The sequence below is a fragment of the Chiloscyllium punctatum genome, chromosome 32 (genome assembly GCF_047496795.1).
Source record: "Chiloscyllium punctatum isolate Juve2018m chromosome 32, sChiPun1.3, whole genome shotgun sequence".
Taxonomy (NCBI): domain Eukaryota; kingdom Metazoa; phylum Chordata; class Chondrichthyes; order Orectolobiformes; family Hemiscylliidae; genus Chiloscyllium; species Chiloscyllium punctatum.
Window position 1 is genome coordinate 23,468,031 of NC_092770.1, and position 1,153,433 is coordinate 24,621,463.

At 41.6% G+C, this 1,153,433-nt stretch overlaps 4 protein-coding genes across 20 annotated transcripts; 2 read left to right on the plus strand and 2 right to left on the minus strand.

The window, feature by feature from the left end:
- The first annotated feature begins 2,433 nt into the window (after positions 1-2,433).
- ppm1h (protein phosphatase, Mg2+/Mn2+ dependent, 1H) lies at positions 2,434-159,843 on the plus strand. The gene is made up of 10 exons (XM_072551910.1): positions 2,434-2,821; positions 103,577-103,742; positions 115,758-116,099; positions 128,174-128,286; positions 130,900-130,984; positions 139,992-140,110; positions 142,922-142,985; positions 147,170-147,277; positions 151,233-151,384; positions 158,409-159,843. Exons 1-10 carry the CDS (start codon positions 2,589-2,591, stop codon positions 158,554-158,556), a joined length of 1,530 nt encoding a protein of 509 aa, XP_072408011.1. The 5' UTR covers positions 2,434-2,588; the 3' UTR covers positions 158,557-159,843.
- A 182,004-nt stretch (positions 159,844-341,847) lies between these two features.
- On the minus strand, positions 341,848-461,941 carry mon2 (MON2 homolog, regulator of endosome-to-Golgi trafficking). Of its 2 annotated transcripts, XM_072551911.1 has the most exons (35): positions 461,735-461,941; positions 442,482-442,545; positions 440,862-440,989; positions 430,134-430,265; positions 424,576-424,705; positions 420,476-420,573; positions 419,701-419,826; positions 414,984-415,178; positions 410,818-410,942; positions 408,737-408,876; positions 404,285-404,435; positions 402,928-403,151; positions 401,221-401,302; positions 390,699-390,877; positions 388,673-388,785; positions 388,470-388,574; positions 386,184-386,264; positions 385,770-385,843; positions 385,587-385,677; positions 382,013-382,114; positions 374,040-374,150; positions 372,675-372,850; positions 370,707-370,869; positions 369,081-369,374; positions 367,511-367,709; positions 366,781-367,397; positions 363,426-363,569; positions 359,779-359,796; positions 356,133-356,261; positions 353,478-353,668; positions 352,604-352,664; positions 352,294-352,417; positions 346,527-346,734; positions 344,763-344,845; positions 341,848-343,137 (listed from the first exon to the last, which is right to left on the minus strand). In XM_072551911.1, exons 1-35 carry the CDS (start codon positions 461,849-461,851, stop codon positions 342,974-342,976), a joined length of 5,139 nt encoding a protein of 1,712 aa, XP_072408012.1. In that variant the 5' UTR covers positions 461,852-461,941; the 3' UTR covers positions 341,848-342,973. The 2 variants fall into 2 exon arrangements, with proteins under 2 accessions (XP_072408012.1, XP_072408013.1); XM_072551912.1 differs by lacking the exon at positions 359,779-359,796.
- An 11,588-nt stretch (positions 461,942-473,529) lies between these two features.
- On the minus strand, positions 473,530-589,234 carry LOC140457994 (ubiquitin carboxyl-terminal hydrolase 15-like). Of its 12 annotated transcripts, XM_072551913.1 has the most exons (22): positions 589,088-589,234; positions 566,867-566,994; positions 562,028-562,158; positions 555,043-555,169; positions 545,795-545,940; positions 537,128-537,189; positions 520,093-520,179; positions 506,469-506,613; positions 504,262-504,435; positions 502,841-502,999; positions 501,639-501,863; positions 500,062-500,145; positions 499,874-499,968; positions 494,519-494,710; positions 491,912-492,027; positions 487,530-487,808; positions 484,913-484,983; positions 483,900-484,015; positions 483,061-483,210; positions 481,461-481,564; positions 479,600-479,688; positions 473,530-475,616 (listed from the first exon to the last, which is right to left on the minus strand). In XM_072551913.1, exons 1-22 carry the CDS (start codon positions 589,174-589,176, stop codon positions 475,437-475,439), a joined length of 2,949 nt encoding a protein of 982 aa, XP_072408014.1. In that variant the 5' UTR covers positions 589,177-589,234; the 3' UTR covers positions 473,530-475,436. The 12 variants fall into 12 exon arrangements, 8 of the variants coding, with proteins under 8 accessions (XP_072408014.1, XP_072408015.1, XP_072408018.1 ...); XM_072551914.1 differs by lacking the exon at positions 520,093-520,179; XM_072551917.1 differs by lacking the exons at positions 555,043-555,169; positions 566,867-566,994; positions 589,088-589,234 and having other exon boundaries at positions 562,028-562,157.
- Positions 589,235-589,355: 121 nt separating this feature from the next.
- Positions 589,356-949,567, plus strand: LOC140457995 (chemokine-like protein TAFA-2). 5 transcript variants are annotated; one of them, XR_011953426.1, is made up of 8 exons: positions 589,356-589,692; positions 596,255-596,334; positions 706,433-706,524; positions 795,506-795,588; positions 906,793-906,945; positions 914,304-914,428; positions 914,571-914,715; positions 948,368-949,567. XR_011953426.1 is itself a non-coding variant. In XM_072551923.1 (6 exons), exons 3-6 carry the CDS (start codon positions 795,507-795,509, stop codon positions 948,377-948,379), a joined length of 372 nt encoding a protein of 123 aa, XP_072408024.1. In that variant the 5' UTR covers positions 660,983-661,901; positions 706,433-706,524; position 795,506; the 3' UTR covers positions 948,380-949,567. The 5 variants fall into 5 exon arrangements, 1 of the variants encoding a protein (XP_072408024.1); XR_011953425.1 differs by lacking the exons at positions 589,356-589,692; positions 596,255-596,334 and adding an exon at positions 660,985-661,901; XR_011953427.1 differs by lacking the exons at positions 589,356-589,692; positions 596,255-596,334 and adding an exon at positions 662,031-662,174.
- Positions 949,568-1,153,433: the final 203,866 nt, after the last annotated feature.

Below are 1,153,433 nucleotides of genomic sequence, written 5' to 3' on the forward strand. Positions count from 1 at the left end.
CCATCTCCCTTCCCCATCTCCCTTCCCCCCCTTCCCCATATCCCTTCCCCCCTTCCCCATCTCCCTTCCCCCCTTCCCCATCTCCCTTCCCCCCTTCCCCATCTCCCTACCCCCCCTTCCCCATCTCCCTACCCCCCCTTCCCCATCTCCCTACCCCCCCTTCCCCATCTCCCTACCCCCCCTTCCCCATCTCCCTACCCCCCCTTCCCCATCTGCCTACCCCCCCTTCCCCATCTGCCTACCCCCCCTTCCCCATCTGCCTACCCCCCCTTCCCCATCTGCCTACCCCCCCTTCCCCATCTCCCTACCCCCCCCTTCCCCATCTCCCTACCCCCCCCTTCCCCATCTCCCTATCCCCATCTCCCTATCCCCCTTCCCCATCTCCCTATCCCCCTTCCCCATCTCCCTATCCCCCTTCCCCATCTCCCTACCCCCCTTCCCCATCTCCCTATCCCTACCCCCCCTTCCCCATCTCCCTATCCCTACCCCCCTTCCCCATCTCCCTATCCCTACCCCCTACCCCCTTCCCCATCTCCCTATCCCCCTTCCCCATCTCCCTATCCCTCTTCCCCATCTCCCTACCCCCTTCCTCCACCCCCTTCCCCATCTCCCTACCCCCTTCCCCATCTCCCTACCCCCTTCCCCATCTCCCTACCCCCTTCCCCATTTCCTTATCCCTACCCCCTTCCCCATCTCCCTATCCCTACCCCCCTTCCCCATCTCCCTATCCCTACCCCCCTTCCCCATCTCCCTATCCCTACCCCCTACCCCCTTCCCCATCTCCCTATCCCCCTTCCCCATCTCCCTATCCCTCTTCCCCATCTCCCTACCCCCTTCCTCCACCCCCTTCCCCATCTCCCTACCCCCTTCCCCATCTCCCTACCCCCTTCCCCATTTCCTTATCCCTACCCCCTTCCCCATCTCCCTATCCCTACCCCCCTTCCCCATCTCCCTACCCCCCCTTCCCCATCTGCCTACCCCCCCTTCCCCATCTGCCTACCCCCCCTTCCCCATCTCCCTACCCCCCTTCCCCATCTCCCTACCCCCCCTTCCCCATCTCCCTACCCCCCCCTTCCCCATCTCCCTACCCCCCCTTCCCCATCTCCCTACCCCCATCTCCCTACCCCCCCTTCCCCATCTCCCTATCCCCATCTCCCTATCCCCCTTCCCCATCTCCCTATCCCTACCCCCCATCCCCATCTCCCTATCCCTACCCCCCTTCCCCATCTCCCTATCCCTACCCCCCTTCCCCATCTCCCTATCCCTACCCCCCTTCCCCATCTCCCTATCCCTACCCCATCTCCCTATCCCTACCCCCTTCCCCCTTCCCCATCTCCCTACCCCCTTCCCCATCTCCCTACCCCCTTCCCCATCTCCCTATCCCTACCCCCCTTCCCCATCTCGCTACCCCCTTCCCCCTCTCCCTACCCCCCCTTCCCCCACCCCCTTCCCCCCTTCCCCCTACCCCCTTCCCCCACCCCCTTCCCCCTTCCCCTCTTCCCCCCACCCCCTTCCCCCTTCCCCCTACCCCCTTCCCCCCACCCCCTTCCCCCTTCCCCTCTTCCCCCCACCCCCTTCCCCCTTCCCCTCTTCCCCCCACCCCCTTCCCCCCTTCCCCCCACCCCCTTCCCCTCTTCCCCCCACCCCCTTCCCCCCTTCCCCCCACCCCCTTCCCCCCTTCCCCCCACCCCCTTCCCCTCTTCCCCCCTTCCCCCCTTCCCCCCACCCCCTTCCCCCTTCCCCCCACCCCCTTCCCCCTTCCCCCCACCCCCTTCCCCCTTCCCCTCTTCCCCCCACCCCCTTCCCCTCTTCCCCCCACCCCCTTCCCCCCACCCCCTTCCCCTCTTCCCCCCACCCCCTTCCCCTCTTCCCCCCACCCCCTTCCCCCCCACCCCCTTCCCCTCTTCCCCCCACCCCCTTCCCCTCTTCCCCCCACCCCCTTCCCCCTTCCCCTCTTCCCCCCACCCCCTTCCCCTCTTCCCCCCACCCCCTTCCCCTCTTCCCCCCACCCCCTTCCCCTCTTCCCCCCACCCCCTTCCCCCTTCCCCTCTTCCCCTCTTCCCCATCTCCGTTCCCCATCTCCCTTCCCCCCTTCCCCATCTCCCTTCCCCCCTTCCCCATCTCCCTTTACCCCCCCTTCCCCATATCCCTTCCCCATCTCCCTTTACCCCCTTCCCCATCTCCCTTTCCCCCTTCCCCATCTCCCTTTACCCCCCTTCCCCATCTCCCTTTACCCCCCCTTCCCCATCTCCCTTTACCCCAACGTCCTGTCCCCCTCCCCATTACCCATCTCCCTTCCTCCTGTCCCTCACTCGCCATCTCCCTTTACCCCCCTCTCCATCTCCCTTTACCCCCCTCTCCATCTCCCTTTACCCCACTCTCTTCCCCACCCCCCGGGCCGGAGGCTCTATCACATGACGATCCGTGCACCATGGCTGTATTTCCGCGTTCAGCCGGGCTGCCTGTTTGACCCAGTGTCTCTTGGTGCGCTCCGGCTCCTTCGCAATTTGCAGAGAGAGAGAGAGAGAGGGAGGAGAGAGAGGAGGGGTTGGTTTTGCCTGGAGTGCTGCAGAGGGTAGGGAAGCAGCATGTTGACCAGGGTGAAATCTGCGGTCGCCAATTTCATGGGAGGCATCATGGCTGGGAATGCCGGTGCGGAGCATGTCAATGGGAACGAGCTGCCGCTGAAATTCCCCTATAGCAGGCCGGAATTCCTGGGACTGACTCAGGATGAGATCGAGTGCTCTGCGGACCACATCGCCAGACCTATCCTTACCCTGAGAGAGAGCAAGCGGTTACCCTGGAGAACGGGCTATGCAGAGTAAGTGGGGACATCGCTTGCAATATTTTTGTAACACACTTAATCCCGCCCCCCCCCCGTTCAGCAAAGCGTCTCCTGCTTTAAAATAATCCATTTTAACAGCCTTTAATTTTCTCCGTCTGTCTCTGAACGCAGCTGGTGACATTTCAGTGCGGGCTTTCCATATGTAAACATTCCTGTTGGTCTCAAATAGGATAAGAAAGATCAGTTTGCATCAGATCCCCTCCTCCCTGTGCTTACATAAAATTCCTTCATATCTTTATTTCCGCGGTCGCACTCTGCCCAGAACCGGCAGCGAGCAGATAGGGTTGAAGTGAATGTTTATGTCTCCCCCAAATCCTTCTATCTCTTTAATGCAGTTAATCTGGAGGATTGGGGAGGGGGGAGGAGGGAAAGGAGAATGAAAGTACCCCCACCCCTCTCGATGAATTCCGTTCCATGACCTGGTAACCACTCTGAGAGGCACAGTGTCAGATTGCAAGCCTGCATCCTGGTGCAGAAGCTGCCTGCTTAAAGGTGGTGTTCAGAGATGGGCGGAGACTCACTGAAACTGCTTCACTTTGCGGCGCGGGGCAGTGCCCTGCCCCCATATCGGAAGGTGCTTCGCACTTTGTAACCCTGCCCCTTATAAGGGCTCCCCTTCGATGAAATTTGCGTACGTGTGCTTGTTCAGGTGGGCGTAGCTATAACTTCCATTAGAGACTTGGAACACCTTTTGGAGGGGAGCTTACTATTTCCTTTTTCAATATCCTGCACAACCAGCCTGAGTATTCTTAAACCACATTTTGAACGTGCATTATGAACTGCATCAGCTATATTTCCTGCAGCCAGTCCTTGCAATAGTGCTATTCATACATAATTCAAAGGCTTGTAGAGTCTGTTTACTTTGAGGGTCAACTGGTGCAGTGCTGTATTAATGTGCGATATCATGTGCTGCAGTGCATGGATATTAACCTTTTTTAAAAAATAGTAGGATTTTTCAAATTAAAGTTGTTCCTTTAACTCTTTGGGATGTGGGTGTTGCTGGCAAGGCCAACATTTGTTCTCCTTTCTGAACTGCCATGATTTGGAGATGCCAGTGTTGGACTGAGGTGTACAAAGTTAAGAATCACAAAACATCAGGTTATAGTTGTCCACAACCACCTGATGAAAGAACAGCAATGAACATTGAGCGAGATAATCAGTTGAGCTCTGGAATGGTCAGGTAGGCATAATGGGCTGACCAACACCTTCCACTCTGCCAGTTTGTTGGATATGTGAAACAGTCCATCTTCTGTAGATATACTGGCACCACCCCCCACCTGTTCCTCTGCTTCATCAATGACTGTGTAGGCTCACCTTGTGCTTCCACCCAGACCTCAAATTTACCTGGACTATCTCGAAACCTTCCTCCCTTTCCTGGACCTCTCATCACCGTCTCTGGCGACCAACTAACCACAGACCAAGGGGCTTCGAAATCGAAGTTTCGGGCAAAAGCCTTTTCCAGCATCTGCAGTCATTTGTTTTTACCTAACTAACCACAGACCTCTACTACAAACCCACCGACTCCCACAGCTACCTAGACTACACCTCCTCTCACCCTGCCTCCTGTAAAAAAGCCATTCCTTATTCCCAATTCCTCCGCCACATCCCCTGTTCCCAGGATGACCAATTCCACCTCAAAGCCCCAGATGGCCTCCTTCCACGATTGCAACTTCCCTTTCCTCGTGGTTGATGACGCCCTCCAGTGCATTTCCTCTACTTCACACCCCTTGAATCCCACCCCTCCCAATGCAACAAGGTCAGAACCCCCTGGTCCTTACCTTCCACCTCACTAACTTCTGCATGCAATGCATCATCCTCTGCCACTGCCTACAAACGGACCCCAACACCAGAGATATATTTCCCTCCCCACCCCTATCGGCATTCCAAAAAGACCATTCCCTCCGCGATTCCCTTGTCAAGTCCACAGCCACCACCAGCCCACACCCCACTCCTGGCACCTTTCCCTGCTACCGCAGGAAGTGCAAACCTGCATCTACACCATTGCCCCCAATTCCTTCACATCTGTCAGAAGTTTACCTGTACCTCTACCAATGTCAGCTACTGCATCCATGCACCCGATGTGGTTTCTTTTCCATCGGGGAGACAGGATGCCTACTTGCAGATCATTTCAGAGAACATCTCTGGCACGCCTGCAACCACCAACCTCACCGTCCCATGACTGAACACTTCATCTCCCCTTCCCACTCCGTCAAGGATATTCTGGTCCTGGGCCACCTCCACTGCCAAACCGTTACCACCAGGCGCCTGGAGGAGGAAAACCTCGTATTCTGTCTTGGGACCCTGCAACCACACGGGATAAATGTGGATTTCAACAGCTTTCTCATTTTCCCCTGCCCCAACATTATCCCTCCAACTTGGCACTGGCCTCCAGACCTGTCCATCACTTCCCCCCCCTTCATCTCTCCCCTTCATCCACCTATCATTTTCTCAGCCGCCTTCTGCCAAACCCCACAACCTCCCATTTATCTCTTAGCCCCGACTCAAGCCCCATTCCTGATGAAGGGCTTATGGCCAAAATGTTGGTTCTCCTTGGATGCTGCCTGACTTGTGCTTTTCCAGCACCACACATTTGATAATGGGCTGAATGGCCCACTGTGAGCATTGGCATTGAGGGAGATGATTGGTTATGCCCTAGAATACCAAAACAGGTACAATGGGCTGAATGGCCCATACCTGTTCCTATTTGGGTTTGTTTTCCAATGACACATTACAGGGATTACATTTTAAATCCAGCTTTATTTTTAATTGAATTTAATTCCATAAGCTGCTGTGATAGTCCATTCAGGCCCTCAACTCTGCTTCACCACTCTGTAACATGGCTGATCATTTATTCAAATCCCATTTTGCTGTGTTCCCTGCATCATCCCTGATGTCATCAGTAGCTAGAAACTATTGTAGGAGCAAGTTACTGCAGATGCTGGAATCTATACTGACAACAAAAATGTTGGGATCACAACGGATCAGGCAGCATTCATGGAGAGAAACCAAGCTAACATTTCAAGTCCAAATGAGTCATCTAGACTCAACATTAGCTTGCTTTCTCTCCAAGGATGCTGCCTTACCTGTGATTTTAGAAATCTGTTAATCTGTGTCTTCAACCTCTGAGCTTCTTCAGGCCTTGCGATAGCGAAATTGATTTAACATTTTTCTTCTTTAGAATCTATGCCCTGTAAGCTTTAACCTAGCTCTGGATTCATATTCTAGCGACATTACCCATTAGCCCTTTCAGAAGCAGTTCAAGAAAATGTTTAATCTGATTCAAGATGACCATGTATTGGCTCTTGCGGTGGTAGTGTCCGTATCTCTGGGCTTAAGTCACTCCTGCAGTGAGGCTGTGTTACTTGTCTAGTAATAAAGTAGCTCGGATGAATATTTAACTTTGAGCATCCATGGATATTAAGGAAGAAAAAGGAAAGTGCCAGGAATAACCAGTAAGCTGGTCATCTGTGAAGAGAATATTTTGGTAGAGTTAGAGTCAGTGAGCTTTCATCTGAATGTTTCTTGTTCATAGGAAGTTTCAAAATTTTGGTAAATGTTAGAGGTAATGAGTTATAAGCAAATAATTGAATCAGAAAAAGTTAGAAGGAGGGGGTTGGTGAAGAGCAAAATGGAAGATCTTTGAAAGGGTGCAAGGCGGGAGGGATTAAATGACAAAAGAAGTGATATGCCTGGCAGAAGGTGAGATTTAAAATTACTAACTTATTTGGTGTCTGCATAGTCACAGAGCTAAGCAATAGTCTTGTCAGCAGCTGGAGAGAGTTCTTTAAGAGTCGAAAAGTGTGGTGCTGGAAAAGGTAGCATCTAAGGCCAGTCAGGCAGCATCTAAGGAGCATGAGAGTCAACATTTTGAGTATGAGATCTTCATCACTTGAGTTCCTCACTTTCTCCTAGAGTTTCTTATGCCCACCTTCAACTTCTGTCAACGGACAATTCTTGACATTTGAGTCCACTATTTGCACTATCTGGTCCTTGTGACCTGACAAATGTTTGTGGCATTGGCTAGTGAGAAGCTGTTTGATTGAGTCCCTTGTTATGGTGGAAGAATGGAATCTAGTTGGAGAGAAAGATCGACAATGACAGTAGTTGCTTTCTGCTGCCAAATTGCAAGTTCTCAACTATTACCGTTTGAATTGGTCGGTATAACTATTTGAGGTGGGGTGAAGAGAGGAAAGCTGCTGATGGCTTGAGGAATGTTATTGAATAGGGACAGTGGCTTGCTTAATGTAACTATCCTTCTGATGTGATGGACGAGGCACAGTTTTCAGGATTAGAAGCATGGGGAAGTGAGTCCTGGAGTCTCACAGGTCAGTTGGTCAAGTTGATTGAAAATTGTCCGCATTTTGTTGAATTGAGTACATGAATAATTTGTGGACAGATTGTTGCTATCCAGGGTTGCAGTATTCTGAAATTTAGTACGTAATGGTAAGAATAGAGCTCTTTAGGCTGCTGGCTTGTGATACCTCACACCTTACCCAGGTACTTAGCTGTTTGTTGAAGAAGTTATTGTAGATTTTGTTTTTTCCCTGCTGCCCTGGTGAGGTGTTGCCTCTGTATGAGGGTCCTGCCAAAAGGTGATGCTTATAAAACAATGAGGGCAGTCTGTACCTACCCAGGGTGATATTTAGTTCCCCGTTAGCACTGGTATTGTGATGGTGGAATATGCTGGAGATGGTTTTGCTGGTGCTCAGTTTTAGGCACTTGTTTTGCTGTAATCAGCCAGCCTTGCAATATCTTTGTATCTTCTAGCTGTGGCAAATTGAGAGCCTCTGTGCCATAACAGGTGCCATCAACGTGGACCATGTTAAGGTAAAGATTATGGCATGTAGGTTGGGACTAAGACCCTCTTGGTTAGCCTATACTCTTTCCTCCTGATGCTTGTCTTGTCACTCTGAACCATTTGTCCCAGCAATACTAACTTAATGGCAATCAATAACCCAGGGAGAGAGAATGCTTGATGTTTTGACAAGTGGGCCACCATGCCAGACTTTATCATGCACTGCAGCAAGATGTAAACGGCAACAGCAGAACCAGTGCCAGCATCTGCTGTCCAAAAAAAATGGTTAAGAGCTGAAACAAAACTAAAAAATGTTGCAAATACTCACCAGATCAGGCAGCATCTGTGTGCAGAATCAAGTTTAATCTTGCAGCTCAAGATGACCTTTTTATTAGAAGATCAAAATAGAAATAGCTGGAGATCTGTCAAATTAAATGGAAGAATGAAATATAATGCACGACATGTAAGAGGTTTTGTGAGTTCATTTTTGTTTATCCTTGATAAATCAGACTGTGAATGTTGCTGCTTAGTTCATACTGTATGTGTCATTGATTGAATTATGTGTGATGTGATTCAGGAGCATCATTTCAATGTCACAGTGGAACTTTTTTTTTAATATCTGCAGTTCTTTTTAGCTGAATGCCAGAGTGGTTACTTATGTCTTTCAATCAATCAGGAGCATAGATCAGAGATGTATTATTACAAATCAATGTGTTACAAAAGCTGCATTGTTATTGAGCCTTTGAGCAGGAGAAGCAGTGGCATAGTGGTTTTGTCACAGTACTGGTTTTCAAGAGGTCTAGATGATTGCTCTGGTGACAGAGGTTCACATGCCACCATGGGTGTTGCAATTTAAGTTCACTTGGTCAATCTGGAATTGAAAACTGGTCATTGGTAATAGTGACATCAATTTTCATAAAAACCCAATACTGTCCTTATGTGGCTCATTCACAATTATACTTAAACTGGAAGCAAGATGAAATAATTACCAGAGTATCACGTTGGTAATGTCAGGGACAAAGGAATTGGAAGGTGTACAATATTCAGAATGGGAGGAACCAAAGTACTCAGAGAATGCATTGTCATGTTGAATGTTTTCTGGCAGCCTTGTACCTCACATTCCAGACCACCACACCTCAGAACAGGCAATTGTACAGGAACTGGAACAAAGCCTTTGATAACTTCTGCACACTGCAATCCTTTCAGAATTACATAAAGTACTATTTATAAAACAAAACGTAACTAGGACAGTGCAGAAGAGAGAGAGAACCTGCACAGTTACTGCATTTGCTGTTTGAATTCATGTATCGCTGGACATCGGAGTGCATCTGGGAAAATTAACAAACAGTGAAATTCACAGCTAATCTTGGAGGAATTGTTGGGCGAAGTTCACAGCACAGAATCAGATAAGTTAGTTGTTATTTTAAGTCTGTCCAAGAGAAAGGCTGCAGTAGTGAGTATAGTGGATTCTTTCTTGATTATATGTTTTTGGAGATAAGTCTCTTGATTAAACTTAAAATATAAGCCATAACTATTAATTTAACCTAGGGCAGTGATTGTGGAGGAATAAGACGGTGTTATTTTCTGGGTCTGTAGATTGTGAAGGAGCAAAAATGGCCTTTGCAGTGATATGTACTTCTTGTCAGATGTAGGAGTTTAAAGAGCGTTTAAGGGTTACTGCAGATTATATCTGCCATAAATGCTGTTGGATGCAAATCTTATCAGATCGAGTGGATTGGTTAGAGAGACAGATAGAAGCGATGAGGAATTTGCAACAGCAACAGTATGTGCTGGATGGCAGTTATAGGAAGGGGGAAAGTCTCAGATACAGTCACATAGATGGGTTAACTCCATGAAGGGTGAGAGATCGGCACCTAGGGCAGGATTCTTTTGTGGATATACCCATTTCAAATAGGTATGCTGTTTTGGAAAATGTAGGGGGCGATGGATTCTCAGGGGAACGTAGCACGAACAGCCAAGTTTCTGGTATTCGGAGTGGCTCTAATGCAACAAGGGGTACATCGGCTTCCAAGAGATCAATTATGTTAAGGGATTCTGTAGTCGGAGGTACAGACAGATTTTCTGTGGCCAGCAGAGAAAAAGCAGAATGGTGTGTTGTTTCCCTGGTGCCAGGATCAAGGATGTCTCAGAGAGGGTGCAGAATGTTCTCACGGGGGAGAGGGGTCAGCAGGAGGTCATTGTCCACATTGGAACCAACGACATTGGAAGGGAAAAGGTTGAGACTTTGAAGGGAGATTACAGAGAGTTAGGCAGAAATTTAAAGAGGAGGTCCTCAAGGGTAATAATATCTGGATTGCTCCCAGTGCTACGAGCTAGTGAGGGCAGGAATAGGAGGATAGAGCAGATGAATGCACAGCTGAGGAGCTGGTGTATGGGAGAAGGATTCACATTTTTGGATCATTGGGTAGTAGTGACCTGTACAAGAAGGACAGATGGTATCTAAATTGGAAGGGGACTAATATACTGGCAGGGAAACCTGCAAGAACTGCTTGGGAGGATTTAAACTCGTAAGGTGGGGGGGGGGGGGGGGGGGTGAGTGGGACCCAGGGAGATAGTGAGGAAAGAGATCGATCTGAGACAGGTACAGCTGAGAACAGAAGTGAGTCAAACAGTCAGGGCAGGCAGGGATAAGGTAGGACTAATAAATTAAATTGCATTTATTTTAATGCAAGGGGCCGAACAGGGAAGGCAGATGAACTCAGGGCATGGTTAGGAACATGGGACTAGGATATCATAGCAATTACAGAAACATGGCTCAGGGATGGACAGGACTGGCAGCTTAATGTTCCAGGATACAAATGCTACAGGAAGGATAGAAAGGGAAGCAAGAGAGGAGGGGGAATAGCATTTTTGATAAGGGAGAGCATTACAGCTGTGCTGAGGGAGGATATTTCCTGAAATACATCCAGGGAAGTTATTTGGGTGGAACTGAGAAATAAGAAAGGGATGATCACCTTATTGGGATTGTATTATAGACCCCCCCAATAGTTAGAGAGAAATTGAGAAACAAACTTCTAAGGAGATCTCAACTATCTGTAAGAATAATAGGGTAGTTATGGTAGGGGATTTTAACTTTCCAAACATCAATTGGGACTGCCATAGTGTTAAAGGTTTAGATGGAGGAGAATTTGTTAAGTGTGTACAAGACAATTTTCTGATTCAGTATGTGGATGTATCTACTAGAGAAGGTGCAAAACTTGACCTACACTTGGGAAATAAGGCAGGGCAGGTGACTGAGGTGTCAGTGGGGGAGCACTTTGGGGCCAGCGACTATAATTCTATTTGTTTTAAAATAGTGATGGAAAAGGATAGACCAGATCTAAAAGTTGAAGCTCTAAATTGGAGAAAGGCCAATTTTGACGGTATTAGGCAAGAACTTTCAAAAGCTGATTGGAGGCAGATGTTTGCAGGTAAAGGGACGGTTGGAAAATGGGAAGCCTTCAGAAATGAGATAACAAGAATCCAGAGAAAGTATATTCCTGTCAGGGTGAAAGGGAATGCTGGATGACTAAAGAAATTGAGGGTTTGGTTAAGAAAAAGAAGGAAGCATATGTCAGGTATAGACAGGATAGGTCGAGTGAATCCTTAGAATATAAAGAAAGTAGGAATATACTTAAGAGGGAAATCAGGAGGGCAAAAAGGGGACATGAGATAGCTTTGGCAAATAGAAATAAGGAGAATCCAAAGGGGTTATACAAAATATTAAGGACAAAAGAGTGACTAGGGAGAGAATAGGGCCCCTCAAAGATCAGCAAGGTGGCCTTTGTGTGGAGCCACAGAAAATGGGGGAGGTACTAAATGAATATTTTGCATCAGTATTTACTGTGGAAAAGGATATGGAAGATATAGACTGTAGGGAAATAGATGGTAACATCTTGCAAAATGTCCAGATTACAGAGGAGGAAGTGCTAGATGTCTTAAAACGGTTAAAGGTGGATAAATCCCCAGGACCTGATCAAGTCTACCCGAGAACTCTGTGGAAAACTAGAGAAGTGATTGCTGGGCCTCTTGCTGAGATATTTGTATCATCGATAGTCACAGATGAGGTGCCGGAAGACTGGAGGTTAGCAAACTTGTGCCACTGTTTAAGAAGGGTGATAAAGACAAGCCAGGGAACTATAGACCGGTGAGCCTGACCTCAGTGGTATGCAATTGTTGGAGGGAATCCTGAGGGACAGGATGTACGTGTATGTGGAAAGGCAAGGACTGATTCGGGATAGTCAACATGGCTTTGTGCTTGGGAAATCATGTCTCACAAACTTGATTGAGTTTTTTGAAGAAGTAACAAAGAAGATTGATGAGGGCAGAGCAGTAGATGTGATCTATATGGACGTAAGGTGTTCGACAAGGTTCCCCATGGGAGGCTGATCAGCGAGGTTAGATCTCACAGAATACAGGGAGAACCAGCCATTTGGATACAGAAGTGGCTCAAAGGTCGAAGACAGAGGGTGGTGGTGGAGGGTTGTTTTTCAGACTGGAGACCTGTGACCAGTGGAGTGCCACAAGGATTGGTGCTGAGCCCTCTAAGTTTTGTCATTTACATAAATGATTTGGATGCAAACATAAGAGGTACAGTTAGTAAGTTTGTAGATGACACCAAAATTGAAGGTGTAGTGGACAGCGAAGATTACAACACGATCTGGACCAGATGGGACAATGGGCTGAGAAGTGGCAGATGGAGTTTAATTCAGATAAATGCGAGGTGCTGCATTTTGGGAAAGCAAATCTTAGCAGGACTTATACACTTAATGGTAAGGTCCTAGGGAGTGTTGCTGAACAAGGAGACCTTGGAGTACAGGTTCATAGCTCTTTGAAAGTGGAGTTACAGATATATAGGATTGTGAAGAAGGCGTTTGGTATGCTTTCCTTTATTGGCCAGAGTATTGAGTACAGGAGTTGGGAGGTCATGTTGCGGCTGTACAGGAGATTGGTTAAGTGACAGTTGGAATATTGCGTGCAATTCTGGTTTCCTTCCTATCGGAAAGATGTTGTGAAACTTGAAAGGGTTCAGAAAAGATTTACAAGGATGTTACCAGGGCTGGAGGATCTGAGGTACAGGGAGAGGCTGAACAGGCTGGGGCTGTTTTCCCTGGAACGTCAGAGGCTGAGGGGTGACCTTGTAGAATTTTACAAAATTGAGGGGCATGGATTGGATAAATAGTCAAAGTCTTTTCCCTGGGATTGGGGAGTCCAGAACTAGAGGGCACAGGTTTAGGGTGAGAGAGGAAAGATATAAAAGAGACCTAAGGGGCAACCTTTTCACGCAGAGGGTGGTATGTATATGGAATGAGCTGCCAGAGGATATGGTGGAGGCTGGTACAATTGCAACATTTAAGAGGCATTTGGATGGGTATATGAATAGGAAGGGTTTGGAGGGATATGGGCTGGGTGTTGGCAGGTGGGACTAGATTGGGCTGGGATATCTGGTCGGCATGGACATGTTGGATCGAAGGGTCTGTTTTCAATGCTGTACATCTCTATGACTCTATAACTAAGCAGATTGCCTACTTCAGGCCTGCAAGGTAGTACTTCACCTATTGATTATTCAAGTGACTTCAGGTGACCTTAGAATACATATCTGGAAGCACTCAGTTTGGTCATTGCAGTTTGTTATCAAAAGGCTTGTCTAAAACTAATGGATGCTGATTTAATTGATCTTTGGGACCTTTTCCCAAAGGATTTCACTCAGAATGTCTTAAGTATTTGTAACAAAAGGTTTAACTTCAAGTCGTCATATTATTTATTCCTTTCCAACTTGCTAAGTTTAATCAAAACAAAAGGACTTTATGATGAAATGCTCCATTGAGGTAGATTTGGAATGACCATGCCATAGGTAATCCTTTAAAGATGTTTTTAAAATATTTCACTCTACATTGCATAAATTAGGACAATAACTATATTCTTTAGGCTTTGCAGACTGATTGTAATCCCTGGTTTGACCCTTCCATTGTGTTAACAAAACCTGATGAGACAGATAATAGGTCAGTTATTTACCGTAGTCCACCGGGATTGTGGACCTTTCTTTGTGTAAGAGCGACATTTGCTTATATAGGTTGAGGAGCAGCACCACGCAGCAAGTATGGGTCCGATGAGGAGGCAGGTCCAAGTTGATCTCAGCTAGATCGGGAATCTAACCTGTGCTGTTGGTGATATTCTGAATTGCATGCTAACCATCTTGCTAATGGGCCTGTTAAAGTTTAGATGCATTTAATCAAAGGCTGCATGAGCATATAAGGGGGAATTGAATTTAAGTGTATGTTGATGAGGTTTGGTGAATAGGGATGAAAGAAGGTTTGTATTGAGATCATGTAGATTGATTAGATCAAATGGCTGCGACTGTGTAACTAGATTAAATATCGTCCAATACTAATCTACATGTAAAAAACAAAAGAAGCAAATGTTGTAAATCAGAAGGAAAAATAGAAATTGCTGGAAAAGTTCAGATCTGGCAGCATCTGTAGAGAAAAATCAGAGTTAACGTTTCGGCTCAAGTTCTGAGGAAGGGTCTCTCAATCCGAAACGTTAACTCTGATTTCTCGCCACAGACGTTGCCAGAACTGCTGAGCTTTTCCAGCAACATCTGCTTTTGTTACTGATCTGCATTTGACTAGTTGCCAAAGCTGTACATATGAGGAGTAGGACATATCAAACATCAGTGAAAGAGCTGCATTTTAAAATATTGCTGTTATCTCAGTTTATTTAGTCATTTTGTCTAAGGAGAATATCTTTACGACAATTTGACTATCTTAACCAAGTTTTTGGAGATGTGGAGCTGAGTTCCATATGAATAAAATTAGTTGCCCACCTCTTGGGTAGTACTGGTTGTTCTGGTATAATGCACATTTCATCAATGCAAATTAGATATAACACGATTGATGAATTACACACTCTGTTTGGATAACGCAAGCTTTCTACTGAACGGGCACAGCAACTTTCTGGATCACAAGATTGCAGAGGAATGTAACTGTTGCATTACCTGTAGTCATTCATGTTTTTGAATAGTCAAGCAGCACAGCTGAAGGAGGCCATTGACAAATTGTGGCTCTTCTCATTCTTTGAACGAGCCATCTAGTTTCTCACAATCCTTTCCTCTTTTCCATTAACGTTGCAACATTTTCCTTTGCAGATATGAAACAAGTCCCTTTAGAAAGTTAGTTATGACTGAAATTGCTTCTGCCAATCTTTCAAGCAGTGCATTCCTGATTTATTGTAACTCACTGTGTAAAGAAAATTCCTCTCTGTGTCCCTTTTGGTTCTTTTACCAATTTGCTTAAATTGTGTCCACTGAATGCCAACCGTTTTGTTCTCCCATTGCACTCATGGAGTCGTACTGCACAGAAATAGACCCTTCTGTCCAACTTGTCCAGGCCAACCAGATATCCTAAGTTGATCTAGTCCCATTTGTCAGTATTTGGCACATATCCCTCTAAACCCATCCTATTCATGTACCCATCAGATACCTTTTTAAATGTTGTCATTGTACCCACGTCCACTATCTCCTCTGGCAATGTGTTCCAGACACGTGCCACTATCTGTGTGAAAAAGTTGTCCCTCGGGTTCCTTTCAAATCTTTTAAACTTGGTCTAAAATGTTGGGAATTTTAAACCCCGTGATTGAATCTCCTTTAAGTTTTCTCAGCTCCAAGGGTGGCAAGCACAGCATCTCTGATCTCTCTACGTAGCTGAAGTCCTGCATTCCTGAGAACACTTAACAATGACTGCATTTGATGGCACCCAAGACAATTTTGTTTTTGAAAAAAGTGATTGAAAAGCTCTTAAACAATTAAAATTAAACTAATCAAATGATTTGATTTATTATTGTCACATGTACCAAGATACAGTGAAAAGTATTGTTTTGTGTGCTAACCAGACAAATCATACCATACATTAGGACATCAGGGCAATATTACAAAATGCAGAATATTGTGTTACAGCTACATAAAAGGAGCAGAGAAAGATCATCTCTAATATGAGAGGTCCGTTCATAAGTCTGATAACAGCGGGGAAGAAGCTTTTCTTGAATCTGTTGGTACGTGGTCCTCAAACTGATGGAAGAGAGTATAATCGGGGTGAGAGGGTCTTTGATTAGGTTGGCTGCTTTCCTGAGGCAGCAGGAAATGTAGACAGTCAATGGAAGGAAGGCTGGTTTATATGATGGCCTAAGCTGTGTTCACAACTTTTCTGTAATTTCTTGTGGTCTTGGGCAGTGCAATTGCTGTACCAAGCTATGATGAAACCATGGTTTCAGGTGAACATATGTGTTGGTAATTTTTTTTTTAACTGTCAAAGTAGATATGTTTGTGCTTTTTTAAAAAAGTTTTTTTTAAAATTTCATGTGCAGGATGAGAAAAATCCGAAGTGAGCATATGCATATTAAGCACTTTGTATGCGACTTAAATTTGGCAATGTTTAACTTCTGTATGATAATGTATGCAAAATATTTCTACATGGCTGTGTCAGCATGTGCCTAGAAGGTGAAACCAATTATGGAGAATAATCATAGTTTTTATCCAGGTGAGGGGGAAAGGTAAACAAGTGCACACTTTCTTTCCTTCCTTGAATTTGCATCAGCACTGTCAACGGAAGTTGTGTTCATTTTCTTTTTAATATCAAGGGAGATCTAAACTGAATCAATGTATACATTCTTTTATTTTTACGTACACTATGGAATGGTCCAGGAGACTATTACTCTCCTTTTTATTTAAGGAAAAGTGCTTTTTTTTTACACTTTTTCTCCCTTTTCCAGTTAGACTTTGCAGACTGCACAGGAAACTGTGGCTTAACTCTGTGGTTTAAGAACAGCATGGAGGTTAGAAACAAAATTTCTCATAAGAACACAACCTTAAACTGTGAGTAATGTTGACGACTCTTGGTGTATGCTTGGAGGTTTCAACACAAGGCTTCCCACCACAAACCACCCAACTTGTCCATCCTTTTGATGCAGTATTTTGCCTGGGGCCAATTACAAATAGAACAGACTTCTCACTGATCAGCTGATGAATCAGTCACTTGATAGTACAGAACTTGAATACTGCTGGCAAGAGAGATGCATGTCATTGAAGTTTTTTCATAGCCATTACACTCATCAGAATAAATGCTAGAATGCCAAATCTCAAATAATCACAACCATTTATACCACAGGTGAAAAGTTACAGATTGGTTGGGAAGTAGTTGCCATAGGTAGAAAGTGAGGAAGTCGTTGCCATAGATCTAGAAATTTCAGCAAAATATTTTTCATAAAATGAGATTAATTTTGATGTTTTCCCATCTTCATCTCCGTTTATTTTGTAAACATAACTAAGACCTAAAGCAGAATCAAACACTTTGTCAATGCTTCCATGATTTTTACACCCCTGTTGCTTAGTGCAATGTTTTTGAGATGTTTCCTTAATTCCTGGAAAATGCAAAACAATCTTAACAGGTTGATAATCCTAACTGCAAGTTATAGATACTTGCCCCAAGACTGTTGAGGTTTCTAAACGTCATACGTCTTTGCTTTCAAACAGCAATCAAAAATAAGTGTTTTTTTGTCATATTTGAATACCAGGGAACGGTAGATAACTTAGAATAATTTTGAATCAAAATATAAAACTGAATAGTGAGTAAAATTAGTTACAGAAGCATTAAAGGAGACTCTTTAAATTATGGTTAATTGATATGGATCATCATGGATTCTTGTGCACAACAGAAATCCCTGAGGTTACATAGAAAGATAAATTAATATTGTGAATTTTTGTTCAGTGGCTGAATGCTTTTCTGTTGGGACATCAATCTGTAGTGACTCATTTTCCATTAAATTAGATCAATTGAAGAAAACATCATAAGTCTGCAAACTGTCTGTTTGTTCTAAGTTGGCTGGTGTAGAATTAATATCCAACTCCTTATTCGCTTTGCTCAGCGGTGTTGTGATTATTATTTTTTAAAATTTGCTATCCTGGCATGTTTTACAATATTCAGTCCACTGTTATTGGACATGATACATGAATCTGTTGAGAGAAGAAAGTAGGATATGGAAGGGGTCATTAAGAGTCAGGAGAAGCATGTAGGTAGGTGGGTTAATTAGTGGGGAAGAAATTGGCAGGTTGAGAATAATGTGGCAGGATGTGAGGTTATCCACTTTGACAGGAAGAATAGAAAAGCAGCATATTATTCAAGTCTGGAGAGATTGAAGAACACTGAGTACTGGAATTTAAGAGGGAAGTTTTGCCATAGTTGTACAGACCATTGGTGTGGCAATATCTGGAGTTCAGTGTACAATTTTTGTGGTCTTATTTATGAAAGGATATAATTGCATTAGAAGTAGTGCAGAGAGGTTTTACTTGACTCTTCCCAGGAAAGTTTGATTCTGAGTTCATTGCAAGTCAGATGAATGAGTAGTGACTTTATTTTTTTGAAATGTGTAAGAGCCTGAGGGGACATAATGGGGTGGATATTAAAAGGATGTTTCCCCTTGTTGGAGGGACTAGAACAAGAGCCACAGTTTCATAAATAAAGAGGTTTCCCATTTAAGTGGGGAATTAGGAAGTTTTGTTTTATTCTGAGGGTCATATGTCTGTGGATTGCTTCTCATCAGAAAGTGTTGAAGTGCAGGTCATTGAATATTTTGAAGGTGAAGGTAGATAGATTCTGAACTAACAAGGGACTTGAAAGATTGCTGATGGGCAGGGAAGTGAAGTTGAGGCCGCAATTAGTTTAGCCATGCTTTTATTGAATGACATGGCAGGCTTGAGGGTCCAAACAGCCTACTCCTGCACCCAACTCATTTTTTTTTTGTTGTTTTCGAGAAAGGCAGAAGAAAAACAAAAGAAGAATAAAGTAGGAGGACAACAGACCACAAGATGCAGTGACAGAGAAATGATGGGTTGGTGATTGCCAAGATCCTGTCCTTTTAACAAGTTGTTTGATGGATAGGATAACAGGTTTTGCAACCACACATTGCACACAGTCAGAATATTAATTGTCTGTTCAAGGTTAGATTTTGATTTGTGCAATGTTATCAGAACTCTTAAAAGTTTTGCAGCCATGCAATATTTGATACATAGGGATTACAGTGGCTTTCAATCAGTCAATCAAACCTGATTCTATGCTGTATTACAGTTGTGAGGTTTTAGTTTTAGTTTGAATATTCTGTTTTAGGAGTGCTTCCAATTTAAGGTAAATGAGATGCGTTATGTGACATGCTGTAATGTCTGCCTGACAGCATACCTGGGTGTTTTATTTGCTTCTTGATTATAAGAGGCTCAGATTGTTTCATTCGAAGAAGGTTTAAAAGTGTTTATACTTTGAGGCAAGTATAGCAGCCTATATGCTAACATCGATGGACTGAGTCGTCACAGTGACAGAAATGTGTTGAGAATGTCAGGTTTTTAACTGTCCTGCTTTAAAGTGTCCACATACTTGCAAGATGCAATAGAATTGGAATCTCAAGGATAACTAGTCAACACTTCTACCTGGATACAAAGTCCATGTGATTCACAAGGGACTGGGATGTGAGAGGGGAAGGATTTAAGATACCACTGGAAACACTCAGCCAAAGTTGCTCTGCAAGAATCCAGAAGGTGGGGGAAGGAGTGAAAGGTAGTAAGACACCGTGCTTCGCTATTCAGGAATGTGGGTAGGAGGCCTGCACTTGTACTGAAAATACTTAAACAAGCTGGAACAAAAATCTGAGGGGGGGGGGGGGAAGATTTATTGTGAAAGAAAACTTTGAGTTTAAAGTTCACAGGTTGAGAAAGGAAATGAACAAAAGGAAAGGCCTGGAAGCTAGAAAATAGTTTGGATTGGTTGTGGAGGATTTGAATGCCTAATGGTTAGCACTGCTGCCTCACAGTGCCAGAGACCCGGGTTCAATTCCCGCCTCAGGCGACTGACTGTGTGGAGTTTGTACATTCTCCCCGTGTCTGGGTGGGTTTCCTCCCACAGTCCAAAAATGTGAAGGTTAGGTGAATTGCCCATGCTAAATTGCCCGTAGTGTTAGGCGAAGGGGTAAATGTAGGGGAATGGGGGTCTCGGTGGGTTGCGCTTCGGCGGGTCGGGGTGGACTTGTTGGGCCGAAGGGCCTGTTTCCACACTGTAAGTAATCTAATCTGAAAGCATAGTGTAATGAATACATTTGGAGTACACTTTCAGTTGTGTTAAAAGACAAAATGGAATAAAGTTTAAAGGAAGTGTTTCATCATTAGTACTTCTTCTTACATTAAAGTCTCAATGCATGAAGTCTTAGCATTTCATTGTTTCATCTAATTTTTTAAAATCATAAATGCTGGAAATGTCAAACTTTTGTGCAGGGCAATGCAAGGGAGATCCTGCACATACCCACAAACACTTTGAGATCCCTGTTTTATATGGGCCATCATTATCAAAGTACGTGTGTTCTAACAACATACAGCAACAGAAATAATAGCCAGAAATCCAATAAACACTGAAGAGACCTGATTAAGTATAGGCACCTCCAGTGCGATCTGTTTGCAGATCCACTTTGGTGCACAAACTGGTTACATGGAAACATAGAAGGTGGGAGTAGGCCATTCAACTCCTTGAACCTCCTCTGTCATTCAAAATGATCATGGCTGATAATCGAGTTCAAAGCCCAATCCCATACACCCTTTGCCCCACCCCAACCCCTATACTCCTTGATCCCTTCAGCCATGAGAGCTGTATCTACCTCCTCCTTGAAAATGCTCAGCCAATCTCTGTGGTAGTGACTTCCGCACGCTCACTATTCTCTGAGTGAAGAATTTCTCCTCAGCTCAGTCTTTAAAAGATTTGCCTCTTAACCTTAATCTGTGACCCCTGGTTCCAAAAGAATGAAATGGAAGATTTTCCTTCATTCAGGACCTTTTTACAATCTTGGCATTGTAAGTCACTTTGCAGCCAATGTCGCTATTATCATGTAGGAAAAGATAATATTACATCTTGGAACTCATTTCTTCTCCACTCGTGCATGTTTAAATGGGTTTTAACAATCATACTAGTCCCAGTTTTGTCCAGTTGCCATTTCCACCAGAAAGGGGTCCAAAGAGTTAAACGAAAATTGAGATGATACTGTTTCCTGTAGTCGAGCATATTTTGAGAGAGTCAGCAATAGTGTGCACTGTGGTGAAGAAAATGTAACCAATAGGTTATTGAAGGTGCTTGTTGTCCTTGAGTCAAGCGCTGATTAAAGAAAACGTGCCAGAAATAACTGAAACTTATAATGTGCACTTTCCTGTTTGTGACTGTATTATCTTCAGTTGTTTAATTTCACAGCTGCTGAAATAAAATGTCATCCTAAAAGGGTTGGAAATCCTGGAAAATCAAATGTTTCATTTTAAGTTGATTGTAATCTGATTAGAACTGTGGATTCAAAATATAGGAAAGCCATCAAATAACCAAAACCAAATAATCTGGACCCCATCCGTCTAACATTCACAAATCCCAAGGTAATTCAGCAACATTGTAGATTCTTTTTTTGAACATTGACCTGCTGCTCGATAGAGAGAATTTCCTCTTCTCTCTATTTCCAGTAATTCTTAATGATCACCAGACTCAAAATGTTAACTCTTTTTCTTGCCACAGATGCTGCCAGACTTGCTGAATTTCTCTACCAATTTCAGTTTTGTTTCAGATCCCTGAAGTACATAGTTCTTTGTTTTATTTCTGTAGTTTTGTCTCATTTGCAATACTCATCTAAATACATTGTGACTGTGTTAGTCAATGTTGACAGATGTGCTTTAATTCTTGTAAAATCTCCAGTTTCAGTTGTAACTGTTTCTTCGCATGGCTGTTCACTGTCAAAGTCAAATAGCACTGCTTTATATCTGCATCATGAATACAGCTGCATTTGGATCATATATATGCCCTCTTGAATTTTTACAGAAATAAAATAAAATCTGATGTACAAATCTCTTCCACCTTTGTAACTTTCTTTCCAAAATTGATGCTTATTATTGCACTTCTAAACCTTCTCCAGTGAATCGACATGCTAGTGAAGTTCAAGACAAGTGGTACACACAAAGGTTTTGTGAAATACTTGCATACATATGTCTTTTTATGTCCCACTGAAGAAATTTTTTTGAAGTGTACTGTTGTTATTGTAAGAAATGTGGCTGCTGACACATACACAGATGTCCTACAAACAATAATGTGATAAAGACCACTAAAAGCAGAAGAGGAGGTGGTGTTAGTTAAGGGCAAAGCTACTTAAGGGTTAGTTAATGGCTGGGAGAGTTCCTATGCCGTTCGTCAGAATAATGTCTTGGATCTTTTTACACCACCTGATGAGCCTTCAAGTTAGGCAAAGGCTAAAGGTCTGTGGCTCATTATCTATAGTTCTTATTGACATAGAAACTCTGAGCAGGTGCAGACCATTCAACCCCTTGAACCCGCTCTGTAATTCAGTACGTTTAAGGGTGATCCTCTATCTTATTCCATATTCCTGCTTTCTCATTATATTCCTGAATGCCTTTAAAATCTGATAAAAAATATCTATATATCTGTCTTGAATATAAACATTCAGTGCCTTTGTCATATACCAAAAGTATATTGCAAGTTGAGGTTTATTCAGTATGACAATAAAAGAAAGCAATATGACAATACAAAATCTCAGGAAACTTTAATAACATTTCGCTAATCATGATATCAAAGGTGCCTTGCAATTCTTGCAAATGTCAGTAACATGCTCGTATAATCTTCAAATTGTTAAATGAGGATGAAAAGAAAGTGTGAACCAAAAAAGATGAGAAACAAATCCAGCATAAAATGTTAAACTGGAAAAGCTTCCAAATGTTTATAATCTTTTGCCACAAGCACCTGACACTTCCTTTGATTCACTCGCTGTTGGTGAGTTTTCATTTTTTTGCAAAGAACAGTCCCAGTCCATATGATATTTCAGGCATCCTTTTCAATATGTTATTTAAAATATGCAACATTGTATGCAGTTCCTCTAAAAGTTATGTTGAATACTTTTTCATTTGCAGTCATTCAATTTCATAATTTAGTTCTAGCAAAAAGCTCATGACAAGTGTCTTCCTCACTTCATACACTATAACAAATTAATGAAACAATAGAATGTTGGAGTACAAAGAGAGCTTAAGCAGCCGATCCAACTTATGCCCACTTTACTTCATTAGATAACGCTTCCACAACCTACAGTTCTGCATTAAGACCATAAAAGGCTATTATCATTTCAAAGGCGCAGCCAAAGTCTTACAAAGTCGGATGAGTACGATTTTTACTTTCTTGAGGAAGGAAACCAGCCATAAAGAGTCTGTCTTTGCAGTGTCAGACTGGAGATATGAGAGCATTTCATTGCAAGACTGTTGTAGACTCAAGTATTACCAGTTTAATTAATTATGGAGGCTACACTGTAACTTAAGTCAGTGATAAAACTGTTGGTATTCTGCATGTTTTGCAATACTGTGGGAAATAATTCTCACAACTGCAAATGGGGACATCTCTATTCCTAGTCAGTATGGAAATAATTATTTAGTTGGTACCCCTGTTAATTGTACCCAGAGATCACACTGTGAGTAACTGGGGTTGATTTTATATAAACTACAGGGTGACTCCTGTATCTGCAGAATCGTTTTCTGTGGTTTCATTTAGCCGCGGTTTACCATGGCCCATATATATTATAGGAGAAAGTGAGGACTGCAGATGCTGGATATATTATATTATAGGGAACTATAATATATTACAGGCAACCTTCCAGAACCAGGGACTGGGGGCTGCTGGGAAGGTACATTTCCCATTGAAATGAATGGGTTCACTCCTATCTATGGGCTTCCGCGGTAAGTCTTGGAACGTATCCCACACAGATATGGGGGACTACAGATGTAATTGTCTTGCATCTTTCCCTCATACACGCCTGTCTTCAAAAAAGGTTTTATTTTCATGGGCAAAATCCTGACAAAGGGAATGAAATGTGGGAAAATATGAGGTTGTGCACTTTGACAGAAAGAACAGAGGAACTAAATATTATTTAAATGGAGAGAGACTGCAGAACAAAGAGGTTTGGGGGTCCTTGTGCATGAATTACAATAAGCTAGCATCAAAATTCGACAGGTAATAGGGAAGGTAAATGGACTATTTATTTTTATTGTAAAGGAAATGGAGTATAAGGTGAGAGGGGAAAGATTTAAAAGGGACCTAAGGGGCAACCTTTTTACGCAGAGGGTGGTGTGTGTATGGAATCAGCTGCCAGAGGAAGTGGTGGATGCTGATGCAATTGCAACATTTAAAAGGCATTTGGATGGGTATATGAACAGGAAAGGTTTAGAGGGATATGGGCCAAATGCTGGAAAATGGGCCTGGAATTTTTTAGGATATCTGGTCAGCATTGATGAGTTATACTGAAGGGTCTGTTTCCATGCTATGTATCTCTATAACTCTAATAAGAATAAAGGAGGTCTTGCTAAAACTAAACGAGGCACTAATTAGACCATATTCAGAATTCTGTGAACCATTTGGGTTTCTCTTACCTAAGGGGATAGGATAAATAGACAAAGTATTTCCCTGGAGTGGGGGAAGTCCAGAACTAGAGGGCTTAGGTTTAGGGTGAGAGGGGAAAGATATAAAAGCCACCTAACGGGCAACTTTTTCACGCAGAGGGTGGTACGTGTATGGAATGAGCTGCCAAAGAAAGTGGTGGAGGCTGGTATAATTGCAACATTTAAAAAGCATCTGGATGGGTATATGAATAGGAAGGGTTTGGAGTGATATGGACCAGATGCTGTCAGGTAGGACTAGATTGGGTTGGGATATCTGGTCGGCATGGACAGGTTGGACCGCAGGGTCTGTTTCCATGCTGTACACCTCTCTGACTCTATGAAAGATATACTGTCATTAGAGACAGTGCAGAGAAGATTCACTAGATTGATCCCAGGTGAGAAGTGAGTATCTTGTGAGGAGAGGTTGAATAGGTTGGGCTTGTACTCATTGGCATTTTGAAGAAGGAGAGGTGACCTTTTAACATATAAATTATTAGGAGGTATATTGGGATAGCTTTGGAAAGGTTGTTCCCTTGTGGGAGAATCTAGAACCAGAGGGCATAATTTCAATGTAAGGGTCACACATTTCAATAAGGAAGAATTTCTTCTCTCACTGGATAGTGAATCTGGAATTCCTTACCACAGAGTTGTTGAGGCTGGGTCATTAAAAATCTGTCTGTCTTTGAGTATACTTAATCAGTGAGGGAACCAAAGATTATAGGGAAAAGGGAGGAAAGTGGAATTGAGGATCAATTAATGATCTCACTGGTAAATAGACTTCTTATGCCAATTAGCCTGCTTCTCCTCCAATGTCTTATGATCTTATTGCCGCTAGTCATTTTGCAATGCAAATAACATTGCTTTTTAACAGGAGACTTTTCTGTAGTTTTGGTCATGAGTTCTGTTTGCTTAGTGTCTATAGACTTTGACTGCTCAGTTAATGGACCTGTATTGGCTGAGAGTCTTGATATGAGTACAGTTCTGTCTTCAACTCATTATCTGACAGTGATGTCAGTACTCACTTTGAGTATTCCAAAGAGCAGCCAGAATGTCATACACATCAATGTGAAACCAGCCTTCCTCTTTTTTTTTCTCTCTGAAGGATGTTGCCATTTAAACTGTGAGACTCTTAACAGGAGGTCACATTGAAAAAAGCAATTCAGATACTTGGCTATGATCAGTGTGCCACTGTACCCTGAATGATTTTGTGGAGTACACTTGTGGCTTCTTCTCTATGTTCAGTGGTTTATTGGTTTATTTGTAATACAAATTGTGTAACTAGCTTCAAAGATGCCTTACTTGCCAATGAACTGTTGTTAGTTTCACTAAATTGATTACTTATGAGTTGAATATATATTTAAATTATCGCAGCTCAATGTTTTTGATCTGTCTTTATTTTGAACTGCAAAACATAAGTCTGGGGTCATAGTTTGAAGATTTAGAAGTGAGCCTGGGTGTGGTGATGTTGTGTGCGAATCATCGTGGGGGGACAAACATTGACTTGCTTATTCCCTTGACTTTCTCTCTGTCTCTCACTGTGGATCTCATACTCTCCCACAGTGTGCCACTTCTGTGCCCTTTCCTTTGTATCGAAATTCCCAGTTCCTCATCATGTAAACAGTAGCAATGAATAGGACTGCCAGGTTCCACTCATGAAAATGCAATACTCCTAAATAGTCTTCTGCTCTTGTGTTTATTATACTTTTTCACAGGGTTGAATAAGTGAGTTATTTTAAACCTGTAATTATATGAGAAGTGCTGTAGAGCTTTTGTGTTTGTTAAAGGTGTACATCTCGTTTATGTCCATTGTACTTTGGTGAATTTCATCATACTTCAAAATGTCATGTGTAAATTCTGTCACACATGTACCTAAATGACTAAAATATTTGCTTTGATTGCTTCTTTATTCAAGAAAGCAAATCACTGTTGAGTGAACAATGCAGCTTGTACATTATGTCAGAATACTTGAGGCCCTCTCAGCACCAGGGTCCCAGGTTCGATTCCATCCTCGGGTGACTGTCTGTGTGGAGTTTGCACGTTCTCCCTGTGTCTATGTGGGTTTCCTCCCACAATCCAAAAAATGTGCAGGACAGGTGAATTGGCCATGCCAAATTGTCCACAGTGTTAGGTGCATTAGTCAGAGGGAAATGGGTCTGGTGGGTTACTCTTTGGAGGGTCGATGTGGACAGGTAGGGCCGAAGGCCTGTTTCCACATTGTAGGGAATCTAATCTAAAAAGTTGCATTGGAGAGTAGGTCAGAAGGCTGTCTTTGCAAGGGACTTATAAGATTATGGACAATATAGACACTGCTAGAGATTATAGCACAGAGAAAGGCCCTTCAGCCCATCACATTCACACGAGTCAAAAACAATCAGCTAACTATCTTAATCCCAAGATAAGGATGTGGGTCTAGGTGTGCTCATCTAAAAGAATTAACGCAGGCTAACAGGCTGAATATAATAAAATTTAAGTTTTTAATGTAATTTTTCTGATGCTATGACCAGCAAAGAAAAATAATAAAAGGATGCAGAAAGTTACTTTTTTCTTGCAATACTTTCTGCTGTCTTTTTGTTTTCCTTTTTAATATTGTGATGATAGTTCAAGTAATATTGCTATTATTATTATTTGAAAACTTGGGTTCTAACATGAACAGAATCATGTATAACATTGAGTTTGATTTTCATTTCTGTATTGTGTAGTTAAGAAAAGAGGGATTTAGTTTCAGTTTTGATGTCTATAAATGATAAATAGGTTGTCTGAAAATTTGTTAATGTATTTTAAAAATCAAAGTCCTTGAGGTGAATAGTTCAGTGCTTTTGAAAACCAGGATAAAAGAGAGGTAATAAAATGGACTTTTATCCAGCAATTTTGTGGGCTATGATATGGAAACATAGAAAAGTTTCCTTTTTAGAGAAAACCATCCAGGAATTCAGTGAATACATAGGTTTCTATAGGAAAGAGGTAGGTTGTTCAGGGAAAAATGACCTCTAACATGAGCAGACAAAAAAAAAGTCCTGAGTGGCTTAGAAGCTACTAAGAGAGAGAGAAGATCCACAAACAGAAGACTTTTAAGATGTCAAGAAGACTTCTTAGAGTCTTCCTGACAGAAGACCAGCAATTTCCCATTGAAAGTAGTGTAAAGAGTGGGTGCTGGATTGTCTGTGACAGTGAGATTTACTGCATTATCCCAGTAGGTAGACCCACAATACCTTTAGAGAGGGAGCTCCAGGATCTTGACCCAGCAACAGTGAAGGAATGGTGATCTATTTACAAGTCAGGATGGCGAGTGGCTGAGAGGGGAACCTGCATGTGGTGGTGTTCCCATGTATCTGCTGCCCCTGTTATTCTAGATGAAAGTAGAAATGGTTTTGGAAGGTGTTGTCGAAGGATCTTGTTGAATTTCTGCAGTGCAGATCCTCATACAGCATTTTCAAAACCGATGACCACCGTTTTTTTTTTCAGAACAAGTTAAGTCACAAAGTGCTCTGGCGACATTGAGAATCAGTACACTGGCTGAATCTAATAATTACTAGATGCGACTATCTGCACAGTATTATCAACGCACACACTATCATAGAGTCATAGAGATGTACAGCATGGAAACAGACACTTCGGTCCAACTTGTCCATGCCGAACAGAGATCCCAACCCAATCTAGTCCCACCTGCCAGCACCCGGACTATATCCCTCCAAACCTTTTCTATTCATATACCCATCTATGTTTTATAAATTAGTGTTTTTTTAACATACAGATTTGATTACCTCGAGATTTTCTTTCCCTATAAATAGTGAGAGGTTAGATTGTACACTGTTTGACCCTTCCTAGTTCCATGACTTTTTTTGCCAGTATTTTACATTGACAGGGTAACATTGTTGTGTTACCTGTGGCTTTCTGGAACATGTTTCTGAAATATCTTTTCCCAACTCTGTCATCCATCTTACATTTAAAACAAAATCATCAGGTAAATGTGAACAGCACACAGGAGATTTTTTTTCTGTGAAGATTTATATGTTTTTATTGACTTTTGACTTCCAGACAAGTATTTTTGAGACTAAAGTGAGGGGAAACTACTTCATTCACACAGTTGAGAATCGTTGCTATTCTCTGCCTTCAGTGACCTATTGGTGCTCCTTCATTGAATTTATTCAAGACTGAAATTTAGATTTTTATAATATTAAGATAATCAAGGACTATAAGAAATGAAGTGTTGAGACGGTAGTTCAACTGTTATCACATTGAACAGCAGAGCAAGCTCAAAGGGCTGAATGGCCTGCTATTTACTGTGTTCTTATTTATTGTCTATTCTTGGTTTCCTCAACCACAGTAAAATCAAAATTGCTTGTGAAAGGCATTTGTGAACCTCTGGGTGTTTATAATAATCCAACAGATGCCATCCCCTCATGTTCTTAGCCCATAGTATTATGAGATTTGTACAATTAGTTTTACTATTTCTCATAGTGTAGTAAGAGCCTTACCTGTAAGTTATTAGGCAACTGCGTGTACATGGAACGCTCTCCACAACAGCATTGTTGTGGTACTTCCACCACAAGACTTGCAGTAGTTCAAGGAGGCAACTCACCTTCATGGGCTTGAACAATTGGGAATGGCAATAAATGCTGGCCCAGCCAGCATCCACGGAGAGTCATTTTTTAAAAAATAAAAATTCATGATGAATCACATGATAGAAGAACAAATACAGATTTTTAAAATTGACTATTTATGTTGTAAAGGTCATATTTGTTGGCAGAATCTATTCTTTGCTTGAATGTCTTGTTTGCAGTAATCCTTTCACCCCTTCAAGATATTGATGGTCTTTCTACAATAGCATATCCAGATCAGTCATTCCCTGTAGCCTGGCATTTGTAGTTGCATTTTCAATGTGTGGTGCTCTAATATAGGTGATCTTTGTTTATGTTTTGCATCCCACTCTTTAAAAGCACATGATAAAGTGGAATGTAGTTTTGTGAATCCTCCTTGTGGTTAAGTAGGAGCGTGTTAATCCTTGGAGAAGAGTGAGGTCTGCAGATGCTGGAGATCCGAGTCAAAAGTGTGATGCTGGAAAAGCACAGCAAGTCAGGCTGCATCTTTCCATGATCGAAGTAGATTAGATTAGATTACTTACAGTGTGGAAACAGGCCCTTCAGCCCAACAAGTCCACACCGCCCCGCCGAAGCGCAACCCACCCATACCCCTACATCTACATCTACCCCTTACCTAACACTACGGGCAATTTAGCATGGCCAATTCACATGACCTGCACATCTTTGGACTGTGGGAGGAAACCGGAGCACCCGGAGGAAACCCATGCAGACACGGGGAGAATGTGCAAACTCCACACAGAGAGTCGCCTGAGGCGGGAATTGAACCCGGGTCTCTGGCGCTGTGAGGCAGCAGTGCTAACCACTGTGCCACCGTGCCGCCCTGAGAAGCAGGAAAATTGACGTTTCGGTCCAGAGCCCTTCATCCAAGTGTTAATCCAACTATACCTGTATCAGTCCTTTTTGTAAGAGGTTTCTGAGTAATTCCGTTCCTGTAATTGTGCCCCATAGTCCAGCAAAGTGTTTTTTTTTGTTTTTCCAAGTATATATCTCGCTTTTGTTTTTGTAGTCCCAATTGAAAATAGTATTTGGGGACTAGTGAAACTGGTGTTCATCAATGGGTTTGCAGTGGTCTTGTCAGGTTTACAGTGGTTTTGCCATTTTCAATTTCTGCACTCGGATTTATGTCCCTGTCACCAAGTTGGCATAGATACAGTCATTGTGCAGTTTTCAAACTTGTTCTGACCACATTTTTATTCAGCACCTTTTGAATTCATTACTTGTTTGTCTCCATTGTTCCTGCTTCCTTCCCTCAATAAAGCATCTAAATTAGTACATGCATTGAAAGCTGGCAAAGCATTTAATGATACCTGAAAAGTATTTTCTTTTTTTTTTGGCAGGCTGATCAGTAAGACAGTTTAATAAACTGAAAACCGTTTCTTTCTGGATCATAACGTCATACAGCATGGAAACTTGCCCTTCAGTCCAACTCTTCGTGATGACCAGACATCTCAATGTGTCCTGGTCCCATTTGTCGCAATGTGGCTTGGTTATAAGTTCCAATGGGAAATAATTAACTGTTTACATTTCCTGAACTCCCTTCAAAGCAGCTTCCTCTCTCAATATGATGATTAGTATTTAACTAGCGTTAGTTTGCAGGATGATATAGATGGGCTAATCAGTGATAAATGGAATTTAATCTGGATAAATGTGAGGTAATGCACTTGGGCAGGACAAACAAGGCAAGAAAATAATTGATGAACATTAGGACCCTGGGAGGCACCAAAGATCAGAAGGATTTCCGTGTGCATGTCCACCAGTCCCTTAGGTATCAGGACAATGGTATACTTTTTTTTAGAAGCTTACAGTTTAAGAGCAGGGAGGTGGAACTGCCCAGTATGTTGGTTAGGCCATAGCCAGAGTATTGTCTGCAGTCCTGGAATCCACGTTGTAGGAGGGATATGATTGTAGTAGAGATGGTACAAAGATTCACCAGGATGTTGCTTGGGCTAGAGAGTTTTAGTAATGAAGAGAGATTGGACAAACCCAGGTTGTTTTCCTTCGAGTAGGGGAGATTGAGGGGAATGTAATTGAGGGGCATAGATGGTTTTTTCCTGTCTAACTTTTGCCCTTGATGGAAGGATCAATAAGCAGGGGACATAGATTTAAGTTAAGGGCAGAATGTTTTAGAGGAGCTGTGAGGAAAAACCTTTTCACCCAGAGAATAGTGGGAATCTGGAACTCGCTGCCTGTGAAAGTGATAAAAGGAAAGGCAGAATTCATCATAACATTTAAGAAGTATTTAGATTTGTATTTGTGATGTCATGGCATACAAGGCTGTGGGTCACATGATGGAAAATGGCATTAGAAGAGTGAGGTGGTTGTTTTTGACCAGCACTTCATCCGCACTTCTCACAATCTCGTATGCTGTATTCACCACTCACAATCGGTCTCCTCAACATTGGGGAAACAAAGTGTAGACTGGGTAACCACTTGGCAGAACGTCTACATTCTGCTTGCAAAAAAGCTGAGCTTCCAGGTGCCTGCCACTTTAACACACCCATCCTGTTTCTTGGCCAATATCTCTATCTCTGGCTTGCTGCAGTGCTCCAGTGAAGCTCAGTACAAGCTGGAAGAACAGCATGTCATTTTCCGCTTGGGGACCCTGCAACCCTCTGGACTGAATATAGAGTTCAATACTTTTAGGGCCTGAACTTCCCCATGTCCTAGCCTCCTACCACACACACCAGGCCTTGTTACCACATAGTCTGCCATTGCATACTACCTATTGTTAGCCACTAACAGTCTCCATTAACAGCTATTCACCTTCCCAGCCAGATCGTTATCGACTCCTTTTGTCTGTCCAACTATTCTCTCTCTTTGGGCTCTATCCCCAGCTATCGTTTACTCCTTACCCTCTTCCCCCCACTCTATCTTCTGCATATAAACTGATATTTTCCTAGCTACCATCAGTTCTGAGGAAGGGTCACCAGACCTAAAATATTAACTTTGATTTCTCTTCAAATGCTGCCCAGACCTTCTGAGCTTTTCCAGCAATGTCTGTTTTTGTTTCTGATTTACAACATTTGCAGTTCTTTCGGTTTTAATTCTCACTGTATTGGCTGATAGCAATTTTACTGCATGGTAAATATTAATACTGTACACACCATTGACTGTGCTGTAGGACAACAACCCACAGCTCCAGAGCCACTTACAGCTCTTTAATGTCTAGTTGGGATCAAGAATGACTAGAATGCAGTTCAATGGGCTCTAATATTTTGGGTTGTACTTGTTAATGTGACTGCTGAACACTTCTGATGAAATCTCTGTGTTCAGTGTGCTCCCTGACAAGCCCATGAACATTTTGGCTGGTCAGAAGTCTGTTCTGCCATGAGTCGGCGGGTAAGTTTCACCTCTGAGGGTATTTTTAAAGCATTTCCCATTCTTTTTGGAGTGTCCTGCTACAAGTGAGATCCAAGTGTAGCGATCACTTTGCAATGCTGCTGTTGAGCATATGCGTGGCAAGATTCATTCAGTGTAAATAAACACACGAATGCTAGGGAAGTTTGGGGAGAAACTGATCCAGCCAATTCTGGAGAAACACAGTAGATCTGGCAGCATCTTTGAAGAAAGAGAAACCGAGTTAGTGTTTTGAGTCCAATCACTTCTTCAGAACTTCAAACACTGGGAGAGAACACCAGTTATTGAACCACCTCTTTTGCCACCACGTGGTTCTGATCCTTGTTCCGCTAACTCTCAATCGCCTCCATTGTTCCCAACATTTTTTTTCCGTAGTTGGGTCAGATCTACAAGGGGGATGCAAAGTCTGAAAATAATAAAATAAAGTAACAGCCACACTTATATTGTGGGAATATAAGGCTGTTCATTATGCTGTACAAAATTCAGGAAATTACTGATAAAGTGATCTAAGCCTGTGCAAATAGTTTAGCTACACCAGGATTATATTAATATGAGCATCCAAATTAAGAGTAGACCAGTCGACCCCTTAAGCCTGCTCTGCCATTCAATGAAATCATGGCTAACCTGATTAGTCCATATTCCCATCAATCCCCAACAACCTTTCACCCCTGTTGTTTGTCATATATCTATCTATGCTTTACAAATATTCAAAATTTCTACTTTCACCTTTTAAACTTTACTAGTTTTGGGTTCTCCTACACAAGAAAGCATCCTTTCCGTAGTCACCTTGTCAAGATACCTCGGTGTTTTATGTCTCATTTAAGTTCCAACATCATCTCAACTCCTGTGGATATAAGTTTAGCTTGCCCAACCTTTCCTCCTAAAATAATCTTCAAGGAGAAAGTGAGGATTGCAGATGCTGGAGATCAGAGCTGAAAATGTGTTGCTGGAAAAGCACAGCAGGTCAGGCAGCATCCAAGGAACAGGAGAATCAATGTTTCAGGCATAAGCCCTTCCTCAGGAATGAGGAAAGTGTGTCCAGCAGGCTAAGATAAAATGTAGGGAGGAGGGACTTGGGGGAGGGGCATTGGAAATGCGATAGGTGGAAGGAGGTCAAGGTGAGGGTGATAGGCCGGAGTGGGGTGGGGGCAGAGAGGTCAGGAATAAGATTGCAGGTTAGGAAAGCAGTGCTGAGTTCGAGGGATTTGACTGAGACAAGGTGAGAGGAGGGGAAATGAGGAAACTGGAGAAATCTGAGTTCATCCCTTGTGGTTGGAGGATTCCTAGGCGGAAAATGAGGTGCTCTTCCTCCAACCGTCGTGTTGCTATGGTCTGGCGATGGAGGAGTCGAAGGACCTGCATGTCCTTGGTGGAGTGGGAGGGGGAGTTGAAGTGTTGATCCACGGGGTGGTTGGGTTGGTTGGTCCGGGTGTCCCAGAGGTGTTCTCTGAAACGTTCCGCAAGTAGGCGGCCTGTCTCCCCAATATAGAGGAGGCCACATCGGGTGCAGCGGATGCAATAAATGATGTGTGTGGAGGTGCAGGTGAATTTGTGGCGGATATGGAAGTATCCCTTGGGGCCTTGGAGGGAAGTAAGGGGGGAGGTGTGGGCGCAAGTTTTGCATTTCTTGCAGTTGCAGGGGAAGGTGCCGGGAGTGGAGGTTGGGTTGGTGGACCTCAAATTAACCTGGACTGTCTCAGACTCCTCCCTCCCCTTCCTAGATCTTTCCATTTCTATCTCGGGCGACCGAATCAAACTGACATTTACTATAAACCGACCGACTCCCACAGCTACCTAGACTACACCTCCTCCCACCCTGCCCCCTGTAAAAACGCCATCCTATATTCCCAATTCCTTCGTCTCCGCCACATCTGCTCCCAGGAGGACCAGTTCCAATACCGCACAACCCAGATGGCCTCCTTCTTCAAAGACCGCAATATCCCCCCACACGTGGTCGACGATGCCCTCCACCGCATCTCCTCCACTTCCCGCTCCTCCGCCCTTGAGCCCCGCCCCTCCAACCACCACCTCACCAACCTCCATATACAGCGTATCATCCGTCGTCATTTCCGCCACCTCCAAACAGACCCCACCACCAGGGATATATTTCCCTCCCCTCCCCTATCAGCATTCCGAAAAGACCACTCCCTCGTCAGGTCCACACCCTCCACCAACCCAACCTCCACTCCCGGCACCTTCCCCTGCAACCGCAAGAAATGCAAAACATGCGCCCACACCTCCCCTCTTACTTCCCTCCAAGGCCCCAAGGGATACTTCCATATCTGCCACAAATTCACCTGCACCTCCACACACATCATTTATTGCATCCGCTGCACCCAATGTGGCCTCCTCTATATTGTGGAGACAGGCCGCCTACTTGCGGAATGTTTCAGAGAACACCTCTGGGACACCCGGATCAACCAACCCAACCACCCCGTGGATCAACACTTCAACTCCCCCTCCCACTCCATCAAGGACATGCAGGTCCTTCAACTCCTCCATCGCCAGACCATAGCAACACGACGGTTGGAGGAAGAGCGCCTCATTTTCCGCCTAGGAATCCTCCAACCACAAGGGATGAACTCCGATTTCTCCAGTTTCCTCATTTCCCCTCCCCCCCCACCTTGTCTCAGTCAAATCCCTCGAACTCAGCACCGCCTTCCTAACCTGCAATCTTCTTCCTGACCTCTCCGCCCCCACCCCACTCCGGCCTATCACCCTCACCTTGACCTCCTTCCACCTATCGCATTTCCAATGCCCCTCCCCCAAGTCCCTCCTCCCTACCTTTTATCTTAGCCTGCTGGACACACTTTCCTCATTCCTGAAGAAGGGCTTATGCCCGAAATGTTTATTCTTCTGTTCCTTGGATGCTGCCTGACCTGCTGCGCTTTTCCTAAAATAACCTGCCCATTCCAAATATTAGTTGAATAAACCTTCTCTGAACATCTTCTAATGCATTTGCATCTACCGAGACAGTGGCTTTTTATTTTTCTGGTGTTTTAATTCTGGACTGAAATGTGATTGTTTTAAAAATTTAAGGATTATTTGTTTCTAAAAGCAAGTAAACTGGCGCTCATCATAAGCACCACTTATGTAGCTGATTCTTCCAGCTGTAGTTGAAGCATAGTTAGCAGATTAACTAGAATATAGAAATGGAAATTCATCCGGCAACAAGTAGCTGATTGGTCTGTGGACTAGTGACCAATTATTGATGAAAAAAGCTATCTAAATGTCAACAACCATGTGATTTGGTTCTTGGGTAGCTGAACAGCTTAGAGCTGTGAACACAATAACCATCAGATCTCTATCAGCTCATGAGCTTTTTCTGTTTTCTACAATTAAAGCCACTTTAAGTCTGAAGAAAACCAATGAAACAAAAACATTAAATTGCTGGAAAAGCTCAGCAGGTCTGGCATCATCTGTGGAGACAAATCAAAGTTAACATTTTGGGTCCAGTTGCCCTTCCTCAAAATCAATGAATCTTCCCTTCAGGATTTGCTGTAAGCTGTGACTCATAGTTGCTAAGTTAGAGACCTTTTATAATTGTGAACCAGCCATCCTGTGCTATTTGCAAATGAATGAAAGCACCTGGAAGAGGATCAAGGAGCAATGTTCTGATAATCAGATCCTCTGACCAGGGATCTCTGACTGATTTCCCAGCTTTCCCTCTGTCCATAACATCCATGTTTTTCCCTGTCTATGTCCTTCTATATGTGCGTGTACTCGTAAGGGGGAATTCACAAAGGGATTAGAGTTTTAACTGCTGGAGTTATATGCCGTCGGTTTGCAATTATTTCCCTGTAACTAGAGTTTTTTTTTAGACTTGTAATAAATGTTGATTGTTGTTCCATACAGAAATTTGGACCATGCTTTCTATCATACTGGATCTAAAAGAAAAGCAAAATATGTACTTTTGCATGGTTCTATAAAGTCCTTGACATTATGATGACTCTGAGAATAGTGAGGATTGATTTCCAGTGTATTATTCTAGTAAAGTATAATGCAAGGCTCAGTGGTTAGCACTGCTGCCTCACAGTACCAGGTTTGATTCCAGCATCTGGCGACTGTCTGTGTTGAGTTTGCACATGCTACCCGTGTCTGTGTGGGTTTCCTGCAGGTGCTCTGGTTTCTTCCCACAGTCCAAAGATGTGCAGGTTAGGTGAATCGACCATGCTAAATTGCCCATAGTGTTCAGGGATGTGTAGGTTATGTGCATTAGTCAGGGGAAATGTAGACTAATAGGGTAGGGTAATGGATCTGGTTGGGATACTCGTCAGAGGTCGGTGTGGACTTGTTGGGCCGAAGGGCCTGTTTTCATATTGGAGGAATTCTAATTTTAATTCTATTTCTAAAACCAGGAGACCAATACAGAACACAGTTCTCCAAATGCTGCCTCTCAAGTGTTATGTATTACTGAGGCATAACCTTCCTAACTTGTTATTCAATTTCCATTGCAATAAACAAAAATCTATTATCTTTCCTAATTACTTGCTGTATCTGCAGATTGAGCTTCTGCAATTAGTGCATTAAAATACTCAGTCTGCATTTCAGACTCTGTAAACTTTTCCTATTGAGATAATGTCTTTATTCTTCTCACCAAAGTGGACAATTTCACATTTCCCCACATGATACAACAGGACTTTGCCCATTTGTTTAACCATCTATATCCCTTTGTATACTAATGTCTTCAGGAAATGGTAAGGGTGGCCAGATAATGGCTAACAAGGAAAGTTAGGAATAGTATTAGGTCCGAGGATAATAAGAACAAATTGGCCAAAAATAGCAGCGGACCTGAGGATTGGGAGCAGTTTACGTTTCAGCAAAGGAGGATGAAGGGATTGATTAATAGGTTATGAAAATATGCTTATGGGGAACGTATAAGAGCTTTTGCAATAATTTATAGGTATGTGAAGAGAAAAAGATTAGTGAAACAAGTGGAGGTCCCTTTAGGATCTGAATTCAGGGAAGTTGTAATGGAGAACTGAAACGTGGCAGACCAATTAAATACGTACATTGGTTTCGTCTTCACAAAGGGCACACAAATAACATCCCAAAAATACTGGGGAAAGCAGGACCTAGAGAGAGGTAAGAAACGGTGTAGGGGAAATTCATGGGATTAAAGGCTGATAAATTCCCAGAACCTGATAATCTATATCCCAGAGAATTTGACAAAGTGGCCCGAGAAATGGTGAGTGCATTGATGGTCTTTTAAAATTCTCTAGCTCTGGAATAGTACTTGTAGATTGGCAAATAGCTAATGTAACCCCACTATTGTTTAAAAAAACATCCCTTGTCCACATCCCAGTCTGACCTAATCCCATTTGGCCTTGTAATCCATCTAAACCATCCCTATTCATATACCCATCCAGGTGCCTTTTGAAATGTTGTAATTGTACCAGCCTCCACCACTTTCTCTGACAGTTTGTTCCATGCACACACCACCCTCTGCTTGTAAAGGTTACTTCTCAATTGTCTTTATAATCTTTCCCCTCTCATCTTAAACCCATGCTCTCTAGCTTTGGACTCCCCTCATGCTAAGGAAAATATCTTGGCTATTCAACCTATCCATGCCCCTCATGATTTTATAAACCCTCCATAAGGTCACCCATTAGCCTCTGGTGCTCTAGGGAAGAAAATCCCAATCTATTCAGCCTTTCCTTTTAATTCAAACCTCCTTGCAGATCTTTTCTGCACCCTCTCAAGTTGAACAGTGTCTTTCCTATATCTCTATAGAAAAGTGATCACAATTGTACACTGTATTCTGAAAGTGGCCTTGCCAATGTCCTGTACAGCCACCGCATGACATCCAAACTTTTAATATTGAATGTTCTGAGCAATGAGGGCAAGTATGCCAAATGCTGCCTTCACCACCCTGTCTATCTGCGATTCCACTTTCAAGGAACTACGCACCTGCACCCCTAGGTCTCATTGTTTGGCAACATGTCCAAGGTCCACTAACTCGATAAATCCTACCCTACCCTGCTTTGCTTTACCAAATTGCAACACCTCACATTTAACTAAATTAAACTCCATCTGCCACTCATCAGCCTATTGGCCCATCTGATCAAGGTCCCATTGTACTCTGAGATAACCTTCTTCACTGGACAATAAACCACCTATTTTGGTGTCCTCTGCAAACTTACTAATCATATCTCCTGTATTCACATACATATCATTCATATAAATGACGAAAAGCACTGGACTCAGCACTGATCCTTGTAGTTACATTCCTACAGTCTGAAAAATTACCCTCTACCACCACCCTCTGGTCTCCTATCTTCAAATCAATTTTGTATCCAATTGGCTAGCTTCCCTGGATCCCATGTGATTTCACCTTTCTAACCAGCCTACCTTGTCAAACGCATTGCTGAAATCTATATAGACGACATCTAATGCTCTGCTTTCATCTAGCTTCTTTGTCATCTCTTCAAAAAACTCAAGTTAGTGAGACATGATTTCCCATGCACAAAGCCATGTTGACTATCCCTATCAGTCCTTGCCTTTCCAAATGCATGTACATTTTGTCCCTCCGAACCCCTTCCTACTGACGTAAGGCTCACCGGTTTATAGTTCCTTGACTTTCCTTACAGACTTTCTTAAATAATGGCACTAAGTTAGCCACCCTCCAGACTTCCAGTGCCTCCCTCATTAATGTTGATGATACAAATACTTTAACAATCTCTTTCCTAGCTTCCCACAAAGTTCTATGAAATACCTGGTCAGGTCCTGTTGATTGATCTACCCTTATACATTTTAAGACCTTCAGCACTGACTCTTCTGTAATATGAAAGACGTGCCTATTCGATTCCCCAAGTACTTTTTCATGTCCTCCGTATATACTGATGCAAAGTATTTGTTTAGTATTGTATCTGTATCTAAAGGCCCTATTCTCTCCCTAGTTACTCCTTCACCCTTAATGTACCTATAGAGTTAAGGAGAATCCATAGATTCTATTTGCCAAAGCCATCTTATGTCTTCTGGTTTCCTTCTAATTATACTGCCGTTATGCTCCTGTAGGGATTTAGTTAATCCCAGCTGTCTATACCTGATATGCCTCTTTTTCCTCATGACAGCCTCAGCTTCTCTAGTCATCCAGCCTTGCCATTCACACTAGCAGGAACATACTGCCTCTGAACTCTCATTATCCCAATTGTTAAAGGCCTCCCACATGCTAACCATGTCTTTACCTGTGAATAGTCTCCCCCCAATCAACTTTTTGAAAGTTCCTGTCCAATATCATCAAAATTGACCGTACTCGAATTTAAACTTTAACTTTTTGATCAGTTCTATCCTTTTCCATAACAATTTGAAAGCTAATAGAATTATGATCACTTGTCTCAAACTGCTCCCCCACTGACATCTCAGTCTCTTGCCCTGTCTTGTTTCCCAACAAAAAGTCAAGTTTTGCTTAGATTTATGAGAAGGAAATTGTGCATGATAAATCTACAGGAATCTTTGGAGAATATAACTGGTAGAACTGATAATTGGTAACCAGTGGATATGGTTTTCTAAAACTTTGAAAGCCTATGAAGAGATTCAACTTGTAAAATTAAAGTGCAAGACATTGAGGAGAGTCTTTTGACATGGATAGAGAATTGGTTGGTAAACAGGAACAAAGAATAGGAATAAATAGGATGTTCATTTTCTGAGTGGCAGGAAGTGACTGGGATATTGTAGGGATCAGTGGACCCCAGCTATCACAAAACATATTAATAATACAGATGGAGGAACAAAATGTAATATCTCCAAGTTTACAGGATACACAAAACTGGATGGGAGAGTGAGCTGTGAATTGGATGCAGATGCTGAAGTGTGATTTCGGCAAGTTGACTGAGTGGGCACATGAAGTATAACATAGATAAATGTGAGGTTACACACTTTGTTGGCAAATTCAGGACGGCAGATTAATATCTGAATGGCAATAGATTTGGCAAGAGAGGCGGGGGGTGGTTGCAATGAGACCTGCGTGTCCTTCTTCACCATCCACTGAAAGTAAGTATGCAGGTGTAGCAAGTAGTGAAGAGGGCAAATAGTATATTGACCTTCATAGCAAAAGTATTCAAGTACAAGAGGAGGGATGTGTGGTTGCAACTATACAGGACTTTGCTAAGACTCCACTGGGTTTTTGTATTCAGTTTTGCCTCCTTATCTGAAGAAGGACTTTTCACTATGAGGGAAAGACAAAGAGGTTTTACCAGTCTGATTCCTGGGATGGCAGGACTGATGTATGAAGAGAAGTTAGATTGGTTAGGATTCTATTCACTGAAGTTTACAAAAATGAGATGGCAACCTCATAGAAACCTGTAGAACTCTTAGCTGGACTAAACAGGCTAAACTTAGAAAGGATGTTCCTGATGATTGGGAAGTCCAGAACCAAGGGCATGATCTAAGGATATGGGGTAGGCCAGTTATGACTGAGATGAGAAATTTCTTTTACCAGAGAGTGGTAAGCCTGTGGAATTCTCTGCCACAGAATGCAATTGAGGTAAAAACATCAAATGTTTTTGAGAAGGAGTTAGATATAGATCTAAGGGCGAAAAGGATCAAAGTAGGAAAAGGGTACTGAGTTGAATGAGCTTCCATGATCATACTGAATGGCAAAGTAGGCTTGAAGAGCTAAATGGCCTACTTCTATTCCTAATTTCTGTTTTCATCATGTTTCTGTTTAAGTGGCTAATTTCCTTTTCACTTGTTGCTGTTCTATAAATGAAAGTTGCAATTAAAACCATGCTATGGGACTCTGGGTTCCCTGTCCTGATGTTTTATGAAAGACTAAAGGCATATTTATTTTACAGATAGCATTTGAGACGTAGTTCTGCTCGTTTAACTTGGAGGATGTACCATTCTATATTGGAGAAAGTGATGCACTTGTGAAACGCCATGGAAAATTCTGCTGCTGACTTATGACTTTAATCATTTATGGAAAGCAATCCTCACTGGCAGAGCCAGCACTTATGCCTATGAGGAAGCAGTGGTCAGCCACCTTCCTAAAGTGCTGTCATCCTTTGGGAGTAGGTACTCCCATAGCGCAGTTAGGAAAGGAGTTGCAATGTCAGTGAGGAAATGGCAATATAATTCCAAATCTGATTGCAGTGTGGCTTGGATGGGAACTTCAGAGTGGTTACGTGCCCGTGTGACAGCTGTCCTTATTTTTTCCAGGTGTTAGGGTTTGTGGGCAAGAAAGTTACTGTGGAAGGTGTGGCACGTTGCTGCAGGTCATACTGTAGATGGTACAAAGCTCACCACCTTGGTCTTGCGGCTGTCGCTACATGTGTGATTGATCCATTGAAGTTTCTGGTCAGTAGTGATACCTCAAATTTTATGTGGGGTTTGGAGATGATTATCGTTATTGAAATTCAAGGAGAGATATTTAACCTGTTTCTTGTTGGAGTTAGTTATTGCCTGGCGTTTGTGTGACAAGCATACATGATACACAATATCCCAGTTCTGAAATATGCAGATCTTGCTGCATGGACCGCTTCATTATCTGAGGAGTTAAGGAACTGAGCACTGTTGTGTCTTCTTAAGACTATGAAGTTTTTAATTACTATTAAATAAACATTAGATGGGTTCATAACGAAAATCAATTAAGAAGCAATGCAGACATTCTGGCTCCCTGTTTTTTTTCAAAGCCTTCTGCTGTTTTTTTAAAGTGTGTGACTGACACAAAATATTCTGTTTTATTGTGTTATAGTGGTAAGAGGAATTCTTGTGTCACTGCAGATAGTGCCCATGTCTCTGAGTCAGAACCTCTGGGTTCATGTCTCGCTCTAGGACCCGATTGCCAAGTAACACACAGATAAACAGATGGAGGATCCATTTGTAAATCCTTCCAATATATACAAGTAGCTAGCAGTAAGATGGAATGAGAGTTCTGATTAGTGATGTGATGGAAGGAAATTGGAGCTTCTACTATCACTATCCACAAGCTCTTGTTGTATAATGATGTAAGGTTCTGAAAAGTTAATGCTGAGGAGTACATTAAGCACCACTCAATATGGTGGTGTCACATGAACCTGGAGGTGGGCAAGGAGGAAGAGAAATACTTTTTTGACCTTCAAAGGAGTAAGATATAACTGCAGGGTCTCCCTAATCTCAGTAACTTTTATCATTTGAGTATAACTGTCAAGCAATAAGCTGCATCCTTATCATGTCCAGAACCTATTGTTATTAGACTACTCGGTGGTTTGCCTCTGACACTAACCAAGTGTGCCCTGTAGATCCATCTCTTATAAGTTTCATCATCGTTTTATCACGAGTAGCAGCTGTCACAAGGTAGTGATTTGACTGACTGACTGTCATATGGTAGGCAATGGTCTACCCATAAAACAGCTGTAGGCTACAACAGGCATGTAAATGAATGTTGCCACAGTAGTCCAGGCTCCTTGGGGAACTGGATGGTCGGTGTGAATTAGAACAGTGTGGATCAAAACATGGGATTTGGTCCTGTTCCACTGAAGTGGATGTCATTGTGTTGTAGTCAGACCTGCCTTCAGAAAGGCAACATGAGAAGAAGTAACGAATGTAAATTCACCAGCTTGACAGTCAAGTTCTCATATATTAACTTACACAATGGTGTTTCGTTCCTTGGGTGCAACAGGAGGCTGAAATTTAAAATATGCTCAAATATCATAGCCTGCTACCACACTGTAAGGATTCTATTTGGTCCATTAGTCCACATCAACTCTCCGAAGAGCATCCCATCCAGCCCTGTCCCTGTCACCCTTCATTTTCAATGGCTAACCCATCTCCAGGGCAATTTAGTATGACCAATCTGCCTAACTTGCACATCTCTAGACTGTGTGGAATGAGACCGGAGCATCTGGAGGAAACCCATGCAGACACTGGGAGAATGTGCAAACTCCACATACGCAGTTACCCAAGGCTGGGATCAAACATGGATCCCTGGTACTGTGAGGCAGCAGTGCTAACCATTGAGTCACCCTGTTGCCCCAACCATCACCATCCTCACCATCCCATTGGAATAGGCTGGAGAATGAAAGGGTGTGAATCAACATGAGCAAGAACAGACCAAGGAGAGCACCAAATCTACTGCACCATATCTCGCTTTAAAAATCAAAATTTAACTTTCATCTCTGAAAATCAGGCCAAAATGCTGGGTAATATTTTGCACTTTTTTAATGTGACTTGTAATGCTGCCAAAGAAATCAGCTCAAAAGAAAAGGGGAATGCAATGTCTTTCTTGGCGAGGACATTTCTTAATTATTTACTCAGAAAATTGCAAATAAGCACCCAATGAATGATTTTTCTCCCTGTTTCACCTGAAAATCTGTTCCAGCCACTTTAATCAGAAGGTAGTTACATATGAAACACAAGAAAGAGGGAGTGAGACTAGGTCTGTGGGCAGTAATTGGTTTTTGATGGACAAAGATGAAAGATTGAGTGTATTTAGGCATGTTGTAGTTGTGCCTGTAACTGAATTACACCCACACTTCCTTGATCTGTTAAACAACTTTTAGTTTGAGGCCAGGCTATGCTTTCCACTGGACACCAAAGCAGAAAAACTTCAGGCCGTTAATGTTTTTGACATATAATTATTAAGGACTACGTGATCCCATTTTTACTCTGCTGAGCTCCATGTGCAGTACTAGTCTTTCCTTCTCCTCTGCCTCTGTTTGACTTTATAGACTGTATCTTAAATCAATAAAGTGCTCCATAAATATTTTAACATTTTTATTTTCCTTCTTTGCTGGAAAGATATCCACATAGCATTCTAATTCCACTTGCTACTTTGGCATTGAAGGATAATAAACATTGTACAATTAGTACACTTTTCTCTTTGAAAATGATTCTGTTAATTAAATACTGGGATAAATGGTTTTATACAGTCTTGTTTCTTAATGTTCTTATCCTCCAGCATAATAAATGTTTACTTTAGCGATTGAAAAAGGATAGGTATATACTGCAGGGCAAGGGTTATTGCTGGGGTGAAGGGAATTATGATGCGAGTAGGCAAGATTTAAGATGCATAGGATGGATAAGGAAACTGCAAGGGATGGGCACAATTGAAATGTGGAGCTTATTCAAGGAACAGCTACTGCATGTCCTTGATAAGTATGTACCTGTCAGGCAGCGAGGAAGTGATTGAGCGAGGAAGCCGTGGTTTACTAAAGACGTTGAAGCTCTTGTTAAGAGGAAGAAGAAGGCTTATATTAGGATAAGACATGAAGGCTCAGTTAGGGCATTTGAGAGTTACAGGTTAGCCAGGAAAGACCAAAAGAGAGCTAAGAAGAGCCAAGAGGGGATATGAGAAGTCAATGGCAGATAGGAGCAAGGAAAACCCTAAAGCTTTCTACAGCTATATTAGGAATAAAAAGAATGACTAGAGTAAGATTAGGGCCAATGAAGGATAGTAGTGGGAAGTTGTGCTTGGACTCAGGGGAAGAGCTAAATGAATGTTTTTCATCAGTATTGGAAAAAGTCAATGTTGTTGAGGAGAATACAGAGGATACAGTCTACTCGACTAGATGGGATTAAGGTTTACAAGGAGGTGGTGTTGGCAATTCTGGAAAGTGTGAAAATTAGTAAATTCCCTGGGCCGGATGGATTTATGCTAGGATTCTCTGGGAAGCCAGGGAGGAGATTGCAGAGCTTTTGGCTTTGATCTTTGTCGTCATTATCTACAGGAATAGTGCCAGAAGATTGGAGGATAGCAAATGTTAACCCCTTGTTCAAGGAGTGGAGTAGAGACAACCCTGGTAATTATGGGCCAGTGAGCCTTACCTCTTGGATAAAGTGTTGAAAAAGGATTAGAAAAGATAGGATTTATAACTGTCTAGAGATGAATAATTTGATGAGGGATAGTCAACACTGTTTTGTGAAGGGTAGATTGTGCCTTATAAACCTTATTAAGTTCTTTGAGATGGTGACCAAACAGATGGATAAGGGTAAAGCGGTTGATGGGGTTTTAATGGATTTCAGTAAGGTGTTTGATAAAGTTCCCTGTGACAGGCTATTGCACAAAATGTAGAGGCATGTGATTGAGAGTAATTTAGCTGTTTGGGTCAGAAACTTTCTAGCTGAAAGAAGGCAGAGGGTGGTGCTTAATGGGAAATGTTCATCCTGGGGTTCATTTACTAGTGGTGTACCTCAGGGATCTGTTTTGGGGCCACTGCCAATTGTCATTTTTATAAATGACTGAGATGAAGGCATAGAAGGATGGGTTTGTAACTTTGCAGATGACACTAAGGTTGGTAGAGTTGTGGATAGTGCTGAAGGATGTTGCAGGTTACAGAGGGACATAGATAAACTGCAGAATTGTGCTGAGAGTTGGCTTATGGAGTTTAATGCAGAAAAGTGTGAGGTGATTCACTTTGGAAGGAGCAACAGGAGCAAAGAGTACTGGGCAAATCGTAAGATTCTTGATAGTGGAGATGAGCAGAGAGATCTCTTGTCCATGTACATAGATCCCTGAAAGTTGCCACTCAGGTTGATCAGGTTGTTTAGGGGCAGCTCAGTAGTTAGCACCACTGCCTTACAGCACCAGGGACCCCAGTTCAATTCCTGCCTCGGGCGACTTTGTGTGGAGTTTGCATATTCTTCTGGTGTTGGCGTGGGTTTCCCCTGGGAACTCCAGGTTCCTCCCACAATCCAAGATGTGCAGGTCAGGTGAATTGGCCATGCTAAATTGCCCATAGTGTTAGGTGCATTAGTCAGGGGTAAATTTAGAATATGGGAATGGATCTGGATGGGTTACTTTTCGGAGGGTCGGTGTGGACTTGTTGGGCCGAAGTGCCTGTTTCCCTACTCCTAGGAAATCTAATCTACAAAACTCTCTAGCCGCACTTCGAGTATTGCGTACAGTTCTGGTCACTGCATTGTTGGAAGGATGTGGAAGCTTTGGAAAGGAGGCAGAGATTTACTGCGATGTTGCCTGGTATGGAGGGAACGTCTTACGAAGAAAGGTTGAGGGATTTAAGGATGTTTTCGTTAGTGAGAAGAAGGTTGAGAGGTGACTTAATTGAGACATATAATCAGAGGGTTGGATAGAGTGGATAGTGAGAGTCTTTTCTCTCAGATGGTAATGAGAAGTGATTAGATATAGGACAGATGTCAGAGGTAGTTTCTTTACTCAGTAGTAGGAGTGTGGAATGCACTGCCTGCAACAGTAGTAGACTTGCCAAATTCAAGGGCATTGAAATGGTCACTGGATAAACATATGGATAATAATGGAGTAGTGTAGGTTAGATGGGCTTCAGATTGGTTCCACAGTCGGCACAACATTGGGGGCCGAAGGGCCTGTACTGTGCTGTAATGTTCTAAGTTCTAAGAAGAAAGTATGATCGTAGACTGTTGTAGGGTGTGATCTGTTTTGTACCAATTGGCAATATACAATATCCTGGTTTCTCCAAAGCCCAAGATGTTGCAGATGCCCTTTGCAGCCCTACTGTGGCATTGATCGTTGAAGGCTAAAGGATGCAGTGTTGTATAAGAGCTATTATGAAGTATTATTCCATTATTAAAATGCAGTTGCTCATTTTAAAATCCCTGAAATAGAGTTGCTGTTGAATTAAAAACCAAATAGTAACAGGTCAGTTCAAAGCAAGTTGCTCTCTTAATTTATGCTTTGATCAAAAAGCCCTTTTTAATTGTGACTCTTACAGGCTGTTTCAGCTCACTTGTTAGTGTCCCTTTGGCTGCATTGATATTACTCCCTTTTAAATTAATCTCAAGTCAAAATTCTCACTTGGAAGTCAACTAAAAAGTATTTTCAGATTATGGAAAGGCTTCTCCATACATTGGCAATGACCCGTGGTCTTTTGCTCCTGAATATTACTTTTGAGTACAGCTAATTTGAAAAGCCTCAAGAAAATACTTGCTCGCAGTCGAGGCAAATTGATTATACCCCAGAAGTTCTCTATCCCCACTCTGCCACTGTTACTTTGCTAGTGCATTTTGTCTGTAAATACAGAAAATACATTCTGTGATCTTGAGCAATACCACATTGTACAATATGCCAATGTCTGAAATGCACATGCAGCACATGAAATACCACTCTCTCTGCAAATTCCCCTCCGATTCCCACATCATCCTGTCTTGGCTGCTCTTTGTGTTGCTCGCTCAAAATCCTGGTACTCTGTCTCTAACAGGAACATGAGTGCACCTGCACAACACAAACTGCAGAGGTTGAAGCCAGCTCTCCATTGTCTAACCCAAAATAATTAAAGATATGCTATTAATAAATGCTGGCCTAGCCAGCAAAACCCACATCCCATGAGGGTATTTTAAAAAAAAACAAATCTGAAGTCTTTTCGTGAAAGTATGCACTGCACTTTTTAAAAAATTATGCAAGTGATGGGCACAATCCAGAATACATCTTACGTGTCACCTCTACCTTTGTTCTGCTACCTTTGTGACCCTTCTGAATGTTTTACGTAGTGACCCGAATTGAATGCAGTGGAGCGCAGGATTGCAATTTTTAATCAGTGCCTATGTTTCACCTGAACAGTGGACAACAGGCAGTTTAAACATTTGGATCACCTCAAAATGCCCATGACTTTTGAGGTTCCCCAATTGCAAATTTTAAGTGGGATTGTAAAGAGGTAGGCATTACACGCAACTGCTTCTGGCATAAAGTTGCCTTCTTATTATAAAGAATAATAAAGAATAAGAATAGTCCTCCTAGATGTAGGACTCCACACATGTACAATTGGGTGACATGTCATGCATGGTGGCATAAATGACTGCTGGTTAGAGAGTCTGCATTGCTTGATGATGGGCTAGACAGGCTATCTTCTGGAGTTCAAAAAGAGTCTGAGGTGACTGAAATGAAACATAAGGTCCTGAGGTGGCTTGACTGTGTGGATGTGGAAACGATGTTTTCTGATGTGGAGAATCTAGAGCCATGGGTCATAATTTTTAAAAATAAGGGGTCATCCATTTAAGACAGTTGAGGAAGCATTTTATCTTTTGGAGTGACTGCTGGACAAGCACATGGATGGCAGTAAATTGAGGGGTGTGTCGGTTACATTGATCTTAGATTAAGGTAAATGTTCAGCACAACATGTGGGCCAAAGGGCAGGGCTGTGCTGTACTGTTCTCTGTTCTGTATGGCGAGTGTCTTTGGAATTCCCTTCTTCAACAGGTAGTGGATGCAGAATCTTTAAATATTTTAGGGCAGAGGTGGATAGGTTCTTCATTACCAAGAAGATGAAAGATTATTGGGAGATATTACAGGAGTGTAGAGTTGAGGTTAAATTCAGATCAGCCATGATCTTATTGAATGGCAGAGCAGGCTTGAAGGGCTGAGCGGCCTATTGTTGTTCCTTGTTCATATGACACTACTGTTGGTAACCCAGTGACTGATGGGGTAAGGTTGGTCTCTTCCTTATCCTCCATCCCAGATGTGGTCAGAATCTTAGATTTTATCCATTTGTACTTGAAAATCATGAGCAAGATCCTGCATCTGGCAAAGGACATACTTCTTTACTTCGAGGGACACCATCTGGACTTGCCAACTTTTAAGGTATGATTATATTCCCTTGGAGTCTGCAACTCTGTTTGGGTCCCCTCCAAGAAAGGCCCCAAGTTTTTGAGCATAATGTTTCATTTCAAATGCAGCTCTAGGATTTGGCCTACATCCGACCTGGAGGCTGAATGTTGGGGACTTTGCTGCATCTGCGTGCCACTCTAGCCCTAGTGCAACCAGGAAAGCACAATAGGATGGACATTTTAGTTGCCATAACCCAACTGCAGAATTAATATCAAGGACAAGCTCAGGTAGTTTGAGCATCTTGTAATACTGGCATTAGGGTGAGTGCCAAGAGAAATGATTAACATGTTGCTGTTCAAGATCCACAAGCCTGACCACCCTGGCCAACCCATTGTCTCAGCATGCTCCTGCCCCGCTGAACTTCTCTCTACCTACCTCGACACTGTCCTATTCCCCCCTAGACCAGGAACTCCCCACATACGTTCGAGACACCACCCACGCCCTCCACCTCCTCCAAGACTTCCGTTTCCCTGGCCCCCAACACCTCATCTTCACCATGGATATCCAATCCCTCTACACCTCCATCTGCCAGGACCAGGGATTCCAAGCCCTCCGTTTTTTCCTCTCCAGACGTCCCCAACAGTACCCTTCCACCGACACTCTCATTCGTTTGGCCGAACTGGTCCTCACCCTTAACAATTTCTCCTTTGAATCCTCCCACTTCCTCCAGACCAAAGGGGTAGCCATGGGCACACGTATGGGCACCAGCTATGCCTGTCTCTTTGTTGGCTACGTAGAGCAGTTGATCTTCCGTAATTACACAGGCACCACTCCCTACCTCTTCCTCCGCTACATTGATGACTGCATTGGCGCCACCTCGTGCTCCCGCGAGGAGGTTGAGCAATTCATCAACTTCACCAACACATTCCACCCTGACCTTAAATTTACCTGGACTATCTCTGACACCTCGCTCCCCTTCCTGGACCTCTCCATCTCCATTAATGACGACCGACTTGACACTGACATTTTTTACAAACCCACTGACTCCCACAGCTACCTGGATTACACCTCTTCCCACCCTACCTCTTGCAAAAATACCATCCCGTATTCCCAATTCCTCCGCCTCTGCCGGATCTGCTCCCAGGAGGACCAGTTCCACCACAGAACACACCAGATGGCCTCCTTCTTTAGAGACCGCAATTTCCCTTCCCACGTGGTTAAAGATGCCCTCCAACGCATCTCATCTACATCCCGCACCTCCGCCCTCAGACCCCACCCCTCCAACCATAACAAGGACAGAACGCCCCTGGTGCTCACCTTCCACCCTACCAACTTTCACATAAACCAAATCATCCGCCACCTCCAAAAAGACCCTACTACCAGGGATATATTTCCCTCCCCTCCCCTTTCTGCCTTCCGCAAAGACCGTTCCCTCCGCGACTACCTGGTCAGGTCCATGCCCCCAAACAATCCACCCTCCAATCCTGGCACTTTCTCCTGCCACCGAAGGAACTGTAAAACCTGCGCCCACACCTCCTCCCTCACCTCTATCCAAGGCCCTAAAGGAGCCTTCCACATCCATCAAAGTTTTACTTGCACATCCACTAATATCATTTATTGTATCCGTTGCTCCCAATGCGGTCTCCTCTACATTGGGGAGACTGGGCGCCTCCTAGCAGAGCGCTTTAGGGAACATCTCCGGGACACCCACACCAATCAACCACAACGCCCCGTGGCCCAACATTTCAACTCCCCCTCCCACTCTGCCGAGTACATGGAGGCCCTGGGCCTCTTTCACCGCCACTCCGTCACCACCAGACGCCTGGAGGAAGAACGCCTCATCTTCCGCCTCAGAACACTTCAACCCTAGGGCATCAATGTGGACTTCAACAGTTTCCTCATTTCCCCTTCCCCCACCTCACCCTAGTTCTAAACTTCCAGCTCAGCACTGTCCCCATAACTTGTCCGGACTTGTCCTACCTGCCTATCTTCTTTTCCACCTATCCACTCCACCCTCTCCTCCTTGACCTATCACCTTCATCCCCTCCCCCACTCACCCATTGTACTCTATGCTACTTTCTCCCCACCCCCACCCTCCTCTAGCTTATCTCTGCACGCTTCAGGCTCACTGCCTTTATTCCTGATGAAGGGCTTTTGCCCGAAACGTCGATTTCGAAGCTACTTGGATGTTGCCTGAACTGCTGTGCTCTTCCAGCACCACTAATCCAGATGCTGCTGTTACCAGGTATTGACATTAATGTTTCTGATTTCACTATAGACCAACAAGAAGGCCAGTTCAGTAAGTGAGTAGACATACTGTGTCTTTCAGTGTAGTGATTCTGCCAACTTTCCACCATTTGAAGGCAGGAGTATCTTCCTGTCCCAATGCTTTTCGTACTTAACTTTTTTCTTTTCCTCGAAAATGCAGAAGCATTGCACTCAGAATATTCAGTGCCAAACCTCAATCAGGTGTGCACTACCATTTCGTGCCTTGTGTAGTCAGTGAGTAAAACCCTCGATTACAAGCAAGACTTTGGAAAAATACTCCTGTTGTGTACTGTGGAGTTCCACCACAATCTTTGGAATCTCTGTCTATTCATCTGTTACTCATCATCTTATTTGTAATTATGTTCACATTTTAAATAAAAATCATGCCTGCTGTAATCTGAGCCAAAAGGAATGATTTACCTGCCATTTCTAGGTATTGGCATTTGTGTTTCTGCTTTCACTTTAGAGCAACAGGAGAGCCATTAGGCAAATATTCTAGCTTGGAAGATGAGAAGTGCTGTGGATCTGTATGTTAAAGAAAAACTGTCCTATCATGGTGATAATTATACTCAGGCTTCTTAATATATCCACTGTTGGGATATCTAGCTTTAAACTTTATGAATGTAATAATTTCAAAGGCAAAAGGAAATTAAATTGTACAGAAAGCCATCAATTTTGTGCAAGTTATTCAATTCCTTCTTGATTCCACTATCCTATGCATCTAAAATTTGCTGTGTTCCTAACTCTGTAAATGTTGGATCTCTAACAGCTTATAATAAAACAAAACAAATCCATTAGATTCACAAGATCACAGCATCATACAACACAGAATGAGGCTATTCAGCCCATTGTGCCTGCTTCAGATCTTTGAAAGCACCATTCAATCAATCAATCACATTATCCTGTTCTTTAGGTCCATATTTAGGGTTATAGAGTCATAGCATGGAAACAGACCCTTCAGTCCACCTCAACCATGTCATCCAAGCATCCTCAATAAATTGAATCTCATTTGCCAGCATTAGGCCCATATCCCTCTAAACCTTTCTTATTCATATACCCATTCAGATGCCTTTTAAATGTTGTAATCATACCAGCCTTAACCAGTTCCTCTGGCAGTTCATTCTATACATGCACCATCCTCTTTGGGAAAAGATTGCTCCTTAAGACCCTTTTAAAAACTTTCCCCTCTCACCTTAAAATGATGCCCTCTAATTTTGGATTCCTCCACCCAGGGAACATTCCTTACCGATTTACCATATCCACACCCCTCATAATTTTATAAACCTCTGTAACGTCACCCCTCTGCCCATGATGCTCCAGGGAAAACATCCTCAGCCTATTCAACCTCTTCCTATAGCTCAAACCCTCCAACCCTGGCAACATTCTCGTAATTCTTTTCTGAACCCTTTCAAGTTTCACGATATCCTCCATATATCAGGGAAACCAGAATTGCACGCACTACTCCAGAAGTGACTGAACCAATATCCTGTACAACTGCAACATGACTTCCAACTCCTATACTCAATGCGCTGAATAATAAAGGCAAGCATATCAAATGCTGCCATCATTATCCTATTCAGCTCTGACTCCACTTTCAAAGAACCTGCACTCCAAGGTCTCTTTGTTCAGCAACACTCCCCAGGACTTTGACTTTTTTAAAGTCAAAAATAGGTCAAAATGCTTCTTCAATGATCTAACAACTTTAAAGTCAAGGCTTCCTGCAACTTTTATGTATAGTAATGACATGATTCTTCATAAGCAAGTTCTTATCTTATCCATTTACTTTCTGCTATTCTTTCCTATCACACTTGCCTGAGTTAATCTATTTGCTGGAGGTCATTAGTGATTTTGAATGAGGATGAACTGAAGTTTACATTTTAGAATTGCTGGTCAGGTCCAGCCTGAGCAGGGGAGAAAAAACTGTAAAGTTTTCCTTTTACAAACATGTAACAAAATTCAATTGTCAGCAAATGGAATCTTATTCATCTCTGAATATTAGTGTACTTAATATATGAGAGAGATATGTTAAATAAATATCTTCCCCTTCGATCTATAAGAGAAATAGGGTGACACAGTGGCGCAGTGTTCACACTGCTGCCTCACAGCGCCAGGGACCTGGGTTTGATTCTGGCCTCGGGTGACTGTTTGTGTGGAGTCCGCACATTCCCCTCATGTCTGCGTGGGTTTCCTCCAGGTGGTTTGGTTTCCTCCCACATTACAAAAGATGTGCAGGTCAGGTGAATTGGTTATGCTAATTGCCCATAGCATCAGGTGCATTCGTCAGGGGTAAATGTCGGGAAATGGGTGGGTTACTCTTTGGAGGGTTGGTTTGGACTTGTTAAACTAAAGGGCCTGTTTTCAGGCTGTAGGGAATCTAATCTAATCTTAACACAAAAAAACAGAGTGTCCAGAGGTTAGCTAACTGAAGAAAGCAAAGGGGCTCTGCTAACAACCTCCCCTTCAAACCACACACCATCCTGACTTGGAACTACATCATCATTTCTTTATTGTTGCTGGGTCAGAATTCCCTCCCTAACAGCACTGTGAGTGTATTGACACCCAAAGCCCTACAGCAGTTAAAAAAGGCAGCTCACCCATACCTTCTTAAGGCAATTAAGAATGAGCAATAAATAGTGGCCTAACTAGAAAAGCCCACATCCCATAATCAAATGAAAAGGACAGCTCTAAAGCATTGTGTGGGTTGGGTGTCATTACTAAAAGCTGGATATTCCGCAATATAACACTTGAGAAAAAAATAGACACAAGTGCAGTGTTGTCACTATAAATTTATAAACCTTTGCACCTGTGAATTAAGAATCATGACTCATTCAAACACCCATTGTCTAGGCTATTACATGGATGAATAGTCACAAGATACTAAAGGATGAGAAGTGCCTATGAGATTTCACGCCTTTCCCGCAAGCACGAGTCAGCACTGACAATCTCAAAATTTTACAGCATTGATGATTTTGCCCACTGCTAAAAGAAGTAACAAGCTGGTGTCATTCAAGAGCTTAGGTACAAGAGTAGACTGTTCAGGTACAAGAGCAGACTGTTCAACGCTTCTTAGCCATTCAATCATGGCTGATCTGTCTTGTCTTTCCATCTGCCCAACTTGGTTCTAAAAACTTAACTGCATCGTCTATTCAATCAATCCTAGTTCTGAAATGTTCAGTTGAACCTCTGCTTCAACAATGTTTTGAGCATAAAAGGGGCCCAGCTTTCTGCAACCATTTTAGGAAAGAGCACTTCCTTATAGCATCCTTGAATGGTCTAACTCCAATGCTAATGTTATGCCTCCTGTTTCTGAATTTTTACAACAGGGAAGTAGTTGATGTACCATTTTGGTAATCAAGCCATCAATGTCTTTATGTTGCAATGTCTGGACCAAAATTCAAGCTTGGGCTGATAGTTGGGAAGTAACATGTGTGCTGCTACCATCCCTCACTCTACCACTACTATCCAGCCATAGAACTAAACCTGGTCCTATGAGGAATGTAGGCAGGCATGCTGGGAGCTGTACCTGGTGTACCTAAAGACAAGGTGTCAACCTGGTGAAGCTACAACACAAAGCTACATTCATGACAAATCCTAAACTCATTCAGCTTCAGCTTTTTGATCAGTCGCTTTCCCTGTCATAAGATTAGTTAATTTGGGATGTTCACTGACTCCACAGCATTCAGTACCATTTGTGACTCCTAAAATACTGCAGCTATCTGTGTCCGTATGCATTGAGACCAGGACAGCATCCATGCTTATGTTGATAGGTGGCAATTAACATCCATGGCATGCAAGTACCAAGCAATGAGTTAGAGACTCAGTTATACAGTATGGAAGCAGACCCATCTGTTCAACCAGTCTATGCCAGCCATAAGCTCAAACTAAACTGGTCCTACCTGCCTGCTCTTGGCCCAAGTCCCTCCTATTCATGTACATATCCAAATATCTCTTAAACATTGTAATTGTAGCACACCTACCGCTTCCTCTGGAAGTTCATTCTAACATGCACCACTGAGTTTAAAAAGAATTATCCCTCATGTCTTTTTAAAATCTTTCTTCTGTCACGTTAAAGATATGCCACCAGTCTTGAAATCCCCAACCGAGGGAAAAGACACCTGCCATTCACCTTGTTTATATCCCATATTATTTTATAAACTTCTATAAGGTCACCCCTCCTACGCTCCAGTGAAAAATGTCCCAGCCTATCCAGCCTCTCCTTTATAACTCAAGCCCTCCATTCTTGGCAACATCCTGATAAATCTCTTCTGGACTCTCTCAGCTTAATAATATTCTTCCTACAACAAGATGACCAGAACGGGACACACTACTCCAGAAGAGACATCACCAACGTCCTGTACAATCTCAACGTAACGTCCCAACTCTTATATTTAAAGGTCTGAGCCATGAAGTTGTCATGACTTAACTCAAAATAAGATAATTATTCCTCAAGACATTACAAAATATGTAAAATCTCAGTGAGACCACCAAAGTGACTATTTGCCTGTCTGAATGTGAATCAGGACAAAACAATTTGCATCAAGTTTTTTTTTCATGACTGGAAAAGGTTTTGAAACTGTTCAGCAAAGTGGGAAGCAGGAAATGAGGACACATGAGAAGAGAGTGAGAATGCAGGATTGGGGATGGCAGTGAGAGTGAGGACATGGGACCAGTGAGAGGATGGCGTCCCATCACCTCCCCCTCTAAATCCACCCTCCCCTGATGCCCACAAACACTTCCTTCCCATATCCCCATTTCTCTCTATCCCCCATTCTCCTGAGTATGCTAATTTAAGCAGCACATGCAAATGCAGCATTTAATATTAGTGCTAACCATTGTCTGTAAAGAGATGGTCATTCATCACTTTGATACTTGATCTGATGGATGTAGGTCTTCTCTTCTATAAGAATTCCTTCTATTCACCTTTTTAAGAAATCTTTTCACTTACATCAAGGGAAGGGAGAGAGAGGGACAGTTTGTGAGCTGATACATGACAAGTAACGCTCATGCCAGGCAATGGCCATCTCTGACAAGACCAAACAAGCACAGAAAATACTGAAACCCAGCAGTTGTGAGAAGAGTTGTATTGGACTCAGTGTTCACTTTGTTTCTGTCTCTCCACAGATGCTGTTGGACTTGCTAAGTTTCTCCAGCATTCTGCGTTTGTTTCTGATTTCCAGAATCCACTGTATTTTGTTTTTATAAGATAGAAACAACCCTTCCTGGAACCAATTGCACAAAACTGAGCACAGTACTAGAACAATTTACCTGCTTTTTCCTCTGTAACCTATTTATTAATTAATGGGATGTGGATGTCATCGTCTAGGCTCACCCACATATATTGTCCACCCCTAATTAACATGTAGATTTCCTTAGTTTTTTTTAATTCATTTGTGGGATGTGGGCATCGCTGGCAGGCTAGTGTTTAGTGTCCATCCCTAGTTGCCCTTGAGGCTTTGTTGTGATTAGAACAACTGAGTGACTTGCTGGACCATTTAACAAGGCAGTTGAATGTCCTCTACATTGTGTGAGCCTAGAATCACATATAGGCCAGACAAGCTGAAGATGGCAGATTTCCTTTTCTGAAGGACATTAGTGAACCAGATGTTTTTTTTCTTTCCAACAATTCATGGCCAGATATTTTTTATTGAGATCAAATTCTGCCAACTGCTTTGGCAAATTTGAACTTGGTCCTCAGAACAATAGCTGAGTTTCTGGATCAATAGTCTCGTGATAATACCACGCAGCCATCATCACCCAGATTGGCTTTACCTACAAGCAACAATATTTCATGGTCATCATTAGTGTCTCTTGTCATGGCAGGATTTGAATCTGGGTCCCCAGCACATTACCTGGGTCTCTGGATTAACAGTCTAGTGAGAACAGACTGTGATCTTCCCAATAGAATATGGAGTTGAAAAGAGAAGTTAGCATTCATTCTTAAAGAGCCAGTAATGTGTCACAGTCAAAATCTAACTTTGATTAATATGTTCTGCAATGCACTAATTGCACTACGGTATGTACATGTCAGATTTGCTTTATGGTAAAAATTTCATTAAAAGGTGCATCCATTCACCTATTTTGTTCTGTTTATATATCTGCCAAGCTATAAATAAATGCTCTAGATTGAAGAGGTTTAAATTTGTTTATAACTGTGTTTGCTGAATCCAGTTCAGCCAAAAGCCTTTGAAATACATTCTCAGTATTGTATCTGATTATCGGTTGTGGAAAAGAACTGTGAATTTATTCTGGTTTACCTTTTATTTACAACTTTTAAAGGTTTACATTTGCATTCCTTTCCTATTCTAACTGCAGTGAAGGAGATAACAGTACTTACAAAATAGCAGGGACAGCCTTTCATGAGAAGGTCAACTAGTTAAATAGTAAATTCATTGCATTTATGAATTCAGATGGCCAGATGAATTAGAATGTTTCATATATACAATCTGTAAAATTTTATATGTGAATATGCTACCACACAAAATTAAAATTTATCTCTGTACTCTCTCTGTAACAATCTCTACCTGACCCACAAACCCTCTCTCCTTGCCAGCCTGGGATATCGACACTCATCTAATTCTGGCCTCTTGAGTAATCCTGATTTTAATTGCAGCACCACTGGTTGCCTAGGCCCCAAACTCTGGGGTTCCCTCATTAAATCTCTTGTCACTCCTTTCTAAGACGCTGTAACTAAATCCACTCTCCTGGACCAAGCTTTTGGCTAACTGTCCTAATATAACCTCATGTCAGGTTTTGCTTTATAATATTCCACATACAAGTGGTAAGAAATTGTATTATGATTAGTTGCAAGATGGTATAGCTTTTTAACCAGTATGTCATGGAGTTATAATAGCATACATTCTATTCAGCCCATTGTGTCCATGCTAGCCCAAGGTATTACTCCTGTCTGGATTGCTCAGAACATTATATGAAAACGGTTATACTGAAGTACAGAGCCTTGATCAAGGATGTATAATGATAGGAGGATAATTGTAAAGAAGCTGTATTCTGCAGCTGTAATTTAGACTTAATATTACATTGTGGTTAATATTGGCTTATTAAATAAGATATTTTGCTTTCTCCTTTCAATTATGTCTGTCCAGTCCAGGTGGACTTTGTATGACATACTGTCTGCTAAATTCCTATGATTCGAGTAGAGAAATAACCTGCAGAACAGTGTTTGCAGTGATTTAATTACACTAATCAATGTCCCATTGTGCCATGAAACAGTGAATATGTTCGTTCCCAATAAATGTCATCACCATAGGAACAGTGGAACAGGAGCTAGACCCATTTGGTGTCTGGAATCTGCTCTGCTGATTTGACTCATCATGGCTGAACTGCCCTATTTTAGAGAAGAAAATTCACTTCCTTCCATGTAAAGAATGTTTCCTTACAGTGTGTCACTCTCAACGTCTTCACCGTGAATTTAAGATTGTGCTGTCTTGGTCTCTCCTACCAGAGGTTTGATACTGAAAAATGATCAAATCTTTAGATAATTTTGAACAAATGTTTGCAGATTCTCCTTCCAATATCTAAACTCAAGTGAACACAAACCAAGTTCACGCAACATTTCAAATTTATCTCTTTGATATCCTTATGATAAGTCTGCACCTTTGTTGATGATAGGACTCTATTTCTGGCTGGGTGAACAACCAAGGACTTCATGATAACATGCTTATTTGCAGAATGTGGCAATCAGTGACCAAGACATTTACTGCCCATCCCTAATTCACCTTGAAAAGATTGTTGTTACAACTGAATGGTTTACCATGCCATTTCAGAGAGCAGTTAAGGGTCTGGCATGTACCTGTGGTGTCCAAGACATTATTGAACTAGTTGGATTTTTCAAACTAAACTATAATCTTATAGCCACCATTACTGATGTGAGATTTTTATTCCAAGTTTATTTAACTAACCGCATCCCCAACTGCTTTGGTGTGATTTCCTTCCAACTCCACATGATTGATCTGTGATTAGTCCCTTGGATAAACTAGTATATTAAAAATATTTACTAAGCCCCAGTTTCTGCTATGCTACTATGCTCTATGTTGGATCAAAACTGACTAAAATATCTGTGGAAGTTAACTGATTTATTACTGTGTAATTTGTGGGTTCCTTATTTTTGTTTCTGCACAATCTTTTTTTTTGTAATAAATCTAATCTGTAAAAAATCTAATTTGCATGGATTGGCAGTGTGGACATAGAGTCCATGCTTGGTTGACTATTATTTTCCCTGCTTATCCTAACAGTAGAAGTCAGCATTATTCACTCTATGGCAATGCTAACCCAAATATATTGAGCATTTGGCAAAGTTTAGTTCCTAGGATACACATGATTTTTGTTGAAAAGCAGACTTTTGCATTGAGCATGCATTATGAAAGGAGCATTGAGAATGGAGCTTGCATTGCAATTTCTATGAAGTTTAAATGTACTGACAGCTTCTCCCTTTTCACCATCAGCAGAATACTCACGAAGAAAGTAAGCTTTTTTCATAAGATCCAGGATGGCCAGGACCCTGCCAGATTGGCTGTCAATCATCCATAGGCTTTTTAAAGCAACTTGAGAGATTTCAAAAGGCAAAGAATTCTCCTGATTCTTTGAGAATCTGAGGTGGGTAAACATGATGAAGATTCAAGCATCCGCAAGTGAGTGAGCTCACCAACATGGTCAGACAGTGGCTCAGCTGAAAAATTAGAATCTCAGTTCTGAGTCACCGTTGTGCTGCAGACTCAATTGATGCACTTGACATCAGGGTCTGAAAATGATATTGGGCCAGCAAAGAAATTGAACTGTTCAAACACCTCTGCCAGCTTCCCATGATGTCAACTCCTCTGGTGCCAATGTGTCCAGCCTGAGATAGTGACCTTGGTTGGTAAAGTTTGGACACATTTAAGAAATGTTCAGTTTCAGAATGTTTTGGAAATTTGGGCCACTCAACTTGAATCATTACAATTTACTCTAGCATTGGTACGCTGGGCAGAATAGTCTCTTGGCTTACATGCATGCTAACTGAGGGAGCACAATACTTCACAAAGTCCTTAACAATCTGAAATAGCTTTCACTGCAAATCAAATGAGGGTGAAGGTTCCAGGTTCTAAGTGGCCTATGCCAATTAAAGAATGAGAGGGTGTATGGAACTTGGCCAAACACAAAATCTCCTTTTAGTTTCAAGGACACGATTTGGAAAGTATTCCATTATTGCTACAGCTCCTTCTGGAATTCAACTATTCAGTTCAGTCCAAGTTCAATCCAGGTTGATCTGAAAAATGTTTGGCTTTTACCCTTGTGCTCTCTGACAACGGCTTCAGGTTTTCTGATTTGAAAATTATTGTCTTTATTTTCAAACCTTTTCATGGCCATGTCCCTTTTATAAGATTAGACAGTTTAGGAGCAGAAGTAGACCATTTAGTCCATCAGGTCTACTCCACTGTTCAATGAGATTATGGCCGATCTGATAATCCACAACTTCACTTTCCTGCCCTAATCCCACAACCCTTGATTCTCTTACTGATTAAAAATCTGTCTGTCTCAGCTTAAATATACTTAATGACCCAGCCTCAACAGCCCTTTACAGTAAAATGAAATTCCACAGATTCACTACCCTCTGAAAAAGAAATTTCTGCTCATCTCTGCCCTATCTGGGTGACCCTTATTCTGAGATTATTCCCTCTGGTTCCAGATTGTCCCATAAAATGAAACCACCTTTTCTCATCTACCTTGTCAAGCCCCAAAAGAATCTTATGTGTCAGTATGGTCTCTGTTCATTCTTATAGGAGGGGTGGGGTTCAAGGGCGGAGATGCGGGGAGTGAAGGAGATGATCTGGAGGGCATTGTTGACCACATGGGAGGGGAAATTGCGGTCCTTGAAGAAGGAGGCCATCTGGGATGTTCTATGGTGGAATTGGTCATCCTGGTAGCAGTTGCGGTGGAGGCAGAGGAATTGAGAGTAAGGGATAGCGTTTTTATAGGAGGCAGGGTAGAAGGAGGTGTAGTCTAGGTAGCTGTGGGAGTCAGTGGGTTTGAAGTGGATGTCCGTGTTGAATTGGTCGCCAGATATGGCAATGGAGAGGTCCAGAAAGGGGAGGGAGGTGTCTGAGATGGTCCTGGTGAGCCCCCACCCCTCCAATTGCAACAAGGACAGAACCCCCCCCTCCTCCCCAGTTCTTACTTTCCACCCACTAACCTTTGGATACAAATCATCATTCTCCACTATTTCCGCCACCTACAAACAGGTGATCTATTTCCAGAGATTTATTTCCTTCCCCAAACCTATCTGCGTTCCCTAGAGACCATTCCCTCCGCGACTCCCTTGTTAGATCCATGCCCCCCCCCCACCCACATACCAACCCATCCTCCATTCCTGGCACCTTCCCCTGCCATCGCACGAAGCGCAAAACCTACGCCCACACCACCCTACTCACCTCCATCCAAGGCCCAAAGGATCCTTCCACATCTGACAGAGGTTTACCTGCACTTCCACACACGTCATCTACTGTGCCCATTGCTTTCGATGTGGTCTCCTCTACATTGGGGAGACAGGATGCCAACTTGTGGAACATTTCAGAGAACATCTCTGAGCCACACTCATTCAACAACCCCACCAACTTGTGGCCAAACACTTCAATTCCCCCCCCTCCCACTTAGCCAAAGGCATGCAAGTCCTGGGGTGCCTCCACTGCCAAACTCTAGCCACTTGATGCCTGGAGGAAGAACACCTCATCTTCCACATTGGGACCCTCCAATAACATGGGATCGATATCGATTTCACCTGTTTCCTCATTTCCCCTCCCCCCCCATTTTATCCCATATCTTATCTTCCAACTCTGCATCGCCCTTTAGAATTGCCCTACCTGTCCATCTTCCTTCCCACCTATCTGCTTCACCCCCATCCAACCTAATACCATTACCCCCCACCTTCATCTACCTATTGCATTCCCAGCTATCTTCCCCCAGCCCTACCCTCACTTATCGGTCAGCTCCCTTGGGCCACACCCTTATTCTGATGAAAAACTCATGCTCAAAACATCAACTCTCCTGCTCTTCGGATGCTTTCTGACTGACTGTGCTTTTCCAGCACCACACTTTTCGACTCTGATCTCCAGCATCTGCAGTCCTCGCTTTCTTCTGCAGAATCCTTGTGTCATCTGTAAAGTTAGTAATGGTACATTCACTTTCCTCACCTAAGTCTTTAATATATATTGTGGCCCCAGGACAGATTCCTGTGGTACACCATTAATTACAGGTTGTCATTTTTTTAAAAAAAAGTCTCCTTTTATACCTATTCCCTGTCTTCAATTAGTTAGCCAATCCATGCTAATATACTGCCCCTAATACTTATCTGCTCTTATCTTAGTAAGTAGGCTTATGTGTGGAATCTAATTGAACTCCTTTAGGAAATACAAATATTTTATGTGCACTGATCTCTGTTTTTATCTATCCTGCTTGTTAACTTCTCCTCTCATAACTTTGTCAGGTACGATTCCTTCTTCACAAAGTCATGTTGAATATGCCTGATTATATTATATATTCCAGAATGCTCCACTATTGTGTCCTTTAATAATTTTTCCAATGACAGATGTTAAGCTAACTGGCCTAAAGTTAATTTCTTTGTCTCTACCCCTTTTGAATAAAAGTTCTGCATTGGCAATTTTCCAGCCCTTTCAACTTTTCCAGAATCTTTAGTTTCTTGGAAGATTATGACCACAGCCCCTCCACTGTCACTGGAGCTATTCCCATCAAAAATCCTAGGTTGCAGCCCATTAATCATGAACTGCTATTTAACCCCATTAGTTCCCCAGTGCTTGTTTAATAGCAACAATTATTGTCTGTTTCCTGTCTCTTATCCCATCTGACAAGCCTCTTTTGAGTAATTTTTTTTTGGAATTCTATTAGCGTCCTTTACTGTGAAGGCAGAGCAATACATTTATTCACCTTCTCTGCCATTTCCTGATTCCCAATTATTACTTCCGCAACCTCATTTGCCAAGGAGCCTATGTTCACTTTGAACTTTCCATTATTTCTAGTTCTGGAGGATGTAAATATTGTGAAAGCAATTCAGAAAATGCTTATCTGACTAATATTAGAATGAATGGATTGTCTTACGAGGAAAGGTTGGAAAGGCCAGGATTGTTTCCTCTGGAAGAGTAAGAGATGACTTGAATGAAACACACAAGCTCTGGAAAGGTCTTGACAGTGTATACATGGAAAGGTGTTTCCTCTTGTGGGAGAGTCCAGAACTAGGAGTCACTGTTTAAATATAATAAGTCATCCATAAAAGATAGACCTGAGAATTTTGTTTTACTATGAGAGTTGAAAGTCTTTGGAACTCTCCTTCCACACTCTCTTCAGAAAGTGAGTATTTGAATACTTTTAAGGCAGTTGTACATAACGCAAACATTAAACAAGGCAGGAATGTGAAGTAATCCAAACAGCCATGATCTTATTGAATGGCAGAGCAACCTTGAGAGGACTACTTTATATTTTTTGTGTCCAACATTTAGGTGTGATTCAGCAGTTGAACAACATTTGCTGGATAATCCTGAGTGTAAATAGAATTAGTGACAAACGATTTAGGGTTGTCAGTTGGGATTGTCATGTGGCAGGCTTTTTTGTACTGAAAGCTAAATACATTAAAGCACAGGCCCCTGTTCTTTGCAGACATAAGATTTGCAATAGATTTCTTTAACAAAATGAAAGAAGGTTATAACCCAGCATATCCCTCACTCTACCATTACCACCAAGGCAGCAAAGAATTTAGATGGGCATGTCTTCTAGGAATAGTCTTCTAGGAGAAAGTGAGGACTGCCGCTGCTGGAGATCAGAGCTGAAAATGTGTTGCTGGAAAAGCGCAGCAGGTCAGGCAGCATCCAAGGAGCAGGAGAATCGACGTTTCGGGCATGAGCCCTTCTTCAGGAAGGGCTCATGCCTGAAAAATCGATTCTCCTCCTTGGATGCTGCCTGACCTGCTGCACTTTTCCAGCAACACATTTTCAGCTCATGCCAGGAATAGTGCCAGGTCAAAGTCATAGAGATGTACAGCATGGAAGCAGATCACATATCCTAAATCTGGTCCCATTTGCCAGCACGTGGCCAATATTGCTCTAAACCTTTCCTATTCATGCACCCATCCAGATGTCTTTTAAATGTTGTAATTGTACCAGTCTCCATACAATCTGTGTGTGAAAAAGTTATCCCTTAGGGCCCTTTTAAATCATTCCCCTTAAATCTATGTCCTCTTGTTCTGGACTTAAACAGGAGGTGGCAATCTGATGAAGCAAAAACATAGTGTCTGTATGCGAAAAAGATAAGCACTGGTACAACCAGTGGATTAGTTCTAAGCTGATACAATTCGATGATGGTGGACCATCACTGGAGAAGTTGGCTCTACAAATCTCCACATCCCCAATGATCAGAGTCTAGCATGCAAGTGACAACAGCAAAGCTAAAGCATTTGCAAGCATCGTTAACCAGAATTGCCTTATCAACAATACTGTGCCACTCCTGAAATGCCCAGCATCATTGATGCCAGACTGCAGACAATTTGATTCACTCTGTGTACAATTAATGAGAAATAGGTAAAGGCATTGAATATAGTACTGAAGACATTTGATCCGGAATTAGCCATACCCTCAGCCAACTTGTTCCAGTACAGTCACAACACAGGCATCTACTTAACAAAGTGGAAAATCATATGGGTACGCCTTGTCCACAAAATGATGAACAAATCCAGTCTAACCATTGACGATTCCATCAGTCTACTCTCAATCACCAGTAATAGTAATACAAAGCCAGTTATATCAAGTGGCATTTGCATAATCATAACCCATTCACCGAAGCTCAGTTTGGATGGCATCAGGATTTGACCTCATTCCAACCTTGGCCTAAACATAGACAAAAGAGCTGACCTTGAGAGGGGAGTTGAGGGTGACTGTCCTTTGGCATCAACGCAGCACTTGATGGAGTGTGACTTCAAGCAAGACTTAGGAAAACTAGACTCAATGAAAATTAGGGAAACTAGTTTGGCAGTCTTTTGAGCAGACAGGAAGATAATTCTGGTTGTTAGATGCCAATTATCTCAGTCACAGGGTAACCTGCTTCATAAAATTACTAGTAGGGATGTTCACTGACTATTATAGAATGTTCAGCATCTGTTACAACTCCTGATACTGAAGCAGTCAATGTCCAAATACAGCAAGACCTAGTAACATTCAGGTTTCAGCTGATACATGGCACACATGTGTGAATGTTATTTGCCAGGTAATGACCATCCCCAACAATTGAGAATCCAACAATCACACCTTGATATTGAATGACATGAGTATCATCCAATCTACTGCTAACCACATTCTGGTGGTTATTACTGGCCAGTAACTGAACTGGACTAGACATATGAAAATCCTGTACCTAAAAGACCAAGTTCGAGATTAGGAATTCTGCATCTATTAACTCACCTCTGACTAATTATTTAAGAAGTATTTAGATGTACACTTGCAGTGTTGAGGCATACATGGCTATGGGCTAAGTGCTGGAAAATGAGATTAGGATAGTTAGGTGCTTGTTTTTAACCAGTGCAGATTGGATGGAGCGATAAACCTTTCTCAGTGCAGTAGGCCTCTAAGACTGTAAGGCAAATTAAGTTGAGAAACTGTTGGGAAAAATCTGAGTATGCAAGGGAGTGTAATGGTCCTTTTTAAATTAATTTTGAAGTTCACCCTTTCTTGCTCCTTCGTTATCCCCATCCCACATTCTTCATTCAAGACATTTGCTACATTGCCAGTTGGTGCCTATCAAGATATCCATATTGGCTGCATAGTAAAAGCAGAGTTGCCACCACCGTTCCCTCTGTTTCAACAAGACTTCCACCTCTAGTGACCCAATGCATCAAGCAATCTCTTTTTCCTCCCATCCATCCCCAATATTTATGTAACAAACTAATATAGAAACGTGGAAAGATAAAATGAAAAATGTTTATTTTTAATGGCCCTATGATTTTCCTCCAGGATTGCTCACAGAGGCTTAATCTCCAATTCTTGGGGACTCCTGGGCGATCCTAGATATTTTACCAAATCTGTATTGGAGTCTTCATCCTGTTATTACATACCTAGCCTTAAAAAGAAACCTGGGGCCAATACATGCCACATCCTCTTCTGTTTTCACTTTTGATAATAGTAGTTCATTGACTGTTTATCCCTTGAGCCTAAAACTTGTGCTATGCCCCATCTATTCTACACTATATTTAAAGTAGGTAGCCCATCATCTCATTCCCCAATTTTAATACTGCTAACCTAATACGTCAGCTGATTACCACAAGTTGAACTTTGTGTATTTGTGTGTTCGATGTGTTTATGTGGAATTTATTTTGCTGACACGTGGAACATTTTCCCCTCAAGTGATTTACATTTCAGTCAACTAGAGACTGAACAGAGAGAATTGTGAAAAAAAAACTTTTAAACTGCAGGGTATGGTCAAGGACAAACATGCAGTAATTGCAGAGGGGGAAGCATCCTTTTAGATAATCACATGAAAAGAGAGTCAAAGATGTTGCTGTTAATAATAACCATTCATTGGCAAATATCCTGACCTAAACAATTACGAATAATCAATGGAATATCTTTAACATTGTTTTAAATGTGGATTCAACTGCATTTCGCTAACCAGGCTTGCTTGGGTTGCAAATATTTTCAACTGAGAATTACTCTCTGAAACACAACTCCCTTTTATTTTTGGTTAGGCCAGGAGGCATTTTTCAATATATTTTCATCTGGTTTTGATTCCAAATCTTATGATTTTGTTGTGAAAACAAGGATTATGGATAGGAGCTTTCCATTTGAATACCTTTTTTATCAGAAGAGTGACCAAAATAACCTTGAGTGGCACTATCTTTCACCTGGAGCCTCAATTTGCTTGGGCCCTATGGAACGGAGGATTGATGCTTAGTCCTAAGGACATTGTTGCCAACTACAAGGTACAAAATCATTCTCTTTCCATTTCTTGTTTCGATGTGGCAGGCAGTGGAAGAACGTAGGTTGACCAATACTCGATAATGAATCCAAATGGTTAATCCAGTCTGTTCTTCTGTTTGGTTTGTGAAGGCAGTGACCTAGAGGGGGCAACAAAAGTGGCAATATGGGAGGAGCAACATGAGGTCAGTCAGCTGGATATCACAGAATATGAGCACCCTGATTGGGTCTGTCTGTCTGGTTGAATCAGGGAGCTTCAGTTGACAGATAAAGTGTCAGCCACTCGGTGCTGGCTCTGAGACTGTGCCACAGGCAAGGGTTTCTACATGTAAACAAAGGGTGACTAGGTGATGGGATATCAGCCTCTGGAGTTAATTCAGTGGTAACAAGAGTGAAGTACATTCTTAAACAAAGCTGGGGTAAGCATTTCTTGCATCATGCCATTGTTTGGAGAAGCTTGACACATTCAGTCATACCTTCGAAGATGGGGACCTGTATGTGGGAATTTCTGCAGTGCATCTTGTAGATAGTGTACACACGCATGCTATTTGAAATTAGGGGAAAAATCTACTCTAGTGCAAAAAGAAATTTATAATTCTTCAAGTACGTATTAGGTTATGATCAAACAAGACACCACATTAGATGCATACCTTGTTATTACAGTTTGTTTAAAAAATGAGTTGTCCTTGGATGAATAGATCACCTGCTATGCTGAAACTAATTTAGCTTTTGAAAAGATATCCAGCCTGATATGTACAATGGTTGCTACTGTCATAACAAAAATAGCTAGCTATATTACCCAAAACTGACAGAACAAAATGGTGATTTCAAAGCAAAGTGCTTGCCAATCAGTAATAAGGACCAAGAGATTTATCTATCAATTTTCAACAACAGGATTTTTAACTGCCAGAGCTATCAATCAATTTAAACAGCACAAAATCTAACCACATAAGTAATAGGCCATTTTCTTTTTTTTTCATTTTTAAAGAATTGTGGCATTTTCTGCAGAGGTAATGAATGACAACATTTACACAAAGTTGATCAATGTAAGGATCAATTTACCTTTGCAGCACAAATCCCAATAATGGAGCCCTGCCTTAAAAATACATCTACATTATAGTATGCGAAAGCGCCAAAACATTTTACACTTTTTGGAGTGTTCCTGACTCGTCAGCAGATATCCAGTGATCACTCGCTGTCCATAGAGGTCCTTTTTTCAGTTCTTCCAAAACCAGACATTAACAGATGAAATTGAGTGTGGAAGGAAATATTGATTTCCTGAGGCCCTCACAATGGTGACTCCAACTTCTGCAAATATGCATATGTATTTTTCATCAGAGGCCCCTCTGATCTGTGAAAAGTTCACATGAAAATGCCCTGGGATCAAGAAGTTGGAGGAAAACTATTTGTCCAGCAAAATATCCAAAGTTCAGCAATTTGTGACACAATTTGTAGCTTCATCATGAAAAGAAAATCCAGCTTCATGTTTGCATTTGCTATCCCTTCCTAAAGTTTTCTTCGTATGAGTTATGTGGTAATATTGTGAAAGTATGTCCATCCCTGATTATGCAGTATGGGTTTATTCCTTCTACTGATATTCACTGTGTTATCAGAATCCTTAATTCTGCACATTAGGCAATTTATAACTACAGGAAATGTTATATCGTTAACCACACTGTATAAAACATGTACAAATACTTTAGCTTCAACAGCACAGTGTGCTGGAAAGCTATCTGCATTTATACAAGTGCCATTATGTTACCCTTTCATGTATGCCAAAAGTTGACTCACAAAAGCTTGGCCTTTGCTGACATTGGCATCTCACCATGTGCCTTGTTCATTAAGACTTAACCTTTGCCTTTGCTTGAAATAAGTTTTGTGCCTGAATGTGCAAGCTGTTACCTGGACAGTGAAGGCCACAAGACATAAAACCAGAAGAGCTGGTACAATTGCAACATTTAAAAGGCATTTGGATGGGTATATGAATAGGAAGAGTTTGGAGGAATATGGGCTAGGTCTGGCAGGTGGGACTAGATTGGGTTGGGATATCTGGTCGGCATGGGCAAGTTGGACCGAAGGGTCTGTTTCCACACTGTACATCTCTGACTCTATAACAAGGTCTGTCTGTAAGTTAGCTCATTGAGCTTAAAGGTTTGTTGTCAGATGTTTTGATATCGTACTAGGTAACCTCATCAGTGAAAGTCTCTGATGAAGTGCTGGTGTATGTCCTGCCTCTCTATTTATAGGTCTTGGTTTCTTAAGGTGGGTGATGTCGTTTCCGTTTTTTTTTCGCCTAGAGATGGTAGATAGGATCTAAGTTAATGTGTTTTTAATGATGGAGTTCTGGCTAGAATGCCATGCTTCTAAGAATTTTTGTGCATGTCTTTGTTTCCCCTGTCCTAGGATGTGTGTGTTGTCCCAGTCAAAGTGGTATCTTTCTTTGTCTGTATGCATAGAAACTAGTGATAGTGGGTCACGTCTTTTGGTGGCCAGTTGGTGTTGATATATCCTGGTGGCAATTTTCCTGCTAATTTGTCTGATACAGTGATTTTTACAGTTTTTGCATGTATCTTGTAAATTACTTTAGTTTTGCTGGTGGTAACCAATGGATCCTTTAGGTTCATTACTGGCTGTTTAAGTGCGTTGGTAGGTTTGTGGATTCCCATGATGCCAAGGGGTCTGAGTAGTCTGGAAGTCATTTCTGATATGTCTTTGATGTAAGGTAATGTGGCATAGTTTTTGGTTGCGTTGTGTCTACTCCGTTGGGTTTGTTTCTGAGGAATCAACGGATATTGTTTATTGGGTACCTGTTTTTCTTGAAAACATTGTATAGATATTTTTCTCCTGCTTTTTGTAGTTCTTGAGTGCTGCAGTGTGATGTGATTCATTGAAATAATGTCTTAATGCAGCTCTGTTTGTGGGTATTGGGTGATTGCTTCTGAAGTATGTGATCCATGTGTGTTTTTCTGTAGATGCTGGTTTGAAGCTCTCCGTTAACTGTATGTCCAACTGTCATGTCTAGGAATGGGAGTCTGTTGTCGTTCTCCTCCTCCTTTGTGAATTTTATGCCTGTCAGGATATTGTTGATGGTGTTGTATGTTTCCTCTAATTTGTTCTGTTTTGTGATGACGAAGGTGTCATTAATGTAGCAAACCCAAAGTTTGGATTGAATAGATGGGAGGGCAGCTTGTTCAAGTCTCTGCATTACTGCTTCCTAGGTGAGCCCATAGGTGTTCCGTTGACTTGTTTGTAGGTTTTGTTATTGAAGGTGAAGTGGATGTGAGGCACTGGTCCACTTGAGGATGTTGTCTTTGCTGAATGAAGTTGGTGCTGTCTGGTGTTTGTGGTCCTGGTTTTCCTAGCAGTGATGCCAGTGTTTCTTTGCCAAATCGGTGTTATTTGATGTGAAAAGGGCTGAAATGTCAAAGGAGACCATTATTTCGTCCTCTTCTATCTTGCTGTCTTTGGTGTTCTTTGGAATTAATGGAGTGTTGTGATTTTTCAATTAGGTGTTTGTTTTTGGTGGAGGTCTTTGGCTAGTGTGTATGTTGGTGTACCAGGTAAGGAGACTGTGGGTCTGAGAATTCTTAGGGGCATGGCATTTTAACCAGAACTCCATCAATAAACACATTGACTTAGATCCCATCTCCTTCCTTCGAGGGAAAAAAAGCAGAAATGACATCACCTACCTTAAGAAACCAGTGCTTCACCAGAGACCCTCGCTGATGTTACCTAGTATGGTGATGAAACATCTGAACACAAACCTTCAAGCTCAGCGAACTAACTTACAGACTTATCAATCTGAGCTACAAATCTTCTCAAAAATCAATAACAAGATCTATTAAGACCATAAGACATGGGAGCAGAAGTAGGCTATTCAGCCTATCCAGTCTACTCATCATTGAGATCATGGATCATCTGATAATTCTCCTCTCCATTTTCCTGTTTTTTTCCCCATTATCCTTTTGTTGCTTACTGAGTAAAAATCCTCTTAGGTCAGCCTTGAATATACTTAATGACCCAGCTTCAGCAACTTTCTGTGGTAAATCATTCCACAGATTCTCTACCATCTGAAAGAAGAAATTCCTCCTTCCCTCTGTTTTAAATGTGCAACCACTTTCTCGGAGATTATATCCTCTGGGCCTAGACACTCCCACACATTTACTATGTTGACCCCTAAGAATCTTTTATGTTTCAATAGGGTCACTTTTCATTCTTAGAAACAAATGAGTACTCAACCTACTCAACCTGTCCTCATAAGACAGTCCCTCAATACCCAGGATCAACCTAGTGCATCTTCTCTGGATTGTCTCCAATGCCGGCATATACTTCCTGAGATAAAGGGACCAAAACCATTCGTATTATTCCACATGTGGTACTGGTGCCTTGTACAGTTTTAGTAATACCTCCCAATTTTTATATGTCACTACTTTTGACAGAAAGGCCAACTCCATTTACCTTCTCCTAGTTTTTTTTTCTTTTTTTCTCTTTGGTCAGCCAGGGCTTCATAATCAGCCCAGGTTAACAACCTCAAACGAGGTCCACCTGGTACCAATCATGACACTGTTTTCTACCAGACAGCCAATCTTCTACCCATGTATTACTTTTTTTGTGCAGGTGTGAGTCACTGAAAGACAACAGGTATACGAATCTTTATTCAATTTCCACCATCAAGAAGAAAGGAAAAAAGCCAAGTGGCCAGTGACAAGCAGTGCTCTTCTCAGAGGGCATTGCTGCATGATCAAACAGTGAAGGGGTGGGTAGGGATTAAATCAAAACAGAGTTGGAGGGAGAAATAATACACTCTACTTTCTCCTAGTTATTTTTTTAGTGACAAGCACTGCCCTTCACATCAAAGGGCAGTGCTGATCCCCTGCTTATTTTTTTTATTTAACCCCCACATTACTGCCGAACTGCGGTAGTGCTTATTTTTTCCCCAGCACCCATGGTGTGTGTGTGTGTGCAGGTGTGAGACACAGTGAAAGACACAAGGTGCACGAATCTTTATTCAGTTTCTACCACCAGGAAGATAGGAAAACATCCGAGTGGCCAGTGACAAGCAGTGCCCTTCACATCAAAGGGCAATGCTGTGTGATCAAAACAGTGAAGGGGAGGGTAGGGACTAAATCAAAATAGAGTTGGAGGGGGAAATAATGCACTCTACTTTCTCCTAGTTATATTAGTCAGCCAGTGTTTTCCTGATTTGGCACAGGTTAACAATCCAATCAAGAACCTCATAGTTAGAGGTCCACCTGGTCCCAATCACTACATCTTCCATATTACCCACTGAATTAGTATGCTAGTTTTTTTTTGTAATTTTATGCATGAGGACTCCCAAATCCCTCTGTCTAGTAACTTTCTGCAATCTTTCCCATTTAATAAAAATCTATTCTTCCTTCCAAAGTGCGCAATTTCACAATTTCCCACATTTTACCATGGGAAATCATGTCTCACAAACTTGATTGAGTTTTTTGAAGAAGTAACAAAGAGGATTGATGAGGGCAGAGCAGTAGATGTGATCTATATGGACGTAAGGTGTTCCCCATGGGAGACTGATTAGCAAGGTTAGATCTCTCAGAATATAGGGGGAACTAGCCATTTGGATACAGAACTGGCTCAAAGGTAGAAGACTGAGGGTGGTGATGGAGGGTTGTTTTTCAGACTGGAGGCCTGTGATCAGTGGAGTGCCACAAGGATCAGTTCTAGGTCCTCTACTTTTTGTCATTTACATAAATGATTTGGATGCGAGTATAAGAGGTACAGTTAGTAAGTTTGCAGATGACACCAAAATTGGAGGTGTAGTGGATAGCAAAGCGGGTTTACTCAGATTACAACAGGATTTTGACCAGATGGGCCAATGGGCTGAGAAGTGGCAGATGGAGTTTAATTCAGATAAATGCATGGTGCTGCATTTTGGGAAAGCAAATCTCAGCAGGACTTCTACCCTTGAGGTAAGGTCCTAGGGATTGTTGCTGAACAAAGAGACTTTGGAATGCAGGTTCATAGCACCTTGAAAGTGGAGTTGCGGGTAGATAGGATAGTTAAGGTGTTTGGTATATTTTCCTTTATTGGTCAGAGTACTGAGTACTGGAGCTGGGAGGTCATGTTGCGGCTGTACAGGGCATTGGTTAGGCCACTGTTGGAATATTGTGTGCAATTCTGGTGTCCTTCCTATCTGAAAGATGTTGTGAAACCTGAAAGGGTTCAGAAAAGATTTACAAGGATGTTGCCAGGGTTGGAGGTTGGAGGTTTGAGTTATAGGGAGAGGCTGAACAAGCTAGGTTTGTTTTCCCTGGAGCGTTGGAGGCTGAGGGTTGACCGTATAGAGGTTTACAAAATTATGAGGGGCGTGGATAGGGTAAATAGGCAAAGTCTTTTCCCTGGGGTCGGGGAGTCTAGAACTAGAGGGCATAGGTTTAGGGTGAGAGGGGAAAGATATAAAAGAGACCTACGGAGCAACTTATTTATGCAGAGAGTGGTGTGTGTATGGAATGAGCTGCTAGAGGATGTGGTGGAGGCTGGTACAATTGCAACATTTAAGAGACATTTGGATGGGTCTATGAATAGGAAGGGTTTGGAGGGATATGGGCTGGGTGCTGGCAAGTTGGACTAGAATGGGTTGGGATATCTGGTTGGCATGGACGGGTGAGACCGAAGGGTCTGTTTCTGTGCTGTACATCTCTATGGCTCTCTGTGTATGCTCGAGTAATAGTTGATCTCATGTAAAAGTTGACCCCCTATATTTGGCCAAATAACCTGAAATTTTCCGTTATATCTAGTGTAAAAGTCAACCCTAGTTCTTCACAGGTAACAGATCCTGTGTTGATCCATAATTCGATTTTTTTTTTCTCTCTTTGTTTAGAGATCAATTGGACTTCTGCTAATGAATTTTGACAGGCATGAACTTTAGCCCCTTAAAAGCAATATCCATGTAATAGTCAACCCCATAAATTTAACCTTAAAAGGTAGTCAAAAAAATTCAACTACTACTCGAGTAGATATGGTATTCCCAGTATTTTTGCCCACTCACTTAACCTGTCTATATTCCTCTGCAGGCTCTTTGTGTCCTCCTCAAACTTTGTATTGAATGTTAACTTTCCTCATCCAATTCATTAGTATGCATTGCAAATATTGATAGCCCTAGAAACTGTTCATTGTGGATCTCCACGAGTTACATCTTGCAATTACCACTCTCTCGGGCATCACAGTTGCTGCGTATGTAACAATTTTAACGTAATGCAGTGGCACATGGCAGTTCATAAGAGCATTATAAACTAAACTACAATATTGAGCAACATGATTTTGTGAGGCAACTATTAGGTCAGATAACCCAAAGGGTTCAATTCCTGCCTCAGGCGACTGACTGTGTGGAGTTTGCACGTTCTCCCCGTGTCTGCGTGGGTTTCCTCCGGGTGCTCCGGTTTCCTCCCACAGTCACAAAGATGTGCAGGTCAGGTGAATTGGCCATGCTAAATTGCCCATAGTGTTAGGTAAGGGGTAGATGTAGATGTAGATGTAGGGGTATGGGTGGGTTACGCTTCGGCGGGGCGGTGTGGACTTGTTGGGCCGAAGGGCCTGTTTCCACACTGTAAGTAATCTAATCTAAAAAAGTATGTTTTTTTTGGAGTCTGAGGAAAGGGAGCTAGACAGATGGAAATGTGTATGGAGGTATAGCATTTTCTTAATTTTAAAGAATGTATATGTGGACATGCTTAGCATATCCATCTTCCTGTCATACTGCCTTTTCCCCCCCAACTGAAAAGTTATCTGCCTGTCAGACAGTTTTCCCATCCCCTTTAACATTAATTTAGAATCCTAAATCTTTGCACAGAATAAAAATTGCACTTTTTCGTTTTTAAAGTGTTTTCCCCATTTTGTTTTATTTCACTGCATTTCTTGGGGATTAATCTTTAATTCTTGGACAACCTAGAGTAATTTGGAGGGGTGACAGACTTAAAAAACAATGATAATACAGCTGTGATTCAAGAAGAAGCCATCAATGTTTATCATACAGAGACTTTCACTATTTTAGAGATTCATGAATATTTTGAAGTATTATTGACTTTTTCTTTGAAAGCAAGTACACTCAGCATTTCATGCTTAACATGTTATAGCTTTTTGGTTTCCATTCCAGCCTTGTGATGAACTGTAAATAACAGTTCAATTTATTCAGTTTAAAACATTTGAAAGCAATGTAAACCAACTAAGTCCAGAGTACTGAGCATTAAAGTGATGGCAATTTGATTTTTAGACTGTTGCCTTTTTGTGATTTTTATTTTGTAGAAACACTGCAGCATTTAATTATCTTCCCGAATCTGTATCTTTTAGATACATGTAATAAAATCAACATACAAGCAAATGTTTAACAAACTTTTCTCCTTGCTTCCAAATCCAAAGATTTTTGTTCTATTGCGGAAATTTCTGGTGTAATTGCAAACAAAAAAGACATTTTAATCAGTTAAAGGTTTTTGTCAGCAATAATAAAGTGGACATTGAGTTTTGTAGCTGTCGCATTAGTAACTTCCATCATCATTCTATGGATGAACAAGGTGACGGCATGCAATTACTTTACAGGATGTAAACAATGAATAGTCACTGGGAAGCAGGAAATTGAAAAGAGTGATTGGACCATGAGGGTATGGACATAGCACAGGATCTAAAACTAAGGATAGAACCTTAGGAGGTGAAAGAAGAGATTCCAAAAGGCAAGGGTAATTTGAATAACAGACTGATCTTTGATAGTAGAGCAGATAAGAGTGATACAGAGACAAATGATAGGGAAATGGGGATGTATGACTGGTTAGGAGGCAAATTAAATAAAGCCTGCATTGAGTTTGGAACTGAGAATGAAAGTTGCAACATTGCTTTGCCATGATGCAGGTTTGGGGATAGAGGCCCACTGTGTGGATTAAAAATATGCACGTTGCAATTCTGGATAGCTGCAGTTTATTGAAGAATGAAGGATCAAGGTAGGCACTGATGTCTGACCTCAACATGGTAAGTGAATAGACTAAAGTATGAGCACTCGAGTGTGGTCCTAAAGGAAGAGTATGAAATTGGGGGAAGGCCAACTATGCCAAAATTCAGCAGGAGCTGGTAAATGTAGATTGGGAGTAGCTGTTTGAAGGGAAATCCACATTGAATATGTGGGAGGTTTTGAAAGAGAGGCTAATTAGAGTTCAGAAGAGATATGTTCCTGTGAAAATGAGGGATAGAAATTGCAAGATTAGGGAACCATGGAAGACAGGTGAAACTGTGAGACTAGCTAAGAGGAAAAAGGAAGCGTACATAAGGTCTTGGCAACTGAAGACATATGAAGCCTTGGAAGAATATCAGGAATGGGGGCCAATCTGAAATGAGGAATTAAGAGGGTTAAAAGGGGCCACAAGATATCCTTAGCGAGCAGCATTAAGGAAAATGCCAAAGCCTTTTATTCATATATAAGGAGCAAGAGGATAACTAAAGAAAGGGTTGGCCCACTTAAGGATAAAGGAGGAAAGATATGCATGAAGTCAGAGAAAATGGGTGAGATTCTTAATGAGTACTTTGTATCGGTATTCACCAAGGAGAGGGACATGGCGGATGTTGAGGTTAGGGATAGATCTTTAATTACTCTAGGTAAATTCAGCAGGAGGAGGGAGGAAGTGCTGTGTATTCTAAAAGGCATTAAGGTGGACAAGTCCCCAGATCTGTATGGGATTTATCCCAGGTTACTGAGGGAAGCAAGTGAGGAAATAGCTGGGGGTTTAACAGATATTTTTGCTAGCAGGTTTTGAGAATTTGTAGCTCAGGTTGAGGTTCTGGATTTAGGTTTGCTCGCTGAGCTGAAAGATTCATTTTCAGATGTTTCAACACCATACTAGGTAACATCTTTAGTGAGCCTCTGGATGAAGCACTGCTGATGATTCCTATGGTGATGTCATTTTCTGTTCTTTTTCTCAGGGATAGAGTGAGATAGACTCTATCAACAAACACATTGACTTGGACCCCATTTACCACCCCCTCAGAAAAAGAACAGGAAATGACATCACCGACCCAAAGAAACCCAAATATATAAATAGAAAGCAGAAATCCTCAATAGTGCTTCATCCCCGGAGTCTCACTGGAGATGTTACCTAGTATGGTGGCAAAACGTCTGAAAATGAGTCTTCCAGCTCAGCGAGCAAACCTACATTCAGGTATCTTTGCAGCATCCTTATACATGGAGGACCTCCCAGAGGACTGGAGAATTGCTAATGTTGTTCCCTTGTTTAAAAAGGGTAGCAGGGATAATCCAGGTAATTACAGACCTGCGAGTGGTTCGGAAGCTACTGGAGAAGATACTAAGGATATACACCCATTTGGGAGAAAATGGACTTATCAGTGATAGGCAGCATGATTTTGTGCAGGGAATGTCATGCCTTATAAACCTAATAGAATTCTTTGAAGAGGTGACAAAGTTGACTGATGAGTGAAGGGATGTAGATGACATAGACATGGACTTGAGTAAGGCGTTTGATAAAGTTCCCCATGGTAAGCTGATGAAGACCCCATGGGGTCCAGGATGTTCTCGCTAGATGGATAGAGAATTGGTTGGGCAACTGAAGACAGAGTAGTAGTGGAAGGGAGCTTCTCAAAATGGAGACCTGTGACCAGTGGTACCCCACAGGGATCTGTGCTGAGACAGCTGTTGTTAATGATAAACATAAATGATTTGGAGGAAGGTGTAGGTTGCCTCATTAGCAAGTTTGCTGATGACATTAAGATCGTTGGAGTAGCCGATAGTGAAGGGGACTGTCAGAGAATACAGTAGAATATTAATTGGAGAGTTGGGCAGAGAAATGGCAGATGGAGTTCAATCCAGACAAATGCGAGGTGATGCATTTTGGAAGATGCAGTTCAAGAGTGAACTACAGAGGAACCTCAATTATCCAAACGAGATGAGCGGGCACTATTTTGTTCAGATAATTGATTATTCGGATAACTGATTCAATGCCTCTCCTCTGGGACTCCATGTTTTCTGAATTTTCCTTTTTCCTCACTCTGCCTGCCTTGCGCCCTCTCTCTGTCTCAGGGTTTGTTTCTGAGCAGAGGCAAACATGTGTAAGGGACCTGCAGCATTGCTGAAGCCTCTCCCCACCGCTGCTCCATTTTAATGGGATTGACAGCGTAAGTAATTGCTATGTCTGCTCCCCATTCAGGAGATTAGGCAGCAGCACTGTGCACACTGATTCTATTTTGCTCAAAAAATGCACAAGCTGCAGGCAGTCATTCCACTTAATATTTTGTAAATTCTACTTTGGAAATAGACCCAGTCTGACTCAAGATTGGGAAACAGACAGACTCTAATCTCACACCTTTACTGCATTGTCTGAGCTGAGATGTCACCTTTTGTTATAAAACCTTAAATTTATCTCGCGAATGTGACTCAAAAGAAGTTCTGGGATTTACATATTAATGAACCGAAACTTGCAACCCATTCTAAAAGATGAAAGACTTAACAACAATTCAGGATTGTTCAATTTATCATTTCAGTTGCATGACACTGTAATATTTTGCGATAAATTCTGTGTCTTATGATCTTATGCTCTACAACTACCTGATAAAGCAGCAGCGTTCTCAAAGGTAGTACTTCCAAATAAACCTGTTGGACTATAATCTGATGTTATGTGATTTCTAATTTTGTTTTAGGAGAGGTTTAGTACATGTTGAAATATACAAAAATGAATAGTGACCTTATTGAAACATACAAGATTCTTGGGAACCTGCCAGTTTAGACGCAGAAAGTTTGACTCTTCTTGTGTATCAGTCCATGACTAGAACGCATAATCTCAGAGTAGGGATTATGATAAAAGAATTTTTAAACAGTATGGGATAAAGGAGGAAAAATAGAGTTGAGGATTTTCAGATCAATCGTGATCTCATTGAATGACGGAGCAGACTCGAGCCTGCTTCTGCTTATAGGTCTTATAATTTTACCATTATGAAATAAAACCTAGTGTGAATATTTGATTCCGCTTTTTCTTTATTTTTTTAACCTTTTTCATCAGGATGTTTCTAGAATTATGCACAAGCAGCACTGGGTGCCAACTGACGCTGGTTTATTACCTGGCCCTTTGAGCTCGATTTAAGAACTATGCAATGGAACCAGTTAAACTGATCAGTGTTTTCTTTGTACTTTGCCTGTCTTTCAAAATAGCACAATTTAATTCGGAATAAATAGATGAAGTGTCCATGTCTCCAACAAATCAAATCTTTGGCTTGTTCTACTTTATATATTTTCAAAGGAAGTCAAAGTTTTATGTACATTATACATTATAACACTTAATATGCTAAATTAGAAAAGGCAGGTACATTCATCTTCCTACATATCAAAACATCTTAAGGTGCTTTATTGCTGGGAAGAATTCATTTTCTGAGGAAGATAACCTGCCTTTTCCAAAGTTGAGTACTGTTGTATTTATAGTGAAGACTGGAATACTGCATACTGGAAATAAGTGAGAATATCAAAGCTGAATGTGCTATTCAGAAATAATTGTTGCATCGTTACTTGACACGCCATATTAACAGATTAATAGACTTTGAAGCTTATGTCATCAGAAGAGTGTGTTTTGTTATCAACTTGACTGTTTTCCAGTTTTGCCTGGAAGATGTGTTGGTATCTGTGACCACCTCTCACAGGCATGCTAACCTCCAGCCTCCTTCATGCCACGAGAGGACAAAAGCTTGACTCAAGAATGAGGAACTCCCCCAGTGCGATGGAAGATATGGACCTCTTTCATTGCACCAACTACTCCAAAGAGATGGAAGAAGTTGCAGTTGTGAAACTAATATTAATTAGACACCCTCTTTTTACATAACATTTTCCATGTAATAGGGATCTCCTAAAGTACTCAAGTACACATTGGAATGTAGTCACTGTTGAAATGAGTTGGGAAATGGATTTTTAGTGCTAAATGTCTAATTTAAGTCATTCTTTGATAGTTAATGTAACAACCTATTCAGATATACTATGACACACTTCTGGAGCAGATGAAACTTAATACTACCACTGCACTATAAGAGCTCTACAAATAGTTTTTCGCAGGGCTGTTCAGTTAAGCTTCTGGTCAGTGAGATTCCACTGGATTTATGGCAAGTGATTTATGAATGAATGCCATTTGACAGTTAAGTGAGGTATTTGGAACTCTTGTTGGAGATGTTTGTTGCCTTGCATTTATATGATGCAAACTTTGCCTGTCACGTGCGGATCACAAGTGAAATATTTATCCATGTCTTGTAGGAATTGTCAATAGAAATGAATATCATAGTAATGACTTGCCAATAAACACACTTAACCCTATGATAAAAGAACAGGGATATCATTGTTGAACCACAATGAAGATGGTGAAGCTAAGGACACTGCCTTGAGGAAATTCAGCTTTAATGTTCTAATGCTCCAATAAATGTTTTTTCAACTATGGTTGTATCCATTGGAGAGTTTTCCTTTGAATTTGTTGACTTTAGGTTTTGGAAAACTCCTTGATATTATTTTGGTTGAATGCTCTCTTGATGTTAAGGGAAGCTGTTCCCAACTCTCTCTCACTGTTAGCTCATGTGTCTAGCTTTAAATAATGCTGCAATTCAATCTTGACCTTAGAGGTTCTGGCGGGAATTGTCAGTGAGCAATGTAATTGTTGCATTTTTACCAATAATGGGGAAGGGAAGAGATTGGGTTACAATTCCGTGTCAGACCAACCCTTTTTGCACAAATTTCGGATGGACGTTAGTGTCCTAGATGCTCTGAGATACTTGTCTGTCTTTTGGTTGGTGGGGTAGGGTGTTGGAGGTATCCATTAATTTGGTTCATAGGATTTGACATCTGATTGTTGTCAGAATCTATAGCATTTGTGCTAGCAGGAAGCATTGCAGAAATATTGGAGCATATTTAGTTAATGGGATGCACGTAATTATGGTCTTTAGCATATTACTGCAAGTAGTACAAAGTAGATATAATGTAATTTCACAACATACAGCAGCCTAATAACTCAGTTCCTGTTAAACAAGTTTATGGTTAACAAAATAACCTATTCACTTCCTTTTTCAGTCGGAGTTCAGCAGATTCAGATTTTATGGAGTTTATTCAACAGGGTTGGAAACACACACTTGACAAGCAAAAAGATTGCCATGAATAAAATTATAAATGAGGATGGGAATGGCTCAACTTTGTAATGATATTACATCATAGTTACTTGCTGTCATTCCCAGTCTTTTCACCTTTTGTATCCCCTGCTCTGAGCTTGAGTCTTGCTAAATTATCAATTTCTACAGGGATTTTGTTAGAATAACATCTGAATTTTCAGTGACTGACTAGAAAGGCGACAGGGCAAGAATTTGAATTTTAAGATTTTTATTGCAACAAATATAAATCAATAATGACTAAACACATTGTCTCTTTCAATATGCACATTAAACTGCAGTAAAGATTCCCTCATTTTAATTTTTAAAATTACTTAAAATTCCCCACATCGCTATTTTACTCTGTCTCTCATAAATGGATACTTAATTCCCCAAGAACCAGTTCAAAGCTATTCTCTACTTCCGTTTTCATTTACCAGTAGGGTATCCTCTAATCCCCAAACTGACTTTGATGATCAGAGTTACCCTGGACATTTCTCTGGCTAGCCAGTGTTAGGCGAATCCTCTGGTGTTGTTTAAATGTTGATCTTCATGAATTTGGTCTTTTCAATCTGAGCATGAGCTTCCATCTACAAATATGTGTTTTATCTTGTTATTTCAGATTCTTCCATCCTGACCTGTCTGTGAGGTTCAGAGATACACTTGAGGATACCTCATAAGAAAATTACTTTCAATGGTCTGTTCCCCTCTCAAAACCCAAAGTCACGACAGGGTGAATCACATGTGCCTTGTAATCAGGTAGAAATGTTGATTCTACACCCAAATCCTGTCTATATTGAAATTAAATTAGCATTTAAAATATAAGCCGAAGTCTGATATTCTTACCGCCATCCTGGGACTTGGAGACTAAAAGCCTTTCCCCCTCAGCACAACCATTCTCATCATTATTTACAAATGTGAACGCCTACTTTCCAGTACGTTAGACTGCTACCATTGTCTTCACTGCAACTAACTCACCCAGGCTTTATGTCAAGCAGGATTTGGAGACAGTCAATAAAAAACAAAAAAATTATCAATCTTGTATTTTTAACAGTCTTTCTGATGCTTAATACTTTTTCTCAGTGGGTCTTGTTATCCCCTAACAATAATCAAAGTATATTAGAAGAAATATTGAGCACTTCTGATAAAAGGATGGAAATAATCTTGGGTGATTTTAATATATAGATAAATTAGACAGATTGGCAGCAGTAGCCTGGATGAAGATTTGATGGAATGCTTTTGAGATGGTTCTGAGAGCAGCACATTCTGCGACTGACCGGAGGACAAGTTATATTAGACTGGTATTATGTTCGATGACAGGATTAATTCATAACCTCAGAGTAAAAGCACCTCTAGGTAATCATAACCACAATATGGTTGAATTAGTATTTTAACATTAAATAAGGGCAACACTAGTTAAAGTGAACTAGGCTCGAGAAGTGATCAGTAGAGACATTTCAGAAGATATTTCAGAATAAATATATTTTCACTGTAAAGAAAAATTCCAAGAAGGGGACCCAGGATCCGTGCTTGACTAAAACATTTAGGGGAAGCAGATCAGAACGTTTTCATTTATAGGATGGGCACATCACTGGCTAGGCCGCATTTATTTGTATTTGATTTATTATTGTCACATGTACCAAGATGCAGTGAAAAGTATTGTATTATATGCTAACCAGACAAACATACCGTTAATCAGGGTAATAGAACAGAATGTAGTGTTACAGCCACAGAGAAGGTGCAGAGAATGATCAACTCTAAAAATGAGAGCTTCGTTTCATAAGTCTGATAACAGCAGGGAAGAAGCTGTTCTTAACTCTTTTGGTACATGTTTTCAAACTTTTGTATCTTCTGCCTGATGGAAGGGGTGGAAGAGTATATAACCGGGTGGGCACGATCTTTGATTATGTTGGTTGCTTTCCTGAGGCAGTGCGGGAAATGTAAATGGACTTAATAGAAGAAAGGCTGGTTTTTGTGATGGACTGTGCTGCATTCACAACTCTGTAATTTCTTCTGGTCTTGGGTAGAGCAGTTGCCATACCAAACTGTGATGCATCTGTATAAGATGCTTTCTGTGGTGCATCTATAAAAATTGGTTCTAATCATTGTGAACAGGGTGAATTTCCTTAGCCTTCTGAGGAAGTAGAGGCATTGATGTGCATTCTTAACTGCAGCATTGACATGGAAAGACCACGTGAGATTGTTAGTGGATATTTACTCCAAGGAACTTGAAGTACTTGACCATCTCCACCTCAGCACCATTGAAACAGAAAGGGGTATATCCTCCACTCCACCTCCTGAAGTCGATGACCAGCTTTTTTTTTCATTTTGCCAACATTGAGGGAGAGATTTGCTGTCTTTACACCATACCACTAAGCTGTCTATCTCCTTCCTGTAATCTGTCTCGTTTGAGATCCGACACACTTGAGTGGTGTCATCAGCAAATTTTTAAATGGAATTAGAGCTGAACCTGGCCCCACAGTTGAGAGTATTAGGAGTAGAGTAAGGGGCTGAATATGCAGCCTTGCGGTGCACTAGTTTAGATTAGATTACTTAGTGTGGAAACAGGCCCTTTGGCCCAACAAGTCCACACTGACCCTCTGAAGAGCAACCCACCCAGACCCAATCCCCTACATTTACCCCTTCACCTAATACTACGGGCGATTTAGCGTGGCCAATTCACCTAACCTGCACATTTTTGGACTGTGGGAGGAAACCGGAGCATCCAGAGAAAACCCACGCAGACAAGAGAAGAATGTGAAAACTCAACACAGACAGTTGCCTGAGGCGGGAATAGAACCCGGGTCTCTGGTGCTGTGAGGCAGCAGTGCTAACCATTGTGCCACTGTGCCACCCCTGTTGAGGATTATTTTGAAGGACGCCTAACCCTACTGATTGCAGTTTGTGGGTCAGGAAATTGAAGATCCAGTTGCAGAGCGAAGAGCAGAGTCCTAGGTGTCAGAGTTTGGAGATGAGTTTGGTGGGAATTATGCTGTTGAAGATGGAGCTAATGTCAATTAATTGGAGTCAGACATAGATGTCCTTGGTATCCAGATGTTCCAGGGATGAGTGTAGGGCCAGGGAGATGGTGTTTGCCATGGACCTGTTGTCAGCGTAGGTGAATTTCAGTGGATCAAGGCAGTCTGAGAGGCTGGGGTTGATGTGGGCCATTGTTAACCTCTTGAAGCCATCATTATAATGGATGTCAGACCCACGTGGTAGTCATTAAGGCACGCTGCTTGATTTTTCTTTCGCAGTGGGATGATCGTTGTCTTCTTGAAGCAGATGGAAACTTCACATAGTAGTAATAGGAGGTTAGAGATGTCTGCAAATACTCCCGCCAGCTGGTCCACGCAGGATTTGAGTGCTCAGCTGGGGACTCCGTCTGGGTCAGTTACTTCTCCTGGGTTCACCCTCAAGAAGCTGATCTGATGTCTGTGGCAATGACTGTGGGTACAAGTGCACCCAATAGGGCAGGAGACTTCATTTCATTGACCTTCTATTCAAAGTGAGCATAGAATGCATTGAGCTGTTTGGGGAGGGATGTGTTGTTGTCGGTGATTCTACTCAACTTCGCTTTGAAGCCCATTCATTGCCCATCTCCAATAGTTAAGTACCCTAATTGGTGTGGGTCTGGAGTCACATGTAGGCCAAGCCAAATAAAGATGCAGTTTGCCTCCCTAAAGGGCATTAGTGAGTCAGATGGGTTTTTCCAACAATCGACAATGGTTTCACAGTCATCACAATTCCAGATTTTTATTGGTTTTTAATCCACCATTTGCCACGGTAGGATTCGAGCCCAGGTCCCCAGAACGTTACCTAGGTGTCTAAATTCACAGTCCAGCGACAACTTCCTGAGGCCATCATCTCCCCTAAATGATTGACCAGAGTAGCAGAGAATGACTGAGAGATTAATCGAGTGAGAAAAATTAGACTATGAGAGGAAACTAACTACAGATGGAAAAATGGATAGCAAGGGTTTCTGCAGGTGTTTAAAAAGGAAAAGAATAAGTGAAGTGAGTGTTGGTCTTCCAATGAATGAGAATGCAGATTTAATAGATAAAGAGGAAAAGGCCAATGGAATTAACAAATATTTTCTTCTGTCTTCACTTTAGAAGATAAAATGAACAATAAATTAGGAGACAGAATGTAAAGAAGAATTTGGTGAGGGAAGTGATTCCAAGGAAACTGATGGAACTATGGGTTGTTAATTCTCTGGGTCCAGACAGACATCAATTAATGTTAATTTTTCAAAATTCACTCATTCAGAAGAGTTTTCATCAGGCTGAAAAGTAATAAACATAGCCTGTTTATTCAAGAAGGGAGGAAAGCAGAAAACTGGTAACTGTGTAGGAGTCGCAGAAATATAGTATGAACATATTGCATGTACTCAAAAAAAATTAAAGGAATACTATCCTTTAGTATGAGAGGAATTGTACATTAAGTTGTGCTTCAATTATGTAGCGCATTGGTAACACCACATATGAAGTACTATATGCGATTTTGGTTTCCTTTTCTAAGGAAGGATGCAAATGCATTGGAGATGTTTCAGAGGAGGTTTATTAGATTCAACCTGGACTGGATTATGTCAAGTTCCTTGAGTGTTGTTGAAGCTGCACCCATCCAGGCAAGTGGGGAGTATTCTATCTCTGTCCTAACTTGTGCCTTGTAGATGGTGCCCAAGCTTTAGGGAGTCAGGAAATGAGTATTCCTAGCTTCTGACCTGCTCTAGTAGACAGTGTTTATGTGGTAAGTCCAGTTAAATTCCTCTTCCACCCCCCCGCCCCCTGAAGATGTTGATAGTGGGATGTTCAGTGATCGTAACACCATTGAATGTCAATGGGTGGTGGTTAGATTGTCTGTTATTGGACATGGTCATTGTCTGGCATTTGTGTGACACAAATGTTTCCTGTCACTTGTCAGCCCAGGCTGGATCTTGTCCAGATCTTGTTGCTTCAGTGGTTAAGGAGTCTTGAATGGTGCTGAACATTGTGCAAAAATCAGCAAACATCCCCACTTCTGACCTTATTAAGGGAGGAAGGTCATTGATGAAGCAGCTGAAGATGGTTGGACTGAGGACACTATCCTGAGGAACACATGCAGAGATGCCCTGGAGCTGAGATGATGACCTCTGACAACCACAATCATCTTCCTATATGCCAGGCTTGGCTCTGACCAGTGGAGAGATTGACCTCTGATATCCATTGGTTCCAGTTTTGCTAGGATTTCTTCATGCCACACTATGTCGAATGTGGTCTTGATGTCACTCTCACCTCACTAATGTGCAAATTGTGAAGCACAGATCAGGAGAGATGATGGCCTGGTGGTATGATCATTGGACTATTAATCCAGAAACTCAGCTAATGTTATGAGGCCCTGGGTTTGAATCCCCCTACAGCAGATGGAGGAAAAGAAAACTGGTATTAAGAATTTACTGATGTCTACAAACCCATTGCCAATTGTTGTGGAAAAACCCATTTGGCTCAGTAATGTTTGTCAGGGAAGGAAATCTGCCATTCTAGATGAGACTCCAGACACACAGCAATGTGGTTAACTCTCAACTGCCCCCTGAAAAGGCCCAGCAAGCCACTCAGTTCAAAGGCAGCTAGGGACGGGTAATAAGTGCTGGTTAGCCAGTGAGCCCATGTCCCACATGTAAATTAATTTTTTTAAAAAGCCATTATTTATTGAAAGGTGAAGCACGCTTGAGGGGCCGAACGGTCTACTTCTGGTCCTATTTCATTGGTATACACTTAAACCTAGATCCACAAACCAGTGAGGACTATGGGAGTAACAATGTCAAGGGCATTCTTAAAAACATTTCTTTCAGATTAGATTGCTCAAGTGGGCAGTGCATCCAGATCTTGCAGGACTGCTGCAGATAAGTAGGAGGTATTTCCTCTTGGTATCCTAGCCAGTGTATCAACCTAAAATAGTGCCCAGACAATTCGTTTTAGAGATGCTGTTACGCTGCAGTTTGTAGATCCTTATGTACAAATTGATAGCTGTTTTTCATACATTAAAGCACTGGCTACACTTTAAAAATACACGATTTTCGTGTTGAGTGCTTTTGTAGTCTTAAGGTTATAAAAAGGGCTATAAGTACAAATTCCTTTCTTCAGATATAGCTTTGGTTACCACCCAGTTAGACTTTTATTTGCCAATCTGTGCTCCTTTGTCTTTAATGTTTTAACTACAGTGGCCCTTTTTTCAATATCCTGGGCTGAAGACTTTGATACACTGTATGTCAAGGAAAGAATTACATTTTTTGAGAAATTCTGAACACTAACCTTGAACAGTCTCCATTCATGACATATCATTAGCACAAAAATTCCTATTTAATCTTTGAGGCATTGGTGTTGTTAGTCCCAAGAATCCCAGGAACATATTTGGGGAGCTATACGGACATTAGTCACTCATCTTCTGGGGCTGTCTAGCTCAAAGGGGTATGCTACAGTCAGTTCTGGGGGTCCATCCACTAAATGTTCAGGTGGGGTATTTTGACGGTATAATTAGCTGACACTGCTTTGGGAGGGAGACTGGGGAACTTTATTCTGGCTTCAATCTCCACAATTGAGAGGGGATTACAATAGTGAAGCAGGAGAACTAATTATATAAAAGGTAGGGTGGGGTTGAGAAAATAAAGCATTGAAGGGAAAGTAGTATTGTTGGAGAGGGATGTCAATCAACTGTAAGCAGCACAATGGTCTCAGTGGATGGGAGACTAGACTCCTCAATCTAGCATGTCTACTTGAGGTGCCTGGGCCTAGGGCTCAGTAAAGTGGACGGATTAAGTTGGAGATAGATAGGTTGCGTAGTGACTTAGGGAAGTTCAAATCTAATGGGATTGATGGGGAGGCCTACCAAGAAGGTAATGTGTATATTTGAATTTTCCTAGTAGTAAGAGACTAATCCTGAGAAGCAACAGCTATTGCCTTCCATTGTGGACAAGATAATTATTTCCTTCTGCGAGGTATGTGCTTTTAGTTTCAAGCGAAGGGAAGCCCTTCAAAGGTCAACAGCAATACACTGTCACCCGTACAGTAGTCGAAAGACACTTACAAGGATGACCTGCTATGTCAACCTTTGGCATTAACCTACTGTGTGCAGTTAAAATCCTTGCCCCAGGCTCTCTTGACTATATCATAAAACATTATAAATTAATCTCACTAATCCCTCTCTCTTCCCCAGAGAGAAGTGGAAGCAGGGTTGTAGTAGATAGATTCTTGACTAACAAAGGAGTTGGTGTTGATTGGAGTTAGGCAAAAATGTGGAGGGTGCCCACAACAAGATCAGCTATGATCTTATTAAATTTCAGTTTTGGCTTAAAGGGCCAAGTGGCTTACTCTTGCTTCTAATTAATACGTTCTGAGGAAGGGTCATTCAACCTGAAATGTTAACTCTGATTTCTCTCCACAGATGCTACCAGATCTGCTTAGCGTTTTCCAGCAATTTCTGTTTTAGTTTCTGATTTCCAGCATCTGCTGCCCTTTCGGTTTTTATTTAGTTCTTTGGGGAGGTGGGTTGAAATCCCATGAAGGCTTGGTAGAATTTAAGTTTAATAAGCTAAATTAGCAATGGTGTCCATGATAACTGTCATCATTTGTAGCAAAACAAAAACTCAGTTCACTTGTGTACTCTAGAGAAAGAAATCTTCTCCTACCTGATGTGGTCTACTTGTGACTCCAGACTCTCTACAATGTGGATGATTCTTAATTGCCTTGTGAAATGGCCTAGGATGCCACTCGGTTCAAGAAAAATTAGAGATGGGCAACAAAAACTGACCTTGTCAGCAATGCTAATGTTCTGTTAAAGAATAAAAAGAACTGCAATCAACTTTGTACTAAAAGTTGTTTTTTATGACAGATACAACAGGAAACCTGTCCTTTAGAAAGCAATGACTACTTTGAAAGACTGTTCTGAAAGTAGACAGTTCTGCATATGATTCTTGTTGCCTTGCAACAGGAATGATGTTATTAAACTGGAAAGGGTGCAAAAAAGATGTTACCGAGCCTAGAGGGTTTGAGTTCTAAGGAGGGGCTGGATATGCTGGGGCTTTTTCCCTGTAGCATTGGAGGCTGAGGGGTGACTTTATCGAGGTATATAAAATCATGACACACATAGATAAGATGAATAGCCAAGGTCATTTCTTCAAGGTAGGGAAGTTCAAAAGTTGAGGGTATAGGTTTAAAGTGAAGGGGAGAGATTTTAAAGGGACCTAAGATGACCTGTTTTTCACACAGAGGGTGGTGCATATGTGGATCGAGCTGTTGGAGCAAATGTTAGGAGCAGGTACAATTACAACATTGAAAAGACATTTGCATAGGTACATGGATAAAAAAGGCAGAGAGTGATATGGGCCAAAAGCAGGCAAATAGGACTAGTTCAGTTTAAGAAACTGGATCACCACGTATGAGTTGGGCCGAACAGTCTATCTCCAAGCTGCTTGGCTCTATGACTTTATAATAAATTCAACTGCCATATACCATTATGTCACAATCACAGAAAGATTGTTAGTATAACTTCATTTTTGAGAGAAAATTATTTCAACTTAGTGAGTGTAGACTAATTGGGGGAGAAATATAATTTATTTCTTCAAGAACCATCTTTCTTGCTACCAAGAAATAAAAAGCATACTGCTAATCAGTTTAGACTGTCATTTCTTCACAGATGTAATTACTCAGCAATATTGTTGGCATTTATATTTAATAAGGTTAATGGAATAGAACTATGAATCACTAGCAGTCATGGGCCTGTATGTATAATATAGAATGGTTTGTGGGGATCATAATTCCCAACCGTGAGCATTGTTGCTGAGACACTTAATATACATATTCCATTGCTCCTCTTTCAGCAGTTACTAAAGTGTGGAAAGAATGATTAGGAAAAAGTGGCAATTTAATAACATAAAGCAGATATCTGGGTGAAATGAGATGCTAAGCACTTACACACAATTGCTGTGTAAATTCGATAGCTTGTTCAGAAATTTAACTTGTCAGTTTTCAACAGTTGCATTTCTATAGTGCCTTTAAAGTATTTAAAATGTCCCAAAATAAGGTGGAAGTCTGTTTAATGGTAGTTCAACAAATTACAAATTCATTTGTAGTGCTGGGGTCCCATGGCTCCCAAAAGAGGTAAATCTTTGTTTAAATGTTTACTTTGCTAGTTAACAATAGGAAATGGTTTTCTTATTAGTGTGGTACAAAAGCAATATCCATCTTATAATTGACTTTCATCGAATCAACACTTGGTCAAAAAGGTTTAAGAGTCTTGAAGAAAAGAGTGGTAGCAAGTCTTAAGGAGGCACCTCCATAACCTAGGGCATGGCTACCAATGGTGAAATGAAGGCAGATGGGAATGTGCAAGAAATCAGAATTAGACCATTGCAGAGATTTTTAAGGATTGTAAGATTAAAGATTGGGATTGGGGAGGAGGCGGGGAAAGTGCTGTCATATTTTAAGATAGCAGAGTAGTTGTTTGAATGTTGGGTGTGGATCTAAGTATGTGATTTCTGTTGTCTTCATTTGCTTCTCTGAAGGAAGGAACTTAAAGCAAGCCCTTTCAGCCAAGTGATAGAGAGGAAATGGATATGTGGGGATTATAACATTGCTCTCTTTCCAATAGCAACTGAAAAAATATATGGGCAGAAGCTGAAAATTCAGTTGTGTAGTGGCCCAAATTTAATTATGTCAAAAATGTTGGAAGAGAGAGCAATAATAAACACCAAAGGATGAGCATCAAAACTTGACTTTAATTACATTGAAAAAGCTTTAATTTAATTAAGGTCGTGCTCATGAAAAATGTCTTTAAGGACATATAAAATATCTTTAAGAGCTTAGGATAAAGGATAAATGCATAGCAAAAGGCTAATAAATTATATAAATATCACCATGCATAGACTAATAAGATATTATAATGCAATATAAGTAATAACACATGACAAGATCATAGCCAAGGGAAATCAAGTGACCTTAAAACAAAATCGTAAAACCATAAGATGTCGAAGCAGTCACATAAGCCATTCAGCCTATCGAGTCTGCTGCACCATTCAAGGGGATTGTGACGTATCTGGTAATCCTCAACTCCAGTCTTCTACCTTTCTTCATAACCCTTGATTCCCTTATTAGTTTATGGAATGATTACAGCACAAAAAAACATTGTTCAGCTCATCGTGCCTGTGTCAGTTCTCTGGGAGAGCAGCTTGGCATGTATTTGTCTCTGTCCTTTTCCCCAGATCTCTGGTTTTTCACAACTGAATAATCTTCTGCCAATATCTGTTTAGGTAAATACTAACCATTTACTAAGTTGATAATTCAAGAGTTTTTCCTTGCATTATCTCTGATTCATTTGCCATAAACCTTAAATTCGTGTTCTCTGCTTTTTGATACCTCTGCCAAAGAGAACAATATCTCTCTGTCTATCTGTTAAGACCCCTCATGATTTTGAACGCCACTATCAAATCCACTCTCAACCTTCTCTTCCCCAAGGAAAAGTCTGTCCACAAAACAGAAATATTTAATTCCTGAAACCATTCTTGTAAATCTTTCTTGCATCCACTCCAGTGCCTCTATATTCTTCCTAAAATACTGTGCCCAGAATTAGCCATATTATTTCAGTTGTGGTTGAACCAGTGTTTTCTAACCTCCTTGCTTTTGCACTGTTTGCCTCATTTTAAAGCCTAGTATCCTATTACTCAGCAATACTGTTAGCATCTTTATTAACCACTTTCTCAACGGTCCTGACTCCTTCAATGATTTGGACACATGTAACAGCACCTCCCCACACCCAATTCTGCAACCCCCCCCCAACTACCGGCTCCTCTATTCCTGCGCCTCTTATAGAGTTGCCCCTTTATTTTTTATTGCCCTCACTCATTCTTTTTAATGTATCACATGACACTTCTCTGCCTAAATTTGTATCTGACACTTATCCACCAATTCCGTCAGCCTACTCCTATTACAAGGTCTAGCAATATCCTCTTTGCAGTTCACAATACTTGCCAAGTTTTGTAATCCACACATTTCTGAACTGTGCCCTACATGCCCAAATCCAATGCAGCAATATAGATCGATATAGGAAAGCAAGGCCTGATATTAACTCTTCTAGGGGACCAATTTTTTGTTACTAAGTAGCAGTCAGAACAATAAACAGACTAGCCAAAATGGGCATAAAGTAAATCAATGATTTTTTTTTTAAATCTAGTATTATAACAGTGAGAAATTTATTAAAGGAAAAAATAATTTGGCACAAATTTGCCAACTGGGAATAAACTCAAGATAGATTTGAATTAGTTGATTACGATCTTACACTGTGAAATAGAATCATAGAGTCATAGAGATGTACAGCATAGAAACAGACCCTTCGGTCCAACCCGTCCATGCCGACCAGATATCCCAACCCAATCTCGTCCCACCTGCCTGCACCCGGCCCATATCCCTCCAAACCCTTCCTATTCATATACCCATCCAAATGCCTCTTAAATGTTGCAATTGTACCAGCTTCCACCACATCCTCTGGCAGCCCATTCCATACACACACCACCCTCTGTGTGAAAAAGTTGCCCCTTAGGTCTCTTTTATATCTTTCCCCTCTCACCCTAAACCTAAGCCCTCTAGTTCTGGACTCCCTGACCCCAGGGAAAAGACTTTGCCTATTTACCCTATCCATGCCCCTCATAATTTTATAAACCTCTATAAGGTCACCCCTCAGCCTCCAACGTTCCAGGGAAAATAGCGGTAGCCTGTTCAGCCTCTCCCTATAGCTCAAATCCTCCAACCCTGGCAACATCCTCGTAAATCTTTTCTGAACCCTTTCAAGTTTCACAACATCTTTCCGATAGGAAGGAGACTAGAATTGCACGTAATATCTTGTTTAAAAAGCTGCAATTTTTAATTATTTTTATTCTTACTTTTACAGCTTGCTTTACATTTTATGATTATACTTATGGCAACAAAAAAAACCAAGAAGGCTAAGGGATGCTATTCTTTCTTACAAGAGGAATTGAACATGAAAGTGCTGTGCTTCAGTTATGCAGGGCATTGTTGAGACTGTATCTCGAATACTGTGTTTAGTTTTGGACGTAAATGCATTGAAGCCTGTTCAGAAGAGATTAACTGAATTTATACCTGGTGGGTGTCTTGCATTTTGCAGATTTGTAGGATGGTTTGCATATATAGACTGATTTTCCTTTGAACGAAAAGCCTGTGTTTTTTAATGAGTTGTTGGTAGGACAGCCGAAGTTCAGCTATTAATTATTGCCTGCTATGTTTAGCACTGTCTTTTCTCTTTCAGAGAGTGAGATTTTGAATGCCAATGCAGGCACCCAAGCTGGTATTTGAAGCTGATGCTTCAATGCAGTATGAAGGAAGTGCTGCACTGTCTGAGGTACTACTGTTTACTTGGGATGATGAGCTGAAGCCCCAAAATGGTTTAATGGCACTGGTTAGCATTAGAGCATAAGACATAAGAGCCAGGAGTAAGCTTTTTGGGCCCTCAACCCTGCCCTGCCATTTTGTAAGGTCATGGCTGATCTGCCCCAGGCCTCAATTTGTCTTTCGTTCCAGCTTCTCATAGCCTTCAACTCCTTGATATTCCAAAAATCTATCTACATCCTCTTCAAATACTTTCAGTTATCTAGTCTTTACAGTGTTCTGTGATAGAGAAGTCCAGACATTCACTGTCCACTGGGTGAAGAACTTCTTTTACATCCCATATTTAAATGCATGTCCTCTTATTCTGTAGCTAAATTACCTAGTTTGAGATTTTTCCCCATAGAGGAGACATCTTAACATCTGCCCAGTTAATTTCCCTCAGGATCCTGTACATTTGAATAATGTCACCCTTTATTCTATTCAATGCTAATAAACATAGCCTGACCTGTTTAGCCATTCCTGATGAGTCAACTCTTCATCCTAAGAATCAGCCTAGTGAATCTATTTTGAACTGCTTCCAATGCTAGTATTTCCTTTCATAAATATGAGGATGAAAACTGTGCACAGTACTCCAGGAGCAGTGTCACCAACACCCTGTACAAGACTTCATTATTTTTAAGAAAAGGTGAGTTAACCCCACTATGAAAACAAATCATAGGTCCATTTTCACAGTGCTGTTTGTGAGGTACTGCTGTTCATAAATTGGCTACTTAATTTCCTGAATTACATTGCAGTTGCATTTGCTGTAATGCTTTGGGTATGCTTAAATCATGAAAGGCACAATATAAATACAAGTCTTTCTTTTGTGTATTTCATTGGCTATCGTATGGTTTGCCTGCCACCACTTTGTTTATTATGAGATAGTAATTGTTGATATATTCGAAAATATATGAACTTCTACTTTGAAGCTAAAACTAAAAGCCAAGTTTATTTACTAAACAATACAATTGCATCTAAACTGAAGATCACAGCAGGGGGCTAATTTATGCACTGCCTCCAGTTGCATGTATTGTTTCCAAACACAATGATGTAGGTGGAGAGAAAATGTAAAACAAGTAACACTTAGCTCCCTCTTGTGGTTAAACTTAATCACACAACACCAGTTTACAGTCCAACAGGTTTATTTGGAAGCACTCGCTTTCGGAATGCTGCTGTTTCATCAGGTAGCTGTGGAGCAGGACCATAAGACACAGAATTTTTACCAAAAGATTACAGTTTCATGTAACTGAAATGATATATTGAACAAACCTAGATTGCTGTTAAGTCTTTCATCTTTTAAAATGGGTTTCGGTTCATTAATATGTAAATCCCAGAACTTCTTTCAAGTCACATTCTCGAGATAAACTTAAAGTTTTATTTAAAAAAGTGACATCTCAGCTCAGACAATGCACTAAAGGTGTGAGGTTAGAGTCTGTCTGTATCCCAATCTTGAGTCGGACTGGATTCTGGATTAGTAGTGCTGGAAGCGCACAGCAGTACAGGCAGCATCCGAGGAGCAGTAAAATCGACGTTTCGGGCAAAAGCCTTTCATCAGGAATAAAGGCAGAGAGCCTGAAGCTTGGAGAGATAAGCTAGAGGAGGGTGGGGGCGGGGAGAAAATAGACATGGAGGTCCTGGGCCTCCTTCACTGCCGCTACCTCACCACCAGACGCCTGGAGGAAGAACACCTCATCTTCCACCTCGGAATACTTCAACCCCATGGCATCAATGTGGACTTCAACAGTTTCCTCATTTCCCCTTTCCCCCCCCCCCCCACCCTAGTTCCAAACTTCCAGCTCAGCACTGTCCCCATGACTTGTCCTACCTGCCTATCTTCTTTTCCACCTATCCACTCCACCCTCCCCCCACCCCGACCTATCGCCTTCATCCCCTCCCCCACTCAGCTATTGTACTCTATGCTATTTTCTCCCCACCCCACTCTCCTCTAGTTTATCTCTTCATGCTTCAGGCTCTCTCTCTGCCTTTATTCCTGATGAAGGGCTTTTGCCCGAAACGTTAATTTTACTGCTCCTTGGATGCTGCCAGCACCACTAATCCAGAATCTGGTTTCCAGCATCTGCAGTCATTGTTTTTACCTAGTTGAGTCGGACTGCGTCTACTTCCAAAGTGGAATTTATAAAATATTACATGGAATGACTGCCTGCAGATTTTGCTCAAAAAGCGCACAATAGAATATGTCTGCAAATATAATTCTGCAAATGTACATTCACCCCATAGACACATATATGCGTGTGCATGAGAGAGCGAGAGTGTGAGTGTCTGCATGTGAGTGTGCATGAGAGAATGTGTGTTTGTATGTGTGCATGTTTGGTAAAGTGTATGTGATGGAATATAAGCCTGTGAGAGGGTGTGAGTGTGGGAGGTGTATGAGACAGAGCGTGTGTATGAGGGAGGGTCTGCGTGAATGTGTGTGTATGTGTGCTTGTGTGTGTGAGAGATTGTATAGTGTAGTGGAGTCACTTGTAGTGTGACGTGAACTTAAGGTCCTGGTTGAGGCCATCTCCATGGATACCGAACTTGGCTATCAGCCTCTGCTCAGCAACTCTGCATTGTTGCGTATCAAGAAGTCCACCTTGGAAGATGGTTGTCTGATGATCTGATGCTGAATGTCCCTGACTGCCGAAGTGTTCCCTGACTGGGAGGGATAACCCCTGTCTGGTGATTGTTGCACCTGTTCATCTGTTGCACCTCGCCAAGACCTTCCCTATACCTCCACTTCTCGCCTCTGAACAACCGGGAAACCATTGTTGCAGCAAACTGCCCAGCCTTCAGGTCAACATCGACCATAACACCATACAATCCTGTCATGGCAACCACTGCAAGACATGTCAGAGTGTTGATTTGGATACCACCATTACTTATGGGGACACCGCCCACCATGTACTTAGCAGGTAATTATGCGACTCAACCAACGTTGTCTATCTCACGCTGCAGGCAAGGACGTCCTGAAGCATGGTATATTGGTGAGACCAGGGAGAAGCTACGGCAGCAGATGAATGGACACTGCGCAACAATTGCCAGACAAGGGTGTTCCCTCCCAGTCAGGGACCACTTCAGCAGTCAGGGGCATTTGACCTTGGATCTTTGGGTGACCATCCTTGAAAGCAGACTTCAGGATACGCAACATTGCAGAGTGGCTCAGTAGAGGCTGATAGCCAGGTTCGGTGCCCATGAGGATGGCCTCAACCAGGACCTTGAGTTCCTGTAAGACTACAGGTGACCACACTACACGATACGCATACACACACTTACATATTCACACACTCACGCAGACCCTCTGTCATACTCATGCTCTTTCTCATACACACACATACATTCCCACACTCACATCCATGCGCACACCCTCTCACAGGCTTATACCCCATCACACACGCACACACACTTTAACAAGATCGCACACATGCAAACACACACGCACATGTAGACACACTCTCTCTTGCACGCGCACACACACACATATGTAAGTCTATGGTGTGAATTTGCATTTGCAGTATTACATTTGCAGATACTTTCTATTTTGTTCAAAACGCACACAATCTGCAAGCAGTCACTCCATGTAATATTTTATCAATTCCACTTTGGAAATAGAACCAGTCTGACTCAAGATTGGGATACAGACAGAATCTAACCTCACAGCTTTAATGCATTGTCTGAGCTGAGATGCCACTTTTTTTTATAAAACCTTAAGTTATCTTGAGAATGTGACTTAAAAGAAGTTCTGGGATCTCTATATTAATGAACCGAAACCTGCAACCCATTCTAAAAGATGAAAGACTTAACAGCAATCCAGGTTTGTTCAATATATCATTTCAGTTGCATGATACTGTAATCTTTTGCTATAAATTCTGTCTCTTATGGTACTGCTCCACAGCTACCTGATGAAGAAGCAGTGGTCCAAAAGTGAGTGCTTCCAAATAAACCTCTTGGACTGTAACCTGGTGTTGTGTGACTTTTAACTTTGTCCATCCCAGTCCATCACCGGCTTTTCCACATCTTGTGGTTAAGACACTGCAAATAGAATAAAAGGGGAATGAGTATAATAGCAGATCCAATGCTCTGTGAGATTGCAGTGTCAACATTTTGTCTGAAATGCAAGATATAGAATTACTATACATAATACCCCTTGTCCTTTAAAGGAATGCTAATTTTATTGTCTTAGAATCCCAATAGCTTTTGATCTTGACTGAGGCCTTCCTGCTGCAGTCACCTTACAGTAGATGCAGTGAACATATACAACAACATCCAATGTTTATATAGCAATTTTTAATGTAACTAAACATCCCGTGGCACTTCACAAGAGCAGTATAAAACAAAATTTGAACCCTTAAGGAAATATTCTATAAAACAGTACCCCCAGATGAATATTTGGGGGTTGATAAGTCAGTTTGTGAATGTTACATATATTGGCCAGGTGATTGACAGTGAGGAAGTTACAGGAGGATATAACAGGATTGATCAGATGGGCAGTTCGGCAGCAATAGGATTTAACCCTGAAAGGATGCACTTTGGAAGAAGTAACAAGACAAAGGAGCACTCAATGAATGACTAGATGCTCAGAACAGACACCTGTCTAGGATGCTTGTCCACAGATCCTTGATGATGGCAGGACAGTTTAGTAAGGTAGTTAAGACTACATACCTTTTTCCGTCATGTTACAGATTGTAGGAGCAAGAAGGTTATGTGGAGCTGCACAAAACTTTGGTGAATCTGGAGTTGGAGTATTGTGTACAGTTCTGGTTAACACACTGTAGGAAGAATGTGATTCTAGTGGAGGGGGTGTAGAGGAGATTCATCAGGATATTGTCTGGGATGGAGAGTTTTAGCTATAAACAAAGATCTCGATAAGTTCAGTTTTCTTTGAAGCAGTGTGCTGAGGTACATAAGATAATGACAGGCATGGACAGAGTGGATAGAAAGCAGCTGTTCTCTTTAGTTGAAGGGTTAATTGCAAGAGGGCATAATTTTAAGGTGAAAAGTGGGTGGTTTAGAGGGGATTTGAAGAAAAGAAGTTTCACCCAGAGGCAGGTGGGAGTTGGAAATGCAATGCCTGAGGGTTGAGGTGTGAAACCTCACCACCTTCAAAAGGTATTTTGATGAGAACTTGAAACATCATAACATTCAAGGCTACAGTGGGAAAATGGGACTAGTATAGACTGAGCAATTATGTTTGTGCAGAGTTGATGGGTAGAAGGACCTTCACCTATGGTATGATTCTATGATTAGAACAGATGGCCAATGGTGTGGTTAAAGAGAGAGGTTTTAAAGCTGGTATTAAAATAGGAAAGTGAATGACAATCTGTAGTATTAATCCACCTAAGTTCATCTCAAAACGTGACTTAGAATTATTTCCTTTTTGACATTAAATGAAAATCGTTTTTCCATTATGCTTAACATTATTTCTCAACAAAGGAACGAAACCACCCAGCCTTGACCTAGGCACCGAAGAAGACAATGGCAGAAACAGCCCCGAGGACCCTACAAGTCCTCATTGATAATATCTCAGAGCTCGTGTCAAAATTGGGAGATCTTTCTCATACAGTAGTCAAGCAACAGTCTGACCTTGTCTGTCAAGTATTATTCTGTGAGTTAGGGCGGCATGGTGGCACAGTGGTTAGCACTGCTACCTCATAGCGCCAGAGACCTGGGTTCAATTCCCGCCTCAGGTGACTGACTGCGTGGAGTTTGTGCGTTCTCCCCGTGTCTGCGTGGGTTTCCTCCGAGTGCTCCAGTTTCCTCCCACAGTCCAAAGATGTGCAGGTTAGGTGAATTGGCCATGTTAAATTGCCCGTAGTGTTAGGTAAGGGGTAAATGTAGGGTATGGGTGGGTTGCGCTTCGGCGGGGCGGTGTGGACTTGTTGGGCCGAAGGGCCTGTTTCCACACTGTAAGCAATCTAATCTAATCTAATCTATGTTCCAGACACCATCAGCATCATCCATGGATATGTCCTGTCCCATTGGCACTGTATAGTGTTATACAGTTGGGTGGGATTTGCCATTTAGAGTCTTCACCATTGACTGTGGACCCTGTCAAGCCTCCTAGCTTCAGGTTAAACATGGGCAAGGAGATCTCCCACTGATTACCACATATCATCCTTCTTGGCTGATGCATCAGTGCTCCTCCTTTGAGGAAGCACTGAGGGTGGCAAGAGTGCAAATGTTTTCTGGGTGAGGGATTTCAATGCCCACCACCAAGAGTGGCTCAGAAGCAATACTAATGTTGAGTTGGTTGGGTCCAAAAGGACATGGCTGCTAGACTGAATTTTCAGCAGGTGGTCAGGGAACCAACAAGAGGGAAAAACATACTTGACCTCGTCCTTACCAATCTGCCACCTGCAGATGCATCTGTCATGACAGTATTGGTGAGAGTGACCACTGCACAGTCCTTGCGGAGTCAAAGTCTCACCTTCATATTGAGAATAACCTCCGTCGTGTTGTGTGGCACTATCACCATGCTAAATGGACAGACTTCAAACAGATCTAGCAACTCAAAGCTGGGCATTCATGAGGCTCAGTGGGCCATCAACAGCAGCAGAATTGTACTCCAGCACAATCTACCAACATATCTCCCACTCCACTATTTCCATTAACCTTGGGTTTAACCTTGGTTGAATGGAGAGTGCGGGAGGGCATGTGAGGAGCAGCACCAGACATACCTAGAACTGAGATGTTAACCTGGTGAAGCTACTAAACCAGATTATTTATATGCTGAACAGCATAAGCAGCTGAATGACAGACAGAGTTAAGCAATCCCACAAACAATGGATCAGATCTAAGCTCTGTAGTCATATCAAATCCAGTCATGAATGATGATGGACAGTTATATAATTCACTGGAGGAGATGGCTTCACAAATGTGCCCATCCTCAATGATGGAAGAGTCCATTATGTAAGGCCATATCTCATCTCATAAGTGCAAAAAATAAGGCCGAAGCATTCACAGCAATCTTTAGCCAGAAGTGCCATCCAATTCTACCTCCTCCGGTGGTCCTCACCATTACAGTTACCAGTCTTTAGCCAATTCAGTTCATTCCATGTGTTATCAAGAAATGGTTTGGAGTTGCTGGCTAGTGCAAAGGCTATGGAGCCTGACAACATTGTGGACATAGTACTAAAGACTTGTGCTCCAGAATTTGCCAGTCCCCTAGCCATGCTGTTGCAGTACAGTTACAACACTGACACCTGCCCAACAATGTGAAAAATTGCCCATGTATCCGTGTACTCAAAAAGCAAGACAAATTCAACCTGGCTAATTACTGCTCCATCAGTCTCCTCTTGATCATCAGTGGAAGGTGCCATCAACATTGCTATCCAGAAGCACCAAATTGCAATAACCGGCCCACCAATGCTCAGTTTCAGTTCTGCCAGGGCCACTCAGTGCCTGACCTCATTATAGCCTTGATTCAAAACAAAAGAGCTGAATTCCTGAGGTCAGGTGAGGGTGACAGCCTTTGACATCAAGTTCGCATTCAACAGATTGTGGCATCAAGGAGCCCTCGCAAAACTGGAATCAGTTGGTATCAGGGAAAAACTTTCCATTGGTTGGAGTCATACCTGGCACATAAGCAGATTTGGGTGGCACAGTAGCTTAGTGGTTAGCACTGTTGCCTCAAGGCACTAGGGACCCTGGATGATTTTAGCCTTGGGCAACTGTCTGTGTGAAGTTTGCACATTCTCCACATGTCTGCATGGGTTTCCTCCGGGTGCTCTGCTTTCCTCCCAATTTCCAAAGATGTGCATGTTAGATGGATTGGCCACACTGAATTACCCATAGAGTGCAGGGGTAGGGTAGGGAGATGGGTCTGGGTGAGATGCTCTTTGGAGGGTCAGTGAAGACAATGGGTTGAATGGCCTGCTTCCACACTGTAGTGATTCTATGGGTTGTGGTTATTAGAGATTAGATTAGTGGTGCTGGAAGAGCACAGCAGTTCAGGATGAAGGGCTTTTGCCCGAAACGTCGATTTCGCTGCTCGTTGGATGCTGCCTGAACTGCTGTGCTCTTCCAGCACCACTAATCCAATATTTGGTTTTCAGCATCTGCAGTCATTGTTTTTATGTTGTTAGACATTGGTCATCTCAGCTCCAGGACATCTCTGCAGGACTTCCTTAGTGTAGTGTCCTAAACCCAACCATCAATGACCTTCCCTCAATCATAAGGTCAGAAGTGGGGAAGTTTGTCAATGATTGTACAATGTGACTTGTGACTCCTCAGATACTAAAGCAGTCCATATTCAAATGCAACAAGATCTGGACAAATATCAAGGTTTGGGCTGCCAAGTGGCAAATAATATTTGCGCCTCACAAATGCCAGGCAATGACCATCTCCAATAAGAGACAATCCACTCCTTATTCAGTGGTATTACCCATACGGAATCCCACCGCTATCAACATCTTTGAGGTTGCAATTGATCTGAAAATTGATTGAACTCACCATATAAACATAGTGGCTACAACAGCAGATCAGAGGTTAGAAATACTGTGGCGAGTAACTCCCCTCCTGACTTCTCAAAGCCTGTCCACCTTCTACAAGACACAAGTCAGGAGTGTTATGGAATATGCTCCACTTGCTTGGATGTGTGCAGCTCCAACAACACTCAAGACGCCATCCAGGACAAAGCAGCCCACTTGATTGGCACCACATACACAGGCATCCACTCCCTTCACCACTGATGCTCCGTAGCAGCAGTGTGTACTTCCACTTACAAACCCATGACTTCTTCCATCTAGAAGGACAAGAGCAGCAAATCGATGGAAACATTGCTACCTGCGTGTTCCCCTCCAAGCCATTCACCACCCAGACTTGGAAATATATCACTGATACTACACTGTCGCTGGATCAAAATCCTGAAATTCCCTCCCTAAGGCCATTGTAAGTCAACCTACAGCACATGGATTGTCGTGATTCAAGAAAGCAGCTCACCACCACCTTCTCAAGGGTAATTAGGGATGGGCAAAAATGCTGGCCAGTCAGCGACACCCATGTCCTAAGAGTGAACTTAAAAAAAAATGTTGATATTTGGAAGTTTTAAGATTCTCTTCCTTGCATAGAGTGGATTATTTCTGCTTACATTATCAACATTTTCTTTGGATCTTTCTGATTTCCCATATTAGAGGTCTTTTTTATTTTAATCTCTTGGTTTTTTTTTAACTGCATAGTCTCCTTAAGTCCCTCCTTTCTTGTAGTAAAGCATTGCAATTCAGGATAGAATCCTCTGGACCCTCAGGCAGAAAGGGAACTTATGTGGACAGAATGGTGTCAGACCAGAACACAGCCATGTCCCTCAAACAACACTGACTTTCTTCATGGGCGACCTCCATCCTTGGAATATGGGGGAGGGTGTGTGTGAGAAAGTTATACTGACAGTAGCTACTCCATTTGTGATGCCAGCCTCTAATTGGCTGGTGATACTTGACAGCCGATGATTTGCTTGTCCCAGGTCATAATACCAGCCTCATTGCGGTGAACCAACTGCCTGATAGCGAGAGAGTCCAGGAGCTTTCTTTTCCTGACAGCTGTCTGTTTCCCTCCTCCCATCTCTACTATCAAATGGAAAGATATTATGTGTTTCTACTGTCAGAAGCTCATTAATAGCATATTTGCAACATGAGAAAATATTATATTCAAGCTTGATTCTCAATACGTGGGCATGTTCTTTAAGGTGATCACAGTGAGGATATATTCGATTTTTGAAGATCCCTTCTTTCAGATGAGCCACTAAGTGAAGATTCTATCTGCCTGCTCAGTTGGCTGTTCATGATTCCCTCCTATTATTTGAAAAAGAGCAAGACAGTCTCCTAGTGTCTTGGATAGATATAGGAACATAGAGATGTATTACATCTATGGAGCAAGTGGGACTTGAACCCGGCCCAAATGTAGGGGCACTGTTCTTTAGTGTGTGCAGATTGCCTGCAGTGTTTGCCAACTGAACATCAGAAATTCATTGCCTGGGACATCCTGAGATTGCAAAAGGTGCAATATAATTGCAAGTTCTTTATAATTTCTCTCCATTTTACCACAAGCCATTTCATTATTGCAAATTAAATTTCATTATTACTTTAACAATAGATTCTGCTTGCACCTAATGAATAAAATTATTGTATGTTTGACATCTTTTGTGGAGAAATGGTGCAATACAGTAGGTTGGTGGGTTAAAGGTTAATGATTATGCCATGTAAGAGGTCTTGATAGATGCCTGCATTCCCTCATGCACGGTTATTTTCCTGAAATATTTTTGGTGGCTTGCAGGGTGATCAATGCAGGAAAAAGCACACACAATGAAGACCAGGGTTCCTGTGAAGTGGTGACTGTGAAGAAAAAATCAAGCGCACCTATCACACCAAGTAAGAATTCCACACTCAAAAGGAGATCATCATTACCAAACGGGGAGGGGTTACAGCTTAAAGACAATTCAGTAAGTGAATCTTCATTCTACATTCAATGGATGCTGGGTCAGTGAAATACAATGCATGCAGCTTTCATGGAATGATCAATTGTGCCCAGTGATATAAATTAAATTACAGTATGCCTTACTGTGTTACATGTAGAGGCATAGAGCCTGCACTGCAGAAAGAGGCCATTTGGTCCACAGGTCTATGCCAGCATTTTATGCTCGACACAGATCCCCTTGTGAACATCTTTGTCTAGCCCACACACTCTATATACTTTGTTTCATGTGCCTGCCTAAAATCCCTTAAAATCAATTTGTGCTATTTACCTCACTTGTGCCTTATAACAGTGAGTCCCACATTTATGCCACTATCAGGGGAAAAAAAGGTTTGTTCTGTGTTTCTGTGCATTGATAACTGTGTCTTTTATATCTATGGCCCTAATTTTGATCTTCTGCACAAATAGAAACATCTCTGATTCTGTGCTTTTGAACCCTTAGGAATTTAAACAAACTCTTAATGTTCCATGGAGAACTCTGCACATTGCTAACAGCCTCTCTCCAGCCCCCGTCATTGGCAGCCAAGATTTCAGGCATGTAGTCCTTACTCTCTGGAATTCCCTCCATTTTAAGACTCTGCTTAAACCCATGTTCTTACAGTCATAGAGTCACAGAGATGTATAGCACAAAAACAGACCCTTCGGTCCAACTTGTCGATGCCGACCAGATATCCCAACACCATCTAGTCCCACCTTTCAGCACCTGACCCATATTCCTCCAAACCCTTCCTATTTGTATACCCATCCAGATGCCTTTTAAATGTTACAATTGTACTAGTTTCCTCGACTTCCTCTGGCAGCTCATTACACATACGTATCACCCTTTGCATGAAAAATTGCCCTTCAGGTCTCCTTTATATCTTTCCCCTCTCACCCTAAACTTATGCCCTCTAGTTCTGGACACCTCCACCCCAGGGAAAAGGTTTGGGTAATTCTAAAGGTCTATTTATCCTATCCTTGCTGCTCATGATTTTATAAACCTCTATAAGGTTCTGCCTCTGACGCTGCAGGGAAAATAGCCCTAACGTATTCAACCTCTCCCTATAGCTCAAATACTCCAACCCTGGCAACATCCTTATAAATCTTTTCTGAACCCTTTCAAGTTTCACAACCTCTTTTCAATCGGAAGGAGACCAGAATTGCAAGTAATATTCCAACAGTGGCCGAAACAATGTCCTGTACAGGTGCAACATGACCTTCCAACTCCTGTACTCCGTACTCTGACCAATAAAGGAAAGCATACCAAACGCCTTCCTTACTATCTTATCTACCTGAGACTCTACTTTCCAGGAGCTATGAACCTGCACTCCAAGGTCTCTTTATTCAGCAACACTCCCTAGGACCTTATCATTAAGTGTATTAGTGTATTAGTCCTAGTAAGATTTGCTTTCCCAAAATGCAGCACCTCACATTTATCTAAACTAAACTCCATCTGACACTTCTCAGCCCATTGGCCCATCTGATTTGTAATTTGAGATAACATCCACTACACCTCCAATTTTGGTGTCACTTGCAAACTTTATAACTGTTTCTCTTATGATCACATCCAAGTCATTTATATAAATGATGAAAGAAATGGACCCAGCACCAATCCTTGTGGCACTCCACTGGTCACAGGCCTCCAGTCTGAAATACAACCCTCCACCACCACCCTCTGTCTTCTACTTTGGGCTAGTCTGTATCCAAATGGCGTGTTCTCCCTGTATTCCATGAGATCTAACCTTGCTAACCAGTCTCCCATGGGGAACCTTGTCAAACGCCTTACTAAAGCCAATATAGATCACGTCGACCACTCTGCCCTCATCAGTCCTTTGTGACTTCTTCAAAAAACTCAATCAAGTTTGTGAGACATGATTTCCCACGCACAAAGCCATGTTGACTATCCCTAATCAGTCCTTGCCTTTCCAAATCCTTTAGTACTTTGTCATTTTATGCATCAGGCTTTTATTTCCGTTTCCAGCATCCACAATATTTTGAGGGGAGGCAGTGGCATAGTGGTAATGTCACTGGACTAGTAATCCAGAAATCCATGCTAAAGTTCTGGGGACATGGGTTCAAATCCTGTCTACCATGGTAGATGGTGTTATTTGAATTCAATAAAATCTAATGCCAACCTCATAGCCAGTGTCCGTTGTTGTAAAAGCCCACTTGGTTCACCAATGTCGTTTAGGGAAGGAAAGCCGGGCATCTTTAGCTGGTCTGGCCTACATGTGGCTCCAAGCCAACATCAGTGTGGTTGGATCTTAATTGCCTTCAGTGCTTAGAGAAATGCACTCATCCTTTAATGAATATATATTTTTAAGAATTGCTTTTGAATTGATTTTTTTTTTCTTGTGCTTCCCTCAAATGCTAGGATGCATTTTTCAGTAGATTTAAAGACACTTGATTTATGCACATTCTTGATGAAACACTTGCTGTTTCAGTCACTATTTGTTAAATTCCTGGAACTGTTCTAATGTGCATATAATTCTGAAAATGAAGAGAACACATTTAATTTGCTTTTCTTCTGCGGCCCTGTTAAGTGTTTTCATAACCCAACCTCGCTAAACCTAAGTCACAAGATAATTACAGAAGTAAAGGTTGTCAGGACCACCATGGTTCATTTTTTAAGGACTTCAGATTCCACTCATTGTTTCATTCCTCAAATGATCCCTGTTGTTTTTTTCCACAAATCAATTTTGTTCAGTCCATTCTACATGTGATTGCTCATTTTAAATCAAGAAGATCTTCTATTAATAGAAATGCCTGTATCAGCATGACCAATATTCCAATTACATTGCTGAGTGAGTGTTAGAGATCTGAGAGGACACTGAATAACAACTATAATTCTCTACATCTTAGTTCTTTTCATCACTAATTTATTTTGTTTTCTTTTTCCTTCACTGTCTTTGTACGATTTGAAAGTTGATCTTGTTGCTTCTTCACTTTATCATACAATGGTTGACTTTTTTCTGACTGTGAATCCTTGGCTCTTTGCCAACACACAGCAGAAACTTATACACATGATATGCAGGGTTAATAGTCAAAAGAATATCGATTGCACCCTGAATTTCTATTACATACACTATGAGCTGGGATGTAAAATCAGAAAAATGAACGTGCAAGTGTTGGCTTTCATTCTTGTGGTTATCTTTGGTCCCCTGTGTATTTTACTATCAGCTGGACTTGGTTTCAGTCAGCATTGGTGTATGTTCTCGATTTTAATTTCATACTTCTTGTTAATTCTGGTTTCTATTTATGTTGACTGGGACTTTCCTTTAACCCCTGAGAAGGAAAAGTGAGAACTGTATTTGTTAAGCAGCCTTCACCAGCACAACATATCCCAGAGCAGTCACAAGCCAATTAAATGCTTCAAAGTGTACTCACTGTTGCAGAAAAGTTGGCAGCTCCTTTGTTCCTTGCAAGCTCCCAAAAACTGCAATGTGCTAATGACCAAACAATCCATTACTGTGGAGAAAGTGAGGACTGCAGATGCTGGAGATCCGAGCTGAAAATGTGTTGCTGGAAAAGCGCAGCAGGTCAGGCAGCATCCAAGGAACAGGAGAATCGACGTTTCGGGCATAAGCCCTTCTTCAGGAATTCTTCCTGAAGAAGGGCTTATGCCCGAAACATCAATCCATTACTGTGACCTTGACGAAGCGATAAACATTTGCCAGGGAACTAGGGGTAAATAATTGCTGGTTCTTAAGAGTCATAGAGTCATACAGCATAGAAACAGACTCTTTAGTCCAACTCGTCCTCGCTGACCAGACATCCTAATCTGATCAAGTCCCATTTGCCAATATTCGTGCATTTCCCTCTGTTCATATACCTATCCAGATACTTTTAAAATATTGGTAATTGTACCCATCTCCGTCACTTCCTCTGGCAGCTCATTCTATACAATGACACCAGCTGCTTGAAAAGTTGCCCCTCAGGTCCCTTTTAAATCTTTTTACTCTCACCTTAAACCTGTGCCTTCTAGTTTTGGACTCTCCAACACTCAGAAAAAGATTTTGGCTCTTCACCCTGTCATGTGGAACCTTGTCGAACGCTGTGTTGAAGTCCATATAGACAACATCTACCACTCTATCTTCATCAGTCTTCCTCATCACCTCTTCAAACAACTCAGTCAAATTAGTGAGACACAATTTCCTACTCACAATAATTTCCCAATGCACAAAACCATGTTGACTATCCCTAATCAGTCACAGAGTCATACAGCATGGAAATGGACTCTTTGGTCCAATTAGTCAATGCCACCCATGCTCCCAAAATAAACAATACCCATTTGCCTGCGTTTGGCCCATATCTCTCCAAACCTTTCCTGTTCATGCACTTATCTAAATGTCTTTTTAATGGAACTGTACCTGCATCACCACTTCATCTGCAGTTCATTCCACACATGAACCACACTCTGTGTAAAGGAAGTTGCCTCTCATGCACTTTTTAGTCCTTGCCTTTCCAAATGCATGTAAATTCAATCCCTCAGAATCCCATCTAACAACTTACCCACCGCTGACATAAGGCTCACCGATCTATGGTTATTCCTTTCAGTCTTTCTTAAATAATGGCACCACATCAGCCAACCTCCAGTCTTCTGGCACATCACCCATGATTGTCGATAATATAAATATTTCAGCAAGTGGCCCAGCAATCACTTTTGTAGCTTCCCACAAAGTTTTGGGAAATAGCTGATTTATCTTCCTTTCAGCATTTGAAAACTTCCAACACCACCTCTTCTGTATTATGAACTCTTTTCAAGACATCATTTTTAATTTCACCAAATCCTCAAGCTTCCATGACCTCTTCCACAGTAAATACTGATGCAAAATATTTGTTTAGTGTCTCACCCATCTGTTGTGGTTCCATACACGGATGGCCATGATGATCTTTAAGGGACTCTATTCTTTCCCTAGTTATTCTTTTGCCTTTAATGTACTGAGAGACATACCAACTAGAAAAGGAGCAATACTTGACCTTCTGTTGGAAAATAAGGCAGGGCAAGTGACTGAGGTGTCAGGGGAGCACTTTGGGGAAAATGATCATAATTCTATTAGTTTTAGTATAGCTGTGGAAAAGGATAGATCAAAAAGTTAATGGATTCTCCTTAACTCTGTTTGCCAAAGCTATTTTATATCCCCATTTGCCCTTCTAATTTTCTCTTAAGTATACTCCTCCTATCCATATACTCTTCTAGGGATTCACTCAATTCCAGCTGTCTATACCTGACATATGACTCCTTCATTTTCTTGACCAGACCCTCAATTGCTCTGGTCTTCCAGCATTCCCTAAACCTACCAGCCTTGCCTTTTATACTAACAGGAACATATTGTCTCTGAACTCTCGTTATCTCATTTTAAAAGGACTCCCACTTTGCAACCTTGCCTTTACCTGCGAATAGCCTGCCCCAATCAACTTTTGAAAGTTCCTGTCTAATACCTCCAAAATTGGCCTTACTCTAATTTAAAATATTAACTTTTTGATCTATCCTTTTCCATAACTATATTAAAACTTGCCTCAAAATGCTTCCCTGATACCTCAGACACATATCCTACCTTATTTTCCAACAGAAGGTCAAATATTGCTCCTTTTCTAGTTGAATCCATTTCTTGAATTAAAAACTTTTTCTTGTACACACTTAACAAATTCCGCCCCATCCAAGCCCTTTACACTCTGACCATCCTTCTTCAAATTACTGCCTTGGCATCCTCCCAAGAGAGTAACCAGTCGAGGTTGAGAGTCTTTATTGATGGCTTGTGAAATGAGAACACCTTGTAACGATTACTTAATAACTAGCATAAAACATGAGATTGTGGATAGTGAATAAAAGGCACACGTGAAGTTGCATAGCTTGAGATTAGAGCATGCTTGAGTTAAATGAGAGAGTAGAGAAAACTTGTGGTTTTCTTGCCACAAGTGACCCAAGGGAGTATTGGGTGTAAATCTGTTCTTTCCCATTGACTTGTGGTTAATCAAATACATTACAATAAATCATGTGCATCAAGTTCGGAGTAAGCAGAAGGCTGTGCAAATGACCTGAAAACCAGCGATCCAGAACTTGAGCAAAAATAATAGTGCCGTGTGTATTGTGTTAACTAATGGAGAAGGGCATTGCTCGCAACCTAGAAATCAGTGATCCCTGAATTCATATGGTTCTTTAATTCTGAGATCATAAGACACTGGACGCCACCAAAGATGGATATTAGCAGAGACCTGGCAGTGAACCTCCAGCCACATCCTCTTATGAAGCCTGAGAGACCAGGATGTTTGCAGTGTCAAAATAGAAGGGCTGAAATTATTCTGCCCTTCTGATGCACCTTGGTGATACTGTGAAGAAACAAGGTCTTCTTCCTGGGGATGAAAAATGCTGTAGGGATGGAATGTGGAAGCGAAGTTTTTAGAAACCAGTCCCGCACCAGTGCTGCCCCAGGCATCGGGAAGCTGTTGTGATTGTTACAATGTTAGCCCGCTGGACTGCATAAAATATGAGTTCTCTGATTGGGGCTGTTAATCTGGTCCAATCAGGGAGCCTTGGCTGACAGATAAGAACAGGAGTGTCAGACATCCTGTTCATTCTGAGAGTTGGCTCCGAGGTAGTTGGTTCAGGGTCAAGGACTCATCTAAATAAAGAATGAATTGGTGAGGGAAAACAGGCCTCTCTGGAGTTATTTCAGAATCTATGTCTATGTAAACCCTCCTTGCAGCTAGAGAGCATGGTCAATGGGCTGATTTGACTAGCTGTAAAGACTTCTGAGTGGGGAGGAATTCATGTGCTCAGGAACAGTGTCAGGGTTCTACAAAGAGTGCTCCTTGTACTGTGTGCAGGACCACGTGGAGGCTTGATGGCCCTGGTCGAATGTACAAAGAATAATACTGCATAGGAAAAGGTTTTTCAGCCCTCCAAGCCTGTGCCACTACATTTTGTCCTTCCATACTAAAACTGTCTTCACTCACAGGATCTATAGCCCTCTATTACCTTCCGATACATGTATTTGTACAGATGCTTCTAGAATGTTGCTTTTGTGTCTGTTTCCACCCCACTTCTGTCAGTGCATTCCAGGCACTCACCACCCTTGGTAATATCTCTTTAAAACTCTTTGCCCCCACTCCCAGTGCTATAATACACCCCCATTACCCCCGGCACTTGTGTCCCATAGTAATTGATCCCTCCAGGCTGGGAAAAAGCCTCATGCTTTCCACTCTATCCATGCCATTCACAATCTTATTAACTTCTATCAGGCTGCCACTCAACCTCCTGTGTTCCAGTGAAAACAAACCCAGTCTATCCAACCTACCTGCATAGCTAATATCTCCCATACCAGGCAACATGCTGATAAAGCTTTTCTGTACCCTCTCCAAAGCACCCATTTCTTTCTGGTAGTGTGTTGATCAGACTATTTAATATTCCAAATGTGGCCTAACTGAAGTTCTATAAAGCTGCAGCATAACTTGCCTATCCTTATACACAACACCCCTTCCAATGAAGGCAAGCATGCCATAGGACTTGCTTTTACTACCTTATCTCCCTATAATGTAGATCTGGTTACTGAGTCAGGGAGGGTTTGGAAAGCTTCAGGAAGTCGGGGGAGCAGAGCAGTGACTGAGGTTTTTGGAACAGGTAATTGGAAAAGAAGGGGCCGCACTATCTTCAGTCAGTTGAGTTTTCAACAACCTGCCAATTTTGGACTCCCCTCTGTATTAGGGGGTGAACTTGGGGACAGGTGGGAAAGAGATTGGCTAGCCAACCCCCCTGTATTAAATGTGTTTCCCCTGCCCCCAAATCCAAAACACATTCATGGGGCACATAATTTCCAGCCCTGATCACTTAGGTTTTGTGTAGCTGAGAAGGTACGCTTAGCTACAGCACTTAGCAAGATTGAAATTAATTGAAGCTAACAGTTAAAAAGGATTTTGCACTATTGAATGGGTGGTATTCATTAATGAGGTAGGATGAGAGTTTGGAATCGATAAAGTGTGGCATTGGAAAAAGCACCAGGTCAGGCCTCCCCCCACCTTCATCTAAGGCCCCAGAGATCATTCCACATCCGGCAGAGATTCACTTGCACATCTTCCAATCTCATTTACTGCATCAATTGCTCTCTATGTGGCCTCCTGTATATCGGAGACACTCTGCACAAACTCACAGAATAGTTCAGGTAACATCTCTGGTCCGTACACACCAACCAACCCCATCTTCCTGTAGCCATCCATTTCAACTCCCCCTCCCACTCCCCCATGGCATGTATATTCCATGCCTCCTTCACCACCTAAACAACGCCACCCGCCCACTAGAGGAGAATCATCTCATCTTCTGCCTCAGGAACCTACAACCACATGGCCTCAACATTGAATACACCAGTTCTAAATCTCCCTTCCCCCACCCCATTCTCAGATCCAACCATCTGTCTTGGCTCCTCCCCCTTGATCTGACCTACCTGTCCATCTTCCTTCCCACCTATCCGATCCACACTTTCCAATGACTTATCACTATCACCGCCTACCTTTGCCCACCTATCACCATCCCACCTGCCTTTCCCCAAGCCCCACCACCCCATTTATTTCTCAGCCCCATTCCCCAGTCCTGTTGAAGGGTCCAGCCTGAAATGTCGACTCTCTTGCTCCTCAGAAGTTGCTTGACCTGCTGTGCTTTTTCCAGCGCCCTCTGACTCTTCCAGCATCTGTAGTCCTCACTATCTCCTAGTGACAGAACATGACCAAGTATGTTCCAGCAAAATTGATTTCAATGGGAATTGGGTGAAAAATACTCCTCTGGTTGGATTCCTGCCTACCACTGATGGGTTGAATGGCCTGATTTGATGTTGAATTTAGTCATTTCAAATTGGTTGCTGCCTTACCTGCACGTTGACCATAGTGTCAGACCCTTGAATCCTGCAGCTGTAATACTTGGTTTAAAAAAACATACATTCTTGAGGGCTTACTGCATCACATAACCCTGTTAAAGTGGACCTGCTTCTCAAAAAAATCTGGTAAGAAAGATAAAGTGACTGACATTTTCATATCATTGCAAAGCTCCAACCTGTCCATGAGTGTCCTTCAGGGGTACACCCGAAGCGTCGACTTCTGCACCACCTGATGCTGCCTGGCTTGCTGTGTTCTTCCAGCCTCCTGCCTGTCTAGTTTGGATTCCAGCATCTGCAGTTTTTTTGTCTCTTTAGGGGAGGAAGCCTGTTCCATTTCCAAGTCTATAAGTAACCTGTGTATCTCCACCAACATGCTTGTAACCTAACTCTTATCAAAAGTTGACGAGAAAGCCTTGCAGCTGTAGCCAGAGGCCACCAGAGTTTCAAGAAGAGAAAACACTTTTTACGAGGGTATGGCAACAAATGCTGGCCTTGTCCAGTACATGTCCAAAGAAAGAATATTTCTTTAAAGATTTATGTCAAGACATTAAAACATGCTTTGTCCACAAAGCATCGTGTACAAGCAGCTTATTAGAACTGCAGTAATACAATATCCAACTACTATAGGATGGAACAAGAGTCAGAGAAGGTTTATGTGATGTAAACACTTAGTGTGACATGGCTGTTTCTGAGTGGTGAATGCAAAACAAATTATAATTCACTTTGCATTATTTGACATTTGCCACATTGATAAATTTATCACCTTCTAACAATAAATTCTTCTAGTTATTTCAAGTGTCTAAACAAACTATAACTTTTAACCATGATTTTCAGGTTTACTTGCTCTGTCATAGTAATCAATTAGTTTTGTTATACCCAATCTCCATTGTTCTTTCTTATCCTGATTAATTTAATCTCTTCACAAAAACGTTTGTGTCCATCTTCCTATTTCCTTGAAGAAGAGCTGGTTCAGTCAAGTCCACCACAGTGAGAGATTTAGCAAAATGTTGCCTTCACATGAATCAGGTAGAAAAGATTTATCAGCTCATTGTGAAACTTGTAAATCTTTTCGAAACCTTTTCAAGGGTGTTGCCAGGGTTGGAGGATTTGAGCTATAAGGAGAGGCTGAATTGGTTGGGGCTGTTTTCCCTGGAGCGTCAGAGGCTGAGGAGTGACCTTATAGATATTTATAAAAATCATGAGGGGCATGGATAGGATAAACAGACAAGATCTTTTCCCTGGGGTGAGGGAGACCAGAACTAGAGGACATAGTTTTATGGTGAGAGGGGAGAGATATAAAAGGGACCTGAGAGGCAACATTTTCATGCAGAGGGTGGTGCATGTATGGAATGAGCTGTCAGAGGATATGGTGGAGGCTGATATAATTACAGCTTTTAAAAGGCATTTGGATGGGTTTATTAATAGGAAGGTTTTAGAGGGATATGGTTCAAGTGCTGACAAATGGGTCTATGTTAGGTTAGGATATCTGGTCAGTGTGGATGAGTTGGACCAAAGGGTCTGTCTCCATGCTGTACATCTCTATGTTGGTTTAGACAGTAGATTTGGATCGGCTCAGGCTTGGAGGGCCAAAGGGCCTGTTCCTAGGCTGTAGCTTTTCTTTGTTCATTGTCAGATATTCATTCCATTGATATGAAAATCGGATGGATTCCTTACAAAACATAGAAGAGGCCTGTAACCATGCTCCCCCAATCCAGTCTGACCTGCTGTTTAGTTTGATCATGATCGATCTGTATCTTAACCCCTGCATGTAAATTTGCTTGCTGAGCTGGAAAGTTCATTTTCAGATGTTTCGTCACCATACTAGGTAACATTATTAGTGAGCCTCCGGTGAAGCACTGGTGATAGTGACCTCCTCTCTATGTATTTGTTTAGGTTTCCTTGGGTTGGTGATGTCATTGCCTGTGGTGATGTCATGTCCTATTCTTTTTCTCAGAGGGTCGTAAATGGGGTCCACGTCAATGTGTTTGTTGATGGAGTTCCGGTTGGAATGCCGTCCTTCTAGGAATTCTCGTGCGTGTCTCTGTTTGACTTGTCCTAGGATGGATGTGTTGTCCCAGTCAAAGTGGTGTCCTCTTTCATCTGTATGTAAGGATACGAGTGAGAGTGGGTCATGTCTTTTTATGACTAGTTGATGTTCATGTATCCTGATGGCTAGTTTTCTGCCTGTTTGTCCAGTATAGTGTTTGTTAGAGTTCTTGCAAGGTATTTTGTAAATGACATTAGTTTTGCTTGTTATATGTATAAGGTCTTTTAAGTTCATTTGTTGCTGTTTTAGTGCGTTGGCAGAAAACAATCTTCAGAGGGTGGAATTGAATTCTGGTCACTGGCACTATGTAGCAGCAGTGCTGTCCACTGTGCCAATGTGCTGCCCAAAACTTTACTGGGTGACAGAATGTATTAGGTATAGCTTTAGGGTATGCTGTAGCAATTAACAGGAATGGGATGGCCCAGTGGTTTTGTGCACTGGCATATCTCTTAGCCTCTTTCAGCAAGATCATTACAAGATCTGTGCTTTCCTTCAATTCCAATCTGTTATGCGTCTCCAACTTCATTTGGCTGAATGAATGGCTACAAATTGTGGGACAATTAGTCTCGAAGTTATGAAATTCCCTCTCTATATCCCTCTCTCACCTTTTAAGATGATCCTTTAAACCTACCTCTTAGATCAAGCCTTTGATCAGCTGTCTTAAGTGGGTCAATGTCAGAATTTTTTTTATATTCATGCCGTGTCTTCTGTTAAAGCTATTATACTACATGTTGTTGTGAATATGAAGGGAACTTATGCTATTGAAGTAATCTATAATTTGCATAGGACCAAATTCTTCATCAATCACTCACACATTCCATTCACATTATTGTGTAGCTCCAGAAGTGAATAAGTACACAAAGGGAAAAAGATGACAGGGGCTATGAGGAAAAATCAGGGGAATGGGTTCAAAAAAGAAACCAAAGCAATAGCATGGTCATGATGGGTCAAATGGACTTATTTTTTGTTAGTTTTACCTTAAATTGAGAATTTTTACCATGTGACCATTCCAGAAATTGAAATGCTTGCCAAGCAGCACAGACTGTTATTTGAAGCACTGAAGTTGAGTATCTCGACTTTTTTTTAAATATAGGAATCAGAGGAGATTACATTTAACTACTGGGCACTGTTTGATGGACATGCGGGAGCTGGTGCTGCAGTGGTATCCTCCAAGCTCCTCCACCACAAGATAGCAGAGCATCTTCAAGAGGTGGCTGGAATCCTGAGAAACTCAGCAGTGCTTCCCCCAACCTGCCTCAATGATGAGCCCGAAGTGGTGAGCACTACAAGGACATTAACCAGAGCTGCCTCGCTGCGAGGCTCAATGGGGACTCCAGGGTCACCAAGCAGCCCTCCGACACGGTTCTTCATTGAGAAGAAAATTCCACATGAGAGTTTGGTTATTGGAGCAATAGAGAATGCTTTTAAAGAAATGGTAAGTGTTTTTGAGGCAACCATTTGAAATAGGCTTCAATGACTTGACAAAAGAGAAACTCATTGTTGGTGCCTGTTGGCTGTTACAAAACTTATGGTGAATTTTAACATTCTTTGTGTCTTTCTTTTGGATTTAATTTATTTTCCTCCTTAATCAAAAATATATCCTGTCACCTGCACCTGAAAATAAAAGGATTTGCAACTTGTTTGTCACACCTTCAGGATGTCTCACATAGCTAATGAAAGTACCTTTTTGAATGTGGTTGCTGTCATAATGCATGCAATCAATTTGTGTACATCTAAGTCCCAGAAAAGAGCTATATAATAAATGGCCAGAGAACTATTAATTATATTAGGAACCAGAAAAAGGACTTCATTACTGGCTATTTACTGTAAACCCCAAATAGTAAGAAGGGAATAGAGGAAATATTTTGCAGTAATTGGCAAAGACATATAAAGACAATAAAACAGTCAGTGATTTTAGTTAATGAACAGTGAGGATGAGTTTCTTAAGTTGTCTGAAGGATATTTTTTTAATTAGTTTGTTTCAAACCCAATGAGGAAGGCATATGTAGTTCAGAGATAAAAATAAAAAAGTTGGAGTTTGTTTCAGTGGGAAACATGTTGGTAATGGTGATCTCAAAATAATAAGGTTTAAAGTGGAACATAGAACAGTACAGCACAGAACAGGCCCTTCAGCCCACGATGTTGTGCTGACCACTGATCCTCATGTATGCACCCTCAAATTTCTGTGACCATATACATGTCCAGGAGTCTCTTAAATGTCCCCAATGATCCTGCCTCCACAACTGCTGCTGGCAACGCATTCTATGCTCTCACAACTGTAAAGTAGTTCTAGAAAGAGACAAAAATGAATAAATTCAAACGATGAGTTCTAATTAAGAAAGTCAGACAAAACTGTTTCCACTGCCCTGTGAACTGATAATCAAAGGTCAATATTTTAAATAATACACTGAAGAAATAAGTAAGGAATGAAGAACTTTTTGCACAAACATCTAGATTTTTCTGAAGGGCTGGTGGAAGCAGATTCCAAAGAAAATTTTAAAAAGACAATTAGACATGAAGTTGAAAATGACAAATATGCAGGCTGACCAGGACCAAGCTGGGGTGTAAAAATAAATTGGGCATCAGAGATGAGTCCAGCATAGCAACAGGCTGTTTGGCCCACCAAGCCTATGCAGACATGTGACGCCTATCTAAACTAAGTACCTTTTGCCTCTGTGCAGTCTGTATCCCTCTATTTCTTGACTATTCATATATGTGTCAAGAAGATTCTTGAATGTTGCTGTTGTATCTGCTTTCCTCCTTTTACCTTAAATTTATGTCCCCTAGTAGTTGACACTTCTATCCTGGGAACTCTCCTACTATGCATTCTATTCATACCTTTCATAATTTTGTAAAATATTTCCTCTATTCCCTTCTTACTATTTGGGGTTGCAGTAAATACCCAGCAATAAAGCAGTCCCTTTTCTTGTTCCTAATCCAATCAATAGTTATCTGGCCATTTATCATATAGCTGTTTTGTGGGACTTAGATGTATAAATTGATTGCCTATGTTATGACCGCAGTCACATTCAAAAAGATACTTCCATTAACTATATGGGACATCCTGAAAATATGACCAGTTGCAAATCCTTTTACTTTCAAGTGGAGGTCACATAAATTCTTTTGACTAAGGAGGAAAATAAACTAAACTCAAAAGAAAGACACAAAGAATGTTAAAATTCACCACAAATTTTGTAAACAGGTCTAACTTTCAAGATAAAACAAACAGAGTTTGTCCAATCTCTCCTCACAGTTAATACCCTCTAAACCAGGCAATATCCTGATAAGGCATGTTTGTATCCTCTCCAAAGCTTCTGCATCCTCTGGTAATGTGGCAACCAGAACTGTACACAGTATTCCAAATGTGGCCGAACCTTAAATGTCTATACAACTTTCAAAGAGCTAACACTGACGCAAGTGGTCCCCTACACTGATACAAGATCCTATTACTGACAATCAACTTTTTATGATTTTGGTTGAGACATTAATATTGGTCTCCATTCATATTTGAAAAAGGAGGGTGGAGTATTTTATGCCCATGTGAAATGCATTTTTAACATCTCATCCAAAATACAGCAACTCTAACACTACAACACTTCCTCAGTACTCCATTGAGCTGTTAGCCTGGCTAAAGGAAGGGAAGAACATTTAAAAGAAAATCAATCAATATTAAGTAGCATTAAAGAGAATTATTAGGAATTTGTGCTCCAAATGCTTAACTCTCCTGATTTTACTCTCTATGTGTAGTCACTCTTGCTACAGTAACTGTAGCTATGTTTAGTTATTTGTTGTAAACATTAAACTACACTTACAAAACTATAGCAGTGGAACTGGGCACTAATTTTCAGTGGTATTGTATCATAAAAGGTAATGGTATCAAAGGGGTTATTGTTCATGTTACACTATCTCCACCCATTCTAATGATGTCACTCATAATCTGTTGGTGGAGACTAAAAGTTCTATATTAACTCCCAGAGGAAGTGGGTGTATTTGTTCAAGCTCCTAGTAATTATGTGTGACCAAATGTAGTTGTACTTTCTTGCCTTAATGCAATAGACTTTGTTATCTTAGAGCAGTGCCCCTTTGTACAAAACAAACCAGAAAGTGTTAGAGAAACTCAGCAGGTCAGGCAGCATCTGTGGAGAGAGAAAGAGTTAAATTTCAAGTCCGATATAACTCCTCTTCAGAAATGAAAGCAGCTAGAAAAAGATGATTTTTGTATGTTGGCAAAGGGGGAAACAGGGTGGGAAGGGGTGTGCACAGTACGATAGATGATGAAGCTGCCCATAACAAAAAGGCAAAGGAAGTTCTGATGGTAGTGAAGGAGAGGTATAGATATAGAATGGGTATTAATAGTAGGTGTTAATAGAAGAATAATAGGTCAGCTCTTCTGAGAGCAAAGCTATGTAAACAAGATACTGGGATGGGGGAGAGGCATGTAATGAGAATAGAGGTCAGAGGTCTTGCTCTGAAGTTGTTAAACTCGATATTGTGTCCTGAAGGCTGTAAAGTGTCTAAGCAAAATATCTCCAGTTTACTTCAAGTTTTGCTGGAGAAATCTGGTTAGCATCAACACTGGTATCTCCTCTATCAATAATGACTAGATCAGCCCAAGACAAAGAAGGATTGGTGACAGCAAACAACCTCAAAATACCTTTATCCAGTGCCACTTATTTGTAGAAGTGGCCAGTACCACAAAATGCTAGGCGTGGTCATCTGGAAATATACTACAGAATTGCCTCCAGTTTCCCATTCATTTGGAACTGCAATATTTTTCTAAGTTTTCACTTTCCCCACCTTCTGGCCTTTGCTGATATGTACCACCTCTGAAGGCCACCCAGAAAATTGATGGATCATTCAAAAGAATACAAAATGTAAAAAGAAAAATGTTAGAATATTTAGCACTTTTTCCTGACCTGTTTACAGAGGATCCTTGATTATCCGAAGATTGGATTATCTGAAGGAGATCTCGAGGTCCCGATAGAAACATTACATCAAAGAAGTGTTTCCAACACTGATCGCGTCTTTTGCTTACAATGATTAAAAGTGAACTCAGCTACTGAAATGCTGCCGAGATCAGTCCTGGACGTTGATGGGAGCCCAGGCACCGTCTCCAAATGACTGACCTCCCACCCTGTCTCTCTCTGTCTCCACACACTTTCCCTCAAGTGTACCCTAACCCCTCCCCCCCACTTCCCCAGAGAATCTCTCTGACATTGTCCTGTACGGGGCAAGGATGGTACGTGACAAAAAGTTGCAGTAAAAAGTTGTGTGAGCGTGCGCGCGTGCGCTCACTATTGGAGACTCACCCCCCAAGGCAGCAGTAGCCTTACTGCTGGTGTCCAGTCTGGCTGCCCCAGAGAGGGGTGGGGTGGATGGGTTTGGGGTGGACGGGGATGGAGTTGGGGGGTGGACAAGGGAGGCGGTGCGGATGGTGCATGGAGGTGAGGGTGGTCGGGGCAGGTTGAACGGGATTGGGGGCAGACGGGGAGTGGGGGTGCATGGGGGACGGGGTTTGCTGCTGTCTAGTCTCCTGAATGGGGAGTGGACACAGCAAATGCTCCCTGTGTCAATCCCATTGAACGGATTGGGTGGGGGCGATGGGGGTGGGGGGTGGTGCGGGAGGCTTTGGCAATGTTGCAGGTCCCTTACACACAAGCGTGTCTCTGCTCAGAAACAAACCCTGAGACAGAGAGAGTGAGCAAGGCAGGTAAAGTGAGGAAAAAGGAAACTTCCGAAAACTCTGAGCTGCAGAGGAGAGGCATTGAATCGATTAACCAAATAATTAATTATCTGAACGAAATGGTGCCCGCCCATCTCGTTCGGATAATCAAGGTTCCTCTGTATGTCATTGCAACATGTTTGGATTCCAGAGACTGCAGTGCTTTTCTTTTCATTAAAAATATAACCTGGGTTTAAAGCCAGATCATCAGAAAGTTGAATACAATTTAAGTTTGTTCCAACTTGAGTTGACATTTCTCAAAGGATCTATTTTCAGCAGACCCTTTCTAAGCCCATCCTGTTGCTCCAAGCATTGCTTCACAGTGACCTCAAAGCTTGCTGGCATCCCTTGTGACTTTGCAGGTAATAAATTACTCATTATCAATAGGAGCTCAAAAAGATGCATCTGGCATTCTACTCCAATGCTATTATGTGGCGAGATGCGGAGAATTGGTTTCTACCTGAGGCAGTCCTTTATATTCATAGAATTAGCATAGCATAAAATCTTTCCCATCTTAAGAATTCAAATTATACGCATTTTAAATTGCCCAGTTGATTTGTGCATTGACCTGCATAGCCTCCAGTGTCCTTGGATGTGCTGAATTTATTTCTCAATGTACTCAAAGTGAGTGTCTTCCTGTGCCTTTTGCATCTCCAAAATTGAGAACCTTATGATCCAACAACACAAGGAGTATGCCATTCAACTGCTCCAGCCACCTCTATTATTCAATAAAATTATGAGTAGTCTGAGTATGGCATCAACTCCTCTTTTTGTGTCTGCCTGCCAATAACCCCTGACTCCCTCATCAATCAAAAATCTGCCTTAACTCAGTCTTGAATATTGTTGCTGATTCAGCCTACACTGCTCTTTGGAAATAAGAATTCCACAAACTAACTTCTCTGAGAGAAGAAATTCCTACTCATTTTAATCATCATCTCCTGCCACTGAAAGTGTGACAGAGCAGGTATCCTGCTCACACAACCAATATTCAATGAGCGCATCCTAAATTTCAGTTGTCAAGTTTAAATATTGTCACAACACAGAAGCAGATGACCTTTCAACAATTGCCCAATCACAATGGGAACTCCAGCATAATCGTGGGCTAAAATGAGGAGAGGAAATAGTTCTGCTGTAATTAAAGGTGGGCTTCTAAATGTCCTTGCCCATCTCGTACCAGATTCTTCAGTCATGAAGGGACTCCGAGGATGATGAGTTCATTTGCACCTTGAGCATACTTAATTAACAGTAGTAATAATATGCAGTAATGTCAAAGCTGAGAAGAAAAGGAAATTGAGAATAGGAAGGTCTGAGAGAGATCAAGTTATTGTTGTGACTGAATTTAAGTATCGGTGTGTTTGTGGAGTTGTATAATGAAAACTGGGAAATGTGTCAATATAGCAATTAGCAACCTATGGACATAAGTATGCAATGCTTTGGAATCCTCTCCAAAGCAACACAGGGCTTAATGACCTTATTATGGGTCATTGTATTCTCATTTTGCTCCTGACTGAAGCTTGGTTTGTGAGTGGTGATACCTCACCCCTCCTTATCTGGCCATACCTTCCTCCACCTACTAAAATAGTGCTGTCTGCTGTAATTCTTACCAAATCTTACTGTACTTTTCTGAATGGGAACTGAATATGCAAGTTTTTCCCATCCAGTACATAGTCTCTTCATTTGCAAGTCTTCAACTATGCATCTTGCAACAGCACAAGGAAAATGGATTCTCACAGTCCCAGATTAAACCTTTAGAGAAACTTGTGAAGTTTTTAAATTCATTCACAGGATATGAGTATCACTGACTACAGCAGCATTTAGTGTCCACTCCTAATCACCCAGAGACAGTTAAGAGTCAACCACTTTGCTTTAGGTCTGGAGTCACTTGTGGGCTAGTTCAGATAAAGAAAGCACTTTCCTTCCCTAAGGAACATTAATGAACCAAAGAAGTTTTTCCAACAATTGCCAACAGTTTAATGGTCACCGTTAGAATCTTAGTTTTTATTGAATTCACACTCCACATTTGCCTTGGTAGACTCTGAACCTTCTTGGATTTCGAATTGACAGTTTAGCAATAATACAACTAGGCCATTGCATCCCACAACAAGTTTGGTCCTATACATGCAGAGTGCTGACCCACTTGCATGTGGACAAAGGCTGGCCTTCATGGAATAAACTCCAGGCTATAGACGTATCATTCCATTGCTGTTAGGATACCTCAGGAACATTGAAGGTAAAGGGTAAACCTTGACAAAGAATCTGGAGTAGAGTCCAAAGGATGTAGACTAATTGGTCATCTTGTCTTATCATTTGTCTCAATAAGTAATCTTTGCAGCAAGTTTAGTAACAAAACCAGTGCCAAATGTCTTGCTTTAATTCCTTTGCAGTCATCCAGGGAGATTGAGACGGACATTCTGATGTTTGGACAGTTCATATCCCCATAAATTTAGCCTGGGCTTGCACCCTGGGGAGTTCAGAGATGTGCAGGTTAGGTGGATTGGCCAAGCTATATTACCCCATAGAGTCCACGATTGTGTAGGCTCAGTGGATAGTAAATGAGAGGTGACAGGAATAGGGTGGGTATGGGTGGTATGCCCTTTGCAGGATGGGTACAGACTCAATAGGCCAAATGGCCTCTATTTGCACTGAAGAGATTCTGTGACATTCCAGTTTCACTACAGAGCACAGCACAGCATGGAGACAGCAGTTCTGAGAGAGGTTCAACTCCATTGCCATGGTGAATAGGTTGCCATGCTGCTTCTGGTTGGTGGGGAGGCATGGTGTCCAACCAGTCAGTTGTTGTGCACTTCAAGTTAAGCAGCTTCCAGCTAGGGACTGCTGGAAAACAGCAGAATCAAAAAGCTTATCTTGGCCAATGAGGGAGAACAAAGGCCAATAGATTATCCGTTTTCTTAGCACATTGTCTTTCCTGCAACATATCAAAAACCTCCATGTCCATTTGGATACTAGAGTCTACCATGTTAGAGCTGAGCCACTCCAGGCAATGGTTAACAGAGCCAACTGAAGCTACATCAACCATCATTTTACGAGTCAGAAGACTACCAATCTGGGGGAAAAGAAAATTAGTCCTTGATCACTCACATCAAGTCTTGGATGAGATTAAGCATTTTAGTGGTGAGATGGTGGTATAGTGGTAATATCACTGGGCTAGTATTCCAGATGTCCAAGCACAGCTCTGAGAGCATAGATTCAAATCCTAGCATGGCAACTAATTTTCTTTGTAAATTTGAATATGAAATTTGTGTCACTCATAATGATAATCATCAATCAATTATTTCCTTTAGGAAAGGGAATCTACCATCCTTCCCTGGTCCAGTCCAAGTGACTCAAATCTCTCAGAAATGTGGTTGACTCTTAACTGCCATCTGAAATCACCCAGCAAGCCACTCAACTCCGAGCAATTAGGGACAGGAAACAAATACAGTCATAGAATCTCTAGTGTGGAAGCAGGCCATTCGGCCCACCAAGTCCACACTGACCTTTCGAAGAGTATCACATCCAGATCCAACCCGTTATCCTATCCCTGTAGCCCTGTATTTCCCATGGCTAATCTACCTAGCTTGCACATCCCTGGACACCATGTGCAATTTAGCATGGCCAATCCATGTAACTTGCACACTTTTGGACTGTGGGAGGAAGCCCACATAGACATAAGGAGAATGTGCAAACTCTACACAGACAGTTGCCTGAGGCTGGAATCAAACCTGGATCCCTGGTGTTATGTAGCAACAGTGCTAATAACTGAGCCACCGTGCCACCCAAGCCACGTGTCCTTCTCAGTGAAGCCCACATCCTAAACAAGAACAAACACAGTTTCGTCACTAACAGTGATCTCTCCATATTGATAGTACTACAATATCATAGCCAGAAAGGAACTGAAAATTCTCTCAATACCTTGCTTGCCTCTTTACCTTCATGCAACTTTAAGAATAATTTTGCTGGATTAGATTAAGATGTGCTGTCTGTTCTATATCTCTTATTTCAAGCTTGTTTTGTTTCCCTACTCTCTCTTTCCCAGTTTCCTCTCTGTTTTGAAGTTGTTCCTGATGTCTGAGTGGAATAGTATCCAAATTATACCCTATAATAATATGGAGAACTTCATGTAACTCAAAAGGAGATACTGGTGAATATTTTCTACTTTGACAGGAATTCCAGCTTATGTGGGCAGTGCTGACTGGGCCAGTATTTATTCCTAGTTGGCCTCAAGAAGGTGGCAGTAGTGAGCTGCCTTCTGGAACAGCTGCAATCCATGTGCTGTAGGTAGACCAACAATACTGTTAGGGAGAGAATTGTAGGATTTTGATCCAGCAACCTTGAAGGGGGTTGATATATTTCCAACTCAGGATGTTGAGTGGCTTAGTGGGAACTTGCTGGTGGTGGTGTTCCCATGTATGTGCTGCTGCTGCCCTTCTAGATGGAAGTGTTCATACATTTGGAAGGTGCTATCTAAGGGGCCTCAGTGAATTTCTGCAGTGCGTCTTGTAGATGGTACACACTGCTGCTACTAAGCGTTAATGGTAGAGGGAATGGATGTTTCTGGATGGGGTGCCAATCCACCAGGCTGTTTTATCCTGATAGCTATTCTGGGAGAGATTCAATGGACCTATGGAGATTAAGACAGACACTAGGTTTTAAAATTTTCAATTCCCCCTATACTCTCATTCTTCCGGTTGTCTGTAACCTCCTCTAACTCTGCAACTAATGCTTCCTCTAATCCACATGGTTTGAAAAACCGCACGCAGGCTGTGTTAACATGGGCACTTACACAGTAGGCGTGACAACACAGAAAATGGGGAGGCAATGGCCTAGTGACATTGTTGCCAGACTAATTATCTAGTGAGGACTGCAGATGCTGGAGATCAGAGCTGAAAAAGGGCAACATTCCTGAAGAAGGGCTCATGCCCGAAACGTCGATTCTCCTGATCCTTGGATGCTGCCTGACCTGCTGCGCTTTTCCAGCAACACATTTTCAGCTAATTATCTAGTGACCCCAGTTAGAGGGTATTTCTGATCCCACTCCATTATTGACAGCTTTTCAGCTGCCTTAAGATCTATGCACTGGAATTCCCTCACTTGATCTTATCTATTTATCCAGCTTTCTCTCATCTTTTTGTAAAATGCTTTTTTAAGCTCACCGTTTTGACCCACATCTTTGATTTTGTCTCCATAAGTGGCTCAGTATTATATTCTGTCTGATAGTGCTGCTGTCAAGTTGCTTTGGAACATTTCATTGACTAAAGTCACAACATTATTTGTACACAATAATTAAATATTAATAATGTAAAGAAAACAGGAAAACACAATGATTATGAAGATTAGAAGGGTAGCATGAAAGAAGCTTGGGAACGAACAGTAAGTTGTGATTTTTTTAAAAAACGAAATGAAATGAACTAAAACCAGAAAATGCTGGAGATATTCAGCAGGCCTATCACTATCAGTGAAAAGAGAAGTAGTGTTAACATTTCGAATCTAGTGTGGTGGTTCTTCAAAAACAACGCCTTCTCTAATTAGTAAAGTTCTTAGCTGAAGGAACAGAGATCCAGAACAGCTGCTGAAATGTGAATCTTTAAAGGTGGGAATGTAGATAGAGAAGCACATTTTAAGTAAAAAGTCAAACATTGGTCTTGGATTTTATAGAAAATGAATTTACATTGAATGAGGACAAAATATTGTTTGGACCATGCAAGGAGAATTGTATGCATGTATGTAGCACAACATACAAAACGTACAGCTACAATTCATATCACAATAGACAGTTATGATTGTGCAGATTGGCTTGGCATAAAAGGATATTGTTCTGGTAAAACAAAGTAGCAGACCAAGGAGGACTTGAGTGATGTTTTTCATGATCATAAAAGCTTCTGGAAGAATGCCAAGTGCAAGAATAGTTTGATTAGTTGATTTGGGGCCTGGTGTCACATCCTCCAGAATAAACTTGAGGAACTTGTACCATTCACTGGAAATTGGGAGAACATTTAGGAAGTGGAATACTGGGCTGCAATTGTCTGTTGAGGCAGAAAGATTAATAAAAGATTAATAGTTCAAAGGAAATTGGATAATTATTTTCAAAAGAATATGAAATGAGGCAGTGGAAGAGAGGAGGAGAACTGAGATTAATAAAGTTCATGTTGAAGAACTAGCATTGAAATGGGCCTGATGGACAAATGGTCTCCTCCTACAGTATTATTTCATGTGAAATTGCATTTGCAAGACGTTTTGTTTGTTGTAGACACAGAATGATCATGCCCTCCAAAAAAATGATTGCTCTGAAAACCAATTTCTTGTCTGTGAAGTACTTTTGAGAGGTTTCAGAGAGATGTGTGATATGGTGTCAACTAAAGTCTTTCTCTTTTTGCACGGCCAAGTGGCAGAGGCATTAATCAGATAAAATGTTCCCATTCTTCAAAGGCATTGAGTGTTAGAAAGTGGCATTGGTACATGACATTGTCACCTGAACATTGAGATTCTGCTAATGCAGTTCATTGAGTTCTAGCGGTTCTTGACAGAAAAAAATTTTTGAAACACAGAACCGTTGAAGGAGATCACAAATAATTTGCAATGAAGTTAATGAACTGTCTAAAAGTTATATGCACTGCTAAGGACTGCTGCAATCAAATCAATGACCTTTCATGTTTTGTGTGATTGCAGTTAGTAAACTGCAATTTGACACTTTTGCCCTCAACACCAAGAGCAGATTCAGGTCTGTAATTTGAACCGATTTCCTTAACTTTCTATTGTATAATTTAACATTTGTGTATTAGTTCCATAATTTGGCAGTACTGAATCTACGGCTGTGGAGTTTCAGTTCATTCAGTGAGAGATGGTAAACACTGCACATCCTGTTTGATGTCAAATTTTCGTAGCCCCTTTATCAATGGATAAGGAGGACTGAAAGTAGGTAAATTGAGCTATTGTACAGGTCAGCCATGATCTAATTAAACATGAGAAATAGGAGTAGACCATTTGGCCCACAAGTCTGCTGTGCTATGCAAATTGACTATGGCCTGGATTGCCTTCTGGCCCACTCTCCATATCCCTGATTTTTTTCTAAAAGATCAAAAGTGTTATTGATCTCAGTCTTTAAGATACTCAGTGATTGAACACCCACTTCACTCTATGTGGAGAAAAATCTCCTCATCCTAGACCAAAGTAGTTGACCTTTTACTTGGAGACTGTATTCATGTTCTAGATTTCCCAGAAAGGGGGACCAGCTTCAGTCTCTACCCTGTAAAGCACCTCCTTAACTTTCTTTGTTTCAGAAATATCACCTCTCCATCTTTTAAAATTTTTGCAAGTATAGATCCAATTTACTTGGCATGGAGCATTGCATTTTAAAAAGAGTGCAGAGGGTGATTAACTGGAACCTGCATAGGAAGAGGAGTAAGCCACTCAAGCCATGAATTAAACCACCACACATCTGAGTTTTAATTCCATCTTTCTATCTTGGTTCCATAGAGTTACCTTTGGTAAAGAAAACTATAGGTCTTAATTTTGAAATTTTTCATTCATCATTTTCCAAAACATTAATCTGTCTTTTCCCTTGGTAGACTCGGAGGCATGTACATTGTTATTATTTTCTGTATTTGATGTATTTACAACATTATGATTTCAATTTTATCAGAGATTTGAGGCTGTATCTTGAAAGGAAAAATTGTGAATCATGACCATATCTCTTTACCATTCAAAGTTTGTGATAAGTTCAAGCACAGGCAAGTGGTTCCTGAATAACAATGTGGTCTCCTTTGTCTCCTTGATGCTGCCATCTGCAGGACATGCAAATTGAACGCGAGAGAACCACGTACAATATCTCAGGTGGCTGCACTTCCTTGGTTGTGATGTTTCTGATGGGCAAGTTCTATGTAGCAAATGCTGGGGATAGCAGGTAAGACTGACTTTACAAGCATTATCTCCTCATCCTTTAAGAGTAGCTGTGATATAGTGGTCTCATAGTGAAGTCCATGTTAATCACTAAATGCTCCCTTTACAATCAAGAAGTGCTTTCTTGTCTAAGCTCATGTTATGGCTGTAGTTTTAACCTGACCACTTGTCAGGAAGCTGGCAGGACTTCATGCTGTGCTGGCAAAAATGAGGAATATATTGGCCAGATTATATAAAAGAAAGGTGTTCAACCATGGTCTTTCCATCTGATGGGAAAGGTTAAAATTACCCCCTTAAAATTGGACTGGCATTCTGTAACATTGTTTTCTGCTTGCAACATGCAAAGAAAAGGAAAACAATGATACTAGTGAAACCAATAAAAGGTTGAGATTATTTTTTGGCTGAACTCAAAATTTTCAAGTAAACACCTAGATGATATTTTACACAGAACATTTAGTGATGTTTTAATTATCCACATTCAAATTAGTTGATACATTGCTGTTGCAAACTGTGTAATTGAGGATTATAATTATGAATTATTCTGAAGTGTATATCACTTCTTTTTTATTTCCTTCAGCTTTTATTTATCAGACTGGATTTATATAAGTGTGCAGATCCTGAGTATAATTGAGAAATTGTCCAATAGTGTTAAGTGAATGACAGCAATTTGGCAGCCCACTTCATGTCTTTCCTGAAATTTTTGTTTTTGTTTCCATTTAAGTCAAGGGGAGAGATGAGGTAAAACAGGGCTTTTGACTTGCTAGTATCCAGTTGATGCTTTCCCACAAAGTCAACATTATCCCCACTGAGTGCAGAAGCTCAATAAATCTCATTAATTTGTTGCCTAGATGAATTCTATTGAAATGTCAACTTCTTGACTTCAATATATGTTTCAGTAATGAATTGTAACTGTTTAGGAGGGGGTTGTAAGAAGCTCCTTTGCGCTCCATAATGAGGTCTTTATATTTGCGTGCACTGCGAGTACCTAAATGTATACTATATTGTGCTTCCCTCCACTCCTCTTCCCTCCATATTTAATGCTAAATTAATATTATGCATTCATAAATTATTTGCTTAAGGAATAGTTCATACTGGAGAGTTTTTGAGCAGGTTGCATTCCAGAGACAGCAGATTATAAAAAACCAATTCAGTGACTGTCAAGGGAGGTCTTGCCATGCGAACCCATGGAATGCAGTGTGGATGTTAAATCATTCAAATACTGACTAGTCATACTAATAGTGTGGCCATATTTAATTGCTTCATTTACGGTCCACTTGGAGGTCTGACAAAGTGACTGTAAAGTCTTGTAATGATTAGAGTCTATTTTAAACTCTCCTATCCTGTTGGAATTTCTGAAGTAATTCAGAAATAGAAATCTGGAGTTTGAATGTGATACCATTAAAATGTGCAAGTGTTAAGTAGACAATTTAGTGATTTGCAGTTTATCTGTAAACTGCTGAGAACCATTCATTCTAGATATTCAGACGCAACAATTTACAATAGGAGATTTTAATGGATGAGAAACAAACCAGAGTTCAGTTGCCTGGATGGCATGGATTGGATTGCTGAGTACTAATTGTAATCTAAGCATACCAGTAATCATGAAGGTTTGTAATATCATCTGAACCCAATGATTAGAATATTGCCTGTTAATTCTCCTTGATACTGTACCTATATTTCTACATATGTGTGTGTAAAATTCAAAATTTACTAGTTGTGATTTGTCCAGAGACATTTTCAGAAAAGTCCCAGAGTTTTGGTGCAGAGCCAAATGGTATTCAGCTGAGATTATTTAACCTCTTTATTATGTCATTCTGTGGGGTTATTGCAGAACACATGACATGTTTTACTGAAGATTTGCAACAGAATATTAATTTTTGGTGAAATTGTGCATAGGTGAGAGTAAACATTAACACTGAAATTTGAAGTTTCTCTGGCATTAGATTTTTAAGTAATGAGAGTAAAGCTGCCATATCTGAAATACTGATGCTAGCTGAAGCCAGATATTGAATGTTTATCAAAACCTGCATTCTGAAATTTAAATGATGTCTCTTTCTTAAAAAAAAGAATGGTGCCTGTCAAGTCTCTTGCAGGTTTAGTTCCTTCCGTATTGGCAAAAATATTGGCACATTAATCACACACAGTTTTAATTGATAATGGGGTAAGTTTTACAATTTGTGTCCCCTGGAGCTACTGAATTAGTTGCATGCAACAAAGACCCACAAAATGACCAAGGAGAAACTTTGGCCCCTAAGTGGAACCACACAATTTTCTGTTTCTCTCCTTTAGTAGGTGAGAAAATTGGGCACACTCCCTTCCAGGTATGCTATTCTCTATCCAACTTTTCCATATTTACCATGTCTAGGCACAGGGTGGCATGGTGGTTCAATGGTTAGCATTACTGCATCACATGCCAAGGACCCATTTCAATTCCATCCGAGTTATTGTGCAAATTCCACACAGACATTCTCCCTGTATCTGTGTGAATTTCCGCCAGGTAATCCAGTTTACCCCCACTATCTAAACATGAGTAGGTTAAAACTGCGTAAGCTACCAAATAGAATTGATTTTTATATTATTATTCTTTGTGTGAACGTTTTACCTCTTTCTGTTTTAGGGCTATTATTGTTCGAAATGGTGAAGTTATTCCAATGTCTTCAGAGTTCACACCAGAAACTGAACGTCAGAGGCTCCAATACTTGGTAAGTGAGACTTGAGATAATGTACTTACTAAAACATTGTCAGCAATAGGCAATGCAAGTTTGAGGGAATTCTAATTAATCTGGTCTTGAAGCTGTGATACTGAGTGACTTTGAAATTAATAGCCTCTTGATTTGATCTGCCATGCATTCTGTTACTTTTTGTTCAAGTTTCACGTTTTTCTTTGTAATAAAAAGCAGTCAGGCTACTACTTAGATTGCAGTGGGGAAAAAAATTGGTTTGCTGGAAGTTTTGGATGACATATTAAACCAAGGCCCTGATTCAGTGCTATTTAAAGAAGAGGAGAATTCTTCAGCATCCTGACTGAGCTTGCTGTCATCTAACACAACCAAAGACAGATTAATTAATTGATTTTGTTAACTCTTATGAAATTTTTCTGTTTTGCAAATTGCTCACTGTAAAAGCCTAGGTAACTATGTATAAGAGAATAATATGAAAATCTGCTGCACTTTGGATATAAGATACCGTACTATGACAATAGAACAATGTAAGATCAACTGATGTTCCCTTTAAGCTGTGCAACTGCTATGGGATTGCGCACATGCTGATCAGCAAGCCAACATGTTGACCTTTGGGTAGGGAAGCCACTGCTGCACAAATCATAAGAGCGCGTATTGGTGTCAACATTGGCTCAACTAGTAATACTCTTGCTTCTGAGTCATTTTTGGATAAGTTGTCGAGCTAAGGTCCTGACTGTATTCCTTGCTGGACATTAGAGATCTCACTTCATTATTTTTAAAAAATGCACTGGTGTTCTCCCTGGTGTGCTGACCAATATTTATCCCTCAAAAATCACAAAAATAGGTTACCCCATTAAAGATCACGTTGCTGGTCATGGGAGCTTGCTCTGCACAAAGTGGCTGTTGGAATTGTTAAATTTCAACACTGACTACCCTTCAAAAGTACTAAATTGGATGTTAAGTGTTTTGGGATGCTTGTGATCATTAAAGATGCTATACCAATGTAACTGTACAAAGATAAAATACTACTTTTTATTGTCAGTAGTTTTTGGTGTACAAGTAAAATCACTAGACCTCACTAATGCTCTACTATTAATCATACTTAGCATCTTGTTAATTTTAGAGTGGGAAGGGACACTTGTTACAAATGACTTCTTTGCTTTTTATGAATATGACTATCACCCAACAATGCTTGCTGATTTGAATGGGAACGGTGGTGTTGATTTCAATTTAGGTTTTATTGTCATGTGTACTCAAGTACAGGAGTACAGTGAAAAATGCACAATGTCACCATTTCTGGCACCATCTTGGGTACAAAAATACCAAGGTATAAAATCCTGTGTACAAAAATAGAAAAAATAAAGAAATAAATTAAAAGTTAAACATTACAATCCATTCTTAAGCCAACAGCCTGCAGACACTCCACGCTGAGCTTTCCCCACGAGGGGTCACTCTCCACCCATGCAGGGGGGTGCTTTCACCTGAGCTGGGCTAAGTCCCACCAGGGCTCACCAGGCTTTGCTGCCGACCACTACTTCACCACTGACTGCCATCTGGGCTCATCAGGCTTCACTGCTGCTTCAATGTTGACCGCTGAAGTTGGTGTTGTTTTGAAATGCTCTGATATCAAAAGGGAATTTGTAGTAGTTCATTTGAACTGCGTTCCCGTCACTGAAATAGTGTTTAATAGTCAGTTCATGAAAAATGTTTCAGCTGGGTAAAGAGAGAAAAAAATGATGAAAGTGGACCAAGAGCACAGAAAGAATGTTGCTGTTCTGCTGAGACCATAATACTTTGAATGGAGCATTGAAGTATTCCACTGAAAAATATTCATTCATAGAATGTGGACTTTCCTGGCAATATTTATTGCTCATCCTCATAGTCTTTGGAAAGATGACATAGGACCACTTTCTCAAATCAGTGTAGTCTGCCTAGTAGAGATACACCCAAAGTATCAGCATATTTCATGACTTTGACCCCATGACCATGAAGGAGCAGCAATGATATATTTCAAGTCAGGGAGTTAGGGAATTTGGAGGTACTGGTGTCCCTTTGTACCTGCTGTGTGTTGCTTTTGTTCTTCTGGGTGATGCATTTTGGGTTTGAGAGATATGTCAAAAAGCATTGACAATTTATTGTAGTGTATATGTTGTAGCATCCTAATCCAGCAATTGTGTCGGGCCTTGCTGAATCATGGCAGGAACTCTATTTGCTCCACTTTAAACTACTTTTACATCAACTAAATGCAGAATCTTCAGATAACTGGGAGCAGTGTGGGTTCTTTGGAAAACTGGTGGTATTGCAGGAGTCACGCCACAGAGGTTGCCAAACCATAGTGTGCTGAATTAGAGAGGTACAGCCTGAATTAACACTACCAGCAATGACAGATTGAAGATTTAATGCAGAAAAGTGTGAGGTAGTTCAGTTTGGAAGAAATAACACGAATGCAGAGTACTGGGCTAATGGTAAAATTTTTGGCAGTGTAGATGAACAGAGGGACCTCAGTGTCCAGGTGCATAAATCCCTGAAAGTTGTCACCAAGGTTGATAGGGTTGTTAAGAAGGCATATGGTGTGTTGGCGTTTATTGGTAGGGGGATTGAGTTTCAGAGCCACAAGGTCATGCTTCAGCTGTACAAGACACTGTTAAGGCCGCAGCTGGAGTAATGCGTATAGTTCTGGTCATTGCATTATAGGAAGGAAGTGGAAGTTTTCGAAAGGGTTCAGAGGAGATTTAGTAGGATGTTGCCTGGTATGGAAGGAAGGCCTTATGAGGAAAGGAGAAAGTGAGGACTGCAGACGCTGGAGATCAGAGCTTAAAAATGTGCTGCTGGAAAAGCGCCTCAGGTCAGGCAGCATCAAAGGAACAGGAGAATCGACGTTTCGGGCATAAGCCCTTCTTCAGGAATGAGGAGGGTGTGCCAAGCAGGCTAAGATAAAAGATAGGGAGGAGGGACTTGGTGGAGGAGTGCTGGGAATACAATAGGTGGAAGGAGGTTAAGGTGAGGGGTGGGGGCGGAGAGGTCGGGAAGAAGATTGCAGGTCAAGAAGGCGGTGCGAGTCTGAGGGTTGGGACCGAGAAAAGGTGGGGGGAGGGGAAATGAGAAAGCTGGAGAAATCTGCATTCATCTCTTGTGGTTGGAGGGTTCCTAGGCGGAAGATGAGACGCTCTTCCTCCAGGCGTCGTGTTGCCATGGTCTGGCGATGGAGGAGGCCAAGGACCTACATGTCCTTGGCGGAGTGGGAGGGGGTGTTAAAGTGTTCAACCACGGGGCGGTTGGGTTGGTTGATGCGGGTGTCCCAGAGGTGTTCTCTGAAACGTTCCGCAAGTAGGCGGCCTGTCTCCCCAATGTGTAGGAGGCCACATCGGGTGCAGCGGATGCAGCAAATGATGTGTGTGGAGGTGCAGGTGAATTTCTGATGGATATGGAAGGATCCCTTGGGGCCTTGGAGGGAAGTGAGGGGGGAGGTGTGGGCGCAAGTTTTGCATTTCTTGCGGTTGCAGGGGAAGGTGCCGGGAGTGGAGGTTGGGTTGGTGGGGGGTATGGATCTGACCACTCCCTCCGCGACTCCCTCGTCAGATCCACACTCCCCACCAACCCAACCTGTTCCTTTGCTACCTGATCTGCAGCGCTTTTCCAGCAACACAATTTTAAGCTTATGAGGAAAGGCTAAGGGAACTGAGGCTGTTTTTGTTGGAGAGAAGAAGGTTGAGAGGTGACTTAATTGAGATGTATAAAATAATCAGAGGATTAGATAGGGTGGACTGTGAGCCTTTTTCCTTGGATGGTGAAGGCTAACATGAGGGAACATAGCTTTAAATTGAGGGGTAATAGATTTAGGGCAGACATCGGAGTAGTTTCTTTACTCAGAGTAGTAGGGGCATGAAACAGCCTGCCTACAACAATGGTAGACTCGAAAAAATTAATGAATGGGCGTTGGACATACATATGGATAATAATGGAATGGTGTAAGTCAGATTAATTTCACAGTTTGGCGCAACATCGAGGGCCAAAGGACCTCTACTGCGCTGTAACGTTCTATGTTCTATGTTGTATTTGTGTCTCAGGCCAGTTTGAGATGGAACTTTGTGCCATAGTAAGGACATCCATTTTCTGATTGGAGAACATCATTTATTGAAGAGGAGGAGATCACGGTCTTACCTGAAGAAATCATGTGGTGATAAACATAAGTGGGAATGAAGATGATAGCAGAATGTTGAAATAAATATTACAAACTGCTGAACATAGATGCATTCCAGTTAGTGACTTCATTTGCTTTCACATTGACGAGATAAGGTTTGGTTGAACATTGTCCAATTGAGTGCTCCAAGTCTGAATATAATGATGCCATAAAATAACAAAGTTGTGATCAGATAAAATTGCATTATACAGCCAACTCAACATTCACAGCAATAACCTAAACACAAAGTCAATGATGAAGGTATACCTCTTGACACTCGAACGATGTTTGTGCTTCATTCAAGCACAACTCCACATTTGGAAGGATACAAGTGACTATAAGATGGAAGAGTAGAAATAGGCCATTCAGCCCATCCAATTTGCTGGGTTCAATGACACCATGGCTAATCAAATAACCCACAACTCCACCTTCTTGTGTTTTCTCCATAACCCTTTATTTCCTTACGGATTAAAAACGTGTTTATCACCGCCTTGAACATATGTAATGACCCAGCCTCTATGATAAAGAATTCCACAAATTCACAATTCTCTGAGAGACAAATTCCCTCCTCATCTGTGTCTTAAACGGGTGACCCCTTATTCTGAGATTATGCCCTTTAATCCTAGACTCTCCCACAAACGAAAGTGACGTTTCTGCATCTACACTGTCAAGTTCCCTAAGAATCTTCTATGTTTCAATAAGGTTGCCTGTCATTCTTCCAAATTCCAATGAGGGTCAATTTACTCAGCTGCTGTTCATAAGAGCTGTATTTATTCTTCTATGTCAGGATGAAGAATACATTTTGAGTTCATTTTGCTCTTAATTTAACCAAAATGACAATCCATTCATTTAACAATTTTCACAGTCAGAGAAAGAAATGTCATGTGAGCAAGCTAGCAGGCCCATGCAATATTATTGCAATGCACAATTTCATCCTCATTGATATTTTTAACTAATTTGTTCTAATTTTAATGAAGAAAAGGCTAAAGCTAGGTGGCAGCACTTTCACTAAACTGATTGTTCTAACTGCTCAAAATGACAGAAAATAGCTGTCTGACAAAATCTCAATTCAATGTTGGATTTCCTCCTTCACTGTAAGATGAGAAACGTTTTTGCAATGCTTTGATTTTTATGCACTTTATGTAGGCTACCGTAGTGTGGTAATTATAGTTTTAAAATAGCAACTAGGCAATTTTAACAATCTCATACTTGTTTACAAACCCTTTCATGGGCTCACATGTCCCCACTTTTAATTCTGTCGAACAGTACATCTTTATGATATCTCTGTTACATTTCTGATTTTCTTCACTATTCTATTAATGGCCTTGCTTTCAGCTGCTAAGGCCCGAACTTTGGGTATTTCTTCCCTAAACCTCTCCACTTCTCTTATCACTTCTTCCTCACTTTAAGGTATCCTGAAAGCTCATTTTGGTTTCACCACGTCTTTGGCAAATTGTTCTAATGCCTCCTTTTGCGAGCCAGGTATTAAGTTTTATTTCATGAAGTTGTAGAATGTTTTATTATGGTGAAGGAATTATACAAATGCAAGTTGTTATTGATGTCATAATCCTACTTGTTCTTCAAAAGGGGGCCACCATGGCAAATTGTTAAACTGAATGGATAAATCTATAATATATGGGCCAATGCCAAATGATACGCAGTTCGATAGTGCCACTATTAGAAAATAATTGCAACAAAGTTTTTTTTAAAAAATGAATAGTAATTGGATCTAGACAAAGACTTAGGTAATGTGTTAGATAAAGACCTCAACAACTGAAGTTCACTAGGTACTGACTAGCATCTGGTGTTATTGTTGGGAGAACTGCTTCAAGCTCGCTATGCAACAGCATGAGTCATATTCAGAAAGCCATATCCATCAATTCTGTCATTACCATCCCTGTCTACCAATCCTCTGGCCCATTCCAGAAGCAGAGACTGACCAGAAAATGAAGAGCTATAGTCTCCACTTTTAATTCTGGAATCCATGAATCACCTAAGGTACAATAAATTTATTGTTACTTTGTTGTTAGCGGCCCCGTATTCTGGAATTACCTATGTAACGTCAGTTTGGAAGCATCATCACCATGAAGACTGTAATTCAGGGAGAAATCAAATCAGGACCTTCAAACAATTCAATGCAGACAATAATTGCTATTTTGATGCCTGCCTCTGTATTTCAAGAATCAATCATTTAAAGAAGCTGGAAAAGTTTAAATTGTTATTCGTAATATTAGAGTAATTAGATTGGCGTTGAGATGGCATTTTATAACTTCTTGACTTTTATGCTATTGTGTCATCTTTGGATTAACCTTTAGATTACGTTATTGACTCCTGGACACCACCTAGTACCAATTATATTGCATATCATGACCCTAACTCACTGTTAAATATCATAATATATTTTGGATGGGTTAGATTTTTAGGATTTGAATAATAAAGAGGAATACAGTTAAAGTCTATACATATAATATATGTATACTTTTGTTGAGAAAACCCTTGATATATCAAAATATCTAGGGTAAATTCAGAAGCTCTGTGCATTTTATAAGGCACGGTTGTCCTGATTTATTAGCAAAATGCCTTTTTGAGATTGAAATTGATTTTTGATTATCATTCACACTGTTCTTTTACATGTGCATGTATAGTGAATCAGGATGAACAATAACATTTGAAACAGTTTATTAAACCCCTTAACTCATCTCTTGGAGAAAGGTGATAAGTGTATACACCTATCTTGATAGGTTTTTTTGAGAGTTATTGGTTGAGTGAATATCCATCTCCTGTGTATGTGCTAATTTTAATATTTAATTTTCTTTCATTTTATGACTAACTATGTTCTTCAGGCTGGGTAAAACAGTGATTGGACACATGCAGATTTTGACCTCTTTCTGTAGCATTAATCAAATGACTATTTAATCTCTACTGTGTGTATTTGCTATGCAATGGAATATATATGCTCAATGGGAATCATCCCATTCTTCATAAATGCTTTTAGTTTCAACCAAATTTCCTATTGGTAAATTGGCAGGATTGGGTGTCAGCCTTTCTGATTTTGCGCACTATTCAAGTCAAAACATAGAAAATAGGGGCAGGGGTAGGCCATTCAGCCTTTTGGGCCTACTACACCATTCAATATGATCATAGCTGATCATTCAACACCATACCTTTTTCCTACTTTCTCCCAAAATCCCTGTTTTTTTAATTCATTCTCCAGTTGAGTACAACATTTATTGCCCACCCCCTAACTGCCCATAGGGCAATTAAGAGTCAACCACAATGTTGTAGATCTGAAGTCACATGGAACAGGTAAGGATGGCAGTATCCTTCCCTAAAAGATATTAGTGAACCAGATGGGTTTTTCCGACAATCAACAATGGATTCATGATCATCATTAGACTCTTAATACTAGATTTTTAAAATTAAATTCAAATTGTATCCTCTGCTGTGGTGGGATTCGAATCCAGATCCCCAGAGCATTACCTGCGTCTTTGGATTAATAGTCTGGTGATATTGCCTCCCCTATGATTTCTTCAGCTCTAAGAACCATGTCCTTCATGAAAACATTCAATGTTTTGGCCTCAAGTACAGGCTCACTATCCTCTGGGTAAAGAAATTCCATCTCAGCTCATTCCTACCCTATAACCTTGGACTGAGACACCTGGTTCTGGACTCCATGGTCATCAGGAACATCATTCCTGAGTTCATGCAGTCTGATCCTGTTAGAATTTTAAAGGTTTCTATGAGGACACTCCCTTATAAACTCCAGTGAATATAGTCTGAACCAATCAAGTCTGTCTTCACATATCAGTCTGCCAACCCAGGAATCAGTCTGGTAAACCTTTGATGCACTCACTCCCTAATATCCCAGGTACAGTCGCAGCAAGGTCCTGTACAAATGCAGCAAAATACCCCTGCTCCTTCTCACTATGAAGGCCAACAATCTGTTTGCCTTCTTCACCACCTGCTGTGGCTACATGCTTGCTTTCAGCAACGTATACAAGGACAGCCAGGTCTCATTGTACCTCATTTTTCCCAACCTATTTCTATTCTGATATTAACCTGCCTTTTTTTGGAACCAAAGTGGACAACTTCACATTTATCCACATTACACTTCTAAGTCATGCATTTGTCCACCTACTCAATTTGTCCAAATTGCAATGAAGGATCTCTGCTTCCTCTTCACAACTCACCCTACCATCCAGCTTTGTGTCATCTGCAAACCAGGAGATATTACATTTATTTCATTCATCTAAATCCTGAATACACATTGTAAATACCTGAGGTCTAAGCATTGGTCTCTGCAATAGTCACTGGCTGCCACTCAGAAAATGACCCATTTATTCCTATTATTTGTTTCCTTTCTGCCAACCAGTTCTCTATCCATGTCAAAACACTGCCCCAAATCCCACATAATTTTACAAGCTAATCTCTTACATGGAACCTTATCGAAAGCCTTATGAAAGTCCAAGTCTTATGAAAATCCACATCCACTGGCTCCCCCTTATCAATTCTAGCAGTTAGATCTTTAAAAAATTTCATTAGATTTATCAAGCATGATTTCTCTTTCATAAATCCAAGACAACTCTGTCTGATCCTGTCACCGTTTGCAACAGAGAGGATTATTGGGAAGCCTGTATAACCAGTACTCCTCTTGCTCCTGGGCTTTCTGCCTAGCAAATTTGGTTATAATGACCCGCTTTATCCTTGACTTGTGACATGCTGGAGCTTTTTGCCCTGAACCATAGGAGCTGCAAATATTTCAAGATCAGAGTAGGCACAGTCTAGTGGTGAAAATTACAATGTAAATGCATGTTTCCTCTCCCATGTTACTTATGGTTTTTCCCACAGGCCTGTTTGCAGCCACATTTGTTAGGAAATGAATTCACTCACTTAGAATTTTCTAGAAGAGTACAACGCAAAGAACTTGGGAAGAAAATGCTCTTTCGCGATTTTAACATGACTGGCTGGTAAGAATTTGACCATAAAGAGATTTAAATGCCTTTTGTGAAGCCTTGCTATCTTGAACCTTTTGATTATATAATTGTTATGTATTTAATATAATTCAAAAGCATTCAAATGTAGGATTATTTTTTGATAAATGTCTCTGGGTCAGAAACATAGCAGACAGCAAATCAGTTTATGTATGAGAGCAGTTATAATGCATAAATCAAATTAAGAATTCACATTATAGTAAAACATCAAGTGAGAGGAAGCCATTGAACAGAACAGCCAAAGGTAACCAGAGTTCATATATGGTTGTTTTATATAGTTACCATCTGGCCCCCCCCACCCCACCCTGCCCACCTCCACTGTGAGCAACACCACAGGATAAATATTTATCTTCCAGTGGTGCTGTCATAGAGCTTTTTATAATTTAAATATGTATATACTGTAGTATTAAATATCCATCTTCTACAATTTGCAGTCTATTCATTTCAAAGGGAACACAATTGTGGGAATTCTTGAATTCTTGATATATGTGCTCTCAGGAGATAATGCTTTGTACTAGCAACACAAATTTGTAAAATTACTCCTTCCCCCCCTTTTCTGCTGTAAATGTTATGAGACAGTGATAGCCATTACTTGCACCCAATGATTAAATATCCTTATTCCTTAGCCATGATTCTATTTATCCTTTAAGAATACTATCAGACTGTCTTTACGTAAAAAGCTACAAGAGCTGACGACATTGATGAGGTGTTTTAATGCAAATTATGATATGACCCCGTGTACAACCATCTACGCTGCCAGCAGATTTAAATCTATCTTTCCATTTAAAACGTCCACTCACTCATACTTATTCTGTGAATTCCACTCAGCCTATTACACCCACGGGTACATCTACCGAGAGGAAGAGTTACAACAAATGGGACTTCACTGGGAAATATAACCTGAATTGTGAATCAGATTGTTACATTCTGACTTTCTAATGGATTTAATTTTCTTCCCACTTCTAAGCAAATTGCACCATATTATAGGTGTTTTTGAACCAATTCATGTGTTATACCGCAAAATCCCTAATCATGCAATTTGACATCATTCTCAGTTCGAAAATTATTTTCCACAAGTTGTGCCGCAATTCAAACAAGAAGGTACAAATTTTCTTTATTAATTTGATGGGCAAATGTGTTGTTTTATGCCACAAAGATGTGCAGACCAGAAAAATTTTGATATTGATCAATCCAAGTTAGCTAACAGGGTCAGAGTACTACTATTCACGCTAGTGTCCTTCAGCTAAGTAAAGAGTTGACTGCTGTTCAGTGATGTTGCTGGAATGATATATGCCAAAAGGGGACATGAGTTGGTGTGTAGGTTCCTTTCAACTTGATGGGCACAGCTTCAAGCAGCCTGTCAACAGTTGTTACCTGGACTCTGTGAGGAAGATTGGCATAAGATATTGGAGGGCAGTTGGTTTATATGGAGCCACATCTTGGCAAGAAAACTGTGCACAGTTCAGATCATCCAGTAAGCAGAAAAGTCCATACTTCCACTATAGTTTAGCACTTTGCATATACCAGCTTATTTCCTCACACTTTCCACATCCTGACACTGGTCGGCATGGACGAGATGGACCAAAGGGTCTGTTTCCATGCTATACGTTTCTATGACTATCTATCTATGACACCTAATACCAGATCATATAATTTTAATTTTATTGAGAGTGAGCTACATCAGTGGATATGATTACAGGTGTTGCATTACAATGCAGGAAGAGGTATAATTATCTCATACTCCAAATATCAAAAGGACTGCTGCACATGGTTTGTATTATTGCAGCATATCACAAAGAGCTTTCACATCTGCGATCAGTACTGCTCCATGTGTACGAAGCCATTTTTATGTAGAGACTTTTTTTAAAAGCCTTTCTATTTGCTTGTGGAACTGTGAAAAATTATGAGGCACATATGAGGTGTACAAATGAAAGTTCAACGCATGTAACGAGAGTCTTTACATGTTAGAAGAGGTAGCAAATGATTACTAAAGCTGGAGCTGAACGTGGATCATTAGCAGTAATGATAGATTATACTCTGCTGAATGCAAATGCTGAGTGTCTCGATGTATTGTACCGACTGTGAGGAACAGCAGGGGATCTGACCCAAGCTGTGTAGCATGTCTGACAGTGATAAATGACTGGGCTGCTGCTGAAGTGACTGTTGTGTGAGTGTGTAGGGAGTGAGTTGGGGGGAATAAACAGAGTGATCGTTCCAATAATAAAACATTTCCTAATCTTCTTTTACTCTTGTATTGAACTAAATTTTTATCCCGGTTCTGCAGCAGCAAAACAAAACAGATCTCTTTATGGACATTTTATGGACACTCCAATTGATTGCTTTGTAGTCTGTTACCAATGAGATCTAATTTTCTTTTGGTAGGGGGAACAGAAAGTCTTTATCAAAGTGTGTTCTTATCATCTGTGACAGGTGTTCCCAGGCCTTTGTGGGCACTGAAAGAAGAGCCTTACTTTAAGTTTACTATCTCACTCCATGCCCTTAAATCACAAACAAAAACCTAAACTGCAGTTTCCCGCTTTCACTTGAAGAAATAATTGCTCTGTCTCTCATACAATTAAGACAGGACTCATGACAAAATTAGATTGACTCATATTGAACTTGCACAGAACCACCCCCACCCCACCTAATACACCCAGGGGAGATGACATGGCTATAAATCAGGCCCTGTCATCTTATGCTGATGTGAAAAGATTGTTGTGGGGGTGGGGATTGTGGTGGTGGCCAGTCAATTTACTATGCTAATGGAAACTCTTCTCTTGATTGCAGGGCATACAAAGTTATAGAAGAAGATGACCTAAAATTTCCCTTGGTATATGGGGAAGGAAAGAAGGTAGGTTATGATGTTGCAGAAAATTAAGTGTTTGTGTTTCCTTTGACCAAAAGGGTGCTCATTCAAATTGTTTCTTGCACTTTTAACAGTAAAATATATGCATCCTCATCCCCTCCACTTCAACCATCCTGAAAACATACTGCTCCTTTCTCATAAAATTACATGCCAACCTATGGAAGGCAATTATTTACAGAAGTTGAACATCAGTGATGTACACAAGCATTGTCACAAACCAGAACTTGCTTTCAATTAAAGGATGTATTCAATGAATTAATTCTGCCAAAACAAAAAAAAACAAAGAACTGCAGATACTGGAAATCAAAAACAAAATCAGAAGTTGGTGGAAAAATCTCAGGAGGCCTGGCAGCATATGTGGAGAGAAAGCAGAGTTCATGTTTTGGATCCAGTGACCCTTCTTCAGAATTCAAGAGAACATCATTAATTACATTATGTGATTAATCCTGCCACATTTTCAAATCAATATATTGTTTAACATTGAGCAACCAAGAACATTCATGACTGATTGGCTGATTTCCATTTTTCTCCTGTGTTTTTATAATTTCCCACTTTTGTTAATTTTACTTCCTCCTTTTCTGCTCCAGGGTAATTTTATTAACTCCTATTTTTGTCCTTCTTTCTCTCATTTTTTTTTGGAGAAGTAAGTAGGGAAAGCTGTTTACTGGAGCAGAAGGACCACTAGACAGTTGACTGAGGCAATGGCCTAGTGGTATTGTCACTTGATAATTAAGCCAGAAACTCCGCTAATGTTCTGGAGAACAACGCAGGGGACCTGGATTCAAATCCCTCCACAGCAGATGATGAAATTTGAATTCAGCAAAGGATCGAGAATTAAGGGTCTAACGATGGCCATGGAACCTTTGCTGATTGTTGGGAAAAACCTATCTCATTCAGTAACTTCCTTTAAGGAAGGAAATCGGTCATTATCTAGTCTGATGCACATGTGACTCCAGACCCACAAAAATGGTTGACTCTTAACTGTACTCTGGGCAATTAGGAATGGGCAATAAATGCTGGCAACCAAATATGCCCACGTCCTGTGAAAAAGGGCAGATTTAAGGTGATTGACAAAGAAACCCTGAGGCAACACAATGGAATGTTTTATGCAGTAAGTTGTTGTGACATAAAATGCATCATCTGAAAAGGCAGTATCAACACATTTATTTAATAGTTACTTTCAAAAGAGGAATTGATAAATAACCAAAGGGGAAAAGAAAGTACATGCCCATTTAAAAAAGAAAAACAATTGGGGAGTGAGACTAATGACTAATTTGATTAAAGAAGCAACACAGGCATAATGAGCTAAACTGGGGAAAATGCTGTGATTCTCCCACCCACCACCATGATCAAAAACTAGTCCAAGAGTTCATTTCTTCTAATTATTAACAGTGCTCTGACTCAGTTGCACCTTCTGAATTTTTTTGTTTTTCTTGCTGGTGACACAAGAGGGGTTATCTGCTAGACCTAGAAGTGGCAGGTCTGGAAGCAGTGGGAGTTGGTGGTGTAGTGGTAATGTCACTGGACTAATAATCTAGTTCTGGGACATGGATTTGATCATAACAGATGATGAAATTTAAAGTCAATAAATTCACACAATATTGACCACTGTTGATTGCCATAAAAACTCATATGGTTCACTAATGCCCTTTAGGGTAGGAAAGCTGCTATCCTTACCTTGCCTGACCTACATGTGACTGCAGAGCCAAAGCAATGTGGATGACTCTTAAAATCTGGGAGGCTTCAAAAGAGCATGAAATGGAAGTCTAGCCAGTAACACCCACATCATATCAAATTAACTTTTGTAAGAAAGGAAGCTTACTTAGGTGGGAAAGGGGTCATCTGAACCATGCAATCTTCCTGCCTTCAGTATAGAAGAGCTTTGGGTGGGAAGGCCCAAATTCAAGCTTCCTACCCAGCTGTCAATTGAAGCCCATATGGAATCAATTAAGGACAGTATGTGAGCCAATTTCTGCCTGTGCTCTGGTCTAGACAGAGAGTTATTGGTCCACCAAACTGGTAAACCAGTGTGGGCAATATGTCAATTTGAGAAGGAGGTGGCTCATTTTGATCTGTACTGTTTTGCACATGACCCAAAGAACTGTTTGTAGGCGTGGACCCTTCTCCACATGTCACCATCCCCACTGACCATCTACTCCATAATACTAATAAGCACTAGAGAGCTGCACCTTCTTATTGGCCAGCCACTCTTGATGGCAAGAGACTTCCTCAATTAGGGTCTAAATACCAGTAGAAAACAGACCAGTGACTAATTAAGTGCCTAATTACCTAAAGACAAGCAGAAAGCTGTTCTTCCAGCTTCCTGCCTGTCTACTGTGGATTTCAGCATCTGCAAGATTTTTGTCTCCAAGTACCTGAAGATCCAGTGCGTTTTTGCATCCAAACAGACAATAGGTTCCCTTTGCTAATCTTTCCCACTTTTTGATTTAATCCAATATTGGGAAGGAACCATACCAGGACTGCTTTTCCTGTCCAGATCAGTTTCTTTTTATTATCCTCCTTGTGGTGTATCAAAAAGCACATTCAAAACAACGAATAAATGCTGCCAGTGATTAGTAAGTTGAGACTAGCTATTTAACTTCACTTCTGAAAATCAATGCTTTAACCAGCATTGAATGCATTTGCAATTAATCTAGTTTTTTTCAGAATAAGTTATTTCTTGGCTTTCAAAGGACTTGCCTACATTTTATGGGTGGCACGGTGGCACAGTGGTTAGCACTGCTGCCTCACAGCGCCAGAGTCCCGGGTTCAATTCCCGCCTCAGGCGACTGACTGTGTGGAGTTTGCACATTCTCCCCGTGTCTGCGTGGGTTTCCTCCGGGTCCTCCGGTTTCCTCCCACAGTCCAAAGATGTGCAGGTCAGGTGAATTGGCTATGCTAAATTGTCCGTAGTGTTAGGTAAGGGGTAGATATAGGGGTATGGGTGGGTTGCGCTTCGGCGGGGCGGTGTGGACTTGTTGGGCCGAAGGGCCTGTTTCCACACTGTAAGTAATCTAATCTAATATTGTAATTCCCAACTGACTTGTTCTATGTACATAACAAGCTATTGTATCATATAATAAGCTTGAAGGTGAGAACAATATGCTTTGGAAATGCATATACTGCACAGATAATTATGAGCATGTAGACACTGTGTATGTACAAGAATTCTCAGAAGGATATTTCTACAAAGTGAGCATCCCAATGTTGAGTATTATTGTACGGGATTTATAGATCTGAAAATAAGAAAAGTCAGTTATGAAAATTTTCAATTGATGTAGAAATGAGAGAGAACCTCCATGCCTGAACCTCCAATCCATGTTCCTGTTGAGTGAAGAGTCGAGAGTTTTCCATCCTTAACAGTGCAACTATATATTGTACAGATGTTCATAGTTCAAAATTCTCTGTGAGAAATTGCCAATTTCTTGTCACTCATGAAGTAAGTTTGTAAAGTTATTTTTTTAAAGGAGACTCATTACGATGCATTTCCTCAGCATTCCTTGCCTTTCTGAAGGATGTTGATTAAGGAAGCGATTTCTTGTCAAGCTCTTATTAGTTCCTATGATGTTGTTGACCAGGAGGCCTTGAAGAATGGCTTGGATTGAACTCAACATTTTTAAAAAGGTCATTCATGGGGTGTAGACATTGCTAGCAAGAACAGCATTCATTGCTTGAATTACTTTGGGAAGTGTTAATTACGTATTTCTTGAACCACTTGCAATAGATGTGGTGAAAGTAACATCATGTTGTCAGGTAGAAGGCTTCAGGGTTTTGACCCAGTGACAATGAAAAAACTGTATCATATTTCTAACTCCAGATTATGTGTAGTGGTTCTCCATGTGCCTGATGAATTTGGATTTCCTCAATCACTCTATCTTCCCCATCTCTCTCCTTTATACTTGTGCAATAAATTAATAGAATTTGAGTAAATTCTGACATGAGGTGCAACGTTCACCATTTGAAAACCTAAGCTCCAAATTCTGTACTCCTGGTCTATCAGTGACATCTCTTTCACTTTTACAGGAGTGTGTGGGTTAAGTATGATACTGGTATATTAATATATCAATACTATGAATATTTTTTAGTCTTTGTTGAAAAAGAAGCAGTGTCATTCTTTGTTAATGTGGATGATGTATGCACTGAAGTACAAGATGTAATTTGCTTAATAGGCACGTGTGATGGCGACCATAGGTGTCACCCGAGGACTTGGAGATCATGATCTGAAGGTTCACGATTCTAATATCCATATAAAGCCCTTTCTGTCATGCACTCCTGAGGTAAAGTATCAATTTTTAGCTGACGAAAGCTTGTGTATGTAGTTCCCATCTGGCTTTTTGTTCTAATCAATCCCTGGTAACTACTGTTAACTATAAGGCTGTTGTCATTCATCTTCTGACAGAAGTCCTGGATGAGCTCAGTTTTCCTGCCATTCAATGTTGCCACAAAAAAAAACAACCTGTTTGTCACAATAAAACATGATAGAATGATCTCTTTAAAAATGAAGATGATTTGAAACACATTGAGTGGAATGGTGGAAGAGGGATTTACCAATCATACACAAGTTTGATGTGAAGTTGACGTAATGAATGAGTCTCACGATTAATAATTTGTGGAATCTGACCTTTACCAAAACTCACTAAGGAACAGCTGGTAATCTGAACAATTTCTATCCTGCCCTAGCATACTAGACATGCCCAGGTCTGGGGTGATGGGGAAAGTGCTGAAAAGGCTGGGAGGAAATGAAGAGAGGAATTCATGGACTGACAGTGGGGTGCAGTATTTCTTTTGAAACAGGTGGTGTGCATGTGTTCTGAATGTCCCTGTACAAATAAATGGAAAGTAGTTAGGGCCTTTTTTGTGGACCTACCAACAGTGACTAGCCTCCTTGAGGGTCACTAACTGTCTGGCATACATTTGAGCATGCACAATCCATGCCAATCCCATTTGCCTCAGAAAGGTAGCCAATATCATCAAAAAGATACCTTCCACCCCAGTTATAATCTCTTCCAAACTCTTCTATCAAGCAGAAGATATAAAAGCTTAAACACATGTACCAATAGGTTGAAGAACAGCTTCTTTCTTACTGTTATTAGACTTCTGAACTGACCTCTCAAATTTCAAGTCTAATGTTGATCTTTTTGTGCACCTTCTTTGCAGCCGTAACCTGTCTTCGTCACTCTGTTCCTATCATCCTTTGACCTTTGTATGGTTTGAACTGCCTGTGCTACACACAAAACAAAACATTTCACTGTACCTAGTTACACATGACAATAATAAAGCAAATCATTGGCCTTTCACAATCGAAACTAGAATCGTACGCAAGATACAAATGTGCATAAAATATCTGTCACCCGAAACAGACAAACATGCAGTTCAGGTCCATAAAACCGCATTAGATGCCCCATGGACTTCTAAGATTCAGACTCCCTTCTTTAGCCACTCCCATTCCCCACTCTCCATTTTCTCCCCTCAATTTCCCCGTCTTCCTTTGCAGTCCGTGTATTTTTTTCATGTGTTTATTTTGAATGAAGCTGTATACAATATTTAACCAACTATTGTTCTGAATTTTGACCCTAAATTCTGAGTTTTTTCTGTCTGAGATACTTGATTTTTTTCAGAAGTCATTCAGCTCAATAAATTTTTGTTTTCTGAAAATGACATTTCAAAAAAAGTCCTAATTTGAAACCAGTTATTAATGATTCTGTGAAAAGAATTTCAATGCAAATAATTGTAGTGTTTCTCAGCTTTAGAGCCATACAGGCCATCTGGTCCAACTGATCCATGACAGTACTTATGCATCATATAACCTCCTCCCACCATCCTTCATCTCATCCAATCCATCTTTTATATCCTTCTATTTCTGTCTCTCATGAGTTTAGCAAGTTCCTCTTTAAATAAGTCAATGCTGTTTGCCTCAACCATCTCATGCAGTAGCAGGTTCCACAGTCTAGCTATTCTCTGAATGAAATATTCCCTATCTGGTTCATTGTAATTGTCTTATTCCTTGGTGTCTCTCAGATCAAGTTTATTATCAATGCAAAATTTTCTGGAATCATTACAACATAAATCAATAACATGAAATTAGCAATTCAAATACAGGCATTTCTTTTTTGCTTCACTCTATCTCACCAGATACCAGTTGGCAGTGCAATTTAAAAAAAAATCATTTAACAACTGTGGCAGTTTAAAATATATTTCACTGGTGATGTGTATCTGTTAACAATATATGGCAGTTTATCAATGTGGTTATGTGTTTACCTAGCAACTTAATAGTTTACAATCCAGTCCTTCAGTTGGTTAATAGGGGAGGCAGTAGCATAGTCACTGAATTAGCAATCCAGAATCCCAGCCTAATGTTCTGGGGACATGGACGTGAATCCCACCATAGCAGATGGTGAAATTTTAATTCAGTAAATGTATGGAATAGAAAGCTGACTTATATAACTATTGTCAATTGTTGTAAAAACCCATCTAGTTCACTGATGTCCTTTAGGGAAAGAAAGCACTGCCATCCTTTTCTTGTCTGGCCTACATGTAACTCCACACCACAGCAATGTGGTTGACTTCTTAACTGCACTCTGGGCATTTAGGGATAGACAATAAACGCTGGTCTAGACAGTAATGCCCAAATCCCATGAATGAATAAAAAGAAAATACATTCTCACCAAAACTGTTTTGAATTGAAAATTTGATTTACTGCATAGCATGCAAACTTATACTGTACACATATATGTAAATAAGCAGAAAATATTATATACTTTGCAAACTTATACATAGATATGTAAATGAGCAGCAAATATTCAATGAATTTATGTTCAGGGTAATGAATGTTATAATTCAGTTCTGGCTAGTCTCACCTACAACACCCAGAGTTGTAAAGTCACGATGACTGAAAATCTAAAATTATTGAATGATTGATATAAATGGCCCCACTATTTAATAATATATCATTTAGTTTTACCTTTCTGGCTTGGAATAACCGTCTTGAAATTAGTATCTGCATTGAAAGTACAATGGACTAGAAGCTTACCTTCTTGAGATGGAACATTGCACTGTTTTATTTCTGTCTGCACAATGCACTTACTAAAATCCACAAAAACAGTTGTTTGTGGTGTTGAAACCTACATTTCACTAAAACAACAGTGCAAAATAAGGCATTTCATATTTTTTAAAAGAGTCTTTTGAAGCAATAATGTTTCAAGCTTCTCAGTTTTTAAACAAACTTTCATGCCTTACAGTCCTCTTAGTAATCTTTTAAAATGCACATAATATCCTGCACAACCCATACTCCTTGGCCAATGTCATCTATTAATTGAGGGAGATAAATGGACTGGGAGTGTTGAAAGAATCTTATACAGTTAACAAAGATTTTATCATAAATGATTTTGTCTAATCAATAAATATACCTACTGTGCTGCTTGATTACAAACACTGTTAAATTTGGCTATAAATTTGCCATTCTACTGCACAAAAGTGGTAGGATCTGAGCTTCAGCAATAAGCATTTAAGAACTGTTTTTTAAAAAACCGCCAGTGTGTCACAGTGCAACTTTTACAGCTACTCTGACTTATCTAGCACATTAATGCACAAGGATTTTTACAGTAGCTGGGTCAACTGTGGGCTCCATTTTATAGAATTTCCTATCTTGTCTGCTCAGACTAATTCAAATCAAGAGTGTAAATCTGCAAAGAGATGGGCATGCACTGCATGGTTTATGACCTGTGCAGATGAGGCAAATAGAATGTCCTGTTGTTGCCATGGGAATGTTAACTGCCTAATTTCCATACTGAATATAGCAAAATGCAGTTGACCTCAAAGAATGTTAGTGGTTTCTGTCAATTCGAGGGAACCTAAATCAAAGCACTTCAATTTTACTCCCTCAAGTCTATTGCCTAACCCCTGGTCAGGGTTACTTGACAACATTTTTTGCGAGACAGAAATGAGAGGAATGTGTTTCCCCCAAAAAAGCATTTATATTTGCAATTTCAAAGGAAAGATGAAGTGTCTGTATACTACCACTGAAAGTGTACTTGCAATGTTTTTGTTGATTAACTTGTTTTTGTTTTGTCATTTTCATTTTATGTTCATGGAAATCTAAAATAACTTGTGAATAATTTATTGGGTTGTAAAGGAAAACTTTGTGTACTTCACAATTGTAAAACAAAATATTCAGTTGCTTTTTAAAATACTTTTTGTTCACTTGAAAAGTTAATTTGATTGATCTGTGTATAGGTGCGGGTTTATGATATCTCAGAGCATGATCATGACGTAAATGATGTACTGGTTCTAGCTACTGATGGACTATGGGATGTCCTATCAAATAAAGAAGTGGCTGAGGCCATAACAAGCTTTCTGTCCAACTGTGATCCCGATGACCCACGCAGGTAAGTCAGGAGTTTTACTTAATTTCTAATGCCATGAATTCCACTTGTTGATAATCCATGACATGGACACAGACTGAAGTATTGAATTTTAATGGAGAGTTCTACTGTCACTCAACATGATAACATTTGAACAGCACAGAAAGGGAGACTATTTGACCCAGTGCTGGCAATGTACTAGCTCAATCCAAATTAAATCCCACGACTTGCTCTCGTATGAGATATATAAAGGAACCTCAATTATCTGGCATTCAATTAACTGATTTTTGGATTATCTGAACAAGATCGCAAGGTCCTGATGCATGGCTAACTATGTTATCTGCCATTGATTATCCAGTATTCGATTAACCAAACAAAATATTCCCTACCCGTGTCCTTCGGATAATCGAGGTACCTCTGTGTACAAGTTAGGAGCATAATCAGGCCATTTAGCTCCTTTGATCTACCCCACGATTTGTCAGGATCATGGCTGATCTGATTGTAGCCTGAATTACACTTTGTTGGTGAAACCTGCATTGATGCATTTGTTATTTCTGGACTCAACTATTAAAATATGTGCATGCTGGCCTTGATTCTTCTATCTTGCACAAAGTTGAATTTATCTAGAACTCAGCTGGTAACACCCTAAACTTATTGAGTCTCATGTGTCCATCACCTCTGTGCTTGCCGAGTTCCATTAGTTTCTGACTTGACAGCACCTTGATTTTAACACACTCATCCTTGTTTTCAAACCATTCCTTTTTCTTGTGAAATTCTCCAGCCCTGGAAAACAGTACTCCTCCAATTTTGCCCTCCTGTGCATTTCTGATTTTAATTGTTGCACCATCAACAGCTGTGCCTTCAGCTACCTAGATCAAAAGTCTGGAATACACTAAATCTCTCTAACTCTTTACCTCACTTTCCTTTTTTAATATGCTCCTTAAAGCTTGGCTCTTTGACCAAGCTTTTGATTATCAGTTATATGATTTCTTTATGTGGATTAATGTTGGGTTTTGTTCAATAACAATGAAGTGAAGAATCTTAGGATGTTTTGGAACATCAAAGGTCCTGTGTAAATACTAGCTGTTGTTTATTGGAAGAGAATCCCATCCTCATTTGCATCAAGTCAGTGAGTTGCAGAATGACAATTTCTGATGACTCTAGTTTCAATCCAAATGATGCTGGACACATTGGACATTGTTCAACATTTCTTAATCTGGTATCAAGACAAACTGGTACCTGGACACCATCCAATATTGTTGCCTGAGATAGAGATTGAATATGAGTAGTAAAATAATCACAATCCAACCTTTGTGTTTTCATCTTTCTAAATCTGAAACATAACAAACAATGTTTTATTTATGACAGTCAGACAGTCTATGTGTTACATTATGGTCAGAATTCTGACAGAAATAGTGAAATCTGACTGTATCCTCGAGGAGTACTACTTGGTCGTGGGGGGGATCTGGGAGCTTGGTTGGAGCAGACATCACTGATTTGATGTTGAGTTGAGAGAACTTTACGTTGTACCCAGGTGCAAAGGAAAGACACAGTAAGAATATCAAATTTCTCAGCTTGGACACAGGTACAGATATTTCTTCTGTAGTGCGATAATCGCATTCCTGTGCAACCCCATATTATACAAGAATCATGCAATACAAATAACACTTTAAAGTGTTGGCGATTCAATCGCGCTATAGCCAACACACGTTTTAAAAGTTTGTGCTTTAAAAATACCATCCCCTATTCATCAATAGTGTTACAGTGAATTCACATTGACGAAACTTATGTTATAGCAGAACAACCTGTAGTCTATCTTGTTGCCTTTCACACCCTAGCAATACACTTACATAGAAAGACAGAGATCAAACAGCACAGAAACATGCCATTCAGTCCAACCATCCCATGCCAGTGTTTCTGCTCCATATTGCTGATCTAAATTTTTGCCATTTTTCTTCATATTTATCCAACTTCCCCATCAATGCATCTATGCACTCACTTCAACAAGTTCCACATTATAGCCACACTCTCTGTAGAAATGTTTCTCTTCAATTCCTAATTGATTTAGTTAGTGACTATCTTGTATTTATGGCATCTAATTCTGATATCCCCACAAGTGGAAACATCATACTCTTGTTTATAAACCCACTTAAAACCTTGAAGCCCTCGTTTTGGACTCTACTGTCTTAGCTTTTCTAAATTTAAACAAAAAGCCTGTTCAATATTTTTTAGTCGTTATAACCCCCCCCCCCCGAACAAGTTCTGTTATCATCTTTATTTATATTTTCTTAAGACCATCTACACCCATTTTCTATCATTTTTGTAAAATACATTAATATTTTATAAAGTATTCAAAACAACATCCCCTACACACTTGTCAACTTCAAGCTTGTGTAATTCAGCAAGGAAACCACGTAGAGACCAATGTTGCTTGGTCTCTATCCTACATACGTTGTTATGGGAATTCACATCAATTCTTTGAGAGTGGTCAGCATATCAATGCCTACAAAAGCCTCGAGCTGTAAACATTTGAAAATAAATGTGGGGGTGGTAATGACATGTCTTTTGGCACTTCATAACACGTTCTTTTCTGGGAATGAGAGATAATAAGCCATGTGGAGGAACCTCTGAAGAATCATTTCAAGCATGCAGGATGGCTTTCTGCTGACTTAAGGGTTCAGGCCTATGTTTTGGATTGTCTTTGCCAAAGACATATTGAGTGTATACTAACCAGAAGTGTTTTCTAATTTCTCTCCTAACAGTCTGGCTCTAATTATTTTGAATGAACTCTCCAGTCCTAGGCTTCACAACCATCAGAAATATTTGCCCCTTTCTATCCTATCTATTCTCTCAATATTTTGAAAAATTTGATTAAATCAATACTGCACCTTCTAAATTCCAGGAAATATTTTAATTATGCAATCCCCATTTGTTGTTTAACCCTTGAAGTTCAGATATGGCTGGTAAATCTATCCAGCACTTCGTTTTTTCTGCACTGGTGTTCTCTGAATAAGCTTCACAATGGATCGTGTGCTATAAGACCTTATGATTTGTGACTAGCAAATCTTCCATTTTAAAAAAAAGCACAAAATACAATAATAATTAAATAAAAATGTAAGTGGGCCCAATGTACTGGCACTTACTTTTTGAAGGCTTTCTGCCTTTTGTTTACAGTTCTTTTCAATTCATGAATGCTTTTATGGTTTAATGGTGCTGTAACAAATTATTAGAGTTGTACCAATATTTTCCATTCCATTAAAAGTGAAGAGTACATAGTTTTAAAGAATAACAATGTGATAGGGCACAGATTTAAGATGATGACGACACTGGGTAGACTTATTTTCTTTCAAGTCCCAAAGACTTTGTACTTTCAAAAGGATGCAAGATTGTCAACTCTATTATGCATGAAAGCAGATCCATGTCCAGGATAATATTATGTTTTGAAGGAAATATATGATCTATTTCTCCCGTTCACATGAGAATGTCTCATCATTTTTAATTTCATCCCATGATCACCATTCACCTGTAGTTTTTAATTACATTTATGATCACTATCTGTTTGCCTGTGAATAAAATTAATCTTAACAAACTTAATTTTGATCTATATAAATATATATAATAAAGTAGCAGATGGTTAGTGATCAACTATTGAAGTGCACATTTGAGAGTTGCTTAAAGTGTCAACCATTCTTTGTGCCAAGTATTGTTTTTAAACATGTACTAATTTTTATATCTGTGCAATTAGTCCTGAGCAGATTTTCTCATTGAAGAATGCAGCAATAATTTAACTGGGGGAGGAAAAATATCTCCATGTGAAACAACTTAAATAAATTGAACAGAGAATTAAACAAAAAATGTCTGCTTCCCTTACCCTGAACCTTAATGGTGAACAGGTGAGAATATAACTTCATCCATGAGATGTTAAGAGGTGCCTTGATGTCACAACTTAAAATAAAGTGCTTGAGTTTACATTAAGGTCGTTCACATATTTTAGCTAGTTTGTCTAAAATTGGACAAAAAAGTGCAAAGGGTAAAGGAATTTTAAACTCAAATCATCTCCAGTACAAATTGAGTTTGCACTGGTTATAAAGCATCTTGAGAGAAGCAGGCCCTGACTTTGGAACATACCACAGCCCTAAATCAATTTAATCTGAATGACATATTTCTGCTAATTATACTCATTTGCGGGCCTCCAAGGAAGCTCTTAATTTTTTTTAGGCAATAGATATATAAACATTTTGTAATAGGCATCTTTTGAAAGCTTTTATGTATAGAAGGATTGAATTTTATGGAGTCAGGAAGACTCTTTGGACTTGTTAAAATAGTGAATGAGACCTGGTTCTGTTCCTTCTGTCAATTTTCTCCAGTGCAGAAGGTAGTAGGGATCGTGAGCCTGTAATACTCTGTACTCACAATCTGGCCAGCTCAGTGTGGAGATGGATACTTCCTAGAATCCTGCAATTTTCATGCATTCAGGTACTAATCAAGACTCCTGAGAGTTGTCGCAAGTTGTGTTTGGATTCCTTCAAACGGTATTGCCACTGCTCCCTATGCCCCTCAACTCACCGCTTATGTCCCCTTGTATCCTGCATGTCAACTCATAGCACTTTTCCATGCTCATTCACTCAGTATAAACTTTGAACAGAACCAACAGACCCTGTAATAATAATGAGGGGTATGGAAAAGCTCTTCATAAAAAAAGCCATAACTTTTTTTTTAAATCCTGCTATAACAACACTATAAATCATTATGAGCAGAATGTAAAACTACAAACTCTTCTTCAGAACACAGAAGAAGAAGTCAAATTGGATTGCAATCCTTAATTCTGTCTGTCTTTCCACTGATGTCAGATCAGTTGAATTTTTAAAATTTAATATTAGAATTATGCACTGTACATTAAGTTCTGCAAATTAACATGGCAATCCTTGTTTCTTGTCCCATTGTTTGGTTGGACTCCCATATTGCAATGGTCAGTGCCATCTTCGCACTAAAGCTACAGTTTACGCCTAAACTATAAAATGACAGTATGCCTGTCAGGGAAAATGTATTGAGTCTCAGATTTAAGATTGAAATAACATCTATTGATTTTTGAGGGAGAGAGCTTTTAGCATCTTCTGTGGTGATTTCTTTGTTCCCCTGAGTGCTATGTTCTAGTCCTGATTTTAAGCATGTTTCTATGTACTTTCAAAATTGTTCAAAAAACTCAATCAAATTATATTTTATCCTTGCATAGTCTTAGGAATTCATTGGATATGGTTCAGAGAAGGTTCACAAGGTTAATTGTAGGACGATTGGGATTTGTGTTAGGGCCAATAAAGTATTTCTGAAGTAATGTAGGAAACATGACAGATCTTGCATAGCAAGATCTCACAATAGCAATGGAATAATGACCACACAGTCCGTTTTTATGATGTTGGTTTGAAGAATAAAATTTCACCAAGACAACAGAAATAACTCCTGTTGTGTTTCAAGTTTAGAAGAAAGAGAGGTGACTTTATTGAAATGCATAAGCCTCTGAGGAGGCTTGATAGTTAGTTGATGAAAGGATGTATACCTCTTAGGGGAATGTAGATCAAGGGGTTATCCTTTCAGAATAATGGATTGTATTATGCACTAGGCCAGACCCCTCAAAACATTTTTAAGCTGGTAGCCCAGACCATAACTTTGCTTTTTGTTTTAGTTAAGTAGGTGGTGGATATTCCTGGGGTAAATCAGCTAGTTCGGCTGCTAAGTTTTAAACAAACAAAATTTGCTTACAAAATGGTGGAATGAAACACAAAGATTAGAAAACTGAATACTGGATAACTTATCCTATCCAAACCTGACTTAATAATGCTGTTCCAAAAATACTTGCATCCAGTAACAAATCCCTTAGCACAAACAGTAAAAATGAAACAAACTAGAGCTTGCAGGCTTAAAGTTAGAGAGAGAGATCAGCAGCCTGTTTCATACATCCTCTGCTGCAACTAAACAGACTCAACTTCTGAACTGAATTTTTAAAAAAAACTAGTCCAAACTAAGGCTAGCTCCACAGTTAGCTGGCTACTGCCATTTGATTATTCTAGTATTTTTAAAGACGTGAAAGCTTTTGGCCTGAAGCATATTATTTATTAGAGATAAACATAGGGCCCCAATAAAACTTTCAAACCCAGCCAAGTTGAAGCCTGGCCACTTAAGCCCTCTCTGAAAAAAACTCAAGGGCATAGTAACCTTGTAAAAAGAACCAGTATTGTGACAATTGCATGTATCAGATGCAGATAAGGAAGCATTTATCTGAAGGTTTTGAATCTTCAATTCATGACCCTCTTGTTCCCAAGAAAGCTGTGGAGACAGAGTCATTTCACATGTTCTAAACTGAGATTGACTGATTTTTAAACAAATGGGGAGTTGAGGATTTTGAGGAACAAATTGGAATGTAAAGTTGTGCAGTCAAGATCAAACCCACAATGATCTTATAGAATAACAGAAACTCACAGCACCATATTGCCTATCCCTGTTCCAAGTTGTTATGGACTTGTTGTTTCAGTTGGCCTTTGGAACGATTGAAGAAACACAGAAGGACACATGCAAACAATACAATATTTTGATTCAATTGCAACTACTAACAAACTATTGTTATATCCCTGAATTATACTATTGTACACTTAGATATTGAACAGAACACAAATTGAGAATCATTGTGTTCAAGAGAATATCAAAAATTTGGAACAGCTGTCAATTAAAGATAGTGAGAGTAAGTATGATTTTCTGTGATAATATAAAACACGTGACAGCAAATCAGCCTGTTTAATATATCTCCAGTTTTTATTTCCACTTAAGTCAACAGGACAGATAGGATGGGTTACCACTACTATCCATTTTATATTATGAGTTGAAGTCTACTCCAAAGGATGAATGAAGTTGTAGAAAATTAGATCGGCCTTTATAATGGTCAATGCACATATGCAACAACTTTTGGTTAAATTTACTGGGTAAATAATGTAGTGCTTAAGTAAATATTAGTTGTTTGTATAGTTATATACTTCATGATTATATTATTTCTTCACAGATACACACTGGCAGCCCAGGATTTGGTGATGAGAGCTAGAGGTGTCTTGAAGGACCGAGGATGGAGGATATCAAATGATAGACTTGGTTCAGGTGATGACATCTCCATGTACATCATTCCTCTCCTGCATGGAAACAAGTTGACATGATAATGACTGCATCATGCCAAGTGACTTACTGGTTATTTGTTGCTGGCCCTGTAATGATACTGAAGGGAGGACGATTTCCTTTGTTTTGTTACTTGTAGCAAAGATCATCAGTTTCACTACAAATAAAAAACATGAGGAAATCCTATCCCAGTGGTGACCAGACAATAAGAAGCAGAAGTCCCAGAACTGATTCAAATATTCTTATGAAAAGAAGGGGGTTTAATAAAATCGTATATTGGTAGATTTTGCTTTCAGTTCAAAATTCACAAACTTTATCTTCTACTTTCATTGTTATAGTTGATGTAATTGTTTTTCCTGCAATCGAATAAATATATCCTGTATAAATCAAAAAGGAAGGATATTTATCAAAAATTGTAGAGTCTTTAAATATTAAAAATGTGTTATAACTTATAAATTTTGGAATTTTGATGTATATTTTGCAAGTGCTGTAATGCTAGTGAAGGAGAGAGAAACTCTTCATGCTGTGTTTTAGAGTTCTTCATATAATCAATATGGCAATCATCTAACAGAATTATGCTGTCATAATGTAGTGAGTATTGTTTTGGTTTTTTTATGGCACTGTTTGAAGATTAAAACTGGTTACCACAGTTTGTTTAAAAAATGATACAAGCCTCCAACTGTTATACATACTGGCAACTGCAAGGCAAGATATGTGAATCTGCTGATTATTTTTGTAAAGTGATTTTCTTTGGCTATTGATTAGACATTGCCTAAGATTATCTACAGGCTTTTCTTAGTCTTTCTCTTTGTCATGTTTGTCATATACTGCATTCAACATGAATAGATTTGTTGCACCTATCTGTTTTTTGGTTTTACCACTGATAGTATATGCTTGGCAAGTGTCAAAATGCTGCCAAAATCACCACACCATCCCCAGGCCAATCTCTCTCAGAAGCAGCAGTAACAGGCAAAAGTATTTATTCTACATCAGTGCTATTCATCTCATTGGAGTATTTATAGTTTGAGATGAGCTTCACTGAAATATTTTGTAGATGCCAAGGAAAAAAACTATTAAAAGATTTTTTAAATGTTTCATTCATTGCTGAAAGACTGAACTGTGGAACATATTTTTATTGAAAAGCAATGTTACGTTCAGGCACGTCTGAAATTTTCTTTGTGTTTGGAGTCTTAAAAGTAGTACATAAGAAGGCTGGATTGAAGATGCAAATAACTAGTGTGATGTTGTATTTGACTGTTCATGAAGGTGATTTGTAAGAGGACAGTAATATTGCACTGTACAGTAATTAAATTTGCTTAATGTTTAAAGACTTTATTCAGTTATCTCTCTAATCACATTGTACTTGCAACAGACATTTTTATTGTAAATCTTTCTGAATGTTTCTACTTTGTAAATTGCCTCTTTTATTTCCATCCTGCATTTCATATGCCAAATTTGATGACTAGGAACATGACAGAAACGGTTTTGAAATGATTGGTAATAAACAGGTTAACATGTGCATTAGGCAAACATTTCTTTAGTACAGGTATTTTTGAAATTTCGCATGGCAATAGTAAATACACAAGGTGTATTTAGTAAATGCACTTTCCCCAACACGTAGATCAATGTGGCTCATCACCCCATTAACACACTCATGCAAATTTTAATTTGCTACATTTTTCACTCAAGGGTCTCTGCAAGATTGATTGGAATTTTCCAACTGTTTAAGAGTCTATGATATACTGTATTCATAATTTGGCATCCAAAGGTTAAGTGACAATTTTCTAATAGATTTCGCCATGCATTTCTATATTATCTTATATTAATTGTTCTGGTTGTGTAAAGCTAGTCTTTGAACAAGTGACATTTTATACCTTCAAGTTTAGTCTTTGCTCTCAACCTTTTGAAGGTCATATAGAAAAGTCAAAACTGTCAGCAAAATTTGGCTCATTACCATGTCAAAGGGCTAAATTAACTTTGTTTTGAATATAATCCAACTATTAATATTCATGCAGGCATGGTTTGGGAAATTATCAACAGTATTTTTTCACTGTTTGGAATAAGGTTATTATTGAGTGTATACTAAGTACATCTCTCTGACCTTCCAAGCTCCATTATTCATCTGACTGGTCACTTCCCTTGACATGTCATATCAATGGTTCTAGCCGCACCTAAATGAATATCTTCCAAAATATGTCTCACCTACATTTGTATTTGGCCTTCTAACTTTCAATCCCATTCCCTCTATGCTAAACATAATAAAATTATAACTTTACTCTTCAAAGAAAGACTTAAGGTGACGTACAATGCAAAAAGACAATTATCTTCCACCACCCACCTCACACTTCTTTATCGTCTTTTATAAGATGATTTATTAACATATTGTTAATTTTCATGAATATCTGTTCCACAAATCCACCACTCTGAGGAAATAATTTGTTATAATCTCCCAATGCCTTGACCTTTACAATCTAGAAAGATAATGGCTACATAACAATCCATCACCTCCAAGTCAGGTAGCATCCTGACTTGGAAACATTCTTACCATTCATTTAATGTTGCTAGATATGTCTTTGATTTCCTATCCAACAAAGACCAGTAAGCTTGACATCAGTGGTGGGCAAATTGTTGGAGGGAATCCTGTGGGATAGGATTTAATGTGTATTTGGAAAGAATCAAGAAGTGTCGTACTGGAAAAGCAGAGTAGGTCAGGCAGCACCCGAGGAGCAGGAGAGTCGACGTTTCAGGCATAAACTCTTCATAAGGAATGTGGATGGGGAAGGGGGCTGAGAGATAAAAATGGGTGGGGTTGGGGGGGGAAGGTTGGTAGATGTAGGGAAGTAATTGTGATAGGTTGGTAGAGAGGGTGGAGCAGAAAGGTGGGAAGGAAGATGGACAGGTAAGACGGGTCAAGAGGGCAGTGCCAAGTTGAGGGTTGGATCTGGAATGAGGTAGGGGGAAGAGGGATTTCGAAACTGGTGAAGTCAATGTTGATACTGTATGGTTATACGGTCCTGAGGCAAAAGATGAGGTATTCATCTTCCAGTTGGCAGGTGACTTTGATTTGGCAGTGGAAGACACCTAGGATTTGCATGTCCTTCGGGGAATGTGAGGGGGAGTTGAACTGGTTGGCCACAGGGTGGTGGAGTTGTTTGGTGTGTGTGGATGTTCCCTCAACTGCTCCACGGGTTAGTGTCCTTTCCCGCCAATGTAGAGGAGACCACATCAAGAGGAACAGATGCAGATGAGGTGGATAGATGTGCAGGAAAATCTCCACTTTGGGGCCTTGGACAGAGGTGAGGTGGGGGAGATGTATGTGCAGGTTTTGCACCACGTGTGATGGCAGGGGAAGGTGCTAGGTATAAAGGGTGGGGTGCATGGACCTAATGAGGGAGTCGTGGAAAGAATGGCCTCTGCAGAATACAGATAGGGATGAAGAGGGGAATATATTTTTGGTAGTGGGATCTGAGTGTAGGTGGCAGAAATGGCAGAGGATATTGCACTGTATCCAGAGATTCCATGGGTGGAAGGTGAGGACCAGGGGGTTCTATCATTGTTGTGGTTAGAGGGGTGTGGTTAGAGGGCGGAGGTGCAGGAAATGGAGTGTTTGGAAAGGCAAGAATTGATCAGGGATAGTCAATATGACTTTATGTGTGGGAAACCATGTCTCACTAACTTGATTCAGTTTTTTGAAGAAGTGACGAAGAGGTTTGATGAGACGAGTGGTGGATGTGATCTATATGGACTTCAGTAAGGCATTCAACAAGGTTCCTCAAAGTAAATTGGTTAGCTTGTCAAGAGGATGAAGAAGGCTTATGTTAGAATGAGATGTGATGGCTCAGTTAGCCAGAAAAGACCTAGAGAGCCAAGAAGAACCAGGAGGGGACATGAGAAGTCAGTGGAGAATAAGATCAAGGAAAACCCTCAGGCTTTCTATAGCTATATCTGGAATAAAAGAATGACTAGAGTAAGACTGGGGACCAGTCACGCACAGTAATGGGAAGTTGTGCGTGAAGATAGGGGAACTGTTAAATGAATACTTTTCGTCAGTATTCGCACTTAAAAAAAAATGTGGTCGAGGAGAATACTGAGATACAGGCTACTTTACAAGATGGTATTAAGGTGCATAAGGAGGAGGTGTTAGCAATTCTGGAAAGTGTAAAGACAGATAAATCCCCATGGCTGGATGAGATTTATCCTAGGATCCGCTGGGAAGCCAGGGAGGAGATTGCCGAGCCTTTGACTTTGATCTTTATGTTGTCATTGTCTACAGGAATAGTGCCAGAAGACTGCAGGATAGCAAAAATTGTTCCCTTGGTCAAGAAGGGGAATAGAGAAAACCCTGGAAATTATAGACCTGTGAGCGTTACATCAGTTGTGGGTAAAGTGTTGGACAGGGTTATAAGAGATAGGATTTATAATCATCTAGAGATGAATAAGTTGATTAGGGATAGTCAACACAATTTTGGGAAGAGTAGGTTGTGCCTCACAAACCTTATTGAGTTCTTTGAGAAGGTGACCAAATGGGGTGGATAAGGGAAAAGCAGTTGATGTGGTGTATCTGGATTTCAGTATGGCGTTTCATAAGGTTCCCCACAGTAGGCTGTTGCACAAAATACGGAGGCATGGGATTGAGGGTGATTTATCAGTTTGATTAAGAAATTGGCTTGCTGAAAGAAGTCAGAGGATGGTGGTTGATGGGAAATATTCATCATGGGGTTCAGTTACTAGTGGAGTACTGCAAGGATCTGTTTTGGGTCCATTGTTGTTTGTCATTTATATAAATGACCTGGATGAGGGCTTAGAAGGATGGGTTAGTAAATGCACAGGTGACACTAAGGTCAGTAGAGTTGTGGATAGTGACAAAGGATGGTATGGAGACATTGATAAGCTGCAGAACTGGGCTGAGAAGTGGCAAATGGAATTTAATGCAGAAAAGTGTGAAGTGATTCACTTTGTAAGGAGTAACAGGAATGCAGATTACTGTACTAATGGTAAGATTCTTGGTAATGTAGATGAGCAGAGAGGTCTCGGTGTCCAAGTACATAGATCCTTGAACCTTGCCATCCGGGTGGATAGGGTTGTTAAGAAGGCATACGGTGTGTTAGTGTTTATCGGTAAAGGCATTGAGTTTCGGAACCATGAGATAATGCTGCAGCTGTACAAAACATTGGTGCGGCCACATTTGGAGTATTACATACAGTTTGGTCACTGCATTATCGGTCACGGTCTCCACCTGAACCGATCAGGTACCAATGTTCTAGCGAAGAGGATAAATAGGGTGGTCAGTAGGACTTTTAACTTCTGAGTTGGGGGGAAGGGAAAGTGAAAGCGACAGGGAGTATGGAGGTAAATGGAAAGATAAGCAGCAGGATAGCATGTTTCCAGGCGGATTTAAAATTGAGGCAGACTGAGAATGCAGAAAAAAGCAAGGATAACTTAGGACATATGACTTCCAACATCTCTAATGATAAGGAAGTTAGCATTAAGGCACTTTACCTGAATGCTCGTAGCATTCATAACAAAGCCGATGAACTAATGGCACAGATAATAGTGAATGATTATGATATAGTAGTCATCACAGAGACTTGGTTACAGGGGGGTCAGGACTGGCAGTTAAACCTCCATGGTTTTTCAACTTATCGAAAAGACAGCGAGGTGGGCAGAGGGAGTGGGGTTGCCTTGTTAGTTAAGAACAAAATTAAATCTATGGTATTGAATGACATCGCGTCGGATGATGTGGAGTCTGTGTGGGTGGAATTGAGGAACCACAAAGGCAAAAAAACCATAATTGGAGTTGTGTACAGACCTCCTAACAGTGGTCAGGACCAGGGACGCAACATGTACCGGGAAATAGAGAAGGCATGTCAGAAAGGCAAGATTACATTGATCATGGGAGACTTTAATATGCAGGTAGACTGGGTAAATAATGTTGCTAGTGGATCTAAAGAAAGGGAATTCATGGAATGCTTACAGGATGGCTTTTTGGAACAGCTTGTCATGGAGCCCACAAGAGAGCAGGCTATTCTGGACCTAGTGCTTTGCAATGAACCAGACTCTATAAAAGATCTTAAAGTAAGGGAACCCTTAGGAAGTAGCGACCATAATATGGTAGAGTTCAGTCTGGAGTTTGAAAGGGAGAAGGCAAAATCAGATGTAATGGTGTTACAGTTGAATAAAGGTAATTATGAGGGCATGAGAGAGGAACTGACTAAAATAGACTGGAAGCAGAGGCTAACCGGGAAGACAGTAGAGCAAAAATGGCAGGAGTTTGTAGGTATAATTGAGGACACTGTACAGAGGTTCATTCCCAAGAAAAGAAAGATTAACCGGGGAGGGATTAGACAACCTTGGCTGACAAAGGAAGTCAGGAAATGTATTAAAGAAAAAGAGAGATCCTATAAAGTGGCTCAGAACAGTGGGAAATCAGAAGATTGGGAAGGATACAAAAGCAAACAGAGGATAACAAAGAGTGTAATAAGAAATGAGAGGATCAAATATGAAGGTAGGCTAGCCAGTAATATTAGAAATAATAGTAAAAGTTTCTTTCAGTACATAAGAAACAAACGACAGGCAAAAGTAGACATTGGGCCACTTCAAACTGATGCAGGAAGCCTAGTGATGGGAGATAAGGAAATAGCAGGAGAACTTAACAAGTACTTTGCGTCAGTTTTCACAGTGGAAGACATGAGTAATATCCCAAAAATTAAAGGGTGTCACGGGGCTGAGTTGAGTATGGTTGCCATTACGAAAGAGAGAGTGCTAGAAAAGTTAAAAAGTCTTAAAATTGATAAATCTCCTGGCCCCGATGGGATACACCCTAGAGTTCTGAGAGAGGTGGCTGAGGAAATAGCAGAGGCATTGGTTGAGATCTTTCAAGAGTCACTGGAGTCAGGAAAGGTCTGATTGGAAGATGGCTGTTGTAACCTCCTTGTTCAAGAAAGGATCAAGGCAAAAGATGGAAAATTATAGGCCAATCAGCTTAACCTCGGTTGTTGGTAAAATTCTAGAATCCATCATTAAGGATGAGGTTTCTAAATTCTTGGAAGAGCAGAGTCTGATTAGAATAAGTCAACATGGATTTAGTAAAGGGAGGTCATGCCTGACAAACCTGTTGGAATTTTTTGAAGAGGTAACAAGTAGGTTAGACCAGGGAAACCCAGTGGATGTGGTCTATCTAGACTTTCAAAAGGCCTTTGATAAGGTGCCACACGGGAGGCTGCTGAGCAAGGTGAGGGCCCATGGTGTTCGAGGTGAGCTGCTGGGATGGATTGAGGATTGGCTGTCTGACAGAAGACAGAGAGTTGGGATAAAAGGTTCTTTTTCAGAATGGCAGCCGGTGACGAGCGGTGTCCCGCAGGCTTCGGTGCTGGGGCCACAGCTGTTCGCATTATATATTAATGATTTGGATGAGGGAACCGGGAGCATTCTAGCGAAGTTTGCCGATGATACGAAGTTAGGTGGACAGGCAGGTAGTACTGAGGAAGTGGGGAGGCTACAGAAGAATCTAGACAGGTTGGGAGAGTGGTCCAGGAAATGGCTGATGGAATTTAACGTGAGCAAGTGCGAGGTCTTGCACTTTGGCAAAAAGAATAAAAGCATGGACTACTTTCTAAATGGTGAGAAAATTAATAAAGCCAAAGCACAAAGGGATCTGGGAGTGCTAGTCGAGGATTCTCTAAAGGTAAACATGCAGGTTGAGTCTGTGATTAAGAAAGCGAATGCAATGTTGTCTCTTATCTCAAGAGGGTTGGAATATAAAAGCAGAGATGTACTACTAAGACTTTATAAAGCTCTGGTTAGGCCCCATTTGGAGTACTGTGTCCAGTTTTGGTCCCCACACCTTAGGAAGGACATACTGGCACTGGAACGTGTCCAGCGGAGATTTACATGGATGATCCCTGGAATGACAGGTCTAGCATATGAGGAACGGCTGAGGATACTGAGATTGTATTCGTTGGAGTTTAGAAGATTAAGGGGAGACTTAATAGAGACGTACAAAATAATACATGGCTTGGAAAAGGTGGATGCTAGGAAATTGTTTCCGTTATACGAGGAGACTAGGACCCGTGGACACAGCCTTAGAATTAGAGGGGGTCATTTCAGAACAGAAATGCGGAGACATTTCTTCAGCCAGAGAGTGGTGGGCCTGTGGAATTCATTGCCACGGAGTGCAGTGGAAGCCGGGACGCTAAATGTCTTCAAGGCCGAGATTGATAGATTCTTGTTGTCTAGAGGAATTAAGGGCTACGGGGAGAACGCTGGTAAGTGGAGCTGAAATGCACATCAGCCATGATTGAATGGCGGAGTGGACTCGATGGGCCGAATGGCCTTACTTCCACTCCTATGTCTTATGGTCTTATAGGAAGGATGTGGAAGCTTTGGAGAGGGTTCAGAGGAGAATTACTAGAATGTTGTCTGGTATGGAGGGAAGGTCTTATGAGGAAAGGCTGAGGGACTTGAGGCTGTTTTCGTTAGAGAGAAGATTGAGAGGCGACTTAATTGACAATCAGGGTTAGATAGGTTGGACAGTGAGAATTTTTTTCCTTGGATGGCAATGGCTAGCACAAGGGGATATAGCTTTAAATTGAGAGGTGATATAGGACAAATGTCAGAGGTAGTTTCTTTATGCAATTCTGGTCGCCATCCTATCGGAAGGATGTTGTGAGACTTGAAAGGGTTCAGAAAAGATTTACAAGGATGTTGGCAGGGTTGGAGGTTTGAGCTATAGGAAGAGACTGAATAGGCTGGGGCTGTTTTCCCTGGAGCATTGGAGGCTATGGGGTAACCTTATAAGAGGCTTATAAAGTCATGAGAGGCATGGATAGGGTAGCTAGACAAGGTCTTTTCCCTGGAGTAGGAGAGTCCAGAACTAGAGAGCATAGATTTAGGGCGAGAGGGGAAAGATTTAAAAGGGACCTAAGGGGCAACATTTTCACACAGAAGATGGTGCGTGAATGGAATGAGCTGCCAGAGGAAGTGCTGGAGGTGGGTACAATTACAATATTTAAAAGGCATCTGGATGGATATATGAATAGGAAGGGTTTAGAGGGCTCTGGGCCAAATGCTGGCAAATGGGACTAGATTGAATTCGGATATCTGGTTGGCATGGATGAGTTGGACCGAAGGATCTGTTTCTGACTCTATAAATAGTTTGTGAGACTGTTTTTACCACCCAGTTGTAGCAGGTGATTAATCTCACAAGCATTCTGGGGTCACTCATTCAAATCCCACAATGGTAGCTGGTGGAATTTAATTTTCACTTAATAAATCTGTAATGTAGACTTTAAGTCTTAGTAATGAAGCTGTTGGTGATATTGTTGCCTAGTCTGACTTGCACGTGACTCCAGACCCACAACAACATGGTTGATTCTTAACTGCCGTCTAGCCTAGCAAACCTCTGTAGGAAAATTAGAGATGAGAACAAATGTGGCCTTTCCAGCGTTGCTCACAAATGTAAGAATAAAATAATCATTGATAGATAATAAGGACCATATCCACACATTTAAACAAAAATAAGTCTCTGCACTTCATAGCTACCTAAGCTTGGTGGAATAGAATATGTCACTTCAATCTCTGCGTAAGTGTGGACGTTGCTGGCATGGTTTTATTGACCTTAACTGACTCTTGGTCCATGTAATTTTCCCATTTGGGTTCAGGATTGAGAGAATTCTGAATACCTGTTGTGTTGATGGGATCTGGCATCATGCATTCTTCTGGAACAAAATGTACCTGTTGGATTAAAATGGTTGGTGTTCTGTGTCTAATTTTGCTTCTAAGCAAAACTTGTTTCCCGGTTCAGAAGAGCATAGTATTACAATATAATTTAGGAAGATCATATGAACATATAAACTAGGAGCAAGTGAAAGCCATTCAGCATCCTTGAGCTTACTGTCCCATTCAATAAGATCATGGCTGGAACCCATATCTCTCACCTAATAACAATTCAACTACTTGCTGCACATGACTCTATCTACCTTTGCCTTTAAAATATCCATGGACGTTGAATCCACCACTCTGAAACATTTCTGCCTCATGTCTGTTTTTAAATAGATGACCTCTAGTTCTAGAATCTCCCACAAGAGGAAACATCCTCTTCACACTTATTGTGTCAAGACCCCTCAAGATTTTATGTTGCAATCAAATTAATTCCTACTATTCTAAATTCTGACTGATACAAGTCTAGCCTTTCCTCATAAAACAATCCACCCTTTCCAGGTATTTGCTAAGCTTTCTCTGAACTGTTTCCATTGCATTTACATCCTTCGTTAAATAAGGTGACCTACAATGTGGATAGTATTGTTGATCATAGTTTTTGTGCTTTTGAATCCACTTTCCTATCCATCCCCATAACCCTTGACCTGTACAGGTAATTCTGCTATAATGCACATTTTGTCAATGCGAATTACTGTAAGGTGACTGATGAATAGGGGATGCTGTTTCTAAAGTGTGAACTTTTTAAACGGTTTGGCTATGATTACATTGCCATCACTTGAAGTGTTTTTGTATTGCGCGATCCTTATATACTGTACCACGGGTCACACAGGAATGTGACTATCACTTTAACAGATGAAATTACTGTACATCAAGTATATGTAACTCAACCATGAATCTATTCAATGACCTAGCTTTCACTGCTCCTTGGGGAAGATAATTCCAAACATTAGTGGTCCTCAGAGAAAAATGTTTCCTCATTTCAATGTTAACTGAAAGTCCCCTTATTTTTAAGCTGTTTCGACCCTTAGTTTCGATTCTCTCATGAAGAGAAACATTGAACATCTGCTGTGTTAAACCCACTCAAAATATTACATGTTTCAATAAGGCCACCTCTCATTCTTCTAAACTCTATAGGTTCAATCTCTCTGACTTTTCTTCATAAGATAACTCCATTTGTCCTTGGAATCAGCATAGTGATCCTACTCTGAACTTCCAGTGCAAGTATATCCCTCAAGAGTAAGCAAAATGGTACACGGTATACTAAGTGTGGTTTCACTAATTCCCTGTGCAATTGTATTAAGATGTCTTTAAGTTTATACTGGCTCCATTTCACAATAAAGATCATTATTCAATTTGCCTTTTTGAAAAGCCTTTGGTAAATCATACGTGAACCCCTGAGTTACAGAATATCCAACTTCTGACCTGTTCTACAAATACCAGGTATTTGTCCATTTGGTCCAATTTGATTAACATAGAATAGAACAGTACAGCATAGTATAGGCCCTTTAGCCCTTGATGTTGTGCAGACCTCTTATCCTACTCGAAGATCAATCTAACCTACATGCCCCACATTTTATTAGCATCCACATGCCTATCCAAGAGTCACGTAAATGTCCCTAATGTATCTGACTCTACTACCACTGTTGGCAGTGCATTCTATGTACCCACCACTCTCTGTGTAAAGAACCTACCACTGACATCTCCTAAACCTTCCTCTAACCACTTTAAAATTTTGCCCTCCTGTGATTGTCATTTCCACCCTGGGAAAAAGTCTCTGGCTAGCCAATCTATCTATATCTCTTTTCATCTTGTATACATCTATTAAGTCACCACTCATCCTTCTTCGTTCCACTGAGAAAAGTCCTAGCTCCCTCAACCTTTCCTTATAAAACATGCCCTCCGGTGCAGACAGCATCCTGGTAAATCTCCTCTGCACCCTTTCTAAAGTTTCCACATTCTTCCTATAATGAGGCGATCCCAACTGATCACAATAATCCAAGCGTTGTCTAACTAGGGCTTTAGAGACCTGCAGCATAACCTTGTGGCTCTTAAACTTAATCCCCCTGCTCATGAAAGCCAACACACCATATGCCTTCATAACAACCCTATCAACTTGGGTGGCAACTTTGAGGGATCCATAGATGTGGACCCCAGAATCCCATTGTTCCTTCACACTGTCAAGGGTCATATGTGTAGCCCTGTATTCTGCATTTAAATTTGACCTTTCAAAATGAATCACTTCACACTTTTCCAGGTTGAACTCCATCTGCCACATCACAGCCCAGCTCTGCATCCTGTCACTGTCCCGTTACAATCTACAACAGCCCTCCACAACTCCACCAAACTTCGTGTCATCGGCAAACTTACTAAACTGCCCTTTCACTTCCTCATCCAAGTCATTTATAAAAATCACAAAAGAGCAGAGGTCCCAACACAGATCCCTGTGGAACATCATTGGTCACCAAGCTCCAGGGTTTTAGAAGGATACAAGGTAGACAGGAAGGAGGGAACTTCTATGGGCTAGCCAATTCTGTATTCAGTGTTTTGGACTAGGCCAGACCACTCAAAACATTCTTAAGCAGGCAGCAGGCAGCCCTACATCTAACACTGCAATTTGTTTAAGTAAGTGTACAGTGAAGAGTAAGATAGTTAGGTTGACTACTAGATTTTAAAGCAGGCAAAAAATGTATTCACAAAATTACAAAATGAAACACAAGAACAAAATAAAGAACCTCTACAGAATTCAGCCTATCTAATTAGATATAATTATACTGTTCCAAATATACACAAACTCCCTTTAAAAAAGAGTATAAATGAAACACATGCTTACAGTTTGAAGTTGAAGGGCATAAAGAGAGAGAGTTTCCACACAGCCCCTTGTTGAACTTCCCAGTTCAGACTGAACTAAAAACTGCTTTGTTCAGCTAAAGAGCTAACCACTCGCCTCTCTTTATACAGATCACTTCTAAAGCATGACCACTTTGGCCTGATTCCTGATGAAGGGCCTTTTGCCCGAAATGTCAATCTTGCTGATCCTTGGATGTTGCCTGACCTGCTGTGCTTTTCCAGCATCACTCTAACCTTGACTCACTTTGACTTGAAGTCTCATCTGTTTGCATATAAACAAAAGGCCTCTCAAAATCCTTTTTATCTCTGTCCCAAACCAAACTGATCGGAATCTGGCCCGGATTATTGCCCCTCTGAAAAAAATCAAGGACAGAGTCTCCTTGAACCAAGGAACAGCCTTTAGAAAAAAAGGGGCTAGCTTTGTAACACCAGACAGGCAAATTTTCCTGTATCGCACACCTCCTTATTTTCTGAATGAGCTGACCAAATGCCTTGCTAAAATCTATATATAATACATTCACTGCTCTACCTTCATCAACGTGTTTTTTCACATCCTAAAAGAATTCAATAAGGTTTGTGAGGCATAATCTGCCCCTCATGAAGCCATGTTGACTATTTCTAATCAAGCTATGTTTTTACATAATGAAAAATCCTGTCTCTCAGAGTCCTCTCCAATAATTTGCCCATCAGCAACATACAACCGACTGGTCTGTAATTCCCAGGGTTATCCCTATTCCCTTTCTTGAAAAAGGGAATAACATTTGCCACCCTCCAATCATCTGGTACTACTCCAGTGGACCGTGAGAATGTAAGGATCATCACTAAAGGTGCAGCAATCTCTTTCCTTGCTTCCCAAAGTAACCTTGGGTATATCCTGTCTGGTCCAAGTGACTTATCTATCATCATGTTTTTCAAAATTTCCAGCACATCCTCCTTCTTAATATCAACCTGTTCGAGTGTATCAGCCTGTTTCATGCCATCTTACAAATGACAAGGTCCCTCTCACTAGTGAGCACAAAAGCAAAGTATTTATTAAGGACCTCCTCCAATGCCAAGCAAGTTCACTCCACTATCCCTGATCAGCCCAACCCTCATGCTGGCCATGCTCTTGTTCTTCACATAAGTGTAGCATGCCTTGGGTTTTCCTTAATCCTACCCACCAAGGCTCTTTCATGCTCCCCTTCTAGCTCTCCTAAGTCCATTCTTCAGTTCCTTCCTGCCTACCTTGTATACCTCTAAAACCCTGTCTGATCCTTGCTTCCTCAACTTTAAGTAAACTTGCTTCTTTCTCTTGGCTAGATGTTTCACATCTCTTGTTATCCAAGGTTTTTTCACCCTACCATCCCTTCCTTGCCTCAGTAGGGCAAACCTAACAAGCACTCGCAGCAAGTGCTCCCCAAACAACTTCCACATTTCCATCATGCATTTCCCTGAGAATATCTTCTCCCAATTTATGCTGCACAGTTCCTGTCTAATATCATTGTAATTCCCCCTCCCACAATTAAATACTTTCCTATACCATCTGCTCCTATCCCTCTCCATGACTATAGTAAAGATCAGGGAGTTGTGATCACTGTCACCAAAATGCTTTCCCACTGAGAGATCTGACACCTGACCTGGTTCATTGCCAAACGCCAAATCCAATATGGCCTTCTCTCTAGATGGTCTACCTACCAGGAATCCTTCCTGGACATACCTGACAAAATCTGCTCCATACAAATTATTTGCACTAAGGAGGTTCTAATCAATATTAGGAAAGTTGAAGTCACCCATGACAACAAGACTTACTTCTGCAACTTTCCAAAGTCTGTCTCCCAATCTGCTCTCTGTTGTTATTAGTGGGGGGCTATAGAAAACTCCCAACAAAAGTTCTTTCTGTTTCTGACTTTCACCCATAATGAACAGTAGACAAACCCTTCTCATCGACCTCCCTTTCTGCAGCTGTTATACTATCCCTGTTTAGCAATTCCACTCCCTCCCTATTCCTTTTCAAACATCTAAACCCTGGAACATCCAACAACCATTCCTGCCCCTGTGATACCCAAGTCTCCTTAATGGCCACAACATTGTAGTTCCAAGTACTGATCCATGCTCTAAGTTCATCAACATTATTCCTGACACGTTTTGTGTTAAAATAAACACACTCCAACCCATTACACTGATTGCAACTTTGCCCTATCAACTGTCTATCCTTCTTCAGACTCTGTGCAACTGTATCTGCCTGTTCACCAGCTACCCCATCCTCTGATCTGTAATTCCAGTTTCCATCCCCCTGAAGAGCTCAAGTAAATCTCCCATCCAGGATACTGGTACCCCTCCAGTTCAGGAGCAACCTGTCCTCCTTGTACAGCTCCCACCTTCCCCAGAAGGTATCCTAATGATCCACATAACTGAAGCTTTCCCTCCGACACCAGCTCTGCAGCTGCATGTTCAGTTGCATTCGCTCTCTGTTCCCAGCCTTACTAGCCTGTGGCACTGTAGCAGTCCTGAGATTACCACACAGCTCATCATGCCTTTTAGCTTCCAATCTAACTCCCTGTATTCACTTTTCAGGTTCTCATCCCTGTTCCTAGCAATGTCATTGGTATCAATGTGTGCGACTTCTGGCTGCTCACCCTCCCCTTTAAGAATCCTGTAGACTTGATCCAAGACATCCCTGACCCTGGCACCTGGGAGGCAACATACCATCTGGAAGTCTCATTCATGACCGCAGAATTTCTTGTCTGTTCCTCCATTTTTCTATCCCTCTCCTATTCTCCCCCTTACCTTCTGAGCCACAGAGCCAAGCTCAGTGCCAGAGATCTGGCCACTTTGGCTTTCCCCTGGTAGTTCTTCACCACCACCATCACACATACCTCCCACCACCCCCACCCCCCCACCTCAACAGTATACTTATTATTGAGGGGAATGGACACAAAGGATCCTGCACTGACTGCCTATTCCTTTCTCTTTTCCTTCCAGTCACCCAGCTACCTTTATCCTGTAATTTAGGTATGACTATCTCACTATAACTCCTCTCTATCATCCCCTCAGCTTCCCGAATGATCTGAAGTTCATCCAACTCCAGCTCCAGTTTTCTAATGCGGTCTGTGAGGAGCTGGAGTTGGGTGTACTTCCGGCAGGTGAAGTCAGCAGGGACACTAATGGTAACCCTTACCCCAACTTACCTCTAAATAGTTACCACACTTCCACTCTACCATCCTTCCAGAATCTTTTGTGATAACATGAACTTGTATTTCTTTTAAAAATGAGTCTATAAGATTATGTAAAAGAACATTGTGGTTAGTGGAGATGGATGATGAACAACAGATGATTCTCCAGTGACTTGGAGGACAGATTCAGTCTGTGACTAGGTTTCACACTAATATGAGAAAACTTATTAAATAAACCAGAAGGACCAACATCAGTGTATGGAACAGTGGTGGGAATGATAAGATAGTTGAGAATTCGAGGGGCATATACTTGAAGGAACATAGTCCTAACAGACAAAGGAACAAGGCCCCATAGTGATGAATTTAAAAAATGGTACAGCAATTATCATAGGGCATTTTAATCAACATATTTATTAATCAAGACAACATTGAGAATGCACGTTCGACAGTTTCATCGAACAGTATGTTGTGGAACCTATAAGGGAGCAACTTATTCTAGATCTGGTCCTGTATAAACAGACAAGAATAACTCATGATCTTACATTTAGGGATTTTAAAAACAGATGGAAGATGAGAAGGTAAAATCCAAAACCAGTGTTTGTGCTTAAACAAAGGATACTACAATGGGATGAGGGAAGAGTTGGCTAAGGTAGACTGTGAGCAAAGTCCATATGGTGGGACAATTGCAGAACAGTGGAGGAATTTCAAAGTGATTTCTTTTATAGTGCTCAGCAAAAGTATATCCCGGTGAAAAGGAAGGACTGTTAAAAAAGGGATAATCAGCCATGGATACTAAGGAATAAAGGAGGCTATCAAATTGAAAGCTATATAGAACATAGAACATTAGTGAATAACCTCACACTTTTCTGCAATAAACTCCATTTATTACTTCTCAGCCCAACTCTGCAGCTTTTCTACGTCCCGCTGTAACCTGCAACATCCTTCTGCACTGTCCTCAACTCCACCGACTTTAGTGTCATCTGCAAATTTACTAATCCATCCTTCTACATCCTCATCCAGGTCATTTACAAAAATGACAAACAGCAGTGGCCCCAAAACAGATCCTTGCAGTACACCACTAGTAACTGAACTCCAGGATGAACATTTCCCATCAACCACCACCCTCTGTCTTCTTACAGCTAGCCAATTTCTGATCCAAACTGCTAAATCACCCTCAATGCCTCCGTATTTTCTGCAGGAGCCTACTGTGGGGAACCATGGGGCAACACAGTGGCTCAGTGGTTAGTACTGCTGCCTCACAGCACCAGGGTCCCGGGTTCAATCCCAGCCTTGGGCGACTGTCTGTGTGGAGTTTTCACATTCTCCCAGTGTCTGTGTGGGTTTCCTCTGGGTGCTTCGATTTCCTCCCACAGTCCAAAGATGTGCAGGTCAGGTGAATTGGCCAAGGTAAATTGTCCATAGTGTTAGGTGCTTTAGCGAGAGGGAAATGGGTCTGGGTGGGTTACTCATCGGAGTAACTGGTTGGGCCGAAGGGCTTGTTTCCACATAGTAGGGAATCTAATCTAATCTAATTGCTTTACTGAAATCCATATACTCCACATGAATGTTTAAGATTAGTGAGAAACTAGAGAACTGGGAAATATTTAAAGGTCAACAGAAAGCCACGAGAAAGCTATAAAAATATATTATGAGAGTAAATTAGCTCAGAATATAAAAACAGATAGCAAACATTTCTACAAATATACAAAATGAAGACTGGCTAAGGTAAATATTGGTCCTTTAGAGGACAAGAAGGAAGATTTAATAGTGTGAAATGAGGAAATGACCAAGGCATTGAACAGGTATTTTGTGTCAGTCTTCACAGTGGAAGACTCAAATAACATGCCAATAATTGTTGATAAGGAGGCTATGGCAGGTGAGGAACTAGAAATGATCATTATTACTAAAGAGGTAATGTTGGGCAAGCTAATGGGGCTAAAGGCAGTCAAGCCTCTTGGCCCTGATGGAATGCATCCCAGAGTACTAAAAGAGATAGCGGGGGTAATAGCAAATGCACTCGTGGTGATTTACTAAAGTTTGCTAGACTCTCTGGAGGTTCCAGATTGGAAAACAGCAAATGTGATGCCGCGGTCTAAAAAAAGGAGGCAGGCAAAAGCCAGGTATCTATAGGCCTGTTAACTTTTCTTCTGTAGTGGGGAAAATGTTTGACTCTATAGCAAGATACCTATATAGAAATTTTTCCAACAGGCTTACGCAGCAGATCATATTTAACTAATTTACTGGAATTCTTTGAGGATAATATGAAAGGTGGACAATGGCGAATTGGTAGATGTGGTATATCTGGATTTCCAGAAAGCATTTGAAATGGTGTCGCACAGACTATTGCATAAGATAAAGGTGTATGGAATTATTGTACTGCATCAGCAAAGATGGAGAATTTGTTCACTGACAGAAAACAAAGAGTGGGGATAAATATGTGTTTTTCTCATTGGCGATCAGTGGCTAGGTGTGTGCCTCAAGAACCAGCGTTGGGACCGTAATTGTTTACAATTTACATGGATGATTTGGAGTTGGGGACCAAGTTTAGTGTGTCAAAATTCGCAGATGACACTAAGATGAGTGGTAGTGCAAAGTGTGCAGAGGACGCTGAAAGTCTGCAGAAGGGTGTAGATAGATTAAGTGAATGGGCAAGGGCCTGACAAATGGAGTGCAATGTTGGTAAATGTGAGACAATCCAATGTGAAGGAATAACAGCAAAATGGATAATTATTTAAATGGTGAGAAATTGCAGCATGCCACCATGCAGAGGGACCTGGGTGTCCTTGTGCATGAATCACAAAAAGTTGATTTGCAAGTGCAGCAGGTAATTAAGAAAGCAAATGGAATATTGTCTTTAATTGCTAGAGGGATGGATTTTGAAAGCAGGGAGAATATGCTGCAGCTGTATAAGGTGCTGTTGATGCCACACTTGGAGTACAATGTACAGTTTTGGTCTCCTTACTTGAGAAAGGATGTACTCGGACTGGGAGGGATGCAGAGGAGGTTCTTTAGGTTGATTCTGGAGTTGAGAGGATTGACCTATGAGAAGAGATTGAGTAGACTAGGAGTATACTCATTTGCATTTAGAAGAATGAGAGGGAATTTTATAGAAACATATAAAATTATGAAGGGAATAGATAAGATAGAAGCAAGGAGATTGTTTCCACTGGCGGGTGAAAGTAAACCTAGAGGACAGAGCCTAAAAATACGGGAGAACTGATTTAGGACTGAGTTGAGGAGAAACGAATTCACCCAAGGGGTTGTGAATCTCTGGAATTCCCTGCCCAGTGAAGCAGTTGAGGCTATCTCATTGAATGTTTTTCAGGTAAAGATAGATTTTTGAATAGTAAAGGAATTAAGGGTTACGGTGAGAGGGCAGATTGGTGGAGCTGAGTCCACAAAAAGACTAGCCATAAACTTATATGGCCTACTCCTGCTCAAATCTTTTATGTTCTTACATTCTCAACCCTGGGTAAACATGGTTAAATATAAACAACTATCCACTGGGATGAGTAGTTGGGGCTATACGTTATATAATAATGCAGGATCTGCAAACTATAAATTCATTTTTTTTATTTCACATGACAAATGAAATTGACTAAGTGACTTCAATTTTGAAAAATGAAACCAATAGAAAACATTCCTTAGTTTGTGCAAAACCAAAATTATTCTGGATAATAATTTACAGTTTTGATAGAGATTGGATGGAAGAGAATTTATTCCAAAATTACTACTGTCTGATTCAGTCCAGGTTAACCTTTTTTTGTATATTTGAAATGGGACCAATGAACATTTTTTTTCATTCATTCATAGGATGATGGCATCACTGGCCAGCATTTATTGTCCATCCCCTGTTGCCCAGTCAGATTGTTGCAGGTCTGGAGTAACATGTTGGCCAGACCAGGTAAGGATGGCAGTTTCCTTTCTTAGCGAACCAGATGGGTTATTCCCTAATAATTGACAATGGATTCATCATCTAATCATTAGTCTTTTAATTCCAGATTTTTACTGAACTCAAATTCCATGACCTGCCAATGGCAGGATTCAAATCTGAGTCACCAGAACATTACCTGGGTCTCTTGATTAACAGCCCAGTGATAATATCTCTGTGATGCTATAGGTATTTTTAAATACTTTTAAATGACATACCTTTGGAGCAGATGGGATTTAAACATGGATCTTCTGGCCCAGAGGTAGAGACAATACCACTGCACCACTAAAGCCCAAGTCTACTTCATCTGATATTCCCAGGTGGTCTCCGATCTAAGTGCTAATCATATCATACAAAGTACATAAGAGTAACAGAACAGAGTGAGGAATACAATGTACAATTGTAATAAGAGCAAGATCAATGTTAAAATTTGAAAGGTCCATTCAGAAGTCTAATTACAGCAGAGAAGAAGCTGTTCTTGAATCTGTTGATATGTGTGTTTAAGCTTTTGTATCTTCTGCCCAACAGAAGAGTTTGGAAGAGATTATAACCGAGTTGGGAGATATTTTTGATTATGTTATCTGCCTTCCTGAGGCAGCGAGAAGTATAGATGGAGTCAATGGTTGAAAGGTTGGCTTGCGTGATGGACTGGGCTGTGTTTACAACTCTCTGTAGTTAATTATGATCCTGGGCAGAGCAGTTCCCATACCAAGCAATGATGGATCCAGATAGCTTACTTTCTATGATACACTTATTAAAATTGGTAAGATTTTTTCTGGACTTGCTGAATTTCCTTAGCCTTCTGAGGAAGTAGAGGCGCTGTTGTACTTTCTTAACCTGTAGGTGGACCAGGACAGATTGTTGGTGAGTATCACTCCCAGGTACTTGATGTTATCGACCATCTCTATCTCAGCACAATTGATGAAGACAGGGATGTGCCCTCTGCCTTATTTCCTGAAGTCAGTGACCAGCTGTTTTGTTTTGCTGACTTTGAGGGAGAAGTTGTTATCTTTACACCACGCCTCCAAGCATGCTACCTCTTTTGTGTATTCTGTCTCATCATTGTCTGAGATTTGGCCTACAACAGTGCATCGTCAGTGAAGCTGTAGATGGAGTTAGGATGAAATTTGGCCACACAGTCATGAGTTTATGGGAAGTATAGAAACAGGCTGAGTATGCAACCTTGTGGGGAGCTGGTATTGAGGATTACTGTGGAGGAGGTGTTGTCACCTATTCTCACTGATTGCAGGTCTGTGGGTCAGGAAGTCAAGGTTCCAATTGCAGAGGGCAGAGCAGAAACCTAGGTCTCAGACTTTGGAGATTAATTTGGTTGGATTAGTTTTGTTGGTAAGTTGCATAGCCATGGTTACTTGTCAATGGTAAGAGAAGTTTCTTAGTTTCATCTGAATAACTGAAAACCAGTTGCATACTTTTCTCATATCCACAGAAACAGCACATTCATGCTCAATTGCAACACATTGCACAGGAAGCATTACCTTCAATGAGTATAACTGATAAATTCCTGGCAAACAGTATCAATTAAGTACTGCTTGTTCAAGCATTAGCTGATGCCTTTGAATGGAATGTTAGAACTGTCATCTTTCGTGTTCAATGGTACTACAGCACTGTAATTCCAAAATCACAATAAGGCACTAGCGACATTATTTTTCAACCTAAAGTCCTCCTTAGGCATTAGTAAGTGATTTTGTTTTGTCTAAAGCAATTTGATAGGTAAAAGAAAACACTGGTGTATGTTTAACTGGGGCCAATTAGCTCAGATAGCTTGTGTATGGTTCAGAATAACACCGGGAGAATGGGTTGAATTCCTGTTCTGGCTTAGTTAGATTTGGAATCTATTCCATGCATGACATTCCTCAAGCTATACAACCAGTTGTATCTTTCTAATTGTGGACTGTGGCTAATTAACCACTTAACACAGTGGTATGCTTTCAGTTTTAAATATTGCTATCTTGACTATATTTTAAAATAATCTTAGCTGTGGAAGGGCTTGGCATATAACAAAAAATGCAGAATAGAATAATGAAAAACATTTTATATCTTGGAGTTGTCTGCTTGGTTAGTATAGGTTTGCTCGGTAAATTTACTTTCCTCAAGTTCGCTAAAGTATATTGTATTTTTTCTATTGTGGTTTCCCTGTCCTTCAGATACTGTGTAGTGTTATAGAGTCATAGAGTCATACAGTATGCAAGCTTGTGGGGAGCTGGTATTGAGGATTACTGTGGAGGAGGTGTTGTCACCTAATCTCACTGATTGTGGATCTGTGGGTCAGGAAGTCAAGGTTCCAATTGCAGAGGGCAGAGCAGAAACCTAGGTCTCAGACTTTGGAGATTAGTTTGGTTGGAGTAGTTTTGTTGGTAAGTCGCATAGCCATGGTTACTTGTATGGCTACAGTATGGAAACAGACCCTTCGGTCCAACCAGTCCATCTCAAACATAAGCCCAAACTAAACTAGTCTCATCTGCTTGCTCCTGGCCCATATCCCTCCATCTTTTCTTATTATTGTATCTATTCAAATATTTTTTGAGCATTGTAATTGTGTCTCCTGTTTGTCCTATGTAGTGCAGTCCTTGCATGGGATTTTGTACACTACGTTGGTTTTGCTCATGCTGGGTATGGGGTCCTTTGTTCTGGTGAGTTGTTGTCTGAGAATGGCTGTTGGTTTGTGCACTGTTATGAGTCCTAGTGGTCATAGTAGTCTGGCTGTCAGTTCAGATATGCTCTTGATGTATGGTAACGTGGCTAGTCCTTTGGGTTGTGGCATGTCCTCATTCCGTTGTCTTTCCCTTAGGTATCTGTTGATGAAATTGTGGGGGTATCCGTTTTTGACAAATACATTTTTTGCAGTTCTGGTGTGCTGCAGTGTGTTGTGGCTCTTTTGAACAGTGTCTTGATGCAACTTCTTTTGTGTGTGTTGGGGTGGTTGCTTTCATAGTTCAGGACTTGGTCTGTGTGTGTAGCTTTCCTGTATACCTTTGGTGAATTCTCTGTTCGGTGTTCTCTGTACCATCACGCCTAGGAATGGGAGTTGATTGTCCTTTTCTTCCTCTCCAGTGAATCTGATTCCTGTGAGTGTGGCATTGATGATCCGGTGTGTGTTTTGTATTTCTGTGTTTTTAATGATTACAAAGGTGTCATCTACATATCTGACCCAGAGTTTGGGCTGAATTTGCAGTAAGACTGTTTGTTCTAATCTTTGCATTACAGCTTCTGCTATGAGTCCAGAGATGGGTGAGCCCATGGGTGTGCCATTGATTTGTTCATATATTTGGTTGTTGAATGTGAAGTGTGTTGTGAGGCACAGGTCCAGTAGTTTGAGTGTGCAGTCTTTGCTGACAGGTTCCCCGTTTTGTTGTCTGTTCTGTATGTCCAGCAGGTTGGCTATTGTTTCTCTGGCTAGGGTTTTGTCGATAGAGGTGAACAGTGCCATTACATCGAATGAGACCATAGTTTCTTCCTTGTCTCCATGTATATTTCTGATGATGTCCAAGAATTCATGTGTTGACTGTATAGAGTGTCTGGATCCGCTGATCAGGTGTTTCAATTTCTGTTGTAGTTCTTTAGCCAGTTTGTGTGATGGTGTCCCTGATAGCGATACGATGTGTCTGAGTGGGATGTCTGGTTTGTGTACTTTAGGTAGTCCATAGAATCTGGGGGTGGTGTTGCTTTCAGGTTTCATTCTCTGTAGGTCAAACCTGGTTATGTCTGTTTTTTTGTAGGTTCCTCAGTGTGTTGTTTATCCTATTGGTGAGCTGTGGGGTGGGGTCAAACTCCCTCTTTTGGTAGGTGTTGGTATCTGCACCCTCACCCTCACCACTGCAAACCACAGGTAGTCAGCTATTTAGAAGTAATGTTTAGCCCTCATAAAGGTGGTAAAGTTTGCCTCTCTAGGCCAATCAACTTCAAGGGGCCTCTTTAAATAGAAGGCCCTCTTAAATCCCTTAAGGCCTCTTTAAGGGTTCAGAAAAGATCTACAAGGATGCTGCCAGGGTTGGAGGGTTTGAGCTTTAGGGAGAGGCTAAATAGACAGGGGCTATTTTCCTGGAGTGTCGGAGGCTGAGGGGTAGCCTTACAGAAGTTTATAAAATCATGAAGGGCATGGATACAGTAAATAGCCAAGGTCTTTTCCCTGGGCTAGGGGAGTCCAAAGGTGAGAGGGGAAAGATTTAAAAGGGATCTCAGGGGCAACTTTTTCATGCAGAGGGTGGTACTTATATCGAATGAGCTGCCAGAGAAAGTGGTGAAGCTAGTATAATTACCACATTGAAAAGGCATCTGGCTGAGTATATGAATAGGAAGGGTTTAGAGGGATATGAGCCAAATGCTGGAAAAAGGGATTATGTTCATTTAGGATATCTGGTTAGCATGGATGAATTGGATCGAAGGGTTGTTTCCCTGCTGTATAAGTCTATGACTATAACTCTATAAACGTGTGCAATATCTATCCCAACCTCTCCATTAGAATGCTCCCTGCACTTGGGTCAGAATGAATGTTTGATCATCTAAATGATCTTGTGAACTTGTTGGGGTAGAATACAATCAGCAAACATGCATAAAGTATAGCACTGAGACCACAGAATTAGACCCGCAACACCAGGTACAAGAAAGAAAGGGTGTGTAATTTTCAACTGTATTTCCATTATTTTTGTCTGTGTTTCCAAAGACAGAAATCTGTTTAACTGTGCTTCATAACCACATACATTAAAGAACTTATTTAAAGTTGGAGGCACTTTTCACATCAGGCAACATCAGAGTTTGGGGAATATCCCTGGCTAGATCAGTACCATGGTCTGAGAAGAGGGACAGACATTCCTGGAGATAGGGAAGGGTTAAAAAACAAAATAAAATCCTGTGAATATGATAAACAGTATACATTGATATCCTACATGCCAATGATATTTTAATTTGATTTTATAATTGAGAATTAGCATCAGTTAGTGATTGAAGTAGGGTCAACTAGTTTTGGAATGAGTGACTATGCTGGTCCAATGCCTGATTAAATGAACAAGCATTGTTAATCCACAAATAAAAGTAAGTTTTCAGAAACTCATGAAGAGAATTAATTCATTTTAAAGCAGTCAAAGTTGTATGACAACAGAGATAATCTGTTTTTAATTGAACCAATAACTGGCAACTAAACTCGTTTTCCTTGTAAGGAGCATCAGAGAGGTTATCAGTTGGAATATTATGTCTTATTCATGGCAGAATTGAGATCAATTTTTAGTCAACCATTAAATTTGATTAATCATTTGAAAATAATTTTAATATCACCAGACAAGTTTAAAAGTGTAACAGAAATATATGGAAACATATAAGTATCTATTTCCGAAACAGGATTATCATGGTGCAAATGATAAGGAAGCAGTTAATTAGCAGTAAAACCAAGTGAATATTTTAAGAAAAATATATCTGCTTAGTTGTGGCAAATGCAAAAAATGGTCTTAGCTTTATTCCTTTCAACAGGTATATCGGTATTTGAAGAAGAAACAAATGTTGGCAATTGTTTGACCTTGGCAAGAATTAATATTCTAATTGTACCTAACTATAAGTGACAGTCAAACCTATGGCTATTCAGCTTTGTAAACAATACTTGAATGAAATACGTTCACAATCACAACAAATTACTATCACTTCTGTTGTGTTGCAAGGTGGCCTTAAATGACAGCAGCCTGCAACTGTTATACCACTAGTTCAGTCAAAATTAATCTGATTAGGCAATGGCCCAAGTGTGGTACATAATTCACAGCTGAATTAAAACATGAAATGTGACATATCAAACAGAAGCATGATTCTTGCTGCAAAAATTTTATCAATTTCAAAACTAATTACAATCAAAATTTAGAACATTTAACCATAAAATGGAGATATAAAATAACACGATTAGAGCTACTGTTTTATTTCGAAATGTGAAGTTAATGTGAACTCATCCGATGTCTGATTGTTTTAAGCACATTTAAATTTTGAACTCAAACTATGGATGCAGAGTTCAGTGCCAATAGCTAATGGACTGAAGCAACTTCAATTATTCCTGCAACATATTTCAGATGTTGAGGAGGCGCTGTCATTGAGAATGGCAGGAAGAATATAAGGTGTCTTATTTCTGCTGAGTTTTTGGTTTTTTTTTCAGTACAGCTCACCCGAAATCTAAAGAAATTGCGTAATTTCAAATTCAAATTATATTCAGAGCAACAAAGGCAGAATGCATTAACCGGCAATTGGATTATGGCTAACTGTTGACTTGTTGGCTTTGGAGGAGTTGCAAAAATATTTGATGTTTTGGGTACAAAGATACTAATAAGCTTTACTAATTAGCTCATTATTAAATAATTAGCTTCATAAGCTTTTGAGTTTTGTTTTATAATTTAGTGACCAAGTGACTATTGTAGTTTAATATAAAGAGGAAATGATTCTATATATTGTGCTGACTCATTAAGTTGTGGGGCTTGATTTCCAGTATACTCTTCCCATAAGACTTGGGACAGTGGTTATAAACCTTTTGCCTTAAATGTTACATAATTCTTTAATCACATGCTAAAATTGAAGACAAAACAGGTTAATGACTCTCTCCTCCACAATTGACACTTTTTGTGTTGCAAAACCTTGCAGCTCCATGACATGAATGAGGACATATACTCTCACTAAGTTATTGTTGTGGTTCTGTTCACCAAGCTGGGAATTTGTGTTGCAGATGTTTCGTCCCCTGTCTAGGTGACATCCTCAGTGCTTGGGAGCCTCTTGTGAAGCGCTTCTGTGATGTTTCCTCTGGCATTTATAGTGGTTTGTCTCTGCCACTTCCGGTTGTCAGTTCCAGCTGTCCGTTGCAATGGTCAGTATATGGGTCCAGGTCGATGTGCTTATTGATTGAATCTGTGGATGAGTGCCATACCTCCAAGAAATCCCTGGCTGTTCTCTGTTTGGCTTGTCCTATACTAGTAGTGTTGTCCCAGTCGAACTCATGTTGCTTGTCATGTGCATGTGTGGTTACTAAGGATAGCTGGTCGTGTCGTTTCGTGGCTAGTTGGTGTTCATGGATGCGGATCGTTAGCTGTCTTCCTGTTTGTCCTATGTAGTGTTTTGTGCAGTCCTTGCATGGGATTTTCTTCTCACAAATCTTCTCACAAACTCTCACTAAGTTAATTAAAAATGGGAAATCTTGGAGATATATAATGGATCTGGCAATACATGTATAGAACGAGCAGCTATCATCTGAAAGCCAAGAAAGAGAGCAAAGGCAAAATAATCAAAGACAAAAGAAAACAAATGAGGGTAGAAGTTATGTACTAAATTCGAGGTATGAACTCATGTTACGTTCAGATGGCAGTAAAGTGTCAAATCTCTGTTCTTGGATCTTGTGTTGAGCTTCACTGCTACACTACAGGAAACTAAGGATAGAGAACTCAGTGTGTCAGCAAGATCAAAAATAACTGGAAGTTTAGGATTATACCTACAGACTGAATAGAGGTGATCTACAAAGTCACCACACAATCTGTGTTTGGTCTCCTCACTGAAGTCTGTATCCCAAGCAGCAAATACAAGCGAAATCTAGAATGCACTTGCTTAACATTTAAGACTATGAACTAAGTGTTGGAAGGTGTGACTAATTTAGATTGAGTTGCTTCTTTGTCGGTGCAGACTCAATACTGTCTGAGCATTCACCTATCAACTAAATCAGAAAATCAGGCGCATATTTTCATTTATTTACCTTGGCATTTTTGTTTTGGCCATGAGAAGGAGGTTTCAACTTTGGAGACAGGAGATATGCATGCATGCATCTGTCAGTATATCATATTTCAAGTGACTCAGTTGAGGTGGAGTCTGAGACCCTAAATACCCTCAGATTACATGAATAGTTAGACAACTGGGCAATGTCATTCGCACTTGCCTTCTGAACTTAAGTCATGCTGGGGTCGGTAGCCCCTTCTCCATTGATGCTGCATAAACCGCAGCAATGCTACGTTAAAATCTTTTGTTGCTTGACATTTGATCATTGATTTGACAGTACATATCGCACATTCTGCTAGACCATTTACGAAAGAATAGTGGAGTGATAATATGAATCACTCCCCACTTAGCAGGCATGTCTTGAAACAGTCCTTTGTTACTATCCATTCTGAGCCACAAACTAAATCAACCTTTGCAGACAGGTAAGATTGGTTAGTTTATAAAACTACTTTTCAGTGTTTTAAAAACTACTTATTATGGAAAGGCTTTGCATCTATTCTCAAGAATTTTGACTGCTATTTTAAAATGTTTAAATCAGAAAGCAAACTGTAAGTACAGGGCTTCAAGCTTGATAGAACTTATGTTTTTAATAGAAACAATGTAGCTCTGCCTTCAGGCTGTTAACTTTACATGTCTCTACTCTCAGACATTCGTCCTCCTCATTTCCTCAATGCTTTGAAGTTCAGAGCTGTCAGCTAACGGTTCACCGAGGTGTATCATGAGGGAGACTTGGGAATTTCTCAACTGTGACCCTCACAGCAGACAGTTTCACCTACTTGAACGAAGAGACAGGGTGGAAATCTTCACTCTTGTGTATTCTTGAGTGGGGAAAATTCAAATATGTCTGAAGTTTGTGACATAATTCACAGGAAATGCCATTTTGCCAAAAGCAGTCAACCCCTTTTTACTATATCCACAAGGAATTCATAGTTCAGTTTTGTTTGATTTGCCTCTCTCCCTTTGAAGCTTTGTTGCTTGAAGTGCCCTAGGTATGACATTCTAGTGTTCCCTTCTATCAGTAAGTGAATTTACACCTGCATTCATCTTTTGGTTGTATGTCATTTAATAAGTACTTTTGGGTTCTGATCTGTTGTCATGAAATTATGAGACATACCACAATAGTCAGGACATCATGTAACTGTTTTAAAGGTACAGGGCTAGTAGACAAGTAGGAGGCTGGAAGAACACAGCAAGCCAGGCAGCAACAGGAGGTGGAGAAGTCGATGTTTTGGGTTCATCGGCTGATGAAGGGCCTTGACCCGAAACATTGACTTCTCCACCTCCTGATGCTGCCTGGCTTGCTTTGTGCTCCTAGTTTCCTCGAGGAGAAAGTGAGGACTGCAGATGCTGGAGATCAGAGCTGAAAATGTGTTGCTGGAAAAGCGCAGCAGGTCAGGCAGCATCCAAGGAACAGGAGAATCGTTATGCCCGAAACGTCGATTCTCCTGTTCCTTGGATGCTGCCTGACCTGCTGCACTTTTCCAGCAACACATTTTCAGCTCCTAGTTTCCTGTTTGTCTATTTTGGGTTTCAGCATCTGTCTCTAAAGGCTGATTGGTCTGAAAACTGTGCAGTAATACAGCATTCCCCATTTTCCTTCCAAAGAATGGGAATCCTTTTCTGATAAAATGTAATAGGATGCACGTAAACATTTTGCCTCTATTCATTCAGATAATGCTTTAGTGCAATTACAATATGACCGGATCAGGATGTTGTACTGTTAGCAGAAATTGGCAATGTAGCTTCACTCTGTGTTGTGCTATTTGACTTTGCAGATGGATATGCATCATTTGTCATAGGTATGTGGTTGCTGTCTGGCACAATATCTTCAGTGTCTGAGTCATCAGGCGGTATGATGCAGGACTTGACCTTGCTCATTGCAATGTCATATGTCCATCCAGGCCGAACACAATAGGATAGTATCTTCCTACAAATCCATGTGTACATATGAAAATCTCAATTTCTGTATGCTTTGTTCTGATTCATGATAGGACAACTGTTTACATGCTCATTGATCATGCCCTTGAACAATTCTGTCCCTTCCTTCCAACAATCCAACCATTTGTGCATGGTGTATCGTCAAATTGTGAAAGGGAACAACTGTGTGGATCTGTCTCCAAAACATGAGAGCTACTGCTAAGAGTAAACCATTGTCTCGAGGAATAGCATGCAGATGTAACAGAGTTATCTGAAAACCTTGGCAAGTCACGTTAACTTAATGATCATGGATTTTCTCGCACAAACAGTATATTCTGCAAAGACAGTGAGAAGAGGTAATACGGTAAATATCCCATAAGAGTATTTTTTTGCATATATCTTGGATGGGTGCACTGGTGTACTGTTTAGCATTGTCATATACAACTTGTGAGGTCACCAAAGAAACTGAATATGTGGTCAATATATCAATAGCCATTGCACTCATGATTTATCTTACAAAAGGGAAGTTGATTTTGTGAAATGTCCTTGGACATGGGAAAATATTAGTATGGCTCAGAGAAATCGTACATAGAAGGAGAGTCATACAATTGTACAGCACAGAAATAGACTCTTCATTCATGCTGAGCAGGTATCCTAAATTCATCTTAGTCGCGTTTGCCTGCATTTGGCCCATATCCTTGGAAACCTTTCCTATTCATGGACATGCTAGATGCCTTTTAAATATTGTTTTGTACTAGCCTTCAACACCTCCTCTGGCAGCTCATTCCATTCACACCCTCTGTATGAAAAAGTTGCCCTTCAGGTCCCTTTTGAATCTTTCCCCTCTCATCTTCAGCCTAAGCCTTCTAATTTTGGACTCCCACACCCCAGGGAAAAAACCTTGGCTATTTACCACATGATGCCCCTCATGATTTTATAAACCTCTATAAGGTCATCCCTCATCCTCTGACACTCCAGAGGAAATAATCCCAACCTGTTCAGCCTCACTCTATAACTCAAACCCTCCAACCCCAGAAACATCCTTGTAAATCTTTTCTGACTCTTTCAAGTTTAACACAACCTTCCTATAGAATGGTGACCAGAACCGAATGCAGTATTCCAAAAGTGGCCTAACCAATGGTGTATACAACTGCAACATGACATCACAACTCCTATACTCAATGCCAAATAAAGGCAAGTGTACCAAATGTGTTCTTCACTACCCTATCCACTTGAGACTCCACTTTCAAGAAACTGTGAACTTGCACCCAAGGTTCCTTTGTTCAGAGAGAGATGGGCGAGATGGGGATCTATGTTTGGGGAAGTGGAGGGATGTCTGGGGGAGGGAGATTTGGATTTTGGTGCAGAGGAGAATTGGTTAGATGTCCATGCCAACTGTTTTTTTGGGGGTAGGGGTGATGAGAAAGGAGGTGGAGAGAGGTAGCTGTCCATAGGCAGACATCCTTGGCCATATTTTTGGCCAAGTGTCAATTTCAGGGAGTTTCATGGCCTTTGCAATATTTGTTCAAATAGAAATTCCCAAGACCTACATTGTTTGTACTGCAGACATCATATGCATTATTTCAGACATTGTTGCCTGGTCTGTACTAGCCATCTGGTCTGTACAGTGCCCATGGTCTGGAGGAACATGTAACTATGCCACAAGAAAGTAATGATCTTCTGCAATCTGCAATTGTGGGTAGAACCATATTCTGCCTGCTACTTCACACTCACTCTTACTCTGCCATTGCAGTCACATCCAGCAAAGCTCAATGCCTATCACTTGCAATATTGTATGGAGCATCTTTCCTCAGTGGCTCTCACCCACCTTATTCCTTCAAACTACAAATCCTCTCTTGCCTCTATATTTCCTATGCACTCACTGGGGACACTTCAATTCCTTTCCTGACTGAGGTTGGACCAGCCACCTGTGATATTAAGACAATAAGAAATAAGAACAGGAGTAGGCTGTTTGGTCTCTCAAACTTGCTCCACTATTCATTGGATCATGTCCATTTTCCTGCCCTTTCCCCGTAACTCACGATTGCCCTATTGATCAAGAATCTATCTATCTATCTCAGCCATAAACATACACAAGGTCTCTACCTCCACAGATCTCTAGGGCATTCTAAAGACTCAGCAACCATTGAAAGAAGAAATTCCTTCTCGTCTTAATATTAAATTGGTGTCCATTGATATGGCATAGTTCTGCACAGTAAAATGCCCACACTACTTTCCACCCCTACCCCCAACTTTCTGACTTTGCTAAAAATCCATGTTCTAAACAAAGTGGCAACCTGTGAAAAGACAAGGAAGAGTTACTGTCAACATCCTAGTAAGTTAAAAATGAGTGAGCACTTAGAAAATGAGTTAACAGCCTTAATGTCCACCCAACTCTCTTGCTGAAGATGGATGTCTAGATTAGAATGGTGCTGGGAAAGCACATTCCTGATGAAGGGCTTTTGCCCAAAACATTGATTTTCCTGCTCCTCAAATGCTGCCTGATCTGCTGTACTTTTCCAGCACCACTCTCATCCAGATTCTGATTTCCAGCACCTGCAGTCCTCACTTTTGCTCAAGATGAATGTCTATCCCTGTGTTTAGAGTGCATGGTCTTAACATGCAAGGTGCCAGTGAGTTCTGTGCAAAACGTGAAGTACTGAAGTATAGCATAAGTTAGTCTATGATGTGGAATGATGATTTGGTGAAGACTTTCCATTGCTGAAGCCAACCATGATGGATGGAAAGTGCAAGTACTTGCTACCCTTGAACGTACCCTAAGATGCTGAGGAATGCTGGCCAAGGTAGATGCATGGAGAAGACGCCAGGCAGCTGCTGCTGTCAGGTAATATTCTGGCTTTTAAAGGTGGGAATTGGCAACATCTAATACCTGGGGAAATTGCAACTTGCATATAAATGAGACAAGATTAGGAAATAATGAAATGTTAATACATGCCAGTTGGCCCCTCACTTCACAAACAAAATTCTCATCTCGCAGGTAAAATATTGCAGAAAATCTGACTTTTTTTCTTGATGTTGGGAATCTCTGTTTCATTTCTCACCATATTTCCCTTTCTTGCTGTTGCCCACATTGTTCACGGCTGAAAATTTCTGCCCTTGGCTCTGCTCCTTTAACAAGGTTATGGTGTCTTTGTGTTTTTTTTCAGAGAGGCCACAAAAGACATAGGCTCCAAAAAGTCGAAGTTTGAAGGGCTTTAGGGCCAATTTAATTACAGATATCAGATACTGCCTCAGGCAAAAGGCTTTTAAATTAAAAAAAACACTTGTACAATGAAAGGGGAGTGACCAGTTCTCCCAGCTCAGTTTTATTCTGGTTTGATTTGGTTTTTGGCAGTCTGACTGTTCACTGAAAGCAGGGAGGCAGTCAGGAAGCTGCTGGACCCAGGAGAAGCAGGTCCACGCTGATCCTCTCTCTGACTTCTCTCCTGTAAGAACCTGTATTTGATTTTACCCTTTTGTGCCAAGGGGTGTTTATGGGGATTGTTGCAAGTATTTGGAACAGCATCATTAAATTGGTATAATCTGTTGGATTTTCAGATAGTTTAAGTTATTCTGAATTCTGGTCTCTTCTTTGCATTTCATGCAGAATCTTGTAAATAGATTCTGTTTTGTTTAAAATGAGGTGGATTGACCAGCTGTATCCTTCCTGGAATATCTGCGCTACACCTGCTTAAAACAACTACCAAAGTTAGGTTCTGGGCTACTTTCTTGAAATGTTTGAGGGGGTCTGGCCTGGTCCATAACAAGCTGACAATGAGATTACCTGTTGTCACGATATACACCATCACTGAAGTTTAGACGAATAAGGGGGATTTCATAAAAACCTATAAAATTCTAAAAAGATGAGACAGCTTAGGTGGAGGTAGCAGGTTCACAATGGTGGGAAAGTCCAGAACCAGGGATCATGGTTTAAGGATAAGGGATAGGACTTTCAGGATTGAGATGAGGAGAAATTTCTTCACCCAGACAATGGTGAAGCCAGTTGAATTTATTGGCACAAAAGTTGTTGAGGCCAAAACGTTGTGTTTTCAAGAAGGAAGTAGATATACTCTTGCAGCTAAAGATCAAGGGATATTGGGGGTGCGGGGGTGGGGAGGGTGGGGGGCAGCATTAGAGTATTGAGCTCGCTGATCAGCCATGATCATATTGAATGATGGAGCAAACTCAAGAGATTGAATATCCTACTTCTGCTCCTACCTTTTTTGTTTCTATGTTTCTATCACTAGTATGACATATAGTAACAATTCACTGTCATTCTCTTCTGTTATAGAATCATAAAGCACAGAAACAGGCCCTTTGGCCTAACTCTTCCATGCTGACCAGGATTCCTAAACTGAACTAGTCCCATTTACTTACACTTGACTCATATCCCTCTAAACCCTTCCCATCAACGCACTTGTCCAAATGTCTTTTAAATGTTGCAATCGTATCCACTTCTACCACTTCCTCTGGAGGTTCGTTCCATCTATGAACCACCCTCTGTGTGGAAAACCTTGCCCCTCAGGTCCCTTTTAAATCTTTGCCCTCTCACCTTACAACCTATTTCCTCTAGTTATGAATTCCCCACCTTAGCTATTCATCTTATCTAACGCCTTTCATAATATGTATAAAATCGTGAGATCACCTCTCATTCTCCTACTCTCCAGAGAAACAAAGTCCCAGCCTATCCAGCCTCTCCTCATAAGTCAAACCGTCAAGTCTCGGTAACATGCTTGCAAATCTTTTTTGCACCCTTTCCAGTTTCATAGCATCCTCCCTATAGCAGGAACAGAAGTCTACACAGTACTCCAAATGTCGTCTTACTAATGTCTTGTATAGCTATAACATGGCATCCCAACTCCTATACTCACTGCTCTGACTGATGAAGTTAAAAATCACACAACACCAGGTTATAGTCCAATAGGTTTATTTGGAAGTACAAGCTTTCAGAGCACTGCTCCTTCATCCACATTTACTATAGCCTTGGAGAGGGAAAGGAGCAGTTACCAAGGGAAGATATTAAATTTGGGAAAAGGAAATTATGACACTATCAGACTGGAGTTGGGAAGTACAGACTGGGAGCAATTGTTCCACAGAAAGGGCACAGCAAACTTGTGGAGACTGTTTAAGTAACAATTGTTGCGAGCGATGCATGAATTTGTTCCTCTTGAGACAGTTAAGAAGGGATAAGATTAAGGAATCTTGGATGACGAGAACAGAGGAGCTTCTCATCAAAAGGAAGAAGGCAGCTTACATAAGGTGGAGGAAGCATGGATCTAGCACAGCTTTAGAGAATTACAGGCTTGCTAGAAAGGAGCTCAGAAATGGACTGAGGAGAGCCAGGAGGGGGCATGAAAAAGGCTTGGCAAGAAGGAATAGGGAGAAACTAAAGGCATTTTACTCACTCATGAGGAATAAGAGAATGATCAGGGAGAAGGTAGGGCCAATCAGGGATAGCGTAGGGAACTTGTGCGTGGAGTCTGAGCAGATAGGGGAAGCCCTAAATGAGTTTTTTGCTTCAGTTTTCACTAAGGAAAGGGACCTTGTCATGAATGCAAATAGTCCTCAATACTATCAAAGGCACCTCCAACATTTTGCAGCGCGACATAGACAGGATGCAGAGCTGGGCTGAGAAATGACAAATGGAGTTCACCCTGGATAAATGCGAAGTGATGCATTTTGGAAGGTTGAACTCAAATGCTGAATATAGGATTAAAGACAGGATTCTTGGCAGTGTGGAGGAACAGAGGGATCTTGGTGTTCAAGTACGTAGATCCCTCAAAGTTGCCACCCAAGTGAATAAGGGCTGAAAATGTGTTGCTGGAAAGTCTTTCCTCATTCCTGAAGAAGGGCTCATGCCCGAAACGTCGATTCTCCTGCTCCTTGGATGCTGCCTGACCTGCTGCGCTTTTCCAGCAACACATTTTCAGCTCTGATCTCCAGCATCTGCAGTCCTCACTTTCACCCAAGTGAATAAGGTTGTTAAGAAAGCATATGGTGTTTTGACTTTCATTAACAGGGGGATCGAGTTTAAGAGCCGTGAGGTTTTGCTACAGCTCTACAAGTCCCTGGTGAGACCATACTTGGAATATTGTGTCCAGTATTAGTCGCCCTACTATCGGAAAGATGCAGAGGCTTTGGAGAGGGTGCAACGAAGGTTTACCAGGATGCTGCCTAGACTGGAGGACTTGCCTTATGAAGAGAGGTTGACTAAGCTCGGACTTTTCTCTCAGGAGAGAAGGAGGAAGAGAGGTGACCTGATCGAGGTATACAAGATAATGAGAGGCATGGATAGCGTCAATAGCCAGAGACTTTTCCCTAGGGCAGGACTGACTGGCACGATGGGTCATAGTTTTAAGATATTAGGAGAAAGATATAGAGGGGACGGCAGAGGAAGGTTCTTTGTGCAGAGAGTTGTGAATGCATGAAATGCATTGCCAGCGGTGGTGATAGAAGCAGAGTCATTAGGGACATTTAAGCAACTGCTGGACATGCACATGGATATCAGTGAGTTGAGGGGTGTGTAGGTTAAGTTATTTTATTTTACATTAGGATTAATCCTTGGCACAACATCATGGGCCAAAGGGCCTGTTCTATGCTGTACTTTTCTATGTTCTATGTTCTAAACCTGTTGGATTATAACCTGGTGTTGTGTGATTTTTAACTTTGTCCACCCCAGTGCAACACCAGCACCTTCACATCCTGACTGATAAAGGCAAATACATTCTTCATCACTCTGTCTACCTATGAGACCACTTTCAAGGAACTATGTACCTGCACCCCTAGGTCTCTGTTTGACAACTCTCCCCAGGCCTGTACCATTAACTGTGGAAGTCCTGCCCTGGTTTGTCTGAACTAAATGCAACACCTCACATTTATTTGCATTAAGCTCCATCTGCCATTCCTCAGTCCACTGGCCAAACTGACCAAGATCCTGTTATACTCTTCAAGAACCATCATCCCTGTCTGCTATATCATCAATTTTGGTGTCATCTACAAACTTACTAACCATGTCTCATATATTCTCATCCAAATCATTTATATAAATGATAAACAACAATGGAAACTGCATTGATCCTTGTGGCATACCACAGGTCACAGTGCCTCCAGTCTGAATAACAATTTTCTACCACTACCCTCTGTCTTCTACCTTCAAGCCAATTTTGTAACCAAATCCCATGTGATTTAACATTACTATCAGTCTACCATGTTACAAAAACAGAAGTTGCTGGAAAAGCTCTACAGGTCTGGCAGCATCTGTAAAGAGAAATCAAAGTTAATGTTTCAGGTCTGCCTTTATCAATCTTCTTTATCATCTCTTTAAAAATTCAAATTGGTGAGACATGATTTTCCACGCACAAAGCCATGCTGACTATCCCTAGTCAGTCCTTGCCTTTTCAAATGCATTTATATCCTGTCTCTCAGAATCCTCTCCAACAACTTACCCACTATTGGATGTTAGGCTGACTAGTCTGTAGTTCCTTGGCTTTTCCTTGCAGCCTTTCTTAGATAATGGCATAACATTAGGCACCGTCCAATCTTCCAGCTCCTCACCTATGGTTGTTGATAATTCTGTGAGGGGCTTTGCAATTTCTTCCCTGGCTTTCCACAATATCCTGGGATACACTTGATCAGGTCCCAGGGATTTATCTACCTTTATGCATTTTAAGACCTCTAGCACCTCCTCTTAAGTAACGTGAATTCTTTTCAAGACTTCACTATTTATTTCCCCAAGTCACTGGTCCATAAAAACATAAGACATAGGAGTGGAAGTAAGGCCATTCGGCCCATCGAGTCCACTCCACCATTCAATTATGGCTGATGGGCATTTCAACACCATTTTCCCGCACTCTCCCAGTATCCCTTAATTCCTTGCGAGATTAAGAATTTATCAGTCTCTGCCTTGAAGACATTTAATGTCCCGGCCTCCACTGCACTCCTTGGCAATGAATTCCACAGGCCCACCACTCTCTGGCTGAAGAAATGTCTCCACATTTCTGTTTTAAATTGACCCCCTCCAATTCTAAGGCTGTGCCCACGGGACCTAGTATCCCCGCCTGATGGAAACAAATTTCCAGCGTCCATCCTTCCAAAGCCATCTTGTAAGTTTCTATTAGATCTCCCCTCACCTTGCTAAACTCTAATGAATACAATCCCAGGATCCTCAGCCATTCATCATATGTTAGGCCTGCTCTTCTAGGGATCATCCGTGTGAATCTCCGCTGAACACGCTCCAGTGCTAATCTGTCCTTCCTGAGGTGTGGGGCCCAAAACTGGACAGTATTCTAAATGGGGCCTAACTAGTGCTTTATAAAGTCTCAGTAGCACATTGCTGCTTTTACATTCCAACCCTCTTGAGATAAAGGACAACATTACATTGCTTTCTTAACCACGGACTCAACCTGCAAGTCAACCTTTAGAGAATCCTGGACAACTCTCCCAGATCCCTTTGTACTTTGGCTTTATGAATTTTCTCAGAGTTTAGAAAATAGTCCATGCTTATATTCTTTTTTCCAAAGTGCAAGACCTTGCATTTGCTCACATTGAATTTCATCAGCCATTTCTTAGATCACTCTCTTAAACTGTCTCAATCTTTCTGATTTCACCTCCTCAGAACTACCTGCCTGTCCGACTAACTTTGTATCATCGGCGAACTTCACCAGAATGACCCCAGTCCCTTCATCCAGATCATTAACATATAAAGTGAACAGGTGCGGTCCCAAAACTGAACCCTGCGAGACACCACTTGTCACTAGCTGCCATTCCAAAAAAGCTTTTATCCCAACTCGCTGCCTTTTGTCAGACAGCCAATCCTCAATCCATGCCAGTATCTCACCTTGAACACCATGGACCTTCACCTTACTTAGCAGCCTCCCGTGAGCTCCAAAAGTGCTCTCCTACTAACACCTTAGTCACTTGCCCTGCCTTATTTCCAAAGAGGAGGTTGAGTTTTGCTCCTTCTCTAGTAGAGTTACCCATATTGGTTGAGAAAGTTTTCCTGAACACATTTAAATTCCTCCCCATCAAAGTCCTTAACATTATAGCAATCCCTATCTTTATTTGGAAAGTTAAAATCTCCTATGATTACAACTCTACTATTCTTATAACTATCTATGATCTCCCTACATATTTGCTCTTCAGTTCCTGCTGACTATTGCAGGGGTGGTGGCCTATAGTACAATTCCATCAAAGTGATCATCTCCTTCTTATTTCTCAGTTCCCCCCATACAGCTTCACTGGATGACCTCTGATGAATATCCTAAGTACTGCTTTGATGTTTTCCCGATCAAAAATGCCAAACACCTCCCCCCCCGCAACCCACCACCTCCCCACCTTCTATCCTACTATGATATCTGTACCCCGAAACATTGAGCTGCAGTCTTTACCCTCCCTCAACCATGTTTCTATAATGATATCCCAGCCCCATATTCCCATTTTAAGCTAGTAGTTAGCCAAATCAGGTGACCACGTGCTAAGAGGTAACAGGAAGTTTCATTCTGGATATGGATAAAATGTAGCAAGCATCCATAGTATTTTGTTTTTGTTTTGAATCTTTGCCTGACTTGATAGTATGTCATAAATAAAAACAGAAAATGCTACAATTACTCAGCAGTAAAAGATCCTATGGCATTATTTTGAAGAAAAATCTGTTGCTTCCAATGAACTGGCCAATATTTATGCCTCGGTCAACATCATAAAATCACTACAGTATCTGGTCATTATCACACTAATTAGCTGTGTGCAAATTGGTTGCTGTGCTTCCTGCATTTTTACAGTGACAATACTTCACAATTATCTAACTGGCTGTAAAGTACTTTGAGATATTGAATGATTGTGAAAAATGCTGAAGAAAAGTAAAGCCAGAATTTTCCCAGATCTGGAATGACATACAGGTAGTTCTCCTATAATGCAATCGTTGCATTCTTGTGCAATCTCGTATTTTAGAAAAATCATACTTTAGAAACAGCATTTAAAGCGTTGGCCAACATGTTTTAAAAGTTCTCACTTTAGAAGCAGTGTCCCCAATTCATCAGTCTCGTTACAGCGAATTCACGTTAACGAAATGTGTTATAGCAGAATGATCTGTATCCAGTGGCAAGTAAGTTGGTAAATTATAGAGGCAGATCAATAAAATAAGAGTCTCCAAGTCAAGAAAAAAAAGTACAATTTTTCACTCAAGGTTTAATAGCAAGATAAATATCTCGCGAGTAAATATTCAGGAGTGATTGCGCATGCATTAACATGTATTATTATCTTTTCTCACCTCATTAGTATGCAATTTACTGTTCTCCCATGTGGCAGAAAGAAATGAGATGGCAACAGTTGTTGAAAGAGAAAAACTGAATGGATACCTGGCAGCTCCTATGAGCTTATATCTTGGCCAACTATCCCTAGCCTGCATACTTTGTCCATGAAAATTGGCATTCTCTAATTCTGGTCTCCAACTTTCTAATCTTTCTTCCATTAAGATGCTGCTTGGCTAAGTTTATTTGTCATCTATTGCAATATCTCCTTATATAACTCTGCCAAGTTTTGGTTTATATTGGTCCTTATATTTATTACTTCAAGTTGATATAAATACAAATTGCCATTGTTCACTATATGCTTGTTTACTGTGCTTTTAAAAAGTTGGATTAAGTGTATGTCAAGTTCAGATCTTAAGGTCTTAAGAAGGGTCTGCTTGATGTATAATGGTAGTGTCTCTACCCTGGACCAGGGTTTCAAGTACCACCTGCTTCTGAGGTGTGTACTAACATCTCTGAGCATGTTGATTAGATATATAGGTTAATACAATAAAAACTTAAGATCTTAAGACATTACATGCCTGGTTTATCCTATTGCATAAGTCAATACTGAGCAGTAGGAAATATCACCTATAAAAATGTTTAGTCCTCCACAGGAGCCAACGATCCACATTTTTAAACACTTCACCCCCACCTAAAGAGTACAATAACAGGAAAATCTTTGTAAATTAAATGAAAAACAAACATAATTTTTATTTTGATGATTTAAAATGTTTAAGTATCAACAAATAGGAAGGTATATGTGACTCCCACATACCAATTTTGAACAATTATTGATCAATTTTAATTAAATTAATCCTATATTCAAAGTCATTGTGACAGTAAATGTATCACAATGTTGTTTTTCATGGTTTTTCAATATGTTGATTTTCAAAAGAAATTTAGATGCTAATTTAAAAGAGAAAATCCAGTGGAAGTAAGCTATAACGATGGTTCAATTTATTGACTCAAACAAACTGCATGTGTGGTTTTCATTATGAGCTCTCTATAAATCATTTCTTAGTTTGGCCAAAATTCAATGACAGGGTTTACAAACAGATGAAAAATACTAAAACAAATAGTCTTTCCAACACACAAAAAACAGAATTAGTGCTTTTGTACTAGATGTTTGATTATTTGGTCTCCATGTGGTACTTATAATATGGAACAATAATAAAATTGGTCTCACTGGCTAATCAGAAACAGAAGAATAATTTTAATGTCTCTAAAGAAATACCTTTAGTGCAGCTTCCTTCAAATGAAAACAAGTGGTAGTCTAGCGGGTAAATATTGTCTCTAAAATTACAACGCAGCATTATATGACCAGCATTGGAAAAGAATTGTGCAGAAAATTAACTTACATACTGATATCAACCATTTTGTATTTGCACTGGTATGGTTATGTAACAAGTCAGGAAACCATGTGACGAAAGTAAGCTCTGGGTAGCCAGACTCATGACTGAAAATTGCATGTCCATTTTAGGTCTTACTTAATATATGAAAGATAAATATATACACCTTTAAAAAGTCATCTAATTATGGAGACTAGCATTCTGATTATTATGCCAGAATTTAAATCCTATCCACATCTCTTGTGATTTATCATTTGGTAGTGCTTATGCTTCTGAATTTGATGGAATTCTGATCTAAACTTGTAGAGGCAATTTTGTCTATGACAATAACTGGATTTGTTAAAAAAAATCAAATATGTTTAAAACTGTACATGATGTTTGATCAATTTCAGTGGCATCGTTGATCATTTCCTTTCCCACTCTTACCCTACGCACCCCTAACACTGCCTCTCCAACAGCCCTTTAGGAATTGTCACATTTTCTTTCTCATACATATAGGTGAAAGGTTACAATGAAAACATCCATCTGTCACCAACACTAATTTTTGTTGTCTGGCAGAGATCCAGGACCTCATTGCAATCCCCAACATGAGTGAAGGGATATTTAATATCAGGTGAATAAAAGCCAGGCGAGAAATTAGTTTTCCATCCCAGCAATCACTGGCCTATCCATTTTCTGTAAATAGTCTCTCAGACTAGTGCAGATGGAGAAGCTGTACCTGGGGACCAAAGCAATCAATGCAGCAGAATTTAAGCAGCTGTGTGCAATTTATACAAGAATGGGCGTGATGGTGTGGAGCTATAGTATGTATTATGCTTGATGTAAAACTACATTGACAGGGTTGTTTTTAAAACAAGGATTAAATATATTTTCTTCACAACTAGCTTAATCGGTCAAGCTGAACTTTTATGCAGCTGCGATAAAAATGGTAGCCAGTGAATTTTTCACAAGGGGCTATAAAAGCAACACTCTGATTTATTACCATGGATTTAATAGCATGAGACTGATTTATTTTGCCTCAGTTGAAACATTGGTGCCATCTGAAGAGCAAGCAGTCTGTAAGACCCAGATGTAAGCATAATCAGTCAATAGTTACTCTGATGACTTTCTGTTTGAATTATATTTGCATTTGTGAAATATTTTCAGCTTAATGCTTCAGCATGGAACAACTTTCCGCAATTGCAATTGAAATAATGAGACACTAGATTACAAAATAAACCATGAACTAATTTTTTTTTAAATTATCAATTTTGGCATCAGTTAATGAAGTACTGTACAATCCTTAATTTGAAAATGTACATAGAACAATATTGTATCAGAGCAGGCCCTTTGGCCCATGATGTTGTGCCGAACATGACACCAAATTAAACTAATCTCTGCTGCTTGCCCTTGGTCCATATCCCTCCATTCCTTGCATATTCATGTGCTTATCTAAAAGTCTCTTAAACGCCCCTATCGTATCTGCCTCCATCACAACCACCAGTAGTGCACTCCACACTCCTATCACTCTCTACGTAAAAATCTTGGGCCTCACATCTCCTTTGAACTTTCCCGCTCTCACCTTAAATGTATGCCCCCTAGTTTTATACATTTCAGCACTGGGAAAAACATTCTGACTGTCAACCCTATCTATGCATCTCATAATTTTATAGACTTCTATCAAGTCTCCCCTCTGCCTCCACTGCTCCAGGGAAAACAACCCGAATTGTTCTAGTCTCTCCTTATAGTTCATACCCTCTAATCTAGGCAGCATCCTGGTAAACCATTTCTGCACTCTCTCCAAAGCCTTCACATCCTTCCCGTAATCCCGTAATGTGGCAGCCAGAATTGAATGCAATATGCTAAGTGTGGCCTGACCAAAGCTGCAATATGACATCCTGACTTTTGTACTCAATTCCTCAAACAATAACGGAAAGCATGCCATTGCCTTCTTTATCTATTTGTGTGGCCACTTTCAGGGAGCTGTGGACTTAAACCCCAAGATCCCTTTGTACGTTAATTATGTTCAGGATCCTGCTGTTAACTGTATAGTTTTCCTCAACATTGATCTTCCCAAGTGCAGCACCTCACACTTACCTGGATTAAACTCCATTTCTCCATCCATACCTGCAACCGATCTATATCTCGTTATATCCTTTGACAACCTTCTACACTATCCACAACTCCACTGATCTTTGTATCATCTGCAAACTTCCTAACCCATCCATCTATATTTTCATAGAAATCAATTATATATGTCACAAACAGCAGAGGTCCCAGTCTGGATCCCTGCAGTACACTACCAGTCATGGACCTCCAGCATGAAATACAACCTTCCACCACTACCCTCTACCTTCTAAGGGCAAGCCAATTCTGAATCCACACAGCCAAGTCACTGTGGATTCCATGTATCTTAATCCTTTGGATGAGCCTACCATGAGAGATTTTGTTGAAAGCATTACTCAAATCCATTATCCGAACATTCGATTATCAAACACCTCAGGCGGGGAGTATTTTGTTCAGATAATCGAATGCTTGGATAATCAAATGCCAGATAACACAGTTTAGCCAAGCATCAGGACCTTAAGATTTTGTATGGATAATCCAAAATTCAGATAATCGAATGCCGGAAAATCGAGGTTCCTCCGTGGACAACATCCACTGTTCTACCCTCATCGATCACCATTTTGTTACTTCCTTGAAAAATTCAATCAAATTAGTAAGACATAACCTGCCCCGCACAAAGCCATGCTGACTGTCCCTAACTAGGCCACACTTTTCCAAATGCACATAAATCCTACCTCTAAAGATTTTCTCCGATAACCTCCCAACCACTGATGTGAGACTCATCAGTCTACAGTTTCCTGGATTATCCCCATTTCCCTTCTTGAGAACAGGAACGATATTAGCTCCTCGCCAGTCCTCTGGGACCTCTGTGGTGGCTAATGAAGATACAACGATCTTGGTCAAGGCTTCAGTGATCTCCTCTCTTGCCTTTCTCAATAACCTGGGGTAGATACCATCAGGCCCTGGGGACTTACCCACCTTAATGTTCTTCAAGAGACCCAACACCAATTCTTTCTTGATCTCAAAATGCCGTAGTATATTAGCATGCTCCACACAAATCTCACTATCCTCCCATATCCTTCTCCTGGACAAATACTGACACAAAGTACTCAGATAGGATTTCACCCACACTCTCTGCCTCCAAGCACAAGTTCCCTCCTTTATTCTTGAGTGGTCGTATCTTCTCCCTGGTTATCCTCCTGTTCATAATGTATTTATAGAATGCATAGCTTAGGATTTTCTTTCACCCTACTTGCCAAGGTCTTTTAGTAGTCCTCTATAAGAGGTTAGTTATACCACATACATTACATCAATACAAAGTCATCGATACAAAGACATTTTGATTTCAAGATATACTGCATAACTATTTCGCAAAGTTATTGAATCAGAGTCATTTCAAGCAACATGAGGTATCTCAAAGAGATAGGAGAAAGTGAGGACTGCAGATGCTGGAGATCAGAGTCGAGATTGATGAAGGGCTCTTGCCCAAAACGTCGATCCTCCTGCTCCTCGGATGCTGCCTGACCTGCTGTGCCTTTCCAGCACCACACTCTCGATCTCAAAGAGATAGCCTCAGATTATATTCACTGCAACTGGCTGTACTAAAACTGCAGCCAATACGAAACAACATTCAAAGATCTCAAGTAATTTCTAGATTCTCTGGGAGGTTTAAAACCTCCTAATTATTCAGGAAGAGTTTAGTATTCCGTCCTTTTTTAAAATTACAAAAATACAACTCCTCCAGGCAAAGTAGTAACATAGTCATGGGGGCGACACGGTGGCACAGTGGTTAGCACTGTTGCCTCACAGCGCCAGAGACCTGGGTTCAATTCCCGACTCAGGCGACTGACTGTGTAGAGTTTGCACATTCTCCCTGTGTCTGCGTGGGTTTCCTCTGGGTGCTCCGGTTTCCTCCCACAATCCGAGGATGTGCAGGTCAGGTGAATTGGCCATGCTAAATTGCCTGTAGTGTTAGGTGAAGGGGTAAATGTAGGGGAATGGGTGGGTTACGCTTCGGCGGGTCGGTGTGGACGTGTTGGGCCGAAGGTGTTTCCACACTGTAAGTAATCTAATCTTCATATTGTCCCTGAACCACTCGAAAAATTGGCAGGTGGAGCTTTGAAACTGATCAGAAGTCCCAGTATTAAATTAAGATAGTGGTAAATGTGGACTATCCAGTTTTAACTACTATCATTTGATTGTAATACCCAAGTACTTTCATGGTCTAAAATGGTTTAAAAATGACACATATTGAACTAAATTGGCTCTTATCACCTGACCACAAATTGAGATATGTCCATGATACTCATGTGGAATTAACATCTTGACTGAAATTACCATTTTATGTAAAGTAATTTATATAAAGACCTTCGTCTCGGCTCCGTCCTCTACAACTGGATCCTCAGCTTTCTGATCCATAGACTGCAATCTGTGAAGATAGGTAACTGCAGCTCCTCCACAATAACACTCAAAACTGGAGCCACCCAAGGGTGCATCTCCAGCCTCCCACTGTACTCCCTATGCAGCCACGACTATGTTGCCAAATTCCAGATGAATGCCATCTATATATCCAACAACGAGTCAAAATACAGAATCCAACAACAGGTCAAATTACAGAAGGGAGATAGAGAGTTTGGTGTCACGTTGCAATGAGAACAACCTCTCTCTCAACATCAGGAAAACAAAAGAACTTATTATTGACTTTACTAAGAAAGGAGGAGAACACGTCCTCATCTATATCAACTAAGTGGAGGTTGAGAGGTTTGACAGCATCAAGTTCTTTGGAGTGACAATAATTGACAACCTGTCCTGGTCTTCCCATGTATTTGTGACAGTCAAGAAGGCACAACAGAATAGAGTAGAATCCTTACAGTGCGGAAACAGGCCCTTCAGCCCAACAAGTCCACACCGACCCTCCAAAGAGTATCCTGCCCAGACCCATTCCCCTATATTTAACTCCTGACTAATGCATACAACGTACACATCCCTGTACACTATGGACAATTTAGCACTGCCAATTCACTTAACCTATACATCTTTGGATTGTGGGAGGAAACCGAAGCACCTGGAGGAAACCCACGCAGACCCGGGGAGAATGTGCAAACTCCACATGGACAATCGCCCAAGGCTGGAATCAAACCAGGGTTCCTGGCATTGTGAGGCAGCAAGGCTAACCACTGAGCCACTGTGCTGCCCACAACACCTCCTCAGATAGCTCAGGAAATTCAACATGTCCATAAAAACCCTCACCAACTTCTGCAGATCACAATTGAAAGCATACTATCTGGATGCATAACATCTTGGTATAGCAACTGCTCTGCGCAGGATACTACAGAGGGTGGAGTGCACAGCCCAGGCCATCACAGGAGCAACCATGGACTCCGTGGAAAGGCTGCCCAACACCATCAAAGACCCTTCTCACCCAATAATGATCTCCTACAATCTCTTTCATCGGGCAGAAGGTACAGAAGCCTGAACATACGTACCAATAGGGTCAGGGACAGCTTCTTCCCAGCTGTTGCTAGACTATTGAATGGATTGTCTCGCCTCAAATAATGCTGCTCTTGTATGCCCTGTACAATGTTACCTGTATGCCTCAGTTTAAATCTTTTGTTTTGTATGTCCTTACTTACTATGATCTGCCTGTACTAACATAAACAAAGCTTTTCACTGTACAAGTAGTTCCTTTATAATGCATTAGTTGTGTTCTTGTGCAACCCCAGATTATAGAAAAATTGTGTTTTAGAAACAGCACTGAAGTGTTGGTGATGTAAGCGCGTTAAAGCCAGCACTCGTTTTAAAAGTTTGCACTTTAGAAAGTATCCTCAATTCATCAATCACGTTATAGTGAATTTTTATTAACGAAATGTGTGTTATCGCAGAACAACCTATAGTTCGGTACAAGTGACAATAAATAAATCAAGCAAAACCAGGAAACAAGCATCAAGAAATTTGCATCTCTCCTGTTTTAATTCATACATGTATGATAATTTCATACATTGTGAAATTAAAGGCTCATCAGCAGGTTATCCAGTTTTAGAACATAGAACTGTGTAGCACAGGTATGGGCCTCTTGGCCCATGATGTTATGCTGAACGATAACAATAACAGTATTAAAAAACAATGAAGGCAGGCTCAGAGATAGATGCAAAATTATATTTCAAGAGCTTCTGAGTAGAGCAGCAAAAATATGGAAAATGGATTTGTAAGCAAGAACTGAAAGGCATTGTCTCTTTTACTCTGCCCCATTTCCTCATCATTTCGGGAGATAGTAGCCAGGGGGAGAAAGCAAAAGTGGGTGACAAACATTCCCTGAGAGCACAAAGATATCTAGAACACTTTGCTGCTGCCAAGGATACAAGTGAACAAGTAAACAACTGTAGTGTATTGTTAAAGATTTAACACCTCAATGTCTATGAACCTTTCTTCTTCATATTTGTATCAAAAATCTATATCTTTTTAAAACTAATAACCTGTGTTTCTGCATGCGAGGGTTAGCAGTGAATAAAATTATTTTCACTCCAGAAACCCTTGTAATTGGTTCCTTCATTTTGATCTTGTTAAGTACGTTTTTAATTGATGTGTGGTAGCTGTGAGCTAAAAACAAATTAAAATATTTGTTGCAACCAATGGCAATGGGATTAAAAAGCAGAGAGCCAAATTACCCTACCTCATCAAGTGATAACAAGCAGTATGTTTCTTCCAAAGTAACAAACAACTGAAAGTTTATTTTTAAATCTGCGCATTTATCTCTGCAATATATTGAAACAATGTCCAAATTTGTGTTATTCAGAGTTCCCTAGAATGTAGAACAGTACAGCATATACAGGCCCTTTGGCCCACGATGTTGTGCCGAGCATTTATCTTAATCTAAGATCAATCTAACCTATACACTCCTCAATGTACTGCTGTCCATGTGCTTGTCCAGCAATCACTTAAATGTCCCTAATATCTCGGGCTCTATTACCACCACTCTCTGCGTAAAGAACCTACCTCTGACATCTGCCCTATACCTTCCTCCAATCACTTTACAGTTATGACCCCTCATGACAGCCAACTCTGTCCTGGGAAAGGTCTCTGGCTATCTACTCTATCTGTGCCTCTCATTACCTTGTACACCTCTATCAAGTCACCTCTCTTCCAACTTCTCTCCAGTGTGAAAAGCTCTAGCTCACTCAAACTCTCTTCCTAAGAGAAGCCCTCTAATCCAGGCAACATTCTGGTAAAACTCCTCTGCACCCTCTCTAAAGCATCTACATCCTTCTTATAATGAGGCAACCAGAACTGGACATAATACTCCAAGTGTGGTCTAACCAGGGTTTTATGGAACTGCAGCAAAATCTCGCGGCTCTTAAACTCAATCCCCCATTAATGAAAGCCAAAGCACCATACACCTTCTTAACAACCCTATCAACTTGGGTGGAAACTCTGAGGGATCTATGTACATGGACCCCAAGATCCTGCTGTTCCCCCACACTGCCAAGAATCCTAAATTTAACCCTGTATTCAGCATTCAAATCGACCTTCCAAAAATAATCACTTCGCATTTACCCAGGTTGAACTCCATCTGCCACTTCTGCATTCTGTCAATGTTATGTTGTAGCCTGCAAAAGCCCTCGACACTATCTACATCACCACTGACCTTTGTGTCGTCAGAAAACATACTAACCCACCCTTCATCCAAGTCATTATGAAAACTATAAAGAGCAGAGGCCCAACATCAGATTCCTGCAGGACACCATTGGTCACCAACCTCCAGTAGGAATACTTTCCATCTACTACCACTCGCTGTCTTTATACAGCCAAATTTCCCTATATCCCATACCTCCTAAATATCTGAATGAGCTTAGCACGGGGAACCTTAACAAAAGCCTTACTAAAATCCATATACATCACATCCACTGCTTGACCTTCATCAACTTGTCACATCCTCAAAGAACTCAATCAGGCTTGTAAGGCATGACTAGCCCTCACAAAGCGATGCTGACTATCTTTAATCAAACCGTGTTTTTCCAAATAGTCATAAATCCTATCTCTCAGAATAATTTCCACTACCTTGCTTACCACAGATGTAAGACTGATTGGTCTGTAATTCCCAGGGATTTCCCTATTCTCTTTCTTGAACAGAGGAACAACATTCACCTCCCTCCAATCAGCCAGTACTACTCCCGTGAAGAGTAAGGATGCAGAGATCATCACCAGAGATGCAGCAATCTCATTCCTCACTTCCTGTAGTAACCAAGGATATATGTGATACTGCTCTGGGGACTTATCTACCTTAACGCTTCCCAAAATTTCCAGCACGTCTACGACCTTAATACGTTTGAGCAGATTTATATTAATCTGGTCCAAGGTGTTCTCATTATCAACAAGGTCCCTCTCTCTAGTGAATATCGAAGCAAAAACTCTTTTTGGGCCTCCGCTACATTTTCAGACTCCAGGCACAAGTTCCCTCTACTATCCCTGATCATCTCTATCCTCTCTCTGATCATTCTCTTATTCCTTACATATGTATAGAACACCTTTGTGTTTTCCTTAATCTTTCTGCCAAGGTTTTTTCATACTCCCTCCATGCTCTCCTCAGTCCATTTTTGAGTTTTTTTCTCACTACCCTGTAATCTTCTAAAGTTGTGCCACATGCTTGCTTCCTCAACCTTAAATAAGCTTCCTCTTCTTTTTGATGAAAATCTGCTCTGCTCTTGTCATTCAAGGCTTCTTCACATTACCATTTCTTGCCTGTCTCAGTGGACAAAGTTATCCAACACTCGCAACAAATGCTCCTTAAACAGACTCCACATTTCTGTTATGCCTTTCCTGTAGAACAATTGCTCTCAATTTATACTCCACAGCTCCTGTCTAATAGCAGTGTAATTTCCCCTCTACCAATTAAATACCTTCCCATACTGTCTGCTCCTATCCCTCTCCATGGTTATGGTATAGGTGAGGCAGTGGGGATCACTGTCACTGTAATGTTCTCCCACTGAGAGATCTAACAGCTGGTCTGGCTCATTGCCTTGCACCAAATCCAGTATAGCGCCCCCCCCCCCCCCCCCCCCCCCAGTCATTCTACCTACATATTGTGTCAGGAATCTCTCCTGGACACATCTGTCAAAATCAGCTCCAACTAGACCCTCTGCAATAAGGAGGTTCCAATCAATATTGGGAGCATTGGGCCCATTGACTCCATACCGACCATAAGAGCATCCCACTCAGATCTAGCCCTCGACCCTAACCCCATAATTCTGTATTTATCGTGGCTCATCCATCTAAACTGCATATCCCTGGACACTAAAGACCATGCTACTATTTAGCATGAGCATCTTTGGACTATGGGATGAAATCTGAGCACCTAGAGGAAACCCGAGCACCCAGAGGAAACCTATGCAGACACGGGGAAAAGGTACAAACTCCATACAGACAGTTGCCCAAGGCTGGAATCAAACCCAGGTTCCTGGCGCTGGAAAGCAGCTATGCTAATGACTGAGCCACCGAACTGCCCATATAGCTCCTCGAATGTGATAATTAGTGCTTAGTTGCTTCAGAGAGGGTTCCAATTTGTTATGAATTCTAAAGTGAGATCATATATTTACGGTACTTCATGAAGAGAGATGAACTGACTCTCCTTTGTAACTCAGCCTCTCCCTCTGTTGGTTGCAAGGTTAATAAGGGGATAACTTCCCCCATTGACACCTTATGCCAGCTCAAATGCATTTTCAAAGGAACAAATTCAGCAAAGATTTTTTGATTTAAAGAGAGAGAGAGTTTACTAGCTACTAAAACACATGTAAAGATAATAAGACGCAACACATACAAACAGTTTAAAAATTGGATGCAAGTCAAATAAGTAAAAGAAAATAGAAACAAATTTGCCTTTGGCTTATCAGTGATGAACAGATTGGGAAGTATGGCACCATTAAGGTGAATGCTTTTGGTTGCACTGACTTTGGCAGTTGAGTAATTATTTGGAAATTCTCAGTTCTGCAGTAGCTGGAAGGAATTTGTCCAGTTTCCTTGACCAGTGGCTTTTCTGACTTAGCTTGTTTTTAGCAGAAACAGTGTATTTCTTTCTACCTGTACAGGCAGAAGTGTCTATTGGAGGTTTTCAGCTTCACAGCACACTTTAGTGTAGTGGAACTTGTACCCCCCTCCATTGTAGCACAGTAGCATTCCAGCAGTATAGCAGAGATAAGGCAGTTGGCTTTAACCACCTTTTGAGAGTCACTGAAAAATGCTAAAACACAAAAATTACTTTTGTCCAGCACTGCCCTTCTTTCCATTCACCACATCCATAATCTGCAACACAATCCCCAGGAGATCATATTTCATCTTTTTGAATGGTTACTCTCTCTTTGAAGTTCCTATGACACTCTTCAGTAAATGACATTCAATGGTTCCTCTCAGGACTGTGTAATCCATACAGGGATTCTCCCAGAAAGTTAGAGGATTGAAATTCTCAGCCATCTTTTAGTTTTATGAACTCTTACATAAAAAAAGAAACATGCAGTGTACTTCAACTTTCAATGTCCGTAAGTAATTCAGAGTTACAATCCATTGTTATGACAACTTACAGGGTTATTTTCTTCTTTGGATTGCAGTCCTGCAGGCTGAAATCTACTGACAATGTTTTTGACACTTGATCATATGATGATGATCATCTTGCCATAGATGTGCTGTATCTTTTTTTTTAAAGAGTTATTTAATGATGTTTTGTCAGGAAAGCTGGAGTTCAAGCTGTGGACACAGACACTGGGAGGGCAAGTGTTACCTGCTCATTGCTTCACGAGACAATCACATTGCTAAAATTAATTATATTGAATTGGGTGCATGGTTGGGGATGGGACTACCAATGAAGCAGTCTGGGACGCAGAATTTAGCTTTGGAGAAATCTTACCCAGCTCTCTTATCCATTGGTATGAGGTTCTTGCTCCCAATTTGAACAGGAGTACAGATTACTGGAAGGAGGAGCAAATTGGCTAAAGTGCGATTGTACAGAATACCATTGAAATGGGGGCAAGAAAAGAGAAATGTAGTAGTATTAGGCAATAGCGTAGTTAGGGGAGTAAAGCTGTTCCAACGGCTGTGCTACCTGCCTGGTGCCATAGTTAAAGACATGTCTTCTCTGCTCAAGAAGAACTTGGAGTGAAAGAGGAGGATTTTGTTGTTGCAGTCCATGTAAGTACCAATGACATAGGTAGAACAAGGGAAAAAGTTCTGTTGGGGGATTGAAAGGATTGTTGGGGGATTGTGAGCAGCCTGGTTCTAAATGGAAAAAGGCGAAGTGAGTACTGTGGATGCAAGAGATTAGAGTCAAGAGTGTGGTGCTGAAAAAGCACAGCAGGTCAGGATACATACGAGGAGCAGGTAAATCGACGTTTCGGGCAAAAACCCTTCATCAGGAATGAGGTTGGGACACTTGGGTGGAGAGATAAATGGAAGGGGTAGGGATGGGGGAAGGTAGCTGAGAGTGCAATAAGTGGATGGAGGTGGGGGTAATGGTGATAGGTCGGAGGGGAGGGTGGAGCGGATAGGTGGAAAGAAAGATTGACAGATGGGACAGGCCATGAGGATGGTGCTGAGCTGCAAGGTTGGAACTGGGGTAAGGTGGAGGGGAGGGGGAAATGAGGAAACAGGTGAAATCCACATTGATGCCATTGGGTTGAAGGGTCCTGAGGCGGTTCTTCCTCCAGGCGTCAGGTGGTAAGGGAGTGGCAATGGAGGAGGCCCAGGACCTGCATGTCCTCAGCAGAGTGAGAGGGACAGTTGAAGTGTTCAGCCCAAGGACAGTGGGGTTGATTGATGCAGGTGTCCCAGAGATATTCTCTGAAGCACACTGACATCTACACAGCTGAAGCCAGGCACCATCTTGAAGACACCTCGTCCTAATGCCCCCTCAACCATGACCTCACCCCCATCACCAAACCATCATCTCCCAGATCGTACACAACCTCATCACAAACTCTCACCCATAGTTTCCAACCTCATAGTTCGGGAACCCCACACTACTTAATTCTATCTCCTACCCAAGATCCACAAGCCTGACTACCCTGGCCAACTATTGTCTCAGCCTGCTGCTGCCCCACCGAATTCATCTCCACATACCTTGATACCATCCAATCCCCCGGTCGAGAATCTCCCCACATACGTTCAGGACACCACTCACACCCTCCACCTCCTCCAAGACTTCTTGTTTCCCTGGCCCCCAACGCCTCATCTTTACCATGGACATCCACTCCCTATACACCTCCATCCACCATGACCAGGGGCTCCAACCCCCTCCGTTTCTTCCTCCCCCCACGTCCCCACCAGTACCCTTCCACTGACACTCTTATTCATTAGGCTGAACTGGTCCTCACCCTCAAAAATTTCTCCTTCGAACCCTCCCACTTCCTCCAGATGAAAGGGATAGCCATGGGCACCCGCATGATCCCTAGCTACACCTGTCTCTTTGTCGGCTGCATGGAACGGTCTATCTTCCGCAGTTACACCAGCACCACTCCCCATCTTTTCCTCCGCTAGACTGATGACTGCATCGGCGCCACGTCGTGCTCCCATGAGGAGGTTGAACAGTTCATCAACTTCACCAACACATTCCACCCTGACCTTAAATTCACACGGACCATCTCTGATACCTCTCCCCCCTTCCTGGACCTCTCCATCTCCATCAACGGTGACCGACTCAACACTGACATTTTCTACAAACCCACCGACTCCCCCAGCTACCTGGATTACACCTCCTCCCACCCTGCCTCCTGCAAAAATGCTATCCCTTATTCCCAATTCCTCCGCATCCACCACATCTGCTCCCAGGAGGACCAGTTCCACCATAGAACACACCAGATGGCCTCCTTCTTTATAGACTGCAATTTCTCCTCCCACGTGATTGATGATGCCCTCCAGTGCATCTCATCCATGTCCCGCACCTCTACCCTTGAACCCCATCCTTTCAACCACAACAAAGACAGAACCCCCGGTCCTCACCTTGCACTCACCAACCTCCGCATACACATCATCCTCCGCAATTTCCGCCACCTACAAACAGATCCCACCACCAAAGATATATTTTCCTCCCCACCCCAACACTTTCCGTAAAGACCATTCCCTCCGTGACTACCTCGTCAGGACCACACCCCTAACAATCCACGGCACCTTCCCCTGCCACTGCAGGAACTGCAAAACCTGCCTTCCCCCTCATCTCCATACAAGGTCCCAAAGGAGCCTTCCACACATGTCATTTACTGTATCCAATGCTCCCAATGCGATCTCCTCTACTTTGGGGAGACAGGACGCCTACTCGCAGAGTGCTTCAGTGAATATCTCTGAGACCCACACCAATCAACCCCACTATGCCATGGCCGAACACTTCAACTCCCCCTCCCACTCTGTCAAGGACATGCAGGTCCTGGGTCTCCTTCATCGCCACTCTCTTACCACCCAACACCTGGAGGAAGAATGCCTTATCTTCCATCTTAGGATCCTTCAACGCTATGGCATTAATGTGGATTTCACCAGTTTCCTCATTTCCCCTCCCCCTACCTTACCCCAGTTCCAACCTTCCAGCTCAGTACCATCCTCATGGCCTGTCCCATCTGTAAATCTTCCTTCCCACCTATCTGCTCCATCCTCCCCTCCAACCTATGGCCTTTACACCTACCTCCATCCACCTATTGCACGCTCAGCAACCTTCCCCCCACCCCCCCCCAACCCGCCCCACCACATCCCCCGCCCCAATTTATCACTTCACCCCTGAGGCTCTCAGCCTCATTCCAGGTGAAGGGCTTTTGCCCAAAACGTCGATTTTCCTGCTCCTTGGATGCTGCCTGGCCTGCTTTGCTTTTCCAGCACCACACTCTTGACCCGAAATGGAAAAAGCAGAATCACAAAGGTAATACTCTCCGATTACTACCCAAGTCATGTGTAAATTTGTGTGAAGTAAATAAGGATAGACGGGTAACTGTGTGGCTATAGAATGGATTCTGATAAATAGGACACTGGCAACTGTATTGGTGAAGGGGAGAGCTGCTGCATTAGGATGGACCTCAAGTGAACCAATCCGATACCAGTGTGCTGACAAATGACATAACTTGGGTTGTAAATAGAGCTTTAAAGTAATTGGGTGGTGGGGCGATGGGGAGGAGGATTGGGGGGACGGTGTCTTAAATTGGACGGATGGTTAAAAAATGAAAAAGCAGATATATAGTGTAGTGAAGACGCGAACAATAATTAAAACGTGGCAGCAAGTGGCAGAAAATAAGTAGCTGAGTGCTGGCAAATAAACCACACACACCCTCCTCTCACTTATCTCTCCACCCTTCAGGCTCTCTGCCTGTATTCCTGATGAAGGGCTTTTGCTCGAAACGTCAATTTTACTGCTCCTCAGATGCTGCCTGAACTGCTGTGCTTTTCCAGCACCACTCTAATCTAGACTCTGGTTTCCAGCATCTGCAGTCACTGTTTTTACATAATGGCAAATAAGTCCAAGTTTAAGGCTCATTACCTGAATGAATGAATGCAGTGTAAAGGGAATAGAGTATAAAAATAGGAACGTGTTGTTAAAAGTATGCAAGACACTAATTAGACTATTGGCTGTGATATTACGAACAGTTTTGGGCCCCTGATCCAAGGAAGAGTATTCTGGCATTGGAGGCAGTCCAGAGAAAGTTCTCTCAGCTGATACCAGGTATGGAGTGAGGTATGAGGAGAAGCTGAGTAGGTTGGGCCTGTATTCAATAGAATTTAGAAGAAAGAGGCTAGTTTATTGAAACATTCAAGATTCTTAGGAGACTTGACAAGATGGATATTGAAAGGTTGTTTACCTTTGTGGGACAGTCTAGGACTAGACAGCATCACCTCAAATAGGGGATTGCACATTTAAGACAGATCAGGAAGAATATTTTCTCTCAGAGGAAAATGTAATGTAACAAGATTTGCTGATGATGCAAAATTGGTGAGAAGGCATATTGTGATGAGGATCATGGACTCTGCAAGGGGATATTGGTAGAGTGAGCAAGTAGGTAAAATCTTGGCACTTGGTGTTTCATGTAGGAAAGTGTGAGATTATGTAATTTAGTAGGAAGAATCAAAAAGCAGACTCCAAAAAAAGTGCAGCACAGAGGGACCTTGACTTTGTTGTACATGCAACACAAATAAATTAGCATGCTGGCACTGAAAGTAATTAAGATGTGTGACAATGCTGCTCCTTTAACAATGATTTGGAGATGTCGGTGTTGGACTGGGGTGTACAAAGTTAAAAATCACACAACACCAGGTTATAGTCCAACAGGTTTAATTGGAAGCACACTAGATTTCGGAGCGATGCTCCTTCATCAAGTGATAGTGGAGGGCTCAATCCTAACATAGAATTTATAGCAAAAATTTACAGTGTGATGTAACTGAAATTATACATTGAAAAATTGATTGTTTTGCCTTTCATCTGTTAGAATACAGTGATAGTTTCACTTCTTTCATGTGTAAATCACAAAACCTTTTTTTTAAAAAGTTCCTCCTTCAACAAGGTTACGTTGTCCTTGGATTTTTTTTTAAGAGGGATCGTAATGTCAGAGGTTTCGATATGTCTGAGTTTATGTACTTGAGAATGCTCTTAAGTCTTTCTCCTGGTTCAGGATTTGGGTCGGTTTGGTTTTCGCAAGCTGTCAGTTTTGTTTGAGGATTCTGGTCAAAGGAACAGCTCCATGCTGATCCTCTCTCTCTCTCTGACATCTCTCCTGTAAGAACCTGTGTTTGATTTTACCTTTTTTTTGCCAATAGGGTGTTTATGTGGATGTTGCAAGTATTTGGATAGAGTTGCGATAGAGTCGATTGAGTTTTCAGATGTTATGTTATTGTATATTCTGTTGTCTTTTGTTTATGTCCAAATTAATTCTGTTTTGTTTAAAACTGAATGGTTGGACCAGCTGCATCATTCCTGGTACATACACCTTTCACCTGCTTAAAATAAATAGGAAAGTTAGGCTCTGGGCTACCCTCCTGGAATGTTTGGGGGGGGGGGGTCTTGCCTGGTCCACAACAGATGACAAATGGAATTTTGGCCTTAGTGCTGGGGGCTGGGAATTTAAAAATAAGGAAGTCATGCTACAATTGTACAGCGTGTTGTTTGCTGCCACCCTTGGAGTACTGTGTACACAGTTTTGATCCTCAGATTTAATAAAGGATAGATTGGCATAGAAGGCAGTTCAAAAGAGATTCCCTGGACAGATTCCCAAATGAAAGGGTTGACTTGTTGGGAACTGCTAAACAACCTAGGTCTTTATTCATAAGCATTTAGAAGAGTGAGGGGCGATCTTATTGAAATATACAAGATTTTGAGTGTGGCTAGAAGGGTAGATGTTGAGAAAATGTTTTCAGTGGTGGGGGATGTCTAAACCTAAGGGACATAATTACAGAATAAGGAGACACTCATTTAAAACTTACATTTGAACAAATTCCTTCTTAGAAAGTATTTAAAGAAGAGCTAGATGGATTGTTTTTAAAATAAACTGATGTTATGCCTATGAGGAGATGACACGAAAGGTGAATTCAGGCTGGAGAAAATCAGTAATGACCATATAGAATTGTGGAGGAGCTGAATGGCTTACTCCTACTCCTATTTCTTATGTAGGCAAATCTGCTGATTTTAAGAAGGCAGAAGAAGGGAAATTCCCTTCTGTGTCTGCATGTCAAGATAATCAATATTACGTGCTCTTAGGAAATTAGCTGCAAGAGATCCTCCAACTGAATTTGCGACATAACTGATTGAGGTTAACAGTACAACAGTCACAGAATCTGTCACCCTGCATTTCCTATGGCTAAAGCACCTAACCTATACATCTTTGGACAGTGGGAGAAAACTAGACACAAAGACCCACACAGACACAGGAAGAAAGTGCAAACTCCACACAGATAGACCTGAGGGTCCCTGACACTGTGAGGCAGCAATACTAATCACTGAGCCCCAACCATATCCTGTTGGATTTACAATGTAGGCCAAATATCAATTGTGTGTACACTTCATTCCTGTAAGTTATACTTTTCTATTAAGATATATAAAGATTTAATGCCAGTGGAAAAAAAAATCCTCTTTTATAAATCTTTGAGCAATGAGAGAATTTAAATTTACTGTGCCTCACTTCACTGGGGTTGCACACTGGAATAAAGCCTCCTAGAGTCACCAAAAAACTAATTTTTTTGATAGGATCCCTACAGTGTGGAAGCAGGCCATTCAGCCCAACAAGTCCACATTGAACCTCTGAAGAGCATCCCACCCATTACCCTAGTGCTGCAACCCTGTATTTCCCATGGCTAACACATCTAACCTGCAGGTTCCTGGGCAACTTAGCATGGCAAATCCATCTAACTTGCACATCTTTGGACTGTGGGAGAAAACTAGAGCATCTGGCGAAAATCCATGTAGACACAGGGAGAATTGCAAACTTTACACAGATAGTTGCCTGAGGCTGGAATTGAACCTGGGTCCCTGACACTGTGTGACAACAGTGCCAACCACTGAGCCACTATACCACACCATTGTGTGCGCAAAATGCCTCAATTCAACAGTCTTTTAGACCCTAGTTACCAAAGCATGGAGTAGCAATTTCTGTGCTGAAAAGAGTTAATTATTTATTACAAATAAATAGTTTCGAGCTTGTTTACAGAAGGCAATGAGTTCATAAGTTATAAAGTCCCTGTCATATTCCTTAATAGCAAAAGCCTACTGCAATTTTAAGGAAAATAAACTGGCTTTCTTCAGACTTTAGATATTGCTTTACTGAGAGCAACTGAAACCACCTATTGTTGTGGAGGTCTGAAGGCTTCTGGCTATCTCATTCACAAGCTGTTCAGCTACCTGGGAGCCAAACACAGTTGTTGGCAGACAGAAGGCATCATCAGCTTTCATCACTCCACAATCAGGTAATTGTTGCCAAACAAATCTCATTTTGTACATAATCCCTGGTGCCAATTCACCTGAAACTAAATTTTCCTCACTGATTGCTCAAACAACAATGTAAATGGCAGTTACAATAAGTACTGGGAGCTTGTTCTTTTTATATAAAAAGTGCAGCAATCCCTTCCATAATCCCAGCTTTTAAAAAAAATCCTTTCCCCATTTCATTTCAGTCATAACCTGGCTATGGTTAGATAAATAAGAATGTAACAATTGGCAGCAGTTCCACCAGCTGTATATCAGTGAAAAAGTGTTAGAGAATGGTATGGTCAATTTTGTCAATGACTGCAGATAAGTTAAGGAGGATGAAGAAAGGAAGTTTTCTTTCACGGTGACTTGATAAAAATTGTTTTGGTACTATGGAAATGATGGAAATGTAGGAAGATTAACACATAGAGTTCTATGGCAGCTCAGAAGAAATTTCAAATGTAACAACAAGCTCAAGGACTTTGAAGAAAAAAGGGAAATCAGCAATCGGATGCTTGTTTACAGGGATGATGAGATCAAAAGCTGTTTACTTTTTGAGGGATATTTCAGCAGATTGAAAGAAGAGCAACAACCACAAAGTATAAAAATATCACCTAACATGGGGACTGGGGAAGTGAAGTTAAGTTGTCAATGATTTAATAGGAATAGGATTGAAAATTCAAAAGATCACAAACAAATTAAACTCAAAGAGGGCATGAAGGCAGATAGGACAGAGAGCAGAGAAAGGTGACTGTTCAGGTCAGGTGGGAACATGAGAAATTTTACTAAATGGGCTAGTGGAAGAGCAGAGTCAGCTGATCAAATGGTCTCAATCAGTGACAAAGATGTTCATTACCGTCTTGCACTTACTTTGGAGTTTCTTTTGGTGGTGATGTTTATCAGCATCCTGGGATCTGAAGCTTTTAATTTTAAGTAATATTTAGGCCTGTTTGTAATAGATAATGCCAGCTGACTAGTTACTTATCTAACCATTATGATCAAACAAAAAGCTGCTGAAATTGTCTCTACATTTCAGATTGAAAGACAATTACTACTATTCTTCCTGCTAAAATGTTTTGCAGCTTTAAACAAGACTTTAAAATGTGGTGCCTGAAACGTGAGATGCAAAGTAGAATTAAGACTATTTTGATAAATTATGGGTAAGTTAAAAAGTCATGAAAGTTGTTCATGAAAGATATTTGTAATTTAAAAACTGATTCCATCACATCAGCTAATGATTACTAAATCGCAATTGCCATTTATCTTAATAAAGTGTACACCCATATTTTATTAAGAAAGCAAACTATGTTTTATTCAGGTGCAGTGCAAATTAACCATGTAAATGGACAAATTATCATTTTAGTGAAACACAATTAATGCCAGACTCTGCATGCAGAGAAATGTGTGTTGAGAGTGGGGAGACAACTGCAAATTACTTTTGCACAGCCTTCAATTAAAAAGCTGGAAATATTACTACAAATTTGAGATAAGTGGGTTTTGTCATATGTAGTGATACATTTGAAGTTGAAGGCATAAAAAAGGACGGATCAGAATAATTATTAAAGAATCATTTACAGCTATGAGGTGCGATGGTCTGCTTGGAGGATCGTCAAGTGAGGCTAAATAGGTTGAACTGAAGAATAGAAAGAAGGGCAATCACATCAAAAGGGATACACTAGGTGTCCCAAAATAGTCAAAGGGAAATAGGAGAATAAATATTTTGCAAAGTATAGAGAAGTGCAAAAATATAGGCAAATATTAGTAAAGGATTATAGCTGCCTTAATATTAAGTAGGATAAACCAGTGTAGATGCTGTAAAGTTTTTAAATTACAAAAAGAAAATTTTAGCTAATATGGAGCTTTCCAGAGGAGGGCTGTTCTGGAAAAAAAGTCCGAACATTTGACAGGGGGATTATATATCAGTTAAGGCTATAGTGGCAGTGAGCACAATGGAGTTTTTAGTGCATTGTTAAGAACATCCCTTTTTTTTATTTTTCTCATTTTTGGTTCGGAACTGTGAGTTGCAGTGGAGAATCAAACTTTGAACTGCTAATGTTGGAATGAAGGAGAGAGAAAATAACTGACGTGATTTACAGGAACTGGTCTGGAAAGATAATTGCAGGCTAATTATTGTTCTAAGAACACTGCAGACAATTTGGAGTTGTACTTGTATATTATGCTCCAGACTGGCAATGGATTGGATGTTGCATTGGTCAATAAAGTGGAGACAAATGCTGGCCATCCAACCAGAGAGAATGTGGGAAGAAAGAAAAGCATAGATTGAACTAGTTTTGACTGATTTTTTTGTGCAGATTATAATATTAATAATCAATTGGGCAATTGAGGGAACTTCACTGTGTTGCAAATCCAATGTTAGTGAGTCTGATTTGGTCTGGCTTGCTATCCCTATGTGGTCAAAGTATTTATGGAAAAGGATTGCGGTTGATAAGGAATAAAAAGTTCCTTAATTGTGGAAAGATCGATTTTACTAAGCAGAGATGTAACTCTCAAAAGTGGACTGGAAACAGATACTCAAATGTAAGCCACTGTTGGAACAGTGGGATGTGTTCAAGGAAGGGTTAATGAGGATTTCAAACAAGTACAGACCCGTAGAGAAAACATGTGGAACTCAAATGTAGAGTCTTTTGGATGTCAAAGACAATATTGGGTAGAACTTTTTTTAAAATTTACATTCCATACATAGAGCTAGATACTACGAACAAAACTTGATGATAGGGTAAGGCTTAAACTTAAAGTTAAGGTGGCAGAGAAAGAGTCTGAAAAATTATTGCCAAGTAAAACTAAGGATAATGCAAAGACTTTTTATAAATTCATAAAGAGAAAGAGGACAAGTGAGAAAGGTGAAGGACCTATTAGAGACAAAAGGTTAACATTTGTGTCAAGATGGAAAATGTGGGCATATTTCTTCACAAATTCTTCAGGTCCTTCTTGACAGAATAAGGTGATGATGCAGACATTGAAGCTAGGGATTTAAAATAAATTTGCTGGAAAAAACTCAACAGATCAGGCATCATCTGTTGGGGAAATAAAAAGTTATATTTCAGATTGTTGGCCTATCATCATCAACATCACTTTCAAGGGCAGAAAATAAATGCTGGCCTCACCAACAATGGACAAAAAGGAAGAAATATTTTTATCTCAAATTTCTGGAATCCCCAATCTTGTGTTTCTATATTTATGTTAAGAAGGAGAATTGTGAACATTGAAGACAAAAGCACAAGAATAGGTGCAGGTGTTGAAAATGTAATAGTTCATTAGAGTCTGGTCCACCACTCAAAGTGGTCATGGCTGATCTTAGGCTTCAACTCCACTTTCCTCTAGCGCTTCCCATAAATTGATTCTGAGAGACCAGAAATCTGACTCCCACTGCCTTAAAATTTTCCAAATATTGGAATAAAGAATTCCAATGATTCACAAGGCTGCAAGTGAATAGATTTCTCCTCTTCAGCCCTAAATTATCATTCCCTTATTCTGGGACTGTGTCCATGTTCTGTTTTTCTATTCAAACAAAATAAATAACCTCATGGTCCTCCACATTATATCCCATTTGTTATCTTATTACCAACTCATTTAGTCTGTTTTAGAGATCAGTACTGAGTCATCTTTTGTTTCTCATTAAAATAAATTATTTGGATGAGACCATAGGAGGCATGGTTACTAAGTTTGTGGATGACACCAAAATTATAGTGGTATACTGGACAGCAAAGAAAGTTATCTAAGATTACAAAGAGATCAATGGACTGAGTGACAGTTGGAGATTAATTTGATAAATGCGGGGTATTGTCTGTTTTACCAAAATACAAGAGCAGGGCATATACAATTAATGGTAGGGCCCTGAGTAGTTTTGTACAACAGAGTGACCTAGGGGTTCAGGTACATAATTATTTCAAACTTGCATCACAGGGTGGTTAAGAAGGTATTTAGCATGCTTGCCTTCATTACCCAGACCTTTGAGTATATGAATTGGGACATCATGTTTAGGTTGTACAGGATGTTGGTGAGGCCTCTCCCAGAGTACTGCGTGCAGTTCTGGTCGCCCTGCTATAGGAAGGATATGATTAAATTGGAGAGGATTCAGAAAAGATTTACCAGAATGTTGCCAGGAATGGAGGTTTTGAATTATAAGGAGAGGCTGGGACTTTTTTCATTGAAGCGTAAGAGTTTGTGGGGTGACCTTATAGAGACTTATAAAATCATGACAGGCATAAATAAGGTGAATAAGCCGGGGTCTCAGAGGGTTGTCCATATGTGGCATGAACTGCCAAATTAAATAATATCTCATTACTTTATTCTATCTCACTTGTCACACCTCCCCTGAGGCTCCCATCCCTGGCAGCACGATCTACAGTACCCATATTCTCTTCCCCAAATCTCCTTCTCACAGGGCCCCACAGGCACCCATACTGATTCCGATAGTTACACCACAGCCCTGATTAATATTGCCGATAAGTCAGCGTCAATATGATTTAAAAAGGCTGCCACATCTTGTCAAACTGTTCCGTTTTGTGGTGCACCATATTTGTAATGTAGTCTTGGTGGAGATGCTCCATCACCAGTCTACGCCACTCCATAAGACCTGGTGGTTTTTCTGATGTCCAGTTCACCAAAATGTTCTTCCTCGCACAGTAGATGAGAATATTACATAATCTCTTCCCATGTTCCCCCAGAGAGGGCAAATTTGGTAGCCCCAAAAGAAGAAATACCGGATCCACGTTAATTTCAATCCCTAGGATAACCTTTAGCTCCCTTACTATAGCATTCCAGTATCTCTGGATCTTACAACAGGACTAGTTACAGTGTGTATGAGTGCCTATACTAATTTTACATTTGGGACACCTGATGATACTCCTTTCTTGAACTTAGCTAGCCTCTCTGGCGCCATATGAGCCTTGTGTAAGATCTTCAATTGCATGGCCTGCGCTCTGTTACATACTAAGATTTTCCTTACATTCCCCCAGATGTCTTCCCATACCTCCGATGGGATATCCTCTCCTAACTCTTGATTCCACGTCCTACAGAGTCCTTCCATGTCCCCAAGGCACGACCTTTCTGTAAATGATATAAAGCACTGAGTGAAAGAGGACCCATACACTGGAGTATTCTTTTCTCCACGTCTGATTTGTAATACTGAGCGTGGTCTTCCTCTGCATATAGTCCTTTATCTTAAAATATCAGAAAAGGTCGCTAGTAGACAATCCAAATCTCTGACTTACCTGACTAAATGAAATCAGGACCTCCCCTTCAAATACGTCATCCAGACAGAAGATTCCCTTATTCTCCCATGCCTTAAAGCCTGAGTCCATTGTCCCAGATTTAAATCCTTGGGCTCCCACCAACGGGGTAAATGGCGAAGTCTGAGACTAATTGCCCTCGTCTTGCCTCATTATCCTATTTAAAATAATTGGACTTTTACACTGCTGGGTCATGGATTTCATCTTGTCCATGAATAATGAATTAATTAAAGGACATCTCGACTGCGACGCTTCAATATCAAGCCAAATCGATTCTGAATTCCCCCGTACCCAGTCACCAACATTTTTTTTGTAAATATATTTATTAGCAAATTTTTTAAACTTTATACACATATAAAATTATTGAAAAGTACAATCAATAACAAATATCAGTATAATAAGGAAAAAAACACAAATTACAATACAACTACTGTCTACTAACTACTAACCAACCCTATAATACAAAACAAACCCTAACACTGCACAAAGCAACACCAATAAATAAGTAAATAACTAATAGATCAAAAAATAAAGAAAGAAAATCAAAAATCCAAAAAAAACCCACAAAATACAAAACAGCTATGCCCAGTGCAAAGCTCCCAAACAAAGGAACGGGAGCATTGTATATATATCTGTATTAATTCAGGAGACCCCCTCCAGGGCCCAGGGTTTGACAAACCTAACCATCCTGGTTAACCAAATGCTCTACTTAAGATAACTGACAAATCTATATCCAAATAACTCAAATAAGTCTGCCATGTCTTATAAAAATGGTCTGTTGCGTGCTGCACCATGTTTGTAAAAATAAGTCCAAGGGAATGGGCTCCATAATTAATTTCTGCCATCCCAGCAAGCCCGGTGGGTTCTCAGACAGCCAGTTCATCAGAATATTCGTCTGTGCACAGTATGCAAGAATATTAAACAGTTTCTTCCCATGCCTGTCTAAAGATGGTAAATTTGGTAGACCTAAGAGGAGAGATATCGGGTCTACTTTGACTTCAGTTCTCAATACCCTCCCTATCTCTCCCGCCACAGTGTTCCAATAAAAACAGAGCCTGTGGCATGTCCAGAAGCAATGGGTAAGAGTACCTACACTTATTTTACATTTGGGGCACACTGAAGATACCCCTTTTTTAAACTTTGCCAGACAGTCTGGTGCCAGATGAGCCCTGTGCAGAACTTTTAACTGTGTAGCGCATGTCCTATTACAGATTGAAATCTTTCGAGCATTCTCCCATATGTTCTTCCATGTTTCAGAAGAGATCTCCACTCCACCTCTTGCTCCTAGACCTCACATAACTGGTTAATATCCTGCCAGGCCCTGCCACCTAGCAGACAATAGAGGGCACTACTGAAAGGGTGCTTGTGGAATGTAGCACAACCTCTCTGTATCAGGGTTATAGGGCTGAGTGAGAAGCGTGGTCTTCTTCTGGATGAAATCCCTAACCTGAAAAAAAACTGAAAGGATCTCTGCTGGACAACCCGTATTTGGAGATAAGTTACTCAAAAGACATCATAACCTCCCCCTCAAACAAGTCTCCCAAACAAGAACTCCTCTCGCTGCCCATAGTTTGAACCCTGAGTCCATCATCCCTGGTCGGAACCCTGGTATGCCAACTATAGTCGTAAGTGGCAAAGTCTTGGATAAGAAACCCTCACTCTGACGCATCGCCCTCCATGTCTTGACTGTACTAATGACAATGGGGTTCCAGCAGTGGTCCATAACTGTCCTCATGTTATCCATGAACAACAGGTTAATAAGAGGGCACTTTGCCTGGGAGGCCTCAATATCCAGCCATATTGAGTTTGGATCATTACCTACCCAATCGCAGACAAAGGACAGCAGGGAACTCAATTAATACCTCCTGATGTCTGGGAAATCAACTCCTCCCCCTCCTTGAGGCAACTGCAATTTAGTAAGTTTGAGAGGGGCCATCCATGATACCAGACAAAGGAACCAAACCATCCCATAAGTTTCCACAGCGTTGACCTGAGAAACATTATAGGGAGCATACACATGGCATAAAGAAACGAGGAAGAACATTCATCTTGATGAGAGATATTCAGCCCAGCCATGAAATTGGAAGAGCCTCCCATTTCTGGAGATCTCGCCTAATATTGTCGAGCAAGTGAGCAAAGTTAGTCCGAAATAACAGATCAAACTGAGGGCAATAAAAATGCCTAGGTATTGGAACCTTACCCGCGACCACTTAAAAGGGAACTTAGGGCCACTTTCAGCTTCTGGCATATCCTTAAGGTTCCCCAAAGGCATAGTCTCCGATTTTGCAAAGTTAATCAGATATCCTGAAATAGCCCCAAATGAATTGATACATTGTATCAAAGGGGTACGGAGGTCATCGGGTTCGATAAAAACAGAAGGACATCATCAGCATACAGTGTAATCTTGTGTGCCCTCGATCCCACTTCCGGAGCGGTTATGTGGACTTTCTGACAAATGGCCTCTGCCAGTGGCTCTATCACCAAAGTAAACAACAATGGTAAGAGGGGCCAACCTTGTCGACTACCCCTACCAATCCTAAAATTCCCACACTTCACCCTATTGGTGATGACCGTGGCCAGAGGGTGGCGATATAAATCCTCCACCCACCTAGCAAAGACCCCACCCAACCCTGTTCTAAGACATAAAGAAATATGTCTGTTCCACCCGGTCAAATGCTTTCTCTGCATCTAAGGAAATCACCAACCCCTGAATAAATCGTTGCTGACAAACTTGGACTATATTCAACAACCTTCTAATATTATAAAGCCTGTTTGGTCCTCTTTAACAATATGGGGCAACACCTTTTCCAATCTCAGCACCAGGATTTTGGAAAAAATCTTGAAATCTGAATTTAATAGGGAGATGGGCCTCTATGAGGCACAATCCTCAGGAACCTTCCCCTTCTTAAGAAATATTAGCTTCCCTTAAAGATGGTGGTAGGCATTCATGCATATAGGAGTGATTGTACATCTCCAACATCAGGCCTGACTGAATCCCTATAAATTCCTTATAAAACCCACCCAGGAGACCATCAGGGGTCAGGCACTTTCCCATTCTGAAGTTGCCTAGTTGCCTCCTGTATTTCCTGAACTGTCAAGGGGGCATTAAGGAGAGAGGCATTTTCTAAGGTTACCCCGGGAGGTCCAAGTTCTTAAAAAAGGTCTCCATTTTAGCCCTCCTGTCCTCGCAACCTTCAGACTGATACAATTCAGAGTAAAAGCTCCAAAAAGCCTCATTAATCTTTTTAGCATCGTATGTAAGGACTGTGGCGCTGTCTCTGATTGCAGTAATGGACTGGGGAGCACGCTTTTTCCTAGTCAGGTACGCTAAATACTTCCCTTGCCTATCCCCATATTTGAATAGCCTTTGTCTAGCAAAAGCAAGTTCTTTCTTTGCGTATTGTGTCAGTATTGAATTCAAGGCAGCCCGGAGGCCGTGATCCACTGTATAGCTTAGTCACTGAAGGCCGCACAAAATGTGCCACTTCGGCAGCTTTCAACCGCGCCTCAAGTAGACGCTGCTGTTCCTCCTTCTGTTGTTTCTGGCTAGCTGAATAGGAAATAGCTAATCCCCTAGCAAAGGCCTTAGCACTCTCCCATAGCATAGACAGACTACTAGCCGTGCCTGAGTTGATAGTCAAGAATTCCTGAAACTCCTTCAAAAGGTATTCCACAAATTTGGAATCCTTAAGGAGAGAGGGGTCCAAACTCCAATGCCGCAAACCTAGCCCTTCACTCTTGGCCTTAACCTCCAAATATACCGCTGCATCATCAGAGATAGCTATATTCCCAATTTTACAACCTATAATCGAATCCAGAAGGGCCAAGGGAGCCAGAAAGAGGTCAATCCTCATGTGACATTTATGTGGGTTTGAAAAAATGGTGAAGTCCCTGCCGGTAGGGTGAAGACATCTCCAAATATCCACCAGCCCCAACTCCTTGCATTAGTCAACCACCTGCTTGGTCTGCGAAGAAATAGTTGGAAGCCCACAAGGCATCCTGTCCAATATCGGATCCAAAAGACAATTAAAATCCCGCCCTATAAATAATGTGCCATGTTCCAAAAGCACTCAACTTAGAGAAAGCACTAATCAAAAATTTGAGGGGATGTGCCGGAGGACAGTAGACATTTAAAATGCCATATCCCTCCCCATTTATCAGGGCTTTAGGTATCACAAACCATCCCTGCTCACCTTTCACCTGCTCTAATAATGTGAATGGAAGATTTTTCTGAATAAGTACTGCTGCTCCCCTACTTTTAGTAGTAAAAGATGAATAGAATACTCAGTCATAACCCCCCAGTTGTAATTTCAGGTGTTCCCCGTCATCAAGGTTAGTTTCCTGCAACAAAGCAATATCAACCCTTTCCTTCTTAAGGCTAGAAAGCACTTTTTTTCCTTTTAACAGGCGAATGACTTCCCTTAATGTTCCAGGTGCCCCATTTAATAAGACACTTAACCATATCCCATTTCAGACATCCTTGAACACCTCGGAGGGAGAACCCTGCTTACAAAGCGCTGAGCACAAGTAAATAAACACTCATAGAGTTGAAGAACTATATGTACAAAAATTACTCTATCATAACTATAAACAACAATTACTACCAAAAAATACAAAGAAAACCATCTATAAAACCCTGAATGGAAGACTCTTTCCCCAGCCCATAGGGGCACTCACCCTACCCATTCCCTCCTTCACAGCTCCTTCAAACCCGGACTATGTCCCAGCCTTAGGCCAGAAATAAAAGCAAGGAGATGATCCTTAAATAAACAGAAAAAAGACAAAGTCAGGATGAGCACTCCACCCATCCCTGGCTTCATGTCACCCCTACTTGTGACTAAAAGAGAAATAGAACAAACAAAAAAGAAAGGAGAGACAACAAAGAACATCCACAAAATTTCCCATCAGAAAATCCATTATTAAAAAAAAGAAACAACTTATTCCAAGGCTTTTTCACCCCTTTCCAAAAAAGAAATTATTAGGGAGAAAGAAATAAATTTTAAAAAAGAAGGGAAATCATGGGGAAAGAAGGAAAAGAGAACAAACATTAACCATAGTCTTCAGGCCAATCCATCTAATTTAAAGTATCTACAAAGTTTTTAGCTTTATCTGCTGAATCAAATGTATAAACTGAGTCCTCTTGGCTGAAACGGAGCACTGCAGGGTATCTCATGGAGTACTGAATGCCCAGGTTTCTCAGCCTCTTTTTAACTTCATTGAAGGACTTCCTCGTCTGAATCAAAGCTGCAGAGAAATCCTGGAAAAACATGATTTTTGACCCATTGTACAGCAGTGCCTGTAGATCATTTCCCAGTAGTCTAGAAGCTTCTATCACTTTTTGTTTGTCCTTATATGAGTGGAAGTGCACTAGAACCCAGCGGGGACAGTGCACTAGCCCTGACCTGTGCACTGTAACACGATAAATCCTTTCAGTCTGCAGCCTGCTGGACTGATGTGAAGGCCCAAAAGCTTTGGCAGCCAGCTTTCAAAGAAGCTGACTGGCTGCTCACCTTCCTCACCTTCAGGGTGCCCAACAATTCAAAGATTTATCCTCCAACCTTGATTTTCGGAGGATCTCCTGCTCATGCTTCTGCAGCATGGATGTAATCGGTTGGACCTGGGCACGAATCTCTCCACGGATCTCCTCAATCACAGCCCCAACTTTCAAGGTATATCTCTCCATCACTGCAGCCAATTCCTGTGAGTCTGTCAGGTCCCCAGGGGGATCAGTAGAAGCTGCTGTTGCTGCTGTATGCCTGGTGCTGCAGGGGAATGTCCTCCATGCTGCTGTTTACTCACTCCTTTTTCCCTCTGGCATCCTTCCCACTCCCAAATATTAACAAATATGTGTTCTGTAAGGTTTTAAACTAATAATTCCACCACATATGTTGGCCAGGAATGGCAAAAAGCAACAGTTCTACAGAATCGCTGCCATCTTGCTGAGGCTTCACCAACATATGTTAACAGAGCACTTATTTGGCATTTCTTCAAATCCAAAAGATCCACCCCTTCCTCAGCCTGTGAATTCCCAAATACAAAAAACCTTTTGGCGACCATCTAAATAGGAATTGCGTTCCGTCCTTCAGGTTAGGCACCTCCACTAATCCTCCTACCGGCATGGCTTCCAATTTTGTAAAATTGATCCTGTAACCCGAGAAACCACCATATGAATTAATTGTTTGGAACAGTACATGTACAGACCTCTCCAGATTGGCCAAAAATAAAAGGATGTTGTCAGCATATAGGGTGATCTTATGCTACCCCATTCCCATCTTTGGCGCTATTGATCCCTCCTGATCGTTTCAGCTAACAGTTCAATTGCCAAGGTATACAATGGGGTGATAAAGGACACCCCTATCGACTACCTCTTCCAATATTAAAGTTATTTGACTTAATACTGTTTGTAATGACTGCCGCCTTAGGATCATTATACAGTACTGCTACCCATCTGGCAAAGGATCCCCCAAACCAAAACATTCTAGAACCTCAAATAGATGCAGTCATGCTATCCGATCAATTGCCTTTTCTGCGTCGAACGAGACAACCAAACCCGAAATCAATCTTTGCTGGCATGCATGTATTATGTTCAGTACTCTCCTAATATTGTTGGAGGTGCTACAGCCCTTAACAAAACTATCTGGTCTCCTTTTATAATATGGGCAGGACCTTCTCCAACCTCAGAACCAGCATCTTGGATAAAAGTTTGAAATCTACATTCAACTGCGAATTGATCTATATGAAGTACATTCTTCGGTATCGTTTCCTTTCTTTAAAATAAGAGCGATATTAGCCTCCCTAAGAGTAGATGGCAGACAATCCTGTGTATTAGAATATTTGTATATCCCCAGAAGTGGCTTCACTAACATGTTTATGAATTCCTTATAGAATTCAATTAGGAATCCATCTGGCCCTGATACTTTGCCACCCTGGAGATGTCTTATTGCTTCCTGCACTTCCTGTACCATTAAAGGCGCATTCAAAAGGGAAGCCTGCTCCTTACTTATATTGGGGAGATCCAGATTTTCAAAAATGGATTGCATTCCCATTGTACTGTGTCCAGCCCCATCCGACCAATATAGCTCTTCAAAGTATTCCCTAAACCTAAAAATCATTTTCAATTTGCGAATCATACCAAGCCTTCTCCCTTACAGAAGTAATAGATTGGGAAGATTTTTTCCTCCTAGTCAAATATAAAGATATTTACCAGGCTTATCTCCAAATTCAAACAGTCTTTGTTTGGCAAAGGAGACCCCTTTTTCAGCCATTTGTGTGTGCGTTGAGTCAAGAGCAACCCGGAGAGTTGTGACCTGCTGAAGCTTAACCAATGACAGTCTATTTTAATATGTTTAACACTGCCAAGAATATTACCATTAGCCCAGTATTCTGCATTCCTGTTATTTCTTCCAAAGTGAACTACCTCACATTTTTCCGCATTAAACTCCATTTGCCACTTCTCAGCCCAGTTCTGCAGCTTATCTACATCCCTCGGTAACCTATAACATCCTTTGGCACTATTCACAACTCTGCCTACCTTAATGTCATCCGCAAATTTACTAACCCATCCTTCTACGCCCACATCTAGATCATTTTTAAAAATGACAAACAGCAATGGCCCCAAAACAGATCCTTGCAGCATACCACCGGAAACTGAGCTCCAGGATGAACATTTGCCATCAACCACCATCCTCTGTCTTCTTTCAGCTAGCCAATTTCTGATCCAAACCACTAAATCGCCTTCAATGCGAAACTCCGCATTTTATGCAATAGCCTACTGTGTGGAACCTTATCAAATGCCTTACTGAAGTCCATATACACACCACATTAGCCACTTTACCTTCATCCACCTGTTTTGTTTCCTTCTCAAAGAACTCAATAAGGTTATTGTGGCACGACCTACCCTTCACAAAACCATGTTGACTACCCTAATCAAATTATTCCTTTCCAGATGATTATAAATCCTATCTCTTGTAACCTTTTCCAACACCTTACCCACAACTGAAGTAAGACTCACTGGCCTATAATTACCAAGGTTGTCCTGATTCCTCTTCTTAAACAAGGGAATCATATTTGCTATCCTCCAGTCTTCTGGCACTACTCCTACCGACAAATGATAACATAGCGATCGAAGCCAAAGGCTCTGCAATCTCCTCCCTGGCTTCCCAGAGAATCAGAGGATAAATCCCATCTGGCCCAGGGGTCTTATCTAATTTCAAATCTTCCAAAATTGCTAAAACTTCCTCTTTGTCAACCTCAATCACATCTAATCTTATAGCCTGTATCCCCATATTTAAACTAACATTGCCCTTTTCCAATATGAATACTGAAGAAAAGTAGTCATTAAGTGCTTCCCCTATGTCCTCAGATTTCACACACAACTTTCCACGACTATCTTACTCTCGTCATTCTTTTATTCCTGATATACCTAAAGAAGACCTTAGGATTTACCTTGATCCTAGTCTAACCATCATTTCCCAATTCTCTCTGGCTACATGTACAGTTTCAGAGGACTGAAAGACTGATGTTATACATTGTTTTTTTTAAAAAAGAGAAATATTTAATAATTCCAAATCAGTCAGCCCCATGTCAGTGGTGAAAATTTTGGTATTTCTGAAAATATGTGAAAGTTCATTACAAATGATCACTTAGAAATGCACAGCTTAAATGAAGGACAGTCAGCACCAATTTGTTAACAAAACGTCATGACTGGCTAATTTAATAGGATCAACTGAGAAACTAGCTGAGTTGATAACAATTACACAATTGATAAAGGTGACACAGATTTTAATAATTCTTTTTAGAAATGTTCTGCATAGCAGTAGGTTAGAAAGGTTTAAGCCCATGAGATCCATTGGCAAGTTGAAGCAAAATCCAGAATTAGACAATTATTACATTTAGTGGCTGTAGCTTTAAATCTGTGTTAACCAGAAAAGAGTCATGTAATCTGTTCTGGAGTCCGCCTGAAACTAAATTTGGGTGGTTTGATTGTTAGAGACAAAAGAAAAATTCAGATTTTCCATTATTGGAAGTGCAAGGAAGTGCAAGCACTGAGAATGTCACTTAAACAGGGGACGAAACATCTGCAACACAAATTCCCAGCTCAGCAAACAGAACCACAACAACGAGCACCCGAGCTACAAATCTTCTCAGAAACTTTGAACGCCTACGGGCGAGAGATGCTAAGACAAGCCAGGAAATGGGAATCCTGTGCCAACCACCTAAGCGCCACATAAGAACATCTCCAGTTCCTGCAAGAATGCCGAAAGAATCGAATCTTTCCACCATGTGTCAGATACAGACCACCAGTCAACAACCCAACAAGCCAGAGACACAGCCAGACAGAACGGATTCAGGATGATCCAGGTAATGATTACAGACACACACAACAGACTACACAAATACAGACAAGAAATTCCGCGCCAAAAATCATTAATTTCAAAAACCATCAATCAAGAATGGACCCGGACCATAGAACAGGCCATCACCATAGGACAGAACAGGACCACACACCGCAAAAAAAGGGCACTAAAAGAAAAAATGGCCAAACTAACACACAACAGAGAGGACACCACAACACATACCTAGGTTAGAAACCTCTCCCACAGACAACTCACAGACACGGAAGGAACATTACTGGCCAAGGGACTCAACTACAACCACAGGGACGCCAAGACAGCAGACTTCCTAGCAGCACGAGAATGCATACTCAGAAACAATGGACTGACAGAAGAGAAACAACAAACAGTGAGACAAAATATTGTACCCTGATAACAAGGAAAAGACAAACACACAACCTCAACACCAAGAAGAGGGAAGCACTAAAAACACTGAGAAAGGATAAGAACATAATCATACTACCAGCAGACAAAGGCAGAATGACAGTCATCCTGGACAAAGCAGAGTACATCCAGAAAGCGCAGCAACTATTTGCAGATACCATTACCTACCAAAAGAGAGAGTTTGACCCCCATCCCACAGCTCACCAATAGGATAAACAACACACTGAGGAACCTGCAAAAAAATGGACAGATAACCAGGTTTGACCTACAGAGAATGAAACCTGAAAGCAACACCACCCCCAGATTCTATGGACTACCTAAAGTGCACAAACCAGACATCCCACTCAGACCCATAGTATCACTACCAGGGACACCATCACACAAACTGGCTAAAGAACTACAACAGAAACTGGAACACCTGATCAGCAGATCCAGACACCCTATACAGTCAACATAGGAATTCTTGGACATCATCAGAAATATACATAGAGACAAGGAAGAAACTATGGTCTCATTCGATGTAATGGCACTGTTCACCTCTATCGACAAAACCCTAGCCAGAGAAACAATAGCCAACCTGCTGGACATACAGAACAGACAACAAAACGGGGAACCTATCAACAAAGACTGCACACTCACACTACTAGACCTGTGCCTCACAACACACTTCACATTCAACAACCAAATATATGAACAAATCAATGGCACACCCATGGGCTCACCTATCTCTGAATTCATGGCAGAAGCTGTAATGCAAAAATTAGAACAAACAGTCTTACCGCAAATACACCCCAAACTCTGGGTCAGATATGTAGATGACACCTTTGTAATCATTAAAAACACAGAAATAGAAAACACACACCGGATCATCAATGCCACACTCACAGGGAATCAGATTCACTAGAGAGGAAGAAAAGGACAACCAACTCCCATTCCTAGGCGTGATGGTACTGAGAACACCGAACGGTGAATTCACCACAAAGGTATACAGGAAAACCACACACACAGACCAAGTCCTGAACTACAAAAGCAACCACTCCAACACACACAAAAGAAGTTGCGTCAAGACACTGTTCAAAAGGGCCCCAACACACTGCAGCACACCAGAACTGCAAAAAGAGGAAGAAGAACACCTCTACAATGTATTCGCCAAAAACGGATACCCCCGCAATTTCATCAACAGATGCCTAAGGGAAAGACAACGGAATGAGGACATGCCACAACCCAAAGGATTAGCCACATTACCATACATCAAGAACACTTCTGAACTGACAGCCAGACTACTACAACCACTAGGACTCATAACAGCACACAAACCAACAGCCATTCTCAGACAAGAACTCACCAGGACAAAGGACCCAATACCCAGCATGAGCAAAACCAACGTAGTGTACAAATTCCCATGCAAGGACTGCACAAAACACTACATAGGACATACAGGAAAACAGCTAACAATCCGTATCTATGAACACCAACTAGCCACGAAACGACACGACCAGCTATCCTTAGTAGCCACACATGCAGATGACAAACAACATGAGTTCGACTGGGACAACACTACTATTATAGGACAAGCCAAACTGAGAACAGCCAGGGAATTCCTAGAGGCATGGCACTCATCCACAGATTCTATCAACAAACACATCGATCTGGACCCAATATATTGGCCACTGCATCAGACAGCTGGAACTGACAACCGGAAGCGGCAGAGACAAACCACCACAAATGCCGGAGGAAACATCACAGAAGCGTTTCATAGGAGACTTCCAAGCACTGAGCATGTCACCTAGACAGGGGACGAAATGTCTGCAACACAAATTCCCAGCTCGGAAAACAGAACCACAACAAGTGTAAGGTATTCATGCAAGGAGACAATGAATGCAGTCTGAGTATACCATGAAACTCTCAGAAAAAAGTGTATTGGCATCAATGTTCCAAGAAATACTATTGTAAACTATCTATTTAACTTTAAAGATAAAAGAGTTCAGATCAAAAGATAATTAGCATTTCTATTTAAAAATAGGAAATTAATGTTTCCTGTTCCATAAGAAGTGGTAGAGGAAGTCATTGTTGAGGTCAGGTTATAGGCTTCCCTATCAATCCATGAATATCAGACAGAATATCATGTTATGCTGCCATCCAAAAGGTATGCTGCGAAAGTTACCAGGGCTGTAGCTGAATTAGACTTCATTGTTCAGAAAACAGGAGGGAGCTCTTGCTCAAATTGAAGTTTGATCTCATGAGGATTTAGAGGAGGCTGGGAGATTTATCTAACTTGGAACTCCTGAGTTCTCAAGAGTGAGATCAAAGGTTAGACAAAAGGATGGATGTAACTGATAATAGGGACAACTGGTAGGTGACAATCAGTTGGTTATGTTGAAAGCACCCCATGTCATGATAGACCAGAAGAATAGGGGTGGGTATAGGAGAGGTAAGGTGGTGTTCAGGCCCTAAAATTATTGAACTCAACATTACATCCTGAGGCTACAAAGACCCCAAGTGAAAAATGAGTTATTGTTCTTCCAGTTTGCACTGAGCCTCGCAGCAGGCCATAAGACCATGAAAAATAGGAACAGGAGTAGGCCATTTGGCCCCTCAAGCCTGTTCACCAATTCCTCAGGATCATGGCTGGTCTGATACTCCTTATGTACACTTTGCTGCCATTTCCCCATAAGCCTTGATACCCTTTCTGATCAAGAATCTATCTCAGCCTTAAATATACAAAAGGACTCTACCCCCACTTCTCTGTGACAGAAGTCCCAAAGACACTCAATCTTCAGAGAAGAAATTCCTCCTGTGTTTTAAATTGGCACTCCTTTCTTCAGAGATTATGCCCTCTGATCCTAGATACTCCCAGGAGGAAGAATATCCTTTCAGCATTTACTCTGTCAAGCCCCTTAGGAATTTTACATGTCTCAATGAGATTACTTCTCATTCTTCTGAACTCCAGTGAATAGAGTTCCAACCAGTTTAGTCTTTGTTGATAGGACAATCCCTCCATACTGGGGATCATCCTAGTGCATGTCCTCTGAATGGCCTGCAATGAAACAAATTTTTCTTTAAATAACAGGATCCAAATTGCTCACAGTACTCTGGTGTGTCTCATCAACACCTTATACAGTTGTAGGAAGACTTCTCTACTCTTATACTCCAAACCCTTTGAAATAAGGGCCAATATTCCATTTGCCTTCCTGATTACCTGCTGCACCTGTGTGCTAGCTTTCTCAAGTACCCCACTCCCTTTGTGTGCAGCTTTCTGCAGATTTTTTTTCCATTTAAATAATATCCCATTCTTTTGTTTTCCCTTTCAAAATGAACAACTTCATATTTTCTCACATTACACTTCATTTGACAACTTTTTGTCCACTTACTTAATCCATCAATCCCTACAGTTTGTATCCCTCTCACAACCTGCCTTCCCATTCATTTTTGCATAGTCTGCAAAGTTGGCTATAATACATTCACTTTGTTCCTTCAGGTCATTAATATATATTAACATAATCTTCTGGCAAGATCATGGTGCAGTAGTACTTGTGAGTTTGGCACTCATCCACTTTGTTTGTGGTTTTTCCCTTTTCTCCCCACTTATTTTTACTACCTCTTGTTGCCGGTTGCAACAGCATTGGTGGTGGTGAGTATGCAAGCATTGCGCAGACTCAAGTGGGCCCTGATTTGAAGTCAGTCCAGCAGTGTGGAATTGTGGCGGCAGCAAGTTTGCATTCCCGGCAGCTTCTGCATTGACAATGTAGTCCTAGCGCTGACTCATGACTGCTGCGGCAGAGGAGAGTTTGGGTTACTGATAGTGTCTGTATTTGCATCCAGCGCAGATTAATGGAAGTGGTGGCAGAAGTACGTTTGGGCCCAAAATGAGACTGCATTGGTGAGGTGGGCATGAAGTGGACTCATGGCAGTGGTAGAGTCAAGTTCAGGCTGCCAGTGGCATCTGCATTGGCAAATTCCATTGAGGACTTACAGCGAGGAGGGTGTCAGTGGTGGTGAGATGGAAAAATGGCAACTTTTGTTCTAGCAGCGACAATGCAGCGAAGGGGACTCATATCTTGCCATCAGGCCTATGTTGGAGCACTTAACAAGAACTGTAAAGCTGAACATTTTTCTTCATTTTTCTGCCTTTATATTCTATGTTTAGGCTTTTTTAAATTAGATTCTCTACAGTATGGACACAGGTCCTTTGGTGCAACAACTCCACGCTGACCCTCCACCCAGACTCATTACCCTACCCTATATTTACCCCTAACTAGTGCACCTAACAGTATGGGCAATTTAGCATGGCCAATTCACCTGACCCGCACATCTTTGGATTGTGGGAGGAAACTGGAGCACCCGGAGGGAACCCTTGTAGACACAGGGAGAACATGCAAACTCACACGGACAGTTCGCCCAAGGTGGGAATCGAACCCAGGTTCCTGGCACTGTTAGGCAGCAGTGCTAACCACTGAGACACTGTGCCACCCCAAAAGTTTTGTTTTAAGATGCCAAAAAGTGACGACATTGTACAACACTTTTCACTGTATTTTGTAACAAAATATGTATGACAATAAATAAAATCAAATATATTGTAAATAGTTATGGTCCAAGCACGGATTTCTGTGGAACCATATCGTGCAACCTGAAAAAGGACCGCTTATCCCATTCATTGATTCTTATCAATCAGATCTCTATCCATGCCAATAAACTACCTTCAACACCACGGGCTCTTATCTTATTACTCAATGTTTTGTGAGGTATCTTGTCAAATGCCTTCTGGAAGTCCAACTACAATATGTCTATTTATTGTCTCTATTGACTCTAGTTGAGACTTCCTAGAAAATCTCTAATAATTAGTCAGACATGATTTCCTTTTCATAAGACAAGCTGACTATTTGATTAAATTATGATTTTCCAAATATTCTATTACTTTCTGAATAGTCTATTGCAATACTTTACCAAAAATAGACGTTAGGCTAGTCAGCCTATAGTTACCCACTTTTTGCTTCCATTCCGTTTTGAATAGGGGAGCTCACATTAGTAGTATTTCAATCTTCTCCGGAATGGAGCGATTTTTGAAAGTTTCAACCAAAGCACTCCCTACCTCTGTAGCTCCCTCTTTTAGAATCCTAAGAAGAATGGCAGTGCAGGGAAAGGAATGTTTCTCCTGTATCACGTCTGAAGTGAGGGACGCCATTAATGTCCCATCCAAGTACATATGCAGGAAGTGCACGCAACTTTCGCTCCTCCAAGACTGCGTTAAGGAACTCGAGTGGGAGCTGGATGAACGATTTACCGGGGCAAGCAGTGGTGTCCAGGTCTCTGGCACAGAGTCTGTCCCTGTTGCACAGAATGGAAGGAGGGAAAGGAGGAGAGTATTAGTCATTTGGGACTCAGTAGTTAGAGGGTCAGATAGGTTTGTTGGGAACAAATGAGACTCACGGTTGGTGTGTTGCTTCCCAGGTGCCAGGGTCCATGATGTCTTGAATCGTGACTTTGGGGTCCCGAAGGGACAGGGTGACCAGCCCCAAGTTGTGGTCCATGTAGATACCAACAGCATAGGTAGAAAGAGGGATAGGGATGTAAGGCAGGATTTCAGGGAGCTAGGGTGGAAGCTGAGAGCTAGAAAAAACAGAGTTGTTATCTCTGGTTTGTTATCTGTGCCACGTGATAGTGAGGCAAGGAATAGGGAGAGATATCAGCTGACCACATGGCTGCAGGGATGGTGCAGGAGGGTGGCTTCAGGTACATGAATAATTGGTGCTCATTCTGGGGAAGGTGGGACCTCTACAAACAGGTCGGTCTTCACTTGAACTAGAGAGGTACTAATATCCTGGGTGGGAAATTTGCGGTGCTATTCGGGTGGGTTTAAACTAGCTCAGCAGAGGGACGGGAACTGAGGTGTAGTTCCAGTGCACAGGAAGATTAGAATAGGGAGGGGATGGACAGCATTTTACAGTCATAGGAATGTGCTGGCAGACAGCAAGCTGGTTTGAAGTGTGTCTACTTCAACGCCAGAAGTATTCAAAATAAAGTAGGTGAGCTTGTAGCATGGATAGGTACATGTGATTTTGATGTTGTGGCCATTTCAGAGACATGGATAGATCAGTGTCAGGAATGCATGTTGCAAGTTCCAGGGTTTCGATCTTTCATTAATAACAGGAAAGGCGGTAAAAGAGGGGGAGGTGTGGTTAGTCAAGGACAGTATAACAGTGGCTGAAATAACTTTTGATGAAGACTCATCTACTGAGGTAATATGGGCTGAAGTTAGAAACAGGAGAGGAGGTCACACTGCTGGGGGTTTTTGATAGGCCTCTGCAGAGTTCCAGGGGTGTGGAGGAGAGGATCGGCAAAACGATTCTGCACAGGAGCAAAAAGGAACAGGGTGAACACTATGGGGGACTTTACCTTCCCCAACATTGACTGGAAATGCTATCAGGCAAAAGTGAGGACTGCAGATGCTGGAGATCAGAGTCTAGATGAGAGTGGTGCTGGAAAAGCTATAAGTCTAGTATGTCAGATAGATCATGACTGGAAATGCTATAACTTTAGTATGTCAAATGGATCAGTTTTTGTCCAATGTGTGCAGGAGGGTTTCCTGACACAGTATGTTGAAGTGCTGACAAGAAGGAAGGCCACACTGGATCTGGTGCTTGGTAATGAACCAAGCCAGTATTTGATTTAGTTGTAGGTGAGCTCTTTGGAGAGAGTAGCAATAATTTGGTTACGTTTAGTTTAGCAATGGAAAGAGACAGATATATGCCACAGGGCAAGAAGTATAGATGGGGGAAGGGCAATTTTAATGCAATTAGGCAAGACTTAGGATGCATAGAATGGGGTAGCAAAATGCAGGGAAGGGGATAATCGAAATGTGGAGCTGATTTAAGGAACAGCTGTTGCATGTCTTTGATAGGTATGTCCCTATCAAGCAGGGAGGATGTGATAAGGTAAAGGAGCCTTGGTTTACTACAGAAATTGCATCTCTTGTTAAGTGGAAGGAGGCTTATGTGACATTGGGACAAGATGGTTCAGATGAGGCAGTGGAGAGTTACAGATTAGCTAAAGAGACAGTTAAGAAGAGCAAAGAGAGGACATGAGCAGTGTTTAGTAGGTAGAATAAAGGAGAACCGTAAAGGTTTCTAAAGGTATGTGAGGAATAAAAGAATGACTAGAGTAAGAATTGGGCCAGTCAAAGACAGAAGTGGGAAGTTGTGTATGGACCCCGCGGAGATCAGAGAGGTGCTAAATGAATATTTCTAATTGGTTTTCACTCAGGAAAAGGAGAATATTGTAGAGGAGAAGAATCAGATTTGAGATATTAGACTAGAAAGGATCGAGGCTAGTAAGGAACAGGTGTTATCAATTCTAGAAGGAGTGAAGGTAGACAAGTCCCCTGGGCTGGATGGGATTTATCAGAGGATTCTCTGGGAAGCTAGAGAGGAGGTGTTGGAGCCTTTGTCTTTCATCTTTGAGTCATCATTGTCCACAGGTTTACTGCCACAGGACTGGAGGATTGCAAATGTTGTGCCCTTGTTCAAGTAGGGCAATAGAGATGACCCAGGCAATTATAGACCAGTGAGCCTTATGTCTGTTGTAGGAAAAGTTTTGGAAGGAATTATAACAGATAGGATTTATAATCATATTGCAAGCAACAATTTGATTGCAGATAGTCAACTTGGTTTCATCAAGGACAGGTCATGTCTCACAAACCTCATTGAGTTATCTGAGAAGGTGATCAAGCATGTGGATGAGGGTAGGGTAGTTGACGTGGTGTACATGGACTTCAGTGAAGCCTTTGATAAGGTTCCACATGGTAGGCTGTTGGAGAAAATGCAGAGGCATGGGATTGAGGGTGAAATAGCAGTTTGGATTATAAACTGGCTTTCTGTAAGACGGCAGCGAGTGGTGGTTGATGGAAAATATTCAGCCTGGGGTCCGGTTACTCGTAGTGCACTACAATGATTTGTTTTGGGACCATGCTGTATGTCATTTTTATAAATGACTTAGTCACAGGCATAGGTGGATGGGTTAGTAAGTTTGCAGATGACACTAAGGTTGGTGGAGTAGTGGACAATATGGAAGAATGTTGCAGGGTGCAGGGGGACTTGGATAAACTGCAGAATTGGGCTGAGAGGTGGCAAATGGAGTTCATTACAAATGCGAGGTGATTCACTTTGGGAAGAATAACAGGAAGACAGAACACTGGGTCAGTGGAAAGATTCTTGGTAGTGTGAATGTGCAGAGGGATCTTGGAATCCATGTTCATAGATCCCTGAAAGTTGCCACCCAGGTTGATACTGCTGTTAAGAAGGCATACGGTGTGTTCGGTTTTATTAGTAGAAGGATTGAGTTCCGGAGCAATAATGTCATGCTGCAACTATACAAAATGCTAGTGCAGCTGAACTTGGAATATTGTGTCCAGTTCTGGTCGTTCCATTACAGGAAGGATGTGGAAGCATTGGAAAAGGTGCAGAGGAGATTCACTGGGATGTTGCCTGGTCTGAAGTGAAGGTCTTATGAGGAAAGGCTGAGGAATTTGGATCTGTTCTCATTGGAGTGAAGAAGGCTAAGAGGGGATTTAATAGAGACATACAAGATGATCAGAGGATTAGATAGAATGGACAGTGAGATCCTTTTTCCTAGGATGATGACGTCAGCTTGTACGAGAGTGCATAGCTACAAATTGAGGGGTGATAGATTTAAGACAGATGTCAGGGCGTGGAATGCCTTGCCTGCCAATGTAGTTAACTCAGCCACATTATGGAGATTTAATCAATCCTTGGATAAGCACATGGATGATGATGGGATAGTGTAGGGGGATGGGCTTCCATTAGTTCACAGATTGGTGCAACATCGAGGGCCAAAGGGCCTATTCTGTATTGTTCTATGTTCTAAGGAAGCCATCAAGACCAGGGGACTTATTTGCCTTTAGCCCCATTAGTTTGTGCAATATATCTTCTTTGGTGATGCTACTTAATCCCTCCTCCATATTCGTTAGTATTAATGGAATGTTCAAAGTATCTTCAACCATAAAACTTGATGCAAAAGCTATTTAACTCCTTTGCCATTTCCTTATTCCCCAAAACTGTCTCCTCAGATTCATTTTCTAGGGATCTATTTTCACTTTGACCTCCCTCTCTTTAAATATGTAAAGAGCTCTTATTGTCAGTTTTTATATCCCTCACTGGTTTGCCTGGCAGTGCATTTTCTGGATTAGTGGTGCTGGAAGAGCATAGCAGTTCAGGCAGCATCCAAGTAGCTTCGAAATCGACGTTTCAGGCACGTCGATTTCGAAGCTACTTGGATGCTGCCTGAACTGCTGTGCTCTTCCAGCACCACTAATCCAGAATCTGGTTTCCAGCATCTGCAGTCATTGTTTTTACCTGGTAGTACATTTTATGTCTTTATTATCTTTTTAGTTCTACTTTTCTGGATTCTGAATTTAACCCAGTCTTCAGGGCTATCACAGACTTTAGTCTCCTTATATACATGCTTTCTTTCAACTTAACTCTCCTTAACTTCCTTGATTAGCTGTGGTTGGTTTATCACTCAGAATCTTTCCTCCTTACTGGATGTATTTTTGCAGACTGTCATGAATTACCCCTGAAATATCACTGCTTGCTTACTGTCATTCCTGCTCATCTAGCTATTCAGTCCACTTTAGCTAACTCTATCCTCATTTTATTATAATTCCTTTTAAATACAGTTGTTTCTAACCCAAGATTTTCACTCTTAAACTAAACATTAAATTCTCTCATGTTATGATTACTACTTCCCAGGGGATCTTTTACTGTAAAGTAATTTATTAAACCTGCCTCATTACCTATTACCAGAACCAAGACAGCATGCTCCCTGGTTGGCTCCAGACATATTGCTCAAGGAAACTAGCCCTAATGTACTCTATGAATTGACTGTCATTGATAACCTTTTTAATTTGATTAACTCAATAAATATGAAGATTAAAGTCACACATGATTATTGCTCTATTCTTTTTCAATACTCTTATTATTTGTTAATTTATCGCCTTTCCCCATAGAGTGACAAGCATTTGTAGGAAGTCTGTATTTTTACTAATGTCTTCTTTCCTTTGCTTTTTTTAACCTCTGCCATGACTTTATACCATCCCTCACAAGCATGCTCATTTCTTTTAGGAATAGTACAACACTACCATATCCATCCATCCTCTCTCTCCAAAAGGTTATGTTTCCCTGCATGCCAAGTTCTCAGTTTTGATTTCCTTGTAATCATGTTTCTGTAATGGCTATGAGATCATATTAATTTACCTCTGGCCTGAGCAAGAAATGTTGGCCAGGGAACACAGTGGTGTGTTGAACTGAGAGGCAACCAGAAACTTTCATTGTTGTAGACAAAATGTATGTGTTCCACAAAGTGATCTCACAGTCTGCATTTTGTCTCCCCAGTGTAGGGACCAATTGTAAATAGTGTAGACTAGGTTGAGTGAAATGCGAAGGTGTGTCTGCATCCTTGGATAGCAAGGAGGGAGGACATAAACAGGCCCAGTGTGACATGGAGGTGTGGGGTGGTCTTGGGTGTGAGAAAGTATTGGCCTGGTGGCATTATTATTACACTATTCATTGAAAGCCATTGAAGGATCCAGGTTCAAATCTCACCATGCAAATGGTGACATTTGAATTTTTTAAAAAATGAATCCAATGATAACCACAAATTCATTATTGCTTGTCAGGAAAATCCCATTTGGTTCACTAATGACCTTAGGGGAAGGAAACTGTCATGTTTATCTTGTCTGGTCAACATGTGACTCCAGATGCACAGTTGTGATTATGGTTAATTAGGAATGGGTGATGAATGCTGGCCTAGTCAATGATGCCCACATCTCATGAAAAGTTTTTTTTTAAGAAGTGGATCAGGTTTGCTGGAGAGAACCATCCCTGCAGAATGCTGACAAAGGAAGGAAAGTGAACATGTACTGGTGGTGGCATTCTGCTGGAGGTGGTGAAAAAAGCAGCTTATGATCCTTTTGATGTGGATATTGGTAGGGTAGAAAGTGAGGACAGGGGGATCCATTGGTGTTGTGGGAAGGAAGAGAAGGGCTGAGGACAGAAGTTCAGGAAATGGTAAGGACCTATCAATCATGGCGGCAGGGAATCATTGGGTGAAGAAAAAGGTGAACATTTGAGGCCCCCCTACCCCCAATGAAGATAGCATCATCTGAGCCGATGCGACAGAGACTGAGAAACTACGAGAATGGAACATAGTTTTTACAGAAAGCAGGATGTGAGGATGTATTGCCCAGGCAATTAAAGGAGTCGGTTAGCTTGAAGTAGAGATGGCCAGTCTATTCCCAGAGATGGAAAGAGATGTTGAGGAAGGGAGAGTCAGCAATGGCTCAAATACAATTTAGAATTAAGTCTTTGTTACAACAAATTTTATAATATGAAAACTCAACATGGCATTCCTGTAAATTTGAAACGGTCTCTCGGGGAATTGTAGCATTTGATTCCATTATAATCTGTTCTTAGCCCCTAACTGCATCACATTTCCTGACACTTGAAGCTACACCACAGTTTGCAAACACCTGGTCAATTATCTGTAAAATCACTGAACTAAAATTATTTATTTCCATCTCCGTGACATCGCCCAAAACTACACCTTCCTCAGCTCTTTATGCTCAAATAATTATTGTTTTATTTCTACAACTTGTTATTCCATTGTTTCCAGTTATTAATACATATTCTACTTTGCATAAACTAAGTGCAGTCAAATGCTGCATATACTTAGTTAGACTTAGTTGCAGCAAGTCTTGTTCTCGTCACCTTCTGTTCATTGTCTTACCACTGGTACTCAATTAAACAACATCTTGTTTTAAAAAAATCATTTTCAAATACCTCTCCATTTTAATCTCAACCAACCCAAATATTTGCATGTATTTTCAACATCCCCATGTTCTCTAATAGTAGTGACCAGGTCTTCTGCTACCCAGTTCTTAAACTCTGTAATTCTCTCCCTGAGCCCCGCCTTAAAAAGAGTAACAATCCTTAAAACATATCACTTTGACCAAGCTTTTAGCCATCTGTCCTAATATTGTCCCAATGTGGTTGAACTTCATGTGTTTGATTCATAAAACTGAGAACATCTCTGGATACTTCAGTTATGTAAAGGAGGCTACGTAGCATCAGTTAAAAAGTTAGAGAGTAGCATCTGACCCAGAAGGTCCAGATTCAAATCTCATTCCAGGACTTGATGGCTAAGGAGGGCCCACTTGTAATGAAGTCAAAACAGATGGAGCATCAATTTGTAAATTATTTGAACATATACACATAACAGGTAGTAAAAGTGGGAGAAATTCTTCATCAGCCGCGAGATGGAAATAAAATAGCACCTACAACCATTTCCAGAGCTTTATGCTATTAATGAAGTGTAGCAAAGCTTATCCTGCCACAGCGACTTGGACTTCTTGAGGAATTCGGCTGGTTAAATTGGTGGTATGGATCAGATTGTGGGGTTAAATCCCTGCTCTGGATGCAGTTGATTCAGAATCTGCTTTGTTACAGACCATGGAGCCATGTGTCAGATCAGATAGAATTCATGAAGAACATGCAACAGGTATCGTAAGTAATTACTGTCATTTAAAAATAACCATTTGCAATATACAAAAAAAATGTTGTGTCTCTTAAATAGAGCTTTTAATGATGCTACTCTCATTGCTATCTGCACTGAAATTAACCTTTTTGATAAGCAGTGAGACTTTGCAGTTTAAGGGATATGCCACCTTCATTAAAACTAGTAATTCCTATAAAAAGGAACAGCAAGGCTAATGGACTTGCCCCAACTTATACAAAACACATAGTAGATTCAGTGAAACACAGAACTTTCAAGATACATCACTTTACTATTAGTTTCCTGAAAAGAGCACATTGCTCTTTGCTTCACTACTCAATTACATTAAAAATTGTAAAATTATTGTGTAAAAGGATAAAGAAGACTAAACAGGCTAAAATTCTTTGTAAGGGAAAAAACGTGATTTGATAGAAGATTTTAAAATAAGTTTAAAAAAAGATTCACCAAGGTAGACAAAGGTGTTCTCACTTGTCGGAAATCCAAAGCTAGGAGACATTAATAAAATGCTAAGCAAATCAGCAGCTACTTCACTGTAGAGAAGGTCTTTAGGTATCCAATTGTCATTCATCCAATGAAAGAACCAAGTCAACACATAGTAGTGAGTTGGTGTAGTTAAAGGTCCAGCACCTCAGTCAATAACTTATCCTGCCAAGAAATATAATCAATACCTATCATAATAAAAGCTGTACAAGCTTTTCTCCTGCTCAGCATATTGTCCAGGTTTCTCCACTGTTGATGAATATACTGAAAACCACTGAATATACTGAAGTGCAGCCACACCAGAGATTTGTACAGTTGCAACATGACTCTGAAACTCAATCCCTCTACCAATAAAAGCTAAAACACCGTGTACCTTCTTAACAACCCTATCAATCTGGATGGCAACTTTCAGGGATTTAAGTCCATGGACACTGAGATCTCTCTGCTCATCCACACTGCCAAAAATCTTACCAGTACTCTGTATTCCTGTTACTCCTTCAAAAGTGAATCACCTCACACGTTTCCACATTAAACTCCATTTGCCTCTGCAGCTTATCCATGCCTCTTTGTAACCTGCAACATACTTCCACAGTGTCCACAATTCCACCAATCTTATTGTCATCTGCAAATTTACTAACCCATTCTTCCACGCCTCATCCAGGTCATTTATAAAAATGACAAGCAGCAGTTGCCTCAAAACAGATCCCTGTGGTACACCGCTAGTAACTGAACTCCAGGGTGAACATCTCCCATCAACCACCACGTTGCCTTCTTTCAGCTAGCCAATTCCTAATCCAAACCGCTAAATCACCCTCAATCCCATACCTCCATATTTTCTGCAATAGCCTACTGTGAGATACCTTATCAAATGCTTTACTGAAATCCAGAAACACACATCAACTGCTGTACCCTCATCCAGCTGTTTGGTCACCTTCTCTAAGAACTCAATAACGTTTGTGAGGCATGATCTACCCTTCACAAAACCATGTTGACTATCCCTAATCAAGTTATTCCTTTCTAGATGATTATAAATCCCATCCCTTACAATCTTTTGCAACACTTCACCCATGATCACAGTAAGGCTCACTGGTCTATAATTACCAGGGTTGTCCCTACTCCCCTTCTTGTATAAGGGGACATTTGCTATCCTCCAGTCTTCTGGTATTATTCCTGTCGGCAAGGATGACAAAAAGGTCAAAGCGAAAGGTTCTGCAATCTCCTCCCTAGCTTCCCAAAGAATCCTAGGATAAATCCCATTCAGCCCAGAGGACTTCTCTATTTTCACATTCTCCAAATTTGCTAACACATCCTCATGAACCTCAATCCTATCTAGTCTAATAGCCTGTATCTCACTATTCTCAATAACATTTGTCTTTTTCTAGTGTGAATACTGACGAAAAATATTCATTTTGCACCTCACCTATTTCCTAAGATGCCACGCACAACTCCCCTCCACTGTTCTGACTGGCTCTAATGTTACTCTAGTCATTCTTTTATTCCTTACATACCTATACAAAGCTTTAGACTCCTAGATCCTACTTGCCAAAGAGTTCACATGTCCTCTCCTGGCTCTTCTCAGTTCTCTCTTTAGGTCTGTCCTGACTAACTTGTAGCTCTCAAGCACCCTGATTCTTCATGTCTCATCCTCACATAAGCCTTCTTCTTTCTCTTGAGAAGAGATTCAACTTATTTAGTAATCCACGGCTCCTGCGCTCCATCACTTCCTCCCTGTCTAACAGGTACATACTTGTCAAGGACACATAGTAACTGTTCCTTGAACAAGTTCTACATTTCAATTGTGCTCATCCCTTGGAGCTTCCTTCCCCATCCTAAATCTTGCCTAAATCTTGCCTAATTAGTTTTCCCCCCAGCTATAACTCTTGCCCTGCAGGACATACCAATCCCTTCCCATCGCTAAAGTAAACTTAACCAAATTTTGATCACTATCATCAAAGTGCTCATCTACTTCCAAATTTAACACCTGGCCTGGTTCATTACCCAGTACCAAATCCAATGTGGCCTCGCTTCTTATTGGCCTATTGACATACTGTGTCAGGAAACCATCCTGCACACATTGGACAAAAACTGACCCATCTGAAGTACTCAGACTACAGGGTTTCCAGTCAATATTTGGAGATTTACAGCCCCCATAACAACTACCCAGTTACTTCCTCTCTTATTCAGAATCATCTTTGCAATCACTGAAATTTTTTGAAGGCCGATAGAAAACTACCAACAGGGTGACCTCTCCTTTCCTGTTTCTAACCTCAGCCCACACTGCATCAGTAGACGAGTCCTCAGCAAATGTCCTTTCTGCCAACATAATAGTCCTTGACTAACAATGCCACACCTCCCCCTCTTTTACCACCTTCCCTGTTCTTACTGAAACAGCTGAACCCCTCAACCTGCAACAATCATTCCTGTCCCTGTTTTATCTATGTGTCTGAAATGGCCACAACTCCAAAAAAAGTGCTCAATTTAACATTGAAGTTGCCCTTCTAACTTGTAACTGTTAGGTTCAGTGTGTGCTTTTATAAATAACTATTCAACATTAATTAAGGAGATACTCTGCTGATTACCTGTTCATAAGGATACCCTACAGAATATAACAAACCGTTAATTTTCCTCAACATTAGACTCATAATATGTACCAAATTTTAGAAAACAAGATTGCTGTAGATATGTCAATACAGACCTGATGGACTGAAAGACCTCTTATGTTGTGTGAAGTTAATTATGGTTCTCAAGACTTCACAAACCAGTTCTGACATTTTAACACCATGAGACAATGTAGCAGAAACAGGTCATTTCAAATAACATTTTTTAAAAAAAACACTAATAGCATACATCCAGGATCAATCTAGTTTGATTCATTTATTATTCTTTCTTGCTCCTAATCATCTCTTCCAATGTCCCATCCACATTAGTTACTTTTCTTTATATTGAGAAGACTAATATTGAGTTTGTTACTTAGTCAACACTCCTATTCCTAATTGCATGTTTGGCATAAAACTACTTTTCTTATTCCTTGATTTGTTTTTTTTTCTTTTCCTAAATTAGAAAGAGTTCACCATTGTTCTGTAAAGAAATGCATTATAATATTATCTTTACATATGGAAATTCAAAAGTTTCCCTCCCAGCCACATTACCCCAATGGAAATCTTTTACTGATTATGTATATGAAAACTGGTGTGGTGCTAAGTAGTGTTGAGGATAGCCTGAAATTACAGGAAGGTCAGTAGCAAAGTCCATTCAATCTAGATTAATTGAGATGATTGGAATTGTCCCGTCAGGCAGACACAGCATGGGTTCATTAAAGGCAGGTCATGTTTAATTATTTTACTGGAACTCTTTGAGGAAGTTATGAGTATGGTTGACAATGGGGAATTGGTGGATGTGGTGTATCTGGATTTCCAGAAGATATAAAAGGCTGCTGCACAAGATAAAGGTACACTGCCTTACAGATAATATATTAGCATAGACAGAAGATTGGTTAACTAACAAAAAAAAAGTAGGGATAAATGGGTGTTTTTCTGGTTGGTGATTAGTAGCTTGTCTTAAGACTACAATTGCTTATAATTTACAGATGATTTAGAGTTGGGGACCAAGTGTAGTATATCAAAGTTCACAGGTGACACTAAGCTGAATGGTAGAACAATGTGAGCTGATGACAGAAAGTCTGCAGAGGGATATAGATTGGTTAAGTAAGAAGGTAAGGGCCTGGAAGATGGTCATACAATGTTGGTAAATGTGAGGTTATTCATTTTGGTAGAAGTTACAGCAAAATGGACTATTGTTTAACATAAAATATAGGAGCAGGGGTTGGCCATCTGAGCCTTCAAACCCACTCTGCCATTCAATAAGATTATGGCTGATCTGGTCATTGCCTCAGCTCCATTCATAACCCTTACTCCTTCACTGTCAAAAAAAATGATCTTTGCTTTAAAAATTGTGAAAATTTTCAGCATGCTTCTGTGTAAAGGTTCCTGTGTCCTTGTTTATGAATCATAAAAAAATGGTTTACAGGCGCAGGTAATTAAGGCAAATAGAATATTGTCCTTGATTGCTAGAGGGATGGGTGTTTAAAAATAGAAATCACACAACACCAGGTTATAGTCCAACAGGTTTATTGGGAAGCACTGACTTTCAGAGCACTGCTCCTTCATCAGGTGGTTGTCAAGGAAACTTACTGCTTCCAAGTAAACCTGTTGGTCTATAAACTGGTGCTGATTGCTAACTTTCTCCACCCCAGTCGAACATCAGCTCTTCTGCATTATGTTTAAAAATAGAGACTATGCTACAGCTGTACAAGATGCTGATGAGGCTACACTTGGGAGTAATGTGCACAGTTTTGGTCTCCTTATTTGAGAAAGGATGTTCCGGTAATGGAGGGAGTATAGAGGCTCACAAAGTTGATGCCAGAATTGAGAGGGCTGCCTTGTGAGAAGAGATTAAGAAGACTGGGACTACATTCATTTGTATTCTGATCTGCCTGCGTTGCTCGCAAGGCAAAGCTTTCCACTGTGCCTCAGTACACATGACAATAAATTCAATTATACAAAGATAAAATTATCAGGGGAATAGAAAGAAGCAGGGAGGTTATTTCCACTGGCAGGTGAAGCTTGAATTAGAAGCATAGCCTCAAAATAAGGGGAAGCACATTTAGGACTGAGTTGAGGAGGACCTTCTCACAAATGATTGTGAATTTCTGAATTCCCTGCCCAGTGAAGCAATTAAGATAGATAGATTTTAACAGTAAAAGAATGAAGGGTTATGGTGAGCAGGTGGATAGTTATGCTGAGCTTTTCCTGAATTCAGCTCAAAATTTTAATGAAGGGCCAAATGGCCTACTTATGCTTCTAGTCTTAAGTTATGATGCTTTGTTTGTCCTACGCAAGTGTAAAGAAATGAATGATAAGCAAAAAGATCTTGGGAAGAACTGAGGATCAGCAGGACGTTGGTGTTCATGACTACTGGTCCCTCAAGAATGCAGGACAAATAGGAATACTTGTCTTTATTAGCAGAGGCAGAGTTCAAGACCAATAAGTAATGCTGGAACTGTGTAAAATATTGGTTAGACCACAGCTAGAGTATTGTATACGGTTAGAATCATAAGGATGCCTACAGCGTGGAAACAGGCCCTTTGGCCCAGCAAGTCCACACCAACCTTCCAAACAGTATTGCACCCAGACCCATTCCCCTATTATTCCACATTTATCCCTGACTAATGCACCTAACCTACACATCCCTGAACACTATGGGTAATTTAGTATGGCCAATTCATTTAGCCTACACATCTCTAGATTATGAGAGGAAACCAGAGCAGCGGAGAAAACCCACACAGACACAGGGAGGAAGTACAAACTTCACACAGTTGCCCAAGGCTGGAATCGAACCTGGGTCCCCAAGGCAGCAGTGCTAACTGCTGAGCCACCCTTGTTGTTAGGGTTTTTGAAGTTGGCTACGGAAGTTGCCCATACGTTTCTCCCTGCAACAGCAAAAAGCTTCAGTTCTCTTCTAGAACCCAAGTTATAGAAGGAATTTTGTTGGAGATTTGCTAGGACACTACCTGGTCTCGAGAGTTTTACTCAAAATTGGATGTTTTTATTTGAGATTTGGAGATGATCTGAGTGGGGTGTGTGTGTAAATACATGAGTAGGATGTATAAAATTATGGGCATAGACAAGGTAGGTAGGAAGAAACCCTTTAGAGAAGTGACCCAAGGGCACAGATTTAAGCTAAGAGCAAGAGATTTGGAGGATATGCAAGGAAGCATTTAAAAACAAATCAGCAATGCTAAGGCATACAAGGACATGTATGAAGGAGGGCTCTTGCCCAAAACATCGATTCTCCTGCTCCTTGGATGCTGCCTGACCTGCTGTGCTTTTGCAACACCACAGTGACTCTGATTGCCAGCATCTGCAGTCCTCACATTTTCCTACATAAGGATATGAACCAAGAGCTGCAAAGTGGAATCAGAATTCTTAAGTAGCTGATTGACCAGTGGGACTCAGGGGCTGGAGAACCTTTTTTTCCTGCGCTGTTAAGACCTGACTTGAGAGTTCAAGCAGATTGTCTCATGGTGACCTATTGAAATATATAAGGTTATTAGAGGGACTGGGAAGGGTAGATACAGAAAAATGGTTTTCCCTTAAAGAAAAAATGAGAACAGAGAACATAACCTCAAAAGATCACAAATTTTGTGGAAGATAGCAAATCTTAAATTCTTTACTGCAGAGAGCTGTTGAGGCTGGGTTATTAACTGCTATAGAAGGCTGAGTTTTTTTCCGCCTTCAGTAAGGAAATCAAGGCATGTGATGGGAGAGAAGGCAGATACCTGAAGTTAGGGATTATAGGATCAACATTATCTTTTTAAATGCAAGCAAACTTGATGGGTTTAATAGCCTACATCAGCTCTGATGTCTTACATAGCTGGTCTTAATGGCATTTCTTAAGAACAAACTTTTGCCTGCTTTAGCCAACAGCTCATTGAATGGTAATGTACTTTGTTTACACCACTCCTACCAATAATATTGATGATAAAATATATATTTTTTTCCAATCAATGTTTGGAAATTTTATCACTTCGAGAACAGACTTTAATGCAGGTCTTCTGTAGAACACAAAAGAGCTCTTGTGGTGCAGTCGTAGGGACTTATGCAGATCCTGTGACATTTCACTTAAATGACTCAGCATATTGAGAAAGTCATCACTATCCTGTTGTTTCCTATGAGCTAACCAATCCTCTTACTGTTACCCCATACGTCCCTTACCTTGATACTGCACCTCACCAAAACCCTCTTCAATCCAAAACATTTTCTATCCAGAGCATGTTGCAGAGTCTTAATTTCAAACAGGGTGGTAATTTAAACTAAAACCACCAGTTATTTTGCATTCAAAAGATTGTTTATAATCAAATCTTCGAGCAGCTATCATACTTCCAAATAACCAAAGATTGAAAGGTCAAACAGGAGTATTTCCCACATTTATTTATATTTTACCACTAGTATTTTGGTTTTAGTTAAATCAACACTTTTCAAAAGCAAGCTGTTACAATATCCTCCATTCATCACCTCACATATAAAACAGCACACTTTATACATATTGCGGATGAATTAACTTCATTTTCATGAAACCTTCCCAAAAAGCACTGATCCTATCATAAAAGGGATAATTTGGATGCTTGCAACTATTTCACAATAGTGTTGCAAGCTACAGCCAGTTATTAAATCCAACATGGTCAGATATATTCTTTGAATCAGAATCCCTACAGTAAGGAAGCAGGCCATTCAGTATTGAGTCAGAGTCCACACCAACCCTGCAAAGAGCATCCCACTCATATCCAGCCCCCACACTTCCCACGGCTAATTTACTAGCTTACACTAAAGACACTATGGGCAATTTAGTATGGCCAATCCACCTAACATGCACATCTTTGGACTGGGAAACTCAGACATCAGGACAACGTGCAAACTGCAGAGTCATATACTGGAATTGAACCAGGGACCCTGGCACAGTGAGGCAGCAGTGCTCACTGAGCCACTAGGCTCCAAGGGTCGGCAGGTGAACTGCAGTTATTTGTAATTTGACTTATATGAAAGGACATCAGCCTCATACAATACAGTGAACTTCAGCTACCTACAAAATACTAAGCACTGACCCTAAAAGTCCAATTTAATTCTGGATTTTCATGGCTTTATTTCAGCCGAGAAGTTGCTTTAATACACTTGGCAGATAAAAACAAAGTCTTCCAACATTCACTAAAGCAAATTTGAAAAAAATACTTGTGGCACAGTGACAGTATCCCTACCTATTTCAGATGTGTAAAACCTCTGATTGATCAGAAGATATCAAAAAGACTTGAAGCCAGTTAGCACATCCCTTGCAGTGTTAAAAGTCCCTCATCTATTTTGGTTTATACTATGAAAATCATTGTCAGAGTTGAAACATTGTATCTGCACTTCAAGATTAGACAATGAAATCATAAATGGAATTTATAAACAAGCTACGTCAAAGCAGCTCTTTGGCAGAACCAGGGTGAGAGATTTTAGACTGAAGAAACAAGTTTGCTTGGATAGAGAAGCACGCACTTACAGCCAAGTGCAAACATAAAAGTCAAAATAAGAACTAAAACAATGTATACTTCTAACTGTTGATCACACCCAAGCAGTCAAAAATCCAACTGTGTTTCAAGGTTAGACCTTATGCTTCAGGACCTTTAGAAGTCTTCTTACTGTACACTAAGCCCTTTTAACTATGCACGTGGGCCCTCTGATGTATTTATAAATGCAAAGGGCATAACACTGACATTACTTTCAGGTTAGGTAAACAAGCTTACTCTAAGTGTGACTAGATCCTCACTATAATAAAAAATATATTCAGATTGGAGAAAGGCAAAGCTGGATGCTGTTTGTTGTGACCAACTGGAAAGGTTTAAGAGTTGTCAGTCTACCTGTGCCATTCAAGTGTGTGCACCTGCCAAAGCAGGTCTGTACCATAAGGCAACAAACAGAAGAGTCAATGTTATTGAAGTGCTGTTTCAGTGCAACTATTTTCAGCAATCATTCTCCACACAAAAAAAACACTGCAACATTTAAGCCACTTTAATTAGAAAGCGAAATTTGTAACAGTTGATAGATACAAGCTTTTCTTGTGAAAACAAACAGTATACGATCAGGATGAGCATACAATACAGAAAGAGATCATTTGATCCAACTCATCTGCACCAGACGGCCCAATCTGATCTCCATACAGAGAACGCTAAACAGACCAATGCATAAAAAGGCAGCATGTTATACTGTAACTGACTTTATAGTTTGGTTCCTTCCTTGCTCTTAAGTGCAGTTGATTTTGTCACTGCATGGAGACTAAAACAAATCAAAATCAGTGACAAATATTTAGTGGAGGGACGAGGAAACAACCCAACTACGAAAAACACTAACATAATTGAACTTGCTCCTCTCTTCCAAAAATCTACCTGTACGAAACTAATTCTTGATAGTGTTCGCTCGTTTCGCAAAAGATAAAGGCAACTGCATAAGTGTAATAGATTAGAAAAAGTTGTGTCAAAAGAGACTTTCAGGCATTAAAGAGCTTAAACGTCAGTGGCGTTCTGTCCGTATGTTCCAGGATTGAGTCTAGGCGTGCTCAAACTGAACCACAAATACTAATTTCACATTCGTTAAAACATGCATAAACTTTATTTTTTTAATTCTAAACACCAACTAGATCGGGTACAGTCCCAGAACAGTTGAAATACTGCAGTCTCGATTTTCATTCGAAATACTATGGCAGATTTTTCTTTAAAAACTGCAAAGAACTCACATTGGAGATGGTGTCCGCCGAGTTATCACCAGCACTAGCAAGGCAGTAGCTTGCGCAGTTATCTCCATACTGGGCAGTGTCACAGACCCTTCCAACAACACAAACTACTACCTCAGCCAGTGAACTGATCAGAAAAAAAAAATCCAGAGGCGGCGTGGAAAAATCCTGAACGCAACAAATACACATTAAAAAGACACCAGGGCAGGTCCATCTCTTAACAGCGGACAATGGACTCCCCCCCCCCCCCTCCAACTGCAAACCCCCGCCCAGTTTTCACTGATCCGTCTGCGACCTGGGGAGAAGGTGCATTCGATTCAAAGACGACTCGACTGGATCAATCATTCACGTAACAAAAAAAAAGCTCGATAGCCAACAAATGCAATTACCGCAGCGAGCACAGGCCCAGCTTCTGACTCCTCGAAAGAAAGCCTCTACATTATAAATCAACTATTATCAACTTTCATTCATCACTAACGATAAGGATTGGGGGGGGGGGGGTGAAGAGAGAGGGAGAAAGGGCGAGAGAAATTATTTTTAAAAAGCATTATTTGGGGCGGTTCAGCTCCGGGCACCGTTAAGTTTTAAAGCCGTTTTAAAGAAAGATCGATTAATTCTGAGCCCGTACATACCTCATAAGGGAGGGAAAGCGACGCCGGAGAATAAGCGACTAATCTTCCGCTGGGAATCTGTCAGAAATCATGGATAATAAGGATTTCGAAAGGGATCGGTGGCGTTGTTATCTTGGATGGAGGGAGTTTCCCCCTCCCTCCTCTCAACAGCCAACGGTCGCCCTAACGGCTGCCGCTCGAGCGCCGGGGAGTGGGAAGAGAAAGGAGGCGCGAGCTCAGCCCCTGCGAAACACGTGCCCCGTGCCGGGCCGCGAGCTCAGTCCCCTCACCCAACACACCGCCCAGGGAGGGAGGGGGGAGGTACAGGGATGGTGGCTAGCGCGGGGAGACAGCCGCCGCGTGGAAAAAAAAATACAGCGGCCATCGCGGCAAGGAACAAGGCGGGACCGAAACCGTGAGGTAAGAAGAAATCAGAAATCACACGCCAAAGAAAAATCCCCTTCCCGCTCCACCGGTACCAGTATCGTGGGGGGGGGGGGGGGGGGGGGTGAGAGAAAAATAAGAAAGCGAGTTTTCCCATCTCTCCTCTACTATCTTTTTTTAAAAAAATTCAACTCACCCTCACTACAATAAATGGAAAAAAACCCACTTTTTTCTGTTACCCTCCAATTCGATTTCCGCCAATGTTTATTTTTAAATTAATCTGGGTATCAGGCGGGGAAGAAAGAAAGGCGGCTTAACCCCCCACCAACACTCGCTTCCTCGATACGCTGCCGGCTCTTCTCCGCTGTCCTTACGTCTGGCCGAGCCAGCCTAGGCCTCTCCTCTCCACCCTATTCCCGCAACCGCCCCTCGGACGTGAGCCAATCGGAACGCCGTCATGGTGCGGCCCCACCCACTTCATCTGCATGCGGCTTCCCTGCCCCGCCCCCACTGAAACCGCGCGGCACGTGACTAGCCTCAGAATGCGCGCCATTCTTGCAGTAGTAAATTGTGTCCCGGACGTAAGGTAGTAGCAGTAAATGCAAAAGCTTTCACCGTAATAACATTGAATGCTAATATTTGAAAGAATTGAGAGTTGTGAAGCCATACAAAGCTTTAGTCCTGAGAGCAGCATTGATTAACGGTATAAAATATAGAACATATATTATGGTATATCTTTTAAATTCCACATTTTTCCTCTTGAGAATTGACTATTGTCAGGACGCATTCTACTTTGTGCTATCCTACTGGTTAGTATTGAGCTATGGCCTGCCTGTTTATTTATACCATTAAGTAGTGTTGTACCGTTCGTGTAATTTTGATGCAAATCAGTAGATCCCAAACAGAAGTCCACCATCCCACATGGGCTGCTGCTAATTGTAATCCCATTCTGGCTGTGACTATTCAACCTTGCTTAGAAAGAAATCATTTTGGTGCCTTATGGTGTTTATGACCCCCTTGTAAAACTACTATTTACAAGCGGAGGTAAGAGGATATTGTAAGCGTTATATAACAGTTTGATCTTTTAAATAATCCAAAAAAAACAAAGCTGTTTCACTTCGCACGGTAGATGTGTACAATATGCTAAATGCTTCAGACAATGGTCTTTCACATTGCAGTATTGGGAAGCTGCTTTACTTTTTAATTTTCTCGTAGTAATCCATGCATTTGAAGTTATAAGAAACCCCACAGGCTTACGCTTCTAAATCCACGTTACCAAAAAGAATATTTAGCACTTCTCAAGATCACTGGATGTCTCAAATTACTTTCCAGAAAATTAAATGCTTCTTAAATGCGGTTACTGCTGTGATATTGTAAAAGTGGCAACTGATTTGCGCTCACAAACACCAATATATTCCAGATAACTTGCACGTACTCCAATTTTTTTTATTTGTTCGTGGGATGTGTGACCATCCGATTGTCCTGGAGAAAGTGATTGTGATTTGCTATTGAACTGCTGTACGCCTCAGATATCGGGACACCTATTGTGTTATTCGGTAGAAAATTCCAGGAAATTGACCCAATGACAATGAAGCAGCAGTGATATAGTTTCAAGACCATATCTGTGTGTCCTGGAGGGTAACCCGCAGGTATTTGTGTACTCATGCATCTGCTGTCAGTGCTATTGGAGGAACCAGTGCATCTTGTAGATAGGACGCACAGTGATGGGGAAGGAAGTGAAGAAAGGGTGCCAATCAAGGAGGCTGCTTTGTGTTGGCTTGTGTCAAGCTTGTTGAATGCACCCATCCAGGCAAGTGAAGAATATTCTTTTACATTTCTGACTTGTGCCTTGTAGATGGTAAGGATTGGGGAGGTGAAGTGTGTTAATTGCCAAAGAATTTTTTACCTTCTGATCTGCTGTTCTAACAGTATTTATATGAGTTGCCCAATTCATTTCTTGGTCAATGGTATTACGGTGTTCATATTGGGAGATTCAGTGGTAATTCTATTGAACATAAAAGGATGATGATTAGATTTTCTTTTGTTGGAGATGGTCATTTCCTGGCACTTGTGAGGTGCCAATGTTACTTGGCACAAAACAGCCCATGCCAGGTCTTGCAGCAAATTGATATGGATTGCTTCAGTATCTGAGCTATCACAAATATTGCTGCATATTGTAAAATCATACAGGAACAGCCATACATCTGACCATAATATGGGGCGAAATAACTGATGGAGGATGATAGACTCTAGGACACAGCTGTGCAGTGATGTCCTGAGACTGATATAATTGGCTCCAACAATCAGAACCATCTTCTCTTGTGACTTCAACTAGTAGAGCATCCCCCCACCTCCAGTGATTCCCAGTGACTCAAAATTTACTCGGAAAGTGGAGTCTCAAGTAGATAGAATAGTGAAGAAGGTGTTTAGTATGTTTTCCTTTATTGGTCAGAGCACTGAGTATAGGAGTTGGCAGGTCATGTTGCGGCTTTACAGGACATTGGTTAGACCACTTTTGAAATACTGCATTCATTCTGGTCTCCCTGCAATAGAAAAGATTTTATGAAACTTGAAAGGCTTCAGAAAAAAATTACAAAGATGTTGCCAAGGTTGGAGGGTTTGAGCGATAGGGAGAGACTGAATAGGCTGGGGCTGTTTTCCCTTGAGTGTTGGAGACTGAGGGCTGACCTTACAGAGGTTTTACAAAATCATCAGGAGCATGGATTGGGTAAATAGACAAGGTCTTTTCCCTGGCTTGGGGGAGTCTTGAATTAGAGGGCATAGGTTCAGGGTGAGAGGAGAAAGATTTAAAAGGGACTTCGGACAACTTATTCACGTGAACTGTGGTGCATTTATGGAATGAGCTGCCAAAGGAAATTGTGGAGGCTGGTACAATTGCAACATTTAACAGGCATCTGGACGGGTATATAAATAGGAAGGGTTTAGAGGGATATGGACCAAATGTTGGCAAATGGAACTAGATTAATTTAGGAAATCTGGTCAGCATGGACAAGTTGGACTGACCAGTCTGTTTCCGTGCTGTACATCTCTATGACTCGGACTGTTCACTACATGTTGCCTTGATGTCAAGGACAGTCATTGAGGTATACAGCACAGAAACAGACCCTTTGGTCCAATTCGTCCATGCTGTCCAGATATCCTAAATTAATCTAGTCCCATTTGGCCCATATCCCTCTCAACTCTTCATATTCATATACCCATCCAGACGTCTGTTAAATGTTGTAATTGTACCAGCCTCCACCACTTCCTCTGGCAGCTTATTCCATACATGCACCACCCTCGATGTGAAAAAGTTGCTCCGTAGGTCCCTTTTAAATCCCTGACCAATTCTGGTTCGTTGCACAACACCAGATCCAGAATTGCCTTCTCCCTGGTCGGCTCCAGCACCAGCTGTTCTAAGAAACCATCTCTGAGGCACTCCACAAAGTCTCCTTCTTGAGGTCTAATACCATCCTGACTCTCCCAGTCTACCTGCATGTTGAAATCCCCCATAACAACTGTAGTAACATCTTTGCGACAGGCCAATTTCAGCTCCTGATTCAATTTACATCCGACATCCAGACTACTGTTTGGTTGCCTGTAGATGACTCCCAAGAAGTCTTTTTACCCTTAGTATTTCTCAGCTCTATCCACACTGACTCTACATCCCCTGATTCTAGGTCCCCCCGCGCCAGGGACTGAATATCATCCCTTACCAACATCGCAACCCTATCCCCTCTGCCCATCAGTCTTTCCTTACAGTAGCACATGTAGCCTTGAATATCCATTTCCCAGGCCCTATCCACTTGAAGCCACGTCTCAGCTATCCCCACAATATCGTATCTGCCAATTTCCAAAAGAGCTTCAAGCTCATCCATCTTATTTCTGATGCTTCGTGCATTCATGTAGAGTATTTTTAATTTGTTACTGCCCTCAGCCTTCCCATCAACTCCTATTTCACTCAACCTTACAGCATGATCCCTTTCTGAGTTTTCTGCCTCATTGATACAGTTGTCTTTCTTGACTTCTCTTGTTCTAACTTTCCCTTCAATTTCCTTCTGAAACAGCCAGTTTGTCCCCTCCCCCCCTGCTACTTCCAGAGAGATCTGGGTGTTCTTGTCCACCAGTCAATGAAGGCAAGCATGCAGGTACAGCAGGTCGTGAAGAAGGCTAATAGCATGCTGGCCTTCATAACAAGAGGGATTGAGTATAGAAGCAAAGAGGTGCTTCTGCAGCTGTACAGGGCCCTGGTGAGACCACACCTGGAGTACTGTGTACAGTTCTGGTCTCCAAATTTGAGGAAAGACATTCTGGCTATTGAGGGAGTGCAGCGTAGGTTCACGAGGTCAATTCCTGGAATGGCAGGATTGCCTTACACGGAAAGACTGAAGCGACTGGGCTTGTATACCCTTGAGTTTAGAAGACTGAGAGGGGATCTGATTGAAACGTATAGGCTTATGAAAGGACTGGACACTCTGGCAGGAGGGAACATATTTCCGTTGATGGGGGAGTGCCGAACCAGAGGACACAACTTAAAAATACGGGGTAGACCATTTAGGACAGAGATGAGGAGAAACTACTTCACCCAGAGAGTGGTGGCTGTGTGGAATGCTCTGCCCCAGAGGGCAGTGGAGGCCCAGTCTCTGGATTCTTTTAAGAAAGAATTGGATAGAGCTCTTAAAGATAGTGGAGTCAAGGGGTATGGAGATAAGGCTGGAACAGGATACTAATTAGGAATGATCAGCCATGATCATATTGAATGGCGGTGCAGGCTCGAAGGGCAGAATGGCCTACTCCTGCATCTATTGTCTATTGTCTATTGTCTACTTAGTTTAAACGTAGCTGTGTTGCAGTAGCAAACCTGCCTGCCAGAATGCTGGTCCCTAACCTATTAAGGTGCAAACCGTTTCTCTTGTAGAATTTATGCTTACCACAAAACATACCCCAGTGATCCAAGAATTTAAATCCTTGCTTCCTGCACCAGTTCCCCAGCCACACATTCAAGTCCATTATCTCCCTGTTTCTGGCCTCACCAGCCCAAGGAACTGGAAGCAAACCGGAGATAACCACCTTGGATGTCTTGCTTTTCAGCCTTCTTCCTAGTTCTCCGAAGTCCTGCTGTAGTATGTTCCTCCTCCTCTTCCCGACATAATTTGTGCCGACATATACCACCACCTCTGGCTCTTTACCTTCGTCCTTGAGGATCTCCTGCACTCTGTCTGTGAGGTCTTTAACCCTGGCACCAGGAAGGCAACACACCATCCTTAAGTCCCGTCTGCTGCCACAAAAATCCCGGTCAGTTCCTCTCACTATGGAATCCCCTATTACCACGGCTCTGTGCGATGTCCGACTCTTCCGCTCTGCCTCTGCGCCAACGTTTGATTGACAAACCTGGCCGCCTCACGGACTGCCAGTATCATCTGTCTCTACTGTTTCCAAAAGATTCAACTTGTTCCTGACAGGTACTTCCCCCGGGGTCTCTTGCACCTGTCTCCTCTCTGCCTTCCTCATTGTCTGCTCTCTTCTGGTATGATTGATGTAATAACCTTGCTGAAGGTCTTGTCCAGAAAGATCTCGTTCTCTCGGATGAGCCTAAGGTCCTCGAGTTCTTTCATCAGTTCTGCAATAGGCTCTGTCAGTAGCTGAATGTGCACACACTTTCCACACTTATACGAGCCAGATACACCAGAGTCGTTGACCTCCCACATTAAGCACGTAGCACACTGAACCAGCTTGGCAGTCATGTCTTCACCCTCTTCAGCTGTGGCGTAATCATTTCACTCAACCTCCTTGGTCAATTCCTGGAATGGCAGGATTACCTTACACTGAAAGACTGGAGCGACTGGGCTTGCATACCCTTGAGCTTAGAAGACTGAGAAGGGATCTGATTGAGACATATAAGATTATTAAAGGTTTGGACACTCTGGTGGCAGGTAACATGTTTCCACTGATGGGTGAGTGCCGAACCAGAGGACACAGCTTAAAAATACGGGGTAGACCATTTAGGACAGAGATGAGGAGAAACTTCTTCACCCAGAGAGCGGTGGCTGTGTGGAATGCTCTTCCCCAGAGGGCAGTGGAGGCCCAGTCTCTGGATTCATTTAAGAAAGAGTTGGATAGAGCTCTCAAGGATAGTGGAATCAAGGGTTATGGCGATAAGGCAGGAACAGGATACTGATTAAGGATGATCCATATTGAATGGTGGTGCAGGCTCGAAGGGCAGAATGGCCTACTCCTGCACCTATTGTCTATTGTCTTTTTAAGTGATTCGGTCCTGTCCTGATTTGCCTTTCTATGCTGACGGTACAGAACATATATCTAGATAATGTATATGTTCCTGATGAAGGACATATGCCCAAAATGTCGATTCTCCTGCTCCTCAGATGCTGCCTGACCTGATGTGCTTTTCCAGTGCCACACTTTTCAACATATATCCAGATATGGCTATGGTGCTTTGTGGGACATTGCTGTAACACACAATTATAACAGGTTGTTGCCTAACTAGTCTATGGGTCAACATTCCCTGTCTAATTTTGGTACATATCCCCAGTCGTTGATAAGGAGAACTTTGCAAGATTGATAGGGTTGTGTTTATTGTTGTCCTTTCCAGTGCACAGGTTGATTGCAAGTGATCTGTTAGATTTCCGTCCTTTCTTTAGATTTCGTAGCAGTTTGATACAACTGAGTGACTTGCCAGTGCATTTCAGATGGCAGTTAAGAATCAATGACGTTGCTGTGGGTCTGGAGTCACATGCAGGGTGGACCAGGTCAGGACATCAGATTTCCTTTCTCTGAAGGACAATAGTGAACAGATGGTTTTTTACGTCATTTAATATTAGACTAACTAATGGTCGCCATTAAGGGAAGTGTTTTAAATTCAGATTTTTTACTGTATATCTGCCACAGTGGAACTTGAACCCATGTCCCTAGAACACTAGTCTGGGGTTCTGGATTATTAGTCTTGTGACATTGCCTACTACTATTCATAATTCCTGAGGGAGGTGATGATGCAGTGGCAATGTGGCTCCTTTAATCTGTTATAGAACATAAAACATAGAAGAATACAGCGCAGTACAGGCCCTTTGGCCCTCGATGTTGCGCCGATCCAAGCCCACCTAACCTACACTAGCCCACTATCCTCCATATGCCTATCCAATGCCCACTTAAATGCCCATAAAGAGGGAGAGTCCACCACTGCTACTGGCAGGGCATTCCATGAACTCACGACTCGCTGAGTAAAGAACCTACCCCTAACAACTGTCCTATACCTACCACCCCTTAATTTAAAGCTATGCCCCCTCGTAATAGCTGACTCCATACGTGGAAAAAGGTTCTCACGGTCAACCCTATCTAAACCCCTAATCATCTTGTACACCTCTATCAAGTCACCCCTAAACCTTCTTTTCTCCAATGAAAACAACCCCAAGTGCCTCAGCCTTTCCTCATATGATCTTCCTACCAGGCCAGGCAACATCCTGGTAAACCTCCTCTGCACCCGTTCCAGTGCCTCCGTTCCAGTGTTCTGCCATTTGATAGGATTGTGGCTGATGTGATTGTGGCCTCAACTCCATTTTCCTCTCTTAAGTTTAGTACTCTCTGATTTCTTTATCACTCAATGCAGCCTTAAAAATATTTAATGACCATTGATTTCTGGAGATCTGATTTCTACAGATCAATGACCTTTTGAAAGATAAAGAAATCCCCTCATCTCCATCTTAAGTGGGAGATCTTTAATTTTTAACCTTTGTCTCCTAATTCTTCCCTTTCCCACAAGGGGAAATCATTTTCTTAGCAGTTCCACTCAGAATCTCTTATGTTTAATTAGGATCAGCTCATTCTCCAAAACTGGAATAGATGGATATCCATACTGGCCAGCATCTTGACCCTCTTCATATTCCTTTAGGAATATGATGCTCTGAATCAAGGCATGGGGTTTAAATGGGCTAGTAGCGATGAGGGAAGGTTGTGCCAGGACAAGGCTATGAATGGCACCACAAAAGTACTGAAGATTTACAAAGTATTGCAATGCATCTGGTCTTGCTGTGAAGCTGAGCACTGAACAATTCAGTATGCGATTGTGTGCAATGTAGTGAGGCAAGAGGTGAGGGCAGTGGAGGAGTGGTAAGGCAAGCTATGTATGAGAAAATAAAACAATACTCAATGTTTATTTCAATCTGTGAAAATAAATGTGATTGTCTGGTGGGCTCAATTCATTACCCAATGAATGTATTAATATACACTTACCAAGATTTGTGAGTATGGCAGTTTAAAAGTTGAACTAATCAGGAAATTAATTGGACTCTTGAGATGAAGCGTTGTCAAACTACTTGAATTTGATGACTTAACATCAACCAGGCAATTCTGTTGGTGACTCAGCACGAATTCTGTATCCAAAACCAACAACTGAGTCAGGAATATGTAAAGTTTCAAAGCAGGGGTGTGGCTGTGCAAAGTCAGGAGAGGCAGGGACAGTGTGCATCAACCATCCTAACTAGCCTATTGTGTTGCAGGAAAAAGAAAGGCCAAAAATTATCCTGATAAAGAATCCAAATGCCATTTCTATGAGAAGTCACTTTCAAGCAGTGTTGCAGCAAGAAGGCTGTACAAAATAAACAAAATGGTGGGCGGCACAGTGGTTAGCACTGCTGCCAGAGATCTGGGTTCAATTCCCCCCTCAGGCGACTGACTGTGTGGAGTTTGCACGTTCTCCCCATGTCTGCGTGGGTTTCCTCTGGGTGCTCCGGTTTCCTCCCACAGTCCAAAAATGTGCAGGTCAGGTGAATTGGCCATGCTAAATTGCCCATAGTGTTAGGTAAGAGGTATATGTGGTGGGTTGGTTGCGCTTCGGCGGGTCGGTGTGGACTTGTTGGGCCGAAGGGCCTGTTTCCACACTGTAATGTAATCTAATCAACTAAAAACCTCCAAAAGATAACAACATCCACAAAATAAAAGATACGATGATGTTGACAATGCCTTTCCTGAGAGAAATCATAGAATCTACAGTGTGGAAGCAGGCCATTCAGCCCATCAAGTCTACATTGACCCTCGGAACAGCATCCCACCAGGCCCACCGAGCTACTCTATAAACCTGCATTTCCCATGGCTGGTTCACCCACCCTGCACACTATGGGCAATTTAACATGGCAAATCTACCTAACCTGCACATCTTTGGAATGAGAAGAATCCAGGGCCTGCCTTCTTAGACGCAGACAGAAAATGCAAACTCCACACAGCCAGTTGCCCAAGGGTGGAATCAAACCCAGGTCCTTGGTGCTGTGAGGCAGCAATGCTAACCACTGAGCCCGTGTGCCAAATCTAGACCAATGGAAGCTACTAAAACACTGCCCTGTCGGAGAAAAATGTTTTAAATTAGATACAGGTGTTGTAGATTTATTTCATTCAGATACTGAAATGTTGTGGGGGGAATCCCTATTGTGGCACTCATGGTAGTGTCCCTACCCCTTTGCTGAAAAGCCTGGGTTCAAGTCCAACCTGCTCCAGAGTTTTGTAGTAATAGCTGAAGAGGTTGATTAGGAAAGATAAGTTAAATTACAAGTAACTATAGTGAAGGTTCTTGTGCAATGGTAGTGTCCCTGCTTTTGAGCAGGAGGCCTGAGTTCAAGTTGCACCTATGTCAGAGGTGTATAATAACACCTATGAATATTTTGATTAGAAAATATCTACTGAAGTTGGAGAAAAGATATCTTCGACCGTCACACACAATACTACATGGACCAGGAAATAAGAAACTGATGGTCATGAGACAAGTGAATGCAAACCCTTTTAATATAAAGAGAGAAAATCATTGAAACCTCATATGTGATCTTAAAAGAAAATTGTTCATTTTTAAGGAGAGCCTGTACTGACTGATTTGCATCTATCATCTGATTTGCAGAATAAAGGAACATCAGTTCAAAAATTAGAGAGCTGAATTTCCACAGTTGTTCACAGGACCAGGAAAACTGAAGATAGTATACCATCTCAGTCTAGTTCCCAAAACAAGACTAGTGTGTTTGTTAACATCCAGAAAATTCCTCATCCATTCTTGCCAAATCTAAAAATGGAAATTGACAGCTGAACAAAGCAATTGAAAGGGCTTCCCACATTTTCTGTAGATAAGAGCTTAGAAAAATTGGGGAAAAGTTCAAAGTTCATGAAGGTATCTGCAAATTATATTTTTTGGCAACTACCCTTTGATGAAGAACCTTAAGTTGCTCACAATATTCATTACAATGTTTGGCAGATTTTGTTTCAACAGATTACCCTTTGAATCACATCAACATCAAATTCATCCAAGGACAATATAAAACATCCAGAAGGACTGATGGAATTATATGTCACACAGCTGATGTCCTGATTCATGGATCCTCTCAGGCAGAGCATAACATGAGGCTCTGTGCAGCAATACCTACAAGAAGCAGGACTTGCAGTCAATGACAAATATTAATTCTTGTATCTGACCATCAGATTCCTAGGGTGTATTGTAGATGAACTTAGTGCCAGAGTTAATCTATAGAAGACAAGAATAATTGAGCAGTTTGCAACTCCTCAAAATGTGACTGACTTCTAAAGAACATTCATACAGCAGTTTACTAACAGATGATAGAACAAGAAACATTAGCTGCTACGTAGGCTAGTGAAAAGTTTGCAGGTAGAGACAAACCAAAACCCCTAATAACCTTTCTAAATTCTGAGTTAGCAAGTTTGCCTCCATGAGTACAGTGTTTCATACTGTGGATGTTGAGGTCTGAATCAAAAACAGTATGTGTTAGGAAAGTAGAGCCTACAACACAGAGTTTGAGCTATATGCCTGTGACAAGGCTTGAGCAAGAGTGTAGCTTTTGTTGATGGATCGAAACTTTTATATCAATAACAACATCTCTACCTGCAACCACGTCTTGGTGCTTGTTGGAAAGTTCTGGCGATGAGGCATTCTGCCAAATGGCTTTGACAGTCTGCTCAGGGAACCGCTCAACAGGATCCGCCCTCTCCTTTTCCCGAAGGGTCTCAAGGACGCTATGTGCTGACCACTTCCTGATGGACTTGTGGTCAAAGGTGTTTTTCCTCATAAATTTCTCCACGAAGGACAGGTGATACGGAACGGTCCAACTACTCGGAGCGTTCCGCGGCAGCGAGGCCAGGCCCATCCTTCGCAACACCGGGGACAGGTAGAACCTCAGTACGTAGTGACACTTGGTGTTTGCGTACCGGAGATCCACGCACAGCTTGATGCAGCCACACACAAAGGTGGCCATCAGGGTGAGGGTGGCATTGGGCGTGTTTTTTCCCCCATTGCACCGGTCTTTGTACATAGAGTCTCTTCGGACCCGGTCCATCTTTGATCTCCAAATGAATTGGAAGATGGCCCGGGTGACTGCGGTGGCACAGGTCCTGGGGATAGGCCAGACCTGTTACAGAAATCTTAACAAGATTGTGCTCAGGTCAGAGAATATTGTTTCAAAGTATGACCAGTATACATGGTCCACAACCACACTCTTAGTACTGTGAACAAAGAGAACATTTTAGTTATTTACTCATTTTTTATTTAATTAAGGGATATGGGTGTTGTGTTCAAACCGACATGTTCTTGAGAATGTGGTGGTGATCTGCCTTCCTGAACTGCTGCAGTCCATTTGTAGTAGATACACCCACAATGCTGATAGGGAGGGACTTTTAAAATTTTGATCCAGTGATAAGAGGTTGGTCATTCTGGGAATTCCGAGACTCTATGTGCTACAACAGTTGTATCAAGGGCATCTGGATATTACAAATATCAAGTTACAGCAAGATATTCTGTTTGGTCAGGTGTCTCAAAATCATTGGAAGCAAGCTGTACTACTGTGCTATTTCTAGGGATAACAGAACAATTGATGTAATCTTCCTTTACATCAAAACCATGTGAATATCTTATGATGGATCTCATCGAACAAAGGTAAAATGTTCTGGATAGTAATAAACTAGTACTCCATTTGGATAGCAGTCAAGTACTTGCAGGGTCAAACATCTAAGATGGTGATTTTATCACTGAATCAAAATGGTTTAGCTTCATACGAACAAGAATGAGAATTCTCCCTATTCTACCAGCTATACTCTTGATGTGTGTACAACATGAACTTGAAAAAACTGAGGAAAAAGTAGTGAGTACTGTTCCAGTCAGATGTGAAACTATGTCAAATCTTACTAGACCTCCAACCAGCACAGCTAGTTTGCATTCAAAATGAAACTCATTCTGGACAACTGGTAGAACAGACACCACATTCAAGGTCCTTCCTTATTCAAACTGAAAAGGTATGGTGATAACAGATGTACACAGAAGGAATTTTCTACAGAATCAAAGCAGCCATCGCTAACGTCAAACAGACCTGAGATTCCGGATTCATAGAGAGATCCACATGAAACTCTGATTGCTTAATTACAGTCATCTGTCAATTCTTCTTCTGCATAGTAGAGTTGTAGAGACTGCATTGGAGGACTCAACTTTACAATTTCTTCCAAAGTATCTGAGAACGTTTGGATAAACGATTGAAGGTTGTCCCTGCAAAATTAACAAGTGGGAGAGATGTACTTTAATGGGGAGAATTGGGGAGAGGTAGTATAAGGGTTTAATTCTTACTTAGAAAGATGGTGAAATGTCACGTGATATTGCTATCTCTTGCACCCTTGTGGCAAGATGAAGTAACAGCAAAACGTTTCTTAAATAATGTTAATGATTTCCTTATTCTACTGATCCTGTAACTACCTTTTAATTTGACGATAGCTACTCTTTACTGATTCACTGGATAAATAAATTGCCTGGTTTGTCATTGAACCATGCAATCTATAAAGTTTCAGATTTCATTCCCAACCTGTGCTGAGTTTATTGATCCAATTTGAACTGGGATTAGAGATGGTGCTATGATTTGCTCCAAATTCTCTGAGTTAAAGAAATTAAAATGAATAAGGGATTGAATCTGAGTAAGGTGAGGGCCCATGGTGTTCAAGGTGAGCCACTGGCATGGATTGAAGATTGGCTGTCTGACAGAAGGCAGAGAGATGGTTCTTTTTCAGAACGGCAGTCGGAGAAGTGCAAAGGGATCTGGGAGTGTAAGTCTAGGATTCTCTAAAGATTAACTTGCAGGTTGAGTCCGTGATTAAAAAAGCAAATGTAATGTCATTTATCTCAAGAGGGTTGGAATATAAAAACAGCGATGTACCTCTGAGACTTTATAAAGCTCTAGTTAGGCCCCATTTGGAATACTGTGTCCAATTTTGGGCCCCACGCCTCAGGAAGGACATACTGCCACTAGAGCGTGTCCAGCAGAGATTCACATGGATGATCCCTGGAATGGTAGGCCTAACATATGATGAATGGCTGAGGATCCTGGGAGTGTATTCAGTAAAGTTTAGAAGGTTGAGGGGAGATCTAATATAAACTTACAAGATAATGCATGGCTTAGAGAGGGTGGACGCTGGGAGATTAGGACCATACAATTAGAGGGGGTCAACTTAGAATGGAAATGAGGAGACATGTCTTCAAGGCAGAGATTGATAAATTCTTGATCTCGCAAGGAATTGAGGGCTATGGAGAGTGTACGGGTAAGTGGAGTTGAAATGCCCATCAACCAGGATTAAATGGTAGAGTGGACTTGATGGGCCAAATGGCCTTACTTCCACTCCTGTGTCTTATGGAATCATTATTTACTGGTCATATCTGAAAATTTCATGTATATAGCATCAACTGAAGAAAGAATCAGGTGTGAACATAATTAAGTAAACACAAATGTTCATTGTGTAACTCCACACGAGAAATGTTTCTTGTGTGAGTTCTGTAGATTTCTTCTTGTTGCATTTTCAACACTAAGGGTAAAATGTCTGAAAATTCGTAGAAAAATTGTTTTACAACCCCTTTCGCATGCTTTTTTTTTCCTCCTATTTCCATTCCTGACTTACACTTGTGGAAAATACTGCATGAGAAATCTAGATCCACTTGGTAACAGAAATATAGTCAACGTGCCAATTTAAAAGCATCTTTTTTGCCAAATTAAACGGATTGTCTTTTCTTTTATACTTGATTTGTACATGTATGTCCATGTTTAAGATCTTTAAATGAACATAACTCATCTCAATCTTCTATTGTAATCACTAGCAAATCAAAGATTGTTTGAATAAGCATAGCCTAAACAAGTTATAGTAATGAGACAATGGGAAAAGTAAAATATGGGTTCTGGACCAACCTTGCAAGTATGTAGTTCTATTGGGTAGCAAATTAACAGATCACCACTGTCAACAACCTGAGGGTTATCATTACCATAAACTCACCTGGATTTACCACAATCATAGTTGCTGCAACAGCAGGTCAGAAGTTGGGAATAATGTGGTGAGTAACTCACTTTCTGACTCGCCAAAACTTATCTGCCATCTACAAGTCACAAGACAGGAGTGTAATGGAATACTCTACACTTGCCTGGATGGGTGCAGCCCCAGTAACACTCAAGAAGCTTGACATCATCTAAGACAATGCAGCTCACTTGATTGGCACTACCTCTACTAGTAGCAACTCCCTCTAATACCGATGATCAGTAACAGCAGTGTGTACTATCTACAAGATGCACTGTAGAAATTCACCAAAGATCCTCAATAGCCCCTTCCAAACCCATGATCACTTCCTTCTAGGACAAGAACATCATCACCTTTAAGTTCCCCTTTAAGCCATTCACCGCCCTTACTTGGAAATGGATATCGGGGTTCCTTCACTGTCAAAATGCTGGAATTCCCTCCCTAATTGCATCATGTGTCAATCCATGGCAGGTGGTCTGCAGTGGTTCAAGAAGGCAGCTTACCACACCTCAAGGGCAACTTTGGACAGTCAATAAATGCTGGCCAGTCAGTGATGCCCATGTCCCACAAATTAGTATTAAAAACAGGATATTGAGAACTGCACGTAGTTTATACAACAGAGCTGAAAATCATGAGATCTATTTCACAATTTGTCCATTCTACACATTCAAAGTGAGGTACGTAATATCAGATTTCCTGAAGTCAGGAAAGTGCCATGGTTCAGAATCCTGAAAATAATTTCCAGCAGCATATTTAATTGCAAGGCTCCCTGGTTTTGCTTTCATCCAAAATCTACAGATCTCCAAATGTTCATTTCTGGTTAGATATTAATAGTGGAAATGTCAAATTGATTTCTTCTTCCTGAAACAGGAATATGCCACTCAGGTACAAGATCAGGTAACACTGCACAAATTAGGAATCAAACTGGAATTTTTTTTTGCAATACAAGTTTAACAAAGCCTGCTCCTACATTAGTTAACATTTAGGTTTGTTATTTGAAGGCCACAATGAATTGAAGATTGAGAGCTAGCAAAAGTAGAGGTTTTTAAAATACTGAAAGAATATATGTGCTAGGGCTCGCAGGTTATATGACTTACATTACAAATGCTTCATAAGATAATGGTCTTGAAAGGGTCAGTACTAGAGATTGTATTAAATTTTAACCATACCGATGATGTCATGCAAGCCTGGATAGGGAACTTGGGATTTTGAAGAAGGCAGATGTGTCAACAGCGTCTTCCTAGTTTTAGTAGCAATGGCTAACTAGCAAATGTAACTTGTATATATTTGCTATCATGCAATTAACTACATAATGTTAAAACAAAAACCTCTTCTTGTTAATACTCAGTGGTGCTGTCCCTCTATCACTGTACAATACTGGGCCCTGAGAATCAGTCAAGAAAATATCACATGGTGTTCAGCAGTGGGCTTGTTGCTTATTATCACAAGATACAATAGTGAAAAAAATCCGTTGAACACATAGAACAGTACCGCACAGTACAGGCCCTTCGGCCCTCGATGATGGGCTGAACATTTATCTTAATCTTCTTAATCTAAGATCAACCTAACCAACACATCCCTCAATTTACTGCTATCCATTTGCTTGTCAAGCAGTCGTTTAAATGTCCCTCATGTCTCTGACTCTACCACCACCACTGGCAGTGCATTCCATGCACCCATAAAGAACGTACCTCTGACATCTCCCCTATACCTTCCTCCAATCACCTTAAAATTATTACCCCTCGTGACAGCCGTTTCTGTGCTGGGGAAAAGTCTCTGGCTATCTGCTCTATCTGTGCCTCTCAATACCTTGTACACCTCTATCAAGTCATCTCTCTTCCATCTTCTCTCCAGTGTCAAATGCCCAAGCTCACTCAACCTCTCTTCATAAGACAAGTCCTCCAATCCAGGCAGCATTCTGGTAAATCTCCTCTGCACTCTCTCAAAAGCATCAACATTCCTATAATGAGGCAACCTGAACTGGACACATTATTCCAAGTGTGGTCTAACCAGGGTTTTATAGAGCTGCAGCAAAACCTCACGGCTCTTAAACTCAATCCCCCTGTTAATGAAAGCCAAAACACCAAACGCCTTCTTATCAACCCTGTTAACTTGGGTGGCAATTTTGAGGGATCTATGTATGTGGACCCCAAGATCCTGCTGTTTCTCCACACTGCCAAGCATCCTGTCTTTAACCCTGTATTCAGCATTCAAATTCGACCTTCCATGATTAACCACTTCACATGTATCCAGGTTGAACTCTATCTGCCACTTCTCAGCCTAGCTCTGCAGCCTGTCAATGTCATGTTGAGGTTTACAACAGCCCTCGACACTTATCTACAATACCACCGACCTTTGTGTCATTGGCAAATGTACTAACCCATCCTTCCACTTCTTCATCCAAGTCATTTATAAAAACTACAAACAGTAGAGGACGAAGAACAGATCCCTGCAGGACACCACTGGTCACCGACCCTCCAGGTGGAAAACTTTCCATCCACTAACACTTGTCTTCTTTCAGCCAGCCAATTCTGTATCCAGACAGTCAAATTTCCCTGTATCCTTTACCTCCTAACTTTCTGAATGAGCCGACTGTGGAGAACCGTATCAAATGCCTTACTGAAATCCATATACATCAGATCCACTGCTCGACCTTCGTCAACTTGTCAGGTCCTCAAAGAACTCAATAAGGCCTGTGAGGTATGACTAGCCCCTCACAAAGCCATGCTAACTATCTTTAATTAAACCATGCTTTTCCAAATAGTCATAAATCCTATCTCTCAGAATCCTTTCCAGTACCTTGCTTACCACAGATGTAAGACTGACTGGTCTGTAATTCTCAGGGATTTCCCTATTCCCTTTCTTGAACAGAGGAACAACATTCACCTCCCTTCAATCAGCCGGTACTACTCCAGTGGAGAGTGAGGATGCAAACTTCATTGCCAGAGGTGCAGCAATCTCATTCCTCGCTTCTTGTAGTAATCCTGGATATATCTGGTCCAGCCCTGGGAACTTATCTATCGTGATGCTTCCCAGAATTTCCAGCACATCTTTTTCCTTAATAGGCTTGAGCAGATTGATATTAACCTAGTCCAAGGTGTTCTCACTATCAATAAGGTCCCTCTCTCTAGTGAATACGGAAGCAAAAAACTCTTAGGGCCTCCCCTATCTCTTTAAAGTCCAGGCACAAGTTCTCTCCACTATCCCTGATTGGCCCTACCCCCTTAAGATCATTCTCTTATTCCTCACGTACGTGCAGAATGGCTTTGGGTTTTCCTAATCCTTCTCACCAAGGCTTTTTCATGCCCCCTCCTAGCTCTCGTCAGTCCATTTTGAGTTCTTTCCTAGCTACCCTGTAATCCTCTTAAGCTATGCCAGCTGTAATCCTTGCTTCCTCAACCTTAAATAAGATTCCTCCTTCCTTTTGATGAGAAGCTGCTTGGCTCTCATCATCCACGGCTCCTTCACCCTACCATTCTTTGCCAGTCTCATTGGACAAAGTTATCCAACACTCGCAACAAATGCTCCTTAAACAGCCTCCACATTTCTGTTGTGTGTTTTGTTCTCCACAGCAATTTATACTCTAATAGTAGTATAATTTCCCCTCCCCCAATTAAGTGCCTTCCCATACTGTCTGCTGCTATCCCTCTCTATGGCTATGGTAAAGGTGAGACAGTTGTAGTCACTGTCAATGATAGGTTCTCCCACTGAGAGATCTGACACCTGGCCTGGCTCATTGCCTAACACCAAATCCAATATGGCCTCCCCCTAGTCAGCCTATCTACAGATTGAGTCAGAATCCCTCCTGGACACACCTGACAAAGTCAACTCCATCCAGACCATCTGCAATAAGGAGGTTCCAATCAGTATTGGGATCATGTGGCCCATTGAGTCTACACCGACCTTAAGAAGAGCATCCCACCAAATCTAGCCCTTGACCCTAACCCCATAACCCTGTATTTATCATGGCTAATCCATCTATCCTGCATATCCATGGACACTACAGACCAATTTAACATGGCCATCTTTGGACTGTGGGAGGAAACCTGAGCACCCAGAGGAAATCCATGCAGACATAGAGAGAACCCATGGAGAGAAGGTACAAACTCCACCCAGACAGTTGCCCAAAGTTGGAATCAAACCCAGGTCCCTGGCACTGGAAAACAGCTGTGATGATAACAGAGCCACCGAGCTGCACATATAGCTCCTTCAATGTGATAATTAAAGCTAAGTTGCTTCAGAGAAGTATTGGAAATGACAATGCCCACAAATGATCAGAGTTTTAAAGAGTATCGTAAAGGAGGTAAGTGAGATCGAGAGGCAGAGAGGTAGAGAAAAGGTGTTCCTTAAGGCCTAGATGATTGAGAATGGTAAGTGCTGTGATCGAGATCACAGATGTTCAAAAGGGCAGAATTACAGAAGATTGTGAGGGCTACAGAAGACTACAGAGCTGGGAGGGATGAGCATTTGTATAGATGTTTGGATCCAAATTCAATTATTTAGTCAACTAACATGATGCATGCTCCTAGTTCTACTGAGCAGCGATAACTGAGGGTTCCAATTTGTTATGATTTCAGAAGGGATACCGTCATACATTTATGGTCCTTTAAAGAAGAGAGATGAACTGACTCTCCTTTGGAACTCAGCCTCTCCCTCTGTTGGTTGCAAGGTTAATAGGGGATTCCTTCCCTCATTGGCACCTTATGCCAGCTCAAATGTATTTTCGAAGGAACCAATTTAGCAAGGATTTTTTGATTTAAAGAGAGAGAGTGAATTCAGTAGCAACTAAAACACAAGTTAAGATAACAAGACGCAGCACTTATATACAGTTTAAAAATGGGAAGTAAGTCTAATAAGTAAAAGAAAATAAAAACAAATCAGCCTTTGGCTTATCGGTGACGAACAGATTGTGAAGTATGGCACCATTAAGGTGGATGCATTTGGTTGCACTGACTTTGGCAGTTGAGTAATTGTTTGGAAATTCTTAGTTCTGCCGTAGCTGAAAGGAATTTGTCCAGTTTCCTTCACCATTGGCTTTTCTGACTTGATTTGTTTTCAGCAGAAAACAATCTGGGAAGTGGACAAGAAGGGGAGTAGAGATAACCCTGGTAACTATAGACCAGTGAGCCTTACTTCGGTTTTGGGTAAAGTGTTGGAAAAGGTGAGAAGAGGTAGAATTTATAATAATCTAGAAAGGAATAAGTTGATTATGAATAGACAGCACAGTTTTGTGAAGGGTAGGTTGTGCCTCACAAAACTTATTGAGTTCTTTGAGAAGGTGACCAAATGGGTGGATGAGTGTAAAGCGGTTGATGTGGTGTATATAGATTTCAGTAAGGCATTTGATAAGGTTTCCCATGGTAGACTATTGCACAAAATACGGAGGCATGGCATTGCGATTGATTTAGCGGTTTGGATTAGAAATTGGCTAGCTCAAAGAAGATAGAGGGTGGTGGTTAATGGGAAATGTTTATGCTAGAGTTCCATTCCTAGTGGTGTACTGCAATGATCTGTTTTGGGTCCACTGCTGTTTGTCATTTTTATAAATGACCTGGAAGAGGACATTGAATTTGCAGGTGACACAAAGGTTAGTGGAGTTGTGGACAGTGCCAAAGGATGTTGCAGGTTACAGAGGAAATAGATAAATGCAGAGTTGGGCTGAGAGGTGGCAAATGGAGTTTGAGGTGGAAAGGTGTGAGGTGATTACTTTGGAAGGAGCAACAGGAATAGAGTACTGGGTTGATGGTAAGATGAGCAGAGAGATCTCCGTGTCCATGTATATAGATCCCTGAAAGTGCTACCAAGGTTGATAGGCTTGTTAAGAAGGCATATGATGTGTTAGCTTTGATTGGTAGAGGGATCGAGTTTCAAAGCAATGAAATCATGTTGCAGCTGTACAAAATTCTGGTGCGGCCGCACTGGAGTATTGTGTACAGTTCTGGTCGCCGCATTATAGGAAGGATGTGGAAGCTTTGGAAAGGGTTCAGAGGTGATTTACTAGGATGTTACTTGGTATGGAGGGAAGGCCTAATGAGGAAAGGCTGAGGGAATTGAGGCTGTTTTCATTAGAGAGAAGGTTGAGAGGTGACTTAGTTGAGACATATCAGATCATCAGAGAGTTAGATAGGGTGGACAGTGAGAGCCTTTTTCCTCGGATGATAATGGCTAGCATGAGAGGACATAGCTTTAAATTGAGGGGTGATAGATATAGGACAGATGTCAGAGGTAGTTTCTTTACTCAGAGTAGTAGGAATGTGGAATGCCCTGCCTGCAACAATAGTAGATTCACCAACTTTAAGGGCATTTAAATGGTCATTGGATAAACATACGGATGAATATGGAAGAGTGTAGGCTAGATAGCCTCCAGATTGTTGCGCCGACCTGTGGAACCATCGAGTCCAGAAGGGCCTATGCTGTGTTGTAATGTTCAATGTTCTATGTATTGTATTTCTTTCTACCTGCACAGGCAGGATTATCTAGTGGAGGATTTCAGCTTCACAGCACACTTTAGTACAGTGAAATGTGTACCGTCCATCATAGAATGCTTGCATGCCAGCACTACAGCAGAGAGACAAAACAATTGGTTTTAACCACCTTTGAGAGTCACTGAAAAACATAAAACAAAAAATGACTTTGTCCAGAACTGCCCTTCTTTCCATTCACCATATCTATAATCTGTGAAACAACCTGCAGGAGATCATATTTCATCTTTTTAAATGGTTACCTCTCTTTAAAGTTCCTATGATACTCTTCAGTTAATGACACTCAATGGTTCCTCTTGGGACTGTGTAATCCATACAGGGATTCTCCCAGAAAGCTACAGGACTTACATTCTCAGCCATCTTTTAGTTTTATGTACTTTTGTGTAAAATAAAATGCAGTGTACTTCAACTTTCAATGTCTGTAAGAAATTCGGAGTTACGATCCATTGTTATGACAACTTACAGGGTTATTTTCTTCCTTGAATTGCAGTCCTGCAGGCTGAAATCTACTGACAATGTTTTTGACACTTGATCATATGGTGATGGTCGTCTTGCTATAGTTGTGCTGTATCTTTTTTTTTGAAGAGCTTATTTAATGATTTTGTCAGAAAGCTGGAGTACAAGCTGTGGACATAGAAACTGGGAGGGCAAGTGTTACCTGCTCATTGTTTCAGGAGACAGTCACATCGCTGAAATTAATTATATTGAATTGGGTGCATGGTTGGGGATGGGAGGATGTGACTACGAATGAAGCAGTCTGGGACCCAGAATTTAGCTTTGGAGAAACCTTACCCAGCTCTCTTATCCATTGGTATGACGTTTTTGCTCCCAATTAGAACAAGAGCACAAATTACAGGAAGGAGGAGCGAACTGACTAAAATCCAATTGTACAGAACACCATTCAAGTGGGGGCAAGAAAAGAGTAGTATTAGGGAATAGCATGGTTAGGGGAATAGATGCTGTTCTTTGCAGCAAGGACAGAGTCCCAACGGCTGTGCTGCCTACCTGGTGCCATGGTTAAAGACATCTCTCCTCTGCTCGAGAGGAATTTGGAGTGAAAGAGTAGGATTTCGTTGTTGCAATGACATAGGTAGAACTAAGGAAGACATTCTGTTGAGGGATTGTGAACAGCTTGGTTCTAAATGGAAAAAGCAGAATCACAAAGGTAATAATGTCTGATTACTACCTGAGTCATATGCAAACTGTTGTGAAGTAAGTAAGGATAGAGGGGTAATTGTGTGGCTCATTAAATGGTGAGAGAGAAATAGATTCTGATTCATGGGCACTGGTGACAGCATTGGTGAAAGGGAGAGCTGTTCCATTGGGATGGATCCCATGTGAACCAATCTGATATCAGTGTCCTGGCAAATCACGTAACCTGGGTTGTAGATAGAGATTTAAAATAGTTGGACGATGAGGTAATGGGGAGGAGGATTGGGAGGCAGTGGCTTAAATTGTAAGGAAGGTTAAAAAGATGAAAGAGCAGAGATAAAGAGTAGTGAGGAGACAAACAATAATTAAAATGTGACAGCAAGTGGCAGAAAATGAGCAGATGAGTGCAACAGAAATTAGAACCACATTAAGCAACAATGGCAAAAAGTCCAATCACTACCTGAATGAATGAATGCAGTTCAAAGGGAATAGAGTATCAAAATAGGAATGCTTTGCTAAAACTATGCAAGGCACTAATCAGACTACGGCTGGGATACTATGGACAGTTTTGGCCCACTGATCCAAGGGAGGATATGCTGGAATTGGAGGCTGCCCAGAGAAGGTTCTCCAGGCTGATACCAGATATGGAGTGAGGTATGAGGAGAAACTGAGTAGGTTGGATCTGTATTCAGTATAATCTAGAAGAAAGAGGCTAGTTTATAGAAACATTCAAGATTGTGAGGAAACTTGACAAGATGGATGTTGATAGGTCGTTTACCTTTGTGGGACAGCTTAGGACAAGACCACATAACCTCAGAAAAGGGGTTGCACATTTAAGACAGATTAGGAGGAATATTTTCTTTCAGAGGAAAAAGTAATGTATCAAAATTTGCTGATGCAAAATTGGTGGGAGGGCATAGTGTGATGAGAACCATGGAATCTGCATGGTGATATTGGTAGAGTGAGCAAGTGAATAAAATCTTGGCACTTAGTGTTTAATGTAGGAAAGTGTGAGATTATAGAATTTGATAGGAAGAATCAAAAAGCAGTCTCCTACATAAATGGAGAAACATTCCCAAAAAAGTGGGACCTGGATTTTCTTATGCATGCAACACAAAAAGTTAGCATGCTGGCGCTAAAAGTAATTAAGATGTGTGATGATGCTGCTCCTTTAACAAGGTTATGTTGTCCTTGAATTTTTTTTTAAAGAGTGGTCGCAATGTCAGAGGTTCCAATATATCTGGGTTTATCCACTTGAGAATGCTATTAAGTCTTTCTTTTAAAACACTTGTACAATGAAAGGGGAGTGGCCAATTTACCCAGTTCAGGATTTGGTTTGGTTTTAGCAAGTATTTTTTAGGCTACTGGTCAAAGAAACAGCTCCATGTTGATCCTCTCTCTCTCTCTCTCTCTCTCTCTCTGGCATCTCTCCTGTAAGAACCTGTGTTTGGTTTTACACTTATTTTGCCAATGGGGTTTTTATGGTGATGTTGGAAGTATTTAGAACAGCATCATTACATTTTGATAGAGTCAATTGGGTTTTCAGGTAAGTTATGATATTCTATATTCTGTTCTTTTTTGTTAGTGTACAAATTAATTCTCTTTTGTTTAAAACTGAGTGGTTGCATACTTCTGGTATACTTTTCAGCTGCTTAAAACAACTATAAAAGTTAGGCTCTGGGCTACCCTCCTGGAACATTTGAGGGAGTCTGGCCTGGTCCATAACAGACGGCAAATGGAATTTTTGTCTTCATTGCTAGGGGGTGGGAGTTTGAAAATAAGGAAGTCTTGTTACAATGGTACAGCGTGTTGATGCTGCCACCCTTGTGGTTTTGGTCCTCATATTTAATAAAGAGTATATTGGCATTGGAGGCAGATCAAAAGAGATTCCTTAGACAGATTCCTGAATGAAAGGGTTGACTGCTAAACAACCTGGGTCTTTAAGAATTTTGAAGACTGAAGGGTGATCTTATTGAAATATACCAGATTTTGAGTGTGGCTCGATACGTGAATTTTGAGAAAATGTTTTCACTAGTAGGGGATGTCAAAATCTAAGGAACATAGTTACAGAATAAGAGGACACTCATTTAAAACTTACATTTGAAGGAATTCCTCCTCAGAAAGTATTTAAAGAAGAGCTAAATGAATTATTTTAAAAATAGAACAGATGTGAGGCCTATGAGGAGATGACAGGAAAGGGGAATTCAGTAATGACTGTATAGAATTGTGGAGGAGTCTTGAGGAGCTGAATGGTTTACTCCTACTCCTATTTCTTATGTTGGCAAATCTGCTGATTTTAAGAAGGCAGATGGAGGGAAAGACCCTTCTGTGTTTGCATGTCAATGTAATCAATGTTACATACTCTTAAGAAATTAATTAGTCCTCCAACTGAATTTGTTACACAAAAGGTTAGAGATCAGAGTTAACAGTACAACAATCATAGAATCCCTAGTGTGGAAGAAGTCCATTCAGCCAATCGAGTCCACTCCAAAGAGCATACCACACAGACCCTCCCCCCATCCTATCCCTGTAACCCTACATTTCCTGTGGCAAAACCCCCAACCTGCATATCTTTGGACTGTGGGAGGAAACTAGACACAGAGACAAAACCCACACAGACGCAGGGAGAAAGTGCAAACTCCACACAGACAGTTGCCTGAGGGTCCCTGACACTGAGGCAGCAATACTAATCACTGAGCCCCAACCATATCCTGTTGGATCTACAATGTAGGTCAAATATCAGTTGTGTGTACATTTCATTCCTCTAAGTTATGTTTTTCTATTAAGGCCTATAAAGATTTACTGCCAATGGAAAAAATAAATTCCTCTTTTATAAATCTTTGAGCAATAAGAGAGGTTAAATTGACTGTGCCCTTGCTTCATTGGGGATGCACACAGGAATAAAGCCTCCTGGAATCATCAAAAACCTAATTTTTCCAGAATGTTTTTGAAAAAATCCCTAGTGTGGAAGCAGGCCATTTGGCTCAATAAGTCCACACTGACCCTCAGAAGAGCATCCCACACAGACCCATCTGAAATCCTAGTGCTGCAACCCTGAATTTCCCATGGCTAACACACCTAACCTGCAGGTCCCTAAGCAACTGTTTGGACTGTGGGGGGAAATTAGAGCACCTGGAAGAAACCCACATGGACACAGGAAGAATGTACAAACTTTACACAGACAGACAGTCACTTGAGGCTGGAATTGAACCTGGGTCCCTGGCACTGTGAGACAACAGTGCTGATCACTGAGCCACTATACTGCACCATTATGAATGCAAAATGCCCTAATTCGACAATCTTTTAGACCTAAGTTACCAAAGCATGGAGCTACAGTTTTGGTGCTGAATAAAAGTTAACTATTTATTAAAATAAATAGTTTCAAGCTTGTTTGAGGAGGCAATGAGTTCATATATTATAAAGTCTCTGTCTTATTACTTAATAGCAAAAGCCTACTGCAATTTTAAGGAAAATAAACTGGCTTTCTTCAGACCTTAGGTACGTTTTTTTACTGAGACAAATGGAAACCACCTATTATTGTTTCCATTTCACTCCACAGTAAAGAATACATAAGTTAATGAATTTTGGGAAGATTTGAAGCTCAAGTTGGGGTTCTGGAGGTAAGTTTGCAAGCTGAACTGGAGGGTTTGTTTTCAGACATTTCGTCACAAAACTAGGCAACGTCATCAGTGAGCCACCGCATCTCCTCAACTTCCCGCTCCTCTGCCCTTGAGCCCCGCCTGTCCAATCGCCACCAGGACAGAACCCCACTGGTCCTCACCTACCACCCTACCAACCTCCATATACATCGTATCATCCGTCATCATTTCCGCCACCTCCAAATGGACCCCACCACCAGGGATATATTTCCCTCCCCTCCCCTATCAGCATTCCGAAAAGACCACTTCCTCTGTGACTCCCTCGACAGGTCCACACCCTCCACCAACTCAACCTCCACTCCCGGCACCTTCCCCTGCAACCGCAAGAAATGCAAAACTTGCGCCCACACCTCCCCCCTTACTTCCCTCCAAGGCCCCAAGGGATCCTTCCATATCCGCCACAACTTCACCTGCACTTCCACACACATCATTTACTGCATCCACTGCACCCGATGTGGCCGCCTCTGTATTGGTGAGACAGGCCGCCTACTTGCGGAACATTTCAGAGAACACCTCTGGGACACCCAGACCAACCAACCCAACCATCCCGTGGCTCAACACTTCAACTCCCCCTCCCACTCCACCAAGGACATGCAGGTCCTTGGACTCCTCCATCACCAGACCATAGCAACACGACGGCTGGAGGAAGAGCGCCTCATCTTCCGCCTAGGAACCCTCCAACCACAAGGGATGAACTCAGATTTCTCCAGTTTCCTCATTTCCCCTCCCCCTACCTTTTCTCAGTCCCAACCCTCAAACTCAGTACCACCTTCCTAACCTGCAATCTTCTTCCTGACCACTCCGCCCCCACCCTCACTCCAGCCTATCACCCTCACCTTAACCTCCTTCCACTATCGCATTTCCAACACCCCTCCCCCAAGTCCCTCCTCCCTACCTTTTAGGTTAGCCTGCTTGGCACACTTTCCTCATTCCTGAAGAAGGGCTCATGCCCGAAACATCGATTCTCCTGCTCCTTGGATGCTGCCTGACCTGCTGTGCTTTTCCAGCAACACATTTTCAGCTCTGATCTCCAGCATCTGCAGTCCTCACTTTCTCCTAAGGCTGTAGGTATAAAGCTTTAGTTGGGGAAGTCAATAAAATGGATTTATCCTTTCTTTTGAAGCATGCAAGGTCAGAAATCATCAATTTTGCTCATGAGAAAGCATCCATTTTGTCTGTAGAAGGCAGGAAATCTCCAGTTGGTGCACAAAAGTTATGGAGAAACCCCCAGTAAATAATGTAATTTAACACAATTAAAAGCTTTAAATCAAGGGAAACATTACAACTTTGCTCCTTACAAAAATAAAATTCTTGAAAGGAAAGAGATTACAACAGCATTGATGTATTGCAGAATTTAAAAGTTCAAGTAAGAAGAATAAACAATTACACCAGGAAAATGTGGCAGAAGTAATACCTGCAAGATTTAGTATAAGACAAGGGACAAATAATACACTGGGTTGTATATCTTGGATAAATCAGTTAAGATACAGAACTGCTTCAAACTTGAATATTAAATCCCAAGCTGTGCAAGGAACTACACTGTTGTATTTAATAGGACTAACAATTGAGGTAATAAATTGCCAAAACATAAAAGTCATATTGTTGAAAAAGTTCTTAAAGTATTTGACAATTACTTCAAACTGAAAACCAATAAAAAATTTGATATTTTTAGGGAGTGCAGCAGGACAGAGTGGAATTACTACTAGTTCGATGAGTAAAGGAGTTTGTTGAAGAAGGGAGGAAACTGCTTTATTATTTTATTTTATTTTATTTTCATTTATTTATCTTTGTCAGTCTCCAGGAGACCAGCAATTCAAAGCTGAATGAGAAGGCTGAATTTGAAATAAAAATGTTTAATTTTCAGTTTCTAGTTAGTAGTAGAAAAGTCAGCTTAAGTGGTGGCAGGGCAGTCATGTAGAATGTCTATTCTGTGGCATGTACAGAATGTAGACTGTTCACATGACACAGATGAACACAAGTGCACAAGGGTCAGTGTCTGTGGAAATCTGAACTCTGGATTTTGCTTGATTGATTTGTGGAAAGCTTGTTTAGAATTTTGGAAATTTTGTAGTGGCTGGAGGCAGGTGGTGCATTTTTGAGGTTGACAATTACGTGGTTAGCATCAGAGAGGTTGTCACACAGTACATTAAGGACATGCAGCAAATGCTGATCAATGGACAGTCCAGAAGAACCAGGCTGGTGGTGTGGCAAGCACCCCGAAAGGCCCTCTCAAGAATTGCCTTTCCATGGTTAGGATGACGGTTCCTCAGAGGAGCGCAGCAAGTTCCCAGACCATGGCACCGTAAGTGGGCCAGCTGTACAAGAGGAAGAAATGAAAATGGAGATTAGTAATGATAAGGGATTTGTTACTTGGGGAACAGACATACATGAGGCACTATGGGCCATCAACAGCAGCGGAATTGTAATCCAGCATAATCTGCCAACATGGCCCAACATATCCCACATTCAACCATGACCATCAAGTCAAGAGATCAACCCTGGTTTAATGGCGAGTGCAGTAGGAAATACCAGGAGCAGCACTAGGCATATCAAAAAAATGAGGTGTCGACCTGGTGAAGCTACCAGACAGGACTGCTTGTGTGCCAAACAACATAAGCAACAAGTGATAGACAGATCTAAGCTCTGCAGCCCTGACACATCTGGTCATGAATGTTTCTGGACAATTGAACAACTCACTGGAGGAAGAGGCTCCATAAATATTCCCATTCTAAATGAAGAGCCCAATGCATCAGTCAAATGATAAGGCTGAAGCATTTTCCACAAATTTCAACCATAAGTGCTAAATGGATGATCCATCTAGGCCTCCTCCAACAGTCTCCAGTATCACAGATACCAGTCTTCAGCTAATTCATGTGATAGCAGGAAACACTTGGAGGCACTGAATACTGCAAAGGCTACGGGACCTGACAACATCCTGATAAAAGTACTGCAGACATGTCCTCCAGAACTTGCCACACCAGTACAAGCTCTTCCAGTACACTTACAACATTAGCATCTACTCAAATATATGGAAAATTGCCCAATTATGTCCTATACAAAAAAATGCAGGACAAATGCACCCGGCCAATTACCACCCCATCAGTAAATTGATGGATGAGGTCATCAACAGTGCTATCAAGCAGAACCTCAGTATGCATGACTGTTACTGTCTACAAGATGCATCAAAGATCCTTAGACAGCACCTTCCAAACCCATGACCACTTCCATCTAGAAAGACAGGGCAGCAGATACATGGGAACACCACCACTTGCAAGTCCCCTCCCAGCCACTCACCATCCTGACTTGGAAATATATCACCATTCCTTCATTGTTGCTGGATCAAAATCCTGGAGTTCTTTTCCTAAGGCCTTTGTGTATCAACTTAAAGCACATGGACTGTAGCAGTTCAAGAAGGAAGCTCAATATCACCTTCCCAAGGGCAACTAGGAAATAAATACTGGCCAACCAGTGATGCCCACATCCCACAAGTGAATAAAAAGAAATATCTAGGTTGGAGTAAAAGAGTGAAATTTTCTAAATCAGGATTACACTGCATGTATCTACATATATGAAGTATAATAAGAGTGGTGGGTCAGATTGTCATTTGGATTAATGATGCTGCGGCGACGAGAGATCTGGCTGAAGGAAAAACAGATTTGGGCATTAAATATTCCTCTTTAAAGGATGTTTAGGAAAGATAGGAAAGGAAGAAAGGGAAGCAGAGTGGTGGATTTGGTTTAATAGTACATAATAGTACTGGATAATGAGGATGTCTCAGAGTGTTACAGGAAAAAAATTGATTTGGCTGGAACTAAGGACCAAGAACGGTGCAATTACCTCGTTCAGCATAATCTACAGACCACCAAATAGTGGGAATGAACAAACCTACAAGGAAATTACAAAGAAGTGTAAGCATTATGTAACATTTACAATGGGTCACCAATTACCTAAATCTTGTATATTTAGCAACACAAATTCAGTTAGTGTATACCAATATAAACTTTCTTGTTTAAAATTGGGAGAGGGGTATGAGTCTGTGCTCACACTTATAGGGCACTTTCCACTCAAAGGTTTGAAAACCCAAAGAAACAGTTGTTACTGTGTAAATTAAGAAATTGAAAAAAGAGATGTACAGCTGACAGTAAGAAAAATGAAGAAGACAGTGAATGCAGAATTAGAAATTCCAGTCAGTATGCGTTGATCACTGAAGTCTGGACTATCATAGATTCAGTTTCCTTTGTGTTTTTAGAGAGCTATTTGGTTAACTATGATAGTTTGATCAGTTGATTTTCTTTTTATTGCCGAGTATTAAGTTTTCTTTCTGGTCATAATCATGCTTCTTGCTACTGTAGCAGTTGTATCAGATCAAAACTGGGACAAACGTAGCAAATTAATAGGTAATAGATTAATGAGGATTTTATACTGTCTAATAGCTTAATATTTTTAAATCTTAAATCTTAAAATTCTTTAAAGGATGTCCAGAACTAGACAGCATAGGTTTAGGGTGAGGGGGAAAGATATAAAAGAGACCTAAGGGGCAAATCTTTCACGCAGAGGGTGGTACGTGTATGGAATGAGCTGCCAGAGGAAGTGGTGGAGGCTAGTGCAATTGCTACATTTAAAAAGGCATCTGAATGAGTATATGAATAGGAAGGGTTTGGAGGGATATGGGCTGGGTGCTGGCAGGTGGGACTAGATTGGGTTGGAATATCTAGTTGTTATGAACGAGTTGGACCGAAGGATCTGTTTCCATCTCTATGACTCTACGACTCTATATGCCAGCTGATTGAAGGTTAAATCAAAGTGAATGAATAACATTGCTGAAGTTCCATCCTTAAGAAAATTATTCATTAAAAATTGTCAAACATAACTAACTTAAATTTCAAGGTGCAGTCAAAGATTGGATATTTATTTAAGATTTAACTTTTAAAATATTCTGCTTTTACCAGGTAACATGGATATCTAACCAGCTGAGCGTTAAAAACAGGATGATTGTGCCATACAGAGGCAAGATTTTCCAAAGGTCTTTTCCAAGATAGCAAGTCACTGAAGTGTTATGAAGAGAGTGCTCAAAATGTATAGTAGATATTTTAATCTATGAGAATGGCAGCACTATGTAATTACTAAAGTTCTTGGGCAACAAAATTCAATGTATTTTGGATGATGTGATAAATAAACATGCATTTCTATTGTATTTTAGCTTTGCATCTTACTTGCATAAATCAGTATTTGGCACAGTCTAATGCTTTGCCCATAAATTAAAGGAAGGGGTGTGTCAAAAACCCATCTGGCATGATTCCTAGGGGATGTCAGCTGCTGCTTTAACTCCTGAGTGCTGCACCTGATGCCTGTCCTGATGCCAAGACCACAGTGTCAAGTTGGCTCTGACTAAAAGCTGTAAACAATCTCAGTATACCTCTGAAGACTCATATTAAACTTGAAACATTCACATTGATGCTGCTAGACCTGCTGAATTTCTCTAAGTCAGTTTTTAGTCAGTATTGTCTGATGTGTTACGTGCTTTCCTTGAGGAACTTTTCTACCTTCTAAATGTGAATCATTATGAAGAGTAGCACTGAGAAAGTGAAGGTTACCAATGGAATCTCCCAGTCAAGACCACTACAGAATTATCTGATGCTTCCTTCATTTCTCATATTCAAAAATGCTTATGGGAGGAAGATAGATCACTTGAAAGCCACATATTTATGTGCCCTCAAGTTGTGATGCTGCTCCTTGTCAGTCAGGCATATCGCAAAAGAAGCTGCTGATTAAGCTGCCTCAGAAAATATTCTCAACATCGAGGGCCAAAGGGCCTGTACTGCACTGTAATGTTCTATGTTCTATGTAACACTGTGGTTGAGGAGAAAGTACTGATGAGGTCTGCCATGTCTGAAAATGTTTTCTTCCTTTGATACAAAGTTACTGTTGTCAGTTTGGTAGCTATAGCTTAAAACAACATTCAAGAAAACTCAATTCTTTAAAATAAAATTCCTAGCTAACAAGAAGTAATCATATGTTCTGAGAAAAAACACTTTCACATAAAGTACCAGGTTGCAATAGAAAGTGGCTGGTCTGCAGGAAAGCAGAATCACGTGGCTTCTACAAAAAAATACATCTTGAAAGGTTTTCTCAGTAAGCTTCACTCCTGAATGTATGGACCATAATAAATTAGTGCTTTAGCATTTTAATAAAGATTACTGGAGAGATCATTGAAATCTTTAACTGTGCATCTAATTAGAACTGAATATGATTTGGAGCAAAAGCTCAACCAAGTGGTACTAAGGCTTATTTCAGTTGGACCTAAACCTAAGTCTCATACAGGACAGAAGGAGGCCATTCAGCTCTTCAAATCATTGGTTGTACTTTCAAAGTGTATTTTAATTCATCACAATTTCCCTAGAGCCCTAAGATATTTTGTTTTGCAAGTATTACATTTTATAACATTGATCTTTAATTGTAGTGAATATAAAACCACATAATTGTCGCTTTATTTGTAAACAATCCTATTCCAGTCTTTTAGCCTTTATGTTTTCTAACTGCAGATTTAATTATGTGGCTTTTCCTTCCTACTGAGTGTGGAACAATACTTTGCAAGCTTTTTTGTGTATACAGACTGTAAACACTGACAAAATTCATAGAAACACCAGTTGACAACTATACAATCACTGAAATGATTGTGTTCGAGAAGTGTTTTTCATATTCAGCAACAAAAATTACGTTTTATTAAGCCACTACATACAGGAATCATCTTGTAAACACATCGGGATCAAATCTACATTCTAGAAGACTGAACCCATATTACACCGGAATGAAATGGAAGCCAAATATTTTAAATTAATAATTTGAACCAGACTTAAAAGTTTAATGTTAAGCTAAATCTATAAGGACTTATTGCAACTTAAAATTTCATAGAATCCCAACAGTGCAGGTACAGGCCATTCAGCCCATCAAGTCTGCATCAACTCTGAAGAGCATTCCATCTGTACCCCCACATTTACCATAGTTAACCCACTTCACCTGCACATTACAGGGCAATTGAACATGACCATTCCAACTAACTTGCACATTTTTTGACTGGGAGAAGAAACCAGAGCATCTGGAGGAAACTCATGCAGACATGGAGAGAACATGCAAACTCCAACAGTCACCAGAGGTTGGAATTGAACCCAATTCCCTGGCACTGTGAGGCAATAGTACTAACCACTGTTCCACCCACTGCTATAAATCCTTGCTTTATGTCAAATATCACTTTGCTTAATGGGCTGAACCCACAAAATACATTTTTTAAAGACCCAAATGACCATAACAATAGTTTCAAAATAACGACAAAATAAATGAAGTTCTATCATTTCACCTTACAAATTATATTATTAGACAAGAATTGGGCTGTCAAGAAGTGGCCTGCTGTAAGATCAATTTAAATAAGCTTGAATGATGCATCTCTTTAACCATTCGTGAAACACCCAGACATAATAACCTGTATAATAAAACAAAGAACTGCAGATACTAGAAATCTGAAACAAACAAAGTGCTGAAGAACCTCAGCAGACATGGCAGCATCTATAAAGAGGGAAAAACAGAGTTAATGTTTTGAGACAAGTGACCCTTCATCAGAAATGAAATAACTGTTTTTCAGGTTTGTACGGACTAAGCCATTAGACTCAAACACTGGACAATGGACCCCAATTGTGAAGGGACTCCAGGTCTGTGTAATCCAATAACTTTAAATACTGGGTCTGAAATAAGAGGGTTTATCATTATGCTATGACCATATTTACTTTATGAATAGAGGTCATTGAATAAGTAAGTGAACCCTTTGTATTTTAATAAACTGCTTTTCCAAGCCAGCCAGTGTGTAGTAACCCTATGAACTGGTAAAAAAGTTTGTGGTCTCTTTATGTCTGTCTCCAACCATTCTACATGCATGCTCTGCCGGTATTCCAAACATTTAAAAACCACAGGAGCATATTTAAGACAAACCAAGCAGCTGCTGACTCCAAAAGAGACAAGAATCATCTGTCAACATATTACATAAATTGTCTTGATGGAGAATCTCTAAAGATCATCAAACCTAGCCTCAAACCGTTGATGTCAGAACCTAGAATTGCCTTGTAGCTGGTAGACTCTTTTTTTAGAACTAGCTTTTTTCAGACATAGGTTCTTTTTGAATGGTGAAGCAGCTTGAGAGCTAAGTCCCCTACTCCTGACCCTAATTTATTTGTTCATATATATTATACTTCAAAAGTTTAAATGTGAGAGTAACAGTGTTTATTTAAAATTATTTTCACGTCATTGTTAAGATAAATGCTAATTTCATTTTTAAAACTTACACCAAAATCTGTGTGTGTCTTTTACAGTCAAGGGACTTAAACTATTAAATACTCACTGGATTTGTAAGCAAGTTCTCTTTTAAAAACACCCATTGTGGTCAACGGAGAGATGACCTTCTCTCCTGGCTATATCACCAACAATAACAATTTTGTCAAAATTATGGGGAGCAAGATGTTTTTTTCCCCATCCTAATCGCTGGTTTATCACACATAGTTTTAGGGATTCACAACTTAGTGTTGCAAAGTTCTCATAATTTGCAGAAATAACTATTTAGACTAATTATGATAGGTATTTATACTTTATTTAAATATCTTATTCAAATATTAAAATCTAAACTGTTCAGCTAACGATGTACAATATTTCCATCTAAATTACTGTTACCAGGATTATATTCTTTTCTCTGAAGAATAAACTATAGCACACAACTTCATTAAGATCCTGACCGGAGTTTTCCACACCCACTACATTAGAGTCATACAATCACAGAAACGGACTCTTCAGCCCACCATGTCTACACTGACCCACCAAACACCAAACTACACTAGTCCTATCTACCTGCAATTGAGGATTTATGCAACTTTCTGCCAGCTAAAACATGTACTACCTCAGCCTTTTTTAACCTTAACACATTGTAGAACGTCACTAACCCAACGGAAATCCCCAGCTATAATGTCTCCTTTGTGAATACAGATGAGAAATGTTCATTTAGATCTCACCCATGTGCTCTAACTCCATGCATAAGTTGCTCCTTTGGTCACTAATAGGCCCCACTCTTTTCTTTGTGGCCCCTCTTTACCTTCCCAATTTCTTTTTTTGGAAGCAAACCCCATACTCTCTCTTTACTTTTGAAAGGCCACCTCTGTTTTTAATGGACCGTACCTGATATATGCCTTCTTTTTCTTTAGTTTGGACCCACACCTCAGGAAGGACTGGCCTGGACAGAATGGATGTTGCGAGGATGTTTGCATTAGCAGGAGGCACTCGGACCTGAGGGCACAGCTTTAGAGAAAAGGGAAGACCCTTTAGAACAGAAATGAGGAGAAACCTCTTCAGTCAGAGGGTGGTGAATCTATGGAATTTAGTGCCACCAAAGGTTGTGGAGGCCAGATCATTGAGTATACTTAAGACAGAGATAGATAGGTTCTTGATTGTTAGGGGGATCAAAGGTTACAGGAGAATGGGGTTGAGAAACTTATCAGATTGAATGGCAGAGCAGACTCAATGGGCCGAATGGCCTCTTTTCTGCTGCTATGTCTTATGGCGTTATCAAACGCTCAATATTTCTGTGGACTTCCTGCCCATGCCCTTCCCTCTTAGAGGAACACGCTAGCCCTGAATTCTCACGATATTACATTCCAAATGCAGACTTAACTGCAAGTAGCTACTCCAGTCTATCTTTGCCAGATCCTTCTAATGATATTAAAATTAGCCTTTCCCCAGTTTAAATTCATAATTTCTGCACTATTCTACTTTTCCTTCCATATTAACTTTGAAAATTAGGAAGTTATGGTCACTCTCTTAAAAATACTTGCCCATTGAAACTTAACCATTAACTGGCTTTAGTCCTTAGAATTAAATCAAGCACTGCCCTACCTCTAGTAGAACTATCTGCATTCTGGTTCAAAAAGCTCTCCTGGATGTATTTTAAAAATTCTACCCCTACCAATCCTTTTACACCAAGGCAATCCCGGTTAATGTTAGCAAAGTTAAAATCACTTATAACTATAAATCTTTTTCTCTCACATCTTTTTGTGATTTGCCAACATATCAGCTCACCTATCTCCCTCTGACCTTGGGAGGTTTATTGTATAATCCCATAAAAATAATCACTCCTTTTTTACTTCTATGGTCTACTCAGATGGCCACATTTGAAAACCTCTCTAGAACATCCTCCCTCAACACTGTAGTGATGGTTTCCTTTTCGATAATGCAAGGCCCCACACCTTTTCCTTCACCCCATCATTGTATCTGAAACATATATTTTGAATGTTGAGATGCCAGATATAGAGTCATACGGTATGGAAACAAGCCCTTCGGCCCAACCAGTCCATGCTGACCATAATCCCAAACTAAATTAGTTCCACCTGTCTGTGTTTAGCCCATAATCCCTCCAAACACTTATTTATGTCTTTTAAACATTGTAACTTTGCTCACATCCAACACATCTGCTGAAGTTCACGAATCATGGTGTAAAAAAAGTTGCCCCTCATGTCTTCTTTAAATCTTTCTCCTTTCACCTTAAAAATATGCCCTGCAGTCTTGAAATCCCCAACATAGGGAAAGGCCACCTGCCATTCACCTTATCTATATCTTTCATGATTTTAAAAACCTCTATAATGTCACTCCTCAACCTCCTACACTCCAATTAAAAAGTCCAGCTTATCCAGCCTTTACTTTCTAACTCAAACCGTCCAGTCCTGGAACAGCCTGGTAAAGCTGGTCGGTCTGGACAAGTTGGACCAAAGGATCTGTTTCCGTGCTGTACATCTGTCTGACTCTAGGACTCTAAATCTCTTCTGAACCCTTTCTTAATAATATCCTTCCTATAGCAGGGCCACCATAACTGGGCACAGTGTTCCAGAAGGGGCTTCACCAACATCTTGTACAAACTCAACATGATGCCCCAACTCTGGTACGCAAAGATCTGAACATTGAAGGCAAACATGCTAAATACCTTCTTAATCACCCTGTCTACATGTAACACAAACTTCAAAGAAGTATGTACCTGAACCCTTGGGTCTCTCTGTTCTAGAAAAATACCCAAGGGTCTACTTTTAATTGTATAAGTCCTACCCTTGTTTGTTTTATTAAAATGCAATACCTCACATTTATCCAAATTAAACTCCATCTGCCACTCTTCAGCCCATTGACCGAATTAATCCAGATCTCTTTGTAGTGTTAGAGAACTTTCTTTACCATCCACTATATTATCAATTTTGGTGTCATCTGCAAACTTACTAACCATGAGAAAGTGAGGTATGCTGATGCTGGAAAGTCAGAGTTGAAAAGCTTAACAGGTCAGGCAGCATCTGAGGAGCAGGAGAGTCGATATTTCAGGCATAAGTGTCCTGCCTGTCCATCTTCCTCCCCACTGACCTATTACTATAACACTCCTCCCCCTCCCCAACTGCATGCACCTATTGCCTTCCCAGCTACCTTCACCTCAGCACCACCCCAAACCCCTATTTATCTCTCAGTCCCCTTCCTCCTCCACATTCCTGATGAAGGGCATATGCCCGAAATGTTGACTCTCCAGCTCATTGGATGCTGCTTGATCTGCTGTGCTTTTCCAGCACCACACTTTCTGACTCAAACTTACTAACCATGCCTTCTATATTCTCATCTAAATTGTTTATACAAATGACAAGCAACAAAGGACCCAGCACCAATACCTGTGGAACACCACTGGTCAGAGGCCTCCAGTCTGAAAAATAGCCCTCCACCATCACTCTCTGTCTCTTTTCCTTAAGCCAACTTTGTATTCAATTGGCAAGCTCACCCTGTATCTCATGTGATCTAATTTTACTGATTAAGCCACTTTGCAGAACCTTGTTGAAGGCTTTACTAAATTCCAAATAAATAACATCTGCTGCTCTGTCCTCATCAATCTTCTTTTGCTTCCTCAAAAAACTCAATTAAGTTTGTGAGACATGATTTCCCTTGCACAAAATCATGTTGACTATCCCTATTCATTCCGTGCCACTCCAAAACTTTCAGAATTACTGCCAACAACTTACCACCACCGAAGTCAGACTCATAGGTGTCTAGTTCACAGGCTTTTCCTTAAACCCTTTTTAAACAAAGGCACAATATTAGCCATTCCTCAGTCATCCGGCACCTCACCTGTAGTTATGGATGCTACAAATGTTTCTACAAGAGCCCCTGCAATTTCTTCATTAACTTCGCACAATGTCCTGGGACACATGAGATCAGGTCTTGGAGATTAATCTATCGTTTTAAAATATTTTCTAATACTCCAGCACTTCTTCTTCTGTAATATGAACATATTTCAAAACATTAATATTCATTTCTCTGAGTTCTCTCACTTCTATTTCTTTCTCCACAATAAAAGTTGACATGAAAAATTCATTGAATATCTCTTCCATCTCCTGAGGTTCAACACAAAGTTTGGCCTTCCTTCAACCATGATTTCAACAACATCATATTCTCACATGCTAATCAATGCTCTAACTTCATCTGCCTTACCAGTCAAGCTTCTTGCATTAGCATAGATACAGTTTAGCTTTCTGGAGCTGCTATGTCACTTATCCTGTCCATGTCTTCTGCTCTAACAGAACATAGAACATTACAGGGCAGTACAGGTGCTTCAGCCCTTGATGTTGGGCAGACTTGTGGAACCAATCTGAAGCTCATCTAACTATTCCATTTTCATACATATGTCTATCCAATGACCATTTAAATGCCCTTAAAGTTGGCAAGTTCAGGCAGTGTGTACCACATCCCTTCTACTCTCTGAGCAAAGAAACTACCTCTGACATCTGTCCTATATCTATCACCCCTCAAACTAAGGCTATGTTCTCTCGTCCTAACCATCACCATCTGAGGCAAAAGGCTCTGACTGTCTTCCACCATATCTAATTATCACCCTCTGATTATCTTATATGTCTCAATTCAGTCACCTCTCAACCTTCTTCTCTCTAATGCAAACAGCCTCAAGTCTCTCAGCTTTTCCTCATAAGACCTTCCCTCCATACCAGACAACGTCCTAGTAAATCTCCTCTGAACCCTCTCCAAAGCTTTCACATCCTTCCTATAGTGTGGTAACCAGATTTGTACGCAATATTCCAAGAGCGGCTGTACTAGAGTTTTGTAGAGCTACGGCATGACCTCGTGGCTCTGAAACTCAATTCCTCAACTCAAAACCAATAAAAGCTAACACGCCATATGCCTTCTTAACAATCTGGGTGGCAATTTTCAGGGATATGTACTTGGACACTAAGATCTTTCTGCTCATCTACACTGCCAAGAATCTTCCCATTAACCCAGTACTTTGTGTTCCTGTTACTCCTTCCAAAGTGAATCACTTCACATGTTTCCACATTAAATGCCATTTGCCACCTATCAGCCCAGCTCTGCTTCTCATCCATGTCCCTCTGTAACCTACGACTTCCTTCAACACTATCCACAACTCCACCGACCTTTGTGTCATCCGCAAATTTACGAACCTATCCTTCTATGCCCTCACCTAGGTAATTTCTAAAAATGACCAACAATGGTGGCCCCAAAACAGATCCTTGTGGTACACCACGAGTAACTGAACTCCAGGATGAACATTTTGAATCAACCACCACCCTCTGTCTTCTTTCAGCTAGCCAACTTCTGATCCAAAGCACTAAATCACCCTCAATCTCATGCTTCCATACTCTGCGCAAAAGCCTACCAAGGGGATCTTTATCAAATGCCTTATTGAAATCCATGTACACCACATAAACCGCTTGACCCTCATCCACCTGTTTGGTCATCATCTCAAAGAATTCAATAAAATTTGTGAGGCATGACCTACCCTTCACAAAACCATGTTGACTATCCTTAATCAACTTATTCCTCTCTAGATGATTATAAATCCTATCTCTTACTACCTTTTCCAACACTTTACCCACAACCAAAGTAAGACTCACCTGGGTTTCTCTACTCCCCTTCTTAAACAAGGGAACAACATTTGCTATCCTGCAGTATTCTGGCACTATTCCTGTAGACAATGACGACATGAAGATCAAAGCCAAAGACTCTTAAATCTCCTCCCTGGTTTCCCAGAGAATCCGAGGATAAATCCCATCTGGCCCAGAGAACTTATTTATTTTCACACTTCCCAGAATTAGATCGACTAATAGACTGCCCCAGTATTCCTTCTATATTTGACTGGACTTTGTTCCTGACTTTACATCTACTCTGTGCCCCATCCCCTTGCCAAAAAAGTTTAACTCTCCCCAACAGCGTGGGCAAACCTCCCACTAAGGATATTGAAGCCATTCTGGTTCAGGTACAACCCTACCTGCTTGTACAGGTCCCACTTACTCAAGAAGCTGTTCCAATGATCTAAACATTTAAAGACCTGCCCTCGAAACCATCCCTTTAACCATGCGTTCATTTGACCACCATCCTATTCCTACAGTCAGTAGCACGTGGCACTGGAAGTAATCTAATCTACTACCTAACTCTCTAAATTCCGGTTGTAGGACCTCTTTTTTTTTTTTACCCATGTTATTGGTACTGACAACTCCTGGATATTCCCCCTTCCCCTTCAGAATGCCCTGGACCTGCTTTGAGACATTCCTGACCTGGCACCAGGGAGGCAACATACCATTTGAGAGTCTTGTCTGCTGCTGCAGAATCACCTTCAGTTCCCCTTACAATTAAATCCTCTGTTACTAAAACAATCCCAGTTTTTTTTTCCTCCGCTGCTATGAAGCAGAGTCAACCATGGTCCACAAACATGGTCCCCCAAGAGGCCATTCACCTCAAAGTACCCAATGCAGTATATATGTTTGAGAAGGGAATGGCCACAGGGGATTCCTGCACTACCATCCCACACTTACTAGTCTTCCTGGTGGTTATCTCTGATTCCATCATCTTGTTCAAACACAACATCAATTTCAGTTTTTCCAGAGTACTTTTTCAAGCTGTTTGGCTTTCATATGATCTCCAGGATATTCAAATTTTAAAATAACTTTACACTTTTAGAAGCATATATTTATGACATTTAAAATGGTTTCCAAATCATGAAGTTTACAAACCAATTTGATACAAAATATTACTGCTTTAATTTGTTTATTTGTATTAAAATTGCACCAATGGCAATTTAATAGATTTACTCTCTGGATTGCTAACATACAATGCATAGTTTCCAGAGTCAAAGATTAAAAGAAAGCCCATTTGTAACTATTAAACTCACATGAAAACATTTTCTACTCTCACTCCTGGTCATTTTGGAACTGTTTTGCTAATCTGCAAAGCACACATCCATTACCTTCTGACCTAATGGGAAGGAGTGAGAAACTGCAGTACAGAAAGGCAAGGGACAGAATGTACATTGCCATGGAAATGCCAACAAACGGATGCTAAACTTAAACTTCTCAAATGTTGTGAGTCCGTAATAAATCTTACATCAGCTTGTAAAGTTTAAGAGAAATGTGGCCTTTTTCATCAGTTAACCTTTTCCTATTTGAACTGAAATAAAGGCTAACAGTGATATAACCAATAATGAAAATAATTATGCAAATTAGACTTATTTTATTAAATCTATATACTGTAGCAGATTACTTTGCACCAACAGAAATCTTTGTCACTTTTCAGACCAAGAATTAGCTCCTCAGAGTACAGGAGTGAAAAATGAAAATTGCTTTGCCAGGTTAAAATAAGGCAGAGGGATCTGATTTTGAACCCCTGTTTGTGAATGAGATTTGAGTAAATACATGCAGCATCATAAATAAGGTTGGTAAGCTCAAGGGACAAATCATAACAAGGGTCTATAAAATTATAGCAATAACAAGACACCTGATTCAAACAAGGGGAGGATTAGGAACCTCTGGGTTAAAAGGTATTCAGAAAAGGCAGGGAAGGGGATAAAAGGATGAGAGGTGATGGCGACATTCACCAAAAGAAGCTATCCCATCATTAGAGAGGGATCAAGTTGAAAGGTTAGGTACAGAATCAATTTGATTAGATTACCTACAGTATGGAAGCAGGCCCTTCGGTCCAACAGGTCCACACCAACCCTCCAAAGAGTAACACACCCAGACCCATTTCCGTACCATATATTTACCCCTGACTAATGCACCTAACACTAAGGACAATTCCCCTGACCTGCACATCTTTTGGATTGTGGGAGGAAACCCATGCAGACACCAGGGAGAATGTGCAAACTCCACACAGTCACCCGAGGCAGGGATTGAACCAGGTCCTGGCACTGTGAGCAGCAGTGCTAACTACTGAGCCACCATCTCACCCAAAGCCACACTGACACAGGGAGAATGTGCAAACTCCACACAGACAGTTGCCTGAGGCTGGAATTGAACCCAGGTCCCTGGCGCTGTGAGGCAGCAGTGCTAACCACTGAGGCACCGTAATACCTCTACATTTATTTTGTATGAAGGAACTCTACACAAGCTATAGTGTTATTTGGTGCATAAGGGCTTATGCCCAAAACGTTGATTCTCCTGCTCCTCGGATGCTGCCTGGCCTACTGTGTTTTTCCAGCACCACATTTTTCAATTCTGCATACTACAGGCCAAAGGTTCTCAGCAATAGGCTTTCAGCACCAAAGGTGACCATTAAAAATAAATAGCTAGAGGATATTTAGTAAATGGATACAACCTGTACTGTAAGTTATTACCTGTTTTGCATACATGTCTGAATGAGGCTGCCTACCTAAAAAGGCTCACTTCAATCTGAAGATAGAGCATTGTACAAAACATTTTAAAATGTCTCAGTGATGCAAAATAGTATTTAATCCCAAAAAAAATCCATTAATGTCTCAGTCTGAATTCAAATGATGACAACTATCATGTGACCAATCTGGAACAGGTGAACGTGCTTGGCTATGAGGGCTTCAATTATTTAATGTGGTTTCCTAAAAGCTGCCTCTGCCTCACGTAACATGAAACATTTTCAATCTTTGTATTTGAGCAATTTAAAACTTTAAAAAATGTACTTCAATGGGGTATGGAGGGGGGTGGTTTTGAGACATTGGATATTAGGTTTGTATGGTAACAATATTGAGAATAATTTTTGTTCAGCACAAGCCACAGGTTTCAAATTAAGTAAGCAATAATAATAATTGTTAAATTCTATAGCTAGATTTTATTTTAAAAATTTACTTGTGTTCGAAGTGATCTGTGGAATCTTTGTAACATGTGTGGTGGCAGGGAGACCTTGGAGTGCAGGTTCATTATTCTTTGAAAGTGAAGTCGCAGGTAAATAGGATAGTGAAGAAGGCGTTTTGTATCCTTTATTGGTCAGGGCACTGAGTATGGAAGGATGTTGTTAAACTTGGAAAGAAAGCAATGTTGGATTTAGTTCTGAGGAACAAAGCATGCAAATGGAGCATGTTTCAGTGAGTGAATATTTTGGGATCAGTGAATGTATCATTGGGTTTAGAATAGTTATAGAAAATAGCATAGTTCAATTAAACATGAAAATTCTTAACTGAAGGAGAGATGACTTCAGTTAATTGAACTCATGTGGTACAGAGTGGTCCAGAATCAAAAATTGGCTGGCAAAATGTTGAAGGCCTTTGCTTTCATTGCTCAATCAAAGAGAAGGTGGTTCAGGTACTCAATAGACACATTCCCAGGTGGAAGAATGTAGAACATCCAAAGCTCAAAGACATAGATGAAAAAAGCTGTAGAGCTTGAATTATTATGGAAAAAAGCTGGCTTATGATAAATGTCAAGTTCATAATTCAGTTGAGAATTAAGCTGAAAAAAGAAAATACAGAGAAAATCTGAAAAAGGGAACAAAAGTGGCAAAGAGTGGGTTTGAGAATAGATGAGCAGCTAATGTAAAGGGGAAACCAAAACTCTTTTCTAAATATATAATACTGAAAATGTAGCAAAAAGAAATGAGAACTGATTATGATCAAAATGCAGTTCTTCTTGAAGAGGTGGAAATACATTAAAAGGCATTTTGACAAAGGGCTACTAGACTCAAAATGTTAACTGTTTTTCGCTGCACAGATGCTGCTGGACATACTGAATTACTACAACACTTTCTGGTTTTGTTACACTAAATGAGTATTGCACATTGTGGTATTTGAGGTATTGCCATTATTTTTCTTTCCTTAAGAGCTTTTTTAGGTTTCAGTGGTAGAGGAACAGCCATTAGTGTGTCTTTACAAGAAGAGGCTCTCGACTTGGCAGGATAGTCATGATAGCAATTAGGTACAAGGTATAAAGTAAGCAAAGTCACCAGACGACTGCTCTCTCATTACAGCAAGACAATTGGTGGTGGCTTAACTTGAGGGATTCCACACCTCAGGTGAGGGGATGCATTAAGAAGGAAATTCCTTCATGGTAACATCAGCGGGTGCAGGAATTGAATCCTCATTGTTGACATCACAGCACTGCAGATCAACCATCCAGCCAACTGAGCTGATTGACCCTCCTGTTAGCTAGTTAGGCATACTTACTAGGACTAGTGGGAGACCTAGATTCCACATCTGACCCTTTTGAGATCCATGAAACTTAGTATGGTCTTCAACATTAATTATTTCAGAACTATTATTTTATACAATACACATCTCTTAATTTGGGCAAATCACATGGCAGTACAGGAGGATGTCCACACCTCAGAGCCATATAGGAGGGTGGGAACCACTGCAGCTTGTAAACCTTGGTGTTGGATCTGATGTTGTTGTTCTCAAACAGCCTTTTCATCAGGTGGCTAAAGGCTATACTAGCACATTGGAGGCGATACTGAATCTCTGCTTTGGGTATAGGACATTTCCAAGGTATTGGAAGTGGTCAACATTCTCTAAGGCCTCCCTGTTAACCTTGATGATCAGGAGTTTGTTCCACAATGCCAGGCCAGGTTGGTGAAGGATGTACAGCAGACACCTCAAGGCACTAGAGCAGTACCACTAAAGCTGCCTGCGAATTCACTGGCAAGAAAGATGCATCAAAACCAGCATTCTTGACTCGGCCAACATTCACAGCATCAAGGTACTGACCACTCTTGATCGGCTACGATGGGCTGGGCTTATGATCTACATGACCTACATGAGGCTCCCCAAGCAAGTGCTCTACTCCCAGTTTTGCAATGACAGGCAAGCCTCAGGTGGACAGAGGAAGCACTTCAGTGATACCATCAAAGCCTCACTGGCAAAGTGTCACATTCCCACAGACACCTGGGAATCATTGGCCTAAGACGGAGGAGAAAGTGGAGGAGAAGCATCCAGGCAGGCATCAAGCACCTTGCAACTTGCCATTGAGAAAAATGGAAACATAGCGGAAATAGCAAAGGGAGCACACTACACCACCTACCCCTCCCTTTGACCACCACCTGCCCCAAGTATAACAATATGGCAGCCTTATTGGTCTGTACAGACTACAGACTCACCCTGACAGTGGAAGAAAGTTATCTTTGCCTGCGAGGGACTGGTTTTATTAGATGGGATAAAAATAATGCTGTACTTAAAAAGTTGAGAGTCCTCAAAAGTAAAAATGTCATCTGGTCCAGATGGGAGTCTCTTATGTTATAAAATGAAATGAGAGTAGAAATTGCAGGGGCAGTTGTCTAATCCTCCTTAGGGCTGGGAGACAGAATGATCGCCAATGTTTAAGAAGAGGGGACAGACTGAAACTCAAAACTGCCAGCCTAATATCCATGATAGCTGAAATGTGTTGTTGGAAAAGCGCAGCAGGTCAGGCAGCATCCAAGGAGCAGGAGAATCGATGTTTTGGGCATGAGCCCTTCTTCAGGAATTCCTGAAGAAGGGCTCATGCCCCAAACGTCGATTCTCCTGCTCCTTGGATGCTGCCTGACCTGCTGCACTTTTCCAGCAACACATTTTCAGCTCTGATCTCCAGCATCTGCAGTCCTCACTTTCTCCTTAATATCCATGATAGGAAAACTTAATAGCAGTAATCTATAATTAGTGCTTAATCATGTTTGGGCTAAGAAATGAAAAAAAATAAAGTGGGACTTTTGTGTGGACTTCTAAAAGACTTTATGACAAAGTAACATATTGTAAATTAATTAGGAAAGTTAAAGCCCAAAGATTAAATTTTTAGTGGCAGTGTGGATATTAACTGGCTATTGAATGGAAAGCTGAGAGTAGTGACAATTTCTTCCAGTTTGGAACAAAGTACAAGTGGCATTTACTAACAGTCAGTACTCAAAACCTTGGTCTTTTTAATGTGACCTAGACTTGGCTTTTTGTGTAGTTGACACAGGAGGGCATACTTCAGAACAGCATAGAACTAGTGAAACAGGCAGCCAAATACAACATGAAATTTAATGCCAAGAATTGTAAGTTTTACGAGGAAATATAAGGAGAAACAAAACAAGCTAAAACATACAATTTTAAAGGGGCTACAGGAACAGAGGTAACTGAGATATTGATTTGATTTGATTTGATTTGAGGGATACAAATCTTAGGGTGGCAGACCAAGTTAAGAAAACTCTTATAAAGACATGTGATTTTAATGATATTGATATGGATTACAAAAACATGGAAGGCTTGCTAAATTTTTCCAAAATACTGGTCAGTTTTCAACTGGAAAATTGTATTCGGTTTGGGCTATCAACGTAGAGATTGTATTTAAAGTTATTGAAATAAAAAATGAGAGAAATACTCACCAGGACTGGGGCAGCATCGCTGGATAAAAAAATCATTGTTATGTTTCGGGTCTGTGACTCAACAAATGGCACAAAGAATGGCATGAAACATTGATTTTGTCGGGGATTGAATGCTCTGTGCACTAAGTATGAGGTCTAATGACTTTAACACCGAGACACTCACGATCACTACCCATCCACCCACAAAATGAATATGTTTGCCAGCTTGGACATTAGTGCTGTTCCAGAGACCTTCTCTCGAATCAGGAAGCCTGCAATGAAGTCCCACCCAATTGGAAGCTGAGCGGGTAATCAAAGGCTATCATTTTCAGTAAGCTGTATCATTATGAAGAGCTGGACAGGTAGGTATTAAAGTTCTAATTGAGTGTTTGCAGTATGGGATTTATGGAGAAAGAATGTTTGAAGGGTTGGAATCAAGGGCGGGGCGGTGGCTTTCAGTATGACTCAGCCCTTGATTTCTCTCAAACTGAGTGTAAACAGAGGGCCCCTCCCAACTCAGCAGCACGTTGCCCATGCTTTGGGAAAGCAGTCACTTTACTCAATTGCTGGGGAGGTAGTTGGACCACTGGCAAGTTGAGGCCCTTTCATGGTTGTTAAATGACTACTACAGGATTGGAACTGGTGGCAGGTTGTGAAGCTTACCCGAGGACCTTCTCGTCCAGAGCTTAAAGGTGAAGGTGAAGTGCCAATGGCTCTCTGAGGTTACTTTGAGCGATTATTTCTTCTTGTCACCTTAAAGGAGAGGATGAAAGATCCCACCCTTTGTTTCTCTCTCCACAGAAAATGCCAAGCCCATTGGCAGTTATCCAGCATCTTTTGCTTTGATTTCAGATTTCCACTCCAATATCTGTTGTGTTTTGATTTTAGTCATTATTGCACTGAAATAAGGCGATTGACAAAAAAATAGGGTAGCATGACCGGCACAGACTTATTTGGTCACAATGGTCTCCTTCTATGATGTATTATTCCGTGATTCCATGAGCTAGGATACAGCATTTCTCATTATATATTGTCATAGAGTCATACAGCATGGAAACAAACCCTTTGGTCCAACTCGTCTGCGCCGATCAGACATCCCAATCTGATGTAGTCCCATTTGCCAGCATTTGGCCCATATCCCTCAAAATCCATCCTATTCATATACCCATGCAGAAGTCTTTTAACTGTTGTAATTGCAGCCGCCATTATCATTCCATACGCACAACACCCTCTGTGTGAAAAAGCTGCCCCTCACGTCCTTTTTAAATCTTTCCCCACTCATCTTATAGAACACAGAACATAGAACAATACAGTGCAGAACGAGCCCTTTGGCCCTCAATGTTGCACTGACCTGTGAACCCATCACCCTACAGTATCCCATCATCATCCATATGCTTATCCAAGGACTGTTTAAGTATTCCTAAGTTAACTATATTGGCAGGAAGGGAATTCCATGCCCTTACCATTCTCTGAATGAAGAACCTGCCTCTAATACCTGTCTTAAATCTATCACCCCTCAATTTGATGCTATGCCCCCTTGTACAAGTAGATGTCATCATCCCAGGAAAAAAGACTCACTGTCCACCCTATCTAATCCTCTGCTTATCTTGTATGTCTCTATTAAATCACCTCTGAGCCTTCTTCTCTCCAGTGAGAACAGATCCAAGTCCCTCAGCCTTCCCTCCAGACCAGACAACATCCTGATAAATCTCCTCTGCACCTTTTCCAATGCTTCCTCATCCTTCCTGTAATGGGGCAACCAGAACTGCTCCAAGTGAGGCCACACTAGTGTTTTGTACAGTTGCAGCATGACATCACAGCTCCGGAACTCAATCGCTCTACCAATAAAACCTAACACACTATCAACCTGGTTGGCAACTTTCAGGGATCTATGTACATGGACACCAGGATCCTTCTGCACATCCATACTACCAAGAGTCTTTCCATTGGCCCAGTATTCTGCCTTCCTGTTATTCTTCCCAAAGTGAATCACCTCACATTTATCTGCATTGAACTCCATTTGCCACCTTTCAAACCAGTTCTGCAGTTTATCCAAGACTCCCTGCAACCTGCAACATTCTTCCACACTGTCCACTACTCCACCGACTTTAGTGCCATCTACAAACTTACTAACCCAGCCACTTATGCCTGTGTCCAAGTCATTTATAAAAATGACAAACAGCAATGGTCCCAAAACAGATTGTTGTAGTACACCACTAGTAACCGGACTCTAGGCTGAATATTTTCCATCAACCACTACTCATTGCGTTCTTGCAGAAAGCCAGTTTCTAATCCAAACTGCAAAATCACCTTTAATCACATGCCTCTGCATTTTCTCCAGTAGCCTACCATGGGGAATCTTATCAAAGGCTTTGCTGAAGTCCATGTAGACCACGTCAACTGCCCTACCCTCATCCACATGCTTGGCCACCTTCTCAAAAAACTCAATAAAGTTTGTGAGACATGACCTGCCCTTGACTGTTTCCAATTATAAATACTATCTCTTATAATCCTTTCCAAAACTTTTCCTTCAACAGAGGTAAGGCTCACTGGTCCATAATTACCTGGGTTATCTCTACTGCCCCTCTTGAACAAGGGCACAACATTTACAACACTCCAGTCCTCTGATACGAAACCTGTAGACAACGATGACTCAAGATCAAGGACAAAGGCTCAGCCATCTCCTTCCTAGTTTCCCAGAGAATTTTCGTAAAAATCTCATCTAGCCTCGGGGACTTAGCTACTTTCACACCTTCTAAAATTGATAATACCTCCTCCTTACTAACGTTAATCCTTTCAAGTCTAATAGCCCATATCTCAGTCTTCTCCTCTACAATATTCTCCTTTTCTTGAGTGAAAACAGATGAGAAATATTCAGTTAACATCTCCGATCTCCACAGGGTCCACACACAACTTCTCACTTCTGTCTTTGACAGGCCCTATTTCTACCCTCGTCATCCTTTTATTCCTCACATACCTATAGAAAGCTTTAGGGTTCTCCTTTATTCTATCTGCTAATGACTGCTCATGTCTTCTCCTTGCTCATCCTAACTCTCTCTTTAAATCATTTCTAGCTACTCTGTAACTCTCCATCGCCTCATCTGAACTATCTTGCCTCAACGTCATATAAGCCTCCCTCTTCCGTTTAACAAGAGATACAATTTCTTTAGTAAACCATGGTTCCCTTATCTTACCATTTCCTCCTTGCCTGACAGGGGCATACCTATCAAAGACACGCAATATCTGTTTCTTAAAACAGCTTCACATTTTGATTGTCCCCATCCCTTGCATTTTGCTGCCCCATTCTATGCCTCTTAATTCTTGCCAAATTGCATTATAATTGCCCTTTCCCCATCTATAACTTTTGCTGTGGCATGTATCTATCCCTTTCTATTGCTAAACTAAACGTAACTGAATTATGATCACTCTCTCCAAAGTGCTCACCTATCATTAAATCAAACACCTGACCTGGTTCATTACCAAGTACCAGATCCAGTGTGGCCTCCCCTCTTGTCGGCCCTTCGATATACTGTGTCAGAAAACCCTCCTGCACACATTGGACAAAAAATGATCCAACCTACATACTAGAGTTATAGCATTTCCAGTCAATGTTGGGGAAGTTAAAGTCCCCCATAATGATCACACTGTTTCTTTCACTCCTGCCCAGAATCGATTTGCCAATCCTCTTCTCCATATCCCTGGAACTTTGTGGAGGCCTATAAAAAACTCCCAGCAGTGTGACCTCTCCTCTCCTGTTTCTAACCTCAGCCCATACACCTCAGCAGACAAGTCCTCGTCAAATGTTCTTTCAGCCACCATTATACCGTCTTTGACTAACAAAGCCCCACCTCCCCCTGTTTTACCACCTCCCTGGTCTTAATGAAAGATCTAAACCCTGGAACCTGCAACATCCATTCCTGATTTTGCTCTATCCATGTCTCAGAAATGGCCACAACATCAGTAAGCTGAGGTGAAAAGAAAAGCTTAAACTTATGTCCTCTAGTTTTGGGCTCCCACACCGAGTCTATTTACCCTACCCAATCCTTCAGTGATTTTATAAACCTCCTAGAAGATCATCCCTCAGCCTTTGATGCTTCAGGGAGAAAAACCCCAGCTTACTCAGCCTCTTCATTTAACTCAAATTCTCCAGTTATGGCAACATCCTTGGAAATCTTTTCTGCGTGCTCTTAATTTTACATTCATCCTTCCTATAGAAGGCAACCAGAACTGTACACAGAATTCTAAAAGTGGCCTTACCAACGTCCTGTACAGCCGCAACATTACACCCAAGCTCCTATATTCAATGCGTTGATCAATTTAGGCAAGCCAAACACCTTTTTCGTTACCTGTGACTCCACTTTCAAGGAACTACGCATCTGCACCCCTACGTCTCTTTGTTCAGCAACACTCCCCAGGACGCTACCATGAATTATGTAAGTCCTGTCCTAATTTGTCTTACCAAAATGCAACACCTCACATTTACCTAAATTAAACTCCATCTGTAACTCCTCAGCACATCTGATAAAGGTTCCTTTGTACTCTGAGATAATTTCCTTCATTGTCCATTACCCCACCAGTCTGAAAAGCAACCCTCTAACACCATCCTCTATCTCCTACCTTCAAGCCAATTCAAGCTAGCTCCCCCTGGATTCCACATGATCTAATCTTACTAACCATTTTACCGTGGGAACCTTGTCGAATTTGTTGCTAAAGTTCACATAGACAATGTTTACCGTTCTGCCTTTATCAATCTTCTTTTTCACCTCTTCAAAAAAACTCAACTCAAAAATCAAACAATATTATAAGGTTATAGTCCAACAGGTTTATTTGGAAGCACTAGATTTCGGAGCACTGCTCCTTCATTAGGTGGACCTGATGACTGAACATACTTTTCAAATAGCAAATTAATTTTATTTACAACAATGGAGCATCGCAAAAAAAATACTTCTTGGAGCTGAGCACCGTAGAAGTTCTTCAGTATGTCCAATTCATGATGCATTACAAGACACTCTTGATCCATTTTTAATTTAGGCCAACTTGACAAAGCTGATGTATTTGGTGTACTTGACATGGCACCAATCAATGACAAGGATAAATGCATGTACTTTTAGCTATTCTACTTCAGTAAATGTACAGATGTATTGAAAAGATTTGAGAGAAGATCAAGCCAGTTCTGGACCTTGGGATGAAGAAAGAATAAGGGCTGAAAATGTGTTGCTGGAAAAGCACAGCAGGTCAGGCAGCATCCAAGGAGCAAGAGAATCGACGTTTCGGGCATCAGCCCTTCTTCAGGAATCATTCCTGAAGAAGGGCTGATGCCCGAAACGTCGATTCTCTTGTTCCTTGGATGCTGCCTGACCTGCTGCGCTTTTCCAGCAACACATTTTCAGCTCTGATCTCCAGCATCTGCAGTCCTCACTTTCTCCATGTAGAAAGAATAAAGCAACTAAATTTCATGTCTCCAAGACAAAAGGTTTACAGAATAAATTGCAGAGATTAAGGTTTGAACAAGCAAGCCATTTCACTTGGATGGTGAACAAGCCTCAAGTATTTTTGAGGAATTATAGAAAAGAACTTTCACACAAGATAATGAGTGTGTACACCACATTCCCAGCAAATGTGGTTACAGGGGCTTCTTTAAATTGAGTTGAATTAATAACTTTTGAAAAGGTGATTGTAGGTTTATGGATATAGTAATAATGCTTTGTTCTTACAAGGGTAGACAGAAAGAAACTTGAGTTCATTAGATGAAAATATGGTGGATATAATGTCTTATAATGAGTTGATGGGTTGTATGAACTTTGATAATTATAGATTTTGTTCAGTTCTCCGATTTAAGCAGAAAAGCCTTTTGATCCTTTGTGTTTATAGTGCTATTAACCCCAAATTGAAATTGTTTAATTCCAGTTTTCCTGGTCTTCCCACACATCCTTTCGTAATTTTCCTCAAGTGCTGATCCAATTCCTTCTGAAGTAAAGTCCCCACCACTTTGATGAAGTGACACATTGTGGATGAGGGTAATGCTATGGATGTTATATTTAATTGACTTCCAGAAAGCAAGCTTAGATTAGATTAGATTAGATTACTTACAGTGTGGAAACAGGCCCTTCGGCCCAACAAGTCCACACCGCCCCGCCGAAGCGCAACCCACCCATACCCCTAACCTAACACTATGGGCAATTTAGATTGGCCAATTCACCTGGCCTGCACATCTTTGGACTGTGGGAGGAAACCGGAGCACCCGGAGGAAACCCACGCAGACACGGGGAGAATGTGCAAACTCCACACAGACAGTCGCCTGAGGTGGGAATTGAACCCAGGTCTCTGGCGCTGTGAGGCAGCAGTGCTAACCACTGTGCCACCAAGCTGGTCCTCAACTTAAAAATACTTAGGACTAATGGTCCTTGGCAGCATGGATTAGAAGTTGGCTAAAAGATAGTAAACAGAGGTAGGTAGATGGGCATCTCTCAGATTGAAGTTGACTTGAAAGTGGTGTTCCCCTGAGATTGGAGACTCTTGCTCTTTCTGATTCAGATAAATGGTTTGGAAATAGATGTTAAAAGCAAAATCTGGAAATTTGCAGATGATATGAATTGTGAGGATACTCTAAGCAACTTCAGACAGACATTGACAAGTTGGCCAATAGGTATACACCAGTCAGATGATTTCAATGCAGGGAAGTATGAGATAATACATTTTGGTAGAAGAAACACTGACAATACAGGCTGAATGATACAACTCTGAGGAGATTACAGGAGCAGAAGGATTTCAAGGTTCACATGCATAATTCTCTGAAGGTGGCCAGGCAAGTTGAAATAATTCTTAAGAAGATTTATAGGATCTTTGGGTTTATAAACAAAGGCATGGAATATTAAAGCAAAGAAGTGATGCGACACTGCTAGAAATCATTGGTCAGAAGATGCTTAGAGTATTGTGTTCAGTTCTGGGTACCTTAGTTAAGGAAGGATGATAAAGTCATGGAGAGAGTGGATAGAATGATACCAGGAGTGAGGGATTTTAGATACAAAAAATTGGCTTATTTTAGTTGGAGCAGCGAAGCTTAAGAGGTGATCTTACTGTAAATTCAGAATTATTAACATTTTGACAGGGTAAAGAATGTTATTTTGTTTCCAATAATTGGTGTATCAGTAACTAGGAGTCACAATTTCAAGATTATCAACAAGAGAGCTAGGAGTGAGATGAGGAGAAACAACTTTACTCAGAGAGTTTTTAGGATTTGGAGCAAATTGCCTGGGAGAGGGTGAGGTAGATTCCACACAAGGTTTCAAAAGAGAGCTGGATATATATTTGAAGGTGATGAATTTAGAGGGCTACAGAGATAGGTTGGAGAATGGGACCAACTGGGCTACTCTTTTGAGAGTCAGTTCAGATATGATGGGTTGAATAACCTACCCCTGAATTGTGAAAATTCTATTATGCTACTTATACCATCATTGCTTATGGTAACCTATTGATCAGGTGAACTGTACTAAATATTTTGCCAGTACCATTCGAATCAATTGCAAAGTAAATTCTTAAAGTGTGTTTTAATGTACTAGCAGTTTCAGAGAGTAGAATAAGGTCTTCACATCTTATTTGATCATTCTGCATTTATATAATCTTTCATTGTCCCTAATTCTGATTTAAAATCTCACCCATGTTCATTTGTCAGTAGCTGCCATAGTTTTAAGAGATATCCCTTCTCCATACGAAAACATTAGAAACTCCTTGGTTTAAATCCAGGATAATCAATCTGTTAATGCTTTTCCACATTAAATTTTATTAATAGCCAGTGGAGTCAGTTCCTTCACTGTTCCAATTCTCTGTGTGTTGAAAAGATGATACACTTGCAGTGGCTAATCATGTGACCGCATGATTGACTGAGTTTGATAACCTCTTGTGGGTAATGTATTCCACATTATTACACCTTGTGAGAAACATACTCACAACCAACTAATTTTGAATTCATACTCACTAGTTACTAATTCATTAGCCAGAGAAAATAATATTTCACTTTGTGAGGTAGTGTTATGGCAGGAAATGTTTTGGTAAGTGTAGAAGGGTCTGGACGAACATAGGTTTAAGTGTTCAAATACATACATTCCTAAAAGATTCTAAAATATAGATGTTTTATAAAAAGGCCAAGAATATTTTGAAATAAAAACAGAAATTTCTTGAAACACTCCGCAGGACTTTCATCAGAACTAACATAAGATAGAAATGTGATGGTTTTGAGGAAGTATAAAGTGAGGAAGGTGGGAAGAACAGCCAAAGATGTGAGAGAATGGAGTACAGAAGAGATTAAATTTTTAAAAATCATACAAAAGTCAAAGCCAGTTGTAACGGATATAAAGAAACAAAGTGTCCCAATGAGGTTTGAAAGGCTTTATAGTAATCATCCAAATGCAAAGCCAAGAAATAGAGACAATGAGAAGAAAACTCTAACCAGCAAACAGGAACAAGGTGAAGGTGAAGTTAATGGTCTGAAGTAGTTGAACCGAATCCTGAGGTTGTAGAGTCAAAAATCACACGATACCAGGTTATATAGTTCAACAGGTTTATTTGAAACCACAAGCTTTCAGAGCCCCCCTCCATCCTCAGGCAGCTAGCATCTCAGGCCATGATCCATAAGGACCAGCCTTATGCACCCTTATGGACATTTGCATCTGATATTTGCCCACTCTCTGATCCATTTACAGGCTGCTCAGGAAGCACAGACTTGCATTGCAACATGCACTGGCAATGTATTGAAATGCTGCAGCACAGTGATTTTGCATGCACCTGACTCACAGATTGGACAAGGCTGTATTGCAGGGCTGCATGCTCTTTCTCTCTTTGTGCTTACTCACTTAGCACGTACCTGCATGCGCACCACCCATGCCTTGCCTTGCTGCTCAGCAGTCCTCAGTCAAGGCAGTTGGACATATTTCTGTATGGTAGCAATCACTTCAACTCTCACCTGCACATGTGCTAGCAGTTCACACAACAAACACACTGAATGTGCAGCAAGCAAGCAGACAAATATCAAAGTCTTAGGGGAGCACTTCTCATCATGGAAACACTTATCAGTCAGGAGGTCCTGACACAGTAAGTCAAGACCAACTTCCAATACCAGTTCAGGGATTGGCCATAGTCAGGTGTCCAGTCGAGGTGACTTGTTTGGGGGTTGGGTGGGGGTGGGAGTCTGTGCCTCTGCAGTCCAGAGAGTGGGTCACCGTCAATCCTGTGTCTCAATAGTGGCCAGTCCAGGGGTTAAAGCTAATCCAGTTAGGGAGGCATGGCACATGTGGTGTAGGTCAAGGGTCAGTGGTGTCAGCAGGACCCAGCTTTGTGCTTCCATATTTGCTTTTCAATTTATATTTCTTGTGTATCGTGTGGTTGATTAAAAGTTTAATTGGTTAATTGAATAAGACCGTAGCAGAGAAGTACTAGAAATTATTTAATACATAAATTGCAAAAGTTAACTGAATAAGTAGTTATGACTGGTCAGGTGATGTGCTGTAGCTGTATGATGTGGGAGCTGGCTGATCCCGTTGTGAACGGCAGTGACCACACCTGCGGCAAATGTTGGTTGCTGGAAGAACTCCAGATCAGAATTGATGATCTGGAATCTGAGCTTCAAACTCTGCAGCACATCCGGGAGGGGGGGGGGAGTTACCTGGACGCTTTGTTTTTAGGAGACAGTCACACTTGGTAGATTAAGTAATTCAAATTCCGTAAGTGTTCAGGGACAACAGGGTGTGACTGTAAGTGAGGCAGGCAGAGGGATTCTGAGTTCAGGACCGCAGGAACTTCAACCTTTGACCTTGTCCAACAGGTATGCGATTTTTGCTCCCTGTAGGGATGAGGGAAAGGACTGTGGACAGGATGAGCCAGCTGACCATGGCACCATGCTGCAGAAGGCCATTCAAGAGGGGAGCAAAAAGACAAGTAGTTGTTATCGGGGATTCTATAATTAGGGGGACAGATAATATCCTATGTAAGCTGGATCGGGAGTCCCACATTGTGTGTTGCCTGCCTGCTACCAGGTTGCAGGACATCTCTGACCAGCTTGAAAAGATATTGGAGCATCCAGTTGATGTGGTCCATGTTGGGACTAACAACATAGGCAAGGCTAGGGTAGAGGACCTGTTTAGGGATTGCCAAGCACTAAGAAGGATATTGACATATAGGTCCTCAAGGGTCATAATCTCTGGATTACTGCCCAAGCCACATGCCAGTTGGCATAGGGATAAGAAAGTTAGGGAAATAAACAAGTGGCTGAGGGATTGGTGTAGGAAAAGAGGGATTCCATTTCATTGGCATTGGCATCAGTTTTGGAATGGGGGGGTTGTTCTGTACCATTGGGATGGCCTCCACCTGAACCGGCCTCCAGCTGGAACCAATATTCTAGTGAAAAGGATAAATAGGGTGGTCAGTAGGACTTTAAACTTTTGAGTCGGGGGAAGGGAAAGCGAAAGTGATAGGGAGTATGGAGTTAAATGAAAAGATAACCAGCAGGATAGCATGTGTGCTGGGTTTAAGCTTGAGGCAGACTAGGTATGCAGCAAAAAGGAAGGATAGCTTAGGATCTCTTTTGATTTCCAATATCTCTAATTATGATAAGAAAGTTAGCATTAATGCACTTTACCTGAATGCTTGTAGTATTTGTAACAAAGTAGATGAATTAATGGCACAAATCATCGTGAATGATTATGAGGTGGTAGGCATCACAGAGATGTGGTTGCAGGGAGTTTTGGACTGGCAGTTAAACATCCAAGGATTTACAACTTATCGAAAAGACAGGAAAGTGGGCAGAGGGGGCGGGGTTATCTTGTTAGTTAAGAATGAAATGAAATCTATGGTACTGAATGACATAGGGTCAGAGGACCTGGAGTCTGTGTGGGTGGAGTTGAGGAACCACAAAGGCAAAAAAAACCATAATGGGAGTTATGTACAGACTTCCTAGCAGTGGTCAGGATCAGGAGTGCAAGATATACCAGGAAATAAATAGGGCATGTTAGAAAAGCCAGGTCACGGTGATCATGGGGTACTTCTATTTGCAGGTGGACTGGGTGAATAATGTTGCCGGTGGATCCAAAGAAAGGGAATTCATGGAATACTTACAGGATGACGTTTTGGAACAGCTTGTGATGGAGCCCACAAGGGAGCAGGCTATTCTGGACTTAGTGCTGCGTAATGAGCCAGACTTTATAAAAGATCTTAAAGTAAAGGTACACTTAGGAAGCAGCAATCATAAAATGGTAGAGTTCAATGTGCAGTTTGAAAGAGAGAAGGCAAAAATCAGATGTAATGGTGTTACAGTTAAATAAAGGTAATTACAGGGGCATGAGAGAGGAACTGACGAAAATCAGCTGGATGCAGAGCCTAGTGGGGAAGACAATAGAGCAACAATGGCAGGAGTTTCTGGGTGTAACTGAGGACACAGTACAGAGGTTTATCCCAAAAAAAAGAAAGATTATCCGGTGAGGGGTTAGACAGTCATGGCTGACAAAGGAAGTCAGGAAATGTATCAAAGAAAAAGAAAGAGCCTACAAAGTGGCCAAGTGCTCTGGGAAATCAGAAGATTAGGAAGCAGTGGATAACAAGGACAGAAATAAGGAAGGAGAGGATAAAATATGAAGGTAGGCTAGCCAGTAATATTAGAAGTGATAGTAAAAGTTTCTTTCAATACAAAAGAAACAAATGAAAATCAAAAGTAGACATTGGGCCACTCTAAATTGATGCTGGAAGGCTAGTTATTGGGAGACAAAGAAATAGCTGAAGAACTTAATAAGTACTTTGTGTCAGTCTTCACATGAGTAATATCCCAACAATTATGGAGAGTCAGGGGGCAGAGTTGAGTATGGTAGGCATTACAAAAGAGAAAGTGCAAGAAAAGCTAAAAGGTCTAAAAATTGATAAATCTCCTGGCCCTGATGGGCTACATCCTAGAGTTCTGAGGGAGGTGGCTGAGGAAGTAGTGGAGGCATTGGTTGCGATCTTTCAAAAGTCAGGGAAAGTCCCAGATGATCGGAAAATCACTGTTGTAAGAAAGGATCAAGACAAAATATGGAAAATTATAGGCTGATTAGCCTAACCTTGGTTGTTGGTGAAATTCTATGAATTCATCTTTAAGGATGAGATTTCCAAATTCTTGGAAGTGCCGGGTTGAATTAGAACAAGTCATCATGGATTTAGCAAGGGAAGGTCATGCCTAACAGACTTGTTAGAATTTTTTGAAGGTGTAACAAGTAGGTTAGACCAGGGAAACACAATGGATGTTATCTGTCTAGATTTCAAAAAGGCCTTTGATAAGGTGCCTCACGGGAGGCTGTTAAGTAAGGTGAAGGCCCATGGTGTTCAAGGTGAGTTTCTGGTATGGATTGAGAATTGACTGTCTGACAGAAGGCAGAGATTTGGGATAAAAGGTTCTTTTTCAGAATGACAGCTGGTGACAAATGGTGTCCTGCAGGGTTCAGTGTTGGGGCCGCAGCTGTTCACTTTATATATTAATGATTGGGATGAAGGGACTGGGGGAATTCTGGCGAAGTTTGCCAATGGTACGAAGTTAGGCGAACAGGCAGGTAGTTCTGAGGAGGTGGGGAGACTGCAGAAAGATTTAGACAGTTTAGGAGAGTGGTCGAGGAAGTGGCTGATGAAATTCAACATGAGCAAATGCAAGGTCTTACACTTTGGAAAAAAGAATACAGGTATGGACTATTTTCTAAATGGTGAGAAAATTCATAAAGCCAAAGTACAAAGGGATCTGGGAGTGCTAGTCCAGGATTCTCTAAAGGTTAACTTGCTGGTTGAGTTCATGATTAAGAAAGCGAATGTAATGTTGTCATTTATCTCAAGAGTTTTGGAATATAAAAGCAGCGATGTCTTCTGAGACTTTATAAAGCGCCATTTAGAATACTGTGTCCAATTCTGAGCCCCACACTTCAAGAAGGACATACTGGCACTGGAGCATATCCACCCGAGATTCACACGGTTGATCCCTGGAATGGCAGGCCTAACATACAATGAACGGCTGAGGATCCTGGGATTGTATTCATTAGAGTTTAGAAGGATGAGAGGAGATCTAATAGAAACTTACAAGATAATACATAGTTTCAAGGGGGTGGATGCTGGGAAGTTAATTGCATTAGGCAGGGAGACTAGAACCAGTGGGCACGGCCTTAAAATTAGAGAGGGTCAATTTAGAACGGAAATGAGGAGACATTTCTTCAGCTAGACAGGGTCCAATTTCTCTTTTTATTCTTTTTGCATAACACTTATGCCTTTTAATTTGGCATCAATATCAGATTTTGATATTATTTCATCCAAGCATACGTATATAAACTTGTAGAGCTAGTTTATAACTTCCTACTTGGTGTTTTGTTGTAATGGGGATGCAACTTAACTCCAGAGACTGGTTCATTGTCCCATGACAAGAAATGAAATATGTCCACCAACGAATGTGCGCTGTAACACTGAATCACAATATTGTACATTACACTAAATCCACATTTTACCAGGATTTTAGCAAGAATTTAAACTGAATATTTTTCATTAAACAATCAAGAAAATTCATGAGCTTGTGTAATTCTAATTCTGCATGCTCCCCCACGCTCGCCCTCCTCTCTCTTCCTCTCCTGAAAATAATGACTTATGGCAAGTGGGGGTCATCCAAGTGCATTGACCAAGTAGCCATCTTTTCTGTATGAGTCTAGAGAGCAAATATCAACAGGTGATTCAATAACAAAGAGCATCCTAGGCACAGCACAAATCAAATCTAAAACAAATATCTTATTTTTCAGCAAAGTTAATGGTCAGTTGTTAGCCAATTGCTGATTTTGTTTCCTTGGTCTCGGAATGTTGAAGCCAGTGGGAGTATCTCTTCACTGACCTGTCTAAATTTCAGTTATTAGCAGTGAGAAAATAGGATTAAATCTGGATACTATCTGAAATGTACTCTGTGAAAACTTTGATTATTATTAGTTTATCTTTGTTTACCAGTTAAAATGTGTTTGTCACGCAGACAAGTCTGTCATTGGCAACTTAAGCATTTTTCTGAAAACATTCCAAATTTACACAGGAAAGAATGGAAAAATGTTATAGTGCCTTCAGTAATGTAACCTTTTAAAATGTGTTAGCATTTTTGCATTCAGATATAAGTGCAGAATAAAAAAAGAAATTGGATGCTTTCTGAAAATAAAATGATTATAATCCTAAAGGCCTATTTTGGCAGATAAGACTTGATGGGGAATTATCAGTATGTTATTAAATACCTTGTTCTAACTGATCCCAACTATAGTGGACAGATATTATAATTCTGTGCTACATTATGTAATGACAATATACTGCTTGCTCACAATTACTACTTAAGGTGGTAATATTTGATAATATCTCATCTGGTATTATCATGCAATGAGATATTTGCACCTGTTTTTACTTGTCCCAAGCAAATAACATATACCAGAAATATTAAATACTAGCCAGCAGTTCTTAACTGTTTTTCTTCTTTGCACAGATCCTGGAGACAGGCAGTGGCATCCACATCCCAAATTATAATTTGAGGGACACCTCAACTTTTCACAATATGTTGGACAGAGAATAAAAGTTAATTAAATTTCCTTAGGAAGGGAGAGTGATTTCAAATCAGGTCAATTTGTAATCACAGGATGCAGTTCAAAACAAATTTGGAAAACCATTTTCTTTTTACTGGTCGTCCTCCTGGAAGTAGCTCCCAGTAAATTATTCTAATTTGATTATTTTGGTAATTATGCTATTGCACTTTCTTATAGCTCAGTTAATATATTGCTTTACATCCAATACTTAGACTGCAACTCTCCAGCCTGCTGCCAATGATAAACTCTTTGTATTCTCCAACAGGGTTGTTTGGAAGTACAAGCTTTCAGAGCGCTGCTCCTTCATCAGGTAGCCAGTGGGGCAGGATCATAGGACACAGAATTTATATGATCCTTCCCCACTAGCTATCTGATGAAGGAGCAGTGCTCCGAAAGCTTGTACTTCCAAATAAACCTGTTGGATTATAACCTGGTGTTGTGTGAGTTCTAACTATGTCCACCCCAGGCCAACACTGGCACTGCCCCATCTTTGTATTCTAAAATTATTCTGTTCCTTAACCTGCTTACTCTCTCCCTCTATCTCAAGCTGACTACAATTTATATTGCCATTGGAGAATACATAAATCCAATCTTCACCTCTGTTTCTTCTGAGGCTCCTCCAAATGGGATATCACAGAATTACTACAATGTAATTGTAGAAGGAGACCATTTGGTCCATCATACTTACAATAGTGCCATTATCCAGTACCAATCTTCTGCCATTTCCCCATATTGCACATCATTACTATCCAGAAACCACCCATTTTTCTCTTGAATGCCTCAACTGAACCTGCCTCCATCACTTTTCCAGGCAGTGCATTCCATGATTATCGGTCATCTGGTTGTTCCCAATGTATTGTGTTCATTTTTCTTCAGGCTCCATATATGTGCAACTTGTAACACTTAGAACTTTGTTAACATCTTACACTTGTGCTGATGGCTCCTCTGGCTATAATTTTAATGTCCTGATTTGTTGGAAAGACCATCTCAGTGCTGCTGTCCTATTTATGTATTTGGAAATTAATTAATTGAAGTTTTTACCCTTAAAATCAAATATTAAAAACAAAGCTACAGTAGACAAACAAAATTCAAATAGAAAATGTATTGGTGACTATTCAGAATGGAGTGATTATGCATAACACCATAATAGCTCCCGGACATGGCTAATGATGCCAACTGGCTACACAATGCTGCAGAAAGAGTATGTGTATGTGCCATTGATGTCATCAGGCTATGATGAGGAGACTGGCACTACTGGGGATGATGTGGAGGCAGAGGCCAGGACTGATAATATGGAGCATCCTGTCTCTGGTGACATCTGAAAAGTAGATCTCCTTGGTGGCTGTTCCTTTGCTGTGCTTACCTCACTGTCACCTTGCTACCCAGCCCTCTCCCTCTGTCACGTGGTGCCCAGGGAAGGGGCCTTCTGGAGCTAGGAGAACTTGTCCAAAGACATGGCTTGTTTCTGCACCTGTTCACCCCTTCCCCTACTCCCTGCTGTTTCTCATTGTCCGACCCACCCTGTTCCTCCCCTTCACCTGTTTCCAATCGCTCTCCATCATACAGATTCATTCTCCTTGCCCTCACACTAAACATGGCTGCCATGTGTAGATGGGGCCAGTGATGTTATGTCTTTGTGCTTGCTGCTCCATCTTGTGGTGAAGTTCGTAATAAACATGGCCAAATCAGAATTTGAGGCCATAGCTTCGACACCCATGTCTAATCATTGACTATGAACTGAGGACAGGACTGATCGTCCAACCTGCAGTGTGGTGATTATAATGAGGTCAGCTAGGTGGACTTCATAGAATACGAGTTCCCTGACTGGAGCTGTTAATCTGGTCCATTCAGAGAGCCCTGACTGACAGATATAAACCTCTGACAGGAGTGTCAGAGGTTCTGTTCAGTCTGAGAGCTGGCTCTGAGTGAGCTGGGTCAGTGTCAAGGACATTCCATGTTTAAATAAGGGGGGACTTGGTGATGGAATACTGGCCTTTGTAGAATTATTTCAGTGGCAAAAATAAAAAAAGCATGCTTCTGAAGAAGTTTGCTAGCAACAGTCATCCTGGAGTTGGAGTAAGCATTTCTGGCATCATCCTACAATTTGGGAAGCTTGACTCATTCGATCTTGCCATTAAAGACTGGACCCATTATGTGCAGTATTTTTTTCCAGGCAAATGACATTGGGGCAGATGAAAAGCAATGAGTAATTCTCCTAACAGCTTGTGGACCCACAGCTTTTTTGGATATTAGGATGCAAAATTTCCCTGAGGCACCAGATACTAAAACCTTTCAAGAGTTGACAGATTTATTTAAGAAATATTACAACCCCAAGCCTCCTCTAATTCTGAGATGTTTTGATTTTACTCAACAATTCAAGAACTGGGAAGATCCATCTTGGAATTTTAGACTAAGTTAAGATGACTGCTTGTGGCATGTGACTTTCCTTAACCTTTCATGAGATGCTGATAGATTATTTGGTATGTGGGCTTAATGATGTAACCATGCAAAAGCGCCTACTGGCTGAAGCCCAACTATTTCAAACAGGCATTACAACTGATTTCATCATTCGAAAATGTGGCCAGTGGAGCATATGAGTTGCAGACTCTTCCGATTGAAGTGTACACCCTTGTCAGTTTGATTGAGCCTGGGGAACTCCATGAAGGTTATTTCAGAATACAACAGATCTTGATCAGATGGGCCAATGGGCTGAGAAGTGGCAGATGGAGTTTAATTTAGATAAATGCGAGGTGTTGCTTTCTGGGAAAGCAAATCTTAGCAGCAATTATAGACTTAATGGTAAGGTCCTTTGCTGAACAAAGAGACCTTGGAGTACAGGTACATAGCTCCTTGAAAGTGGAGTTGCAGGTAGATAGGATAGTGAAGAAGGCGTTTGGTATGCTTTCCTTTATTGGTCAGAGTATTGAGTACAGGAGTTGGGAGGTCATGTTGCGGCTGTACAGGACATTGGTTAGGCCGCTGTTGGAATATTGCATGCAATTCTGGCCTCCTTCCTATTGGAAAGATGTTGTGAAACTTGAAAGGGTTCAGAAAAGATTTATAAGGATGTTGCCAGGGTTGGAGGACTTGAGCTATAGGGAGAGGTTGGGCTGTTTTCCCTGGAGCATCGGATGCTTGAGGGGTGACCTTATAGAGGTTTACAAATCATGAGGAGCATAAATAGGATAAATAAACAAAGTCTTTTCCCTGGGGTAAGGAGTCCAGAACTCGAGACCACAGGTTTAAGGTGAGAGGGGGAAAATTTAAAACGGACCTAAGCGTCAATATTTTCACACAGAGGATGGTGTGTGTATGGAATGAGCTGCCAGAGGAAGTGGTGGAGGCTGGTACAATTGCAACATTTAAAAGGCATCTGGATGGGTATATGAATAGGAAGGGTTTGGAGGGATATGGGCCAAGTGCTGGCAGGTGAGACTAGTTTGGGTTGGGATATCTGGTCGGCATGGATGGGTTGCTGTACACTTTTCCGTACTGTATACCTTTCCGTGCTGTACACCTCTATGACTCTATGACTCCACTTGAGTGCAGGTAATTGCATAGCCTCACTCAGGATATGTTCTGAACAGAGGGACTCTAGGTCAGCCCCCAGCAAAACCCCAAAACAAAGCCAAGCCTCAGCCAAATGGTTAATATTTGCTTCAGGATCCAAGCCACCAAGCCATTGTAGTTGCTGCTGGTATGTGGATTCAAGACATCAACAGAGTCCCACCAAACCTAACTTAAGTAAGAGAACTCATTGGCCAGTATCCAGGAGATTGCACATCCTGGAAAGTCCACCTGCATGTGGTTGGGTACATTTAAATTGCTTGGTTACACCCAAATCAGAACCAATAGAAACGTTTGGTTAAATGGTCACCCAGTTCTAATGAAAGTCGATACTGGCGCAGCCATTTCAGTGATCACACAACCAGCCTTTAATGAAATTCACTCTGAACTCCAACCCTTAAATTTGTGAAAGGCCTCGGGTATACCGGGGAACCGTTAAGGATTAATTATACAATTTTGGTTCCGATCTCTCACGGGAAGCAGCTGGTTGAGTTCCACTGATTATAGTAAAAGGCTTGGGCCCAAGGGGCAAAATTGGTTGAGAAAGATCCACCTAGATTGGCTCAACATGTTTTGATTAGAAATGTTTACCTGGAGGATTTTCAGGAAGGTCTAGGGACTATCAAAGGAGACAAGGCCACCTTGCATGTTGATTAGGAAGCAATTCCATGATTCTGGAAGGCCTGCCTGGTGCCATTTGCCTTAGGAGCAAAAATAAAGGCAGAGTTCAGAAGGCTGGCAAGTGAAGGAATCATCAAACCAATTCACTTTGTGGAATGGGCAGCATTGGTCATAATGATTATGAAGCCCAAGGGTTGGTTCGCCTTTTTGGAGATAGTAAACAAATAGAAAACCACTTTTCGCAGCTGGATAAATATGCAATTCCTCACATGGAGGATTTATATTCAGAGGCTGGGACATGAGCCATGCATACTTGCAATTGCGATTATATGAGGAATCCCAGAAGAATGCAACAATTAATACCCAAAAGAGGTATATGAGACTGCCATTTGGAACGATTGTCAGCCTGTGTAATTTTTTGGCAGATGATGGAGAACATCCCAAGGTCTATTCCAGGGTGTCATTTGACTAGAGGACATGTTAATAATATTGAAGACCAATAAGGAGTACTTAGAGAATTTGGACATAGTCCTTAGACATTTCTCCCAAGTGGGCGTATGCCTTTGAAGGGAAAAGTGTGTGTTCTGGGCACCCCAAGTGACCTACTTGGGCTATAGAGTTTACAAGACCAGTTATATCCATTGAAGGATAAAGTGAGGGTGATCAAAAGTATCCTGGACCCCACGTCAGTCCTGAAGCTTAGGTTTTTCATTGGCTGGTGAATTATTATGTAAAGTTCATACATAACCTGGCCTCCATCCTGACACCTTTGCGTCAACTCTTAAGATAAGGTTAACCCTGGGAATGGCCAAAACCTTCAAGGAAGTTAAGAAACTGCTATCATTCTCTAAGGTTTTGGCACTCTATGATCCCAAGCAAGATCCGTTATTGATATTTGATGCCTTCCCCATATGACACCAGGGTAGTATTAACTCATAGATGGCCCAGTAGAGAGGAACACCCAATAGCATACACATCCAAGATTTTAGCTAATGTAGAGCATAAATATGTCCAGTTAGAGAAGGAAGGTTTGGTATATTTAGAGTCAGGAAGCTCTCCCAATACCTTTACAGAAGTAATAATGGAGCACAAACCCCTGCTAGATCTACTAAAAGAGGACAAGGCAGAATGCCCATAGCTTCAGGCCAAATTCAGTGGTGGGTTCTAATACTAAGTGCAAATTGAAAAATCCACTTCCTGCTGGCAGATACACCACTGGTGATACTGGCACCGGAAGAGTCTTGTAATGGTTTTTAATTTTCTGGACAGACTTCCAGTCATAGCTGACAATGTCAAACTTTGGACACAAAAAGATCTGGTCCTGGCAAAATTGAAACAGCTGGTGGTGATAGGGGGAACTATAGAGCTGTCACAACTAGAACTGAAACCATATGTAAGCTGTAAAGTTGCAAACAGTGCTGGAGCTAAACGTGCCGGGTTCCTTGACTGCCTTACTGACTGTTCCAGAACCTGTAAGTTCTCCCGCTCTGTCAAGTGTTGAAGATACCTCGGAATCTGGGATGGACAGGGCAGATGTCACTGCCTCGCCACGTTTGCCACCTGAAGAGAAGAATGAATTTTCTCTGAGATATTCCAGGTGCAAGAGGTGAGCTAATGTGTGTTACACACTACCCGTATCAGAGGCAGAGGTGGGGAAAATTGACCCAGTGCTGAAATGCCCCAGGAGGAGCTACAAAAAAAAACTGACCAATCTCCTCAGATTCGGGGGGGGGGGGTGCAAATGTACTGATTGTAATGAGATCAACCTGGTGGACCTCATAGAAAATGAGTTCTCTGACTGGGACTGTTAAAATGATCCAATCAGCGAACTCTGGCTTAGAGATAAACACAGGAGTGGCAGGGTTCTGCTTACTGTGAGAGAGCTGGATTGGGCTCAAGAATATTCCAAATGTGTCGGTCGGTGTTACAGTTCCTTGCTCCTTTTTTCTGGGGTGGAAACTGGATTCCTGAATTATTTAGCCAGTTTGTTAGGTGGCATTCCTTTAGTGAGGACAGTGTGTTTTAGGTGTAACTCAGTTCTAATTAGGGGATTGTTGTTTCACTGGCTTGTTACAGCCTGTGTGTTACTCTGCCCTTTTCTCAAAAGTGAAAAAGGGAAATGTTAATTCTGTGGTAGGGCTTAGCCCTTGGACTCTAGTGTTTTTTTTTTAAATGTGTATTCACTTTTTTTGGTGTTTGAACTGAGCCCTTATGAAAAATACATCTTACCAGATGAGCTGCTCCTGTGAGGAGGCCTAGCCCTGGGACTAGACCTCTGAAGATTGCACACCTCTGTGTGTGCTGGGAGGCAAGCACTTGCTGTATCCAGGAGTTTGGGAGTGGATCAAACCCCTGTGAGTTAACTGCACCTTTACAATGTACTGTGTTCCAATGAGTGGGCCAGGACTCAATGGAAACTGCACACCTGTGGGGTGTGCATTTGCTGCCTCTGGGAATGGACTCTGCCTTCGGTTGTGGACCTTTTTTAGCAATGGACTCTGCAGTTTGGAGTGGACTCCATTTCTGACAATGCACCTTGTATACTGGAGTGGACTCTGTTACTGGGAATGGAATCTACATTTTGAAGAGAACTGTTTATGCTAATGGACTCAATGTACCTGAAAGGACTGTGTGTTGAGAATTAACTCTTTGTTTGTTGGGGTTATCACCTGCACTGTCTTGTGTCCCTGTGTCTGGCAGGCCTTACTGTGAGCTGGGAGGCTCATGGTCGTCTGGAAAGCTGTCACCTTGAGAGCTGGAGGGTGGTTAGGCCATCCTGTGAACCTGAAGGTTGGTAGGCTGTCCTGAAAGCTGGAGGGTGGGTAGGCCACCCTGATGCCAGTCACCCTGAGAGCCAGAAGGTGGGTAGGCTGTTCTGAGCACTGTCATCCTGAAAAGGGATGATCGGGATTGACTGTCCGAGAGGTGGTCGGAAGGTGTTAGAGCAGCTGAGCACCAGAAGGTGCATAGGGGCAGGCTGTGTTAGAGTGGCTGGAAGGGGGGAGGTGGGGGGGAGGGCTTGCTGTTTTCTGGGGGACTGCATTGTTCTTCATGTAGCTGGACTGTCTTATATGTATTTATCATTGTTACTGTTTTGTGATTGAAACTGGGATTTGAGGTTTGTCCTCACTTTTCCTGAAAACCTGTTGAATGTCTGGGTTTGGGGCTTAGCTTTGCCATTTCCCTCCCTTGTAGAATTGTTGTTTCTGTTTACAGCTGTAAATGTTAATTGTTTTGTGAATTGTTTATTAAAATAAAACAAAAGCAGGAGTGTCAGAGGTCCTGCTCACTCAGCTAGATTTTTAGTCTCAAGAACACTGTCAGGTGACTGTGCTGGCTGGGTCACGGTCAGTTACTGTTGGTTTCTGCTCCTTTGGGAGAAACCTAATTCTTGAAATGGCTGAATTATTTATCCAGTTTGTTAACTGGTATTCCTTTTGGTGAGGACTCATTCCTAAACTCTTGATGCACAGTGTTTCAGGTGTAACTCAGTTTTCATTAGGGGATTGCTGTTTCACTGGCTAGTTGCAGCCTGTGTTAATCTTTGTCCTTTTTTCTCAAAAGTAAAGTTGATTTTTGTGGTAGGGCTTAGCCTTTGCACTCTGGTTTTTTTGTATGTGTCTTCACTGTTTTGGTGTTTGGACTGAGCCCTTGAGAAAACATCTGACTGGATGAGCTGTTCCAGTGGGTAGACCTGACCTTCTAGGCCTCTGTTAAGACTGAACACCTGTGTGTGTGCGCTGGGAGGTGAGCACTTGCTGTATCTTAGAGTTTGGGAGAAGACTTTCCCTTCAGGAGTGGACCAAACCCCTGAGTTAACTACACCTTTACAATCTACTGTGTTCCTGAGTGGGCCTGGTTCTAAGCACAGGCCAGGACTCCATGGAGATTCAATACCTGTGGGTGTGCATTTGCTGTCTTCAGGAGTGGACTCTGCCCTTGGGTGTGGGCCCTGTTTTTAGCAATGGACTCTGCAGTTTGGAGTGGACCCCATTTCTGACGATGCACTCTGTATACTGGAGTGGACTCTTCCTGGGAATGGACTCTATATTTTGAAGAGAACTGTTTTTGCTGGTGGACTTGGTGTATCAGAAAGGAGTCTGATGATTAACTGTCATGTTGGTTGTCGGGTTATCACCTGCACTCTTGTGTCCCTGGATGTGGCGGGCCTTGCTGTGAGCAGGGAGGCTCTCAGGGTGACGGCTTTCAGGACAACCTGAGCCAGAGGATGGGTAGGCCATCCTGTGAACCTGAAGGTTGGTAGGCTGTCTAGAAAGCTGGCAAGCTGAGATACAGAAGGCTTGTGGACTGCCCTGCACGCTGTTGTCCCAGGGAAGGGGATGGGCTGTCTTAGAGATGGCTGAAAGGGTGTCAGGGCAGTCCACTGGCTGGATGGTGTGTGAAGCAGACAGAGCCAGAAGGTGGGTAGGCTGTCCTCAGCGCTGTTGTCCTAGGGTGGTTGGGGAAGCAGGAAGGGCTAGACTAGAGGTGGCTGGAAGGGGATGGGGTGGACCAAGAGGCAGAAGGAGCATAAGGGTGGGCTGCTTTAGTGTGGCTGGAAGGTGGGAGGGGCTTGCTGAGTTGTTTGGGGTGAGTCTGTGTTTTATGCACTGTTTTATGTAATTGGACTGTCTTTTGTATGTGTCATTACTGTTGTGGTTGAAAGTGGGATTTGAGGTTTGACCTCATTTCCCTGAAAACTGTTGAATGTTGGGGCCTGGCTTTTCTGCTCTTCTCCCTGTAAAATTGCTGTTTCATTGTATACAGCTGTTAACTAGATTAGATTCTCGTCAGTGTGGAAACAGGCCCTTCGGCCTGAACAGTCCACACCAACCCTCCGAATAACCCATCTAGACTCACTTCTCTGACTAATGCAACTTGCACTACAGGCACTTTACCATTGCCAATTCACCTGACCTGCACATCTTTGGATTGTGGGAGGAAACCAGAGCACCTGGAGGAAACTCTCTCAGACAGAGAATGTGCAAACTACTCAGACACCCAAGGCTGGAAATGACCCTGGGACCCTGGTGCTGTGAGGCAGCAGTGCTAACCACTGAGCCATGTTAACTTTTTTCTAAACTCTGCATTAGAGTTAGAGATGTACAACATGGAAACAGCCTTCAGTCCAACCCGTCCATGCTGACCAGATATCCCAACCCAATCTAGTCCCACCTGCCAGCACCTGGCCCATATCCCTCCAAACCCTTCCTATTCATATACCCATCCAAATGCCTCTTAAATGTTGCAATTGTACCAGCCTCCACCACATCCTCTAGCAGCTCATTCCATACACTTACCACCATCTGTGAAAAGGTTGCCCCTTGGGTCTTTTCTCTCTAACCCATGCCCTCTAGTTCTGGACCCCCCTCCCCCCAATCCCAGGGAAAAGACAATAGACAATAGATGCAGCAGTAGGCCATTCTGCCCTTCGAGCCTGCACCGCCATTCAATATGATCATGGCTGATCATTCCTAATCAGTATCCTGTTCCAGCCTTATCTCCATACCCCTTGACTCCACTATCTTTAAGAGCTCTATCCAATTCTTTCTTAAATGAATCCAGAGACTGGGCCTCCACTGCCCTCTGGGGCAGAGCATTCCACACAGCCACCACTCTCTGGGTGAAGTAGTTTCTCCTCATCTCTGTCCTAAATGGTCTACCCCGTATTTTTAAGTTGTGTCCTCTGGTTCGGCACTCCCCCATCAATGGAAATATGTTCCCTCCTGCCAGAGTGTCCAGTCCTTTCATAATCCTATACGTTTCAATCAGATCCCCTCTCAGTCTTCTAAACTCAAGGGTATACAAGCCCAGTCGCTTCAGTCTTTCCGTGTAAGGCAATCCTGCCATTCCAGGAATTGACCTCGTGAACCTACGCTGCACTCCCTCAATAGCCAGAATGTCTTTCCTCAAATTTGGAGACCAAAACTGTACACAGTACTCCAGGTGTGGTCTCACCAGGGCCCTGTACAGCTCCAGAAGCACCTCTTTGCTTCTATATTCAATCCCTCTTGTTATGAAGGCCAGCATGCTATTAGCCTTCTTCACGACCTGCTGTACCTGCATGCTTGCCTTCATTGACTGGTGGACAAGAACACCCAGATCTCTCTGAACATCCCCTTTACCTAATTTGATACCATTGAGGTAGTAATCTGCCTTCCTGTTCTTGCCACCAAAGTGGATAACCAGACATTTATCCACATTAAACTGCATCTGCCCACTCACCTAACTTGTCCAGGTCACCCTGTAAGCCCCTAACATCCTCATCACATTTCACCCTACCACCTAGCTTTGTGTTATCAGCAAATTTGCTAATGTTATTGCTGATACCATCTTCTATATCATTTACATATATTGTAAAAAGCTGCGGTCCCAGCACGGATCCCGCGGTACCCCACTGGTCACTGCCTGCCATTCCGAAATGGAGCCGTTAATCACTACCCTTTGTTTCCTATTAGCCAACCAATTCTCTATCCAATCTAGTACTTTGCCCCCAATCCCGTGCGCCCTAATTTTACTCACTAACCTCTTGTGTGGGACTTTATCAAAAGCTTTCTGAAAGTCCAGGTACACTACATCCACTGGATCTCCCTCGTCCATCTTCCGAGTTACATCCTCAAAAAATTCAAGAAGATTAGTCAAGCATGATTTCCCCTTCATAAATCCATGCTGACTCTGTCCTATCCTGTTACTACTATCCAGATGTGTCATAATTTCATCCTTTATAATAGACTCCAGCATCTTTCCCACCACTGAGGTCAGACTAACTGGTCTATAATTTCCTGCTTTCTCCCGCCCACCCTTCTTAAAAAGTGGCACAACATTAGCCGTCCTCCAATCCTCAGGAACCGACCCCGATTCTACTGAACTCTGGAAAATAATCACCAGCGCATCCACGATTTCCCGAGCCACCTCCTTCAGTACCCTGGGATGCAGGCCATCAGGTCCCGGAGACTAATCAACCTTCAGACCTAACAGTCTCTCCAACACCAAATCCTGGCAAATAGAAATTCCCTTAAGTTCAGGTCCTTCAGCCACTGTTACCTCAGGGAGATTGCTTGTGTCTTCCCCAGTGAACACAGATCTGAAGTACCCATTTAATTCCTCTGCCATTTCTTCGTTCCCAGTAATATATTCCCCTGCTTCTGTCTTCAAGGGCCCAATTTTTGTCCTAACCATTTTTTTGCCTTGGACATACCTAAAAAAGCTTTTACTATCCTCCTTTATATTCTTGGCCAGTTTACCTTCGTACCTCCTTTTTTCTCTGCGTATTTCCTTCTTACTAATCCTCTGTTGTTCTTTAAAAGCTTCCCAGTCCTCCGTTTTCCTGCTTATCTTCGCTAAGTTATACTTTTTTCTCTTTTAACCTTATATGTTTCTTTACTTCCCTTGTTAGCCACGGCCGCCCACGTCTCTTCCTGGGATCTTTCTTCCTTTTAGGAATGAACTGATCCTGCATCTTCTGCATTATACACAGAAATATCCGCCATTGTTCCTCCACGGTCTTCCCTGTTAAGGTATTGAACCATTGAACTTTGGCCAGTTGCTCCCTCATAGCTCCATATTTCCCTTTATTCAACTGAAATATTGTCACTTCAGATTGTACCCCCTCCCTCTCAAATTGCAGATTGAAGCTTATTGTATTATGGTCACTACTTCCCAATGGCTCCTTCACTTCGAGGTCACTGACCAATTCTGGTTCGTTACACAATACCAGATCCAGAATCTCCTTCTCCCTGGTCGGCTCCAGCACCAGCTGCTCTAAAAATCCATCTCTGAGGCACTCCACAAAGTCTCTTTCTTGAGGCCCGATACCATCCTGATTCTCCCAGTCTACCTGCATGTTAAAATCCCCCATAACAACTGTAGTAACATCTTTGCGACAAGCCAATTTCAGCTCCTGATTCAACTTACCTCCAACATCCAGACTACTGTTTGGGGGCCTGTAGATGACTCCCATGAGGGTCTTTTTACCCTTAGTGTTTTGAAGCTCTATCCACACTGACTCTACATCCCCTGGCTCTAGGTCCGCCCGCGCAAGGGACTGAATATCCTCCCTTACCAACAAGGCCACCCCACCCCCTCTGCCCGTCAGTCTATCCTTACAATAGCACGTGTAGCCTTGAATATTCATTTCCCAGGCCCTGTCCCCATGAAGCCACGTCTCAGTTATCCCCACAATATCGTATCTGCCAATTTCCAAAAGAGCCTCAAGCTCATCCACCTTGTGTCTAATGCTTCGTGCATTCATATATAGAATTTTTAATTTGTTACTGCTCTCGCCCTTCCCCTCAACCCTTATTTCACTCAACTTTACAGCATGATGCCTTTCCAGTTTTCTGCCTCCTTGATACAGTTGTCTTTCTTGACTTCTCTTGTTCTAACTACCCCTTCAATTTCCTTTTTAAACATCCAGCTTGTCCCCTCCCCCCCACTACTTAGTTTAAATGTAGCGGTGTTGCAGCAGAAAACCTGCCTGCCAGAATGCCGATCCCTGTTCTATTAAGGTGCAAGCCGTCTCTCTTGTAGAATTTATGGTTACCATAAAATATACCCCAGTGATCCAAGAACTTGAAACCTTGCTTCCTGCACCAGTTCCCCAACCACACGTTCAAGTCCATTATCTCCCGGTTTCTGGCCACACTAGCCCGAGGAACTGGAAGCAAACTGGAGATAACCACCTTGGACGTCCTGCTTTTTAGCCTTCTTCCTAGTTCTGCAAAGTCTCGCTGTAGTATGTTCCTCCTCTTCTTCCCGACATCATTTGTGCCGATGTGTACCACCACCTCTGGCTCTTCACCCTCGTCCTTGAGGATGTCCTGCACTCTGTCCGCGATGTCTTTCACTCTAGCACCAGAAAAGCAACACACCATCCTTAAATCCCGTCTGCTGCCACAAAAACCCCGGTCAGTTCCTCTCACGATGGAGTCCCCTATTACCACGGCTCTATGCGATGTCCGACTCTTCCGCTCTGCTTCTGCGGCAACTTTTGATTGACAAACATGGCCGCCTTGCGAACTGGTAGTGTCATCAGACTCTACTGTTTCCAAAAGCTTCAACTTGTTCCTGACAGGTACTTCTCCCGGTGTCTCTTGCACCTGTCTCCTCTCTGCCTTCCTCATCGTCTGCACTCTTCTGCTCTCTTCTGGCATGATTGGTGTAATAACATCACTGAAGACTTTATCTATTTATCCTATTCATGTCCCTCATAATTTTGTAAACCTCTAAGGTCTCCCCTCCACCTCTGACACTCCAGGGAAAACAGCCCCAGCCTGTTCAGCCTCTCCTTGTGGCTCAGATCCTCCAACCCTGGCAACATCCTTGAATCTTTTCTGAACCCTTTCAAGCTTCACAACATCTTTCCGATAGGAAGGAGACCAGAATTGCACTCATATTCCAACAGTGGCCTGACCAATGTCCTATACAGCTGCAACAGACCTCCCAACTCCTGTACTCATACTCTGACCAATAAAGGAAAGCATACCAAATGCCACCTTCACTATCCTATCTACCTGTGACTCCACTTTCAAGGAGCTATGAACCTGCACTCCAAGGCCTCTTTGTTCAGCAATACTCCCTAGGACCTTAGCATGAATTATACACGTAATGCTAAGATTTGCTTTCCCAAAATGCAGCACCTCTCATTTATCTGAATTAAACTCCATCTGCCACTTCTCAGCTCATTGGCCCATCTGGTCAAGATCCTGTTGTAATCTGAGGTAACACTCTTCACTGTCTACTACACCTCCAATTTTAGTATCATCTGCACACTTACTGTACCTCTTATGCTCATCCAAATCATTTGTAAATGACAAAGTAGAGGGCCCAGCACCAATCCTTGTGGCACTCCACTGGTCACAGGTCTCCAGTCTGAAAAACAACCCTCTACCACCACCCTCTGTCTTCTACCTTTGAGCCAGTTTTGTATCCAAATGGCTAGTTCTCCCTGTATTCCATGAGATCTAACCTCGCTAATCAGTCTCCCATGGGGAACCTTGTCGAATACCTTACTGAAGTCTATATAGATCACATCTACTGCTCTGCCCTCATCAATCTTTTGTTACTACTTCAAAAAACTTTATCAAGTTTGTGAGACATGATTTTCCACACAAAGCCATGTTGACTATCCTGAATCAGTCCTTGCATTCCAAATAAATGCATATCCTGTCCCTCAGGATTCCCTCCAACAACTTGCCCACCACTGAAGTCAGGCTCACCAGTCTATAGTTCCCTGGCTTGTCTTTACTGCCCTGAAACAGTGGCACCACATTTGCCAACCTCCAGTCTTCCAGCACCTCACCTGTGACTATTGATGAGATAAATGTCTCAGCAAGAAGCCCAGCAATCAGTTCTCGGGGACACCTGATCAGGTCCTGGGGATTTATCCACCTTTAACCATTTCAGGACATCCAGCACTTCCTCCTCTGTAATCTGGACATTTTGCAAGATGTCACCATCTATTTCCCTACATTCTATATCTTCCATATCCTTTTCCACAGTAAATACTGATGCAAAATATACATTTAGTATCTCCTTCTTCCTTTCCCCCCCCCACCCCCTTTTTTGGCTCCACACAGGCTGCCTTGCTGATCTTTGAGGGCCCTGTTCTCTCCCTAGTTATCCTTTGTCCTTAATGTATTTGTAAAAACCCTTTTGGATTCTCCTTAATTCTATTTGCCAAAGCTATCTCTGTCCCTATTTTGCCCTCCTGATTTCCCTCTCATATACTCCTACTTTATTTATACTGTTTAAGTGTCAGAGGTTCTGCTCAGTGAGCTGGATCAGTGTCAAGAGCACTCCATTTGTGTCATGGGACAGACTCTGAGCTGGCTGCCCACACAGCCAGTGTGTTTTGCTGTTGATGTTTCTTTGTTTTGGGGAAACCTGATTCCTGAACTGGCTGAACTAAACAGCCAGTTTGTTAACTGGTATTCCCCTTTTCTCTTTACATGTGCAGAGTCCTTGGCTCTGATCCAGTGCCTTCAGAACCAGCTCAAGTGAATAGAGCCTTTTGATACTCCTGTTTTTTTATTGAGGAATAATTTCTAAAACTGGCTGATCTAAACCATCAATGTGTTTCAGGTGTAATTCAGTTCTCATTAGGGAGCTGTTATCTCACTGGCTGGTTTCATTTCTGAGAAAAGGAAAATGCTGATTTTTTTTTTGCATGGCAGGGCTTAGCCCTTGCACTCTGGTTATCTTTTTTGCATGTGATTTCACTACTTTGGTGTTTAGACTGAGGCTCTGAGATAATGCACCTTTCCAGCTGAACTGTTCCTCTGAAGCCTAGCCTACCCACACCTGTGTGCACTTGGGGGGGGGGGGGGGGGGGGGGGTGAGCATTCAATGCCTATGGGAGTGGACGTTTTTCTTTTTGGTAATTGACTCTGCCTTTTTGCATATTGGGCTTATCACCTGCACTGAACTGTCCCTGGGTTTGGCAGGCCCTACTGTAAGCTGGGAGACTCATAGGCCATCTTGAAAGCGGTCATCCTGAGAACCAGAAGGTGGGTATGCTGTTCTGAGCAGTCTCCCTGAGAAGGGGTGAATGGAGCACTGAGAGCCAGAAGGCCTGTGGGTTGCCCTGTGTGCTATCATCCCAGGGAAGGTGCCAAACTGTTCTAGATATGGCCTGGACATTGGCCAGGACAGGCCACAGGCGAAATGATGCATTGGGTGAGCAAGAGCTAGATGGTATGCAGTGGCAGACCAAGAGCCAGAAGTTGGGTAGGCCATCCTCAGTGCTGTCACTCTAGGAAGGTACTGGGCCAGGCTGTCCTGGAGGTGGCCAGGTGTGCAGTTAGGGAAGCTGGAAGGCACATAGGCTGTCCTGACCACTGTTGGATGGGCTGTCCTAAAGGCAACTGGAAAGTCAGGGTGGACAAGAGCCAGAAGGGGCATGGGGGCAGGTTGCCTTTGGTCAGAAGGTGGGAGGGATGATTGCTAGGTTGCTGGGGGTGTCTGTTACAATGCACTTTTATTGTTTGGTTTATCAAACTGTATGTGATTGTCTGTTATCGTCTTGATAGTGTTAAGATGGGATTAGAGATCTGTCCTTAGTTCCCTGTGAACTGGTTGTACAGTGGGGTTGGGGTCTGGCTTTGCCACCTCTCCTGTAAGTTTCTTGTAAACTGCTGTTAATGTTAAATTTTTTGAACTTTTGTTGATACTTTTACTGTTTTTTAGGGCGGCATGGTGGCTCAGTGGTTAGTGCTGCTGCCTCACAGCGCCAGGGCCCCAGGTTCGATTCCAGCCTTGGGCGACTGTCTGTGTGGAGTTTGCACATTCTCCCCGTGTCTGCGTGGGTTTCCTCCGGGTGCTCTGGTTTCCTCCCACAGTCCAAAGATGTGCAGGTCAGGTGAATTGGCCATACTAAATTGCCCGTAGTGTTAGGTAAGGGGTAAATGTAGGGGTATGGGTGGGTTGCACTTTGGCGGGACGGTGTGGACTTGTTGGGCCGAAGGGCCTGTTTCCACACTGTAAGTAATCTAATCTAAAAGTGTTGGAAGTTCTGCTCACAAGGAGCTGGGTCAGTGTCAAGGACTGTAAATAAAAAGTGACCTGGTCTCTGGAGTTATTTCACAATGGTTAAAGTTTGGATTCATATAGCATCATTCACATTGCCACATCATCAAAGTAACTTTCAGTCAGATTCCTAAAGATGTATAGCATGGAAACAGACCCTCCAGTTCAACCTGTCCATGCTGACCAGATATCCCAACCTGGCCCATATCTCTCCAAACCCTTCCTATTCACCAACCCATCCAGCTGCCTTTTAAATGTTGCAATTGTACCAGCCTCCACCACTTCCTCTGGCAGCTCATTCCCTACATGTACCACTCTCTGCATGAAAAGGTTGCCCCTTAGGTCCTTTTTTTTTAAAAAAAAAAGGATCTTTCCCTCCCCTCTCTTCAAACTATGCCCTCTAGTTCTGGACACTCCACCCCAGGGAAGGGACTTTGTCTATTTATCCTATCCATGCCCCTCAGATTTTATAGAAATTTATAAGGTCATCCAAAGCCTCTGATGCTCTGGGGAAAACAGCCCTAGTCTTCCCTACAGCTCAAATCCTCCAACCCTGGCAATATCCTTGTAAATCGTTTTTGAACCCTTTCAAGTTTCACAACCACTTCCCAACAGTGGCCTAACCAATGCCCTGTACAGCTGCAACATGACCTCCCAACTACTGTAATCAATACTCTGACTAATAAAGGAAAGCATATCCACACCTTCTTCACTATCCTATCTACCTGCAACTCCACTTTTTGGAGCTATGAACCTTTGTTTAGCAATACTCCCCAGGACCTTTATCATTAAGTGTCTAAGTCCTGCTAAGATTTGATTTCCCAAAATGCAGCACCTCACATTTTATCTGAATTAAACTCCATCTGCCACTTAGCCCACTGGTCCATCTGATCAAGGTCCCATTGTAATTGGAATTAACCTCCTTCACTGTCCACTATACCTCCGATTTTGGTGTCATCTGCAAACTTATTAACTATATCTCTCATGCTCACATCAAAATTTTATATAAATGACAAAAAGTGGTCCCAGCACCAATCTTTGGCACTCCACTGGTCACAGGCCTCCAGTCTGAAAAACAACCCTCTGTCTTCTACCTTTGAACCAGTTCTGTAGCCAAATGGCTAGTTCTCCTTGTATTCCTTGAGATCCACCCTTGCTAACCAGTCTCCCATGGGAACCTTTTCAAGCACCTTACTGAAGTCCATATAGATCACGTCTCCCACTCTGCCCTTACCAATCCTCTTTTTTTACTTTCAAAAAAAACTCAATCAAGTTTGAGAGACATGATTTCCCATACACAAAGCCATGTTGATTTTGAAGTATAAGTATTGCTTTATAGCAAACAAGGCTGTCAATTTACATTTTAAAATCCTACAAATAAGGAGACGAGTGAACAATTTGTTTTTGTGGCCTTATTTAAGGGACATATATTGCCTACTTTCTTATCCAAATAAGATTAAATCTTCTGCATTTACCTCAACAGACCGATTGGGCCTTTGTTTAATATCTCAGACTGTTAATGCAGGCAGTCGCTCAGCAGCAGAAATTAAATGTCAGTCTAGATTGCATCCAATCCCCTAATGGGGCCTAAACTCCAATCTTTGGAGTCAAGAGGTAATAGTGCCACCAACTGAGCAAACCTGACACTAACAAATTTTTAATGTAATAATTAAGTGTAATTATATGCAGGACCAACTGCATACTGAACAAAAACATGTAAAAATCTGATATGGTTACCAGTTTGTGCTGACACTTTCAGCTACACTAAAATAAACTGTAATCCTCAAGCTATGTAAATTCAAAAGACTGATACACAGTAGCAGTTTTATACAGAGAGGAAATTAAGTTGAGATATTTGTATTCAGTAAGGGCTTGATGAGACATGGAAACAAAATGGCTAGTAGGAGATAAGTTGTAGATTAGCATTGATTTTAATCAAGGCCAAAACTTCAGGGACTGAATGCCATCCTCCTGTTTCTAATTTGACATAAATTACAATTGGGATTGGAGGGAGAGGGCTCAAGTGGTATTATTGCTACCTCTGGCTCAAGTCAGGCTCAGAGTGAAGTCTCACTTGCTCCAATGATGTGTCATTACACCAGATTGATCAATAATATCTACAATCGGGGGAATGGGAAAATATCAGAAAGGTACTGAAAGTATAAATTAAAATCCTTTACACATGAAAAATAAATCCACAAACTTTATCCCTGTTGAATTGCTCCTATCACCTGTCTTCCCATTCTGCTAAACCATGCCTTATTGAAGTGTTTTAAAATCCTTCAGTCCGTTTTGTTAGAAACACCTGTCAAATTGTGCTCTCTGTACCTGAACTGAAATCTTTTACACGGCATTGCAAAAGTGAACCAAGTACTGACTCCACTCTACCCCATTCTGTAAACTTTTCTCTGATACAAATAATATTCTTTACACCCCAACAGCTGCTTGCTGTCTAGCAACTTATTTTTCAACTTGTGTTGCTATCATTGCAAATGCCTGGCATTTTCAACATTTGAGAAATATCTAATAGAATCTCTTCCAAAAATAACTTTATCATATCTATTGCAATCCTTTCTAGTTATGTAACTACTGATTCATCCAACAACACATTGAAATCCAGCTTGCCTTTAAGAATTGGTATCCTTAAGCAAAGTTGCCATACCAAGCTATCATGCATCAAGATTGGATGCGTTCTATGGTGTATCTATAAAAGTTGGTATGAGTTATTGTGGTCCTGCTGGATTTCCTTTGCCTTCTAAGGAAGTATGGGCAGTGGTGTGCTTTTGTAACTGCCGTGGATGGACCAGGACAAATTTGTGGTGATCTTTACTCCTAGGAACTTGAAGCTGTTGACCATCTCCACCTCTGCACCATTGATACAGACATGGGCATGTCCTCTACTCGCTCCCTGAAGTCAGTGATCAGCTCCTTTGTTTCGCTGACATTGAGGGAGAGATTGTTGTCTTTACACCATGCCACTTTGCTATCTATCTCCTTCCTGTACTCTTTAATGTTTAAGATCTGACTCACTACGGTGCTGTCATCAGCAAACTTGTAAATGTTTATAGAGCACAATTTGGCCACACAGTCCTGGTTATATAAAGAGTAGAGTAAGGGGTAGAGTCCACAACTTGCACAGCATTGGTGTGATTATCATGGAGGTGGTGTTATCACCTATTGTACTGATTATGGTCTATGGATCAGGAAGTCAATGGGGGTGAAGGTGGAGCTATAGACTTCTATTTATTGACTATGTCCTTTTCTATCCCTGTGTTCTAACCACTACTTTTGTATAAATGTTATATTTGCATGGTTCACCCTAACTTTATCTGATCCTTCCTTTACTTTACTTTACTTTCCTTTGGTTTTATTTATTTAAGAAACTTTGTTTATTGATGGAATGTATATTTCTTTTTTTTAACCAAAGGGATATATTTGCCAATTATTTAAATCCTATTTGAAGATTTTCTTCTGCTTTTTTTTTTTTGGCCTGTTCACTAACTTTTTTTTTGTTCAGTTAATTTGAGACAATCTATATGAATGACTTGGATGAGGAAAGTGAATGAATTCTCTCCAAGTTTGTGGTTGATATATAGGTGGGAAAGCAAGTGGTGAGGATAAGAGTCTGCAGAAGGACATAGACAAGTAAGTGGGGACAAACTGACAATATAATGAATAAATGTGAAGGTTATAACTTTTTGGCAGGAAGAAGAGGAGCTGGATTTGAATGAAATGGAGAAAGATTGCCAAAAGCTTTGGAACAGAGGGATTTGGGGAGGCTTCAACCATAAATCACAAAGTTGGCATCCAAAGTTAATAGGTAAGAAAGCAAATGGAATGAGATATAAAGTTAGGCAGATGATGCTAAAACTATACAAAGCACTTATCAGACCACAGCTGGAATACTGTGAACATTTTTGGTTTCCTTTATCTAAAGAAAGACATATTTGTCTGGACTGCCTCTATTATCAGTATCGCCAGGCTGATACCAGATATGGAGGGACTGCCTTATGAGGAGAGGCTAAATAGATTAGGCCTGTACTGGTTGGAATAAGGAAAAATGAGATGACCTTTATTGAGTCTTAAAGACGTGACAGGGTAGATGTGGAAAGGTTGTTTCCCCTTGTGGTACAGGACAAGAGGATTCATTTTTAAAACAGATGAAGAAATTTTGCCAAGGGTAGTGAATCTGTTTATCTCAGAACTCTGAAGCTGGGTCATTAAGCATATTCAAGACTTAACATCAGTAAGGAACTGAAGGTTATGGGGGGGAAAAAAAGCAAGAAAATGGAGTTGAGCAATATCAGATCAGCCACAATCTCAATGAATGGTGGCACACTCTGTGGGCTGAATGGCCTATATCTGCTCCTGTTTTTTGGAGTCCTCCTGTCTGTTTGTTTTTGAAACCAATTTTGCTTTTAGCATGGAGCCCAAATGTGTTGTGATCCCAAGCTTCCAAGTGTTTGACTTTCATCTGAATTTTGCACCGCCTGTTCTTGGAACAAAATTAAGCAACAATTCTTTCCTTTATTTGACTAAAAGTAGTTCTGGATGCTACAAAATTTTCACAACTTTATCACATAGTTTGCTTTTACTCAGTTTGATTGTTAAAATCAGTCAATGCTTTTTAGTGAGTTGTGAGAAGATTTGTAACTCAGGTTGAGGCTCTGGATGTAGGTTTGCTTGCTGAGGTGGAAGGTTCATCTTCAAACATATCGTCACATACTAGGTAACATCTTCAGTGAGTCTCTGGATGAAGCACTAGTGGTGTAGCCCACTTTCTATTTATATGTTTGGCTTTCCTTAGTGATAGCATTTCCTATGGTAATGTCACTTCTTGTTCTTTTTCGTGGGGGTGGTGGGGGGTGGGAAATGGTTTCCAAATCAATGTGTTTGATATAGTTTGGATAAACAGGCAGAAAACTAGCCACAAAAAGACATGACCCACTCTCTAGTATCCTTACATATAGATGGGGAAGGAGACCACTTTGACTAGGACAACACATCCATCCTCAGATAAGCACAATAGAGACATGTGTGAGAATTCCTAGAAACATGGCATTCCAACTAGAACTCTATCAACAAACACATTAATTTGGATCCCATTTGCCACCCTGAGATAAGGAACAGAAAATGCCATAACCACAGGGTATGGCATCACCAACCCAAGGAAACCCAAACATATAAATAGAATGTGTGCTACACCACCAGTGCTTCATCCAGACCTCACTGAAGATGTTACCTAGTATGGTGATGAAATGCCTGAAAATAAACCTTTCAGCTCAGCAAGCAAACCTACATCCAGTCAATATTTTATTTGCACAAATTGTTAAGAGCATGTAGGTATCTTTCCCAACTGTCTTTTAAATTTTTTTTCACAAGATATATGCACTGCTGACTGGGCAATTAATGGTGGTCCAATCAAAATTGCTCTAAAAGGTGGTAGTGAGTTGCCTTCTTAAGTTCATAAGATGTAGAGACACCTACAATGCTAATTTAGAAGGAAGTTCAACGATCCTGACCCAATGACAACGAAGGAACCATGTTACCATTCCAAGTCAGGATGGCATTTGGGTTGGAGGAGAACTTGCAAGTGGTGATACTCCCACCCGTCACCCTTGCTCTTTGAACCAAGAGGTCATGTGTTGTTGAAGGAAGCTTGGTAAATTGGTGCAATGCAGCCTGAAGATGGTGTAAATACGTTCAACTGAGTTAATTGGAGGAGTAAATCAAGCAGGCTCATTTGTCAGTGAGTTAGTTTTAGTGTTACTTTGAGTTGCACTCAATCAAGCAAGTGGACAGTATTCCATTATACTTTTTTTTTCTGCCTTGTGGATAGTTGATGGGTGTTAGCGAGGGAAGATCAATATTCCCTTATGTAGCCACTGTATTTGTATGGCTAATCTAACTGAATTTCTGATCAACAGTAACCCCTGTGATGTTGTAAATGAGGATTCATTAACTGTAAAGGGGAGATATTCATGGCCTGACACTTGTATAACACAAATTTTACTTACCATTTATATGCCCGGCCTGAATGCTGTCCATGTCTTACTGTGTAAAGACACTTCTGTTTCAGTATGAGAAGTCATCAATTGTGTTGAACATTGTGCAATCACTATGTGACATTCCCACACTGATTTTTATGATGGAGGGGAGGCATTGTTGAAGCAGCTGACGATAGTTAGGCCGAGAACACCAACCCAAGGAACTCTCGTGGAGATGTCCAAGGCTGACATGATTGATCAACACCAACCACACCCAGAACCATAAATTTTTTTGGTGGCTTGTTACTCATATCAAAAAAGTACCATTTTACTTCCTCTTTTAACATAATCAAATGAATTTGATTCATTTAGGGGTGGCTCAGTGGCCAGCACTGCTGCCAGGGACCCAGGTTCAATTCCAGTCTGTGTGGAGTTTGACATTCTCCCTGTGGGTTTCCTTCGGTGCTCCAGTTTCCTCCCACAGTCCAAACATGTGTCGGTTAGGTGCATTAGTCAGGGGTAAATGCAGAATGATACAAGAATGGGTGTGGGTGGGATGTTCTTTGGAGGGTCAGTATGGACACATTAGGCCAAAAGGCCTGTTTCCACACTGTAGGGATTCTATAAACAATTCTGAATAATGGAACACCCTAAACCGTGCTTAATATATCTGGTGCTATGATTTAAAATTAATTGAAGTGATATGAACATCAATAGCAAGGGCAACATTGATGACCTTTTGAGAAAATGGTTGAACTTTTTATTCAAGATATGTTATTTAACTAAATTCAAATACTACTATTGTCTTGCAATTTGAATTTTCACAGGTTCAGCCACCAGATTACTTGCCTAGTAACATAACTATGCTAATGTTCCCCACATATTTTACAGTTACCTAGGGAAGTGGAGAGAATTCTATCATAGTCCTGAGTTATATCATGTTAATGGTGGATAGTTGATGAGTTACTTGCTACAGAAATCCTACACTGAACCACTCTCAGAGCTGATGATCCTTCTAAGCTCCCATACGTGCAGCTACTTGGAGGTTCTGTGCACACTGATTGGTGTGCAATACAGAATTCTGATTGAGAATTGCTGCTGAGCATACCTGCAAGATCCACATAACAACAGCAGAACAAAAAAAGAAAAGTACACACAGTATTTATGGTTGTTTTAGTTCAGTGTTAACCTCAAGGATGTTAAGTGAGAGATGCAACAATGGAATGCCATTGAACATCAAGGGATGATGGTTATTGCTTGACACTTTGTAGCATAAATGTCAGTTGTCTTTTAACAGCCCTAGACTAGATGTTGTTCAGATCTTTCTGCAGACATGGATTGCTTCAGTATTTGATCTGCATAACGTTCAGCCAGTATCGCATTTCTAGCAATTCCTCCCTCTAATGTAAAGTCAATCATGACCATTAGTCCACTCTGATGTTGAGGGCTGTCACACTTTTAATACTGAGCTCCCTCAGAAGCTCAATGCTCAGACCACTGATGCTCACTTTGTGTTGAATTAGCCCATCACTAACAGTGCAAGTCATTTCAGTGGCACTGGATTAAAGGAACTTAATCAGGCAGGAATTTTGATGATGAAGGCCACAGTACAAAGCAAGTGTACAGGAGATGAGGACAGTATTGGGTTCAGATGCAACAGCCTGAAAAACAACCATTGAGGTTTGTACATTAATCATGGTCAACTGTTTTGGGATAAAATATAAATTCTTTCCACTGTCCCTTGTATTATAAAAAAAAGAACCTCACACAAAAGACAACTCCTTATAAGAGGTTAGAGGAAAACCTTGGGGCTGATTCCTACTGCATCATAAGGACAATGGGTGGGAAGAATATAAAAGGAGCACTACTTAGAATGTAAGCTTATTGTGTTCTCTCTACCCCAGATGCTTAAAAATCTACTGTGCATTTTTAAGAATGTGTTCTTTATTTCATACTGCACTGCTCGTCTAGTTCTCATTTGCAGTATATATACTGGGAACTAGAACAGTGAATGGACACACCAATCTGTTAGATCCAATGATCCAGGTGACTGCAGCTGATCTCCAGGTATTTGTGTGACGAGTAATACAGAATGAGTTGACATTTTGACACAATGATAGGAACAAGTTTCCAAAAGAAGTCATAAAGACTTTGCAAAAATAAATTAAATTCTCAGTTACAGAAGAAAATGCCACACATGTGCATTGATCACATTTTCAGACATGGTTTCTGCTGATGGAGATAAAGAACTCTAAATAATATGGTGACATAATGTAGTACGAGATGGAAAATTATACTTGGTCTTAGAGATGAAGTACATTTGTAAGTGCATAAGTATGAAATAGTTTGTCTGGGAATTGGTAACACTAGTGTGATTTTTAAATAATGACATTAATATTGTGAATGATTAGCATGATTCAGACAGTTATTGGATTTAAAGGGCAATACAGATTGCACATTTTTCCCTTGGGCACAGAGCTTGGATTCACTTTACCAACAGTAATCAAGTCCAACAGTAATTTTAATTAAAAACACGTTTCTTATATATTATTTCACAAAAATATTTTGAACTATAGTACTATACTAAAAAAAGTTTTTGAAAATTGGTAGTAAAGTTTATGTAGAAACTGCACAATCTACTGCAGTTAAATGTCTGAAATAAATGCTGACAGCTTGACAATACTGAATCAGAAGTCTAAATCAGTTCTTATTTACAGCATCTCAACTTAAGGTTGTATGTAAGATTAGTATTAGAAAGCTTGAATTGTAAATCACTCCCTTCAGATGTTACATTTAATTCAGAGTACCAACATAGCTATAATGGGAAAGGGCAATAGCTTAGTTGACTCATCATAATGAGAGCATAGAGTCAACTGTCAAATATCTTGGAATAAACACTTATTTTGGTTAAAAAAAAAATCACAATTTCCATAATATAAACACTAACATCAAGGAAAGGCAGAGAAACACAAAGGCAACCCATCTGAAGAAATTTCTAATTGAATAGGTTTACTCTGCATGCATGTGAAGCACCAGAAACCCTTCAAGCTGTCACAGGAAAAGGTCACACTCTGTAACAGAAGTGGACAATTTATTTTACACACAAGTACATAATTTCCCTTTACTTGGAAAGGCTGGCCACAGACGACATGGAATGTTATGGTACTCACTTGCATATAATTCTGTGCACAACTTTTGTACCTTTTTAAAAAGGGTACAAAATGCCAACATATTTCTCAAATATATGATGTTGAATATATATCTTTTTTTAATTACATCAGCAACAATTTGAACACAACCTGTACATGTACCCTTCCTCAAACTCCTTATATCACTGCACCAGATTTAGGTTGATTAGTTAAAAACATACCCACTGGTCAGCTTTACTAAAAAGCAAACGCCAGGGCAGTTATTACAGTTTGAGTGTCTTAATTTATGCATGTTTAAACAACTCTAATTGTCAGTAAAATGCTTCCAAACAAGGCCCCTGATTGTTACTTAATCCAGTCTGCACGTGTAGGTCTTTACATTGCGATGCTCCAGACCTTTATCGAATTGTGCTCTGGCAAGTAAACTGCCCAAATCAACATGTTGGTAGTACTGCAGATGATATGGCAGTCTCACATTTGTCAGGACTCTCCATTTTGTACTTTGGCTATTGGTGGCTGAAGAAAATCTTTAAATGGAACTAACGCCTCTTTCAAAGCTGAGCAAACTTCAGAAGATGTGCAGGTAATACATTCTACTAGAGTTGGATACAAAGCGATTACCTGTGACCAGGTGTTGGTATCTACTGTAAAGAGGAGAAAAAAAACAGAAAATAAAGCAAACATTTGTATAAAAAGCAACAAGCCAAATATGTTTTCTGAAATATATAGGCATGATGAAGATTTATAAGATATTGTTATTTGGGAACTTATCATCTAAAGTAGAGGTAAATAGGTTTTAATTTTCATTTCTATGAAGGTGACGTTTTTTAAATAGTTAGAAAATTTTTTAAGCAGTGCGTCAAATCATATTTCCCCAAAATCAAGAGATTTAAACTAAATGTCTAGACAAGCTCCCTAGTGAGATAATTGAAACATTTACTAAATTGAGATTTTCAACCGAGTGAAAAGACAAAAAAAGGGCCCCCTTCTTGTGAATAGATTCAGTGACTGGCCACGAAAGTAACCAATGTTCAAACATAAAACACAGTCTTTAAAGTTAGGTTTCATTTTGGAATGTGATTAGTACAGTATTACCATCAGCTGGAATCAGAACAAAAGCCAGTGAAATATTTCTGCCACTATTCCATGGCATCACATTGAAGCAATAAGCTGTAAAATCAGGTGCAAACATCACACCTTCAGATATTGTCTTTAATAACAAGCAGTATTGGCGTTGTGGAATGTGTCTAACACTTGAGAACAAGCACTGCTTGCTAGCAGTTGCTGGCATAATTCATCAGTGGCTTCCAGCAGTCTGGCTCCTGAAGCCTGGTTGAAAGTTTTAGGAAGGTGCAGTCACTCCAGTACAAAACAACAAAGCCCCAAAGTGACAATATATTGAAACAGCCAATTTAAAACAATGCATATCTGCACACTTTTTCCTTTTCTTCCACCTTTTAAAGATTATGGTTCATGATGTTAATCCAGTCAAATAGCACACTTCTGCATTAGAAATTTTGTTACTCTCCAGTTGGCTCAGGTGGACGTTAAACCAGGTTGAATCTCAGCATGCTGAATTTTCATGATTATGGCTGCAAGTGGTTTGTCTAAGTTCAGCAGTAAGCTCAAATCCATCATGAAAGGAAAATTGAAACAAATACAATCTTCTCAGACTTTGATGGTCATCATAGCAACTGCTGTGTTGTGTTGTAGTGGCACGATTGGAAAATTGCAGGGAAATGGGGCTAACCATTCAGTTCTTACAAAGAGGCGCAGCAGGCCCAAAACAACTTCCTAGACTTGCATGTTGTACACACCCACAAATGTATTAATTTGCATAGAATTGTGGAGAAACTAGAAGTTTCAGCATTTTATGTGGCCTAAACAAAATCACACATACATTTCGTGTTAATTGCGCAATGACACTAAATCAAAATGGTCTGAAGAATGAAAGTAATAAGATGGCAACTTAGAAAAGAAAATTGATAACAGAAGTTTATATGAATTGTGTTTGAGCAATTGCACAACCCATGAACTTAGAACAATTTAAAAACAGATTCATGAGGCAAAATGCATTGTATTTATTGCTCTTCAGCCTCAATTTCACAATCAAATTTTATTGTGTATATTTAATGCAAAGAAAGCAAGACAGGTTGCTTTTTAAAGCTCTTCTGCTCAGCATCATGGGAAAGATATCTTAGGAGTGATAAATATTAGCAACCCAAAATAACAAGTTCAGTTCACAAATTGGTAAGTTTTTAAAAATTACCATTTTCAGGCTTTGTTTTCTTAAGTGAATCCATGAGAGTGCTGATTGCTTTCAGAACGAAAACTATTTCTGTAACTCGCTGTCTGCATTTAGAAGAGACAAAAATTAGAGGAAGTGTGTGTGCTCAGTTTTTAAAGTAGTAAGCATACACACTAAAGATACCAACATATTGTAAAGTTATACTCATTTCTGCTTGTACAACATAGGACACATGATGGCAATATTGTCTCATTTTCTTTTGAAAACTCAAATGATGCTCTGCAATGCATATTTACATAATTTATTTTCAAATAACCTCCAACCTGTAATCAGCTTATGTGATGCTGCCTGTGTTTAAAAAATAGTCTGAACACTTTACCCTTTCCAGTATGATAAGTTAACATAAGCAGGACACTGTCAGCACAGTAGCTTCAGTTCAGCATGAACTCATAGTAAAAGGGGCAACAGCAGCTAGTAATCAAGTCCAAATAAATGCTGTGTTCTTCTGAACTTGTTGGGAGAGAATTAAAGATTTATTCTGCACCTAGTTACATAATGAGACACAAAAGTGGAAAGCATTCTAACTCTAATACTAGTATCCTTGACCTTGACAAACAAAATTCACACTAACACACTCAAACTGGTGTCAGATACTAACGTGTAGGAAATAAATGGTTGATGAATAGTTGCTAAGAATACAATGAAACAGATGATTGTATGCATAAGTGTCAACATAAACGCATCAGCAAGACAGCAACCAATACTTGTTTTCCTAGATTATCAAGCAGTTGCAGTTTTGTCAGATTTGGAAATTGAATCTTACCTCAATTTCAATATTTGAGGTTAGCAGAATTAAATCAGAAAAAATGTGAAAACACTAACTTTAGGTAGACAGCACAATGTAAAACAGGCTACTGATTCTAAGTCTATTTCACACTACTGGCAAAGATTAATTTCATCTCTATTAATTTCAGAACAATGAGTAATACTAAAATTAAAATTAAACCAGCTTTAATCTCTTAACTGACTTCTGAGGATCAGTGCTGAAATATGTTCTGAGTAACACAACTCAAGTCAATGTGATCGTTTATCTGATTTAGCACAATCACATCTACAGCAATGTTCTTCATTAAGAAACCTCCATTAGGTACTGTCAGAGTGGGACAATTGATAAACAGTTCATCAGCCACAATGGTACAAATGCAATCATGCACCTTTCAACTGTCCTCTTCAAATTTAACACACAACATTGCTGGAGTTCAGTGACATTGCACTGCATCACACAACAATACTTTAGGTTTGCACTTTTTCTCTACTTGCCCTGTATTGCAAGAACACTGGTTTGTTAGAGTTGAACATTATGGCAAATCTATCAAAGTGTGCAAATGTATCTTGGTTACAACAGTCCTTTGTTAATGATGTATTAGATAAATGTAGACCAGCATAAACTACACAGTATAGACCACACATTAATAATACATAAAGAGGGGCATAAAGTAGGCACATTTGGCATAGTGAACATACCATTTAATAGCTAAAGGAGATATTCAAAGTTGCATTATTTAAGTTTAACGTTTTTTTAAAATTAAGTATTTGTTTGAAATGAGTCCTGACTACAACTCTTCCAAACCCAAAATAAAGTGAACATTATCTGTGATTCAGCAATGGTCCCAGGAATATTTACATTTCTTAATTGCACAAATTCCCTTTTAAATTCAAGGTATTTTGATTCAAACATTTAGAAATGCAAGTAAATTTGGCAATTCAAAAGTGGTTTATTCTAACCTTGGGAGAGGACATCTGCCACTCAGTTTCTCATCTTCAATGTACCGATGCAGCACATCTTGTGACCTCTTTAGCAGTACAGACAATGCCATTCGGGATATATAGCCTTCCTGGGGAGTTGTCACTTTATTACTGAAGGAAAACTGAAGCAGTGTTTCAAAGCAGACTTTAGAAAACTCCTCTCTCATTCGAATGTCAATTTCTGCCTCTGTAGAAGTGAAGCAGAATAGAAACGATATATTTTATCGAAGGTAAAGCATTCTCTAAGTTGCTAAACAAAAACAAACAACTGCAGATGCTGGAAATCAGAAACAAAATCAGAAATTGCTGGAAAAGCTCAGCAGGTCTGGCAGTATCTGTGGAGAAAAAGCAAAGAGTGACCCTTCTTCAGAAGCATTTAGGTTTTGTTTCTCTAAGCTGCTATTAACTTGCTTTATTGTTGCAGAGTTTATTTATATTCCAATATTTTTGTGGCTCAGCCAACATTTTCCAGCTAAGGAGAAAAGGGGATACTGGCTCAGAGTTTGTTTTTGCCAACTTACTGCAAGGCAATTGAAGCAGTAGTTTGGAGTGCTTGGTGGGGTGCCAGAGACTAAGAAAGCCTACAGTTATTTTTATTGGTTCAGTTTCAAGCATTCCAACTGCTAAATATGCTTCCTAATCCAAGTTGGAGACCCAGTTTTCAATGTTGCACTTCGAAATTTACAGTTCTACCACATTGAACCACCTATTTCTTTTTTAATTACTGCAAATGGAGCCAGTGTTGCAGAGTACAACCTTCTGACTGAACTAGTCTAAAGGAACACCAAAGAAACAGCTCCTTCTAAGATCCTGGCTCCATTTCCTTTTCTCGTGTGGATAAATGGCACGCCTGCACTCATATCGCAGAAATCCACTGATGTTGATGTCAGTGACTTTGTTAGAGAAACTTGTGATTTTACCCAAGAAAGCAATACTAAAGGACATGAACTTGTGTCCACGTACTGTCTAAAATGCCATCAACTGAGCACCACGAAGATGGATATTTTTATTTACTCAATGCTAGTGCCCATTATGAATATGAACTGGGAGCAGGAGTAGGCCACTCGACTGCTGGAGTTTGCACTGCCATTCAGTAAGACCCAAAAAGCAGAGAACAGCTGATCTCATCACTTCACATTCTCACATACCCGAAAACCTTTCATGCCTTGCTTTGCAGGAATCTATCTCTGTCTTAAAAATAATTAAAGACTCTGCTCTAACCACTTTTTGAGAAAGAGATTGCCAAAGTTTTTTTTTCTTTATTCATTCTTGGGATAAGGGTGTCGCTGGGTAAGCTGCATTTATTGCCATCAATAAATAAGTTAAGAGTTAACCCCATTGCTGTGGGTCAGGAGTCACATGTAGGCCAGACCAGGTAAGGATGGTAATTTCCCTCCCTAAAAGACATTAGTGAACCAGACGGGTTTTTTTCTGATAATCGACAATAGATCCGTGGTCATCATTAGATTCTTAATTCCAGATGTTTATTGAATTCAAATTCTATCATCTGCCATGGTGGGATTCGAACCCAGGTCTCCAGAATGTTATCTGGGTCTCTAGATTAATAGTCCAGCGATAATACGACGAGGCCATCGCCTCCCTGTAAACTCTGACAAATGCAAGCCTAGCAAGTCCAGCCTTGTCTTGTAAGAGAACTTGCCCTCACCAGATGTCAGAGAGAAAATGAAGACCACAGACGCTAGAGAGTCAGACTCAAAAAATGTGGTGCTGGAAAAGCACAGCAGGTCAGGCAGCATCCAAAGAACAGAGAGTTGATGTTTCGGGCATAAGCTGACATTCCTGATGAAGGGCTTATGCCTGAAAAGTCAACTCTCCTGCTCACCAGATGCGGCCTGACCTGCTGTACTTTTCTAGTGCCACAGTTTTTGACTTACACCAGATGTCAGTCTAATAAACATTCATTAAATTGCTTCCAATGCATTTATATCCTCCCTTAAATAAAAAGCTAAATACTGTACACAATGCTCCAGATGTGGTCTCACCAGCGTTCTGTGTAACTGATGCATAACCTTTTTACTTTTGCATTCAATACCTCTTGCAAGACTCAATAACATTCTATTAGCTTTTCTAATTACTTCCTGTATATACATAATAGCCTGTTACAATTCATGCCCTCGGACACCCAGATTTCCCTTAGAGGAATCTTCTTAGAGCTCTGTAATGTCTCATTTAGTAAATATGCTTCTTTACTGTTCCTACTAAAATGGATAATTTCACATTTTCCTACATGATATTCCATTCACCAGATATTTGCCTATTCACAAACTAAACATATTGCATTGTAGCCTTCTTGTATCCTCTTCATGACTAACATTAACAAATTTAGCAATTATACCTTTGGTGTCTTCATACAAATCAGAAGTAAACTGTAAATAGTGGAGTCACCAACGCTGATCCCTGTGACTCACCACTCGTTGCACCTTGCCAACCAAAATGGAAGACTCATGCCTCACCATCATACAAAATAATCAATTTTTTAAAATATGATTCTACTCTTAGTAATCATCCTTAATTGTGAAGGAAGTCAAAAGCTTGTGACATCAAGCTTCTTGGGTGTTTTTGCAGTTTCACTCATCCAGGCAAGTGGAAAGTATTCCAGCATACTCCCAATTTGTACCTGTAGGTAGTGGATAGGCTTTGGGGCATCAGTTACTAGTTGCAGAAGCCCTAGCCTCTGATCTGTCCTTGTGGCTACAGTAATTATATAGCTAGTGTGGTTGAGTTTTTGGTCAACAGTAACCCCTAAGATGTAGATATTGGGGAATTCAGTGATAGAAATACCACTGAGTGTCAAAGGGCAATGGTTCCCTCTTGTTTGAATTGGGAATTGCCTGGCATTTGTGTGGCATGAGCCTTAGTACAAAGAGGAGAAAGTGAGGATTGCAGAAGCTGGAGATTAGAGTTGAGTGTGTAGTGCTGGAAAAGCGCAGCAGGTCAGACAGCATCGGAGGAACAGGAGAATCGATGTTCTGGGCATAAGCCCTTCATCAGGAATTGTTATTGTCCTTAGCTTGCTGCATTTGGACATACAGGCATCTGAGACACTCACAGGGCAGAGGATAAATACTTAGTAGGATAAATGTGCAGATTTATGGGGCAACGGTAGGAGATTGTCAACATGTTAAATTCTCAGATAGCCGGTTAGACATGATGAGATAAATATTGTCCTCTATAACAATTCCATTATTCTGTGATTTGTGTTAAATAAAAACTATATGCTGCCAGAATTAGGCAGCTCATAGCAGTTTCAATGTAAACACAAGGGACTGACTCGCAGATGCTGGTCTCCTGAAATCTGCATTAAAACATTTTGGCTGAATTTAGAATCTTTCTGAATGGATTAACTGGAGATAAACCTATCTCTATCTTGTAAAAATAATGTCAATCTATACATAAACACACTAAATATATACAAGCACACACAGATGGGTGAATCTGGAATGCGATATATTGAATTTTAGGTCCTTCGTAAGAGGTTAGTTGGCATAGTTAAAGCATATGGGATAGCATGTAATGTATTGGCATGGATCAAGAATTAATTGACAGATCGTAAACACAGACTGGGAATAAATGGGACTTCTTCGGAGTGGCAAGCAGTGACTAATGGCGTTCTACAAGGTTCACAGTTTGGGCCCCAGCTATTCACAATATATAAACAAATTACTTAGCTGAGGGGACCAAATGCAACATTTACAAGTTTGCTGATATACAAAAGAGCAGAACTGAGTTAGGAGGACGCAAAAAGATTTCAATTAATTTAGACAAATTGAGTGATTGGGCAACACATGTACAGTGTGGCTAAATGTGGTATTATACACTCAAGTGTGAATAACAGAAAGGAACAGTATTATTTAAATGGTGATATATTGGGAAGTGTGAATGTTCAAAGGGATGCTTGTACACCAGTCAATGAAAGACAGGCAGGTGCTGCTGGCAATGAGGAAGGCAAATGGTACATTGGCTTTCATTGAAAGAAGATTTGAGTCCAGAAGTAGGAATGCCTCATTGTATTAATACTAGGCTTTCATGAGTCCACATCTAAATATTTTCAGTGTAGTGTAGTTTCAGTCTCCCCACCTAAGAAAGGAGATACTAACCACAGAAGGAGTGCAGCAGAGGTTCGCTCGGCTGATACTAGGGATGGCACGACTGTTATATGTGGAGAGTTTGCTTGAACTGGGCCTGTATTCACTAGAGTTTAGAAGGAAGACTGAGATATTAACCATGTAAAATTCTTTCACAGCTGATCAGACTGGATGCAGAGAGGATGTTTTCCTTGGGTGGACAGTTTAAGACCAGAGAAAACATTCTCAGGATATGGGTGGACTATTTATGAATGAGGGGAGAAAAATATCTTCAACTTAAAGGGTAGCAAACCTGTGGACTCTCTACCACAGAAGGCTGTGGAGGCCAACTCACTGAATATGTTAAAGACAGACATAGTTATTGTTTAAGATTTTAAATGCACCAAGTAGTATTGAGAGAAAGTGAGAATATGGCATTGATATATGGCATGATCATACTGAATGGCAGAAATGTACATGTGAAAGGCAGAACATGGTAAACCTGTATTTGCACAGTCATACTTACAGAGATCAAATAGCCTTAAGATGCTGCACTAAGATAAAAAGGCTCATAAAGTTGAATAATGATATTAAGAGATAGTGAAAACTTAGTCAAAGAAGTGAGCTTTGAGGATCTTGAAGAGGGAAAGGTTGAGAGAGGTAATTCCAAAATGTCTAAGCAGAGGACATGATGCCAACAACGGGGCAAAGAAAGAGAAGAATCCATAATTTTTGGAGGGTCGCATGGCTGGAGGAAGTTACAGAGATAGGAAAGGACAGGTCACAAAGATATTTAAAAATAACAATGTGTATTTTAAATGAGGGCATTGGGGAACTAGGAACAAATCTAAATTGTTCTGGACATGGGTGATGAGTGAAAGGAATTTGGTGATGGAAACGTAGCCAGAGAGGATTGGAGGTCTAAATAGGCATGGATGAATGACAGGCAGAGGGAGCAACTGAGCCAATTGTCAGCCTTTGTAATGGCATTTGCCCAGAGTTAATTCAGGGTCAAATTGCATCAGACTTTAAGTTGAAAGCTTATAAATTTGTTGCCATATGTATTGGTGTACCTTTTTAAAAAAAGTAGTTTCACCTGCACATATTCAATTATAATCTCTATCCATATACCAGCGAATACAATTTATAAGTCTTTATCTCTTCTCCACACATCCTTGAAAACATCTCCTGGTAAAATGAGCCCTTTCAATAATCACGCTATGGTTCTAAAGCTCCAATCTATTTTCATACACATCTGTTGAGAGTTTGTTGTCACCCTAATATGATGGAGCTTTTCCAATATGCTAAAGGACAAAACGCAATTATCTTAACACAGCAGACTCAACATAAGACAGTAATGTTACACTTAGTAAAACAGCATTATTTAAAAGGATAAGCAGTTGCCTTTGGGATGGTTTCACTAAGACCAGCAATGAAAATTTTTCTTTTAAACAAAGACAAGAACTAATAGTTGAATCTGAATGTTAAAATTAGGGTATTTTAACATCATCATTCTCATTTTCTTAAGACTACAGCCTCTGGTTTAAAGTTATAACTTTTCACAGACTATTAACATTTACTGATGCAGCATGCTTGCTCAGAGGTGCTTCTCCAACTTCTAGCTGATTTCTTCCAACTCTATTCATTAAAATGTGATGTACCTGTAAATGATGTTGACTGAGAATGGATCGAACCTTTGTTTAGCATCGTCATTATCTGGCCAACAAATTCTTTTGGAATGAAGTTTGCAAATGGTAATATGTCTGTGCTAATAAGCTGCACAACCTAAAATGAATTGAAAACAATGGTAATTAAAAAAAGTGCTAAAATAATCACTTGTAAAATAGTGATTTTACATAAATATGATGTTTAATGCATGTATGTTTCCATGCTTCTACAAAAATCATTTGTTAAACAAAATCAATGTTTACTTCACGGGTGGGACTTGAAAAAATCTGAATTTAAACTCACCTCAACATCTATGTTCTCATTTTTCTCGAACTCCTGAATGGAGAGATTATCTGGGGGGATGCTATAAAACCAAATCACAAGTGTGACAATGCAATGTTAATTAATTAGGCAGCTTGTTATTAAATGAGCTCCTCATCATTCCAAATTCAGTACTAAAACAAGGGGATGTCCTTTTGCCAAACAACTTTGGAACTTGTGTGAATAAATAATTCAGGTATCAACTAGCTACATGTTAATTCTGCATTTATTCAGCATGAAAACCATGCAAGCATGACTAAATTATGGGCCTATACAGAACAAAACTAAACTTAGATAACTCCATATCTCAACAAATCTTATAATGAACAAATTATTTCTTGTACTGTAGTTACTGTTGCTGGGCAAGCAAATGCAACAACATGTGCAGACAGCAGGGCTGCATAAAAAGCAAATGAAGGAGGGTATCAGACAATCTATTTTCATGATACTGGTTGTTTGGTTAGTTAGTTAGCTAGCAACAGTAGCAGCAGAATTTCCCCACTGTATCTTAGCCAACAAGCAGAATGTTAGGTCAACATTGACTCCAAAATAAGCTACTTTCAACAAAGCAATTTTCACTTGACAACTGTAGCAACACGTCAGCTTGAGTCACATGGCTACACGACCTTTCTGACTTAGGCAAGTGCCTTACCAAAGAACATGAGATGACATGGCATAATTCTGAGATACAACTGAATCACTGATAAATGGTGCTCAGATCAAGTGCTTCTCATTCTAGTTTATTCAGATGATTAATCACTGCGTAAATCTTCATGTTACATATAAAATAACTCAAATAATACTCAAACCATCAGATCGGTGAAAGACAACACAATGAGATAAGCTTTTCATGTACCTTTTTGTAAACAAGAAGTCTTCAAATGTGTTGGCTAGTTCTGGCCACATAGTATCAAATTTTTTTGAGGAAGCGTGTTGCCTTGCAACAGGAAGTCCAATAGAGAGTATTTTAAGGAGAGAGGAAACAGCCATTTTCCACGTTGTTTCAGAAGGGCAGGCATACTTCAAACTGAGTGGTATCCTCAATGTCTAAAGAAAAAAAGTGATAGCAAATGATTTCTGTTGCCAAATATAATCCACACCAGATTATTGCAGGAATTTCATGCTGCAAATCCAATGCGTTCTTGCCTTATTTTAAAATAAGGAGAAATTGAGGAAGCCTCCAACTTGGCACCGCCCTCCGGACACGGGATCAATGTGGATTTCAACAGCTTCCTCATTTCCCCTCTCCCAACATTAGTCCCAAGTCACTGCGATCCGGATCTGTCCATCACTGCCCCCTCTGACCTATCACCTTCTCCCGCACCTTCATCCACCTATCTCTTTCCCAGCTACCTCCCCCCAACCGCACCCCCTCCCATTTATCTAAACCCTGACCCACAAGCCTCATTCCTGATGAAGGGCTTGTGCCCGAAACGTCGATTCTCCTGCTCCTCGGATGCTGCCTGACCTGCAACTCTCAACATTTTAAAATAGTCCAAAAATACAACATTTAAAAAAAAAAGCATGCCTCTGCTGGGGATCTACTTTTTGACACTGACTACCATGAAACCTAATTCTGTAATGTACACATCAGTCTTGTACAGGTCTCTATTCAGACCCAATAAAAGTGGTTTTGTCCCAAGTTCAGTACACTGATACTTGCATGTGATTCTTCCCATGTCTCACACCATGTGTCAGATTCATTGATGTCTGGGATTGCTACCACAGGAGAAAGATTTCTTTGCTGCATTTTGAGAGAGAAACTCAGAAAACTAATTTTTTGCAGACAGATTTATGATTTTTCTACACACAACTCACATTTGTAATCTTCTGTTCCTGAGAGTTTGCAAGAAACTGTGGTCAATTTTGAACTGATGCTAGTAAGATAAATGCCATAATAATTAATTTTAAACATGTGCTTTCATGCTACAGGAATAAGGCATTAATCCCATCAGTTCTTACGAGACTCAAGGATAGGGGACGAGTTCGCTTAAATGGCTCGATAGTTGGTGTGCAATGCAGTGTAATGCTAACAGTGTGGGCTCAATTCTTATATTAGCTGGGCTTACCACAGACCCTCCTTCTCGACCTGCCCACGATCTGGTAGGACTATAATGCTTTTTTAAAAAAGAGACTCAGGTCCTGAAGGAGAAAGGCCAGTGTAAAAGTAGGGGGTGGCAGTGGCATAGTGAAAATGTTAGTGGACTAGCAACCCAGAACGCCTGGGGATATAGGTTTGGAATGCAATACAGATATGGAGTTAAAAGCTAACCTAATGGTGATCATTGTTGGATTTTTTTTACCTGTGTATGGGATGTGTATGTCACTAGCTAGGACAACCTTTTCTGCCTATTCCGAATTGGTAGAGGGCAGTTAAGAGTCAATCACATAGTGTGGGTCACATGGAGTCACATGTAGGCCAGACCAGGTAATGCTGGCAGATTTCCTTCTATAGAGAGCTTCGGTGAACCAGTTGGGCTTTTATTACAATTGACAGTCATCAAATGATCAATATTAGACTAGCTTTTAATTCCAGACTTGAACTGAATTTAAATGATCACATTGGTATAGTGATTGCAATAAGGTCAGCCAGGTGAACCTCACTGAGTATGAGTTCCCTGATTGGATCACAGTAACTGCCCCAATCAGACAGCCCTTGCTGATAAATATAAACAGGAGTTACAGGCAGCCTGATCACTCAGAGCTGGCTCTGACGGAGCTGAATCAGTGTCAAGGATTCTCCATGTGTAAATGAAGGGTGACTTGGTGACAGGATATTTACCTCTGTAGAGTTATTTCAACTGGAATTCAAATCTATGCCCACTCCCCACGGTACATTAATCTATTGCCCTGATTGCTACTCCATGATCATCACCATTATAACATTGCCTCCACTTAACTATTGTTGTAAAATCTCAACTTATTCAATAAGAAAATCTACCATCTTTACCTGGCCTACATGCACCTCCAAATCCACAATAGTGTGGGTGACCCTCACCTGTTCTGTAGGCAATTAGGGATGGGCAACAAATATTGGCCTAGCTAGCATCACCCATAATCCCATGAAAAATCAACAAAAACGTGTTGCCGAGTACCTGACACAATTTTAATAGTGAGAAAATATGAAAAACAGACAATACCTGCAAACTGATTTCACAGCATGCAGCAGTCCTACCATCCCAGTGGGGAGAGGAAGTTGTTTCAGAATTCACTTCCAGATTCAAAAATTAGCCCAGCATAACAACTAACAATGTCAGAGTTTGAAATTACAGCAACTCAATTAGTTCACAAAATTTTAGGATCATTAATATGAATCACTGAAAATTTAAAACCTTATTAAGCTGTGCAATATTTTATCAAGTTGAAAACTATCCTGAAAGGCAACTATTTATCTACAGATTAGTTAAGGTAATCCTTAATGTGGATCAGGTCTCAACTTTCATTATAGGGCATGTAAAGTCAATCCTCAATATAACCATAAATCATGTCACAGTACTGCAGCATAGTTTACCTTAATAATTTTCTGAAGGACTTTCTCATTTACCACTGCTTTGTGACATGCTGTCTTCTGATACAAATCCACAACTACTTCAAGGGATTTTTCAGCAAATGGCACATAGTTCAAAGCCACCCACTCCGCCTGCAAGAAAATACAGTTTATGGCATTTAATTGTAAAAAATTAATGAAAATACTACTAATCTTACAATTTGAAAGTTGCTTTACAGAGATGTGGGTCATCAATTTAATTTTCCTGGTTTGCATGCACAGATCACTGAAAAGAAATAAAAGGCAAAAAAATTGATACAATTGAAACAGGGAAACTTTAAGAATTTAAAGTTGCAGTATCGCTGCTTTCCACATTTTTATAACTTGCACTTAAGGAATGTAGACATTGGGGATTTAAGTTTGAATCTAGTGATGTAAAGACAACTGCACTGTCAAATATTAAATATAGTATACTATAAATGATATCTATAATATCTCATATGGGTCACCTATACTATTGGTGACCCAGCTAGAAGCATGATAGCTCATGCAGCTTCATCAAGTGAAATAAAAAGACTCAAGTGATTACTGTCAAAAGTTGTCTGAGATTAAGGGTTTGTGATAATCATAAAAGGTCTGCCCCATGACCAGTGGTTTGGTGAATGACAGATAAAGGGTATTAACTACATATTTGTTTCAGTTATAGAGATCCGTGACTTTGTTACTAGCCAATTCCAATCTCAATTCCACTCAATCCTAATATCAAAGAGCACAAATTCAGCATCAGTATAAAGCTACTTCAGTATCACAAAGTTATAGACTATAAACTGGAAGGAAAGCCTTGAAGATTTTCACCTAGACACACACACACCACCTTGAGGTTATGTCAGGAAACAACTCTGGGATTATTACTATATTGGCACAGTTGAAATGTTGGTGCAAAGCATCACATTGACCTACCAGTTGCAATGTTAACTGAGTAAACAATGAGATTTTTATTACAACCAAAACAGTCTAAAGATGATTTGCCAGTGCTTAAGCTAATACTTTCTACAGTAACCCACCCTTTGTAAGTTTTAGCTAACAGTAGGCATTTGCAGGAACATGCATTTAGTGATGGATAACCTGTCTTGCTTTACGTCATTGAAGTCTATAGCACAGAAAAAGGCTTGTAAACAAACAAACTATTCTAATCCCATTTTCCAGAACTTGGCCGACAGCCTTGTGTACCCTGACATCACAAGAGCACATCTAAATACTTCTGAAATGTTTGTGCCTCCATGCCATAATAAACAATGAGCTCCAAAATCCTGCCACCCTCCAAGTGAAAAGATTTTGTTTCACATCCTCTCTAAACCTCCCGCCTGTCTTATCTTGTTTACCACTTCCCAAAGTTGCTTGTGCTCCCAACAAACAAGCTTTGTTCAAGATTTAACTTTACAGCTGTTCTGCCATCTAATCATAAACAAAATTGACCTCTATTGTTGTCTATTTGTGTCAGAACCCCGTAATAAGCTCTCTCAAGAATGGGTAGTTGAACTTAGTTCATCAATGGCTTGTTTTATTAAATTTCAAGATCTAATGTTCTTGAAAATAGTACATTGCAAATGGATCAACAACTGGTGAAGTCTTGGCTCAATCTTTTCTTTGCCACATTACAATTTCCTAGAACCCGAATTTTCTTTTGCCTATTGCTTACACATCAGCCTCAACAACGAAATGGGACCCAGTCTTATTTTGGAATAGGTGAAAGTCACAGATTCAGAGCAGTGGACTGGTTTCTGAACTGGAAAACTTAAAGGCCATTTTCGAGGGGGGTCATAATATTCAGTTATTAAACTCCCAAATGAATTTAAGCTGAAATTTCATTCAAGTCGCTTATATAAGGAAGGAATGTGTGAAGATGGAGCCACAACTGAACAGAGTCCAAAAAGCAGGATTCTTTATTTTGAGGGGCGAAGGGCAATCAACAAAGGGTTTCTTCATTATTTCAATCAGGCAACAGCCACATGTGCAGAAGGAAAAAACAATGAAAAACTGCAAATGCTGACGTTCAAATGAATATTAAAATCAGTAAGCATAATGAAATAGCAAAAATAATAAAAAAGAACTTTAAACTCTGTGTCCTTCATTGGATAAGCAGCTACTTTTAGTAACTTGAAAATAAGTAAATGGATGGATAGATGGGGGAAGACTGAGCAGATTTATATTCACTGGTGATCAGTTCTGTAACCTACAAATTGCTTATTAGAAAATTGTCAGATGATATAAATGGCCTTTTGTTGGATAATGGAAAAATTGAAATAATATGCAAATCACACACCCCCACAAGTGGACAAAATTTGAAGAGAGAAAACTCTGATGAACACACCAGTCTGAAATGTAAAACAGAATCCTAGCACAACAAATTTTGTTCTGTTTCAAAAACAAAATCCAACATCACATGCATAAATCCACAAATAACTGGCATGCCAACTATCCTAACAAAAACTTTATATTCCTAATGGTCAACTGACCTTCCTTTTCCGAGATCTATCATATTTTACTAGTAGCTCCTGCACAGAAGATTAAATTAAAGCTCTCATGCTCTGAACTCATTGTTCAAACCATACAGCTGTAGAATGACCAACAGAAAGAGGAGGTGCTGACAGTGGGTAATTTTTAAGTTTACCACTTGGGCAGTAATCTGTTGTCCTTTTAAAAAAACAGATGGGTTCTACAATGGTGGATAATCTGTACTGCCCAGCTGACCAATGGGAAATTAGAAATTTACCCCCACTATTTCCGAACCTTGCCTTGAGCTTGGTTGGAATAGCGCAGCGGGTCAGAAATGGAGAGGTCAGAGCTGGAATGGAAAGCAGGCATTTAAATTAACAGTGTGGGCTTTTGAGGTAAAACAGACAGGTGGTGCAAAGTGGTCTCATAAACTGCATTTGACATTCTCAGTGTGACAGAGGTCACACAGCAAATGCAGTCATTCTACATTTCACAGCCAGGTTTCAACCCTGTTCATGCTCGGAAATCGAAGCTGGCCTGTGATCTCTCAAACCTATGAAGTGAGCAAAAAAAGAAACTTCTCACAGGACAACACTAAAAGCATAACACTGTATGGTGGCTATGTATGAGAGAATCGCGGTGCAGATGCAACAGATGAAAAACTGTAAGCAAAATTAGAATCAGACTTTCATACATCCATACTTCAAGACAGGTGACTGCAATGATCCTCAGTGTGAAGCCGAGTCACTCTGGACTGAAGTCCAACTGTCACCCCTGCCTTTAAAGAAATCTATCATCTCCACCCTTTTGCCTTTGTGATGAGCTGACTGCAGTTACCTGCTAATCTTTCTCCTGAAAATATGTAACTTTAACATATATATTTCTACTTAGATGTATAACCTTTTTCCTTTTTAAAATTCATTACTCCTGTATTTAAACTTTGAATTGAAATAATTGAAAAATCAATTACTGAAGTGAATAAATTATTTGATTTCAAATTTGTGAAATCAAATCAAAGTGGATTATCAGAAAAAAGACACTGCAGCTTTAAAAGTCAGATCAAATTAGGAAGCAAATAATTTGGGTTAATGGTATACCAAAGTGTACTTTGCCATGCGATTTAGGGCAATCTAATGCAAGTCTCAAAATGACCTACTGGAGGTTTAAAACTTACCGGAGCAAAAAGTTGAATCTATTATATATCCATCACGTACAGAAGCAGCATAAACAGAACAAAAGAAGATATAATCATTATCAAACTATTTGGAAATTTAAACAAGATGCCATTTTGTTCTATAATTGTTGAAAACTTTAGGTAATGCAATTGTATTTTAATAAAGATTTTGGTAGTTTAATTCAAATGAAGTGGAGGGATTTAAATTTTCTTTAAAACATTCCCCACAATTTAAGTTGCTGAGCTTTATAACATTCGTGGCCCATTCAACTTTCAAGCTATTACCTTTGAGAAAAAGTACTTAAATAAGTATTTGTGACTTGGAATAAAAGTGAGAGAAAGACCAAGCAATTTTTCCTGAAATGACTGAACTTACATGTTTTCCAATGTGTTGCCATATGATATTGCTTGTTTTGATATAATTATGAGCATGGTGGCTCAGTGGTTAGCACTGCTGCCTCACAGCACCAGGGTCCCAAGTTTGATTCCAGCCTTAGGCAACCGTCTGTGTGGAGTTTGCACATTCTCCCCGTGTTTGCGTGGGTTTCATCCGGGTGCTCCGGTTTCCTCCCACAGTCCAAAGATGTGCAGGTCAGGTGAATAGGCCATGCTAAATTGTCCATAGTGCTAGGTGCATTAGTCAGAGGGGGGAGGGTTACTCTTCAGAGGGTCAGTGTGGATTTGTTGGGCCGAAGGGCCTGTTTCCACACTGTAGGGAATCTAATCATGTAGGGAATCTAATCTATTAAGTTCCCCTTTGAGGATTTTATTGCTAGGAGGGAAAGTTGATAGTTTGTCAATTGGAGAAAAGAGGGATTTGTTTAATTAAACATCTTTTAATGATGTATTAAGTATAACTCCAACAAAAATATTATCAAAGTTATCAATTTATCCTTTGCTAAAATATGTAGACTTCATTCTTTAGAAGGGCACAGACAATGACAAGAATCTCAAATATGATGCTTTTCTCGTTTAATTAATGGTTAGGCCATATGCTGCAACCAATAAGAATGGCACCATGATAAAAATGATGAGTAATGAAATTAGTTTGTTTTAAATGGAATTAGTTCAGAGAACCTAAAGGCACCTGAATGGAAATGACTATAGCATTAGTTTTGGGGAGAATTCAAATAAGAGTTTGCACAGCATAACAATTAACTCAGTCAGACAGAAACAGATTAATGAGCACAAAAAAGACGAATAAAAGGAGAATCATACAGTTGTATCTGAAAAAAAATGCTCAAACGCTACACTGTTCGAGTTCTACTACATTTTAGGATGAAAGATTTCTGAAGATTCCAGGTACATTTATTGTGACATCTATGACTCGGTTGGTAGAACTCTCACCTTTGTACCAGAAGGTTGTTGATGTAAGTCCTACTCCAGGCACAAAGCTCTGGACTGATATTCCAGTGCAATACTGAGGGAGTTCTACACCATATGAGGTGCCATCCTTCATTTCGGACATTAAACTGAGGTGCAAGTTATCCCTGCAAACTGATGTAAAAGCATTGCATGGCATTGTTGTGGTAAAGAACAGGGTGATAGCCTCCAGTGTCCTGGCCAAGATTTATCTCTCAATCAACATCAAAAGAAAATCTGATTATCATATTGCTGTTTGGAGAAGCTTGCTGTGCATAAATTGGCTGCTGCATTTTGTATATTACAACAGTCACCACATTTATATTATGAAGGGCAATGTACAAATGGAAGTCTCTTTTAGCTTTACTATTTAAGTCATGTGGTCCAGAAAGCATAAAGACAATATTAGCATCAACCTGGCATCATTAATTTTAGTTGTTGTGTTTTGGAAATCCTATTCATCACCACTCTTGGGTTAACAGCGATGTTTATTTAAAACATATTGTAGTAGTGACCTTCAGAGTCTATACATTTGGGAAACTTTTCCTCAAGTCAAATGTTTAAGACAAATTACAGAGTCAAAGGTGTCAGAAAATGAACAACAGGAGAAGAAAGCTGAAAGGGAAAGAGGCAAAATATATCTGTAGTTGAGAGATGGGACACAGGTTTAATTATAAACGTGAACTCTGCATGCCTGGTTGCACTGGCATTGGGACACACAACAGTCTGTATGGCACTGTGCAAGACTTGTTCTGTAATAAATGTGTGTACACATTCACACAATTTCTAGACAGATAGATGTCAACAGGTTCACAAACTAAAGGAAACATTGCTATTGATGCAAAAAGGCTCAATACACCAGTGAGCATAGGTTTTCTGATGTGGGTTTGATGCTTTTTTGATTACCAAGAATAATTCAAAAAACTTAAAAATCTCCCTGTTGGATAATAGTGATTATTTCTCTCAGCACAACAAATTATATCTAATTGCTGCCCCAGAGTTCGACTTGAAAATGTTAACAATTTCTGTAAAAACATTATTGTTCTCCCTTACATGACAATAGCGTGCTAATTCAATTTATAGTTAACACAAGAACAAAACAAAACAATGCCTTAAGCTTTCTAGCTGTATGTGTTCACAACTCTAATACTGCGACACATTATTCACTGATATAGTATTGATAATTTGGCAGAATCTTCAGTTTATATTTTAAGGAAAGAACTGGTAGCAGTTACATTTCATAATGTCGCATTTTGCACTTCAAATGCCCATCAGAGTTTGATATTAATTTTTGGCAACTGGCATAGATTTAGAAAGCTGAAACTATTCCATTTAGCTAAAGCAAAAGCACTATCAGCTGAGGTGGTCAATATTGGTTCATGTCCAATTACTTAGCACTGTATAAAATCTCACTAGCCTGCAAAGGAGTAAATGGGCTTTTCATCCAAATTTGAGAGTTACCTCATACATCACTCATTTCCTCCTCCAACCAGTTTAAACACTTTTACAACTCTCTTAGATACTGCACAGCAACTTCTGAAAATTTATGTATGTTTCAGCATACTGGCCACATGTCTGCAATCATATTGGTTCACTGTTGATTTTCTCTTCATGTAATATTTTGTGCTTTGCTATTTCACAGGTGTAGGTAGCCTCTCAAGTAACACAGCCAGATGAACGTGTTGTAGTCTATTGTGCCAAAGGCATGACAGGCACTTCAAATGGCATCTAATGCCCACATATTTGAACATTCCAATTAAGGTGGGAAAAGGGCTCACCTGACAGTGCTCCCAAATGTAATAATTGACCAATTTTCACTTGCCTACCCCAAACTAATTCTGCTCTTCAATCAACTCAGTTGAGGCTAACCATCTCAGCGAACACTGGTGATGTCTAAGTATACTGGGCACGTGCTTACAAAAGAATGGTGATCACAATTGCAAGTCTTGGCCTGCAATGTTTTTTGGACTGCATGCTACATGCACCTACTCACTCAATGCAAGCTATAAAAAAAAACCTTGTTATCAGCTATCATTCTCTTTTCATTTTGTTTGCTCTGAATAAATAACAGAGGTGTAAAGAATGCCATTATCGGGTTCAAGTCTGCCAGATTCAAAACTAAACAGACAAAGCAAATGTGGATGAGACCAAGTTTTTTCTATGAAACAGTAAAACTAAACAGCAGAGGATTTTATTGTAATGCATTCACTGTGATTGTACATTCTGAGCGACCACAATTACAAAAGATAAGTGTATTTTCTGAAGACAAGCATTTGCCTGATTACCTGGTTAAACTTTGCATTTGCTATATTTTTTGTTTCTAGTTTTCCATATGTTGGCGCCTTGCAGGAAAACTCGACAAATGAGAGCAACTGGTCAAAAATCGCTGGGTACATGATCTGCATGTCTTCTGGCCCTACGCAAAGTGCCTAAATCAGGAGAGAAACAAGTTAGGAGGATGTCAACGGAAAATCAAATACATCATTTCACCTATGTTGTTTACTCTATTTCATTCATGGACGCAGACATAACTGGCAAAGAGACTGGCAATTAATGTCCATCCTAACTGCCATGAAGTAGCTTGTGGGTTCCTTTCTTGATCAGAAACGTTTTGTAGGGTCTGCTTTTTAGGGTATGACAGAATGGAATGGCTTACTAAGCAATTTCAAAAAGTTATGTGAACTATACTGGTGTGAGTCACAAATTAGCTCATTAACAAAAGCTTTACTTCAATCAAAGACATAAGCGAACTAGGTAGCTGTTTATAATGACTTTATAATGGCTTCATGTTCACTTTTACTAACGGCAGATTGTTATGTTTCTAGCTTTAAATAAAAACTTCAAATTTTCAAACTGCCATGAGGAGATATGGTTCATGGCTATTGAATATTAGCTCAACCCTCTGGATTATAATTCAAATTAACAGTAGTTAAGTGTCAAACAGAATTAACAGAGACAATACTTAACAAAGAGGTTGCAACCAGAAAGAAAATAAATTATACTTTCCATATAAGTCTCTGTTTGTACAGTGACAACTGAACTTTATGAACCCATTACTAAATTAGAATGGCTCTGGATCTTTTGTTTGCTCTCATGGGCAGTAATATGTACTTCATGAATACTCTTGGCACAAATTCAGTAATTTTCCTTCTTTATCCATCCCCAATGAGTTAGTCACAGAGTTATTGAGATGTACAGCACAGAAACAGACCATTTGGTTGAACTTGCCCATGCCGACCAGATATCTTAACCTAATCTAGTTCCATTTGCCAGCACTTGGCCCATATCTCTCTAAATCCTTCCTATTCATAAACCAATCCAGATACTTTTTAAATACTGTAATTGTACCAGCCTCCATCACTTCCTCTGGAAGCTCATTCCGTACATGCACCACTCTCTGTGAAAAAGTTGCCCCTTAGGTTTCTTTTATTTCTTTCCCCTTTCACGCTAAACCTATGCCCTCTAGTTCTGTACTCCCCCACTCCAGGGAAAAGACATCATCTATTTATCCTATCCATGCCCCCCATGATTTCATAAACCTCTATAAGGTCAGCCCTCAGCCTTCGATGCTCCAGGGAAAACAGCCCCAACTTATTCAGCCTCTCCCTATAGCTCAAATCCTTCAACCCTTGCAACATCCTTGTAAATCTTTTCTGAACCCTTTCAAGTTTCAAAACATTCTTTTGAGAGGAAGGAGACCAGAATTGCACAAGTGGCCTAACCAACGTCCTGTGCAGCCACAGCATGACCTCCCAACTCCTATACTCCATGCTCTGACCGATTAAGGAAAGCATACCAAATGCCTTCATTATCCTTTCTACCTGCAACTCCACTTTTAAGGAACTATGAATGCACATTCCAAGGTCTCTTTGTTGAACAACACTGCCCAGGACCATACCATTAGGCATTTAAGACTTGCTCTGATTTGCTTTTCCAAAATGCAGCACCTCTCATTTACCTAAATTAAACTCCATCTGCCACTCCTCAGCCCATTGGCCCATCTGATCAAGACCCTGTTGTACTCCGAGGTAACCTTCTTCACTGTCCATTACATCACCAATTTTGGTGTCATCTGCAAACTTACTAGCTACACCTCCTATGTTCACATCCAAATCATTTATATAAATGATGAAAAGGAGTGAACCCAGCACCGATCTTTGTGGCACTCCACTGGTCACAGGGCTCCAGTCTGAAAAGCAACCCTCCACCACCACTCCTTTTTCTACCTTTGAGCCAGTTCTGTATCCAAATGGCTAGCTCTTCCTGTATTTCATGAGATCTAACCTTGCTAACCAGTTTCCAATGGGGAACCTTAGCAAACGCCTTACTAAAGTCCATACAGATCATGTCTACCACTCTGCCCTCATTAATCCTCTTTGTTACTTCTTCAAAAAACTCAATCAAGTTTGTGAGACATGACTTTCCATGCACAAAGCCAAGCTGACTATCCTTTATCAGTTCTTACCTTACCAAATACACATAAATCTTGTCCTTCAAGATTCCCTCCAACAACTTGCCCACCACCGATGTCAGGCTCCCTGGTATATAGCTCCCTGGCTTTTCCTTACCACCTTGTTGTTCTGTTTTAAAAGGGTTCACTACAGTACTTTCTAACAAAAGATGTTAGAACTTTGTCTTTATCCAAAAGCATTTGAGCCCATCACAGCAACAAAGGTGATCATGCCCACCAATAATATTTACACAGGTGAGAAAACTTGGTTAAAAACCCGTATTACTAACTGGTACATGTAAACTTGATCAGTAAAACCAATTTTTTTTGAAGTTCAAATGATATATAGCACTTACAGGGTCAACATACAAGGTAACCCCTTCTGCACTCTCCACTTTGATAATAAATATTTCTGTTTTGTATGTCTGATGTCCACCATTTCAAATCTCCACCCACATTTCCACAGGAAATAATGATAAATTTACAATAGAAACACTCCACTTACGCCAATTTATCTTCTTTTAGCACATGGAGAATACAAAAATATCATTTCACAGACTGCATACCATAAATAATTTCAACTAGTAACCAGAGCACTGCAGACCAACATGCCAAACATATGGCCCCTTGAGATACTTAACACAGGAATCTTTGTAGGTCCTAACATTACAACAATATACAAAATCTATGTAAATAATTCTTCCATTTATTACCAATTTATAAAATATTAAAGTTGCACTTATTGCAAATGTCTTGAATACTTGGTCAGTGACTGATTAAAATTTCCATAGTCCTACAGTACCTGATGGTGGTTTAATTGAGGGTCACCACACCTCAGGCGAGGGGAAAGGTTGCGAAGGACAGACCTTTATGGTTACCTCAGCTGATGCAGGAATTAACCCAAACGCTGTTACAACTACATCTTTATGCTAAGTATTTCTAACTGTTAAACCATTTAATGGATCAACTACAATCCCAGTCAAAACTGTTCTTACAACCTGTTTGTTTTACTTATTGGTGGACCAAAAAAAAACTTTGCCTTGGTATAACCTCTCTCATTAAGTGACATACTAGACTGATACTTGTACGTTCATGGAATGTATTTACACATCAGGTTTACAATGGGTGTTTTTGTTACAGACTCCATTAGCATTTCTACACCTTTATACAGTGCATTAAATTGTTAATACCTTCTGTAGGACATCTAGACTTATCAGCACTGCTTCCTGTAGACTAGTCAACACTGCTTCAGTGTAGGATGGTAGAATGAATGGAGAGGCATCCGAGCTGATTGGAACTGACACAGAACCATGGAGTATCACACCCAATTTCTTCAGGTCCTCCATGCTGAAGCCAGACTTGATGTGCTGGTACAGAGCCGGGAAGATCTGCACAAGTGCTGTGAGGAATGGCTGACTTGGAATAAAGAACACCTTATCACAGGTAGTTGGTGGTTTTGTGCTTTCCAAACCTATCTTGTACCAGGTATTCCATGCAGCCCACCATAGGGCAGAATCCTCAATCTCATCTACTGCTGCATTCAGTTCAGCTCCATTAAATCTTCCCAGCTTTTCTCCCAGCGAATCTGTCCTGGATAAGGTTCTAGGTGGGGGTATCAGCGGTCCCACAAAAACTGGCATATTAACACCAGACAGACCTTCTGACTTGTCAGAATCTTTTACAGGAGTCACAATTTGTAAAATTTCCTGACAGCTCTTCAGAGCTGCCAGTGAAACTTCGTTGTTCTTGCTCAGTGCAGCTGACTGGATGTGATCCAACAATACATCCCAGGCTTTTGAAAAGTCCCCTGCCAAAAAAAAAATCAAAAGGGACATTATTAATAGGTTCCAAGGTTTTCAGCTACACAACACTAAAAAAATACAGACACACACTTTGAGAGATCTGGGTACATAACAATACCTAAAGACTGCAGTAAGTTTCTCCTGGTGTTAAATATTCTAGCCACTCCAGCCAATGTTAAAACCCATGTCTCTGCCCATTGTTTCTCAGCAGTGTCTCTCGAATGATGAATAAGAATATTTCCACCACCAGACTCTATCTTCTCTTTGTCAGCCGTTGTGGACGATTCTCTAACCCGATCCAAAAGGGGAAATAAAACCTAATATGGACAGAGAACAAACATGATTAAGTACAGATATCAGTCAGAATGAAATCCAGCTCAGAAAATCTAGAGCAAACTATACCTATATACAAGCAACGTCACAAATTGAAATTGGTGGAAAAGCTCATCAGGTTGGGCAGCATTGTGGGCAGAAATCAGAGTTAATGCTTTGGATCCAGTGACCCTTCCGAAGCATATTGGAAAACTTCATTACTCATCTTGGAAGCTCATACTTTCTGTTGAATCTGACAACTTATTTTAAATGCACTCAATTTTTCTGGAAAGTAAGGCAGATTTTCGTCGAAAGGAAATTCTAACTTCATAGCAGTTTCTTTAGAGTTTCTCTTATTGGATAGTTTCAGGGTGAAACATACATTTCCACAGCTTGCAAAAAATCACTTTTCTCACAAACACAGCAAGAAACTGTGGAAGCTGAAGATCTCAAATAAAAATAGAAAGAAATGTTGACTAGAAACATTAACTCTCTTTCTCTCTATGGCTGCCAAGTCTACTTAGTTTCTCCAGCACTTTCTACTTTAATTACTAAACATTCTAGTCTTAAGTTGCTATTGTACACTAACATTTGCAACACTACTTGATTAATAGAGCTGCCTAAGTACACTTGGATATCAAGGTGTTCAGGAAAGAAAGGAGATAGAAGTATTAAGGAGAACACTATGCCAGACAGAAAGAACGTCAAGGGCCAAGGAATGAAACATTGGAGGTTTCATTACATTTCTGGCTATATTCTATCCCCACACAAAGATTCAGAAGTTCATTCATTGCCTTTTGAATTTTGTGTTTCCAGACTGAAATATTATAGAGTTTAAAAAAATGAAAAGCTTATGACTCAGCTTAGAACATTCAGTTGGTTTATTTTAAGAGAAAGTTTGTGAGATAATTCAGACTGCATGCCACTTACAATTTAATAAGGTCTGATTTAACCTCAATGGAGTTGGGAGTCTTACTCGTCTGAAATTTGGAAACAGTAGGGATATTGAACAGGGAGACAGAGGACCAGAACGAAAAGCAGGGGGCACCACTGCGACTCAGTGTGGATCTGAGCTGAGGGGCAGCGATGTCTGAGAAGGAGGTTTCAAGCCCAAGAAGCTGCTCCAAGTCGGAAGTATCAGTGACGAGAGCACAAGTCAAGATAAAGGCAGGAAAAGAAACAGAGGGACACAGCATGGCAAGAGGAGCAAAAAAAAACCAAAGAGGGAACAATTTATGAAAGTGAACAAAGGAAAAATGTGAAGCTGAGATGTGAAACTGTTACTCAGCTAGAATCCTTGAGATGAAGGTGCCATGTGGCCCACCAGACCTGGAACATAAACCAGTAAAAATAATTATTTTCTGGCTGTTCAGTACCTTCCACAACACCGTATGCCAGGTGGCATGCTGTAATAAAGTACCATGTGCACCAACTGTGGAGAACAAGGTCTGTCCTCCACTCTTCCGGACAGCTGGCCTTGGATCCACACACAGTTCTCCCAGCTTTGAGTAAAGGCACAACCAGAGACAGTCAAATGGTGGAGCAGGATGGAATGGTCGGTTTAAAGGGACTCCCTTCTCCTCTGCCTGTTTCCGCAGCAGAGCTTCTTCCTTGTCTAGTTCCTTCTCGATGGTCTCTCCTCGTTGGAAAAAATAGTCTGAGATGTTCCACTGAGGAAAAACACACAAAGGATGTTCAAAAGACTAAAAAATGTTGTAAAAATAACTGATTATCCTGCAAACCAGAGACTTACAGAATTCTAAAAATCTGATGAATACATTCTTGGTTTGCTTGCCAGGCTGGTGTGTTGTCATGCATGAGCGAGCAAACAACCACCACATGCAAACTCGAGCTACAAATCTTTGCAAAAACCTTAAAATATTCTGATGGAATCTCAAACTGTGGTGAAAATCAAAATATGTTATAACACTGATTTTTGTTTAACAAAGTGCCTTTCTTGTGAGATACAATATAAATAATTTTAAATGTATAATTCTAACATGGAAACAATTATTGCAGTTCAGTGTCAAAGAATCTAGTTCATTTACAGTTGATTTTGTAATAGAATAAAGCTCAAAGTTGTTAACAAACTGCAAGCATTAAATAAGTAACAATCTTTAAAATGAAAAAAGCCAAAATTAAATCTTTATAGTCAATTGAATTTTGAGACAGAATCGTGTGATCAGGATATGAAAATGGATCCAATAAGATAGTGAGTGGAGACTATTCTCAGCTGTATTTGATCAAATATGAAACTTGACAAGATTAACAGCTCCTAGTACAGAAAGCAACAGGAACTTAACTGGCAGTTACTGATTAAATGATAAATTGCAAACATTAAACCAGATATTTACTAGGTTGCAATGTTTGGAAGAAAAGATGATCACCACTGCTTAAAAGTAATGGCTTAGTATCATTAAGTTATCATTTAATTATTGTTTTAAAAATGAATAGTTTTAGTAATTTGTGATGTGATAAATTGCAATATAGTAATTGCAATATGAAAGCTAATTTTTTAAAATCTTATTCAACGAACACAAGCTCATCTTAACTGAATTTAAAATATACTGTGAAGCACAGTGGACAACCTCAAACTCGCATCTCTCTCATTCTGTCAGCCTTTATATAGAGTGAATGAATTGTCAATTTAGAGACAATCATTTGCTGTGAACTGCATCAAACCATAGTCACTTCATTGAAGAGTTGGCATTAACTTTGACTGTTTTAGCTACACTGAAATGGAGGCTACAAACTTTGGAGTGCTGCATGGGAAAAAGCATTCACAGCACAGAAACAGATCATTTTGGTGTGATGTTTCTACTCCATACAAGCTTCTATCAGCCCACCACCATGGGCCCCATCAACAGATACTTCTGTCAGCCCACTATCATGATCCCCATCAATAGATCCTTCTAACTCTTCACTTTTACATCAAGTGCTCTATGCTGTGCAATTTTGAGTCACGTTGAGAGACGAAGTTCTTACTTTTGATAACAACTTACCAAAAGACCTATTGATGTCAAACTAATGTTCAGCTCTTGATTCTGAAGCCCAAAGCTGCCAGCTACATCCACAACAATCTGAAGACAGGTGCTGGGCATGGTGGGTAGAAAATCAGTCACCACTAATTGCAAGCATTGGAATGCTGTACGGATTAGAGATTCACTGCAAAAAGGAGGAATAATATCTATTAATCCAGTGAAACCATTCCAGCAGTGGAGGGAGAACACTTCGGAAAATATTTAATCACAATAAAAACTGTGACTGATAAACCTGCCCTAATTAAATTTATACATTAATTACATCTGCACCCTCTAGAAGTATTCTTATGGATTAAAAAGTATTAAATCAGTCTCATGCTTCATTAAGTCAAGTTCAGAAATAAAGTAGGTGCATTTTCAATTTCTGAAGCCTTTTCAACAGCAAATAGCATTTTAAAAGTTCCTTTTAATATACTAATTATCCAAGGTGCCTTGCAGGAATGGAACCAAATTATAGGACAAGTGACTAAATTCCTGATCAAGTGTTTGGCTCTTTTCAATAAAATGCACCAGAATATATTAGAACTGCACATAGCAGACAATGTTTCCAACATTAAGAATGCAAGCAAAATTAACATTAGATACTTTGTTCTTAACAGTAGTCACTTTCTCTAGACCAGTTTCAGATTTCTGCAGTTTCATAAATATTACACTATCTGTTTTCAGAAGTATTTCACTTGGATAACTTGATTTTTTTTAAAAAATCACAAAAAAATGCATTCTAACAGCTATTGCAAAGGAATTAAGGATAGAAACTGATTTGGAAGTTCATACATGTAACCAAACAATGATAGCTGACATGCTTCTGAGCAAAGTATAAACTTAGAGAGTTATTTACAGCAGGAGGCCAATCAAGACCAGACCAACCCCTGCAGAGAAATCCAGTCAGTACCACAACTCTGCTTGATCTTGAAGTACTGCGGTTTATTTTCTCAAGTGCTCATCTAATTTATTTCTGAGATCGTTGATTGTTTCCACACGCACCATCTCTAAGCAATTACCAGGTCATTCACATGGACTACGTAAAACAAGTTCCTCCTCACTTTACCTCTTGCATCTCTTGCCAAAGTCTTAAATCTGTTTCTCTTGCAGCTTGTATGATCAGCTCAGAGGAACAAATTTTTCTTATAAAACCTCAATCTTGTATATTTTGAACAAAACTCCTTTAAGCTTATCTGCTCCAAGAACAACCCTTGCTTTTCCATAAGACCATAAGACATAGGAGCGGAAGTAAGGCCATTCGGCCCATCGGGTCCACTCCACCATTCAATCATGGCTGATGGGCACTTCAACTCCACTTACCCGCATTCTCCCCGTAGTCCTTAATTCCTTGTGACATCAAGAATTTATCAATTTCTGCCTTGAAGACATTTAGCGTCCCGGCCTCCACTGTACTCTGCGGCAATGAATTCCACAGGCCCACCACTCTCTGGCTGAAGAAATGTCTCTGCATTTCTGTTCTGAATTTACCCCCTCTAATTCTAAGGCTGTGTACACGGGTCCTAGTCTCTCGCCTAACGGAAACAATTTCCTAGTGTCCACCTAATCTAACCTCAAAGCTAAAATCCCTATCCCGGGATCTATCGTTGGACGAATCTGTTCTGTGTCCTCTCAAAAACTCTTGCATCCTTTCTAGAGTGTAATGACCAGAACTGGATGCAAGAATCTTGTTGGCTCTAATTAGAGCTTTATTCAAGGTACAGCTTTCATACTCAATTGATCTATTTATGATTGCCAAGATTCCACAGCTTTGCTCATAACTCTCTTACTAAGTCCTACTACCTCTGTTTCTGCATATTCATTAGAACTCAGCCAATAAGATCATATTCATTCTTCATAGTCGTATGCTGGTATGAAGAGGAAATTCAAACACACATTTATAATGTTTGGAAACCAAGATATAACAAAGCAAAAACAGCTGTTACTGACCCTTGGTCATTTCGAATTGCTTCTATGACTCCCAGCACCAATGGCCAGCCAGGCCCCAGGCTGTCTCCTTCATTCTGCAAGATCTGAAGCACGCACTCCAATTGTTTCTGTCGGATGTCAGAGTGCACAATATTGGACAGTTCCTTCAGTGGATTCAGCAGCAACAACTGCAGCCTCTGTGAAGAAATTCAAAACCAAGTTCGGGGCAAACAAAGTCAAAATACCAAGAAGGAATACGATCTTTCAAAGAACCAAACTTCTCGAGTAAATTATTTGTGCAAAGAAGTACAGAGAATCTTTTACATGAATATCAAAAATTCAACAGCTTAAGAGCTAAGTTTCAGTGACAAAATTGAAAAAGAAACTCTGGCCAAGAACAAAAGGGTAAACTGTTCATTTTAATTAGGAAGTAAATGAAAAGTGAGCAAGATTTGTAAGTTATCACCTGAAGGTGATACGTTGACAGAGGTCCACAAAATTTGGCTACTGTCTGGTTTAGTGTCACATAATAGTTCAGACAATTATTATTGCACGGCTATTTATCTGAACGAGGAACTACAGCTTAGATTGTTCCTGACTTCATTTAGGACCTGGTGTTCAGTGGTACCCACTGCATCAACCAAAAGATTTTACAAGAACAATTACGGCAAAAGCTAAAGAAATCTGAGTTGCGCATGCGTTAAAATTCCATCGCTGAATTTTGACAAAATTTGCAGTACACCGATGACTTGCTACATATTTGCAACAGATCAGCAGTAAACAGGTTGGTCATTGCTGAAGAATATTCCTGCTCTCTTGTCACTGGGCCTAAACTGGTTATAAATCAACTAAATTTAAATAAAGCAAATTTTATGGGTCACAGAAACCACTTATATTTTCTGCCTTAAATGCTTTTGCTCAGCAAATTGAAAACATGCTTTCACCATCAGTCACAGACATTTGTTCAGAAATGACTCCTTAAGGCAAAGGATGTTCAAAAATCATCACAAAACCATAAAAGATTTGAGGGAGGCAGTTTTGAAGCTAATGATTGCATTGCAAGTTAAAGGGCTAATCACAGCAGGACCTCTTTGCAATCTGCCCCAGGTCTTATAACCAATCAGAGATGGTTTTCCTCCTGCAACCTGTGTGCTACTTCATTTCACTTGGTTGAAATGACAAATTTCCAGTGGGAATGGATTTGCTCTGCGATCAGTTAAGGAGTTCTTCCATAAATAAGAAATGAAGCAAGAGCACCATAAGCACCACAATGGATTGCCATTAGGCCTCAGGCAAAATACATCTCTTCTATCCTCTAGTCAATGGCAATGTTTGAGTGAACGGGTTGTAAAATCAATTCCTGTTTCTTTCCCTTGATGAACTAACCTGATTTTGAGATAGTGGTGGATCATGTTTAAATGACAACCCAGCTTTTATCAGAGAAGTCACAGCTTCTGCTCCCCACTCCCGCATCCTGGCATTTGGGTGCTGGCACACCTGTGAACCAAACGGGGAAAAAAAACATTTAGGTATAAAGTAGGAGACAAATGTTTTAGGGAATGGAAACGAAAAATTATGGAATGCACTTTGACCTCACAAATAAGTTATTTGAAAAGGAAAATAAAATCCAACAGATTCTGAAGTAAGACCTGTTCTTGAACAGTTTGATACCTTACATGCAAATCAACAAGCTATCAAATTTACAAAACTAAACCTGAGGCCTAGCACATTGGATCACAAACTCTAACACCCACACTCCCCAAAACAATCTCCACAGACTACTGCAACCAGGTGCCTCTCTCCACCAGTTTAACGTCAGAAAATATATAAGCAAAATTATTTTGAGCATATGTGCCATCACAATTCTCAAGCGTATTTAACGATGAAAGTAGCTGCTTTTCATTAAACTAATGATTTCCAATAACATATCAGCAAGAACAAATATTAAACAGTACATTGTTCACCTATTGTAACTTGCAGTCCCATCTAAGATTTTGCATCTGCAAAAGTACCATACAGTAATTAATACTATCTGGCTTGTACATCCACTATACATTGACTTCACCACTGAAGTTCCCAGAAGGAAGTTGCAAACTCGATATGAAATTTAAAGAACCTCCATAACTTAATTAAATTCAGGAGTGACCAGGCAACACCACTTTCATTGATTGCATTCCATCAATGGCGTAAATGTAGCCGGAATATAGAATCACATCTTATACTGACATGACATCAAAATGAAGGCAGGGGCTCCAGGGAAAAAGTGAATTTTGCTCCAACACAGGGACGAACTGTGCCTCAACTCCAGATAAGATTAGCAACAATGCAAGTGGAAACCATTCTTCGCCAAAACTAATCTTGAAAAAGTTAACACTCAAAACAAACAAGTGCTACCATCAATAGCAGCAGAGATGTGGAGAAACAGATTGGGAAACAGATTTTTGAAAGGTGCAGAAGCCACAGGGTAATAGTCATGGGTGATTTCAACTTCCCAAATATTGATTGGAAGGTCTTTAGATCAAGTAAATTGGACGTGGCGGTGTTTGTGCAGTGTGTCCAGGAAGCTTTTCTAACTCAGTATGTAGATTATCCGACCAGAGGAAAGGCCATATTGGATTTGATACTTGGTAACGAACTGGGACAAGTGATGGGCTTGTTAGTGGGTGAGCATTTTGGTGATGGTGACCACAATTCTGTGACTTTCACCTTGATTATGGAGAGAGATAGGTGCCTGCAACAGGGCAGGTTTTACAATTGAGGGAAGGGTAAATATGATGCTGCAAGACAGGATCTGAGGAGTATAAATTGGGAGCATAGGCTGTCATGGTAGGACATCGTTGAAATGTGGAACTTTTTCAAGGAACAGATAGGACGTGTCCTTGATATGTATGTACCTGTCAGGCAGGAAAGAGATGGTCGTGTGAGGGAACCTTGGTTGACGAGGGAGGCTGAATGTCTTGGAAGGAGGAAGGAGGCGGCTTACATAAGGTTGAGGAAACAAGGTTCAGACAGGGCATTGGAGGGATACAGGATAGCCAGGAGAGAGCTGAAGAAAGGGATTAGGAGAGCTAAGAGAGGGCATGAAAAATCTTTGGCGGGTAGGATCAAGGATAACCCCAAGGCCTTTTATGCGTAGGTGAGAAACATGAGAATGACGAGAACGAGGGTAGGTCCAATCAAGGACAGTAGTGGGAGACTGTGTGTTGAGTCGGAAGAGATAGGAGAGGTCTTGAATGAGTACTTTTCTTCAGTATTTACAAATGAGAGGGACCGTATTGTCGAAGAGGAGAGTATGAAACGGACTGGTAAGCTAGAGGAGATACTTGTTAGGAAGGAAGATGTGTTGGGCATTTTGAAAAACTTGAGGATAGACAAGTCCCCCGGGCCTGACGGGATATATCCTAGGATTATGTGGGAAGCAAGAGAGGAAACTGCAGAACCATTGGCAATGATCTTTTCATCTTCACTGTCAATGGGGGTGGTGCCAGGGGACTGGAGAGTGGCACATGTTGTGCCCCTGTTCAAAAAAGGGAATAGGGATAACCCTGGGAATTACAGGCCAGTTAGTCTTACTTCGGTGGTAGGCAAAGTAATGGCAAGGGTACTGAGGGATAGGATTTATGAGTATCTGGAAAGACACTGCTTGATTTGGGACAGCCAGCACGGATTTGTGAGGGGTAGGTCTTGCCTTACAAGTCTTATTGAATTCTTTGAGGAGGTTTCCAAGCATGTGGATGAGGGTAGAGCAGTGGATGTAGTGTACATGGATTTTAGTAAGGCATTTGATAAGGTTCCCCATGGTAGACTTATGCGGAAAGTCAGGAGGCATGGGATAATGGGAAGATTGGCCAGTTGGATAGAGAACTGGCTAACCGGTCAAAGTCAGAAAGTGGTGGTAGATGGTAAATATTCAGCCTGGAGCCCAGTTACAAGTGGAGCTCCACAGGGATCAGTTCTGGGTCCTCTGCTGTTTGTAAGTTTTATTAATGACTTGGAAGAGGGAGTCGAAGGGTAGGTCAGTAAATTTGCAGACAATACGAAGATTGGTGGAGTTGTGGATAGTGAGGAGGGCTGTTTTTGGCTGCAAAGGGACTTAGATATGATGCAGAGCTGGGCTGAGGAGTGGCAGATGGAGTTCAATCCTGTCAAGTGTGAGGTTGTCCATTTTGGAAGGACAAATAAGAATGCGGAATACAGGTATGTTCATAGATCTTTGAAAGTTGCCACTCAGGTGGATAGAGCTTGTAAGAAGGCCTATGGTGTATTAGTGTTCATTAGCAGAGGGATTGAATTCATTAGGGCGGCACGGTGGCACAGTGGTTAGCACTGCTGCCTCACAGCGCCAGAGACCTGGGTTCAATTCCCGCCTCAGGTGACTGACTGTGTGGAGTTTGCACATTCTCCCCGTGTCTGCGTGGGCTTCCTCCCACAGTCCAAAGATGTGCAGGTTAGGTGAATTGGTTATGCTAAATTGCCCGTAGTGTTAGGTAAGGGGTAGCTGTCGGGGTATAGGTGGGTTGCGCTTCGGTGGGGCGGTGTGGACTTGTTGGGCCGAAGGGCCTATTTCCACACTGTAAGCAATCTAATCTAAAGAGTTGTGAGGTGATGTTGTAGCTGTATAGGACCTTGGTAAGGCCACATTTGGAGTACTGTGTGCAGTTCTGGTCGCCTCATTTTAGGAAAGATGTGGAAGCTTTGGAGAGAGTGCAGAGGAGATTAACCAGGATGTTGCCTGGAATGGAGAATCGGTCGTACGAGGATAGGTTGAGTGTGCTAGGCCTTTTCTCATTGGAACGGAGAAGGATGAGGGGTGACTTGATCGAGGTTTATAAGATGATCAGGGGAATAGATAGAGTAGACAGTCAGAGACTTTTTCCCCGGGTACAACAGTGTGTTACAAGGGGACATAAATTTAAAGTGAAGGGTGGAAGGTATAGGGGGGATGTCAGGGGTAGGTTCTTTACCCAAAGAGTGGTGGGGGCATGGAATGCGCTGCCTGTGGGAGTGGCAGAGTCAGAATCATTAGTAACCTTTAAGCGGCAATTGGATAGGTACATGGATAGGTGCTTAAGCTAGGACAAATGTTCGGCACAACATCGTGGGCCGAAGGGCCTGTTCTGTGCTGTATTGTTCTATGTTCTATCAAAATAGCTTATTTGCTGATTCTACTCTAGATGACACTTGCAGATCACATACCTCACATGGCCAAGTAACTCTCCACACAATGCTGCAGAATGAGAGCACCTATTACAACGCAGATCCTGAAGAAGCACTGTTCCACAAATCACATTTTACTGAAAAATTCAAATTGATACCGAACTTAAACGATAATAATTTACTTCCCTCATGCTTGTGACATTTATAAGCCCATATAATACATATTTATTCTAATAGCAGGCAATAATTCCGTAGATTGCTAGTATAATTCTTCAAACAAATCAAAAAACTTATAGAACACAAGAGTAATTGCATTTACTCAATTTATTAAGATTCACATTCTTTTCCTTAAAGAAGCATTGTGGTACAGGAATAATATTTCAGAAGTGCTTCTGCAGGATCCATTCCAGCTTTGATCAGGACTGGCACATAAATCATTCATAAGACCTGCCCTGTTAAGTTATCTTCTGAATGATCGGACACGTTATAAAGTTTACTTGTTTTATTCAGTGAAATGCCCCCAAATTTTACACCTGCATTCAGACTGGAAACATATACAGTCAAAACATTCTGTTGATTAATTTTGTTAAGCGCAAAAATCAATGTAAACAACACAGAATATAATATCTTTAAAAAAATTTGAAATAATTCCAATTATTCAATTTCAAATTAAAAACAGTCATAGTACTTACAATGCAATATTGATCTTGATTGATATTTGAGTCACTTAAGGGTTGGCTTTGAGCTTCCCTGATTGCAGTAAGTTTATTCAACCGTCAGCTCAGCTACATAAGATTCACAGACTTTGTAGAGTTGGTGTGGTAGCATGGGGCTGCTCTCAGCACCTCTGGATAGGCAGGGCAAGTTCATTGTGGATCCCTTCTCTGAAATGCCATGTAGAAATGGTTCAGAGAAGATTTACAAGGACGTTGCCAGGGCTGGAGCATTCCAGATATAAGGATAGGTTGGACAAGCTGGGACTTTTTACGCTGGGGTGCAGGAGGTTGAGGAGTAACCTTACAGAGGCTTATAAAATTATGAGATTCTTGTAGCTAAATAGCCAAGGTCTTTTCCCCATGGTAGGTGAGTCCAAAACTAGAGTGCATAGGTTTAAAGTAGGAGGGGAAAGATTTAAAAGGGACCTGAGGGGGAACTTCTTCATACATAGAATGGTTCCTATGTGGAACAAACTGCCAGAGGAAGTGGGAGGGGCAAGTACAATTGCAGCATTTAAAAGACACTTGGACAAGTACATGTTTAGGAAAGGTTTAGAGGGATATGGGCCAAATGCAGGAAAATGGGACCAATTCATTTTTGGAAAGCTTGTTGGCATGGATAGGTTGGACCAAAGGGTTGATATTTCTGTGCTGTTTGACTCAATAACTCTACTATAGAAATGCTAATATGTGGAAAGGAGGAAAGAGTGGCAGAATAAGTGGGAACTTTTTCTTCCATTCAAACAGAACTAAATTAGATTAGATTACCTACAGTGTGGAAACAGGCCCTTTGGCCCAACAAATCCACACCGACCCTCTGAAGAGAAAGACCCCCCCCCGCCACCCCACCTATATTTATTCCTGACTAATCTACCTAAAACTATGGGCAATTTAGCATGGCCAATTCACCTAACCTGCACATCACTGGACTGTGGGAGGAAACCGCAGCACCCGGAAGGAAACCCACGCAGACACAGGGAGAATGTGCAAACTCCACACAGACCCGAGGTGGGGAACTGAACCTGGGTCTCTGGCACTGCGAGGCAGCAGTGCTAACCACTGAGCCACCGTGCCACCCCGGGGTCAAATTTCAAAAGAATCATGCAGAGTGGCAACTTTGAAATGTTGTTTTACTCACCTGTGCAAATTTTAGATCTTCTACACTTAGCAATTAAATTTTCATGGATGATCAAAATATTCCTCAACTTCGAATTCTTTCATTTACTGTCAATTTAGTTCAATCTTATTATTCCTACTTCTATTTCAGAAGATTGGGGAGGCAGTGGTGTAGTGATAGGACACTGCTTTGAATCCTACCATGGCAAATGGTGAAATATGAAGTAAACAAGACAAAATTCTAGCATAAAAAGCTGGTCAACTGAAGTAACTGGTATCCATTGTTTCAATAACCCATCTGTTTCACTAATACCCCTTAGTGAAGGAAATCGACCATGCTTATGGGGTTTTGCCTACATGTGACTATAGACCCACAGATGTAGTTGACTCCTAACTGCCCAGTGGACATTTATGGGTAGACAAAAGCCAGCCTTGACAATATTCCAGTGATGAATAGAATAAAATCCATTCCAGGGGTGCAGGGAATCGAGCAACTTTAAAGATAGTGTTTAAGAGAGGCTAAACTCTGCTTGCCTCTTCAGGAAGACATGAAAGGTTCCACAATACTATTTCAAAAAGTGAAGAGTTCTCCAGGTGTCTTGATCAACACTGATTCTTCACCCAACAGCCCAGATATATCCTCCAGTAATGCACTAATCTGTTAGTTATAAACTTCACTTTGCACATTGGCAGTGACAGCTTCCTACATAACAGTGACCGTAGTTCAACTCTTCATTCGATGTTCATTACTTGGAATGTTTTGTGGAGGTCAAAGGCACTGTATTATTGCAAACTCCATCTTACCCACAGGCTTATTTTAACAAAAATATCATGAGATATTTTACTATTCCGCAATCCTTGGGATTGGTCCATCTCTGTGGTTTCATGGTGGCCTGGGAAAGATATTGAACTTTATAAACAACAACCACAATGAAGTCTTCCCTCATAATATAGGATCTCAACATCCCAACTCTGTGTCCAAAGAGCTCCGCTGATCCTTTCCAAATGTAAAAGTTAATTAACCACAATACCTTTCCAATTTTATATCCTCCACTGAAAATACATTACACAGGTGTACTGCTTGAATGAGGTGTACGTTTAAAACTTTAAGTTATGAAAGTTTGCAAATAGGACAAAAGGGAAAATATATTAATGATAATAATGCAAGTATAACACTTTGGGGGTGAAAAGCTATGTCGAGGACGCTTAGATAACAGGGAAGTACTTACCTTCTGCAAAAGACGAGAGGAAGCGATAGGAGGAAAACAGAAAGGGACAGCATGAAAGAGACAGTTTACAGAGAACATGGTAAAATTCGAAGCACTTCACTTGGCAATGGCGCAACGAAAATTATGTGGATTACTCCTAGTTCAATACTTCAATTTGAACTTGCCAGAATCACTATTATAGACTCATCACCACTTCCTGAAGAAGGGCTTATGCCCAAAACGTCGATTCTCCTGCTCCTTGGATGCTGCCTGACCTGCGCCGCTTTTCCAGCAACACATTTTTCAGCTCATCACCACTTTCTCAAACTTTAGAGGCACAAAAGAGCCACTATTTCAGAATAATTATGAAAAACAAAATGATAGAAAAGATTTCTGCTCTATTGTGTCCCAAGATTTTAACAAACTGTCATGAACCCAAACATTGTATTTCACTAATTAATAATGCTGTGTTTGGTTTTACTAAACTTTAAATTGTACGTCACAAAGATAGAGGGGATCCAAAAATGAATACTTTCCCCTCAACTACCATAGATAACAACAGGTACTTCTACCTCAGATGCAGAAGTTACATATGCAGCTTAATTAGCTTTCTCAATAACCCAAACTAAAGTTGAACAGGTGCCTTATAAGAGCAATCACTGTGCGAGAATAGTCTGGTTAAGTTGACACGATCATTTCCAGGACAAGTAACCTTGGAATCATATCCCCACAAAACTAAAGTATGACTTTTCAAATTTTGAGGGATATTCATTTGATTAGTCCAGTAGGAAATTATGGTATCTGAAGCTACTTAAACCCCACCAATTTTGATATACATTCGTAAGTTATTCTTTCTTCAGATTACCTTCTAAGCAACATGGTTTATTTTTGAGAAATATTTGGTAAATTGCAGCTGTGTTTTTAAAAAAATAAACAATGCCCCCAGTATTTGACATTTATGTAATTTTAATGTCATTCTTCTTTCCCTCTTTTTCAAATAATCAGGAATTCTAAGCAACTTGCTGCTATATATTAAATGAATACTAAAAACATAGGTGGGAAGCATGTATTTGCTGAATTAAAATGCTTCACTTTCTCAGTAACTCTGATGCAAGTTACACACACAGTTAACAATGAAAACACTAAAAATTAAATGCTTTACCTCCAGAAGGTGTCCTGTTAAAGGCCTCCAGAGGATCTCAATTCGGTGCATATTCACTAATCCTGTTTCGAGCAATTTAGCAACAGCAAATAGAGAAGGCTCCTAATTAAAGAATAAACAAATCATTAGCATCAGAAATAATACAGATTCACAAGAATTATACCAGGGTTGAAATAGTTAAATTATGTAGACAGTTCGCCAGACTAGGGTGCATTTCTTTGAATAAAAAAGACTTACGGCATTCTAATCTAAATGATTAAGAAGGGAGATAACATAGACACACAAAAAAGATTTTCTCTGGTGGGCGTTTGAAGAAACATATTTGTAAGGGCTTTGAACACCTGCGACTTGCCATTGTCACGATTTCACACTTTGATTTGAGAAGCCATTAAAAACACACTGTACATGAAATATGCTGCCAAAAGTGTGTAGCTGAAATTGTGTGGATTATCAGACCTCTAAGAGAGTCAATGCCAGTAAGAAAGAAAAGGAAGAATTGGAACTTCAATCTGCAACTTTGATTTACAGGCGAGTTAGGCTGTGAATTTGAGTCCCTGATGCTGTGGAAACGAAAGGTGATATTAAACAGAATGGGAATTTCTTCCTATCTCAGTATCAAAATTATGAAGCACCTACAGAATTAAACAAAAAAAACACTGAAAAAAAAAGTATCAACTTCATTACCCGTGGGTGGGCAAAGACACAAACCATAGTGTGCCCTAGACCTCACTGAGGAGTTTAAATGTCAAACTGAAGAAATTTTTAAGGCCTTGTAAAACATTTTGAATGGATAGTATTCAACAAAATTCACAGGGAGACAGAAAATAATGATTAACATGTGATGACACTAACCTATCTCGCTGAAGTCTTAGCATTTGGACCAATGAAAGGTGATCTCATGAAACACAGGACTGTATTAGGCACAAAAAACCCTTGCTGGAGAGGATGTTTTCTGAAACAGGAGAAACTTACTCTCAAGGAAGATACTGACAAGTGCAGAAGTGCTGAAGTTGTTAAATATCGGGTAAAGACTATTCATGTGAGAACAGGTTACACACTGTATTGTGCTGAGAGATAGTCCAGGCCAAAGCAGACCAATATCATAGGAAAACAGAAATACATAGAGAAGGATTGGGAAAAAAAATCAAGACCAGAGTATATAATTTATGTATTGTGGAGGACATTACACAAAACAAAAGGAAATATGATCTGGCAACGAAAAAGCTGTGCTGAGTCACTTAGCACACAAATATTTAATTGGAAAGAATCAAAGCAAGTCTACAAAGATTGCTTAAGAGATACCAGGCATTGGCTCCAATAAATCACTCTCCACTGAACAGGTGGCATCATCAGGTCTAAAATGATGAGTGTTGGAATGAAGATTGGAGAAGGAATGCATCAAGTGAATGTGAAATGTCAGGTAGACCACCAGTACTTTGTGTAACATCATGAGTTTCACGAATCTGTGCAAAGTGGCTCAAAATGATAACTTTAAAATGAAAACCTCTGAAGTAAGTTTGAGGTTGTACACTTGAACAATACTCAACCCAAAAAGACAAATGAGCTGAAAGGCAAAGCAATGGGAAAAATGAAGACCCATTGATCTGGGCAGTAGATGAAGAACAGGCTGGATAGGAAGCTAGTACTCAAAAATGACAACTTCTACAGGATTAGCAGCATTATAGCAGTGAAAACAGGAAAGCTGGAAATATGCATAAATCTAAGGATCTCACTAAGCTTTGAAGAGAGCTCACCACCTTTTATCAAGCATGGAAGAAATTCTCCCACAACTTGTCAAGTTAAAGGTCTTTATGACCCTTGAATTGAATGACTGTTACTAACAAGTGAAGCTAATGAAAGCAGCAGTATTTAAAATACAATTTAGATGCCAATTGGGAGATACAAATGGCTATGCATGTGATTTGGTATTTCCGCTATTCTGGAAGAGCATCAACACAAATGTCATGACATGGACAGTGGTCCTCCAGATGGGAAACTATTGACAATGATTTACTTGTCTATAAATGTGGTAATACAATGGAAGAAAACATCACAGACCATGATCAGAATCTATTTCAACTGCGAGAGAGTTCGCCAGATGAACCTGAATCTGAACAACGGAAGGATGCGATTGAAAATAATCTATGTAGTTAAGTACATAGATTATGTACAGATAATTTAAAAATTATTTCAGGATCCTCACAAAATGAGAGCTGTCGCAGAGATGCAGTGAACAATAAAAGTGAAAGGAGTGATTAACTTGGAAAATTTCCTGCCTGATTTGTCATCCGAGTGTAGACAACTGCACAAACTCAGGAGTTGCAGTGGTATTGGGGAAAAGAACAAGCAGTAACTTTCTCGAAAGTTAAACAATTCTGTGGAGTTCATTCTGTGAAAGTCACCAATCTAGCAGAGATAGAGTCTGAAAGACAACTATCTTGTTTTGATAAAGCATTTATCACAAGAATGACACTCACCTGAAACAAACATGAGCTCATGAATGAGCAGATATCAGTCAAACTGTGAACACCAATATGCATGGATGCCATTAAAAGACCTGAATGTTTTAAAGATTATGGAAGAAATGCACATACAGGGATAGGCTAAAGTGGAAGTGACAATTACAAGCACAGGTTATGTTCAGAAATGGTCATTTTCTTGGTTGACCATATATTATGGGCAAATTGTAACTGAATGATAGAGTGTGCATTTTTTTTTGTAACCAAGGGGATATTTGGAGAAACGCTTGTGTACGACACAATACGCTTGTGATTTGCCATAGCAATATGACCTCTGCTCTAGATTGCTTTCACATTGGTTTGAGAAGCCATTAACCATAAACCAGTGGGGAGTTCTGAACTCCCCTCTATGGTATAATTTTAAAGTTAAAAGTGTTTAGGGGTGATGTCAGGAAACATTTATTTATCTAGATAAAAGATGGTGGAGATTTGGAGGAAAGCACAGAATGTGATTGAGAAAACAGCACCTCAGAACAAGTTTGAAATGAACTCCAGAACCCACAAATATTATGAAGTGTTTCATTTCTGTAACTGTTTCATTTCTATTATTTAACTTCATTTTTGAGGTCTCAATTCCAGATTTTCTGCAAATCACAGACTCCCCACAATGTGTAAGTTGGCCCATCGAATAAACACTGACCCTCCAAAGCGCATCCTACCCAAATCTTCCCCCCATTACTCTATCCGTGCAACTATGCATTTCCCATGGTTAATCCACCTAGCCTGAACATTCCTGGATATTAAGGGCAATTTAGCACAGCCAATCCACCTAACCTGCACATCTTCAGATTTTAGGAGGAAACAGGAGCACCTAGTGGATGTGCAACCTCTGCACACTTGCCCAAGATAGGAATCAAAACCAGGTCCCTGGTGCTGAGAGGCAGTAGTGCTAACTACTGAGCCACTATGCCGCCCCAAATGATCTCTCCTTGTAAGAGATGTAGAAAAGAGCACTGCAAACTAAAACAAGATAGAAACTTCAGTGGTGGAAACATTGACTATTCATACAGTAGCTACTATGATAGCTATACATTCAACCAGTCCTCTATTTGTACCTTGTTGTTCCAAAATGCCATATCCATGGCTTCAGTCGATAAGGAGCACAGAGCATTTATCATATGATGGAGTGAGACATCATCAAGATACCTTCAAATTAGATTTAAAACACAAGTTAACCAACAGTTTACAATATTCCACACTAAATTTATGAATTTTATTTATTGAGAGATCATACTCACTGGGAACTCTCAAATAATCTTGAAAGGATATTTGAAATCACTGGCAAATCACTCATGACAGCAGTGGTCAGAACCTAAACCACAAATTCATTATTTATACATGGATATGCAACATGACCTCAAGGGCGAACAAGTCCATAAAATGAAGTAAAGGGCTGACAGCTGTGTGTAGATCAAGTGTTATTGCTACAATTCAGGGGGTTTAAAAAATCTCTCTGTACTATTAAATTCATATCAATTTGTAATACAAACAAAGAAACCCTTTTTAAAATTATTACCTTATAAACTGAAATTTTCAAAAAGAAAAATCAAACTCCAGTCTTTAATTACACCTGTCTACGCATAACAGGCTCATTTTGACTCTTCTGCAATGAGAGGGGGCAAGGTCAAATTAAATGGAACATAGTTACTTACTGTGCTTGGCCCTTCAACAGCTCTCCCTGGTTTCAGAGCACCTCCACTTGCAGGCTTCAAGCCCAGAATCCACACAAGATGCTAATAAAGAAAAAGTCTAATTCAGTTCCATGAAAACTCACAATTTTAGTTATTCCTTAGTATTCTACAAAAGCAAAATAAAAATGTAAACCAGCAACAGTGATCACAGTGAAAGCAGTTATAGTTAAGCTATAAAACTGCACAATTGCTTGCATAATTTTTCAAACTGCAAATCCAGAAATTATTGTTGAAAAGACGACATATTTTATGAAACTTTTACATCTAGCTCATCAGAATAATTCATAAGTACCTGCTACACAACTGAGTAATATGAATTTCATTATGATGTGATATTAGGTATGTCGGTTATATTGTCCCAAAAACTGGTGTATCATGTCAAAAAGCATAGCCTTTTTGCTGCATGGAGCAAGGAAGGTATTGATTTACGCAACAAACTTGCATTTGCAAAACTAACAGTGCCCCTGGCATTAGACATGATTCCATGACTGACGGACCATTTGCACAATAATTCTGAGTGAGTAAGTATATCCACTGACAATCAATTTGGATTGATTGGGATCACAGTGTAGTGCAATTGCATATACTGGAAGCTACATACATTAACACACAGGGCCCTGTTCTTTTCAGACAAAGAACATATAATGAACTATGCCTGCTTCAACTCAACAAAATAGATGACAATCATCCCCTGGATCATTCCTTGGGCAACGCATTGACCAGTTAGAGTAAATTAAAGCCATAGTTTATAATTCAACAAAGCTTGGCAGATAACTGGCAATCATAATTAACAAGTGCATTCTGCATGCAAACACCTCTTGCCAACCAATCAGCAGTCACTGCTCACACAGCATTGCTGTTTTCCCTTTTCTTTGGTACTCCTTTTGAATTGCCTGATGAGCTCAGATGACAAGTTTCAACACTGTGTCTTTTCTTCAGAAATTCTTGAGTGCCATGCAGCCAAATAACTTGCAAACCAGAATGACATTTTATGTGTGTTCTATTAAATTAATTTAAAATTTTGTGTTTTGTAACTGGATAAAAGGCTCAGTGGTTAGCACTGCTGCCTCACAGTATTAGGGATCCAGATTTGATTCCATCCTTGGGTGACTGTTTGTGTGGACATTCTCCTCGTGTCTGTGTGGGATTCCTCCAGTTACCTCCCAAATCCCCAAGATGTGCAGGTTAGGTGGATTGGCCATGGGAAATGCAGACTTGCAGGGATAGGGTAAGAGGGGGTGGGTGTGGGTGGAATGCTCTTCAGAGAATTAGTATGGACTCAATGGGCTGAATAGCCTGCTTCCACTCTGTAGGGATTCTATAATTCTAAAAACAAAACGACACCACATTGCACAGACCTGCAGGTATGAATGGTTCAAAAGTGAAGCATTTGGCCAGCTGCTATCTGTAACAAACTGCACTGAATAAAAGCTCTACAACTTTACAGGCGACAATATCTTGGAGATTCGATAAATTTAAGTATAGAAAACTATTGTGGAATCCAGAAATACTTTACTTGCACGAGGGAAGGGCCTGCATTAAGGTAGGACCTATCACAACTTCAGAATGGCTGCAAACTGCTTCGGGACAATGAATTTTAGTCGTGCAATACGACAGTCAAAGCGCACACAACTAAATCTTAAAATGGCAAAGTGGGTAATGACTATATAATCGGTTTTTTAAGATTTTTTTCTCAGAAGCTTTTAAAAGGCTTTAGATTAAATCAGTACTCCCAACAGTGAATCACACCAAATGGGAATAAGAGTCAACAAACTTCATAATATTAATATTGTACAAATCTCCTTTCTGGAGTGGCTTCCCACTCGGTAGAAGGGATTGCTTAATTTTTTGTATAAATTGGAACACAGCAACTGTATTCGTGAGAGCAAATATGCCAGCCTCAGCAAGATTCTACAAGAGAGAGCCAGTTAATCCGTTTATGGTGGTGTTGATTGAGGCAGGATTGTTAACTGGGATACAAGGTAACTTCTTGTTCTGCTAATGAGCCTTTGACATCCTCTAACCAAATCATTGGAAACACTGATTTCATGTCTCATCCAAAGAAAACCATTTTGTTTTTGAAGAGGGACCTCACATCCAGAGGCAATTCACACACTTACATGTGCCATGCTGAAAATTAGATTTCTGTAACTGAAATAAATAAACTTATAACAATGCCAACGTAAAATGAAATCCAAATTCTAGATTTTGTAAACGATGATGAAATGAGCAGGAGATTGATCATACCTGTAGAGTGGCCAGAACGAGCTGCCATGATGTTCCAAGCACCGAACCATGACAATGAGCTAAACTCAACAATGTCCGCATGCACTGAATATTCTTCGCAGTCAACTTGAGGAGGGAAAGAAAAGTTTTATTTATGTTAAATGAATGACTGAAATGCACTATGCCAAAGAATTATTTTAAAAATGCAGGACAAGATATCTTACCATAACAGTCCCCTGGTGTTGAGAAGTGAGAGGCTGACCCACTGCAACCACCTGCTGATGTGAATCACTTGATGGGCTGATCATCTGCACACTTTGACCCTGAATGGAATACGCTAGAAAGGAAAACATATCAAGAACAAGAGAAGTAGGTGATAGGGACCTTGAGCCTGTTCCATCATTCCTTAAGATGTTGGCTGATCTTCTGTACCAATTCCAATTACTCCACACCAATCAAGTCCATTAGTGTCTGAAAAATCTTATACTTCTCTCTAAATTTACTCATTAATTGAACGTCTATTGCTCTCTGGGGCAGAAAATTCCAAAGATTAACCATATGAGTGAAGAAATCTGTCATCAGAGTCCTCAGTGATTGACCCCTTTTCTGATATTGTGACTTGGAGTTCTAGATATTCCAGCCAAGGGAACTAGCTTCCTAGTAGCTCTCCAGTCAAGCCCTCCAAGAACAATTATATCAAAAGGAAATGAGATCCTGATATCTTTAAGGTGTAAAGATAAAATTGCTTCGAATATCAATTGTTAACAGAAACATTTCACAACAATATAAAAGTCAGATGATCTGATTTACTAAGTCTATTACTGAGGATTAGCTTGATACATCAACAAATGTTATCTTTATATTTTGCTTCACCAACTGGTTCCCCATCTCTCACAAAGGTACGGATGTCTGTGTCATGATTCCACAAGCTGTTACTGCTATTCACAAGTTTAACCAAATGATCAAATATAATCATGATCCTTCAAAATGTACGTTTCGGAAAATTATTAAACAGGAAGAAGCTTTACAAAAACGTTTTGAGTCCATCTATATCCCTGCCCAATTCACCTTGTGAGCATTTCAGAAGGTCTTGTAGATGGCAGTGGAAAGAACTCCAGGAGTTGGAGTGAGATATAACCAGAATCCCCTCCCATCCTTAAATGCTAACTCTAGGCATCCCCAGCCCATCACCCTCAACGGTGGTAGTCAATTAGCAGTGAAATCAAGACGGTCGTGGAGATCTGGGACACCCTCTCCCAAAAGGCTGTGGATGTTGGCTTGACTAAATTAACAAAGACTGAAGATGATTGACTTTGTTGTATCAGATTATTAAACAGATGAACTTGAGGTAAAGATCAATCACAATCTAATGAATAGTAGAATATGATAGGATTTTATTTTAGCGGATGTGACAATGCTTATTTTACCCTTTGTAACATATGAAACTAGGACATAATTAGTAATATTGAATAATCCAACAGATGTTCATTACAGCTAGCTATTATATATAAATATTACTTCCACAGGCACAGAGTTTAGGTTAATATTAAGCCATTAAGTTATACAAAGCAGCATGCTTACCTGTAGCTTGCAATGCTTCAAACAATCAGAGTTAAAAGGCGCCCGAGATATTTATATCCTTAGGTCACATGCTACATACTGTGGCGATACTGTGAGTATGTCTCTTAAATGTGTAATGTACTGACTGTGACATACACAACAGAAAAGGACCTTCTCCTCTTCCATTAGCCTGGTATTGATACTTGCGTAATTCCCAGCAATACTACCAGGAGCAGAAACTATTCCAGTTTGATCACTTTCTGCTTCGGAATACTGAAGTCAAATGTACCAGCCCCACTATCAGTCCGGCAGACATCAGCTGTTTCACCACTGTGCACAGTCCATTCTTGACCATATGGTTAGCACCAAAGCAAATAGCACATTTACTAACAAATTCCAATGTCAAAGTAGCACGCAAATCAATATCTCCACGAAGCAGCAGCAAATCAGTGTAAGAAGTGCTATTTAATTTACTGCAATTTCTCAAGAGGAAAACGAGCGTGTTCAGTGGAAGAACTCTCCTATCCAGAACCTAAGTGAGAAAAGCCTTCATTCCAGCCAGAGTTGCATTTCCAACAAAACCAGAGATAAATTTTAACAATGCAATTTGTCCATAACCACTTTTCAAAATCACAAACTAAAATCAATTACATAAAAATCTAACATCTACAATGTATAAAAGCTACTCACTTTTATGTAAACCACCAGAAGAACTATTCAGAACAGTTAGTGCATAATGTGGGGGCAGAGACGCCTTGCAAATAGCAGTGATGAATGCATCTCTTGGTGTAACAAGACTCAGTTTGCCACAGAGAGAAGCCATAGTCAATTCTGCTTTCAAGATGTTTTCTGAGGCAGTTTCATCAGTGCTGTAAAAACAAATAAGCGTCTTCAAAAAAATTGTCCAAATATTGTACTCAACACATTTCATTTTGCAAGGAACAATTTCAATGATATACAAAGACCAAATAAGCTCAGATGAGCTAAAAATACTATTCCAAAGCTTCAGGAATTTTATTTTTTAACAATGTTCTTCAAGCAACAGTTTGGAAATGAATGCAGCTCAATATAGAATCATTGAATGGCTACATAACCTGACATTATCATGTTAGCTCTCCACAAGAGCAACTCGGCTAATCCCACTTCCTTGCCCTTTCTTGTAGCTCTCCAAATTTCTCTGCTCACCTCCTTAACCAATTCCTTTTTGAAAGGCGCAATTGAATCTACCTCCACCATATCGTTAGGTGTCGTTTCTCAGATTAGAACAAGAATGCTTGTTCCCTGATGTTCCCTTTTTTAAATACCATTCACTTCATATTGATGTCCTCATTTTTGACTTGCATAACATAACAGCATAGGTAGTAGGAATTTTGCCACTCAATGAGCTCCTAGCTAATATGTCTATGACCTCAACTGTACTTTCATGCCTGCCCCAAATAACTCTAAACTCCTTTGTAGATCACAAATCTGAATACATTCAAGATTCGGAGATGCCGGTGTTGGACTGGGGTGTATAAAGTTAAAAATCACACAACACCAGGTTATAGTCCAACAGGTTTAATTAGAAGCACACTAGCTTTCGGAGTGACGCTCCTTCATCAGGAAAGCTAGTGGTTCTTCCAATTAAACCTGTTGGACTATAACCTGGTGTTGTGAATACATTCAAGACTGAGTTAGATAATGACCCAGCTTCCACTGCTGCCAATGGAAGAGAATTTCAAACGCTAATGACTCTCCAGGAGAAATTCTTCACCTCCACTTTAAATGGAAGACACTAATTTTGAAACTGTGGATTCTGCCAAGAGGGAGCTTACCTTTTGAGTACCTGTTTTGTCAAACCCCATGAAATCTTACATGTTTCAATAAGAACATATCTCATTTGTCTAAACTCCAGAAGGTTTAGGTCCAAAATGCTCAACTTATTCTCAAAAGACAAGTCCTCAGCCCATGAATCAGCCAAGTGAACCTTCCCTGAACTGTTTCCAATTTAAGTATTCTGTCCTTAAAAAAGGAGACCAAAACTCTACATTGTATTCTAGATGTGATTTCACCTATGCCCTTCATAGCTGTATCAAAGCTACTTTGTTTACACTCAAGTCATTTGTGATTAAGGCCACATTGCATTTGCTTTCCTAATTACTACTTTAACGTAGATGCTGCTTTTTGTGATAGAGGGTTTTGAGAAGATTTGTAGCTCAGGTTGAGGTTCTGGATGTAGGCTTGCTCGCTGAGCTGGAAGGTTCATTTTCAGACGTTTCATCACCATACTAGGTAACATCTTCAGTGAGCATCTGGATGAAGCACTGATGGTGTAGTCTGCTTTCTATTTATATGTTTGGGTTTCCTTGGGTTGGTGATGTCATTTCCTATGGTGATATCATTTGCAGTTCTTTTTTTGCAGGGGGCGGTAAATGGGATCTAAGTCAATGTGTTTGTTGAGTGTGTTCTGGTTAGAATGCCATGCTTCAAGGAATTCTTGTGCATGTCTCTGTTTGTCCTGTCCTCAGATGGATGTATTGTCCCAGTCGAAGTGGTGTCCTCCCTCATTTGTACGTAAGGATACTAGTGAGAGTGGGTCATGTCTTTTTGTGCTGGTTGATGCTCATGTACCCTGGTGGCTAGTTTTCTACCTGTGTCCAATGCAGTGTTTGTTACAGTTCTTGCAAGGTATTTTGTAAATGACATTAGTTTTACTTGTTGTCTGTGTAGGGTCTTTCAAATTCATTAACTGCTGTTTTCGTGGGTTGGTGGGCTACCATGATGCTAAGGGGTCTGAGTAGTCCGGCAGTCATTTGCAAGATGTCATTGATGTAGGGGAGAGTGGCTAATATTTATAGACGTATTTTGTCTGCTTGTTTGGGTTTGTTGCTGAGAAATCAGCAGACTGAGTTCATTCGTTCTTTTTGAATACACTGTATGGGTGATTTTCCTCTGTGCTACATAGTTCCTCTGTGCTGCAATGTGTGGTGGCTCATTGAAATAATGTTCTAATGTAGCTTTGATTGTGGATATTAGGATGTTGCTTCTGTAGATCAATATTTGGGCCGTGTGTTTTTTTTGCTGTAGACGCTGGTTTGAAATTCCTCATTGGATGTTCGCTCTACTGTGACATCTAGGAATGGCAGTTTGCTGTTGTCTTCCTCCTCTTTAGTGAATTTTATGCCAGTAAGTCAAACACAATAACTTGGATCCCATTTCCCACCCCCTGAGAAAAAGAACAGGAAATTACATCACAGAGGAAATGATGTCACCAACCCAAGTAAACCAAAACATATTAATGGAAAGTGGACTTCATCCAGAGGCTCACTGAAGATGTTACCTGGTATGGTGACGAAACGTCTGAAAACAAACATTCAAGCTTCGCGAGCAAACCTGCATCCAGGACCTAGTCATGATTTCAAGCATTCTATCAAATGTCCTCTGAGTCTTTTCTAAGGAGAACAGTCCCAGCTTCCTGATCCATCCACATAACTGAAGTTCATCATTCTTGGAATAACTGTTGTAAAACACTATAGAGTAAAAACATTTCTCCTCATATATCCACCCATTAGGGGCATAGGAACAGGAGTAGGCCATTCAGCCCAACAAGCCTACTCCATCATTTAATACAAACAGGCTGACCAAACACTTTAATGTGGTTTACCAAAATATCCCCATAACACTTCACGACACTGATAATCAAAAATTCAACAACTTCGACATTAAATATACTCAACTACTGAGCATCCCCAAAGATTCATTACTCTTGAGTAAAAGGAAATTATCATCTCAGCTCTAAATGGCATCACCATTATTTTTAACTTGTGTTGCCTGGTTCTAAACTCCTCAATCATATAAAGTATCTGATTTGCATCAATCCAGTCTATCCCTTTAAGTACTTTGCAGATTTCAATAAGATCATCTCAATGTTCTTTGAATCTCAAGAGGATACATGTCTGGTGTGCCCAATTTCTCCTCATACAGCAATCTTACCTGGGAACAAATCTGGTGAATATTGGCTGCACACCTATTGTAAGGCATCCAAAACTGTACACACTACATTAGGTACAGTTGAATCACTTTCTTATACAATTGAAGCAAGACTTCGCTCTTCCTGTACTCAAATCTACTTGTGATAAAGGCTAACATTGCACTAGCCTTTCTAATGGATTGAACTACTTGCATGTTAGCCTTCAGTGACATATTGATAAGGATACCCAAGCTCCTTTGCACATCCAAACTTTCCGAACTCTCATCATTTAAGAAATACATGGCACACCTGTTCTTCCGACTACAGTGGATCAACTCACATTTTTACACGTTATTCCACCTGCCATGTTTTTGCCCAATCACTAATATCATCCTTGCCAGATCATCCTTAAAATTTTACATCTTCCTTACAACACATACTCCTGCTTATCTATGGATCATCTACAAACTTGTGAATGCGTCCAAATTATTGATGTAGGTCATGAACAAGTACTGATCCTTCATGTATGTCACTAGTTACAGTCTGCCACATGAGAATGACCCATTTATTCCATTTACTGTCAGTTAGCCAATCCTTATTACATTACCAGTACATCAACTCCCTTCCTATGTGTTTTAATTCTGCTAAAAAAACCTCACTTGGGGAACTTTAACAAAGCCTTCGGAAAATTCAAATAAACTACAACAACTTTCTTTTATAAATTTATCAGTAACATCTGCAAAAAAAAAAATTTCCAAGTTTGTCAAACATGATTTTCCATTTGCAAATTTATGCTGTTTATGCCCAATCAAATATGCCCCTTCGATGGAGGGGAGCAAATGTTGAAGATTCTGGTGCAGACAGACAGCGAGGGAGGTATTTGTTTAGATGCAGATGATTCAGTGCTGTTAAATGCAATATACAACGGTCATACCATTTGTTATGGTGAATACAGAATTCCAAATGTTGTCATAACTCTTATATATGTCAGTACCTTGCTTATTTATGACTAGGATGTCTAGTCAAATGTATTTGGTATCATTATCAAAAGAACACTAGATTCCTTGTTTTTTGCCACATTTGCATACCTGTTCCAAGCAAGACAGTTATGATCATTTCTGCAGTTTTGATGAATGGTGACAACACAGGAAACGCAATCCCACAGAGAGAAGAAAAACATGATGCTTAATGCGCTAATAACTATCCAACCTAATCTGCATGCAAGGGAAGGTTGGAAACCCTACCCCAAACATCAAAAACAAAACAAAAAATTGCTTGGGATACTAGCTGTAAGAATGGCACAGCTTTGTGCAGCATTGCAGACAGAGGACAAGAGCAAATTATCAGCAATGTCACAACATTTTCATTTACTTGTTGAAGACATGGTCATCTTAGAATGCATGTTAAGCTATAGTGGTAAAGTTTCGAGAGGATACAGATAGTAGTAAATTTACATGATTGAAATTATCTTGTGTACTTCCACCTATTTTCTTATTAGATCATTCCATGCCACTTGTATGAAAAACCGATCTTGTATCTTTTGAGTATCAACATAAATGTTGGTCTCACACAAGATATTAGAGGTCAGCATGAAAGTAACATCACTGGCAGCTAACTTTGAGTACAGCTTGATCCATCATATACAATAGAATAGACTTCACTCTGTCTGATAGCAGTTTAAAACTGCTCTCAAGTCAAAGGAATCTCCAGACATAAAACAACATAAACATCAGAAAGCAGGGGCCAGCAGCCAATCATGTTGAAATATTCTAATGAACAGCAAACCAATAAGTCATAAATCAAATTATCCTTCACTTTTAAGTTTAGACAATGAAATAAATGATGATTTAATTAAAACAAAAACTTTCATTTGAATTATGCACAATTTATCATAATGGAGAAATGCGATATTCCACAAATCCAAAAGTAGTTTCTCAGGGGCAGCATGAATGGCTTTTTAGCATTGTGGCATTAGCAAGCTGTTAAAATGCAATTAGTTGCAATTCATAAAAATGTATCGTTTTCAAAGGTTCTCAAAGAGCCAAAGAGCACAACAATGTAAAGTTATTTATAGGTTTTTCCATTAATTCAAGTGAACAGCAAATCCTCTTAAAGAGCATCCAATTATTACCAGCAACTTCCAGGTATACACATTATACTGCACATGTGCGACTCTGGATGTCTCATTCATTTTCACTGGAGTAATGACAGTAAACATTCAGTTTGACTGGGAATACCCTACAGGGTGTGTGCGTGCATGTGCGTGTTTTTGATGGGGGGGGGAAGGAAATTGGGTGAATGTTCTATTCCAGAATCAGGGCACAGTCCAAGGATATAGGGTAGTCCATTTCAGACAGAGCAGAGGAGAAATTTCTTCGTCCAGATAGTAGTGAATCTATTGGAGTCTCTGTTACAGAAAGTGTTTGAGGCCAAAACACTGAACGTGTTGAGGAGGAGTTAGATTATAGGTCTTATGGTGAAGGGGATCAAACATTATGGGGACAAAGTGGGAATGGTATACTCAGCTGGATAATCAGCCAGGAGTATAATAAATGGCAGAGCAGGCCTGAAGGGCTGACTAATCTTGCTCCTTTGTCATATAAACTGTTCAGAGTCAGTGGTTTTATTATGTCTCAGGAAATGTTTGCAAAGGTTCATGCGCACTGAGCCACACAGAGCAGAAATGTCCAGTCTGACTATTGATCTATTAGTTAGCATATCTATCAGATTAACAATTGAGGAGAACATGACTTCAGTGCTTCCACCTTGGGGAAAGGAAACATCAAATGATAACTCTTAGGAAAAGTGAGAAGTTTTTGAAGGCACCTTTGTGTGATCATTCAATACTTAACTTCAAGGTTTATACATGAAGAATGGTCATTTAAGACTACCTTGGAATCATTCTAGAGGAGAAATCAGGAAAAGAGAAAGAAAGGCAATAAAATGTTTAAACTAGCCAAACTAGACTGGAAATTAGGCACTATGTCACTGTGAATTGATCCATCAATAATAAGACCAAGTTAGGTGTGTTCAAGGGAAACAATGGGTTTAAAGCTATCTATCAAACTCAGACACCCCACAGGATATTTGGCATTGCAACAAAAAATATCACACACTGATGGCAGCGGATTTGTGCAACTAATGCTTAATTTGGGAGTGTTTAGTGCTAACAATGGACACTAAAAGTGCACTTGAAGGCCAGCAAGATCACAAAAGTAGTTTAATGTCACATTCTGCTATCATTTTTCACCACATTTTCCTCTCCACTCCTTCCTGACCTACAATTTGCAGAAATCCACCAATACTTTGTCTAAAGTGCCAATTGTCATGACTGAGCACAGGTTATTAAATTGCACGGTCATCATGACCGCAAGTAATCTTGGCCACGCTCACTGGTGACATCATGTTCACCTTTTTTCCTAAAACCAGAGATCACTGCAGAACATTTTTTGCTGAGTATCACGGTGTTCAGTTCATCACAAAACTGCCAATGATCTGTTGGATTTAAAATCCATGTCCTAGTGTTGAAGATAGTGCAGAGAGCAAGCAATCAACTGATCTTCTAAAGGGATAATTCTGTTGCTAAATGACAATTTGAACATCTTAAAATTTATAGCTTCTCTTTAAAAAAACCTAGACTTGCAGACAATTGGGCAAACTTGTTTTATGTGCAAACTGGTAGAAACTTAAGATTCTAAAACCTTTGCAGTTATCAAACAAATTGGAGTTCTCACCACAATGTTGATGTGATACTTTGTTGCTGCCACTAGAGGCTGCAATTGAGCTATATGAATACTGAAACAGATCGTTGCGCAACATAGAACATTACAGCACAGTACAGGCCCTTCGGCCCTCGATGTTGCGCCGACCTGTCATACCAATCTGAAGCCCATCTAACCTACACTATTCCATGTTCGCCCATATGCTTTGTCCAATGACGACTTAAATGTACTTAAAGTTGGCGAATCTACTACCGTTGCAGGCAAAGCATTCCATACCCTTACTACCCTGAGTAAAGAAACTACCTCTGACATCTGTCCTATATCTATCACCCCGCAATTTAAAGCTATGCCCCCTCGTGCTCGCTGTCACCATACTTGGAAAAAGGCTCTCCCAGTCCACCCTATCTAACCCTCTGATTATCTTTTCTGTCTCTATTAAGTCACCTCTCAACCTTCTCTCTAATGAAAACAGCCTCAAGTCCCTCAGCCTTTCCTTGTAAGACCTTCCCTCCATACCAGGCAACATCCTAGTAAATCTCCTCTGCATCCGTTCCAAAGCTTCCACATCCTTCTTATAATGCGGTGACCAGAACTGTACACAATACTCCAAGTGCGGCCGTACCAGAGTTTTGTACAGCTGTAGCATAACCTCATGGTTCCAGAACTCGACCCCTCTATTAATAAAAGCTAAAACACTGTATGCCTTCTTAACAACCCTGTCAACCTGGGTGGCAACTTTCAAGGATCTGTGCACCTGGACACCGAGATCTCTCTGCTCAACTACATTACAAAGAATCTTACCATTAGCCCGGACTTTGCAGTCCAGTTACTCCGACCAAAGTGAATCACCTCACACTTGTCCGCATTAAACTCCATTAGCCACCTCTCAGCCCAGCTCTGCAGCTTATCTATGTCTCTCTGTAACCTCCAACATCCTTCGTCACTACCCACAACTCCACCGACCTTAGTGTCATCTGCAAATTTACTTACCCACCCTTCTACGCCCTCATTCAGGTTGTTTATAAAAATGACGAACAGCAGTGGACCCAACACCGATTCTTGCGGTACACCACTGGTAACTGGACTCCAGGATGAACATTTCCCATCAACCATCATCCTCTGTTTTCTTTCAGCAAGCCAATTACTGATCCAAACTGCTATATCTTCCATAATCCACAAGTTCCTTCATCTATCCAAAGCACATTTAGTCCATCGATGTCAAAGCTTTACATGAAGCCCAGCGACTTCAGAATAGTATTTCAGTGGTCTATTGCAAGCCCATTATTAAACTGCAGTTGGCACATAAGGAAAAGGAACATATAGAGGATGGAGAATAAAATATATGAGTAGAAATATTAAAGAACAAAATAAAACTCTTGACCATGTAGTTCAGCTGACAGAATACACAGACACTTTCTTTATCTCCAAAATCAATGAGAAAAAGACACATAAGACACAAGTACTGTAGATGCTGGAGATCTGGAGTAAAAATGGTGGATAAACTCAGCAGGTTTGGTAAAATGTGTGGAGACAGAAACAGAATTAATGTTTCAAGTCCTTGGTTCTTAAGTTACCTTATTGGACTTAAAATGAGGCTATGTCTTTCTCCATAGATGCTGCCAGACCGGAGTTTCACTGGCACTTTGCTTTATATTTGAGAAAAAGTCAAAACTTGTAGTTATGCACACCATTTTATAACCTCAAAAGTAATTTTCCTATATGGTCATTAGCCATAGCCCATGAGGAACAGGCATCGCTGCTAGAGAGATATATAAGTAGTGAAAAAGCTTGAGAAGCATCAATCTGCATAAAGCAAAAGGAAGGAGGTAGGCCTGCAAGAAGTACCAGTAGGGGGAGACAATCATGCTATTGTCACTATTTTCATTCCAACTAGTCAAATGAGCTAACCAACCCCCCACAGTGACCAGTTGTTGAAGTAATGTTGTACTGTAGGAAAGGAGACAGGCAATTTGTGCACTGCAAGGTCCTAAAAGTAGCAATCGTATAACGGCCAGAAGCATTCCCTATAATTTTCTTGCTGGCTGCATGGGCCTCTGAGGTCCAAAGGAGACAGTGACTTCAGAGATTGGAGCCAATGCCATGATCAACGTGCCCACGTTGAAATGGCTAGACAATCTGATTAGGTGATGTTGGATGGGCATATATATTGATCATGGCCCAGTCTAACTGCTCTTTGAAATATTGGCAGAGGATTACAATGGGACCTTTTAACATTTCATTAAAAAAAACCAAGCACTTTCAGTAGTGCAGGACCCTATCAATGCTGCACTAAAATTTCAGTCTAGATTTTGTGCTCGACTCTCTGGAGACGGTTGAGAGATCACAAGCTTCTGACTTTGAGCCTTACTTAGTCATGGATTAGTGGTGCTGGAAGAGCACAGCAGTTCAGGCAGCATCCAAGGAGCAGCGAAATCAACGTTTCGGGCAAAAGCCCTTCATCAGGAATAAAGGCAGTGAGCCTGAAGTGTGGAGAGATAAGCTAGAGGAGGGTGGGGGTGGGGAGAAAGTAGCATAGAGTACAATGCGTGAGTGGGGGAGGGGATGAAGGTGATAGGTCCGGGAGGAGAGGGTGGAGTGGATAGGTGGAAAAGGAGATAGGCAGGTAGGACAAGTCCGGACAAGTCATGGAGACAGTTACTGAGCTGGAAGTTTAGAACTGGGGTGAGGTGGGGGAAGGAGAAATGAGGAAACTGTTGAGATGACATTCCGTTTTGTTGATATATGATAATGTGGTAACTGAAGGATAATCTGTTGCAATTTAAAATGGAAATTATTCCAAATTTCTTTCTCTTTTTATGACTAGTTGAATTAAAGTTACACTGTCCTTCAAACTTGTACTGTCCCCAGATCACACATTTGCAACAGTTAAAAGAAAAAATGAAAGACAAATGCACCAAGTGTATGGTCAATAGTGTACACAAAGGAAATACAAACTGAAAATGTTGCAGAAACAGAATAGGTGTGGCAGCACCTGTAGAGAGAAACAGAAATAATGTTTCCAATCTGATATGAATCATATGAATCTTGAAATGTTAACTGTTCCTCTATCCACAGACGCTGCCAGACCTGCTTCATTTCTGAATCATTTACAGTTTTTATTTCAGATTTCCAGCATTTACTGTATGTAAATGGAAAGGAGTCCTGATGGAAAAATCCTTACAATAATAGATTCCAAGTAAATTCCTCCTATTAACCACATGGATATAATCAGAGAAAGTGAAAAATTAACCTATCTTGGCATGGTTGGCTACATACTTAATCCCAACACAATTCCTACAACTTTCACAGAGAATTCTGACATCCTATACCATTGAATAGAATCTCTTATCCAAATGTGACACATGAACAAAATTTTTTTGCACTTGCCAGAATTAATTTGATTCCTCTTTGGCTTCAAAAACTGGATTTGCAAACAAGGTTTTTTGAAGCATTGGCATGAATCCTTAAAATTAGTTTCAGCTCAGTATATCAGCTGGGAAAACATAGCTAAGTCAGAATATAAAGAGCCATCTGTATTTACCTGGCATCCAGCAACAGCGACAGAGCTGCAAGAAGGCCACACCAGCACGCACCGACCATCTCCTCCCATACAACTCTAGAATCTGATAAGAAATATAGAGAAACATGTATCTGTGCTAAGTTATGCTTTTAGGAGTTGAATTTTCCACAATTGCCAAATTCCTTAAAAATAAGCAAATCTAAAAACTACAAATGAAATGTGCAGCACAAAATGAGATCGCTAAAAACTTGTGCCACTGTTACAATAATGTTAAGGTAAAGAATGCTGAATGTGGCTGGTTTTAGGACAGATGTAGTTGAGACTGCTTTTGGCCAATGATTCAAGCAGCAGAACAATCTGGGGATGGTAATACTGAAGAAAAGAATACTGCGTATTTATTAAATACATCAAATATCACAAATATTGTTTTACTTGTCTCAATGTTTCTTTTTTCCAAATGGACTGGATTGCTTGTCTGCTTATACTTCTCCCAATATTGTTTTGTGGTAATCATCGAAACAGTCATTCTTCATTATGAATCTCAGCCATGTGCGCTGAATGTTTGATAAGCAAGTAGGCAGCAGAACTGGATCCTGACTTGACTAACATCTAGAGTTCAGTTATGAAAATTGACTCACAAAGTTGGGGCTGGATCTCCTTAAAGTCACAGTTGAGAGAAGATTTGATATGGTTATTCAATACCCTGCAAGGTGTCTGGACAGAATAGATAGGAAACTATTCTCATTAATGGACACCAAATGAACCACAGGCAACATGAGTGGAGTCTTCTTAATTACCCAGTAAATAGCTCAGATTTAGAATGCACTGCCTAAGTGTGCAGATACAATCATGACATTCTGAAGGGTGTCAGATATGCACTCTAAGAGAAAAAAAACACAAACGCTATGGGGAGAAAAGTGCAGAATTGGGACTAGCTGAGTTGCTTTTGCGGAGAGTTGACTTGAACATGACAGGCTGAACAGCCTTCTTCTGCAGCATAACCATTCTATGATCTAAACACATCATGTTATTTTACTTGATAGTAATCAGTAGCTAAACAATTGGTGGCTTTTTATTCCACTATCAATCTACCTAATTGTAAAAAAAGTCAACTGGTTTACATTAATTTCTTCACTTTCAAAATAAATTGGGCTGGTGAATCAACAAGAACAAGCAGTTATGCTAGACGAAGATAGCTCAAAGCATCTGATAGCAGCCTTATCTGTCAACAGACAGAAAAGACGCTGAAGGAAGGAAGAAATGAGAAACATTTGATGACAAACTCCTGCTGCCAATTTGATTACAATTTTTGCTAGTTTTTTTTTATGAATGCCATGAACATTATGGTAATAATATCTGTACTGTAACTGTGCAAAAAAAAAGTTGTCTCATGTCACTGGTGGTACATTTACCAATTTGAGATCTCTAGATACTGACTCTTTTGTCACTAAGAACAGATTTTCTTGTTTACTCTGTGAAAAATATTCATGATTTAAATACCTTTAGTAATGACCTAGAACGATAATATGGGTTGGTAATGAAAATCTTGATGTATCTGTTATACAGACCAATAAATACTGCCATGGAATCTGCATATTAATAAACAGCCAAAGAAAATCTTGCTTACTTTTCATTGCACAATATGGTTATGTGATAATCTGTCAAAACAAAGTTACAACTGATACTATTAAGATTAGAGATCTAACATGCAAAGCCAAGTGAATTTACCATCCCTCTCTTCAGTTGCAGATAGCTTCTCCTGTTGCTCTGAAGACTGCGCCTCCCCTGCTTGCTTTGTAACACCAGACTGGGAAGTAATTGCTTCACTGTCAAACTCTGCTTCGATCATGGCAGTAATGCCACGAACCAGATCCAGAAGGCACCCAAATGCGACAGACATGGCGTAGCCATCAGGGATAGTAGGAGGCTCCACTTTGTCCAGCAATTCTAGGCTGAAGAGAAATTCACATTAACAGCTAGGTATTTTACAAGCCATATACAGAGCAACACGATTATCCAAAGGACACGGGTGGGGAGTATTTCATTCAGTTAACTGAATTCCTGATGCCAGGTTAGCAAAGCATCGGGACCTTGCCGGATAATCTGACATTCGAATAATCAAATGCCGGATAATCTAGGTTCCTCTGTACATTTTCATCATCAGATGAGAATTACATCATATGTAAATTAGCAATTTATAGTACCAATCCATTCTGAAGTGATTTAAAACTAATTATGATATCTTCAATGCGAGCAACTTTCCTAGAATTGGAAACAGACATTTAAAGTAAAGCCAACAATCCCACTAACTGGGATAATTTCATTACAGATATTTAGTTGAAAATGAAGAAAATAACAGTCAAGGCAACCAATTAAATTTCTGAAGTCAGAAACTCAAAACATTTCCAAAGTTGATGCAAACTGACAAAATGTATAGATTTAGGGTTTTTTGGGTCAATTTTCATCTCTATTCTTAAGCAGATCCTTGGTAGGTTATAATTCAATAAACACAAACAGCCCTCCCGTAGTTCACCCAAATGACCATATTTCATGCCAGCCTAGACAGTGAATATTTGCAGCTGAGCTTAATCTGGTCTTTATTTGATGTACACTGAAAATGTTTTAAATGAGAAAGACAACATGTATCAGAAAATTTAATATTCAGTTCCCACATAGTTTGACTATTCTGGCATTACAACGTACCATCTATGATGTCTATAATGTGCAATCAAAAGCTGACAAAATGTCAATGGGCAGATAACCAATTAGGTTCCCTACAGTATCAAACACACAATTGATAATAAATAGCTTCTTAAAGATGTAGCTGCTTCAGACTTGATTTTTAGCCCAGATTACCTAAATAATTTCTCCATATTAAGTAATTCCAGAATAATTTCTCTTTATTCTGTGGCCTTTTTTTAATGGAACGCAGCATTCCACAACTAGGTGAAACAACAAACAAGGTTCTCCGAGACCTTTGACAACATCCTTCTGGAATCAGTATTCCAATATGTTATCACATCTTGCAAATGAAATGCTTGCACATCAATATCTTTGGATGCCACTGAACTGAATTTACACTCACTAGGCTGCTTTAGAAGTGCCTTGTACAGAGGTATTTAGAATTGGAATCCATGTGCCTCTATATTCAAAAGCTGGTTGTGGGGTCAGTCCCACAGTAGCATTCATCCCTGATCCATTCTGTGCTGTGGCAGGACCACCGCTTCCACTTGTGCCTGCAAGAACAACAGGAGTTAAGAGCTCTAATACATTAAACAAGAACAAGAACAAGAACTAACCAACTCAGAGCGGACTGCCAGATCTTTTATTTTATATATATATATATATATATATATATCCTGAGCTTATTACATCAGTTATATGTTTGCACCATTAGTGAATCCAAGCCTTTAAGAATATTACTGACTGTAACCATTGGGTAGATTTACTTCCATTAAGATTCAAGAACTAGTTTTATTCATAGAAATTGCTCTTTTCATTTGTAGATGGAACTATTTCATTTAAAGCATTAAAAACATGTACAAGTTATGAAGACCTACTTGTTGAACACAGGAACCTTGATTTTAATCTACGATGTGGGGACTTGAGTCAGACATTCATTTTAGATTCCATCCAATTTGACTCCCAATTCAATATAAAGTGTAAAATTAGGCAGACAGGCATGTATCAAACTGAAAACCTAACCAAATAAAATCTGAAAGAACTGCAGATGCTGTAACACAGAAACAAAAATAGAAATTGCTGGAAAAGCTCAGCAAGTCTGGCAGCATCAGTGGAGAAAGTCAGTCAAGTGACTCAAGTCGGGTTGAGTGACCGTTCCTCAGAACTGGAAATGTTAACACTTATTTCCCACCATTGACGGTGCCAGACCTGCTGAGCTTTTCCAGCAATTTCTGTTTTTGTTTCTGAAAACCTAATCAATCCAGCTGGAACACTAAGATTGGGGTGAATGAGTTTTAACCGTGGTGCCAATAGATGCACATCAATTAGAAAATAAAATGGATGATGGCCACACCCCATAGCAGTTGTGTTCGTTCACCAGTATTGGAGAATTTGGGGAAATGGATGCAGAGGACCGATTTCAGCTTCTTTTGTCTGTTTCAAAAGTAATTGATTATAGCTTGTGGAAAAGATTTTGCTGTTTTTAAACAGTTTTTCTGAACAAGAAATGCAAAGAATAAAGAAGATAGTGTACAATTTACAAGTGTTGAAGAGCAACAAAATCTGGAAAAAAAAACTAGATAATAATTCATACGGAGGAGTCTCCTTTAAACTATGACTGACCACACTTAAACCACACTGCTGTTCAGACCATGCCATAATTATCTGTATCAACTGGATTACCGAATCAACTCCTAACTTTACTCAGGGTTTAGTGATGCACACGTTGACTGTTTCTGCTTACCAGAAAACGCACATTAAAAATGTCATACTTCAAATGCATTTTGAACAAATCAGATTAATAGGCACCAGTACATAATGTATTACTATACAATACAATGGCTTTGAGTATGTGATAGTGTTGTCAAAATGAGTAGTGTTTTCATCTAAATTCCCATTCCATTCTGAAGGAAGTTACTTGTGCACTTAGTAGTGTTGTTAACCTCTCCATTGACACAAATCTGGAGCGGTATTTTGCTTACAGTGTCCCCAGTGACAAAATATCAAAAAGCTCACTGTCGTTCTAATTATGGTCATCCAATTACATTTAGTGTACTGAATATCCTGAAGCATTGTTACATGCAACTCAAACCATTAATTTGTTTTTCTTTCTCCACAGATCTATTGAGTATTTACCACATTTTATTTTTATTTCACATGTAGGTACTCACTGCAAATGAATTATAAGTTATTACCAGTCAGAACTTTGCTGTGTACACAGATCTGCAAAATATTAGCCAATGTTTGAACTTTTCTGGAAGTTTCGGAAATTGTGACGTTTTGCACAAATGCTTGTTTGACACACATTTGTGAGGACTATTCATTAACAGCCTTCAAAATGGAAATATTTAGGATGCTCCCTGTAGACAGTTTTGAAACTTCAAAACTTTACTGCAGTATAGTTAATGGGACTGAGAGAATAGGACCATTCATTTAAAACAAGGATTTTCTCATTTCTTTCCCAATCATTCCACGATGTTTCGATGACGGAATGACTGGATAAGGAGCACATTGTGGTAGTGCTGGATGGATTCCCACAAACAAATTTCTAGAGTTGTAGCAACTAACTGAGTACTCTGATTCATTATCCCAGCACGACGTGGTACAACACTGGAGTTAAATTTGTGATTAATGTCTCAAGCCAAAAAACAACAAATCAAGTCTTCATTTGTTACATTTATTTCAGGCACCATGTGCTTAATTAAAAGTATTGGCACAATAGATATCTTTAAAAAGACAACATAGTTAAATTGAAATGGAATTCAGTACTCATCCCTGTAATCGATGAATAACTGTCCAAATGTAAGTCTTAATCATATTAAATCTGTATCAAAATTGGACATGGCAACAATTCTAAATATCAACTGGGCTTTTAATGGTCGATCACAGTGTAAAAGTTCCCATAAATATCCTGACAAAGCCTCCAGCCTCAAAAACCTCATTACATTCCTGTGTCAAAATGTTTTATCCAAGATCTCCAGACTCTCTAAAATTAAGTACCACACAATGAATCTTGTATTAAATATCACTACTCCCAAGATGGTGGTCACAGAAATGTTTGGTGTACATTACAGTCTTCATAAATTATGTCTATCTAATGAAATATTATGGATTGGAAAATTCAAGATCAAGTTCAATACAGATCTCTACAATAAGCGGTCAGAACTCATTTCAATTAGTCAAAAGTATAAGAATATGTTAGAACCTTAAAGATTCTGTTAACATGGATACATGATTGATAGAGAAAAAACAAGATTTTGAAGATGGTATATACTCAGAGGATGTTTGCCCTTGGGGATCAGATTGAACCAGGGGCACAGTTTCAGAAGAAAGGGGCTCTTCCTTTAAGGTGAGAAGGATTTCCACCTGTGAGGGTCATTAGCGTTTGGAATTCTCTCACCTGCTAAGGGACGAACACTGGATCATTCAACATATTTAAAATATAGTTCAATTTTTGAATGAGAACAGTCGGAAATCATGGAGAAATTGCAGAAGTAAATTAAACTATAATTAGAGCAGCTGTGACCTAATGAACTAGCTGGAAGGGTAAAATAGTCTATCCCTGCTCTTTATTTCTTATGTCTTGAATTATTCAGTCAGAAGACAATAATGGCAAAGACCTTATTGACAGAAAGTAGAGCCAGGTCAATCAAACATTACACACCCAGCAGGTGCCTGTTCTCTGCAGAAAAAATACAACTCAGTTTAACTTTGAAGAAAACCATTTACCGTTACTGCAGTAGTTGTTTTGAGCTTTGACTTTAGAGTCAATAAATCAGAGACATTTTCCAAGTCAATCAATTTGTACTACTTACAGACCAATAGAACATCCAGAAAAAGACAACTGAACACTAAGAGCCTGACTAGCCGAAGGAGGATTATTTAACTTTGGAACCAGGAAGCTAAGGCCACTTCCCAGATTTTTTCTACATCCTCCAATCATCTATTTTTCCTTTTTGTTTGCCTGTGTAACATTTTTAGAGGGGGACATTTACAAATGAGATTAGTGCTTTAATTAATAGTATGACATATCAATGGTTTATATATGTAGCTGTAGTCTGGATTACTTATAATAAATAATTTGCTTAGAGCGAAAGTCTGGTCCGTGCTTTCTATCTTTCTTAGTCTGAAAGGAATGTAAATTGGGGTCTGTGGAGACTTTAATATTTGATACAGCTCTGGGATGAATTTATGACGTTACTCATAACGTCATATTACCACACAGTGTAGTTCAAGTGAATAGCACCAATGCATTTAAGGGAAACCATAAAAATGTACAAGGGAGAAAAGGAAAGATGAAAACAGAACCTACTAGAGCATAATACATACTGGCAGGGACTGAATGCTCTGCGTCCAAGCTCTATATGAGAACATACAAAGGACTTAGTTCACCAATTAGCCCTTTGAACCTGCTCCATCAACAAGATAATGGCTAATCACCCCACATCCTATTTCATGACCTTGAGATAGTTTTAAATGAAGCAGCCTTCTGTGGTGGTAGTATCCCTCCCTCTGAGCCAGGGATAGGGGTTCAAGCACTATCTGCTCTAGAGGTATGCTTTATAATATCTCTGAACTGGTTGATTGCAAAATATCTAGGATCTGATGAAGAAGGGTGGGAGAAAACCCTTTTGCATCACAAACACCAGAGACCTATTCTGATGAGTCATATTGGACTTGAAAAGTTAACACTACTGCTCTTTTCCCAGATGCGGTCAGACCTGAGTTACTCTCAAAACTTTGCTGCTATTTCATCAGAGACCTGTTGGTCTGCATGATCTGTTTCTGTGCTGTAATTACTTTTAACAACTGCTTTAAACAAACCACTTAATCAAATACAAGAAATATATCCTACCAGTCTGCATATTTGAAATTGGATTGCTTCCAGTGCTGGGAGTAATAAAAAGAGATTGTATAAAAGACCCCAGTGCGTTCACAATGTCTCTGAATACCTTTGTTGAGTGAGGCTTCATATCATATGACTGACAGAAAGACCTGTAGGTGGAAGCAAACAATTCTCAAATTTGGTAGGATGTAAAAAAACTCTCGGTTTTGGACTGTTGTTGCAGTTTATAGTTATAATACTACTGTATATATGTAGCAATAATTCAACAATCTAATCCTAGACAATTAGAAATCTCAATCAAGTACAAAAAGCATGAACATACAGTATGTTACAACATCCAACCAACGTTGGTGCCACAACTTTATTCCTTGTTCTTTAATTTACCCCTTTTTTTGTTTCCATGTTGCCTCGTGACACCATAAATTTCTCTAATGCGATAGCCAATCTATTTCAAGATCAGATGCACCACTGCCTGACCAAGAGAATTATTCCACTTCAGACTCATTTTAAAAGAGTAAGAAAACTAACCCAAATCAGCCGTATGAAGACAGTTTAATACTCTACATCGTTAATTTATTACAATTGGAACAAGCTTCTAAAATTGCTCATTTGCTCCTTTTATATATTGAGAAAAACAAAAACTGATTTTAACAGAGATGTCTGACAGTTTACATACCGCAAAAAACCTACAAGTCTTTTGGGCAACATGGTGGTATAGTGTTAAGGTCAATGGACTCTCAATTCAGAACCCAGGCCAATGTTCTGAGAACATGGGTACAAATCCCATTGCAACAGATAGTGAAATTTGAATTCAATAACAAAGAAAATTGAACAAAGCGTTAGCCTAATGGTGACCAAATCATCCGCTGACATTTCTGCCACGTCCAAAAAGACCCCATCACCAGGGATATATTTCCCTCCCCACCCCTTTCCACCTTCCGCAAAGACCGTTCCCTCCGTGACTACCTGGTCAGGTCCACACCCCCCTACGACCCACCTTCCAATCCTGGCACTTTCCCCTGCCACCGCAGGAACTGTAAAGCCTGTGCCCACACTTCCTCCCTCACCTCTATCCAAGGCCCTAAAGGAGCCTTCCACATCCATCAAAGTTTTAACTGCACATCCACTAATATCATTTATTGTGTCCATTGCTCCCGATGCGGCCTCCTCTACATTGGGGAGACTGGGCGCCTCCTAGCAGAGCGCTTTAGGGAACATCTCCGAAACACCCGCAGCAATCAACCACACCGTCCCGTGGCCTAACATTTCAACTGCCCCTCCCACTCTGCCAAGGACATGGAGGTCCTGGGCCTCCTTCACTGCCGCTCCCTCACCACCAGACGCCTGGAGGAAGAACGCCTCATCTTCCGCCTCGGAACACTTCAATCCCAGGGCATCAATGTGGACTTCAACAGTTTCCTCATTTCCCCTTCCCCCACCTCACCCTAGTTTCAAACTTCCAGCTCAGCACTGTCCCCTTGACTTGTCCGACCTGCCTCTCTCCTTTTCCACCTATCCACTCCACCCTCTCCTCCTTGACCTATCACCTTCATCTCCTCCCCCACTCACCCATTGTACTCTATGCTACTCTCTCCCCACCCCCACCCTCCTCTAGCTTATCTCTCCACACTTCAGGCTCACTGCCTTTATTCCTGATGAAGGGTTTTTGCCCGAAACGTCGATTTCGCTGCTCCTTGGATGCTGCCTGAACTGCTGTGCTCTTCCAGCACCACTAATCCAGTACCATGTGACCACTGTCAATTGTTCTAAAAGCCCATCTGGTTCACTAATGTCCTAAATATGGGAATGTGCTCACCATACCTAATCTAACATACACTTGACTCCACACCCACAAAAATTTGATTGACTCTTAACTGCCCTCTGGACAATTAGGAATCAGCAATAAATGCTAACCTAGTCAGTGATGCCTGTATTTCCTGAATGAAAAGAAAACGTTAAAAGGACCATAAACCTCAGCTAAGCACGATCAAAAACAATGAAAGTTTTAGCCACTTGTAGTGGCATTTCTTCAAAGCACACTCAGCATGAAATGACAAATTAGCACTTAGAAAGTGTTAAGAGATTATTACCGTAGCAGCTGAGGTTGCACACACAGCCTGTGAATGCATTCCACAGCAACTGCTCGAAGCCACTGTGGTTTGTCACCATCCAAAAACTTCACCAGTAAAGACAAAAATATCTCACACTCAGTTACCTGGCAAACATTAAAGTGTGGCATTAGAAACACAGAACTCAGCAGCCAAGAAAATAAAATAATGTCAAGCAAGCAGTTTTGATAAACCATACATTTTTGATTACATGTAAAAAAAAGCTCTTCTTTAAATAATCACATATTTGAGTGGGTAAGAAAAGCAAAAACTATAGATTTGTCAGAGATGAATCAGAATGCAGTTCAGAGAGATTTGGGAATATTACAATGATGAGAGTACAGACAGCTCAAGTTGCTAGCTGTCGTTTACGAATTTTCCCTTCTGCATATGTGTTCGCTATTTAGGCTCAAATTGAAGGATAAACATTTTTGCAAGTGTGCATCTGTTAGTGTAAACTATGGTCTTCATTGGTTAACAAAAGTCCTTATATAGAAATATGAGTTACAAAGAAGCATTGCAATACTGAAGACTACATAGTCTGGACTGAGACATTGTTACTGCACAACCAGTCACACTATAGGTCAAAAACTTTTCAGATAAGCTTCTGGTGTTCAGTGATATTCATGCCAGTGGAAACTCCTTTAGCTGGATGGACCCTCTACCATGTTTTTGTTGATTCATATCTATAAATAGAAACTATTTTCAGCTGTTTGGCGAGTCAACAACTTGAAAGCATCAAATTAATATCAACAGAAAAGATAAAAGGAGAGGTAGGTAGAATTTTTCATTAAAGTCCAGTTCCGTCCCAAAAATCTAAAGAACTTCTTGATTAAAAGAGACACCAGTCTTGATTGGAAGGGGAGATGAGCATAGAAAAGCAAAAGAAAAAGCATACAATGTGGTCAAAATTAGTGGAAAGCCAGAAGACTGGGAAATCTTTTAAAAACAGCAAAGGACATTGAATAATGCAATAAGGAGGAGAAGATGAAATATTAGGATAAGCCAGCTAGTAATATAAAAGACGACGGCAAGATATAAAACTTGACCTCCTCTTAGGAAATAAGGCAGGGCAAATGACTGAGGTGTTAGTGGGGGAGCACTTGGGACCAATTCCCATAGCTCTTGGAGTTTAAAATAGTTAGGCAAAAAGGACAAGCCTGGTCACAAGTTCAAAATGGGGGTGGGTGGGAAGGCCAATTTTGACTGTATTAGACAGAAACTTACAAAAGTTGACTGGGGGAGGTAGGTAAAGGGCCAACTGGCAAATGGGTGGTTTTCAAAAGCAAGATAACAAGAGCTCAGAGAAAGCATAACTCAAGTGTTAGTGTTAAGGGCATGGCTGGCAGGAGGCGGGGGGAAACACTGGATGACTAGAGAAATTGAGCGTCTGGTGGAGAAAAAGTGGCATATGTAAGAATAGACAGCCAGGATCAAGTGAACGCCTTGAAGAGTATCAAGCTGTAAGAAAACACATAAGAGGGAACTCAGGACAACAAAAAGGGGGCATGAGATAGCTTCGGCAGATAAGATGAAGGAAATTCTACAAGTATATTAAGGGCAAGAGTTACTAGGAAGAGAATAAGGCCCTTTAAAGATCAAGGAGGTTATCTATGCTTGGAACCATATGAGATGGGTGAGATCTTAAAACAACCATTTCATATCAGCATTTACTATGGAGAAAGGCATGGAAGTTAGGGAACTCGGAGAAATAAACTGCTATGTTTGAAACAAGTCCACATTACAGAAGAGGTGGTGCTGGAGGTCTTAAAATGCATAAAGGTAGATAAATCCCCAGGACCTGATCAAGTGCATCCCGGGGCATTGTGGTAAGCTAGGGAAGAAATTGCGGGATTCCTAGCAGAGATATTTGTAATATCGACAGATGTATGTGAAGTGACAGAAATTGGAGGGTGGCTAATGTTGTACCATTATTTAAGAAAGGCTGCAAGGAAAAGCTAGGAAACTAATGATCGGTGGCTCTGACATTGGTGGTAGGTAAGTTATTGGAGGGGATTTTGAGAGACAGGATCTGCATGCATTTGAAAAGGAAAGGGCTGATTAGAGATAGTCAGCATGGCTTTGTGTGAGTGAAATGGTGTCTCACAAACTTGATTGAGCATTTGAAGAGTTGACCAAAAAGGTTGATAAAGGCAGAGCAGTAGATGTTGTCTACTGAGACTTTAGCAAGGCCTTTGACAAGGTTCCACATGGTAGACCGTAAGTAAGGTTAGATCACATGGGATACAGGGAGTGATAGCCAATTGGATACAAAGTTGACTTGACAGTGAGAGATGGGAGGATGATGGTAGAGGGTTGCTGTTCAGATTGGAGGCCACAAAGATCAGTGCTGGGTCTACTGTTATTCAGTATTTATAGAAATGATTTGGATGAGGTTATAGAAAACATGGTTAGTAAGTTTGCAGATGACACCAAAACTGATGATCAAATGGACCAGTGAACTGAAGAATGACAGATGGAGCTTAACGCAGATAAATGTGAGGTGTTGCATTTTGGTAAGACAAACCAGGGCAGAACTCACACAGTTAATGGCAGGACCCTGGGGAGTGCTGTTGAACAGAGATATAGGGGTGCAGGTATAAAACGTCACTTTCAAGAAACTATGGGTTGACAGGAGAGTGAAGGAAGTATTTGACAGTCTTGCCTTTATCGATCAGAGCACTGAGTACAGGAGTTGGGACATCATATTATGGTTGTACAAGACATTGGTTTGGCCATATTTGGAGTGCTGCATATAATTCTAGTTGCCCTGCTATAGGAAGGATGTTATTAAACTGGAAAAGGTGGAAAAAAGCTTTAGAAGAGTGTTACTGAGATTGGAAGGCTTGAGTTATAGAGAGAGGCTACATAGGCTGGGACATTTTTTCCTCTGGAGTGTAGGAAACTGGGGGCTGACCTTATTGAGATTTATAAAATGATGAGGGGTAATGGACTGGGTGAATATCCAAGGTATTTTTCCCCTTGAATGAACGGAAAGACTGCAATCTGCTTGTTTACCTTGCAAAACAGGCTACATAGTGAAAGCTTCATATTATTTAAATTTTGATGTTGGTATACACAATTGAAGCATTTAATATGACAAAATTATTTTAAGTATTTTGTTTTCTGTACACATTAAACCTTAATTACCTTCATAAAGAAATCCCCTGGCAGCATGCTTCTCACATAAGCAACTTCACCCTTTCCACATGGCTGGCTCCTGTAACTGCATTGCCTAGTTTGCTGGAAGCTGTTTTGTGTAGGCTTATTGAACTCCTCTGAACCCAAGGTTCATATAACAATCTACTAACGTTTTATTTATAGGATCATAGAGATGTACAGCATGGAAACATAGCATGGGCGGGTTTGACCAAAGTGTGAGTAGATATTCTATATTAATTTAATGTAGGATATCTGGTCAGCACTTGGTCCATATCCCTCTAAACCCTTCATATTTATATAACCACCTCAGATGCCTTTTAAATGTTATAAATGTACCAGACTCCACTACTTCCTTTGGCAGCTCATTCCATATATGCACCAGTCTCTGCATTAAAATGGTGCCCCAGGTCTCTCTTAAATCTTGCCCCTCTCACCTTAAAGTTACGCCCTCTAGCTTTGAACTCCACTACTCTGGAGAAAATACCTTGGCTATTCACCTTATCTATGCCCCTCATGATTTTATAACCTTGCATAAGGCCATCTCTCAGGTGTTTATGTCTCTGCTGTATTTCTTGAATTAAGCAGTCAGGAAGTCTTTTCAGAGATATATTGGAATGTAATATTTAAACTGCTAAAAACATTGCATTTTGAGGAGAAATCAAGTGAACGCCAATATAGGGTAACAGTTGCAACCTTCAATAATTGATATATATCAAATAATCATTGAACAAAGAAGTCAGCTGGTCACACATTCATTAACACGAACAGGTCTATTTACAGTTTCATTCTTGCGTTACTGCAGCGGAATGTATCAAGTGTATCTAAAAGACAATCTTAACTACATGATAACCAGAGTAAATATAGATGCAGTATTCTAAAAAAACTGAGAAAATTTTACAGAATGAGTATATATTGGCACAACTTCCTTGAACAAATACCTTTAATTCAATAGTTAAATGAGATTTAAAAAAAACTAGATCCTTTACCAAAAGGCTATAGAAGTGCTTAATTAAAACGGAAACCACTCTCAGAAGGCGCATACAGATGGGAAAGTATGGCTTCTCCACAGGAGTTGGGGAAGATGGGGTATTAGTACCCTGTCGAAATTTGATATTGGGAGAAAACAGCTTGATCACCAAGGGACACACTCTTTCTTTCAGAAGGAAACTGAACTCTTGGTGCTGTAAGGAAAAGTAGGGAACAAAAACACAAAATAAAAGTTAATCAAGACAAGCTGGCATTTTCAGTACTAAATCCCATTACCATTAAGACTTCGTTAAAGCATAGTTATCACTGGCCACGTAAGTCCTATTATCAGTTTGTCTACAAAATAACTGACATTGCCCTTCAAAATTAACACACTGTTCAAAGTACTTTTGGTGACAAGCTTTAGTTTAGGTTGTGCCTATTATACTGAAACAAAAGATAATAAGAATAATTAATAACCTGTGGGAATATCTTTTCTATCAGACTAAGATTTGAATTTATTTAAAATGCTCTGTGCAGAATAGCCAATACACTGACAATAGAAATCCTGTTCAAGACACAAGCAATCACTAGATCCCAGCAAAAAAGACAAGACTATTATGGAAATGGCCAATGAGACCCTTAAAGTAGTATATAAACTACACTGCAAATTCTCTTTCTTACATTGTGTAAAATTGGCAATTTTATGCGCGTGACTGAGAAAGGGAGCAACACGGTTATTCGCAAGATGTTAGTATCCAGCAGACTTTACCATCAAACACGACCGCATGCATAGATTAGCTCAGAAATCCCAAATCTCAGTTTTTAATTCAGGACTTTGAAATAGGCGGCACTGTGGATGCTGCCACCAGTTTATCCCCCATTGGCAATCATTGAAATTAGCAAGAACTGTAGATTTCCCATTCTTAAGTTGCTGTTAGTAACCCCACAAACTTGCCCTGAAAATATTAACTTCACTCGCAAAGTAAAAATTCTTTGTTTAAAGTTATAAAAATACTTCAACTTTTAACCTCACTTTACTGAGTATGCCCCCCAATTATTTTTGTTTGATATTTTTAAAAGTGATTTTGTATTACTGCTGTTTCCTCTTTAGGTGACTGTGCAAATCCTTTGCTGTGATTGGCTGCTTGAGCAACCTGACGACATAATTCCAGTTTGAGTAAATAACAGAATGTTACTGCATGGCAACTATCCTTGGTTTGCCACTGCCCACAAACTCCAGGCCATTAAGCATTTCAGAGCAACACAAAAAGTGTGTATTCATAATGAGACCACTTGTGATGTTAAACTGAGGTCCCGTTTGGTCTTCAAGTAGATGGGTTAAAAAAAAATCATGGGACTGCATATTAATTCTATTTTAAGTGCTTTTAGTTGTTTGACTGTGGTGGGAATTAGCATGGCATTCATGTGCACCCTTTATAAGGGTTCCCCAATGTTCATGTAGTAGTCAAATTCCATCTGCACATAACATCTCTTAACAAGGTGATTAGAAAATATTTTGTACCCTCTATAAAGTTATGACTAAGACTGTAATTGGAGAGTTGGAGGGAATATGTAACTCAGTAAGTAGATGAAAATAGGTAAAAGATTGGCTCCAGTTGTACACTTCATTAACTGGTTTTCTGGATAAGAATAATATGTAAAGAGTGGGGATCGCTCCCTAGGGTTTTATCAGGGCTCTTCCCCTTAACACAACCACAACAAATTAGTTATCTCATTCTGCAGGCAGCACCTTACTAACTTCCATAATTGTCTTTGTGACACAAATGACCACACATGACAAGTAATTGATTAGCTACCTCGTATTCTCGCTTCCTGGAATGTGTTAAAAAGCACTTTATAAAAAAGTACTTAGCTCTATGGTTTGAAACTTCTAAGGGGATGCACATTAGTACCATCTACTGCAACTTCAGGACCATAAGCCCCTTGAGGAAAATCAACAAAAATATACTTGAGTATTGCTTGCATCACTTTTTATCAAAGGACTGAGGAAATAACAAAATTGACTCAGACATGAGGAAAGGTGATCAAAAACAGCAATAAGCATAAATAAAGAGATACAGAAACAGAAAACAAAACGTATAAATCACAAGACAGAAAACAGCTAAAAACAATGAGACACTGATCTGAAAGTTCAGAAATGATGCAAAATTAGTTACTTACAAACAAAAGTACAAAGAAAATAATATAAATAATTTGTAAATTTACATCTCCTTTATGCATGAAAACAGATTAAAAATAATGGGAAACACCAGAACGTACAAGGTCGATCATGGGCATTTTGATGAAATTTTTGAACTAGTTCTGAAACCATATACTATAGGTCTAATTTAAATATGTGCCCGAACACAATATTAACAACAAAACATGTCACTCAAATTGTCCCACACCAGACAATTAAGATACAGCCAAATTTAAAGAGCACATAAACTGATATTCCACGCAGAACTCCAGAGAAGTACAAACTTTAAACATGAGCTAGGCTAGTCTGCAGAGAAAACAGGATACTTTTATCTAGGGTAGTGAGGGGAGATATTGGCATAATAGTGATACAGTCATAGAGATGTACAGCAGGGAAACAGACCCTTCCGTCTAACTCATCTATGATGACCAGATATCTTAAACTGATCTAATCCCATTTGCCAGTACTTGACCCATATCCCTCTAAACTTTTCCTTTTCATGTACTCATTCAAATATCTTTTAAATGTTGTAATTGTACTAGCCTCCATCACTTCTGGTAGCTCATTCCATAGACGCACTACCCTGTGTGAAAGCTGCGTCTTAGGTCTCTTAAATCTTTCCCCTCTCACCCTAAGCCTTTTAGATCTGGACTCCCCCAGCTCAGGGAAAAGACCTTGTCTATTTACCCTACCCATGGCCATCATGATTTAATAAACCTCTATAAGGTCACCCTTCAATTATGTCACTATACTAGCAATCCAGAGGTCAAGGCTAAAGATATGGGATAAGATCACATTATTGCAGCTGGTGGAATTTAAATGCAATTAATAAATTTAAAAAATTCTGTAAAATAAAAGTATTCTCACTAATGGTGCCATGAAACTATCACTGATTGTTAGAAAGATCCATTTGGTTTACTAATGTCCTTTATAGGAAGAAGTCTGCAATCCCTACCTGGTCTGGCCTACATATGATCCAGACCCACAGAATTGTGTGCATATATTTAACTGCTCTCTGAAATGCCCTTTCAAGCCATTCAGTTCAAGGACAATTGGTGATATGCACCAAATGCTGGCCTTTGTAATGCCATTTACAAAATACCTTACAAGAATTGTAACAAACACTGCATTGAACAAACAGGCAGAAAACTAACCACTAGGATAATGAACATCAACTAGCCACAAAAAGACATGACCCACTTTCACTACCACTTTGACTGGGACAACACATCCATCCGAGGACAAGCCAAACAGAGATACTTATGAGAATTCCTAGAAGCACAGCACTCCAACCGGAACTCTATCAACAAGCACAATGACTTGGATTCCATTTATCACCCCCTGAGAAAAAGAGCAGGAAATGATGTCACCAACCCAAAGAAATCTAAACACAAATAAAAAGCAGGCCATACCACCAGTGCTTCACTGATGATGTTACCTAGTATGGTGACGAAACGTCTGAAAACAAACCTTCCATCGAGTAAACATACATCCAGAACTTCAACCAGAGCTACAAATCTTCAAAGCTCACTAATGGTATGTTATGTTTGAAGGCTGAATGGCTTGTTTGTGTTCTTTTTCTTAAAATAAATAAAGGTAATTGTAGCTGATTTTTTGAAGAATATTACTGTCTCAAATGTTATAAGTTCTTTATTAAATGTAATTAATAAATCCTTAAATTACATTACTCATGCTATTAGACCTGGGTTCCCCCTACGGTGCCCCACAACACAAGGTCAGCTTAAGTCTGCTACAGGCATATGCCCTCACTAACAAAATGTTGTACATTTAGGTGCAAATCTGTTTTCCTTGAGTACTCAAGACTAATGAGGCTCTGAACAAATAATTTCTAGCCACCTTTAAACTGAACAGTTGAAGAACTCCTCAAAAAGCAAGAATTACAGATTAAAATAAGATCATTGAGTGCTAATAAAATCAGTGATCACAATTTATTAATGGAAAAGAAAATAAGTTCAAGATAAACAAAATCATGAACACTACTTGAAATTAAATTGTTTTTCGTAGCTTGATGGTATTCAGGAAGGTCTATAAAACTACTCAAGCTAATATTAATAGGAATTAATCTGCCTCCATTAGGCACATATCTTTTCTGAAGCCAGCTCCCAACAGGAACTATTTCCTAGTTACCATCCTGGCAACGATGAAATGAAAACAAACTTCACTGTGGGTTCTCTGCCCTTCTATTGGCAGATAAAGGATGCTAGATTAAAAAGGTCACAGAATAGTGAAGTTTGCTACATAACGGAGTGTAAACCGTTAGCTTAAATCACCAAATCTTAAACGTTAAGAGCAAATTTTAGCTTTCGACAAATGAAATTCACAAGGTTAGTGGTTAGATACTTTGTAAGTTGTGTTATTTGACCTCATTTCAAATTCTGGGTTGATTAGGTAGCTGATCGCGGCTCAGACACAGATTATTAGACCAAAAATCAATGTCCAGAAAAATCTCGTTCATTGAATAAAGTTACTGCAAACCCAAACATGTTCCAGATGTCATATTTGAAACAATTTACTTGTAAAAACACTCGTGGAAAATCATTCAGAACAGATTCTAGAAGTTCCAAACCAAATGTTCGGGTCATTTCTGTCATTCCGACCAACCAGTAAGGAGCATCTGCATTTACCAACTGGCATAAGTCCTGGAAAATTAAATGAGATAGATGTCAAAGGAGAGATTTTGTAATAATTATCATACAGAATAAAATCATATTAGCAATGCTTGCAATACAGAGATGCATCATTAAGGAATTAACAATATCTTCTCTCTGTGTCATTTGGGTAATGTGAATACCACGATTCAAAGAATGCCAGTGACCTAATCAAGAAAACAGACTTAAAAGAGATACTATGCTGAATTAGTGAATACGACTGAAAATGAAGTATTGTTGAAGCACAACAACCTTACATCAACAGATGTTGATTCAGTTCCTTCAGTGTCAGGTTAAATATCAAATTCAACTCAGTTTCTTCAATGAAGCCAGTGGCATAATTGATTTACATGCTAACTTTAAAAATAGCTAAAATTCAAAAATGAAACATCTAAAGTACCAAAATGATGCAAACGAATAAATAAAAGGAAAATAAAATTAAAAATGAATAAACAGCAAAATTCAAAAACTTGAAAACTAATACGCAAAAATCAAAAATTTAAAGCTGAAAAGAAACAAGGCTGAATAAAAAAGACAAAAGTCGCATGGAATGGTAGGCAACTGACCTTTTGAGGTCAATTCTGACTAAACTTAGTGACTGATTTAACAATGAAAAATTCACTGCAATGAATGACTCTACCTGGAAGAGCATATATGCATCTTTTGCACATGGTCTTAGTGTGCTGATTGTTCTTCTGTTGCTATTGCCTTGGACAACAGGAGGATGATCATCATCATCTGGAATAAACACAGTTGGAGCTGAAGATATAAGTACACATTCCACTACAGCAGTTGGTGAAATTAAATTCAGTTAGTAACCTTCAAATATAAAGCTAGCCTCAATCACAGTGACCATGACAACTATCACTGATTGTCATAAAAACCCAACTGCTTGTTTAACTACTTATGAAACAATTGTTAGGGCACCAAGAAAGTGCATTGTGCACTAGCAATGGTTCAGTGAGAAAAAGCTTCTTGTACTATGGAACTGAACCATACATATCAGAAAAGTCCAAACCTCAATCCTGATATGTGGGAAGTCCAGGGATGTTAGCTGAAGTGATCGTGAAGACAGTAACTCTGGTCGTGGTCTCAAGCCTGGAAGGCTCAGCCAAAAATCCTCATTTCTGATTTTTATCCAGTAACACATGTAGATATTAGGTAAGAAAATTCTCAAGCTAGACTGTCATTGCTCCATCATAAAACTGTTAGCTGAAACTAGGCTTCTGTCCCCTTGGTAAGATTTTGGCAGATCGAGGCAATACTGGGGAGCACATGTTCTGTTGATATCCCATATTTGAGAACCAGGATTTCATTTCTTGAACCAGACTATTCAGGTGAATTGGAGGATACAAACAACATGCAAATATAGGAAAATACTGCATATCTATCAGGGTTCTTCCCATACAATGGCAAGGTCCCACCTGTGACACAAAGATACATTATAATATGTTTGCACAAGTTAAAATAATTCCAAGGTTGTGGCACAGTGGTAGCATCCATACCTCTGCGCCAGAAGGTTTAAGTTCTACCTGTCACAGGATTTCAAAACATATTTGAACAGGTTGATTGAAAATACTTTTATCGTCACCTGTCTGGTCAAAAGCTTGAAAGCTGTCAAGAAAGGGAAATCATTAGCAGCAAGAGTATTCAATCTCTCAAGAAGCACTGTCTTGCAAAGTACCACAAGGAAGTTTGGATTCCATAACTAAACAGCATCCTGTTTTTCTGGAAGCTCTGCTTACCTCAGTGTATGGCAGTACTACATTCCAAGTCCCCATAAATTACTAGATCATAGTTTAGCTCTCTTTTATTTGGATTCATGCCTTATAAACATGGAGCATGGAGTCTAGAATATCATTAATGTTAACATGAATTTCCACAGCTGGTAGAAATGTTGCAGCCCAATCAGTAGAGAAGATTGGAATGCAGAAAGTCTTGTTCTCATTGTCACAGTGAAAATAAAACACAATACTGAAAAATGGAGACAAGGCAAGGAACTGGAGTGCTGCTGGCACCCACAGAACATACAAACATGAGCTATCACCCTCAGGGTGAGCAGGGAGGAAAGCAAAACAAAAGCAAAATAACAAATCAGAAGACTGTCCCTAGAAAAATATTCAGTCAATAGGAAGTGGCCTATTAAAAAATCCTCATGGAGGCAGATGTCAAATTGTGATGTCAATATAATTTAAACAAGTAATCATAACTCCCATCTATTATGGACAATAATTAGACTAAAACTATGAAATAAGTAAGGGATTCCATAATTATATTTCTGTATACAAATAATCACAACACATTGCAAATGCAGGTCTCCTTTGCTTAAGAGAATTGGAAAACATGCTCTGTATTTGATATTAAAGTCTATGGATCCTAGGTTGCTAAGTTTAATCCATTAGACTCTCAACCAGTTACGAATAGTTAGGAGTCATTCTTATCAGGATCTTTTGGAAATTATACGTATCGGATTTTAGCGATAAAATCAACTTTGGAATATAGCAACGTTTGTGTTGTAGTTTTTGTCTTTTGATCAGCTTCCAAAACAAAATGGAATAACAATTTCACGGAATGCAGAATCATTTATGTTGAGAACACAGTTCTTAATTTCTGCAACCTGCACAATTTTTAACCAGACAATCATAACCTACTGAATAGAAAGGGTCCACTAGACTCAACATTTTGTATCGAAGTTCATAATTGTTTTAATTGTACTGGCAGCACGATTTGATGTCTGTCTCCATGATGACTTTTTTTTAACAAACCAATTCCTATTTACCAAATATTTTCCCCAGGGAAAATTCTACTTGCACAAATTAATTTGCTGCACTTCCCCACTGTTCACCCTGAAGGTATTATCGATGCTGGCATATACTACGGGGAGCCAGCAGCTCTCTAACATCCTACCTCGTTTTGTTTTAAATATGCTGAGCTAAGCCAATGAGATCAAAATTTTCTATATTCTATTTAACCTTGCTTAAATTTACAAGTTAGAGATCCATCTCATCAATTGTGTTTGTTCCCTACTCCCCATCCACCCCACACACTGGTTGCAAAATATCTTACCAGGTAATTCAGACAATTGTACTAAATAATCTACTGGATATTGACTAACACATACTAGATATACTGCAAATGTCTAAGTCAAAACAAAATTCAACTGAATATGGATAAGCAAGCAAGAAAGAGTTCAGCCTCTCCATCTTTTCCTGTGATTTAGATCAATGATCGTTACCTCAGAGTTGAGGGTAAAAGTTGTGAACAAAATAATTAATTGAATTTTAACCTTCAGTAACAATGACAATTCACATAAAATTCCATTACTGAAGCATGAAATGTCCACTCAAACTTTCTGGAAGGGCAAGTCCTAATCACTAGTGTATAAGAAAAATATCTAGAAATGGAAAGTAACTTCAACTCTTCAATGCGTTGAAATTTACATCTTCTAACCAACCCAAGTAACAAAGTTTACAGTGAGAGGCTCTGCAATGTGATTAATTCAATGCAGAAAAACAAAAGGCTAAGAGAACCAATGTCAGACATATGGCCAATTAAAATAGCTGAAGATAGTAGTTAAAATGTGCAGCATTTTATAACCTCACTTATTTTGCCCTGCTAGGTTTGAAAAATGGCCTTCCGCTTACAAATAATCAACAAAGGAATCCTAGGAATAGACCGCTGTATAGAGTAAGTGGATGACCAATAGATTTTGTTGACATTAACCCAGCATATGGTTCTCCACAATTAATGTGCATAGATCGACATAAGTTGGAGGCAGGTCATTTTAAAACACTCCCTATGGAGTTTGCTGTGCTTTAGGGTTTATCTACTTTTTTAGCCAGATGCATTTAAAGAGGAAATAAGATTTCTTTCTTTTTGACAATTCTCCTAAGAGGTGACTAGACTTGATATGAAGAATACTTTTATGACATTAATCTCAAATAACTGCATAAGTAGTTCCATTTGGAAGTAATTTAGACCAATTTTCTCCTATCTTACACAAGGTAATAATAATAATTTGTCTTCATTACCACAAAAGCAGTCTCAGTAACGCATCACTTGGCTTGGCTTTATATGCTGATAGTTTCATTCTGCAGATAGATATCTAAATAATGAAGAATAAAGAACTAAAGGATGACCAATAAGCAGAGGAATTGGATAGTGCTTGAATAACTTGTGTTCAGACAATAGGAAAGTCTTCCTCAAAAATTACCCTGGAATGTGCGTTTCCTGGAAGTCAAAACTTCCTGATTGGAGAAGTATGGTACATTCATATTACTTGTGTTCAATACTGATGGTTTGACATGCAGGATTCAATGGCTAAAACTCTAGTCATTATTTATACTTTATGGGAAAGCTAACGTCCCATAGGTTACTTTGTTGTATGAAGTTGGGTGATTGAAAGCACAAAACTTAAGCAAGTTTTACGTGAAAGGTTTAGATTAGATTTTTGGCCTTCGGAAATTCTAGATGTTAAGAGAAGACACAAGGTTTGAAAATTACGTCTTCTGGAATATCTAAATGAAGAAAGGCTAAAGTTCATCAAGGTTAACGTGAGCAACATGAAATAAATGTCAAGCAAGAAACTTTTACTGCATAAGATTATACTTGCTGCACATTTTTTCCTAAAGTGAATGAATTATTAATTGTGGTTAAAACATCTCTGAAGCTTTCATCATTTTTCAGTAAGTGAATTGAATCACGGATTGTGCACTAGAAGACAGAAATACTTCAACCCACCTTTATGCTGCTCATCTTCAGCATCCATTCTTTCAAAGACAACTGTAACCACTTGCCGTACCGTAGCTGCTGCTGTGTTATTGGTGATATTATCTTTGGTAAAGTGTAGCCGAAAGCAAAGTACAATTGCCTAAAAGAATGCAGAAATAGGCTTTTGTGAGCAAACAGTTCAGTTGGAAAGATTCTAAAAATTACAATAATTATCTCCCAGGAAATAGCCTTTGAGAGATATTACTTCCAAATTTCTACGTATGTGGTCTTTAAGAATGATCAAAGTTTCAGCAATTGAAACAATATTTTGTCAGAAAATTCAGGGATTTATGTAGAACCTTCATTTGGAAGTTGAAAAGTTTGTGTTACTTCCTCAAAAACTAGCCAATGTTAAGGCGAGTAGGCTTACTCACAAATATAAAGGACGAATGGGAGTATTATGTTAAGGAAAAACATTAAAAAGCAACACCAAAATACTTGGAAACTACAACTGACAGCAAATAAAGACCACAAATTTTGGAGATCTGAAAAATAAATAAAGTATTAGAAAAGTGTGTCAGTATCTAAAAGAAAAAGGCAGTTATGACTCATCAGAACACCCAATGCCAGGGCATTTTAAAAAAAATATGACGACTGATTTCTTGAGCTTACAAGCTCATTTTTCATTTCTACATTTAAACAAGGCACTAGGAACATCAATTGAGAATAAAGCTATTCATAACTAACATGATTGGAAAACAGACAAGGGAAAAAACAGAAGATCAAAATCAATTCTCAACAAACCTAATTGTCCTAATAGCACAAATGAATAACGAATACCTGAACATCTCACAATGCGACTAGAAAGGCCTATAGAAATCATTCAAAACCTAGTTACAATTCTGCATAAGAACACATTACATATAAGCATTGGAATAAAATTTAAATAGTCAAGACAGTTTAAGTTTAACAAATTAGAAGGGGTGGCACGGTGGTACAGTGGTTAGCACTGCTGCCTCACAGCACCGGAGACCTGGGTTCAATTCCCGCCTCAGGCAGCTGTCTGTGTGGAGTTTGACACATTCTCCCCGTGTCTGCATGGGTTTCCTCCAGGTGCTCCGGTTTCCTCTCATAGTCCAAAGATGTGCAGGTTAGGCGAATTGGCCATGCTAAATTGCCCGTAGTGTCAGGTGAAGGGGTAAATATAGGGGAATGGGTCTGCGTGGATTGCTCTTCGGAGGGTTGGTGTGGACTTGTTGGGCCGAAGGGCCTGTTTCCACACTAAGTAATCTAATCAAGCTTAAATCCATGCATACAGAAACAATGTGTTCACATTCAAATAAAATATATAACCTTGGCTATCATTACTGTTGCAATAATATGAGGGCAAAGCTGACTTCAGATTATTCAATTCAAAAGAAATCAGGAAGACGACTTTAGATATTCTCATTTTAACTTTCATATCTTAGCTTAAATCTTGCTCCAAGATTATGGGCATGAAAGTCATCTTGTTGCAAGGGACATTTGCAAAATAAACTTGACGAGAATCAGTTGAGCTGCTAATGGGCATCACTGACTAAACAAAAACCTGCCCATAAACTGCTATATTGAGACCAATAATCATTGCAGGAAATGGAGAAGATAACATACATCTTAGATGTATCTTATTCCTTTTGACCTAGCTGTAGCTGCATTCCTCAACGCTTTGTCCAAACAAAGGCCCAAACCATCTTTAGCAGGTAGTCACTGACATTCCCTGCGTCATAAGGTCAAAAGTGTGAAGTTTACTGAACGCGGTGCGATTATTAATGCCATTGAAAACTCCTCAAATACTGAAGGAGTCCATATCCATATGTAATAAAAAGTGGAAACGTCCAGACTTAGACAGATCAGTGGTAAGTGACATTCAGACTTCAAGTGTCAGCCATAAGGAAAAATCAAATTATCTCCCTTTGACATTCAGTGGTATTACTATAACCGGTTTGCTGGCTGTGGGCTTCACTGGCTAGATCAACATTTATTGCCAGTCTCTAATCACCCTTGAAAAGGTGGTAATGACCTGCCTTCTTGAACTGCAGCAGTTCATTTGGTGTTAGTGTATCCACAATGTTGTTAGGGAGGGAGGTCCAGGATTTCCATCCAGTGACGGTGAAGTAACAATGCTGATTTTGCAAGTCAGAATGGTGACTGGCTTGTAGGCGGTGATGTTGGTGTTTCCAGGCATCTGCTGCACTTATCCTTCTAGATTATAAAGATAATGGCTTTGGAAAATGTTGTCTAAGGAGCCTTGGTTATCCTTCCACAATCAACATCTTGGGATTACCACCGACCACAAACTTAACTGGATCAGCAACATATATATTCTGGCTTCAACAGCAGGTCAGATTTTGGGAATTCTAACTCACCTCCAAACTCCCCAAAACCTGCCTGGAATACACAAATCAGGAGTGTGATGGAATACTCTTCACTTGCCTGGACGACTGCAGCTCCAACAACACACAAGATGGTTGCTTGATTTGCACTTCAACTGGTCATCCAAACACTCAGCCCTTCCAATGCCAACCTGTCAGTGGATACCATGTACAATATGCATGCAGCATATCACTAAGGCTTCTTTGTTAATGCCGAAGCTTATAACTCTACTATTAAAAGGACATATGGTAGATCGTGATAAAGTGAATCTTCCAACTTGGCATTGCCCTCTTGAATGGTCCTACCTGTCCATCTGCGCCACCCTTCTCTCTGACCTATCAATTTCACCCTCACCTTTATCTACCTATCACATTCCCAGTTACCCCTCCCCCAGCCCACCCCCACTCCCATTTATCTCACAGTCCCCTTGGCCCACAAACCTCAATCCTGATGAAGGGCTTATGGCCAAAACATCGATTCTTCTGCTCCTTGGATGCCGCCTGACCAGCTGTGCTTTTTCAGCACCACACTCTTCAACACGGGGTAGACGATGTATGGCAACACCACCACCTTCAGGTCCTCTGTAAAACCCAAACTATCCGGACTTGGAACTATTTTTCTGGAACTATCTGGATCAACGTTTGAGAAATCTCTTCCTTACAGTACTGTTGGTATACCTACACTCCACAACTGCAGTGGTTCAATGTAGCTCACCACCACCTAAAGGCAATGAGGGACGGGCAATATATGCTACTTTGCCAGCGAAGCTACACATGAGCAGGAATTTGAAGAAAAGAGGGGATTGTTAGTACAAAATGGAAGAAACTCTATGTTGCATTATATCAGAGTGCATCATGCTGACACATCGGGCTAGAAATGGGAAGCTAGTGAAGCTAGTAATGGAGATGTACAGTAATGTAACAACATCGGAGACGACCGATTGTAGAAATACACCATAGCTCCTTAAACATCGCCTTTCAAAACCACAAACATTACCGTTTGGAGGGACAAGGGCAGCAGATATATGGGAACACCATCACCTGCAAATTCCTCTCCATGTCATTCACCACCCTGACTTGGAATTATATCACACATTCCTTCACTTGTGTCAACACCCTCCCTAACACCACTGTGTGTATCCACACCAAATCAATTATAGTGATCAACAAGGCATCAGTAGTAGTATTAGGAAATAGGAAAAGTGAAGTACTTCCAAGGACTCTCCCATATCTGAGAAAATAATTTGAATTAATTTTTCCTCAGACAGGTTCTGTTGATTTTGTCACTTCACCATTATGGGTACTCTTCCCTTAAGAACCGCTCTGATGACCACACAAAGTAGCCCAACTGGGGGGAGAAAACTCTCCTCCTATTGAGGGACAGGACAGATTTGATTGTTCCTTGGTAGTTCTTTGCTTATTTCATCCAAGTGTGGGATGAGTCTTCCACATTTATTCTGTATACAATGCTCGTGACTAGATTGATTATTGAATTAGCTTTGAAATATCAACTTCACACATAAAAGTATATCTGCTATACAATATTGAACCAAGATGTTTTAAAAAAAGTTCTGATTCTACAGCAGCAATGATCTATCTATATCTCTACTGTCTGAAATGATATACAATTCTAAAGATACACATGCAAGCCACCACAGCAGGGAATTAACTGATTGATGCCAATGGCAACCAAAGGTTACAGCAAGAAACATAAACCTTTAGCTACTGCTCAGAACATTCTCATTACCAGCAAGTGACATTCTTGGGCCTTGAAAATATTTGCCTGGTTAATCAAGGTGAGGATACTTACTTTATTCAGTGCACACCATCACTGATGGATGACCTGCCAGTTCAGAAGAGCATCTAAAGCCAAAAGTGAGCATTATTGGCCCCTGCAAACATCCCTGGGGCGACACAGTGGCTCAGTGGTTAGCATTGCTGCCTCACAGCAACAGGGTCCAGGGTTCGATTCCAGCCTTGGGTGACTGTCTGTGTAGAGTTTGCACATGCTCCCTGTGTCTGCGTGGGTTTCTTCCGGGTGCTCCAGTTTCCTCCCATAATTCAAAGACGTGCAGGTCAGGTGAACTGGCCATTCTAAATTGTCCACAATACTAGGAGCATTAGTCAGAGAGAAATGGGTCTGGGTGGGTTACTCAGGGTTGGTGCGGACTGGTTGGGCTGAAGGGCCCATTTCCACACTGTAGGGAATCTAATCTAATCATCCATTCTACTTCACCACGCTGAGTCAATAACATTCCAAGTGAAGATCATGTGCATAGTTATTTTCAGTTGTGAACTGATGGGCACTGTCCTATATTTGACGTGCTTCATTCTACACTTGACACTATCATGAGACCTTGATTTCCAATCACTAGCTTCATGACACTCAAACTTAAAAGGGGTAACTGTTAAATCATTGTTGCACAGCAGCTTTGACAAGTGTTCTATCTTAAAACACAACAAGATGCCAAAAAACAGCAATATGATGTTTGAGAAACAGTGAGAAAAAAACAAGCAATACATACTTTTTAAAACCTTCAATTTCATTTCTGGAACCCAGGTGATTATTAGTAAGTGAGAAAACAATATAGTAGGATATAAGACACTGACTGACAAAAATGCACAACGTTTCCTTTTGCAAATCTCATTTCCTGGGTTGATAACTTCCTAAGTGAAGGTCACATATTGAATTATTTTCATTCGTTAACTGGGTGCAATTTAGAAGTTCCAGCTGCCACTGGCTCTGGCCAAGATAAATCATTATTGTTCATCTTCAACACTTCCCACCCTCCCCAGTTTCAATACATTGCAGATATGCATTATAGATACTGAAAATCACGGTGCCAAAATCACATATCATCTCAAAATAATATTGGATATCTTTGCAATTACATTGTCAAACTGCTCATTTCAACATAATGTTTACCTTTCTTTGCTCACCCCTCAAGGAGAAAAATAAACTCAAACAAATTAAATTACAAAGATTACAAGCTCCCAGGCTGAAGTATACTCATATGACTAATAACACACAACTGCAGTTTGATAACCAATAACCTTGAGAATTTAGCTACTGCACAATTGGGCTTCAGTACTTAATAATATTAAATATTGTTGAATAGCCAGTTTCACTTGGGAGTGTTGCTCAAGTGTGTATTGCAGTTTCCTTACATGTCTTACCTTAGCAAGGGCATCATCATGAACTACTGTGTTGGTCGTCAAAAGGACCAGAACAGTTTGAAGAAGCTTGAGTTCCTCCAGCCCATTTTCCATCAACTGCCACAGCATGTTAATTATATTTCCAGCTGCACCCTATTAAAACATATTCAAATACAATGAGTAACTTGACAAAAATAAAACTCACGAGGCCAGTAAGATACCTCAAACAGCTGTCTCGAAGAGTTTCACTTGCCAGCTCTTTTCTCACATCTCTATAAAATCTTAAGCATATTCTGTTCTGTACTTTTTGCATGCTTTCCATTAAAAATGAAACATTTAACTTAAAACAAGTCTTGACAATTGGCAAATAAAACACAATGGCCACAATTTACAACACATATGTACAAATATCTGAATTAGGAGCAGGAAGAGACCACTTGGTTCCTTCAGCTTGCTCTGCTGTTTGATGAGACCATTGCTGATCTAATTAAGGCCCTTACTTTCCTGCCTCCTCCCAGTTCTCTCTGACTGCTTGCCTATTGAGAATATAATTCAGCCTTCAAAATATTCAATTACTCTGCCTTCTACCACTAAGAATTCCACAGACTAACCACCTGCAGAGAAAACCAATTCTTCACAATGCTATCATACATTGGAGAACACATTGTTACAGAGCCTCTAGTTCCAGTTACTTTCAGAAGAGGAACTATCTCAGTACTTACTCAGGCTGAGTCCCCTCAGGATATTGTATGATTTGATAACATTACTTGTAATTCTTCTAAAATCCAGTGCATACAAACCCAACCTTCCTCATAAGTGAACCCCTTCATCCCAGGAATCAATTCAGTGAATCTTCTCTGAACTGCATCTAATACAAATACACCCCGTCCTAAATAAGGAAACCAAAACTGCACAGTGAAACTACACCAGGAGCACAAAGGCCATGTAACAACTCTCTTTTAAAAATGAATTGCTGTACTACCAGAAATCTGTAATACTAGATACAATAGACAGACTGGTCAGTCAAATAATATTGTTTGTTGATAGGTACTGAAACCATTATATTTAGCAAAAGCTACAAAACCTTGATGACATTCCTCAGTAGCACTACCAAAGATTTGTGCTCCAAAACTTCAACTGTTCCAGCACAGTGACAACACTGACACCTAATTAATAATGTGGCAAATTGCCTAGATCTGCCCTGCCAACTAAGAACATAAGTTCAATCCAGCGATTATCACTCAGTCTACTTTAAACCAAATAAAAAGTGACAAAATGGGTTGTTGACAGTGGTCAAGCTGCACTTACACAGCAATAAGCTGCAAACAGATTTTCAGCTGGATTTCCATCAGCACCAACTAGCTCCTAATATCACTTAAGCTTTGGTCAAAACACATACAAGAGGTGAAGTAAGAGTGAACTGTCCATGATATTAAGGTAGCGAGAGATCAAATGTGGCATCGAGAAGCCCCAACAAAACTGGAATCAATAAGAATCACTGGGAAAATATTCCACTAGTTGCAATTTTACTCAAAAAGAAGATGGTTCTGGTAGTTAGAGGTCAGTCATCTCAGCTCCAGGATATCTCTGCAGGAATCCCTCAAGATATTGTCTGAGGCCCAACTATCTTCAGCTGCTTCACCAATGACCTCCACTTAATCATAACATCTGAAGTGGGAATGTTCGCTGATGATTGCACAACATTTAGCATGATTCGCAACTCCTCAAATACTGAACCAGCCCAAGTTTAAATTCAATAATATCTGGACAATATCCAGACTTGGGCTGACAAGTGGCAATTAACTTTGGTGCCACACAAATATCAGGCAATGACCATTTTCAATAAGAGATAATCTATCCACTGCCCCTTGACGTTCAACAGTGTAACCATCACTGAATCTCCCACTATCAACATCGTGGGGTCACCATCGCACAAACCAAATCATCCGCCGACATTTCTGCCACCTCCAAACAGATCCCGCCACCAGGGATATATTTCCCTCCCCACCCCTTTCCACCTTCCGCAAAGACCGTTCCCTCCATGACTACCTGGTCAGGTCCACGCCCCCCCCTACAACCCACCCTCCCACTTTCCCCAGCCACCGCAGGAACTGTAAAACCTGCGCCCACACCTCCTCCCTCACCTCTATCCAAGCCCCTAAAGGAGACTTCCACATCCATCAAAGTTTTACCTGCACATCCACTAATATCATTTATTGTATCCGTTGCTCCCGATGCGGTCTCCTCTACATCGGGGAGACTAGGCGCCTCCTAGCAGAGCACTTTAGGGAACATCTCCGGGACACCTGCACCAATCAACCACACCATCCCATGGCTCAACATTTCAACTCCCCCTCCCACTCTGCTGAGGACATGGAGGTCCTGGGCCTCCTCCACTGCCGCTCCCTCACCACCAGATGACTGGAGGAAGAGGGAGCCTCATCTTCCGCCTCGGAACACTTCAACCCCAGGGCATCAATGTGGACTTCAACAGTTTCCTCATTTCTCCTTCCCCCACCTCACCCTAGTTCCAAACTTCCAGCTCAGCACTGTCCCCATGACTTGTCCGGACTTGTCCTACCTGCCTATCTCCTTTTCCACCTATCCACTCCACCCTCTCTTCCCTGACCTATCACCTTCATCCCCACCCCCACTCACCTATTGTACCCTATGATACTTTCTCCCCACCCCCACCCTCCTCTAGCTTATCTCTCCACGCTTCAGACTCACTGCCTTTATTCCTGATGAAGGGCTTTTGCCCGAAACGTTGATTTCGCTGCTCCTTGGATGCTGCCTGAACTGCTGTGCTCTTCCAACACCACTAATCCAGAATCACGGGGTCACCAGTGACTCCACTGGACTTCCCCTTTGAACACAGTGGTTACTAGAGCAAGTCAAAGGATAGGAATACTAACACGAGTACTCTCTGCTTGACTCCCAAAGCTCCATCACCTACAAGTCACAATTCAGTATTGGGATGGAACACTCCTCTCTTATCTGGATAGGTGCTGCTCCAACTACACTCAAGTAGCTTGACACCATTCAGGACAAAGCAGCCCTCTTGATTGGCATCACATTCACAAGCATCCACTTCCTTCACCACTGACACTCAGTAGCAGCAGTGTATACTATCGACAAGATGCACTGCAGAAATTCACTAAAGATCCTCAGAAAGCACTTTTCAAACCCACAACTACTTCTATCAAGAACAACAAAGGCAGCAGAAACATGGACACACTACACTTGCAAGATCTCCTCTAAGCCACTCACTGTTCTGACTTGGAAATATAAATTGTCATTCCTTCACCATCACTAGGAAAACATTCTGGCATTTTCTCCCTAATGGTATTGTGGGTCAACCAGAGCAGGTGAACTGCAGCAGTTCAAGAAAGAAGCTTACTGTTGGCTTCTCAAGGAGGCAACTAGGGATAGGCACTACATGTTTGCCAGCCAGCGAGGCCCACATAAGAAAAAAGAATTGCAGTGTTCAGAACCATCCTAGACATCTCAAGACACTAAAGCGGTCAGTGCTAGTGTGCAATAAGAACTGGATAACATTTGGATCTGATATTGGATTAGATTAGATTCCCTACAGTGTGGAAACAGGCCCTTCGGCCCAACAAGTCCACACCGACCCTCTGAAGAGTAACTCACCCAGACCCATTTCCCTATGACTAATGCAACTAACACTATGGGTAATTTAGTATGGCCAATTCACTTAACTTGCACATCGTTGGACTGGGGAAGAAACCAGAGCACCTGGAGTAAACCCACTCAGGGACGGGGAGAATGCGCAAACTCCACACAGACAGTTGCCCAAGGCTGGAATCGAACCCAGGTCCCTGACGCTGTGAGGCAGCAATGCTAACCACTGAGCCACCATGCCGCCCCAGAGACCTGAGTCCACAACAACACTCCAAAGAACGTCCCACCCAAACCCAGCTTCCTGCACCCCGCCCCATCATCCCTTCCTCTTCCCCCTCCCCCATGGCTAACCCACCTAGCCCGCACACTCCTGGACACTATGGGGCAATTTGCCACAGCCAATCTGCCTAACCGGCACATCTTTGGGCTGTGGGAGAAAACATGCAAACTGCACAGTGACAGCTGAAGCTGGAATCGAACCTGGGTCCCTGGCGCTGTGACGCAGCAGTGCTAACCATTGAGCTACAGCACCGTTTATTATGACAGCAGGAATTAACATTTACATTCCAGAAGTGCTAGGCAATGACAATCCCCAACAAGGCAGATAGGCGAAAGTGAGTACTGCAGATGCTGGAGATCAAAGTCAAGATTACTGTGGAGCTGGAAAAGCACAGCAGGTCAGGCAGGAAAATCAATCCAAGATTGGGGTGCGGGGTTCCCGGACTATGAGCTAGACTTGTCTAGCTATCACCATTGTTAACAGTTAACCCGAGATTGCAACTTTTTAAAAAAAAGGGCTTTGTGATTTACACATGAAAGAAGTGAAACTATCACTGTATTCTAACAGATGAAAGGCTTAACAGACAATCAATTTTTCAATGTATAATTTCAGGTACATCACACTGCAAATTTTTGCTATAAATTCTGTGTTACGATCGAGCCCTCCACAATCACCTGATGAAGCAGTGTCGCTCCGAAAGCTAGTGTGCTTCCAATTAAACCTGTTGGACTATAACCTGGTGTTGTGTGATTTTTAGCTCTAAACATTGGTAGTGACCGTTTAATGACAACCGCAACTGCTAATGATTTAATTAATAGTTTTGATCACCTGCTAACCACTGCACTGGTACCTATGGACTAACAAATCTCTGCATATCATTTGATGCACAGAATTGTAAATGTACCTTGAGATGAATATCTAATTTTTAGATCTGAAATCAAATAGTCACCTGATTGTGTCAGGATACTGACGTTCCTATTACTTCATTGCAAAGCAACTAAACCAAAGAATCAGCCCTCAGAGTGATGAGCGATGTCCTTGCAGTCGGTGTCATTGTGAAGGAGCCTGGGAATTCTGGCCTCACAGCTGGTGTCATGGTGAAGCAGTCCGGGAAGAGTATCCTCGCAGTCGATGTCATGGTGAAGCAGTCTGGGAAGAGTATCCGCGCAGTCGATGTCATAGTGAAGCAGTCTGGGAAGAGTATCCTCGCAGTCGATGTCATGGTGAAGCAGTCTGGGAAGAGTATCCTCACAGTCGATGTCATGGTGATGCAGTTTGGGAAAGTGCAGATGATGTGTCCAGGATCACCAGAATCAGGAGGAATAGTGCCAGCAACAAAAGTGATGTCACACAGAAGCTGTCATCTGATTGGCTGGTAAGGGACCTCCATCAGGGACTAGCCTTATATCATACTACATTCTGAAAGGAGTGTCGTATTTTAGGGATCCTCCGAGAATAACATTTTTGAACAATAAATAAAATCTTATTAATGATATTAGAAATGGCCATGTAGGCAATGTATTGTTCTTGCATGATGTGGGAGCTGGTGGATCCCACTACAAGACATAGTGAGCACATCTGCAGTTTGAAGAACATCAGCTCAAAGCTCATGAGCTGCAACCTAACCTTCAGACAAGATGGCACATCTAGGAGGGGGAAGAGTTACCTTAACACTGTTCTAGGCAGTAATATAATGAGGTTTAAGTATTCCAAATGTGGTCACTGGTCAGGGACAGGAGGATGTGACAACAAAGGATCCTGAATGTAGCATTGAAGGAGACTAAGCTCTTGACCTTATCCAACAGGAATGAAGTATTTGCTTCTTACATGGATGTGGCAAGAGTCTGCAGAAAGGATGGTCAAACTGATCCCTGCACAGTGGAAACCATTCAAGCTGGGACAGCACAAAGAAAAGTGATAGTGCTAGGGCATTCTACAATTACAGGGAGAGATAGCAGCATCCTTTGTTAGCAAGACTGAGTGTACCGCAAGAGTGATGCCTAACTGCTGCCAAGGTGAGGAATATCTTGAGTCAGCTTGAAAGGATATTGGAGAGGAAGGAAGATCCAGCTCCAACAACACAGGCAAGAGTAAGCAAGAGGTTCTGTTTGGGGAATATCAGGAATTAGCGACAAATATAAAAAAAAGGACCTTGAAGGCTGTAATGTCTGGATTACCTGAGCCACGAACAGATTAGCAAAGATATAACAAATTTAAGGAAGTAAACATGTAGCCAAAAGAGTGGTAGGGGAAAGAGAGATTCCGTTTCATGTGACACTGGCATTAGTATTCGAAAAGGAGTGAACTGTACAATTGTGGCAGCCCCACATGAACTGAACTGGAATTAGGATCCTAGCAGAAAGGACTTCAAACTAGTGATCACAAGGACTTCAAACTAGTGAAAATAGGGAGGGCTTAATGGAGGTAATTGAAGCTTCTCAAACAAGAACTAGGACAGAGAATATGGAAAGGGCCAAGAATCTAACCAGACACAGCAGACAGGGGAACAACGGTGTCACGGAGGGTGGCCAATGCAGGACTGAGGTTGTTGTGCCTAAATGTGCACAGTATATGAAAGAAGATAAATGAGCTTGTAGCGCAGATTGAAATTGGTGGATATGATGTTGTGGACATCACAGTGATGTGGTTGCAAGGGGATCAGGACTGAGAACTAAAAAAACCCAACAATGGGCAGATGGGGAGAGGGGATCGAATGGCATTGCTGGTAAGAAATTAAATCAATAGCAAGAAATGATATCGGGTTGGAAGATATAAAGTTTATGTGGGTAGAGCTGAATAACAGCAAGGAACAATGAGACAATGATGGGAGTTATGCACAGTGACCCGAGCAGTAGTCAGAACAAGGGGCAGAGTGTAAATGAGGGGATATAAAAGGCGTGAAAGAAAGGCACAATTTTAATAAGCATAGGGGACTGCAATATGCAGTTGGACTGGAAAAGGCGGCTGGGATCCCAAGGAAATCAATTCATGGAATGTCTATCAGATGATTTTTTGGAGCAGTTTGTAGCAGAACCCATGAAGGTACAAGCAATTCTGGATTTGGTGATGTGTAATAACACAGAGGATTTTAAGGTGAAGGTTCCCCTAGGGGGTAGTGTCTATAACATGATAGGATTCAGCCTGCAGTTCAAGGGAGAGAAGCTGGAATTAGATGTAATGCTATTATACTTGAGTAAAGATGAAGCAAAGATATGAGGGAGGAGCTCAGTGGGGTTGCCTGGAAGGAGAACCTATCAGGGAAGATGGTGGAGCAGCAATGGCAGGAGTTTCTTTGGGTAATGTGAGGGCTACAGAAGAAATTCATCCCAAGGAAGAAGCATATGAAGGGGAAAATAAGGCAATCATATCTGATGAGGGAGGTCAGGAGAAGCAAAAGAAAAAGTTTGGTAAAGATTAGTGGAAAGCTAGAGGATTGGGAAATCTTTAAAAGCAAGCACAGACGACAACTAAAAATGAAATAATGAAGGAGATGAAGAAATATCAGAAGCTAGCTGGCAATATGAAAGAAGATTGGAAGAGAGTTTTTAAATATCTAAAAGGCAAGAGTGGAGATTGGGTTGCCAAGAAATGAGGACAGAGTAGTAATGGGAAACAAAGAAATAGCAGAGGAATGGAACGGGTATTTTGCATTAGTCTTCATGCCTGATACATATAAGAACTTCAGGACAGTCAGGAGGCAGAGGTGAGTGTAGTGGCCACTACTAAGGAGAAGGTGCTGGGGAAGCTGAAAGGTCTGAGGATGTATAAATCATCCAGGCCAGATAGACTACACCCCAGGGTTCTGAAGGAGACAGCTGAAGAGATTGTGGAGCCATTGGTGGTGATCTTTCAGGAATCACTGGATTCAGGGAGGTCCTGGAGGATTGAAAAATGGCTAACATTCCACCCTTGTTCAATGGGAGGGAGGGAGGGAGGGAGGCAGAAGATAGGAAATTATAGGCCAGTTAACCTGATCTGTTGTTGTTAAGATTTTAGAATCCATATTTTGTATGAGATTGTGAAGCAGTTGGAAATGCATGAAAAAATAGGACTCAATCAGCACGGCTTCATCAAGGGGAGGCCATGCTTGACAAATCTGTTGGCATTCTTCAAGAAAGTAATAAGCAAGCATGACAAACGACAGCCTGTGAATGTGATCTATTTGGATTTCAAAAGGCCTTTGACAAGGTGCTGCACAAGAGCCTGCTAAATAAGAGGTAAAAACAATGACTGCAGATGCTGGAAACCAGATTTTGGATTAGTGGTGCTGGAAGAGCACGGCAGTTCAGGCAGCATCCAAGTAGCTTCGAAATCGACGTTTCGGGCAAAAGCCCTTCATCAGGAGTCCATAGTGTTGGAGCAAGGTACTGGCATGAATAGAGGATCAACTGATTGACCGAGGCAGAAGGTGGGGTTAAAAGGGATCTTTTTTAGCAGAGACCTGCAGGGGTCAGTGTTGGGAACACAACCATTTACATTATACATTAATTTTCTTGTTGAAGGAACTGAGAACATTATCGCTAAGTTTGCAGATGACAAAGATAAGTGGAGGGACAGGTAGTATTAAGGAACTGGGGAGGCTGCAGAAGAACTTGGACTAGCTAGGACAGTGGGCAAGGATGCAGCAGATAGAATATAATGGGGTAAAGCGTGAATAATGCACTTTGGTTGGAGAAGAGAGATGTGACTATTTTCTAAATAGGGAAAGGCTTTGGAAATCTGTTGCACAAAGGGTTTGAGTTCGAGTTCATGATTATCTTAAGGTTAACATGAAGTTCAATTGGCAGAGGAGGAAGTTTTCAGCTGAAGTGTGGTGAATCTATGAAACTCATTGATGCATAAGGCTGTTGAGGCCAAGTCACTGGTGTTTTTATGACAGAGATAAATAAGTTCTTGATTAGTAAGGTAATAAAGGGTTACAGGAAAAAGGCAAGAGAATGGGGTTGAGAAACATATCAGCCATCATCAAACAGTAGACAAGACCTAGTAGGCCAAATGACCTAATTCGGCTCCTCTATCTTATGATCCTATTGAAAGCAAATTCCACCTTCTTCACCCAACAGCCATATATACTGGAACAGAACATTGCTCAGAACAATGGAATGCAATCATTTCTGTGATTCTTTTAATTGACTTTTTCCTCACATAAACCCGTTCAGGCCCAAACATCAATAATTAAAAGATTAAAAATTAAAATTCAGTCAATTGAATTATTGTAAATTTCTCATCACTAAAGTTTTAAGGTCCTGTCTGCAGGTCAGCATGACACACCCTCAGTAATGCACTGAAGAACCTGCGTTGATTTTTGTGCTCAAGTTCTGGAGCAGGAATTGAATCTGGATCCTTGTGACTCAGAGGAACGTGCTACCAATTAAACCACAGCTGGCCGAGCATCCACTTAGGTAGATTAGGAAATGTAAAGATCTGGTAACAAGCTAACTTGAAGTAGGATGGGGAGCAAGTTCACATGGAGCATAAACACTAGCAAGTTTTGAGAAGATATGTAGCTCGGGTTAAGGTCCTGGATGTAGGTTTGCTCGCTGAGCTGGAAGGATCATTTTCAGGTGTTTCGTCACCAAACTAGGTAACATCTTCAGTGAGCCTCCAAATGAAGTACTGGTGGTGTAGCCCGCTTTCTATTTATATGTTTGCGTTTCCTAGGGTTACAGAAAGCGGGCAACACCACCAATGCTTCATTCAGTGGCTCACTGAAGATGTTACCTAGTCTGGTGACGAATCTTCCAGCTCAGCGAGCAAAGCTACATCCATAAACACTAGAATTGGCCTTTTGGACTAAATGGTGTATTTCTAGCTTAGGTATTTTATAGCAAGCACTGTTGCTCAACCTTTTTGCTCAGAAGGAACTTCTAGGACCTGCTGCTTATGATCATGCACATACTTTTAGTAATGTAATTACTTTCTGGTGATTACCTCCCTTGGGAAGTGAGCTGGGAAGGAATAAAGAAATGTACAGAAAGATCTTTTCGGGTTGAATTTATATAATTGCCGATAGAATATCAGAACCGGTAACTCTGTTAAGCCAGAAGCTAGACCAATAGCACCTGTGACCTGCATGGGTGGCAGCTTCAGCTAACTTAAACCCAACTTTTAAATCGCAGACACTTTGTTGAATGAACACAGTGTGGCGTTCATATCGGGTGACTTGAAACAACTGACATGAAAAATTAAACAGCTGTTATCTCTACAAGTCAGAAACCAAGAGATGACCTGACAGAGATCTTAATTATGAAAAGAGGTGATGGGATAGACATGAAAAAACATGTTTTCACTAATCTAGTGCTCAAAATTATTTCAAATTAATTACTAATAAATCTAATGAAAACTTCAACAGAAACCTCTTTATTCAGAGTGTTAAGAATGTGGAATTTTAATACCAGATGGAGTGTTTGAGGCATAGTACAGATGCATTTGAAAGGAAAGCTGATAAATATATAAGAGAAAAAGGAATGGAAAGCAATGCTGATATGGTGAGATGAAAAAAGGTGGGAGGAGGATAATCGGGAGCATAAAACAGACCTTTTGGGCTGACTTCCCCATACCTATGCTGTATACTCTATGTAATTTGTCAATTTGGATTCCAATCCAAGTTGAGACATTACACACAATGTACAACATAGGTATGGCCAGTTCAGCCCAAAAGGTCAATGCTTTAGATTTCTGATCAGCTAACCAAAGGGAAGGTCAGTACCTCTCACTGCATGCTACATAAAGAGGTGCCTGAAAAATTACAAAACTGCCTCTAGCCACTAAATGCACCAATGAACCAATAATATCCATTGTCAGATCAAATGATTTCTGCATACCTCAGAAACCACTTCATGCGACATGAGCCTCTGAATTGCTGACAAGCATAATTGAGCAATCTTGGGTTCCTTGGTTCCACATCCCATTAGCAACGGCTGGACAACTTCAGAGCTGTTTTCTTTCAAGGCTAGTAAAAGAATCAAAGGAAGAGTGTCATTTAAGAGATTGTAGTTATGAAGCATTTAAAAAGATCTAATTTAGACAGCCTATGCAGATTAGACTCTGCATCAAATGTGTGACAATGTAAACTTCACAACTTCCATGGATTGAAAGAATTTTTTTCTGGAATAAATTGTTTCCTGAGATGAAAGGGACAAGGAGAAAATGTTACAAAGGAATTAAATGTAACATGCTAATTAACCATCTCTGGGAAAGAGGAGTCAAAGTAATATAAACAAGCTGTTTCCTGGAAGACAGAAGGTAACACTGCTTGATAATCTGCTGCCTCATGACAACTGGACAATTAAGACTGCCTGCAGAAGGAATGTCCTGAATTTAAGGAGTTAATTGTAGGACAGGCCGTTTAAAATAGACAGCTAACACCAATTGTAACAAGGAACAGGGAAGTTATTGTTGATAAGAATGCAAGGTTTTGTTTCCGAACCCAACACTAGAACAAATCAAAAGTAGAACTTTGAAGAATAACAGTACACAAGGATTGAACACTTCCAGGGTTAGATAATGTTGGTTGGAATAGTAACCAAATCCCACCATTAATCAGGTAATAGCCAGGTTGGATTCAGAGACTTAACTTGCTTATTTGAGGGATTTTATTTTGGCTGCTACATGCAATAAAGTTTAAATTATTGCTTCAGTTGTCTTTGTCTGTGAGATTTCTTTTAATGTGAATCCGAATTAAAGGTAATTTGTGGTGATTTACCCATGACAAATGTTTACATGTACTTAGATATACTTCAATGGAAACCCTTAAAATAAGCAGGAACATATTTTCTTTATGGCTTCCCAGAAATTTAATTAAGCATATACTGTACTGATATATTTATATGTTGAATGCTCAGGAGCTAAGGTTTGTGCATTTCTGCTTCAATATGTCCATATATAGTCCTCTCTGATATCCCATTTCTATTAATAAGAATCAAGTTCATACAATTTATTTGTTGAAAATACAGTGCAGATCAGGTAATGAGTGAACAAATGTGCAGGTTCATGACTTGTTCATAAGCAGTTACGTGTATTTTAAAGCTCACAAACATGTGCAAGACTGGCAAATATTCAGTTGCTAAAATCACACAACTTTATTCGGATTATCCTTCATTAGGCTGATGGAAAGACAGGACATTATTCCAGGCAAGCAATGGAAAGAGACCTTGGTTAACTTTGTGCAGGCCTTTTGATTATATTTGTTACTTTACAACATGCTCCCAAGTGTGCTGTTGGAACCAACCCTGCAAAGTCAAAGAGATATTTGACTGTCCCAGGTTGGATAAATTAGCCATTCCCTGTGGTGGGGAAGTGGGCAAATTAGGATATTCTAATGACCTCTGTGCCCTGAGCTGCAAAAAGGAAAAATTAGCCACAGATATTATAGGCAGCCACGGCTATATTATTTTAGTAATAATGCTTTGCTAAAGGCTAGATTTATGAAAATTCACACTTACCAGCTAAAATATCTGTGTTTCGAGCAGCAATCGTTTTAACTTTCACAATTCCTGATTCAGCAGCCTAGTAAAATCAAACAAATATTAGAATAGGAAGCTATTAGTGAAATAATTTCAGATGACATGTGTGTACAATACTGTAATATATACTGTAACAGTTTTGAACATTATCTTGACTATCAAGGGCTTTAGTGGTACTTAACAGCCCTGACATTTCAGGGGTTTGGAAGATCAATGTTGGTGTGGAGAGGGGAGGAGATCCTGGCTCCTTCAAGGTTCCAACCAACTGAAAAAAATCAAAGTACTTTAAAGAGAAGAACTATTTACATACCACCAAAAATGGGCATGCTGATGTAAAGCAAATTAGTGGGTTTTTTGACAAATGCCCTTAATGTTTTATATCATGGATATCTGTCAATCCTTAATACCAAGGATTGCACAGTACCACACAATTAGAGAAGAGGTCTTCATCTTTTCTTTACCGTGGCCTATCAGTAAATAAAATTGCTGTCTTTTTCAGGCGAGACATTTAAAAACATCCTATTGCACTATTTCAAAGAATAGGAGGGAGGTTCACTCTGGTTTTCTTGCCAATATTTATCCCCTTAACCAATATAATTTAAAACAAAGTAGCTAGTCATTATCACATTACTATCAGTAGGATTTGGCTGCATGCAAATTGGCTGACATGTTTCTTACAATGTTTACTAAATGCAAAACATTTTTCACAGGCTGTGAAGCACTTCTGGACATCCTGTGATTGTGGAAAAAGGATAATCATACATAGCATGTTTCTAATTTCAAACAAATGTTGTTAAGTACAGATTTGTGATCATTTAAAGATTATAGCACCGTTCAATAATAGGTTTTCTATTGTTTATTTCTTCATGGCAGTGGGTGTTGCTGGCAAGGTCAGCTTTTATTGCCTATCTCTAACTGCCCCTGAGCTAAGTGGCTTGCTCATTCATCATTAGACAGGGCTGATCCCCATTTGCTGGTCCTGGTAGAATAGGACATACACTGGCCCATGAAGTTATGGATTATGTTGAATGCAATTCTGCTGTTGCTGATAGATCATAGTGTTTCGCAGGTGCATAGTGTTAGTTATTGGATCAGTTAAAAATCTCTCTGATTCAGCACAGCAGGATGGAGGGTATCCTCAGTAAGACAGATCTTCATCTCCACCATGGTGATGGTATAGTGTGAAGTGGTCACTCATGGACCAAGACTGTCATGGACAGATGCACTTATGGTAGGCAGAATAAATACATTTTTCCTCTTGTCAGTTCCCTCACTGCTAGAGGCCCAGTCTAACAAGATTTTCCTTTTGGACTCAATCAGCTTGATCAGTAGTGCTACTGAGCATTGGTGATGGGCATTAAGGCGTATTCTGTGCCCTTGACATCATCAGTGCTTCCTCTGAATGGTATTCAATAATTGATTCATCAGCAGAGGGGAAGGCACTGTGTGTTAATCAGTGGGAGATTTCCTTGCGCTATGTTGGATCTGATGTCAGGAGACTTTGAGAGGACTGGAGTCAATGTTGAGGACTCCCTTCAAACTGTATACCACTGTGCTACGTCATCAGATGATGATGCAGTTAGTAAAGGGGACTTTTCAGGATATGTGCTGTTATTTCTGATATCTTGGCCAATATCAGGTGGTACATCCTGTTTTATTCTTTACCTAACTTTATAGTAGCTGGATACAAATGAGGCGCTCAGTAGATTTCAAAGTGCCTTTTAAGTGTCAGATATAGGCTTGATTAGATGAACATGGTAGACTTTTCTTTAACGAAGGACATCAGTGAACTAGATAGATTTTACATCAACAGAGTGTTTTCATGATAGTCTTCAATTACAGTTTTACGAATTAAATTCAGACTCCACAAATGCTGTGGTGGAATTTGAATCCACAACGCCAAAGTATTAGCTTGAGTTATGAGTCCAGTACAAAGTACCACAATGCTGCCACTTCCTTAAATCTGTTTTATTTGTTAAAGGAATCTAGTGGCTTTAGATCACAATTATTTTCTATTCCGGTATCTTTTGTTAGCGAGTTTTGAGAAGATTTGTAGCTCAGGTTGAGATTTTGGATGTAGGTTTGCTCGTTTAGCTGCAAGGTTCATTTCCAGACGTTTTGTTACCCTACTAGGTAACATCTTCAGTGGGTCTCAGGCGAAGCAATGCTGAAAATTCCTGCTTTCTATTTACATGTTTGGGTTTCTTTGGGTTGGTGATATCATCAGAGGAAATGACGTTATTCCCTGTGAAGTCACTTCCTGTTCCTTTTCTCAGGGGGTGGTAGATGGGGTCTAACTCGGTGTGTTTGTTGAAATGCCATGCTTCTAGGAAATCTCGTGCGTGTCTTCTTTGGTTTGTCCTAGGATGGATGTGTTGTCCCAGTTGAAGTGGTGTTCTTCCTCATCTGTATGTGAGGATAGTGAGAGAGGGTCATGTCTTTTTGTGGCTAGCTGGTGTTCATGTATTCTGGTGGCTAGTTTTCTGCCTGTTTGTCACAGTCCTTGCACGGTATTTTGTTAACGACATTAGTTTTGCTCGTTGTCTGCATAGGGTCTTTCAAGTTCATTAGCTGCTGTTTTAGTGTGTTGGTGAGTTTGTGTGCTACCATGATGCCAAGAGGTCTGAGTAGTCTGGCAGTCATTTCCGAAATGTCTTTGATGTAGGGGAGAGTGGCTAGGGTTTCTGGACATGTTGTGTCTGCTTGTTTGGGTTTATTGCTGAGAATTCAGCAGACTGTGTTCATTGGGTACCCATTCTTTTTGAATGCACGGTATAGATGATTGTTCTCTGCTCTGCGCAGTTCCTCTGTGCTGCAGTGTGTGTTGGCTCGTTGAAATAATCTTCTAATGCAGTTTCGTTTGTGGGTGTTGGGATGATTGCTTCTGTAGTTCAATATTTGGTCCGTATGTGTTGTTTTCCTGTAGACGCTGGTTTGAAGTTCCCCATTGGCTGTTTGCTCTACTGTGACATCTAGGAATGGGTGTTATTGAGACTGTAGGGGGTGTTCATCCCACTGTCCTAGTCAATACTTATCCCACACGCAAGATCACAAAAACATATGGTCAATTGTCTCACTGCTCTTTGAGAGAGAGAGAGAGAGAGAGAGAGAGAAGAGAGAGCGAGAGAAAAAAAATTCAGAATGGATAAAGTTTCCTTTAAATAAACTTCTGAATCATAGAATGTAACCACTGATCAACTTATTCTTTGTACCATCATCAACAATCAAGTTAAGTAGTCATGATCTAGAATGTTAAAAATCAAACTATAACCTGGTGTGATGTGATTAATAACTTTGTCCACCCAGTCCAACATTGGCTCCTCGACATCATGATTTAGAATGGCAGAGCAGACTGGGGTGCCTGCTCCTGCTCCCTGTTCCTAGGCAAAGGGAAAGTCCAAACTGATTGCATTTTATTCTGTGACAAATTCCTGAGTTCCACAAGTTCTTTAAAATGAGTCAATTGGAGAAAGATACTAGGCACTCCCCTCCACCCATCATTGCAATTTTTAGCATCAGAACCAGCAGCTGATGGGAATCTCATTTTCTAATTTCTAAAACAAACATGCAAATGAAGAACAAAGACGCTGTGAATGTGAGCATAGTTAACAGACTGTAGTAGATTTAAAATAAAACACATTTTTGTGAAGGGGTAGGATTACAACAGCCGGTTTGTATACTATACACACTAACATTCTGCTCTAACAAACCTTGCACTTTTAAAGTAACCCATTGGAAATTGTATGTGATAAAGGCGCATATAAATTCAGAACTTCCATTATAATAGGTCAGCAGGTCAAACACGAGCAATTTTTACTCTCTTGAAGTGACTGAGGCATTCAAAAACAATTTTGACTTGTGCTCAACACACGCTTGTGAGCCAAATGAGATTTTGTTTCAGTTCAAGCCCTATGACCTTCCAATATGCAATAACAGTAGCTCTCCAATGACCGCACTGGAAGAATAATACACCCTGAATTCTGCATGCACAAATTGCCAAATACAGTGTTTTTCATGACAGATTAACTGTACTTTATCCAAAATAGACCATACAGCACATTCCAACCTTAAAGACTGCTTACTCTGCACAAACTTGCACCACTTCACTTCCACTTTCCAATCTGGTGCCGAAACTCTTCATTCACATCGAAATCAAAATAACAGATTTCGAGCACAGATCAGCCACTCAGTCCACTGAATCTACACCACCAATCAACAAGATCATGGCTGAACTGATAACTTTCAACTCCAGTTTCCAGCCTTTATTCCAAACTCTTGATTCTCTTTCAGATCAAAAATCTCTCAGTTTTGAGCATAAGAACATTAGGACTTGAAGCAAGAGTAGCCAATTCAGCCCCTTGAGCCTGCTGTACCATTTGATCTGATCATGTCTAATCTCATCTCAGCTTCAACTCCACTTTCCTGCTCACTCTTCATAACAATTCAACCCATAACTAATAAAAAATTGTCTATCGTCCCCTTAAATTTCTCAATGCTCCAGCATCCATTGCAATCGGGTAGTGAATTCCATAGATTTACAATCCAGGTGAAGTAATTTCTCATTTCTGTTTTAAATCTGCTACTCCTTATCCAAAAACTATGACCTCTTCTTCTCGATTGTTTCACAAGGGAGAATCTGCTCTACGTTTACTTTGTCAATCCCCTTTAACATGGCATAAACTGCGTAGGCAAAAGTGAGGACTGCATATACTGGAAATCAGAGCCTAGATTGGAGTGGTGCTGGAAAAGCACAGCTGGTCAGGCAGCATCCAAGGATCAGGAAAATCGACGTTTCGGGCAAAAGCTTTTGCCTGAAATGTCAATTTTCCTTCTTCTCGATGCTGCCTGACCTACTGTGCTTTGCCAGCACCATTCTAATATACTGCAAATAGATCGCTTCAAATTTTCTGAACTCCAGACAGTATATGCCTTAATTGCTCAATCTCCCTTCATCAGAGAAACTCCTTTGAACTTTTTATAGAATCATACAGCATAGAAACACCCTTCAGTCCAACCAGTCCACACTAACCATGATCCCAAACTAAACTAGTCTCATCTGCTCGCACTTAGTTAATATCTCTCCAAACCGTTCCTGTTCATGAATTTATCCAAACGTCTTTTAAATGTTGTAACTGTACCTGCATCCTTCACTTTCTCTGACAGACACTAATCACTCTGTGTTAAAATGTTGCCCCTCATGTCCTTTCTAAATTGTTCTCCTCTCACCTTAAAAATATACCCTGTGCTTCTGAACTCCCCCACCCTGGGGTAAAGACCCTTGTGATTCACCATACCTACATCCCTCATGATTTGATAAATCTCAGTAAGGTCACCCCACAAACTCCTATGCTCCAGGGAAAAATATCCGAGCCTTTCCAGTCTATTTTGATACCTCAACCCTGCCGTTCCCAGCAAATCCTAGTAAATCTTTTCTGAACCCTCACCAGATTAATAATATTCTTGCTATAACACGGTGATCAGAACTGCACACATTACTCCAGAAGATGCCTCACCAACATCTCGTCCAACCTCAACATAACGTCCCAACCCCAATAGTCAAAAGTCTGAGCAATGAAGGCAAGTGTGCTGAACACCTTATTAACCACCCTGATCTACCTGTGATGCAAATGTCAAAGAATTATGTCTTGAGCCTCTAGGTCTCTGTTCTACAGCACGAGTCAGAGACCCATCATTAATTAGCAAAGTCCTGTCCTTGTTTGTAATATTAAAATGCAATACATTGCATTTATCCAAATTAAACTCCATCTGCCACTCTTCAGCCCATTGATCCAATTGATCAAGATCTCTTTGCATTCTTGGATCTTCTTCACTATCCACGATACCACCAATTTTGGTGTCACCCATAAAATTACTAACCATGTCTCCTAAATTCTCATCCAAATCACCGTTACAGATGACAAGCAAAAGTGGACACATTACCAATTCTTGTGGAACATCACTGGTCAGAGGCCTCCAATCTGAAAAACAACCCTCCACCGTCTCCTACCATAAAGCCAATTTTGTATCCAATTGACACCTTGAATCCCATGTCATCTAACTTTACGAATTAGTCTACCATGTGGAACTTTGGCTTTACTAAAGTCCAAATAATCAACATCTACTAATCTGCCCTCATCAATCTTTTTGGTTACTTCATTAAAAAAACTCAACCAAGTTAGTGAGACACAACTTTCCATGTACAAAAACATACTGAATCACCTCCAACAACTTACCTCCACCAATGGCAGACGCACAGGTCTATAGTTTCCAGGCTTTTCCTTACATACTTTTTTAAACAATGGCACAGCATTAACCACGTTCCAGTTCTTCAGTATTTCACCTGTGTTTATATATGATGCAAATATTTCTGCTAGGGCCCCCACAATTTTCTCACTAACTTCTCACAAAGTCCTGGAATATACTTGATCAGGTCCTGGAGGTTTATCTACGTTTTTGTTTACTAAAACCTCCAGCACTTTCTCTTCTGTCATGTGAACTGTTTTCAAAACACTAATACTTATTTCCTGAGTTTTGTTGACTCCATTTCTCTCTCAACAGTAAAAACTGAAAATATTCATTTAGTATCTTTCCCATCTCCTGAGGTTCAACACAAAAACCACCTTGCTGATTTTTAAAGGGGTCCTAGTGTCCTTTTAGTCGCTCTCTTGCTCTTAATGTATTTGTAGGACCTTTCTCGAATATTTGTAACCTTCTCTGCCAAGGTTATTTCGTCACCCTCTTTGCCTTCCTGATTTCCTTCTTAAGAATGCCCCTGCACTCTTTATACTCTTCAAGAAATTCAGTTAATCCCAGTTGTATATATCTTATTCTTGACTTGAAGCTCAATATCTTTATTCATCCACTGTTACCTAATCTTGCCAGCCTTGCGTTTTAATCTAACAGGAACATCTGTTATCACACTTTTGAAGGTCTTCCATGTGTCAGTTGCCCCTTTACCTGCGAACATTCCAACTTCTGAACTGTTTCTTACCCTTAAAATTTGCCTTACTCCAATTAAGAACTTTAACTTTTATGAAAGACTTATCCTCGTCCATAGGCTATTTTTAAAATAGTTATCTAATGAGCTTCAAGATCCCACTGTACAACATTATGAACAGCATTCACTCCTGTCCTGTCTTTTCTCCACAAACGCTAATTAAAAACAGACTGCTCAACCATGTTATGTTTGTTAGACAGACTTCGCTGGCACAGGAAGGCTGCTATGTTTGCCTCACAACATGGCACTTTAGAAAGTAATTTGCTGAAAGAACTTTTAGATAACATATAACAACAATATTGTATTGCAACTGTGTTTCTCAGTAACTGGGTAATGAGACTAGAATCGCTCAAACTCAGCATTACTGACAAAATAAGATTTAATTCATTGAAGCTTAATAGCTCTTCGATCTCACATTGTCACACATAACTACTTGAGAAGTTTAAGCTTCTGCATATTACAAACTGAATAACTAAATCGCTAATCAAGATCAGCTATGTAATGTCCCACCAGCAGCTGCAAAAATCCAGAGCTGCTGCTATATCAATTGGACGTTATGCACAATGCAACATATGGACAATATCAGGTAATGCAAAAGGTCAGTCATTGTTACACATTTCGGAATCAGCCAACAGAATTTGCTATGTGTTAGTTCCTCAGAGATTCATGTGAGAAAAACAAAGTTCAGAAAACACTCAATCTGTGCTGCTCACAGTTTAAAACCACAAGCTCAGGGAAATTACGTTTGGGTGTGTCATTAGATTTAATAAAAACCAGTATACTGCATAGATGCATGTTCTGGAAATAGAACACTGGACAATCAATCAAATATCAGCAAATTACAACAAAACAAATAGTTTACCATCGTCCCTTCCATATCAGTCACATCTTGGGAGATTATTAGATAGTTGCCTCTAACAGTGCATGTAATTTTTTTTTGTTTTTTTTTCAAAGCATCACTAATTTATACCACACATCATGTCAAAATTCTTCATATTTAGGAGATTAGCATGGCAACTAGGATTACAGACAACCAAATTACTTCCCTCCTTTGCAAGTGTGTCATTAATCCCTTCTCTGTCCAAGGGCTATGTTGAGGGATAAAGAGTTTCATTAATGGAATCAAAGCCAATATACTCTGTTCAGGCCCAAGGACAACTGACTATGCAAAATAATAGCATAGTGAAATGCAAGTCAATGCTTTTCGCAGCCTCTGGATGAACTTCCCTTGTATGTAAGATCAGAAACTTAATTGACTGTGCAAAAAAGTTTGTTAATGTCATATTCGAAAACAGGTTCTTGAACTTGTAGAAATCACACAAATACACTGGAAATCTAGAAACTGTTGCCATTACTTCTAAGATCTGGTTTCCAATTGTTGAAGATGGTACTTGGCTAGGACCAGAACTGATTATTGCCAGCACCTTCTTGGGGCTAAAGGGATAAAGTAAGGCTCGGGTATTGAGTTGGACGATCAACCATGATTGTATTAAATGGTGGAGTAGGTTGATCGGCCAAATGGGCTACTCCTGCCATGTTTCTAACCAGGGGAGAAAAGGGGAGCTTCTGATTCATTTCAGCTTTCCAATGATAATGGCTGTTTGGGTACCACCATCCCCCATGGCAAGTTGCTCATGGTATTTACAGCTGGAGTCTCAGCCATGCTCCCAGCAACTGCATCAACATTCAATGACAATTCAAATATATTTACACACAGGAGTTAAACCTCTTTCATAAATTGAATTAAGTGCAAGACATGAAACATGACCACCAAGCTCAAAACAATTAACAGATACAGTTTAGTATGTCGTTGGGCAATAAACTAGATACAAAGATGTGCAGGTCAGGTGAATTGGCCATGCTAAATTGCCCGTAGTATTAGGTAACGGGTTGCGCTTCGGCGGGGCGGTGTGGACTTGTTGGGCCGAAGGGCCTGTTTCCACACTGTAAGTAATCTAATCTAATCTAAAAAAAAAGAGTCCAAACAAATATTGGAATATCTACTGACATCACTGTCAGCAAGTGAGCTGAGGTGGAATGGGAATCACAAAATGTATTTTGCAAAGCAATAAAAATCTATTTAGTCAGCAAACAATGCCTGTTTAGAAAGAACTTAAGAAATAGAAGCTGGCCAATGCTGCCTCAAACATACTTAACTAGTCAATTAGATCACACCTAATCTACTTCAATTCCACTTTCTCATATTATTCTTCGAAGTTCTTCACACTGCAAAGAAAAATCACCAATCTCAGCCTTAACTGAGCATCCACACCCTTCTGGATTAGAGAATTCTGGGGATCCTTTTGAAGGTTGAACAGAATTCACTAAAGAAACTGAAGCAGCACCTTGTGTTAAAGATAGGGTGACTATTCCAGCAAAATACAATCAGTGCCAGGACAAACTGCATAACATGAAGATCTCTGTAAGGATCATAAGATACAGGAGCAGAATTAGGCAATTCAGCCCATTGAGTATGCTGTCATTCGATCATGACTGATATTCTCAACCTATTCTCCTGCCTTCTCCTTACAACCCTGAATCCCCTTACCAATCAAGAACCTATTGCTGTTTTGGATACACTCAATCACTTGGCTTCTACAGCCATCTGTGACAATGAGCTCCACAGATTAACGATCCCCTCTGGCTAAAGAAATGCCTCCGCATCTCAGTTCTAAAGGGTCACCCCTTCACTCAAACTGTGCTTTTGGGTCCTAATCTCTCCTACAAGTGGAAATATTTTCTCCATGCCCACTCTATCCAGACCTCTCAGTATTCTGTAAATTTTAATGAGATTCTCCTTCATTCTTCTGAACTCTATCGAGCGCAGTCCCAGAGTCCTCAACTACCCCTCATATGACAAGCCCTTCATCCTATGATCATTCTTGTAAACCTCCTCTGCATCCCTCCAATGCCAGCATAGCCCTCAGATGAGGCCTCAAATTGCATACAATTTTCCAAATGCTGTCTGGCCAGAGCTTTATACAACCTCAGCAGTATTCTAGCCCACTCAAAAAGAACACTAACATTGCATTTGACGTCCTAACCTCAAATTGAACCTGCATGGGTTAGCCTGAAGAGAATCTTAGAATCATCGAGGTATACAGCACAGAAACAGACCCTTCGGCCCAACTCGTCCATGCCCATCAGGTTTCCTAAACTGAACTAGCCCCATCTGCCTGCATTTGACCCATATCCCTCTATACTGTTTCTATCTATGTATCTATCCAAATGTCTTTTAAATGTTGCAATTGTCCACAAGTTCCACATTTGCACCACCTTGCCTGTGAAAGAACTGGCCCTTCGGTTCCTTTTAAATCTTTCTACTCGCACCTTAAACCTATGTCCTCTAGTTTTGGACTTCTTTGCCATGGAAAAATGACCTTGGTTATTCACCTTATCTGTGCCCCTTCATGATTTTATAAAGGTCACCCCTTAGCCTCCTTCACTCTAGGAAAATAAGTCCCAGCCTATCCAGCCCCTCTTTATAACTCAAACTTTCCGGTCTTCTTCGCTGTTCCATGGAAATTCAATATAATCTTCAGGAACAGCACCACATCTTCCATTAGTCAATTCATAGCCTTCTGGAATGCAATAATTTCAGACCATAAACTCTACCCCATCCTTTGAGTGTTTCAGCTTTTCTTTTCCATTTGTAGTCAGCAGCACACCTTTTATAGATGGATCTTTTGTTTCTTTGCTTATTCCATCACCATTTTCTTTGACTCTGGAAGAGTAAATTTCTCACTTTCAGTCTTCTCCAGTCCTCTACCCTATCGTAGACATTCCTTTGTCCTTGTTCCTCACAACCCTTGATGAAATACTATGACATTTCTAACCTTTCTCCTTCAGACTTGAAGCATTACTCTATCCACTGATAACCTACTGTGGTTTGTATTTCAGATTTCCAGCATTTACAATGTTCTCTTTTTAAATAGGATTATTTTAACAAAATAAAATCTCATGTTACTTTGTTGCTACATTTTATAGATTATAATCTTGTTAAACATAGACAGTTGCAGTTCTTATACTGTGACACAATCAAAAAAGAGCAGAAGACCATTTGGCCAACTGAGCCCACCCAACAGTCATAATCATATCAGAGCTTCTTTCTCAAAGTCATATTCTGACTCTCCTCCCCATACCTTTGACACTTCTAACTTCTCAAAATCTATATTCTTTCTTAAATAGATTCAGTGACTTTGGTTCTACAACCATCAGTGGGAGAGACATCCACAGGCTCACCAATCTCAAGAGTGAATAAATTTTTCATCTCAGTCTAGATTTAGATTAGATTACTTACAGTGTGGAAACAGGCCCTTCGGCCCAACAAGTCCACACCGCCCCGCCGAAGCGCAACCCACCCATACCCCTACATCTACCCCTTACCTAACACTGCGGGCAATTTAGCATGGCCAATTCACCTAACCTGCACATCTTTGGTCTAAAGCGGCAAACTCCACACCCCTGATACCATGACACCTTGCTCTGGAACACCTAGCCAAAGAAAGGAGTATCCTTGCATCCAATCTATCCAGCCCTGTTAGAATTTTATATGTTTCAATGAGATCTCCTCTCATTCTTCTAAACTTTGGTGAGTACAGGTTCAGTAGACCGAACCTCTCCATTTATGACAGCCCTACCATCCCAGGAATTAGTCTGCTGAACCTTTGTTGCATTCCCACTATGGCACCAACCGTGAGGATTGCAGATGCTGGAGAATCAGAGTTAAAAAGTATGGCGCTGGAAAAGCACCGCAGCATCCAAGGAGCAGCAGAATCGACATTTTGGGCATAAGCACTGATGAAGGATGCTGCCTGACCTGCTGCGTTTTTCCAGTACCATACTTTTTGACTCTTTCACCAACCATCAAAATGACAGAAGTTGACATTTTTACAGATCAATGGCATATCAGAAATATTATCCCTTCAAAGTAGCACTCAATGTGCCCTGAATTATTTGGACTTCACAGCAAACTAAGAGTCGCTATAATTAATGAAACACCCTATTATTACCCTCACTGAATCTACAAACTGCTCGATTTGAAATGTAGCACTTTGTCAAAGCATGGTGATGCACCCAAATTATCGGATGTAGGTCCATCTTCTCTAAACTGGAGATCTTACTCAGGGCATAGTTGTCCAGAGGAACTGTTCAAATAGTCATACCTTTTCATGACAGCACAGGCAAAAAAGATTGCAAATTTTTATTGGTTGCTTAGCTCTGTGATGGCTTCAATTCCCTTCTGCTTACTTTTTTTTCCTTCTTAATAATGCCGTTGGGTCTTGTGAACTCTCATCTAGCACACATGATATTGGTGTACTCAGTTGCATCGGCGCTATGACCATAATGTGGTGTAAAGTGGCTTTGTTTTACACTGTCACTATCTATAGGGTCTTGTGCAATGTGATTTACTGGATTTTACTAATGAATAAATACCAAAGAAAATCTAATCTTGCAGAACATGTAAGAGTGCAAAAACCCAGTCATTGTAGTGACATATTGGAACCAATGTCCTTCAGTTTTCTCATTAGGACATAGAATATAATTATTTTTAATCAGCAGGGAAATATTTCATTGCTGTGCATCATTATTACGTCAACTATATTGACACTCCAACAATGCAACACCATCACTATTACAGTAGTTGGTGCACTTCAAATGAAGGTCAAACATGGTGATCACATAGTGAAGTGCAAGAGTTTAGTCGAAAAAGCAATTATGTCGTGACAGCACTATGATTGCGTCCACTGGGTCAATTTAACATTGCTGCAGCAAAGCTTAAAATGCAGTTATGATTTTGGCAACTTTCATGCAAAAAAAAGTCTGATCAAGATTGTCAAGTATGGTAACCTTATGGTAGATCTTTCTTCAAAATTACAAGGTCCCAAATTTCTCTCAATAACAACATTTCCGATGCCAGTTTACCGTGCGCTTTGGCAAGATTTAAAACGAACCTCACTCTTTGCAGTTCATTGTATCATTCAAACCAGACACATTGTCAGCAATCAAGGTGAGGTTTTATCAACTGTGATTGAAAGAATTAGGAATGAAAAACATCAGCAAAACTTACTACAGCCAGCACCAACACTAAACACACAAAGACACTGCTATTAAGCTGCCTCCAAGGTAAAAGATGATTTATTTAACAATATCCTTCAGGAGCAGACTTGCTTCTTTGAAATGAAAGGAAATCTTCAGTTAGCAGCACTTCTAACTCCAAGTCAAAAGGTTGTCTTCTAGTCTCATTCCAGCAAACTTAGCATAAAAATCTCGGCTGTATTCCAGGACATACAAAGATGTTAGACTGAAATCACAACACCTCTTAGGTACATGCAAAAGATTAATCAGTCCCCCCAAAAAACAGGTCTTATCATTAGCCCATTCCTGTGAGCAAGTACTTGGATTAGATTCCCTACAGTATGGAAACAGGTCATTTGGCCCAACAAGTCCACACCGATCCTCCGACGAGTAAGCCACCCAGACCCATTCCCCAACCCTATATTTACCCCTGACTAATGCACCTTTTGGCACAATTGGCAATTTAGCATGCCCAACTCACCTGACCTGCACATCTTTGGACTGTGGGAGGACCGGAGGAAACCCACACAGACACAGGAAGAATGTGCAAACTCCACACAGACAGTCGCCCCAAGGCGGGAATCACACCTGGGTCCCTGGCGCTGTGAGGCAGTAGTGCTAACCACGGAGCCACCATGTGCACAATTGTGTTTCGTACATTATACCAGCACTTAACTAGTACTTCTCTGGCCGTTAAGCACTTTGGGAAGTCCTCAGGGCAGAAAAGGCAGATTACATTTTATATCATTTCTTCAGTTATACTCTGTCCAAACCGGAGCCTTCGTTTGCATGTTCATTTTCAAGTATAAAACAGCATATTGAAGAGCACTGCAGACTTTTTAAACTACAACATGGTCTTGTTATGCCAATCAGGTTCAATGCACAAGTCTTTTAAATTCATACACCTAATCTGATATGTGCACATATTTTAAACTCTTCAACAATCCCAATTTTTAAAAAAACCTCTACTCAGGCTGCTATCCCTAAGTAAATCGATGCAAATGCTCAGCAGTTTGTTTGATTCTGCTGTCATGTCATCATTAATGCAACTTTCAGTATTTAGCTAAACAACTGGACTTATTTAAAAGTTGTTGGACTATTGGCTTCTTAAAGAGTTATACTTTCCAAGCATCCTCCTTACTCTCAATCATCTGAGAGCAGCACACTTCTCCAATTTTAATCCCTTGCGCACCTCAAATTCAGTACTTCACCACAGCCATTTGTGATTTCAGTTGCCAAAACACTAAGGTCAGGAATTCCCTGTCAATGAATCGCCACTTTTCTCTCTTGCTATAAAATACTCCTTAAAACCTGCTTCTTTGACCAAGCTTTTGGAAATCTATTCTATGTGGCCTGGTGTCAAATTTTGTTCCATAAACTTTGTTTCGTGTAAAGCATTTTGAGGCACGAACAACATGACATAAATACAAACCATCATTGCAATTAAAGCAATGGCACATGCTTGAGGCACAACTCTAGAGGCTCTGGTCATCCATAACTACTTCAATAAAATAAGTCATCTATAAAAGCTGAATTGATGGGATTTGACTAATCAACACCAAGAAGCAGCAAAGTCATGCTGAGTCCTATCTTTACACAACTGCTCACAAAAAATACTGAAACAGCCTGATATTTATTCTCCTGAGCATAGGCACAGCGACTAACTGTGGTCCTGGTATCAGCTGACAACAGTGATTGGTGAACAGGGCACCTGCCCAGAATAGTCAGTTCCACACAGAATAACCTGAATCACGGACAGAAGCTAGATAATCTCATCCCTGCCATTACTGTACACTGAAAAGTCAATTAATAATTTTAATAGTTGATTTATCATCACAAGGGAAAAAAAATTCATAATTTGACCATTAACATAGAATCCTACATGCTTTAGGAAAACGTTTCACAGATAAAATGTAAACGTCACCCATCAACTAAGCTTGAATACAAAGAGTCTACATTGAATCCCATCTGTTTGCTTCCAGTGTGACCTTTTCTAATGGATAGCTTGAAATGACTGCAGTTAGAGCAGGGCAACCTCCTCCTCCAGGGCATTCTTGTCAGGTGCTTTGTTCGCCTGCGTCTAGTTCAGCCTTGCAACTCTGACATCTCATTTAAAAAAATGACAGCCTTTGTCAGGTTAAGTCAGTCATTTGCAGCAGAACATTCAGCCTCCGCAACCCTGCAAGGGCTTAATATCTGTTTGATGGCCACAATTGCTCACTTCACGAGAAAGGAGAGAAGCCTTTACGGATATAGCTGTAATCCTTCTTCTATAGTTTGTCTGCTCATCATTTGATTGTTGCATCCATATGAACACATGAAGTAGGAGCCACAAGTAAACCATTCAGCCCCTCAAGACTGTTCTGCCATTAAATAAAATCATGGCTGAGCTGTGTTCTGAATTCCAAATTCCACATCCCACCTACCACCAATAATGTTGATTCCACTGCCTAAAATAATAGTTTAATGACCTGATTCCAAAGCCTTCTGAGGCAGAGAATTCCAAAGTCACACAACTTTGAGAGAATCAAAATCTCACCTTGGTCCTAAAAGAGCGATCTCTATCTCGAAAACAGTACCTCCTAGTTCTGGACTCAGCTACAACAGCAAACATCCTTTCCATGTCCACCTTGTCAAGACCATTCAAGATCTTTATATATCTCAAAGGGCAACTTCCCCTTACTGTTGTACCTAGATTTGTCTGGTGCTCAGAATTTCACAGTTTTATTTTATTCTTCCTGTTAAACTGAACCATTTTTGGACATAACTTGATGACTCCATCCTTTAATCATTTTTGCTTTAAGAAATATGATGCTAACACAATATAGTTATTAGAGCTAACAGAAATTATTTCAAGACTTTGGTACTAATGTACCCTTAATTCTTGAAATGAGAGGAACATAGAGACATATGCAATTACCAGATTTGGTGCTCTTAGAACAACTAGTGCTGATGGAGATTTCTTTGGCTGCTGAAAATGTAGGGATGCTTCATGGTGTCCAAATCCCTCTTCACTGAAGCGCTCTGAAGTTTCTCACCGTGGCTGAGAACATAGTTATTAGATGGATGATTGCAATGGTTTCGTCATGTTTAGAAACATTAATAAGTTGGTTTCCACCTCCAGTTCTCTTTTGAAGCGGAAGACGGCGGTTAAACTTTTGAGTCTGGAAAAACACATCTTTCTCCAGATTTAATCCTGGCCTCAAATCTGAAAGATGTTTTTCCGACAGCTTCGGAACCCTGTCAATTAATCTCTGTTCTTGAAAGCAATCAAGGGTTAGTAATGGGAATTGGCAGCAAGAGGTCTTCTGTCAGTTCTTGGAGGAATTCAGAAAACTTTAACCAAAGGCCAAAGTTAGCAACACACTGACACTGGGTCTCACCTTACTCTATGTTACCCTGAACAAGGAATGTTTTTTTGATCAAGAGAATCAGGCTGCATTTGCATCACATCATTCACCAGAGATGATAGAGCACACTATAGCTAATGATGCACTTTTTTAAAAAATTAGTCATCGAACAGCCAAATTGTGCATAGCTAGATCCCACCACAGCAATGAGGCAAGAAACCATTGACTGAGTTGAAGGACAAAATTTGGGGCAAGATTTGGTGGCATAGACCCAAACCTTGAATGGTCAGTTATGATTGCAGAATGAAACTGAAGATAACAACCAACTTGTTAGTGATTCTTATCAGGATGAAATCATTAAATATATAAATTTGCTTGACGGAATAAAATAATTTCAGTCACTAAATATTTATAACAATCTAAAAAATCTCAATCTTTGGTTTGGAAGATGACTTGCTTTGCAAAGCCTGAGGAAATTCAGTCAAGGAGAAAACATTCTATTCAAATCCTTGGAACCATTTATAATATTTCTACTCAAATTAATGTTTATGAAAATCAAAAAAAAAAGAAAGATTGCCTGCAACTCAACACAGCACGATGTCTCTCCTTAACAGTAACTTAGTTGAATAACAATGCAGATAAATCAAGATGGGTCTGGCAGAAAGTAAACTGAGCAGTCGGTGGCATGTCTCCCTCCAATGGCTGGGAAAAAGAGTCATTATCCCTTCACTGCACAGTGTTAAATCTGCTGGGCTCATTAACCAAGATCCAAGCTGCAAACTAGCTATAAAGAGAGTTACTTTCCTTATCAACATCATCTGCATTTGTCAACAATATTCCAGATGGAAAAACAGATTGGTTATTTTCTGAGTGACACTGTACAAGTTGCCTATACAAGTTCTGGACTGCGTCATGAAACTTGTTAGCCAGGTCCAAAGAAAGTAATATTTTAATAGCACCGCTCAAACGTTCCATCAATAATGAAAGATATTAATTGAAAATTCTGCGTGAGTTTTAACAGGCACTGTTATCACATTACAGAGACAGTCATAGCAAGTAAACACCATCTGGTTTGGACAGTTTTTTCTTCTCACCCAAAAACATATCAAATAATCAACTAACTCATATGTATTCCACTGCACAATGTCATCACAATAACAGACGTGAACATTCAGATTGAGTGCGTGCGCGCCAGTTCACTTATTGAGTGATTAGAATTCTTGAATTCACAGTCCATATACTGCTTACAGCCATACCAAACTATTGTACAACTGGCTTACAAAGTCAATATGAAGTTTCGGTATATCTTTTGCTTTTCAAAAGCAGAAAAAGATAAAGAAGCTGATTAAGCAAAGTATCTAGAAAATCATTGCTTGATCTCTTTTACACAGGTTCATTAAAAAAGTGCACACTCAGCATTGGACACTTCACAATTAAACATTTATTGCAAATCGAGAAAGGAGCAATTGACAACAGTTGCAACAATCAAACTACCAAAAATTTCCTCTTTTATCCTGTGATCTACAGTTTGGGAAAGGAAGCTGTTGGGATTGGGGGGGGGGTGGAGAACCTTTATGTGTGGGGATTGCATTAACTCCCTCCCTCTAAGGTGTGTTGATGTGTTTTGATGTCTTGTGCCAGCCTCAGTGACAGTATCTCACTTTTGCAAGTCCAGCTGAGGACCTGTGTTTCGCCTTCCTCGGGTTACATAGTAAAGGTGTCTTACGGGACAGCTAGTGCTCTTACACTTTGGTCATTTGAATCAGACCCTCACCTTCCACAAACATGTACAGGGATCTCTCACTTCCAGTACCTCTCCGGTGAGCTCCCAACATCACAATCGCTTCACCCCCAGTGGTCCTGGTCCACCCCCTGTGTCCAACCCCCAGAGGCACTGTGCCCACAGCCTGTCCCACCCCCAGGGGCCCTGTTCCCACCCTAGGCACCCCATGTCTTACTCCTGTCCCATTCCCAGGGTCCCTGTGCCCACCACCTGTCCTACCCCCAAGGGCCCTGTGTCCACCCCCTGCCTCATCCCCAAGGGCCGTGAGTCCACCCCCTGCCTCACCCCCAAGGGCTCTGTGTCCACCCCCTGCCTCACCCCCAGGGGCTCTGTGAGCACCCCCCTGCCTCACCCCCAGGGGGTCAGTGTCCACCCACATGCCTCACCCTTAGGGGGTCAGTGTCCACCCACATGCCTCACCCCCAGGGGCTCTGTGTCCACCCCCTGCCTCACCCCCAGGGGCTCTGTGTCCACCCCCCTGCCTCACCCCCAGGGGTCTCTGTGTCCACCCCCTGCCTGACCCCCAGGGTCTCTGTGTCCACCCCCTGCCTCACCCCCAGGAGTCTCTGTGTCCACCCCCTACCTCACCCCCAGGGGCTCTGGGTCCACCCCCTGCCTCACCCCCAGGGGTCTCTGTGTCCACCCCCTACCTCACCCCCAGGGGCTCTGTGTCCACCCCCTGCCTGACCCCCAGGGTCTCTGTGTCCACCCCCTGCCTGACCCCCAGGGTCTCTGTGTCCACCCCCTGCCTCACCCCCAGGGTCTCTGTGTCCACCCCCTGCCTCACCCCCAGGGGCTCTGTGTCCACCCCCTGCCTCACCCCCAGGGGCTGTGTGTCCACCCCCTGCCTCACCCCCAGGGGCTCTGTGTCCACCCCCTGCCTCACCCCCAGGGGCTCTGTGTCCACCCCCTGCCTCACCCCCAGGGGGTCAGTGTCCACCCACATACCTCACCCTTAGGGGGTCAGTGTCCACGCACATGCCTCACCCCCAGGGGCTCTGTGTCCACCCCCTACCACACTCACCTCTTTGACAGGGGGGAATTTTTTCCTGCACTCCAGCGACAGGCTCCTCAGGTCACTCTGCATGTTCTCCAGCAGCTTCTTCACGGCCTCGGGCGACGAGGTGGACATTTTCCTCATCTCGGGGCCGGCGACAGATTCGCCCCCCCAGCCCCGTCTCCGGCCGCCCCCGGGCGCCTGTCGCCCCTCCAGAGCACAGGCCTCGCTGACCCACAAACCACCGCAATCCGACACGTCACCCTCACTTCCGTAAACACTGGCCCGTCGGCCGGAAATTGCAATCGTCGTTTGGCGGTCTATGTCAGCGCCGCCTGCCGTTCCGCAGGTGTTTGTCGGCGCCACCTCCTGGTCCGGAGGTCTATATCAGCGCCACCTCCCGTTCCGGAGGTCTATGTCAGCGCCACCTCCTGGTTCGGAGGTCTATATCAGCGCCACCTCCCGTTCCGGAGGTCTATGTCAGCACCACCTCCCGTTCCGGAGGTCTATGTCAGCGCCACCTCCTGTTCCGGACGTCTATATCAGCGCCACCTCCCGGTCCGGAGTTCTCTATCTGCGCCACCTTCTGGTCCGGAGGTCTATGTCAGCGCCACCTCCCGGTCCGGAGTTCTCTATCTGCGCCACCTCCTGGTCTGAAGGTGTATGAACTTCCATTCAGCAGAAATGCAAACTCTTTTGTGCAAGGATTGCATTGCATTCTCTGTGTTTTTATTTTCGTTACGTGTTCTGAAGACGCCACCTACCATAAACATTGTTCCTTAAAGTAGAGTTCCACGTGCACAGGGTGGTGAAAAAGGCATTTGGCACACTTGCCTTCATGAGACAAAACATGGACTATGGGAGATTACTACAGATGCTAGAATTTGAACAAAGAATAAATGCTGGAGATCACAGCCCGTCTGGCAGCAGGGTAACAATTAAAGGTGGAGAGTGTGGTGATGGAAAAGCAGAACAGGTCAGGCAGCATCTGAGGAGCAGGAGGATCGATGTTTCGAGCATAAACCCCCTTCATCAGGAATCTCATGCCCGAAACGTCGATTCTCTTGCTCCTGTGATGCTGCCTGACCTGCTGTGCTTTTCCAGCACCAGACTCTCCACTCTGATCTCCAGCATCTGCACTCTCCACTTTCTCCTGACTATTCAAGGTGTTTTCTTTAAGGTAGGTAAGTCCAAAACTAGACGGCACAGATTTAAAGAGCGAGGGGAAAGATTTGAAAAGGACCCAAGGTGCAACTTTTTCACGCAGGTGGTCAGAAGTAGTAATGCAAACTGGTACAAGTACATTTAAAAAGGCATTTGGATGGCTATATGAATGGGAAGGCGTTAGAGGAATATGAGAGAAAGAGAGGACTGAAGATAGAGATCAGAATCAAAAAGTGTGGTGCTGGAAAAGCACAGCAGGTCAGGCAGCATCCAAGGAGCAGAAGAGTTGATATTTTGAGCAAGATTTTCATCAGAAATGAGGGGCTCCTGCTTGAAACATTGATTCTGCTGCCCCTCAGATGCTGCCTGATCAGCTGTGCTTTTCCAGCACCACACTTTTTGACTTGAGAAAAATGGGCCAAATGCTGGCAAACAGAACTAGGTCAGATTGAGATGCTTTGTTGGCATGGACGAGTTAGACGAGAGTTTGTTTCCATGCTCTATCATACCACTTTTGATGCCTTTTTCCTCAACAAATGATTCCCCTCACCAGGTTGACAGGACCTTCAGCCCATTTCGTACGCTACTTCCTCTCCGAGCTGTGACAGAGCTCCCATTACCCTCACTTTCCACCTCACCAGTTTCCTCCACATTGATGACACAAACTGTAGACTGGGTGACCACTTTGCAAAACACCTCCACCTGCAAATATGACCCCAACTTTCTACATGGGCCACATCAATATACCACCTTGCTCTCATGCTTACATTTCTGTCTTAGGTTGCTCAGTATTCCAAAAAAGCCCAACACAAATTGTAGAATTACCTCCTTAAATTTGAAAAAAAAAACACATTATATCCTTAAGGACTCAACACTGAGTTGAACAATTTCAGATCAGAAAGTCCGTCCTTCATTTTGATTATCCCCCTCCATGGTCATAATTGCATGTGTTTGTTCTCATTCCTGATGAAAGGGTTTTTCACTAAAATGTTGATTTTCCTGCTCCTCAGATGCTGCTGACCTGCTGTGCTTTTCCAGCACCACTTGAATCTTGATTCTAATCTCCAGCATCTGCAGTACCCACTTCTGCCTGGGTTTGCAGTCAGTCAGGGTGACCTATTTTCTGCCGTTAACATCCACGCTTCATCAATATCCCTTCTCCACTATCAGCAGTGCCCCTTGTCCCTGGATACCTCCATTGTGTCCCACTTGCTCTTCCTCCCCCTTTTCCAGCAGTACAAAACCTATCATTGTGATCACATACCTACCTGTGGGCCAGAATACAGAGTCATGGTCTCACATCATAACTTAATTAAAAGGTATCTAAAACTTATCACTTTTCTAGCCCCTTTCAGTTCTGAAGAAGTTTTCACTGTACCTCAGTAGATGCCAGAGCAATAAACCAAACTCAAATGTTAATGATTTCTCCACAAAGGCTGCCTGACCTGCTGAGTTTCTTCAGCACTTTGTTTTAAAAGTTGTGTATTCATAGATAATACAGATAAGAATCTCGAAGGTATTTATTTGTAGCTATAAAGACACTCCTGACCCAATTATTGATTCTTTCAGTCTTTGGTCATTTTAGTGGATGACATTTCTAACTTGGGTGCAGTTCTATGGAATTACATACAGAGGAATAGAATCAGAGTCATAAGAGATCTACAGCACAGAAATAGACCCTTCGGTCTAACTCATCCATGTCGCCCTGCTATCCTAGCCTAATCTAGTCCCATTTGCCAGCACTTGGCCCATAACCCTCTCAACCCTTCCTATTCAATATATCCATTCAGATGTCTTTTAAATCCTGTAATTGTACCAGCCTCCACCACTTCCTCTGGCAGCTCATTCCATACATACAAACACCATCCTCTGCGTGAAAAAGTTGCCCTTTAGGTTCCTTTTAAATCCTTCCCCTTTCACCCTAAACCTATGTCCCCTCGTTCTGGACTCCCCCACCCCAGGGAAAAGACCTTGTCCATTTCTCTTATCCATGGAATGTTGAAATTAACAGTCAATAACAGTAAAGTGTCAAAATAGATTGTACATATACCAAAACATAGTACATAGATCCTCACCATAGTTTTTAAAAAATTAACATATAGCTCTTACTTCAGTCGATAAACTTGATGGAATTGATAACTTGATAATCAACAGCAGTAATTAAAAATGGACTAAAAGCAAATCATGATCAATGGATTTAGTATCTGTTTGGATAATTAATCAATGGTGTCCTGTTGGAATCAATTTAAAATCTTTGCTGTCAACTATTCTCAATAAAGTGGTATGGTGGCTCAGTGGTTAGCTCTGCTGCCTCAGTGCCAGGTACCCGGATTTGATTCCTGCCAAGGGTGACCTCATACAGAATGTGCTTGTCTGTGTGGGTTTCTGCTGGGTGCTCCAGTTTCCTCCCACGGTCCAAAGAGGTGCAGGTTAGGTAGATTGTCTATGGCGAATTGCCTGCATGTTCAGATATGTACAGCCATGGTCAATGTGGGGCTTCGGGGATAGAGTAGGGGGCTGGCCAGATTCATAAATAATAAAGGGATCAAATGATGTTTTGTAGAGTAATTTTAATTCAATAGGATAGGTAAAAACAAGTTCATATTTAGACATAATACAAGGACAGAATTAGTTTGTCTGTTATGTGAATCACGTGCATGAACAGTGGACATGTTGAAATGGTAGCTAGCTCATGCAGTAAACGTGAATTTATTGCATTCTGAGAAAGAGCTGGATTTACTCTTAGCTTTGAAAGATATCACCTTACAAAGAAGCAGTGACATTTCTAATACAAATTACATTGTGATTTTGTGGACTTAGCAAAGCTGGTAGGAGTGGGGGTAGGGGAGGAAGAGGAAAAAGAAGAGGAGGAAGTGTTCTCTTCAGTAATGTAATTTTGTTTTGCAGACTACTCTTCCCCAATTTCCTCATTTCCTCTGGCCACAACTGGTCTTGGTTTTGTTATTTGTAGGAGATCACATGGCTCTAAGTGGTGTAAAGAATTATAATTGAGAGGCAGGTTTGGAGTCTCATTTTACATTTGTATAAATGTGATTTAAACTCTGAGCCGAGGCAAATTTGCAACCCAACAAAATTTCCCAGAGACACAAACAGACGATAGCAAACCAAAGATGGCCAAGGTCAGGAAGATTACAAAATGGATTTTAAAAGAGGGTCTGAAAGGCAGATGTTTGAACTAAGAATTCCACAGTGGTTAGATTGTTATCATAATGAATAATCCCTTGTATATCCAAACATCTTTATTGTAAACTCAGATACACTAAGCAGCTGTTGAGATATAATTGATTACAAGTACATTGCTTTATGATAATATACTCAAACGTTAAACTACATGAATTTGAAGACATTTCTCAGTAAATATTAAGAATACACTGTATCAAATCATTCACATTTACTGGACTGTGCATCAATAAATATGCAGAATACCTTAAAAAAGCAGGACACATTTTAAAACGTCTTCAAAATTAATAAGAACCAAGGCCAGAAGATTGGTAACTTTTAATTTGTACTAATTAGAATTGCCATTGGCAAAGTAAGGTATTGGACAAATTAATTATTGATACTAGATAAATTGTTCAAGTTCCCTCAGACTGAGGGGTAATTTGTTTTGCCTCTTCACCCAAGCTTTTCCAAGAACTGGCTAACTGATCAGATTGACACTTTAGAGCTGTTAACAAGAGATCAATATTTATCATCACAACTCTTAATTTTCATGTTGTTGCCTGTTATGAACAGAGTTGCAAGCAAACCAAGGCTCTGCAAAGTTAATGATCTGATTCTAATGGCTAACGCATGATTCCTGTCCAATGGGGATACCAAAACAAGATGGCCAATCGGTTTAATGTACGCATCTGATCAGTCCACAAGCAATCTCCTGAGCTTCTATTCACTTACCATGTTACTTCTCCAGCCTATTTCTTCAGCTAGTCCCATCCAATGAAATTCAACACCACTTGAAAAACAGCATCTTTTTACTTGGCACTTTACAAACATTTTGCCCTACATGGGTTTAATATCATTAGATAATAACTATCGCTCCCACTTTCTGTTGATCAACAGGGCTGCACCAGAGCTAACTGGTGCTTGAGGTAGGAATGCTCACTGTTCAAGAGACATGGATCTTCCCACCCCTTATTTTACCATGTCACAACCAACTTTCTCTACATGGCTAGATTTTCTATGCGTCTTGCCTTGTCTATTGCAACTTATTAAGTCTCTTCTGGACTGATGTTTTGTTTCTGAATTTGTTCGATTACCTCATTATGATTTGCTGTACCAGTAATTACCTTTCTCTTTTGTTTATTCCCTGTCTTCCTTTTGCCTGGATCTGTATTTATTTAAAAACTGCTTATATCTGACATCTTCCAGCTCTTGTTAAAAAGCACTAATCTGAAATGAGAAGTACATTACCTCCCACAAAGCTGCCTTATCTGATATTTTCCAGCATTTTGGTTTCAGTTGTACAACATTTGATGCACAGTTGATCACTTCTCTTACTTTATTGAATTGGCATTAATAAAACCATTAAGCACAAATCAATTCCCTAAAGAAATGTTACTGTTTCCATAGCTCATTGGTCTTGGAATTATTAACATCTAACTGCAATATCACAGGACATGGAATATATTTGAAAATACATTTTACATGAAAAATATCGTTCATGAGACTGGGGCTAATTGGAGATAGCTGTTACAGAGAAGTGGTGTATATATATTAGACTGAATTAGACCCTTGCCTATTGTACGATTGCTAATTACACAATCACTCATCCAAACATAAACGTTGAATAATATACTCAAAATTGAATTTTATTTTTTACTGTTCAATGTGAGAGTCCCAAGTGCAACTTGGCATTAGTCAGTTTTTACAGCATGTAAAAAGAGGTCTTTCAGCCCATCGTGCTGCCAGCCATCAAGCATCTATTTAATCTAACCCTGTATTCCAACATTTGAACCAGAGCTCTGTATACTACAGTGCTTAACTTAATAATTCCTAATGTTCTATTGGTTCCTGCCTCTACCACACTTGTACATAGTTAGTTCCAGATATCCACCAATCTCTCGCTGTAAAGTAGTTAAATCATCTTCACCTCTTGCTCCTTACATTATAAACTGGTTGCTGATTCCTCTGTTAAAGATAAACATTTTCTCTCAATCTCAGAACTTCATACACCTCGATCAGGTCCACCACCCCAGCTTCTCTTTTCTAAGGAAAGCAACCCAGCCTGTCTCGTCTCTCTTCATGGCTGAATTCTCCAGCCCAGACAACATTCTGATGAATCTTCTCTCCACCCTCTCTAATCCAGTCACATCATTTTCGCAGTGTGGAGGCCAGTACTCTGGCTACGGCCTAACTATTGTTACAACTCCAGCATTGTTTCTGAATGCACACATTTTGAAGGGCACATGCATGCATTGGAGGTCATTCAGAAAAGATCCGCTAGACTGTTTCTGGAATAAGGGATTTGTCTTAAGAGAAATTCTAGCATTTAGAATAAAAGGCCATTGAGAGGGTCTTGACTGGTACATGCTGAGATGTTACTCCCCCTCAGGAAATCTAGAATTAACGGAAATAGCTTCAAAACAAGGCATCTCACATTTAACTTGGAGGGTGAGGAATTTGTTCTCCCATTGTGTTGTTAGTGCTTACTTGTACAGGAAACAGTAGCAGGGCTGTGTCATTGCATACTTTCAAGATTGTGTTAAAAACTTTTTCTTGACATCGGGGTCAAGGGTTAGGGGAAACTGATAAGAAAAACTTTAAACACCAATCAGACCAGTCATGAATGCACTAAATAGTTCAGCAAATGGCCTCTGCCTGATTCTATTTCTTATGCTCTTATAATCCCCAATTTGGCAGGAAGGTTTCTAATCCAAAATAATCTTTACAACAATTTATATCCTCTTGACCACACAGAACACAGTGTTATTTTTAAACTTAGCTCATGGGATGTGGGTGTTGCTGACTCGACCTCAATTTATTGAGGACCTTAAAGGATGGTGAGCTGCTTCACTCCATGAGGGTGGGAGAAGGAGTGGGGATTGTGTTAACACAGAGCACCAGAGCTTTTTGGGGAGAGAGAATTTTTTTCTATATTAAAGAAAACTGTAATCATCAATGCACCATTTAGAAAGACAGTGACTTTCATGAAGTCAATTGGATAAGCACCTGAGCAGGAAAAATTTACAAGGCTGTGAGCAAGACTAGGGGAGAGGAATTTGTTGGGTTTCTCTTTTAAAGTGAGGGCACAAGAAAAATGGGTTGAATAATCTTGTCTTGAGACATTGATTGCCCCACCTCCATTTTCCCATTATTTGAAACCTTTATTACATACACATTGTTTGTAAAAGTGTAGTAGTATCCATTGAAAGCATGGGCCTTAATCAACGTTGACAGAAACATGCTGCTTCTGCTCAGGAAGGTGGCCAAAGCACCATAGGCAGCTGTCATTCACCACTTAATATCTAGAATTAAGATGACCAGCAACAGTTTGAAAGCATTTCACTACAAGTACTCATGTCCTTGGTAAGGGAGAGAAAACAAGAGAATACCTAACACCAACCACATGTCAGAACTTACACAGCACTGCAAACACAGTAAAACGCTTCAAGTACAGCATGACATGGAATCCTCTCAAATGATGCTGGGCTAATGCCCTGAAGATCGCTTGGAGATAGGTTTGAAGTAGAGAGAAGGCAAGAGTTGGAGAAGTTTCAGCAGAGCATTTACGAAACAAGCAAGCTGCTTATGGTGGGATTCTTAAGAACTCCAACAGAATTTAACCAAAAATACCTTTTCAGGTGTCAGATGAGCACTTCTGGATGTCAGCACATGGCACAATACGGCTCTGAATTCTTGGCAAATTTTGCGGATGATGTGATACATTTCCAAGTCTGAAATGACGATGACAGTGAGCAGTTTCCAACTCAGATTGTATCGCTGCCTACTCTAAAACTGAAAGGCACTGTGGTCCCCAACTGTGAAAGCTTTGCCAATGATCTCCCTCAACCTGAGTGGAGGTTGCCATTTTCAATCCATAACAGGGAGGTGGCAGGACAGCAGCACTCATATCCTCCCCCATCACTGTAGCATTAGTGTGTACCATCTCTAAGATCCTTATTAAGGCTTTATTAATGGGGGCATAGAATGTAATGCAAGGAGGAGATATTGAAACTGTAGAACTAGCAAAACTGGAAGTGGGGGCAAACTGTTCACTGGCTGGAGTCATATCTGGCATATATGGTTGTTGGAGTTAGCTCAGCTCCAGGATCTCTCCAGGATAGCGTACTCTGCCCAACTATCTTCAGCTGCTTCACTAACAACTATCCCTCCATTATAAGGTTGGGGATGTTTCCCATGATTGCACAATGCTCAGCACTATTCACGAAAGCAGTTGATGTTCAAATGAAACAAGATCTGGTCAACATCTAGTCTTGGTCTGACAAGTGGTAAGTAACTTCCTCGCAACACAAATGCCAGGCAATGACTACCTCGAATAGGAGACATCACCACCATCGCTCCTTGACATTTATTAGTGTTACCAAGACTCAATCCCCCACTATCAACATCCTCGGGGATACCATTGACCAGAAACTCAACTGGACTTGCTACAAAAACACAGTGGCTACAAAAGCAGGCCCGAGGCTATGAATACTGCAGCAAGGAACTCACCTCCTGACACCCAAAGCACAAGTCATAGAGACATACAGCACAAAAATAAAGGTCACTCCTCAGCCTCTGACGTTCCAGGGAAAACAGCCCCAGTCTATTCAGCCTCTCTCTATAGCTAAAATCATCCAGCCCTGGCAACATCCTTGTAAAGCCTTTCTGAACCCTTTCAAGTTTTAAACCATCCTTCCGCTAGGAAGGAAACCAGACAATATTCCAAAATTGGCCTAACCAATGTCCTGTACAGCTGCAACGTGACCTCCCAACTCCTGTACTCAATGCTCTGACCAATAAAGGAAAGCATACCAAATGCCTTCTTCTCTATCCGATCTACCTGTGACTCTACTTTCAATCAACTATGAGTCTGCATTCCAAGGTCTCTTTGTTCAGCAACACTCCCAGGACCTTACCATTAAGAGTATAAGTCCTGCTCTGATTTGCTTTTCCAAAATGCAGCACCTCATTTATCTAAATTAAAATCAATCTACCACTTCTCAGCCCATTGGCCCATCTGATCAAGATCCAGTTGTATTGAGGTAACCTTCTTTGCTGTCCACTACACATCCAATTTTGGTGTCATCTGCAAACTTACTAACTATACCTACGTTCACATCTAAATCAATTATATAAATGACAAAAAGTAGTGGACCCAGCACTGATCCTTGTGGCACACCTCTGGTCACAGGCGAGCCAGTTCAGTATCCAAGTGGCTAGTTCTCCCTGTATTCCATTAGAACAACCTTGCTAACTAGTCTACCATGAGGAACCTTGTCGTACACCTTATTGAAGTCCACACGGATCACATCTACTGCTCTGTCCTCATCAATCCTCTTTGTTATTTCTTCAAAAAAAACCTCAATCAAGCTCATGAAACATGATTTCCCACGCACAAAGCCATGCTGACTTTCCAAACACATGCAAATCCTGTCCCTCAGTATTCCCTCCAAAAACTTGCCCACCCCAATGCCAGGCTCACCAGTCTATTGTTCCCTGGCTTTACCTTTCTTAAATAGTGGCACGTTAGCCAACCTCCAATCTTCTGGCATCTCACCTGTGATTATCAATGATACAAATATCTCAGTAAGGGGCCCAGCAATCACTTCTCTAGCTTCCCACAGAGCTCTAGGGTAAACCTAATCAGGTCCTGGGGAGTTATACACTCTTCAGGAGTGTAACGGAATGCCCCTCACTTGCCTGGATAGGTGCAGCTCCAACAACACTCAAGCAACTTGAGACTATCCAGGACAAAGCAGCCTACTTTTTTTGGCACTGCATCCACTTCCTCCACCACCTACATTCAGTTGCAGCAGTGTGTACTATCTACAAGATGCATTGCAGAAATTCATCAAAGATCCTTAGACAGCATTATTACAAACCCACGACCATTTTCAGCAAAAAGGAAAAGGGCAGCAGATACATGGGGTTACCACCACCTGCAAGTTCCCCTCCAAGTTTCATCCTGACTTGGAAATATATCGCCATTCCTTCAGTCACTGGGTTAAATCCTGGAATTCCCTCCCCAACGGCACCATGGGTCAACCTACAGCACGCGGACTGCAGCGGTTCAAGAGGCACCATCTCCTTCGCAAAGGCATGTAGGGACAGACAATAAATGCTGGCCAGCCAGCATGTGATGCCCATGTCCCATGAGTGAATGAAAAAAAAACACTTATTAGACCCCAACTGGACTCTTATGTATAGTTCTGGGTTCCACAGTATATTAGCAGAAGTGATTTATAAGAATTGCTCCAGGAATGTAAAACGTCACTTATCAGATTAAAGATGTTGAGCTTGTATTATTTTGGGGTTTGGGGGGGGGGGGGGGAAGGTGGCAGCTGTGAGGAAATCTGATAGAGGTTTTCAAAGTCATGAGCAGACTGGACAGAGTAGATAGGGGAATGCTGTTTGCACTCAAAGAAACAAGAACAAGAGAGCATTGATGCATGATAATGTGCCAACAAAGCAAGGGTGATGTGAGGGAAAAACAAGAACTTTTTCACATCAAGTAGTTCTGACGTGGGATACACTGCCTGGAAATGTAGAGCAGGCAGGTTCAATTGAGACATTCAAGAGGGGATTGGATGATTATTTGGATAGAAATGGTGTCAGGATATGGGGAAAAGGCAGAATAGGAAAAGGTAATAGAAGGTACAATGAGCCAAATGGCTTCCTTCTGTGCTGTAACAATTCAGTGATTCTGAGAAAATGCACTACAGAAACTCACCAATACTTCACAAACAACACCCTGCAAACTCTCCGCATATTGCTCTTGTCCAACTAGACAACAAAAAGAGCATCACCTGCAAGTTCCTCTCTTAATCTTCACCATCCTAACTTGGAAAATGTAGCCATTCTTTCACTGTTGCTCAAAGCCCTGTGGGTGTACTGATACCAAATGGACTGCCTTCTCCAGGACAATTAGGGATTGTTAAAAAATGCCAGCCCACCCAACATGCACATAGACTAAAGAAAAAAAAAGTTTACCCTTTGATCTCTGAATCCTGCAATTTCTACAGTAAAACTTTCTTTTCTCATTTTAAATTATAAATGTGCCAATTTTAACCTTCATAGGCAAATATCTCACCTTCACAAACTGCATTAAACATTAGGATCTAAATTCTGCATCAATATGATTATACTATTCTTGAAACCCTATAAAACTTCCATCTAATAACATCCTTCATGACTTCGTGTCTTTTGTTTTTATTTTTATTCATTGATAAGAATTACAATCATTGAAATAAAACTGCACATGTGTGCAAAGTTTCCACAAATATATTTTAACAATGCTATCCATTTAAGGAAATATTAATTGAGCAAATTGTTTAACGCCAAGTATGAAACTTAGTAAACCTTTACTGAAAACATTTTGTAGTACACTATACCTATCATACCAGTGCAGTTTATATTCCCCAGTAACCAATGACAACTGAGCTTGCAGTAAACTTTACCCAGTTATCAGGACAGAGTGGAGTGGCTAAGGCCTTGCATAACTTTATTGTAAATTTATAAACAAACATGCAAGTTTCAAATGTAAAATCAAATGAAATGAAGTGCAGTCAAACATTTACCTCAGACATGCTGGAGGTTCATGACTTCCATTTTACAAAGTAAAGGGAGAATAAAATAAAAAAAGGGCAAAATTAGACAATAGAACATCAACAATTATCAGCACTAATATCAAGTTACTCTGCAAAGCCATTTTCGACTCATACTTAACTCAACCTGGTCTAACTAGAACATCTCAATAAAATAATTTACCAAGTGTGCACTCACAGAGTGAACTTATTTTATACAATACACCATTCAAATCAGTTTATAATGTGTTTTTTTTTGTTTTCATTTAAAAGCAAAGACCATCATTTCCTTTATTGGCAATGGGACACAAAAGCGATCAACTTCATATAGAACAGCAATTTCTTAAGCATTATGCAGCTTCTGCCAATGGCAGTAAGAAACCAAAAAACACATCCTTTGACTTACATCAAATGGAAAGCAGCAGTTCAGAAAAAAAAAATCAAAATCCCACTCTAGGCTGTTGGCATCCTGGCCCCTCAAGTACAGCTCACCAATAAATTCAACTAGGTTTACCCAATAATATATACAATTGTTACTGCAACATGCAAATGATTACTATACACAATTTAATATGCTGTAAGGCTATGGTGAATTCCAAAAAGGAATTAAAACAAAATTAACCCTCTTGCGCACTTGTTCTATTAAATTTGATAATGTAATTCATTGCTATATTGTTGCTTTTGAGCCTAGTTTTAATACAATAACTTAAGAGTTACGAAGATAGTTACATTAGGCCCTGGTCATACACCAAAAGTAAAAGAGTGCAAACCAAGTTTGCTGAACAAATGAAAATTATCCAGCACATCAATTTAATCTATTATGACATTCTATTTTTAACCCTGAGTACTGCAAGCCCATTTGCAGTTTACAAAATACGTTTTCTGTCACAGAATACCTGCAGAAACAACTTTCGGTTCATTTCTAATGCTGCACCTCACAATTATTTGGAAAGTAGAATTGAGAAGTATACGGGGACAGCTGAACATTTCTAAATCTGTTGACTTCTTGAATGAACATAGTTATAATTTCCTTTGTTTCCTTATTTTGGTGCAGAAATGCCACTGCAGTCCTCAAAGGGTTAAAGTAGAGTTGATAAATGTTCGTAGGTAGCACACACACAAGCTTTATTCACTTCCACAATATGGGTCCATTCCACTTAGCTTATCTGGAACAGTAACCCATAATACAGGTTAATTGATGATGATCAATGGGAACTTGGAAGTCATTGCATGGCATTTTTCAATTGCCAGTTTTGTCTCTCGTCCTCTATTTTGATGGGCTTTACAATGCTTGTTTCAACAAAGATGGCAGGAGCTGTCACTGAATTAGTGATCCATTCTGTTTAAGTGCTCATGTTTGCCATCGTTTAAGCAGGGCACGTACATTGCACACTTTTCTGCTTACTTTAGTTCATGGAACAAAATCCTTACAAAAATAACTAACTTTTTTTGGGAGATGAACTATCACATTTTCAAAAAAGTTGGGAGGAGTGAAGGGGGAACCATTTAATTATTTCTTATATTTAGTGTAAAGAACCGGCATACATCAGTAAGACAAATAGATTTCATGAATCATATACCGCAATTAGCTTCTAGTTGATTTTCTAATACACTTCAGCTTCAAGTAATTCACTTAAGTCTATCTCATCACGTAAAATCCAAAATGGCTTTTAGCTTGGGCTGATGTAGCACCTCTTTTCCAGATGATGTTTCGCTCTTTATTTGTGGTATGTTTCTAGCTTTCCAGTGCCTGCGGGCAGGAATCTGCATGGGAGAGTTTTGACATGGCACCATTACTGTCAGTTTGTGTGCATGCAGTTTTCATTTTCTACATCATTCTCATTGCAGTCCTCGTCACTCTCCTGCTGGATGCCTAAAGATGCAGAGGTTTCCTTCTTGGCACTATGATCGTGTGCAAAATAGCCAGTACCACTGATTGTATCTTGTCTCTGGTAGAAGAGGACATAAGCTGCTTTTGACTGTTGGAATGAAAAAGAAAGCAGATTCATTTATTATGAAATGCCTGCTCACATCAAATTCAGTAACCACAATTCCCTGGCCACATTTCAGCAGAACCATTGCCGTTTTGATATTTAACTATTTTACAAAATATAAGTGCAAATTCAACCATGTGAAACATTAAACACAAATTTTGTTTTATTAGTTCTCGCTTCTTGGAGTTATCTACCTTTAGAAGGAAAGAAATAATCAAGCACTTTTAGCTTTTCAGCTCATGAGTAAACCATCTAAAGACAAGAACTTTTGTTGGGCAAGGGAATAATGGGAAGAGATTGGGGATAAATTATGATTCAGACAGCTTTGCAAGATCAAGAGTAAATCATATAATCATTAATCTTTTGGACATGCAAGACACACCACCAGGGCAGGTAAGACTTGAAATCAGATCCACCTGGCTAGAGGAAGGGAAAGTATCACCGTGGCTATTTCAATTGACCTGCTCTGAAATGCACACCCAGAGCAAACATGTCCAGGGCAGCTGGGTCCTGAAACTGGGCCTTCTGACCCAGAGGTTGGGAGACTATCATTGCACCACAAGAGCCCCCAAACTACCTTTAATCAATCTCTTACAACCCACTTCCAGGACAGGTGCACTTAAATTCAGAACCTTCTGGCCCAAATTACAGATATTACCACTGCAAAAGATCATTAATCTGTGTAATTATTTTAATTAACCTATTCAGACTTGCAAGAAGATGTGCAGAACAAGTGGGACATGAAGCCAGTTCTCCTGGCCCAGTGATAAGGATGCTAGCACTGCTCCACAAGAGCATCAGGAGTTCATTGCATATTAAGTGTACTTAATTGTATGCAGGTGAGCATTACCTGGTGATTCATTTGAACCCCAACAGACAGACAGACTCCTAACAGTCCTAGAATCGTTGAAGAAAGGATTGCGGAGATGATTCAGGAGAAGAGTGACAGTAATAGGGTGATTGTTATGGGAGACTTTAACTTTCCTGATATTGATTGGGAAAGCTATAGCTCAAGTTCGTTAGATGGGTCAGTGTTTGTCCAATGTGTGCAGGAGAGTTTCCTGACACAATATGTAGATAAGCCAACAAGAGGTGAGGCCATACTGGATTTAGTTCTGGGTAACGAACCAGGCCAGGTATTAGAACTAGAGGTAGGTGAGCACTTTGGGGACAGTGACCACAATTCGGTGATTTTTACTCTAGTGATGGAGAGGGATAAGTGTGTACTACAGGGCAAGAGTTATAGCTGGGGGCAGGGAAATTATGATGCGTTGAGGCATGACTTAGGATGTGTGGATTGGAAAAGTAGATTCCAAGGCAAGAGCGTAATTGATATGTGGAACTTGTTCAAGGAGCAACTATTGAGTGTCCTTGATAAGTATGTACCTATCAGGCAGGGAGGAAAGGGTCGTGTGAGGGAGCCGTGGTTTAATAAGGAGTTGGAATCCCTTGTTAAATGGAAGAGGGCGGCCTTTGTAAAGATGAGGCGTGAAGGTTCAATAGGGGCAATTGAGAGTTATAAGGTAGCCCGGAAGGACCTGAAGAGAGAGCTAAGAGCAGCAAGGAGGGGACATGAAAGGTCCTTAGTTGGTAGGATTAGGGAAAACCCTAAGGCTTTCTATAGGTATGTTAGGAATAAAAGAATGACTAGGGAAGGAATAGGTCCAATCAAGGATAGTAATGGGAAGTTGCGTGTGGAGGCTGAAGAGATTGGGGAGGCGCTGAATGAATACTTTTCGTCAGTATTCACTCAGGAACAGGACATTGTTGTCGATATGAATACTGAGGCACGAATAAGTAGAATGGATGGCTTTGAGGTATTTAGAGAAGAGGTGTTGGAAATTCTGGCAAGGGTGAAAATAGATAAGTCCCCTGGGCCTGATGGCATTTATCCTAGGATTCTCTGGGAAGCAAGGGAGGAGATTGCAGAGCCATTGGCCTTGATTTTTGTGTCCTCTTTGTCGACAGGAGTAGTGCCAGAGGACTGGAGGCTAGCAAACGTGGTTCCCTTGTTCAAGAAGGGGAGTAGGGATAATCCTAGTAACTATAGGCCAGTGAGTCTCACTTCTGTTGTGGGCAAAGTCTTAGAGAGAATTGTAAGGGATAGGATTTATGCACATCTGGATAAGAATGATGTGATCAAGGATAGTCAGCATGGTTTTGTGAAGGGCAGGTCGTGCCTCACAAACCTTATTGAATTCTTTGAGAAGGTGACTAAGGAGGTAGATGAGGGGAAAGCGGTAGATGTGGTATATATGGATTTTAGTAAGGCGTTTGATAAGGTCCCCCCATGGTAGGCTACTGCAGAAAATACAGAGATATGGCATTGAGGGTGAGTTGGAGGTTTGGATTAGGAATTGGCTCTCTGGAAGAAGACAGAGGGTAGTAGTTGATGGCAAAGGTTCATCTTGGAGTGCCGTCACTAGCGGTGTTCCGCAAGGATCTGTTTTGGGACCATTGCTGTTTGTCATTTTTATAAATGACCTGGAGGAAGGGTTAGAAGGTTGGGTGAGCAAGTTTGCGGATGATACGAAAGTCAGAGGAGTTGTAGACAGTGAGGAAGGATGTGGCAGGTTACAGCGGGATATAGAGAAGCTGCAGAGCTGGGCAGAAAGGTGGCAAATGGAGTTCAATGTAGCTAAGTTTGAAGTGATTCACTTTGGTAAGAGTAATAAAAAGATGGATTACTGGGCTAATGGTAGACTACTTGGTAGTGTGGAAGAGCAGAGGGATCTTGGTGTCCATGTACACAGATCTCTGAAAGTTGCCACCCAGGTAAATAGTGCAGTGAAGAAGGCATATGGCGTACTGGCTTTTATTGGTAGAGGAATTGAGTTCCGGAGTCCTGAGGTCATGCTGCAGTTATATAAGACTCTGGTGCGGCCGCATCTGGAATATTGTGTGCAGTTTTGGTCGCCATACTATAGGAAGGATGTGGAGGCACTGGAACGGGTGCAGAGGAAGTTTACCAGGATGTTGCCTGGTATGGTAGGAAAATCCTATGAGGAAAGGCTGAGGCACTTGGGGTTGTTTTCATTGGAGAAAAGAAGGTTTAGGGGTGATTTGATAGAGGTGTACAAGATGATTAGGGGGTTAGATAGGGTTGACAGTGAGAACCTTTTTCCACGTATGGAGTCAGCTATTACAAGGGGGCATAGCTTTAAATTAAGGGGGGGTAGATATAGGACTGATGTTAGGGGTAGGTTCTTCACTCAGCGAGTCGTAAGTTCATGGAATGCCCTGCCAGTAGCAGTAGTGGACTCTCCCTCTTTATGGGTATTTAAGCGGGCATTGGATAGGTATATGGAGGATAGTGGGTTAGTGTAGGTTAGGTGGGCTTTGATCGGCGCAACATCGAGGGCTGAAGGGCCTGTACTGCGCTGTATTCTTCTATGTTCTATATGGAGGATAGTGGGTTAGTGTAGGTTAGGTGGGTTTTGATCGGCGCAACATCGAGGGCCGAAGGGCCTGTACTGCGCTGTATTGTTCTATGTTCTATGTTCTATGAACTTCTCCAATTACAGACTGAAGTATAACAATGAAGGAATTGAGTTTTATTGTGTGTGCCATATTTCAAATTAGATGATAAATGTGTCCATGATCTGTCAATGTATATGATTTTTCTTAGTGACCAGGGAAACATTTATTTCTTATTACCTTTAGCACCCTGCTGTATGTAAATTAATACATTGGACAGCATTACACAGTTTTCTAGCAAGATTTGTCCCATTACACAATGGTTACACTTAACAGGCAAGGTGATGTGATGCTCAAGGACTTGCAAGATGCCAAATAAATAAGGTTCCTTATTTCTACCAAAGTGTTTGGAGCATCACAAATTTGCACTGTTGGTTAGGTTAAATCAAAGTTAAAAAAAAAACTACTTTTGCAGCTGTCTGTACAAACAGTTATGAATAAAATACTGGTATTCTATGATCGGGAATAGAAGTAGTGGAAAAAATACTTGCCACTATTTGGTCTTCTACTGCTGATGAAACACTGGTGTCATCAAAATAGTACCACTTATTGTCGTCTTTGTTCTTGGCAAAGGCTGTGTCTTTTGGATAAAGGCAAATTAGCACAACTGATGAGAGAAACTGGCTACAAATATTCTGGAATATTTTTGTGTCTATATATTTAACATAATCTTTAGGTTTAAATTGTTTGCTTTAATTTCGTTTTTTAAAAAGTGCATACCATCTAAAACATCAAAATCTAAGGATCATCACAGGAAAGGCAGCCCAGGCAGCAGGCTCATTACTTTAAAACTTGATAACTGCCACACAAAGGCACTTTGGCACTGAAACTAGCTTTTTGTAGTTCAACAAAACATCCAGGATGATCGGTGAAGTTGTAGTCACTTCACCTTTTTTTTTGGTAAAAAATGTTTGCATATTCTTGAAATAAACACAAACTTAGCAGTAAAACTTCTGATACCGAAAGCCGTAGAAAAAAAGCTAGCTTTGAAGTAACACTCAAACATGCAGTGCTGTCGCCCACTATGAGCAATCCCTATCATAAAACAGCTTGATATTTTGAGCAATCAATGGTCTAGATCACACAGACAGTAGTGACTCCTGTGGTCTGGGACTTTTGTTGCAACAAGATGTTTAGATCTCTGGTCCAGCAAGAATACAAGTAGTAACCTTCCCAGGAACTGACCTCAACAAAATCAGGCAGGTTTTGACACTGCTACTGCTTGTACAACAACTAGGAGGTTTATACAGCACAGTACTAATCAATATCAAAAGCAATTCATCTGAAGCCAAGTGGAAGGTCAAAATAGAGATACCATAGCAAGCTGAAATGTTAATTTTAGTCGATCAACATTCAATATGATAGCTTCAGCACAGACCCAACATTTTATAAGCCAAGCATTTCAACAGAGATCCAAAATTAATGCCAATCAACAACAAATTGCATTTAATCAGTGCTTTTAATATAGTAGATCAACGTGAAGCACTTGAGGAACAATTATAAAGCAAAGTTTGATACCAAACCACCGAAGGAAAATTTTCAGGAAGCCCAAAACCTTGATTGATGGTTACAGTTTTGTGGTATATGTTAAAGGCGAGAAAGAGGGTCAAGGATGCTTAGGAAGAGAATTTCAGAACTCAAGGCTTGTGCAGCCAAAAATGGCTACCAATGATCAGCAATTACAATCAGAATTCAAGGGGCCTGAAGTAAAGGGAGGACAGAGTTGGGAGGAGTAAGCTCATGGAAGGATTGGAAATAAAAATGAGAACTTTAAAATCAATAGACTGACTTACATTTGTTCCTAGTTAAACAATGATCACAGGGGTGATGGGTGAATGGGACTTGGTACCAGTTAGTACATAGACAGAGTTTTGGATTATCTTATCACTGGTTGTGGAGGAAAGCTAACCAGTAGTGTATTGTAATAGTCAAGTTTACAAGTAACAAAGACACGGATGAGCATTTCAGATGGAGATTTTGAGTTATCCATTCTGCATGTTGGACAATTTTGAAACAGTCAAATGTTTCACCAGTAATCTAGTCAGTCGATTCCAGAGATCCAACAGTCATTTTTGACAGACATCAAGATGATTGCACGATAGTTGCATGAGTTTTGCGTGCAGATCTCTTTTCCCCCACTACCCTTCCTGTTCTTGCAATCAGTTCTTTATTTGAGGTAAGCAGCTAATAAAATTTGCCTATTGCAAGCAATTGAAACTAGAGAGGGGAAGGTGGAAGCAGATGATTTTAAAACTTGAGCATTTTAAAAAAGTTAAGCACATTAAAATTTCATTAGTACAGATCCAATATTCTGGCCTTTGTAGAAAAATTATTCTAAATTGGAATACTTACAATGTCCTCCACCCATTCCACCATAGTGATTTGAAACAGCAATCAAGTTATATTCACAACGACCAGCATTTGGATTTATAAGAAATTCTGACATATCTAAATCACTAATGAAAACAAAGACACATTATCATTTCCTTATACACAATTCCAAAATTATATTCTATTTCAGACATTAGTTCTAAGTTTTAGACAGAATTGTTGCTCACAATATATTGACAGCTCTTATTACCCATCCATTTTTAACTCTTCCCTGTTTAAATATACAAATCTAATGCCTCAAATTATATGTAATCTAAATATCATCAGTATAAATGAGCAAATTCTACTTTATCTGTGGTTTGTCAGTAGCATAAGACACAGAAGTAGGCCATTTGGGCCATCAAGTTGAGCCTGGCACTCGATAAGATCTGTCTGATCTGATAATCCTCAACTCTACCTCTCTGCCTTTTTCCCATTCCCCTCAATTCCTTTACTGTTAAGAAAAGTTAATATCTGTGAACAGAGTGATTATTGGAGGGGGATAACTAATGAAATTCTATTCCTCTAAACTTTTCTTCTGAGGGGTTTTCATTTTTAATTCATGATCCCCCATCAATCTGAATTCCCTCTGTTACTGGGCTCTCTCTCTCGCTCTCTCTCATTGCCCTTCATTAACCAACATGGTCCTGATTTTAACCAGGAGAACATTTGCTTCCCAGTCTTGTCTCTTTCCACGGTGGTAGCTTAGGTCCATTCTCTCATCTCTATCAGCATTCCCCAGCGAGATCAAGTGAATGTAAAAATCAAACAAGTTGATGATTTCCACACTGTAGGGAATCTAATCTAATCACTGCCATAAACAGTGGCCCAGTATTTTGTGAGAAAGGGAGTAGATGCCTAAACCCTAGACAGCACACCCACAATATCACATAGACATAATAGCAGGGAAACAGACTGTTCATTGTGCCAATATTTATGCTCCAAAAAAGTTACCTTCCGCTCTTTTTCATTTTACATCTCATTCCTTTTGTGCTCATGTGTTTCTAGCTTCTCCTTAAATATACTGATGCAATTTGCCTCATTCTTTGGGGTACAGTGGTCCACAATCTAATTACTCTATCAGGTATGGAAGTTTGTTTTGAGCTCTTTATATGTTTAGTGTCTGTTTCTTATTTATATCCTTTAGATTAGATTAGATTAGATTCTCCAAGTGTGGAAACAAGCCCTTCGGCCCAAAACGTCCACACCAACCCTCTGTCTAATGCACCTAACACTATGGGCAATTTAGCATGGCCAATTCACCTGACCTGCACATCTCTGGACTGTGGGAGGAAACCCACGTAGATATGGGGAGAATGTGCAAACTCCACACAGACAGTCACCCAAGGCTGGAATCGAACCTGGGACCCTAGTGCTGAGAGGCAGCAGTGCTAACCACTGAGCCACCGTGCCGCCCTTTGGTTTTATCTCCCGCATAAGGGGAAATGCCTTTATTAAATCAACTCAAACAAAGTGGCAGCTTGTTTTACGCAGCACAATATCTACTTTTCCATCGGATTTCACAGGACTTCAGTCAAACTCTTTTTAGACAATAATTAAGATTTAACTCACTAAGACCCACCTAATAGGAAAATCAACCAGTGTGTCCAGCTTGTCTCGCCAATAACGACTATAGGAAAATCGCTTCAAATGCACCACCAACACAGGTGGCAATGACCACAAATCTAGTTTTTTGGTGGCTTGCTGATGCTGCTTGCAGTTTGGACAGTACCTGAATAAAAATACAATAAAAACCAATTCCTCTGAATTTATTGAATAGTAATTTTCAAGAAAATAAGCCTTTTCTCTGATCAAGCATACTGAGGATGATGGAAAGACCTCCTAAGTTAGGACATTTTTCAATCTCTGAAATATTCTGAACATTGGGCATTGCACTTGCAGTAAAATCTTCAATACCAATGACTTATAGATTTTAAACATAAATTCTTGAAGAGAAAAACTTCACCCCCACTACAAATAAGTCAATTCAAATATTAAATTCAAGAAAACTATACTGTTGGAAACATCTTACACCTCACATGTAAGCAGTGCAATGTGCACAGAACAAAGGTACCTTTAATCTTCACAACCAGCTCAAGAAAATTCCAAGAGGAACAATAGCATTTTTGAAGTTTTATTATGATCATTAACCTTAAAAGCTTCATTCTAACTGAAGCTCTGAAACTGGTTCTGATTAACAGCTTTTCACAGCGCCCATAATTTAAAATTATGCTCATTTGGTGCAATCTTTATCACCTGAATTTAGGCACAATTAGCCTTATCTATAGCTTTTCAAACTTTTTTTGATTAGCAATGGTCAAATTCATTATTTGACTGAATAAAATCTACAAGATTTTAGGCAGAATTTACATGCTGGTTTAGAAATTTAAATTCTATCCAAAATGACTTAAAATTACTTACCATGGGTCCTCTGCACCCAGCTTCTCTTTAGTTGTAAAAAGTTCAATACAATCTTTTAACTTGACAAAAATTTTTTTCTGTGGCCTATATTCCATGCTTTCATGTTTCTCAAAATCCTAAATGGAGAAAAGACAAACATCTCTGATTTAGAGTTGAAAATTTATCGCAGAAAATGTTTGATCCATGACAGTACAAAAATGCTCACACTGCTTGTTTCCAATACATTATTTGTTGATATTTTCCCAATGAACAGTTAATTTCTGAAAAGTACCGGTGGTTTCCCATGACATACCTCTCAGTAAAACAAACTATGCACATTTTTAAAATATGAAGAATAGATTGTTTCATCATGTTGTGCACCATATTAGATTAGATTACTTACAGTGTGGAAATAGGCCCTTCAGCTCAACAAGTCCACAGTGACCCTCCGAAGAGCAACCCACCCAGACACATTCTCCTACATTTACCCCTTCACCTAGCACTATGGGCAATTTAGCATGGCCAATTCACCTAATCTGCACATTGTGGGAGGAAACCGGTGCACCCTGAGCAAAGCCTCGCAGACACAGGTAGAATGTGCAAACTCCACACAGACAGTTGCCTGAGGTAGGAATTGAACCCGGGTCTCTGGCCCTGTGAGGCAGCAGTGCTAACCACTGTGCCACCATGCCACCCACACAGTTATTATATAGGTAGGACAACTACCTTTTTGACTTCTTAAAAAAATAGAATTTGTTGTGGCGACAAAATGTAAGTTTCCTTGGCATGTAGCTTGTGCAGTTGTTTCTAGAGTCATTATCTTAATGTTTGGTTTTGACAGAGAAACTACAATGTGGTTTGATGCCCAAGAAAGGCTAACTACACCTAGATATGGAATATAGTTTATGAAAAAATGCCTAAACAGCATTTAAAGGTACCTTTCAACTTTTGTCATGCTAATTTGCTTAACCAAATTAAAACAGCTTGGTCTTTTGTAACCATCTTTTCCCTTACATGCCTGGTACATATTTTACCTCTGCTGCATTGTCATCGAAGTATTGCTTCTTTATTTCAGGATCCCAGTCTAATGCTAGATATGTTCGTTCTACAAATGATAAACAGAATATGCCTTAAAAATAAATTCTCGAACAAATCACTTGCAATGCATCAAAAGTTATTTCTTCAATCAAATCAGCAGACCTGGTCCGATATAACACATTATTCACAAGAGCTCGACGGCTTACTTGGTCAAGGCAGCGGAAAATGAGTGCAACAGAAATTCTCAGGTTTGTGTGACAAGCTTATCTTGACTGACTGACTGTAGGTACAATTCTTTTATCAGTACAGTATATAGATTTAGCCTATTTACCTACCTGGATTTCAAGAAGGCTTTTGACAAGGTGGCTACTGAGTAAGATAAGGGCCCATGGTGTCACAGGCAGGGTGCTAGCATGGATAAAGCTTGGCTTCTGGCAGAGAGTGGGGATAAAAGGGTCCTTCTCAGGATGGCAGCCGGTGACAAATGGTATTCTTCAAGGCTCAGTGTTGGGACCACAACCTTTTACTTTGTACATTAACAATCTAGTTGAAGGAACTGAGGGAATTCTGGCTAAGTTTGCAGATGATCAAAGATACGTAGAGGGACAGTGGAGGCTGCAGAAAGATTTGGACAGGAGAGTGGTCAAAGAAGTGGCAGATGGAGTACAACACTGGGAAGTGTAAGATATGCACTTTGGTCAAAAGAAGAGGCATGGACTATTTTTTAAAGGGGGAGAAAATTCAGAAGTCTGAAGTGCAAAGATACTTGGAAGTTTAGTCCAGAATTCTCTCAAGGAAAACTTGCAGGTTGAGTCAGTAGTTAGGAAGGCAAATGCAATGATGGCACTTATTTTGAGAAGACTTGAATATTAAAGCAGGGAGGTACATCTGAAGCTCTATAAGGCTCTGGTCAGGTCAGATTTGGAGTATTGTGCACAGTTTTGTACTCCATATCTCAGGAAGGATGCACTGGCATGTTCAGAGCAGTTTCATGAGAATGGCCCCAGGAATGAAAAGCTTAGCATATGAGGAACTTTTGAGGACTCTGGGTTTACACTCAATGGAATATAGAAAGATGAGGATCTAATTGAAACATGCAGAACACTGAATGGTCTGGACAGTGTAGATGTTGGGAAGGTGTTTCTATTGGTCAGAGAGACTAGGACTCAAAGACGCAGCCTTAGAATAAAGGCAAGACCATTTAGAACAGAGATAAGGAGGAACTTCTTCGGCTGGAAAATGGGTGAATCTATGGAATTCATTGCCACAGAAGGCTGTGAAGTCCAGATCATTGAGTATATTTAACACAGAGAGATAGATTTTTGAGCATCAAGAGGATCAAAGGTTATGGGGAGAAAGCAGAAGAAAAGGGTTGGGAAACTAATAAGCCATGGTTGAACGGTGGAGCAGATTCAAAGGGCTAATTCCTGCTCCTGTGTCTTACGGCCTTACTATCACCATTTATTTAATCTTGCAGCTATTCTATACATGAATGCTGGATGGCTGGTTAATTATATCTGTTGCCTCAAATTAGGTTCAAGCATCGGTCAAAACTTAGTTTAAAAACTGACTTCTTGACATGGACAATCATATCTGACCAAAGCATACACCCAAGTGGGGAGTCAGAAACCGGAGTTTGGGATAAGATATTTCTTAAAGATTTTTGATTAAAAATATATCAACAATATTTAAAGCTTAGTTTAATTTGCTTTAAAAAAAACTCAATTTTGAATTAATCGTTTACTCCAGAAAAGCTCATCAAAAAATTCAACCTGAATCTGCTTGTTGCTAGGCAAAGCAGAAAAAGGAACATATTTTATGCTACAATTCATTTGTGCCGCATAGTTTATGAAAGCAAGTGCTCCTTCACTTAAAACCAACTCCGTTCCAAAATGCATTAACGGCCTTTTTGGTGGATTCACGGCCACAATAGTGAACTTTGTCAAAGGAGTTTGCCCCTTTTCACTTGCAGCCAATTCCCTCATGTTAAGTTTAGGCTGATGATCAGAGTGAGTCATGACTTTGATTCCTGATGACCTCAGGAATTACTTGGACGTGAAATGTACAAATAAACGTCAGGTTTTCACTTCTGATTGCAGTCCAGTGAGTTCTGCTGGCAAGTGGATGAGATGCCATAGCTATTAATATGAGATGAAACATGAAAACTGGCCATCAAGGCCAGGGATCAGATGACTATGGACTCAGTTGGAGCAAAATCATAGAAAAATACCTAATAGTATATAAACAGAAATAAGTTCCTGTTCAATCATACTTTCCCACTGTCCTTCTAAAATATACTGCATTACAATTCCTGCAGCGGTGGGGCCAAAGGCAGTGGAAGTAAAATAGTTTGCTTCAGAAATGTCTCATTGCTGTAATCAGTGCTGCTACACAGCAATGACACGATGCTGTGCTTCTTGACTTCTTAGCTCACGGATAGCTGACACCCCAAAGCAACGTGGCTCCTGTGGAAGTGCCAGGTAAATGGAGGAATTTAGCGCTATGTTCAGGTTTGATACAAACTAGCTGGTTGGTAGCAACATGCGATAAACTGCTGGGTGACATACTTATTACAGTCTCTTGAAGAGGAAGGATTTCAACTTTAATATTTACCATCAAGTCTGATTTGCCTGCTGTCTTCAAATCGGATTTGCCTGTCGTCCTTGACATAATTGATATCTGTATTTCCTAAATTATTGAACTGGAATGTAAAGAGCTGTTTTTTATGTCCCTGGAACAGCTGGACTTTACAGGGGTCTTCAGTGCAGATACCATTTTCAGAATCCTCATTATCGCCTCCAACAGAGTCCTCTGATTGGCTGTTCTCATTCTCAGAAGGTAGTTCTTGATCTTGACTGGATTCATCATCTTGTTCATCTGTCTCCATTTCACCTGCTCAGAAGAGTTCACAGCAAAAAAATCATTAGAATGATCTTCCTTTTAGAGCCTCATATCTAATCACCATTCAAAGATAAGCTGTAATGTGGCCTATTTACCATGAAGCGCTCAACTATCAATATTGAAAAGAAAACCCCAATTGAGAAAGGTTTGAAATTATCAAAAATAGCCCTAAGATGCACTTTAAAGAAAACAAAAGATTCTGAAGATAGAATTCTCCTCTAAAGAATTTTGAAACTGCAACCAAGATGTTGACTTTATTTTGAGCAGAGGTGGCAAGGGAAAGAAGAATTTTACAACCATCCTTACTATTCTAATTACCTTTGATAGGTTTTCACTAAAGCTGCCTTATTGTCTGCAAAGGAGTTTAACCAAAATGATTAATCCCCATTTTGAAGAATTATTTTGCAACACCATTTAAAAAAGTAGGGCAGGTGAATGTGGTTCAGTATCCACTGAGACAAATTACCAAATTTGTCAAAGCAAATTAGCAAATAATGATCTCTACTGAATGACTTGTGCCACAGACATTTTCTCTCTCTTGAAGGAAATAATAGAGGGGAATTAGTTTGATCGGAAGTACAGAGAACATATGTAAATATGCATGTATACAGGCTTCCACTGTGTGAAGACGGATTAGAAATATATATTCAAATAGGTCATTTTGGCGTTTTTAAAATAAGTTATTGAAGCAGCTAACTAATAGCTTATAAATTATTTTCTGATAAAGCATTAAGCAAGCTAAACAAAAAGCCAATTCCTTTATAACTGTTTAAAATGAAGTTAATCCATTATTGTTTCAATCCCTCTGGTTTAAATATTTTTATTGGTATATGGGTGTAGTGATACAAGGGAGAGACAACTTACAAAGGTAACTTATCAGATATGCGAGGTACTTATTTAATCCAATTACATAAAACTATATTTTATACAACTATTCAGCTTCTAAACATTTGCTGTTGAAATATGATAATTAAAATAGCCTTTTAGAACCCCATCTAAATACAAAGTGAAAAAGAGAGACGGTGATGCTATTTTGACATAAAACAGGAGCAGGGGGCGGCCATTTGGCCCATCGGGTTTGCTCCGATTATCCTCACTTCGACCTTCCAAAAGGAAGGAGTGTTAATAGCCGATTTCCCATTTTCTCTCTTTCATTTGTTGCATTTAAATCATTCTAAATGGTAGCAGGTTACTTTGCATGATCTTGAACTACTTCAGTATTTCATGAAAATACCTCAGCCATTATAAGGGATTACCTTTGCAGATTAAGTCTGAATAATCTGACAGATATCTCCACTCAATTAAAAAAAGTCAAAGACAGCATTCAGCATTGGAAGGGCCACTTATGAAATGCTTTTAAGCCACTGACGTTGTACAATAATGTTTATTACAATGCATACATACATTTGCCATTCCCGTTGCTGCTTTATAAATGAATCAATAATTTGATTGAAATAGGCCTCTAAATTTTACTGATGCGGCAATTTATTGTGCTGAAGGGGTGCAATAACATAAACGGAGAATACTTATTGGCACTGTTTGTGAACTCATAATGAGGAATTAGAAAATGAAGACCAAAAGAATGGAGAAAGTTAGTTTTTCTAAAAATAAAAAGATTGTTAGGATTGGAATGCTCCATCATCCAACAATACATACCAGGTTGCAAAAGGAAAGTGAATCAATGTAAGTGACAAATGGAGAAGAACGTGAGGAAAGAGATGATAAAAACTGCTTTGGTAACTTCTTTCCAATATGAAATCATGGGGCATGTGAATTGTGCCTAACAAGATGCTTGGGTAGCTTGGTTATTGAACAAAGTTCCAGACTACCTTACTGGAAAGGTGGTACATAACAGCTACACATGTAAGCAATGACCAGGCAGCTGTGCTGACCATAGACTGACTCTCTGATTTTGTAAATGAGTATACTGAAAAATGTTGATTTAGTTCCAAGATAGAATGAAGCTGGGGACCTAGAAGATTGCTAACTGACCCATAAAAGACCCATATCCATGTTGGAATCCATATGGAGTCATTGTGGGATCAGATTGCATGTACTCCAAAAACCACTGAATCTGTCTTACATGGGCAATCTGCAAGAATCTTACAGAGAGCAGCGAGATAGGTTTTATAATGTTCACTACACAAAACGTGGGCAGAAGCCCATGCACAGTTTGAAGACATCGAATTTGAGTCGGCTTAAATGAACCTTGAAAGTTCCCTTTGCTTTGCTTAAAGGGGATGATATCAAATTTGTCCCTTACTGTAAAAATCAGTTCAGGCAGTTGAACCTATCCAGCTGGCACAGGAAAAAGGAGAGAAAACATTTGGATTGATTGAGGTGAATAATGAAGCGTCCACTAAGGGGCAAAGTAATCTATCATTGTGCAGGGGAAGTCTCAGCCATTCTAAGAACTATATGGGAATCCTTTCTGCAAATTAAGAAAGTTGCAAATTGAATTAGAGGTTAGTTAATGCTACTTTCAGTTTGTTTATTACAGTGGTACTTCTGAGAAACTGAATTCTTGCCATGTGATCACTTTAATCATTCACTGAAAGTTTGGATTTGAAAAAAACTCAAGTCTTGCAGGGATCATAGCAAGCTGTCTCAGGGAACTGACAGAAGCCAAACTTCCTGTTGTACTGTAAAGTTTAATGAGTTGGAATTAAGGGAGATAGTTTAGACTGGCAATGAAATATTCCAGCAGAACACCTCCACTCACCAAACAAATATTAGACAGATAGACATGTCTTAACAAATAAACTGTCTAGAAATAAATTTTAAAATGGTCTGGCCCAAATCTTAAGCCCCTATTGAGAGAAAAAAAATTCACTGAGTGATACAAACAAGATTCATTTAACTTACCTACAATTCTGAATGTGATAAAGCTGCCTTTTTAAAAACACGTTAGTAAATGCCAATAATTTAATTCTGAATCTTATTTATTTCACTTGCCTGTAGATCTAATCAGTCTAAATAATCAGTCAGGATTACACCATTTGACAGCCTGAATGGTACATGGATAGAAACAGAAAAGTATCAATCATGGGTAAAATTTGTCTTCTTTTGATGTAACATTTATTGGAACATTGGGTTCTGCAATTTTGGTATCAAATACAGATTATAAACTAAAATGATACCAGTGTTCTAACGTTGCCTTTGTTTAAAAAGAGTTACAAAGTGTGATTACAACAACATAATCCTAGCTAACCTTCCATATTCCAACCTCAGTGTCAAAATCACTCAAACTCTGCTGCCCATTTCCTAAATTGTACAAACTTTCATTCACCTCTCATATCTATACTTGCTGATCTATATTATCTCTTGGTTATGCAATGCTTTGATTTGATTTCCAAATCCCTCAAAGGGCTTATCCCTCTCCTATAGAATCAGGGAAAATAGGAGGAAGTGTAGGCCATTTGGTCCTTCAAGCCTAGCCTGCCATTCATTATGATCATGGCCGATTACCCAACTCAGTACCCTGTTTCCACTTTCTTGCATATCTTTTGATCCCTTTAGTCCAGAAACTAAACCAAACTGCTTCTTGAAAACATTAAATGTTTTGGCCTCCACTGCTTTTTGTGTCAAAGAATCCCACTCTCTGGGTAAAGATGTTACTCCTCATCTCAGTCAAAAATGGCCTACCCTATAACCTTAGAATGTGACATAACAAAAAACAAAGAACTGTGGATGCTGGAGATCTGAAACAGAAATAGTTCTCTAATATGTTCCAACCTCTCAATTCTCCAATATCTTGTTCCTCCAACTCTAGCATCATGTGTACTCTTGATATTTAAAGGTGCACCAGTGGAGGGCTCACCTTCAACAGTCAAGACCCAAAGTTCTGGAACTCCTCTCCCAAAGGGCCTGCAATTCCACCTCTCTATCCTCCTGTAAAATACCTTTAAACCAACCACTTTGACTAATCTTTTGGTCAGCTTCCCTGATAACACAATGAAAAGCCTCACAATGTTTTATTTTACACAAGATGGTATATAAAGTAAGATTTTTTTTTTACTTAAGCACAGATTGATTTCTTGCAAGTACTATGACTAAATATTGGCATTACCAAGTTAGAAACACTTGAGTCTTACTTGGAGATCCCTCCTCATGTACACCATTTTGCCCATTGCCATTGATACCAAGGTCTTTGGAAAAACGAAGACTTTCTTCTTCTTCTTCATTTTCATTACAGGTTCTAACATAACGGCTGGAATCAAATCAGAGGAACCAAAAAAAATTTCAGAAACATTTTATTTATTCCTGATGAATATATTTGCATCTAAAGGATGCGAAAAACACCTTAGTTTGAATTTGTTCTGCTATGTTATGATTCTCAAAGAAAATCTCCCTCTTTAAACCTCTTACACCCCTAAGGAACTGAAATGTTTCAGATTCTATGATTAATTGTATTGCTGGATAAATTACACTCAACAATGAAATATGTTTGACAGCAATTATTCTAATCGAATTCCACAACTATTTGGTTAATTTCTGCTGGATGGAAGTTAAGATGCAGCTTAAATACCCAATGTAAATTGAAAGAGTGATAGCTCAAATGTATATCACCTAACACAAAATGAAAAAGAAAAGTTGTTGAAATTTGAAATAAAAAGCAGAAAATACAGGGAAAGCTATGCAAAGAAAGGACAAGTTAACATTTCAGGTGTGGATGTAGGTTTGCTTGTCGAGCTGCAAGGTTAGTTTTCAGACATTTCAGCACCATACTAGGTAACATCTTCAGTGAGCCTCCGGATGAAGCATTGGTGGTGTAGCCCACTTTCTGTTTATATGTTTGGGTTGCGTTGGGTTGATGTCATTTCCTGGGGTGATGTCATTTCCCATTCTTTTTCTCAGGGTTGGATCTAAGTCAACGTGTTTGTTGAGAGAGTTCCAGTTGGAATGCCATGCTTCTCGGAATTCTCGTGCGTGTCTCAGTTTGGCTTGTCCTAAGATAGGAGAAAGTGAGGACTGCAGATGCTGGAGATCAGAGCTGAAAATGTGTTGCTGGAAAAGCGCAGGTCAGGCAGCATCCAAGGAACAGGAAAATTGACATTTCGGGCATACGGCCTTTTTCAGAAAGGGCTAGGATAGACATGTTGTCCCAGTCGAAGTGGTGTCCTTCCTCATCTGTACCTAAGGATACTTGTGAGTGTGTTTCAGGTATGTTTGAGTCCTGCTGAATTAGTTACAATGGCAATCATGTCTTTAGCTATCTAGGTCATTAAGCCTGAAATTCAGGACCCCTACCCACTGTTTCACTCCAACTATGTAATGCATCTCAAACTACTTTAACCAGGCATTTTGATCACCTGCCTGACTAATCTGGCATATTATCTGATGTTGTCCGATTGCACAGATGATGACAGGATAGCGTAGGGGGATGAGCTACAAAGAGTTCACAGGTCGGTGCAACATTGAGGGCCGAAGGGCCTGTTCTGCACTGTACTGTTCTATGCACTCCTGCAAAGCACCCTCAGATGCATTTGTGACTGAAGGGTTCATAAGCAAAACGCAAAATGTTTTCTACACCATCTTTGATTTGTAGTACTTTTACTTTACCAAACATTTCCCACAAGCAATGTTGCGTCTGCGTGGGTTTCCTCCGGTTGCCTCCCACAGTCCAAAGATGTGCAGGTCAGGTAAATTGGCCATGTTAAATTGCCCATAGTGTGAGGTGCATTAGTCAGAGGGAAATGGGTCTGGGTGGGTTACTCTTCGGAGAGTCAGTATATGGACTTGTTAGGCCGAAGGGCCTGTTTCCACACTGTAGGGAATTTAATCTAATCTAAAATTTACCAACTTCAGTCCCAGAATTCAAGTACAACTGTGTGTGCCATTACAAGCTCCTACAAATAAGCACATTCTGTTTATTAAATGCCTTAGAGATGTCTGTTTGCATTTTGCCATGGCAGAAGATCCATCTATAGCTTATCTATTCGATCACAGGAGAGGCAAGATTAGTGATAACACAATAAATGCAATGCCTTGAAGTACAATGCATCACTTGGAAGCATGCCGGAGGCATATCTAACTGAGGCATTCAAGAAAGTACTGGATGATTATTTGAATTAAAATAACGTGCAAGGGTATGGAGAAAACAAAAATTGGCAATGGGTAATGATATTAATTTAATGAGCAGCTGCAGACACATTGGATAGAATGGGCTTCTGCTACACTTGGGATTTTGACTGCAGAAAAAGCATACGAGTATGTAGATGAAGCATACTTGAAAGCTTAAATATTTCTAGTTTACTCTAGTAATGACATTTCAAAAGTGCTTCACCGTTTGTAGTGCTTTGGGGTGTCCTGCATTTGTAACACATGCCACAAATGCAAATCTTTCACTTCTTTTTAATCTTCCTAGAAATTATACTGTCTGATTTATCTAGTTAGGTGAGTCACGGCATTGGCTGGCACTAAAAGGATAAAGATCTGCGTGTTCATATTTGGTTATTTTTCTTGGCTATTAGAAATCTACTTCATTTAGGAGCTCAAGTTTATTTATAGACTTAATCAAGCCCATCAAAGGATAAACAGAAACAAAAGTGACCTATAGGACAATATCCACCTAAATTAGTCTCATAAAACTGTTCTCATCTTTAATCAAGTGGAAAGCCAAAACAAGTACTGAAGACTGTGTTGTTATGATAGACAAATAGAAACGTTCTGAACAATGCAATCAATGATCAGATACTTACCACATTTTCATCAGCAATAGGTTATAAAGCTTTTCTTCAGTTATGTTTCTGGGCACAGATATCATAAAGGGCTGTCCAAACAAGCATACATTACTGTGGTGGCCATAGGTAGGCTGCCGATACTTCTCACGTAAATATACCGGAATCACAACATTGTCTGTGTCATCTGTCCTATTGCCAGTTACTTCAAAACTGCAACAGAAAATAGTAGAGGAATATTCATAACTGTTCGACAGAAATCACTGTTCTTTTTAACGAAGTTACCATTTAATCACTTGTAAAAATTTGAAATGGCCCATAGTTAATTGTAGTTGAACAAATGAATAATTAGCTGCTTGACAAAGCAGTAGCAGCCTTAAAATGGATGAAGCTACTGAAAGAACTTAACAAAATGACATTAAAAATCACAACACCAGGTTATAGTCCAACAGGTTTAGTTGGAAGCACACTAGCTTTCGGAGCGACGCTCCTTCAGCAGGTGATAGTGGAGGGCTCGATCGTAACACAGAATTTATAGCAAAAATTTACAGTGTGATGTAACTGAAATTATACATTGAAAAATTGATTGTCTGTTAAGCCTTTCATCAGTTAGAATACAGTGATAGTTTCACTTCTTTCATGTGTAAATCACAAAACCTTTTTTTTAAAAAGTTGCATTCTCGGGTTAGCTGTTAACAATGGTGATAGCTAGACAATATGTTGAAGGTGTTGGCCCCCTGTGTTCTCTGTCTATGCCATGATGTTTCGATTGATTCTAATCTAAAAAGTGAGCTCAGAGTTCTACATGAATGCATGCAGTTTTTGAGCAAAGTACAATGTAACTCTGCAAGTACAAATTCACCCCACATAATGTGTGCGCGCATGTGGGTCTTTGTCTGTCTGTGTGTCTGTCTGGGGTGGGGGGGTTAGGAGTGTGAGAAAGTGTGTGTGTGTGTCTGTGTGTAGTGAGTGCAGAGTGTCTTAAGTCTGTGAGGGGGTGCATGTGTGAGTGTGTCTCTCTATAAGGGTGTGTGTGGGTGTCTGTGTGCGCGTCTGTGTGTTCCTGTGTATGTGAGAGTGTGTGTGTGTGTGTGTGTGTGTGTGTATGTAGTGCAATGGTGATCACCTGTAATGTGACATGAACCCAAGGTCCTGGTTAAGGCCCTCCCTATGAGCATCAGCCTCTGCTCGGCCACTTTTCTCTGCTGCCTGTCCCGAAGTCCACCTTGGAGGATGGTCACCCGAAGGTCCGAGACTGAATGTCCTGGACCACTGAAGTGTTTCCCAACTGGGAGGGAACCCTCCTGTCTGTTGATTGTTGTGCGGTACCCATTCATTCGTTGTTGTAGCCTTTGCTCGGTTTCCCCAATGTACCATGCCTCCGGGCATCCTTGCCTGCAACGTATAAGATAGAAATGTTGGCTGAGTCACAGGAGTACCTAACACGCTGCAAGACGTGTCAGATTGTGGACACAGATACCACTATTACGCATGGGAACACCTCCCACCTTGTACATGGCAGGTACTCATGTGACTCAGCCAACGTTGTCTATCTTATATGTTGCAGGCAAGGATGCGCGGAGGCATGGTACATTGGGGAAACCGAGCAAAGGCTACGACAACGGATGAATGGGCACCGCACAACAATCATCAGACAGGAGGGTTCCCTCCCAGTTGGGAAACACTTCAGCGGTCCAGGACATTCAGCCTCGGACCTTCAGGTGACCATCCTCCAAGGTGGACTTCGGGACAGGCAGCAGAGAAAAGTGACCGAGCAGAGGCTGATATCCATAGGGAGGGCCTTAACCGGGACCTTGGGTTCATGTCACATTACAGGTGATCACCATTGCACTACCCACGCACAGATATTCCTTCACACACACACTCTCACATACACAGGAACACACAGACGCGCACACAGACACCCAACACACACCCTTATAGAGACACACACTCACACATGCACCCCCTCTCAGACTTAAGACACTCTGCACTCACTACACACACACACATTCTCACACTCATAACCCCCCACCCCAGACAGACACACACACAGACAGACGGACAGACAAAGACCCACATGCGCACACACATTTTGTGGGGTGAATTTGTATTTGCAGAGTTACATTGTACTTTGCTCAAAAACTGCATGCATTCATGTAGAACTCTGAGCTCAAAAACTGCATGAATTTACGTAAAACTCTTATCTCCCTTTTTAGATTAGAATCAATCTAAACATCATGGCGTAGACAGAGAACACAGGGGGCCAACACCTTCAACATATTGTCTAGCTATCACCATTGTTAACAGCTAACCCGAGAATGCAACTTTAAAAAAAGGGTTTTGTGATTTACACATGAAAGAATTGAAACTATCACTGTATCCTAACAGATGAAAGGCTTAACAGACAATCAATTTTTCAATGTATAATTTCAGTTACATCACACTGTAAATTTTTGCTATAAATTCTCTGTTACGATCGAGCCCTCCACTATCACCTGATGAAGGAGCGTCGCTCCAAAAGCTAGTGTGCTTCCAATTAAACCTGTTGGACTATAACTTGGTGTTGTGATTTTTAACTTTGTACACCCCAGTCCAACACCGGCATCTCCAAATCATAACAAAATGATTAACTCATTAAAATACCTTGAAACAACTTTAAAGCACTAAAGTAATATTGGCTGGCGGTAGTGTAACATTAGGCATAAATGTCTTTTCACTAATTGTTTAATAAACAACCTTCCGATATTTCCTTGATGTCTACCAGATTTTAGGCATTTTCATTGTAACATTTTGATAATATTGAATTTGATTGGTATGTCTGAAGCCATGAAGGGAATCTATTGCTTTGAATTTTAAAAATTGAACAGAAAATGTATATTGGCAGCGACTGTCAGTTTGGTTCAAGTCCTTTGCCAAAAAAGCCAGCAGACATTGGATTCATGCCCCATTCAAGCAGCTGACATTCAAATACAATACTGAAGGAGTGCTGCATTGTTGGAGGTGATGTTCTTATTGACATGGTCAACCTATGTTTCCTCTCAGCAAACTCACTTAATGTGAATTTACTGCTCAATTTATTGTTTCACTTTGGATCTGGCTGTCTGGAACAGATAACACACAACTATTGCTTAACTAGAGAAAATACCAAAAGACACAAAACAGTGTAATCGATATAATGAAATCACTACGCATTTGAACGGCCCTTGGTGGAATATTCATGGCACATTTGAAAAATTCTTAGAATTTTTTGTCATTTTGTTTAGTAGATTCTTAAAACAATAATAGTAATTGTTGGGGAAATTTGCCCAATAGGTTGGAGATCACAAAACACAGCTCGAAGTGAAATTGACAGTTTATTGCAAGCAATATAGTTGGAAGAGAAATTGACTAGGCTGACACAGAACTGACAGTCTGCACAGGTTGATCAGATTTCTCTTCCCAGAACTGGGGATGAGACCAGTTTTATAGTAATGCTACACAATGACACTGATTAAGAAATGGGAAACTACAATGTATCTGGAAATGGAGTAATCTAGTTACAAGGATGCTAATTGGAAAACAAATATCGGATGAATGTCCTGTTCATTCACACGATGCAACATCCTGACAGTAACAATGGTTCCATTCCTTTTCACAGGTAGATGTTAATGTCTCTTCTGAAGTGGTGAGGTGCTTCCATTGTCCTGTGCCTGGAGCATGTCCCTGGGGTGCCTTTCTGTCTGTCCTGCTCTGTGTGTCACTTTGGTATTGCTGGGTTGTGAAACTGCCCTTAGGGCTTTGAGATATCTGTGGTACTCTCATGTCCATGGGAGCTTAAAGCATATTCTCTTGTATGCGTGCTGTCTGATTTGGCTTGAGAGCTGCTTGGGAATTCTGGGTGTTTTGGTACAGTTTGGCCAATTTTGCTTTTGTGGGCGTATCGTGGGTTAGCCAATCTTTTCCCACAGTAATTATGTGTTATATTTTTCCAATGATTCAATTCAGTAGTCAGTAGAAAGATCTAAACATTATAAAATCATGTTTTAGAACTGTTAAATTGAAGGTTTACAATGAATGAGCTGCTAGAGGAAGTCTGGAGGCTGGTACAATTATCACATTCAAAAGACACCTGGATGGGTATATGAACAGGAACAGTTTAGAGGGATTATGGGCCAAATGCTGGCAAATGGAACTTTGATTAATTTAGTATCTGGTCGGCATGGATGAGTTGGACTGAAGGGTTTGTTTCCCTGCTGTACAACTCTATGACTATGACTCTATAATTGTGGTTTACCCTCTTTACAAATGGTGACAACTTAAACTGACAATTTAAGCACCTTGGGATTTCCTGAACTTGAAAGCTGCTGTACAAATACAACTTCTTTTGCCAGCATTGTGCAATACAAGTCCCTCATATAAGACTCGCTTCTATATGCGGAGCTGTGAATGCAGCATTCTGATTTTTGTCTGTTTTGAAGGATTCGATGGACTACACTAAAAGGCTGTGATAGAAAAAGAACTCCAAAGAGCTTTAGCCAGAGTTGCATGATCATAGGGTGCATATTTGTTGTTTATTCATGTTTGTAGACTTTCCTTCAATTCATTAACAATTAGTTTGAACTAATCATAAAACCAGCTCATTAAACAAGAGCAGTTAGGTCATGAGTCTATAATACTATATCAATGAAAGAATGTGATAATCTTTCCAGTGCTTTGGGATGTTCTACAATATTGAAGGCACTAAGTTATCCATTAAGATAATGGAAAGAAAGTGCTTACGATGAAGCTAAGGGACAAAGTGAAGGGCTGCAAGGTCTGTCACACACACACTACTTATTACAAACACTCACTATAGCAAGTAACTGCATCTGGCAAAAGTTTAGGACCTGATTATCCAAGATTTGGAGATGCCGGTGTTGGACTGGGGTGTCCAAAGTTAAAAAAGGTTTTGTGATTTACACATGAAAGAAGTGAAACTATCACGGTATTCTAACAGATGAAAGGCTGAACAGAATCAATTTCTCAATATTTAATTTCAGTTACATCACACTGTAAATTTTTGCTATAAATTCTGTGTTACGATCGAGCCCTCCACTATCACCTGATGAAGGAGCGTCGCTCCGAAAGCGAGTGTGCTTCCAATTAAACCTATTGGACTATAACCTGGTGTTGTAATTTTTAACTTTGATTATCCAATGCTGCACCTAGATTTTCAATCATGATTTAAAAACTAATGACTAATGTGTTGAGCATCTAGATATTAATATGCAAAATAAATGCAGAGTCATTTGTTTTCAATACAAATATATGCAGTCAAAACTTGTTTTATTAAAAGTGGGAACTTAGATTTTGGAACAATCATGATGCTATAACAAAAGGCACACAATTACTTACATAAAGATATCATCTCTTTCCATGATGCTACTGAGGTTCTCATCCGTGGAAAATATTCTATGGAATCGGTGGTTGTATATATCTGTGACAACCATCTGAATGCAAACACACAACCATATTATTTTAACCATTATGAAGAAAGAGAAAAAAATGAGGTTGTTCAAAACTGCAATAACTTTGAATCTTACTTTGTCTGCAGGAACATCTGACAGAGTAGACAGTGCAGCACACAGATCGGAAATAATGCCTATTTTAGGAACAACTACTTTATACTAAAAGAAAGCATAAGAATGTCAGTTAAACAGACAGTTACTAACAACAAAAGTCCTAAGTGAAATGCATGCAAAAGTTCAATTGAATAAACTATATAAATAAATGTCAGTTATTATAAAATGGCCCAGATGATATCGAACCTCAATGAAGTTACTCTACATGCAGTTATATTTCAATGCTTAAACTTTATCTTGTGACAGCTTGTTTTCCTCCCCCTGCAGCTCTGAAAGGACTCTTCCTCCGGTGTATCTACATGTAGATTTCTCACAATGATATCCTTGGTTATGGATCAGTCTAACTACTTCTATCAACACCATAACCACTTGTTCCAGACACGATTATTCCAAAGCTTTCTGTGCTGGTCTTCCATCTTCCTTGCACCCTTCACACATGTTCTGCTGCAATCTCTCTTAAGGTGGACAGAACAAATGTTGCTGAGGTGAAAGCCAAAATGGATTGTTTGCCACCTTTATTCACAACAGAATGCAGAGGTGGCAGTAATGATTGGAGTCACATAACTTATTTCCATTTTACAAATAATGTCATGCTACCTCTACAACAGAAGGCTCTTGTGGCACAATTCCCCACTTCTGAAATGAAGGCATAGATTCAAGCCCGATCTGTTCCAAAGGTGTCTCATAACACTTCTGAACACGTCTTGTTATTTGGACCTTCAGATGGCTCATAAATATCACAGGAACACGAATAGGCTAATTTAGCTCCTGAAACCTGTTCTGCTAATGAGATCTGCTCCATATCTTTCTTTACTTTTGACTTAAAAATCTATCAATTACAGCTTTAAAATTAACAATTAAGGAAACGTGAATTGCTGTTTTCAGAAGTCTTTTTCTAAAATGTCACCACCTTTTGCATGGAGAAATGGTTGCAAATTTCAATCCTGAAAGCTTGCAGTCTAATATTTAGAACATGCTGCCTAGTTCTAGTCTCCCAACTACTCTTAATATTTTACATCTTTGGCCTTTAGGAAACCCTAATGATTTTCTCATCAAGTTAACTATTCGGATAGTGCTCTATACCCAGTCTTATGTTTCCTGCCCTTTCCAGCCAGAAAAGGGATTAGACTGTTCATTAAAAACACAAAGCTTGTTCACTGCCTATTCTCTCATATCAATTCTCTTCGCTGTACCACTAATAGCAAAACATCCTGCTTTTACTTTCTGGAATCAGAATAAATCTGCCTCTATAGTTCTCAGCCTTCAAGACCTAACTTTTTCACTTTTGTCTCTATTGTGAATCCTTATTTCTCTCCCATGGGCTGAAGTACATTCACCTCCTTTAGTTTCTCTACAATGGGCTTCAGGATATTTTGTACATCAGAAGTACTATATAAATGAAAGTGATATTGAAATTGATGTTTGGATATTTAACTATTTTCTCTATTGAAGAGAATGCAACCATATCAAAAATCTAAAAAAAATCTACCAAACTAATTCTCTAGACCTACTGGAGAGTTAAATCTTGCTTTTCATACCTGCACTGGTTTGCTGAGTGGCTCCATTCTGACAAGGAAAACCTCCAAAGTGCGTTCTTTTTTCAAGGGCAAAGGAAGTGTTAAATAACAAAAGGGATCAAATGTCACAGAAACCTTTGAACATTCGGGACAAACAAGAGTAGATTTAAAAAGACCGTGAAAAATGTCAACAATGATAGAATCGTTCCGTTTCCTGTGATTTTCCCATGCTTCCTTAGCAACCACCTTCAAAGAAAAAGAAAATGAGACCAGTTTTAGAGGATAAAGCTCTGCTTACTTTTTCCTACAATTGATGACAATTTTTTTTTAAAAAGTCTGACCATGGGATATGGATGTCTCTGGCAAGGCCAAACTTATTGGTCATCCCTAAATGCCCTCAGAAAAGTTGTAATGAGCTGCCTTCTTCAATTGATCTAAAACAACTTGATTCAGCACAGAGGCTTCCTTGACCATTTCACAGGTATTCAAGTGTCAGCCACATCGCTTTGGGTCCAGAGTCACATGCAGGCCAGACCAGAAAATGATGGCAGATTTCCTTCCATAACGGACATTCGGCTTTGTGGTTAACACAAGACAAGCTTTTAAATCCAGATTTACTCAGTGAATTAAAATTCCATTAGTTGGTTACTTGGAATCTGCATCCTCATCCCCAGTGCATAAGCTTGGTCTCTAGATTACCAGTTCAGTGATTTGGCACTATGCCACTGCCTTTCTCTCAACAAAAATATTTAAAACTGTGACAATTAAGAGTTTTGATGCAAGAAGCCATTAGGTCAAGTGCTTTATGCTGACATTTCTATCCTAAACAAGCATCATCCCACTTCAGCTAACACTAAAGCATAGTCTCATTCATTTGTATTTCTTGTACTTATCCATTTTTAATAAATCCAGGAAAGAGAACAGTTCTGATTTTATGGAGCGAAGTAAACATTTGCTTAGCCAAAAGAAAACTAGTCAGCTGATATGTTTTGGTCCATTAACAAAAAGCTCTCAATGTAGATCAGAAGCTAACTAGTCCAAGTTGGCATTAATGTTTTACCATCACTTTGGAGACTTAAACACTCATTTTAAAAAGTGAATGCAGAAAGAGAATATTTCACATTGAAAGCATTTTTCCAGTGATCACAGTTCACCTTCAATAATACTATATACAGCAAGGAAGCTCCTCCCTAAAATGAAAATAAAATTGCAATTGATTGTACCTCATCAGGTCTGCCTTCTGCATCTTTCAATTGAATATACGGCTTTTTTCTAATTCTATTCAAATCTTCATGCAAGCCATCAAGAAGAAAGGCCAGCAATTCTTGAGAGTCCTGTTGCTGGTAGCCCGAAAACTGGGGAGCAAAGCGACCAACCTGTGTCTGAAACGACAGCATGAATATAAGCTATTAAAAACCTAATGGCAATGGCCATGGAAATGGAAAAAATGAGGGAAAACTTTACCAGATACAGGAAGGATAGTGAGAGTATTATTTCCACACACTTGTCGAAACACCAAGTACATTATGGATCATGCAAGGCTGAACTGCTTTGTAAACGCCAATGTTGTGATACTAAAGAATAGTGAAATCAAATAAATGTAAACAATTGGGTATAAACTCAAGGTTGTAACATCTACTTCATTTAGCTGCTATTTTACAATAAAACTTTTATATGACAATATAACTACTCGTGGAGGAATTAACAGCGTGTCAATGCACAAACCTTTGTCATTGTGTTTCAAGCTGAATCTTTTAAAAAGGTACAAATAGAATTTTTGTTTTCTGTTTTGAGGTGGTTTGGAGATGGAGATGCCAAAAACCTCTGTCACGAGGCTATTTTTTTCCAGTCCCCCGTAATGATATGGCCTCTACTAACTGTCAGAAATGCAGGAATTAAGGGTCTAACAGCCTGTCTGAGATTGCAAACTTATAATAATATCTTTTGAACAATGCCAGAGATGGTTCAAATCATTCACACATACAGATGTATTTTCTGAACCAAAGCCTTTGCTCAGGTATGAATATTGTACCCCAACTGTGCATATGAACTCTTATAAATAGACTACTGGCACTTTCTTTAACATCCAAAGCCTTTGGAAGATATCAGTGTAGATAACTAAATAGGGGTATAGGTTTGCCTAATATAGCCTTGCACGTTCTGTTTAAGGGGAGTAAACATTAAACTTATAGTTCAGCTTGAGTTAAGTGCAAAGGTTTTGCCTTCATCCTCTGGGCTCATAATTAAAAAGTGAAGTCCAGGTCACAAGAGAACAACAGAAATTGGAATAATGCTTGTCCATTTGTGACATTTTAGTGACACTTCAGTGTCTTTTGCTTGGTCAAACTGTATTTATTTAATATATATAATAAAAACATATATAAGAGGTTTGTTTGAAATTGAGGTTACATAAATTTTTATAACCTTTCAATTTGTCAGTTTATTCTGTTCATTATACAATTAAACTTCTTTCATACATGACACAACAGAATTGAGGATAAACAGGAATGAACTTCATAATAGAGGCTGCACCTACTTACTTTGCATTTAAATTTCACCCGGTGCAAAATTTCATTACATCAAAGAACTTAATTCAGAAGATTAAATACCAGTCTTTATTTCCTCTATGTGTTTTAATACATACCTTAAATGCCCTTGGTGTAACATAGCTATATTTTCCTGACCACATCTGCTTGATGAGATCTGCATAAGCATTAGCTATTTCACCTTTCATTCCCAGTAAGTTATCATGATTTAACTCATCCACATATTCATCGGATAGGAAGTATTCTGTCAGTGGAGGGGTATTACTCAAACACTATAAGAAAGATAAACTTGTATAAATTAACAAACAAACTAATCCCAACTGATTTACCAAGAATTTCTTTTTTAAATAAGGCTGACCAATTGCTACAAGTTAGTCAGAGCTGACTGCATATTGCTGTGAAATGTAGCAAAATTGGTTATCTTTCAGTTGTTGCAAGAAGTTGGATGATAAATAGAGAGCAAACAATAGCAACACATCCTGTGTTTATGTAGTCTGTTGAGATGCAACATGAGCATTTTTCAGAGTCCAAAACGCACATGCTGAATGAACAGGAGGATGAAGTTTCAGTTGCTAATAGGTTTAAGTCACCAAGGGGCAGCATGTAATTAAGGAAGATGGAGGAAAATGGACTTGGTGAATTCACAGAAATAAAAGTGTCCGAGGCAAAGTTATTACTGGGTTGTTCTGGATGTGGTTTGAATATAACACAAGATAAAAGCAACTGAATTGCTCAACAACAATGTCAATGGCTTTTCCATCCCTGGACAACCTATTTCACTGTTGTGCAGTAATTGATTCAGCTTGCAACCAGAAGTACGTATTAAAAAGGACTTAAAAACAGATAAATCAAGTTTTAGTTGAGAGATTTGTTTGCACCTACAAATAATGACTAAGCATTTCTTAATCACGCTCTGAGGGTCACTGGACCTGAAAAGTTAACTCCGATTTCTCTCCATCGATGCTGCCAGACCTGCTGAGCTTTCCCAGCAATTTCTGTTTTGGTTTCTGATTTACAGCATCTGCAGTTCTTTTGGTTTTATTTATTATTCACAGCCACTGAGTTGAAACCTTGTAATTCTTTGCCTAAGTGTTCTGTGGGTCTATCTAAATCATGTGGACGACAGAAGAGACCAATAAAGCAGCTCACCTTTTCAAGGGCAGTTAGAACATTTGATACAGGTACAGTACTGTTAGAAAGGGGAGTTTCAGGCTTTGGACCGAGTGACTGCCAAGAAATAGTGATCTAATACCAAGTCAAGAAAGTGGAGGAGGTGATGTCCCCATGTGTCAGTCATCTGTTTGATTTTCTGTGCTAGAAATTGCTGAGAGAAGTTTGGAAAGGTGCTGCAGTGCAAGTTGCAGATAGTACATATTCCTGCACTGTTGGTGGAGAGAGTGAATGGTGCATGAAATGCTAACCTAGTAGGTTGCTTTGTCTTTGATGATATGCAGCTTTAGGGAGAGCATCAAAAGACTGCGTCAAAAGACACTAGCCAAAGGGCCTGTTTCCATACTGAGTAATCTAATCTAATCTAAAAATGAGGGCAGATATGCACTTCAATCTTTACTTGTTTGATGCTTTGCAATTACAAAATCACAATGAAAAATATAGAACTTGTTTTTATAAAGAGCTTCCACCTGCTCAAATTTAAAACGATAGGCGCACAATCATGATTTTTGAAAAAGTCAAATCGCCCTATCCTCCAATGTGAATGGATTTTGTTAACAATATTAGGATCTGGACAAGTATCTTCGCCAAAGTTAATTAATTTTGTCATTTGTGCTTGTTCTTATGACTGCACAGCATAAAACTTCAGCAGCATATCTCTCTTTTTATCAATGATTGTATTATGAACTACCAATGAAAGGAGTAAATAGTACACTATAACATTTGTGACAAATCATGTTACTCACAGGTGGAACACCAATTGTTTTTATTGCAAATTATTTTAAGACAAACTAGTTGCAGGAACAAAAAAGCTGAATTAAATTGTCACTCTTTCAAGGAATACTTTACAACAAAGTTAAATTACTGACTGCACTGGCCGATGCAAGACTTTAAAAATCATCTGTACGATCATTAACACAATCAGAAACTTGAATCATAATCTAACAAGTGTAACTGACCACACTTGCGTGGTTTTACTCAAAGCAGAAACTTACCACCCCACAGATATTTCAGTGAAAATGTTTCAGATAGCAATAGAGTTGCTTTACATATGTTAAATGCCACAAAAACTCTCAACTTCAGCACTAAATATTCACAGCAGTAAATGATTACAGATCTCTCTATAACAACCTACCTGTACAGCTGAATTCATAAAACAAGTGTTACCCAAATTACTTAAGCCACACAGGCCACTCTGTTCACTGTGTCTTCCTGCATCTAGATAATCGTAGTTGCTATAGCCAGAATATGGGGGAATACAGTAGTTTGAATTTTTCACACTGAAAGAAAAAGAATGGAGTCTTTAGTTGAAAAAGAAAAATCATCGCTCTTAAGATAACAAGCATGCATACATTTATGAAAAAGGTAATATCAGGGCTTACACCTAAAGTATTTGCAACTACAGATTAAAATGTTAAGACTGAGAATAATCCGGATATGCATTGCGGGGCACCAAAAACATTTTCCCGTATCACTGTCATAATGCATAAATCTGTAGCACTACTAGACCTCCTACATAAGCACTGGGATCACTACCATTCATTTACAGGAGCTCTTTCACAGCTCACTTTGTTTTCCAAATTTGTGTCTAATTTTAAGCAGTCTGACTTCATACACCAGCAACATAGAATCATCTCATTTCTTCCTTTTTACAGCATGAAACCCATCATGGAGACAAGGTTAACAGGAATAGAGAAGGAAAGGGTGAGCTTCAGTTACAGGTGAGGGTGCAAGCATTCCAGAGGCCTCCATGACATCACTGGTTCAGTACATTAGAGGTTCTATTTATAGTGCGGTCTGCTAAGACAGCACAATCTAGGCTTCACATGCAGTGAGGAGCCTGTGGAGGAATAAGGAACTGACTAATGCATCCTGGCAAGCAAGCTGTACAGAAAAGCTGTGACTTGGTCAATTTTTTGATGGGGGAAGTAGAAAGAGAGAATATACTGGCCCTACTTCATTTGTGCATAAAGGAAGTCCACTTTGAAAATAAAAAGTTGCAATGATGTGCAGTCTGATTTAATTCTTCCTAAACAGTAAGTTTTACATCCTCAAGGGCTACAAAGCAAAATTAGCAGGGATTTTGGGGCATTAGTGTTGTCATAGAAGTTGTAAAAATGATGAATGTATAAATGAATCACCAATTCTAAAACTAATTTGGTCTCTCAAGGTCACTTACAAAGAGTACTGATGAGAAAGGCAACACACTCCTGTTTAATAAAGTATGATAACTGTACAAAGCAGTTTAAAAGCTATGGTCTGTTAAAGTTAAGCTCCAAAATGAAACTGCAGAAACAAAAGTAATGCTGACACTACATAAACAATTCTGATCTCTTTCCAAATAAAGAATGTAACCATAATCCACATAACCCTACCTCCCAAATAGAAAAACAAACAATTTTGCTTATATTTATTTTGCTAACCTTTGAGATGTGTTGAAGTTATTAACTTAGTTGATGCGCCATTTCAGCTACACAGTGTATTTTGATTGAGGGAAGTGCAATTAGTCTGCAGGAACTCAGATTGAAACATCAGGACAATTCTTAAAATATATGATGGGCACAGCAGCAAAGAGGAGGGACAAATGAAGAAATGACTAAGCATGTCTTTAGATTAGATTACTTACTTACAGTGTGGAAACAGGCCCTTTGGCCCAACAAGTCTACACCCGCCGAAGGGCAACCCACCCAGACCCGTTCCCTACACCTAACACTACGAGGAATTTAGCATGGCCAATTCACTTAACCTGCACATTTTTTGGATTGTGGGAGGAAACCGGAGCACCCGGAGGAAACCCACGCAGACACGGGGAGAACGTGCAAACTCCACACAGAGTGTCGCCTGAGGCGAGATTTGAACCTGGGTCTCTGGTGCTGTGAGGCAGCAGTGCTAACCACGGTGCCACCATGCCGCCCACTAGATCTTAGATTTTCTTTTCAGGCTATCCTGAAGAATCCCAAAGTCAAAGTCATAGAGATGTACAGCATGGAAACAGACCCTTCGGTCCAACCCGTCCATGCTGACCAGATATCCCAACCCAATCTAGTCCCACCTGCAGTACCCGGCCAATATCCCTCCAAACTCTTCCTATTCATATACCCATCCAAATGCCTCTTAAATGTTGCAATTGTACCAGCCTGCCACATCCTCTGGCAGCTCATTCCATATACATGCTACCCTCTGCGTGAAAAAGTTGCCCCTTAGGTCTCTTTGATATCTTTCCCCTCTCACCCTAAACCTATGCCCTCTAGTTCTGGAGTCCCTAACCCCAGGAAAAAGACTTTGCCAATTTATCCTATCCAGGCCCCTCATAATTTTGTAAACCTCTATAATGTCACCCTTCAGCCTCAGACGGTCCAGGGAAAAGAGCCCCAGCCTGTTCAGCCTCTCCTTGTAGCTCAGATCCTCCAACCCTGGCAACATCCTTGTAAATCTTTTCTGAACCCTTTCAAGTTTCACTTCATCTTTCTGATAGGAAGGAGACCAGAATTGCACACAATATTCCAACAGTGGCCTAACCAATGTCCTGTACAGCCACAACATGACCTCCCAACTCCTGTACTCAATACTCTGACCAATAAAGGAGAGCATACCAAACGCATTCTTCACTATCCTATTGACTTGCGACTCCACTTTCAACGAGCTATGAACCTGCACTCCAAGGTCTCTTTGTTCAGCAGCGCTCCCTAGGACCTTACCATTAAGTGTATAAGTCCGGCTAAAATTTGTTTTCCCAAAATACAGCACCTCGCATTTATCTGAATTAAACTCCATCTGCCACTTCTCAGCCCATTGGTTCTTCTGTTGTAATCTGAGGTAACTCTCTTCGCTGTCCACCACTACACCTCCAATTTTGGTGTCATCTGCAAACTTACTAACTGTACCTCTTATGCTCGCATCCAAATCATTTATGTAAATGACAAAAAGTAGAGGACACAGCACCGATCCTTGTGGCACTCCACTGGTCACAGGCCTCCAGTCTGAAAAACAACCCTCCACCACCACCCTCTGTCTTCTACCTTTGAGCCAGTTCTGTATCCAAATGGCTAGTTCCCTTGTACTCCATGAGATCTAACCTTGTTAATCAGTCTCCCATGGGGAACCTTGTCGAACACCTTACTGAGGTCCATATAGATCACATCTACTGCGCTGCCCTCATCAATCCTCTTTGTCACTTCTTCAAAAACCTCAATACAAGTTTGTGAGACATGATTTCCCATGCACAAAGCCATGTTGACTATCCCGAATCAGTCCTTGCATTTCCAAATACATGTACATCCTGTCCCTCAGGATTCCCTCCAACAGCTTGCTCACCACTGAGGTCAGGCTCACCGGTCTATAGTTCCCTGGCTTGTCTTTACCGCCTTTCTTAAACAGTGGCACCACGTTTGCCAACCTCCAGTCTTCCAGCTCCTCACCTGTGACTATTGATGATACAAATGTCTCAGCAAGAGGCCCAGCAATCACTTCTCTAGCTTCCCACAGAGTTCTAAGGTACACCTGATCAGGTCCTGGGGAGTTATCCACCTTCAACCGTTTCAAGACTTACAACCATACTCATCATTATTTAGCCCTGTTCAATCTCAGTGCAGAAGATAAATATCTAGGAGGCGTGCCATTATAAGAACTGTTTAAATACGTCCTTACACTAAGAAGAACAGTTGGCATTTTATGTTAGAAAAATGAAAACTTGTGCTTGTATTATCTCCGCTTACAACATGTAATTCAGTCAAGAATTAAGTTAGTGACCCAAGTTTAAGGAATTTAAAAGTTGCTTGCTGTTCAAGAAGGTAACAATGTTGGTGCACCCGATTCATCAAAACAGCAAACAGACAGTAGCAAAGATGAAAGGTTTGTATTTTTGCAATTACCCTCCAGCAAACACTAAGGGGGCCCAAGAGTTGATTCAAATTCATCGGCTGGTAAAGAACATACTGTATTATATTGAACCCAGTAGCTATGTATAATACAGATGCTGACTGCCACAGAAAGCCCAGGTATTCCATTCTGGAAAAAGTGATGACTAAGGGACATATTTTCATTGGGAACTACCATTCTTCACAGGTTATCATATCCAATGCCTGTATACTCATGGTCTGAGGGTGTAGATGCATGTCAATTTTTAGGGGGTGATGATTGACGAGAGCAAGAGGGCAGTTGTGTGATTGTAGATCCTACTTCATTGTCTGGAAAAATATCACCACTCAGCTATTGACATGGGCCTTGCTGTAGCAACTGTGTGCGTGACATGAATATCTGCAACCTCAAAATAATAAACAATATACTTCTGTCGGTTGTGTAAACTTTTTAATTTGATGCTCAAGAATGCTAAACTTGAGCGCTTACTATCTTAAGTGCAAATGAGAATCATAAAAAATGCAGAACATATTAGTATACTGTACTATTAAACGTGAGATTAGAGACAAACTGCTTTCTTGAACACAGTTTCAGTTACAAGCTGCCATAGGGAGATTTTCTAGTCAGTTTGGCCATACAAGAGCAATGGTCTGGTAGATGCTAGATTTTTCTGAAATTCTTAATATACAAAGGCAAAATTAGATTATTTTCTGCTGGTTACTTTAACACTGTATAGCTGTTGCATTTGATCGTAAATGATCATATTGTGGCATTTCGAAATGATATTTCCTGAAAATATTTTTTAAAAGTAAGCATATTTAACAGAGTTTGCCTTCAAAGTACATTCATAAATAAACTACAGGTGGTCAAAATATTAGCAAACTGGGATTTTAAGCACAGTAGTTTCTCCAAATCTTGTCACCAATGAGCAGTTTTATTATTCAGTCTTAGCAAAAGCCTTGCATTCACTCTGTTGGCAAGTTCTTTTACCTGGGCACATAACAGATGCTGCCTGCTTTTCTTTTAAAAAAATAAGAGAAAAGGCTGTCATGGTACTACAGTGCAGGAAAGACTGCAGTAGACAGGAACACAGCAGAGTAGTTTGTCTTATGACAAAGATATAGATGGCCAAATAAAATCAGGGTCTCTGCCTTTATATTCAAAGTAAAATTAAAATGCTCAATGACCCTCAAAATTGACCCCAATGGTTCCTAACCAGCCTTTTTCAATATCCAGAACAAGACTTTGTGAATAATTGATAACAGACACCGGGTTTATAACTCAAATAAAAGACTTAATTTATCAACAGTAGAGTGACATCAGCAATGTTAAATAGCAAGGTAATCTAATTAATGTCTCAGATTGAAACCCAATCTTTAATTCAAGCTCCCACTCTCACACAAAGACAGATGTATAATCAGAATAGCTTGCTTCCACATTGTACGGATTCCATGGTTCTTTCCTTGCACATTTCATCAAATACAAGAGGAACTAGATACTTTGTTTAGTGGGTTATGATGTTTGAAAGGAATGCCTGACAGAGTGCCTGGAAGGGACTAAATCTATTTAAGGGAAAAACCAACAATACTGAAACTCAGCAGCTATTTATAAGTAGATCCAATTTTACAATGGCCATTTACTTAAGGAATGATGATAATGCTGCTTTAATTTATGCCCATATAATGTAAAGAGAAAGGATGGTAGGTTCATCTATTTATGGATACAATTTACCTCAACGGAAGCTAAATATTTCAGCAGCATTAACAAGGATTTGGGATTGCAACTCAGCCTAAGAATATTCTTCAATTGTACTTAGCATTGGTGTTTACCAAGAAAGAGAACTTTGCAAAAACTGCAGTAAACAAACAAGCTGTTAGGATACTGAATGAGATATTAGATGACAGGAATTACTGCAGAGTCTGTCTGAGGTTGAATCTTAGCTGGAGCTTGAATCTTAGATTAGTGTAGGAAATATGGGTCAAAATTGCAGAGATCCAACCGTAACCCTCCAATTCTTCACAGCTAGAGATGATAGAGGACTGGTAGGGTGGATTGCAAATGTTATAACCTTGCTCTAAGACTGACAAATAAGCTTGGCACCTGCAGCCCAGTCAGTTTAACCATGATAGTGACAGCGTGGTTCCTCTCAACAATAATCCAGAAAGAAATTAACAGCCATTTGGATAAGCAAAGGAGAGTGAACAAAGGCAACAGTGTTTGACCAAAGTTTTTGATTGTATCTTACAGGGTCTGGGTAGTGGAAGTGCAGTTGCCTCTGCGTATATGGAAGTTCAAAGAGATACTTATTAGGTACTAGGCATTAGTCAAAATTGAAGTCTATCAGATTAAAATTATACAGGGAGCAGTAAGATGGAATCAAAATCAGCAATTGGATAGAAAACATAAAACAGAAAGCTGCATTGAAAGGTTATGCTATGAAGTGCCTCAGGGTTCAATACGAGCATCACTTTCTGTTCTTGATGCACAATAATGAGTTATACTTGGAGGTTATAAGGCACAAATTTGAAATCTGGAATTCAATTATAGAAAATAGTTATGAAAGTAGTAAAAGATTTCAAAAGGATAAACAAACTGGTGGAATGGGCTGACAATAGATAAATTTCAGTGAGAGATGAATCACTTTGGTAGGAAGCATGATGAGAAGCAATAAAAGCAAAATGGTATAATTTTAAAGGGGCTGCAGCAAGAGAGTCTGATTGGTGCAGAATTTGTAAGTGGTCGGACTGGCCAGTTATAATGTATTTTGGATTCTGGGATTTAGAAATGACAAAACAGAAACAAGGGAGTTATGCTAAATTTGTATAAAATGGTAGTTCAGCCCAAACTGAGTACTGTGTCTAATTCTGGACATTATACTCTAGGAAGACTTTGAAGAGAGCTTTGAAATAAAGAAGAATGACACCAGAAATGTAAGATTACAGATAGGAGAAGCTAGCCATAGAGGAGACAGGGTTAACCTTTCAGGTGTTTTGATAGACATGCTTAAAATCATGAAGGGTTTAGACAAAATAAATGTAAAGAAGAGTTTCAAAGGCTGAAAGGCTGCCAAGATAGAAACTTAAAGTGACTATCAAAAGAAAGACGTGATATGACAAAGCATTTTTTTAAAATGACAATGGTAAGAATTTTTAATACACAACCTAATGTAGTGGATTCAGGTTTAATAGCAGCCTTTAAAAGGAAGTTGGATAAATACTTGGGAGGAGAAAGCAACTGTTGTGGTAAAAGAGAGAGATAGAGAGGCCAAGTGAATCCCTCCAAAACATTTCCACCACCTTCATACACATTTTCCTCTTCCCTCCCTTGTCAACCTTCCGCAGGGACCGCTCCCTTCAGGACATCCTCGTCTACTCTTTCTTCACTCCCCATATGTACCCACACTCCGAAGTCACCTTTCCCGGCAATCGCAGATCGTCTAACAGCAGCACATTTCCTTCCTCCCTCCTCATCATCCAAACCTCCCAACCCCCCCCACCCTCCAGGTGAAGCAGCAACTTAACTGCACTTCACTCAATCTATTCTGTTATATTTGCTTCTCAATGCAGTCTCCTCTACATTGGGGAAAATGAACCGTAGACTGGGTGACCACTTTGTGGAATACCTACGTTTTGTCTGCAAAAATGACCCTGAGCTTCCGGTTCCCTGCCAATTCAACACACTATTGTTTTCCCTGGCCAGCATGTGTGTCTCAGGCTTGCTGTAGTGCTCCAGCAAAGCTCAACGCAAGCTGGAAAAATAGCACCTAATTTTCTGTTTGGGAACTCTTCAGCTTTCTGGGCTTAATATGGAGTTCAACAATTTTAGGGCTTGAGCACTTTTTCCCAAGTCCTTACCCAAACCCCGCACACCAGTCCTTGTCCTCATATGGGCTGCTCTGACATACAACCCATTGTCAGTTAGTCCATTCTCCCAGGCTGACATTTACACAGTCCTTTATCTGTCCATCTGTTTTTCTCTCTCTCTTTAGGCTTGATCTCCACCCTCTTCCACCCCCGAGACCATCACCTGCATAAATACTAACCTATTCCTAGCCATGTCATTATGAAGGGTCACTGGACCTGAAATCTGCTTTATCTCCACAGATATTGCCAGGCTTGTTGAGTTTTCCAGCAATTTCTGTTTTTGTTTCTGATTTCTTACACCAACAATTCTCTTTTTTGTCGAGTAATGCCCTCTGCCCTTTTGACTTGAAAAGAGATTTGAAAGCACTTCACTAAAATATCTTCAAAAATGAAAACCAATGGTACAATTGGGTATCAATTTAAAATGATCTTTGAAAAAAATGATAGTTTTCATTTTAGATTCCCTTCAGACAAATAGCTTCTTAACCCAATCTAGATAGAATCTATCTACACACATTATAATTACTACACCTGTCTTAAAAGGAAACACTCAATCTTCTAAACCAATTAAAAGTGTATGATTTTTGTACTTTTAAGATGCTGAGCACTTGAAGAAAGTAAGTTTAAAGAAAGTGTCTCTGCAACTTTTAATACAGCTCCTTCCAGTTCTCTGATGCTTATTCAGTGTGAATAAGCCATACAGACCAGGCTGGTCCTAGGTTTGATTTCTATCCAGATTCTTGGTTAATTGATCTTGACTGCAGTTCCTGCAGTAATTCTGATGAAGGGCTTTTGCCCGAAACGTCGATTTTTCCTGCTCCTCGGATGCTGCCTGACCTGCCGTGCTTTTCCAGCACCACTCTAACCTTGACCCATGTAGCTATTATCATACAGATTTGCAAACCACTGGGGCAAAATCCAAAGAAAGGGAAGGAACAAAATTGGACGCAATAGTGATAACTCACTGACCAAGTAAGCCACTTGTCACTAATGTAGAAAGTATACTATTTCAACTTCCTTGAAGGGTATGGCTTTAACATGTAGATCTAATATATGCACATATAAGTTGTAGGCGCTGCTGCGCACTGAATGGGAGAACAGGCTCAAGCAGATGAGGAGTGATTTGGTTACTCAGCATTGCACCTACTCCCAATAATCTTTCACTCGATTGTTCATTAAGAGTTCATCTACATGCGTTTTAAAATATTTATGGAATCTCTGCCTCAAAAAGAGGAGGAAGTAGAGTTTCAAAGACTCAGTCTCTGAAAAGAAAAATTCTCATCTGTCTTAAAACAGGTAGGACCTTATTTTGAAAGTTTTGATTCTCTCTCCTAAGAAAGCATTCTTTTTAAATGCATCCCGGCAAAACTCCAAAGGATTCTGCATGTTTCAAGTCACTTCTTACTCTTCCAAACTCCAGCAGATAAGCCTAGCCGCTGTAATCTTTCATAAGACAGCACACCCATTCCTGGTATTAGTCTAGCAAACCTTCTATGAACTGCTTCCAACACATTTAATTGCCCACACAACGCATCATAACATTCCATCGATTTTCCCAAATATTTGCTGCACTTCATATTAACAGTCTGAGATTTATGCATGAGGGCACATAGATTCTTCTGTAATCTTTTACCATTTAGATATCACACTTATTTATTCCTCCTGCCAAAATGGACAATTTCACATTTCCTCACAATATATCTCATTTGCCATGGGCATAACTTGCCTCACTTCAGTGACAGCACCGGTTATACGTGTTGTAAGAAATTATATGTGCAAGATCCAACAGTAGAAATCATTTGCAGAACTGTGGCTTAGTAAGAGATATGAATCAAATTAAGTTGAGGTATAGATTAGTTAGGATCTGTCTAAGCAGCAGAACCAGCTCGAAAAACTGAATGGCTTACTTATGTTACTTAGGTACTAACGTATGTTTTGCAAGTTCTGGTTTCATCACAGATGTACACAAGAGGAGTCTGTAGAATAACATTTACGACTCTGAAGGAGCAGGAGTGGAATGTTCAGAGAAGCACGAGTGAAATGTCAGGAGGAGGAGGATGGTTTTCAAAAATCTTGCTGCTGCAAAAGCATCTTACACCAAGTCTCAGAACCTGTAACTTTATGGGTCAACTAGAGACTTAATTCCATGCCAATGGGAAGCTAAGAGCTTCCAATTAGATATGCAACTACAAATGCTCATGTTGTTTAAAGACTGTGCATAACTCCAGCTGTCCAGAATTTAAAAGCCATATCATCTGAGCGCTAGTATGTTTGGTTAAAATAAGTTGTTCAAATTGTGCAATGTTTTCAAATTCAATTATTCCTTCCTCTAGAGCAACTGTTTCTTTTCATTAATCTCTCCATTGCACAAAAACATTGAGAATATGTATGAAATGTGGACTGTGTTCCTACTAAACAAAACAGATCTTTCAAATTGAAAAGAATGCTTAATATAGATTAGTCTTTTTTGTAAAATTTGTACCAATGTTCAGCTTTTTCTGCTGGCATTCAAACATTGCAAACAGATATTCTTATAATGGAGCTGGAGCCACACACCTTCCAAGCTTATGAAGAAACAAAAACACTTCCACTGAATGGATCTCAAATACAAAATAACTTTGTTATTTGAATTTGCTTATTTGGAAAATCAGCTACAGTTTTTCCAAAAGCAGAACATAAAACTGACAGTGGAAAACAATATTCTGTAAAGTGCACCAAAGGTCAAATTTATAAATACACTTCGTCAAAAAATAATGTTTATCTAAAGTCCAGTAGTATTCTACAATTGCAATTGGGACAGTGTATCACTTTAATATGACATCTGATTAATTAAATTAAGTTATCGCTGTTATATGGGTAGCTTCTAAATCTATGGAAGCAAAGATTAATTTAAAAGCTATCAATTATACTGAAAGCTCCAGCCAAATTCAGAAGGAAGACAATTGTTCGCATGGTTTTCTATGGATGATTATGCTACACACATTTGATCACTCTGCGGATCTGTTCGAATACTTGGATGACATCTTCACTGGTGTTAGGCAACACCAATGGGTGTAACACTAGGCATGTTTCAATTATCAATATATGACTGTCCATCAAATAAATAATCATGGCTGACCATAACTTGCTTTTGAATCAGTCTGCTGTGCTGTTTATAATGTATCAGTTTTTTTCATATCTACTTATAGGCTCTCTCTTGCAATCACTTTTCTTGCATCAACATTTTGCTGCATTTATCTAACCTCATTAATTTTTGATGACTCTACTCCACATTCATTAATTTCCCTCAGCCTGCACCACGCCACTGAATTAAAGTAACTGGATTTTCTGACAGGCATTTAACAGAGGCTATTAAAAATACAAGTATTTCTTGAAGGCAGGATCGCCTTCAAGGTTTCACTGTACTCAATAATAACATGCCATAATTCAATTGTCAAATTTACAACATTGCCAAAGCAATCAAAGAACTGTGTGGGGTACATTTCTTGTTCCAGTCCTACTTGGGGGAGCCCCCATCCACAGCTCTTGCTGTGTTACATCATCTACGTCACTGGTGCTGCTCCCTGCTCTCCACTCAGTCCATCTCTAACTCTTTCTTCCCCTTTCTTGACATCCCCGTTTTCCCTTCTGGAGATAGACTGTCCACTGACACCCAAAGTTACCTTCCTCATACCTTATTTCTTGCAAGAATTCCATTCCAAAATTCGATTTTCTTCACTAGATCTGTTTTGATTATGCTACCTTTCCTCAACTCAGGATTCTCCTGGTGCTGTTGACAGGACCCTCTACTTTATCTGACCCATCATGTGCACTTCAAGCCCCACATCTTCCCCTCCTTCCCAGAACTACAGGAATCCCCCATCCTCAATTTCTTTCCTTTATTCATTCACAGGATGTGGTCATCACTGCCGTTGCCCGTTCCTAATGGTCCAGAGGGCAGTTAAGAGTCAACTGCATTGCTGTGGGTCTCGAGTCACATGTAAGCCAGACCAAGTAAGGATGGCAGTTTCCTTCTCTCAAGGACACTAGCGAATGAGATGGGTCTTTTCAAAAATTGACAATGGATTCATGATTATCATTAGATTCTTAACTCCAGATATTTATTGAATTCAAATTTCACCATCTGACATGGCAGGATTCGAATCCAGGCCCTCAGAATGTTGTCCGGGTCTCTGGATTAACAGTCCAGCGATAATAGCACTAGGCCATCGTCTCCCTTCACTTCCAACCCACTACTCTCTGCATTCATATATCATCTGGGGCTATAGGGTTCATTTTCTCTGTGGTATGCTTGTCCACTTCTCCTTCACTCCCAAAACTTCCTCACCCCACCATGGCACTATCCAATGCAATTGCAGAAGGTGTAACATAAGCCCATTCACCTCCCACCTCCTCACGGCCCCAAACACAACCTTCAGGTGAAACAGCAATTATTTGTATTCCTCAGAATCTGGTCTTCTCTAATTTGCTGCTCACAATGTGATCTCCTTTACACTGGCGAGACCACAGACTGGATGACTGTGCTTTGTCCATTGGAATGATCCTTAACTTTCCAGTTGCTGACTGTTTCAATTGAACACATTGCTCTCAAGTTAACATTTCTTTCTTGGCCCTCCTGCAGCACTCCAAAGCACAACTCAAGCCTAAGAAACACGACCTCATTTTCTGCCTAAGCAGTTTACAGCTGCTAGGAGACAATACTGAATTCCACAACTTCAGAGCATGATTTCATGATATTTATCCTCCATTTTCTTACATTTCTCCTCTACCATCCTTCCCACCTGGTATTGTTTACACCTTGTTTACTTTGCTCTTAGACCTATTTTATACCTCTATTTCTCTTTCACTGTTATTAGCAACCCCTTTAAGTTTTAAATAAACCTCTGTGTCATCTGTCTCATTGGCCCTCCTTCTCACCTTTCCAAACCCTATCAGTTCTAAAAAGAGTCATGTCAGACTTGAAATGTTAATTGTACTTCTTTCTCCACAGATGCTTCCAGACCTGTTGAGTTTCTCCAACATTGTATCTTTGTTTCAGTCAAGAAACTTACCTCTAATACCAAAATAATTCATTGAATAGAACAGCAGCTACTGAAATCATAAATCTATCAGCATTCAATCAGGTCATATAGGTAGAGTAACAGTCACAAGTGAAGAATAAATCTATGCAAATTAAAGCAGACTCTTTACAAATTAATTTAGCCTTTCAGATTCACAGAATCTTAAAATCAGAGCACAGAAGCAGCCCTTTGGCCACTGAGTCTGTACCACCAAAAATGTACGAAGTATACTAAGTACACTAGTTCCACTTTTCCATTTCCTTATTTTATTTTCCTCCAAAATGTTTACACTTCTCTTTCTCCCACTCAACAATCTTGACATACAAATACATCAATGACAGGATTTGCATTGAGGAAACATTTTAGTTCTTGGAATATCTGTAATCCCGAAACACAACTGTCTAAATAAACAGAAATGGGAGCCTTTTGTATTACCTGATTGCATACATCGGAGGAAAAGACATCACCAAGCAGACATGCCAAAACAGATCAAGAATAATGTTTGTTACTCTATGACTCAACAGTTTAAATTGAATTTCAAAGGAAATATTCCTCATTTGCACACAGAACACAGAAGTATACATAATTGCAGCTCAGATTTTTTGAGCATCATCATGACAGCTTCAAAATCCCTCAATCTCCAACCAGGAAGCAATTGCAATAAGGAAAGCTTTCCAAGGCCAGATCCAGTTTCTTTCCACGCCATACATCTTTGGGCCGACAATGACATTCTCCAAAGCAGGATTACCTATCACAAGTTGCAACAAAATCTGTCCTGCCACATTCCAGCAATACATTGACTGCACTGATTATAAACACTCAATATCAAAATAGATGAGATGAGCATCAACTATCCTAGTGTCAAGTTAGTGATCAAAACCAATCCACAAGTCAGTGCCACTGCATTCACAAACCAAAATATATTTTTAAAAGTGCATGCAGACATATTTACAAACAGTTCTGAAGAGGCACTACTTACTTTCTGTTGTTGAAGCTGCTATAATTATTGGATAGAGCTGAAGGGGAAACCTTTGGCAATGTTGAAAAATTTGAAGCACTTGGAGACCTTGAAAAATAATGAAATTATAAAATTTGGTCACAAAAGTGGGTGAAAAATCTAATTTTCACCATGATACTCAGGATCTGGTTGGCAAATGGATTCTACATGTTAAAAGCATAAATGTTCAAATATAATCAAAAGCACATTGGCCAATGCCCTTAAATAACGCTTGGAAATATATTAGGGGACACCTTTCTTACTGTAACTCATTGAATTTCTGCAAGCTAATGCAAGATGAACATAACTATTCAGTGATTGAAAATGACAGAACAAATATCCATCACTAATTCTGCGACTGAATAAGTGGATTATAAAGTACAAGTTCATTAAGTTGCTCATTTTCACTAAGTTGAATTGTGAAGTATTACTGCTTTTTAACTTGTTAAAAAAAATCTGCTCTTTCAATTTATTTTGTACAATTGATTCTGAAAGTCGATAGTTAGCATAAGCTCTGGCCTAATACAAAATGTCACAACGTACACTCCCTTTTATAAAAGTGAATCATAATAACATTTCACTTCAAACATGTCATCTAAATGACAACCCTGTACTCCTCTTTATGAACGGTAATTTGCAGAACATCCACATGTTGACTGAGACCTTATCAGTTCTGACCATTTGTTCCCACATTCTGCATTTCTGTCCTATCACTACTGTGAATGTACCAAATTTCAAAGGAACTAAAATTGTGTTTATCATTTTGTTTAACCCTACTTGGCTTCTCTATTTGATCATCTTTGTTGACTTTTAGTTCTGTGCCTTTTCTCTCCCCTCTTTGCTGTTTGTTACACTTAGAAAACAAGTTATGCATTCAACTGGAGCTGTCTATTCTAATTCCATTCACCGCTCTGGTATCCTTTCTTTGCAAATACAGTATTTCATTAATCTATTTTAAAACAATATTTTTGTCTGTATATGACTTTTAGTAAAGAACTCAGAGGTCATACAAGTAATATGTCAAATCATTTAAAATGTCCTTTTTGCTTCATCTTTGCCCTCTCTAAGCCACCCATGTGCGTGACCAGGTAGTGAACACGAAGATACCTTTTGTGCCATTTTTTCCACAAATTGCTCTCTTTAAGGACTACATATGCAAAAGATAAAAGGTACCATGCATTGAAATAAACAAGCCATGCTGGATGAAGAACACTTAGAACTTGATACCCAAAGTGGGGACCTCAAGTGGAACCACAAGCTGAAATTTTGGAGTCTTAACCTCTGAAGCCACAATCTCCACTGTGGAGTTCTGACCAAGATATAACAATTGCATTCCCACAGATCACCCACTCTCTCGGCTCTCTCTTTCCTGACTACTGATGTCTCAGTTCTCAGTGTAGGGGTAGCATCAATTTTCAAGTCTCAAAATGGGATCACAAAACAAAAAAATTTGAGAAGTACTGAGATAGAGATATCATTGATGAGAATCAGTCAACACCCATGTTACTAATTTACCAACCACTGGAAACAAATTTTTCTTTGTTTCACAATTTCATGTTTTTTTTCAGTTATAATAGATTTCTTGTTAACCTTTTCTACCAGTAAATTTACATTCTGTAGCCTTTTTTTTAAAACAATGTTATACTTCAAACATATACTGGATTAGTGGTACTGGAAGAGCACAGCAGTTCAGGCAGCATCCAACTCGAAACGTCGATTTTACTGCTTGTTGGATGCTGCCTGAACTGCTGTGCTCTTCCAGCACCACTAATCCAGTATTTGCTTTCCAGCATCTGCAGTCATTGTTTTCACCTCTATACTTCAAACATATTCTACTGCATCTCTGCTGCATCATTGCTTCAATTACATATTTTCCCATTCCTCCTATTTATTTTATTTCCTCCTCTTGAATGTTCTCCCCCAAACTTTCTACCTTTCTTTCCCTACTGCCAAGTTCCTTCCACTCAGGACCTATCCTAACATTATAGACAATATTTGCTCTTCATGGAATCTCCGTTCTCTTGTTCAGTTCTATACTTCCGAACTACAGATCAGATGTAGATGCATCTGACATTTGACAGACAATTCCTGCTTTTTGATAAAGCAAAATGACTGCAAGAAGCACAATTAACATGCATTAAAGGTAGACCTCTGCACTGGCACCTGCTCCCAACTGTGGTTGAAAGTATGATATAGCACTGAGGAGCCAGACGTAAAGCCAAACATACAACACATTGCTCTTTCCAGCACTTTGGATTTTTAAAAAATAAACTTTTTCCTCTTATTACAGACATTAGTTGGAAATTAGAAATAAAGTGGAGATTAGAAATGAAGTACATCATTGAAATGTTCACATTTCAATGGCACAGCGACAAATCTCAGGTTTTTTTTTTAAAAACCCAGATATTTGGGGTTTAACATTGCTTATTAGGACAAGACAGACACTGCGGCTGTACAGGACATTGGTTAGGCCACTTTTGGAATATTGCATGCAATTCTGGTCTCCTTCCCATTGGAAGGATAGAGTCATAGAGATGTACAGGAAGAAACAGATCCTTCGGTCCAACCTGTCCATGCCGACCAGATATCCCAACCCAATCTAGTCCCACCTGCCAACACCTGGCCCATATCCCTCCAAACCCTTCCTATTCATATACCCATCCAAATGCCTCTTAAATGTTGCAATTGTACCAGCCTCCACCACATCCTCTGGCAGCTCATTCCATACACATACCACCATCTGCGTGAAAAAGTTGCCCCTTAGGTCTCTTTTATATCTTTCCCCTTTCACCCTAAACCTATGCCCTCTAGTTCTGGAGTCCCTAACCCCAGGGAAAAGACTTTGCCAATTTATCCTATCCATGCCTCTCTCAATTTTGTAAACCTCTATAAGGTCACCTCTCAGCCTCCGATGGTCCAGGGAAAACAGCCCCAGCCTGTTCAGCCTCTCCTTGTAGCTCAGATCCTCCAACCTTGGCAACATCCTTGTAAATCTTTTCTGAATCCTTTCAAGTTTCACAACATCTTTCTGATAGGAAGGAGACCAGAATTGCAGGCAATATTCCAACAATGGCCTAACCAATGTCCTATACAGCTGCAAAATGACCTCCCAACTCCTGTACTCAATACTCTGACCAATAAAGGAAAGCATACCAAATGCCTTCTTCACTATCCTATCTACCTGCGACTCCACTTTCAAGGAGCTATGAACCTGCACTCCAAGGCCTCTTTGTTCAGCAACACTCCCTAGGACCTTACCATTAAGTGTAGAAGTCCGGCTAAGATTTGCTTTCCCAAAATGCGACACCTCGCATTTATCTGAATTAAACGCCATCTGCCACTTCTCAGCCCATTGATCCAGATCCTGTTTTAATCTGAGGTAACCCTCTTCACTGTCCACCACTACACCTCCAATTTTGGTGTCATCTGCAAACTTACTAACTGTACCTCTTATGCTTGCATCCAAATCATTTATGTAAATGACAAAAAGTAGAGGACCCAGCACCGATCCTTGTGGCACTCCACAGGTCACAGGCATCCAGTCTGAAAAACAACCCTCCACCACCACCCTCTGTCTTCTACCTTTGAGTCAGTTCTGTATCCAAATGGCTGGTTCTCCCTGTATTCCGTGAGATCTAACCTCGCTAATCAGTCTCCCATGGGGAACCTTCTCGAACGCCTTACTGAGGTCCATATAGATCACATCTACTGCGCTGCCCTCATCAATCTTCTTTGTTACTTCTTCAAAAAGCTCAATCAAGTTTGTGAGACATAATATCCCACGCACAAAGCCATGTTGACTATCCCGAATCAATCCTTGCCTTTCCAATACATGTGCATCCTGTCCCTCAGGATTCCCTCCAACAACTTGCCCACCACTGAGGTCAGGCTCACCGGTCTATAGTTCCCTGGCTTGTCTTTACCGCCTTTCTTAAACAGTGGCACCACGTTTGCCAACCTCCAGTCTTCCAGCACCTCACCTGTGACTATCGATGATACAAATATCTCAGCAAGAGGCCCAGCAATCACTTCTCTAGGTTCTCACTGAGTTCTCAGGTACACCTGACCAGGTCCTGGGATTTATCCACCTTTAATCGTTTCAAGACATGCAGCACTTCCTCCGCTGTAATCTGGACATTTTGCAAATTTGAAAGGGTTCAGAAAAGATTTCCAGGAATATTGCCAGGATTGGATGATTTGAGCTAGAGGGAAAGCTTGCGTAGGCTGTGGCTGTTTTTCTGAGTGTCAGAGACTGAGGGGTGACTTTACAGAGGTTTATAAAATCATGAGGTGCATGGATAGGATTAATAGAAAAGGTCTTTTCCCTGGTGTGGGAGGGGGGAACGTGGTGATGCTGTTTTGGGGGCGGAGGGGGGGGGTGGTGGAGGTGGAGTTCTAAACCACAGGGCATAGGTTTAGAGTGAAAGATATAAAAAGGACCTAAGGGGCTACTTTTTCAGAGGGGCTGGTGCATACATGGAATGAGCTGATAGAGGAAATGGTGGAGGCTGGGAGAATAACAGCATTTAAAATGCATATGGTTGAGCATATGAATAAGAAGGGTTTAGAGGGATATGGGCCAAGTGCTAGCAAATGGGACTAGATTAGGATATCTGGTTGGCATGGACAAGTTGGACCGAAGAGTCTGCTTCCGTACTGTACACCTCTATGACTCTATGCTATTTCCAAGTCCAGTTTTAATATTATAACAATTTTAAATGCTCTATTATATGAGAAATCCATCTGGTAAGCTTTTCTAATGACATTTTCCTTTCCATACCAGCATTTAACTGCGTTTCCATACCAGATTTCTCCCATGCAGCCACTGCTTTTGCTGGCCTCTCCAAATTCCACTGCTTAGCTACCAACTCCATCCCTTTCCCAAAAAAAAATTACCTCTGGGCTCAACTATTTCAACTTGTTCCAGCTGGTCTCCCAATTGCTACCCAAAATCAGCCAAAGCTCTGGTCTCCACATCGTAACATGCAGCAAACCTTATTCTTATATCACTCCTGTGTTCACTGACCTGCATTGCTCCACGTCAAGCAAGGTTTGAATTTACAATTCTCATTTATTTTCAAATCCCTACATGACCTCGCATTTCTGTAACTTTCTTTAATCCAAAACCAAAGATCGTTGCACTATTCGAATTCTGGCTTCATGGGCATAACTTTACTCTTGGTGGTCATGCCTTTCCTCGCTTAGGCCCTGAATTCTAGAATACTTTGGTTTTTAATCATCTTTTGACATGCTCCTTAAAATCTTCCACTTTAATCAAGCCTTTGACCGATTACCTCATTATGCAGTATGGTTTCCTACTTTGTTTTGTAATGCTCCTGAAAAACACCTTTGGATGTTTTATTAAATTTGTTGGTGCTCCCATGTCCCTCTTTCTCCTCACAAGGCCATTTGTTCCGGCATAAAACCCACCTGTGGCAAGTGACTAACCGAAGTAGCAACACCACCAAATATACAGGTTGTGCGCAGAGTCACGGAACAGGAACCAGGAGGAGCTTTGCTAATACAGAGGAACCTTATTAACCGGCATTCAATTAACCGAATTTCAGATTATCCGGCAAGATCACAAGGTCCCGAAGCTTGGCTAAATTATGTTATCTGGCATTCGATTGTTCGAATAAAATACTTCTTGCCCGGGTCATTTGGATAATCGAGGTTCCTCTGTATTTACCTTTGCATACCCAAATGGAACTGAATCAAATCCACGAGGCCAGATACTATAGTTGAGCAGCGATAAAAGTGCAGATTAGGAATCTTCAAATTCTGATTAACTGTCATTGACCCGAAATGTTAGATCCCTTTTTCCTCTCTTCAGATACTGCCTGATATGGAGAGGATTGCTTTTGCAGGATTTCCTCATTTCTATAGTTCAACTAATTATTAACATTGTGCAGGAAAAATCTATTCTGTGCTGAATGCACTGTTAGCCAACTACAAACAGTACCTATCAAATGTTTTACTAAAGGACAATCCTTGCAAACTCTGTGTTTTGGTGCTCCAGGTATACAAAAAAAAAAGTTACTTATACTGAGTCAGAGAGTTCTCACTGCCCTCAGTATTAAACAGAGCAGCAAATCTATCCTGAGGTAAAGGAAATATCAAAGAAAGATGGAGAAATCACAGCATTCAGAATAAGAGTTAAAAGTATCAGGATATATTTGGTGACTATAAAGTACTCTCATTTAAAAAATTCTCATTCATACTGAGCTGCCACTCAAATTAATTTGTGTTCACTGAGTGCAAAATCTGTAATGAACCACCACAATCTATAAGTAAAAATGTCAAGTAGCATTCTTAAAAGTTGCAACCCAACAAAGTGATTTATACAATTGAAAATGGATTTATCACAATGTTGATCATTTTACAGTCATGAAGTTATATTAGACTTGAAATGTTAACTGTAAATCTCTCCACAGGTGCAAGCATCTGCTGAGTTTCTTCAGGATCCTCTTGGTTATCACAATGTTTGTGGTTTGCAGAAACTTGAATTTCGCTCACTTTAATTAGTACCTAAATTTAATGTTTATGGCAATAAAGCAAATTGTGATGAAAAACAAGTTAACTTCAGTGAAATTTCCATTCCAAAATTTTATTTTTACAACTGTCCAAAACTCAAATGCTAACACTTACACAACAATATTGTTACTGCCCAATTCAGAGCACTATTTTGGTTTCATTTCAAATGACTAAAATATATTCCGCAGAGGTGACAGGACACAGATATGCACCAGCTAACAACCTAAGGAATGACACCTTATTAAGGTTATCATGATACAAAATAGTAATGCATCAAAAATGTTGGTTAGTTAATAAGAAATGCACGAATGTTCTTTTCCATGGTTGGTTAATAGGCTGCAAAAGAGAGCAACTGCCTGAATTTTGACTTGCATTTGCAGTGAGACAAGCAAGACAGACATTATTTGACAAATACGTATAAATTCCGTTTGAATAGCATACAGTCACAAAGAATATCCAAAGTTAATGGCTAGCTAACATGCAAGGGACTTTGCATTCCAGTAAAATGAAACCACGCATTCAAGCTCCAGATGTTATCGCCCACTACCAGCAGTTGCATACAGCAAAATTTATAAAACTTGAATCAGTTTACAGATTGACTGTTGGCTGGCTTTATTTGCTGAGAAACGTTAGCTCATCAAAAACTTCTTACATAAGACAGGAATGTTGAATTTGTGCTTAGAAATAGCATGTGATGGCCACAATTTAAATTGAACATGTTTAATCCATCTGCTCAAGATATCTCAGTGCAGTAAAATACAGACAAAACAAAAACAACTAATTAAAATCTCTCAATATAGTCTGCCACATTTAGGATTCTGCAGACTTGCACAATTTAAAACTACATCCATCCCAAAGTACAAGCATTTTAAAATACTCTACAGAAACTGCAAGTGCACTAATTATTAAAACTCAGCTGACCTGGCTCTAAATGAGCAAAGAGAAAGGAAAGGAAGGTTGTGAGAGCATGGTCAGGGACGCAAACAAAACTGTGATCAAGGGAAGTAAACTAGAATTTATACAGCACCTTTCATGACCTCAGGATGTCCTGAACAGCTTTACAGACAATGAAATACTGCTGCAATACAGAAAATGTGGCGGCCTTTTTGTGTAGCATAAGTTCCGACACATAACAATAGATATCGCCTGCAAAATTATTTTAAAGTATAAATATTGACCAGAACCCTGGATAACACCCCCAAATCTTCAAAAGAGTCCCATTGGATGTTTTGTGCAAGAGTAGATGGGTCCTTAGTTTAACATCTCATTCAGGGCAGCATTTCCTCAGATTATGACAGGATTGTCAATCTAAATCTTGATACTGGAATGGGCCTTAAACCCAAAACCTATTGACTCTGAGATAAACGTGTTACAGAGCTACTGCTGTCAAAATATCTATTAAACAAATCACAGAGTTTAATATAGTTATTTGATTGATGAAAAATAAAAATTAAATTGGAGTTGTGTTTACGCACAAATCTGAACCAGCTAAATATTACTACACAGCAAAAGACATCACAACAATGGTCAAAACGTTGACCAAATGAGGACAGCAATCATAAATCCAAAAATTAAAGGTAGACTTTTTTAAAAACAAAGTCAGAACACGATGCAAGGAATTAGATTGCTTTTGCAAAAAAAAAGATTAGAATCAAGGACTAAAAATCAACCAGACCAACCAGGTTGGGGGTCTCGTAGTACAGAGCTGAAAATGTGTTGCTGGAAAAGTGCAGGAGGTCAGGCAGCATCCAAGGAGCAGGAGAATCGACGTTTTGGGCATGAGCCCTTCTTCAGGTCTCGTAGTACAGTCAAACCACACGTCTGGGCCAGGAGGTCCAATCCTCCCACTTCCTCCAGACCAAAGGGGTAGCCATGGGCACACGTATGGGCCCCAGCTATGCCTCTCTCTTTGTTGGCTACGTAGAACAGTCGATCTTCCATAATTACACCTGCACCACTCCCCACCTCTTCCTCCGCTACACTGATGACTGCATTGGCGCCACCTCGTGCTCTCACGAGGAGGTTGAGCAATTCATCAACTTCACCAACACATTCCACCCTGACCTTAAATTTACCTGGACCATCTCTGACACCTCCCTCCCCTTCCTGGACCTCTCTCCATCTCCATTAGTGGCGACTGACTTGACACTGACATTTGTTACAAACCCACCAACTCCCACAGCTACCTGGATTACACCTCTTCCCACCCTACCTCCTGCAAAAATGCCATCCCGTATTCCCAATTCTTCCGCCTCCGCCATATCTGCTCCCAGGAGGACCAGTTCCACCACAGAACACACCAGATGGCCTCCTTCTTTAGAGACCGCAATTTCCCTTCCCACGTGGTTAAAGATGCCCTCCAACGCATCTCGTCCACATCCCGCACTTCTGCCCTCAGACCCCACCCCTCCAACCGTAACAAGGACAGAGCGCCCCTGGTGCTCACCTTCCACCCTACCTACCTTCGCATAAACCAAATCATCTGCCGACATTTCCGCCACCTCCAAACAGACCCCACCACCAGGGATATATTTCCCTCCCCACCCCTTTCCGCCTTCCCCAAAGACCGTTCCCTCCGTGACTACCTGGTCAGGTCCACGCCCCCCCAACAACCCACCCTCCCGTCCTGGCACCTTCCCCTGCCACCGCAGGAATTGCAAAATCTGCGCCCACACCTCCTCCCTCTCCTCCATCCAAGGTCCGAAAGGAGCCTTCCACATCCAAAGTTTTACCTGCACATCCACCAATATCATTTGTTGTATCCGTTGCTCCCGATGCGGTCTCCTCTACATGAGGGAGACTGGACGCCTACTAGCAGAGTGCTTTTGGGAACATCTCCAGGACACCCGCACCAATCAACCACACCACCCTATGGCCCAACATTTCAACTCCCCCTCCCACTCTGCCGAGGACCTGGAGGTCCTGGACCTCCTTCACCACTGCTCCCTCACCACCAGACACCTGGAGGAAGAACGCCTCATCTTCTGCCTCGGAACACTTCAACCCCAGGGCAGCAATGTGGACTTGAACAGCTTCCTCATTTCCCCTTCCCCCATCTCACCCCAGTTCCAAACTTGCAGCTCAGCATCACCCTTATGACTTGTCCTACCTGCCTATCTTCTTTCCCACCTATCCACTCCACCCTCCCCCCGCCCCCGACCTATCATCTTCATCCCCTCCCCCCACTCACCTATTGTACTATATGCTACTTTATCCCCATCCCCACCCTCCTCTCACTTATCTCTCCAGCCTTCAGGCTCTCTGCTTGTATTCCTGATGAAGGACTTTTGCCCGAAATGTCAATTTTACCGCTCCTCGGATGTTGCCTGAACTGCTGTGCTCTTCCAGCACCACTAATCCAGAATCTGGTATCCAGCATCTGCAGTCATTATTTTTAACACGTTTAAGTCCCACCTACCCCTGAGTTATATCATGAATTGTCTGAACAGGTTGATTAAAAATAACTGCCCTATGAGCTGATGGTATATAGACTAGATATAAACTTTGTGGAGCTGCAAGGCAGATGTGAAAAGAACATTAAATGGTCCTTGTGAAATAGTGGTAGCATCCCCATTTCCAAGCTGGATGACTTGGTTTCAAGTCCCACCTGCCCCAGAGATGAATAATTTCTGAACAGAATTAGTGGAAAATATCTGCAAACCAAGCTTGGCTGCTGTGGCATGCTTCATCTTTTGTTAGTTAGTGCAGTATTACTGCTCCACCAATAGAGGTCTACAGAGTATTAAGTATGCACAGTACAGAATCGCTCTGCCTCCCTCTCAATGACTGCAGGTTGCTGCTAGTCACAGTTTTGCCATGTTTTCGCTATGACACAAGGTAAGAATGTCAGCCCCTAAGAACTACTTCATGGGGGCTAGCATGAAAACTGAACCCTTGGTATTGGCATTAATCTACGTCCTACTCTTGCCATCTAGCCAAATGTGAGCTAAACTCACAGCATGAAAAACCAGCAGCAGTAACAACAAATTTACATTTATAACATAGGAGCAGTAGCCAACATAAGATTTAGATTTAATTCTCGTGTACTTGGGTACAGTGAAAAGTGTACAAAGTTGCCATTCACCAACGCCATTTTACTGAGCAAAAGACCAAATTAAAAACAGAAGCAGAAATAAAAGGAACATCCAAAAGAAAAAGGAAATGTCCAATTCACTCCCCCACCTCCATCATGAGTCTTTGCTGCCAGAAAGTCCATCCCTCAGTCTATGAACACTTGAGGTGTCCTGAGTCCTCACACACTGCCTCAGCCGGAATGCCACCATCTCTACTGTCTGGTACCCAGGCCCAGCTATGACCTGGAGCTATGCCGCTGTCATTCTTCGGACCATTTTGCCTCCACCAATGTCATCGCTGCCATGAGCTCACTGAGGCTGGCGGGTTTCAAACTGGACTCAAACTTAGATCTGGGCCTATTACGCCAAAACAACTGCTCCAGTTATGGCAGTGATACTTAGCAGTGAAGGCCTAGCAGGCAATTTGATGTTTCATATTTAATCAAAGTACACTAATCCATTAACCTAGTATTGTATTATTTTGCTTAACCATAGCAATGTAGACTTTCATACTTGGACTTTTTTTGATTTACATCAAAGAAATGCACCACACTATTTTGAACAGAACATACTAATAAGCTAATTTCAGAACAAATACCAAGAAGCCCCTGTTTCGCTTATTTATATTGTACAGGTTTACAGCATGAGAATTTGCAACCGTCAATTCATATCCTCTCAATTTGTTAAATCTATCTAAAACCTGTCAATACTGAAGGAAGGCTAGATGGGGCTTACCACAGGGAGGGAAAGAAAATAGCTGCTGTCTTCTAGATTATCTTTATTTTAATTCACATCTATTCTCTGCTAAAACAATTACATTTACTAGATGTATTCTTTATTTTCAGAGTTAACATTGTAGTGTTGTTTAATTTTATAATTATATAACCCTCCAGGCTTTTATTTAGTAACTGAATACATAAGGGTATCTCATGATAAAACCTTTTATATACTTTTTATATGACGTTTTAAGTATCACTTAAATATTACACACTGGAGAGGAGGAGAGGTGACTTGATAGAGGTGTACAGGTAATGAGAGGCATTCACAGAGTAGATAGCCAGAGACTTTTCCCTAGGGTAGAAATGGCCGTCATGATGGGTTATAATTTTAAAAAGGTGACTGGAGGAAGATATAGGGGAGATGTCAGAGGTAGATTCTTTACGCAGAGACTGGGGGGGGGGGTCGTCAGTGGAATGCACTGCCAATGGTGGTAGTAGAGTCAGAGACATTAAGGACATTTAAGCGACTTCTGAATAAGCACATGGATGGCAGTAAATTGAGGGGTGTGTAGGTGAGGTTGACCTTAGATTAAGATAAATGCTGGACACAATATCATGAGCTGAAGGGTGTGTACTGTGCTGTACTGTTCTATGTTATATTACCTGCCTTGTAATTTATCTAAGCTTATCATCAAGGACTGTCCTTCTCACCCCCTCCTTTCACCTGAGGCACAGTGACCCTAAGGTTAAACAACACTGTCTCTCTCTCTCTCTCTCACACACTCACACACACACACACACACACAAGAGAGCCCTACGGTCTCCTTCTGGTGGCTTTATCTTTAATGTGTCTGTAGTTGTTCTCTGTGATCTTCTACATTAGTCTTATATAGGTTTAAGGTTATAAGCAGCTCTTCCATAATACTATCTTTTGTGAAGTCAGTCATCCTAAGCACCCACAACTACAAAAAGGAAAAGTAGCTTAACAAGAGCTAACAAATATACCTTGATAGGTGTTTGAATTAATGAGAAACCTGCACCAATTATGCAAAACTGAGACAATTAACTCAGTATCAATCATGAAGGCCCGACAGAATAATTATCCTATTCTAAACAAACGGGCAAAGAAAATACCATAAAATATCCTTACCATGGCAAGGAAGCAAGGTTACAATACCAACTATGAGAAGAGTGGTCCTATGAGTAATGGCAAAGGGAACCTATCAAGAGATGGTGGGAGGCAATTTCAGTCACTGTCCATCACCCTCAAGACCAATCTCAGAGTAATAGGCATCCCTTGAGCCAAACAGAAAGGAACCTTGCATAATCAAGGCCAATCAGAATGCAATAACATCGATTAAGCTGTGGATTGGGACTTGGAAAAAGTTAAAAAGCAACAACTTTCAGTAAATCACTGCACCAAGTTTGAAACTGAAGTTTGTAGAGCCTGCTGTCCAGTGGAAGCAGAATCCTTAAGAGCTATTGGAAAGCCAGTGACCAAGCACTGCCATGAATGCCCTGGGTTGAATCAGAAAGGACTGTAGTACACCCATTACGTCGAGGCTTAACTTAAGTATTATTTTGCAATTTGAATAGTGCCCTCAAGTTGCCTGCTTACAGTTTCAAATAAAGGAAGTTGTTGGAAACAACATTTAAATTGTAGTCTTAAAAATATTACAATTATTTCAAATATCTCTCATTAAGAATATTTGGCTTTTGGTATAGATAACTCCATCCACTAATAAGATGAAAATTTGCATCTATTATGGATTTTGGCTACAACTTCATTTTACAGTCAAAGTGTGTAATTATGTTCATGTACAAAGTGGGCTGTACTGAAGTCCCAGTATTTAGTTGTACTAACTCATTGTGACTAGGGCTGTGATTGATCTGAAGTTCATGAGAATTAGGATGATCTTGGTCCAAAGAACTAAGTGTGTGGGGGTTAAACAGATACTTGTAGTTGTAGCGAGTGTTTCACGCTTTGGGGCTCCCTAAATTAAGGCAGACAGCCTATTTTCTTTAAGGAGTGTAATCACTGTGACTGATTGGTCAAAGCAGTTTCCTGCAAAATGAACCCACTATTTTGTTGAGTTGAAACAGGTGCAAGCTATATACATATACTTTGTCTGAAAAAACATTATCCTGCATATTAACATCTAGATTGCAGCACATTCAAGTGCTCCAAACTGTGAGCTTGAAGATCCTAAATCGATTGTCAGAGTACTTCTTCACATTTTCAAAATTATCCAGTAAATGATGCTCGCTCATTTGTGGAACCACATCTAATGTTGGACACTATGGGTCAGCACAGGCAGTCTGCACTTTGCTTCTTGCAAAAAGCCAGAGATATGCTGTTTGATACAATCCTCAAGTTTTTACTCATTTGTCTTTTTCACTTGATGGCAGCATCCTGTTAGTAGCATGCTGTTATGCTGACAACCTATTTAGGATTGTCAGTTAGATTCAAGGTGTGGTACACTTGCATGTGCAAGGAAGCTACATATATTAACACAGAGACTTGTTCTTTAGAGACAGAGAGAACACGCACATGCACTGCACCTGTTCCAATTCAAGACATACAGGTGACAGCCATTTGCTGGTACATTTCTCAGGGCAATATCTCGACTAATCACAGTCAATCGACCTGGTTTAAAATTTAATCAAGGCATGGCAGTTAACCGATCATTAACTGCTTCAATCTTCACGACAATGCCTCTATCAATTGGAATCCATTTGTCAACCAATCAGTGCCCGCCACCCATCAAAGTGCCTTGTACTTTTTTATTGCTGCTGCATGGACCCGAGGCCTGAGCCTGGCAGCTGTTTGCACAAGTGGAATCCATTCACTGGTACACCAACAGACATGCATAGAGCTTCCCAGCAGCTGCACAGCAACACAACTTAGAGGGAATATTGCAACGCTTATAGCATAAATGTTGGTTACCCCATTAATGTGGTACGCTTGCGAATTGTCATGGTAAATGCAAACTTATGATAAAACATGACTTCTTTTAACAATGCACAATGTTCATTATGACAGCAACCACAACATTTCACCCATCATATTGTAACTCCTGAACATACCATCCTTTAAGCTAGAGATTCCACATTCATTTGCCAGAAATGCATTTCCACAGTGAATTCAAGTTTTCTTCATTTTCACTTCCCTAAGTACTCCTTTCACTAGTTTAAAATTTCATTCAGCAGCTTCCATTCCCCTCTCTCCAGCTCTTGCAGCCTCCTCTATCTCTTTCAACCTCCCTCTGTGATCTCCCAACCCCTGCAGCACTCTTCTCCACCTGATCCCTCCCAATCCTTGGAGCGTCCCTCTCCATCAGATTTCTACCTGGCCTGCCCCAGCAATTAAGTCTTCCCTGGCCTGGACAACAGTCCTCACTCACGGCCACTTAATTTCTCGTTGTTCCTCCAACCATAAATCCTTTTTCACTTGTGCTTATGACTGTTAGGTTTACTATTGTGATAATGAGCAGTAAAAACGAGAGAGAAAAGGCAGATTGGAGAAGCATCCCCTCAGACTATGGCAGCTCTACATATGCGACCGACCTTATTCCTATTGGTCATACTAGTGTTCTATCAATATTGTGTTGCTTCTATTTAGCATTCCATAAGTGAGAAGTGATGTATTTTGGGAGGTCCAAAGCAAGATGAAAGTATACAGTAAATGGCAGGATCCAGGCAGATCTTAGGGTGCAAGTGCACAGCTCCCTGAAAGTGGTATCACAAGTAGATAAGATAGTAAAAGGTGACATACAGAATGTTTGCCTTCATCGGTCAGAGCACTGACTATCAAAGTTGGCAAGTTATGTTGCAACTGAATAAGCCTCTACATAGGCCACATTTGGAATATTGTGCACTGTTCTGATTGCCACAACATTCTGGAGAGATGTGAAGGCTTTGAAGAGGGTGCAAGACAGGTTTACCAGTATGTTAGAAATAAAAAGAGAAGTTACTGGAAAAGCTCAGCAGATCTGGCAGCATCTGAAGAGAAATCAGAGTTAACTTTTTGGATTCAGTGACTCTTCCTCAGAACTCTTGAGGAAGGTTCACCGGATCAGAAACATTAACTCTGACTTCTCTTCACAGATGCTGCCAGACGTGCTGAGTTTTTGCAGCAACTTCTGTTTTTGTTTCTGATTTACAACATCCACAGTTCTTTCAGATTTTTATTTACCAGGATGTTGCCTGGATTATAGGAGAAGTTGGACAAAATTGAATTGCTTTTGCTAGAGCGTTGAGGGGCTACCTATAGAAGTGTATAAAATTATGAGAGGCATGGATAGGGTGGACAGCCAGTCTCTTTCCCAGGGTGGAACTGTCAAATACTAGGGAGCATGGGTTTAATGTGAGAACAGTAAAGTTGAAGAGATGCGCAAGGCAAGTGTTTTTAAAAACAAAGTGTGGTCCGTGCCTGGAATGCTCTGTCAGCGAATGGTAGTCGAAGAAGATACATTAGCAACATTTAAGGGGCATTTAGACAAGACACATATAGGTAGGGAATAGAGGGATATGGACCATGTGCAGACTTGTTGTGGTTCTGTTCGCCGAGCTGGGAATTTGTGTTGCAGATGTTTTGTCCCCTGTCTAGGTGACATCCTCAGTGCTTGGGAGCCTCCTGTGAAGCGCTTCTGTGTTGTTTCCTCCAGCATTTATAGTGGTTTGTCTCTGCCGATTCCGGTTGTCAGTTCCAGCTGTCCGCTGCAGTAGCCGGTATATTGGGTCCAGGTCGATGTGTTTGTTGATTGAATCTGTGGATGAGTGCCATGCCTGTAGGAATTCCCTGGCTGTTCTCTGTTTGGGACTTGTTTAGAGTGTCATGATCAGTGCAGAAATAGTGGGCAAAGGGCCTGTTCCATGTTCTATTTACATCACTAAGCCTGGGCATTTAACCTCAGCACTGGCTTCTTTTCATTAAACAGGGCAATCTACTTCAAATATTTTTGTGTTCATTTATCCTACTCCATCATCAGTGAAGAAAAGATAGCTTCCTATAATTCTCCCAGAGTTAGATCTTGGTTATTGCAAACTAAAAAAGAATGTCCAGTGAAAGCATGCTGAATTTTGACTGAACTGAATCAAAATCATAGGTAAGACAATGCAGTGATTTAAATATTGAATTAGGAACCTAGATAATTTCACCATGCAAACTTAGGGTCTGTATTCAATACATCTAGTAATCTGTAGCTAGGAAAGAATGACAAATGAGCGCCCATTAGACACTCAGAGAAGAGAATCTGCCTTGACACAATATGGCAGAGATATGGTGGCAGTCCACCCCTTGATTAACTCAATTTCTTATGAATCACCTGAGCAACTTCCTGAGTGTTAACAGCAACAGTTAAGTTAAGGGAACGCTTCATCCCTCACTACTTTCTTGAAATAACTCAACAGAGCAATAAATGCAACCATGGCAGCAATCCACAAATAGAGAGAACAAATTAAAAGAAAATAAATGTTCTGTTCTGAGCAGCAATAAAACTTGAGTTCAGCTGATCTCAGATGTGTTTTTGAAATTTGTGCTCTTTGCTTTAATTTGTCATTACAGCTTAGGCCACAATGAAATACCTGAAATTAATGGTACACTGGACAGTTTCAGCAAAATGTTCTTTCAGAACTTGTTAAAACAAAGTGAAAAAATTTGACAATTAAATATGACAATAATAAACTCACTTATTAGTGGAAGGACCTCTTGGCCACGTTCCATCTTCATTCTTCTGCTCTATTACCAGTACCTTTTAATGAAATTACACAAGACATTACAAAGAAGAAATAATGGTACACAATTATACAAAATAAGTATTCAACTAATTATGCTAGCAGAAAAGCTAGCATTACATATCAACTAATCTTCACAAAAGATATCTATATATTAAAAGATGTTACTTCTACATATACCATAAACCTCTTCCTTCACAAACTGATATGCATTTTGAAAATGAAAACCAGGTCATAAACTTGTCACACTGTAATTTATAGCCTTTTCTGAGAGCACGACCAATAGTCAAAACTCAGTATGAGAACCCATCACAGAAGTATAAATATGGCTTAACAATTTATCATGGTGATAAGATTTGAACAAAACCTCTGACAGCAAGAGAACTTATAACAGACATATTTAGAAAACCCACTGCTGGACACAAGTGTGAAAAGTTTGGGAAGAGAAGATCAAAGATAAGAACTAGATAGAAATTGGAAATGTAGTTAATAAAATTCTCTAGCAATAAGCCAAGTATAGTACTCAATCAGCATATGCTGGCAAAACTCAGCAAACTTCTCAATATTAAATGTGGTTCAACGAATGTCCAGCACTTGTTCAAAAATCCAGGTGTGCCAAAACTCAGAGATCTATCCCTGAGTTACCCAGTCAGAACAGATGGAATAGCAATATGAGTACAACAATGACCACTCAAACAAATTGTTACCCCGTGCTGACATATTTCCTCATGTGCATATGTTGACTGAGGACATCAGCAACTTAGGTAATGGTGCCACACAATGTTAAACAGTACTTCATCTAAGCAACCATATAATGAAAGAGGTTTCAAGGAAGTCAGCACATCGGAGCTATGTAAGCATTCCTTCAGAGAAACAAATGTGTGGTCGGCACATGGAAGATGGGAGTGTCAAAGGGAAAGAAACCAAAGTGTTGAGAAGAGTTGTATTTATACCATACCAGGGTAAGTGATTTGAGAGTTTGAGTTGAGTGTTACAAGAAGTTGTAAGAATCATATATAACTAGGCTATACACAGCATGCAATTTTCTTTCTATAGATACATTTCTGTTGCATTCACTTCTGTTACATTCTATACTGTTGGGCAGAGGACTGACGTTTGGCAGATAAAGTCTGATAAGAAATAAAATGAAGTTAGAGATAAAATGAAGAAAGGAGAAAAAAGGAAATACAAATAAGCATGCTGTTAATAATATTATGAAACAAACATTTGATATATCACTAATAATGTAAACTGGTATCATGTTTTCATTAATGCTCTTATCACTGGTGGTACTCAAAACACTTGCAAAAAGCATTTCATGGATCACATTTTTGCATTATATAACTAAAATTAACTATTTGGTTTATTAATCATCAAAAAATAAGTTAATGGTTTAGAAATTTGTTCCTTCTTCCTCCAACCCCGTCATGTAGATTTACAACCAATACTTCCCTACTGCTTTTATCGAATTTCTTTAAATAATTTCAATAATCGGTATAGCTTGCTACTTTTAACCAGGTTTATTGTCCATCATTTAAGTTTCTGAATCTGACTGGAGTAAAAGGAGAATCCATCCCAAATAGGTGTTAGGGATGTTACAAATTAACTATATTGACGGAATGCTTTTTCAGGAAATAAAACAAGGCTCTGAAGATATCGATAGAATGCCTGAAAGGAACAATGATTGGGAGCCATAAAAGGGAAGAATTTTCTGGCACTATAATTTACATGTTGTCATCAGACTGGAATATAAATTTATCACAATTTAATCTGACAACTCAAAGTTTTTTGAAAAACAATTTTGATAAAATGGGTACTGGCAAGGTATAAATTATTTTGTTGAAACTTGAAAGTAATTGCCTAATCTCTTGAAGAATCAGTTCCCATTTTATGGGATTTCTGCGACAAAAATGCACTTTCAGTTAATTTATCCAATTTTTACGTAGCGATTTGACACTTGCTGTTATGGATGGAACAAACATATTGCTACTTTAAAATGAGATGGTTCCTCAGAAAGGGTGGCACGTGTATGGAATGACCTGCCAAAGGAAGTGGTGGAGGCTGGTACAGTTACAACATTTAAAAGGCATCTGGATGGGTATATGAATAGGAAGAGTTTGGAGGAATATGGGCCAAGTGCTGGCAAATGGGACAAGATTAGGATAGGATATCTGGTTGGCATGGATAAGTTGGACCGAAGGGTCTGTTTCTGTGCTGTACATCTCTATGACTCTGACATAAGCTGTTGTGTTATGACAGATCGATATACAACTGTATTTTTAATGCAAAATTTACTTTGCATCCATTAAATTCAGGTAGCTCTACCTATTTATATGATGTTTATTCTGGTGAACTGGAGATCCATTTGAGGCAATTCACTTTATTTGGAGACAGAACTTTTGACTTTACATTTGTATTCAGATCCTAGAAACACAGATTCAGTGAATACTCTTTGTAACTAACCAGCTTACACCTAAATTTTTAAGAGACCAATTATTGTACCACAGCTTCAAAATATGAAGCTGACTTCCAATTTAAGAAATGAATCAACAAAATTTTATAACAATCATTCAGCTTTCATCCATGGTATGATTTGAACACATGGCCGTATGGGTTAACAACATATATTTTTAAAATATTAAAAAGGCTCAAGGGCTAAATGACCGACTCCTCTTCCTATGTTACCCTCTTTCAGTGGATAAATGGTTTGTGATATGCAAAAAGGAAAGGGAGATGAATCATAATCATGATTACTTATTAATAGTTGAGTATTATGCTCAGAGATGGTTGCTGGAATGGTCAATTCTTCTTTCAACTTGCATTTTTCTATTATAAAATCAAATCATCAGGTACTTCATTGAGATTATGTGGGTTAATCAGAAGCTCGGTCAAGAATAAGGTTATAAAGGAGTGCCTTCCAAAGGAGACTGAGGTGATAAAGCAGAATAAAGGTGGGGCAAACTGAAAAGAGAATACACAGGTGGTAAAGGGAACAAAATCTAGATAGTAGTGTTCAAGTTGAAGGGTCAGAAAGTATTAGAAATAAGGAGGAATGGTGTTTTAAACAAATTTAAATACAAGGACACAAAACTTGAAACTTAAATTTGAGTCAAAGTCCAGTAAAATCTCCTGACCATTGATAAAGTTTGCTTGCTTTCTGTCATAGCCACAATCTAAGGCAACCCAAATTGAGAGCAACAGAAAGTAAAATCATGGTTTATCTGATTACAACCTCAAATGCACATTTCCACTTCCCCTTGATAATTTTTCAATCCCTTACTTACACAAGGATCCAGCTACCTCTGCACTTAGAAATATTCAAGGATTCTGCTTCCATTATCAAATTCAGGAGAGCTCCAAGTACTCAACCTTTTAAATGGATGACCCTCATTTTTAAATAGTGGCCCCCAGTTCTAGATTTTGCCATAATAGAAAAAATTCTCTTTATATTTACTCGATCAAGACCCCTCAGGATATTGTATGTTCCCATCAAGTTGGTTTTGATTCTAAATTTGAAAGGTTTAGAAGCACAGAAGGTCAGGCAGCATGCGAGGAGGAGAGTCGATGTTTCGGGCATAAGCCCTTCGTCAAGGTTCCTGATGAAGGGCTTATGCCTGAAATGTCAACTCTCCTGCTCCTTTCATGCTGGCCAACCTGCTGTGCTTTTCCAGGGCTACACGTTCTGATTCTGATCTCCAGCATCTGCAGTCCTCACTTTCTCTTACTCTTCTAAACTCCAGCAGATAAAAGGCTAACCTTTTCTCATAAGTGAAACTACCCATTCCTGGTTACAGTTAAGTAAACTATCCCTGACGTATGTCCAATGCATTTGAATTCTTTCTTAAATACACCAGCTGCAGTCTCTCATCTATCATGCTTAAGTGAATGATAACACTCTCCACTTTTGTATTCAATTTCCCCCATATTAAGCAACAACATTTAAAACAGAATAAGCTTTCCTAGCTACTTTCTGGATCTGCACATTAACCATTGGCAATTCATGCACGAGGACATCTGATCCAGCTGCACCGCAGACTCTAATCTCTCACCATTTGAATAACAGTTTGTGCTTTACTCTTTTGACTTTTGCAACTGATGAACATAGTTTCTCCATAGGGCTGAATTGAGACGGAGGAAAATTCTCAAGTGAAATGTCTTCCAGAATACACAAAGAATGACAATAAACCTAACTGCAATTCATGGCCATTTTAGCAGCTGACAAAATAAAAATAAAGAGGTCTGTCATCGCACCAGTAAATTGCATGCTGCTGCTCAGTCAAATGATTAATGTTTATGTATGCAAGTCTGACATCAAATTGGAAGAGATCCGAGACTTACTTCACAGAATCACCTAGTGATTGATAATGAAAAATATAATGGCAATTTTGGCATAGCGATATACAACAGAAAGTGTGACCACAAAGGCATCAAAAATTGACATCGGGAAAAATCGATTAACAGACAGTTAGTGAATGTGTTACGCAGTGACAAAATATGACTGAATTTTACATCCAGTTTGAAAGGGGGAGGAATGAGTCTAAGATTAGAATTTTAAATTTAAAAGTACAACTATCTGGGCATGAAAGCTGAGCTACTGAAAGTGAACTGGGATACAAGGCTAGGGAATAAATCAGAGAAATGGCAGGAATGTCAGGGGATATTTGAAAACACAATTAATACGTTCAGATGACAAAGAAAAATTCTCAGGGGAGAACTCACCATTGATGGTTAAGTAGTAACCAAAGCATCAAATTTATGGAAAAATTATCTAATTGCATGAAGACGAGTGGCAGGTCAGAAGATTAGACAACATATAAAGAAAGGGCAGATGATTAAAAGATTAATCAGGAGAAAGAAATTAAAATACAAGAGCAAACTTGATAGAGATATAAAAATATATAGCAAGAATATCTACAGGTATTTGAAAAGAAAACCGAGTGTTCGCCTCGACAAAGAATGGAGTGATAATTTCACAATTATTCATTCATGGGTTGTAGGCATCACTGCGAATGGGCCCGCATTTATTGTCCATTCGGTAGTGGTGAGCTACCTTCTTAAACTGCTGCAGTCGATATGGTATAGGAATACCTTCAATGCCATTAGGGAAGGAATTCCAGGATTCTGGCCCAGCAATACTGGACGAAGAGTAAAATATTTCAAAGGCAGGATAGTCAGTGACTTGGAACGGAATTCGCAGGTCATGATGTTCCTATATATCTGTGGCTCTTGTCTTTCTAGATGGCGTGGAGTTGCAAGATGCAGGTTAAGGAGCCTTGGTGAGTTTCTCCATTGCAACATGCACATGGTGGTGGTGCTGCTAACACTGGTGATGGAGGGATGCAGTGAATGTTTGTGGATGTGGTGCCATTCAAGTGGGCTGCTGCTGGGCACTGTTCGTTGTTGAGCTTCTTGCGTGTTGTTTGTTCTGCATGCATCCAGGCAAATAGGGAGTATTCCATCACACTTCTGAGTTGCATCTTGTATATGGTGAACAGTGTTGCGAAATCAGGGATGAGTTATTTGCTGCAAGATTCCAAGCCTCTGACCTACTCGTCACAGTATTTATATGGCTTGACCAATTAAATGAGAATGTTAGCCACCAGGATGTTGATAGTGGTAGATTCAGCAATGGTAACAGCATTGAATGTTAAAGGGTGATGGTTAGATTCTCTCTTGTTGGAGATAGTCATTACCTTGCATTTGGCTAGTGTGAAGGCTTTTTGCCACTTGTCAACCCTCTTCTGCAGTTATATTAGTACCAACCACTACCTTTTCCTCTGCTACATTGATGACTGCCTCAGCGTCACCTTGTGCGCCCACTAGAAGGTTGAACATCTCATCAACGTCACCAACCCCTTCCACCTGACCTCAAGTTCACATGGACCATCTCTGACAACTCCCTCCCCTCCCTGGACTTCCCCATCTGTCTCCAGTGACCAACTCAACAATGACATCTACTTCAAACCCAACTCCTACAGCTACCTTGACTACACCTCCTCCCACCGCACCCCACCCAACTGTAATAATGAGATCCCTTGCTCCTAATTCCTCTGCCATATCTGGTCCAAGGAGGAGCAATTTCACTCGAGGATATCCCAGATGTCCTCCTATTTCAAGGACCTCAATTTCCCCTCCCACGTGATCAACAATGCCCTCGAGGGCATCTCCTCCACTTCCTGCACCTCTGCCCTCAAAGCCCACCCTTCCATTGCAATAAGGATAGGACCTCCTCTCTCCCAGTCCTCACCTCCCACCCCAAATCTCTGGATACAGCACATTATTCTCCACCAACCTCAGACCCCTCCACCAAAGATATTTTTCCATCACCACCCTGTTTCACAGAGACCATTCCCTGTGCAACTCCCCCATTTGACAGGGTGTGGTGTCAAGGAACCCTAGCAATACTAATGTCAATAGGAACTGGGGTGGGGGGTGGAATCTCCAATTGTTGGAGCAACACCTGATAAAACAGAAGATGTTTGTAATTATAATTGTTGAAGGTCAGCCATCTCAACTCTAGGACATCTCTACAGGAGTTATTCAAGGTAGCATCTTGGGCCCAACCATCTTCAGCTGCCTCATCAATGACTTTCTCTCCATCCTAAGGTCAGAAATGGGGATGTTCAGACATTGAAGTAACCTATGTCCAAATGCAGCAAAATCAGGACATAGACAAGTTAGGCAAAGTGTGGGGCTGGAAAAACACAGCAGGTCAGACAACATCTGAGGAGCAGGGGAGTTGACAGTTTAGGCATAAGCCCTTTGTCAGGTATGTGGAGGGGGAAAGGGGCTGAAGGACAGACGGGGTTGGTTTGGGGGAAAAGGGAGGTTGGGATATCTGGTTGGCATGGACGAGTTGGACCAAAGGGTCTGTTTCTGTGCTGTACATCTCTGACTCTATGGTTAATCATTGTTTTAAACTCTGATGTGAGAGCAACATCTTGTCACCATCTCCTAAGGTGTTAAAATTCTGTGTGCACTTTCTGCCAAATACTTTCAGTGAATACATCTGATGTAAATTTGTCACAATGTAATCACCCCCAGGCTCAGTATTTACATACAGGAGACCATTTAGCCCATCATATCTACACTGGCTCTCAGTGAATTTTTCACTGGAAGAGCCATTCCTCTGCCTTCTATCCATTACTCTGAATGTTCTTCCTTTATAGATATCTCTGACTCAGATTTAAAACAACCCACTGAACCTGTCTTCAAGACAATTTGAGGCAGTGAATTCCAGATTCAAGCATCTTGCTATCCAACGTTATGGTTATATTATGGTCACTGTTTCCGAGGGGATCTTTTACTCTATCATTTATTATATCTGCCTTATTAACCATCAACAGATCCAAAACAGCCTGAACCCTGGTTGGATCCAAACATTTGCTCTAGGAACCTGTCCCAAATATGCTATGAATTCTTCCTTTGCCAATCTGACTATCCCAATCTACATGAAGGTTAGTCACCCATTATAAATGTACTGCCTTTGTTATGCCCTCATTATGTCATGACTCATTACCTGTTCCACTGTAGAGCTGCTGTTAGACATCTAAAGACTGCACCGACTAGTGTCTTCTTTCCCTTTTTATTCCTGACCTCCACCCTGGATAGTGGCTGAATAGCTTTGTTAGTTGGATGGCTGCTTGGCAATGCAGAGTTACACCAAAAGCATGGGATGAATTCTTGCATCGGTCTCATCTTCTCAATGTCGCCCTTCACCCGAGACATGGTGACCTTCAGGTTACACTCCCCACCAGTTGCTCTTCTCTAATGAGTAGCCTTATGCCTCTCTGGGACGATGGTGGATTTACCTTTACCAGATCTTTGGAATCCTTTATGGCAGAGGCAGAATCGCTAAGTATATTCAAGGCTGAGAAAGATGTTTTTTTTAAAAAATCACTAAGGGAATCGAGGGTCATGCATAAAAGTCAGGAAAGTAAAGTTGAAGATCAAATCAGCCATGATCTTATTATATGACAGAGCAGACTCTGTGCTGAATGGTCGACTTGCAGCTCCTCCATTTTATAGTTTTCACTGAATTATACAAGATCTTGAACAGTTTAACAATGTGGAAAGGATATATCTTCTGGACGAGCTCAGAACTAGGGATCACTGCTTAAAAATTGGGGTCAACCTTTAGGATAGCAATGAGAATTGCTGGCTCTCGGAGGGTTGATTAATAACATTTTAACGTTTTAAACTCTAATGTGAGAGCAACATCTTGTCACTATCTAACTTTGGAATTCTGTCTTGGAAGGCAATCTCATTAAATATTTTGAAGGTGGAAGGAGATTTATTACCTTGCATATCAAGAATCTCAGGTTAGTGGAGATAGATGGGCATGTGGAGTTTGAAATAGAAACAGATCAGCCGTGGTATTATTAAATATTGGAGCATCTTTGGGGTGCCAATGGCTTCCAGCTGCTTCAAATTCTTAAGTTTTGATGCAAGACTTGCAGAATTTACTTCTTAGCAAGATTTCCATAAGCCTTTTCTAAGATTTGAGATTGGAAATTAGAAATTGCAACTCATTTCAGAATCTTTGAACCTATATCCTGATCCCTTCACCTTCAATAACAAATATAATTCAAAGTGCGGATACCAGATTTTAAACTACTATACCTGCCCTTGGTATAGTCCTGCATCTTGTATCGTGCTATCGGGCTTATTCAAGGGTTCGAACGTGTTGCTCATATACTTATTCCACAATCTAATTTCTTTCTCTTCTGGTATACTAAACAGCTTCCGCATCTCCTTTTCGATTGTATCTGAGATTCAAAACAAAAACAACAATAGGGAATCAGTTTTGAGATGTTAATTTGGAAATATCTTCTGTGATATGTCCAAAGCAATTAGTTTTTGTTTATTCAAAAACAAATAGAACATACTGGAGAAACTCAAGACTGGCAGCAACTGTGAAAAGAGAAACAGAGTTAATGCTTTGAGACCGGTCTGACTCTTCTTTACAATTTTGTTTTAAAATTCAACAGTGTGATGATAACACGATTAGTCTTTAGCTATGTGCCTCCGTTCAAATTGATTTTCCAAAGTGGAGACTTTCTGAAACTCTGGATGATGTTCAAACATGACATACCATCTGTATATTGCACAGGAATTCATTCAGTGACAACATCCTTTTAGATGTTTATAGCTAATCAAATGACTCAGCATCCTACAACCTTACATTCAAAATTTTCTAAGAACAAAATGTTAGAGGAACATGAATGATGGAAATAAAACAAGTGGTTAGTGCATGAATTAGAGAGTATACTAGATTCACTAAAGATTAAACAACAAGTTACGCAACGAGCGAAGCACTTCCCAAGTAATGAAATGGCAGCAGAAAATACTAGAAACATTTATAGGTCAAATATATCAGTAGAGAGAGAAACATTAGCTTTGTTTAATGATTTTCTTGAGCTAGCAGATTTTTTTTTTACAAGAAATGATGAACTCATTGACCTGCAAAGAGTCGTCAAGTCAGGCTTTGAGTCAGGGTATTTGAACTATTGTGGCACAAAGCCAACTTTGGACACACTTTTACAGTTTTTTTTTTACAGAACTTCCCACATTAGACATCACTGAAAAAAAGGTGAAAGCATCACCTGATTAAGTACTAAGCTTCATGGAGCTAGGTGGTCCAAAATTCAAACTCTGGTTGACGCAGACCAATTTGTTGAGTTAAAATGTGGTCTCAGATCTACAGATTCCCAATGATGGAAGGAAAATAATTGGCCATAGTTCCAATTTACCTTTATCATTCCTTATCCTTTGAGGATTAGTGGCCGGTGAAAATAGAATCAGATTCAGCAGTGCTCCTCACCAGTATGGATACAGCTCAAATAGGCAGCCACTTCGAGATGATATGATAGCTTATGGATGCAATGGATTGGAAAAAATATCTGACTAAGAGCCTTTGCCTTTTGTAGTTTGTGGTGAATAAGAGACAATGAAGCTAAAAGCCTGGGAGAAAGTTGAAGCCTGCATAGAGGGCTTTCAAAATACTCTTTAAACCTCTTCACAATCTAAATGGGACTAAACATTTGCAACAATTATCAAAAGGCTACTTCATGCACACAGTGAAATTCTGCATTCTAATGCATTTAAATTTTGTTAGTGTTACAGTATAAACATTTCTCATGTTCATGAGAGACTACTGCATTTAAATTAAGAACACAATCTGAAGATATGTTTGGCTCAATATTGAATCAAAAACTCTTTTGAAACACTAACAATAAGGTTTTGCGTTCTCGGTGTTGTCATCATGAAAGAGGCTTAGATACCACCTGGATTACTGAAGCATACATTATGCTACAGGAAACCGAACAGAATTTTGCTAATACTTTCCTGTATTCCAAGCATTGGTCAGGATATATTTCTCGAGATCCTCCCTAAACAATATATGCCTCTTGTATTTCTCCTTCATAGTTTTAAGACCCTAAAATAAGGACTAGCCTATATTAGAAAGCTAGATAATCAGACTTGTCCAAGCACAACAGAAAGCGCATTTAATATTCGTATGGGAAAAGGGATTACAATTCATGAAGCATTGACAAGTACTTAGTAATGTGGGAGATACTCTTAAACAACTTTGGCATTCATGCCCTGGTGAATCATACAACTAGGGATGTGGTTGGTGCTTGAAACTAAAGGACAGGGATTGGGAAGGATTCAGGTGAAGAAAGATCTGGAAATCTAAAAAGAAAAATATAGATAATAGGGAAAGCGTAGTGATTTGGTTGAAAACAAGCAGAGTGGGTCAGAGTTTAACAGTCATCGCATTTTAGTGATTAACTCTTGTACAAATAATTGAAAAAGAAATCAAATTAAAGGCTCTTGACCTGAATGGTCAATAACTAACCTCTATTAGAGATGCATGTTCACAAGGGAACTAAAGTTGGGAAGTATTCTAAGGAATAGAGAATAGGAAAGCAGATATATAGCCTTGTTAGTCAAGGATGACATAAGGAAGTGAGAGAGAAAGGATTTTGACTCAGATCAGGTAGTAGAACAAGAAAAGGAAAAGGATATCAGGAATAACAAGGATCAAAAACACTGATAGGAAAAGTCTACACGCCTCCCAACAATACTTATTGAGCATTAACTGAGAAATAATTGGGTGCTTGTAAAAAGGAAATTCTTGGCTATTTTAATCTTCAGTGTTGTGCTTGCTGGAAAGGCACAGCAGGTCAGCAGCATCCAAGGAGCAGGAGAATCGATGTTTCAGGCAAAAGCCCTTCATCAGGGATCATTCCTGATTAAGAGCTTTTGCCCAAAACGTTGATTCTTCTGCCCCTCAGATGCTGCCTGACCTGCTGCGTTTTCCCAGCACCATATTCTCAACTCTAATCTCCAGCATCTGCAATCCTCACTTTCGCCTATTTTAATCTTCATATTGACAGAAGCAATAAATTCATAAGGGTTGCCCAGAACATTAATTTGAGAGATATTTTAATGACTTCTTGGAACAACACATTATGGAATGAACTATGGTTAAAGATATTTGAGATCCAATGTTGTGCAGTGAGAAATGGATAACCTGCCATCCCATTGTAAAATATCCACTGGGAAAAAGCAATTTTATAACACAATTTCAGCTTAAGTTTGAAAATGACACAGCCTAGTCCCTAACAAGTGAATTATTTATGTTGGGGGGAACAGCAAGTTAAGGTTGATTTGCTAAATTGACAGTAAGTTGATCTAACTGTCTTGGGAGACTCCTTCCAGATGAAATATCATCTGTTCTGGCTGTACAGGCTGACTCACGATGCAAAGGTGAAGAGTGTGAGCTCAGGGTTGATTGTTTCTTTTTCCCTTCCACAAGGCTCTCTTTACTGCCACCTATTTTCTCTTTTGTCCTGCTTCTTCCATGTCTCACTTGACTGATAGTTTCCAGTAGCAAGGACTTCCCATTCAATGATGACGAACTCAGGCAACTCGAGGACTTGTTTGCAGGCATGGGTAACCCGTTAGTCTTCTGCTACAACAAGCTGGCCACAGAGCATGTCTTTGGGAATGCAGTGTTCGTTCACTCAACCCACGACCAAGCCAAAGGAATCACCCTGATTCAAGGCAGCAAAAATGCAGAGGATCCCTGCATGTGGATGTACATGTATAATGGCACTCCTTCCTTGTGGGAAATCCCCAATCTCAAGTAGAAGAAAAAGCTGCTCAGCCACTTTCCTTGGCATTCACAAGTTCTCCATGCTTTCTTGCTATAAAACAAGGGTGCTGAGAACACCAGCCTTGCATCTGAAGAGCTTTATCTTTTAGTAGTTTACCTTTAATCCACATCCCTTCTTAAATTTGACTTCATGGCTGTGGCCTGTGAATCCAGGTCAAATTGCTGCAAAGTGGGAGTCTCTATGGTCTGTAACTTGAGTATTCTTGAGGTTGACTGCCAGTCTAAATTCACTTACAAGTGCAGGTGAATTCGTTACGTAATGCACACACAGCATTAACAACGAAGAGCAATTCAAGGACTAGGACTTTATCCACTTGGTTTGGCAAGAAGTTTTGAACAAGAAGAGATGGAGTCAGGGTGCAGTCCTGTTTAACATCTTTCCTAAACTTAAATGCATTTGATGTCTAACCATTGTAAATGATGAACTGTGCAAGCTTTTGTGGAAAGGAATGAAGTACAGGAACCTTAAAGGACCTTAGGGCTGCACTATTCAGGGCACTTTCTCACTTCAGTAATTACAGGAGAAGTCTGTTGACTGTCAATCTGCCTGTTTTGAAGGTACACGGAGGTCCAGAAAAGATGTATGAAGCCAGGATCTACTATCTGGTCAGACCAATGTGAGATTTCCTCAATATACAGCAATGAGATATCTCAGTAATTACTGTGGTCACTGTGATCTCCCTTTGGCATTGTACAAACTGACGATGCTTGCATCATGTAGGTCTTGAGGCACAGACCTCTCCTTCCATCAGTGACATAGAAGTTGATGGAGATGCTGCAACAGTGTCAGTTTTCCACCCTTGATTTCTGTTGGGATACTATATTTCCCATGGCTTTACCAGCAGCGAGAAAGTCAATTACCTTCTTGAAATCCACTGTGATAGGCTCACTGCCCAGGTCTTCTAGAAAGGCTTGAATGACGCTGTGGATTCTTCAGTGACTATGTTTTTCTTTGCATTGAGTTTGATGCAATGCTCCACACACTCTTCCATCTGCTAGTTACGTTCAGTGGTGAGTAGCAGTCTTTGTGTTCAAAGGAGTTCACAGAGTTGCTGCTGAGCCTGTTGCTTTCTTAAATTCTTCAAATTCCTCTAACGTGGCAGGATTCAGCAGCAGATTGTATGTTGTTTGGGTAAATAGACAAACATATGGCAATAAACAGTGGGAAACATTTGAACTAACAAATTCAAAATGTTTAACAAGAATACATTTAATTAAAATACAAAAAAAAATCAGTAAGAAAGATTTATCCCTAGCCTATTAAAGAAGTTAAGGGTAATTTTCAATTCAAAGGTCAGGCTTTCAAAGTTGCAAAGAATAATAGGGAGCCTGAGGATTTGGGAATGTTTTAGAAACCAGAAAAGAAACACATTAATTAATTAAAAAACAGAAAGTGATGGTAAAACTAGCCAACAATATTTAAAAGTTGCAAACAAGTTTTATAAACATAAAAAATGGCTAACTGAAATATTAAAGAAGAACGAACAGCACAGCACAGGAATAGACACTTCGGCTCCCCAAGACTCCACCGACACATGATGCCTTTCTAAACTAAAACATTTTTGCCTTTACATGGCCCATACCCTTCTACTCTCTACCTATATCTGGCATATCTGTCAAGATGCCTCAAACATTGCTGTTATATCTGCCTTCATCACATCCTCTGGAAGCACAATCAAGGCACTTACCACCCTCTGTGTAAAAAATACTTGCCTCTTACGTCCCCTTTTTACCGTAAATCTACAATTCAGCCCTGAAATAAAATTCCAAATATCTGTTCTATCCATGTCTCTCAACTTTGTAAACTTCTATCAGACTGCTCCTCATCCTTTAATTTTCAAGTGAAAAAAACCAACAAAAAATGAAAAAAAAAAGTTGTCCAATCTCCCCTCAGTTAATACTCTCCAAACCAGGCAAGATCCTGGTACCCTCTCCAAAGCCTCCACACCCTTTTTTGTTGTGCAGCAACCAGAACTTTACACAATATTCCAAATGTGACCTAACTAAAGTTGCATCATGACTTGCCAATTTTTATAGTCTCTGCCCTAACCAATGAAGGCAAACAAGCAAATGCCTTCTTGCCCATCTTATTCACTTGTGTTGCCAAGTTCAGGGAACGGTGGACCTTTACGCCATTTGTTCCTACTATTAAGGGTTCTGCCATTTGCTGTATACTTTCCTCCTGCATTACTTTCCAAAATCCATCACCTCAAATTGGTCCGGATTAAACTCCATCTGCCATTTCTCTGCTCAAGTCTGCAGTCTATCTATATCCTGCTGTATCCTCTGGCAATCCTAGTCATGATCCACAGCTCCCAATCATTGTGTAACCTATAAACTTACTAATCAAGCCACCGAAATTCTCCTCCAAATTATTTACATATATTACAAACACATGGGTCCCAGCACTGATCCCAGGCACTGATCTCCAGTCAGAAGCACACCCTTTCATGCTACTGTCTTCTATGATTAAGCCAATTCTGTAACTACCTTACCAAGTCACTGCGGATCCCATGTGATTTCGCCTTTTGGATCAATCAAACATGAGGGACCTTATCAAAGACCTTTCTAAAGTCCCTTTAGAAAACCATCTACTGCCCTGCCCGCAAATCACCTTTGCAAATTCCTCAATAAACTCAATCATGCTTGCGAGACATGACCTAAGTCCACTTCTTCCAAATATCAATAAATTCTATCCTTAAGAATCTTCTCCAAAACTTTCCTCACCATTGATGCAAGGTTCACTGGCCTGTAATTTCTTGGATTATCCTTGTTGGCCTTCTTAAACAAAAGAAGGTCAGCTATTCTCCAGTCCACTGGGACCTCTCCTGCTACAGAAGAGAGGACAAAGTTTTCATACAAAGCCCCAGCAGTTTCCCCACCTGCTTCTCTCAGCATTCTGAGATAGATCCCACCAGATCCTGGGGACTTGTCTACCTTAATGCCTTTCAAGATAATCAACACCAACCCCTTTTTTGTTTACACTGACAAGCTCCAAAATATCAACATACCCTTCCCAAGGCTCATCATAAACCATGCCCTTCTCCTTTGTGAATACTGATGCAGAGTTTTCATTAACAACCTCACCCACCTCCTCCATGTAGAAATTCCCTTTGTCCTTGAGGAGACCTACCCTTTCCCTCGCTATATTCTTGCCCCTTATGTATGCATACAAAAACACTGGCATTTTCCTTAATCATGTTTTCCAAAGACAGCTTATGGCCCCTTTAAACCCTCCTAATTCCTTGTTTCAGTTCTTTCCTGCTATCATTGTATTCTTCGAAGGCATTGCCTTCGGTTTCCTAAACCTTACATATGCCTCAATTTTCTTTTTGACTACGCTCTCAATTTCTCTTATCATCCAAGATTCCTAAATCTTGCTATCCTTTTCCTTCATTTTCCTGGGAACATGCTGGTCCAGATCTCTGATCAACTGGTCTTTAAAAGATTCCTGCATGCAAGATATGAATGTAGCATCAAACTGCTATCCCCAAGCAAACCACTGGTTCCTCAGAGGCAAGGACTGGTGAAATCACCGTAGACGATAAGAAAAATATAGATGTGGTACAAATATTGTGCTATTTGTCTTCACAATAAAAGATACAAATCACATGAGACAAAGGGCAATGAAAAGGGTAATGAGTGACAAGCTTAAGGCAATTAATAGCAAAGATAGACTATTAGAAAAATTTTAGCTACAAATGAAAACCAACAACAGCAACTAAAATCCAAAATCTTCCAGACCAGATGTCCCATTGCTGAGAGTTCTAAAAGAGACATAGTGACGTATTGGCTACAATTGTCTAAAACTTCCTAAATTTGAGAATGGTTCAAATAGATGGAGTTATCTAATAAAACACCGCTATTCAAGGAAGGAGGGAGAGAAAGAAAGAAAAAAAAAGGGAACTACAGGCCAGTTAGACTGATGTTGATTGCTAGAAATATGTTGGAATTAAGGAAGTTTTTTTGGGAATATAATTAATAATGTAGATAAAAGACAACTAGAGGATGTTGCATACTTGGACTTCCAAAATGCATTTGATAAAATGCCACAAAGTTAGCATGTAAGTTAAGGGCTCAAAATTGCAAGCAATAAATTTGCACGAATAGAGGACCTTTTTATTATACATTCATGGGATGCGCTATCCACTGACTAGGTCAGCATTTATTGCCCATCATAAATTAATGGGCAAGAAGCAAAGGATAAGAATAAACAGGGTATTTCCAAGTTGGCTGTCTTTGACTAGTTTCTGGATTAGTGGTGCTGGAAGAGCACAGCAGTTCAGGCAGCATCCAAGTAGCTTCGAAATCGACATTTCGGGCAAAAGCCCTTCGTCTTTGACTAGTGAAATGCAGAAATGATCAATGCTGAGCCCTCAGTTATTTATAATTCATCTGATGATTTAGATAAAATACAAGTAATCTGAGTTTTCTGACAAAGTTAGATGGGGGTGCAAGCCAAGGAGGACACAAAAAAGCAGTAAAGAATATGCAAACAGATTAGGTGGGCAAGGTGACAGATGTAAAATTCATTTGGGGATGTGAGACTGCAAAGTTAGAGCAGTTGAATTCTTTTATATATAAAAAATGTGTGAACCTTGTAAATATTGATGATCAGAACATCATAGGTGTATTTATTCAAGGAAGTTAGCATGCGAGAACAGGAAACAACGAGGAAGGCAAATGTAATGTTGGCCTATATTCAGGGGGATTGGAGTACTGAAATAAGGAAGGATTGCTGTACCTGCACATGTCTTTGGTGAGAACTTAATTGGAGTACTGCATGCAATTTTGGCCTTCTATTTAAACAAGAGTATACTGTCGCTGGCAGTAGAGCAAAGGTCCACTAGATTGGTTCCTTAGATGAGGATTGATCTAATGATGAGAGATTGAGTAAATTGGCCCTATTGTCTCTGAAATTTAGAAGAATGAGAGATTATATCATTGAAATATAGAAAATTCTGAAGAACTCTGACAGTCAATACAGGTATTGTTACCCCAGGCTGGGGAATGTAGAACATAGGGCACAGTACCAGGCTAAGATTTTAATCACTTAGGACTAAGATGAGGAGAAATTTCTAAATTCAAAAGATTGAGAAACTTTGGAACTGCCTAACCCAGAGGTATAAGGATGCCTCATCATTAAATATGTTCATAAATGAGGTTTACTCAGGAAATCAAGCAAATGGAAAGTGGATGGGAAAGTGGAATTAAGGTTAAAATATCAGCCATAATTGTATTAAATGGTGAGCAGTTGTGATGGGACATATTGCTCCTTTTTTTCTTATAAAGGAAAAGTTTCTCATGATAACTAGCCAAGTAACTTTCTTTTTCCAATTTGTTCTACACTGATGCTTTGCTATTTCGAAGACACTAAGAGCTTTACAACAGAGCGAGAAAGGTAGAAACAATATAATTAGCCTGTGTTTCCTATCTTAATAATTAGAGAACATTCCTTGCTGAAAGACAAGTTTGTGGATGCTGGACTTGGTCATTAGCCCTCAGGTGACCATACAGCCCATATCAGACACCATCACCTGGGCTCATGCAATGAAGAGATACTTGAGTGAGACAAAAGAGGACATCCATAGAATGGTCTCTTGACAGGAAACAATGCCTTCAGGAAAGGAGAGAGAAAGAAGTGACAAGAAAATTGTTAAGAACATTGTCAAGAACTTTCACTTACCTATGATGTCAGCTTTGCTAAATCGCTTTGTTATGACATTGTTCATGTCACCATTTTCACACAACTTTAATTCTGTTAGGTACACTTCCACTTTGCAATGCTTCACAAACATGCCCTGCTCCACCACCTGAAGGAATAAAAGCAATACTAGACAAAGACAAACTTCTTTGCATTTCATGCAAGGCAACTTGCTAGAATATTTTACTGTATATTAACCTGCACACTTTCTACACTTCCCTAGCCACTCTAATATCCTGAAACTGACAGCACAAAGCACAGCACACAGTTGGTCCCAGTTAATTACCTCCAGAAACAATGGCTACGTAGGCTTTTTTATAATGATTGCATTATGATTAGTTTCTATGCATAATGCTCAAAATGCAAATTTTTGAAACAATTCATTAATCCCTCAGCATGCATTTAAAAGCAACAGCAGAAAAGTTAAAATATTTTAATAACTGAAGTTACTTTTGAAGTATGACAGCAAGAGCTAAATTTGAATTTTTCTGTGACAGGTACCTGTGAACAAGGAACTAAAGTAGGCCATTAGGCTCTTCGAGTCTGCTCCTCCATTCAATAAGGTCATGGCAGATCTGACTTCAACCATACATTTGAGCATATTCCTGACAATCTTTCATCACCCTGGTAATCAAGAATTTAGCTCTGCCTTAAAAATAATTAAAGATTCTGCAGCTACTACCTATTGAGGAAGGGAACTCCAAACACCGCTCAGAGACAAAAAATGCCTACTTATCTGTCTTGAATAAATGCCACTTTATTTTTAAACCATGAACTCTACATTCAGATTCTCCCATAAGAGGAAATATCCTTTTGACAGCCACCTTGTGAAGTCCCTTCAGAATTTTATATGTTTCAATTAAGTCACATCTGGCTCTTCTAAATTCCAGAAGGTGCAGGTTACTCTACTCGAACATGACAGTTGTGTTCCTCTGCAACCTTGCACTATAGAAAATCAGGCTATGGAAAACTAATATCGAAAATCGTGCTACATAAGATCGCGATATCGGTTCAGTAGAAAGTTCGCTTTATCGGAACAGCGTCCACAATTCGCCAATCCACGTTGACAAAACGCATGTTATAGCAGAATGGCCTGTATAGGCGTAGCCAGTCTAGCCTTTCCATACAAGTTCAGCCTTATGAGCCAGCAAAGAAAAGTGACTACTACAACTTATTTACATAGCTGAAGATATACTGATTGATGTTTTTCACAGGGGCAATCAGTCGCATTCTTCTTTGGTACTTTGTTTTATATCTTTTAAATAATGCTTCAGCATCTGAAAACTTTCACCCTTTATGACAGTATAGATATATTCAACTGTAGAAAATACTTGTACACACTGGCCAAGGCATACAAGGCTATGAATTAAGTGCGAGAAAATGGAATTAGATGAATCAAATGGTTTTTTGACTGGAGTGGATGTCAGGGCTAAAGGGCCATTTTCTGCGATAGATTTCCATAACTATGACTGAAAGTCAACAGGCCTCGAACATAACACTAACGAGATCCAGCATAATTAATCATTGATCAAATGCAGACTGATTAAGAAAAAATGAGTTAGGTCAGGCATTTTCAAACATATTGCTTCAAAGATCCCTCTCAGTACTATAAAAATTTGACACCCACATAGCCAGTCCTTTCAACTCCCTTCTTTGCAGCTGATTGGTGACATGACAGTCTGTCGAGCACAGCAAGACACAAAAGTAGATATTTCCTCTGGCTGATGAAAATTTAATTGATGGATACTCGTTGCCCCTTTTTGCCAGAAGTGCTGAATTTTGACAGACATGCAAACCATCACTTTATCCTTAGTTGAAAACCTGTTATTGCCTTTTCATTGTCCACTAGTTGAGGAGAGTGAAACTTACTGTCTGAATATATGACAGAGACCGGATCCCTCAGTGTATTTAAAAAAAACTTGCAAATGGATTTCAGTTACCTTAACATACATGGCTATACACCAAAAGCTGAAAAGTGGATTAGGTTGGATAGTTGTTTTCTCAGCCAGCACAGATGGGCTTAATGGTTTTGCTCTTATGGTGCAAATTTTCAAATGTTATATTTTTCAACTTCAGTGTCAGTGAGTTGCCAATTATGTAAACTGTACATTTCAGAGTCTGGCAGATTGTAACAAACAGCACATTCCTTTGGTTGCTTGTAACAACAAGATACTGACCATACCCAACAGCTCATGCTTACAAATGTCTAAATGTCTAATATTAGACAATCAGACATTTGTTGCACAGGCTGGAATGTGGAAGGATTTACATTTTATTCCATGAGCAATAACCACCGCCAGCCTACTGAGTGGTTCTGTATTAAACGGCTTTCAAGTCAATTTACACTGCATCAACTGTACTACCCTCATCAACCCCCGCTACCTCTTCAAATAACTTCAGTTAGTTGACTATGGGGCAGCACGGTGGCTCAGTGGTTTGCATTGCTGCCTCACAGTGCCAGGGACCCGGGTTCGATTCCAGTCTTGGGCAACTGTGTGAAGTTTGCATACTCGCATACTCTGTGTGGGTTTCCTCCAGGTGCTCCGGTTTCCTCCCACAATCCAAAGAGGTGCAGATTAGGTGAATTGGCTATGCTAAACTGCCCATAGTGTTCAGGGATGTGTAGGTTAGGGTGGGGTAAATATAGGATAATAGGGTAGGGGTATGGGTCTAGGTGGGTTACACTTCAGAGGATCGGTGTGGACTTGTTGGGCCGAAGGGCCTGCTCACACACTGTAGGGATTCTATGATTCTTATGAATTTCTTTTAAAAAACATTATACTGGCTGTTCCTATTTAACCAATATTTGTCTATTTGACTATTAATGCAATCCAGAATTATCATTTCTAGATGTTTCCTCACCACTGAAATTAAACTCTGATCTACAATTGCTGGGCTTTTCCTTTTAATCTCTTTGAACAAGGGCTTAATGTTTGTCATTGTCTGGCACTATCCCAGGGACGAAAAAGATCACAGCCAGTGCCTCTGAAATTTCTGTACTCACTTTCGCCAAAATCCTTAGATTCATCTCGTCTGGTACATATGAATTGTCAACTTTAGTACCAGCAGCTTCTCCAATGATACCTCCTGAGTAATTCTGAATCCTTCAAATAAGTTTCCTCTTCTGTCTTCAGGCCTGAGTAAAATTTGCCTCTTTGGTAAAGCTTTTCCCTACCCTTGGGCTCCACTCTCTCTGACCCAGCTCCATTCTTGTTCCATCGAAGCAGCTCTCCCATTTAATTATTCTTACGTTACATTGTCAATTGCCTTTTGCCACTGTCACCCCAAACTTTATAATACAATGATCACTGTCCCCCCACTGACACTTTGATCTACTTGGCCCACCTCATTCCAAAGAACCAGGTGTAGTAGTGTCTCCTTTCTTGTTAGAGTGGGAACACATTGTAGGAAATTATCCCTGAAAAGAAACTTATTTTAGAGCATCCATATCGCGAGCAAAAACATTCTATCTACAAAAAAAGAACAATTGGTAAAAAGATGATCTTTCAGTTTTCCATCATTCACAACGACAATTTAAAGTAAAATAAAACTGAAAGAACTGCGGATGCTTTAAATCATAGACAGAAGTAGAAAATGCAGGAAAAGCTCCACAGGTCTGGCAGCATCTGTGAAGAGAACTCAAGTTCAGGAAAGGTCACTCGACCCAAAATGTTGATTCTGATTTCTCTCCACAGTTGCTATCAGACCTGCTGAGCTTTTCCAGCAATTTCTACCTTTGTCTGGAGATTTAAAGCAGGTGGTTTTAAATTTAACAAACCAAAGTTAGTCCGAAGAATAGACTCATCATATTTTGTTAGCAGAAATTTGAGAGAATTACGAGTCATGCTTAAGCTGCTTCTTCTGGCATAAAGGTATTAATCTGAGGGTCCACCAGTCCCCTCAGACAGACATAAAACACTATTTTGAAGAGGAAGGAGTTATACTTCGTGTCCTGGCAATGTGTATTCCTCAACACTTGATAATCAAAATTAACAAAGTCATGGTCACACCATAACATGTAAATTGGCTGTTATATATCCTATACAAACAAGTATAATAGATTTCTGGCATCCACCATATTCTGATCGTATAAGCAGCTGCAACTTGTATCTTTTATTAAAAGACATGGGCAGGCATTTAAAGGATATTATAAAGCAGAATTTGACAACAAGCCACACAAGGCAATTAAGGCAAATAGCCAAAATGTTTCTCAAACAAGGCATACTGAAAGAGGAAATGGAGGCACAAAAAGGTGGGAGGGATATAGGACCAAATTCCAGAGCTTAAGAGTTTGGAAATCAAAAGGTACGACCACAAAACAGTGAAATAATTAAAATCAGGAAGCTCAAGAGACCAAAACTAGATATGAGCAGATAACTCAAAAAAATTGAGATACTGGAGCATATTACAGAAATAGAGAGGGATAATGCCAGAGATTTGATAACTGAATTTGACCAGGAGCCAAAGCAGGCCAGTGAGTACAAATGTCAATGGAACATGGTGTGGAAGTTTCTTCTTCAAACAACAGTGGAGGCTAAGTCACTGAGTTTATTAAAGGTCAAGTTACAGTTTTGAAGCATAAGAGTATGTTTCTGGAGATGGTCAGGTCACTGCATTGTGTCTTGAATGGCATGTGACTGTGAAGGAAATGGCTGGGGGTTGCCTTTTGAGCATTACTAACGGTGATGTAAAGATTTTCTATGAAGAAAGGACTATTTCCTTTGTTCAGAGAGCTTCCCTAGACATGCTTCGCAAGCATGACAAAGTGTGTTCAGAGTTTGTCCAAACCTGTATTGTGCTGTCCTTAATACATTTTGCTTGTTCACAGAAGTTGGCATATTGCAGTTGCATCAAGTGTGTAAAGATTCTCAGAAAAAAGAACGTAACAAAGGGAGTCAAGACCTCAGACAGGAAACTGGAGTGGAGACTACAACCAGATCAGTCATGATCTTAGTGGAGCAGATGCGATGGCTTGAATAGCTACTTCTGTCCCTAAGTCCAATGATCCTGTGTCCATGGGAACAGAAGAATCCAGAGGTAAGAAAGGAACTAATGAGGGCATTAATATTTGAGCTGAGACAGGGTGATGTTAAGAAGCATTATGCGGGTGGAAATAGGTAGTCTTAGGGACCGCCAAGATATGCGGCTAGAAGCCACATCTGTGAATATGATACTACTTGAACAGTATAGTACAGCCTGTGACAGTTTTTATCTGGAGACATAGTCAGTAGCTAGGAAACAGGAACTGAAAATAATACTTTCAGTTTTCAGAATATTTAGCCAGAGGAAACTTCTGCTAACCAAGTATTGATTGTCTGGCAAGTAATTTGCAATGGAAAATTCAAGGATAGTGGTAGGGTTTTATTGGAGCTGGATGTCTTCAGCATACAGGTGAAAACTAAATGTTGTGTTTTGTATCATCAAGTAGCATAATGTGGATGAATAACAGGAAGGATCAAAAGATAGCTCCAGCAGGGACACTACAGAGACCTTTAAAAGAAAAGGTTCTACTTGTCTCTTCTCTTCATAGATTTGGCTCCCAATACTGAGATGAGGCTAGCAATACTTCTGAAGATTAAACTGATTGTGCCAAAGTAAACCCCAAGTACAAAATTAGCATTGCTGTATACTGTATAATTCAGAGTGTTGAAGCTTTGTTTTGTGATCAGTAACATGAAAAAGATCAGGTGCTCAAACTGTAAGGAAACTGGCAATAAAACATTTATAAAATCAATTCATTCATGGAATTTGCATATTGCCTGCTAGACCACCATTTCCTGCATATTCCTAATTTATCAGAGGGTAATTAATCAGAGGGCAACCACATTGCTGCAAGTCTAGAGTCACACGTAAGCTAGACAAAGGAAGGGGCGTGAAGGGTTCCAGCACAGACAAAGTGCTAATATTGGAATCAGCAACAAAAAAAAGAAAATCTAAGCTCATCAACAAGGCACATTTCGTGTATCTATAGCACTGAGAGAGCAGTTCCATCTCAGCAGCTTCAGTGAAGGAGACAGATGACAAGAAGGAATTTAAAAACCAAAAAGAGAAAATCTAAAGGGTTCCTAGGAGACCACCTTACTGAGGGAATTGGCACTGACAGAGGTTTCTGTGCATATTTATTTTGGGCATTTACCCACATACTTTGTGAAAAGAATTTTTTTTATGTGGAACAAGATTGCAACGGTTGGAGTTTCTTTTATTTCAAAAAAAACATTTCATTTCTTCTTCTTGCAAAATTATCCCTCTCCCACATCACCCCCTTCCCCCACCTGTTTTATCAATAAAACAAGGACTTTTGTAATTGACAATTGACGATGGACTGGCTTTTTTTTGTTTCTCACAAGTCTGCAGCTAGGTCAGAATCATACTGAAACTGAAAATTTTCTAAAGGACATTAGTGAACCAGATGGGTTTCTTTAATGATAAACAGAGGTTACATGGTGCCATTAGGCTAGTCCAGGTATTAGCAGGGGGTTTCAGATTACTAATTCACTGATACTAGCACTATGGCACTAACTCCTTACCCAACATGTCAACTCAATATGGCGCAACAGCATCCACAATGAAATCTTCCTCTAATGCTTTAAAGATTTTACTGATTTTAGATTATAAAATTAATTCTACTGCTATCTACTGAACTGAATTTGTGGGTAAGTTAGCTGGACAGCTGGTTTGAATCTAATGGCCATTAGCCTGCATTACTACACATAGCAATTTATAAGCAATTATACTGTACACAAACGTGGTAGGCAGTCCGAGTTGATATTTTACATAATTAGAGCCTGCAGCACAGAAACAAGCTCTTAAACCCAATGGATATATGCGGACATTGATGATCCACACAAGACACCTGCCATTCCTCTTCACCTTAATGTATTAGCATACTTTTATTCCTTGGTTCTTCAGTTTTACCTAGTTTTGCTATGACCCGGACTTCCAATTATCGTGCATATAAATGAGATACCTTTCGTGCAATTGGTTCTTGGTTCTCTTTTAATCCATACCAGCTGACCAGCTTATTCCAGCCTTCTGTGGGCACCAGGATATAATCCAGCTCATCTATGAGATGCTCCTTTAGAGACTGTGAATCTCCACCTGTGTGGGACAAACACAATACAATAAAGAGCATAAGAACCAGGAGCAGGGGTAGGCCTTCTAGCACCTCGAGCCTGCTCCACCATTCATTAAGATCATGGCTGTTCTTTTCGTGGTCTTAGGTTCACTTACCTGCGCTCTCACCATATCCCTTAATTTCTTTATTGTTCGCTGAAGTAGTGTCAACTACTTCACTGGGCAGGGACTTCCATAGATTTACAACCCTCTGGGTGAAGAAGTTCCTTTTCAATTCAGTCCTTAATCTGCTCCCCCAAATTGAGTCTATGCCCTCTTGTCTTAGTTTCACTTGCCAGTGGAAACATCCTCTCTACTTCAACCTTACGTATTCCCTTCATAATTTTATGTTTCTATAAAATCCCCCCATATTCTTCTAAATTCCAACGAACATAATCCCAGTCTACTCAGTCTCTCCTCATAAGGCAACCCCCTCAACTGTGACTTTGGATAAATTCAAACTTGCTCAAGCCAATAACAAAAATCACAGTAAAAAATAAAAACTGGTTAATTCTGCATGATGTTTACATGAAATTGCGTGCCCGATGTGTGTCTAATACCAAAAATTATCTAGGAGACACAAACCACTCCTCATATCCTGACAAAGTTGGGTCAAACACACAAATGCTTACTTTGAAGTCACAAGGGATCTGCAGTGAGCTGGTAAGATGCATTCAGAACTGGCTTAGTCATAGGAGACAGAGAGTAGTAGTGCAAAGGTACTTTGCTTGGACCCACATTGTTTGTAATACATATAAGTGATTCAGTGGGAATATAGGTGGCCTGATTAGTCTGGGGGACCTGCAGATAGTGAGGAGGATTCCAGAGGATATAGATAGGCTGGATACTTAGAAAAATGGCAAGTGGAGTTTAATCAGGACAAATGGAAGATTTAATGCAGGAGGGAAGTAAACAGTAAATGACAGAACCCTTAATTGCATTAACATACTAAGGGATCTAGGCATACAGGTTCACAGTTCCCCAAACGTGGCAACACAAGTGGATAAGTTGATCAAAGAGGTGTATAGTAAGCTTATCTTCATTGGTAAGAGCAGAAAATATAAAAATTGACAAATCATGTTGCAGCTGTGTAGGATGTTAGTTAGGCCACATTTGGAATACTGCATACAGTTCTGGTTGCCATAGTACAAGGTGGTTGTGCAGGCTTTGCAGAGGGTACAGAAAGTTTACCAGGACGTTGCCTGGTTTGGAGGGTATTAGGTATGAGGGGATAGATTATAAAACTTGGTTTGTTTTCATTGAAACATTTAAAGATGAACTACAAAATTGAGGGGCATGGATAAAACGGATATTCAGAGTTTTTTTCCCAGGATAGAAATTTCAATTACTAGGGAACATAGATTTAAGAAAAGAACGGTAAGTTTACAGGAGATGTAAGAGATAGTTTTTTTTTACACAGAAGGTGGTAAATGCTTGGAATGAGCTGCCAGGGGAGATGGTGGACATGGACACAGTAACTATGTTTAGGAGGCATCTTGACAGATATATGAATAGGCAGGGAATAGAGGGACACAAACCATGTAGAGGCAAAAGGTTTTTAGTTTAGAAAGGCATCATGTGTTAGCGCAGTCTTAGTGGCCCCCCTGTACTTTTCTTGCCTCTAAATGAACCTTGTAAGATTTACATTTCCTTTTGCAGGCAATGCAGCACTTTCCAACAATCCTATTACTACACATACGTCCTTCAAAGATAGTTTATAATACTGAAACACTAAATATTGAAAGAAAATCACTCATCACGCATACGGTCTTCTGAAAGTCACCAACTATTCACCCTCCCTCAGGCATTCCCATCTCTCAAGTTCATTACCGTTGGAGGCGCATAGTGCATAATGATGATTTTACTTCAGTGTTACTCCTGGAGCCTTATGCATCTACGCCACCACTTCAATACCATTTTGCATCTATCCAAATATGTATCTAAAATTTCTCTCTAATTCTTCCCTTTAATTTCTCCAGGAGGCTGTGGCCTCACTTGAGTGGGAACTCACAGCAAGGGTAGCATTTCAATCCCTACACAACCACCTTTCCCAAAACTTTCCTCTCAATCAATCCTCGACTGTCACAACTTCTGCTTATTTATGTCCACCAATAATCCTGATTTTTCACATGGTATTACAGAGGCAATTTTTAATACATATAAATTAATTCCAGTCAATACGTACAGCAAACTACATTTTCGTTCTACAAATCAATCTTCGCACCACCTTTCCTGCTAACACCAAAATACACAAAATGGAATATCTATTCACAATCTCACTTGAAATATTTGGAATCTTTGCAGATTAAATAAGATGCGCACTGTAATACTTGCATGTAATCCTTTCATATTATTAAGTATTGCTGGAGCTTAATCATCTACACTATATATCTCCCTCAATACATCCACTTTCGGTTCTTAAAGTGTTCAATTCCAAAACCTCAAGTCCTCCCAGATCACAGATCCTCATACTAGCAGTGAGGAACACCAGATGAAAAATCAAAAACAGCAACTCCCATTTTAAACATGGTCAGAGAAAGCAGAGATATAAAAATAAGGATTGAAAATTAAACTTCTAAAATAAAATGCATCTACGCATCCTGCTCCCCAAATCTAACTTTGCCTGAAGACTACACTGTCTCAATTTCCTTTGCATGATGTCATAGGAGATCAAGAAATATATGCAGAGCTATACTGGACCACAGGTTTAAAGCAAAACACAGACAATAGGCCTGAAGTAACTTGCATTTCTAGTAATGTGCACACTTAGTTCAATGATGGCATTTTCCAAGTTTAAAGGAAGTTTTAATTTCTTCTGAAATTTTCCTCACAGAACAAGAGCCAAGCACTAAAGGCTGGCTTTACCACAAGCACCCAACATACAAGATAATTGTGCAACTTTCGATTTGAGACAGTAAAATCAAAATTGAATTGGTTAATATCAGCCTAACATTTTCTAATGCTGCTCCTACCTTTGAAAAGCTCTTCAGAAGCAAATTAATTGCAAAGAAAAAGTATTTCTCAAACTGTTTGCAACAGGAACTAAATGTTGGAATGATCTTTTTGTTATATGGGCAGTTGTGTTACCTGAGAAATGACAGGCATGACCTTCGCCAAAAATGCACAGGGTACTGCCTTGAATATTTAAAATCTTGGTTGAAACCTGACCTGCAAATTAAGGCCTCAGATCCTGAGCTACATTTCATACTCACCCCAATTAAAACAGTGATTGTCCATTGGTGCCCAAAAACATTCCTTAGAATAACTAGACAAACTATTAGGCAAGTGCTAGAATTATATCCATTTCCAGGGGAAATTCAAGCAAGGTTACTGGGTTTTGCTTCAAACCTTCTCTGATTATATCTCCAAATATTAATAGACGCTACTTGATCTGTCTTCTGACAAAAATATTTGATAGTTTGTTTAGCACGTGACTACATTAATTTTCCTACCCTCGAGCTGCTATGATTGACATGTGAACCTTTATATCTAATCTTTAAATAGGTCATAAATTCTCACAAGACATCGTCGCAAAACCTCCCAAAAGGGCCAATACCAACTGAAAAGAATCTGATGAATTTTTCCAGCAATGCGCAAAAACATTAAAATAGCTTCCCTGAAAGCTTCATTATTTATTTCTTTTAAAAAATATTAAAGGTGCAACGTGGTCTTAAAGCACAAACATATTCAAGTATTTCTGGAAAAAGCTGAAGTAGTTTACATGCTATGCAACTGGTTTATATAACTCATTAAATCAGAAAATATCTCCATTTAATCACCATAATTACTTCCTCAAAATGAGAATTTTGCTTCTCCAAGATTCATTGACTTGTTATAAAGATTCGCCTCTCAAAAATGAGCACATTTGTGTGTGAAGCAAGAAATCATTGATTTTATTCAAACAAGTTTAACTGCAATATTATAGTTTCAAATGATAATACCAGCAGTAGACAATTAATATAGTTTAATAAAAAACAGGCTGGAGTATTCTGGCACTTAACATTATGATTCATTAAATCGCTGAAGCTTCACTGTGGCTACGTAATATGGTTCACCATGCCAGGTGCACAAAGAGTGACAAATGATTGACTACTATGATTAACTTAATATAACTAATGAGGATGAATCTGCTTTCCTCGATTTGACTTAATAAATTTTCAGGTGTCATACTTCTAACAGTGACAGTGCACATTATGTACAGTATAACCGTAACTAAATATTCCTACATTTTAACCAGAGCACAAGTTTGACAAAGACAAAGACCCAATTAACTGCACGAAAATGTTAGCTTTTTAAAAAAAAATTCTCTAGTCAAAATACTCCGAACTAAACCCTATCTTCTTGTCATTTTGAAATCTGGAAATCGATAGACGAAAGAGTGGTTGAAACTGAGAATAAGGATCCTGTGGCATGGTAATAACAAGGGCAAGACAGAGTTCAAGACATTGCAGCAAGTACTACAATGGACACTCAGATACCTGAACATATAGGCCATGTTGCCCTCACATTTAATGCGGATATAAACCAAAATGTGTCAAGATTTGGAACAATTTTGGAAGCATAAATTGCACTATATACCTCCATACACCAAGACAACAGAATGGTTCATATACAAGGACCTTTCTCCTGCACTTCTGCAGGGCATGGTTAATAGCACAGTTCATAATTAAAAACATAAAGCAAGTGTTCAAACCTTTCAGAAGCCCAGAGTTGTCAACAGGACCAGGATACACATTTTGGTCTCCCATCTGGTATTTGTCCCAGCTATCAAAGCCAACATATTTTTTCCATTGCTTAAACCACCGGCTATCCACCAGGTACCTGAGATGGTAAATAAAAATGTTATCGAATTAATTATTTCATAACAATCACAGAAATCTGCAGCACAGGAGCTGGTCTTACAACCCAATACACATGTACTACTACTTTCAAAGCATGCATAGTGCCACTATTTGCTTTTTACCTGTAACCCTGTAGGTTCCTCCTCAAGTGCCTAACCGAAATCCCTTTAAAATTCATAGAATCAATCTGCAACCACATTTTCAAGTAGAGGGGTCCAAAACAGTAAATTGTCCATCACTCTCCAAATCATTCTCTAATTATTTGGAGTCTACAACCTCTAATTAGTGACCCACTCACCAGAAAATGTTTTTTTGCTGTATCCTCTCATGACATCTCAAACTATTTTGGAAACTTTATTACATAATAGAACATAACTAGGAGTAGGCCAAGGGGCCCTTCGAGCCTGCTTCGTCATTCAATAAGATCATGGCTGATCTTTTTGTGGCCTCAGCTCCACTTACCCGTGCCTTCACCATATGCCTCAATTCCTTTTATTGTTCAAAAAAAAATCTTAGCTTTTAAAATGTTCACTGAAGTAGTGTCAACTACTTCATTGGGCAAGGAATTTCATAGATTTACAACCCTTTGGATGAAGAAGTTCCTTCTTAATTCAGTGCTAGATCTGCTCCCCCTAATTTTGAGGCTATGTTCTCTTGTCCTAGTTTCACCTTCCAGTGGAAACATCCTCTCTACTTCTATCTCATCTATTCCCTTCATAATTTTATGTTTCTATAAGATCACCCCTCATTTTTCTAAATTCCAATGAATATAATCCCAGTCTACTCAGTCTTTCCTCATAAGCTAACCCCCTCAACTCCAGAATCAATCAAGTGAACCTCCTCTGCACCCCCTCCAGTGGCAGTATATCCTTTCTCAAGTAAAAACTGCATGCAGTACTCCAAGTGTGGCCTCATCAGCATCCTGTACAGCTGCAACATAACCTCTCTGCTTTTAAACTCAATCCCTTAGCAATGAAGGACAAAATTCCACTTGTCTTCCGAATTACGGCAGATCAACCCTCTGATTCGTGCACAAGAACTCCCAGATCTCTCTGTATAGCAGCATGCTGCAACGTTTTACCATTCAAGTAATAATCCTTTTTAATGTTACTCCTACCAAAATGGTTGACGTCACATTTATTAATATTGTATTCCAACTGCCAGACCTTTGCCCACTAAAAGTATCTATGCTCCTCTGCACACTTTGCTCTGCCACTCATGTTAGTGTCATCTGCAAACCTGACACAGTACACATGGTCCACAACTCCAAATCATCTATTATGTCACTCTTAATCTCTATGTCAAAGACAATGGTTCTAACTTTTCCAGACCGCACATGTCTCAACCAGTGTCATACTGCACCCCCTCTATACTGCTTCTTACGCATTATCAATTATTTACAATACTTCAGCAGAAATCAAATGTGATTGTAAAGTTTGTGTCTTTCTGCTTTTATATTCAATTCCAGTATTTGTAAACTCAGTCATCCAAGTGCTATTTTTTTAAAAAAACTACACTGTTACTTATCTTGTATGCTTAACAGAATTTAAAAAATAATTTCTTCTTCATCTCTAAAGACACTGACTGACACTTCATATTGAACTGCTACACTTCTGTCCATTTCAGTGTCGAGTCTGTTGTTACGAAATCTACAACAATCCTCATCCTGACTTATCATATCTTGTATTATCTGTAAACTTTATAATGTTGCTCCCCTCAAGATTCTAACTTATTTACAAAAAAAGCTGAATAGAAAATGGAACCAAGAGTGACATTAGGCAACACTTCCTAGTTTGAAAAACATGTATTCACCACCAGCATTCTCTATTATAATGACCCAATTCTGTATCCATACTGTTACTTGCCTTTAATCTCATGGGCTGCCACCTTCTTTATAAATACTCTGTATGTCACCTTGTTAAATGCATCAAAAAAGTTTAAACATGCCAAACCTACTGCAGTACCATGATTTTCTCTACAACCTCAAAGCATTCAATCAAGCTAATCAGACATGATTTGCCTATAACAAATTCACATTGGGTTTCCTCTAGAAACCCACATTTTTCCAAAATGGAAGCTTATTTCGCTCTTCAAATGACTTTCAATAACGTCCCCACTGATACTAGTCTTGGAGGTTACTGCTTTATCCTATCCCCTGTCCTATAACAATAGCAGCTCTTAGTTCTACTTCTACATTCAATGACAACTTAAAAGTTGTGAACAATGGTCCTACCAGTCCCAATTTTGATTTGAATAACCTCAAATACATTTTATCTGGATGAAGTGACTTATCAACTTCAGTAATACTAATCTTTTTAGTAGGTCTGTTCTACCTATCACTATCCTGCCCATAACTTCCTGTTCTAAATAGCATAAATTTCACGTATGCTTTGTGAAGAGAACTGAAAAGCACTCTACCCCTACATAAAGATTTCACTTTGAGTTCTTAATTAGCTCAATTGCTTCCGAATCAAACTGCTTTCAGTTTTTGAGAAAATGTAGAAAATGATTGCAACTTGATATTACATTCTAAACATTTCTTCATTACCTCTGAGTCTCATAGTAGGTTTTTCAATTTCCTCCTCGATTGCCATAATTTTCTTGGCTACAAATTGACCCATACTTTGGAAGCTCCTCTCCTGCTGTTTTATCCTAGCTTTTAATTTCACATGGAGGTGCATCAGCTTTGGATGATCTAACCTTTTCCTGTAAAGAAATATGGCTTGTTTGTATCTGAACTATTCACTCCCCCACCCCAAATGCTGTATATTGTTCTGTTACTAATTTCAATTTGTCTTTTCTAATTTGTAATAAATTCCATCTTAAAACATTGAATTAGTATCAACATTTATATCTTTGAAATCTCCTTTATCTTATTATTTTAAATCAAAATGTGCAATGTTTCCTGTTATCTAGATGATTTACTACTGGAACACACTTCACTGTCCCCAATTAATTTGCCAGAAGCAGATCCAACAATTTCCTGATGATAGCTTGGAGACATATTGGCCAAAAATGTTTTCCTGTACATACGCCAGGAATCATTTTGTTTCCCTATCCTTAGTTTTTCCGAGTCTATACCGGGGCATTTAAAATCTCCCAATACCACTTTTTCTTACACGCCTTTGAAATCTGCTGACAGATGTATACACCGATTCTCCATGATATTGCTTTGGAGCTCTACAAAATACCACCAAGCCCAAGTGCTCCCTCTCTGTTCCTCAACTCAAGCCAAACAGATTCAACCATCTAGTAAATCTTTTCTATTCAGATCCGTACTACCATTCTCAATCGTTCTGCCACACACCTTTTTTTCTTCTCTATCATTCTTGAACACAGTGCAGCTAGAAAATGTTAAAAATCTATTCCTGGTTTTACTGAAGCCCAAGTGTTAATAGAAACACCCATACTGCGAAACCACAACATAAATGTCAAAATATGCAGGGTTCTTCTTTATCCCTTTTTCTACTTTATTCAATCTGGTTGCCAAATGTTTGGGATATTTCTAATCTTAACTTTTTTTTCCTGCATTCTTCTACTTTCTAGTTCCTCCTCTTCTCTGAAATTAGCTTAAACTATCCCAGAAAGGACTACAAACCTCAAGTCAGCTTTTGATAACAAAATATCATCTCTAGAAAGATTCAAACTCAGGAGATGCTTCGAAGCTGTATTGGTGAAGCATTCGCTCTTAATTTGATATAGTATCAAAAGAAAGTATGCCTTTACTTTGTTTGTCCAAAAGATGTACTTGATCGATTCTTTGGCCATGTGATACTTATGTCAGATTCAAAAGTACAAAACAAGCTCCATTAGGACATGCGAAAAAGTTACTTACCATAACTTTTCATTTTTGTCATGATCAACTGACAAAATTTATTTATATCAGAAATTGTAGATAAATCACTTATACTATGAATAAGAGATGCCATTTTGCCTTTGCTCTTTGTAATTGTGCCCAGGAAGTTCTTTTGCATCACTTCCTGTTTTGGGAACAATCAAAAAAAGCTATGAAATTTACTGCATTTTAAATTCTTACCTTATCTAAAACTGAAAAGGGTTGATTTAAAAGAACATTAATAGTTTCGAACAACCTAGTAGTAGTCAGATTATGCAGTTCCTGGGCACAGCTCTGAACAAGAAAGGCATAAGAAAAAAGAATAATACAGCAGAGGAAGAGACCCTTCAGCCCACCAAGACAGCACCAACACATGATGTCTAAGTGAAAAACCTTGAACCTCTATGGAATCCATATCCCTCTATTCCCTGCTTATTCATATAGGTCAAGATGCTTCTTAAAACGCTGCTATTGTATCTGCTTCTACCATCTCCTCTGGCAGCACATTCCAGGCAAAAAAAAAGGCATGAAAAAACTCACCCCCTTTTTACCTTAAACCTACATCCTAGCGAGTTGAGAAGATTTGTAGCTCAGGTTGAGGTTTTGTGCAAGGACTGTAACAAACACTACATTAGACAAACAGGTAGAAAACTAGAAACCAGGATACATGAACAACTAGCTACAAAAAGACATGACCCTCTCTCACTTATCCTTACATACAGAAGCAGCACACCACTTCGACTGGGAAAACACATCCATCCTCGGACAAGCCAAACAAACATACGCACGAGAATTCCTAGAAGCATGGCATGCCAACCGGAACTCTATCAACAAACAACATCGAGTTAGACCCTATCTACCAGCCCCTGAGAAAAGGAGCAGGAAGTGACTTCACCACCGGAAAAAACATCACCACCGGAAATGACATCACCAAGCCAAAGAAACCCAAATATATAAATAGAAAGCTGGAATTATCGGCAGTGCTTCGCCTGAGGTCCACTGAAGATGTTACCTAGTAGGGTGATGAAACATCTGGAAATAAACCTTCCAGCTCAGCGAGCAAACCTACATCCTAAACCTATGTCCCTTAGTAACTAAAGGATGTCATCTCAATTCCAATTTATATTTTCACCTTTGCCCAAAGTCCTAAATAAGGTACACACAATTGAGGAAATTTCTTCTCCCAAGGAGGTCATAATTACAAACTAAAACAGAAACTGCTGGAAAAACTCCAGATCTGGTAGCATCTGTGGAGAGAAGGCAGACTTAACATTGCTGATCCAGTAATCCTTCTTCAGGACAGGTCACAATTACAATGCTTTTTGCTTCTCAGAGCAATGATGTAGAAGAAAGTCACTCCAACATAGCACTCCATCAGTCACATCAAGGCCTAGATTGAGTCCAAAGTTTAAAGAGCACTAAATGCATGCTCTGAAAGCCAATATATAATGGATATTGAACAGCTAATTTCCTTGGTCATGGTTGATTCAGTTCACCCATAAACATCACACCCTTTCTTTTTTACCTTTAATCTATAAGTTTTTCCTCTCTGCATTCTCTCTCTATGGCTGCCATATCAATGAAGAACCCACAATGGCTAAAAACGCAGATGCAATTTGTGTCTGATTGGCTTTAACTTCAAAGCCCCTCATTGCAACTGAGAGAGGAGAGGCACTTGACATTGCTATCCAATTTGGGGTGGAGCCTACCAGAAGAAAAATGCTCAGAAGTTTAAAGCTGGATAAGCACAGCAAGCAATTTACTGTTAACCTAATGATTAAAGCGGGAAAACACATTCTTATCCTTTGCAAGGCAGTGACCATAACTAATAAGACTTCAAACATAAATGACCCAAGATTAAAATAAGTTATAATCAATGGATACCATATTTCAGTAATTATATCCATATATTCAAGTGTGTAACCAATAACTAAACTAACAATTGCGCATGTTATCCAGTACAAATCTCTTCTGCAAAAATCCAAAAGTTTAAAAGCTCCACAGTATCCCAGAAAGATTAACATTTCAAAAGGCACTTCTCATTTGCAACAATTAAAGAATCTTTTAAAAGTTGTCAACACAAACGAGTCAGTACACATCTATCAATTGACAGGCAAGCACAGCCTTAGCTTACAACTTCCCACGGCCACCATTTTGTTAAACAAAGATATTAAACAAAACCAACAATCACTATTGAATTTGTGTTTATAACTGCAAGCACTAAGAATACCTGAAAGTCAAGTCCAGATTTCTTGGTAAAATCAAACTACAGAAATTCGCAGAACAGCAGATCAACTGCCCCACTATATCAGTGGACTGTTCTTCAGTGGGGCATTCCAGAACTGTCCTATCTTCTCTCCATAGCCTTGCATCATCTTGTTTGAAAACATAGAATCGAGTCTCCCACAACCACTTCTTGTGTTAAAGCATTTCACTCTTCAATAACTCATTGGATCAGGAGATTTCTAACTTTGCTCATTGTCAAGAAGATAACTTTAACCAACTTCACAACCAGAAGGAACAGTCACTCTTTTCACCTTGCCAAGACTTAATTTTAAAAAACCAGAAAAAAATTAATCTGGCTTTTCCTTTGCTAATGAAATAAACCCAAATAACTCATTTCTGCCTTTAAACTATTCCTAAGACTGCACCATTTACTTATCCAGTGCATGTTACTTTCACATTCTATGCTGATTTATAAAATGGTCTTCCCAGTGCCAAATTTATCATGCTAACCATACTCGAATGCAAACCAGTTTCATATTACATATACAGTACATAAAATACTCACAAGCAATGTGCATCTAATTCTGATAGTGCTACCATCACCTCTTAATTTTTGCACTGATCTTGCTAAATTTTGACTTTTACTTGCTTTCTTGATCATTTGTACAAGTCTTCCATACAACATTTTATTGAATGCCTGCAATGCACATTTTTATTATACTTATACACACACAAACAATTCAAGACATTTCTTATTCATGTAATCAGATTAAAAGAAACCCTTAAGTTATCATGATTTGCCTTGAAAACTTTGCACTGGCTGTCCTTGACTAACACATTAATCAAACACTCATTATTTTCATCTTGAATGCACAAATTCTAAAAGATTGCCCACAAAGTGAAAAACTGTTATACTAGCTGCTTTGTTACCTCTTACATCCCCCACTTCTTTAACTGGAGGAGTTACATAGGATTCTAATATCTTAGCACAATTTTTAAATACAAGAGGAACTGCAGACCTGTCGGAATCTCTCCCATTCCTTTCCAATGTCATTTAGCAACAAATAGTGCATGCTTTAGACTGTTAACTTGCCTTTCTTCTCAAGTTTTAATAATTGTTTCATAGTCTTCTCTAGTGCACTTAATTACATAATTCTAAAGTTAAATTACATAATTAAAACTAATTGCATAGAGCTAATTAAGCAAAGAGACCTATGCACACCACAAAAGAGGAAAAAGCTGAAATATTAAATATTTGAGTAAAATAATTATTTGGAAGCTGTACTTTTGATTAGTTCATAATCAATAGGTTAGTGGAATAGGCAGACAGGTGACAGATGCAATTCATTGAGAAGTTTAATGATATATTTTGGTAGGAAGAATGAATAAAGACAATGGAAACTTAAATGCTCCAATTCTAAGGAAATATAGAAATATGGAGACATAGGGGTATGTAAGCATAAATCATTGAAGGTAATAGGGCAAGTGAGCGAGTAGTTAAAAAGGAAATGGAATATGAGCTTTACAAATAGAGGCTGGGCTCAAATGGTGCAGGGGGTCCAGGGCTCAAATCCCACCTGGTCGAGGTGTGGGATAACTTCTCTGAAGATATCTGTAAAAGGCACATAATATAAAAGCAAGGAAGATAAGGAGAAGCTCTGCATAGAAAAACTATTCAAATCAACTGAAGAATTAAGCAGAATTCTGAACATTATACTTTCAGATAGGTGTACAAGGTTTCAAGAGAGGATGAAGAAAGAATTTTCCAAAAATGGTTCCAAAAAAAAGGAACTTCAATTACAAGGCCAATTGGTCAAGCAGTGGTGGTCTATTGGGAAAGAGAAGGTTGAGAGGAGATTTGATTAGAATTATTGAAAATAATGATGGGTCTAGACAGAGCAGATAACGAAAAGTCTTCCCCAAACACTGGCATAATGATCAAGAAACGAGAGATTTAATGTAATCAGGAAAAGAATCATGGTACACAAAGGAAAGTTTTCAAACAGCAAGTGGATAAGACCGGGAATTCACTATCTGAAAGGCTAGTGCAGACACCAAAATAATTGTTACTTTCAAAAGGGAATTGTTTAAGCAACTGAAGAGGGTAATGCAGGTTACAGGGGAAGGGCTGTAAGCAGGGGAAGCTAACTTGCTCTTGCAGAAAAGTTGCATGCATTTATCAAATAAAGAAATGCTTTCTGATTCAGAACCTAGGATACAAAATATTCATGCAACATCTCTTCCATATAGTTTTTCACAAGTCGATTTGCAACTTCATTTGACCATCTTTATCTTCTCTTCACCCATTTCCTTAAAATGTACCGACTGACCCTTTTAATAAAAATTGTTAGCCATCAAATTTACTTTCAACCCTTATCATTTCCCCAGTTATGTTTCCCAATTTAGCCTAAAAGCCCTTTTTGTTTAGTTTTGATCATTTTTATCCACATAGTCCAACCGTTCAACACCCTCTCTGCTCATTTTAGTTTTCCAGCCCTCTTACATTTGAAGTCACTCCACTGATCAGTTGTTTGTTCATTTTTTAACCCACTTTATTAAGGCCATGTGTCTTTTTACCTCACTGAATGCATTTTCTTTTCTTAGTTATCTTCATTAAACATTTTTATAGGATGAGGGCATCACTGGCAAGGTTAAGTTTTGCTGCCCATCTCTAATTACCCTTTGAACTGAGTGGCTTACCAATTGAGGGAGCCTTTTAGAGTCAAACACATTGCCACAGGTCTGGTATCAGATTTGTTTTCCAAAAGAATATCAGCGAACAAGGTGATTTTTATAGTTTCAATCAATTATAGTTTCATCACACTACTAACGAGACAACCTTTATATTCTAGATTTAATTGAATTTAAATTTAACCAGTTGCCACAGTGAAATTTGAAGCTGTGTCCCACTGTATTAGTCTGTACTTCTGGATTACCACCACCATTTAGCACCCAAAGGAGCTATGTCATGGCCATTATTCAGCAATTTTCGCTTATTCTATAGTCTCTCTCACATCTTGGTTAGAGTCAATTCTTCGCTGTAGCAATTGGGGTGTGCAGCAAGGTGTTGCCATCTTCATGAGCTGGTTGCTGAGGTGAGAAAGTTAAGTACTACGCGAAGAGTACGTACAAACTGTCAAATCAGGAGTGGAAGGCGGCCATTCAGCCCCTCAAATATGTTCAACCATTCAATAACACTACACCTAATTTTATTGCAGTCTTAAAACCACCTTTTTTTGCATCTGATATCCTTTGAGTTCCTTCTCAGTTAAAAATCAATAAACATCTGCTTTTAAGACGAAGCAACAAACCTACCTCCTCCACACTGAGGGAAAGAATTCTCGAGACTCCCAAACCTCAGAGGAAAAAACTTATCTCCATCATAAATGGGAGATGTCTTACAGTTAAACTATGTGTCCTTGTCCTGGTCTCTCCAACAAGGCGAAACATATCAGCATCCACTCAACTCCCCTTGTGATATTTGTGTGTTTCCAAAAGATCACATCTCTTCCTTTCCAACTCCAACGTATACAGATCTATCTTGTCTAACCTGTGCTCAAGGAATTTATGTGCACATCCCCTCTATCCCATCCCTAGAATTTGTCGATGACCTTCGCTGTGCTATTACTAATGTAATTATGGTCTTCCTTAAATATGACCAAAATGTACAAATACTCAGTGTGATCACATCAATACCACATACAATTGTACCAAAACATCCTTAGTTTTCTTTTTCTTTGTCACAAACTACATAACATCTGCATTCCAATCATTTCATATCTGAATGGTAATTTTATGATGCCTATACCAGAACACCCAGATTCCGCTGAATGCAAATTTTACTAGTATCCTTATTATTCTACAATCAATATTAAACAGATCATATTGCAATTTTAAAAAATCATTTGAGAGAAGCAAAGACATTTCAGAGAGCTGTGATGACAGAGAAGGCTCTGTAGACTTCTGAAATCAAGCTGTTGATCCAATGCCAACGAAGGTGAGAAACCAGAGGAAATACGGATAAGCAGGATTGGATGCAACTGCAATGTAAGCAGAAGAGCTTCGAATGACCTCAAGTTTACTAAAGGACATGAAAACTTCAAAAGGTGAGACTTGCTTTCCTTACATCTTTGATGTAATAATGAACCAAAATCAGGTTTGGAACACATATCCGCACTAAGACTGCTTACTTACAGTTTCATAACATTGCCTAATTCTATGAGTCTCTCAGCTGAACTGTTCCTGAAGCACTCCAGATTTTTGTTATCCCTAAAGTGGACTATTCACGGTTGTCTTATCTTACACACTCAATCATCCATGAATGAGGTCATCATTATGACATCAGTATAAACTTCATTTCAACATTCATTGCATTTTAAATTCTCGTCGTGCCTCCAAAGCCTTACCTTTCATCATCCCATAATCTCCTCCAAACTATCAATCTGAGCAGCTCTGATTTTAAACACTCCATCACAGATTATGCGGCAAAGGCAATATGCTCAAACCCTGTGTTATTGCTCTTTCTCTTTAAAAGTTGCTACATAAAATCCAATTCTTTGACCAAATTTTCTTTTTAATCTGCCTCAATATTTGCTTATTCATTTCATGGGACATGTACTTCACTGGCTGGGCCAGCATTCGTTGCCCATTCCTAGGTGTCTGTGCCTTCTTGAATCTCTGTAGTCAATTTATTGCAGGAACACTCGATGTCACGAGGGAAGGAGTTCTGGGTTCCTGCGACACTAAAGGAACAGCAACATATTTCCTATTCAGATGGTAAATGGCTTGGAGGGGAACTATCAAATGGTGATGCTCCTTCCAGATGATAGTGGTTAATGCTGCTGTTTAACGAGCCTTGAAGAATTTCTGCAATGAATCTTGTGGAGGGATTGAGTTTTTGAGGATATGGTACTAATCAAGTGGGTTGCATTGTCCTGAGTGGTAAGCTTCTTGGGTACTATTGATGCTGCACTCATCCAGTGGGCTGTACTCCATCATTATTTTAACATGCGAGTTGCAGATAGTGGATAGTCTTTGGGAAGCCAGGTGGTGAATTACTCACCTAGCCTCTGACCTACCTGTTGGTCCTTTTCAATTTCTGGACAATGACAAGCCCAGAATGTTGATAGAGGGGGAATTCAACAATCGAAATGACATTATGTCAAGGGACAAAGTTGCATTTTCTCTTGTTGGAGGTAGTCATTGCCTGGTAGTTGTGCAGTGCAAACATTACTTGCCACTTGTCAGCTCAAGCTTGGATATTGTCTATATCTTCCTGACTTTAGACATGGGCTGCTTCAGTGTCTAAAAAGTCACAAATGGAGCTGAATGTTGCACAGTGAACATCTCTACTTCTGACATTATGATGGATGGAAGATTATTGATAAAGTAATTGAGGGTGGCTAGACCTAGGACCTTACCCTCAGGAAGTAGTAGTGATGTTATGCAGCTAAGATAATTGACCTCCAAAAACCAGAACAATCTTCCCTTGTGTCCTGCTTGACTCTAACCAGTTTTCCACATGATTCCCATAGTTCTGAGAGAGCTCCTTGATGCCACGCTTGGCCAATTTTGGCCATGATATCAAGGTGAGCTCTCAGATTCTCTCTGGAATTCAGCTCTTTTGTCCACGTTTGAACTAAAGCTGTGATGAAGTCAGGTGCTGAGTGACCCTGATGGTACCAACTTAAATGTCAGTGAGCAGATTATAGCCTAGCAAGTACTACTTGTTAACTCTGTCAAGAACCTCCATCATTTTGCTGATGATTCAAAGTAACTTAATGGGGCAGTAAATGGTCAAGTTGAATGTGTCCTGCTTTTTGTGTACAGGATGTACTTGGGCAATTTCCCGATTAACAAGTAGATGAATGTTATAGTGTACTGGCACAGCTTGGGTAGGGGTGCGGCACATTTTCAAGCATGTCGCCTGTACTATTGCCAGAATACTGTTAGGGTCCATAGACTTCCCAGTGTTCAGTCATTTCTTGATATCACATGGAGTGAATCGAACTGGCTGTAGACTGACATCTGCGATGCTGAGATCTCATATGACATTTCTCAAATTTTGCTTTTGAACTATTGTGTGGTATACCTGGTACACATTATTGCTTCAGAGCCGCTATATAAACAAATTATTTTTGCTAAAGGGGATCACAAACAAAAGGCTAAAAACCTAAACCTGAAAAACCCTAATTTTCTCCGGCATGTCTAACAAGTACCTGTTATGTGGTTCAGTGCATTTGAATAATGAATCGCTTAGCAAGGTAGTGTTATAATGAAGTTTCTCATCAAAGAGCCATCCCACGCTGGTAACTGTCTCTTCCAAGCTCTTTTGTCAGGCAGAAGATACAGAAGCTTGAGTACACACACCAACAGGTTCAAGAGCAGCTTCTTTTCTGCTGTTATTAGACTGCCGAATGGACTTCTCTAATTTCAAATCTAATGTTGATCTTGCTTTTGGGCATCTCCGATGCAGTCATAACCTTGTGTGCCTCACTATCTGAACATCCTATGATCTGTATGTCTTTGTATGTTACGTTCTGCCTGTAGTGCTCACAACACTCTTCACTGTACTTAGGTACATATGACATCAATAAATCAACTCAAATCAAATCAGTAACCTCTTGATTTCCACATTTAATTATGGATGCGAGGTTGCCAGTAGTTGCTCTCCAGATGACCTTTTAACAAAGGATGAGTCCTGATATTTGACACTGAAGCATCTGGAATGGTTGCTGGCTTCACAGCAGACAGAAGCCTAAAACAATGGTCTGGCTGCACATATTCCTAATTTGTTTGCACTAAGATGTGGAAGCACCACACAAAAGTCAGATGATTAAACATAAACCAAGATTGAAACTACAGAGCATTAGTCATTCTTGCACAACTCACAACAAAGGCCTAAAAGTTAGTTACCTGCTTGCCCTCTCATTTCCAGGTGCGTGGAATTTTCTAGCAATGGAGGCATAAAAAGACAAGGGCAAAAAAGATGTCAAAGTTTTATAAATTCAAAAGCTAAAACGTGAAAGCAGCATATTTGCGATTAGAACTTTGTTGAGATAGAGTGCTATGCCCCTGTATCCACCTAAATGTTCTTGTAATTTCCATTTATGTAGATTGATTCAATTCACAATCAATATTACAAAGGCATTCATTCAATTTCTGGCTGTTGATTTACATGTTGAATAAGTCGTTCAAGTTCCTCTTTCATAAAAAATTTACTCAATTCAGCTCCTTTCCAATTAAATCTACACAACTGCATAAATAGCAAAACAAAAAGCAAGTCTGCACAGGTCAAAGTACAATATCAGTTAAGAGACTGATTCTTTAGTGGTGAAGTGCATCAGATATCTGAACAATTCAATCATTTTCACTGCATCTTATGACCTCTGCACACAACTTTTACTTTGCTCCTGAATCTGGAAGGATTGACCTTAAAAGCACAACTCCTTGCAACAAGTTAAAATGCAACGTGACTGGTAGGTAAAATGCATTTTCTTTCTCAGTACTGTAAATAGTGAACTAACCATCTATACTCCCCTGTATCCTTGTTCAGTGTGCTGTTCTGACCAAAAAATTAAATGGCTTCAACTGTGAAATGTTGTGGAATCAGGGGCGGCACAGTGGCCAGCACTGCTGGTTCACAGCGCCAAGGTCCTAGATTCAATTCCAGCCTCGGGTGACTGTCTGTGTGGAGTTTGCACATTCTCCCAGTGTCTGCATGGGTTTCCTCCCACAGTCCAAAGATGTGCAAGTCAGGTGAATTGGCCATGCTAAATTGCCCATAGTTGCATTAATCAGAGGGAAATGGGTCTGTGTGGGTTACTCGTCAGAGGGTTGGTGTGGACTGGTTGGGCTATTTCCACACTGTAGGGAATCTAATCTAATCACAGTAAAACAACTTTCAAACAGAAGTCAAAGTCAACAGCCAACACATTTAGCAAATGCGCATTAACAAGTGAGACACAGTGAGCATTAAGATTATGTACAAGAGAATAGCTGTCAACTTAAAAGTTTACATTTATTAATAGCAGTACATTATTTACAAATATCTAAGTCCATTGGTGTTATTCATAAGCCCCATGATTAATATATATTGCTATATATGATATTGAGAGCAAAATTAGGACACTATCCTGGTAATATATAGTATAGATAAATGTAAAGAGATTGCAGAGCTCCTAGAAGCAGAGGGATCTGGTTACCCTACTGCTGTGTTGCAAAAAGTTAGTAATATAGGTACAGCAAGTAATTAGAAAATATAATTGAATGTGGTTGTTTATTGTGAAAGGAAGTGATCACAAAAATAGGTAGCTGTTCTTCATTTATACAAGGCATTACTGAAACTACATCTGGAGGACTGTGTGCACTAATGATCTGCTTATTCAGAGAAGGATATAAATGCATTGGAGAAAGTTAGACATGGTTTACAAAGCTAATCCCTGGAATGACTAGGAGCAACGATTGGTCAGACTAGACCTGTATCACTGCAGTTCAGGAAAGCAAGCAGGGATTTGACTAAAATGTAAGATTCTAAAGAGTTTTTGACAGGGTGTGGAACACATGATTTGTTTGCGGAAGAATCAAGAACTAGGTGTAATGGTCTTAAAATAAGGAGCTCCCATTTAAAACAGAGCTAAGGAGGATTTTTCCCAGAAAATAATTATGCTTTGAAGCACTAATTCTACCATCTTCGAGGAACAGAATCTTTGATTATTTTTAAGCTCAAATCAGTAGAGGTTGAGAAAGATTTGGAGTTCCAGGTACACATTCTAAAATATCATAGGAACAGGAATAACCCATTTAGCCTATCAAGTCTGCCAGTCTTTCAATGTAATCATGACCGACCAAACATTTCAATGCGTAACTACCCCATTCCCAAAACTTTGTACACAATTGATAAGATTCCTGATTTCCAACTTGTTCTTAAACATACTGAACAGGATGAAATTCCACAGCCCTCTATGGTGGAGCATTCAAAACGTTCACAGCCTTTTGAGTAAAATACTTTCTCATTTAAGTAAAATGTCATTCCCCTTATTTTTAAAGTTGTCACCCATTCTAGACTTCTCAATCAGGAAATCACCTCAACCTGTCTATTCTTTTAAGTATTTGTTATGTTTCAAAGAGATTACTCATTCTTCAAAATTTTATAGAATACAGGTCCAGAACAAGTATAGTGAACCTTAATTGCAATCTCTCAATAGCGATAATATCTTTCCTTAGATATGGGGACATATAATTCCAGGTATGATCTACTCAAGCTTCTATACAATTGAAGGAAAACTTCACTACACTCCCACTCAAATTCTTTTGTAATAAAGACTAATATTCCTAAAAGGTTGCTGTATCTGCCTGTTTGCCTTCAGTGACTGGTCAATGAGAACATCAGGTCCCTTTGTTTACTTACACATTCCAACCTCTTACTAAATAATAAATACTTTGCACATGTTCTTCCCAAAACGTAAAGCACTACATCTTTCCACATATGTTTCTGCCCATCCAGTAAGCTTGTCCAAATCCTCATGGAGACGTTTTACATCTTCCTCACAATGCACAGTCCTGCCTAGGATTGTCATGGGTGGGACCAGGTTCAGAAAATAATTGTAAACAGTTAATTCATTTTTCTTTTACAGCTCGAGACAAATTACTGAGTAGAATTTGTCCACAGTCAAAACTCTGGTTTGGTCAGACCATACCTGGGTCCTAGGAACAGTTCTGAGCACCATACCTTTGAAATGACATCATGGCCTTTGAAGGAAATAAGGCTTGTTTTGATCATAATTATATCTGGACTCTAATTAAAAGAAGATACCACTTGAAAAAGGATTGCATTCCATGAAACTTAAAAGGTTAAGGATGATCTGATCAAAGGTTTCAAGATCTTAAAAAGGAGAATAGAATAGGATTTGTTCCTGTTCAATGCTGAATGGGGTGTCTTAGACCACGAGCTAATGTCTAAAATCTAGAGAAGAGCTTTCAACAATGAAATTAGGAAACACTCAACACACAAAATATGGGAGAGATGTGCAACACTTATGTAAATAGCAACTTATGTGAGACCAATCATAAATTTTCGAACTGAGATTGACAAATGTTTGGCTATCAAGGGAAGTGGAACAATGACAGTTATTTAAACTATTTATTCAGGGCATGTTTACATTATTGGCTATAGCAGCATTTAATAACCATTCCTAATTGCCCACTGAGTAATTAGGAGTCAACCACATTACTATGGATCTAGAGCTGCGTGTTGGCGAGACCAAGAAAAGATGAAAGATTCACTTCCCTCAAAAAAATTTGTGAAACAGATGGATTGTTACAGCAGTCAGCAATGCTTACATTAGGTTAGTTTTTGTTCTAGATTTTTGAAGAATTCAAATTTTAACATCTATCATGATGGGATTCAAACCCATGTTCCTAGAAGAATAGTCTGAGGTGCCGGAAAACTCGCCCAGCCTTCCATTAATGGTTTAAGGCCATAGATCACAAGAAATACAAAAGTAGAGAGAAAACATGATGCAGCAGTTGTAAGTGTATATAGAACATGGAACAGTACAGCACAATACAGGCCCTTGGCCCTCAATGCTGTGCCAGACACCTCTCCTACTCTGAAATCAGACTAACCTACATACCCTTCCTTGTACTAACTTCCATGTGCGTAACCAAGAGTCACTTTAACGCCACAAATGTATCTGATTCTAGTACCACTTCTGGCAGTGGATTCCATGCACTCACCACTCTCAGAGTAAAGAATCTACCGCTGACATCTCCCGTAAACCTTCCTCCAATTATCTTAAAATTATACCTCCTTGTAATAGACATTTTTGCCATAGGGAAGAATCTTTGCCTATCCACTCCATCTATTTCTCTCAACATCTTGCAGATCTTTATCACATCATCTCTCATCCTTCTTCGGTCCAGTGAGAAAAATGCTAGTCCCTCAGGCTTTCTTCATAAGACATACCCTCCAGTCCAGACAACATCCTGGTAAATCTCCTCTGCACCCTCTCTAAAGCTTCCACATCTTTCTTATAATGAGTCGACCAGAATTGAACACAGTATTCCAAGTGTGGTCTAACCAGCGCTCTATTGTGCTATAGAATAATCTTGCAACTCTTAAATTCAATCCCCCTGTTAATGAAAGCCAACACATCATACACCTTCCTAACAACCCTATCAACCTGGGTGGCAACTTTAAGATCTATGGACATAGACCCCAGGATTCCTTGGTTCCTCCATGCTACCAAGAATCCTGCCTTTCACCCTGTATTCTGCATTCAAATTCCACCTTTCAAATGACATCACACTTTTCCCAAGTTGAACTCCATCTACCATATCTCAGCCCAGTTCTGCATCCTGTCAGTCAATGTACCTACAACAGCCCTCCACACTATCCACAACTCCACCAACCTTTGCGTCATTGGAAAGGTTACTAATTCACCTTTCCACTTCCTCATCCAAGTCATTTATAAAAATCACATGTACTGTGACTGATACAGGTGTTAGAAAATGCACCAGTTAACAACTTCATGTGAATTATCCTGATGCATGTTACATAAAAGGCTTTGGCAAAATGTGTCTTTTTCAGCAATACTCAAAATCATTTCAGTTCACATGTTTACCTGAAAGTCAACCATCGATGAGTAAATGAAACATGGTTACAGGAAACTTGAGAAGTGAAAACAGACTGCAAGAAAAAAACAGGTGGAGCTGGAATCATTATAAGTAAACAGGTTTGGCTGAGTAAATAAGTTCCCTCTTGTCCTCAAATGCCACCAAGTGAGCAGTGTGTCAATTAAAGTTTTGTCCAAAGAACAGTACCTCTGATGATGGATTATTTTCTCTGTAACTAGAAAATAGCCGCCTAGAACTTATTGAACACCAGGATAACGGTTAGAACATAACAGCTTCTGACTCAGATATAACAATGCCGCTAATGAAGCCTAGTCATCCCTTTGGGAACTGTACATAATGACGACTTACTGGGCTTGCAATTGAGGGGCCTGGACTAATGATCTGGAGACCAAGCTCAAGTCCCACCATGGTACCTGGGGAATTAAATTTAGTTAGTAAATAAACATGCAATAAAAACTGAACTTGCACTAATTGTTATCATGAAACTGTCACAAAAGTCCATCTGCTTCAGTAGGTTGGAAGAAAATCTGTTCTGACCCAATACTACTTTTAAGTGACTCCAGACCCAACGTATTGTGAACCAGTCTTAACTTTGCTATGAAGCCCTTCAACTCAATCAATTAAAACCAAATCCCAGTAACAAACAAAGAAAACCAACATTACGGGGTCCAATGAAGCCAGGTTTTCCACAACGGAGGGAAAAAGTGAGGATGCAGATGCTGAAGATCAGAGTCGAGAGTGTGGTACTGGAAAAGCACAGGTCAGGCAGCATCCGAGGAGCAGGAGAATCAACATTTCGGGCAAAAGCCTTTCATCAGGAATTCCACAACAGATATTATGTACAAATATTTGTTGTACCTTCTGTTTGTATAACTTTCTAATTTCTAAAAATAATATGGGCGGCACGGTGGCACAGTGGTTAGCACTGCTGCCTCACAGCGCCAGAGACCTGGGTTCAATTCCCGCCTCAGGCAACTGTGTGGAGTTTGCACATTCTCCCAGTGTCTGTGTGGGTTTCCTCCCACAATCCAAATAATGGCCATGCTAAATTGCCCGTAGTGTTAGGTGAAGGGGTAAATGTAGGGGAATGGGTCTGGGTGGGTTGCACTTCGGCGGGTCGGTGTGGACTTGTTGGGCCGAAGGGCCTGTTTCCACACTGAAAGCAATCTAATCTAAAACTTAAAATAACATACTAACAGCAACTACTCATTGATAAATTCATAATATCATGCCATATTTTACAGTGTTGTTATTGCTAGTGTGAGTGCTATCAGAGCAATCTTTGTTCTGCCAAGGCTTTTTTGCATTCCACTAATTCTCTAGAGCTGAATTCTGAAACAATACTGATGCTCATAACACAAAGCCAGTAAAAAAAATTTTAAATATCTAAATAGTTGTGCAAAGTAGCCAAGCCATGATGGGAATAGTTTAAACATCTACACAAAGTATACTCTTCCATAGCGAGGCTGATAGATATTGTAAAAATAACAAAACAAGCTAAAGCATGCTATGATCAAACTCAGATACAGACTTTTAACATTACTTAGCGTGGAGATGTTTCTTAGGAGAGACTAGGACCTGAGGGTACAGCCTCAGAGTGAAGTCAGTCTTTTCGAAAGGAGATGAGGAGAAATTTCTTCAGCCAGCAGTTGGCAATTCTGTAGAACCCATTGCCACAGAAGGCTATGGAGGCTAAGTCATTGAGTGTCTTTAATAAATGAAGAGATAGATTCTTGATTAGTAAGGGGATCACAGATTACAAGACAAGAGAATGGGACTGAGAAATATAACAGCCATGATTGAATGGTCCAATTCTGCTCTGATGTCTTATGGCCATGATACACACTTCAAATACTATGTGTTTTAAAGAACAACCTTCATATGGAAAGGCTCCCATTTCTCTGAATTACATTACAAATGATCTTAGTATTGAGAGTTTGATGCAATATGACAAATATATTCTCAAAGTTTAACTGACCTACTTGCATCTGAATTCAATATTGAATTGTAGCCTCAGTACTCAATCTAACATATATATATATATATATATATATATATATCTCTATCAATCTTTAAAAATGAAAACCACGACAAATGGTAATAATGAATCAAAACTGCATGGCTGTATTATTTATATAGAACAGGAGGGGATGAAGAAAATACACCAAGCACAATTCTCTAATGACTCTGAATCATGATTATGACTAGATCACAAAACAATATTAGGTTATAGATTTGTGTACATTTCAAGATATTTTTGGAGACCTCTGGCCTACATGTGACCCCAGACACACAACAATGTGATTAATTCTCAACTGCCCAATGGGCAATTAGGGATGGACAATAACACCCATATCCCATGAATATGTCATGTGCAGTATTATTAAAAATTGTTTAATTTAAAATACCAGACAATGTAAATTTGCTTCCCCCAGCATAAAGCAAGATAAAAATGTTGACAGCAGTGCTCATGTATTTAGAAAACTGAAATTTAATGTTTGCAGTTAATGCACAATAGTGTTAATGGTGGGCACACAAAGCTCTCCACCACTACTGCTTCTCGATTGCACAGTTCCTCATTGAAATTAAAATTCTACCATTTTGCTGGCTGCCTCAGATCTCAATCATTCATAAATTACGAATCAATTTAGCTTTCATAAAATGCTCCATCTGACTATTACACCCAATGGCACCACCCAATCCACTTAAGCGATCCCCCGACATTGGGTTGCTTCACACTCCCTATTGACCCCTTCACTGATGTTTCACTTCTTCATTACCATGCCATGTTTCTGAAACACCGTCCCTAGATTTTACCATATGTTTTTAAATTTATAACCTTTTTCTGCAACCTAAATCCCTTGGTCTTTTTTTGCCTCTGCTAATCAGTACTTTCTTCAATAGAAAAGCATTTTGCACAATGTCCTCTGGACAGATAGCACTTGTTCAATAAATGCTGAATACTGAATGCAAATATTCATGTTACATCCACTCAAACGTCTATCACTGCTTTGCTTCCAATCTGTGCAAAAGGATTACAGATTTTATCCTACTAAATTGATCTAGTTTCTGTAGAATGTATTAGCTCTATAATCTTGATGTTTGCAAATACAATTGCAGGTTGCTTCCACATGACCACCTATTCATTCTTATTTGCCAAAGTATGACAAGTGCATCAACATGTTAAATATTCTAAGTCACAATTCTTGGAACACTGTAAAAGATACTAAACAGAAAAGTCAAATGTCTAATGGCAAATACGTCAACCATCCAGAGACAGACTCTCTTATGTACCATAGTTCAAACTGTGAACACCAGCTTTGGCTTAAGAGTAGAATTTGTGAGGCAGAATTGAGTCAGATGGTGAATGGCCAGAGTGGCGGCTCAGCAGTTAGCACTGCTGCCTCACACCGCAAGGGACCCGGGTTCAATTCCTGCCTCAGGCCACTGTTTGTGTGGAGTTTGCACATTCTCCTCGTGGGTTTCCTCTCATAGCCCAAAGATGTGCAGATCAGGTAAATTGGCTATGCTAAATAGTGTTAGTCAGGGGTAAATATAGGGTAGGGGAACGGGTCTGGGTGGGTTGGTGTGGAATTGTTGGGCCGAATGGCTCGTTTCCACACTGTAGGGAATCTAAAGTCACATTCTCCAAATGAGTGCAATCTAAGCTGTCACTGAAGGAACACTCTAGGAATCTGCTATCTTTTGGACAAGAAGTAAAACCAAAACTAACATGAAAAGCAAGGATTTTTTCATGGTGTCCAGGCCAACATTCGTCTCTCAATCAACACCATAAACAGGATCGCCAGTTATGTCACACAGCTGAGCGCAAGATCTGCACCCTTTTCCCTGAACTGCACCCGTTTTACAACACAGTGCAGGATGCGTGTACAGAAAGCGACGTGTACTTTATTTTGTCAAAAGTACTCATTCAAAAGACAGCATTCATAACGTTGGCACTTCTCAGTGTCAGCTGCCAGGCATTAAAATTAACTTCCCCAAACCGCCTCTTGTGGGGAGGCGAGCATCCCCCGAAACTCAGTTAAGTGGGATGGGCCGTGGCTCAGTTACTGGAGTTCAGGAGGGTAATTGTCCCTGAGAGTTATCCAGAATGTCGGCGGAAAGGGGACACCAAGGGCAGCAGCAGCAGCAAACAAGAGGTGGGTGCGGTCGTTGGGCTTTCCCCGTCCCCCTGTATCTTCCCTCCCTTCCACAGGGGCCCAGCCACGGCCTAGTACCGGCGCGGCCGTTCTGCCCTGGCAGGGACCGCGCTCTCCCCGCTTCCTCTTTCTCCCTTCCTCTTGCCAGTAGACTCCACCTTCCCCCACCCCCCCCCCCTCACCCCGGCCTCTTCATTCGCCCGCTCCGGCCTCACCAGGTATCACCCTTCTTCAGCGGTGTCTTCATCAGCGCCGCGGTATCGGCGCGCTGCGTCTCCAGCTCGGCCGCTCCGCCCTCCGCCATGTTCACTAGCAACCGCGCGGAGCATGCCGGGAACGCTCCTTCTCCTTCTCCCACCCACCGGCGGCTGCGCCGAAGAGCCGACACAACACACGAGAAGCCCTCCCATTTTTCCTCAAGTTGAAGGGAGTACTGGGCTCCCCCTGGCGCAGGAGGACCGGAGGTCCTCCCAGCGTTCGACAGCGGCGCTGGTTGGAATCTGACAATGGGACACGCACTGGAATCGAAACGTTGACTCTCACTTCTCTCTCCATAGACGCTGAGTTTCTGCTGGACTCTCACCATCTGCAGCTCTTTATTAAAAATGTGTCTGTGTGTTTTCTCTCTCTCCGCAGATGCTGCCACATCTCTCAAAGTGGGCGAAAGTGAGGACTGCAGATGCTGGAGATCAGAGTCTAGATTAGAGTGGCACTGGGAAAGCACAGCATCCGAGGAGCAGGAAAATCGACGTTTCGGGCAAAAGCCCTTCATCAGGAATCAAAGTGGGCCACCAGGAACACTGGAGTAATGCTATGCCAGGTAGAAGTTAAAAATCACTCAACACCAGGCTAGGGTCCAACAGGTTTATTTGCAAATAGTAGCTCTTGGAGTACTCTCCTTCAGCAGGTAGCTCGTGGGGCAGGATTATCAGGCACAGAATTTATAACAAAAGATCATAGTGTCATGCAACTGACACGTTATATTGAAAAAACCTAGATTGCTGTTGAGTCTGTAATCCTTTAGAATGGGTTGCAGGTTTCAATTCAAAAATATGTAAATCCCAGAACTTCTTTCCAGTCACATTCCTGAGATGACTTAAGATTTTATAAGAAAAAGGTGACATCTCAGCTCAGAACATGCATTAAAGGTGTGAGGTTAGAGTCTATATGTGTTCCAATCTTGAGTCAGACTGGTTCTACTTCCAAATTAGGAAATTTATAAAATGTCACATGGATTGACTGTCTGCAGATTGTGTGCCTTTTGAACAAAATAGAATGTATCTGTAAATACAATTCTGCAAATGCAAATCCACCCTATAGACTTATTTGTCTAAGCTGTCCATCCCAGTCCAACACCGACACCTCCACATTATGCCCTGTATGGCATCTGCTCTGCCCAGGACTGTAGTAAAATACAGAAGTAGGTGTGCACAGCCCAGATCGTCATGAAAGCCAACCTCCCACCTATGGACTCTGTTTACATGGCCTATTGCTGTAGAAAGAGTTGATAAAGTGCGGAAAAAGCACAGCAGGTCAGGCAGCATCTGAGGAGCAAGAGAGTCAATATTTCTAGCTTTACTCTTCACAAGACTATATCAATTGCTGCAGAACAGCTGCCAACATCATCAATACCCATTGCATCCCAGCAATGCTCTCCTACAGCCTCTTCCATCACGCAGAAGATACAGAAACTTGAATACACATCAGCAGGTTCAAGAACAACTCCTTCCCTGCCATTATTAGACTGATGAATGGGCTCTCTAAGTTCAAATAATGCTGATCTTGCTAATGTTGATCTTGCCTGGCACACACCCTGTGCGAGGGAACCTGTATGCATCTATCCAAGTTTTTTTTCACCCTATGATCTGTGTGTCCTTGCATTCCATCCAGAACATGGGATGGTCCCATAAAATCTGGCACTATTGATCAGTGTCTGTTTCCATGCTGTACATCTCTATGACTCCATAACTCGATCTTGTCAGAAAATTCGATCCATGGTTCTCTGTACCATTCTCTTGTCAGTTGTAAATGCAGTCAAAAACCGAGTCTCTATTAATGAACTCTTGGGAACACCACAAGTCACATCCTGCTAATTTTAGCATATACCTTTTGGCCCTAAATTGAATCTCCTATCCCTAGCTAATCCCTTATCGATGTCAATAAGTTCGTTTCAATTCCATGAACTCTCATCCCTTTTTATGCTCTCTTATCTGAAACCTTATCAACTTCTTTCTCGGAATCATATAAATAACTTACAAAACACTTCCTATGTTAGTTACAGCTTCAAAAAAAAATTGTCACTGGATTTATTACAAATTACTTTTACTCTATCACTCAGTCCCCACACAGATTCTAGCTGACTTCAGCCTGATAAATCCATCATTTCTTAATTCAACACCCCTACCCTGCTTAACCAATGCGATGATATTGGGAAGTTTTCGATCTAAAAGGAAATTGTCTTTCAAAGAGTTGGCACAATCAGTTGAGCATCTCCTTCTGTGTGAATCTATATTCTGCAAATGTGATGTTGTCATCATGACGTTTGATTGTGTGCAATCTGAACATGAGACCTGTGCAGTTGCTAATATATTTACCATAAAAAGACCGGGATCCCTGTGATTGAGCATTTTCAGTTGTGAGTTCACACCAACAGCTGTTGTGTGAGCATTTCCAAGAAACAGAAGGCTAGGAAATTAACTTGAACAGAAATGGAAATTTTTCAAAATGATTTACAGTTCACATGTTCCTTGCTGCAACATACTGACAAGTTTATCTTTTTGGATGGCATTTAGTTGTAAGCTTGAAATGGAAAACATAATGGTTATTGAGCACTCCAATATTTATTACATTTAACTTTCTGACATTGAGTCAAACAATGTATGGTGTGGTTTTTGCAAGGTTTGTGAAGGTTTGTAGCTCAGGTTGAGGTTTAGGGTGTACGTTTGCTCACTGAGCTGTAGGTTTGATATCCAGACGTTTCATTACCTGGCTAGGTAACATCATCAGTGGCGACCTCCAAGTGAAGCAAAGCTGTTGGCTCCTGCTTTCTATTTATATCTTTCTCCTGGATGGGGTTCCTGGGGTTTGTGGTGATGTCATTTCCTGTTCATTTTCTGAGGGGTTGATAGATGGCATCTAGATCTATGTGTTTGTTTATGGCATTGTGGTTGGAGTGCCAGGCCTCTAGGAATTCTCTGGCATGTCTTTGCTTAGCCTGTCCCAGGATAGATGTGTTGTCCCAGATGAAATGGTGGTTTTTTTCATCTGTGTGTAGGGGTATGGGGGAAGGAGGGTCGTGTCTTTTTGTGGCTAGCTGGTGTTCGTGTATCCTGGTGGCGAACTTTCTTCCTGTTTGTCCTACGTAGTGTTTGTGGCAGTCCTTGCATGGAATTTTATAGATGACGTTGGTTTTGTCCATGGGTTGTACTGGGTCTTTTAAGTTTGTTAGTTTTTGTTTGAGAGTGTTGGTGGGTTTGTGTGCTACTAGGATTCCGAGGGGTCTTAGTAATCTGGCTGTCATTTCTGAAACTTCTTTGATGTATTGTAAGGTGGTTAGGGTTTCTGGCTATGTTTGGTCTGCTTGTCGTGGTTTGTTCTTGAGGAATCTGCGCACTGTAGTACTGTAGTAGCACACAAACCCACCAACACTCTCAAACAAAAACTTAAAAGTTTAAAACTTAACAAACTTAAAAGACCCAGTGCAACCCATGGACAAAACCAACATCATCTACAAAATCCCATGCAAGGACTGTCACAACCACTACATAGGACAAACAGGAAGAAAGTTAGCCACCAGGATACACGAACACCAACTAGCCACAAAAAGACACGACCCTCTCTCCCTTGTAGCCCTACACACGGATGAAAAAAACCACCATTTCGACTGGGACAACACATCTATCCTGGGACAGGCTAAGCAAAGACATGCCAGAGAATTCCTAGAGGCCTGGCACTCCAACCACAACGCCATAAACAAACACATAGATCGAGATGCCATCTATGAACCCCTCAGAAAATGAACAGGAAATGACATCACCACAAACCCCAGGAATCCCATCCACAAGAAAGATACAAATAGAAAGCAGGAGTCAACAGCTTCGCTTCACTTGGAGGTCGCCACTGATGATGTTACCTAGCCAGGTAGTGAAACATCTGGATATCAAACCTACAGCTCAGCGAGTATGGTGTGGTATTTTACGCCAGTGAGAGAAAAGATGGGGGTGAACTGTGAAGGAGTGGGGGGGGGGGGGGTAGTGGGGTGTGGGTGCTGGAGGCAAGTAGTGAATAAAAATTGAATACACATAGTTGATATATGCAGAGTACAAATCAGGCATAGCAGCCTGGATTTTTCAATAAGAATTCCAAAAATGTTCACTGTTATCAAGTAGTAAATTGAGTAGCAACTCCCTTCCTAACTACAAAGTAGGTGTATCTAACTAATATGGACTTTAGCAATTCAAAAAGGTGTATTACCACCCCTTCTCAGTGGCACATAGGGAGAGGCAGAAATGCTGACCTAGCCAGCAATGTCCACATCACCTGACCAAATATACATACATGCATATAAATCATATGTAGTGAGAGAAGAGAGCAGAAAAGATGTAAGGAAAAAGAGAATTAGCAGAGAAGGAAATTGTTACAGCCCAGGATAGAAGGCAGAAAATAGATTGTAACTCAGGAAAATGAACAGAGTAGTGAGGCAATGGAGAGGTGAGGGAGCAGACAGTACTGCACAAAAATAGAAGAGGCGAGAGATTACTTTTCAGTCGAGATTATTCAAAGTATTCATTAAATGAAATAAATTTGACAAAAGCTGGGGTTTTCACTAGCATGCAGTTGTTCTCTGTACATACTTTAAGAATTAACTTTTAAGTTTTTTTATCTGTTCCTGTCACTCTTTTGTTGCCAGTTTTTGTTACATGGTTCTGATAGACTTAAATGAAAAGTTATTTGGAGTGTCAGATGGGTTAACAATTCAAAGGACAAATTCTTTGTCTGGCAAAAGAACTAGAAGCAACGCGGGGAAACATTTTTCCACAGGGAATAATTATGATCTGAAATATACTACCTTAAAGTGTGATAGAAGGAGATTCATTAACAACAGGCACAAAAGAATTGGGTAAATAATTGAAGATGGGAAAGAAATCAGTTCCTGGGAAAGAACAGGGGACAGGGATTGCTTGGATAGTTCCATAAAAAAGTTGTCACAGATATGACTGGTTGAATAGTGTCCCTCTTCACAATGTTGCTTTATGAATCTTTGAGTCTCATGGAGTTGATAGAAGGTATAACGTAACTTCACTGGAATTGCCTGTTGGACTAAGAACCTCATTTCATAGTGGGTTGTTTCTGATGCTGTTGCTCTTTCTGATTCCTGTCAGCTTAGTGCACAATTAGCTGCAGCAGAAAATTAGCATCATTATTATGACTGCTGTGATTTCCCTCTGTGATTGCTGAAGACTCTTCAAGAGTTAAAGATTAATCACTTCGACATGTTATTAAACAAGACCAGAGAAAAGTCTCCATCATATTATTAATTTATTTTTGCCACTTTTGTTTATTTGTTCTAAGAATAATGAAGGTGGCGGAGGAGGATTTGGGGTTGGGTGGGTTAGTTGGAAGTGAAAGCTCAAGTGCACATAACATCCAGGAAAAAGTTTAAGCAGTTATAGATATTTTCTAATCAACCTGTTCAGAGATGTTGTAGATTTTGTTCATTCCTTGCTAAGGTTTATGACCATAATAAGAAACTATCTTTGCATAGTGTCTTCATTATAATTAGACATACCTAGGCATAATATTGGAGTATTATCAGTGCACAATTTGACACTAAGCCACTTAAAAAGATATTGGATTCAGTTAGAAAGCATGATCAAACAGCCAGGTTTCTCAGAACCTTTTGAGTAATGGTAGAGAAAGTTAAAGAAAGGATAGAATTCCAGAACTTAAGGCTTCAACTAAGGCTATAACACATAATCATTCCAGGGTAGACAGAATGTCTTTTCGGCTTCATGGCAGCATCCTGAAGCCATTTGTCTAGTGATCAGAAGTATGGATGTGCAAGAGACCCAAATTGGAAGATTTTACCTTTTACATCTTTAAGTGAAAGATAGTTTTGCAAGTTTGAAAACAAAAACAGTCAAAGTTAAAACAGATCCTCAGTTGGAATATTGAACACTGATGTAACATTCCTGATGATGGGCTTTTGACCAAAATCTCAACTCTCCTGCTGTTCAGATGCTGCCTAACCTGCTTTTCCTGTGCCACATTTTTCATCTCTTGACTCTCCAGCATCTGCAGTCCTCACTTTCTCATAGATGTGTCTTAGCGTCATACAGCAGAAAAACAGACATTTCAATCCAACATGTCCATGCTGACCAAGTTTTCCAAACTATGCTCGTCCCATTTGCCTTTGTTTGGTCCATTTCTCTCTAAACCTTACCTTTTCATATACTTGTCTAAATGTCTTTTAAATGTTGTAACTGTGCCTGCATCAACCACTTCTTTTGGCAGTTCAATACACATACAAATTGCCCCCTGTGTGAAGAAGTTGCCCCTCCAGTCCCTTTCAAATCATCCTCCTCTCACCTTAAAGTTATGCCCTCTAGTTTTGAAATCCCCAACCCTGGGAAAAAGACCTTGCTACTCACCTTATCTATGCCCCTCATGCTTTTATAAACCTCTATAAGGACACCCCTCAGCCTCCTAAACTCCAGTGAAAAAAACGTCCCAGTTGATGCAGCCTCCTTATAACTCAAACCCTTCAGTTCCTGCAACATCCTTGTAAATTTTTTCTACATCCTTTCCAATTGAATAATATCCTTCCTACAGCAGGGTGACTAGAACTGTACACAGCACACCAAATGAGACCTCAACAATAACCTGTACAACAACAAATTGACATTCCAACTCCTATATTCAAAGGTCTGAGCAATGAAGGCAAGTATGTTAAATGCCTTCTTATACCACCCTGTCTACCTGCGACACAATTTTCAAAGAACTATGTACTTGAACCTCTAGGTCTCTGTTTTACAACACTTCCCAAGACCCTGTCATTTATTGTATAGTCCTGACCTTGATCATTTTACAAAATGCAACTGCTTGCATTTATCTAAATTAAACTTCATCTGCCACTACTGCATGCCTAAACAGAGCTGATCGGCACCTTGGCTCAGAATGGTTGAGGCGTTGTAATCAGCAATGAACCACATTTTTGTTAAATTGTTTGCTAAATGTTTATCAATTATTTAAAGTCACCCACATTTCTATTTATTTTAAAAACAGACATGTTCTTTTTTCATGCAGAGGGTGAGTCCCTGCATTTGAATATATGTAGCAAGCCTAGCTGATTGTCTTTAATTGGTTGTTACTATCATTCTTAGCACATTGAAGATTATTCAGCAAATGTTGTCTCATCACAGAATCACTGGATCTCTATGAAGGCCAAGGCTAGTTGAGTAGGGTAAGTAATTTGTCTGTTGTTAACAGCCAACGGGACTTTCTATTTGATTCACTCTGTCTGCCATCTGGAACCTTTGCCTGTACGTGATAATGGTACTGAAATTCATATAACACATTACTCATTTTTAGAGTAGACAGAATGTCTTTTTGGCTTAATGGCAGCATTCTGTTAGTCCATATTGGCAGCATAAAATGGCTAACTTCACCTATTGTTCAAAGTTTGGAGATATTTTACCCTTCCAGGATAATTCATATTAAGACAAAAATGAAAGGAGTATTGCTCCTATTTTTCGTAAAACAAAAATTTGGGGAGCAATAGTTCTTTGCTGCATTCTATGTTGTAATGCCACCAGGAGTCAGAGTCAACTTGCCAATCTATCACTGCCTATTTCTCATGCAGTACACATCATTGCTTCCTTTGGAATTTAGCATTCTTGCGCGTATCTTGGTTACAGCAAAATGAAAAGCTTTAATAGCATTTCTCTTTTCACAAATATTCTCAAATAATTTTCTAAATGGAATTAATTCTTATAAATTAACCACTGTTCCATGTCAAATGTGCCATATACATTACAACAAAAGGAAAGCAGCTATGTACTGATGTTATTCTGTATATCTTGAACTGGAGTCCTAACTAACTCTAGACTGAAGCATATGAGGCTACCCTTTCATTCTGCAGTCAGGTTAGATTTGAACTCTAGATTTACACTGCACCTTTCATCTCATTGCAAACTGAAGGTAAAGTTTGCCGTCTGAATGCTTTTGTTTATCTTTTAGCAATTGCACAGTGTGTCATTCCTGGCTCAGTGGGTGGCACTTTTGCACCTGAGTCAGACATTGGTGAGTTCAAGTTTCACTACAGAGACTTGAATTTTAAAAATCCAAACTGATCCTCCAATGCTGCACTGAGTGAATAGTACAGTGTTGGAGGTGCCACCTTTCAGATGAGGTGTGAAAGTGCTGGTGTTGGACTAGGATGGGCAAAGTCAGAAATCACATGACAACAGGTTACAGTCCAACTGGCTCATTTTACTTCACCTGACAATAGACAATAGACAATAGATGCAGGAGTAGGCCATTCAGCCCTTCGAGCCTGCACCGCCATTCAATATGATCATGGCTGATCATTCCTAATCAGTATCCTGTTCCAGCCTTATCTCCATAACTCTTGACTCCACTATCTTTAAGAGCTCTATCCAATTCTTTCTTAAATGAATCCAGAGACTGGGCCTCCACTGCTCTCTGGGGCAGAGCATTCCACACAGCCACCACTCTCTGGGTGAAGTAGTTTCTCCTCATCTCTGTCCTAAATGGTCTACCCCGTATTTTTAAGTTGTGTCCTCTGGTTCGGCACTCCCCCATCAGCGGAAATATGTTTCCTCCTGCCAGAGTGTCCAATCCTTTCATAATCCTATACGTTTCAATCAGATCCCCTCTCAGTCTTCTAAACTCAAGGGTATACAAGCCCAGTCGCTTCAGTCTTTCCGTGTAAGGCAATCCTGCCATTCCAGGAATTGACCTCGTGAACCTACGCTGCACTCCCTCAATAGCCAGAATGTCTTTCCTCAAATTTGGAGACCAGAACTGTACACAGTACTCCAGGTGTGGTCTCACCAGGGCCCTGTACAGCTGCAGAAGCACCTCTTTGCTTCTATACTCCATTCCTCTTGTTATGAAGGCCAGCATGCTATTAGCCTTCTTCACGACCTGCTGTACCTGCATGCTTGCCTTCATTGACTGGTGGACAAGAACACCCAGATCTCTCTGAACAGCCCCTTTACCTAATTTGATACCATTGAGGTAGTAATCTGCCTTCCTGTTCTTGCCAACAAAGGAGCAATGCTCCAAAAGCTTGCGATTTCAAAGAAACCGATTTGATTATAACCTGGCGTTGTGTGACTTCTGACTTTCAAATGAGTACTGAGGTCCCTGTCTGTCCTCTCAGGTGGATATTAAAAATTACACATCACTGTTTTGAAGAGAACTGGGGCAGTTCTCCATAGTGTCCCAGCTAGCATTTATCTGTTAACCAAGATTGCTCACGAAGAGTAACTGCTTTGACTAGCACTTGGCTGTTTGTGGGAAATTGCAGCACATAAATTGGTGACTGTGTTTCCTACATTATAACAATTGCATTTCAAAAGTAGCTAATTGTTTCTAAAGCATAAAGGAACCTCATGTGAAGGGAATATTTACTTTAACATGAAGTGGCAATGATGAATTGTTAGAGTTTTGTTCACAGCAGTGCCATCAGCAGGGATTGAATAATACTACAGATCTCTAAGAAATGCAGATTAAAATTAATATGGCACCAGAAAAGGCTGAATTTATTTATAATTCAAGGGGAATTTCACCTTGTTCCAAACATAATTGAACACAATATAGTACACCCATGCAGAGATTATTGTGCTTACACACCTATTCCATTGCACAATATTCTCACAGATTCAACAAATCAACGATCTTGGTGTTCCACAGAAAATGTGGTCACTGCTATTTTCAGTTTGCTTTTACTATTTTATTTTAGAAGGCAAGGCAAAATCAGCCATTCTAAATGTTAGTGGGACCCGAGTGAAATTGTTTCTGGAACATTGTGCTTAATTTTCAAGAAGATGCATTACGAGTTCTGGGGAAACAATTTGATGTCAGTTTGTGACTCCAAACTATTAAAAACAGCCTCAAAAGAACTAGACTTATCTCAAAGTCCAGCAAGGACTGAGAGACAGGGTTTGAGAATGCAGAGGAGCAGTGAACAAAACTCTTGAGCACAAAGTTCAAGGTTGAAAGTACACATTGAAAAACCGTAAGTGAAGATCTGGGTAAGTCCCAGCTTGTGTGTCACAGCAAGTATGATCTGTATAAATAAAACTTCCAAGACTGGTTGTATGTCATTGGTTTACAGGTTGAGGGTTGGGACTAAATCAGATGAAGACAGACCTCTTGAAAAGCCTGATTCCTCCACGTGCTCATCTTGTCACCCATCCACACCCTTTACTGTCTGTCCCACAGTAAGTTCACAAACATGGATTGTGGCTAAAAGACATTTTGGCATTATGCCTTGACAGTCACTGCTCCAATGTTTAGTGCATCCACTGGTATGTCATCCTGGACCTTGGTATATGTATCAGTCTGCAACAAACATTTGATCAAAGACTATGCATTGGAAGACCAGCAAGTGTCAATCAGACCCAGGAGCATCTTTCACCAAGTTGATAATCCTCCAGGTGCAGCTGATGGTTGTTCTAGCATGCACCCCTGCAAACAACCCACAGAAGATAGAATCCTGCTGCATGGAGCTGCTCAGGATGAACTACAAAGTGACCCCCATATCCATAGGTCCGGTTACTGTGGTTTTGGTTACCCACGGTTTACTGTGGCCCGAAAATATAAAAGGAACGTTCCGAAACCAGGGACCAGGAGGCTGTCGGGAGGCTGAACGGGTTTGCACCTATCCACGGTTTTGGGCTTAGAAGGTCTTGGAATGTATCCCCCGAGGTTGCAGGGGGACTACTGTACCATCAAAATTACTGCATCTCACTCCAGGCTATTGTCTGTAGTGGTACATTTCTTTATCACTGAATTCCCCATTTTCAAAAGATACTGAGAGACTGCTCCTTCAACAATGTTGTCACAATTTCTTAATCCCTGATTATTGTTTCTTCTTGCTACTCAATGCATACTCGTTAACTGTAGCTCTGCAATGTACTCTCGGTCATCACTTTGTATCCAAGGGGAACTGTTGCACGTTTATTAAATTTAAAAGCCATACTTCTGCCAAAGTAAGAAAAAAAAGCATTTTAACACACTTCAATCCCTCTCCTCTGATGTGCACATGCAAATGAGTTGAACTGCAATTGACATTTCCTAGCAGCTCAAAACACTTTTTAAAAAAATTTGCAGTGTCATGAGTGATACTTGCATGACAAATGAAAGAAGTCAGTCTTTATTTGTATTTACAAATCAGCTCAATTGTAACTGATTATTTATCGTGATCTTTTGAGGGAATTGAATGGGCCTTTCCTCTCAAAAACCTGCCAAATATAGTCTTTGGACAAATGAGAATGCGAGACGTCTTAGAGGCCCATGATGTGAAGGTATTAGTCAGGTTACAATTTCGTAAATGTTGAATACAGCTGTCAACTTCAACATCAAAATGGATAAGAACAACAAGACTTGTTCACTACATGAGCTAGTGCAGACACAATGGGCAAAATGGCCTGTTTCTACATTGTGGAAATTCTAAAATTCTGAGAGCATGGATCTACAGTTGTCTCTACGTCAACCTCCTCCCCATCCCACCACCCCACAAAGTTAGCTAACATCTGGATTTGGGCTTAAGTTGCCATTTGTTGGACTTTCTGGAATACCATAAGTAAAGCCACAGTGGGAGGTGTAGCACAATTGAGTAACATCCTTTGGCCAGTGAGGAATAGATGATAAAGCCAGTGTCAACCCCTTCCCAAGAACAAGTTTTCAAAGGGATTAATTTTCACTTTTGAAGCTTTGTACAGTGTAATGGTGGGGGAATTACTTGTGGTCATTAGAAATCACCTGGATTTCATATTGAAAGTAGGGATTTTTGTAATGGGCACTTCATCTGTTCTACCAGTTTAACTCACACCAACAACTTGAATTTATGATATGTGGCTTAACATAGTAACGAATACCAAGGTTTTATTGATGAAAATGATGTGAACATATCATTCCTATGTAAATTCATCCTGCCTTCCCTAAAATAATCAATACAGAGATATTACATTGTCTAAGCCCAACTAAAAGCCAAATTTGGTCCCATTTTAAAGGGATAGAATAAAACCACTGGGAATGATGTGTGTAGCAGATGTCTTGAATCAAGTTATTATTTAGTTTGCTATGCTCCCTTTCCCATTTTTGAATTTTGCACATTGCAGAGCACAGATGTCTCTTCATTCATTTTGTAAGACGTTTGTCATGTTCCTGTGGGAGATTGTTTTTTGCTGATTTACAAAGCAGTGGCTGGGTAGAGGATGGAATTGCAATTAAAATTAGATGTAGAATTAGAATTAGGTTTATTGCCACATGTACTCAAACACAGGGATACATTACAGCGAAAAGTGACATTTTTGGTGCCATCTTAGCTACAAATGTACCTATGTACAAAATCTTATGTATAAATTAGAAAATAATGAGATAAAGGTAAAAGTTCAGCGTTAAAGTTCTTCTAGATCAGGGAGATCATGCAGTGCTTCATCAAGGTGGGGTGTCCTCCTGGGCTTCCTCACGCCCAGGATTCTGTGCTGAGCATTGAGGTTAGGAGTCTTTTGGGTTTTCTTTTGAGATTTGCCACGGAAACCAAAAGATTTATAACAATGTGAAGTCCTCACACAAGCAAGTTCTGATGTGCAGGTGCTAGTGTTGGACTGTGATGGACAAATTCAGAAGTCACACGACACCAGGTTATAGTCCAACAGGAAAGCTTGTGATTTCAAATAAACCTGTTGGACTATAACCTGATGTAACATGATTTATGACAAGCAAGTTCAACCTGACAACAGAGAATGATTTCTCTTATTCCTGCTGTAACTTCAATCATTCTATTGAGACCGAAAGTATATAACGAGTTGGATATGTAACTGGAAAGGAAGAATATGAAATAGGCTACAGGGAAATGACAGAAATGTGATTAAAATAATTAACTTTGGCTGAATAGACAGTGATAATCCACATTAATCCTTCTGAGCTGTAGTTCCCACAATTCTATGATAGTGGTGGAATGGCTACTATAACTCCCCACTGCCTACTCACATTTATCTAAAATTGGTGTATCATTTGAAGCAGAATGGAACTAAGTGATGATTCAGTTCACATTGAAAATGAAAGGACTTAAGATTTAAAAGTAAAAGCTGCAATACAAATTCCAATGAACAATAGAACACATTTTTCCTGTTGCTAATAAACATTAGTGTTTCAAAATAAGAATAGTCACTCCCAGAATGATTCAGTAAGGAATCATAAGTAGTTTGAAATGCAATTTTCTCTGTCCAACATGCCCTAAGTTAGTTAAACTGCTGATTCGAACAGCTGGACTGCAATAGTTCAAGAAGGTAGCTCACTACCACCTTCTCAAAGGTAACTAGGGAACAGGCAATAAATGCTGACCCAGTCAGTGATGCCCATGCCCCTGACTTAATAATGAAAAAAAGTTGTGTGCATACTTTTAAAAGCCAATCATCCAGGGATAACCCTGGGAATGCTTCCTTTGGGAACCAAATCAAAATTATTTGCATTGGTATTCTGTTGGGAAAGTCAATCCTTTTGATTCTGCCTCCTGCACTGTAGCAATTACGTGATTCAGTGATGATGTTTACTTTTTAAGCATTCGATTGACAATATTACATTGAGAAAGTAAATTAGGTCATGCCTTGCTGGTTGCAAACTGCCGTTCATTTCAAATATTAATAGATGTGCAGAAGACCTTACTCAAAACTTGTTTGAATGCATCAGTAAGGAAAGGGGTTTCATGACTTGAAAGAGAGCTACTTCCAGTTTCATGTTCATTATTATTTCATTCCATAAGGAGAGATTTCAGTGTGCTTAAGAATGAATTTTATTGACATCACTTCATTCAAAATTAAACAACATAAAAGTTATCCACTAAGTTTCCTCCTGTTATACTGTTGATTTTGTTTTGGAAAGTATTTCTTTTGATGCTTAATAGTGGTGATAAAAGCAGGAGAATTGACTTGGAGGAACGACTGAATCTGGCAGTATAAGAAATGTGAATTAATGTCAGCAGATAGAATCATAAATCCAGTTGTCTTCTGTGATATTGGCATTTCAACTCAGCTCACTGATACAGCTTCATCACACTTTCTGGCTCAGTGGTTCCTTCCAGACAGTTACTCCTATGCACAATGGATGTTATTGAAGTAAATTGTTAGCATGTGTCTGGCAAAACCTGCAAATAAATAATCCCTTTAGCATAGCAATTTGTATCAGAGTTTATTCACAGCTCACAGTCACACCTGCGAAGCAGTAAGAAAGTCTGTTTCCATGCTGTATGACTCTGTGAGTCAGGCTTACATGAGAGATCTTTTTTCCTTTAGTGTCTCTTCCTGGTTTTTGTGGTACTTGGGCAGGTATGAATCATTCTGCAGTATTATTAAGTTAAAAAGAAGGAGTTGCATTTATTCAGTGCCCTTAAGTAGCTCAGGATGTCCTGTAATGTTTCACAGCCAGTTTGGTTCTTTCAAATGTAGGAGCATGGCATTCAAAAGCAATTTATCAAAGTTCCTTTGATATCACCTTCCAAATCCATCATCAATGCTATCTAGAAAGACAAAGGCTAAAGATGCATGGGGATATAGCTACAAGTTCCCCTCCAAGCCCTCCCCATACACCATCCTGACTCAGAACTATGTTACTGCTCCCTCACTGTTGCTGGATCAAAATCTCCCAACGTCACAATGGGAATCGCCAAGGGCTGCAGTAGTTCAAGGGCCACCAACTAAATGGAAATTAGTAATGGGCAACAAACTCTGGCCAAGCCAGCAATATACACATCTCATGAACAAATATTTTTTAAAAACCGCTTGCAAATAGCAAGGTCCACATTAGCAAGGAGATCATGATCAGAATATGTCCTTTAATAGCATTTGTTCATGGATAGGTATTGGCCAGTTCACAAGCAGAGCTCTCCCACCTTTCTTTCTATGTTTTCTGTCAATCTGGATCAGAAAGTCAGGTAATTTGGGGAATTCTGGGAATGCTTAAAAATGCGATGACTTCAGGAATAATGGGGCTTTATTTCCAGTGCGCTACTCCAGTGAAGTGTAAAACTTTTCCCTGTCAACAACTATGAGATTGACTTTAGGAGAGCCAAACAGCTTGTGGCTGAAAACGATAGGGTCAGAAGCATTCAGACCTCCAGGAAGGAAGGCACTGATCACTCTCTCTCTCTTCAATAAAAAAAACCTAAGCCTGAAGACAGCCAAACTAATTTTCTTCACCAGTTGCTGTAAGCAGTGACTTTTACCCAATAGGTCAGAGGCTTTATAAGGTGGGCACCAGTTGTTTGTGACCAGCAAGTTCATAGTGGTTAGCATTGCTGCCTCACAGCGCCAGGGACCCGGGTTCAATTCCTGCCTCGGGCGACTGACTGTGTGGAGTTTGCACGTTCTCCCCGTGTCTGCGTGGGTTTCCACCGGGTGCTCCGGTTTCCTCCCACAGTCCAAAGATGAGCAGGTCAGGTGAATTGGCCATGCTAAATTGCCCGTAGTGTTAGGTAAGGGGTAGATGTAGGGGTATGGGTGGGTTGTGCTTTGGCGGGGCGGTGTGGACTTGTTGGGCCGAAGGGCCTGTTTCCACACTGTACGTAATCTAATCTAATAAATTGAGGAATTTTGCATACCTTTATAGGAATAGCAGGGTTTGATTTCTAGTGTCAGGTTTGACAATAGGAAGAGTAGCAGATGATGTTACTGCAAGGCAAGGAGTTAATGAGAAATTAGACAAAATTGAAGCAGTCATAAATGCTTTGATTACTGTTTTAGCCGAGGAAGAACAAGTTGCCAGAAAGCATTAAATTCAACAGATAAATCCAGAAACCAGGTGAACTGGTAGGTGTTTTTATTAATGTTCTTTACAGGCTGGATGAAGAATATAAAATGGGGATCTAAAAATAGAACAAAAATGAGACAGCATTGCTTTTGGTATTAATGATGAGTCCCTGTTAGATTTATTGCAGTCTAAGGAGGACCACACCCCAGAAAACGCATTATAGTGGGGGAGACAAGCAGAGTTCCATAAACAAATAGAGAATCTCTAAGAGGTGAAGAAAAACAATAGTTCAGGAAACCTCCAAAGACAATACATTTCCTTAAGCACAGGTCTGTTAGCTGAAAGGACAATTTCAAAGTTTTCTGGTGTTCTTCCCGTGTGAGATAGACAAAAGCCAGGAAGTCAGTTCAGAAGTTAATTAAACAATCCCTTCTTTATTTAATTCTTAGGTATCAATATAAAACATATATCTGTTACATTTTTTTATTTAGAACATAGAACATAGAACATTACAGCGCAGTACAGGCCCTTCGGCCCTCGATGTTGCGCCGATCAAAGCACCCCTAACCTACACTAAGCCACTATCCTGCATATACCTATCCAATGCCCGCTTAAATACCCATAAAGAGGGAGAGTCCACTACTGCTACTGGCAGGGCATTCCATGAACTTACGACTCGCTGAGTGAAGAACCTACCCCTAACATCAGTCCTATATCTACCCCCCCTTAATTTAAAGCTATGCCCCCTTGTAATAGCTGACTCCATACGTGGAAAAAGGTTCTCACTGTCAACCCGATCTAACCCCCTAATCATCTTGTACACCTCTATCAAATCACCCCTAAACCTTCTTTTCTCCAATGAAAACAACCCCAAGTGCCTCAGCCTTTCCTCATAGGATTTTCCTACCATACCAGGCAACAGCCTGGTAAACTTCCTCTGCACCCGTTCCAGTGCCTCCACATCCTTCCTATAGTATGGCGACCAAAACTGCACACAATATTCCAGATGCGGCCGCACCAGAGTCTTATACAACTGCAGCATGACCTCAGGACTCCGGAACTCAATTCCTCTACCAATAAAAGCCAGTACGCCATATGCCTTCTTCACTGCACTATTTACCTGGGTGGCAACTTTCAGAGATCTGTGTACATGGACACCAAGATCCCTCTGATCTTCCACACTACCAAGTCGTCTACCATTAGCCCAGTAATCCATCTTTTTATTACTCTTACCAAAGTGAATCACCTCACACTTAGCTACATTGAACTCCATTTGCCACCTTTCTGCCCAGCTCTGCAGCTTCTCTATATCCCGCTGTAACCTGCCATATCCTTCCTCACTGTCTACAACTCCTCCGACTTTCGTATCATCCGCAAACTTGCTCACCCAACCTTCTAACCCTTCCTCCAGGTCATTTATAAAAATGACAAAGAGCAATGGTCCCAAAACAGATCCTTGCGGAACACCGCTAGTGACGGCACTCCAAGATGAACCTTTGCCATCAACTACTACCCTCTGTCTTCTTCCAGAGAGCCAATTCCTAATCCAAACCTCCAACTCACCTTCAATGCCATATCTCTGTATTTTCTGCAGTAGCCTACCATGGGGGACCTTATCAAACGCCTTACTAAAATCCATATATACCACATCTACCGCTTTCCCCTCATCTACCTCCTTAGTCACCTTCTCAAAGAATTCAATAAGGTTTGTGAGGCACGACCTGCCCTTCACAAAACCATGCTGACTATCCTTGATCACATCACTCTTATCCAGATGTGCATAAATCCTATCCCTTACAATTCTCTCTAAGACTTTGCCCACAACAGAAGTGAGACTCACTGGCCTATAGTTACTAGGATTATCCCTACTCCCCTTCTTGAACAAGGGAACCACGTTTGCTAGCCTCCAGTCCTCTGGCACTACTCCTGTCGACAAAGAGGACACAAAAATCAAGGCCAATGGCTCTGCAATCTCCTCCCTTGCTTCCCAGAGAATCCTAGGATAAATACCATCAGGCCCAGGGGACTTATCTATTTTCACCCTTGCCAGAATTTCCAACACCTCTTCTCTACATATCTCAAAGCCATCCATTCTACTTATTCGTGCCTCAGTATTTATATCGACAACAATGTCCTGTTCCTGAGTGAATACTGACGAAAAGTATTCATTCAGCGCCTCCCCAATCTCTTCAGCCTCCACACGCAACTTCCCATTACTATCCTTGATTGGACCTATTCCTTCCCTAGTCATTCTTTTATTCCTAACATACCTATAGAAGCCTTAGGGTTTTCCCTAATCCTACCAACTAAGGACCTTTCATGTCCCCTCCTTGCTGCTCTTAGCTCTCTCTTCAGGTCCTTCCGGGCTACCTTATAACTCTCAATTGCCCCTATTGAACCTTCACGCCTCATCTTTACAAAGGCCGCCCTCTTCCGTTTAACAAGGGATTCCAACTCCTTATTAAACCACGGCTCCCTCACACGACCCTTTCCTCCCTGCCTGATAGGTACGTACTTATCAAGGACACTCAATAGTTGCTCCTTGAACAAGTTCCACATATCAATTACGCTCTTGCCTTGGAATCTACTTTTCCAATCCACACATCCTAAGTCATGCCTCAACGCATCATAATTTCCCTGCCCCCAGCTATAACTCTTGCCCTGTAGTACACACTTATCCCTCTCCATCACAAGAGTAAAAATCACCGAATTGTGGTCACTGTCCCCAAAGTGCTCACCTACCTCTAGTTCTAATACCTGGCCTGGTTCGTTACCCAGAACCAAATCCAGTATGGCCTCACCTCTTGTAGGCTTATCTACATATTGTGTCAGGAAACTCTCCTGCACACATTGCACAAACACTGACCCATCTAACGAACTTGAGCTATAGCTTTCCCAATCAATATCAGGAAAGTTAAAGTCTCCCATAACAATCACCCTATTACTGTCGCTCTTCTCCTGAATCATCTTCACAATCCTTTCTTCAACGATTCTTGGACTATTAGGAGGCCTGTAAAAGACTCCTAACAGGGTGACCTCACCTCTCCTATTCCTAACCTCCACCCAAACTACCTCAGATGGCAAATCTTCGTCCATCTTCCTTTCCACCGCTGTAATACTATCTTTGACAAGCAAAGCCACACCCCCCCCTCTTTTGCCCCCACCTCTGACCCTACTAAAACATTTAAACCCTGGAACCTGCAACAGCCAATCCTGTCCCTGATCTAGCCATGTCTCCGTAATAGCCACAACATCGAAGTCCCAGGTACCAACCCACGCTGCGAGTTCACCTACCTTATTTCGTATACTTCTGGCATTAAAGTACACACACTTCAAGCCACTCTTCTGTTTACAGGCACCCTCCTTTAAGATTGATGCCATATTCCTAACCTCCCTACACTCCAGGTCCTGCACCCTAAAGCTACAGTCTGGGTTCCCATGCCCCTGCAGAGTTAGTTTAAACCCCCCCCAAGAGCACTAGCAAACCTCCCCCCAAGGATACTGGTGCCCCTCAGGTTCAGGTGCAGACCATCCTGTTTATAGAGGTCCCACCTTCCCCAGAAAGAACCCCAGTTATCCAAGTACCGAAATCCCTCCCTCCTGCACCATCCCTGTAGCCACGCATTTAACTCTTCTCTCTCCCTATTCCTCGACTCTCTATCACGTTTAAGAGGACACTAGAAAGGAATGAAACGAATAAAAGGCATGAGGAAAGTTTGGTGCATTATAAATAATGGCACTAATGCATGGTTCAAATGAGCTGTTTCAGTAATTATCTTATATACAGCCAAAATTTCATCCTGGTAATGCCAACAATAATCTGTTCATTTATGACGAGTGAACTTCAACTTCAAAAAAATACATTGACAAAGATAGTTAAAAACAAAAAGGTAGAAACAAACAGATCTAACTTAACTTCAACTTTAAATCACTTCATTTAAAATCACTGTTCAGAAGAAGGGTCACTGGACCCGAAACATTAACTCTGATTTCTCTCCTCAGATGCTGCCAGATGCTGAATTTTTCCATCAATATCTGTTTTTGTTTCTGATTTCCAGCATTAGTAGTTCTTTCATTTTATTTTTACCTGAAAGAGGAGACAATTTTGGCGAAAGTGCAAAATGCCATAAAATCCTACCTGTATCAGTGTGCAAATACTTTCACGACAAGTAGGTTGACCATTTTGGGAAGATTTTACAAAGCAAACGTCTACTTTCTAGGAGAAAAATCTTCACAAATGTAGCTACGAATGAAGTCGAATGATTTCCACCAGAACAGAAACCAAAGGTTTTTCTTGATTTGATCAATGACCCTAGTCACACATTCTGGAATGTAGATATAATTGTCAATGAACATATCAACAAATTTAAACTAGATACTGGAGCAAGTGCAACAGCTTTATCAGACAAAGACCCATTGTTACTGTCTGCAATAAACAGAAAACTAGATTTATCGATCCTCGAAGGATTGAATTAAAAGCGAAAGCTATGGGCAACACTCCAATATGATGAAAAGCAGAAATTAGAAACACTGTTTTCTACAGAACCAGGAATATAGAATGTAGAACATTGAACAGCACAGGAGCAAACCCTTTGATGGCACACTATCTTTGTACCAATCATGATGCCATTTTAAACTAATCCTATGTGCCTGCACGTGGTCTGTGTCCCTCTTTTCCCTGCCTGTTCATGTATTGGCCTAAATGCCTTTTTAACGTTGCTTTCATCTCTGTTTCTACCATCCCCCAGCAGAGTGTTCAGGGCCCCTACCAATCCTGTATGTAAAATACTTTTCTCGCACATCTCCTTTAAAAGTTTCCCTTTTCACCTTAAACCAATGCTTCCCGTATTTGAGGGAGCTTTACTTTGTGCCTAACCCCATACTGTGCCTGTCGTGGGAATGTCTGTTGGGGACAGTGTCCAGGGAGCTGTAATTCCAGTTTAAAAGGGTGGAGGGTGCTTTACTTTGTACTATATTTAACTCCATTCTGTACCTGTCCTTGGAGTGGTTGCCAGGAAGCATCGAAGAAACTTTACTTTCAATTTAAAAGAATAGAGGATGTTTTGCTCTGTATCCAAACTTGTGCTGTACCTGTCCTGAGAGTGTTTAATTGGGACAGTGTAGATGGGAGTTTTACTTCCAAGTTACTTTCAATCTAAAAGAATAAAAATAGTTTTACATTCATTTTAAAAGTGTACAGGGACATTTACTCTGTACCAAATCCTGTGCTGTACCTATTCTAGCAATTATTTATGGGAACAGTACGAGGAAGCTTTACTTTCAGTTTATTTTGGCCAAAGAGCTTGTATAGATCTTAATCTTTTCAGGAGGTGAAAAATATTGCTGAGCAAGAATTTAGGGGTCACTTCAAAAAAGGCTTTCTTGAAATTATTTACTGGTTTGAGAACTTAAGACTGAATATAGAGTAAAATCACTAACTGTTAAATTGCAGGGAACCTGTCCATAAATTTGAGAAGAGCTTCAAAATACCTGAGGAAGCCCCTCAGTAACACTTTATGTGAAAGAAAGGAAATCACAGAGATACTGTTAATATGTGTAAATTCTTTCTTAATTTGGTCACATTTTGTTCTGAACTTTCACAGTAAAAGGCACTGATTTGTTGAGAGTTAGCCCTGGGTAAACTAAACAATTCTTTTCTGTGTAGTGTGCTGTCTTTGGGTGAGTGCAGTACAGTCAGCCATGCCATCAATGCAGCAAACATCTTTTCTGTGTTTCCATGTTGCAGTGCAATATCTCAGTGAATCTCTATGGCCTTTCCAGCTTCAGTTACAAAAGAAACAGGCAAGTGAGTAGGTGGCCATTTGTCAGACCCTTCGTGGACTGGCCTCCTTAAGCTCCCCAATTGAAGGATATGCATTTCTGATTTCCTCATATGTCCTTTCCATTGTGCAGTATATAGTGTTGTCCATCCAGATTCAAGCAGTTGGCTGTGCTGGAATTTCCATGTTGGCCTTCCGAAGATGAGGAGAAATTGCCTTGTCACTGGACTGGCTGTCCTCACCCACTCCTCCTTGTTCTCAATATCTCGTGCAGTTGTAGCCTGTTTGAATTCAGTGGGGTGGAAACAGTTGGCAATTGTAGCTTCCTTCACCATCTTCCATGCTTTCTCCATCATGAAGCTCCTAGGAATGTTGGATTTTACCCATGATTCTTATTCAGGGCTTTAATAACCTGAGAGATTAGCTGCCACCAGAAGTGGGTTTTTTTAAGATCGCAACCAAGCCCTGCTCAGTTGGCTAAGGCTTGAGATGCAAGACTGCCAGATCGATGCTTTTCAGGCTAGTCATTTCAGGATACATGAAGTAGTTATCTGTAATGATGATGATCTTATATTTCTTCCACTGATAACATCTTGTTCATTTTCCTGATCCATGACTCAAACTCCAATCCAGACTGTTTTTCTTGACAATATCTTGACATTTGTAAATCAGCATGGCTTCTTGGACTTTCCTATCACAAGAAGCATCAACTTTTTAGTGCCATCCACATTAATACAGCCTATGGCAGGGATAGGTTCCTTGTTTCATTTTCCATCATTACACATTTCAACTTTGAACATTGAGGAGTAATCTGGTGCAAGACAGTGGTTTCATCTGTGTTAAAAATGTACCTTGGTGCATAATCATTCAGGACGTGAATGGGCCATTTTGTAGACAATCATCTGTTATTGCTGCCATAACTACCACAGCCTCACCCCTTATCGTGTGCTAAATGATGCCTTGCCTCATCTTCAATCAGTTCAGCTATCCATTACTGCTGATGAATTCCTTATAGGCCTTCTTCACCAGGATAACTGCTGTTTCCTGCAGAATTGGGACTGGAGATGGGAATGTTCTCTGCTTGAGTTGCCTTGAACCACTCCTTCAAAGCTGGGATAGACACTCACTCATCCTTGCCGGAGAGAATGCCTGCTAATGAAACTGTTCCAAGACTTTCACCTGTGTTTGGATTCCTTGGCGGGGATGTCTGCTTTCCATTTTGCGCCACAGCTTTTCTCGTGCTGTATCAACTTTACTATTCCCTCAATTGACAGCACTGTTAACTTTCTCACACGTTTCAGTATATTGGCAGGGTTTCACAGATTCAGCTCAACATCTAATGATTTCATGATTTTGGCCAGTAGCATGGCCTAACTCCTCTCTGATTAGTTGTTAGAGTCACATGACAAGCAGGGGGTTGGGGTGTGTGTGATTCGGCTAACCACGTTACCAGTCTAGAATTGCTTTTTTTGGATTGCGTAGTCTACTAGAGAGAATGGTTGATGACTTAGCCAAAACCAGAGTTTTGGGTTTTCCAATTTGGACTCATTGCAAATTCATCATAGTTTAGCTTTGTGAAAAGATATTAAAACTATCTGTCCTTTTGTGTTAAGGAAGATACAACATCTACAAATGAAGAAAATCCAATTTCAACTGGTGAAATCACCAGGACATGAGTTATTTCTCCTGTCATTAAGCCTGGTGCACTGGAATAATTCCAAATCTTAAATATAAACTAATGGTACCCTCTTCACATTTTTGTTGACTTAACGTAGAGTGGGAGCAAGAGAAGTTCACCCAATTATGGATAACTTCTTGGAAAGGTTGTTCGATAGTACAAGAAAATATAGAATTGTGAAGTAAAACAAAACAAAGATGCAGATATTGGAAATTTGAAACAAAAACAGAAATTGCTGGAGAAACTCAGCAAGTCTGGCAGCATTTGTAGAGAGCAAACCAGAGTTAATGTTTCAAGTCCAATGACCCTTCATCAGGACAGAAGATCAGTGTTCTTAAAAGGGAAGAGGGGTAGAAGGCAAATCAGCTAAGGACTGTTGCTCCAAACTGGGCTATCATAGACCACTGCTGAAAATGTGTTGCTGGAAAAGCGCAGCAGGTCAGGCAGCATCCAAGGAACAGGAGAATCGACGTTTCGGGCATAGGCCCTTCTTCAGGAATGAGGAAAGTGTGTCCAGCAGGCTAAGATAAAAGGTAGGGAGGAGGGACTTCGGGGAGGGGTGTTGGAAATGCGATAGGTGGAAGGAGGTCAAGGTGAGGGTGATAGGCCGGAGTGGGGTGGGGGCGGAGACGTCAGGAAGAAGATTGCAGGTTAGGAAGGCGATGCTGAGTTCGAGAGATTTGACTGAGACAAGGTGGGGGGTGGGGAAATGAGAAAACTGGAGAAATCTGAGTTCATCCCTTGTGGTTGGAGGTTTCCGAGGCAGAAGATGAGGCGTTCTTCCTCCAACTGTCGTGTTGCTATGGTCCAGCGATGGAGGAGTCCAAGGCCCTGCATGTCCTTGGTGGAGTGGGAGGGGGAGTTGAAGTGTTGAGCTACGGGGTGGTTGGGTTGGTTGGTCCGGGTGTCCCAGAGATGTTCTCTGAAACGTTCCGCAAGTAGGTGGCCTGTCTCCCCAATATAGAGGAGGCCACATTGGGTGCAGCGGATGCAATAGATGATGTGTGTGGAGGTGCAGGTGAATTTGTGGTGGATATGGAAGTATCCCTTGGTGCCTTGGAGGGAAGTAAGGGGGGAGGTGTGGGCGCAAGTTTTGCATTTCTTGCGGTTGCAGGGGAAGGTGCCGGGAGTGGAGGTTGGGTTGGTGGGGAGTGTGGACCTGACGAGGGAGTCACGGAGGAAGTGGTCTTTTCGGAACATTGATAGGGGAGGGAAGGGAAATATATCCCTGGTGGTGGGGTCCGTTTGGAGGTGGTGGAAATAACGGCGGATGATACGCTGCACATGGAGGTTGGTGAGGTGGTAGGTGAGGACCAGTGGGGTTCTGTCCTGGTGGCGGTTGGAGGGGCGGGGCTCAAGGGCGGAGGAGCGGGAAGTGGAAGGGACGTGTACTTGGACTTGTACAAGTCCCACCTTCTCCGGAAACAAACCCAATGATTCAGGAATATAAAGACATCTCTCTTTCTCCTTCTCTTCACCCACACATTCACTTGTTCTATCTGCCTATTTTTATAATCACTAGCACAATACTGTAGGAGTAATCCAGAGGTCCTTTTGAGGTCCTTTTTAAAATCAGGTACCAAACTCCCTAAATTCTTGTTGCAGGACCTCAACCCTCTTTCTACCCATGTCATTGGTCACAACGTGAATAACAATTTTTGACAGCATGCCCTTCCATTTTAGAATGCCTTTGCAACTGTTCAGTGCCATCCTTGACTCTGGCTCCAGGTACACACCTTCCTGTAGACATAGAAACACACACAAATTTATTAATATATTACTCCTGACTTCTAGTTATTTCTGGTACTTAATAATACACTTTTCTAATTTATAACAACTTCCAGATAATCCTAACTGCAAATTTGTACCAGCCAATGAACTTAGAGACCTGTTGTGTAACAAATCTTTTTTTCTGAACAAAAATGCTGCCTGAACTGCTGTGCTCTTCCAGCACCACTAATCCAAAAACTAACTGTAGGCCACTCTTCCCAGGACACACTTCCTAGTCTGTTTCAATGTAATGCTGGCTACAGTACACTCCTCACAGACGGCTGACTGAAAGGCACTCTTCTCAAGAACTTGATATCCAGTTAAGGCAACGACTCAGATGCAAATACTGTAGCCAACTGCCACCTGTGGTTTAGCAGGAAACATGCAAGTAGGAAGTTTTGTGAGGTGCTGCATTTTGGGAAAGCAAATCTTAGCAGGACTTATACACTTAATGGTAAGGGCCTAGGGAATGTTGCTGAACAAAGAGACCTTGGAGTGCAGGTTCATAGCTCCAAGAAAGTGGAGTCGCAGGTAGATAGGATAGTGAAGAAGGCGTTTGGTATGCTTTCCTTTATTGTTCAGAGTATTGAGTACAGGAGTTGGGAGGTCATGTTGTGGCAATACAGGACATTGGTTAGGCCACTTTTGGAATATTGTGTGCACATCTGGTCTCCTTCCTATCAGAAAGATGTTGTGAAAATTGAAAGGGTTCAGAAAAGATTTACAAGGATGTTGCCAGGGTTGGTGCATCTGAGCTACAGGGAGAGGCTGAACAGGCTGAGGCTGTTTCCCTGGAGTGCTGGAGGCTGAGGGGTGACCTTATAGAGGTTTACAAAATTATGAGGGGCATGGATAGGATAAATAGACAAAGAATTTTCCCTGGTGTCGGGGAGTCCAGAACTAGAGGGCATAGATTTAGGGTGAGAGGGGAAAGATATAAAAGAGACCTCGGGGGAAACTTTTTCTCACAGAGGGTGGTACATGTATGGAATGAGCTGCCAGAGGATGTGGTGGAGGCTGGTACAATTGCAACATTTAAGAGGCATTTGGATCGGTAGATGAATAGGAAGGGTTTGGAGGGATATGGGCTGGGTGCTGGCAGGTGGGACTAGATTGGGTTGGGATATCTGGTTGGCATGGACGGTTTGGACTGAAGGGTCTGTTTTCATGCTGTACACCTCTATGACTCTATGACTCTATTCACTGGCTGTGGGCATTGTTGGCTGTGCCAGCATTTATTATCAAGAGGGCAGTTAATAGTTAGCCACATTGCTATGGCTCTGGAGTCACATATAAACCAGAGCAGGTGAGGACAACAGCCTAAAGGGCATTACTGAAGCAGATAGAATTTTACAACAATCGACAGTGGTTACATGGTCACTATTAGGCGAACTCTTTACTTTAGACTTTATTGATCTCCAATTTCAATATCTGTCATGATGGGATTCAAACCCATGTCTCCATGATGCTAGTTAGGGGTTATGGATTAATTGGCTACTGATGTTACCACTATGTCACCACCTCTGTAACTGAAAGTACAGTCTAAGCTGTCAATTTTTCAAGTAAATTGAACCCAGGCTACTCAATCTGTATTGCTAACCAACAAGACAAGAAAACCTGATAGGGGTCACTGGTACAAATATGCAGAACAATTGATTGCAGCCACTTCAAAATTTCTAAAATCAAGGAGCCACTGAAACTGAAAGGGGAAAAACAAGCAAAGATTACGATTAAGCAAAGGCACAGAGAGTGGTATAAATTGTTGTTATAAAAAGCATTTAATTACTTTCTAGGAACTAGTCACAAAGTACTTAATTCAGAATCAGAATCAGAATAGCCTTTATTGTCACGTACACTTGAGGAGTGCAGTGAAAAGCTTGTAGTGTAGCCTTTCAGTGCCATCTTAGGTACAGGGTCCCTAGGTGCAGATATTTTTAAGTGTGGATGTTGGTTTGCTCGCTGAGCTGGAAGGTTCATTTTTAGATGTTTCATCACCATACGAGGTAACATCATCAGTGAGCCTCCAGATGAAGCACTGATGGCATGGCCTGCTTTCTGTTTATGTGTTTAGGTTTCCTTGGGTTGGTGATGTCATTTCCTGTGCTGACAGCACTTGTGAGATGATGTCATTTCACGTTCTTTTTCTCAGGGGTGATAAATGGGATCCAAGTCAATGTGTTTGGTGATAGAGTTCCGGTTGGAATGCCATGCTTCTCGGAATTCTCGTGTGTGTCTCTGTTTGGCTTGTCCTAGGAAGGATGTGTTATCCCAATCAATGTGATGTCCTTCCTCATCTGTATGTAAGGATACTAGTGAGAGTGGGTCATGTCTTTTTGTGGCTAGTTGATGTTCATGCATCCTGATGGCTAGTTTTCTGTTTGTTTATTCAATATAGTGTTTATTACAGTTCTTGCAAGGTATTTTGTAAATTACATCAGTTTTGCTTGTTATCTGTGAAGGGTCTGTCAAGTTCATTAGCTGCTGTTTTAGTGTGTTGGTGGATTTGTGGGCTACCGTGATGCCAAGAGGTCAGAGTAGTCTGACTGTCCACTCTTTGGCTCCACTCCAGGAAGGGCAGAAGTGGGGGTGGGGGTTGGGAGTAAGAAAAGAAAAGCTATGAAGGGGAGAAAAAAAAAGAAGGGAATAGGGTTGGTGAGCAGAGGAGCTCTGACTGGTGCATCCTACTCTGCCGCCATCTTGGAAATCTCAGGCAGATAATTCAGCATTGATAGAAATAATTTAGAAATATAAATGTCAGTGCTACCAAACCTCTCCTAGATGGTGATATAGTTATAGATCAGAATGGTGCTTGGCTTGGAGGTGAACCTGCTCCACCTGTAGTACTGTTCCCATACAACTGCTGCCTGTGTTCTTCTAACCTGTAATGCCTTGTGAGTGATCTTGCATGTCTTTTATTTTACAATAAGGCAAGAAGTGAATATTTAAATGTAGAGGCAGAAGAATTCAAATATAACCATTGTAATAAGAATGATTCATTTATATGTTTCATAGATTTACAGAGTCCTGTGCTAGCAATAGAAATACGAGAATACCATAACATCAAAATGGAATTTGACTTATTTAGTCATTGTAAAGCAACAGTCCTGATAATACATTTTCCAATGCATAGTAAAACAGCTTGGATGCTGAGTGCTGTAGTGTATCCTGTGACTCATCCTCAGCAAGGTCTTGTGATAGACAAAGCATTTCCACGTAGCTGTTATTCAATATCCACTGTCTCCTTGATGTGCGAAAAAAACCATATGACTGGAATGAGTGATCTAATTATATTTTATATCTTGGCTACATGAACAAAGAGTGGAGTAATCTTGTGAATGACTGAGTCATTTAGTAGAAGTTTCCTTTGTTCACACTTCTCTTTAGAATAATTGAGTTTTCAACACAGTATCGTCAGCTGACGAAGAGGCTATGCTCCGAAAGCTTGTGATTTCAACTTCACATGTTGGACCATAACCTGTTGTGTGATTTTTGACTTTGTCCACCCCAGTCCAACACCGACACCTCCACATCATGGCAATTTGTGAGCTCTAAGGGTACAGCAAATTTTATTCATTGTGTGCCTGAGCTCTCCGCTCACCCCTTGACATGTCAATGGATTAGGATAAAGGTGTACATCTGAATTATTGAAGACCTGATCATGTCTGGAATGGCATCATTCATACATAGTCAAAAAATGTGGTGCTGGAAAAGCACAGCTGGAGAGGCAGCATCCGAGGAGCAGGAGAGTCGACGTTTCAGGCCTAACCCTTTCATCGGGATTCCTCATAGTGTAGAGTAGAGTAGCTTTTATTTGTCATTTCTACCATATACAACTGATACATGAAAAACGAGACAGCATTCCTCCAGGACCGAGGGTACTACATGGACAGCACAAACTATGCAATCGTACACGGCATACTGTGCATAAGAAGGGCAAAACATGCAAGTTACAGTATAACAGAAGAATGATAAATAATAGACATTTTTCTAGCAGCAATTCAAAGTTGTGCAAAGAATTTCAGATGGGTAAGTGTCCAATCGTGCTGTGCTAAGGAGCCTTGGAGAAGAAACTGTTGCACAGTCTGACCCTGAGAGACCAAATGCTCTAGTATCTTCTGCCAGATAGCAGGAGGCAGATGAGTTTGAGTAAGGGGTGTGTGGGGTCTTCCACAATGCTCTTAGCCTTGAGGATGCAGCGTGTGGTGTAAATGTCTGTAATGGAGGGAAGAGAGACCCCGATGATCCTCTCAGCTGTCCTCACTATCCGTTGTAGGGTCTTACAATCCAAGATGGTGCAATTCCCGAACCAGACAGTGATGCAGCAGTTCGGCGGGGGGGGGTACTTTCAATGAACCTTCTGTAGAACGTGGTGTGGATGCGGGGCGGGGGTGGGGGGGGGATGGGTGAAGGAGGTAGGCTTTCCTCAGCCTGTGCAGGAAATAGAGATGTGGCTGGGCTTTCTTGGCTATGGAGCTGGTGTTGAGGGTCCAGGTGAGATTCTCCGCCAGGAGTATGCCAAGACATTTGGTGCTTTTCATGATCTCCACAGGGGAACCATTGATGTTTAGCAGAGAGTGGTTGCTCTGTGCCCTCCCAAAGTCAACAACCATCTCTTTCATCTTGTCCACTTTCAGAGTTGGTGGTTGTGCTGCAGTCCATTAGCCACTGTACCTCGTCTCTGTATGCTGACTCATTATTCGTGCTGATGAGACCCATTACAGTCGTATCATTAGTAAACTTAATGATGTATTTTGACCTGTGCATCGCTGCACAGCCTTGAGTCAACAGGGTGAAGAGCAGTGGACTGAGCACACAGCCCAGGGAGGGGCTTGGGGGTGCCCTCGTGCTCAATGTGATGGTGTTGCAGGTGCTGTTCCCAATCTGGATTGAACTGAGGTCTCCTGCTCCTTGGATGCTGCCATGACCTACTGTGCTTTCCCAGCGCTACACACTTTGACTCTGATCTCCAGCATCGCAGTCCCTCACTTTCTCTTCCTCATTCATATATAGCAGTCTGAATAATCCTCTGGCCTGTAACCTCGCAATTACTGATAAGGTCCAAACATTTGAATGAAAACCAAAGAATCATACATCATACAGGAGGTTTTGTGCTGCACAGGATATTCTTTGCATGCTGTTGGGACACCAGTGATGACTGCTGGACTGTTTTCTCTTAGATTTTATTTGTGACTGAAAGCTGTCTCCCTTGACTTCACTTAGGACCTCTGCCAAGCATGTGTCTGCACTAAATGCCAGACAAGGTATGGTGAACCTGGTAGCACTGACCAAGGGGACAACGAGCAAAAAGACAAGGTGTTCATAGCGTTCTGACAGCAAAGTAGCAAACATTGAAAACCAGGAGCGGGAGTAGGCCATTCAGCCCTTTGAGTCTTCTCTGCCATTCGATACGAACTTGGCTGATCATCCAACTCTGTACTCTGTTCCTGCTTTCTCCCCATCCGTTTAGTCCTAAGAATTGTATCTAACTCCTGAAGGTGAGCGAGTACAACGCAGATGAAATGCTTTCCAAGAAGTTGGAAGTTAACTGGTATGCAATAAGAGCCTACCTTCAGAAGAAGTATAGTGAGCAGCAACCTCTCACTTTGATAGCTGCAACCGTTCAGTTTCAGTGTTTAATGGGTCCCTAGCTTGTCAGTTGTACCTTATTATGCTCTTGCCTGATTAATCCTGGCGAGTTACACACAGACAGGGAAACTTGTGAATTGGCAATAAAGCTGGCTCGGGATGAAATATCAGAGTTACTTCTCTGACATTCTGTGGTGGTTTATTACTTGCCCACAAATCTGGATCATGTCAGATTCCTTTCAGGAGTTTTTACTCCTCACCTGCACCCACACCCACCTGCACTTGCCTTTTAAAATTCTGCATGGTGCTTTGCTTCGCCCTAGTAGGGCTATGAATATATGAGGTAAAAACAATGAGGTAGATGCTGAAAACCAAATACTGGATTAGTGGTGCTGGAAGAGCACAGCAGTGCTCTTTATTCCTGATGAAGGGCTTTTGTCCAAAACGTCGATTTCGCTGCTCGTTGGATGCTGCCTGAACTGCTGTGCTCTTCCAGCACCACTAATCCAGTATGAATATATGAATCAAGTTGGCAATTTGAGTGAAACCTCTTTACCCAGTGACTGGAGCTTATTGCCACAAGGAAGAGTTGTGGCATGGATGTGTTCACGGGAAGCCAGGTAAACAGGAGGGAGAAAGCAAGAAAAAGAAATGATGATCTAAAGACAGTTGGGAAGAAGATTGAGTGGCGCATAAACAGTGATGTTAACCTGTTAGGATGATGGTTTTTCTTTGTGGTGCAAACACATTTATAGAATTTTTAAAAATATAGTATCCCTACAATGTGGAAACAGCTCTTTGGCCCAACAAGTCCACACCAATCCTCTGAAGAGTATCTAACCCAAACTCATTCACCTACATTTACCCCTGACTAATGCGCCTAACCTACACATTGCTGAACACTATGGGAAATTTAGCATGGCCAACTCACCTAACCTGCACATCTTTAGATAGTGGGATGAAACCCGAGCACCCAGAGAAAACCTATGCACAGATGGGGAGAGTGTGCAAACTCCACACAGACAATCACCCGAGGCTGGAATCAAACCCAGGTCCCTGGCGCTGTGAGGCAGCAGTGCTAAGCACTGAGCCACTGTACCACTGATACATCATCGTAATTTTCCATTTTGGCATTTGGACTAATAGTCGAACCTGACTCCAGGGAAAAATAGAATGCAATTTTCTGGAATGGTGTGGAGGTAACTCAAAGGCATTGGCAAATTACTTTTGAAAGATCTTCACAAACTCCTTTGGACATAATGGAATGCCTTTTAAACCAAGCTAATATTAATTCAACTTTTGAGGATGAAGATACTGCCAGACACTGTGCTAAGCCAATTAAATTGTAACCAACCCAGTAACAGTGAATGTTGCCTCTGGGAAAGTTGTGAGATCATATGCCAGTCTGAGGACTTCAGCAGAAAAACCACATTAGAGCACCGCTAACAGAGCACTATCTTGCTGTCTTCCAGCTGAGGCATTAACTGAGACCTAGTCTGCTCTTTCAGGCCGACATTAAAGATCCCGTGTGCTATTTCAAAGAAGTATAGGAGAGTTTTCTTGGTGTCCTGGACAATTCTCTCTCAGTCAAAATCACTAAAACAGATTGTTGCTGGTGGGACCTTGCTGGACACAAACTGGCTGCTGTGGTTTTTTGCATTACAATGGTAGCTGGATTTTGAAAGTTCTTCATTTGTCTCAAAGCACTTTAGAACTTACTGAAGGTGGTGCATAAATTTGAGGCTTTCTTTCTAGATTGTATCAGGGAAGCACGTATAAAACTTTGGTCTTCTCACACCATTGTAGACCACATGAAATGATGTGAAGTATGGAAAGACTCAGTGTGGGTTCAATATAAGATGACAACGACTCCATGATGTAGTTATGTTGCAGGAATCAAAACTATGGGGCATTTGCATTTGTTGAGAATAGAAGTCTTCAAGGGTATAAAGTATAGTTGCAGACTGCTCCTGACAGAAATAGTCCAAAAGACCTGTGAGTTAAAGAGATCAAAACCTTACAGAAAGAAAGGTGGAAATCTGGAATTTCCTGCTCCAAACTGTTTAGATATCTTCTGAAATGTAGTGAACTCTTTGGAATAGAGCTATTAATGTTGAGCATAATGGGGGTTAGCACAGTTGTAGAAAAGCTATAGTGCAAATCTATTTAGCCAGATAGTCCTTTCTGTGTAATGACACACTGTGGATTATAGCTGTCTATGGCACTGAGTTGTCTGTGGGGTCAAAAATTGGAATAGGGCCAAAGACAGTTCTGAATCTTTTAGATGCCCAGAAGAGAAGGCTTTTAAGATTTTAACCTGACACTGATTTTACTGCTGTTGGCAGAACGAGTTGGAGTTTTTTGGTGTCTGGCAATGACCATTGGAAACATGCCCTGCCAAGGTAAGTATGAATCAAAGAGATGCTGGGTGTGTGTTGTGGTTGTTGGTAAGTCTAGAGGCAGGGAGAAATGCATGAAAGCGTAGGCTTCAGATGTACCTTGTGGGACTTCTTTCTGGCCAACAATTGTGTTTGTGGTTTGGTTCCATTTTGAATATTATTTGGATCTTTCTTTGGGTAACTCATGGCCTGTTCTGGACTGGGAAGATTTCCCTGTTATCTGTGAAGTTCTGTTTCTTCGAAACTTTTTTGCCTCTTCTTTATCTCTTCTTCTTCCTCCTCTTCACTCCTTAAGCAGTCCCTTAGGAATGACAATGACTTTTGTCCATTCTGTTGTCCTAAGGTGACAAAACAGTCCGTTACTTACACTGTAACAGGGCTTGCAAACCTTTTTTACATTAATGGGAGTTACTTCAGATTAATAAGAAACATCATAAGTCACTAGAATTATATGGGAAACAGAATTGTTAAAGATGCATATTTAGCTGAGTTACATAAATATGTAGTTAAAATGAAGGAAAGTTGACATCTATCTTTCTTTCAGTATTTGGCATTGAACTACAAAATCTGATGTGTGTCCCTGAGAGGGTAACTTTGATCATAGAATCCCTAAAGTGTGGCAGCGGATCATTTAGCCTATTGAGTCACACCAACCCTCTGAAGACCAGCCCACACAATCCCCGTAACCCTGCATTTTCCAACTTAGCCTGCACATAATTGGCAATTTAGCATGGCCAATCCACCTGACCTGCACTGTGGGAGAAAACCCATGCAGCTATGGGGAGAATATGCAAGTTCTACTTACACAGTCACCCAAGGCTAGAATCAAACCTGGTGTTGTGAGGTAGCAGCACTAACCACTGAGCCACTGTGCCACCCAATAGAGTCATTCAGATGCTCATTGGTAAGGGGGGGGGGGGGGGGCGCAGGTTCCAAATTTGGATTTAATGAAGTTCATGTTGGAAAAGGCGGATTTGCAAAGACAGGTTGAACCAAATAGGGAAGCTGCTTTCATTGTGAATTACATTGCAAAATTTGTGATAGTTTTTACCTGAATGTCATTTTGAAGACTGACAATCTCTATTTCCGAAGTGATAGTCAAAGTTAAACAGCAACACCCATTTGTTCAGAAATGTCACCAACATCCACTTCCATGAAATGGATTTGAAGTAAACATGGGGTGGCATGTGGCTCAGTGGTTAGCACTGCAGTCTCATAGTGCCTGGGACCTGGGTTTGAGTCTAGGCTTGGGTGACTATCCAGTTAAAAACAAGGGCTGCAGATGCTGGAAATCAGATTCTAGACTAGAGTGGTGCTGGAAAGGCACAGCAGTTCATGCAGCATCTGAGGAACAGGAAAATCTACCAGAGTAGCGCTGGACTCGGATGCTAACTGAACTACTGTGCTTTTCCAGCACCACTCTAGTCTAGAATCTTGGGCGACTATCTGTGTGGAGTTTGCACTTTCCCCTCATGTCTGCGTGGATTTCCTTCGGGTGCTCCGGTTTCCCCCCACAATCCAAAGATGTGCTGGTCAGGTGGATTGGTAATGCTAAATTGCCCATAATGTTAGGTGCTTTGGTCAGAGGGAAATGGGTCTGGGTGGGTTACTCTTTGGAGGGGTAGTGCTGACTGGTTGGGCCGAAGGGCCTGTTTCCAAACTGTAGGGAATCTAATCTAATTATGCACGGCTCCAGCTGCTCATAATGATTCAATCTGTCGTTACACCAAGGCAGGTCAGGAAATCACCCTCATTGTCCATGTCCGGGATTCCAACCACAGCTTGGTTTTCTGCAAGTGTTTGGAACACAGAAGGGAAATGCTGCATTTTCCTCATTTGAACTTACTGTACCAGGAGGTTGTGTTTTGACTCGAAAGCTTTCACTGCATTAGTCATGTTGGCAATTGTCTTCAGTTTCCCTTTCAATTCACAGTTCAGGGCATTCAATTGCTTTGTCTTTTTAAAAATACCAAATCAGGCCGCCATATAATGCTTGATAATTGGTTGCACTTTCATTTCTTGACTACATGAAAGCTTTGATAAAAGAGAAAGAAACTGAAGTAGTATTTTTCCTGTACTACGTTAGTGTGTAGCAAAAAAAATGACTACACTCAGATGACAGCTTGTCAAGAAATGACTTGAAACTTGGGTGATGTTTGCCCTTTGCATGCATCAGGTTTATAAGCCTAGCAGCAGGAGACAATATAACCAAACCCCATTACTTTGGCACAGATTGTTTGTTATTGAATGATACTGTGGGAGTTCAAGAAAGGAGGGAAATTGGAGTGTGCTTAATACATGCCTGATAGTTGCTCAGACATCATCAGTTGTCACTGCAACTAGCTTCTCTAATGACACATTCTTTTTTGCAAAATAATTCTTGACTTCATGGTAGCAATCAACTTCTCTGATTGTGGATTTCAGAGGCAACAATATTGAGACTTTTTTTAAAAAGATGAATGCCATTTGAACTGGGCTGTATGACTTGTGTCAATGAATCCATCACATTGAATAGAAAGCTACTTGCATTCACTTAAATCCCTCTCTAAACACTCTATCATGTTGGCTGATAAAGTAGATACTCTTCTTATCAAGATCCTTGCTACTAACTGCAGGTCCGAAATGGCAACACAGTTTCAGGGATGGTTTTGAAATTTCAGAATAAGAGTTCAGTTATCGGAACCATCATGTTTTTTACAATGTTTGTAAATGTTATCTTTTTCTTGGTCAAAGAGTGAGAAAATTAGAATGATTCCTCTGTTGTCACGTTAGTTTTCTTGGGTGGTTTGGTAAGAAAAAAGTAGCAGTTCTTGCAATGCAGTTTTTATTTTTTCATTTAATTTTTCTGATTGCAGACTACTTCCTTTGAAAGCCACTTTCAAAATGCTGCTGCACTGTTGCAAATTGTCTCTTGAAATTGCTGTTTTTTCTGACTGTGACTCTCACACTGCAGATTAAACAGCCACGCTTATCTTTCATACTTGTGGACAAAATATTGTTCTCACACCCTTGATGGAAATATATGTCTTCTATCTTTTCGTGGATGGACCTGCCTCTGCACTTATGATGTTTATGATGGTAGATTAATTTTCCTGCCATTATTGAACGAGATACAAGATAAACTACAGTGTTGCCATAGTAATGATGGACAAAGGGATAGAGTGGTCAAACTAGTTTGCTAGCTTGAGGTGGTAAATGAATTATATAACTTGAATCCTGTAATCCTATAGGTTACTTTTCCAAACCTTAATACGAGCTACTCATTGGCAGACGGCAAGCTATGAATCATTCACAATCGACATGTCTTTCCAGTCCATATGGCTCTCTCTCCAATAAGAGGGAGGACTTGTGGTGGTTTAACCTGAGGGTCACCATACTTCAGATGAAGGGAAAGGTTGAGAATGACAGTCCTTCATAGTAACCTCCAGTGCAGGACTTGGATCCTTATTATTAGTATCACTCTGTATCAGCAAACCAGCAGTCCAGCTATTGAGCTACCCAACTCCCACATGCACTATACACTTTCTCCCTTGCAGACTACTCCATCTCTCTTCTCAACCTCATGAACAAGACTGTTATTGTGGTGCACATCACTACCTAACTACCATAGCCATTAAATCATTATTCTAGTGTTCACTAATGTCCTTTTGGGGAAGGAAACTGCCATCATTACCCAGTATGGTTTGCATGTGATTTGAGACCCACAGCAATGTGGTTGACTTGAAACTGCCCTCTGGGTAATTTGGGATGGGCAACAAACCCTAGCCAATGATGTCCACATTCCATGAATGAATTAGGAGAACACTCTACGCCAAGAATATTTCAAAAGAAAAAGAAAATGAAAAAGTCCAAAGATTGGCCATGCAAGATTGCCATAGTGTCCAGGGATGTTTAGATTAGGTGTGTTAGCCATGGGAAATGCAGGGTAGGAGGTTAGGTTTGGATGGGATGCTCTTAAAAGGTCAGTGTGGACTTATTCGGCCGAAGGCACTGAAAAGATTTTATGATCTATGATCTATACATACCTTCACCTTCTGTGACCTTGCTCCTTATTGTTATCAACCCTGCAGGAATTAGTTGAGCATAAAAGTAAATATGCATACACTGAGCTGCCTATTGGAGGAAGGGGAAGCAAGTGGGCTGTGTTATAAATCAGGTAATATCTTCCACTAAGAGTCAGAGTTCCAGTTAGACAATTTGGCTACATCTAACACTACAGTGTTGTCTGTGTCTAGTGTCTACAGGGTATATATGCTGTACAGGCAACTACTCAGGACTTTGTCTTCCTGGCTCACTGAAGGAACAGTTGAAACCCAACTTTGAGTTAAAGGATGTAATTTCAGTTGCTGAAATGTTACTATCACTGAGATGGAACAGACGCAGTTTCATAAGAATTTTGATGACTCCCAGACACACAATAAAGAGTTATGAAAATAATAATATAACCACCTGCGAGAAAGTTCATGTTTGAAACTGACACAACTGATTGAGCTATAGCTGGGCCAGCTTCCCATTAAATTGAACAATGCTCAACCAGAACTTATATGAAGTGCAGGACCACATTGTCTTTATGGAATCTACAGTGAATGCAAGATTTCTTTTGTAATCTGAGTCATGAATACAGAAATAAAGGGAGGTTGCATGTGGTAAAACAATCACAATTATTACCATTAAATGTTTCTATCACTTTATTGCTCCTTGTTTTTATTAAAATAAATGCCTGCATTTATACAGCACCTTCCACAACCTCAGAAAATCTGAAAGTGCTTTACAGCCAATTAAATACTTTTGAAACGTGGTCTATGTTGCAGTGAGGGAAATGTCACAGCCAATTTACAGACAGTAACGTGTCACCAAACAGCAAATCGGTGTTATATAATAAAATAATCTATTTTAGCAATGTTGATTGAAGAGTAAATGTTTGCCATCACACCAATGATAACTTCCTTGTCTTCAAAATAGTGTCGTTAACTCTTTAACATCCAACTTGGAAAGACAAAGTCATTTGTCTAACAGCTTTGTACAAAAAGTGAAGCCTAATAGTGTAAGGCCAGGTTACATCTATACCCTTAAGCCTGCAGAATGGAAATTGAACCCACAGCCTTTGAATCTCATCCACAAGAGCACCAAATGCTCAACCACAGCTGACATCTTGCATTGGTCATTAATTTTTTACATGTTCCTTTTCATTTTAAGAGTTTCCTAAGGGGCAGTTTTATTTACATTGTTCATCTCTTCCCCTTTTTAGTTTATTCTCATTGAGAAAAAAAATCTGCAGAAGTCTTTCATTTTTCTGTGCCTTTCTATTGAGAATCTCTTCTGAAATTGCTCACATCCCAGTGAAAGACCTAGTGCCTCTGGCTGTCAAGGAGTAAACAGATTAAGAATGATATAGAGTTTAATATATTTTAACGTGTATAAAGCGTCTATAAACTTCAATATTTATTTTTATTGCACAATATATCAGTTTGGAAATTGCTACATGCTATTCAGTAGTATGCGATGCGTGACTAAGGATTTGTGAGATGATGCACATCTGCCTAAAACGATTGCTGTCATTATTTTGAGAAGCATGAGTCTTGTCCATACAATAGACTATGGCGTACAATACAGGGTCATTACCAATTACACAAATAAGCGACAATTAAATAGCTTAAGCAACTTTAAAAAATATTTTTGCAGTAAGGCACATGAATGATGTTCACAACACATGCACAGTAATTATCTTGTATGGTCCAGGAAGGGCTGAAGAGGACCTCACCAGTTGCATTTGTATAATTGTAGATGAGTGATTTGTCATCCTCAGCCAGATGGTGAAGTAGGCCATCAGACACAGATCCTTTCACTTGTTCGTTTATTTCCACAATGCAGCATTAAATACGCCTGTTTTCTACCTACTAACCAGGTAACTCTCTTTATAAGTCTATTGAGCATCAGTTAACAAAAAATTAATGAATTAACCACCCCTTATTCATACATTTTTTGAGCAATCAGCTAGTGAAATTAAGAAATTAACAAATGATTACTCATACAGGAGTCTTTGTACTAAAACTGCATCTCTGGTCAATGGTACCACTAGGTGGAGCACTGCATGCACATTTGCAAAATTGGCATCTTGTGTTTAAAACTCAAATACTGCAGCAAAAAGTGTCTTGTAAGTAAATGCAAATAAGATCACCGTAGCTAACAAAACACAATTACATTTGGAAACAGACCTTGGGAGTAGCCTTCAAAGTGCTCACTGTGTTTGGAATATTGTACAGATCGTTTTTGCTGTTTTACTAGACACTACTGTCATTTCCCCAGCTCTGATTTCCCCTCAGGGACTGTCCTTTTCATCCTGTTTTCTTCAATCATGTTTAGTAATTTAATAGTACACCAGCTTTTGTTTAACACCTGTTACCCGATGCACTTGTGGTTTGTACCTTCTTGGAAGTGAACAAAGTACATTAAAGCCTGTTAAATTCCCTTCTCTTTTCACTAGAGGTACAGATGGATCAGAGTGGTCACTTTTAATTATAGATTTATTAACAGAATTTAAATTTCAACTTCACCAGCTGCTGTGTTGGGATCTGAATTCAGGTTCTCAAGCAGTATTCCAGGCCCCGGTACTTACTTTATGCATTGCAAACAGATACTGTTATATCTATTTTGAACAAAATCGTGTAGCCCCAGACTGGATTTGTCCTGCTTAAATCTGTCACAAATTTCTGAGCTTCAGATAAAAGAGGAAACATTTTCTAATCAGCCTGTGCAGATGCACAACTCTGGAGCAGGTGGATCTTGAGACTGGGCGTCCTCGCCCAGAGGAAGAGGCATTACCACTGCACCACAAGAGCCCTATTAGATACGAAAATATGTTTTATCAGCATTAGTCGTGTTATGTGAGATTAGATTAGATTAACGCTACAGTATGGAACAGGCGCTTCGGCCCCACAAGTCCACACCGACCCTTCAAAGTGTAACCCACCCGGAACCATTCTCCTGCCCTACATTTATTCCTAACTAATGCACCTAACACTACGGGCAATTTAGCATGGCCAATCCACCTAACCTGCACATTGTTTGGACTGTGGGAGGAAACCTGCTCAGTCATGTTATTGTACATACTCGAACAAGAATAACCTGACCTTGGGATTCCTGGTTCAGCGGTCAGGATACCACAACTGCGCCACAAGAGTTCGGATGTAACAGCAGATATTTTTATAATCAACCTGTTTGGAGATGTTATTATGCAACTTTGGAGCTGGTGGGACTTGAATTTGGCTCTCCTGTCTCAGTGGTAGGGCATACCACCGTGACACAAGAGCATCCAGAGATGAGAGCAAGTAGCTTGTTTCTCTGGTAGGGAGTGTGTACTGGAATGTTACATTTTCCTTTCAATAGATGAACCTATTTTGACACATGAAAATCAAAAGAACTGCGGATGCTGTAAATCAGAAACAAAAACAGAAGTTGCTGGAAAAGCTCAGCAGGTCTGGCAGCATCTGTGAAGGGTCCAGAACTGAGGAAGAGTCACTGGACCCGAAATGTTAATTTTGATTTCTCTTCACAGATGTTGCCAGACCTGCTGAGCTTTTCCAACAACTTCTGTTTTTGTTTCTGTTCTGACACATGTCTGGAGCAGATGAGACTTGAACCCTGGCCTCGAGGTAAGGACACTACCACTGTACCACAAGAGCCCTTCAGTCAAACAAATGGAATTATTTGCAGCATTTGGCACCAGGTTGCTGCAAATTGCCAGATATTTTGTAAACGTCCTGGTCAGGGATGTTACTATGCCCCTCTGGAGCAGGTAGGGCTTGAACACAGGCCTCCTGGCTTAAAGGAGGGACACTGCTATAGCACCACAAGAGCCTCCAGGCACAAGAGTAGGTATATTCAGTACCTTCCAATCAACCTGTTCAGTGGTTTTATTACACACCTCTGGTGTAGATATGTTTGAACCCAGACCCCTCAGATCAGAGGTGGGGGGACACTACCACTGTACCACAAGAGTCCCAGATATGTCAGCGATAGCATGAAAAAGGGTTTGCCTTCATTTTTTGTTAAACTATTAATGGTTTTATATAAATCACTCATATATTACAAAGTAGTCATTACAGTGCACTGACAATTCTGATGCAGAAATAACAACTACATATGGGGTAGTGTTGGTCAGTGGTGATGTCACTGGGTTACTGCTTGAGAACCTGAATTCAGATCCCAAAACAGCAGCTGGTGGAATTGAAATTTAAATTCTGTTAATAAACTGATAATTATGAAGCTAGTTTCATATAGCTCACTAATACCCTCTGGACAAGGAAATCTGCTATCCTTACCTGGCCTGGCCTACATGTGACTCCATATCCAGATATTTTTATAATCAACCTGTTTAGAGATGTTATTATGGAACTTTGGAGCTGGTGGGACTTGAATCTGGGCCTCTTGTCTCAGTAGTAGGGACATACCACCATGCCACAACAGCATCCAGTGGTATGATTACTTTTAACTGCCTTCTGAACAGTTAAGAATGGACAATAAAGGCTAGCCCATATCCCATGGAAAAAAAATGCTACCTTAAGAACAGCAAAGGATTTCATATAAACCTCAACTGGCTTTTGATTAGGGTCTGTTGCCACAATTTTTCATTTAGAAGGAGTCACAACTCAGGATTAGATGGCACATGTCACATGAATAAGCCGTGAGCAAGTTATGCTTTCATTCACTTTCAAAAAAATATAAAGCAATAATTTAGTTGCAATGTATTTGAACTTTATTTCACCATTTATGGAGACAGGAGCAATATAACATAGAGTCATAAAGATGTACAGCACAGAAACAGACCCTTCGGTCCAACTCGTCCATGTCGACAAGATATCCTAAATTAATCTGGTCCCATTTGCCAGCACTTGGCTCATATACCTCTAAACCCTTCCTCTTCATACACCCATCCAGATGCCTTTTAAATATTAGAATTGTTCCAGCCTCTACCACTTCCTCTGGTGGCTCATTTTATGCACCTATCACCCTCTGCATGAAAACGTTGCCCCTCAGGTCCTTTTTAAACCTTTCCCCTCTCACCTTAAACCTGTGCCCTCGGTTTCTGGACTCCCCGAGCCCACGGAAAAGACCTTATCTATTTAGCCCATTTATGCCCATTATGATTTTATAAACCTTTATCAGGTCAACCCTCAGTCTTCGACACTCCAGGGAAAACAGCCCCAGCCTATCCAGCCTCTCCCTGTAGCTCAAACCCTCTAAACCTGGCAGCATCCTTGTACATCTTTTCGGAACCCTTTGAGTTTCACAACATCCTTCCTGTAGGAGGGAGGCCAGGATTGCATGCAGTATTCCGAAAGGGGCCGAATCAATGTCCTGGCTGGCTGGGAATTGGAAATGGAAATGTCTTTTTATATTAACGAGTTTAGAAAAGAAAATAAGGATGATGAAAATGAACCTTCCAGGCTCAACGAACAAACGTAACTCCAGTCTTTTTATATTATTTTGTGGGATGTGAATGCCATTTGGCAAAGCAGGCATTTGTTGCAGTGACAGATACAATTTTTTTAAGTTTCAAAAATATGCTTTATTCATAACAATGCATTTAAATACATACATAGTCACTAAAGCTGTTGAGTTCTGCATGTTAGCATATGAGAAAACAAACAAACTTTGGAGTTTGACTCTATCCAACAAACAAACTCAAGGCATTTCGAGACTATATTTATGTTTATTTGAGGCACTATAAGAGTCTGATAGCTGAATGGGTCCCCATTTAACTTCGGCAGAAAGACCTCAGACAGTGGTCTTTCCTCAGTGTGCCTTGGAAGTTTGAAACTAGGATGAGGTGGGGGAAGGGGAAATGAGGAAGCTGTTGAAGCTGCTAGGAGGTGCCCAGTCTCCCCAATGTAGAGCGCTTTAGGGAACATCTCCGGGACACCCGCACCAATCAACCACACTGCCCCGTGGCCCAAGATTTCAATTCCCCCTCTCACTCTGCTGAGGACATGGAGGTCCTGGGCCTCCTTCACCGCTGCTCCCTCACCACCAGACGCCTGGAGGAAGAACGCCTCATCTTCCGCCTTGGAACACTTCAATCCCAGGGCATCAATGCGGACTTCAACAGTTTCCTCATTTCCCCTTCCCCCACCTCACCCTAGTTCCAAACTTCCAGCTCAGCACTGTCCCCATGACTTGTCTGGACTTGTCCTACCCGCATATCTCCTTTTCCACCGATCCACTCCACTCTCTCCTCCCTGACCTATCACCTTCACCCCCTCCCCCACTCACCCATTGTACTCTATGCTACTTTCTCCCCACCCCACCCTCCTCTAGCTTATCTCTCCACGCTTCAGGCTCTCTGCCTTTATTCCTGATGAAGGGCTTTTGCCCGAAACGTTGATTTCACTGCTCCTTGGATGCTGCCTGAACTGCTGTGCTCTTCCAGCACCACTAATCCAAAATCTGGTTTCCAGCATCTGCAGTCATTGTTTTTACCTCGACAATAAGTTTCAGGCAGACTAAAGAGCATCTTTCATTGAGTTGATAATCCTCCAGACACAGTCGATGTTTATTGTGGTGTGTATCCGGGGAACAGCTTGTAGAGCACTGTGTCACATAGTTACTTGGGATGAACCTCAACACAAACCACTGCACCTCTTTGCTTTGCAAAGGCACAATCCAGCTGGAGTTGTGTGATAGTCTCTGCGGGCAGCACGGTGGCTCAGTGATTAGCACTACTGCCTCACAGCGCCAGAGACCCGGGTTCAATTCTCGCCTCAGGCAACTGACTGTGTGGAGTTTGCATGTTCTCCCTGTGTCTGCGTGGGTTTCCTCTGGGAGCTCCGGTTTCCTCTCACAGTCCAAAAATGTGCAGGTTAGGTGAATTGGTCATGCTAAATTGCCCATAGTGTGAGGTAAATATAGGGGAATGGGTCTGGGTGGGTTGCGCTTCGATGGGTCGGTGTGGACTTTTTGGGCCGAAGGGCCAGTTTCCACACTGTAAGTAATCTAATCTAATCATCCCCACAACTGCTTTGAGGGCAGCATGCAGTGGCGCAGAGAGTCCAGATGTACAAAAAGGATCTTCCACCGCCAACCTCTTTTTGTTTTGCTGCGGATCACAGTAATAGCTGGCTCTGAGGGAAATGAATCAGTGTCAAGGAAATGATTTGGATGTGACCATAAGAGGTACAGTTAGTAAGTTTGCAGATGACACCAAAATTGGAGGTGTAGTCGACAACAAAGAAGATTGCCTCAGATTACAGCAGGATCTTGATCAGATGAGCCAATGGGCTGAGAAGTGGCAGATGGAGTGTAATTTAGATAAATGCAAGGTGCTGCATTTTGGAAAAGCAATCTTAGCAGGATATATACACTTAATGGTAAGGTCCTGGGAGTGTTGCTAAACAAAGAGACCTTGGAGTGCAGATTCATAGCTCCTGGAAAGTAGAGTCGCAGGTAGATAGGATAGTGAAGAAGGCGTTTGGTATGCTTTCCTTTATTTGTCAGAGTACTGAGTACAGGAGTTGGGAGGTCATGTTGCATCTGTACAGGACATTGGTTAGGCCACTTTTGGAATATTGTGTGCAATTCTGGTCTCCTTCCTATCAGAAAGATGTTGTGAAACTTGAAAGGGTTCAGAAAAGATTTACAAGGATTTTGCCAGGGTTGGAGAATTTGAGCTACAGAGAGAGGCTGAATAGGCTGGGGCTGTTTTCCCTGGATCGTCGGAGGCTGAGGGGTGACCTTATAGAGGTTTATAAATCATGAGGGGCATAGATAGAGTAAATAGACAAAGTCTTTTCCCTGGTGTGGGGGAGTCCAGAAGTAGAGGGCATAGGTTTAGGATGAGAGGGGAAAGATATAAAAGAGACCTAAGGGGCAACTTTTTCATGCAACAGTATGGTACATGTGTGGAATGAGATGCCAGAGGAAGTGGTGGACGCTGGTACAATTGCAACATTTAAAAGTATCTGGATGGGTATATGAATACGAAGGGTTTGGTGGGATATGGGCCAGATGCTGGCAGGTGGGACTAGATTGGGTTGGGACATCTGGTCGGCCTGGACAAGTTGGACTGAAGGGTCTGTTTCTGTGATGTACATCTCCATGACTATGACTATTACTCTCCATGTGTGAATGAAGGGTGACTTGGTGATGGGATGCCAGCTTCTGTAAAGTTATTTCAGTGGCACATTCCTGAAGAAATTCACTCACAACAGCCTCTTTGAGTTGGGGCAAGTATTTTTGACATTATGCCAATATTTGGGAAGCTTGACTCATTTAATCCTGCCGTCAAAGACTGGGCCAGTATGTGGAGAGAATGCACTTTTTTTTGAGCAAATGACATTGGGACAGATGAAAAGCAACAAGTAATTCTTCTGACAGCTTGTGGACCTGCAGCTTTTTTGATTTTTGGGAGCCTAACTTTACCAGAGGCACCAGTATTACCAGCATTCAAGAATTGACGGATTTAGTTAAGGAATATTATGACTCCGAGACTCCTCTAATTTTGATATGCTATTATAGAGTCATAGTCATAGACATATACAGCAATTCATGAACTGGGGGAATCCGTATTGGGATTTTTGACTCAGTTAAGACAGCTGGCAAAGGCATATAACTTTGGTTTAACCCTCAAAGAGATGCTCAGAGACAATTTGTTATATGGGATTAAAGATAAATCATGCAAAAGCACCCTCTAGCTGAAGCCCAATTGGATTTCAAACATGCACCACAACTGGCTTTATCATTGGAAAATATGGCAAATGGAGAACAGAAGTTGCAGGGTATTCTGATGGAAGTGGACAGTCTGACTGATCTTAGGCAACATCACTTGAGTGAAGGCAATTGCCTAGCCTCCACTACAGAAGAGGTGGTGGGTTGTAAAATACAAACTTTCATAAATCCAGACATATCAAAATCAGTTCTCATGAGTTTCAACTTCCAGGCGATCAGTATCAAACCACAGTTTCCTGATTGAAGTGGGTCCTGCAGACTTAATCCCAGCCAGCAGCACAGAGAGAAAGGAATGGCAAGTCCAAGACAGGCTGCTTGGAATCCTGCTGAAGGTCAAACAACAACTGGTAGAGAATCCCAGAATTCCATATTTAAGCAATTCAACAAATTCCAACTTGAGCAATGTGTCAAAGATTTCAGGTGCTGATAGCTCATTTCAGTGCAATATTTGGAAGGCCATTAATCTAACACAGTATCACTACCTATCCCATCAGAATTTTAATTGTGTGGTGAAGAGGTAACTATAGAAGGATTAGCACCATCTTAGCACAATGGATTTGAATGTTTTCCTTTGTCCAGAGCTGGCTGAAAGGCAGACAGGTCATCTCCCCTGCCCATTGTGTTAACTTGTCTTGTGACCTGGTGGCAGTGTCCCTTCCTCTGAACCAGGTACGGAGTTCAAACCCTACTCATTACAGAGCTGTATGATACCTTGATATAGAAAATATCTTAGCTGAAATCTCTATTTAACACAGGATAGACAGGAACTCATGTGATTAGCTTGGCTGTTTTATGAGTCTCGCAATGTTGCCCAGTTTTAGAAGATACAAAATTTAAAAATGAAAATGGAGAAATGAATACAGTTTCTTTTCTCTTTGGGATTTTCCTTTATGCCATGATGCATGCTATACCATAGGAGAGATTTCAAGGTAACATAAACATTCCCTGTGTAAAGACCCTCAATTTATACCTCAAGTTGATTGTACTTTGGGTGCATGTGTACACAGTGATTTAAGAAGGCAACTCATAATTCCTTTGATGGCAATTAAGGATGAGTAACTGATTCTCACTTTGCCAATGACACTAACATCCTACAAATGAATAAAAATAAGTTCCTCTCTCTGTTAGATATAGATTTTGGCATGCATCCCAGATCATTGTGATGTCAAGAAAGGAGGCTTGATAGAGGTTTCAAAAATCATGAGAGTGCTGGTTAGAGTAGATAAGGAGAAGCTCTTCCCACTTGTTAAAGAGATAAAATGATGTGCAAACGAAGCAATGGTGATGTGAGATAACACTTTTTTACACAGCAAGTAGTTATGGAAAATGAGCCAGAGGAAGGAATGCCAGTGATCTAAAGGACCAATTCCATCCCTCAGAAACCAAAAGTGTGGTTGGGGATGCAGCTGTAGGATCAGGCTCACCAGCCTCACAAGGGCCCACAGAACCCATGACCAATGGCACAGAACTTTCTAGATGGCAATCAAACTCAAACTCATTAGTGGAATGTGGAATGCAATACCTGGAAATATGGTGGAAGCAGGTATAACTAAAGCATTCAAAAGGGCATTGGATGATTACTTGGATAGAAATGTGGATAGAGATATGGGGAAAAAGCTGGCACTAGGTAAGAGAGCTGGTGCAGGCAACAATGGGCCAAACAGCCTCCTTCTACATAGTAACAGTTCTGTAATTCTGTGATTTAAACCAGACTGAAAATAATTTTTGAGTCACCTCACAGTAGAGAACAGGCTACAAAATCTAAGATATTTTCACCTTGATGGGAGTTCTGTCAGTTGTATGTACATGAATCATAGAACATAGAACATAAAACAATACAGCACAGAACAGGCCCTTCGGCCCACGATGTTGTGCCGAACTTCTATCCTAGATTAAGCACCCATCCATGTACCTATCCAAATGCCGCTTAAAGGTCGCCAATGATTCTGACTCTACCACTCCCACGGGCAGCGCATTCCATGCCCCCACCACTCTCTGGGTAAAGAACCCACCCCTGACATCCCCCCTATACCTTCCACCCTTCACCTTAAATTTATGTCCCCTTGATGACATGATGACATGAAAGATTTGACCTTTTAGGGTCAACAGCAGTGGCCAGTTGTCAGATGCAGTTTGCTTCTTTGGTTCTTTAACTTTGAATGGTTGGCCACCTCATGTCCAGCTCATCTCTTTAAGGATGATTACAGCTGTTTCCCTATCCCTGTGTGGGTGCCATTCCTGTAATGGCATTCATCTTCTTCAAGCAACAACATACAACCTATTTTAAACTTGCAAAGTAAATGTTTTTGTGCAGTTGGGAATAAAATATGCACATGTTGTGTACAGAACAGCAGTCCTTATATTGGGGAAATTTTCATTTTTGCTCTTTGCAATTCTTTTATTGACTATAGATGAACAGAATGAGTGACGTTAGTTCAGTTGTCTGGGTGTGATGTAGAGTGATATCTAACGGGATATGTTCAATTCAAGTCATGATGTTTTTGCTGTCTCAACCTTGTTCCTTACCTGTGGCTTGGTGACCCTCAGGTTAAGCCACCATTTTTCTTTAATGAGAGAGTGGGACTATGTTAACTTTAGTTTGACTGAAAATGCAAAAACCAACATACGTAATTAACTACAATTCTTTACTTGACTTTTCTTCCAATAACTAGGAGAAAGTGAGAACTGCAGATGCTGGACAGTCAGAGTCGAAAGGTGTGGCGCTGGAAAAGCACAGCAGGTCAGGCAGCATCTAAGGAGCAGCAGAGTCGATGTTTCGGGCAGAAGCCCTTCATTCCTGAATGCTTATGCCCGAAATGTTGATTGTCCTGCTCCTCAAGTGCTAGCTGGCCAGCTGTGCTTTTCCAGCATCACATTTTTTGACTTTTCTCCCAGTAATTCAAAAGAGCACTTGTACCATGTGATTGTCCTTCCTCCAAATTAAGTATGGGAAGGCAGAATAGACTTGAATTTGGAATGATAAGCATTCCTGATGTGAAAATTCCCAGCAACTGGACTGGCTTGAGATGATTACAGCCTGAAGGCCATCAGCCAGATTTATTTGAATCTGATCAGTTAATGGACTTCTTAAATAGAATGTTCTGAAGAAATTGCATTGAGGCTCTTTGATGCAATGGTAGTGTCCCTATTACTGGACATGGGGATCTGAGTACAAATTCCACCAGCTATGGAAATATGTCATAACACCTCTGAACATGTTGATTTTAAAGAAAATCTTTTTAAAAATTGTGTTGCAGAATGCAGGCCTGAATCATGCAACTTAAATGATGCTTGGGTGATTCTCATAGCTAACTTGAAAACATAATTATTTTAATTCGCCACTTATTTCAGCCAAAGTAGAGAATGAATTTTGTTGCTGATATTGGTTAATATCAGTAACATAAAATGAGCTGATAGCACGGCACCCACCTGTTTTTAAACCTTGCCCTGACTTATTTTCGTTGATGATTAATTTTCTCCCCCATTTTAATGTTCACCAAAGGTGCTGGAGTCATAATTATATTTTCTATAGACACAGGTTGTGCCCATCTTAATCATGGAAATAAGGGCAGAGCTTAGACAACCTTTCTTGCCAAATTGAGGATGCTGAATGAATTATGTGGAAAATAATTCCACCTGGATTCTCAAGTTTATAAATCTGTTCAGGCACATGATCAATAGTCCTTCCAGACCAGGTTTAGATCTGTGCAGCTGACCTGTAGATGCACAGATCAGATAAATCTGACATTGACCAATTTTCAATGGAAGTAAGGTTTCACGATTATAAATATTCTGCATTTCCCTGTCAGGTGATAGGTATATGTTGCAATGTGGCCAGAGCACATTTTGATTTTGCTGAGTTTTAAGTTCTGAAGCAGGGTCACTGAACTTGAAGTATTAAGTCTGTATTCTCTCTGCAGGTGCTGACAGTTTCTCCAGCAATTTCTATTTTGATTGCTTCAGATTGTTAGCATCCGCAGTTTTTTGCTTTATTATAATAATTTTAATTCTGTCTTCAAATCTCTGGTGAATATACTTGAATTATTCATAACTTTGGATTTTTCTGTGCCGTTATGGTATTCACAAGTTCTGTTGTCAAATGGGTATAAGCAGATCATTAAACTCTTAAGACATATTGATGTGACTTCCATGAAACAAAGCAGAAATTGCTGGAGAAACTCAGCAGAGATAGCAGTATCCTTCTTCTAGTAGAGTTATCGGACTCGAAACATTGACTCTGCTTTCTCTGCACAGATGTTACCAAACCTGCTGAGTTTCTCCAATATTTCCCATTTTTTGTTTCAGATTTCCAGCATCTGCAGTTTTATATTTTATCCACAATTACCAGCTTAATTGTAATTTTATTGCCTTAGCTGGCAGTGTCTTCACCTTCAAAACACAGTTGAATTAAAATTAGAAACAAAACCAGAAATTGTTAGAAGAGCACAGCAGATCTCCAGGGAAATGCAGAATGTTTATAATCAGAGTTAACTTATCGAGTCGAGTGACACCTTTTCAGAACTGGGGAAGGGTCCCTTTACTGAAAATGTTTACTCTGATTTCTCTCCACAGATGCGGCCAGGCCTGTTGAGTTTTTCCGGCAACTTCTTTTCTCGTTTCTGATTAATAGCATCTGCAGTTCTTTGGTTTTTATTTTGAGTTAATTTTAGCTTAGTTTAAAGAACTTTCCAGTATGCCCAAAGGAGTTTCTGAAAATCTTTCAAAAGCAATTTGCCGACCTTTGATTATCTCCGCACACTTTCTGAAAATCACACTCTGTTTCTCCCTCGAGTCAGTTCCAGCTATTAGTCCAAATCATAAGTTTCAAAATGATGATGAGGTATTTGCATCACAAAGAAAGACCATCAGCTTGACAGGTACACATCAGTGTTTATGTTCCACTCCATCTTATTTCCAATTGACTTTATTTCATCATTTCCTTTTATTGCTTTCTCCTGCATAAAGGGTCATTGGACTCAGAATGTTACGAGTATAGAACATAGAACATTACAGCGCAGTACAGGCCCTTCGGCCTTCAATATTGCACTGATCTGTGAAACCAATCTGAAGTCCATCTAACCGACAATTCCATTATCATCCATATATTTATCCAAAGGCCATTTAAATGCCCTTAATGTTGGCATTTCATGCCCTTACTATTCTCTGGGTAAGAAAAATGCCTCTGACCTCTGTCCTATATCTATCACCCTGAATTTAAAATTATGTCCCCTCGTGCTAGCCGTCACCATCTGAGGGAAAAGGCTCTCATTGTCCACCCTATCTAATCCTCTGATCATCTTATATGTCTCTATTAAGTCACCTCTCAAACATCTTCTTTCTAATAAAAGCAGTCTCAAATCCCTCAGCCATTCCCCAATAGACCTTCCCTCCATACCAGGCAACATCCTGGTAAATCTTCTCTGCACCCTTTCCAATGCTTCCGCATCCTTCCTATAATGCGGTGACCAGAACTGTATTTAATACTCCCTGGTGAAAGGCTTTTGCTAGGCCCCAAAACAGATCCTTGTGGTACACTAGTAGTAACTGAACTCCAGGACGAACATTTCTCATCAACCACCACTCTTTCTTCTTTCAGTGAGCCAACTTCTGATCCAAACCGCTACATCACCCTCAATCCCATACCTCTGTATTTTGTGCAATAACCTACCATGGGGAACCTATTAAACGCTTTACTGAAATCCATATATACCATATCAACCATTTTACCCTCATCATTTGTTGGTCACCTTTTCAAAGAACTTATTAGGGTTTGTGAGGCAAGACTTACCCTTCACAAAACTGTGTTGACTACTCCTAATCAAATTATTCCATTCTAGATGATTATAAATCCTATCTCTTGTAATCCTTTCCAACACTTTACTCACAAACGAAGTAAGGCTCACTGGTCTATAATTACCAGGGTTGTCCCTACTCCCCTTCTTGAACAAGGGGACAACATTTGCTATCCTCTAGTCTTCTGGCACTATTCCTGTTGACATTGATAACATAAAGATCAAAGCCAAAGGTTCTGCAGTCTCCTCCCTAGCTTCCCAGAGAATCCTAGGATAAATCCCATCCGGCCCAGGGGACTTATCTATTTTCACATTCTCCAGAATTGTTAACACCTCCTCCTTGTGAATCTAAATCCTGTCCAGTCTAACAGTTTGTATCTCAGTGTCCTCCTTGATACCATTGTCTTTTTCCACTGTGAATATTGATAAAAAATATTCGTTTCGCACCTCTCCCATCTCCTCGGACTCCATGCACAACTTCCCTCTACTCTCCTTGACTGGCCCTAATCTTACTGTAGTCATTCTTTTATTCCTGATATAGGGTAGACAGTCCTTTATCCGAAATTCCAAAATCCGAAAAGCTTCAAAGTCCGAAGATTTTTTTGTGAGGTCTTTTTTTCTAATTAACAAGGTTGTTTGGTGTGCAAACAGTTAACCCAAGTCGACACCAACTCACTGCGTATCACTCAGATGTGGGGGGGGGGGGGGGGGGGGCGTGGCCCAGCACCAGCAGCCTCGATTTTGTTTCAAGGCCTGGTTTACTCAGTGAGATTGATCGTCCGGTAAGATTTTAAACAATTTCACCATCAAACTGTCACTTATTCTGAAATTTGAAAAATTCTGAATTCCTAAAACCAGCTGGTCCTAAGCATTTCGGATAAAGGATTGTGCACCTGTACCTATAGAAATCAGGGGTCTCCTTGATCCTACCTGTCAAAGACTTCTCATGTTCTCTCCTGGTTCTTCTCAGCTCTCTCTTTAAGTCCTTCCTGGCTAACTTGTAACTTTCAAATGCAATGATCCTTCATCTTCACATAAGCCTCCTTCTTTCTCTTGACAAAAGATTCAACTTCTTTCGTAAACCACTGTTCCCTTGCTCGACCACTTCCTCTCTGTCTGACATACTTATCAAGGACACACAGTAGTTGTTTCTTGACAAGCTCCACATTTCAATTGTGTCTATCCCCTGCAACTTCCTTCCCCATCCTATGCATCCTAATTCTTGCCTAATCACATCATATCTGCCTTTGCCCCAGCTATAACTCCTGCCCTATGATACATGCCTATCCCTTTCCAATGCTAAAGTAAACAGCTGAATTGTGATCAATATCGCCAAAGTGCTCACCTACATCCAAATCTAACACCTGGCCTGATTTATTACCCAGTACCAAATCCAATGTGGCCTCGCCTTGTATTGGCCTATCTACATACTGTGTCAGGAAACCATCCTGCGCATATTGGACAAAAGCTGACCCATCTAAAATACTCAAACTACAAGTGTTTCCACTCAATATTTGGAAAGTTAAAGACCCCCATAACAATTACCCTGTTACTTTCACTCCTAACCAGACTCATCTTTGCAATTCTTTCCACTACATCATTGGAACTTTTCAGAGGTCTATAGAAAACTCCCAACAGGGTGACCGCGCTTTTCCTGTCTCTAACCTCAGCCCACACCACCTCAGTAGATGAGTCCTCATCAAACGTCCTTTCTGCCACCGTAATACTGTCATAGAGTCATAAAATCATCGAGATGTACAGCACAGAAACAGACCTTTCAGTCCAACTCATCCATGCCAACCAGATATCCCAACCTAATCTAGTCCCACTTGCAAGCACCCGCCCCTAATCTCTCCAAACCCTTCTTATTCATATACCCATCCAGATGCCTTTTTAATGTTGCAAATGTGTCAGCATCCAACACTTCCTCTGGCAGTTCATTCCATACATGTACCACCCTCTTTGTGAAAAAGTTGCCACTTAGGTCTCTTTATATCTTTCCCCTCTCACCCTAAACCTAGGCCTTCCATTTCTGGACTCTCCCACTCTGGGGAAATGATTTTGACTATTTATCCTAACCATGCCCGTCAAGATTTTATAAACCTCTATAAGATCACCCTTCAGCCTCCAACGCTCCAGGGAAAACAGGCCCAGCCTATTCAACTTCTCTCTCTGTAGCTCAAATTCTCCAACCCTGGCAACATCCTTGCAAATCTTTTCTGACATCCTTCTGATAGGAAGGAGACCAGAATTGCATGCAATATTCCAAAAGTGGCCTAACAAATGTCCTGTACAGCCACAACATGACCTCCCAACTTCTGTACTCAGTACTCTGACAAATAAAGGAAAGCATACCAATCACCTTCTTCACTATCCTATCTACCTGTGACTCCACTTTCAAGGAGCAATGAACCTGCACTCCAAGGTCTCTTTGTTCAGCAACACTCCCTAGGACCTTACCATTAAGTGTATAAGTCCTGCTAAGATTTGCTTTCCCAAAATGCAGAACTTTGCATTTATCTAAATTAAACTCCATCTGCTATTCCTCAGCCCATTGGCCAATCTGATCAAGATCCCGATGTCATCTGAGGTAACCTTCTTTGCTGTCCATTACACATCCAATGTTGATGTCATCTGCAAACTTACTAACTATACCTCTTATGCTCACATCCAAATCATTTATATAAATGATGTAAAGTAGTGGACCCAGCACCAATTGTTGTGGCACTCCACTGGTCAAAGGCGTCCAGTCTGAAAAACAACCCTCCACCACCCTCTGTCTTCTACTTTTGAGCCAGTTCTGTACCCAAATGGCTAGTTCTCCCTGTATTCCATGAGATCTAGCCTTGCTTAACCAGTCTCCCATGGGGAACCTTGTCGAACACCTTACTGAAGTCCATATAGATCACGTCCACCACTCTGCCCTCATGAATCCTCTTTGTTACTTCTTCAAAAAAAAAGATTTCCCACGCACAAAGTCATGTTGACTATCCCTAATCAGACCTTGTTTTTCAAAGTACATGTTATGTCCTGTCCCTCAGGATTCTCTCCAACAACTTGCCCACCACCGACGTCAGGCTCACTGGTCTATAATTCCCTGGCTTCTCCTGACCACCTTTCTTAAATAATGGTAACACGTTAGCCAACTTCCGTCTTCTGGCACCTCACCTGTGAGAATCAATGATACAAATATTTCAGCAAGAGGCCCAGCAATCACTTCTCTAGCTTCCCACAGAGTTCTTTAGGGTATACCTGATCAGGTCCTGGGGATTTATCCACATTTCTATATTTCAAGACATCCAACACTTCCACCTCTGTATCATGGACATTTTTCGAAGTGTCACCATCCATATCCCTACATTCTATATTTTCTGTGTCCTTCTCCACAGTAACCTCTGTGACAAAATACTCGTTTAGAATCTCCCCTATCTCCTGCAGATCCACACAAAGGCCACCTTGCTGATCTTTGAGGAGCCCTATTCTCTCCCTAGTTACCCTTTTGCCTTTAATGTATTTGTAAAAACCCTTTGGATTCTCCTTAACCCTATTTACCAAAGCTATCTCATGTCCCCCTTTTCCCGCCTGATTTCCCTCTTAAATACTGCCTTTATACTCTTCTAAGGATTCACTTGATCTAGTCTGTCTATACCTGATATATGCTTCCTTCTTTTTCTAAACCAAACCCTCAATTTCTTTAGTCATTCAGCATTCCCTATACCTACCAGCCTTTCCTTTCACCCTGACAGGAATATACTTTCTCTGGATTCTTGTTATCTCATTTCTGAAGGCTTCCCATTTTCTAGCCGTCCCTTTACCTGCGAACATCTGCCCCCAATCAGCTTTTGAAAGTTCTTGCCTAATACCGTCAAAATTAACCTTCCTCCAATTTAGAACTTCAACTTTTAGATCTGGTCTATCTTTTTCCATCATTATTTTAAAACTAATAGAATTATGGTCGCTGGTTCCAAAGTGCTCCCTCACTGACACCTCAGTCACCTGCACTGCCTTATTTCCCACGAGTAGGTCAGGTTTTGCACCTTGGCGGAAATGGGTACTACAGTTGCTGGAGATTAGAGTCAGGATTAGAGTGGTGCTAGAAAAGCACAGCAGGTCAGGCAGCATCCAAGGAGCAGGAAAAATTCTGGATGAAGGGCTTTTGCCAAAACATTGATTTTTGCTACTCCTTGGATGCTGCCTGACCTGCTGTGCTTTTCCAGCACCATTCTAATCAAGTTTTGCACCTTCTCTAGTAGGTGCATTCACATACAGAATCAGAAAATTTTCTTGTACACACTAAACAAATTCCTCTCCATCTAAACCCTTAACACTATGGCAGTCCGAGTCCCAGTCTATGTTTGGTGGGTTAAAATTCCCTACCATAACCACCCTATTATTCTTAGGGATAACTGAGATCTCCTTACAAATTTGTTTCTCAATTTCCCTCTGTCTATTAGGGGGTCTGTAATACAATCCCAATAAGGTGATCATCCCTTTCTTGTTTCTCAGTTCCACCCAAATAACTTCCCTGGATGTATTTCTGGCAATATCCTCCCACAGTACGGCTGTAATGCTATCCCTTATCAAACATGCGACTCCTCCACCTCTCTTGTCTCCCTTTCTGTCCTTCCTGTAACATTTGTATCCTGGAACATTAAACAGCCAGTCCTGTCAATCCTTGAGCTACGTTTCTGTAATTGCTATGAATTCATCTGCCTTCCCTGTTAGGCCTTGACTAACAATGCCACACCTCCCCTACTTTTACCATCTTCCCTGGTGTTACTGAAGCATTTAAACCCTGCAACAACCATTCTTATCCCTGCTCTATCCACGTCTCCGAAGTGGCCACAACATTGAAGTCCTAGGTACCACCCCATACTGCAAGTTCACCCACCTTATTCTGGATGCTCCTGGCGTTGAAGTAGACACATTTCAAACCTCCTTCCTGCCTGCCGATAGATCTTGAAACCTTATTCATGACCTCACTAGCCCTGTTTTGCCTCCACAGGTACTTCTAGACCTACTGAGTTTCTCCATCAATTTCTGTTTTCGATGGTTTCAGATTTCCAGCATCCTAAGTGCTTCATTCTCCTTGACTTTCAAGAATGTTCGGACTCCAACTTCAGCGTCCGTTGCATTCCATATGTTTGCTCCAGTCTCCTTAATTTTGGCAGTTAGGGAGAATATAGCTAACATTGCCATCTCATTAATTACCACTGAGCTGCAAGAGCCAAATATAGATATTTTCTGATCAACCTGCTCAGAGTTCTTAATGCTCACCTCTGAAGCAGGTAGGACCTGAATCCAGATACATCCCCAACAAACCCAGAGGCAGGGAAACTACCACTGAAGAGTTGTCTCAGTGTAATGTTTAATTGTTACACTATTAAGTATGACTGCACCTTATTTCAGATCTGGTCAGGCTCTTGGACTTCTTTGAGGATTTCATTTGCTTTGTTCCAGTTGCACTAAGTTGTGAGATCACTTGGGCAAATCAGATTTAAATACCAACTTTGGTGTCCACATTTCTTCATAAATTGGGGAGATTTTCCAGAGGAAGTTTTATCCCTGTACCTTTTTCTTAGTCAATCCCTCAGGATCAAGGATAACTTAGTCCCATTCTGAGGTGATGGAAACTGAACTGGCTAAATCCAATGCACAATCCGTAGACCCTACCACATTGAGGCAGTCGCTGCTTGGAAAGGTTTGAAGGTTTGTGTGATCCCTCTGACCCTTTGATTTGTCCTCTGCACAGTCCCAACAAAGTGTCCAAATGCATTCAGTGCCTTCCCAGATGCACTTTCTCTGTTTTGATCAATTACAAGTTGGAAGGTGCATGTGACTTTTCTTTGAGGACATCCCCACAATATTTCCATTGTCCTCCTAAATGTCACCTGCCATGACTAGGTTCAGAGTGAAGGAGTAATTTCATGCATCTCGTGGCAGGCATATCAATGATATAACCTGCCCAACAGAGCTAATTTCAAGAGATTATTGCCTGCTGCTGACCATGTTGGCTCAGGAGAGAACACTGCCCTTGGACTGTCTTTCCCACTGATACTGTGTGAATCAAGTCTGAAGTCACACGACGCCAAGCTATAGTCCAACAAGTTTATTTGAAAGTACAAGCTGCATGATGAAGGAGCTGCACTCCGAAAGCTTGTGACTTCAAATAAACCTATTGGATTATAACCTGGTGTCGTGTGACTTCTGACTTTGTCCACCCCAGTTCAACAACTCCACATCGTGACTGTGTGAATCAACAGGGCTGAAACGTTTGTTTGGAAGAGTCATTGAAGTCATACAGCATGGAAACAGACCATAATCCCAAACTCAACTCGTCCCACCTGCCTGCTCCTGGCCCATATCCCTCCAAACCTTTCCTAATCATGTACTTATCTTTTGAATATTGTAACTGTGCCTGCACCCACCATATCCTCAGGAAATTCATTCTATACATGAAGCACTGTGTAAAAGAAACTGCCCCTCACCTTTTTTAAAATCTTTCTCCTTTCACCTTAAGAATATGCCTTTTAGTCTTGAATTCCCCCACTCTAGGAAAAAGACAACTATCATTAACTCTATCTACACCCCTCATTATTTTATAAACCTCTCAGGTCATCTCTCAATCTCCCACGCTCAAGTGAAAAATTCCCAGCCTATCCATATCATGCAAACCCTCCATTCCCAGCAGCATCCTCATAAATCTCTTCTTATCCCTCTCAAATTTAATAACATCCTTTCAATAGCAGGGCAACCAGAACTGCACACAGTACTCTAGAAGAGGCCTCACCAAAGTCCTGTACAACCTCAACTTAACATCCCAACTCCTATACTCAAAGGTCTGAGCAACAAAGGCAAGCCTGCTGAACTTAAATATATTTAAATTTACTAATTTTAATACAGAATGCTTCAGATTACAGAGCAGAAAATGTCATGTACAAGAGAGGAAAGTCCTAAATCAGACATGCTTCGTTCCATTTGTAACTGCTAAGTTAACAGGAGACTCTACCATCTAAACCATACAAATGCATTTTAGAATCGATGTGGAGGTGCTGGTGTAGAACTGGGATGGATAAAGTTCCAAATCACACAACACCAAGTTATAGTCCCATAGATTTATCTGAAAGCACAAGCCCTCTCAGCACTGCCCCCTAGCCTGGCAGCCAGCAGGCCAGACTCACAGGACACAGAATTCACAGCAAAAGATCAAAGTGCCATACAACCGATATTTCTTCTATCACTTTAGTATTGGGCATTATGAAACTTGAATATAATTACATTTCCTTGTTATTGCTGGTCTCTCCTAGTGTATCTAGTGTACGCATGTTGTATATAACATAGAACGTTACAGCACAGTACAGGCCCTCCGGCCCTCGATGTTGCACTAACCTGTGAAACCAATCTGAAGCCCATCTAACCTATACAGTTCCATTTTCATCCATATGTTTATCCAAGGACCATTTAAACACTCTTAAAGTTGGCGAGTCTACTACTGTTGCAGTAGTCCATAGAATAGTCAATTAACTGAAGTACCTTAATGGCATATTTGAGAACAGTTCCCAGACCAGTTCATGTTTAAAAAGCATCTTCTATTTTACTGGCCCTTAAATCAGCAATGCAACTGAGTCTTTTCCATTGAGCAGAAGTCAATCTATTTCCAGACTTGCAGTCACTCAGATAAACCGTATTTCTTCCACAAAATCACTAAAAACCTTCAAGGTGTTCGATGCCTGGACTGCTATTTGCTTTGAATGATGTGAGAGACACATTGTCAGCTTGTTCTTTGCACTGTGTTCCTTGCATAAACCAAGTGAACTGTTATTTCAGTATTAATCAGGCATTGAATAGTCTCCCATGATGGATTCAGAGTAGGCACTGTTTGCCTCTTGGCTTAGTGGACTCTCTGTAGAAAAATATACTAGCATTTGAAGGAAAATTTTCCAGCTTTGCAAGCCTAGCACGGGTCTTACTTGCTGAGAACATATAACAGAAAATCTGATGTGTGCTATACGCAAATTTAAGAGTTTGAAAATTACCCTGTGATGATCGTATTGTTATGTATATCGAGGTTGCAACGACAATGCATGGTAAAGTTTTATAGCATAGCACAAACATAGCTTTATAACTGGTGGAAGTCTGAATCATTGAATGGATGCAATTATCAACACATAAACTAGGCAAATTGTTGCCTCAACATCTCTCATGCGTTCTACAGTCTCCAACTGATGATCTTTTGGTTGCATTCAAGGTAGGAAAGGGGTTCTATTTGCTAAAGACCATCATCAATTTCCCAGTTCTGATATCTGTACAGTTTTTCTTTGGAGGACTGTGTATTATATAGAAGGGAATTTCATTGAGAGAAGAGAATGTTGCTGATATTGTATTTATTTTTAAGCATAATGGAATAAACTAGTGAAAAAACCTTGTTAAGTGACCTCAATGTCAGCATAGATAAAATGCTAAAATGTGGCACTAGAGTATGATAATTATATAGATTGGGTTTCTGAAGTTAGCAGTGATGCCACAGTGACTTCTGTGGTCATGTGTTAGTGTTCTGCTAAGAAGTTGGACCCAGTACAGCTCAGAGGCTTTGGTTCTGCAGCCCTACCAGTGTGACAATGAATTTAGATTAAGACTTATGAAGGAATCAGGCCTATGCTTGTATCAATATCCAAGGAAACAGCACAGGAACATGATCAAACTTGGTGACAGTGATGGAGACATCGTTTGGGGTAGATGTTTTCTTTCTTTGAGGAAGCTGAAGAATCGTGGGACTGAGGGAAAGTTGAGCTGGGAGATTTGATGATCCTCAGAAGAATTCTCAAATTTAGTGACTTGATGGCCCAAAGTGAGACAAGATGAAGTGTACTCCAAGTGGCAGCATATCAGCATTGAACAGAATGAAATACAAACAGCCTCCACCAGGCTCTATGATTCCATGAATTTTAAAGAGCAGAGTACTTTCGTATCATTATTTCCGAATGGTTAGCCATCAATCATTTTCTCCATCCACTTTCTCTTCTTGTTTGAATAATTTTGAAGTATTTCTTCATTGTCGGCTTCTCCTTGATAATATCTCTTCAGGTTTGGGGATGATGTAGATGCTTTGGAGAGGGTACAGAAAAGGTTTATCAGAATGTTGCCTGGCATGGGGGATTTTAACTATGAAGGAAGGTTAGATAGACCAGGTTTGTTTTCATTGGATGCAGGAAGTTGAGGGGTGACCTGATAGAAGTTTATAAGATTGCGAATGGCATGAATACAGTGGAAAGTATGAGGCTTTTTCCCAGGCTGGAGGTCAATTACTAGGGGACACAGATTCAAAGTGCTGGGAAGTAGGGAGAAGTTTAAAAGAGATGTGTGAGGCAAGTTTTTTTCACATAAAGCGGGGTGAGTGCCTGGAATGCGCTGCCAGAGGAGGTGGTGGAAGCAGACACAATAGCAGTATTCTAGAAGCACCTGGACAAATACATGAATAGGAAAATGATTTGGAGATGCCGGTGTTGGACTGGGGTGTACAAAGTTAAAAATCACACAACACCAGGTTATAGTCCAACAGGTTTACTCGGAAGCACTAGCTTTCAGAGCGATGCTCCTTCATCAGGTGGAAATTGAATATTTCCTGTCACACAGCTTTCCAAGTGCAGCATGTAGGTGACACCATCTTCACTCTTCTTTGCCAGTCTTCCAATCCCTCAGTTCATTAGGGGTCACTGTTCTGACCAGATAAGACATTTCATTATTTCCTCACATCTCTCATAATATTCTAAAGATCCTTGTCACAAAAGGAGGCATTTTAGGATCTATTTACCCTCTTTATTAACACTAAAACAAATGCACTGTGATCGGATTGATGCGCTACATGTTAGTTGTAATGCTCGCACACCATTTGCGATGACTAATAGAGTCATAAAGCGGTATAGCTTGGAGTCAGACTCTTCAGTCCAACTTGTCCATGTCGACCAGAATCCTAAATTAATCTAGTCTCATTTGCCAGCATTTATCCCATATCCCTCCAAACCCTTCCTATTCATATACCCATCCAGATGCCTTTTAAATAGTGTTATTGTACTAGCTTCAACCACTTCTCCATTCCATACATGCTCCACAGGCTGCGTGAAAAAGCTATCCCCACGTCCTTCTTAAATCTTTCACTTCTCACCTTAAACCTATGCCCTCTAGTTTTGGTGTCCCCCATCCCAGAGAAAATACCTTGGCTATTTACCCTATCCATGCCCCTCATGATTTTATAAAGCTCTAAAAGATTATCCCTCAACCTCCGACGCTCCAGGGAAAATAGCCCCTGTCTATTCAGCTGTAGCTCAAATCCTCCAACCTTGGCAACACGCTTGTAAATCTCTTCTGAACCTTGTCAAGTTTTAGAACAGTCTTCTTATAGCAGGGAGACAGAACTGAATACAGTATTCCAAAAATGGCCTCACCAATTTCCTGTACAGCCACAACATGACCTCTCAACTCCTATACTCATGCACTGACCAATAAAGGCAAGCATACCAAATGCCTTCTTCATTATCCTGGCTACCTGGGAGTCCACTTTCGAGGAACTATGAACCTGCACTTCAAGGTGACTTTATTCAGCAACACTCCCCAGGATCTGAACTACAATATATCCAAACTCAGTTAAAGCACACCAAGAGGTACTACACATCCCTGTAAACCACTTAAAATAAAGGGAAAGTCCCAATTGTGGTGCACAATGAGGAAATGGAATATTTACAGAAACTGTAATAGAATCATCATAACTTGTCAGAAATATTTAGATGAACACATGAAACATCATAGATGACAAGGCTAAGGTCCAAATGCTGGAGAATGGGACTACAGTAGATACGTGCTTGATGACCAGTGCAGGCATGATGTGACAAGGGGCCTCTTTCTGTGCTGTAAAACTCTATGAAATGTTGTATTTTCTAACATAAAAAGGAAAACACAGAGGGGCTCTGAAAGATAAAAATATGCTCAAAAGTAGGCGCAGTCATAAGAAGGGAACAAATTGAATCTTTTATAAACACTGAGAATCAGTGAGCTATGAAAAAAATTGGCCACATTGCACACATTGGAATCTCACTGAAGCATCCAGCTCACTTTCAGTGCAGCGAGGAAATGACACAGTGGTGCACACATCAATATTTAAAGACCAGCAACACATTCATATGGCACCTTATCCTGTCCCTCAGAATTACCTCAAAGTGCTTCACACACAATAAAGTTTTACAACTATTCATAGGTTAGCAAATACAGCATCCAATTTTCAAACAATAAGATCCCATATATGAGAAACCTGTTTTTGGTGACATTGATTTTGACAGAATTTTGGGGAAGATATTAAAAGAATTGAAATAACTCCACTGAGGCTGGTATCCCATCACCAAGTCACCGTTTATTTACACATGGAGGGTCCTTGACACTGATCCAGCTCCTCCAGAGTCAGCTCACAAGTGAACAGGATGTCTGACACTCCTGTTCTTATCTGCCAGCCAGGGTTCCCTGTTTGGACCAGGTTAATAGCCCAAATCAGGGAACTCATATTCTATGAGGTCCATCTGGCTGACCTTGCTACAATCACCATGTCCCTCACTCTCCGAGTCTGAGGATACAGGCCGATTTTTTTTGTAGATCCTCCTGGGGTGTTTTAGCATCAGATCAGGTTCCTCCAACTCTGCCTCTGATACAGGTAGTGTGTAACATACAGGAGCAGGCTTCTTGCACCTGGAGCATATTGGAAGAAATTCATTCTCTTTTTTTAGGTGGCAAAGGTGCCAAGGTGGTGACATCCACGATGTCCATCTCAGATTTCGAGGTATCTTCATCACTTGATGGAGAGGGAGAACCCACGGATTCTGGAACAGTTGGCAAGGCTGTTGAGGAGCCTGGTATGTTTTGCTCCCACACCATTTGAGAGCTTGTGTGGTCCATGAGCTTGCTAAGGACTGTCACACCTACCCAGATTTATACGTCACTGGACCTGACCTCATGTTGACCATGCCTCTTACCCAGGCAAGGCTATTCCTACGGTGCCTACACCATACTTTGTCTCCTGAAGTAAACTGTCTCACTTGCTCAATGGTTTTATGTCCAGCATTGGTATTCCTAATGTGATTTTACACCCAAACACACACACACAACCACCCCCTCCCCTTCCCCCCGCCCCCAAAATCCCCAGGTCTGGGAAGATCAGATTTAACCTGGTGCAGAGTCCATTAGCAACTTTGCAGGAGCTACCCCTGTAGTTGCATGAGACAGTTTCATACCTAATCAAGCTGTAGGTTGTTTCTTTCAGCCTGGTTTCAAAGTTTGCTCTTTCTACTAGACCATTGTATGATGGTTGGATGTTTCTTTTATGTTGAATACCATTCGATTTTCGAAAATACTCAAATTCCCTGCAGGTCCATTATCTGTGACCAACACTTCCAAGAGTCCATGAATTGCATAAGATGTGTGCAGTTTTCTATCATTGACCCCCTGTTTCATGAATGAACTTTATACCCGTCCAGCCACTCTAAATGGGCACCCACAATGACTTCAACCATTAAGCTCATGAAAGGACCTGCATAATCGATGTGTAACTGAGTCCAGGGTTTACCCAGCCATTCCCGTGAATGTGCGGGAGTTGCTGGAGATAACGTTTGTCCTTGTTGGCATTCTGGGCACTGTCCCACCAATGCAGCTATGTCTACATCCAATCCTGGCCACCAGATACAACCTCACACCAACATCCTGATATTGGAAACCCGTGGTTGACCCTGGTGGAGTTCAGCCACTATCTGGCCGTAGCCTTTGCTCTGGACAATCGCTCTTGCTCACCGTATATTATGCTGTCCTCCATTGTGATTTGGTCTCTCCGGGTCCAAAAAGGTTTTAATTCTGGATGCCATCGCCCATCACCACCCACTGTTTCAGCTTTCCCAGAGCCACATCTTCCTGTGTCCAAAATGTGATATTGTCAGCTGTGACTTGAAATTTGTCCAGGAAATTTAAAACCATTACGACTCTTCCAGATGTCGTAGCTCTGGTGTATCTGCAAGTGTGAGGCAGCTCAATGTATCCACATTTGCTACTTGACTGCCCAGATGGCTTTCCACATATAATTATTTGCATTAAGTATTGGAGCTCACTGCTGAACTTAGCCTGAAGCTGTTGGTGGCACTACCTTGTTCTCTTTAAGTAGATCTAGCAGGAGTTTATGGTCCATCATTGTTGAGAATTTACATCCGTAAATGTATTGGTGGAACTTCCTGATTCCAAATATGACATCAAACGTCCCTTCTCTATCTGGGAATATTTACGCTCCATATTAGCCAAAGTCCTCAATACATACACATTTTGGGTGTCCCTCTACATTGAGCCACCTATGAGCTAATGCTACCCCTATGCCATATGGGAAGGCATCGCAAGTCAATACCAGCTGTCGCTTGGGATCGTAGTATGTCAACATCTTTGACGATGATAGCTACTTCTTCACTTTCCTGAAAGCTATGGCTATGCAAGCATTTCCAAGGCTGACTCTTTTTTAAGAGTTGATGCAAAGGTGTCAGATGGAAGCCAGGTTATGTATGAATGTTTTATAATAATCCACCAGCCCAAGGAAAGACCTAAGCACTGGTAGAGACTTGTGAGCCATGACAGCTTTGATTACCCTCATTTTATCTTCCAATGGGTTTAACCTGGTCTTGTCAGCTCTGTAGCCCAAATACGTCACTTAGGTGCCTGGAACACACTTTTTTCCTTCTAAGTCATACGCCTGTATTGGAGAAATGTCTAAGCACTATGTCCAAGTTCTCTAAGTGCTCCTTATTGGTCTTCTCTGTTATTAGCATGTCATCTAGATAAATGGTGACCTGGGGTAGACCTCATAAAGTGTTCTCCATCATCCATTGTAAAATGGCACAAGCTGACAATACCCCAAATGGCAGTCTCGTATATTGGTACAAACCCTAATGGATATTAATTGCGAGCTTACTTCTGGGAATCCTCATCTAAACACAATTGCAAGTACACATAACTCATGTCCAGCTTTGTGAAGGACAGACCCCTGCCAGCTCTGTATATAAATCCTCTATGTGAGGGATTAGGTATTTATCCAGCTGTGAGAAGTGGCTCACCATTTGTTTAAAATTCCCCACAAAGGTGAACCGATGCATCAGGTTCACAATAGGTATGACCAGTGCTGCCCATTCTGCAAACTGGACTGGTTTGATGATTCTTTTGCCTTTCAGCTTTCTGATTTCTGTCTCTACTTCTACCCATAAGGCAAATGACACTGGGTGGGCCTTGCAGAATCATGGAATTCCTTTTTGATCAACATGCAAGATGGCCTTGGTTTTTGTTTGGTAGATCCTAGAGCTTTCTGAAAAACCTATGGGTATTTAATGTTGACTTAACTCAGGCAGCCATTTTCTAATCAAAAAACGTAGAGCCAATCTAGGTGAAACTTTTTCAACCAATTTCACTCCACTAAGCCTTTTAATTCAGTCAGTCATAACGGAACCAGCTGCTTCTCATAAGAGACTGGAATTGAAGGATGACCCCTAATCTGTAATGATTCCCTGGTATAGGTTCTCAGTCTAGCTGAGGTCTTGCGCAAAGACCTCAGGGTTGGAGTCCAGAGGGAATTTCATTAAAGACTGCTTTTGTGATCACTGAAATAGCCACACTGGTATTGACCTCCATTAGAACCAGATGACCATTTGACCAGACATTTACTTTGATCAGTTCTGCTAAATAATTAAACTGTTCCAAGCCAGATGTAGATGGACTTTCCATCTGGTGTACTCTCCTGGATACCAGCCTATGATTTCTCTTACTCAATTTAGGTTCAGTGGAACTCTATTGTCTCAAGTCTGCCTATCGGCAGAAACTACAATGACTTGCCAGCCTGGATCCTGAAGCAAATTTTAAACGTTTGGCTGAGGTGTGGTTTTGTTTTGGGATTTTCCTGTAGGCTGACCTAGAGTCCCTGTTTAGGATATGTTGTGTAAACCCATCGTCTTGTAATATCCTGAGTACTTCCGTATGAGGTTAGAATAGTGAAGAATTCCCGCAAATTTTGAACGCTATGTTAATCACTCCTAACTTTGATTTCAGCTTAAAGATTTTAGTTGTGGGTTTGTTTCAACAATTGAAATCTAAAAGAAAATGGTTTTCGGGAACACATTTCAGGTTACCTCAATAAGAGATGGGAATAAAAAGGGTAAGGAATAAATCAAACAGTATGCAAATTGTCTTGGGGTTTAAAAGGGGTAATTTAAATGCAGCCCAATTTCCTTTTGACCACAACACCTGACTCAGGAACATGTTACAGGCTCACATCACATGAAAATTAGTTTTCAATCTTTCCTTTCAAGTGATATCAAGGCTCACTCTGTCCTTCAACTATCTTTCTGATTTTGTTGCCAGAGACAATGTCCTTTCCTTCTGGTTTCTGAACATCTCTTTTACGTAGACATGCATGTGGACATGTCTCTTGCACAAACACAAACCTTGCCTCCCTTGATGACACACATTTTCCACACCTTCTATCTCTCTGGAAACTTTGAAGATAGTTTGCTTCATGTTACTTCACAAAAGGCTTATTCTTTACGTCAAAGAGTTTGACTGAGGGTTACAGTTTATATACAGCAAGTCTTGTCTCATTGATCAAAAGAATTAAATGCTAGCTCAGATAAAAGTGCCAAGATGCATGGCTGTGCACTAGCTTAAATTGAAATAAAAATTGACAGAGATGTAATTTACTCCTAGTTTGCACAACGCCACAAGTCAAACTTACCTTTATTGAGTGACTGCTCTTCATCAAACTTCAAACATTATATTTAAAAGTGCTTAAGGCACAAAACACACTAGTGAAACACAAATGATCCAGGTAGTAAGTTTAATTGTGTTTTTTGAAAACATTTTATGGTTAATGTTTGAGTGGATGAGAAACTTAGTTATTTTAACTGACACTAAAAAGTTTGATAGCAGATTAAAAATATCACTTTACTGCAGTGCTCTCCAAACTATGACTTGCAATAGAATGATTTACCTTCCCCATTTGAATTTAATTTAAAAATATCAAATAAAAAGCTGTCACCATGTAACTATTGTCGATTGTTGTAAAAATCCACCTGTTTCACAAATGCCCTTTAGATAGGGAAGCTGTTGACTTTACACGGTCTGGCAGACATGGTTTTGACTCCAGAAAAACAACAATGTGGCTGACAATCAATTGCTCTTCTTCTGGCAAGTAAGGATGGGCAATATATCCTGCGAACTAATTTTAAAAAATCACAATAATAAGTTTAATGATCAATAATTAATGCATTTTTGCTTCAACCAGTTGTAAGAAAGGATTTAAATTTGAATTTCAATGAGGTGACACCTTTTGATTATGAACTATTCAAAGCTTAATGGAGGTAGAATATGATCTCAGAATATCTGTGTGTGTAATTGTGAGTGTATGTGATTGTGTGTAATTGCATGTGTGTATGTGTGTGATTAGGTGTGTGTAATTGCATGCCCGTTTGTGTGCGACTGTGTGTGTATTTGTGTGTAATTATGTGTGTGTAACTGTGCATGTTTGTATGTGTGTGTGTAAAACTGTGCGTGTTTGTATGTGTGTGTAATTGTGTGTGTAACTGCGTGTTTGTATATGTGTGTATGTGTGTGTGTCTAATTGTGTGTGTGTGTAAAACTGTGCGTGTGTGTAATTGTGTGTATAACTATGTGTGTGTGTGTGTATGTGTGTGTGTATGTGTGTATGTGTGTGTGAGTGTGTGAGTGTGTGTGTGAATTTGTGTGGATGGGAATTTAGAGTGGCAGAGCTATACAGCATGGAAACAGACTCTTTGGTCTAACTCATCTGACCAGATATCTGAAATGAATCTATTCCCATTTACCAGCATTTGGCCCATATTCCTCCAACCCCTTCCTATTCACATACCCATCCATTAAATGTTGTAATTATACCAGCCTCCACCACTTCCTGTGGCAGCTCATTTCATATACGTACCACCCTCTGTTGAAACAGTTGCTCCTTGGGTCTCTTTTAAATCTTTTCCCTCTCACCCTAAACCTAATTTTGGACTCCCTCACCCCAGGGAAAACGTCCTGTCTATTTAAACTAATCATGCCCCTCATGATTTTATAAACCTCTATAAGGTCACCCCTCAGCCTCTGAAACTCCAGGGAAAACAGCCCCAGCCTATTTGGCCTTTCCCTATAACTCAAGCCCTCCAATCCTGGCAACGTTCATGTAAATATTTCCTGAACTCTTTCAAGTTTCACAGCATCCTTCCTATAGTTTGTATATAAATGTGTGTGTGTGTAAGAATGTGTGCATGGGTGTTTGTCTGTGTATGTATGTGATTGTGTGTGGGAGTTTGTGTTGTATGACATGAATGTGCCACGTATAAAGTGTGATGCCTTAACTATCTTGGACTGGAATTGCACAGGACTGTATCATATTACCTGTGCCTGTGGAAAGGTTTGTGCAGAAAAATACCTTTGGCCACCAGTACCATCAGGCAGAGGTCATCTTTGGGGCTTTGTGGCGAAAAGAGATGGTTGATTCTGTTGGATGGTTCCTTGATGAAACTGTCAATGCCATTTGGCAGAATTGGCACTATGACACTATGATCTTTGCGGGCGGCACGGTGGCACAGTGGTTAGCACTGCTGCCTCACAGCGCCAGAAACCCGGGTTCAATTCCTGCCTTGGGCAATTGTCTGTGTGGAGTGTGCACATTCTCCCCGTGTCTGCATGGGTTTGCTCCCACAGTCCAAAGATGTGCAGGTTAGGTGAATTGGCCAAGCTAAATTGCTGATAGTGTTAGGTGAAGGGGTAAATGTAGGGGAATGGGTCTGGGTGGGTTGCTCTTCGGTGGGTCGGTGTGGACTTTTTGGGCCAAAGGGCCGAATTCCACACTGTAAGTGATCTAATCTACTACAAATTCTGTGTCCTATGATCCTGCCCTACTAGCTACCTGACGAAGGGGCAGCACTCCGAAAGCTTGTGCTTCCAAATAAACCTGTTGGACTATCTAACACTATGGGCAATTTAGCATGACCAGTTCACTTGGCCTGCACATCTTTGGACTGTGGGAGGAAACCCACGCAGACGCGGGGAGAATGTGCAAACTCCACACAGACAGTCTCCTGAGAGGAATTGAACTCAGGTCCCTGATGCTGTGAGGCAGCAGTGCTAACCACTGAGCCATGTTGAGGTTCATCCCGAGCAGCTCCATAATACAGGACTCTGGGCTCTACAGGCTACTTCCTGGGATGTAAACTGAGACAAGCATCTGTTACATTTGAGTAGAGATCATTAACTCGGAGAAAGATGCTCAAGCCTTGCTGATCTTCTAGTGCCAAGATTTAACCTTGACTGAGTGTAGCAGACTGGTACATTCTAAGCTCCACGACTACATGCTGAGGGACGCATTATAGCTTGGGGCAGGAGCCTCCAAAGTAGAGTGGGGAAATGTCATCGTCTATGACCTTTTATCCAGAATTTACCAAGAGGCTGTTAACCCATTAGGTAAAAACAATGACTGCAGATGCTGAAAATCAAATACTGGATTAGTGGTGCTGGAAGAGCACAGCAGTTCAGGCAGCATCCAACGAGCAGCGAAATCAACGTTTCGGGCAAAAGCCCTTCATCAGGAATAAAGGCAGTGAGCCTGAAGCATGGAGAGATAAGCTAGAGGAGGGTGGGGGTGGGGAGAGAGTAGCATAGAGTACAATGGGTGAGTGGGGGAGGAGATGAAGATGATAGGTCAAGGAGGAGAGGGTGGAGTGGATAGGTGGAAAAGAAGATAGGCAGGTCGGACAAGTCAAGGAGACATTAACTGAGCTGGAAGTTTGAAACTAGGATGAGGTGGGGGAAGGGGAAATGAGGAAGCTGTTGAAGTCCACATTGATGCCCTGGGGTTGAAGTGTTCCGAGGAGGAAGATGAGACGTTCTTCCTCCAGGCGTCTGGTGGTGAGGGAGCGGCGGTGAAGGAGGCCCAGGACCTCCGTGTCCTCGGCAGAGTGGGAGGGGGAGTTGAAATGTTGGGCCACGGGGCGGTTTGGTCGATTGGTGCGGGGGTCTCGGAGATGTTCCCTAAAGCGCTCTGCTAGGAGGCGCCCAGTCTCCCCAATGTAGAGGAGACCCCATCGGGAGCAACGGATACAATAAATGATATTGGTGGATGTGCAGGTGAAACTTTGATGGATGTGGAAGGCTCCTTTAGGGCCTTGGATAGAGGTGAGGGAGGAGGTGTGGGCACAGGTTTTACAGTTCCTGCGGTGACAGGGGAAAGTGCCAGAATGGGAGGGTGGGTCGTAGGGGGGTGTGGACCTGACCAGGTAGTCACGGAGGGAACGGTCTTTGCGGAAGGCGGAAAGGGGTGGGGAGGGAAATATATCCCTGGTGGTGGGGTCTTTTTGGAGGTGGCGGAAATGTCGGTGGATGATTTGGTTGATGCGAAGGTTTGTAGGGTGGAAGGTGAGCACCAGGGGCGTTCTGTCCTTGTTACGGTTGGAGGGGTGGGGTCTGAGGGCGGAGGTGCGGAATGTGGATGAGATGCGTTGGAGGGCATCTTTAACCACGTGGGAAGGGAAATTGCGGTCTCTAAAGAAGGAGACCATCTGGTGTGTCCTATGGTGGAACTGGTTAACCAGTTAACTGTTAACTGTTAACCCATTAACCCATGGAACCACTGGTAGCCTGTGTGTATATACTTTCTTGTCACATTTGCTAAATGCTCCAATTTTGCATTAGAAATGAAACATCTAACAGTTCAAGACTCAAATGAAAAATGTGACTTTTAAAAATTGTATTTTCTGTAATGTTTCGGCTGTTGTTATGTGCTTACTGATAATTTAAGAATAAAGTATAATTCTATACAAATGTATTGATTCTTCAATTTAAGCAAAAAGCACATAAACACAAAAAGCACATTATTTGTCAATAATTTGCAAAAATGGAAAGATAATCAGGGATATCCACAGCTATTGAGTTGGAAGAAAAAATCTTACCTCGAAAGACCTGAACAATAAGGGATGCCATGTTTCAGGAATATTATAACTAATTAACCTTACTTCTCTGGGAAGGTAAGAGTTTTTCTTTTGCAGTGCTTTCAGGAGGCGGGTGGAGAGGAAAGGTAAACTGAGTGGAAAGTAAAACTGGAACTGCCGCCGTTGAGTCTGTAGGCATTTCGATAGCAAAAAGAGGACTCGTTGTAAAACCACACACATACTCTTGAGGGAGACAGAGACTTAGGTTTTATCATCAAGCAGCCCTTATAAATCGACTCGAGTGCCTCTCACTCACCTTCTAACCTTGAATAGTCGATACCTGGTCGCAATGTTGACAACACGGACAGTAGTCAACAATGAGAAAGTCATGCTAATAGTATGTCTTCCCTGTTTGTTGTTTGCAGTTCAGGGTGTTCCGAAGGAGAGGTTTCGATTTTAACGTGTTGGTGGAATCAGATCAAATTAGCATTCGTGATCAATTTGATAAATAGCCAGAGGAGGAAGGGGGAAATAAAAGCTGAAATAGCTGTCCCCCCACCTCAGAACCTCAGTATTGGGACAGCCTTGGACTCCCGAGGTCTGAACATGATTGTTATGATTGACTAACACATGTTAGTTGCTGGCGTTGTTTGCTGTCATTGAGCCTCCCGCTCGAGTTGCAGTTTAACCCAGACTTTCGTGAATTTGCCATTCGGTCCATGTTTTGAATGAGGGACTCCTTCCCGACCCAACCCCCTCCCCGCCATAATTGCATCCTTGACAGTTTGGGGCGGGGTTGGAGGGCGAGTGGAACCCACGAGATTCCTCATGGAACAGAAACATACTCCTTATTAAATCCTCCTGTCCTCCAGATAACGAGCAGAGAGATCTGACAGGCAGCGTGAACAGCCACTATATTGACCAGGCTATTTAAAAAAAACACACACATACAGACAGGGCTGATGGAGAAGGAACCCATCCCAGATATCACTTGGACTCATACTTGACACATCTCAACATCTCCTTGGACTGGGCAACTCAGTGAGGGAGTTGGTCTGGGTGAACCAAGTAATTTATTTCCTGACGGTTCCCCAGAATTTTTTTGGTGGAGGGGTGGGGGAGTGGAAGGGTGTTGTTGTCGTCTGTTAGAGATCTACATGGATGCAGATTTCCAGGAGGTGAATCGATCTGTCCAATCGGCTTCCCCACAGGAGAGAGCGAGGGGAAACTACAGGAGGAAAAGCCAGCACATCAGAGATGGAGTGAAGTACTGAGTGCTGCAGGGAGCGCCGCGCTCTGATCTCGGTAAGATAGGGCTTTTTAAATGTATATTTTAGGTGGGATGGGGAGGACTTTCTGTGTGTGTGTTTGTGTGATGTTGCTGAGTTTGTATCAGAGCTATGTTTAAAAAAAAGAGGAAGTAATAGAGGAAGGAACCGTGGAAGGACAGCATTAGAGTGGAGATTTTGCGACCCGTTTCCACTTTAGTGAAACTACAGCGGTCCAAAATGCAGCGCCTACATTTTTCTTTCGGGAAAGCTGGAGGATAGGTACCTGTAAAGGAAGGAGGGGCTGCAGGTAGGTGATCCAAGTGAAGCGATGTTTCATTTCACCAGGGGATTTGTTGTGTCAGTTTTTTTTAAAACAATACACTTACACCGAGTCGTCACCAGTACACACCTAACTGTGACCAGCTAATCGCCCAACACGCGTTAAAAAAAACATTGGGATCATAGCGAAGGATGGCAGCTTGGATTGTGGGCACGGTAAAAAAAATCGAAATCGTCGTAAAATTAAGTTTTCAGAGGAATTGAAACCTGACAGCGGAGATATCTAGCATGCCTTGGAATGTGTTCATTGCGTTTGAATTTCCGACAAGATCTGCCTTATTCCTCCGTCTCGGTTTATTGGGATCTTTGTGCTTAACTGATCGCTCCCGGGCATCGTGTCCCGTGGGTTGGCTTTGTTGGGTGTGTTTGTGTAGGAAAGTCTGAATGAATGTGTATGTAGCAGTGTGAGCCAGTGTGTGTTGGAAGAGCGGCAGTGGAAAAAATGTACGAGTGTGCTTTAGGGTGAAGGATGAGTGGAAGGGTATGGGAAAGGCTAAGAATCTGTGTGTGTGTGTGTGCCTATGTGTACGTGTTAATATCTGAGTTTAAAGCTGTGTGCGGTTTTCCTGTGTGTTTGTATGTCTGGCTAACTCTACTAATGTACGAGTGCTTACAGTCTTGTGCTTTCGAGAATGTGTAGCTATGCCTTTTTTTATGGGAGAGATTGTGTTTGTATGGCTGTTTGTGTAGCTCGGAGTGTGGAGGTGCTTGTGTGTGCATGCCCATTCAACTCTGTAAATGAATCAAAGAGATGCTAGATCCGAGAATGACCATTAGGGAGTGTCTGAGACAGTGTATATGAAAGTAAGCAAGGCTATGTGCAAATGAGTGTGAGACTGTGGGTCTGTATACGTGTAAGACTGTGTATATGAGGCAATGCAAGGTTGTGTTGTATAGTGTGTGTATGACAGTAGGTATATGTGTGAGGCTGTGTGAGACTGTGTATGACAGAGTAGGATATAAATGTGTGAGGTTGTGTGTGAGAGCAGGATATGAGTCTGTGAGTTGGATATGAGTGTGTGAGACTGAGAGTAGAATATAAGTATGTGAGTATAGGATATGAGTGTATGAGACTGTGTGAGAGTCCGATATGAGTGTGTGAAGCTGTTTGTGTGTGACACTAAGTGTGAGTCACATCTGGGTGTGTGAGGCTGAGTGTGTAAGAAAAGAGGATATGGATGTGTGAGCGAGTATGAGGCTGTGTGTATGAGAGTAGGATATGAGTACGTGAGACTGTGTGTGACAGAGTAGGGTATAGTATATGAGGCTGTGTGTGGGAATATACACATCACACACTCATATCCGACCTTCTCTCACACACAGCCTCATACGCTCCAGTCTTTCTCTCTCTCACACAAAGCCCCACTCACATTTTACTCTATACAGGTAAACGACTGTGTAAGAGAGGTTGGTTATGAGGGTGTGAGGCTGTGAGTGTGAGGGAGGTCGGATATGAGTGTGTGAGGCTGAGTGTGAGGGAGATCGGATATGAGGGTGTGAGGCTGTGAGTGTGAGGGAGGTCGGATATGAGGGTGTGAGGCTGTGAGTGTGAGGGAGATCGGATATGAGGGTGTGAGGCTGTGAGTGTGAGGGAGGTCGGATGTGAGGGTGAGAGTGTGAGGGAGGTCGGATATGAGTGTGTGAGACTGTGAGTGTGAGGGAGGTCGGATATGAGGGTGTGAGGCTGTGAGTGTGAGGGAGGTCGGATATGAGGGTGTGAGGCTGTGAGGGAGGTCGGATATGAGTGTGTGAGACTGAGTGTGAGGGAGGTCGGATATGAGGGTGTGAGGCTGTGAGTGTGAGGGAGGTCGGATATGAGGGTGTGAGACTGTGAGTGTGAGGGAGGTCGGATATGAGGGTGTGAGGCTGTGAGTGTGAGGGAGGTCGGATATGAGGGTGTGAGGCTGTGAGTGTGAGGGAGGTCGGATATGAGGGTGTGAGGCTGTGAGTGTGAGGGAGGTCGGATATGAGGGTGTGAGGCTGTGAGTGTGAGGGAGGTCGGATATGAGGGTGTGAGGCTGTGAGTGTGAGGGAGGTCGGATATGAGGGTGTGAGGCTGTGAGTGTGAGGGAGGTCGGATATGAGGGTGTGAGACTGTGAGTGTGAGGGAGGTCGGATATGAGTGTGTGAGACTGTGAGTGTGAGGGAGGTCGGATATGAGGGTGTGAGGCTGAGTGAAGTTCGCTGAAACGCCACCCCCCAAGTCTCTGTGTGTGAGAATTCCGCTGGCAGGCCGATCACTTGTGAATCCGAGTGGAGACGTCCAGCCTTGGGATTCTGCCTGGGACTGGAGGGCAGGCAGTATCAATAAACAACTGCAGGCCCCCGGTCCTTATGCAGAAGGTGGGGGGAGGAGGGGGGGGTGACACTAGAGATTTGGGTAAAAAAGGAAGGAGCGAGCCCAAATCGAGAAACCCCTGCAACCCCGTGTGTCCCTGACACATAGAACCGACTGCCTCCCCTCTCTCCCTGATCAATCCGGTTTACATTTGCCTGTTGATTCTTTAGAATTTGACCACACGGTGGGGAGGGAGGCATGTTGACCAGCCTTCCTCTTTAGAAGAGCCCTCTGTTTGGACCCTCTCTTTTCCCACTATGGAGTTTCCCACTTGACATCCACGGTTTGGTTTTGTTTGCTGCGCTGTCTTGCTGGGGGCTGGCAGGAGATGGATTTGGGCCTGCCACGCTCACCCCCTCTATCATGGAATTTGGCGTCTGTTGTACTTTCGGGAGGGGGAGGGGGGGGGGTGTTAACCGAAGGGAGTTATCCGCAAACCGCTGAGTCCGGCCACCGAACGGCCGCCTGTTAAACCCGCGCTGGCGCTGACCCTCAGACTCATTCTGTACATTTGCTGCTCAGTTTACCAATCTGGCTGCTCGCTTACTGAATCATTTTGCTCGTTTAATCTTCAGCCTTATCTCAAGCCCCCTGTGTAAGTACCCCACCCCCCCCACCCCCATTTCAATGGATGGAAGGGTAGGGTCCTTTCATTCTTTCTCTCCAATTCTGTACCTTTCCCGTTGTTTCTCCTTTACCCTCTCTTATCTGTTTCTGTGTGTTTTTATAAATTGTTTTGGAGTGCTTTTTTCATTTGGTATTGGCGTAGGGGAAACGTTTCCAGTTCCAAGGAAGGCCCATTCGACCTGAAACGTTAACTCTGATTTCTTCCACAGACCTGCTGAGCTTTTCCAGCAAATTTCTGCCTTTGAAGCGTTTACTGTTACAACGCTGGGCTCAGGCGCTCCAGCTGCAGGTGATGCCCTTTAGATAAAACAGAGAGAGTGAAACTGCCTGAGGAACTCAACCCGGTCTGGTAGCAGCAGCAACGAGGGGGCGGGGAGAAAACAGAGAGGCACATTAACTAAAACAGATAACTGCGGATGCTGGAGACCTGAAACTGCTGGAGGAGCTCAGCAGGTCTGTGCAGAGAGAAAGCAAGGTTAGCGTTCGCATTCTGGTGACCCTTCAGAACAGTACCGGATTTGCGGTGTGACCCCCCCTCCCCTCTCCAAATGACCTACTTTCACCCCGTTCAACCCAGATTATAGTCCACATTAACCGGCCCATGTCCCCGCCTCCCTCCGCCCGATCCCACTCAAACCAGAGAAAATTGGGAGCCACGCACCATCGGAATCCAACAAGGAATGACCTCCAATCGATTTGAAAACCTCAAGGAATCGATTGATGCAAAACAAAAGGACCGGATTTCTCCCAGTGCTTGCTGCCGGGCGCATGCAATTGCCGAGATTTTATCCCACTTTATCAGAGTGCTGTTTAACATTAAACTTGTTCAGTCCAATTATAACTCACTTCGGCACTAATTCGAATCAACTCCTTAGCAGAAAATACGAAGCTGCGCTCAATTGTGTAAAACATGACGTTTCTGTTCCATCCAGTGAGCAAAGTTTCTTTTTATTTCCTCTGGATCTCTCTCTCTGGATGTCCAGGCTGCGAGCCGACGTTTAGTCATTTAAAAGTTGGCATAATCAAACGGTCTCGGGAAAGACTAAAATCACTTTGGGTTTGAACCTTCCCAAATCTTCAAAAGATGTCACGGGGAGGGTCGAATCTGGACAGAATGTACCTCTGGGCATTAGAGTGTGGGACCACTATGGGATGCACCTACAACCGTCATGTGAATGAAAAAAAAGTGTGGACATACCAAACAAAGAGTGAAGTAGAGAGAGTTAACGTGGGGCACTCCTTTAGAATGCGCCCTCAAAACATTCACTCAAGTTTATGCGAGTTTCTCTGTTACAGTCAATGTTTCACGGGGTTCACCTTTAATTCTTAGGGATGTCCCGGTCAGCAGAAAAATGGGAAGGGAATGTTAGATTGTCTGCAGAGCGCGAAGGAATTTGGATTTGGGTTAGAGTGCCCGCACTGGAACATTTTGTCGCGCGACGTTTGCAATATTTTTGATCAACTTGTTAAAATGCAGAGCTAGCGGGATGTGAACCCAGCTCTCTCCTGGCCGGGAGGTATCACTAACACCGCTCCTTCAGCGCTAACTTACTGAGGAGTTACTGTGTGCGAGGGTAAGTGCCAGGATTTCTTTGTTGTCTGCCTCCACACAAGGTGGGAAATAGCACTGAAGGTGTTTGTTGTTGTTGCATTACGTCGCCCTCTCTAATGCAGAGAAAAGACCAGCCTGGACTCCCGAAAATTCAAAAAGACACTGTCCCCCATCTGCTAGACGGCCTCCGGGGACTTACCTGCACCCCAGACATGAATCGATCTGGTCCACCTAAGTAGCTCCACAGTATCTCCCCCGATGTTTTCCTGTTTGCATTCTCCCGCCTGGTTGCTGTGGAAGAACTTAAGAGAGCATTAGGTCAGTGGGAATGACTACAGTGGGAGGGGACACACGCTGGGAGCTTATGCCTACGAGCCGATTGCGGTCAGAATGCTGGGTTTGACGTGGCACCTTCATAATTCCTCATGATCCCATTTTACACCCGATTCCATTCCATCACAGAGCTCATGGAAAAGGGGTAGTCACTATTCAGTGCTGATCTGGTCCAGTGACCCACTTTGCACGTACTGAGGAAGGGTCGCTGGACCAGACATGCTAACTGTGATTTCTCTCCAGAGTGCTGAGATTTTCCAGCAATTTCTGTTGTATACCTTGTTCTAAACCCAGCACCAATCTGAAAATTTATTCCTTTCTAGTTTCTCTGATTTGTCTTTCTTTCCCAAAAAGATTTCCGCTCCCCCCCCACCCCCATACATTTCTACGCCGTTTATGTCCTCACATGTTCCTCACCTCCTTCTGTGCCAGCTCTAAGGTTGACGTTACTATCTTGGTTGAAGTTTTAAGGACTGTTCTTGGATCACTTTCATACTCCTGGCTCACCCAGGCTACCTGGGAGTGGGTCCCCAGATACATGGGCAGTTTTCTGGAAGGCATGTTGAGTTAATATGGAGATGCAGTGAGCAAGGTCAAAAATTAAATGACACCAGGTTATAGTCCAACAGGTTTATTTGACATTGCAAGATTTTGCAGCGCCGCTCAGGGTGTGGTATGACAGAGAGGTAAAAGTCACAGTATTGACACTAAAAAGTTAACAACTTTAAAATTAATTGCCCTTGTTGCGTGCTTTAATCAGTTAGGAGGTACCTGGTGTCGTTTGATTTTTGACTGAGGTAATTTGGGAGGGTGTTTGGGACAGTTCTGGTCATCACCCCCTCCCAACCTGCCCAGAAACAAGGGTTCTACAGAACCTTCTCCCTACCCCCCCCCCCCCCCCCCCCCAAGGCTCAGGGATCAACTAGGGGTCGCGTGAAACCACTTTCTGATTGTCAAAGACAACTGAGCATTCAAACTTGAGAAACAAAAACAGCAATTATTGGTAAAGCCCAACAGGTCTGGCAGCATCTATGGGAAGAAAGCAGGGCTAACGCTTCCACTCCAGCGACTCCTCCATCAGAAACGTTCATGCTTTTTAATGCAAATGCGTAAGAAATGTAGAGACCATGTTTAGCTGGATCTTTACTTCGATCGTTTCTCCTTCTGGTCTCTCACCTCTTGCCTCTGAGCAGCCTTTACATCGAGATCTCTGTGAGGTGATGATGAACAGACTTGTCAGAATCGGCAGTTTTAGCCTGCAGAGAGAGAAAGAAAAAGAGAGAGAGAGCATGTTCTTCAGGAACAAATTTCATTAACTCTCAGCACAAGTCCTCCCCATCATTGGTCCATAGCAGCAGGAGTAGGCCAAACCTTCCCCATCATTCAGTTCCAGGAACACTGAAACACAAACTGTTTCTCTCTCCACAGCCAGTTCTTTCTTTTTTTAATTTTAATATGGCTGTGTTCTCATCTCTGATTTTCACATCTGCCCCTATTACTCTTGTTTGTTAAAAATCTATCTAAATTAGCCCCGAGTAAATTTAAGGACTGCAGCATCCACTACCTTCTGGGGCAGAGGATTCCACTTGCAACCCCCTGAGAATGAGAAAACAAAACATCTCTGTAGTTTGGATAATATAGGCGTAATATTCAGATTGACTCAAATTTTTAAAAAATATCCCATCAGTGATCGGCACTTCTCTGACTGTCTCAAACCAAACCACTCTACAATTAATGTAGCATTTTTGATGGTGTTCCACTTTTGCAATGCAGGAAACCAGCACACAGACTACAAGCTACCGTACACACCCATATACCAAGTATCAAATGGAATGTTGAATGTGGTTTACATCAGAGAGAACTCTCCACTTATCCTCTTGCAAATATATCCGCCTTAGGGGAGCAGGATGTCCTCAGTTCAATATCTCAGTTGGTCTCACCAAAGGTGAGCACTCACTTAGCGCTGCACTGGAGTGTCAGCGAGAAGGAGTTGTCAGGAACCGGAGTGGGGCTTGAAAGCAGAACCTTCAGACTCAAAGCTTGGGAACATTTAAACAGTGTTCCCAGTGGCATATTTTAAATTCCCTCATGAAATGCAGGATGTCACTGGCTGATCCAGCATTTATTGCCCATCTCCAGTTTCCCTTGAGAAAGAGGTGGTGACCTGCCCTCTCGAACCGCTGCAGTCTATGTGCTGTAGATCCACAATGCCCTTAGGGAGGGAGTTCCAAGTACTGACCCAGCGACACTGAACGGACGGTGTTGTATTTTTAAGTCAGGATGGTGAGTAGCTTGGAGGGGAACTTGCAGGTGTTGGTATTCCCATGTATCTGCTGCCCTTGTCCTTTCAGGTGGTGGTGGTAGTGAGTTTGGAAGATGCTGTCAAAGGAACCTTGGTGAATTTCCGCAATGCATCTTGTACATTGCTGCTAATGAGTATTGGAGAGCGTGAATGTTTGTGGCTGTGGTGCCAGTCAAACAAATTGCTTTAGCGTGGATAGTGTTAAACGTCTTTCAATGTTGGAGTACACTCATGCAGGTAACTGGGGAGCATTCCATCCCATTTCTGTAGTTCCATGTAGATGGTGGAAAGGCTTTGGGGAGTTAAGAGGTGAGTTATTGCTGCAGGATTCCCAGTCTCTGACCTGCTCTTATAGCCAATGGATTTAAATGGCTGGTCCAGTTCAGTTTCTGGTCAAAACTGTAAGTTCCAGGATGTTAATTGGCTGGCCTGGCACAAATGCACACTTTGTAAACTGTGAGACCAAAATTATAAGAAGAAATCTCCTCTCAGGAGACTCACCCTAGTTTGCAGGAAGTACCCTGACGTCAGTATTACCTGAGAAGTTTAGGGTTGGGGGGGTAGTATTCAGGCTCATTTAAAACTGCTGATGAGGGGAAGCAATAATCTCCCAGCATATGCATCTGAAACTATTGCTGGTGCAATGAAAAAATGCACTTCTAATTTCTGATTCAAAACAAAGAGTGCATAAAGATCTTGTGCATCAGTGGGTAGTGTTCCTGTTTCTAGGTCAGAAGCTCTGTGTTCAAAGTCATACCCCAAGATTTGATAACCAAAGGACATGCATTAATTACGTGGCCAAACAGCCTGAGTATCACTTTGTAAATCCTTCCAAAATATGCACTGAGAGTGGAGGGATTTCTGATCAGTCATGTAATAGAAAGAAAATTGGAGCATCTACAATTAGTATCCACAGGTCTACAGCATGCATGAAAGAGTGTATGTTGTCATAGCAACTTGGACCGCTTGTGGGGGTGAAGCATGGTTTTGTTAGAATGGGGAGGTGAGGGGTTGCTGCTAGTTGGTGCCCATTCTGCCTGGGGTGGTTTCAAAGCCTGCCTCCTTGACCCGTCCATGTTGCTTTGCCCCTTGTTGTAGCATTGTGGGTCTGACCTGCCTTCTGGCAGAGAACTGATGAAGGATGAGAATAAATGTTAATGTTAACATGGAACAGTAAGAAAGCCCTGGAAGTAAATGTGTATCTCACCCAGGTAAACTAGACATTGATGTTTGATGTTAAGATGGCCCTTATCTGCATACTGCTCGAGGGTGAACCTTTATGACAGAGGACAGCAAGTGTGCTTGGGATGTTTGGGAGAAACAGAGAAATTAGGAACAGGAACAGGCACTCAGCCCTTCAAGCTTGTTTTGTCATTCAACAAGATCATGTCTGATCATCCAACTCAGTACCCTGTTCTTGCTTTCTTCCCATATACTTTGATTCTGTTAGCCCTAAGATCTATATTTAACTCCTTCTTGAAAATATTCAGTGATTAGCTTCAACTGCCTTTTGTGGCAAAAATTTCACAGGCTCATGACTCTCTGCATAAAGATATTTCTCCTCATCTTAGTTCTAAATGGTCTACCCCAAACTATTAAACTCTGATCTGTGGTTTTGGACTCTCCAGTCCAAAAGAACACCCTTGGGTGCTATGGGTGCTATGTAAGTTTTACTATCTAAGACTTTCACATTGGTAAACACTGTATAGAAAGACTTGGAAGCCCCAGAACATGGGGAAATAAGTGTTGATGCCATGAAAACGGCCCACATTTCAGAAGAAGAGATGCTAGAGGTCTTAAAGTGCAGAAATGAAGATAGATAAATCACCAGGACCTGATCAATCTGCTCTCCCTCCTATCGGAAGGATGTTGTGAAACTTGAAAGGGTTCAGAAAAGATTACAAGGATGTTACAAATCACACAGCACCAGATTATAGTCCAACAGGTTTAATCGGAAGCACTAGCTTTTGGAGTGCCGCTCCTTCATCCACCTGATGAAGGAGCAGCGCTCCGAAAGCTAGTGCTTCCGATTAAACCTGTTGGACTATAATCTGGTGCTGTGTGATTTATAACTTTGTACACCCCAGTCCAACACCGGCATCTCCAAATCATTACAAGGATGTTGCCAGGGTTGGAGGCTTTGAGCTACAGGGAGAACCTGGATAGACTGGGGCTGTCTTCTCATGAGCATTGGAGACAGAGGGGTGCCCCCTATAGAGATTTATAAAGTCATGAGGGGTATGGGTAGGGTAAATAGTCCAAGACTTTTCCTCAGGGTTGGAGAGTCTGAAAGTAGAGAGCATAGGTTTAAGGTGAGAGGAGAAAGATTTAAAAGGGATCTAAGGGGCAACTCTTTCATGCAGAGGGTGATGTGTGCATGGAATGAGCTTCCAGTGGAGGTGGTGGAGGTTGACACAATTACACCATTTAAAAGGCATCTCGATGGGTATATGAAAAGGAAGAGTTTAGAGGGATATGGGACAATTGCTGGCAAATAGGACAGGATTTAGTTATGATATCTGGTTGGCATGAACGAGTTGGACTGAAGGATCTGTTTCCATGTTGTACATCTCTATGACTCTGTGATTCTAAGTGTATCCCAGAACACTGTGGGAAGCTAAGGAGGAAATTGCAGGGCCACTATATCCATGAGTGAGGTGCTGGAAGATTAGAGGGAGGCTAATGTTGTGCCTTTATTTATGGAAGGCTGCTAGGAAAAGCCTGGGAACTATAGACCAGTGAGTCTGACGTCAGTGGCGGTTAAATTGTTGGACAGGATTCTGGGGTAGCACAGTGGCTCAGTGGTTAGCACTGCTGCCTTACAGCGCCAGGGACCCGGGTTTGATTCCAGCCTCGGGCGACTGCCTGTGTGGCATTTGCACATTCTCCCCATGTCTGCATGGGTCTCCTCTGGGTGCTCTGGTTTCCTTCCACAATCCAAAAATGTGCAAGTTAGGTGAATTGGCTATGCTAAATTGCCCATAGTGTTAGGTGCATTAGTTGGGATAAATGTAGGGAAATGAGTCTGGATGGGTTATTCTTCGGAGGGTCGGTGAGGACTTGTTGGGTTGAAGGGCCTGTTTCCACACTGTAGGGAATCTAATCAGACAAGAACTGATTAAGGATAGTCAGCTTAGCTTTGTGTGTGCCTCACAAACTTGACTGAATTTTTGGAGGATTTAACCAAGAAGATGGATAAGGGCAGAGTGGTAGACATTGTCTACATGGACTTTAGCAAAGTCTTTGACAAGGTTCTACATGACCGACTGGTTAGTAAGGTTAAGTCACATGGGCTTCAGGGAGAGCTAGCCAATTGGATACAAAATTGGCTTGGAGGTAGGAGACAGAGGGTGGTTGTAGAGAGTTGTTGTTCAGACTGGACATCTGTGACCAACGGTGTTCTGCAGGGATCAGAACTGGGTCCATCATTGTTTATCATTTACATAAATGATTTGGATGCAAATATAGAAAGCAAAGATAGTAAGATTGAGGATGACACCAAAATTGGAGGTATAATGGGCAGTGAAGAATGTTACTTAAGAGTACAATGGAATCCTGATCAGCTGGGCAAATGTCCACAGGTAGGCAGTGTTATGGGCTAGGCCAGACCACTCAAGACATTCTGAAGCAGGCAGCCTAGACCATAACTTTGCAATTTGTTTTGGTAAGTGTTCAGTGAAAATTACCTGGAGTAAATTAGCTAGGTTGACTACTAGATTTTAAAACGGACAAGAATTCTTCAAAAAATTACACAATGAAGCACAAAGAACAGAATAAAGAACCCCTACAGAACTCAGTCTATCCAAACTAGACTTAAGTATGCTATTCTGAATGTACAAACAAGTCCCAATATGCAAATTCCCTTTGAAAACCAGTATAAATGGGGCATATGCTTACAGGTTGAAGTTGAAGGGCAAAAAGAGAGAAAGGGAGAGAGTTTCCATACAGCTCACTGTTGAACTCCCAACCAGTTCAGGACTGAACTAAACTGTTCAACTAGACAACTGACCACTCCCCTTTCATTATACAGGTTACTTCTAAAACATGACCACTTTGGCCTGAAATCTCATCTGTTTACATATAAACAAAAGACCTCTCAAAATCCTTTTCATCTCTGTACCAAATGAGACTGATCGGAGTCCGGCCCAGTTTATTACCTGTCTGAAAAAAAAATCATAGCCAGAGTCTCCTTGAGCCAAGGAACAGCTTTTCGAAAAAAGAGGGACTAGTTTTGTGACAACAGGGTGGTGAAGAAAACTTTTACATGTTTGACTTCATGGGAGGAAGCATCGAGTATAGGAATTGGGATGTCATGTTGTGGTTGTACAAGACATTGGTGAGGCCATGTTTGAAGTACTGCTCCAATTCTGGCTGCCCTGCTGTAGGAAGGATGCCATTAAATTATACTGGTTGCAGAAAAGATGTACAATAATGTTACGGGGACTAGAGGGTTTGAATTGTGAGGAGAGGTTGGATAGGCTGGGATGTTTTTGCCTGAAGCATACGAAGTTAAGAGGTGACCTTCTCGAGGTTTATAAAATCATGAGGGGCATGGATAAGATGAATAGCAAAAGTCTTTCCCTAAGGTTGGGAATTCAAAGCTATGAGGCACAGTTTTAAGGGGAGAGGGGAAAGATTTAAAAGGAACCTGAGGGGTAGCCTTTTCACACAGAGGGTGGTCCATATATAAATGAACTGCCAGAGGAAATGATGAATGAAGGTACCACTGCAATATTTAAAAGAGATTTGGACAGGTAGATAGGTAGGGAAGGTTTGGAGGGATATGGGTCAAACACAGGCAGTTGAGACTAGTTTAGTTTGGGAAACCTGGTCAGCTCTGACGAATTGGACTGAAAGGTCTGTTTCAGTGCAGTATGATCATATAACTCTATAACCACCCCAACACACACAAACAAAGTTGCATCAGGACACTATTCAAAAGGGCCACAACACACTGCAGCACACCAGAACTGCAAAAAGAGGAAGAGGAACACCTATACAAAGTATTCGCCAAAAACGGATACCCTCGCAATTTCATCAACAGATGCCTAAGGGAGAGACAACGGAACGAGGACATGCCGCAACCCAAAAGACTAGCCACACTACCATACATCAGGAGCATTTCTGAACTGACAGCCAGACTACTGCGACCACTAGGACTCATATCAGCACACAAACCAACAGCCACGCTCAGACAACAACTCACCAGAACAAAGGACCCGATACCCAACATGAGCAAAACTAATGTAGTGTACAAAATCCCATGCAAGGACTGCACAAAACACTACATCGGACAAACAGGAAGACAGTTAACGATCTGTATACACGAACACCAACTAGCCACGAAACGACACGACCAGCTATCCTTAGTAGCCACACACACAGACGACAAGCAACATGAATTCGACTGGGACAACACTACCTTTATAGGGCAAGCCAAACAGAGAACAGCCAGGGAATTCCTAGAGACATGGCACTCATCCACAGACTCTATCCACAAACACATCGACCTGAACCCAATATACCGGCCACTACAGTGGACAACTCGAACTGACAACCGGAAGCGGCAGAGACAGGCCACTATAAATGCCGAAGGAAAGATCACAGAAGCGCTTCACAGGAGGCTCCCAAGCACTGAGGATTTCACCTAGACAGGGGACGAAATGTTTGCAAGACAAATTCCCAGCTCGGCGAACAGAACCACAACAACTCAGTCCTTAGTTACATATTTTAAAATCTGATCTGTTAAAAGGTGAAATAACTCTTCAACTTTGCTGATGTGCATTCACTTCTATTGCTGCATATTTAGTTTCATTGACAAACTGATGAATCATGATTATTGAGATGATGTTTCAATGGTGCTAGAGATTAGCAATGCAGTGTTGTTAAGTAAGGATGTACCTTTGGACCTTCTCTGGTGTCCATGACGATATGAGGAACTAAGACTGGCAAGCTCTCCTTGTTATTAATAGAATGATAATAAGTATTAAGTTATGCTGAGTTCAGGAACACAGGTAGAATGCCTGATTAAATATGGCCATTGGATTCAGATCCAAAGTGTATCAAAGAATTGGAATAAAAACTGAAAATTATAGACACATTCAGTAGGTCTCTTAGGACCTGTAGAGAAAGACAGAGTTAGTGTTTCTTCCAGTAGCTTTTCAAAATATCACAGCATTATACAAAACAGAAGAGTCCCTTTAGCTCAGCAAGTCTGTACTCCCAAATGTATATTGCTAGCTACACTAGTTTCACTTTCTCATACTACACCCATAGCCTTGACTGTTAGGACACTTTAGGTAGTCATCCAAGTACTTTTTAAAGGTTCTGAGGGTTTCATCCGAGCTACCCTACAAGGCAGTAAATTCCAGGCTCCTCCACCCTCTGGGTTAAAAAGGTTTTCCTCACATTCCCTCCATACCTCTGCCTTCCACTTTAAAATTATACACTTTGTTATTGACCTTTCAAATAAGGCGAACTACTGCTTCTTATTCATCCTGTTTGTGCTTATGGTCTTTTACACCTCTATCAAGTCCCCCTCTTCAATCTCTCTGCTCCAAAGAAAACAACCCCAGCCTCTCTTCATCACTGAAATGCTCCATTCCAGATCCCAGTGAAGCTCCTCTGTCCTCCCTTCAGTGCAATCCCAGCCTTGCTGTTGTGTGGTGACCAGAACTGAACACAGCACTCCAGCTGTGGCCTAACCAACATATTGTACAGCTCCAACGTAACCTACTCTTATAATGTATACCATGATGATAAAGACAAGTGCTCCATTTGCTTTCTTAACCACCTTATTAACCTGCCCTGCCAGATGCAGGGGTCTGTAGGTCAAGCATCCCAAGATCCCTCTGATCTACTGAGCTTTCTAATATCTTGCCATTCATTGAGCACTCCCTTGTCTTGTTCCTTCTTCCAAAGTGCAGTATCTCACTTTTATCAGGGTTAAATCCCATCTGCCACTGATCTTTCCATCTGACCAATCCATCTACATCTTCCTGTAATCCTTCTCACTGTCCAATCTTTGTGTCACCTACAAATGTTCCTATCATCCCTCCCACATTCTCATGTACATCATTTATGAATGTTGCAAACATGAAGGGGCCCAGCACTGCACGCTCTACTACATCCCTGTACACCAGACTCCAGTTACACAAACAGCCTTCTACCATCACCACCTGTCTCCTGTCACTAAACCAACTTTGGATCCATCTTATCAAGTTACTCTGCCCATAATGAGCTTTTACCTTCTTCATCCAGTTTCCATTCTGGAACCTTGTTCAAAAGCCTTGCTGAAATCTATATAAACTACATCAACTGCCTCATCCAAACAGTTCCTCGAAAAGTTCTTCTGGATCGTTAGGCATGACCCCGATAGACAAAGCCTTGCTGATTATCCCTGATCAAAGCTTGCCTCTCTAAATGGGAATGAGTTTTATCTTTCAGTACTTTCTCCAATAGTTTCCCTACCACTGACATTTGACTCATCAATCTGAAATATTTTGCTGGGTGCAGTTGTGCACTTTGGGATCCGATTTTAGGGACCAAAGTGGTGTCCTGCAGTCACATTTGCTGGCACCATGTGGGAGAATGGGCTCCTTACTGGCTGTCTCCACACTCACCATCCTGTTTAGGTGGATTCAGCATATTGTGCTCCTATTGTAACCATAGCACTGACTGCTCTGGAGCTTTGCTGGCTGCACCAGGAGAGGTGGGCACTGCTCAGGCAGGTCAGGAAGTGCGAAGCTACTTTAGTATGGAGACTCCCTTGCTCAGTGGCACAACAGTGACACAAAACCTAGGCCGCTGTGTCCATCTGGATGGAGGGGAAGACCCTCAGCTGAAATGGATTTCATGTTCACAGCCCCATCAATGGACAATGGAGTCTGGTTCTGGTGAGCCCCCCCCACTCCAATGGCACGGGGCCACCTCCATTGAGCTAGTGGCCCTTCCGAATGGTCACGGGGTGGGAATAAGTCCACTGGTGGAAAAGTGCTGTCCACCTCTCCTGGGCATTGAATTTGAGTTCAGATGGGAATGTACTGGGGAGTCGTTCTGACCCAACCTTCCCTTGTTTTCATGACCTCTGCCGTCATGGGGGCTGGGAAAATTGCCTCTCTTCACACATGCTGCCAAATCTGCTGAACATTTCTGTCTTTATTTTGGATTTCCAGAAATATTTGACTCATCTGCCAAAATGATCAGGGCAAGCTTGTGGGGCACAGCTCTATGAACTGCTATAAATAACATTCGTGGTTAAAGTTAGAGGCTGAGAGAGTGGAGAGAATGTGGAATGTGGCAGCGTCCGAGTGATTGAGGCAAGGTACATTTAAGGGGAATCTGTGCCTGAGGTAGAATGGATTAGGAGGGGACGCCGATAGAGTGACATCAAGAAGAGTGGGAGTAGGTTCATGTAGGTTCATAAACCCTGGTGTAGTCCAATTAGGCTGATTGGCCTGTTCCTATGATTTTGAGATATTTCCATTGCAATGCTGTGCTCCAACAATGCACACTTCCAATATTTACATGTAAGAGATCAATTCAGGAAGAAAAATTCCGATCATCATCTATTAAGCAGTTCCTAAATTTATTCGCTGATTTTATTGTGTAGCTGGTGTTCAATCTTCATGCATATTAAGAGGGTGACCAGTGGGATCCAGTAGTCAAAGAGCTGAAGCTAGTGTTGTTCATTACTGCAGACATTGTGATAGTTCATTGAAAATAATTTGGAATTAAACAATTAGATGTCAGGTGTTTTACTTCCTTCCTGTGCCTCTGAATTTCTTTGAACTAAATGTAGGTTCTAATGTTTTAATAGAAATGACATTGAAAGGTATATGTCAGTTTGTCAAAGTCACCTACTGATTGATTGCTGCACTCAAATCTTCCATTACAGTGCTTTGTATAAGTTTAAGTTGTTAAACAAAACGATGTGCAAAGATATTGAAAGAAGAAAATATTAAAGTAGCCCTTTTGTAACACTCTTCTGAGGTGAGGTGAACACAAACTGTCTAGCCCAGAGGGAGGAGCACTATCATTGTGGTATAAGACACTCCGAAAGACCGTCTGTGAAAGAATGCACTTGGGCATAAATAATTGTGTGAGTGTACTGCAGAGAGAAGATGACCTTGGATCGGACACCATACCTTTTACAGCAACAACTTTTATTCATTAAGTGGCTTCAATGTAGGAGAAGATCCCAAGGTGCTTCACTGGAGTGTTATCAGAAAAAAATAAAATGACATTTTTAATATAAACGTATCTGGAATTGGGCAGGCTCCATTTAGGACACAACATCCTGCCTGCACCATTTCCTTTTCTTTGTGTCTCACGCAAGAGAATCGCTTGTAACCAAGCACAAAAAAGAGAAACCTTCACCTGTAAATATTTCAAACAATAGAATCTTGTGTAACAGTCCAAGCAAACCCTTAGATAACCCTATGATAGAGCTATCTACTTAGTTGTCAGGTGCTTTGTAGGCTGACTGTGGAAATAAGCTGACTTCCTGTCTTTATTCTGCATCAAGTATACATTTACAAAGGGATTCTTGTATGTGTGTATATATTGGTATCTATGTGTGTGCAAGTGGGAGACAGACAGACCAAAATAATTTAGTGGATTAATATTTTACTTTTATGTTTTTAATACGGCAAGACGTACATGCAATGTTTTTCAATATATTATTTCTAACTTAACCATACTCTACTTAGTTTAAAATATGACTGGTTGAGGTCAGGAATTCAGATGTGGTAATGTGAATTGGTTACCTCAGCTTTTAAAACACTGGTTAATTTTTGTTTCATACACAGAATACTTACCTATAGCAATAATGTGTATAAGCATTGAAACAAAAGGAAATGTAATTAATGACACATTACCATTGGATCCAAAACTTGACCACTTCACCAGCACTTTCAGAAAATTGCTTGCACCATTTCACCTGTACACAAGACAGCAACATTGTTTAATTACTGAGGAGAATTCTTCACCCTAAAATGTCACAACTACCATGTTTTGTTGTAAAGTATTGAATAAATTCTGTAACTATAATATGCAATATTTATAATGAGACAATTATGGAAAATTATCTTTTGTTATACAAAAGAAAAATACCCATCATTTGAAAGTTGATACAAATGCTTCGTCAAAAAACTAATTTAGGCCAAAACAATGTATAAATTTGCTACATGCCATGTTAATGTAGTTTAACACTTAATTTTTGATCTTTTCACAGTTCTTTTTTAATTGCATTCTCAAAAATGTATTCACATAATGACCTGATTTTAACTCTGTGAAAGTGAATAGTTTTTGATTTGAGTTAAAACTAGACCTAAATGTTATTGCAAATCGCGCTACACAATTGTAAACAGAGGGATACTCTGACAAATCCATGCCATTCTGTAGTAGAATGGATCTAAAGCAATTTATTGTGAATAATAAACAAAATGCAAATGTATGTAACCTAAATTGGACACAAAGTGTTTCTCACCAAATGGTTCAAATATGCCACATTCTGACAATAATGAATATTTGTGGAGGCAATGGTTGTCTTATAGAACAAGTATGTTACATGTATGTAGTAGCAGAAACATGGTCTCAATAAGTAGGGAGCTCCACTTTGTATATCCTCTTAAAATAGCTCTGAATAATTGCTAAGCTATTATGACCTGAAGCTGAAATCAAAGCAAGAAGAATAACTTTTGTTGTTGATTTGACAGAGTAAACATTCTCTTAGAAACTGGCAATTTATTTGGCTCTGATTTATTCCTTGCCTCATATCTGTCCAATCCTCAGTGAATATTGATACCACATCATTCCATAGTATAGTAAATGTCCATTCAACTGCTGAGACTTTTCCATAGATACACTGCTGTAGTTGTGTGCATTTTGAACTGTTGGTAATGTGGTACAGAGGATAGTAGAGGGCCTTAGTGTCAGTACATCTAATCCATATTGTTCTAGCGAGTATAGAAGATGGTAGAAAATTTCAAGGTAGAAGTATATTTATAACATTCTTCAGATTCCAATTGGAGAAATGCCTGCAGATCAACTGGTAGTCTAGTTGATAGTGTCGCAAAGTTACTTGTTCTTCTGGTGCATTTTGAAAGATTCTAGTTTTCTCATTTAGATTGCACAGTTTTTGATATCATCTGCACATTCAATGGAATGAAAATTCAAATTTGTGGCAAACATGACATCTGGATTTGACTTCGTCCATTTCTAATTTATAGGATAAAAACTACTTGGAACCCAAACTGTACACTTACAGAACCATTATAACTGATGAATTTATGTCTTTGTTTATGCTACACATGCCTAACTGACCTCTATTCCCCCACCCTAATGACCTTTTCCTGCCCTGCCCTCCACCTCTCTATTTCCTACTCCATCATGTATTTACAAAGCCTTCCCTTGAATGCATCAATGTTATCAACTCAACCACCACATTGCAGTGAATTTCACATTCTCATCATATTCTGTGCAAAGAAGTATATCCAGAATTATTTATTTGGTTTATCAATGATTTATATCTTTGTTCCTTATATTGTGGTTGTTTCTACATTTGGAAACAGTTTCTCCAGATCTAACCGATCGATTCTTCCCAATTCTGGTTAACAATACTTGGTAATCTTCTCTGCATTTTCTATAGTACGTTCAATATGTAGTTTTTTAACATCGAGGTTGGAATTACAGAGAGGATTTAAAACATGGTCGAACTAAGACTTTAGTTTAATGTAGCATTACGTAGCCTCATTTCATTTTATAGTGAATCCCAGAATGTTTCTTTTCCATCTTTCTAGCCTCATCAACTTGTGCTCCATTTTTAATAATGTGTGTTTCCATATTTCCAGATCTCCTGACCATTTAAATTCTTACCTTTTTTGAAATATACAACCACTTACTCTTGCTATCAAAATTAACCACCTTGTGCCTTTGTGATCGTGAATTCCATTTGTCATTGATTCTGCCTGAATTTTTCTTTCCCTTAACCACTTGGACATCTAAAATAATGTCAAATTGAAATATGTTTTGTAGGCCGCAGCATGATTACCACTGGTAAGAAATCTATTCCTGCCAGGGTTTTAGTTTGCTAAGATGCACAGAAAATAAAGTCCCTTTTGATAATGCCTCCATGGTACTAACATGAAATGTGGAATGTAGAGATATGGGGAAATTTGAACCCTGAATATTGACCCAGTGAGCAGATATAAAAATGTCTAATTTACAGTCAATGTTGTGCTGTTTCATTTCGAAAATGCAGCATTTAGGATACAGATTGAATTTTAAAGATGATGTAACAATTCTATTCTTTAGCGATGTATATAAAGTTAGTTATCATGTGTTGTAAGCAATAGGCAATCATGTAGCTTTTGATTATATGGCCACTTGACCCAGCTCACACTGATTTATACCTTTCCTTAACTCCCCAGTTGTACAGTCAGCAGTTATGGATGATGGGTAGTGCTTCTACTCCAAGTCAGGGGATTAGACCTTCCAGCTAGAATCTCACAGTGAGCTGGATACAGCTGAGTGGCTCTTAAGAATGTAGAGGTTGCTACCAATTTTTAAAAGATTGTCGATAAATTCTAAAATTGCTCTTTTCAATCTCCTTTACTGATTGGCTTTTATGCTGAATGCTCTTTGATCTAATGCTAGAAGCTATGGTTACAAATGTGATGTTCCAAAACATCAAAGATTATTTTTGAAGAAAAACTCATAACATACGGTGTAAATACTGTAGATCTATTCAGGGCAGCCATTTCTCTTCTTCTGCCAATGAAGCTTGCCTTAACCATAAAACCCACTTTGACCAGTGTCCTCTTTCAACTGGGTTTTATGGTCAATTACCAACATGGAATTAAGTTGACTTAAAGGAGGTGTTTTGGCCTTCACTTTTTCCATTGCATGTTGAATCAGAGCCCATAAATTCTTTCAAATATATGTTTGAGAGGTGCTTTGAAAAGAGAAATTTCAAATGGCATGAATAGCACAGAAGAATGTGGATAACTTTGAATCCCAACAGAATGGAAGCAAGCCATTTGGCCCATTGAATCCACACATATTGTCTGAAGAGCAGTCCACCCTCTACCCTACATTTACCACGGCCAAACCACCTAACCTGCACATCTTTGGACTATGGGAGGGAGAACACTGGGAGAATGTGCAGACTACACACAGACAGTTGCCTGAGGCTAGAATTGAACCCAGGCCCCTGGCGCTGTGAGGCAGCAGTGCTAACTCCTGAGCCACAGTGCCATCCCATGGCTTGGTGGGAAGCAAGACACCAATGTTGATTTAATGGGCCAAAAGTTTCCACTACGACACTTAATGGATTCCATATGTTTGAGGTTGAGGGTCTCCAGTTGCTGTGGGACTTGCTGCTTCCTGTGAAGGATTTGCCCAATGAAAGAAGTAATGAAAGAATGAATGAAATTTCTCCAGGATCTTTCTCTCGTCCCATTATTGGTAATTTCTTCCAGTTCCATACCTGTCTGAATTCAGGACAGTCCTGAAGTTCTAGCCTCTTGCACATCTCTGATTTTAATTGTTTCATTATGGGCCGCCAGAAATACAACTGCCCAAGTCCTAAACTTTGGAATCCCCATCCTTAATCTAAAGATGTGCAGGTCAGGTGAGTTGGCCATGCTAAATTGCCCATAGTGCTAGGTGCATTAGTCAGATGGAAATGGGTCTGGGTGGGTTACTCTTTGGAGGGTCGCTGTGGACTTGTTGGGCCGAAGGGCCTATTTCCACACTGTAGGGAATCTAATCTAATCTAATCTAATCTTAACCTCATTACCGCTCTCTCCTCGTTTAAGGTGTTTCTTGAAGACGTACCATCAGGTTACTCAAAGTTACACTTCAATGCCACCTCCTTGAATCATGTTTACAATGTTAAAGGTACCATGAGAATAAAAGTTGTTGTAGTTGACCAGTTTTAAAAAAAAATCTTGCATAGTGGGCACCAGGAGCTGAATGGCCTTCCCTGCTTCCATATATTCCAGTGATTGATTTACATAACATTCATAAGACCATTAAATATACGAGCAGAATAGGCCATTCAGCCCATACTTCATCATTTAATCATGGCTGATACGTTTCTCAATTCCATTCTCCTGCCTTCTCTCCATAACCCTTGATCCCTTTACTCATCAAAACCCTATCTCTGTCTTAAAGGCATTCAATGACTTGGCCTCCACATCATCCTGCGGTAATGAGTTCCACAGACACATAACCCTCTGGCTGAAGAAATTCCACCTCATCTCTGTTCTAAAGGGTTGTCCCTTCACTCTGAGGCTGTGTATTGTATTGGTGTTAGTAATGCCTACTAGTGAAAATATCTTCTCCACCTCCACCTCTACTTCCACACTATCCAGGTCTCTTATCCTTCTAAACTCCATCGAGTACAGACCCAGAGTTTTCGGTTGCTCTTCATATGACAAGTCCTCGAAACCAGAATCATTCTTTTGAACTTCCTCTTTCCCTTCCAATGCCAACATAACTTTCCTTAGTTGCGTGGTCCAAAAATGCTTACTATATTGCAAAAGTAGCTGATGAGAGTCTTAGTCAAGAGTGCTGCCTGACCCACTGTGCTCTTCCAGCACCACATTCTTGACTCTAATATCCAGCATCTGCAGCCCTTACTTTTGCCTAGTTGATTTTGCCCTCACTGTGAATCCTCTTCCAAGGATGCTTACCTTGAAGAAGTACTCCTCCTCTCTTCACAAGGATCTCAGTGAGTCCCTCTCTCACTCCACCTCCCAGGACATCTCCTCTGCCCTGAAGATTTTCAGTGACCCCAGCCGCATCCCACTCCCTCCCATTTATCTCACCACCCTGTTGGCTCACAGCCTCATTCCTGATGAAGGGCTTTTGCCCGAAATGCCAACTCTTCTGCTCCTCACAGCTGCCTGACCTACTGTGCTTTTCCAGCACCACACTCCCAACTCTGATCTCCAGCATCTGCAGTCCTCACTTTCACCTACCTGACAACAGTCTTATACAGCCTCAGCAGTACATCTCTGTTCTTGTATATGTATGCCCTCGTGCTGCAGTGATAGTATCCCTACCCCTGAGCCAGGAAACCCAGTTTTAAGTCCCACTTGTTCCAGAGTTGTGTGATATCTTGCTGCACAGATTGATTAGAAAATAAATTTATTTTTAGCCCCCTTGAAATGAACACTAACATTGCATGTGCCTTCCTAATTGCTAACTGAACCTGCATGTTAACTTTAGAGAATCCTGAACTTGGACTCGTAAGTCCTTTTGTGCTTTAGATTTCTGAAGCCTTTCCCCATTTGGAAAATAGTCTATGTCTTTATTCTTCCTATCAAAGTTCATAACCTCACACTTTCCCATATTATATTCCATCTGACACTTATTTGCCCACTCTCCTTACCTGCCCACTCTCCTTACCTGTTTATGTCCTTCTGCAGCCTCCCAGTTTCCTCAACACTACTTGTACCTCCACCTATTTTGTGTCATCTGTAACCTTAACAACAATGCCCTCAATTCCCTCATCCAGATTGCTCATGTAAAACATGAATAGTTGTGATCCCAACATTGATCGCTATAGAACTCCACTAGTCACCAGATGTCATCAGAAAAACACCCATCTGTCTCAACTCTCTGCCTTCTGCAAATCAGCCAATCCTCAATCCATGCCAGAACTTTGCTCCGAACACTATGGGCTTTTATCTTATTTAGTGGCCTCCTGTGCAGAATCTTGTCAAAGGCCTTTGGGAAATCCAAATAGATCACGTCCACTGGCTCTACTTTGTTTAACTTCACATCTTCAGGAGACCACAACCAGTTAAGTACTTGTGACATGCAGTTGCTGTTAGAAACAAACATGAGAGCTAATTACACATCTCTTGGACTAACAAACACCAAGTGAGATGGATGCCCTGATAATCTGTTTGAAGGTGAGAATCACTGAAGCAGAAAGTTGCAAAGAATTGCATGGAACTGGGAAGGGCACATGTGCTGTTATGTGTATTTTCAGAGACATAATTTAAACATGAGTTGAATATTCAGAGTCAGCACCACACCACTGAGAGCAGTGGTTAGAAGCTGTGTATTCAAGTGTGAACATAAAATGTGCCAACACATTGCAAGTGGAATGAATTCCTTATGGCAGCATCTTATAAATAAGCATAAATAGTTACAGAAGCTCCAGGTTAATAGATTAATACAAAAAAAACTTACTTGTTTGAAGACTTTTGAATATTAGTTATTGCTCAGTCTGGGTCAAGCGCATAAGGAAGATTGTCAAAGGGATGAAATATAGGGAATTATTAGAAAGACTGTTGGTTTATGATAAAGATAGCTTAAAGTTTCATGTTATCGCTATCACCATACTTGAAAACACATCTTTGCCTTATTGTCTGCGGTTACTTCATCCTGAAGTGTTTACTTGGCAGCTTCTGCCTGTGATGGTTTGTCATCACTTATCAGTCTGAAGGGCAAGAGAAGGAAGCAGGTTCTAAGGCTACCTCAGGTAGGAAAAGAGATCGGAACCACACTGTTGTCGCCTCTCAGAACTTTGGAATAGAAATCTAGCCAATTGCGCTAACCATCTACTTTAATGTTTCTTGCACAGATCATTGAAATACTATCACTTTCTTCTTTTAGTGGTTCCTGCGTTTGCAAGATTTTGCAACGTCACATTTAGTCAAATCATACTCCTGCGAAATGTTTTACCGTGTGAAAGGTGAAAAAAATGAACAATTGTAGTTGTTTTCAGAGGTTTTCAAAGGTTGATGACTTTTCTAGATTGTGAGGCCTTATAACATCGTAATCTGGAAAACCACTGCTGTAAAATAAACCATGATATTTAGCTCTATTTATGATAGAAGCTAATGTGCAATAATTGCAGGAGATAATGGTGACACACTGAGGAACAAAACTGACAGATATTGAGATGCTATTGAATCTCACTTTATAACAGAAAAAAATTGCATGCCTGGATATAATTTCTGCTTTAACTGAATTGCAAGTTTAGGAAAATGAAATCACTGCAGAAGTGACCTCCATTATGAAAGGTTTTGGTTCAGTATCAGACACACTGTTTAAAAAAATGGTCACCATCTAAAAAGACTGAGAAGTGTGAGGTGTTACTGGGGGGAGGAGTGGGAGGCAAATGTGGAAAGTGAGGTTTTTAGCTTGTGGCAGTAAGAGTGGGTGTAGTGAGAGAAGGTCTCTTGAAAAAGATGAACAGAAACCTTTTAATCTAGAGTGTGGAAGTGCAGAAAGGGAACATTATGTGCCTTTTATTCACCTGTAGTTGGCTTTTCCTTTTTGAAAGGATAGTCCTTTGATGCAATTTTGACTAATGGCTGTTCAAAAAGATGAGACAGGCCTTGTACGTGTATATCTTTGTGCAATTATTAATAGATTGTATTGACTGAGATGCAGTGTCAGAATGTGATCCTTCATTCTTGCCAGAAGTAACCCTTCCATTAACTATCTTTCTTGATGATCCAGAGCATTTAACTTATGCATTCAAGTCAGTTCAGCTGTTCAAGCCATTTTTAAAATGACCCAAGGGGCCAAGCCCCCTGTCTGTGTGACTGGATGTTAATGGGCCTCTAACATTATTTGAAGAGCAGCAAGGAAGCTCTCCTTTTGATCTCTGCTGACAGTTTTGACAGTGCACTTCCTTTATGTACACTTTGGTACCCAGCCCTGCTCATCCAACCAAATGATTTCCAGTTTGGGACAACAAGTGAGATCGCATGCAATCTTTTAGCCCTGTGCTCACACTGACCATAAGACCATATGATATAAGAATAGAATTAGGCAACTTGACCAACTGAGTATGTTCCGCCATTGAAGGAACAAAGAACAATGGACAGTGCAGTACAGGAGCAGGCCTTTTGGGCCACCAAGCCTGCGCCAACACAAAATGCCTTTCTAAACTGAAAGCCTTTTGCCTCTACACAGTCTGTGTCCCTCTATTCCCTGCCAATTCATGCACCTGTCAATATGCCTCTTAAATGTTGCGATTGTATCTGTTTCCTCCACTTCCTCTGGCAGCACATTCTAGGCACTTAACACCTCTGTATAATAGACTTGCCTCTCATGTATCCCTTAAACTTTTCCCCTTTTACATCAAACCTAAGTCCTCTCGTAATTGACATTTCTACCATGTAAACATGATTCAGATAATCCATGTCTATCACAATTGTGTAAACTTCTATTAGGTCACCCTCAGCCTGTAACATTCCAGTGAAAGCAAACCAGTTTTGTCCATCTCACCTCATAGCTAATGCCCTGCTGGTCAACTGCTACTGTACTCTCTTCAAAGCTTCCACATGTTTCTAGTAGTGTAGCGGCCAGCACTATATGCAATATTCCATATGTGCCTAACTATACAGATGTAACATGACTTGCCAATCTTTATACTCTATGTCCTGACCAATGAAAGTAAACATGCTACGTGCCTTCATGACTACTGGTGTGACCACCTTATCCATGGCTGATATGTTTCTCAACCCCATTCTTCCGCCTTCACTCAGTTACCCTTGAGCCCCTTACTAATCAAGAATTTATCTATCTCTGTCTTAATTACACTCAATGACTTGGTTTGCACATCCTTCTGTGGCAATGAGTTTCACCACCCTCTGGGTGAAGAAATTCCATCTCATCTCAGTTCTAAAGGGCTACCTTTTTACTCTGAGGTTATGCCCTCCTGTCCTAGTTTCTCCTATGAATGGAAACATCTTTTCCACACTGACTCTATCCAGGCCTCCCTCATCCTTCTAAAATCCATCAAGTACAGACCCAGAATCCTGGGTATTGTTTGCTGGTATGTGCAAGGTTTCAGGCCTCTTTTACTCAGCTGTGATGTCATTTGCTTATTCATGGAAACAGATTTAAAAAGTACTTCATGAGACACAGATATTGCCATCAAGGCCATTGTTCTTTATTTGTTTATTGTTCAACTCTGAATTGCCCTTGAACAGAATGCCTTACTAGGCCATTTCAGAGGGTAGTCTAAACCACAATGCTGTGGATCTGGACTTACATGTAGGCCAGACCAGGTAAGGACAGCAGATTTCCTTCCCTAAAGGAAGGATTAGTGAATCCGATGGGTTTTTACCAGAATTAAAGATTACAGAAACTAGGTTTATAATTACAGATTTATTGACAGAATTTATTCACAGATGCCTTGTTGGGATCTGAACGCAGGTCCCAAACAGTAACTGAGACCTCGTGATGTTGCCACTTAACCAACAGTGCCCCAGGTGTAATTGCCATCTCTGCATCATAATTGTCAGTGCATTGCAAACAGCGATTACTTTGTGATGTTTGAGTGACTCGTGCTATATAAAGCAAATTTTAGTTCTGGAGAAATGAAGGGGGACCTTTCTACACGCCTTCACTGTCTGTAAAATGTCAGGCAGCTCTGCTTTTTCGACATTCGGTACTGGAAGAGCATAAATTTCCACTGAGTTAATATTGGGGAAACCAACCACTGCAAGCTGCAGTTCCTGATCACGAATGTAATCTTTCTTCACAGTAACTGTCTGAAGCAACATCAGACAGCTCTTGAGCTAGATGTTGTATTTGACCCTGAGGTGAGCTTTCATCCATATATTTGCACTGTCACTAAGGCAGTCTACCTCCTCCTGAGCCCTTGGATCACTTGTAGCCAATCCCTTCCTCCATGGCTTTGTGAACTTGGGGCTTGATTACTTCAAAACACTCCTGGCTGGTTTCCTATCTTCCACCTTCCGTACACCTAAGCTCATACTAAACTCTGCTGCTTAGAACCTTTTATTCACTTTGTGGGATGTGGGCATCGCTGGCTGGGTCAACATTTATTGTCCGTCCCTAGTTGCCCCTTGAGAAGGTGGTGGTGAGTTGCTTTCCTGAACCACTGCAGTCCACCTGCTGTAGGTTGACCCACAATGCCATTAGGGAGGGAAATTGACCCAATGACAATGAAAGAATGGCGATATATTTTCAAGTCAGGAAGACGAGTGGCTTGGAGGGGAACTTGCAGATGGGTGTTCCCACGTTTCTGCTGCCCTTGTCCTTCTCGATGGAAGTGGTTGAGGGTTTGGAAGGTACAATCTAAAGGTCTTTGGTGAATTTCAGCAGTGCATCTTGGAAATAGACACTGCTGCAACTGAGCATCAGTGGTAGAGGCAGTGGATGTGTTTGTGGATTTGATGTGAATCAAACAGGCTGCTTTGCCCTGGATGGCGTCAAGCTTCTTGAGTGTTGTTGAAGCTACACCCATCCAGGCAAGTGGGGGGTATTCCATCACACTCCTGACTTGTGCCTTGCAGATGATGGACAGGTTTTGGGGAGTCAGGAGGTGAATTACTTGCAAGAGGTCTTGAATGCAACACTACTTTAAGGCGTTATTTAAACTGACATTGTTATCGTGGTTGGGTTGAATCGCACACGGAAAGTTAGGGTCAATACAGTCTTTGGGAGAAAATGAGGACTGCAGATGCTGGAGACCAGAGTCGAGAATGTGGGGCTGGAAAAGCACAGTTGGTCAGGCAGCATCTGAGGAGCAGGAGAATTGACATTTCGCACATAAGCTCTTTATTTGAAATTAGGCTTATTCCTGATGAAGGGCTCCTGCTCAAAACGTCGATTCTGCTGCTCCTCAGATACTATCTAACCAGCTGTGCTTTTCCAGCACCACATCCTTGACTCAATACGTTCTTTTCCCACCAAAAGGAATGAAAGAAGCATTGTGATTCATCTACCTCGAAGCATTTCTATGATCAAACCCCATTTTCCCATTTACGATGAAAACTAAGGGAGAACCCTCTGTATCTCAGTCAAGATGGTAAACTTGTTAAGGACACAATTCCCTGAATTTAGACCAGGACGGAAAATATCACGTGTGGCTTACTCCCCTGAAAAGGCACAAAGTTTTTATTTTATGATTCATAGAGTGGGGTATGTATGCTTACAGTGAGGTTTGACTGATGTGATTGGTTGTGTCTTTTTCATAATTGCTTATTATATTACACAGCAATGTTTTTTCAAAATATATTTAAAAAATAACTAGGGACTTGCATTGGAAATGGAGTCTACTAAGCATTGAGAATTGAGATGCAAGTTATGAAAGGCTAATGCTTGGGAATTGTAATTAATCTAAGAATCAGTAATGGTAATATAAATTTAGGCCTTAAGTAGCACCATTCAGTCAAGGTAAAAAAGGTCTATTGATAACAGTGGGCTCGTGAGGTTGAGCCATGATCTCAATGAGGGGTGGCAAGACTTAAGGGGCTGAGTTGACTTTGAAGAGGATTTTAAACTTGAAATGAATAAGTTTGAGCTTGATTGCAAGCTTAAAGTCTCAGATGTCATAATCCTGACTGAATCCTTGTCTCTCACCCACTCATTTCTGGATTAAATGAGACCCCAAAGTAATACCTTGCCTCTGGTCAGCTTGGGGTGGGTCTGGCAACTACCTTGTTTTTATATTCATTCACAGGATGAGGGCATCCCTGGCTAGGTCAGTATTTACTGCCCATCCCTAATTGCCCAGAGGGCAGTTGAGAGTCAACCATATTGCTGTGGGTCTGTCGACCAGACCAGGTAAGGATGGCAGATTTCCTTCCCTAAAGGACATTATTGAACCAAACTAGGCACAAACCTGGTGATTTGTAGAGGTGAATGTCCCTGCAATTGGGAACTGCCTGGCCCCATGTCTTCCAAGAGCCCTCCCACCCTGACCCCTTCTCCATTCACCACCCAACTCTAGGCCCCCCTACCCTCTGGTCCTGCAGACTTCACTGACTGTCATCTCACCTGACTGGGAGCTAATTCTGTCAATTCAGGGATTTGGTTTACTTTCTAATCTTAAAGATAGCTCCTTTAACAGGGTGGCACTCTCTCAATACTGCGCTAGAGCATCAGCTTTAATGTTTGTGCTCAAGCCCTTAGGAGTAGAACTTTACACCAGAAACTCGCTATCCAGAGGCAAGAATGCTTCCAACGGTAGCAGAGCTGACAAAATTGGGTTAGACTGTGTAGTGCATTTTTGACTAGGGTGGGCTGAATGGCCTTTTCCTCTGCCTCTGAATGGAGAACCTTTCAATGGCATCACACTAATATTGTGGAAAACTCCACAGAGGGCAGAGGAGTCCAGGCTCTTCTCTTCCTCAAGTCTTTCAGAGCACCCCAGCTGTGTTGGGAAGGTTACAATGCAGCCCTATGTTGTGTCAAACATGCCCTGCAAAATTTGAAAGGAAACATGTACAAAGTGGAACATTTTCCATGTGGTCCAGCTCACTTCAGTGAATAGCTAAGAAGTAAATAAGTAAGTTTTAACTAGCTGCTACCCAACCTTATTCTGTCAGTATAAGATAACCTGAGCTTTTACAAAGTCTGCAGCATTTGTGGAGAGAAATTGGAGTTAACATTTTGGGTTGAGAATGGTTCTGAGGAAGGGTTACTCAACCCAAAACGTTACCTCTGTTTTCTCTTCATAGATGCTGCCAGACCTGCTGAGCTTTTCCAGTCATGTCTGTTTATGAATTTATTTTCTGTGCTGTTGTTTGTGGAATAAATGTTGGACAGGGCACTGGGGAAAACTCACCAGTTCTTCTTTATAGGACCTCTTTCATCTCTCTGGGAAGATAGGCAGGGCCTCAGTTTATGTTTCACCTGAAAGATGGCACCTCCAACAAAGCAGCACTCCCTCAGTACTAAACTGGAGTGTCAGCCTATATTTTTGCACCAAGTCCTAGAGTGGGACTTGAATCCACAACTTTCTCAACACAGAAGGAAGAGTGCTGCAAATTGAGTCACAGAGGTAAGCAAAAGCTAAGTCAGGGAAAGAGAGTGAGAGACTTGGAGAAATTATTGGACGTATGCATAATGGAGTTAGAATTTTCCACCATTTAATTGCAAACATTGAGTTACTGAGAATCATTGGAAAAGTCAAACGGTTTGCTTGTCTAAAGTGAAGACCATATGGCTGTTTCCTGATGTGGACTAACACAGTGCTTTCTAAATGTATGAAAATGCAGCAAGGAAAACCAGGAAAGTTGCCTGACTGCGTTGATGATATAGCAGGTTGTGCAGCACTCATAGAACATAGAAAAGTACAGCACAGAACAGGCCCTTTGGTCCAGGATATTGTGCCGAGATTTAATCCTAATATAAAATATAGTAACTCGTTCGAAAGGAGTGCACTAATGGGTAAATGATTATCGAACCAGCTCCCAACATTTTCAGTGCCTTCAAACTGAAAAATAGAAACATTTTTCACACATTAATTGCACAGTTGTGTTTGAATTTGCATATTCACACGTTTGTATGCAAAGCCAGGTTGCTGGGGGGGGGTGGGTTATGTTGCGGGGTGGTGGCCTCCTCGGTTATCTCATTGAACACAGGTTGATGAGCTCCCCTGCCAGTTGATTTACTGCAATCTTTCTGTAACTGGTTCAGTCCTCCTCGGTGAGGCAGTGCTGGGAGCCAGACAGGGTTGGAGGATTCAGCTGGTGGGTGACTCCCTCCCTGCCTCCCTCCCACGGCTGCTCCCAGTAGCTGGATGAAGACCCACAGAGTCCTTCAACATCTTCTCTCCTGTGGCTAATTGGGCACCCCCTATGGCCACCTGCTGTCTCAGAATGGGTCCAGGTGTTGCAATGGGACACAGTTTCCTCCATCAATAGTTGGAGCACTGTTGGGTCAGACAGTATCCATGGCAAGACTAACTAATTTCCCATGGAATTGCTCAAAGGGGTGAAGCAATTTAGAGTCTACCTTCTCATGGCATCATAGAATCCCCTACGGTGTGAATTCATACTGACCCTCTGAAGACCATCCCACTCAGACCCTCCCACTCTATCCCTGTGACCCTGCATTTCCAATGGCTAATCCACATACCTGGACACTATGGGAAATTTAGTACGGCCAATCCACTTAACCTGCACATCTTTGGATTGTGGGAGGAAACCAGAGCACCCAGAGGAAACACATGCAAATGTGCAAAGTCCACACAGACAGTCGTCTAAGGATGGAATCAAACCTAGATCACTATGAAGCAGCAGTGCTAACCACTGAGCCACCCTGCTGCCCTGCATTCATCTAAGGCAATCTCTGAAGTATGTCACATGGGATTCCATGCATCTCCTTTCACTTGTATTTGGCTTCAGTTAGACGTCAGTAGATCACTGAAAGGGGTGAGGTGGTCAAGGCTGGTCAGGAAAGCAGAGATGTTTGTAGGGTTGGGGACAAGAACTGTGATGGCTGGGATCTCACGTTCTACAGGGTGTGGCAGCAGAACAGTATCAGAGGGCAGTGTGAGCTATAGGAGGGATTTATTAGCAATGGCAATCACCATGTCCTCCACAGCAGGAGTGTAAGGGTGTAGGATGGCCATCATTGCTGGACGTTATTAGAGAGGCTATTGCCTAGTGGTATTATCACTAGACTATTAATTGAGAAACCCAGGTAATATCCCAGGAACCATGGTGGAATTTCAATTCAATAAAAATCTGGGATTAAGCGTCTAATAATAACCTTGTAACCACTGCCAATTGTCAGGAAAACCTCGTCTAATTCAGTAATGTCCTTTAGGGAAGGAAATCTTTACCTGGTTTGATCTATTTGTGACTCCAGACCCACAGCAATGTGGTTGATTCTCAACTACCCTCTGGGCAATTAGGGATGGGCAATAAATAATGGCCTTGCCAATGACGTCCAAATTCCATGAATTAATATATTAAAAAAATCAATACTGGTGCTCAAGGGGCAAGGAAGGCAATCGGAGGTGAACTGGGCGGCACGGTGGCATAGTGGTTAGCACTGCTGCCTCACAGCGCCAGAGACCCGGGTTCAATTCCCGCCTCAGACGACTCTCTGTGTGGAGTTTGCACATTCTCCCTGTGTCTGCGTGGGTTTCCTCTGGGTGCTCCGGTTTCCTCCCACACTCAGGTCAGGTGAATTGGCCATACTAAATTGCCCGTAGTGTTAGGAAAGGGGTAGATGTAGATGTAGGGGTATGGGTGGGTTGCGCTTCGGCGGGGCGGTGGAGACTTGTTGGGCCGAAGGGCCTGTTTCCACACTGTAAGTAATCTAATCTAATCTAAAAACTTCAATGTGGTGGGCTCCCATGTGGGGGGGATGGGTAGAAAGAGGCTGTCGGGGTAGTGCGAGGTGAAAGTGGTCTTTGAGGCTGTTGGGTTGGTTATTTTGTGACCAGGTAAAAACAAGGACTGCAGATGCTGGAAACCAGGTTCTAGATTAGAGTAGTGCTGGAAAAGCACAGCAGTTCAGGCAGCATCCGAGGAGCAGGAAAATCGACGTTTGTGACCAGGCGGGATTCAGAGTTGATGGCGTTCATCGTGATCTGTATTCTCTGCCATCACATGCCACTGACATGAAATACAGCTGGAAAACAGCTGTGACAAAACCCAAGGTGAGGGGGAAATCAGTGTCAGTTTGATGGGATCCACCTCTGCTGGATGCTAACATTTTGAAAGGACAAATGTATGCAACTGGGGTTTGCAAATTGCAGCTACATTTAATTCGCAATAATTTCATTATCCATTTGCAATGCATGCAAAGTTAACGTGCTTAGAGATCAAATGCTAGTTAAAGGCAATTTGCACCAAGGTGAGTGACACTGGACCTGAAATGTTAACACTGTTTCTCTCTCCATAGTTACTGCCAGATCTGCTGAGTTTCTCCAGCACTTTCTGTTTTTATTTCAGATTTTCAGCATTGACAGTGTTTTGTGTTTATCTAAGTTTGGATTACCCTGAGTCTACAATGTGTGTGCGTCGCCAAAGTGCATAGGGACAGTCAAGTCTAGAGGTAACAAAAGTTAACCCATGGAGGGTTTCAGCAGCAGGGTTGTTAATTTTATTCCACCCACTTATCATAAAGTTTGGAAACAAGAACTCCCTATGGAACTCCCAAGTTGTCATTCGACACTTTGCTGTGATTGAGTCTTGGACAATAAGGCGCAACACTGTACAACGAGCAGTGTATACTGTATGCTGTACTTACTCACTGTGACAAGGATCATATAGCTACTCGCTTCCAATTTTTCAAGTGAAATGTTTGTCTAAATGACCCTTTATTAATAACTGCATAGCTAACAATACCTCTGAAATTGTATTGCATTGAAACAGCTCATTGATATCCCCACCTCACCCTGGTTATATTTTCAGTTGTTTTGACTTTGCTGTAATTTAAGTAACCAATTAACACATTAAAATATGATGTTTAACTTGGCAAACATTGTAGGAATCATTTGATTATAGGATTGAAGACATTCTCATTTTTTTTCCAAAATTCTCTCCCACGCGGATATGCCCACAAACAGGGACCTTACAATGTTAAAGAAATTACAGTCTATCGATCATCAAAGCGCTTAGTGCCAACATTCAGATTTCAGAGCAATGCAATGGGCTATGAGAAGACTGTTCTTCCTTGAAGATACATGAAATGAGTTTTGGGTGCAAAAACAGGCATTTGCAAAGAGAATATATTTAAAACTTGTTCAATGCAGTTGGGAAATTCGGTTCAATCCCTGAGTGATTCATCATCTGTCCATTTATTTCAAAGAATGTTTATACAAAACTATCTTTCTCTCGATATGTCATTAATTGCACCTACATGAATACTTGCTTCAGTGTTTATTTACCTATTTATTGACCAATTTGCACTGGCATCCATTTGTTTGTTTATATTTCCATCTTCTTAATTTCTCACTCCATATTCATGCCTTTTTCTAGTTGCAAACTTAATTTTATCTATGTGCAAAGCTTCATCTGCCTGGTTGTTAAAATCTCTGATCTCTGTATCAGTCTATCATTACCAACATCTTTTTGTGATAGGTTGCTTTACTTTTCCATTGCCAATCTGTCAGCCAAAACAATCCAACATGTATATCCCTGAGCAGCTACGGAATTATCCAGTGCAGTGCAACCCCAATTGTCTGAACATTGATTATCCGAATTTCAGATTATTCGAATTTCAGATTATCCGAATTATCAGATTATCTCAAGGTCCCGATGCATGGGTAAACTGTGTTATCTGAACATTCAATTATCCGAACATTCGATTAGCCGAACAAAACACTCCTCGCCCATGTCATTCGGATAATTGAGGTTGCCTTGTAATCAATTGATATAATAAAGTATCTGCATTGATATCTGCATGTACCTATTTATGTGTCTTTGTGTCTGCACTCTCTTCTAGCCCGCTCTATATGTTCTCACCTTACTGTCTCAGCATCGCAGAGTTATTTGAAACCTCAAGGCATGGTATTCCTTGACATTTCACTAGTCCGGCCCAGACCCAGTTAAGGGTCCCATGCTCAGAGTTACAAGCCAGGGCTAACAGAGCGGATCAGTTAATTTTTGTTGGGATGGCAGAAGAGATAAAACCATGAGGGACAATGGCCAATTACAAGAGGAGGTTCATTTGAAACATAGATGGGACCCTACCTCATATTGCCTTTTCATTAGTCATCTTGTTCATTGAAATTGGAACTGTAGGACTCCAGAAGCAACTGAAGTGGAAAGTGCAATACTATGAGGCATAGAGTCATGGAGTCATAGAGTCATACAACATTGAAACAGACCTTTCAGTCCAAAGGCCCATGCTGATCAGGTTTCCCAAACTACTGTAAACTGATTCCACTTGCCTGCATTTGGCCCATATCCCTCCTAACCTTTCCTATTCACATACATATTCAAATGCCTTTTAAATGTTGTAAGTGTACCTGTATCCACCACTTTCTCTGGCAGTTCATTCCATACACAAACCACCCTTTGCATAATAAAGTTGCCCCCCGTGTCCTTTCTCCTCTCACCTTAAAAATATGCCCCCTAGTTTTGAATTCCCCACCCTAGGGAACAGACCCAAACCATTCATCTTATCTATGCCCATCACAATTTCATAAAGCTCTATAAGGTCACTCCTCAAATTCCTACGCTCCAGTGAAAAAAGCTGCAGCATATTTTTATAATTCAAACCCTCCGTTCCCCCAACATCCTTGAAAATCTTTTCTGAACCCTCTCTAATTTAATAATATCCTTCAGGGTGACTGGAACTGCACACAGCAATCCAAAAGAGGAGAAATTGAGGATTGCAGATGCTGGAGATCAGAATTAAAGAGTGTGGGGCTGGAAAAGCACAGCAGATCAGGCAGCATCCAAGGAGCAGGAGAATCATCGTTTTGAGCATAAGCCCGAACCAAAGGTGGAACAAAATCAAAGACCAAAAGAGGACTTAACAACATCCTATACAACTTCAACCCGATCCTAGTCTGAAAGTTCTGAGCAATGAAGGCCAATGCGTTAAGCACCTTCTTAACCACTCTATCTCCCTGTGATGCAAATCTTAAAGGATTATGTAGCTGAACCCTTAGGTATTTCTGTTCTACAACACTGCCCAGGGCCATATCATTAATTTCCTAAGTCTTGCTTGTTTTACCAAAATGCAATATTCACATACATATCCAAATGCCTTTTAAATGTTGTAAGTGTACCTGCATCCACCACTTTCTCTACCATTTCATTACACAAACCTACCATTACACAAACCACCCTTTGCATAATAAAGTTGCCAAGTTTCATTTATCCAAATGAAACTCCATCTGCCACTCCCCAGCCCATTGACCCAATTGATCAAGATCTCTTTGTAATCTTAGACAACCTTCTTCACTGTCCTCTATACCACCAAATCTGGTGTCATCTGCAAACCTCCTATATTCTCATCCAAATTATTTATATAAATGACAAACAAAATAGACTCAGGATCAAACCACATGGAACACCACTGGTCACAGGCCTCCAGTCTGAAAAACAATCCTCCACTACCACCTTCTGTCTCCTACTGTCAAGCCAATTTTGTTGGCTTGCTGTCCCTGAATCATGGAGAAATAATGAGAAATTGCCTTTTGACAGAGCATTACATCTCTATACAAATTCTTCTCACCTTATGTTCAATTTACTTTATGAAGGTATTTCCTGCATTGCAACAGCACCTGCATTTTAAAAATAGTTCTCTGCACAGTGCAAGGAAATGGCCTGTGGTTTTGAAAGGTGCTGTATAAATGCGAGTCTCATTTTCTTTTTTCTAAGCCAGTAATTTCTCTCAACATATCTACCACAGCTAATATAGACAAAGACATTCAACCTGATAAAACAACCTTTCATGATCCACAAATGCTATTGTGGTGACTTATGCAGCACAATCTTGTAGATTTTGTCAGGTTTATATTCACAGTTTCACACTGGCTAATATAGATATACAATTTTGCATTATAAGTATTTTTTTTTGGTACATATAATATGCACCATGTCTAATGGTTTCTCTTATATTTTGTAGTGTTATCAAGTCATTTCATATCAGGATGTCTAAAACCTGAGTGAGTTTATGAGATTAAAATAAAATCCCAGGCTGGTAATAACTAGCAACAATTTCAAGTAACCATTTTAAGCTTTTTTTTCTTAAGAGTGATTGGAGTCAAGTTGTGAGATTATCTTCAATGCATAGACTGGAGTGTATTAAGACTCACCACTATCTTTGCAAATACAAGAAATGCCAGGCCTGCTGGCAATGAAAATAGATTCTTAGGTCCTGATTGGTGTTCTTGGTTTGGCAGTGCAGAGAAGGGACATTCTCTCTGCCAACTGCACATGCCTGATGCCTCATCCCTAAGTCTGTTCTTCTAAAAATTGGAGATAAAATAGGAGGCAATAGGATTTCTTGGTTTTGGAGATTTGGGCCATTCCTCACCATTCTGGCAAAATTCCAAGCATTGGTGGTCTGTGTCAATAGTTTGATAAGATTGAAGAACAATCTTTTAAGTTATGTAAAACGTACAGAGATATGGAGAAAGAGCTGGGAATGGGGTGAATTGGATCATTTTGCTAAAGAACTGTCATATGTAAATCAGTTAAATGGCTACTTCTTTTCTTTATCAATTTATGTTTGATCAGCAATTGCTGAGTCACAAATGGAGTGTAAATGATACAAAACAGCCCATTTTTCTTTATTCCACCAGTTTTGCCTTGCTACCATTAGATTGGAGAATATAACAGGATTCTGTATTATAAAAAGGATTTTAGTCTCAGACCATTGTCTCTCAACAGATTGGAACAATAATCTCTCTAATTCCAGCTGATAACCCTCAACTAAACATATAAGTTTTTCAAATGTAAAAAAAAGTCACATTTATAGAGGATATTCAAGGAGAGAGTGAATGGAGCAGATGATATTTAAGCATTGCTGAGAGAAACAAAAAGAGATATATCTTGCTGAAACAGTATGCTAGTTGCTGCAATAATTTATTTCCGAACAGGTTAAAACGTCAAGCCTACTAAGTATACAACCTAAAGCTGTTAATTTAAAATGTGTAACACAAGCGACACATTTTTAAGCACTAACTTGCCTCTTTGCTCTGATATTTGCGATGCTTAAGTAAAATGACTAGATGTGGCATTTTTTTCTTCAGATTAGATTATGAGTAGTATATCACTTGAATTAATTCTGTCTACATCAATCTGCATGTTAGGCAGTTAGCTACTCTGCAGTATGACCTGACAATTGTGCTGCAGCAATCTGGTCAGTAATAGTTCCTATGTTGAAGTAATCTAGTCACAGCCAGTTCATGTGTTGCAGTAATCTGACCAGTGACAGTTTGTGTTACAGTAATCGTTTCACTGACAGTTCCAGTGCTGCGGTAATCTGGTGATTAATGGTTCTAGAACTGCAGTGATCTGGTCAGTGACATTTCCTGTGTTGCAGTAATCTAGTCAGTGACAGTCCCAATTCTGCAGTAATCTGGTCAGTTGCAATTCCTATGTTGTAGTAATCTGGTCAGTTGCATTTTCTGTGCTTGAGTAACATGGTCGCTGACAGTTCCTGTAGGTGGCAGGAGTAAACAACAGGTGAAGATGGAGGCCAGAGAGTGAGAAAAACACAGTTGGGCAGACAAAGGGTTGGGTAAAGGTCAGACTGGGAGAATCAATAGCTGCTTATGGGGACATCTAGGGGATTTCCTGTCCACAGATACTGCCAGACCTGCTGCACTTTTGCAGCAATATCTGTTTTTGTTTCTGATTTGCATCATCTGCAGCTTTTTTTTGCTGTAATCTGATTACTTGTAGTCCCTGTGTTGTAGTAATCTGGTCAGTAACAGTTCCTGTGCTGCTGCAGTAATCTACTTGCTGCCAGATCCTGATGTGCTTTACAAAGAACAGTGCAGCACAGGAATAGGTCCTTTGGCCTACCAAGAATACATTGATCCGTGATGCCTAGTCAGTATCTTTCTATTCTGTGCCTATCCACAGATCTGTCCAAATGTCTTTTAAATATTGCTATTCTTCCACCTCCACCATTTCCTCTAGCAGTGTATTCCAGGCACTTACCACCCTCTGGGGTAAATAAAACCCTGCCTCTCACATCTCCTTTACACCTACCCCCTTTTATCTTAAATTTATATCCCCTAGAAATGGACATTTCTACTCTGGGGAAAAGACTCAGACTATCCGTTCTATCCATGCCTCTCATAATTCTCATAAGGTCGTCCCTTATCTTTCGATGTTCAGGTAAAAACAAACTAAGTTTGTCCAATATCTCCTCATAGCTAATACCCTCCAAACCAGGCAACATCTTGGTAAATTGTTTCCGTATCCTCCACATCCTTTGCCAATGTCTATACTCTATGCACTGAACAATGAAGGCAAGCGTGCCATGTGCCTCTTTACAACCTTCTCCACTTGTGTTGCCACTTTCAGGGAATGTTGGGCTGGAATGCCTTGATGGTCTGCATGCTAATGTTACTAAGTGTTCTGTCCTTTACTGTATACTTCCCTCTTGCATTAGATCATCCAAAATGCATCACCTCACATTTGTCTGGTTTAAACTCTATCTGCCATTTCTCTGCTCAAGTCCCCAGCCTATCTGCATCCTGCTGTATCCTCTGGCAATCCTTCTCAGGATCCACAGCTCCCCCAATCTTTGTGTAGCCTGCAAATGTACTAATCAGACATCTACATTCTCCTCCAAATCAACTATATACATTACAAACAATAGGAATCCTAGTACTTATCCCTGCAGGTCACCCTGCAGGTCACAGATCTCCAGTCAGAAAAACATCTTCCCAGCATCTCTTTCTGTCTTCTATGGCTAAGCCAGTTGTGTGTTCATCTTACCAGCTCACCCTGGATCCTATGCAGCGTTACCTTTTGCATTAGCCTGCCATGGCGGACCCTGCCAAAGGCCTTGCTAAAGCCCATATAGACAACATCTACTGCCTTGCCTTCATAAATCATCATTAATCTGTAACCTGATCACTGACAATATTATAATAATGTGACCAGTGACAGTTTCTGTCCTCCAGTAATGTTGTCAGTAGTAAGTACTGAACTGCAGTAATCTGGTGTCTGTTCAGTTCCTGTGTTGCAGTAATCTGGTCACTGATAGTTCATGTATTGGAGTAACCTTGTCATTGACAATTCCCATGTTGCGGTAATCTGGTCAGTAACAGTTCCTGTGTTGCTGTAATCTGGAGGTGACATTTCCTGTATTTGAGTATCTGGCTACTGACAGTTCCTGTGTTGGAATGTTCTGGAAACTGATGGTATTTGTGTTGCAGTAATCTTGTCACTGACATCTTTTGAATTGCAGTAATCTTGTCACTGACAGTTCCCATGTTGTAGTAATCTGGTCACTGACACATCCTGTGCTTCAGCAATCTGGCAGTGACATTTCCTGTATGCTGGGCACTGGCAGTGATGATTCTCATGCTGCAGTAATCTGGTCACAGAGGATTCCTGTTCTGCAGTAATCTAGCCTGCAACAGTTCCCACACATTGATAATCTGGTCTGTAATGGTTCCAGAACTGCAGTGATCTGGTCAGTGGCATTTCCTGTGTTGTTTAAAAATTCAGTCACAGATTGAGGGTATTGCTGGCTAGGCCACCATTCATTGCCCATCCCAAATTGCCAAGAGGGCAGTTTGGAGTCAACCGTATTGTTGTGGATCTGGTGTACTCCAGACCAGGTAAGGATGGCAGATTTCCTTCACTGACAATGCCTGTGCTGCAGTAATCTGCTCAGTAACAATTTCCGTGTTGCAGTGATTTAGTCACTGGCAGATCCTGTGTTGCAATAACCTGGTCACTGACAGTTCCTGTTTTGCAGTAATCTGCTCAGTAACAGTTTCTGTATTGCAGTGATCCAGTCACTGACAGATACTGTGTTTCAGTAATCTAGTTACTGACTGTTCCCATTCTACAGTAAACTGGTCAGTAATTATTCAAGAACTGCAGTGATCTGGTCACTGAAAGTTCCTCTGCTACAATGATTTGGCCACTGACAGATCTTGAACTGCTGTAATCTGATCACTGGAAGTTCCCATGCTGTAGTAACCTGGATACTGACAGTTCCTGTGTCATATTGATCTGGTCAGTAACAGTTTCTGCACTGAAGTAATCTTTCTATGCCATGGTATGGCAACTTAGAAAACTTTTCACTTTTTTTTTGTAAAAATGCACGAGACAATAAGTTAATATTCTATTCCATCCTAATTACTGTAGTTCTTCGTCTGCTCAAATGCAGAAATTGATTAACTTTTAATGTTCCTAATCCATCAAAATCAAAAATTTATAGCAAGATAATGGGAACTAATGTTTTGAAAAAGCTCATTAAATGAGCTGATTAAGCCACCACCTTATATTTCAATGCCTTTTCACCAAAAGGCACATCTCAAAACTGTGATGTGATACCGTCCACTTGTGGTTTGAATACATCTTTGACAACACCTGAGATCACTCAATTCTGGGCAGTTAGTTTGACCAGCCCTCTGTTGATCACTTCAAACATTTACTTCCTCCAGCACTGACATACAGTGGCAGCGGTGTGTCCCATATAAAAAAAATGAGAGCTGGGAAGAGTTCCCACCAAGTACAAAAAACAATGTAATTTCTGGGAAGACTCAGCCATATCCCTGGACACAAGTTCAGTAAAAATAGCCTTTCCCCTATTTCGAGGTCCCTTCTAAAGCATGGGCCCCAAGCAGAACGCGAAGGACCACACTGTGAATTAATTTCAACCTCACTGCTTGTCCCGTCCACAAAAATGCTGCTTGACATTCTTTAATCGACAGATTTCAGTTAGATTTGCAATATTTTTCTCAATCTTGTCACATTAGAAGTGATTTATAATCAAAAGCAGTCAAATATTGTCAGATTTCATAATGACCTGCTTAATATTAATATATCTATTTTCTCTCTTATTTTGCCCAGAATCATTCAACATTTCAATATTTGTACAGAATAGAAAGGAGTTTAGCAGAAAAAAAAATGGCTGAGGAGGAATAAGATAAAAATCACACAACATCAGGTTATAGTCCAACAGGTTTATTTGGAAGCACCAGTTTTTGGAGCGCTGCTTCTTCATTAGGACCCCCATCTGATGAAGGAACAGCACTCTGAAAGCTGGTGCTTCCAAATAAACCTGTTGGACTATAAGCTGGTGTTGTGTGATTTTTAGCTTTGTCCGCCCCAGTCCAACACCAGCTCCTCCACATCGTGAGGAGGAATGGCAGTCCTTTAAGAAAATAGGTCATGACCCACCATGGGAAGACTATAAGAAATAGGAACAGGAGTAGGCCAATAGTCCCCTTGAGTCTAGTCTGCCATTCAGTAGGATCATGGCTGATCTGACATTTCCCATGTTCCTGCGTTTTCCCTGTAACACTTGACTCCCCAACTTATCAAGAGTCTGTTTCAACCTTAAATATATATGAGGACTCCGCTCGCACAGCTCTCTGTGACAAGGAGTTCCAAAGACTCACAATCCTTTGAGAGAAGAAATTCCTCCTGATCTCAGTCTTAAAATGGCCACCCCTCTTGTCCTAGGCAGCAGTCTGTACCATATATAAAATGAGAGCTGAGAGCTTGCAGAAGTTTCCACCAAGGGTTACCAAAGACAGAAAACAATGACATTCTTGGGAAGGCTCAGAGATATCTCTAGACACACATCCTAGAGAAGCATCCTCTCAACAATTACCTTGTTAAACCTTTTAAGGATCTAATATGTTTCAAAGAGATGTGTTCACATTCTTTTAAACTGTAGTGAGTAGAATCCCAACCTGTTTAGCCTTTTCTCTTAAGACAATCCCTCCATACACAGCAAAGAAACATCTGAGTGAGGAAGAATGACTCTAGGAAGGTGATAAACCAAGCATGGGTATTAACCAAGCATATTAAGGATCAAATTGAAACAAAAACAATTCAATGTGGCAAAGGTTAGTGGTAAACCAGATGACTGGGAAAGCTTTAAAAGCCAACAAAGTATAACTGAAACAATATGAAAAGGCAGAAAATAAAGCATGATGGCAAACTAGCAAAAAATATAAAAGTGAGCAGTAAGTGCTTCTTTAAATATATGAAAAGGAAGTGAGAGGTCAAAATGAACATATGCTATTGAGAGAACAAGGCTGGGGAAATAATAATGGGGAACTAGGAAATGGCAAATGACTACAGTAATAAATATGTGGCATTGATTTGCAAGGAGAGGTCATTTGTAGCATTGTAAAACATTAAATAATCAAGGGGCTAAGGTCTGATGATCGGTTTGGAAATCAACACAACAGCTATCACTAAAATAAGATTAGTAGGGAAACTGGTAGAGCTAAAGGCAAGTAAGTCCCTGATAGGTCTCATGATAAAATTTTTAAGGAAATAACTGCAGAGATAATGGATTTACTGGTTTCAGATGTGTCTCAGAGGATTGGAAAACTGCCAATGTATTACCCTTGTTCAAAAAAAAGAAGGGAGCCAAATAAAATAGGGAATTATATGCCAGTTATCTTAACATCTGTCATTGGGCTGATTATAATCAATTGCAAAAGGTGTAATAACAGAGCATTTAGAAACATATGTCATAATGAAGCAGAGTCAACAGAGCTTCATGAATGCAAAATAATACCTGTCAGATTTATTGCAGTTTTTTTGAGGAACCAGCAAGCAGGATAGATAAAGAGGCACCAGGAGATGCAGCATATTTGGATTTCTAAACATTGCTTGATAAGCTACCACACAAAAGGCAACAAAAGAAGTAATAGCCCATGGTATTAGGGTAATATATTAAAATGGATAAAGGACTAGCTAACTAATGGATGACAGAGGGTTGGGTAAAAGGGGCATTTTCAGAACGACAGCCTGTAACTAGTAGAGTGCCAGAAGGACCAGAGCTAGGGCATCAGTTATTAACAAGATATATTGAAAGTGTCCATAATCCTACCAGACCATAGGGCTGCTCTCAGAGAGAGAGAGACTACTGAATGTCATCACACCTCAAGCAAGGGAAGAGCTTGAGAAGGAGAGTCCTTCAAGGTAACCTCAGCCGGTGTAGGAATTGAACCCATCCTTGCAGCCGAGCTGATGCATATGAGTGAATGACTGAAGTGAATGTACTATAATCAGGTTTGTTGATGACACAAGAATAGTTGAGTCAAAGATGATCAGATCTGCCATGATTTCATTGAATTGTGGGACAGTCTGGATGGACTGAATGGCTTACTTCTGCTGCTACCTCTTGAAGTCTTATGGACTGAAACTGTTCAAGACAACAGTTCACCAGCACCTTTGCAAGGGCCAGCTAGGGATGGTCAATAAATGCTGACCTAGCCAATAGTACCTACATTGCAGGAAAGAGTAAAATGAATTGCCAATATAAAAATGCAAAATGGTTTAATTGCAATAAATAAACTTTTATCAAGTAGTATAAATGTCTTCACATAATTTTTATAGTTTGGGATTATATTGAATTACAAAGTCATAACAGCACAGAAAGAGCCCAGCTAATCTGTGCTCTTGTCTCTGTTCGAAATGAGTCTTGTGTCATCCTACTTTGTCTTTTGTTTGATTCATTCATCAACATAAACCTGCATTTCCTTCTCCCTCATTGCATACATCAAGATCCTCCTTAAATACATGGAGCTATTTAATCTGAAAGTCTCAAATCCCTTGTAGTTTCCACATTCTCTGTGTTAACTGGGCAACGTGACATGTTCCGAAATTGCACATGCAGTAAATTTAATTTTTTCTTTCCTCACAGATGCACCACAGTGCTTCTTTCTTCTGCCTGGGAGAAAATTCTATGGAGAGCGGCGAATGAACGTACAAATCATACAGAAACCTGAAGAAGAGGTATCGTAAATTTTCTTGTATTTTACAGCAGTCAACTACATGTAATGGAGTTATACAGGACTGGCCTTGGCACAGGATGCTAGGGATTCACTCAGTGTAGTGGATTGTTACGAATGCTGCCCCATAAAGTACTGGTATTGGATAATTACTATTTATTCAAGGAGAAGAATTGATTTACTCCACAGGAAAAAATAATACAGTATCAAGTGTGGAGGATAAAATGGTTGGTGGATTTTTGTAGTGTCTGTTTTCTAAATAAACTCCGACAGGCTCGATCAACACTCCAGTGCGTGTTGAGATAATCTTACGGCTGAGGAAACGCCAATGTTGTATGTTTATCTGAGGGAGAATCATAATGATTTGCATGTATACTGTGCAAGTATTGAACTATTGAATGATTCTGGAAATGGTAAGAAAATTGGGGAAATGTAAATAGGATTTTTTTTGTATTGAGTAACTCTTTATGAAATGCAACAAAGTATTAAATACCTGTTTTTGACTGTCCACATCAAGGGGAGGAAATGCCTTATTGGTATTATTGCTAGACTATTAATCCAGAGACCCAGATGATGGTCTGGGAACCTGTGTTCGTAATCCAAACATGGTAGATGGTGAAATTTGAATTCAATGAAAAACAAGAACTGAGAATGTAACTGTGGAATTGTTGATTGCTGGGGATAAACCTACATGGTTCACTAATGTCCTTTAGGGAAGGAAATTGCCGTCCTTACCTGGTCTGGCCTAAATGTGATTCCAAATCTGCAGCAAATGTGTTTGACTCTCAGCTTGCCTCTGGGCAAATAAGGATGGGCAATGAATACTAGCCAAGCTAGCAATACCCACAACTTGTGAATGAATTAAAAACAAAATACACTTTTAATGTGACAAGATTGAGAAAAATCTTTAAAACCAAATTGCAATCTGTCCAGCTAAGAATTTTAAACAAAGAATTTAAGCAAGTAAAAGGGTAGGACAGTGGCTCAGTGGTTAGCACTGCTGCCTCACAGCGCCAGGGACCTGGGTTCGATTTCTGCCTTGGGCGACTGTCTGTGTGGAGTTTGCACATTCTCCCTGTGCCTGTGTGGGTTTGCTCTGGGTACTCTGGTTTCCTCCCACAATCCAAATGATGTGCAGATTAGATGAATTGCCCATGTTAAATTGCCCATTGTGTTAGGTACATTAGTCAGGGGTAACTATAGGGTAGGGGAATGGGTCTGGGTGGGTTACTCTTTGGAGGGTTGGTGTGGACTTGTTGGGCCAAAGGCCCTGTTTCCAAAGTGTAGGGAGTCTAATTGAGCAAGGAGCAGTACAGTACAGGAACAGGCCCTTTGGTCCACCAAGACTGATACATGATGCCTTTCTGAACTAAAAATCTTTTGACCCTATGCAGTCCATATCCCTCCATTCTCTGCCTATTCATGTATCTGCAAAGATGCTTCTTAAATGTTCCTGTTGTATCTGCCTCCATTACCTCCTTTAGCAGCACATTCCAGACACTTACTACCCTCTCTGTAAAAAAATTGCTTCTCAAATGTCCTGTAAACCAACCCCCTTTTACATCAAACCTATGCTTCCTTGTAATTGACGTTTCTACCCCGGGTAAAAGACTCCAACTATCCATTCTATCCAAGCCTCTCATAATTTTGTAAACGTCCATCAGGTCACCCCTCATCCTTCTATGTTCAAGTGAAAATAAACCAAGTTTGTCCAATCTCTCTTCATAGCCAATACCCTTTAATTTAGGCAATATGCTGGTAAACCTTTCTGTACCCTTTCCAAAGCCTCCACATCCTTCTGGTAATGTGGTGGCTAGGACATTGCACGATATTCCAAATGTGGCCTAACTAAAGTTCTATACAGCTGCAACTTTACTTGCCATTACTTGTTATGGTCGATGCCCTTACTGATGAAGGCAATTGTGCCATACACCTTCTTGACCACCTTATCCATTTGTGTTATCACTTTCAGGGAACTGTGGACTTGTATGCCTACATTTATCTGTATGTTGATGCTACTAAGTGTTCTGCCATTTACCGTATACGTAATTCCAGCATTAGATCACTCAAACTGCATCAAAATGCTATTCCAAAGTGCAGTGGATGATGGGACAGTGAGTAAGTTTAAGGAGGAGTTAGATAGATTTTTAATTAGTAATGGGTTGAAGGGTTAAGAGGATGAAGGCAGGAAAATGGGGTTGAGGAGCAAATCAGCCGTGATTGAGTGGCAGAGCAGACTTGATGGGCTGAATGGCTTAACTCTGCTCCGATATCTTATGAACTTATGAACTATTTTGCATTTGTCTGGATTAGACCCTGTCCAAATAGAGTTGTTGTGAACAGGAGACTTATTGAATATGTAATTAATTCAGAGTGTAGACCTGTGTTATTCTGCTTGGGGTCAATGTTTTAGATGGGGCCTGGAACATAGTTTGAAGCTCAGGTCTGCTGGGAATGTTTTGGGCCCCAGTGGGAATTTTCTGGTCAGGGAGTGTGCATTCATGATTCTCCGACCTATCCTTCATTAACACAATAGTGTTGTGTCTAGAGAAATTTCTGAGCCCTACATTCATCTTTGTCCTTGGTAAGCCATGCCATTCTTAACTCTTATCTAGCAAGAGTGTTTCAGAAGAACTGAAATTCTCCCCGTCAAACAAGATGACCTGGTAATCTTTCCTCGCAATTAATTGGGAATGCTGTATTATGATGACAATAATGGACAAAGTCAAATCCCAAAGTGAAACCTGACTTGCTCGACCATAACTTATATTTTTCCTTTTGGTTACCATGGGGAACTGAAATTCTCGTCGAACAAGATGACCAGGTGATCTTTCCTTGCATTTAATTGGGAATGGTGTATTATGATGACGATACTGGATAAGGTCAAATCCCAAAGTGAAAGCTGACTTGATAGACCATAACTTGTATTTTTCCTTTTGGTTTCCATGGGGATCAGTTACTAAACATGTTCACAAAATGATGCCAATCAATGCTCTTTTAACTAAAGAACATAGAAGCTTATTACACAAATAAATTAACAAAAACACAAACTGCATTGCTTAAGACAAGACCTGTTCAAGCAATATCATTACAAACATCAGAAAGAAAGATTCAACTATTTTAACAAATAATTCATTCATATGCACTCAAACCTCAGTGAAAAATCACCACTCTTACCAAACTAAAACTTCTTGCTCCGCTGTAATCAGTTTCCAATTTACACATCTCTGTACATTCTCTCAGTGCCATTTTGTTCAGTTAGTGTCTATTCCCAAGACCTTGAAAATAAACTGCTAACTCAGCTCACTTATTGCTTAACATGGGCTACCTAAACTCATGTCTTCAATAGCATTGTCAGATGTCTTCCTCTCTGAATCCTTCATAGCCTTCTGCTTCTGGAGTTTTCTTTTTTCTAACTTCTAAGTAACCTAGGACTTTTCCCCAAACCTTACAGCTTGGAAACTGCTAATGTGGTACAGACTTAATAGACCAAAGGACCTCTTTTGTGCTGTATGATCTTACAATTCTATGAATAATAGTGCCTCTGCTGCATTGGGGCCCTTACCTCTACATAACCTGCTTCTGCCCCTTTTTGTTCTCTCTGATTATATTACTCAAGTTAGCAAATGCCTTAACAATTATCTCTCCAGTTGACCTGCTGGACTTTTACCTGAATTCTGGTAAATATTGTTCCGGATTCAGTTTTCAAAACTGCTTTCTGACCTGCTTAAAAGAAATGTCAGATCTTTACAGAACCGAACACTAAAATTGACTTTCAAATAATACTAACTTTTCTGAGTCTTCTTAAAACTTGGTAATTTGTTAGCAGAATGCACATGCGTTGTTCTGCCTTATGGGCTACACATCAACAGAATGTATTTAAAGATATTCCAGTCCAGGTTCTTCTTACAATTTCAGACCAGATTTCTCAGTAGTTGTCATGGGGTAGCACAGTGGCTAAGTGGTTAGCACTGCTGCCTTATAGCACCAGGGACCCAGGTTCAATTCCAGCCTTGGGTGACTGACTGTGTAGAGTTTGCACATCCACCCCGTGTCTGTGTGGGTTTCCTCCCACTGTCCAAAGATGTGCAGGCCAGGTGAATTCGCCATTCTAAATTGCCCATAGTGTTAGGTGCTTTAGTCAGAGGGAAATGGGTCTGGGTGGGATACTCTTCAGAGGGTTGGTGTGGACTTGTTGGGCTGAAGTGTCTGTTTCCACACAATAGGGGATCTAATCTAATCAAACTCTATTTTTCATTGGACTGTACCTGATAGTAAGGTAATACAGTAACATTCTCTGACCTGTACAGAGACCAACTTTGTAGCAAAACACTAACATATGATAACATGGAGGAAGTGGTGGAGGCTGGTACAATTGCAACATTTAAAAGGCATTTGGATGGGTAGATGAATAGGAAGGGTTTGGAGGGATATGGGCCAGGTGCTGGCAGGTGGGACTAAATTGGTTTGGGATATCTGGTTGGCATGGACGGGTTGGACCGAAGGGTCTGTTTCCATGCTGTACATCTCTATGACTCGATGGTATCATAGCATACCTCAAAGGCTCATCTACAAATGCATTAAGTCCTTTCTTCAGGATAGACTCTGGTTGCCCATTCTGACAATAATAGTAACTGTATTCTTCAAAGTATTGTCTTTCAGATGATGCATTAAACCAATGTCATATCTATCTCTCAGGTGGATGTTAAAGTTCCCAGAGTGCTATTTCGAACAAGAGTAGGATGGTTTTCCCTGGAGTGCTGCCCAATATTTATTCCTCAAGTAACATAGTCAAAAACAGATTACCTGATCATTATCTCATCATTGTCATCTTGTTATTCAAAGCAACTTCCTGAGTGCAGATTTGCTGCCATATTTGTGACTTTGCAACAACTACTTCCTTTCAGAATCAATTTGGGGAAGGAAATTGCTGTCCTTACCCGGTCTGGCCTACAAGTGACTCCAGGCCTGTAGCAATGTGGTTAACTCTTAACTGCTATTAGCTATAGGCAATGAATGGCCTAGATAGCAATGACCATATCTCACATATGAATCAAAAAAACATCCTGAAGTTATGAAAGACTACACAAAAGCAAAACTTTTCTCTTTCCACATCTCTATAATCTGTGACAAAGTTTACAGGTCGTTCTGCAATAATGAATTCGCTGTAACGCAATTGATGAACTGGGGACACCGTTTCTAAAGTGTGAACTTTTAAAATGTGTGTCGGCTGAAACACGATTACATCGCCAACATTTTAAGCGCTGTTTCTAAATTGCAATTTTTCTATAAGGCGGGGTCGCACAAGAACGCAACCATCACGTTATCGAAGAACTACCCATACCTCTTTCCTCATTGTTGGATTGTGGTCTAAGCTGCTGCCATAAATTCAGCCAATTGTCTCTCTGTCCCTGTGTTCCTTTCTTGGTGATAACATTGTTATTGAATATTGGAGGTAGCTCTCACCATCAACAAGGGCCATCCATTTAAAAGCACTTTCTGAACTTACAGAGACAGGATAAAGCTCAGAAATTGTCAAAAGAGTTTCTACAAATATTTCTATTGACAAGTAGGATAATGTCCAATGATGGCATACAACCTAAAGGAAGATGAGACCCATCCAACATGAAAGTACTGGCCCCATCTCTAGATTAGATTAGATTCCCTACAGTGTGGAAACAGGCCTTTCAGCCCAACCAGTCCACACTGACCCTCCGAAGAGTAACCCACCCAGACCCATTTCCCTGTGACTAATGCACCTAACACTATGGGCAATTTAGCATGGCCAATTCACCTAACCTGTACATCTTTGGATTGTGGGAGGAAACCGGAGCACCTGGAGGAAACCCATGCAGACATGGGGAGAATGTGCAAACTCCACACAGAGAGTCACCGAAAGGCTGCAATCGAACCTGGGACCCTGGTGCTGTGAGGCAACAGTGCTAACCACTGAGCCACCGTGCTGCCCAAATACAGTTCTTCCAGCACTTCGTCCAGTCTCAACAGTAGATTGTGCCATTTTGTGATAATGTAAAATTAATGATGGTGAATCTACAGCATATTTGTTTCCTTTATTGCTAATGTTACCAATGGGAAAATTGGATACTGACTTGGGTTGCTTTGCATTGGTGCACAAAAGTGACCTCTTGGAGAGGAGGCTGCACTTATTCCAATTGATAATCCATCTGCCAACCTTCTCCAATAGACCACTTCCTATCATCCCCTATTATCAAGACTGTTGTGGCAATTGTGTCTGTGAGATTTCCTTCCTCATTCCTTCTTAGCTCCATTATATCTTTATTCATTCATGGGATATGGGTGGACCATTGGCTCATTCCATGAACTGAAAGTCTTGCTTGTCCATTTCAGACAGCAGATAAAAGTCAAACACTTTGCTGTGTGTCTGAAATCACATATAGGCCAGGCCAGGTAAAGACACAGATTTCCTTCCATGAGGATACTGGTGATCTAAATGGGTATACCCGACTATCAACGATAAATTCTCAATATTCTCTGTCTCCACATCCTGAAATTAAGTATCCACTGTGCAATCTCGTGATCCTATCCGTCCATGGCACTCAGAAATCCTCAATACCCTGATCTCCCTCAGTGTCCCCTTCTAACAAATGTTCTAGCTTTTAAAACCCCAAGCCGACATCACTTAACGTACTCCTTCCAGGGCGATCACATCTTTGCTCCTAATCTTCTCAGCCTCAACGATGTCCTGTACTGTGGCCTTAGCTGGAGAATATTTGATTTTTTTTAACAATAGGACAAGATTCCTTTTAATATTCTGAATTAGCAATCTTTTTTTTGTTGCTTCTGTGCACTGAGCAATTTGGCTGCAAAAAGGAATTAGAGTTTATGAATAATTTAAATCCCAGTCACCAAACAGGCCTAATAATCATGTGTCCCACTGTGGTTTAAATGCATTCTGCTACATGCATTGTTGGAGAGAATGCTTGTTCCTCAGTGGCAATTCCAATATTACAGTGTGAATTGTGCTTTTAATTTGCCATCATATTTGAAAGAACATCCAATTACACTTAACAAAATGCTTTTTAAATTATGCTTTTTAAACCCTTATTTGAAGAACATTTCAGTGTTACTGCTGCTGATTAAATATATTGTTATTCACCACAGTGGATCTTTTATTGTTTCCAAACGCAGCTCCAAGTTTTCCCATTCCTGAAAGAGCTGACCTCTTGTCTGTATCACTTAAAAGTAGGTTAGGATAACAAACATTTGAAGCTGAGCAGCTTACAATTTTTGCATTAAGTCAGACAACTGGGATGTGACCTTCATCAATCCATTTGCACAAACAATTCACCCAAATCTATCAGGGTCTGTTATTCATATTTGCAATTGTATCTGGCTCCATGTTTTGCAGCGCTAACATTGGAGAGTTGTATTAGCTTCAGCTGCTGGAGTAAATGTATAAATGTATTACTGGGGATAACACCTTCTGGGATAACAATATTCAGTGGTGGCATATTTTAATGATTTGGACAAAAACTATTGCTAACCCTGTTTCCATCATTGACTTCATTTTGATTGATGTGGAGGTGCCGGAGTTGGACTGAGGTGGACAAGGTCAGAAGTCAGACAACACCAGGTTATAGTCCAACAGGTTTATTTGAAATCACAAGCTTTTGGAGTGTTGCCCCTTTGTCAGGTGGCGAGAGAGAAGGACACAAGCACAGAATTCACGTGCAGAGAGAACAATGGGCAGAGTGATCAAACGATCTTAGAAATGGTGTGAGTGGGAGTGTTGACAGGCTGAATAATAAGTCTTTGCAGGTGGTCAATCGTGTCAGATGGTGTGAGTAAAGTATAAACAGTTGAATAACAAGCAAAAGGAATGAACTATAATCCAATTAAATGAGGCAGAGAGATAATTACAAACACAAATAAGGTGGTGCTGGAGACAAACCAATGGCTGGAATAACATGATAGCTATAAGAGTCACATGCTGAGGGTCTAACCAAAGTAACAAGTACCCCAAAACATTACCAACTAATTAAGGTAGAGAGATCATAACAATTCTGTGCCTACATGCTTCTCTCTTACCAATGAAGGGGCAACGCTCCAAAAGCTCGTGATCTCAAATAAACCTGTTCGACTATAACCTGATGTCATTTGACTTCTGATCTCATTTTTATTGATCTTTGTGCGTCCCTCTATGGTTATCTTTGTTGATATATCTTTAATACGAGCATAATATACTAAGCAACACTCCAAGCCCCTGGCAACTGGAATGGGGAAGCAGATTAAAATTTCTGGTTGAGATCCCTGGATCAAAAAAAACCCAATGATTGTTGCATTTTTTTGGCCACAGTACTAATGCTAAAGCTTTCATTTTGTGAAGGCCTGCGTGCAATTTTCCCTGAAAAGGAACCGAGTTAGAACCCGCTATGAATGCTGGGAAATCAGGGTCCAAATGGCATTTGTCAGTTGCAGTTGCAGTGTATCCTCAATTTTTGCAGTAAGCTCTTCAGGAAAATCCCAGGGTTATCATAGGAATCAGATATGGTTCAGTGCTGCACTGGGAGGGGACTGAAGCTGTTTTTTTTTAACCAAACAATCACTACCTTGGCAGTGATCAGCAACAGCAGTGACAATAGTGGTTTCACAGTTCATTATTTGAATTAGCTCTCTGCATACCCATCATCAATTTTCAGCACACTTTCTCAGGGAGAGCAATGAATGTGCAAAATGACATGCACCTTTTCCAGGAGATAATGCAAGCTTTCACAGTTGGGAGTGGGAAGAGGGCATGTATAGTCATGTTAAGGGAATCAAACGTAACGCAGATTTTGAAGTTGAATAAAAGCAGGTCACAGAAGAGAACAGACTAGAAGGAGCCCATTCAGCTCATCTAAATGTGTTACTCTTTCATGGAATAACCCAATCAGTCCTTCGCATAATAGCTCTATCTACACAATTCTGCAATTGTTTCTTCTCTAAATGGTTATAAAATTCCGTTCTCAAGGCAACTATTGAATTTCTGTTTATCATTCCATCAGGCAGTGTATTTTAAGCACTTGTTTGTGGTGAAAAAGGTTTTTCCTCACGATGCCTCTGGTTGTTTTGTCAATCACCTTAAGTCTGTGATCTCTGGTTGTCAAGTTTTCTCTTTATTTACCATAAGTACTTGGAGCAGAAGTAAGATGCTCACCCATTGAGGCTGCTCCGCCATTCAAATTTACTCTGTTAAAGTCCTTCATGATTTTAAACATCCCCTTACCTTTCCCCATCCTGTGGAGAACAGTATTGGTCTATTCTCCTAACTGTAATTCTTCATGTCTGGAACCATTTCAGTGAACCTTATTACCATAAGACCATAAGACCATAAGACATAGGAGTGGAAGTAAGGCCATTTGGCCCATCGAGTCCACTCCGCCATTCAATCATGGCTGATGCGCATTTCAGCTCCACTTACCAGCGTTCTCCCCGTAGCCCTTAATTCCTCTAGACAACAAGAACCTATCAATCTCGGCCTTGAAGACATTTAGCGTCCCGGCTTCCACTGCACTCCGTGGCAATGAATTCCACAGGCCCACCACTCTCTGGCTGAAGAAATGTCTCCGCATTTCTGTTCTGAAATGACCCCCTCTAATTCTAAGGCTGTGTCCACGGGTCCTAGTCTCCTCGCCTAACAGAAACAATTTCCTAGCATCCACCTTTTCCAAGCCATGTATTATTTTGTACGTCTCTATTAGATCTCCCCTTAATCTTCTAAACTCCAACGAATACAATCCCAGTATCCTCAGCCGTTCCTCATATGCTAGACCTGTCATTCCAGGGATCATCCGTGTGAATCTCCGCTGGACACGTTCCAGTGCCAGTATGTCCTTCCTGAGGTGTGGGGACCACAACTGGACACAGTACTCCAAATGGGGCCTAACCAGAGCTTTATAAAGTTTTAGTAGTACATCTCTGCTTTTATATTCCAACCCTCTTGAGATAAGAGACAACATTGCATTCGCTTTCTTAATCACAGACTCAACCTGCATGTTTACCTTGAGAGAATCCTCGACTAGCACTCCCAGATCCCTTTGTGCTTTGGCTTTATTAATTTTCTCACCATTTAGAAAGTAGTCCATGCTTTTATTCTTTTTGCCAAAGTGCAAGACCTCGCACTTGCACACGTTAAATTCCATCAGCCGTTTCCTGGACCACTCTCCCAACCTGTCTAGATCCTTCTGTAGCCTCCCCACTTCCTCAGTACTACCTGCCTGTCCACCTAACTTCGTATCATCATCTAAATCATCTCTTCTTACCTTAGCACAGTGACCAGAATGGTTTAATCGTGGGGGATGGGTCATTGAATCATAGAATCAGGGAGATGTACAGCACAGAAACAAACCCTTCGGTCTAACTTGTCGATGCTATCCAGATATCCTAAATTAATATAGTCCTATTTTCCAGCATTTAGTCCATATCCCTGTAAACCCTTCCTATTCATATACCCATTCAGATGCCCTTTAAATGTTGTTATTATACCAGCCTCTACCACTTCCTCTGGCAGCTCATTTCCATACACTGACCACCCTCTGTGTGAAAAAGTTGCCTCTTAGGTCCCTTTCCCCTCTCACCTTAAACCAAGGCCCTTTAGTTTTGGACTCCCCCCTCCTGAGAAAAAGACCATGTTTATTCACCCTATCCATGCCCCGCATGATTTTATAAATCTCTATAAGGTCACCCCACAACCTCTGATGCTCCAGACAAAACAGCCTCAGTCTATTCAGTCTCTCCTTATAACTCAAACTCCCTCCAACCCTCGCGACGTCCTTGTAAATCCTTTCTATTATAAGTAGGAGCAGGAATAGACAATTCAGGCCTGAGCCTGCTCCGCCAATTAATCCGACCATGGCTGCAATCATCTTGCTCTCAACTCCACTTTCCTGCCCGCTCTCCATAACCTTCCAGCCTGTTATTAATTAAAAATCTGTTTATCTCCTCTTTAAATTTATTCGCTATCCCAGCATCCTTCATAATGTGGAGTAGTTAATTCCACAGATTCATGACTCTTTGGGAGAAGTAATTCCTTCTCATCTCAGTTTTAAATCTGCCACCACTTAGCCTGAATCGATGTTCTAGATTGTCATATAAGGGGAAACGTGTCTACCTCTACTTTGCCAATCCCCTTTGGCATCTTATATATCTCAATCAAGTCTCTCATCTTTTCAAACTCCAGTGAGTAGAGGCATAAACTGGTCAATCCCCCCTCACAAAATAAGCCTCTTATCTGTGGATTTAATTCAGTGGATCTTTTCGGAACTTCCTGAAGTAAGGAGATCACCTTAAGAGTGAGAGACAAAGCCTGTTCCATCAGGTGACCCAATGGAGATCTCGGTCAGATCAAGCCCTGGGACTGAGATGTCCTTCCTCTCCTGGGGTGCTGCTCTGTGCCACTTGGAGAATGGCAGCTGCAGTGTCCTGGGGGTGGGACAGCAGTTCTGCAGACCAGGAACAACAACTAGATGTGGACGCTGCAGAATTACAGGCCGCGGCTTTGTAGACAGGGGATTTGAGAGACGGTCAGCGGCAAGGGCAGGAGGGGGTTTTCAGCAACCCCCCCACCCACTCTTATCCATGACCCCACCAAGACAGGGGCAAAAGACAAGGCCCCAAACTCCATGCTGTCAGGCAGGTCACCCCCACTTTCCCAGTCATGAAGGCTCTTACTTCCTTGCCTACAGGGATCAAAGTTAATTGGGCTAATAGCTGGTTAAGGATCTTAAGTGTTCATTCATTGGCCACTGGTCAGGAAAGTGGACCATGGACAATCCCAACCAGTGCCGCTGACATGGCAGTAAAGGGGTGGGACTAAACCTTCTGATGATCTACCCTATCCATCACCTTCCTTGCCAATCCTCAGGAAGGGGAATCTCATCCAAAATTCCAGAAACCAACAACTTCTGAGAAATTGATGATTTTTTTGGAGCACTGCAACTGAAGCCACAAGATGCCTGGAATGCTTCACCTTCATTGAAGAGACAAAAGGATGGAAGAGGCAACACCTGGTTTAAAAAAGGCATGAGGAGCAAATTCTTTACCCAGAGGGTGGTTTGTGTGTGGTATGAACTTTTTGAGGAAATGGTGGATGCAGGTACAGTTACAATGTTTAAATGTCATTTGGATGGATACACGAATAGGAAGGGTTCGGAGGGATGTGGGTCAGAAGCAGGCATGTGGACGTAGTTTGGTTTGGGATTATGTTCGGCATGGACTGGTTGGACCGTAGGGTCTGTTTCCTTGCTGTCTGACTCTGTGACCTGCTGTTGGGGCAGTGTTTAACGGATGGAACGGCAGTCTTGCCCACTGGATGGAGAGCTGTGCAATGCCTTTGAGTCATGGCCTTGTGGTACTATTGCTAGACGATTAATCCAGAGAGCCAGGCTCTGGGGACCCGGGTTTAAATCCCACCATGGCGAACGGTGGAATTTGAATCCAATGAAAATGGAATTGAGAGTTTAATGATGACCGATATTGGACAAAATCCATCTGTTTCACTAATGAAGGAAAGTGACGTTGTTACTTTGTCTGGGATCTGTGACATGCAGATCCACAGGAAAGTGGTTGACTCTTAAGTGTACCCTGAGCAATTAGGGCTGGGCAATAAATGCTGGCTGAGAGAGTGATGCCTATATTCCATAAATTAATTTTTACAAATCTACTTGCCTGTAGGACACTTAAAACACCTGGGTTCAAGGCCCACCTGTTCTAGAGTTGTGCAGTAACATCTCTGAATAGGCTGATTAGAAAAATGAGTTAGGATGAAAAAAGGTTGCTTAACAGACCCTGTAACCTGGGGTTGCAGTCCCACCCTCCAACAGCTACTTGCCAAGGATAGGTTGAAAGCTCTTCAGTTCTTGACAGTACCACAATGAAAGTGGTAACTGCTGGTGGCACTACACCATCCAAGGCCCATGATTGAAGATGGACTCAGGCACAGGAAATGGCTGCCGGCAAGTATGAGGAAGAGGGAGATGGAAGGGAGGATTAAAGAGTTGACAGCAAGGGCAGGGGGTGGTTCTCAGCAGCCCCTACTAACCACTACCCTCCCTTCCCCAAAACACTAGATGCTCAGCCCTCTGATCAGGCTTTGAGTGCCTTTGAACATAGACATCCTCTCCTGCTGTCTGAAGCCTGTGAAGCAACTCAGTTTGCTGCGCGGCAAGTTCCCAACCCATCGCTGGGGGATCACCTGCAAGGCCCCCTGGATGACCACTGGGAGGCACTGGCCCCCACTGACCGTCATGTTCCTGAAGCCAACTGCAAAGTCTCAGTCAGTATTTCTTATCTGGCTTTGGTAGGTGTTTAATTAATGCCCTGGTTACACAGCAAACACACGAGGAGGGGCTTGTAAGGGTGTGGGGTCATATCTGCTCATCCTGCCCCCATACTTCTTCCACCCGAAACATCCAAATGAAATTGGAAATCGGTCACGCTCGTCAATGGAGCAGTCTTTTGGTCCTTAGGGCCAGGACCCATGACCCTACCCTTTCATATTGAAGCATGGAAACTAGGAGAGGGGTAGGCCACATGTCCCATTCATGCCTGCTCCATCATTCAAGCTTCTGTGGTACAGCATTTCACAGGTTCGCTACCCTTTGAGTGAAGACATTTTTCCTCATCCCATTCTAAAAGATCTACCCATGTCCTGACACTCCGTCCCCTGATTCTAGACTCGCTGATGAGGGAAAACATTTTCCCTGTAACTAGTCTGGTCAAACCTGTTTCAATCAGATCCCCTCTCATCCCTCTAAACGCCAATCAAATCACCCTGTCCTTATGGAACCGGCCTGCCATCCCCAGTGTCAGCCGAGTGATCCTCTGCTGCACTCCCTCAAACACAAGTATATCCTGTCTTAGGTGGGGAGGCCAAATCTCTGTGCATTAAACCATATTGAAAGCACATGTGGGAGTGTTGGATGAGCACAGGGTTGCTCTCTACTGCGATGTCCTCATTAATAGGATAGGCTGTACACATGCAACTTTCGAGGTTGATATGAGTTACAGCTATCACTTAAATATGTTACCAATGATATCCAGACGTGGCAACATGTTATCATCAGGGAATCAATTCCTCAAGAATACAAGGTGAGAAGTGTGAATTGAAGAGAACGAAAAGTGAAATATTTAATAGATTAAGAAGCAAATCAGGTTTTGCATTTATGTAGTGACTTTCATGACCTCAGCACTCTCTAAGATGTTTTATAGCTAATGAAGTACTTTTGAAATATTGTCATTGTTTTTGTGTAGGACCACTGAACAGAAGGTTATGCAAATTTGAATTCATTCACTTCAGTGCACATAGGAGAACACCTTCCCCAAGACTCTGGTCACCGTTCTATCATTGTCACTGTAGCAAGGATGTACTTCACTCTGTTGGGTCAGGACTTCTGTATAACCTCGACAAAATGACCTTCTCTAAAATGTTCAGAGAGCTGGTGCAGACATGATGGACCAAATAGCCTCCTTCTGCACCGTACTAATTCTGTGATTCTGTGGCATGTCCCCAAAATCTAAAAGTGATATAATTAGTGCTTTGCTGTTCAGCTAACTAGCTGATAGTATGGAATACAGAATGGTCACTACTCGAGCCTGTCATTCCCTCTGACTCGCATGCCTATGTATGAAATGACATCGTAGGACCAATTTGTCCAACCTGTTCTCTAACTACTGGAGATTGACCTTGTAAAATGACTCCTTATTTGCCTTTCATCTTCATAATTATTTGGAGGTATGGGCTGAACTGACGTTCATTGATTTTTCAATGGTGCATACAAACTAGCCCAGCTAACAATAATCCATTTATGTTCTTCATTACCATATCAGTCCCTTATTGCTACTGAATAGCAATACTAGGCAGAACTCTATGTGGTCTGAGTGACTTATGGTGAGGCGGAGCAGAATTGGGCAAGAAATTTAACAAGATCTATCATCACCATCAGGAGCAACTCACCATTATGGATTTTGCATTGAGTTTCTTGTCAGGCAACATTGAGGTGACAATCAAGGGGGTTTATAGATTGACATCTGCCTTATAAATGCCTCCATTAATCTCATTAATAACTAGCTTGCTATGTTACCAAAAGTGCTAAACAAATTAGACCTTGAAAATTGTTGGCAGGGAAATCAGAGCAGATACTTGATGATTTATTTGCTCTGAATGACCTCCATGTGGGACACCAGGGAGCAATATCTCTGGGCACACTCCATGGGCACTGATCACAGGAAATTGAAATACTGCAAATACTGTGTGCTCAGGGACACACACACAGCTCATGGACTGGATTAGAATGTATCTCCAGGTTCTTCACTCACTGTCACAGTGCTCATTTAGGCTGGACCTGCCTGGGTGCTCACAGCATCCCTGCCTTCTGTTGCCTATTTGAGCTTTGCCCCCCTTAGCCAGGCTCAAGGTACTAAAGTCCTGTCTTGCGATATAGCAGATATAAAGTCAGGAAGCTTGTCATGGTTGTCAGCAGTCCTCAGGTAAGTCAAAATGGATAGATTTTGCACATGAGGTTCCAGAAGATTAAGTCAAGGATGACCTCTGATACCAGTTTGAGGGCTTGTACTTGTCAGTCAGCCACCTGTAACTATAACATCCATCTCTGTTTACTAGGACATCGGCCCAGTTATAAAGAGGAATATCTCTTCTCTCGCACTTCTCACTCTCCCCAGTGCCTCACTATGTCACTTCCAGCCCCTCTTAGCCCCCTTTATACTCATGGCTCCTCCAGAAGCATGTGCACCTAGTCTGCAATATGGACTTGCCTCAGGATGATAGCCAAGGGAAAGCCTTTAAAATGAACATGAAAAATCATGTTAAAGGCTAACAATCTGTAACTGTAACTCAACCTCATTTTTAACTGAAAAAAAAATCTAGAGTCAATGATTAAAAACTTCTTTGCTAATTCATTAGAAGCAGGCACTACTGGCTAGGGAGCATTTATTGCCCAGAGGGCAGTCAAGAGTCAATTACATTGCTGTGAGTCTGAAGTCACATGTCAGCCAGAGCAGGTAAGGATGACAGTTCCCTTCCCTAAAGGATGTTAGTGAACCAGATGGTTTTTTTCCCCAACATTGATAATGAATTCATAGCCATGAATGGGCTGTTAATTCATATTTTTATTATATTCAAATTCCATTATTTGCCATTGCAGGATTTGAACCCAGGTGCCCTGAGCATTACCTGATTCTCTGGATTAGTAGCCCAATGATAATACCACTAGCCCATTGCCTCCATTTTAACGATCCTAAGTTGTCATTTGGTTATTCAAGCAAATAAAGAAACATATATTCACAAACAAAATTAGCCACAGATAATCCTTCAATATTTTTGTAACACTGGCAATCAAACTGACACAGTTTCTTGCTGAGCTATGTGGCTTGAAAGCTATTGAAACTCAGCCAATCATTCATAATATGCTCAGCTGCCGAAATATGTTCGCAATCTCCAAGCAATGAAGCTTATTGAAACTGAAAGAATGGACTTTTATCATTTTTTGGAGCGATTGGCCTGACAATCAAACCATCCTCCCATGGTTTATGACTCTTTTGAGATGTTATGAACCGTGGTTATTAATGGAAGGGTCTTGAATTGAAGTGGGTTTGGAAGGTGCATTTTTACAACAGAGTCAGAAAGGGCTGGACTAATCTGAGTGATAATCCCACCTTTATCTCTGTGCCAGATAATATTGCCAGGACAGGATTGTGGCCAGGAATCCCAGCATTGGATGTTATCTTCCATTATTAAAGACCTTCTATCATTTCAGCAAGCAATTGCAAACATTTATAGTCACCTGACAAGTGTAAAGGTTACATTCTCACAGCTGTGTCATTCCATCTTTCAAAAACATGCTACCAGAAGCAAGGAACCATGTGGAATACCATTTTGATTGGCAACTCTACAAAAGAGTCATTCTTGGAAAATAAGGGAGTACATGATGTGCTTTTGAAAATGGTGGTCAACGTTGTCAAAAAAATTGAAAACTGCAGATGCTGGAAATCAGAAACAAAAGCGGAATATGCTGGAGAAACTCAGCAGGTCTGGCAGCAACTGTGAAGCGAGAAAAACAGAGTTAGTATTTTGAGTCCAGTGACAGATCTATAGAAGCTGTCCGACCTGTTGAGTTTCGCCAGCTTTGTTTCTATGTCAATGTTGTCGATATTGGTATCTCCATGGAAATGCATAACAGCTTTATACTTGAAATATGTGCACAAACTCAAGTGCATGCACTTCATTAAAAGGAGAGAATGGTGTTTTTGAATCAGGTATTGTAAAATAACTCTCATTTGGCATAATGGCTCTCTAAAACTTAAATTATGTCTGAATAGTTCACTTAAAATGAAGGCCATTTAAAGTTCAGGTGATTGAAAAATGCAACAGATAAATATAATTTGGGTAATTAAAATTGATTTAAAGCCAGGTAATAAATAAATATGGAATATATGCTCCCCAGATTAAATTACAATTTAATATTTCTCACCAACATATATCAGGTTTATAATGCACTCTGAAGCATCAATAAAATTAAAAGAGCACTAATGGTATTGAAAGGAGTAGCTGAGCCCAGTGCACAAAGCTGAGATACCATTTCTGCAGAATGATATAATTGTACCAGAGAGTGCAATTGGAGTGGTTTGCAGCTTCAAATCCTACATGATTCTGAGGAAATTTCATTTCTTAACAAGCACCATGCCCCAGAACTGATAAGTTCCACCAGGTTTCAGCCCTGTATTATCACACATGTATTTTTTGCTATTTCATTATTTGTTGCCCATTCTTTATTGCCTTTGAACTTACCGGTTTGCGTGGCCATTCTGTGTTTAGAGTCACATTTAGGCCTGACTGGGTAAGGATAGCAGATTTCCTCCCCTATAGGACATTGGTGAATTTGATGACTCTGGAAAGACACTGCTTGATTAGGGACAGCCAGCACGGATTTGTGAAGGGTAGGTCTTGCCTTACAAGTCTTATTGAATTCTTCGAGGAGGTGACCAAGCATATGGATGAGGGTAGAGCAGTGGATGTAGTGTACATGGATTTTAGTAAGGCATTTGATAAGGTTCCCCATGGTAGGCTTATGTGGAAAGTCAGGAGGCATGGGATAGAGGGAAATTTGGCCAATTGGATAGAAAACTGGCTAACCGGTCGAAGTCAGAGAGTGGTGGTAGATGGTAAATATTCAGCATGGAGTCCAGTTACAAGTGGAGTTCCGCAGGGATCAGTTCTGGGTCCTCTGCTGTTTGTAATTTTTATTAATGACTTAGAGGAGGGAGTCGAAGGGTGGGTCAGTAAATTTGCAGATGATACAAAGATAGGTGGAGTTGTGGACAGTGAGGAGGGCTGTTGTCGGCTGCAGAGGGACTTAGATATGATGCAGAGCTGGGCTGAGGAGTGGCAGATGGAGTTCAACCCTGCCAAGTGTGAGGTTGTCCATTTTGGAAGAACAAATAAGAATGCGGAATACAGGGTTAATGGTAGGGTTCTTGGTCAGGTGGAGGAACAGAGGGATCTTGGGGTCTATGTACATAGATCTTTGAAGGTTGCCACTCAGGTGGATAGAGTTTGTAAGAAGGCCTATGGAGTATTATCGTTCATTAGCAGAGGGATTGAATTCAAGAGTCGTGAGGTGATGTTGCAGCTGTACAGGACTTTGGTTAGGCCACATTTGGAGTACTGTGTGCAGTTCTGGTCGCCTCACTTTAGGAAAGATGTGGAAGCTTTGGAGAGGGTGCAGAGAAGATTTACCAGGATGTTGCCTGGAATGGAGAGTAGGTCGTACGAGGATAGGTTGAGAGTTCTCGGCCTTTTCTCGTTGGAACGGCGAAGGATGAGGGGTGACTTGATAGAGGTTTATAAGATGATCAGAGGAATAGATAGAGTAGACAGTCAGAAACTTTTTCCCCGGGTACAACAGAGTGTTACAAGGGGACATACATTTAAGGTGAAGGGTGGAAGGTTTAGGGGAGATGTCAGGGGTGGGTTCTTTACCCAGAGAGTGGTGGGGGCATGGAATGCGCTGCCCGAGGGAGTGGTAGAGTCAGATTCATTGGCGACCTTTAAGCGGCATTTGGATAGGTACATGGATGGGTGCTTAATCTAGGATAGAAGTTCGGCACAACATCGTGGGCCGAAGGGCCTGTTCTGTGCTGTATTGTTCTATGTTCTATGTTCTATGTTCAATGATAGCTGTCATTATCACAAAGCTGTATGTTCCAGATTTATTAATTCTACCATCTGTCAGTGTCATCACAGCATTCGCCTGGGTGTCTCGATGGCCAATGTGGTGACATTACCATCACATCACCATCATTCCATCCTCTCCACCATATCCCCCCCTCAAGAAGGTAGCTCAAGGGCAACTGTCAATGGGCAATATGTGTCAGCCTTACTTGTGATGCCCATGACACCAGAATTAATATTGAGAAAGAACTAAGCATTAAAATAGAATACAGAGTTTACAAAAACTCCAGACTGGAAAATAAAGCATATGTCATGAGTAATGAAAATTGAAGATGAGTTGACAAGGAACTGTCCAATTGAATGGTTCAAATATTGGAGTTGATCATTTGTATGGATCCAAGTGAAGTCATTGATTCATCCAAACTGATGTGTTATGCTATTCTGCAGAATGAAGTAATGATAGCATCTGTTAATGAGCTTCTCAGATGCATACAATTATTGTCCCACATTCAAATATATGTTTAGCAACAATTCACTGTGTTGCTTTATGTGTGAGCTGGTGATTCCTAACTAAAAGGAGAAGTATGAATTTAAAACTATCAAAGTTCATTTTAAGAAGTTCAGAAAGAGATAATATGTCCTATGATGTCGTACTTCCTCTTAGCTCCCTCCTGCTCTATCTTTACAGCCATGTACAGTCCAATGTTTCATTATTCCAATCTTTTCCCCTTGTAACATTGTCTGCTCCAACCACTCAGCTATGAAAGATTTCTTTCCAAGATTCTTTCTTCACTCTGGTAATGAATTGAAATTTTAAATTAAAGATCTCCGATCATTGATTAGCCAACCAGAGGAAATAGTTTTCTCCCTGTTTGCGTGATTCAAAATATGACAATTTTGAAAACCCAGTGAAATTTCCCCCCAGCTTAATGTTATAGGTGCCATATCTCAAGTCCTTCCATTAGCAACCATCACTTCCCATTCTTGTCATCATCATAGACTTTGAAGATTTGAAAAACATGAGGGGCAATTTTTTTTATGCAGAGGGTGGTTCGTGTGTGGAATTCACTTCCTGAGGAAGGTTTGGATGTGGGTACAAATATAACGTTTCAAAGACATTTATATAAGTACATGATGAGGAAAGCTTAGGAGGTATATGGACCAGGAGCAGGCAGGTGGGACTAGTTTAGTTTGGGGTTACATTTGGCATGGACTGGTTGTACTGAAGGGTCTGGTTACGTGCTGTATGATTCTATAACTCTAAGTAATGATGAAAGTCTCGTTGAGAACATCTAGAACTTACAGGTCACGATTATACAGCCTCGCACCTCGAATGGTTCTGATATCAAAATTACACTTCCAAACTCCTTCCTGATTTATTTAAAGGCACACTTTAGAGTGGCCCCAGAGACACTTTTGTTGAATCTGATCATCAGATTTTATGATTGTCCCTGCAATCTTATTATGTGGAATTTTATTAGGCGTAATATTTAAGTGGCATAAAACAATGGGCTGCATTGTAGAAGATAATGCAAATGAGGTTGCCTGGTACACTGTATTTCATTTCTCAGTAACTTGAATCTGCTCCCTTTGCCTATTATGTTCTCAGTTTGCTGGAACTGATGGACCTCATAGCAATCTAACTCAGAGATAGTTTCTAATCAGTCTGTCTGAAGATGTTGTCACACACCTACGTCTGGAGCAGGTGGAACTTGGACTTGAGCCTCCTGGCTCATGGGTTGGGACAGTACCATTGCATCTCTATAGTCCTTCACTTTGGCAATTCGAGATACTTTTTCATCAACACCTGGCTACCAATGAGTGAAACTTAAGTAGATGAATAAAATAAAATAATTCGGCAATAGAGGACACAGATCTTTAAATGTGGGAGGACAAGCAGAGGAAAGCTGGAGAAGAGCAGATGGTTTTGGTTTTGCACTCTCTAATCATTTTCTGTCGAACATACATTAATTACGTCACAGGTAGAGGATTGTGTTCAGCTTAATTTAAAAAGGGATGTCAAAATTGTAAAGGTTCACTCAACACTCTCCTTGGGTGAAGGGCTTATTTTATGAAGAGACATTGAAGAGGTTGGGCTTATATCGTCTAGTTTTACTCAGAGAAGTTCTTTCTCGTCCTTTAGGATTAATCTTTATTTTTAAATATTTAGAGTTTAGAAGAATGAGAGCTGAGTTTTTTTGAAACATTGAATGTTTTGAGGCTAGGATGGATACCTGGAGCATGGTGTGGGGCAAAGTAAAATTAGATGATGTAGTTTAAGAATGAGCAATCATCCTGTTAGGAGAGATTTGTAGATTTTTATTTTCTCACAAGGTGTCATTAGTCTGCGAACGTCCCTTTCAAAGAAGCTTGTTACATTTTTGATAGACCAGGGAGTCAAGGGTTATTGGGTGGGGAGTTGTGGGGGGCAGACTGGAAAGTGGCAATCTAGGCAAACCGAAAACCTGAACAACCATGACCTCATTAAATGGTGCAGTAGTCCCAATGGCCAAATCATAGAATCCCGGCAGTGTGGAAGTAGGCCTGCTCCTTGGATGCTGCCTGTCCAGCTGTGCTTTTCCAGGACTACACTTTTTGACTCTGATCTCCAGCATCTGCAGTCCTCACTTTCTCGAAGCAGGCCATTCAGCCCATCGAGTCCACACTGACCCTCCAAAGAGCATGCCAACCAGACCCAAACCCTACTTATCCATATAACCTTGCGTTCCATGTTGATAAAGCACGCAACCTGCACAACGTTTGGACTGTGGGAGGAAACCAGAGCACCCTGAGGAAGTCAACGCAGACACAGGGGTAGTGTGCAAACTCCCCAAAGGTGGAATTGAACCCAAGTCCCTGGCGTGTGAGGCAGCAGTGCTCACTACTGAACCACCATGCCACCAAATGACTTACCCTTGATCCTATATCCTATGCTTCTGTGAAGATAGTCTAGATTAAATTTAATCAGATGTTATATGGAATTTGATGCTTTAAGGGTAGTGAGCAGAAACTGGGGTTATCTTCAATGAAACCCAACAAAGATGAAAGAGAGTTATGAGGGAGATATTCACAATGGAGCAGCACAGATTATTTTTACGTAAGATCATAAGTTTTATCATTGCCAAAAAAAGAATAAGCAGAGGGTTAACATTTCACTCGAGATAGTTAACACACAGTGTACTCCTCCAGTAATAGCAGTGCTGAATCCATAATGGCTTTTAAACGGGAAATGGTCAAATATTTAAAAATAAAGAGTAATCCTAAAGGACAAGGAAGTACCTCTCTGACCAAGATCTGATATCACATTAGATAGCTTGGTATCAAATTTTGCCAGATAAATGTTCCTGTGAAATGCCTTGGGATGCTTTTACTTCATTAAGTGCACTGTGCACATGCATTTTGTTATTCAGGTATGGAAGGATGTATATAGCTCCAGTAGAGAACCAGCACAGCCAGAAAGGACCAAACTGCCTCCTTCTGTGCTGTAAAATTCTCTGAATCTATAAACCATGGACAAAAGACGGTAATTCTTTTTTTCCACAGTCAGCTCATTCCACATGATTTTCACTTCTCATTGTTGTTTGATGGCACCTGTGCAAAACAAGAGAACAGATAGTCCCTGGAAATCATTGACAGTGATTATGCTGCATGCATCTTTCTGGTCTCCAGGCGTCCTTATAATATCTATTACAAGTTAAATTGCAGATTTAATAGAGTGCTACCTGTTGTGTCACAAAATTAAATTAAGATATTACAGTAGTTATCAGCATGCAAGCAAGCTTTCAACTTCATAAATACGGACGTAAAATGCAAATGCATTTTACAAGAAACTGGAGAAGACTAACTTGTTACAACAAAATGGAGCATTTGCCACATTTTACCTTACAGATTTTCCTTTACAGGTAGAAATATTAGTCCTCTCGAACTACAGATTGACTTTCTTCCTCTTCTCATTATTCCTTGAACATTAAAAAAGCAACTCTTTACTCAAATACCATTTGGAAAGAGCAGAGGAGATCGTATGTCACATTTTTGAGGTTAAGCATTGTTTTTTCTGAAATAACTCCACAGAGGCCAGTATCCTGTCACCCTTTATTGACAACGTCCTTGACATTGACCCAGCTCCTTCAGAGCCAGCTGTCGGAGTGAGCAGAACCTCAGACACTCTTGTTTATATCTGTCAGCCAGGGCTCCCTGATTGGATCAGCTTAACAGCCCCAACAGGGAACTCATATTCTATGAGGTCCACCTGGCTGATTTTGTTACAATCATTAGTTTCTCTCTTTTTAAGTCTATGCCAGATGTATTGATGTCCACGCTGTAAAATTGGCACACATTCTGAAAAAAGGATTGAAGGTCTAAATACAAAAGCATTTCTATGCTTGTGTTTGTGTTATTCAGGACTAGTTCTTTTGGAAAGTAACTGGGGCTTTTGGAAATTCATAAAACCTTGCAACAATTTTGTTCAGCGTTATGTTGCAAAATATTAAAACTTGAACCCTTTGTTTTCACACATAATCTCCTTTACTCTTTCCAGAATTTGCTGTTAACAGGAAATTAAGCTGTCAGTCAGGACTCCCCCCCCCCTCCACCACCACCCCCCGACACACACACACAATCAATTCCCATCTCTTCATTACTAAAAATCCAAAACTGGTGGAGTAGGGCAACAAGACATATGGGACCTGAGTGAACTGGACTAACTATTTAACTAATTAACTAGATTAAATGCTTTGAAAATTAACATGGGAAATCTTGATGAGTTAGAGGAGATGATTTAAGTGTCAAATCAGCTTCAGATAGATAAACAAATAACGAAAGAAAGATTGGTTTAAGGGAGTGAAAGGGACAGAACAATTAAGCAAATTATTAAAGGAAAGGAATACAGACCAGAAAATGATACAAAACAGAAGGTTTTGACTTATAGTGTCTACAGTGACTCCACGAATAAGGTATCCAATTCATCCCGGTCACAGAATCCTTACACTTGGGCCACTTGGCCCAACAAGTCCACACCAAACCTTTGAAGAGTATCCCACCCAGACCCATTGCCCTACATTTCCCCTGCTTAATGCACCTAACCTACACATCCCTGAACACGATTGGCAATTTAGCAAGGCTAATTCACCTAACCTTCATAGGTTTGGACTGTGGGAGGAAACCTGAGCACCTAATGGAAATCCACACAGAAATAGAGAGAATGTGCAAACTCCACACAGACAGTCACCTGAGGCTAGAATCGAACCAGGATCCTTGGTGCTGTGAGGCAGCGGTGATAACCACCATGCTGCCCTGTCCTTTGTGCTTTCTGCTCAGCTCTGCAATTCTTTCACTTTCAAGGGTTAACTCTCACTGAAAATGTCAAAACCTTGAAGCAACAAATTCCACACCTGTAATAGTTCTTGCTGCCAGAGACGTTATTTGGCAGTAATTAATAATTAACATGTAGTTAAAAGGGTGCTTACACTTGTAATGACAAGGCTTAACTTACTGTGGTGAGATTAATGGACAATTAATTGGCAAGTAGGACAACGTCCTAAGGAAAAAAGGAAGGCAAAGGATGGAATGTTCTGAACAAAGTGTGTTTGAGAGGATAATGGTGGAACAACATGATTCAGACAATAACTATTGGATATTCACTCTTAAATATGCACCTTGTTATCACTTGGCATTGCTCACTAATAGTATGAGTACCATTAGGTTCACCATTATTATCACAAAGACTTTGGGCCCAAGGCATACAGTAAAACAGACAGATTGTGCTGGTGGTGGTGGAGTGGTGTATTTCATTCCACTCAGGGATGTGTTAAGATAACTTTTACTTTGACGGTTACGTTGCAGTGTGGAGCAATGAGTAGTGATGGTAGAAGTTCTTTCTATCAGGGAGTTGATTGAGAATCTCTCCCCATTCACATTGCCTGTCTTTGGCGTGGATTGGAAGATTTTGAGGATAAATTCTCAACCTGCTTGGCAGTGTCATGTATGTACCTTCCTCAGGTATCAAGTCTTGGTGTGATGTTTAAACCCCGAGTTTCTGATCAGAGGCAATGACACTGTCTCTGTTGTGCTACTCTAATGAGCTTTGTATGGTATGATCTGCCTGTAAAGCATGCAAAACAACACTTTTCACTGTAGCTTGGTACACATGACAACCATAAAACAAACTCAAAGCTCAAACTCAATAGCTCCAATACGTAATGCATTCTGTTCTAAAGAAATTATCTGCAAGAAGATGGTAAATCTTTAATGGTTAATAGATGAAGATTATCATTCAGGGAAATCTTTAGAAAAAAAAATCAAGTCTTGAATCTACAGATTTGAGCTGAAATCTGTTGTGAGTAGCAACATATTTTACATGTTTTATCTGTAAATCTTCAATACCTGTTAAAAATCCAAATGAATGGACCTTACACAATTATGGATCATTTGGTATTCAGCTTGTTGTAAGATAATTAAATACTACCCAAATTCTTTTTCAAAGTGATCGGATAAATATATTATTATTGAAAAGACAGATTTATGAAATCAAAGGTGTCACAGGTTGTTTGTGGTGGGTCTGGTCACCGAGTTGAGGCCACAATCAGATCCACCATGATTTTATTAAATGCTGGTCAGGCTTGAGGGCCTGAGTCTGAGCAGAAGAGCAAACAGATTTAGATTAGATTCCTTACACTGTGGAAATAGGCCATTTGGCCCAACAAATCCACACCAACCCGCCAAAGAGTAATCCAACCAGACCATATATTTACCCATGACTAACACACCTAACATTCTGGGCAACTTAGCATGACCAACTTACCTAACCTATACATCTTTAGACTGTGGGAAGAACCCCATGCAGACATAGGGAGAATATGCAAATTCCACACATACAGTCACCCAAGGCTAGAATTGAACCTAGGCACCTAGCACCGTGAAGCAATAGTGCTTTCCCTGTGCCCCTGGCCTAATCCTAATGGCTATATGGTGGTGCATTCAAGGGAGAGACTTGAAATCTGCTCTATATCATCACCTAGTGGTCAGAGTCTATAAATATATTGTGATTTTGACATAGCAAAAATAAACCTGTAGTTTACAATTATAAGTGTTGAGAAAAGGGCACCACTAAAAACTATGACAATAACAAATAAAGATTATGGGTATGAAATATGTAACCTGTGAAGTTATATATATTTTTAAAAATGTTGATATTTTTGATGCACAGCAATATGGAGAAGGACTCTGTGCTTTGGTTATTTTAACTGCTGGACGTGTTGATACTTTTAATTCTTACATTTGTATGTTAAAGCTATCCAACGAGTCTAAATTGTGGGTATTTCTTCCTCCCAAAAGTTTATCGTTATTTGCCTATACAAAGCAATTTTCGCTTTGCATAAATATAATTTGTCATTGGAGGAAGTTTCCAAGTAATGGTAAAAACAACAGAAAATCTATGACTATTTTGCACCTCTACTGTTATATCGATTGCCCTCATCTACCTTGTACGGAGAGATAAATTTGGCCATTAATGTGAAAGCTTAATTCATGATTTGACTGCTTTTTTCAAATCTGACAGTATGTAATAGAGGCTTGGGTTAAGTAATGTTAATCCAATAGATCCATTAATTTATAATATTGCATTTAGGTCTCATTGTTTTCCTAATTCTAATTTTGCCATTGCTGTCCAATGAGAAGGGAATCATTTTAATGTTGTCGGGAAAGAGGTCTGTCATTAAGTGAAAGTGAAAACTTGTGCTGCATTTCAACAGAGATCATGCAATGCTGATCTCTTAAAAGGCAGGGAATAAATGACCTGCAAACAAAGCATTAGCAAACAGTTTAGCTCAACTTTAATGTAGGCATGAAACATAAACTGTGTTTCCACAAGAGTCTGACAAAGCCATGTCAAAGAGGAAACACAATCCTGTGTGAGATAGAGGACCAAGGACTTAGAATAATCCTCCTGAGTATATATGCAAGAAATCAGTGACAGTTTCTTCAGAATCATGGCTGATTATTTAACTTAACACTATTTCCCCACATTAGGTTCATTTCCTTTGGTGATATAGATATCTGCAAATCTATTGGTCTCTATTTTGATCACAGGTCGTTGATAGCTAAAAGTACCTTTAAGAGAGCTATTCTGCAGGCAGTCTGCATGTGTTGGTGGCTTGGTAGTTCTCTCCAGCTGTTCAATTTTACCCGGTCTTATACCCCAAAGTATTGGATCATTTCATTGGTTTTAATATTGTCAAAATACCAAATTCAACTTGATTGGAGTTTACTATCTTGGGGCATAATTTAAACTGATTGGCCAAATTTGAATTTGTTTTTGTCTCATAGCAACCCAATAGTATTAGCTGCTGGACCAAATGTTACATTGTAAATTCTTCAGCACTCTTGTGTGCTTGCTAAGTCCTTCAACCCTCTTATGGGTACAGTACCCTTTACACCTTCACAACAATACGATGGTCCACTATTCCAGTAATCAGTCTAGTGAACCTTCACTGCTCTCCCTGTGTAGAAAGTATTTCCTTCCTGAGGTAAAGGGGCCAAAATTGCACATAATACTTCAGGTGAAGTCTAACCAGGGTTCTGTAGAATTCAGAGCAAATTTGATGGCTGACTGGTCTACTTCTGCTCTATCTATTTTGACTCCTTGAGTTTTGGTTTTAAGATGTAGCGTGCCTCTTCTGAAGGAGCATAGCAAGAAGAACTTTCATATCCTTCATAAGGGAGGCAGTGGCTGAGTGGTATTATCATTGGATTTGTCATCCTGAACCCCAGGTAATGTTCTAGGGACCCTGGTTTGAATCCCACCAAGGAAGATGCATTTGAATTCAATAAAAATCTGGAATTAAGAGTCTCATGATGACTATGAACCCATTATTGGGAAAAACCCAACTGGTTCACTAATGTCCTTTAGGGAAGGAAACTGCCATCCTTACCTGTTGTGGCCTACATGTGACTCCAGACCTACAGCAATGTGGTTGATTCTTCACTGCCATATGGGCATTTATGGATGGGTAATTAATGCTTGCCTAGCCAGTGATACCCTCATCTCATGAATCAAAGACACAATTTCATATAGCACCTTCACTGTTGTAAAATATACCAAAATACTTCTTTGGTGCATTATCAGCCAATATCTGATACTTAACTATTTGATCAGATGCCCAAAAGCTTTGGCTTGAAGAGGTGGCACTGTGGCCCAGTGGTTAGCACTGCTGCCTCACTGCGCTAGGGACCTGGGTTCGTTTCCAGCCTCGGACGACTGTTTGTGTGGAGTTTGCACATTCTCCCTATGTCTGCATGGGCTTCCTCCCACAATCTAAAGATGTGCAGGTTAGGTGGATTGGCCATGGGAAATTGCCGTTAATTTTCAGGGATGAGGGGCATTAGTCAGGGGAAATGTAAAGTAATAGGTTAGGGGAATGGGTCTGGGTGGGTTATTCTTCAGAGGGTTGGTATGGACCTGCTGGGCCAAATGGACTGTAGAGATTCCATGAAAACGAGCCTCAAAGGAAATGAAGGAGGTGGAGAGATTCAATCAAGCATCTCCAGAGTTTAGGGCCAAGGTGTTTGAAGCAGTGGCCAGCAATATTGGATGTTTCAGAGCCAAGAGGCCAGGATTGGAGGGGTGTAGTAATCTTTGAGGGTTATAAAGCTGCAGGATGATTTTGACACAGGGAGGAATGAGGCTAGGCAGTAAACATCAACAAAAATCTTAAAATTAGGGTAACCCAGACTGAGAATCTGTGTAGGATACAGAGCAAAGGAGTGATGGGTGAATTGGATTTATTAGAGAGTGGTGAGCAGAGAAAGGTTGTAGGCTTTAAGGAAAATATCTTAGGACAAATAGTGAATGTTAACCCACTTGGCTCTTTGCTTAATTCATTGAGACTGATGTAGAAAAGGAGTAATCCAATGTTTGAGGGTATAAATAGACTTATGAACAATGCACAAAATGACCCTGGAGAAACCACTTCTTTCGTTCATGTAAAACTCATCTGCCTTTACAGTGGAGTTATGCCAATTTCATAGTTTATCTTGAGTCCTATGAAGATGAATGCATTAAAAAAATCACCCTGGGGAAGTAAGTTTCATCTTTTATTACTTCAGACATAAATAAAAAAAGAACTTCTAAAAATAATTTACAAATGAGAGCAAAAAACAGTGAAAACACTGGGAAAATAGGCACATAGCCCTGAAGGCAGATACGTTCCTTGGGACATTCAACTGGAATACAGGACTGAACTTAATCACAACACTGCACCACTTAATAATGAACCAAATACATCTAACATATCTTGGATGAAGACTTTGATGATAGATCCTGTTTGATGGAGTGCTTGTAAGAAGTGCAGGGAGTGATTTGAAATGTTTCCCATAATCCTGTCCTTCAGCGCTGTACACTCGTGTTGGAGTGGGAGAGTGAGTGAGAGAGAGACTGACTAATTAAACCATTTTTGACAAATGTGTACAGGACTGCAAACTTGTAAGCTAAATAATAATCTATCTTTAATTTTAAAAAAGGGAATGATTTGTTAAGAGGAATTGCCTCCACTTAGTTACCCCCCTTCCCTCCACTTCTCATTATTCAGTGTAAATGCTGCAGTTATAAAGCCCATGGGACTTTGAGCATTGCTTAAAAATCACAAATGATCTCCACTGAACCAAATGGTCAAAAAGAAAAATGCCTTCAAGAATTGTCACAAAGGGCAAATCTCTGTGGTGTAATGCCCGTACCAACTGGGGAAAGTGGCACAATTGAGTCTACTATTGGTAATCCAGAGGCTTGGATTACTAATCTGGAGACATGAATTCAAATCCTATAACAACATGGGGAATTTAATGTCTGTAAATTTCTCAATGTGATGTCAAGAAATGGTTAGAGGAGCTGGATACTGCAAAGGCTCTGAACCTTGGCATATTCCAGCAATAGTCATGATGATTTATGCTCCACAAACTGCCGTACCCCTAGCCAAGCTCGTCCAGTATAGCTACAACATTGACACCTATCTGACATTGTGAAAAATTGTCCAGGTGTGTCCTGGACACAAAATGTAGGACAAATCCAACTTGGTAAATTACTGTCCATCAGTCAATCATAAGGAAAGCGATGGAAAGTGTCATCAGCAGTGCTATCAAGCAGCACCAGCTCAGCAATAACCTGTCCTGTTTGGATTCTGCTAGGGTCATAGGGTCATAGAACCATGCAACACAGAAACAGACCCTTTGGTCAAACTTATCCCCATTGACCAGAAATCTGAAACTGACCTGGTCCCTTTTGTCAGCACTTGGCCCATATTGCTGTAAACCCTTCCTATTCATGCACCTATCCAAATGCTTTTTAAATGTAATTGTACCAGCCTCCACCACTTCCTCTGGCAGCTCATTCCATACATGCACTACATCTGTATTGAAATGTTGTCCCTCACGTCCCTTTAAATCTTTCCCTTCTCACCTTAACCCTAGGCCCTTTAGTTTTGGGCTCCCCTACCCTGGAAAAAGAACTTGGCTACTTACCCTACCCATGACCCCCATGATTTTGTAAACCTCTATAAGGTCACCCTAACCCTCTGATGTTGCAGGGAAAATAGCCCCAGCCTATTCAGCCTCTCCCTACAGCTAAACCATTAAACACCAGCAAGATCCTTGTAAATTTTTTCTGAACCCTTTCAAGTTTCACAACATCCTTCCTCTAGGAGTGAGACCAGAATTGCATGCATTATTTCAAAAGTGGCCTCATCTATGTCCTGCACAGCCACAACTTGATGTTCCACCTCCAAAACTCAATACACTGATCAATGACACGCAGCTTCTGGCCTTATTACAGCCAAGCATGGACACAAAAGCTGAATTCCAAAAGGGAGGTGAGAGTGACGGCCCTTGAAATCAAGACTGCATTTAACCAAGTGTAACATTAGGTTCTAGCAGAACTGGAATCAGTGGGAATAAAGGGAAAATTCTCCACTGTTTGGAGTTATACCTGGCACATAGGAAGGTAGTTGTGGTTGTTGGAGATCAGTCAACTCAGCTCCAGGACACCTCTGCAGGAGTTTCTCGATGGGATGTGTTAGACCCAGCCATTTTCAGCTACTTCATCAATGACCTTCCTTCTATAAGGTCAGAAGTGTTCACTATTGATTACACAATGTTCAGCACCATTCTTTTCAAATACAGCAGCAGTCCATACCCAAGAGCAGCAAGACCTGGACGATATCAAACTTTGGGCTGGAAGTGTGATGATGCTGCCCCTTTAGCAAGATTATGTTGTCCTTGGTTGTTTTCTAAGAGGGGTCGTAAAGGCAGTGGTGCCGAAGTGGCTTAACTGACGCTTCCTAAGTTAACAATCAGAGGAGACCTTTAGGCTTTTTTGAAAAAGACTTGTACAGTGAAAGGAAGGTGGCCAGTTCTCCCATTTCAGGTTTTTTCTCGTTTGGTTTAGTTTTAGCAGGCAGTCACAAACTGCTGGGGACCGAGAGAAGCAACTACAGTGAAAAGAGGTTCTGTGCTTCAACAGGTGTCTTGCCTGAACTTTCTCTCTGAAATCTCTCCTGCCTCTAAGAACCTGGTTTTGAATTTACCTTTTGCCAAGGGTGTGATTATGGGATGCTGCGGGAATTGGAATAGCTTCCTTAAGCTGTGATAGAGTCAGTTGCGTTTTCAACTAAGTTGTTATTTCAAATTCTGTTTTCTTTTGTTCACGTTTCAACTGTAGTGTATAAATGTTGTGGTTCTGTTCGCCGAGCTGGGAATTTGTCTTGCAAACGTTTCGTCCCCTGTCTAGGTGACATCCTCAGTGCTTGGGAGCCTCCTGTGAAGCGCTTCTGTGCTGTTTCCTCCGGCATTTATAGTGGCCTGTCTCTGCCGCTTCCGGTTGTCAGTTTGAGCTGTCCGCTGTAGTGGCCGGTATATTGGGTCCAGGTCGATGTGTTTGTTGATAGTCTGTGGATGAGTGCCATAAATAAATTCTGTTTTGCTTAAAGCCAAGTGGTTTGAACACCTGCATCAGTCCTGGAATATCAGCTATACATCTGCCTTTTAAAAAAATAAAAGTTAGGGTCTGGGCTACCTTAAAATATTTTGAGGGGCTTTGGCCTGGTCCATAACAATGGGTAGCAAGCAACATTGGTACCACACAAATGCCAAGCAATTACCACATCCAAGGAGAGAGAATCTAACCAGTGCCCCTTGACATTCAATAAAAGTACTGTTGCTGAATCATTTACAATCAATATTCTGGTGGTTACCATTGACAAGGAAGTGGAACGGAAACTTGCCAAATAAATACTGTGGCCATAAGTGTAGGTCAGAGGTCAGGAATCCTGCAGTGAGTAACTGATCTCCTGACTCTCCACTGTGTGTCCGTCACCTAAAAGGTACAATGTCTAGATTTTAGACTCAGATTTTATTGTCATGTGTACTTGAGTATAGGAATACAGGAGTCCAGTGAAAAGTGTACAAAGTCACGATTCTCCAGCACCATCTTAGTATGCAAAACACAGGTTAAAAATGGAAGCAGAAATAAAGTAAACAGCCGAAAGAAAAGGGAAAAGTCCAATTCACTCCCCCACCTCCAACATGAGTCTTTGCCACCACAAAGTCCATCCCTCAGTCTGTGAACACTTAAGCTATCCCGAGTCCTCGCACATTCCCTCAGCCGGAATGCCACCACCTCCTCTGTCAGGTACCCAGGCCCAGCCATGACCTGCAGCCGTGCCGCTGGAAACATGTAGTCTTTCTCGAGCGCCATCTTTCCTCCACCAATGTCATCGCTGCCATGAGCCCAATGAAGCTGCTGCGTCCCAAACTGGGCTCAAGCCAGATACTTGGCTTACCACACTGCTGCCATGTTCTGGATTATGTTCCCACTGCTGCCACCTCCTAGGATTGCCTTTTCAATAAAATCAACCCGCTGGTGCCCACATTCCGGGGAGCAACCGTTCCCATTGCTGCCCACATTTGAGGAAGGAAACGTCCCATTGCTGCCCAGACTCTAGGAAGGAACTGTTCCCATCACCGCCCACATTCTGGGAAGGAACTGTTCCCACTGCCCACTCTTCAGCAAGGAACTGTTCCCATCACTGTCCGCACTCCGGGATGGACCCATTCCCATTACTGCCCCCATTCCGGGAAAGAACTGTCCCATCATTATCCACATTACGGGAAGGAACTGTTCCCATCATTGCCCATATTCCAGGAAGGACCCACTCCCATCGTTGTCCATGTTCCAGGATGGAATTGTTTCCATCGCTGCCCTCATTCCAGGAAGGAACAGTTCCCATCGTTGTCCACACCACACTCTGGGAAGGAACTGTTCCCACTGTCCACACTCTGGGAAGAAACCATTCCCATCACTGCCCCCTGTCCGGGGAGAAACAATTCCCATCGCTGCCTACACTCCAGGAAGGAACCATTCCCATCGCTGCCCCCAGTCTGGGAAGAAACAATTCCCATCGCTGCCTACACTCCAGGAAGGAACCGTTCCTATTGCTGCTCACACTCTAGGAATAAACCCTTCCCACCGCTGCCCACATTCCGGGGAGCAACCGTTCCCATTGCTGCCCACATTTGAGGAAGGAAACTTCCCATCACTGCCCAGACTCTAGGAAGGAACTGTTCCCATCACCGCCCACATTCCGGGAAGGAACCATTCCCACTGCCCACACCTCTGGAAGAAACCATTCCCACTGCCCACTCTTCAGCAAGGAACTGTTCCCATCACTGTCCACACTCCGGGGTGTAACCGTTCCTATCTCTGCCCACACTCTGGGAAGGAACTGTTCCTCCCACTGCCCACATTCGGGGAAGAGACAGTTCCCACTGCCCATACTCTGGGAAGGAACCACTCCCACTATTTAGAAGCACGAGCTTTTGGAGCACTGCTCCTTCATCAGGTGGATTCGGTATAACCTGGTATTGTGTGATTTTTAACTTTGTCCAGCCTAGTCCAACTCTGGCACCTCCAAATCAAAACAAATTAAGTAATTCTGGAATTAAACAGTAATAAAAAACTGTTGTGCTTCACTAATGTCTTCTCGGCTTGTAAATCAGCAGTCTCTCCCTGGCCATAGGTAACTCTGGACCATCACTGTCTTCACTACCTTCTCAAATGATCTAGGATACTACTCAGTCAGGGGCAATTTGAGATGGAAATAAATGCTGGCTTTTGCCAGTGATGTCAACATTCTGTGAATTAACTCCAAAGTAGAAAAATGTGGATTGTGTTCTGGAAATCTCTTACAAATATGAGGCAACTCACCTCTTAGACTGACGTTTAGCATTGCTCGAAGCTTTGAGAACATGAAAAACAATTTGCCGAGCATTTCACCCTCAGTCAAATCAAACTGTAGCGCTGTGTTTGAGACACCCAAATGGTCAGCATTCAGTGGAAATCAGTCCAGTTTGCTCAGAAACCCAGCAGTGAAGCAGTGCACACTGTCTGTACATGTGGAACTCCCTTGCAGTGACATTGCCTGCAGAATGGAAATGAAAACAGAACATTCTGGAAAATATTCAGCAGGTCAGGCACCATCTGTGCTCGGCCAGTGCATCATATCTCATTGATCTTGAATGTTAATTCTGCCACCTGAGTGCTATCCAGCATTTTCTGTTTTCATTTCACATTGTCAGCATCCCACAATATGTCGCTTTTGTTAGCCCGCAATCTGTACATTGTCTGTGGAAGATTACTTGTCAAGTTCGTTATCGGTTGCAGATCAGGATTAATATGGAGTCCACAGCAAGCCATGAGACATTCTATGGTTTTGAATTGTCGGCTCGAATTTGCCATTCTTGAACTTGTGAGGTAATTTCACGATATGACCGTTGGCGAGCAAGCCTTCAGCTGCACTGCAGCAGTTCAAGAAGACAGCTCACCCCCACCTTCTCAAGGGGCAACTAGGGACGGGCAATACACCCACATCCCACAAAATGAATAAATGAAAAAAGTTGCATTTTGTTTAAATATAAAGTTGCAATCAGTTCAGCAAAGATGGAAAGAAGTCTCTTTCCATTTGTTCATTTTTTTTGACTGAAAGCAGAAAATCCTTTCTCAACTATTGTATGAACACAGGAAATAGGAATGCATCTAGCTCCTCAAGCCTGCTCCGCCATTCACTAAGACAACGTTGAGTCTGCTTGTGTTTCAAATCCCACCTTTCCATCTAACCTCACCTCCCCCGCTTAACTTTTATTATCCTGCCTAACAAAATCTATCCACCTCAGCCTTAAGAAACATTTAATGGCCCTGGTTCCACCATCTTCTGAGGCAGCGAGTTTGAAAGTCACACAACCCTCTGATGGGAAAGATTTCTGCTCATCGCTGTCCAAGACTACAGGAAGAATGAGGTGAGTTACATGGTAAGGAGAAGTCTAAGGTCAGAAGATCTAAAGTAAAGGATCACTTGGTTATGGTATAGTGATAGTATGAGGAGAAATACATAATATGCAAACTCAATATTGGAAGTCTAAACAAACATCAGGAAAAAGGAACAGTGCACTAATGTCAACAAACCTTTTCCAGTTATGTCAATAACAAATATCCTTTGAGTTATTGGTAAATGTTGATTAGATATAAGAGGATCAAGATTTTGCAGAATTAATTAGGATATGTTGCATTGGTTTCCTAGTACTGAATATTATCCTAATTTTCTGATATTGGTAAATAAGTGTTCTGCAAAGTTGATTCATAGAGTCACAGAGGTGATCAGCATGGAAACAGAACTTTCAGGCCAACTCATCTATGCCAACCAGATATCCCAAATTGATCTAGTCCAATTTGCCAGCACTTGGCCCATATCCCTCTAAGCCCTTCCTATTCATGTATCCATCCAGATGACTTTTAAATACTGCAATTGTACCAGCCTCCACCACTTCCTCTGGTAGCTCATTCCATCCACACACCTTCTGCGTGAAAATATTGCACCTTCGGTCCCTTTTAAATATCTCCCCTCTCCCTTTAAACCAATGCCCTCCAGTTTTGGACTCTCCTACCATAGGGAAAAAGCCTCGGCTATTGACCCTATCCAATCCCCTCATGACTTTATAAATCTCTATAAGGTCCTCCCTTAGCTGCTGATGCTCCAGGCAAAACAGCCCCAGCCTATTCTCCACTCTCTCCCAATAGCTCACGGACTTCAACCCTGGCAACATCCTTATAAATCTTTTCTGAACTCTTTCATGTTTCACAGCATCCTTCCTGTACCAGGGAGACCAGAATTCAGTATGATTCCTTGCAGATCTCATCCCCAGGACCTGGACAATGACTCAGAAAAGATGCATCTGCATGAAAGATCTTGAAAAAATGTAATTGAAAAGAGATCCAGCTCCAAGCAGTAACTGGCTTGGAAAACTAATTACACATTAAGAACCAGCTGTGTCCAGTTTTGCATTTTTATTCTTCCAAAATGGAAATTACTGGCAAACCTAATCTAAGTGGTAACTTATTTCTTCAAATGACTCTTCACTTCTGAAGACTGTAGATTCAGTTAGTTTAACTCAGGGACCTGTAGCACACACGGAGATCAATGAAGATGTTGCCAGGGTTGGAGAGTTTGAGCTATAGGGAGGGGCTGAATAGGCTGAGGCTGCTTTCCCTGAAGCATCGGAGGCTGAGGGGTGACCTTATAGAGGTTTATAAAATCATGAGGGGCATAGATAGGATAAATGGACAAGGTCTTTTCCTCGGGGTGGGGGAGTCCAAAACTAGAGGGCAGAGGTTTAGGGTGAGAGGGAAAGGAGTGAAAAGGGACCTGAGGGTCAACCTTTTAATGCAGAGGGTGGTGCGTGCATGGAATGAGCTGCCAGAGGATGTGGTGTAGGCTGGTACAAATACAAGATTTAAAAGACATATGAATAGGTATATGAATAGGAAGGGTTTAGAGGGAAATGGGTCAAATGCTGGCAAATGGGACTAGATTTATTTAGGATATCTGGTCGACATGAACAAGTTGGACTGAAGGGTCTATTTTCGTTCTGTACATCTCTATGACTCTGTGACACTATGACTCTATGACTCTGTGATTCTATGACTTTACGACTCTTAAGTAGATTTATGAACCATTACCGAAAATTAAATTGGTAGTTGTATTTTATTAGTGAGTGTGGGGTCAGCAAATTGGGGGATATATTGCTGCAACTCTTTCTTTGAACCATTCTTTCATTGAACACAAGATGGGGAGATGCATAGGATATACATTGATCTTGAATTTAGATGTTTTGACATTGACATTGACTTCAATGGAAGTAAAACTTGGGAGAGACGTAAGACATGCTTCCAATTTGCTGTCAGCCAGTTTTCATCATCTCACAAAGTCAAGGTCCTGATCCCAGAGCTATCCATCAATGGTCTTCAGGACACTGGGAGTTGTGATATCTACTTCATCCTTCAAGGAATGAATGAGAACATTGCTGAAGCTCTCGTGGTGGATCGATTGTATCACATCTGGAACACAGCATCTTACACTTGCCTTTGAATACATATAAAAGCTAGGATCTGCGCTATCTCCTTCCAATACCTTTGGTGGGAGGGCGGGGGGGGGGGGTAATGGGGGGGGGGTGGTGGTTGGGTTATGGTCCATAACAACATTTTAAAATTCCATGAGGTGTTGTGTCTGAGAGGTGACTACAGGAAATGTTGTCTTATCATGTGTCGGTTGGGTTCTGAATGCTTTCCGAAAATGTGGTTCAGGATCCACAGGAAGGGGGCCATGGCTGAAATTTTGGGATTGCATTCTCACCCTTCCATTCTTCCAGGTCTTCTCCATTACCTGACACGCTCTCAACAACTACTCACTGAGGGGTAATGACAGTCTTCAAACTTCGAAATGGTGAGAAAATGCTTGTGAAGCACTGCTTTGAAGTAGATGAGAATAAGACACCACACAAATGAGGAATATATTAGCATTAAGTTCAAAGACAAGATTCAACAGTACCTTATTAGAACCATATTCACTCAGGTCCCAGTTCCGAGTGATCTGACATCAGCTGAATTGGCACTCCAGCTCATTGTGGTTAGCTCCATAAGCTTTGAAATTGAATAGATTTGAAGCCAAGGATTTTGCCTCATGTCTCTGTCAAAGTTAAAGGCCTAAAGTATTCAGTGATGTAATTGAATTTAGATTCCCACAGTCAGTTGATAAAAGTTCTCCATGCAAGCGTGTGAAACAGGATGAAGGCTCATAGACATGTAATGAGTTAGCTGCCTGGTTTGAAAACAGACTTGGAAGTGGAGAGCAGATGATGACACTGATAAATGGAAAAGACTCTGCCTGGAGGAAACTGTGAAGGGGAAGGTTCCTTAGGGATCTGTTTCATGTCTCCTGTTGTTTACAGGTGGAATGATGTACAGGTGGAATTAATGCTGGTGAACATAGATTATATGGAAGCTGTTCTTTTATAGAACTGATTTTGCAATTGGAAGGGGATATCAAACTATATTTTAATGGGTTCATAAGTAATCTATAACATGGTCATACAATAGCCGCTCACTAACACTGCATTTTGAAACCCACCCTTTTCACATTTCAGAAAACCCTCAGAAACTGAAAAAGTATTCTTCAGGTAAAAGGCTGCACCAAACAAAAAAAAATGGTGCTTTATCTTTCTTGTTTATACTGAGGAAAAGTCACAGGCCATTGTTGCAAATTTTTACAAGGCCCTGACTAACTTAAGCTCTGTACCCACTCTCTCAACCAGCCTAATATAGATAAATGTGTGGGTAATTGCCTATTTGGTACACCAGATGGTGCTGATGCAGGAATCTACATCTAAGCAAGCTGTCAGCAGCTTCAGCCAAGCCATTCATCTTGTGACGTTCTTCCTATTTTGGTTTTAATTTGAATTAGCCTTTTCAAAAGTGAGACATTGACTAGGTTAAATCAGTTTACCTGGCACAAAGTACTGACCTCTAGTGAAATATGCCATACGCTCTTCACTCAAATTGAATTAAACACATTTCAAACATGCAATAAATCATAATATTAAAAACTTTCATCAGCAATGTGGTCCTTTGAGCATCCTGTGATCTTCAGTATGGGAACAGGTATATGATCCCTCTACCCTTGGCCTTTACTTGCATTTTCCTAAGCCTGGTTTTGATGGGATAGAAAGTGCATGACTCCAGGGTTAAGCAAAGACCTAGTGGTATTGTCACTTCATTAGTAATCCAAAGGACTCAATAATGTGCTTGAGACCTGGGCTCAATTCCCACATTGTAGCATTCAACCTTCTGTAAAGTAAATTTCAAATTAAATACACAATACACACAAAACTGCTAGAAAGCTGTCTCTTGGCACTGAGTCCTTCCAATCTTTTATTGTATGGATGTTGCCACCAAAGCCATCTAGAATATTTGTCAGTCTTTAGTGCCATTGTTTTCTTCATTACTATATTACACTAAGGTTAATCTTGGTGAGTTCCTGTCCCAATGTTAGTTTGTTTGGGATGACTGGAATTTTGATTTCTTTCACAACTTTAAATGTTGATGAAAATAATTATTCAATGTTTGCCATCTCCTTACTTTCAGTGACAAAATTATTCTGAGTAAAAACTGCTGAAATTCACTCAGGGTCCTCAGACAGTACCTTCCAAACCATCTATAATGTCAAAGGCAGAATTTATGTGAGAACACCACTACCTGCAAATTCCCCTCCAAGCCATTCACTCTTCAGATTCGAAAATACATCATCATTCTTTGTGTTGATGGATTGAAATCCTAAAACTTGCTTCCTCCATAACAATATTGTAGGTGGACCTATAGCACATGGGCTGCAGCAGTTCAAGAAGTCAGCTCACCACCACCTTCTCAAGGGCAACGAGGGATAAGCAATTAATGCTGGGCCCAACCAATGATGCCCACATCAAACGATGTGGAGGTGCCAGTGTTGGATTGGGGTAGACAAAGTTAGGAATCCAACAGGTTTATTTGGAAGTACTGGCTTACAGGATATTTTGCTATAAATTCTGTGTCTTAAGATCTTGCCCCACTGGTTATCTAATAAAGGAACAACGCTCCAAAAGCTAGTGTTTCCAAATAAACTTGATGGACCATAACCTGGTGTTGTGTGATTTTTTAACCACATCAAATGAATCACCTTTACTCTACATTTGTTATTGTGCTTAATTCCTCCCCCTTTAGCCACTTGGTTGTTTAGTATTATCATAGAGTCTACAGCCTTTCGAAATGTTATAAGTGTCCTCTATTGTTAAGACTAATAAAAAGTATTTATTCACCTCTTCTGATGAATCCTGGTTCCTCTTTATCATCTCCTGCCTCGTTCTCCTGGCAACTTGATCTTTTTCTTTGGTCTTTTTCTCTTTTTTTTTGCATATAAAGAAACTCTTACTGTGTGTTTTTATGTTACTTGCCAGTTTTCCTGCTTTATTTTGGTAATCCTGTGTTGGCTTTTACAACTTTATCAGTCTTATAACTAACGATTGTCACATTATATGTGTTTTCTTTCAATTTTATTTATTATGCTTAACTTACTTGCTTAACCCTGGTCAGTTTACCCCCTTTCAAAAATCCTTATTCCTTATTTTCTTGAACTATTTTCTTAAACATCTACCATTGTTCCTCTGTTAGGCTTTCTCCTCAACTCCTTTTGCAGTCCACATTAGCCAACTCAGCTCTTACCCCTTGTAATTGCCATGATTTAAATTTAACACAGTTGTTTCAGACCTAAGTTTCTCACTCTCAGATGGGCTACCAAATTCTACTTTGGTATTGTCACTGCCTCCTAGGGGATGTTTTACTCTGAGATCATTTATTATACCCGCCTCATTATTTATTACCAGATCCAAGAGAGCCTGATCCCTAGTTGAATTCAAAACATATTAATATTGTAAATAGTCCCAAATATACTCTCTGAATTTTTTTTGTTGTGACTATCTCTGCCAGTTTGATTTTCCCTGACTACATGAAGATTAAATTTACCCACAATGCCCTGATTGCACAGCCTCATTATCTCTTGATTTATGCCCTGTCCTACAGAACAGCTCCTGTTAAGGAGCCAAAGATTGCCTTCACCAGTGTCCTCTTCCCCTTTTTACTTCTTATCTCCACCTATATGGAACTTTACATCCTCCAATTAACGATAGTTTCTAGTCATTGTATCTGCTGCCTCTTGTATTAACACAGCTACTCCCTCCACCCTTCCCTTCCTGCCTGTCCTTTCAACAAGTCATATTCTGCTGGATGTTTAGTTCCCAGCTTTGTAATCATGTGTCTGTAATGGCTATAAGATCACAACCTAAATTTTTTACCACTAACTTGTTACTCTGTGCATTTAAATAAAAGCCATTAATTTTGTTTTTACCAGTTTTTCCTCCCTTTGACCTCATTTGTTATTCTTGTATGTTCTGTCCCTTCCTGTCTCACTTTCAGTATCAGTGTCAAAATAATTGGCATGTAATTACATCGTTTTGCATTGTAAACCTAGATATGCCCCTCCCCCAAATATTTTAAAGCCCTCTCTACAGCCCTAGTCAAATTGATTCACCAGGGTATTGTTCACAGCAAGGTTCAGGTGAAGGCTATTCCACCAGAACACCTCAATCTTGCCCCATGAACTCAAATCTATTCCAGTTGTTCCAACTTTTAAGCCACACATTTAACTGCTTAATCTTCCGTTTTGGAGTTGTGGAACATCACATGATTCTCAGCTTCGAGGTACAAGGCAGGACATTACTTCAACTTCCCATTCAAAATGCATCCCCTCTGACAGTGGGCACTCTCCCAAACTACACTGAGGGATCAGCCACATATTCAAGATTCTGTAGCCAATCTGGAGCCTCTAACTCAGAGGCAAGAAGTCTTTCCACTGAATCACAGCTGAGACCTTACATCCTCAGAACCATTTCTAAATGGAGTAGTAAGCATTTATTAGCTAATGGGGAGGCGAGGGCTTAGTGGTCATTTTGCTGGATTATTAATCCAGAAATCCAGGCCCCAGACTGTGGATTCCCTCCATGGCAGATGGTGGAATTTGAATTCAATAAAAATCTCAAATGAAGAGTCTAATGGTGACCATGAATCCATTGTTGATTGTCAGAAAAACACATCTGGTTCACCAATGCCATCCTTACCTGGTCTGGCCTACATGTGACTCCAGACCCATAGTAAGTAGGGACGGGTAATAAATGCTGGCATAACCAGTGACGCCCTCATTCCATGAATGAGTAAAAAAAATTAGATCCAAGGTTGTTGATGTTTATCACATATTTGGTTCTATTGGTGAGAAAATTGATTAATCATGTCTATGTACATTAAGATCCCATCAAAACACAGTCCTATATTTCATGAAACACAATATAGCTTGGATCCATCTTCCCAAATTTTCACTTAAATTGGATTTTGTTTTGTGTGGTATTAAACCACTCAAGATAGAAACAAAAATAACTAAGCCCCTCCAAAGAGTTGTCTTGAGATATGATCAAAGTAGACAATGTTATCGCGGGGTCCCAGTATTATTCACAACAGCTGAAGCCGCAAGCGAGCTCCAGACTGCACAACATAAAAGGTAAAAATTGAATTCCCGAGGACACAATGAATACTGAGTTTATCATATTCACAGAGGTTAATGGAGCCTGTAAAATTGAATGGAATGTTTTATCTTTAGTTTGTAAAAGCTGGGAAATCCAAGAGAATAATCAAAGCTTGGTGATGCAATGAGGGTAGAAATGAAGAAAAATGTTTGGCATTTCCGCTCCATGCAGCATAGATAATAAATATTTAATTGTACCGAAAAATGACACTTCGTATCTTCAGGTCAGGAGCATTCTGCATATGTTAACTTGCGCTCTGCTGAATGTGCAGAAGTGCAATTATTTAACTTCCTACACCTAATAGATACACGATCTATGAATATGGTTTTGTACAGACACGTTTTATATCTGGCTCCAGCCACATATCATATATTAGCATGTTTTTATAGCAAACATGCAAATTTCATAATGGAACCAGATAATTGTGTTTTGGGTTGGCGTTTGGAGGTGCTGAGCCATTGAAAACAAACCTGATTGGATAGAATTATATGAGGCAGTACAGGCTAGAACTGTGAGAAAACAGCTTGCTTTCCAAATGGCAAATAGCCATGTTGCACATTGCAATTCCTTTTCCTTTAAGAGCAATAAAGAGATCGCTAGGGATCATAAGTAGATCCCAATCGCTACATCAACAATTAATGTAATATTTGGTTTATTTGTCACGCAGGCAAGTGAAATAAAGGTTTGGCAAAAACACATATTCAAACAATGTCAATGGCGTAACATGATGTCAATTTGCTGTAGTAGGGGATGACAGAATGTTATCACATGATATGGTTCACCCACCACACCAGCAGGAAGAGCTATTGATCTCGGCCGTATCCCAGAGTGGCACAGTGATTAGTGCTGCTGCCTCATAGCGCCAGGGGCCTGGGTTCCAACTTCGGGTGATTGTCGTGTGGAGTTTGCCTGTTCGCCTACTATCTTTGTGGGTTTCCTCCGGGTGTTCCGGTTTCCTCCCACAGTCCAAAGGTGTGCAGCTTAGGTGGATTGGCCAGGTTACATTGTCCTCTAGTGTCCAGGGATGTGCATGGTAAGTGTTCACGGTTTATGACTATAGGGTTGGGTCTGGGTGGAATGATCTTTAGTGGAGGATCAGTGCAGACTTGATGGGTTGAATGGCCTCTTTCTGCACTGTAGGGATTCTATATGGAGTCAAGAAAGCCTGTGCAGGAAGCAGGAAAGTTCCATTCCCTCACACGCTATCCTTAGACCATGAGACCATAAATGTAGGAGCAGATGTAGGCCATTCAGCCCATTGAGTCTGGTCCACTATTCAATGTGATCGAGGCTGATCCTTGACTACCCTTTCCCCATAAACATTGATTCCCTTACAGATTAAAAATCCATCTATTTCAGCCTTGAATATACTTAATGACCCAACCTTAACTTGGTATTAAAAAATTCCAAAGATTCACTACCCTCTGAGAGAAGAAATTCCTTCTCATCTTTGCCTTAAACATGTGACTCCTTATTCTGAGATTATGCTCCCAAGGAGTTCTGAAGTATGGTCACTGGATCCAAATCACTGACTCTGCTTTCACTCTACTGATGTTGCCAGAGTTTCTCTAGCCATTTGTTTCAGATTTACAGCATCTGCGGTTCTTTGTGTTTTTTCAAAATTCATCTGGGCCCCCTTGGGAAAATTTGTTTTTGGGAAAAATAAGTACCTTTCTTTGGCATCCACAACAGGAAGCCCTGACAGGAATGGACATACAGCCACATCTGCTCAGAGTGATCCATTTTCACAGAGTGTTCCTAAATCAAGCATTACCTCTGATTAATATAGAAGGCAGCCTAATGTCCATTTCGTATACAGTACTCTGTAGGAGGCAGGTTGCTCAGTTTAACTATAGTGGTGGGATGCTTTTAGAAACAATTATTCGCAATACAGTTAGTAGCCATATGGAAAAAGATTGATTAGAAAGCATCGGCAATGTTTTCTGAAGGGAAAATCATGTTTAACTAATTTGAGTTTTTTTGAAATGGTAACAGAAAGCATTGAGAAAAGAAGGTGCTTGATACAGTGTCAGACAACAGACTTTTGAGGAAAATTATATGTTGTAGAATAAAGGGACAGTAATAACATGGAAATAAAATAGGCTGATTAAAAGGAAACTGAAAAATAATGGTCAATGGATGTTTTTCAGGCTGAAAGGCTTATTGCAGAGTTACCCAAGGGTAGGTATTAGGACACATGCTTCTCCTGATATATGTCAGCAATCTACCTCTGGAGTGTAGGGGACAATTTCAAAGTTGGATTATACAAAACTTGGAAGAGTTGTAAATTGTTTTGAAGACAGTTTAGAATTTCAGAAGGACATGATCAAGTTGATGGAGTAATTAGCTAGGAGGAAGATGATGTTCAACGCAAGAAGTGTTTTAACAGTCCCATGATAATACCACTAGGTCATCACCTCCCTGTTTAAAACTGTCCATGGTCTTCCTACCAAAATGTATTTGAGAGGAAGATCATAGACAGTTTTAAATGGGGAGGCGATGGTCTATTGGTGTTATCATGGGACTGTGCATCTAGAAACCCAGGTAATGTTCTGGGGACCCATGTTTGAATCCTGCCATGGCAGATGGTGGAATTTGAATTCAATAAAAAAAATCTGGAATTAAGAGTCTAACGATGACCGTAAATCCATTGTTGGAAAAACTCATCTGGTTTACTGATGTCCTTCAGGGAGGGAAGTTACCATCCTTAACTGGTCTGGCCTACCTGTGATTCCAGACCCACAGCAATGCGGTTGACCATTAACTGCCCAATGGGCAACAGGTGCTGGCCTAGCCAGTGATGCCCTCATCCTTTGAGTGAATTAAAAAGACAATATAACATAATGGGTGGAATTCTGAAGGGGAGTTGCAAGAACAAAGGGATGTATATGTGCACAGCACCTTGAAGGTGGCAGGACAGGTGGAGAGAACACCTAATAAAATGTACAGTATCCTGGGACTTATTAATAGGGGCAGTGGAGGTACAAACCGACTGACCCCCACCCTGCCCCCTGTAAAAACGCCACCCCATATTCCCAATTCCTTCGCCTCCGCTGCATCTGCTCCCAGGAGGCCAATTCTACTACCAAACAGCCTAAATGGCCTCCTGCTTCAAAGACCGCAATTTCCCCTCCGACGTGGTCGACGATGCTCTCCTCCACTTCCCGCACCTCTGCCCTTGAACCCCGCCCCTCCAATCGCCACCAGGACAGAACCCCACTGGTCCTCACCTTCCACCCCACCAATCTCCAGATACATCGTATCATCCTCCGTCATTTCCCGCCACCTCCAAACAGACCCCACCACCAGGGATATATTTCCCTCCCCACCCCTATCAGTGTTCCGGAGAGACTACTCCCTCCGCGACTCCTTCATCAGGTACACACCCCACACCAACCCAACCTCCACTCCCGGCACCTTCCCCTGCAGCCGCAAGAAGTGCAAAACTTGCGCCCACGCTTCCCCCCTCACCTCCCTCCAAGGCCCCAATGGATCCTTCCATATCCGTTGCAAATTCACCTGCACCTCCACACACATCATTTACGGTATCCGCTGCACCCGATGTGGTCTCCTCTACATTGGGGAGACAGGCTGCCTACTTACGGAACGTTTCAGGGAACACCTCTGGGACACCCGGACCAATCAACCCAACCACCCCCTAGCTTAACACCCCCTCCCACTCTGCCAAGGACATGCAGGTCCTTGGCCTCCTCCATCACCAGACCCTGGCCACACGATGCCTGGAGGAAGAGCGCCTCATCTTCTACCTAGGAACCCTCCAACCACACGAGATGAATGTAGATTTCTCCAGCTTCCTCATTTCCCCTCCCCCCACCTTATCTCAGTCCAAACCCCTGGATTCAGCACCGCCCTCTTGACCTGCAATCTTCTTCCCGACCTCCCCTACCTCCTCTCTGGCCTATCACCCTCACTCTCACCTCCTTCCACCTATCGTATTCCTAGCGCCCCTCCCCCAAATTCCCCCCCCATCCTACCTTTTATTTCAGCCCACTTGGCACACCAGCCTCATTCCTGAAGGAGGGCTTATGCCCGAAACGTCGATTCTCCTGCTCCTCGGATGCTGCCTGGCCTGCTGTGCTTTTCCAGCACCACACTTTTCAACAGCGGAGGTACAGCATGGAGGTAATGCTGAACTTGTATAAGACGCGATTAAATTTAGAGATTTTTGAGAAGATTTGTAGCTCAGGTTGATGATAAGTTTGTAAGTTAGCTCACTGAGCTGGAAGGACGTGATGGACCAAATGTTTTCAGATGTTTCATTAATGAGAGTGTCTGGTGAAATCTAACTTACAGGTGCTTGTTCGGCCTTAGCGAGAGTATTGGTACAGTTCTGGGTGCCATGCTGTAGGAAGGGTGTGAACACATTGGATAAAGTGCAGAAATGATTTACAAGAATAATTCCAGTGTTTCAAAACTTCAGTTGTGAGGATAGATTGAAGAAGTTGCGATTGTTCTCCTTTGAGAGAAGAAGGTTAAATGATGAGGGAGCTGCATAGAGTAGATGTAGAGAAACTATTCCTGCTTGTAAAAGAATCATGAAGCAGAGGGCACAGATTTAAAGCAATTTGAAAAAGAAGCAATTGTGATGTGAAGAAGAACATTTTCAGACAGTGAGTAGTTTGTGTATGGAATACACTGCCTGGAAATTTGTTGGAGGTAGGATCAATTGAGGCATTCAAGTTTGCAATTTGGATGATTGTTTGAAAAGGAACTACATGCAAGGATATGGGGAAAAGGCAGGGAATTGACACTAGATTATGATCATTTGGAGAGTCGGTACACACATGATGGACCAAATGGTTTCCTTCTGCACTGCATTACTTTTCATGAGGATTGGCCTGAAGTCTCCAGGGAATAAAGGTATGTTCCCCCAGAGACTCTGCGAGCAACATCTGGGCAGAAAATTTTAGGACAATGAGAATTTTAGTTCCCTGAACAGCTTTCATTTCAGATCAAATACCCATTTCATTGGAGAGTGAAGATGTTGTGATGAAACCTTGAGGTGCATGTAACCAGAGCTGGCCAGCTCTGGGCAACTTTCTTGCCAGAATGCCTGAAGAGTTATCCATGGCTCAAGGTGTTAGAGTTGCCTTTGGGGATTTTTATTTTATTCTGTCATGAAATGTGGACATTGCTGGAAGGCCAATAATTTATTGCCCATCCCTAGTTGCCCTTGAGAAGGTGGTGGTGAGCTGCCTTCTTGACTGCAACAGTCCATGTGCTATAGTTGACCCACAATGCCCTAAAGGAGGGAGTTCCAGGATTTTGACTCAGTAACACTGATAGTGATATATTTCCAAGTTTGGATGGTTAGTGGCTTGGAAAGTAGGTGCTGGTGTTCCCATTTGTATGCTGCCCTTGTTCTTCCAGATGGAAGTGGTGGTGGGTTTGGAAGGTACTGTCTAAGGATCTTTGGTGAAATTCTGCAGTGTATCTTGTAGATAGTACACAGTGCTGTGACTGAGCATTGGTAATGGTTGCTTGTGGATGTCATGTCAATGAAGAGGGCTGCTTTGTCCTGGATGGTGTCAAGCTTCTTGAGTGTTGTTGGAGCTGCACCCATCCAGGCAAGTGTGGAGTCTTCCATCATACTCCTGACTTGTGCCTTGTAGATGGCAGAGGCTTTGAAAAGTCAAGAGGTGAGTTATTCACCCAGTATTCCTAGCCTCTGACCTACTCTTGTAGCCAGTGTGTTTATGTTGGACTCCTGAAGGAGGGTTATACCCGAAATTTGACTTCTTCACCTCCTGATGCTGCCCGGCTTGCTGTGTTCTTCCAGTCTTCTGCTTGTCTACACTGTGTTCATGTGGCAAGTCCAATTGCATTTCTGAGTGGGGGACATAACCTGGCAAAGTAAGGCATTCTTCGAGTATTGCTTACCCTGGCATCTGTACGCAGAAACAAATGAACAGCATAACATTCTATAACTGCCATTTCGAACAGAAGTTCAGTGGATGCCAAATGTTCCGCAACAGCAATTTTTATACTCACATTGGACTTGTGGTAACTTAAAAGTCAGAGTTAAAATGCTTATCCTAATTCTCCCTGGGATTTCCATTCCAATTTGATCCAGTGCCTGTGCTGGCTCTGAATTTAATTTGCATTGAAGCTGCAACTGCAGCCACATTGTGATAGGAAATTGAACTGTAATGTAAAGCTACCCTAAGTGCCTTGAGGTTTACCATGCTGTGATAGAAAGTTGCGGTGCTGGTATTGTTTCCACACTCATCTACTGCTGTGTGTTACACAGGAAAGTGATAAGATGCCATACATTTAGGGTTGATGGGAATCAAGTAAAAAATGGTTATTGGAAATGAAAAGTACATTGTCCTTCACTCAACCTTTATCTCTCAATTTAAAAATCAACATTTGATGAAGAGTAATGTCTTTGTTCAGTAAGTATAAATGAATGCTGTACAAAATAAAGCAAATCCCTTGTTTTATTTTTATAACACTATAAATACACATCTAGGCATTTGCAAGCAGACTTAAGCCATTGTCCCTAACAATCTCAACAAGTATGATAAAAGACATCTTGTGCAGTACCTGTAATGGTTGGTTAGATTTGAGCTATTTAAGCCGCATGGGCAGATGAAATTCACTCCTAAATTTCAAGGTAAATCAACAATAAAGAAAGAATCATATATCAGGTACTAGCACACCATAAGAAAATGCAATAACGTTTATATTAAAGCAGGATAACATTGTTTCTTCAAAGCAACAGAAGCTTAAATAATAAGATTCATTTTGTTTTCTTCAGGAAGTTATGAAATAAGGTTTGCTGAACAAATTTCTGACAGTGTTCCAACTTTTTATTTTAAAGGACATTATGAGTTTTATATGTTATTGACTGCATTGTAATATGATACACAGTTGTTCAGAGAAATGGAATGTTTTGTTCACTGCTTTTATGCTAGCTATGGTAAAAAATATTATTTACAGGAAGCTGTAAAATTAATTAAAAATATATAATAAAGCTTTGACATATTGTGACAATGCTGCAATGATAATGACCTCAAACATAAAGCAGCCACTTGGGAATAATGTGAATTGGATGTGTGGTGTTAAAGTCAGCAGATGATACCAAAGTCTTGTTTTTCAGACCCCGTTGGGAAAACAGCATGCACCAGTTCCCTGGCTTCAGTCTGTATTGTTGGGTTCAATAACTCTTGAAGATTTGCAGCTATAAAACACTCTAACTTTATTGCAACATATTTACAGCTATGAGAATGCTCTCTGACACTAGCTTCTTTCCAGGTTATTCCAGTGAGGTTCTCAGATCACATAAGCATATAACGAATGTTATATTTCATTGTGCAACATTGTAGACGATTACAGTTAACCCTTTAAGGGACTTACACTCAAGTACTCCAATATGTGTTCCATTTATGGGGGCGGGATGTGGGGAGCACCACAAGATGAATGGCTGATTAAAACAATTATTAGTCTATTGAGGTTAATTGAGCCCAGTTAGCCTCCAAGAGGTAGCAAGAGGGAGTAACTACCAGACCTAGAACCACCAGGAAGGACGTAATTGCTTTGGAGAGAGTGTGGAGAAGATTTACTAGAATGTTGCCAGGGCTGGAGAATTGTAGCGATGAGGAGAGATTGGAGAGGTTGGGATTGTTTTCCTTGGAAAGAGAAGGCTGAGGGGTGACATGATTGAGTTTTACAAAATTATGAGGGGTAGAGATGGAGTAGACACGAAGAGCCTTGGGTGCCACGGTGGCACAGTGGTTAGCACTGCTGCCTCACAACACCACAGACCCGGGTTCAATTCCCACCTCAGGCAACTGTCCGTGTGGAGTTTGCACATTCTCCCCGTATCTGCGTGGGTTTCCTCCAGGTGCTCTGGTTTCCTCCCATAGTCCAAAGATGTGCAAGTTAGGTGAATTGGCCATACTAAATTGTTGTAGTGTTAGGTGTAGGGGAATGGATCTGGGTGGGTTGTTCTTTGGAGGATCAGCGTGGACTAGTTGGGCTGAAGGGCCTGTTTTCACACTGTAAGTAATCTAATCAACAGCTTTCCTTTGGTTCAAAAATCAAGGACCATGGAAGTGGCAGAAGGGTTAGAGGGCACGTGAGGAAAAGCCTTTTTTTAATGCAGGGGGTAATGGGCTTCTGGAATTTGCTTCCTGAGTTGGTGGCAGAGGCAGAGTCCCTAAAGTATTTTAAATGGATCTGCACCTTCAGTGCTGTAAGCCACAGGGCTATGGGCCCTGTGCAGGGAGATGGGATTAGAAAGAGACTCTGGGTGCCTTTGAGTCAACGTGGACATGATGGGCCAAATGGCCTCTTTCTGTGCTGTATCATTTCTCTGGCCCAATCGAGGCAATCCTTGCCTGACTAGATGCTGTAGCCACAGGCCATTGTACAACTGGCTTCATCACCTCGACTGCAAAAGCCATTCTCTCAAAGTTAAAGATAAAACTTTAAAGGGGAAGCGCTGACTCCATTCTTATAAATCTTTGATTATTAGCTATCATCGCTGCTCCTTCCAAATTGAAATTCTTACTGATTTTCCAGTTCCAAGTGCATGGAAAAGCGCAGTGAGCTTGTTCTCTCCTCATTCGTTGGCTGGTCCAGGGAAATTTATAATACTCAGTGTTTCCTACATTCCCGTTTTGTTAGAGTTCTGTGATGCCACACTCAGTCGAATGTAGTCTTGATGTCAAGGGTCGTCAGTCTCACCTCACCTCTATTCAGGTGAATTCAGGTCTTTTGTTCATGTTTTAACCATGGTTGCTATGAGGTCAGGACTGAATGATGCTGGAAGAACCCAAAACTGAGCGTTAGTGGGTAGCTTATTCCTTTGCAAGTACCCCTTGATAGCATGGTCAACGACACCTGGGATTACTTTGCTGATCATCACGATGGCATAGTAATTTACTTGGTTCTGTTTATTTTTCTTTTTCTGCCCAGGATGTAGCTGGGAAATCTTCCACATTGTTAGGTAAATGCCAGGTTTGTAAATTACTGAAACAGCTTGATGAGGGTATAGCTAGTTCTGTACAATTGCCGGAATGTTGTCAGGACCTGTAGCCTTTGCAGTACCCAGTGTGCCTCCAGCTGTTTTCTATTGTCATATGGAGTGAATTAAATTGACTGAAGACTGGCATCTATAATGATGGGGACACCTGAAGGATGTTGAAATGGATCATCGACTGGGCACTAGTTGAAGATTACTGCAAATGCATCAGCCTTATCTTTTGTAATGATTTGCTGGGCTCTTCCATCATTGAGGTTGGGTGTATTTGAGAAGTGTCCACCTCCAGTGAGTTATTTAATTGACCACTGCCATTCATGTTTGGATGTGGCAGGACTGCAGAGCTCAGACTGGGTTCACCGGGAGTGGAATTTCTTTGTTCATCTATCGTGCACTGCTTCCAGTCATGGGGCATTCAAAGATATCTTATTTGCATAGTGCTGCTCTTGGCCTGCCCTCCTGCACTCTCCATAGAACCAGGATTGATCTCCCGGTTTGATGGTGACAAAAGATTGAGAAATGTGACATGCCATGAACTTACAGATCGATTACAATTCCTTTGCTCCTGCTGGCTCTCAGAGCCTTGTGGATGCCCAGGTTTCAGCTGCTTAAGCTATTTAAAACCAATCCCATTTATCACGCTGGCAGTGCCACACAAGACCGTGAAGAATGTCTTTAACTTGAAGATGGGACTTGGTCCCCACAAGGACTGTACGGTGGTTACTCCTACAGGTACTGTCATTGACAGGTGCATTGGTGGCAGGGGGATGGGTGAGGGCAAGATGCAGATACCATTTGCTATAAACCCTGCCTAGCTGCTATGTTCTTTGAAAGACTGCTGAAAGACTGGAGCGACTGGGCTTGTATACCCTTGAGTTTAGAAGACTGAGAGGGGATCTGATTGGGACATATAAGAATATTAAAAGATTGGACACTCTGGAGGCAGGAAACATGTTTCCGCTGATGGGTGAGTGCCGAACCAGAGGACACAGCTTAAAAATACGGGGTAGACCGAGATGAGGAGAAACGTCTTCACCCAGAGAGTGGTGGCTGTGTGGAATGCTCTGCCCCAGAGGGCAGTGGAGGCCCAGTCTCTGGATTCGTTTGAGAAAGAATTGGATAGAGCTCTCAAGGATAGTGGAATCAAGGGTTATGGAGATAAGGCAGGAACAGGATACTGATTGAGGATGATCAGCCATGATCATTTTGAATGGTGGTGCAGGCTCGAAGGGCAGAATGGCCTACTCCTGCACCTATTGTCTATTGTCCCCCACCCAGACTACATTCTGTGCCTTTGCCACCTTCAGTGCTTTCTCCAAGTGGTGTTTAACGTGGAGAAGCAGTGAGTCATCAGCTGAGGATGAACAGTAGTTGGACTTCACCAGGACATTTCTTTGTTCCCATCATGGTATCAGGAATCAATGTTTATGATTCCCAGGGCACCCCTTTCTGACTGTATATCACTCAGCTGCCACCAGTAGGGTGACTCAGTTCTGTCAATGGGACAGCAGTGAGGCAGACGGAGTGGAAGGTAGCTGGGTGGAGAATACATTCAGGCAGAATGACCTTTTCTTTCCTGCTGTGGATCCCAGATGTATTTATGCAAAACGAATGGTCATGAGCTTATAAGGCTGGATTCCTGAGAAGGGGATCTGATAATATCCATGAACCACAGACATTAACCACAACTTGCCCGATATCTGCTTTCGATTGTGTAAAACAACTAGAGTGGCTCATCTAAAAAAAAGTGTGCCATTCACTTTTGTTCCAATGTGTGTGTTACTTCCATTGGTGCGGATCATGCAATAATCTGTAGCCCAGATAAAATGTATGGATTAAGTCTTCTAAACCCTGGAAGAGATAGGTGGGTTTTTAAATTTAAAGGCATCAAGGGTTACAGGGAGAAAGCAGGAATAAGCATTTGACATAGAGAATCTGGTCATCGCATTATCAGAAGGATGTAGAGGCTTTGGAGAGGGTATAGACTAGTTTGCCATGCTGTTGCCTGGTTTGTAGGGTATTAGCTATGAGGGTAGATTGAACAAACGTGGTTTGCTTTCATTGGAATGTTGAGGGTCGATCTGATAGAAGTTTACAAAATTATGAGAGGCACAGATCAAATGGATAGTCAGATTCTTTTACCCAGGGTAGAAATATCAATTCACAAACAAAAACAGAAATTGCTGGAAAAGCTCAACATATCTGGCGGCATCTGTGGAAAGAAATCCAAGTTAATGTTTCAGGTTGAGTTGACTCTTCCTCAGAACTGGAAACCTAGAAATGTCAATTACTAGGGAACATAGGCTAAAGGTAAGAGGGTAAAAGTTTAAAGTAGATGTGAGAGGCAAGGTTTTTTAGACAGAAGATGGTAAGTGTCTGGAAGACACTGCCAGAGGAGGTGGTGGGGCCGGATTCAACAGCAACATTTAAAAGGCAACTTGACAAATTTATGAAAAGGGAATAGAGGGATACGGACCCTGTAGAGGTGAGAGGCTTTGAATTTAGAAAGGCATCTGAAAGGCCTGTTCCTATGCTGTATCGTTCTCCTTTGCGATTTATAGGAAGGGCCAAGATCAGGTTGAGTGGAGGAGCAGCTCAATGGGCCAAATGGGCTACTCCTGCTCCAATTTTCTATTATCTATGTTTTTATGTTTGATGGCGGGGGTGGGGGGGGGGGCGTCATAGAACATAGAACATAAAAGTTCAGCACAGTACAAGCTCTTCAGCCCACGATGTTGTGCTGAGGTTTAATCCTAATCGAAAATAAAATAACCTAACCTACACTCCCCTCAATTCACTCCTGTCCATGTGCATGTCCAGCGGTTGCTTAAATGTCCCTAATGACTCTGCTTCCACCACCACAGCTGGCAATGCTTTCCATGCATTCACAACTCTCTGCATGAAGAACCTTCCTCCATTGTCTCCTCTATACCTTCTTCCTAATACCTTAAAACTATGACCCCTCGTACCTGTCAATCCTGCCCTGGGGAAAAGTCTCTGGCTATTGACTCTATCCATGCCTCTCATTACCTTCATGATTTGGAGATGCTGGTGTTGGACTGGGGTGTACAAAGTTAAAATCTCATTACCTTGTACACCTTGATCAGTTCCCCTCTCTTCCTCCTTCTCTCCAGAGAGAAAAGTCCGAGATGAATCAACCTCTCCTTATAAGACAAGCCCTCCAGTCTAGTAAGTGTTCTGGTAAACCTCCTTTACACCCTCTCTGAAGCCTCCGCATCTTTCCAATAATAGGATGACCAGAACTGGACACAACATTCCAAGTGTGGTCTCACCAGGATTTTGTAGAGCTGCAGCAAAACCTCGTGTCTCTTAAACTCGATCCTGTTGAAAGCCAAACACCACATGCTTTCTTAATAACCCTATCCACTTGGGTGGCAACTTTGATGATCTGTGCACTTGAACACTGAGATCCTGCTGTTCCTCCACACTGCCAAGAATCCTATCTTTAATCGTATATTCAGCATTAAACTTTGACCTTCCAAAATGCATCACTTTGCGCTTATCCAGGTTGAACTCGATCTGCCATTTCTCAGCCCAGCTCTGTATCCTGTCTATGTTGCGCTGCAGCCTGCAATAGCTCTTGATACTATCATTGGCATCTCCAACCTTTGTGTCATCAGCAAACTTACTAACCCACCCTTCAACCTCCTCATCCAAGTCATTTATAAAAACTACAAAGAGCAGAGGCTCAAGAACAGACCCCTGTGGGACACCATTCACCACTGACCTCCAGATAGAATACTTTCCATCTTCAACCACTCTCTGCCTTAAGTCAACCAACCAATTCTGAATTCAACTAGGAGAAAGTGAGGACTGCAGATGCTGGGGATCAGAGCTTAAAAATGTGTTGCTGGAAAAGCACAGCAGGTCAGGCAGCATCAAAGGAGAAGGAGAATCGACGTTTCGGGCATAAGCCCTTCTTCAGGAATGAGGAGGGTGTGCCAAGCAGGCTAAAATAAAAGGTAGGGAGGAGGGAGGGGAGGGGCATTGGGAATGCGATAGGTGGAAGGAAGTTAAGGTGAGGGTGATAGGCCGAAGAGGGGGTGGGGGCGGAGAGGTCAGGAAGAAGATTGCAGGTCAAGAAAGTGGTGCTGAGTCTGAGGGTTGGGACTGAGAAAAGGTGGGGGGAGGGAAAATGAGGAAGCTGGAGAAATCTGTATTCATCCCTTGTGATTAGAGGGTTCCTAGGCGGAAGATGAGTTGCTCTTCCTCCAGGCGTCGTGTTGCCATGGTCTGGTGATGGAGGAGGCCAAGGACCTGCATGTCCTTGGCAGAGTGGGAGGGGGAATTAAAGTGTTCAGCCACAGGGCGGTTGGGTTGGTCGGTGCGGGTGTCCCAGAGGTGTTCTCTGAAACATTCCGTAAGTAGGCGGCCTGTCTCCCCAATGTATAGGAGGCCACATCGGGTGCAGCGGATGCAGTAAATGATGTGTGTGGAGGTGCAGGTGAATTTGTGATGGATATTGAAGGATCCCTTGGGGCCTTGGAGGGAATTGAGGGGGGAGGTGTGGGCGCAAGTTTTGCATTTTTTGCGGTTGCAGGGGAAGGTGCCGGGAGTGGACGTTGGGTTGGTGGGGTGTGTGGATCTGACAAGGGAGTCGCGGAGGGAGTGGTCTTTCTGGAATGCTGATAGGGGTGGGGAGGGAAATATATCCCTGGTGGTGGGGTCCATTTGGAGGTGGCAGAAATGACGAAGGATGATCCGATGTATCTGGAGGTTGGTGGGGTGGTAGGTGAGGACTAGTGGGGTTCTGTCTTGGTGGCGATTGGAGGGGCGGGGTTCAAGGGGGGAGGAGCGGGAAGCGGTGGAGAGCATCGTCAACCACGTCTGAGGGGAAATTACCACCCCACCAACCTCCAGATACATCAGATCATCCTTCGTCATTTCCGCCACCTCCAAACGGACCCCACCACCAAGGATATATTTCCCTCCCCACCCCTATCAGCGTACGGGAAAGACCACTCCCTCTGCGACTCCCTTGTCAGATCCTCACCCCCCACCAACCCAACCTCCACTCCTTTCACCTTCCCCTGCAACCGCAAAAAATGCAAAACTTGCACCCACACCTCCCCCTCACTTCCCTCCAAGGCCCCAAGGGATCCTTCAATATCCATCAGAAATTCACCTGCACCTCCACACACATCATTTACTGCATCCGCTGCACCCGATGTGGCCTCCTATACATTGGGGAGACAGGCCGCCTACTTGCGGGACATTTCAGAGATAACCTCTGGGACACCCGGACCAATCAACCCAACCGCCCTGTGGCTGAACACTTTAATTCCCCCTCCCACTCCACCAAGGACATGCAGGTCCTTGGCCTCCTCCATCACCAGACCATGGCAACACGACACCTGGAGGAAGAGCGACTCATCTTCCGCCTAGGAACCCTCCAACTACCGTCTTCTTGACCTGCAATCTTCTTCCTGACCTCTCTTCCCCACCCCCTCTCCGGCCTATCACCCTCACCTTAACCTCCTTCCACCTATCGCATTCCCAACACCCCTCCCACAAGTCCCTCCTCCCTACCCTTTATCTTAGCCTGCTTGGCACACCCTCCTCATTCCTGAAGAAGGGCTTATACCCGAAACGTCGATTCTCCTTCTCCTTTGATGCTGCCTGACCTGCTGCGCTTTTCCAGCAACACAATTCTGCATTCAGACAGCCAAATCTCCCTGTATCCCATTCCTCCTGACTTTATGAACAAGCCTACTGTGGGGAACCTTATCAAATGCCTTATGAAGTCCATATACACCACATCCATTGCTTGACCTTCATTGACCTGTCTTATCACCTGCTCAAAGAACTCAATAAGAATTGTGAGGCATGACCTGCCCCTCACAAAACCATGCTGACTGCCTTTAATCATGCTATGCTTTTCCAAATAGTCATAAATCCTATCCCTCAGAATTCTTTCCAAAACCTTGCTGACCACAGACGTAAAACTGGTGGTCTGCAATTGCCAGAGATTTCCCTATTCCCCTTCTTGAAAAGAGGAATAAAAGTCACCTCCCTCCAATCCTCCTGTACGACTCCCGTGGAGAATGAGAAAGTAAGGGAGTGAGAAGGAGAGAGTGAGGAGATCTTCGGCAGCAGCTTAGCAACCTCCTTTCTCGCTTCCCGGAGCAACCTAGGATAAATCTGGTCTGGCCCTGGGGACCTATCAATCTTAATATTTGCCAAAATTTCCAGCACATCAACTTCCTCAATCTTGATCTGTTTCCCCGCTCCTCAAAGTTTTCATTCACAACAAGTTCACTTTCCTTGGTGAAAACTGAAGCAAAAATCTCATTTTGGGCTTCCCCTATTTGTTCAGACTCCATGCACACATTCCCTATGGTAACCCTGATCGGCCCGACCTTCTCCCTGATCATTCTTTTACTCCTCACATATAACTAAAATGCCTTTGGGTTCTCCCTAATCCTTCCTTCCAAACCTTTTTCGTGCCCCTCCTGGCTTTCCTCAGTCTATTTTTGAGCTCCTTCATTGTAAGCCTATACTCCTCTAAAGCTGTGCCAGACCCTTGCTTCCTCTACCTTACGTAAGCTGCCCTCTTCCTTTTGATGAGAAGCTCCTCTGTTCTCATCATCTAAGGCTCCTTAATCTCACTCCTTCTTGCCTGTCTCAGAGGAAGAAATTTATGCATCACTCGCAACTGCTCCTTAAATAGTCTTCACACGTCTGTTGTGCCCTTTCTGTGGAACAATTGCTCCAAATCTGTACTTCCCAAATCCTGTCTGACAGCGTCATAACTTCCTTTTCCCCAATTAAATATTTTGCCATGGTAACTGCTCCTTTCTCACTCCATGGCTGTGGTAAATGTGAGGCAGTTGTGGTTACTGTCACCAAAGTGTTATCCCACTGTGAGATCTGACACCTGCCCTGGCACATTCCCGAGCACCAAATCCAAAGTGGCCTCTCCCCTCGTCGGTCTGTCTACATACTGAGTAAGGAAACCTTCCTGAACACACCTGATAAAAATGGCTCCATCCAAACCATTTGCACTAAGGAGGTTCCAGTTGATATTGGGAAAGTTGAAGTCACCCATAACAACAATCCTGCAACATCTGCACGTTTCCAAAATGTGCCGGCTTATGAGTTCTACGATTCAGGTGATAATTATTAATTTGTTATTAAAAAAGGGCTTAGCTTGGAGAATCAAGATAGGAAAAAACCAAACAGAAGCCTTTTGCTATTTCTTTTTTTAAAAAAGGTGGTCTAAGCATATTGATAAGGGTAGTGCAGTTGATGTGGTTTACATTGATTCCAGTAAGGTCTTGAATGAGATCCCACATGGAAGGCTGGTCCAAAAGATAAGAGCCCATAGGATCTGAAGCAAGTTGGCAAACTGAATCCAAAATTGGCTTACAATTAGGAGGAAAAGGGTGATGGTGGAGGGTTGTTTTTGTAATTGGAAGCCTGTGACCAGTGGTTCTCCACAGGGATTGGTGCTGGGACCCTAGCTGTTTGTATGTACACTAACAACTTGAATGTGCATATAGAAGGTACAATTAAGATGGCATGAAAACTGGTGGCATTGTTGATAGTGAGGAAGATGGTCTCAGGCTACAGTCTGATCTTGATCAGCTGATAAATTGTGCAGAGCAATGGCAGATGGAATTTAATCCGGCTAAGTGTGAGGTGATATATTCAGGGAAGCACTGTGGCACAGTGGTTAGCACTGCTGCCTCACAGGACCAGGGACCCAGGTTTGATTCCAGTCTTGGGTAGCTGTCTATGTCTACTCTCCCAGTTCTAAATCTGATAAGGGAAAGACATACGCAATGTATGGTAGGTCCCTAGGGAATACTGAGGAACAAAGAGACTTTGGTGTACCAGTTCATAGATCCCTGAAGGTGTCAGCACAGTTAGATAGGTTGGGGAAGAGGGCATATAGGATACTTGCCTCATTAGCAGGGGCATAGAATATAGCAACAAGGAAGCTTTTTTGAAATGCTATAAAATATTGTTCAGGCCACAGATGGACAATGTGTTCAGTTCTGGTCATTACACTATGATGTGATTGCTCTGGAGAGCGTGTAGAGGAGATTCCCTAGGATATTGCCTGGGATGGAAAGTCTCAGTTATATGGAGAGGCTCGATAGAATGGGTTTGTGTTTCTTGGAGCAGAGGAGGCGGATGGGGCATCTGATTGAGGGATACAAGATTGTAGGAGATGTGGACAAAGTAGATCGTGAGAACGTCTTCCCCAGTGCAGACATGTCTAAGACCAGAGTGCATCAGTTTAAGGTGAGGACCAAGTGATTTAGAGGAAATGTTTTCAACCAGAGGTTGGTTGATGTATGGAACAGGCTGCCTGAGAGGGTGGTGGAGGTAAGTACTTTCGCAAAATTTAAGAAGTATCTGGATAAACACTTCAAATTCTGAGGCGTATGGACCAAATGCATATAAATGGGATTAGAGTAATTTGGGTGTTGACTGTTTGGCATAGACATAGTGGGCTGAAGGGCCTGTTTCTATACTATATGACTCTATGCTGAAGAATTGTGCAAAATGAAAGAAAACTGGAATGTTGAAGTAGGACAGGAAAACTACAGGAAAATGGGGAGGCATTTGGAAGGAATGATCAGATAGACGATGTGGAGAGGAAGAGTACAAAGTGAGTGAGGGATGACTTGTCATAGAGTAATGGGTTGGTGCTTTGTGCCCATGATTTCCCACAGGTGGGTGTCTGATCTTGACTATCCATCCGAACTGGAATAGCTGACAGCAGACGCTAGTTATTTCTCCACAGGGAGAATAGAAAGGTGATCCAGTCCATACATTTCCAATCACCTCTCAACAGGAGCCTTAATTGAGCACATCCACCCTTCACCCTTCAATATGTGGACACTCAGTGACTGCTGAGCTTGAGTAACACGTGTTTCCTGTGATTCACATTAAAGTGTAATCAAGCTGACTGTGATCTTCAATCAAACATCGCGTGGTATTGGATGATAGACAGTGACTGTAGTATTTGAGCTTCTTTGGCAGCAGTTTGCTGAGATTTTTGTGTACACACAGGCACATCAAGGATTTGGATGATAAAACTTCAGTAGTTTATCAGTGTCAACTGAAGCTTGAGGTATTATTCTGCCTTGAAATGCACTTCATGTGATATTCGACTCAACTGTAAATGCAGATGGAGTAGACAAGCTTTCATTCTGTTCTTTGTTCAATGCATTTGATTTAATTAGATCATTACACTGGGAATGGGGCCTTGCCATGTGAATAAACCAGCACTAATTACTCCCATTGCAATCAAAAGAAGAAAAATGTTCCCTCTGTCCTGAATGTGATGACTTACGTTGGAGGCTGTTGCTCAGTTGACCAAAAACCTTCCTGGCTAAGTGGCCGTTCATTTATACTTTGGGTTTTGAAGCAGAGTTGCTGAGTTTCCTCTTGGCTGTCTTCAAAGGAAGTCCCTTTTGCCTGTTGTCTGCCAAGAGTGGCTCACTGGCTGCCCACCAGCATCTGACACCTACCAATCTCTTAGGACCCTCATAATACCTTTCTGATCCACTGACAGGATGCTCCAAAGCTTCACTTTCTTGTGCACCAGCAAAGTAACATTGATCTCCTGATGCCAGGACACTTTACCTACAGGGACAGGCTTTGATCTCACAGACTGGGGCAGGCTGCAAGAGAGGTGTTTGCTCTCTTAAGGGCTCACCCACTTTCAGCCTCACTGGATGTTCATAGCAACTCTGCCTTACCACAGCTTTTAAGGCTTTCCCATCCTCCATCTAGGGCTAACAAGCTGATATTATATCACACACAGACTCACAGTCTCTCACACATAGACAAACACACACACACACACACAAACACACATACACATATAGAGTCAGGAAACTTCCCATGGTGGTCAACAGTCCTTATCCATATCAAAGGAGACAGCCTTCAGTAAGTCAATACGTCACAGACACAGTAAGTAAAAGGCAGCCTCTGCTGCCAGTCCAGGGACTCGGACGCATTAAGTCAGCCTTGTGGGGCAGTCAGGATCTTCACCTTTTAAGAGGTGACTAACCATGTCAGGTAGGAGAAGGTGAGGACTGCAGACGCTGGAGACTAGAGTCAAGATTAGAGTGGCGCTGGAAAAGCACAGCAGGAAAATTGACGTTTCCTGATGACGGGCTTTTGCCCAAAATGTCGATTTTCCTGTTCCTCAGATGCTGCCTGCCCTGCTGTGCTTTGCCAGGACCACTCTAATCTTGACTAACCGTGTCAGGCGATCCGACACCCATCTTGGCTCTTTCTGCTCTATAATGAACTGTTTCCCACCTGGAATGAGAGAGGGATAGAAAGAGATGAAAGTGGCTTGCATAGAAGTTAGTGCTGGTGTAGGCGGCAAAAAGATAGCAAAGTGCCCTTAGTGAGTGTGTTGGCAGCAGAGAGGCCATGCAGGCTTGGTGGGGTCAGGGGTTGGGATGGGGAAAGATGTTGCAGGAGAGGGTGAGAGTGGTACAGCATGAGCCTTGGTGGCAGTAGCAGAGACAGAATGAGCGTGAGGAGGTACCAGAGAGAAGATGGTGGCTCATTCCCTGGTGGAGTGCAGAAGGTCACTGACTGTCTCCCTACACTAACAGGAATTCCTGCAGATGGCATGAGACCGCGCTGACCCCGGTGCCAATCCTAGACCAGCTTGCCAGGTTTTGGGTGTCATGGTTGTTCCTGGGGGCAGCAGAAGACTCTCCTCTGCATCATGTTGTCCACTAGAACCTCCAACTCCTGTCCACAACTTGGGGTGCCTGTTTCCCCTTCTCTGTTATAGTTAGGGAAAATATCAGTCACTCTATATGCTCTCCAGACTGACAGTGTCTGTCCAAGTGCACAACATCCTTTTAAAAATGGCACCAACACCAGAGGATGACATTTTGCTCTGGGATATCCCAGTTGGAAATTCTTCCGGGTGTGGCCAGTAGTAGGATCCAACTGGTATTGGCTGCCATACGGGTGGAGTAGACAGTTAATGAGGTGAGTTTGAGATGATATGATGAGAAATTGCATTGGTCCTTGCAGAAAGAAACCCTCTGTGAAACTCAATGAAGTTGACGTTTGGCCAAAATATGATAAAACGCAGCCCCCAAAACCCCAGTTTGTTTGTTATTCAACCATGAAGGGTGTTGTAGTGAAGCACACTGTTGCTGTGTTAAGCTAAGCACATTGTTGTTCTCTCAATGCTCTCTCATGCATACTGTGGAATGAGAATAATTGGATAATAATTAGCAGCAGGAGTTTGAACCTTCTTTACCTCTCCCTTCCAACTTGGGCACACAGGTTAATTGTAAGATCACTACTGCCGCCTCATTTCAGTTAATTTAACTCAGTGCAGAGCAGAGATTGAACCTGGGTTCCTCCTGGTCTCTTATGACTCATTATTGCACCATTTGCTGCTCTTAACCATTTTAAACATTTATTTTGTGTCTCAACGATAAACAATCTTAAAAAGAAACACTGCAATATTGGGATTGTTTTACAGAATAACAAATAAACACTGCATATTTTGCAAGCTGATATTTAGCTCTGTTTTGCTGAAAGTATGCTTTTAGCTTCTATGTAATTATAGAATCATACAACATAGTAAGAGGCCATTTGGCCCATTGCATCTGTGTCAGCTCTCTGACAGAGTTATCTGATTAGTCCTTGTTATTTCTCATAGCCCTGCGGTTCCATTTCCTTTTCAAATATATAATCCAATATCCCTCTGAATATGCTTCTTCTTTAATTGTAGACAATGTGTTCCCAATTATTGCAACATGGATGTTCAGCGATTCATTTGTGGGAGCTTTCCACTATGCATGCAAATACATTGCATCAAGTGATAGCGTATTTCTGCTAAGAAGTGTGACTGCTGGGGACCATCAAAAAGGTCTTACAATTTCAACTGAGACTTAGAATGGCTCAAACATTGTCATTACAATGCAAAACTACTTTCTCACTCTTTATTGTTCAGGTTTCAATTGACAACTAGCAAAATGACTCTTACACTGTGATCCCATGGAGGTACTTAACAGATTGCAATTTGGCTGAATGAAGGAAAATGTTATCTAAGTCAAATGTACTGTAGGAGTTAAGCCGAACCAGTTTGTAGACAACTTAAAATCAAATTTAGAGACTGTTATCTATCTGAGGCTTTTAAAATTTTGGATTTTATCCTGGTTTGACCTTTTGCACACTAAATAATTAAATGCAATTAAGATGTGAGAAATTCTAAAGTAATTAAACCAACTCACTACTTTATAAGGTGGATCAAAGAGAGTAGGGGATCAGCAGGAGAATGGAATTGAGACTACAGTCAGAGCAGCCATGGTCTTATCAAATGATGGAGTGATTCGAGGGGCCGGATAGCCTACTCATGATTCTAATTCATATCAAAAACAGAAGTGGCTGGAAAAGCCCAGGAGGTCTGGCAGCATCTATGAAGAGAAATCAGAGTTAACGTTTCGAGTCCAGTGACTCTTCCTCAGAACTGCCTGCGCTTGGCCCAGAAGAATGGCAGGTACCCATTGGAATAGATAAGATTCTTAGGGGGTAGATGTGGAAAGGTTGCGTCCCCTCTGGAAGAGTTCAGGAGGAGAGGGCTTAATCTCAGAAAAGGGTGTCGTACATTTAAGATCCAGATGAGGAGGGATTTTTTTTCTCTCATAGAGTAGAGAATCTGTGGAAGTATCTAGCACAGACAGCTGTCAAGGTTGGGTTGTTAAGTATATTCAAGGTTGTTAAGTATATAGACAGAATTTTAATTTGTAAGGGAATTGACGATGGTGTTGGAAAGGCAGGAAAGTAGAGTTGTGGATTATCAGACTGTCCACGACTTCATTAAATGGCAGAGCGGATTAGATGGGCTGAATGGCCTAATTCTGCTCCTTTGTCTCATGGTCTATGCTTGACAGGCCAGATGTCCTATCCCTGCTTCTAACTCATTTGGTTGTGTGATCTTGCGGACACTCCTTGTGTTTGATCCATGATGGTAGATTTCCTTCCCTCAAGGTGTCCCTCAGCATCACATTAAAGTCTTGGTCGGTAAAGTCTGTTAGGAAAGAGAAGGATGGGATTCTTTAACTGAGGAAAAAAAAATTGGGGATATTAAGTTAAACATATGGCCATTAACGCAGACAGCTTGGTGGTTGTGATTTTCTTTCTTATTTCAAGTGTTTTACCTCCAGTATATATTTAGCTCAGTTGTTAAAGGTTATCAAGAGCCTGTACTCTCTGCATTGTTAAACTGAAAGGCCCCTCATGATTAAGGCAGTTTTTGCCTGGCTGAGTACCAGAAACTGAATTTAGTTCACTCAGGTCATCATTATTGCGCCTTCCTGTTGCCTCGTGATTATATAACTGACACGACAGCTTTCTGACTTCAGACTCTTCCAGCACAGGGAATAGCTTTCGTAACCTGCAGCACATTTTCCAGTGTCACTTCATAAATTAAATGACCAAATAAGTGGACACAATCCTTGCAAGATGAATTGCTGCCTGCAACTGGGAGATGTTTGAAGAATGGCCTCTGTGTCCTCACCAGCATCACAATCTCATTAAAGAAAACAAGGGACTGCAGCCAAGTTTGAAAAAAAAAAGTGGCTGACTTGCAAGCAACTCGCTGCACCATCAGAATTTAACACAGTTCAAAGTGTGCATTTAGCCTGAACATTGTTACAGATGTACATTTGCACATGCATGTTATATTGTTAACACTTGGGTGCAGTTATTATATTGAATACCGCTCTCCCTGCCTTCAAAACCCTTCTGAAAACCTATCTTATACTAAAGTGGCTCAGTGTGGAGTATGGTGACAGCCAGTGGTCAGACCACGTGGAGATACCCTGCACTGGTCTGCGGTGGATAGCCTTTGGAGAGGGTCTGTGATGCTTGTCTTTTTAAGTTTGCTTCTTGTTTTTCTAGCCTGTAGTTAGACTATGTATAGCTGTCATGTAACTTTTTTCCCTTCATTTCTATATTCTGTAACTAGGGGTTGCATCTAGTTCCCTTTTGTACCTAAGATGGCGCTGGAAGTGGTGACATATTATTTTCACCGTACAGTTGGTTATGCTATAATGCGATTGTTCTGTTCTTGTGCAATTCCGTGTTGTAAAGCCAGACCAGTTAAACTAATGGGGCCACAATCGCGTTTTAGCCAGTACAGGTAAGGAAAGTTTGCATTCTACAAATAATGGTTTAAATTCTTCAATCGCGTTAAAGCCAATTCACATTGAAGAAACGCACATTAAAGCAGAACCAACTGTACTTATTGAGGTAAAAACAATGACTGCAGATGCTGAAAACCAAATACTGGATTAGTGGTGCTGGAAGAGCACAGCAGTTCAGGCAGCATCCAACGAGCAGCGAAATCGACGTTTCGGGCAAAAGCCCTTCATCAGGAAGAAAGGCAGTAAGCCTGAAGTATGGAGAGATAAGCTAGAGAAGGGTGACCATCTTTAGAGACCGCAATTTCCCTTCTCACGTGGTTAAAGATGCCCTCCAGCGCATCTCGTCCACTATTGAGTACAAGTGACAATAAACCCAATTCAATTTTGATTTTAATTGCACCTCTCTCTCGTTGGTTCTATTTCTGTTTCTATAACTTTGTAAGCTGCCTTCACATGATTTGTTACAGTATTACAGACACATGGTGGCCATTGATACAAGTCAAGATTAGAGTGGTCTCAGCAGGTCTGGCAGCATCTGTAAGGAGAGAGAAGAGCTGACATTTTGAGTCTAACTGACCCTTTGTCAAAGCGCTTTGACAAAGGGTCAGTTAGACTCGAAACGTCAACTCTTTTCTCTCCTTACAGATGCTGCCAGACTTGCTGAGATTTTCTAGCATTTTCTCTTTTGGTTTCAGATTCCAGCATCCGCAGTAATTTGCTTTTATTAAGGTTAGAGTGGTGGTGGAAAAGCACAGCAGGTCAGGCAGTCTCTGAGGAGTAGGAAAATTGACGTTTCAGGCAAAAACCCTTCACTAGGAATGAGGCCATTGATACAAGCTGGCTGAAAGCTCCGTTCTGTAGCTCATCTACAAACATATTTGATTGTCTAATCCCAAACACTGCATAACTATAGAAATTTATTCCATAGAGCAAAGATTCATCAGATCCTATGTGTGCCACCTGGAGCAATGACTGGAGCCCTGTTGCCCTCTTTTAATAGCCTTGTGCATTTGCTACAATTCCACTTATTATGCAATGATCCTCGTAACAAAGCAATACCATACTACAGATAAAAACCCACCGACTCCCACAGCTACCTGGATTACACCTCTTCCCACCCTACCTCCTGCAAAAATGCCATCCCGTATTCCAAATTCCTCAGCCTCCGCTGTATCTGCTCCCAGGAGGACCAGTTCCACCACAGAACACACCAGATGGCCTCCATCTTTAGAGACCGCAATTTCCCTTCTCACATGGTTAAAGATGCCCTCCAGCGCATCTCGTCCACATCCCATCCTTCCGCCCTCAAATCCTACCCCTCCAACCATAACAAGGACAGAACCCCCTGGTGCTCACCTTCCACCCTACCAACCTTCGCATAAACCACATCATCCGATGACATTTCCGTCACCTCCAAACCGACCCCACCACCAGGGATATATTTCCCTCCCCACCCATTTCTGTTTTCCACTAAGACTGTTTCCTCCATGACTATCTGGTCAGGTCCAAGCCCTCCAACAACCCACCCTCCCATCCTGGTACCCTCACTTGCCACCGCAGGAATTGCAAAACCTGTGCCCACACCTCCTCCCTCACCTCCATCCAAGGCCCTAAAGGAGCCTTCCACATCCATCAAAGTTTTACCTGTACATCCACTAATATCATTTATTGTATCCGTTGCTCCCGATGCAGTCTCCTCTACATTGGGGAGACTGGATGCCTCCTAGCAGAGCGCTTTAGGGAACATCTCCGGGACACCCGCACCAATCAACCACACCGCCCTGTGGCCCAACATTTCAACTCCCCCATCCACTCTGCCGAGGACATGGAGGTCCTGGGCCTCCTTCACTGCCACTCCCTCACCACCCGACGCCTGGAGGAAGATGCCTCATCTTCAGCCTCGGAACACTTCAATCCCAGGGCATCAATGTGGATTTCACCAGTTTCCTCATTTCCCCTTCCCCCACCTCATCCCAGCTCCAAACTTCCAGCTCAGCACTGCCCTCATGACCTGTCCTACCTGCCTATCTTCTTTTCCACCTACCCACTGCACCCTCCTCTCTGACCTATCACCTCCATCCCCACCCCCATTCACCTATTGTACTCTATGCTGCTTTCTCCCCACCTCCACCCCCCTCTCATTTATCTCTCCACTGTGCAGGTACCTTACCTCTATTCCTGATGAAGGGCTTTTGCCCGAAATGTCGATTTTCCTGCTCCTTGGATGCTGCCTGACCTGCTGTGCTTTTCCAGCATCACTCTAACCAATACCATACTCCAGCAATTCCCTGCAGCAAGAAATCTTTGTGAAACTCACTCCTCACTTTTTCAGCAACAATTTTAAATTTGTCACTGAGTTTACAACAAAGTTTAATAGGCTTTACCTATTCACCCTTTCAAACAGCTGCTGAATTTAAATACAAAAATTTGATTAAATCTATTCTCCACTGGAATTAATTTCAGAATATTAATTCCCTCTTTATAACTGCTGCTTCATATCTTTGCTGTCATCTTGGTCAATCGATGTGGTGCATATTGTATAGTTTAAAATGCCTCAACGTGGAGCATTGACAAAGCATTAAGCTGAAGCTGGGTGTGAGTAAAAGATACAGTGGTGCTATTTTAAAGGCGAAAAGTAGAGTTCTTCCTAATGTCCTGACCAATAACTATCCCTCAACCAACACAGAAAAAAAAATCCAGATTACCTTGTCATCACCTTCATGCTGTTTGTGGAAGCATCTGTGCACAAATTGGCTACATTAGAACAAACGTCGTCATTGTCAGTAATCACTCACTAACGAGTATGGCTGTCCACCTCATAACCTCCAGTGTAGAATAATTACTACTCTTTAAAAGTACTTAATTGTCAGTGAAACACTTTGGGCCATCCTAAGATAATGGACTGTTCAGTCTAAATGCAAATCCTTCATCTTGAACAGAGGCAGCATGAGCTAAGTATAGCAATGGTGTCATGTTCAGTATTGTGGAAACAGTCATAAACCTAATACGGTTGAAAGCAAATATAGCCACACTTACATCAGACCACACAATGAATTAGTCTCGGTATGTCATTACCATTCCAATTCCAGTATAACAGCAGCTCATCTCTCAGTAACTGCTGTGTGTTTATTTCTGCAGACAGCTTAAGTAACTTTGCACTTCAGGGTTGAATGCCTAATTTGAAAACTGATTTGGAAATATCATTGCGGTTCACACAATGGAACATTCATGGGCCTTTGTGCTGGTCGTGGGGGTTAGGGGTTCAGGGATAATTCTGCAATCTGGGACAGGCAATGCATATCTTGGAACATTAGCTGGGATTTTCCTTGAAGTGAAGAACCACCTTTTGTCAGAATCCAGGAAGTAAAATAAAAATATCTGATGATCAACTAAGACACATAGGACTGAATAATTACATGATTATTAATAATCTTGCAGGAGTGGGCTGTGTAATTGAACCATTATTACACTAATTTGTTGGCTTACTCTTTAATTAAAATGCTCTAGTGAGGCAAGCTATTAGAATCACAATGATACATACGCTATAAAGTAAAGATGAGTTCTTCACTAAACGCACAATCTAAGTATGGTACTGGACCAACTAGCTCATTGTGTCCATACTACCTCTCCAAAACAAAGTACGTAATGAAAACATTAAAAAAGGAGAGTGTAGTGCTTGTAATGAGGTCAGCCAGAGAATATGAGTTCCCTGATATGGGTCGTTAATCTTGTCCAATCAGGGAGCCCTGGCAGACAGATATAAACAGAAGTGTGAAAACTGAATAAAGAATTTGTGCACCTTGTGTCTCTCACTATGTCTCTCACCTGCACACACACAACATGGGTGCTGGGGAAAAAAAGCACTACCGCAGTAAGGCGGTAGTGTGGGGGCTAAAAAAAATAAACAGGAGTGTCAGACATCTTGTAAAAAAAATGAAAAAAAGATAAAAAACAGGAGTGTCAGACAGCCTGCTTAAAAAAAATTAAAAAACTAAAAAAGAAACAGAAGTGTGGAAACTGAATAGAGATTCATGCACCTTGTGTGTCTCACTGTGTCTCACACCTGCACACACACACCATGGGTGCTGGGGTAAAAAATAAGCATTACTGCAGTTAGGTGATAGTGTGGGGGTTTAAAAAAAACAGGAGTGTCAGGGCTTCTGCTAAAAAAAAAGAAAAAAAAAGAAAAAAAAAGAAAAAAAAAGATAAAATAAACAGAAGTGGCAGGAGCTCTGCTCACTGTAGGAGCCAGCTCTGTTTTCGGTGGTTCTGTGTCATGTACGATACACATGTAAATAAAGGGTCAATTTGTCTTGAGATACCAGCCTTCGTGGAGTTATTGCAAGGAGCGGGGTAATAATAGTTTACATTGCAAAATAATATGGCAACATTGCAGAACAACTATTAAGATCATAATGCTATCCAGAGTGGAAAATAACTTTCTCCTGAATTCCCTTTTGGATTTCTTGGTGACTATCTTATCTGTATGGTCTTACCCCCAGGTGGCAACATTTTCTTCATTAACCAGTCTATCAATACCTTTCCTGATTTTAAAGATGTCTATTCAACCAGCCCTCAGCCTTCCTTTAGAAAGAGAAAAGAGATCCAGTCTCTTAGTCCGACAGAGATTAAATTGTGCTGAAAGGAGAGACATCTTGCTGAAGCGTTTCACCTCACATTTATCAGGAGAAACAAAATAATATCAACCTCCAAGTAATAATGATTTGAAGATGCTGGCGTTGGACTGGGGTTTACAAAGTTAAAAATCACACAACACCAAGTTATAGTCCAACCGGTTTAATTGGATGTGATGAACCACCTGATGAAGGAGCGTCGCTCCGAAAGCTAGTGCTTCCAATTAAACCTGTTGAACTGTAACCTGGTGTTGTGTGATTTTATCCAAGTAATAACTTTGTCGACAACTTGACTCTAATTGGCCTAGACATATTCCTTTAGGTTGCAGAACGTATATCAATTCTAAGGAGCTGAAATGAGTCACTAATTATTTTAAGTTAAGACATTAGCACACTCAGGTTTAGTTAGCAGGTGCAGCCCGATTATGGAGTCATATCTATCAGGACACAGCTGAGTTTGTGTTTTGTAAGTGCAGTGAGAGAGGTAAGTGCAATCTGGTTGAGTAAGGTCTTACTCTAGGAGAAAGTGAGGACTGCAGATGCTGGAGATCGGAGCTGAAAATGTGTTGCTGGAAAAGTGCAGCAGGTCAGGCAGCATCCAAGGAGCAGGAGAATCGACGTTTCGGGCATAAGCCCTTCCTGAAAAAGGGCTCATGCCCAAAACGTCGATTCTCCTGCTCCTTGGATGCTGCCTGACCTGCTGCGCTTTTCCAGCAACACATTTTCAGCTAAGGTCTCACTTTGCCCACTATGAATAATCAAAGGAACAGGCTCTTTGATTTGATCAACCATCTGTTGGGTCATATGACCCAACTGCCTACTTATCGATATGATTCCACGATTGGCTTGCACTTGCTAAATAAGCCCAGGTGTGTTAATGGCTATAGCAACAGTCAATTTAAAATAATGAAGTTAGTATGAAGCTGAAGAAGGCAAATGGTAGGTTGGCCTTCACAGTGAAAAGACTTGAGTACAGGAGCAGTACTTGTTGCAATAAATAATATTTGTTTTTACTGTAACTTAACAAACCTGGTGTGAATTGCTTTTGTCCGAGTAGTGGTTAATCGGGCAAATTCTCAGTTAAGTCACAACACAACCCTGTACCATTTAGTATATGATGCAGAAATAAATCCGTATGTTACTAAAACAGTGGATTGTATTCCCTGCCAGCTCATATCCCTTATGTTACTGTTCTGGCACTTTTGTATTTTTATTTTAAGATTTCAATGATGTTATATAGTGTCTTTACAGTTGTGAGAAGCTTCACAGTGTTTCTTTGGAGTGTAATCAGACAAAAAAAAAATCCTGCAGGATAGCTGTGATGTGGTCTACACTTTGTCAAGTTTACAAGGTGAACACATGGCAGGGCAGCACAGTGGCTCAGTGGTTAGTACCGCTGCCTCACAGCACCAGGGACCTGGGTTTGATTCCAGCCTCGGGCGACTGTCTGTGTGGAGTTTGCACCTTCTCCCCGTATCTGCATGTGTTTCCTCTGGGTGCTCTGGTTTCCTCCCACAGTCCAAAGATGTGCAGGTCAGGTGAATTGGCCATAGTAAATTGCCAAGTCAGGGGTGAATATGGTGTAGGGGAATGGGTCTGGGTGGGTTACTCTTCAGAGGGTGGGTGTGGACTTGTTGGGTCGAAGGGCATGTTTCCATACTGGAGAGAATCTAATTGTGCAGAGCATTGGTTTCCATTCTGATCTCCTTACGTGAGTAAGAATGTTCTGACTATGAAAGGAGTGCAACAAAGGTTTACCAGAGTGTTTCCAGAGATGAAAGCCGAAAATGTGTTGCTGGAAAAGCGCAGCAGGTCAGGCAGCATCCAAGGAGCAGGAGAATCGACGTTTCGGGCATGAGCCCTTCTTCAGGAAACTGATTCCAGGGATGACAGGACTGATGGATGAAGAGAGACTGGGTCAGTTGGGACTATATTCACTGGTGTTTCGAAGAATGAGTGTGGAATGAGAAACCTATAAAATTGTAACATGACTAGACTCAGTAAATTCAGGAATTATGTATTCCCTGTGAGTGGACAGTCCAGAACCAGGGGTCAAAGCCTAAAGGAAACAGGATAGATCATTTAGGACTGAGAAGGGAAGAGTTTTTTTTTAACCCAGAGAGTAGTATCCCATAGAATCCTCTGCCACAGAAAGTAGTTGAGGTGAAAACATTGCCTGTTTTCAAGGAGTCGGATATAATTCTTCGAGCTAAAGGGATCAAAGAGTTTGGGGGAAAATCAGGAAGAGAGTACTGAGTTGAGTGAACAGCTATTATCATGTGGAATGACAGAGCAGGTTTGAAGGCCAGTTGGCTTACTCCTGCTCCTATTTTCCACATTTTCATGTTTATATTGCACAGCATTAAACTTTATAAAAAGTTGCTCGATTGCATGGCAGACTATGTCTTTTGGACGAATGGCAAATCCAGTTACCAGAAAATACCACTCACATAGCCACTGCATCATAGCATTATGAAATTACTTTTTAACCTGTTTGTTTAAATATTTTGTCTTTCCAGCATTTTATATTAGCTTCCTACACTATGCATAATTCTGATAAGTATTCTTTGTATTCTTTGGATCTGCAGTCACTTATAAGGATTTGCATACTCTTCCTAATGTGCTCGACTCCATGTTCATACTCTCTTTGGAGATGGAATAGTTCAACATTCTTCCTTTCTCAAATGTTAGTTGAGAAATTTGCTAATGTGTTCTCCAGTACTGTTTACTACAAGCTTCCCTTCACTGATAAGTACACACCTTGAAATTTGCCTATTATAAGTTTGGCTTTATTAGCAATATTTAAGATAGGACCCTAGCTATGTGTTCACCTTGTAAATTTGACAAAGTGTAGCCCACATCACAGCTATCCTGTGGAATAAATTTTTTGTCTGATTACACTCCAATGAAACACTTTGAAGCTTTTCACAACTTTCAAGATGCTATATAAATGCAAATTTTGTTCTCAGTAAAAGAAACATGATTTTACGAAGAGAGCAACCATTTGAATGAAACATCTTTGAAATCTTAAATAAAAATACAAAAATACCAGAACAGTAATGTAGGGGATATGAGCTGGCAGGGAACACAATTCACTGTTTTAGTAACATGCGGATATATTTCTGCATCATTTACTACACGGCACAGGGTTGCATCATGACTTAACTGAGAATTTGCCTGATTAACCACTGCTCTGGACAAAAGCAATTCACACCTGTTTTCTTAAGTTACAGTAAAAACAAATATTATTTATTGTAAGACACTTAACTTTATCAAGAGCAGTGAAGAAAAAAGATTTATAATTTGTGTAACTTCAACAAGACCTCTTCAAAGCCATCACATATATGCACACTCAGTCAAAGAAGAGAAGCATATATAGTGTGGGTCAGAAAAGGACAATACACAGGATAAACAAAAATTCTGAATGTCAAAAGTCCAGACCACAAAGTTAGTTTTCTCACAGTGCTTTTAATTTTTCAATGATGATATTTGAGGGCGGCACGGTGGCACAGTGGTTAGCACTGCTACCTCACAGCGCCAGACCCCCGGGTTCAATTCCTGCCTCAGGCGACTGACTGTGTGGAGTTTGCACGTTCTCCCCGTGTCTGCGTGGGTTTGCTCTGGGTGCTCCGGTTTCCTCCCACAGTCCAAAGATGTGTAGGTCAGGTGAATTGGCCATGCTAAATTGCCCGTAGTGTTAGGTAAGGGGTAAATGCAGGGGTATGGGTGGGTTGCGCTTCGGCGGGGGCGGTGTGGACTTGTTGGGCCGAAGGGCCTGTTTCCACACTGTAAGTAATCTAATCTTTATTGTCTGTAGAGTGATGGTCATATTTTGTTTCAATCTCTACTCAGATAGGTTTAAGTCTTTTCTTGAATGAACTCTATCTTTAAAGCTTTTGTGATATGTCTGGAGAAGGCGAGCAAGGGAAAGATAGATTCCCTCACATCGCAGGCTCTGGATATTTCATCCACTCTGCTGCTTTTGGTATTTCACAGCTTTTTAACGCTCTGTCAGGCAAAATTTTCTTATCTCAGTGATTCTCAGTGCCATTCACTCTCAAATTTTCCCTCATACTTCTTCCAAAAAGCAATATTTATTGCACAGCTGAACAATATGCAACACTTGACTTTTGAGTTGCAAAACTGTATTCCAGTTATTCCTGAAGAAGGGCTCATGCCCGAAACATCGATTCTCCTGCTCCTTGGATGCTGCCTGACCTGCTGTGCTTTTCCAGCAACACATTTTCAGTTGTATTCCAGTTAAATCAGTCAACTTCCATTTCTGCTTATATTCAAAAAAGTTTAAAAATATTTGACCTCTTTCATGCCTCCACCCTTAATGGAAATAAAACATCATTTTTAAATGCATTTAATAACCTGGTAAACATAACACAAATACAATACAACACAACACAAAAATGCGTTATTCACCCTCACTCATTTCTTGTACAGAATTTAAACAAGTTCATTTAACTTACTTCACAAATTCTTAAACCATTTCAGTACAATCGTATTCTTAATCAAGCATCAGCTACAGTATTACCTTTTACAGCAATGTGAATAATTTTTTGCATGGAATGTTTGAATTGATAAGCTCCATTAGAACAATCTTGCATTTTGAGTCTTAAATTTCCTTACAACAGCTAATGGATCATGGTCAGCATGCATTTCTTTGCAACCATGATAGATTTATTTCAAAATGTTGAAGAGTCAAGAATAATTCCAAAGTTTCTCTCCCACTGAAAATTGCTTCAACTGGTTTAGAGGAAGGCAATGGCCTAATGGTATTGTTGTTGAAATGTTAATCCAGAGACCCGGATAATGTTCAGGGGACGCAGGTTCAAATGCTACCACAGCAGATGGTGGAATTTGAATTCAATAAAAATTAGGAATTAAGGGACTAGATTAAGATGATTGTGAATCCATTGCTGATTGTTGTAACAAAACCCATCTGGTTCACTAATGTTCGTTTAGGAAGAAAACTGCCATTCTTACCTGAGCTGGCCTACATGTGACTACAGACTCAGGGCAATGTGGTTGACTCTTAACTGCTCTCTTGTCAATGAGGGATGGGTAATAAATGCTGACCTAGCCAGTGAATGAATTAAGAAAGATATTGGCTTAATTCCTTAATAGTGACTTCTGTATTATTCTGTAATAAGGCTGTATGTACCCGCACATGACTAACCCTATCACTGATATTAAGAGCAGCCAATAAGGGGTCATTTATTAGGTTTGCATTCTGAAATATTCTTGGCAGTTTGCTAACCATACTACTGTTTCCGGTTGCAGGTACCTTCCTCTGTAACCGGAAAAGATGCAAAACCTGCTGGCACCCCACCTCCCTCACCTCCATCCAGGGCCCCAAACAATCCTTCAAGGCGAGACAGAGGTTCACCTGCCTCTCCTCCAACCTATTTTACTGTATCCAGTGTTCCTGCTGTGGTCTTCTCTACATCGGTGAGACCAAACATAAACTTAGGGAACATTTCTCTGAGTATCACAGCCAGGCCCACAGAGACTGACAGGACCTCCCGGTCACCATGACAATCCTTGGCCTCCTCCATTGCCACAATAAACCAAACCACATGTTGGAGGAAGAACACCTCTTCTTTCATCTGGGCAATATACAGCCTGGTGACTCAACATTGAGTTGTCCAATTTCAAATAGTCTCCCTTCCCATCCTCCGATCCCCTTCCCAGCCCCTGCCCCTCCTTTCCATTCCTCCCAGCCACCTGCTGGATTCACCTCTCGCATTGACCAACCAGTTAGTACCCTCTATCTGTCTTCACCTATCCCCACCTTCCCAACCTGCACCCCCACCCCCTTTTTCTGCAGCTCCCACCCCCCCACACCCACCCCCATTCCTGAGGAAGGGTTACACCCAAGACGTTGACTTCCCCACCTCCTGATGCTGCCTGACTTGCTGTGATCCCCTAGCCTCCTGCTTGTCCACCTTGGATTCCAGCATCTGCAGTTTTCTTTTGTCATTAACTAAGCCACCTTTGTCTGTTTTGGTAAACAGACCCATTAAAGGGACAAATTTCCAATGCAACACGCATTTACCCAAAAATATTATGGATTCCTGATTGTTTATTAAAAATGAGACCCTTCATTTTTTGCTGCACTTGGCAACACTCACTCTTGCCTTACTATATGTCCTCGGAGGAGAAAGTGAGGACTGCAGATGCTGGAGATCAGAGCTGAAAATGTGTTGCTGGAAAAGCGCAGCAGGTCAGGCAGCATCCAAGGAGCAGGAGAATTGACGTTCTGGGCATGAGCCCTTCTTCAGGAGTTATTATATGTCCTCACTTAGTTGCACTTGGCTTTGGCAAATGCTCTCGGTGAGATTAATCACTCAGCTGGCTAACTGCGACTGCTTTACAAATTCTTCCAGGTGTTGCTGTGTATTACAGCAATAGCTAAATGAACAGCAAAGTTTGGCACCTTGGGCATAACTTGATTCATGTGTTTTTGAAAGGCAGCCAGGGCATTTTTAAAGTCAAATGGCATCACTTGGCATGGATTTAATCCGTTTGGTGTAACAAAGGCTGATAACTCTTTAGCTTTTGATGCTGTTGATACCTGCAAGTCAATAGAATGATGTTTGATAGAAATCTCTATTGTAGGTTGTCAAGTGTAGGAGGGTTTATCACTTTCCTTGTGAAAAGGAGGCAAATGTTGCCTTTTAATTTGGGAAGCTAAAAAGAATAAGAAAATTTACCTTAACATCAGAAACTCTCATTCTTGGTCAGCCTGTAGATATTGCAATTTTCTTGGTGCAAGAACTAGAAGAAATTCTAAAAAAGCGATTCAGCAGCGATATCCATTGAGTATTTCATCAATAATAAATCACTCTGGGATAATGTAGACTCAACAAAATCCGTGAATGATCAATATTTCAGTCTGAAAGCACATGCTGGAGAAAAGAGAAATTTTCAGATTGAAATGAGTGGATAGCAGCAGCCAGCCATCTGATTTTTGTTTTACCAAGAGAAGAGCAAGTTCCAGAAACTGCTGGACATGTTAGAAAACAGATTCTTGCAACTTTAATATGCAATGATAAAAAGTAGGAATATAAGATGTTGCTAGTTTGTATTTTGTTGATTGTTTACGATTATATGAACTCATTTAAAAAGAAAAAAAAAATGGCAATCTTTTATTATCTAATGATGTCTGAAGAGCTGTCTGAGACCTACTGGATCAAGGCGACATGTGATAGATATATTAATTAAGGGTTAATTGGGTGAGAATTTGTTATATAAATATTTGGAGGCAGTAATCGGTAGGCATTGACTTTTAAGAAGAACAGTTTATTTAAATAAAGTTCTCACAAGGAGTGTGGACCAGGACTCTGTTTAAAGACAGCTATCTTCTCGTGTACAATTGACCCTTTCATATTCAATACAGATTTGCCCAACGTTCTCTATCAAATTCCTAAACTTTTGCCTGCATGCTTCAGAAACTAATTCAGGATAAAGTTTTGTTTTAACAGTGTCATAACTCTTAGGAATCTTCTCTGGCAGTGATATATTTGTTTTGCAATATTCTCAAGAATGCCTTTGGATTCTATTTATAAATTTGGTAGGGACTGAATAGAATTCAACATTTCCTTCTGAACATGAGATGATGACTGCGTATAGTTCTGGTCACCACACAACCAGAAGGATGTGGATGCTTTGGAGGGGGTACAGGAAAGATTTACCAGGATGTTGCCTGGTATGGAGGATTTTAGCTATGAAGAAACGTTGGATGGACTGGGTTTGTTTTCATTGGAATGCAGTGGGTTTGGGGGTGGGGGGAGGAGAGGTGACCTGATAGAAATTTATAAAATTATAAAAAGAATGGCATGGGTAGAGTGGAAAGTATGAGGCTTTTTCCCAGGGTGGAGCGGTCAATTACTAGGGGACACAGCTTTAAGGTAGGAGGAGGAGGGGAGGATGCTTTAAAGAGACGTGTGAGTCATGTTTTTCACAGAAAGGGTGCTGGAACATAGAGAACATACAAAAGTACAGCACAGAACAGGCCCTTTGGCCCACAATGTTGTGCCGAGATTTAATCCTAATGTAAAATATAGTAACAACCTATGTACCCCTCAACTCACTGCTATCCATGTGCATGTCTAGCAGTTGCTTAAATGTCTCCAATGACTCTGCTTCCACCACCACCGCTGGCAACGCATTCCATGCATTCACAACTCTCTGCATAAAGAACCTACCTCTGACGTCTCCTTTATACCTTCCTCCTAACATCTTCTTCTCATACCAGTCAATCCTGCCCTGGGGAAAAGTCTCTGGCTATTGACTCTATCTATTCCTCTCATTATTTTGTACACCTCTATCAGGTCTCCTCTCTTCCCCCTTCTCTCTCTCGAGAGAGAAAAGTCCAAGCTTATTCAACCTTTCTTCATAAGGCAAGCCCTCCAGTCCTGATAGCATCCTGATAATTCTTCTTTGCACCCTCTCTAAAGCCTCTGTATCTTTCCTAAAGTAGAACCAGAACTGGACACAATATTCCAAGTGTGGCCTCACCAGGGACCTGTAGAGCTGCAGCAAAACCTCATGGCTCTTAAACTCGATTCCCCTCTTAATGAAAGCCAATACACCATATGCTTTCTCAACAACTCTATCCAATTGGGTGGCAACATTGAGGGATCTATGTACTTGCACACCCAGATCCCTCTGTTCCTCCACACTGTCAAGAATCCTATCTTTAATCCTATATTCAACATTCGAGTTCAACCTTCCAGAATGCATTACTTCGCATTTATCCAGGTTGAACTCCATCTGCCGTTTCTCAGCCCAGCTCTGCATCCTGTCTATGTCACACTGCAGCCTCTATACTATTGATGACACCTCCAACCTTTGTGTCATCTGCAAATTTACTAACCCACCCCTCAACCTCCTCATCCAAGTCATTTATAAAAATGACAAAGAGCAGAGGCCCAAGAGCAGAGTCCTGTGGGACCCCACTCAACACTGACCTCCAGGCAGAACACTTTCCATCTATAACCACTCTCTGCCTTCTGTCAGCCAGCCAATTCTGAATCCAGATAGCCAAATCTCCCTGTATGCCATACTTCCTGACTTTATGAATGAGCCTACCATGGGGAACCTTTTTCAAATGCCTTGTTGAAGTCCATATAAACCACATCCACTGCTTGACCGTCGTTGACCTGTCTTGACACCTCCTCAAATAACTCAATAAGATTTTTGAGGCATGACCTGCCCCTTACAAAGCTATGCTGACTGCCTTTAGTCACACTATGCTTTGCCAAATAGTCATAAATCCTATCCCTCAGAATTCTTTCCAAAACTTTGCTGACCACAGACATAAGACTGACTGGTCTGTAATTGCCAGGATTTCCCTATTCCCCTTCTTGAAAAGAAGAACAACATTCATCTCCTTCCAATCCTCCGGTACGACTCCCGTGGAGAGTGAGGAGGCAAATATCCTCGCCAGCGGCTTAGTAACCTCCTTTCTCGCTTCCCGGAGCAGTCTGGGATAAATCTGGTCTTCCAAAAGGTTTTCCAAAATTTCCAGCACATCAACTTCAACAATCTTGACTATATCCCAGCTCCTCTAAGTTTTCATTTATATCAAGTTCCCTTTCCTTGGTGAAAACCAAAGCAAATAACTCATTTAGGGCTTCCCCTATCTGCTCAGACTCCACGCACAAGTTCCCTCCGCTATCCCTGATTGGCCCTACCTTCTCACTTATCATTCGCTTATTCCTCACGTATGAGTAAAACGCCTTTGGGTTCTCCCTAATCCTTCTTGACAAGTCTTTTTTGTACCCCTTCCTGGCTCTCCTCAGTCCATTTCTGAGCTCCTTTCTAGCTAGCCTGTAATCCTCTAAAGCTGTGCTAGATCCTTGCTGCCTCGAACCTTACATAAGCTGCCTTCTTCCTTTTGACGAGAAGTTCTTCTGTTCTCGTCATCCAAGGTTCCTTAATCTTACCCCTTCTTACCTGTCTCAGAGGAACAAATTTATGCATCACTCGCAACAACTGCACCTTAAATAGTCTCCACATGTCTGCTGTGCCCTTTCTGTGGAACAATTGCTCCCAGTCTGTACTTCCTAACTCCTGTCTGATATTGTCATAATTTCCTTTTCCCAAATTAAATATCTTCCCTCAGTAACTGCTCCTTTCACTCTCCAAGGCTATGCTAACTGTGAGGCAGTTGTGATCACTTTCACCAAAGTGCTCTCCCACTGCGAGATCTGACACCTATTCTGGCTCGTTGCTGAGCACCAAATCCAAAATGGCCTCTCCCCTCGTCGGTCTGTCTACATACTGTGTAAGGAAACCCTCCTGAACACACCTGACAAAAATGGCTCCATCCAAACCATCTGCACTTAGGAGGTTCCAGTCGATATTTGGAAAGTTGAAGTCACCCATAACAACCCTGCTACTTTTGCATTTTTCCAGAATCTGCTCGCCTATGAGATCTTCAATCTCTCTACTGCTATTAGGTGATCTGTAGAAAACCCTCAATGTGGTGGCTGTTCCCTTGCTGTTCCTAATTTTCACCCATACTGATTCAATAGACCAAACCTTCCTCAACAACCTTTGTTTCTGTAGCTATGATGCACTCTCTGATTAGCAATGCTACACCCCCTACTCTTTTTCCACCCTCCCTGTTATTTCTAAACATTCTAAACCCTGGAACATTAAGCAGCCATTCCTGCTCCTGTGAAACCCATGTCTCTGTTATGGCCACAGCATCGTAGCCCCAAGTACTGATCCATGCTCTAAGTTTGTCACTCTTATTTTGACATTCCTTGCATTAAAGCAGAGACACTTTAACCGATCCCTTTGTTTCATTGCGTGAGAAAGCTTCCTGATAGATTCAATATATCAGAGCTCACCCACTTAAAAACTTCCCAGAATTCCTTCGCTCCTCCCTCGCACCTCTAGGCAAATGGAGGCCCCGATGCCTGAGGTAAGTCTTTTAAACGGTTAGACTCACCTTCCCAGAATTCCGTCGCTCCTTCCTCACACCTGAGTGCCTGGAACTGCCAGAAGAGATGGTGGAGACAAAAAAAACTGTGGATGCTGAATTCGAAGGTAGGCAAGCAGGAGGCTGGAAGAGCACAGTAAGCCAGGCAGCATCAGGAGGTGGAGAAGTCAACAGTTAGGGATTACACCCGAAATGTTGATGTCTTCAGCTTCTGATGCTAGCTGGTTTGCTGTGTTCTTCCAGCCTCCTGCTTGTCTACAAAGGGCATGGTGGAAGCAGACACAATAGCAGCAGTCAAGAAACACATGGACGAATACATGAATGAGAAGGGAATAGAGGGATACAGATCCTGTAAGTGAAGACAGTTTTAGCATGGAAGGGCAAAATATATTAGCACAGGCTTGGGAGGGTTGAAGGGCTTGTTCCTGTATTCTTCTTTGTTCTTTTCTTAACCAGGATTTTCCTCATCAGGGAAATCTTCAGCATCTGACGTCTGATTTTTAACTGCATCATTTTAAGCCAGTGTTCCCCATCCTCTGTAATAAAGACTTGCAGACGCTGAAGATCTGAACAAAAACAGAAATTGTTGGAGAACCTCAGCAGTCCTGAAAAAGGATTCAAAGGACTCTGCTTCCCCTCTATAGATGCTGTTAGACCTGCTAAGTTTCTCCTGCAATTTCTGTTTTTGTTCTCTATCTCTGACTCTTTTGCCCTTTTTTATTCCTTTATTGCTCCCAACTCTTTAGATTTTCAGCCTCTTAATTGCTTTTTGCTCATCTCTCTCTGAAATTCAGCTTCAAGTTCAAGTGTTTTTAAGTTTCAGTTGCTTTTATGTTTTAGTTCTATATCATGGTAAAGCTACTTTGACTGTGATTGAATCCTTGCTGACTGAATTGACTCCCCATTCTGTGAAACATTCTGTATTGCCACCAGTCCCAGATGCGTTGCCAATAGGCTGTGACTTGGCTGTGGCAGGAAATTTGACCTCTATCTTCCAATTCCACCAATGTAGCTGTTGTCAGATCTTATAAATCCCTAACATATAATTCTTCTAACTGCAGAATAGTTTTAGATGTCTCCAATACCACCTTATTTTAATATGAAAATTGCTATTTGTTCTTTTCCCCAATACCCTTAACATAAACTTCACATGCAACCTCATACATAGATCATAGATCATAGAACATAGAACAGCACAACACAGTACAGGCCTTTCAGCCCTCGATGATGTGCCACCCTTATATCCTACTCTAAGATCAAACTAACCCACATACCCTTCATTATACTATCATCCATGTGCCTATCCAAAAGTTGCTTATATGTCCCTAATGTATCTTACTCAACTACCACTGCGGACAGTGCATTCCATGCACTCACCACTCTCTGTGTAAAGAACCTACCTCTAACATCTCCCCGAACCTTCCTCCAATCACCATAAAATTACGCTCCCTCGTGATAGCCATTTCCAAGACCCAAAGCTTTAAGAGGTGTATTTTGTCCTGGCTTCTTTTAAGAGAGAGATTGAATGAGAGGCATCAAGCAGTCTGTGGTAACGTAAACAACTTGGGAGGGCTTGGGGTTTTCTTTAATGTTAGAACAGTGGAAGCAGCCTGGATGGGCATGGTCAGCTCTCATAGACCAGGATTTCTAGTTTTATTCTGAGCCTTTACGTTCAGCAGAAGCAGCTGGAGCTTTGAAGAAGTGGAACTTTTCCCTCTCTTAGTTACAGCTAGACGCTGGGGTTTCTCTTTGTTGCTGGGTTGCCTGGGAGACAAATCTATGTTCTTAATTTGCCTTTTTCCCAAGGATTGTGTTATGGGATGTTACTATATTGGTACACTTAATTAGTAATATTACTGTATCTACTATTCTGTTAAGTTTTCCAGTAGAGTTGTTATTCTAGGTTCTTCTTTCTTTTGTTGTATTTTAACTATAGTGTTTAAATAAATTGTGTTTTGTTGAATGTTAAGTAGTTTGACGAATTGAATTGCATCTGGAACACAACATGTTACATTTGCCTTTAAAATAAGAAAAGTTAGTGTCGAGGTTACTGTCTTAAAATATTTTGAGGGGATCCGATCCAGTCCATAACAAAACTTGTAAAAACACTTTCATAATTATTTAAATATTAGCTCAATGGTACATAATTGTCAATTCTTTTGGGATTAAGAATATTGACATAAACATATAATGACATTGAATCTGCAGAACAGAAATAGGCCATTTAGTCCACCTGACCTATGTCAATGCTTCTGCTCCAATTGATCCTTCTCCCACCACTCTTCATCAAAGCTCATTAACTTGCTGCAGGTAGAGAGGATAGTGAAGAAGGCATTTGGTATGCTTTCCTTAATTGGTCAGAGCATTGAGTATAGGAGTTGGGAGGTCATGTTGTGGGCTATACAGGACATTGTTAGACCACTGTTGGAATATTGCATGCAATTCTGGTCTCCCTCCTATAGGAAAGATGTTGTGAAACTTGAAAGAGTTCAGAAAAGATTTACAAGGATGTTGCCAGGGTTGGAGAATTTGAGCGATAGGAAGAGGTTGAATAGGCTAAGGCTGTTTTCCTTGGAATGTCGGAGGCTGAGGGGTGACCTTATAATCATGAGGGGCATGGATATGATAAACAGGCAATCTTTTCCCTGGGGTGGGGGAGTCCAGAACTAGAGGGCATAGGTTTAGGATGAGAGGGGAAAGATATAAAAGAGATGCAAGGGGCAAACATTTTACACAGAGGGTGGTATGTGTATGGAATGAACTGCTAGAGAAAGTGGTGGAGGTTAGTACAATTGCAACATTTAACAGGCATCTGGATGGGAAAATGAATAGGAAGGGTTTGGAGGGATATGGGCCAGGTGCTGGCAGGTGGGACTATATTGGGCTGGGATATCTGGTCGGCATGGACGAGTTGGACCAAAGGGTCTGTTTCCGTGCTGTACATCTCTGTGACTCTATGACTCTATAAGTTATTCAGCTTCTATGGCCTTCTCCCTTATGTGTTAAATCAGCTTCCCCTTAAATGCATCTATGTTATTCACCTCAACTACTCCCTGTGATTTTGTGTTTTACATTCAAACCAGATTGCGTAAAGATGTTTCTTCAGGTTTTCCCACTGGGTTATCTTTATAACATTTAATGTTGGAATCTGCACAATTAAGTGGAAACATCTTGTCTGTGTCCTCCTTACTAAAACCCCTGGTAATTTTAAATACCTTTGAAATCACAAGCTTTCAGAGCACTCTTCCTCTGTCAAGTGAAGTGATGAAGGAACAGTGCTCCGAAAGCTTGTGATTTCAAATAAACCTGTTGGACTATAACCTTGTGACTTTTGACTTGGCCCACGCAGTCCAACACAGGCACCTCCATATCTTAAATATCTTTGCTTAGTTCTCCCCTCAGTCCTCTCTGAAGATCCACAATCTGCTCATACTTTCAGATGTAGAGTAAATCTTGAGTACAGCTCTTCCCCTCGAAACTGACAAGTTCAACAGTGTGTGCTTTTTTTTTCTCTCTCAAAGATTGAGGTCTGTGGTTTTCTGTTGAACTCTATATGTCCTTCTCTGAGACGTAAAAACATGCCCCAATCCCAGAGGCTGTGAGCAAAATACAGAATGAGGTGCACTGGGTTTCATTTGAAAGGAAACAGCACAAAGAGGGGATATATTTATAAAAAAGCCAATTGCATCAGCTGTGCTTTGTTAGTTGGGTTATGTTTCCCCCAGAGCATTATGTCAATATTTTCAGTGCATTAGTGCTTTGTTTCCTATATACTCAAATAAGCACAAAATAAAATTTTAAAAAGATACTGCCATGCTACAGTATTATATAGACGCTAAAAATTTTGCAAGGATCCTATTATTTGGTGTGAAATGAAAGTGGTCTAATGACTATTTGCACATTTGCACAATTGTATACCAGGAAACTTAAAGGCAGATGCTGATGTAGGCTAGTGATTGATGACCGAACGTGTTCATGGGGCATGAAGTACAGGTACAGTCAAGCTTCAAAGACCATGTACAGTTGGTTCTGAAAACAAAAAGTGCTGGAGATCACGGCAGGTCAGGCAACATGCATGGAGAGAAAGGAAGCTAACATTTCAAGTCGAGGTGGCTGCTCTGATAAAGAGTCATCTAGACTTGAAATGTTAGCTTGCTGCCTTTCCATGAAAGCTACCTGACTTGCTGTGATCTCCAGTACGTTTTGTTTTCAGCACAGGTTCCAGGCTCTGCAGTAACTTGCTGCTACATTGTGTACAGTTAGTCCTTAGATTGCAAACAGATTCTGTTCTTGAGTGAGTTTGCAGGTTAATTTGTACGCAAGTCGGAACACAATGCAGGGCATTATAAAAGCCATTTGTAAGAACTAAAAAAGTTTGCATGTCAGATCTTTCACCTTAATTTTGATACACTCCTGTACGGGACCGCCTTTGTAAGGACAAGCATTCATAAGTTATACGTTTGTAAATTGGGTATGGCCTGTACATCCATTTTCCTGATAGTGTCCTCTATCTCATTTAGGATGCAGATTTAAAGGGTTAATAAAGCTAACAAAGCTATTTGGGCGGCAAGGTGGCTCAGTGGTTAGCACTGCTGCCTCACAGCACCAGGATCCCAGGTTCGATTCTGGCCTCGGGTGACTGTCTGTGTGGAGTTTGTACATTCTCCCCGTGTCTGCGTGGGTTTCCTCCGGGTGCTCCAGTTTCCTCCCACAGTCCAAAGATGAGCAGGTCAGGTGAATTGGCCATGCTAAATTGCCCATAGTGTTAGGTGCATTGGTTAGAGGGAAATGGGTCTGGGTGGGTTACTCTTTGGAGGGTTGGTGTGGACTTGTTGGGCCGAAGGGCCTGTTTCCACACTGTAGGGAATCTAATCTAAAAAAAACCCAAGAGCTCATTGTTCATAAAATTCAAACAGAACATGCCACACTTAGGAGATATCAGCAGAAATTCAGCTGAGTGGCCTGTTTTCCATTGCTATTCATGGATTTTATGGATCAATTTTTCGAGAGATGCACATTGAATAGAATTATAAAACCTCTTTCACAGAATAAGGAAAGTATTAGGCCAGTATTTATTTATTGCCCATCCATAATTTCCTAGTGGGGGGGGTAAGAGTCAATCACATTGCTGTGGGTCTGGAGTCATGTGCAGTATTGTCATTAAGGATGGCAGGTTCCCTGCCTAAAGGGCATTAATGGACCAGATGAGTTTATTCCTGACAATCACTTCATAGTCATCATTAGACACTTAATTCCAGATTATTTTAATTGAATTCAAATTCCACCATCTGCTGAGACATGATTTGAACTCAGATTCCCTGAACATTTCTGAGTCTCTGGATTAACAACCCAACGATAACACCACTAGGCCATCACCTCCATCAATAGCTCCATGGGTGGTTGGTTTTATAATACTGCGGACATTTGCTGTCAGAATATCACCCGGACACTGCAAGTGAATGTTTACCTCCATTTCATTACCTCTCTGCAGTTCCTAATGAACTGACTGCCCTGAAGATGGTCAGGAACATCCAAGTAGTGGTTCATGCTGGATTCTGCATGCTCTATTCAAAGGCCCTTTCCCAATGCCAGTGCTTCACATTGGAAAACGATTAAAGTAGAACTGGATATTTGGCAGAGAGAAAGAATTATCTTGAAATTTAATTGAATCCCTACAGAGGGGAAGCTGGTCATTCAGCCCTTCAAGTCCACATCAACCCTCTGAAGAGCATCTCAGCCAGTCCCACACCCCTACCCTTGAAACACTGCATTTTCCATGATTAATCTAACTATGCTGTACAAGCCTGGACACTATGTGCAATTTAGCATGGTCAATCCACCTAGCCTACACAGCTTTGGACTGTGGGAGGAACCTGGAACACCCGGCAGAAACCCACACAGATACAGAGTGAATGTACAAACTTGACACAGTCACCTGAGGGTGGAACCAAACCCAGATCCCTGATACTGTAAAGCAGCAGTGCTAACCACTGAGCCATGTGCCACCCACAGTGCCACTCCCTGTCAGTGTTCCATTAGGTTTCAATCTGACAGGCTGAATATGACACCTTTCACAATCTCAGGAAATACCTTAAATAATGTGACAATTAAGTATTTTTACAATGTTATCACATTGCTGTGTAAGAAAAACAGCAACCAATTTGCATACAGTAAGCTCCAGCCATCAGAAATAAGACAATTGATCAAATAATCTCTTTTAATGCTGCTATTTTGAGGATAAATATTGGCCAGGACTTTGGAAGAACTCCTCAGCTTTTCTTTGTATAGTGCCATGGAATTCTTTACTTACACTTGACAAAGCAGACAGAGTCGCAGTTTTAATATCTCAAATGAAAGACAGCACATGAGACAGTGCAGGGTTCCTGCACTACTGCTCTGTAGTGCCAACCTTGCATTATGTACTCAGGTATCTCTCCATTCCTAAAGCTGTGGGGTACAAAAGTGCGAAGTTTGTCGACATGTACATCACATTTCAATTTTCATTTGAATGATGAAATTAAGTTCGTGACAATTTAAATGTCTGAAGTTCCAGGCATCAAAGAGGACTCATATTCTAATTGATGTCTTTACAGTGATATTGGCTTAGGAATATGATACATTTTCATTTATAAGCTGTTTTAACATGGGAGATCTGGCTACAGCATCATTTTTTGTACATAATTAATCTGAGTAGAATAACTGACTGGAGTTTCATTTCAGATAACAAAGGCTGATTAATGAGCTCCTCTGACACTATGGGTGTTATGTATCGGGGAAAATTGAAATCACTTGGCAGTGCATGTGTTAGGTTTCTTAGCTGAAGGAAGCCTGCTTATTCCTGAGCTACAAACAAGACATGCTTAATGAGAAATGCCACTTCTCCCTTGAACTTGCTTCCCATTAAACGCCTGGTTCCAGTTTTCACCTGCCGAGATATGTGATACATGAGCATGTGCATGCTGAAGTACTTAAAGGAAAAGAGATCACACTTGTACAGATACAATTCAACGAGACCAACTATAACCTTTCCTAAACTTGCAGTCTTCAGGCTGCACCAAGCCCTCTAGAATCGTGTCTGTCTGGTAGTTCGTAGTATCACAGAATCTTACTGTATGAAAGAGGACCTACAGCCCGTCGAGTAACATAATATTCATATACTATTCACACTCGCCCCACTTTCCCACACAGGGTCCACAGATTTGAACATTATCCCAAGTGTTCAGTTCTAAATGAATAAAATAATTGGACTCAATAATTTCACAAGTTGACGACTGACAGTTTATTGCTTTGCCATCGGACTAAAATAATGAAATACCAGGGAATCGTAAAGTTTATAATTGTGTGCCATTATGCTTCATTATTTACCAATGTTGAATGACTTGTAATGTATTGTGAATTGATTATTTGTTACAGTATATCCCAAAAGGTACAATCAACTGTAAGCAATGATCTCTGTTCTTTTTAATAGGATGGTTAAAGGGACACTGCTACTTATCATATGTGTGATAACCCTTTGGGGAAAATTGCTATCAGCTGCAAACCATCATAAAGGTATGGATTATTTCATACTGTCAACTTTTCTATGTTTCAATTGTATCGAAGTCAATTGCCTGATCCCACAGAACTCCAAGTTCACAAATAGAAAAATAAATGGCACAATTTATTTTAATAATGCTGAAATTTGTTATGAAATGAAGAATCTCTTCAAGTGCCAAATAAAATCTTGATGGTATTGACCAAAATTAATTCACTTAAATCAACCTAATTAGTTTATTTTCCCTCCATCAGCTTCAGTCTAGGTGTTGCGAATCTCGAGCTAGTAAACAAACTATAAATACGTTAACTTAAACTCTGCTGGTTGTATTGCAAGTTTATATTTTGAATGGCACTTATGGTTGCTAGATTTTTTAAAATGTTCATTCACAGGATGTGGAAATTGCTGGCTAGTCCTGCATTTATTTTCCATTTCCCAGTTGAGAAATTGGTGGTGAACTGCCTTCTTGATTTGTTGATTTGTGTGTAATCAGTGCCGAGTAACTGTGTCCTTCAGCCAGCTTGGTCAATAGTGATGTTGAGAATAGTGATGTCAATAGTGAGTTTTGGTGAAGAAGATTGTAGGTCCCAACCAGAGTATATTCTGTACCCTGAACATACAGTGCATCTTCTAAGTGGTGTTCAACGTGGAGAAGAACTGTATTATCTGCTGAGGAACAGTGGTGGGTTGTATTCAACAGGAAACTTCCTTACCCATGTTTTCCCTGATGCCAGGGGGTTCAGAGTCAATGTTGAGGACTCCTAGGACAGTTCATTCCCAACTGTGTATCACCGTGCTGACATGTTTGGTTGATGGGAGATTGTAATAGTGTTATCTGGGACTATGTATAAGGTATGATTCCCTGAGAATAGCTATGTCAGGCCATTGTTTAACTAGCCTGGGGGTCAGCCCTATCAGTTCTGGAACTCGTCTGCAGACGTTAGTAAGGAGGTTTGGCAGAGCTGTGCCTGCCGTTGCCATTTCTGGTTCTGAATTAGTGGTGCTGGAAGAGCACAGCAGTTCAGGCAGCATCCAAGTAGCTTCGAAATCGACGTTTCGGGCAAAAGCCCTTCATCAGGACTGATGAAGGGCTTTTGCCCGAAACGTCAATTTCGAAGCTACTTGGATGCTGCCTGAACTGCTGTGCTCTTCTAGCACCACTAATCCAGAATCTGGTTTCCAGCATCTGCAGTCATTGTTTTTACCTCGTTGCCATTTCTGGTGCCTTACCCAGTCCTGGGTGATCCATCAGGCTTTTCTGTGGCTGTAGATACAACTGAGTGGCTTGCTAGGTCATTTTGGAAAGCATTTCAGAGTCAACCACATCGCTGTGCAAATACAGAGAATGACAGACAAACTCAGCAGGTCTGGCAACATCTGTGGAGAAAGAAACTGAGTTAGCAGTTCAAGTCCAGTATGATGTCTACTTTCGGTTCTTCAGTTGCTGTGCACCTGGAGTCTCAGGTAGACCAGACCAGGTGAAGGTGAGGGATCAGGTTATAGAGATGTTGGGTAGGAGCTTGGCACCCATCATTCAATGTTGATGTAAGACCTAGTAGAAAATATTATCACTAGCCCCATGCTCCCTGTAGGGAAAGGCCATTTGGATTGGGGCTTTCTAGTGCATGCCTGCCAGCCCATATATTTTCATCCCTTCAGTGTAAGGGACTGACCATTATAAGGCTGTTGAGCAAATAAACTAGATCCTGAACTCAAAACTCCAACCATCAGGACTTTGCTGTTTACATTTTTGGATTAATAAAATATTGAAAAATGCAGTACTGATTTGCCAAGAAACACCCAGTCAGAAAATCTGTTTTCAGCAACTCTGTTGAAGATCAGAAAATGGCTCAAAGATGAAAAGTATCATCAATGATTGAAACAGAGCTCAGTTCTAAGAATTTGTGAATTTTCTTTGTTTGATGTCATTCACTGCTTTCAGAAAGTAGTCAGGATCCCAGTTTGAGACTGTAAAGCCTCATTTTAATAATTGTAGCAGTGGGGCAGTTCACTCATTGAGAATTGGTTACAACTGCTGCCATTCAATGCATCTCCAACCTGATTTAGTGCCAATTAGGATTTACTGGGCGAGAGTTGAGAGTCCCGGGTACCTTCAGAACAGACATCGGGTCTCCAAGCTGTTGGCATCTCAAATAGGGCAGCACTTCCCCAGGGCCAGAACCGTTTTCACTTTAATTTCAAACTCAACAGTTTCTTTTTGTCTCCAAGAATACATGGAGTCAAGGTGAGTGAATAGACTTAGGGTGCAGGTCAAACATGATCTAAGTTGGGGAGGTAGTGACCTAGTGGTATTGGCACTGGACTGTTAATTCAGAGTCCCAGGTAATATTCTGGGGATGTGAGTTTGAATTCTGCCACAGCAGATGGTGGAATTTGAGTTCAATAAAAATCTGGAATTAAAAGTCTAACGATAACCATGAAGCCACTGTTGATTGTTGGGAAAAGCCCATCTGGTTCACTGATGTCCTTTATGGAAGGAAACTGCCCTCCTTATCTGCTCTGGCCTATATTTGACTCCAGACCACAGCAGGAGAAAGTGAGGACTGCAGTTGCTGGAGATCAGAGCTGAAAATGTGTTGCTGGAAAAGCACAGCAAGAAGGGCTGATGCCCGAAACGCCGATTCTCCTGTTCCTTGGATGCTGCCTGACCTGCTGCGCTTTTCCAGCAACACATTTTCAGCTCCAGACCACAGCAATGTGGTTGACTCTAAAAATTCCTCTGGGAGCGACAGTGAATACGAGGCTAGCCAGCGATGGCCTCATCTTATGAATGAATAAAAGAAAACTGAATGGTGGAACAGTCTTGAAGGGCTGAATGGCCTAAGCTGAGGTATAATAATATTATAGGTTGACTAATTTTATGCTTTGAAAGGAAGTCTTGAATTTGTGACAACGAATGTTAACTACACAATACCGCATCTGCAGTGCATATCTCCTGCCTTTCTTTCAAGTATCTACAAAGTAACACTTTAAAAGAATTTGTAAGAAGGTGTTGATGATGTGCTTGGGCAATGTTTATGACAGACACGTCAGCGAAAGAGGAATTCTGATTAGGTTCACGTGATGTCGCTGTTTGATGGGAACACCCACAGGGGGTGCTGTTGTTAGCTTTATTCCTGTTCAGCAGATTTCTCTTGAACAAACCTCAACAGAAGATGCCAGGCCCAAAGGAAAATTTAACCCATGACTAACCCCAGATCCTATATGAAATAATTATAAAGAAGCTCTTATGTTTGAATAAACCAACAATTGAAAAATCAAGAGAACATAAACATAGCTGGATGTAAGATTGCTTGCGGAGCTGGAAGGTTTGTTTTCAGTTCAGCGAGCAAACTTACATCTAGAACCTCAACCTGAGCTACAAATCTTCTCCAAACTTGATAAACATAGCTATTGGATCTCATCAGTTCTTGTAACCTTCTCACGTGGTGCTACTGGGAGATGAGGAATCTTGTCCTTTGCCAGTGCATGTTGGGAAAATATAGACTAAAGCCTTCACTGGGCAGCATAACTGCTTCATGTTTCAGAAGGAGACTACGAGGATCAATGCTTGGATGAGGAATGTCAAATTCACAGCATTTCGTGGACATGTTACTTAATGCAAGGCTACATTCAACGAAAGGTTATTTGGACTCATTATGGACTGATGATCATGGCCATTTACAACACCCAGCTAATTTGCAGCTGGTGTTAGTGAGTGTATATCTCATTTCAATTTCTGGATACTTGTTTGGATACCCTCTTTATGCCAATAATTTGACTGTCCTTGTCTGGTGCTGTTGGATTGGACTTTCCACTGCTACATTCACTTTCACCCCCACCCCAGTTTCTTAAAACAAAGATTTTCTCTCAGAAAATGGTTCTGATGACATGGCTATTTCACGAGCGATCAATGGCTTATCGTCACGGTGATGTGAGTTACTCGGTTAGCATTAGTAAACAGTGATTGCTGCACAAATCTGTAAAATCTATCCTCACTTTTCTGTGTTGCTAATGTCCTGAGAATCTCATACTGGTTGCTTCAATCGTTTGTTCTGGTGTTTATCCTGTTGCACTGGCTACTCCTTACTTACAGATTAAGCTCGAGGACTTAATCCTGTTAGTCCTGTGTCTCTGGAGTTTAGAAGTGTCAGAGGTGACTGAGAGGACTTGACAAGATGAATGTGAGAAGGATGTTTCCCCTTATGGGAGAATCTAAAAGTACGGGATCATAATTTAAAAATAAGGGGTTTCCTGTTTAAAATAGATGAGGAAACATTTCTCTCAGAGGGTTGTGAATGCTTAGAATTGCCTTCCTCAAAAGGTAGTGTATCCAGAGTCTTTAATATTTTTACAGCTGAGGTAGATAGATTCTTGATTACTAAGGAGATGAAAGAGTATCAAAGATTACAGGAATATAGAAAGACAAAGTTAATTTTATTATTTGCATGCATATTCTGGTTGTATGCACAAATACACAACTTTAGATACAATTGCAGTGAAGAGGCGTTTTGCTGAAATGATTCTGGGGTCAATGGCATTGTCTTATGAAGAAAGTGAGGACTGCAGATGCTGGGAATCAGAGCTTAAACATGTGTTGCTGGAAAAGCGCAGCAGGTCAGGCAGCATCAAAGGAGACGGAGAATCGACGTTTCGGGCAGGATAAACAACCTGGACATGTACTGATTGAAGTTTAGAAAAATGAGAGGTGATCTTATTCAAGCATGAGATTTTGAATAGAATTGACAAAGTGGATCACTGCAGTTCAAAAAGAGGCAATTCGGCCCATCAAATCTGACTGACTCTCTGAAGAGCATCCCATCCAGACCAACCCCGCGCACTACATGTCAATGCTTAACAAGGTCAATCCATCCAAACTGCACATCTTTGGACTGTGAGAGGAGACCCATGCAGCCACATGGAGAACACGCAAACTCCACCCAAGGCCAGTATCAAACCCAGGCCCCTGTGAGGCAGCGTGCTAACCATGTATTACTGTGCTGCCCTGATGCTGCAAAGATATTTCCCCTGATATGAGATAGTAGAATTGGGGGATACAGTTATATGAAGAAGGAACAAGGATAGGCCCTTCAAGCCTCCTGCGACATTCAATGAGATCATGCCTGATCAGATTTTAACCTCAACTCGACATTCCTGCATGCCTAAGAAGGTCATGTTCTGGATGCTGAGGCTAATCAAATGGGGGTGGGGGTGTTGGGAAGGACGGCCAATTGGAGGAGTGTTCATTGTGAAGGAGGGAAGGGTTGACTGTGGGAGGGAGGGAGGTCAATTGGGGGAGGAGAGAGAGGGTTGATAGGAGTGGAGAAAGTGAAATTATACTGGAGGGGAGTGTCGATTTTGTGGGGCTCATCCACGTCTTTCAATCTCCATAACCTTGATCCCTTTATTTGGAAACTCTGTCAACCTTCCTCAAACTGTGTGTCTCTCTAATTCAGATCATGTGCTTCCTACTTCCTTTTCCCCAGAGGAGCGAGTGGATGTTGATCAAGGACATGGGCAGGGTCCACTGGGGCAAGTGATTGTTAACAGGATCCAGATATACTTTAATAAAACAAAGATGCTGAAGATCTGAAACATAAACAGAAATTGCTGGAGAAACTCAGCGGGTCTGATAGCATTTTGGGTAGAAAGCAGATTTCATATTTTTTGGTTATCAGATTCGAAATGTTAGGTCTGCTTTCTTGACAAAAATGTTAACAAAGGCGGTTATGTGGTCATTATGTCATTGATAAAATGGGAACTTGCTGTGTGTAAAATGGCTACCATGTTTGCCAAATTACAATAATGACTTCACTTTAGTAGCATTTGGTTAGCTGAGAATTACTCTGGGAAGCCCTGGTTTGTAAAAGGAAAGGCACTTCTCTTTATCCTTCAGCTCATAGCCGCAGAACATAGGATCAGAGCAAGACCCATCAAGACAAACCTGCTGTTATGGTTATTTGCAAGTCTGTGAGAATTTGATCAGCAATGAATCGAAATACACTGGGTCACTCAGCTCGAGCAGAAATGGAGAGATGAAATAAATCTGTTATGCAGTGGGCATTGCTCATTTTACCTAAACTCAGATTAATATCTGTGCCCTCCACCTGTACTAACATGCATGGAATTCTAATCCTGCACCTAGTAGCAAAAGCTCACTGCCAGTCATTGAATAATGCAAAAGTATTTGACCACCATTTAAAGCCAATGTGCTCAGTCAGGAAACAAAATCGAAATGTTCTGAAAGATCTGATTAAAAAAAATTCCTCTGGTGCTCCCTGCTGTATTTGTGGCATTTATTAATATAAAGAATACTATATTTTCAAGTTTGAAATGATGAATGTTAAAATAATATTAATATTCAGGGAGAGATGACATTAAAATGGTAATGTTACTGGACTGGTAATCCAGAGGCCCACGGTTAATATTCTGGAGACAAGAGTTCATACCCCATCATAGCAGCCTGTAGAGTTTAAAATTTAGTTAATAAAAATCTAGAATTGAAAACTAGTCTCAGTTAGGTGACCATGCCCATTTTAAAATGCCAACTGGTTCACTAATGCCATTTAACAAAGGAAATCTGGCCTACACGTGACTCCAGACCCATTGTAATGTGATTGGCTCTTAACTGCTCTCTCAAAAGACTTAGCAAGCCACTCAGTCCAAGGGCAGTGAGAGATGGGCTGCAAATGTTGGTCTTGCCAGTGGTGCCTACGCCCCATCAAAGAATGAAGTAAAACATATTGAATTATAGTAAACTTTCGCCGATTGCACGTAATCGTCTACCCACATCTTCACCTGAACATGTCTGCATATCCTTTTCTCTCTTTACCCACTTAAGTTGCACCATGTGATGCAAATGATGTGCTGTTTGTCTTTCCAATAATGCTTCTTGTTTCTCTGATCTATGGTCATAATATCGATAGCTGTTGTGTAACTTTTATTTCCTCATTTTTCGATTCTATAACTAATGATTGTACCAAGGTACTTTGTACCTAAGATGGTGCCATGCGTTGGTGACATTGTTACACTGTAACTAATCCTGTAGCTGAAGAAGTTGTACCTTTTTATCATTATTATATCTGTTCATGTGCAGACCCTTAAACAAATATATTGATACCTAACAGAAGAGGAGGGAATGTGTGTTAACAAAACCCATAAAAGCCAGGTCATTGTACAGCTGATAGATTGAATCTGCCTTTAAGATGGCACTGTAAGTGGTGACCTATAAATTTTTCACTGTACTCATTTGAGTACATTTGACAATAAAGCTCATTCAATTCAATGTGTTAGTGAATTCCTAATTTGACTTGGTAGAAATGGCCTTATATTTATAGCCCCAAGTTTGACATGCACCACAACTGGAAACATGTTCTTGACATTCACACCTTCAAACTCCTTCATAAAATCAGACATCTCTACCAGGCCACCCCTATTCCTTCTCTTCTGGATGGGAAAGAGTCCCAGCCTGATTTCCCTTTCCTGTGATTTCTGCTGTTCACTGTGTGGTTAAATAGGTGGCAGTCAGACTGTATTCTATGTGGCTGTATTTAATCAAATGTTGCATGGAAAATGCAGGAATTGGAAATGATAACAAAGCAATCAGCAAATTATGGGGTTCGGAGACACTGTGAAATTAAATTGCATTCAGCAATGTCTGCTGTTTTAAACATATGAATTACAAGCATATGTTTTAAACTGAATGCTGAGGTTTGAGATTCCCCTTTAGGTGACATACAGGAGCATTCCTCTTTCTTTTTTAAGTAATGAGTCACTAACGAAATTGCATTTGTCATGAATTGCACCTTTTCTAAAAACTGCTTACTTCCACAGTTGGAATTAATTACAGGAGGAAAGGAGACACTCTTCTGCTTTTCATTAAGGCAGAATTTCAAACCTATTTTCAAACCTATTGATCATTTCCTGTGCCAGTACTGGTGTTACCATGAACAAGTCTCTCATTGAATCCATGTCCTTACTGCACAGCAGGCGCTGGCTGTAATTAACAGGTGTCAAGCAGCAAGGCGTCAAAAAAATCTATAACACAGAAAGACAGAAATTGCCGGAGAAACTCAGCAGGTCTGGCAGCATCTGTGGAGAGAAGACAGACGTAATGTTATGAGTCCAGAACTGATAGCAGCTAGGGGAAAGGTGGTATTATATAAAATAATCTGTGCCCAGTGTATTGTTTCTGTAATCTTTGTTGACAACATTTGGTATTAAGGACTGCAGTCTGTGGCCCGTGTTGGGCGATCCTACAAGTAGATAGTACTAATGTTAAGGTATTCAAACAATTCTCTTCATCACCAAGGTAAGCACTGGGTAGTGTTCCACATCTTAACAGAACTGGTGCCTGTGCGATTTTAGAAAAGACCTTTAATACTAAGTGTTATTTCTGCAGTTTGAGATTTACGGATGATGCATTAGTAGTGTATGATTAATAGAAGCTGAGGGAATTGGTTTAGCTCGGCTGGCTGGATTGTTGGTTTGCAGCGCAGTGTGATCCAACAGTGTGGATTCAATTCCCATCACCAGTTTGAGGTTACCATGAAGGTCTCTCCTTCTCAACCCCTTCCCTCGCCTAAAGTCTGGTGGGCCTCAGGTCAAATCACCACCAGTTGCTTCTCTCCAATAAGAGAGCAGCCCCTATGGTCTGGTAAGACTATGGCGACACATACAATAGAAGCTGAAGGTTTAGGACTTGGAAAATGCAAGGTTATTTCAGCCGACCAACTGTGTAATGATAGGATCCCTACAGTATGGAAGCAGGCCATTCAGCACCTCGAGAAAATCCCACCCAGACCCACACCCTCTACCCTGTAACTCTACATTTCCCATGGTTAACCCACCCAGCCTGCACATCCCTGGACGCTATGGGCAATTTAGTATGGCTAATTCAATGAACCTGCACATCTTTGGATGGTGGGGGAAATCAGAGCATCTGGAGGAAACCCATGCAGACATGGGCAGACAGTACAAATTCCACACCAACAGTCATCCAAGGCTGAAATAATACCTGGGTCCCTGGTGCTGTGAGACACTAGTGCTAACCACCAAGTCACCATGCTGCCCTGGCTAATAGACTGGAGCATCGGGGATTGAAGGGTGAACTTATCGAGGTTTATAAAAACGAGGGGCATAGATACGGGTATGTAGACCTGCTTTTATGGGATTTGTCAAGGCACAGGATTTCCTTTCTCTTCAGTTATCTGATAGTATATTTGTTTCAGAGTCTGTGCATGAACAGATAAACTAATGATGCTTGTTTCTAGTTGTCTTTCTCTCAAGCTGGAAGCATCTGTGGTGAGAAGGCAGACTTAATATTATTGTATATGATGAAGGAATTAATGTTCATGTTACATTGTCTTACCCATTCTGCTGATCTTACACATAGTTGGTGGATGGAGATGAGGTGATTGGAATTTTCCTGGGGGGTGCAGATATATCTGTATCAGCTCCCAAGGGTCCGAGTCACTATACCTGAAGTGTAGTTGTAATTATTATGAACATGCTAAAAACAATATCTTATCTGACGATAGTCTACGATGATTTATTCTGTGTTATTAATTACCAGATAGATGCAAAGACTAGAGTCATAGAGTCATACAGCATGGAAACAGTCCTTTCAGTCCAACTTGTCCATGCTAACCATGTTTTCCAAACTAAACTAGTCACACTTGCCTGCGGTTGGGTCATATCCCTCTAAACCTTTCCTATTCACGCACCTGACCAAATGTCATTTAAATGTTGTAACTGGTCCTGCATCTACCACTTCCTCTGGCAGCTTATCCCACATATGAACCACCCTCTGTGTGAAAACGTTACCCCACAGGTCCCTACTAAATCTTTCTCCTCTCACCTTAAAACTATGGCCCCTAACTTTGAAGTCCCCCAGCCTGGGGAAAAGACCTTTTTCTATTCACCTTATCCATATCCCTCATTTTTATAAATCACTATAATGTCACCTCCTATGTTCGAGTGAAGAAAGTCCCTGTCTATCCAGCTTCTCTTTATGACTGAAACCCACCATTCCCAGCAACGTTCTGGCAAATCTTTTCTGAACCCTCTCTGATTTACTAATATTCTTCTTGCAGCAGGGTGACCAGAATGGCACACAGTACTCCAAAAGTGGCCTCATCAACATCCTGTACCACCTCAATAAGATCTCCCAACTCCTCTACCCAACAGTGTGAGCAATGAAGGCAAGAGTGCTGAATTCCTTCTTAATCTCCCCGTCCACCTGCGATGTAACTTTCAAAAAACTATGTACCAGAACCCCTAGGTCTCTCTGTTCAACAATACTTCCCAGGACCCTACCATTAACTATAAAAGCAGGTCTACATACCCTTATGTGTGCCTCTCATTTTTATAAACCTTGATAAATTCACCCTTCAATCTCCTATGCTCCAGCCTATAAGTCAGGGCAGCATGGTGACTCAGTGCTTGTTTGTTTAACCAAAATGCAATACCTTATATTTACCGGAAGGCTGAGAATGACTGGTGGCAGCAATTTACCCCAAACAATTCTTACCCAGCAACGCAAGGGGTAGAGGTGGCACATACCACAAGGTATTTTTGAAAATATCACATCTGGGAAAAAAGGTTAGAGAACAAGAAGGTAATTTCATGATCGATGAATATTTTGAAATAAGGGTCACAGACTTTTGTACATACAAGAATATACTTTATGCAACAATATGCACTTTTGCATAAAATATATTTAAAACAAAGTACATTATAATATGAGTCGAGAGTGTGGTCCTGGAAAAGCACAGCGGGTAAGGCAGTATCTGAGGACATTATAATATCATAAATTGTCTCGCTCCAGAAAACCATGGGGTGGGACATATTGATACAAAACCTTCAAATTTAGAGCAAAGTTTTACTTTGATCCCTTCCCAAATATTTATTAATGATTGCTCTAGCACAAATCAACTATTATTTTCAACATTCTCTATGTGTTCAGAAGGTTCTTAAGATTTACAAAGCTGTGCTCTGTATAGTTTTATAGTTTTAAAACACAGCCAGAAAGCACAGTGATTGAAGGTTCACCAAGTGTTCCAATTAGTTGCACCACAGGGGACCTTTTTATTCAGAGAGGTCAGTAATCAGCCTGGACAGGGGCTGTTCATCTGCTTCCATTTGTGGCTGAGAAGGGAAATTCCATGTTAATAACTCCATATCTGTGTGTATGGAGGTTCTTAAAATTAACAATGAAGCAAACTAATTAATTACTTCTGTAGGTAGAATGCAAACCTCCAAAAATGACTTGGGCTTCTCACCTTCGGCAGAGAAACTGAATTGAATTGAATTGAATTTATTGTCACGTGTACCAAGACATAGTGAAAAGCTTTGTCTTGCGAGAAATTCAGGCAGATCACAGAGTTAAGTAGCGTAGATAAGTAAATAACAGCAGCAAAAACAAAAACACATGTACAGGTGAATGTTAAGAGTTTGTGAGTCCATTCAGTATTCTAACCACAGTAGGGTAGAATCTGTTTTAAAACTGGCTGGTGCATGTGTTCAGGCTTCTGTACCTTCTCCCTGATGGTAGAGGTTGAAGAAAAGCATTGCCAGGGTGGGATGGATCTTTAAGAATGCTGGCGGCCTTTCCTTGACAGTGGGCCTGGTAGATGGATTTTATAGATAAGAGGTTGGCCTTTGTGATTGTCAAGGCCGAGTTCACCACTCTCTGTCACTGTCTCTGATCTTGAATGGTACAGTTGCCATACCAGGTAGTGATACATCCAGACAGAACTTTCTCGATGGCGCACTAATAAAAATTGGCAAGGGTATTCGCTGTCATGCCAAATTTCCTCAGCTGCCTGAGGAAGGAGAGACTTTGTTGAGCCAATGTAACCAGTGCATCCTGATATGGCATTCAGCAGCTGTTGCCAATGAGACTGTACAGTGCACTTCTGGGTGTCTTGTAGTGCAATGGTAGTGTCACTGCTTCTGAGCTAAGAGGCTTCCGTTGAAGTCCCATCTGCTCTGGGAACATGTTGAGTAAAATACACCACCTGTACTTGGCACTCTGCCGCAGTGCAGCCCCAGAATTCGCAACTTTGCTCTCAGGTACCATTATGCGGCTCAAAGACAAACATTCAGGCACCATCTACACACCCAGTCTTCCCTAACCCATGAGAGCTTGCATGCCATGCTGAAAGGCAAGGAGAAGGTAGCCTGGTTTCTCCTTTGTGTACCAACCATCGTCATTAATGATCACCATGATCTGGGGAAATTTCTCTTCAAAATTTGTGTGAAACTATGACAACAGTGAGAGTTTTAAGGATATACCCTGAATCGATAGAATAATTTTTTGAAGCAGCTCTTACTTCCTTGTCTCTTCTGTATCTTCCCATTGGCATGAATCGGAAATTTTATGTTACCTTGAGACCTCTATTAAATAGACATACTCTATGTAAACTAACTGAGTGACATCTAAATAGTAAACCCTGGAGATGCAGGGATAAAGAAAGGAAGAGTAACCAACTGAGCTTTGGCCAGTGCTTACAAAGTCAGGATCTTCCTTTCAAGTTCTCACAAACAGAAGTGCTCATATCAAAAGTTTGCTTCAACTTCTTTCATTCACTGTGGAATGTATCTGATTATTGATATTTCCCCCCTCAAAGGAATGTTGTAAAAATTCATTATGAACATCAATGTTGGAAGGTAATCAATTGCTTCCTCTTCTTTAAGCCAATTGTTAAATTGATTTATTTGTCATGGGCAGATTAAAGATTAAAATTTGTTACCAATTTTGAAAGGTGAGGTATAGAAGGCCTTTGTTGACAGCGATTTGTTCCATTGCCAATCTCAAGTGTACTGAGATTGCTATGGAAGCAAAAAAAAGGAAATAATAATTCAAGTTGTATTTTGGTTGGTGTGTAAGGTTGTAAAAGAAAATATTTTTGAAACCATTAAAGTTATCATCGCTTTCCACTCATGCTCAAAATTCTGCAGTCATTTTTAGTGCACTGCTTGTAACTTCGAGATGTGTAACTTTTCACGCAGTCATTAACTCAAAATAAATGCGCTAACTTAAATAGCACATAACTTTTTTTTACACCAACGACTTGTCCAAGGGATATAAACTTGCATATTCAGTCGGCTGAAATTCCTGTGAAATTTGCAGTAACCGAAGTTTTTAGCACACTGTCATCCATTTTCTAATTTATCCAATTTTCACTAAAAATTAGATTAATGGAGATTATTGCATTTTACAAATGACACAATTTTATCACAGCGTTAGATATACCCTCACAACAGATGTGCCAGCTGGAAATATGTCCATTTATATTTAGGAAAGCATCTGTATGTGTAAAAAAAATCATTACGGATTCTATTTGAATCCACATGTCTCCATTACTTGATAGAAAATGAATTCCTGGCACAAAAAAGCTTCTCCTCCCATTACCCCCCACCAAACCTTTGATTGATTATTTTTCAAACTTTGCTAGCCTGGGTTTTTAATGAGTAATGTTCCAGTGGGTCAGTGTTTGACAGCTTGTAGCCCTTTTCTTTGAGTAGGATTGTGATTCAATGCCAATTTTCGAGAGCTATCTGATTGATGAAGACCTTTGGTGACTCTGTTTCCTTGTTGACATTTGGTTAAATGCAGTAATTTATCATCAATGCTAGAATATAACTTCTGTGCATTCCCTACCCCTGATACCAGCGTCTCTTATTTATACATTAGTCATTTTGATGGAAGGCAAATTCCATAAAGTGAACTGCAACAGAGACATGTAAATAAAGGCCAAAAATATAATCACTATATATGTCAAAGCTTTGCATGTGTGAAACAATAACATTCTTGCAGGAAATCTACCAAAATGACAGATTCAATAAAATGTTTCTTTTCTCAATCTGATTTTTGCTAACCTTTTTATTAACTTTGTAGTTTCCTTGACAAGTTTGAGCTTATAGATGTACAAAATCCATTCTATGCCATGAACACAATCTTACTTTGAAAATGGCTATTACCTCAAAAATTTCAGGTTACATTATCATTGGTTCTTTGGATCATTGCCATAACAGTGCCATCCGAGCTCTGTGAGAGTGTTCTTGTATCAGAGTCAGAATGCTATTGGTTCAAGCCCCACTCGCACACATCATCAAAGTTGACGCTCCTGTTGTATGCTGTAGGAGCATGGCATTGTCAGAACGTCTGCCTGTCAGACTGTGATGTGAAACCAATCCATTTGTTCAGCACGGTTATGAGATATGGCACTTTCTTGCTTTGAAACAAAGCAGAGCACAGCTATGCATGTATCCATTCATCTCTCAACCAACATCACCAAAATACAGCAATTCAGCTCATTGCTGTTTGTGGAGACCTTGCCTTGTGCAATTTGATTGCTATGTTCCCCTACTTGACTCTACTTCAGAAATAATTGATTGGAAGCATCAGGACGCAATCTTCTTTGCATGCTAGCTGGGAATAAGACTATAAGACCTAAGGACAGAAGCAGACTGGAGGCCTGTGATCAGTAGTGTGCCCAGGATTGGTGCTGGGTCCACTACTTTTCATCATTTATATAAATGATTTGGATATGAACATAGGAGGTATCGTTAGTAAGTTTGCAGATGACACCAAAATTGGAAGGGTAGTGGACGGCGAAGAAGGTTACCTCAGAGTAAAATGGGATCTTGATCAGATGGGCCAATGGGCTGAGGAGTGGCAGTTGGAGTTTAATTTAGATAAATGCAAGGTGCTGCATTTTGGCAAAGCAAATTAGAGCAGGATTTATACACTTAATGGTAAGGTCCTAGGCACTGTTGCTGAACAAAGAGATATTGGAGTGCAGGTTCATAGTTCGTTGAAAGTAGAGTCGCAGGTAGATAGGATAATGAAGAAAGCGTTTGGTATGTTTTCCTTTATTGGTCAGAGTATTGAGTTAGGTGTTGGGAGGTCATGTTGCTGCTGTACAGGACATTGGTTAGGCCACTGTTGGAATATTGCTTGTGATTCTGGTCCCTTTCCTATCGGAAAGATGTTGTGAAACTTGAAAAAGTTCTGAAAAGATTTACAAGGATGTTGTCAGGGTTGGAGGATTTGAGCTACAGGAAGAGGCTGAACAGGCTGGAGCTGTTTTCCCTGGAGTATCGAAAGCTGAGGGGTGACCTTATAGAGGTTAATAAAATCATGAGGAGCATGGATAGGGTAAATAGACAAAGTCTTTTCTCTGGGGTGGGGGAGTCCAGACTAATGGGCATAGGTTTAAGGTGAGAGGGGAAAGATATAAAAGGGACCTAAGGAGCAACTTTTTCTCGCAGAGGGTGGTGTGTGTATAGAATGAGCTGCCAGAGGAAGTGGCGGAGGCTGGTACAATTACAACATTTAAAAGGCATCTGGATGGGTATATGAATAGGAAGAGTTTAGAGGGATATAGGCTAAATGCTGGCAAATGGGTCTAGATTAGGTTGGGATATCTGGTCAGCACGGTCTATTTGGACCGAAGAGTCTGTTTCCGTGCTGTACATCTCTACGACTCTATGACTTTAAGTAGAGCATTCAGTCGATTAGAGTGATGCTAGAAAAGCACAGCAGGTTAGGCAGCATCCGAGGAGCAGGAAAATCGATGTTTCAGGCAAAAGCCCTTCATCAGGAAATGTCAATTTTCCTGTTCCTTGGATGCTGCCTGACCTGCTGTGCTTTTCCAATACCACTCTAATCTTGACTGTAATCTCCAGCATCTGCAGTACCCACCTCTGCCATTCTGTCTATTAGTCTGCTGCATCATTCAATGAGATCACTGGTGATCTAATAATCTTCAACTCAACTTTTCTACCTTTTCTCTGTAACCCATGATTCCCTTTCTGAATAAAAGCCTGTAAAGCTTTTGGACTATAACCTGTTGTTGTGTGATTTTTGACCTCATCTCAGCCTTGAGTATACTTAAAGATCCATTCTCAACAGTCCTCTGTGGTAGAAAATTCCATAGATACACTGGCCTCTGAGAGAAGAATTTCCTCCTCCCCTCTGTCTTGGGGTGGTGTGATAGCTCAGTGGTTAGCATTACTGCCTCATAGTGCCAGAAACCCAGGTTCAATTCCAGCATATTTTCCCTATGTCTGCATTAATTCATCCCACGATCCAAAAGATGTCCAAGTTAGGTGAATTGGCCATGGTGTTAGTGGCATTTGGCAGGGGTAAATATGGGGTATGGGGATGGGTTACTCTTCAGAGGGTTGATGTGGATTTATTGGGCAGAATGGCCTGTTTCCATACTGTAGGGAATCTAATGTAAACACACAATTCTTTATTCTGAAATTATGCTTTCAAGTTTTAGACTCTCCAACAAGAGGAAAGAACTTTCCACATCTATCCTGTCAAGTCCCTCAAGAACCTTATACGTTTGAATAAGGTCACCTTCACTTTTCTAAATTCTTAAGGGTAGAGGCTCCACCTACTTCTCATGCCTGGTATCAGTCTAGTGAACTCTCTTTGAAACATCTTCATTCCCTTTTCTCATTTTCTTTTGAACAAATGGCCCAAAACTGCTGACAGGATTCCAGCAGGGGGTCCGACTAATGTAGTTTCAGCACAATCTCTGTTCTTTTATACTCCATTCCCTTTGAAATAGAGACCAACATTCCATTTGCCTTCCCTAATACCTGCTGAACTTAGAAGCTAACCTTTTGTGATTCAAGGATGAGAACTCCTAAATCTCTCTGTTCTTAGCTTGCTCTATTTAATTACCATTCAGCTCCTCAGTACTTATGTCACAATTTCTCACACTATATTCCATCTGCCAAATTTTCACCCGCTCGCTTAACATGATGAAGGGCTTTTGCCCGAAACGTTGATTTCGCTGCTCGTTGGATGCTGCCTGAACTGCTGTGCTCTTCCAGCACCACTTATCCAGTATTTGATTTTCAGCATCTGCAGTCATTGTTTTTACCTACAGACACTTTCAGTCAACCTCATCACTTGCCTTCATGTCATCTTGTTATCTGCATGTAGTGGAGATATCCCATTTATTTTACCTGGAAGGTCAGACTCATTGGGATACTTTTTTAGCCTTAAGTTATTCAAGCCATTGTGAGATTGTTAAAAATCACACAACACCAGGTTGTAGTCATAGAACATAGAACATAGAAGAATACAGCGCAGTACAGGCCCTTTGGCCCTCGATGTTGCGCCGATCCAAGCCCACCTAACCTACACTAACCCACTATCCTCCATATACCTATCCAATGCCCGCTTAAATACCCATAAAGAGGGAGAGTCCACCACTGCTACTGGCAGGGCATTCCATGAACTTACGACTCGCTGAGTGAAGAACCTACCCCTAACATCAGTCCTATATCTACCACCCCTTAATTTAAAGCTATGCCCCCTTGTAATAGCTGACTCCATACGTGGAAAAAGGTTCTCACTGTCAACCCTATCTAACCCCCTAATCATCTTGTACACCTCTATCAAGTCACCCCTAAACCTTCTTTTCTCCAATGAAAACAACCCCAAGTGCCTCAGCCTTTCCTCATAGGATTTTCCTACCATACCAGGCAACATCCTGGTAAACTTCCTCTGCACCCGTTCCAGTGCCTCCACATCCTTCCTATAGTATGGCGACCAAAACTGCACACAATATTCCAGATGCGGCCGCACCAGAGTCTTATACAACTGCAGCATGACCTCAGGACTCCGGAACTCAATTCCTCTACCAATAAAAGCCAGTACGCCATATGCCTTCTTCACTGCACTATTTACCTGGGTGGTAACTTTCAGAGATCTGTGTACATGGACACCAAGATCCCTCTGCTCTTCCACACTACCAAGTATCCGACCATTAGCCCAGTATCCCATCTTTTTGTTACTCTTACCAAAGTGAATCACCTCACACTTAGCTACAGATTTAATTGAAAGCACTAGCTTTCGGAGTGCCGTTCCTTCATCAGGAGGTTGGAGCAGCGCTCCGAAAGCTAGTGCTTCCAATCAAACCTGTTGGACTATAACCTGGTGTTGTGTGATTTGCAACTTTGTACAACCCAGTCCAACACCGGCATCTCCAAATCATTGTGAGATTTGGCCGTGGATTTCACCTTCAGGAATCTAAACCAATTGAGTAGATGCCCCAGGAGATTTTTGTAAAACACTATTACAAAAGCACTACTCTGTCTCTCTCTGCACAAATTGATCTCTGCGTTTCTCACAATTTCTCAGTTGCCAAAGGAAAAAGAAAAGCACAGAACTCTGGAAAAATGCAAGATGGAAGAATGAAAAGAATCACTATTTAAAATGTTCAAGAGAAACTATTGTTCAACTAATGAAGTGATGTAAAGGAACAGAAAGAAGAATGAGGGCATAGAAACAAAAAGAGGACAAATTGGATGAAAGAAAGATTGGTTCAACCAAGCATGAAAAGCAAATAAAAAGAATGCAAGTATTGAAATAAAATATTGTGGGAAAACATAAGGGATAGAAGTTAATCAGATTTAAGAATAGTGGAATATTCAGATCACGGTAGAGGAGTCTAAAACTCGAGGGCATAGGTTTAAGGTGAGAGGGAAGAGATGCAGAAAAGTCTGAAGGGACAATTTGTTCATACAGATGGTGGTGAGTGTCTGGAACGGGCTGCCAGAGGTACTGGTGGAAGTGAGTACAATTTGGTCATTTGAGAAACAGTTAGACACGTACATGGATGGGATGCGTATGGAGGGATATGGACCAAATGCAGACAAATGTGACTAGTTTAATTTTGAAAACCAGGCGGCATGGGCAAGGGGGGCCGAAGCGCCTGTTTCCGTGTTGTAGACCTCTGACTCTATGATAAAGTTATTCAGTCCAATCCGTTATCCTTTTAAAGATCAGCCAACTTACGAGTGTTTTCTTCCTATTATTTTTCTAATCAGAAATAAATGCGATAAAATGAGTTTCTGAAGTTACGCGAAGGCACTGCCTATATGCGATTTTTTCTTTATTTTGTGATACCTTCTCTCACCTTCCCTGGCAATGGATTTTACTGCTACTCGGATACTGCCTGAACTGCTGTGCTCTTCCAGCACCACTAATCCAGAATCTGGTTTCCAGCATCTGCAGTCATTGTTTTTACCTAATGTATTCTTCCACCTAAAGCCCTTTGCACGATAAGGTTCCAAATGACTTCACTTCTTACCGTTAACCTCTTAATATTGTTTTTCAACTTTGAACCCTATACCATCCTGAACAATTTGCCTGGATCAATACTCTTAATGCCTTTCACAATTTTAGAAATGACAATCTAACCTTCTTGAAGTCCTCTCTTTTTTGACAAATTGCTGCTCATTAATGTGGGTTTTTTTTTGAAGCAGAGAAATCCGATTTATCCACGTAAGAATAAATAAGAACGGTAGGTACTAGAGACAACAAAAAGAAAAATGATTCCTGGCATGATTTAGTTCCTTAATAAGAAAGGATTGAGTGAAGGGAAGAAAGGACAAACTTGCTTCTGTGTCACATTTCTACCACATTTCTCAGCAAAATCTCAGAAGAATTTGTTTGAAATGCAATATGCGTTGTTATGGTAACAAAGGTAGCGACCATTTTACACAAAAATAAACAACACCCACTAACAAAGATAAGTGCAAATGAAGGAAAAAAACCAAGAAATAAAAGCAAAGATGCACCAAAAGAAAAATAAAACAACGCTGTGAAGACAACTGGACAAACCAGGCCGATATGCTGTAGAGTTTTAAAGAATGAAGCGATCTAATTGAAAATTACAAATTAAAGGGATAGACAGGATAGATGCAAGTAAAATGTTTCCCTTGTTTGGGATGTCTAGAATGAAGGAGCACACTTTAAAAATAAAGTGGATGCCACATAGGTACAAGATCTGGAGAATTATTTCAGTCTGGGGTTAAGAATTCTCTACACAGAGAGGCATGCAGACTCTTTGAATATGTTTAGGGTAGAGATTGTTAACTGTCTGATTACCAGTGGCATACATGGTTATGAAGATGGTTTGGGTTAAAGCTATTAAGGTGTCTATTCAACCATGATTGTATTGAATGACCGGGCAAACTCAATGGGCCAAGTGGACATCTCTTGTTCCTATGATGTCATTGAAGAATCGCTTTGAACATGGGAAGGACAAATCATAAAAATTTTATTCATCAAAATCTTCTTATTACAGATCTGTGTTAAAGCAGTCATACCTAAACTCCGTGTCTTTTATACAAATTCCTCCTATCCCTTGTATGGATGGTCATTCAATGCTATTAATCTGAATGTGGTATAACCACTGCAGTGGCTAGACTCATTTATCAGTAATATCGCCGCACCAAGGAAGTACAGAAAGCATTTCTTTCTTCAGGATTGGAGAGACACAGCACATGGCAGCAGAACGATGTTGATGGTTAAGACCACAGGCGGGCAGCAGTGAATTGACCAAGGCTGCCCTGGACCATGGAGGGTGTGGAGATGGTGATGGTCGGGACTGGATTGTCCTGCACTTTGTTGGAAAGAGAGGAAGGATGGTCCTTTCTACGAGGGAGTCAGTTTGAGGGGTCAGGCCCTGAGTCGCCCCAGATCCATTGCCAATCCTTGGTTGTGGCGGTCGCAGAGGTGGCAGCAGTTGGTGGTGGAGGAGCCTGGAGCCAGGACCTCATGACTGACGACTGTTGGCAGCAGCTTAAGGAGTGTTGCATGGGGAACAGGAGGATTGAGACTAGGTCGTGGCTCCAGATCAGCATGGTGGTTACAGGAGTGGTGACGGTGGACCCAGGCCAATAGCTGAGACCCCAGAGCATGTAACCAAGATCCCGGAGCCTGTGACTGAGATCCTGGAGCCTGTGACTGAGATCCTGGAGCCTGTGACTGAGATCCTGGAGCCTGTGACTGAGACCCCGCAGCCTGTAATGGAGACCCTGGAGCCTGTAACTGAGGCCCTGGAGCCTGTAACTGAGACCTTGGAGCCTGAAATGGAGACCCTGGAGCCTGTGACTGAGACCCCAAGTCCTGTAACAGAGATCCTGGAGCCTGTAACTGAGACCCCGGAGCCCGTATGGAGACCCTGGAGCCTGTAACTGAGACCCCACAGCCTGTAATGGAGACCGTGGAGCCTGTAACTGACACCCTACAGCCTGTAATGGAGACCCTGGAGCCTGTAACTGAGGCCCTGGAGCCTGTAACTGAGACTCTGGAGCCTGTAACTGAGACCCCGGAGTCTGTAATGGAGACCCTGGATCCTGTAACAGAGACCCCAGGTCCTGTAACAGAGATCCTGGAGCCTGTAACTGAGACCCTGGAGCCTGTAAGTGAGACCTCAGAGCCCATAACTAAGACCCCAGAGCCTGTAATCAAGACTCTGGAGCTCATACCTGTGAACCTTGTGCCTGCAAATGAGATCCTGGAGCCTGTAACTCAGACAGTGGAGCCCGTAGCTAAGACCCTGGAGCCCATTACAGACCCGAGAGTGTGTAACAGAGACCGTGGAGCCAATTACAGAGACCCCAGACCCTAGAGCATGTAATAGAGACCGTGGAGCCAATTACAGAGACTCCGGCCAATGTTAAGCAGTGACTGGAGGATCAATGGGGGAGAAACAAGAAGAAGATAGAAAGATGAACTATATTACATCACATTCAGTGTTTCAAGATGGCGCTGGCACATGGTGATACTTTGCATTTAATAGATGTAAAAACCGGGGTATTTTTATGTACATGTGACAATAAATCTGAATCTAAATGTTGCTTATTGTTTAATTTTACCAGAACAATAGAACAATTTCAAGTGCAGAATATCCCTCTCCATATCATATATGGCGAAGTTTTTGTTGATGCTTCAAGGTGTGACAGCTCCCTATCATTTGCATTACCCAAAATTAAAAACTTTCAGAGGTTTGACTGGACTTGTGGTCTGAAGAATGACACTTTGTTTTGTCCATTATTGTACTGAAACTCTTTTAAGAGGTCTCGTTATGTAAACACTTCCAAAAATACAAAGTCAGGGAAGCATTACTAATTCCTCGAGCCTATCAGTTGTGAATATAAATTCTGATGTTATGTAAAAATTTCAATGTCAAGTGAGCTGTTCAAACATGTTAAAACTGTTCTGTTAAAATGTTAAAAGCTTTAACTATAGTTATCACTTGAACGATAAAAAGATGAAAAACCTCCTACAGCAAGCCAACCACATTTTTAATATTCTGACAACGAACTGCTCTCTTATTAAAATCATGCTTCTAATAACCAGGGATCATGATTTTATTTATTATGTGTCACTGTTCACATATATACTTCACCCATTCCCCACAGTCATTGAACTTCAGTTTGCAAATACTGTCTTGAGCAGATTGTCATGTTAGAGAGATGGTGATGCCTAATAAGCCAGATAAAGTAAAAAGTGGAGTTGCTGCTATAGCCCTTACTGAAAAATGAATGTACAATCTTTATACACAAAGCATGAATAATATCTGGTCTATATTGAATAATAGTTAGGGAGGCAGATAAATTCCTGTTAGGAAAGGGAATCAAAGGTTTTTTGGAATGTGGAATTTATGACACAAAGAGATCGTCCATTATCTTGTTGAATCGCAGGATAGACTCGACATGCCGAATAACCTACCTTTGCTCCCAATTTATATGTTAAAGCAGATTCATAATGGGCTTGAAATGTTAACTCTGTTTCTCTCTCCACAGATGCTGTCAGACCTGCTGAGTTTCTCCAGCACTCTCACTAGTTGTATCAGATTTCCAGCATCAGCAGTCATTTGTTGTTACATTTGTGGTTTGTTTAGCTAGGACTCAATGTGGTGTAAAAACTGAAAGAATTGCGTATGCTGTAAATGAGAAACAAAACAGAAGTTGCAGGAAAAGCTCAGCAGATCTGGCAGCATCTGTGAAGAGAAATCAGAGTTAACGCTCCAGTTCTGAGGAACGGTCAGCAACCCAAGACGTTTGCTCTGATTTCTCTTCACAGATGCTGCCAGACCTGCCGAGCTTTTTTTGCAACCTCTGCTTTTGATTCTCAATGTGATGTGCCTGAAAGAGATAATTATAGAAATTACTGGTGAATGAGACAGGAAGTAAAAAAGATCTGGATTGCATCCTATCACATTTCTCAAGGAACTCTAATCCCTTTTAAATTTGTTAGGGAGACAGGTGCAGTTCACAAATGGCCGATCAAAGAATTGTTTCCTTTCATTGGCATCGATCAAGGTTAGTAATGTTGTTATGGTTCTGTTCACCGAGCACAAATTCCCAGTTCGGCGAACAGAACCACAACAACGAGCACCCGAGCTACAAATCTTCCCACAAACTTTGGTAGTAATGTTGGCAAGGAGGTCAGGATGAGTTAGAACCTTTGGAATCTTCAATTTCTACCTGAACAAGTAAATGCTAGTTTAATATCTCATCCCAATGAACAGGACCTCTGATTTTGCATTACTTCTTCCATATTGGTCAGAAATGCCAGCAAAGATTACGTTGCCAAGCCAGGATCTAACTGACAAACTCCTGATTCTCAAGTCTACATGCGATATTAATTGTCGACTATGGCTCCTGTGTTCTTTCCTCTAAGTCAGAAGGTTCTACTCCCACTTCAGATATTTGAGTGTAAAATTAATGCAGACATTGTAGTGCTGAGGTAGTGCTGCATTGTCAGAGAAGCCATGACTACCATCTCCGATGGGGGTAAATGATCTCATGATAGGATGTGAATAAGACCAGGCATGTTTTTCCTGACCTTCTTAGTCAGTATACTGATTAATCACACTCCTTCTCGGTGTACCAACTAATCACACTCCAAGAGAGTGTCTGTCATTATTCTATTCCTGTATTTGGATCTTGCTGTGAGTAAATTGGGTGCTGAGTCTTCAACACTTTATCAGTGACTGAACTTCACTGGCTATATTTTCATCCCTTTAGTGTACTCCAGCATTTGTTAGGCACGGAGACCGACAGTGGAACCAAATCAGCCTTGCTACCTCTATATTCACAACACAGTAGAATTAAAAACCATTGAAGACCCCGCTACTTAATTTTAACCAGACTTTTCAATACCTCACTTCAGACTTGGTGGATAATTAATTTTGTATCTTAAAGAAAACACTTAAATGCTTAATACTCAATAACCTTAACAGTGAAAAATTAAACAACAAATCTGATTGATGTTGAAAAGAAACCTGCAAAGAACTGTGGACGTTCAAATCAGAACCCAAATCAGAAATTGCGCAAAAAACTCAGCAGGTCTGGCAACATTTGGAAAGAAAGCAGAGTTTAATGATTTGGGTCCAGTGACCTTTTTCAGAACTGATTGTAGCAAGGGAAGGGTTGGCATATATGCTGAAGATGGGGTGAGTGGGAATAGTAACTATTAGGTAGAGAGGGAGCCCAGAGAGAGGGAACAGTTGGGCAGTCAAAGAAATGGGTAAAGGTCAACCTGGGATTATTTCTATCCATGTGCCTATCCAGATGTCTTTTAAATATTGCAGTTTGTTTCATATACACGCCACCCTCTGGTTACCCCTTAGGTCCCTTTTAACTCTTTCCCCTTCACTTTAAACCTATGTCCTCTAGTTTTGTTCTCCTGTAGTCTGGGGAAAAGGCTTTGGCTATTCATCTTATTTATGTCTCTCATGATTTTAAAAACTTCTATAAGGTCACCCCTCATTCCCCAACACTCCAGGGAAAAACGTCTATTATCCAGCCCCTACCTATACTCTCCAGTCCTGAGAACATCATTGCAAATCTTTCCTGCACCCTTTCCAGTTTAGTAACATTCTTCCTAAAGCAGGGCAACCAGAACTGTAAGCAATACTCCAAACATGGCCTCATCAATGTCTTGTACAGCCACAACGTGACATCCCAACTCCTGTACTCAATACTCTGGCCAATGGAAGCAGCATGCCAAATGCCTTCTTTACCACCCTGTCTTCCTGTGACACCACTTTCAAGGAACTATGCACCTGTACCCTTAGTCTGTACAGGACAACAATCCTCAGGGCTCTACCATTAACTCTGTAAGTCCTGTCCTGGTTTGCCTTTCCAAAATGCAACACCTCACATTTATCTAAACTAAACTCCATCTGCCCATTGGCACAGCTGATCAGAATCTTGTTATATGTTTAGATAAGCTTCTTCACTGTCTACTATACCATCAATTTTGATGTCATCCACAAACTCACTAATCATGCTTCATATAATCACATCCAAATCATTTATACAAATGATAAACAACAGTCCCAGCACCACTGTCACAGGTCTCCAATCTGAGCAATAACCCTCCACCACCACCCTCTTGTCTCCTACCTCCGCACCTCAGCCCTCAGACCCCACCCCTCCAACCGTAACAAGGACAGAACGCCCCTGGTGCTCACCTTCCACCCTACCAACCTTCGCATAAACCAAATCATCTGTCAACATTTCCGCCACCTCCAAACAGACCCCACCACCAGGGATATATTTCCCTCCCCACCCCTTTCCGCATTCCGCAAAGACCGTTCCCTCCATGACTACCTGGTCAGGTCCACGCCCCCCTACAACCCACCCTCCCATCCTGGCACCTTCCCCTGCCACCACAGAAATTGCAAAGCCTGTGCCCACACCTCCTCCCTCACCTCCATTCAAGGCCCTAAAGGAGCCTTCCACATCCATCAAAGTTTTACCTGCACATCCACAAATATCATTTATTGTATCTGTTGCTCCCGATGCAGTCTCCTCTACATTGGGGAGACTGGACGCCTCCTAGCAGAGCGCTTTGGAGAACATCCATGGGACACCCACACCAATCAACCACACCGCCTTGTGGCCCAACATTTCAACTCCCCCTCCCACTCTGCCGAGGACATGGAGGTCCTGGGCCTCCTTCACCGCCGCTCCCTCACCACCAGACGCCTGGAGGAAGAACACCTCATCTTCCACCTCAGAACACTTCAACCCCAGGGCATCAATGTGGACTTCAACAGTTTCCTCATTTTCCCTTCCCCCACCTCATCCCAGTTCCAAACTTCCAGCTCAGCACTGTCCCCATGACTTGTCTTACCTGCCTATCTTCTTTTCCACCTATCTACTCCACCCTCCCCCCGCCCCCGACCTATCACCTTCATCCGCTCCCCCACTCACCTTTTGTACTCTATCCTACTTTCTCCCCACCCCCACCCTCCTCTCATTTATCTCTCCACCCTTCATGCACTCTGCCTGTATTCCTGATGAAGGGCTTTTGCCAGAAACGTTGATTTCGCTGCTCCTTGGATGCTGCCTGAACTGCTATGCTCTTCCAGCACCACTAATCCAGAATCCTACCTATCAAGCCAATTTAGTATCCAATTAGCTAGCTCTTGCTGGATCCATGTGATCTAACCTTATGAAGCAGTTTACCACTTGGAATCTTGTCAAAGGCCTTGCTAAAATCCATGTAGACAGTGCTTATTGCTCTGCCTTCATCTATTTTCTTGGTCACCTCTTTAAAAAACTCAATTATGTTTGTGAGACACGATTTTCCATGCATGAAGCCATGCTGACAATCCCTAATCAGTCCTTGCCTTTCCAAATGCATCTAGATCCTGTTGGAGGAATACCCTCCAACAACGTACACACCATGGATGTCAGGCTGACTGGTTTATAGCTCCCTGGCTTTCCCTTGCAGCCTTTTTTGGTTGTTAATGATACAAATATCTCTGCTGGGGACCTTACAATTTCTTCCCTGGCTTCCCACAATATCCTGGGATGCACCTGATCAGGTCTTGGGGATTTATCCATCATTATGTGTTTTAAAATCTCCAGCACCATCTCTTCTGTAAAATGGACTTTTTCCAAGACGTCCCTATTTATTTCCCCAAGTTTCCTAGCCTCCATGTCTTTTTCCACAGTAAATACTGACGGAAAATAATTGTCTAGGATCTCACCCATCTCCGGGGGATCCACATAAAGACGGCTTTGTGAATTTTTAAGGGAGAAAGTGAGGACTGCAGATGCTGGAGATCAGAGCTGAAAAATGTGTTGCTGGAAAAGCGCAGCAGGTCAGGCAGCATCAAAGGAGCAGGAGGGTCGACGTTTTGGGCCTTAAGGGGCCTTATTCTATCCCCAGTTACTCTTTTGCACATAATTTACTTGTAAAATCTTTTTGGATTCTCCTTTCCTTATCTGCCAATGCTTTCTCATGTCCCCTTTTTGCCCTCCTAATTTCCCTCTTAAGTTTAACCCTATTCCCCCATACTCCTCAAAAGATCCACCTGAACCCAGCAGTCTATATAGACATATGCCTCCTTTTTTCTTGACCGTCGCCTCAATATCTCTAATCATCCAGTGTTCCCTATTCCTGCCAGCCTTGCCCTTCCCACCAACAGGAACATGCTAGTCATAAACTCTTAATATCTCACTTTTGAAAGTCTCCCACTTGCCAGATGTCCCTTTACTTGCAAGCAGCCTCCCCCAGTCAACTTTTGAAAGTTCCTATTGAATACTGTTGAAATTGGCCTTGCATCAGTTGAAAAGTTTAACTTTTAAACCAGGCCTATCCTTTTCCATATTCATCTTAATACTAATAGAATTATGGTCACTGGCTGTAAAATGCCCCCCCCCCCCCCACTAACACCTCAGTCACTTGCTCTGACATACTTCCCAGGAGACGGTTGGGTTTTGCTTCTTTCTTTGAAGGTTAAATAAGAACATTTTCTTGAACAAAATTAACAAATTCCTCCCCATCCAAACTCTTAAAACTATGGCACTCCCAGTCTATGTTTGGAAAGTTAAAATCCCCTACTATTACAATCCTATTATTCTTATAGCTCCCCACATATTTTCTTATTTCCTTCTGATAACACCATCATGTCAGGTACATCATTATGACTTTGCACTGATGCCAGATTTTGAATGAATGAGAATTCTCAAACTACAATGATGGCAAAATTCTCACATTCATGACAAAACAGACTTGCTCTTCCAGTACTTCAATTACCACATATTTGCTTAAAAAATGAAAACACTAGTTGTCAGGGACAATTCATGGAGCAATAATTTACCACCCATTAAGAATGAAACATGTTGCAATATTTCCATGTTAATATAATTCTGCATTGTTAATAACTTCAACAACAATGCCCACATGAATATGGGACGAGATTTCCCACACTGTACTCACGATGACCTTCCTGAACAAATTATTAATCGCAGAGACTTCTCATTCTAAAACTGACTTTGCCTATTTGTAACACAACTTTAGTGGCTGTCCTGTGCAAATCTGAATGTTCTAAAAACTTGGGCACCTTATACCATTCAAAAGAGATGGGAGCTAAATTTTTCAGCATTAGTCATACGTTTTGCACTTATCTCAATTAGCAAGGGTGTATTGAACAATATTCGTGGGATTATACAATGAGAAAGCACAGAGGAAGGCCATTTGGCCCATCAAGCCTGTGCCAACTCTTTCAAAGCGCTGCCCATTTCATCACACATCTTCTCCACTTCCAGATGAACTTTCAAATGTTTTCTTCTTCAAACATTTATCCATTCTGTTTCCTCCACACTCTGGGTTTGTGTATTCAAGGTCAGAACCTCATTGTGTGAACAAAAGCATCGGAACCTCCACTCTGGCTGTTTTGGTTGCCACCTTGCCAAAGAAGAACAAACTGGGAGGTTCAAGGAAATGCTTTCACATGGACAGCGGTGAGAGCAGAGTCAAGCTTTTCAACATCACTTAAAATGTAATCAATCAATATTTGAAAGCATTTGAAAGTCCCCCAATTTATTGGAGTAGCAACTGAACTCACATGTTCAGTTAGTGAAGCATTTCATTGGGAAATGAGGCTTAAATGGTCATAGTGAGCTCTGCTCTGATCCATGTGTAACTGTGTTGATGAGAAAAGCCCATGAGCTGTGAATCACTGAGACATGAGCTACCAACATGTTTGACTATCTAATAACTAACTGCTTCCTTCTGACTATTTGGGAAAGCTGGAAAAACTGTATTTCATTTCTAATTTCAGTTTTCCCTTTTCTATCACTCTCCCTTCTGTCATAAACACTTCTTCAGAACAACCTCCAGCAGAGATTTGTCCTTCAAAGAAATAAAATGATGGAGCTACGCAATATTTTCCAGCATGAATGCTCTTGTTTCCAACTTTGTCTCTTGAGTTAATGTATAGGCAATGGGATCAGAGTTGGTAAATTGGGTCAGAGTATCTTTCCTTCAGAATTGCCTTCTCTTTAAGGAGGGGTCATCATGGGGATGACATGGTCCAATACAACAAGTGTAATCTTGTGCCCTTCTCCAAGTCGGTCTGGTGATGCAGGGGCATTTATCACTTGGGACAGATGAGAGTCGGGACACTTCTCATCCACCACCAATTGAGGCACCTCAGTGGCAATTAATGCCCAGTTAAGAGGCTAATCCCTCTGCCACTGGCATTAACCCAGTGGTGGATGAGGGGTGCCATGCAGGGAGCTTATGATGCAAACCTGGTTACCTTTAATTATCTGGAGTGAGGGAAGTCAATCTGGTTGAGGGTGGGTGTCTCCCTCAATCAAAGACATTCAGTGCCCAATTGAGTAACCAGGAATCTGGAAGGGCTGAGAGGTGTTCTCTGCTCTTTCTGCTGACTCCCCTCTCATTCTTGCTCCCCCATGATCCTCAACCTGTGAGACCACATCCAACCATTCCTCACTTCTGTCAAGGGTGTAGTGCTGGAAAAGTACAGTCAGTCAGGCAGCATCCGAGGAGCAGGAGAATTGACATTTTGGGTATAAGCCCCTCGTCAGGAATGAGGCTGTGGGCCAGGGTCCAGAGAGATAAATGGGAGGGGGTTGACGTTGGGGGCCAGGTAGCTGAGAATGTTCTGTCCTGGGATCCAATCAAAGGCCTTGGACGGATGTCATACCACCTTCCCAAATGGAGCTGCCATTCAATAGCGCTGCCGGTTTCTGATTGGCCAGCAGGAGTGAGCTGGTAGGACCGCCATTCCTGGGGTCCTTGATTCCTTCTGCTGGCCTGTCAAGCACCATGTCAACAAATATGGCTACCTTGACAAACACGGGTCTATCACTGGCTTACCAGCTGGGAGCTGAGACCTCCACTGCCTGCACCTGATATGTTTGCTAAAACAATATGTGTACATACTCTCCCAGCATCCTGTCATTCATTCACACTGAGACATGTTAGCTTCCAGTTTCTCAACATTTCAATTTTAAAACTCACAACCTGGTATTTCAATATCGCTCTGACCTTGCCTCCTTTTTCCCCCTCAACCTCCTTAAACTCTGCATGCCTCTAATTTTGACAGCTTTAAGCATTTCCCCAATACCCCCCCTTACCCGCCCCCCTCCCCCCAACAGAATACCCAGGTTCAACTCTCTGGATACCTTCCATAATGTTCCTCCCTTTGTCTTCCATTGCTTGTTCTCTTTACAACTCTCCTTAAATGCTGCCTCGCTGAATACTCTCATGGAGTTTTACAGCTCAGAAGGGGCCTTTAAAGCCTATCGAATCTGTGCTGACTTATTCACACTCATCCCACTTTCCAATAGCTGACCCCAGAGCCTTGAATCTTATTTCAAGTGCTCATCCACATACCCTTTTCAAGGTTGTAAGGTTTCCTGCTTGTCCTAGGCACTGCAGCCAACCTCTGGTTTAAAATACTTTGCCTCAAAAACTAACTCCTCTTTTCTCTTCGCCTGGCATCTACTGTCATGCACTTATAAAACATTTTGACACGTTTTTGTGTTGCAAAAACACTATGTAAACCACGACTAATGTGTCACAATACCTAACCTCAGCTCTCTCTCTCTCTCTCTCTCCTTCTCTGTTAGCAATTGTGAGAAACAAACCAGGCCATAGGATTTGTCAAACAGAATTTACAATGAGGATATTTTAATGTTTAATGCTGTTTGTATTATGTGCTACAATTGCACAGTTTATGGGAGTCAGTTCTCAAATGCAGGTTGTGGATATTAGAACGTTGCCAATGCATAGGTGCCTAGTTACATTCCCTTCAATATTAATAGCCATTTACTTTGGTGAGTTTGAAATATAATTTGTGTATAGTTGACTGGATGTTAAAAAAAAATCCCAGTAAGATATACTTCTAAATGAGGTATATTATTGGGACATTAGTAAAAGGTATTCTGGGTTCATTACTTTATATAATGTCTGGCAGTGGATTGCAATCTAAAAGATCTTTCATTTACCTGTAACCATATTATTTTGGATGGAGTTTTCCCTTTTGACCAATTATTAAGCCAGCAATTTCCTGCAGCCGAGGTGCTAGCTTTCACTGATATGGGGTGACCTCCAGATAGAGGAGCTGCAATAGCGTTCTAGCAGGTTTATTGAGAACAGTATGTGGTCGACAGTCGGGAACTCCATAACGAGCACATTGCATAATTCTGTTAAAATCCCCACTATGGAATACTAATTTGTTTTTCTATTTTTAAAGCTTCTGCATTGACCAAAAAATTATTTTGTAATGATTGCATCAAGTGAAATGAAAGGAATAAACGAAGAGGAAATTGTAATTTCATGGTTGCTATTTCTATTACCTTTAATTTCTCCCATTTTATACTTTATAATAGTCCACTTTAGTGATTAATAGTACCATGCTATCTTTCATTGACAATTTTATTAATGATTTAATGACTTCAATTTAACTGGACGATTGATAATAAATCGTTTCTTACTTTCTCAATTTGAGCAGATTTTAAAATTTAAACTTTTTAGATCAAGGTTTAGTTTCAGGCATGCTTCACTTTTCTAAAGTTGAAAATAATATTATCCAAAACAGCAAGAAAATGTAGCTGGAAGAACAGCATGTTTCAACTCAAGAGAAAGGATGCATTGTGTTAAAGTGTAAATATATGATGCTTAAACCTGAGATTCACCTTCATCAAACCAGCCACTTCTGACTCTAACTGAGGCATGGGATTACTTTTTTGAGTAACATTTAATAACTAGCTCCCTAACCAAATGGAAGCCAAGCTTGTAAGTCACATTTGGAATTTGAACTGGGAAATGATTGGTGGTTTTTGTCTCTCTCACTCATACACTTAGTCGCCCACCCACTCACTGACTCACTCACTCACTTATTTATTTGGGTTGCCTGAGTCATTTCTGACCATGGTCGAAAAGAGTGATGCTGGAAAAGCACAGCAGGTCAAGCAGCATCTGAGGAGCAGGAGAGTCAATGTTTCAGGCATACATTAGGAATGAGGCTTCATAATTAGATTAGATTACTTACAGTGTGGAAACAGGCCCTTCGGCCCAACAAGTCCACACCGACCCACACCCATTCCCCTACCTTTACCCCTGCATCTAACACTACGGACAATTTAGTGTGGCCAATTCACCTAACCTGCACATTTTTGTGACTGTGGGAGGAAACTGGAGCAAACCCTCGCAGACACAGGGAGAATGTGCAAACTCCACACAGTCAGTCGCCTGAGGTGGGAATTGAACCCGGGTCTCTGGCGCTGTGAGGCAGCAGTGCTAACCACTGTGCCACCGTGCCACCCACAAATGAAGGGCTTCAGCCTGAAATATTGACTTTCCCCCTCCTCAGATGCTGCCTGACCTGCTGAGCTTTTCCAGTACCTCTCTTTTCAATTCTGATCTCCAGCATCTGCAGTCCTCACTTTCTCCTTCTTTTCTGACCATTCCTATGCCGGTTCAGGTCGGTTAGTATAAACTCAGCCCTTGAACTCTTTTTCTGTATCCACATATGTTAGCTGGTCTGAAGAACAATTCTAGCTCTTCTGTTTTTAAAGTGGATGGTCACTGCAACTTCTCACATCTTAGATCTCTAAAATGCTCTTTGATGTGGGAAAAGGTAACTTGTTGCTATATTATTCTGACATTGTGAGGGATTAATGAATTTTGAAGATGGCACTTTTTTTAAGATTAGATTCCCTACAGTGTGGAAACAGGCCCTTCGGCCCCACAAGTCCACACCGACCCTCCAAAGAGTAACCCACCCATTTCCCTCTGACTAATGTACCTAACACTATGGGCAATTTAGCATGGTCAATTCACCTGACCTGCACATGTTTGGACTGTGGGAGGAAACCGGAGCACCTGGAGGAAACCCACACAGACACCAGGAGAATGTGCAAGCTCCACACAGACAGTCACCCAAGGCTGGAATCAAACCTGGAACCCTGATGCTGTGAGGCATCAGTGCTAACCACTGAGCCCTGTGCCTTCAGTATGGAAAGGGGTCTACAACTTTCTTTTCCCTGTCCTCAGTTTATATTAAATCAATTGGTTTAGGTACATTATGATACAATTATAAAGAAAGTGGGACTTGAACCCAGGCCTTCTGACTCAGAGGCAGGGGCATTATCACAGTATTACAGGACCCCTAGCCATTAACAGTTCATAGGATCCCTGCAGTGTGGAAGCAATCCATTTGGCCCAACAAGTCCACACCGACCCTCCGAAGAATATCCCACTCAGACCCATTCTGCTACCTATTGCTCTACATTTTTCCTGAATGATGCACTTACCCTACACATCCCTGAACACTGTGGGCAATTCAGCATGGCCAAGTCACCTAACCTGCACATCTTTGAGCTGTGGGAGGAAACACCTGGAGGTTACCCTCACAGACACAGGGAGAATGTGCAAACTCCACACAGACAGTCACCCAAGGCTGGAATTGAGCCCGGGTCCCTGGCGCTGTGAGGCAGCAGTGCTAACCGCTGACCTGCCATGCCACTTCTGTGATCATTGCATTTGTGTCATTACTGAAAATCAATTTCCATGAGCGCCGCGTTTGGGGGATTTGATGCTAAAAGAAAGACAGACTAACTAATTGAAGACCAGAGGAGACTGAGAGGTAACTTCAAAGAGGTCTCTAAAATTATGAACAGGTTTGATAAGTTAGACTAAAGTAAGATTTTTGCACTTATTCAATTCTAAAACTAAGGGCCAAAATTGCAATATAATCCAAGAAAGAACTCAAGAGGAGTAAAGGAATTATTTTCCCGGAAAGCAGATGGAATTCCCTGCTATGTGCAGAGGTTGATGTGTATTAATACATTTAGGGGGGCTTGAGGTAAGTAGATCAGGGAGAAAGGAATAGAAGCATATTTTGATCAAATGTGATGAATAGAAGAAGTATAAATGACACATAAATATCAACATAGGCTTTTTGGGCCAGATGCCTGTCTCTATGCAGTTCGTATATTGTAATACCATGTAAGCAATACACATGAGTTGTAAAATAAATGTGTCCTATTTTGCTTTTCACCACGACAGCAATATTAGTTTAGTTTGCATTGTACAATCTGAAACCTGTACTATCAATATGTCAACTTGCTACTTGTGGTACGACAATGAAGGCCTGTTTCAGGTACCTTTAAAACCTATAATCATAATGGGACTCCTGATGTTGATCCACATAAGTCTTACAGAACTCTGATTTATCTTTTCATATTTATCAAATTCCTAAACGTTCAAAGTGCTCAAAGGTTCAAGAGGCTTCTTATGCAGCATTTGGTTAGCTGTTCAAGACAGAAATCACTGGAAGGTAAAGCACCTGTTGGTGGCTGCTGATTGGTGTTACTGAAGCAGCATGGGAAACAGTGAATTAACTCTGTGATAGAGATCCTCAGATAAAGGGGAATGTGGAGAGTGAGTGATTAATAAGGAGAAGGAAGGCTACAATTTCTAGCTTTTACAAGATGTTGTATCTATTTCTAATCTATTAAGATTTCAGCCGTAATGGATTGTCACTATGTAAAGTAGCCATAGTCCCAGAGGACAATCTGGCTGCTGTCTCACATTAAAGGTGGTGGTTAACCCGAAGGTCATCATATCTCAGGTGAGGGGTGAGGTTGAGAAAGTGGGGCCTTCATAGTAACCTCAGCCAGTGCAGGAATTGAGTCTATGCTGTTGGTGTCACTTTTGTATTGCAAACTAACTGGCCATCCCCTGTACACACAAACACAAATACATACGCAGGTGCAGGGATAAGATTTTGCACGTGAATCCTTCTGCTAGCGTATATAAATTGCAATTTGGTTAATCCAAGATTTATACCTCAGGATCATAGTTCTACAGAATGATAAATCACAGAAGGAAACTGTTCGGTCTAATTTTTTTGTTAGTCATTCATAGGATGTGGGTATCATTTGTTAGGCCAGCATTTATTGCCCAGAGGGCAGTTTAAGAGTCAACCACATTGCTGCGGGTCTAGAGTCACAGGTAGACCAGATGGCAATTTCTTTCCCTCAAGGACATCAGTGAATCAGATGGGTTTTTCGGACAATCAACAAAGAATTAAGCATCATCATTATATTCTTAATTCCAGATTTTTGTTGAATTCAAATTCCACCATCTGCTGTGGCGGGATTCGAACCCGGGTCCCCAGAACATTACCTGGTCTCTGGATTAGAGTCATAGAGACGTATAGCATGGAAACAGACCCTTTGGTCCGACTTGCCCATGCCAACTGATATCCCAACTGATTAATTGCCCAGAGGGCAGTTAAGGGTTCGCCACATTGCTATGGGTCTGGAGTCACAAGTAGACCAGACCAGGTAAGGATGGCAGCTTCCTTCCCTAAAGAATACTAGTGAGCCATATGGGTTTCTCCAGCAATCAATTCATGGACATCATTAGACTCATCATTCCAGATTTTTGTTGAATTCAAATTCCATTGTTTTCCATGGCAGGATTCAAACCTGGGCCCCCAGAACATTACCTGGGTCTCTGGATTAACAGCCCAGCGATACTACCACTAGGTCATGGCTTCCCGACTAGACTATTAGTCTAGAGACTCAGGTAACATCTTGGAGACATGGTTTTGAATCCCACCATGGCAGATGGTGGAATTAGAATTCAATAAACATCTTGAATGAAGAGTCTAATGATGACCATGAATCCATTGTTGATGTTGGAAAAAAACCCATCTGGTTCACTGATGTCCTTCAGGGAAGGATACTGCCATCATTACCTGGTCTAGCCTACATATGACTCCAGACCTACAGCAATGTGGTGGACTCTGGGCAATTAGGGATGGGCAATAAATACTGGCCTAGCTTGTGATGTCCTCATTTCATGAATGAATTAAAAAAAAGCCAGGAGGCCATCACCTCCCTAAATATTGTTGAGCTTTGATAGAGCTGTCTAACTCGTGTCAATCCTCGTTCTAAAGGTTAATTAGGGATAGGATCTGTTTGCTGACCCTAATGCATTGAGGATGATGATCTATATTTGTGCACTGTTGATTATTCCCAACTACACATGCATGCTTACAATGTTACACCATTGTAATAGGCCCCAGCCTATTCAGCCTCTCCTGATAGCTCAAACTCTCCAACCCTGGCAACATCCTTGTAGATCTTTTCTGAACCCTTACAAGTTTCACAACATCCTCCCTGCAGGAGGGAGACCAGAATTGCACCCAATATTCCAAAAGTGGCCGAACCAATGTCCCATACAGCCGCAACATGACCTCCCAACTCCTACACTCAATGCTCTGATCAATAATTGCACTCTGTGAAAGATTAGCAAAGAAAACTCTGCTACTGTTCTAGCAGACATATCTTACAGCCTTTCTAAGTCTTGATATACTTCATGAAACCTGGTGCTCAGAATTAAACTTAGTTCTCAGAGCATGTCTCACAAAGGTTTAGTGTTAACTTCCTTGATTATGCATTCAATGGATGCTACTTTATTTCGGAAGGGTATACATTTGGGAGAGATTGCAGCCCCCTGTATCTAATGCGTATTACCCTCACTTCCTGCTACATCACCATATTTATCATAGAATCCCTACCACGTGTAAACATGCCATTTGGCCCCAACAGGTCCACACTGACTCTCCGAAGAGTAACCCACACATACCCATTTCCCTACCCTATTACTCTACATTTACACTGACTAATGCACCTAACCTACACGTCCCTGAACACTATGGGTAATTTAGCATGGCCAATTCACCTAAGCTGCATATTTTTTGGACTGTGAAAGAAAATTGGAGCACCCGGAGGAAACCCACGCAGGGAGAATGTGCAAAATCCACACAGATAGTTGCCCAAGGCTGGAATCGAACCTGGGTTCCTGCCAGTGTGAGGTAGCAGTGCAAACCACTGAGCCACCGTACCACTCCTTGAACTGAATGAGTTGCTGCCCCATTTTGGGGGCAGCTAAGATTCTACCACATTACAGAGGATCTGTACTCACAGACAGGCCAGATCAGTCACAGGTTGCAGATCTCCTTCTGTAATGGAGGTTATGGATTTTTAAAAATGCAAATTATAATATCCGTATGGCTATCATTAGAGGGGCTAGTTTTCAATCCTACCTGGTGGATTTTAAAGACATGTAAACAGAACTTTAGAGGGGTTCTCTGGATTATTAATTAGTTGATAACACCACTGTGCCCCCAATGCAATTGAATGGAAGACTCAGTTCATAATTACAGTTGAAAGATGTCAATTGCCTAAAAAAAGCTAATGTTTGTGAAATGTCTAATTTTTCCATTGTTATAAAAAGAATTCTATATTTTTGAAACTTCTTAAAAGTTTATGATATTTTACCTTCAAACCAAAAGCATTTCCATTTATTTCAATACATGTAACAACTAAAATTAAAATTGGGGGAGTTTTTGACTTCCTTGGTTCCTGTCTTGAGAATGCCTCAATGTGATTGGCTGATTATCCTACCTGATGACATCATTGTTGCCTGATTTTTGGGGTTCCCTTGACTTGGCGACGGATTCAAACTGATCGTTAGAAAGGGGAAATACTCACCAGGGAGGTGACTGAATCTTTTTGGGGAGCTTTCTTCAAGTCAGCAGCTGTTTCTCTGCAGGCTATCAAATCTAGACCATGGTCAAGGAAAGTTCCTGCTGAAAGAAGAGATATATCCTGGTGAACTCCTTTCTTGACTGCATTGTTGTGGCGCCCACACCTCGTGGACTGCAGCAGCTCAAGAAGATGACACACCACCAGATGGCCTCCTTCTTTAGAGACTGCAATTTCCCTTCCCACATGGTTAAAGATGCCTTCCAACGCATCTCGTCTACATCCCGCACCTCCGCCCTCAGACCCAACCCCTCCAACCATAACAAGGACAGAACGCCCCTGGTGCTCACCTTCCACCCTACCAACCTTCGCATAAACCAAATCATCTGTCAACATTTCCGCCACCTCGAAACAGACCCCACCACCAGGGATATATTTTCCTCCCCACCCCTTTCCACCTTCCGCAAAGACCGTTCCCTCCGTGACTACCTGGTCAGGTCCATGCCCCCCTACAACCCACCCTCCCATCCTGGCACTTTCCCCTGTCACCGCAGGAACTGTAAAACCTGTGCCCACACCTCCTCCCTCACCTCTATCCAAGGCCCTAAAGGAGCCTTCCACATCCATCAAAGTTTTACTTGCACATCCACTAATATCATTTATTGTATCCGTTGCTCCCGATGCGGTCTCCACTACATTGGGGAGACTGGGCGCCTCCTAGCAGAATGCTTTAGGGAACATCTCCAGGACACCCACACCAATCAACCACACCGCCCCGTGGCCCAACATTTCAACTCCCCCTCCCACTCTGCCGAGGACATGGAGGTCCTGGGCCTCCTTCACCGCCGCTCCCTCACCGTCAGACGCCTGGAGGAAGAACGCCTCATCTTCCGCCTCAGAACACTTCAACTCCAGGGCATCAATGTGGACTTCAACAGCTTCCTCATTTCCCCTTCCCCTACCTCACCTAGTTCTAAACTTCCAGCTCAGCACTGTCCCCATGACTTGTCCGGACTTGTCCTACCTGCCTATCTTCTTTTCCACCTATCCACTCCACCCTTTCCTCCCTGACTTATCACCTCCATCCCCTCCCCCACTCACCCATTGTACTCTATGCTACTTTCTCCCAACCCCCACCCTCCTCTAGCCTATCTCTCCACGCTTCAGGCTCACTGCCTTTATTCCTGATGAAGGGCTTTTGCCCGAAATGTCGATTTCAAAGCTACTTGGATGCTGCCTGAACTGCTGTGCTCTTCCAGAACCACTAATCCAGAATCTGGTTTCCAGCATCTGCAGTCATTGTTTTTACACCACCACCTTTGCAAGGGCAGTTAGCAATGAACAATCATTATTCTGTGAATGAATACAGACCACTCCGCTATAACTTGTGTTTCGTCAGTGCGAATTAGCCATAACGCGATTGATGAATTGTGAACGCTGTTTGGATAATGCAAACTTTCTACTGAACAGGTATAGCGATTTTCTATGAGTGATCTTCTAAATGTAATTTCCTATAGCGTGAGGTTGCGCTGCAGCTGAATGACCTATAAATAGAAGAGTCATAGAGACAAAACTGTAATCTCATTTCATGCCTTTTAAAAATGAACATCCATACAGTTTAACTTAGTTTGGTGCTTGAACATTGGGGACAGTCTGGGTAAAATAGTCGATATAAAACTTTAACGGGACAATCAAGAGCAACTCTAAGGATATAATGGATGTGTATGGTGAGTTCAGGTGAAGAAGTAAATGCAGGAACATAGTTAACAGGAACAACCTTGGACCATTCAGTCTATCTCATCATGCATACCAGACCATAGGACTACCTTTCCTTCGAGAGAGACAACTGAAGGTAGTTTAACGTGAGGGCCCCCACACTCGGGCAAGGGGAGCGGTTGAGAAACAGAGTCCTTCATAGTAACCTGAGCTAAAGTAGGAATTGAGCCCACGTTGTTGATATTATACTACATCAGAAGCCAACTATGCAGGAACTGAGCTAAGATCATGGTTCAACCAGCTTCCTGGACTGTCCCCATATCCCTTGATTACCTTCTTTTCCAGATTATATTGATCTCTCTCTTGAATATATGGTGTGGACATAACTGCTATAGAGTTTATAACTGCATGTATATCTCCCTGCTTAATAATTAGGATTGGGGAAATTAAAGCGCACAAAATAAGGGAACAGCAAGGACAGTCAGGAGAACTAAGAGGAATACTCAGATGGCTGAACAGTAGCAGCTGTAAACCACGTCAAACCCAGATGGCAACAAGATGTTAACAGCTGGAACACAAGACAATAGAGAGGAAAGAAAAGCAAATAACATCTGGGTAGAGGCAAGAAAAAAATGTAAAATAGGTTTTTAAATGTCTAATTCTTAATTGAATCAAGATCAAAAGTAAATGCACAGAGTTACAGCTGTTAAATTACAGGATAAGACATTGTATACACCTTGAGGACCTTAAATATCAAATAATAGTTGAGAATGACGAGATGAAAATATCGATTTGATGGTCTATTACAAGAAAGTAGACAATTCTGAATTAATTCAAGTAAAATGAAAATTTAACTGTTTAAATGTATAGTTCATAAGTCAATTATGTCATGTAGTCAGGCCAGGGGCTGTGGGGAAGAAAATTGTGTTATTTACTCCGTGTCTCTTAATGTAATATAACCTATGTTTCCAGGGAGATTTTATGACATCTTTCATCCTGCTACACAATGTTAAAATATCATGAAAGCTTCTGTGGCAATGCTTGCAATAATCTTTAATCCATCACGAGATTTAGTAGTCTCAAGAGAAAGAAATAAACTGATTGTTTAGTACATTTGAATATATGATCTGATTGCATGCTTCTTTTTTGAAGAAATGATGACTGAGTTTGTGACTGATTATATATATGTATTAAAAATCAATACCTTGTCAATTAGTGAATATGCTGGATTGAGAGGGAGGCACATCTCTGTAGAGAAGGAGTTAAAATCAGAGCACTAGGCTCATTAGGTTACTTCAATGCTGCACAGTGATGCCTCTGACAATATAGGTTTGAATTAACTTCCTCAAGTGAGGTGTGTGTGCATGTTACAAAAAAGCCTCAATGGAGAGCATGGAAGACCTTTGAGTGACTTTTTGAAATACGTCTCATAGTGCAGTAATGAACCATGGAGACTAGGATTGATTAATGGATTGCATGAAGCTCATGGGCTTAGTGCTTAAGGTGTGAGAGGGAAGATATTAGACGTTGTGGCCACCAGCAACTGTTAGAAAATACCTGTCTGCTCACTTTTAAGTGATGATTCTGGTACAATTGGATGAGGTGTCCCTCTGTGTTTGAATAGCCTGATAGCACTCAAGTAGTCAGGCTTTGGCATGAAGTATGGTCTCTCGGGTGTGATAATCAAGGGCCATTGAGACCTGTAGTCAGTGCCTTCAGAGAGCGCGAATAAGATGCATAGTTTTAAACTATGTGTGGATGTGTATTTGAAAACTGTTATCAGGGGATTCACTTGACATTAATAAACCTTCACTGGCTGTTTAATAACCCTGAGATTGTGTTGCAGTTGAACCATATCCCAGCTATTTTATTATGTAATAGAACTACGCATGTATGGAAGAACATTCCAGTATAACTGAGGACAGCAAGTTTGATTGATGGATGAGATTGCAGATCGAGACCATCAATCAGACTACCTCAATAATAACCCACTGTCTGACCACAGATGCATTATTGCTTTTTGAGCATATTCTACATTTTCAAGATTATTTGAACAGATTGTAGTACATTAATAAAAACATACTTAGTCTGAATATCTGTGGGGGGAGTGGTTCTGAGACAGCTCAGTGGAGAAGGCAAGTGTGTGTTATGATACATGCAGCTCTCATTAATCTATTTTTGTAATCAACCTGTTCAGAGATGTTACTACAAACCTCTGTAACAGGTTAGGCTTGAACCCAGGCCTCTCAGTCTAGTCTTGGGGACACTATCATTACACCACAAGAGTCCCTTAGTAGCAGTACTCAATATAGCTACTTTCAGACTTTCCAACTTAGAATTTTAATTGGCTGGCAGCATTAATCCATGTTAAAAAACAAAAAAACTGGAAAACTTCAACACACCACTGTGTTCCCTGGTCAACATCTCCGTCTCAGGCGAAAGTGAGGACTGCAGATGCTGTAGATTAGAGTCGAGAGTGTGGTGCTGGAAAAGCACAGCAGGTCAGGCAGCATCCGAGGAGCAGGAAAATTTGACTCTTCAGGCAAAAGCCCTTCATCAGGAATGGTCATCATCAACATTTCCGTCTCAGGCTTGCTGCAGTGCGCCAGTGCATGCCGGAACTGCTCAGGAACTCTGGATTCAGTATTGAGTTCAACAGTTTTAGGGCTTGTGGCATCTTCTCCCATGTCCTTACCCCAATCCCCAAGGCCTTGTTATCACATGGTCTGCTATTACACACAACCCACTAATTGCCTCCCCATTAGTAGTTGTTCATTCTCGCACGCTGATCGCCGTCCACACTTTTGTCTGTCCAACTGTTTCTCTCTCTTTTCGGGTTCTATCTCCACCTATCTTTTACTCCCTCCTCTCCCCCACCCTAACTTCTGTATTAAAAAAGAATTTTCCCTTGCTACCATCAACTCTTATGAAGGGTTACTGGAACCAAAATGTTAACTCTGATTTCTCTCCACAGATGCTGCTGGACCTGTTGAGCTTTTCCAGCAATTTCTGTTTTTGTTTACAATCCACACCGTTGTCTCAAACTGTTGTTTTGGCAAACGTTGAATGTTCTCAAGAAGGAGTAAGATGTCATTCGCAGGGCAAAAGGGAGGAAAGAGTGTGGGGGGAAAGCAGCAACAGGGGACTGAGTTGAATGATCAGCCATGATTATAGTGAATGGCAGAGGAGGCTTGAAGGGCCAAATGACCTGCTCTTGCTGTTGCTATTTTCTGTGTTTTAACACAAAGAAGAACAAAGAACAAAGAAAATTTACAGCCCAGGAATAAGCTCTTCAGCTCTCCGAGCCTGAGCCGATCCAAATCCACTGTCGAAACCTGTTGCCCAATTCCAAGCATCTGTATCCCTCTGCTCCCCACCTACTCACATGCATCTGTCCAGACACTTCTTAAATGAATCCCCGTGCCTGCCTCTATTACCTCTGCTGGTGACGCGTTCCAGGCACTACCACCCTCTGTGTAAAGTACTTGCCACATGTATCCCCCTTAAACCTTTCACCTCTCACCTTGAAGGCGTGACCTTTCATTATTGAATCCTTCACCCTGGGAAGAAGCTTATCTCTATCCATCCTGCCTATACCCTTCATGATTTTGTAAACCTCAGTCAGGTCCTTCCTCAATCTCCTTTTTTCTAATAACACTGCTGCCACGATGGCTTCAGTTTAGTGTGGAAAACACATTGAGAGCTTTAACATGACAATCTCAAGAGTGGGAACAAGTCCAAGTGCAATTTAATGCAATACGTGACACTGTAGCATCATTTAGTTGTTACTCTACAATTTCTTTCTTCAGTGATTCCTTCTGGCCTATACAATCACCTGAAAGATTTTGCAGTGTATTTGCAAGTTTTCAGAACACCAAGCGAATACTTGATTGCACGTCAACCTCTGAATTTTCTTTACAAAAACGTAAATTAGATCAGGCAGCAAAGAGAAATTGATTTAAAAGAACTGGAATCTTGCAAGATGGAAGCCACATTGAGTCGATTCAACATTGCAGATGTGATAGAATCAGAATTTTATTGAATTTATGAAAATCATCGAAAGTGCAAGCTGTAGTTCTTAGCGAATGTTCTTAGCTTGGCTCTGTAACTTCTGTCTTTCATAAGAACCAGTAGCAGGAGTAGGCCATTCAGCCCCTCTTCTACTGACTACAATCATGGCTCATTTAATCTCGGGCTCAACACCACTTTCCTATCGCCTCGCTGTAGTCATGTAACCCGTTGCCAATTAAAAACTTATCTATCTCCTCCTTAAATTTATTCAGTATCCCAGCCTCCACTGCACTCTAGGCAAGTGAATCCCACAGGAAGTACAGGAAAAACGCAGCAGGTCAGGCAGCATCCAAGGGGCAGGAGAATCAACGTTTCGGGCATGAGCCTTTCTTCAGGAATGTCCGAAATGGGCTCATGCCCGAAACGTCGATTCTCCTGCTCCTTGGATGCTGCCTGACCTGCTGCGCTTTTCCAGAACACATTTTCAGCTCTGATCCCCAGCATCTGCAGTCCTCACTTTCTCCCACAGGAATTACAGCCAAGTTCTCCAACAGCTTGGGAACAAAATCATCACTTGCTCTCCCATAAAATGTAACCTGTTATCTGTTAAAGAGGTAGAGTTTTAGGGGGCACCCGTCTTTTTATTTGATGCTCAGACCAAACAGGTGAATCCCAACTGCTCACCAGATTAAAGCCAGTAAGTTAGGCCACAGTTGCCACCATCTGGAGAGATTGCAGGGGATGTGGGCCGTGACTGTGGAGTGTTGGGGGGTGGGGGGGAAGTCTCTGGATGACTGATGCTATGTTACTTCAGTGGGCAGTGATGATAGCCTCCTACCCCTCTGAGCTTGACTGAAATAGAACACCGACTTTTAAGAATGGGAGCACAGAATCGCACGGAAAATCCTCAGTGGGTTGAGGATTGTGCACTGAGCCGAGAATTTGGAATCCAATGCAAAAGGGGAAAAAAGTGTGGCTTTCCCAATCTTCACTCGCTAGTGAGTGTTTTCCCTTAATGCCAGGAGACTTGCAATTACTTTAGCTATCTCAATTGCAACTAATTGACCAATTAATCCAATGCAGTTAGAGGAATGGAGTGTGCATTGACGTAAGATTCTCTGGAATGCACTGCAGTCCCAAACGGCCATGTCTGCAGCTTGAACAAGTTTGAATCTGAGTTGCAGAGCTGGAGTCTGAGTTGTAGATGTTGGGGAACAGTAGGGAGGAGGAGGAGCATAATTGCAGCTCTTGGGTTCCTGGAGGCATTCACACTCCCTAATGTTTGATAGAATGTTAGAGTTGGTCAATGGTCAGGGATACGAGGGTGAGACTGCATGTCAACCAGCTGTCAGGATCCAGCAGGTAGTCACAGGGAAAGGCTGCAGGGTTAAAGGAGCTTCAAATCAGGAAGGAAAATGTAATATGATGGTGACAGGCCACAGGATAGACGGTGGGGTCGGGGGTTGGTGGTGATTGACACTATTCTCTGTAGCTCCTGGATGATAAATGGGGTGGGATGTGACTCACATAGGTGGGCAACCTGAACTCCACAGGGCAATTTCAATCCAATGTTGAATAGATCATATTTTATGTGGAGAAGGCAGGAGAATGGAGTTGAGAAACGTATCAACCATGATCACTCAATGGGCTGAATGGCCTGATCCTGCTGATATATTTTATGGTCAATACTTTCTCTGAAACAATGGCCTTAACCAGCAGTTTAGAGTTAAAAGGTTTTTAGAATACTTACATAAGCTCTTGTAGGATGGATAATTTCAGTAGAACTGTCAAAGTCCCGAGTTATTTAATCCACAGGCTTTGAAAATGTAAAACCGTCCATGCAATTGACAGGAAAGACACAAGCTGTCAAGTTATTTAAGTTCCAAGCTCTTTGAAAAGAATTATAAAAAAGGCTGTCTGTGTCAGTGAGAGATGAGAAATTCTACTCCAGTAGTTACAATAGCTTCTTGCTGATATTACTCTAAGCGCTATCATAAAACTGTTATAAATAGTTTGCTGCTTTCCACAATCTATCATTATCTCAGAAAGGGGATGCAAATTCACAGCTTGATTGACAAAAGATTAATAAAATATTAGTTGTCCTTTATATAAATGGCCTTTGTTAAATTTTATAAGTGATTAAGTACTTGAGACCATTTGAATGTTTTGAATTGGCTCCCAAAAGGTGGAAGTGTGCTTTTATAATAGAAAGGGTGTATTAGATATTCAGAACTTAATTTTACTTCATCTCAAATGACTCTTGAGGTCTGCCCATTATGGGTACTAGGTGGGTTGGTATGAGTTATGATTAAATTTGCATGGTTTCAATAAGGGATTACGGAAACCTCTGGAGACATACATTGGAATTAAGTGGGCATTAATGGCATGAGGGGCTATTGGGTATTTGGGGCATGGTATAACATGAGATAGCATGGATGGGGCATGGGGAATGGGTGGCATGTTGTGTGACTTTGAGACATGGAAACTAGGGGGCTTAATATTTAACAAAAAAGCTGGGGTGAAGTGCAGGGGAAGCAAAGTGGGCCTTATAAACAGCTTCCTTCAACCTCTGTGGTCACCTCTGATCTGTGTCCCAGGGCCACAGGCCCTACTGCATCCTACATCCACTCCACCATGGGAGTGAATACCCTACCATTCTGTGGAAATACCCCCCAGGCTGGAAATGCCAAGCCAGGAGAGTTCCCAACTCTTGCTAATTGACTTGGGAGCAAAAGTCCAAACCTTTGTGTTGGTCACCAGAGTGAAAGAACACGATTGGTATACAAGAATTAGAGGGTGACCCGAACGCTAAAAAGAATGAGGGAATTAAAGAAATGAATATCAGTTGAGAAGACATATGAAAGAAACTTTAAGGGACCAAAACCAGGCACCTTCTCCCCAGCCCCACCCCCCTCCCATTTATCTCTCCACCCCCCGAGGCTTCCAGCCTCATTCCTGATGAAGGGCTCCGGCCCGAAACACCGATTTTCCTGCTCCTCGGATGCTGCCTGACCTGCTGTGCTTTTCTAGCAACACACTCTCAACACTGATAGCTGACATCCCAGGGTTGTAAAAGAAATAGCTACTGTTTTCATGGATGTCCTGGCCATGATTTTCCCAAATTCCCTCAATTCTGAGATGGTCCCAGCAAATTGGATATTAACAATTATGCTTTTCAAGAAAGGAAGGAGAAAGAAAATGGTGGACAGCAGGCCATTTAGCCTGATGTTAATCAACGTGAAGATCGTGGAATCTATTATTGCGGAAGTCTGAACAGCGCTCTTAGAAAATCATAATTCAATCAGAAAATCTCAACATGGTTTTCTAATAGAGCAGTCATGTTTGACATCTATTAGGGTTCTTCTGAGGATTGTAACTAATAGGATGGATAAAAGGAACTAGTAGATGTAGATAACTTGTAGATTTTCAAAAGGCATTTGAAAAGACACAAGGGTAAAAAGCAAGAAGGCTAAAAGGCATGGAGATGGGTGTATGAATCGGATGGTTTAGAGGGATATAAGCCAAATGCTGGCAAATGGGACTAGATTAATTTAGGATATCTGGTCAGCATGGACAAGTTGGACTGAAGGGTCCGTTTCTATGCTATGCATCTCTTTGACTCTTTAAAGACTCAAAGGCTTGTGGGTGATATACTTACAAAATAGAGGATTGGTTAATGGGTAGGAAGCAAAGAGTGGGCACAAATGAGCATTTTCAAGTTGTCAGGCTGTGACTCGTGAAGTGCTGAAAAGCTCAGATCTGGGATCACAACTATTTACAATCCATACTAATGACTTAGGTAAAGAAATCAATGTGTAGTCTCTGTGATTGCTGATAATACAAAGTTAGATGGAAATGTAAATTAGGAAAAGGATGCAGAGACTGCAGTGATAGATTACGTGACTGAACAACAAGATGGCAGATGGACAAAAAAGTAAGTGTAAGGTTATTCATTTCAATCATTAGTGTAGACAAGTGGATTTGTTTTTAAAAAGTTGTTGATGCTTCGTGAGACTTTTGCATTCTCATGGAAAGTGCTCGAAAATTAGAACTGCGGACGGTAGAAATCAAAAATAAAATTGGAAATCGCTGGAAAAGCTCAGCAGGACTGGCAGCATCTGTGGAAAGAACTCAGAGTTAATATTTTGGGTCTAGTGACTCATCTTCAGAAAGGGTCAAAAAGTAGCATGCAGGTATAGCAAGCAATTCTGAAACAGGATTAAGCAATCAGTGAAATCTTTTAGCAAATCTTCTGGATGGCTTTGATTGACAGGCCATCTGGTATAGGTTAGAGAAAAAAAACCATCTCTATCTGGTTGTATGTTTTTAAAATAAGCCTTTGTTGGTACTGCGTAATAACTGTTCACAATTCACAAAGTATAAGTCAGGAGCATGATGGAATGATCTCTGCTTGCCTGAATCTGTCCAGCTGCAACAAAACTCAAGAAGCTCAGCCATCTAGGACAAAGCACCCACCTGACTGGCACCGCATCCATTGCCTTCATTAATCATTCTCTTCAGCACTGATGCTCAGTGGCAGCAGTGTGTACCATCAACGAGATGCCCTGCAATAATCACCAAACCTCCTCCTACAGTATCTTCCAAACTTATGACTTCAACCACCTAGAAGGACTAAGGCAGTAGACTACCTGCAAGCCACACATCATCCTAACTTGGAACTATATTGCTGTTTTTTCACTCCTGTTGGATCAAATTCCTGGAACTTCCTTCCAAACAGCATTGTGGATGCAACAAAATCTCAAGTACTGCAGCAGTTCAAGAAAAGAACTGACTATGACTTTCTTCAAGAAAGTTAAGAATGGGTAATAATGCTGGCATTGCCAATGATGCTCATATCCCATGAACAAATTAAAAAAAAGCACCCAAGGTCAGCTTCCACAATTGGCTAGTCTGAATCAACCCTACCCCTCCACCTTCCTGAGTTTAACAAAGCCCTTTAAACTGAGGCAGGGCTGCTGAGTCTGAGATTTTCCCAACTTGAACTACTCACCTTGGTTGTCAAAGGCTCAGAGCTGAAAATGTGTTGCTAGAAAAGCGCAGCAAGTCAGGCAGCATCCAAGGAGCAGGAGAATTGACGTTTCGGGCATGACCCCTTCTTCAGGAGCCCTTCTTTTTCTTGTCAAAGGCTCACCCAACTATTCAGGGAATTGTGACAGAAGTAAATTTTTTGTTGCTAATTAAGAACTCCTTACCTCCCTTGGAACTTTGCTTGTACCAGCTACTCTCAACATAATTCTCTTAACCACAACAAACCATTTCCTCCTGTGTACTAATGGGAACTCCATGCTGGTCAAGTGGCGGTGAACAAGATCCTTCTCGGGAATTAAATTGCTCATTGCCACAAAGTTCTCACAACAGCAAACACAATATTTTTTAATGATCTGTCATATTTCAGCGCCCAGAAAAAGTCAATCAAGTCGTAAGTTATCCTGCTGCTATGGAGCCATGGCCTCAACAAAAATCATGGGGGAGAATTTGATTTCCATTAGACACCATGTAGTACAGAAGGAGGCCATTCGGCTTCGGCATGTTCTTTGAAAAAGAAATTAACAAGTTAATATCTTTCTGCCCCTACAACTCTGCAAGTATTGCCTTTCAGGCTTATACACAACCCTGAACATTGCTGTACTATTACGCTTTGTGGTATGGTTAAACCGACATTAGGCAGTGATCAAACGCAAATACTTCTAATGGTGTCAGGTTTGGAAAAAGCACTCAGAACAAACGGCATTGACTCCAGCATGTTACACAATATTGGGATACATCCATAATTGTGCTGCCTGCTGTTATTAGACTGCAGAATGCACTTCTCTAATTTCAGATTTAACGTTGATCTTGTTTTTGCGCATCTCCCGTGCAGCAGTAATCCTGTCTGCCTCGTTCTGTCTAAGCACCCTATGATTTGTATGTCCTTGTATGTTAGGATCCGCCTGTACTGCTTGCAAAACAAAACTTTTCACTGTACTCAGGGGCATGTGACAACAATAAATCAATTTAAATCAAATGAAACAATGTAGATATGCAATGCAATCTATGCATGTTTCAAAATATAGTATCAATTGCTAATCATTCGGGACCGAGAACAATCCAAGTTAACAATTATTGAAAGTCTAGTTATTGATTCTGGGACATACAAGAATAATTCCCCCAGAAAACATTTATTTGTGTTTTAGACACAAGCCAGATCCAAATCATTTACCGTGAATATTGCAAAGATCACGGTCTTTATTAATAAAACAGTAACTTACTGTTAAATATTGAATAAAGTTATGGTCGGGGTGCAGGAAAATTGCCTAAATATGTCTTCAGAATTTAGTTAATTGTCAGATTGAAAGCTAAGGCTAATTAAGCTATGAAGGTTTGCACTATACAAACAAAATATTTATACCAGAAATATCAAGAAAACCATCAAAATCACAGGCCCTGAATTGACTCATTTAGGGGTATGTTGCAAATGCATGAGAATCTAGGTCATAAATCAGCAACTGAGCATGTCCAAGTTCAAGTTATTGGTTTTGTGGGGTTTTTATTGTAAGTTTCAATATCATCTATGGAATGATTGATATTTGAGTTCTTCGAATATGTGTGCCAGTCAGATTGGTCAATCAAGTTATGAAGGCTTCTTTTAAATTGAAGAAAATACAGCATGGTGTTTTCAATGCTAATGTTTGTTTCACAGTCTTTAGTATTCTTGTTGCAGTCTTTGTAATTGAATGCTTAGTGGCCATGTATTGAGTGTACTTAGAAGGGTTCAATTAGAACATTTATGACAGAGATAGAAAAAGAGAGGGAAAGGTCATAGCAACTGAGATGTGTGGCTTTCCCAGGCAGATACTCAAATGTCATTTAGATGTGAAATTTTCCTTGACATCAAGGGAAATCACATTGAAGTCAGTTGGTCCAGATACAGAAGTCGGCAGAGAAGGTAGATTAAGTTAGCAGCAGGTGTGACAGGCCACAGCCAACAATGCATTGAAGATGCCAAGTGTTGAGCTCATAGAAAAGACCCAGGAGCAAGGTTGAAACTGAGGGATAACTACCTCCATAGAAGGGTTTTGTGATTCAAAACAGAATTGCCTCTTATTGCATGGGCTGCTAACAAACTCTGATCAAGGCTGCTTCTGCTTGGTTCATTGTCAACAAATTGTTCCAAATGATGGAACGAGCTGCCAGAGGAAGTGGTGGAGGCTGGTATGATTACAACACTTAAAAGGCATCTGGATGGGTACACAAATAGGAAGGTTCAGAGGGATATGAGCCAAATGCTGGCAAATGGAACTAGATTAATTCAGGATAACTGGTGGGCGTGGACGAGTTAGACTGATGGATCTGTTTCCGTGCTGTACATCTCTATGGCTCTGAGTGGTTCTTCAACCAATGCTAAGCTTGGAGGCAAATAGCCTCATGCCGGTTTTAGGCCAGTTATAATGCTTGATAAAATAGAGGTCTGGTAAACTTCACAGTTGGCCGAATAAAGATGCCTGCATAGGTTAGGTGTGGACTGAACCTGGCAGTGATTGACTTGTTTTATACCTTAAAACATGCAACACATGGCAATATCCACATCATAGACTTTAATCTATTCAGGGGATTGGTTGTACATTATTGTTAACCTGTCAGCTATCTCAAGAGCCTAATCCCAAATTAATCTTGCCAATTTTTATTAATCTCAGACACTGATCTCAACAGTAAATTTATAATCAGCAAGCATTTACGGCTAAATTACTCTGACATAACTGAACTACCTTTGTAACATCAGTAATTTATTTTGTCAATTAACCCTATCTGCTAGTTATTTGCATACTTCTTTGATAATTGGCATAGAAAGGCAAATTCTTTCTCACCTTCACCTGTGTGGCTTTTGCTGGGAGATTGGGTTGATAAATATTAATGCATTGCTGATTGGTTCATGTAAGAGAATTCAGTGAGACCAATTCGGGAATGGTTTAGCCTGATGCAACAAACCCTCGAAAATGTCTTGACAAGGCTGGGTTAATGACATAATTTTACAGCTATTACCTGGAATGAGTGGATAGCAAAAATGAGGAATCTGTTACCTCTGGTGTCTAGAGAGTCAGAGGTGACTTAATAGAAACTTATAAGCTCATGAGGGGACTTGACTGGGTGGGTGGTGAAAGGATGGTTCCTCTTGTGGAAGAAGAAACTGGTAGTCATGTTCTAAAAATAAGGCGTTGCCCACTTCAAGTCAAGAGGAGGAAACTTTTTTTTCTTAGAGGGTTGTGAGTCTTTGGAATTCCCTTCCTCGAAAGGAGGTAGATGCAGAATGTTTAAATTTTTTAATGTAGAGGTAGATAGATTCTTAATTACCTAGGGGATGAAAGATTATCAAAGATACGCAGGAATGTAGAGTTGAGGTTAAAATCAGACCTTATTGAATGGTGGAGCAGGCTTGTAGAGTTGAGCTGCCTTTGTTTGTTCCCTGTTCATATTTGCACATGTTCTTGATGAACATTGAAATATTGGTACCTCTGTGCTTGTTCTCTGCCACAAACTCCGTTCCAAACCACTGACTCCATCTCTTTCCTCACACCACTGACTAAAGATGAAGCAAGGCATTTGCAACATAATGTTGTAATTTAATCCAACCTGAGTTTCTGACCCAATAGCCTCTCTATAACCAAACCTGCTCACTTCCAGCTCCATAACATCACTGCTACATCTCCCCTGCCCCAGTTCGTCTGCTGTGGAAGCCCTGAACCATGTCTTTGTTTCCGTTGGACATGACTATTTCTAGTGGCCTCCTGCCTGGCTTCCCACCTTGCAACATCCCTAAACATGATTTCATTGAAAACTGTGCTGCCTTTTTCTTTCTAGCACCATTCACCCATCATTTTTGTGTTTATTGATATACCGTTGATTTTCAGTCCACTAACACCATTGATTTTGAATTCGAATCCATGTTTTCAAATCCCTCCCTTGTTTTGCCCCTGCCTATCTCTGTAATCTCTTCCAGCTTTGAAACCTCCTCTAAGATACTTGCACTTCTCCAATTCTGGCCTCTCATTATTTGCACCATCATTGGTGGTCAAGTTTTCAGCTGTTACTTTTCCAAAATTGTGCTCCATCTCTTTTCCCCTTCGAGAAGCTTTTTAAAACCTGCCTCAGTGGCCATTTGTTCATCTAGCCTACTATCTCCTCCCGTGGTTTCATGCCAGATCCTGTCTGATACTGCTCCTGTGGAGTCCCTTGGGTACAGTTTATTGCAATAAAGATGGCATAGAAATGCAAGTCGTTGCTAGGATATCGATCCCAGTGTTTGTACACAATGTGTTTTTAAATAACATATTGAAGAGATTTACATGATTTAAATCTAAATCTTCAGACAAGTTGTTATATGGCAATAGAAAACCTAAAAAATACTTGTGTGAATTTGCTCAACTAACATGTTATAAAAGTCAGTAAATAGTGACCTCAAATCTAAAAATATCAACCTGGCAGAAATTCAGATCTGATTTTACGTTCACCTGAACAGCCTGTGGGGATGATGAGTGGTCTCATACCCATGGCAGCTCTGAAACTGGTCTCATACTGAAAGATCTTCTGTAGCTGACATAAAATATATTAAAAATTAAAATTGCTTGCATTGTTTGCATGCAAAGTATAAATGCTGCTCTAAAATAATTGAAAACCTCTCAAACTGTTGGACTTTCCAAAGCATTGTAGGCTGGGTGCAATTTCACAGTGATGCTGACTGTGACAAATTAGTTCTTGCTTCAGGCAATTAAAGACTGAAATAGATGTACTTTTAGTTGCCTTGTGATTTTACTAATATGCTCTCTTCAAATTCACATGCGTCCTTCATGTTTCTTCTTGTGCCTCTGTGAAGTGTCTTGGCACAGTTTCCCATCGTAAAGGTGCTACATAAGGACATGGTGTCACTCAGTATTTGTACTTCATGATGCACAGTGAAGAGTGAAATATTTACCTGAATGGAGACAATTGTAGCTTGTGCTACATCCAAATTGTACTCTGCTCTGGACAAACACAAACAGACTGCTGTTTCAGGTATGAGCAAGGAACATGAACACCTTTGAGCCTGTTCCATCATTCAATAAGATCATGGCTGATCTGATTCCAACCTCAACTCAAACTTCCTGCATATCCCCGATGATCTTTCATCCCCTTGGTCATCAAGTATCTAGCAAACTCTGCCTTAAAAATATTCAAAGTTTCTGCATCCACTGCCTTCTAAGGAAGGGAATTCCAAAGACTCACTGTCGCTGAGTGAAAAAAAAATCCTCATCTCTGTTTTAAATGATTGTCCCTTTATTTTTAATCTTTGACTCCTAGTTCTAGATTCTCCCATAAGAGGAAACATCCTTTCCCCATCCACCCAGTCAAGTCCCCTCAGAAACTTATATGTTTCATTTAAGTTAGCCGAGACTCTTCAAAACTCCAGAGGAGAAAGTGAGAACTGCAGATCAGCTATGACAGTGTGGTGCTGGAAGACCACAGCTGGTCAGGCAACATCTGAGGAGCAGGACAATTGATGTTTCCAGCATAAGCCCTTCATCAGGAAATCCTGATGACGGGCTTATGCTTGAAACAGTGATTCTCCTGCTCCTCAGATGATGCTTGATCGGCTGTGCTTTTCCAGCACCATACTCTTGACTCAGTGGATACAGGCCTAGTCTGTCTAGCCTTTCCTCTTAAAGTGATCCACTATTCAAGCTATTAGTCAAGTAAACCAACTCTGAATTGCTTCCAAAGTGTGAACATCCTTCCAGCTATCAATGGTGTACTCAGTACACAGTATTCCAGATGCACCATGCGTAGATCGTGGAGTTAAACCCAAGATCTTTTGACTGAGACAAAAGAGTTTTGAGCCAAGGCTTGCATCAAAATCCTTTGACAGAAAGTAACGTGCATTCAGTAAGCAGCTTTCAGATCCAAATGAGATCATATTCTACGTTCAATATCAAATAATATTGCCCACATTATCTGGTTCTTCAAAGAAAAAGGCTGGACCTTTGGGTTAGGTTGTATAATACCAGCCTCACATTCCATGAAATGGTTATTTCCAAGTGCATTGCCATAGCTCAGGAGACTACAAAGTAAATAGATGTAGCTTTACATTAAAAAATATGATACCCGTATATTTAATCATATTACAGTAGGTCGAACCTGAATAACATTTTGCTGATCAAACTTTACACCATTTTGTTTCTTATTTTAGGAAGAGGTTGCTTTCAGGCTTGCTGGTGACCTTCTTGCAAATGTATACCCACTTTACCAGCCCAAGCACAATAGTGTCTTCATTGCAGACATTTCCAGTTCAAACTTCTCATTTGAATGCAACTTTTCCAGCAAAGTACATTTTGTTGCTAATAAAAGAGATTGAGTCCCACAATGAGACCACAAGTTAAGTCTTCAGTTTTGAGTCTTTCCTCACAGCTCAGAGTTCTTGAATTAGGGATCATCCTCAGCACTATTTCCACAATATGCCCGAAGTCTATGTATCTTCCCTGCATCTCAGTGACCAGAACTGGGCACTATTCTCAAACTATTAGCTGATGAGAGAGTGCTTTAAAGAATGCAGCTTAGAAGAAAGAGAGGTGACCTTATTGAAACATATAAGATTCTTAGGGGGAATTGACGGGTTAGATACTGAAGGAATGTTAAGCTGCTTAATATTCCTGCTTTATTATCATCTGCAAATCTGACCAACTCATATTCATTTCCTGAATCAGTGGTGCAAAATTAAACTAGTACAGCTGTGACCATTGAGGACCTCAATCAATTCTTTTCTATCAGCCTGATGTAGCTCTTATAGCAAGTTGGTGTTGTCTTTCACCTTTGAATTAGTTTTGTATTCATTATCAAAGTTTACTGAGAATTTCCACAGTTTTCAGCTCAAATAAGACCCTTGTCATGTGGATGGAGATATACAGTCTACTTTTAATCCAAAGTTATTCATTTCAAATCATCTGATAATTCAGGTTTTCAGCATTAGTCTATAGCTCTGTTCTTTTGTTTACATTTCTTAATTCACACTGAACAATTATATTTCCCTTCCATGCAAAAATTTATAGGTATAGACATTATGATACATCAATGGTCATGCTCCAGTCCACTATTTCCTCACAAAGTCAATGAGGATCAGTGGTCAGGATGACCTCTGAATCCATACTGGCTGTTGCTCAATCATGATTTTTTATTTACAGATAATCCTTACTGTGTGGACACAGTAGTGTTTCATTAACAGCATCACCTAAACATGTAGCCTTCGCCCTCAGGAAAGGCAATATGCTGGGAACATTGACAGCTGCAAGGCTTCCTCCAAGTTCCATTTCATCCTCATTTGAATGCATGTCATTATTCCTTCATCACAATTCAGTCAATAGCAGATAACATCGAAAGCCAATAAACAATAAGGGGCAGAATTCTAAGGGGACGCAGGAACAGAGGGATATTGTTGCACAGATCATTAAAAGTGGCAGGACAGGTAGAGAGCAGTTAATAAAGCATACAGCGACCTTAGCTTTACTAATAAGGGCAAAACGAAGGCAACTTATATAAGTCATGAGTTGGGCCTCAGCTAGAGTATTGTGTACAGGTCTTGATGCCACATTTGAAAAGAAAGATGTAAATGCTTTGGAGAGAATGCAGAAATAGTTTTCATGAATGGTTCCAGGGATGAGGAACTTCAGCTATGAGGATACATCAAAGAAGGCATTTGGGACACTTGCCATTATTGGTCAGTGCATTGAGTGTAGGTCATGTTGCTGTTGTAGGGGACATTGGTTGGGCGACTTTTGGAATGCCGTGTTCAGTTCTGGTTTCCCTGCTATAGGAAAGATGTTGTTGAACTTGAAAGGATACAAAAAAGATTTACAAGGATGTTACTGGGGTTGGAGGGTTTGAACTATAGGGAGAGGCTGAATAGGCTGGGGCTGTTTTCCCTGGAGCGTTGGAGGCTGAGGGGTGACTTTATAGAGGTTTATAAAATCGTGAGGGACATGGATAAGGTGAATAGTCAATGTAATTTACCCAGGTAGGGGAGTCTAAAACTAAATAGCATAGGTTTAGGATGAGAGGGAAATGATATAAAAGGGACCTAAGGGACAACTTTTTCACACAGAGTGGTGTGTGTATGGAATGAGCTGCCAGAGGAAGTAGTGAAGGTTGCTACAATTGGATGGGTAGATGAATAGGAAGGGTTTAGAGAGGGATATGGGCCAAATGCAAGTAAATGGGACTAGATTAAGTTGGGTTATCTGGCATGGACAAGTTGGACCGAAGAGTCTGTTTCCGTGCTGCGCATCTCTATGACTTTGACTCTATGACTTTATGCTAGGACTGTGTTCCTTTGAGAGAAGAAGGAGATCTGGTAGAGATTTTCAAAATCATGAGCAAGTGGATAGAGTAGATAGGGAGAAACCGTTTCTGCTCACGGGAAGAACAAGTGCTTTTCAACTGAAGCATTCAGCAAGGCATTGGATGATTATTTGAGTAGAAATGGTGTGCAAGGATATGGGGAAAAGACAGGGGATTGGCACCAGGTAATAGAAGCAAGGCAGGCACAGTGGGTGGAAAGGCTTCCAGCTGTGCTGTAACAGTTCTGTAATACCTTCAAACTCCCCACCAATGTTCCCTACTCTTTTTCCCGAGTTTGTGGTCAATTTCATTAAAGACGGAGCCCCTGTAAATCTGTTATCATAGTGCATTAACTTAAACAAATCTGCAAGATAGCTTTTGAATTACCATGTGATCCTGTGTGCATGAATCTTGGAGAAAATATTGCTTCGTGCTCAACGGTATTTCGGCCACGCATTGTTCAAGAAGAAAGTCCATCTCCATATCTCCAAGGCAACCAGGGATGTGCATTTAACACTAGCCACACTGACAATGCCCATGCTCTAAGATTGCTTTGTAAACTTTCACAGTCATGCCTATGATAGGGTTAAGGTTGGGGCAGGGCCCTGACTCCACCTCAGCTCCTCAGACCACATCTCTGTTCTGCTAATCCCAACATACAGACTGTTCATCAGACGTGTCAAACTGATTCGGAAGCAGGTGAAAACCTGGTCGGCAGGAGCTGCTTCTGCTCAAATCTGTTTTGAGTGCACCAACTGGCATGGTTTCAGGGAAGCGGCAATCGATGGCGACTTCATCAACTTAGAAGAGTACAAGACACTGGTGATTTGCTACATTAGCAAGTGCATTGATGATGTCACTGTGTCCAAGACCCTCACTTATTGCCCCAACCAGAAGCCGTGGATGACTGCAAAGGTATGTGCGCTGCTGAGGACCTGTGATTCTGCCTTCAGAGCAGATGACAAAGCAGCCCTAACAACAACGAGGGCCAACCTGATCCGAGCCATCAAAGAGGCAAATAGTGCACACGCACAGAGAATACACAGCCACTTTCAGGACAGTGGCGATACGCGGAGCATGTGAAAGGGCATCTAGGCCATCACCAACCACAGAACAGCATTGCCTTCTTATGCTGGTGATGCCTTCCTCTCAGATGAGTTGAACAACTTCTATGCACAGTTTGAGGCATGAAGTGACATGGCAGCAAGGAAGTCCACCTCCCTCCCAATGACCAGGTGCTGTGTCTTACCAAGGCCAATGTGAGGGAAAACCCTATGCAGAGTCAACCCCACGGAAGGTTGCTGCACCAGATAACCATCCCTGGCAGAGTGCTCAGAGGATGCTCTGATGCACTGGCAGATGTTCTCACAGACATCTTCAATATCTCTCTGAGCTGTGCCTGAGTTCCAATGTGCTTCAAGGCCACTACCATTGTCCCCATGTCAAAGACATCTTCAGCGTCTTGTCTCAAATAATACAGCCCTGTTGCTCTTAGACCCATCATTATGAAATGTTTCGAGAGGCTCGTGATGAGGCATGTTAAGATCACTGGATGCCCTGTAGTTCATGTATTGACCAAACCACTCAACAGATAAAACTATTTCCACCACCTTCCATCTGGCCCTCACTCAGCTGGAGAAAAAGGACACCTACATCTGACTGCTGTTCATAAACTTCAGTTCTGCATTTAACATTATCATTCCTCAGCACCAGATTGGAAAGCTGAGTCTGCTGGCCCTAAATACCTCCCTGTGTAACTGGATCCTGGACTTCCTGACTGGGAGACCTCAGTCATTCTGGATTGGGAACAGCATCTCCAACACCATCACACTGAGCATGGAGGCCTCCCCTAGGGTTGTGTGCTCAGTCCACTGCTGTTCACCCTGCTGACACATGACTGTGCAGCGATGCACAGCTCAAATCACATCATCGAGTTCGCTGATGATACGACTGTCGTGAGTCTCATCAGCATGAATGACAAGTCAGCATACAGAGAGGAAGTGCAGCGGTTTATGGACTGATGCAGAGCAAACAACCTGTCTCTGAACGTGGACAAAATGAAAGAGATGGTTGTTAACTTCAGGAGGGCACGGAGCGACCACTCTCCGCCGGACATTGATGGCTCTCCTGTGGAGATCGTGAAGAGCACCAAATTTCTTGGTGTACACCTGGCGAAGAATCTCACTTGGACCTTCAACACCAGCTCCGTAGCCAAGGAAGCTAGCAGCATCTCTACCCTCTGTGCAGGCTGAGGAAAGCCCGCCTCCCAACTTCAATCCCAACCTCAATCCTCACCACATTCTACAGAGGGTTCATTGAGAGGACCCTGAGCTGTTACATCACTGCCTGGTTTGGGAATTGCACCGTCTTGGATCGTAAGGCCCTACACTCGATAGTGAGGACAGCTGAGAGGATCATCGGGGTCTCTCTTCCCTCCATTATAGACATTTACACCACACACTTCATCTGAAAGGCTAAGAGCACTGTGGAAGACCCCACACACCCCTCACTCAAACTCCTCTCCCTCCTGCCATCTGGCAGAAGATACCAGAGCATTTCGTCTCTCAGATTGTGCAACGGTTTCTTCCCCCACGCCATCAGGCTCCTTTTAACATAGTTTGATCGGACTCTTTCCCATCTGAAATTCTTTGCAGTACTTTGAATTGATGCTAGAAAATGTCTATTATTTATAGTTCTTCGATTACACTGTAACTTGTGTGTTTTGTGCTTCTTATACACTTTATGCCGTGTACGATTGTGTAGTTAATGCGGTCCATGTAGTACCTCAGTCCTGGAGGAGCACTGTCTCGTATTTACTGTATCAGTTGTATATGGTAGAAGTGACAAATAAAAAGCTACTCTACTAATTCAGTTTCTTCACACAGTATTGAAGTGAGGCCAGTGTACCTGCGATTATCCCATGTGCTTTGCTGCCCTTGTTTTCGAAATAATCAGTAATGTCTCAAGTTTGTAAGGACTTTCTCTTTTGATTTGACATTTTTAACAACTGGAGATTGAAATGACTTTTAAAAGTTAATGTTTTGGCCAGGATGTTGCATGTTTTAAAAGCCACTAACCTGATGCTCATTACAGGCATTATATAAACAACTATTTAAACAAGCAGCTAGTTTGAAGACTACCAAATTGAGTGCAGTGTATCAATGCGGCTTTTGTTGGTTGATTAGTCTCCGAGCAGGTGACCAGTTATCAATGATAGGGACCATTTTGCCTGCCAACAATGGTGTGATTGGTTGTCAGGTAACTGAACAGTTTGGACCTGAGAACACATTACAGAGAGAGAGAAGAAAGTGTGGTACTACCCCAGCTTAGAAGCAATCTCTCTGTTCTCTGCAGTCAAAACTCGCTGGAAAAAAATCTACCTTTCCTGCAAAAGTTGTTGTAAGCTGTGACTTTTAACTGATAAGTCAGAGACTTTTGTTAAATGTACCACTCATCTTGTGTCTCTCACCTACTAATAGAAGAAACTGGAGAAAGATAATAAAAGCAATTTGCTGATTGGTGGAGAAGTCATAATGATCATTTCAACAACAGCATCTGGGAACAAAGACGACTGAGCTATCTTTCCAGGTAGCTGTCAATAATCTAGAGTACATTGTCTTGTTGTGCGTCTCTGTGTAAGAGGATTAGTGTTGTAATTAATCATATATAGATGGTTTCTAATCACTTACTTGTAGTTGGAGACTAATTTCTTGTAATAAATAGTGATGCTTGTTGGATAACTGTTTCATGCTTTGTATGAATTTGGGTCTGAAAGTCAGATAAAATGGGGAATTTTGCATATTCTTAAAAATCTTTAATTTCTGTGACAACTTCGGGAATAGCAGGCTTGATTACCCTTATGTTCTGCCAATACGGCACAATAGGTTTAAAACACAAAAGACTGGCCAGTAATGGCATTTGTATGCAATTTCTGTTAACATGATATATGAAACAATTCAAACTCAGAAAATTCAGCATTGTATGCCCTTGCAGTGTAATTCTTTCCTGTAAGCCTTTTAGATGTGATCTGTGTGGTCGTGATGGTGGTCACTGGTCCACCCCTTGAGATGGAACATTAGCCTCTCTGGGGAGCTTGGGGCTTTGAGTGGAAACGTCAATTTGAACAATATAGCGAAACAAATGAATTTTCAAAATTTATGATAGTCCTGTTTCAGAAAGTGACAGGAAATTGAAATATGAAGGAAGGCTGCAGTTTAGTGACAGATATATTGTTGGTTGAGGAAGATAAATTAGAATTTGGCAGACAGTGTGGTGATGATTCTTTCGGAATGAATCTGTCCAAACTTTTCACGTGGGGTAAACGATGAGACTGAATTTCAGTATCTTTTTTTGGCAAGGCCAACCTCATTAGAAGAGCTGCACTCAGCTAACTGATGGAATACATTTGATTCTTGCGGGAACAGTGTGGAGGTTTTAAAAGACTTAACCATTTCGGGACTATAAGGTATTCTGACAATGTCATATGACAATACTGATCTAGGTTTTCTGCTGGAAACTGTCAGCATTTTCCATTATTGCTCCAATGACACTGACAGCAAACTCTGAAGGTTGTATTCATGCAAATTACTGTGGAAATTCACAAGTTGCTGACAGTGATTCGACATTTCTCCAGCAGATATGCTTTAGAAATTCCCCTGTCTGCCGCAGAACTGGGGAGATCAATTAAATTGATGGTGACTTCTAATTCTACTCTATTAGTTTCATTGCAAAGAAAAATCCTCAAAATTCACATCTTGTTGGATCAGAAGTAATTGGCTTTAATAGAGCAATAATATCATTGTAACTTAAAAACATCCTGACTGGCCCTGAAAAGCTAATTCTATATTTGTGAAATATCACATTTCTATGTAATAACAAAAAATAAAAAGATGGATTTTTTGTTTCTTTAGATGTATCTTTGTTTTGTTCCAATCAATTTATTTCACCATCTCAAAAGGAATATTACCAGCAAAGAACATGAATTGCCTTTGACTTCCTCACTGTTGTGTGAAATTACCTCGATGTGATTGGTTCTTCATTCACTCTTAGATGTTACTGCTGGTTGACAACCCATTGACTTGGTTCTACATTTAAATGGTCATTCAAAAAGTAGAACAGAACAACACAGGGATGACTAGGTCTTTGAGGGTAAGCTTTTTTTTAGATCAGAGTCAAGTTTGATTCAATGCAAAGTACCAAAACTGAACCAAGGCATGGTGCTTTTTGAATGTCTCAGGCACCAAAGTGAATTTGTGCTGACTGTAAAAATATTTGACTGCTTAGACACAACCCACACTAAAGAACATGTCCACATTGTTTTGCCCTCTCCCAAAAGTGATATTGTACAGCGAGGTTTAAGAAGATTTGTAGCTCAGGTTGAGATTCTGAATGTAGGTTTGCTTGCTGAGCTGGGAGATTCATTTCCAGATGTTTTGTTACCTTACTAGTAACATCTTCAGTGGGCCTCAGGCGAAGCAGTGTACATGATTCCTGCTTTCTATTTATATGTTTGGGTTTCTTTGGCTGGTAATGTTATTTCCCATGGTGATGTCATTTCCTGTTCTTTTTCTCAGGGGGTGGTAGATGGAGTCTAACTCGATGTGTTTGTTGATAGAGTTCCGGTTGGAATGCCATGCTTCTAGGAATCCTTGTGTATGTCTTTGTTTGGATTGTCCTATGATGGATGTGTTGTCCCAGTTGAAGTGATGCCCTTCCTTATCTGTATGTGAGGATACTAGTGAGAGAGGGTCATGTTGTTTTGTGGCTAGTTGATGTTCATGTATCCTGGTGGCTAGTTTTCTGCCTGTTTGTCCAATGTAGTGTTTGTTACAGTTCTTGCATGGTATTTTGTAAATGACATTAGTTTTGCTTATTGTCTGTATAGGGTCTTTCTAGTTCATTAGCTGCTGTTTTCGTGTGTTGGTGAGTTTGTGGGCTATCATGATACCAAGAGGTCTGAGTAGTCTGGCAGTCATTTCCGAGATGTCTTTGATGTAGGGGGAGAGTGGCTAGGGTTTCTGGACATGTTTTGTCTGCTTGTTTGGGGTTGTTGTTGAGAAATCGGCGGACTGTGTTCATTGGGTACCCATTCTTTTTGAATACACCATGTAGGTGACTTTCCTCTGCTCTGCGTAGTTCCTCTGTGCTGCAGTGTGTGTTGGCTCATTGAAATAATGTTCTTGTGGGTTTGTGTGTGGGTATTGGGATGATTGCTTCCGTAGTTCAATACTTGGTCCAAATGTGTTGTTTTCCTGCAGACGCTGGTTTGAAGTTGCCCATTGGCTGTTCGCTCTACGGCGACATCTAGGAATGGCAGCTTGTTGTTGTTTTCCTCCTCTTTAGTGAATTTTCTGCCAGTAAGGGCATTATTGATGGTCTTGATGGTTTCCTCCAATTTGTTTTGTTTAGTGATGACAAAGGTGTTATCCATGTAGTGGACCCAAAGCTTGGGTTGGATGGTTGGCAGAACTGTGTTTGAGTCTCTGCATGACTGCATTGCATGATATTGTACAGCATGTCAAATTGGCATCTTTTCAAAGAGGTCTTGACCAGTGGTCTCCAACCTGGTTCTCAGGAGTACACAAACCTACCAAGGTTTGAGGCAACTTCAGTTTTGGTATTGATTTAATTATATACCAGCAGGTCAGGCAGCATCCGAGGAGGTTCGGGCCAGAGCCCTTCATCAGGAGCACACTCTCAACTCTGATCTCACTGTCCCCTCCTTAATTATATACCAGTTTTCCTTCTTCCTTACAACTTGTAATTTCTTGAAAACTAGGCATCACCAGCAGTGCCAGATTTGACGTTCATCCCTAATTGCCCTTTGAGGTCATTTCATTGGCAACTACTCAGATGGGCATCTGGAGTCACATGGAAACTAAGTCAGATAGGAAAGGCAGATTTCGTTCCCTAAAGGACATTAGTGAGTTAGTTGGGATTTTGCGATTGATGGTGGCTTCATGATCCCCATTGTGTCTAGCTTTACAATCTAGATTGTATTGATTGAACGTAACTTGATTGAACTTAAGTTCCATCAGGAACTCTTGACTTCAGATCATTAGCCTCAACCTGTAAATGATTGGCCTAGAGTCTTCCCCACACCACCACTGTCTTCCCCATTTCCCCTTAATTCTAACCTGGTCCGTTTTTCACACCATTTCACACTTGCCATTTTTCTTTGCATGTTTACTTTTTAAGTTCTTTTTATCACTCTCAATTTCTGCATCTTCGGGAATATCTCTGCTATATAATTTAATCTCCAGTGCTTTTGCAAAACCCTGCCAATATTATGTAACTCCTTTTATAGACAGACATTCTCGGTACATACTTAGCTTTCCTTGCCCCAAATTTCCAGCAATCACAATACTATTTTTTGACCAAATGCAGAATCAACACAATTTTTCTACTTTTTTCTTACATGCCAGGCAGAATTTCGCCACAGAGCCTTAGAAAGTATCTTTCAAATCCATGAACAATTCCATCTAGAAGGACAAGGGCAGCAGACACGTGGGAACACCGCCCTCTGCAAGTTCACCTCCAAGTCACTCACCATCTGCCAAGGGTAGCATGGTGGTTCAGTGGTTAGCACTGCTGCCTCCCAGCGGAAAGGTATGGTGCTGGAAAAGCACAGCAGGTCAGGCAGCATCTGAGGAGCAGGAAAATCGACGTTTTGGACATAAGCCTTTAATCAGGAATGTGCCACAGGAACCCAAGTTTGATTCCACCTTGGACGATTGTCTGTGCGGAGTTTATATATTCTCCATGTGTCTGCTCCGGTTTCCTCCAGATACTCCGGTTTCTTTCCACAGCCCAAAAATGTGCAGGTTAGGTGGATTGGCTGTGCTAAATTGCTCATGGTGTCCAGGGATGTGCAGACTAAGTGGATTAGCCATGGAAAATGCAGGGTTATGGGTATAGGTTGGGTGGGATGCTCTTTGGAAGGTCAGTGTGGAGTCAATGGGCTGTTTCGGCACTGTAGGGATTCTATGATCATCCCGACTTGGAAATATATCGCCTTTCCTTCTGAGTTGCTGGCTGAAAATGCTGGAATTGTTTACCTCATGGCATTGTGGGTCTATCTCCACCACATGGACTGCAGTGGTTCAAGAAGCCACCACCTATTCATGGGCAATTAGGGATCACATCCATGACTGAATAAAAGAAAAGGTAATTTTAATGTAAACTGCCTGTCTGAAAGTGAATGGAATGGCTCCAGCACCAGCTTCATGGCCGGGCAGATTTTTCCATTGAATGGTAGTTTCCATTCAAACTACCTCACTGGTGTGGGAGGTTAGTCACACCAAGATGTTCTTGGTGTGAGCCTGGATCAGGAAGTCAGCACCAACTGTGTGCAGATCTCCACTCTGCCGTGACATCAGGCTTGCATCTCTGCTCCCTGCCCTTGACTTGGTGCTCTGCCAACCTGCTTAGAAATAGATACGTTTTTGACAAAAGCAGCAATGGAGAACAGGCAGGAAAGTCAAACCAGTACCAAGATAAGAACAGCCTGATCATGTTAATGGCCGAACAGGCTTGAAAGGCTGCATTGCCTACACCTGCTTCTGATTCCATGCTCCCATGTTGGCTCTGCAAAAAAAAATGATTGAGGGAATGACAGAAGTAAATTGAAGCTGTTTGAAAAAGAGCCCATTTTATGATTGAGGCAGTCACGGAATTGGTCGGTGTTACGGTCCTAATGCAGGAACTAACATCTCTGGCTGTGACCTCACTGGACGTGCGCAGACCTGACTGGAGAGGGCACGGCCTACTGTTGCAGCAGAATTGGCTAAAAATCTCATAGGTGTCTGTCACTTTAAATTCTTCACACCGTGCTGAGTGTGCACAGAAGGGCAGGTGCAGAAGCCCGTTCCTTATCTTTTTTTTGATGCACACATCAGTTTGATGCTGTTTGGGCGAAAATAGAAAGTTCTATTCTGAGAGCCATCATGTTTGCAAGATCCACTGAAGCCTTCTGTAAGTTCAGTTTTAGATTCTTCCTTGCAAGTACGGGAAAAGAGATCATATGTAATAAACCAATAAATAATTTAAGACTGGCGATGCTGAGGATACAGTCCAAGCCGTACTTTTCAGATATTCTTCTTGAGATATGAGGTTCCTTGAGTCTTGGGGTGCTGCCACAAATTCTGAAGTCTGTACTTGATCCTTTGACTGTGGTTTGTTGGTGACACGACTATAATAGAAAGTGCTGATGAAGTTATTTCATGTGCATTACTGCTAACATCTATATACTTTGACTTACACATTATGATGCGGGGCCTAAGCTTTTGTATTTGTCAGATCTCAATTTCATCTCATTCCTTGCTGTACCTGAACCTTAAGGCTGAAAGTAATCCAACGCTCTTGCTCAACACAGACATGTGTATAAATACCTATGTGATTGTGCTTTGAGAGTGTTATGCCTTTGGCAGTGTTGAACAGAATGTACTGCAACTCATTAAAACTGCACAAAGATTAAGTGCTGAATATCATTGCATCAAAGAAGGTCGAAGATGGTGAGTAAAATTTTAATGAAATCCGGGAAGATATTTACCACATAAAGAAACAGCCTCAAAATCGTATTCGTTTATAAATATGTATGCCAACTTAAATCTGGGATACTCATCAGTATTCATACTTTAAAGTAACTGGAAACGGGGAATTTTGTAGCTGGATACACATGTACATTCAGATATATCTTTTTGAGGTCCACACAAAATGTAGCTCTCTGCAGCCAGGCTATCAATTTACAGAAAATCTCACTTTTAGCACACCGGTCATGTTTTGAATTTGCAAAGGGTTGCTCCTACTGTATGCATTACAGACAGTGAAAAATGTGGCACAGTTTGTAATCTTGCTTGCAACTGTTGCAACTATCCCGTTGTCATTGAGTGACTAAGGGAACTGGCAGAACTTCAGTCCATGGAGATTAATCTAAGGAATGGAGAAGTCAAGTAAGCAGGTGTAGCAAAACACAAGCCAGATGATTTTATTAAGAGTAGGATATTAGAATTGTGGAGGGACAAAGGGATTTGTTTATATGGCTACACAAGCAGCTGAAAGCTTGTGCTCAAGAACAAACAGTAATCAAAAAACACATTGCATGTTGGCCTTTATCTCGAAGGGTTAATGACAGAGAGAAGCAAGTGAAGTTTATATTGTTCGGGGGCTTGTTGGACCCTGTCTGGAGTACTGCATTCATTGAAGATTGAAAGGGATATGGTACAAATTCACTCGAATGATATCAGGTCATAATACCATAGATTCCGACAGTGTAGAAGAGGTCCTTCAACCCATCAAGTCTGTACTGCCAAAAAAAAGGTACTACATTAGATCCACTTACTGCTATTAGTTCATAGCCTTGAATGTTATGTCATTTCAAGTGCTCATCCAAGTACTTTTCAAATGCTGTGAGGTTTCCCACCTCAACTACCCTCTCAGGCACAGAGTCAAAACGTGTGGCACTAGAAAAGCACAGCAAGTCAGACAGCATCTGAGGTGCAGGAGAATCAACATTTTGGGCATGAGCCCTTCATCAGGAGTTTGATGTCATTTCCCTCTCAGGCAGCGTATTCCAGAATCCCACCACCCCCTGGGTGAAAATAATTTTCCTGAAATACTCTCTACACCTCATGTTAAAAGTGTGACTGCTTGAGCTTGATTCGGAGATGCCGGTGTTGGACTGGGGTGTACAAAGTTAAAAATCACACAACACCAGGTTATAGTCCAACAGGTTTAATTGGAAGCACACTAGCTTTCGGAGCGACGCTCCTTCATCACCTGATGAAGTAGCGTCGCTCCGAAAGCTAGTGTGCTTCCAATTAAACCTGTTGGACTATAACCTAGTGTTGTGTGATTTTTAACTTTGCTTCAGCTTGACTCTTCAACAAAGAGTTCGGAGCTGGGGGCAGCTGCTGTCTGTCCATCCTTTCTATGTCCCTCGTAATGTAACACATCTCTATCAAGTTCCCCTCCCAACTTTCTCTGCTCCAAAGAAAACAGCTTGAGTTTCTCCAGCTTCTTTTCATCTCTGAAATGCTGCATCCCAGGCAATATCCTGGTGAATCTTCCCTGCCACCCCCTCCATTACATTCACATCCTACCTAAAGTGTGGTGACCAGAACTTTGCACAGCTGTGACTGGAGTGTGAAAGGTGTTAAATTCAGTGGAAGGAATTCATAAATTTAGTTCACATTCTCTTGGATTCAAAGTTTGAGGGTCCTCCTCATCAAAATATTTAAAATGATAATGAGCCTTAAATATTTCATAAAAAGAAAGGTAACGCTACAGTTTAGTGTGATAGAGAAATCCAGATCGAGAGAGTTTAACCTTAAAATTAAAGGTAGGTCATTTTGGAATGAAGTCAGGAAGCACTTAAAAAACACACAAGATTGCTGAAACATGATAATCACTTCCTCATCAAGATGTGGATGCTGAAATTTTCAAGACAGAGATTGATATACTGACATTTTGGAACATGTATCGAGCTCCAAAGCTTTGAACAGTCCCTTATTTACTTATGAAGACCTCATTACTGGACATAAGGGATCAACTGGCAACATGCACAGTGTGAGACAAGTGATAGGAGATGAAAGAACACCTACTACACCTATGGTTGGGGTTTTTGGGGATGAGTTAAATGCTGAGTATAAAAGTGAAGCCCTGGTGTGGGTGAGGGTGGTCACCATGTTGAAATATTACCCGCTACTGATGCAGGTAGTAGGTGTTCTTTCATCTCCTATCACTTGTCCCACATTGTGCTTGTTGCCAATTGATCCCTCATGTCCAGTAATGAGGTCTTGATAAGTAAAACATACAGTGGAAGGAGAGAAATTGAGGCTGTCTGCTAATATGAGTATTACATGACACAGCTGAAAAGGGGGTTGACTTTTACACTGTGTTAACTTATCAGCTACTACTTACTCAAGTGATTTTAGACACAGCATATGCAGAAAAGATTGATCACCAGAATTGTGGTACAGATCACTGAGGATATGGTTGAATAATATAAGAAGATTGATGAGTTGGTTGAGTAGCCTATATCTGTTACATAGAAACATAGAAAATAGCAGCAGGACCAGGCCATTCAGCCCTTTGACCCTGCTCCACCATTCAATATGACCATGAATGATAGTCATCAATATGACCAACTCAACCCCCTGTTCCTACTTTCTCCCTGTCCTCTTTATTCCCATAGTCTGCCAGTTGAAATAATCTAACTGTGGTCATTTCCATCACCAGTTGAGTTTCTTCAGTTCCCCTTTGAAAGCTTTAGCTCAGTCCTCTCACTACACTGGGTAAACTTCTATTCTTTTAGTCAATTATATGTGCAGAGAACTTACGTAATTAAGGTTAGCTTACAAATACCATCTTTGTAATATTATTAAACTTATAATCCATTCCAGGTAGACCTATTTGTTGTCATTTGCAATCACTCGCTAATGAGTATGATTTGCCTGTAGTGATTATAACAAGGTCAACTGGGTGGACCTTATTGAATATGAGTTCCCTGATTGGGGCTGTTAACCTGGTCCAATCTGGGAGCCCTGGCTGACAGATATAAATAAGAGTGGATATGTTAGAGCCCGGGTGTCTCTGGAGAAGGAGCATGCAGTATCCACCAACACCCTGGAGTTGTTCAGGGAGAGGTGGGTGCTGCAGGGAGTGGAGTGCATTATTTCCCCCTCCAACTCTATTTTGATTTAATCCCTACCCTCCCCTTCACTGTTTTGATCACACAGCATTGCCCTTTGATGTGAAGGGCGGTGCTTGTCACAGGCCACTCGGGTGTTTTTCTATCTTCCTGGTGGTGGAAATTGAATAAAGATTCGTGCACCTTGTGTCTCTCACTGTGTCTCACACCTACACACACACACCATGGGTGCTGGGGAAAAAAATAAGCATTACTGCAGTTAGGCAGTAGTGTGGGGGTTTAAAAAATAATAATATTTTCTCCATTCCTGTTCACTCTGATGGAGCTGGACCAGTGTTCAAGGACTGTCCCCTTAAAAAAAAGAAAAAAGATAAACAAGAGTGGGAGAGGTGGGCATTATGTGGCGTGGAGTGTTTTATTTCTCACTCCGACTCTATTTTGATTTAATTCCTACCCTCTCCTTCACTTTTCCGATCACATATGTATTGCCCTCTGATAAGAAGGCACTGGCCACTCGGGTGTTTGTTTTTCTTCATTAAAAAAAATATAAGCAGCAGTGTCAGAGATTCTGTTCTCTGAGAGCCTGCTCTGAGAGAGTGGATCAGTGTTGAGGACATTCTATGTGTCAGTAAAGGTGATGGAATACTGGCTTCTGTGAAGTTATTTAATTCAATAAATGTGCAGCTGGTAAGGTGCAGCAGATCAGGCAGCATCAGATACTGTGCCTTTCCAGCTTCACATTTTATTGACCCTGACTGTCCAGCATCTTCAGTTTTCACTATCTCCACGTTGCTGAAAGCTATACTGTGGAGCCTCTTTCAAGGATGCCCACCTTGAAGAAGTTTTCCTCCTCCCTCCATAAAAATCTCAGCGGGTCTCTCTCCCACTGCAACCCCCAGGTAATCTCCGCCACCCTGAAGTTCTTCAACCACATCCTGAAACCTCCAGTGCTGCCTGACCTGCTGTCCCTTTCCAGTTCCACATTTTATCGACTCTGATTTCCAGCATCTCCAGTCCTTACTATCTCAGAGTTATTACAATGTCCACTTTGGAAGTTCTGTGGCACTGGTCATGGGTTCTGCATGGCTGGTGAGTCCAATCCTGGAGCCGCATCTCCAACCAGACATTCGGCGGGTGTTTCTGGGAACTGGAATTGGTCTTTGGCCTTGAATAGGCATTCCTTTCTCTGGCTTCTTTTTCACACTTTCTCTTGCCAATGGATACTCTCAAAGGATTGTGTCCCTTCATACAGGAGCTTCCTCCAAGTCAGTTTCTTCTGTACAAGGGTCTCCCACACATTGATGTCTATGCTGCATTTTTTGAGGGAAGCCTTTAGGCAATCTTTGAAACACTTACTTTGTCCTCCTCTAATTTGAGTGTCTTCCTTGATCTGGGTGAAGCACATTCGCTTGGACAGTCAGAACTCAGTTATCCTAAGCACGTGGCCAACCCAGTAGAGTTGGTGTCAGATGATCATGGCCTCAATGCCGGAATAGACCTATCAGCGCATATTTAAAAATAATTTCTTGTTTCATTGTTCCAACATTGAAAGAAATCACACAATTGTGGAGTTCTGAAGTTTTAAAACTAGCACACTGTCCAGCCCGCAAAGCTCAAGTTAAAAATAAATGAAGGACTTAGGATATTACTACATATACAAATTGTTCCCTTTGGTGCCAGAGGCCACTTTACGCGCAGTTACACAGGATCTGCTCCTTCTGCAGAAAACTAACGATGCAGTTGCTATGTTAACCACAAGGGGTGCTGATTTTCTTATCTGCTGACACAAGGCAAACAATGCTGGGGCCTGAAGGCTGCTGAGGAAGTTTAAAAATACCAGGGCATCAGTCAAACCAAGGACTTTGGAAATACACCACCCGTGAGATCGCATTTTTGACCTGACCTCATTTTTATTGGGTTTTGAATTTGTCACTGCAGAGTTTATGTCAAAAATGTTCCCCCAGCCTTCCCAAAAATATGGAATTCGTGACACAATTTAACTGGATAATAATAAGGCTGTATTAATTGCCATTCATTAAATGGGCAACCAAAGAAGACTTATTTTTATTTTTTGGTATATAAGACAGACAATCTTTTCCATAATTTCATAGATTGATAGAATTAAGGCCATTTGGGGCATTCTATCTGTACTAGCTTTCTAAAGAGTCTAGTGCCAATCCTTGGTACCATTCCCACATCTTCTACAGACATTTTAGATCATAACACCTGCTGCTTGAAAATGTCTTCATATATATTTCTACTGGTTCTTTTACAAATGACCTTAAATCTGTGATCTCTGGTTCCCAATTCTTCAATTAATGGGAACAGCGTCTTACCATCTATAATGATCTCTCAACCCCTCATGATCTTGGACACCTGGATACGTCTAGAAGAGAATCATAGCCTTCCTACAGGGGGGAGGCAGGCCATTGGGCCCATCCAGTCCACACTGACCCTCTGAAAAGCTTCCCACCTGGACCCACCACCCTACCTTATCCCCAGAGCCCTGCATTTCCCATGGTCAACCTGTACATCCCTGGACACTATAAACAATTTAGCGTGGCCAATCCACCTCACCTGCCCACCTTTGGACTGTGTGGCAGTCCCTTCTCAATTTCATCTTCTCTCAAGGAAGACAGTCTCAACTTCTCCAAACTCTGCTCCAAAATACTTCATGTAAAACTAAAATTACATTTTGAAGGTACTCACTCGCGGCATGTTCCAGTTTATACACAGTAAGATCTCATAGGCATCACAGTGTATTTGTTTGCTTGATGGAGAAATATTTTCCAGGAAAATAGGGAGCACTCCTGCCACTTTTGTTGACTTGGCCAGACATTAATTCCTCAGAGTTAACAATATTACCATCCAAACCATCTTGCATTGGAGATGGTACAGTAATACCTCACATTGTATGTCTGTGGGATGAGGCAGTCATTCTAAAAGAGGCTGAGTAATTTGGGTCATGTCGTCAAAACAAACACAGACAGTGCTGGAGAAACTTAGCAGGTCTTGCAGTCTCTGTCGAGAGAGAAACAGCATTAATGTTCCGAGTCTTATTTGGCTCTTCTTCTCTAATTGTTTGAAGGGTGGGAGGTGATCTCACTGAAACATCGGAGATTCTGAAGGGGTTAATATGGTTGGTGAATCTAAAACCTGGGAGTGTGGTCTTGGGATAATGGGCTGATAATTTAAGACTCACAGGATTGTGGATCTTTGGAAATATCTGTCCCAAAATGCTGTTCGTGTTTTATTGTTGAATACATTCAAACCTGAAAGAGATAGACTTTTGTTGTCTCAAATAATGCAGTGAGATGATAAAAATGAGTTGAAGCCCAAGATCAGTTTTGATTATATTGAATGGCAGAGCAGGTTCTATGGGGTTTGTCTACTCCAGCTCCTAATTCCTGTGAAGTTTCTTGTACTCAATGCCTGTGTGAACTGTAATGATACTCATTAAGTTCCCATCAGCATTCATCATCATTGGTGGTTCCTCACAGTTGAGGATGACTCTCTTCCACTCTCAAGCTGTAGGCTCTGTTATACTCGGGGCAGAAGGTGGTCATGGGAAGGGATGGGTGGGGTGTTGGTGTGATAGCGCGCTCTTTTCTCTGTTGTCACCTGGCTTTTTCCCTATGGCAAGTCTTGAGGTAATCCTCCTCCTCCACTTTGGATGGCCCTGTGCCAGTGATTCCCAGGTATCTGTGGGAGTGCTGCACTTCCCCAGTGAGGATTTGAGAGTATCCCTGAAGTGCTTCCTCTGTCCACCTGGGGCGCACCTGCTGTTTCAAAGCTGGGAGTAGAGCACCTGCTTGGGGAGTCTCGTGTCAGTCATGGGGATGATGTGCCCAGCCCATCGTAGTCAGTCAAGGTGGCTGGGGGTGTGGGGGGTTTTGGGGGTGGGGGGAGGGGTGGAAGGTATCAGTGCCTGGATGCTGGGGCTGTTGGCCTGGTCGAGGACACTGGTGCTGGCGTCTATCTTCCAAGTGGATTCGCAAGATCTTGCACAGGGAATGTTGGTGTGACTGCTCCAATACCTTGAGGTGTTTGCTATAGACAGTCCATGTCTCGGAACCTTGTAGGAGGGCGGGAACCACTTGGTATAAAAGGCAAACAGTTTGCTTTATTGCTTTCAGCAATATGATTGATAATGCCATTTGAAAAGTAGCTTTGCTTTTATCAGACAGAGAAATATATACTCATTAAATCTGGAGCCAAACACTTTTCTCTTATTAATCCTTAGAAGCCCCCTTCCCCCCAACTCATGCCTAGATTTCATGGAATCATGGGCTGAAATTTATTGCCCTACCCGAGTTGGGTTTAGAAGCAGAGGAGGGCACTTAATCTTTAGGGAGGCTAGTCAGTGAGAAACCTACTGCTTTGAAACCTCTCCCTCAGTTAAGACTGGGGAGCAGGCCCATGGGTGATCATCTCACTCTGCTGCTGATTGAGGACTGGGCTTAATGCCCACTTTGAGTTTTCCTCTTACCATTATCGGGAGAATGATGGAGTTATAGAGTCATACAGCACAGAAACAGACCCTTCAGCCTTGGCGACCAAGTTTCCAAAATTGAACTAGTTCCATTTGCCTGTGTGTGGCCCATATCCCTTGAAATCCCTGGCTTTCCTATCCATGCACCTGTCCAAATGTATTTTAAATGTTGCAATTGTACCTGCCTCCACTACTTCCTCTGGCAGGTTGTTCCAGATATGCAACACCCTCTGTGTGAAACAGTTGCCGCTTAGGTCCCTTTTAAATCCTTTGCCTCTCACCTTAAATCTAAACCTCTAGTTTAGGACTCCCCCACCCTGGAGAAAAGACCTTGGATATACACTCTATCCATGCTCCTCATGATTTTATAAACCTCTTTCAGGTCACCCCTCAGTCTCTGAGGCACCGGGAACAGCGTCCCTGTCTATCCAGCCTCTCCTTATAGCTCAAACCCTCCAGTCCCGGTAACATCCTGGTAAATCTATTTTGGCCCCTTTCCAGTTTAATAATATCCTTCCTTTAGCAGGGTGACCCGAATGTTCACCGAGCAGTGTACAGGGACTCACTGGGAGGGATGGCTGAAAATCAGACTCTGTCACTGCTGCTTGCTGTCTCCCGGGTTAGCGGTCTCACATTGCAAGGTACTCAGTTCCTGACCTTGAGACCTGGCACTGGGAGAAAGTGGAGAGCTAACCTTGCGTTAGGTGTTAATTTGAGCGCCAACCCCTGACCTTGCTGCCAACCAGCCCTTCCCCTGCGACCAGCACTCTGTCATTGTTCACCTGTGCCCATGGTGATCCTGGTCCTCAGAGAGTGCAGTACTGGCAACAGCCACTGCCTCTTGGTGGTGCTGCTGAGCAATGCACAGCTTTTGGCCTACAATTGGCTGGCAGTTCTCTGAGGGCCCCTTCTCCCCAGTTCTCAACCCCAGAGAGGGCCCATTGCCGTCCAGTGGAGTACCTTGGGGCTTTCTTGAAAATGGGCAATATGAGGCTCTCAACACCTCTCTGGTGAGGCCCCTGTTGAAATTTACAGCAAGAATAAGGCTATTCAGTCCAAGCTACAGCTGCCAGCCCTTTGAAACAGCTGCCGTGTCTTCTTCCTAGCTGAGAAAGGAACAGTCAGATCAACAAGTAAAGGTAAAGAGAAAATCATCATAGTCACACTCTCATATTAGAGAGACAACTGGTGGCAAGTTTAACTTGTGGGTCAGCACATTTCAGGCAAATGATGAGGTTGAGAAAATGAAACGTTCACAGTTACCTCAGTTAACGCAGGACTTCAACCCATGATGTTAGCATCACTCTGTATTGCAAACCAGGTAAAAACGCTGACTGCAGATGCTGGAAACCAGAGTCTAGATTAGAGTGGTGCTGGAGAAGCACAGCAGTTCAGGCAGCATCCGAGGAGCAGTGTATTGCAAACCAGTTGTCCAGCCAACTGAGCTAACCTCCCCCAACATACATGTAGGGGAAAGGATGTGTTGTTCAGACTTGGTGACAAGGGACTTGTAGAGGAAACGCTGGAAAGGGCTCATAGGTCTAAATAGCCTGTTTCTACAGGCAAGAAACATTAAGACGAGCAAGGAAATGGGAATTCTGTGCCACTTTCCTAAGCACTATCTATGAACATACCCACAACTACAGCCTATTCCTGTGCAGTAAATACTTTCTAAAATTTGCTACAGCACATTATATTTCTTAAAAGGTCTTACGGGCCTAAGTCAAAGAGTGTGGCGTTGGAAAAGCACAACCAGTCAGGCAGCATTCAAGGAGCAAGAGAGTTGACGTTTTGAGCATAACCCCTTCATCAGGAGCACATTCACCTGCTGTGCTTTTCCAGCACCACATTTTTTGACTCTGATCTCCAGCATCTGCAATCCTCTCTTTCTCCTTGCGGGCCTAAGTGATCTGTAGGAACCAAGAAGCAGTTTCAAGCAAATCCACAGTGCAGAATTAAATAGTCAAAAAGGCTTATAAAATCTGAATCATTTTGGTAGCATGTCAAAGGAAGGTTGTTTTGCCACAGCTATGCAAAGCACTGGTAATGCTCGTCTGAAGTACTGCGTATAGTGAAAGGATGTTTTGACTTTGGAAGGCATGGTTTAATGAAAATGCTATCAGGATCGCAAGAGATAGATTATAAGAACAAATTACATCAACTAAGTTTAATATCCATTGGAATATATGGGTTAATGGATGATTTGATTGAGGATTTTAAAATAACTTGATGGACTAGGTAAAGAGGAACGTTTCTTCATTTATTGTGGAGTCTAGAGGAAGTGGGGATGGTAACAGCATAATGGTATTATCACTGGACTCCAGAGACCCAGGTAGAATTCTAAGGTAATGTGCTTTTCCAAATCACACTTTTCACCGACGTTCAGGTTCAAATCCCACCATCACAGAAGAATTCAATAAGAGTCTGGAATTAAGAGTCTAATGATGACCATGTTTGTTGGGGAAAGAACCCATCTGGTTCAGTAATCCCTTTTAGGGAAGGAAGCTGCCATCCTTACCTGGTCTAGTCTACATGTGACTCCAGACTCACAGCAATGTGCTTGACCCTTCAACATCCTCTGGGCAATAAATGCTGGCCTGGCCAGAGATACCCTCATCCTGTGAATGAACTTAAAAATCAAGGCGGCATTATCTTAAAATCAGAGCCAGGTTCATTCAGAAGAAGTAAAACATATGCATGAAAGTCTTCTCCCCACAAAGGACACAACAAAAACTTTAACTGTCAGCTCAATGTATATGTTTAAATATGAGATTGATAGGCTTCTGTCAAACAAGAGAGCTGATAGAGATAAAACACAGATCAGCCATGATCTCATTTAATGGTGGAACAGGCTTGAGGGGCTGAATGACCTTCTCAAGTTCCTGTGTTGCTATAATTTAGTTCACAACTTAATGAATTGGTGCTAATTGGTTCTGCCTGAAAGACTCATTCTGAGGATGGTGCCTTTTGAAGGTTGGTTCTGAAACACATTATTGGATAGTGAAGGATTTACTCTGTTACTGACCCATGACACATTTGCCCACGGGTTTGTTTCATCCTGACATTATGTTATTCAACAAGGAGAGGGGAAAGAACCCAACATCCTTCACCACTGACATCCTTAATGTCGAAAAAAAAACTTGTCCTTTAAAGTGATCTTTTTGCAATGAAGATGATAAGTAAATCAATGGGAAAATTATTGTTGTGTTTTGGATATATTCTGGCACTTTCACCCTAACTTGGGGTACTTCATACATTAAAGGCAAGGATGCATTTATTTGTAATGATATATTTCTGCTAAAGTTTTTAATAAACCATTATGAGGTGGTGCCAGATAAACTAGTTTTATTACAGTGAAAACACATTCCCACATAATAACTCGCTACAAGTTTACATACTCTATTATCAATAGCTCATTCAATCTATATCTAGGCAGTGGTCAAACTGATACAGCCTTTCCTGCTGTTAAAACAACACCTTCAAACACTCAAACTAATCTATTGTTACATCACATAATAATTACGAAGGCAGGTTAGCATTTGTAAACAGAAGGAAATGACTCTCCTATTTCCCAACGCAAACATTAAAGCACTTGAGTTCTGTCGATGGTTATTTTAGTGCCAGTTATGGAAAATAAAACATGCACCTTGCTCAGTGCTGGCTACATTTTAGCAGCAAAAATCCAGCCTTTCAGAAATGCTGCAGAACACTCTTTGTTTGGGGAATACTTAAGAGAAAATATATATGCCGCATTCTTTCAGTAGCACAGATTTTTTTTTGCCTAGCATAGAATTGAGCACCTCAGATTGAATCACTGAGATCAAGGATTTGAATCCTATCAGGCTGTTGGATCTTCTTTCCTGTCACTGGATTTGGAGGATCTTGTGGCAGCAGTACAGATTGTAATTGTTAGTGTTTCTAGGTGTTTGCTATAGATTGTAAGACCAAAAGACCATAAAAATTAGGGACAGGAATAGGCTGATTTGCCCCTCAAGCCTTCTCTGCCATTCAATAGGACCATGGCTGGTCTGACATTCCTTACATCCATTTTCCTGCCCTTGCCTCATAACCCTCGAATCCCCAACTTCTTTTTATGTTCACTCAGAGAATGAGAGTGCCACTGGCTAGGCTAGCATTTATTGCCCAGAGGGCAGTTAAACGTCAACCACGTTGCTGTGATCTGGAGTCACTTGTAGGCCAGACCATGTAACAATGACAAATTTCCTTCCCTAAAGGACGTTAGTGAACCAGATGGGTTTTGTGACCATCATCAATGGATTCATGGTCATCACTGGATTCTTAACTCCAGACTGTTTTTTGTTGAATTAAAATCCTGCATCCACTATGGTGGGATTCAAACCCAGGTCCCCAGAATGTTACCTTGGTCTCTAGATTAACAATCCAGTGATAGTCTCACTGGGCCATCACCTCCCCACTGTACAAAGATCTATCTATGTCGGCCTTAAATATACACAGGGAATCTTCTTCTCCCACAGCTCTCTGGGCAAGTAGTTCCAAATACTCACAGCTTTCTGTGAGAAGAAATTCCTCCTCAACTCTGTCTTAAATTGGCATCCCTTTATTCTGGGATTATGTCCTCTTGTCCGAGGCTCTCCATGAGGGGAAACATCCTCTCAGTGTTTACCCTGTTCAGCCTCTTAAAAATTCGATAATGAGGGAGTCACAGAGGGAGTGGTCTCTGAAGAATGCAGAAAGGGGTGAAGAAGGAAATATATAACTGGTGGTGGGTCTGACTGTAGGTGGCAGAAATGTGCTGTATCTGGAAATTAGTGGGGTGGAAAGTGAGGACCAGGGGATTCTATCCTTGTTGTGGTTGGGGAAGGGAGTGGGGTAGAGTAGAGTTTGAGGGTAGTGGTGTGGGAAGTGGAGGAGATGCGATGGAGGGCATTGTTGATCATGTAGGAGGGGAAATTGTGGTCGTTGGAATAGAAGGACATTGGGCATGTACTGGAGTGGAATTGCTCCTCCTGGGCGTAGATATGCCAGAGGAGGAGGAATTGGGAGTAAGGGATTTTACAGGAAGGTGGTTGGGAGGAGTAGTCAAGGTAGTTTTGGGAAAATAGAAGCCCATGTTGAGTTGGTCACTGATGATGGAGATAGAGAGGTCCAGGAATGGGAGAGAGGTGTTGGAGATGGTCCAGGTGAACTTGAGGACAGAGTGGAAGTTGTTAGTGAAGTTGATGAACTGTTCAACCTCCTATGGTCTAGGCCAGACCACTCAAAACATGCTCAAGCAGGCAGCCTTGGATGAAAACTTTGCATTTTGTTTTGGTAAGTGTACAGTGAAGATTACCCAGAGTAAGATAGCTAGACTGACTACTAGATTTTAAAATAGACAAAATATATTCACAAAATTACAGAATGAAACACAAAGAACAGAATAAAGAACGCCTACAGAACTCAGCCTATCCAATTACACTTAATTATGCTGTTCCGAATATACGCAACAGTCCCAATAAGTACCAAACCAGACTGATCGGAGCCCGGCCCGGTCTATTACCCCTGTGAAAAACATCAAGGACAGAGTCTCCTCGAGCCAAGGAACAGCTTTTGGAAAGAAAACCGGACAGGCTTTGTGACACCTCTCCCCTTAAAAAAAATGAACCATCAATACCAAAAGGTGGCTTCATGTTTAACCCTTCAAAACCCAGTTAGTAGTCGAAACACACGTAGACACTATACTAACTATAGACATGCAAACATGCACAACCACATGCAAGTTCAGGCCACAGCACACACACTAGCGAGCACCTCTGTATCTCATTTGAGTCTCGATGATGCATCGGCAATCATGTTGTCGCCACCTGCCACATGCCCAACTGTCAGATTGAATGGCTGCAACAACAAGCTCCATCCAAACAGTCTGGCATTTTTGTCCCTAACTTTTTTCCACAAATGTCAGTGGGTAATGATCAGTGTGTACGATTGTCTCAGATACATTGCTGATAATATAAACATTGAAATGTTGCAATGCCAACACCGTGCTTAAAGTCTCTTCCCCCACCATTGAATATTTCTGTTGACGAAGTTTCAACTCCTTGGAAAAATACCCGATGGGTCTCTCTATTCCTTCATCATCCTCCTGAAGGAAAACCACACCGACACCCACATCGATGGCATCGATAGCCACCTTGAAAGGCTTCATTTAATCCGTTGTGGCTAATACTGAGGCAGTGGGTAACAGTTTTTAGGCTGTCAAATGCCTTTTGACAGTCTTCACTACACTGAAGCTTCTTGCCCTCTTTTAACAATTTGTTGAGTGGAGCAGCCACACTGCTAATGTTTGGCACAAAATTCGGTAAAATCCACTCAACCCCATTTACTGTAGTACTGCTTTTTTCATTGACGGTGTGGGAAATTCCTCAATTACTTTCGTTTTTGCATCTCATGGGGCCATTTGTCCATGTCCAGTAATGTGGCCCAGGAAGGTGACTTAGGCTTTGGCAAATTCACTTTTAGCCAGGTTTACCACCAAGCCTGCTTTTTGAAGTCAATCGAACAAGTCCAATAAATGTTCCTTCCATGAGTGACTAAAAATCACCAGGTCATCAATATGCACCTCACAGTTGGGTAACCCAGCAATGGCCTTATTAGTCAGTCTCTGAAATGTGGCTGGAGTGTTTTTTCATACGAAATGGCATGGTTTTGAACTGATATAGTCCATTTAGCATTACAAAAGCTGAAATTGCCTTTGCTCTCTCTGACAGAGGCACTTTCCAACTTAGAAACGTAAGTTGCGTGTCCCACCTTTTCAACACAGTCCTTTAATCATGGAATTAGATATGCATCAGTCTTTGTAACAGCGTTGACTTTGCGATAGTCCACACATAACAATTGGGTGCCATCTGTCTTTGGCACCATGACTATGGGTGAGCTTCTAGTCAATGTAACTCACTTCGATTATGCCATCTTGGAGTATGCGCTTTATCTTCTTCTGAATCTGTGCTAACTTTAGAGGGTTATGCCCATAAGGATGATACTTAATCAGAACTGCATCTTCTATATCTACAATTAGGTTAGTACTTCGCAGTTTATTTCCACATATCTCCTCATGTCATAGTAATAAATCTTTCAGGTCATTTCGATTTTCTGGTGGAAGGTACCTCAACCATTTATCCCAATTTTTGAAAACTTCCTCAGTGTCCAATTTGATTTGAGGAATGTCCAGTTCAGGATCCTCTGAACCTGGTTCTTCCTTCCGTGCTGTAATCACTAACACCTTCTCCTCTTGCTTTTCTTCCATATCATTATACGTTTTGAGCATATTCACAAAACACACTCTGTGAGACTTCTTCCTGTCTGGAATCCTTATCAAGTAGCTTACCTCACTCAATTTCCTCTCGATCTGATACAGTCCACTAACCCTTGCTTTTAAAGGCTCACCTGTCATTGGAAGTAACACCAATACCTTATCCCCAATTGCAAAATTGCAAATTTGCCATTTTTCATCCATTTCTAGTTTCAATGTTTGCTGTGATACTTTTAAATGCGGTCGAGCCAACTCTATTTAATTGCTCTCTAAAATATGACACATCGTCCAAATGGGTGGTCTCTGAATTCTGACTTATTAATTTCTCACTAAGCAGTTTTAACAGTTTTTCTTACTTCATGTCCCAAAGATTTATTCAAATGGACTGAATTTGGTTGATACATTCGATGCATCTCTGATCGTAAAAAGTACAAACGGAATTCCCTTAACCCAATCATCTGGATAATCCTGACCATAAGCCCTCAATATGGACTTTAATGTTTGATGCCATCTCTTTAGTGCTCCCTGTGATTCCGGATTGTACGCAGTAGATTTGAATTGCTTTATTCCCAAGTTATCCATAACCACCTTGAATAGTTTAGATGTGAAGTTTGATCCTTGACCTGACTGGATCTCTATTGCTAGTCTGTATCTAGTAAAGAATTTAAGTAATTCTTCTACAACCCTTTTAGTTATGATATTGCACAATGGGATTGCTTCTGGAAATCAAGTTGACACATCCATTTTTGTTAATAAAGACTTATTCCCACTTATTGTTTCAGTAGGGGACCTTTGCAATCAATCACAACTGTTCTGAAAGGTTCCACAAATGCTGGATTAGGTATTAAAGGTGCAGGTTTTATGATTGCCTGTGGTTTTCCGATTAGCTGACATGTACGACACATCTGGCAAAATTCAATGACATCTTTGTGTAATGCAGGCCAGTAAAAAGGTTTTACTATTTTAGCCTGTGTTTTCCTCACCCCTCAATGACCTCCAAGTGGTAACCCATGCAACAATTGCAGCACCTCCTTTCTATATTGTACTGGCAAAACAATTTGATGAATCTCTGCCCATTTCTCACCTGCTTGAATGTGTGATAGTATCCATTTCCTCATTAAGACCTCATTTGTTAAGTAATAACACACAGGAATGCATTCACCTTCTTTCTTTGTAAATGCCTTTTGATATAACTGTTTTAACTCCTCATCTTTCTGCTGTAATTCAATCAGCTTAGTAGAACTAAAAATACTGGCATGTTTACCCATTTGCTCCTTCTCTGTTCCACTTATCTGATCAAAGGAAGTTTCGGATAACACTGTGTCAGCTTCCTTATCTGTGCATTTTGATCTCTCCTGCTTTAACTTGTGCCTCTGTGATCTTGTAATCACACAATCAGGGAAATTTCCTGGATAAACATTCTTCGGGTCTTCAGCTGCCTGCATCTCCACTGGCTTTTCAACTAGAGTAGGCAGCACATCTACCAGTGAATCAGCTATATCATTTGCAAGGGCAAATTGTATTCCTGGAGCTGAGCGTTTGTCCAGTACTCTTAACCCAAATTCTCCACTCTTCTTTGGTCTCTCTAGCCTCACTTTACAGAATTGAACAATTTTTGTCTCACCATGAATTGCTATTAACAGTACCTTTTCTGGCAATAGTCTCTCAGGAGTACATATTGCCTCATCCCTCAGCATTACAGACTACGAAGTTCTTGTTTCCCTTAATATTGTAATCTCCTTACCTATTACTACTGACTGATGTGAATAAACTTTACCCTTGCAGGTATATTATTTAAGCAGATCTGGCACTTCCTCCTTAATAAACCTCTGATAATCTTGTACACTCTGAGGCAGTTGTCTAGCTTCCCTTCTGCTTTTTGTTAATAGTCCAACAAAACTCCCAGGCATGCCTGGTTTTCCTACATCTGGCTTTCTCCTAGCCCACCAACACTGTGATTTCGCGTGGCCCACTTTATTACAATGAAAACACTGGAGCTTTTTAATTTCTTTGTCCCCCTTAAGGGTTTCTTTTTTACCCTGTGGTAAATTATCCTTATGCTCTTCACTGAGATCTACCTTTCCCTTTCCACGTGAGGATTTACTGAAGTTGATTCAGGAAGTCTAACCGAGTTTTATGGAGCAGCTCATCATCATCAGCCACTTCAGCTGCTAACCTTGCTGTTTTAACTCTCTGCTCTTTCACATGAGTTTGCACTACTTCAGGCAGTGAATTTTTTGAATTCCTCCAAAATAATTACCTAAGGGCATCATAGGTTTACTTGATTTTTAAGACTCTTATCCATCTATCAAAATTACTGCTTGATCCTTTCAAACTCAATATAGGTTTGACCAGGGTCCCTCAGATTGCTGAAACGTTGTCTAGAGGCTTCTGGTACAAGCTCATATCCCCAGATACCTCCTCTGATAGGGATGCGAATATCTAGCCCCACCTATAGGTTTTGTTTGGATCAACAAAACCCACATTGCCACTGGCCACTGCATTTGTTTAATCACCTTTTCAAATGAGATGAAAAAAGCTTTCACATCCTTCTCATCAAATTTAGTCAATGCTTGAATATACTTAAGCAGTTTCTCACTCGGCTTCTGACTACCAGAGGCTTGTTCTTCCTCATTCTTTTCCTCACTAAGCCTACCCTGAGCCTTCATCTCCAGCCTTTTAAGGTCAGTTTTTGAAGTTCAAAGCTCTCTCTTTTTCTTTCCCTGCTCTCTCTCTTTTCCCTCTCTTCTGCTTCTAATCGTATCTCAAACTGTTTCATTTCTGCTGCCCTTTCATTATCTCTCGCCTCTAACTCAAGCTGCTTCATTTGCAATTAAATACTTGCCATTTCGATTGATTCTGATGGTTGCTCCAGCAAGTTTAAATGCTGAGCTACTGCTGTAATTATCTCTCCTTCCCTCACAGAAGCAGATGGTTCCAGTTAACTCTTGCAACTTGGTCTTATTCACTTTTTGAAAAACATCCAAAGTCACCGCATCCACATCCAGAAAACGTTTGATGACTGAAAGAGCCATTCCTATCCCAAGCTTTGACTACACAACCAAACCAACGCCCAAAATACAGACACTAGCACCTACCACTCACTGTTTAAAATCCCACAAAAAGCCCCCAATCTGTTATGGACTAGGCCTGACCACTCAAAACATTCTTAAGCAGGCAGCCCCAGATCATTTCTTTGCAATTTGTTTCGGTGTGCATTGAGAATTATCTGAGTGAGATAGCTAGGTTTTAAAACAAACAAATATTTATTCACAAAATTGCACAATGGAACACAAAGAACAGAATAAAGAACCCCTACAGAACTCAACCTATCCAACTAGACTTAATTATGTTGTTCTGAATACACACAACAGTCCCAATAAGCAAACTCCCTTTAAATCCCAGTATAAATGGAACACATGCTTACAGGTTGAAGTTGAAGGGCAGAAAAAAGAGAGAGAGAGTTTCCACACAACTCCCTATTGAACTTCTCACCAGCTCAATGAACTAAAACTGCTCAGTTCAGCTAAAGAGCTGACCACTCTCCTTTCATTATACAGGTCACTTCTAAAACATGACCACTTTGTCCTGAAGTCTCATCTGCTTACATATAAACAAAAGGCCTCTCAAAATCCTTTTCATCTCTGTACCAAACCAGACTGATTGGAGTCCGGCCCGGCTTATTCCCCTCTGAAAAAAATCAAGGACAGAGTCTCCTTGAGCCAAGGAACAGCTTTTCGTAAAAAAAGGACTAGCTTTGTGGCAAACCTCTTCGTGGGAACACAAGGTGGCGCTGATACAGTCATCGTTGTAGAGGAAAAGTTGGGGGATGGTGCCGCTGTAACTGCGTAAGATTTACTGTACCACGTCTCCTATGACATGCCCTTTGGTCTGTAGAAAGTGGGAGGATTCAAAAGAGGAGTTGTTGAGGGCAAGGACCAGTTCCACCAATCGAATGATAGTGTCATTGGAGGGGGACTGGTTGGGTTGGTGGGAGAGGACGAAACGGAGTGATAGGGGAAGGTGTTGTATAGGGACAACATGTCCATTCTGAAGATGAGGTTTTGGGCAGGGGTATCGAAAGTCATGGAGGAGGTGGAGGACGTGTGTGGTGTCTTGGACGTATGTGGGGAGGTCTTGGACCAAGGGGGATAGGACGGTGTCGAGATATGAAGAGATGAGTTCAGTGGGACAGGAGCAGGTCAACCGGGGCAGTCAGGTTTGTGGATTTTGGGTAAGAAGTAGAACCGGGCAGTGCAATAAATTGTCTCTAGTGTGCAGGGATGTGTAGGATAGGTGGATCAGCCATAGGATAAGGTACGGAAGTGGATCTGGTTGGGATGCTTTTTAAGACCTGTTGGTATGGACTAGAAGGGCCGAATGACCTGTGCCATATTGTAGGGAGTCTATGATTCTACCCTATCTCTGTAACCCTGCATTTCTTATAGCTAATCCACCTAGACTGCATATCCCTGGACACCATGGGCAATTTAGCATGACCAGTCCACCTAACCAGTGGGACAAAAAGAATGTAAATATGAACGCTGGTTGCATGGACAAAACTTGCATTCCCTTGAATACAGAACCTTAGGGAGTGACCAGATTTTGAGTATTTAAAATGTTTATGGGATTTATAAAATATTTAGGGTAAAGAGAAACCGTTTCCTCTGCTTGGGGAATTCAGAACGAATGGGGTAAAACTTTAACATTGGAGCTAGTTTGAAGTTGAAGGCACCAATCATTTCATTACACTAAGAGTGGCCCAAATGAAACTCTCTCCCCCAATTAGTTGTTGAGACAAAGCCAATTGGAAATTTCAAAATTGAGATTGATAGATTTTCATTAGTCAAGGACATTAAAACTTATCGAACCAAAGAGGACAAATTAAATTAAGGTGCAGAGCAACCATCATATAATTAAATGGAGAGAGAAGCTTTCATGGAGATACAAAGTAGCCTCCTCTGGTTGCTGTGACTTTAACCAGACGTGTAACAATGTGGTTTTCAAATCAAAGTAGGTCCAGAGGGGACAGGCATAATTACTTGGAAGGCATTAGTCATGTGCAGTATTGGACATTCAAACCTTTTTTCAGGATGTGAAGTCTAGCCAGTGATGCTAATTGGGCAGAATAGAGAGCAGTGGACAGAACTCCCCATGCAATCCATTGACAGAAATGGACCTCGCACTAATAATGCTACCAGATGCCTCACATGCAGCAATCTTTCTTGTCTATTTAATTTCTGCTGCCAAAGATTACTCTTTGGTACCTCTTGATTTAATCCTGTAGGAGAAATCTTCTGAAATCACTGCAGGTGAAAACCTTGGTACAAAAATTGGCCACTACTTGGAATTGCTTCAGTTAATGACTTTAAAAAAAAACCCTGCAATGATCAATCATTTTGTCAAGTGATATGATGCATTATAGAACCTGATACTAAATTTAGCAAAATCAAGCATAGTCAATTCAAATCCTACAATGCTACAAAGCTTAGACAACCTAGTGTTCTTGAACAAATAATGCAAATTTGCTAAAGCCATTTTGAATTGTGCTCTGTACTGCTACCTTCAATGTCTTGACGGTATAACAGGCTTTTGTGCTATGGGATTGCTGCAGATTACCTTACTTGAACCTGCAGGGTTCTCTCTGCCCCATGAAGTATAAAAAGCTCAGCGGTGGTAAGTGTGGGGTTATTTACCACATCTCTGAAAATGTAGCACCATTCTGAAATGTCAAAGGAAGCTGGAAGTAAACACCATACATATGATCTGCTTTACTCAAACACATAGACCACTGTGTCGACAGGCCCAAAGGGGAAGGGTTGAACTTCTCTGAGTTAAGTAGATTGACTTTGTGACCACTTGGCAGTCATTTGTTTCTAAGTATTGGGTACAGTCTGGTGTCTAATCTCCAGCTGGCTCTGAGTCACTGACTTGCGGTGGTATCACGGCTCCAGAATCTGAATGTGGCATTTCACTGTCACTTTCTGCAATCAGTTTCATGTTTGATTAATACCGGCACCTGTGCAAATCTTGCTGTGAATCGGTAAAGAGTAGTAGCTTCAAGTTTCTAGCTGGTCTGGAGATTCTGGTGCAGTTTCAAACTGGTATTCAGATACTGGGCATGTGCAGCATCAAGTAACAAACAAAATCAGAGTATCGCCAATAAGTGATCTCATCATTTCAGGGGTTTCATGGCCAGCCCAGTTCACAAATCATCAACTCAGCTCTGTCTCCTGTCAAACTATGAAACAGAATGAGCTGCCCAGAGTGAGGTCAACTTGTTGTTTGAGATCACCGCATGCAGATATATATAGATGCGGTTTATGAAATCACAAGGGGCATGGATAAGGTGAATAATCAAGGCCTTTTCCCCAGGGTAGGGGAGTCCAAAACTAGAGGGCATAGGTTTAAGGTGAGAGGAGAAGGACTTAAAAAGGGACCTAAGGGGCAACTTTTTCACTCAGAGGGTGGTATATGTATGGAATGAGCTGCCAGAGGAACTGGTGGAGGCTGGTACAATTACAACATTTAAAAGGCATCTAGATGGTACATGAACAGGATGAGTTTAGAGATGGATAAGCAGGTAAATGGGATGAGATTTATTTAGATTGTCATGGACAAGTTGGACCGAAGGGCTTATTTCTGTGCTGTACATCTCTCTGACTCTATGTCCAAATGCATTGAGCTGTGCATTCACTAAGCAACTGCTGTTAGCCTTGCTGTTTGCAGTACAATTAGAGGAAACTTTTGAGCTTGAAAGACGATTTTCAGGTTAAGCTCAGTCTGCCAATGTTATAGTGCTTTAGCACAGTCCGCAGTTGTCCAAGTGCCTCTTGAGAGGGAAGTGATGATCTAGTGGTGTTATAGCTATTCATTCAAGAGACCCTGGTAATATCCAGGCTCAAATCACGCCAAAGCAGATGGTAGAATTTGAATTCAAATTTGGAAAAAATCTGGAATGAAGAATCTAATGATGATCCTGAAATCAGTGTCAATTATCAGTTAAAGTCCACCTGGTCCCCTGATGCCCTTTATCGAATGAAATCTGTCATCCTTATCTGGTCTGTCCTACTGTGTCTCCAGACCCACACCAATGCACTTGACTCTCAACTACCGTCCAGACAATAAGGGATGGGCAGTCAATGTTGTCCTAGCCACTGATGCCTTCACTCTGTGAATGAAGAGAAAAAACACCAAAGGAGAGGAAAAATTTGCTGTACTTCCACCAATGTCATCTATTGCATGCATTGCACCTGATGTGGTCTCCTCTACATCGGAGAAACAGGACGCCTTCTTGCGGATTGTTTCAGAGAATATCTCTGGGACACCCTCACCCACCAACCCCACTGCCCCCTGGCTGAACACTTCAACTCCCCCTCCCACTCCATCAAGGACATGCAGGTCCTGGGCCTCCTCCACCGCCAAACCGTTACCACCAGACACCTGGAGGAGGAACTCCTCATATTCTGCCTTGGGACTCTGCAACCACACAGGATCAATGTGGATTTCAACAGTTTCCTCATTTCCCCTCCCCCCCACATTATCCGAGTCCCAAGCCTCCAACTCGGCACCGCCCTCCTGACCTGTCCATCACCTTTCCCATCTATCTGCTCCAACCCCCCCGACCTATCACCTTCTCCCTATCCACCTATCGCTTTCTCAGCTACCTTCCCCCCCCCAACCCCAGCCCCCTGCCACTTATCTCTCAGCCCTCCCCTCCCATTGCCTCATTCCTGATGGAGGGTTATGCCCGAAATGTCGATCTCCCTGCTCCTCGGATGCTGCCTGACCTGCTGTGCTTTTCAAACACCACACTCTCAACTCTGGTCTCCAGCATCTGCAATCCTCACTTTCTCTAGGCTGAGAAGCCCCTCAACTTCACTTACTTACCTTTTATCCTGATACAAAAAACTCCTGATACAAAACTCTATTGATCCTGAAATGGTAATGATTGAGCATCCCCAGCCACTAGGAAAGTGTCCCAATTATCTGCAAGCCATGCATTTAAAGTTATGATTTTATGATTTTATCCATAACTTGCCCAGCTATGTGCATGTTCCATCTGTCTACAAAGAACAGGACCCTGTACATTAATGTTTGTTGCTTCCAATACACATAAGTGTTGGAAACTAGTAGCAAGAGTAGGCTATTTGACACTTTGGGATTTCACTATTCCATATGATCATGACTAATCCTCGATCTCAATGCCCTATTCCTGATTTCTCTCAATATTCCTGATTCCTTTAACCTTCAAGGTTTCTCCATCTCTTTCCTGAATATACTCAGTGACCTGGCCCCTCCAGCCTTCCTCTGAGTGAAGAAATGTTTTCTCATCTCAAACCTCAATGGCCTACTCTGTATCCTGACACTATGGACCTAGACTCTCCACTCTCCTTACATGCAGTCTGGCTAACCCTGTTAGAAGCTTATATGTTTCCAAGGCCAACTGCTGACAAAAGTTGGATGAATGTTTCGGTGAAATTGGCTTGCCCTTGTGCATGCCAAAGAACTGGGAGAAAGTGAGGACTGCAGATGCCGGAGACTCAGAGTCAAAAAGTGTGGTGCTGGAAAAGCACAGTAGGTCAGGCAGTATCTGAGGAGCAGGAGAGTCGTGCTTCAGCGGTGGTAACAAGGAAATGTTGGCTTTAATGCAGCAGATAGAGTGGAGGGAGGGGATAAGGAGTAAATGGTAGGTGGAGATAGAGCCCGAATGTGATAATCAGACTTTACCTGGAAAGGGTGAAGCAACGCTTTATCTATACTTCACTCAATCTACTCGACTGCATTCATTGCTTAAAATGTAGTCTCCTCTACTTTGGGGAAATGAAGAGTAGACTGGGCGACCACCTGGTGGAACATCTACATTCTGTCTGCAAAAATGACCCTGAGCTTCCAGTTTCCTGCCACTTTAACACCCCACGCTGTTCCCTGGCCAACATCTCTGTCTTGGGCTTGCTGCAGTACTCCAGTGAAGCTCAGCACAAGCTGGAAAAACAGCACCTCATTTTCCACTTGGGAACTCTATAGCCTTCTGGACTCAATATCAAGGTCAACAACTTTAGTGCTTGAGCACTTCCTCCCATGTCGTTATCCCAAAGCCTACGCATTGTTATCACATGGACTGCAATTACACACAGCTCATTGGTAGCCACTAACAGACCCCATTAATAGCTATTCACTCTCCCAGACAGATCATTATTTACTCTATTGACTGTACAATTATACTTCCCTCTCTTCGGGCTCTATCTCCACCTGTTGTTTACTGCTGAAACCATTGCCCCACCTTTCTTCTGCACAAAAACTGATATTCTCCGAGCTACTGTCAGTCCTGAGGAAGGGTCTCTGATCCAAAACGTCGACTCTGATTTCTCTCCATAGATGCTACCAGACCTGCTGTGCTTTTCCAGCAATTTCTGGTTTTGGCCTGGGTTACCGAAGTTGTTAGAAGGGCTGGCTCACAGAGATGATACACTCTGCACTGGCTCACAAGGGTGATGTACTCAGGACTGGTTCACAGGGCGATATACTCGGGACTGGCTCACGGGGATGATATACTCGGGACTGGCTCATGGGGCGATATACTTGGGACTGGCTCACAGGGCAAACACTTGGGGCTGGCTCACAGGGCGATATACTTGGGATTGGCTCATGGGGCGATATACTTGGGATTGGCTCATGGGGCGATATACTTGGGGCTGGCTCACAGGGCGATAAACTCAGGACTGGCTCACAGGGCAATATACTTGGGACTGGCTCACAGGGCAATATACTTGGGACTGGCTCACAGGGGCGATATACTTGGGATTGGCTCATGGGGCGATATACTCAGGACTGGCTCACAGGGCAAGATACTCGGGATGAGCTCACAGGAATGATATACTTGGGACTGGCTCACAGGGCGACATACTCGGTACTGGCTCACAGGGCGACATACTCGGTACTGGCTCACAGAGATGATATACTTGGGACTGGCTCATAAGGCGATATACTCGGGAGTGGCTCACAGGGCGATATGCTCGGGACTGGCTCACAGGGAGATATACTCGCGAGTGGCTCACAGGAATAATACTCTCGGGAGTGGCTCACAGAGTCATATACTTGGGACTGGTTCACATAGTGATAAACTAGGGACTGGATCACGATGTGATATACTTGGGGCTGGTTCACAGGGCAATATACTCGGGACTGCCTCACAGGGGGATATACTCGGGAGTGATTCACAGGGGCGATAAACTCGGTACTGGTTCATAGCAATGATATACTCGGGACTGGCTCACGGGGTGACATACTCGGGATTGGCTTACAGGCCGATATACTTAGGAGTGGCTCACAGGGGTGATATATTCGGGTCAGGCTCACAGGGCGATATGCTTGGGACTGGCTCACAGGGTGATATACTCAGGACTGGCTTACAGGGAAGATATACTCAGGACTTGCTCACAGGAATGATATACTTGGGACTGGCTCACAGGGCAATATACTCAGGACTGGCTCACAAGGCAATATACTCGGGACTGGCTCACACGGTGATATACTTGGGGCTGGTTCACGAGGCGATCTACTCAGGACTGGCTGACAGGGTGATATACTCGGGAGTGTCTCACAGGGCAATATACTCAGGACTGGCTCACAGGGTGGTACACTCGGGACTGGCTCATGGGGCGAGATACTCGGGACTGGCTCATAGGGCGATATACTCGGGACTGGCTCATGGGGTGATATACTTGGGGCTGGCTCAAAGGTGCGATATACTCAGGACTGGTCACAAGGAGATATACTCAGGACTGGCTCACAGGGATGATATACTCAGGACTGGCTCAAAGGGATGATATACTCGGGACTGGCTCACAGGGTGGTACACTCGGGACTGGTTCACGGGGCGATATACTCGAGACCGGCCCACAGGGCGATATACTTGGGACTTGCTCACGGGGCGATACACTTGGGGCTAAATCACTGGGCGATATACTTGGGACTGGCTTACAGGGAAGATATACTCGGGACTGGCTCACAGGGTGGTACACTTGGGACTGGCTCACGAGGTAATATACTCGGGACTGGCTCAAAGGGGCGATATACTCGGGGCTAGCTCACAGGGTGATATACTCAGGACTGGCTTACAGAGAAGATATACTCGGGACTGGCTCACAGGGTGGTACACTTGGGACTGGCTCACGAGGTAATATACTTGGGACTGGCTCAAAGGGGCGATATACTTGGGGCTGGCTCACAGGGTGATATACTTGGGGCTGGCTCAAAGGGGCGATGTACTCGGGACTGGTCACAAGGAGATATACACAGGACTGGCTAACAGGAATGATATACTCAGGACTGGCTTACAGGGAAGATATACTCAGGACTTGCTCACAGGAATGATATACTTGGGACTGGCTCACAGGGCAATATACTCAGGACTGGCTCACAAGGCAATATACTCGGGACTGGCTCACGAGGTAATATACTCGGGACTGGCTCAAAGGGGCGATATACTCGGGGCTGGCTCACAGGGTGATATACTTGGGGCTGGCTCACAGGGATGAAATACTTGGGAGTGGCTCACAGGAATGATATACTCGGGACTGGCTCACAGGGCAATATACTCAGGACTGGCTCACAGGGTGATACATTTGGGAATGGCTCACAGGGAGATATACTCGGGGGTGGCTCACAGGGGCAAAATATTCGGGAGTGGCTCACAGGGCGATATGCTCGGGACTGGCTCACAGAGTTATAAACTCGGGACTGGATCACAATGTGATATACTCAGGGCTGGCTGACGGGGCGATATACTTGGGACTGGATCACAGGGCGATATACTCGGGAATAGCTCACAGGAGGTGATAAACTCGGTACTGGCTCATAGGAATGATATACGCGGGAGTGGCTCACAGAGTGATATACTCGGGGCTGGCTCACGGGGTGATATACTCGGGACTGGCTCACAGGGTGATATACTCGGGGCTGGCTCACAGGGTGATATACTCGGGGCTGGCTCACAGAGTGATATACTCGGGGCTGGCTCACGGGGTGATATACTTGGGACTGGCTCATGGGGTGATATACTCGGGAGTGGCTCACAAGGCAATATACTCGGGACTGGCTCACAGGAATGATATACTCGGGACTGGCTCACGGGGCGATATACTCAGGGCTGGCTCACAGGGATGATATACTCAGGACTGGCTCACAGGGTGATATACTCAGGGCTGGCTCACAGGGCGATATACTCAGGGCTGGCTCACAGGGATGATATACTCAGGACTGGCTCACAGGGTGATATACTCAGGAGTGGCTCCTAGGGGCGATAGATTAGTTTTTTTTAAGATTACATTACAGCGTGGAAACAGGCCCTTCGGCCCAACAAGTGCATACCGGCCTGCTGTAGCGCAACCCAGCCATACCTCTACATTTACCCCTTACCTAACACTACAGGCAATTTAGCATGGCCAATTCACCTGAACAGGGAGTGGATCTTTGGAATGTGGGAGGAAACCGGAGCACCCGGAGGAAACCCACGGAGGAAACCCACGCAGACATGGGGAGAACGTGCAAACGCAACACAGTCAGTCGCCTGAGGCGGGAATTGAACCCGGGTCTTAGGCGCTGTGAGGCAGCAGTGCTAACCACTGTGCCACCGTGCTGCCCACACGGTCCTGATATATTCAGGACTGGCTCACAGAGATGATATACTCAGGACTAGCTCATAGGGATGATATACTCAGGAGTGGCTCACAGGAATAATATACATGGGACTGGCTCAAAGGGCAATATACTCAGGACTGGCTCACAGGGTGATACACTTGGGACTGGGTCAAGGGGCGATATATTTGGGACTGGCTCATACGCGATGTACTCAGGACTGGCTCACAGGGCAATACAGTCGGGACTGGCTCACAGGGCGATATACTCAGGACTGGCTCACAGGGCGAGATACTTGGGACTAGCTCACAGGAATGATATACTCGGGACTGGCTCACAGGAATGACACTCGGGACTGGCTCACCGGGCGATATACTCAGGACTGGCTCACAGGGCATATACTCGGGACTGGCTCACAGGGCGATATGCTCGGGACCGGGTCACAGGGAGATATACGCGGAAATGGCTCACAGGACGATATACTCAGGTCTGGCTCACAGGGAAGATATACTTAGGACTGGCTCACAGAGTGATATACTCGGGACTGGCTCACAGGGAAGATATACTCGGGACTGGCTCACAGGTCGATATACTCAGGGCCGGCTCACAGGGTGATATACTCATACTTGCTCACAGGGATGATATACCCGGGACTGGCTCATGGGGCAATATACTCGGGACTGGCTCACAGGGCGATATACTCGGGACGGGTGCACAGGGACGATATACTCAGACTTGCTCACAGGGATGATATATTCAGGACTTGCTCACAGGGATGATATACTCGGGACTGGCTCACAGGACGATATACTCAGGACTGGCTCATGGGGTGACATACTCAGGACTGGCTCACAGGGCGATATACTCAGACTTGCTCACAGGGATGATATACTTGGGACTGGGTCACAGGGTGATACACTCGGGGCTGGCTCAAGGGGTGATATAATCGGGACTGGCTCACATGATGATATACTCAGGACTGGCTCACAGAGATGACATACTCGGGACTGGCTCACAGGGACGATATACTCGGGACTGGCTCACAGAGATGACATACTTGGGACTGGCTCACAAAGCGATATACTCAGGACTGGCTCACAGGGCGACATACTCGGGACTGGCTCACAGGGTGATATACTCAGGACTGGCTCACAGGGTGATATACTCTTGAGTGGCTCACAGGGATGATATACTGGGGACTGGCTCACAGGGCGATATACTCAGGACTAGCTTACAGGGATGATATATTCGGGACTGGCTCACCGGGATGATATACTCAGGACTGGCTCACAGGGTGATATACTCGGGAGCGGCTCACAGGGCGATATACTCAGGACTGGCTCACAGGGATGATATACTTGTGACTGGCTCACAGGGTGATATACTTGGATTGGCTCACAGGGCGATATACTTGAGACTGGCTCACAGGGTGATATACTCGGCGCTGGCTCAAGGGGTGATATACTCGGGAATGGCTCACAGGATGATATATTTGGGGCTGGCTCATGGGGCGATATACTTGGGAGTGGCTCACAGGGCGATATACTCAGGTCTGGCTCACAGGGACGATATACTCGTTACTGGCCCACGGACCGATATACTTGGTGCTGGCTCACAGGGGCGATACACTCATGACTGGCTCACAGTGGCGCTATACTCGGGACTGGCTCACAGGGTGATATACTCGGGAGTAGCTCATAGGATGATATACTTGATGCTGGCTCATGAGGTGATATACTCGGGGCTGGGTCACAGGGACAACTTACTCAGGACTGGCTCACAGGGACGATATACTCAGGACTGGCTCACAGTGACGATATATTCTGAACTGGCTCACAGGGATGATATACTCGTGACTGGCCCACAGACCGATATACTTGGGGCTGGCTCACAGAAGTGATACACTCGGGACTGGCTCACAAGGTGATATACTCAGCGCTGGTACAAGGGGTGACATACTCGGGAATGGCTCACAGGGTGATATACTCGGGAGTGGCTCATAGGATGATATACTCGGTGCTGGCTCATGGGGCGATATACTTGGGGCTGGCTCACAGGGGCGATACACTCGGGACTGGCTCTCAGCGCGATATACTCGGCGCTGGCTCAAGGGGTGATATACTCGGGAATGGCTCATGGGGCGATATACTTGGGACTGGCTCACAGTGCGATATACTTGGGAGTGCCTCACAGGGTGATATACTCAGGGCTGGCTCACAGGGCGATATACTCGGCGCTGGCTCACGGGGTGATATACTCAGGAATGGCTCACAGGGATGATCTCCTCAGGACTGGCTCACAGGGTGATATACTTGAGACTGGCTCACAGGGGCGATACACTCATGACTGGCTCACAGTGGCGCTATACTCGAGAATGGCTCACAGGGTGATATACTCGGGAGTGGCTCATAGGATGATATACCCGGTGCTGGCTTATGGGGCGATATACTCGGGACTGGGTCACAGGGACGATTTACTCAGGACTGGCTCACAGGGGCGATATACTCAGGACTGGCTCACAGGGATGATATACTCGTGACTGGCCCACAGACCAATATACTTGGGGCTGGCTCACAGGGGCGATACACTCGGGACTGGCTCTCAGCGCGATATACTCGGCGCTGGCTCAAGGGGTGATATACTCGGGAATGGCTCACAGGGTGATATACTCAGGGCTGGCTCATTGGGCGATATACTTGGGACTGGCTCACAGGGACGATAGGACTGGCTCACTGGGATGATGTACTCGGGATATATTTGGGAGTGGCTCGCAGGGTGATATACTCAGGACTGGCTCACAGGGTGATATACTTGGTATTGGCACACAGGACGATATACTTGAGACTGGCTCACAGGGGCGATATACTCAGGACTGGCTCACAGGGACGATATACTCAGGAGTGGCTCACAGGGACGATATACTCGGGACTGGCTCACAGGGATGATATACTGGGGACTGGCTCACATGGCGATATACTCAGGACTAGCTCACAGGGTGATATACTCAGGATGGTTCACAGGGGCGATATACTCAGGACTGGCTCACAGGATGATATACTCGGCGCTGTCTCAAGGGGTGATATACTCGGTACTGGCTCACAGTGCGATATACTTGAGAGTGGCTCACAGGGCGATATACTCAGGACTGGCTCACAGGGTGATATACTCTGGACTGGCACACAGGCGATACTCTCAGGACTGGGTCACAGGGACGATTTACTCAGGACTGGCTCACTGGGATGATGTACTCGGGATATACTTGGGAGTGGCTCACAGGGTGATATACTCAGGACTGGCTCACAGGGGCGATATACTCAGGACTGGCTCACAGGGATGATATACTCAGGACTGGCTACAGGGCGACATACTCGGGACTGGCTCACAGGTCGATATATTTGAGACTGGCTCACAGGGGCGATATACTCAGGACTGGCTCACAGGGACGATATACTCAGGAGTGGCTCACAGGGATGATATACTCAGGACTGGCTCACAGGGTGATATACTCTTGAGTGGCTTACAGAGATTATATACTGGGGACTGGCTCACAGGGCGATATACTTGAGACTGGCTCACGGGGTGATATACTCAGGACTGGCTCACAAGGTGATATACTCGAGACTGGCTCACAGGGCGATATATTCGGGACTGGCTCACAGGGACGATATACTCAGGACTGGCTCACAGGGTGATCTAATCTTGAGTGGCTCACAGGGATGATATAGTCGGGACTGGCTCACAGGGCAGTATACTCAGGACTGGCTCACAGGATGATATACTCGGTGCTGGCTTAAGACGTGATATACTCGGGAATGGCTCACAGGGTGATATACTCAGGAGTGGCTCATAGGATGATATACTCGGGACTGGCTCACAGGGCGATATACTCAGGACTGGGTCACAGGGACGATTTACTCGGGACAGGCTCACTGGGATGATATACTCGGGTCTGGCTCACAGGGGCGATATACTCAGGACTGGCTCACAGGGCGATATACTCGGGACTGGCTCACAGGATGATATACTCGGTGCTGGCTTAAGAGGTGATATACTCGGGAATGGCTCACAGGGTGATATACTTGGTACTGGCACATAGTGTGATACACTCAGGACTGGCTCACAGACTGATATACTCGGGGCTGGCCCTCAGGGGCGATATACTTGGGACTGGCTCATATCAGCGCTATGCCCGGGAGTGTCTCACAGGGTGGTATACTCGGGGCTGGCTCACGGGGCGATATACTAAGGACTGGCTCACAGGGATGATATACTCAGGACTGGCTCAAAGGGTGATATACCTGGGAGAGGCTCATAGGGCGATGTACTTGAGACTGGCTCACAGGGACGATATGCTCAGGACTGGCTCACAGGGATGATATACTCAGGATTGTCTCACAGGGTGATATACTCTTGAGTGGCTCACAGAGATGATATACTGGGGACTGGCTCACAGGGCGATATACTCAGGACTAGCTTACAGGGATGATATATTCGGGACTGGCTCACCGGGATGATATACTCAGGCCTGGCTCACAGGAACGATATACTCAGGACTGGTACACAGGGCGATATACTCGAGACAGTCTCACAAGATGATATATTCGGGAGTGGCTCACAGGGCGATATACTCGAGACTGGCTCACAGGGGCGATATACTCAGGACTGGCTCAAGGGGATGATATACTCGGGCCTGGTTCACAGGGTGATATACTCGGTGCTGGCCCACAGACCGATATACTCGGGGCTGGCTCACAGTGTCGATATACTTGGGACTGGCTCACAGCGGCGCTATACTTGGGACTGGCTCACAGGGTGATATACTAGGGGCTGGCTCACAGGACGATATACTCAGGACTGGCTCACGGGGCGATATACCCAGGACTAGCTCACAGGGTGATATACTCTGAATTGCTCACAGGGATGATATACTCGGGACTGGGTCTCAGGGCGATATCCTCGGGATGGCTCACAGGAATGATATACTCGGGATGGCTCACAGGGTGATATACTCGGGACTGGCTGAAAGGGGCGACATACTCGGGACTGGCTCACCGTGATGATACAGTCGGCACTGGCTCACAAGGATGATATACTCAGGACTGGCTCACAGGGGCGATATACTCGGGACTAGCTCAGGGGGCGATATCGTCGGGGCTAGCTCACAGGGCGATATACTCAGACTAGCTCACAGGGATGATATACTCAGGACATGGCTCACAGGGTGACATACTCGGCGCTGGTTCAAGGGGTGATATACTCGGGAATGGCTCACAGGGTGATATACTCGGGACTGGCTCACAGGGTGATATACTCGGGAGTGGCTCATAGGATGATATACTCGAGGCTGGCTCACAGGGCGATATACTCAGGACTGGCTCACAGGGCGATATACTCGGTACTGGCTCACAGGGCAATATACTCAGGACTGGGTCACATGTACGATTTACTCGGGACTGGATCACTGGGATGATATACTCGGGACTGGCTCACAGGGGCGATATACTCACGACTGGCTCACAGGGGCGATATACTCACGACTGGCTCACAGGGCAATATACTTGGGAGTGGCTCACAGGGTGATGTACTCAGGACTGGCTCACAGGGTGATATAGTCAGTACTGGCTCACAGGGCAATATACTTGGGAGTGGCTCATAGGGTGATGTACTCAGGACTGGCTCACAGGGGCGACATACTCAGGACTGGCTCACAGGGGCGATTTGCTCAGGACTGGCTCACAAGGACGATATACTCGGGTCTGGCTCACAGGGATGATATACTCAGGACTGGCTGACAGGGTGATATACTCAGGGCTGGCCCTCAGGGGCGATATACTCGGGACTGGCTCACAGGGCGATATACTCAGATTTGTTCACAGGGATGACCTACTTGGGACTGTCTCACAGACCGATATACTTGGGGCTGGCCCTCAGGTGCGATATACTCGGGACAGGCTCACAGGGCGATATACTCGGGACTGGCTCACAGGATGATATACTCGGGACTGGCTCACAGGGCGATATACTAGGGACTGTCTCACGGGGCGATATACTCGGGACTGGCTTACAGGGTGATATACTTGGGAGTGGCGCAAAGGGTGATATACTCAGGGCTGGCTCACGGGGCGATATACCCATGGACTGGGTCACAGGGCGATATACTCAGGACTGGGTCACAGGGTGATATACTCGGGACAGGCTCACAGGGACGATATACTCAGGACTGGCTCACAGGAATGATATACTTGGGTCTGGTACACAAGGACGATATACTCAGGACTCACTCACAGGGTGGTATACTCGGGACTGGCTCACAGGAGCGATATACTCAGATCTGTCTCACAGGGTGATATACTCGGGTCTGGCTCACTGGGATAATGTACTCAGGACTGGCTCACAGGAGCGATATACTTGAGACAGTCTCACAGGGATGATATATTCGGGAGTGGCTCACAGGGCGATATACTCGAGACTGGCTCACAGGGGTGATATACTCAGGACTGGCTCACAGGGTAACATACTCGAGGCTGGCTCACAGGGTTATATACTCGAGGCTGGCTCACAGGGCAATATACTCGGGAGTGGCTCACAGGGCGATATACTTGGGAGTGGCTCACAGGGGCAATATACTCAGGACTGGCTCACAGGGGCAATATACTTAGGACTGGCTCACAGGGACGATATACTTTGGACTTGCTCACAGGGATGATATACTCGGGACTGGCCCACAGACCAATATAATCGGGGCTGGCTCACAGGGGCGATATACTCGGGACTGGCTCACAGCAGCGCTATACTCGGGACTGGCTCACAGGGTGATATACTCGGGGCTGGCTCACAGGGCGATATACTCAGGACTGGTTCACAGGGCGATATACTCGGGACTAGCTCACAGGGCGATATACTCGGGACTGACTCACGGCCGATATACTCTGACTTGCTCACAGGGATGATATACTCGTGACTGGGTCACAGGGTGATATCCTCGGGATGGCTCACAGGGATGATATACTTAGTGCTGGCTCACAGGGCAATATACTCTGGTATGGCTGAAAGGGTCGATATACTTGGGACTGGCTCACCGTGACGATACAGTCGGGACTGGCTCACAAGGATGATATACTTAGGACTGGCTCACAGAGCGATATACTCGGGACTGGCTCATAGGGGCGATATACTTGGGATTGGCTCACAGGGTGATAGACTCGGGACTGGCTCACAGGGCAATATACGCGGGACTGTCTCACATGGGCGATATACTCGAGACTGGCTCCCGGGACGATATACTCGGGACTGGCTCACAGGGGCGATATTCCTCGGTCTGTGTGGAATTTTGGGATGACAACATTTGTTCCATCATTTGATATGTGAAGGGGCCAGTCCCTGAGAGAGATATGCTCACATGTTCGGACTCTGTGAATGAACCACGAAGGTTACGATGACAGATCGAGAAAATCAATGCCAGCTGAGGCTTGTAATAACTAGTTGTAGAAATTTTCTGACAACGGGAAAATAAACATTTGTAAACAACTAAGTAAAAAAGAAAACCCCTACTACACCCTGTGAAAGCAGTATAATGTCTCTCTAGCAGCAAGCAGGTGCAGAATGTCTCATTCATATGGATATTGCTTTTTTTCTTGACAGGGCAAGTCACACCGACCCTCCGAAGAGTAACCCACCCCGACCATTCTCCTACCCTATTACTCGACATTTACCCTGACGAATGCACTTAACCTACACATCCCTGAATACTATGGGCAGTTTAGCATGGCTAATGCACCTAACCCACATATCTTTGGACTGTGGGAGGATACTGGAGCACACAGAGGAAACCCACGTAGACATGGGGCAGAGGCTGGACTCAAACCTGGGTCCCTGGTCCTCATGAAGCAGCAGTGCTAACCACTGAGCCACCATGTCACCCAATCAGGGCAGTAGAGATTGGGATGTAACTCCCATCTTCCTTTACTTTTCCTGCCTTTTTTTTGTAATCCTTTTGTAAAGAGATGTGTCAGATTTTCCTCAAACTCTCTACTGAAAGACTCACACCAGTACCCACAATGCCTTGGTCCCACTTGCTGGGATTCATGTCTTGGAGTCATGATGTCATGCCATGTCGATTACATTTCCAAACGCTGGAAAATATGTCAGAAGTCACATCAAGTGTCACTTTTTTTTATATATTGCTGTAGAAAATGCATCAGAATTTGCACCATCCCTGTTCAATAATGTTTATATCTGCGCTTCTGTTCCTTCCCTTTTAATATAGTTGGTGGAACTGTGGGACCTGCGGTGGTGAATAAAATGACAAACTCATGTCCCACTACACTCTCATTGTAACTACTGCTCTGTCATTTCAGCTGTCACAGAGAATTGAAATAAATTGTGATCCAAAGACATTAATAAAAATATTTCCTTTCAATGAAGCACAGAAGAATTTAGCCTATTAATTTATCATGCCCCTGGTCATGAAACTTTTTTCAGGGCTAGAATTTAATTGTGTGTTCTTTTGTGAGTTACTTTATCTTCTCTTTTTCTTTGTCAGCTTTTACAAGTTTTTTTTTCATAGTTCGTTTAGGTGAGAGCTGTTAGCTGAGGAATGACAACTCAGTGGCACAGTTTCATAGGCTGACAGTGACAGAAATTGCAACACTAAAACAATCAGTTAATATTAGAACAAATTGCTAGCAAAAACGAAGGGGATATTTTAGGAAGTATTCGTTGATTCATTTAATATCTTTCATATTCTTATTATATCCATTAGAGAACTGTTTGAGAGTTGTTGGTACCAAAGGATAGTCTTGCTACAATTGCACAGGGCTTTGGTGAGACTACACGTGGTATACAATGCACAAGCGTACAAGTTGGGGTCTTTCTTTTTTTTTTCATTTGTGCGACTTGGGCGTCGCTGGATGGCCAGCATTGATAGCCCATCCCTATTTGCCCTCCAGAAGGTGATAGTGAGCTGGCTTTTTGAATCGCTGTAGTCCACTTGCTGTGGGTTGACCCACAATGCCGGTAGGGAGGGAATTCCAGGATTTTGACCCAACGACTGTGAAGGAACAGCAGTATAATTTCAAGTCAGAGTGGTGAGTGGCTTTGAGGGGAACTTGCAAGTGGTGATGTTCCCAAGTACCTGCTGCCCTTGTCCTTCTAGGTGGAAGAGGTCGTGGGTTTGGAAGATGCTGTTTAAGGATCTTTGGTGAATTTCTGCACTGCAGCTTGTAGATGGTACACACTGCTGCTACTAACTGTCAGTGGTGGAGGATTAAATGTTTGTAGATGTGGTGCCAATCAAGCGGGTTGTTTTGTCCTGGATGGTGTCAAGCTTCTTGAATGTTGTTGGAGCTGCACCCATCCAGGCAAGTGGGGAGTATTCTGTCACACGACTGACTTGTGCCTTATAGATGGTGGATAGACTTTGGGGTGTCAGGAGGTGAGTTACTCACCACAGTATCCCTAGTCTCTGACCCGCTTAAGGAAGGATATGCTTTCCTTCATGGCAAAGGTTTGCCAAAGTGCGATCTGAAATGTCTGGGCTGCTTTATAATGAAAGGCTGAATAAATTGGCGCTACTTTCTCTGGAGTTTAGAACAATGAGAGGTGGTCTCACCAGGATCAGCCAAGATCTCACCAAACCATTCAAAGTTCTGAAGGGGCTAGGCAGGCTGCAAAGTGTTTGCCATCAAAAAGAAATGGAACCAGATAGACCTCCTGGCATTGACCATGGCACTAGAAATGACAACAGAAAAATACAGCCTTGTTGACTCTGCAAAGTCCTTCATACTAACATGTGGGAGCTAATGCCAAAATTGGGAGAGTTGCCTCATAGACTAGTCAAACAGCAGCCTGACACAGTCATACTCATTGTCTATAATGTCCCAGGTACCATCATCAGCATCTCTGGATATGTCCTGTCTCACCAATAGGACAGACCCAACAGGGGCGGTGGCACGGTGGTATACAGTCAGGAGGGAGTTGCCCTGCGAGTCCTCAACTTTGACTTGGGACCCCATGAAGTACCTTTGCTTAAGGTCAAACATGGCTAAGGAAACCTCCTGCTGATTACAACGTACTGTCCTCCTTCAGCTGATGAATCAGTAATCCTACACATTGAACAACTCCTAAACGAGGTAGGGAGAGTGGTAAGAATGCACAATGTACTCTGGGTGGGGGATTTCAATGTCCATCACCAAGAGTGGCTCAGCAGTAGCACTGCTGAGTGAGCTGGTCGGGTCCTAAAGGACATAGCTGTGCAGCAGGTGGTGAGGGAACCAACAAGAGTGAAAAACATACCCAACCTCATCCTTACTCAATCTGCTGGCTGCAGAGGCATCTGTCATGACAGTATCAGTTAGAGTGACCATCGCACTGTCCTTGTGGAGACAAAGTGCAACCTTCACATTGAGAATACCCTCATCGTGTTGTCTGGCACCATCACTGGCAGAATTTGACAGCTTTTGAACAGATCCAGCAACTCAAGACTGGGTATCCATGAATCACTGTGGGCCATCAACAGCAGCAGAATTGTACTCCAGCACAATCTGTAACCTCATGGCTCAGCATATACCCCTTTCAACCATTACCACCAAGCTAAGGGATCAACCCCTGGTTCAATGGAGAATGGAGGGGGCATGCCAGGAGCAGCATCAGGCATACCTGAAGATGAGGTGTCAACCTGGTAAAGCTACAAGCCAAACAGTAGAAAGTGATAAACAGAGCTAAATGATCCCATGACCAACAGATCAGATCTAAGCTTTGCAGTCCTGCCACATCCAGTCATGAATGGTGGTGGACAATTAAACAACTCACTGAGGGAGGTTTCACAAATATCCCCATCTTCAATAATGGAAGAGCCCAGCACAGCTGTGCCAAAGATAAGGCTGAAGCATCTTGGATGATCCATCTCACCCTCCTCCAGTGGTCCCCAGCATCACAAATACTAGTCCTCAGCTGATTTGATTTACTCCACTTGATATCACAAAATGGTTGGAGGCATTAGGTACTGCAAATGTTATGACCCCTGACAAATTTCTGGCAATAATACTGAAGGTTTGTGCTCCAGAATGTGTTAGCTCTAGCCAAGCTGTTGCATTACAGCTGCAACACTGGCCTATACCTGGCAATGTGAACGATTGCTTGGGTATGTCCTACTGAAGGGTTATTCCCAAAACGTCGACTCTCTCGATCCTCAGATACTGCCTGACCTGCTGTGCCTTGTTGAGTGCTACACTGCATCGACTACGTCCTGTACGCAAATCGCAGGACAAATCCAACCACAGAATCTTGAGATGTTATTTCATGGAAAGTACCTTGGATCTCAAAGTTCGTCTACTTTAAAGAAAAAGTTACTTGATGGTGACATAAATTTAGCAGGCTTACCCAGAATCACAACACATGCAAAAACAATCATGTTGTAATAACCAAAAGAACTATGGACATTGTAAATCAGAAACAAATAAACCCCAGAAATTACTGGAATGGAAGGGTCACTCGACCTGAAACATTGACTCTGAATTCTCTCCATAAATGCTGCCAGACCTGCTGAGCTTTTCCAGCAATCTCTGTTTTTGTTTCATGTTCTATCCTGCTTTATCTCATTACACTTGAAGTACGATATTGGACGAAAGACCAACTTGAATTGATCAAATTACGCCATTCATGATCTTAGGACATCCCAGTGTGCTTCAGAACTAACGAAGTGTAATGCTGGGTGAGAAACCAGCCAGGTGTGGATCATTTGGATTCACCTAAATCTGAACATTCTGTTGAAAATCCCCAAATGTAATTCCAACTTAAATGTTACAACACACTATCCAAACAAATATAAGATTGATAGCAGGCAACTGGATTTGAGGGATACATATGGCAACGTAAATCAAGAGAAATAAGCCGACACTAGTCCAGCCTGCGTTTGAATCTTGACATTCCAACTGTGGGTAGTACAACATTTAGCTGCTCTTCTATAAAAGACATTCTCAAACAGTTTGCCAGGCATGTCTACCACAAAGCTTGTTGAGTAAACAGAGGTAATGAAGCCTTTCATGGTCATTAGTTACGAGAAGGTCTCTTCTGGAGTCAATTTAAGGAAAATATTTCACCTTGTTACTACTTGTTGTGCAATCATAACCTTGTTATTCCCCCTTCCATTTACAATCTTGCTGCAAATAGAAAGCAGAGGAGATTCTCATCCTCCTAAAACTTAAATTGCTACAATTTGCTGTTTTAAACTATTGCAAAAGCTGACACATTGCTCTTGTAGCTGTCTGTTACCATAGAAACAAGACATTATTAGTTCTGGCCACGTTTCTCTTGATCTGGACAGAGGTACAGCAGAGAATTACAGTGGGTATCACTCCTGATAAGCAAGGCTCAGGAGATACAATTGCTTATTATGTTTTGTTACATCCCTTAGTTTATCTTAAAATGGCTAATATTGATTTTAAAATAACACATGGGGGACACAGAATGAGTGCTACAAATATTCTTACGTTAACTTTGCTGATTTGAGAATGTTACCTTCATGGACATAACCAAAGCCTCCATAATTAAAATCTATAGATACTCTCTAATTGGCTGGATGTAATGAAGATCACCATTGTTAGAAATGAATATAATAAAAATTTTAAGATGGAAAGATGTTTCCTTTAAAACTCTAAAGAAATGCATTCTGATTGTTTCTGTCCATCAGCATTAATTAATTATTTAATGACATTCTAGAATACTAAGACTAACTGATTGAATCAAACATATGGAGTGAAATATTGTCAAAATTTAATATCTGACTATACCCAAATGCTATGGATTCTGTCGGATTCAGTTTCTTATCATTTGCCAAGATTTATTTTGTGAAACCCATTAAAAGACGATTGCATATTTGTGATATTGAAAGGTTGAGTGTTTAGTCAGACAGCTTAATTTCCCCACATATGCTGTACACCTTCATGAGTGTGTCACTTACTGTCAATGCCAAATCACTATTCTCCATTTGTTTCCTATGTATTTGGCACATGCACCCTGACTACACAGAACATAAAGTCTGACTATAGGGCTGTTATCAGGCCAATGTTGCTTTCAAATTATGAATTCCTGTATACAAGAAAAATAGCCCAGCAGAATTTAGAATTCCTACAGTGTGGAAACAGGCCCTTTGGCCCTTCAGGAGCCCTTTCAGCAGCAGCTCCAGAGGAACTATGGTGTCTCTTGACAAACTGGCCGTAAAGCCATAAGACACAGCAGACCATTCAGCCCATCGAGTCTGCCAGCCAATCAATGAGATCGTGGCTGGTCTGATAATCCTCAACTCCACTTTCCTGCCTTTTCCCCGTAAACCTTAATTCCTTTACTGATTAAACATCTCTCTATCTCAGCCTTGAATATAATACCCCAATCTCAAAGGCTTTGAAGAGATGACAAGTAGGTGAGACCAGGGAAACCCAGTGGATGTGGTCGATCTAGACTTCCAAAAGGCCTTTGATAAGGTGCCACACGGGAGGCTGCTGAGTAAGGCGAGGGCCCATGGTGTTCGAGGTGAGCTACAGGCATGGATTGAGGATTGGCTATCTGACAGAAGGCAGAGAGTTGGGATAAGAGGTTCTTTTTCGGAATGGCAGCTGGTGACAAGCGGTGTCCCACAGGGCTCAGTGTTGGGGCCGCAGCTGTTCACGTTATATATTAATGATCTGGATGAAGGGACTGGGGGCATTCTAGTGAAGTTTGCCGATGATACGAAGTTCGGTGGACAGGCAGGTAGTACTGAGGAAGTGGGGAGGCCGCAGAAGGATCTAGACAGTTTGGGAGAGTGGTGCAGGAAATGGCTGATGAAGTTCAATGTGAGCAAATGCCAAGTCTTGCACTTTGGAAAAAAGAATACAAGCATGGACTACTTTCTAAACAGTGAGAAAATTCATAAAGCCAAAGTACAAAGGGATCTGGGAGTGCTAGTCGACGATTCTCTAAAGGTAAACATGCAGGTTGAATCCATGATTAAGAAAACGAATGCAATGTTGTCATTTATCTCAAGAGGGTTGGAATATAAAAGCAGCGATGTGCTACTGAGTCTTTATAAAGCTCTGGTTAGGCCCCATTTGGAGTTTTGGGCCCCACACCTCAGGAGGGACATACTGTCACTGGAGCGTGTCCAGTGGAGATTCATACGGATGATCCCTTTAATGGTAGGTCTAACATATGAGGAATGGCTGAGGAGCCTGGGATTGTACTCATTGGAGTTTAGAAGGTTAAGGGGAGATCTTATAGAAACTTACAAGATAATACATGGCTTGGAAAGGGTGGACGCTAAGAAATTGTTTCCGTTAAGCGGGAAGACTAGGACCTGTGGACACAGCCATAGAATTAGAGGGGGTAAATTCAGAACAGAAATGCGGAGATATTTCTTCAGCCAGAGAGTGGTGAGCCTGTGGAATTAATTGCCGCGGAGTGCAGTGGATGCCGGGACGCTAAATGTCTTCAAGGCAGAGATTGATAAATTCTTGATGTCACAAGGAATTAAGGGCTCCGGGGAGAATGCAGGTAAGTGGAGTTGAAATGCCCATCAGCCATGATTAAATGGCGGAGTGGACTCGATGGGCTGAATGGCCTTACTTCCACTCCTATGTCTTATGGTCTTATAGTCAGGGGAAATGTAGAGTACTAGGGTAGGGGAATGGGTCCGGGTGGGATACACTTTGGAGGGTCGTTGTAGATTTGTTGGGCCAAATGGCCTGTTTTCGCACTGTTGGGATTCTATGATATTATGATTCTATGACCCCTTATTGTGTGATTATGTCCCTCGTCCTAGACTCTCCCAGGAAGGGCAAGCAATCTTTCCTTATCCAAAAAAAACCCGAAAGAACTGTGGGGTCCTGTAAATGAGAAACAAAAACAGAAGTTGCTGGAAAAGCTCAGCAGGTCTGGCAGCATCTATGGCGAGAAATCAGAACCAACGTTTTGGGTTGAGTGACTCTTCCTGAGTTCTGAAGGGTCATTGGCCCAGAAACGTTAACTCTGATTTCTCTCCACCGATGCTGACAGACCTGCTGAGCTTTTCCAGCAAATTCTGCTTTTGTTTCCCCATCCATCTTTCAAATCCACCGTACGTTTCCACAAGGTCACTTCTGATTGAGCCACAAGTATGAAAAGAGACAATCCAAACATGTTCCCTTTGACATCCAATGGTAGGACGGCCACTGAATCCCTCACTATCAACATCCTTGGGGTTTGCATTGACCAGACATTCACTGGGCTTACCACACAAGCAAGTGGCTACAAGAGCAGGTCAGAGGTTAGAAATCCTGTGGCAAGTAAGTCACCTTCTCACTCCTCAAAATTTGTCCACTATCTACAAGGCACAAGTCAGGAGTGTGGTGGAATGGTCCCCACTTGCCTGCATGAGGTCAGCTCCAACGATACTCAAGAAGCTTGACACCATCCAGGACAAAAGAGTCCAGGATTGGCATCACATCCTCGGAACACTTCAACCCCAGGGCATCAATGTGGACTTCAACAGCTTCCTCATTTCCCCTTCCCCCACCTCATCCTAGTTTCAAACTTCCAGCTCAGTTACTGTCTCCTTGACTTGTCCGACCTGCCTATCTTCTTTTCCACCTATCCACTCCACCCTCTCCTCCTTGACCTATCACCTTCATCTCCTCCCCCACTCACCCATTGTACTCTATGCTACTCTCTCCCCACCCCCACCCTCCTCTAGCTTATCTCTCCATGCTTCAGGCTCACTGCTTTTGCCCGAAACGTTGATTTCGCTGCTCGTTGGATGCTGCCTGAACTGCTGTGCTCTTCCAGCACCACTAATCCAGTATCACATCCACAAATGTCCGCTCCCTGCACCAGTGATACTCAGTATCAGCAGTGTGTACCATCTACAAGATGCACTGCAAAAATTCACCAAAGATTCTCAGACAGCGCCTTCCAAATGCTTGAACACTTCCATCTGGAAAGACAAGGGTGGCAGATGCATTGGAACACCTTGATCTGCAAGTTGCCCCCCAAACCACTCGCCATCCTGACTTGGAAATACATCGCCATTTCTTCACTGTCCCTGGTCAAAATTTTGGAATTCTCTTCCTTAGGGCATTGTGGGTCAATCGATAGTATGGGACTGCAGTGGTTTAAGAAGGCAAGTCACCATCACCTTCTCAAGGGTAAATAGGGACGGGCAATAAATGCTGGACTAGTCAGTGACGCTGAAGTTCCACAAAGAGAAATATTGTCCAGATGTCAGGTTCCTAGACTGTCAAGAACTTTGATTGATTCTGGTGAGATTTCTTAACATTCAGGTGAAATAAAATGTGAGAGCCACAAAGTTACCTCCATATGGAATGATTGAATTACAAGATTTTCATGTTCAGGATACATGTTCAATACTTCCAAGTAAGTGTATTCTTCATCCACAAATGTAAAAGATTTTGCCATAAGCAAAAACTCAGGGAATCCACCTCTCTCTATCCAAACCTAACTGGATATATCTGAACAACAAAGATCCAACAATAGCAGACAGTAAGAAACTAATCTATACATGCTGCACAGACTGTTTTTAGAGGTTTTATTGGATTAGGCGTTTAGCGTCTGACCGAGAATTGGTTCCTCAGAATGTATTTTCTCCTGTGTTGATCGAAGAACACTGCAGTGCTCCTATCATCACTTTGTTTTGAGATTACCAAACTTAACATTGACGAAGGAATGAGCTTGCCTGGTCTAGCTGGCTATGTACTAACATGAAGGATGTGTGGAAAACTACCTAACGCATAGTGAGGGCTGTTGTGCTGGAGTGATAGTGTCACTAGCGAAGAAAACTAGGTTCAAGTACCACCCGCTCCAGCACTGTGTAGTAATGTCCCCGAATAGGAGACAGTGAGGTCTGCAGATGCTGGAGATTAGAGTTGAGAGTGTGTTGCTGGAAAAGCACAGCAAGTCACGCAGCATTTGAGGAGCAGGAAAATCAACATTTCGGGCTGGAGCTCTTCATTTGGAATAAATATTGTTCATGATGAAGGGCTCTGGCCCGAAACATCAATTTTCCTGCTTCTCAGATGCTGCCTGACCTGCTGTGCTTTTCTAGCAACACACTCTCAACTATGTCTCTGAGTAGGTTGATAAGGGAAAATATCTGTCGTTTGAAGGGGGATGCAAAGGAAGGAAATAATGGGTTGTGGTGGACACAGGGTGGGAGTCACTATTGGAACCTACTAAACCAGCGCTGGTTAGTATTATTCCATCTGGGATCAATTCAGTGGGAGACTTGAACAGATTGCATTCATGGATTCTGAAGGGAAAGGAAGACACAGTGACCTCAATCAAACTGCATTGACCTGAAGCCCATCCCAGGAGACTGAGAGACATTCCTGAGCGTGTGGTGTTGTCTCTGCATTGATCATCCACTGACCAGCTCCTTTATTATTGCACAGGCCACCATGTTAAGACCGGCACCTGTGAGGTAGTGGCTCTGCACAGATGCTGCAATAAGAACAAAATCGAGGAACGCTCCCAGACAGTGAAGTGCTCCTGCTTCCCAGGCCAAGTAGCAGGAACAACTCGTGCTGCTCCTTCCTGTGTTGATGGTAGGTTTGCCTTCTGCTTTTTAACGAAGATTGACTTGGGCTATTTTTTTTTAATGCTTCCCTTCTGTACCTATCTGAACTTTATTCAATTTCTGTTTTCTTTCAATGTTGCATGCCTTTACAATCAGTTGGTTTGAAAGTTATAGTGCTTAATGAGATAATTAGTTCAGCAGTGCAAGAAAAACCCAAAATGGAGTCCATTTGTTATACTCAGATGGAACACTTGCTAAACTATATTTAAAAGGGATTGTTGCCTCACCTTCAATTTTCTGAAGGTCTTGATTTGCCAAAGCAGCTAGGAACAGAAGTAACTCGGTCTATTGAGGATATGGTGGTGGAGTGTCAATGCTGATCCAGTTATGTCACGCTCATCCTCTGGGGGTGTGGTTTCAAATCCCGCTCACCCAAGATAGAATTTCAATTCATTAAAATAAATCTGGCAGTAAAATGAAAGTTAGTCTCAGTGCGGTGACCATTCACAGAGCTTTCCCTTTCTGGTGTGGTGTGAGTGATGGTGGGAAAATACAGAGAAATTTCCATATCACGAAACGTTTTTGCAATTTTCCCTTCAAGCCTGAAATGGCAACTCCAGAGTCTTGCCATGGTGTGTCAACGATCTTAGTTCCCTCTATTTGCTTTTATTGAAAGCTCCAACTTGCCTTGTTATTACACCACTTCCAAGTCTCTCCCTCCCCAGGGAAAATAGAGAAGGCTTAGTAATAGGGTCATGGTAGAAGGCTGATCAAGTGACTGGAGGCTGGTGTCCAGTGGTGTACCACAAGGATCAGTACTGGGTCCCTTATTGTTTGTTATATGTATAAATGATACAGATGAAAATGTGGAGGGAATGTTAAACAAGTTTGCGGATGACACCAAGATTGGTGGGGTGGTTAGTAGCAAAGAAGATGGTTGTAGGTTACAAGAAGATATAGATGGATTAGTCAGATGGGCAGAGCAGTGGCAGATGGCATTTAACCCTGTCAAGTGCGAAGTGATGTACTTTGGAAGAAACAAGATGAGGGAGTATGTAATGAATGTCAGGACGCAGGGTAGCTTAGAGGAAGAGAGGTGTCTTGGAGTAATTATTTGCAGATCCCTGATGTTGGCAGAGAACTTGAATAGGATAATTATGAAGGCGTATGGGTCACCTGCTTCCAACAGTCATGGCGTAGAGTATAAGAGCAATGAGGTAATGCTGAAGTTGTACAGAGTGTTGATCAGGCCACAACTGGAGTACAACGTGCAGTTCTGGTTGTCTCACTACAAGAAGGATGTGATAGTACCAGAGAGGGTACAGAGGAGGTTCACCAGGATGTTGCCTGCGATGGAGTAATTGAACTATAAGGAGAGACTAAATAGGCTTGGATCGTTTTCTTTAGATCAGAGAAGACAGATGGAGGACATGACTGAGGTGTATAAGATTATGAGGGGTATGTCCAAGGTGAATAGAGAGCAGCTGTTCCCCTTGGTTGACGGGTCAATCATGAGAAGGCATCGTTTTAGGGTTGGGGCAGGAGAATCAGAGGGGATTTGAGAAAAAAACGCTTTCACTCAGAGGGTGGTGGGAATCTGGACTGCACTGTCTGGGAGGGTAGTGGAAATCTTACAAACTTCAAAAAATATTTGGATGAACACTTGAAATATCATAAGATTCAAGGATTTGGGACAAGTGCAGAAAATTAGGATCTGTGGTAGTTATTGTTGGCACAGGCTTGATGGGCTGAAGGGCCTTTTCTATGCTGTAGATTTTGATCATAAATCAGACAGCACAAGTTCCTGACTTGTAAGCCAAAGCGCGTACATCGAATGCTTGACCCAACCATCATGTTGCTGCTCCTTCACAAGGTCCCTGCATGCTCCATGGTTACCATCGCCCTGGAGCCTGGATCCACACAAATCCACAAGGGCCAGCCATCAGACTCACTACATCTTCATGCCCACTGTCAGATCAACTCACACACTACTTCAGCCTTTCAGTACCTTAGGGGTTCAGGGACACCTATGACTTGCATGCTCCTGCCAGATCATGCAGGGAGCACACACGTATTTCATGTACCATTGCCTTACTAGCAACACCAAGATCCATTTGAAGAATAAAGGAAATGACTAATGCTGGTAAAGAGGTGGTGGCCTGAGTTTACCCATCACTATCCATTTGGCACCAAAGTGGAACACGAGAGGCACCACGAGAGGTCAGGTATTGAATTAGTCCCCCATTGTTGCAGCTAAAGCAAACACAGAAATACAGAAAGTAGGAGCAGGAGGAGGCCATTCAGCCCTTCAGGCCTGCTCTGCCATTTAATATGATCATGATTGATCATCCAACCCTGTTCCTGCTTTTGTCCATGCCCCTTAATCCCTCTAACCCTATAAACTATATCTAATTCGTTGAAAACTTGATGGTTTGGCCTCAATGGCCTTCTGTGGCAGAGAATTCCACAGGCACCCCACCCTCTAGCTGAGACATTTCTCCTCATTTCAGTCCTAAATGGCCTATCTCACATCCTTAGACTGTAATCCCTGGTTCTGGGTTCCCTGGGCGTCAGGACCACCCGGTCTGGTCCTGTTAGAATTTTAAAGCTTTCTGTGAGATTCCCCTGTTCTGCTAAACGCCAGTGAAGGTTGCCCTATCTGATCCAGCCTCACTTCATACATCAGTCCTGCCATCCCACCTCTCCCTCCATAGCCAGACCATCCTTCCTCAGATAAGGAGACCAAACCTGCACACAACACTCCAGGTGTGATCTCCCCTGTACAATTGCAGCAAGACATCATTGCTCATGCACTCAAAATCCTTTCAATACAAAGGCCAGAAAACCACCAAGCAATTAGCCTCTTGATTTTCAACCAGCTGCCCAGGCTTTTTTCTCTCGTTTAGCAATTAACAGTTTGTTAGTCTTCTATCAATAAAAGGTATCATTTCCATTCATTATTAATAGAGCTTTTCCTTTGAGACAGAAGTTTCGTTTAAATGGGGAAGATAAACATAGCTTCTTACTTACTGTCTGCAGGTTATTATGGGTCCATCTACTAAGATCCCTATCAAAGGAGAGTAAGCAACATACATTTTTTTTTACTGAGTTCAGGATATACTTCCCTGGCTCAGGGATGGACAGGAGGAAAAATCTAAACAGAATATTTTGATCATGTTCCAGATAGGATTAAAATAATTTAGCATTGATTATTTTAAGTCCTCTCTATCATCAATCCAGCTGTGTTTTCTTGAACATTTGGCCAAATCACACACACAATCATTTCTCAAGTGAGTTGCATTAAAAGAGCACCCAAAACAAGGATCTGTTGACTGGGACACAGAAGTGAAACGGTACAGATCAATGGCTTTAAACGCTGAATATCTTTTGGAATTTGAAGATTTGTTCACTGTCAAAAATATATTTTCATCTCTCAACAACGATTAATTGTCAAAAGTAAAAATGATGCTGCAAATAATTATCAGAAACCGAGCCAGCTAATCTCAGTCAGGGAGGATACGGCTGTCCAACTATTCTCATTTAGAGTTATACAACACGGAAACAGGTCCTTTGGCCCACCTCGTCCCATGCCAACCAGGTTTCCTAAACTGACCTAGTTCTATTTGTCTCTGTTTGGCCCATATCCCTCAAAACCTTTCCAATCCTTGTACCTGTCCACATACCTTTTTAAATGTTGTCATTGCACCCACCTCTACCAACTTCATCTGACAGCTCATTCCATAGACACACAACCCTCCATGTCAAAATGTAGTCCCTCAGGTCCTTTTTAAATCTTTCCCTTCTCACTTTAAAACAATCCTCCTTTAGTTTTGAGCTCCCCTAACTGGGTGAAATAACTCCACAGGGGCTAGTATCCCATTACCAAGTCACCCTTTATTTACACAGGGAGAGTCCTTGACAATGATCCAGCTCCCTCAGAGCACGCTTTCAGAGTGAACAGAACCCCTGACACTCCTGTTTATATCTGCCATCCAGGGCTCCCTGATTGGACCAGATTATCAGCCCGAATCAGGGAAGTCATATTCTGTGAGATCTATCTGGCTGACCTCATTATATTTACGACACTGGGGAAAAGTCCTTGCCTGTTTATCCTATTCATGCCCCTCATGATTTTATAAACCTCTATAAGGTCACCCCTCAGCCTCCGACGCTCCAGGGAAAATAACCTGAATCTATCCAACCTCTCCACATAACCTAAACCTTCCAGTCTCGGAACATCCTTCTAAATTTTGGGCTGAAGAGAAAAGTTAGATGCTTAGTAAACCATTTTGGAAAAGTTTTCATGCTTGTTGGAGGAAATATTGTATTTCAAATGGTCACTGAAAATACAACTGCATTAGAAATAGGGTTAGAGTTAACTTGAACCAACTGCAGAAGCAGGTCATAGATGGTAATAAGGTGGGTGACTGCTAAGGTAGGCTGGTTAAAGGTCTATTTATGTTCTCTGCATCTTAATCCCATCTGTTTTGGAAAACTTTAGGCCTGCTAGGCTGCACACCTCAACATCGCACCTCACTTGTGGGGTGAGGTCAGTGTTGAGAATATGGTGCTGGAAAAGGTGCAAAGGGCTTATCAGGAATGAAGGGCTAATGCCCGAAACATCGATTCTCCTGCTCCTCAGATGCTGCCTGACCTGCTGTGCTTTTCCAGCACCACACTCTCAACTCTGACTCTCCAGCATCTGCAGCCCTCACTTTCTCCTGGGGGCAGTGTTGGTAAATGCCAGATAAATCCCAGACCTTGTATGTTTACCTCGCACCCAGAGTTGGGGTTGAGGGCAAATGTGGTTAGGAACTTGGGGAGATGTGGCAGCTCTGGGGTTGACAGGGAGTGCTACCAGGAATGGGATGTTGATGTTTGGGTGTTCCCCGACACAGTGAGGTGGAATCTAGAACCCATGGTCAGAGGATTGGCCTTCCATTGCCCTGTTTAGCAGAGGGGAGGAATGGAAATGAAAATGTCTGAATGGCTGAAATGAGGGGGTCTTAGAATGGGTGAAAGCTAGTGAGGGAAGATGTGTCATGCGGTGGTGGAACATTAAACTCAGTGGGAGGCAAGTGGAGTAGCGGAGGGAGACTGAGTGTGAGGTAGCAGAAGGAAGAAGATGGCATTACTCCTGGCACAGCAGAGAGGGTCAGGGTCATTGACCTTCTTGCAGCTTTGCTGGACATTTCAGCAGACCATGGAGACCTCATACACCCTTGGTCTAGCATGGCAGCATCTGGTGTTGTGGCTTCCTCTGACAGTCCTGGGGATAGAGGGCATCCTGTCCACCAGGGCACTGTTGGCTCTTGGTGGCACCAGTTTTCCCTAACCTGCCATAGCTTCTGTGAGTGTATGCAGTCATAGTGGGCAGCTTCTAAATGCCAGTACCTGTCCGGGTGCACAATGGCACTTCCATGACAGGGGCTGGGAGATAGTTAAAGGAGAGTGAGCAAACGTTGATAATGTGAGACGAGTCACTCAGCCTCATGGAGGGAGCCCCTGCTAAAACCTCCATGAAAATGGCACTTTGCCAAAGTAAGGGGAGATTCGGCCCATTGCTTTGAACCTAGACCATATGACCTATGAAGCAGAGCAGCGCAGCAGACAATTTATTGAACTCACTGACAGCTTAGGCTTGTCTCTGATGTTTGTAAGCATCAGACATTTAAGCAGAAATTTTGTCCCCTTCAAAAGTATTTATATCTACTCCAAACATTTGTGACTCCCATACTGCAGGTTAAGATCCTTGGAACAGTAAATTTCTGGGCTGTTCGAACTCAGCACAGCTCAAGTGCTCCTCTGTGTTCAGGTCTGCCGGCTGTAGGACTCAGACTCCACATCCTTTCCCCACTGGCAAAACAAATTGAATCTTTCAGAAATGGTGCAGGGTGAAACTTACACCACCAGACCCTGACTGCCACTTTTAATTCTCTTGTGAATTTTTCCCTGATTCCATAAAAAGCCTACTCCATGCCCCTCTTTCTAGATTTGTGAGGTACGGGAAACAATCAATCAACATCCAGCCTGATAAAGATATCTCAGGGTTTCATATATTTTGGTGAGATCACCTCTCATTCTTTTAAATTCTAGAAATTGTAGACCATTCTACTCAATCCCTCCTCACATCCCCTTTTCATCCAGGGATCCAGCTGGTGTACCTTTGGTGCATGGCCTACAATACGAGTAGATCCATCCTTAGGTATGAGGTGGCTTGGTAGTTCAGTGGTTAGCACTGTTGCCTTATAGTACCAGGGACCTGGGTTCAATTCCAGCCTCAGGTATCTATCTGTGTTTTTGCATGTTCCTCCCGTGTCTATGTGGGTTTCCGACAGGTGCTCCAGTTTCCTCCCGTTATCCAAAGATGTGCAGGTTAGGGTGGATTGGCCATAGAAAATTACCTAGGGTGTCTTTGGATATGCAGGCTAGGTGGATGGGCCACGGGAAATGCAAGGTTAGAGAGATGGGGAAGGGGGATTGGATGCTGTTCAGAGACTCAAATGGGCCAAATGGCCTACTTCCACAATGTAGGGATTCTATATGAAGGTAAAGTTGTCTAGAAATGGGAAGAAAACTGGAAGCAATGTGTTATGGAGGTGTACTGTACCTTTAAGAGAGTTGAAAAGATGAAGAACTGACAAAGTCCTGAACAAGGTAGCAATGGAACACTTGGTCAAAACAAATGGCAGTAGCTGGGTTGCTATAAAACAAAGCAAATTTAAATTCGGCTCATCTGTTTAAATTATGCCCCAAGATACCAAAATCCAATCAAATTTGAATTTAGTATTTTGGTAATATTAAAATGAATGAAATGATCCGATGTTTTGGGGTATAAAACTGGACATTTTGAACAGTTGGAGGAGAACTGCCAAGCCATCAACTGCCAGCACAACAGCTCTCTGAGGGGTCCCTGTCTATAAACTTGTGCAGCAGAACATCGAAACTGACCTGGAGAGAAAATCTACAGAGGAAAATCTACAAAGGACAATTGGCAAAGCTGACTAGTTTTGAAATGTGATTTTTTTTTAGTAAATGTTAACCGGGGATTTTTTTTATCGGACCAGTATTATAAGAGTGGGAGGTAAAAGATAGCTTTAAGAGAAAGGAGTTGTAAATAGTTGTTTAATGTTCTCTTTTGGATTTAAAGAGTAAAATTTTACTTTAAATAGTGACCTCTGGGATAGTTCTTTGCCTCTCGGAATGTAACAGATTACGGTGCGAGGTGCGCTTCTCTGTGTGTCGGCTGTAAAATTAGCAGAGGGGTTTACCCCGTGCAAGTGTAACAAACATTCTCCATTGAATCGGAGTGTAATATGCCATTGACTTGTGTTTGTCCTTTGTGGGGAAATTAAGCTGACACAGTGTTGTTTGATATTGAACCAGCCTCAATAGTTTTACAGAAATGGTGGTGTCAGATGCAGCCATGCCTGGAAGGAGAGGAATGTAAAGTCTTGCCTGATCGCACAGGTTGGAGCTGTGCCTCTGGAAATAAAGTAAAAACAACCAAGGTAAGTCAATCATCTTTCCAACCAAAGAATATTTTAATTTCAGAATGTGTCTCGTGTTTGATTAAAAAAAAAAGGTGGCATTTTTGGATTGCCTGCTTTACAGTAACAAATGACTTTAACTTGAACTGCATTTATACTACAGCTGGTGGTTGGAAATTGGTAGGGGTTCCAGCCAGGTAAAACTCCGATTTACACCACCTCACTGGAACTGCAGTTCTCCCTCTCAGGAGAGAGACCTCCTCAGATGCCAGTTCTAACAACTATCTGAACATTTAAATCAACTCCAGGTAGGTTCACAAAGTTGTCTAAGCTGAATTGGGTGGTGCATTGGGTTTGACATTGGCCTTTCACCTTCGACCCCGTGACCTGGATTCAATGGCAGCCCAAACGGATCAATCTCCGTCTGCTGAAGCCGAAATGGGCTCGCACAGTTTGAATCCAGTGTATAGAGTGTGCAGAGATTTATTGCTGTTTTACTTTGTTTTGAAGTTAAATAGGTTGTTCTCCTGGTCTCTGAGACAGGATTCATCACTCAAGCAGCAACACCCAAAAAAGATCAACTAGACAGTTTATCTCATTGCTGTTTGTGTGACCTTGCTGTGTGCAAATTGGTTTCTCCCTAGGCAAGCACCAACAGTGATTACAGCTCTAAACTGAATGTGGAACACTTTGAAAATGTCCCAAGTGTGTGAAAGCTGGTAGATAAGTATATATAAAGACATGCTATCACATCCCCCTTGCCAGGTATCAGAAAGATCGATGACCTAATTTAACATTCTCACAAAAGAGCTCATGTATAAAAATTGTTCCACTGGTGCTGTGCAGTAATGGGTGCAGTGTATTGATATTGAGCTGAAGAATGTGGTTTTGAATTGGATAGTGATGTTTGTGTCGAGATTAGCACGGTGCTGGAAAAGCAGAGCAGGTCAGGCAGCATCCGAGGAGCAGGAAAATCGACGTTTTGGGCTAAAGCCCTTCATCAGGGCCTGACCTTCTGTGCTTTTCCAGCACCGTTCTGATCTAAATTCCTGATGAAGGGCTTTGCCCGAAACATTGAATTTCCTGCCCCTTGGATGCTGCTTGACCTGTTGTGCTTTTCCAGCATCACTCTAATTTATAATTAGACTCTGATCTCCAGCATCTGCAGTCCTCACTTTTGCCTAGTGATGTTTTGTGTCTGGTTGTGTCACATCTGATACCTTCTGTTGGATTGTTCTGCTCGGAATAGGGAGGAGATTTGAGAGTAGTGTTCAAAATCATGAGGTGGACAGACGGTGTGGATAGCAGTCAACTATGCCCATGAAGGGTAGGGTCAAGAAACAGATTTAAAGCAATTGGCAAACAAATCATTGGGAACGTGAGGAATTTTGTTTATATGCAGTGAACGGTCAGGAACTGGTATTCAGTGGCTGAGAAAGTGGTGAAGGCAAATTCCATAAGAACATAAGGTAAAGGAGCAGAAGTAGGCCATTCTGCCCATCGAGTCTGCCCCGCCATTTGATTATGGCCGATATATTTTGCAACCCCATTCTCCTGCCTTCTCCCTGTAACCTTTGATCTCTTTACGAATCCAGAAACTATCTGCTTCTGTCTTAAACACACTCAATGACTTGGCCTGTGCAGCCCTCTGCAGCAATGAGTTCCAAAGGTTCACCACCCTCTGGCTGAAGAAATTCCTCTTCTCATTTCTAAAGGGTCACCCCTTCATTCTGAGCCTGTGGTCCTCGGGTCTTAGTTTCTCCTACTAGTGGGAACAACTTCTTCAAATCCCCTCTATTCCCTCTCTGTATTCTGTAAGTTTCAATCAGATCCCCCCATATCCGTCGAAACTCCATCGAGTACAGACCAAGAGTCCTCAACTGCTCCTCATGTGACCAGTCCTTCATCTGCCTGAGCATTCTTGTAAACCTCTCCGCACCCCTCCAATGCAGCACATCCTTTCTTAAATATGGGGCCCAAAATTGCCCCCAATATTCCAAATGCAATCTAACCACAGGCTTATGCAGTCTCTGCAGTACGTCCCTGCTCTTATATGCTAGCCCTCTTGAAATGAATGCTAACATTGCGTTTGCTTTCCTAGCTGGCAGCTGAACCTGCATGTTAACCTTAAGAGAACCCCGAACTAAGACTCAGTCTAGGACTGAACTAGGGTTCAGTCATGATTTCAAGGATAAATACTTGAAAAAAAAGGAGAATAGTCAATCGATAGGGAAAGGAAAGGGAAAGTAAAGTTGCATTCCTATGATCTTGATGGATTGAATCACCTCCTTCTCTTTCCCTTCTTGATTCAATAGATAGAGCAATTATTCCTCCTACCCTATAGCCCTGTCCCCATTGGGATAGGGACACAATTTCAGGATAAGTGGCAATTCATTCAGAACTGAGTGGAAAAGAACCTTTCACGTTCACAGTGTGAATCTCCGGCATTATATATCCCAGAGCATTGTAGGTGCCTTACCATTCAATATTAGATTAGATTACTTACAGTGTGGAAACAGGCCCTTCGGCCCAACAAGTCCACACCGCCCCGCCGAAGCGCAACCCACCCATACCCCTACATCTACCCCTTACCTAATACTACGGGCAATTTAGCATGGCCAATTCACCTGACCTGCACATCTTTGGAGTGTGGGAGGAAACCAGAGCACCCGGAGGAAACCCACGCAGACACAGGGAGAATGTGCAAACTCCACACAGAGAGTCGCCTGAGGCGGGAATTGAACCCGGGTCTCTGGCGCTGTGAGGCAGCAGTGCTGACCACTACCGTGCCGCCCAGTGAAGAGAGCATTATGGGAGCAGTCAGGAATGGGAATTGAGGGAGAAAATTGGCTGTGATTATTTTAAATGGCAGAGCAGGATTGAGGGGCTGAATGCTCTACTTCTGTTCCTCTTCCTTATGTTCTTATATCGAGGTGCCCAATGATTCCGGATCAGACAAGCTAAGTCTGTGCAGATATTACTTCAACGGTTCCATTTGTTGTGAGTAACTTTCTGCTTTTATGAGGCATGTCTGGCTTTTAAATCATAAATTGCACATGACAATGCCTGTTTAACTTGGGATGTAATCTCTGGACCAAACCGAAGGTACTTTCTAATATACATTTCACTGAAGATCCTGCACTGCAATCACCTCTGTGCCCCATCTTGTACAGACAACACCCGTGTCCAGATGGAACAGCTGATGCAGTTTCTTTCTGTGTACTGTCTGCTATTCTCACTTGGCTAAATGCTCTACCTCAGCACTGAAACAGTCAAAGAGGCAGCTTTTCATGGTATTTGACAAATGACCTGCTTCCTCATGCACTCTAAGTATTGGTCGTCACCTCAGGAATGACTGCATTCTCACCAGTCAGCAGGAATCAGATGCTGTTTTGAGAAAATCAGAGTCCACTGAATGATTCATTATTCAGAGATGTACACTAGGACTATGCACTTCCAAACCCAGCACCAGAGTTTCTGTATGTTCCTGTTTAGAGTGTCCCAAAAATTATTTGGATGTTAATCTTGTGACGTCACGTTACAGTTGTTCAAAGATGAAAACCGAAAGAGCTGCAGATACTGTAAATCAGAAACAGAAACAGAAATTGCTGGAAAAGCTCAGCAATCTGGTAGTGTGTGTGGAGAGAAATCAGAGTTAATGTTTCAGGTTGGGTGATGCTTCTGAAGTTAGGTCACTTAACCCAAAACGTTAACTGTGATTTCTCTCCACAGATGCTGCCAGACATGCTGAGCTTTTCTGGCAATTTCTGTTCTTGTAAACAGTTGTACAAAAATTTGGTGGAGCCGCATTTGGAGTACAATGTATAATTCTGGTTGCCCTGCTATAGGAAGGATGTTATTAAACTGGAAAGGGTGCAAAAATGATTTACAAGAATGTTACCGAGACTGGAAGGTTTAAATTATAAGGGCAGGCTGGGAGTTTTTTCACTGGAATGGAAGAGGCTGAGGGGTGACCTTATAGAGGTTTATAAAATCACAAGGTGCATAGATAATGTGAGTAGCTAAGTTCTTTATCCCAGGATAGGGGAGTTCAAAACTAGAAAGCATTGGTTTAAGGTGAGAGGGCAAAGATTTAAAAGGAACTGAGGGGCAATTTTTTCATAAAGAGAGTGGTGCATGTATGGAATGAGCTGCCAGAGGAAGTAGCGGAGGTGGATACAATTACAACATTTAAAAGGCATTTGGACAGGTGCATGGATAGGAAAGGTTTTGAGGGATATGGGCCAAATACAGGCCAAATGGGTCTAGTTCGGTTTAGGAAACATGGTTGGCATGGATGGGTTGGGCCAAAGGGCCTGTTTCCATGCTGCATGACTCTACACCCTGTCAGCCACATTAGAACAAACTGCTGGGACATGGGGGACTTGAACTGGGACTGTTTGGCCCAGAAATAGAGACTACCACTGCGTCACAAAAGGACTGACTCCTCTGTGAATGCCCATCAGCCGCAGATTATGAAAGGTAATGAATACGTTAGTAAAGCTGATTTGTGAATACGGGCTAACTTACACCTCTACAACATTGCCTGTCCTGCTTAGGCTCATCTGCTGCTGAAAACCTTATCATTATTTTGTTACTGCTAGGTTTGAGCATTCCAAAGCCTTTGTTCAAGTCCCACCTGCTCCAGAGGAGTGTAATAACATCTCTGAACAAGTTGATTAGAAAATAATATACTCTTGGCCAGCTTCCTATACTTTACCCTTTGTAAACCTGCCATCATCCAGAACTTGGCTGCCCACATCCTCAATCAAATCGAATCCCATTCACTCATGAATATTTTGCTCACTGGTTTTTACTGAGTGCCAGTTGAGCAATTCCTCCAGTATAAAATACTCATTCGTCATTACAAACCCCACTGATGCCAAGGCCCTAAGCTCCTTGTTATGTGGGACTGTGGAACCACTCACAGCTGGTAATTGGGGCAGCTCATTGGCACCAATCCACTTCCTATTCTTTGAGAATGAACCTTCAACAAGGTAGGCTGCCCCTAATGGGTCATTGTAGTGAAAACAAAATTAAACAGTCAAAAAACGTTTCAAATTAACCTGTTCAGATGTGCAATGACACACTTCTGTAACACAGGGGATTTGAACTGGGACTGTCCATCCTAAAGGGCAAGGCACTAAGCACTGGACCATAACAGCATTGACCAAGCCAGCTTTTGTGGCCAAATATAGGGGCCTGTTGAATTATCTGTGGTAGAGTTTAGACACTAGAGATTCTTAACAAGTTGTAGTTTATTTAATGATATCAATAGGTACAATTAATATTGTCTGGTTAGGCACACTTCCAGCTATCAGGAGTCAGGTATTTTATATTTGTCTCTGATAGCACCTTATGTAAGACCATTCCTCTGCCCAAAGACTATGTGACATTATAAGATTAAGTAGAGAGCTAATGGAACTTTGACACTTACTCTGTCAGACCTTTTCTCTTACATCTCCCCCAAAGCTTTGCTCTCTGTAGTTAACAATTGGACAATTATGTATGTATCAGCTTTTGTTTTTATCACTACCCAATACCCAACACTTGTGTTCAATTGTTGTGATGCTGGAAAGGCACAGCAGGTCAGATAGCATCTGAGAAGCAAGAAAGCTAATGTCTCAGGTCAAAACCCTTTGTCAGTCCTGACGAAGGTTTCAGCATGAAACGTTGACTGTCCTGCACCTAGAATGCTGCCTGAACTCCTGTGCTTTTCCAGCATCACAGGGGGCGGCATGGTGGCTCAGTGTTTGGCACTGCTGCCTCACAGCACCAGGATCCCAGGTTCGATTCCAGCCTTGGGTGACTGCCTGTGTGGAGTTTGCACATTCTCCCTGTATCTGCGTACGTTTCCTCTGGGTGCTCCGGTTTCCTCCCACAATCCAAAGATGTGCAGGTCAGTGAATTGGCCATGCTAAATTGCCCACTAGTGTTAGTGTTAGGTGGGAAATGGTTCTGGATGGGTTACTCTTTGGAGCGTCGGTGTGGACTGGTTGGGCCAAAGGGCCTGTTTCCACACTGTAAGGAATCTAATCTATCGACTCTGACTTCCAGCATCCTCAGTCCTTACAGTCTCCCAGCCTTCAGGTTTCTGACTTGACCAGTATAGGTGATTTGGAGGTTGCAAAATTGTTCTGGAATGTATTCCTTCCTGACTTGGAAGACTATTAGATTTCCTGTTTGAGGTTTGATTTTGATTCTATGTTAATCATTACTGTGCAGGATGATCTTTTATCATTGGTTATCTTCTGCGTAGGATGTTATTTCTACTAAACCTGGCCTTGAGGATCTTTAAATCCCCTGAGTCTCCTTCACAAGTGAACACTTTCTTGCTGGCTCAGGTAGCTGGCCCATAACATCATCGGGGGTACCTTTAATCACATGAAGATCCATAATGGAATAAGACTGCTCTGATGACCTCGTATTTTCTCTTGCATATTATTGCGGATTTCTGAACTAGGTACAATGGTCTTGTATAAGGTGCTATCAGAGACAGATATAAAATACCTGACTGCTGATAGCTGGGAGTAAACCTAGCCAGTCAATATTAATTGTACCTATTGATATCATTAAATAAACTACAACCTGTTACAAAGAACAAGTGCCTCCTCTGTTAAGAATTTCTTATGTCTAAACTCTACCACAGATAATACAACAGGCCCCTATTAGATTCCCTACAGTGTGGAAACAGGCCCTTTGGCCCAACAAGTCCACACCAACCCTCCGAAGAGTAACCCATCCAGACCCATTTACTTCTGACTAATGCACCTAACACTATGGGCAATTTAGAATGGTCAATTCACCTGACCTGCACATCTTTGGACTGTGAGAGGAAACTGGAGGAAACTCACACTGACACAGGGAGAATATGCAAATTCCACACAGACAGTCGCCTGAGGTTGGGATCAAATCTGGAACCCTGGTGCTGTGAGGCGGCAGTGCTAACCACTGAGCCACCATGCCAGCCCAATATTCAGCCAAGAAAGCTGGCTTGGTCAATGCTGTTATGGTCTAGCACTTGGTGCCTCTCCCTTTGGGCTGGAGAGTCCCAGGTCAAATCCCCTGTGCTACAGAAGTGTGTCATTGCATATCTGGACAGGTTAATTTAAAGACATTTGTTGACTGTTTGATTTTGTTTTCACTACAATGCCCCATTAGGCGGTGTCTATCTTGTTGAAGGTTTATTCGCAAGTGGATTGGTGCGAATGAGCTGCCCCAGTTACCAGCTTTTAGGGGTATTTTCATTGGATGAGGTGTTCTCTTTTTGTGCAGTATCTTGGATGTTTAGACCAGGCAATTTCTTCTTCATGGCCTGACTCTGTGGATATTGGTCTGGTTTCCATGCACCCACATGCTACTCCTCTCCATTTGGTTCAAACAAGTCTTTGCCCTCCATTTGCTGATAGTTCAACTGTTGCCGCTACAGCTAGAGTATCTGTGTGCAGGTTTTAGATTCAAACTCTTAGGAAGGGTATGATTGCACTGGAGAGGGTGTAGAAGAGATTTACAATGGTGTTGCCTGCGATGGAGAATTTTAGTTATGAAGTGAGATTAGATAGACGAGGGTTGTTTTCCCTTGGAGTAGAGGAGATGTGAAGTAGGAGGGATAAGATTGAGATGTATCAACTTACGAGGGGCAGAGGCAGGATAGTGATGAAGAGACCTTCCCTCGGTAGAGAGATCCAGAACCAGGAGGCATCGATTAAGGTAAGGCGGAGAAGGTTTGGAGAGGACATGCAGAAGAGATTTTTCACTTGGAAGGTGGTGGAATTTGGAACTCACTGCCTGCTAAGGGTTGTAAGAGGCAGAAACCCTCATTACATTTAAGAAGTATTTAGATGTCTACTTGCGATGCCAAGGATATGGACTGTGATTAGAATAGTTAGGTGCTTGTCTGACTGGCATAAATTTGATGGGCTGAATGACCTTTTTCTGTGCTGTAGACCTTTATGGCTCTAAACTCTTTACTTCATTAGGTCAATTAGGTTGGACAACTTCATTTATTTTCGATGATTACTGATCAACTAGACATTTTCACATCCTCAGTCATGTTGCCGGAAACCTGCTGCTCATTCAGCACCATCTCTGACATTGACATTGACTACGCTGCTTTGAAAGACAGTGGATTGAAATATTGTTTAGTGAGGCTAGGAATAGAAAACATTTCCACCAGTTCTGGTAAATATGTGACCTCTTTCTTGCTGACAGAATGAAGCAATATCTTTTGCCATCAAGGTAATCACAAAGGATTCTTTCAGCGGTTTGGGCTCTGTTACGAGTCTAAGAATCCCAATGAAATCTTCTACAGGGTATTCCTTAACCAGTTGCTTGATAACTGTTTGTTTTTTAAGCTGTTGTTCTGGAAAACCAGTCAAAGGACTTCGGTAACCTCAATGTTGTTGAGGCTAAGACATGGCCAGCACAGTAGCTCAGTGGTTAGCACTGCTGCCTCACAGTGCCAGGAATCTGGGTTTGATTCCACCCTCAGGCCACTGTCTGTGTGGAGTTTGCACACTCTCCTTGGGTCTGTGTGGCTTTCTGCTGGGTGCTCTGATTTCCTCCCATAGTCCAAAGATGCACAGATTAGGCCAATTAGCCTTGATAAATTGTCTGTAGTGTGCAGACTAGGTGGATTAGCCATGGTGGTTATGGGGATGGAGTAGGGACTTGAGTCTGGGAGAGATGCTCTTTGGAGGGTCTGTGCAGACTTGATGGACTGAATGGCCTCTTTCTGCACAACGCTTGCAGGTTCAAAAGTGAAGAATATTGATTGCAAACCATGTATATATTTTCAACCCTCACCATTTTTGTTCGTGTTGCAGTATTTCCTGTAATGTACCTCTAATAGTAAGCATTCTTCCAGCTGGACTGTGTAGTTTCATCTCTGCAGACTGTAACTTTTTTTTCTTCAGCTGTGATAGCCGATCGGACAGAATAGTGACACTTGTTCCTGTATGAAGCTTAAAATTCACAAGCTATTTATTGATCCAAGTAAATTCTGTGAAACTTGAGTCAGTTGAGTCACAAATTTTGATTGAAGCACGAAATTCTCCTAGGAATATCTCTGCCACCTTCCCTAATGGAAGTATATCATCTCATGCAAATATGTTTTCTAAGAGTAAGTATTTGGCTTTGTGCTGCTCTGAAGCTGTGCTTTATATCAGTAAACCTTCTGGAAATGAACTACAGCTCCTTTTGACACCATTGCCTGTGAGCCTTTGTTGTTCCATAGTACTGATGCTGTCTCTTAGTCTCTGCTGCTTTGTTTACACTCTGTGTTGGTCTGTCAAGTGCCTCTTTAGAGTTCCATACCTTAAAAAGTGAATTTTTTTTTTGCTCTCCTGAGGGTGTTCTATTTCTCTCAGGATCCATATGTAAGGCTTTCTGGTTTTTGATTCAACCATAATCAGAATGACTTTTCTGAAATTTAAATCTATTTGGACTGTGAGCAGTCAGATAAAGATGTATCAATAACTCCAACAATAATTCTGTTTGTTATGAATTTTGATTTCAAAGCTGTATTGCCAAAATTTTCTACTAATCTTCATTCATGAAATTATCAATGGACTCATCTCGTAGCTGAATTCCTCTGAGATACCTTTTCTTTCCAGAATATTGTTTGTTCTCAGATTAAAGTAACTGTTACAAGCTTTTAAAACATAGTCACAAGTATCAGTATCTTTTTATATTTTCATCACTTTTGTTATCATATTCTATAGGGTCTGCTGAATACAGTAATGTATTAACTTTTCAGCTTCAAATTTAATGTTTATGTTTGAAGCAATTCTGTTGTTAAGAATTGTTTACGTCAAGGTGTCTAATCCTGTGTTCCGATTGGTCCAACTTTGACTGTCTTTGTAATTACATTCCTCTTGTTAGAGTCTTGCTTTTGATTTTCCAATTCTGTCTTTTCCCACTACATTTAAACAATGTCACTTCGTGATCCTGTGGACTCAGTTTAAATGACTTTTCTGGCCCTTGTTGTGTGTACTGTCATGTTTCTTGGAAGCTACTTGCAATAGGAGTGATACTTATTTCAAGAGCTAAGTAGTCCCCTTTATCTTCTTGCCTTCCCAGCCTGGTCTATGTGTCATCGTAAAATGTATCCCCCTTGTCTTCATGACCTCTAACCTTAGTTCCAGACCACTCAATAGCACCCATAGAACATTCTCCATGATGGTGCCTGTCTCCTCCCAGTGTGACTAACCTCCTCTCCACTATTTTTTCTGTATCACTTACCAACTTGAAGGTGGAGGTTTCCTTCAGGACTGCTCCTTTATTCCTATTTCTGTTTCACATTTCAAAGTTACTGGCTGACTCTCTGTGTCTTTTTTAATTGGTAATGTTGTGAACATGGCAAACATACATGACTTTAAAAAATATTCCTTTTGGATCAAACATATTCTCTTTGGATATTTTAGCGATGGTTTCCATCACTGATCACTATGTTGCATTGGACTCTGAGTATAATCGGAGACAGGCAGAAGTGGGTACTGCAGATGCTGGAGATTAGAGTCAATAGTAGAGTGGTGCTGTAAAAACACAGCAAGTCAGGCAGCATCCGAGGAGCAGGAAAAATCGACGTTTCGGGCAAAAGCCCTTCATCAGGAATCCAGACAGTTATTGGCTCGGGGTACAGTGCTGCTACTAATCCTCCTTTCCACACTGTCTGGCCCTGTCTAATTATCCCAGGTAGAGCATAGGCCATTGAAGAGTCTTAATATGAAGATGCACTTGTCTTAGATTACAATTTGAAGGTTATTGCCTGATAGCAATAGGTACAATAAACATTAACTAGTTAGGCACAAATATAGCTATGTGGAACAAGGTTATATCTATCCTGATTGGTATCTCATGTAAGAATAATTCTTTTCTCCACTTGAAGGCTTAAACTAATGCAATTTGACATTCATTTTAATTACCTTATACAACACACTTCTCTCGTTCTCTTTCTACATTTCAATCTACCTCAGTGTCTGAACTTATGGTGAGCTGTCCTAACTTCTTGTTATATGGACTCCAGGGTCAACTTCTGTGTTTTATAACATTCCCGTGAAGGACCTTGGCTTGCTTTGATAAAATGAAAATGCTATATAAACACACGTTGGTCACAGGGAGGGTACTGCTAGGATTTATCAAAGGCAGGAATGGGATCTTAGCATTTAAGGTGTGACCATTAAATGGTTTACACTTTGAGAGCCCATTGAGAAATTCTAGTTTGCTGTAATTGGAGGAGAAGATACACCCTCAATGTCTATATTCAAATAATAATAATCATTCGGAAGATAGCAACTACTGGGCTTGTCTTATTTTAGTATTAGGATCAGCACCAGGTCATCTCCCTCCACCTTATCTCCATAGCTATGAAGTGTAATAGCACCCCTTTGAACAATTAACTCACCCTCATGAACATGGACCACAAGTCTCAACCCCTTCTTCTGGAAGTTTCTTCGGCTTACAGAAATTTCAGGCCTAGAGTACTTACTGAGTAAAGGCTTGAACTAATCGAAAGCAGTTGAATTGTTCAATTAAGTAAAAGGAAACCTGTACGATTAAACAAGAATCATTTGTTATCTTACACCATTGCCTCCAGCTCTATTGAGTGATTTTCAACAGTACACAAGACCTTGAATGGAAAACAGATTATAGTGCGTTCACAAATATTTTTATGTCATGTGAGACAACTTTATTGCCCAAGACATTTTCAAAATGTGTATCATGTTGCATCATTTGCATATTGTCATGGGAGTGCTGTTATTTTCTCCCAACACTTTCACTTGTCTTCAATATCCTCTTAGTCAGAGGGATGAATATCCTTTGAGCATTTCAGTGTGAAATATATTGCTGCTCTGCAATATGGAGCCAAAGTGAGGCTTAAGCTCTGTGGCTCAGTACATCCATGTAATAAATGTAAAATATTTCTTAAAATGACAAATTTAATACACTGAGTGTAGTGGGAAGTCATCAATATTATTTCAGTACCACAATTTGCTTGATCACAAATTTACAGTTTCTGTAATAGTTGATGTCCAATTATTTTTTGATGTCTTCGTGGCAATATATTCCATTTGCAGCTGAAAAGAGTTTGCTAACTTTATTCAACAATCCAAGGATGCACAATGGCTCAGCAGTTAGCACTGCTCTGTCACAGGGCCCTGGCTTTGATTCCAGTCTTGGGTGATTGTCTGTGTGGAGTTCTCCCTGTGTCTGTGCGGGTCTCCTCCTGGGTGTTCCCGTTTTCTCCCACAGTCCAAAGATGTGCAGGTTATGTGGATTGGCCATGTTAAAATGCCCCATAGTGATCAGGGATGTGTAGGTTAGGTGGATTGGCCATGGGGAATGCTGAGCTTCAGGGATAAGGTAAGGGGTGGGTCTGGGTAGGATACTCCTCAGAGGATCATTGAAACTTGATGGGCCAAATGGCCTGCTTCCACACCGTAGGGATTCTATGATTCTAAGGGGATTTGCAAATTGGAAGTCACTCATGTACATGTACATAGTCTGCCCTATATACATTGATCTCTTTCTGCCTGGGCACAATGCTAAAATCATAAAATATTTCAGCATAAACATGGCCATTGAGTCTGTGCTGGCTGTTTTGAAGGGTAATCCATCTGTCTAACCTATTTCCAATTGGTTCCTGATATTGCCCAAATTTTCTACCCTTCAAGTTTAAGGTTACCATTAAACTCCTATTTACCAACCTATCAGACAGTACATTTCAAATCCGAACAGCGGTTGTGTGAAGATGTGTTTGCTCATTGGGTTTCTAATTCATTTGCCAATTCCCTTGTATCTGTGTCCTCTCAGTATTGCCCCGTCAACTTTGGGAACAGATTCTGTTTATTTACTTCATGATATACAAACCTTTAATAAATCATCTCATGGCATTTTTCTCAGAGAGGTCATAAAAAAACAGCGATTCCGAACGCTGGGTTTGACTATATGAGCATGCTATCAAGTTTTGAAAAAAACGCTTGTACAATGAAAGGGGAGAGGCCAGTTTTCCCAGCTCAGCTTTTCCCTGGTTTGGTTTGGGTTTTAGCAGGAGTATTCTGAAGCTGCCGGACCCAAAGAAGCAGGTCCATGCTGATCCTTCTTTTCTCTCTGACATCTCTCCTGTAAGAACCTGTGTTTGATTTTTCTTTATTTTGCCAAGGGATTGTTTGAAACAGCATCATTAAGTTGGAATAATCTGTTGGGTTTTTGGACAGGTTATGTTATTCTGTATTCTGTTCCCTTTTGTTTATGTTTTATTTGGTAATTTTATAAATAAATTCTATTTTGTTTAAACTAAGTGATTTAACCTGCTGCATCACTCCTGGAATATCCACTGTACACCCGCTTAAAACAACTAGCAAAGTCTCTGGTCCATAACACTGGCCAAAAGAAGAATGTGATTGCATTCCCAGTATTTTGAATGTTTAGGCCAAGTCTTTTAGTCACTGTCTTCAATATCAAACCAGAAATGAATTTGTCTTCCATATACAATATCCCTGCGTGTATACCTGACCAATTCTAAACTTTCGGTCACGTTTCTCTCCCTCAGATTATGGAGAATGGCCCCATATTTATTATTTTAACTGGACTAAAAGTCTAACATTAGTGATGCAGCAGACATTCAGTTCAAATCCAACCCTGGCAGCTGGCGATCCACGATTGATACATTTAATAAATTCGGAATAGGAAAGCACTATTGGGAACGGCAACGAAGGTACAATGCATTCTTGTAAAAATGCAGCTGGTTGACTTTAGGAGAGAAGTCAGCTGCTCTTACCTGTTTGCAACTCTGGACCTGAAGTAATGTGACCTTGAGTGGCCTCTGAAACAGCTTAGCAATTCTGCTCAATTGCATTGAGTCTGAAACATACTATTGCAACGGTTCAAAGAAGGGAGCTCACCAGCGTAATGGGAGGGCATAATAATTATGTAACTGGGCCTCAGCCGTAAATAGTGATTCCACTGTGACCTCAGTGGCTATGTGCTAGAGTTCCTGTAAGATGTTAGACCCTCTACTTCCTGCTGCAGAGCCTTATCATCATTTTCAATGCAACAACTAATGTAGTTTCTAAGAAGTTTAACCTGATCTAAATAAGCACATGATCAAACAACCACCACCTTCTCAAAACTGGTAAATACTGGCCTACTTGTCTGTGGGTAAAAACAATATCTGAAGGAGTCAAACCCCTGAGGAGTTTCAAGCTGCTTTGCAACATGTCTGTTAGCTCTGTTGGCTGGATAGCTGGTTTGTAATGCAGAGTGAAGCCAATGATGTGAATGTTCCAATCCTCTGCTGGCTGTGCTTACCATGAAAGTTCTGCCTTTGAGTCCTGCACCTTGCCTGAGACGTGGTGACTCTTGCATTAAGCTTGTCATGAGTTCCTTCTCTGGGCGAAAGTGGATGCTGGAGATCAGAGTCGAGATTAGAGTGGTGCTGGAAAAGCACAGCAGGTCAGGCGGCATCCGAGGAGCAGGAAAATCGACGTTTCGGGCAAAAGCCCTTCCTTTTGCCCGAAACGTTGATTTTCCTGCTTCTTGGATGCCGCCTGACCTGCTGTGCTTTTCCAGCATCACTCTAATCTTGACATGAGTTGCTTCTCTCGCTACAATGAGAGAATGGAACGATGCCAACTTGAATGCTCCACCTTAAAACTAAGGCTGTGTCTGCTTTATCTGGGCTTTTAACACAACAGCAGCAAAACATCTGAGTTAAGTCAAAATTAAACATTGTTAAAAATGTTAAAAAAAGGGTAAAAAAAAGTATATAATTGAAGAGAAATGATTTGGAGGTGCTGGGGTGGACAAAGTTAAAAATCACAAAACACCAGGTTATAATCCAACAGGTCTATTTGGAAGCACTAGCTTTTGGAGCACTGCTTCTTCACCACCTGATGAAGGAGCAGTGCTCCGAAAGCTAGTGTTTCCAAATAGACCTGTTGGATTATAACCTGGTGCTGTGTGATTTTTAACATTGAAAAGAAAACTTTCAAACAAAGCAAACGTCTGTTAATATTCTGAAAACAATCAGCTTAATGTTGCACAGTCTGGAGAAAACAGAGGTGAACATGCCAAATTCATCATTGCACTGTTGACCCTTTGTAAACAGTGGACACTTTGTAAAATTAAAGAGAAAATAACGATAAACTCATCGTCAGGAACAGGTGTAAGGCAGTCGTGCCCCACAGAGCTCCTCTGCTATTCAATTAGATTCGGGCTGATCTGTACCTCAACAGCGTTCACCTATTTGCTACACATCCTTGATACCTTAATCATAAAAACACATTGATCCCAGATTCCAAAGTGTCATTTTTCCCAGTATCTGCAGTCCCTGTGTGGAACAGAATCCCAGATTACCACGACTCTTATTTTCAATAACGCAGTAATAGACCCGTTGTATGAAAACAGTCATCAAAGGAGAACTATGACATGCAGAAATTATTCTGCAGTTCCCATTGCGTTTCGTCCTACTCATTGAAATATAATTGAACAGCAATAATGAATGCCTGGTCATTAGCGTAGCTGTAACCGAAGATAGGTAATATGATTGAAGGACTGGATACATAATTACAGTCCACTGTACTCCTGCACATCCATTATTGTTGAAGTCTTGTGTAAGCTTTAAAAGCCCAGATAAATTAGGCAAGGTAACATTATAAAAGTGTAAATGTCCCTAAGTTGATCAGATGGAAGAGTGGGCACATATGGCTAGGCAGGCCAGTGCAATCAGCAGCTTTTATGTAACGATGTTGATGAAGTATGATGGCCGTACTAAATCATAATGTTGGAATAGACCTCATTGTTAACAGACTGTGTTAGATTTCAGGCACTACAGATGGACAGACTGCAGCAATCTGTTCAACCTCAGGAGAAGGAGCGTTGGTACAACAAGGGGGCTGGTGTACAGCATTAACTCAATAATCTGGAACCCCTCAGCGATTGTTTTGGGACAAGGGGTCAAATCCCACCTTGAATTTTAAGGGCAGCCTTGTAATAATTATCATTGAAAAACCCATCTGGTTCACTAATGTCCTTTCAGGAGGGTAATCTGCCATCCTTGGTTGGGCTCAATATGGTTCACTCTTAAAGGTCCTCTCTGCAGTCAGAGATGGATAAAGAGGTGGAGCTAGTGATACCTATATCCCAAGATTGAATAGTTTAAAAAAAGCCCCTGCAATTTTTAAGGATGAATTTTGGCATCTAGATTCCTGAATTGATAAATCTTAAGTTCAAAGAAAATGCTTCAGGTGTTGTTAGAAAGCAGACTAACTACTTAATATAGGACAACTCAGTCTATGTTTGCTTTTATTCATAGTTATACAAAGTACAATACAACTGTAACAACACACAAGAGAAATAGGGATACAACCGTAAGGTGCCCGAAATTTTACAAACCAAACATCACTACATAAAACATACATAGAATTTTCACACAAGTCATTGTGACAGAAATCCACAGAAGAGAAGAGTCTATTTCCCACCCTAAAGATAAAGTTTACAGTGGGCAATATACAATTGCAAACACTTTACACATTGCCTGCACCCAGGCACAAAAGAAAACACAACATAGCCGAAACCAGCATTCAATAATGAATATAACTCAACTCCCCCTGACAGCCTCCTGTCCCTGGGTACCCTTCACCTCCACACCACATACTGACCAGACCAGCTTTGTCTCGCCTTCCTGCACAACAGTCCTGTCTTCGGCCGCCCTGAGTATTGACCGACCCTCCCCAGGTCCGCTTTCCTCCGGGTTGGTCATTGACCACCCAGCTAACACTCAACCTAGATTCGTAAACAGACAATAAAGGTGATCAGCAAGGTGGCACGGTGGTTAGCACTGCTGCCTCACAGTGCCAGAGACCTGGGTTTAATTCCTGCCTCAGGCGACTGACTGTATGGACTTTGCACATTCTCCCTGTGTCTGTGTGAGTTTCCACCGGGTGCTCTGGTTTCTTCCCACAGAAAAGATGTGCAGGTTAGGTGAATTGGCCAAGCTAAATTGCAAGTAGTGTTAGGTGAAGGGGTAAATGTAGGGGATGGGTTTAGGTGGGTTGTGCTTTGGCGGGTCAGTGTGGACTTGTTGGGCCGAAGGGCCTGTTTCCACACTGTAAGTAATCTAATTTGTGCTTTCTAACTAGTAACAATCACTTATCTCTATGTACTGCCTTTTCTGTGTTTAAGCATCCCAAGGTATTACACAGGAGTAGTGAAATGGGAGAAAAAGAAGAAAAAAAGTAGATTGGTGACCTTGGCCAAAGAGGACAGTTACAGTAAGAACTGAAAGAACTGTGGATGCTGTAAAGCAGAAACAAAAAACAGAAATTGCTGGTCATGATTTGGAGGTGTAAGTGTTGGACTGGCGTGGACAAAATCAAAAATCACACAACACCAGGTTATAGTCCAACAGGTTTGTTTGGAAGCACTAGCTTTCAGAGCTCTGCTCCTTCATCAGGTGGTTGTGGAGTATAAGATGGTAAGACACAGAACTTACAGCAAAGGTTTACAGTGTGAACTTGCTGGAAATTGCTAGAAAAGCTCAGCATGTCTGGCAGCCTCTGTGGAGAGAAATCAGAGCTAACATTTTGAAGGTTATAGTGTTGTATCAGGTAATGGTTCTGAAAGGGTTATTGCTGGAGATTATATTAACTCCACCCAATCTAATGATCTTGGACAGGGAAAAGAGGGGCTTGGCTTGAGACCATCACAAAGACAATGGTGTCATCAGTGTCTCCTGATGTTTAGTAGTTTAATATAAATTTGACCAATTACTATCATGCAAGAAACTGCATCTTGTTAAAAGAGGATGGAGGGACACAGCGGTGTAGTGATAATGTCACTGGACTAATATTCCAGAGTTCCAGTTGTGGGAAAACACATTCAAATCCCAATATGAAACCTAGATTCAATAAGTCAGCAATTTAAAGCTGGTTTCAGTGAAGTTAACACAAATAATCATAATTTCTTTATATGTAAAACCATCTGGTTCATTTGTCTGTCTCCTTCTGTGGTCAGACCCATATCTGACTCGAGAGCTACAGCAATATGGTTGACTCTTAGCTGCCCTCTGAAATGGTCTCAGAGCTTCCTGGTAATGCTAATCTTTAATCATCCCAGGAAATGTTCATTTGATTTAATCAATTTCTGTTAACAGTTAGTTTGTATTTCTGTTGCAGTGCCGACCAGAGGTGGTTTAGTCCAATTTTGGCTTATTTTAAAAGAGTAGAAAGAGGGATTAATGATAACACTCATTAAAAACCAAACAACACTACATAAAATATGCATAGAATTTTCACACAAGTCACTGTGACAGAAATCCACAGAAGAGAAAAGTCTATTTCACACCCTAAGGGTAATGTTTACAGTGGGCAAAAGCTCACAATATACAATGCAAACACTTTACACATTGCCTGCACCCAGGCACAAAAGAAAACACAACATAGCTGAAACCAGCATTCAACAATGAACATAACTCAACTCCCCCTGACAGTCTCCTGTCCCTGGGTACCCTTCACCTGCCACCTGTCCACACCACGTACTGACCAGACCATCTTTGGCTAGCCTTCCTGCACGACAGTCCTGTCTTCAGCTACCCTGCGTATTGACCGACCCTCCCCAGGCGTGTAAAACATTAAATTCTGGAGTAGAGTGGTGCTGGAAAAGCACAGCAGTTCAGGCAGCATCCGAGGAGCAGGAAAATCGACATTTTGGGCAAAAGTCCATTATCAGGAATACAGGCAGAGTGCCTGAAGGGTGGAGAGATAAATGAGAGGAGGGTGGGGGTGGGCAGAAAGTAGCATAGAGTACAATAGGTGAGTGGGGGTGGGGATGAAAGTGATAGGTCAGGGAGGAGGGTGGGGGAAGGTAGCAAAGAGTACAATGGGTGGATGGGGGTGGAATGAAGGTGATAGGTCGGGGCGGGGGGAGGGTGGAGTGGATAGGTGGAAAAGAAGATAGGCAGGTAGGACAGGTCGTGGGGTCGGTGCTGAGCTGGAAGTTTGGAACTGGGATGAGGTGGGGGAAGGGGAAATAAGGAAACTGTTGAAGTCCACATTGATGCCCTGGGGTTGAAATGTTCCGAGACGGAAGATGAGGCGTTCTTCCTCCAGGTGTCGGGTGCTGAGGGAGCGCCGGTGAAGGAGGCCCAGGACCTCCATGTCCTCAGCAGAGTGGGAGGGGGAGTTGAAATGTTGGGCCACAGGGTGGTGTGGTTGATTGGTGCGGGTGTCCCGGTGATGTTCCCTAAAGTGCTCTGCTAGGAGGCGTCCAGTCTCCCCAATGTAGAGAAGACCGCATCGGGAGCAACGGATACAATAAATGATATTGGTGGATGTGCAGGTAAAACATTGATGGATGTGGAAGGCTCCTTTAGGGCCTTGGATAGAGGTGAGGGAGGAGGTGTGAGTGCAGGTTTTACAGTTCCTGCGGTGGCAGGGGAAAGTGGAGGGTGGGTTCTAGGGGGCAGTGGACCTGACCAGGTAGTCACGGAGGGAACAGTCTTTGCGGAAGGCGGAAAGGGGTGGGGGGGGAAATATATCCCTGGTGGTGGGGTCCGTTTGGAGATGGCGGAAATGTCGGCGGATGTGAAGGTTGGTAGAAGGTGAGCACCAGGGGGGTTCTGTCCTTGTTATGGTTGGAGGGGTGACGTCTGAGGGCGGAGGTGTGGGATGTGGAAAAGATGCGTTGGAAGGCATCTTTAACCATGTGGGAAGGGAAATTGTGGTCTCTAAAGAAGGAGGCCATCTGGTGTGTTCTGTGGTGGAACTGGTCCTCCTGGGAGCAGATATGGCGGAGGTGGAGGAATTGGGAATACGGGATGGCATTTTTGCAAGAGGTAGAATGGAAAGAGGTGTAATCCAGGTAGCTGTGGGAGTCGGTGGGTTTGTAAAAAATGTCAGTGTCAATTTGGTCATCATTAATGGAGATGGAGAGGTCCAGGAAGGGGAGGGAGGTGTCAGAGATGGTCCAGGTAAATTTAAGGTCAGTGTGGAATGTGCTGGTGAAGTTGACAAATTGCTCAACCTCCTCGCGGGAGCACGAGGTGGCGCCAATGCAGTCATCAATGTAACGGAGGAAGAGATGGGGAGTGGTGCTGGTGTAACTACTGAAGATGGACTGTTCTACGTAGCCAACAAAGAGACAGACATAGCTGGGGCCCATACGTGTGCCCATGGCTACCCATTTGGTCTGGAGGAAGTGGGAGGATTCGAAGGAGAAATTGTTAAGGGTGAGGACCAGTTTGGCCAAGCGAATGAGAGTGTCAGTGGAAGGGTACTGTTGGGGACATCGGGAGAGGAAGAAACGGAGGGCTTGGAGGCTCTAGTCATGGCGGATGGAAGTGTAGAGGGATTGGATATCCATGGTGAAGATAAGGCGTTGGGGGCCGGGGAAACGGAAGTCTTGGAGGAGTTGGAGGGTGTGGATGGTGTCTCGAACGTATGTGGGGAGTTCCTGGACTAGGGGGTACAGGACAGTGTTGAGGTAGGTAGAGATGAGTTCATTGGGGCAGGAACATGCTGAGACAATGGGTCGGCCAGGGTGGTCAGGCTTGTGGATCTTGGGAAGGAGATAGAACTGGGCAGTGCGGGGTTCCCAGACTATGAGGTTGGAAGCTGTGGGTGGGAGATCTCCTGAGGTGATGAGGTTCTGTATGGTCTGGGAGATGATGGTTTGGTGATGGGGGGCGTGGGGTCATGGTTGAGGGGGCGGTAGGAGGAGGTGTCCTCGAGTTGGCATCTGGCTTCAGCGGTGTAGAGGTCAGTGCACCAGACTACCACTGCACCCCCTTTATCTGCTGGTTTGATGGTGAGGTTGGGATTGTAGCAGAGGGGGTGGAAGGCTGCACCTAGTGAGGGTGAGAGGTTGGAGTGGGGGAGGGGGGTAGCCAGGTTGAGGCGATTAATGTCTCGGCGGCAGTTGGAAATGAAGAGATCGAGGGCGGGTAATAGGCCAGCACGGGGTGTCCAGGTGGATGCAGTGTGTTGGAGGTGGGCGAAGGGGTCCTCGGAAGGTGGGTGGGAGTCCTGATTGTGAAATTAAGCTCGGAGGCGGAGGCGACGGAAGAAGTGTTCGACGTCACAGCGTGTATTAAATTCATTGATGGGTGGGCGGAGGGGGATGAAGGTGAGTCCTTTGCTGAGGACTGATTAAAGAGTGTTGAATAGATGGAAAGTAAAGATCCAGAGAGGTTGAACAAAGGAGAAAAACAATGAAAATTTACAAGGTAAAAACAATGACTGCAGATGCTGGAAACCAGATTCTGGATTAGTGGTGCTGGAAGAGCACAGCAGTTCAGGCAGCATCCAAGGAGCTTCGAAATTGACGTTTCAGGCAAAAGCCCTTCATCAGGAATAAAGGCAGTGATCCTGAAGCGTGGAGAGATAAGCTGGAGGAGGGTGGGGGTGGGGAGAAAGTAGGATAGAGTACAATAGGTGAGTGGGGGAGGGGATGAAGGTGATAGGTCAGGGAGGAGAGGGTGGAGTGGATAGGTGGAAAAGGAGATAGGCAGGTAGGACAAGTCTGGACAAGTCATGGGGACAGTGCTGAGCTGGAAGTTTAGAACTAGGGTGAGGTGGGGTAGGGGAAATGAGGAAACTGTTGAAGTCCACATTGATGCCCTGGGGTTGAAGTGTTCCGAGACGGAAGATGAGGCGTTCTTCCTCCAGGCGTCTGGTGATGAGGGAGCGGCGGTGAAGGAGGCCCAGGACCTCCATGTCCTCGGCAGAGTGGGAGGGGGAGTTGAAATGTTGGGCCACGGGGCGGTGTGGTTGATTGGTGTGGGTGTCCTGGAGATGTTCCCTAAAGCGCTCTGCTAGGAGGCACCCAGTCTCCCCAATGTAGAGGAGACCGCATCGGGAGCAACAGATACAATAAATGATATTAGTGGATGTGCAAGTAAAACTTTGATGGATGTGGTACTTGCACATCCACTAATATCATTTATTGTATCCGTTGCTCCCGATGCAGTCTCCTCTACATTGGGGAGACTGGGCGCCTCCTAGCAGAGCGCTTTAGAGAACATCTCCAGGACACTTCAGGCTCACTGCCTTTATTCCTCATGAAGGGCTTATGCACGAAACATCGATTTCGAAGCTCCTTGGATACTGCCTGAACTGCTATGCTCTTCCAACACCACTAATCCAGAAAATGAAAATTTACAGCCCAGGAACAGGCCCTTCGGCCCGCCAAGCCTGAGCTGATCCATATCCACTGTCTAAACCTGTTGCCCAATTCCTAAGCATCTGTATCCCTCTACTCCCCACCTACTCATGCATCTGTCCAGACACATCTTAAATGAATCTGCTGTTCCTGCCTCTACTACCACTGCTGGCAACGTGTTCCAGTCACCTACCACCCTCTGTGTAAAGTAATTGTCGCGTATGTTCCCTTTAAACTTTCCACCTCTCACCTTGAAAGTGTGACCTCTTGTTATTAAATCCTTCGCCCCGGGAAAAAGCGTATCTCTATCTACTCTGTCTATACCCTTCATTATTTTGTAGACCTCAATCAGGTCCTCCCTCAATCTCGTTTTTTCTATTGAAAACAGTCCTATGCTACTCAACCTCTCTTCATAGCTAGCACCCTCCATACCAGACAACATCCTCATAAACCTTCTCTGCACATCCTTTCGGTAATGTGGTGACCAGAACTGTACACGGTATTCGAAATGCAGCTGATCCAATGTCTTGTACAATTGTAACATGACCTGCCAGCTCTTGTACTCAATTCCGAGCGAGAGAATTCTACAGCTTGAATTTTAGGCAATTGAGACCCGGTCACCAATAGTGGAGCGATTGTAAGTAAGAATGCACAGGAGTTGAAATGTGAGGAGGGTTGATATCATGTATGGTTGGAGTTACAGGGATAGGAATTGTGAGTTTGTGAGTAAGACATTGTTTTACTGGGAACGAATATTGGTCAGTGAGCACAGGGTTGATAGCTGAATAGGACCGTAGTGTGTATGAAGATATGGGTTTCAGAGATTTAGATGTCTTCAAATTTACAAAGTTAAAAATCACACAACACTAGGTTATTGTTATTATTATGTTTTTATTTGGAAGTACTAGCTTTTGGAGCGCTGCTCCTTCATCAAGTGACAAGTGGGGCAGGATCATAAGGCACAGAATTTTTAGCAAAAGATCATAGCGTCATGCAACCAATACTATATATTGAACAAACCTAGATTGCTGATTAGTGTTTCATCTTTTAGAATGGGTTGAAAGTTTCGATTCATTAATATATAAATCCCAGAGCTTCTTTCAAGTCATGCCCTCAGGTTTTATAAAAAAAAGGTGATATCTTAGCTCAGACAATACATCAAAGATGTGACATTAGAGTCTGTCGGTGTTCCAATCTTGAGTCAGACTGGTTCTGTTTCCAAAGTAGGAGTGTATAAAATGTCACATGGATTGACTGCCTGCAGATTGTGTACTTTTTGAACAAACAGAATGTATCTACCAATACAATTCGGCAAATTTACACCTGTAATGCATTGCTGAAAACGTGTTGCTGGAAAAGCGCAGCAAGTCAGGCAGCATCCAAGGAGCCGGGGAAATCGACGTTTCGGGCATGAGCCCTTCTTCAGGAGCCCTCCTCAATTCTCGTCGATTCTCCTGCTCCTTGGATGCTGCCTGACCTGCTGCGCTTTTCCAGCAACACATTTTCAGCTCTGATCTCCAGCATCTGCAGCCCTCACTTTCTCCACCTGTAATGCATTGTCTGAGCTGAGATGTCACCTTTTTAAAAATAAAACCTTAAGTTATCTCAGGATTGTGACTTGAAAGTGGTTCTGGGATTTACAAATTAATGAATTGAAACCTGCAACCCATTCTAAAATATGAAAGACTTTCCAGCAATCTAGGTTTGTTCAATATATTGTATCAGTTGCATGGCACTTTGATCTTGTGCTATAAATTCTGTGTTTTATGATCCTGTCCCACTAGCTACCTGATGAAGGAACAGTGCTCCAAAAGCTAATACTTCCAAGTAAACCTATTGGATTATAACCTGGTGTTGTCTGATTTTTACTTTGTCCTGATGAAGGGCTTTTGCCCGAAACGTCGATTTCGCTGCTCCTTGGATGCTGCCTGAACTGCTGTGCTCTTCCAGCACCACTAATCCAGAATCTGGTTTCCAGCATCTGCAGTCATTGTTTTTACCTCTTTTACTTTGTCCACCCCAGTCTAACATTGGTACCCCCTCATTGAAGTTTACAGGCAGTGAAATGTGAGAGATCAGCTCAGAGCGCAATGAAATAGCCAAGCCCAGAGGTAGAAAAGGCTTGAATGAGATCCATGGAACCAGCATGGGGACCAAATGTAGCAATCTATTCAGATACTAGTCAAACGCTCCTAGACAAGATTTGGAGATGCCGGTGTTGGACTGGGGTGTACAAAGTTAAAAATCACACAACACCAGGTCATAGTCCAACAGGTTTAATTGGAAGCACATTAGCTTTCGGGAGCGTCGCTCTGAAAGCTAGTGTGCTCCTAGACAAAGTTACCTCTGTAAGACCTGACATCTAACCGTGTAGTGCAAATAAATTATTGACCAGATGCCAGGCTATAACTTCACTTGCACTTTGTTCTTTATGCTGCCTGCCTTTCACAACACCCTGGAAAATCAATAACCTATATGACAGTTCAAATAAATGACATTGGTCATGTAATTGAAGACAAGATAGTGCATCAGTTGTACGCTGTCAAGTCTTTCTGGTAAGATTGTGTTCTGTAGTCCTTTAATCTCTCATCATATTTTTTCAAAAACACAAAAATAGCCTCCTAATTGGCAGCGGTGCTACATTCTATCCTCCTGAATTTCATTTAATATAAAACTAATAACATTGCGCTTTGCTGTTAGGATGTATCATTCCACTTCCAGGAGAGCTTAATCATTCAGATAGATTTAATTCAGCTTAGCACAAGTCTGTTCCCAGATGGCAGCTCATCGCACAGTTGTATAAACTTGGAATGATCCTTTATAGCAACTAAATGCAGGCATAATAACTAACATTTTATTTGCTATGTAATCCTCATTCAGCTTTGTGCTCCACTGAGTATATGTTTCAGAAGTCGATTAACTAAATATGCACAAGGTGAATGGAATAAATGGTACATGCAAAATATTTATGCCATTCATATTACCTGGGCTCGTATGTGTGTATATGTGTGTGTGTATTTACAGTATTTACATCTTCCTGGACATGTAGTACCTTCTTCTACCAATAGGCGCTGCTAATGCTCTTATTCATTATTTTAGTTTTTCAGCTTTAACCAAAGAAACACCTCGCAACCTTGAGATTAATTTAGGTGTCAAGAGGATAGATGTCAGTGCTCACATTCTGAACAATCCCACATCCCAAATATAGGAATTAGACATGTCCAGGTGAATAATGCTTTGCCTCTGTTTTAACCCTGGCTCACAACTGAAGACCATGTCTGCATCTCTGCCACCCATCTTAGTTAGCCCCTTGTCAGTGTGAGACTGACAATTTAGTGCTTATTGCTAACTTGCACCCAGTCCAATTCACCCACAACCCTGTGCTTACTGATCAACATCAGCTCCAGGTGCTTCAATATTAAAATTTTCATCCTTATTGTCAAATCCCTCCGTCAGCTTCACCTTTGTAACTTCCTCTGGCCCTACAAACACTGATGATCACCATACTCCTCTAACTCTGGCCTCTCTCATGATTTTCATCACTACCTTATTGACAAACATGCCTTTTACAAACTACAATTTATTTCCCTACCTCTTTCTGATCTTTTAAGATCTTTAATTTAGTATTGATATTAATTATTTTGGTAGCTCAACTGGTTACTTAAGAGCTGCGAATTACAACTAATGTTTAGAATTTGAATTAGGAGTAACAGTTAATGAACGCAGAACTGAACTCATCCAATGTAACCACCAAAAATGATTCCAAACTTTCAGAAAAGCATTGTTCCACTATGACATTCTGAAGACTAAAGTCTCTTTGAATCTCTATACTGTGTTCTCAACTCTGTACAATTGATTGTCTAATTTTTATTTCACTCAACCATACAAGTCTTGTTTTGAATTATTTTTCCAGTCAGTTTGCATCAAACACGATGGTTTATCAAACAAAGCATTTAAATCCAGGTGAAAGTGAGGACTGCAGATGTTGGAGATCAGAGTCAAAAAGTGTGGAGCTGGAACAGTACAGCAGGTCAGGCAGCATCCGAAGAGCAGGAGAATCAAGGTTTTGGGCATGAGCTCTTCATCAGGAATGTGGGTGGGGGCGGTGCTGAGATGGGGGGGTTGGGGGGGCAAGGGGCCTGAGAGATAAATGGGAGAGATAAATTGGGGCCTTGGGGGGAAGGTAGTTTGGAAGGCGATAGATCAATGAAGGTGTGGTGTGATAATAATAGGTCAGAGGGGAGGGTGGAGTGGATAGGAAGATGGGACAGGTAGGAGAGTGCAAGAGGGTGGTGCTGAGTTGGAGGGTTGGATCTGGGATAAGGTGAGGGGAGGGGAGATGAGGAAACTGGTGAAATCGACACTGATGCTGTGTGGTTGAAGGGAGGGGGAGTTGAAGTTGCCGGTCATAGTGCGGTGGGGTTATTTAGTGCGTGTGTCCTGGAGATGTTCTCTGAATCCAGGTCCCTAGTCTGTGCTGCATTTATCTAGCCCCTAAAAATTGCCAGAGAGCAATTGATTTGGATCGCTCTCTCATTGGCCTTTGTTGCTTTACACATGACCTTGATCTGCCCTCGATGAGATGCTGCAAAATCTGGGAACGAAGCACAACATCCTGATGCTCTCCTTGCACAGAATCATCCAAACCAGCTTCTTTGCTTAAACAGTAAGAGTGACATTTACTGGCCATTTTAGCATCTCATGAACACAACATGGTCCAAATTTTTGTGGTGTGTGGAAGACTCCATGGCCCTTTAAGAAATGGCAGGCAGGACCTGAATGTTGAAGTCCCATACTCATTTCTGAGAGTTTCCATTGTTAACTGGTGGGAAAAGAGGGATGGGGCCTAACTCACACAAGCGGGAAATCCAAACGCATCCGGTCAACTTCAACTTGGTGCTGAGTTCAGACATGGACTTAAGAAGCAAGCCTCTTAACTCACAGTGTCGGAAGGATGAACTGATGAAGTAGGGTGCTCTCGTGATGTAACATTTCTTTTTAAGTCCCCCGTTCTTGAAAGCAAACAGACAAGTTGATGTTGTAATTAAAACTTTGTTTTAAAAATCACCTCTGCTGAACTGCTTTGATTGATAGGCCATCTGCTACAGGTTAGAAAGAAAACTTTAGCATCTGGTCTGGCATGTTTCAAAAAGGGATTTGTTGGCATTTCTCTAAGTTATAATGAAAGTTTGGCTGAGTTTGAAAAGCTGCAGTTATCTCAGTAGAAGTTCTGCATTCACATTTATAGCTGATAATTTAAATGGAATACTAAAGGGCTCTCTATCTTTGAAATAGAGTCTTAGTATTAACTGGTTTGTTTAAAAACTTGAGAAGATTTAAGATGGGTTTTATGATAGGGTTTTTTTCTCACTTTCAAGGATGTATGAGTTAAAAACTGTATCAGATCCTTACAAATTTATTTTCCTGAGAGGTTTATGGCTCCAGGGATATTAGTGAGCAGCTTTAGAGATGGCATTGAAAGGATGAATTCTGCCCTTTATTTCCTCATAGACTGACTGTGACTCAGGTTTCTTGTTCAAATGTTTACTCATGCATGCATGGGAGATGTACATTGTCAAAAGTGGTATTCAAGTTGTTCTGTTATAATGGGCTTTCCATTAACGTGAATTCACTTTAACGCGATTACACCACCAACACTTTAAGCGCTGTTCCTAAAATGTGATTTTTGTACCACACGGGGTTGCATAACGCAACCATCACGCTATAGAACGATCTGTACTGATCAAAGTTTTATCACAAAAACAAAGGTTTACCAATTTTACAGACAACAAACTTCCAAATGACAATTTCTGCAAATACTAACTTACAATCAAAGCTTTACGTCCTTATTCACGCCTATCTCTACTCAATCCTTTTCAGAGTTCACAATCCAAGTGACTATATTATCCAATTCTACCAGCTGCGGTACTGTACAGCTGATTAGATTACTTACAGTATGGAAACAGGCCCTTCGGCCCAACAAGTCCACACCAACCCTCCGAAGAATAGCTCACCCAGATCCACGCAGACACGGGGAGAATGTGCAATCTTCACACAGACAATTGCCTGAGGCGGGAATTGAACCCGGGTCTCTGGCGCTGTGAGGCAGCAGTGCTAACCACTGTGCCACCATGCCACCCACTGTAAATGTATAACAATCTGTTATTTTCTGATGTATCTGTCAAGGCACGCTCTTCAAGGGAATTAGGGATGGGAAATAATACATTGGCTTTGCTAATGATTTCCACACCCTGAAAGAATTAAGAAAGTGGGGAGAAAGCAAATACTGTTTCAGCCTGGAGGGTACAAGAGTCCATGAAGGTCATGAATTGACATGGAGAATATAAGGAGGTCTTGTTCATTATGTTCTCATGCCCCATTGGGTCTGAGTGGAGTGATGAGGAAGTGGTGGGAACTAAAGCACTAGCAGCTTTTGAAACAACTTGGAGGACTCCCAAAAAGCCAAAGTCTGACCTTGTAACTGGCTTTCAATGACATGTGCATGTCTTTTGTCAATTTTCGCTCTGTTTTCTGCCCATTAAACACCCCTCTCCCCAGAGAGAATACCAGCTGATTGGGAGGATATTTTACTGATGGGGAGTTGGTGGGAAGGGGAGTGGGGACATCCAACTTCCCTTCCCACCAACGTTTCCAACTTGAACTACCCATCCGACTCCTGGCATAATATCATTGCTTGTCATGGGACTGAAATAGAATTTTAATAAGTTTATGTTTTGAAGAGTTTCTGTGTAATTTTGGATGCCATCCTTTCATATCTATCCTTGGTTACTTTCAGCCAGTGCTGAATCTTTTCATGGGGATGGGAGTTGCCATCAAGGCCAATATTTTATTTCCCATCTCTAATTGCCTTGAAGACAGTGTCTTTCCAGGCTACCTCAGAATCAACCCCACTGCTGCGGGTCTGAAGTCACATGTAGGCCAGACCAGGTCAGGACGGCAGATTATCTTTCACATTAGTGAACCAGATGGATTTTTTAAATGAGAGAAAAGAAACAACTATCACAGTTAGCATCACTGAGGATATCTTGATAATTCACATTTTATTAATTTAAATTAAACTTGGTTTCTTTATCCGGTGGGATTTAAATCCATGTCCCTGGAACATTCACCTGAGCCTTTGAATTGACCAGTTCTGTTTTGTTAGCACTATGTCATCATCTCCTCATCTGAGTAGTCATTTCTATTATCAACAAATTAAATCCAGATTGATTAAAGTGCGTTCGATATTTGCAGAACAACACTGTTACCTTTAACAATCTAACTTAATGAATCCCCTTGACATTCAATGGTCTTATCTTCACTGAGATCCCACTATCAACATCTTGGGAGTTATCATTGATTGGAATCTCAACTGGGCTCACCACATAAACACAGCGGCTACAAGAGCAGGTCAGAGGTTAGGGATACTGCAGTGAGTAACTCATCTTGGATGCTGCCTGAACTGCTGTGCTCTTCCAGCACCACTAATCCAGAATCTGGTTTCCAGCATCTGCAGTCATTGTTTTTACCTCCTGACTTCTGAAAGTCTGTCCACTCCCCCAACTACAAGGCACAAGTCAGGAGTGTGATGGAATACTCCCCACGTGCCTGGATGGGTGCAGCTCCAACAACACTTCAGAAGCTTCACTCCATTCAGGACAAAGCAGCCGCTTGATTGCCACTACATCCATAAAAATCCACTCCCTACACCACCGACGCTCAGTAGCAGCAGTGTGTACTATCCACAAGATGCGCTGCAGAAATTCATCACAGATCTTCAGATAGCACCTTCCAAACCCACGACCACTTCCGACTAGAAGGATAAGGGTAGCAGATACTTGGGAACATCACCACCTTCAAATTCCCCTCCAAGACACTCACTACCCTGACTTGGAAATATATTGGCGTTTCTTCACTGTCGCTGGGTTAGAGTCCTGCAATTCCCTCCCTAAAGGCATTGTGGGTCTGCCCACAGCAGGTGGACTGCAGCGGTTCAAGAAGGCAGCTCATCCCCACCTTCTCAAGGGACAACTAGGGATGGACAATAAATGCTGACCCAGCCAGCGATGCCCACAACCCACAGAAATGAATAAATAAAAATAAAACCCAAAAGAACTGCATATACTGCAAATCAGAAACAAAAACAGAAGTTGCTGGAAAAACTCAGCAGGTCTGGCAGCATCTGTAGAGAGAAATCAGAGTTACCATTTATCAGTCCTGAAACATTAGGTCTGATTTCTCTTCTCAGACTTGCTGAGCTTTCCCAACAACTTCTGTTTTTGTTGCTGTTCCCTTTAATTGTTGGTTAAAAAAATCGATGGGGTTATCTTTTGTGTATTTTAATAGCTATACTGCAGCATTAAAAAAAAGAAGGGGCTGATTCGAGAATCTGCTGCAAATTGCTGATCATAGGTTCATGGGAACAAATCTTAGATTTTCAAACCATTGCAACTTAAAAACTGCTGATGCAGTTCTCAATGAGCATACACCTTCTGCGCACTGATATTGTGCTGGATTTTGCTTCTGGCTTCAAACCTCCCTCATTTCTAAGATGACAGACTTAGGGGGCCAAGGATTGCCCCAGTTCATAGTCTAAGGCTGCTGTTAGCAAATGAGCAGCCCTAACGCACATCTAATGCACATCTTCATTTCCCTTTGTTATTAATGGGTGCTAGGCTGTAGGATCTATTTCTGCCTATTTTAAATTGTCCCCTTTATCCTTTTACTACTGGTTCTAGTTTTTAAATATAACAAGAGGTTCCATTGTACCTATTATGTATTGGCTAGAATCCTAAAAATTACTGTTGACTTGATTAGCAAATATATACTTGATGCAATTATGTAGTATTACACCTCAAAGCTGCACTCTACTACTGTGGCTGCTTATTTCAGATAATTACGCCAGTCCTAATTAAGGCCGTTGTCGCCTGGAGATCTAAGTTGAGAGGGAACCTGGCTCTGTGTGTTGAGTTAAAAATGAAATCTCAACATGAGTCTTGGAGAACTGAGAGATGTGGATGGTTGATGCTGTTGGGTCTCAGGAGTGTGGGTCACTTTGACCTGGTGCTAACAGTCATTTGCCGAAACATCTGCACTTCTAAAGTTTTGTTAAGATAAATACTGTGATTGTTAGAGCATAAGGCAATCTGCATGCGTACACACACTTACTGAAAGTGGACAGAGAGATTGTTAGCTGCCTTGTGTCACCTGATCATGATGTCACACTGCATTGCAATTGGCTGGAATCATGTGGTAGACAGGTGTGCTGAATAACTTCCTTAAGCATCTCCCAGAGCCGGTTCCCAGTCCAGTAGCGGTTCAATGTGATCTGGTTTCATTGGATTAAAAAGAAGTGGGGAACAAAAGCACAGTCAAGATGGTAACAACTGAAAATCTAAGCTTAAAAAAGAACAATAATCTGGTCAGCCAATATTTGAGATGAGGAAAATTCAATTCATGTGTGAGGCTGACTCCCTTCATCACAACTGACTCTGCATTGCTGTCGTTTGCTGCAGAATGATTCCAATAGCCACTTCTTTAGGTTTCATCTGCAGTCACTGCCTATAAACACTTGACTCAGGTCCAAGCAACTGCTGAAGGGCTGGGCAGAGAAAGTGGCATGAGGCATTTAGCCGGCCCACTTTGCACATGCTCCTGCAGTATGTTTCTCATCTGTGACTCTTGGAGGCTGTGGTGGTGTGTGTCTCCTCCATGTACCACAGCCTTTATATGTGAGATGTCTGCTACACCAGGGGATTTCTCAATCACGTGGGACTATCCTGGTGTTCAATACAATGAGAGGAATGACCTGGGAGAAATATTGTCAGGGCTGTAACAAAAAGCTTCTTTCACTGATGAGGAAAATATCTTTGATCACCTTTGTTTACTAGTCACATAGGACAAGAAAAGGCCATTTTGACTGAGGGGTGATGAAGATTCCTTTGCTTCCAATTGGCTGTGGGGAGGCTATAGGTTGTATGGTTGGGTATGTCAGGCAACCAATGGCAGGTGTTTGGTGGTGGGGACAGTTGGAGGCAAGAGGTCATCTGAGGATACCTCCAGGATATGACCAATCAGAGTTGCCAATGTTGGCCAGCAGAGAGCACTACTGCCATTATTTGTGGTGTAAAAATCTTCACAGAAATGGGATATATGGCCCATTATTGAGGTTTTATTGTTTTCATCAGAATGCAGAATAATTGTTAATGAAATTTTTTTTTAAAAGCGGCCTGTTTGATCCGTGGTTAAAAAAGTTCTTTTTGAGAAATGCAATCTCTTAATTAACAACAAAGGGCTGTCCTGTTTACCTATGTATTTTAGCCAGCAGTGTGACATCATCATCTGGTGACAAAGACAGCTGTTGTTTTCTCCAAAGCAGTGTATGGCTGTCCTCAGTAAGTGGAAAATATTCACTTCGATGCTTCCTTCATGTACAGGTAAAATGATTTTAAAAGTGGTAAAGTCAGGGTCCAAATATCGGAAGAATGCTGTATTTGATCTTTGATATAGCGACTTATGCCTGTTCTGTGCTGTATTGTTCTATGTTCTATGTTCTATTTCAATGGATCTGATTTGATTTGATTTATTATTGACATATGTACCTAAGTACAGTGAGAAGTTTTGTTCTGTGCGCTGTACAGGTAGATCATACCTTATAATGTGCATTAGAGTAATAGAACAGAGTGAGGAATACAATGCTATGGCTGCAGAGAAGGTGCAGAAAGAGCGAGATCAACATTAAGTTTAAAATTTAAGAGGTCCATTCAGAAATCCAATAACAACAGAGAAGAAGCTGTTCTTGAATCTGTTGCAACATGTGTTTTAACTTATGCATCTTCTGCCCAACCGAGCCATTTGTGGTTGGGTACCAGATCAAAAGTGATAATGGGGGTTGTTAAATTACGTAAGAAACCCAGCCAGTTCAGTAACATCTTTAATGTATGGGTAGCAACCGCTACTCCTACCCTGTTCTGACTCCAATCACATCCAACATGGTTTTATTTTCCTACAAAGCTATTTAGTTGCAAAAAGAGAAATTAAAGACAATTACATTGTTAAACCAGGAAACAGAGTTTTATTTATGCTAATAATATTTCTTATCTTTCTTGATTGTGCAGTGGACCTGCAGACTTGAGAAAGGATTGCTTTTAGTCATTTTAGCCTGCTCCTTAATAAATTCAAAATTGGGAAAGAAACATATTATCAGTAGAAAATTCATCAAGGCATTTATTTGAAATTTCTCTAATTCCATGGTACATACCCACATGAGTCTCACAGGGACTTGGATTGATTCATGGTTACAGATGGCCATCCCAAATTAAAGAGCAGCAGTGAGATGCACCTAATGTTCTCTCTGTACGTACATTCACTTTTTGCGACTTTTTTTTGGACACTGATAATGGCCAACTCACTTTCCTCTACTTGTCAGAATTATTCATCAGCAATTAAAAACAGCACAACCAACCCTCAAGCAATTTCAGTGCACACTCAAAATATAACGAGTAGTAATAAATCTTGATTTACTGCTGTTTATATAAAAATGGATGAGAGATGTTTTACAACTTTAATTATCAAGTACAATGAAATCCACGGCAGATTATCACATGTTTAGTGATAGTTCTCACCTATACAACTACCATTCTCACTGATAAAAATAAACAACTTAAAAAGACAGAGAACAAATGTATACTAACCTCCTCCAACTCTTGTTGCAAGACTGTTTGGGGTTTATTTTTACATATTATTGACAGGCTAACTTGCTTCACAAGGCTCTGACTTTCTCTTGATGTTCATTCTTTCTAGGTGACACGATAGTTGACAAGGAAGGTTGGGCTGTTTTTCGAAGACACCTCAGCTCAAACCTCAGGTCCTGTCCTTCAACTTTCACCTGGTTTTCACAAACCCGGAACACTTTCACTTGAGCTCAGCCAAAGACTCAGACAAGTGAGGAATTAAACATTAAGAGACCAAGAAGATTTCAGGGTTATGGAATCTGACAAGATGTGGAATTTGCCCATCTGGCATCTCCTAGTGGAACGTATATAGGAGGAGGAACATTGAGCTTTGCTACCCATTTCAAAATGCTCCTCACAAGAAGCTGTGTCAACCATCTCTCAGATTCATCGCTGTGATCGCAACGGATCTGGACATATGTGGATGGGTGGCTCATATTTTTGTAAAGGAGCAAGAGATGGGACTTATTGGACCAGTGAGGTGAAATGGAGCTGTGTTGAAGTTCATGACCACCAGACTCTTTGTTCTTGCCCTTCCCTGTGACCTTTCTTGCGGCCTCAGCAGGTCACAATGTTCTCTCTAAAATTTGAAATTTCAAAATGTGGAGAGGCTTTAGCTTTTCACAGTTTGGACTTTGCTTTTGTTATAGAAATGAAAACATTATGGTAAATGTGTATAAACAGCAGTCTGCTATTGACAGTAAATGCTTACCCGTATGTATAAATCATATGAAAGTTACCGCAGGAATCTCTGACGCAACTGTACTGCTGCCGTTCTTTGGCAATTGAACAAATACAAACTATTTTAATAACTTCGGTGAAATGTGCGCACTATCAGAATACCTAAATAACGTCTTTTTATTTGGTTTAAATTGTTACATGGAGAAAGTCTGAAAGTGTTAGGATCTTTTTACACGATCATAATAATATTACTAACCCACAACATACTTGTAACATCAGTTCGGCTTGTATGCAAGTTACTTAGCAGTTATGTTTATCACTGTAGCCTCATCTTTATTTGAATATTTGGCCTTATGATTTTGATGTGACTAAATCTTTACAGATATTATTTATTGCTTAAAAAATTGTGTACTCTGGAAAGCAACAAGAGATCCAGTACCCGAAAGGAAGAAGATGAGGAGCGGATGTTTAACTCAGTGATGCTGTAAAATGTAGCACAGTTCTGAAACTTTTTTTTTGGTTTTGTTTTTGGACTTGTGTAAATCTTTGTTTTAAATGTAAACAGTAAATAAAATTCAAGTAGCAAAGATGTAAATAATTCTTACTATCAACTTCTCTCTGAGAAAAAGATGTGGCACAAAAACTACTATTCTCTCTATTCCGGTTGCTTTCGGTGTTCTTTTTGCCTGATCCAGTTTTCTGTCACCATCTTGAAGATTAATATCACCTTCAAGTAACAGACTTATTTACCTGCTTGATTACTGGTACAAGAACTAAGAGGCAGATTTAATATTTGGTCAAGAAATGGAGGAGGCTGTGAGGACGAACTTTTCATGTAGTGATTGGTAATGACCTGAAATGGAGGTTAATGGAAAGGGGAGGAGGAAAGACTTGAAAGGGAAATTGGATGGGCATTTGAGGAAAATAAACTTGGAGGGCTCGGGGGTAGAAAGATGGAATGGGACTGACTGGATTACTCTACAGAGAACTGGCATGGACTTGATAGGTTGAATGACAAAGCGTCTCAATGAATCTATTGCCTTATAGACAGGTTGGTGTTTATTAGTAATTGGGATGTGGAAGAATGATCACCAGAACTATGAGTGTAAATTACCTGGAAAGTGCAATAAGTTAGTTCCTGAATTTGGTTCTAACACAAGGACATTGTTTATAAGTATCCGATGGCTGCGGAGACTAGAACCAGGGGTCACAGTTTAAGATTATGTGGTTTAGGACTGAGAGATCAGGAGGAACATCTTCACTCAGAGAGAGGGGAGCCTGTGGAATTCTCTGCCACCGAAAGCAGTTCAGCACAAAACATTTTGGGCTTTCAAGAAGGAGTTCAGCACAGTGGACTGAAAGTCTGTCACCAGTACTGTTCAACAAGGATCAGTGCTGGGACCTCAGTTGTTTGTAATTCATATAAATGATTTGGATGAAAATGTAGGTGGCCTGATCAGTAAGCTTGCAGATAACATGAAAATTGATGCAGTTGTGGACAGCGAGGAAGATTCTCAAAGCATGCAGCAGGATGTAGGTCAGTTGGAAAGTTGAAATGGCAGATAGAATTTAATCTGGACAAATGTGAGGTGATGCATTTTGGGAGGGCAAATGCAGGAGGAGTATGCAGTAAATAGCAGGACCCTTAGGAGCATTGATACACAGAGGGATTAGCTTAGATTCCCTATAGCGTGGAAACAGGCCCTTTGGCCCAACAAGTCCACACTGACCCTCCGAAGAGCAACCCACCCAGACCCATTTACCCCTTCACCTAACGCTATGGGCAATTTAGCATGGCCAATTCACCTAACCTACACATTTTTGGATTGTGGGAGGAAACTGGAGCACCCAGAGGAAACCTACGCAGACACGGGGAGAATGTGCAAACTCCACACAGACAGTTGCCTGAGGTGGGAATTGAACCCAGGTCTCTGGCACTGTGAGGCTGCAGTGCTAACCACTGTGCCACCATGCTGCCCATAATCTTGGGGTCCAAATCCATAGCTCCCTGAAAATAGTGACATAGTTGGATAAAGTGGTTAAGAAGATGTAACATGATGTAACATGTTGTAACATGCTATATGGGCAACATGGTGGCTCAGTAGTTATCACTGCTGCCTCACAGCACCAGGAACCTGGGTTTGACTCCAGCATCAGGCAACTGTGTGGAGTTTGTATATTCTCCCCGTGTCTATGTGGGTTTCCTCCAGGTGCTCCACTTTCCTCCCACAGTCCAAAGATGTGCAGGTTAGGATTGATTGGCCATGCTAAATTGCCCATTGCGTCCAGACATGTGCAGGCTAGATGGATTAGACAATGGGAAATGCAGGGTTATAGGTAGGATGCTCTTCTGAGGATTGGAATTGATGGGCTAAATAGCCTGCTTCCAGGCTGTAGGGATTCAATACCATACCATCCATGCTTTCCTTCATTGGTTGGGGAATTGAGAAGAAACATTGGCAAGTCATGTTACCGCTGTATCAAACTTTAGTCAGGCCACACTTTGGAGTATTGTGTGCAGTTCTGGCTGCCACACTACAGAAAGGGTGTGAAGGCTATAGAGAGGGTGCAAAAGAGGTTTACGAGGATGTTGCTTGAGTTGGAGTGGATTAGCTCTAAGGAGATGTTGGACAAGCTTGGATTGGTTATGGTAGAGCATCAGAGGCTGAGGTTGACCTGTTAGAAGTGTTTAAAATTGTGAGAGGCATAGACAGGGTGTATAGTCACAGTCTTTTTTTCCCAGGGTGGAAATGTTAAATACTAGGGGCACAGGTTTAAGATGAGAGTGGGAAAGTTTAAAGGAGATGTGCGAGGAAAGTTTTTTACCTAGAGAGTGGTAAGTGCCTGGAACATGCTGATCAGGGGAGTGGTGGAGGCAGATATGCTAGCAAAGTATAAGAAGTATTTAGACAGACACATAAATAAGCAGACATTAGTGGGATATGGGAAAAAGTGAGGACTGCAGACGCCAGAGATCAGAGTCAAAAAGTGTGGTGCTGGAAAAGCACAGTCAGTGGTCAGACAGCATCCGCGGAGCAGGAGAACTGATGTTCCGAACGTAAGCTCTTCATCGGTACTGTCTCCACTTGTTACATCAAGGTATTCCAGATGAAGAGCTCAAAACATCGACTCTCCTGCTCCTCGGATGCTGCCTGACCGGCTGCGCTTTTCCAGCGCCACACTTCTTGATTAGTGGAATACAGACAATGTGCAGGTGAAAGGGATGAGTTTCAATTGACATCATGGCCAGCCCAGGGCTTGTGGGTCAAAATACCTGTTCCTATGCTGTACTGTTCTGTTCTATGTTCTATGGTTCGTGTGGTCAAGAGATCAAAGGGTATGGAGAGAAAGCAGGAACAGACGACTAAGTTGGATGATCAGCCAGGATCATAGTGAATGGCAGAGGAGGCTTGGAGGGGCTGCTTCTGGTCCTATTTTCTATTTTTCGATGATAGGCCCTTTGGCCTATTTAAAATTGGGAAGCCTTTTGCATGTACCCCACTTAAAATCATGTAATCTCTCGGGAGAGGTGAAAAACCAGGGTAAAATCCCAGGCCAAATTGGGAAGGAGAAAACCAAATCAAGAAAATTCCTCCCTGAGCCCGCTGGGTGATTGGAACAAATCCAGAAGCCACTCCACTTGTTACATCAAGGCATTCAACAAATCGATACCTTATCACTGGAGACAGAAGGATGTTCCAGTTCTAAGGGCTGGAGAGACTTCAATGAACTTAAGGCTTTTACCATGCCACGGTGTGAAGTTAACAACAGTTTGACACGAGCTTTAAGTGCTAACTTCTCAAGTGATAACTTTACTCCGAGGGACTAGGGGGATAATGGATGGGAATGCTGACAAGAGGCAGGACGGGGTGCAACTATCAACACAAGTGTCAACTGTGGCCGAGTGTTAAACTCCGTCTCTAGATCAAAAGGTGACGGCTTCAGGTCCCATCAGCACATGACCTTTCCTGAAGATTTGGTGTTTTACGAAAGAAATACTGCAATAGGATTCAAAGGTAACTACTGAACTGAAGCTGTTTAGGTAGATAATGGGAGATGATGTGCAGGAAAATTGGTGTTTTGGGCCAGAGACCTTCATCAGGAATGGTCTCCAATGGGTGATGATGGACTACTAGTATTGTTGCTAGATCTATTAATCTTGAGTCGACATTAGAGTGGTGCTGGAAAAGCACAGCCAGTCAGGCAGCATCTGAGCCTGACCTGCTGTGCTTTTCCAGCACCACTCTAATGTAGATTCTGATTTCCAGCATCTACACTCCTCACTTTTGCCTATTAATCTTGACCAGTTAATAATCGGGAAACCCAGGTTTGAATACTGCCTTGGCAGATCATGGAATTTACACCAAATTAAAAACAAAAAGAAATCTGGAATTAAGAATCTAATGAAGACCACGGTAGGAACAAAGCTTATCAAGTTTCCCTCCTATGCTTTAGGAAAGGAAATTGCTATCTCTTAACTGGTCTTGCTTGCATGCAAGTGCAGACTCACAGTAAAATGCCCTCTAAGCTTTATAAATGGACAATAAATGCTGGCCTGGTTAGTTATGCCCACATCCTGTGAATTATCTTTTTTAAAAAAAGCATATTTGATTTATTATTGTCAAATGTGCTGAGATACAGTGAAAAGTATTGTTTTTGCATGCTAACCAGACAAATCATACTTTACATAAGTACATCGGGATAAATAGAAAAAAGATGCAGAATATAGTGCTACAGCTACAGAGAAGATGCAGGGAAAGGTCAACTCTAATATATGAGAGGTCCATTCATGAGTCTGATAACAGCGGGGAAGAAGCTGTTCTTGAATCTGTTGGTACATGTTTTCAAACTTTTCATTCCCTGGTGATATTATAAGAAGTTTGCGGCAAACCACCCTCAGTGAAAATCCATTTATATATGGGGTATAATTGCCCATATTTTTGCTTTGTGTGGGAGCTTGCTGTATGCAGATACTAGGCTATTTACTAAATAGCAGTGACTTTACATCAAAGGATCTTAATAACTGAAAAATAGTTGAGCTGCACTAAGGAATATGAGAAAATCCTACCTCAAAGCAAATTTTTGTTTATATCTGTCTGTTCCTTGTCTGAAGTAGAAATCTTTAATGATCATTTCCTGTTGAACCATTTTTGCATTTTCTATAAACAGCAGTAACAAATTACATTGAACTTACAAAATGGGAACAGGCCATTCGGCCTTTCCAGGCTATACTCGTGACTGTGCCACATGAACCTCATTTCACTCCACCTCACTCCCTCTGTTCATACCCTCATTTCTACCTCCTGTGTGTACATACCCAGCTTCATCTTGAGTATATCTGCACTATTCAGCTCAGCTCCTTATGATTGTGAATTCCATGTTGTAGACACTCTCTGTCTAGAGACTTCTCTCCTGAATTGCTTATAGGATTTTTGTGGTTTTCAAAACGCTATACTTTATTCATAAAATTTTTAGAAGTACATGACATATCAGTTAAAATTTGACATTACATAAAGTGCAATACAGTTCAATTTCTTTCAAAACACTGTATAGCTCTCTGAGGTGCCTCACTTACAATTATAGATTATCTTACAAAATACATTTACATTTTCATGTCAAGTTGTCTCTGGAGGAGGCAGTCTGCGGAGCTTTACATGTTCAAGCCACTTACTAACTTACAGCAGGTGGGCCCATTGGATTTATTAGTGACTATCTCATAGATATGATTCCTAATCCCATGGGCGGCTTGGCTATGTCTACTCTAACTTTGCATAGTTAATGACCTCTCTGAGGTCACTCCTCAGCCTTCTCTCTTCTACAGAAAGAATCCCTCAGCTAATTCAGTTATTCTTGATGTTACAACCTCTCAGTTTATGGAATAGAACCCCTACAGTGCAGCTGGAGGCTATTTGGCCAATCAAGTCTGTACCATCCCTCTGAAGAGCATCCCACGACACCCCTCGCCCACTATGCCTGTAATCACACTATTTGCTGTGTCTAACACACCTAGCCTGCAAATCTGTGGACACTATGGGCAACTTAGCATGGCCAATCCACCCGAACCTTTACATCTTTGGAGAGTGGGAGGAAACTGGAGTACCCAGAGGAAGCCCGTGCAGACACAGGGAGAATGTGCAAACTCCACAGACAATTACCCAAGGCTAGAATCGAACCCAGGTCCCTGACGCTGTAAGGCAGTAGTGCTAACCACTGAGCCACCGTGCCGCCCCAGTTGTGGTATCAACCTTGAGGATAAAAGGTTCTCTGGGTCAGGCATTTCTACTTCACTAGGCAAGGCATTCCACAGATTCACAACCCTCTGGGTGAAGACGTTCCTTCTTAATTCAGTGCTAGATCTGCTCCCCCTAATTTTGAGGCTATGCCCTCTTGTCCTAGTTTCACCTGCCAGTGGAAACATCCTCTCTACTTCTATCCTATTTATTTCCTTCATAATTCTATGTTTCAATAAGATCTCCCACTCTTTCTTCTAAATTCCAATGAATATAATCCCAGTCTATTCAGCCTCTCCTCATAAGCCAACCATCTCAACTCCGGAATCAACCTAGTGAACCCCCTCTGCACCCCCTCCAGTGCGAGTACATCCTTTCTCAAGTAAGGAGACCAAAAGTGCACACAGTACTCCAGGTATGGTCTCACCAGCACCCTGTACAGCTACAACATAACCTCCCTGCTTTTAAACTCAATCCCTTCAGCAATGAAGGACAAAATTCCATTTGCCTTTCAAATTACCTGTTCTACCCGCAGACCAACCTTCTGTGATTCATGCACAAGGACACCCAGGTTCCTTTGCATAGCAGCATGCTGCACATTTTATCATTCAACTAACAGTCCCCATAACATTGAGGATAGAGGATTGGACAGTGACAGGAAAGCCACCCAGGAACTTGCATGGGCCCAGCCCCGCCTGAAAATCGCTGACAGGAGCAATAAATTCTGCCACTCATCTAAAAGGCAGTTACTCATACTGTGCAACCTGCCCTTAGTAAAGCCCTGCAATGTCAACCTAGATGTTAGCGCTCAAGGCCTGGATTTTGCTTCCAGGTCAGGTGTGTGGAAATGGAGAGAACTCAGCTAAAACAATGATTTACATAGACTTCTTTCAATTTAACATCCTGCATTTGCTGCTCACAATGGGGTGTTCTTGACAAAGAGGAACCAAATTCAGATGGGGTAACTGCTTTGTGCAGCACTGCTGCTCAGTGCACAGTCATGAGTCTGACCTCCATGCTTAATTCACCATCTCGTCCTCATGCTCACATTTGCTTTCCAGGTCTGTAGCAATGTTCTGGTGAAACTCAATGCAATCTGGAGGAACATACTTCATTTTCAATTATGCCATTTGCAATCATTGGGACTCAATACTGAATTCAACAATTTCAGACCATGAACTTACATTTTGAAATGTGTTATTTTCTTTCTCTCATATCTATCTTTTCATCGCTTTTTTTTGCTTTAAGTCAAAACTAACCTTTATTCTGTTTTATTACTCTTCACTACAACCATTTCCCTCGTCATAGAGTCATAGAGATGTACAGCATGGAAACAGGTTCTTCGGTCCAACCCGTCCATGACGAATGGATATCCCAAACCCAATCTAGTCCCACCTGCCAGCACCTGGCCTATATCCCTTGAAACCCTTCCTATTCACATACCCATCAGGATGCCTTTTAAATGCTGCGATTGTACCAGCCTTCACCACTTCCTTTGGCAGCTCATTCCAAACACGTACCATCCTTTGTGTGAAAAAGTTGCCCCTGCTGTTTTCCCTGGAGTGCCGGAGGCTGAGGGGTAACCTTATATAGGTTTATAAAGTCAAGAGGGGCATAGATAGGATAAATAGACAAAGTCTTTTCCCTGGAATGCGGGAGTCCAGAACTAGAGGACATAGGTATGCTCCTTGCCCTTTTCTCCATAAGACTGCTGTTGTTTAATCGTCATTGACTATTAACCTCCTGCCTACCTCCTGATCTTCGCTTTTGTTCTGCATGCCCAGAACAGAATAAAACGTGTCTCAATTCCACCTCTCTTCAGTTAGACAAAGTGTCAGCGTTAACTTTCCTTCTCTCTCTGCAGATGCTGCCAAACCTACTGAGTTTCTCCAGCATTCTCTGTTTTTTGCTATAAATGTGACCTCCCCTATTTCACCCACCATCAAAGAACAAATAAAATAAACATAAATATAGATACATATATAGAGTAGGCAATGGGCCAAATGGTATATTCACTGAACCCAGTGAATGTTCTGGGGACTCAGGTTTGAAACCCACCGTAACAGATGGGTAGAATTTGAAGTTAATTTAAAAATTTGTGGACCATAAAACCATTGCCTATTGTTGGGAAAAGCCCATCTGAAAGAAACATTTATCCTCACCCTGTGTGATCCACATGTGACACCAGACCACCTTTATTATGGTTGACTCTTAACTGGGCGATTAGGGATGGGGAATAAATGCTGACCCAGCCAGTGACACCCACCTCATGTGAATGAATGAAAAAGAAATCTGCTTACTTCCCTTGCTCAGGTGGTAAGAGCCAGTTAAAGATTTTCTCGCCCTTATTCGATTGGAGCTGATGAATAATTGAAGAGGTTTGATCCTGTATGGTATAATTAGAATCTCATAGCATCTTATTTCTTGCTCATATGAACAAATATCAATCTCATTAATTTTGTGAAATATAAACGTCAGGCCCAGCTAAACCAATTTGTAAATGTGATGTAATTCAGGCGTTGTGAATTTAATTCGCCTGGGGTGGGGAGAGTCAATCTTCCTCGGGTGAAACACAAGATCACGTTCAACCTCATTCCCAGAAGCTTTTAGAAATGCTAGTAACTTAATTTCCAATTTGTATCATGAATATAAGAAAGGAACTTGCATTTACATCACACACTTTATGACTTTAAGATATCCCTAAAGTGCTTTTCAGTCAGTGAAGTCTTTTTTAAGGTCTGTCATGCTTATCACCTCTGAAACATAGGAACAGGCCATTCAATTCAATCATGCAAACAAGGCTCTTCCACCCTCCCTTCCATTCCCCTTTTGCATTTTTGTCACTTTCTTTTTGCATCATGTCATCTTGCGCTTAAATGCATCTAGATCATTTGGCCTGAAGCACCCCATGTGATTGGGGGAGCAGGCTCAAGGAGCTGAACTGTCTACTCCTGCTCCTAGTTCTTATGTAATAGCGTATTGCTCACTCTCAGTCCCCTAATCGTCAGTCACCAATTCAGTTACCTGAGACACAAATCCATCTTTTATCTATCCTGTGTATTTTTAGTGTTCTCAATTCTTAGGATGAACATCACCCAGTCATTCCTTACCTAGTTACATTGTTGACCCCTTGTCAACTCTGTCCTGCTTTCCAAGGGGCACTGAAGGGGCAAAGCCCATGAGCTTGGGTCTGCCATTGACATAACAGTCAAAGTTTGTACAAACAGAGAAGGGCTGATCTTTCCTCTAATGCTTCCTGTCACGCTGAATCCGAAACTGCTGCAAAGGCCTCTGCTAAGGAGCACCTGAGCCATGGAATAGGCCATTCAGCTCCCTGGGCCTGCTTCGCCATTTAAAATGATCATGGCCAATCCCATTTTAGCCTCAACTCCAGTTTCCTGCCCACTTTCCATAACCTTTCAATTCGCTACTAATTTAAAACCTGTCTTTTCTTTAAATTTATTCAATGTCCCGGCATCCACTGCAATCGCAGATTCTACGATTCATTTTGAAGTTTTTCGCCATCGAAATAATCATTTGCCTTTTTATTTTTCTACCCAAAATGGATAACCTCACACTTATCTATGTTACACTCCATCTATCAAATTTCAGCTCACTCACCTAAGCTATACATATCCATTGGAAAAGTTCTTCATGAGCACCAGTTTAGTCATTCCTGGTGATTCATACACATGCTCAAACACAGTCACTACTTCGCACTTAAATGTTGCTCAGAATTACAAAAGAGCTATTCAATAAAATAGTAAATTTGAGTTGAATAAAGACCACAGGGACTGGACAATATGACGACACTTCACTTAATCTGCTTCCCACTCGTACAAAATCCCGGACAATGTCTAATAATCAGCATAATGATAGCTTTTAAATTTGATGTGCACCTGATGAATATGGTACGACTGGCCAATCAAAGAGTTTTTATATGTTCACTTTAAATCTGATTGAGTACACTAAGAAGGAGGCACATCTGTGCACCAAAGGTCTTTTGTAATTCATATATACACTGCATTCCAATCAGATTGTGAAAAGATAAAGGCATGATTGATTAAAGTTGCTTGAAGAATAAAGCATTTTCTTCAGTATTGAAAGTGCACCGAGCAGAAATGTACTGCAAATTCAACAATTCTTGATGATTTGAACAGATTAAGGAGGACAAGTGAATTCTGAAAAAAAAAAGAGACAAGTTGTTGAACATTAAAAGAACCAAACAGTGGTGGAGCAACTTGGCAGGCCTGAGCCTCAGTGGGGAAAGAAAAGCAGAGTTAATGTTTCAGCATTTCTGAAAGAAGATTTGAAAATGATGGCTCGTGTGATGTTGAAAATGGAGGAAGAGGAGCAATTGGAATAGATGATGAGAGTACCCAAAAGAAAAACAAAAGGAATGGTAAAGGTAGGAGACAAGAAATACAAACATGAAATAAGTGTTAATAGTTGGTGTGACTGGTAGTGAGGAAATCTCCCTATTCCACTCCATAATCTATAAGACACAAATCAGGAGTGTGGTGGACTTCTCCCCACTTGCATGCTTCAAGAAGCTCAAAACCATCCAGGACAATGCAATTCCGTTGCCTTACTCACTAACCTCTACCTTCAATACTCTGTCCCTTTACCTCTGATGCACAGTGTCAACAGCATTTACCTTCTATAGGAAACATTTAAGTAACTCAATGAGCTCCTCTTCCAAACCTCTGACTACTTAGAATGACAAGGGCAGCAGATACAGGGAACACCACCAAGATACAAGTTCTCTTCAAATCAGTCCAATGAATAAATAAAATGGTGGCTCAGTGGTTAGCACTGCTGCCTCATAGTGCCAGGGACCTGGGTTCAATCCAGCCTCGGGTGACTGTCTGTGTGGAGTTTGCACATGCTCCCCCTGTCTGCATGGGTCCCCTCCAGGTGCTCTGGTTTCCTCCCACAATCTAAAGATGTGCAGGTTAGTTGAATTGGCCATGCTAAATTGCCCATAGTGTTCAGGGAGGTGTGGGTTAGGTGCATTCATCAGGGGTAAATGTAGGGGAATGGGTCTGGGTGAGTCATTCTTCAGAGGGTGGATGTGGACTTGTTGGGCCAAATGGTCTGTTTCCACACCATAGGGATTCTACAAAAAAAAACAATGTTAGCAAAAGGGAATAGTCTGGATAGTCACTGGTTAGTTCTGTAAAAATTGAAAAAGAAAAAGCGCATTCTCATCAGGGATTACCGTCATGCTATCATTGCTAAGTTATAATTTAGAACGTCCAGAATCAGGGTGGTTGGCTGACCACAGTAATTGAAATAAGAAATCATATTCGAAATCTGCAGGTCTCATAGGTCTTTGACCAGAAGTTCTGGGTTCCAGTTCCTTTCCATGACTTGATGGTCTTGGAATCAAGCAGGCTGAATGGTAACTTTTTGATTCTTCCAAAATTTGCCAGAGGCACGAGATAAGAGTGGGAGAGAATCTTGCTCATCCACATGATGCAAACAAATTGGAGTGTCTGCCCTCCTTATCCGTGGCTCCAATATGCAATGTATATGTTGCCACAGCAGTTCGGACTATTTGAGTGAGGTGGTAGGGTTTGGGGTCGGGCCTGTGGTGCTCAGATGAGTACCAACAACATTCAGTTCAACACCTTTTTCCAGTCTCCCCTACTCTCAGTCTGGATCATGATATTTGGAACTGTGTTTGGGGAGACAACTTACAAAAAAGAAAATTCCTACTTTAGATTGCAACAGTGGATCTCCCTGAAATGAGTGAGGCTTCTTATAAAACATATGGCACACCCACATGTGCAACAATTATGAACAATGTAGAGATAAACCAGCTTGAAAATGGCATGGTGACTCAGTGGTTAGTACAGCTACCTTCACAACGCCAGGGTCCTGGGCTCGATTCCACCCTCGGGTGACTGGTCTATGTGGAGTTTGCACATTCTCCCTGTGTCTGTGTGGGTTTCCTCTGGATGCTCTGGTTTCCTCTCAATGTCCAAAGATGTGCACATTAGGTGAATTGACCATGCTAAATTGTCCATAGCTAGCAGAAATGTGCAGGCTAGGTACATTAGCCATGGGAAATGCTGGGTTATGGTGTGTGTCTGGGTGAAGTGCTGTTCAGAATGATGGTGTGGACTTGATAGTTCAAATGGCCTGCTTCTACAGTGTAACGATTCTATAATTCTAAAGCTATCATGGCTTGGTCTATAACTTGTGTCTTGAGATTTGGTGTTGAACCAAACCATGATAGGAACAAGGAATAAATCCTGGTTTGAACAGGTAAGTCTCCTCCTTCTTCTCAGATAGTGTCTTGGGATTGAGGATGACTGCCTTCCAAACAGATTTACTGGGTCCTGAGATGACCAACCCAATATACAATGGACAGAGTTTGCCACATGCAGGGTGTGGGACTCTTGAAGAGTCAAGTAGATGAGCTGCTTGAAGATTTGTGCGCTCACTCTGACATCCTGATCTGCACATTTCTGGCATAACTGCTCAGTACGTCTGGTGCTTCTGGAATGAATCTCCTCCATTTTTGTTCTGTTCATTCATGGATGAAAGCGTCACTGTCACCAGCATTTATTGCCCAACCTAGAAGGTGGTTAAGAATCAACCACATTGCTGTGGGTGTGGAGTCACATGTAGGCTAGGTAAGGATGGCAGTTTCCTTCCTTAAAGGATATTTGAACATAGAACATAGAAAAGTACAGCACAGAACAGGGCCTTTGGTACATGATGTTGTGCCGAGGTTTAATCCTAATGTAAAATATAATAACCTACGCATCCCTCAACTCACTGCTATCCATGTGCATGTCCAGCAGTCGCTTAAATGTCCCCAATGACTCTGCTTCCACCACCACCACTGGTAACACATTCCATGCATTCACAACTCTCTGCATAAAGAACCTACCTCTGACATCTCCTTTATACCTTCCTCCTAATATCTTCAAACTATGACTCCTCATACCAGTCAATCCTGCCCTGGGGAAAAGTCTCTGGCTATTGACTCTATCTATTCCACTCATTATTTTGTACACCTCGATCAGGTCTCCTCTCCTCCTCCTTTTCTCCAGAGAGACAAGTCCGAGCTTATTCAACTTTTCTTCATAAGGCAAGTCCTTCAGTCCAGGCAGCATCCTGGTAAACCTTCTTTGCACCCTCTCCAAAGCTTCTGCATCTTTCCTATAGTAGGGTGACCAGAACTGGACACAATATTCCAAGTGTGGCCTCACCAGGGACTTGTAGAGCTGCAGCAAAACCTCACGGCTCTTAAACACGATCCCCTGTAAACGAAAGCCAAAACACCACGTGCTTTCTTAACAACCCTATCCACTTGAGTGGCAACTTTGAGGGACCTATGCACACCCAGATCCCTCTCCACACTATCAAGAATCCTGTCTTTAATCCTATATTCAGCATTCGAGTTCGACCTTCCAAAATGCATCACTTTGCATGTATCCAGGTTGAACTCCATCTGCATTTCTCAGCCCAGCTCTGCATCCTGTCTATGTCACGCTGCAGCCTGCAGTAGCCTCTATACTATCGACGACACATCCAACCTTTGTGTCATCTGCAAATTTACTAACCCACCCCTCAACCTCCTCATCCAAGTCATTTATAAAAACTACAATGAGCAGAAGCCCAAGAACAGAGCCCTACGGGACCCCACTCAACACTGACCTCCAGGCAGAATACTTTCCATCTATAACCACTCTCTGCCTTCTGTCAGCCAGCCAATTCTGAATTCAGATAGCCAAACCTCCCTGTTTCCCATACTTCCTGACTTTATGAATGAGCCTACCATGGGGACCCTTATCAAATTCTGGATCAGTGGTGCTGGAAGAGCACAGCAGTTCAGGCAGCATCCAAGTAGCTTCGAAATCGACATTTCGGGCAAAAGCCCTTCAGCAGGAATGCTTCAAAATCGACGTTTGGGGCAAAAGCCTGCCTGAGGATAAAAAATGGGACCCTTATCAAATGCCTTGCTGAAGTCCATATACACCACATCCACTGCTTGACCATCATCGACCTGCCTTGACAACTCCTCAAAGAACTTAATATGTTTGTGAGGCATGACTTGCCCCTCACAAAGCCATGCTGACTGCCATTAATCACAATATGCGTTTCCAAATAGTCATAAATCCTATCCCTCAGAATTCTTTCCAAACCTTTGCTGACCACAGACGTAAGACTGACTGGTCTGTAATTGCCAGGGATTTCCCTATTCCCCTTCTTGAAAAGAGGAACAACATTTGCCTCCCTCCAATCCTCTGGTACGACTCCCGTGGAGAGTGAGGAGGCAAATATCTTCACCAGTGGCTTAGCAACCTCCTTTTTCGCTTCCCGGAGCAGCCGAGGATAAATCTGGTCTGGCCCTGGGGACTTATCAATCTTTATGTTTTTCAAAATTTCCAGTACATCAACTTCATCAATCTTGATCTGGTCAAGACTGTATCCCAGCTCCTCCAAGTTCTCATTTACAACAAGCTCCCTTTCCTTGGTGAAAACCAAAACAAAAAACTGATTTAGGGCTTCCCCTATTTGCTCAGCCTCCACGCACAAACTCCCTCCGCTATACCTGATTGGCCCTACCTTCTCCCTGATCATTTTCTTATTCCCCTCATATCAGTAAAATGCTTTTGGGTTCTCCCTATTCCTTCTTGCCAAGCCTTTATCGTGCCCCCTCCTGGCTGTCCTCAGTCCATTTCTGAACTCCTTTCTAGCAAGCCTGTAATCCTCTAAACCTGTGCTAAATCCTTGCTTCCTCCACATTATGTAAGCTGCCTTCTTCCTTTTGACGAGAAGCTCCTCTGTTCTCATCATCCAAGGTTCCTTAATCTTACCCCTTCTTACCTGTCTCAGAGGAACAAATTCGTGCATCACACGCAACAACTGCTCCTTAAATAGTCTCCACATGTCTGCTGTGCCCTTTCTGTGAAACAATTGCTCCCAGTATGTTCTTCCCAACTCCTTTTCCCCAATTAAATATCTTCCCTCAGTAACTGCTCCTTTCACTCTCCAAGGCTATGCTAAATGTGAGGCAGTTGTGATCACTTTCACCAAAGTGCTCTCCCACCGCGAGATCTGACACCCGTCCTGGCTCGTTGCCGAGCACCAAATCCAAAATGGCCTCTCCCCTTGTTAGTCTGTCTACATACTGAGTAAGGAAACTCTCCTGAACACACCTGACAAAAATGGCTCCATCCAAACCATCTGCACTTCGGAGGTTCCAGTCGATATTGGGAAAGTTGAAATCACCCATAACAAACCTGCTACTTCTGCATTTTTCCAGAATCTGCCCCGCCTCTGAGTTTTTCAATCTCTCTACTATTAGGTGGTCTGTAGAAGACCCCCAATGCGGTGGCTGTTCCCTTGCTATTCCTAACTTCTACCCATACTGACTCAGTAGACAAACCTTCCTCAACAACCTTCATTTCTGTAGCTATGATGCACTCTCTGATTAGCAATGCTACACCACCTCCTCTTTTCCCACCATCCCTGTTCTTTTAAAATGTTCTAAACCCTGGAACATCAAGCAACCATTTTTGCCCCTGTGAAACCCACGTCTCCGTTATGGCCACAATGTCATAGCCCCAAGTACTGATATTAGTGAAGCAGATGAGTTTTTCCAACAATTCCACCAATGGGTTCATGGTCATCATTAGAATCTTAATTCCAGATTTAGAAACAAAACTTAATTCAAATTCCACCACCTGTCAGGGCAGAATTTGAACCCAGGCCCCCAGAATGGGTCTCAGCATTAATAGTCTCGTGATATTATCACTAGGCCATTTTAGTCAAAAATTGTGGCACTGGAAAAGCACAGCAGGTTAGGCAGCATTCGAGGAGGAAAGGGGGCTGAGAGAAAAATAGGAGGGTGGGGGTGGAGCTGAGGGGAAGGTAGCTGGGCAGGTGATAAGTGGATGTAGGTGGGGGAAGATAGCGATAGGTCGGAGGGGAGAATGGAGCGGATAGGTGGGAAGGAAGATGGTCAGGTAGGGCAGTTCAAGAGGGCAGTGCCAAGTTGGAAGGTTGCATCAGCTCCCTTCCCCACTCCCACGTTCCTGATGAAGGGCTTATGCCCGAAACATCATCTCTCCTGCTCCTCGGATGCCACCTGACCTGCTGTGATTTTCAAGAGCCACGTTTTCAACTCTGATCTCCAGCATCTGCAGTCCTCACTTTCCACTATGCCATTTTAGTCAGTCTTAACCCAAAAGTCCCCATGAATCAGTGAGGATATTTGATCTCCTCAGGGATATGTCGTGGACATTGCCCAAGCATTTCTGAAAATCTCCTGGGACTGTTCTACCATGACTGAGCTTCAAACTGAGCAGTTACATCAGAAGTCTGGTACATAGAACATAGAAAAATACAGCACAGTACAGGCCCTTTGGCCCTTGATGTTGCGTCGATCCAAGACCACCTAACCTACACTAGCCCACTATCCTCCATATGCCTATCCAATGCCCGTTTAAATGCCCATAAAGAGGGAGAGTCCACCACTGCTATTGGCAGGGCATTCAATGAACTCACGACTCGCTGAGTAAAGAATCTACCCCTAACATCTGTCCTATACCTACCACCCCTTAATTTAAAGCTATGCCCCCTTGTAATAGCTGGTGTTAGGTTTCCAAACAACATGGTCTACCCAGTGGAGATTTCTTTTTTGTCTGACTAGTATCTGGATATAGGGCAAATTGCCTAGTGCTGAGGTCTAATCAATGATTTGTAAAGTTCTTCACAGGGAAAACAAATAGAATGGGAGATAGTATGAGCAGTGGTCATCAGCAGCCAATGGCTTTAATGTAGCATTTCCATTTCACCCTGCTTCATATCGGAATTATTAATTTTTCGGGCATAGGTCCTGTTTAGTGATGCGTATTGTCTCACTATCTTTTTTCTGCCATTCACTGCTTCTCAAGTCTAAGGTCATGGACACACACATTCTCTTAGACCCTGATAGAGCTTCTGCCTCCTTTCTGATCACTCCATATAATCATGTGATGCTGAACTCATCACTACTTCACCACGTACCGTTATCATTATGCATTCTGCTTATATCTAATTCTGCTATGTCTCCCCCCGAAACCCCTTCAGAAATGCTTGAGCAGTGTCCTCAAAATGTCCATAAAGAGATCAAATATCTACATGACTCATGGGGGCACTTAGCTTGAGACTGACTAAAATAGCCCAGTGGCAATATCACTAGACGATTAATCCAAGGACCTGCTCTGGGAGTTCGGGTTCAAAACCTGCCGTGAGAGATGGTGGAATATGAACTCAATAAAAGCAACCTGGAGTTAACTATCTTACGACCATGAACTGATTGATGGGGAAAACCCCATCTGGTTCTCCTCTTTGTGAACATCTTTGCCCTATCCCCAAAAGTTTTGAAACTCTGACGGTTAGTCTTCTTTGAGAAATCTTCCTGATCTGGTTTCTGGTCTCATTCTGAGATCTCATATTCTACACCTTGCCTCAACATTTCTACTCTGACTCGCCCTCAACTCTTGTTTGTACCCTTTCACTTTGCCATGGTTGTTCTCAGTGATCTATGGCTGTAGCTTCTGAGACAGAGATTGAACTTGTGCTCTCAATCTCCTACCCATCAATAACTCTGATGAGATAATCCACTCTGCAGCTTACTAGTACAAGATTCAAGACTTTGTTCCTTTTCAATAATGCCTTGATCGTATAACTACTCATTCAATTTCTCCACTTGCTTGACAACAATGGGGTGAATGTATGCCATGAATGAAGTCACACGCAAATCTCTTGAAGTCTTTACGGGCCATTGTCTGAGATGACAGGATCTAAAATACCATGCTTTGAGAAGACTGCTTTGTGTGATTCTATCACTGTTTCTGTTGTGGTGTTGTGTAGATGGTCTATTTCAATCCATCTTCAATACTAGTCTATGACAATAGTGAAGATCTTGCTGAATTAACTTGAATAACACCGTTTCTGAAGTTTTGATTGAAAATTCTTCTCTGGATGTTCAAGGCATGTGCAATTGTTGGTTTTCTGGAAGGAGTTTGAAACCTTTGGCCATCACACGGACTGTTACACCCATGCACCCGACTTTGTATTGGTCAAGGTTCTGAAGAATTTGAAGTCTACATTCTTTTGAAATTGCTAACCTCTCGTTGAAAAATAGAAAAATAATAGCAAGATGTCTATTGCTCAAATTACTGACATAGTATGGCATTATTCTGTTGGCAGTTTAGCTAACTTTCAAAACAATACTTCACATATCTACATCCATTCTGCTTCACATTTTGTCCTTTCCAAATCTTTATAGAATCCTCCTTGTATCCCCTAAAAATATCTTCTGATATTTAGACTTCAACTACTTTTGGAGAGATGAAATCTGCTTCCTCTGCTGTACTTACTGTTCTGGGACTTCTCTTGCATGAACTCAGTTATCAACATCTGTCCGGTTGAATCCTGGATGACAGTTTAGCTTCTTCTTTTGCATTCAGAAGAGGGAAGAGAAGGTCTATGAGCTAAGAAGGTCTACGTTTCTACTTCCAACTGTAAGCCAACATTATCTGGAACTGGTTTTGCATGACCATGTTACTGCCTTTTCAATCGTTGCACATTGCTGTTCCATAATATCTGCAATTTCCATCTTTCTTCATCTGAAAGTGTATTGCTCCCAGTCTTGTTGAAGGTACATCACCTGCTGGTTTGGTTGATATTTGTGGCTCATCATGTGTTGGGCTTATTGGTGAGATCAGGAGTTGCTTAATTTTCCAATGTACCCCAAACTCAGGAGTTATTGGTTGAGCTGTGATGAACTTTTTTTTTCCTTCTCATTTATGACTTCCATCATTAATTTAGGTGCCACTGTATGGTGGCATGTAAAACTTTTCACTGTTGTAAAAATACACACAACAATAAATTGCTATTGTATTCTTGAAAGTGTAGTGTATTTAGTCCCCATGGAACCACTGTGGCCAGACAGTTAAATTCCTAGACCTTCAATCCTGTTTTCTGATCAAGTGTTGCTAATTGCTAATAGGCAAATACATTTTCAAATTAACACAGTATATAGAAAATTTTACTTATAATTATGTTACAGAAGACCAATAGCAATACTGGAATCCACACTGATATGCACTTTCCAAATTTATACCCTGCTATTGCATTTTTAGATCATCGATTTTCTGATTTGCTTATTATGTTCCCTGGTTTCTTAGAAACACATCAAGCATGAATTTTTCACCCTTACCTGAATCTCTCAATTCTTTCCTTGCATTGTTCATTTCAGGACAAATCTCTTCCAATGAACCACTTGCACACATTGGGATGAAATCCTTTAAAATAATAAATCAGATCACTTATTACACATTGGCAGTGTATCCTGATACACAGTCAGGACCTTACATGGAGCTATATATTGATTGGACTAGATGAAAAGAGGACTGTATTAGATTGAGCTTCGAAGCCAATTGGCAAAAGAACAAGAGGGAAGATTTTGTTTTTATTTTCTGCGATGGCTTGTTAAGGTCTGGAATGTGCTGCCTGAAGGTGTGCCAGGAGGAGAATCAACATGACTCAAAGCAGAGCAGGATAAACACTTGAAAAGAAAACAGTTGCAGGTCCGTGGGGATATTATTTGTTTAATTTACTTGATTTGATTTATTGTCATGTGCATCTTGTCACAAACCACAGTGAAAATTGTTGTGTAGTGTCGCCACTCTCTCGTGCCCATCTTAAAACATAGGAAATTAATCAATATAGAGAATATAAAGGTGGGAAAATGAATAAATAAAATGTCCGACTCTACAGTCCTCCTTGTTAGGTGCTGCATCATGGGTCATGGGCCTGGTGGTCAGCCAGGAGTCCTCTTCACTGCCGCCGATGGGATAGAAGTCAAAACATTTTGGTGCCACCTTGCCTCCACTAATGCCCTCACCATTGCAAGTCCTCCCTGGACCTCGTCAATGCAGACGCTATCAATGTTGCCAGGTACCACACCCCCCCCCCCCAAACTCAACTCTGTCGCTACCATGAGTCCACTTCAGGTCCAACCTTGCCAATGCAGCTGCTGCCGATACCAAACTCACCCCCATCATCGCCTCCATGAATCTGCACTGGAAGCACATGCCACTGAGAACCCAAATCTGCCTCTGCTGCAGCAGTCATAAGTGGGCACTAGGGCCGCCTTGATGATGCAGAAGCCACCAGGAACCCAAACTCATTTCCAATACCGTCACGAGTCTGTACTGCTGGGCCTACTCGAGTATACACTGAGCCTACTCGAGTATACACTGGGCCTACTCAAGTCTACACTGGGCCTACTCGAGGCCACACTGCTGGGTCTACTTGAGTCTTTGCTGGGCCTACTCGAGTCTATGCTGCTGGCCTACTCAAGTCTACTCTGGCTCTACTTAAGTCTGTGCTGCTGGGCCTTCTTGAGTTGATGCTGGGCCTACTCAAATCTGTGCTGCTTGAACTAGTGGCTTGACAGCACCACTACTGACTGAGGTGTATGAGCCTTAAAGACATAGCTGCTAGACTGGGACTGCACCAAATGGTCAAGGAACCAACAAGGGAGAAAAACAGACTTTGATTCATTCTCACAAATCTGCCTTCCACATGTGTACCAGTCCATGACCGCATTGGAAAGAGTGACTGAAAACAGAAAATGCTGGAGATCACAGTGTGTCAGGCAGCATTCGTGGAGAGAGAGCAAGCTAACGCTTCAAGTCTGGATGACTCTTTATCAGAGCCGATTGGAAAATATGATCTATGTTTGTTTGATTATGGCTGATATTGGTGATGAGAATATCAGCACACCATATTCAATATGCATCCACATAATTGCATGCAAATCCAGAAGCAATAGTTACCATGCCTACACAGTATAGGGGCATAGAACATAAGAACATAAGAACTAGGAGTAGGAGTTGGCCATCTGGCCCCTCAAATCTGCTCCGCCATTCGATAAGATCATGGCTGATCTTTTTGTGGCCTCAGCTCCACTTACTCAGCCTCTCACCGTAACCCTTAATTCCTTTATTGTTCGAAAGGAATCTATCTTAGCTTTAAAAACATTTACAGAAGTAGCAGCAACTCTGGACAGATGATCTGGGTGAAAACAATGTTTGCAGATGCTGCAAACCAGATTCTGGATTAGTGGTGCTGGAAGAGCACAGCAGTTCAGGCAGCATCCGAGGAGCAGTAAGATCGACGTTTCGGGCAAAAGCCCTTCATCAGGAATATGTGATCTTGGATAGACCTAGGTGCCAGAAACGACAATGGCAAACCCAGCCCTTGACAAATAATCTGCCAGAGGGGATCACGGCTGCAGGATTCCTCACAAATGATTTAAAGGGTGTCGACCGAGGCTGAAAGGAAGGGTTGAGGCTGCACCCATGATTTCCCTCTGCCCTGTTGTCCAGTTAAATATTTCTCGATACTGTGTAATTCCAGTAAACAGAGGGCTATGAAAACTGCCTTGTGAAGGAACAGCATCCTCTGCAAAATTCAGTGTGAGCCAACAAAGCAGGTCATTGGAGCTAGTCATCTTTGGCCATTACACGAAATGCAACAAGTCAAAAACTCCTGCAACTTTCATAAACCAGTGATTGAATTTACCTTGGGAGAGGAAACTACAGGTCAATGTCTTTGAAACTGACAACTTGCTTATGACAAGTTTCTGAGGTTGTGATGGAGGATATGAGATCAGTGGGGCTGCGGATGAGCACAGTTGGAAATTTCTATGTATCTGCTTAAATTACAAGACATAGCTGTGCCATGATTCAGATTATAATGAGGGTCCCCAAGGAGTCACCTATTGAGCATATCTTTTTGTTTCTTTATGTGAGGTTGGATGTAGTTGGACTGGAGGCAGTTCAGAGAAGGTTCACTGGATGGATTCGAGAGATGAGGGCTTTGTTTTATGAAGAGAGATTGAGCAGTTTGGGCCTATACTCTGAAGTTTCAAAGAATGGGATACAATCTATTTGAGGCACGTGGGCAGGCAATGGCCTAGTGGAATTATTGCTGGATTGTTAATCCAGAGTCCCAGGTAATGTTCTGGGGACCTAGATTTGAATCCAATAAAAATCTGGTATCAAGAGTCTAATGATAGCCATCGTTGCTTGTTGGAAAATCCCATCTGATTCGCTAATGTGAAGGAAGGAAACTGCCATCTTAACTGGGTCTGGCCTACATGTGACTCCAGACCCACAGCAATGTGGTTGACTCTTAAGTGCCCTCTGGGCAATTAGGGATGGGCAATAAATGCTGGCCTAGCCAGTGACACCATCATCCTGTGAACTAACAAAGGAGTTTGACAAGATTAATGTGGGTCAGGCGAGAATAAGAGGTCCTAGTTTTGGGATAAAGGATGGCAATTTTAAACCAGAGATGAGGAGAAATTACTTCTCTCAAAGAATCTATGGAATTTACTTCCCGGAGTGCGGTGGATGCTGTGACATTGAGTGAATTTAAGGAGATAGACAGGATTTTAATTAGTATTGGGTGAAAGGGTGATGGGGAGCAGTCAGGAAAGTGGAGTTGAGACTGAGATGAGGTCAGCCATGATTGTATTCAATGGTGGAGCAGGCTCAAGGGGCAAATTGCCTGATGCTCTGAGCTCTTACGTTCTTATAAAGCTTGATGGTTGCGGCCCAAGGGAAACGTTGCTCTTGACCACACGGCCTCAGGTTTTACATATTGTGCATACGGTGTTCCTATATCTTGATATAGGAACACCGTATGCACAATATGCACAGCTGTGCTGCTTGATGCCACTGAGTCAAATATATTCTCATCGCTGCTCCAGCAACCCTGAATTTTAAAGGCAACTAGAGATGAATTCTGCTGGTGGCAAGATGCTGCTCTGGGGATTCAGGAAATAGATGAACCTTTGTGAGAGGAGATCTGTCACCTGCTGCATATAATGGGATAATGCGGACTCTAAAATGGAAACGGAATCTTCTTCTGGGGCTGAAGAAAGAGCCTCAGGGCATTAAAAAGAGATGAGTTCTGTTGTTACCCTCAGTGCTGTGCTTTCAGAAATGGATATTCCAAATAATCATCAAGTGCTTTGGGAATGTCAGTGAAGCTACCTCTGGTGAGGCAACACTGCTGTGCACTCCATTATCTACTTTGTCAAGACCAAGTCATTGATTCCAGTCTTACTGCCTGCAAAGTACCATCTCTCTTCTTTAATTCACCTCTTTTCCTCTCTTCCATCTGATACATAGCACCAGTAAGCAAAGCGAACATTTCATTCATCCAGCATGCTTCTGAACTCAAAAGCCTGGTAAGGACTTTGGATTTAAGCCTATGTCACCTGTGAGTTTGAGACTGATTCCTGGGTTGACAGCGCTAACATGTGAAGAGAGACTTGGATCCATTATGACTATATTCACCGGAGTTTACAAGAAGGAGGGAGGGATCCCATAGAAGCCTACAAAATTCTAAAGGGACCAGACAGGATAAACCACAGGAAGGATGTTCCAGACAGACCAGGGGTCCTGAACCAGGGATCATCATAGTCTAAGAATACAGGAGCAGGTCATTGAAGACTGAGATGAGGAGAAATTTTTTTACCCGAAGAGCAGTGAGCGTGGAATTCTCTGCCACAGAAAGCAGTTGACGCCAAAACATCACATGCTTTCAAGAGATCGAGATACAGTTCCAGGGCTAAAGTGATCAAAAGTTATGGGGAGAAAGCAGGAACAGGGTACTGATCAGCCACAATTGTATTAGAATTATAGAATCCCCAGAGTGTGGGAGCAGGCTACTCGAGATCACACTGATGAGCATCCACCCAGACTTCCCCCACACCGACACTATCCTTGTAACCCCACATTCCCATGGCTAATTCACCTAGCCTGCACATCCCTGGACACTATGGGCAATTTAGAAAGGCCAGTCCATCCAACCTGCACATCTTTCGACTGTGAGTCGAAAAGTGTGGTGCTAGAAAAGCACAGCCAGTCAGGCAGCGTCCGTGGAGCAGGAATCAGCATTTCGAATATGAGCTCTTCATCAGGAATGAGCATCTTTGGGAGGAAACTGGAGCACCCAGAGGAAACCCACCCAGACAGACGGGGAATGTGCAGACGCCACACAGATAGTTGCCCGAGGCTGGAATTAAAACCAGTCCCTGGTGCATTTTGGATGGTAGAGCAGGCATGATGGGCCGAGTGGCTCCTATTTTCTATGTTTCTATGAAGTGTATCAGTTATCAGATGAGGTTCTACCTGCTTTCCCAGGTGGAAGTAAAAAATATTCACACGATTTAAAAAGAGAGCAGTCCTCCACAGAGCCCTGTCCAGTCGCTGCCCTCGAAACATCTCCAACAGCTGATCTGATTAATTGTCTCATTGCTGTTTGTGAGAGTTTGCTGTGTGTGAATTGACTGCCCCTAACTCACATCAGCAAACTAGCCATCACAATTAGACTTCATTGGTTGTGAACCACTTTCAGATGACCTGAGACTGAATGATGAAGTGCTTTTTAAAGTGCAGACAACCAGACTTGCTTACTTCAGGACAACTGTCTAAATTACTCTTTAACATCCCCTGTTAAACTTAAAGGAATTTTCCCTGAAGCACAGGACACATCGGTAAATGACCAGAACTACTGCAGTCAACGGTTAATAGTTACCCCGCTCAACATGAACCATGGCCTTCCTCATTAAGATAACACTTCAGTGTTCAGGTTTAATGCTACAAAGGCTGTTGCTTTCCTCTTCTGCTTAATTTGATTTCACTGCATCATAAGCCTAGACCCCAACCTTGAAGCAGCATGTTTAAAGCTCCATGAGGTTAATTTGCAAACATTACAATGCAATTTGTAAGCTGTTTAAATCTCACAGATGACGAGTGAATGCAGAAGAGCCTCATTGCAAAGTTTGGTGCCCCAGGGGATTGAATATGAAAAACATGCCACTGCAAATGTATTGCCATAAAAAATATCTGGTGATCAGCATATGTATATTGATGCAATCAATTAGATGTTGATTTGATATTTTCCTATCTTTACTTATTGCTGCAGGACAAATACAATAGATGTCCCTTAAATTATGTGTAAGGTTTAAGTACTATTGATATTGCTTTGTTTAAAAACTAGATTAAAAAATTCTTAAAAGGAAAGGAATTAAAATTCTAATCTCAAAACGCCACACACCACGAGCCCAACTGTAGCTTAGCAAGCACTTGGGTAGAGACAAAAAATACTGCAGATGCTGGAATCCAAAATAGACAGACAGGAGGCTGGAAGAACACAGCAAGCCAGGCAGCATCAGGGGGTAGAGAAGGGTTATACCTGAAATGTTGACTTCTCCAACTCCTGTTGCTGCCTGGCTTATTGCTTTGTTCCAGCCTCTTGCTTGTTGACTTAGCAAGCAGTTGGGAGCAGCAGTAACATAGTCGCTGAAGCCATTTTCTCCTAATGTCTAAAGTGAATGGGATCAAACCTCACCGTGGCAATTTTATGAAAGTTCACCTCAGTAATGGGGACTATGAAACTATTGTCAATTGTTTTAAAAAATGCATTGGCTCATTAAAGTCATTTAGGGAATGGAATCCATCAGCTTTACGTGCTGACGTGTGACTTCAGCCCAACAGAAATGTGGGTGACTTGTAAATGCTCTCTGAAATGACTGAATAAGCCAATAACACCCATGTCCAATCAAATGATTATGATTTCAACTGATGTTATTACTGGGTAAACCAGATCCCAGACTGAAATCTGGTTTGATCATATTTTACATTTTCTTTCTGCTTTAATGACCTCTGCTACAGAAGGAATGTCAATATGGAGTCAAGTTAAGAGCTGTGTTGTTGCATAGACCTTTCCCATTTGTGTACCCTACCCAATATTTCATGAACAATGAACAATGGATTACCTCCTCCGGTCTCAGGAGAATAACCATACATAACCATTGGTTGTCCATCTAACTCTGGCTTCCATTCTAGGGTCGCTTTTGTAATATTTACTATACTTCTGGAAAATTCTCAAAAGAAATACATTACCTTTCATGTGTACTGATGATTTTGCTCCAGAGTCATTCATTTTAGTGTCCTAGAGATTACTTTTTAACTCCTGGAGACTGCTGGTGGGTTGAAAATCCCCATAATCTTCAGAAGACATGAAATACTGATAAGCTCCTTAAAGAGACAGGTATTTTCAACCTTGCTGTCCAGTGATATCCCAGTGAAAAGGACTGCCCTCTCATTGTAGAACCAAGCTGAGGTGCCTGTCAGCTGAATGAATATACCTCTCTAATGGATGGTCAATCTGCTCAGCTGGTAAAGTTCCAACTTACCCTCAATCTTCCTGAGCGGGGACTGGAGAGTCTTGATAATGGTGAAAAACAGTTTAATGGCGTATGTATAATACTTGAGTATTGCTGAGAAATGATCCATTTTATTGAAGATTTTCATCTTGTGTTTTATAGAATCCCTACAGAGTGGATAGAGTCCATTCGGCCCATCGAGTCTGCAATGAGCCTTAGAAGTGCATGCCACCGAGACCCACCCTATCCCTGCAACAGCGCAGTTAACATGCCTAACCCACATAACCTGCACATCCCTGGACACTGCTGGTCAACTTAGTGTGGCCAGTTCATGCTAACCTGCACATCATTTGACTGTCAGAGGAAACTGCAGCCCCCAGAGGAATCCCACGCAGACACGAGGAGAATGTGCAAACTCCACAGAGACAATCATCTGAGGCTAGAATCAAACCAATGTCATCAGTGATGTGAGGCAGCAGTGCTCGCCACTGTGCCAAATGTGCCTACTCACCAGGACAATTTGAAGAACGCTAAACTAAATTGAAACAAAATTAAAATGGCTATCATGAGGGGGCATAATTTTAAAGTGACTGGAGGAAGGTTTAGGGGAGATGTCAGATGTAGGTTCTTTACACATAGAGTGGTGGAATGCACTGCCAGTGGTGGTAGTAGAGTCAGAGACATTAGACACATTTAAGTGATTCTTGGATAGGCATTTGGATGATAGCAAAATGTAGGGTATGTGGGTTAGATTGATCCTAGAGTAGGATAAAAGGTCGGCACAACATCAAAGGCTGAAGGGCCTGTACTGTGCTGTACTGTTCTATGTTCTAACATTCATTAGCATATGAGAAGGCAGCACTGATAGGTTGCTGTGTGGATTCTGATTGGTAGAGATTACTTGCCAACCAATCAGCATTGTCTTCTGAGACCAGATTGTTTTGCTCTATACTGGTTTTCTTGCCACAATCCTGATGAGCGCATGATAAAAATCTTCAACTAAATGTGTTTTTTTTCAGCAATGGATCAAGGAGTAATCTTAAATAAGTAAATTAGGGGTTTGAATCTTTTTTTTTGCTCTGTGTTTGGTAAGTTTGAATTATTGCAGAAACAGCTCAGTTCTACGAAGAGATGGACTTTGGCCCCTGGGCTGATTGGAATCCAATTTGAGCAATACCATTCAATTGCCCTCATAATAGCAATGCTGGGACAGGCAAAACTATCAACGTCTAATTCTTAGTTTTGCCAAAGGAATGCTTTCTTGGGAGAAAGAAAATTGATGCAGCGTCCTTTTGTGGGAGTCATTCCTAGTATCTTCAAACTGTAGAATTGCAGGGTGAAAATGGGAGACTCATTCTCGGCTTCTGCATGCGCGGGTGCGAATTACTTTCAAAATCAAAATGTCACTTGTGCATTCATCATCCCACACATCCCACTGGTAGCCTGAAGCTCAAAACTGAGTACGTCCGTTATGCTCAAAATTCACAGCATGTTGGAAAATCCAATTGTCTCTACAATAATTTTGCATATTGTGTTGCCAGCATTTTTCAGTCTTACAAAGGATCTATTTTGTAATTTCAAAAATGGGCGAACAAGTTTCCAGAAAGGTAGTGTCCTGAAACAAAGTTGTAAAGCAAAGACCTTATCGTATCTTAATTTCTGCTGTTCAATCATGGGAGTCACAGAGATGTACAGCACAGAACCAGATCCTTCGATCCAACTCGTCCATGCCAACCAGATATCCTAAATTATTCTAGTCCTATTTGTCAGTATTTGGCCCATTTTCCTTTAAACCCTTCCTGTTCATGTATCCATCCAGATGCCTTTTATATGTTGTAATTGTACCAGCCTCCACCACTTCCTCTGGCAGCTCATTCCTTACATACTCCACCCTCTCAATGAAAAAGTTGCCCCTTAGGTCTCTTTTATATCTTTCGCGGCTCACCTCAAACCTATGCCCCCTAGTTTTGGATTCCCACACCCTGGGGCAAAGACCTTGGCTACTCATCTTATTCATGCCCCTCAAGATTTTATAAACCTCTACAGGGTCATCCCTCAGCCTCTGGCAATCCAGGGAAAACAGCCCCAGCCTATTCAGACTCTCCCTGTAGCTCAAACCCTCCAAACCTGGCAAAATGCTTGTAAATCTTTTCTGAACACTTTCAAGTTCAACAACATTTTTCCTATAGCAGGGAAATCAGAATAGAATGCAGTATTCCAAAAGTGGCCTAACCAATGTACTGTACAGCTGCAAGATGCCATCCTAACTCCTATGTTCAATGTACTGACCAATAAAGGCAAGTGTACCAAATGCCTTCTTCACTATCCTGTCCACCTTCGACTCAACCTTCAAGGAACTATGAGCCTGCACTCTAAGGTCTTTTTGTTTGGTAACACTCCCCCCAGGATCCCACCGTTAGGTGTATAAATCCTGCCCTGATTTGCCTTTCCAAAATGCATCACCTTGCATTTATCTAAATTAAACTCCATCGGCCACTCCTTGGCCCATTGGACAATCCGATCAAGGTTCCGTTGTACTCTGAAATAAACTTCTTCTCTGTCCACTACACCACCAATTTTGGTGTCATCGGTAAACCTATGAACTATTCCTCCTGTATTCACATCCAGATCATTATATCAATGACAGAAAACACTGGACTCAGCAGCAATCCTTGCTCTACACATTGTAAAAACAGCTGGTCACAATGTAAAAACAGCCCTCCACTACCACCCTGTCTCCTAATAAAAGCAAATTACTGCGGATGCTGGAATCTGAAACCAAAAGAGAAAATGCTGGAAAATCTCAGCAGGTCTGGCAGCATCTGTAAGGAGAGAAAAGAGCTGACATTTTGAGTCTAACTGACCCTTTGTCAAAGCGAAAAAAAGGGAGAAATGGGGAGGTATTTATACTAGGCTGAGAGAAGGTCAATCATGGCTCCAGAAACAAAGATAGCAATAAAGAGGTGATAATGACAGTGCATAGAGAGATTATAGGGAGATTAGGAGCTGTGAATGACCAAGGCTGAAGCCAGTGCTATGTGACAAAATATGTGGGGGATGGGGGGGGATGCGTGAAGCAGAGACAAAATGGAAAACAGGGGAGAAGCGTTGCAAAGGGGGAAGAGGAGAGGAAAACGGTGATAAGAGAGTGGGGAGCGAGAGATAGACAATCAAGAAATGTGAGGTACAGAACAGTGAAAAAATATATTAAAAAATGTTAAAAAAAGGTAAATAAAATAAATGAAATAAAATTACAGAGCTAGTCTCCTACCTTCGAGCTAGTTTTGTAGCTCTCCCTGAATTCCGTGTGATCTAACCTTGGTAACCTGTCTACCATGTTGAACCTTGCTGACCACCTTGCAGAAGACAAATGAACAGTGACTGATTTCTGGCAGAAATTATTAAAGGGTGATACATCTACATTTAATGTCTTCTAAGGATTACAGGATTGTCAACATGCCAGGATTATTATGATGTGTCAAGGAATTCTAAACTAATCTCTGAGGCACTGAAATGAGAAACCCTGGAGCAGAATCATTGGTACATGTGAAAGAAAATTTATTTCCTTTGAGAATTTTCTAGACTTATGTTAAATTTTCTAGACTTATGTTAAATTTTACAAGAGAGATCCTAAAATGTGAAGCAGGAGGAAAGTGGATAAAATATAGACGCCACAGTTCCTTTCAATGAGGAGGTGCCGGTTTTGGATTGGGTGGACAAAGTTAAAAATCATACAATACCAGGTTATAGTCCAACAGGTTTACAGTGAAACCTCGATTACCCAGCATTCGATTATCTGAATATTGGATTATCCGGCAAGATCACAAGGTCCCGATGCTTGGCTAAACTATGTTATCCGGCATTCGATTATCCTGAATTCAATTAAACGAATGAAATACTCCTAGCCTGTGTCCTTTGGTTAATCAAGGTTCCTCTGTATTTGGAAGTACAAGCTTTCTGAGCACTGTTCCTTTGGCAAGTAGCTAGCTAGCATCGCTCCAAAAGCTTGTATTTCCAAATAAACCTGTTGGACTATAACCTGGTGTTGTGTTTTTTTTTAACAGAGTTGTTTTCCTGAGGGCAGAGAAACTTAAGGGAAGATTTAAGAGAGATGTCAAAATCATGAGGTATTTTGACAGTGTAAGTAAGGTGAGACTGTCAGTGAAAGGGCAGGTGACAGGACAGCACAGGTTTAACACATTGGATAAGAATTGGGTTTAAACGAAATTATTTTCTGGAGTGGTCATGATCTGAAATACACCATCTGAAATGGTGTTAAAAGCAATAGTAATTCAATAGTAACATTCAAAATGGAATTGGATGTATATTTGGTTAGAAAATATTTGCTAGATTACTGGCAAAAGTATAGGGGAGAAAGATTAATTGGATTAATTCAATGATGTTTCACAGGTACAATAGATTCAATGGGTACAAGTGCTTTCTGTAATATACCATTTGATGATCTCACACCTAAAGTCATATTCCAATTTAACTTTTTAAAATTTCTGTACACCCGTAGCCAAATTTTCACAAGTGATTGATTGATTTATTGTTGTCCCATGTCCCATACAGTGAAAAGTACACAGGCAGATCGTATCATACAAAGTGCATCAGGGTAGCAGAACAGAGTGCAGAATGCAGTGTTACAGCCACAGAAAAGGTGCAGGAGAGAGAGAGAGAGATCAGAATTGACATTTAAGAAGTCTTTTCAAAAGTCTGATAACAGCGGGGGAGAAACTGTTCTTGAATCTATTTGGACATGTATTCAAATGAGCACAAGGTTTACACCTTCTGTGCAGTAACATCATTGCAATTGACCATTTTGGTGCATTAAAGACGTGGGTTGTCTCATCTCTATTGCACCTCACCCAGGGTTAGAGTATATGTAAAGTAAACCATAGAAGCACTCTTTCCTTAGGGAGAAACAATTGGTGGTGAGTACAACCACAATTCAGGTCATGAAGGCAGGACCTTTATGGTGCCCTCAGCCAGTGACAGGAATTGAGCTCTCATTATTGGTGTCAGACTACAACATAACCCAGCCATCCAGCCAACTGAGCTAACGACCCCACTTAGAATACCACGGGGAAAGACAGGCTTTCAAACTGACCACTCAACCAGCTTGTAAAAATATAGTGCACGACACAGACAGAATGCTGATTTTGTTTCTTTGTTTAAGACACTCATTAGTTGCTTGTGAAGTGGTTAATGGATCATTATTGCAGACATGATGTGATTGTTGTTTTTTTAGTTCATGCTAATGAAATCACACTCAACAAAGTGTCACATTTCAAAACCAGCCATTTCCACCAAGCTGCTAATTATTGTAAATGTTGACAAAGGAGTAAATTCATTCTCATTCACAACAAAGGCAGGAAATATGGTCCAAATGTTTTATGAAACTACTTATTTTGGCAACTTATGTGCTTTGTAGCACAACAGTGTCAGCAATAAACAAATGGTCCTCACCAATAATTCCAAGGCTTAGAGAGATATGTCTCAACCAACTGAATTGAAGAATCCTCCAGGAGATATGTAGAGTCTAAAACAGCGAGTTTAGATTTCTGATGGGACCTTTTAAAATGCTTGACCTCAACTGTTTAGAAGGACAAGGGCAGCAGATGCACGAGAACACCACCACCTGGGATTTTTCCTCTAAGGCAGGGACCAGAGTTTGATCCCACCCTTGGGCAATTGCCTGTGGGGAGTTTGCGCATTCTCCCCTTGTCTGCACAGGTTTCTTCCAGATGCTCAAGTTGCATCCTGTACTCCAAAAGGTGTGCAGGCTAGGTGGATTAGCCATGGGGAATGCAGGGTTACAGGGATGGGGTGGGTCTGGTTGGGATGCTCTTTGGAGGGTCAGTGTGGACTCAGTGGGCCAAATGGACTGCTTCCACCCTGTCAGGATTTTACGATTCATTATCCTAACTTAGGATAGTGCCATTCCTTCAATATTGCCTGATTAAAATCCCACAATTCCCTGCCTATCAGCACAGGGGATGTCTGTACACACTAAACATTGTCATGATTCAAGAAGGCAGTTCACCACTACTTCGAGATGGGAAATAGATGCTGGCCCAGGCAGTGAAGCCTCTGTTCCATGCATGAATTAAAATAGCAGCTAGAAGGATTCACTTCAATGTAATATGTAGTCAGTTAGAACCTGAAATTGAGAGGGAGATCAAAGGTGGATCCGAGAGAGAGAAAAACGATGAAAAGAGAAAAAAGGTTGAGTATAGTATCTTATTGTAATTTTTATGAAGTTTTCAAAAACTGATCGATTTTCAGTGTGGGTTATGTTGTTTGGCAGTAATTCAGGGTTGTCCCTGCATTAAGAACTTGCATAGACTTGATTGGGAAAGTTCTAACTTTCTGTGGCACTGATAACAGGTGGTTCGTGAATAGGTCGGGCAACTACATATTGTGTTAGAATATTGGTTCTCTTGGTGTGGTACATTCGGAATGAATCTTGTGGAGGAAGGCAATGTGGATAGGAACCTCCTGATTTCCACATGTTACAAATGCGCAAATGCTAGAAGTTGCTGATTTAGTCAATAAAAAGACATTGGAGCAGAAATTAGACCATTCAGCCCATCAAGTGTGCTCCCCCATTCATTCATGGCTGATAAGTTTCTCAATCCTATTCTCCCGCTTTATCCCAGTAACCCTTGATCCCCATGATACTCAAGAACATATCTATCTCAGTCTTAAATATACTCAATGACCTGACTTCCACAGCCTTCTGTGGCAATGACAGAAACGAATGCATTATAACGAAGCTTCAAAGTTGAGACTGATGAGAATGGAGCATCAGGCAGACACTTAGTCACCCCCACTGATTCTTTCCCCCGAGTCTCCCCAGCATTTTTTAATAAAGATCAAAAAATCAATTCAGAGTTTTGCATTCAACTTACCCCATCACAGCTTTCTCTCTTGGCTGATCAGGCTCTGGCCAGTATTCCCACATTGATGTCTTATATTCTAATTTACCCTTCCATTGACCATTCCAGTGGAAGATGCAAGTAGCATACCAGAACTTCAAGAGAATCGGGGGCAAGGTGATTGTAGTGGTCATCACAAAGGAGAAGGTCCTAGCAAGCTGAAGGTTCTGAAGCTGGATAAATCAGCTGGAGCAGATAGGCTACTGTGAAGATACTGAAAACAAAACAATGCTGGAAATTATAGTGGGCCAGGCAGCATCCATAGAGAGAGAGAGTAAGCTAACGTTTTGAGTCTCGATGACTCATCATTAGAGATGACGTGAAGTGCATTGATGCAGACTCATCCAGCCTTGAAATATTAGCTTGCTGTCTCTCCATGCTGCCTGACCTGCTGTGATTTCCAGCATTATTTGTTTTCAGCATCTGCAGTAATTTGTTCCTATACTGTGAAGGTACTATGGCTTTAAGAGGTGTATTTTGTCATGTTTTCTTTAAGAAGAAAGGTTGACACAGAGGTGATTGGAGGCCTGCTTGTGAGACCTTGGTGTTTTTATTAAAGTTGAAACAATAGAAGCAGCTTGAATGGGTGGGGTCAATTCCCCACTGAACCAGGATTTATAATTTTACCTTTCAACAATTGCTGGGGTCTTGAAGCTGGATGTGGAAGGTCTTATTCCTCCCTCTGTTACAGCTAAAAACTGGGGTTCTCTTCCTGCTGCTAGAATTGAATGTGAGACAATCTATTTTACTGAATTTGTCTTTGCCAAGTGTGTGTTTATGGGATATCACTATACTGGGACAGTTAATTAGTGATGTATATACATATTTTGTTGGGTATTTTGTTAGAGTTACAGCTTAGCCAACTTTTTTCTTTGATTTTCATTTTGTCTGCATTTTAACTATTGGGTAAAAATAAAGTGTGTTTTGCTTTAAGTTGAGTACTTTGACCATTCAAATTTCATCTGGAATGCAACACCTCACACTTACCTTTAAAATAAAAAAAGAAGTGGGGGCCTAGGGTATCTTCTTAGTATATTTTGAGGCCGTTTGGTCTGGTCCATAAAAATACACTTGAGTGTTCAGTAGAAGATAGCTGAGCTGATCGTGAAAGCATTGGTGGTAAGCATTTTTCATTCATTCAAGGGATGAGACCATCGCTGGCTAGCCCATAGTTTATTGCCCATTCCTAATTATCCAGAGGGCATTTAAGAATGAACCATATTGCTGTGGGTCTGGAGTCGAAAGTAAACTGTAGGCATTGTAACATGGTTAGCCAGGTGGACCTCATAGAATACAGGTTCCCTGATTGGGGCTGTTAACCTGGTCCAAACAGGGAGTCCTGGCTGACAGATATAAACAGGAGTATCAGAGGTTCTGCTTACTCTGAGAGCTGGCTCTGAGGGAGCTGGGTCAGTGTCAAGGATACTCCAGGTGCAAATGAAGGGTGACTTGGTGATGGGATACCAGTCTCTTTGGAGTTATGTCATGTGCCAGTAAGGATGGCAGTTTCTTTCTCTAAAGGACATTAGTGAACTCGATGGGCTTTTCCTGATAATCAATAATGGTTTCATGGTCATCATTATTCTTAATTCTCTTAATTCCAGATTTTTATTGATTTCAAATTCTGTCGTGGTGCAATTACAAACCTTGTCCCCAGAACATTACCTGGGTCTCTGCGTTTACGGTCCAGTGATAATACCAGTTGGTATTGCCTCAATTGCCGCAACTTTGATCTTTCAGGAATCACTGAAGTCAGGAAGAGTCCCGAGAAATGGAAAATGGTTAATGTAACACACCTACTTAAGAAGGAAGGGAGGTAGAAAAAGGAAAATTATAGGCCAGTTGGCCTGACCTGAATTGTTGGTAAGATTTTAGAGTTCCATTATTTAGGATGAGATTGTGGAGTATTTGGAATTGCATGTTAAAATGAGACTGAATCAGCACAGCTTCGTCAAGGAAGGTCATGCCTGGCAAATCTGTTAGAATTCTTTGAGGAGGTAATGAACAAGTTAGACAAAGGAGAACCAGTGGATGCGATCTATTTGGATTTCCAGAAGGCCTTTGACAAGGTGCTGCACAGGAGGCTGCTAAATAATATAAGAGGCCATAGTGTTCGGAGTAAGATATTGATAGGATTGAGAATTGATCAACTTGCAGAAGGCAGAGAATGGGGATAAAGGGATCCTTTTCACAATAGCAGATGGTGACTTGTGGATTTTTCAGGCATCTGTTGAGACCACAACTTTTTACATTCTACATTACAATCTGGACAAAGGAACTGAAAGTATTGATGCTAAGTTTGCAGATGACTGAGCGACGTGTGCAGAGACAGGTAGTGTTGAGGAAACAGGGAAGCTACAAAAAGACTTGGACAGGCTAGAAGAGTGGGCATAGAACTGGAAGATGGAATACAATGCGCAAAAGTGTGACGTTATGCACTTTGGTAGGAAGAATAGAGGCATAGACTATTTTCCAAATGAGAAAAAGCTTCGGAAATCTGAAGCATGGAGGGTCTGAGAAGTCCTAGTTAAGGATTCTCATACAGTTAACGTATAGATTAAGTTGACAGTTAGGAAGGCACATGTAATGTTAGCATTCATCTTGAAAGGGCTAGAATAAGCAGTAAGGATATACTTCTGGTCAGATCTTATTTATAATGTTGTGAGCAGTTTTGGGTTGCATACGTAATGAAGGATGGGTTGGAATTGGAGAGGATCCAGCGGAGGTTTTACAAGAATGATTCTGGGAATTAGAAAGATGGGGGGAGGCAGGATCTGTTTGAAACTTAGAGAATACTGAGAGGCCTCGATAGAGTGGATGTGGAGAAGATGTTTCCATTAGTAGGCGAGACTAGGACCTGAGGGTACAGCCTCAGAGTGAAGGGATGACCCATTAGAACTGAGATGAAGAACTTCTTCAGCCAGAAGGTTGTGAATCTATGGAACTCATTGCTGCAGAGGGCTGTGGAGGCTAAGTCATTGAGTGTTTTTAAGACTCAATGAGATAGGTAGGTTCTTGATTGGTAAGGGGATCAAGGGTTATTGGAAGAAGGCAGGAGAATGGGTTGAGAAACATATTGGCCATGATCAAATGGTGAAACTGAAGTGATGGGCTGGATGGCCTAATTATACTCCCATACCTTATGGTCTCAGTTTAAATGCTCTAATTATCTTGTTTTCCAGTTGTGTTAATTTCTCATTGAAGGACTGTAAAGCATATATCTCCTTGACCTTCTCCACAACCTGGTCCCACATGTTAATCGCAACATATCTACATAAACTATCAGGATATTCAAGTGCGCCCTCTCTGCTTCATTAATTTACATCTATGTGGCTGCTAAGTCTAAATTACCCCATCCACTTGCTTGGTATCCTTGCATTTAATAACCTCCGATGTGGGGTTTGAAGTGACTGATCGAGGTCTTAGCTTAGGCTTGTTTTTGGGCACATAATAACAAAATACTTGGAATCCATGCCCAATGCCTGAGATCACCTGGTTTGGGCCTTACGTCCATATAACTAGTCAGATCGGGGTGGATTTTGGAGCTCAAGGGACATTCTGGTGGTCCCTGTGGATTCAATTTGTGCCAACTGTGATGCCATTAGCAGCCTTTAGATAGACCCTGGGTGAGGGTAAGGTGAGAGAAGAATAGCTTGGAAGTAATCTGGGGTCATGTTGTGGAGATGAGAGGAGTGCTGCTCTTACTTCCTCATTATATTTGTGAAAATGAAACACTTATCCATGTCTTTCTTACCTTGAGTTGACAATCCTCATGCTCTTCCAGCTGGCCCCAAACCTTGTACCCTCCATGAAACTGTGCAGTCTGTATCCTAAACCATACTGAGTCCCAATCACTTAGCGCTCCTGTGCTCACTGACTTGTATTGGTTCCTGATCCTTTAGTTCTGACCTGCCGTACATTTGCAATTCTTTCGTCCAGTAATTGGCTGCTGAGCCTTCAGTCATCGAGGTCATGAGAGCTGGAATTCCTACTCTAAACCTCTCCGCCTATCTGTCTCAGTGTCCTCCCTAGAGGCACCCCTTAAAATCTATCTTTCATTCCTAGATTTCGATCACTTCTCCTAATGTGTCCTTTTATGGCTAGGTGTCAAACTCATGCTGTTGTGAAGCACCTTGGATGTTTTATTATGCTACTCTTGTTACATAAATACAAGTTGTCATTGTTAGCACTTTAAACAGTGGATTGAACTATAAAAACAGAACAAAGCCTTGGAGCCATCTGCCAGCAGTAACTGATTTTCTTGAGATCATTGAGCATCTTGGCTGTTGCTGGGAGGGCCTGAATATTGCCCAAGCCAATTTGGCACTCTATATTTCAGCTGGCTTTGGACTAGAGCAGCCAACCTTGTAAAAGGGGCTATTCTGATCACCCCTCCCTCAAAATCATTTCCTGCTTTAAAAACTGTCATAGTTTCAATTTTTACTCTGAGTTGGTGGTCAGAGCACAAGTGAAAGAGTGATCAGCAAATGGTTGGTCCAAATATTGTATTAAAGCAAAGTTGCTACATGAATCGAAAGAGGTCTACTTACTTAGTGACATCACCAAAATACATGTGAATCTGAATTTGGAAGAACGATCAGTTTACGATTAAGTTACAAATGAACACATAAGCATTAAAAGGAGTGCTGAGTGTTTTGTAATCACAAATTCCTGAATGCGTACCTTTCAATTTTTGCAATACATTTTTAATCTGCCTTGAACATGTGTTATGACTGTAGGAGACAAGAAGGAAGGGATTAGTATTTACATAGATTTATGCTTTCAAATTTCAATTACTTGGCTGTGAAGTGTGGACAAGCTTTCATTACACATTAAAGCGCTTGATGCAATCTTACAGTCTCCCCCCTTCAAAGTGAGTGCATTTGCGTAGGGCTGCAGTGCATAATGTGGTAGCTCTATTACAACGTTGTCCTGTGTGACAAATGTATACTTTCTGTGCTGTGACCTTTTGCTCAGCATTACCGGCTCTAAGTTGGCATTACTTATAACTGTGGTAACTGTGTAGTCCAGACCAAAACCTTATCCAGGTGGACATTTTCAAAGATCTGACACAGCTATAAGGTCTACATTCAGCTTAGGGAACACTGACTGGCTTGACTGAACATATGTATCTACTCGGTAACATAAGAGAGGACATCTTTCTGTAACCTTACAGATCACGACCCCATTCCTTCAGATCAGATATCATGAAGTCATAGGTCCTTAAGAAAGGTTCCACCCAAAACGTCGACTTCTCCACCTCCTGATATTGCCTGACTTGCTGTGTTCTTCTTGCTTCCTGCTTGTCTACCTTGGATTCCAGCATCTGTAGTTTTTTTTGTCTCTAACATAGACCCTTAAGCAGCTGTTGAGTAACTAGACTTAGCATAAAGGTATAATTAACTCTTTACTCTACAATGCAAGTAATGGTGAAACAGCTTCCTTTTCTGATGTAAGACTCACTGATTTGACACCAACTATGGGTGTGATTACATAGGCTCTTCTTCTTGTACCCAGGACACCACACCACTCAAATGAATCAGCAAGTAAATATTCTTATTTGAAAGAAAAAGAGCAATTTACATAAGATTTGAAAAAAAAGGGTGATAGTTATCACTTTTCCTCATTGTGGTGATTGCTGGTTCGATTGCTCAGTGGTTAGTACTGCTGCTGTACAGTGCCATGGACCTGGGTTTGATTCTCACCTTGGGCAACTGTCTGTGTGGAGTTTGCACACTCCCTGTGTCTGTGTGGGGTTCCTCCGGTGCTCTGGGTTTCTCCCACAGGCCAAAGATGTGCAGAATTGGCCATGCAAAATTGCCCCACAATGCCCAGGGATGTGTACGTTAAGTAGATTAGCCATGGGAAATGCATGGTTATAGGGTGGGAAGGGTGAGTCTGGGATGCTCTATGGAGAGATGGTGTGGATGTATTGGGCCGAATGGCCTGTTTCCCCACTGTAGGGACTCTAGGACAATAACACAGTGGAGTCTTTATCCTTGTAGGCAGGTGCAATGATAGCGCCAGGCCTGAGAATTGTATGCAGCACAACAAATCATAGAATCCCTACATTGCAGGAGCAGGCCATTCAGCCCATTTAGTCTGCAAAACCCACCAAACACCATCCCTGTTATGAAGATGTGGGGTGTACTGCATCTTTAAGAGAGTTAAAAGCAACAGAACTACCTGACAGAACTAAGTGTTCTGAAAAAGAGATACAATATAATATGTGTTCCAGCTACTGGGGTAGCTAGTTACCTGGAAATGACAAAACAGACTCAAACTAGGCCAATCAGTTTAACTTATACTCCGAAGAAACACCAAACTCCAATCCAGTTTGAATTTAGTATATTGATAATCTTAAACGCCAATGTCACAATCCGATACTTTGGGGGTATAAGACTGGGGAAAATTGAACAGTTGAGAGAAGGACTGGCAAGCCAATTACATTTGCACACTGCCCAGAAAAATAGTTCTCTAAAAAGGTACCTTTATCGATCAGTAACCTGTGAAGCGCTATCGACAAGGAGAAGGAAAGAAGACCGAAATACAGAGAAGAACGAAAGCTGCCTGGTTTTGAGATAAGACGTTTTGATTAGATTAGGTTCCCTACAGTATGGAAACAGGTCCTTCGGCCCAACGAGTCCACACCGACCCTCTGAAGAGTAACCCACCCAGACCCATTCCCCACGTTCACCCCTGACTAATGCACCTAATTCAATGGGCAATTTAGTATTGCCAACTCACCTAACCTGCACATCTTTGGATTGTGGGAGGAAATCGGAGCACCCAGAGCAAACCCACGCAGATACGGGGAGAACATGCAAACTCCACACAGACAGTTGCTGAGGCTGGAATTGAACCCTGGTCCCTGGCACTGTGAGGCAGCAGTGCTAACCACTGAGCCACTAAGTTTTATTTTCTTGCAAATCTTAGTCAGATGGTTTTATCGGACTAGTATTGTATAGGGGAAAATAAAAGATAGGTTAGAAGAAGGAATTGTAAATAGTTGTTAGTTAATTATTCTCTGTTATACTTAAAGAAATAAAGTTGTTAATTTTTACTTTAAACAGTCCTTGACCTCTTGAACTTTCACAGATTACTGCACGGGATAAATCTTTTCTGTGTTGTGGGTTTATATTAAGCAGGAGAGTTTACCCCGTGTTGAAATAATTACACCGAGACCCACTCCTTACCCTATTCCTGTAAATCCCATGGCCAATCCACCTAACCTGCACATCTTTGGACAACTATTGGAGGAAACCAGAACACCCTGAGGAAACCTACATAGACATGGGGAGAATGTGCAAATTCCGTACAGACAGTTGCTTGGAGGTGGAATCAAATCTGGGTCCCTGATGCTGTGGGGTAGCAGTGCTAACCACTGAGTCAATGTGCCATCTCATATATTCCATCCAATTTCTATCTCAGCACTTTGCATATTCATCAGAAGATGTACATCAGTAAAATAATGTGATACATTGAAATAAATGCATATTTACTTTGCAATACAAGAATAATGAAGGAAAGCATTATCTGCCAATCAATGGTCCAACCACAGACACCTACCTTGAGAAATACTTGGCATGCAAAATAGTTCCTGGAAAAGCTTGACACATTCGTGAGCAAAATGTGGATCTGGAGTCACATCCAGGCCAGACAAGGGTAACAGATTTTCCTTCCTTGGTGAACTAATTGGACTTATTATGAGAACAGTTATCATTATACAAGCTTTTGTTACCAGATTTTGTTGAATGAATTTTAATAATTTGCCAATTTGTTATCATTAGAATATTAATTTAGAGTTCTGGATTACTCGTCCACTGACCGTACCACCATGCCACTATCTTCCCAGTGCATCATTGTATATGATGTGGAGGTGTTGGATTGGGGTTGACAAAGTCAGAAGCCACACGATACCGGGTTATAGTCCAACAGGTTTATTTGAAATCACAAGCTTTCAGAGCACTGCTCCTTCATTGCCTGACGAAGGAGCAGCGCTCCGAAAGCTTGTGATTTCAAATAAACCTGTTGGACTATAACCTGGTATCGTGTGGCTTCTGACTTCACTGGATATTCCCGGGTGAGATCACTTCTCATTCGCTTTGACTCTGGAGAATACAATCAGGCAATGATTCCTTTATTATCCTGCACCCCTTTTACTTTCCATTTGAAGTATCATTAATGCAAATACCATGCATTTTAGGTTCACAATTGTAATGTGGATAACAACAGCATAAACAAGCAATTGAAAACAGCACAGCAGGTACATTATCACAGCCTTCAAATAACATAGTAACATTACAACAACATACTTAATCAGTCCCTTTGTCTTCTCAATTAGATTAGTCCTATGATTTATGAAGTTAAGTTATATTTTCCTGCGTTCAGCTGAAACAGGTACAATCATTCAAGAAATAAATAAAATGTTGTCACATTAATATAATTACAAAATTATATGCACTTGTACCATCAAATTGATATCCAGTTTAATTTTAATACACATTCCTGAAATAAATAATGCAAATTGTGGGAGCGCTGCATGTTTAAATATAGGCTCAAAATGATTAATTTTACTCAGAGGTTTTACTGTGGCGAATGCCTCTTATTAATATACCTTTCATATTTTCATCTTTCCCTCGTATTTATTGGATATCGCCTTTCACAATCTTGGGATGTCCCAAAACACTTTACAGCCAATTAAGGAAGTTTGAAGTGCAATGGCTGCGTAATCACAGAATGATACAAAGTAGTGTCTATGCCAAAATATAACTTAGAAAATCTGGTTGCCAATTTGAAAAGTGAAAGGAGAGGAAGAGGAAAAATGTGAAGGATATTCAGCAAGAATTATTTTGCATTTCATTTGGAAGAAAGAACAGGAAGTGGAACATGTGTTTGGAAAATGAACTCTGTTCACTTGAATTCTGAACTCAGTTCTGAGGAAGGGTCACTGGACCTGAAACATTAACTCTCCACAGATGCTGCCAGGCCTACTGAGCTTTTCCAGAAATTTCTGTTTTTGTTTCTGACTTGCACAGCCACAGTTCTTTCAGTTTTTATTTACTATTCACTTGTGGCTTGTCACGGTAATATGATTTCTGCAGTAGGTTGCTTTCACTTTAGTTGGAGAAGCCAATAACATCCACTACAAGAGACATTGTGGCAAGAGTGTAGCTGAAATATTGTGAATTTCCAGACCTGCAAGAGAGCTAGCTACTGTTAAAAAAAAGTAGCGTAAAAATTACAACCACAGTATGCAACTTTGAATTATTGGGTGAATCAGAATGGCTGTGAATGTTCTAGTCCATGGTGCTACAGAAATGAAAGACAATGTGAGACAGAGTTGCAACCTCTTCCAATGTCATTGACATAATTATGAATAGGTACAAAATGAAGTAAGATGTACTTGCAGTTTCCAATGACCACTGCCCTACAGACGTTGTAATGTAGATAGCACAAAGTTAAAAATCACACAACACCAGGTTATAGTCCAACAGGTTTAATTGGAAGCACACTAGCTTCCAAATAAACCTGTTGGACTATAATCTGGTGTTGTGTGATTTTTAACTTTTACACCCCAGTTCAACACCGGCATCTTCAAATCATAGATAGCACAAGATAGTCTTTCTGGATTAGCAGCAGTCAGAGACAATTTGCCAGTTTTATGGATGTGGAAGAATCCATCGAAGACTACAATCAGAATTTAATGTGACTGCTAGAAAATACTCACCAGATAAGTCTGAAGCTGAACAAGAAAACAAAGTGATTGAAGATCCCTGAAGTCAAGTCCAGAGATCATATGCTGTCAGCCAAAGGGCTTTGGTAGGATCCTAGACAGGTGAAAGCTGTAGGATAGACGTGACAAACAACAACTGAAGGAATGATTTGCTGGATTTGTCATCTACATAAAAATTGCTTTTGCCTATTTCGCCCTCAAAGGTTAAACTTCTAAGGATGTGCAGTGGTATTGGGATACAGAGCAAGAAACAGCTGAGACTCCAGTCAAAAAGCTAGCAGCAATAGCTTGACATGGGCAGTCCCTGATGACAACCTAGTGGCTTGGTCCCAGTCAGGGAGTTTATGCCTTTGCAGTGTGTGAAATTGGTCCCAGTCAGGGAGGTTATGCCTTTGCAGTGTGTGAAGTTGGTCCCAGTCAGGGAGGTTATGCCTTTGCAGTGTGTGAAGTTGGTCACAGTCAGTCCTGTGGCTCCACAGCAGCCAGTCTGGGTTTGGGGATAATGTGGCTGCCGAATCGCACAGGCATTCATCAGGGCTCTGGGCATTTCTCGTCAGGGGCTGTCTGGTTAGGTTGCTGAAGCGGGTGGTCGACTTCCTGTCCAGAGGGAGTATTTGCAGGAACTCCAGTATTGTGAGGGAGTGCTGCATTGCAGAGTTTCAGCCTGGCCAGCTGCCAACTCTCCCAGACAATAATGGGCTTAGTTATAGAAACCAGGGTAGTAAGAGCTAGTGATTGAGGAACCAGCTGGTAGTTAAAAGTGTGTGTTTTTCATTTAAATACTTAATAAGTTAATTGCATTTTATAGAGCTGTAAGCGTCTCTACTGTATCTTCATCTGTGCATGTATTGTTGTCTCTGAGAGACAACAGTACATGCATAGACAGAGATACATTGGAAATGCTTAGAGCTCTATAAAATGCAATTAATTCATTAAATACTCTCAAAGACAACACAGAGAGGAAAATATTCCTAAGGAATTTATCGTTTAATGTATGTGTCAGTTTCTTTTTGGCCGAGTCTGACTCCAGTTGCTTTCAGGCTTTAGGTTCCTCAAACAAATGAGACTTGACCGGTACAAAGAGTTAAAGGGGGATTCAGACTGTCAGGCTGACGACGATTTTGCATTGGAGGTAACAGCAGCAGTCAGCTCTTTTGCTGCTGGCACTTCCCAGACCCCAGATGGGAGCAGCACAGCCATCACTCAGCTCTCAACATCAAAGGCCATTCGCCCATTTCTCAATGTTTCTGTTCTGAAAGCAGACCTGTGATTTCCTATATTGGTGTGACTCCTCAGGCAGGAGAGGTATTTGTTTTTATTGTTCCTGAGTATCCTGGAAATTGCTGATTGAAAGCATTGATTCCCTCTGTGTGTGTGGATGCCGGCTGACGTTCTGTAGAGAGTCAGGGTGCTAAGGCTAATGTTCCTGGACCACGACAGACAATCGCAATTCCATCAATGGTTATGTCGCTTTGGGTCTAGACTCCAAAGTTTCCTTCTCACTTTTTCCCAGCAGGTTGTTTGACAAGAGAAATTTGAGCTGGAGGCTAATTGTTTCATGAACATTTTGGCCTTCCTCTTGCTGTAAAAACACAAAGTTCTCACAGTTCCAATTTTATTATGTTGCCTTTGAACCACATCTGCAAATGGCAGGCAAGGAACGTTAAAGCGAGGTATGTCACCCTGAATCTGCTCCAATTAAGCACAACCTGAGCTGGGATTTTGTTGCCTGGATCATTCTCAGGGGAGGTTACAGCACAATTCGCCCAAGGCCTGCTGTATTTTTGCTGCTTGTTATGTTACATAACTTTGTAATACACTTGGGAGACTGTCAGTCCTGCCACAGTGATACTGAAACAGATGACGGGACAGCTCTTGAACAGGCTGTGACTAGCCAATAATGGAAATACACTTACATGTGACATTCACAGTCACTGGTTATTTGATTGCTGAACAGCTGAACAGTCATCGTCATGACTAGGTGATTTTCACTCCTTCCCCCTTACTCCAATCAGAAAGAAAAATAGATACAGTACTGCATTGGAAACCCTGCACCAGTATTATTTGTTGGTGACTTTATCTTCTTGCTGTCTGCAGATTCAGTGACAGCTGACAAGGCTGGGTTTTACCTCCTGTCCATTTTCCTTTGCCTATTTGCAAATAATTCCCTATTAATTAACATATTTTGTTCCTGTGTCTCTTTCAGCTGAAGGCAGGCAGTACTATTCTGCTTTTAAAAATCCAATGCCAGCTATACATTACAATGTAACCATCTCAACTGCAGGTGGTGTTCCCATTCTGGACATTACAGGACGGATGTGAAGGGTCCAGAGATAATTCAGGAATGTTCACACAAGAATGCTTCCAGATATGAGGAGCGTCAGATCTAATTGAGGTCTATAAGATGCTAAAGGGGACTGACAATGTATGGATCAATGCTGGGACTATTCTCCTTATTCAAGGTAAAATTAAGGGGGAGATGCTGTCCTAGTGGTGTTATTGCTGGATTGTTAATCCAGAGACCCACATAATATCCCAGGGACTTGGGTTCTAATCCCACCATGGCAGATAGTGAAATTTGAATTCAATAAAAAGTCTGGAATTAAGCTTCTAATGAGGACCATGAAACAATTTTTGGAAAATACCTATCTGGTTCACTAATTCCCTCTAATGAAGGAAACTGCCATCCTTACCTGGTCTGGCTGACATGTGACTCCAGACCTGCAGCAATGTGGTGGGCTCTTAACTGCCTACTGGGCAATTAGGGATGGACAATAAATGCTGGCCCAGCCAGCAGCACCCTCATCCCGTGAATGAACAAAAAAAAAGAGAGGAGATTTGACAGAAATTATAGAGGAGTTGAGACGTCATGTTCAGGTTGGCGAGGACTCTTCTGTGGATACTGTATCCAGTTTTGGTAACCATGTTACCCGGATGTTGCCAGGACCGGGGTGCTCGAGTTATAACGAGAGGTCGGATAAGCTGAGGCTTTTTTGCTGGAGTGCAGGAGGTTGAGACGTGATATTATAGAGGTTTATAAAATCATGAGGCAATAGATGAGGTGAATGGCAGGATGGGGGTTTTCAAGACTAGGGAACATATTTTTAAGGTGAGAGAAGAAAGGCTTAAAAAAGACTTGGGTCTTTTTTTTAACACAGAGAGTGGTTCGTACATGGAATAAACTTCCAGAAAATTGGTGGATGCACATTTAAAAGGCGTTTGGATTGTACATGAATAGGAGATGTTTGGAGGGATTTGGGCCAAGTGCAGGCAGGTGGGGCAAGTTTAATTTGGGATTATGGTGGGCGTGGACTGCTTGGACTGAGGTCGGTTTCTGAGCTGTATGACTCTTGGACTCTATGACATGGTGATGAGAGGCTTGGACAGAATGGACAGAGAGAAACTATTGGGGTAAGCTTTGGGGTTCGCAGTGGACAGTAATTCAGTAACTGGAGTTTAACCTAGATAAGTGTGAGAAAGTGAGGACTGTAGATGCTGGAGATCAGAGTTGAGAATGTGGTGCTGGAAAAGCACAGCAGGTCAGGCAGCATCTGAGAAGTAGGAGAATCAACATTTTGGGCATAAGCCCTTCATCAGGAAATGTTGATTCTCCTGCACTTCGGATGCTGCCTGACTTGCTGTGCTTTTCCAGCATAAATAGGTATGCGCTTTGGTTGGAAGAATAGAAAGGCAATTTATCATTTAAATGGAGAAAAATGTCAGAGTGCTTCAGTGCAGAGAGATCTGGGTGTCCTTGTGCACAAATCACAGAAAGCTATTCTAGGTACAGCAGTTGAGGCCAAAAAGAAATCAGCCATGATATACCAAATGACAGAGTAAGCCTGAAGGGTTTGAATTGTCTACTCCTGCTCCTAGTTCTGATGGTCTTCTTGACAAAAAAGTTCAAAAGCCACACAAGGAAGGTAGTTTTTCCACGCAGCATGTGGTGCAGATTTGGACTGACAGCTTGATGAAAACATAGATTTCAATAGAGAATTGAATAAGTACCTGCAGGGAAACAAATTACAACACTACAGGAAGAAAGCAACTGTAGGAGATTGGTAAACTGGTCTTGCAGAGAACTGGTACAGACCTGATGGGTTGAATGGCCTCTATCCGTGCTGAAACAATTCTATGAATCAAAAATAACTGATGAAAACATCCCTTATTTTGCTGTAACCTTTGTTTGATTTCTATTTATTTTGAAAAGTGACTGTCCATTTTCCACTTGGTATCTGCAGAGTGCCTTCCTGTGAATCACTAATACACAGGACACCCATGGAATTCCAGGAGCTGTAGTTTATGGCCATCGGAAGCTCAGTTTGGGCTCAAGTATGACCTCGGCCTGGATTGGCATAGACACTTGCCAGGAGGAAGATGGAGTTGGTGGCTAGGGAATGGAGATTATGGCAGGATGACTTTCATCTTCCTGATATTTAGCTTTAGAAGATTTTTGCTGACTGTTACAACCCATTTTGGTTGGCTACCTTAAATAGTCAGAACTTTCTGCCCTCCTGTCCTTGCAATGGTACAAACTCATGGAGGCATCAATCAGGCTTCAATTCCAGTGTACTTCAGAATATTTTCGTATTATAGAATTGTTGGATAAGTTGCCAAAGCAGTAACTAGTATCTGCATTGACTCAAGAAATTGGAATGGTAATACTGACTCAATTATAAAGGTAGATTATGGGCAGCACACTGGCTCAGCAGTTCTCATGTAGTTTGTTGCAAAATGTGTATCAGCACCTCCGTACTGAGCAGACATCGCTCCACTCAAGGTGTTCTTCAGATGCAGCGTTAAACTGAGAGTCCACCTCTCAGTGCCAGGGACCCGGGTTTGATTCCAGCCCCGGGTGACTGTCTGTGTGGAACTTGCATGTTCTCCCCTTTTCTGCGTGGGTTTCCTCTGGGTGCTCTGGTTTTCCCCTCCAGTCCAAGGATGTGCAGGTTAGATGCATTGGTCATACTGAATTGCCCATAGTGTTCATGGATGTGTAGGTTAGGTGCATTAGTCAATTAGTCAGAGGTAAATTAGAGTAATAGGCTAGGGGAATGAGTCTGGTTAGGTTAACTCTTTGGACAGTTGGTGAGGACTTGGTGGGCTGAATGGCCTGTTTCCGCACAGTAGAGATTCTTAAAAAAAGAATCTCAGCAGATTTCAAATTGGACCCAGTGGGAAATGAATGTAAACTGGGGCTGAGTTCATGAACTATCAGCCCTCCATCCCACAAATGTAAGATAATATCTCAGGCTCAAAGTATAACAAAGAAATAGTGGATGATATTGATAGAGCACATTCAATAGATTCAATGAAGAGACAAGAAAATTCAAACTCTATATTCAGAATACTGTAACAATATGTGCTGAGAAAAGACTAAAAGAAATTCTGTTATATTCATATACCCTTCCACGTGTCTTTTAAATGCTGTAATTGTACCAGCCTCTAACACTTCCTCAGTCAGCACATTCCATGCATGCACCACTCTCTGTGTGAAACAATTACCCCTCAGGTCTTTTTTAAATCGTTCCCCTCTCACCTTAAACCAAGTCCTCATGTTTAAGACTCCCACACCCTGGAAAAAAAGACTTGTCCATTTATCTTATCCATGCATCTCATGATTTTATAAGCCTCTATAAGTCACCCTCAGCTTCCAATGCTCCAGGGAAAGGAGGCCATATCAACCTCTCCCTATAGCTCAAACCATCCAGCCCTGGTAACGTCCTTATCAATCCTTTATGTACCCTTTCAAGTTTAGTAACTTTTTTCATAGAAGGAGGCAACCAGAATTGTACGCAGTATTGTAAAAGTAGTCTCACCAATGTCCTGTACAGCCGTAGCATGACATCTCAACTCTTATACTCAATATTCTGACCAATAAAGGCAATGAAGGTAAAATGCCTTCTTCACCACCATGTTTACCTGTGACCCTAGTTTCAAGGCACTGTGCACTTGCAAATCTAGGTATCTTTGTTCAGCAACACTATCCAGGGCCCTACCATTAACTGTTTAATCTTTCTCTGATTTGCCTTACCAAAACGTAACATCTCACATTTATCTAAATATCTTTACACAGAGAGTGGTAAGGGCGTGGAATGTGCTACCTGCTAATGTAGTCAACTCAGCCACATTAGGGAGATTTAACAATCCTTAGATAAGCACATGGATGATTTTGGGATAGTGTAGCGGGACGAGCTGAGAATAGTTCACAGGTCGGTGCAACATCGAGGGCCGAAGGGCCTGTTCTGTGCTGTATTGTTCTATGTTCTATGTTCTATGTTCTAAACTCCATCTACCACTTCTCAGCCCACTGTCCCATCTGATCAGAGGAACAGGAGACAAGGAGGAATTTCTTCTCTGAGAGGCTTGGAATCTGCAGAGGGCCATAGTGGTTGGATCTTCAAGGCTGAGACAGACAGATTTTTGATTAGCAAGATTATGAAGGAAAAACAGGATAGTGCAGTTGAGAATGATCAGATCAGCCATGATCTCATTGAATAGTGGGGCAGACTGGATGGGCTGAATGGCCTACTTCTGATCCTAAATCTTATGGACTTAGTACCTGGTCATAATCACATTGCTGTCTGTGGGAGCTTCCTTTGCCACACGTTGGCTTCACTTCTGCAGTCTGACAGTGACTATACATCGAATGTACCTATTGGCTGGCAAAGTGTTTTGAGATATCTGATGGTTGTATAGAGTGCTTTATAAATGCAAGTCTTTCTTTAAACACTGTGGCATTTTGCGCACGATAAGATTGTTCAAGCATCAGTGAGTAAAGGGTCAAATGATCAGTTTTGAGTGGTGCTGTTGGGAGGGCTCTCCTGACAACTCCTAGCCTCTTTGTGCCAGGTGGACTCTCAGTTTAACGCTGCATCTGAAGAACACCTTGAGTAGAGCGATGTCTGCTCAGTACGGAGGTGCTGATACACATTTTGCAACAAACTATGTGAGAATAAGGAATGAACGAGAGAGAAAGAGAAATGAGTCACAGGGAGGCAGGATCATGTTTCTCGATAGAATAAAATGTTTGCGTAGGGGTCAGGCAATAACCATTGCTTGTCAGTCTCTCTCTGGATTCTTTTCCAATGCTTGATCAAGATGTTTGTCACATGCCATCTGTGCTTGAACTGGGATCAAGAAATATTCCTGACATGTTAACATGACTTTTCCATTATATGCTGCTAAACCAGTTTCCAGTAGTGCCCTTTCTTTCTTTATCACCGATAACCACTATCCATTGAGAAACAATAACTAACATTTCTATAACATCTTTACAACAATAAGAGATGTCATTGGAAAGGAATGTGGCACATAAGGAGATATTAGGACAGACAACTAAAAGATAACCCAAAGAGGTTAAGGGAGGAGACAGAGGCAGAAAGACAGGTTTTAGGACCCAGGTACCTCTGTCAATGGTAGAACAGCAAAATTTGGGGATGTGCAGGAGGCCAGAGCAGTGAACTTCTTCTTAACCAGATCATCACAGCTTCTTGTTTAACGGGTATTATTTGTCTGTAGGAAGCATATCAGAAGCATCATGTGTTGTCTGTAATTGTGTTTGGAAAACAATGAATTAGGCTCTGTGCCAATGCACTCATTAAATCATCCCTTAAATGTGATCTCTACTGAATTTAAAGCAGTCAGGTAATATGGGGTTGCATTCTGTCAGTGTAACATAAGGTAATGAGATTGGACTGTAATTTCGAAGTATCTGTCATTTTTACAAACAGTGCAACTGTAGGCTATTGGACCTCAATGTCCATGCCTGTGTATATGCTTCACATGAGCCTCCTTCTATTGCATTTACTTCATTTCATCCAATCAATGCACCCTTTTATTCCATTTCCCCTCACGTACTTATCTAGCTTTCCCTTAAGTGCATCTATTGAGAACTTTCAAGCCAATTCAAAACCAAAAAATATTGACCCTTCATCCCTAGTTGAAACTCTCTTTTATTAAATTTTTAAAAATCGCTGTTCAGCTCTCTTGTACATGAAATCCTGTCACACTTCAGTTGAAATTTGTCCCTGTAGGCTGAGGAAGTTCTAACTGATGTAACCTGTTCTGGGTCAATGCTACCAGGCACACTGGCTACTCTGCAGGGGGCGGTTTACAGCATTAAAAAAGGTGCTCGTTTTAATCAATGCTGACCATCTGAGAATAGTTTTTGGGCACCTGGGTGAGGGAGGTGTGCTGCGTTTCAACCTTGCGTTAAAAGATTGTCTTTTGAAACTAGTGTCACTGCTGTCTTTTTGGATTCTATTGTGAAATACCCTGTGTGTACGTGTGCTAACTGGACATCAGCTGTCTTTATGACCTTCGTCGACAATGCCTTGATCACACTTTTGTAGCATTTCTGCCTGTGAACCTTAAAGTTATGAGCTCAGGCCCACTCAAGAGACACAATGAGAACATATGAACCAGGAGCAGGAGTAGGCCAACTGACCCATCGGGGCAGCTCTACCATTCAATAAGATCATGGCTGATCTTTCTCATGGACTCAGCTGCACTTACCCGCCTGCTCACCATAACCCTTAATGCCTTTACTATTCAAAAACTATCCTTAATGCCTTTATTATTCAAAAACCTATCTTTGCCTTAAAAATATTCAACGAGGCATCCTCAACTGCTTCAATGGACAGAAAATTTCACAGATTCACGACCCTTTGGGTGAAGAAGTTCCTCCTCAGCTCAGTCCAAAATCTGCTCCCCCTTATTTTGAGGTGAAGTCTCCTAGTTCTAGTTTGACCCACCAGTGGAAACAACCTCCTTGCTTCTATTGTATCTACTTCTTCATAATTTTATGTTTCTGTATGAGTCCCCGCTCATTCTTCTAATTTCCAATGAGTATAGTCTCAGTCTACTCAGTCTCTCCTCATAAGTGGCGGTACGGTGGTTAGCACTGCTGCCTCACAGCAGCAGGGTTCCAGGTTCAATTCCAGCCTTGGATGACTGTCTGTGGGGAGTTTGCACATTCTCCCCGTGTCTGCATGGGTTTCCTCCGGGTGCTCCGGTTTCCTTCCACAGTCCAAAGGTGTGCAGGTCAGGTGAATTGGTCATTCTAAATTGCCCGCAGTGCTAGGTGCATTAGTCAGGGGGAAATGAATTTGGGTGGGTTACTCTTTGGAGGGTCGGTGTGAACTTATTGGGCCGATAGGCCTGTTTCCACACTGTAGGGAATCTAATCTAAAAGGTCAACCTTCTCAACTTTGGAATCAACCTGACGAATCTCCTCTGTACCCCCTCCAGTGCCAGTCCATTGTGTCTTACCTAGGCTGACCCATCAGTGCGGTGCTCAGAGAGTGCTGTATTATCAGACCTGTGACAAAATGCTGAACTGAGGCCTGGCCAATTGTCTCAGTCAGACATGAAAGACCCCATAAACTATTCTGGAGATGGGCAGGGGAGTTGTTTAGTGTCAATAAAGCATTGCAGTTGCAGGAAAGCTGAAACAAATACAGAAATTGCTGGAGAAACTCACCAGGTCTGGCAGCACCTGTGCAGAGATAAACAGAATTGACAATCTGAAGAAAGGTCACTGGTCTTGAAACATTAACTTTGTTTCTCTCTGCACAGATGCTGTCAGACCTGATGAGCTTCTCCAGCGATTTCTGTGGGAGTTGTTTTGGGTGCCTGGAAGGTTTTTGCAACTTTGTGTCAGAGTTCGTTATGTTTTAAGACGTCATTCCTGTAAGAATGATTTTTTTAAAAAATGCATGACCACCACCCATCCAGTGTGTTGCGTTGCTGATCCAGCGAGATCAAGCAGTGTCGCAGTGTTTGCAAAGAGTGCTGTATAATTGCGAGAATGTGACCCCATGGGATTGCATAACCATTACCGTCCGATGCAACACTGTTGCTTTACTGCGGCAGGATAATCCAACGGTACTTCAGGGGAACTACTCTTTAATCAAAGTATGCTACATCACCACAAAGTGTAAACCAACACAACTGCATAACTACAATGTGCAACAGGAGTGCATTCTGTTGACTGCAACTGTGTAATTCAGTCTTGAAAGCAAACACATACTGTTACGCTCTGGCATCTTCAGTATTTCAAATTAGTTTTAATATCTTGAGGTGCTTTCTATTTATTGTTGGCATAAGGTATTGACTGTTGCAAGTGAAGAGTTATTCAGTGTTAAAATTGAGCAAAAGTGAAAACTCCGTAGTATTCCAATGAAAGGTAAAATCAAGTCCAACATGGTGAAGAACATGGAATAACCATGCAACAAATTATCAATAAGTGCCCACAATTGGATTGAGGTCAGTGTAATGTCAGAGTCAAAAAAAAAGTGTTGCACCAGAAAAGCACAACAGGTCAGGCAGCGTCCGAGGAGCAGTGAAGTCAATGTTTTCGGCATAAGCCCTTCATCAGTGTAATGTGTACATCTTTGGTATTGAGAATTATCTTTGTGAGTCTACCCACAGCACATGGTCTGCAGTGGTTCAAGAAGGCAGCTCACTACCACCTTCTCCAGGGTTACTAAGGATGGGCAATAAATGCTGGTCTAGTCACTTACACCCACGTCCCACAATTGATTAAAAAAAACAATTCGACAGTCTAACATAATTCTACCATGTTCAATGTGTATCCCTGATTTTGCTGGATTGCTACATTGCTGAAAGGAAATGGTGGCTGTCTGAAAGTGCAGGGTTGTGAATGAGCTCTGTTCCTGAGTCCGCTGATTTGTGCAAGTTGATTTGCACACAATTCAGAACACAATGCGGGATAATATAAAGCAGCCATTCATAGAGTCATAGTCATAGAGTCATAGTCATAGAGTCATAGTCATAGCATGGGAACAGACCCTTGGGTCCAACCCGTCCATGCCGACTAGATATCCCAACCCAATCTAGTCCCACCTGCCAGCACCTGGCCTATATCCCTTCAAACTCTTCCTATTCATATATTCTTAAATGTTGCAATTGTACCAGCCTCCACCACTTCCTCCAGCAGCTCATTCCATACACATACCACCCTCTGCGTGAAAAAGTTGCCCCTTGGGTCCCTTTTATATCTTTCCCCTCTCACCCTAAACCTATGCCCTCTAGTTCTGGACTCCCCACCCCAGGGAAAAGTCTTTGTCTATTTATCCTACCCATGCCCCTCATAATTTTGTAAACATCTATAAGGTCACCCCCTCAGCCTCCGATGCTCCAGGGAAAACAGCCCCAGACTATTCAACCTCTCCCTATAGCTCAAATCCTCCAACCCTGGCAACATTCTTGTAAATCTTTCCTGAACCCTTTCAAGTTTCACAACATCTTTCCAATAGGAAGGAGACCAGAATTCCACACAATATTCCAACAGTGGCCTAACCAATGTCCTGTACAGCCGCAACATGACCTCCCAACACCTGTACTCAATACTCTGACCAATAAAAGAAAGCATACCAAATGTCTTCTTCATTATCCTATCTACCTGCAACTCCACTTTCAAGGAGCTATGAACCTGCACTCCAAGGTCTCTTTGTTCAGCACCACTCCCTAGGACCTTACCATTAAGTATATAAGTCCTGCAAAGATTTGCTTTCCCAAAAATGCAGCACCTCACATTTATCTGAATTAAACTCCATCTGCCACTTCTCTGCCCAATGGCCGTTGTAATCTGAGGTGACCCTCTTCGCTGTTCGCTACACCTACAATTTTGGTGTCATCTGCAAACTTACTAACTGTACCTCTAATGCTCGCATCCAAATCATTTATGTAAATGACAAAAAGTAGAGGGCCCAGCACCGATCCTTGTGGCACTCCACTGGTTCTAGGCCTCCAGTCTGAAAAACAACCCTCCACCACCACCCTCTGTCTTTCTTCGTAGAAGAAAGAAAAAATACACCACAAGAACAGGCCCTTTGGCTCTCCAAGACTGCCCGGACACATTTTGCCCTTCCATATTAAAACGGTCTTCACTTATAGGATCTGTATCCCTGCATTCTCTTCCCGTTCATGTACTCACCCAGGTGTCTCTTGAATGCTGTGATTGTGTCTGCTTCCACCATCTCCTCTGGCATAATTTCAGGAATGCTCCAGTGTCGGATATTTAAAATTATACCCCTACAAGAGATCACATTTGTAAGTACAAGCATTTGTAAGTTGACATTCGTAAATCAGGGATGCCCTGTAGTCATTATTTTTGAATTGGTAGGATGCATGATTTTACTTTGTGTATATTACATTCAAGGTGGCTACATAGGTTGTAGGCAAGTAATTCAAGAGTTCAACGTCAATTCAAGAGTTCAAACAAAATCTGGTATTCACAGTAGAGGACTACAGAGGCTGAGTTGTTAATGTGTATACAAAGCTGAAATAAACAAATATTTAATCAGACATGGAATCGAGGGTTATAGGGAAAAGGCGGAAAACTGGAGGATGAACATGTCAATTGTAGTCTTAATGTAAGAAGGAAGAGACTCGTTGGGTCAAATGGTCTACTTCTGTTCCTACACCTAATGGTCTATGGTCTTATGTCGAAGACTTGACTATGTAGTCTCTGTCGAGTCAGTAGACAAAATTGTATCAAATCCTACCAAATTGGCAAACAAAAACTAGATTATGGCTGCATTGTCATTAAGACTCATCTGGATTACTGTACCATTAGATTAGGAAATGTGCCACTCTTCCCTGGTCTGGCCTACATGTGACTCAGGACCCACAGCAGTATGGTTGACTCTTAAATGCCCCCTGACATAGCAGGCCACTTAGCCACTATATTAAAAATATACACAAAGTCTATAAAAAGGAATAAAACTGGATGTAGTATCTGGCATGGACATGGCACCAGAATTCAGAATGGTAAAGGTGATACTGCAAACTCTTCCTTACAAACCTCTGTGGGTACTGTGACCAAACTGAGGGAACTGTCCCATGGTCTGATGAAGCTACAGTCTGATATAGTAACTGCCCCATCAGCCTATTCTCAATTACAAGCAAAGTGATGGAAGGGGTCATTGACAGTGCTATCAAGTGGCACTTGCTTAAGAATAAGCTGCTCAGTTTGGATTCTGCCAGGGCCATTCAGCTCCTGACCTCATTGCAGCCTTGATCTAAACATGGACAAAAGAGCTGAATTCCAGAGGGGAATTAAAGGTGGTTGCTGTTGGCATCAGGACAGTTAATAATCACATAACAGCAGGTGTTAGTCCAACAGGTTTATTTAGAAGCACTAGCTTTCAGAGCACTGCTCCTTCACCAGCCAGCATTTGGCTCATTGTAGCATCAAGGAGAATTAATATAAATGGAACAAATGGGAATCAGGGGAAAACTGTCTGCTGGTTAGAGTCATACCTGGCATGTAGGAAGATAGTTGAGGTGGTTGGAGGTCAGTCATCTCAGCTATGGGGCATCTCTGCAGGAGTTCCTCAGGGGTGGTGTCCTAGGCCCAACCATCTTCAGCTGCTTCATCAATGACCTTCCTTCCATCATAAGGTCAGAAGTGGGGATGTTTGCTCATGATTACACAATGTTCAGCACCATTCACGATCCTCAGACATGGAACAGTCCATTGTTCAAATGCAAAAAGACCTGGACAACATCTAGCCCTGGGCTGAATATTAGTAAGTAACATTCATGCCACACATATGCCAGGCAATACCATCCAATTCCATAACTACATATTCACCTCCAAGCCTCACTCCATCCTGACTGATGACTATTTATGGTCCTGAAGAAGTCTGGTAAACATTTGCATTGTTTCCCTCCCCACAGACCAGCTGAGCTTCTCCAACATTACCTGTGTGCGTTTTTCAGATTTCCAACATCCACTGTATTTTGCTTTTAATAACTATATCATCATTTTGGTACCCTACTGGGCAAAAATCTTGAAACTCCCTCCCTCACAGCTCTGTAAGTGTCCCTACAACATATGTCCTGCAGCACTTCTTAAAGGCAGCTCGCACCACCTTCTCAAAGCCAATTAGGAGTAGGCAATAAATGCTGGCCCAGGCAGTGATGCCTACTTCCCGTGATCAAATGTCAAAAAAAAGAGAGAGAGAACCATCATTCTACTAATTTATATTATATTTACAGTACTGTTATAATTAAAGTTGCAGCTCAAATGGAGTTGTCAGCAATTGATTGAATGAACTTTGGCTTGTGGAGGTGGAGAAAATCAACCCTAATTCATGTGGAAACCTCTGGGTATTCAGGAGCCTTCAATAATTATCTGCAATGATCGTTTTTCTGCCGCAGGCCTTCAACCTCTGATCTGTCAGTTATACTTTCACAGTTACTTCTGGCAGTGAAGAGTGAGCCTGGACAGAACTGATGACACTAACCAGATCAGAGCATCCTGGCAGTGTTGAATTCCTGGGCTAATCATTTCATTGTAGCTCTTGATGAAGACAGAACTATTAATGGCAACATGTTGAAGTGACAAACCTTGCCTGCGGAAAATCAACTTCCCCACACTTTTGCACAATGCAATATTAACTTAGCACGAGGATTTTCAGTTGCAACTTTGACTGCTTCAAGACAAGTTTGCTCATCATTACCACATTGCTGGTTTTGCAAGAACTTGCAATGCTCAAATTGGCTGTCATTTTTTTTTACATTCATTCACTCACAAGATTTATTGCCAATCCCCAATTGCCTAGAGGGCAGTTAAGAGTCAACCACATGGTTGTGGGTCTGCAGTCACATGTAGGCCAGACATGGTAAAGCCATGAGTGAATCAGATGTGGTTTTACCAACATTTGACAGTCATTAGATTGATAATTCCAGGTTTTTACTGAATTCAAATTCCACCATTGGCCATGCCAGGATTCGAACCTAGGTACCCAGACCACTCCCTGGATGGCTGGATTAACAGTCAAGCAATCATACCACTCGGTCATCACCTCCCCATCAGTTTTCCCACAATTACAACTACGTTTCATGAGCACGTTCATTCTCTTGTGCTTTCGGGGTCAATGTTCATTCGTGGCTCTTGCAAGAAAACAAAGACCAATGACAAATAGTTTGGTCGCAATGGTGGACAACATGAGACAAGCTGCAAGTTCTAATGACCATCTTGCTGCTGTGCCAAACTCCCTGCTGAAGTGAATATTGCCACCTTCTCCCTCATGGCACTGCTCCTGTCACAATGATTTTTAAAAACAACATTTCTCATACATTTCTGGAACATATTGCCACAAACCATTTTAAAGCACTGCACGCATTAGCCTAGAAGTCTAATGAAGCTGAGTTGATGTCCCTTTCTGTTTATCAACACTAAAAATGAATTGGTGCAGGCTTCTGTCTCACCAGGGGTAATGTTGCACAACACTGATTTAATTCTTGTTTTTCCAGTGACAATTGTATATTGTACAATGAGATGATCTAATTGAGAGAATTAAGATTCGTAATGAGCTTTATGGGGTAAATGCTGAGAGGATGTCTCCCCTCGCCAGAGAATGTAGGATCAGAGGAAATAGTCTCAGAATAAAGGAGGGTGTCAGTTCGAGGATGAGATGAGGAGGGATTTCTTCTCTCAGAGGGTTATGCGTGTTTGGAACTCCTTGCCACAGAGAGCTGTGGGGGCAGAGTCCTTGTGCATATTTAAGGCTGAGATAGATTGATTCTTGATCAGGAGGGGAATCAAGGGTTAAGGGGAATGGGCAGAAAAGTGGACATGAGGAATATTGGATCAGCCATGATCCTAGGGACCGAACGGCCTACTTCTATTCCTGTTTCTGATGGTCTTATGGCCTTATATATCCACAGAGATCACAGAACCACAGAACTGTTAAGTCTTCACCGAGGAGTGGCACAGTGGGTTAGTGGTTAGCACTGTTACCTCACAGTGCCAGGGACCTGGGTTCAATTCTAGCCTCAGGTGACTGTCTGTGTGGAGTTTAACATTCTCCATGTGTCTATGTGGGTTTCCTCTGGTTTCCTCCCACAATCCAGAGATGTGTCAGTTAGATGGATTAGCCATTGGAAATGCAGTGTTACTGGGGTAGGGTAGGGGGATTGAGCGTGGGTTCAAAGGTCATTGTGGACTTGATGGGCTAAATGGCCTGCTTCCACACTGTAGGGATTCAATGATTCAAATGAGTATCATTACCTACGGCCAATCTCCTGCTTCTTCACTGTACTCACACACACTATTCCTATTCAAAAACTCATCTAATGCCCTTAGCTTTTTCCCCAGGTGAGATAAAACCAGGTTGATATAAACAGCAATAAATGTAAAGAAAATCTTTACAAGGCATTTCCTGTGGAAAGCTGTGATTAAATGTTCAAACCTTTCAAGGGTCAAACAGCTTTTCACCTCTTTGTTGACCCAGGTTATATCCCTGTGGTTCTTCATAGAATCCCAATGGTGTGGAAGTAGGCCATTTGTCCCATCACATCAACAGCAACTCACCAAAGAGCATCTCACCCAATCCTACTAGATCTCCCACGGCCAATCTGCCTAACCTGCACATCTTTGGACTTTGGGAGGAAACTGAAGCACCCGGAAGAAACCCATGAAGATACGGGGAGAACATGCAAACTCTAGAGAGACAGTTACCCAAGGGTGGATTCAAACCCAGATCCCTGGTGCTGTGATGCATCAGAGCTAACCACCCTGCTACCCATACCTAAATCAAAGGATTTCCCAGCTCTTGCACTGTGCTAAGGCAGGGCTCCTCATTGGCTGTCACTCTAACAAATGTAGTTGAAGTGAGGGGTCACTTGGAGTGTGGCAGTGGAGGGAAAATGCTGAAAGGATCAGAATATGAGCAAAGAGGAGGCTGAGAGGTGATCTTATAGAGGGGCGTGGATAGGGTATATAGTCAAGATCTTTTTCCCTCTGGGGTGAGGGAGTCCAGAACTAGAAGGCATAGGTTAAGGGTGAGAGGGGAAAGATTTAAAAGGGATTGAAAGGGCAACTTTTTCACGCAAAGGGTGGTGCGTGCATGGAATGAGCTGCCGAAGGAATTGGTGGAGGCTGGTACAATTATAACATTTAAAAGGCATCAGAATGGGTTGATGAACAAGAAGGGTTTGAAAGGATATGAGCCAAGTACTGGCAAATGGGACTAGTTAGTTAAGGATATCTGATCGATATGGATGAGTTGAACTGAAGGGTCTGTTTCAGTGCTTTCCATCTTTATGACTCTATTTCAATGGCACTAAATCAGCAGCCACAAACTTCACCTGGGTTTCCAGCCAATATAGATTTAGTCTCAGGAACCTTAAGGAAATTTCTCTCACAGCATCAGTTGGTAGACTGTTTGGATTGGGTTTTGAGAGAGAGTGGAACACTATCTGATTCTGTTGCATTGTAAATGTAGTCAAATGTTTGAGCGAGCGCACAAGACAGTCTTACAATGAAAGGTTGAATAGATTGGGCCTGTACTCACTGGAATTTAGAACAATGAGAGGCAAAGTTATTGAAACACGTTAGATTCTTTGGGGAGTTAACCAGGTTGATGAGTAAAAGTTGCTTCCTCTTGTAGGAAAGACGAGGACAAAAGGGTCAGAATAAAGGGTCACAAATCTAAAACAGAGATGAGGAGAGATTCGTTCTCTGAGAGGGCGGTGGATCTTTACCACAGAGGGCTACCATGGCTTGGTCATTAAGTATATTCAAAACTGAGAGAGACTGGTTTTTAATCAATAAGGGATCCCAGGGTTATTTGGAAAAGGCAGGACAATGAAGTTGAGGTTATCAGGTCAGCCATGATCTTGTTGAGTGGCAGAACAGACTCAATGGGCTGAAAGGCCTACATCTGCTCTTCCATATTATGGTCTTACATAAATAATATACAGGCTCCATTGTACCAGAGTGCAGACTTACATGTGTAAGTCTCTTAATACAAGATAGTCAATGATAAAATACCCCACTCTCAATAATGCATATATAGTTGTCAATGAGGTCTGGTCAGCTCTTTCCTACTCTGATGGACAATGCTGTTGGCCTGAGCTGTTCCAATTCTGCCAAATGCAAGTCAAGCATATTGAATGTAAGGCAACCTGTCTCAGCTGACTGCTGTTGCCTGTTGTGTTGAGTGGGCGATTGTGCTGTTAGTACTCATCTGGCTTGTCAGCTTCACTCTGCAGCTGTTTAAGGTCCTAGACAGAATTCTGCCTTCTCCTGAGCAGATGCCCATTTCTCTGGGGCTCCTCAGTTTTCCTATGAGCACTGTCTTTGGTGAGGCATTGGGAGAAGAACTTTGGGCTTTATTAGCAATGACAATCTGTGTATGGCGAAGGTTTGTAGGAGGGAAAGGTTTGAGAATGATACCAATCAGGAGTGACTACAAGCTTTTGTTAGGTACGGTAGTGCTTCAAGGGGAAACTACTCTCAAAGTGTAGCCCTCAAAGCGGTGCGCCCATGCATGAATATACGGAGAGTCTAACACCTGCTTCAGTTTTCCATGCCCCAAATTCAACAACACCATGATTCTTTCTGATTCCAGTCCACTCTCCAGCAGTCAATGTTTCTCACGAATATTTATTTCTCCAACCTTGGCATTCTATCGAACCATGAGCTAGGTTTGTTGTTACCATTGCAAAGATCGGTTACTTGCACCTCCACAATCCTTCCTGCTTCTAATTCTTTCTGCACCCATCTGCAGCTAAAATCTTGATTCATGCTTTTGCCAGCTCCAGATGCAGCTATTCCTGGGTCTCTGAGTGGCTCTGTCATTCTGCACACACTGTGATCTTCATCCTGGGATCCCATCAGCTGCCTCTGGTTTCCATTCATTAGAAAATGTTGCACGTCAGTCTGAAAATGTTGGAGCATCATTGAGTGTATTTCTTTCAGTTTTTCAATATGACCAGTAGACTGATACTTGATTGCTAATGTAGCAATACATGTGCACTCCAGGATATAAATTCACAAAACAATTAGTTCCTTACTCCTTAAGAATAATATAACACTATGTGATGTTCATATCCTATCCCATGCCGAGTCTCGTCCATCACTAATCCTTTACTATCCTACATCTCCAATTCAGATTTCATCCATGTCTTTAAATCCTCTCATGTTCTCCCTATCTATATAAATTCAATCAGCTTCCCTACTCATTGCTCCTGTCCACTTTATCCTTTAATACTTTATCCTTTATTCTTTATCTGCCTCTTCAGCTATAGTTTTGATATCTCATGAAATATATCTCCTTTACAGAGCCATAGAGTCAGAGAGATGAACAGCACAGAAACAGACCCTTCAGTCCAACTCAGCCATGCCAACCAAACATCCTAAATAAAACCAATGCTACTTGACAGCACTTGGCCCATATCCCTCTATCCTTCCTATTCATGTACTCATCCAGATGCCTTTTAAATGTTGTAATTGTACCAGCCTCCACCACCTCCGCTGGCAGTTCATTCCATACATGCACCACCCTCTGAGTGAAAAAGTTGCCCTTTTGATTCCCTTTAAGCCTTTCCTCTCTCACCCTAAACCTATGTCCTCTAGTTTTGGACTCCCCCAACCCCAGGGAAAAGACATTGGTTTTTTACCCTATCTATGGGCCCTCATGATTTTATAAACCTCTATAAGGTCACCCCTCAGTCTCCAACACTCCAGGGAAAACAGCCCCAGACAATTCAGCCTCTCCCTGTAGCTCAAACCCTCCAACCGCGGCCACATCCTTGTAAATCTTTCCTCAACCCTTCCAAGTTTCACGACATCCTTCCGATAGGAGGGAGACCAGAATGCACAAAATATTCCAAAAGTGGCTGAACCAGTGTCCTGTACAGCCACAACATTTCCTCCCAACTCATATACTCAATGTCCTTACCAAAAAAGGAAAGCATTTCAAATGCCTTCTTCATTATCCTATTTACCTGAGACTCCACTTTCAAGGAACTATGAATCTGCACTCCAAGGTCTTTTTGCTCTGCAACACCCCCCAGGACCTTACCATTAAGTGGATAAGTTCTGCCTTTCCAAACTGCAACAGCTCACATTTATCTAAATTAAGCACTATCTGCCAGCTCCTTGGCCAATTGGCCCATCTGATCAAGATCCTGTTGTACTCTGAGGTAACCTTCTTCACTGTCCACTACACCTCTAATATTGTTGTCATCTGCAAACTTACTAACTATACCACCTATGTTCACATCCAAATTGTTTATATAAATGATGAAAAACAGTGGACCCAGCACTAATCCTTGTGACACTCTACTTGTCACAGACCTCCAGTCTGAAAAGCAACCCTCCACCACCATCCTCTGCCTTCTACCTTCGAGTTCTGTATCCAAGTGGCTAGTTCTCCCTATATTCTCTGTGATCTAACCTTGCTAACCAGTCTCCCATGGGGAACCTTGTCGAATGCCTTGCTGAAGTCCATATAGATCACATCCACCACTCTGGTTTCATCAATCCTCTTCCTTACTTCTACAAAAAACTCAATCAAGTTCGTGAGACAAGATTTCCCACGTACAAAGCCATGCTGACTATCCCTAATCAGTCTTTCCAAATACATGTACATCCTGTCCCTCAGGATTCCCTCCAACAACTTGCCCACTACCAATGTCAGCCTCACTGATCTACAGTTCCCTGGCTTGTCCTTACCTCTTAAATAGAGGTACCACGTTTGCCAACCTTCAGTTTTCTGGCACCTCACCTGTGACTATCGATGATACACATATCACAGCAAGAGGCCCAGCAATCACTTCCCTAGCTTCACACAGAGCTCTTGGATACGCTTGATCAGGTCCTGGGGATTTATCCACCTTTAAGACGTCCAGTACCTCTTCCTGTGTAATATGTACATTTTCAAAGATGTCGCTATCTATTTCCCTACATTCTATATCTTCCATGTCCTTCTCCACAGTAAACACTGATGCAAAATACTCGTTTAGTATCTCCCCCATCTCCTGCGGTTACACACAAAGGCTGCCTTGCTGATCTTTAAGGGGTCCTATTTGCTCCCTCAATACCCTTTTGTCCTTAATGTATTTGTAACAACCTTTTAGATTCTCCTTAACCTTATTTGCCAAAGCTATCTCACGTCCCCTTTTTGCCCTCCTGATTTCTCTCTTAACGACACTCCTCGTGCCTTCATACTCTAAGGATTCACTCAATCTATCCTGTCTATATCTGACATATGCTTCCTTCTTTTTCTGAACCAAACCCTCAATTTCTCTAGTCATCCAGCATTTCCTATACCTACCAGCAGTTCCTTTCACCCTAACAGGAATATACTTTCTCTGGATTCTCGTTATCTCATTCCTGAAGGCTTCCCATTTTCCAGCCGTCCCTTTACCTGCGAACATCTGTCCCCAATCAGCTTTTGAATGTTCTTGCCTAATACCGTCTAAAATTGGCCTTTCTCCAATTTAGAACGTTAACTTTTATACTCTTTCCATCACTATTTTAAAACAAATAGAATTATGGTCTCTGGCCCCAAAGTGCTCCCCCACTGACACATCAGTCACCTGCCCTGCCTTATGTCCCAAGAGTAGGTCAAGTTTTGCACCTTCTCAACTAGGTACATCCACATACTGAATCAGAAAATTTTCTTTTACACACTTGACGAATTCCTCTCCATCTAAACCTTTCACACTATGGTAGTCCCAGTCTATGTTTGGAAAGTTAAAATCCCATACCATAACCACCCTATTTTTCTTACAGTTAACTGAAATCTCCTTACAAATTTGTTTCTCAATTTCCCACTTACTATTAGGAGGTCTATAATGTAATCCCAATAAGGTGATCATCCCTTTCTTATTTCTCAGTTCCACTCAAATAATGCTCCTGGATGTGTTCCCAGGATGATCCTCCCTAAGTCCAGTCATAATGTTATCTCTTATCAAAAACACCACTCCCCCTCCTCCTCTCTTGCCTCCCTTTCTATCCTTCCTGTAGCATTTGTATCCTGGAACATTAAGCTGCCTGTCCTGCCCATCCCTGAGCCATGTTTCTGTAATTGGTATGATATCCCAGTCCCATGTTCCTAACCCATGCCCTGAGTTCATCTGCCTTCCCTGTTAAGCCTCTTGCATTGAAATAAATGCAGTTTAATTTATCAGTCCTACCTTGTTCTCTGCTTTGATGCTGCCTGCCCTGACTGTTTGACCCATTCTCTTTCCCAACTGTATCAGTCTCAGATTGATCTTTTTCCTCACTATCTCTCTGGGTCCCACCCCCCTCCCCCACATCCCCCCACATCCCCCCACATCCCCCCACCCCCAATTTACCAGTTTAAATCCTCCTGATCGGCTCCAGCAAATCTCTCTATTAGTGTATTAGTCTCCTTCCAATTCAGGTGCAATCCATCCCTCTTGGATAGGTCACTTCTACGCCAGAGGAGATTCTAATGATCCAAAAACTGAACCCTTCTCTCTTCACCAGCTCCTTAGCTATGCATTCCTCTGCGCTGTCCTCCTATTCCTACCCACACTAGCTTATAGCACTGGGAGTAATCCATATATTACTACCTGAGAGGATCTCCTTTTTAAATTCCTGCCTAGCTTTCGATATTGTCCCTTCAGAATTTATCCTTTTTTCTTCCTATGTCGTTAGTTCCAATGTGTACAATGCCCTCCTGCTGGTCTCAGTCCCCTTTGAGAATATTCTGCACTCTCTCTGAGATATCCTTGATCCTGGCACCAGGAAGACAGCACACCATTCTGATTTCTCGCTGTTGGCAACAGAAATGTCTGTCTGTGCCTCTGACTGGATAGTCTCCTATCACAATCAATTGCTTGGAACCTTACATACCCCTTGTTACATTACAGCATTGTTACATTAGAGCCAGTCTTAGTAACAGAAACTTGGCTGTTTGTGCTACATTCCCCTGAGAGTCCATCACCCACTACATTTTCCAAAACAGCATTCTTGCTTGAGATGGGGATAGCCACAGAAGACTCCTGCACTACCTGTCTCCCTCTTCTACCTTTATTGGTGGTAACCTAACTACCTGACTGTATCTGTGTTTTTCTTTTTTCCCTTCCTATAATTGCTATCGATCACACCCCCAGCTCCTGTAAATTTCCCATTGTGTCTAACGGCCACTCCATGCGATCTGATAGGATTTGCAACCAAAGCATTTCCTGCAGACATAATCATCAGTAACATGGAAATTTTCCGTAATCTCCCACATCCGACAGGAAGATCACATCACTCTACTCAAGGCCATCTTTGCACCTTAATAATCTACAGAAAACAGCACTGTCTTACTACGCTAAAAAAACACTGCTCCAGGCTAACTTATTATCTATGCTGTATATTTTAAAATTTTAATCAAAAGACCGATCTCAATAAACATGTAAATTAAAAGAACCCACTCTACTCACTATTAAAAAATGACAACAAGATTACACTTAAAAACCATACACTCATCTTTCCTGTGCTATGAGCTCTCCTACACAGATTCCTCCAAGGTCAACTGTGAATTTAATTGTTTGTTAATTTTTCTGAGATGCAATCCAATGTCCAGAAATACTTGAACTCAAACAGCAAAGGCAAATTCACTGCTGTGTCAGACAGCAGTGTAGGTTTCTTTCTCTCCCTCTCTCATTGATCATGCAGTCTCTGCCTTTGTTCTCTGCCTCCTTTTTAAAGTGTCGTTGCTTTGATCTTTCCCCCCCCGAAATATAAAGCAGTAATGACTCCTCCTGGAATTCAAGGAAATCATGTCCAACACTAAAATACCTCAAAAAAGAAGCAGCTCTTACAGCTACAAATCTTTCCCGTCCTCCATCTTGGATTACCCAGAATCCCTCTCCTATCTTTTGCTTAAGCCAGCACAATGATTTGCACATTCAGACTCCAATCTGGAGTATCTCTATGCTGCTGGTATCTGCATATGCACTCTCCCTGAGGCTGCTGGTTCCTCATCTCTCAATAAGGCTGTTCAACTCCTTTTTTCTTTATTTACATCTTTACAGAAGGTTATCAAACACAGCTCTCGAGTGCATTGTCTAAAACCTCTCTCTTCACATGCTTATTCCAGATTAGAGTCCTCCTTCTCACTGATGTAAGGATTGTGTGATCAGTTACACCATTACAAATTCCATGGATCATAATATCTATTGTTGTCTGCTTATGCTCCCATGAAGTGCTTTGCGACCATCTTTCCATGTGAACTGCACAGTAAAGATACAGATTGTTGTGTTGTGGATATGAAATGCATTGGCCAAATCCTCTGAAAGTGCTGACAAACATCCACAACCCCCACAGGTAACAATATTTATAAATGCTCACAATAGGATAAGAGGTCAGACTTAGCACGGACAGGAATATTACTCCATTGGAGAGTCAAAAGTGTTTCCTTATTAATCTGGAGAAGAGACACAACATGACTATAATTTGTACTCTCAAACAATCAGCCTGTGCATTAATTAAGTGCCACACATATTGTAACTGGATTCAAGGTTCAAGTATAGTTTAGAACAAACCATACCTCCAACACATTGGGTAAAAGGCGCTAATCATATTTGATAATGGCTTTTGCGAGGCTCCTGCACAGTTTGCTTTGAAGTAGGCAGCCCTATGTCTATTAGTGGAGAAGCCAATATTTGACAGCAGGATAAGCTGAACTGGAAATGAAGAAGCCAGTGCTCATTTATCTGTCACCCTGGATGGCTCCAGTACTCCTATAAATAGCATATGTCTCTTTCAAACTGGAGTACATCTGTTGTGCAAATGACACACAGCTCCCATATGATGCACTATCTATGCTTGTCACACCACTGCCAACCTGTTGGCTCACCGTGTCTTCGTTCCTGGAGTTTGAGGGTTCATACTTTCATAAAAATAAGTGGCCACTGTTATAAAGTAAGGGAACAGAGATGAGGAGACATTTTCTTTATCAGTTTCTGAAATTTTGAACTCTAAAGGTGGTGGAAGAGGAATCTTTGAATATTTTTAAGGCGGAGATTGATCTTTTTTTTGGTCAGCAAGAAGGTGAAAGCTTATCAGGAGGTTTGTGCATCTGGAGGAATCAGTTCAAAGAAAGTACAATGAATGGTAGAGCACAGGAACAGGCCCTTTGGCCCACCAAGACTGTGCTGACACATGATCCCTTTCTAAACTTTTGTCTCCACACAGTACATATCCCTCTATTCCCTGTCTTTTCATATATCTGTCAAATGCCTCTGAAACATTGCTATTATACCCACCTCCACCACCTCCATTGGCAGCACATTCCAGGCACTTACTACCCTCTGTGTTAAAAAAAAACTGCCTCTGACATCTCCTTCAAGTTTACCTCCTTTTACCTTAAGCTTATGTCTCCTAGCAATTGATATTTCTACCCTGGGAAAAAGGCTCTGACTAACCATTTTAGCTGAGCCTCTCATAATTTTGTAAACGTCTATCAGTTCCTCCACACACCCCCACCCAACCTTCAACATTCAAGTAAACCTCCCCATCAGGATACTGGTGCCCCTCCAGATTAAGTGCAACCTGTCCCTCTTTCACATGTCTCACCTGCTCTGGAAGAAATCCCAATGATCCAGTAGGAAGGAAGCTTTCCTCCAGCTCTTTAGCCTTGTACTTAACTGTATTATCTTCCTACTCCTCACCTCACTGGCACTTGGCACAGGAAGTAATCCTGAGATTACAACCATAGGGGTCATGCTTTTCAACTTCCTACCTAATTCCCTGTACTCCCCTTGCAGGATCTCATCGCCCCTTCTGCCCATGTCGTGGGCATCAATATGGACCACACCTTCTAGCAGCTTACCCTCACCCATTAGAATATCCTGTGCCCACTCAGAGACATCCTTGACCCTTGCACCAGAGATTTTATTTTTAATTCATTTGTGGGACTTGGGCATCACTGGCTGGGCCAGCATTGATAGCCCTCCCGATTTGCCCTTGCAAAGGTGGTGGTGAGCTGTCTTCTTGAATTGTTGCAGTCCACTTGGATGGAACACACATTCCTGGAGTCTTGCTTGCGGCCACTGGAATGCCTACCTGTGCCCTGATTGTAGAGCCCCATCACTCCTGCTCACCTGCCCTTCGATGCCCCCTGCTGTACAACCATGTGGTGCCACTGATCTGGCTGCTGCTCCTTTGCTATGAGAAGCCACCTCCATCCCCAATAGTCTTTGAAACAACATCACTGTTTGAGAGGTGAATGGCCACAGGGCACCCCTAAACTGCCTGTTCACACCTAGTCATCTTCCTGTGTTCACCCCACTCTTCTCTGTCTGGGTAGCCCTAACTACAGCTCACTAAATGTGCCACCCATGACATTCTAAGCCTCATGGATGCTCCATTGTGAGTCCATCCACAGATCCAGGAGCTCCATGCATCAAATCAGGAGCTGCAGCTGAACACACTTCCTGGAAGCACGGTCACCATGGATATTAGTAGTGTCCCGTATTGCAGGAGAATTCCGCTTGGCTGAATTCTCCTGCCATTTCAAACCTTATCGATCAAATCAACGTTATCAACAACAGACAATAATCCAGGAACTGATTGCACAACCTCACCCACTCGTCAACAAATCCAGGTCTCTCATTTTTGCTCTCTGTTCCTACCAGACTATGATTACAAAGTGCAAGTAATTTATCTCTGTGCATACACTACTCCCTGAGTCTACAAACATGGCTCCTCAGCAGCCAAGCCTAGTTTGAGATGTCACATCACCTCTGGATCTCCACTCCCAGATTCACCCCTAGATTCACTCTAACTGATCCTGCTCCTCAGGGATTTATCCTGCTGTTCACCCCCAGGCTCACTCTGACTGCCCCCTCTCCTCAGGGATTTATCCTGCTGTTCACCCCCAGGCTCACTCTGACTGCCCCCTCTCCTCAGGGATTTATCCTGCTGTTCACCCCCAGGCTCACTCTGACTGCCCCCTCTCCTCAGGGATTTATCCTGTTGTTCCCCCTCAAGGTCACTCTGACTGCCCCCTCTCCTCAGGGATTTATCCTGCTGTTCACCCCCAGGCTCACTCTAACTGCCCCCTCTCCTCAGGGATTTATCCTGCTGTTCACCCCTAGGCTCACTCTAACTGCCCCCTCTCCTCAGGGATTTATCCTGCTGTTCACCCCCAGGCTCACTCTGACTGCCCCCTCTCCTCAGGGATTTATCCTGTTGTTCCCCCTCAGGCTCACTCTGACTGCCCCCTCTCCTCAGGGATTTATCCTGTTGTTCCCCTCAGGGTCACTCTGACTGACCCCTCTCCTCAGGGATTTATCCTGCTGTTCACCCCTAGGCTCACTCTGACTGCCCCCTCTCCTCAGGGATTTATCCTGCTGTTCACCCCCAGGCTCACTCTGACTGATCCTGCTCCTCAGGGATTTATCCTGCTGTTCCCTCTCAGGGTCACTCTGACTGCCCCCTCTCCTCAGGGATTTATCCTGCTGTTCACCCCTAGGCTCACTCTGACTGATCCTGCTCCTCAGGGATTTATCCTGCTGTTCCCTCTCAGGGTCACTCTGACTGCCCCCTCTCCTCAGGGATTTATCCTGCTGTTCCCCCTCAGGGTCACTTTGACTACCCCCTCTCCTCAGGGATTTATCCTGCTGTTCACCCCCAGGCTCACTCGCCTTCGCTCTTGCTGCTCATTCTGACCTTGGTCCTAACCTTAGTGAGTGATGGAGCATACTGAAGTGTCTATGTGGTCTATTTCTGCTCCTGTATTGGTTTGTTTCTTCACTAAAGGGTATTAAAGCACAAGCCGGTTTTTTGTAATGACAATCAGTAGTTTCCTAATCACTATTAATGAGACTGGCATTTTATTTCACATGTATATAATTCATTGGGTTTAGATTCATAGGTATGGGTTTGGACGCATTCCCAGGTTAAAGTCCAGACCTCTAGATCAGTCATCTAGTAACATTGCCATTATTCCACTGTCCTTCTATTTAGGAGCAAGGTCGCTGTTGTTGAGTGGGGTGTGTAAGGAGGGATTCAAATGCAGGGTGAGTGTTGTATGGGACATAGGGTAAATCGACATGGTCTTTACCCTGGGGTGGGGGTGTCCAGAACTAGAGGGCATAGGTTTAGGGTGAGAGGGAAAAATTTAAAAGGGATCTAAGGGGCAACTTTTTCTTGCAGAGGGTGATGTGTGTATGGAATGAGCTATCTAGATGGGTATATGAATAGGAAGGATTTAGAGAGAGATGGGCCAAGTGCTGGCAAATGGGACTAGATCAGGTTAGGATATTTGGTTGGCATGAGCGAGTTGGACCGAAGGGTCTGTTTCCTTGTTGTAGATCTCTATGCCTCTATGATTCTATGCTCTCACCTAGGATTGTTTCTTGGCATCTATAGCACTGGGGTGGCAAATTGGGGTGGAGTTCCTAGAGTTTGATTATGTTTGACCCAGTGACACTGAAGGAATGGCCATATATTTCCAAGTCAGGATGATGAGTGGCTTGGGGGAGACTTGCAGGTGGTGATGTTTCCAAGAATCTGCTGCCCTTGGCTTTCCAGATGGAAGTGGTTGTGTGTTTGGAAATTGCTGCCAATGTACCTTGGAGGGTTACACAGCTGACACCATTTTGTAGATGCCACACCCAACTAGGAATGCTGGAACTCAAACTGAGTGGCAGTGAGTAGATTATTGCTGAGTAAATGCAGCCTGATAGCTCAGTTCATGACACCTTCCATCACCCTCGTGACAATTGAAGGGGTACTGATAGAGCAGTAATTGGCTGTGATGGCTTTGTCCTGGACATAATTGTGCAATTATCCACATAGCTCAGTAGGTGCCTGCATTTGCAGCTGTACAAAGGAAAGGAATAGCACCAAAATTATATTTTTAGAGAGCAGTGTGAGTGTTTTTTCTTTGGAAAGAAGATAATTCAGCACCACCTTGTGACCAAACCCTGCAACTGTCTCTGTACAGGTGACCTTTGACATACAAAAACAATATGGCTATGGAAATTTACAATGGACATATCAACATTGAGAGTTTAACGCAGAATCTGCCTGTATTCTCTGTTTAATTTATTCCTTACCTGCTAGCCCTGCCGATTCTGGCATTTACCACACATGCATAACGTCAGAGGAGAGAATCTGATAAAATGCTGCCATAAATCTGCCATAACCTCTCCAGTTCAGAAATTTATTGTTTGGAATCAGGAATTGTCTGGAAATTCTTTTGAGCAGACGAAAGCTTCAAGAAGGCAGCTCACCATCACCTTCTCTCAGGGACCTAGGGACAGGCATTAAATACTGACCAAGCCAGTGATGCTCATGTCCCACATGGGAATGAAAAGCTGCTTGGACTCAGCTGACTGGACACCACAATAGTGTGAGAAGGCATGGACACACTCATGGCATTGTGGGTCAACCCACAGCAGGTGGACTACAGCAGTTCAAGAAGGCAGCTCACCCCCACCTTCTCAAGGGCAACCAAGGACAGGCAGTTGGAATGCCAAATGGTTCTTGCTATTTGTTTATAAAGCTTTGTCACTGTTTTATCTCAGTTAAATACTTATATCCACTTGGGTTTTGGACTTCACAACCATGTGGTTAGGCATTCTGACATCTTTCCATAATCCAGAAAATTCCAAAATCCAGAAATGGCTTTGTCCCAATCATTCCGAACTGGAGAGACTGTGATGTAATAGGTGTCAGACTAGTACTCATTAGAATATTCTGATTGCAGTTTAAGAACTTGGTAACATAAAAGATAAAACATCTAGAGGGAGTTAGTCGCCTTCTCTTTCACAATCCTCTAAATTGTTTTTTTTCAGATCTTTAAAAGGCAGGATCTTCTAATGATGTCCCAGGGCACGTTTAAAAACAATTTTTGAAATGGAGCTACTGTTGTTATCAATGTGATGCAGCAGCAATTTTGTGAGTTCCAAGTTTCTACAAATCGTAATTTGATGGATGACAGGTTAACCTGCTCTCACCGTTTATACTGGGATGGTTCCATCATCCGGTTATTTCACTTATTTTTAACAAAATGATTGGACAACAAAGGATAGCTGTTAGAGAAGTCAATCCATCCAACACACTCCCTTTCATTTTAGAACCAAGAAACCATTCTAAACAACAAATAGATCGAAACGTTGACAGTACCGTGGTTGCCAATATTCCAAACTTAATTAACAATTTAATAGATGCCTGTGATTTACAGTCATAGAAGGGAAAGAGAGAGAAACATTAACACATTTAATAAAACAATAGTGCAAAATCAATTAACTGTTAATGAAATTGTAAATGTTGCAATGCCAGCACTGAAATCATTGAGTACCGGGATGCAGCTAATAAACTACTAACATCTTTCTGTGAACTAGATTTGACCAAATCCAATCTTAAGGCATTTTATAGTCAACCTAGTCAGAGATTTTATCACACACCTCTGGAGCAGGTAGGTCTTGAACCCAGGTCTCCTGAAACAAAGGTATAGGCAATACCACTGCATTACAAGAACCCTGGTTTAGTCTCAATGGTGAGTTTTTTATTGTTCATTTATGGGATGACAGCATCACGAGCATCAGCATTTATTGCTCCGAGAGGAAAGATAACAGTCAACCACATTGCTGGAGTCACATCTAGGCCAGCCCAGAAAAGGATGGCAACTTTCTTCCCTAAAGGGCATTAGTTGGGTTTATGCCCCAACAATTGACTATGGACTCATAGTCATTATTAGACTCTCAGTTCCAGATTTTTATTGGAATCAAATTCCCCCATCTGCTCTGGTGGGGCTTGAACCCAGGGCTCAGAAATTACCTGTGTCTCAAGATTGCCAGTCTAGCCATAATGTCAATAGACCATCACCTCCCTGTAAAGAAAATGCGTTACTTGTAAGGTTATGTTGCCATTGTCTCAGAGATTCATCAGGCTGCTCTCTCATTACAGAGAAAGAGAGAGAGAGAGAGAGAGAGAGACTGTGGTGAGTTTAACCTAAGGGTCACCATTCCTCAGGTGAGGGACATAGTGGCGAGGGTGAACCAGTGCGGGCATTGAACCCATGCTGTTGGCATCACTGTAATCCAGCTGTGCAGTCAACTCTGAAGGGCTCTTGTGGCATAGTGGTAGTGCCCTTCTCTGTGATGAAGAGTCATATCAGACTCGAAGCATGAACTCTCTTTCCTGTTTCTACACTAATGCTGCCCGACCTGCTGCCTTTCTCTCACTTTCTGCTAGTAATATAGATTTTTAAAAATTCTAATCAACTTACTCAGAGATGATGTATCATCTCTGAGTAAGTTGATTAGAATTTTTAAAACTCTATATTACTAGCAGAAAATGGGTCTAAGTTTAAAGATTCAAGCACAACTTCGTCCCCGCTGTTCTCAGACTCATGAATGGACCTCTTTAATGTTAATGTTGTTCTCTCCCTGCACCTTCTTGGCCACTGTATTATTGTATCCTGCACTCTGATCTGTTACCCTGATGCTCTTATAAACGACGATCTGCCTGTAAAACACGTGAGACAGCACTTTTCACTGTACCTCGGTACATGTGGCAATAATAGATCAAAAATCAAGCAAATGTTTCTTTTTGAAAAGATCTGCAAAGTGTATCAATTGGGTTTGCCACTTTAAAAACAAAACAGGAGCAATTTTCTGGGAGAACGAAAGATTGGAGTAACCTTAAGATTCTATGGCTCCAAATGAGGAAATTCTTCTGTGCTTCAGTGGGCTAATTGAAGGGCAATTTTTTTTTTTCTGTATGAAAGAGTTAAATCCTTTCTCTGATGGGCTACTTTTGGAAGTGCACCGAATCACATGGATTTGTCAGAGCAGGGCACTGATTTCCTCTGGGTGCACTCTGCCTGAGTCACTCTCACACTTAATGTCGACAGTATTTCTGTCAGTTTCTGATTTCTGCAATGAAAATGCCGGAAGCTCTCCAGTGCTTTGCTACAGTTTTCAAAGAGCTGGTTTTTTTGTTTGGTCCGAGGCACATTTCAGTTTCTCTGTGATCAGGCCGTTTGTCTGAAATCTCACAGTTTCTCAGGGGAACTTCCAAGGTGCTAGGAGTTTCAGGAGTGCGGAGGGTGGTGTGGGGGTAGTGGGGGGACACAATCACGCTATTCCACTTTGTTCTAATTACTCTTACTCTTACCTCCAATATTTCTGCAGGAGAGGTGCACCCAATATTATGCCTGTGGCCTTATCTCACCCATTTTTATTGTTGCCGAGTCATGGCCTCTATTTTACACCACCCAACTGCGTTTTTATCTGCTTAAGGCCAACACTCCACCCATTTTCCACCTGTTAAACCACTCCTTAGAGACTCCCTCTTCATCAAAACATTTAGTTGTTGGCTCTGACATCACAGTATGTATCTCTGATTATACAAACATGAATTAATAGGCCACTGGCTCCTCAATCGCCCTCCATCATTCAGCTTAGTTCATAGCTCGATCTCATCAATCCACATTCCTGCCTGTTCCCGCTTGTTTATGAAGAAACCATTGACATCTGACTGTGGAATATTCTAAAGCATGGCTTCCACAGCCTTTTGAGGAAGAGAGTCAAGCAATCACAGCCCTCTGTGAGAAAAATAATTCTCCACACCTCTGCCTTAAATAGGTTTTGTGAATAATAAGTAAACTTTGTTTCATACCATTCCTATAATGCACCATGGAATATTTTATGACATTAAAGGTGCTATATAAATCTGAGTTGTTGTTGACTACCCCTCACTATGCATTATCCAACGCTTTAAAAAAATAATTCAGCATCCGCTCAGTGGCACTTGTCAATCGGGTTAGCCATCAATTAGATTGTAGTCCAATTCAGCAGCTTCATTAATCTGATGGACAATTGACCTGAAGATAATTGACACCAAGGTGAGAATTTACATCTTTGACATAGATCGAATTGTAAATCATACATCGGACTGCATTTCCACTCTCTTCCATGGAATGGGTGTACCTTCTAGATCAAAAAGGCAATTCTAAACTAAAGGTCTAGACTCTGCCCAGTGCATTACAGTTAGAGGAAATTTTTTTTTTCACTTTGGGTTTTAAGTCAGAAATTGTATTTTAGTTTCCATCACTGAGCACATCTACAAACAAATCTTAATTTCAGGATGTCCAACGCCTCGTGACAGCACAGAACAGTAGCCACAATGGAGCACGGAGATATTTAAGAGAAATGTTTTGGTGCAGAATCAGAATAAGGACGGATGATCAGTAGAAAATGTAGAAACTAGGAGCAGGAGTAGGCCATTCAGCCCTTCGAGCCTGCTCCATCATTCAATACAATCGTGGCTGATCATCCAACTCAGCCCCTATTCCTGCTTTGTCCTCATACCCTTTGATCCTTTTAACCCTGGCTTGTTGAAAATATTTAATGTTTTGGCCTCAACTGCTCTCTGTGGCAGAGAGTTGCACAGGCTCACCACTCTCTGGTGAAGAAATTTCTCTGCATCTCAGTCCAGAATTGCTCCGACCTTGCATCCTTAAATATGATTCCTTGGTTTTGGATTACCCAGTTATATGGGGTACTCTTCCTGAATTTACTCTGTCTGTTCCTGTTAAAACTTTACAGGTTTCAATGAGATCACCCTCATTCTTTGAAACTCCAGTGAATATACTCCTAATTGATCCAATCTCTCTTCATATATCAGTTCTGCCATCCCAGGAATCAGTCTGATATTCCCCTCCATAGCCAAAATATCCTTCCTCAGATAAGGAGACCAAAACTGCACATAATACTCCAAATTTGGTCTCACCAAGGTCCCTGTACAATTGCAACAAGACATCCTTGCTCCTGTAGTCAAGATTAAAGTGGTGCTGGAAACGCACAGCAGGTCAGGCACCATCTGAGGAGCAGGAATTCATATTCCTGATGAAAGGCTTTCGCCCAAAACATCAATGTTCCTGTTCCTCGGATGCTGCCTGATCTGCCATGCTTTTCCAGCACCACTCTGATCTTGACTCTGATCTCCAGCATCTGCAGTACTCACTTTCCCCATCCTTGCTCCTGTGTTTGAATCCTTTTGCTATGAAGGCCAGCATACCATTTGACTACAAAAACTGCCTGCTTATTTTCCAGCAGAAGTTTTGTAAAGTCAAAAACAAGCTTAACAAAAAAAAATTCAACTTCAAAACAAGGAAAAGAATAGTCAAGCAATACAACATAGAATCCACTCTTCTGTCTGCTTCCAAATCTATGCAAGGAACAAGAAACCCTTGATTTGTATGTGCTAAGGCTTAAAGTTCCATATGCAGACTGTAAGGTAAAGATGCATATTGCATGTCCAGAGATCATCAAATATGAATAGCCAAGAGTGTGGTGATGGAAAAGCACAGCAGGTCAGGTAGCATCTGAGGAGCAGGCGAATCAACGTTTCAGGCAAAAACCTTTCATCAGGATTCATCAGCCCATTCCTGATGAAAGGCTTTTGTCTGAAGCAACAATTTGCCTGCTCCTCGGATGCTGCCTATTCCAGCACTACGTTCTTGGCTCTAATCTCCAGCATCGGCAGTATTCACTTTGGCCTATCAAATATTAATAGTCAGGTTCAAAAAACATCATATAAAAGGCAACTTTTATAACTTTCATAAGTTTTTATAACACTTTTATAACTAGAATATAAAGTGGAGAAAGTTTTGTTGCATCATTAAGTCCTGGTTATAGGCCAAATCTGGTGTCGACTGTGTGGCTATGTCTGGCAAAGACTAAGTTGGCCTTGGACAGCATTCAGTGCTGCTTCAGCATTTTTAATTAGTTCTCCGATAGTTTAATTATGAAGAGAGATTAAATGAACTGGGAATGTAATCCCTGCAAAATCAAAGGTCAAGTGATGATTGGAATGAGACTTTTAGGCTTTCAGGAAAAATTGATCAGGTGTGCTGGAACTGAGCTGACTTTGGGAGGGTGTCGACATTGGCAAGTGACGAGGTTGTCCAATCAACACTAGCGTCCTTCCAGAGGGTTCTGGAATGAGTGAGGGCACTCAATCAGATACAATGGCTTCCCTGAATGCAATGGTGTAATCGGATATCAAACTCCTGCCCCTCCCAAGCGCACCACTTGCCGTGGTTTAGCTCTGATATCCCCAGATCCCATTTGCCTGTTTTGAAGGGTGCCTGGCCATCAGGGTACCTTCACCTCCCCACCCTTCAAAACTGGTGCAACACCAACCAGTGGCCATTTGTGAGTGGTGGTGCTGCTGGCATTCTGATTTGAGCAGTGGGGGCGATGGGGGGGGGGCAAAACTTCCAAAAGCAGGTGGGGGAGTCAAGGTTGTGGAGTGCGATGCGGTAGGTGTGTGGGTAAAGCAGGGGCATTTGTGCAGATTGGAACATGGGCAATGACGGGTGAGATGTTCTGGGGACTCTAGTTCGAGTCCCGCCATGACAGACGGTGGGATTTGAATTCAGTAAATTTCTGGAATTAAGAATCTAATGATGACCACAACCCATTGTCAATTTTCAGGAAAAGACCAGCTGGTTCACTAATGTCCTTCAGGGGAGGAAACTGACATCCTTATCCGGTGTGGCCTACATGTAACTCCAGACCCATAGCAATGTGGTTAACTCTCATCTGCCTTCTGGGAAATAAATGCTGACCCAGTCAGCGACGCCCTCATCCCGTGAATAAATTTTAAAAATTTCAATGTGTATGAGGGTGTGTTTGCAGAACAACAATGTGATGAGATGTTAGTGGCAGTGACCATCAATGTGGTCTCCACAGGGGGCAGTGTAGAGGGCCAGGGTGGACATCATTAAGGTGAAATGTCAGGATTCAGGGGGTAGTTGGGCCAAGAAGAAAGTCCACCACGATCTGGAAGCAAAGAAAATGAGGCAAATTTGTCATTTTTCATCCTGTAGATAAAATCCTACTCCTGACCCAGTGGGTTAGTATTATCAGAGATACTGTATTTGACATTTCTTTATTACGCTTGGAAAGGAATTTCTTTGAAGTTTGCTTCAGATTTCATACCTGGTAGAGAGGAGAATCTGACTCACAATTTCAGTGCCAGTAAGAAAGCTGACATTTCACTGAAATGTCAAATTATTCTGTTTAGACTGCAATCTACTTCCATGTAATGTGAGGCTGCTTTGAGAACAAAGGCCTTTGTTGGAATCTCCTTCTTCCTTAACACACTCCCAAAACCCTCTGCTTTGCACTTTGTTTTTAAGAACCAAAGTTTGATCACACTTGCTAATAATCTCATTGATATTGTAATGAAACTATGGTCTATTTTGTCCCGGGCTTTTGTTGATGAGAGCTTTTAAGGCAGAGGCACCAAGCTGTTTATTAAAAGATGATAAAGTGAACAGCTTGCAAAGCCTTGGGGTTTTTTTTAAGTAAGAACTATAGACACAGCCTGAATGGGTGGGATCCAGCTCCCACAGAATCAGGATTTTGTTTCTAAGATTTAGTTTTTTTCAGTAGCAGTTGCTGGGGTCTTGAAACTAGGTTTAGAAGCTACAGTCCATCTCTTCCTGTTACTCTATCTCTCAGAGTTTTCTCTTGATGTTTCTCCTCCTGGGTTGGAGAGTTGCCTGTGGGACAATCTATTTTACTGAATTTGCCTTTGTTAAGTGTGTGTTTATGGGATGTTACTATGTTGGAACAGTTACTGTTTAGTAGCTATTATTCTGTTAAGTTTTCCAATAGAGTTAAGCTATTCCAATTTCTTTCTTATTTTGTTGTATTTTAACTATGAATAAAGGGGATTTTGCTTCAAATCTGGTCTTTTGACCCATCAAATTGCATCTGGAAAGCAAAGTCTGGCACTTGTCTTTAAGCTAAGAAACAAATGGAGCCGAGACCATCTTCAGAATATTTTGAGGGGTTTTGGTCTGGTCCATAACAATATATTCACAACATACTATATACTCAGCGGCTGAGTGGATCATTTGGTTGGATGATTAGAGTGTGGTGCAGAATAAAGCCAATAATGCAGGTTCAATCCCTTCACCAATTGGGGTAGTTCATTCAGATCCTGTCTCCTCACCTTACCCCCTTAAGCTGTGGACCAGTGCCTCTCAGCATGTACATAATAAACTGTGTCACTATCTATTGGAGAGAAATATCTATAAGGCTACAAGAAAGAATAGCAGAATTAGGCCATTGAGCTTGCTTTGCCATTCGATCATGGATGATATCGAATCCCTACAGCATAGAAGCAAGCCATGTGGCCCCATGAAGTACACACCAACCCTAAGAAGACCATCCCACATAGACCCAATCCCCTTCCTTGTAACCCTGAATTTCCCATGTCTAATCCACATAGCCTGCATATCCCTAGGCACTATGGGCAATTTAGCATGGCCAATCTACCTAACCAGCACATCTTTGGACTGTGGGAGTAAACCAGAGCATCCTGAGGAAACCTACACAAACACAGGGAGAATGTGCAAAACTCCACACTGTCGCCAAAGGGTGGAATCTAACCCTTGTTCCTTGGCCAACTACTGAGCCACTGTGCTGTTCTATTTCTCAACTCCATTCTCCTGCCTTCCTTCCAATGTTCATTGATCCTCTCACTAACCAAGAGCCTATCTATCTCTGTCTTAAATTCACTCAATGGCTTTGCCTTCACAGCCCTCTGTGGCAATGAGATCCACAAATTAATCTCCTCTGGCTGAAGAGGTTCCTGCCCATCTCAGTTCTAAAGAGTTGTTCTTTCACTCTGGGGCTGTGCCCCCTGGTCCTAGTCTATTCCCATCCACTCTACCCAGACCTCTCAGTATTCTGTAAGTTTCAGATCACCCCTCATCCTTTTAAACTCCATCAAGTACAGACCAAGAGACCTCAACTGCTCTTTACATGATAAGCCCTTTATCCCGAGGATCATTCTTGTAAATCTCCTCTGGACCCCCTCCAAGGCTAGCACATCCTTCCTTGGTACGGGGCCCAAAACTGCTCATGACATTCAAAAATGTCTGAACAGAGCCTTATACACTCTCAGCAGTACATCTCTGTGCTTCTGTGGCCTTTTGTGCACTATGGTCCCTCACAATTACTGTATACTCTATTAACCAAATAGCAACTAGTACGTTTAACCTCTACAAGCTGCACCACATCAATTACAATGTGTAACAAAGGGACAGGTTCAGAATCCATGACTCTTCAGGATGGTTCTGCCACGCTTCCACAAGTGAAATCCACTGGCCCCAGGTCACCATCTCCCTGAAAGTGTTAATAAAATGCGCTTCGTCATTTATCTGTGGAAATACTGATCCTAAAGAACCATGTGTTGCTTCTTCATATTGCACTAACAGAGCAGCAAGATAAAGTCAAGGGAAGCAAAGTTTCAGCACGTAGATTAAATTGCAAGACGTTAATATTAAATCAATGCAGGCTGTCAATTAGATGGGATAAATCGGTACGAGATTTTGAAAATAAGGGAAATCAGTCGAAGTGATAAAGTGTCATTTCATTCTGCATGTGCACGTTGCTACATTATTTAAAAGACAGCAGTTGAGAGCTCAGAAAGCTGAATATAACATGAGGCCCTGTGCAAGATACATAACAAGGATCAATGCAATATGGTTTATTTCCACACCGAGAACAGTACATAGTTCAATTGCTAAAAGAGATCTGCATTTATATGGCGTGTTTCATGAACACCCGATATCTCAAAGGACTTTACAGCCAATGAGGTGATTTTGAAATGTGCTCACTGTGTAACACAGCAGCCAATATGTGTACAGCAAAAATCCTACACCCTGTAACGCAGTAATGGCAAAATAATCTAATCCCTTGTATAAAAACAAAATGCTGCGGGTGCTGGAAATCTGAAACAAACACAGAGAATGCTGGAGAAATTGCTGGCACCATTTGTGGAGAGAGAAACAGAAATAATGTTTCAACTCTCTGAAACATAGTCATACCAGATGTGAAACATTAACTCTGTTTTTACTGTCTCAGCCATTCTCATTTTTGTGACATTGATTGAGGAATAAAGATTGTCCCAAACTCTGGGGAGGTTCCCCCCGCTTTGAAAGAATACAAAGTCCAATCTAAATCCAACCAAACAGGCAGACAGGAACTCAGTTATCTCTCATTTGAAAGTCAGCATGTTCAACATGCAGCATTCACTCAGTTATACTCTGGATTTTAATCTTAATGTTGGAATCTTGTGGTTAGACTTGAACTGGAACCATTGCAACCTTGGAGAGGTGAACATAATACCACAGATGGTGCTGTAAAATGTTTTCAAGAGCCTGCTCATTCTTTCTCAATAGATAGAGCATGACTTTTTTGTCTTCACAGGATGAGGGTGTCACTGGCTAGGCCAGTGTTTATTGCCAATTTCCTAATTGACCAGAGGGCAGTTAAGAGTCAACCTCATGGCTGTGTGTCTGGAGTCACATGTAGGCCGGACTGGGTAAGGAAAGCAGTTTCCTTCCCAAAAGGACATTAGTGAACCAGACGGGTTTTTCCTGACAATCAACAATGGGTTTATGGCCAGCATTATTTCTTTGACTGAATTCAAATTCTACCACCTGCCATGGTAGGGTTTGAACCCAGGTCCCCAGGGCATAACTTAGGTCTCTAGATTAATAGTCCAGCAATAATACCACTAGACCATCACCTCCCCATGACTATTATAGTGTCATCACATTATTGGCTGAATGTGATAATTATACCCAGTATGCATTTGATTAAATAGCCTTCAGATCAGATTTTGAAATTCCCATTGGGTGATACCTTTGCACTGGGAATAGAGAGTTACAGGAGTTACTTGTGTATATAACATGTGCAATCAATGGCTGTTTGCTACAGATGAGGTAACATCAGCAGAAACACATATCCATTTAACAAACGAGTGAACAGCAAAAACAAGTGATCAAATATTATTGTATTGAGCTAAGTATGGTGTCTGAAAACTTTTGGAGCTGTGACAGCTACACTTGGATGCTATATGCAAAATTCACAATGGGACAGACAGGTAAAGGGAGAATTCCAAACAGGGTGATCATTAATGCAAATTGTAGGTAAATCCTCAGAATACCATTTTGGCATCAGATTAGTGAGCCTTTAGGAAAGCACAAGATCCTCAAGTCCAGTTGACATGAACTTCTTAAAGGAACATATAGTTTGACTACCATAAAGGAGGTTTTGTTTATTCGAACAAACGATCAATTGGCTCGATGAATTGGATGTAGCAAGCGTTCAGTCTTTCACAGGAGACTCAATCCAAGGGGCATGATTTTAGCCCCATGAAGTGTATACATAAGGCAGGATTAGATTAGATTACTTACAGTGTGGAAACAGGCCCTTCGGCCCAACAAGTCTACACCAACCCGCCGAAGCGCAACCCACCCAGACCCATTCCCCTACATTTACCCCCGCCCCAAACACTACGGGCAATTTAGCATGGCCAATTCACCTTACCTGCACATTTTTGGACTGTGGGAGAAAACTGGAGCACCCAGAGGAAACCCATGCAGACATGGGGAGAATGTGGCGGGAATTGAACCTGGGTCTCTGGCGCTGTGAGGCAGCAGTGCTAACCATTGTACCACTGTGAGGAGTGGAATGGCCTGCCAATGGCAGCATCAGAGTTCCTAGGTTCCAGTTCCACCTCAGGCTATTTTCCCAGAAGTGTGCTGAGGAGTGGGATGTCGTATAACTTAAGGAAGAGATAGAAAAGAGCAAAATCTCTAACCTACTGCAAAGATAATTTGCATAACGACAAATTTATAATAAACAGTTGTCATTTGTTAGTATAAAAATGTGAATATTGTTGAAAAAGACCACATTTTGTTGAAGCTCTTTTCCTGAGATACACAGGACAATTCACAAGAATACCACCGAAACTAACAGTATGAGGAGAACATGCTGATTGGCATACCATGGAGGACACATCAGTTATTGATGACAGACTGTTAACTGTCAAGCCTGCTTAATTTTGAAATGGGCAGATTGGCTTCGATGGTCAAGGAATTAGAGTCATAAATTGCTCTGGAGAGATTCCTGCTCCAGGTGCATGGCATAAGAAAAGGGTAGCTAGAAACTGGTGGGCTAAATGGAAAATAAAGTTTAGATTAATGGATACTGTTTGTGTTAAAGACTTAGTCATAGAGTCATAGAGTGGAGATGAACAGCATGGAAACAGACCCTTCAGTCCAACCTGTCCATGCCGACCAGATATCCCAACCCAATCTAGTCCCACCTGCCAGCACCTGGCCCATATCCCTCCAAACCCTTCCTATTCATTTACCCATCCAAATGCCTCTAGATTATTGCAATTGTACCAGCCTCCACCACTTCCTCTGGTAGCTCATTCTATACATGTACCACCATCTGCATGAAAAAGTTGCCCCTTGGGTCTCTTTAATATCTTTCCCTTCCCACCCTAAACCTATGCCCTCTAGTTCTGCACTCCCCTACCCCAGGGAAAAGCCTTTGTCTATTTATCCTATCTATGCCCCTCATAATTTTGTAAACCTCTATAAGGTCACCCCTCAGCCTCCGCCGCTCCAGGGAAAACATCCCCAGCCTGTTCAGGCTCTCCCTGTAGCTCAAATCCTCCAACCCTGGCAACATCCTTGTAAATCTTTTCTGAACCCTTTCAAGTGACAAAAAGTAGAGGGCCCAGCACCGATCTTGTGGTACTCCACTGGTCACAGGCCTCCAGTCTGAAAAACAACCCTCCACCACCACCCTCTGTCTTCTACCTTTGAACCAGTTCTATATCCAAATGGCTAGTTCTCCCTGTATTTCATGAGTTCCAACCTTGTTAATCAGACTCCCATGGGAAATCTTGTCGAACGCCTTACTGAAGTCCATATAGATCACATCTACTGCTCTGCCCTAATCAATCTTCTTTGTTACTTCTTCAAAAAACTCAATCAAGTTTGTGACACATGATTTCCAACGCACAAAGCCATGTTGACTATTCCGAATCAGTCCTTGTCTTTCCAAATACATGCACATCCTGTCCCTCAGGATTCCCTCCAACAACTTGCCCACCACTGAGGTCAGGCTCACCGGTCTATAGTTCCCTAGCTTGTCTTTACTGCCTTTCTTAAACAGTGGCACCACGTTTGCCAACCTCCAGTCTTCTGACACCTCACCTGTGACTATTGATGATACAAATATCTCAGCAAGAGGCCTACTTCCCTAGCTTCCCACAGAGTTCTCCCACAGAGATCAGGTCCTGGGGATTTATCCACCTTTAACCGTTTCAAGACATCCAGCACTTCCTCCTCCTCTGTAATATGGACATTTTGTAAGATGTCACCATCTATTTCCCTACAGTCTATATCTTCCATATCCTTTTCCACAGTAAATACTGATGCAAAATATTCATTTAGTATCTCCCCCATTTTCTGTGGCTCCACACAAAGGCCGCCTTGCTGATCTTTGAGGGGCCCTATTCTCTCCCTAGTTATCCTTTTGTCCTTAATATATTTGTAAAAACCCTTTGGATTCCCCTTAATTCTATTCTCCAAAGCTATCTCCTTTTTGCCCTCCTGATTTCCCTCTTAAGTATACTCCTACTTCCTTTATAGTCTTCTAAGTATTCACTCGATCTATCCTGTCTATACCTGACATATGCTTCCTTCTTTTTCTTAACCAAATCCTCAATTTCTTTAGTCATCCAGCATTCCCTATACCTACCAGCCTTCCCTTTCACCCTGACAGGAATATACTTTTTCTGGATTCTTGTTATCTCATTTCTGAAGGCTTCCCATTTTCTAGCCATCCCTTTACCTGCGAACATCTGTCCCCAATCAGCTTTTGAAAGTTCTTGCCTAATACCGTCAAAATTGGCCTTTCTCTAATTTAGAACTTCAACTTTTAGATCTGGTCTATCCTTTTCCATTGCTATTTTAAAACGAATAGAATTATGGTTGCTGCCCCCAAAGTGCTCCCCCACTGACACCTCAGTCACCTGCCCTGCCTTATTTCCAAAGAGTAGGTCAAGTTTTGCACCTTCTCTGGTAGGTACATCCACATACTGAATCAGAAAATTGTCTTGTACACACTAAAGAAATTCCTCTCCATCTAAACCTTTAACACTATGGCAGTCCCAGTCGATGTTTGGAAAGTTAAATTCCCCTCCCATAACTACCCTATTATTCTTACAGATAGCTGAGATCTCCTTACAAGTTTGTTTCTCTTGTTTCTCAATTTCCTTCTGACTATTAGGGGGTCTATAATCCCAATAAGGTGATCATCCCTTTCTTATTTCTCAGTTCCACCCAAATAACTTCCCGGGATGTATTTCCGGGAATATCCTCCCTCAGCGCAGCTGTAATGCTCTCCCTTATCAAAAATACCACTCCCCTCACCAACCACCCCTCCCCCCCTCCCCACCTCCGCCGTTGCCTCCCTTTCTATCCTTCCTGTAGCATTTGTATCCTGGAACATTAAGCTGCCTGTCCTGCCCATCCCTGAGCCATGTTTCTGTAATTGCTATTATATCCCAGTCCCATGTTCCTAACCATGTCCTGAGTTCATCTGCCTTCCCTGTTAGGTCCCTTGCATTGAAATAAATGCAGTTTAATTGATTAGTCCTACCTTGTCCCTGCCTGCCCAACTGTTTGAGTCACTTCTGTTCTCAACTGTACCTGTCTCAGATTGATCTCTTTAAGGCCACACAAACATTGGTTTGTTTTATGAAAGAACTATGGCTGCTGGAGATCTGAAATGAACAAAAGCAGAAATTCAGCAGGTCTGGCAGTAGTTATGGAGAGAGGAAACAGTTAGTGTTACAAGTCCAGTGATTCTTAGAACTCAGAATGTTAATTCTGTTTCCTCTCTCCACAGTTACTGCCAGACCTGCTGAGTTTCTACAGCAATTTCTGTTTTTGTGTGCCCCACACATTTCACAGTGGCCCAAACACATGCAGATCAAGCACAGTGTATTCCATAAATAAATGTCACGGATATTGGGAACTATGATTAAAAGCATTGAGGTTTCTTACTTGGGTATTCTTTCTTCCTGCACATTGACGGGATAAGAACTAAAAAGACATTAATGTCATGTGCATACACTTATTTATGAGAGTATATGAGCGAGATCTTATTTAATGAAGGGTGCTTGTGTGTTACTTTAGCAATGTTAATCATAGTCAAGTCTGCACCCTAAATTCACACATGACCTTCACACAATAGCATAACAATGACAGGAACTGATTTCCTCCTATGCTATTTACCTCATTATACTGGCAACATTGCTGTCCACCATCTGCCAACACATTGACAGGAACAAATTGGAATTGATTTCTCCTTCATATGCTACAGGATGCTGCTAACACGTATGCTATTTAATAACATCTTCTGGCTGTTCAAGTGTCTGGGCAAGTCACTAATTTCATGGCACATAGCTCGGGCTAAGTTTCAGTATCACTTTTAGTGAACAGGATATTTAAAACAACTACTGGAACAAAGTCCTCTGCTCACTGATTTCTAAAGGTCGAATGAGTCTCTTGGGTAGGGAGTACAGAAAAAAACAGGAGGCACATTCAAGATGCTGTGAGGCAATGTGAGATTTCAGGCAGTGGGTGGATCAGACTCAGTCAGCCAAATGTCCTTTATTTGTCCTTGGATTTCCTTTGCCTTGACATTTGTCTCTGGTGTTAGCTGTGGTATAACATTCTCCTCACAGGCAGAATGCCGTGGATTCAAATCCACTCCACAGATTCAAGCATGTAAGTTCATTAATAGTCCACCGCACTGCAGTCCTGGAGGACTGACAGAAACTGGGGTTCCTTTAAAACTGAGCTTTTCTAGTTTTTTTCTGTATAGTATGAGACTTCATTGAACTGCTGCCATGAGGAGGTCACTTTTCCCCAAACATAAAAGATAATCTAATAAACAAAGGCTAGGCAAAGGTTACAATAAAGAGACCACTGTATTTCATAAACGGCAAAGAATGATATCATCGTTAGCAGACCCTCGATAGTGAGTCTGATCGCCCACTTCGGAAATTCTGTGTTGCTAGTCACAGGTCTACGTGGTTCTCGTGCGGCTAATGCGCCCAATCCTAAAACCACAACTCTAACCATACATTTGGCAGGCATTTTGGGAGGTGGCATTGGCTTTTGGCTTTGACATCACTGGCATTCCTTTCTCTGGTTCCTTTTCTGTCCTTCCTCTTGCTGCCAGTTTCTCAGAGAATTGTGTCTCTTCATACAAGAGCTTCCTCCAAGCCAGTTTCCCTTGAATGAGGGTCCCCATGTATTGATGGCAACGTTGCATTTATTGAAGGAAGCCTTCAGACAGTCTTTGTGATGTTTCTGTTATCCGCCTCTCATTTGTGTGCCTTCCTTGAGCTAGTGAAGATGATTTTCTTTGGCAGTCGGAACTCGGGCATCAGAAGCATGTGGCCCAGCCCAATGCGGTTGGTTTTGGATGAACTTGGCCCCGATGCTGTGCTATTGACTACTTTGGGAAAGAGCTGAATGGCACCATATGGAAGTAGAAAGCAGAGTTAGCATTTCACATCCAGTGACCCTTCCTCGCAACATCATGTTTAGTGTTCTGAAAAAGGGCCACTGGACTAACTCTGCTTTCTCTCCAGAGAGGCTGCCAGACCTGCTGAGGTTCCCAGCAGTTTCTATTTTTGTTTCTGTTTTCCAACATCTGCCATCCTTTGGTTCCTGAGATAAGTGGATTGCTGTATGAGGAGAAGTTGAGTAGACTCGCTCAATATTCCCTCGAGAATTGGAATAGTGAGGTGATTAATTAAAACATGCAATGTTTTAAAGTCACTTGACAGGGTAGATGCCAAAGGAATCCTATCACTGGCTTGGCAGCATGAAACTGAAGAGCACAGTCTGAGATGAGGCAAATGTTTTCACTCAAAGGATAGTGAAGCTTCCAAATAGATGAAAGTGGATGTTGAGTATATTCAGGACTGTGATTGTTTGAAAGCTAAATCCTAAAGGAAGAAAAGCTGATAGAGATAGTGCAGGAGGGTCGAGCTGAGGTAAAAGATCATCCACAACCATGTTGAATGGCAGAACAGACTGAAAGGACTTCTGCTCCTATTTCTTATGTTCCTAAAGTAGATTATCTGGTCATTATGCCATTACTATCTAGGGGATGACACTGTGAGTAATTTATGTAATTATTTATTTATCTCTCTCTCTCTTTCTTTCTTTCTCTCTCTTTCTTTCTTTCTCTCTCTCTTTCTCTCTTTGTTTGTTTGTTTGTTTCTTTCTTTCTTTCTCTCTTTTCCTTTTTTTCTTTTCCCCTTTTCTGTGTCTCTCCCTCTCCATGTAAGGATCATTTGCATTTCTGCAAAGGACTTCATTGCTACAAACAAAGCGGTAAGGTAACCTGCTTAATTGTACAACGTTAAAAATCACATATACCAGGCTCTCGTCCAACAGTTTATTTGGAAGCACTAGCTTTCGGAGCGCTGCTCTTTCATCAGGTGATTGTGAAGCACAACCATAAATCCTTTGTCCACTTCAGTCCAATACCAGCTCCTCCACATCATGCCTGATTGGAGTGTGGGGGAGGGGGGCACAATGAGAGACATTGCTTAAACATTACTTTTGAAAGACAGAATGCAATTTGAAAGATCAAAATTACTTCACACTCGTCTGCTGTGTCTGAATTGGTAATACTTTGGTTTCTGAATCACAAGATCCTGCATTTATGTCCTGTTCTAGTTATATTACAAACACCAAGGCTCACACTTCACTATAATATACAGGGTACACTGCTAGGAGGTGCCCTCTTTTGATGGGATGTTAAAATGTTATATTTGAGTGAATGCAAAGGATCTCAAGGTACCATCTGGAAGAAAGTCTGGGACGTTCTCCTCAGTGTCCTGACTGACATTTATCCCTCAATCAACATTGTGATTATCTGCTCAGAAAACCTCTGACTGACCAGCCAGTTTTGAGAGTTTGCCTTAATTGGACAGAGTTTGCCTTAATTCTCCATCCCAATTGGGGGGACCCCTGTCATAATTCCAAAGGTTGCCTGTTCCTGGACATGGGTGGGTTTGGGACTGGGAATCAATCCAGCTCCTGACCCCTGCCCCTGAATTGCAAATTCAACTCCTATTGAGTGTAGTCAGAATGCAATGAAGAGATTGACAATCTGTGAGATGGAACAGTGACAGAAGGCAAAACGGTTGACAACAGTAAAAACACAACAAAAATAATCACAAAGTAATATATCTTTTTTGCACCATCTGTAAATGTGGAATTGAGATACTTTAAAATTCATTTTCTGCTTTCAGTCCATTGCTAAGCAACCCTGGATGACGGTTCTGATTATGAATTAGAACAAGTGAGGCAGGAATAATGACAAATTGGGATATGAAACGTTGCTATTGTCAATGCTCCCTTCACTTGTGTGAGGGGAGGGTGGCTTTAGGTAACTGTGGATGGAACATGCCGAATGCTGAAAAATAAAAGCAATATTCTGTGGATGCTGGAAATCTGAAATAAAACGAAGTTAACGTTTCAAGTCAAATGCAATAATACTTTGGGATTCAAGAGTCAGTCTGGGAGAAGATTCTCCTTGGATTCTTTCTACACAGGTGTTGCCAGACCTTCTGATTTTCCAACACTTTCTGTTTTCATTTCAGCTTTCCAGCATCTGCAGAACTTTGGTCTTAGGAAGTTATCTCCTTCATAGCATGAGAATTCAAGTGCAGGAGCAGGGATGTCTTGTTGCAATTGTACAGGGTCTTGGTGAGACCACACCTGGAGTATTCTGTGCATTTTGGTCTCGTTGTATAAGGAAGGGTGTTCTGGCTATCGAGGGAGAGCAACAAAGGTTTACCAGACTGATTCCTGGGATGACTGGACTGACATATACAGGAAGATCAGATCATTAGGATTATATTCACTTGAGTTTGATCTCATAGAAACCGAGAAAATTCTGTCAGGACGAGACAGAGTTGATACAGGAAGGATGTTCCTCATGGTGAGAGAGTACAGAAACAGGGAGCTACAGTCTATGTAATTTTTTTCTGTAATTAGATTCCCTGCAGTGTGGAAACAGGCCCTTCGGCCCAACAAGTCCACACTGACCCTCTGAAGAGTAACCCAACCAGACCCATTTCCCTCTGACTAATCCACTGAACACTATGGGCAATTTAGCATGGCCAATTCACCCACCCTGCACATTCTTTGGACTGTGGGAGGAAACTGGAGCACTCGGAGGAAACCCACACAGACATGGGGAGAATATGCAAACTCCACATCGCCAAAGGCTGGAATTGAACCCGGGAGCGTGGCGCTGTGAGGCAGCAGTGCTAACCCCTGAGCCACCATGCCGCCTAAGGGTGGGTTATTTAGGTCTGAGCTGAGGAGGCATGTTTTCACATAGAGAGTGGCGAACCTATGGAATTCTCTGACATAGAAAGTTTTTGAGGCCAAAACATGGAATGTTTGCAAGATAGAATGAGATATAGTTCTTAGAGCTAAAGGGATCAAAGAGTATGAGGAGAAAGTGGGAATAGGGCACTGAGTCGGATGATCATTCATGATCACATTGAGTGGCAGAGCAGGCTTGAAGGGCCAAATGGTCTACTTCTGCTACTATTTTCTATGTCTCTATGTTTATTTTGAAAGTTGTTCACCTGAAGAGGGAATCTCCGTAAAGTTCACCACATGGGTTCCATAAATGTGAATGGTGGGGGTCACAAGATGAAATTTTGGAGACACGAGCAGTGAGGGACATGGAGCTCAGAGCGAGCACCCATATTGTGAGGTCCCATTGTTTTCTCTCTAATGGTGGGCATGAGCTAATGGACAGTCCTAAGCGTCTTGATACCCGACACGGCAAAAGGCAACTTTCTTAGTGAAACTAGATTTACAAAGTGTGCAGTTGAGAAGAATTACTCAGAGCTGTTGTGTGAGTGGATAAGTTAGATTTCAAAGGAACAGTTGCAGAATTCTAGAGATTGCATCAAGTACAATGGATCAGACTTCTTAATTACACCAAGTCATTGCAAAAAAAAAAGTCTGTTGCAAGCTGCCAAAAAACATAGCTGCGCCCTTTAAGATCAAAAGGAATTATTTTTGAATGTTTTACAGGAATAAAAGTCGTACGCTGGTTTTGCGTGTATTTGTGGGGGTGAAAGCTGACAATACTTAACATGATAAAACATTCCAGGCTAGCCTCACATGAAAAGTAAAAATTAGTCATGCAACAGAAGGCATGTGGGTATTGATGTTGAATATCTTTGCTTTGAATTTTTGAAGTAATACAATATGACAGTAAAAAGTAATTCTAATAAGGCTTCCAGGTAAGGCAATATTAATGTCCTTAAGAGCAACAACAACTTGCATTTACACAGCACCTTTAATATAATGATACTCTTAAAGAACTTCACAATAATATTATTAAGTAAAACTTGAGTCTGATTCACATAACCAGTCTGTTGTTTTCAGGTGTAGTGCAGTTCCCCTATATGGCTAAAATCCTAGAAGTGAAGCAATGCATTATTTACACAATGTTACCTAAAAAGGTATTTAAAATCTGCATGAGAGCTAAGCCAGTGATCTAGAATCTCTTCAGCAACATGTTGTGAATGCATCAATGACCTAGTTTCCTTTGTATATGCTCAGGAATTAATTCATTTTCTATACAATACAACACAACACAGGAACAGGTCCTTTGGCCCACCAAGGCTGTGCCAATTCTAATCCTTATTTAGACCCGCCAGTTATTGCCCATGTGCGGTTTCTATCCCTCTGTTCACCTCCCATTTGTGTGTCTATCCAGATATGCCCTAAACAATGCTGATGTACCGGCTTCCAATACCTCCATTTGTAGTCCATTCCAGGCACCCACCACCCTCTGTGAGAAAAATATTTCCCTGCAGTTCTCCCCAAAACCTTCCCATTCTGAGTGGTTGAACTTTGTACCCTGGGGAAAATGCCTCTGACCATTCATCCTACATTTTCTCCCAAGTCATTATTCCTGGTCAACACTACATATACATCCTTTTACAATCAGAACCTTGGTAAAAAGGAGGATGTTTGAAGGAGCACCTTAAAGGAGGGAGAGAAACAAACAGTGCTTTAACATGTAAGCAGGTAATGACTCCACCATCATCAATGTAGCAATTAAAGTCAGAGATATGATGAAGGCTATGGTTAGAGGAATACAGGTATCTGCAATAATTTTCGGAGCGATGGAAGTAGAGAGATTTTGCTGAATCCATACAAGATCCTAATCAGATCACAGCTCAAATACTGTGAACATTCTGGGCTCTGTATCTAAGGAATGATAAACTGGCACTGGAGGCAGTCCAGAGAAGGTTCACTGAGCTGTTATTAGATATGGACGGATTGTCTTATGAGAAGAGAGTGACCATATTGGGCCTGTAATTATTGGAATTTAGAAGAATGAGAAGCAACCTTTATGAAACAAACAGGATTCTTAGTGAAGTTGACCAGATAACTGCATAGATTGTGGGAGAGTCTAGGAGCAGAGGCATAACCTCAGAACAAGGGCTTGCATATTTAAGTCAGAGATGAGGAGGGATTTCTTCTTTGGTAGCTGTGAATCTGCTGGAGATCCTTGATGCCATACTTGGTTTAATGCAGCCTTGGTGTCAAGGGCTGTCACTCTCATCTCCCTTCTGCCCTAGCAAAACTGGAATCAATGGGTACCAGGGGGCATATCCTCCAGTGGTTGGAGGCATTCCTGGCACAGGAAGATGGCCACGGTTGTGGGAGGTCAGTCATCTCAGCTCCAGGATATCTCTGCAGGAGTTCCTCAGGGTAGTATCCTTGGCCCAACCATCTTCAGCTGCTTCATCAATGACCTTCCTTCCACCATAAGGTCAGAAGTAGTGATGCTCGCTGATGATTGCACAATGTCCAGCAATATTCAACTCACTCCTGAAATACTGAAGCAGTCTGTGTTCAAATGCAACAAGATATGGACCAAGTCCAGGCACGTGCTAACAAATGGCATGTAATATTCGTGCCACACAAATGTCAAGCTATGACAATCTCTAATAAGACATAATCTAACTGCCACCCCTTAACATTTAGTGGTGTTACTATCACTGAATTCCCCACTAACAACATCCTAGGGGTTATCATTGACCAGAAACTCAAATGAACTCACCACATAACACAGTGGCTACAAGAGCAGGTTAAAGGCTAGGAATACTACAACTTGTCTCCTGACTCCCCAAAGCCTGTCCACCATCTATGAGGCACAAGTCAGGAGTGTTATGGAATACTCCCCACTTGCCTGGGTGGATGCAGCTCCAACAACACTCAAAAAGCTCAACACCATCCAGGACAAAGCAGTCCACCTGATTGGCACTACATGCACAAGCATCCACTCCCTCTACCACTGCAGCTCAGTACACGCTGCTGCTACTACAATGCAGAAATGCACCATAGATCCTCAGACAGCATCTTCCAAACCCATGGCCACTTCTAGCTAGAAGGACAAGGGCAGCAGATACATGGTAACATCATCCACCTGCAGTTCCCTTCCAAGCCACTCGACATCCTGGCTTGGAAATAAATCACCGTTCCTTCACTGTCACTGGGTCAAAATCCTGGAATTTCCTCCCCAAGGGCATTGTGGGTCTACCTACAGCACATGGACTGCAGTGGTTCAAGAAGGCAGCTCACCCCCACCTGCTCAAGGGGCAACTAGGAATGGGCAATAAATGCTGACCCAGCCCGTGACACGCATACTCCACAAATGAATAAAAAGAAACAGGTCTTTTCACATAAATGCATCCCAAGGATGTTCATTCAGTGACTTGCATCTTTTTTTTGTCAAAAACAGAAATGGCTGGAGAAACTCAGCAGGTCTGGCAGCATCTGTGGAGAGAAAACAGAGCTAACTCTTAGACAGTAGAGTCTGTTCTGAAGAAGGGTCACTGGGCTCAAAATGTTAACTCCACTTTCTCTCCATTACTGCTGTCAGATCTGCTCAGTTTCTGCAGCAATTTTTGTTTTTATTCCATATTTTCAGCAGCCATTTCCTTGTTTTGTTTTTTATGATGTCTTCGCCTGAAATTGTTGCTTCATTGAAGGAATTTAATGATCTAAACATTTTGCATTGACAGTGAGAAACATTTCCTGTGAGTGAAAGAAACAGATGGACCCTGTTGATCCAAGCACTTATCCCTTGGATGCATAAGTGTTATAAATTCTGCTACTGATTTTGTTCTTGGTATCTTGGGTTTGTATGAACAAAATGGCTAATCCACCTAGCATTTGCCGAGAGGTGAGAGGGAGGAGCGAAGGACTTCTGGGAAGGTTTTTAAGAGGTTGCGGGTCGACCTGCTAGAAGTTAACAAGATTGTGAATAGCCTGGATAGAGTGGAAAGTCTGAGGCTTTTTTCCAGGGTGGAGGGAACACAGGTTCAAGGTGCAGAAGAGAATATGTTTAAAAGAGATGTGCGATGCACGTTTTTCATACAAAGGGTGCTGAGTGCCTGGAACACGCTGCCAGAGGAAGCAGACACAATAGCAACGTTCAAGAGGCACCTGAACGAATACATGAATAGGAAGGGAATAGAGGGATACACATCCTGTAAGTGAAGACAGTTTGAGTTTGGAAGGGCAGAATATGTCCGCACAGACTTGGGGGTCTGAAGGGCCTGTTTCTGTGCTGTATTGTTCTTTGTTCTCTTTGTCTTTTGTTCTAGGACAGTGGTCCCATCAAGACTGTTCCATCATTTAGTCAAATCATAATCCTCAATTTTACTTTCCTGCCTTTTTCCTAAAACTCTTGAACTAATATTTCTACCTTTAGCATTTAAACTGTTACATTTGTGTCATCAACTCAATTACTCATCCAGTATTTATTTGACTTGCCCCAACTATAATAATTTAAAATTTTTTGAATCTCTTGAAAATATTTTTCATTTTTGCCTCACACTTTGTTGTATAAAATGATTTTTTGAGTGTATTCTGATGAATCCATCATCTAGACATGTGTCGTTCACCAGTACAGGAGGTCTACAAGATGCAGCACACTGGTGTGTAACAGAGCGTAGTATACAAACTCGGGTTTGTTTGGGTCAGGCACTTTCAATGTTTCACAGTTGGCAATGCTGTACATTATCTACAAGATGCACTGCAGTAACACCAAGCCTCCTTCAATAGTACTTTTCAAACCTATGATCTCTACCATGTAAAAGGACAAAGGTACAGATACATGGCAACACCACAACCTGCAAAAATTCCTTGAAACCACATACAATTCTAACTTGGAAATGTATCATTGTTCCTGGGTCTAAATCCTGGAAATACCTCCCATAAGGAACCCTGGATGTCCCTACACCACAAGGACTACAGCAGTTCAAATAGGAAGCTCACCACAACCTTCTTTAGACCAAAGTGAGATGGACAACAAATGCTGGTCGAACCACGTCCATGAGCGAATAAAACAAACATGGATAGATAATGTCCAAATGGGCCAAGTTCTCGTGACACTGTATTCTTTACTCTCTGAACATCATCACCTGTCCCTGGTACCCAGCTCTGAACTGTATGTGAAAACATTTGTTGTTTTTATTGATGTTTTGTCCTGGTGTTGGAATTGGAATAACAGCTGCTTTTAGATGCACTTTCTCAAATCCCTTGTTAAATATTATATGTAATTCATTGGGGTGGCATGGTGGCTCAGTGGTTAGCACTGCTGCCTCACAGTGCCAGTGATCCGGGTTCAATTCCCACCTCTGGCGACTCTCTCTGTGGAGTTAACACGTTCACCCTGTGTCTGCATGCTCTGGTTTCCTTCCACAATCCAAAGATGTGTAGGTTAGGTAAATTGGCCATGCTAAATTGCCCAGAGTGTTTGGGTACATTAGTCAGGGGTAAATGTAGGGGAATGGGTCTGGGTGGGTTGCTCTTTGGAGGGTTGGTGTGGACTTGTTGGGCTGAAGGGCCTGTTTCCATACTGTAGGTAATCTTATCATCTGGTAGACCCCACCTCAAAGGTAATGTATGGTTCTTGGGACAAAAGGAACTTAGGAACCTCACTTCTAAAGATTTGGTTTGGGTAAATGCATCCAAATCAATTTTATTTTTCAATGAAGTAATTTTTAATGTTTAGTTACTGTGCTAAGTTCAGAAACACAAGAACCAATTTGTACGCAGCAAGCTCCTTATTACCAACCTGCTGTGAACATTTTAGACAATTATAACATCTACTGAATGACTCCTAAATGAAGAAGTTACTAACAATATATTACTTTTTGTAGCTTTTGTTTTAACATTAAGCAGCACTAAAACCAGTTATGGATAAATTAAAAGACAAATAATGCCTCAAACACAAAGGTACATTTCACTTTAAATAATTGATAATAATAAACAGAAATAGAGACATAGAGTCATACAGCATGGAAACAGGTCCAACCAATCAATGCTAACCATGTTCCAAAAGTATATTAGTCCCATCAGCCTGCTACTGGCCCATATCCCTCCAACCCTTTCTTATTCACATACTTATCCAAATTTCTTTTAAACATTATAACTGTACCCATATCCACCACTTTCTCTGGCCGTTCATTCCACACATGAACCACTCTCTATATAAAAAAGTTGCCCCTTATATTCTTTATAAATCTTTCTCTTGTCACATTAAAAATATGCCCCTAGTTTTGAACTCCCCTACCCTAGGGAAAAGGCCCTTGTAATTCACCTTATCTATGGCCCTCCTGATTTTATAAACTTCAATGAGGTCACCGCTCAACCTCCTATGCTCCAGTGAAAATAGTCCAAGACTTCCAAGCTTATTTTTAAATCTCAAACCCTCCATTTCCATCAACATCCTGGTAATTTTTTCTGAACCCTCTCCGGTTAAATTTTATCCTTCATATAACAGGGCAAACTGTATACAGTTCTCTAGAAGACGCCTCACCAGCATCATGTACAACCTCAACATGATATCCCAACTCCTATACTCAAAGGTCTGAGCAATAAAGGCAAGTGTGCTGTCTTCTTAACCACCCTGTCTACATGAGATGCAAATGTCAAAGAACTATGTTCTTGAACCTGTAGGTCCCCTTATTCTACAACTCTACCCAGAGCCCTCCCATTAACTGTATAAGTCCTGCCCTTGTTTGTTTTCCCAAATGCAATACCTCACATTTATCCAAATTAAATGTGGAGGGTTGGTGTGGCCATTCCTCAGCCCATTGACCGAATTCATCAAGATCTCTTTGTAATCTTAGATAACCTTATTCACTCTCCACTATACCACCAATTTGGTGTTATCTGCAAACTTACTAACCATGCCTCCTATATTCTCATCCAAATCATTTATATAAATGATAAACAAAAGTGGACCCAGTACTGATTACTATGGAACGCTGCTGGACACAAGCGTCCAGTTTGAAAAGCAATGCACCACCACCCCCCTACCATAAAGTCAATTTTGTATCCAATTAGCAAGTTCACCCTGAATCCTATGTGACCTAACTTTACTAATTAATCTTCCATGCGCAATCTTGTCAAAGGCTTTACAAAGGTTCAAGTAAACAATGTCTATTGCTCTGCCCACATTCATCTTTTTGATTATGTTACTTCCTTAAAAAACTCAGCCAAATTTGTGAGACAGAATTTCCCTCGTATAATATCATGCTGTCTATCCCTAGTTAATTCTTGCCTCTCCAAATGGGCGGCACGGTGGCACAGTGGTTAGCACTGCTGCCTCACAGCGCCAGAGACCCGGGTTCAATTCCCGCCTCAGGCGACTCTCTGTGTGGAGTTTGCACATTCTCCCTGTGTCTGCGTGGGTTTCCTCCAGGTGCTCCAAAGATGTGCAGGTCAGGTGAATTGGCCATATTAAATTGCCCGTAGTGTTAGGTAAGGGGTAGATGTAGGGGTATGGGTGGGTTGCGCTTCGGTGGGGCGGTGTGGACTTTTTGGGCCGAAGGGCCTGTTTCCACACTGTAAGTAATCTAATCAAATACATGTCTTTCAGAGTCACTTCCAATAACTTACCCACCACCGATGTTAGACTCACAGGACTATAGTTTGTAAGATTTTCTTTACAGCCTTTCTTAAACAATTGCACAACATTAACCATCCTCCAGTCCTCAGGTACTTCTCCTGTATTTATGGATGATACAAATCTTGTGCTTGTGCAACCATAAGCATCTGTATCACTCACCACACAAATATGGCAACATGTGTATTGTCAGTCTTTCCATTTCAATCTCTGGTACATAAGACCTCTGATTTTACAATTCTATCAGTTTTACCCTCAAGTTGTGCTCAATACCAACTGTATTCCATCCATCAAACACCACAAGAGTTTGGGAATTTAACTTTTTTTTATTACCAAACAGAAAATTGACTTTTTCCTGTGGTGAGATTGACTTGCTCCTAAACATAGCAGGAGTTTGAGAAATATATCCTACTCTAGAACTTCTCTAGGCCTGCATCTATATCCTGTCTTAAACCTGCAGTTTTATTTTCTGTCTGCAATTGTCCATTGTGTCTGTTAGAGTCATGGCTTCTGTGTTATCTTTCTTTTTTCTGATTTGGAGATTCCAGTGTTGGACTGGGGTGCACTAAGTTAAAAATCACACAACACCAGGTTATAGTCCAACAGGTTTAATTGGAAGCACACTAGCTTTCGGAGTGTCGCTCCTTCATCAGGTGGTTCATCACAAACACTTGATGAAGAAGCAGCGCTCCAAAAGCTAGTGTGCCTCCAATTAAACCTGTTGGACTTTTAACCTGGTGTTGTGTGATTTTTAACTTCTTTTTTCTGGTACTTTTATCAGGTCACGGGGGAGCATGGATCTGTATGCCTTATTATTTCAGACATTTGCAGTTATTCCTTTTTCTTTGATGAAAGCTTGACAAAGTCATTTCCAAATATTCTTAAAATCAATTACAAATGCCACAGACATTTTAAAGAAACTTCAAGTTCTCCTCATTGTGCTGCTTCCAGATCAATGGTTATCACATTGCCACAAACAACAATGAGTGGTGCATTTTGTTTTCGTGATGTTTGTTGAGGGATAAATATTGGCCAGGAGACCTGCTGTTTTCCTTTGAATTGGAGCCAAAGGGTATTTTACATCCAACAGAGAGGGCAGATGGGGCCTCAATGTATTGACCTCATCTGAGAGCTGGATGTGTGTTATGGTGCTCAAGCATTCAACAGTAAAATTTCAGTGAATGATAAAATGTAATCACGTGTAAGAGAAACTGATCCTAAATCCTGAAAGCTGAGCCAAATGAAAAACTAAAAGCCTCTTGCAATTCCTTTTTAATGATAAGTTGTATTTACCAAATTGTGTTCAATGATGTAAACCATTGAACTAAACAGAATAAGATCAGTGGAGCTTACTGAAGTCAGAGAGAGAGAAAATAGCCTCACAACATGTGAAACACCTTGTACTCAATAATTAGAGTCATAAAAACCCATTGGAACAAATGTCTGGATATCTCATTCTCGGTTGGGGGTCACCGTTATTCAACCTAATCGTGAGTGATCAACCTTCAAAATAAATGTGGGTGATAATATCAAACAACACTCAGTTCATTCATATCAAGTTGCTTTGCTTTCTGGTGTTGCTCTTCACTTAGTTGTTAGCAGTCTTGGTTCAAAGTCAGAAGCTCACAGTCTTAAGACACACTTCAATGACTTTCAGACAAGAAAACTGGACTGAGGGAGTGCAATACTGAGGGAGTACAGCACAGTCAGGTGTGCCGTCTTTTGGATTCTTTTTCAGCTAAGATCCTCAGATGGACAGAGAAAAAAATCCCTTGGCAATCTCTCCAAAAGGAGCTGTGGAGTTATCTCTGGTTTTCTGGTCATTACTTATGTTTCAATCATTATAAAGAGACAAGGGACCAGGATCATTTTTCTTTAGTCGTGTGGTTCGATGTCAAAGTCAGATGAGTTGAGGAAAACATAAGGGCAAGAGTTGTTTTCGGGTTTAGCATTACTTAAAAACAATGTCCATTATATATTACCCTTATGCACTTTGTATGGTATGATTTGCCTGTACAACATGCAAAATAAAACTTTTCATTGCACCCAGGTACACATGACAATAATAAATCAAATCAAAAACATTAAGACTGAATATTGCAATTTCTGGTAATCAGGCTGTGAATTGTGTGACAACTGCTACATAAACTCTAATATCTCATGCTGGTCAATTTATCCTACATCTTCTTTACAAGTTTTTCTCTTTTCTTCACATCTCACTGAACTTGCCAACGCGGTGCTCTTTATGCCCCGTGAGAAGCAGCTCTCTGAGATCATTGCAAGGTTCCTCCAGGCCAAACTCTCACACAGTAATCTTTGCCTTGTTGCCTGTGGAAATTGATGAGCTGTAGTACGTTAATTTGTCCAGCGATTGCAGTGTAATCCCTGTGAGGCTATCATGAAGAAGATGAAGGGGAGAAGAATAAATGGAAAGAAATCTATTCAACATTTTGCAATCCTGAAAGTTTTCCCAAAGCATACTCCTGCACTTTTTATATAAATGGAACAATTTAAACTGCACTGAGAGTTCAGCTGCATGGTACAATTGCTGGCATACTCAGTTTTGGCTGGTTTTAAATACAGCCATAGAGTCATACAACATGGAAGCAGACCCTTCTGTCCAACTCATCCATGCTGACGAAATTTCCCATACTAAACTGGACCTACTTGCCTGCATTTGGTCTATATCCCTCTAAACCTTTTCTATTTGTTTACCTGTCCAAATATCTTTCAAATGTTGTATCTGCATCTGTATTTACCATTTCCTCTGGCAGTCTATCCCACACATGAATGACTCTCTGTGTGAAAATGTTGCTCCTCAGCTTTCTTTTAAATGTTTCTCCTCTTACTTTAAAAATATGCCGCCTAGTTTTGAACTCCCTCACTCTAGGGAAAAGACCTTATGTAGGTCCCTCATGATTTGATAAATCACATTAAGACCAGCTCTCAACATCCTATGCTCCAGGGAAAGAATCTCAGCCTATCCAGCCTCTTCTTATAACTCAAAACCTCAATCCCTAGTAACGCCGAGGTAAATCCTTTCTGCACCCTTTCCAATTTAATAATATCCTTCCTATAGCAAGGTGACCAGAACTGTTCAAAGTACTCCAAAGCAGCCTCACCAACGTCCTGTACAACTGCAATATGATGTCCTAACTCCTACGTTCAAAGCTCTGAGCAATGAAGGCAAAAGAGAGGTGTTTTTCTTTTTCCAAATGCAGGCAAATGGGACTAGTTTAGTTTGGGAAACTTGTTCAGCATGGATGGGTTGGGCCGAAGAGGCTGTTTCTGTGCTGTATGTCTCTATGACTTTTGCTTAGAGTCAGAGAGAGAGATACAGCACAGAATAGGCCCTCTAGCCCATCACATCTGTGCCCACCTACCCACTCTCTAGCACTTCACCCATAGCCTTGAATGTTATGACGTTTCAAGTATTCATCCACATACTTTTTAAAGGTTGTGATGTTTCCTGCCTCTACTCCCCACAAGGCAGGGATGATGTTTCTTGTGAACCTCCACAAAACCTTCTGCCCTTCACCTTAAAATTATGGCCCTTTGTTATTGATCCTTCAACTACAGGGAACAACTGCTTTCTACCCACCCTGTCCTTGCCCCTTACAATTGTATATACCTCTAACAGGTCTTCCCTCAACCTTCTGTGCTCCAAAGAAAACAACCCAGGCTCATCCAGCCTCTCTTCATTGCTGAATTACTCCATCCGAGGCAACATCCTGATGAATCTCCTCTATAGGCCCATCCTCTTGGGTGAGGATGGGCAGAGACAATGAGAGCTGTCTCCTGTTGCTTAGATTACATTCAGCTTCATAGTCTGCCTTTTAGATGATGAGGTTTAGCATGAGGTTCCACACAGAATTATCTCTCTCCAGAGACTGTTATCATGTTTTCATCACGATTGATGTAGGTTCACTATTGACGTATTCCAGTATTAATTGTATTTCTTGTATTTTAGAGGGAGAGAAGGGGACAGAGAAAGTCTAGGACAGGGACATGTTATCATTCTCCAGTGTGAAAAAATACTCAACTGATGATGAAGATGTTGCTCTGACATTTGCAGAGCAGGGGATAATAGAGCAGAAGAGAGATCACAGTGAAACACAAAATGACAAGGACTAGGATACAACACCTGTCAGCTGTATTTAGTAACCAGCAGTATATAAATGTTAATAAAGATTTACAACACTAAAGACATTGGGAGAAGCTTTCTTCAGGCTAAACCTAAACTGGGTGCGAGAGAGAAAGAAGACCTGGAGAAAAGGGAGAGGTCTCGAAAACATGTTTAGTATGGGAAATTTCGTCAGCATGGATGAGTTGGACAGAAGGGTCTGCTTCCATGTTGTATGACTCTATGGCTGTATTTTGTATGTGTAGACATCCAAAACCCAGAGATGAGTTGAAATGTTATCAAAGAGAGCCACAGCAGCACAGCATAAACCAGGCTGGAGTCTCACTCCAGAGACACAAGGAAGGGTGTGTCCATCAGCACACAGTGCCCTTGCTGCAGCATTACAGTGAGAGTTACCAGGGCAACCCAAGGTGCAGCATTGAAGTGCAGAAGCATCCTGCAAATGGATCAGAGACATACCATGAGGGGTCTTAGTGGTTTGGCATGTGTCAGATTCCAATGCCCATGGATGTGAGGTGCACGTGATGCCGTGTAACGCACCCAGGATGTTGTGTCACAGCTTTCCAACATGGAGCCCCTTCAGAGCAAGTGGTGGGATGAATTCTGTAAGTACCCACTCTGGGTTTCTTTGCTGAGATTTCCTGACATTGAGCTAGGAAATAGCAACTTATTTAATTCAAGTTCAGATAATTTGTTTCATTTTTAGCACTAAAGTTTGTTATGACACTGAGAATGCTTAATTTAAATGATTGAATAATGCAAATTTTGGTGTTAAAAATGAGTGACAAACCTGGACAACATGACAACAGATGGGAGAACAAATTCTGTACTTTTCCTCTCTAATTGATTGTATCAAAGACAGCACTGTTAAGTATAGGTTAAAACTGAAGTAATTATAAGAACTGGAACAATTTGTCTTATTAACTTGGTGTTTAATAACTTGTTTGCCAGCAAGGTTTTCCATCCATGCATTCGGATGATAACTGTGGCAAAAAGATACCATGGTTTGATCATTAAGTTTCAACATCCACTTGTGTAGAAGGTCAAATGTCAAACACACAATAAATATCTGTTTTAATTAATAACTCCCACTTATGGAGTCATAGAGTCACAGAGTTCTACAGCATTGAAATAGAACCTTCAGTCCAACTTGCTCATACCACCCACTTTTCACAATTTAACCTGGTCCCGTTCGCCTGCATTTGGTTCATCCAGGTACCTGTCCAAATGTTTCCTAAATGACAAAGATGTACTCACCTCCATTCCAGCCCATTCTAGACACTCTTCACTCTCAGTATGAAACAATTGCCCCTCTGAAACTTTCCATCTCACCTTAAACCTATGCCTTCTAGTTTTAGACTCCCCTAACCTGGGGAAAAGCTGTCTGCTATCTATCTTATCTATGCCTCTCATGATTTTACTGACGTCTATAAGGTCACCCCACTGACTCCTATGCTCCAGGGAAAACAATCCCATCCTGTCCAACCTATCTTGATAACTCAAACCTTCGAGTCCAGGTAGAATCCTAGTAAATCTATTCTGCACTCTTTCTAGTTTAATAATATCCTTTCTGTAGTAAGGTGACCAGAACTACATGTAGTACTCCAACTGTGGCAAAAGTGAGGACTGCAGATGCTGGAAACCAGCGTCTCGATTAGAGTGGTGCTGGAAAAGCACAGCAGGTCAGGCAGCATCCCGATGAAGAGCTCTTGCCTGAAACATCAATTGTCCTGCTCCTTGAATGCTGCCTGACCTGCTGTGCTTTTCCAGCACCACTCTAATCTAAACTCATACTCCAAATGTGGCCTCACAGCTGCAACAAGATGTCCCAGCTCTGAGACTCAGTGCTTTGGCCCAGGAGAACTAGCATGCCGAAAGCCTTCTTCACCGTCTAACTATGACTCAATTTTCAAGGAGCTATGAACATGTATCCTTAAGATCTCTTTGTTTTATAACACTCCCCAGGGCCCTACCATTGACTGTGTAAGTCCTGCTCTGGTTTGTCTTACCAAAATGCAACATTTTGCGTTTGTCTGAATTAACCTCCGTCTGCCATTCCTCAGCCCAGTGGTCCAGTTGATCAAGATCTTGCTGAATTCCCAGATAACCTTCTTTGCTATCCACTATGCCACCAATCTTGGTGTTATCAGCTAATGTACTAACCACACCTCCTAAATTCTCATCCAATTTTCCCAGTTAATCAACTCTATTCTTTGAGTAAAAAGATGAACAAAGGCAACAAGAATAAATACACAATATCTCTGGAAAACGAGTAAATGCAGAATATATTTACAGAGGTGCAGTTTGGTTTTTTAGTCCAAGTTTATTCATGGCCTGTACTCAATGACCAGGTCCTGAACACTTTTCCAATCCTGTCAGAGGTGTGCAATGAAATTACATTTGCAAATGTAATCTATCAGTTTTGCAAGGATATGAACAGATGATGGACTTGGAAATGGAAAAAGTGAGAGGCGCTGGCATATTCATCAAACTATCCCAGCTACAGTTACGGGGGAGGGGTGGGGGGTTACTTGCACTGACCTTAATACCAGGGTTACACTAGGCGCGTTTTGAAATTAATGGAAAGGATTGCTTGAAGTGAGTGTCTTGTTCAGATGAATCATCCAAAAGCTCACAAATGAATGCAACCCTACACTGCTGTTGACAAATGTTGCACTAGCCACAGAGATATCATAATTCATATAATCTTTGTTATTGATGTACGATGGTGCATAAAAACAAGGTGATCTTTTCTACTGTCAAAGCATAAAAATTACTGTGAAAAGTTTCATTTTTTTTCTCTCTATTTATCCAGAAAACATAAGCTACGCATGAAGGACATTGCTACACAACACAAATCGACAGTAATAATTCTGTAAATTCTCATGGAAGGTATGAATTGTAAAGTCTGCAAACTCTGGAGGGAATTCAGTGCTTAGAATACTGATCTGTCTGTTGGGAGCAGAGCATGTTCGAGTGAAAGTCCTAGAAACAGCAGCCTGGAATCTAAATCCTGGGTTAACGGGCTAGGCTTGTAACTCAAATAAGCTATTAAAGGAAGAATCTGCAATAAGTGGATGAAATAGCCACATAAGGACAACAAGACAGCAAATGCAAAACTACTCAGGAGGATTGGACACAAACTCTCTCCTGCAGACTGAGTCATTTATTTCAATTTTGGTTCTGTCTAGCTTTTCAGATTCTATACCTCGGTACCTTTATACCTGAGATGGTGTGTAAGTAGCGACTTGCAAACTTTTCACTGTTCTCATCTGAGCACATGTGGCAATAAAACTAATTCTAATTATACCATTGCATTCCTGGGAGCACTGAGCCTTGCATTTACAAAATAAATGAATATTCCTAACTGTTTGATATGCTGATGAGATGCAGTCACCATCATCACAGGAAGTGATGCAATGCCACATAGTCTTCCTCTCTTTTCCAGCTTCATGGCTCGATGAAAGCATAGTAAGAACAAATTACTCCAAATGCTGGAATCTGTGCTGAAGACAACAAATGTTGGAGATCACATTGGGTCAGACAACATCCATGGAGAGAGAGCAAGCTAGACTCGAGACATTAGCTTGCTCTCTCTCCACAGATGCGGTATGACCTGCTGTGAGCTCCAGCAATTGTTGTTTTCGGTAAAAACATCGTAGGTTGTTTCTTAAATAAGGCAAATCTTTTCTTTAGTGGCCTTTGCAATTACCCCTTGGCAACACAACAAGACAAAGACCATTAAGGTATTTTTAGCTCTGAGTGACTGGCCCAAATGACTGGTCTCCACATACGAGTCCCACCCGACTAATCACATATTGGCAGACGCTTTGACTACCACATCTGAGGCCAATCATCTCCTTACACAATATTGGCAGGCGTGTGCTTATTTTCTTCCTCCATTTGTCGCCAATTTTTCCCTTTTTTCCTCTCATTCCTCTTTTGGAGGGGGTGATCACTTTGTTCTATTAATTCCCTCGCTCAACTGGCCAAACTTTACCTGCCAGGTCTACATTCTGATAATTTTATGAATCACCCTCTCCACATCACCCACCCCTGTTTTATTTTCCTATGATTAATATTGGGCACTTAGGTTGCATTTTTGTTTTCTTGATTTTGTTGTCGACGTTTAAAAAATCTGCTTGTCCACCAATCCTCACTCTCTTCTTGTGCCACATTCATTGTGTTCCCATTGAGATTTGGTATTCTTGCAAAACTGTCCTGAAGAGTGCATAACTGAAAACTTCAATGGCAAATCTTTTATGTCAGCAATCGTCAATTTTTAAAATTTGGCATCAGGACGTGGACATCAATTGTAAAGTCAGCACTTATTTCCCAAATTGCTATTGATGGCTTACTCGGCCACTTCAGAGGACAGACTCAACACAGACTACAAACCGACCAACTCCCACAGCTACCTAGATTACACCTCCTCCCACCCTGCCCCCTGTAGAAACACCATCCCATATTCCCAATCCCTTCGCCTCCACCACATCTGCTCCCAGGAGGACCAATTCCAATACCGAACTGCCTAAATGGCCTCCTTCTTCAAAGACCGCAATTTCCCCTCAGATGTGGTTGACAATGCTATCCACCGCATCTCCTCCACTTCCCGTTCCTCCGCCCTTGAACCCCGCCCCTCCAATCGCCACCAGGACAGAACCCCACTGGTCCTCACCTTCCACCCCACCAACCGCCGGATACATCGTATCATCCTCCGTTATTTCCACCACCTCCAAACAGACCTCACCACCAGGGATATATTTCCCTCCCCAGCCCTATCAGCATTCCGGAGAGACCACTCGCTCCGCGACTCCCTCGTCAGGTCCACACCCCTCACCAACCCAACCTCCACTCCCGGGACCTTCCCCTGCAACTGCAAGAAATGCAAAACTTGCGCCCACACCTCCCCCCTCACCTCCCTCCAAGGCCCCAACGGATCCTTCCATGTCCGTCGCAAATTCACCTGCACCTCCACACACATCATTTACTGTATCCGCTGCACCCGATGTGGTCTCCTCTACATTGGGGAGACAGGCTGTCTACTTGCGGAATGTTTCAGAGAACACCTCTGGGACACCCGGACCAACCAACCCAACCGCCCCGTGGCTGAACACTTTAATTCCTCCTCCCACTACGACAAGGACATGCAGGTCCTTGGCCTCCTCCATTGCCAGACCCTGGCCACACGACGCCTGGAGGAAGAGCGCCTCACCTTCCACCTAGGAACCCTCCAACCACATGGGATGAATGTAGATTTCTCCAGCTTCCTCATTTCCTCTTTCCCCATCTTATCTCAGTCCCAGCCCCCGGATTCAGCACCACCCTCTTGACCTGCAATGTTCTTCCCGATCTCTACGCCCCCACCCCCTCTCTGGTGTATCACCCTCACCTCCTTCCACCTATCGTATTCCCAGTGCCCCTCCCCCAAATGTCCCCCCCCCACCCTTTTATTTCAGCCCACTTGGCACACCAGCCTCATTCCTGAAAAAGGGCTTATGCCCGAAACATCGATTCTCCTGCTCCTCGGATGCTGCCTGGCCTGCTGCGCTTTTCCAGCACCACACTTTTCAACTCTGGTCTCCAGCATCTGCAGTCCTCACTTTCTCCTAACTGTAAGACAACGTAAACCTGGAGGTCACGGCTGGGCCAGATAGGCAGCATGGTGGATCCGTGGTTGGCACCAGGGACCCGGGTTCAATTCCATTCTCGGGTGACTGTCTGTATGGAGTTTGCAAATTTTTCCCTGTGTTGGTCTGGGCTTCCTCTGGGTGTTCTGGCTTCCTCCCATGGTCAAATAATGTGCAGGTTAGGTGGATCGACCATTGTCCATAGTGTTCAGGGAAATGCCATGGGAAATTCAGGGTTATCGGGCAGGGGTGTGGGTATGGATGAGATGCTCTGCAGAGGGTAGGATGCTCTGCAGAGGGGAGGTGAGGATTCAATGGCCTACTTTCACACTACAGAGATTCTAGACTGGATAAAGATTCTGAGTCCTTGTGCATAAATCACAAAGAAAGCTAGCATACAGGTTAAGTAGGTAATAGGGAAATCGAAAGTCTCTCTCTCTACTAAAAGACATCTATGGACCAGATTGTTGTTGTTCCTATTCTTCAGGAACATCAGTAGTGAGACAACCTTTCATTGCAGATTTGCTGAATTGATTGAACACTGGCCTGATGTCACATGGATCCCTTGACAGACTATTTCTCCCCCTGATCAGGATGCTGAGGCCAATAGTGACAATTTATCATTGGTCTATCTGAGATTATTCAACACAGCACAGACTAATTGTTGGACCTTTAGCATTAGCATGACTCAGCCACATTGAATGGTGTATTCATTTAGTAAAACACCAGGAAAAGTTTTAGAGTTGAGAGAGTGGTGCTGGAAAAGCACAGCTGGTCAGGCAGCATCCGAGGAGCAGGAGAATCGACGTTTTGGGCATAAACCCTTCATCAGGAGTCATGCCGGAAACATTGATTCTCCCGCTCCTCGGATGCTGCCTGACCTGCGTGCTTTTCTAGCACCAGTCTGTCAAGTCTGATCTCCAACATCTGCAGTCCTCACTTTCTCCCAGAAAAAGTTTTAGAAAGAAAAGATTTGCCTTTATTTTGTTCTGATTTCTTCGGGTGAGGATGTGGACGAGAGATATTAGGTATTCAGAATGAAGGAGCGGCAGAGAGAGAGAGAGAGAGAGAGATTTACCACCCTCTAAGAAAATGACAGGAAGTGACATCACCATAGAACATGATGTCACCACAGGAAATGACATCACCAACCCAATGAAACTCGAACATATAAATAGAAAGCTGGTTACATCAACAGTGCTCCACTAGGAGGTTCACTGAAGATGTTACTGAGTATTAGATTAGATTAGATTAGATTAGATTACTTACAATGTGGAAACAGGCCCTTCGGCCCAACAAGTCCACACCGCCCCGCCGAAGCGTAACCCACCCATACCCCTACATCTACATCTACCCCTTACCTAACACTACGGGCAATTTAGCATGGCCAATTCACCTGACCTGCACATCTTTGGACTGTGGGAGGAAACCGGAGCACCCGGAGGAAACCCACGCAGACACGGGGAGAACGTGCAAACTCCACACAGTCAGTCGCCTGAGGCGGGAATTGAACCCGGGTCTCCGGCGCTGCGAGGCAGCAGTGCTAACCACTGTGCCACCGTGCCGCCCACTTAGTATTGTGATAAAACATCTGAAAATGAACCTTCCAGCTCAGTGAATAAACCTACATCGATCGATCGATCGATCGATCGATAGAGAGAGAGAGAAAAAAAACTCAAGAGCCTACCTTGTAATAGGAAGGATATTATTAAACTGGAGAGAGTTCAGAAAAAAAATTACCAGCATTTTGCCACTAATGGAGGGTTTGGGATAGAAACATTGACTGGTGGGGGAGTTCGAGATTAGGGGGCATATTTTTAAGGTGAGAGGAAAGAGATTTAAAAAAAGACATGAGGGGCAATTATTTTACACAGAGGGTGGTTTGTGTTTAGAATGAACTTCCAGAGGAAGTGGTGGATGTGAGTACAGTTACAAAGTTTAAAAGGCATTTGGATAAGTTCAGGAATAGGAAAGATTTGGAGTGATATGGGCCAAGTGCAAGCAGGTGGGACTAGTTTAGTTTGGGAACCTAGTTGGCATGGACTAATTGGACCAAAGGGTCGTCTTCTGTGCTGTATGACTCTACGTAAGGATTAAGGACAAAACATTTCTGCTTGTGAAACTGTTCCTGTTCAAAGAAACCAGCTTTATCATTTAGCTAGATCCAAGAAGCAAATGTTTGAGTGAGAATTTCATCAGCACATACCAGTGTACTAAAGAGGTTTGTAACAAAGGAGGCACAATGTGGTCTCTGTAACTGAATGAAACCATTTTAAATGCAACTCAAGGGTAGTAAGCTGAGAAAAATAATGCCTTTGAGTACTGTAAATGAAGAGTTGAACCTTCCTTTATTCTTTGAAGGTGACAGATCAATTAGTACTGAAGAAATTTCTTGTATTTCATCTACCTTTGTGAGGAACTTAGGTCTGATTGTTCCTTTCCCATTTCCCTTCTTTTGCTTTTCTGAACTCAAGTCAACAAAAAAAATGGCTTTATTAAATGGATATTGACCTGGTGACCTCTATGAAAGGAGCCTGGAGGCTAGACAATTTTTCCTTTGCTTGGTGTGCTGTGTGATTTAAGGTGATCTTAACACTGTTTTCTATTAACAAAGGCCAGCATCCCAGGAGCAGGAGTAGGCTAGTAGAAGCTATTGTTACAGCTGCCTTTAATGATGTGGACCTTGTTTATTATAATGGTAGCATTTGACAGGATGCTCATTTGCATCTCTGCATTTTGCTTTTCATTTTTGTGTAACGAATTTCAAATAAAAGGCACATGGAACCAGACAACCCCTGTGGATGTAAAGGTTAATTTTGAGATGTTCACAAAAAAAACCTGTTGCCATTGTAGGTAACATTACCTGTAAGTAGTTTCTAGGCATTGAAAAGTAATAGAAATGCACCTACAGATAAATACATGTGTTTCAGGATTTGTGGAGCTTACATCACCATGATAACAACTGTCCTTTCAAAGACCTACGTGTTAAAACTATTTGGAGTCACACTTTTTTTCAGATTACTTACAGTGTGGAAACAGGCCCTTTGGCCCAACAAGTCCACACCGACCGGCCAAAGCACAACCCACCCAGACCCATTCCCCTACACCTAACACTACAGGCAATTTAGCATGGCCAATTCGCCTAACCTGAACACTTTTGGACAGTGGGAGGAAACCAGAGGAAACCCACGAGACAATGTGCAAACTCCACACAGTCAGTTGTCTGAGGCAGGAATTGAACCCGGGTCTCTGGCACTGTGAGGCAGCAGTGCTAACCACTGAGCCACCGTGCTGCCCTATTATTGTGATGTACAGCACAGAAACAAACCTTTCAGTCCAATTCATCTGTAGCAACCAGATATCCTAAATTAATCTAGTCTCATTTGCTAGCATTTGACCCATATCCCTCTAAACATTTGCTGTTCATGTACCCATCCAGATGCTCACCAGATTCAATATCGCATTTAATAATTCTGGGGCTTGAGCTCTCCCATGTCCTTACTCCAACCCCCCCAATCAGGCCTTGTTATCACATACGAGAAAGTAGTGCTGGAAAAGCACAGCAGGTCAGGCAGCATCCGAGGAGCAGAAAAATTGACGTTTCGGGCAAAAACCTTTCATCAGGAATGAGGCTTGTGGGCTTGGGGCCAAGAGATAAATGGGAGCGGGGTGGGGTTGGGGGGTTGTTGGGGGGAAGTAGCTGAGAAAGCAATAGGTAGATGAAAGTGAGGGAGAAGGTGATAGGTCGGAGAGGAGGGTGGAGCAGATAAATGGGAAAGGTGACAGACAGATCAGGAGGGCAGTGCCGAGTTGGTGGCTTGGGCATGGGATAATGTTGGGGGAGGGTTCTCTTTGTTGTCACGAAGTCTGGTAGTACACACTACCCATTATTAGCCATTAACAGTCCTCATTAACAGCTAATCACCCTCTGAACCAGATCGTTATCCATTCTTTTATCCGTCTAACTGCACCTTCCTCTCTTTGGGCTCTATCCTCATCTATCATTAACTCCTTAGCCTGTCCCCTCACCTTATCCTCTGCATATAGTCCAACATTTTTCTAGCTACCAACAGTTCTGATGAAAGGTCAGTTGACCTGAAAAGTTAACTCTGATTTCTCTCCACAGATGCTGCCAGACCCACTGATTTTTTCAGCAATTTCTATTTTTGCCTTTTAAATGTTGTAATTGTATCAGCCTCTGAAAAATGTGTTGCTGGAAAAGCGCAGCAGGTCAGGCAGCATCCAAGGAGCAGGGGAATCGATGTTTCGGACATAAGCCCTGAAGAAGGGCTCATGTCCGAAACGTCGATTCTCCTGCTCCTTGGATGCTGCCTGATCTGCTGCGCTTTTCCAGCAACACATTTTTCAGCTCTGATCTCCAGCATCTGTAGTCCTCACTTTCTCCTAATTGTACCAGCCTCCATGACCTCCTCTGGCAGCTCCTTCCATACCTGCACCACCCACATGTGAAAATGCTGCCTGTCAGGTCTCTTTTAAATCATTCCCCTCTCACCTTAAATCTCTAGTTTTGGATTCCTCTACCACGGGGAATAGATCTTGGCTATTCACGCGATCCATGTCCCTCATGGTTTTATAAACATCTATAAGGTCACCTCTCAGCCTCTGATGCTCCAGACTATTCAGCCTCTCACTCGAGCTTAAACCCTCCAACCCTAGCAACATCCTTTAAAGACTTTTTTTTTAAAAGTGTAAAACTTGGATGAAGGAAGTGAATATATTACCACGAAGTTTGCAGATAACACAAATATAGAAAGACAATTGGAGAGGAGGACACAGAGTCCTCTCAAGGATCTATGCTGGTTAGAAGGGTAGGCAAACACTTGGCAGATGGAATACAATGTGAGAAAGTAGGGGTTATGCACATTGGTAGAAAGAGTAAAGGAGCTGACTATGATTTAAATGGAGAAAGACAGCAGAAAGCTGCAGCACAGCTGGATTTGAGGGTCCACGTGTATAAATCATAAAAAATCTACCATACAAGTTACAGCCATAGAGTCCGACAGCACAGATACAGGCCCATTGGTCTAAACTGGTCCATGCCAACCAAAATGCCCACCCACACTAACCCCATTTCCCTGCACTTGGCCCATATCCTTCTAAACATTTCCTCTCAATGTATTTGTCCAAATACCTTATAAATGTTGTTAATGTACCTGCCTCGACCACTTCCGCTGGCAGCTTATTCCATATGCGTACCACTCTCTGTGTAAAAAGGTTACCCCTCAGGTTCCCTTTTTTTCTTTCCCCTCTAACCTTAAACTGATGCCCTCTAGTCCTTGATTCCCCAACCCTGGGAAAAAGACTAACTGCATTCACCCTATCCATGCCTCTCATGATCTTCTATAATATCCCCCTCCAATTTCCATCACTCTAAAGACAAAAGTCCTAGCTTGCCCAGTTTCTAGTATTTGACATTTCCACCCTATGTTCGATAGGTAATAGAGAAGACAACTGGAATATTGGCCTCTATTTCAAAGGGAATGGCTTATAAAAGTAAGCAGGCTTTTCTAAAATTATTCAAGGCACTGATCAGACTACACCTGGAATAATGTGAACAATCTAAGTTCCTTTATCTCAGGAAAGATGTACTAGCATTGGAGGCTGTCTAGGGAAAGTTTACTGGGCTGATACCAGGTATGGAGGGACGGTCTTGTGAGGAGATATTGAGTAGTTTGGTCCTGTACTCTTTGGAGTTTAGAAGAATGTGATGTGATCTTATTGAAACAGGAAGAGTTCGAGAGGCCACCTCTGCTTATGAGGTGGCCTAGGACCAGAGGGCACAACCTCGGAGTAAGGCGTCACCCATTTAAGCCAGAGGTGATTAGAAACTTCTTCTCTCAGAATGCTAAGTCGTTACCGCAGAGTGGTCACAGAGTAGAGGAGCTGACTATTATTTAAATGGAGAAAGACAGCAGAAAGCTGCAGCACAGATGGATTTGAGGGTCTGCAGGTATAAATAGAAAAAATACCACACAAGCTAGAGTCATAGAGTCAGAGAGTCATTGAACCCTACTTTTCTCTCAGGTCTGAGGCATTAAGAATACTCAAGGCTGAGGTAAACAAATGACTTTGCCTGGGTTGAAGTATATTAGCTGTTAGAGGAGTTGCACAAACTGGAGCATTGGAGGCTGGGGGGGGGAGGGGGGGGGGGGGGGTAACCTGATAGATGTATATGAAATTATGAGAGGCATGGATAGGCTGGATAATTGGAGTCTCTTTCCCAGAAAAAGATATGTTAAATACCAGGGGGCAAAGGTTTGAAGTGAGGGGGGTGGAATTTAAAGGAGCTGTACCAGGTAATTTCTCTACAGAGGGTGGTAAGTGTCTGGAACACGCTGCCAGGGAGGGTGGTAGAAGCAGATACAATAGCAGCATTTAGACAGACACATGAACAATCAGGGAATAGAGAGATACAGACCATATGCACTTAGATGGGATTAGTTTAGAACGGCATCTAGTTCAGAGCAGACATGATGGCCGAAAGGCCGGTTCCTTTGCTGTTCTCTGTTCTATGGTCCGATCAGTAAAGGAATCAAAGTATGAGGAAAAGGCAGGAAACTGGAGTTGAGGATAATCAAATCAGCCCTGGTCCCATCAAATGGTGGAACAGACTTGATGGGCTGAATGGCCTACTACAGCTCTTACAATTTGTGGACTGAAAATTCTTCAATCGCATTTGTTATTGGTTGCTAACTGTGTGAGTGTAATGCATCAATAAATTAAAAAGCACTTCAATATACATCTCTATATATTTAATGACTGTTTCAAAAGCACATGAAAAAAAACAGCAATTGTGTCTGAGAATGTCACTGGACATGACAATTACCTTTCCGGAGTTTCTCAGAAATCAATGTCAGTCAGACTACGTACTTCCCGATGGGTCTGGAAAGCTAAACTTCTGAGTTATATCTTGCCATAGGAATGATGGTCTCCAAAACAAAATAGAGTTGTTGATTACACCTACTCAGTAAGAAGATGCATCAATGACTTTCCAGTTAACCAAGGATGAGTCATAGACAGTTGGTGATCTGTTATTCATGCGTTCACTTCAATGACAGCTGTTTCTATTATGTATTCATAGAATATGGGCATCTCTGGCATTTATTGCCCATCCCTAATTCCCCTAGAGGTCTGTTAAGCATCAACTACATTGCTGTGCATCTGAAGTCACACATTGACCAGACCAAATCAGAAGTCACACGACATCAGCTTTTAGCCCCACAGGTTTGTTTGAAATTACACAAGCTTTCAAATAAACCTATTGGACTACAACCTGGTATCATGTGACTTCTGACTTTGTCCACCCCAGTCCAACACTGGCACCACCACATCATAGACCAGACCAAGGAAGGATGACAGTTACCTTCCCTTAAGGATATTAATGCATCAGACAATGCCTTTCCTGACAATTGATAATGTTTTCATGGTCAACATTAGACTCCAGGTTTTGTTTTAGAAAGTTCAATGGAATTCACCCAAGGTTAGACTTGTACCTGGGTTCCCAGATATTACTTGGGGCTCAGTGGATTAGTAGTTCAGTGATAACAGCACTAGGCCATTGCCTCCCTAACCTTCAAGGTAGTTTCTTCTCATGACACCCCCAGTACTGAATCGAAATGCCTTTTAATCACAAAACAAAAACAAAGAACTGTGAATGCCAGAAATCAGCAACACCCCTGGACACAATGGAAGTTTGCAGATAACACAAATATAGAAAGACAATTGGAGAGGAGGACACAGAGTCCTCTCAAGGATCTATGCTGGTTAGAAGGGTAGGCAAACACTTGGCAGATGGAATACAATGTGAGAAAGTAGGGGTTATGCACATTGGTAGGAAGAGTAAAGGAGCTGACTATGATTTAAATGGAGAAAGACAGTAGAAAGCTGCAGCACAGCTGGATTTGAGGGTCCACGTGTATAAATCATAAAAAATCTACCATACAAGTTACAGCCATAGAGTCATAGAGTCCGACAGCACAGATACAGGCCCATTGGTCTAAACTGGTCCATGCCAACCAAAATGCCCACCCACACTAACCCCATTTCCCTGCACTTGGCCCATATCCTTCTAAACATTTCCTCTCAATGTATTTGTCCAAATACCTTATAAATGTTGTTAATGTACCTGCCTCGACCACTTCCGCTGGCAGCTTATTCCATATGCGTACCACTCTCTGTGTAAAAAGGTTACCCCTCAGGTTCCCTTTTTTTCTTTCCCCTCTAACCTTAAACTGATGCCCTCTAGTCCTTGATTCCCCAACCCTGGGAAAAAGACTAACTGCATTCACCCTATCCATGCCTCTCATGATCTTCTATAATATCCCCCTCCAATTTCCATCACTCTAAAGACAAAAGTCCTAGCTTGCCCAGTTTCTAGTATTTGACATTTCCACCCTATGTTCGATAGGTAATAGAGAAGACAACTGGAATATTGGCCTCTATTTCAAAGGGAATGGCTTATAAAAGTAAGCAGGCTTTTCTAAAATTATTCAAGGCACTGATCAGACTACACCTGGAATAATGTGAACAATCTAAGTTCCTTTATCTCAGGAAAGATGTACTAGCATTGGAGGCTGTCTAGGGAAAGTTTACTGGGCTGATACCAGGTATGGAGGGACGGTCTTGTGAGGAGATATTGAGTAGTTTGGTCCTGTACTCTTTGGAGTTTAGAAGAATGTGATGTGATCTTATTGAAACAGGAAGAGTTCGAGAGGCCACCTCTGCTTATGAGGTGGCCTAGGACCAGAGGGCACAACCTCGGAGTAAGGCGTCACCCATTTAAGCCAGAGGTGATTAGAAACTTCTTCTCTCAGAATGCTAAGTCGTTACCGCAGAGTGGTCACAGAGTAGAGGAGCTGACTATTATTTAAATGGAGAAAGACAGCAGAAAGCTGCAGCACAGATGGATTTGAGGGTCTGCAGGTATAAATAGAAAAAATACCACACAAGCTAGAGTCATAGAGTCAGAGAGTCATTGAACCCTACTTTTCTCTCAGGTCTGAGGCATTAAGAATACTCAAGGCTGAGGTAAACAAATGACTTTGCCTGGGTTGAAGTATATTAGCTGTTAGAGGAGTTGCACAAACTGGAGCATTGGAGGCTGGGGGGGGGAGGGGGGGGGGGTAACCTGATAGATGTATATGAAATTATGAGAGGCATGGATAGGCTGGATAATTGGAGTCTCTTTCCCAGAAAAAGATATGTTAAATACCAGGGGGCAAAGGTTTGAAGTGAGGGGGGTGGAATTTAAAGGAGCTGTACCAGGTAATTTCTCTACAGAGGGTGGTAAGTGTCTGGAACACGCTGCCAGGGAGGGTGGTAGAAGCAGATACAATAGCAGCATTTAGACAGACACATGAACAATCAGGGAATAGAGAGATACAGACCATATGCACTTAGATGGGATTAGTTTAGAACGGCATCTAGTTCAGAGCAGACATGATGGCCGAAAGGCCGGTTCCTTTGCTGTTCTCTGTTCTATGGTCCGATCAGTAAAGGAATCAAAGTATGAGGAAAAGGCAGGAAACTGGAGTTGAGGATAATCAAATCAGCCCTGGTCCCATCAAATGGTGGAACAGACTTGATGGGCTGAATGGCCTACTACAGCTCTTACAATTTGTGGACTGAAAATTCTTCAATCGCATTTGTTATTGGTTGCTAACTGTGTGAGTGTAATGCATCAATAAATTAAAAAGCACTTCAATATACATCTCTATATATTTAATGACTGTTTCAAAAGCACATGAAAAAAAACAGCAATTGTGTCTGAGAATGTCACTGGACATGACAATTACCTTTCCGGAGTTTCTCAGAAATCAATGTCAGTCAGACTACGTACTTCCCGATGGGTCTGGAAAGCTAAACTTCTGAGTTATATCTTGCCATAGGAATGATGGTCTCCAAAACAAAATAGAGTTGTTGATTACACCTACTCAGTAAGAAGATGCATCAATGACTTTCCAGTTAACCAAGGATGAGTCATAGACAGTTGGTGATCTGTTATTCATGCGTTCACTTCAATGACAGCTGTTTCTATTATGTATTCATAGAATATGGGCATCTCTGGCATTTATTGCCCATCCCTAATTCCCCTAGAGGTCTGTTAAGCATCAACTACATTGCTGTGCATCTGAAGTCACACATTGACCAGACCAAATCAGAAGTCACACGACATCAGCTTTTAGCCCCACAGGTTTGTTTGAAATTACACAAGCTTTCAAATAAACCTATTGGACTACAACCTGGTATCATGTGACTTCTGACTTTGTCCACCCCAGTCCAACACTGGCACCACCACATCATAGACCAGACCAAGGAAGGATGACAGTTACCTTCCCTTAAGGATATTAATGCATCAGACAATGCCTTTCCTGACAATTGATAATGGTTTCATGGTCATCATTAGACTCCAGGTTTTGTTTTAGAAAGTTCAATGGAATTCACCCAAGGTTAGACTTGTACCTGGGTTCCCAGATATTACTTGGGGCTCAGTGGATTAGTAGTTCAGTGATAACAGCACTAGGCCATTGCCTCCCTAACCTTCAAGGTAGTTTCTTCTCATGACACCCCCAGTACTGAATCGAAATGCCTTTTAATCACAAAACAAAAACAAAGAACTGTGAATGTCAGAAATCAGCAACACCCCTGGACACAATGGAATAATTTTTAAGCCATCTTGGGAGGTAACCAGAGCACCAAGGGAGAACTTATAAACACCACACACAGACAGACGGTCACGCAAGACTGGAATCGAATCCAGGTCCCTGGCGCTGTGAGGATCCACTAAGCCATCATGTAAAGCAAGGATGTGGATAAACTGGTCCTCCCTCATTTGTTTTGATGTAAAAGGACTATACGTATCGTTTTCCATTCCTTTTCCCATGTTATGTTTGTAAGCTTTCCTTTGTTAAGAAGTATTTCCCCAGTCTCTAGGAGTGTGTGAGAAACTAACCCTGGTTTAAATTTATTGCAATGCTGTTGTCGATCTTCAAAGAAATTAGAGTCCACAAACAGGGGAAAGCTGCCCCTATTATTTAAAAAGGGTCAGAAGTCACACGACACAAGGTTATAGTCCAACAGGTTTATTCGGAATCACAAGCTTACAGAGGTCTGCTCCTTCACCAGCTAAATTAACTTCATCTGACGAAGGAGTAGCACCCCGTAAGCTTGTGATTTTGAATAAATCTGTTGGACTATAACCTGGTGTCCTGTGACTTCTGACCTTGTCCACCCCAGTCCTACACCAGCACATCCACATCATTTATAAAGGGAGAATAATTAAATCACAATCTGCTTACTGTCAGTTGGCGAGGATTGTAACGTGGTATTGTGCTGGTAATAAACATTTTTAGATTTAGATTTAGGTTTTATTGTCATGTGTACAGGATACGAGAGTACAGTCAAAAGTTTACAATGTCTCCACGCACTGCACCATCTTTGCTACATTGTACCTTGGTACAAAACCTTAGCTATAGAAATAGAAAAATAAAGAAGTTAAAAAGTTCAGCATTGAGTCTTTTCAGGCTAAAAATAATCTGAAATATTTTTATTCATACTAGATTACCATTGACTTTGTAATACTTCTGATTTTGTTTTAAACATCAAATATTTGGCATGTTTAAAAAAAACAGATTTCTTCCATCTCTGTTTCCTTCTTTCTCCAGCTCATGCCTCTGGTTACCAGGTAACAAACTTCAGCCATTTTAATTGTGTCAGTACTCTTCAATGCCCCTGTGAGTGTGGCAGGAAGGAGGTGTGGATCGAGTTAGGCAGGCTGAAGCATGTTTGTCTTCTCTCTGAAATGTAGTGGCTGGAACATTTGCCATCTAACATTCTGACAGAGAACTGACAAAACGTACTCAAACGAGGATGATAGCTTAGAGTGACAATGAACACTGGGACCTTAATCTACGATTGCTGAACCAATAGGTGGCTTTGCACCATTTAAACTAATGAGCTACATCCCTGCATGGTAGATTTTCCAACAGCAGAATGGAATGGGGCGATGTCTGAGCATGGACAGTCTAAAGAATGAGTACACAAGCTGCTCTCTGTTATAGCCTTACTTTTGTTTGAGAAATTGATGGTGAGATTTCTGATCCTTCAGCTGTGAAAGGCAACTTTGAAATGAATGCAAAATGGACCAGATCAACACTTTGACCCACGAGATGCACTATTGTGAGAGATTTTTCTCTCGTCTTGCGGTTGAATTTTGTTTATATTAGCCTTTGACGTTAGGCCCGCGGACCAAGTCAAATAGTTTGTTTTCATACTGACATTTTCACTATTGTGAATACTCTGGTGGTGTTGCTAATCCATCTTGTTCTGTTGTGGCCAAGTAAACTTTGTAATTCCAATTCAAATCTCCTGGCAACGCTAAAAGTGTAAGTTTACCCAAACCCAATATTTTGAATCAGCAGCCGCTTTTACTCCAGCACACCATCAGATTTTGCTCCTACCTAGTCTATAAATTAGTAACAGCTTCACTGCACAGGGGAATATTTCTTGCACTGCTGATCTTTCTTTTCTTAGAGGGTTAAAAGAAGACGTACTTGCCACTGTCATGATCTCAGGACATCTGAAAATGCTTTACAGCTAAGTCAAGATCACTGAGGAGTTGTCACTGTTGAACTAAGATATTCAGCCCTCAACTGAGGCATAGAAGTCTCCCAAAAATTAGAATAATGACCGGATAGACAATTTTTCAAGACATTTGTCATTTGACATTAATTTTGACCAGGATGCTGGGGAGAGTGTTGTAGAATATTTTATAATTAACTGAATGGGAAGTTAAAAAATCCCAGCACCTTTCCCTTATGAGCAGGAGCACTACCAGACTCAAAAGGTTAATTCTGTTTCTCTCTTTACAGATGCTGCCGGATGCGCTGAATTTCTACAGCAAATTCTGTTTGCTTCACATTTCCAGAGACAAAAAAAAACTGCAGATGCTGGAAATGTGAAATAGACAGGCAGGAGGCTGGGGGATCACAGCAAGGCAGGTAGCATCGGGAGGTGGAGAAGTCAACGTTTCAGGTGTAACCCTTCCTCAGGACTGAAAGGTTACACCTGAAACATCGATTTCTCCACCTCCCTATGCTACCTGCCTTGCTGTGATCCCCCAGCCTCCTGCCTGTCTATTTCACATTTCCAGCATCCACAATATTTCAACTTGATTCATGGTTTAATACTGTATCTGACAAACTGTATTGGAGAGTCGTGTCAGATTTTTGTGCTCAAGATTTTGGTGTGGGAACCATCATCTTCTGCCCTTCGAGGTTAGACTGTTGAACAATGACTGACACAAACTGTGTCTGCTTAGTCAAAGAGATGTACAGCATGGAAAGAGAGTCTCCAGTCCAACTCGTTCATGCTGATCAGATATCCTAACCTAAACTAGTTCCATTTGCCAGCACTTGAGCCCATTTCTCTCTAAACACTTCTTATTCATGTACCATTCCAGATGCCTTTTGTATTATGTAATTGTTGCCAGCCCCCATCACTTCCTCTGGCAGCTCAGTTCATACATGCATCACCCTCTGTGTGAAAAAGCTGCATTTTAAATTTTACTCTCTCTCACCCTAAACCTATGGCCCCTTGTTCCAGATTCCCCCACCCCAGAGAAAAGACCTTGTCTATTTCCCCTATCCATGCCCCTCAAGATTTTATGAACCTCTTATAAGGTCACCCCTCAGCTTTCGATGCTCCAGGGAAAACAGTCCCAACTTATTCAGACTCCCCCTGTAGCTCAAACCTTCCAATCCTGGCAACCTCCTTTGTAAATCTGACCAAATGGTCAGAGAAAGAAACCTACTGGTGATGAAAACCAATCTTACGGTGGGAATCACGCAAGGGCTACTGTGCAACAATGCAGCTAATCTCTTTCATTTAACCAGTTATGGTGGCACATGACACAGTCCCAGGATACTCATAGAATCCCGACAGGCCCAACAAGTCCACACAGACCCTCCAAACAGTAACCCACACAGACCCTTTCTCCTACAGTATTATCCCTATATTTACCTCTAACTAATGCACCTAACCTACATATCCCTGAAACTATGGGCAAATTAGCATAGCCAATTCACGTAACCCACACATCTTTGGACTGTGGGAGGAAACCGGAGCACCCGAAGGAAGCCCATTCAGACACAGGGAGAATGTACAAACTCCACGCAGAGTGTCACCCGAGGCTGGAATCGAACCGGGTCCCTGGCGCTGTGAGGCAGCAGTGCTAACCACTGACCGTACTAACCATTTGCACGCATGGACACTCCACCTTGCAACCATTGACAGCGATGATCATGTGGACCAAAAGATCAACTCGGCTTCTATCCTGTGCTTCAAACTAGCTGTGCCAGTGGAAAGAGCTATTCCAAATAATGACCGAGGCCTGGCAGTCACTGAACTGTAATCTGCTCAGTTGGCAAATCATCGCTGAGTGTTGCAAATGCTAATTAACTGCCTGCTAAACCACTTCGTAAGTGTGAGATCAATGCTATCGTGGGTAAAGAAGGATTGCTCAAGATCGCAGTCTTATTGTTAATGCAAAAGTGGGGAATGAAACTGAGGGGGTGATTGTTGAGTTGGGTTGAGTTGACACTGCCTCATGGACACCTTGTGATTTTAACTGTCAAACTTGGCTCTCGTACTTTGGCTATTGGCCTTGCCCCTGGCAATCTTCGTGCTGAGAAAGCTGTAACTCAGGTGTATCAAACAATAATTAGGAACTTAAGAAAATAACACTCCAATTTCTAACCACCTCCTGTTGACATTCAATGGTGTTACCGTCACTGAATCCTCCGCTATTATCATCCTGGGGTGGGTGGGAGTGGGGGTGGGGTGTTCCATTTACCAGAAAAAAGACAGGATTCACAGCATAAACACAGTGGCTATGAGAACTGTTCAGATATTAGGAATACTGCGGTGAGTAACTCACCTCCTGACTCCCCAAAGCTTGTTCATGAAGCACAAGTCAGGAGTGTGATGGAATACTCCCCACTTGCCTGGGTGGGTGCAGCTCCAACAACTCTCGAGAAGCTTGACACCATCCAGGACAAAGCAGCCCTCTTGATTGGCACCACACCCACAAGCATCCACTTCCTCTAATACCAACACTCAGTAGCAGCAGTGTGTACTATCCACGAGATGCACTGCAGAAATTCACCAAAGATCTTCAGACAGCACCTTCTAAACCTATACGGATTAGTGGTGCTGGAAGAGCACAGCAGTTCAGGCAGCATCCAACGAGCAGCGAAATCGACGTTTCGGGCAAAAGCCCTTCATCAGGAATCGCCCGAAACGTTGATTTCGCTGCTCGTTGGATGCTGCCTGAACTGCTGTGCTCTTCCAGCACCACTAATCCAGTATTTGCTTTCCAGCATCTGCAGTCATTGTTTTTACCTTCTAAACCTATGACCACCTCTAGCTAGAAGGACCAGGACAGCAGATACATGAGAACACCACCATCTTGTTCAGCTACCTGAGAATCAATCAGTTGTTGGCCGCAGAAGGCCTTTGTCATCGATAGCTGGTCACTAGTCCACAGACCAATCAGCTATTTGTTGCTGACTGAATCACCATCTGTGCATGCTCTTCTGCATCTTTTCCTACTGCTGCTTGAACCAGCAGCTGTGCAAACAGTGCTTACAATGAGCCCTAGGTTATTTGCTTTCAAACCATACAGTAATCCTTCAGAAATTAGATTAGATTACTTACAGCGTGGGAAAAGGCCCTTCGGCCCAACAAGTCCACACCGACGCGCAACCCACCCAGACCCATTCCCCTACATTTTACCCCTGCCCCTTATACTACGGGCAATTTAGCATGGTCAATTCACCTAACCTGCACATTTTTGGACTGTGGGAGGAAACCGGAGCACCCGGAGGAAACCTACGCAGACACGGGGAGAACATGCAAACTCCACACAGTCAGTCGCCTGAGGCAGGAATTGAACCCAGGTCTCTGGCGCTGTGAGCCAGTAGTGCTAACCACTGTGCCACCGTGCTGCCCAATGCAATTCGTTCCTTATATTGGTCCAAAATCAAAAATACAGAAATAAAATCACGGTATTCATATGTCATATATGTAAATCAAGTCATGGAGGGAAAGGGTTTCAATCCCATCATGGCAGGTGGCGAAATTTGAATTTAATCAAAATCTGTAGTTAAGCCTATGATATAACTGATGATAGATATAAATATTAACTGGTTCACTGATATCCTTTAGGGGAGGAAATCTGCCAACCTTACCTGGTCTGGCCCAAATGTAACTCCAGGACCTGGAGTGTAGGGAGGTTAGGAATATGGCATCAATCTTAAAGGAGGGTGCCTGTAAACAGAAGAGTGGCTTGAAGTGTGTATACTTTAATACCAGAAGTATACGAAATAAGGTAGGTGAACTTGCAGCGTGAGTTGGTACCTGGGACTTCGATGTTGTGGCTATTACAGAGACATGGCTAGATCAGGGACAGGATTGGCTGTTGCAGGTTCCAGGGTTTAAATGTTTTAGTAGGGTCAAAGGTGGGGGTAAAAGAGGGGGGTGTGTGGCTTTGCTTGTCAAAGATAGTATTACAGCGGTGGAAAGGAAGATGGACGAAGATTTGCCATCTGAGGTAGTTTGGGTTGAGGTTAGGAATAGGAGAGGTGAGGTCACCCTGTTAGGAGTCTTTTACAGGCCTCCTAATAGTCCTAGAATCGTTGAAGAAAGGATTGCGAAGATGATTCAGGAGAAGAGTGACAGTAATAGGGTGGTTGTTATGGGGGACTTTAACTTTCCTGATATTGATTGGGAAAGCTATAGCTCAAGTTCGTTAGATGGGTCAGTGTTTGTCCAATGTGTGCAGGAGAGTTTCCTGACACAATATGTAGATAAGCCAACAAGAGGTGAGGCCATACTGGATTTGGTTCTGGGTAACGAACCAGGCCAGGTATTAGAACTAGAGGTAGGTGAGCACTTCGGGGACAGTGACCACAATTCGGTGATTTTTACTCTAGTGATGGAGAGGGATAAGTGTGTACTACAGGGTAAGAGTTATAGCTGGGGGCAGGGAAATTATGATGCGGTGAGGCATAACTTAGGATGTGTGGATTGGAAAAGTAGATTTCAAGGCAAGAGCGTAATTGATATGTGGAACTTGTTCAAGGAGCAACTATTGAGTGTCCTTGATAAGTACGTACCTATCAGGCAGGGAGGAAAGGGTCGTGTGAGGGAGCCGTGGTTTAATAAGGAATTGGAATCCCTTGTTAAATGGAAGAGGGCGGCCTTTGTAAAGATGAGGCGTGAAGGTTCAATAGGGGCGATTGAGTGTTATAAGGTAGCCCGGAAGGACCTGAAGAGAGAGCTAAGAGCAGCAAAGAGGGGACATGAAAGGTCCTTAGTTGGTAGGATTAGGGAAAACCCTAAGGCTTTCTATAGGTATGTTAGGAATAAAAGAATGACTAGGGTAGGAATAGGTCCAATCAAGGATAGTAATGGGAAGTTGCGTGTGGAGGCTGAAGAGATTGGGGAGGCACTGAATGAATACTTTTCGTCAGTATTCACTCAGGAACAGGACATTGTTGTTGATATGAATACTGAGGCACGAATAAGTAGAATGGATGGCTTTGAGATATGTAGAGAAGAGGTGTTGGAAATTCTGGCAAGGGTGAAAATTGATAAGTCCCCTGGGCCTGATGGCATTTATCCTAGGATTCTCTGGGAAGCAAGGGAGGAGATTGCAGAGCCATTGGCCTTGATTTTTGTGTCCTCTTTGTCTACAGGAGTAGTGCCAGAGGACTGGAGGCTAGCAAACGTGGTTCCCTTGTTCAAGAAGGGGAGTAGGGATAATCCTAGTAACTATAGGCCAGTGAGTCTCACTTCTGTTGTGGGCAAAGTCTTAGAGAGAATTGTAAGGGATAGGATTTATGCACATCTGGATAAGAATAATGTGATCAAGGATAGTCAGCATGGTTTTGTGAAGGGCAGGTCGTGCCTCACAAACCTTATTGAATTCTTTGAGAAGGTGACTAAGGAGGTAGATGAGGGGAAAGCGGTAGATGTGGTATATATGGATTTTAGTAAGGTGTTTGATAAGGTCCCCCATGGTAGGCTACTGCAGAAAATACAGAGATATGGCATTGAGGGTGAGTTGGAGGTTTGGATGAGGAATTGGCTGGCTGGAAGAAGACAGAGGGTAGAAGTTGATGGCAAAGGTTCATCTTGGAGTGCCGTCACTAGTGGTGTTCCGCAAGGATCTGTTTTGGGACCATTGCTGTTTGTCATTTTTATAAATGACCTGGAGGAAGGGTTAGAAGGTTGGGTGAGCAAGTTTGCGGATGATACGAAAGTTGGAGGAGTTGTAGACAGTGAGGAAGGATGTGGCAGGTTACAGCGGGATATAGATAAGCTGCAGAGCTGGGCAGAAAGGTGGCAAATGGAGTTCAATGTAGCTAAGTGTGAGGTGATTCACTTTGGTAAGAGTAACAAAAAGATGGGGTACTGGGCTAATGGTCGGATACTTGGTAGTGTGGAAGAGCAGAGGGATCTTGGTGTCCATGTACACAGATCTCTGAAAGTTGCCACCCAGGTAAATAGTGCAGTGAAGAAGGCATATGGCGTACTGGCTTTTATTGGTAGAGGAATTGAGTTCCGGAGTCCTGAGGTCATGCTGCAGTTGTATAAGACTCTGGTGCGGCCGCATCTGGAATATTGTGTGCAGTTTTGGTCGCCATACTATAGGAAGGATGTGGAGGCACTGGAACGGGTGCAGAGGAAGTTTACCAGGATGTTGCCTGGTATGGTAGGAAGATCCTATGAGGAAAGGCTGAGGCACTTGGGGTTGTTTTCATTGGAGAAAAGAAGGTTTAGGGGTGACTTGATAGAGGTGTACAAGATGATTAGGGGGTTAGATAGGGTTGACAGTGAGAACCTTTTTCCACGTATGGAGTCAGCTATTACAAGGGGGCATAGCTTTAAATTAAGGGGGGGTAGATATAGGACTGATGTTAGGGGTAGGTTCTTCACTCAGCGAGTCGTAAGTTCATGGAATGCCCTGCCAGTAGCAGTGGTGGACTCTCCCTCTTTATGGGTATTTAAGCGGGCATTGGATAGGTATTTGGAGGATAGTAGGTTAGTGTAGGTTAGGTGGGCTTTGATCGGTGCAACATCGAGGGCCGAAGGGCCTGTACTGCACTATATTCTTCTATGTTCTATGTGATCGGCTCTTAACAATCCTCTGGATAATTAGGAGATGGGTAGTAAGTGGCAGTGGTTAGCACTGTGGCCTCACAGCGCCAAGGACCCAGGTTTGATTCCAGCCTCATGTGAGTTTCCTCCCGCAATCCAAAGGTGTGCAGGTTAGGGTAAATTGGCCATACTAAAGTGTTCAGGGATGTGTATGTTCGGTGCATTCGTCAGGGGTAAATATAGGATAGAGAATGGGTCCGGGTGGATTATCTTTTGGAGGGTCTGTGTGGATTTCTTTGGCCAAAGGGCCTATTTCCACTCCGTAGGGATTCTATTAAAAAAAAGTGCTGGCCTAACCAGTGACACCAATGTTTCACGAGTGAATACATAATATACAATAAAAAAAATCAGAGTTTTTAACTTCTAAGCAGGACTTTGATTAGCTGGAGGATACTGAAGGCAGAACAACATTATGATGCCAATGTGTGAGATTTAGCATATTGCTTCAGGGAAGGATAGTCCACAGTCTCATCAACACAAATGCCAGGGCATCTGGTGGGAAGTGACAGAATAATCTAGATCGCAGGAATTAACAAATTAATTGAGTCCGCAGGAGTTCAAACCTTGCCAGAGATGATCGGAAAAGCCAGATTTGCTATTTATTTTGTAGTGAATCTGGGTTCAGTGCATGGTAGATGTGTAATGGCCCATTGAGTCTGACACTATGGAGATGTCCATCATCCATGTGTATTGTAAATTGTAAAAAGAGAAATCAATTATCAGAATAACTAGGGCAGTAATGGATGAAAAATATAACTAATTGATCAATGCTTGTCATTCACCCAAAAGCACTTTTCCTTTTGTTTGGTGCTCTGCTCAATCAATATGATGTTTATTGTTATGTGAATGTTGCAGAGTAGTAGTAATGACACAAAATGGTATCTTATCGTCAGTGCTAACATGCTCTAAAAGGCACTAATTGAGCAATAATGCCATTGTTCACAGGCCGATTAAGGCCTAACACTCCTCAGTGATAAACTTTGCCCTGTCAATTATCATACCATTCATTTTGGCACAAACACACAAAGAGGAATCCCATTTTTGTTCTCATTGTCAAATAGTTTGTTAGAAAAATTCATACAAGTAACCTCACCTTCCTGTTTTGCTTTCGTATCCTAACAAATCTTATTAAGGGCTGAATTACGGGAAGGTAGCACAAATATTTCAACAACTTGTCATTGGAAGCGACCTGCATTTTTAAACAGCCTGACTGCTTGACACTTTAAATCCATTGAAATTTAATCAGCGTTAACATCTGATAATTGCGGTAACTATCGGTAACTGACACTTCCTATATCAGTTCCTTCCTGAACTGCCAATATTAAAGCATATTTGTATTTATAGCGTCAATTATTCACAAAGATAAAAGTGTAGTCTCACACCACAATGAATCATACATGCTATTTGCAAAACATTATCCGAGGTCGTTCAGAGAACTGAGGCAGGTACAAAATGGGTCCCCGGCCACGAGGCTGAATAAATTATCCGAATGAGAAATGGATGAATAATAACAGAATTATTCAATACGCTTTGCCCAGGAGGGTGGTAAAGTAGAGATTTTGCAGTGAAAAATGTTATTGTGTCGTACACTAGATGCGAATAATTGTAATTAAAAAGGAGCTGCCAAGGATCAAACACATGGAATGCTAAACAGTCAACTCTCGACTTGTCGCTAGCACCTCCAGACAATTAGCTCTGAAACATTTCTCTTTTTTTAGGGCTCTTGTGTGACATTCCTTTATTCTACCATTTCACCAGCTGCACCATAAAGTGCATTCTTGAGGGCACAATGAATTCGTCCAGCAAGGGTAATGTGGCAGCTTATCTTTTGCCGGTGTCTGTTCTAATTAGAAGCAACATTTCATTTTTTTAAAAGAAGAAATGTTACCTTTCACATTTTTTTCTGCCAAAACTTATCCAGACAGAAATTCTTGGCCATTCTCCTGCACTGGAGCGTACGTTTTGCTGTTCTTTGTGTGTCAGCAAGTCCCACAGAGAGTTGGGTTCTATTAAGAACCATGTATTAAAATTTATTTGCAACCCTAATTAGGCATGCTAGGGCAACTAAGATAACTAAGCACGGATAATAAATGATGGCCCAGCCAATGACAAGTGGATCCCACAAACGAATTAAAAAACACCGCTACAATATTACAGACTTACATATATCATTTGTGTTTTGTGTTTATTGATGTTATTTGACATTTCGTGTACCTAGCTGACTGACTGAATGCATTATACTTATTCCAATACAAAGGCAAAAGTGAGGACTGCAGATGCTGGAGATCAGAGTCGAGATTAGAATGGTGCTGGAAAAGCACAGCAGGTCACGCAGCATCCGAGGAGCAGGAAAATCGACGCTTCGGACAGAAGCCCTTCATCAGGAATTCCTGCCTATGTCTAGTGGCGGTCATCGCTATTCATTTCATATATTTTATATTGAATACACCAGCACACACTATCCCACAGAGAGAGTGTCCCACTCTGGGCTACACCAGCCCACACCATGTACCAGAGAGAGTGTCCCACTCTGGGCTCACCAGCCCACACTATCCCCCAGAGAGAGTGTCCCACTCTGGGCTACACCAGCCCACACCACGTACCAGAGAGAGTGTCCCACTCTGGGCTACACCAGCCCACACCATGCCCCAGAGAGAGTGTCCCACTCTGGGCTACGCCAGCCCACACTATCCCCCAGAGAGAGTGTCCCACTCTGGGCTACACCAGCCCACACCATGTACCAGAGAGAGTGTCCCACTCTGGGCTACACCAGCCCACACCACGTACCAGAGAGAGTGTCCCACTCTGGGCTACACCAGCCCACACCACGTACCAGAGAGAGTGTCCCACTCTGGGCTACACCAGCCCACACCATGCCCCAGAGAGAGTGTCCCACTCTGGGCTACGCCAGCCCACACTATCCCCCAGAGAGAGTGTCCCACTCTGGGCTACACCAGCCCACACCATGCCCCAGAGAGAGTGTCCCACTCTGGGCTACACCAGCCCACACCATGTACCAGAGAGAGTGTCCCACTCTGGGCTACACCAGCCCACACCATGTACCAGAGAGAGTGTCCCACTCTGGGCTACACCAGCCCACACCATGCCCCAGAGAGAGTGTCCCACTCTGGGCTACACCAGCCCACACCATGTACCAGAGAGAGTGTCCCACTCTGGGCTCACCAGCCTACACCATGCCCCAGAGAGAGTGTCCCACTCTGGGCTCACCAGCCTACACTATCCCTCAGAGAGAGTGTCCAACTCTGGGCTACACCAGCCTACACTATGCCCCAGAGAGAGTGTCCCACTCTGGGCTCACCAGCCCACACCATCCCCCAGAGAGAGTGTCCCACTCTGGGCTCACCAGCCTACACTATCCCCCAGAGAGAGTGTCCCACTCTGGGCTACACCAGCCCACACCATGTACCAGAGAGAGTGTCCCACTCTAGGCTACACCAGCCCACACCTTGCCCCAGAGAGAGTGTCGCACTCCAGGCTACACCAGCCCACACCATGCCCCAGAGAGAGTGTCCCACTCTGGGCTACACCAGCACACACTGTGACCCAGAGAGAGTATCCTGCTCTGGGCTTCCCACTGCAGGCCAAAGCGAGTGTCCTGCTCCAGGCTACCACTACACGTGGGAGAAAAAGCCGTGTTCCGGGTTTCCCAGGCCGACCGACTGACTCGGTAGCCATGCTGCCTCCGAAGACACTGCTGTCGATCCAGAGTCCATCGAAGCCAACTCCTGTCAAAGAGTTCTCTTTATCAGGTCAGTTTGAGAAAATATAGAAAGGGAAGCAGGAAATAGAGAAAAAAATAATTGCAGACAAAGCAGACAAACCTGGCCACAGGATCCCATTCGCTGTCTACTCTGCTGCCATCATCTTGGGTACAGATGATCCCAGAGTAGGTTAATATAGATGCCTGAGGATACCAGACTCAAAACATTAACTCCATTTCTCGCTTTCTCTCCACAAATGCTGCCAGACCTGCTGAGTTTCTCCAGCACTGTGTGTTTGAATACAGTTGCTAGCCAGATACCTCTCTTCCCATGAGTGGGAAAAGACCAGCCTCAGTCCAATGTGGAAGAATGAGATTTCTCCAAAACTATTTGGTCAATTTTCTTGCCTCATCCACACTGCAGAACATCCTTTATTCGTTTCATTTTATCTGGATTCAAGTTGCCTAATATTTTCCTTGCTAGTCTTTCTAATACAATTGCTGACTTGTTAAAACTTCACTGCGTCCTCATCATCTTCACTATATGTTTGCTTTGCACTTCCTTATCCACTGAATGTGTACTCCGAAATAGAAGCAGAAAATGCTGGAATTACGCAGCAGCTCTGAAAACACTGCATGATAAAGGTCCTGGGGAGTATGGCCAAACAAAGGGATTAGATTAGATTAGATTAGATTACTTACAGTGTGGAAACAGGCCCTTCGGCCCAACAAGTCCACACCGCCCCGCCGAAGCGCAACCCACCCATACCCCTACATCTCCCCCTTACCTAACACTACGGGCAATTTAGCATGGCCAATTCACCTGACCTGCACATCTTTGGACTGTGGGAGGAAACCGGAGCACCCGGAGGAAACCCACGCAGACACGGGGAGAACGTGCAAACTCCACACAGAGAGTTGCCTGAGGCGGGAATTGAACCCAGGTCTCTGTGTTGGACCATGTTTCCATGTTGTATACCTCCATGACTCCATAAGCATCCACAGAGTGAAATAAAAACTGGTCACACTGTAGATGCTAGAAATGAGAACCAAACTTTCCAGAAATTGCTGGGAAACTCATCAGGTTTGGCAGTATCCATGGGGCGAAATTACAGTTAACATTTCAGGTTGAGTGACACTTCCTCAGAACAGAATGAAATAGGTTGGAAAGATGCTTCTTTGTGAGTGGGTGGGAATGGAGTCAGATCAAACATGTCTAGGCGCTGATCGGAGTATCTGCAGGTGATATTGAGCATCACGGTTATCCATCCTTAATGAATATGTATAACTTCTCTAAAACAGAGTGCTAATGCACATATGGTGGGAAATATTCTTGATTTGTGAAGATAAAAGAAGATAGAAAGATATAAAGTATGCCAGCTGGCTTTCGGTCTGATGTGTTGGTACACATAGACAAATGTCACTAGAGACTGATAGTCATCATTAAACACGTGTAGTTGTCACTGGGATCTTTTCAGAAACATTTTATTCTGAAGATATCAAGAAGCTGCCTTTCAGAAGAATAACCACATCAGTTTTCAGCTTTCACACTGGACTCTTAGAAGGCTTTTAAAAACAAATGAGTGAGGATGTTTTGTGTGACTCCTCTAAACAGTTAATCCAACAATTGAATTCCAAACAATATTAAACAGCTGCAGCTTCTCGGCAGACATGAGACTTCCAACTAGCTTAAGACATGTGACTTCCAACTAGTGTCTTTTCAAAAAAAAAGTTTTCTTTTAGCGAGCATTATAGTAAAAATCCATACCTCCCAGTCTTTCAAATCAGCAATTTTCACAATCCCTTAAACATAAGCTCTCAAAAGCAATTAATAATTGAAACACCTTCACAACGAAATGAAAAGGACGGTGACTGTATGAAACTTGGACAGGTCAGTGACTACAATTCGTTTCAAATGAGCACGTTACTTAACTTGTGAGATTGCTTCATCTGAGGTGTTACACATAACTAGAGCTGAAAGCTGGAAAAGCGCAGCAGGTCAGGCAGCATCCAAGGAGCAGGAGAATCGACGTTTCGGGCATGAGCCCTTCTTCAGGAATGAGCCCTTCTTCGGGCTCATGCCCGAAACATCGATTCTCCTGCTCCTTGGATGCGGCCTGACCTGCTGATCTTTTCCAGCAACACATTTTCAGCTCTGATCTCCAGCATCTGCAGCCCTCACTTTCTCCTTGTTACACATAACTACCCAATGTGCAGCTTAGAATGAAATAGTTCAACAAATAATTTGCATTATAAATGAAACCAAATATTTGGTGAAAAGAGCGAATATGAATTCCAATGACCCAACAGCTACTTAGTAAAATAGCATTATACAATAGCAAGAGATGAGGAGATAAAACTCTGTCTTTCCCATTCAAACTGGTACCTGGAAGTCTATTCAGTTCAATTCTAACCGCCACATTAGAGGAAGGATGTGGAGGCTTTGGAGATGGAGCAGAAATGGTTTACCAGGATGCTGCCTGGATTAGAGGGTATGAGCTGTAAGGAAAGGCTCAAAAAGCCCAGGTTGTTTTCTCTGGAGCAGTGGAGGTTGAGGGGAGACTTGATAGAAGTCTGTAAAATTATGAGGTGCATAGATAAGATTGGTTCTCTGAACCCTTTCCCGCAGAGTTGAAATGTTTAGAACCAGGGAGCATGCATTTAAGATGAGAGGGGGGAAATTCAAAGGAGATGTGAGGGGCAAGATTGTATTTTTAGACAGAGAGTGGTAGAAGTCTGGATCATGCTGTCAGGGGTGGTGGTGGAGCAGATAGGATAGGGGCATTAAAGGGACTTCAAAATAAGCACATGAATAGGCAAGAAATGGAAGGATATGACCGAGGGCAGGCAGAAGGGGTTAGTTTAATTTGATAACACGTTCGGCGCAACATCGTGGGCAGAAGGGCTCATTCTCGTGCTGTACCGTTCGATGTTCGATGTTCATGAGGTGTATATCTGTTTCCTGCTGTCTGTTAACTTGCTGTGTTAAATGAATCTGGGAATATCTCAGTACCCTTACAAAAACCTGAATACCCCGAGAGAAAATGGGCCAGTTATTCAGAAGAAATTGTGACTAAACATTGAGCCTGCACAGAAGGATCAAGTGCATTGCTTATTGATTGACATCAGTGCACTCCTCTCCTTACATTTCTTCTCTTGGGATTAATGTATAGTTTTGGAGCATGGCGTTAACTTTACCTAATATCTTGCCTGTACCATAGTTAACCTGCAATGCTGCACACTGACAGAGTATGGAGAGCTAGATAAATCCCCAGAAGTGAGTGACTTCAAACTGAGCAATCAGAAACCTATCAAAAGAAAAAAAAAATGTTTTGTCATGTGTTTAGCAATAACATAGAATATAGAAAGCCAAGGATTGCTAGGCCCTGAATCTCAGTGGATGGAACATGATAGAATCCCGACAGCATGGAAGCAGGCCATTCAGCCCACACCAACCCTCTGAAAAGCATCCCTCCCAGACCCACACCCCGACCCTACCCCAAAGCCCTGCATTGTCCAAGGCTAATCCACCAAGCCCACATTTTCTTGGACATGATGGGCAATTTAGCACGGCCAATCCACTTAAGCTGCTTATCTTTAGACTGTGGGAAGAAAGTGAAGCAGCCAGAGGAAACTCACACAGACACGGGGGAGAATGTGCAAACTCCACACGGACAGTCGCCTGAGGCTAGAATCGAACCTGGGTTCCTGTGAGGCAGCAGTGGCTAACCACTGAGCCACTGAGCCATGGGCAATGCAATTTTCAAACATGCACTGGCAGTGCGTGAACCCCCTTATGGTGCCACATTCACCTTAAAACATTTCTTCCACAGCATTGCCTCAGGGCAATGATCTTCTTCATAAAACACCAATAGGAATGTTCTGACTGATATGGTAACAATATCCTTACATCAGCAGCAGGAGCCAAGAATGGAATTTGAAGACAGTTGAGTACATGACTCTAGTTTAGTTTTCATGAGGCTAATTTCATATCTTTGCACTTTTATCACTCAAATATGACTCTATCAATATTTGTCATGCAGAAATATAGAATATATCATTGACTGTAGACTATAGAATATATCAGTAGACTAATGCCATGTGCCTGCTTTTGGACCAAAGTCCTTTGCTAAAAGTTGCCAAAGTCCTAAGGGGCTTCTTTGGCATTGGAGAGAAGCAACTGGTGGTGGTTTAACCCGAGAGATACCATGCTTCAAGTGAGGAGGGAGGTTAGCCTTTCCTATGTTATTAACTAAAACCTATCACCCTAGCAATGTCCACAGGTTCTTGAAGATGTCAGGACACATAAGGTGGTTAAAAAAAGAAATTTGGATTTATTTCCATTATTGGATGAGGTATGGCACACAAAAGCAGAGTTGTAAGGCAGGAACGGTTTAGTTAGCTGTGATGTGGTGCACTGCTCTGAGCAGTGCATTGTAGTAAGGACATCATTGCTGTAGACAGAGCACAGAGGAGACTTACAAGAACCTTGCCAGGACTTGAAACTTGCAGCTATGGAGAAGGATTGAACAGATCAAGGCTGTTTTATTTAGAATGGAAGAGGCTGAGTGATGCTTTCATTAATGTGTGCAAACTCTGAGGGGCCTGAAGAGAGTTGACAGACGACACCTGTTCTGTGAGATAGAGACACCTTCAAAACCTGAAACTGGTCTCCCACAAGGTCTGTATGACATCATCATGTTTGTAGGTGCTTAAGGCACTCTTCATCATTAACATTTTCAAACCCTCATACCTGTATACAAGAAGCACTAGAAAAGGTATGGCAGGTCAGGCAGCATCCGAGGAGCAAGAGAATCGACATTTCGGGCAGGACCCTTCATTAGGACTGGGGACGGGGAAGGGGGCTGAAAATTAAATGGTGGGGACATTAGGGGAAAGATAGGAGGAGATAGTGATAGGTAGATGGGACCGCACCACACTTCCCACTGACCTATCACTATCATCCCATACCTTCACCCACCTTTCGCCATGCCACCTTCCTTTCCCCTATGCCACCCTCCTCCCCCTATTTGTGTCTCAGCACCCTCCCCAGTCCTGATAAAGAGCCCAGCCTGAAATGTCGACTCTCTTGCACCTCAGATGCTGCCTGACCTGCTGTGCCTTTTTCAGTGTCACGTTTTATCGACTCTAATCTCCAGCATCTGCAGTCCTCATTTTCTCCCTACGAACAACAACCCATCCGACTGAGTTGGGCACTAACTTGAGACTGACTCACAACTCTCATCCATTTTGGGCCCAACTCAAAAATCAGTCTCTCTCTGTCTTTGTAACAGCTAACCTAAGAAATACAGTGTTCCTTTTTCCATTCATCAGACAAACACGTTTCTCTAATTCAAATACCTCAGGAGTACATGTGACATGTTAGAATGTGCAAATGATGATGGCCTGCCTCTACATTTCTCAGATCAACTCTCTGAGGATGTTGTGACCTTGCAAGTAATTTATTCTTGGGGGCCAAAGAAATTGAATATCGGTTATTCTGAGGAAAGATCGCAATTGTTTTCACCTCTAATGAGTCAAAGATGCTGAAAGGCACAAATCTGCCATCAGCAAAATTGATTTCCATAGCAATGTCAGTCCCGCCATTTAACACTGAAAGAAAGAAATGCATGTCAACAGTGGAAAGACAGAACTATAATCCGTTATTTTTGTTTTAAATGTGGCTGAAAATAAACCTTATTTCCTGCTGGAATTAATAAATAAATGCCTAATTTAGAAGACAGTAAGGACTACAGATGCTGGAAGCTGGAGTCAATAGATATGGAGTTGGAAAAGCACTGCAGGTCAGACAGGATCTGAGGAGCAGGAGAGTCGATGTTTCAAGTATAACCCTTCCTTAAAACAAAGGTTTTCGCCCGAAACGTTAGCTTTCCTGCTCCTTGGATGCTGCTTCTGACCTCCTGTGCAATTCCATCTCCGCACCTATTCACTCTAAATTCCTAATTTGTTTAGTTTCAAGCGTGCATTGGAAGTAAGAATTACATTAGTTCTTTGTCATATTTGTGAATCTTGGACAAATTTCTCACAACCTCCCTTTATATCATAGAATCCCTACAGTGTGGAAATAGGCCATTTGGCCCAACAAGTCAACACTGACCCTCTGAAAAGTAACCCACCCAGACCCATTCCCCGACATTTACCCCTGACTGATCCACCTAACCTACACATCACTGAATACTAGGAGCAATTTAGCTTGGCCAATCCACCTAATCTGCACATCTTTGGATTGTGGGAGGAAACTGGAGCACCTGGAGGAAACCCACACAGACCCAGGGAGAATTTGCAAACTCCACACAGAAGCTGGAATTGAACCGGGTCCATTGGTGCTGTGAGGCAGCAGTGCTAACCACTGAGCCACCCTGCCACCCTTTATTTGTTTTAATTGCTATACTGGCACAGAGCATTTTCTGAGCCCCACTATGTGAGAGACGTAATCGTCAAAGCATACCTTTCTGGATGTGAAATGTTTTGGAAAATCCTGTGGATCTGGGATAAATCTTGACCCTGCACAAAAGTCCAAAGGGTGGACATGTTAGGTGGATTGGGATTGCTAAAATTACCTTGTCATGTCCAGGAATGTGCCAGTCAACTGGGTTAGCCATGGGAAATGTGGGGTTACGAGGATAGGTTGGAAGGCTGTGTCGTGATGGGATGCTATTCAAAGGTTCAGTTTAGACTCAATGGGCTGAATGGCCTCTTTCTGCATTGTAGGGATTTCATGATTTATGAAAAGTGCAAAATCGGTGCTAATAAATCCAAGGTCACGTCTTTACCTTTACTCGAGTGCTTCTTCCATTGAGCAAGGTTCCAGCAGCAAAGTGCACCTTGGGAGGTGAGGTGATCCGAGACCTTCTTGGTTGAAGGGAAAGGAGCAGTAGGAGGATCCGAGGATAGTGCAGATTATACATTTCATGGTTTGCCTGAAGAGCATCCTTGATTCTTGTACTGCCAAAAGTTTAGCTCAGTGCACCTTAATAGGTCTCACTGAGTTTCTGATCACTCAGGAGTCACAGGAAATTTCCAAAGTTCTCCCTCAAGGAAGATCATCAACTCAGTGAAAAACGCTCTCTGGGCGGTACAAAACCTATTGATCTTCCAGCTGAGGGAGTTGACCCCGACTGAGTGTTGCAGACTGGCACATTCCAAGGTTCAGGACTACGTGTTGAGGGACATGCTGAAGCTTGGGGCACCTGCCACCAAGGCGCGGTGGGGAAAGACCACCATGTAACATCTGCCTGCCTAAAGAAGAACAGGGGGCCCACACAGTCATTTGGGCTCTGCTGACGCCTCAGCAAAATATATGGACATATGATTGATAAATGTACACACCTGTATATACAAATGATAAATTCTAATCTCTGTTTGTAAATGTTTACGTATGTATGGCATGACCAACTGTACAGACCATCAAATTATTTTATGAATAAAGTATATTTTTGAAATAAAAAAAAACTCAGGGAAAGAATGAGTGCTGTGGTGCAGAGGAAGAGAACTTATGCTCTTCATAGTCAAATGCTCTCTTATTTTTAAGACCAGAAGAAAAAGGAACAGGAGAAGGCTGTTCAGCCCCTCCAGCCTAGTCCAACATTCAACAGGATCATGGCTGATCTGATATTCCTCAAGTCCACTTTTCTGCCCTTTCTCCATGACCTTTGATTCCCCAACTGATCATGAATTGATCTATTTCTGCCTTAAATATTCACATGGACTTTGTCCCAACAGCTCTCTGTGACAAGGAGTTCCAAACACACTCAACTCAGAGAAGAAATTCTTCATTATCACAGTCTTAACATGGTGTCCCGTAATTCTGAGACTATGTCCTCTCATCCTAGATTCTCCCATGAGGGGAAACATCCTCTCAGCATTTACCCTGTCAAGCCCCTTAAGAATTCTCAATGACATTACCTCTCAGTCTTCTAATCTCCAGTGAGTAGAGTCCCAACCTGTTTAACCTTTGCTCATGAGACAATCCTTCCACACTTGGGTTCATCCTGGTGAACCTTCTCTGAACTGCCTCCAATGAAATGATGTATTTCCTTAAGTAATGGGAGTAAAATGGCTCTCAATAGTCCAGATGTTGTCTCACCAGCACTTTGGACAGTTCGAGTAAGACTTCCCTATCCTCAAAGCCCAACCCCTTTGAAATAAAGGCCAATATTCCATTCGCCTTCCTGATTGCCTACTGCGCCTGTGTGCTAGCTCTTTACGTCGTGTCCACAAGTACCCCCAAGTCCCTTTGTGCTGCAGGTTTTCTCCATTTAAATGATATTCATTCATTTGTTCTCTCTTCTAAAATGAGCAGCTTCACATTTTCGACCATTATATCCCATTTGCCAATTTTGTGTTACCTACTTAACCTATCAGTATCTCTCTATGCATTATTTGTACCCCTCTCATAACCTGCCTTTCCACTTATTTGTGTGTTACATGCGAACTTGGCTATGGTTCATTCACTTCCTTCTCCCAAATACTTTCTTATGACTCAGAATACTGTGTGTGATGGACATCGTTTTCCTTTGCAAAGTTATCATCGGAAATCTGAAAGGGTAGTGGAGGCAAGTTCAATGCTAATCTCCTACAGAAATTGGATGCATTCTTGAAAGAAAGAAACTGCAAGGCTAGGGAGAAAGAGCAGTGATATACGACTAATTGGATAGTGCTTTCAAAGAAACAGCAGAAGCACGATAGACCAAATGGCCTCCTTCTATGCAAATCTGGTTCTCAGGCAATATCAAAATATCCTTGTAATGAAGAAGTGAAGGTAGGCCATTCAAGTACATCCCAAAAAATTTTGAATAACTTAAAATCCCTACAGTGTGGAAGCAGGCCATTCAGCCCATATCAACCCTTCAAAGAAAATCCTACTCAGAAATACATATCCCTGCATTTCTCATGGCTAACCCACCAAACCTGCACATCCTTGGATATTATGGGCGATTTATCATGGCCAAACCACCTAATCTGTACACCTTTGAACTATGGGAGGAAATCAGACCACCCTCATGTAGACATGGGGCGAATGAGCAAACTCCACACAGACAGTTGCCTGAAGCTAGAATCAAACCAGGGTCCCTGGCACTGTGAGGCAGCAATGCTACCCACTGAGCCAACATGCCACTCCAACTGGAACTTATCATTCAAATATGGCCTAACACTATGGAGATGTACACAAAGGATTTGCTCTCCTCCCAGAGACACCCCCATTTGTAATACAAACCAAGTACAACTCTCCATTACTTCCATCTTTTGCTCCAAGGAATGACAAACCATAAAAAGTTGCTGGTGATTTATCAGGACACGTGATCCAAAGTCTAACAGGAACCAGAACTTGCCCAGCTCAGTGATGTTTCTGAGATCTATTTTTGCTCCTTATGACTCTGACATCTTTAATTACATAGAATGCCAGTAATTAAGTAACTGGTATCTGGTAGAAAACACAAGAAGGTGCGCAAGGAACAATCTGTCAGGACAGATTTTTAATCCAACTGCATTGCCTGTTTTGAGATATGGATTGTTGCCACCTGATTAATAATGGATGAGCAGGTGCATATTCTTATCTGTGCAATTAAACTCTTATTAAAACATACAGCACAGGCAATAGCAGAGTTGCCATAGTACATAATAAATTTCCAAAGAAATGATAACATCATGCATCAGAGAGATTTCTTGGTGCAGCTAAACCTGTTGAGAATGTGCGGAATATCTTAATTGTAAGAGTCTGTTTTTCTCCAGAATGAATCCATTCAGGGCTAGTTGAAATGGCTGGATATTTTTTTAAAGGTATCAAAAGCAGCAACATCTCTTGTTTCAATGCATGGGGAGAAAATGTTTCTTCTGGTTTAATTAATTTTTGCGTTCATAATGGTTAAGTTATTTGGTACCAATTTCTGGAACGTCTTAGTGGATGGTGAAGAGAAAGGACGTGGCTTAACTGTTGTGTGATTCAGGGTCTAGGAGGGACAAAGGACAATTGTGCTGACAGATTGACCTGAGGAAAAAAAATAACAAATGATGCGCGTTCTTTTGGAAGGAGGATGGTAACCTGACTTCAAAACCCTTAGCATGTTGGTGTTTACGATGTCAGAGCTGAAAATCAATCTTGATATCCTAGGTCAGCTTGTGAAATCCCTGAGCACTATCTGCGAATACAGACTCATCCCCTCCGGAGTGCCAGAAAATATGGATGAGTACTCAATCATGCCAGTAGGGATTCCACACATGACAGCCTCTACAGCACCAGGGAGTTGGATGCATATCCCTTAAAATCATTAATCTACTAACCCTGCCATATAGAATAGGCATATATATATCACAAAATCACCAGGGAAAATAGACTTAGCATCAGACCACCAAGGATAAATCTTAAGTTATTTTCCCTTTTAAAAAGATACATAGTACACTGTTGCCTTCTGCAATCAGTTCTTGCCCTCTCCAAGTTAAGTTGGAAAGCAGAAAGAATAAATCATTTATTTGAAAAGGAGGAAACCTACCTTAAGAAAACAAGCTCATTTTTGGATTATTTTGGCATTGCTATGTCTTACTGTTTTTCACAAGGCTGTTAAGAGATCTTGATACTATGGCCATTCATCGGTTGACAGTTTTAACTGGGTCAATGCTTGCTGAAGATGTCAATCTTCTGTCTATTTGTAGCACACTGTCATCGGATTGTGAAGATTCGAAGCTCGAGCCACACTCCAGAGACTTTGGTGAGGGCGGGGGGGAACATAGGAAAGTGAAGTTGCCCCACATCGCCAACTGGGCAGATTTCTGTAATGAAGTTCACCTTCCAATGTCCCTGCACTTTTTATGGGGGAAAGACTGTTGTGTGCAAAGTTGTACAGCTCCAGCTCTGTTGTCAATCTTGGACGAAGCCGAGTGATCTTTTGTTACTTAACAGAAGTTCTGAAATCAAAGGTCTTTTTGAGGTAACTGCTCATTCACATTCTATGAACTGTAAACACTTAGAGCTGGTCAGAAGTCACACGACAACAGGTTAGTATTCACCTGATGAAGGAGCAGCACTTCAGTTGCTTGTGATTTCAAGTAAACCTGTTTGACTATAACCTCGTGTTGTGTGTCTTCTGACCTTTTCCAACTCAGTCCAACACCAGCACCTCCACATCATCACTTAGAGTAAGGTCCATACTGTGAGCAGTGTCTCCTGCCCATTGAAGTCTCTGGTGAGTTGGCGTCCTTCATCTCTTTAGTCTAGCTATCAGAGATCACAAGAGTCAGGTCAAGTGAACGACAAGATGTGAATTGTGTTACTGCACAACACAGAGGAACCCCGATTATCTGGCATTCGATTCGTCTGAATTTTGGATTATCCGAACAAGATTGCAAAGTCCCGATGCTTGGCTAAACTGTGTTATCCAGCATTTGATTATCCAAACATTCGATTATCCGAACAAGATACTCCCCGCCCGTGTTGAGGTTCCTCTGTATACAGGTTACACATGAAATTCCAAATCTCTTCCTAGACTGTCTCTTTCTCGCCCTCTCTGGGATATTCTCCATCTCACTGTCTGTGACATCGTCACAATGGATAGGGTGTGATGTTTATCACACTTGTCTGGTAATTAACCCTTTCAAAGCCATCTATAAACAATCTACAATATTGTGTTTCTTTTCAGTCTCTCTCTCATCATGTAGTCTCATATACCACTGCTTACACAGCTTACTATTTTCAAATCCAAGCTGTAACCTTTTACTTACACAAGCCTGTCAAAGACAGAAACATCAATGTTGAGAAAATGTAATGTCAATAGAGTCATAGAGATATACAGCACAGAGAGAGGCCCCATCGGTCCAACTCGTCCATGCCGGCCAGATATTCTAACCTAATCTAGTCCCATTTGCCAGCACTTGGACCACATCCCTCTAAACCTTTCCTATTCATATATCCATCCAGATGTCTTTGAAATACTGCAATTGTAACAGCCTCCACCATTTCCTCTGGCAGCTCATTCCATTGACTCACCACCCTCTGTGTGAAAAAGTCGCCCCTTAGGTCCCTTTTATATCTTTCTCCTCTCACCATAAACCTATGCCCTCAAGTTCTGGACTCCCTCACCCCGGGGAAAAGACTTTGTCTATTTATTCTATCCATGCCTCTCGTAATTCTATAAAGTCACCCCTCAGCCTCCAATGCTCCAGGGAAAACAGCTTTAAAAAGGCAAAAAATGTATTGCACAGCAGTGCATTTTTAATAAAGCTAACGTTTCCCTAACCCCTGGAGAATGGGATTACAGACAAATCCATGAAATTCTTTATTGCAGGTGGCTGTAGAGGCTTTGTGTATTCAAGAGTGAGTTAGACAGATTTTTAACTAGTAAGTGGGTTATGGGGAAAAGGTAGGCAATTGGAGTTAGGATTATTGGACCAACCACAATCTCACTGAACGACAGAGCAGGTTTGATGGGCTGAAGGTAGTCAAGCAGGAGGCTGGAAGGACACAGCAAGCCAGGCAACATCAGGAGGTGGAGAAGTCAATGTTTCGGGTCCTGGTCTTCGTATTGTGCTCGGAGAAAGTGAGGACTGCCGATGGTGGAGATCAGAGCTGAAAATGTGTTGCTGGAAAAGCGCAGCAGGTCAGGCAGCATCCAAGGAGCAGGAGAATCGACGTTTTGGGCTTGAGCCCAAAAGAAGGGCTCCTGAAGAAGGGCTCATGCCCGAAACGTCAATTCTCCTGCTCCTTGGATGCTGCCTGACCTGTGCGCTTTTCCAGCAACACATTTTCAGCTTGCATTATGCTCATAAAGCATGTTGAAAGTAGTCAACATGATCCACATGTTTCAAAGGAGTGTAATTCATATGATTTGATTTATTACTGTCATATGTACAGGTCATTCTTGTATAACGTCCATTTTGTCAGTGCAAATTGACTATAATGCGATTGACGAATTGTCAATACTGTTTGGATTATGTGAACTTTCTACCGAACGGGTATGGTGATCTTCTACAGCGTGACTTTTGATAGTGGTTTTCCATAATGTGATTTTCTGCTGTGCCAGATTGCAGAGGAACACAACTGTCACGTTATAGTAGAACCACCTGTACCTCGGAATGGTGAAAGGTTGCGTTTTGTGTGCAGTACAGCCTGATCATAGGATGATTGAACAGAATGAGGAATACAAAGAAGATGCACGAAAAGCAAGATCAACACGATTTGAAATTTGAGAGGTCAAATCAGAAGTCTAATAACAGCAGGGAAGAAGTTGTTCTTGAACCTGTTAGTAAGTGTGCTTAAGTTTTTGTATGTTTTGCCTGACAAATGAGATTGGAAGAGATCGTAACCGGGATGGGAGGGGCCTTTGGTGATGTTAGCGACCTTCATGTAGCAATGAGAAGTTTAGATGGAGTCAGTGGATGTAAGGTTGGCTTGCTGTGATGGACTGGGCTGTGTTCCCATTTCAAGTGGCATTAGGTCAGGTGACTGAAGGCATGTTTAAAGATGGAAGTGTTAACAGATGACAGAGAGTTAAATAGGTGAATAGGGGTTGGTGGGCGAATTCCAAAGCTGAAGGCATGGTCACCAGCCCTGGAGCATGAGAATCCAAAGAAGTCATAATTGGAGGGACACCGATATTTTGGAGGGTTACAGAGATGAAAGATTTACACAAGAATGAGAGCTTCAAATCTCAAAGAGGACATTCATCTCTCCAACATCTCGAATGTTGTGATCTGCAGAACTACTTTGAGCACAGTGGACCCGTTTAATGCTGCTACTATTTAAACTGGCAGCTCTATATCAATGTAATCCACTAACTTCATAATGAAAGCCACAAATGAAGCAATGCCATCCATGGCTAGTGGCAGAAGTCTTGAACTGCCCAACATCTGTTCAGTCTGAGGGAATGCTGTGTTACTTGGGGGTTTGGGGATGGGGCAGGAGTTGCACCTTTGTGGTGAGATGTTCATCTGAGGGCCTAGCAGCGCTCTTGGGTGGGGGAAAATTTCACAGAGCATCCTTCTATAGGAAAGATTTCATTAAAGTCAAGAGGATGCAGAAAGGATTTACAAAAATGTTGCTGGGACCAGAGGGTTTGAGATATAGAGAGAGGCTGAATATGCTGGGGCTTTTTTCCCTGGAGCATTGGAGGCTAAGGGACAATGTTCCATAACCTTGCCACTCCCTGTCTTTCAAACCTCTCAGCTCTGTAACTCTCCAAAATATCTGTGTCCCTCCAATTACGGCTTCTTTGATTTCTAATGCTCCAGGGCTGGTGACCATGTCTTACAAAATGGAGAGGGGCATGGATAGGGTGAATAGCCAGCCTTTTTCCAAGAATGAGGGAATTCAAAATAAGAGGACATAGGTTTATGGTGAGGGGGAAAGATTTAAAAAGGACCGAAGAGGTAACTTATCCCACACAGAGGGTGGTGTGTGTATGGAATGAGCTACCAGAGGGAGTGGTGGAGGCTGGTAAAATTACAGCATTTAAAAAGGCATCTGGATGGATACATGAATAAGAAGGGGCTTGATGAATATGGGCCAAGTGCTGGCAGATAGGACGAGGTCAGATTGGGATGCCTGGTCGGCATGGACGAGTTGGACCGAAGGGACTAAGGACTATGACTCCATAACTATGACTATCCAAAAAAGTGTCCTGATTAATATCTTACCCTCAATCCACACCTAAAACAGATGATCTAATCATTTCATTCCTTACTACTTAGGGGTGGTTGTGTGAATAAATTAGTTAATAAATAGTGTAGTAAATTTGTTATTACAATTTCTAGACCACAACTTCAAATATTCACCATTGGCTGGACACTCCTCTGTGTGTGCTGCCATTGTTTTATAAATGCAAGTGTTTCATGGTTTTCATAGATTTTTGTTTTTTTTGAAAGCCCCCCTTGTCGTCTCATCAGTGTATTCCCACACGGTGGTAAGATACAGCCTTGTGCCTGTGATTCTCTTCAATAAATTGCAGGCCCAGGATGAAGAGGTGGGTCTCTTTTCTGCCCTGTTAAATGATTATTGGATGTGTAGATTGGATGTGCAGAATACTCATATTGAAGGGGAGTCAAATGAGCACTTTAAAATTTCTTGAGGATTCCTAATTGCATAGCCACCCTTCCACAGATTAGAATCACAGATCACTGTGGCAAGAAAAGCTCAAGGAATAGAAGAAAGGAATATAAATTTAGACCACCAGCATCATCATAGCTACAACTTTAGTACAAACTTTATTAGATATAATGGAAAAGTTATGCCACCTGATGTTGTTTACCTCAATTAACTTTATCTGAAGAGCTAGAAATAAGAACACCTACGCAAATGTGTGGGTGATCGAATGTGACAGACTGTGCCTGCACTCTATAGAGCAGGTAATCAAAGTTAACATTGTCATAGAATCCCTACAGTGCAGACAGAGGCTATTCAGCCCATTGCATCTGCACTGACCCTCCAACCCTGTCCGTGCAACCCCACATTTCCAATGGCTAATTCACCTAGCCTACACATCCCTGGTCACTATGGGGAAATTTAGCATGGCCAATCCACCTAATCTGCACATCTTTGGACTGTGGGAGGAAGACCTAGAAGAAACTTGGTGTGGCACAGTGGCTCAGTGGTTAGCACTGTTATCTCACAGCGCCAGGGATCTGGGTTCAATCCCAGACTTGGGTGACAGTCTTGGTGGATTTGTATGTTCTCCCCGTGCCACCTCCAGTTTCTTCCCACAGTTCAAAGATGTGCAGGTTATGTGAATTGGCTGCACCAAATTGCCCATACTGTTCAGGGCTGAGTAGGTTAAGTGCATTAGTCAGGGGTAAATATAGGAGTGGGGGAATGAGTCTGGGTGGGTTACTCTTTGGAGGGTCTGTGTAGAATTGTTGGGCCTCTCTCTATACCGTAGAGATTCCATGAAACCCATGCAGACATGAGGAGTATGTGCAAACTCCATACAGTTACCTGAGGCAGGAAATGAACTCAGGTTCCTGGCACTATGAGGTAGCAGTGCTAACCACTGAGCCACCCTACTTCCTACGTTCTGAACCCTTAGCCCTTAAAGTCCCTCACTCCTTTTCTCCAACTCATGCTCTAAACGCACATATTAGATTAAATATTTTTATCATTTGTCCCACCATTTAATTAGGTGGCTTGGGATAAAATTTTGCTTGATAACACATTCAAGAAATTGCTCGAGATATTTTATTATGTTGAAAGATGTTAAACAAAAGTGCTTGTCAAATTCTTCACAGGTATAAACAATAAAGAAGTGGATATAGTTGCAGTATTGTAAATTTACTGGAGAAAGGAGAGAAACACAGAATAAGATAGTAAGTAGAATGTAAGAGTGTTATAAACTGATATCTCTCATCCCTCGTGAAGTAACCTACTAACTGCTTAGTTAATCTTTCCTCAGAAGAGGAAAGATTCAGGCTTCAAGGGAGAAACTACTCACCCTTTAACTACATCAGCCCATCTCATGTACAGATTTGTGGTCCCCTTGGCTAGATTTGGATGGTCTAGGAACGGTGGAAGCATTCCATAACATACACGGAGATACAAGATCCTTTAATGATCTATCCCTGCAGACTGCAGAGTTCAGATCAATGGCAGCTGCCACTTGATTAATTACACACGCAATCCTGCAGGTCATGGGAATTTTCATCCTTTCCCCCTCAGAATTTTCATATGCGACTCATAATTAATCACAGTCACACTGGGACCTTCGACAAGGAAGTCAGCAAATAGGATCCCAATAAGGGGCTAAATGAAGCATTATACGATGCTAGTCAGTCACACCATTTTCCTTTTTATTCTCGAATGCCTCTGATTTTCTTTTACGTTCAATTTTTTTTTGCTTGTCATATGTGTCAGTGCAGTGAGCTGACAGAATGCGCGGGGATAATCTGAAGGTGATAATTGTTCCAAGCGTGTGTGCATGATCCTCCTCTGTAACCATTGTGGGCAGACTCATTATATTGCAAGGTGGAGCAAAGGGATGGGGGCAATGTCACCTCAATGTTCACCAGCTGAGAAAAGCTTTGACCGATAAAGACGCCCCGCTGTTCAGGCATCTGAAATACTGAGAAAGTGTTCCTGCAGTCGTTCTGAGAACATAGCTCCTGATTAAGAGATGGGAAAGTGAGCTTAGCCGTCGTGATTGATGCACGTAGAAATCAGACGTTATTTTTGCAGAATGATGGCTTTTAAGTCAGACAGACACACACACATAGTTTAAACTAATCTACTGTTAGAATTCTGCAAAAAAAAGTATTTATGGTTGTGCAAAAAGGAAGCAGAGAAAATAAGAGCAGGAATAGGCCATTCAGCCCTTCAAGACTGCTCTGATATTCAATTCATGGTTGATTATCTGATTCAGTCCCCCGTTTCTGTTTTCTCACCATACCCTTTGATCTCTTTAGCCCAAATTCTGATCTCCCTGCTGTAGGAAGGATGTTGTGAAACTTGAAAGGGTGCAGAAAACATTTCCAAGGACGTTGCCAGGGTTAGAGGGCTTGAGCTACAGGGAGAGGCTGAATAAGCTGAGGATGTTTTCCTTGGAGCATCAGAAGTTGAGGGGTGACCTTATAGAGGTTTATAAAATCATGAGGGGCATGGATAGAGTAAATAGTCAAAGACTTCTCCCCTGGATGCGGGAATCCAGAATTGGAGGGCATGGGTTTAAACTGAAGGGGAAAGATTTAGAAGTGAGCTGATGGGCAAGATTTTCACGCAGAGGCTGGTATAATTACAACATTTACAAGGCATCTGAACGGGTATATGAGTAGGAAGGGTTTAGAGAGATATGGGTCAAATACTGGCAAATGGGACTAGATTAATTTAGGATAAATGGTTGGTATGGATGGGTTGGACTGAAGGGTCTCTTTCCATTCTATACATCTCTATGACTCTTGGTATATCTAACTGCATCCAAACTTGTACCGTGTCACACAAAAAGCTACGTTTACAGGAAATGACATCACTAGATGGAACAGTGTTTGCACAAATAGAAAATCAGGGCCTTTGGTTTTAAGAAGTGCATCCAGCATCAAATTGGGCCAGGTATTATAAATAATTATAAGTGAGTTCAGGCCAAAGAAACACAAGCACATTTTGGAGAAATTATGCTGGAGACAAAAGGCCATGAACTGAATCCCTGACACAGTTTGGGAATGGCAATATAATTCATTATTTCAATCGATTCACAAAGCTACTTTAGTCACAATGGGTAGGAGAACACCACAATATGCTTGATTTGCTTCAGCCTTCAGCTATTATGATGCTTACTTTAAATATTTAGTTTGAAAAGACTTGTGCATGAGCAGATGGGTCACATTGACCATAGTTAATGGTGATGTCTATTTTCCTGAGTTTATTTATTATTTTATTATTTTAATGGAGCTGGTAGTTGTAGTGGTACAATTGTTATTCCAAAGACAATGCTACATCGAGTTTATCCAGCAGTGCTTTTGGAATGTCTCATGTCTTTTTACCTGACATCAGGATGTCCCAAAGCATTTTATTGTGAGATTGGTCACTGTCAGAAACATGACACACAATCTGATCAAAACAAGGTACAACTTGCAGTCATAGGATAAATGATCACTTAATCTGCTTTTTAGTGATGGTGATTGAAGGTTGAGTACTAGTCAGGAAGTTATAATAAACAATTTTGGAATTCCATCCCTAATGGCATTGTGGGTCAACCCACAGCCGGGGTAAACATAGGATAATAGAGTAGGAGAATGGGTTTGGGTGGGTTACTCTTTGGAGGGTCGGTATGGACTTGTTGGGCCGAAGAGCCTGTTTCCACACTGTAGGGATTCTAAGTTCTAAGGTGAACTGCAATGGTTCACAGATGTCAGAGGTAGTTTCTTTACTCAGAGAGTAGTAAGGGTATGGAATGCTTTGCCTGCAACGGTAGTAGATTCGCCAACTTTAAGTGTATTTAAGTCGTCATTGGACAGGCATTTGGACGTACATTGAATAGTGTAGCTTAGATGGGCTTCAGATTGGTATGACAGGTCGGCGTAACATCGAGGGCCGAAGGGCCTGTACTGTGCTGTAATGTTCTATGTTCTATGGTTCAAGAAGGCAGCTCATCATCGCCTTTTCAAGGACAACTGGGGACAGGCAATAAATAGTAGCCCAGCCAACGAGGACACATCCCACAAATAAATTTTTTAAAAAATTTAAGAAGATATATAACATTTTATCATTTGGAGTTTTTGAGTGTTCAAGAAATAATTATGTAGATCTTGGTTTTTGTACTATAGAGGTATATGACTTTTTTTCTGAAGAGGTCAGAAAGTTATTTGGAACAGTGAAGTAAATACATCATTGCCAAGAAAACATGTGACTTCAGTTACGTGTTTAGCAGGACACATGCACTGTTCATTACTTAAATGTTTCCAAAATTAAAAGCCTATGAAATGTAGAGGAAACAGACCAGGAGCCATTTGTTTTTTGAATTCAACTCAGAATTGCATGTAAATTCAGGAGAACAGGTTAATCCGAACAGACAAGTTTTACTTTGTAGAAGCTCCAGGGTCTGCAATTTGTGTTAAATCTTTCAAGCTCTCCGAACTCAAAAAGTTGTTATACCACAGGAGCTTGGCCATCTAAACTGCAAAGACCGAGTTTAGTAACAAATTGTAAAATTAAAACAGGAGTTACATGTCATAGTAATTGTAAAGGATTTTACAGGGAAATCATAGAATCCCTACAGTATGGAAACAGACCATTTTGCCCAACATGTCCACACCAACCCTCCGAAGAGTAACCCACCAGACCCAACCCCATTACTCTACATTTCCCCTTGACTAAAATACCTAACCTACACATCTCTGAATATTATAGGCAATTTAGCAAGCCCAATTCCCCTAACCTGTACATCTTTGGACTGACAGAGGGAACTGGAGCACCTGGAGGAAGGACACGCAGATACGGGGAGAACTTACAAACTCCACATAGACAGTCGGCCGAGGCAGGAATTGAATCCGAGTCCCTGATGCTGTGAGGCAGCACAAACCTATGATTTTGAAATGAAATTTGAACCTACATTCCACATTGGACCAATATTTTGGATGAGAGTGGTGCTGGAAGAGCACAGCAGTTCAGGCAGCATCCAAGGAGCAGTAAAATCTATTTTGGATGGTGAGGTAAGGCACTCAGCTAGGTATCAATATAAAATTTTAAATAGACTGCAGTTAAACTGTGTTTGTGCCTCACCACAGAGTAGGTTTACTGCCACTGTCTCTTTAAGTGTAGGATCTATAGGTCATGCTTTGTCTAATGTGGTAGAGGAAAATCATGTACTAACTAGACGAGACAGTTGCAATGTATGGCAAGTAGTTTATTACATATTACCAATTCGTTACAGATTACATTGGAATGAGACATGCACTTATGGAGACTAGGAGCGGTACCCTGATTTTACATCTCACCCATTTGAGGTCCTAAGGTGTTTTGCCTGCACTTGCATATGTCATTATAGGGCCTAGCAGAGGGTACATTTTAGCACTGATCTATTCAGATTCATGTAGCCTTATATGAGATCACTGTCTGCATAATGATTTTTTTGTCTTCATATGTAAATAGCGCATTCAAATGCAAGAGAATAGTGTCTGGAGTGGCAAGGGGATGTGAGGTAGCCTGAGGGGATTGATGGTGGGGAGTGTGCGGGGATTGAGAGAGGGGGAAAATGAGGAGACTGAGGATGGGTGAGTGTGATGGTTTTGGGTGGGGGGAGATTGAGACGATTGAGGGTGGGGTGATGTGAAGGAATTGATGGCGGAGAGTGCGAGGCGAGTGAGGGTGGGTAATGTGAGGAGAGTGGTGGTGGGTAAGTGTGAGGGGATTGAGGGTGGATAATGTGAGGAGATTGAGGGCTGGGATGTGAGGTGATTGATGATGGGAGAGCATAAGGGGATTGCGGGTGGGGGATGTGAGGGAACTGACAGTGGGGGATGTGAGGCGATTGACAGTGGGGAGTATAAAGGGATTGAGGGTGGGAGATGTGAGGGGTTTGAGGGTGGGGGGGTTCAAGAGCAGGATTTACCCTCAATGTTAAGTGTCAACATAACATGCTTCTTTAGTTTCTCTCTTGGTGCACTACACAATAAATATCACAATTATCACTCTTGAGAAAGTAATGATGACCTGCAGTAACCCATAGGAGGTGGGAATTATTTGAAATTTCTGTAGTGATTTAACATGTGAGTGACCTGTTATGCCATTTTAGACAGGCATAAAGAGTCAACCCACATTGTTATCGTTCTGGAGTCATGAGTAGGCCAGACCAGATAAAGATGAATGAGTTCCTTCATTTTATGACAATCTGGTAGTTTCGTGGTCATCATTATTGTGACAAATGTACCATTCTATTACATGTTGATTTTAATTAACTTCCAAATTTTCCAGATTCGATGGTGAAATTTGAACATGTGCGTCCAGATTATTGTCAATGAAAATAATGACAATGTGAGGATTCTGGGTAATCCAAGATGGAGGATGGGAAAAATTGGAGTTGTAACAGCTGCTCCTTTTTTGAGATATTTAAGGTTTTGGAGATGATTTCCTGAAAATCCAGGAGCAGCAATTACTGTTTTATATGTTGTTGCAATTATTTTGGAACTTTGGAGAAAAAAAAGTCAAATCAATGGTACTTTTAAAAGGGAGAAAGCCAGACAAAGGCAGCAAGCACATGGTCTGTAAGGAAGAGAGAGAGAGAAGCCTACACTGCTAACTGACACAGCAGTGAACCTGCACAGTTACTGCCTTTGCTATTTGAATTCATGTATTGCTGGACATTAGAGTGAATCTAGGATAAATTCACAAACAGTGAAATTCACAACTGCTCTTGGAGGAAGTTGTTTGAGAGAGGTCACAACACATAAACAGATACGTGAATAGTTTAAGAGCCTTGCCGAAATTCAACAATAGTGAGCAGGGTGGGTTCTTTCTTTATTATATGTTTTTATTGGGATCTGTCTCTTGATTACATTTTAAAAATATAAGTGTTAAGTTAGCCTGGAGCAGTGTTTTGTAGAGCAATTAGATGGTGCTATTTTCTGGGACTGTAGATTGGAAGAAGCAAAATGGCCTTTAGCAGAGTGATATGCTCTTCTTGTTAGATGTGGGAATTTTGAGAGAGTTGAGGATTATATCTGCAATAAATGTCATTGGTTGCGAATCCTGTCAGATTGAATGGATCAGTTGGAGCGAATGTTGGAGGCAATGACGAATTTACAAGAGCTCGGGGGTGTGATGGATGGCAGTTATTGGAAGAAAGAAAAGCCGTAGATAAATTCAGGTAGCTGGGTTAACACCAAGAAAGGTAGGAGAGGTAGGAAGGTAGTACAGGAGTCTTCTATGGCTATCCCCATTTCAAACAAGTATGCTGTTTTGGAAAATATAGGGGGTGATGGACTTTCAGGGGAATGTAGCACGAACATCCAAGTTTCAGGTATCAAGACAGGCTCTAATGTAAGGAGGAATACATGGGGTTGCCAAGTGATTGATTGTGTTAGGGAACTGTCTAGTCAGAGGCACAAACAGATATTACTGCGGCCAGCAGTGAAAAATCAGAATGGTGTTTTGGCTCCCTAGTGCCAGGATCAAGGGTGTCTCAGACAGGGTGCAGAATGTACTCAAAGGGGAGTGGGAGCAGCAGGAGGTCATTGTACACATTGGTATCAATGGCATAGGAAGGGGAAAGAATGAGATTCTGAAGAGAGAATTTGGAAAGTTAGGCAGGAATTTAAAAAGCAGATCCTTGAAGGTAGTAACATCTGGACTATTCCTGGCGCTATGAGCTAATGATGGTAGGAACAGGAGGATAGAGCAGATGAATGCATGATTGACGTACTGGTGTATGGGTGAAGGATCCATATTTTTGGATCATTGGAATCTCTTCTGGAGTAGAAGTGACCTATATAAGAAGGACGGATTGCACTTAAATTGGAAGGGGTCTAATATACGAGCAGGGAGATTCACTCGAGCTGCTTGGTAGGATTTAAACTAACGAGGAGGGGGCGTGAGACCCAGAGAGATAGTGAGGAATGTGTCTGAGACTGGTACAGTTGATAAATGAAGTGAGCCAAACAGTCAGTACAGGCAGGAACAAAGCAGAGGACAAAGTAGGACTGGTAAGTTAAATTGCATTTATTTCAAAGCAAGAGACCTAGTAGGGAAGAGGGATGAACTCCTGGGATGGTTAGGAACATGGGACTGGGATATCGTTGCAATTACAGAAACATGGCTCAGGGATGGACAGGGCTGGTGCTTAATATTCCAGGATACAAATGCTATAGGAAGGACAGAAAGGGAGACAAGAGAGGAGGGGAAGTGGCGTTTTTGATAAGGGATAACATTACAGCTGTACTTAGGGAGGATATTCCTGGAAATACTTCCGGGGAAGTTATTTGAGTGGAACTGAGAAATAAGAAAGAGATGATCACCTTATTGGGATTGTTTTCTAGGTCCCCTAATAGTCAGTGGGAAATTGAGAATTTGTAAGAAGATTTCAGTTATCTATAAGAATAATGGGGTGGTTATGGTAGGGTATTTTAACTTTCCAAACATGGACTGCGACTGCCATAGTGTTCAGGGTTTAGTTGGAGAGGAATTTGTGGAGAGTGTACAAGAAAATTTCCTGATTCAGTGTGTGTGCATGCACCTACTAGTGAAGGTACAAATCCTGACCGACTCTTGGGAAATAAGGCAGGTCAGGTGACTGAGGTGTCAGTGGGGGAACACTTTGGGGCCAGAGACCATAGTTATATTAGTTTAAAAGTAGTGATGGTTAAGGATAGACCAGAGCTAACAGTTGAAGTTCTAAATTTGAGGGAGACTAATTTTGACAGTATTAGGCAAGAACATTCAAAAGCTGGTTGAGGGCAGATGTTCGTAGGTAAAGGGACGGCTGGAAAATGGGAAGCCTTCAGAAATGAGATAATGAGAGTCCAGAGACAGTATGTTCCTGTTAGGGTTAAAGGAAAGGCTGATAGATGTAAGGAATGCTGGGTGACTAGAGAAATTGACAGTTTGGTTATGAAAAAGAGGGAAGCTTAGGTCAGGTATAGACAGGCTAGATCAAGTGAATCCTTAGAAGAGTATAAAGGCAGTAGGAGCATACTTAAAAAGGGAAATCAAGAGGGCAAAAAGGGGACATGAGGTAGTTTTGGCAAATAGAATTAAGGAGAATCCAAAAGGTTTTAACAAACACATTAAGGACAAAAGAATAACTAGGGAGAGAATAGGGCTCCTCAAAGATCAGCAAGGCAGCCTTTGTGTGGAGCAGCAGAAAATGGGGGAGATACTCAACAATTATTTTGCATCAGGGTTTTCTGTGGAGAAGGAATTGAAGATATAGAATGTGGGGAAATAGATGGTGACATCTTGCGAAATGCCCATATTATAGAGGAGGAAGCACTGGATGTTTTAAAATGCAGAAAGGTGGATAAATCTCCAGAACTTGATCAGGGGTACCCTTGAACTCTGTGGGAAGCTAGTGAAGTGATTGCTGGGCCTCTTGCGAAGATTTTGTATAATCAATAGTCACAGGTGAGGTGCTGGAAGACTGGAGGTTGGCAAATGTGGTGCCACTGTTTTAGAAAGGTGGTAATGACAAGCCAGGGAACTATAGACCAGTGAACCTGACGTTGGTGGTGGGCAAGTTGTTGGAGGGAATCCTGAGGGACAGGATTTGCATGTATTCAGAAAGGCAAGGACTGATTAGGGATAGTCAACATGGCTTTGTGTGTAGTAAATCATGTCTCACAAACGTGATTGAGTCTCTTGAAGAAGTAACAAAGAAGATTGATGAGGGCAGAGCGGTGGACATGATCTATATGGACTTCAGTAAGGCGTGCGACAAGGTTCCCCATGGAAGACTGATTAGCAAGGTTACATCTCATAGAATATAGAGAGAACTAGCCATTTGGATACAGAACTGGCTCAAAGGTAGAAGACAGAGGGTGGTGGTGGAGGGTTGCTTTTCAGACTGGAGACCTGTGACCAGTGGAGTGCCACAAGGATCGGTGCTGGGCCCCACTAGTTTTCATCATTTATATAAATGATTTGGATATGAACATAGACGGTATAGTTAGTAAGTTTGTAGATGACACCAAAATTGGAAGTGTAGCGGACAGCAAAGAAGGTTACCTTAGATTACAGCGAATTCCTGATCAAATAGGCCAATGGTCTTTCATAAGGATAGGAGTTGGGAGGTCATGTTGCGGCTGTACAGGACGTTGGTTAGGCCACTTTTGGAATATTGCGTGCACTTCTGGTCTCCTTCCTATCGGAAGAATGTTGCAAAACTTGAAAGGGTGCAGAAAAGATTTACAAGGATGTTGCCAGGGTTGGAGGTTTTGAGCTACTGGGGGAGGCTGAATAGATTAGATTCTAATCAGTGTGGAAACAGGCACTTTGGCTCAACAAGTCCACACCAACCCTCCGAAGAGTAACCCAGACCCATTTCCCTCTGACTAATGCACCTAGCATTATGGGCAATTTAGCATGGCCAATTCACCTAACCTGCACATCTTTTGGATTGTGGGACGAAACCCATGTAGCCACGGGGAGAACGTGCAAACTCCACACAGACAGTCGCCCAAGGCCGGGATTGAAAATGGGTCCCCAGTGCTGTGAAGCAACAGTGCTAAACACTGAGCCATCGTGCCACCCCTTAGGCTAGGGCTATTTTCCCTGGGGTAGGAAAGTGCAGAAGTAGAGGGCATAGGTTTAGGGTGAGAGGAGAAAGATATAAAAGGGACATAAGGGGCAACTTTTTCACACAGAGGGTGGTGCGTGTGTGGAATGAGCTGCCAGAGAAAGTTGTGGAGGCTGGTCCAATTGCAACATTTAAGAGGCATCTGGCTCGGTATATGAATAGAAAGGGTTTGGAGAGATATGGACTGAGTGCTGGCAAAAGGGACTAGATTAGGTTAGAATATTTGGTTGGTATGGACGGGTTGGCCCGAAGTGTCTGTTTCCGTGCTGTACATCTCTATGACTCTCTGACTTTCTGTACCTATCCACATGAAACATGCAGGTTGTGGTTCAGATGGCAACATCCTTGTACCAAATGGTAGCACACTGGGTTAATGTGAAAAAATGGCAATTGTGCATTGAGTGAGCCGGTGCGTACGTGATGGGCCAAATTGCCTCTTGCTATAAATCCTCCATGCATACATACCCTTTTTGGCCCTTAATCAGTTCTATTTCTCCTTTTATTACGTTTTACCATTTATATATCTGTGTAAGACTTTGGTGTTCTGCCTTGTGTTATCTGCCAGACTTGTTCCATGTTCTCTCTTTGATTGCCTCCCTCATTTCCCTTCTAGGCCTTCCACATTCAACTTGGTTCTCCATTAACTCATATACTTGGCATCTTTCTCCTCTTCCTCTGAAACTCCAACTCTTTTGTCATCCATTCAGCTCTGGATTTGTTTGCCTGACCTTTCCTTTCCAAGATAATATACCTTAGCCAGGCATGAACTAACTCTTCTTTGAAGTTAGTCCATTGCTTAGGTATTATTTTTTTTCTTAGATTACTTACAGTGTGGAAACAGGCCCTTCGGCCCAACAAGTCCACACCGACCCGCCGTAGTGCAACCCACCCAGACCTTATAACTCCCTGCCAGGAATAAGACAACAAATTTATTTATGATCTTTCACCATGATGGCCTATGGCGAGAATTCATTTTGCAACATTTGTTGTAAGGGTGGTGTTACTATTTTTCACAGAAATTAATAGTCAATAAAAACATGATTTTCCAGTTAATAACACAATCAAGAAAATAATAGTCATGATTTGGAGATGCCGGTGTTGGACTGGGGTGTACAAAGTTAAAATCACACAACACCAGGTTATAGTCCAACAGGTTTAATTGGAAGCACTAGCTTTCGGAGCGACGCTCCTTCATCAGGTGATAGTGGAGGACACAATTGTAAGGCACAGAATTTATAGCAAGAATTTACAGTGTGATGTAACTGAAATTATACATTGAAAATACGTTGATTGTCTGTGAGTCTTTCACCTATTCGAATACCATGATAGTTTCACTTCTTTCATGTGTAAATCAGAAAACCTTTTTTTAAAAGTTGCATTCTCAGGTTAACTGTAACAATTGATGTTAGCTAGACAATATGTTGAATGTGTTAGTCCCCCCCCCAGTGTTCTCTGTCTGTGCCATGATGTTTAGATTGATTCGAATCTAAAAAGTGAGATAACGGAGATTTACATAAATTCATGCAGTTTTTGACCTCAGAGTTCTACATGAATACATGCAGTTTTTGAGCAAAGTACAATGTAACTCTGCAAGTACAAATTCACCCCACAAACTTATATGTATATGTGTGCATGTGGGTCTTTGCATCTGTGTGTGTGTGTGTCTGTGTGTGTCTGTCTGTCTGGGTTGGGGGGTTGTGAGTGTGAGAGAGAGTGTATATGTGTGTGTACGTGAGTGTAGAGTGTCTTAAGTCTGTGAGGGGGTGCATGTGTTAGTGTGGGAGTGTGTGTGTGTCTGGGGTGGGAGGTTGTGAGTGTCTGTGAGAGACATGTATATGTGTGTGCATGAGTGTAGAGCGGTTTAAGTCTCTGAGAGGATACATGTGTGAGTGTGGGAGTGTGTGTGTCTGTAAAGGTGTGTGTGAGTGTCTGTGTGTGTGTCTGTGTATATGTGTGTCCCTGAGAATGGGTGTGTATAGGAGTGCCTGTGTGTGTGTTTGTGTGTGTGTGTGTGTGTGTGTGTAGGAGTGTCTGTGTGTGTATAGTGCAATGGTGATCACCTGTAATGTGACATGAACTCAAGGTCCCGGTTGAGGCCCTCCCTATGGGTATGGAACTTAGCTATCAGCCTCTGCTTGGCCACTTTTCGCTGCTGCTTGTCCCGAAGTCCGCCTTGGAGGATGGTCACCCGAAGGTCCGAGGTCGAACAAAATAGTAAAAAGTTAACATTTGACTTGGGTCTAACACAATGTCAGCAAACCGTCATTAAGTAGAAATGATTTGATACAACAGTTTGATTAACTAACTACATGCTAATAATTGCAATTAAAGAAAGTGGTCAGCTTGAAAATCAGATGCAACTTCTTTGGAACGGTTGAAACAGAATTAGAAAAATCTTGAGAGTTAGTTATTGAAAATGATGACAAAAAACATATATTGAAAATGTAATTTCTGCTGTTGAACTGTAAATAGGGTGCATAGGGGTGCCTTGAAGTATCCAGTACAGATCAACAAATGCCCATGTGTCCAATTTTAACTCAACGTGTCTTGATAAAGGAAGAGATGAGGGCCTATGACTCCTTAAAAATACAGACATTGTGGGCATTGTCTGGAAGCCATTCACAGGAGCCATGTAAGGAGTGGTGCTAGGCATGGGGGTCAATGATCACCATCATGTTATATAGTACGCACATTTGTCTGGTTCTATGGGTGCTGTTATTGTATCCAGGAAAGCGCCACAGGAGCTAATTCTCACTCTAGTGGGCAGGTTTTAGTAAATTCATTCACAGGATGTGGGCATTGTTGGCTGGGCCAACATTTATTGCCCACACCTCGTGGCAAGAGCATGATGACTGTGACATGCTACAGTGCTCATCGATATCTGGCAATGTTCCTCAATCCCTCATCCTATTATTTTAAACCTTTGCCTAGATAGAAAGGTGATGGAATGATGTACACAAGAATTGACAAGTGTGGAAGGAAACTTTGAAAATGCAATTGAAAAGAAAGTGATGGCCAGCCATTCATCTTCCTCACCTTGGCGGAGGTGATGGGCTGGTGGTATTATTGCTGGACTGTTGATCTAGAGAGCCAGGCCATGCTCTGGGGACCTGGATTCAAAGCCTGCCATGGCAGCTGGTAGAATTTATATTCAAGAAAAATCTGGAATAAAGGGTTTAACAATGCTGATTGTTGGAAAACCCCTTCTGGTTCACTAATGTTCTTTAGGGAAGGAATCTGCCGTCCTTATCTGGTCTGGCCGACATGTGATCTCCAGACTCTTAAATACCCTCTGGGCAATTAGGGATGGGCAATAAAATGCTGGCTTAGCCAGCAACATCCTCATCCCATGAACATTGAGTCATAGAGATGTACAGCATGGAAACAGACCCTTCGGTCCAACCCGTCCATGCCAACCAGATATCCCAACCCAATCTAGCCCTACCTGCCAGCACCTGGCCCATATCCCTCCAAACCCTTTCTATTCATATACCTATCCAAATGCCTCTTAAATGTTGCAATTGTACCAGCCTCCACCACACCCTCTGGCAGCTCATTCCATACACGTACCACCCTCTGTGTGAAAACAAATGAAAAAAAAGATATAAGTTGGAGAGAAACATTTCAGGAACAAAAAGATATATGTAAGACACTGCACACGTTGTCAAATAGACAGAAGGGAAATCATTTTTAGAAAAAAATAGACAGTAATATTCATCCAAGAAGAGAAATAGTAACTTCAGGACAAAGGTCAGCTGTTACTTAATTTTTCAGAATTGCATCAAGCTTGATGGATTAAGAACAGGAAAGTGACTCGATCAGCAACATTCTGTTTTGCTAGATCTCAAACTGAACACTAACAGAACTTATTGTTCTTATTTATTTATAACCTGAGAAACCTGTTGACATACTTTCAGCCTCCAGATGAAATATGAGTGTGCAGAAACAGCTATTTCAGTTTTAAGGCTGTTAATGTAAAGGAAGTTTTGGGAATTTTAAAAAAAACTTACTCTCAGATCTAGTCACCAAAGAGGAAAAATAACTGACAAAAATGTGTCTTTCTCAAGCGCAGGATGTGAAGAACTTCCAAGTAATGATGAATTTTGAAAGATGGTCAGTGTTTTGAGGGTAATGGTTGTGGACACCATTCAAGTCCCCAGAGAAGGTGCATGCAGATGTGAAAACAACCAATGCTGGAGATCACAGCGGGTCAGGCAGCGTCCATGGAGAGAGAACAAGGTAACGTTTCAAGTCTTGATGACTCTTCATCAGATCCGATGTGAAGTGTGGAGGGCTGCAGCATTTATGCAATAATGGGGAGGTCTTGTGGGATAGTTAGAGTAAGGGATTGGAGCGCTGGGGGAGAAAGGATGCTGATAGGATCATAACGTCAGAGAGACGTACAGCACAGAAACAGACCCTTCAGTCCAACTTGTCCATAACAACCAAATATCCTAACGTAATCTAGTCCCATTTGCCTGCACTTGGCCCATATCCCTCTAAACTCTTCCTATTCATGTACCAATCCAGATGCCTTTTAAATGCTGTAATTGTACCAGCCTCCACCACTTCCTCTGACAGCTCATTCCATACACACACCACCTCTATGTGAAAAAGTTGCCCCTTAGGTCCCTTTTAAAATCTTTTCCCTCTCACCGTAAATCTATGCCCTCTAGTTCTGGACTCTCCCACAGCACGGAAAAGACCTTGTCTGTTTACCCTATCCATGTCCCTCATGATTTTATAAACCACTATAAGGTCACCTTTTAGCCTCATATGGTCCAGGGAAAACAGGTAAAAACAATGACTGCAGATGCTGGAAACCAGATTCTGGATTAGTGGTGCTGGAAGAGCACAGCAGTTCAGGCAGCATCCAAGGAGCGTCGAAATCGACGTTTCGGGCAAAAGCCCTTCATCAGGAACCTATAGCTCAAACCCTCAGTTCAGATTAAGTGATTGAAATGTGAGAATGGCAGAACAATGGTGTGTATAACTGCCAGAGGGAAAAGAACAGACAGACCCACTGGGGTGGGGGAAGGACAGAGAGGGTAACAACAAAGCTAAAAGAAGGGGAAGAAATGGGTTCACAATCTGAAGGCGTTGAACCCAATCTTGAGCCCAGAAGGCTGTGAAGTGCCCAGTCTGAGGATGAGATGTTGTTCCTTCAGTTTGCATTGTGATTCGCTGGAGCACTGTGGCATGCCGAGGACAGACACGTGGGTATGCGGGCAGGACACTGTGTTAAAATGACTGGAGGCGTTCTGCAAAGTGGTCACCCAGTCTGCATTTGGTTTCTCCAGTGTGGAGTTGGCCACATTAGGTGTAGTGAATACAATACGCAAGATTGGAGGAGGTACTGGTGAAATACTGCTTCACATGGAAAGACTGTTTAGGCCCTTGGATGGTGAGCAGGGAGGAGGTGAAGGGGCAGGTGTTGCACTTTCTGTGGTTACCTGGGAAGGTGCCGTGGTTAAGGAATGGACTAATGTTTCCTGAAGGGAATGATCCGTGTGAAATACAGATGGGGAAATGAGGAGAAGATGTGTATGGTGATGGCGTTCAGCTGGAATTGTCTAAAATGGCAAAGAATGATCCATTGAAGGTGGATACTGGTGGGATGAAAAGTGAAAACAAGAGAGATCCATTTATGCTGTTTAGAGACGACCACCCACTGTCTCTGGACCCTTTCTAACTGTCCATGATCAAAGAGAACAACCTAGCTTGCAGTACCTTCATGCTGCTGTTCATGTGGGGTTGGCTGCAGTTCCAACAATGGTCACCATGCTGGGTGGTACTGCTGGAATTGGAGACCTGCCAGACATCGGATTGGTCAGCAGCTGTCCGAGATAGTACATCCTCCCATCCAGGGGTGGAAAGTCACCAGTTAATAGCCAGACAACACTAAAATTAGGCAGAGACTTCGTAATTCCACTTACATCTCTCGCTTTCGCTCCCTGATGAGATTTTACATTGGAGGTTGGGTCTGCCCTTTCAGGGAGGTAAAGACTTCCTGCTGCTGTCCTAAGGAAAACAGAGTGTTCTCTCAATTTCTTGTTCCACATTCCTCATTTCATTTGCTATGTATCACTTTTGCTGTACAAATAGACCTGTACGAACATGAACCTTCTTGTAACCACTGTGACTGATCTCCAAGGATGACCCATTGGTCATGAAACCCATTGGCATGTCCCAATGATGGCAAGAAGTGCTGAAAAAGTTGCCAGTTCATTCTTCCAGACTATTAAAAATCCAATCTCTTAACTCCTGAGCAGTACTTTCTGAAATCCTTTCACATTTCTTTTTACTGCTCTCTACATTTGGTAGCATCTTACACCATTGATTTGCAAATTGTTCTTCTTACAAAAAATAATTTATCTTCATCATGAAAAATGCTGAAGAAGTTTGCAAGCAAAGCTATTGCAGTCTAATCAGACCATAGAGCTGCTTCTGTATTAGAGAGAGAGAGAGAGAGATGACTCGTAGTGGTTTAATTTGAGGGTCATCACACCTTAGGCAAGGGGAGAGGTTGAGGAAGATCCTCCAAAAATCCTGAGCCAGTGAGGAAATTGAACCCATGCTTGTGGTTTCACTCTGCATTGTAAACCAACCTCTCAGCTATTGGGCCAACTGACTCCAAAGCTGAGGGCAGTCTAATCTTACCAGACCATAGGGCTTGTCTCTCATTGGCGAAAAAATACTGGTGGTGGCTTAACCTGAGGATCACCATACCTCAGTCTCAGGGAGACGTTGAGAAGTACAGCCTTCATGGTGTGATAATTCTGATGCACATTTTTCTGTTACTTTTCTGTAGTTACAATTTTACAATGGTCTCTTGGGTGGAGCTTCCTTTTATTCATTTGCACTTTGTACACGATCATTTTATGTTCGTCTGCACATGTAATGAAGTGTTCAAGCCAACTTCAAAGTCAAGGTAGCAAACAGAAAATGCCTCTCTTAAATTTCTTGGGAAGATTCAAATAAAATTTGGAAAATATCCAGAAAGAGAGAAGATTTGGAGAGGGAGTAAAATAGAGGATTTGACAGTACTTTGATTGGTGTACAGAGATTAGATCAGCAGCTGTGAATCATTTATTTTTAATATTAGAAACATTATACCCCAGTTATAAGATCGGCCATATCTAAATGAGCTGATTGCTACGAAGACCAATGCTTCAGAAGCAATAATTATAACTGAGCATTGCACACCAAACTTTCAATTTTATACTCATTACAATTTTGCTTCAAAAGTTACACTGAGCATACAATTTTCACAGTGAAATAATCATATTTCAATAGCCTAAGCTTACAAGGGTGCACTATTAAAATGGTATCATAGTCCAAACTGTCTTGAGGGTGACCACTTTGATAATATGGTCAAGAAATTACAGGTTATTGAGAGTTTGCAGAATTCTGGTGATAATGGAATTTCAAGAAGGCAAAAGAGAAGTGGGTAAGAAGTAAATACACACAAGTAAAGGGTGGGGAAGTGGTGCAGTGGTGGTGCCATGGGACAAGATCCCAGGTTAGTATGCGAGAGATGAGGGCTCAGGTCGCACCAGGATAGATGGTCATGTTCAATAAATACCTGGCATGAAAAGTTACATTGCTGGTGACTGTGTAACCATTGTTGTAAAAACCCACTTGGTATGCTGCTGATGTTTAGGGAAGGAAATATGCTGCCTTTACTTGGCAAGGCCATATGTTATTCCAAAAAACATTCCAAGCAAAGGGAGCTGTAATGACATAATGCTTTTCTATACTAAGAACCTTTTGCCTCTATGTGGTCCATACCCCACTATTCCCTGCCTATACTTATGTCTGCCACGATACCTTTTAAACATTGCTGTTGTGTCCACATCCACCACCTCTTCTGGCAGCTCATTCCAGGCACTTACCACTCTCTGTGTAAAGCATTTGCCCCTCATATTGCCTTGAAATGTTCTCCCTTTTACCTGAAACCTATGTCCCCTAGTATTTGAATTTTGACCCTAGGAAATAGAATCGAAGTTATAGAATCCTTACAGTGTGGAAACAGGCCCTTCAGCCCAACAAGTTCATACTGACCCTCCAACAAGTATCCCACCCAAATGCATTCATCCACATTTACCCCTGATTAATGCACCTAACCTGCACATCCCTGAACAGTATGGGCAATTTAGCATGGCCAATCCACTTAATAGGCACATCTTTGGATTGTGGGAGGAATCCAGAGCACCTGGAGGAAATCCATGCAGACACAGAGAGAATGTGCAAACTCCACACAGACAGCTGCCTGAGGCTGGAATTGAACCTGGCTTTGTGGCGCTGTGAGGCAGCAGTGCTAACCAGTGAGCCACCATGCAGACTTCATCTACCTATTCTACAGATGGCTATCATAATTTTGCAAACTTGTATCAGGTCGTCCCCTCAGCTTCTGACGTTGCAGTGTAAACAAACTAGGCAAGTCCAATCTCTCCTCATAGCTAATACTCTTCAAACCAGGCGACACCCTGGTAAACTGTTTCTGTACCCTTGACAAAGCCTCCACATTCAACTGACAGTGTGGTGACCAGAACTGGTGAGAACATATTCCAAATGTGGCCTAAATAAAGTTCTATATGGGCTACATCATAATTGCCAATTTTTATACTCTGTGCCCTGACCAATGAAGGCAGACATGCCATATGCCTTTTTGACCAACTTATCCACTTGTGTTGCTAAGTTCAGGGAAGTATGGACCTGTATGCATAGATCCTTCTGTATGTTGATGTTATTAAGGATTCTGCCATTTACTGTGTACTTCTCTCCTGTATTCAACCTTCAAAAAATGCGTCACCTCGCATTTGCCTGGATTAAATTACATCTGCCATTTCTCTTCCCAAGTCTCCAGACTATATATATATATCCTGCTGTATCCTCTGGCAATCCTCCTCACTATCTGCAGCTCCCCCAATCTTTAAGTCATTCACAAATGTATGGATCTGGCTACCTATATTTTTTTCAAAATCACATGTATATTATAGTGGCCCCGGCATTGATCCCTGCAGAACACCATTGGTTGCAGCTCACCAGTCAGAAAAACACCCTTTCACTGCTACTCTCTGTCTTCGATGACCTCCAAGGCATTTCTGTATCCTTCTTACCAACTCATTGCAGATCACATGTGACTTAATGTTTGTATCAGCCTGCCATAAGGGACCTTGTCACAGGCCTTGCTAAAGTCCATATAGCGAACATCTCCCAACCTGCACTCATCAATCATCTATGTCACTTCCTCAAAAAACTCCACCAAGTTTGTGAAACATGATCTTCCCCTGCACAAAGCCATGTTACTGATCACTCACTAACAGGTCCATAATTTTCCAAATGTGAGTAATTCCTGTCCCTAAGAATCTTCTCCGATAATTTCCCTACCATGGATGTGAAGCTGTAAATTCCTGGATTATCCCCGCTGCTCTTATTAAACAAAAGAGCAGCACTGGCTGTTTCCCAGCCCTCTGGGACCTCTCCTGTGACTGACGAAGATACAAAGTTTTCATACAGAGCCCCAACAATTTTGTCACCTGTCTCCCTCAGCATGTTGGGATAGATCCTATCAGGTCCTGGGGACTTGCCAATCTTATCACTTTGAGAAACACCCAGCACCTCCTCCTTTTTTATATTCATATGCCCTAAGAATATCAACATACCCCTCTCTAGATTCACCGTCCACCATGTCCTTCTCCTGTGTGAATACCGATACAAAGAGTTTGTTAAAGACCTTACCCACTTGTGCCAGCTCCACACATAAATTCCCATTGTCCTTGAGTGGACCAACCCTTTCCCCAATTATCCCCTTGCTCCTTATATGCATATAAAATGCCTTAGGGTTTTCCTTAATCCTGTTTGCCAAATAGATTTCATGGCTTTTTTATTCTTCCTCATATCTTGTTTAAGTTCTTTCCGGACCGTGAACAATGTGAGTGACCTTAATTACTCATGAGGGAATAAATGCTGGCTTAGCCAGTGATGTCCACATCCTGTAAATAAAACAAAATTGTCTTAATGCTAGAAGCGACCATAACGTACCCAAAACAACAGTGGCACTGCATCTATTGTATGCAGTAATCTGTCACAAGCTTTTCTGCAGGGTATTTATTTAGATATCCTACTTTTTTGCAGAGGGAGTTCACATACAATAATGCTGGTAAATTGGGGTTAGTCAACAGTGAGAAGAAGTCTGTTTAAACAATTACAATGAAGAGTTAAAAATCACAAAACACCAGGTTATAGTCCAACAGGTTTAGTTGGAAGCACACTAGCTTTCGGAGCGACGCTCCTTCATCAGGTGAAAGTGGAGGGCTCGATCGTAACACAGAATTTATAGCAAAACTTTACAGTGTGATGTAACTGAAATTATACATTGAAAAATCGATTGTCTGTTAAGCCTTTCATCTGTTAGAATAACCTGTGATGCAGTTAGGCTTAGACAGTTGGTGATGACACACACAGCTTCTTGTATCGACGTTCAGAATAGAGGAAGGTGGGGTGGTGTAGTTATTGCTATTTTGCCAATAGGATTGCATGATGAAGCACATTATCTTGCAATTCCTTCGGAGACTATGGGGGAGGGGGGATGCCAAATCCAGCTCCATTGGATGATAGCCCCTTGACTGGTCTCCTCTGAAAATGCATCACGTGGGTCACCCCACCATCTGAAGCATAGTTCAACTCCTGCTTTCAGTCCTGGCCATGGGACCTCCCTACAGCCTCCAATATTCAGCCCACTGGGCCCCTCCTGCCCTACGAGGCTGTGCATGGTGGAAGTGCTAATTCTCAACATGGATTTACAGATTCAGTCCATTTGGGAGCTGTTGGCTGAACAATCCTACCCTCCTTATTGAAGGTGCAGTAACAGTCAGGTCTGTACCTTATGACGTGGTCAGTTTCCTGACACCATGCTCTTGAAGTGGGAGGATCCATTAGAAGAAAATTACTTCTTGGTCTAGCTAGAAGTGGTTTTTGTATTGAAACATAGAAAAAAACGAGCAGGAGGAGGCCAATCAGCCCTTCAAGCCTACTCTGCCATTCAAAATGATCATGGTCAATCATCTAATTCAATGCCGTGTTCTGCCCCTACTCTTTGATCTCTTTTGGCATCACAACTGTATCTGACTCCTTCTTGAAAACATTCAATGTTTTGTCTTTAAAGGTATTCTATGGAGGAGAATTCCACAGGCTCACCAACCTCTGGGTGAAGACATTTCTCCTAATCTCAGTCCTAAATGGCCTATCCCATATCCTTAGAATATGACCCTTGATTCTAAGCTGTATTAGAAATATTGGCGAAAGTGAGGACTGCAGATGCTGGAGTTCAGAGTCAAGATTAGAGTAGTGTTGGAAAAGCACAACAGGTCAGGCAGCATCCGAGGAGCAGGAAAATCAATGTTTTGGGCAGGAGCCTGATGACGAGCTCCTGCCCAAAACGTTGATTCTCCTGCTCCTTGGATGCTGCCTGACCCGTTGTGCTTTTCCAGCACCACTCTTGACTTAGAAATAGCCTTGCTGTGTTTACTTTGTTTAATCATAGGATCCCTATAGTTTGGAAGCAGGCCATTCAGCCCAACAAGTTCACACTGATCCTCTGAAAAGCATCCCATCCAGAATCACCCCCCTACTCTGTCCCTTTAATCCTGCATTTCCCATGGCTAATCCACACATGCCTAAACACTATGGGCAATTTAGCATGGCCATTCCACTCAATCTGCACATCTTTAGACTGTGGGAAGAATCCAGGGGAGCATCCAGGGGAAACTCACACAGACATGCGGAGAATGTGCAAACTCCACACAAATGGTTATTTGAGGCTGGAATTGAACCTGGGTCCCTTGTACTGGGAGGCAGCAGTGCTAACCACTGAGTCACTGTGCCATCGTCCTGGTTAAATTTTAGAGGGTTCTATGAGATTCTTCTTCATTCTTCGAAACTCCAATGAATATAGAACATAGAACATAAAAAAGTACAGCACAGGATCCTAATCGAATAAAATAACCTATGCTCCCCTCAATTCACTACTTATCCATGTGTATGTCCAGCAGTCGCTTAAATGTCCCTAATGACTCTGCTTCCACCACTACCGCTGGCAATGCATTCCAAGCATTCACAACTCTCTGTGTAAAGAAACGTCCTCTGATGTCTCCTCTGTACATTCCTCCTAACACCTTAAAACTATGACCCCTTTTGGCAATCATCTCTGCCCTGGGAAAAAAGTCTCTGGCTATTGACTCTATCCATGCCTCTCATTACCTTGTACACCTTGATCAGTTCCCCTCTCTTCCTCCTTCTCTCCAGAGAGAAAAGTCCGAGCTCAGTCACCCTCCTTGTAAGACAAGCCCTCCAGTCCGGGCAGCATCCTGGTAAACCTCCTTTACACCGTCTCCAAAGCCTCCACATCTTTCCTATAATAGGATGACCAGAACTGGGCACAATATTCCAAGTGTGGTCTCACCAGAGTTTTGTAGAGTTGCAGTAAAACCTCGTGGCTCTTAAACTCGATCCCCCGTTAATGAAGGCCAAAACATCACAAAGTTTCTTAACAACCCTATCCACTTGGTTGGCACTTGAACACCAAGATCTCGCTGTTCCTCCACACTGCCAAGAATCCTGCTTTTAACCCCATATTCGACATTCAATTTTGACCTTCCAAAATACATCATTTCATATTTATCCAGGTTGCACACTATCTGCCATTTCTCAGCATAGCTCTGCATACAGTCAATGTCATGCTGCATCCTGTAATAGCCCTCGATACTATCACTGGCACCTCCAACTTTTGTGTCATCGGTAAACTTACTAGGTAAAAATAATGACTGCAGATGCTGGAAACCAGATTCTGGATTAGTGGTGCTGGAAAAGCACAGCAGTTCAGGCAGCATCCAAGGAGCAGTAAAATTGACGTTTCAGGCAAAAGCCCTTCTTCAGGAATACAGGCAGAGAGCCTGAAGGGTGGAGAGATAAATGAGAGGAGGGTGGGGGTGGGGAGAAAGTAGCATAGAGTACAATAGGTGAGTGGGGGAGGGGATAAAGGTGATAGGTCGGGGGGAGGGTGGAGTGGATAGGTGGAAAAGAAGATAGGCAGGTAGGACAAGTCATGGGGACAGTGCTGAGTTGGAAGATTGGAGCTGGGGTGAGGTGGGGGAAGGGGAAATGAGGAAGCTGTTGAAGTCCACATTGATGCCCTGGGGTTGAAGTGTTCTGAGGCGGAAGATGAGGTGTTCTTCCTCCAGGCATCTGGTGGTGAGGGAGCGGCGGTGAAGGAGGCCCAGGACCTCCATGTCCTCGGCAGAGTGGGAGGGGGAGTTGAAATGTTGGGCCACAGGGTGGTGTGGTTGATTGGTGAGGGTGTCCCAGAGATGTTCCCTAAAGCGCTCCGCTAGGAGGCGTCCAGTCTCCCCAATGTAGAGGAGACTGCATCGGGAGCAACGGATACAATAAATGATATTGGTGGATGTGCAGGTAAAACTTTGATGGATGTGGAAGGCGCCTTTAGGGCCTTTGGATTGGAGATGAGGGAGGAGGTGTGGGCGCAGGATTTACAGTTCCTGCGGTGGCAGGGGAAGGTGCCAGGACGGGAGGGTGGGTTGTTGGGGGGTGTGGACCTGACCAGGCAGTCACAGAGGGAGCGGTCTTTGCGGAAGGCGGAAAGGGGTGGGGAGGGAAATATATTCCTGGTGGTGGGGTCCGTTTGGAGGTGGCGGAAATGTCGGCGGATGATTTGGTTTATGCGAAGGTTGGTAGGGTGGAAGGTGAGCACCAGGGGTGTTCTGTCCTTGTTTCGGTTGGAGGGGTGGGGTCTGAGGGCGGAGGTGCGGGATGTGGACGAGATGTGTTGGAGGGCATCTTTAACCATGTGGGATGGGAAATTGCGGTCTCTAAAGAAGGAGGCCATCTGGTGTGTTCTGTTGTGGAACTGGTCCTCCTGGGAGCAGATACAGCAGAGGCAGAGGAATTAGGAACACAGGATAGCATTTTTGCAGGAGGTAGGGTGGATCCACCAATATCATTTATTGTATCCATTGCTCCCAAAGCGGTCTCCTCTACATTTTGGAGACTGGACGCCTCCTAGCAGAGCACTTTAGGGAACATCTCCGGGACACCCGCACCAATCAACCACACCGCCCCGTGGCCCAACATTTCAACTCTCCCTCCCACTCTGCCGAGGACATGGAGGTCCTGGGCCTCCTTCACCACCGCTCCCTCACCACCAGATGCCTGGAGGAAGAACGCCTCATCTTCCGCCTCAGAACACTTCAACCCCAGGGCATCAATGTGGCTTTCAACAGTTCCCTCATTTCCTCTTCCCCCACCTCACCCTAGTTCCAAACTTCCAGCTAAGCACTGTCCCATGACTTGTCCTACCTGCCTATCTTCTTTTCCACCTATCCACTCCACTCCCCTGACCTATCACCTTCATCCCCTCCCCCACTTACCTATTGTACTCTATGCTACTTTCTCCCCACCCCCACCCTCCTCTCACTTATCTCTCCACCCTTCAGGCTCTCTGCCTGTATTCCTGATGAAGGGCTTTTGCCTGAAACGTTGATTTTACTGCTCCTCAGTAAACTTACTAACCTACCCCTCAACCTCCTCCATCAAGTCATTTATAAAAACTTCAAAGAACAGGGGCCCAAGAACAGACCCCTGCAGGATGCCACTCACAACTGACCTCCAGACAGAATACTTACAATCTACAATTACTCTCTGCTTTCTGTCAGTGAACCAATTCTGAATTCAGACAGCCAAATCCCCCTGTATCCCATACCTCCTGACTTTATGAATAAGCCTACCATGGGGAACCTTATCAAATGCCTTGTTGAAGTCTATGGACACCACAGCCACTGCTCGACCTTCATCAAGCTGTCTCGTCACCTCCTCAAAGAACTCAACAAGAACTCACAAAGCCATGCTGACTGTCTTTAATCACACTATGCTTTGCCAAATAGTCATAAACCCTATCCCTCAGAATTCTTTCCAAAAGCTTGCTGACCACAGACGTAAGACTGACTGGTCTGTAATTGTCAGGGATTTCCCTATTACCTTTCTTGAAAAGAGGAATAACATTCACCTCCCTCTAATCCTTCGGTATGACTCCCGTGGAGAGTGAGGAGGCAAAGATCTTTGCCAGCGGCTTAGCAACCTCCTTTCTTACTTCCCAGAGCAGCCTGGGATAAATCTGGTCTGGCCCTGGGGACTTATCAATCTTTATGTTTGCCAATATTTCCAGCACATCAACTTTATCAATCTTGATTTGTTCAAACCTGTATCCCAGCTCTCTAAGTTCTCATTCACAACAAGGTCCCTTTCCTTAGTGAAAACTGAAGCAAAAAACTCATTTACAGCTTCCCAGACTCCATGCATAAGTTCCCTATGCTATCCCTGATCGTCCTTACCTTCTCCTTGATCATTCTTTTATTCCGCACGTATGAGTAAAATGCCTTTGTTTCTCCCTAATCCTTCCTGCCAAGCCTTTTTTGTGCCCCCTCGTGGCTTTCCTCAGTCCATTTTGAGCTGCTTCCTAGCAAGCCTGTAATCCTCTAAAGCTGTGCCAGACCCTTGCTTCCTCACCTTACATAAGCTGCCTTCTTCCTTTTGATGAGAAGCTCCTAATACAAGTCCTAATCAATCCAGTCTCTCTTCGTGCATCAGTCCTACCATTCCAGGAATCAGTTGATCAATCTTTGTAACACTGTCCATCGCCAGAACATCCTTCCTCAGATAAGGAGACCAAAACCACACACAATACTCTGGGTGCGGTCTCATCAAGGCCTGTACAATTGTAACAAGACATCCCTCCTCCTGTACTCAAATCCTTCAGCTATGGAGGCTAGTGGGCCATTTGCTTCTTCACTGCTTGCGGCCCTTTCATTTTATGTCCAGTGATTGGTGTACAAGGTCACCAAGATCTTGTTGCACCTCGCCCTTTCTGAAGCTATTGCTATCCAGATAAATCCTCACATTGGTTTTGCTGCCAAATTAGATAACTTCACAATTGTTCACATTATACCTCAGCTGCCATTTTATTTTGAAATTGCTGGAGAAGATGAGGAGGACCATGGTTTCGGACTTGCTCCTTTGAGATCCGAAGCTGTTCTCTTGACAAGTGAGTGTGACATTATCACAGTGAAGATGATGAAGACACTCCTCAGCATTAACCCTTTTGGAATCTTACCCTACGACACAACTGGTATGTGGGGTGGCACACGCTGGCTCAGATATTCTGGTCAATGTTAATATTGCACGCATCAATATTGTCCGCAAGTGTTTCTGAAAAAGAATCAACTTGCTGTTTCTCATGCACAACCTCTGATCTTGATGAGAACATTGATAAGTTTATGCAAATTCCCATGAAGAAGACCATCAAATACAAGAAACTTAACAGAGACCATTCATATGTTCATGAAGGGAGCTGCTGAATTCAGGTACGTTCTTAAAGATCTCAAGTCTTTAGGTTCATTTGTAAATAGATGAATGATTGGTGTATGTTTCTGTAAATCTTTTATGAGATGTGGTAAAGTCACCATGGTGTTGCTCCCTTATTAGGGAGAGAGAGATGATGACGAGTGATGGTTTAACTTGATGGTTTAACACCTTCGGAAAGGGAAGAGTTTGAGAAAGAGAGTCCTTCATGATAACCTCAGCTAGTACAGGAATTGAATCCATCCTGTTGGCATCTCTCTGCATCATAAACAAGCCAACTGAGCTAACCAATGCCCTGTGAGATATGCACATCACTGGCAAGGCCAGCATTTGTTCCCCATTTCTAACTGCCCCTGAACTGAGTGGCTTGCCGAGCCATTCTAAAGATCAGTTGAGTATTGCCTACATTGTTGAGGCTCTGCAGACATGTGCCCACAATTTCATGGATCGCCAATTCCAGATTTAGTCATTGAATTTAATTGGAAGCAACTTCATTCATGGGATTTGAATGAGTCTCTCCTGGAATATCAGGCTGGATCTTTGGATTGTCATTCCGGTTATGTTCCCACTACCCCACTGCTTCCCTTTGAGGTTGATTCATTAGAAGCTGTATTATTGGTGCCGAGTTGGGAGACATGGTGTGGCAAACTCTCATGGATTCTATGTGTGATAGTACAGTGTGAATGTAACAGTTTAATTTTGCTGCTATGTTGGCAACACAGCTGCTGAGATTATGGTAACCCAGAATGTCTTTACATTCATATTTTGTGATAGTTTTAAGTTAATCCAAGAAGGTGTGTCAGTGTGTTTGAGAGTTTAAATCTCCTACTAATTAATGCTCTACCTAATTTAAGCTTGACTTGTGTGGATGCCTCTGACAGTTTGATAACTATCTCTGATCCGAGGAGACCCAATACTCTTGGCAGAAGAGAAAAAAACGTACAGCTCTCTAATTTTGGATCAGGGAATTCAAAAAATCTGACAATCTGTGGGATTCTTTACTGCAGAAGGTTGTTCAGGTCGGGTCATGAAGTATATGCAAGGCTGAGGTTGACAACTTTTTAATCAGTGAAGGAATCAAGGGTTATGGACAACAGGCAGAAAAGAAAGTTGAGGCCTATCAGATTAGCCATGATCTGATTGAGTGATGGAGAAGACTTGATGAGCTGAATGGCCAATTTCTGCTCCTCCAACTTGTGGTCTGCTGGATGGTATCAAACTTCTTGACTGTTTCTGGAGCTGCACTAATCCAGGGAAGTGGGGAGTATTCCATAACACTCCTGACTTGTGCCTTGTAAATGGCAGACAGGCTTTGGGTAGTCAGTTACTTGTTGCAGTGTTCCTGACCTGCTCTTCCAGGTGTAGTGTTCATATACTACTGGCCCAGTTCCATTTCTGATCAATAGTAGGCCCCAGGATGTGGTATTTGGTGACAATAATGTAATTGAATGTCAAGGGACAGGGATTAGATTCTCTCTTGTTTGAAGTAACATTGTTTGGCACTGGTGTGTTCCGAATATCAGTTGCCAGTTATCAACCCAAGCTTGGATAATGCCTAGGTCTTGTTGCATTTGGCCACAGACTGCTTTGGTATTTGAGGAGAATGGTACTGAACATTATGCAATCGTCAGAGAACATCCCCAATTCTGATGGAGGGAAAGTCATTGATGAAGCAACTGAAGTGTGTGGTGCAATTTTCAGGATCATGTCCACCATAATTGAAGTGTAAACTGAGGTTTGCTGATGGAATTGTCGTCTCATGGTGCGATGTTTGTGGGTTTGAAAATTCTGCTCCTGAGACCTTGAGTACAAAATTGAAGTGCACAGTCCTATTACAGGACTAAGGGAGAGCTAGAAACAAGGATGCAAAATAAAAGTTTGGAACTGTCTTCCACAAATGGCAGTAGATGCTAGACTGGTTGTCAGTTTTAAATCTGAGACAGATATATTTTCATTAAGACAAGTTATGAAGGGATATGGACCAAAGGCAGGTATGTGGAGTTAGGCCATAGATCAGACATGGTCATACCGAATGACAGAACAGGCTCTGATTCCTGATGAAGGGCTTTTGCCTGAAACGTTGATTTTCCTGCTCCTTGGATGCTGCCTGACCTGCTGTGCTTTTCCAGCACCACTCTAATCTAGACTCTGATCTCCAGCATCTGTAGTCCTCACTTTCGCCTCATGAGACTGAGTGGCCTACTTCTGTTCCTAAGCACTGATGTAAACTGCCTTACCAGTTCTGTCCATATCTTCAAGAATTAATTTTTTAAAAAAAAGTTCTGACAAAAAAGACCTCAGCCTTTTAGCTGATGGTACAAGAACAAAGGGATTTAAAGGTCTGGCAAGAGATGTAGGGGACTCAGGGTGATAGGACATTTTTATGAAGCGAGTGGTCATGACCTGAAGCCCATTGTCCATTAATGAGACAGAAGAAGAGACAATCAGTTGGATGAGTGGAAGAAAGGGATTGATTGGTTTCCCTACAGAGAGGTGGCAAATCGTCTCCTTCTGAGATTGATTGACTCTACCTGGTTTTAACTGCATTGTTACTATTGGTTCTGGTGGTCCTTTGCTGAGGTGAGTACACCAGTAGTGTTTTTGCTTCTGATAACAGTTTTATATCTTCATCCAACTTTGTGGAAATACCATTATCTGGAGTCATCAACATTCCAGCCTGAGCTATGACCAAGGGGGAAAAATAAACCAGTAAATCAATCTTGGAATGACTGTACTGGTCGTACTGGCCACACTGTTCTGAGGGGTACAAAACCAGTGCCACCAGTATAATTAATTCACAAATTTTACTGGCCTCTCCACCATTAGCTGATCATCACATAGAAACTGATTGGAAGGAAGAGTGAATATCTAAAGGAAGAGAAATACTATGCAAATAATTGATGGAACATTGATCAGTGCCTTCTAACAGTAATGCTTTGAGCTTCCGTGACATGTCAACATTTTACTTAAACATTCAGAAACTTCTGGGAATAGACTGCTTTCCTCCACAACCATTCCTTTACATTAAAATACTGCGAGTTAAAAGCATTTCTAATTGCACAATTACCCAGCCAATGCGCAAAACTAAGGATCAATATCTACCTTGCCAAAAATGCATTCAACAACCTCTGTAGAGTAGCTTGTATATTCATCACAATGTCTGACACAAATTAGTATCACACACGATGATATCAAATAATAATCATTACGTTATTAGTGAAACTTTAGCAGACTTCTCAGTGCATCAATCCTGAACTGTAATCTTTCCTGCCCCACATTTGTCGCAGAGGGCTGGAAGGTGAAAAAAAGGAAACAGAACTTTGTGAGATACAGAGTGCTGCTAGCCTTATGGTATCGCCATCACATTGCTGCCTTTCTGAGGACATTCTAGGCCGCAAGACTCATTACTGGCAGTGTCAAAAGGCAGCTTGTTCCTTCAGATTTCAACACAAAACCATTCATTATATTCACATCGCCAAAGGGAACAGTCTGTACCCACTTGGCCTGGCACTGTCTAAGGAGGGGCTGCTGTTTCGATCTCGGCTTTGTTCCCACTGAAGAATTTACATTGACTGGTTGCATTCTGGGGAGTTACATGATTAAAAATCCTTATCTCGACGTCACTCTGCTAACAGGCAATCTTTAGCTATCTCTCTCTCTGCGGAATCCCTGAAGAGTTTCTATTTGCATTTGCAAAGAAGGAAAATATTAAAGAGGATTAGGCTGGAGGTGAGCTTGAAAAGCTAATTACTAAATTAATTACAATTACAAAAAGATCCTTCACTAAACCTTGTCTTTAATTTCTGTGAAAATCTCTGATTGTTATTGCATTAATGTAGAAATTTCTATTGTCGATCATATTGAGTATCTCCAAGCACAGCAAAACATTAATGCAAGATTTACTTGGTTCCAAATTGTATGGACACAGTTAAAAGGCAAAGAAGTTTTGCCTTTAGAATTTACTTGATTTATTTAAAAAAATGAAGAGATCTTCGAATTCCTACAGTGTGGAAACAGGCCCTTTTGCCCAACAGGTCCACACCGACCCTCCGAAGAATCTCCCACCCAAACCCATTACTCTATATTTACTCAGACTAATGTCCCGAACCAACACATGTACGGGCAATTTAGCAAGGCCAATTCATCTAACCTGCACAGCTTTGGATTGTGGGAGGAAACCCATCCAGACATGGGGAGAATGTACAAACTCCACACAGACACTCACTCAAGGCTGGAGTTGAACTCAGGCTCCCTGGCGCTGTAAGGCAGCAGTGCTAACTGCTGATCCACCGTGCCGCCCACACAGAGGACGTGGATTTTAAGAGAATCGAAATCCAAAATGAGTTCCAAATGAGAAAGAATTCAGTGGAAGTTCTTTCTTACAATAGAGCTATTTTTCAAGATTTCTATGGATGCAATTAATTATATATCAATTCTGTGAAGGAATGGCTTGAATTCCACTAGATAAGGTGCCAGTGTAAATCTTGATGTTTTCTCTCAAGGTTAGAAATGTCAGCGTAAAGATTTCTTCCCAAGATGTTGGCAAAAAGGGGATATGCGATTGCATTGGCAGATAAGGTCAGGGATAATCCAAAGAGATTCTACAAATACATTAAGAGCAAGGGGGTAACTAGAGAGAGAGTAGGGCCTCTTAAAGATCAAGGAGCTCATCTTCGTGTTGAACCCCAGGAGATAGGAGAGATACTAAATGAATATTTCACGTTGGTTTTTACTGTGGAGAAAGAAATGGTATCTGAATGCAGAGAAATAAACTTTGATGTTTTAAAAGCAGTTCACTTGACAGAACAGGAAGTTCAAGAGGTCTTAAAGAATATAACAGTGGGTAAATGTCCAGGACCTGATCTAATGTATCCCATTGTGGGAAGTCAGAGAGGAAATTGTGAGACCCTTTGCATAAATATTTGCATCATCTATAACCATGGGTGAGGTGCCTGATGACTGGAGGGTGGTTAATGTTGTATTTTTGTTTAAGAAAGGTAGTAAGGAGAAACCAAGGAACAATAGACTTGCGAATCTGACTTTGGTTGTTGGTAAATTGTTGGAGATGATAATAAAAGATAGGATTTATGGACGTTTAGAGAGGCAAACATTAATTAGGGATAGTCAGCATGGTTATGTGTGAGGAAAATGGTGTCTCACAAACCTGATTGAGTTTTTTGAGGAAGTTATCAAAAACATTGATGGGGGCAGAGAAGTAGGTGTTGTTTATTTGGATTTTATAAAGCCTTTGACAAGGTTCCACATGGTATACTAATTAATAAAGTTAGGTCACATGGGATTTAGGGAGAGCTTGCCAATTGGATACATAACTGTCTTAATGGCAGGAGACAGAGAGTAGTGGTGGAGGGTTGCTTTTCGGACTGGAGCCCTGTGACCAGCGGTGTTCATCAGGGATCAGTGCTCGATCCTCTTTTGTTTGTCATTTGTATAAATGATTTGGATGAGAATATAAAAAGCATGGTTAATAAGTTTGCAGGTGACACCAAAATTGGTGGCATTGTAGAGAGTGAAGAAGCTTTTCTAAGATTACAAAGGCATCTTGATCAAATGGGTCAATGGGCTCAAAAATGGCAGATGGAGTTCAATCTGGATAAATATGAGGTATTGCATTTTGGTAAAACAAACAAGGGTAGGGGTTATACAATTTATGGTAGGGCCTTGGATAGTGTTGAAGAACAGAGGGACCTCGGGGTACAGGTACATAATCCTTTGAAATTTGCATCACATATAGACAGGGTGGTTAAAAAGGTTTTTGACACATTTGCCTTTAGTAAACAGTCCCTTGAGTATAGAATTTGGGGTGTCATGTTGGGGTTGTACAGGACATTGGTGAATCTTCATCTGGAATATTGTGTCCAGTTCTGGTTCCAGTGGAAGGATATTATCAAGCTGGAGAGGGTTCAGAAGAGATTTACCAGGATGTTGCCGGGTATGGAAGGTTTAAGTTATAAAGAAAGGCTGGATAGGCTGGGACTTTCTTCACTGGAGCGGAGGAGGTTGAGACCTGACGTGATAGAAGTTTATAAAATAATGAGAGGTATAGATAGAGTTAATGGTAGTTGTCTTTTCCCTAGGATGGGGGTTTTAAGATTAAGGTACACGTTTTTAAGGTGAGAGGAGAGAGCTTTAAAAAAAATTATGAGAGACAAATTTTTTATGCAGAGGGTGGTTCGCATGTGGGAGGAACTTCCTGAGGAAGTGATGGATGTGGGTACAATTACAACATTTAAAAGACATTTGGATAGGTACATGAATGGGAAAGGTTTGGAGAGATATGGGCCAAGGACAGGCAGGTGGGACTAGTTTAGTTTGGAATTATGTTTGGCATGGACTGGTTGGACTGAAGAGTCTGTCTCCGTGCTGTATAATTATGTAGCAACTGAAAGTTGCTGTGTCGATGCTGTGACACCTTGTAATGTTTGTGGAATCCAAGAACAGCACCACCTGGTGTACAGGCTGAGTACTAACTTCATACATATGGCACTCAACAGCTTTTGACAAACAGGTGACCGAGTTATTTTTGGTGTTTGGAAATGCAACCTTTCATATCTCTTTAATGATATAAGCAAGCACATAAATAAAATATGACATTAAATGATAACTTAACTTAATGATTGTTCTCATGCATCAGTAACCAAAGTATCACCTGCTGAGTTCCCTTTATTTATTAATAAATCAGTTCTTAGCTGGTGAAACAATTTGTTGTTTGATAATAAGAACTGCAAACCAGACACCAATCTGTCTTTGATTATAGCAAGCTTTGAGAAGATTTGTAGCTCAGGCTGAACTTTGAATGTAGGTTTCCTCACTGAGCTGGAAGGTTCCTTTTCCATACTAAGTAACATCTTCAGTGAGCCTCCAGATGAAGCACTGGTGGTGTAGTCCACTTTCTATTTATATGTTTGAGTTTCCTTGGGTTAGTGATGTCATTTCCTGAGATGGCATCATTTCCTATGGTGATGTCATTTCCAGTTCTTTTTCTCAGGGGGTGGTAAATGGGATCCAAGACAATGTGTTTGTTGATAGAGTTCCGGTTGGAATGTCATGCTTCTAGGAATTCTTGTGCATGTCTCTGTTTGGCTTGTTCTAGGATGGATGTGTTGTCCCAGTCGAAGTGGTGTCCTTCCTTATCTGTATGTAAGGATACTAGTGAGAGAGGGTCATGTCTTTTTGTGGCTATTGGATGTTCATGTATCCTGGTGGCTAGTTTTCTGCCTGTTTGTCCAATGTAGTGTTTGTTACAGTTCTTGCAAGGTATTTTGTAAATGACGTTAGTTTTGCTTGTTGTCTGTATAGGGTCTTTCAAGTTCATTAGCTGCTGTTTTAGTTTGTTGGTGGGTTACCATGATGCCAAGAGGTCTGAGTAGTCTGGCAGTCATTTCCGAGATGTCTTTGATGTAGGGCTTACTGGCTAGGGTTTCTGGATGCATTTTGTCTACTTGTTTGGGTTTGTTGCTCAACCACCAAGGAGACTCAAACATACAAATAGAAAGTGGGTGCTTCATCTGGAGGTTCACTGAAGACGTTACCTAGTATGGTGATGAAATGTCTGAAAATGAACCTTGCAGCTCAGCGAGCAAACCTACATCCAGTGTCTTTGATTATATCAGCAGAGTTACTGAATATATTTGGATCAGTCTCAAAGTCTTATAGCTGTTCATTAACAGTTGATCACACTTGGTAAAAGAATCACCATTTAAAAATGATTCCTTTTGGTTGCATTTTGCACATTTGGTTACATTTAATTGGACTTTGACATGCTAATCATTTCAGCTTTGTGTACAATTTACTTATTTTGAATGATAGGAGCCAGTTAGCCACAATGCAGTTTCCACACACACAACAGCACAAGCTTTTGACATAAATGAATAACAATGCATAAAGCAATTAACTACTCAACACAAACACACAAAAGTAAGGTTTGCAGATACTGGAAACCAGAGTCAAGATTAGAGTGGTGCTGGAAAAGCACAGCAGGTCAGGCAGCATCCGCGGAGCAGGAAAATCGATGTTTCGGGCAAAAGCCCTTCATCAGGAATGGAGGCAGAGTGCCTACAGATTGGAGAGATAAATGGGAGGGGGTAAGGAGGGGGGGGATTCTGGGGAGAAGGTAGCAAAGAGTACAATAGGTGAATAGGGATGGGGATGGAGGTGATAGGTCAGAAAGGAGGGTGGGGGAAGGTAGCAAATGTGGAAACTGGTGAAATCCACATTGATGCCCTGCGGTTGAAGTGTTCCGAGGCGGAAGATGAGGTGTTCTTCCTTCAGGCGTTGGATGGTGAGGGAGCAGCAGTGGAGGAGACCCAGGACCTGCATGTCCTTGACAGAGTGGGAGGGGGAGTTGAAATGTTGGGCCACAGGGCGGTGTGGTTGATTGGTGCGGGTGTCCTGGAGATGTTACGTAAAACACTCTGCTAGGAGGCGTCCAGTCTCCCCAATATAGAGGAGACTGCATTGGGAGCAACGGATACAATAAATGATATTGGTGGATGTGCAGGTGAAACTTTGATGGATGTGGAAGGCTCTTTTGGGGCCTGGGATGGAGGTGAGGGAGGATGTGTGGGTGCAGGTTTTGCAATTCCTGCGGTGGCAGGGGAAGGTGCCAGGACGGGACGGTGGGTTGTTGGGGGGGCATGGACCTGACCAGATAGTCATGGCGGGAACGGTCTTTGTGGAAAGCAGAAAGGGGTGGGGAGGGAAATATATCCCTGGTGGTGGGGTGTGTTTGGAGGTGGCGGAAATGTCGATGGATGATACGGTTTATGCAAAGTTTGGCAGGGTGGAAAGTGAGGATCAGGGGGTTCTGTCCTTGTTACGATTGGAGGGGTGGGGTTTGAGGGCAGAGGTGCGGGATGTGGACGAGATGCATTTCCTCATTTCCTTTCCCCCCACCTTACCCCAGTTCCAACCTTCCAGCTCAGCACCGTCCTCATGACCTGTCCAACCTGCCAATATCCCTTCCCACCTATCCACTCCACCCTCCCCTCTGACCTATCACCTTCATCCCCACCTCCATCCACCCACATTGTACTCTTTGCTACCTTCTCCCCAACACCCCTCCCCCACCCCCCCACGCACACACATTTATCTCTCCACCCTGGAGGCTTCCTGCCTCCATTCCTGATGAAGGGCTTTTGCCTGAAACGTCGATTTTCTTGCTCCTCGGATGCTGCCTGACATGCTGTGCTCTTCCAGCACCACTCTAATCTATTCAACACAAACAGTTCAGTCAAATATTTGCACACCATGTTCTACTGGCCATGAAAACTCTCAATTAGATTTGGATTACATTCTCCCATTTCCTAAACAGCTAAATGCCTTCCTAGTCAGACCTTTAGCTGTTTGGTTTCCAGTATAATGTGTTGCTATAGTGACATGAAGCTGAAATCCAAAAGCAGCTTTAAGTTTTTTCTATAAAAACCATGATTAGCGACCTCCACCTCCAATTTAACATTGTAGCACCCTAGCTGTTTATATCTTTGCCTATTTACTGAGCAGTATGGTGGCTCAGTGGTTAGTGTCAGAGACCCAGCCTCAGGTATATGTCTGGAGTTTACATGTTCTCCCTGTGTCTGTGTGGGTTTCCCCGGGCTACTCTGGTTTCCTCCCACAGTCCAAGGATGTGTAGGTTAGGGTGGATTGGCAATACTAAATTGTTCATAGTGTCCAGGGATGTGTAGGCTAGGTGGATTAGCCATGTAAATGCAGGATTGTGGGGATGAGGTCTGGGGGGGATGCTCTTTAGAGGGTTGGTGCAAATTCAATGGGCCGAATAGTCTCTTATCACACTGTCGGGACTCTCAAAATTAAAAATCACACAACGCCAGGTTATAGTCCAACAGGTTGTCCAACCTGACAACCACCTGATGAAGGAGCGTCGCTCTGAAAGCTAGTGCTTCCAATTAAACCTGTTGGACTATAACCTGGTGTCGTGTGACTTTTCACTTTATACACCCCAGTCCAACACCGGCCTCCGAATCGTGTAGGGATTCCAACTGTGATTGCTTGCTTATTTGTTCTGCTGTAGAAGTCAGTAAAGTCCAATGATAACCTGCATTTAAACAGCATCTTTAATACAGTAAGGCACTGCACAAAAGAATTGTCAAACCCATATAGATACTGACATTCAAATAAAGAGATACTGGGATGGATGGTCCAAAGCTTAGGAAATGTGGTCAATTTTAAGCAGGGTCTCAAAATACAAAATCTCCCTTACCTTAAATATCTGTTTTACCCGAATTAATTTTGTCACCCCTCCAAATCCACGCTAAATTCTTCCCAAAATGTGAAAAGGTGAATGTTGAAGGGAATTAGGAAGAAGATCAGCAGAATGACTTCCCTCAAAGGTTGATGCGATTTTGGAATCCTCCATCCTGGATGGTTGTGGATATTCGCTTGTTGAGTTCACATAAAGCTGGGACAGAGAGGGTTTCTGATAGCTCTGGAATCTGGCGATATAGGGAGATGGTGGGAAGGTAGAGTTGAAGGTCAAAATTAGCCATGATCTGATTAAAAGATAAAACAGCCTCAGCAAATCACACAGTTTAATCCTGTTTCTATTTCATGTGTTCTTGAAATCGCTGTTAACCTGAAAGGAAGTCATTGCAGCAAAAAAACGTTATAGAATTTGATAGAACCATAAACTTAATATATAAAGTGGAGACTTAATGAAAGTAACATGGTTGAACTTTCAGGCGGGAATCCCAGAACAAATGACTTGGTTTTACAAAATGCATGATTGCCAATGGTAGAGATATTAGAATGAAAGATGTGCAAAAGGCCACAATTGGAGATAACCTGGATAGTTTTAGGGCATGAAAAAGAAATCTCCTTCTGACCGTTCCACATTCTAATGTGGAAGCAACACTTTTAAACATCTGTTGCCATTTCAATATAGGCAGATAAGATGTTCCACAATTGTCACTTTTAGATTCGACAGTAATATTTTTCACTTGGCAAATGCTGCCTAGTCCTCTGCTATGGCACCATAATGAATGCACATTCAGTTTCTGTCTGCTTTATCAGCCATGTGAAAACAACAATGGCCTGAGCACATCTCATCTGTTTACATGATGCTATGTGTCATTGATTGTTTCTCTGCTTTAGTCGATGTTAAAGTATGACCCTGAGAAAAACTAATCCACGACAGACCAAAGCAAACTTCTCACCTCACTGCAACTACGGGGCATAACGGATCTTATTTCCACGTTCCACACCATGCATTTGTATCATGTTTCAAATATGAATGAACGTGCCTTTATATAGCACCTTTCATACCCTCAAGACTTCACAGCCAATGAGGAGGTCACTGTTACTTTGAAGGTAAATTGTAGCAGTGAATTGTACACAGTAGACTCCCACAAAATGTGACTTAGAATAGGATTGTGTGTAATTTGATGAAAATGTTAATCTAACACAGGGAATGTGTGGGTGAAGATTGATCAAAATGGTACCGTTGAATCATTTCTTTTCTGAGCTCATAATTAGAACTGCCAGGAAATAGATAATTTGTGATGAATATGACATTATGACATAAATCTGTTGAGCTCAAATTGCTAGCTTGGGAATTCAAAAGAATATTTCGGGCATGGGTAACAGTGGTATCAATTGAACAATGAGTCGCATCTGTATACATTACATTATACCCTTTATGCAGATGTTATTTTATCAAGCATGTTTGAGTTAAAAACTATTTATGGTGTTGATCCCCTCCTCTTTGATCCTTGTTCTTGTGCATATTATTTGCTTGAATTCAGGCAAAATACTGCACTTGCTGGAAATCTGAAGCAAGCACAGTGAATGCTGTAAAAACTGAGCAGGTCTGGTAGCATCTGTGAAGATAATTAAACTTTTGAGTCCAGTGACCCTACTTTGGAACTTCTTCCATTCTACAGGAGATCGTACCAGATTTGAAATGTTGACTCTAATAGTGGCTTGACTTAGAGTCTAACAGACAACATCACCAGCAAAAATACACAAATCACCCTTCCAGAATTTGACTGTCACCAGGAATACTTACCTCCCTTCCTAATAGGCACTAAAAGGTGTGTGTTTTTATTAGAATACAGGTTTTTTTTAAGTCCCTGACTAGACATTGGGAAAATATTCAACAAAAACTGAAAAATCTGCTATAAATCACAACCAAAAGCAAAACGTTGCTGGTCTGAGCAGAGATCAGAGTTAATGTTCCGTGACCTTGGGCCAATTTTGCTGCTGCATTATTTGGACTTAAGGTGCGCTCACGTGATCATGGAATCCCTGCAGTGCAGAAAGAGACCATTTGGCCCATTGAGACAGCATTGATCCGCCAAAGGCCATCCATCAGAACCTACTGCCTCCATTGCTTTTTTTGTGTCTTTGGGCTGCAGACAGAAGCCAGAGCATACAGAGGAAGCCCACGCAGACACAGAGAGAATGTGTAAACTCCACACAGACAGTCACCCAAGGCTGGGATTGAACCCTGGTCCTCAGTGCTAAGAGATAGCAGTGCTAACTGCTGAGCCAGTCCCCACACCTGCGTGTGTAGTGGATAACCAAGAATGTGCACCAATATGAACCCATCCTGGGGGTGGAGAGAATGCAGTGTGGTGAAAATAAGGCAGCAGAGGGGAGTGCTCTTGTCAAAGTGCCAGAACACAACAGAATCAGCTCGCTGTGTGGGAGACCAGCTGAATCCGAATGGTTCTAACCTGTTTCAGACCATGATATCAGAACATTCCTCGACTGCCCTTTGTCTCACCATTACAATGTTCATTTCTTCACTCTGAGGCTGATGGCATGCCCACAATTTGCATGCTTTTGCTATGCGGCATTGTGAACAGGGATCATGTCAGTCAGGGGCACATTTCATTGGTTTACATGGTGCCGTGTGTGTTAGTTAATTATTTCCCTGTTTGACCCTGAGGAAAACTCATCATGTGAATATGTACAGGATACATTTCCGCTGGCAGGGACATATGCGTCTTTATACCTCTTAGCTTGCTTTCATAGCGCTTACTCACTTTAATCGCAGAAATTTACTTATCTATGCTACTTATTTACTTATCTATGCTACTTATTTACTTATCTATGCTACTTAACTTTGTGATCTGCCTGTATTGCTCACAAGGCAAAGCTTTTCACTGTGCCTCGGTACACGTGACAATAAATTCAATTCAATTCAAGTGCTATTGTTCAGAATTCAGCTTTTCATCCTTGCACTGGCATGTTAAACATGCGCCATTACCTCGGGTCAATCTCCTGCTGTACCCTTGCACATTACATTTATCCAAACAATCATCCATTGTCCTCTTGAATGCTTCAACGCAAATGTAGGAAAATGGAGTTGAGAAGTGTGAGGTGTCCCGGCTGAGGGAGTAGGAAACACAGTTCTCATGAAGGTGGGTAGATTAGGAGGGTGTATATGAGCCCCACATAATATTGAGAATAGTCTTGGTGAGATGCGTGTGCTGCGGTAGAGTTACAGCATCTTACCTCGGCTGAACGGATGGCCAGTCTGCAATGCAGATATGGGGCCAACAGTGTGGATTCAATCCCTACATCAGCTGAGGTAACTTTGAAGGACGCTCCTTCTCAAGTTCTCACCTGAGGCACAGTTACCGTTAGGTTATAATGTGTTGGACTGGGGTAGACAAAGTCACATGACACCAGGTTATAGTCCAACAGGTTTATTTGAGGTAAAAACAAACCACAAGCTTTCAGAGTGCTGTCCCTTCCTCAGGGTAAGTGCTCTGGGGGCTACACTTCGAAAGCTTGAGACATTCCTGATGAAGGTCTTCTTCCTGAAACATCGACCCTCCTGCTCCTCGGTTGTTGCCTGACCTACTGTGCTTTTCCAGCACCACATTTTCGACTCTGATCTCCAGCATCTGCAGACCTGCACTTCTGACTTTATCCACCCTCAGGTTAAACCACCACCGATCATATCACTCTCTCTCTCTCTAATGCGAGTAGAATTATGGCAACTTCCACTAGGTATTTGCTAAAAGAAATTGAAAATTGATGATTACATAGTGAACTGTTTGATCTGGAACTCACAATCCAAACGAAGGATTCTGTGCCCAAGTCTCTTAACTTTGGAACTTCTTCATAGTCTTCTGTATATGAGGTAGGCGTGCACCACTCTAATCTTGACTCTGATCTCCAGCATCTGCAGTCCTCACTTTCGCCTAGTTGATTGTAACCTTACTGCAAAACCTCTTGCAAGGATGCCTACCTTGAAGAAGTTCTCCTTCTCTCTCTACAAAGATCCCAGTGAGTCTCTCTCTCTCTCATTGCAGCCTCAAGTCATCTCCTCTCCCCTGAAGTTCTTCAACCATGCCCTGAAACAGACTCGCTACCACAGCCACATTTGCTTCCTCAAGTGCTTGTCTCCAACCTCATTCCTGAAGAAGGGCTTATGCCTGAAACGTCAATTCTCCTGCTCGTCGGATGCTGCCTGGCCCGCTGCGCTTTTCCAGCACTACACTTTTCAACTCTGGTCTCCAGCGTCTGCAGTCCTCACTTTCTCCTAGTTGATTTCAACCTTCCAGCTCAGCACCATCCTCATGACCTGTCCTACCTGCCAATCTTCCTTCCCACCTCTTCACTCCACCCTCCTCTCTGACCTATCACCATTACCCCCACCTCCATCCACCCGTTGCACTCTTGGTTACCTTCTCCCCAGCCCCATCCCCTTCCCATTTATCCATCCATCCCGGAGGCTTCCCTGCCTCATTCCTGATGAAGGCTTTTGCCCGAAACGTCGATTTTTCTGCTCCTCAGATGCTGCCTGTGCTTTTCCAGCACCACTCTAACCTTGTTCTGTTGACTGGGCCACACTTAGGACTGAGATTTTGAACTGTTAATTTTTTTAGTATTTTCAATGAGAAGGAAGTATTAATAAACATTTTTAAAATAATCAATTTCTCCATATCAGCAACATTTTGTGACAATGAACAATGCCAACTATTATCTTATACCTCCATGCAGAAAGACATTAGTTAGTCACATATTATCAATGCCTCACCTAAGAGTCATGGAGCTTTGAGAGAGTTTTACAAAGAGAGGAAGGAGGCCCTTTGGCCCATTAAGTCGGTGCTGGCTTTTTTGTTTGCTGAGTTTGGCTGCGCTTAAATTGAATTTTAGAGAGTGGAAGTCAACCTTAATTAGACTGACACCGAAATGTTTATTCTTTTATCAGAGATTTTGGTTCAATTTTTGTTTCATGACAAAACAACTTAACAAGATATCGTTGTGTTTCTGGCACATGTGAAGAACCTGAACTGTTGGAACATTGACCCAAACCCACAGAGAAGTATTTCACTTGAAATGCATGCAATTTGTAAAGGAGTCATGTTATCCCTCTCTTAATAAATATCCTGTATAAATGAGGGTAGGAAATGTGATACCAATTATTCTAGAAGGCCAGACCCAACTAATGGCTCAATCAGCGATCGCATTACTATCCTCCAGCTGCTGTAGTTTCAATTTATCAAGATGTAATAATCTGAGGGTAAAAGGCTAACTGTTTGACAACCTTCGGCTCCTTACACTTTACTACCCACACACTTCATTTCGAGCTTGTAAATGAACAGTCGGCTTCTACCGTGTAATTAATGTTCCAAATAATTGCCTTTATGTTGGGCTGCACACTGAAATATGGAGATGCTAATTGAAATATTTTGCTACCTCATTATCCTTAAGTAGAACGTGCCGGTCCTGAATGTTCGCAGGCCCTAGTGGAAAATCCCCAGAGGAGGATGACGGGTGGGTGCCAAACAAATTTGACTGCTTCCGAGTGGCTTCAGGGGTTGTTTGTGCTCCCATCTGCCCTGAATGTGGAATCAACAATTTCATCAAACCAGGCCTGCCCTTGCTGTCTATGCTCCCCTCCCCTCCCCTCCCCTCCTTTATCCTCCACTCAATGGAGGTTGGGCGGCACGGTGGCACAGTGGTTAGCACTGCTGCCTCACAGCGCCAGAGACCCGGGTTCAATTCCCGCCTCAGGCTGTGTGGAGTTTGCACGTTCTCCCCGTGTTGGCGTGGGTTTCCTCCGGGTGCTCCGGTTTCCTCCCACAGTCCAAAGATGTGCAGGTCAGGTAAATTGGCCGTGCTAAATTGCCCGTAGTGTTAGGTAAGGGGTAAATGTATGGGCATGGGTAGGTTGCGCTTCGGCAGGTCGGTGTGGACTTGTTGGGCCGAAGGGCCTGTTTCCACACTGTAATGTAATCTAAAAAAAATCTTAGAATGACAAGGTGTGAAAGAAGGAGAATCGACGTTTCAGAAAAAAAGCCCTCCTGATGAGGCCTTTTGCCCAAAATGTCGATTCTCCTACTCTTGACTCTGATCTCCAGGATCTTCAGTCCTCACTTTCTCCATGGTTTGAATGAAGGCTATTCAGTCCATTAGCTGTTCAATTGGTCCCACTTCCCTGCACTTTCTACTTGGCCCCTTGCAAATCTTTCCCAATCAAGTATTTATCAAACTTAATTTAGAAATACCTTGGAGGTGCCAGTGTTGGACTGGGGTGGAGAAAGTTAAAAATCACACAACACCAGATTATAGTTCACAACCACCTGATGAAGGAGCAACGCTCTGAAAGCTAGTGCTTTCAAATAAACCTGTTGAACTGTAACCTGGTGTTGTGTGATTTTTAACTTTGATTTTGAAAGTTATCGTTGAATAAGCATCCATCATTCAGACTAAAAACCAAAAGAACTGTGGATGTTGTAAATCAGAAATAAATAAAAAGAAATTGCCGGAAAAGCTCAGCAGGTCTGGCAGAAATCATAGTTAACATTTTGGGTCAAGTGACCCTTGTTCAGAACTTCAGGTGGTTCTGAGGAACAGCCACTCAACCTGAAACGGTAACTCTGATTTCTCTCCACGGATGCTGCCAGGTCTGCTGAGCTTTTCCAGCAATTTCTGGCTTTTGTGTCCATCATTAACGCAGTGATTTCGAGATCAAACAACTTGCTAAATAACCCTTTTGCTGTCAAGTTATTTTATCAAATACATGTACACAAACCTTTATCCGAAACGCTCGGGACCAGCTGGCTGTCGGAATTTGGAATTTTTCGAATTTCTGAATAAGTGACAGTTTGACGGTGAAATTTTTAAAAATCTTACCGAAGAGAGGACTCACTGTGAGTAACGGGTCCTGAGACAGAATTGAGGCCTGCCAGTGATGGGGCACAGCTCCCCCCTCCGGCTCCCCACGTCGCATCTGAGTGATATGCATCGAGTGTTGGCTTAACTATTTGCATGCCAAGCAATCTTGTTATGGAGAAAAAACTTCACCAAAAGAAATTCGGATTTCGGAGCTTTTTGGATTTCGGGATTTTGGATAACAGGTTGTCTACCTGCACTTTAATTCTGTGTCCCCTGGTTACCTAACTCTGCTGCCACTGGAAACTGTATTCTTCTTATTCACTATCAAAATGATTCAGAAAATTCTATCAAATCTCTTATTAACCTTAATAAAAATCAAAATACTGAGGATGCTGGATAATCTGAAATGAAAGCAGAAAATGCTTGCAATACCCTGTAGGTCGGGCAGAAGTGTTGGAGAGAGAACCAGAATTGATTGACTGATTATCCCCATTTGCAGTTAAAGTGCAGTGTTAAGTGAGCCCTGAGACAGAGTGGGGAGAGAGAGAGATAGAGTTAAGGGTGGAAGGAGGGGAAGAGAGAGTGCGTGCTAATTGGGGGGTGGAGGGGGCTGGTTGGGGAGAGGGAGTCAATGGGAATGTCGGGAAGGGTGAGAAGTCAGAGGGATTGGAGGGTTAGTCAGGGGTGCCTGTGGTTGACGAAGAGGAACAGTAGAGGTTGGGGGCATGGAGCTTCATCCTTCAAAACATCACATCCGCGTGGTGTGGCTCCCCTTTTCTGACTGCCACTCTGCCCTTCCCAGACCCCTAGTGTGATCACCCCCCTCCTCCAGGGAGGTAGCATTCACCAATACTGCCTCCCAGCTCCGGGAGGGGCATCACGGGAGCGAGGGGGAGAGGGTTGAGTGGTCGATGGGTGAGGGGTGAGCATAATGGTGGTGGCCTCATGTCTCTGTACCCCACCCCTCCCCCAAACTGGGCACAGGCCCAGCCCCTTCCTGCTCATGGCTGTTGTCCCACACCAGCTCCTGCCCTGATCCCTCTCCAGCAGGGTATCTGCGGATGTTCCCCTGTGTTGAGGCTGGTTTGGTATTATGGTCTGAATGGCTGCGTACACAGCAGCCACACTGTGTTATGGATAATCACTCCAGCTGGTGAATACAACTGATTGCAAATCAGCTTTGTCCCAACCAGTGGGCACAGTGCATACTGATTTGTATCTTGGTGCATTTTGGATTCTTCATTTAAACTTAGCAGCCTTAGTTATTCATTTTAAAAGTTTTCTGTGAAGAAAGTAAGTTCCCCAAACCTCCACAATCCACCTTCATTCGATCAGCTAAACATGCAAAGCATTCATCGTTGACTTGTCAATTGCAATGACTCTGCAGTTACGCTGATATGAAATCCTAGCTCCCACTGGTCTCTGAACTCTCATAAACATTCTTTCTCTGTCTCTCTCTCTCCCTCTCTCCACGTGCATGCACACATACATGCACACCACACATACACACACACATGCGTGTGTGCACACATACATGCACACACCAAACACACAAGACACATACACACATTCACACACACACACACATACGAAACACATACACACGTGCACACTCACATACACACATGCAGACACACATATAGACATAGGGACACACATACAGACACAGGCACACTGACCCACTCACTCATAGGCGCACGCACACACACACGCGCGGAGAGAATGGGGATGATAGGAATGTAAGTAATTCAGTCCCTTCCCACCTTCCCTTTAAGTGGTTAAATCGACAAATACAAAAAAAGCCAGAGAGCATTTTGTCCCTGAGTGAGAGATGAGGTTCTCCTTCTGATTTGGATGGTGACCTTCACTGAAAAGACAGGTGATCCAGTCGGACTGCTGTAGAACACCTGACACAAGTCCCCCGGGAGTGTCTGTGGTGATGGAAAACCTGGACCAGCCACTGAGCCAGTAATTGAATACAACCCAAACTAAATTGGTCGACCGTGATTCTGTGATTATAAGCCTTGGTAGATTGGATTCGGATGATCCTGTGGGGCTGAAGAATAAATGTGCCTCCAGGTTGTAGAGCCGACCTGTCAATCTGTTTAAAAGGGACACGCATTCGGCTGATAGCACATACGCTTGATGCTAGTTAATGAGAACATGGACACCAATTGATCATGAATGTATTTAAATCTGTACCACTGAGGTTTGATTAATGGAACAGGCTAATAATTGGGACAATTCCATTTGCATGTGGGGCATTTCAATTAATCAGCTTCACGTGGTTTGTTTGATCATTCAGGCTTCAGCACAGGAACACTGTCCCCTTCCTCCCCCACACTCCCCATCCCCTTCACAATGTGTGTGATGGACACCAATCACAAATATACTGGGATCATGAGCAACTGACTGGGATATGTCAGACCCGAACTTGACAGGCCTGAGACTTTCAGGCAAATGAGGCACAAGAATATAATGAAGCAATTTAGGCCCAGAAATCTAAGTGCACTGTGTCCTTTTACTCATCTGTAAAATAGGTCGTGGTTCAAATGCATTAAATTGTACTGGAGATGGGGAGGTGATGGTCTAGTGGTATTACTTTTAATCCAGAGTCCCAGATATTGTTCTGGGGATCCAGGTTCAAACCTTGCCATGGCAGCTGGTGAAATTTGGCTTCAATAGGAATCTGGAATCAAGAGTCTAATGATGACTGTGAATCCATTGCCAATTGTTCAAAAAGCCCATTTGATTCACTAATGTTCTTTAGGGAAGGAAACTGCCATCTTTACCTGGTCTGGCCTACATGTGACTCCAGACCCACAGCAATGTGGTTGACTCTTAACTGCCCTTTGGGCAATTAGGGATGGGCAATAAATGCTGCCTAGCCAATGATGCCCTCATCCTGTGAATGAATAAAAAAATGTGTTGTGTATGATATTCAATAGGTGTTGACTTGAAATTAGCATTCGACCTATTGCTTAAGGAAATCGGCAGCATATTGACTGGTGACTGCCTATAGCATTGGTCCTGACATACCAGAGCTACAACTAAGGGACAACTTTTAAAAAGAAGGGGTTACCCATTTTAGATGAAGCTAAGAACTATTTATCTCTCAAATGTTTAGTGGTCTTTGAATCTCTATGCCCTAGAGAAGAGCAATCATTAAATATTTTCAAGACAATTAGATAGTTTCTTACCGAATGAAGGAGACAAAGGCTAACAGCACAATGTGGGAAAGTGGAGTTGAGCCCACAATCTGATCAGCCCTCATTTTATTAAAGGCTAGAGCAGGCCTGAAAGTGCTGAATGAGCTACTCTGAATTATACATTGACATGCTGCTTTGTAAATCAACCTGCCCAAACATGGACAGCACAGATAGCAGTCCAGACCCTCTGTCACTGTGCCACTGGAGCCCTTACACATTTTCCTCACCAATCTGTTGAGAAAGTTTATGATGCTCTTCTGGAGCAGGCGGGACTTGAGCATAGGCCTCCTGGTTCAGTGTTAGGGACACTATCACTGCACCACCTCAGCCCTTATCGTTTGTCCGGGAGAAAGTGAGGACTGCAAATACTGGAGAGTCAGAGTCGAAATGTGTGGTGCTGGAAAAACCCAGCAGGTCATGCAGCATTCAAGGAGCAGGAGAGTCGAAGTTTTGGGCATAAGCTGTTCACCATGAATAAGTCTGATAAAGGGCTTATGCCCGAAACGTCAATTGCCACCTGACCTGCTGTGATTTGGCAGCGCCACACATTTCAACCCTTATATTTTGCACGCTCGTGACACGAAATTCATAATTGATGGCTTATTTCCATCAGGGATGAAAATGCTGACAATATTTCATACTTTTGGATCTATCACATTCAATGGGCAGCAGATGAGGTCTTCCTGACTAACATCGCTGCCTTAACCAAAATCACTAATGCCCATTTGTCTGATTGTTGTGAATGGGATCTTTTGAGCACATTGATTGCCAAATGTACTGACATTACCACAGTGATTATACTTCAATAGCATGTCATTGAGGTGTCCAAACTGAGCTCACGATAGAGTGCAGATTGGTTTTATATTGGTTTCATGTTTTGAGTTATTTTTCCTCTCCATATGATTCTTTCAGCAAAAATTCAGAGAATCTCCAATAAGATGCATTTGCTTATCTAATTACCCACCACAGAGTGATGTTGTATCGCATCATTCATGAACTGGATGCTATAAACTGATTGCAAGTAATTGTTATTTTTTTATAATCCGTCTCCAAACCCACGCAGTCAAATAGAGACCAAAGCACATCTGAGATGGCAGAGCAGACTTCAGGTCAATCAATGAGTGAATGGTTTGAACAATACAATCCAAACTTACTGAAACACCTGGGGAAACTGTTTTACGCACGAGTCTTTGAAGTATATTGCTTTGAGGTGCAACGTGGCATTAACTTTACCACATTCCCACGACAAAACCTCTATTGTTCAAAAGGCTTCTTTTTCTGTGCTTGGCCAAACTAATTAGGACAGCTCAGACGCTGCCTGAAGTGCTGTGCTCTTCCAGCACCACTAATCCAAACTAATTAGGACGACAGTATTCAGAAAACAAGTCAGATTGAGAGCTCTTTGAGGATTTTGCCAATGTAATGGTTTGGAAGAATGTTGTAGATGTGGAGTAGACTTATCTCCACCAAATATTTAATGGGATATGACATGACTGCACAGAAGCTGATATCCCAGTACCATTTCCCCCTTTATTGACATGGTCAAAAATCACACGACACTGGGTTATGGTCCAACAGATTTATTTGAAACTGCAAGCTTTCGGAGCCCCTGTTCCTACATGAGAACAGTACGTAAACTCTGACCAGTCAGCTTAGTGCCTGTCGTTAGAGTGAGGAGACTCTCTCAGACTCACCAATCCATTGACTGATGGATGGTGTGGAGCTGTCTGAACATGTCGAATGTCATTTAACTTTTGGAAATACTCAAAATCCCTGCTGGTAAGTGACATCCCATTGTCCGTGATCAATACTTCCAGGAGTCTGTGACCAATACTTCTGGGAGTCTGTGATCAATACTTCTGTGAGTCTGTGACCAATACTTCCAGGAATCTGTGATCAACACTTCCGGGAGTCTGTGACCAATACTTTTGGGAATCTGTGACCAATATTCTGGGAGTCTGTGACCAATACTTTCGGGAATCTGTGACCAATACTTCCCGGAGCATATTGCTAACAATGCTCGCAGCTTTTCAGAAGTCATCTGTTTGGAATTGCGGTGATGCTTGGAAGGGGCAGGTGGGACTTGAGCCTGGCCTTTCTGGTCCAGAGTAAGGACAGTACCAGTGCGCCAGAAGAACTCTATACACAGGTAGCTACAAGTTTAAAGCTTGGACTCTAGACCACTTGGCTTCGCCCACACAGAGAAACTGAAAGAGTGCAGAGTCAGAATATAAATTAGATTAAAAATGATTTCAAAGGGTGGATTAGTCTGCAGGAATAAGAACAGGTTTCCTCTTTGGGTAAAATAAAACAAAGAACTGCTAATGCTGAAGATCTGAAACCAAAACAGAAACTTCTAGAGAAACTCAGTGGGACTGGCAGTGGAGAGGAAGCAGGGTTAATGTGTCAAATCCAGTGCCCCTTCTTCAGAACCCTGTGGGTAGTTGTGTTGCACAGATTTCTGCTCTCTGACTTCTTCTACTGCCTGGATATATTGACTGGTTTCGATATTTGGGCTAGAAAGTGTGGCGCTCAAGTTTGCATTTATTACCAAGACAGCAGTTACAATAAATAATTAAAGACAATGAATAAAGTGGATATTGATAAGATAATCGATTAGCAAAAATGTATTTAATGCAATTCAAGCATCAATAAATCTAACATGGCGCATTCTGATTAGCAAAAGGCTTTGCTCAACTGGACTAGCCTTTGTGATTACAGATTGAGCCTGGTCTTTTCCTCGATACACACCATTATAACCTCAGTTAGAAAATCCATGACAGCTCACATGATGCTTAGATGGTAGCATCCTCATCTCTGAGTTAGAAGGATTCAGTCTCAGCCCAGGGAACTGAGCACACACATTTAGGCTTGCAAATCATGGTGGACAACATTTATGTACTGTTTAAGATATCAAACCAATGCACCTGAGGTTGTAGTGATAACAATCCGTTCTTTCAGGTGAAAAAATATTGCATGGCACTCTGTTACAAACATACCATAGGGAATAGGAATAGGTCACTTGGTCCTTCAAGCTTGCTATGCTATTTAATAAGATCATGGCTGACCTGATTTTAACTTCAGCATTCCTGCACATCCCTGATTACCTTTCAACTTCTTGGAAGTTAAAAAGCTGTCTACCTCTGCCTTAAAAATAATGAAACATTCTACATCTATTGCCCTTTGAGGAAGGGAATACCAAGGACACACAGCCTTCAGAGAAGAAAATGTTGCCTCATCTGTGGCTCAAATGAATGGCCCCTTAGTTTTACACCATGGCCCCTAGATCTAGAAGATGAAGACGTTGAGGAACTACCTATGCATGGTACAAAGACTGATTCCTGATGATTCCTTTTGCCCGAACATCAATTTTCCTGCTCCTCGGATGCTGCCTGTCCTGCTGTGCTTTTCTAGCACCACTCTAATCTAGACTCTGGTTTCCAGCATCTGCAGTCCTTGTTTTTACCTAACTGTGTGGAGAGACTAATGAAGTTAACATTTTGAGTCCACTATGACTCTTCTTTGAAAATAATCAAGATCATCTGGTTATTATTGCTTATTATGGTATTTTGCTGTGAAATATTTGGTCATTGCTATGTATAGCAACAGTGATTAGACTTCAAAAGTACTTACTCAGTTAGAATACTCTTTGGAGCGTCCTGCTTGTTCTGAATGGTGCTACACAAATGTAAACCTTTCTGTTTGGTGGAATCTGATGCACAAACTGAAATTTTAGTTCTCCAAAGCATGTTAGCTTCATTACGAAGCAATATAAATGACATTTTCTGATATTGTGGTCCAGTCTGGAAAACAAGCCTTTGAGTATGATATTAGATATCCAACTGCGCTCAGTGTAATTGAAAATTGCATTCAAATATATTCAATACACAATATCTATGACCCGGACTCAAACTGTTGTTTTTAGCAGGTTCATATTAATACTAACTTGTCGAGATTCTTAGACAGATATTTTCTTTGATGAAGCTCAAAAGTATTTCATTACAGCGTGATAATGGTAAGGGACAGTCAATTTTCAATTTCCATCATCTAAATTTAATATCTGAGAGCTTCATGGAACAAAATCCTTTTAAGGAAGAGGAATAATGGACCTAAAATGGCTGGAGTGATCACCTGACCACAGATCGTTACAAGCTCAAGAACCTCATAAGGAATAAACAAAATCAGCTGAACTTAAATCACCATTTTTTTCTTTCGGACATGTTCCTGTTCTGATTTGTCCACAAATGTGAAGTCATTGGATATAAAAAGGTTTCAATAGAAAGAAAATGAAGCCAGACTCAGGCACATTCAAATGAGCCATATTTTAGTAGCATTCACACAGAAAGAAATTGGATTGGTAATTGCAAGGACTGGAAGAGTCTCCCCTCTTACTCTTCTCCTTCGCGTCATCTGGAACACTAGCATTGGTGATAAAATATAGAGGAGAAATATTCAATCATTGAGATTTCAATAATGCTATCGATGTCTGAACTCCCTGAGGAAGTGGTGGATATGGATACAATTACAACATTTAAAAGACATTTGGAGAAGTACATGATTAAGAGATGTGTGGAGGGATATGGGCTAGGAACAGGCAGGTGGGACTAGTTTAGTTTGGGATTATATTCAGCATGGACTGGTTGGACCAAAGGGTCTGTTTCTGTGCTGTGTGAGTACATGACTCTATGTCGCTACTGTTGAAGATGCAAAACATCCACTAAACAGCAGTAGTCTTAAGTTCATAGGAACACATATAAGTATGAATCTGAGACTACTGCAGTTTAGTTGTTCAACTACAGTTACAACAAAGGATGTTTGCTTACTGTTGCACTGACCAATCTCCCCTTTTAGAAAAGTCTTTACAGTAGTTTCTGTGTTTGTTCGAATGTGGGTTTTATTACTTTTATCAGGCTTAGTAAGTAATAAATTCCACGTTCTTTCCTTTCAAGCAAACTTCTAGTTGGCCCCATGACTTTGAGTAGTACTTTATTTTAGTTGAAGTATGACATAGCTGCACGCTAAAAAGAAAAGCTATTTATTGAGACTGACACGAGTTGAAAAGAGGGGATTCTATTTAATGATCCCCCTCCCCCACTTGATTATAAACAATGCTCACAAAATGTCTAATGGTCAAATGCATGGATGCATTGATTCAAAAATAGAAGAAGTGAGAGTTTTATGTATTGCATAGCTTTTGTCAAAGAGAAGGAATAGTCAACAAGCCTAAACATTATGTGTGGAAACCTAAAATAGAGAACATTTCTGGGAAAAAAAACTTATTGGGAAATAAAATGATTAAAATAACTACATCAGCTATTTTGAAAGAAAAAATCTTTCTTTGTAAATATTATAATTGAGAGGAAAAGATTGCTTGCTTTAATTAAGAATGAAATGGCTCAGAATTTCTTTCAGCCATGTCTCTATGACCTTCATCGTAATCCTCATATACACTTGCCCAGAGACTGTTCATGGGCTTGTCAGCATGAAGTTTATGAATCTGTTGCTTTCTCCCCCCACTTCTACAGCCCATGAAGCTGAAAAGCATCAGTCAGTTAGACTGGAGACTCCTCACTGCAAATACGGATTGAAAACCAGGGAGTGTAAAGCAAAAACATAAATTATAAATAATTTTTGTGGAGGATGTGAATCAAATAGTAAGAAATACCAACAGGATTAAAATAGAGAGATAAAAGAAAACATGTAAAAATAACTTTATTTGTAAATTGGGAAATTAGGCTGAAGTATAAGTAAGCAGTTAAGAGTAAGTTAAAAGTTTTACCTTTTAATTACCTTCTCAGTGAATGAAGTTCCATGCTTGTAAAGTTAACATTGTAGTGGCAGAGAGGTTGTTCATAAGTAGTTTAAACTTATCAGGACATTGGAAACTCATTTATTCCTAAACAGGCAACTGCTAATTCTTTCCAACTGCCACTAGTCCAGACTATAGCAAATATATTGTGAAACTTGAAAGGGTTCAGAAAAGACTTACAAGGATGTTGCCAGGGTTGGAGGGTTGGAGCTATAGAGAAATGTTGAATAGGCTGGGGCTGTTTTCCCTGGAGCATCGGAGGCTGAGGGGTGACCTTATAGAGGCTTATAAAATCATGAGGGGCATGGACAGGGTGAATAGCTAAGGCCTTTTTTTCCCAGGGTAGAGGAGTCCAGAACCAGAGGGTATGGGTTTAGGGTGAGACTGGAAAGATTTAAAAGGGATCTAAGGGCCAACTTTTTCACACAGAGACAGAAATTGGTGGAAAAGCTCAGCAGGTCTGGCAGCATCTGTGAAGAAAAATCAGAATTAATTTTCTAGGTCCAGGAAGTCCAAACTTTGGAAAGCAATTCATGGATTTCCAATTTGCCAAAGTTGTTTTATCGAATATAATCAGCGACGATGCTCATTAAATGACCCAATCCAGGCACGATGAGCCAAAAAGCCTTGTCCTGCACTGTAATACTTTGAGTAATTAAGTTCATTAAACAGAAGTCAAAACTTTACCCAAACCCTCTCCTGACTGCAGTTAAGTCTGTTAGTAGTACACAGTCTTTCCAATCACTGGGATTCAGGCAGTAGGCGTCAAATGGGCAGTTATGTACCTAGTTGGAGCTAAAGGAATATGTACAGAGTGATTGATATTCTACTTGATTTTCAGTCCTGATGGGAAATCTTTACTTCTGTTACTTGGCTACACAAGCCTTTATCCATCATCTGTACAACATCCATTCCTTTTCTTGCCAAAAAAAATTGCTTCACTTTCAAGTTTAAATGCAAATCTGCACACCAACTGCTCGACGGACTGCTGATGGCGCAATTAAAAATTATGATTGATTGATTAATTCCGTTTTCCTGAAAAGCTTTGTGAGGTTGAAGTCAATAACAGGATTTGGAAGATGGAAACTTTGGGAAAGATATTTGCTCACTGGGCCACATTGGGATTAAGGTTAGCACCCAAAATAAAATAGCCAGCATCCTGGTCTGCCGGCATTGATTTTTCCTGGGGACGAGAAACGGTGAATGTGCATATCCCTACAGGTAAGGGTCCATGATTCTTCAATTTTGCAGAGGCGAGGACAGCTTTGCTACAAGCTCCTGTGGAAAGAGGCCAGTTCCAGGCACTTATATGCATTAGAACAAACACAGAACAGAATATTACAGGAACAGACCCTTCTGCCACAAAGCCTGCACTGACACATAACGCCTTTTCTAAGCTAAAAGCTTTTTGCTTCAATGCTGTCTGCCTATTCATATTTCTGTCAAGATGCCTCTTAAACACTGCCATTGTATTCACCTGCACCATCTCCTCTGGCAATTCCAGGCATTCACCACCCTCAGTGTAAAAAACCTGCCTCTCACATCTCCTTTAAACTTACCTCTTTTTACCTTAAACCTATGCGCCCGAAAAATTGACACTTCTATCCTGCAAAAAAGATTCCAACTATCCATTCTATCCGTGCCTCTCATAATTTTGTAAATTTCTATCAGGTCGCTCCCCATACATCAACGTTCAAATGAAAACAAACCAAGTTTGTCCAATCTCTCTCCATAATTAATGCCCTCCAAAACAGGGCAACATTGTGGTAAACCGTTTCTATACCCTTATCTTGCTATTTCAGCTTTTGAAATGGACATGAGGCAGGTTCACAACATTGAAATCTTTAGCTGATAGCTTCCAGCACATACGCACAATGCAAGACCAACAGACAGAAGTCTGACGAGTTTACATTAAGGACAGTATTCTTTTATTTTGCTTTCACGTTGCTTCTTGCTTGTCTCTCCTTCCCTGGGGCTGGGTTTTGTTTCCCCCTGCAGTTCACGTGGCCCTTTTGTTCAGAAAGGAGATGGATTGCACAGGAAGGGAGCAATTGCTGAATGAGAAAGGCCAAGATCACACACGAAACATAGATCACAGTTGGACAGGCTACATATTGAATCTGAAGGAAGAGCAGCTGTTTCCTGCTCTGGATAGTTAACATAGGAATTGTTAAACGAGAGAGAGAAAAAAAAAATCAAGGCTCATATAGCTCACCTTCTACCATCTTTTGATTGCTTGATAAAACAGGAATAAATTTGTTGGCTAATTGGAGGAATTAATCTCTATCAATTCAGTTCACTCTGCTAATACCAGGTAAGGAAGTATTGTCTTATAAGGAGAGTTTGGGCCTGGATTCATTGAAATTTAGAAGATTGAGAGGCAATCCTATTGAACATATAAGATTCTCAGGGGACTTGAAAGTGCAGACACAGAAAAATCGTGTCTCCTTTTGGGAGAGTCTCGGACCAGAGGGAATAATCTCAGAATGAGGAGTTGTGTACGCCAGACAAAGATGCGGAGGAATTCCTTCACTCAGTTTTGTGAATCTGTGGAATTCTTCTACTGCAGAGGGCTGTTGAGGCTGGCCTATTGAGTATATTCAAGGCTGAGATAGGCTGAAGCTGAGGGTTACAGGGGAGAGGAAAGTGGAGTTGAGGATTATCAGATCAGCCATGACCTCATTGAATGGCAATGGCATTCACTGAGCTGAATGGCTTGTGTCTGCTCCTACCATAAGACTAAAAGATACAGGAGCAGAAGTAGGTCATTCACTCCATTGAGTCTGCTCAGCTAATCAGTGATGGATCTGAGAATCCGTCTAACTGTTTTCCTGCTTTTTCCCTCTAACCCTTGATTCTCTTGCTTCTTTAAGATTATATGAGCAGTTTGAGCTAAAAAGGCATTCGGTCTGGATGGGAATTGGCCGAACCGACTTAAATGTGGATAGCAGGACAGTGAGGTGCCTTGCAGATTGACCTAAAGAAAGTGGATGCTGAAGGAGAGATTGGAAGGGGTGACTCAAAGCATAAATGAAGAGATGAATTTTGAGGCAATTTTCAAAAAGGAAAAACATGTGATGCAATGTTGACAAACAGGGAGCCAATGCTGGCCAGCGAAGCCTCAAGTGACAGACAAGCAAGACAAGAAAGGTACAAGAGAATTTTGCAGAAGAACCTTTGCAAATGGGACATCATTAAAGAAAGTATTGGAGTAGTCAGATCTGGAAATGAAAAAGCCATGGATATCAGTTTGAATGGAAAAGGATCTGAAGTCGAAGGGGCAATTAGCAAAGTTATGGCGGTGGAAACAAATTGTCTTTGTCATGGATACCACAATTCATCTAATATTCATTTCAGGTCAAACAGGATGACAATATTGTCAGGAATATGCATGAGATAGAAGCAGTGGTGAGAAGAGTATAAATTATTGGAAGAAAGAAGAGTCTGTGTCCAAAACTGAAGAAATTGAATTTGAGCAAGTTCCATTTCAAGAATACAGTCTGATGCACAGAGACAATTGAGAGGTCAAGACAGGTTGACAGAAAAGTCATGTTCAGCGTTAGTAACCAGGAATTGGTCATTGCCTGAGTTTCTGTAACTTGCATCATTGAAGGACTGCATTTCAATGAGTAGTAATAAAGCATTGATTCCAGCTTTTGAAATGCAAAGGAGATAAGGAATCCTTCTGCGAGAGGTACATTGGGTGTTCTTGTTTATTCACTTGTGGAAGGTGGGAGTCATTGCCTGCTCCTTAGTTGCCCTTTAAAAGATGATGGTAAGCTGCCTTCTTGAGCCGCTGCAGTCCCTGCACTGTGCGCAGATTCCACTGTGCTTCTAGGGAGGGAATTCCAGGATTATGACTCAGCGACAGTGAGGGAGCGGTGAAATGTTTCCAAGGCAGGATGGTAAATTAGATGAGTTCAGTTACATAGGAATGGAGCCGAGCAAGGGCAATCTCTCAGAGCTGAATGGCAAAGGGGAGATTTTGAAGGAAAATGACATGTTGACCTCTTTCTTTTGAAGGTGGGAAGGGACAGGGTACCACATTGACAGTATGTCATCATTTACGAAAATAAGACTCATCAACAACCACAAGAAAAAGGAGGAGGAGCCATTTAATCCCGTTCGACCAGTCAATACAATCACAAATGATTGACTTTCAACTCTACGTTCTCACACCATTCCCATATTCTTGTTGACCTATCTTGCCTGTTGTGGTTTCAGAGAACAAAACACATTTACTTTCCTATAGGCACTGTACTGTTGCTCTGTAGAAAATGACATATGTGGCTGTCAGTTGGGGAACAAATGCGTGTTTGATTGAACTGTTACAAAGGAATTCACCACAAGGCCTTCAGAGCACTGAGTGTGATCTCCATCATCAGCTCTACACTGTGTAGGTGATAATTTAACTTCTTCTCCTTGGGGACAGAGTATTTTTCATCCAAAAGCAGCAACGAGAGTACTTCATGTTTCTCCCATAGTGAACAGTACAACACATGATTCCTTTGAAAATGCAGTCCACGTACACAAAACGTACTTTAACAAAACACAAGATGGCGAAAATAATGCTATCT

Coding starts and splice junctions, on each gene's coding strand:
- ppm1h (XM_072551910.1), top strand. CDS start 2,589: ATGTTGACCAGGGTGAAATCTGCGGTCGCCAATTTCATGGGAGGCATC. Junction 103,743..115,757: donor TACAGCTTAAAGACAATTCA/GTAAGTGAATCT, acceptor TTTTAAATATAG/GAATCAGAGGAGATTACATT. Junction 140,111..142,921: donor GATTTTAACATGACTGGCTG/GTAAGAATTTGA, acceptor TCTTGATTGCAG/GGCATACAAAGTTATAGAAG.
- mon2 (XM_072551911.1), bottom strand. CDS start 461,851: ATGAGGAAAATGTCCACCTCGTCGCCCGAGGCCGTGAAGAAGCTGCTG. Junction 388,786..390,698: donor TTCTGGTGGTTTACATAAAA/GTGAGTAGCTTT, acceptor TTTCCTTTCTAG/CGTATTCCATTCAGGGTCAA. Junction 370,870..372,674: donor GCAATTCGAAATGACCAAGG/GTCAGTAACAGC, acceptor TCCTTTTTGCAG/TGAATCTCTAATCCGTACAG.
- LOC140457994 (XM_072551913.1), bottom strand. CDS start 589,176: ATGGCGGAGGGCGGAGCGGCCGAGCTGGAGACGCAGCGCGCCGATACC. Junction 500,146..501,638: donor CACTCAGCAAACCAGTGCAG/GTATGAAAAGCA, acceptor GCTTTCTTTTAG/TATAAAGTAGTTGTTCCTAA. Junction 483,211..483,899: donor CTGGGTGCAGAGGACCCATG/GTAAGTAATTTT, acceptor ATTTTTATTCAG/GTACTGTCCAAACTGCAAGC.
- LOC140457995 (XM_072551923.1), top strand. CDS start 795,507: ATGGTTAAAGGGACACTGCTACTTATCATATGTGTGATAACCCTTTGG. Junction 795,589..906,792: donor AGCTGCAAACCATCATAAAG/GTATGGATTATT, acceptor ATTATTGCACAG/GCCACCATGTTAAGACCGGC. Junction 906,946..914,303: donor TGCTCCTTCCTGTGTTGATG/GTAGGTTTGCCT, acceptor ATATTGAACCAG/CCTCAATAGTTTTACAGAAA.